General features: G+C 41.3%; 6 protein-coding genes and 3 long non-coding RNA genes across 15 annotated transcripts; 5 read left to right on the top strand and 4 right to left on the bottom strand.

Moving 5' to 3' along the window:
- Positions 1-355: 355 nt before the first annotated feature.
- Positions 356-19,622, bottom strand: rsl1d1 (ribosomal L1 domain containing 1). Of its 2 annotated transcripts, none has more exons than XM_068003251.1 (9): positions 19,556-19,622; positions 17,695-17,834; positions 15,166-15,304; positions 12,460-12,608; positions 11,136-11,237; positions 8,892-8,985; positions 6,776-6,910; positions 3,002-3,205; positions 356-1,618 (listed from the first exon to the last, which is right to left on the bottom strand). In XM_068003251.1, the coding sequence occupies exons 1-9, from the start codon at positions 19,592-19,594 to the stop codon at positions 1,274-1,276; spliced, it is 1,347 nt and encodes a 448-aa protein (XP_067859352.1). In that variant the 5' UTR covers positions 19,595-19,622; the 3' UTR covers positions 356-1,273. The 2 variants fall into 2 exon arrangements, with proteins under 2 accessions (XP_067859352.1, XP_067859351.1); XM_068003250.1 differs by having other exon boundaries at positions 3,002-3,208.
- A 6,790-nt stretch (positions 19,623-26,412) lies between these two features.
- On the top strand, positions 26,413-39,430 carry LOC137340649 (uncharacterized). The gene is made up of 3 exons (XR_010966843.1): positions 26,413-26,494; positions 26,775-26,865; positions 38,774-39,430. It is a non-coding gene; the product is annotated as an uncharacterized lncRNA (long non-coding RNA).
- Positions 29,311-79,106, bottom strand: LOC137340647 (eukaryotic peptide chain release factor GTP-binding subunit ERF3A). The gene is made up of 14 exons (XM_068003252.1): positions 78,733-79,106; positions 51,718-51,762; positions 50,162-50,392; positions 49,885-49,918; positions 48,655-48,732; positions 47,668-47,848; positions 46,984-47,138; positions 43,550-43,690; positions 41,924-42,017; positions 39,505-39,585; positions 38,539-38,712; positions 34,885-34,974; positions 32,274-32,442; positions 29,311-31,497 (listed from the first exon to the last, which is right to left on the bottom strand). The coding sequence occupies exons 1-14, from the start codon at positions 78,923-78,925 to the stop codon at positions 31,445-31,447; spliced, it is 1,719 nt and encodes a 572-aa protein (XP_067859353.1). The 5' UTR covers positions 78,926-79,106; the 3' UTR covers positions 29,311-31,444.
- Positions 79,107-79,317: 211 nt separating this feature from the next.
- On the top strand, positions 79,318-84,865 carry LOC137340922 (uncharacterized). Its single transcript, XR_010966908.1, has 3 exons — positions 79,318-79,700; positions 83,174-83,234; positions 84,714-84,865. It is a non-coding gene; the product is annotated as an uncharacterized lncRNA (long non-coding RNA).
- Positions 84,866-112,296: 27,431 nt separating this feature from the next.
- Positions 112,297-150,912, top strand: LOC137340923 (tumor necrosis factor receptor superfamily member 17). 2 transcript variants are annotated; one of them, XM_068003730.1, is made up of 3 exons: positions 112,297-112,587; positions 147,282-147,449; positions 148,890-150,912. In XM_068003730.1, exons 1-3 carry the CDS (start codon positions 112,437-112,439, stop codon positions 149,183-149,185), a joined length of 615 nt encoding a protein of 204 aa, XP_067859831.1. In that variant the 5' UTR covers positions 112,297-112,436; the 3' UTR covers positions 149,186-150,912. The 2 variants fall into 2 exon arrangements, with proteins under 2 accessions (XP_067859831.1, XP_067859832.1); XM_068003731.1 differs by having other exon boundaries at positions 147,282-147,443.
- A 9,392-nt stretch (positions 150,913-160,304) lies between these two features.
- On the top strand, positions 160,305-754,475 carry snx29 (sorting nexin 29). Of its 5 annotated transcripts, XM_068003253.1 has the most exons (22): positions 160,305-160,423; positions 178,313-178,377; positions 196,591-196,643; positions 199,433-199,557; positions 218,341-218,521; positions 221,328-221,398; positions 225,375-225,623; positions 230,119-230,539; positions 237,930-238,054; positions 239,413-239,506; positions 239,737-239,819; positions 268,269-268,332; positions 273,134-273,262; positions 300,657-300,742; positions 345,540-345,646; positions 441,584-441,700; positions 465,622-465,677; positions 472,482-472,563; positions 533,017-533,157; positions 559,321-559,460; positions 600,339-603,718; positions 754,273-754,475. In XM_068003253.1, exons 1-21 carry the CDS (start codon positions 160,417-160,419, stop codon positions 600,463-600,465), a joined length of 2,523 nt encoding a protein of 840 aa, XP_067859354.1. In that variant the 5' UTR covers positions 160,305-160,416; the 3' UTR covers positions 600,466-603,718; positions 754,273-754,475. The 5 variants fall into 5 exon arrangements, with proteins under 5 accessions (XP_067859354.1, XP_067859355.1, XP_067859356.1 ...); XM_068003254.1 differs by lacking the exons at positions 465,622-465,677; positions 472,482-472,563; XM_068003255.1 differs by lacking the exons at positions 441,584-441,700; positions 465,622-465,677; positions 472,482-472,563; ... (2 more) ...; positions 600,339-603,718; positions 754,273-754,475 and adding an exon at positions 394,124-394,308.
- On the bottom strand, positions 237,805-285,262 carry LOC137340652 (uncharacterized). Its single transcript, XR_010966844.1, has 3 exons — positions 285,154-285,262; positions 240,553-240,692; positions 237,805-238,140 (listed from the first exon to the last, which is right to left on the bottom strand). It is a non-coding gene; the product is annotated as an uncharacterized lncRNA (long non-coding RNA).
- Positions 622,240-784,552, bottom strand: cpped1 (calcineurin-like phosphoesterase domain containing 1). Its single transcript, XM_068003259.1, has 4 exons — positions 784,401-784,552; positions 756,884-757,102; positions 680,075-680,497; positions 622,240-622,861 (listed from the first exon to the last, which is right to left on the bottom strand). Exons 1-4 carry the CDS (start codon positions 784,468-784,470, stop codon positions 622,614-622,616), a joined length of 960 nt encoding a protein of 319 aa, XP_067859360.1. The 5' UTR covers positions 784,471-784,552; the 3' UTR covers positions 622,240-622,613.
- A 47,034-nt stretch (positions 784,553-831,586) lies between these two features.
- Positions 831,587-1,032,348, top strand: shisa9a (shisa family member 9a). Its single transcript, XM_068003734.1, has 4 exons — positions 831,587-832,170; positions 842,285-842,409; positions 990,644-990,799; positions 1,031,887-1,032,348. Exons 1-4 carry the CDS (start codon positions 831,647-831,649, stop codon positions 1,032,258-1,032,260), a joined length of 1,179 nt encoding a protein of 392 aa, XP_067859835.1. The 5' UTR covers positions 831,587-831,646; the 3' UTR covers positions 1,032,261-1,032,348.
- Positions 1,032,349-1,153,433: the final 121,085 nt, after the last annotated feature.

Genomic DNA, 1,153,433 nt, shown 5'->3' on the forward strand with positions numbered 1-1,153,433 from the left:
AGACAGTGATCAGAACAGGAATCCTAATCCAGAGTAGTGACACCAATATCATTCCAACTGAGATCAGTTAACCTAGGGGAGCTACTCATATTGTTTTCAAAAATTGCAACTTACTTCTCCAGCCAAAGGCACATGATTACTTTCAGATTTAAACATACATCTTTACTAATAAACTATTAATAAAGATTAAAATTAGATTAGTTGTGGGTAAAAATACAAGTTTAAGTCGTGTTATGCTGTAGCTCAATCTTACATAACTAAGCAATGTCAGGGCAATTTACTATATGTATACATCCTAGTGACTTGCAAAAATTGAAGAAGTGACACAAAACATACATCTGCAAGAACAAAGCTACAATAGGATAAAAAATGTTTTATTTGGTTTCTGGAAGCCTATTATACTCTTAATAAACAAAGGGCTGACTTGGGTTTACATTTCAATTGACAGTTCTCATGACAAATGTTCCACACAGGGTAAGCACAAATGAGGATGAGCCAAATTCAGCACATATATGGGCACACATTTAATAGTACTGGAACAAATTATTATGCATTAGAAGCTTTGTAGAAATCCTGCAATGGATTTTCTCTAACGTCATTAAAGTTTAACAGTCTGCCTTGTCTTTCCACGCAGATGTATTAACAGAAATGCTTCTGCTTAGGTGTTGCAGTACAATGGAGCACCAATGGACCACAGATTGATGTCAAAATTAAAAGGAGAGAATAGTTGGCCATTTCTGTGGTGACTTTTCAGTCAGTGTAAACATTTTTCTGCATTCATTTTGATTGATACTAAAATTCACTCCATGTAATGGACACAGGTTCACACTCAGGAATGTGTGGCTGCTTAGCTAGAGAATGGTGGATGGCCCAGGGAGACCAAAGGACAGTGAGGAAATTACCTACAATATTATGCTGGAGATAAAAATAACTGGCTACAGTTTGTAATGAAATGAAGAACCCATTAACCTCAAACTACATTTAGTTACAACAATGATTATTCTGTGTCCAATTTCATGTTAGTACAAAGTTCTGCCATTTCCACGTTTGATCCAGAGATGATATCTTTCAGCTGAAGTCAACTAGGGATATTTTCATACTGTTACAACAGTGATCAACAGAAGATATCATTTAAATTATTAAACTATGACACATGAATTTAAACAAATATAGTCAACACGTATATTCAAAAGACCACTTGGTGTGGCAAAGAATTTATTGCCAGTTTCTGAACAAAAGAGATTTACACTGTTCAAAAAGACATGGGTAAAGTTCAGGCAGACTGTGGAACCTTCTGCTTTTGTTTCTGTTTGGGAGTTTTCATTGCAGAATTGACATGTTTCTCTGTTTTTGGCATTCCTATCGACTTCCTACGAGGTTTTTTAGCAGTTTTCTTTTGTGCATTTCTCTCAGACAAGGAATCATTTTCTTTCACTTCCTGTTTTGGTGTCGGAAGGCCTTTCCCTTGTTTGCCCGGAGTCTGCAGTTCTAGACTTTCTGGATTTTGTTTAGGTGTATCCTGTATTTTTTTGTACTTTATTTGCTGCCGTTTCTTACCAACAGGAGTCTCATTTTCATCAGCTGTGTTTGGTGTGATGTGGCTTTCTCCATTTAATTTCTGCTCACCAAAAAGGTAACAAAAATAAGTAAAGACATCTAATAAATATAATGGTAAATAGAATACTAAAGTACACCATCTAACCAGTTTTGTAATGGCATCCAATTTCTATTACCATAAATGGCAAATGGTTCATTTTAAATTAATATAGCTCCGCAGTTAAGTGTCCCTGTTGCATACAAAAATCACATGCTCATATAAGGAAGAACAATTAAAATTCTTCCAATTTTCTACTCTTCATTGCTAGTAACATCTCAACTCTAAGAATTCCCTTGGCCTCTGCCAACTTTGTAACTAGTCAAGTGAGACTGAGTGTATTTTCATACAACGGCTGATTTAATAACAGCTACGAGAAAATCATCAATCTTCTGTAGCCTTTACAAAGTACAGGTCTGAGAATTACCCACTGCCAATCCTGAGATAGAAACTTGACAACACAGTGAGAAACTTTTTAATGTATATATTTTTGGAGCATCAGAGGTACTCTGAACTGAGAAAGTTGAAAAACAGTTACATTTTGCAGATGAGTCCTATATGTGAAAACACCTAGACACACACAAAATCAAATGCATTTGTAAAGCAGAGAAAAATACCGTAAAATAAAGGGTTGGTTCCTTAAAATGATTCATTTTTAAGTTGGTTGTTCAAACTAAAAGTTTTAAATGATCAAAATAGTTACTAAAATAGTTTGCTGATATTTATGCTGTGTGATATGGAAACTGATGGCCATGGAAGGAGAGAGAAGAGATTTCTGAGCAGGTAAATGCACCATCTGATGAAGGTCCCAGATTAGATCAATCTATGCTCATCTCAAAAGGGATGTAACAACAAAGTTGTGGCACTAAGTCTCTCCTGATCACGATCCAGCAATCCCTGATGTTAAGTACACACAAGGAAGTCAGGTAAGGACAAGAGCAGATCTGGCTGTGATGCTCTTGCTAACACACTCAATTCAGATCCACACGTGAATCTGGGCAAGATATGAGAGGGTTACCGGTACTCTTGCAATTATAACACTGCACAAGTCAATACTCCCCAGGAGTGAAGAAAATTTGAAAAATAAAATGATCCGATTCTGAAAATTATCCATCCTAAAATGTACCATCTGCAAAAGTAATTTCATTTAACTTGGGGAATAATGATGTGGCTCCTTGGTATATAAACCATTTGCCACTGACCATTAGAATGTGGAGTTCCATTCACAATTTTTCACACAAACAATTCCCCATCTCAGTTGAACTACAAGTGAGTCAAAAATTGACCTGATCTTGGACACTCTTAAGTTTGACAGAGACAGACATTAGCAATAGTTTTGTGATCTTTTCAACCAAAAAAAGTGAGGAAGAGAAAACCAGAAAATTGCATATCAACTACACAACTTACTTGCAATTTTGCCTTCTTTGTGGGTGTTTGTTCTTCAATGGGAACCAGTTGTGGTATTTCTTCTTCTGCACAATGTTTCTTGGCAATAGAAGACTTTGGTTTTTTTGGCTTCTCTTCTACAGCCTCAACAAGAACACTGGTAACCACAGCTGATGATAGCACCTCAGTTGGAGTTTCTAAATCCTCAACTTTTGTTGCCTTCCTCTGCTTATTCAGAGGAAAAAAAGCAATCAGTATGTTGTCTGTATTTTAAAAAAAACATGAAACCTTCCACTGTGTCAAGTGAACATTTCCATGTACAAATGCAACATGAAAGAAAAGTTACTTTACTCCCCTATTTTATTCCTCTTTCAGACAGCATGCTTCATGACTTCTTCTGGCAGCTGAAGATAGACTAGCTAAGGATATTTCTCAGAGATAACCAATAAGACAAAACTGCAGTTTCATCTCTTAGTGCTAAAGTTGAACACCTCATCATTCAATCATATGCTGATCAACCGTGCCTGATCAAAGTAGGCTGTCTCAAGCAAAAACCTTGGAGGGATCGCAATAAAGGTAGGTTATTTTTATATGTAGTATTCATCAAATTGAGATGCACATCATAAGTAAGCCCTTGCTTCCACGTGATGAAATCAATAATTGAGTTAGATTGTCTGAAATTCAGCTACATCAATAAATTGAGTACATCTTTCCTGAGTTTTAATCTCGTGTAAGGTCCCTACACCAGAAGAGGTAGACGTGCTCACAGTCCAACACATGCAATTCATTCTGCATGTTCAGACATTAAACCCCTCATTTGATTTTTCACCCCAGAAGCTTGATGTCATACAAAACTAATGTGTCACGATCACAAGCTCATAAAAGGTCAGCATCAGTTTCTACGTCAAAGTTAAAGACTTACAAGGGGGTGAGAGGAGTCAAGAAAGGGCAAAAAAAAACCATGCAATGTGCTAGCATTGTTCTGTCTGTCTGGAGAACTCAAATTTGTTGGACTATAACCTGGTGTTGTAAGATTCCTTACATTTGTCCACCCCAGTCCATCACCGGCATCTCCACATCATGGAGAACTCCAGACAGTGGATGGCACAACGGCAATAAACCTTGGAAAGGAGCCTTTGGAATGGATTATATATATTTTTTTACAATGCATGGGTTCAATTCATTTGCCTTCCAACCACAGCACCTTCAGATAATGGCTTGTACCATGTGACTCGGGCACCACTGAAAAAATGCTCTAACAATAAGCCTGATGTTTTTACGGCTGAATTAATTTTGTTTGGCATCCGTTTGTTCATTTTAAGAGAATAACTTTTAGGAAGGTGCCCTAGAACAGCATTTATGTTCAGTTTGTATTTGCCGGGTTTTCTCTTCCTTGCCCCACATAATTTGATACCATTAACAACAACATCAACAACTTGTATTTATATAGCACCTTCAACGTGGAAAAACATTCAAAAGACGCTTCACAAGGAGCGTAATTAGACAAAAATGGACAGCAAGGCAAAGGAGGAGATATCAGGAGGGGCGACTAAAATCTTGGTCAAAGAGACTTAGTCAAAGCTTGCACTAAGGATCCTAACCCAAGACCATCAGGCCTGGCATAGGAAATTTTAATTTGTACATTATTCTCTACAAGGGCAATGGCCAAGCATCAACTGCAAGATTACCCCATCTTAGTGCCCAACTAGATGCAAACCCACTTCATTGGAGGGGGACAATTAATTTCTAGCTGGAGAACAACCTGAGGTTTGGATTCTGCATAGGTTTAAACAGAAAATGCAATCAAATACCAAAGCATATTTTTACCTTATGTGGAAGCATCCATGATACTTTAGAAAAATATCAAAATCTGTAAGTTACATTACTAGGGTTTAACATGGGCACCCCATGCCCTGGCTCATATGGAGACACAGCCTTGGATGATACAGCAGCCAAAATGTGCTGAATGAGAACTGATACTTGGGAGGGATGAAATGAAGAAAATTGTGAAGAAATGCATGAATGCCTGGAAACATCAGGAAATGCACAGCTGAACGTCAGGTGCTGTTATGATTGGACTTGACTGGAATGGCCCTGCAGTCAAACAGCCACATGACATTCATTGTCTAGGCTCCAAAATAAAGTACGGCCATTTTGGCTACGTTCTGGTGGGCAACCATTACCCAAGGAAATGTACCGCAGCAAGAGCTCGATATCCCCAGGAAATGGAGAAAAACTAGAGACACGGGAGAAGACAGGGCAATCCATCTTGTGGTGCTTTTACAAAGGAAAGTTAGATTTGAAGTTTATCCCCACCCCATATCATCAACTAGGGAATCCTCCAAAGATCCAACCTTGGCCGCCTTCTCCTTCTCATCTACATAATGCCCTTTGGCAACTTCATCTGTAGACATGGAATCTGCTTCCACGCATATACTGATGGCACCCAGCTCTACACCATCACCAGACGTTTATCTGGCATTGAGTCTTGGATGAGCCACAATTTCCTCCAGCTAAACATAAGCTATTGTCTTCAACCCTGCTACAAATTCCGTACCCTTGCCACCAACTCCAACCTCTTCCTTGGCCACTGTCTCAGGCTGAACCAAACTGTTTCTAACTTGGGCATCCTATTCAACCCCATATCCACACCAACACTTGCATCTGCCCATATCTCAGTCCATCTGCCATTAAATCCCTCATCATGCTTTTGTCACCTCAACTATTCCAATACTCTCCTGGCTGGTCTCCTATCCTTCACCATCTATAAACTTCAGCTTATATAAAACTCTGCTGCTCATATCCCATCCTGCACTGAGTCCCACGCACCTATCAATTTTGTCCTTCTGGCCTATGTTGGCTCCCCGTCCCCCATTGCTCCAAATTTGAAATTCTCTTGTATTTAAATGACGCCATGGCCTCACCAATCCCAGTCTCTGTAAACATCCCTCCCACTCCCGGAAGATTCTGTTGTTCTGGCTCTGACCTGTTGTGCAATTGCACACCCCTTGCTCTGCCATTGACAGCGTGCCTTCAGCGGCCTAGGTTCCACACACTGGAATTCCCTCCCGAAACCACACTCCCCCCGCCCACCTTGTTTAAAACCCTTCTTAATACACACCTTTTTTTAGTTACCCCTCTTAATATCTCCTCCTGACAGGTGTCAGCCCTGGCTCAAAGGTAACATTCTTGCTTCTGAGTCAAAAGGTCGTGGGTTCAAGCTCCAGAGACTTGAACACATAATCTAGGCTGACACTTTAGTGCAATTAGAGTGAATGCTACACTGTTGGAGGTGCTGTCTTTAGGATGAGATGTTAAACCGAGGCCCCGTCTGCCCTCTCAAGGGGAAGTAAAAGATCTAATGGCACAATTCCATGAGGAGCTGGAGAGCCTTTCCAGTGTCTTGGCCAGCATTTATCCCTCAGCCAACATCACTAAAACAGATTAATCTGGTCATTTACCTCAAAGCTGTTTGTGGTACCTTGCTACGTGCAAATCGGCTGCCTTGTCTCCCTACATCACAACAGTGACTACATTTCAAAAGTACTTAATTGGATATAAAGTGCTTTGGGAGGTCCCCCGGTAGTGAAAGGCGCTATATAAATGCAAGTCCTTTCTTCCTTTGGCTCAGCATCCTTCCCCCCACCCTGTAAAGCACCCGGGATGCTTATCTATGTTAAAGGTGACATACAATGAAAACTGTTGTTATGGTAAATCTACATTTTCTGCATAGTAAATGAGTGTATAATGTACTCACACTATTTTTTTAATCCTATATTAAAATCTTTTACTTACTGCTTTTCGCTGTTTCTTGGGAGCCTTTGGATGTTCTTTCTGTAGCTCCTGAAGGTTGTGAATACCAGAAGTATAAATAGGAAGAGCAACAGAAGTTGGGGTTTTCAGGTGAAGAATTTTCACATTTTTCCATTGCTGTTACCAGAAAAAAGGTTGTAAGACAATTTCATGGGAAATAAACTAAATGCAAGTAATTTTACTAAAATTGCAGCAGACCCTTCAAAGAACATACTATTTGGGAGACAAATAAAATCAGAGTTGTTTTCCCCAATTAAATGTTGCATAAGAAACATTTCCCAAGATTCTTCTGTGCTCATTAGTTTTAACAAATTCATAAAAGCCTCATTTTTAAAATCACATTTACAGATTTGTTAAAATGCACAGATTAGGGTAGATAATACAATAAAACAGGAGCAGTAGAATTTATGAGTTCTTTCAAGCCAAATGTTGTGTAGTGAAAACATGCTTGAAAGGTCAAGGGTCCTGGGTTTGAAATTCAACTTCAAACCTCTGCCCCAGGATTAGAGTTTGCAGTACTCCAAAACTCTCTCTGCCACTAAAACCTAAGTCTTCCTTTCTGATAGTTTGTCCTTAATCAGCCTAAAATCCATTTAATATTGTAGTTATGTTTTTCTAAAACCGTTTGATTGGATATCAGTCAAATTTTGCTCCAATGAGACAGAGCCCCTGTTGGAATGAGTACTGTACTGTTGAAACAAAACCAGCATCTTTTGTAAATCCCTATATGTTGAATATATTTTCTCCCTCCAGAAAGCTCAGTTGCTTCTTTCTTGCCAAACAAGTATTTCTCCTTAGCCTAAGTGCATCCTAGACTTGAATACTGCTCACATACGTGGAGGTATTTCTCACCTCTCTCTCACATGCTTTAATACAAGAAACATGTTTTTTTTGTCTTAGAGGTGACCCCACTGCCATCTCTACTATCCAACCTCTCTCGTTTACACGCACACGCTATATATTTAAAACAAAACAATATAAATTATAGCCAGTACTTGCTGCCATCTAATCAATATGTTCTGATTTACCTAATCTTCTCCCACTCTTGTCAGTCTTTCTGTCCTCTTACAATCTTCACCTAATTACTGCTTCCTGATTAACCTTATCTCTTTTACTCTTTCAACCTTGGTGCAGTCCTAAACAATGGACCTTGTCCATCTCAATTTCCCAATAATAATAAAAACTCAAAGCTGAAGCTTTAAATTGAATGGCAAGTAAAAGAAATTGCTAAAAAAAGTGTTCCAATCATAAGGGACTAGATGGTGCGTGGGCTGGCATGCTTTTGTTTCACCCCCGGAATAAAACTGCAAATCCATGACACAGAGATTAGATAAACTCTCTTCTTCCTTGCAATGAATGGATATTTCTACACATTAACATTAAGCATAAATATATTTAGCAACATAAATACTAGTTTTAATGGATCAAGGTACAAATTGCCAATATGAGTTGCCAAAGGGATGAGTGGCATCGGGAAAAAGCAAAATTCATTCTGATGCAACAGAAGTTGCTCTTCTGAGACTAGGCTTAAGGCAGTTTGGAACAGTGTAGAAATAGCTTTAATGCGCATCTAGATGTGCTATATCCAATTGGACATGCCCAATATAGACACAAGATGGCCAAAATGGAAAACTTCTACTTTCTCCAGCACCAGTATCCCCCAGTGAGAAAAGTCACCAAAACTGAAGTGTAAAGTTGTAATTGTTAAGCACATTACTCACTCTTGGGATTCTCACCCATGTATCACATAGCAACTGAAAACAGAACGCTCAAATAACATTACACATTTGTAACTGAAACATTTATTTCAGCTATTATTCACGCCATCCAATTGGAAGCTTATTTTCTCTAAAATATAGTGACCAAAAAGTACATTTTTCTGTCGCTTGCAACATTCTACATACTCTACCCTGAGAGAGAAAAATCACGTTACATCAAGAGATGAGAGTTGGGGGAAGGGCAAGGAAGAACAGATGATGAGAACTGAAGAAGACAGAATCATCCAGGAAGTGAAGTTCATACAGTGGCACAGAAGAGGGAGATACATGCACATACGTGATTGGCTATATTCCCATGAGTGGTACATTTTTCTACATACCTTGGGTAACTTTTCTGCAATAGTGTGAACAGCAGCAGCAACATTTTCCACTGCTTCCTGCAACTTCATTCCCGTATGAGCTACACGGGAAGCGCTACAAGGGAAAAATGTCAGGAAATTACACCACATGCACATCTTTCAAACAAAAGACAATAAATAGTGCATTCTTCTAGAATATCCACAAGATCCACATCCCCTAGTTACCTGAAGTGACCAACATACTGGTCAGATATTTTAGATTTTTCAGTTTTGTGAATTTACAGAGAACCAATAATAAGTACTGCAATAATATCAATTGGTATTTCTGAAATTACCATCAGGTAATTCATTTAAAATCTTCATTATGCACAATCTGATTAAAATTCCAGGAAAACCAGGGTCTGTTGGTCAGCTGTGGCTCAGTTGGTAGCACTCTCGCCTCTGAGTCAGAAGGCTGTAGGTACAAGTCCCACCCCAGAGACTTGAGCACATAATCTATGCTGATACTCCAGTGCAGTACTGAGGGAGTGCTGGACTGTTGGAGGTGCCGACTTTCGGATGAGACGTTAACCCAAGGCCCTGCTGCCCTCTCAGGTGGACGTAAAAGATCCCATGGCACTATTCAAAGAAGAGCAGGGGAGTTCTCCCAGGTGTCCTGGCCAATATTTATCCCTCAACCAACATCACTAGAACAGATTATCTGGTCATTGTCACAATGCTGTTTGTGGGACCTTACCGTGCACAAATTGGCTGCCGCATTTCCTACATTACAACAGTGACTACACTTCAAAAGTACTTAATTGGTTATAAAGCGCTTTGGGACGTCCTGAGGTTGTGAAAGGCGCTATATAAATGTAAGTCTGTCTTTCTTTTGTTGGGGATCAGGAGTGAGCAACAAAGTCCAGAGTCTGTCTGAGGATAGAGTGAAGTCAAGGGCCAGCTTGTGTCAGGATGGAACAGTGAAGTGCAGGGCCAGGCTGCAGAGAGAGAGAGAGTCAGGCTGGAAGCATGGCAATAACAGTTATGTAGATAGTACTGACAAATTAAATGCAAGATACAGCATTTATGTGGCTCTACAGACCAATCAAATGTTTGGAAATGGAAAGGCAACAGCGGGCATACTTTTTAAATAAATATATAGATAATTAAGATTGTTAAATGTCTTATAGGTCCACTGTTCAGTAGTTTGATGTGCTATTGTAGACTAAAGTGGTTCAGTGAACTTAAAATTATTTCTATCAAGGAACTGTCAAGCTAGCAGTCAATCACTTCAGGTGAAAGACAAATACAATATTGACTCTGTGCACTAGTAATAGTATTATGATTTCGTGGATTAAATATCACATTATACTCATGAAAAATGAAAACATCTCATTCAGCAGGTTTTCTAAACTTCATGGGATAGAATGCATATTTAGTGGTGTCCACTAGGAACCCAATGGAATTAGACAACTGTCTTTTAGATGGCCAAAAAACTTTTGTATTACAATTTCATAGAAATGGCTCTAAAGTGCAATCCATATGAGCTCATTCAGTAAACTGAAAATTCAGTACTGCCATGTATGAAAACACTGCCCGAGACCCCACGCTTCAATGGCTTCTCCAGTCAGTTTCTCCACTCACTGGTATTTTTCACAAATGTTAAATCAGGCACGTTTGTCAAATGCCAGTGTCCTGTCTCTCTCTACCCATCTAACGGTGGAAAAGGTTACCAGCTGGTCTTTCAATTGGCAAGCATTCTGCTTTGTTCACTGTCACTTCAACTTAAGACTCTAATTTTAAAGTGATGGTGAACAGAGCAGAGCATGTGTTGAAAACAAGACCAGCTGGTTAATTCCTTCACTGTCAGGTGGAGAGAAACACAGCATTAGCATTCAAGCATGCTCCTGATTAAAAGTGCTGGTGTACAGATACTGACTGGGGAAATTTTTGGAGCAATAGCACTCATGATATAAACAGCCACCGGGAATACCCAGCACTTTCTGTACTCAGGAATTTAGAATCGGGGCGTAATGTAAAATTAATATGACAAATTAGGACCTGTTGAAAATTAGCTACATCAGATTTGCCTCTAAGTAAACTTTGAATTTTGCACACTAATTTACAAGTCCAAATAATTTGGATTTCTACAGGCACTTTCATTCTTTCACTAGTCAGAATTGTTTTGCAAATGCAAAAGAAAATAGCCTTTCAGGATGAAGTTAGTCAATTAGATCCTCCAAATTTTGAGGTACACATGATGCAGCCATAGACCTCAATACTCACTAACAGCTGCCCTTATTGCTGACAGGAAGGATTGTACCCTGGATTCTTTTGTTCAGATCTTTTGCAAGATTCTTTGAAGACAGCTTTACTGACAGGGGTGCCCTAAAATCAGAAATCAAAATGAACTGATTATACAAAAGATATTGCTTTAAAGAACTACACCATTCACAAAAATTGTACTTGTGAGCTTGTAAGAATTGCTAGACATTAAGACAGACTTATAGGTTACCAAATTGGGTCCACGAGGCCACCGGATTTATTTATTTTTGTGCATTTGCTGACTTACAAGCACAGATGACAACATATTAATTAAAAAAAAACATTTTCTGCAATAATAGCACAGATTTCCATTGCACGACTAACGTGGTCTTTGTGAATTTAGGATGGGGGATTCCCAAGAGTTTCCCACAGACAGCATTTACTTTTGTGGCTGCCCATATAACCAAGATAGCAACAACCATTATCCTGTGCCTAGAGGAGCAGACATCAAGACTCGCTCTAACTTCAATACAGAACAAGCACTTAACTCATGTCAGACTTGGCTCAGTGATAGCAATCTTACATCTGAGTCTAAAGGTCGGGAGCTCAAACCTCACTATCGGGACTTGAGCACAATCTAGGTTGACACTGCAACGTGGTTCTGAGGGATTGCTGCACTGTTTCAGATGAGACATTATTGCTCTGCCCACCCTTGATGTAAAAAAATCCCATGGTACTATTCAAAAGCTCTGCCAGTGTCTTGGCCAATATTTATCCCTCAGTCAACCTTACCTAAAAATTGTTCATTTATCTCACTGCTGTTTGAGAGACCTAGTTGTGTGCAAATTGGCTGCCTCGGTTCTCTACATTACAACAGCAAAATTCGTTGGCTGTAATGAGCTTTGAATCAGCCTAAGGTCGTGAAAGGCACTATATAAATGCAAGTTCTTCCTTTCTTTAATCGAAATACAATCTTATTGTATTGATATAACTGTACATCCAATGAACAGTACTTTTAGATTTTTAATGAGACAAAAGGTAAAAGTACTCCCTACTGGGATGACAGCTTTAGTAATTATTTGTTGTGGTTCAGAGCTAAAATTGGTGCCCAACTCACCCACTTTTTTACTCAGAAATGATCTAATGGTTGTCATCATTCGAATATGAGGGTCAGCTATTGGAAGATTGAAAATAAATGATAGTTATATTTAGTTTATTTTTATGTATTTATTTGTAAGTGGCAACTCAAGGATTAGAAGGCTCAAAAATGCAATGAGGTTTGTCCCTGGAGCATTTGTTAAAATAATAAAAAAATATTTAATGGCAATATATCTAGATTACTTACTTTTTAGAGTTATAAAAATGTTTGCCTAAGTGAGAGGACAAAAGTCGTCTGATTCGGTCATCAGCCAGGAACAGATCAAATCTGCTCAATAAGCGACGCTTTGCTTCAAATGGTTTGTATTCGGTCTTCAGTACCTTATATGGAATGATCTAACAAAATAAAATTTATATTAACACTGCAACATTTTGCCATTAAAGATGTCAATTCACATATATAGCTCAATCATATCCTAGTTAAAACACAACCTTTGTACTTTCATTGGATTCCTAACCTAGGAATGGAAGCTTTGGCCCCACTAATGTATAAACTCATCAACCCCTTAATAAGGGAAGTTCACTTGCCTAACTCCCTTTTTTCCCCTAAAGTTTCCTTTATTGTACAATATTTGCAGTTGTATTTGAACAAAAAACATCTTCAAGAACCATTACAAAAAAAGTTATGAATCTCTGCTAACAGCAGATTAAGTTACCTGAAAATTTATAATCGTAAGTGGGTTATAATAATTATACACAAGACACAAGTTTAAAAAACAAATCAAAAAAGAGAATTGAACAACCTGACACTAGACTAAATCATGCCAATCTACATACGAACATACAAATTAACAGCAGGAGGCGGCCATTCGGCCCCTCGAGCCGGCTCTGCCATTTGATAAGATCAAGGTTGATCTGATTGTGACCTCAACCCTACTTTCCAGTCTACCTACTATAACTTTTCACTCCCTTGTTAATCAGGAATCTATCTAACTCAGCCTTAAAAAATATTCAATGACCCTGCTTCCACTGCTCTCTGGGGAAGGGAGTTCCACAGACTCACGACCCTCAGAGAAAAAATTTCTCCTCATCTCTGTCTTAAATGGGAGACCCTTTATTTTAAAACTGTGGCCCCTAGGTCTAGTCTCTCCCACAAGGGGAAACATCCCATCAGCATCTACCCCTTCTAGTCCCCTCAGGATCTTATATGTTTCAATAAGATCACCTCTCATTCTTCTAAACTCTAGTGTATACAGGCCCAACTTGTCCAACCTTTCCTCATTAGATAACCCTCTCATCCCAGGAAACAGTCGAGTGAACATTCTCTGAACTGCCTCCAAAGCAATTATGTCCTTTCTTAAATAATGAGACCAAAACTGCACACGGTATTCTAGACGTGGTCTCACCAATGCCCTGTACAACTGTAGCAAAACACCTCTACTTTTATATTCCATTCCCCTTGCAATAAATGACAACATTGCATTTCCCTTCCTAATCACTTGCTGCTCCTGCATACTAACTTTTTGTGATTCATGCACTAGGACACCCAGATCCCTCTGTACCTCAGAGTTCTGCAATCTCTCTCCATTTAAATAATATATTGCTTTTCTATTCCTCCTGCCAAAGTGGACAAGTTCACATTTTCCCACATTATACTCCATCTGCCAAATTTTTGCCCACTCACTTAACCTATCTATATCCCTTTGCAGATTCTTTATGTCCTCGTCACAACTTGCTTTCCTACCTACCTTTGTGTCATCAGCAAATTTAGCAACCATACATTTGGCCCCTTCATCCAAGTCATTGATATAGATTGTAAATAGTTGAGGCACAAGCACTGATCCCTGTGGCACTCCACTCGTTACATCTTGCCAACCTGAAAATGACCCATTTATGCCTGCTATCCGTCTCCTGTTAGCTAACCAATCCTTTATCCACGCTAATATGTTACCCCCTACACCATGAGCTCTTATTTTGTGTAGTAGATTTTGATGTGGCACCTTGTCAAAAGCCTTATGGAAATCCAAGTACACCACATCCACAGGATCCCCCTTATCCAAGTTACTTGTTATTTCCTCAAAGAACTCTAATAAATTAGTCAAATACGATTTCCCTTTCACAAAGCTGTGTTGGCTCTGCCTGAGACACGAGTTTGAATTCAGACCAGATTAAACTGATAAAAGCTCTATTTTGAGTTATGAGAGTCTTAAATAAAGTGAGACTGGGCAGGTTCAACCCGATTCTTTTTGGGTTCCGGTCCACAGCATAAATTCAGAAGTCAGCATCACCGTGTAATTTCAGAGAAAGTAAAGAGGTAGCTGATGTGGAAAGCGAACCGTCACACTGGTGCAGTAATGTGTGTTCTTCAGAGGCTGAAATTAAGTTGCACTGTTGGAGCAGGAGTGGGATTTCCACAGGAAATACATAAACATATAGAAGTTACAACAGAGGAATAGGCCATTTGCCCCAACCAGTCCGTGTTGGCGTTTACCCTCCACCAGGGTGTTAAAATTGAATAGCAAAGTGGTGAAGGATAGAATACTAGAGCAAGATCTTTAGCTGCTTCCAAGCCTTCATTCACAGAGATTCCCCTTACACACACACCACAACCTAGCTAAGCTCTCCTATAAAAAGGATACAAGAGAGCCCCCAATTGATCATGACTTTTTCCAGTTGCACCTGCCTCATTTCTTTCTCTTCATGCTGTGCAATCAGGTTACTGTAGAAATCGCCACAAGGGGAAAATCACAGATGCAACCAATGCCCTAATCTATGATGCTAGTGTGCTGTGCCAACAATCCTGACCAGCCATTACTATTGCAGCTAAGCAAGAGTTACAAGATATCACAGATTACAATTTGAAAATATACGCACAGGTCCAAAAATGCACAACTGCATTTCAAGACGGCAGTATTAAATGCAATTATGTATCTCGCCTAAACTAGAAGCCTACTTGTGTTATATTCTTAATTCCATGCTTGCTGAGAAGCTTTTTATAGAATCTCTCTGTCTGATCTGCATTCATGTTTGGTTCATCTTTGGTGAAGAGACAAACTTCCTTCGTCTCTGATCGAATTCCATGCGGCAGAGTTCTGCAAAAATATAAAGATGATTTCTTCAGCATAAGAGTTCAAAATTAGCCACAAAAATACCACCACAAAGGGTGCTTTTTTCTATAATTCCAATAATTAAATTCCAAATAAAGCATTGCAGAGTTACAAGATATTAAATTAAGTAATCAAACTGAAAATTAATTCCTACAGCTCTCTACCATAGCTCCCCGACTGACTAATTTTGCATATACTGCAGAACCTATACTTCTAACCACTATTGCACATGTGCAGTCCTAAGTTCTTGTTCAATTGTTTAAATTAGAGGATTAAAGTGAAGACCCCCGAGGAACGACAGTCATGTTAGTGGCGGGGGGGGGGGGGGGGGCGGGGCGGTAGTAAAGCAATTAAATCACTGACCATTTTATGGTGCACAGTGTGCTGCAATCAGACTCCATTTTTAGTACTACCTATTAACACTGCAACTCAACATTCTTTCTTGAAAAAATTTTCTGGAAATTGTTTGCAAAAAAACTATTTGTGGCCTGTAACAAAGCACCAATTCACTTGTTTGATAATACTGCCTTAAGAGGAAGGAATAGTTTTAACATGAATTTTGGAAGAAAACACAAGATTAGGTGCACATTTCATTTAGTTGCCTTTGGGGACAAGTGCATTCCAAACATTTTCTAATATTATTGATACCCTGCGCAGACAACTTTATCAATATTTTTATGAATGCACTGCAGCATGAAGGATTGATTTTACTAACAACTTTGACGTATTTACAAGATGCCAGCTTAGCGTTCACATTGCAGTGCTTTAAGCACTATAAACTTATTTGGATGATTCTTCAATAGAAAGTGTTCCGCGTAAGAAAGGACCTCAATCCATTCGGTGGCAGAATAAAAGTCTGGCTCACAACAAATTTAATTTCTAGTTTCTTCAGGTAAGCAACTTAAAATCTAGTACAGTATTAAATGATGGACCTAAAGACAGAAAGGCTAGCTATTCATCTAGCAATCAGAATATCTCATACAGGGCTCTTTTTGGACTATGATACCTGAGAGCATTAGTATTTCAAAGTAATTATCTCATATCCCAACATCACATTCTTGCACTCATACCATAAAGGATTGGTAGAGATGGCATATTTGTATCCATTAGGCATTGAACAGCACCATGTAACCGTTTCCGTATTGAATTCCATTTGCCACATGCCTGCCCATTCTGTTAGCCTTCCTATACCCACCTGAAATCTTTTACAGTCCCCCTCGCTATTTGCCAAGCTCCCCACTTTTTAGATGTGTTCCCTATGCTCAAATTCATATCATCGGGAACAAAAGTGGACCAAGCAGTAACCGCAAGAGTATACCACTTCCACGGTTCCAACCCTTCTCCAATCCAAGCAACACCCATTAATCCAAAGCCTTTGTTCCTGCCTGTCAAACAATTTTCCATCCATGCTGCTACATTTCCTCTTCTACCATACACCTGAACGTTTGTAAAAAGTTTCCAGTGACACATTATTGAAAATTCATACACACATTTACTGCTTTCCCTTTATCTGTCCAATTGGTCACCCCTCCAAAAAGGTATTATTAAATTTGTCAAACACAACTTGCCTTTAACAAATCTGCTCTGGTTGTTCTTGATTAATCAATGCATTTCTCAATGCGCTCTAATTTTCTCTCAAATTCTGGATTCTAACTTATTTCCAACATTAGATTAACTAGTCTGCAACTGTCTTCCTTCTTGATCCCGAGGTTTTAAATTGGTTACCCTTCAGTTCCTGAGCATAGTTTGCATGTGTAGAGGATTGAAAAATTGTGGTCAGAGTCTCTATCGCCTCTCTGACTTCCTTCAACAGGGTGCATACCATCAGGTCCCAGTAACTGATCCACCTCTGCTAAACTGTGCCTTCACCTCGCCCACTTCATAGCTCAGTAAAGCTGAGGCCAATTGTACCAACCAATCCATTGTACACCAAAATATTCCTTAGTCCAGTCATACGACGTTCCCCTTATTCAACAACTGTGTTACCATTACAGAGCACAGCCAGTGGGAATACAATGATTATTTAAGATGGTGTAAAGACAAATAAAATATTTATCCCGAGGCTTTGAAAACAGCTTAAACCAAACGAATTTCTGGTTATCATATATGGCATTTTACTTTTTATACAAAAAAAAATAGGTTCCTTACTATGCTCCCTCCTCCTACGTATATCTGAAGGCTCCTCATACATAATTTTGAATTAAAGTTACAAGAGGCAAGGGGAAAAGAGTAAAGTTTCAGTATTTTGAAACAACAAAATCCGTAAGATTTTTCACAAAACCATGGAGGTGATCACGGAAACCACAAGTAATTTGACTCATCCTTTGCACCCAGAGGAACATACTGGAACTGCCGATTAATTTTGGTTCGCTTACATTTTTATTGTTTGCTCCTGTTTCGGAATCTTCCATACTGTAACATTCAGCAGTATATTCTCATCTTCATTCAGAAACAGCTTTGTGTCATTCCCGCTTTTCTTCACATATGTCTGCAAGGCCTTCACGGCCTTCGTTATCTGATGAAATGAGGAGGTGAAAGGAAAAAAAATCAACACAAATGTACATACAGACTTTGGAACAAAATACAGCAGTAAGTCTTCCAATAATAGTCGTCACGAGGAACATACGGGAACTGCCGGTTAAAGCACTGTTTGCTCCAGCTGACTCAAGACCGTAAGCATACTCCCTGGCAGTTCAATTTAGAACATACGTAAACAAAGCCTCAGAACACTTGGATGTACTGTGGATTGCATCAATGATGCACGCTACTTTATTTCCTAATAATCTACTGTGATTATCACTTCAATTTTTAATAATATCAAAATCACTTTTTTTTATTGTCCCATTCTTCCATCCGATCTTGAGGGTGTGACTGTTTCACGGGCACGGACAGACCACCAGTCCAGGCGGTCATCTTTCATGCAAGCCTGGACAGGGAGACCTTGACAGGCTGCTTGATCACAGACAGCATCACCAAAAAGTCTGATTCTGTTCTCACCCGAGATGCACCATTTATAAAAGAAGTTCAGGTTAATATTTCAGGTGTATAGCCTTCATTGAACCACTTTTGAAGGCTATACACCTGTAGCATTAACTTGTCTTCTCTTTTTGCAGATGCGGACTGGCCCGTGTATTTCCAGCATTTTCTTTTATTTCAGATTTCCACCATTTACCTCTATTTTTCTTCTTATAGAAGGAATTACACAACAGCAATCAGGAACAGGAACCTTTACTTCCCCCTCTAGCCCAGAAACCTATCACACCCCAACCAAACCAACTAAATGGCAATCAAACCTAGGCCCTTCTAATCTAATGGCTTAGTTCGACACTATGCAGTGCATTTATCCGCTATACCTTCTGGGTCATACAAGCTTTGTGGCATAAACTATTAAAATTATGAATAGGATACACAGGAACAATTCCAAAACTGCAATCTCATTTTCCACTTCAGATAATTACAAATCACAATATTTCTGTTCCACTGTTTATGACCATCTCAACTCTCTATTAGAGATCTCTACTTTGTAACCACTCCAACTATCCAAATCTCTTTTGATCTCAGTTCCACAGTAGCTACACAAGTATTCTTTCACTTGTATACTTATACAGTACTGATATTCTCCTCTGTTTTACACTAGTACAGCACAATTACAATAAAATCATGCATAAAAGTTTTATTTCTAAAAAGAGACCGTACTTTACTGAAAAAGTGATTGTACAAGAAAGTTATTTAGATATCTTCAAGGCAAAATTGACCAAGCACCTTGAACAGAAACACATGTTGGAATACAACTGCTAGGGATAGGTCATCGACCTGAAACGTTAACTCTGTCTCTCCACAGATGCTTCTTGACCTGCTGAGTGTTTTCAGCATTTTCTGTTTTTATGTTAGGGAAGTAAGACTAGAAGGTTCTTGCGCGGCCTCCAGCTTTCCACGAGACGCCCAAACAACTAAAGACGTCTCCGTCTCAAACGGCTTTACCGCGGGCACGCAATCAATCCGCGTAAACTCACGTGTCGCCCCGAACCCCCAGCACAGGCCCCCCGGTAACAGCACCAACAACACAACGTGCGCTCTTCGCTGCCGCGACTGAGTTTTCTCCGAGCAGACCGGCCGATTATTTACCGCGTTACAGGTTTTCAACCGTCGCGCCCGCGAGGAGACTTGAAAGAGCCCGAGTCCCGAGTCCCAGCCCCAGCCCCAGCCCGATCCCGGTCCCACTCCCGGCCCGAGTACCTGATCCAGATCCAGATCCAGATCCAGCGCCGCCATCATCTCCACGTGTAGGAAGCCACCCCTAACTGCGCAGCCGCACAATGACGCAACTTTCAACAACCAAACTTTATCAACACCAGTGAGTGAGCCCAGGAGCTGCTGCTCTAGTGGATAAGTTCTACTAATGGCTGAAGTAGATGCAGACCGGGGTCGGGGCAGGCTTGACGCAAACTTAAAACCTATAATGAAGTTTCTGTTTATTTAAAAATAAGCACAAACTCCATCTATTTAACTGAGTACGGAACCAGTCTCACTCTTTTTGACCATCTGTGCACAAGCAGCTGAATTAGGCAGTTCTTCCACGCAGCTCTGGCAAAGGTCAGCTATAAATAACTTCTGGATTGTCCTGTGTATGTGTGTATATAAAATATATAAAAACCTTCAAAATTTGACCAGCAGCTTCAAGAAAGATGACAACAGAAGAAGGGGGCATTGACATGTGAAAACAAGCGGTTACAGAGGCTGTGTGATGTAAGCTCATTCCCTTTTATTAAAGGAAACAGAAAATGCTGCAAATGCTCAGGATCTACGGAGTAGTTAACCGAATTAACGTTGCAGGGCGCTGACGCTTTGTCAGAACCACCAGTTCTGACGAAGGGTCATCGACCTGAAACGTTAACTCTGTTTCTTTCTCCAAAGATGCTGCCGTCTTGTTGAGTATTTCCAGCATTTTCTTTTTATTTCGGATTTCAAACAGCCGCAGTATTTTGCTTATAATCACACGAAAGCCTGAAGGAGGAAATTCAAATGTTGAAAGGTCAAAATTGGTTATGGAAAAATGCCATATCCTACTTACTTTTATACTTTACGTTGTTTGCTACTCAGATCATCATGGAGGGCAGATAAAACCCAAGACACTTCATGACAAATCACTTCCTCAAAGCCCTTCCCCTCTCGCCTCCAAGACAAAGTACAAAGAATTCATAACTTGAGTCAATCTATGTAGTTGCCAACCACTACCTCCCCCTCCCCAGTATTCTACCTCATTTACTTCCCCCATCACTCTATATTTGCTCTCCCATCTCTCTGGAAACTAACCTCTCCTCTCCACCAAACCACCGCTCCTGTCCTTCATGCTTGCCAACACCATTAATGGATGTCTTTACTCAGGCACCATCCCTCTTCCCTTTCAAACTCGTTATCACATCCCTCCTCAAAAAAGCCCATTTTTTTTTGAAGAGGTGACTAAAGTAGTGGACAGGAGAATGTCAATGGATGTTATTTATATGGACTTCCAGAAGGCATTTGATAAAGTCCCACATAAGAGACTTTAGCTAAGATAGAAGCCTATGGAATCGAGGGAAAAGTACGGACTTGGTTAGGAAGTTGGCTGAGAAAAAGGTGACAAGAGAGTAGGGATAATGGGTAGGTACTCACATTGGCAGGATGTGACTAGCGGAGTCCCGCAGGAGATCTGTCTAGGGGCCTCAATTATTCACAATATTTATTAACAACTTAAATGAAGGCATAGAAAGTCTCATATCTAAGTTTGCCGATGACACAAAGATTGGTGGCATTGTAAGCAGTGGAGATGAAAACATAAAATTACAAAGCGATATTGATAGATTAGGTGAATGGACAAAACTGTGGCAAATGGAATTCAATGTAGACAAATGGAAGGTCCTCCACTTTGGATCAAAAAAGGATAGAACAGGGTACTTTCTGAATGGTAAAAAGTTAAAAACAGTGGATGTCCAAAGGGACTTGGGGGTTCAGGTACATAGATCATTGAAGTGTCATGAACAGGTGCAGAAAATAATCAATAAGGCTAATGGAATGCTGGCCTTTATATCTCGAGGACTAGAGTACAAGGGGGCAGAAGTTATGTTGCAGCTATACAAAACCCTGGTTAGACCGCACCTGGAGTACTGTGAACAGCTCTGGGCACCGCACCTTCGGAAGGACATATTGGCCTTGGAGGGAGTGCAGCATAGGTTTACTAGAATGATACCCGGACTTCAAGGGTTAAGTTATGAGGAGAGATTACACAAATTGGGGTTGTATTCTCTAGAGATTCAAAGGTTAAAGGGTGATCTGGTCGAAGTTTATAAGATATTAAGGGGAACAGATAGGGTGGTTAGAGAGAAACTATTTCCGCTGGTTGGGGATTCTAGGAGTAGGGGACACAATCTAAAAAATTAGAGCCAGATCTTTCACGAGTGAGATTAGAAAACATTTCTACACACAAAGGGTGGTAGAAGTTTGGAACTCTCTTCCGCAAGCGGCAATCGATGCTAGCTCAATTGCTAAATTTAAATCCGAGATAGATAATACCTTTGGTTGCCAAAAGCTAAGGGATATGGGCCAAAGGCAGGTATATGGAGTTAGATCACAGATCAGCCATGATCTTATCAAATGGCAGAGCAGGCACGAGGGGCTGAATGGCCTACTCCTGTTCCTATGTTCCTAGACCAGTCTTCTCCCACTATCATCCCTTCGTAAGATCCTCCAATGGGTCTTCACTTCACACCAGTGTGCTCCTAAAATCATAGAAAGGTTACAGCGCGGAAGGAGGCCGTTCGGCCCATCGAGTCCATGCCGGCTCTATGAAAGAGCAACCCAGCTAGACCCACTCCCCTACCCTATCCCTTTAGCCCTGCAATTTTTTTCCTTTCAAGTAATTATCCAGTTCACTTTTGAAAGCCATGATTGAATCTGCCTCCATCACCTCCTCAGGCAGTGCATTCCAGATCCTAACCACTCGCTGTGTATAAAAGTTTTTCCTCACGTCACCTTTGGTTCCTCTGGTTCTTGACCCTTCCCAATGGGGACTGTTTCTCTCTATCTACTCTGTCTAGACCCTTCATGATTTCGAATACCTCTCCCAAAACTCCGAATTGCTTCAGTCTGGGTTCTGTCCTCCTCACAGTACTAAAACCACCTTGGAATGTTATCACAATCACAGAATATTAGTGATTTTGGCCAGGGTGGTTTTAATACCGTCACCCCAACTCTCTGGCATTTGCCATAGTCGACGTGGCCATCTTCCTCCATTTGTTATCCATCTGTGACTGCATTTGGACAAGTGAAATCATGCAAAGGCAAACACCTTATCTCCAGCAATGGCTTCTCTTCCTGCTCCAACAGTCGCCTCCAGAACTATCATTCGACCCCCCCTTCCTCGTCGACAAATCACTGCAGACACGGGGTCAGCTTCTGTATGTACGCAAATGACGCCAAGCTCAGTCTCTCCACACTTCCACCCAATCATCTCTGCACTTTCAGATTGCCTGTCCGACAAAGTCATGGAAGAGTAAAATCATTCTCCAACTGAACATCAGGAAGATTGAAGCCATTGTTTTATGCGCTGACTCCACTCTCCTCCTTGGCCACTCGCTCAGCCACACCTAGTTTGTAGTAAATACTGGTGTCCTGCATAACCCAAAGCTGAGCTTCAAAGCCCATATCCTATCCACCACCAAAAATCACTAACTTCCATCTCTGCAACATCACCTGTCTCAATCTCTACCCCAAAACTTTACCCACATTTTTGTCACCTCTAAACTCTACTTCTCCAATGTCTTACTTACCAGCTTCCCATCTTCCACCCACCATAAATTCCAACCTGTTCAAAACTTAGCTTTCCGTATCCTCATCCTTACTGATCTCCATTGGCTCTCCGTCTCCCACTCAATTGAATTTGAAATCCTTGTCCTGATGTCCATCCACAGCCTCATACCACCCAAACTTTGCAACCTACTGTGGTTTTATACCCCTCAGAAACTGGCCTCTTTTTTATCCCTCAAGAGTTGTACCTTACACCTCCCAGTGTACTGTGACAACTAGATTGAAAATTTACCAGTAACTTAAGTTCAAGCAGTGAAGAGTTCAAAAATGTCACTTTATCCAGCCATTTATATAGTTCACAACCGGGTGTCCAACCACTGGCCCCAAGGCCAAATCTGACTTGCACCCCATCTCATTTAGCCTATAGAGCCCTTGGGGCAGAAATTTAAGATGCAATGGGTGGTGTGTTTGCATCGTGTACCCGAAGAAGTCGGTCCAACACCCAATCGAAATTGGGCATCGTGCCTCATCTGCATGAAACCTGCGAACCTCGGCCACTAATCGGTCATCCCATGGTAACTTGCCCTTCCGGGCTGTAGAAATTTCTGGAACTATTAGGAGCACTTCTGCTCCTTCTGGCTCCACAGAAATGAAGCTATAAAAAAAGTTTTCGTACATTTCTGTGTAAGGACTTACACTCCTAATGGCACCAGAAAAAGACTGGAGCCATTAGGAGCGGAAGTCCTCCCGCCCATCACCGACCTTCCCTCCCCACCCCGCCGCCACTCCCCCGCCCATCACCGAACTTCGCTCCCCCTCCCCCCCCCCCCCCCCCCCCACCTACAAAATTACTAAGGCCCCAAACAGCAATGAAATAAATGACCAGATCATCCAGAATCAGCGAGCCAGGTTCTGATCACCAACCATTTGTTCTGGTGCTGGTCAACAGTCGGAAAAAAACCTCCCTGGACAGTGCCAAACCTATGGTAGCTTCAGCAACAACTACAAATCTAACCACCACAATGAGAGAGAAAAAACTAAAAAGGATTTGGGAAGGGAAGAGAGAAGAACACAAGTACTGACACAAATTATTACAAATCTATCATGGGCAGCAGCTTGAAAAATATTTTATAAAGTAACGGGAAATAGAAGATCACATGGAGGAAGAACAGTTACTTGCATCTTAAGCAAGTTTGTAAAATGATAAAATTATTAGATTTAATATTTTACCTCAGTGTGAGATATATTGCTTCAGTAAATTGCTGCATTAGTAATGGACATGAGACTTCACTTTTAGGCTGTAGTGGGATGATGGCAAACATCAGAAACTATGCTCCAGAATCAGACAACCCTTAAGCAACATCATAGGTCCACTAGTCTATATATTTCATGGTAGAAAGTAGAAACAGGAAAGCATTATTGGCCTAGTTTTAAATTTGAGTGACAACTTCTACCCCATGTTGTCCAGACACAAGAAACAATTTTTTAAAAAGCTGTATGATCATATGTAAAAGTAGATGGGGAAAAATACTCCATATGTTGGAAATCTGAATTTAAAAACAGGAAATGCTGGAAATGCAGAGCAAATCTGTCAGTGTCTGAAAGGAGGAAAGACAGATTCGTGTTTTAGATGAACAGTTTTAACAGAATAAATAAGGAGAAACTATTTCCACTGGCAGGAGGACACAGATTTAAGGTAATTGGCTGAAGAACCAGAGGGGAGATAAGGAGACATTTTTTTTTTAGGCAGCGAGTTAGGATCTGAAATGCATTGCCTGAAAGGGTGGTGGAAGCAGATTCAAAAAGGAATTGGAGATATAGTTGAAAAGGAAAAATTTGCAGGGCTATGGATAACTCTTTCAAAGAGTAGGCACAGGCAGGATAGGCCGAATGGCCTCCTGCGCTGTATGATTCTATGAAGACCCTTTGTCAGAACTGGAAAAAGACAAATGACTGGGTGGCTATTTTGTCAAACATCTCAGTTTTGTCTGCAACAAAATCCTGATTTTCCACTTTGATTCTCCTTCATTTTCCACACTGAACTTTATCCTCCTGCAGTGCTACAAACACAAACCAAATTTTAAGTACAGGCGGACACATAGCAGGTAATTTTCCAACTTACTGGAGCTTAAAACTGGTATTGCAAGTCAGATTCCAGTTACAAATCCACCTGATTTTCCTTTCTATTGATTGCAATGTAGTGGAAAATTGGGCGTTTCTATAGCGGGCGCCCGACCTGCATCGTCAATTTTACACTTCAGCGGTAAGTTGAAAATTACCCCTATGGGTCTTGTTTTAATCAAACAACCCAACCTCCAAACTGCAAGATTGCAAAAAGTTTATTCATTGGGTCTCATGATCCACCACCAGAACGGCAACCTCTCACTCACCTTTAGCAGCTTACGGGAATCAGTTCAGGGTGGCAAAACAGCAGCACATAACAAGCCGCTGAGGCGGAGGACTGGCTTAATAACCAAATTCCTGCGCCTGCTCAATGCGTACAGCACGGTACACTGCACATAGTCTCTCATTTCAGAGTTGGCATACATGGGTATCAGAACCACATGCCAGTATAAATACAGTGCATGTAGATTGGTTTGGTGTCTGTTTCTGGGCCCCAGATTGAAAATGAAAGCACCTGACTTAATTTTACTCCTGGGGACTTTGCAGGGCTTCAGTCTGAACCTTCATTAACAACTTGAGACCTTGTCGCTCAACCCCATTTTCCTACTTGTACTTAATTTCCTATTTCATTCGTGGAGCAGATTTACTAATTGATTGTATTTCTAACACCCTTTCACACCATGATTGAGAACTTTTGGTATATCATCCACCGCTTTTCCAAAAAGCTGGAGAAAGGTGAAAAAAGTGTTTTTGTTAGGCAGGTGTCTGACGTGTGCAGAAACCCACCACGTTTAAATGTGTTTTTATATTTACACATACCAAGTTCCCATAGCATGGGTTTCACATAGAAAACTGCTGAAACCTGCCATGAACTGCACAGAAGACCCCCTAAAATGGGTCACTGAATCAGGGCAGTTTTACTATTGACGAGCAACTGTCTCTGCAAGTCTAGTGCTCAGAAACCCATTCGCACTAGAGTGGGTCTTACAAAGTACGAAAGTGCTTTAAGAGACTCTAAACCAAGCTGCTGAGAAATCCACATCGATCCAGTTTGTTCACCTGATAAAGACTGCACACACTTTCCCTATAGGGACACGCCCTTTACATAAACAACTTGGGTATCTTTAGCCAACCAGCACGTAAGAGTACGCAGGGATACTGCTGGAGTTTCATGATTAAAAACTGCATGGCAGCCAGGGTCTCCCTACCAATCAGAGCATTGTCTCATACGGCTACTTGGAGCAGAGTGGAAAGAACCCAACCCGACAGGTAGGATTAGCGCTCCAGATTCTCATTACTGAGCAAGGCTGGCCAGTCAATCAAGTTTCCTCAAGTATTGCAAGATCTGCCGGGCTCATATAATGATTTACCAATTCAGCCACAGAGAATTCATTTGGTTGTGAATTTTTGTCACTAGGCACATTACTGTGGAGCTACCTCGACCCCATCAAGTATAATCACTTGTTGGGCACGGTGATGTTAGATGTTTTCGTGCAATGGCAATCAGCACTCTTGATCCCAACCTATTGTTCTTCCCTCCTTTCTTTAGATGCTTTTCGGTCATCAACTACACTTGTAAACAACCTGACATTCCTGTTCCAACGGCAGCAGAGACCCTCTTTCTCACGAATCTTGCAACAGTGAGTTTCTTTTTAAAAGGTAGAAGCATAGAGCTGGACTCCTTTGTTTGTAGCAACGGCTTCCAGTACGTCTTATCAGTGGCATCAGGCGAAACAGCAACATGCAAAATGGAGAGTGGCGCAGAACGATCACAGGTCTCAGAGCAGTGCTTCTGCACGATTCCTTCGCAATTACACAAGCACTTGTTTTTGCCAGTCCTATAGTGAGGGTCTGCCTTTTACCCAGGTCTAGTGCAAAGACTCTACTCAAAATAATCTTTTCAGATGCTGCTACATACCTTCAACATTTTCTGTTCTTACAAAATAAAAAGCTAGTTTGTTAGAGCCTCCACCCAACAAAAATCCACCTATAAATTGCTCCGATCTTTTCACATCTCATTCTTCAAAAAGGTATCCATTCCAAAGTAAATTCAGTGCACAAAAAACGGGAGCACGTGCCTTTTTGAAAATACTTCTGGTTGGATCACTCCATTCCCTCAATTTCTGTTTAAATGTTCCCAACCAAAATGTGGCAACCTTTTATAGTTCATTGAACCAAGGCAAAATAGCACAGGGACAATGCTGCACGTGATTAATTTTTAAAAATTCAACCGGGAACCAGTAACGATTAAAAACAGCAAAAAAAAACCCCAGGTTAAACACATCTCGTAATCTGCCAAACATGGTATGACACAATGACTGAATAAAGAAAAATTATGGACAGATCATAAGGCATAAGTTGGAAATTATTTTAAAATCAAGTTGGTTGATAAGCTATACGTAACGATGTAGTGTAGAAACAATGTTAACAGCAGCTGGACTATAACTGATATATGGATTTAATAAAAGCTGATCAGGTGTAAAACAAATGTAGGATGTGGAAAGGGGGCAAGAAGTTTTTCTTTTAAAAAAAGGGCACTCCTACGTAAATTCTTCCCACCCTCGTTCAATTTTCACCCCTCCTGAAACAGTCAACTCTTTGTAGGGCACACATGCAGAAGTGCTGGCAGCTCTCCAGTCCCTCACCCAAGTGGCCATTATTCAACCGAGCCTGGTCAATGTATTCTGCAACCAGGCGGCCTATTACAGGCATTTTCAGCAGAGGTTACTGGATAGTGACTGGGAGAGGAAACACCATCTGAGTCTCCTGTCCTTAGCCAGGAAATTGAGACCAATTGCTTTGCTTCTATCAAGGCTGAGATCAACTAGCTCAAATGTACCTGGGATTTTCCTGGTAAGGCTTAGCTATTCACTAGCTAAACCTGTTCAGCTATTTGGGAGTAGGAAGAAGGGGAAGGAGGAAACAACTATCATTTATTTTCGTTTTTTATCCCTGATCTTACCCTGTTAATAGGAATAAATGATTTCATGTAAATACCTTCAAACAAAACTTTATTGTAATTTAAACACTATCCCATGTACAGTTTCACAACACGTGACTTCATCTTGGCAACCATGGTCAGCTCAGCACATTTAGGTTGGATAAATGCGCATACATCCGTGAAGAGCCAGCACTTAAAAACATAAATGAATGACTTCTATACAGTCAATTCTGGTTAAATAACCCATTTGCCACAAGACTATTCCCTAGGAATTCACCGAGATAAAAATGTTCCATTGCACACAATTTAATTGTAATGAAATTGTTCATAATATAACTTTTATGATCACTTTTACCTTTCTGTAGTTTGGTTAATTAAATGAATCATACAACACATGGGCAAGTGCAATTTGGGCTGTAAGCACAGTACAAGTACAACGTGGACAAAAATAAATCACTTACAGCTGAAGTTTTCAGTTAAACAAGAGAAATTCAGCAAGTTGATACAACTTTCTGCTTCTAGCTTTCAACAGATATTGAATCCCATACATTTTAGTGAACATCCTGCACTTCTAAGATAATGTGTTAAATCACCTGGTTACCTGTATAGTCTACCATAAGATCGTAAGCATCTTTTAACAAAGGAGAGCCTTGTATGTACACTTATATAAAAGATATTATATACGGTAGACATGAATTTTAGACATATGCATGTGACTGTGCTAATCCTCCATATACTTACTAAAAAATTACTGCACATACCTTCAAAAATGCATTGACCAATGTAGATTTCAATACCCAAGGATAGAAAATAGTACTTTAAATCAGATTTGTTGCAAACAGACCAAGTCAGATCAAAGGGTTTTTGCCATTACTGCTCTGTATAAAATCCTGAAGTTAGCAATATATGCTATACAAACGTAGGTGTTTCCACAACCTGGGAAAGTAGTCTGTATGAAACCTTTTCAGCATACCAATGTATTTCTGGGAAAGGATAGCAATACAGCAAGCCTCTTCAATGGAAACATCACACTGTCCCTCTGCTCATCTTAGATGTTACCACAACACATTCATATGATGGAAAAAAAACAAAAACAAACATGTACTCTTTAGCTAGATCTCCAGTTAGAGACAATATGCCAATGGAAATGAAATCAAATTTTATTTTGCGAGATTAAGAATGCATACAATAATTGTATACTATACAATACTGTGGTCATATTTAACAGCTGTGCTGTCTTACACCAGGCTTGTGCAGTGCCAATGATACTTCATTATAAAACAGACAACTTCAAGTGGGATCACCAAGACAAAGCCAACATTTGTCCAATTAAAAGTAAGGGCATTTCATACAGCAGCAATTAGCATTTTCCTTACACACTTACCAACTTAAACCAATTAAAAAAAACACTGCATTAGCAGAAACCATGGGAAATATTGCCATTAATATACTGAAGCACCAACTTTTCTTCAAGAGCAGCAAATTCCCACAGAGATTTTTGTTTTGAAAACAAGTTGACAAAACAATGGGATTTTAATTTCCATGCAGTACTGGAACTAAACTTAATGTAAGCAAAATAAAATTAAGGGGAAACCTGTTGTTGCCTAAACATTTGACTCACTAAAATAGATGAGATAATCTGATTAGCCTTTGTGGGATTGTATTACTCACAATTTCACAGGCAGTACACAGCTCACACTAGCAGTGACCGAGTGCATCAGTGGAATTTGCTCTGGATTAGTGTTCAGGTATATCTTTGTCCAAAGTCAATGTAATTTGCTGCTTTACAACAAAATGACACTTAATTGTAGTTTTTCAGAATAGGCCCATTCATACCATTGTTTATTGTTCTGTATTTTAGGGCTAGTCCCATCATTCTTTCATAAATCCCTTTCATTAACTGGAATAGTAACTTTACTAGGCTAGGGAATTTAAAAAAAAAATCCTCATGACTCTTTAACGGTAACAAACTTACCATTATATTAAATAACTGCTGTGTCTCAAATACAAGGTTTTCAAATATGTACAAGAACTATATTTTCTCACATTTTGTATACCAACCACACAGGTTCTATTTCAGCTGATTTAATTTCTTTCTTCATTACTCATCTAAGAAATATCCACTCCCCTTATAAAATCAATACACTGAAAAATTAAAAGTTTGATATGAAACTTGTAGCAAGTGTTAAAATTCCCCACCCAAAGTGGCAAAGTTGTTACATGTGCACTCACATGCTAACTGGTCTATAATGTAATGTGCTTATAAGCGAGAAAAAAAAAAATCAGCTACAGATATTCCAATCTGTTATGTTAAATAGTATTTCAAGTCAAAAGAATCAAACCTAGATACCCTCGATAATATACTGCTTGATCTAAGTGGAATATTACACCATAGCTCATGCAGCAGTTATTTGTTCTTTTCTCCTGAGGTTTTTCCAAACGATTCACATCTATTTAATTGCTGTTGTGTACCTTTTCTTTTAAAAAAAAAGATTTGGTTCTTTTGGAGATGGCATAAATTGAAGGGAAGCAGTAGCTTCAAAATTAACAATTTTCCTTGCATCTTTTTCGGTGCTGGAATAATATTTTGTTTTCCAGCACATACAAGGTTTAGAATAAAATGCATCGTGCTTTTGTGAAAATTGGAAAAACCACAACGGTCATTCTGTGTGGGTGCATGGCAGAAGCTTACAGAACATATTTAGGATAGGAAGTAAAAAAAAATTAAATCAAGAAATCATTTGCTGGGAAACCAGCTGACAAGCTGATGCGAGGTTCATTTCACAAGAATCCTTCCCAAAGTAACTCAAATGCCAGAAATATTTCAAATCAATTTTATTATCTCTACAGACGCCTTTCTAACACATGAACACACACATGCTGATCTGTTGAATAACCTGATCTAGTTGGAAAAAGCAGGTGAGCAAGAATGCGCACAAAAGAGAATGATGCCAGAATAAAATAAACTTTTTTGGTTTAATTTTATTTTTGCAGGCAATTCTGTCCACATCAGTTAGGTAGCTACTGCCGCATTTCTAAGGAAGCAGATTTCAGAAGAGAAGGATTTAAAATGGTAGCTTTAACAATGGCATAGCAGAGCTCTCAATATGAGAAAGCTGACGTAAAATGTGGACATGTTTACAGCAATTTGCAGTATATGGGAAGATAAAGATATCGATGGGCAGAGGAACAATGAAAACCAGGAAAGAAAGGCGTGAAGTAGGCTGTTGCTGAGTCCTTTTTCATCACAGTATTGTGCAGCATTACATGGTGGATGTTCAGTCCTTCTCTGGGATCAGCTTCAGAACCTTTCCAATTGCAATAGTCTTACCTTTTTTTTTAAAAAAAAGAAATTTATTACTATGGTACAATCAATAACTTATACCACATGACAGCAATTTGTAATAAACTTGCCAAAGCAAGGGTTAACCCACACTGTTAACTCACTGAATTCCATTAGAGACAATGCCAAGGTCTCAAACTTCATAACCCAATTCCTCAATTCTTGACAGGAATTTTGTGAAAATGCCAACAAGGAAACTGTGTACACACAGATGCACAAATGACCATATCTAAACTACTTAATTCAAATGGCCAGATTTTGGTATTGATTCTCAATTTGTGCAGAGATGTGTATCAACTCAGTTCATAATCAAATATGCAGACATATAAAATTGAAGCTCCATTTAAGTTCCTTTAGCCAGAAATAATTTTAAAATGCAAGAGTTTGGGAAAGGAGAAAAAAGTTCATCTCAAAACAACAGACTTGAAATTTATTTGCTTCAAAACAATTGAAATTTTCTTTCCACAAAGGATACAGGTGCACAAATGATGCGAGGTTGCATAGGGCATGTTCTAAGGGTGGCTTTTGTACTGCGGTCATTCTTTTCAATTACTAAATGGCTTTGGATAAGCTCATCAACTTGTTTCTTTTCATGGTTAAATTATTGTACTACCAAATATTGACCCGATCATATGATCAAGTATTTTTAATACACAAGAAAAGCTACACAAACAGAATTAGAGAATTCAAGACTACAAGTATTCATGGAATAGATCGCATTTAGGCATTAAAGTGTACATTTCTTTCAAAAATATTTGGCTAACCTTCATCTCTCAAGGTAAAACGCCCCATCTGAGGAAAATCTTTGAAGGTCTCAAGGCAGATAGTTCCAGCTGTCCTTAAACGAGCAATGCAAACCTGATCCTGTTTAACAAAACGAGGCCGCGTCTTGCTCTTTTCTCCAGACTTCTTATCCACCAGACAGATTAAGGCCTAGGCAAAGGATTGATGCACAGGAATTATTTAAATTCATATACATTTAAACTTACATTGGTACTGCCAAAAGTCAAACTAGATTATGTTGTACTTCCACATTGGGGAAAGTTAAAATTCCTACTCACCTTTAGCTGCATTATTCCTAACATTTTGACTTAAGTTATCCTCCATGCACAATGGTTAAGTCAGAATTCAAGGGAAGTCACAAGGGATACCTGTTCCTTTTAAGACTTTAACCAGAACTTTGCGACTCCACCTTCCTGCACCCTATACAAGAAACACCTCCACAGTTCTTTTTGATCAGAAAAAGGTAAAATAGCAGAATAGCCATGATGGCAGGGTATTTATAATTTTTTTTGAGGAGCACTAATAGTCTCACTCACCCAAGCATCTGTAGTAATCTGTCAATACTGGTTTCTGATGTGCCAACATTCCCCCTATTGGACACCTCTGGTGCAACAGTGGATACCCTGCTGAGCTGACGTCCCAGGGAAGTTATAATACTGTTGACATGGAGTGGTAAGACAGGTTCACACCTGAGTTCTAACTTGAATTCTGGTTATCAACCGTGCCATTATGAGAAGTTGCTGAGTTGAAGCCAGGCACTTCCCTGACTGGCAGACACAGGAGTGGCACACGTGTAAGGGTGATATTAAAAGTACTCATGTCTTATGGGGATATTTCTTGTTAAGGTCTGATATAAACTTTATCTTTCAGTATCTATCTATAAAATAAAGCCCTCCACCCAAATAATTTTCCATAATAAAAAGTGGCCACGAGGATGCTAGACCCGTGATTTTGATTATCTTGGCATTTTTCGGGAACAGAAGACCACTTGTTACCTATCCGAAGCTCTGTTTGAGTGGGTTGGAGGGAGGCAAAAATGATGAAAGCTGGGTGCCAAGTTTTAACAACAAAGTGACAACTTGTATTTCTGTGACTCAAAACGTCAGCATTTCAAAAATTATACATGGCGATATTTTGGAAAAAACCCATACACACAAGGATAGGACCATTACTGTCCATAATCCTGGAGTATTCCTTGAAGATGTGAGCATCCACTATCCTTTTAGCCATAGCCAAAGATCAACCCTTGGTTATTGTGCATGTATCGATTACTTACTCGGCTTCCAATCACATACAAATGGTCATGATACTAAGACTCTCTGCAAGGCAGTGTTGCCCTATGAAACCAAATCTTCTAGAGTCCACTTGTAAGATGTGCTGAGTGAAAAGGCACAACTATATCTCAAAACTAAAACTGGCATTTCTTAGCCAGGTTATCTGTAGATAAAATCTGCCCAATACTTCAGCTATGGGCAGAGGGCTAGTGAATAATTCCACACTTCATGGGCATTTTATATGGAGGAAATAGTATTGCAGGGGAGCTGCTGTGAATAATGAATAATTCTCCATTTGAACTTTGACTTACAACTTAACTCTGCAGGACACATGCCTTGTCTGTCAAGAATGACAATTTTGGGTTGGGTCATTATTACCATCACTTAGGGAGTCACCCAGTTGAAGTCAAATTGGTGATGCCCCACCAAAATTTTCAGATAGGCATCAAAGATCCAAAGGACTCAATGGGTAAGGGGACAGAATTATCCCAAAGGTAAAAGAAGATATAATTAATAAACATGTATAATACATATCCCATTCTACCACCCAATTCCTAGCCTGACTTGATCATGGATTCTTCTCGGGACCTCTAGACAGAAAATGAAAAACTACGAAAAGAGGCCTTAAATGGCAGTAAGCTTACACAGTTAATATACATAGTAAAAAAAATTCTGAACCTTCCTCACCAACCCCCCCACCCCAAACAAAATAAGGACCACATACAGAACACAGGGTTAGATGGGGTGGGGGGGGGGGGGAGAAGGGTGAAAAGAAAATCAAGAGAGCTCCCACTGGGAAAAAAGTCTTAGAAGGACTTCTCTTCCCCCAGGTTTTGTCAGACTTATCCAAGGTACGTGGAGAACAAAATTAAGAAGCCAAGAGAACCGTAACTGTTTTCACATATAACCTGAAGCAATTGTCACTTTTTAAAAACACAATTAAGCAAGGCATATGTAAGTATATAGGTATGCAAATAAAGAATGTGATTACTGGAATGGTGCAGGAACCTGACTGACTAGGTTCACATATCATGCAGTATATTTCATATAATTAAATGCTGAGAATTAAAAAAACTCACTAAAGTAGCTTTCTCTCAATGTTTTTAGCTGAAGTTTAATGCAAGAATTCACTTCTGAGAAGGTACCCAGCAGTTTCATGCACTATCCTATATATTCTGAAGGGCAATATTCACTGTATTAAATCAAAGTAGCATTTTTAGTGCAAAGCTTTATAAAACTGTCTGAACTATGCAGACATTTAATGAATAAAATCTAAAACACAATATATTAAGAATTAGTTAAACTTCACCAGACTTACCGCTATCTGCACCTCTTCAATGCAAGTATGGATGTGCAGCACTGCATTGTAACCTGGGCAGATGATGGATTTATGCTCAATTATAACTATCTGTAATAAAAATTCAAAAATATTTCACTCATTTTGACAGGTCTTTCAGAAAATGTACACATGGCAAAATGTGTCAATGTTCAAACCTGGAATATGCCTGCAGCTAAAAAATGCACATCATAAATCAGTGTTTTGTAACTTATTGAATACAAAAATCAGAAGATTTCAGATGTAAAGCCCTACCCAGTTGGCTGGACAGAACATGTTGATTTTAAAAAATGCATTCTCAGGATGTGGGCATCGCTGGCAAGGCCGGCATTTTTGCCCATCCCTAGTTACCCTTGAGAAGGTGGTGGTGTGCCGCCTTCTTCACTGCGGTCCATGTGGTGAAGGTACTCCCACAATACTATTAGATAGGGAGTTACAGGATTTTGGCCCAGCGACAATGAAAGAACGGCGAAATATGTCCAAGTCAGGATGGTATGTGACTTGGAAATAATGTCGTTCCCATGCAACTACTGCCCTTGTCCTTCTAGGTTGTGGAGGTGCTGCCGAAGAAACCGTAGCGACTTGCTGCATTGCATCCTGTAGATAGTACACGCTGCAGCCACGGTGCGCTGGTGGTGGAGGGAGTGGATGTTTACGTTGGTGGATGCATTGCTGATCAAGCAGACTGCTTTGTCTTGGATGGTGTCAACCTTGAGTGTTGTTGCAGCTACACCCATCCAAGCAAGTGGAGAGTATTCTGACTTATATCTTGTGGATGGTGAAGAGACTTCGGTGAGTCACTTGCTGCAGAATACTCAGCGTCTGACCTGCTCTTGCAGCAGTGGCATTTATGTGGCGGGTCCAGTTGAGTTTTTGGTCAATGGTAACCCCCAGGATGCTGATGGTGGGGTATTTGGTGATGGGTAATTCCACTAACGTCAAGGAAAGGTGGTTAGGCACTCTCTTGTTGGAGATGGTCATTGCCTGGCACTTGTGTGGTACAAATATTACTTAGCACTTATTAGCCCAAGCCTGGATGTTGTCCAGGTCTGCCTGCATGCAGGCATGGACTGCTTCATTATCCGAGGAATTGTGAATGGATCTGAACACCATGGAATCAGCGAACAGCCCCATTTCTAACCTTATGATGGAGGGACAGACATTGATTAAGCAGGCAGCCATGTTTTAATCCCTGGCCTATAGAGTTACAGTGGTTGATCTGGGTTGCAGAGCATAGGTTTAACAGCAATTTCATTTAGTGAACTCCATCACCCAAACACAAACGAAGAGGGTTGGGGCGAAAATGGCAAGTTGCAAAATAGTGCAACACGACTGAAAATATGTTTCTGTATTTTTCACCGCCATTCTAAGCTTTTTTTTTGCTTAACTGATAAAGACGAGACTACTGGAACAATTTCAGGTTATAATTACAAAAACAAATATTCAGTTGGTACAGAAAGGAAGCCAGGGCACAAAACTAACAGCATAAATTAAAATGAAATGAATGAAAATGAAAACAAAAGCTTCGCCCTAGAGGTGGGTTTTAAGGAAGTCTCAAAGGAGAGGGAGCTGGTGCGGCAGAGGAGTTTAGGAAGGAAATTCCAGAGCATAGGGCCTAGACAGCTGAACGCATGGATGCCAATGGTGGAGTGAAGCGAGTGGGGGAATGCACAAGATGCCAGAGTCAGAGGAATGCAGAGTTCTCAGAGTGCAGTAGAAGGCTGCAGAGTTAGGGAGCGAGAGGCCACGAAGGCATTTAAACATGGATGAGAATTGTAAATTTGAGACGTTGGGGAACCGGGAGCAAACGTAGATCAGTGAGCACAAGGGTAATGAACGAGTGGACCTGATGCCGGATAGGCTATTGGTAGCCAGGTTTTGGACGAGCTGAAGTTTATGGAGGGTGGAGGATGGGAGGCTAGCCAGGAGATCATGAATTCACCACATCACTTCCACTCTGACCTGTGTCTTTAGCCTTCTACACTGTTCCAATGAAACTCAAGGAACAGCACCTCATCTTTTTACTCAGCATTTTACAACCCTCTGGCCTTAATATTGACTTTAGTAACCAGATTTTATCTATAGTTCCCATTTTCCCTCTGGCAGTAGGTGCTGCCAATGTAAGATGGACGTATTGACGTTTTAGGTCAAGGGGGTGAGCAGTTTGGTGCTGGGGTGGGAACCCACACACCCCTATCAAAACACTGGCAGGGTGGTCTGCACTCTGTCGACCTACTTCTTTCTGTCCCCTTTAGCTCTTCTCACACTCGGGGTCTTAGATATATCTTTTATATCATTTTATTTTACTGTTAACATTCCATACATTTTTTTCAATTTTTACCTCAGATTGAGTTCAGTGTTTGAAAAGTAATATGCCCAAAATAGGCCATTTGTATTCATCGTCAAATGTGACTTTCAGACAATTCTGAATTAGCAGGTTGCTTTGTTTTGAGAACTGTTCCACAATACAAAGATTGGCTTTTTTGAATTTGTCTGTCATTTTATCATTGCTCATTACAGTCAACATAGTTTCAAAGGGTTCTTTCACACTAAATATTTACTGCTTTTAATTAGTTTTGATCTGCATTGATATTTTTACACATGCTTGTAAAACTTCTACATATAATGCTGAATTTATTTTTTTTGCCATTTTTGACTATTGCTTGAAGCAGATAAATTTTGTGGTGGAGCAGGAATAAGTTTACAAAAAACATAAGAACATAAGAAATAGGAGGAGGCAGCCAATCGGCCCCTCGAGCCTGCTCCGCCATTCAATAAGATCATGGCTGATCTGATCCTAACCTCAAATCTAAATTCATGTCCAATTTCCTGCCCGCTCCCCATAACCCCTAATTCCCTTTACTTCTTGGAAACTGTCTATTTCTGTTTTAAATGTATTTAATGATGTAGCTTCCACAGCTTCCTGGGACAGCAAATTCCACAGACCTACTACCCTCAGTGAAGAAGTTTCTCCTCATCTCAGTTTTGAAAGAGCAGCCCCTTATTCTAAGATTATGCCCCCCAGTTCTAGTTTCACCCATCCTTGGGAACATCCTTACCGCATCCACCCGATCAAGCCCCTTCACAATCTTATATGTTTCAATAAGATCGCCTCTCATTCTTCTGAACTCCAATGAGTAGAGTCCCAATCTACTCAACCTCTCCTCATATGTCCGCCCCCTCATCCCCAGGATTAACCGAGTGAACCTTCTTTGCACTGCCTCGAGAGCAAGTACGTCAACTTGATTAAGTACAATAAAACATGTTTACTTGTTGCATTTAGCACAGGTTATCAATATGGATGAAATGTTAATCTGTGTTGCACAACTCCAAAACAGCCCACTGCTCCAGGATCATCCTGGAGCAAAAGTAACCCTTGGCGTCTTTGCTTCAATACCAATCGCCTCTTTATACCCCTCTCCCCTGCCCCCTCCACCCTCACTAACAACAAATGCGAGGACCTCTATCACTAAGATTAAGACCATCCATTCAGCTGCCTTGCCACAACCCTACCCTATCCCTGTACCCATGTCATTTCCTTAATGGACTTAACCTAACAAAAACATATGTACTGAAGGTGTGCAATGCTGCAAATATTTTTTTGCTGATAGCTTGTAATAAAAAGAACAATTTTACCTGAGCATCAAAAGTACGTCCTGAGTGACAAAGGTTGCCATGATCACACAGGATGAATCCTGGCAGGATCTCCTCTTCTTCGATTCCTTTCAGTCGGATCTTTAGATTTTCTCCTGGGTCTGCAGTCTCAGTCTCTACATCATCAGACAAGAGACCCAGAACTTCAACATTGTGCTGCAAAACAGAACAACATTATCTTTTCATATTTAATATTCATGTTTTTTTCTCCCAACAGCCATCTGACTTAACCCAAACCTGAAACTGAAGCCTGATCATGGAACTGGCTAGTCAACTAAAAATAGGTATATTTTCCACTGAAAGCATAAACTTTAAGTTACCAGCCAATTATAAAACAAGTAATTGATAATGCTCATAACTGAAGAAAATAAATGCAGTTTTCAACTTGATTAAGTACAATAAAAGAAACTGAACATTTAAAAAAGATCAGAGGCATTTTCCATGATATAAATATACACTGTGATGCAGCATTGAACAGACTGGCAACATTTTCTGCTTGATCCCTCGTCTTCGTTGAATTAGCTGTCTCTGGATTGCATGGAATCACATAATTAACCTCAGTACCCACCGCGAGAGTGGTAAAGAAAGAAAAAGCCAGAAGTTCTATTTTGGATTAGTAATTTGAACAGTCTTAAAATAGTCTATTATGAAGGAGCCACGTCACAAGGACGGCAGCAATTAAAGAAGGCACGGCACCATCCTCTCAGGGCAACTAGGGGTGGGCAGTAAATTCATCCACATCTTGAGAAATAAAAAGAAAACGCGATTCCCTGGCTTGAAGAATCATCTTGGTTCGCTGAAAAGAAATATCTTCCTGTAACATATGTTGCAGTTTGTGGAAGTTAGTCCAACAGACACTAGCAACTATATTAAATGTGACAAATTGAACTTTTAAATGCTTCAATGCCATATTTCAGGTATATCTGCAGTAAATAAAAGTTTACTTACTTTGTTTGGCATCATGACAAGTTGGTGTCCTTTCCCAATTGATCCAGATTCTAGTTTGCCTAGAACCACAGTACCCATATCCTACACAAAAAAATATTTCATTACACAAATGAGTTTAGTCATTCAGCCACTGTGAACCACTTGAAGCACATAAATTACCACATTCTCATTAGCCTACATTTGTCATCCCTAAGCTAACTTGGCTTTCATTCAGCAATCCACATTCAAATAGCTGTTCTACGATTCAAGTTTCTTTTGGAAAGTCCATTTTTCTCTCCACAACTGAAGCAGCTAGTCTATGTTTAGAACAGAAAACTGGGCTTTTTCAAACAAAACTCTTTTAAAGTTTGCCTTAATTTTTAACGTCTCACCCATTAAAGCTACGAATCTATGAATCAAGAAGCCCCAGTTAGCTTCAATTTCTTGTTCTAAATTAGCCTTATCATTTGCTGACCAAAGCAAAAGCTCGGATCAGACACCTTGAGTTTTCTAAGCAACAAGTGCATTGACAAGATGACCGCATGCTCCATTGCCAAAAACATTACTGCAGTGTTGCAACCCCAATTTCATATTAATTCTCAGAGACATGCCTAGGAATGGCACAACTTCCAAAATTCCTCAGTCTACTAAAGTGGAAGCACTGGGAATCCCCTAAATAGGTTCAATACTAGCTAACCTCACTCTTAATAAATCTAAATCTCACAGGCAACAGAATCCAATTTGTTCAACATGACATCTGAAGGAGCTGGTCTGGCTAAGTTTGCACAGAACAAGCTGGCCTCTGGCGTAAACCATCCAAGTCAAAGATGTGACCACCACCATGAAAAATACAACTGCTCATCTTAATGAATTAGACAAGTTGAGTGAGTGGGCAAATATATAGCAGATGCAGTATAATGTGGGTAAATGTGAAGTTATCCACTTCGGAAGGAAAAACAGAAAGGCAGAATATTATTTAAATGGTGATAGATTGGGGAATGTTGATGTACAAAGGGACCTGGGTGTCCTTGTACACCAGTAACAAAGCAAACATGCAGATGCAGCAAGCAGTTAGGAAGGCAAATGGTATGTTGGCCTTCACTGCAAGGGGATTTGAGTATAGGAGCAAGGATGTCTTATTGCAGTTATACAGGGCCTTGGTGAGACCACAGCTGGAGTATTGTGTGCAGTTTTGGTCTCCTTACCTAAGAAAGGATGTACTTGCCATAGAGGAAGTGCAGCGAAGGTTCACCAGACTGATTCCTGAGATGGCAGGACCGTCATATGAGAAAAGATTGGGTCGACTTGGCCTGTATTCACTCGAGTTTAGATGAATGAGAGGGGATCTCATTGAAACATATAAAATTCTGACAGGGCTAGAGGCAGGATGCAAGGAGCATGTTTCCCCTAGCTAGGGGGTCCAGAATGAGGGGCACAGTCTCAGGATATGGGGTAGGACATTTAAGACTGAGATGAGGAGAAATTTCTTCACTCAGGGGGTGGTGAACCTGTGGAATTCTCTACCACAGAAGACTGTGGAGGCCAAGTCACTGAATATATTTAAGATGGAGCTAGATAGATTTCTGGACACAAAAGGCATCAAGGGGTATGGGGAGAGAACAGGAATATGGTATTGAGGTAGAGGATCAGCCATGATCATATTGTATGGCGGAGCAGGCTCGAAGGGCTGAATGGCCTACTCCTGCTCCTATTTTCTACGTTTCTATGAATATGCTATAGGAAATACTGGCTTGAATTAAGACACTCTGAACTGCATCTCAGAAGACCGTGCATGCCATTGAAGTCATCCGGTGCATTACGCCACAATATTGAGGCGGTTAACCTCAGGATTCTTCCAGTACAGAGCAACTGACCATCACCATGTGGATCCTAGGGAGGGGACGAGGGAATTTGTGTAGTTTGTTGCCCATATTCTCACAGGTATATAAATCATGGAACTTGCGCAATTCCCCCCTACAAAGAATGGTCAGTTCAGCAAAGTATGAGGAGGGCTGTTACCTTCTGTGGATCTTGTTCCACCATAAGACATGTCTTCAGAAGAGAAGAGAAAATTCTAGATAGTTTGGGATTTAGGTCTTGATGAGGTTTCAATCACAAATACTGTGCCCAATCAGGATCAGTTTTTGGCCTCCTCAGAGCCAAAGACATGAATGCCTATTTACTCAGTTTCATTTTTTCCAGACAGTAAGCTTACAGTTACTACAGTTAGGTCTCTTTCTCTAGGCCAAAAAAAATACCACCAGTACTGATTTGACCATTCACAGCTTAAAATACAAACTGACATCAAAAGCCTCCTTGCTGTTGGCAAAATAATGCGCAGCAATTGCGTAAGAATTTGAACGATAAAACACACAGACTGGAAGGTGCATCAAGTATTTGGGATTTAATAAAGGAGCTTATGACAGGGCTAATAGCTTACCTTATATTTATCTACAATTGGTACTCGCACGGGTCCAGAAGATGTCCTATTGAAGTGTGGCAAATTGTCCAGATAGGGAATAAATGGTAATCCACTGAGAAAAAAAGATCAACGTGTGAACTGCAGCAGTCAAATCTTAAGCAACTTGTGTTTTAGATCTTAATTCCACTCCCAGATTTCAAATTAATTAACTAGAGATCATTTGTGAAGTGAATGTGCAACCAGAAATGGCTCTGGTGTGCATTTTGTTGGTCTTTGTAATTATACTTTTAAATTGCACTTCATGAATATCTTGAAAGCAAATTCACAAATCTTCTCTGTCTCAATCTATAAAGTCTTGAAAATAAGTTACATACCATTTTATTCACCTTGACAATTGTATATGCAATACATTCTCTTAAATGTACAATGAAAATATTGGAAATTACATTTTATGTATCCAACCTAATTTTGTACATCATAAAAACTTATAGGCAGATGAACTCAAAAGCTGCAGAGTCGTCCCTTCTCCGTACACCACGGATAATGATGTCAACGTGCATTATCCATTTTGATATCTCACACACTACCCTAATCAAACCTCTATTTTCAACAAGCCGAAAAAAAATAGAACACTTGATCTCTCTGCAGCATATACCACTCAGTCAAAAACAAACACAAGGGAACGATGGTTCTTCAACACTGAGTTGAAACTGAGCATCATAAATCACCTTTCATGCCGCTTCAGCATCACACTATTGCACATATTAGAACATAAGAAATAGGAGTAGGCCATATGACCCCTTGAGCATGCTCCGCCATTCAATAAGATGACGGTTGATCTTTTAACTCAACTCCACTCTCCCACCTTATCCCCATAATCCCTCGATTCCCTTAGTGTTCAAATATCCATCGATCTCAGCCTTGAATATACTCAATGACTGAGCATCCATAACCCTCTGGGTTTAAAACATGAGATCAAGCCAGATCTAAATTCAAAGGGGTAAGGGGTGAGGAGGGAGAGGCAGAAGAGAAGGCCTAGAAATGTTAGATAAGTAGCAGGGAAATAGGATCTTCAGAGTTATCAAAAATAGACAAGTGCAGTATCATGAAAGTGTGTCCTGAACATCTGTAAATATTTGAGACCTCTCACTGGAAGGCTCAACTCCAATAACTGAACTATCTCAATCCCCATAAAACTGCATTGGATCCTTTTGCTTATTTTTCCCCTGAATAAGATAACTGAATTCCTTCTGAAGGGATTACAAAAGTCAATTTAGCTTGCCCATCTGCTGAAAAACATTTTTCCAGCAAATCTTACCTGGAGTGTCTCTTCATAGGCAGCCCTAGAGTCAAGGACTTGGATCTTGTTACCAAGGATGTAATGTTTGTGCACTGATAGGTTCTTCCATGGAGTTAACATACAAAGATCCTTACTAGTCAAATTTTACTCCTGCCTGCCCCTATACTTGTACTTTAGCAGCACTGACAGTTATTGCTTCTCTCCATTACTGTATCAGGTTATAATAAACATCAACTTAGAGAAAAGTTTAGGAATGAAAAGTAAGCAAATACTGCGATATATAAAACAAGAGGCAGTATTGTTCCTGTTCTACCATCATTCATGAGCAAAGACTTTATACTTACGTGTACCAAGAGCAGTGCTCAGCTCGTTCTTTTAGATTCGCACCAGTCAGTCCAGAGCAAGGCATGAAGTGAATATCCTTCTTAGGATTGAAACCAACTTTCTTCAAAAATGGCACCAGTTTTTCTTTGCATTCCTCGTATCTGAGAAAAATACAACTCGTGATACAAATGGATCTACAGCAAGACAATGCCATTGTTAAAAGTGACAATCCAAGTGGTTAGGAAGGTAAATGGAATGTTGTCATTTATTGCAAGGGGAATGGAATATAAGCTACAGTTGTATAGGGCATTGGTGAGTCCACATCTAGAATACCGTGTGCAGCTTTGGTCTCCTTATTTAAGAAAGAACATAATTGCTTTGGAGGCGGTTCAGAAATCAACTGATTCCTGGGATGAGGGGGTTATCTTATAAGGAAAGATTGGACAAGTTGGGCCTGTATACACTGGAGTTTAGAAGAATGAGAGGTGATCTTATTGAAACATATAAGATCCTGAGGGGACTTGAAGAGGTAGATGCTGAGAGGATGTTTCCCCTTGTGGGAGAGACAGGGGCCACAGTTTAAAAATAAGGGATCTCCCATTTAAGATAGAGATGAGGAGAAATTTTTTCTGAGGGTCGTGAGTCTGTGGAACTCCCTTCCCCAGGGAGCGGTGGAGACAGGGTCATTGAATATTTTTAAGGCCGAGTTCGATAGATTCCTGATTAACAAGGGAGTCAAAGTTATAGTAGGTCGACAGGAAAGCAGGGTTGAGGTCACAATCAGATCAGCCCATATCTTATCAAATGGCAGAGCAGGCTCGAGGGGCCGAATGGCCTACTCCTGCTCTTAATTTTTTTGTTCGTATTTTGCTTTGCTTTCAAGTTCATCTTAGCAGCATGCCTGCTCTATGATTTCAGGCAAGTTAGTGTTAGGAGATGGAAATAGACTATCACATACTGTCTAGGCTACAGGTGGTTAGAAACACATTCAAAATGGCTGCCTTGGTAGGGTAGCAATAATTATTTTTTGCTTCTAATTAAAGCGAATTTTTACAAAACTTCACATGACAAACATTTGATCACAATACTAGCAATTCTAATTTATGCATACAGCTTATTAAAATGTAGTGATTAAATTGTAGCACTAATCATCAGCTTATGTTCTACCAGAAGGGATCATTTTAAAACCAAAGCTTCACCACCAAAAGCTTCCCCATCCCACGATTAGTCATGGACATATTGAATAAGTTAAATTCCATTTTTATTTCATGAGAATCCGGGATTTTTACTGGTATTTTAGAAATTACATTCCATTGTTCGATTCACAGTGTATGAATACTGCCAATATGAATACCCAATTGGCTGTGCCCATGTTTCTTTTCTCCAACCAACCCAGAGCACCACAACATTGGGCTGCGGAGGTTATCCATGCTGCTTTAACAAATCAGAATGAACAAATCCAAAGGACATTAATACTAAGTACAGTAAGAAGTACTAGTCGACTCTTCTGAGACAAAAATAAATGTAGTCACCTAAGCCAACAAGATTAGTCAGTCTAGCCCAAGAAAAACAATTTCTTTGCTAATTAGGGCTTCCATGGCAGTATTTAGCTTTCCAATTAAATCCCTTTAACTTTACATAGGAATGCCATGAGCACAATTAAAAGAGTTCACACACCAGTTTTGTCAGAGAAAAACTATTATATCCTACACTCTCCTTGAATGAAGATATAATATAGCATATAAAACAGTATAAAACTATACAGCAAGATGTAATTCGTTCATCAATACTTTTCGTAACCCATTGTCGTAAGCATTCATATATACTATCTAGCATACTCGTCATACGTGAAAAATATGGAAAATTCAATGTTAGAAGGGACAGTAAGATCAGATGTGAACCACCCTCACAATATCAGCAGTTCCAACTGGTTTCAAACTTCCATTGTTTAAATTAAAATAATGAAGGACACTTAACTGCAGCTAGAATTAAATTCAAAAATTTAGAGAATATAGGAACATTTGTCTTCCTTCACTTAGGTCAGTCATGCATTATTTCCCAGCCAAAAAAACTGGCTCCCAATGCTTTGCTCACTTTTCTGCTGGAAGATGCTTAAATACAACTCTGGGTGATTTGCTCTAATTTTCTTCCCCATGGCGAGTCATGGCCATTATCCAGTACAAAAATAGCAAGAAATCTGTGTGCAAGTAGTTACAGAAGAGACCACAAACTTCCACTCTGCAGCATGTCATGGTGGTATGTTAACATGGTGCCATTTCACAGCCATTTTTTCCTTCATACTTCATAAATTAATTTTCACTCAAGGTGAAGACTGTCGGGGAAAATGATGTTACTCATTTCAGGCACTCACTCCAAGGTTAGATACAGAGCAAGGCTCCCACTATGCTGGCGCAAAAATATGGCTCAGCCCCAAGCTAAAAAGAGCACTCCCTGCTGTTGCGAGAAACTTGTTCCATTTTTTGCACATGCGCCATCATGTGGTCTCTGAGTGAAATCACAAATTTAGGGTCAGTTTTTTGCTGTGGAATTAAAAGGCAGCAGAAAATGAAGAGATGGTCCAAACTCATTTCATTAAGAATCATCAGATCCAGAGAGGACTTTTATCCCATCAGCCAGGGCTGAATTTGAACCTAGTTTGCAGAGGTAAAAGGCCAGTGTCTATCCCACGACACCACCTAGTTCTTATGTATCCCTACTTTTAATAGCCTTCTGGAACTCAAAAATACACAAGAATGTTTCAACACGATGATGCTGCCACCTTAGATTTTTTTTAAAAACTGCAGACAACCCAAATTTTTAAATATTGATGCAGCCTTAAGTGTGATCACAAAATGGAATTTGATAAACTGGATTAGGAATTGGTTCCAATGCCACAGCCAAAAAATCATAGCTAACTGGCGTGGTGCAGCCTGGAGGCACGTTACTAGCGATGTCCCCCAGGGATCAGTCATAGGCCCGCTACTGTTTGCTTTCTTTATTAATGGTCTGGATAGCGGGGTTGGGAGTGTGGTCAGTAAGTTTGCAGATGACACCAAAATCTGTGCAAGGGTTAAGGCAGTAGAGAAGTGCAATCAAAAGCAAAAAGATTTAGATGTGCTAATGGAGTGGGCCACACAATGGCAAATGTCATTTAACTTGGATAAATGTAGTGTTGTGCATGTTGGTTGGGCCAACACAGAATGCACATCATTTGCTGGGAACACTACTGAAAGAGGTTGAAAGAGAAAAAAATATTTTTAAATTCAGTACTTTTTTTCCCTTGCTTGATGATTACATCAGAAATAGTTGCAAATTGCTAGAATTATTCAGCATGCAACCTTGTGATCAAAAATGGTATGCCAATATGATGTCAAAGTTTTACGTTTTTAAATATTGTATATGTTTTTTTTAAATATGCACCACTCAAAGCATGAATATAATGTAAACATCATACCTATCTTGGCTCCAGCTTACTGTTGGGTCATCCATTTTGTTAACGAGAACTATCAGATGCTTTACTCCCGCTGTTTTTGCTAACATAGCATGTTCTCGTGTTTGGCCTCCTTTCTCAAAGCCCGTTTCAAATTCACCTTTTCTGGCTGAGATAACCTAAATGAGCAATATGGGAGAAAGGGGGAGATTTTTTTTTCTGAGAGGTAAGAATGGCATTACAAAAACAAACTATTGCTTTGGATACATCATCCTTGAGAAAGGGAGAGTGAAATTACCAGACGAGCGAGATTCCAACTCAGGTCTTGCACTGAGATTCAATATCCTGAATATAACCTGCATCTACAGTTACCTTTTATTCTTTTCAAATAAATTAACTATTCCTTCTCATGAACTGTAACTTCCATTGGGCTACAAAACTGTGATTGAAAAATAGATATAATACATCATATATTTGATAACAAAAAACTAAGAATACTTGCTACCGTCGTGTGATCATTTAAATTTTTGCATTATTTCCCCAATTCCAAAAGATACATTGCAATACCACGCATAACAGAAAACATGAGTATTTGGATTTAAGTGGAAAACCACCATTCTATCTTTTCTAGTTTACTCCACTATGAAATTAGTTCTTGAATCCATCACCTTAGTCCCCAAGAAACCAGCTAAAGACTTCATTTCTTACCAAGACAGCAAGATCAGCTTGAGATGCGCCACCAATCATATTCGGTACAAAGCTTTTGTGACCTGGAGCATCTAAAATGGTGAAGTGCTTTTTCTGTGTCTCAAAATATGCACGACCCACTTCTACTGTTTTACCCTTATCTCTCTCCTCCTGATTTGTGTCCAAGGCCCAGGAAAGGTACCTAAAAATAATTAGATTTTTGTACTATATTGTGTAAATAAAAAACAACCATGCCATTTCATATTAATTTGTTGGATGAATAAAATCGTAAGCAATTTTTAAAAATTCTTTACACAACATTAAATAGGGCCACTGAAATGCAATAGGGGTCACATGAACTCTGCATATAGCAAGTTCCCAAACAGCTAATCAAAGCAGGGGGTGGGGAAATGATTCAAACCACTTATGTATCTCAGTTGTTGGCTGTACAAATTACATTTCTGAAATTCAAGCTCCCTGACCTGCTGAACGATACTCCTGCAGAGCAACAACTCTCAGCCTCATCCAAATCATCCCTTGCCAATTTTTCCCAACAGAGCATTGACTCCTTGTTGAGGTATGATCCCACAGGTGCCAGCAGGCCTCTGCCACCTCAGCCAAGTGACCATAGTCATGTGTGAGCCTCAACAAAGTGATGGCAGCCAATTTGACAGAAGGAAGGTGGACATCAGGCATGCTTGATCACATCACCTGCACACTTCCAGCAGGGATCACAGGTACAGAATCCTAACCCAATTTCGCTCTTCCCTAGGCTGGGGCGCTTAAGCCAATTGTATTGATATCTGGTAACTTAAAGACTGGTGACCATCTCATTTTTATGGTCCTCAATGGATAAATGCACCGGGTAGTCAGGGAAACCCAAGTAATTTTTCAAAAAAAGCATGAGATAATATAAAAATGGATCCTAAAATAAAGCTTTAATTTAGGAATCCTGATGCTGGTTGAAACTTCAGTACCTAACATACAAATATTACAGTTAAATCTTACCATGTTTCTCTGTTTTTTTCCTTGGCCTCTCTCTCATACTTCTCCAGTGTTCGTTTGTCAACCATGCCTGTGAGGTACCTTTAAGAAATGGCCAGTAAAAGATGAACACATTTCTACTCATGTTTTGTTTAATACTTAGTTTTATTCATGTTAAACATTCTGATTCAATTTCCTTTTTTGTGTAAATCATATTAAAGCCTGGGCTAAATAAATGACTCGAACTATTTCAGGAAATTTGACAAAACACACAATGTTATACTTTCCTAAGCTCTTTCAAAGTCCTTTGTCTAAAATTGAAGTTTTTTTCTACACAATACCATTCTTGTACAAACAGTGGAATCTTTTTTCAAGAGATGAGGATCAGTTTCATTCCATATGGCTATCACTCAAAGAAACAAGTTTTCTTTAAAACATTGAGCTGGGAAACTTTTCCCCATGCTGCTGATTTAATTGAGGCACTACTTTTTCCTCAGACAGCCAAAGACACAGATCTCATTCATTTTAAGGAGTTGAAAGAATTTTTCAAGTGTTTCTGCTGCAGGTTTGACCAAAATATTATTGCATTTCTAGTCTGAATTAAGACTATCCAGGCTCAGAACCGTAAACTTATAGTTCATGACAAAACGTACCCATTTTAGAACTTATTTCAATATGAAATTAAACCAAACATTTCAAGGTTACAAAAAAATGTTTGTGTCTCACCACATCAAAACATCTCAAAGCAAATTAACAAACTACTTCTGGAATACAGCAACCATTAGCCAGACTAAATAGACGGTCATTCTATGGGGTGTTAAACAGCAATAAAATGATGAGCAGATAAATTTTTCTTTTAAGTAGTATCAGTTGAAAGGGGAATGCTGTTCAGGACACTAGGAGAATGCTGTGCTCTTTTTTGGCTATTACGGGATCTTTAAAGTTCATCTGAATAAGTAGGCAGGATCTCGCTTCACGTCTCAAATGAATAGTTAGAGTCTTAGCCCAGATTACAAACTCAAATCCCGGTGTGGGGCTCAAACCTACATACTACTGACTCAGATGCAACAGGGTTATGACCTGAGTGAAGCGCTCTCATTTACACACAGAAATTACTACAAAGAATGGCTCAGTATTAAATTTTGTTTGGTAACAGATCAACAAATTGAGAATTTTGATTACAAAGGAGTTTTTCCTCACTCCAACTCCACATCAGTCAACAAAATACAGTTCAGTACAGAAGTATTAACTTACATTATCTGTCCACCAATAGTGGATTTTCCAGCATCTAAACAAAAAAGAAAGCAGTTATTGCACGAAAGCAATGTGAACAGGTTTTATTTTTTGTAAATTGGCAAAACTAGAGTGGAAGATTTCCGTTAACAAAATTTTATTGCTGTTCTAACAATGAATTTCTAGCGGTAGCATTTACTAGAATCAAATGTGACATTTTAAATGGGATTGGCAGTTCATAAAATCTGAGTTTTAAATAAGGCACACAACCATAATGTCATTTTATCTATTAACCTACCTACATGGCCAATGAATACAACATTTACATGTTCCTTCTTTGGAGCACCTGGTTCTACCACAGCAACTTTTGGCATAGGCACCTCCTCCTCCTCTTCCATTTCTACTGGAGCTGGCAACGGTGGCCCTCCATCGCCAGCAGGACCACCTCCTGGCTCTGCTTCACTTGGCTCTGCTTTCTGCTCCCATGATTCTTCAGGTCCTGCTTCTGTATCGCCATTTTCTACTGGGGCTGTAAAATTTATACAGTCGCTCAGTTTAGTGACATTAATTAAAATTTAGCTGATGCTCATACAATAAACAGTTATCAGCATAATACTAAGCCAAGTCAAAGAGCGTTTTACTACATAAAACCTACTTCCTAAATCTAAAATCCAGCATTCAATTACAAGGTTTTGTTTGGTAAACCCATATTGAAAATGTGTATTTAGTCAATTTTGTCCAAATCAATTACACCATACTTCAGAAACAAGATCAACCAAAGAGGATATATAATACTCAATTACTCCAAATAAACATCAGCTTAATTCTGAAACTCGAATTTATAAACTGTACTTCAACTGTATGTATGTGTACAAGATATAATACATATTATATGAAAAAAACAAGCTGCTTCATTGATTAAGTATCTTAAATCCACAATATTGGAACATGAGTGGGCCATTTAGCCCCTCGAGCCTCTTCTGCCATTCAATGAGATCATGGCTGACGTGACCTAACTCCATATACCTGCCTTAGCTCCATGTCCCTTAATACCTTTGGTTAATAATTTTAAACCTGAGATTGACAGATTTTTTAACAATTGAGCTAGCATCAACTGCTGTTTGTGGAAGAGTTCCAAACTTCTACCATCCTTTGCATGTAGAAATGTTTCCTAATTTCACTCCTGGCTCTAATTTTTAGGCCCTGCCCCCTAGTCATAGATTCCCCAACCAGCAGAAATAGTCTCTCTCTATCTACCCCATCAGTTCCCCTTAATATCTTGAAAACTTCAATCAAATCACCCAGTAATCTTCTAAATTCCAGGGAATACAACCCTAGTTTGTGTAATCTCTCCTCGTAATTTAACCCTCAAAGTCCAAATATCATTCTAGTAAATCTACGCTGCACTCCCTTCAAGCCCAATATACCCTTCCTAAGGTGCGGTGCCCAGAACTGAACACAATACTCCAGGTGTGGTCTAAACAGGGCTTTGTATAGCTGTAGCATAACTTCTACCTCCTTCTATTCTGGTCCTCTAGATAAAAAGGCCAGCATTCCATTAGCCTTTTTGATTATTTTCTGTACCTGTCCATGACATTTTAATGATCTATGTACATGGACCCCCAAGTCTCTTTCAGCCTCCACTGTCTCAAGCTTTTCACCATTTAGAAAGTAATCTGAACTATCCTTTTTAGATCCAAAGTGGATGACCTCACACTTGCCTACATTGAAATCCATGTATCTCAAGTTAAAAATATAGGCAAATTGTCACAATTAACTGACAGTATGATTTGACAACATGCACATAAACAATTAACTATGTTTAAGGCTCGAATCCTACTAAAAGTTTCTTACCAGCAGGTTCTGAGACTTCCATGCTGGGATCTGCAGCATCCGGTCCTGAAAGAGAGAAACTGAGAATTATTTGTTTGGAACAGCAACTAGAATCTTGCCAAATTCATTGAACTGTCTCGCAACTCGACGTGCCATAATACAAGAGTTCACTGCATTTCATCGGGAAAGAAAATACATCTTAAGATTTTACATGGAGAACAGGAGCAGGGTGGGACCTTGATAAGACACACCCATCATTAGAAGGAAGCAGTACAAACACCTGAAGTCATAAAAGGGTGAACAGAAACCTTGGTTTTGTATCTAGAAGCATATTAAACTAAAGCGAAGAGGTAATGATGAAATTGTGCAAAATCTTAGTTAGGCTGTAGTTGGAGAACTGTGCGCAGTTTTGGAGAACCCACTGCAGGAAGGAAGTAAAAGCAATGCAAAAAAGGTACAGGGTAGATTGACTGAATGTTACCAAAAACAAGGACTTAAGATGAGAGGCTTCAGAACTTCAGGCTTTTATTACTAGAGTGAAGGAGGTTAAGGGGTGACCAGAGAGATGTCATGAAGATTATCAAGGGTTATAATAAAGCAAATAGGGATGGAATGTTTCAGCTGGTTGGTGCGATTGTAACAAGAGGGCACAAATTTACAATGATAAAAATTACAGGGAAAATTGGAAGAAGTTGTGAAGAATGCAAAATTCTTTGCAATGTACCATTTGTTGAAGTACAGTCCATAAATTCTCTTAAAAATAGATTATTAAAAGGATGATGGGGAGTGAGCAGGAGAATGGAATTTTGAAAAATTTCTTTGCACAGATTTGTTGGAGCAATGGATTGCTTTGCCACAGAGACGAGATGAGGGTGAAACAATTACATCTTTTAAGGGAAAAGTAGATAAATATTTGAATTGTAAGATACAGGGATATGGGAAGGCCAGGATGCTGGGTTCATTTTCAGATTGCTCCAAAACACCAGCACAGACATCATGGGTGGAATAGCCTCCTTTTGTGCTGTAAAGATCATAAAACACCATTTAAATATCAAACTTTGCAGATCCAATGAGACTACTGCATAGCCCACCTCAAGTGACTTTCTGAATATTAGTGTGCGTAACAATACTTAGAATTATGCATATTATTATTACCCATCAGAGATGACCCCATTCATCATGAGTATTTTGCTGCAGTGGAGATCAACGACATCTGTTTGAGGTCTCAGAAGTTGAATTAATTAATTTGATAATTTTCACAGTAGCAAGATAAAATATAACCCCATTCTGCTTTTACAGTGCTAGAGAATTCATGTCATTAACTAATGGAAAATTCAACTACAGTAAAACACCATATACAGCTAGAGGATCCATGGGAGCATTAGCTGCTCTTAAGTTGCAGGTAGCAAGCAATTTTTTGAGCAAATCCAGGGCACAATTAAGTAACCAGTATCGAAGCTTCTAAAAATACATTAAAGCTCAGTTAGAAAGGGTATGGAGTGCTTTACAGAGAGGGTTGATGAGGGCAATGCAGTTGATGTGTATATGGACTTTCAAAAGGCATTTGATAAAGTGCTACGTAACGGGCTTGTCAGCAAAATTGAAGCCCATGGAATAAAAGGGGCAGTGGCAGCATGGATACGAAACTGGCTAAGTGACAGGAAAGAGTAGTGGTGAGCAGTTGTTTTTCGGATTGGAGGAAGGTATACAGTGGTGTTCCCCATGGGTCGTTACTGGGACCACTGCTTTTTTTGATATATATTAATGACTTGGACTTGGGTGTACAGGGCACAATTTCAAGATTTGCAGATGACACAAAACTTGGAACTGTAGTAAACAGTGAGGAAGGTAGTAACAGACTTCAAGAGGACAAAGACGGGCTGGTGGAATGGGTGGACACCTGGCAGATTAAATTTAATGCAGAGAAGTGTGAAGTGATTCATTTTGGTAGGATGAATGAGGAGAGGAAATATAAGCTAAATGGTACAATTCTAAAGGGGGTGCAGGAACATAGAGACCTGGGGGGGTATATGCGCACGAATCTTTGAAGATGGCAGGACAGGTTGAGAAAGCCGTTAAAAAAGCATACGGGATCCTGGGCTTTATAAATAGAGGCAGAAAGCTCAAGAGCAAAGAAGTTACGTTGAATCTTTATAAAACACTGGTTTGGCCACAACTGGAGTATTGTGTCCAATTCAGGGCACCGACCTTTGGGAAGGATATGAAGGCCTTAGAGAGGGTGCAGAAAAGATTTACTATAATGGTTCCAAGGATGTGGGACTTCAGTTACGTGGACAGATTGCAGAAGATGGGGTTGTTCTCCTTGGAGCAGAGAAGGTTGAGGGGAGATTTGAGAGAAGTGTTCAAAATCATGACTGGTTTAGATAAAGTAAATAAAGAGAAACTGTTCCCACTGGCAGAAGGGTCAAGAACCAGAGGACACAGATTTAAGGTGATTGGCAAAAGAACCAAAGGCTATGCGAGGAAAAACTTTTTTTTTTATATGCAGCAAGTAGTTATGATCTGGAATGTGCTTACTAAAAGGGTGGTGGATGCAGAGTGAATCGTGGCTTTCAAAAAAGAATTGGATAAATATTGAGAAAAAAATTTCCAGGGCGACAGGGAAAGAGCAGGAGAATGGGACTAACTGGATTGCTCTTACAAAGCGATGGCCAAATGGCCTCCTCCTGTGCTGTAACGATTCTATGATTCATTAAGTGAACCATATCAAACAGATTCAATTTTGGTCTCTGTCAAGTTAATTTATTTCTGCCATGGTGGCAGTAGGGGCGCTACTGCCACCATGGAACTAAGGAAGGGTAAATCAGCCATGGCTCCCACACCAGATTCCTTGCTGGAAAGTTCAGAGATAGACATCTGGATTCGGTTTGGGAGTGATGGTCCCCTACCCAGTTGAAAAGTCTACCAACACTCAGTGCCTTAGTTCCCACATGATCAATGGCAACTTGGGCAAATACATAAGGGAAACTGACATAAGTGGAATTGTACCTGAGCCTTCAGGAGAGGTGCAGTGGAAAAGCAACAAGGACTGGACACTTCACCCATTCAAACTTTTATTAAACTGGTGGTGAATGTTTTTATAAGTTGAATTCTCAAACTTTAACATTTGCATGAATATTTTGAAGCCACCATACATCTTGATCATTTCTCCCAGCATCAATCGCTGTTGCAGACAGTCTATTCCATATATCCACAACACCAAAGGGGGAGGTGGATTTGCTCCAAACTTGTCTTAGGTTTATTAATTTTACTGAGTGTAAAAATTACTAAAAGCATACAATATGTGGTGAAACAAAATTTGATGAACATAAACAAAGCAGTTTCCCTTCTTAAAAAGCTATTTCTCCAACAAAATTTGATAATCTATATCAATATTATAGTCAAAGTTTTGTGGCTGCATGCACTTCCTATCAACTTTTCCTGTTATAAATTCCTATGACCACATTATAATGCAAACTGTCTATATAAACTGGTCATACTATAACCACACTTCCTCCGGAGGCACTGCAGTGTCACCACTGGCAGGAGAGTGTAATTGCAGTGTGATAAGTTTACAACAGCAGTTTTTCCCATTATAAATGTGGACCTAGGAATTTATAGCATAAAAAAGGACAGAATGTATGACTTGAAAATAAGGACTGCATTGTGCCTGCACCCGTGTCAATTATTCCTTAGCCTCTAACCACACTTCACCTAAAGATTATACTTGGTTTTGACTCCCTGTGCACACCACAGAAAATTGACGAAATATTTTATGACTGATTATTTAGTTTCCCTGCTTGCTATTGCTGGACAGTGAGGGTGCAATTCATTGGGCATTGGTATGGTCAATGAAGTGGAGTGGAGAAAAGCAGACAGCACTTGGGGGGCGGAAGAGCGGAAGATACAAAGTCATTCTGTTGCCTTTAAGATGCTCTCATTCTCTCTTTTCCACAATGGTTTTAGAGGCTGAAAGCCCTGTTGGGTCTTCGTGCTCAAAGTTGGAATTCTCTATGTACCAAAGCAAATTATTAAATAAACACAATGACATAAGTTGTACAGTTTACCACTTCAAATTCATTAATCTTAATCCTTCATTTCTTATTTACAGCTGGTGCTTTCATAGAATCATCAAAATTTACGGCACAGGAGGCAGCCATTTGGCCCATCATGTCTGTGCCAGCTGAAAAGGAGCCATTCAACCTAATCCCACTTTCCAGCTCTTGGTCCGTAGGTTACGGCACTTCAAGTGCATATCCAAGTATTTTTTAAATGCGATGAGGGTTTCTGCCTGTACCACCCTTTCAGGATGTGAGTTCCAGACCCCGACCATTCTCTTGGTGAAAAAGTTTCTCCTCAGCTCCCCTCTACTCCTACCAATTACTTTAAATCTATACTCCCTGGTTATTGACCTCTCTGCTAAGGGAAATAGGTCCTTCCTATCCACTATCTAGGCCCCTCATAATTTTATACACCTCAATTAAATCTCCCCTCAGCCTCCTCTGTTTCAAAGAAAACAACCCCAGCCTATCCAATCTTTCCTCATAGCTAAAATTCTCCAGTCCTAGCAATGTCCTCATAAATCTCCTCTTTGAAATTAGGAAAATAATAAAACTTACTTGACTTCAGTTTTTGTTCACTACTTCCCATCCAAAAATCTCAAGTGCCAGACAAGGGATTCAAACCCTATTCCTGGGTTTTATTTTCTGATTTCTTCCCTTTAGATCTTTTCCATTTCAATTTCTCATGGTCTACTTGTATGCTTTTTCCTCATTCTTCATGATTTTGTTTTGAGAGATTAAAAAAAATCTTAGAAAATTATATCAGTTAAGTTCTAAAGTCAGCCCATAGTACATTGAAAACTATTTGCTGACAAGTACTAAAATCACCCATCACAATTTGGGGAGACAACAGCAATACAATATTTGGTTTTCCTGCTGTCCTAACACTTTCTACGAGTGAGGCAGAAATTAGTTTCTTCAGGGAAACTGCACGCATTATTTCTCTAGCAGGAAAAAAGGTAGGAACATGGCAGCAAAATCAACAGAAATATCCAAGTCTTGTGACTTTGCCATTAGTTTGACAAAACAGCCCAGGGAACACAACTTCTGAATTGCTTGGCCAACATATGCCAAGTGTTGAATATGATGTGGAGATGCCGGTGATGGACTGGGGTTGACAATTGTAAACAATTTTACAACACCAAGTTATAGTCCAACAATTTTATTTGAAAATCACAAGCTTTCGGAGGCTTCCTCCTTCCTCAGGTGAATGTCTCAGGGGAAGAAGAGAGAATCTGGTGAAAACAACAAGTCTGAAGATGAAAGAAATAGGATATGAGAATAAAGGTCAGACCAAGGTAAGGAACAAGGGTAATGTACAGTCAGGGAACAAATACAGTTACAGAACACAAGTAGAAATTAACTTAAAAATCAAGTGAGCGAAACGATTAAAAACAAATTATGTGCACAGCATCTAAACCAAAACTGGAGAACTGGAGACATTAATTCATAGCAAGGAGCCAATTTAGTAGGGATAACTGAAACATGGCTACATAAAGAACAGGACTGGCAGTTATATATTGCAGGCTGTAATGTATTTAGAAAGGATAGGGAAGGAAGGGGGGGTGGAGTAGCTGTACTAGAGAAGACATAACGGCAATAGAAAAAAGGGATAGAAGTGATATTAAGAATCCATATGGATTGAGACAAAGGATAAGAAGGGATCGATCACATTAATAGGCATATTCTACAGACCACTTAATAGTGGAAAGGAAATGGAGGAAGAAATAGGAGAGCAAATCTATGAAATAAGTAGAAAACATTGAATAATCATGGGAGATTTCAACTACCCCCAAATAAACTGGCAAGAGGTAGGGAAAGCAGAATGGAGTTTTTAAAAGAACAGTGTACACATTACTCCTTTCTTACCCAGTATGAGAGAAGCCCAACAAAAGCAGAAGCACTGCTGGATCTAGTAATGGGAAATGAACCAGAGCAGATAAGAGAAGTAAATGTAGGGGAACATCTAGGCAATAGCGATCATAACATAATAGGATTTAAAACAATGATTGGTCTTTGTCTTTCTCAAAGTAACAGATTGGAAAAAGCTAATTTTGAGGGGATGAGAATGGAACTAGGGAAGGTAAACTGGATAAAATTGCTGGGAGATAGAACAGCAGTGGGAAATATTTAAAACAGTGATCAAGAGTGTTCAGGAGAAATATATTCCTCTAAAAACAAACTAGCCAATAATGAAACATCATGGATGAATAGAGATGTGTAAAATTGAAATTAAGAAAAAGCATACTCTAAGTATGTAGACAATAAAAGGAGAGGATGACAAAAGGGAATACAAAGAGGTTAGGAAAGATGTCAAAAAAAAATTAGGAATGCAAAGAGGAACTACCAAATTAAATTATTAAGGAATATACAAAGCATAAGTAATCTACAGACACAAACAAGAAAAATTAGGATAGGGATGGGGCCACTAAGGGATGCACAAGATTAACAGGTAGTGAGAGCAAAATGGTAGAAATATTGAAGAGTTACTTTGCCTCAGTATTTACCAGGGAGACTAACAAAGTGGGTATGACATTAGAAGAAATCAAAAAAGGTATAAAGACATTTAAGATAGAAAGGGGGGAGATAACTGATAAACTAATTAAACTTAGAGAGGATAAACCCCTGGTCTGGATAGATTGCATCCTTGCATATTGAAGTTAGGGATGCGATAATAGAGGCACTGTTACCTATATATAAAAATTCATTAGAAAAGGGAATAGTACCAGAAGACTGGTGGACAGCTACTGTTATTCCTATATTTAAAAAAAAATACAGCAAGTCCAGGGGACTACAGACCAGTTAGCTTAATGTCGGAGATAGGAAAGATAATGGAATCTTTACTCAAAGATGTAATAGAGAAACATCTAGAAAACAAAAATATAATGAAGAGTAGTCAGCATGGATTTCAGAAGGGAAAGTCATATTTGACCAACCTTACTGAATTCTCTGAAGAAATAACAGGACGAGTAGACATGGGTAATGCAATAGATGTAACATTTGGATTTTCAAGACACCTTCGATAAAGGTACTGCATTGTAGACTCATGGCTAAGGTCAGAGCATGTGAAATCAGGGGACAGGTAGCTGGCAAAAGGTGGGAAGCAGTGTTCCATAGGGATCAGTGCTGGGGCCACTGTTGTTCACAATTTACATGAACGATTTGAACTTAAGTACAATTTCAAAATTTGGGAGGGACATGAAATTGTGGGGGGGGGGCGGTGGGGGGAGTGTAGTTCATACAAAGGAAGAATGCATTTAAATGCAAGACGACATTAATAAACTTGCAGAATGGGCGTGTAATTGGCAAATGAATTCCAATATTGGTAAGTGTGAGGTGGTGCACTTTGGTCGGAAGAATAAGGAGGCAGGTGATGACGGTGGTGTATACTGAGTTTAGCGGCATGGGCTATGATCAAGCAAACTGCTCTGTCCTGGATGGTGTTAAGCTTCTCGAGCGTTGTTGCGAATGCACCCACCCACGCGAGTGGTAAGTATTCAATTACATTCCTGACTCAACAGAGCGGAGAGGCTTTGAGAGGTCAGGTGGTGAGCCACTGGTCAGACACTGCCTTGCTCATGTAGCCATGGCAATCATGTGGCTGGTCCTGTTCAGCTTCTAGTCAATGGTGACCCCCAAGATGTTGATGGTGGTGGCTTTTAAGATCAAGCAGAGTTGGTTGGGCTTTCTTTTGTTGGAGATGGGTGTTACCCACCGCTTAAGTGACGCAAACATTACCTGCTGCTTAAGTGGCATGAATGATACCCGCCGCTCGTCATTGCAGGCCTGGATCTTAGCCAGGTCCTGCTCTAGGACAGCATGGAACCAAACCCCAGCATCAGCAGGGGCCTTCAGAAGACGAAGAAAAAATAAGGAAATATTATTTTGGCTGATGTCCAGCACTCATTGAAGACTAGATGTGTAGCTACCTAGAACAGGCCAAGTCTACCACAACCAGAACAGAATCAAGTCAGCACCCAGATGAAACTACAAGCTGGAAACAAAGGTTTGTTGAAAAGTTTCCACCAGACAGGGGTCAGATCATTTTACACACAGCTGTCTTTTAGTAGCACAATAGTACATTGTGTGTCACACAGTATAATGCACCTGTCTTTATACAACAGCATGTCCTTCAATTTACAGTAAGCAAAACAAAAGGAAAAATTAGGTGTTAGATCATGTGAAACGTGTTGGAACAAAATCTGAGGTATGTGTCCTTTTAAGAGGACTTGAATAATTTTTATGTGCAATTTTAATGATTTTTCTATGCAGTATAATTTTTTGGGGGTCTACTATGCAACACAACTTATTTCTCGTACTACATTCCTCATATTAGTGACCAAACTCGACTGCAACCAAATTAATTTCAAAAAATAATTTGAATGATTGATTACCTTCTTGTTACTTGTTTTATTGATGGTCACATTGTTGATTTATAGTTTTCAAACATCTTTCATAGCCTTTGACTGGTAGTTTAATTACTACTTTTCCTACTTTTGATTGCTAGGTTCCCTATCTGTTGTGATTTGTTACTGTCCTATGAAGATGAAACAAGTGCTTTGAAAGTACACAAGTATAATGTATTGTATGTTGCATGCCATTATTCTGTTGCTAAAATGCAGTTGTATATAATTTGTGTCCCTTTAGGACATAAGATGCAATTGGTGTGTCTTCTTGAAGTTTATTTGAGGCTAATTTGCTCTTAGTCAGATCCTCAGGTCAATTCAAGGTCAGAAGGAGTTTTCTTAAAAATGTATGATTCCTGAAATCAATTAGATGCTAATTTCTGTTGCTGAGGACATCTCTCCATATCTCAAATGACTTTTAAAAAAAAATGAACACTTTTTTCAAAAAGATATTTAAAACGGGCGTCTGAAGTGTGACAGATATAAGCAAATTTACAAGAAGTGCCTCGGAGTTTAAAAACATTAAATCATTTCTATAATAGTTTCTTTTGTAGCTGATGAGCCAATTTTACATCCATCAGGACATAAGCTACAGGAACAATGTTTCTGCATTAGTAAACAATGATGTGCAAATGGCAGCAACACAAAAGGCAACAACTCTCCCATCCTATTGCTGCAAAAATGAAATAACAGACGACTCAGTTACTATATATGACAGTCATGAAACCTGGCTTTTTATTAAGCCATAGTTTTAAGCAAGCACTACATAATCAATAATTTACTCAAAAACCTGTGCAAGCCACACAGTATTCTCTTTGGTTACATTTTGTTTTCTAAAACCAAGATTTTACCAAGGAGAGGCCAATAAAGCATTCATTCAGAAGGAAAGAAATTGGAGCTGAGGCAGTCAAGAAGAAACTGCGATTCAGACTCTTAAAGCTCAGAGTAGCCATCAAGCTGCAGTTATACATATAATAAAACCATTTGTACATAATATTCATTAAACAGGTTGAAGCTCTGGTCCCAGCAACAGTGATTAAAATGACTTTGTTTGATATTCTAATTCTCCAAAACGTAGCTTCCCAAACTGCTGGAACCCTTTCAAGCTGTGTTCTGAATGGTTAGGCTTTTTGGGGGGGTGGGGGGTGGCGGTGAATGTGACAGGAAAAAGATGAATGAAGAGCCAGATAGAGTCAGGAGATGGTCTCCACACATGATCGCAATGGGCAAATTGATAACAAAAGCCAGTAAGTCCACGAGCTCCAAATTTCTCAGTAGATAAAGAGGTCACAAGGACTGTTACATCCTCTCCCCAAATCTTGAGATTCATAAAAATGTAAATGTTATTGAGAACTTCCGCTGCTGGGAGAATAGCAGGCCACTGAGGACTACTGTACTGCATTCTCAAATCCAGTCAAAATTCCAGCATCCCGTTCTTCTGTAAAGTAATCATAAGGTTCATCTCCTATTAGTCCCTTTCTGAAAACTGGACTAATTGCCTTCAAGTAGAAGGTCCACATGTTTGGATTCTGCCTCCATCACATTACTCCATGAGGTACGAAGAGGACAGAGGGTAATTAATGCATGACATTTACATAATGGAAACTGCATATAAATCTGGACATAGGAATTTATAATGGAAACAGTTGATAGTAAGTGCATGAAGATGAAAAATTATGTATTTAATTTTTAATCTCTTACCAGTTTTAAAGTTGAGAACACACAGCAAGATAGGAGTTACATATCAGGGGGCAAATTTCTTAGAGGCCTTTTAGTGGTGGATTGAGGACAGGATGGAACATTAAGGATGTGCCTCTGCCCCCTTCACAAATTCTAGGGTCATGGGGCATTTGCATACTGTTAGAGTACCTGGGCCACTTACAGGCTTTTTGCCACCCCCACCCCACCACCCTTTATCCCTATTTATTTTGTTTTTCAAATTAACTGAAGAAAAGCTAGAGAGTAAATTTCAAATGTTTTACTCGGGTGAGATTTGTATCAAACATTTTACCAGAGAGCATGCATGCAAATGAAAATTACATGATACACTGCACTGATGACACATCCCATGTAACTTTTGTTGGCATCCAATGATAGCCAAACACTTTATAAATTTTAGAAAGCATGTTAATTGAAGATAGAGGGACACAGACAGGCAGTATTTCTTTGTCTTAATTTGAGAGGTTTTTTTAATATGAAGAGTTGAATTGTGAAAGGAAACAAAGCTTATTTTTTAAAATCTGGATCTTGAGTAGTTCTGAAGAGAAGCAGGAAAGCAGGCGATCCTGAGAGAACCCGCAATACAGACACTGATTGTAATTGACTTGTTTTCTGGAACCAAAGCATCAAATTTATGTTTGCTGTAATCTCAAGAAAATGACAAACCAATGCTGCAAGGCCAAGATGTCCCATCCTCAGTGCCTACAGGCATATTCTGTCTCCCTTCCCATACTGCTAACAGAAACCAGGAATTCTTCAGTGTGCCAAACACCATATTCCAACCCCCATTGTGCCAAACCTCGAGGTTCACCCTCCACAGTGATGCCAGACAGAAGGAGCCCCTCTTCTTATGTTGCCAAACCTCAGCAGCACCAGCACACTGCTGCCAATTCCAGGACCATTCAGCCCAGTCTGTCAAAGCCCATTCCCAATGCAGCCAAACCCAGGATTCTATTTAGTGTTCAATTCCAGGATCATCCTCAGTCCAGATAAGCCCTACTCCCCCGACCTAGTACAACTAAATACCAGATATCTGACTTCAATTGGTTCATCTCGCATACCATCCTATTGTGTATTCTCACCTTCAAAACTAGCAAGGGATAAAAATTAAATACATTTTTATATATCTCAGAATAATGGACAGTGTCTTGGAATTCAATCCCTAAAGCACTAGTAAAATTACCAGGAACCTATTCAATAAAAATGAAATGTGACTTACTCAATCGCTAAATTAGTGGCCTTGATGTTAACCCCTACATGGTATAAAAACTCAACTATTCTGAATCAGCGAGTCCTCTGACTCACTGTGAGCAGCACCCTCGGAGATGCGTTTTTCTTTCTCCAAAAAACACAAATGGTCACCTATATAAGTGGACACATCAGGACTAGAATATGTAGTTAATATTGTACATCTTAATGCTAAGGTGTCCACTCCCTTGGTGGTGCTTTGTATATAAAATGTTCCCTAAAACCAAACCTCCCCATATTGTAAACTGGACCCAGAGCACCCAAACTAGATTCCTCGTCACTAATCTCAGAAAGGCTGCCAGTATTGAGCAGCCACACCATTAACACCCGGGGTGCCAATGACACACACACAATTGCACCGTGTACCATCAGTACACCATACTTGACCATATCCATTATATCCTAGGACTCTAAATATAGCATTACATTTTTGGATGGACCTCAGTCACATAGCAACAGATGATCCACTTGGACGCAGAATTTGTGGAAGTCAGTCCAATCCAAGATGATTATGTATTCTTCAAGTTTGAATCTAGCGAAGTATGAACCCCCTAATTTGACTATGAACAGATATTAGTTGCATAACGACTACAACTAGTAAAGCTGTCCTAGAAGACCCTTGGGAGATATGCAATGTATAGGAGCCAGGCAACATTTTTGGAAACCTACAATTTGATTTCCTCTTCAAAGAATGGGCAACCTTCCAGCTTTCCTCTGCCAAATAAATCTGGCTTCATTGGCTGTTTATACATCGCTGTTACTTCAATTTGTGCACTCTTTCCAATTCTTCAGATCAGACCAATAGTCAGGATTGATAAGTTACAATTTAATGATTGGGAGAAAAGAGGACAAGGGGTTATCCAATTAATCTAGAGATTCTCAAAGTGATTACTATTTTGCAAATTGGTCTCCTTGTATGGACAAGATGCAAATAATATCTGTCCTGTAATCAGTTTTACTAATCTAGAAATTACATATGCTGCTAGTAGTTAGGCAAGGATAAACCAAATTTTAATACTGTACTTCAGTGTGAATTTCAGAGTTGAAAGATTAAAAATTGAAATCTTGTGACTCATACCACCAAACCATTGCACCATTTTCGTAGAGCACACAAGTTTCACAAAAGCATATGATTAAGCATGTACAAGTCCAGACTTTTGAAAACTATTCATGAATTCCAACTTCCTTCCACCTAAAAATTAAGTTCTGCAAAGAGTGGAGATTGCCAAAACTGTCAATGTGTTAACAGGAATTAAGAAGCGTGAAAGTAAACAGGCTGATCATGAAAAGGAATCGCAGCTAGGATGAATAAGTGTTATGGTTGACTAAAAAATTAGAGCATTTATTATTGCACAAGGTCCAATTTGGTTTCAAGCATATTGATTGGAGGAGTTTGTTCAATATTTTAGTAGAGGACAAGTATAACAACTTTAAAGACACAATGCTGATCATGCAGGATAAACCAAGAACTAGTGAAGTCAGATTGAACAAGCATGACCCTAAATGGATTAATAAACATATCAAAAAAATGAAGGATGAAAAAAAATGCATTCTAAAAAATTTGCAAGTAAGGGGATGGGGTCCACTGGGATGAGTATGCAGGAACATGTTAAAAGGATCAACAGGGAAGCAGAGAGAGAACCTGGAAAGAGCATAGTTGTAGGCACAAAACAGAAAGAAATTCCTTCGGTACTTCGACAGTAAGAGGACAGTTAAAGGACAATCATGAGGCACTGGCAGTCACTGGACGTTGGAGCTACCAGCAGATTGGAAACAGGTGAATGCATTATATTCAAAATGCATGACAAATCAGACATCGGCTACTAAAGACCCATGTAAAATAACAGAATTAATTAAATCAGAAGTAAACTTGGATTACCTGCACTATAATAATCTGGTAAACAGCAGTCAACATGGATTTAGAAGGGGAAGACTCTGCCTGAACAAGACCCTTGACTTATTTGAGAAAGTGACATCCCAAGCATGTTGCACCCAGACTTCCAAAAGATACAATGAAATTTCACACAAAAGGCTATACCCAAAGCTGTGGGGATTTAGAGTAAATCTTGGGTAGTGGATAAGGAGCTGAAAGGGAAAAAACAAAGTGTACTGGTAAGAGGAGTCATGCAACAGTGAAGGAAAGTACCAGCTGAAGTGCCCCAAAGATCAGTGTTAGGATCACGACCGTTTCTAATTTACATCAATGACTTGGATACAGAAACTCAATGCCAACTGGACAAGTTTACCGGCAATACCAATCTGGAGGGCAGTGGAACTGCAGATGGCAGCACAGAAATTACACAATTAGACAAAATTATGGCAGATGAAATTTACTGAAATGTGAAGTACTGCACGTAAGGAAAAACAGGTGACACACATACTCCAAATGGTATTGAAATAGCCATGGATGAAGCGGAGAGGCGCCTAGGAGTCTAAGTAGACTTAATGTTAAACATGTCCAACCAAAGTAGAGCAGCAAACAAAGCTAGCCACCCCACACCCCCAGCTTTGCCCAATTCCATAAAAGAAACCTCCTTGCCACTCCATTTATGTCAGTCCTGCTCCCGCAAACTCCCGACTCTGTCCCACTTATGTCTGCTAAATGCGCATGGACCTCCCAGCAACCTATTGCGAAAAACACCACGGGAGATGTACTAGTAACTTTTGAAAATTTACTGCATGAAAGTAATATATACCCCCCCAACCCTCAAAAATTGAGAATTTATCTATAAACATGCTGGTTTTGACCATGTACAACAAATTTACCTACCGACCATAGAGTAACATCTGAACCATCACAAAAAATTCCCTCATTACAAGCACAGTGCTACAGCAGCAGTTTTTGAAGCAGGCTGGCCTAAAGCCAAATCCATCACAAAATGATCTGAAGAGGAACACCCTTCTAAGAATTCAAGATCAAGAATACCTACCCCCCCCCCCCCCCAACCCCACTACAGGGATGGGTAAAAAGGGAAAGTAGATACACTCTGTAGTACCCTTGGAGTATGTCTGCTTAACATTGATCAAGCACAAGCAATTCTTTTTGCTCAGTCCCTAACAGTCTCCACTGAACCAGATGCACTTCACTAAAATTCAGAGGCTGACACTGGCAGAATGCTGATGCTGAACGCAGCTTATAAGCACTTCCTCAAACTGATGCCATTCTTACACATGAACAGAGGTTTGGAATGAAGTCACCTTTCTGTCCTGAGCCAAAAGCCTCTATAGAAGCCTGCATGCAAAAGGAAGCAAATTTCTGGAGCTCTCAATGAGTAGCCTTTGGTCAGGTGAAAGTTTTTTCTCCAGACATACATGCAACAATTCTGCAAAAAAAAACACACTAAAGTACTAGCTGTGAATTTGCATAACAATTCCTCATGTTTAGTTTGTTATCCCAACGAAATCATTTGGGGTGTGCTCACCAAACCACTTCCCAAAATTTACACCTTTTAGCTTTCAATTACACGGCATACTTGACATAATCCCAGGGGGTAATGGTCATTTTAGGTGAAAAGTACCACACGTTTCACTGCTGATAGCAACAGAAGACACGGGCACACCACACCATATGCAGAATATGCCAATTCGAAGTATTTACTCAGATAGAAATCAGTACTTTGCAGCAAAAAAAAACAAATGTAACCTCCAACTGTGTAGTGACAATTTCTTGCAATTCTTAATACTCAAGAGTGGGAAATAAAGCAATTGCTTCAACATCTTAGTAACATATCCTCAACCTTAAAGGTGTCAGCTTGACTTATTTAAATTGTAAACAATTTTACAACACCAAGTTATAGTCCAGCAATTTTATTTTAAATTCACAAGCTTTCGGAGGCTTCCTCCTTCGTCAGGTGAACGATGTGAAAATGAATTAGTTAAATTGAGCACCGTCTGTCATTTCAAGTGCACTTAAGAGATGCTGTGGCATTATTCAAATCAGAGCAGAGTTCTCCCAGTGCCCTGGCCAACGTTCATCTCTAAATCAACACCACTGAAATAAATTACCTGGTCATATATTCATTTAATGTTGGTTGGACCATATGCGCAGATTAAATATTATATTTGCTTACATAGCAGTGATTACATCTCAATACTTTGCTGTGCAATACTTTGAGAAGCCCCGAGGACACAAGAGGTGCTATATAAATGCACATTCTTTCCAACCAATTACTGCAATCAGACTTGCTCCCTCACCCCTTCCAAATCTTGCCATTCCTTTATTTTACTCATAACTCAACAAAACCTATACTACATAACACCTTTAGCTGGAACAGCAGTGCTAGTTGGAGATTTCCCTGGAAATTAAACCCCAGGGCAGTTTTTCATCTCGTGTTGAAACTCATCTTTATTGTAAGACACAACTGACACAGACATAACAATCACGACAGATTTCAATGGTAGGTTGTTCCAAGACCCAAGCCTGCAATCAGATGTATTCTAATCATCGACTCATATCTGATAAATTGAACTGATTCCCGAAAAATAACTTGATTGAAAGAATACAAACATTGTAGTACATAATACTGCAAAATATAGATTTTAGGCACATAGAAAAAAACATTTACAATATAAAGGGAGTAAGTGAGACAAAACAAATTCTAAGAGCTGTTTGAGAGACTAAGAGAACCTAAACACAAGACATGGTGAGTATAAAATCATCCGAGTAAGAATTTACGGCTCCAAGCACAAGACTCAACACAAGTATGAGGCAGTACAGCCTATTCAGCCCCTTTGAGCCTGTTCTCGCATGCAATTAGATCATGGCTGATCTGCACCTCAACTCCATTTACCAGACTTTGTTCTATATCCCTTGATACAATATCCCTTAGCTAACAATCTATTGATCTCTGTCTTGAAAATTTCAATTGACCCAGCATCCACAGCCTTTTGGGGCAGCGAGTTCCAAACTTCCACTATCCTTTGTGTGAAAACGTGCTTTCTGATTTCGCTCCTGAATGGCCCAGCTCTAATGTTAAGATTATGCCCTCTTGCTCTGGATTCATCCCACTAAGGGAATAGTTTCTTTGTATCTACCCGATCAAATGCCTTAATTGTTTTAAATACCTCAATTAGATCACCCCGTAACCGTTTAAACTCAAGGCAATACAAGCTAAGTTAATGCAACCTGTCTTCATAATTTAACCCGATAAGCTCTGGTATCATTCATCTAAATCTGAGCTGTACTCCTTTCAAGGCCAATATATCTTTCCTGAAGTTCAGTGCCCAAAATTGAATGCAGTATTCCAGATGGGGTCTGACCAAGGCTCGAAACAACTAAAGCATCGGTTTTGAACTCCAATCCCCTTCAGATAAAAGCCAACATTTCATCAGCCTTTTTGATAACTTTTTAATACGCCTGCACTAGCTTTTAGTGATGTGTATATGGGCACCTAAATCCCTTTGCTCCTCCACAGCTCCTAGTCTCTCACCATTAAGAAGATATCCTGATTTATCTTTCTCAGATCCAAAGAGGATGACCGCACACCATCAGGTCCTAGAGATTTGTCTATCTTATGTCCCATTATTTTCTCCATGACCATTTTTTGAACGTATATTAAATCCACCAAGCTCCTTCCCATGCCTTATTTTTAGGTTCCCTTGTATCTTGTCCTCTTTCTTCACGTGTGAACGGATATGTATTAACCATTAGTCTCGCTTGCATCATGAGCCTATATTCCTCTACCATCCTCTCAATTATTTATAAAAGTTTTTGCTTTTAGTTTTGATATCCCTTGCAAGTTTATTCTCTCCATACCCCTTTTTGCACTTCTTACTTGCTTTGTATCCCTTTGTTGCTTTTTATAGTTCTCCTAGTCCACTCATTTCTACTTTTCCTTGCATTTGTGTAAGCCTTTTCTTTTAGCTTACTGTCTCTTATCTCATTTGTTGTCAATGGTTGCTTAACTACACAAGTGGAGCCATGGCCTTCTAGGGTATGCACTGGTTTTGTATCATACCAAATACTTCTTTGAATACTTGCCCATCGAAGTTTGCCTTACTTAAATTTAAAACCTTGGTTTGTGACTCTCCCTATCCCCTCAAACCTGATATCAAATTCAATCACCAAGGTTTATGCAACAACAATGGAAGGCAAACATCATTAAAATTGATTGGCTTTTGCCATCCTTCAACAACTTGGATTTACATAATACCTTTAGAAAAAACCACAAGGCACGTCACAGGGTTTAACGGACAAAATGGACTCCAAGCCAAAGGAGGCGATATTAGGATGGGTGGTCAAAAGCTTGGACTAAGAGATGAGTTATAAAAGGAGGATCTTAAAAGGAAGGTGGAGATGCAGGAGTTTAGGGAGGGATTCCAGAGCACTGGGCCTTGGCAGCTGAAGGCATGGTTTCCAATGGTGGAGTGAAGGGAGGAGGAGTATGCGCAAAAGGCCAGTCAGAGGAGCGGAGAGGTTGGAGGGGGACGGTGTTGTCGGGCTGGAGGAAGTTACAGAGGTAGGGAGGGGTAAGAGCACGAAGGGCTTGAAACACAGACATGAGAATTTTAAATTGTAACCACGGGAGGACCAGAAACCATTGTAGGAGGACAGCGTTTATAGGAGAGGGGACTTGGTGTGGGATAGGATACATGCAGCAGAGTTTTGCATGAACATAAGTCTAGAGGGTGGAGGTTGGGAGGCCAGCCAGGAGTTTTAATTTTGGACTATTTGGATAGTCAAGTCTAAAGAGGACAAGGGCATGGATAAGAGATGATAGGAAAGGATACAGGGTCAGAAACTCAGCTCAGGGTTTAATGGGATGCCAAGGCTGCAAATAGTCTGCCGCAGTGGCTGGAAGAGGGACGGAGTTGGCAACAAGTGCACGGGGTTTGTGGGTGGGGTCGAAGATGGCAGATTCAGTCTTCTCAATGTTCAACATGAACATCCAGTTCATCCAAGACTGGATGTCGGACAAGCAGTCTGACAGAGACAGTGGAGGGGGTCTGGACAGTAGAGCTGGGTGTCGTCAGCATACATATGGAAGCTGACCCCATGTTGCCAAATGCTCACTGTTTAATTCGGGACTTGCCCATTTAAACACTGCACAATCCACCATGTAAATCACATTTGTATTTAACGGTCATCTTTTCTGTAAAATCATGCAAGTTACGCTTAAGTTGCGCCCATGAATGGAGGTGCAATGGGAATAGAACTTAGCTTATTCCGTAAGTCTCCTCAAGCTACACTAACTTGTTCCTTCAATTTGAAAAGGAAGGCATTGCAGTGAGGGGAAAAGAATGGACAAAATAAAACAGTCGCTTTAACAAGTGTTAATACATCAGGATAAGTCAGTGTATTGTGCTCTCTGTGGTTGCAAAAAAAACGTAGGTTTGTTAAAACAAATGCCTTACTATCATCCAAATATTCAGCACCAAAGGTTTGAATATCTGTAGAATCTTAAAAACAATTAGAATATTCATGTATATAGCTGATACATCTATTTACCATCTATGTTAGGACCACCGGTTGCCAGAACTGTAGTTTAAATGTTGGATTTATGCTTTGCTGGGCATTTTAAATAGGTATATTAACAGCACTAGTAATTATTTAAAACAGATTTGATGGTTTGTTACTTAGTCCATATACACTTCAGGTCTTTAAAACAAGTGCACAAGTGTTTAAATTTTAACATACCTGTATTACAGTTCTGTAGTTCAAGCTTCAATGGGGCTACCTAGTAAACCTCATCAGCTTTTGACTTTGCATTCAAAGTAAAGATTACTGCCCCTTTAAAAAACATTAGATTGCTTTAAAGGGGCAGGAGATTATAATTATAATCTATCATATTGAAATCTTGTATATAGCATACACTTCCCGTAAATGTCTCACTTTTTCGATAACTGTTGCTAAGACTCCTGTTGTCATAAAACAGGCATGATGTGGAGATGCCGGTGATGGACTGGGGTGGACAAATGTAAGGAATCTTACAACACCAGGTTATAGTCCAACAATTTTATTTTAAAATCACAAGCTTTCGGAGATTATCCCCTTCGCGAAGGGGATAATCTCCGAAAGCTTGTGGTCATAAAACAGGGTATCCTCTGAATCAAAGCAAGCAGTAACACAAAATACATCCCTATTGTTATAAAACAGTATATCCGCTGGCTTACTATGAGCAATATCACAAGATACCCGTAAGTTAAAATGTATAAAAACCTTGCACATGTGCACTTCCAATCCACAAACCTTACTTGCGGTAACATTTTGCCTTCATGGTTTCGCAATGTTTTCTGAAAAAAATTGTCCATTTTCATTAGTAACTTAGAATTTCTAGTGTCCAAAATAACATTTTAAACATGGGTTGGGGTCCGATGGTTCAAAGGGGTCAAGGACTGTTTGGGTCCGATTTTCTTGGGTCCCCTGAAAAGGCTGTTAGAACCTGCTGACCCAAATACTGACAGATCTTAGCAACCATGAATACTGCCTCCTCTACAGTCCAAAACCCATTACAAGGTCCTAATGGACTCAGAACCCCACTCCCCCCCACCAGACTTCCCTTTACCCCACCTCCAGTATTCACAAAACCCTAGCCCACATTCCCAGTGCTTCCTAATTCTAAAACTGTCCCCAAAGTTCTCAGATCCAAGACCCCTCTTGCAGTGATCCGAAATCTTGTGCTTGACCAGAAACTCCCTCTCTAGTGGTCAAAGAATCCGGAGACCCCTCCCAGTAATTCCAGACCCTGGGATCCCCTCAAAATACAGACAAGCCTCAAATCCGGAGTACCCCCAGCCCCTGGGCTGTGCCAATGTTGATTGGTCTGTGCTCCTCATGGCATTGCTCACGACAGGTCAGAAGATAAATTGCTTTATAACAGGGGTTTATCAATAGGTGACTGTAACTAAGTCTGATAATTGAAGTGCGTGACAAATCCAATAAGAGTGCTTTGAGGGAGTAACAAATATGGTGCATGCTGACAGGGCAGATGCTGAGGCGCTGGAGAGTCTAGAACCAGGGGCATTGTCTCAACGTAAGGGGTTGGCCATTTAGGACTGAGATGAGGAGGAATTTCTTCACTCAGAGGGCAGTGAATCTTTGAGCATCCACAGCCCTGTGGGATAGAGAATTCCAGTCGTTGAATATGTTCAAGGCTGAGATTGACAGATTTTTGGACGCCAAGGGAAATGGAATTGAGGTCAAAGATCAGCCATGATCTTATTGAATGGCAGAGCAGGCTCGAGGGGCCGAATGGCCTACTCCTGCTCCTACTTCTTAAGCTAGATATGCAGTGGATGTCATGTACATGGATTTTCAAAACCCTTTTGACAAGGTATCACAACGGAAGAGTATTGGAGATTGAGTATGGAATTACGCGGGAGGGTGATAAAAATTTGTTAGAACGGAGGAATTCGCAGACAATATGAAAATAGGAAGCATAGTAAATAATTTTACTTGAAAGCCTCAGTCTCTCCCAAAAGTCCGAACTTGGATTTGATATTTTTGGCCAAAGCAGCGAGTGGTATTGAAGGTAGGTTTTACAGTCTGAGCATGTGCAGTTTCCCAGGATATCAGTTTCCACCAATACATTTGGGATTTTCCAGACTGGCAGATTGGTAAAAACTGATTCTCTTCTGCAAAAGTCACAAATTCCCCAGGTCTTCATTGGCCCTGAGATGTGCACATTTCATGTGCGAGACATCACATACATAGGTTATGTGCCATTCATATCAATGCAAGTGAACCTTGGAAATCCAAACATGTGAAGTATACTCTGAAGGTGAGTGCCAACTTACAGGGAACTACCTGCTTTGTTTCTCTACGGTACGCTCCAGAACAAAATAGGACAATTAATGTTAGAAGTTTTCACCTCTATGAAACATTAATTTTCCCTATCCTTAAACGATATTGGAATTTTTTTCTCAAACATTTATCAACCTTCTTGCCGATAATGAATAATCTCAAGGAAACAATTACACAAACTGTGAATCAAACAAGTCAGATGCCGGCTGTTAGGAGCAATTGAATCGCTGCCATGTATACTGTGTGTGAAATACTGATCAACTTCAGTGGTCCTTTTAATTATTTCTTTCTATTGCTAGGTTGTGATCGGTCATTCTGGACTAGTTTTTTTTCATAAATCCATAGTAGCTCCTCAATAGCAGTTTTCCAGCTGCTTTCCTTGCTTTTGATTACTTATTTCCCTTTCTCATCAGTTCTGATTTGCTATTTTACTTTGAGCAAACTAAGTGTGATACCAGAAATTAAATATGACAATATATACATACAAATGCACCTGAGTAGAGGCAGTCTAAAGCCACTGCTCCTACTGTTTATGATGGAGCCATATGGAATGCATGGGAATACTCTTCCCATCACAGCAGCGTACGAAGGAGGGAAAAAAAACTCAGCCTATATACCAGCAGTAAAACTGAGGTTTATACAACAGGTATATTTTTTCTTCTATGCAAATTTGAAGGAAAAACTAAACAGATGAAGTCTGCAGTTTAGTTCCATTCATGCTTCACTAGAATGACTTTTATAACATAAATGTACCTTAATTTGACACATCTGATTTTTGGTTTATCAAAAATATACATCTTTGCAATTGTGTAGACTAACAATTCATTTTCTAAGTAAAATCTGACTGCTACCATATTTAAAGACCTCTGTTGCAATCTGTGCTGAGTACACAAATTTGCCCTTTTCAGTCAGCACCTACAACAAATTTCTTACTTTGCATGCAATTGTAATCATGTGAAAAAGTTTGGATGGTAAATGTATGTTTTTTGCAGATAGAAATCCACTTACTGTTCTACACAAATTACATTTTTATAACTAGTACCAACATAAAATCTTTGCCAGAGGCAAAATTTCAAGTCAGAGTTGGCCTCAAATACCAGTTGTTATGCTGCCTATGTGTCTGATATCAAGTCACAAATGAGCCAAAACTTTCTCCAGTCCAACAATGGCAAGAACCTAGTCATTCTGCTTGCTTCCTGCCAGAAACTTTGCACCTTAAGTCTCCAATTCCATCCTCCATTCCAGCTGTGTGACCCCAAGCTAAGGTGAAAAACCCCAAATCTAGTCCATCATCAAGATATTTCCTGCCTCCACCTCTACTTCCCACCTCCATTGAAAGACTCCAACATCCACCTCACTGGCATTGAGTATTCCATACTGCACAAACTAACATCTAAAATTCTGCCATTGCCCTTCTTTACCAAATTGACCTTGGCTGTGAACTCTGCCTTCAACGACCTCCAATTGTTGCCCTCCAGGAACGGCCTTCAAAAGGTATGATCAAGTTGGTGTGCAAACACAAAGCACAGATTATCTATACACAAAACACCATGGGAGGAGATGTACCTGCTGCTGGGGATGATGCATAAACAGGTTCTGGGATGGATTCCTAGTGAAGATATTTAGATACAACTGTAACAATAAATAAAGCTGTCATTACCAGGGAAAAAAAATTCTCATCCTCAATTATAAATGACTCCACACCATTACACCACCCTACATTATTTCCAGCCTAGACACCATTCTAACTATCCTCTCCCCCCAGTGCACCCCCACTGCACTGAAATCACACAGCCTTGTTGCAGCTCTCCCCACCTTCAGTGCAGAACTTACCTCGTCGAGCAGGTCTTCCAATTCCACCCCGAACTTCTTTTTGTTGTCTGACTCTGTCCGCTTATGAAGCGCTTAGTGATATCTTGTTATGTTAAAGGTGCCACAGAAATACAGGAACCCAGTGTTCAAATCTAAGTCTTAAGAACTAGCTCTTGGTAATCACACCCAAAGAATGGCAAGGGCTGGCAAAGCCTGTGCACACTGCTGAAATACTTCTGCTGCCCAGCTAAGGAACGATGGTAGCCATGATGTGGAGATGCCGGTGATGGACTGGGGTTGACAATTGTAAACAATTTTACAACACCAAGTTACAGTCCAGCAATTTTATTTTAAATTCACAAGCTTTCGGAGGCTTCCTCCTTCCTCAGGTAAACGATGTGGAAATGAAATCCTCGAAATGAAATCGCATTTATAATTCACAGAACAATGCTTGGTGATTACAGACAGTTTTTTCAACTGCCCGTTGCCAAGGCAATCAGTGTGCAGACAGACAGGTGTTACCTGCAAGGTCTCATACTGCCACGGTAACCTCTGCAAGACATGCCAGATCATCGACACAGATACCACCATCACTCGAGAGGACACCACCCACCAGGTGCATGGTTCATACTCCTGTGACTCGGCCAACGTTGTCTACCTCATACGTTGCAGGAAAGGATGCCCCAGAGCATGGTACATTGGCGAGACCATGCAGACGCTGCGACAACGGATGAACAGACACCGCGCAACAATCACCAAACAGGAGGGTTCCCTCCCAGTCGGGGAACACTTCAGCAGTCAAGGACATTCAGCCACCGACCTTCGGGTAAGCGTACTCCAAGGCGGCCTTCGAGACACACGACAACGCAAAATCGTCGAGCAGAAATTGATAGCCAAGTTCCGCACCCATGAGGACGGCCTCAACCGGGATCTTGGGTTCATGTCACGCTACACGTTACCCCACCAGCGTTGTTTTTTTTTGGTGTATATTCTGAGACCTTGCAGGTAACACCTGTCTGTCTGCACACTGATTGCCTTGGCAACAGGCAGTTGAAAAAACTGCCTGTAATCACCAAGCATTGTTCTGTGAATTATAAATGCGATTTCATTTCGAGGATTTCATTTCCACATCGTTCACTTGAGGAAGGAGGAAGCCTCCGAAAGCTTGTGAATTTAAAATAAAATTGCTGGACTATAACTTGGTGTTGTAAAATTGTTTACAGCTAAGGAACAGCATCAAATTTGTCAGTGGCGATCCATTCCACCTCCAAAATTTCACAGAAGCCATCCAATTCATTTGCAAATTTAGACAGCAATTTTGAGATCTTTTTTCTTCCAAATCCAGTTGCCAGGTGGCTGAAATTAATTAATCTGGGCTCCAGATTATTTAACATACAGAATATTCTTTCAATATTTAGCGTCCACCACCAGTTCAGTTGCAATCATTCTTCCCATATTTTAAACAGTCAAAAGTTTCAAAGTGGAAGTTTTTCGCTTACCTGAAAAGCCACTAACTGCTTTGGAGATATTGTTACCAGCCGATGTAAGGGTGCCAATTGTTTCTGCTGGCTGAAATAAACAGGAAACTAATACCACAGAGCAGGTTCTCCAAAAGCAACATTTTACTGAATTGATGTCTATGGGTAAAAATTCAACATTTTCCCATGCCTCTTTACTTGGTAAAGTCTTTGTACAAGTGTTATTTCACCTGCAAAGATCGTGGATGAGGAGATGCACAGGGAACTAGCAACTAAAGTTGAAGGGTAGAAAACAAACCATCCTACCCATTATTTTTCCTTGTAGTTAATTATGTTTCACACTTTTTCAGTTTGATTTTCTCTCTCCAAGGAGCATTCCCATACTACATGCCTTTTTTGGCCAACAGAATGGTCTGGAAAGCTGTTTCCTGGCTTCCACTGTAACTCTGTAGCTGCCTGCCAGGAGTTACGTGTGTGTGGTTCAATGCAATTAGCCGCTCTGTCCAAAAGGGTTGCATGGTCCGGCAGTTATGAATGTTTAACTGTGTGTGAAGAATCATGGGTAGCAACTTGCATCTTGCCACTCCATTTTGCCACAGCTATTAATAATTTCCTGCTTTATTTTGAAACTGGTACAAGCTTAGGACCTGTTTAGTAGGTTAGTGGGGAGGGATGGCTGAAAAAGTGGCTGGTTTAGATTAAAACCGGAATCCAAATCGCAGGATATGATGAATGGATGAGCTATCTCGATTCTAGTTACATATCACACTTGCTCGTCAAAAAAAGGAAAAGGCAGTTCTTAAAGTAGACATCTAAGCAAATGGGGTATTAACAATTGGTTGATGGAGACACTACCTTATCAGAATATACACTAAAACATAAGAAATAGGAGCACAAGTAGGCCATACAGCCCCTCGAGCCTGATCCGTCACGCAATAAGATCATGGCTGATCTTCGGCCTGAGGTCCACTTTCCCGCCCTATCCCCATATCCCCTTAATGTCCAAATATCTATCGATCTCTGTCTTGAATATACTTAACGACTGAGCATCCACAGCCCTCTGGGGTAGAGAATAACTTCTCAAAGAACAGTTATTGCAGTAATGTCAGGGAAGGAGAGTAAAATCCACTTTCAAACTGCAAGACCATGTTTTGATTATATTGGGAGCATCACATGCTAGTAGCAGTGGAAAACTGGGCTGGCTTATCTTTGGAACTTAAACTACATCTGAACCAAAATGGGTGCGATGGGATGAAAGCCCTTTAGTTCTGCCAGCGTTAATGGGTCCTACATGAAAGGAATACATTCAGCCTCAATCCAGTGCCTAATGGCTATTCACAACACACACCTGCAAACAGTCACAGGGAGTTATCACCAGGACACCACTTAGAGCCACATCAGCTAAGAGCTCGAAGTAACTTCCAACCCCACCCCTTCTGGCCAGAGGTGGGGAGAAACCCTGACTCAGGTGTTTAAAGCAAAAAGTAGTGTTTTAGGGAAAATATTCAATAAGAAACCCTAGAGAGCCTTTAGATTTAGCTCTGGCTATCGCACTGCAGTTTTAATTGCTATAATCAGACTGACCACTAGAATTGTCATAACTACAGTACAAATTAATATCTAATAAATCCATGGGCATTAAATGCGAGCTGTTCACAACATGGATATCTTCAAGAAAAGTGCTGAAAGTAGCCAACGTGACAATTACCGTACAGTACTTCCAAATGGCATACCAACATGTAATTTAGTTTGGGGATTGCATAATCAACAGTAGAGACTCAAGGCCCTAATAATCTCACCCCATGTAAATTTAAGTTAAACCATCCAAAAGGTTTCTGAAAAGTGGGTACAATTACATCTGCAAAGTTAAGCCATTATTTCACAAGTGCTGGTCACAGATTTTTCCGCTTTAAACCTACAAGGACCGTTTACTATAAATAAGTGAAGTCATAAGCGAAAAAAACTACGCGTTTCTTCAAGTTTTGTTGTAATGAAACGCTTTCGCGTGGACTAAAAAGCCAAAATTTTCGCTGCAGACGTTGATTTTCTGTTCGCATTTTTATTTCGAAGTTGAGCAGAAATTTCAAGTATGTAGTGCAAATGACCGATATATTCCGACGGAGGCCAATTTCCACGTTTGGGCCTCATGTCATCGCTGCTGTAACAGTTTTTCTCTCTACCATATGGAGCATTTAAGAAATATATGTACACACGCGTAATAAATAATAATTAAAGTTGGAGTTAAACATAATTTGCGTTTGAAGCACCAATGTTTAAAGTCGACATGGATAGCAAAACGACCCTTTTAAACCATTTTTTTTCCTCCTCCTCTTTTCGTCCAGGCACAACTGCCCGAACCTTCCGCCCATTACGGCTGTACCTTGGACGTACGATGGGAGTCATACCATCAGCCTTCTTCCTCTTCGGAGCCACTCAATCCACCAGCCCCCACCCTATGCCACAGCCCGGCCGCTACAGACAACCGAACAAAGGCCTTGAAGAGCCCTGCCGCCGCGCACACACACACTTCCCACCCAGTGCCCTGCCTCCTCTTTTTAATATTTTATTACCTTCTGGCGTCTCACCGGGCGCCTCCGGGCTCCTCAGGAACGAGGGGACGAACTCTGCTGCGTGAACATTGGGAACGAACGGCTTGGCGTTCACATTGAGCTTAGAAAAAGAGTTCATCTGGGCCTCGACATCCGTGTCGGCCGCCAGCTCCCAGGAATCAGGGGCGTAATCCGCCACGTCTTTCGAATCCATGGCCGTAGTAAGAATGTTACTGGATTTAAAAATAACGTGTCTTTTTTTCTCTTCTCCGTGGTTGTCTACGTGTGTCGGAAAGAGGCCACAGCCAGGGGCTCAGACTCCGCCGGTAACAAGCCGAGAATCGCCTCACCTCAGCTCGGTCCTCGTGTATATCCCGAAAGGACTGACGTACAGTTACGTGATAGACTGGAGATAAACGACGGCTTCTGCGCATGTGCGCTCGGCACGGGGGGGGTGGTGGTGGGGGAAAGTAGAGGGTCATTGTGGGAATTGTAGTTTCTCCGGCACCGCGCTCCGCTCCCGCCGCCAGCCCGGCGGACTACAGTGACCACAAGCGCGTGCGCGCGCGCGCGCGCGGCGGCCGATTACCCCGGATGCGTGACCTCAGGAGCTCAACTGTCGAGCGGCTTCCCGTTAGATAGCGTTCGAAGAATCAGCGCTTTTCTCGCCCCGGGGGGCTGGGGAAGAGGAGGAGGGAATAAACCAGAGATAACGCAGTATAAGGCTTTAATACCCAGATACTCGGGCGGGCCGGCAACTGACCTCGAGTGGTTACAATCGAGAAGTTCAAGCTTGCTTTACTGGGAATTCCAGGCCTCGTTTGCAGAATTGTGCGTTGCAACAAGCCTGTAACTTTCCTGGGCTGACTGCTAATTATGTCATTTTAAACACCGACTGCAGCTATTCAGATTTGAAACACTTTTATCTAAATTTGTTGGAATGTCTCAATTACCATCGAATACTATTTCTGCAACATAGTATTATGTAGGTGGGTAATTGCAATACACAATAAATTATTTAAGATGTCATTTTAAAATTTAAAAAATAGATGAATATATTTCAAAAAAGTAACCCGGAGAGTTTTAAACGTCCAGTAGAATCAGACAGGGGATACTTTATGAACGCCAATAGTTTTTTCAATATTTTAGGATTAGACTTGCATGTTAATACGACAGGGTAAGCATTCCTCTAGTTGCTATGTGTAACAACATCACAAAAGCATCTGTTAAGATTTGCCCTGTTCAATATTTCTGCTAACTATGTAATAATGAACTATCAAATGGAAGAAATCTTCAGATACTTTTAATGTGTTACTCCACAAAGTGTGCAGAGGAATCTGTATCCCATCAGCAGCAAGTGGAAACTGAGCACTATTATTGCTGTCCTACATTTACATTAATGATTTGGAGTCGAGCATCAAATTTGGGGTAATACAAAGGACTAATGCGTCATTAATAAACTTGCAGAATGGGCTTGTAATTGGCAAATATATTTCAATATGGACAAGTGTGCATTTTGGTAGGAAGAATAAGGAGGCCTCACGTTGCTTGGATAATAAGAGTCTAAATGGGATAGAGGAGCAAAGGGATCTTGGGATACAGATACACAAATCACTAAAAGTAGCGATGCAGGTTAACAAGGCCTTAAAAAAGACAGACCAAGCACTGGGGTTCATTTCTAGAGGGATTGAATTGAAAAGCAGAGACATTATGTTAAACTTGTTTGGAACCTTAGTTGGGCCACAATTGGAGAACAGTGCACAGTTCTGGCCTCCATATTATAAAAAGGATATAGAGGCACTGGAGAAGGTGCAAAAAAGATTCACAAGGATGGAGCAGACCTGAGAGGATATATTTATCAGGAAAGACTAAATAGGCGCGGGCTCTCACCACTGGAAAAGAGCAGGCTGAGGGGTGACCAGATAGAGGTCTTTAAGATAATGAAAGAGTTTGATAGGGTAGTCGTAGAGAAAATGTTTCCAATTGTGGGGGAGTCCAAAACTAGAGGTCATCAATATAAGATAGTCACTAATAAATCCAATAGGGAATTCAGAAGAAACTTCTTTACGCAAAGAGTGGTAAGAATGTAGAACGCGCTACCACAAGGAGTAGTTGAAGCAAATAACATTGATGCATTTAAGGGGAAGCTAGATAAGCACACAAGGGAGAAAGGAATAGAAGGGTATGCTGATAGGGTTAGACGACATAGGGAGGGAGGAGGCTCGTGTGCAGCATAAACGCTGGCAGAGACCAGTTGGGCCGAATGGCCTGTTTCTGTGCTGTGGACTCAATGCAACTCGAAGGGTCTTTGTGGTTGATCTTCTGTATAACCTACGTTGAAAATTTGCCATGGGCAATTTACTGAGCTTTGCAGTGCACTAGATTCTTGGGCAGATGCATTTGTATACCTGGCGACAGCATGAAAATAAGTTATTGGACAGTATGTGTACAGTTAAAGGGGAAAAAGTGTAGAAGGGGCATTTTATCGCCCAACATCTCTCTGAAAATAATAGGAGCATAGGAACAGGAGTAGGCCATTCAGCACCTCGTACCTGCTCCGCCATTTGATAAGATCATGGCTAATTTGTGATCGAATGCCATATATCTGCCTTTGGCCCATATCCCTTAATACCTTTGGTTGCCAAAAAGCTATCTATCTCAGATTTAAATTTAGCAAAGGAGCTAGTATCAATTGCCGTTTGTGGAAGAGAGTTCCAAACTTCTACCACCCTTTGTGTGTAGAAATGTTTTCCAATCTCACTCCTGAAAGGTCTGGCTCTAATTTTTAGACTGTGCCCCCTACTCCTAGGATCCCCAACCAGCGGAAATAGTTTCTCTCTATCCACCCTATCTGTTTCCCTTAATATCTTATAAACTTCAATCAGATCACCCCTTAACCTTCGAAACTCTAGAGAATACAACCCCAATTTGTGTAATCTCTCCTCGTAACTTAACCCTTGAAGTCCGGGTATTATTCTAGTAAACCTCTGCTGCACTCCCTCCAAGGCCAATATGTCCTTCCGAAGGTGTGGTGCCCAGAACTGCTCATAGTACTCCAGGTGCGGTCTAACCAGGGTTTTGTATAGCTGCAGCCTAACTTCTGCCCCCTTGTACTCTAGTCCTCGAGATATAAAGGCCAGCATTCCATTAGCCTTATTGATTATTTTCTGCACCTGTTCATGACACTTCAATGATCTATGTATCTGTATCCCTAAGTGCCTTATCTTATCTGGATTAAAATAACTTTAATTTTGCTGCCTCGTGGAGATCTACTACTTAAGTCTCCTTCCCTCCAAAGATACTCCGATGGTATTAGTTACATTAGCTGCATACATCTCAGAGTTGTTCTTTTCATTTCAGGGGGGATTGGCCCCTTGAGCTAGTGTGAAATCCAATCCAGAGCTGCCTGGAAACCTCTACCAGTGGATATGCAGCAGTACCTAGCCAGTAGTGTTTTATTATGGAGAAGGGAAATGCTCCAAATCTTTGGCATGTGTACGATTGAGCATTTCATGCATTCCTTATTGTGGGATGAATGTGCTTTTTTCAAATAAACAGTATTTGATGCCTGTTAATTTTCTTCTGATATATGTTGTAAATTGTGGCCTTCGAGACCATTTTTAAACTCACCTAAGTTAGTGATAGTGTGTATATATATATATACACACTAAGTGTGCCTATAAAGGAGGAATAAATGTGGATTTTGCTTGAAGTTACTCTGATTTATCTACTGCACAGTACCACCAAATAACATTTACTAGGATCATTGGAAAGTTGAAATTAAAACTTTTTAGTACTTTGGTACCTGTTGGATTACTTGCCTTGATTTTGTGTTCTAGATGCCTCTGATTTGCCTTTGGATTATCCAAAGTGAGAGAGTTTATAATTATTCTGAACTCAATTCCAAAATAAAAAAAACTTTATATATAAAAGAAATCAGATACCTGTACTAAGTTACTAAGTGTAGGTGTGTGAAAATGTCATTATCTCATTGGATTGTGTAAGGCGAATCAGATTCAAAAAATCATATCTGATTTTTGTCCAACAGGAAAGTTTCCACTAATAGGTGAAGCAATGTCTCCTTAATAATTCTACAGTTCTACTTAGGGTAAATACATGGCATGGCTGGCATTGACATCACAATTAAATTGTCTCATATATATATATAGTTGAGATCAATGGAGAAAGTAAAGCAGCATGATTTCAGAGGAGATATTTACACTACTCAATACATAATTAAGATGTGCGAAATTGTTGGATTGAGCAATGTAAATAAATATCCTGTCTTTCAAAACCACATTCGTAATGTTGTGGCCTTTACACAAATTATTCTAATAAACTAGCAATTTTATTCAGTATTCTGTAAACAGAGTTTTAGTTTGAATATAGTGTTGTTATTAAGACTAATGGATGCATATCTATGAGAAACTACACTTATACACCTCAACCTCATTTCATTTAGGACCATTAAAGCCAGCAGGGAGTTGAAAATTTATGGGCTGGATTAAAACCCAATCTGAGAGGTGAGCACATAGTCTATTAATCCATTGTATGACCCAGTTACCTCAAAACAGCAGCTTTGATCCACACACAGATTTTTTAAATGCAAGCTTACTCTTTTCTCTCAGGTCTAATATGCACTATGATTTAAGAGATAATTTATATGTATTACCTTGTTTTACCAAATGACCAAAAGAAACTGTTAGAATGCAATAAAAGCCCATATTTTCAAAATTGGCTTGTCAAAATGTACCATTTCACCGATTCGTGAAACGGTTAGAAGTGGGTCATATTCTTTTTATCCTGTCAGATAAATATTAAGTTAAATTTCGATGAACAGTCTTTTATTTGTATTTATACTGAATTAAGATGTCCAGCTAATTAAAGTACAGAACACATAGGAGTGCTTTATTCAACTGTCTCTTATTGCAGTAGAGTATGATGAAGTATTTTCTGCAGCACCGTCAGCAATTAAATAACCTGAAGTGTGTTAGCCACAGTATGTTATTACAAGGGGAGGCTGTTGGCAGTGCAGTCCATTTTACAGGTGTAGTATCAAAATTAGGTGGTAGTGTTAAAGCAACCTTTGTGTTAGCTGCTGAAGATAAAACTCTGATAAGGATACGTAGGATTTTCCAACAAAATATGGTGCTCAAGTTGAATTGACTGTACTTGACATTTTAAACGTGGCAGATTGTTGGCCATTTTACCTAATATACCAACCTGGCAACAAGTAAATTAAATTCTACATCTTGCTTCAGTGCACCCATATTGTGATTTCAATTTTCTGTATATTGTACATTTTCTTGTATTCCCTGTATTTTCATATTGTTAAAGCCCTATATACAGTACAGATAGAAGGTAATGTACTGATAAAATACAAGAAAAACAACTTGATCTAACACCGTAATTTAGATTTCTAAGTTAAGTTTATTCTCAAATCATGGTCGCACTCTTGCAGACTGCATTTTGTAGTGTGTTTCTTTTCTTGGTTTCCCTGCATTTTTTTCTATGGTTCTGTTAATGGCAGGATTTTTGAATTGAACATAAAACAATTTCAAAGAAAATTTAAAAGATAATGGCTTCTACAGGGGCATACATTGATATAACGAGGTCTGCTAATATAACTGTGCCTATTCGTAAAGTAGTTTTATGTACATCAAGATTGTGGTGGTCACAGGAGGGATGGGAAATCTTGTGGTGCATGGAAGAAAAGATATACTAGCTGTTAATTTGACAGTAAAAATCTAATTTTCTGTTTGGTATTTAATGCAAAAAGAAAAAAAAATGGAGTAGGACTTAAACCCACAACCTTCTGATTTAAGAGATGAGAGTGCTACCACTGAGCCACAGCTGCAGGGGTATGATTTATAACTCACTAGGGACATAATTATGAGGGAGTTATTCTTTGCGGATTAGGTTTATTGCCTGTTATATTCCAAGAGGTGTAGGATATTTCATAAATTATAACATTTTTCAGTTGTTTTAATGTTTTATTTTAGTTACTTCGCTGTGGCAAATGATTCCAATGATGGTTCATTGAGGAACAGCAGAATCCATTTTGAGCTAACAACTAGAACGGCAATTATGTGCTGATAACATTCACTGATGAGAAATGCAAAATCGCTAACAAAATCCTGCACAGATATTTCCTAATACCTACAGTTTTAAGATATTCTGCTTGTGTAAATTAAAAAATAAATATTTTTCTTGTGCTTAAAAATAACTTTTTTATTCCTCCCTATTTTTAATAGAATTGTCTGCTTCATTAAGTTTTTTCTTATGCTGACTGCTTCCTTCATGTACCTTGTCAGTTGATATTTTGTTCTTCAATTTACTTACCTTTCCTCCCTTGTTTTTCTGAAGACATTGGTCCCAAAATTCCACGTGGTGAGTTGCACCGCTTTTAGATCAACGGGAAATGAGTTGCTTTCGTCAATAGCCTGGAGTGCTCTTTGCACCAAATTTCATTGGTCAGCACATGCCAGGTCTCCGGCCTTCCTCCTCAGAGTACCACACCAGTGGAACGTAAGAGGTGACACCAGGCTGCCCAAGAACAAGCTTAAGAGAAGTAGCAAACAGCTGCTCCCTACCAGGAGCAAACTGCCATGTGAGGAGGGCCACTTAGTGCTTTTTATTCATGAAGCTTAGAGTCATATTGGAAAGGGTACACATATTGATCCAATGAAGTAATGATTATTGGCATGGTCATGTAATGGCAAAGAGGGCTGATGTATTGTCATGTTGTAGGATGGGTACTGGATTGAAGAAATGGTCCTTTATTTGAAAATGGGGGAGAAAGAGTTAAGGCACAGGTGTCAAAGGTAGACTGCTAACAGAAGAGAAGACTTCAATGATCAGTTGTGCTTTGACTCGCCTTGCAGCAGTCACTGAGGAATCCTCCGAGTGAAAGTCATTGTAGTGCTCTCCTCCGTGTACTTCTGCCTCTAATGCATCTAGGGCCACCTCCACAGCAATGTTCAGGTCCAGGCCATTTTTGTCTTATGGAGGCAGAATGGCAAAAAAAATTACTGCTACAGGAATCTCTAATGAAATTCTTCATTTCCACCTGTCTCAGTTGATCCTGGCAACAACAGTGCTTTATAATTCTCATTCTAACTTACCCTGGCTGTATTGCGAGCATAAAAGTAGGAAACTTGGAAGTGCAGCGCCACTGGCCCTGATTATATTGTATGTAAATGAGCTCGCCTAGGACTAGGCAGGCAGATTGTGGAGAGGGCCAAAATGCACAAAGGAATTCAGGGGGTGGGGGTGGAGGGGTTGGTTTGATTTTGAGGTGGAAAAATGGCATAAAAAAGCCTCTGCCCCATTTTGCTGCCCAAAAAAATGTTATTTGCCCTGATTATACTCTGAAATTATGCCAAAAATGGTGTGGAATTTCTGGGCCATTGACTCATGCTGCTGTTCAGTTCCGTGGACATAGTATCTCACCCAAGTGGCCATTCTTTATGTGTGAAGCTAGAGAGTGAGTGTGAGCAGACTCACTGCTTGGCATTACATCCAAACTCACCCTTACTGTCAGCTGACATCCAAACCTATACATTTTCCTGCCGGTGTCATTGGATAGTGATCAGAAGCAGGAGTTCTGGCTGATGTTCTTCCTTCCCAGTCCAAGGACACTGATGTAATGCCGCACTGCTGCTCCATCAGTTGATTTTTTTCAAAAAAAAGTTTGATTTAAGAATTCCCCTAATGGCAAACAAAGTTTATCCAGTGACTAACTGAATCAGTTTCATATAACAATAATGTGCATTCATATAGCACCTTTAACGTAATAGAACGTCCCAAGGCACTTCACAGGATTGTAATCAGACAAAAATTGACACTAAGCCAAAGAAGGAGATATTAGGTGACCAAAAGCTAGGTCAAAGAGGTAGGTTTTAAGGAGCGTCTATAAGGAGGAGCGAGAAGTGGAGAGGCAGATAGATTTAGGGAGGGAATTCCAGAGCATAGGGCCTGGACGACTGAAGGATCAGCAGCCAATGGTGGGGCGAAGGAAGTGGGGGATGCCTGAGGCCAGAGGAATGCAGAGTTCTCGGACGGTTGTAGGGCTCGAGGAGGTTACAGAGATAGGAAGGGGCAAGGTCATGGAGGAATTTGAATATGAGAACTTTAAAATCGAGGTGTTGGTGGACCGGGAGCCAATGTAGGTCAGTGAGCACAGGGGTGATGGGTAAATGTAACTTGGTGCAAGTTAGGATAATGAAAAGAGAGTTCATAAAAGACCATCAGGACCATCACGTCTGCCTCATCCTGTCAATAGAAAGAACTTGCATTTATATAAGCACGTTCCACGACCTCAGGATGTCCCAAAACACTTTACAGCCAATAAAGTACTTTTTTGAAGTGTAGTTATTGTTGTAATGTGGGAAACGTGGCAGCCAATTTGCGCACAGCAAACTTCTACAAACAGCAATGTGATAATGTTTTTAGTGATGTTGGTTAAGGGATAAATATTGACCAGGACACGGGAGAACTCCCTTGCTCTTCTTCAAACAGTGCCATGGGTTCTTTTACATCCACCTGAGAGGGCAGATGGAATCTCAGTTTAACACATCACATGGAAGCTGTCACCTCCAACAGTGCAGCACTCTTCTCAGTACTGCACTGGATTGTCAACCTCAATTTTATGCTCAAGTTTCTGGAGTGAGGCTGTGCACCCACAACCTTCTGACTCAGAGGCAAGAGTGCTACCCACTGAGTCATGGTTATGGTGTAATGATTATGATACTGGACTGGAAACCCAGAGGTCATGATTGCAAATCCCATTGAAGCAGTGAAATTTGTGAGCTGGCACCAGGAAAAAAAAATGACCATAAAAGCTGCCAGCTTGTTGTAAAGAAAAAAATAACTGGCTCACTAATTGCCCTTCAGCAAAGGGCCCCTGACTCTTGATGCCCTCTGCGGTAGTACAATGGTGTAACCTCCCACACCATTTGTCCATCTCCTAAGCATGCAAACTACTTATGGAAGTAAAAAATACCTGTGGCAAAGTCAGGAGAAAACCTTGGAAATAATCTCATCTGCGCTGAGTTGGTTGATCTCAGCTAGGGTGCTAAAGGAGCTCTAAAATTGGCCTCATAACCTCTGGTTAGGGAAGGGAAAAATAGTTGTAAGGGTTCCTGCTAATGCTTACCATCCATCTACCCCTGATGGAAGTGCCTGTGTGGGAACAGGATCAGGCTTGGCCGTGGTGCTTCCTCATGACTGAATAACTTTTTTACATTCACTTACAAGACTCATATGAACAATGCCCACTTAAGTGAGGTATTGAAGGGTGCCTGCAGAACTGTACTCAGCAAGGAGACAACTCCTTCACCAGAGTAACAGTAGAGGAGAGAAAACTGGCTGAGAAAAATAGAATTTAACTCAAATCTTCTAATATCAAATCAAAAAAATATTGATGTAATTTTAGGAGATTGCTGTAAGTTCGGAATGTTGTGTTTTTAATCTTTCAAAATTGCTTTTCTTCCTGCCTTTCTAGGGAGGTAAGTGCTGCCCAAAAGAACCAGGAAACAAATGGAAAGAATTTCATATCCTTGTAAAAACAAAGTTAATCCTATGGAATTACTTCTGATTATGAACATTTCACTATTTGTTTCACAGAATGAAATGCATGCAAAGTGTTGCAGTTTATCTGAAAATGAAATTAACAGTATTAACAGAAAGACAGGTTAATTGTGAACTGAAATATATTCAGATAAAGAAAGTACTTGCATTTATATCACACCTTTCACGACCTCAGGATGTCCCAAAGCGCTTTTCAGCCAATGAAGTAGTTTTGATGTGTAGTCACTCTTGAAACGCAGCAGCCAAATTGCACGCAGCCAGGTCCCACAAATAGCAAGAGATAATGACCAGACAATCAGTTTTGGTGATGTTGATCTTGATGGGTTTGTGAAAGTGAAATACTGTTTGAATTAGAGTCTCCAGCTGCTCCTGCATTTTCACTGGATCATATCAATAGTGTTCTGAATAAAATTATTTTTGGTATAAAACTTCCTTAACCCCAAAAACATTCACAGAAGCTATTTCTATTCTCATTTCTGATTATTATGCTTCTGTCTCCAATCCAGCAAACCAGTCGTCAAATGGCATATGAATCCTGAATTAGTTGCTGATGTGGACTAATTACTGACTCACATGTTATCACATTGTGAAATTAAAGCACATGTGTCATTAGTATGATGTGTGGAAAATTTTGAATAGCCAGGGCTATTTCCAATGTAGTAGTGTCTTTATGGCACCATCTTCAGGATGGCATGGGTCCATATCTATAGGAATCTTGCATTTTTCAGGAAAATGATCTGTATACAGAAGTCGGAAGAAACTTTATAAACTAAAGGGAAATGAGTGCGAGGTAATATTTCTCCTGATGTTCATTAATAGTTTACTGTAAGATTGTAATAATTTTAACAATAATTTTAACCGAGTGCAACTCAGTTAATCAGATATGTCATTCTTTACCAAGTGGAGCTATTTCTTTCCTATTTAGCAAAATATTATGCCAATGTAATTGTTTACATCTTTTCCTTGCGGTATTTTTATTCTTGTGGTCATACAAAGGTAAATGCCATGAAAATGATGAAAGATAAGAAGTGAAAGTTTGTAATCTGCAGGAAAAACATGACTTAGAAAAATTGTTATGTATAAGTGAAGAGCACAGACTAACAAACTTCAAAAATGGATTCAGATGTTCTCAGGGAAAATACAAAATCTCTCCTCTTTTCTCTGAAAAATTTGGAAAACGCCAGTGGCCATTTTGTTGCAGTGTGATAGGTTTTATACTGTGTTGGCTGATCAGCTGAGAGTTCAACAGAGGTATGCAATACAGAGTGAGAAAGGAAATGTAAGGAGAAAAAATGAAACCAAAACAGAAGAGAAACAAGAGAGAAAGCCAATGGATGTAAAGAAAAAAGGAACAAATACACAAATCAGAGTAAAACAATAACAGATTAAGAGAAATAGAAAAATGCAGAGAGAATACCAGTGGAGTGACAGCAAACCAATACACAGAAATACAAAGAAGTTACAACACAGGAACAGACCATTCAGCTCAACCAGTCCATGTTGTCATTTACCCTCCACACGAGCAAGTAGTTCTAATCACATTTACCCGCCCTGTTCCCTTCAATCCCTTTTCCTTCATCTACGTATCCAATCTAATCTTGAATGTTGACATAGTTTCTGCCTCAACCACTAACTCTGGAATGCATTCCACAGCCTCACAACTGTGTGAAGAGGTTGCTCCTGCCCTCTGTTCTCTTACATTTAATTTTGTATCTATCGCTTCTCATTCTTGACCGCTCAATTACTGGAAACAGTTTGCTTCTATCTACCTTGTCCCATCCTTTCATAATTTTAAAAACTTCTATCATACCTGCATTGTTCTAGGGAAAAAAGACCCAACTTTAAGACTTCTTCATATCTTTTTTTCCTCACACAGGCAGAATCACCTCCAACTGGGGTCTTATTAACATTTTATATAGGCTCATCATTACCGCTTAGCTTTTATATTCTGTACCTCTTGAGATCAAACCTAGAATTCTATCAGCTTTTTTTTACAGCCTGAGGTGCTCTCTTTAATGTTACGTGAACCTGAACCCTCAAGTCTCACTGCTGTTCTCCATTCAGATAAATTACAAGTGTTATAGCATAACCTTAGATCAAAATCGTTCCAGTACAACCACGTGAGAACATTTTAATGAACAGTTTCACAGCCATTGTGTTAACCCTGTTACATTTGCACTTTTCACTATTAAAGCACAACTAACTGATTTGGTTTTAGCATGAAAAATACCAAGCTGATAATCCCTTTTCGATATTGAAGTTTTCCCATTTCTATAGTACCTGAAGAGATTAAGTCACAGTAAATGACTGCTTCTTGAGATCATGAGGAAAACTTGTTAGATTAATCCCATGTTTCTCATTAAATAATTAAGTTGTTTTTAAAATAATGATTTGGAAGCATGCGCATAGTTCCACAAACAAAAATAACTGAGGGACGTCTTCATATAGCATGTAAGAATGACAATTAAAAAAGCTAAACTTTTTACCATTTAAATTACACATTTGTTACTTATGAAGCTTTATCTTAGAGTTTCCTGTTTGAAATCATCACCTTGTTTAAAAAATGGCCCCAATGTTTTAAAAATGAACAAGAAATCTGTTTTAAAGCCACGGTGTTTGAGGTTTGCCTTCTGATCTGAGCCAAGCAGTATTTTTCGTATTTCAAAGAGACTGGAGTGTAGAGCTGATGTGGAACACCAAGCCAGATACTCACAGCCTCTTCTCATGTTCGGCAGCTTTCAGCAATGAGAATCACTCTAACTAGGACAACTTTCAAAGTTTATTAAAAATGTAATGCAGAACAATTTTGGGGGAATCTTCACTGTGTTTTAAAATGCAAACTTCTCATCTAATGAATTATGACAAGGCATAAGCACATTGCAGACTTTACACTACCAGCAATGGTTTAGCAGTCAGCTACAGCTTCTGTCGAAACAATCGCTGGCATTGTGAAACCCAGGTATACACATCTTGCAGGTAATCATTCAATTAATTTAGCAGAAGAAAAAAGCAAAGCACTCTTCTTTGCTTCCCAGTAGTGTCTTACTGGGATACCATTTTAATTTAGTTTGTGGTGTAAGGGGGTATTAAATTGGATATACAGATTTTCAGCAGTGAAAAACTGCATGAGAAGATTCCTAGTGACAATGGTACAGTTGTGGTCTAATTGTTGTCTCTTTCTTGTTTGTTTGTTCAGTCGCATGGCAACAGACTGCAGCAAGAGACAATCATGAAAAGAACAGATGCCTCATGACTTTTTGGGAACACAGTAATAATCTGCAAAACTTTTACTATGGCTCTAGCAGGCAAATTGTAGATGTCTCTTAATCCAATGCAAGCTCCAACAACCCTGTTTTCACAAGAGATGATTAACTATGTAGTTAAACACCTGCATGCAAAGGGCAGAATTTCAGGTAGGAGAAACAATGTGCAAAGTTTCTTCACTAGTATTCCATGCAGGTTTCTTTAGATTGTTACAGAACATACTGCAGAGGCAACTACATCCTTTTCTAAAATGGTAGCTTCTTCAAGGTACAGGACATCATTGATTGTGCACATAGAGTAATTTGTGTGCCTATGAACAATCCTATAGCATAATTAAATAAAAAGGGATATAATTGCATAAGACTGTGAGAAAATAATGCACATCAATGCAAGTTTCCTGTAGAATACAAATAATACTTCCATTCTGAGGCAAAGATAAAATAGCTCTTTGAATAAGAAGGGTACATAGCCAGCTCCTAGGAGATATGGACTATGTATTACCCCAAAGTGCTCTCTCAACTGAGGGACTAGCACTGGTGGGTGGCTGCTCAGCTAAAGTGACAAGTTGCATGGCATATAAAAGGCTTGCTATTGTATCTATGACCAACGCTGATATATCTGCAGCAGGATTCTCCTTTGCTGGAGTCACTGTGGGCTCATTACCTCTCGAGGCAGCATTTGCAGTGACTTGTACAGGGCTACATGATAACAAGTGTCAACCAGCTGCTTTGTGTATCTCATTGCTCGAGGCTTGTACTCACAATGTCCACTGATTTGTATGGCACATAATATTGAGCACCAATGAGTTCTCTGAATCCATTCCTCATGGTTGACTGTAATTGTTCTGCAAATAAGTTGAAGCTAGCCATGACTGCTTTTGGGGTATGGACCCCAAAGCATAAAATCATATAAATTACAGCATAATTTCAGTGCTAGCTCTTCAGCTTTAGCTATCTACTCTAAATTCATTTCCCTACTCCTCCCATATATTGTCTTATGTTTTTCTTTTCAAATACTTATGCAATTCAAATGAGGCTATAGACAGCCTCAATAGCCATTGTGGTAAAGCATTCTATGTTCCAACAACTCTGTGTGTGAAAACACTTCATTGAGTTTCCCTCTTTATTTTTCTTGTGCTAACCTTGAATTTTTGTTCCTCTGTGATTGATTCCTCAGGCATAACATTACGCAAAAAAGGCGGCTTTTATTTCCTCTATTCTTCCTCTGTCACAACTTTTACCTAACAGATGTAAGAGGTATCCTTATCAGTACAAGGTACCTTTAAGGACAGAATGTCAAAGGTTAGAAGCTAACGACACCAGCCCGTTACAGGAAGAGCTAAGAGTGTCACTTAATTGCGAGTAATTTAAGATCGAGAAAGGTGAGAGGGAAGCCAGCTCAGATATAGTCACTCGTGAGTTCAATTGGAACTGATGATTCAAATAAAAAAGATAACCCCGCCATGAAGGGATTCATTGACTCAACACTCCAGAAGCTAATGCCTGCGTCCCAGGGAAGGTGATTGATCCAACTACACTGCTCGTGAGCTCTAAACGTTGTTAATCACATTCGTACACTTGCGCTATTTGATAGACCGTCTATTCAAAGCTGATAACTTGTCAGCTATATAAGGAATTGCTCTTAAAGTAATCTCACCAAATTATAACCACAGATTCTGGTAGGTGCCATATTTAATACTCAGCATCTGTTAGCACTGATTTACAGTGATACACTGAATTGCCTGTGTAATCATTGCTACTCATCTTGTTAGCTAACACAGTCCATTCATGATTTTGCTACTCAACTGCTAGGTAACTCTGATTACATTTATGCCTGTCTATTAAGTGTTCGTGTGTCTAACTTTAACTTGAAGTTGTGATTTGTAACCAATAAATATGTTTATGGCTTTTTCCTTGATGATTTGGCAACAAAAAGTTAATTCACTCACTCAGAAGCTTGAGGGTAACCTAATCGAAGGTTAGTAAATTAAATTGATTTAGATCTGAACTGGTTAGTATAAGATAGTTTGGCAAGCAGCGTCAAGCATCATTCATTCATAGACTGGCTCTGGGAGGTAAAACCCCAGACGATTCCTTAGCAAGGAGTGAATGGAGCGAATTAAGGATTTACCTGGTTCCTCAGCATATATTTATCAGAATACTGAATCTCAAGTTTCTTACAATCCAATAGTCCATCTGCGGTCTAAACAACGTCTTGTACAATTTCAACATGACTTCCTTGCTTTATGTTCAATCTCATGTATAAAACCCAGAATCCCAGTTGCCTTTTTATGGCCTTTTCTACCTGCACTTTCACATTCAGTGATCGATGCTTTTGCATCCCTAGATCTCTCTGTTCCTCCACACTATGAATCTTACCATTGGGTACATTTAATTCACAGTTCTTTTTCCCCAACACATTCCTGTGTTGAACTGTTTCTGCCACTTACCTTCCCAGTCCATTAACCTATCTATATCCTCCTGCAATCTTCCTTACAGTTTGCCATGCCCCTAATTTGATATCAACAAACTTCAATATAATTTAATTCCTCTTGTGCCTATGTCAAAGTCATTTATAAGTGGAAAATAAAAGAGGTCCCAGCATAAATCCCTGGGGCGCATCATTACTCACATTCCACTAACCCAAAAAAGCATTAGTTTACCCTTACTCTTTGTCTTCCGTCCCCAACCTATCCCAATATCCATATGGCTACTTTCCATTTAATAGTGTGTGTATTAATTTTCTTAACAAGCTTTTTTATCTGGCACCTTATAAAATACCTTCTTAAAATCCATCTATATAACTTGCACCACATTCCCTTTAACTACCCTGATTTCTTAAAAAGATTAAATTAATCAAGCATGAATTGTCTTTTACAAATCCATACTATCACTGATCAGCCGATGTCTTTCTAAGTGTTCACCAGGTTCACTTATATTATGGACTCTTGAAGTTTATCCACAACTGAGGTAAAACGAATTGATCTGTTATTTCCTGGCTTATCCCTTTCCTGAACAGAAGTGTTATGTTTACATCTCTCCAGCCCTTTGACATACTATTGTAACTATAGTAGTGGGAGCATTCATGAGACCATTACTGTTGCTATAAATTGGATAGATTACCAGAGCCTAGTCATCAGCTGCTTCCACGCCTTTATTCACAGAGCTCCACACCACACCCTAGATCAGCTCTCTTATAAATGGATACGAGAGTTCTCAATTGATACGCACCACCTGAATACAATTAACACTTATTGATATCAATACATGGATCAAATTAACAGATTCCCTTCTCTCTTTAAATAAAAAAATAAACTTTATATGTACAATACAAACAAAAATTTCAAAAATCAAAAGCTTCCATACTCTGTACAACTTACACTATTACATAGAAACATAGAAAATAGGAGCAAGAGTAGGCCATTCGGCCCTTCGGGCCTGCTCCGCCATTCAAAATGATCATGGCTGATCGTCTAACTCAGTACCCTGTTCCCGCTTTTTCCCCATATCCCTCGATCCCTTTAGCATTAAGAAATATATCTATTTCCTTCTGAGTGAAGAAATTTCTCCTCATCTTGGTTCTAAATGGCATACCCCGTATCCTAAGACGCTGACCACTGGTTCTGGACTCCCCAGCCATCGGGAACATCCTCCCTGCATCTAGTCTGTCTAGTCCTGATAGAATTTTATATGTTTCGTTGAGGTCACCTCTCATTCTTCTAAACTCTAGTGAATATAGGCCTAGTTGACCCAATCTCTCCTCATACGTCAGTCCTGCCATCCCAGGAATCAGTCTGATAAACCTTCGTTGCACTCCCTCCATGGCAAGGACATCCTTCCTCAGATAAGGAGACCAAAACTGCACACAATACTCCAGATGTGGTCTCACCAAGGCCCTGTACAACTGCAGTAAGATAACCCTGTTCCTGTACTCAAATCCTATTGCAATGAATGCCAACATACCATTCGCCTTCCTAACTGCTTGCTGCACCTGAATGCTCGCTTTCAGCGACTGGTGTACAAGGACACCTAGGTCTCGTTGCACCTCCCCTTTCCCCAATCTATCACCATTCAGATAATAATCTGTCTTTCTGTTTTTACAACCAAAGTGGATAACCTCGCATTTATCCATGTTATACTGCATCTGCCATGTTCTTGCGCACTCACCCAACTTGTCTAAATCACATTGCAGCCTCTTTGCATCCTCCTCACAGCTCACATTCCACCCCAGCTTTGTGTCGTCTGCAAACTTGGAAATGTTACATTCCATTCCCTCATCCAAATCATTGATATATATTGTGAATAGCTAGGGCCCAAGCACTGATCCCTGCGGTACCCCACTCGTCACTGCCTGCCACCCAGAAAAAGATCCGTTTATTCCTACTCTCTGTTTCCTGTCTGTCAACCAATTCTCAATCCATGCCAGTATATTCCCCCCAATCCCATGTACTTTAATTTTGCACACTAACCTCTTGTGTGGGACCTTATCAAAAGCCTCCTGAAAATCCAAGTACACCACATCCACTGGTTCTCCTCTATCTATTCTATTAGTTACCTCCTCAAAAAACTCCAGTAGATTTGTTAAGCATGATTTCCCTTTCATAAACCCATGTTGACTTTATCCAATCCCGTTAATGCCTTCCAAGTGTTCTGTTAAGTGTTACGTTGTGAGGCGATCCTTCTCCAGGACCCCATATAATTTCTTCGTACATGTATCTTTTAGTAAAACAATCTGACAGTTGATGGCTTGAATCCACCCATTTAATTTCAGAGATTTCCTTTCTCTCCAGCATTTGTTTCAAGCCAGAAGGTCAGTCTGTAATCTTTTCTCACTCATTTTTTGAAGAGTATATATTATCCCACAATGAACGATTGTCTACATAACATTTAACGGGTATACTATCTTCAGTACTCCCATTGTACAGGATGTCACTCAAAATATTTGCCAAATAGAATCCCCTATCCACTGCGTCGACAAGAGCCAATGTTTCAGCAGCCAGAGTACCTTTATCAACCCTTTTTATTTTCTTAGCTTCCTAAGCTAAAGGACAACATTTCCCATTCTCACCCATAAGAAACACTATGAAACCAGCTGCACTAGGATACCCATCAGGAAGATTAGCATGTGAAGTATCGCTAAAGATGACGAGCTTCATTTTCTTTGGGTCACCTAAGGATGGGATCTTAAGTATGCATTTATCTATATTTCATTTTTTTTAAATTTGCCCTTAAAACATTCTCTACTATGGGGTGCTTCATTAAAGTACTTAATTCCAACACAACAAAACTAGCATCTGGTCTAGTCTGAGTGCACAACCAGTTCAATTGACCAATCAACCTTCGTAATTGCTCTGTCTCTTCTTTAGATATAACATCACCTTTCTGTGATGACCTAGTACGATTCACTGAGACAGGAGTAACACTCTCATGAATATGTTGCCAAAAGAGCCAAAAAGATTTTTAAGATTACCTCTCCAGCAGAGGGAGAATCCACTCGAACATCTGTATCACCCAGTTTCTCTTCAAAACCCCTAGCTACCAATCTCACTTTAGCCTTATAAGTCCCATCTGCAAGGGCTTTTTCAGTGCGAACCCATCGATGCAACAAAGCTGGTTGAACCTTATCTGTTACCTCAGAATAAACTTCAAATTCTTTCGAACTATCTAACTCCCTTTGTTTTGCCTCTCTTACTCATTTATCCTCAAGTTTATTGGCAGCCACCGAAACTTCACGATCATGAGGGCTTCTGCTTCTAGTTCTGTTACATGACTGTTCTGTGATCTTTGTTTCATTGTCTGACTTAGTCAAGCTATGTCTTCTATTTCCACTTCTTTGTCTGTAGGGACTCCTACTGTGAGATCTCCCTCTTTCATCTCTAGTTCGTGATCGTTTCTTGAAAATTACCACTGTCATTACCATTGTCCAGCCCTTGATCGACCTCATTCTGTACCTCAGGAACCTCATCAAAAAAATCATGAACATCTGAAGCACCAGGTGCCTCATTTACTTCTGTCAACTGCTCAGAGTCTGAGATTTTATAACTAATTCCAATTAATCATGAGGAATGAACCTTAACAGTTTGAATGCCATGTTGGACACTTACTGTCTTACCAAAACGACCTATTACCTTACCATGGCCTTTTCATTCCCTATGACCCTCTCTTTTATAGTACACCAAATCTTCTGAATTGAACTCTGTCTCAGCTGGTCTAATACGATGCCTCAGTTCTCTACAAATTTTCTCCGATACCTCAACCTTGATGAGAACCTGTCTCCCTGCCTGCATTTAAATGCTCAGAAAAAATGGCACTAATTGTAGTGCCTTCTAGAGCAGGAGGATTATCACAAAGAACAGAAGGTAATTTGGGATTGCACCCATAGACTAGTTGATAAGGACTGTATTCTCCAACCATCTGAAGAGAATTCTGCCCATACTAGGGCAGTTGACAATTTACACTCTGTGCGATCAGCTAAAATTTTATGCACCGTGCTATCAATCACAGCATGATTCCTTTCACAAAGATCATTGCTGAAAGGGCTCTCAATGCTGTATTCATGACAATTATATTCATATTCTCACACATAAATCTGAACTCTGTGTTAGCGAATTCACCTCCGTTATCGGTCAAAAACTTTGTTGGTGTCCCTATCCATTTTTCCATAATTTTTATCGAGAATAACCTTCTTCTCCTTACTATATATTAGTGTAGAAATACTAAATCTCATAGCCAGATCAATAAAATGTAAGATGAAAACATTTCTGTCTTTGTCCGATACCTTTATGGCATCTACCTCATTAAAGTCACATGCTAATGGAACACTTACAATAGGACGTTGGGGCGTCCATCTATACTTCTTACAGATTTCACAGTTCTCAATAATCTCTTCTATGGGCTTCGTATATTCCTCATCAACTACACCTGCATTTTTTAGCAGGATCTTTAAACATTGATAAGTAGGGTGGGCAAATTGTAACTTTGAGTCAATTTGTTTTTTTCTCTCTTATCATCACCTGATGCCATTAATACTTGTCTAACATGCTGATGAGAAACATCAGGTTTTATTAAGGGTGTACAATAATGACCTGACTGGGTAAATTGCAAATCAACCGATTCCCAAAAATGATTGCCTCATTGTGTTCCATGTCAAGTTTCATTTTTGCCTTTTTCACGGAAGGTTTACTGAAAAGCATAGGTATCTCACTGGAGCCCACATCCGTACTTATAAAATGGCTTACTCCAGCTATCTTACATGGAACTACCGCTCTCGAGTGACCTCGAGATGTTGTCATCTCCAAACCTAAAACATGTCAAACTTTTATATTCCTTAACCTTATGTCGATCCTCACTAGTTAGTGAACCAAGATAACATTTTAACCAATCCACCTGCATACAGTTGAATACATGCACTAACACTGCACAATTAAAGGAATCCTTGATTAATACATTCATCACAGGATTAAAACTCCTTTTGACCAGTATAATCTGCTCATATGCATCATTATCACCTCTTCCTCATTGTCTTGATCCTCTTCCTCAGAACTACTTTCTTCATGCGTCATTTCAAAGACCCTGCATCTTCACTCTGGGCAATTCACCTCATAACAATACTTAGAGTCACATCAAAAGCATCTACTGATTTTTCCTTGGGCATTCCTGGGACTCATTCATCCGTTATTACTGTCCCAATTTTGTCGTCCGTTGATATAACTGGATTTGCTGTACCTGCTTTCACCACCAATCTGGCTGTCTTTAATCCTTCCGTCACATCGACGCCTTCGTCCGGTCTCTTGAAAATTTTGAAACCTGGACTGGCGCCTGCGTTTAGTGTCTGGAACATTTTGAAACCTGGTAACCATCGAATCTTTCATTCTTTGTCTCGCAGCAGAAGACCCCCTTTGTTCCATGAAGGCTGAAGGGAATGACTGTTGCCCCAGGAATCTTTTAAAGGCAGCAGACATTTGATCCAACAGAGTCTCCTTTTCCGAGAACTGGACGCCAGTTAGGACCAGATGCTTGTCCATATGAGACACCTTAGCACAATCTAGTAATTTAAATGCTAGTACCGATCCAGGGATTCCTAATTGGAACTTTGTCGACCTTTTGTACAATTTGTTAAAGTCCATGATATACCCTTCCATCGAATGACCATCCGTTTTCCGAAATCTATCAAATGTTGACCAGGCCTCATAGGCACTTAACAGGTCATCTTTCTTGTAGATTTGATCCAGAAATTCTATTAGAAAGGTAAAACCTTCATCATTATCCAAAAGATCTGCATCCATCTCAGAAAATACCTTCTGATTTTACTTCGTTCGGGAAGTGACAACACTAAGGCCAGACTTGCTTTCTCTTTAGCAGAGTAGTAACCCGTGTCCACATATCAACGTCATTCTTCCACTGGTCATACAGTTCAAACTCCGAGAACATCGGAGGGAAATCATATTTCGATGATTTAAACTTGCTTTCTGCCATTTTCCACAATGGCCGCTAGGCTTTCAAGTTTTGTTATAAGTCCATAGAAAATCGTAGTTTCCAACCTCTTCCTTTAGACAACCATCCTCTGCTACCATGTTAAAAGCTGGATAGCCTGGTGGTGAAGGATAGAACACTAGAGCCTACTCTTCAGTTGCTTCCAAGCCTTTATTCACAAAGCTCCACATTACACCCACACCACACCCTAGATCAGCTCTCTTATAAATGGATACAAGAAAGTTCCCAATTGATACGCACCACCTGAATACAATTAACACTAATTGACATAAATCATATGGATACAATTAACATCAGTGTCCATGGCCTGCACAACTGAGGTTGCCACTGGCGTTCCATGCTCAATGGGAAACATCAGCACAGATAATTGTTTATCCAGCTTCACCTTCCACTATTCTGTGTATGGAAGCAAGTGACTATTCCACAAGGATAATGTGTCTTAACATTCTAAATTGGAAAGCAGGCTCACTGAGGTGTATAACCTCAGACAACTCAAGAGGGACAGTAAGCACCTTATACCCTGTATCTGCTGACTTGTCATCAACCTCGCATCTGCTACCCCGTCCTCAACAGTATGCTGTGTTCCTCATCAACACCACTATCTATGTGTCACATAATTCTTGTGCCTGTGCTGGTGATTAATCCAAGTGCAGTGGCAATTTATGGGTGCACGCTGAAGACCACTTGATTCTCCTTGCTCTGAAAGTAGGTGGACATTGTGAATAAATAAGGAGACTTATTCATTTCTATATTGTATTGTCACTCCATGAACTATTAGTCACTTGTGTATAGCGTGCATGGGCAATAGTGCAAATCATCATGAATATTTATTCTTCAGAACATACTTCCAATCTCCTCATGCCCAAAAACTTTGATGGCCTCCTTCCCATAACTCCACAATTTGCTATTCGTTTTCAGTCAAAGGTTTCCCTTGGTACGTTCCACCATTCCATTGGCCATTCCATTGCCTTTTATGAGTTTTGGATTTAAACAGAAGGCTTGCATGGATTAGGACAGGGTGATTTGGCCTATCAAAATTATTTCCTGCAATACATTCTCTTTGTTATTGTGGTACATATAATGTAATTTATATAACTCTGCTATTTTCACTTGTACTGTCATTATTGCAATATCCTTCTTAATAGATCTCTGTGAGTATAGTGTTTTTTGCATATATAGAGCATACCTGTTCTTTAACTTTACAGTAATATTATTGTTTTACCTTGGTGCAACTTATTCCAATCATCCCTCCAGGACTTCACAGTACTGGACACCAAACTCACACATGCTGTCATGTATTGCCATACCAGTTGTCTTCTAAGCCTGCTTTTTGGCTGCCCTCCTGTATCAAAATGATTATCCTGTTTCTCCACTATGCAATGGACAAGGACCTGCAGGGCCCAAACAATGCAACAAGCTTTACAGATTTGTTACTGCCCTATTGTGTAGAACCTGGAAAATTTGTATTGCAAAATCGCATGCTCGTTGGAAAACAAAACCTATGAAAAAGGACATTTCACCCTTTATTCGGGAAAGAAACGGATATAATGGTCCCTTGTTGATCACTTAACATATGGTGTAGGGTTAGAACTACTTTGTATTATTTTCAGCAAGCCCCTAAAAGCTCCAGCACCTTTTATTACAAGCAATTTCAAGTGATACCCTTAGGGTACAACAACTAATTATCTTGAATAACCTTTTGCACTCCATTTACTCTTCATGAACAGCAGCTTGCTGGAATTCTTCTGAGTATTCATGCTGCTGAAAGAATAAATCATGAAATCTATAATGCTGAATTGGAGGTTAAGTCAACCCACAATACTTTAGAAATAGTGAGGGCAGAGGTTGCACCTGACTGGGTTATTGAACTTTATGTATTTTATTACTGTGATTACAATTCTGTACATCTCCTTATTGTGTACTTATAATCACATACCAGAGTACTGTACTTGGGAGGAGAGGGGAGGAAATCTGAAAATGCAATTATACAGATTGAAAGGTGAGGGGTTAACATCATAATGGTACTAAACACAACAATTGTAATTAGTTACTTTTGCAATACTGTACATTATATATTTGATGGATTCATTCGGGATTAGTTTTGGGCTGGGGGAAGGTGGACTGAGGTGGTACCTCATAAGCATTGATATCACTGGGTTAGATAACGGGGATGAACTTACTTACCATTGGACCTAAAAGGTTTTCATCTCATCTTGGTGCTGAGTGATCAGTAAGTGGCCCAAACTTGTACTGGTGGATGTATGCAGTATGATGGATTTTGTGGCTGTGACAAACTGATGAGGATCTCTCTCTTAGGGACTTAACACAACTGCCGGTATATTGAGATTAGTAGTTGAAGAAGGAAGAATATATTAGGACATTATCCTAGTAGGGATGATTTTTTTCAGGTGGTATTTGTTGGGAAAAATATTTCCATACTATTACAAATTTGCATGTCTATTATTAATGGACATTGTGACTGGAATTTCTAATTTACTTCCTATTTCTATTGAAGATTCCAGGACAATTTAAAGTATCTCCTGGAATTAATACATCAGCATTACATGCCTGGCAACCTATTAAACCTAAATGAAGTAGGAAAAAGACTGAAATAAATGTAATACTGATTGCTCCTTGATTTTAATGACTTGGTTACATTTCATGAATATCTGTACTTTGGACCGTTTTTGAAATAAAATTAAAAAGTAAAACTTAAAGTATATTTTAGTTACTGGTGTGCATTCTCAAATCTGAATCTGATTTATTTATATAGATTAGAAACAATAGAAACCCCAACGCAGATCCCTGAGGCATTCCAATCAGTACACCGCCCTCACACAAAAAGCACCTTTTCTGCTGCTTCTTCTCTTTCACCCAATTACCACATCCAAGTTTTACCAAGAATACCCACTACCTTAAGTTGTGTAACAGCCGTTCATGTGGGACTCAATCAAAGGCTTCGTAGAAATCTAAGTACCACCACATCTTACGACTTTTCAACATTCACTTTGGGTGTCACTTCCTTATAAAATTAAATTTGTGCAACTGATAATGAATTGGCAGTTAACAGGCAGCAGGTGATCATTAGTCACTGGCTAGGTGTTAATTAATCGACTGTGTCGTTTCTCTTGTTTCTTTTTGTTTAAGCTCCTTGAGAAAGGATGGATGGGGGGGTAGATGTGAAAGTGTCCCGTTTTTCTGATGAAACTGGGCCACTCACGTCATTGCTAATTAAAAGAATCAAATTAAATCATAATTTTATTTTCCTTGTCGACAAAGCACTCCAGTCCCTGGGTGCCCACTGGTCGCAGAAAGCCTCAAGTGTACCAGCAGACACCGCATGCTCCTTCTCCAGGCCGCGAAGAATGTCTAGCCTGGACCTGTAATCGGCTGAGTTCTAGTTGGGCTGTCTGAGCAGATGAAACTGGTTTGTGACCATATTTGGTAGGAATGGAAAAAGGGAGATGGTAGAATAGATGAGGAGTGAGCTAGCTGAGGTGATGTGGAAAGAAAAATTGGTATACTGGACTGTAGATTAACAATGGGATTTAAAAAAAAAGAGATTGCAGAGTTGCAGAATAAATATATATTTCTTTTCAAAAAAGACTACTTCAAGTTTCAGAATGCTGTGAATAAATAAAGAGGTTAGAAACACTTTAGCATTGAAGAAGAGGGCATATGGGGCTCTACAAAAGGGATGGGGTAAATCCTAAGTTGGTTACAAGCGAGATGAGAGATATAATAAAAAAAAAGGAAAGTACTAGTCGCATGCTAAAAGAGGACAAAATGCTTCTTTATCCTGGCAGAATACATCTGAGGATCCTGTGGGAAATGGGGGCAGTGATAGCAAAGGCCCTAGAAATTATACATCAGCGTTCTATTGAGAGTGGATAAGTGTTGTAGGACTGGAGAGTGGCCAATGTAATGGCCATTTTCAAAAAGGGAAACTGATAACCTAGGGAATTACAGGACAGTTAGTTTAACATCTGTGGTAGGGAAAGATGAAATTACTAAATATCGATATGAAGAGAAATTAATTAGAAGCAGCCAAAATGGATTTCATAATGTAAGATTGTGCTGATAGAGTTCTTTGAGGAGGTGACAAATATGGTGGATGGGGGAAATGCAGTGGATGTGGTATACATGGACTTTCAGAAAGCCTTTGACAAAGTACCACACATAAGAGTATTAGAGAAGATTAAGGACTATGGAATTAGGAGGAAGGGTAGCAAATTGGATTAAAAAGTGGTTAGAAGGGAAGAAACATAGAGAATGAGTTAAGGGCTGTTTCTCAGTGGTAAAAAGTGTGTTGTGGTGTACCATAGGGTTGTGGTCATGCTACAAAAGGAGGATTATTAAATAATTGAGGATCAAAAGAAGCTGTAAGTAGAATTTGATAAGATGGTGGGATTGGCAAAAAAAGTGGCCGATGGAATGCAATGTCAGTAAATGTGAGTGGTCCATCTTAGTTTAAAAATAAAGTAATAATTAGACTTTAGGGGAAAGCTGGGTGATGTGCAAGAGCAGAGGGATTTGGGGGTTCAGGTTCACAAGACATTAAAAGCAACACCATTAAAAACAAGATAATGGAACACTGGATTTTATGATAAGAGTTATAGAATATAAAAGTTGAGATGTAATGGTAAACCTTAGTAAAACCACAGCTGGAGTACTGTGTACAGTTTTGAGCTCTATACCATAGGAAGAATGTTGCGGCAATAGAGAGGATACAGCACAGACTCACTAGGAAAACAACTATGAAGAAAGACATTAAAAAAAAATTGGGTATTTTTATTAGAACAGAGGAGATTAAGGGGTAATTTGATAGCTGTGTTTAAAATTGTGTAGGGATGGGATAGAGTCGACAGAAACAGACTGTTTCCAGTGGTTGAGGGGTCTAGAACGAGGGGACATTGTTGCAAGGTGAAATATAAGAGATTTCAGACAGAGAGTAGAAGATACTTTTTACACAGAGGATTGCGAGACCATGGAACGCATTGGTGATAGAAGCAGAGACCATGCCAATATTTAAGAATGGGTTAGATGGTTAAAGGATAAGGGAATAAAGGGATAGGAGAACAGTGCAGGAGCAAGGGATTAGGGCTACTGCTCGTGTGGATGATTAACACCAACATGGACTGGTTGAGATGAATGGCCTGTTTCCATGTTGTAATTTCTATGTCAAGGAGGTTGGTCAGGCACGATCTCCCCCTTCTGAAACTGGTCTGATAGCCATTTATTAGCATGTTTTCATATTACTCTCAAATTTGTCCCTAATAATTAACAAAATAATTGAATCAGTTATTGATGTAAGTCTAATGGGCCTGTGGTTATCTGGATTTATTCTGCCAGATTTAGCTTATTTTGAATCCGGTGGAACCACCCCTGTATTCATCGACTCTTTCACGATGACCATCAGCACCTTGTAGTTTTTGTCCCTAATCTCACATAATGCCCTCAGGTATATCCTTGGGATTTATTGGTTTTGAGCCCTCTATCAGTCTGTCCATAACCTGCATGCAAATGAAGTCAAACTCATTAATTTTAGTGAAAGAACCCCCAATTATAGGAAGCATGCTACTGGTGTCTTTTCTAATGAATACTGCCAGGAAGTAATCATTAACATGTTAACTATTTTTAGTTTGTCCTCAGTTTCAATCCCATATGCAGTCTTAAGGAATCTCAATTCTTCTTGGATCACCCTCTTGCTGTTATAGTATAGGAACGATTTCTTCCCGTTGCAGTTGGTTTCTACAGCTGTGCCATTTTGTTTTGAGTTTCCTTTCCTTTACATACTGTATTTCTTTAAGTTATGTTGTCAAAGCCCTATTGCACGTATTGGTGTTTTCCTTATTTTTAAAAAAGACCCATTGCATTTAGCTTTTTCCCCTCGTTTCATTGAAGGCATGTTCTCCGTGGTATTTTATTTTTAAACTGTTTCCCATTGTCTTTTTTTCCTCCAGGCACCAACTCAAATTCTATATCCCATTCTGCACACCCAAACTGCCCATTGCTCCAATGTTCCCTAAAACTCACTACCTGATTATAACCACACCCTTTCAACTACTCATTACCCCTCCTTTCTTGTTCACTACTACACCCCAAGTATTAACTACCCTCATAAAAACCCGCAATGTATTCCGACTAGTACTCACTAGCTTAATTCACTTGGCCAATTCACTTAATTACCCCAATACCCTTACAAACCAAAATAACCTTCTCCTGAAAGCCACATTATTTCACCTATGAGTGCCACAACAGATCCACTTTCTTAAAAAAAGACTGCACCCTTTGACTCCTCATGAGCAATCCATAGGAGATTGAGTAGTACTGTATTAAAAGTTTTATGTTTAGTGTGGACTTACTGTGTTTACAGGAAAGTTGCATCTTGCTATTTCCAGCGTGCCTTGGTGTCATGCCTGGAGTGAGTTTTAAGCAGTAAGATATGTACACTTACCAATATACTTGCCTTTCAGTCCTCTTGAAGCTAGGTGGCTCGGACTCAAATTTTGTTCGATAACGTTCCTGTGAAGCGCCTTGGGACATTTTACTACATTAAAGGTGCATATAAATGCAAGTTGTTGTTGTTCTTAGTACTGCCTGTTTCACAAGCCTGGTCCAATATACTACTACTGCCTGATGCAGCCACCCCTCCATGGCAGTCCTCACCTCCCCAGGCCCATTCTCATCTCTGTGATTAAAGATGATGCAGGGAGGGAGCAATCCCTAATTTACATTTGATTTCTGGATCAATCAGTGGTCTGGGCTTTGCGCCACAGTGCCTTGTATTCATAAGCTCTCTTCTTCCTATGCCCATCCTATCAACTTTACATTAATGCCCACAAAGCTCTTTCCGAATAGAATTAAACACATTTCTATACTGTTAACTCTACTTGGTCTTGGTAATTTAGGTGTATGGTTCAGCCAGGTTCTTGCTGTTGAAGGGTACAGGAGAATATCGATTCATGGGGCACTGGCACCAGTACTGGGGAAAGAGAGAGCTGTTCCGTTGGGACGGACTACACCTGAACCATGCTGGGACTAGAGTTCTAGCAAATCGAATAACTAGGGAGGTAGATAAGGCTTTAAAGTAAATAGGGGGAGGGGGGAGGGGGGAGGGTCCCAGTGGACAGAAATCTAGAATGCTAAAGAGAAAAGACAAAGACGCAGTGCAGGAAAGTGATTGGGATAAGGATAACCAGATTGTGTCAGGAAGGGACAGAGCGTACAAACAAAAGACAACAAATAGGGTCCAGGTAAGAAAAAATGGTAATAAAATTTGAGAAAGCAGGTGTAAAAGCGGTCTTCGCTGGCCACTACCATCGGAACGCCGGTGGCATGTTTAACAGTCTGGATATGGTGGTGACTTCAGCTATAGGCTGCCAGCTGGGGGAAGGACAAACATGGTGTGCGGGTAGTGGCAGTGACAGAGAAGATCCACCACAAGTACGTCACTCTGGATGAACTAAACGATCTTACAGTTAATGAGATAATTTCAGACCTTTTTGAACTAAATGTTCCGAACGACTGCCTCTAGTGCAAAGTGGTGAAAAGAGGGTGTTTTATGAGTGCACACATGGAGCAACAAAAGATGAGTCGCATCAAATTTGCATTTCTGCTGAAGTCAACTATATAACCACACGATGAATTGGCCAGAAAGATTTATCTTGCAGTACTAAAGTGGGAGCTCCAATATGTTTACTCTACCAAATCAGCCATACACTTTTCCATATATTTAGGTAGATTGCAGTTGGACACATAATTTTGAAACTTTTTAGGGCACTATTTTTGCTACCATCTGTGCCACCGTTCTACCAGCTGTCATCACTTTAATCCATGATCTGTACTCAATCTCTACACAAGCTGTACACTTTGAAATATCTCAAATAATAAAGGAAATGCAAACAAGAACACCAAAAGTACTTTCCTTAATTAAGAAAAATGGAAATAAGGATTATGTTTTTGAAATGTTCATTACTGAGCTAATTAACAACTATAGCAACAGTTTTTCTGTGTACGGCACAGTTTGCAGGATTCCACCTATGGCGAATTTTAATTAACACTTCAAAAGCCAAACGGCCAAACCTCAGACAGACACTTTGTGGTGTGTCCGACCGGGGCATTAATTAGGTGTCACTGTTGTAGTAAGACAGCTTGGGCACATCACCAATTTAATTTCATACCTGCCATAAATGTAAGGATCTGACATTCTGGAGAACTGAGTAACCTGCAAACCATCCTATTTGTTGGAAATTAGTGGGTATCCAGGATTAAGATCAACACAATTTTCAGAATCTAAATGCCATTAATGTCATCTCTTCAATATAAACAGAATTTTTGCCTTAAGAGCACTGAATGCAAAATTCACAACATATCTAAATGCTAATTCCTCATAACCGATTCGGTCTTTAGTTCAATTAAATTATACTACCTAAGTCAACACACATTTAAATTTGATTTAATGGAGGATTATCATGTTGCAATCTTACTATTGCTTATTCATTAGTTACTTCCTATCCAATAGGGAATTCAGGAGAAACTTTACCCAGAGAGTGGTTAGAACGACTAGCATAGATGCATTTAAGGGGAAGCTAGATAAACACATGAGGGAGGAAAGGAATAGAAGGATATGCTGACAGGGTTAGATGAAGAAGGGAGGGAGGTGGCTCGTGTGGAGCATAAACACCAGCATGGACCTGTTGGGCCGAATGGCCTGTTTCTGTGCTGTACATCCTGTGTGTAATTCTAAAGACAAATAGGGCCATAGTACAAAAGAATATTAAGGTGTCTAAAAATGTTAAAAAGACAAATCTAAAGGCATTGTATCTGAATGCACGAAGCATTCGTAATAAGGTAGATGAATTAACAGTGTAAATAGATGTAAATGGATATAATATAATAGCAATTACAGAGACATGGCTGCAGGGTGACCAAGGCTGGGAGCTGAATATCTAAGGGTATTCGATATTTAGGAAGGACAGGCAAAAAGGAAAAGGAGGTGGAGTGGTGTTGTTAGTAAAGGATGAAATCAAAGCAATAGTGAGAAAGGATATTGGCTCAGAAACTCTAGATGTAGAATCAGTCTGGGTGGAGTTAAGAAGCACCAAGGGGCAGAAAACACTGGTGGGAGTTGTCTCTAGGCCTTCCATCAGTAGTGGTAATGTAGGGGATGGGATCAAACAGGAAATTAGAGATGCATGTAACAAGGGTAATACAGTAATCATGGGTGACTTTAATCTGCATTTGGACTGGCCAAACCAAATTAGCAATAATAAAGTGGAGGATGAATTCCTGGAGTGTGTACGAGATGGTTTTTTAGACCAGTAGGTTGAGGAGCCAACCAGGGAACAGGCTATCCTAGATTGGGTATTGTGCAATGAGAAGGGGTTAATTAATAATCTTGTTGTGCGGGGTCCCTTGGGGGAGAGTGACCATAACATGATAGAATTCTTCATTAAGATGGAAAGTGAAGTAGTCCAATCCGAAACTAGGGTCCTAAATCTAAACAAAGGAAACTACAAAGGTATGAGGAGTGAGTTGGCTATAATAGATTGGGAAGCTTCATTAAAAGGCATGACGGTGGTTAATGGCTAACATTTAAGGAACGAATGCATGAATTGCAACAATTATACATTCCTTTCTAGCGCAAAAACACAAAAGGAAAAGCGGCCCAACCATGGCTAACAAAAGAAATTAAGGATAGTATTAGATCCAAAGAGGAATCATATAAAGTTGCCAGAAAAAGTAGCAAGCCTGAGGATTGGGAGCAGTTTAGAATTCAGCAAAAAAGGACCAAGAGATTGATTAAGAGGGAAAAAATAGAGTATGAGAATAAACTTGCGAGGAACATAAAAGTGGACTGTAAAGGCTTCTACAAGTATGTAAAAAGAAAAAGATTAGTGAAGACAAATGTAGGTGCCTTACAGTCAGAAACGGGAGAATTTATAATGAGGAACAGGGAAATGGCAGAGCAATTAAACAAATTCTGTCTTCACGAAAGAGGACACAAATAACTTCCCAGGAATGCCAGGGAACCAAGGGATTAGTGAGAAGGAGGAATTAAAGGAATTTAGTATTAGTAGGAAATTAGTAAAACAATAGTGCTGGGGAAATTAATGGGACTGAAAGCTGATAAATCCTCAGGGCCTGATAATCTGCATCCCAGAGTACTAAAAGAGGTAGCCATGGAAATGGTGGATTCATTAGTTGTCATCTTCCAAAATTCAATAGATTATGGAACAGTTCCTGCAGATTGGAGGGTGGCAAATGTAACCCCACTATTTAAAAAAGGAGGGAGAAAACAGGGAACTACAGACCGGTTAGCCTAACATCAGTAGTAGGGAAAATGCTAGAGTCCATTATAAAGGATGTGATAACAGGGCACTTAGAAAATATCAACGGGATTAGACAAAGTCAACATGGATTTATGAAAGGGAAATCATATTTGACAAACCTACTGGAGTTTTATGAGGATGTAAATGGGAGAATAGATAAGGGAGAACTAGTGGATGTGGTTTATTTGGATTTTCAGAAGGCCTTTGATAAAGTCCCACATAAGTGGTTAGTGTGCACAATTAAATCACATGGGATTGGTGGTAATATACTGGCATGGATTGAAAATTGGTTAACAGACAGGAAACAGAGAGTAGGAATAAATGGGTCTTTTTCGGGGTGGCAGGCAGTGACTAGTGGGGTACCGCAGGGATCAGTGCTTGAGCCCCAGCTAGTCACAATATATATCAATGATTTGGATGAGGGAACCAAATGTAATATTTCCAAGTTTGCTGACGACACAAAACTAGGTGAGATCGTGAGTTGTGAAGAGGATGCAAAGAGGCTTCAAGGCGATTTAGACAAGTTGAGTGAGTGGGCAAATACATGGCAGATGCAGTATAATGTGGATAAATGTGAAGTTATCCACTTCGGAAGGAAAAACAGAAAGGCAGAGTATTATTTAAATGGTGAACACCAAGGCAGTTCTAGTATAGTCTTTTAAAATTGTACTAAAAGGATTATATCCATAAAATAAAAAAATCTAGAGTCCATCGTATGACTATCACACTTCAGCAGCTATACTTCAAATTGTCAAAAGTATAGAAAAAGGCAGACACCTCTTGTAGGTAATTTCAGTACCAGCAACTGCCAAACTGTGAAACTTCCCTCACCAACAAACCTCTAATGTGCCGATTTACAGTAATTAAACTTTGTAGCTCTAAAGATCAAGCAAGATTAAATTCAGATGCACCTTAGCATCAAAATAATGCATTGTGCGTTACATAGAATAATGCTGCAGTCATTATAAAACATCAAATCATCCAACTTACCATGAGTAAAAATAGGGGAAAATGGGGTGGGTGCAATAATTTATATTTTTTGTGCAGTATTAATTTACCAATATTTATAATTTTACATGTATATAAATTCTGCTAACAAAACTGCACAGCATTGGAGACCAGGCATCAATTTATTTTTGTACCGTGTTTATTCCAATGTAAACCAGATTGAGGACATTTGATCCAGTGGCCAATGTTCAGCTATGGCCAAAAGAAGACAATAACACACACCCTTTAATATAATTATTATTCTTAATGGACAACTGACCGTTCCACCAACCAATACTGTTAAGGGTGATTTTGCCCGAGAGCACTCAGGGTCGCCCTTTGTGCCTTACGCTCATTCGGCAGAGGGCGCTGCCTATTTGGTTGCACCATCCGAAGCCCGCATTTTGCTGCTGTCTCAGCTCCAGATGGCAATCTGTGATCGACGCTTGAACTTCGCACCTTGTTGTTCAATGTTTAAACACAGTGCAAAAACTAACTCATTTAAACTAACTCAACATTTTACTTGCAGGATCTGAGAAATATAAATAAAGAGAGCCACTTAACCACTCCCCCCCCCCCCCAAAAAAAAAGAATTGTGGCCCAAACCTCTTTGACAGCTAAAATAACAAAAGCATTTTTGGCTCAAACTTGCATCATCACTCTTAAATACCGATCAGATTTTGAGCCGTTCATTCCTGGGCGGATCGCCCCATATAGGGAGACTGTCTCCACCCTTGAACACACACTTCACCTTTCCAGCTGTCTCGACTCTAAATGCTTTTATTAATACGTGCAGACGTACCCTCAACGTGATGACGAATTTACAATTCATGATATTTATTAGAATTTTAAAACGAAAAAAATCCCCAGGGAACACTAGGGGGAAACCCCGCTGCTCTTTCGAGAGCGGAATCTTACGGCACCTCATCTGGCTGCTCTCATCGTCTGTCGAGAGTGTCGCTGGTTTTCTTTGTGTGTGTGTGTGTGTGCTCGGTATCCGATCGGCAGCATAGACAGAAGAGAATTGTGTGTTTTTTTAATATAAATATATATATATATGTCACCGACAAGTTCCTTTCACCGAATGGCTCGAGCGTGCTCCAAGTCATTTTACTTTGATGAGCTGACAATGGCTTGCGAACCCTGCGGGCTTCGGTGCAACAATCTTAAAACGCGACCCATGGTGTGCGAGGACTATATCTGCAACAGTAAGTGTGAGCGTGTGTGGAAGGGCGGGTTGGTGTGCAAATTCAGCCTGCTCACAGTCTTGCCCAAGTCTGTAGCAGCAACAGCGAGTGTGCGCAACAATGACCCAAGTGTAGCCATTATCATTGGGTCCAGGATGGAAAATGGTGCACAAATCTGTAATCTCTTGTACGATAAGAGTTTTCCAAAAAGCGTGAAGGAAACCAAAGGTGGCGAGGTACTGACGTGAACAGCTGCCTGCACCCGGCTTTCCAGTCGACACGTGCAAAGCAAAAAAAAAACATCAGTATGAATGATACATGCATGATTATATTTAGTGACAAATTATTTATGAAGTTATAATTATTATTTCGTTTAGAAAGTTATTTTATACCGTTAGATATGTTTAATATAGTTGCTGCCGATATATAGTTTATAAACAAAAGCAAAATGCTGGAAATCTGAAATAAAAGCTGAAAATGCTGGGAACACTGAGCAGGTCGGGCAGCATCTGTGGAGAGAGAAACAGTTAACGTTTCAGGTCGGTACGCTTTCATCAGAACTGGAAGAAGTTGGAGATTTAACAGTTTATAAAGAACTACGCGCGGGAGTGGGCACAGATGCTGAGTGTTTCCAGCATTTTCTGTTTTTATGTAGTTTATAAAATTCTTACCGTTGGGACACTGCGCACAATTAGACACATTCAGTAACCATCTTCTTTGGAGCTTTAAAGCATTGGTGTTTCTGAATCACCACACATCTTGATCTGCACAACTCTTTACGTTTATTGATGTTTGTTTCACTGGAGTAAGTACTATTTTTTCGGACTTTATTTTGTTAAAAAATCAAACTATTGGTAATAATGACCATCATATGCCGTGTTGTTTACCTACATGTTATCATGTAATTATTGTTTGCTTAAGAAATGTCAGATCCGAATGCATTTTTTTCGTAGTTTGCTCTCGGGTCTCATAGACGGAGTGAGTAACACGTAAGAAAATCCAAATACACAATACCAGAAACGTAATCGCTAGACCCCCACCCACGCTGGAGCAGACTGTAATATAACCCAGTGGATGGGCGCTTTAGCGGTTTGATATGGTAGCAGTCTGGGTGCTGTAATGCATTCCCACCAACATCACCACTGGTCGATACCGCTGCTAAATATGGCACGCACCTCCAGCAGACTGTTTGTAAATTGGTGTAAGTGAGAGCTAGGAATTTGTACGTGTCCAATAGTCTGCTTACTTTATGTCAATTGTAAACAATTTTACAACACCAAGTTATAGTCCAGCAATTTTATTTTAAATTCACAAGCTTTCGGAGGCTTCCTCCTTCCTCAAGTAAATGTTACTTTTATGTCAGTCTCAGCCGTTCTGACGGTTAGTTGAAATGTATGTAATGTAATAAGCATTTTATTCCCCTGTGTAAAATATCATACAAGGGACTGTCTATATGCTTACAGACAGTCAGGGGACGAGAAGCAGAATGGATAGCAAGCTGACTACAAAACCGAAAAACAGAGTAGGGGTTAAAGAACAGATTAACAAAAGGTTCCACAAGGATCGGTGCTGGGACCACTATTGTTCACTAATTACATAAATAATTTAGACTCTGGAATTGGAAGTACAATTTCAAAATTTGCTGTCGACACCAAATTGGGGGCTATAGGACTGTGATAAAATACAAGAAGACATAATTAAACTTGCAGAATGGGCATGTAATTGGCAAATGAATTTCAATATAGACAAGTGTGAGGTATTACATTTTGGTAGGAAGAATAAGGGGGTCATATACTACTTAGATAACAAGAGTCTAAATGGGGTAGAGCAGCAGAGGGATCTGGTCGTACAGATACACAAATCACGAAAAGTAGTGACGCAGGTTAATAAGGCCATAAAAAAAGCAAATCAAGCACTGGGGTTCATTTCTAGAGGAATAGAATTGAAAAGCAGAGAAGTTATGTTAAACATGTATAGAACCTTGGTTCTAGTCTCCATATCATAAAAAGGATATAATGGCACTGGAGAAGGTGTAAAAAAGATTTAGTAGGATGATACCAGAACTGAGAGGTTCTACCTATCAGGAAGGATCGAGCAGGCTGGGGTTCTTTTCGCTAGAAAAGAGAAGACTGTGGGGTGATATGATAGAGGCCTTTAAGATTATGAAAGGGTTGGATAGGGTGGACATGGAGAAGATGTTTCCGCTTGCGGGGGAGACCAGAACTAGGGGCCATAAATATAAGATGGTCACGAATAAATCCATTAGGGAATTCAGGAGAAACTTCTTTACCCAGAGAGTGGTTGGAATGTGGAACTCACTACCACACGGAGTAGCTAAGGTAACAAGTGTAGATGCATTTAAGGGGAAGCTATATATACACACAAGGGAGAAAGGAATAGAAGGATATGCTGATTGGGTTAGATGAAGTAGGGAGGGAGGAGGCTTGTGTGGAGCATAAACACCGGCATGGACCTGTTTCTGTGCTGTATATTCTGTGTAATTCTATGTAATGCATACAGTGGGTATATTTATTCATCATTTCTGTATTTGAGTAACATGCACTCACTTCATGTCTATTTTTCTTAATCACGCACACACACACGCCCTGAGAATGAACAATGTTATCATATACATAATTTTTATTAACTCCCATTTTTTTTTACATAGAATTTACAGCCCAGAAACAGGGACATCACTGCATGTCTCCATTGCATGGCACTGTAAATGCTCCTGGGTGCCAAGAGTATAACATTTTGTGACTTCTGTACATGTACAGTCTGGTATGTAACAAGCTGCTATTCTCATACACCCTGCATTACACTCATCTGTTAACATAGATAACAATTGCCATAACAAGTTGAGGAAAGTATGGAACAGGCAAGGTCGTCAGCCTATCCAGTTTGAATCCTACCAGCTGATCATCTACACTCTGCACTGTTGTGGACTTTTTCCCTAACTCATTTGACCTCCTGAAAGAGGAGCAAGTAAAATATCCAAGAAGATAAAATATCTTCCCAACTCCTTATGGTAATCAAGAAAAAACCCTTAGAATATCAATCAACATTTCACCTTTAATTATTCAGCCCTGCCCAGTTACAATCCACTGATGACGACGATTCCTTCATCCTGATTGAACTGGAGACTTGTATTTTTTGGCTTTGTTTATCTAATCATCTACATCATAGTTTCCCAAACTTTCTAACTGAGCCCCTCTTCAGAGATTCATGTCCCATGTGTTTCTAAGAAACAGTATTTTTGCATAACTAATGTTAGTGCAGAAATAGCTGGTAACCGAGAATACATCAGTAGTTTTGTCATGTTAGCTGTTTTAATTCTGCTGTCTTACACTTTGGGTTTTAATATGAAGTCCAATCATATCATTAGAACTCACTGGCTGGGAAATTCCTCTGATCTGCTTCCGCTTTACTGGCATTACTTTGCCGGAAGTACGGCGGAAACCCCTTCATGCCTATAAACAGGGTTTCCGCCGCACTTCCAGCCAAGTAACGCCGGCGGGGTGGGAGCGGCTCTGGGGAATTTCACAGCCACTATATCCGATGTCTTTCTCGTGCCCCCCCGCCCCCCGCGCCCCCCCCCCCCCCCACCCAGTTTGGGAACCTCTGATCTATATACTTTATCCTAATAAGCTTCAATCCTATTTTAACCAGAAATTCATCCAGCTCCTTTTTTAGAGCTTTTGATAAGGGCATAGTCCACATATCTAATAAAATGTGGGGAAAATATTATTAATTTTATAGCTCGGACACTTTTTGTGTACAAAACCTTACTTCCTTTTGTCACACTTTTGTGTCAGTTTTTCCATTTATAAACTCCTATGTCTATATTAATAATGGAAACTGCCGATGTAAACTTATCGCACTGTAATTACACCCTGTTACCAGCGATGATGCTGTAGTGCCTCAGTTTTGTGTCGCTCAGCTCCTCAGCCGATACTGAAAAGAAACTCCTTGCTCCAACCAGCTCAGCTTCTCGGTTTCCCAAAGTGCCCAAACTTTTGCTATTTAACTATATAAATAACAAAGCAAAGTACTATATAAAAATAGAGACAGAATGTATGACTTTAAAATGGGGACTGAATTACATCCGCACTCCCTGGATCAATTATCTTAGAATCCTACTTCACCTGAAGGCTTGGTCTTGACTCCCATGTGCAATGCTACAGGAGATCAACTAGTATAGTGCATACATATGTATTCACACACATACCACACTAGTTGATCTCCTGCACACAGTAAGTCAGGGAATATGGTCTGTCTCTTACCTGTCCCAACCCGTTCCCCTTTAAACCATCTGAGACTCACCTCACCCTTAACCTTCCATTCATTTCACCCACTCCCACGCACTCTCCCCAAGGACACGTGGCAAGAAACCAGAAGCCTTCCTCAGCCAGTTTCCCTCCTACCCCACCTTCCTATCTGTTTCCCGCAAAGAGGCTTAGTTTGCTTTCAAAATTCAGCTTTTTAAAAAAAGAATTGGAATGAAGAAAGAAACTGCCTGGCTGCCTTTCTCTCTCTCTGTCTCCCTCTCCCAGACCCATCTCTCTCTCACTTTCTTTCACTTTCTAAACTTTGTAGAACTCAAAATAAATGCTACAATAGGTATGTCATCAGAACACTGTCATTTCCCTCTCTCTTTTGGACCTGTCTCTCTCATGCTCAGACTTTTGGGAGAGTCTGAAGCCTTCTAGTATAAAATTAATGAAGGCATTAAAAGACACAAAAGACAATTCAATGGACGCCTTTGATAATATTGTGATATGTGTAAATTTTTAAATTTTTGTTATACTGTTATTTTGAACATTAGAAATTTCAGTTACTATGAAAAAATATTTTTAGAAAGCATTCTGACAGAATTGCGGGAACCCAATGGCCTGAATGCATAATCTGGTGGTCAGAAAGTATGACAAAAATGTGACAACAGGAAGTCACGTGGCGCAGATAGGAATTGAGCGTAAACATAAGATTGTTTATATAATATAGGTAGAAATAAGAAATGAGAAACACCAGCATGGACTTGATTAGCGGAATGGTCTGCTTCAGCTTCTGCTTCAGATGGTGGCAGCCTTAGCTCAGTGGTAGCACTCTCCCATTCCAGAAACTTGAGCACATAATCCAGGCGGACACTCAGTGCTGTATTGTGGGAGTGCTTCATTGTTGAAGGTGTTGCCTTTCAGATGAGATGTTAAACCAAGTCTTCCCTCTCAGAAGTGCAGGGGAGTTCTTTGAGTCCCGGCCAAAATTTATCCTTCAACTAACACCACCAAAAACAGATTATCTGGTTATTTATCTCATTGCGGTTTGTGGGACCTTGCTGTGCGCAAATTGGCTGTCATGTTTGCCCACATTACAACAGTGACCACATTTGAAATGTTCCTCATCAGCTATAAGCCACTTTGGGAGACCCTGAAGTCATGAAAGATGTTACATAAATGAAAGTTCTTTCTTTCTGTGCTTGTAACATTCTATGATGTATATATTTTGAGACATGTCTGCCATACATGAAAATTTCATTTTTTTAAAGTAATGAGAAAGAAAGAAAGACATTTCCTGTTGGTTTCATCTTGGGGAGGAGCCAGAGATTTACCAACATGTGTAAATCTACAGGGAAACGTCTGCAGTAGTAGAAAATATCCTCTAATTAATCTGAGAATTTGCCTTAGCATAATTAGACTCAAATTGATTTTAGGATGTAAGAACTTAAGAAATAGGAGCAGGAGTAGGCTATTCAATAAGATCATGGCTGATCTTCGACTTCATCTCCACTTTCCCACCCTATCCCCATATCCTTTGATTTCCTTAGAGTCCAAACATCTATCAAACTCAGACTTGAATATACTCAATGACTCAGCATCTGGGGCTGAGAATTCCAAAGATTCACAATCCTCTGAGTGAAGAAATTCCTCCTTTCCACAGTCCTAAACAGCCGACCCCTTACCCTCAGACTATGCCCCCTAGTTCTAGACTCTCCAGCCAGGAGAAACAGCCTCTCAGCATCGACCCTGTCCATCCCTCTCAGAATCTTGTGTGTTTCAATGAGATCACCCCTCACTGTTCTAAACTCCAGAGAGTATAGGCCCATTCTACTCAATCTCGCCTGATAGGACAACCCTCTCAGCCCAGGAATCAATCTAGTGAAACTTCATTGCACCACCTCTAAGGCAAGGATATCCTTCCTTAGGTAAGGAGACCAAAACCGTACACAGTACTCCAGGTGTGGTCTCACCAAAGCCTTGTACAATTGCAGCAAGGCTTCCTTACTCTTGAACTCCAACCCCCTTACAATAAAGACCAACGGACCATTTGCCTTCCTAATTGTTTGCTGTACCTGCATGTTAACTTACTGTGTTTTGTGTTCAAGGACACCCACATCTCTCTGAACACCAACATTTAATAGTTTCTCACCATTTAAAAAATATTCTGTTTTTCTATTCTTCCTACCAAAGCGAATAACTTCATATTTCCCCACATTATACTTCATCTGCCACCTTCTTGCCCACTCACTTAACCTGTGTAGAGTCTTTGTGTCCTCCTCACAGCTTACTTTCCCATCTAGCTTGATATCGTCAGCAAACCTGGATACATTACACTTGGTCCCTTCATCTAAGTCATTAATATAGATTGTAAATAGCTGCGGTCCAAGCACTGATCCTTGCAGCACCCCACTAGTTACAACCTGCCAACCTGAAAATGGCCTGTTTATTCCTACTCTCTGTTTTCTGTCTGTTAACCAATCCTGTATCCATGCTAATATATTACTCCCAACCCCATGAACCTTTATCTTGTGTGATAACCTTTTGTGTGGTACCTTATCGAATGCCTTTTGAAAATCCAAATATATTACATCCACTGGTTCCTCTTTATCTACCCTGCTAGTTACATCCTCAAAAAACTCCAGTAGATTTGTCAAACACGATTTCCCTTTCATAAAACCATGTTGACTCTGCCTAATCATATTATGATTTTCTAAGTGCTCCATTACTACCTCCTTAATAATGGATTCCAGCATTTTCCCCACTACTGATGTCAGGCTAACTGGCCTGCAGTTCCCTGTTTTCTCTCTCCTTCCTTTCTTGAAAAGCAGTGTTACATTTGCTACCTTCCAATCCACAGGGACCGTTCTAGAATCTAGGGAATTTTGGAAGATCACAACCAATGCATCCACTATCTCTGCAGCCACCTCTTTTAGAACCCTGGGATGTAGGCCATCAGGTCCAGGGGGTTTGTCGGCTTTTAGTCTCATTAATTTCTCCACTACTTTTTCTTCACCAATATTAATGACTTTAATTTCCTCACTCTTATTAGACCCTTGGTTCCCCACTATTTCTGGTATTTTTTTTGTGTCCTCTACTATGAAGACAGGTACAAAATATTTGTTTAACATCTCTGATATTTCCTTATTCCTCATTATAATTTCTCCTGACTCTGCCTCTAAGGGACCCACATTTACACTCGCTACACTCTTCCTTTTTACGTACTTGTAGAAGCTTTTACAATCTTTTTATATTTCTTCTAGTTTACTCTCATATTCTATTTTCTCCTGCTTTATCAACTTTTTGGTCATCCTTTGCAGGTTTTTCAAACTCTCTCAATCCTCAAGCTTTCTACTCTTCTTGGCAACATTATTAGTCTCTTCTTTTAATCTAACATTCTCCTTAACTTCTTTAGTTAGCCATGGATGGATCACTTTTCCCTTGGAGTTTTTATTCCTCTGTCTAGATCTGCGTTTAGACCTGTGGGCTTAACAAGACATACCAGTTACACATAGCTTCACCCAGTTGTTTTTTCAATATCAGTTTGAGATGACCTACTATACCCTTACTTTTTCCAGTCTTCTTCCTGCTTGGCACTCACTATTTTTTTTATCGTTCATGGGATGTGGGCGTCGCTGGCAAGGCCAGCATTTATTGTCCATCCCTAATTGCCCTTGAGAAGGTGGTGGTGAGCCGCCTTCTTGAACCGCTGCAGCCCATGTGGTGAAGGTTCTCCCACAGTGCTGTTAGGAAGGGAGTTCCAGGATTTTGACCCAGCGACGATGAAGGAACGGCGATATATTTCCAAGTCGGGATGGTATGTGACTTGGAGGGGAACGTGCAGGTGGTGTTGTTCCCATATGCCTGCTGCTTTTGTCCTTCTAGGTGGTAGAGGTTGCGGGTTTGGGAGGTGCTGTTGAAGAAGCCTTGGCGAGTTGCTGCAGTGCATCCTGTGGATAGTGCACACTGCAGCCACTATGGCTGGTGGTGAAGGGAGTGAATGTTTAGGATGGTGGATGGGGTGCCAATCAAGCGGACTGCTTTGTCCTGGATGGTGTCGAGCTTCTTGAGTGTTGTTGGAGCTGCACTCATCCAGGCAAGTGGAGAGTATTCCATCGCACTCCTGACTTGTGCTTTGCAGATGGTGGAAAGGCTTTGGGGAGTCAGGAGGTGAGTCACTCGCCACAGAATACCCAGCCTCTGACCTGCTCTCGTAGCCACAGTATTTATATGGCTGGTCCAGTTAAGTTTCTGGTCAGTGGTGACCCCCAGGATGTTGATGGTGGGGGATTCGGCGATGGTAATGCCATTGAATGTCAAGGGGAGGTGGTTAGACTCTCTCTTGTTGGAGATGGTCATTGCCTGGCACTTGTCTGGCGCGAATGTTACTTGCCACTTATGAGCCCAAGCCTGGATGTTGTCCAGGTCTTGCTGTATGCGGGTTCGGACTGCTCCATTATTTGAGGGGTTGCGAATGGAACTGAACACTGTGCAATCATCAGCAAACATCCCCATTTCTGACCTTATGATGGAGGGAAGGTCATTGATGAAGCAGCTGAAGATGGTTGGGCCTCGGACACTGCCCTGAGGAACTCCTGCAGCAATGTCCTGGGGCTGAGATGATTGGCCTCCAACAACCACTACCATCTTCCTTTGTGCTAGGTATGACTCCAGCCACTGGAGAGTTTTCTACCTGATTCCCATTGACTTCAATTTTACTCGGGCTCCTTGGTGCCACATTCGGTCAAATGCTGCCTTGATGTCAAGGGCAGTCACTCTCACCTCACCTCTGGAATTCAGCTCTTTTGTCCATGTTTGGACCAAGGTTGTAATGAGGTCTGGAGCCGAGTGGTCCTGGCGGAACCCAAACTGAGCAGGTTATTGGTGAGTAAGTGCCACTTGATAGCACTGTCTACGACGCCTTCCATCAGTTTGCTGATGATTGAGAGTATGCTGATGGGGTGGTATTTGGCTGGATTGGATTTGTCCTGCTTTTTGTGGACAGGACATACCTGGGCAATTTTCTACATTGTCGGGTAAATGCCACTGTTGTAGCTGTACTGGAACAGTTTGGCTGGAGGTGCAGCTAGTTCTGGAGCACAAGTCTTCAGCACTACAGCTGGGATGTTGTTGGGGCACATCGCCTTTGCTGTATCCAGTGCACTCAGCCGTTTCTTGATATCACGTGGAGTGAATCGAATTGGCTGAAGACTGGCTTCTGTGACGGTGGGGATATCGGGAGGAGGCCGCGATGGATCATCCACTCGGCACTTCTGGCTGAAGATGGTTGCAAACGCTTCAGCCTTGTCTTTAGCACTCACGTGCTGGACTCCGCCATCATTGAGGATGGGGATGTTTGCAGAGCCTCCTCCTCCCGTTAGTTGTTTAATTGTCCACCACCATTCACGACTGGATGTGGCAGGACTGCAGAGCTTTGATCTGATCTGTTGGTTGTGGAATCGCTTAGCTCTGTCTATAGCATGTTGCTTCCGCTGTTTAGCATGCATGTGGTCCTGAGATGTAGCTTCACCAGGTTGGCACCTCATTTTTAGGTACGCCTGGTGCTGCTCCTGGCATGCTCTTCTACACTCCTCATTGAACCAGGGTTGATCCCCTGGCTTGTTGGTAATGGTAGAGTGAGGAATATGCCGGGCGATGAGTTTACAGATTGTGCTGGAATACAATTCTGCTGCTGCTGATGGCCCACAGCACCTCATGGATGCCCAGTTTTGAGCTGCTAGATCTGTTCTGAATCTATCCCATTTAGCATGGTGGTAGTGCCACACAATACGTTGGATGCTATCATCAGTGCGAAGATGGGACTTCGTCTCCACGAGGACTGTGTGGTAGTCACTCCTACCACTACTGTCATGGACAGATGCATTTGCGACAGGTAGATTGGTGAGGACGAGGTCAAGTAAGTTTTTCCCTCGTGTTGGTTCGCTCACCACCTGCCGCAGGCCCAGTCTGGCAACTATGTCCTTCAGGACTCTGCCAGCTCGGTCAGTGGTGGTGCTACCGAGCCACTCTTGGTGATGGACATTGAAGTCCCCCACCCAGAGTACATTCTGTGCCCTTGCTACCCTCAGTGCTTCCTCCAACTGGTGTTCAACATGGAGGAGGACTGATTCTTCAGCTGAGGGAGGGCGGTAGGTGGTAATCAGCAGGAGGTTTCCTTGCCCATGTTTGACCTGATGCCATGAGATTTCATGGGGTCCAGAGTCAATGTTGAGGACTCCCAGGGCCACTCTCTCCTGACTGTATATCACTGTACTGCCACCTCTGGTGGGTCTGTCCTGCCGGTGGGACAGGACATACCCAGGGATGGTGATGGAAGAGTCTGGGACGTTGGCTGAAAGGTATGATTCTGTGAGTATGGCTATGTCAGGCTGTTGCTTGACTAGTCTGTGGGACAGCTCTCCCAATTTTGGCACAAGTCCCCAGATGTTAGTGAGCAGGACTTTGCAGGGTCGACTGGGCTTGGTTTGCCTTTGTCGTATCTGGTGCCTAGTGGTCCGATGCTGGGTGGTCCGTCCAGTTTTATAACTCTGCAAAGGGTTTTGATGTGTCCTTCTGTATGTTCAATTACTTTTATGCACATTTGTTAAGAACTCCCCATAATTTGCAAATAAATTCTATATCTTTGACTCCTGGTAGTCTGGTAAGCAATTTTTCACTTGTTCTAGTACAATGCCTGCTGTTTCTCCAGGCTATTAAATGTTTATGCCGATGAATTACAGCTTTCAATATTTGTGGGAGCAGGATCCTGTTTTTCTGGCTGTGTCTGTCTGTCTGTCTCGCTCTCAATCCCCCAGTAAGTGAAATTATCACTTCGCCCATATAATAAATCTAACATATCATAACAGGGATGAGGGACTTCAGTTATGTGTGGAGACGAGAGAAGCTGGGATTGTTCTCCTTCAAGCAGAGAAGGTTAAGGGGAGATTTCATAGACATGTTCAATATTATGAGGGGTTTTGATAGAGTAAATAAGGGGAAGCTGTTTTCATTGGCAGGAGGGTGGGTAACCAGAGGACACAGATGTAAGATAATTGGCAAAAGAACCAGGGGGGAAATTAGATTTTTTTTACGCGGCAAGTAGTTGTGATCAGGAAGGCACTGCATGAAAGGGAGGTGGAAGCAGATTTAATGGTAACTTTCAAAAGGGAATTCGATATATACTTGAAAATGAAAAATTTGCAGGGCTATGGGGAAAGAGCAGGGGAGTGGGACCAATTGGATAGCTCTTTCAAAGGGTCGGCATGGGCCGAATGGCCACCTTCTGAGCAGTATGATTCAATGATTCTTTGAATAGTATGTTACACAAGCAGTATATCAATAATTGGGGCAATTAGGAAATATTTCTTGTGAAAGAAATTAACTTGTTTCAATATCATGTAACTGTACTTCCCATTCTGGGGTTCATAGAGAAATAACAGGATGTTTGTGAGATGACCATTTTCAGTTTAAAAAATCTGGAAAAGTTTTTGGTCAGATTTCAGTTGACAGGAAAGGAATCATTCGTTGGAGATGATTCAGAGAAAAAGTAGAGAGCAATCAGGCAAGTCATTTTTTACTTGTCTGAGTACAGTGGAGATTGATTTGCAAGAAGGGAAAGTGTGGAAGCAGACATTTGTTCTAAAAAGGTTTTGCTGCAGAAATAACGAACAAAGATTTTTTCTTTTCCTAGATTTCCTTTTTGTCTATGTGTATTAGAGAGAGAAACATAAAAACAACAGGTCTCCTAAAGGAAAATAACTGTCACTTATAAGTCCTGTTACAGAGATGGGTTCAGACATAATGTACGAAGCAAACAGTCTGAAATCACCATCTAGAATATTTGATTCATTTTGTGGAGTAAAAAATAATTATTTGTTATGTATGACAGTAGACATTTGAGTAAAATTTAAAATCATTAATCCTTTGATAGAAAGAAAATCATCAAGTGTTGACACTTTCAATTGTTGCTTGAGTAATCTAGTTTGTTTTCGATTGCTGACGACACTCAGTTCTACCTCTCCACTAGTTCCCTCAACCCTACAACCATCTCCATACCATCAGATTGCTTGTTTGACGTTAAGTTGTGGATGAGCCAGAATTTCCCACCAAAAACTATGCACGCCTGCCATCGACTACATCTCCCTCGCTGGTTGCTCGTATAAGCTTTGCATTTTGTTCAATCTGGAGCTGATCTTCTAATGCCATATCCAATCCATTACCAAGACCGCTTACTTCCACTTCTACAACACTACCTGCCTCCGCCCTTATCTTAGCCCCACTGTCACCACTTCGATCTGATTCTTTGGAACCAAAATCCTCTACGTGCCTTCCACCTTCCAAACCTTTATAAGTCTTCTCAAAACACATTTCTACCAAGCTTTTGGTCACCTCTCCTAACATTCCCACAAAAGCTCAGCACCTGCTCCTTTTCTCCTCTGGGAAGCACCTTATGGCATTTATCTGCACTATAATCAGTATGTAATTGAGAGCTGTTGTTGATTGAGCTGTATGACTGAGTTCTCTATCCTTCATGAGAGGGCCATAATTAGTATCCTCATCCACTATAGCCATCGGTTCCAGATGAGGTCTTGGAATTAGAAATTATAATGGTAATAAATTCAGTAAAACTATTGTTAGCAGCATAAGTGTCATATCAATTGCTCGACTTCCCATAATTAGGAATTATATCTCCCCACCTTTCAAAGAAGAGCCAGCACCAAATGAAGACATTTGTGGGTTTGCAGGACACCTTTCAGACAGTAAAAGAGTGAAAGAAATAATAATTGTGATCCACCCACATTCTTTTCAATTTTAATGCTCATTTGGCATTGAATATGTTTCCTGCATGAAAACCACATTTGCTCTTTACGTTACTCAATCTTGAAAGGTCAACATTTTCTTTTCAAGGGATGATTAACGTGTTTCAAGTTATATCAGAATATCTTGATCATAGAGATTGATAAAGCAATCAGAATCTTCAGAAATAAGCTGAATTCAAAGTAAAAACAATGTCACGACATGTTAAGTAAAATCAGTTTATTTTTTTTTCCTTGGTGTCGCTCAATTTTGTTTATGGGGCGTTGACACTTTATTGATAGTCCCATCAGATAACTGAAAAATGTAAGAAATTATTTTTCACAAAATTCATGTTCTTAACCAGATTAAAGCATGATTGTGATTTTCCTCTTTTGTAGCAAGTTGCAATCAAGGTGGAAAATTTTCTCCTGTCGCTTTATGTTAGCGGCATGGTAAATGCAACAGGAAAATTTCCTCCGAGTTCTGTTTCTAGCAGAATCATAAAAGTGTTGTTTTAGAATGCTTTTACAATTTTTCCAGAAATAGTGAAGGTAGGAAATCTGCTGCTATGTATATCATATTGCCAATACACAGGACCAGAGGAAATCTGCCCTGCAGGGTCCCTGTTGGACAGGACAGGTCAATATTTGAAAAATTTGGAAATGCATTTCCAAGCAAGTTCAAAAAAAATTTGTTCCCCATCTCAACGGTTCCACTGGGGAGGTACCAAGAGAAAATGGGCAGGCAACTCACTCCTGCCTGATCTAACACACCATCTGGTGGCTGGTCATGGAGCAACACTGGCAGACCCCTGGGAGCAGGCTGTGTACTCTGTGCTCTTGGCCAGGGAGAGTTTTAAACAAGGAAGAAGAAAAGAAACTTTAAAAAAGGGAACAAAGAGTTCTTAAACATATTACTGTTACTGAAGTATCAATGTGAATGTCGTAAAAAGGAGGGTTTTCTACTCAGACGTAATTGATTTTACTCTATGTCTGGAAAAAAGTCAATCATAAAAGGCATTATCGTGGGGTTCGGGGTCGGGGAGGGGGAAGACTCAACATTCAATGCTAATCTTTCTAGATTACAGATGTGCAATCTGGGTTTGAAGATAATCAAGGTTCATTTTAATCTTCTAGTGTACAGAAACAAATCCAGTTTGTAATGAGGAAACTGGAAATGAGGACTGCTCTTTTTGTTACTGAAAGGCAGTCTCCACAGAAACTACTAACAAGAAATAGCTGACAATGCACAAGAATATAGCAGACCTGAAGAAGGCTGCCAAAGTAAGGCTACAGGAAGCTGTCGATGTTAAGTCGTTGCTCCAAATATGTATGCCATGAACAGTTTCCTTGTTTCCTGCTGCCCCGTTCACACCACTCATTCAACCTTAGAGCCCTTTGAATGTACACCATGCATGGTCATACTGCAGCATAGCACAAATATAAGCTACAACTTAGATCTGAAACTGTTGGTCACTTTGAAACCTTAAAGGGGCTTCACACAGCAAATCCTTCCAACACAACCTCGCTGCATGATGCATATTCATTTACTGGCACACAGGATGGAATGTAGGTTAGGCACATGTTTGTCACTGTATGTATTCTTTAAACTTGCAACATCTCAAAGCTGTTTGTCTGCTCGCAGGACAAGATGGCACAGAATAAAAGGAAACCAACCCAAACTGTTGCAAAGCCAGAACTTATGAGCTCTTGACTCACTTTGAGGAGGTTGTTCTGGGTATTATTGTCTACTACTACTACAACAACAAAAACAACTTGCATTCATATAGCACCTTTAACATAAAAAAAATCCCAAGGCTTCATGGAGGCGAAAGGGGAAAAATGGACTCCAAATCAAAGAAGGAGATATTAGGAGGAGTGACCAACAGCTTGGTCAAAGAGGTGAGTTTAAAGGAGGAGAACAAAGTAGAGAGGGAGAGGGAGGTGGATGGCTTTCGGAAGGGGATTTCTAGGTGGCCGAATGCACAACCACCAATGGTGGGACGAAGGGAAGTGGGATATACAAGAGGCCAGAGTCAGAGGAACAAGAAGTTTGGGAGTAATGTAGTACTGGAGGAAGTTAGAAAGATAGGGAGAAGTGAGACAATGAAGAGATTTAAACACGAGAATGAGAATTTTAAATTTGAAGTATTGCAGGGACCAGGTCAGCGAGCACAGTTGTGATGGATAAAGAGGACTTGGTGCGGAATAGGATGTGGACAGCAGAGTTTTGGATGAGCTGATAATTGAGAATGGAGGTGGGAAACTGACCAGGAGAGCATTGCAATAGTCGAGTCTGGACACGGCATGGATGAGGGTTTCAGTGGCAAATGAGCTGAGGCAGGTGGACGATATTGTGATCTTTGTTATAGCGAGGATATAGGGTTGGAAACTCAGCTCTGGCCGTACACAACGTTGAGGTTGCAACCAGTCTGGTGCAGTCTGACTCAGTGGCTGGAGAGGGAGACAGAGTTGGTGGAAAGGGTACAGAGTGTGTGGTAGGGGCTGGTGTCGGTTTTCCCAATGTTTAGCTGGAGGAAGTTGCGGCTCATGAAGTCTGGATTTCAGAGAAGCAGTCTTACAGCACAGAGGAAGTAGAGGGTGGAGAGAGTTGGCGGAGAGGTAGAATTGGTTGTCATCAGCACATATGTGGAAGCAGATCCCGTGTTTGTGGACGATGTTGCCAAGGGGTATCATATAGTTGAAGAAGAGGAAGGGCCGAGGATGGATCCTTGGAGGTCTTTGGAGGTGATGGCGCAGGAGTGCGAAGAGAAGCCACTGGTAGTGATGCTTTGACCAGAATTGGATCAGTAAGAGTGGAAAGAATGAAAGAGAAAGAAAAACTTGCATTTATATAGCATCTTTCACAACATCAGGACCGTCCCAAAGTCCTTTGCAGCCAATGAAGTACTTTTTTTGAAGTATAGTCAGTAAGGGCAATCCAACTGAGCTGGACAAAGAAAGAGAGGCATTGGAGAAAGATAGTGTGGTTGAGGAGGGGTAATGCACCATGATCAGAGTCACAGAAAATGTAATTTGTAACTTTGGTTAGACCCATTTGATGCTGTGAGAGGGGTGAAAATCTGATTGGAAGGATTCAAATAAGGAGTTGCAGGAGAGATGGGTATGAATTTGGGAGGCAATAACACCAAGGATTTCAGAGAGGAAAGGGAGGTTTACAAGTGCAGAGGGGTCGAGCATGGGCTTTTTGAGGAGGTAATGATGACGACAATTTTGAAAGGAAGGGGGACAGTATCTGAAGAGAGGGAACCAATTACAATGTCAGCTAGGGTGGGTCCAGGAAGGGAAGTTGGATGGTCAACAGTTTAGTTGGAATGAAGTTGAGAGAATAGGAGGTGTGCTTCAAGGGCATGGGGGGCAGATAAGAGAAACTGGAGAGGGATGGGGGTTCAGCCCTAAGGAGGGGTATCCTGAGGGGAGGTTTAGCTGAATCAGTTGCAGGGGCATTTCAAGAGCCAGTGAAAGGAAATACAAGGGCACCTTAATTGTAGTTGGCTTACACTGAAACCCAGAAGCCAACCAACACACTTTCAAAGGGAAAACACTTGGTAGCAGTCACAGGTTACGGGATACGGTACACCAATACTAAGGGGAAGCACCACAGGAAAAGACACCAACATCACTCACAAAGCAGGTTAATAAATTGTTTAATGAATTTGTTTGTGTCTTTGAACTTTGACCAAAGAGTTTCTTTCTGATTGTGGAGAATAAAATAGTAACACAGCAGATGATGGCCATGAATGTTAGTCAAAAAAATGCAGAGGTCAGTGTTGCAAAACGTGCTTGGGACTATTTTCTTGGTGCCATGCAGATGGGATGGCTTCTTAAAGGAACAGCTCACATACTCAACTGAATAAATCTTGGATTAGCACCAGCTTTTTTGGCTACAATGACGTTTCTACAGCTGCATCCTCTTGGGCAGTGTCTGCAGGCCCCTTTCCCCTTCACTAAAGTTAGGCACCTTTGTATTGTGAAATTGTGCAACAAGCAGAAAATGACAATGATCTTGGAGACCCTGCAGGGTGGGGGGGGGGGGGGGGGCGGGCTGCGGCTGCATTGCAAGCCCCCCCTCAATTTAATTAAGACATCGGAGACGCTACTTCAGGATACCAATGGTATGCTCTATAATAATCCTGGTAGTTGCATGGGCCTTACTGTATCTACACTCTGATTCTGTCTGTGGCTTCCACAAGGTTATCGTTAGGGCTGAAGAGAATTTTTTAGGTCTCCGGGGAGCCATTCTTCTAGTTTCCCTTCACTTTGAAATAAGCCTAACACAGGTGATTGTCTTAAAATGAAAGCATGATGACTGCTGCTGGGGAAGCGTGCTTTAACCTGCATCGTGTGGTGTTGTTGCTCACTGACTAGCTGCACATTGATGGAATAAAACCCCTTTCAGTGCATGTAGGTGATTGCATTATGCCTATGAGGCCTAGATGGCCATCAGTGATGCTCTTTATTTTGGGAAATGCTGCATTGCAGTGAAATTGGGCAGCCCTGTCATGCTGCTATTACTGTCAGTGGGAAAGGAGATGAAGATATTGGCACGGCTAAACAATGTATTATTCATCTGATGATATCTCTGTGGACAGCAAACTAGCAGATACTGATATCCCCTGTGCCCTCCTGGAGGGAGCTGATGGCTTAAAGATTGAGTGTTGTGCTCACCTTGACTACCATAGGCAGTGCTGTCCCTGTGGTGGGGGTTGGCTGCTGGTCTCTTTGAAGCAGATAGCAGGACTCAGTAACTGCTTCCTTGCTGAATCTGAGCCAATGGAGGCAATGCTTCTCCGTCACTGCCAGGTAGCTGTGCTTGGATTTGTAGATGGGATGGCATATTAGTGGCTGTACCTCTGATACCATCTGAAATCCCTGGCACTCCTTCTTTGTTCCTTTTCAAGAAATCAAGTAAGATGGGAGCACTGAAAGCAATTCCCATAGCTTACAAGTGTGTGGGGGTCAAAAAAATATTAACAGTGCAACGTTAAGGGATCAGTTTCTATCATGTGAGAACTTGGCTGGCTTTTTAACATCCATGTGAAATGACAGAAGATGAGCACACTGCACATGAGGTACATGGGAACAGGAACTTTCTGTCTATTCCTTAAGTAGTATGCATTAGCAGCGTTGCATTGGTAATGAAATCAATGCACAATCTGTGCGAGAACATGCACTGCTGGCATGGAAACAATACAGGAATTTAAAACTGTTCTCAGTGGGAGGGAAGTGAGTGAATTAAAGAACTCACAATTTTTCTGTCCTCACACGCATAATGAGAGCATTGCGAAAGGCCTCAGGAGCAGCCTCATAATGAGAGCATTGCGAGAGGCCTCAGGAGCAGCCTCATAAGAAGAGGTGAGTCTGATACAGACAGGGGGAAAAAACAGGTTAAAGAGTGACGTCACAACACAAGGAAGAGTGCCATGGGTAAGTCAGTGTAAGTATTTAGTTACCTGAAACGTTAACTCTGAAACTTTCTCCACAGATGCTGCCTGACTTAGAGTATTTCCAGCATTTTCTGTTTTTATTTTAGATTTCCAGCATCAGCAGTATTTTGTTTCTGATTAAGTATTTAATTTATTGGTTAGTGTTTTTGGTGGTTATTGTTTTTTAGTGATTAGTGTCTTTAGTGGTTGGTTAGTGTTTTTAATGTTATCTAAACAGTTAAATAGCCTTAAAGATAAACAAACTGTTTTAAATAACTTTCGGCATATATATATATATATAATATAAGTAGACTCTAAATAGAATGGAGGGACAGCTGAAACCCATTGCCTGAAATTCCTGCGCCATGTGGGAACTGCAGGACACTTCAGGTCTCCTGAATGGCCGTGTGTGCAGGAAGTGCCTCTGGTCGAGCTCAGAGTTTCTGAGCTTGAGGGGCGGCTGGATTCACTGCAGGGCATATGGGAAGCAGAGAATTTCCCAGATCGTACATTCCAGGAGGTGGTCACCCCATAGCCACAGAAAGCTCAGGACAGTAAGTGGGTGGCCATCCGGCAGGGTAGGAAGAGGCAGGCAGTGCACGAATCCTCCGAGAGTGTATCGCTCACTAACCAGTTTTCAGTATTGAGGGTGACGACACCTCGAAGGAGTGCGGTCCGGAGCATGGCACCGTGGAGCAAAGGACTGCACAGGGGGGGCGCAGCGAAGTGTAGCAATGCAGTGGATATAGGGGACTCAATAGTCAGGGGCAGACAGGCATTTCTGCAACCGCCGACCTGAGTTCCACATGGTGTGTTGCCTCCCTGGTGCCAGGGTAAAGGACATCATTTTGAATGAGGAAGGGGAATAGCCAGCAGTCGAGGTCCATGTGGCAACCAATGACATCGGAAGGAAAATGGTTGAGGTCCTGCAGTAAGAGTTTCAGGAGCTAGGGAGGAAGTTAAAAAGCATGACCACAAAGGTAGTAATCTCTGGATTACTCCCAGTGCCACGCGCTAGTGAGTATAGGAATAGTAGGATAAGGCAGGTTAATGTGTGGCTGGAGAAATGATGCAAGAGGGAGGGCTTCAGATTCTTGGGGCATTGGGACCAGTCCTGGGGCAGGAGGGATCTGTTCAAGATGGACGGGTTGCACCTCAACAGAGCTGGGCCCAGTGTTCTTGTGAGGCGATTAAATAGTGCTATGGGGGAGGGTTTAAACTAATTTGGCAGAGGTGTGGGCACCAAGATGAAACATTAGAGAGGAGAAACAAGGTGCACGGGGGACTGGGACAGACAAATAGGACTAGAGTAAAGAATAGTTCAGAAATGGGAGGGATCAAATGGGGCAAATGTGAGGCAGTCTAAGATGATTTTGGTGTGCATGTGTAAAAATGCATGTAAGCGTGGTAAATAAGGTTGGTGAACTGCAGGCACAAGTCGCCACAAGGGACAATGATATAGTGGCAATAGCAGAGACCTGGCTCAAAAGAAGGGGAGGATTGGGTACATAATATTCCTGGCTATAAGGTATTCAGGAAAGAAAGGGTGGGGTGGGGGTGGAGTGCCAGTATTGTTCAAAGAAACTATTATAGCACTGGAAAAGGATGATGTAGTTGAGGGGTCAAAAGCAGAATCTATTTGTTTAGAATTAAGGAACAATAGAGGAGCTATTATGCTACTGGGTGTATACCATAGACCACCAAATAGTGGGAGTGAGATACAGGAGCAAATTTGCAGGCAAATCACAGAAAGATGCAAGAACTATAGAGCAGTGATAATGGGGTTACTATCCCAACATAGACTGGGATAGTAACAGTGTTAAGGGCAAAGAGGGGGAGGAATTCCTGAAATGTATACAAGAGAACTTTCTTGATTAACGTGTTTCCAGCCCAACGAGGAAGGAAACAGTGCTGGATCTAGTTCTGGGGAATGAAGTGGGGAGATGGAGCATGTTTCAGTGGGGAACAGTGATCATAATGTCATTATGTTTAGAATAATTATGGGAAAGGACAAGGAAAAATCAAACATAAAATACTTAACTGGAGGAGGGCTAATTTCAGAGAGTTAATAAACGATTTTACCCTGGTCGATTGGGATCAAAAATTGGGAGGCAAAACAGTAATTGAAAAATGTGAGGCCTTCAAGGAGGAGATGGTTTGGGTACAGAGTAGACATATTCCCATGAGGGGGAAAGGAAGAGCATCCAAAGCTAGAGCTCCCTGGATGACTAAAGATGTAGAGATTAAAATGAAACAGAAAAGGAGACTTATGACAAATGTAGGGTTCATAATAGAATAGAAAACCAACCTAAATACTTAAAATACTGAGGAGATCTATAAAAGGGAATAAGAGGGGCAAAGACAGAGTATGAGAATAGATTAGCGGCTAAGCTAGGGAACCCAAAAGTCTTTTATAAGCATATAAATAGTAAAAGGGTAGTCAAAAGAAGGGAGAGGCTGATTAGGGACAAAAAAAGGAGATCTTGTGGAGGCAGAGGGTATGGCGGAGGTTCTAAATAAATACTTCACATCGGTCTTCATGAGAGAAGAGGATACTGCTAATGTAGATGTAAAGGCGGAGTTAGTAGCGATATTGTATAGGATAAAAATAGATAAAGAGGTACTTAAAAGGTTGGCAATACTCAAAGTAGAAAAGTCACCTGGTCCAGATGGGATGCAACCTAGGTTACTGAGGGAAGTAAGGGTGGAAATTGCAGAGGCTCTGGCTACAATCTTCCGATCCTCCTTAGACATGGGGACGGTGCCAGAGGACTGGAGGATTGCAAATGTTACACCCCTGTCCAAAAGAGGGGAGGGGGGTAAACCTGGCAATTACAGGCCAGTCAGCCTAATATCGGTGGTGGGGAAACTTTTAGTGACAATAATCTGGGATAAAATTAATTGGCACTTGGAAAAGTATGGTCTAATAAATGAAAGTCAGCACGGATTTGTTAAAGGAAAATAGTGTTTCACTAACTTGGTTGAGATCTTTGATGAAGTAACGGAGAGGGTTGATGAGAATAGTGCGGTTGATGTGTATACAGATTTTCAAAAGGCATTTGATAAAGTACCACATAATAGACTTGTTATCAAAATTAAAGCCCATGGGATTAAAGGAACAGCGGAAGTGTGGATACAAAATTGGCTAAGGGACAGAGAGCAGAGAGTAGTGGTGAACGGTTGTTTTTCAGACTAGAGGAAAGTATACAGTGGTGTTCCCCAAGGGTCAGTATTAGGACCACTGCTCTTTTTGATATATATTAATGACCTGGACTTGGGTATAGAGGGTATAATTTCAAAGTTTGCAGATGACCTAGTTAATAATGTCCTAGTTAAGGATCCCCTTGGAATGAGTGACCATAACATGGTTACATTCCATATCCAATTAGAGGGTGAGAAGGTTGGTTCTCAAACAAGCGTACTGAGTTTGAATAAAGGGGACTATGATGGTATGAGAGCGGAATTGATTAAAGTGGACTGGGAAAATAGATTAAAGGGTAAGATGGTACATGAGCAGTGGTGTTCATTCAAGGAGTTATTTTACAACTTTGAAAAAAATATATTCCACTGAGGAAAAAAGGGTGTAAAAGAAATGACAGCCATCCATGGCTAAATAAAGAAATCAAGGATAGTATCCGACTAAAAACAAGGACATATAAGGTAGTCAAACTTAATGGGAGGATAGAAGATTGGGAAGTCTTCAAAAGACAGCAAAAAGTAACTAAAGGATTGATTAAGAAAGGGAAGATAGATTATGAAAATAAATTAGCAAAAAATATAAAAACAGATAGCAAGAGTTTCTACAGTTATATAAAAAGAAAAATTGTGGCTAAGGCAAACGTAGGTCCCTTAGAGGATGAGACCGGGAAATTAATGGTGGGTAACATGGAGATGGCAAAAATGCTGAACAAATATTTTGTTTCAGTCTTTACAGTAGAGGACACTAAGAATATCCCAACACTGGACAAACAGGGGGCTCTAGGGGGGGAGGAGCTAAATACGATTAAAATCACTAAGGAATTGGTACTCAGTAAATTAATGGGACTCAAGGCGGATAAATCCCCTGGACCTGATGGCTTACATCCTAGGGTCTTGAGGGAAGTGGCAGTAGGGATTGTGGATGCTTTGGTAGTAATTTCCCAAAATTCTCTGGACTCGGCAAAGGTCCCGGAAGATTGGAAAACTGCTAATGTAACGCCTTTATTTTAAAAGGGTAGCAGGCAGAAGGCTGGAAATTATAGACCAGTTAGCCTAACATCTGTGGTGGGTAAAATTTTGGAGTCTATTATTAAGGAGACAGTAGCAGAACATTTGGATAAACATAATTTAATAGGACAAAGTCAGCATGGCTTTACGAAGGGGAAGTTATGTCTGACAAATTTGCTTGAGTTCTTTGAGGACATAACGTACAGGGTGGATAAAGGGGAACCAGTGGATGTAGTGTATTTAGACTTCCAGAAGGCATTCGACAAGGTGCCACATAAAAGATTATTGCTCAAGATAAAGAATCATTGGATTGGGGGTAATATTCTGGCATGGGTGGAGGATTGGTTATCTAACAGGAAGCAGAGAGTTGGGATAAATGGTTCATTCTCGGACTGGCAACCAGTAGCCAGTGGTGTTCCGCAGGGGTCGGTGCTGGGTCCCCAACTCTTTACAATCTATATTAACGATTTGGAGGAGGGGACCGAGTGTAATTTATCAAAGTTTGCAGATGATACAAAGATGGGAGGGAAAGTAGAGAGTGAGGAGGATGTAAAAAACCTACAGGGGGATATAGACAGGCTGGGTGAGTGGGCGGAGATTTGGCAGATGCAATACAATATTGGAAAATGTGAGATTATGCACTTTGGCAGAAAAAAATCAGAGAGCAAGTTATTATCTTAATGGCGAGAAACTGGAAAGTACTGCAGTACAAAGGGATCTGGGGGTCCAAGTGCAAGAGAATCAAAAAGTTAGCATGCAGGTGCAGCAGGTGATCAAGAAGGCCAACGGAATGTTGGCTTTTATTGCTGGGGGATAGAATATAAAAACAGGGAGGTATTGCTGCAGTTATATAAGGTATTGGTGAGACCGCACCTGGAATACTGCATACAGTTTTGGTCTCCATACTTAAGAAAAGACATACTTGCTCTCGAGGCAGTACAAAGAAGGTTCACTCGGTTAATCCCGGGGATGAGGGGGCGGACGTATGAGGAGAGGTTGAGTAGATTGGGACTCTACTCATTGGAGTTCAGAAGAATGAGAGGCGATCTTATTGAAACATATAAGATTGTGAAGGGGCTTGATCGGGTGGATGCGGTAAGGATGTTCCCAAGGATGGGTGAAACTAGAACGAGGGGGCATAATCTTAGAATAAGGGGCTGCTCTTTCAAAACTGAGATGAGGAGAAACTTCTTCACTCAGAGGGTAATAGGTCTGTGGAATTTGCTGCCCCAGGAAGCTGTGGAAGCTACATCATTAAAAAAATTTAAAACAGAAATAGACAGTTTCCTAGAAGTAGAGGGAATTAGGGGTTACGGGGAGCGGGCAGGAAATTGGACATGAATTTAAATTTGAGGTTAGGATCAGATCAGCCATGATCTTATTGAATGGCGGAGCAGGCTTGAGGGGCCGATTGGCCTACTCCTGCTCCTATTTCTTATGTTCTTATGACACGAAACTCGGAAATGTAGTAAACAATGTGGAGGATAGTAACAGACTTCAGGAGGACATGGATAGACTGGTGAAATTGGCAGACACATGGCAGATGAAATTTAACGTTGAGAAGTGTGAAGTGATGCTAAATGGTACAATTTTAAAGGGGGTACAGGAACAGAGAGAAGTGAGGGTGTATGTACTCAAATCTTTGAAGGTGGCAGGACATGTTGAGAAGTCTGTTAAAAAAGCATATGGGATCCTGGGCTTTATTAATAGAGGCATAGAGTACAAAAACAAGGAAGTTGTGCTAAACCTTTATTTGCAATTTGCAATTTATACTAACCAGGATTTCTAGACTATTAAACAGGATGGCTGTTGTTTCCATTGGAGTGTACAAGATGTTGGGCCTGTAACATGTCATACATCCAGAATATCTCTGAAACAGTGTACTTCAGTCAGGTTTGGCAAGCTAATCAACTCTTGCAGACATATATAAAGATCATCTGCCAAAGATGAGATGTCTCAAAGTTGAATACGATGGTTAAGAATAGCAGTTTGTTTCCTTTGTGAAACTATAAGTTACTTTCTGCTTTTATGTGTTTTCTCCACCGCATGATGTGATATCTGATAATTTTTCAACAGTTGACTTCTTAGCAATAGACCAACATTATCATTACAGCCCAATGTTAACATTAACAGCCTAACATTCTGACTGTTAAGACATCCATTCTCTTAGCTATTTTCAACAGAAAAGGTTTGTAGTTGAACACAGGTCAATTATCATTCGCATAATCACTCAAATGTATAAAATAAATTCAAGATTTTTTCATGTTTTCTTCACAAAAATCAGTACAACTATACTGTTTGTTAATGTGTGACAAAACTGTGGCTTTAGTTTCCTAGTAGCTGATTTTTTTAAAGGTATCACCATTTTGTGGGATAACAAGAAGATAAAATATTTTTACTATATCCATCATTTTCTTCATTGACTTTCCCACCTTATGTGCCACCCATAATCTGGAGGACTGGCCATTTTCCCACAGGCTATTGCCAATGCTGGAATTATGCAGTAGGAGAGATATGAGATTTGCCTGTGGTGACTGTTCTTTAACAGAGCAAAGCGTGCCAAAGCACTTCACAGTTCTGGATCGACTCAAAGAGGGAAATTAGGGGAAGTGACTGAAAACATGGGGCAGAGATAGTTTGTAAGGAGACTGCTGATGGTGGGGAAAAATGAATCAAGTCAGAGAGGTTTGGGAAGAGAGCCTCAGAATGTGGGGATAAAATGGCTGAAACCCTGATACTGATGGAGGTTGTGGGAAAACACAGTAGACTAGAATTAGAAGAGAAGCAGGTGCAAGGAGGGCTAGTGGCTGTTGGAGTTTGCAGAGGGAAGGAAGTGTGAGTGCATGGAGGGACTTGTGGACAAGAACAAGGATTTTGAAGTTGATTCGGTGAGGAATGGGTAGCCAATGAAGTTTGGCAAGGATAGTGTGATAGGTGAGCGGGACTTTATGTGGGAAAGGGTACAAACGGCAGAGTTCTGGATGAGTTGGAATTTTTGTAGGGCGGAGCTGGTGGGGGGGGGCAGTGAAGAGGACATTTGAAAAGGGGGGGGTTTCAAGTTTGTAGTTGACAAAGCAAGAATAAGGATTCCAGTGATAGTGGGGGTGAGGGAGCAGTACAGACAGAAGATATTTTGGAGGTGGAAGTAGGTGGTCTTGGTGATGGAATGCATGGACTAAGCATAGGGTCCAACAGGATAGCAAGGTGTGTACTATGGGGTTGAGCTTCAGTGGGCATCCAGGAAGAGGGATGGAATCAGTGGGTCAGGTGCAGTATTTCTGGCAGTGGCCCAATAGGATGGTTTTGACCTGGAAAAAGCTGTATTCTGTAAAAGTCAATGCAGATTTATTCTATCACATGCCAGGTGTTGGAATTCACATTCACCATCAGAAGGAAAACATATCACTTACATTTAAGTGATCATATTCTATGGCAATCAAGACTAGATTCCACAACTTAGTGTGTACTGCAAGACAAATCAATTTGAATTTTTGTTCTAAGACTGGCAAACAACATTAGGGTGAAATTAGTCGAGTCTGACATTCAAACTTATGTTTCCCAGTTAAGTTGTCAGCTAGCTTTATGTGAGTTCTTTCAATGACGGTAAGACAATATGCTCACAAACAAACTTTTGCTTGTTCAAAGTTTAATCCTCCAAATAAGGTGAAGTACTTACAAATCCAGCGAACCTGATTCGGGGAAACAAAGTCTATTGAATATGCAAACCTTAAGCTCAAACTTCCCAGGTCGAATCCAAATTCCCATTTTGCCATCTTTTTATACCTTTCTGAGCGACAAGTCCCTTATCACAATATCCATATATTTATGGACTTCTAACTGCATAATGACGAATGGGTGATCTACAGTACTTCTATTGACTGGCATGGGTGAGGATGATCTCACATTCCACCATGCTGTTTTCCTCCATTTTCTCAGCCTTCATCTTGTTCTTCCCAAGGTCGCCCGACCACTTTCAATTAAGTATCGATGGTCTAATATCTAATTGGACCGTGTGTGATTTCTCTATCAGAATCTCAAGCATGATAAGCAGAGGCCCACTCAAGTATTTCAAACTGCTGTTCTTTAAACTACATATTAACCCTTTTCTACCCATGTCTCCTAACAAGGACTGCCATAATTTTACCCAAGATTATTAATTTCAACGCAGACCCGGGAGGAAGATTTCTGCTGTTTGCTATTTAAAGCAAAATTGTAAACATGTGCATAAAGAATGTTTATGATCTTGCTAAAAAATAGTAAAAAGCAAAATCTGTTGCCATCTGCACTTAAGTAGAAACTAATAGCAGCAATATAAATCTGATCTCCACATGTAATAGTCTATATGCTACCTACACTTGGTGTGATCCCCAACAACATGGGGGAAAATTTCTTCTGATTGCTCCAATTGGTATTTCTTTTAGAACATGATTATAATTTCACTGGATATAGCAAATATAAGAAATCTTCCTACAAAGTGACCAGAAGGAACCTTCCCCTATGGTCTTTCAGTCTCCCTGGGTGCATTTTGGAAATACTTTTGGTAGTCTTATATACTGCAAAAACATTCTTGCTATGAAACCAAGTTGGCAACTGCAGTCAAATGCGCATGGGAATATGGATAATGAATAGATGCTACAAATTACAAATGATGCCACTGGATGCTGCAGTACAATAACCATGTAACATATCAATAAGTATGTGTGCCATAACGGCCCAAGCTTTTTGCTTGTGCCCTTGCCAGCCCATGATTTTTTTCCACCAGTCGTTTTGATGGTCAGGAAAATTGCAGGCTGGTGAGTGCAAAGGCAAAATACCCTAGCCAACTGTGCACAAATTCTGATCCAAAGTAATGACTCTGTAGACTGTAGCATTTCATGTAAATGTATTGTTGGATTCATAACCCACTCCCCGTTGTTGTACTATTAATTCAAGGCAATCCCACATGTATAATTCAATCATGCATGCTCCATCAAGGCACAGTCTCTTCAGCCTATGCCTTTATCTGCAGGCCTCTGCTCTCACATGGTTTATTTTTGCTTGCAACTGGAGCTGCTCTAACCGAGCCACATTAGTAAGGTTTAAGTTCAGGTGGTTTCAAATATTGTTTAACCTGGTACCACACTATTAATCCTGTTGGCAAATTAATTCAGAAGTCACTGAGATTAATTCATTTGAGGGCTGTGAGTTAGAAAACATAGTAGAAAAGAAGAGTCTACACCTGAAATGTTAACTTATCTCCACAGATGCTGCCTGACCTGCTGAGAATTTTTTATTCCTTTTTCAGATTTCCAGCATCTGCAGTTTTTTGGAAAAGATGACTCAATTATCAGAGTATACTCATTAAGAAGAAAATATCGATACAATTTAGAAATACTTTGGCAGTGAAGTGTGAGAAAATAGCTAGCATAATCAGGGAGATCCCATTAACATGCCATCATTAATGTATAAAACTTCTATGATTTCATTCAAAACTAAACCCACCAGAAAGTTACCTCAAATCATAAATTTTGTACAGAATTTCAAGCTTGCAAGCCAAAACTTCATTACAACCTTGACCGTTTTATTTATTTAGTTCGAAATTTTTTATTGTTCAATTAATGTTGGAGAACAGAACATTTTTCTATTTTAGACACCAAATGGGTAATTTTGAAGTCAATGGAAAGTAAAATAGGGAGGCACGTAAAATAGCAGCCGATCTGATCACATCAATTTCCCGCCAGGTGGGTTAGGTTAAAATTACTCCCTAATGTCAGCATAAAATGCTCCCACATCATGAACGACGTAGAAGGATGCAGAGTAAACCCTTCTGTACTCCAACTGTTTGCTTTCTCATCTACATGCTGCCCCTCGGCGACATCGTCAGTTTCCACATATACGCTGACGACACCCAGATCTATCCCAGCACCACCTCTCCCGACCTTTCTACTGCTTGTCTGACATCCAGTACTGGATAAGCAGCAATTTTCTCCAACTAAATATTGGGAAGACCGAAGCCATTGTCTTTGATCCACGCCATAAATTCCGTTCCCTAGCCACCGACTCTGTCCCTCTCCCTAGCTACTGTCTGAGGCTTAACCAGACCGTTCACAACTTTGGAGTTCTGTTTGACCCTGAGATGAGTTTCCGACCTCATATCCACTCCATCATCAAGGTCGCCTACTTCCATCTCCGTGACATCGCCCATCTCTGCCGCTGCTTCAGCTCATCTGCTGCTGAAACCCTTATCCATGACTTTGTTACCTTTAGACTTGGCTATTCCAATGCTCTCTTGGCCGGTCTCCCAACTTCCACCCTCCATAAACTTGAGCTGATCCAAAATCCTGCTGCCTGTATCCTAACTCGCACCAAGTCCCATTCACCCATCACCCCTGTGCTCGCTGACCTACATTGGCTCCGGATCCGGCAGCTCCTTGATTTTAAAATTCTCAGCCTTGTTTTCAAATTCCTCCATGGCCTTGCCCCTTCCTATCTCTGCAACGTCTTCCAGCCCTACAACCCTCTGAGATCTCTGTACTCCTCCACTTTTAATCGCTCCACCATTGGCGGCCGTGCCTTCAGCTGCCTAGCCCGTAAGCTCTGGAATTCCCTGCCTAAACCTCTCCGTCTCTCTAGCACGCTCTCCTCCTTTAAGATGTTCCTTTAAGCCTGCCTCTTTGACCAAGCTTTTGGTCACCTGCCCTAATATCTTCTCATGTGACTCGGTATCAAATTTTGTTTGATAATGCTCCTGTGAAGCACCTTGGGACCTTTTATTATGTTAAAGACGCTATATAAGTGCACGTTGTTGTTGTTGTTGTTGTTGTTGTTGTTGTTTCAGTTCAACCTTGAAGATCATCCCATACTGCCCAATGTGATTTTTGTTTCCACTTCCCACACAAACTGTTTTGTATGGGCTCTCAGTGAGCTTATCAATTTTGTGTAGAATTTGAGGGCAAACCTTTGTCCTTAAGGGGCTTTGCAAAGACTGTCTGAACTCACTTTACTTAGGACTCATGTCAGAACAAGAGAAAACTTTGATCCTATTATCTTGGGCTGAATTCAAACACAGATGTCAAAGGACAATGCTCAAATTCACTACACAACTCAATTTCTCAACACTGTCTTTTTAGCGAATAAATAGGCTTGGATCCAAGAGGTACTGTGAAAGACCACCTTGCAGAATTACAAGAAGATTTGCAAGATCCTGGAAAAAAGGGAATCCTGGAAATGGTATCATAGCATTGGTGTAATCGTCTCTGGTACTTTGATCTATTTTTATTTTACCACATTGAGCAAGATCACATTTTTAGAAGAAGAAAATGCAAAAATAAAATTGTTATCTGAAAACTGTATTATAAATATATTGAAAGCTGCCAAATATATGGTGAATCTGAGTTGCTAAATGCTTTTGTGTCTTCACAAGATCACTGGAGACTTATGGATGAGGAAGGCCATTCAGCCCATCTTAATTCATCTATGTGGAATGACCCTATACTCCCCCCATTGCTTCATCCAACTGTTTCTCAAATGATTCCAGAATCTTTACCTCCACCACTCTTCCCAAAAGTCCATTCCAAGTGTTGATCAGTCTCTGCATGAAAAGGAACATCCTGATATTAATCCTAAAATCTCCTTTTACAGGTTTGAACCTGTGTCTCTTTGTCCAACTCACACTGCTCAATTTAAAATAGTATTCTGAATTAACCTTTTTCATACTGTTTACTATCATATGCACCTCTATAAGATCACCTATTTCAAGTCTCTTCAATATTTCATTATAACTCAGATCCCTGACACTCTTGTGGTCCTTCTCTGCACTGCTTCCAGCATTTGAATGACTTCCTTGTTTCCGAGGGCTAGAAATGAACACCGTACTCAAGGTGCACTCTGACCAGAGCACTGTAGAGTTCCATCACAGCCAGGAGCAGATTCATGCATGGGGCTACAGGGTCCAGCCAAATATGGGGCCCCCACTGCATTTATATAGCATCTTCCATGTCTTCAGGATGTCCCAATGCACTTTACAGTCAAATAATTTGTTTTGAAGTGTAGTCATTGTTGTTTTGTAGGCAAATGCAGCAGTTGATTTGCATACAGCAAGGTGATCCAAACATCAATGAGTTAATGACGAGTTCATTGTATTTTTTTGATGATGTTGGAGGAGGAATAAATGTTCCCCAGGATACTGGAAGAACTCGCATGCTCTTCTTCAAACAGTGCCATGGCACTGGCACGGTTGATGGTGCAACACTCTTTCAGTCCAGATTATGTGCTTGAGTGGTGCTTGAACCCACAATTTTCTGACTCAGAGGCAAGGGTGGCACAACTAAGCCAAAGCTGACAAAGTTTTTTTCCAATCTACTGATACTTCTCCTCTGTCGATTGACTCCCTCATGATTATCAATATCTCACAAATCGTCTCGCTAGACTCTTTCAACACCTTGGGATTAATATCATCTAACCCTGGGGAATTATATGTTTTAAATCCTTTCAGGTTGTCTAGGTCTTCGATCTCCTTTATATTGAAATCCTGAATTTTGCCTTAGTTATCTTTTTGGGGAGGAGGGCATACTGTTTGTGCCTTCTCTCATGAATACTTTGAGAAAGTAACCATTCAGAATATTTATTATTTCGTGCTAACAATAACAAAAACAACTTACATTTATATAGCACCCTTAATGTAGAAAAACATTCCAAGATGTTTCACAGAGGTGTATTCATACAAAATGGATGCCAAGCCAAAGATGGAGATATGAGGAAAACGTGGTCAAAGAGATAGCTTTTAAAGAGGATCTTAAGGGAGGGGGAGGGGGTGGAGATGTGAAAGGGTTTAGTGTGGGAATTCTAGAGCAGGGACTTAAACAGCTAATGACATGACCGCCATTGGTGAGGAGTAGGTGCACAAAATATCAGAGTCATTGGAACACAGAGTTCTAGAGGATTTGTAGGACTGGAGGAGGTTATGCAGATTGGGTGGGGCAAGGCCGTGAAGACATTTAAACAAGAGGATGAGAATTTTAAATTGGGGAACCGAAAGCCAATGTAGGTCAGCAAGGACAGGATTGATGGATGAGCGAGACTTGGTGTGGGATTGATATGGGCAACAGAGTTTTGGATGGCCGAAAGTTTTTATTTCCCTTTCAGGTTGTTACATAAGGTTAAATCTCATGGGATCCAAGGTGAGGTAACCAATTGAATACAAAATTGGCTTGACGACAGAAGACAGAGGGTGGTTGTAGAGGGTTGTTTTTCAAACTGGATGCCTGTGTCCAGCGGTGTGCCTCAGGGATCGGTGCTGGGTCCGCTGTTATTTGTTATTTATATTAATGATTTGGATGAGAATTTAGGAGGCATGGTTCGTAAGTTTGCAGATGACACCAAGATTGGTGGCATTGTGGACAGTGAAGAAGGTTATCTAGGATTGCAACGGGATCTTGATAAATTGGGCCAGTGGGCCGATGAATGGCAGGTGGAGTTTAATTTAGATAAATGTGAGGTGATGCATTTTGGGAGATCGAATCGGGCCAGGACCTACTCCGTTAATGGTAGGGCGTTGGGGAGAGTTATAGAACAAAGAGATCTAGGAGTACAGGTTCATAGCTCCTTGAAAGTGGAGTCACAGGTGGATAGGGTGGTGAAGAAGGCATTCGGCATGCTTGGTTTCATTGGTCAGAACATTGAATGCAGGAGTTGGGATGTCTTGTTGAAGTTGTACAGGGCATTGGTGAGGCCACACTTGGAATACTGTGTACAGTTCTGGTCACCCTATTATAGAAAGGATATTATTAAACTAGAAAGAGTGCAGAAAAGATTTACCAGGATGCTACCAGGACTTGATGGTTTGACTTATAGGGAGAGGTTAGACAGACTGGGACTTTTTTCCCTGGAGAGTAGGAGGTTAAGGGGTGATCTTATAGAAGTCTATAAAATAATGAGGGGCATAGATAAGGTAGATAGTCAAAATCTTTTCCCAAAGGTAGGGGAGTCTATAACGAGGGGGCATAGATTTAAGGTGAGAGGGGAGAAATACAAAAGGGTCCAGAGGGGCAATTTTTTCACTCAAAGGGTGGTGAGTGTCTGGAACGAGCTGCCAGAGGCAGTAGTAGAGGCGGGTACAATTTTGTCTTTTAAAAAGCATTTGGACAGTTACATGGGTAAGATGGGTATAGAGGGATATGGGCCAAGTGCAGGAAATTGGGACTAGCTTAGTGGTATAAACTGGGCGACATGGACATGTTGGGCCGAAGGGCCTGTTTCCATGTTGTAACTTCTATGATTCTATGATTCAATTTGTTTGTTAATCCATTTAAGGTCATACTTGTTTAGTCTGAGCTTGCTGAGCTTATGTAGTATTTGTCCTGCATGTTCAGCATTGTTCTTTTAAAGGTGTTTCATTTGTCTTCTACTGAAATATTAACAAACATTCTCCTTCAGTTCATCTATTTTAATTCTTCCCTCATTTCTTTGAGCAGCATAACCTTTCCAAAGGCTATACCTTTGTAACTGAGATTTACTTTTCAGGAACCTTTAGCATAATGTATTGTTTTTGAGGGACCATTTTTAAAGTGACACTGTAATGAAAATTAATACGTCTGTAGTTATTCAAGCAGATACATTCTTAAGCAGAAACTCTCTTCACCTGGACACCTTTTAAAAACAAAACTGTTAAACAAAAAGGATGTTAAAATTGTTATTTTGATTTTTTTTGTCCATCTTTGGTGATTTTCTAATTAAATAATTTGTATGTGGTGAGTCTTGACAACGTTGGAGACATGTTTGGAAAGAATTATTTAACCCATTAGTGTGATGGTCTGAATTAGCTTCAGTGCAGATTGTTGTTACTGTAAAGCACTTCAACAATCTTGTGTGTGTTAATTTATATCCCTCAGACTGTCCAAATTAGTAATTCCTCTCAGTCAGTTCTTCTCAGATGCCGGCAGTACTGCAGTTCATATTCGAACAATTAGATCAATAAAAACTATGCAGGAAAACAAATAAATGTTAATTTAAGTGACGAACATGCTGATGGTTCAACATGGTATGTAGTGGAGTAATATCAAATTCACCATTCTCCACCATCGGTCACTGTATGTAAATGTAAGTTTGTGAAGTAAAGTCACGAGTAAATGAGATTTTTAAAGTTTTCCTCTGTTCAGTATTTCTCACAAAATTGTAAATGGATTTTCAACGTATTTACGTTTTGACTGGATACACCAGAAAAAAATCTTCTTCAACGCACTTAAAATGTCAGTGCACACAATGATCAGAACAATTCTATCCTGTACAGTCTCCACCGCATATAGCGGGCGTGTTGGTGCTGAGGCAATTTGCCTACTATAGGCAGTGGACAGTAAAACCATCATAATGAAGTTACCCGAAATTTCCACTTTCGACTGCCTTCTGTCGTTGTTAACAGCTGATCGAAGCTGCCTGAAGTCTCCATCAGCTATTCACACTGTTAACAGCTACAGGAGGCAGTTGGAAAGTGTAGACTTGGTGCTGATTGTGAAAAATGGTTAGCGCCATTTGCCTGATATAGGCAGCTGTCCATGATAAGCGTGGGCAGCATAAGTGATGGGGGGATTGTACTGAGTTCTGGATCGTGACCATGTCAACAGAACAAGGGAATTTGCAGAAGGGAGTTACTTCCCCACAGGGTAATTTGAGGACAGGTTACCCTGATCATCTTGGACACCTCCAAGCACCACCAATAAAAGCTGTTCTTGCAGAGGCCTAATAGAGAGAGAATGGCAAGGAAGAGACCTAAAATGAGGAATTCATCACAGTATTAATAACAGACATCGGTACTGTTGCAACAGAATATATTTAAAAGATTTATTGGAAATTATTCTCAGCTGGAATTTGAAATTATTTGAAATTCTTTTGCATTTGAAGAATTTGATTTAATTGTCTGCGATGTGAAATTATCATTACAGTATTCCTGGATAATAAAGGAACAATGGAGACTTACATTCCAATATAACTCCTGTCTAAATGTGTTTTTTTTTTATTCACAGATACTCCAGTATCTTCCATGTCTACTTGGAGTAATGAGACAATTAGAAACTCTTGGATTATTATTGGATTACTTCCACTTTTAACTGTAACATTGATTGTATTCACTGTTGTCATTCGAAAATTGCATCAAAGGAAAGCAAGTACACCATTTAAATCTACAGGTGATGGTAAATTGTTTGGATTTCTACTGATGAACCATGTGGTAACTCTAAGTACATTTTTAAACTAAATTAGAAATGATCAGATTGGAAAAAATAACTGAAAAGTGTTTCTGACTTCAAAATTTGAATTAAATGCTATCATTTTAGAATATTCAATTTTATAATAAAGAATTAAATAAAAGGTTAGATCAACTAAAGCCACTTATGGATTGGGCACTAAGTTTGAAGCATTATGAAACCACTTTCTGTTGGGTATATCTACAATGTTGCAACAAAAGTGAACTGTACAGTAAATGATCAGAAAGTTGAACTTGATCTTAGTTGGACCAGACTATGTCACCTTTTAACATATTAGATACTAATATTGCAATTTTAGAAATTGCTAAGTTTATGTAAGATGTCAAACATGAAAAACTTGTCATGATTTTTTTTTCTTGCCTAATTTTGTCAAATATAGAAATGTAACTTTCCTTTTCAAAAGATCTGATTCTCCCTCACTGGTGCATATATTCTGTATATATGGCACTGCATTGTGTATTTGAAGATAATACTCATCATTGAGTAACTAACAGATCTTGAATAAATTATCATCACTGTCCTGCAACAGGGATGTCATGTTTCCACATCGATGGCAGTGTGTGAATTTTTCTTACAAACACACAAAAAAGAGGGATAAAAAAGACCAGCTACAGCAATAAGCTTATCCCATACATTCATCTTGCAACTAAGCATCATGACACTCAATGCTCTGCACCCTCCAGTCACGAGTGATTATGTAATCTTCTCGGAGAGGAAAAAAATCAGGTTTAAAAAAAACCCTGGGCCAATTCAGCGAAAATAGAATTCTGGGAAATGACTCTCCAACTTCCAAATACAATCAAAAACGAGCTCCAGAAGATAACATTGATCATGAGGTACATCACCCAACATCCCACCTCCCTTTTGTACACAGTGAACTCGTCCAACTCCGTTTTGAATGTTTTCTGCGAACGCGCACTCACTGCATGAGCTGGCAGCTTATGTCAAAGGTCTATGATCCTCTGCGAAAGGAAAAACCTCCTGACATCTAACCTAGTTCTGTACTTATGTAAGTTATACACATTTCCCCTCATTCTCTCTAACCTATCTAATTCAAATAATCTATCCACATGGACATGGACCTGGCCTAGTCCCTTCATCATTTTAAATACTTCTATCTAATCACCCCGTAGTCTATGTTTTTCTAGAGTAAAAAGACCCAACTTTCTGAGCCTATCTTTATAGATAAGGGGTTTAAACTAGGTATTGATCTAATGGCCCTCTTCTTAACCGTGGTTGGCTGAATTGTTCATATAAAGATAAGATTGTAGGGATTTGCTTATTTTTTTATAACAGTTGCATATTTCCCAATTTATATTACATGGCCATTATTTTAATTTATGTATTTATTTATAATTAAAATTGCAGATGTTACATTCGATAGCAATGTCATTGTTTCAAGTTTCAAGGAAAACACTCTGGCTGAAGATATATCCCCCGATATACAGGCATTCTCTTCTGCAAGGAATCAACAATCAGCACTGTTTGTGGAGTTTGGAGTTTCCAATTGCACAGATCAAGGAAATGAAATGAAGCAATTGACAGCAGGTGCTCAGGAGAACTGTGACTGTGATGCTTCACTTCCTTTACCAGCTACTGAAGAAGGAGCGACAGTTCTTGTCACAACCAAAACTGTAGAATGGTGTGGTTATCAAAAGATGTAGTAATCTCAGCAGTAGGGACAGACTTTCAAAACTGCGGATTTTCTGACTGGTAGGTCTCTGCAGAAATGTTACTGAAAGATATCTTAGTGAATCTGAATGTACACCTGAAGAGCCAAGTGATCGGAAATTAGTGTAAATATAAGCCTGCCTTTTGATACTAATTTGTTGATAGTTATAGTTGATGCAAATTAAAGTATTACACAGTATTTTGGTGTTAGTCACGCTGTAATTCCTACATTCCTTGAGTATAAGCACCAAACAAACACAAACCACAAAGGATGGAAGAGGAATTTTTCCATAATAGCAATACTATTTTTTAAAATGAAAATATATGGAACTGCCTTATTGATGTAGTCAGCACTGTTATTTTACAGATCAGAAGGAAAGGTAGGTATGCTATATAGGAGTACACAGCTTTTTATTTGGAATTATTTTTTTTGGTGTACCAAGAGGTGAACACATTTAGTGTACTCAATAGGCCTAAATGGGACAAAAGGAGAAGTGGGAGGGGAAAGAATTGTGATAAAAACTAAGTTATAACCCCTGCAGTTACAGATATTTTGAGAACCATGGGCTTGATGTTAGCAGGGCTGCGGGTTCGCGGCGGGGGGGCTATTGGACGCGTGGGTAACGCACCCGGTGAAATTAGTCTGCCCCCCGCGCGATCGCAGCCTAATTGGATCCACTTACCTGTTGTTCCAGGTTCCCCACTGCTGATCTGCACGTCAGGCGGGCTGCGCATGTGCAGTAAGCGCTGTTAGCTGGAGGAGCTCTTTTTAAAGGGGCAGTCCTCCACTGACGGATGGTGCAACAAATAGGAAAAATTACAGCATGGAGCAGCCCAGGGGGAAGGCTGCTCCCAGTTTAATGGTGCCTCACTCCAGGTATCATTAGATGGGGTGAGGAGGAGGGGGAGGACAGAGATCTTCCCCCCAGTGGGCGGGAGGAAGCGGCCTGCCTCTGCCACCAGGAAGGCCTGGCTTAAGGTGGCAGAGGAGGTCACCTGCACCACCAACATATCGCCCACCTGCATACAGTGCAGCCAAAGTGAGTACACTTACTCATTCCCCTACACTCCATCTGCCACATTACCGCCCCACCCCACATCTCCTTCTGCACTGCCAACACTACTCTGTCACATCACCCCTCATACCCACTCAAACCTCATCCTCATCTTACCTGCACTTACTCACCGCGCCAGTACTTATCCCGCCACTACCACTCAACCCAATCCTCATACAATCTCATGGCTCTATCTCATACTCACCCTCTCGTGCATCTCTTCCACAGTCAGCCTCACTCAACCTGCCGCTACCTGTGCTGCAGCCACAGGGTCTGCATCACATATGTGCAGTAGGCAGCGTAAGGCAAATGTGTCGTGAGTATGAAGGGGATGCACAACGCTGTTTGAGGGTTTGTCATGGTTGTTACTTATATTGAATTTCTGACCAACTCACATTACATATATTGGCACCACTACTGCTACGTCTTTGCAAATCTTGTCTGGTTTGTGCAATAATGCCCTTTCCTGAGGATCACTATGAAGACCCACAACTGATGCCACCCATTGTGTCACTGCAGACTGGGTGTAGGTGTATTTGCAGGGCTCTTTTGTGCAGACGACTGAGAGACATCGGCGATATCCCCGGTGGCACCCTGGAAGGATGCGGAGGAGAAGTTGTTGAGGGCAGTGGTGACTTTGACAGCGACAGGTAAGAAGATGGTGCTCTGGACAACCGGGAGCAGCTCGGCATGAAGGAGGCTGCAGATGTCCACGACTACATGTCGAGTGACTCTGAGCCTCCGTGTGCACTGCTGCTCAGAGAGGTCCAGGAAGCTGAGCCTCGGTCTATGGACCCTGTGGCGAGGGTAGTGCCCTCTGCGACGCATCTCTCTCTGCGGTTGCCCCCCCTCCTGCTGTACAGGTGGATGTGTCACAGGACTCTGTTGTGGAGCACCACGTGTCAGAGGTGGACGGCGAGGCTGGTGAGACTGGTGATGCTGTTCGCCCTCCGAGGAGGTCATGACTGCAGCTACGGTGGCCCCCATCCAGAAGATGTACATCTGAGGGGGTCCGCAAGGTCGGTACATGTCTCTGGACCCTGGGGTAAGTGTGCAAGTTGGTGAATTTTCTTGTCAGGAGGAGGGTGGTGGAGGCCAAACTTTGTCCCAAGTGACAGAGTGGCCTCCTGCAATGAGTGAGGGTCTCCCCCGCCCCCACCTGTCAAATGGACCTTTGCAGCTGCCACAGGCTGACAGCTGCAACAGGTCCATTTGAAATGGGAGTGTTTCCCCCCAGTACGGGAAAGAGTCCCAGTTGTCAATAAAATCCCACCCCTCCTCACATATTCACTTAATCAGGTCTGTTAATGACCTGAAATACCAAGGTAAATACTGTTAAGTGGAACCCCGCTGGCTTTAACTGCCTGCGGGATTCCCACATGTAGGGGTTGCGTGCACATGCCGGCGCGTCAGTGGGGAACCCGGAAGTGGGCGGGTTGGAGCCGGGCTCCGGTCCCGCTCCGGGATTCCCCGATTTTCAGAGCCCCCCCCACCAGGAACGCACCCGATAGCGGGTGCTAAAATGATGCCCCATGTCTTTCAACTCATCAGCTTTTATAGTAGTTTAAAGTTGTGAAATTTATTTTAGTGCCTAATATGATGTATTATTTTGCTTCATGCTTACATTTGGACATTTACATGATCTAGAAATATGTTGTTTCACAAATAAAATTGTTAATTTCTATGTTTTTTTAATATATATATATAGACACGTCAGCATTGCAGACACTTCAGTATTTTAAATTACTGTAAAAGCTGGTGAGTAGCTGAAGGACACAGTTCTCATGATAACAAAATGGGATGCATTGATGTATTTGTAACTGCAAGGGTCAAAAATCATAGTTTTTGTTATACTTCTCCTGTCCCACTCTTTTCCTCAATTAGCCATTTCAAAGTTTCAAACATTCTTTAGATCCAAGATGTCTGTACCACTAAGATTCAACTACTAATAGAAATATGTATTTGTGTATAATATATTAAATCTTATTTGCATATTCTTCCTGTTTGCACCACTTCACTTCCTGTTGTCACATTTTTTTCTCAATTTTTGTGCCATTTTTTCCATTATAAATTCCTATGTTCACATTATAATGAAAAACACTTACATAGACTTGTCACACTAATTGCACAATTGCAGATGGCTCTGCAGTAGCTTTTATCTTGAATTTTCAGCTGAGGTTCCTCAAGGTAAAAATAAAATAGTCTGTTAAAGGCTTAAACAGTTTAATTTTTAATCATAATCTTCTGTCGTCTTCTGCTCACTGGTCCATTCCCTTCCAATATACTGAGAAGCAATGCTGTTGGAAAACAGGTTAATGTTAACATATTTGTTTTAATTCTCAAAGTCAACCATGTTAAGTTTCCCATTCCCAGCAAACCTTCTTGCGAAATCGGCAACCTGCCTTTGCTTGCTGAACACTAACGTTGCCTACCACCTTAAACTTGGCCTAAGAAATGGCCACTTGTTTGGATTCAAGAAATGATCAACTCCCCCTCACTGAGCATAAAGTCTACAATCAACCTCGCACCACTGAGCTTAAGTTCTGAAATCATTGCCCTCCGATCAGAAATTCTGCAACTCCCCCAATGAGCATAAATTGTACAATTGCCCTCCCTTGATCATAAATTACACAATCCTCTTCCCTAACTGAGTGTTAATTGCAGAACCAGAAACCCCCACCCCCCCAGCCCCGAGAAATTCCCCAATTCTCACTGAGCTAAAATTGCAGAATTGGACCCTACCACCCCGTACAAGCATAAATTCCAGAATTAGGAATGTGAGATGTTGGTGCGATGCTATTAGCATTTAATCAGCATCTGCAAAATAATAAACCTAGGATGTTAAAAAATCATGGGTGCAGCTAGGTGTTATTTCCAGTTATCTTATGTCTTTGTCTTGGCCCCAGTCATGCTTCTCACCCATTGATCAAACATTACTTAGAATTTATAACTGGAGATGGCTGCTGTGCAAACACGCTGCCTCAGCTCAAAGGAAACTAGCACTGGAATTATGGCATAAAATTGCTAAACGGGCTGGATTCTACCAACGATTAGACATCTTTACCCAAATGGAGCCACTGTAGAATAAAATTGTATGCCATATTTGTATGCCTGTGAGTACTCGGACTATGCCACACACCTTCACCCACTTAAGAACCAATAGGTTACATACGAACATACGAATTAAGAGCAGGAATAGGCCATTCAGCCCCTCGAGCCTGCTCTGCCATTTGATAAGATCATGGCTGATCTGATTGCGACCTCAACCCTACTATAACCTTTGACTCCCTTCTTAATCAGGAATCTATCTAACTCAGCCTTAAAAATATTCAATGATCCTGCCACCACCGCTCTCTGGGGAAGGGAGTTCCACAGACTCAGAGAGAAAAAAATTCTCCTCAGCTCCGTCTTAAATGGGAGACCCCTTATTTTTAAACTGTGGCCCCCAGTTCTCATCTCTCCCACAAGGGGAACCATCCTCCCAGGATCCACCCCTTCCAGTCCCCCCAGGATCTCATATATATATTTCAATAAGATCACCTCTCATTCTTCTAAACTCCAGTGTATACAGGCCCATCTTGTCAACCCTTCCTCACAAGATAACTCCCTCATCCCAGGAATCAGTCAAGTGAACCCTCTCCGAACCGCCTCCAAAGCAGTCATGCCCCTTCCTAAATAAGGAGACCAAAACTGCACACAGCACTCTAGATGTGGTCTCACCAGTGCCCTGTAGCAAAACATCTCTACTTTAACATTCCATTTGCCTTCCTAATCACCCGCTGCACCTGCATACCAACCCTCCGCGATTCATGCACCAGGACACCCAGATCCCTCTGCACCTCAGAGTTCTGCAATCTCTCTCCATTCAAACAATATACTGCTTCTCTACTCCTCCCGCCAAAGTGGACAAGTTCATGGGGAACTGTAAATGCTGTATTTATGAAACTTTGATATTATACTACAGGAATAACTTCATACTGCATTCTAAAAATTACACTTGATTTATACAGTAATTAAAAAATAGACTTTTTACTATAATTCAGAAATTGTAAATTTCTGTTGCACTAGCAAATCACCATGGTTTCTAATCTAGTGTTATGTTCCTTTTTTGCAAAGACATTTTTTTTATTAGTTTTATTTTTTTATTTATAAATGATTAATTAAAAATGGGAAGTTCTTATCATTTCAAAATATATTGTACAGCACCAATTACTGCACAAGAACACAATGAAGGACTTTGTACTGAGATTGAAGATTGTTAATCTCTTTTTTTAAAAGTCACATGATTTTACAATTGAACGTTTCATAGAATCATAGAATCATAGAAGTTACAACATGGAAACAGGCCCTTCGGCCCAACATGTCCATGTCGCCCAGTTTATACCACTAAGCTAGTCCCAATTGCCTGCACTTGGCCCATATCCCTCTATACCCATCTTACCCATGTAACTGTCCAAATGCTTTTTAAAAGACAAAATTGTACCTGCCTCTACTACTGCCTCTGGCAGCTCGTTCCAGACACTCACCACCCTTTGAGTGAAAAAATTGCCCCTCTGGACCCTTTTGTATCTCTCCCCTCTCACCTTAAATCTATGCCCCCTCGTTATAGACTCCCCTACCTTTGGGAAAAGATTTTGACTATCGACCTTATCTATGCCCCTCATTATTTTATAGACTTCTATAAGATCACCCCTTAACCTCCTACTCTCCAGGGAAAAAAGTCCCAGTCTGTCTAACCTCTCCCTGTAAGTCAAACCATCAAGTCCTGGTAGCATCCTGGTAAATCTTTTCTGCACTCTTTCTAGTTTAATAATATCCTTTCTATAATAGGGTGACCAGAACTGTACACAGTACTCCAAGTGTGGCCTCACCAATGCCCTGTACAACTTCAACAAGACATCCCAACTCCTGCATTCAATGTTCTGACCAATGAAACCAAGCATGCCGAATGCCTTCTTCACCACCCTATCCACCTGTGACTCCACTTTCAAGGAGCTATGAACCTGTACTCCTAGATCTCTTTGTTCTATAACTCTCCCCAACGCCCTACCATTAACGGAGTAGGTCCTGGCCCGATTCGATCTACCAAAATGCATCACCTCACATTTATCTAAATTAAACTCCATCTGCCATTCATCGGCCCACTGGCCCAATTGATCAAGATCCCGTTGCAATCCCAGATAACCTTCTTCACTGTCCACAATGCCACCAATCTTGGTGTCATCTGCAAACTTACTAACCATGCCTCCTAAATTCTCATCCAAATCATTAATATAAATAACAAATAACAGCGGACCCAGCACCGATCCCTGAGGCACACCGCTGGACACAGGCATCCAGTTTGAAAAACAACCCTCTACAACCACCCTCTGTCTTCTGTCGTCAAGCCAATTTTGTATCCAATTGGCTACCTCACCTTGGATCCCGTGAGATTTAACCTTATGTAACAACCTACCATGCGGTACCTTGTCAAATGCTTTGCTGAAGTCCATGTAGACCACGTCTACTGCACAGCCCTCATCTATCTTCTTGGTTACCCCTTCAAAAAACTCAATCAAATTCGTGAGACATGATTTTCCTCTCACAAAACCATGCTGACTGTTCCTAATTAGTCCCTGCCTCTCCAAATGCCTGTAGATCCTGTCCCTCAGAATACCCTCTAACAACTTACCCACTACAGATGTCAGGCTCACTGGTCTGTAGTTCCCATCGTTTCTATTTGAGTGTTTGTTTTACCAATAATTGAAGGCCAGAAACCAAAGTAAGATTTTTTTAATAAATACTACCCCCCCCCACCTTCCATTTCTTTTCCAGTTTTTTAATCTTATTTTAGTTGCCTCTGTGACATGCATTATTACCCAGTTAAAAGAGAGGCTGGTAATTTCCCCCTGTACATCTGCGAATGAGACTCCTGACCTGGGCACTCTTCAATGAGCACCGAGCTGATTTACCTCTTTTTTTCTCTCCATGTGAAAGTGGCTCCACTTCCAAATGGAGTCTTTCACAAGATGGCCCAGCTAATTAAGGAAACATCATTTATTTGTCAGCGTGAAACTGCATGAGGGTGGCAATAGGGAAGATAAATATTATCATGTAGTACTGGCTGCAAATAAATTCCCTAGAAACAATGATTTAGCAAGGTGGTCGGAGTGTGTTTATCAACAACAGTTTGCATTTCAATAGCACTGTTCACATTGGTAAGATCTCCCAGAGCGTTTTACAGGTTGGAGAATAAAATGGACACTGAGCGGTAGGGAACAGAATAGGCATAATGGGAATAAGGTGCATGGCTGAAAAGAAAAGTCTTAGCAGGGAGGGAGAAGGTAAAACAAGGATTTTTGGAGAGAGATCCAGAGGGCAGGACATCGTGTATGAAAAAGTGGCCACTTACGGAGAACAGGTCATCAACCAATGTCTGAGAAGAAAAGAATATGAGCATGGTCACAAAGGAAATGACTGAAGTAGAGTAGGATGAGTCTATGGAAGCATTTGAAGGTGAAGATAAAGATTTTGAAATTAATTTGTCAGCATTCAAGGAGCCATTGGAGCCTGGTGAGGACCAGGATTATGAGAATTATCAGATTTTGATCTCAGGATGTGGGTGACACTGGCAAGGTTGCATTTATTGCCCATCCTTACTTGCCCTGAGAAAGTGGTGGTGGTCCTTCTCATTGAACCTCTGTAAAGGGATTGGTCACATTATTTGGGGTATACTACAAACCACAATAAAAATAGTGGAAAAGGAAGTGGATGAAGAAAAATGTAGGCAAATATATGAGTAAAAAAGCAGAAAATATTAATCATGGGGGGTTTCTCTAAGGCCTTGACATCTTTCTTAAAGTGTGGTGCCCAAAACTGAACATAATACACTAGCTGAGGCCTAACCAGTTTTTTATAAAGGTTTAACACAACTTCCTTGCTTTTGTGCTCTATGCCTCTATTAATAAAGCTCAGGATCCCATATGCTTTTTTTAACAGACTTCTCTACTTGTCCTGCCACCTTCAAAGATTTGTGTAAGTGCACCCCCAGGTCTCCCTGTTCCTGCATCCCTTCTCCTCATTGTTCCTAACAAAATGTGTCATTTCACACTTCTCAGTATTAAATTTCATCTGTCATGTGTCTGCCCATTTCACCAGTCTGTCTATGTCCTCATGAAGTCTGTTACTATCCTCCAAATTGTTTACTACATTTCCGAGTTTTGTGTTATCTGCAAACTTTGAAATTGTACCCTCTATACCCAAGTCTAGGTCACTAATATATATAAAAAAGAGCAGTGGTCCTAATACTGACCCTTGGGCAACATCACTGTATATCTCCCTGCAGTCTGAAAAATGACCATTCACCACTACTCTCTGCTTTCTGTCCCCTAGCCAATTTTGTATCCACACTTCCACTGTCTCTTTAATCCTTGTCTCTAAAGGTTTCCTCACCACTGATGTTAGGCTGACTGGCCTATAATAGCTGGGTTTATCCCACTCCACTTTTTTGAACAGGGGTGTAACATTTGCAATCCTCCAGTCCTCTGGCACCATCCCCATATCTAAGGAGGATTGGAAGATTGTGGGCAGAGCCTCTGCAATTTCCACCCTTATCTCCCTCAATAACATAGGATGCATCCCACCTGGACCGGGTGACTTTTCTACTTTGTGTCCTGCCAATCTTTAAAGTACCTCTTTATCTATTATAATCCTATCCAATATCGCTACTACCTCCTGCTACAATGGCAGGATCCTCTTCTCTATTCAAGACCGATGTGAAGTATTCATTTCATACCTCAGCCATACCCTCTTTTTGGTCTCCAATTGGTCCCACCTTTCCTTTGACTATCCTTTTACTATTTATATGTTTCTAAAAGACTATTGGGTTCCCTTTTATATTAGCTGCAAATCTATTCTCATACTCTCTCTTTGCTCCTCTTATTTCCTTTTTTAGATCTCCTCTGTACTTTCTGTATTCAGCCTGGTTCTCTACTGTATTATGAACCTTACGTAAGCCTCCTTTTTCTGTTTCATTTTAACCTCTATATCTTTAGTCATCCAGGGAGCTCTAGCTTTGGATGCCCTTCCGTTCCCCCTGTACCCAAACCGACTCGTCCTTGATGGTCTCCCATTGTTCAATTACTGTTTTGCCTACCAATTTTTGATTCCAATCCACCTGGGCAAGGTCCCTTTTTAACTTACTGAAATTTTCCCTCCTCCAGTTAAGTATTTTCACATTTGAATGTTCCTTGTCCTTTTTCAGAACTATTCTAAACCTAATAATATTGTGATCACTGTTCCCCAAATGCACCCGCACTGAAACATGCTCCACTTGCCCCATTTCATTCCCCAGAACTAGATCCAGCACTGTTTCTTTCCTGGTTGGGCTGGAAACACACTGCTCCAGAAAGTTCTCTTGAACATATTTCAGGAATTCCTCCACCTCTTTGCCCTTTACACTGTAACTATCTCGGTCTTTATTGGGATAATTGAAGTCCCACATTATCTCTACTCTATAGTTCTCGCATCTTTCTGTAATTTGCTGGCAAATTTGCTCCTCTGTTTCCTTCCCATTATTTGGTGGCCTATAATATATACCCAATAGTGCAACAGCTCCTTTCTTGTTCCTTCATTCTAACCAAATAGATTCTGTCTTTGACCCCTCAACTACATCATCCCTTTCCAGTGCTATAATAGTTTCTTTGATCAATACTGCCACCCCTCTCCTTTCTTTCCTTTCCTATCTTTCCTGAATACCTTTTAGCCAGGAGTATTATGTACCCAATCTTCCCCTTCTTTGAGCCAGATCCCTGTTATTGCCATTATATCCTAGTCCTATGTGGCGACTTGAGCCTGCAGCTCACCAACCTTATTTACCACGTTACGTGCATTAACGCACATACACTCTAAACTCATCTTCGATTGCCTCACATTTGCCCCCCATCTGATCCCTTCTATTTCGGAACTATTCTTTACTCCAGAGCTACTTGTCCCTCCCAGTCCTCTGTGCACCTTGTTTCTCCTCTCTAATATTTCATCCTGCTGCCCACCTCCAGCCAAATTAGTTTAAACCCTCCCCCACAGCACGAGCGAACCTCCCCCCCAAGGCTATTGGTCCCAGCTCTGTTGCGGTCCGTCCATCTTGAACAGATCCCTCCTGTCCCAGAACTGGTCCCAATGCCCCAGGAATCTGAAGTCCTCTCTCCTGCACTATTGCTCCAGCCACGCATTAACCTTTCTTATCCTACTATTAATACACTCATGATCTGTCATTATTTAAACATCTCAAAGTTGTTGCTTTCTCCATACCCTCTGAAATAATCAACGTGGTCTCAATAATAATGGATTGAAAAGAGTTGTAACAACTCTTTGGACCTCTATTTTTACGGACTTACACTCATTTCATTTTCCTTTGCAACTGCTGTCACACTTTATATTTTCAGTGTTTGGTCAATGTTTCTATGATTATTAATTATATTAATAATATTCAATCTCCCACTCTTCCTTTACATCAGTCTTTTATTCTTGGCTTCCCTCTCTCCTTTTACTGTCAGGCACCACCATTCAGGCTAAAACTAATATTTGGATGTCTTTAGACAGAAGCAAAAAGACAGAGCAATTACTGATCAGATAAATGTTTAGAAAACAGTATAGAATCTATTCAGGAGGGGTTACAATAGCTTTTTTAAGACTATATTTTTTGCATAGCCCGATAATGTGCAAGGCTTTGGAGGAAATGGCCTTTAGGAAGTTGCTCATGTTCTTTTTCTCAGAAATATCAGCTAACCACACAATTTGCTATCATTTGCAAATTTGGACATTCCACTTGCAATACCTTCATCAAGGCAATCCATAAGTATTGTGAATAGATTCTCAGGCTGAACATTTATTTTGTTTTCAGTAAAGCAACTAGTCATTTAATAAGAATTACACAATTAACTCTTTCAATCTGCATTGCTTCCCCTGGGGTTTCTCGGCTGCTCTTCGAGCATGCGCAACAAACAACAAAATCCGTTCTCAGATGTGGGGAAAGTGGGGCTGAGGCGCATGCGCAGGAAGCGACAAAGTGACGCATGCGCCCCGCGAGGCCTGTGCCGGAAAATGGTGTGAGGTTGTCGTCACCGTGAGGATGTTATTTACGTGTCAGCCACTCGCCTGACGCGCGCTGTTTGGGGGTAAACGGCAGGAAAATGAGTGGTAAATATGTAGCTTGTTGGTAAAAGTGCTTTTACTTGTGTCGACTGGGCCTGGCTGTCAGGCTGAGCGCGGTAGCCAGCAGACGGGGAGATTCGGCTGGTGACAGCCGCTGTGATGGGACTCTTGCCTCTCTCGACAGGCTGCTATCCTGTCTGCTTTTTATTATTAATTTTCACAACAGGAAAGCATTACTGATTTACTTTTTAATCTGCTCCTTCCTCCGTGTCATTGCAACTGCTTTCCTCATTTTTGTTACTTTTAATAAAACACTATTTTTACCAATACTTGCACTTTTTTTTTTAGCCTTTAGTGAGCCAGTGTTTTCAGTCTACTCACTAATGCAGTGAGGTCGTTGCAGAATCAGCATATCTTGAGATTTATGGGTTCATGATGTGAAAAGCTTTGTGAGCTGGAGGGTTTGACGGTGATAAAAACCACTCACTGCAGGAAATTGAAGACCATACACTTGGCTGCTCAAATGCCAGAGTTGCCGATGCTAATTACATAACCAGGGCAAAGCACTTAAGAGCTGTTTATTGTACGACTCTGGATCAGTTCCACAGGGGCTTTTGCCAGGAAGGAAGAAGTGTTGGTTTAGTTGGTTAGAAAGTTTGAAACCCATTCTCAACTGTAATTTGTACAAAACTATATTGAATGCAGAATTACAACCAGAATATAGCTATGAAAATTTAGGGGTACAGCCTTCTGTTGCACAAACCGCTCTTTTATAATTTACAATAGTTTCATATGATTAAAGAAAACGTTTGTTACAGAAAATAAATATAACTACTTCCTACACAACTGATGTCTTTTTGACAAGTTTTAACAGGATGTTCATTTGTTTTAGCTCACAACAAAGTAAAATAAATTAAGGAAGATGTTTTTTGAAGTGCGGCTTGTGGGAAGTGCAGTTTTCTTCTATGCTTGCTTTCTCTTTGCTAAAAAAATTACCTAATTTCCTGGTTTACACAGGACGCATATGAGCTGGCTGTACCATGTTTGTTCAGTGTCACCAGTTTGTACTGTTGAGCCTGTCACAATCTATACCAGAGCATTTAGACAGTTAAAAAAAATCTAAACCTGCCTAAAATGGGGTTTGCTTATTCTGAATTTGTAATGTTTATAGTGACAAAGGGTAGTTAACATGTCTCCTGTACTGTAATTATAAAACCATCAGCTTTTGGGATCATGAGGAGTGACTCTTCACTGTAACAAACCAGGAACTTGAACAGTGTTTAAAAGATGGAAATTCCAATTGTTTACCTATTAATGAAATCTACGCTAGCCATGCACTGCTCTCAATTGTGTTAAATGCAGCAGGTAATATTTCCCTTGCGAGGAAAACAGTTGCTTTTCTTTTACATGTGATGCAGTCGGTGATCTACATTGATATTGAGTGTAGCTTTGATACATAATTTTCTGAAAAATGTTTGGCTTATAAGACTACATATATATTTAAAAAGAATAGAAATGATCATTATTTCAATGAGCAGGAATTTTGCTCACTGTTTTGTTGTGCCTGACATTACATGGAAGATGGGTTTTAATTTTTGTTTGTTTTTAGGCCAACTCTGGTGCTGAAACTTTGAACATTCCATGTACATTTAAAGTTTCAGATATTTATTGATGTGAGCTCTTCCATGACTTTGTCGAGATTACCATTTTGGAATCATTATTACAATGTGGTAGGGTATCCTATCATGAGTTTAGGTTAACATCACAGGAGCCTACATTTTTCTTTTATTTTTTTTTAAAAAGGACAAAGTACCCAGAAAATACTACAGGTGACCATTCTTGCCCTATTTCCAAGAACCTGAGTTAGTAACTAAATCCTGAGTTTGGTTTCTGTCAAAAATGCACATTAACAAATTGTTAAATTATTTAAATTTTATTAAAGGAACTAACACCTAAAGTGAGCCTATTCTGAATATAGATTGATGTTCTTTACTTGCACTATAGAATGCTAGGAAATCAGTTTGTGCCTGGGATTCCCCACATGATCATCAGGATGTTTTGGAGAGATGCTGAATGAAGGACAAGCTCTTTGAGTTGTCAACTCTGGAGAAAATGAGGACTGTAATTTATAATCAATAAAAGTCCACTTTTTCTGCTAGGAGACAGGAAGGAACAGAAGTTAAAGGAGTTGGGAAAACTGATATTAAGCATGTTTAATGAGAGTAAAACTTGGATTTCCATATAAAGTGGCTCCCTGTACAAATGATGGGTTTTCGTGATGATTGCAGTACCATTGTCACTCTTAATATTAGAAACTAGTGAACTCAATGAGGAAGTTGCTGCAGGGTCACATAACAACCAACGTTACGGGTTTTATGTGACTGAATGAATTAGTTTTGTCCTACGATTGTAATATTGGCTTCTCTTTTGTTATGGTACCTTCAGGAATAAAACCAAGTACAACTCAGGGAATGAACTCTTGCTGGTTGATATGTATTAGGACCTGGATCCACAGACAGTGGTGCTACTTGTGGTTGCTATGGAGCTAGGTGGCTTGATTATGTTACTATGTTTAAATGGCCAAGCTATTCAGTTTGAATTCACTGACCCACAAGCAGTTGAGGCCTGGTTCACAAGTATTGTCTGTGTTTGAATCCCGTGAATGGCTGAACACCTAATGTAGTTACGAGGGATACAGTTTTTTTTTAATGATCTTTGTTTCAGGGCATCTTCAAAGGATTTTGAATGATATGAGTTTGGTTGACTTTATCACAGTTAGTAGTCAGGCTGAAGCCAGCAGGGATTAATACCTCAGTCACATTTTGCCTTGTAAAAAGTGAGCAAGTGTGCTGCAAAAATCAGTTTTATTTTGAGAGCGCAGGAGAAATAACTGTTGTTTGGACATTTGGAGGAGAAGTGGTAAAGATTATAATGACTATAAATATGCTGGTTGAACTGAATATTGTTTGTTTACCAGTTTAATGTTAATTACACTTATTCTGTTGGCTTATAGCCTGAGCCACACTCTGATGGATTGTATATTTTTCCGCCCACTAAAGATCGGATTATCTGGTGACATGCGATCCATTCTAGTAAGCTGGACTTCAGTGGCAAAGCTTCTCATTTTTATTCCTGGGCCTCACTATATTTATCTAGATATTGGGCAGGTTAAGGGCATACTCTGATTTGTAGGGGATGGGAGGTCTGCTTACAGAAGTGGTGTACTCGAGAAGAAGATCTGGTGTAAAAATCAAAAAACAATACCAGTGTTACCAGTTTTTTTGGCCATGTGTTGGTACATGATGGGCCAAATCTTGATGGAGCGGGGCATCTCACAGCGTACGTTGTCAGTTAAACTTTTTCCTGCACCTTCAGCTGGAAACTTTTTTGCACCGTAACTTGCTGAGTGCGAGCTGATAACGGGGCATCTGGGACCTTAGTGAACTGTGGGACCAACAGTCCATCTCCTGAACCAAAGAGATTTAGGGATTGTGAAAGAAACAGAGGAATGATGGAGAAGGAGGGTGAAGTAGAGTCAAATCCGGGAGGGAAAGAAAGATTGGATTAAGAGAGGAGAAAAAGGAAAAGTAAGAAATTTAAAAATTGGCATTTTAAAAATCTTCAAGATGAATTTACTACATGCAGGAATGAGATTGAAGAGTTTTAATTGTTCCCTTTCTGGGCTTGAGAGGTTGATTGGCATTGCATTACAAATTGGCATTGCATTACAAATTAAAATGGTACTGAAGCTCTTAATCACCAGCCCTAACTTTTTCCGGCAAGTTTAATGGACAATTAATGTGCAAATTCAGCAATTACTTATAAATAACGGGTGGGCTAAGGGCAAGATGCCGTTTGTGCGAAACGGTGGAGCAGCATAATTCGACCAGCAAGTTCAGGAGATTCACAACTCATGGCGTATTTCTTAACCCCCTGAACTTGCTGGCCAATAATGGTGTGCATCATCAACACACTGTTATTTTTCCAGCAAGATTCAGCCCAATGACCATCAATTTCTCCCAGAACACTAACCAAAGCCTGAATCTAATTTTAACCCATTTCCTTGTACAGTAGAAACTCTTTTGAATTGTGGATAACTTTTGCCCTCTAAAATGTGAACAGTGAGCAATTGTTTTTTGAATGTTTGTCTTAAGTGCATTTGGAGAATAAATGTTGTTCAAAATGTTGTATTGATGTTCAAGTTTCTCCTTGTACATACGAAAGAGCTCCTTATGTTACGCGCCAGACTTCAAATTGTAACTTTTTTATAGCAGTATAACATCCTGATGAACTATGCAACATTAGTAACAGCATGATGTCGTTTGAAATACCTGAAGAAAATTCATTACCTTTTAAGTACTATATGGTACAAGTTTGAAGTAATTCATGTATAATTAAAAGGGAACAGGTGACATGATCACCATAATTACATGGAACATCCTAAAAATGTGTCACATTGCACAGCTGGCGAATGATGCCAAATGTCCAGTATAACGGCAGTTGATCTAATATCAGTTTGGTATTGAGAAAGATTAACATTAAATCCTGCCCAACAAAAAATAAATCTATAACATATTAAAGGTCTTGCAACTGAGTGTACTTCCAGTCCATATTGCCCTTACTTCCTGTGCCATAATTTTGAGTAATGCTGTTATGGCGACATTTATAATGGAAAAATTATGTGTCAACATCCATTATGGAAAATTCTGTGTAAACATTTGCCTGTCACAATGTGATTCCACACCTCTGCCCACTATGTGTCATTGTGGTGTACTTACAGACCTTTCACCACTAGGTGATATGCTGGTGTGAGTCGTCCAGATCCACCCGCCATTTTGTCCAGCTGATGTCTCTACCTCCAACTAAAGCTTTTTCTGCTCTCAGTGCAGCCAAATAAATTCATCAGTCTTTGATGGGAGCAGACCAGGATAGAATCATTCTTTGGGGGCAGCACGCCAGTCGGTAGCTAAAGAAACAAATAACTCAACCCTGAATACGAACTTTGGGAGTGACAAGCCAGCCAGGAATTAAATAAATAAACACGGTTTCAACAAATGCAGTCACGCTTCATGACACCAGGCCAACCATTAATTGATAAATTCAGTAAATTTAGCCTCGATTTTTTTCCAACAGGGCTGTGGCAGGACCATGTCAGTCACTAATTAATTGATCAATACATAGGCAGTGAGCATGTTAACAACTTGTATTTATGTAGCACCTTTAACATAGAAAAACATCTCAAGGCACTTCACAGAAGCTTAATTCATTACCCTTCCATTTTAAAATTCCCATCCTCATGTTCAAATCCCTCCATGGCCTCATTCATGCCAATCTCTGTAACCTCCTCCAGCCCTAAAATCCTCCAAGAACTCTGTGTTCCTCCAACTCTGGCCTCTTTTCCATCCCCCACATTAAAGATGATGATAAAAGGATTAATATGAACTATCCATCCAGAAGTACCTAAACCATCATAAGCATAACAGTAATTTAAGTGTTGCACAATATTGTAGCATTAGCTGGGTTTTCTTAATAGATTAACAGCTACTAACGCAGAAAAATGCAAAGTGATATATTTTGGTAGGAAGAATGAGGAGAGGCAATGTAAACTAGATGGCACAATTCTAAAAGGGGTGCAGGAACAGAGAGATCTGGGGGTATATGTGCACAAATTGTTGAAGATGGCAGGGCAGGTTGAGAAAGCAGTTACAGAATCCTGGGCTTTATAAATAGAGGCATAGAGTACAAAAGCAAGGACGTCATGATGAACCTTCATAAAACACTGGTTTGATCACAAGTGGAGTATTGTGTCCAGTTCTGGGCACTGCACTTTAGGAAAGATGTAAAGGCCTTAGAGAAGATGTAGAAAAGATTTACTCGAATGATTCCAGGGATGAGGGACTTTAGTTATGTGGATAGATTGGAGAAGCTGGGCTTGTTCTCCTCCTTGGAGCAGAGATGGTTGAGAGGAGAGTTGATAGAGGTAGTTAAAATTATGAAGGGTCTAGATAGAGTAGATAGAGAGAAACTGTTCCCATTGGCGGAAGGGTCAAGATCCAGAGGACATAGATTTAAGGTGATTGGCAAAAGAACCAAAAGTGACATGAGGAAAAATTTTTTTACACAGCGAGTGGTTGGGATCTGGAATGCACTGCCAGAGTGGGTGGTTGAGGCAGATTCAATTGTGGCTTTCAAAAGGGAACTGGATAAGTACTTGAAAGGAAATAAATTGCAGGGCTATGGGGATAGGGATAGGGAGGGGGAGTGGGACGAACTGGATTGCTCTTGCATGGAGCCGGCACGGAGTCGATGGGCCGAATGGCCTCCTTCCATGCTGTAACCTTTCTATGATTCTACTTTTGATCTCCAAGATTGTATAATGGCTTTAAAGTTAGTTCAAAGTCTGTATTTAACATATTACTGGTAAGTTCCAGTATTCAATCGATTCCTTTGTGCCATGAGCATATGATGTACGATTTTTTTAGTAGATTGGCTGCTGTGGCATTGGGCACTTCTGCCTTCCTCTGGGATGTTCGAGCTTTGCTTCTGGGGACACTCTGGCGAGTTGTCAGTAGTCGTTGTCCTCTTTCTTTCAGTGTTGTCATATCGTCCTATTGTGACCTTGCACATACGTTATTTCCCAGTACTGTTACACTGCTCCGTTCTCACTGGCTCAGAGACTTAACCTATTAAATCAACAGTAGTGATGCCATGTGTATTGGGACTTGAACCCACAACCTTCTGACTCAGAGGGGTGAGTGCTGCCACTGAGCCATGGCTGACAACTAAATTTGAACAAAACATTGGATAGGAAAAATGTAGTATACAGGATGCAGTTTTGGGTATGCCATTGTAAAAAGGACATTAAAGCCATTAGAACGACAGCGTAGATTCACCAGGATGATGCCGGGGATGGGAAAACGATAGTTGTGAGGAAAGACTTGAGACACTGGGACTATTTCTATTGGAGCAGCAAAGGCTCAGAGGAGATTTAATAGAGGTTTTAAAAAAATATAAAGGACTTTGATAGTGATTAGGGAAAGATTATATCCTTTGGTTGGGGGGTGAGTGATGAGGGGCCATCAATTTAAAATTGTCACTAAAACGTGACGACTGAAATTAGAAGAAATGTCTTTATGCAGCGGGTTGCTGGAGAATGGAATGCTTTGTCACAGGAAGTGGATGAGGCAGAGAACATTGCATTATTTAAAAGAAAATTGGCTAAATCTTTGAAGCAGAAGAAGATATCTAGGATTGCAACGGGATCTTGATAAATTGGGCCAGTGGGCCGATGAATGGCAGATGGAGTTTAATTTAGATAAATGTGAGGTGATGCATTTTGGTAGATCGAATCGGGCCAGGACCTACTCCGTTAATGGTAGGGCGTTGGGGAGAGTTATAGAACAAAGAGATCTGGGAGTACAGATTCATAGCTCCTTGAAAGTGGAGTCACAGGTGGATAGGGTGGTGAAGAAGGCATTCAGCATGCTTGGTTTCATTGGTCAGAACATTGAATACAGGAGTTGGGATGTCTTGTTGAAGTTGTACAAGACATTAGTAAGGCCACACTTGGAATACTGTGTACAGTTCTGGTCACCCTATTATAGAAAGGATATTATTAAACTAGAAAGAGTGCAGAAAAGATTTACTAGGATGCTACCGGGACTTGATGGTTTGACTTATAGGGAGAGGTTGGATAGACTGAGACTTTTTTCCCTGGAGAGTAGGAGGTTTAGGGGTGATCTTACAGAAGTCTATAAAATAATGAGGGGCATAGATAAGGTAGATAGTCAAAATCTTTTCCCAAAGGTAGGGGAGTCTATAACGAGGGGACATAGATTTAAGGTGAGAGGGGAGAGATACAAAAGGGTCCAGAGGGGCAATTTTTTCACTCAAAGGGTGGTGAGTGTCTGGAACGAGCTGCCAGAGGCAGTAGTAGAGGCGGGTACAATTTTGTCTTTTAAAAAGCATTTGGACAGTTACATGGGTAAGATGGGTATAGAGGGATATGGGCCAAGTGCAGGCAATTGGGACTAGCTTAGTGGTATAAACTGGGTGACATGGACATGTTGGGCCGAAGGGCCTGTTTCCATGTTGTAAACTTCTATGATTCTATATAGGACTATGGGGAGACATAGGGCAGTGGGATTAGTTTTCAATTGCTCTAGTAAAGAGCCAGCAGGATGAGCCAAATGTGCTCCTTCTATGGTCCTATAGATTGCATGTGTGTTTTTGAGAAGGCCGGTGTTCTCTCCATTGTTCACATCCCATTCTCGACCCACTAACACCCAAGAAAGACCAAATTGACGCGTGACCTCTGAATGAAGAGTAAAAATGCAGTAAGCACTTTAAAGAACTTGAAGCTCCTTTCCAAGTCAACACTGGCAATGCGGTAATATGGCCTTTCTGGGAGTGGGGGCTATAGACAGCTTTCCTGGCACTGAACTAAGAGCAATTTCTTAGGTTTTGAAAGTGCACTAATACTGTATTAGTTTCCATACAGTCGGCAAATATAGTATAAGTGAGTAAGCACTTTAAACAATTAAAATTAGCCCAGTGTAAGAAATTGGCCTATAAAATCCTTTGAAATGTCTAAAGAGGGCAGATGAAGGCATTCCTTCAAAATAGTGCCAGACCCCAGCTCCCTCAATTGGTTCCTCTCCCTTGATGCTCCTGGACTCCAAAACGCCCCTCTCCAATCTTTACAGACCATCGCCCCCCTCCTCCAAGAAGTTGCACACTGAGGATCCGCCTTCCCATTTCTGCCAGAAATTGGGTTCTCCCCCCTTTCCATTGCTCCTACACTGCAATACCATCTTCTAATTAATGACACGTCTCAGCACCACCGGCACTCCCCAAGACACTACTCCCAGTGCTCAGGCACCCCAGAACCCACCCCCCCCTCGGGATGATGCAATATTCCACCACTACCATTCTACCACTACCATATGCCAGGACCCCTTTCTATCAATTGTAGACTCTCAACAGATCATTCCCACCACTCCCAGACCTTGGGACAAGGAGAGCAATGACAGTAACAAAAACACTTCCCGTTGTGCATCACAAATAAGCATAAGGAAAATGGATACTGAGCCAGGAAGGAAGAGATTACAAGGGGTGACTGAAAGCTGTTTTGAGGAGGTTTTTTAAGGTGGAAGGAGAAGTGGAATGGTTTGGGTGGGGAGTTAGAGAGTAGGACTGAGGCATCTGAAACCTTTACCATCAGTGATAGGGAGGGAGAATGCAAGGAATGCCAAAGTTAGAGGAATGGAGCACTCGTTGGGAGGGGGGAAGTATCGGTCAGGAGGAGTTTGCAGAAATAGGGTGGGGCAAGGCCACGGAGGGTTTTATAGACAAGGATTTTGAAATTAATGCGTTGGGGCACAGGGAGTCAGTATAGGTACCAGCCCGTAGGATCCCTCCCCAATGCTGCTAGACCCCAACACCATCTGCTGTTCCCACACCCCAATTCCCTTTCCTACTGATATGGCTTCGGACTCCATGACTGGTCTCCCAACTCTACCAAATCACAGGAGCCTCTCTCACTCCCTAATAATGCTACATTCCACCAAACTACCTGTAATCTGGAACATATTCCCTACTTTCTTCCTGTGTATCCTGGGCTTTATTTAAGAAAATGATAGATAAAAATGGGTATGTAGCAAAACAACCTTACAATAATAATCAATACCAGTGATTTGCAAGAAATATGGACATAATTACATAATTCAAACCCATAAGTATCACTGACACTCCCAAAATACCATATAATAAAAATGCAATTTGACTATTCAATCAACATAAATCAGTGGCACTGATAATGTATTGTACATTACATAAAACAGTGTTAAAACAGTATTTTTGCCAATTGACTGAGCAATGGCACAGGAGATCCACTAGTACATATTAAGTTTAGAATAGTCATCACAGGACTTGTTGAAAGGGATGATTTTTGCGATATGAGTGTCCCAGCAGAATGCTCTATTTAGGTAGCAATTGCATAAGTTCATTGTTGCATACGTTTACTTAAAAAAAAAATGGCAAAGGATCTGCAGTAAAGTAGTTCTGATTGGATCATCTCATACAGAGTGGATTTGAATTTATTCCAAGAGGGAGGGAGAGGGAAAATAGGGAACTACAGGCCAGTTAGCTTGTCATCAGTCGTCGGGAAAATGCTGGAATCCATTATTAAGGAAGTGGTAACAGGGCACTTAGAAAATCATAATCGGCAGAGTCCACATTGTTTTCATGAAAGGGAAATTGTGTTTGACAAATTTATTAGAGTTTTTTGACGATGTAATTAGCAGGGTAGATAAAGGGGGAACCAGTGGATGTAGTATATTTGGATTTTCAAAAGGCATTCGATAAGGTGCCACATAAAAGGTTGTTACACAAGGTAAGGGCTCATGGGGTTGGGGGTAATATATTAGCACGGATAGCAGATTGGTTAAAGGACCGAAAACAGAGAGTCGGGATAAACGGGGCATTCTCAGGTTGGCAGGCTGTAACTGGTGTGGTGCTACAAGGATCGGTGCTTGGGCCTCAGCTGTTTACAATTTATATTAATGACTTAGATGAAGGGACTGAGTGTAATCAATCCAAGTTGGCTGATGACACAAAGCTAGGTGGGAAAGTAAGCGATGAGGATGACACGGAGTCTGCAAAGGGATATAGACAGGTTAAGTGAATGCGCAAGAAGTTGGCAGATGGAGTATAATGTGGGGAAATGTGAGGTTATTCACTTTGGTAGGAAGAATAGAAAAACTGATTTTTTTTAAATGGTGAGAAACTATTAAATGTTGGTGTTCAGAGAGAATGGATGTCCTCGCAGAAGAAACACAAAAAGTTAGTATGCAGGTACAGCAGGCAATTAGGAAAGCAAATGGCATGTTATTGCAAGGGGGTTGGAGTACAAGAGTAAGGAGGTCGTACGACAATTGTACAGGGCTTTAGTGAGACCTCACCTGGAGTACCGCTCTCCTTATCTAAGGAAGGATATACTTGCCATAGAGGCAGAGGAACAAAGGTTCACTAGATTCATTCCTGGGATGAGAGAGTTGTACTATGACAGGTTGAGTAGAATGGGCCTATACTCTCTGGAGTTTAGAAGAATGAGAGGGGATCTCATTGAAATACATAAGATTATTAGGGAGCTTGACAGGGTAGATGCTGAGAGATTGTTTTCCCTGGCTAGAGAGCCTAGTCTTAGGGGGCATAGTCGCAGGATAAAGGGGCAGCCGTTCAAGACTGAGATTAGGAGGATTTTCTTCATGCATAGGGTTGTGAATCTTTGGACTTCTCTACCCTAGAGGGCTGTGGATGCTGAGTCATTGAATATATTCAAAGCTGAGGTGGATAGATTTTTGGACTCTAGGAAATCAAGGGATATGGGGATCGGGCGGAAAAGTGGAGTTGAGGTTGAAGATCAACCATGATCTGATTGAATGGGGCAGCAAGCTCGAGGGGCAGTATGGCCTATTCCTGCTCCTATTTCTCATGTTCATATGTTCTTATATACTGAGAACATTTATGGCACCAATTTTGAGGCAGATGTGGTGGGTTGCAAATATAGTGGTGGATGCTTTTTTTTTCCCCTTCTAATTTTCACCCCTTTTCGTTTTGTGAAGATGTTTTTCATGCTGGACTCTATGGGTGCTGCCAGCTCTCTGGCACCTCACCCAAGTGGCCATTCTTGATGTGAGTGCGTAAAAATTGAGTGCTCATGCTATGTTAATACGGGGGACATTACAGCCTATATATATATATAAAACATATATATTTTGTTCCCCAGAAGTCACTAAACAGTGATAAAGAGTTGGGTGGTTCCCTCCTCAAGACTAGAAACACTGATGCAGACTGTAGTGCTCATGCTGCCATCTTGGCTGAGATCAGCTGATTCAACAAATTCAGCATAGACTGGTGATTGAACTGGAGACCTTCCTGATTTCCACAGCTGAGTACAACATTGGACAGAGCATTTAACTACTGAATCATGTTTGCTTGTTTTTCAATTCCATCTTTCTTAATTCAAAAGACCTGTCTTGATCAACAGTAGGTTCTGCTTTCCAGTTTAGAAAATTTGAACAACATACAAGCTCAAAGTCACTGCAGATGCATCACTTGCAAAATGAATCTCAATAACAGATTACTGTTTTTTTTAATAATGTTTTTTATGTTACTTAAGTACTATTTGTCATGATGAGAAAGAGGAAACTTTGCTGAACGTTTGTTGCACCATGTTTCGGTACTGTATCAATTATCAGTGAAGCCTTCAAACTTGAGTGAGTGTGCACAATATCAAATTATGTCATATTTATTGCCATTATGAAAACCTTTGATATTGTTGTCTTGAACTTAGCTGCCAATGGATTTATCTTCATGTTTGTTGCAGGCCAAGGACTTGAATAAAAATTCTTTATAGTATGTTCAAGTTCTGTAGAACAGTTCACAAAATTAGATGAAATATGCCAATTTTTGCTTCAGATTTTTTGCTTTCTGCACTCAGTATGCTGAGTTGTACAATATAGTTTCTGAATTTAAACCTCTGCATATTAAAAAAATATATATTTTTACTTAGAGATAAGATGAGTTGCTATTTTCCATCCAAATAATATCAGAATGCATACAAAATAATCCACCCTTTTTGCGTGGGGAGAAGAGATATTTTGTAATTTGTAACATGCCATTTGATCTGTTGCTACCCCCAGGTCTAACATCTCTGGGTTTTCAGTGTGGATATTCTGTACCTGCCAGTTCCTATCCTCTGAATCAGTGTAAAAGAACAAAATGATAACTAACTAGCAACACTCAAATCGCTACTCATTGTTGCTGAGAAAACGTTGACATGAATTTGCATGCAGTCATGCACATTACAGATGTTTTCCTCTGTCCATGACTTAAATACTGCTCCATGTCAACTTAACTCCTGGTGGGATTTTACTGGCCTGGCCAGAACTGAGCAAAAATGTAAACTGAGGCATGGTCCTGCAATCTGTCCTCAGGATTAGGAGGATTGTGTGAAATTTCCACTGCCTCTCAATGGGTCAGCCTATAGTTATAAATTTTTTCAAGTCTATTTTCATTTTGTATTGGGAAGCGGGGAAGGGGAGATGATTTACAAAGAACTAAATGTGATGGTCAAAATTGAATGGATGTGTCCATAAATGTAGTACCTACGTGCATTGTACTGTCCTGATATGGTCCTATTTTGAAGCTTACCCGAGAGGTAAATGTACTTAAAACTGGGACTGATTCAGAATGTTTGCATGTGATTTCCTGTGATCCTATTAGATCTGGATTTTACCCAGGCAGTTGGAGGTTCGACTTGGGTCGGTTTGGAGTTTTGAAATGCAGTCGGCAGTGTAAATGGACACTTGCCATTAAATAATAAACAGCTCTAATTCCTGAAGCTTTCTTCCTATTCGCTGGTACATTATAGATTTTTGCAATTCCAGGTTATCTGCTTATTTCCATAATTGACATTTCACTGTCTATAATTGGTAAATATTGCAAGCCTCTGAAATCTCTTGCATCTTGTTAGGATTTTCCATGTTTCAAATAGATTTCCAGTGATCCTATTAGATTCAGGAAATCGCTGCTGTTCTAAAGCCACAGTGAAGCAAAAAGCTAATGTCAGAATTGCTGCCTTCTCCTGTGCCACTTTCTTTGACTGAAGCCCAATCAAGAACAGATTAAAAGCTTGGACCAGTTGGGCATCGTATTGAGCTGCCAACCCCATTTTTTGGAAGCAGCAACAACTTGCATTTATGTAGCACCTTTAATGTAAAAAAACATCCCAAGGCACTTCATAGATGTGCAAGGACAAAAAATGGATGTTGAGCGCCAGGGGAGCGGGGGTTAGGGAAGGAATTGCACAGCATGGGGCCTTGTTGCCTGTAATGATGGGGTGATACAAACAAGGCTGAAATTAGAGGAATGGCGAGCTTGAGAGGAGTTGGGGTTGTAGAAACTAGTTTAACTGTGCTTTGCCTCCACTGTTTCAGCCCTCTTACATAAACAGTCAATCTTTGACACCTCTGTAAATCAATTTATGCATGCTAGACATTTCACGAGTTCATCTGCTGCATAAGCAGGGATTTAAAAGTCAAAATCCTTATTTTTAAAAATATTTTCACTCCATTTTTTGGGGGTCTCTGGCTAAGAGTGTGGGTGACCTGTCTTAGATTTCTGCTCAAGAATTGATTAAGAGCTGTATAAGAGCCGTTGGAGGTGATTCTTCCATTGTGGTGAAGTGCTTGGCACCTGTTTGCTTGTCCTACCCCCACCCATAGCATGTTTGGGAATTGGAATTCACTGTGTGGAGGATCGTCAACATGAACCGATTTGAAACAAGTCGATAGAATTCAGTGTCACAACTCCACCTAATAAGGCTATTCTAGTAGATCATCTTATCGTATATTCAGATCATAGTGACTCATTGAAACACCCTCACCACAGTTTTCACATCATACTTGTAAAGCCATCAGGGGAATGGTTGAGGAGAGGGAGGGAGAGTGGAATGGCTAATTAATCTAGGCTCTAGCCCCAAAACTATTGGCAGAAAGTATTCTGTCGACTCTCCCAGTCATGGAACGATGAGTGATGTTACTATAATACGATTATTTTTTGTTCTATGTTTATTAAGTTCTTGCCACTGAACTGTTGATGCTGGTTAACTGCATGTGATTTGCAATGCTTCCAAGGCATTGCTCATGGTGAGCCAAAGGATATACTTAAAATATTGCTTGAATTGCAAAAAATATGATAAATTAGAAAAGAAAGACTTGTGTTTATTTGGTACCTTATTTATCTGGTGTCTACTATAGTAAGTAGTATAGATGGGAGCATAAAATTACAAAGAGACATTGATAGATTAAGTGAGTGGGCAAAACTGTGGCAGATGGATTTCAACGCAGGTAATTGTGAGGTCATCCATTTTGGACCTAAAAAGGATGGATCAGAGTATTTTTAAAATGTGAAGAGCTAAGAACAGTGGAGGTTCAAAGAGGTTTAGGGGTCCATGTGCACAGATCATGAAAATGTAGTCAGGTACAAAAAGTAACCAAAAAGGCGAATGGAATGTTACATGAGAACATAAGAAATCTGAGCAGGAGTAGGCCACATGGCCCCTCAAGCTTGTTCTGCCATTCAGTAAGATCATGGCTGATCTTCTACCTCAGCTCCATTTTCCTGCCCTATCCCCATATCCCTTGATTCCCTTAGTGTTCAAAAATTTATTGATCTCAATCTTGAATATACTCAACGATTGAGCATGCACAGCCCTCTGGGGTAGAGAATTCCAAAGATTCACAACCCTCTGAGTGAAAGATATTTTGCCTCATCTTGGTCCTAAATGACCCACCCCTTATCTTGAGACTATAACGCCTAGTTCTGGACTCTCCAGCCAGGGGAAGCAGCCTCTCAGCATCCACCCTGTCAAGCCCTTTAAGAATTTTATACATTTCTTCTAAACTCAAGAGAATATAGGCCCATTCTACTCAATCTCTCATCCCAGGAATCATGTACTCTTGCACTCCAACCCCCTTGCAATAAAGGCTAACATACCATTTGCCTGCCTAATTGCTTGCTGCACCTGCATGTTAACTTTCTGTGATTTGTGTACAAAGACATCCAAATCCCTCTGAATACCAACATTTCTTAGTCTCTCACCTTTTAAAAAATATTCTGCTTTTCTATTCTTCCTACCAAAATGGATAATTTCACATTTCCCCCACATTATACTCCATCTGCCACCTTCTCGCCCACTCACTTCACCTGTCTATATCCCTTTGCAGCCTCTTTGCATCCTCCTCACAGCTTACTTCCCCACCCAGCTTTGTATCGTCAGTAAACTTGGATACATTACACTTGGTCCCATTATTGTAAACAGCTGAGGCCCAAGCACTGATCCTTGCGGCACCCCACTAGTTACAACCTGCCAACCCGAAAATGACCCGTTTATTCCTACTCTCTGTTTTCTGTTCGTTAACCAATCCTCAATTCATGCTAATATATTACCCCCCATCCCATGAGCCCTAATCTTGTGTATAAACCTCTTGTGTGGCACCTTATCGAATGCATTTTGAAAATCCAAATATACTACATCCACTGGTTCCCCCTTTTCTACCCTTCTAGTTACACCCTCAAAAAAAACTCTAATAGATTTGTCAAACATGATTTCCTTTTCATAAAACCGTGTTGACTCTGCCTGATCAGATTATGATTTTCTAAGCGCCCTGTTACTACGTCCTTAATAATAGACTATAGTATTTTCCATACTATTGATGTCAGGCTAACTGGCCTATAGTTCCCTGTATTCCCTCTTCCTCCTTTGTTGAATAGCAAAATTCAATTTTTTACCTTCCAATCAACGGGGACCGTTATAGAATCTAGAGAATTCTGGAGGATCAAAACCAATGCATGCACTATTTCTGTGCTCTTTTAGAACCCTAGGTTGTAGGCCATCAGGTCCAGGGGATTTGTCGGCTTTTAGTCCCATTAATTTTTCCAGTACTTTTTCTTTACCAAAATAATTACTTTAAGTTCCTCACTCTCATTAGACTTTTGGTTCCCCACTATTTCCGGTATGTTTTTTGTGTCTTCTACCATGAAGACAGATACAAAATATTTGTTTCACGTCTCTGCCATTTCCTTATTCCCCATTATAAGTTCTCCTGTCTCTGCCTTTAAGGGATCCACGTTTACTTTCACTGATCTCTTCTTTTTTGCATACTTGAAGAAGTTCTTACGATCTGTTTTTATGTTTCTTCTAGTTTGCTCTCATATTCAATTTTCTAACCAGAGGGCTAACTAGAAAGTTAAAATATAAAGGGGAGGAAGTTTTGCGACAGCTATTCAAAGCCCTGGATAGACCACATCTGGAGTACTGTGTACAGTTCTGGGCACCGCACCTTAGAATGGATATATTGGCCTTGGAAGGAGCGCAGTGCAGATTCTCCAGAATGTTACCCGGGCTCCAAGGGATAGATTATGAGGAGAGATTACATAAACTAGGCTTGTATTTGCTGGAATATAGAAGGTTAAGGGGTGATTTGATTGCGATATTTAGGATTTTGAAAGGAATTGATAAGGTAGGTAGAGAGAAACTTTTTCCGCTGGTGGGGGAGTCGAGAACAAGGGGACATAACCTTAAAATCAGAGCCAGGCCATTCAGGAGAGAAGTTAGGAAACACTTCTTCATGCAAAGTAGAAGTGCGGAACTCTCTCCACAAAAAGCAGTAAATGCTAGCTCAATTCATAATTTTAAATCTGAGATCGATAGATTTTTGCTCGCCAAGTGTATTAAGGGATATGGAACCAAGGCAGATGGTGGTAGGATACAGATCAGTCTTGATCTCATTGAACGGCAGAACAGGCTCTAGGGACTGAATGGCCCACTCATGCTCCTCTGGTGTCTCTCAAAAACATCTATCTGACAGTGCTTCGCGTGACATTAATTGTTTGAAGTGCAGTTACTGTTACGCAGGCAAACATGGCAGCCAATTTGCATGCAGTAAAATCCCATAAAGAACAATGAGATGAATGAGTAGTTAACTTGTTGTTGCTGGTGCTGGTTGAGGGAGAAATGTTGGCCTTGACGCTGGAAGAACTCCTGGCTCTTTTTTGAAAATTCCTGTGGGTTCTTTGATATCCACTTGAACCATTAGAACAGGCAGTTAGAACCTCAGTGAACATCTCATCTGAAGGATACTTCCTCAGTAGGAGACTGGAGTCTCAGCCTAGATATTGCTAAAAAATTCTGGTTTCTGGATTGGCACTTTAAAAGACAATACATAGGTTTAATGGTGCTGACTAGTTTGTTCGCTAATTGTATTTTGGGACACATTAACATTAGTTATACATGATACTTTCTATAGGTTTGCAATATTTATAATATGTATATTTACAACTAATTCTGAACATTTAATCTGATTTCAGTGTCCCAACAAAATGACAGCAGGAGGCAGTCTCTGCTCGAAAGACTTCTTGATGCTGTTAAGCAGGTAAAGAAAAGTAACTTTTCAGTAAGGTTGAATTATAAACCAGAAAGTGCTTTATAGGATTTTAAAAAAGTAGCTTTTGCATAAGAAACAAAAACAGAAAATGCTGGCAACGCTTAGCAGTCAGCCAGGATCTCTGGAGAAAACAGATAAGTTAATGTTTCATGAGAAGTGAAAAGCAGATCAAATCCTAAGGATGCAGACTGTCCCACCAGCAGGTATTCCTAACTGCCTTTTTCTTCTCCTAGGGTCCTGGGCCATTGTTTCTGGTTTTCCAGTTTCTCCTGCTTCCATTTCTACCTGCCTTATCACCATCTCATCAGCTATTAATATTTCCTCTGTGCCTCATAAATGTTCTAAATTTCTATTATGCCTCCTATTGTTTCGTGACACCCAACACAGCTTCTGTCTAACGAATGTACTAGAATTTTTCATGGAAGTTACAAGATTAGTGTATGAGGACATCCTGCTAGATGCTGTCTACTTGGACTTCCAAAAAGCCTTTGATTAGGTTACTCTGCAAGACAAAATCTTATGGTATTGGTGGGGAGCTGTTACAATGGATCAAGGATTGTCTACTTTCCCACAGGAAAATGTTGTGGTTAATGGTTATAGATCTGCTTGAAGGCCGGTTACTAGTGGCGTACTACAGGGATTGATCTTGGGGCCGTTACTTTTTACTATTTTTATAAATGACTTAGATGTAGGCGTTCGGGAATTTGGTCTACTGGTTCACAGCTGACACTAAAATTTGTGCGAGTGTCAGGACTGCGCAGGAGAAGGAACTTTTGCAAACGGATCTAAATGTGCTGGGGGAATGGGCCAAACTATGGCAGATGTCCTTTAACAGAGATAAGTGCAGTGTAATGCACTTGGGCAGGGCCAATACCACGTGTACTCGCACACTACATGTTATCAAATTAAAATCAGTTGAGAGAGAAAGGGATCTTGGCATTATTGTTCACAATTCTCTAAAGGTTCATGACCACTGCTGAGAAGGAACAGCCAAAGCAAACAGGGTATTGGGTTCCATAAACAGAACTATTCAATATAAGACAAAACACACCATTTTCACCTTGTAAAAGACCCTGGTTACACTGCATTTGGAATACTGCATCCAGTTTTGGTCCCCTCACGTGGTGGGTGATATAGAAGCTTTGAAAAATGCCCAAAGGAGGGCCACAAGGATGATCCCTAACTTAAAAACCTTAGTTATTCAGAAAGGCTTTGGGTGATTGGATAGAGGTATGCAAAATTGTTAAAGGGCTTGTTTGTGTTCCCCTTGAGAGGCTATTTTTACTAGACAAGTTGGGAAAGACCAGAGGTCAAGCGTGTAAGCTACATAAGGTAGGGTTAGATTAGATGTTAGACAGTTCTTCTTTTCCCAGAGGATAGTAGACCTATGGACCAAGTTACCGGCTCAGGTCGTGAGTGCAGACTCTTCGCCTGTCTTCAAGAGAGCGCTGGACTGGTTCCTGATTGGGAAGGCGATTACGTCTTATAAAAGGTCGGTTACGTACCATGTGCTCTATACACGGTTTATGTGGTCTCCTGGACTAGTTTTGATCGCTAAGAAGGTCAGACTTGGTGTTTTTTCTTTGTTTTTTTTCTTTCCCAGGAAATCACATGACTGATTGTGGGCAGGTGGGTATGTTTTTTTTTTATTCGTTCATGGGATATGGGCGTCGCTGGCAAGGCCAGCATTTATTGCCCATCCCTAATTGGCCTTGAGAAGGTGGTGGTGAGCCGCCTTCTTGAACCGCTGCAGTCCGTGTGGTGATGGTTCTCCCACAGTGCTGTTAGGAAGGAGTTCCAGGATTTTGACCCAGTGATGATGAAGGAACGGCGATATATTTCCAAGTCAGGATGGTGTGTGACTTGGAGGCGAACATGCAGGTGGTGTTGTTCCCATGTGCCTGCTGCCCTTGTCCTTCTAGGTGGTAGAGGTCGCGGGTTTGGGAGGTGCTGTCGAAGAAGCCTTGGCGAGTTGCTGCAGTGCATCCTGTGGATGGTACACACTGCAGCCACAGTGCGTGGGTGGGGAAGGGAGTGAATGTTTAGGGAGGTGGATGGGTTGCCAGTCAAGCAGGCTGCTATGTCCTGGATGGTGTCGAGCTTCTCGAGTGTTGTTGGAGCTGCACTCATTCAGGCAAGTGGAGAGTATTCCACCACACTCCTGATTTGTGCCTTATAGATGGTGGAAAGGCTTTGGAGAGTCAGGAGGTGAGTTACTCGCCGCAGAATACCCAGCCTCTGACCTGCTCTTGTAGCCACAGTATTTATATGGCTGGTCCAGTTAAGTTTCTGGTCAGTGGTGACCCCCAGGATGTTGATGGTGGGGGATTCGACGATGGTAATGCCGTTGAATGTCAAGGGGAGGTGGTTAGACTCTCTCTTGTTGGAGATGGTCATTGCCTGGCACTTGTCTGGCGCGAATGTTACTTGCCACTTATCAGTCCAAGCATGGATTATGTCCAGTTCTTGCTGCATGTGGGCACGGACTGCTTCATTATCTGAGGGGTTGCGAATGGAACTGAACACTGTGCAATCATCAGCAAACATCCCCATTTCTGACCTTATGATGAAGGGAAGGTCATTGATGAAGCAGCTGAAGATGGTTGGGCCTAGGACACTGCCCTGAGGAACTCCTGCAGCAATGTCCTGGGGCTGAGATAATTGGCCTCCAAAAGACACTACCATCTTTCTTTGTGCTAGGTATGACTCCAGCCACTAGAGAGTTTTCCCCCTGATTCCCATTGACTTCAATTTTACAAGGGCTCCTTGGTGCCACACTCGGTCAAATGCTGCCTTGATGTCAAGGGCAGTCACTCTCACCTCACCTCTGGAATTCAGCTCTTTTGTCCATGTTTGGACCAAGGCTGTAATGAGGTCTGGAGCCGAGTGGTCCTGGCGGACCCCAAACTGAGCATCGGTGAGTAGGTTATTGGTGAGTAAGTGCCGCTTGATAGCACTGTCGACGACACCTTCCATCACTTTACTGATGGGGCGGTAATTGGCTGGATTGGATTTGTCCTGCTTTTTGTGGACAGGACATACCTGGGCAATTTTCCACATTATCGGGTAGATGCCAATGTTGTAGCTGTACTGGAGTGGCGTGGCTAGTTCTGGAGCACAAGTCTTCAGCACTACAGCTGTGTGCTGATTGGAATGGTGCCAAATCATGATACTCCAGGCGTCGTGATTCTGTGGTGCAGGCTTGATGGACCAGCTTATCTTCTCTTGCTTGACAATTTCGTATGTTTGTAAGTGGACATAAAAGATCCCTTGGCACTATTTGAAGAAGAGCAGGCCAGTTCTCCTGATGTCCTGGCCAAAATTTATCCTTTACCATCACCACTAAAACAGATTATCTGATCATCAATCTCATTGCTCTGTGTTTTTGGGAGCTTGTACGCAAATTGGCTGCTGCATGTCCTTATGTCACAACAATAACCACACATCAAAAGTACTTCATGGGCTGTGAAGCACTTTGGGACCTCCTGAGGTTGCGAAAATAGATACAAAAATGCTTTTTTCTGTTATCTGCTTTCTCCACAGATGCTCATTGACTTACTAAGTGTTCTGAACATTTGCTGTTTTTGTTTCAGATTTCCAGCATTTTCAGTTTTTTGCTTCTTGTTTAGCTTTTATATAAATCCCCTCCCCCCACATGGTCGGAGCCCCTCCCCAGCCTAGCCGCCCCCACCCCCCCCCCCCCCACCCCCCGGGCGCGGTCGGAGCCACCCCCCCCCGGCACGGTCGGAGCCCCTCCCCAGCCCAGCCCAGCCCAGCCCCCCCCCCCACCCCGGCGCGGTCGGAGCCCCTCCCCAGCCCAGCCCCCCTCCCCCTCCCGCGGTCCGAGCCTCCCCTCCCCGATGTCCAGCCCCAAGCCCTCCCCGATATCAGACTTACCACGCATCCGCTCCACACCTGCTTTCCCGTCTGACAGGCAGCTGGCCTGTCAAATTGGCCGCCTGTTGGGCGGGAATCTTGCTAAAAAAATTTAAAAGATGTCCTCACGCCGAAATCGTCAGGACGTCTGGAAATGCTTCCCCCCCCCCCTCCCACCCCCCGCCCCGGTTTCTCCACGGCTCGGAGTAAAAATCTAGGCCCATCTTTCCTTATACCAAAAAGAATAGTAAACCTGAGGATTGGGAGGGTTTTAGAATCAGCAAAGGATGACCAAGATATTGAAGAAGAAGGAGAAAATTGAATATGAGAGTAAACTATCAAGAAATACCAAAATAAATTGCAAGAGCTTCGACAAGCATGTAAAAAGGAAGAGATTAACGAAAGTAAACATGGGTCCCTTGGAGGCAGAGACAGGAGAAATTATAATGGGGAATAAGGAAATGGCAGAGACGTTAAACAAATATTTTGTATCTGTCTTCACAGTGGAAGACACAAAAACATACCTGAAATAGTGGGAACAAAGGGTCTAATGAGAGTGAGGAACTTAAAGAATTAAGATTAGTAAAGAAAAAATAGTGGAGAAACATATGGGACCAGTGGAGGTAGTATATTTGGATTTTCAAAATGCATTTGATAAGGCGCCACACAAGATGATGTTACACAAGATTAGGGCTCATCGGGTGTTATATTAGCTTGGATAGAGGATTAGTTAACGGACAGAAAACAGAGAGTAGGAATAAATGGGTAATTTTTGGGTTGGCAGGTTGTAACTAGTGGGATGCCGCAAGGATCAGTGCTTGAGCTTCAGCTGTTTACAATATATATCAATGACTTAAGATGAGAGGACTGAGTGTAATGTATCCAAGTTTGCTGACGATACAGAGCTACGTGGGAAAATAAGCTGTGAGGAGGACACAAAGAGGCTTCAAAGGGTTATAGACAGATTAAGTGAGTGGGCGAGAAGGTGGCAGATGGAGTATAATGTGGGGAAATGTGAAATTATCCACTTTGGTAGAAAGAATAGAAAAGCAGAATATTTTTTAAAAGGTGAGAGACTAAAATGTTGTTATTCAAAGGGATTTGGATCTCCTTGTACATGAATCACAGAAAGTTAATATGCAGGTACAGCAAGCAATTAGGAAGGCAAAGAGAATGTTAGCCTTTATTGCAAGGGGGTTGGAGTATAAGAGTAAGGATGTCTTGCTGCAATTATATAGGGCTCTGATAAGACCACGCCTGGAGTTCTGTGTACAGTTTTGGTCTCCTTACCTAAGAAAGGATATACTTGTTTTAGAAGGGGTGCAACGAAGGATCACTAGATTGATTCCTGGGATGAGAGGGTTGTCCTGTGAAGAGAGATTGAGTAGAATGGGCCCATATTCTCTGGAGTTTAGAAGAATGAGAGATGATCTCGTTGAAACGAATAAAATTCTTGACAGGGTAGATGCTGAGAGGCTGTTTCCCCTGGCTGGAGAGTCTAGAACAAGGGTTTATAGTCTCAAGATAAGGGGTTGGTCATTTAGGACCAAGATGAAGAAAAATTACTTTGGAATTCTCTACCCCAGAGGGCTTGAGTATGTTCAAGACTGAGATCAACAGATTTTTGGACATTAAGGGCATCAAGGGATATGGGAATAGGGTGGGAGAATGGAGTTGAAGTAGAAGATCAGCCACGATCTTATTGAATGGCAGAGTAAGCTCGAGGGGCCGTATGGCCTACTCCTGCTCCTATTTCTTATGTTCTTACTGTCGCCTTGTGACAACCATTTGATGTTCCCTGCTGACACAGTATGTTGAGGTCTTGGTCTGCAATTCCCTTTGGTTTTCTTCCTCCTGTCATCAGAAATATTTCACTGAGCTACCATTGTTTTTTTCTCTTGAATGAACTGTCAATTCAGTTACTTAATTACAATTTGTTTTCTTAGAAAATGTTGTTTAGTAAAGTACCAGCAGGGATTTGTGTTCTATACATCCTCTTGGGTGCTTTCAGTAATAGGCAGTCACCTAAAGTGTCTCCTATTTTATTTCCTACGAACATACGAATTAAGAGCAGGAGTAGGCCATTCGGCCCCTTGAGCCTGCTCTGCCATTTGATAAGATCATGGCTGATCTGATTGCGACCTCAACCCTACTTTCCCATCTACCTACTATAACCTTTGACTCCCTTGTTAATCAGGAATCTACCTAACTCAGCCTTAAAAATATTCAATGACCCTGCCTCCACCGCTCTCTGGGGAAGGGAGTTCCACAGACTCATAACCCTCTGAGAGAAAAATTTTCTCCTCATCTCCGTCTTAAATGGGAGACCCCTTATTTTTAAACTGTAGCCCTTGTTCTAGTCTCTCCCACAAGGGGAAACATCCTCTCAGCATCTACCCCTTCTAGTCCCCTCAGGATCTTATATGTTTCAATAAGATCGCCTCTCATTCTTCTAAACTCCAGTTAATACAGGCCCAACTTGTCCAACCTTTCCTCATAAGATAACCACCTCATCCCAGGAATCAGTCGAGTGAACCTTTTCTGAACCGCCTCTAAAGCAATTATGTCCTTTCTTAAATTAGACGACTAAAACTACTCTCAGTATTCTAGATGTGGCCTCACCAATGCCCTGTACAACTGTAGCAAACAATCTCTACTTTTATATTCCATTCCCCTTGCAATAAATGACAACATTCCATTTGCCTTCCTAATCACTTGCTGTACCTGCATACTAACTTTTTGTGATTCATGTACTAGGACACCCAGCTCCCTCTTTCAACAAGGTGCAATTGAAAGTTACAAAATGTGTTTGTATTTATGAAGAAGGGGTTGTCAAATGTCTTGCATTGTGACCCTCGATTTACTTTCTTTTGCCACAAATGAAACTTCTGGAGTTGAATCTGGATTCCAGAACTAAAACAAATGCATTCCAGGTTAGAGAGGGTTTCACTGGATGGTGGACATTAAAGCCAATTGTGATATCTGATCCTTAACAAAATCAGTGATCAATTTCAATACTTTTTTCCATATATGCAGATAAAGCATCAAGCTTTTAAACTGGATGACATTGACTGGATAATTTATCAGCTTAAAGCTTCCACATTGGCAGACATACAGGCATTGCCAGAACACATACCTCTAAATCGTTTGCAATAAAGATGTAGATGTCACCGTAACTTTCTCCTCACATGGTGTTTTGACTGTCTTGGTTTAAAGAAGCTGACCCAAGAACCTCTGATGTAGAATTTTGAAATATCCTGACTAGTTGATTCTCACCATAGAGCTGTGTCAACGTCTGTTTCAACTGTGAATGAGCCTAGCACTTTTCAGAGGTTGCTTGGTTCATACTATTGTGCCAGACAATTGTTCATGACACATTCTAATTCTAGTCCTGTATGCTTTCAGCAGGAACATTTGAGAGTTTTTTGCTAGCCCATTGAAAATGTGTTTGAAGTGCTTTTGAAGTATCACTTCGTCTTTGTTTGGGCAGTGGAAATAATTTTTAAAAATCTATGATTATTTTGTCTTACAAGCGTTAAACACTAGGCTGCATCTTCCATGAAATGCCACTTTCCTGATGTCACAGTAACTAAGTGTTTCACAGTTTCCACACTGAAATATAACACGTTTATCACATTTTTGAGTCAGCACTTGCACGGGTTTCCAAAAAGTATTTTAATTTAGTGCTATTTATATTCACAGACACAAGGATAATTTTCTAATTCAATTATTGGATCACCCTCATTTGTGAGAGTATAAATAGCATTTATTGATTCTCCACAAAGTGTGCTCTTTTTATATCGAATATAGTATTGGATTGATTTATTTGTGTTCTTTCATCAATGTGAAAGATTTGTGATTTAATTGGGTTTCCATTCAAATTTGGAGTGCAGCATTGAAGGAGTACATGGGACTTGATTTACTTTATTCTGTGGATCTTAAAAAAATTTTTTTGGAATAGCCATGCAGTGTTTCAAAGCTTTACTTTGAATCACTGTCGTATTGTGACAAATTGATCCTCTTCTTCAAAGATAGGAGAGATTTCCACATCAAAGTGTGAGAGACAGCAACAATTTTGACATTTATATCATGCCATTAATGTAATAATTGTAAACAATTTTACAACACCAAGTTATAGTCCAACAATTTTTATTTGAAATCTACAAGCTTTCGGAGGCTTCCTCCTTCGTCAGGTAAATGTTCAGGAGCTCCTCGAAGCCTACGCATTTATACATATAGCACAATACATGGTGTTTACAGACTGCCCCTGCAACTGCCCGTTGCCAAGGCAATCACCGTGTTCAGACAGAGAGGTGTCACCTACAGAACCCCCGAATACACATTCAACAAAAAAACAAACAGGAAAAAAAAAGAGAGAGAGAGGCAGAAACATCCGGAAGGCAGAGAAAGCCAGCAAATGACCCATTATATTAAAAACAGATAGCTTTTGTTCGCTGGTGGGGTAACGTGTAGCGTGACATGAACCCAAGATCCCGGTTGAGGCCGTCCTCATGGGTGCGGAACTTGGCTATCAATTTCTGCTCGACGATTTTGCGTTGTCGTGTGTCGCGAAGGCCGCCTTGGAGAACGCTTACCCGAAGATCGGTGACTGAATGTCCCTGACTGCAGTCAGGGACATTCGTCGAGCAGAAATTGATAGCCAAGTTCCGCACCCATGAGGACGGCCTCAACCGGGATCTTGGGTTCATGTCACGCTACACGTTACCCCACCAGCGAACAAAAGCTATCTGTTTTTAATATAATGGGTCATTTGCTGGCTTTCTCTGCCTTCCGGATGTTTCTGCCTCTCTTTTTTTTCCTGTTTGTTTTTTTGTTGAATGTGTATTCGGGGGTTCTGTAGGTGACACCTCTCTGTCTGAACACGGTGACTGCCTTGGCAACGGGCAGTTGCAGGGGCAGTCTGTAAACACCATGTATTGTTCTATATGTATAAATGCGTAGGCTTCGAGGAGCTCCTGAACATTTACCTGAGGAAGGAGGAAGCCTCCGAAAGCTTGTAGATTTCAAATAAAAATTGTTGGACTATAACTTGGTGTTGTAAAATTGTTTACAATTGTCAACTCCAGTCCATCACCGGCATCTCCACATCATTAATGTAATAAAACAGCTCAAAGTGCTTCAGAGAGGCATTGAGCACTGATGGGAGAACGGTTAGTAATGGCGATCGAAGAGGTGCTTTTTGAGAAGTCTTTTGAATGAAGGGAGCAAGGTTGCAAGGTGTGAGTATTTAGAGAGATAGTTCCAAAGTTTGAGGCTGATAAGGAAGAGTGGAGAATGCATGCTGGTTCACAGGCATGATGGAATTTGCAGAGGTAGAGAGGGATGAGGCTATGGAGAGACTTGTAGATGAAGACAAGCATTTTCAAATCAAAGCGTTGAGGAATTGGGAAATGACGAAGGTTGCCAGGGGGTAGAAGGGGAGTGGCACATAGTCGATAGGATTTGGGTGTCAGAGTATTGGACACGTTGCAACATATGGATTTAAGAGGCCAGCAAAGATAGCATTGGAGTAATCGAGTTTGGAACTGAGGTGTGGGTAGGATTCCAGTGGTAGTCGGGGTGAGATAAGGAGGGTGAGTAAAAGACGCAGTTTTGAAGGTGGCTATGATGGACGTCAAACAAGATGTTGTGATTGTGCACCATTCGGTTTCGTCTGGGTCAGCAGTCAGGGAGAGGAGAGGAGAGGAGAGGAGAGGAGTTGAGTTGAATTGAGGTGTAGAGTTGTTGATGGTAACCATATACGATAGCTCTAACTGATGATTTTGAGTTGAAGAAAGTTCTTGCTCAGCCAGGATTTGATACTGAACAGCAAAATGGTGGTTGAGGAGTCAAGGGTGATGGTAGAGAGGTAGTGATGGATGTCATCTGCAGACATTTGAAAGTTAACTCCATGCCAATGAATGATGTTGCTGAGGGGCAGCGTGCAGACAAGAAAAAGGAGATCAATGATGGAGCATTGATGTCAGTAATAGGTAAGATGCTTGAGGGAGTCATTAGGGATGCACGATATGACTATTGAACTGAGGGCTATTAGACCATGGGATGGTTTATCACAAGTGGCTATTGAGGTAGAGACTAGAAACCATTTAAAAGGCAATGGCTTAATATTTGAAAAGGAGGAATATACAAGGATCCGAGGAGAATGGGGATACTGGAGAGAGCAGCAGCACTGGCACAGACACCTGTACTGGGGCTCAAATGACCTCCTCCTGTGCTATAATTTTTATCATTCTATGAAAACTCTCCTTTATTGAATTTGACCCAGGGAGTGGTTTAAAAATGTTGGTGCTAAACTGAATTTAGTGCCCTGTGGGAAGTGCCCCAAACACCGAGTCCACTGCCCTTTGTGCAATCTCACAGTTTGGTTCAGGTCGGTCTGTGTTGGCTGGTTTTGACGTGTGAAGTCCAAGTACAGATTGGCTCTGACTAAGGCTCCCAGTTCAGAGTTGTCACCTTCACACAGAACGGAGTCCAAACCAGAGAGAATGAAGATAGGGAGAGAAACAGGGCCTGTGGCATCGACTTGGGAGCCTGGCATCACCTTGTGCAGTGCAGGGGATTCTGGCTGTAGTTACAGGTGAATATCAGTGGGTTGTAGGATTGCTACTAGCTACAGGTAGGATATTGGGGCATTAAACCAATTACTATCAGTGAGTTATTGTATCACTGTTCCCCTCCCCAGTCCCTACCCTAGTCCTCTGCCTTCCTCCTTTCCTGTCTTTCCTGTCCATCCCAGGCTTGAATCTCCTTTGATCAAGCCTCCAGCTAACCTCTGTGTCTCTTGGCATTCTCCGAAAGACCCACTGAGGCGCCCATTGCTGCGTCTTTATGAGCTGCAACCCCAATTGCCAACCTACTCTCTCGCCAGCCTTCCCACCCAGCGCACCTGCTGGTGGCTAACCTCATTAACCTCTTCCCTCATGCTCACTCCATCCACTACTGCACCATTGGACTCTGCCAGTGGATCAACAATCATCACTGCTTTCCACATTTCACTCCAGAATGTTCATTCACTCGTGACGAAGGCCCTTGCCATCCATGACCTTATTGTGGATTAATCTCCGAACTTTGACTGAAACTTGCCTCATAGGTGACGACTCCTTGCTCCTTACTGAAGCCTTCCCGCCTGCCCCACTATACTTTCTGCCACTTTCACTGCCTAAATTGCTGCAGTGATGGTGTAGCCCTTATCAACAAGTCACACCTTGGTCTCGCATCACCCTCTTGTACCTTCTCCTCCTTCAAGCATTTCACCTTGTACTACCCTTCTCGCCTCTCCTTCAAAATCCTAGTTTTCTACCACACCCAAGCCTGGTTTAGCCATCCATCACCAGATCTGGCTGGACCACGTCAACTGCAATCAGGCCTTGCTCTCCTTTGCAAAAGCACCCTAGACTCCAGGATTATCCTGGAGAGCAGATAACCTCTGGCTTCTTTTTGCCATTACCAATCATCTCTATAAACCCCTCTCCCCTGTCCTCTACAAAGTTAGCTCCTACAACAAGTGCTAGTAGGTCACTAAGATTGAGGAAGAAAGAACTTGCATTTATACAGTGCCTTTCATGTCCTCAGGACGTCCCAAAGTGCTTTACAGCCAATGAAGCACTTTTTAAGTGTAGTCATTGTTGTGATTAGGGCACAACAAGGTCCCACAAACAGCGATGAAATAAATGATCAGATCATCTGTTTTTAGGTGTTGGTTGAGGGATGAGTATTGGTTAAAACACCAGGAGAATGCCCCGATTCTCCTTTGTATAGTGCCATTGGATCTTTTACGTCCATCTGAGAGGGCTGACAGGGTCTTGGTTTAACATCTCATTCTAAAGATAGCACCTCTGACAATGCAGCACTCCCACAATACGCACTGACTAAGAGGCGAGAGTGCTATCACTGAGCCAAGGCTGAGCATCTGTTCAGCTGTTTTTGTTGCTTCTCACCTTCTCTTTGCCCACCGAATCAAACCTTTCCTAGCTCTGAACCTGTGTCTCTCTTTTTAGTTTCTCTCCCATCTCAAGCCCTCTCTGAGCTCATCCTATCCATAAAATCTACCCCCTACTCCTTGATCCCATTCCCATTAAACTGCTAACCACCCAACTTCTCTTCTTGCTAGCTGACATTGCAAATGGTTCCCCCTCCTCAGGTACTGTCCCTTTCCCTTTCAGAACCTCCATCATCACCCCCTCAAAACAAAAAAACCCACTGCTGACTATCTCCAGCCTCTTTTTCCTCTCCAAATTCCTTGAATATGTTGCCATCTCCCAAATCCATGCCCATCTTAACCGCAACTCCGTTTGAATCTCTCTTTATCAGATTTCTGCCCCTGCCACAGCCCAAACCAAAGTTACAAATGACATTCTCTGTGACTGTGACCATGTTGCATTGTCCCTCTTCCACTTCTTTGCAGCATTTGACACAGTCGATTGCACCATCCTCCTCCGATGTCTCTTCTCCATTGTCCACCTCAGTAGGACTGCCCTCACTTGGTTTCACTCTTACCTTGTAGTCAGAGCATTTGTCATTGCCCCCCTCCTTGTCTTTATCTCCATGCTGCCCCTTGGCAACAATATCTGCAGGCTTAGGGCCAGCTTTCATGTGCATGCTCAAGGCATCCTGCTCAACCTCTCCATCACCTCCCTCAACCCCCTCCATTGCTGCTGTGTTGTCTCCAGACTTGGATAAGCTGCAATTTTCTCCAGCTTAACATTGGGAAGACCAAAGCCATTGTTTTCAGCCACTGCTACAAACTCTGTGCCCTTCCATTTCTCTTTCCGGTCACTGCCTGACCCGGACTGTTTTCAACCTCGGCGTCCGATTTGACCTTGAGCTGAGCTTCCGACCCCAAAGCCCCTCAATCACATAAACTGCCAACTGTCCCTTCGATAACATTGATCGCCTCCGCCCTGCCTCACCCAATCTGCTGCTGAATGTTACATCCATGCCTTTGTCACTACCAGACTCGACTCTTCCAGTGCTCTCCTAGTTGGTCTCCCACCCTCTATCCTCCGTAAATTTCAGCTCCAAAACTCTGCTGTCTGTATCCTATCCAGTACCAAGTCCTGCTCATCCATCACCCTGTTCTCGCTGACATACATGGGCTTCAGATTCCCCAGTGCCTTAAATTTAAAATTCTCACCCTTGTGTTTAAATTGCTTCATGGTCTTACCCCTAATATCTCCGTCACCTCTGACAACAACCACCTCCAGAACTTCACATTCCTCTGACTCTGGTCTCTTGTGCATTTCCCCCCCACCCCCTGCTTTGCCCCACTATTGGTGGCCATGTCTTCAGTCATCTAAGGCCCACACTGGAATTCTTTCCCTGAACCCTCTTTTAAGACTTTCCTTAGAACCAACCTATTTGACCAAACGTTTGGTCCTAATCGGCTTCTTTGGCTCTGTGTCCATTTTTTTTTAATGACGCCTCTGCGCAGCACTTGGGACTTTTTCTGTGTTAAAGGCACTATGTAAATGTAACTTGTTGCAAATAGCAACCTCGAGGTGGGAAAGCTTTGCAGGGTGCCAGGTTTGAGGGGGAGGCCATGCATGATGGGTGAGAGTTTGTGAAGAGTGAAGTTAAACATGGGCAGAAGTGCAAAGCTTTGGAGGATCAGGATGTTGAGTGAGGAGAGGGGTGGGGGGAATAGCTTTCAGTTTAGAAGTTGCCAGATAACTTGGGATGGCAATAGTCCAGAAGACATAACATTGTGGGGATAAGAAATTTATATTGGATGTACCCCTGTCGGTTCCACCAAATGTTACCTTCTTCGATTTTTAAAATTACTGTGAGAACTGAAACAAAAACAAAACTTTATACAAAAGCTATTCAGTAATATGAAAGTTAACCTGCTGAGTGTAATCTTTGTGGCAATCTCTGGTCTGAAACAGTGTTTGAGTAACATTTAATTTCCAGTAATTCTGAAAATCATCTTTTAGATCAGTTATCTTTGTCTTCACAAAGCCACATGAAACCCTTTTCTTAGAGATAGTGCAGGGAAATCGACTGGAGAGGAATTTTCCACATATAATACTTTTTTCTCAATATTTTCCTCATCTCCATCCTTTGTTGAAAGCACCGACTCCTTGTTGTGGTATGGTTCTATGGGTGCCGGTATCTCAGTTGGCTATTCATGTGTGAGCCTTGGTGGTGAGGGATGACAGGCCATTTAACTGGGAGAAGGGGGCACATAGAATCATAGAATGGTTACAGCATGGAAGGAAGTGATTTGGCCCATCAAGTCCGTGCCGGCTCTCTCTAAGAGCAATCCAGCTAGTCCCACTCCCCCACTCTTTCCCCGTAGCCCTGCAATTATTTTCCCTTCAAATACTTATCCAATTCCTTTTTGAAAGCCACGATTGAATCTGCCTCCACCACCCCCTCAGGCAGTGCATTCCAAATCATATAACCACTCGCTGTATAAAATCCAAGCCCAATCCTCTCCTCACCTGACATCAACTAATGTGTACTTCCAGTGAGCGGAGAGGCAACCCAGGTTTATTTTTGCCTTCCTCCCTAATTCAACGCACTGAGGCCAAGCAAGGACCTCTGCTGCCATTATGTCTGAGATCAGCTAACAAACTGCAGATCGAACTTGGGACATTCCTGGTCTGTATGGCTAAGCTATTCACTGAATATACTTTCTGAACTGTTGGGGTACTCCACATATATTTTCACAAAGATCTCCTTTTGCATTGGAACTCTATGCGAACCAGTGTATATATAACACAAATAATAATTCTGCTGACTGGTGTGACAGAATTTTATTAGAAAAAGTATGTAAAGCAGAATATGAATGGTAATAATTTATTCTAGGACCTCATTGTTTCATTTTTGGGGTTTTGCTTCAGATATTTTTCTTGGGTTCTGTATCCTGCCACTCCTGTAGGGGTGTTCTCACTCCCTGTGCACCAGAATGTGCCTTTACCTACCCACTATCTATGGAATTTGTACTGAGCCCTGGGGTTGAGCAGAAAAATGTTGTCACTGCATTTCAGCTTGCTGGTTGTATCATATGCCCTCTTGTAATCTTCCTTGACTGCGGAAGGCGGTGCACTGTTAACTTGTGCCTCAGACCCGAAGTGATCAACTTCCAACACCCGAGCCCAGACAACTCAGTCCTATTTGCACTGGTTTGCCCTTTTTGAATTTTGTGCGCCTGAAGTTTCAAAAAGGGCCGTTCTTAGCGCTGTTGTCTCATTGGTGGGTAAATCCTAATCAGAACACCAAGATTTATTAATATCAGCATTTTGAGACTATATGCTAATTAATGGGAACAAAGATTTGAACTTTGTCATCTCTGAGGCTCCATGATACACGCCTACATGGTCCACAAGCACTGAAGATCGGACACCCCTGACTTATGGTATAAAAATGTCAAGCAGATTTTTTAAACACTAAGAGGATAAGTGAACACTAGAAATTACACACTGTAGATTTAGAGTAGTTACAGGCATAACTATTTCTCTTTGGAATGATAGAAAATGATAAACATTTGTGTCTGCTACACAAAACTTCAATGTGAACTAAACATGGTGTAAGGTTCCTGAAGTGGGTGGTGACCTTTCATGGAGTCTCTTTGCCATGTCTATATTTGATGCCATTCTTCTGATGAACCAAATAACATAGGCTGAGATATACTTACAAAATCTGAACGGGACAAAGGAAATTTAAATATGTATCATTTAAACTCAAATAGAGCTGCAAATAAAACATATATTCAAACAAAACCTGCAGGATGCTTGTATTTGAATTTGTTTTGGATCTTTCCTTAGCTCGCTGTCTCAGAGGTACAGTCTGTTCTGGGGCTATTATGTATCAAAACAAGCTGGGCCAATTTCTGTGAATGAGCATGGTTTTCAGCTCCAAACATACTGCGAGAGAAAGAAAGAAGCCAATATATATTGCTTCATTTTTGTCACATTCATCACTACCTGTAGTGCTCAATTAATGAGGATTGGTAAACCCCAAAACAAAATGCAGAAAATTCAAGATCCTGATTGCCGTTGACATCCATTTTATTGTGTAGCATATAAACCAAGTGTTCTGATTCTGTTATTGGGGTTTTTTCTTCTTCACTCCTCCTGAGCAATGCTTTGCTTTTACTTAGTCATGTTGTGTTCCTTTCCATCAGGGCTTCCGTCTGTTTCTGTCCAAGCTCTGTTGCTTTGACTGCCTGTCTGTTATCCTACTGCTTAATCCTTTGCCTCCCAGTTTTATGCAGTCTCTTTCCTACCCAAACTTCCCCTTTAAGCAAAAAAAAATCTCCTGGCTAATCTGTTTTTAGCAGCAAATATCTAGTTTCTTGGGTAATGTTTGGCTAGCAATGCAACAGTAAGTTACTATTGTCTTATCACAGAACTACATTGTCACAAAAAGAAATACAACCACCAACTCCTCCTTTCCACCGAAAAAACGTTCAGCTCAAGTTTCCAAGTGAAAAAGTACCACAGTCAAACTGTAATTTCCTGTCTCATAGTACTCTTCCAGTCAAATTTTGAACTGTATAATCTAAATAAAACTTCCAGAGTAAGGGGTCTATCTAAAGGTAATTTATTCTGTAGCAAATGCAGGAGTCAAAAAGAGGGAAAGTGCATAAAATATGATAGGGAAATAAATATCATAGAATACAGAAATGTTTCTGATCACTTTTTCTAATTTTACCTTTTATTTTCTTTATTTTGTTCCATTTCTTTGCTTTATGTCACTTTTTATGTCTAGATGCATGGAATTTTCCCTCTGTTCATTAGAAATGCAGGAAACTCAATTAACTAAAGAACTGAAACAGAAAAGATTTCTAAATTCTGCACCGGTACAGCAGATCCCTGACCAGGAGTGCTATTGTTAAATAGAATGGGATACAAGCTAGATTTTTTTTTGTTTCGGTTGCTGTAATTGCAGAATGTAACAAAGGGACATCCCTGAGTAGGTGGTTGCCTTGTCTCCTCTTGTAGACTGTTTCCTTATTCCAACTCAGCTCTGGAGTAACTTTCCGGTAGTTGATTCTCAGTTTAATTGAATAAAATTAAGGTGAATTAGGCCCAACTCTAATGAAGAAAACCTGTTTTTGGAGCTCCTTCCCTCATTTCTGCTGTTTTTTCCTCCCCTTTTCAGTATTTTTAAAATAAATTTCTGTTCAAGTGCTTCGTTTCCCTAAATGTCCCTTCCCCAGTGTTTTTTCTTGCTCTTCCAGTGCTGCTGTTTTGTCTTTTTGTTTTGCTGATCTGCAGTTTCCTGGGTTGATCCCTATGATTTGTACTGTTTGGGTCAGCTCACCAGCACAGAAATGTGACCACAATGACTACTGCTTAGTCCAATATAGTACCATTCTCCATAATTGTAAACTTCATTTTTCACGTGTTTAATTTTATGGCTGCCGAAATTGTATTTTGCATTACTTTCACTGAGTAAGTCTTCCAGCCAGCTCTTCACTTAATATACAATTATTTGGAACAAGTTAAAGTGATACATAGCTTAAGTAGTGAGTCATTTGAGGGCATCCTAATGTTTCAGCTGAATTCATTTTGGAATTGTCGTTAAACAAACTGACTTTTGTCATGGTAGAAACGATTGTCATTGTTTACTGATGCGTTGCTTCACCCTCCAAACAATTTCTTCCACCACGTCACTCACTCACGATAACAAGTGACGTTTTTGATGAGTCCACAGAAAATCCAGATTTCAAACTCTACGTTGTTGCACAAGGCTGCTAGTGCTTAAAATTGTGATTGTAAACTTTTACAACAACATCGGTGCCTTTCCACTTTTGTTATTCAAAAATACCCACTTGATTGGAGAGAGTTGTTTCTTCTCTCCCCCTCTCCATTGTTTTCTTTCTTCTGCTTCCATACTTTGGTGTTGGCACTGCAAATACACAGTCTCGACCTTTTGTGGGCAACGGCTCATTTTGTGTACAGGATGTTGGATTTTGGTTGAAAGGGCACACGTTGAAATCAGTACGTGTCATGAAATGTATAATATTACACAGAATACTGCTTTTCCATTGGGGGCTTTGACTGACTGGATAATTTGTAGAGGGTTCCCTCATTCACTTAGCTGTGTGTTCATTGCTGTGATAGGACATGTTGCATAAAAGTGTCTTCAGTCACTTTGAGGACATGATTTGGCTGAATGCTACACTGCCAAAACCAATCTAAACTCTCAGGTATTGAATCAAGATGGATGACTATGAATTCGTACTATTCTATAATTATGCTCAGAGGATTATAAAGTCACCTCTTTTGATTATATGTAACATTTTCTTTTCTCTGCTTTCATCATTGCTCAACCCACTCTCTTGTTCAAATATAGTGCCAAATTCGCTTTGGAGGAAGAAAGGAAATTGCATCAGACACTGACAGTCGGTAAGCGAAACAATGTTTATATTTTTGAAGTAGGCCTTTCGTACTTGAAAAGTTTAGTTTTGCGCTTTGTTTTATAGTGATTAGTTGTTGTTGAAAACCTTGAATTGTATACTAGTCAACAAACAATTCCCAGTATAATAAATGTATAATATAACAGACCGTTGGCAAAACAAAAGTGACATGAATGCCGGAGAAAATAAACTTTTCACCAAACACAGTTGGTTTCTGACTTGGTGATTTATTTATTTATTGCTTTGCTTGTACAATGGTGCCAGCATTTTCTGTTTTTATTTCAGATTTCCAGCATTCACAGTTTTTGGTCGCCTTTGGTTCTGTTGCCAATTACCTTAAATCTGTGTCCTCTGGTTACCGACCCTTCTGCCCCTGGAAACCATTTCTCCTTATTTACTTTATTAAAAGCCTTATTGATTTTGAACACCTCTATCAAATCTCCCCTTAATCTTCTCTGCTCTAAGGAGAACAATTCCGGCTTCTCTGGTCTCTCTACATAACTGAAGTCCCTCATCCTTGGTACCGTTCCAGTAAATTTTCTCTGTACCTTTTTCAAGGTCTTGACATCTTTCCTAAAGTGTGGTGCCCAGAATTGGCCACAGTACTCCAGCTGGAACCTAACCAGTGTTTTATAAAGGTTCAGCATAACTTCCTTGCATTTGTACTCTATGCCTCTATTTATGTAGCCAAGGATCCGTATGCCTTTATAATGGCCGTCTCAATTTGTCCTGCTCCCTTCAAAGATTTGTGTATGTACATACCCAGATCTCTCTATTCCTGCACCCTCTTTAAAATTGTACCATTTAGTTCATATTACCTCTCTTCATTCTTCCGACCAAAATGAATCATATCACCCTTCTCTGCGTTAAATTTCATCTGCCATGTGTCTGCCCATTTCGCCCGTCTGCCTATGTCCCCCTGAAGTGTGTTAGTATCCTCCTCACTCTTTACTACATTTCTTAGGTTTTATGTCATCTGCAAACTTTGAGATTATGCCCTGTACACCCGAGGCAAGGTCATTAATATATATCAAAAAGAGCAGTGGTCCTAATACCGACCCCAGGGGGACAACACTCTATACTTTCCTCCAGTGTGTAAAACAACAGTTCACCATTACTCTCTGCTTTCTGTCTCTTAGCCAATTTTGTATCCACGCAGCCACTGCCCCTTTAATCCCATGGGCTTCAATTTTGCTAAAACATTCATTATGTTGTCATTTATCAGATGCCTTTTGAAAGTCATATACACATCAACCGCACTACCCTCATCAACACTCTGTTACTTCCTCAAAGAACTCAATCAAGTTAGTCAAACATGATTTGCCTTTAACATATCCATACTGGCTTTCATTTATTAGCCCATACTTTTCCACGTGCCAATTAATTTTGTCCCGGATTATTGGCTCTAAAAGTTTCCCCACCACCGACGTTAGGCTGACTGGCATGTAGTTGCTCTCTGCTTTTTTGAACAGCGGTGTAACATTTACAACAGTCCTTCATTGGTTATGAAGTAGTTTGGGGGTCCATGAAAGGTGCTATATAAATACAAGTTCTTTCTTTCCTTCTTAGTTATATTAATTTTAATTATTATCTTACTCGTAATTAATATAATGCAGCTCATTTATAGTGGACTGATTTTTGCAGGCCTGATTTGTCTCATGCACTTGATGTCCACTGTAACTGAACAATTCAGGTCAGCCTTGAACCAGAAATGAAATGAATCCTTTCCTGACTCAGGGCTGTCCAAAGGACAACCCCGAATCCTGGTGTTGTGATCTCTGCCCACTTATTTCACTGTGTTCTTGGTGCTGGTTCTTAGAATGGAACAGCTTTGTTATTGCTTTTATTTTCTCTGGAGAGACCTCGCAGTAACGTTGCACTGATTGAGATACGAGATTGAGGCAGCATGCTTGGTCTCAGATTCTATGCGTTAGTTAGGCCTGGGTCCAGGGGGATGGTGAAGCAGGCCCTGCATACAAGAAAAGAAAAAAGTTTTAAGTGCCTGTTTTCGTTGCCTCCTTGGTTCATTATCCACTTTTTTTTTATGGTGGCTTATTTTAAAACAAAATATTGACCTCTGGTTTTCTTTCTACACCAAAAGTCTGAAGTTTAACAAAGGTTGTTTTGACCACAAAGTATAATTCTTTTGTGAAGAACAAATGGAGACCTAAAAGTATTAATGGGCGCAATAATTCTTATTTGATTTAAAACTTATTTTACTGATGCAGGCGACACTATTCTCAAACTTTAGTCTATACTTCACCAGGAAAGAATTTTCTGACATGTTTATTGAAAATATTTAGTTGACTTTGAATTGATGCAGTATTTGCAATTCTTTGATTTAATGCTTAGCATTAAAATGTCTGTAGTGCTATAGCAGTGTAAGTAGTTGTAAGTCTGATTATAATTGTTGTTGAAAAGCAATTAAACATCTTGTACTAAAATTGCAAAGTATATCGGTTGTAGTTCTAGAATATAAATGAAGATTCATTAAAACCTTTTTTCTTTTTACATCCTTTTTGCATCTGAAATTTAAACCTGATTCACAATAATGTATTGGTGTGTGCTTTCTACTCAAATTTGGACTAATTGTTCAAATGCTTTCAGAACCACCAGTATTGATGTTAGAAATCCTTATCAAAGAATTACATTTCTTAGAACCTTCTTTTGCACCTCTGATTTCAGCTGGTATCAGGTTTGCAGTAATAGTGGAACTTTTTAAGGCATTGCCTCCAAACAATTTCTTTTTGTCAAGCATTTCTCTTGTTCTGTTAACAGGGTGATCTGTCTGTGTGCTCAGTTTGAGACTGTGTTACAGCACGGCTTAAGGAGAAGCAGAGGATTAGCACTTACAGCAGCTGCTATCAAACAAGCAGCAGGATTCGCCAATAAAACAGAAACAGGTAATCATTGAATAAAAAGCTATCAGCAGGTTTTTATTATGTTTTGTAAATTATTAAAGCTAAACATTTTTCAATATTGAATTGCCTCAGTCAGTGTGGACTACTGAAACTTGACAATATAACACTTTATTAGGATTTTTAAATGTACCTGTCCATGAATATTTGTGAAATCATTTATATTCAAAGCAAGAATTTGTACCACTTGGTTCGCCTGAATTAGGTTTCTTCATCACAGATGCAGGTTTGCGAGGTCCAAGTTTGTTCTATTTACAGATGCACCAGGAAGCTAATAAGTCAGTAGCCAACATATGGCTTGCGAGCCACATTTGGCTCTTTAATATCTTGATTGCGGCTCTTGAACATTTGGGTGGCATTTCATTTGGTACAGTTCTCTGGGCAGGTACAGTCATGCATGCTGTACTCAAGGAGCGCGGACTAGAATTTTCTGAAGGGGAGCAGCAGGCAGCCTGATGAGTGGACAGTAATGTTGAGATAGGAGCACCAAAGTGATGAGTTCAGGTTATGGGTGAAAGATGATTTTAATTTCATTGTCTGCATGTTGCTCATGATGAATTTTGAGGTTAAAGGCATAACAACTTCAAATATTTTTATAATGTTGGTGCAGAGCTGAAGTTGGTCCTTTATGAAGTCTGAAGCCTAGAGTGTGCCACATAATTAAAAATAAATTTTGGATTAATTTGTCTTCTTGGGTCATTAACTTATTTCATAATTTACATACCAATATGGAGGAGTGGAGGTGAGAGAAATGTTCATAACGTGCATTTTTCTTTGTGTAGTCAAGTTACTTAATAGGTTTGCAAGGCATAGCACCTCTGCTTTTTTATTCTTAATTCCTTTATTTTTCTGCATGATATCCTTATTTCCCATGTAAGCATCTATCTTACTTTTAAACACCCCAATTGACTTTTCATTATTGGGCTTCTCGGCCAGTCCTTTTTGCATTCCCTCTTTGTGTGAAGAATTTTTTCCTGGATTTGTTTTTAACTGGCATTGTTTCAATTTAATTTTATGATCCCTTGTTCTGTATTGTGTCTTTCTGTCAATTCTCTTCGTTATTTTAAATGCTTCCATCAGATCAGCCCTTAATCACCTAATCGCCAAGGAATATAACACACATTTACTCAGTTTCTCATCATAATTCAACCCCTTCCTCCCAGTGATTGTCGCAGTGAATAATTCTTAGACTTTTTCTAAGGCCAGTATATCGTTCCTAAGTTGAGGTCTGACCAGTAGTTCACAATAGTACATCCTTGCTTTTATATTCTAATTCTTGTGATAAAGCCCAACATCTCATCAGTCTTATTGATCGCTTTTTGCATTTATGAGCTAGCTTATCATGACTTGTGTTCCTGGACCTTATAATCCCTTTGTCCATCTTCACCAACCCCCACCCCTCGCACTTCACTATTTAGATTGTACTCCATTTGATATTATTATGCGCAAAGCATTCTACCTCATGCTTTATTATATTAAATTACAGCTACTATCGTTCTGTCCACTTGCTTAAGCTATCTACCTTTCTTGCAATTTTCTGCTTATTTCTTCAAAATCCATTATATCTCCTAATTAGTATTGCCTACTCTATTCCCAAATCGAAGTAAAAAGCCTAACACCAGTCTCTGGAGGACACTTCTCGTCACCTCTTACCGATCTAAAAATGTCCCTTTTATCCAGCTCTTTGCCTTCTAATTCCCAGTTAGTTTCCTATGCATGTCACAAGGCTATCTCCAATTCCAAGTGCCTCAACTTCAGCTAGCAATATCTTGTGATTAAGGATATTGCTGAAGATCAACGGAGCTACCAGCATTGCACAACCTTTCCTCAGAGTCCTCAAAATAGTTTTGTTCGATTTAAAGATTTGGGATTGAAAAGGCCTCAGGTTAGACTTCTGGTCGTCCCATTCATTGAGGCAAATTGCTTTTAAGTCCCTATTGGTTACTGATGAAGCAGTTTTTCGGTTGGAAATTATTGACCTGCGTGAAGATGACAGATTGAAGCCAATTCTAAAAGAGGGAATATTTGAATTTTGGAGGGCTGTGCCATGTGAGAAGCACCCAAATATCAGGACTGCTGCCCGGCGTCTGATTTTGGTGTCCAATTCTACCTATGTGTGCGAATGCTTTCTTATCTCACGCACCAAGTGCAGATATGTTTTGACTGACATTCACATTTAAGAGTCGTTAATGCTCAGTTGAGTACAAACCAGATTTCAAGAAAATAGTGAGAAACAGAGCATATCAAAAGTTGCATTAATTCACATGGCGAATTGTATCAGGTGCATTTTTGTTGTAGTTATAGTGAAAATGTAATTGTGCTACTGAGGTACAGTAGCCTTGTAGTTATGGTACTGGACTAACAACCCAGAGGTTAAGTTCAAATCCCATTTGTGGGCCAGCACCAGCAAATGACCATGAAAGCTGCTGGATTGTTTTAAAAACCCAACTGGTTCACTAAGGTCTTTCAGAGAAGGCAACCCGTTCTAGCCTACACTTGACTCTTGTCATACTTTACGTGTTTGACTCTTAATGCCTTCAAGGCAACTAAGCATGGGCTATAAATAGTGCCTTGCCAGCATTGCCCACATCCCATGAACAAAGAAAAAAATGCTTGTAATATCACTGGTAGTGGTTTCATTATTTAAAAAAAAAATTGGTTCTGTTTATGATTAATTGTTGGGATTATTATGAGTTTTGGAAACTAATAACCTTTGATTACAAAAATTGCTGACAGGATTTTTCTTGTCAAAACTCTATTCACAAAAGTTACACTGCCACAGGCAGCAGAAAATACTCATGGAAGTATAAACCTCATAATATTTCCATTTAAGGCACTTTTACCATAATGAGCCATAACCTCATATTCAGGAGTACCACCGTTAGTGCACTAACGGTGGTACTCCTGAATATAAATGATTTTACCTGTGTAGAGCTGATGGCAACATAGAGCCAATTTTGGCGTCACTCTTCCAGGACCCAGTAAGATAAAAGGACCTGAATACCAGGCAGCTCTTTGCTCGGTACATTTTTTTAATGTTTCTTGTGACTGTTTAGAATATTTTATTGAATGTGCAAAAAGATCTTGCATTTATGTGCAAATTTGATGAATTGAAAATCCAATTACTAAATTAAACCAGTTGGATGCTTAAAATTAGAACTTATCAGAATCCACCTGGGACAGTTTGGAGGCATGTGAAATAAGTAGGCAGTGGAAGCTCCACTGCTGAATCCCACAATCTCACAAAAACACAGCTACTACTCCTGGCATGTTCCTGGCTTGCCTACAGAATATTGAATGCACTTCAGAAAATGATTCAGTAGTTCTGACGCACTTTGGGATGTCATAAGGTGCTAAATAAATGCTTTTCTGTGCAGTAGTTTTTCACAAGTAGTCTGGCCAGCTATTTTTATACCAGCAGGAGAAATTTAAAAGAAAGGAAAAGAACAGGTGCATATGTAAGGCGAGGGTTCCAGATTTCTACTACCCTTTATGTGAAAAAAAATTCTTCCTAATTTCACTAATTTCCCAGACACATGGAAAGGTAGGAACAACTAAGACAGTTGTTTCCCATTTTTCCTTCTCTTTCCCCTTCCCATCTCCTCATTAGAAACTCCCTTGCAAATTGATGATAAGATTCAGAGAAATCTAACATCCTACTTAATAAGGTACAGTAGGCATATACTCATGGAAGTGGTGTGACATACAAAAATTGTGTGACATGATTGCATACATTAAGTAATCTGTACCATGGTCATGAGCCATTTGTGAACTCTTAGTTCTACAGGTGCTAAAAATAACAGCTAATTGATATTTCAGTGGTCAGATACTGCACCTGACTGCCTATCCATTTCCTGAATATGCCTGAATGACTGGAAGGTGTGGGAGAGGGAGTTGAGGTGAAGACATGTTAGGAGGAGTGATCTTTTTTACATTACTCGATTTTAAAGTGCTTTTCCTTTACTCCAATGACATCGACTCCTGCGCATTTGATGGTCCTGGCAAATGTAAACGGACTGCTTCCACAGGACGACCGGCAGCATAAACCCACTTTTTTTGTGCGTCTCCAGATCTGCTGTAGAAACTACAGTTTTCTGTGTTGGTCTGTTAAATACTGTGATTGCAGTCGCATGCTTGGTTATGATACAAAATATTATGCAAGACCAGCTTAGCGTCAATTTCCAGCATTTTAAAATGTAAGATTTCTGATGACCTGCTTCATTCTCTACAAGAATGGGAAAATACAAACAATTTTAAGAGGAAGTCCTTAAAAGCCAAGTAATTGAAAATATTGATTCTTTTGTGCATGTGCATGGCAATTGATCAGTGTTGCCAAATGTCTTGTGATGGGCTGCGGGAGACCAGCAGCAGCCTCAAAATATAAAAATGGGAGAGCAGTCCAGGGAGATGAAAGCATTGCTGTCCCGGTGTTAATTCTATGATTTTATATATTTTTTTATTCGTTCATGGGATGTGGGCGTCGCTGGCGAGGCCAGCATTTATTGCCCATCCCTAATTGTCCTTGAGAAGGTGGTGGTGAGCTGCCTTCTTGAACTGCTGCAGTCCGGTTGGTGAAGGTTCTCCCACAGTGCTGTTAGATAGGAAGTTCCAGGATTTTGACCCAGCGACGATGAAGGAACGGCGATATATTTCCAAATCGGGTTGGTGTGTGACTTGGAGGGGAACGTGCAGGTGGTGTTGTTCCCATGTGCCTGCTGCCCTTGTCCTTCTAGGTGGTAGAGGTCGCGGGTTTGGGAGGTGCTGTCGAAGAAGCCTTGGCGAGTTGCTGCAGTGCATCCTGTGGATGGTACACACTGCAGCCACGGTGTGCCGGTGGTGCACTCAATTAGTGTTAATTGTATTCAGGTGGTGGGTATCAATTGGGGACTCTTGCATTCTTTTTGTTGGAGAGCTTAGGTAGGGTAGGGCATGTATGTGTATATGTAAGCGGAATCTCTGTGAATAAAGGTTGGAAGCAACTAAATATTAGGCTCCTGTATTCTATCCTTCACTACATGGCTATCCAATTTTAGAACCTAGGACCTGAAATGCGCAGGTAGCAAAGGTAACTGGGCTTTCAGAAACATGATGAGGATCTTTGACACTCTCATTGACACTAGAACAGGCATTGAGATTGGAGCTTCCAGAAAGTGAAAGATCAGAAGTCTCAACACCTTGGAAAGGAACATAGAGCAGGAATAGACCATTCAGCCTCTCGGGCCGGTTCCGTCATTCAGTTGGATAATGGCTGATCTGTAACTCAACTCCATTTATCTGCCTTTGCTCCATATCCCTTGATACTCTTACCTAACAAAAATCCATTGATCTCAGTCTTGAAAATTTCAATTGATCCCACGACCACAGCCTTTTGGGGGAGAGAGTTCCAGATTTCTGCTACCCTTTGTGTGAAAAAGTGCTTCCTAATTTCACTCCTAAATGGCATAGTTCTTATTTTAAGATTATGCTGCCTTATTTTAGATTCTCTCACCAAAGGAAATAGCTTCCGTAAGCTTCCATCTCTCGAACTTCTCAAGTTTAGAAAGTTGAGAGGTGATTTAATCAAGGTATTTAAAATGATAAAGAGATTTGATAGGGTAGCTACCTAGATACTGCCTGTGGGTTTATGCTCCACCAAAAATTGATGCCTTCCAGAAATGGGCGAAATTTTGAGGAGAAACAATCACCGAAAAAGAAAATAACTGTGCACAAGATTATTTTTTGTAGTAGAAAATATTCATATTTTCCTCTAGATTTAATTATTTTAAATGAAAACTGAGATTACATTTTAAAAGAAAATAAGTAATTCTGTTGTTCCTTTCCAATTTTAAAATGTGCTTCAGAGCTGGATTGGAAGAAGTGATGGATATTTGCAGTTGGTAGTGTAATGGAATGCTCGTTGAAATACGAGTTGAAAGAAATGTTACTAACTTGTGGTTTGCAAGATACCTTTGTGGGAAAATTCGGTATAACAGAAATAAGCTGTAAGCAATGGTATTTGTGGTGAGGCATATGTATCAAGAATAAGTGGGTAGGAAATGGGGTAGAAAATGAAAATGTTTAAGAAAAACTAATGTTATTTGCAAGTTTTCCTACATTATAGTCCTGCCAGAGCTGCTGCATTGCTCTGTTGATACAACTGTTAACACAAACTTTAGTAGTTATGCTTTTCCTGTGCCTTAATGTATGCTGTGGGTAAGCAAACTACCCACATTTTTATCATCATTTGGTTTTAATCTTCCATTAGATTTTTATTTTTTAGACATTATTTATACTTTGATCATTTTAATTTTTGTCTTCCACTGCACCGGGCATCGTTCCCAGACCGAGAGTTTCTCTTTTTTTCTCTCTTTCTCTTTTTGGAATATGTTGGTTTCCAGTAATATAGTCTGCATTTTGGTATTGCAGTTCCAGCTTCAACACAAATATTTGGTCAATGTGTTTGCAGAACTTGAAGTATGAATTATTAAAAAAATATATAGTTCACTGCACAGCCGAAAGTTGTATCAAGTCAACTTAATTGTGCTTCAATATGTGGTGGCAGTACTCAAATTGAGAACTGCCTCAGCTTGTAAACAGCACCGTAGATTTCTATATTCAATATGTGTGGACTCCCTACAATTTAGCATTAATATTGAAAGAATGAAAGAAAAAAGAACTTGCATTTATATTGTGCTTTTCACAACACTGGGACATCTCAAAGTGCTGTTATAGTGTAGGGAAATGCGGCAGCCAATTTGCGCACAGCAAGGTCCCCCCAATTCAATGAGATAATGACCTGTTAATCTGTTTTAGTGATGTGGGCAAACCATTGGTTGACACTTTTATGTGGTGAAGAAAGAATATCATCATTTCTTGTTTGAGTTGAAGTTGTGGGAAGGCAGCATTACTGACAGTGCGCAGTAATTCTGAGTTGAACATTATGCCATAACCTTTCCATATGAGTGTTCAGTATGAGCCAGCATTTGCAGGAAATTAAAGGGTGGGTTAGTGTGGGTTGTGCATTCATGCGACTCTCCGATTACTCTCTGCATGGTTACACTAATGAAAAACTGACAACGTTTTATGCACAGCGTTGAGAATACACACTCATATTGCAGAACTAACAATCAGATGAGTGTAGAGTTGGCTGTACAGAAGTTCCCAGAGAAGTGAGACTTTGCGTTAGGCTCACTTCTGTACTCAATACTGGAAGCTAAAATATGAAATGAAAAGAGCATAGTCTTCTCCAACCGTTGTTTGTTTGTGATCTTGGTCTCACTGTGTGACTGCTCCCATGTTCTATTTTGCAAGGAAGAAGGTGGATTAATTTGATTTTGATCCTTATTTTAAGAGGAGGTTGTCTGCAAGACAATCTAAAATGCCTTTGTTACTCTAATGTACTTGTAACATTAAAATTGTTTAGATCTGAAATATTTTGTTTAACTTGTCTGTTATAAATTTAAAAAGTTAGTTCCTTCCCATCTGTACCACACACATTCCCTCTCCTGAGAATGTGGGCCGGCGAATTGCTCCTTAAACTCTGCTTATGGCATTTGTAACGAGTTGCTGAGACCTCACTTATCTGCATGATGTGCTATTTTTTTTCTCTGCCTAAACTCCACCTAGGTGGGTGGGTGTCGAATTGAGAAGAATTGCTGTGGTCAGTATTTTGCAGAAATTGTAAACACATTTAATTACAGTGTTGCTACACATAGTGACCAGTGGATTTCTTCTGTCCTGGTTCCTTTTCAGAAGAACTGGAAGCAAACCAATGTCTTATCACTCTGCATGTTTGTAAATCCTCTCTGTCATCAAGCTACCCATGCATGCTTCAATTTTTTTTACAGTAAATATTCTCTTCCTAGTTGTGTTATCACAGTTCAGACGGGCTTGAAGTACAGTCTGAATTGAGCTTCCAATGCAGTCATCTTATTTAGGAAACATGCATTGTTTATTTATTAAATTGGTTCTATTCAGACAGTTGTGTACTTTGAAGAATGAGGTAGTTTGTTGGCAGTGGTGCTAGAGTCCTTCTCGCATTAATTGGTGTAACTTTGGGTTGGGTCATTGATTTCCACAGGACCCTGTCATCCACTTGTCCTGACCTGCCTCTTTTGACGGGACTTGTTTTTTTGGGTGGGAAATGTGGGATGGGAAGTTGTGTAATGTACATATTTAGGAAGTATTCTGTACAGTGACTATACTTTTTGAAGTTTAGGTGGAAGCTATACCCCTCTCTCACTCCGACTGGTATGCTGCTTGTGGTACAAGTAAAACTAGCTTCTGTGTTGTGCAGGTTCTTATAGAATCATAGAAATTTACAGCACAGAAGGAGGCCATTTGGCCCATCGTGTTTGTGCTTGCTGAAAAAGAGCTATCCAGCCTAATCCCACTTTCCAGCCCTTGGTCCATAGCCTTGTAGGTTACGGCACTTCAAGTGCATATCCAAGTACTTTTTAAATGCAGTGAGGGTTTCTGCCTCTACCACCCTTCCAGGTAGAGTTCCAGACCACAACTGCCCTCTGGGTGAAAACATTTCTCCTCAGCTTCCCTCTAATCCTTCTACCAATTACTCTAAATCTATGCCCCCTGGTTATTGACCCTTCTGCTAAGGGAAATAGGTCCTTCCTATCCACTCTATCTAGGCCCCTGATAATTTTATACTCAATTAAATCTCCCCTCAGCCTCCTCTGTTCCAAAGAAAACAAACCCAGCCTATCAATCTTTCCTCATAGCTAAAATTCTCCAGTCCTGGCAACATCCTCGTAAATCTCCTCTCTACCCTCTCTAGCGCAATCTCAACTTTTCTGTAATGTGGTGACCAGAACTGTACGCGGTACTCAAGCTGTGGCATATGTTCTTATACTGTGGGATAAACCCAGGAAGCATGGGATGCTTCTATATGGTTCAGGTCAATGGTGATTGCTGTGGTATTCTGGACAATTGTGTGCGTGAAAGCATGTTCATGAAGTGCCTAATTTGTCAGTTAGACCATAGTGCTTCCAGCATTCCTTTATCCGGGAAGGGTGGAATAAATATTGAAGAGCAATGTGCGTTATAATGGATTAGTAATGTTTGGGTTAAGGAAAATCTGACTATAATTTGCTTCATGCTATTAATCAATTACTTCTGTTTTTTTTAAAAAAAACCACCAGGAAGATATTTTATACAAAGTACAAGGGAAAAACATTGACTTTAATTTGTGGTGTATTGTTGAGTAAGTACAGGATTTAAATAAGTCAGTATGTCTGAAATGTAACTGAACCAGCCACACACGAGATTTACATTGCAAAGGGACGAACAGTTAATTTCTTAGAACTGTATTTCAGGCAGGTTGCCTTTTCATTTCTTTCTTTTTCTGATTTTCAATGCTTAGAGCTCTGTACTTAATTTAGGTAATATATATCTCCAACATTAGCGTTGTCTGCATCCTGACCAGTCGTAACTATGTGATTCATTTTAACCAAGAAACAGTTTCACTTCTACCAAGGAATCAGTTTTTATGGCAATGGCCCAAGTCCAAGTACAGAATTTATTTAAGATTTATATGAAAAATAACAGCTGATAGAACAGAAAATTCTCATATGAGAAGCATTAGAATTTTATGAAAATAGTTTTTCTCCATAAAATAATTTTCTGATAGAACTAGAAAAACTTTTGAGTGCTATTTTTTGGCAGGACGCTATAACACCTGCTGGCTTTCATATCACATTTCTGAAGTGAGACTGCAAGGTCGATCTGACATATACATTGTTTATACCATAATTGGCAACCGAAAGCCCTCATTTCCTGTGCAGTCTGGTTTGCAAATGATCATATAGACCTCTTTGATAGCGTGTGTTTGTCTAGATTCTCAAAAGCTTTGTTAATCTGTTACTGATTTACGGAGAAGTGGGTTGCCGCGTCACTGCTTCCTGGTTTTTCTGCACTAGATTGTGCCTTACAAGATGGAGCATAGAAATTCTTCAGTTTTCTTCTATTTCTCCGAAAATATTTCTGGGCTACCCTGTGTTTGCACAGAAGAATGTGTCCATTTACCGCAATCTAAGAGAGGGTATATTTGGAGCAATGCAGCTCAATATAACTTTTTTGCTTTTTGGTGCTCATCAAGATGAAGGATGTTTGTGTTGGGAAATGAAACTTTTCTCATTTCAGGCACCCAGTGTCAACATCAAGCACTTGCAGGTCAGATATAAAGCCCCTCTGCTCAATGTGCCTCAGAAGACCACCCATTATTACACCATTTTAAGATTTTTTTTCCATTTCCTTTACCGGCTATCTTGTGGACTCTTCTGGGTTAGATGGCCAATTGGTATGGAATTAAGGATAGCTTGGTAAACCTATGCCCACAAGGGACTAGATTGTGATTGCCCAAACTCATTTCATAAAGCAGAGGAGGCTTTCGTCCCACTAGTCTGCACTGGATTTGAATCCAGATCACAGAGGTGAAAGGCCGATGCCTAACCCACAGTTCCACCTTCTAGTGATAGTATACAGGCTATTAGCTTCAGGATGGCTGCAATTAGTTCAAGTTTGTCATGTGTGGCTAGTGAAACTGCCTCATATTTTGCAAATTCTTTGGTGAACTGAGACTCCGATTTATCCTGCATTATCCACTCTTGCAGTTGATATAAACATTTTGCCACAAAGAGATACTGTACTTAGCTGTGGCTTTCTCTAGTCCGCTTTATTTCATAATAACATTCCCCTGGCTAGGAGAAAATGGGGAAGAAATGGTTTTGCCAGGAGTTGTGATGTCATGTCAAAACAACACATTTGTTTTTTCTCCGCTATCAGCTGTTCTCCCAGTAGGAAAATTTCTCAATTTTTAAATTGTCAATTATGAAATTCCACCTTGTGAAACTCCAACACCATTATTTTCTGCTTGTAGAAGTTTTGGCATTGAGATATATAATCTTCCGGAGGTGTTTTTTTTGGTTTTGTTCAAATTGCAAATACTGCAGTATATTCATTTTTCTCTTTGATCAATATTCCTCCGCTCACTGGAACTTTTTCTTTGGAACTGGATCTGAATTGCAAATCTAAGTTTTCTGGTAAGAATGTTATTTTGTTTTCCCTTAGTCATCTCATCAAAGTACCTCGGGGAAACAAAATTAAGTTCTTTGTTCATAAACTGCTGCTAAATCAGCAGCTGATTCTGGTTGCCATGGTATATTTTTCTTGTGTTACATTATACTACTTTTATGGACCATTTCCAAACCCATGGCACTTTATTCAGCAGAAATTGTGTTGATATTGCTCTTTGTCTAATTATGTTCGCAGTATTCTACAAATGGTGAATTTTTGAAATTGATATTCTGAGAAAGGATTTGTGGATGAGATTGTACAGCAAAGGCGATTACACTGCTTTACGTAGAAATAAAGATTGACAGATAGAGGTTGCCAACAAAAGAAGGTTGCTATTGAAAAGACAAAAAGTTAACATGGTTTCAAAAATGTTGCCTTTATAAAATTAAAATGATTATACTTGCTGATCTGTCTTTATAAGGTATTCTGGTTACCAGTCATTCTGGTTACCAGTCATTTTGTGAATTTTATTCTCCCCCCTATATTCACGTGGCTAAGTGATTGTGCAAAAATGACTGTCTCAAAACTTTTTGTCCTTATTAAAGCAGTAAATATGAATTCCCCATCTATAAACTGTGTTTAATACTAAGTGGCTCAGAATTTCCTGGAACAGCATATTTAGCCCCAAACACCATAAGTTAGACCATTGTGCGCCCCGATCCTCATGTGGCAAATTTATGCCAAAATTTGCTGCAGAACTCATCAGAATACGCTCCGAGAGGATAGTGGCGATTCGGAAGCAGCTCAGCGAATGCCCATTGACAGATGTTTGCTATTAATTCTGATTTCCATCACTTGAACAGTATCACATTATTCATCCACTTTTTATTCTGATTTATAAAAGTGCATATTTGACTTGAGTCCTGTTTTGTGAAGTTACCACAAATCTGTTAGGTTATTTATTTTGTTTTCTACAGTTGTGGAAATAATTCCTTTGAGTAATATGGGAAGCATGTGTGGCTACAGGTAATTGAAAGCTTCTAAATTGTAATTGTTTACAGGTGTTGGGCAAATTCATATCCTGTGTTTTGCAGGTTAGATATATTTAAAAACTCAATACAAAATCTGTAGGAAGTAATTATTTAATAATTGATTTCTCAGCTTTCCCTTCCTTTAAATTCAGAGCAGTTGCAGGGTCTCTAATCGTCGTCTTAACTCTTTAAATAGATCAATTTCAAATTTATTCCTGCAAAAAAAATTTACTGATGCAGTATCCCATTCATGTGGAATTGAATATGAATTCCGAAAGCAACATGTATTTGGATCAATATGCTACGTTGAAATTAGCGATTGATACTTAAGGGACCAGAGATCATTGGATCGATACAAACATGAAATGGGTTTCAAAAATTCAATTTCAGTTAACAGGAAACTTTCTGGCCAGCAAGTATGTCGAAAGCCAATTATTTTTTAATTAGCTACATAAATTGGCAAAGCTCAGTAAAAAGCCATCAATGTTTAAGGGAAAACGATCTTGGAGCAATAAATTATGCCAATGCCAGGTCACCAGCAGCATTCTGGTTCAGTTAAAGAGGCAGCGCCAATCAAAGCAGTGTTAATCTATCACATTGGATATTGACACTGATTTTATAAAGAGCTATTTCTCACTGATTTGGTGAGATTCACAGAGGAGCAGTGCAAGGGTCCCAGGAAATTTTGCCCTGGCAAAATACTATTTTAAAGATTGTGCTTACTTGACAAATTGTTAGCTTTGTTATTGTCTACTTGCACTGTGCAGATTGAGAGTAAGGAAGTTTAAACTAAAAAGGGGAACTGAAACCAGTCTGGAAACATTTTTTTGGGAGGGAGTGAGGTTGGAAATAACTGATATTCACCACCAATTTTATGCAGGGATAGTGCAGTGAAATGCAGGAAAAAAAGAGGTAGCGAGTGAATGGGTGACGATTTGATAAGGCATGAGTAGCCAGTCATTAAACAAATGAAAGGAAGTGGAGGAAAGTACTGTATGATGTGATTGGAATTAACTTTTCGAGTTTGACTCATTTATGTACATGAAGGTATTGCATCTAACATGCGTTTTGTCAGGTTGCTTCTGAAAACGTCACTCTTCAGGGCATTTCTCAACATCATAGGTCCACAGGGCAAAAATTAATCATTCTGAAATGAGAACGTATAGATTTATAGTAGTTGTTTCATAGTATGATACAGCACAGAAGGAGGCCCTTTGACCCATCGTGCCTGTGCTGGCTCTTTGAAAGAGCTATCCAGTTAGTCCCACTCCTCTGCTCTTTCTTCATAGCCCTGTAAAATTTTTCCCTTCAAGTATTTATCCAATTCCCTTTTGAAAGTTACTATTAAACCTGCTTCCAGCACCCTTTCAGGCAGTGCATTCCAGATCATAATTTGCTGCGTAAAAAAAAATTCCTCATGTTGCCTCTGGTTCTTTGCCAATCACCTTAAATCTATGTCCTCTGATTACTGACCCTTCTGCCACAGGGAACAGTTTTTCCTTATTTACTCTATTAAAAATGTTCATGATTTTGAACACCTATTAAATCTCCTCTTAACCTTCTCTGCTCTTGAAGAGAACAACCCCAGCTTCTCCAATCTCTCCTCATAACTTAAGTCCCTCATCCTTAGCACCATTCCTCTGCACCCTCTCTAAGGCTATGCCAACCTTCGTAAAGTGTGGTTCCCAGTATTGAACACACAACTCCAGTTGAGGCCTAACCAGTATTTTATACAGGTTTAGCATAACTTCCTTGCTTATGTACTCCACGCCTCTATTAATAAAGCCCAGGATCCCAAATGCTTTTTTTTTTACAGCCTTCTCAACTTGTCCTGCCACCTTCAAAGACTTGTGTACATACACCCCCAGGTCGCTCTGTTCCTGCACCCCCTTTAAAATTGTACCATTTAATTTATATTGTCTCTCCTCATTCTTCCTACCAAAATGTATCACTTCACACTTCTTGTTAAATTTCATCTGCCATGTATGTGTCTGCCCATTTCACCGGCTTGTTTATGTCCTCCTGAAGTCTGTTACTGTCCTCCACGTTGTTTACCGCATTTCTGAGTTTCGTGTCATCTGCAAACTTATCTGTTAAATTAGAAAGAAAGAAGGACTTGCATTAATATAGTGCCTTTCACAACCTGAGGATGTCCTGAAGTGCTTTACAGCCAATGCACTACTTCTTGAATTGCAGTCACTGTTTTAATGTTAAATTACTGATCAAACTGACTAAATGATAACAAATCAAAAGCAGATTAATTTAACTGTTAACTCCCCAAAAAAGGCAAACCGATTACTCAGTTTCCCCCCTCCAAAACTACCATTCACTAAGTAGCAAACACCACAAAACCCATCAATTAAATTGTTCCAACAGGTTCTTCATGCAGTTATTGTTTACCATTTTTCTTCTTCACTGAGGTGAGAGTATCCTGATAGAAATGACATAACAAATATTTTTAAAAATACACAATTTGAAAAAAAATCACCAGAAAATTGGCTAATTAATTTTAGAAATGCCTGCTTGAATTTTCCATCAAATAGGCCCTCCTTTCTTTCTGGAACCTCGGTACGAGTTGCAAATTTCACCTGGATGCTGGAATTTCCACTGGCTGTGGAAAAATTCTTTGTGTGTGTGAGAGAGAGAGAGAGAAATGGATACATATTGGCAGTTGCAATTTTCACCCTGTTTCTGTGGAATTACACAACTCAGGCAGAAAATATACAGTTTAAGCAATTAAATAAGATTCTGAGTTACCGATGTTGTTTTTGATATTGCTGAGGAGGACTGATGTTTATGTTGGGCTCAGAGAGGAGCGTGTCAGGTGCTTTGCTGATCTCAGAGGTTGTGGCTGGAAGCAGTCAGCCAGACCTGGGCTATGGCAAATGACCACTTGGTCAGGTGCTGATCATTGGAGACGTGACGGGGGGAAAAACTTCCTTTCGTAGTAAGGGGAGAAAAGATATTTTTTATTATCTTGTAAATAACTTGTGAAAGAAGGGAAGTTTCAAGGAAGAATAAACAAATTAATAAAGTACTTGCATCTTAAACAAATACTGTAAATCCACTGTAGACGTAGAGCCAAACAATATATACTTTTTGAAGGGAATGGCTGGGAATGATGTAATGGGAGGGACGAACAATGTTTCTTGCCCCTTAAGCAAGCTTTGTAAAATGTCAGGTAAATAGTCTCACAAATATATTTGTGAGCCTGTTACTTTGATTATCATCTAAGGTCTAGAATATTTTTACCTTGAATCAGCCATGTAATATATATGGCAGTAAATTTCTTGTATTGCCTTGATGGTTGAGCTATTGTCAGGTTTATGCTGCATCCAAGCCACTGCAAACATCAAAATTCATACTTTGGGTCCCAGATTACCTGTGAGCATTGCCATGGGAGATCTAATGTTTGTGTTGTGTGTGAGAGATATAAACATTTTGAGTGTAGGACACTTCAGAATGACTTTGATGCATATGCAAAATGATCTTTTAACAAAGAATTATTTCATAGAATCATAGAAATTTACAGCTTTAGCCTTGCAGTTACAGCACTTCAAGTGAATATCCAAGTACTTGTTCAATGCAATGAGCATTTCTGCCTCTGTCACCCTTTTAGGCAGTGAGTTCCAGACTCCCACTACCTTCTGGGTAAAAAAATTTCTCATCAACTCCCCTCTAATCCTTCTACCAATTACTTAAAATCTATGCCCCCTGGTTATTGACCATTCTGCCAAGGGAAACAGGTCCTTCCTATCCACCCTCTGCCCCTCATAATTTTATACACCTCACTTAAATCTCCCCTCATCCACCTGTTTCAAAGAAAAAAACCCCAGCCTATCCAATCTTTTCTCATGGCTAAAATTCTCCAGTCCTGGCAACATCCTCATAAATCTCCTCTGTACCCTCTCTAGTGCAATCATATCTTTCCTGTAATGTGACCAGAACTGTACGTAGTACTCTAGCTGTGGCCTAACTAGTGTTTTATACAGTTCTAGCATAACCTCCCTGCTGTTATGTTCTATGCCTCGGCCAATAAAGGCAAGTACCCAGTATTTGCCCACCAACCGAGGTTAGGCTGACTGGCCTGTAATTACTCGGTCTATCCCTTTCTCCCTTTTTAAACAGTGGTACAACAGTAGCCAGAGAAGATTGAAAAATAATGGTCAGAGCCTCCACTATTTCCTCCCTTGCTTCTCTTAACAACCTCAGGTACATTGATGGACACCTACAGACGCTGAAAGACGCTCTAGTAAGAACGGGATATGACGCTCGACTCATCGATCGACAGTTCCGACGGGCCACAGCAAAAAATCGCATAGACCTCCTCAGGAGACTAACACGGGACGCAACCAACAGAGTACCCTTTGTTGTCCAGTACTTCCCCGGAGCGGAGAAACTACGCCATGTTCTCCGCAGCCTTCAACATGTCATCAATGAGGACAAACACCTCGCTATGGCCATCCCCACACCTCCACTACTCGCCTTTAAACAGCCACCCAACCTCAAACAGACCATCGTTCGCAGCAAACTACCTAGCTTTCAAGAGAACAGCGTCCACGACGCCACACAACCCTGCCACGGTAACCTCTGCAAGACATGCCAGATCATCGACACAGATACCACCATCACACGAGATGACACCACCCACCAGGTGCATGGTTCATACTCCTGTGACTCGGCCAACGTTGTCTACCTCATACGTTGCAGGAAAGGATGCCCCAGAGCATGGTACATTGGCGAGACCATGCAGACGCTGCGACAACGGATGAACGGACACCGCGCAACAATCGCCAAACAGGAGGGTTCCCTCCCAGTCGGGGAACACTTCAGCAGTCATGGACATTCATCCACCGACCTTCGGGTAAGCGTACTCCAAGGCGGCCTTCGAGACACACGACAACGCAAAATCGTCGAGCAGAAATTGATAGCCAAGTTCCGCACCCATGAGGACGGCCTCAACCGGGATCTTGGGTTCATGTCACGCTACACGTTACCCCACCAGCGAACAAATGTTATCTGTTTTTAATATAATGGGTCATTTGCTGGCTCTCTCTGCCTTCCGGATGTTTCTGCCTCTCTCTGTGTTTTTTTTCTCTGTTTTTTTTCCCTGTTTGTTTTTTTGTTGAATGTGTATTCGGGGGTTCTGCAGGTGACACCTCTCTGTCTGAACACGGTGATTGCCTTGGCAACGGGCAGTTGCAGGGGCAGTCTGTAAACACCATGTATTGTTCAATATGTATAAATGCGTAGGCTTCAAGGAGCTCTTGAAACATTTGCCTGAGGAAGGAGAAAATCTCCGAAAGCTTGTGAATTTAAAATAAAATTGCTGGACTATAACTTGGTGTTGTAAAATTGTTTACATTTCATTTGGGCCTGGCGATTTATCTCCTTTCAAAGATGCTAAACATCTTAATATTTCCTCTCTCACTGTGTTTATCCCATCCAACATTTCACACTCGTCCTCCTTAACTACAATGTCTGCATCGTCCCCCTCTTTTGTGAAGACAGACGCAAAGTGTTCATTAAGAACCATGCCCACGTCTTCCGCCTCTACATACAGGTTACCTTTTTGGTCTCTAATAGGCCCTACTCTTTCCTTAGTTATCCTTTTGCTCTTAATGTATTTATAAAACATCTTTGGGTTTTCCTTGCCAGTATTTTTTCATGCCCTCTCTTTGCTTTCCTAATTTTCTTTTTAATTATACTCCTGTAGGCTTTTTGCAGAATTGAGCTCTCGGTATCTGACATAAGCTTCCCTTTTTTGCCTTATCCTACCCTGTATGTTCCTTGGGGAAAAAAAATGGTCATTTCCTGCTATCATCAGCCTATAGACAAAGCAGTCACTCTCCAATTAACCTTATACCTGCCAAAGAGGAAATAGTCTCTACTTGATCTCAGGACATGCAATTAGACCTTGTAGTCTTAAAGGAGAACGAATTACACACAGCTGCAGTGTAGCAGCAGAGTTATTGGCTGTAAAGCGCTTTCAGCTGTCCTGAGGTCATGAAAGGCGTGATATAAATGCAAGTCTTTTTTTTTCTTTTAATGCATTGTCATTAACAGCACATCTTTCCTTTTAACCACTTACGAAGCTGGAGTAATCTGTAAAAAGTTTGAAGCTTTCTTTTTATAAATTTTTAAACAGGCTTCTTTAAAATTATGAAATGGCTAATTATAGCATTAGGAAATCTTGTACCCATAATATATACGCCCTCAGAATGATAGAAAATAGTAAACATTTGTGTTTGCTGCACAAAACTTCTGTGTGAACTTGACCTGTCACAAGGTTCCTGACATGTTAATTTGCAGTTATCCTTTCATGGAGTCTGTCTGACGTACCTATGTGTCTCTGATGGCTTCAGATTGACTACTTGATTGAAGAAAGATAGGCTGAGTTATACTTTCAAAATCTGACTGGGACAAAGGAAATTTAAATATGTATCTCTTGCATTCAAATGGAGCTGCCAATCAAGCATATATTCAGACAAAATCCACAGGGTGGTTGGGTTGAACAGAATTGTTTGTTCCCCCTCACATCTGTTGCAGCCACAATGTATTGGGGCTTTTGTGTATCAACACAAGCTGCATCATGAAACTTTTTTTAATCCTGTACAATGACTGAAAGAAAAAAACCCAGTAATGATGCATCATAAAAAAATGCTTAATTTTTTCATAACCATCTTATCTGAATTTATTGTTATAAATAAAGATTTTTTTTCCTTTTCAGACCCTGTGTTCTGGTATTATGTAAAAGAACATCTGAACAAACATGAACTACAGCGGTACTACTCTTTAAAGAATATAACAACAGATATAGGACGGGGCAGAGCCTGGCTCCGATCTGCACTCAATGAGCATTCACTCGAGCGATACATGCATATGCTTCTTGATGATGGAAACCATCTAAGGTAACAAGTGATAGAAAAGTTTGATGCCTGTAAGACAAGTGTATTTTCTGAAATTTGAATATCATCTGTAATGTCAGCTGGCTATTAGGAGTGACCTTCTTTTGAAATAAGGCAGTAATTCAAGTTGTACAATACAGTGTCAGTTTGGTTCAATCTGTTGCATTCTTATCACTGAGTCAGAAGGTTGTGGGTTCATTTCCCACCATGAACTTGAACATATTATCCAGGCTAACACTTAATTGCAGCAATGAGGGAGTGCTGCATTGTTGGAGATGCCATCTTTAGCATGAAGCATCTTGGGTAGATGACACTATTTAAAGAATTGCAGGGAGTTCTCTTATTTTCCTGACATTCCTCCCTCAACCAACATCACCCGGAAACAAATTAACTAGTCATTCATTCATTTGCTGTTTATGGGACTATAACAATTCCCTTTTCTGTATTTCAACTAGACTATGCCAGTATAGGAAATTAGATAGTAATCTGAAGAAGCTGGATATATTAATTTTTGATCGACAACTTTGCCTGGTTCTCGCAGATAGTCTCTGGTCCACCATTTTGTACTTGAAGAAGCCTCCATTTAAAGCTTAGCTATTTAAACTTCATTGGACCAAAACCAGAAATTTCTGTTTTATCAGTATACTTTCCAGCAAATGTCAATGAATAGCAACCAGGAGCCGTAACCTTGGCTGATTTTTCTCCTTCCTTCTTCCCCAGGTTTAAGGCTTCCAAAGCCAATGCCGCTGCCTCATTGAGATCAGCTAACTTAGCAGAGACGAGGGAATCATACCTTGAACTTTGCTATCCATTTGTTCAGCTTTTCGTTTGGCTGTGTAGTTACCAAAAGAAAGAAAGACTTGCATTTATATAGTGCCTTTCATGACCTCAGGGCGACCCAAAGCACTTCACATCCAATTAAGTGCTTTTGAAGTGTAGCCACTGTTGTAATGTTGTAACTGTGCCTACGATGGTCACAGAATTCCATGCAATCTCCCACTGAGATGATATTCTCACCCACCAAGAGGAAATGATACCTAACCACACCTCTCCCGGCTCCCGTTTTCCCTCCTCCCCCTGCTGAGGTGGTTTCTCTACCTATGCTTTCTGTTACCCCCTCCCTCCACACCCTCTTCCTTCCTCTCTGTATTTCCTCCCTGTACTTCTCTATCTCAGTTCCCCTTTGCGCTCACTCCTGCCTTTGCCCTCCCCTGCCTGGGTCTACTTACCCCCCACTGTCTAATTCTAGTTGATTTGATTAGTGCACTTGGTCTTGAATCCCCATATGCACAATCATGCGAGATACCCGTTTCCGCCCCTGCCTCAGCTCATCTGCTGCTGAAACCCTCATTGTTACCTCTTTGTTACCTCTAGACTTGACTATTCCAATGCTCTCCTGGCTGACCTCCCACCTTGCACCCTATGTAAACTTGAGGTCATACGAAACTCTGCCCACCGCGCCCCCCCCCCCCCCCCCCCGAACCCCCGTATCCTAACTCGCACCAAGTCTCATTCATCTACCACCTCTGTGCTCACTGACCTACAGTGTCTCCCAATCCGGCAATGCCTCGATTTTAAAATTCTCATCCTTGTTTCCAAATCCCTCCATGGCCATGCCCGTCCCTATCTCTGTAACCTCCTACAACCCTTCAAGATCTCTGCGCTCCTCCAATTCTGTGCATCCCGGATTTTAATTGCTCCACCATTGGCGGCTGTGCCTTCAGCTGCCTGGGCCCTAAACTCTGGAATTCCCTCCCATAACCTCTCCACTCTCTACCCCTCGCTCCTCCTTTAAGATGCTCCTTAAAACCTACCTCTTCGACTAAGCATGTGTTCACCTGTCCTAATATCAAATTTTGTTTGATAACGCTCCTGTGAAGAGCCTTGGGATGTTTTACTACGTTAAAGGTACTGTATATATGCAAGTTTTTGATGTTGTTGATATGAACTCGTATATATAAAATTTGGAAGACAACAGCTGATGGCATGTAAATCAGTATATAGTATCTTTTATAAAATAACATCTCAAAATTATTTTTAATGCTGACCCAGTGGCTGTGTTTCCATTGGAAGTAGTGTGATGAAATATATTTTCTTCCTTTTAATTAATTTTGTATCTGTTCCCTGATATAAGGGTGTAGATGGATGGTTCCAGGCCTCTGCAAATGCTCTTCTTAAAGATGCACTGGAATGACAGGTGTTGACTTGCTGCTACTTTTCTTCTGCCATCCTCACTGTTTTTCCCTTGTTGGAAAATGTCTTATCTCCAGTTTGTGCTCCTTAGATGGACAGGCTGAGATTGAAACCTATATGTGGGCAACCATGAAAGTTGATTTATAGTGTCTTCATATACTAATGGGGAATGCTGCAGTACTGCCAGTAATATACCTTTGTTAGGGTGTTTTGAGTGCAATAAAACTCTGGAGTTGGGGTGGAGTAGAATTGAACATATATTTTTGATACTTCTTAACCATTTGTTTCCAGGACATTTATTATCTTGTATCTGTATTACACCTGTGTAAATTATTACTAATAATTAGCTATGTATAAAGCATTTTTCTGTAAAATGTTGCAAAACACAGTTGCCATTTTATTGATAATCAAATGTCTTAAGTGTCATCTCAGCTAAAGCAAGCGAGTAAGTAGTCCTGATTGGTAAGTAGTTGTGGAAGTCAGTATCCACTTCAGATTAATACTGCCAAATACTGAAAACAGACTAATTCCTTTTTAAGTTACAACTTTGTTCTGACTTAATGTGTTTTATGAACATGGAAATAACATGTCTTGTTTTCAATCATTTGATTTTTAGTGTCTTCTATGAAGATTGGTCTTTTATGAGGGAAGAAGAGCGTGCAAGCATGCTTCCTACAATGGCAGCAGGTAGGATGCAAAAATATGTTATCAATAGTAGTTTTCATTTCTAATAATCATGCCTAAAATATTTTTGTATTGATGATATTCATGCACGAATATAAAATTGTCTTGCCAGTAGTATACACTGATTTTCATGCAGGTTATCAAAAAAAAGCCTGATAATGGTTCTGTGCTTATGTGCAAATGTTAGCAAGCTGTTTCGATAGCTGCAGAATTGTTGTTTGCAATGCAATTGCTTTGAGTTTAGAAATCTCCACAAATTTCACCGTATTGGAGTAGTCACATATGCATTGTTTCATGGTGTTAGGATTTCATGCAGATCTATAACTTATTTATTTGTCTCAGCAAAATTTAGTGACATTTTACCAACTTTCCAGGTAAAACTTGTGTGTGCAGAAATGTGCACTTGGGACCTGGGTAAAGTATTTGCTGTGTGGAAAGGCCTTTTGTGACACTGAACTGAGAAATACTTAACGTATTTGTACATGGACTGTAAAATAGCATTACGTGTTAAAATGTTTGACCAGTAAAACCCTTGTTTAAAAAATTCATTCCTCCTATACGTCCTCTGCATATCATAAAAAAAAGTGCAAATCACTAATGGACAATCACTTTTAAAGATTTTACTTGGTGAATTGAAATCTGGCTGTCGCCCATGCAATCCTATCTTCCCAAACTGCATAAAAGGTATTTCTCAAGGTGCAGCCAGTTTTTTTTCCTGGTGCCAGTTCAGACACCTTTCTGGTTTGATATGGATTTATACACTTGCAAATGTCAAGGAGGAATTTCAGTATCTGATGGATACCTACAATGCCTTCCATGCTTATGATGGCATAACATTGATACTTATTCAATGTACTTTAACTTCTTCCCAAATGTCTATTAGGGTTACCCTACCATGCTAGTGCTGGAGTATTGGGTCCTGACAGAACAAGTTGCATCGCACCAACATCTCTAGATTCTGGGACACATGGTTACTTGATTCAAATTATTAGAGAAAGTTGAATTAACCTAACCTAATGGTGTAGTACTACGGTTGGCCTCGGTATCTTTGGGCTAGGGAGGGGGAATAAATCAGCTAGTGCCCCATTCCTATTTGTTTTCTAGTGACCCATGCTGGAAAGTTCATGTCTGGACATTGAGTGATGAAGGAGCTTGGTTGTGATGGCCCTTCACAGGCTGGGCTTGTACGTGTAGAACTGCCTATGCGCATGGTAGTGGTAGCTTGCTGATGCCCTTAGAGAGCAACTTCTAGAGAAAGAAGGAAAAAGGGGAGAACATTTATGAAAAATACAACTTGGGAACATCTAGAATCCACAGAGTGAAATCCATATTCTGTTTCTGTGGTGCAAGGCAGTGAGTAATAGAAATTGGGAAGTAACATAGGATGAAGTAAATCCTTAGGATGAGTAAAATTTAATTTAAAAGGGGCCTTACTGTGGGCAACAATATTAAGTAAACTGCTGGTCTTGATTTGGCATTCTGTAAATCTAAATTATTCAAAACAGAAGCCAGTTTCCCTGTAACCTAATTGATAATTCCTGATGTTAACCAGCAACATCAGCTTGTTATCTACATCCTTAATAAATGTCTCCAACAATATACAGAGTTTAAAATAGCAATCAGAAATTATCTATATTTTGCACTGATGTTACTATAGGAACAACCTAGAATCTGAGCTTGCCACTGACTTTGTTGATCTGAAAATGCTAAATACATAAAAGTATCATACCTAAAAAAAAATTAAGACAGAGAAGAACTTGCAGGGTCTGATTTGTTCTTGACTTGTGCTGTTGTTGAGAAAGCCCCAACTTTTTTTCATAACATGTACCTGTCATTTCTTGTTGGTCTATAGTCTTGGACCAACAATTCTCTTTATAGGAACCAGGAACAGCTTTAGAATTGATGGGTAGGAAGCTGCCTATGGACCTTAAGGTGTCCAATTGTTGTGTATAGTGTTTAATGTATGGCAACTTGGAAAGCTGACAACTCACACAGCTCTGAGTATAGGATTAAGATTGGGAGCACTGCCATAGGGTAACTGAACAAGTTAAATTTTGCTTCTATTATATGGAATTCCAGGGTTTTTATCAGGGTTTTGGGGATCACATTTTGCAATTTGGTCCATTTTTCATTGAAAACCAAAACCATTGCCTATGATATGTAAAAGGAAGTATTTACACTGGGAGTTCAGTGTGACATGAGCTTGTCAAACATAACTTAAGTTGCATTATACCCTTCGAGGCTGATTATGCAATTCTGCATTTGTAGGGAACATAGGTTGCTGAATCAGAGCAACAATGCATCAGCCTCAATTGTGCCCCATGCTCCCCTTGAGCGCAGCTTCCCTCCTGGAAGCCGGGAATCACGGAATTAGCCCTAATGTTCCATTGCTTGTAGTGCAGAAAAATTCATTTTTTGCCGTGCTGAAGCTAGAATTTTTTTGAAGCGAGTGTGAGCACTGAAAATGTGAAATTTATTTCCAAGGGAGTACTGGGGTCATGTCCTCCACCCCCCCCCCCCCCGCCCCACAAGGAAATTTTGATTTAAAAAAAAAACTCTTTTGATGCATTTTCCTGAAGGACTGTGTTTAGGCTGAGGTTGGCATCTACCAGGACCCCAGGCTCTGATAGTCAACAGCTGTAACAGATAGCCCTTCTATCTTCTGCTTTGAGAAACCTTCTTGAGCCATGCAAAGCCATAATATGTACTTGGGACTCATCCCCATATCCCACTGGTTAGCCCATTGCTGCTGATGTGCAGAACCCACCAGATTCCCAGATAGACTGTACCATCAACGAAGTATCGTCTGCGAAAAGAAGCACTTCAGCACTTGGAATTGCGCAGGACAGACGCTGCAACCCTGCTGCCATCCAGCACAATCACTGATTAAAACATCAAACAGCATAGCTAACTGTAGACAAACATTTCTGTAATCTTTTGAGAGAGACAGGTTCAGCAAGTGAATCATCCACTCTTACATGGATCTTGGAGCTCAGACATATCCCAAATAAAAGCCATTATTTAGTCATGCACTCTCATTGCTTCCAACTTTTTCATGAGGGTAGAATGAGGCATTAGATTTGAAAGCCTTTGAAAACTTGTGAAAGCCAAGGGGGTTCCTCATGACAGAGCAATCTAGCATGTTGCTTTCTGACACTACTAGCCTTCAAAGTATCTGACATGCATGCCATGGCAACTTGAGTACCAACTTAAGAACCACCGATATTCCTGAAGCGTGCTATGATCCTCCTTTTGTATAGAAATTGCACTGACAATCTGGATCATTGAGGGTATGCATGCCTCAAACAGAATCCTATTCAATCTCTAAAGAGGCAGGTAGTGGTTCCTGCCACTTTTCTTCAAGACTATTACCATTCCCACCATCTTGCTTAGAACAACCTTTTTTGGTTATATTGAAAGTAGAGGAAGAACCTCATTTTTCTATTTAATAATTGTTTAAAAATGTATTTCAATTCTATTTAGTCATTTTGGCACTAATTTGTTGCTGTGTGAAAGCTGACGGCATTTCCAAAATGCATTCCCATTCAGACCAGATAGTCTAAGGTATTTATTTTAGGGGAATCTAAGTCGGTATTGTCATGCGATCTTAGGTTTGCTGTTGCTGTTATTTGCATTTCCAGAAAACTTAGTTACTTGGGATGGGGGTTTCCTACATATTGACCTAGAGAACAAGCCACCTGTTCTCATAGGATTTCTCTAGGATATTTAAACAAACTACTATTTATAAAAGGGACAGGGGTTCTGGTCACTATGTGCAGTGCTTCATTAGCCCAACAGTTGACAAATATTTTATTACAAAAAAAACTGCAGCTCAGTCATTGGTATATAACACAATTATGTCTTATCCTGGAAGTTACAAAATAGATTTGAACTAAAAGTGCTATTTTTTAAAAAAAGAATTGAATAAACCCAGAAGGAAGTTATTTTTTGTAAATTAATCTATTAATTTTATTTAAAGGGTTAAACTCAATCCTCTTTGCAATCAACATTGACAATCAGGATTTGAATGGACCTAACAAGCCTGTATCTGCAGTATCAAACCTGTTGAAGGAGTCAACACAGAATGTCACATCCCTGTTAAAAGAATCCACACAGGGGGTCAGCACGCTCCTGAAAGAAATCACATCAGTTTCTGCTGTGCCAAGTTTTATGCGGCCTGAGCCTGAATCTGACCGACTTCCGGTTCTGTCTAAAACTGTAAACCAAGGTAAGTGGCTCTCTGAAACCCAAGAACACCGGAGTATTTAAATTGTAATAGTAAATTTAACAATCATTGTATTAAGGTGTCTTATGAAGATCAATTATTATTTTAAAGAGAAGAATTTCTTAGGCATCAGTTAACTGCCAAGTGTCAAATAGTTGCTGAGTTACATTTAGCATGTGTCTCCCTGGCTCGTACTCACATTTTCCTGACTCCATGCACAGAGAATTTTTCCATGTTCACTCCGATGTTTCTCTTCAAAATGTAAAAAAATTGTCTCTGCCTCTCCTCTGGTCCTCTTGGCCAGTTCAAGTAATGTGGATAACAGCAGACTTCTGATTTTGATAAAATGTTAGGTTTTCGTTGACAATGCAGCCCTGTTGTTGTGTTGGTGACAACCCAGGAATATATGGAACTGGACAGATGTGACAGCAGACATTTTGATGGATGCTTTCACTCAGTGTAACTAAGCTTGCAAAAAACTATCTGTGTAGTCATTGTTTTTGTTTTTGCAGGTACAGAATTATTTATTAGAACCTTTTCTGTTGGAAGATAAAGTTGATAAATACACCATGGGGTAGGATTTCTGCATGGGTTCACCCAGTCTCCTGCCATTTATCCAGGGCTTCTGCCTACCCTCTGATTTTGAGAACCCCCACAGAAGTCAAATGTGCATTAATGGTGCTTTTTTGCCAGCACATCAGTACTATAATGATACAGATTTTTGTGTTGTGGTTAGTTCCAGATGTCAAACAAGTTGCTGTTAGCCTCTTTTCAGGTTCAATAGACTTGCATTCGGAGAGCAGCAGTAACAAGTTTAGTTTCATTGCGTTGGTTGGATTGAATGAAGGAAGAAGACTGTTATGTTAACTACTGTAGAATGGCCTTCTTTATTCTTTGAAAGACATTTATCCTCTGCATTAAAAGCTCTATCCTGACTTAACTGTATCCCTTGTATCACTTCCTTTCTGAAGCGGCTTGGATTAGTTTACTTTCTGGGTATGTTTTCATGGCTCCTTCCATATTTTTGGTGTTACAGTACAGGCTGCTTTGGCCAAAGAACTAAGTGTGTGGCCCAGACAAGGCCTCAAATTTGGTGAAGTGGGTAGGGCCATATGATCAATATGACTGCATAATATACAAAGCTGTAAAAGTGATCCTGTGCACAGGTGATTTCCTCCTCTGACCAGATAATGGAATAAAGAACACCATTTCTATTGTAGCAGTCTAACATTGCTCACGTTTCAAGTGTTTTGAGGGAAAAATGTAGTTGTAGAATCGAATATTTACATATTTTGATATAGTATAGAATAATTACCATGAAATATTTGATAAAGTATCATTATTAATACAATTCTATTCCATTCAGGTAGTGCTGCCTGTGATCTAAACAAACAAAGAAAGCATATAGCATCTTTCACATCCTCAGGACATTTCAAAGTGTTTCATAGCCAGTTATTTATTTTCAAGAGTAGTCACTATTATGCAGGTAAATGCAGCAGCCAATTTGCTCACAAGGTCCCACAAACAGCAATCAGAAAATGACCATTAATCTGTTTTTGTGGTAAGAGAGACACTGGCAGTACTACTCTGCTCTTCGAGTAGTGCCATGGGATCTTTTCTGCCCGGCTGACAGGGCTTTGGTTTAACATGCCATGCCAAAGATAGCACCTCCAACAATGCAGTACTCTCTCAATACTGAAGTATCAGCCTAGATTGTGTCCTCAAGGTGAGATTATGTGCACAAGTCCTGGAGTGGGGCTTAAACCTATAACCTTTTGACTCAGACAAGAGTATAACCACTGACTCAAGCCTCCATGAAATCATGAACAGTCTTTAATTTTTTTTATTCGTTCATGGGATGTGGGCGTCGCTGGCAAGGCCAGCACTTATTGCCCATCCCTAATTGCCTTTGAGAAGGTGGTAGTGAGCTGCCTTCTTGAACCGCTGTAGTCCGCGTGGTGAAGGTTCTCCCACAGTGCTGTTAGGAAGGGAGTTCCAGAATTTTGACCCAGTGACGATGAAGGAACAGCGATATATTTCCAAGTCAGGATGGTGTGTGACTTGGAGGGGAACATGGGTGTTGTTCCCATGTGCCTGCTGCCCTTGTCCTTCTAGGTGGTAGAGGTCACCAGTTTGGGAGGTGCTGTTGACGAAGCCTTGGCGAGTTGCTGCAGTGTATCCTGTGGATGGTACACACTGCAGCCACGGTGTGCCTGTGGTGAAGGGAGTGAATGTTTATGGTGGTGGATAGGGTGTCAATCAAGTGGGCTGCTTTGTCCTGGATGGTTACTTGCCACTTATCAGCCCAAGCCTGGATGTTGTCCAGGTCTTGCTGCGTGTGGGCACGGATTGCATCATTATCTGAGGGGTTGCGATGATTGGCCTCCGACAACCACTACCATCTTCTTTTGTGCTAGGTATGACTCCAGCCACTGGAGAATCTTCCTCCTGATTCCCATTGACTTCAATTTTACTAGGGCTCCTTGGTGCCACACTCTTTCAAATGCTGCCTCGATGTCAAGGGCAGTCTCTCTCACCTCACCTCTGGAATTCAGCTCTTTTGTCCATGTTTGGACCAAGGCTGTAATGAGGTCTGGAGCTGAGTGGTCCTGACGGAACCCAAACTGAGCATCGGTGAGCAGGTTATTGGGGTGTAAGTGCCGCTTGATAGCACTGTCGACGACACCTTCCATCACTTTGCTGCTGATTGAGAGTAGACTGATGGGGTGGTAATTGGTCAGATTGGATTTGTCCTGCTTTTTGTGGACAGAACATACCTGGGCAATTTTCCACTTGGCGGGTAGATGCCAATTTTGTAGTTGTACTGGAACAGCTTGGCTAGAGGCGCGGCTAGTTCTGGAGCACAAGCCTTCAGCACTACAGCCGGGATGTTGTCGAGGCCCATTGCCCAAATTTGTTCTTAAAAAGTTTTACTTGCACTACAGTTTTTTTTTAATATATAGCAGCTGAACATATGTGAAATAAAATTTACCTCCTGGTGTCGTAAAACTGTGTAATATTCTGAAGTAAAATACTGTGGTTTCATAGGATTTTCATGCATTGTAGGTCTAGAGGTTACCTCAGGGTAGGAGGAGGCTCGTGTGGAGCATAAACACCGGCATGGACCTGTTCGGCTGAATGGCCTGTTTCTGTGCTTTGCATTCTATGTAATTCTTCGTAAAATGTAGTTACTCGACACAGGACATTAAGTTTCCTTTAGAAATGGCAGCCTTCCGGCAGGAAAAATATAACTGGTGAGCAGTTATATAAATTAGTGTGTGAGTGTGTGTGTGTGATGCACATTGCAGTTTTAACCGGGCTTCTGTGGACTACAGTACTCAGGCAGAACATTTTCAAATAACTGAGGTGAGACTGCTGGCTAGAAAAAAAAATCTTTTTGTTTGAACTTTTTTTTTTAACATATAAAGGCGTTGAATAAGATTTACCGATGTTTAGGATGAGGATTTTTTTGATATTGCTGAGGAGGGCTGATTATGTCGGGGCCAGAAGGGAGTGTGTCAGGTGCTTTACTGACCTTAGGTTGCAGCTGGAAGCAGTCAGTCAAACCTGGGCTATGGCAAATGACCACTTGGTCAGGTGCTGATAATTGGAGACGTGACAGGGGACAAACTTCCCACGGCAATATTGCAACAAAGACAGAATGTGCCAACCCACATGGGAAGTAAGAGGAGGAAAAAATATGTTAACTTATAAATAACTTGTGAATCAAGGAATGTTTCAAGGAAGAATAAATCAATAAAGTACTTGCATCTTAATCATAACCAGGAATGAGAGATTTTGGAGAGGGAAGTACAGAGATACTTGCATCTTAAGTAAGTTTTGTAAAGTGGTAGGTTAAAAGTATTAAAAATATTGTGTGTTTGGCAATACAAACCACAAACTGTTTACAGTTGGTCACCAGATTCTTTCAGTTTTGATTCATAGCCACCTGTTGCTAATATTATGTATACTCTTTAAAACTTGCATCTCATTTGTACAGTGCATTCTTTGATTAATGCTTTGGGTGCTGCAGTACCCCTTTCAAATAGAATTTTAAGTTTAATTTTTAATTAGCTTATGAAAAGGGATGTGTAAAACTCAGACTCAGTCATCATCCCTGGTTCTAGAACAGAAAATGCTATCACAATTTTATTTCTGCAAGTGGGTGGATTTTTACTTAAACTGATGCATGTTTTAGATAATTTTATCGGTTTAATTGAAATCATCTGAGTGTGATAAGTTTGCTTGCATGTATTTCATGTTACTGTATCTGTGTAGCATGTTTACATGTACTATTATAAAATTTTGGTCCATTTGCAGTAACATGTCATTGAGTAAAATGCCTGAGGTATTTAGTGGAGTAAAAAACTGTCAGTGATAAACTAATCAACTAAACCACAGCATGCCTTTTCGTGCTAGACTACAGCCATGACCAACATTTCTATCTTGCACTGGTAAAATGTGCCAATGAATTTTGGCTTCTGTTTTTCATTGACAGATGGAAAAAGTAAAAGAGAAAAAAAGAAAAAGAAAATGGTGCCAAATATCATCTCGTTTGATGGTGACAATGAGGAGGAGGAGCAAGGCTCCGCCGAGCCAGTGAAAAATTCAGATTTAACAAGAGAAACCTCTGAGGGAAATTCAGAAAGATCTTCTTTAGCTGTTTCTTCAGCCATCGATTATTCTTCATTTAGTCCAGATTTGAATGGAAAACCGGATTTGAATGGAAAAGAATTCAACAGCAGTATCTTGAAAACTGTGGACATGTGCCTAAATGGTGATTCTAATCACAAGAAGCTAGATATGAAAAGTATTGATGATGACGATGATGATGAAGAGGAAGATGTGGATGGAGAGCGCATGTATCAAAAGATCTCTCAAAGTAAAGAGAATGAGGAGGACAGGCTTGCTTCTGAACAGTGAGTGTTTAAAATTGGAATGCCTCTTTTGCCAATTATTTCTAAAGCTAAAAATGACACTGCTTTTCTTTTTCAAAACACAATTGATGCGAATCATCTCTGGTCAAAGCTGGTGCTTCTTCTGTGCCATTTTGAGTGGTGGTGTTGGAGGCCTGGCTCCAGGTTGCCCATCACATTTTCAACTATCACTGGTGTGTGCTTGTGACTGATGAGACGAAAAATTATTGAAGAAAAATGTTTGTACCTACCCGCAAAAACATCAACAAAAAGCAGCTTTCTTTTTAACTTGTGAATAGTTTTTGTAAACAGAATAGTAACTAAAAACACAAGACAGAAGTGCAACAAATACTGGGAAACTTTTATTCATCTCTTAAGTTCCACACAACTGACATGCTGTTTGTGAACAGAAAAATAGTTGACAGCTGTACAGAGAAGTCAGATGATGATTTATCCAAAGTTGTAGGTTAATACCACAGATATTTAATTTTCACATCTTGTTGCCTCCACAGATCTACAGAGCTAGTTTTGTAAACATTTTAGTTTTTAACAAAAAGTCGCCATATTTGACAACACTCTTGAATTTTTATCACCTTCATTCTAACGTTAAAGTATTGGATTTTTGTAAATAAGAACTCACATTTACCAAGGTGTTTATATAATTATGTAGATCACTAGCAGATCTGCTGTGCTGTTGCTTGTGGTGGACTGGCGATTTTATAAGAACAAGGTTGTTATGTCAAGTAGTATTATCAGGGACACTAATTTATCAGCATTAGAGGGAGTACTGGGAAGAGGTCCATGGTCTGGCAGTACTGTGATGGTGTGTCAGGGAATAGCATTATTTTGAAGAGGGATACCCACAGTTTGGGAGCACTGGGACAGGGAGTCCTAGGATTCTTGGAACACTGGGAAAGGAGATTCTAGGAACACTGGGGCAGGATCTAGGATCGCTGGGAGAGAGATCTGTAGGCACTGGAGAGATTAGTCTCAGGATTTGGAAGCATTGGGGTGGATCTGATATCAGAGAGCACTAGAAATGTGGTCTAGGGGTTACTGAACAATGAGAAAGGGTCCAGTCCTTTTTATGCCATTAAATGCTCCCCTCCCCCACTACTTTCCCATCATCAATCAGTGCCTGGGAATGTGTAATTTCCAGATATGCACTTCCAATATGCACCAAGAGTGTAGGATGGAAAATTTAGTGCATTATTCGTGAATTTGCTGACTTATACAGTCTTCAGTAAACATGTTTCCGCATAGAAAAATTACCTCATAAAATGCTTAAAGGTTCATTGTTTAGTAGTTTCCAAGTTTTTTATATATAAAAATATTAAGCTTCTAATATTGTTCAGAATGGAGATTTTTGACTGAAATTTCAACAGCAATAAACAACAACCCATTCTGTATAAACAAAGAAACCACAATCACAGGTGCTTCTATTCATAGGTGGTGTTTGTGAGACGATCGTTACAGAAAAACACAATTGTTCAAACGTTTATATGTACGCTGATGATACCCAGCTCTCCCTCTCCACTACCTGTCTCAACCCCTCCATTGCCTCTGTGTTGTCAGACTGCTTGTCTGACATCCAGTCTTGGATGAGCCACAATTTCCTCCAGTTAAATATTGGGAAGACCAAAGTCGTCATCTTCGGGCTCTGCCGCAAACTCTGTACCCCAGGCGCCGATTCTGTCCCCCTCCAGGCCACTGTCTAAGTTTGAACCAGATTGCTCACAACCTCAGAGTCCTATTTGACCCTGAGCTGACCTTCCTACCCCATATCTTCTCCATCACAAAGATCGCCTACTTCCACCTCCATAACATTGCTCGCCTCCACCCCTGCCTCAGCCCATCTGCTGCTGAATTTCACATCCATGCCGTTGTCACCTCCAGACTCTACTCTTCCAATGCTCTGCTGGCCCAGCATTCCGTCCTCTGCCCTTCAGCTCCATAAACTTTAGCTCATTCAAAACTCTGCTGCTTGTATCCAATTCTGCACCAAGTCCTGTTCACCCATCACCCATGTCCACTGGCTCCTGCTCACCCAAAGCCTCAAATTTATCCTCGTGTTTAAGTCCTTTCGTGGCCGGGCCAAGCCCCTCCCTTCCCTCACCCAGCCCCATAACACCCCCAGGATTCTGCATTCCTCTTGTACTTCCCCCTTCCCTTTGCCCCACCTGTGGTGGGTGTGCTTTCGGCAGTCTAAGCCCTACACTCCACAGTTCCCTCTCTAAACCTCTCCGCCCCTCTACTTCCTTCTGTTGCTCTAAGAGCCTCCTTTAAACCTACCTCTTTGACCAAGCTTTTGGTCATCCCTCCTGATATCATCTTCTTTGGCTTGGCATCCATTTTTGTCTAATTATACCTCTGTGAAGTGCCTTGGGACGCTTTTCTACATTGAGGGTGCTATATAAATGCAAGTTGTTGTTGTTGTGAAGTTGCTGAAGAAAGCTTGTGAGAAATCATGAGATTTATCATGTATTAGAGGTCAGTATTGGCATTAATAATTGCACTGTATCATTTGGCAGGGACTGTTATTTTCATGTGTATCACTTCTTATTTTCAATGATTTAGCTCAAATGACAGGGATTTAAAATATAGATGTACAATAAATAACTTACCATTCCTAGTTTAAAATGAGGCTTAAAAAAAAAATCAAAATTTAAGAAAATAGTTACAAGATTTGGTGAAAGATTGTTACTGCTTTAGAGCAGATTTTATACATAAGATTTGGAATACTTACTAAAGCCCATTGCAGAGAATAAGTCCAAGAGAGAAAAAGAGGTAAATAAAAATTGAAGCTGCAAATTACAAACAATTTAAACCCAGCGTACAGTCCAAATGACTACTTTACATTAACAATTTTATATTTCCATTTTGTTTCATTGGTGCAAACAGTAGATGAATGTGGGTATGAAACAACCAAGTTTGGAATTTGAGGCCAGAAGTATTTTCATTGAGATATTTATACTTTGTCACCACTCACCATCTCCCACTGAAAAGGCAGGCAACCTCCTGCAAGGCTATTACAGTGACTCCCCATAACTGGCTGCTCAGAGGTGCACAAGTAAGGACCAGTCTGTGTTTCTTTCTCTCCTTTCCAGCCTTATTAGAAGAAGTAGGTGAGGAAATTGAAGATGCTTTAGACATGATCTTCCAAAATGCTTTTGTTTCAGGAATTGTCCCTTCAGATTGGAAAATTGCCAATGTCACTCCATTATAGAATCATTATCTAGCACAGAAGGACGCCATTCGGCCTACAAAGCCTGTGCTGGCTCTTTATAAGAGCAATCCAGTTAGTCCCATTCCCCCTGCTCTTTCCCCATAGCCCTGCAAATTTATTCTCTTCAAATATTCATCCAATTACTTTTTGAAAGCCACGATTGAATCTGCATCCACCACCCTTACAAGCAACGCATTCTAGATCATAACTACTCGCTGCGTAAAAAAGTTTTTCCTCATGTCACCTTCGGTTCTTTAGCCAATCACCTTAAATCTCTGTCCTCTGGTTCTCAACCCTTCTGTCAATGGGAACAATTTCTCTTCATTGACTTTATCTAAAACCATCGTGATTTTGAACACTTCTATCAGATCTTCTCTCAATCTTCTCTGCTCTGAGGAGAACAACCCCAATTTCTCCAGTCTATCCACGTAACTGAAGTCCCTTCTCCCTGGAACCATTCTAGCAAATCTCTTCTGTACCCTCCCCAAGGCCTTCATATCCTTCCTAAAGTGCAGTGCCCAGAATTAGACATAATACTCCAGTTGTGGCCGAACCAGTGTTTTATAAAGATTCAATGTAACTTCCTTGCTTTTGTACTCTATGCCTCTATTTATAAAACCCAGGATCCTATATAATTTTTTTAACCACTTTCTCAACCTGTCCTGCCACCTACAGAGATTTGTGCACATATATCCCCAGGTCTCTCTGTTCCTGCATCCCCTTTAGAATTGTACCATTTAATTTATATTGCCTCTCCTCATTCTTCCTGACAAAATGTAGCACTTCACAGGTCTCTGCATTAAATTTCATCTGCCATGTGTCCGCCCATTCCACCAGTCTGTCGATGTCCTCTCAAAGTCTGTTACTATCCTCCTTACTGTTATTTGACATTATTTAACAAGGGTAGAAGAGAGAAACCAGGAAATTACGGACCTACTGGTCGAACGTCTGATGTGGGGAAGTTACCAGAATCTATTATTCGGGACAGAGTGACTGAGCACTTGGACAATTATCATAATATCATAGTCGGTACAGCACAAGAGGAGGCCATTCGGCCCATTGTGCCTGTGCTGGCTCTTTGAAAGAGTTATCCAATTAGTCCCATTCTCCTGCTCTTTCCTCATAGCCCATATGAACTGATCAGAGAGAGCCAGCATGGATTTGTAAAGGGTACGTCATGTCTAACAAACCTCGTTGAATGTTTTGATAATGTAACTAATGTGGTCGGTAAGGGAGTGACTATGGATATTGTTTATATGGACTTCCAGAACACATTCGATAAGGTTGCACACAAGGGACAGTTAGCAAAAATGAAAGTGCTTAGAATTAGAGGCAACCTATTTACATAGGTAGGGAATTGGTTAGGAGGTAGGAGACAGATAGTAGGGACAACAGGCGTGCGCTCCAATTGGCAGGATGTGACTAGTGGTGTCCCCCTGGGATCTGTACTGGGGCCTTAGCTTTTCACTATATTTATCAATGATTTAAATGGAGGAAAAGAGACCCATACATCCAAGTTTGCTGACTGCAATAAGATAGGTACCACAGTAAATAGTGTAGAGGGGAGCAGAAAGTTGCAAAGAAACATTGATAGATGATTAGGTATGTGAGCAAAACTGTGGCAGATGGAGTTCAATGTGGGAAAATGTGAGGTCATCCACTATGCACCTAAGAAGGATAGATCAGAGTATTTTCTAAATAGTAAGAAGCTGGGAATTGTGGAGGATCAGAGAGATTTAGGGGTCCAAGTACAGAAATCACTAAAAGTTGGTGGACAGGTACAAAAAATAATTTAAAAGGCTAATGGAATGTTCGCCTTTATCTCAAGGGGCTGGAATATAAAGGGGTGGAAATTATGCTACAATTGTACAGAGCTCTGGTTAGACCGCATCTGGAGTACTGCATTCAGTTCTGGGCACCGCACCTCAAGAAGGATATATTGGCCTTGGAGGGGGTATGGTGCAGATTTACCAGAATGATACCGGGGCTAAAAGGGTTAAATTATGAGGACAGGTTGCAAAGACTAGGCTTGTATTCCTTTGAGAATTGAACATTAAGGGGTGGTCTAATTGAGGTGTTTAAGATGATTAAAGCATTTGAAAGGTTAATAAAGAGAAAATATTTTCTTAGGTGGGAGAGTCCAGAAAAAGGAGGCATAATCTTAAAATTAGAGCTAAGCTGTTCAGAGGTGATGTCAGGAAGCACTTATTCACACAAAGGGTAGTGGAAATTTGGAACACTCTTCTTTAAAAGCTGTTGAGGCTAGGTCAATTGAAAAATTCAAAACTGAGAGATTTTTTTTAGGTAAAGGTATTAAGGGATATGGAGCCAAGGCGGGCAAATGGAGTTGAGATACAGTTCAGCTGTGATCTAATTGAATGGTGGAACAGGGTCGAGGTGCTTAATGGCCTACTCCTGTTCCTATGTTTCTATGTCTTTTCATCATGGGCACAAAACTGCCCTACATTGTGTGACACAGCATGCTAAAACTCAGTGTGTTGTAATGCCCTTGAATTGGAGCTCTCAATACCACAGCTTCATATTTTTGGGAATATTCAAAAGAAGCCAATATTCTAACCTTTAAGAGCACATATTAAAAAGTGACTTTTTATATCCTTAGCTGTGCTAAGTATTTACCATCACAATTTTAACCTTTGAAAGTAGTAGTCATGACATTTTGTCATGGGCCTTCCTGTTGCATAGAGCACCTGTGAAATGTCAGATTGTTTATGATAAATTGTCTGTTGAGAGAGAATTAAGGTTGTTAAATGGAAGGATTTGCTCATCCATAAATTATTTTAGATGCAGTTTTTATTGCAATATGTAAATATATCAATGTCTTTTGCTGATATTTTCCCATTCCCGGGTAAATACCGGCAAAAATAAATTTCACAATTTGTTCTATTTACTGCAATACAATCTATATTGTCCAGTTGTGCAGAATACAGACTAGATGAAATGTATTTTTTGCCCTATGTAGCAACATGCCAGCTGTTGCATTGGTTAATTGTTTTTCTGTTAATTTTTATGTTATTAGCAGAATAATTAAATGCATCTTAATTTTTATAATTGTTATTTGGATTTTTTTTATTTGAAGGAATAACAAGAGTTGCTACGTGTTGTGGTTTATCGTGAAAAGAAAACAGTGTTTCTATTTTTCTTTCTCTATGATAGAGTTGGCTTCTCTTGGAATGTAATATGTTGTGTATGTGTATAGGTTTGTGAAAGATATTCCAAAATAGATGGATGTAAACAAAGATTTAACATAAGGTTTTGGACTGATGACATAATTTGATGGTTTCACATTTTGGTACATTTCATTAAGTGTGCATATTTAATTTGTAAATTACTTGTAAGAATCAATAGAAGGGTGACTGATAACTTGTCTTATAAATAGATCCTAGAAATGATTTTCAGTTATGTTAATAGATGGATAAGATTCTTCTACCAGTTTGGTTTAATTTTTTTTTAATGAGGTTGGGTCATTGATCTTCCTAGGTTTGTCAGCATCGGATGTAGAAGCTTCAATGTTGTAGCCATCATTTTGGATCAGAATTTTAGATGGTAGGGGATCAGAATTAATGCCAGGGAAAATGAGACTGAGACTGGGGAAGTGGAGTTTCAGCATCCAACCTCAGCAGAATGAACTCATTCTCAAGGCTTCAAAATGACATTACAAATCTTAATCTGTAATTTGTTGAACACTTTCAAGTAAGACTTATAGGTCATGGAAGCTGATAACGTTTTTAATTTTCAATATAAATAGTGTGAATCTGCATTCCTTGAAAGTGCATTAAATATAAAATCATAGTTCAGTATTTAAAAAATATTGAAACCTGTTGACTTTAATATACTTCTAACCATATCAGTTATAAAGGGACTTGCACATCCACATGTCAGTGATCAGATTCAAAATAGATGCTTACTATCCAAAGTGGTTACTGTGATGGGCTGAAGAGCACACACATGAAAGAATTTGAGAATGAGAAAAGAGCAGAGACAGTTATAGGAAGAGAGATATACAGTTTTTATTTTTGTTCATTAGCAATGTCAGAGGAGATCAATTAGCAATTAAAAAAAAATGTCCTCATATTTTTGCCATGCAGAAAAGGTGTATGGCATTTCCAAGTTTGTAGTGATCACATTGCCTCTTTTAAAATCTTTTAGATCTCTTGTGGAGAACCTTTCCATCTCACAGATGTCCAGCTGGAATACCCTTCAAGTTCTGAATGACAATGACAGTTCTGACATTCTTTTTCCAGTCATTGCTGTTGGTTCCTACTCTCAATCTGGTAGGTCCATGAAAGCTTGAGTGATTAATGCTTTTATTCTTTCTTGACCTGTAGCTCCCTCTGGTGCCTCACTGAAGTATGACATCCTGTTTAGAAACAGAAACTGCATTTAATTTTTCTTTTTGTGATACTCTGTTTACTCTTTTGGCAGATCAGAATTATTGGCCTTTTCGAAATTTCTCTTAGTATTATTTTTCTTTCGTCATTACTATTTTGTCTACTTGAAGACAACTGCAGGCAAGACTCTTCATCAGTTAATCTGAAACACTGTGACACACTCAATTTACTAAAGCCATACTTGGTTAGGGTAAATTGCAGTATGCCTTTTTTTCTCCTTGCTCAGGTCTGATCCTCAGTTAATATGAAGCACCCACAAAACTAAAATGTTTTAATGTGTATGAAAAAAAGAAAAAGAATGGTTTTCTAATTGAGGGTATAACTCTTATGACAAGTTTGCAAAGTTCAGGATTTTCAGGAAAAAAATCCTTTCTGATGAAGTTTAGTCATACAACAGGCACTATAATTAAAAAGTAAAACTTTATCTTTTCTTCATTCCTTCTAATTCCTTCACATTACTTCTTTGCATCTATACTTGCTTATTGAGTTGGTAGGGTGAGAAGGAACAATCAACAAATATCTGCAAAGGTTCTGTTCTTGCTCAGTGTACTAATAAACATCTCCAGCAAAGGGAGACACATGTTTACGATGGGAGATCTGGATCATCTGCAGGGTACAGTAACTTCCCGTTCATGGGCCAAAATTGCTACTTCACCATAGAGCTGAACATAGAATTCGTTCATAGAATTGAACAAAAATGTGCTAAAGATGTTTAAAGACAATGGGTTTGAATCACTTTTCTGGAGCCCATAGCACTCACACCAGTGACACTTGCAATAACATCAGGCTGGTGAATGGATGGAAGCCTATGTATTTTTCTGACACTAGAAATTATAAGTGGTTAGTCTGGACTTCAGCTGGGAGTCAAACTTATACCCACGGAAAGTGAACTGATGAAATGCACATACCATTTTCATTTGTAACTTCATAAGATCTTTGCAGAATCTTAAGTAATTAACAGAAGAGGTCAATTTATGAAAATAAATTTGGAATATGGGACCAAACTGAGCAGTTATGCATCATCACAACCAACCAGCAAAAGGTTAAAGCTACTTTCTCTAGAAATCATCATAAAGTTTCCAGCAGGTTTGCTAAATATGAAGTGTAATTGCTTATGGTATGAAATTATTTTTTTGAAGACTATGAACCGTTAAGTCCTGTCAAATATTGAGCTATTTGTATTTTCTTTGTGCTAAATTAGCTTGTTTAGCACAAATAATGTATATTACATTGTGTTGCAGATGCCACTTCTGATAACCTGGTATACTGTGAGGAACATGAAAACGTCTCACTTGCTGTCGAACTAGCCCAGAAAGGATCCCAGCTTCAGGACAGGTGTGGATTAAATGACATTTGTCACTGATTATATTGTTGATGAGGGGATTTTTTTCCAGAAATAATCAAATTGATACAAATAATACAAAGTTATATCAAATAAAACTCAAACACTTGCAACATAGTTTTCTGAACAGTATTGGTGCTGAGGAAACAAATAACTTATTTCGCAGTCATACTTGATTAAATGTTTTGTTTTCCTGAACTATTGTTTTGTTTTCTTTGCACAGTGCTGAAGCCACTCCTGCTCTTCAGGCTGATGTCGTTAGTGATCTTTTGCCAACTGCTGCTGTCCCAGAATCAATGACTGTTGGTGAGTGTCTTTACAAAATATTTATTGGTTGCATTTAATTGGATTAATGTGCTTAATTTGTGTGTATAACCAACTATGTACAATGTATCTGGATTCTACAGCAGTGTTTTTGACGATTGAGCTCTGAACCTAAAAAATTAATTTTGGGCTTCTTAGGGTGATGGTTGTTGGTCCTACGAATGAAGTAGTTTTCTACTTCAGAGAAAGGAAGAGAGCGAGAGAGAAAATGAAAGAGAGATAGAGAAAAAGAAAGGAGGGTGGAGAAATTTGCAGGAGTGCCAGAGAGAAGCACCCAGTTGGCTGAACGATTGATAGGTTAAAGGAAGGATTGGAGAGATTGGAGTCACAGGAATGGAGTGTTAGAGATGGATGTTATGGTGATTTAAAAGGTCAGTTTATTTGGCTGCTGCAATAAGTCACAAGATTGGTAGTCCTTTCTTCACAAAAATGTCTGATTGAGAGCTGTTCGCTTTTTATGGAGCTCCTTGTGGCTGTGCCATCCAATTTTTTTCTGCGTGTGCACACTGTGCCTTGTTTGTCACTTCGTTTTTGCTGCCAGTGTTGTTTCTGCAGTAACTTGCTGTTTACAGGGTTGAATTTAAAAGTTGTTCACTTTGTGGCCCTGTATTAAATGCCATCCTGGTTGGTCTATTGCAAGCATCTGTCAATGTTACACAACATCATTAAATCTTCAAAATGCTTCCTCTGTCCACCCTGTGAATATGTGTCATACCTGAGCTTGCGATACAGAGCACACTTGAGAAGCCTGTCATCCTCCATCCTGATTGTCCATCCAGAAACATGTTCCACCCAGTGGAGTTGCATTTTTCACCTTGCAATTCATGGTCCTTCCATTTGATACGCATGATAGATCTGAGGTGGTGGAGATGAAACATGTTACACTCTTAGAAGTAACGCCAATTGTACGGCCAAAGTTAATAATTATGTGGGAGAGTCAAGATCACAACTGTGTCTTAGGCTTTCTGTTTAGTGTGTAACCTGATACTGTGGTGACCTCAGACTCGCTCTTTCAGTCTGCAAAAGGAGCAAATGGTCTTTATGAATCGAGCAAGAGCTTCTTGATCAATAAAAGCAGTGCTCAACAGGATACTTCTCAGGTAGGTGAAGTCTGTTATGGCATTTAGTTCAGCACTGTTGATAATGGATGGCTTGATGCACTGTTTACTGGATGCAGTTTGGCACCTCATCTCTGTTTTCTTTCGGTTAATGGCCAGGCTTAATTCTTAACAAAAAGTCTTAGGCTGCAGAACATAGTTTCATTTGACCACCGCACCATCCCATGCACGACAGAGTGGGGTCACCTTTCTTACGTGTAATGACTATATACCTAGCTTTACCTGTCTACCTTCATCCTCGACTGCATGGCCGTCTCTGTGTATCTGATAACAGTGATGTGGAGATGCCGGTGATGGACTGGGGTTGACAATTGTAAACAATTTTACAACACCAAGTTATAGTCCAGCAATTTTATTTTAAATTCACAAGCTTTCGGAGGCTTCCTCCTTCCTCAGGTGAACGAAATGAAATTTCATTTCGTTCACCTGAGGAAGGAGGAAGCCTCCGAAAGCTTGTGAATTTAAAATAAAATTGCTGGACTATAACTTGGTGTTGTAAAATTGTTTACAATTATCTGATAACAGGTCATTGATGAGCCAGAACTTCTTCCTTTAATCACCGATGAGACCAAAACCATCCTGTTTCAACCCCACTAGTAATTTCATTTCTTAACCCTTGATCCCATCTCCTGCTTGAATGTGTGTTTAAGCTCAACCCAATAGTGCAACACGTTGGTTAAGTTGAACTACAAACCCTGCATCCAGTCCATCACCAAGAATGTCCACTTCCGCCCCTGAAATATTGTCCAACTCCAAACCCAGCTCACCCCACTGCTTCTGAAATCCTCATTCATGCCATTGTTATAGGCAGAATTGACTTTTCTAACACCTTCCTGTCAAACGTCCAAGATCCCCCACTCATAAACTCCTATTCATTTAGAACTCCACTACCTGTGTCCTATGCTGTATCAAGATCCATTCAGCTATCATCTCTGTCCTTGCCAATCTCCATTGGATCCCTGTATCTCAGTACATCAACTTCAAGATCCTTCTCCTCATCTACGCATAGTTCCACGGCTCCACTCCTTCCTACCTTTACAATCCCCTCCAGTCCCAAGTCCCCGCTCGTACACTCCACTCTTCCAACTTTGGCCTACTATGCCTTTCCCACTGTCTCTGTTGTATCATTGGTGGCAGAACCTTCAGCCATTTTGTGCCCACAATCTGTCTAAGCTCCTATATTTGCTCAATTTCTCCCATCTTCAAAAGTTTCCTTAAAATGTAACTTTTCAACTGCCCATCAGGCACCTCCCCAGTCTGATCCTCAATTGTGAAGCTTCTTGGGATGTTTTGCCATGGTAAAAGTGCTATATATATATGTAAATTGTTGAGTGTACACTGAGTAATAGGAGTCAGGAAAGATGACCACAAAAAGGTTTGGAGAAGCTTTTAAAGCTGAGGAGAGAAGTAATAAGGTGGAGAGATTTATGGAGTGAGTTCCTGAAAGTAGAGCTGAAACATCTGAAGCTTCTGTCAAGGCAGGAGGATGAGAGGGAATGGTTGATTCACAGGAGATCAGTTACAGAACCAAAGGGCGACAGAGGGCTGGAAGAGGTTGCAAGTAGGGTGGGGAGTGGCCCATGGAGAGGTTTGTAAACAAGGATGAGGATTTTGAAATCAGTACATTGGGGCACGGGGAACAATTCGAGGTCAGCGTGGATGGGGCAATGGGCATGTGGGACAAGTTGGAGAAATTTCTGGCTGATCCATGACAATATCATGGCAACACAGAAGCAGTTAAGGAGTTGAGAGAGATGGTGGAGAGGTAGAGCTTAGTGTCATCAGTGGAAAAATGAATAACAATACATCCGGAAACACGTTTGAAGAAATCTAAAACCTGAATGATTTTGTGTTGTATGACACTCAACTTTTTCAGGCTTAAGTGCGGTTATGAAAGTCATTATTGTAGTCAGGATTCTGTATCAAGAAGCAGTATGCGGTGAGAATGGGCAATGAGTTCACCCACTGGTTCAATGTGACGACCGGTGTCAGACAAGGCTGCATCTTATCCCCTATATTTTTTGGCATTGTGATTGATTTTGTCATGAGACATTCACCTATTATCAAATCAGGCTTTGCATGACCCAGTGGAAAACTTGGGGACCTGGGCTATGCAGATGTCATCAGCCTCATTACTAAAAAAAAATAGAAGTCATGCAAAGAAAGACAAACAATCTCCCAGATACAGCCAGAAAAGTTGTGCTATACCTCAACAGTGCAAAAACACAGGTCATAAATAACAGAAAATGCTGGAAATACTCAGCAAGTCAGGCAGCATCTATGGAGAAAGAAACAGAGCTAACATTTCAGGTCGATGACCCTGCGTCAGAACTGGAAGAAGTCGAAGTTTTTAAGCAAGTACAGAGCCAAGAAAAACTGAAGAGCGAGGGGAGGAAAGAACAAAAGGGAAGGTCTCTGATAGGTTGGAGGGCAGGAGTGATTAAATGACAAAAGGGAAGATGGTGCAAGGCAAGGAGGGTGGTAATGGGACAGGTCAAGAAACAAAAGATAGGTCCAGAGGAGCTGCAAATGGCAACATCAGAATCAGAACCATTACCAGCACCTGCTGTCCAATAAATGGGAGCAGTGGTTATGATCTGAAGTTGTTGAAATCAGTGTTGAGTCCAGAAGGCTGTATAGTGCCTAATGAGAAGATGAGGTGCTGTTCCTCGAGCTTCTGTTGAGCTTCATTGGAACAGTGTAAGAGGCCGAAGACAGAGAGGACAGAGAGGTGGGAGTGGAACGGGGAATTAAAATGGCAAGCGACCGGCAGGTCAGGGTCACGCTTGTGGACTGAGCAGAGATGTTCAGCAAAGCGTTCGCCCAATCTGTGTTTGGTCTCCCCACTGTAGAGGAGACTGTATTGTGTGCAGCGAATACAGTACACTAAATTGAAAGAAGTACAAGTAAATCGCTGTTTCACCTGGAAGGAGTGTTTGGGGCCCTGGATAGTGGGAAGGGAGGTGGCAAAATGGCAGGTGTTGCATCTCCTAGGCTAGCATGGGAAGGTGCTGTGGGAAGGAGAGCGGGTGTTGGGGGTGATGGAAGAGTGGACCAGGGTATCGCGGAGGGAGCGGTCCCTTCAGAATGCTGAAAGGGGAGGGGAAGATGTGTTTGGCGGTGGCATCATGCTGGAGATGGCGGAAATGGCGGAGGATGATATGTTGAATGTGGAGGCTGGTGGGGTGGAAGGCGAGGACAAGGGGGGACCCTATCATGGTTCTGGGAGGGAGGGGAAGGGGTGAGGGCAGAATTGCGGGAAATGGGACGGACACGGTCGCGGGCCCTGTCAATTGCAGGGGAGGGGAATCCTCGGTTGATGATAAAGGAAGACATATCGGAAGCACTGGTGTGGAAGGTGGCATTGTCAGAACAGATGAGACGGAGAAACTCGGAGAAGAGAATAGAGTCCTTATCGGAAGCGGGGTGGGAGGAAGTGTAATCAAGGTAACTGTGGGAGTCGGTGGGCTTATAGCAGATATTGGTTGACAGCCTATCCCCAGAAATGGAGATGGAGAAGTTGAGGAAAGGAAGGGACGAGTCGGCGATAGACCATGCGAAGGCGAGGGAAGGGTGGAAATTGGAAGCAAAGCTGATGAAATTTTCCAATTTGGGACGAGAGCAGTAAACGGCACAGATACAGTCATTAATGTACCGGAAAAAGAGGTGAAGGAGGGGACCTGAGTAGGACTGGAACAAGGAATGTTCCACGTATCCCACAAAAAGGCAGGCATAGCTAGGACCCATACGGGTTCCTATAGCGACATCTTGTATTTGGAGGAAGTGAGTGGAGCCAAAGGAGAAGTTGTTCAATGTAAGAACAAGTACAGCCAAGCGGGAGGAGGGTGGTGGTGGTTGGGGCCTGGTTGGGCCTCTGTTCAAGGAGGAAGCAGAGGGCCTACAGGCCGTCCTGGTGGGGGATGGAGGTGCAGAGGGACTGGACGTAGATGGTGAAAAGGAGACATTTAGGGCCGGGGAACTGGAAATTGTTAAAGTGGCGGAGGGCGTCGGAAGAGATTGGACAAGGGGAGAAAAAAGAGTCGAAGTAGGAAGAAATAAGTTCCATGGGGCAAGAACAGGCTGAAACGATGGGTCTCCCGAGGCTGTCCTGTTTGTGGGGAACTTGGGAAGGAGGCAGAAGTGGGCTGTGCCGGGTTGGAGGACTATGTGTTCGGAGGCCATGGGTGGAAGATCTCCAGAGGAGATGAGGTCAGTGATGGTCTGGTCAACTATGGCTTGATGTTCGGCGGTGGGGTCATGGTCCTCGTGGGGGTAGGGTGAGGTGTTGGAGAGTTGGCATTCAGTCTCTGCAAGGTAGAGGTCTGTTCGCCACACAACAACAGCGCCGCCCTTGTCAGCAGGTTTAATGACAATGTCAGAGTTGGACTTGAGAAAAGGGAGTGCTGCAAATTCAGAGGGAGGTGGGTTAGAGTGAGTGAGGGGAACAGAGGAATTGAGATGGCCGATGTCATGCCGGCAGTTCGCAATGAAAAGATCAAGTGAGGGTAAGAGGTCAGAGGGAACGAGAATCCTGAAGACAGAGGAAAGGGTCCACTGTGCGGGGTGGGGGGAAACCTCCTGGCCAAAGAAGTGAGAGCCGAGGCAAAGGCGACAGAAGAAGAGCTCACCATTGTGTTGAGCTCAATTCATTGAGGTGGAGGCATAATGAGATGAAGCTAAGGTCTTTACTGAGGACTGATTGTTCGGGGTCAGAGAGTGGAAGATCAGAGGGGATGGTGAAAACACGACAAAGGGTGAGATTGGAGGGAGGGATGGGGTCAGAGGAAAGTCAAGGGGGGCGAAGGATCATGAGGGGCGTTGATATCTAAGACCTTGCGTCCTTGACACCTGAAAGGAAGAAAAATGTTTTTTGTTAAAGCGCCGGATGAGGCGAAAAATGAAATGGAACTGCGGAACAGGACAACTCTGAAATAGACCGAATCGGTGTTGCTGGAGAGAGAGGTCGAGAGTGTGCATGTGGCAACGCATGGCGTTGAGCGTGGATCTCAGGAAGCGGCGAGAGCAGTGGTTCGAGGAACATTGAATATCGTGGAGATATCTGTCGTCACGGAATCACAGATAGATCCGAAACATGAAGGGTGGAATCCACGTGGGATAAGTTGGCGCTGGAGACAGTTGCTGAGGAAAGAGATGTGGCTTTTAAAATGAGTTTTTAAGAAACCTGGTCAAACACGAGAAGGGAAACAAATCAACGAAGGTGAACAAGGTAAAAGAGACAAATGGAAATCCTGTCGGAGAGAAGAGCAGAACTTCTTCAAGGTGGGCATTCCTGGAAGAGAAGTGGCCGTGAATTAAAAGTTAATCTAGACTCTGACAAACAAATACACCCGGAAGTTGAATGACTACAAACTGCATTTTTTTCGCCTACTTAGGCAGTGTTGTGCAAGACGATGGGAACTGCATGTCAGATATCAAAGCTTGCATCAGAAAAGCTAGAGTCTATTGACATTAATGGGTGGAAATTGTTGGAAATGCACCTGTGATTTTCTGATACGAGTGCGTGTGAGGCCTTGACATTGGCACAGTGTCTCCAGGTTCCGGCCAGGCGGTTTCAATCTTAAATGTTGATGTATAAAGCATGACTCAGAATCGTGACACAGAAAGCAAGCTTTGTGGACAGGAAGAGCACGCCAGATGCAAGATTTTTAATAATGTATAGATAGAAGATAGACATGCAATTGTATATTAAGAAAATAACTGTTAATATCAAGTTTTTCAGCCAACTCAATTAAGTTCGTGGGCACGAGGAGATAATTTTCAGTAGTGGTGACCTGATTTTTGACAGACAAAAAATATTTAGTTTTTCATTTTTATTTATTGTTGCTTTTTTGCTTATCTACAGTCTGAGTGACTAACTACAGTTTCCCCTGTGGAAGAAACATAGTTGTAGCTATTGCCACAAGAAATAATGTAGTGATGAAAAAGACCTCTTGTGTTCAAATGCTCTGCGTACAATGCTGTACATACATTTTCTTCAGAAATGTCATATAATAGGATGTGCCTTAGTGACAATGTTAGAAGTGGGTTGCCCTTCAATAGGTACATTTGATGCTCAAAGTTTTTCTATTTTGATAACTGAACAGCGGGATGTTCTCCAACATGAACAAATAGATGAATAATTAATGATTTCCGATAAGCTTTATGACTCAGCAGACAGGTGGTGTACTTTCTCAGAGTGAATCATGCAGTTTTATTTATCAGGTAGGTTGCTGTGTATAATGACCAAGCTGGCATTCAATGGAAATTATTGTAGGTGAATTTAACTGTTGCCTGGTGACGACATCCTAAATCGCATGGTGTGAAGCAAGGTCTTAGCTTACATACAATTTTTGCAAAAGAAATTCAGTCCAGAAAATATTAACTGCCAGTGCAAAAACTACTCAAATATGAAGCAGGCTGCAGAACTGTTGTTAGAGTACTACATTTTTTGTGGACTGTATGGTGCCTTGAGCAGACTTATTTGTATTTTTGTGGAAAGAGAAATTTCTAAGAATACTATAACTCAAGTATGTTTTCAACAGTATCCACGGTGAAAATTACTTTTTGTTGGTGATGTTGATCTTATTTGTTTAATTTTATGCTGAACTGCACAAGCTAGAAACAAACAAAGAATGAAGTATAGTATTCATTTTCAACTGTCTTCTTATAGTTTCAAAAATGTGTGCATTAAATGTTATGGCAATGAATAGCAATTATCAGTGGCTGTATAGTTAATTCTGAAATCAATATTAATGCTTTGATTGGCTATCAAATCATTGAAAGTCTCCTGTGTATTCATTTAAAACCTTGATGTTTTTTTTGAAGTTGTCATTATCCAGTAAAAATGAAGTGCTTACTACTGATGCATTGACCTGCTATTCTGAACGACAGTCTGTTTGGAAACTCTTTAGCCTGAGATTTGCCATCTTATTATCTGTCTTAATGCTCAATTCATTTTGTGCCAAAGTGATTATATGTGAGCACTTTTTTCTTTATATTGCCCAGTCAACTGGCCAGAAATGCTGATCTTTGTTTTCAGTATTCTCACAGGTTAAAAACAAAAAAATTAATCAAACATTTTGTCAGGAAGTAATATAGCCAATGTACATTTTAATCAACCTCTGGTGAAAGAGGTGTCGACTGTATTGCCATCATTAGTCCTGCAATATGTGTGTCATCATGTATGAACATGGAGTGCACTGGCTTGAGTATCTGAAATGAGAGACTGCTGATTTCTTTTTTAAAAAGAACCAAAACTGGATAAAAACACCCCATGACCATAATTTCTCATATAATAACATTTCTTATGTCTGTTGAATCTGTCAGTTTTCTTCAGTAGTTAAATATATTTTCTTTTTTACTGGCTAACTTTGATTTTCTCCCTATCAATTGGTTATTTTCCATGTTAGCTATGCACCAGTCATATTAAGTAAATCTTTCTCTCCAGTTGCATCTTACTAAAGAAAAGTTCTACCCACTCGGTTCCGAAAACAAAATGTTCCAAGTTGCAGTCAGCATGACACTTCATCTTGCACCCTGCTACGTACCCTTAAAGTAACACGTCACAAAAAGCCCCACAAACTTGCCCATAAATTTAGCTGCAACAAATTTTAGCCCTCTTCCATGAACAGCATAACACGCACCAAAAGGCTTTTGAACATCGTGGAGTATGGTACACTCTCTCTCTCTTCATATACTTCATGACTCCGACCTTTTTTTTTATTTGTTCATGGGATGTGGGCGTCGCTGGCGAGGCCAGCATTTATTGCCCATCCCTAATTGCCCTTGAGAAGGTGGTGGTGAGCCGCCTTCTTGAACCGCTGCAGTCCGTGTGGTGAAGGTTCTCCCACAGTGCTGGCCAGAGGACTTTCCATACACAGACACCCAGTGTTATTGCACAAAATGCAAGTGATGGAGGCTATCTCCTATGTAAAGCACTGCAATTCCCTGCATTTGACATGTGGTCGGGGCTCCAAAGCATGTGCATACGAATATTTTTCACTGTTCATATAACCGATGGGTCCAATATATGTGCAGGAAGTAATCTTATTTCAGCAGTGCTGTGGCCCACCAATGAGGAGAATAGAGTGAGGGAGAGTTGGACAATGTGAGGTGTTGGAGGTAGGCAAGAGAGACCATCTTGATGGGACAAAGGGCAAAAGAGAACTTCTTGGGGATCCAATGGAGGGGGAGTAGAGAGAGAGAAAGATATATGCTTTATTGGACTGCAGGAAAGACGGGGGAAACAGAGAGACAGAATCACGTGTGGCTGAGCGGAGCGGGGGGGTGGGGGGGGAGGAGGGGAAAGGGAGAAAAATCCTTTTGTGTGTGTAAGGCATCTCTGACCCAGCTGGCTGGAGGATTTCAGTTGGGACATGCTGGACTTATGTTGTAAGCTTATCTAACTCATCATGAGCATAATCACAGGAGATTCACTTGGTATTAATTACTAATATAATATACAAGGAATGATTTCAATGATGTAATCTCATGTGTGGCTGTGGATGAATTATTAACCACTAAAACTTTGCTGCTATGGTTGACAAAGTTATCTGAACCCCTCGATTTAAATTTTTATGTTGTAATGCTCCCAAATATTAATTATCGTCTACATATTTCAATCCGGTAAATGCCTCACATTAAAGATAATCTTTAAGATATGTTCCTAAATGAAGGAGCAGAAAAAGATGATTAAACTGGATGTTCACTCGAATGCTATGTTAAATGCAAAAATGGTTGTAAAACTTATTCTACATGCAATTTTCAATTTCTGGGGGATGCAGGAGAAGATAGATTGGTTCAATATTCCCATACTGTTTCTGAGAAATATAACGAATGTCAGTAAAACTTTCCTCATGGTTATCAGTGGCCAATGTAAATTATGTTCTTAAAAATTGCTGCCTCCTCTGATGGGACTCTCTTGTGTCCATGGTTTCTCTCACCTAACTGCGTATGGGAAACGGGTGTGGGAAATGGCAATGTTGCACTGGTGCAGTGGGGATGTTATGAGGCACATTGTTGGGCAGTAGAGAAAGTTCAACCCTGAATTAACCTCTGCTTGAAGCTGACACTGCTGCAAAATATGGGAAAATACTTAATTCTGTAGCAGTTACATCTGTAACTTTGAAATTCACCCAAAGAGGAAAAACATGTTGAGAAGTAACAAGATTGAAGTGTGATACCTACTAAACCTACTTCTAGACTCTAAAAATATTGCATTTGAGCAATCAAAGGTTTTTAACAGTCACCACAGTCCTTGAGATTTTTAAACCAAGAATTTATTTGAAACCCAGATTAATTTAGAGTTGTAATTTAGTGCAAAATACTAAAATTAGCTTGTGGAATTTTTGTATCTGGTTAGTTTTACAAAAGCTGCTGTTAGATTATCTGGAACAGGTGGCAGTTTAAAGATGAAATTCTGGTTGCTGGCATCAAGTGCTGAAGAATGTAACAAAAAAATCCACTAGGAGGAGTAATTGTATTTTGTTTGGATTTGCAGCAGTGTCACCAAAGTCATGTTAGATTTTTGTAGTTTCAGACCTCGGTGTTCACTGAAAATGAATGCAGGGACATCGTGTCTTCATCGTGTGTTCGTTTAGAGAGGCTTTGAACAGGTTTCGTTACTTTAGGTCATTACAGCTTAATGAAATGATATTGACATCTATATGTATTGGTGTACTATGTACACGTATCAATTTAGGAATGCAGTTTACTTTCTTGGTGTCAATTCAATTCAGTTTTTATTCCTGTTTATACCTTCAAGCCATTGTTTTGTTGGGCAAGATAGTAAAGCTGTGGACTTCTCCGTGGTTGATGTCAATATTATATACCAGCTACCAGGGTGCTTGTTTTCTTTTGTTCAGCTGGGAATTGTCTCAGTGTATATATAAGACAAGGTAACAACCGAATGCTGGTTGAAGCTGGAGTTCAATCACGAGCTGTTAAAATAGGGAATCATTATTTTAGTGCTGGACCCAACGGTGCAGATACAACCATCATCTGCCAATTTGTAGAATATATAAGCTTTTACTGGTGGTTTTTTTCACTGCTTTAAGCTTTGTCTCTTTATCACACAATTTCTCTGGTGGATGCAGCAGACAGGTAAGCAGCCTCCAGGCCTTTAACGGAATGCTCTTGAACTGACTGTTAGGAGGTATACAAGAATAACCTAAAGTGGCTGAGCCATAACCAGTTCTCCATTGGAAATTTAGCCTGCATAGCCCAAGATCTGAAATTTGCCCTATTTGGGCAAATAGCAGACTAGAATCCAGGGTCCATGATATTGCTGCAGCACCATATACTGTCTTCAATATTCATGTAAATGGAAACGTCTACCCTGCAGCACATTTATTCTTTTTCTCGCCTCTCCTCTCCTCTGTTCTCCCCTGAAGGCGGGTAGCCTGGCAGATTTCCTCCTCCCTAACCCAGGGTGCAGAAGCCAATTGTGGCAGTCGTTCTACCAACCAGTTGAAATCAGTTAACTTACCAGAGACCAGTGATTGAATTTCCTGGTCTGTAAAGTTCAACTACTCACTAGATAAACTTACAGAACAATCAAGGAGCCTCTGGCACTTTTTAACTTGATCTGAAACATTGCATGACACATCACACGAGGATCAATTTAACCCTGTTTTTAGTGTTAAGTCTCCATCATGCATATGCTCAATTGCACAGATATCCATAACCATTATTAACTCTGATTTGACTGATATAAGATGTACTTAAAATGGATTGATGTAGTCATGCCGTCCCAAATTTGAAAAGTCTTGTGATGATTTGTTGGTTCATCTGGAGGCTCAGAAGATACTTCATGAACCTTATCACAAGTTTAGTTGGCTATTCAAGTGATGGGCAACCCTAATATCTTATGAATCGAAGTCTCCCATTTCTTGGGTACAAGACTGAATTTTCCTTTGTGTGTCGTCATCGTTTCTAGAAAATTAGGCAGGTTGAATGCTGTGCTTCAGGGGAAATTTTTATCTTCATATTTTTAAGATGCCTATATTTATTTTTTGCATCTCTTCTCCCATATGCTTTGATCTATATGGTCCTTGACCAAAAGGTTGTGTAGGTCACCTCCCAACAGGCATCTGCTTCTGGTGCTGTATGACTAGCCATTGGGAGATGCAGAAGAGCATCCTTGGGGCACTCTGCCTTTGATTTAATTTTTCTTTTATCTCTCTCACAGTGAAGCATTTAGTCATCATTAAACACCTCCCCATGATTGCATGCCTGAGATTGGTAGCTCACTGTCTAGGGAGTCCTGCATGCAATTGTGTTTCATCTCACTCAGTTATGCATTGTTTTGGTACCAACATTACTTGCCATTGATTAGGCTGTATTGCATGGAGTACCATTTTTTGTGGTGCTTCTTAAGTTCCGCAAAGTCAGGCAGTGTATTTCATAAAAGTGTTCTTTGGATAGAACACTTCTATGAGTCTCCTGACTCAGTGGATTAAAGATTACTTTGCAAAACATGAAGCTGTAGCCATGGAGCAGCAGGAAGCAGGTTTGTTGCCATGATTCTCTACCATTCACAACTTCAAGTTCGAAAATAGGATTTTCACACAGTAAAGTTTAACTGTGTCTAACTTATGACTCCTGTGAGTAGTGCAAACACTCTACTAAATTGTGAAAATCATCACTGATATTTTCTGAAATATTTCTTCTGATATCCTCTCTCATTTGACCATAAGAATTATGAGATGACATTATTGGAGTAGTGTGTGCAAAAAGTACCTGGCTTTATGTTGGAAAATGGCTGTATTCCAGATTAATTTTATATATAATTTTGAGAGTTTTTACAGAGGCAAGTCAACAATGGAGCAATTACATTCATCAAACATGGTCTTGTTCATTTGAGTTGACTTCAGATTGGACATGATGAAGGAAAACTGATTGAAGATGACAGTAAATTGGGTATCTTGTTGCACAGCAACACATTTCTACCTACAGTGCAGAAAAGAAATAAAATGCAAGGCTCTCATAAAAATGATGGAGAATAAATCAGACTACAGATATTTTTTAAAAAAGCAAATGATGGATGTTGAGAGATGGCTACCTGGCATCTCGTGAGCTGCATATGACTCTACTGTGGCTGGAGAAAGTGCAGAAAACATTTACAAGGATGTTACCAGAATTAAGAAGATCCAACTATTAGAAAAGATTGAGCAGGCTGGGGATCATTTCTCTGGAAAAGTTAAGACTAAGAGGAGACTTGTTGGGGTTTTAAAATTTTGAAGGGGTTCAATAGGATGGCTGTGGAGAAACCGTTCCCACTTGTGGATGAGTCCAGAACAAAGGGGCATAATATAAGATAGCCACTAACAGATCAAATTAAGAACTTGGGAAGAATTTCTCTATAGAGAGTGGTGAGAATGTGGAACTCGTTGACACGTGGAGTGGTTGAAGTAGATAGCATTGATGCATACATGAAGTAGATAGCATTGATGCATACATGAAGGAGAAGGGAATAGAGGGATATGGGGGCAGGGTGGGTGGAGGCTTGTGTGGAGTATAAATAGAGGCATGGACCAGCTGGGCTAAGTGGTTCCTTACTGTGCTGTAGATTTTATGTCAGTGCGGTTCTTTCCACCATCTACAAGGCACAAGTCAGGAGTGTGATGGAATACTCTCCACTTGCCTGGATGAGTGCAGCTCCAACAACACTCAAGAAGCTCGACACCATCCAAGATAAAGCAGCCCGCTTGATTGGCACCCCATCCACCACCCTAAACATTCACTCCCTTCACCACCGGCGCACTGTGGCTGCAGTGTGCACCATCCACAGGATGCACTGCAGCAACTCGCCAAGGCTTCTTCGACAGCACCTCCCAAACCCGCGACCTCTACCACCTAGAAGGACAAGGGCAGCAGGCGCATGGGAACAACACCACCTGCACGTTCCCCTCCAAGTCACACACCATCCCGACTTGGAAATATATCGCCGTTCCTTCATTGTCGCTGGGTCAAAATCCTGGAACTCCCTTCCTAACAGCACTGTGGGAGAACCGTCACCACACGGACTGCAGCGGTTCAAGAAGGCGGCTCACCACCACCTTCTCGAGGGCAATTAGGGATGGGCAATAAATGCCGGCCTTGCCAGCGACGCCCACATCCCGTGAACGAATAAAAAAAAAGTTGTGTGGAAATGCACTCAGTCCTAATATGAGAGGGACAGAATAACAAAGGACCCAATCAACAGCTTTCCTTCCATACAAAACAGCAAACTCCCATCCTTTTGATTAATATAAATGTGTGTGTGTGTGTGTGTGTGTGTGTGTGTGTTTGTGGTCTATATATTATAAAGAACTAGTGTCAATCTCAGCTCTGTTACAAAATGCTAATGAAGGTAAGGATCCTAAAGTTAGGTATGACCTTCTGGAAAAGTTTTTAGGAAATATACTTTATGCACTTATTCAAACCCTCTCCTCAGTCTGTACTTAATGTTAATGTTGTATTAAGTAATTTTTTTTTGAACTTGAGGTTGAATTAATCCAATATTTTTATCTTGGATATAGGTGATCATCTTTCTTATTTCCACAAGCCTGTATGAAGTGTTTATAGATTGTAAACTCTGCAAAAATTATTATTTTAAGATATTTTTCTGACAGGAGGAAGTAATAACTTTTTTGAGTAATCATTGTACAGTTATTGAACTATAATGTTTTGTAATGGGGTTGGCATTAAGTTCTGCTTTTCGGATTGTGATCCACAACATCCAAGGTACTACAGTCTACGGTCATAGGCATGTTGGTCATAGCGGTTGTGTTTTTCCTGCAAACCTTTTCTCTACATTCCCATCTGCTCTTGTGCACTCTCCCTCTTCTTCACTTATAAAGGTGTATGGAATGTAAAATTCTAATTTATGAGTTAAGATGAAGATAATTTATATTGCCTCAAAATCTTAAACTGGTAGAGAATGCCCCAGAATATGTAGACTGAAAAACTCCTGTGATAAAAATCAATGCATCCAATATTCAGATTGAGAAGCTTCATGATTTCTTCAGATGTCTGAAGAGCACCATTGATGAAACCCTCTTTTTTGGAGGAGAGGGGAAGGGAAACTAGAATGGGCTGAAGTTCTGAAATGCAGCTAAAATGGGTCTATGGCTTGAGAATTTTAGAGACATGCTTGGAAAAGTAATCTTTTTAATCCATATTCCTTATGACAAATGGCAAGATCTCTGTTCACATGTTTGAGGAATCATTTTTGATGCATCTAATTTTAGCCTGACCACATCACTATGGGGGAAGAGAGGTATCGCACACACTTGCCCTCAGTCAATCAAAATGTCTGGAGCCTGACAAAGGATTAAATGGGAAGCAAGCACATATGGCATTACCTGGAGTGGGCAGCCACTTGGGTTCATGAGACAAAGACCTGCTGCTGATAACTGCGTGAAAAAAAGAGAATGAGAGGAGGCAGTGAGACAAAAGGGAGAAAAGGGGATGAGAGAGATGGAGAGAAAGTACAAAAGAGGAGGGGTAAGAGAAAAAAGGAAAGAGGGAATAAGAAAGGGGAATTAGAGAGACAAGTACAAAGAGAGAGAGATGAAGGGATGAGTGAGAGAGAGAGACCAAGAAGGAGGAAAAGATGAAATGAGAGGGAGAGAATGAGAAACAGTGGGAATGAAAGTGGGAGAAAAAGCTAATGACAGACCAGGAGGAATCTGAGAAAGGTGGTGCAAAAAGGAGGTGGGGTAGGGTGGGGGGGGTGCTGAGGGTATAAGAGAGAAATAACAGGTAATGATAGAGGAATTGTGGGAGGGGGAAATAAGATTGAGAGAGAGGAAGGATGTGTGTGAGGGATAAGGAAATGAGTGTGCAATCCAGATAGCTGGAATCAAAGTTTGTCAATAAGAAAGAATGACTTGCATTTACATAGCTCCTTTCACGTCCTCAGGATATCCCAAAGCATTTCACAGCTAATTAATTTGTTTTTAAGGTATAATCACTATTCTGTAGATAATTGTGGCAACCAATTTGTGCAAGTCATGTTACTGAACTAGTCTTTAACATTTTTTGCATGGTATACTTGTACTGAGAATATCAGTGAGCATATGAGTTGATATATTTAATACATGTGGTTATTTGTCGGTGTACAATTTCTATTTCTGGCATTAGAGCGATGAAAGGTTGGCCACTCATATGTTTAATAACTAGGATAGGAACATCAAGCATGGATTTAGAAAAGGCTATTATAGCCTATTAAGCCCATTCCTTTAACAGACTGTTCTACCCTATCCAATACACCTCCTGAGAAAAGGTTCTGCAAAGTTTCTTCCTGCCTCCACTAAAAGTAAATTGAGCAAAACTCAAGAATATTTATCTAATCTTGCATCATATAGCATTGTTCATTGAGCCTGTAGCCTGCCTTGGCATGACATTTCCATGGTCCCAACAGCTCAGGATGTATTCTGCTCATTTAGACTATTTGTACTTATGTTTTATAACGCTCAACCTCATTCTCGAGAGATTTTTCCAGTTCTTTTTCGAAGGAGTTAATTAATTTGACATTTTCTGCTTTAGTTTGCAATCAATTCCACATATGCATTTTTTGGGAGGAGGCAGGGAATCCTTCTGATCTCAAGTCTTGCTTGAGGCTTGTTAATATAATTTTCTCCAGGTCTCAGCTCATAGTTTAATTATATATACAGTATATTATCTATTCCTCTGTGTGTTAAATAACCTGGTGCAAAGCACAAATGATATGAGACTGTTCTCAAGAAGGATCGCTTCACACCTGAGTTACGCTACATAATGCAAACCCAAAACTTTGCATTAGTGCAATAACAAACTTATACTGAAGTTTAAGGCAATTCTACCCAATTTTCAAGTTCTATGCAATGGTTTCTTCACAAACAATCCTATAAGTGTTTTGACTCAGACTTATGTTTTGAAGAGATCTTGAATTTGCACTGGATGCCTTTTAGTCTTCCTGTGTTACTGTTTGACACTGGGTGACGAAGTTATGGCTAGTTTTTGTTCTGTAGCTGTAATATTTTTGATAGCAATTTGAAATCAAGTGCATATTTTTCATTTTTCTGTTTAGTGAAATGTCTTGCATAATATAGCTACCCAGAGCACAATCATTCGACACAAAATGCTTTGCAGAATTGAATAGATGTCCAATCCTCTGGTTGTGAAAAAAAGATAATGTTACAATTCTATTTTTCTACAACACAAACACATAGTTTTGGACATTTGCCAGAAATTTTGTTTGAGTAAAATGGCAATACATTTTTATATCAGAACTGCTTAACGGGAGAATAAAGAAACATGTCTGCCAGCAGTTTGAAAGAAGAACGCTGTCCTATCCAGAAAACCACCTTCAGTCCCTCGTTAATAATTAGGAAAAGCAGCAATGAGAGTAGATCCACACAGATATAATTGTTCTCTGGTTATGATACATCGTCATATATCATATTGCTGCATTAATAGTATAAAATTTGAATGGTTTGTAACATGGCAGTGTGATAGTGCGAGAGAGTCTTGCATTATAGACCAGTTAGCCTAACATCTGTGGTGGGTAAAATTTTGGAGTCTATTATTAAGGAGACAGTAGCGGAACATTTGGATAAACATAATTTAATAGGACAAAGTCAGCATGGCTTTACGAAGGGGAAGTCATGTCTGACAAATTTGCTTGAGTTCTTTGAGGATATCACGTACAGGGTGGATAAAGGGGAACCGGTGGACGTAGTGTATTTGGACTTCCAGAAGGCATTCGACAAGGTGCCACATAAAAGATTATTGCTCAAGATAAAGAATCACTGGATTGGGGGTAATATTCTGGCATGGGTGGAGGATTGGTTATCTAACAGGAAGCGGAGAGTTGGGATAAATGGTACATTCTCGGACTGGCAACCTGTAGCCAGTGGTGTTCCGCAGGGGTCGGTGCTGGGTCCCCAACTCTTTACAATCTATATTAACGATTTGGAGGAGGGGATCGAGTGTAACATATCAAAGTTTGCAGATGATACAAAGATGGGAGGGAAAGTAGAGAGTGAGGAGGACATAAAAAACCTGCAGGGGGATATAGACAGGCTGGGTGAGTGGGCGGAGATTTGGCAGATGCAATACAATATTGGAAAATGTGAGGTTATGCACTTTGGCAGGAAAAATCGGAGAGCAAGTTATTATCTTAATGGCGAGAAACTGGAAAGTACTGCAGTACAAAGGGATCTGGGGGTCCGAGTGCCGGTGCAGCAGGTGATCAAGAAGGCCAACGGAATGTTGGCTTTTATTGCTTGGGGGATAGAATATAAAAACAGGGAGGTATTGCTGCAGTTATATCAGGTATTGGTGAGACCGCACCTGGAATACTGCATACAGTTTTGGTGTTCATACTTAAGAAAAGACATACTTGCTCTCGAGGCAGTACAAAGAAGGTTCACTCGGTTAATCCCGGGGATGAGGGGGCGGACGTATGAGGAGAGGTTGAGTAGATTGGGACTCTACTCATTGGAGTTCAGAAGAATGAGAGGCGATCTTATTGAAACATATAAGATTGTGAAGGGGCTTGATCGGGTGGATGCGGTAAGGATGTTCCCAAGGATGGGTGAAACTAGAACGAGGGGGCATAATCTTAGAATAAGGGGCTGCTCTTTCAAAACTGAGATGAGGAGAAACTTCTTCACTCAGAGGGTAGTAGGTCTGTGGAATTTGCTGCCCCAGGAAGCTGTGGAAGCTACATCATTAAATAAATTTAAAACAGAAATAGACAGTTTCCTAGAAGTAAAGGGAATTAGGGGTTACGGGGAGCGGGCAGGAAATTGGACATGAATTTAGATCTGAGGTTAGGATCAGATCAGCCATGATCTTATTGAATGGCGGAGCAGGCTCGAGGGGCCGATTGGCCTGCTCCTGCTCCTATTTCTTATGTTCTTATTGTTTCTTGGCTTGGTGTGACCAGGAGGCTGACTCAGACAGTGGCAGTGTTCGAGTAATTGCTTGATTGGCTTTAGTTGTGCTGTCACAGCTTTGTGTATTACTATATTTGGGTGGGATGAAGTGTGTATCTTTTGCATTGTGCCTAAGTTAGTAGGAGATGTTGCTAATTGCTCTCCAGTCACTGGCAGAGACCAGGAATGGGAGCTAGATTTCACAGAAATGTCTTCTAGTTCAGCCTGTTTTTAAAGTGGACTATTTTACATGCTGCTCAACCTACATGGACCAAGTGGGAGGAGCTGCCTGGTGTACTTGATTTATAACCTTTCAGTTCTGGTAATAATTCACTTGGTTGAATGATTCTTGGAAACAAGCTATGACTTTTGAGTTCAGGGGCATGATTTTAGCATGGTGGCGGGAACTCAGCGGGTGGGTAAACCGGAAATACTTTTAGCATGTCGGATTGTGCGATTGCAACTCAATTGAAGGCACTTAATTTTACTTCCGGGTTTCGCGTCTCCAAGTTGCGCAGTGGGCGTACCACGCACCCACATGATGTGATGTGAACTGGAGTATTTAAAGGGCCAATGCAAAAATGGATTTTGAAGGAGAAAGGAGGAATAAGGGAAATGGAAGGACACAGAGCAAAGGCAGCACCCAGATTCAGCGACGCTTCCCTTGAGGTGCTACTGGCTGGTGTGCGAAGCAGGAGGGATGTGCTGTACCCAGCTGAAAGGAGGAAGTGACCAGCTTCTGCCACTAAGAAGACGTGGCTGGAGGTGACCGGAGAGTTGAGCAGCAGGAGCATGATGCCCAGGTCTTGGGTTCAATGCAGGAAGCGGATTAATGACTTAACCACGTCAGGAAAAGTGAGTGCATTTGCTGATTCATCCACATCCTGTGTTGTTCAACACCAGCCCACCCCCCCACTCCACCACTCTGTGTCGGCATGCCTACTCCATCACATCACGCCTCACACACACTTAAGTTTCAGCATCAGTTAACCTTCACTTTCTATGCACTTCTTCACCTCCCCATTTGTGCACCCATCACTGCCACTCACCCTAATCCTGATGCAGTATGATGCATCTGTCTGATAGTCACCCTCTGATGCATCTGTTTCATTGTCGGCCTCACCCAAAGCTGTGCATTCATCGGGTGAAGACGTCACCTTCAATCACTCACAGATCTGTTATTTCTTCCCTTCAGGAGAAGAGAGCGCAAAATGCAAGGGAGAGGAGTAGAACTGGAGGCGGACCATCATAAGTAGTCCCGTTGCAGATGCAGAGGAGGAGGCGATGAACATCAGTCCGACTGTTGCATGCCTATCCATCGGAGATGGCGAGACTGGCAACCCGCAGATGGCTGGTGACAGAACTTTAACATCCTTCACACACACGATGAATTGATTTTATCAATGATTGACCTGTTCTACACCTCATTATGGTCAATGGAAAGATTGTCATTTTTCCGATGAATAATTAATATTAGTTTCTGTTGTCTTCCAGGGCCTTCACGGATTCAACAACATTGAGCCGCCATGGAAGAAGGTGATTTCTCAGGAGCTCAATCCTTCTGAGGGTGCACCGTCACATGACATACAGCCATCCACAAGCGCTAATACTCACACTTCGTTGGGTCCTGTTAGCCAGATAGTTGGGTTGTCACCTGGTGATTCATCACTTACAAGTGTGCACGAGCAGACACTGGTGGCAGGGGCAGTTGTGGAGAGTCTGCATCGGGGGGTGCACTCCTCTCCAAGCTCTGCTCAGTTGGACACAGATGCTGAACCCCGGGGGCCATCGTTGAGAAGGGGAATGATAGATGTACAGCTGTACCTTTGTGAAGTACTGGAAAACGTGCCACGCACACTGTCCACAATAGCAGAGAGGATGGAGGAGTCCAACTCAATCGCTGGTGGGCTGGTGGCGCAGGTAAGTGCAGGAATGTCTGCGATGGAGAGAATGCTATCCTCCATTGAGCTTCAAGTATGGCTCTCTAATGAGTCCACACAGGCCATGACCAGGGCCGTGCGGATTCTGGATGCCAACATGTCTGCCGCCTTAAACAGGTAGACAGATACTTCAGCCATGACCTTAGAATGCGGCACATCTGCTCACCAACCTGTTGGCCAGCAGAGTGGTGGGAGTGATGTTGCGCTGGCCTGGGAGAGGGATGATGGCGAAAGGGGACATGGACTTGGGTACTGCACTCAATGCGCTACCATGTCTCACATGTTGCCCCTTCTCAACCAGTACCTGCAATGCTGCCTCCTCTCCTGATGGCCAACACTGCTCCTGGACAGGTGCAGATGGAGCAGTCATTGGCGGGGCCCTCACGTGCTCCAAAACCCAGAGGTCATAGGCCGAGAGCATCTCAGTAGTCAGGGAAGGGATATGAGCAACCTGTCACTACCTCTGCTGAAGCCACAGGGGATGCACCACGTAAAAGCAGTAGGCAGAGAAAGGCTAAGCAATTGTAATTCATCAAGGGTATGCAAAAGTGTAATTGACGAAATGTTATGTTAATTTCTGTTTTTTTTTGTTTGTTGTACTAAATGCAATAATCACTGTCATGTCTTGTCCATTATTGAGTCCCTTTTATGAATTCGTGCTTTCATGTGCTTCATCATGAATACCAAGACATGATGCCACCCATTGGGCACGTGTGCAATGGGTGTATGCGTGGTTGAAGGACTGGTTTGTGGAAACGGAGGTGGGGGGGCAGAGGGGTAGGGGTGGGGATTGCTGGTGGTGGTGGTGGTGGTGGTTGTTCCAGGCAGCCTGAGTAGTTCAAAGTCATCAATTTACAGATCTCATTATGAGAACTTGTTAGAGATGAGTGAATCCCTGGCATCATGGGCAGCAATGTGTGCCGTTGCTGTGGCGACAAGTTCCCCATCTTCATTTTCCTCCTTGTCCTCGTCTTCAGTGTTTCCCGCAGATGAGGATGCTTCATGACGACATTTGACCTACTCCACCTGTAACCCCCTCTGCTGAGCGATCTCGTGCAGGATGCTGCACACAACGATTATTCTGCACACCCTCGCTGGCGAGTACTGAAAGGCTCCCCCAGATCTATCCAGGCACCTGAATCGCATCTTCAACCTTCCTATGGCTTGTTCAGTGACAGACCTGGTGGTAATGTGACTGTCGTTGTACTGCTGCTGTGCCTCATTGATGGGGTTTCTTACAGGTGTTATGAGCCACGTCTGCTGGGGGTATCCCTTGACTTAAGTCTGTCTTCTGTGTGGAAGAGGTCTGGGATGTTGGACTCAGGCAAAAGGAAGGAATCATGGCAGCTGCCAGGGAATCTGGCATATGCCTGCAGAAATCTCCACCGGTGGTCGCACACCAGCTGTGCGTTGATGGAATGATATCCCTTTTGGTTTATGAACAGTCCTGGCTCATGTGCAGGTCCTCGGATTGCTATGTGTGTGCAATCAATTACGCCCTGTACCCAGGGGAAACCAGCCAGAGAGTTGAAACCCATTGCACTCTCAGTCTGGCTGATGTTGTCATGGGGGACGTTGACGTAGTCGGATACCCTGGCAAACAAGTCATCTGTCACCTGTGCAGATGATTGAGACACCCTGGAGATGTCACTGGTGGCACCCCGGAAGGATCAGGGGGGCGAAGAAATTGAGGGCAGTGGTGACTTCAACTGCGATGGGCAATGCATGGCCACCAGTCCCAGCTGGGAACAGCTCTTCATGAAGTAGCATGCAGATGTCTGCAATCACCTGCCGACTCAATCTGAGCCTGCATAGGTGTTGCTCCTCAGAGTTCACGAAGCTCAGCCTCTGCCAGTAGACCCTCTCATGGGGGTAGTGCCTCCTGCGACCTCGGCCCCTCAGTTGGTCCCCTCTCTGCTTTTCTCCAGGTCCTTGTTGCGCATCTCTGTCTGCACCTGCAGATCCCAGAACTGCATGCCATGCCTGCCGCAGATGGCGATGTGCCTCCTCCTCAGATGTACTATAGAATAGATCCATTGCGCCCCCCCCCCGATCCTGATGATGTCAGTTTGAGGGGTCCAAAATGTAGGTAAATTTGTGTGAACACAAGAATTTTGAGTGTGAACAAAGAAATCTCAGTCTAAACACACAGAACCCCCAGCCAAAGGTTTGTCTGAGAGAACTGAGTGCCCTACTGCAATAACTCATCTTTTATTGAGATGTGCTAATCACTGGTTTAAAGGGCCAAATGAGCTTCGGCTGCTACTCCCCTCCGATTCTATGGCATGTTTCAGAAGCCACGGGAGACACGTTCAGGAGGAGTTAAATTTGATTCTGTTGCAGAGTCAACAAAAAGTTAATTAGCTAAAGTCTTTCAACTACTTGAATTGGCCCTTTAAATATCGGCCCGTCGGCTTTAAATGGTGGTGGGACTTTTGGGTGTCTGTTGCGCGCGCGCATCCTTAACGTGCCTGGGTCAAACCCGGATGCGGTCCCTCCAAAAAGCTGGTACTTTAACCTCCCACCTGTCCTCAACCCACCTGTTCTCGGGAGTTAAAATTACCCCACAGATGTCTGTTCTTGAGCATCCTCTGTATAGAATTCAAATACAAAGGATGAAAAGAAATAATAGCAAAAGGTTGCAGTGAAGCCCTCCTGAGTCTAATGAGATGCAGAGGTTTTCTGAATTTATCATTAGTGGGATAACAGCATGAGAATTACCACAAACATTTTTGACTGAATTCTCTGTTCCCTACTTTCCAACGAAAAGAGTGAGTTAGTGCTGGGTAGTCCCATTAATGGAACCGATGAGTCCGACTCACTAGTTCCAGAGGATTTCTGCAATAATGGCTTTTCCTACCAGCAGGTGTATATGGCTAGACTGTAAGTAAACTGAAGATACAGCAGGATACAAATATTTGAAACCGTTCCAATATTATTATTTAAATATGTGGTATGATCTGTGGCAGTCACAGCAATGGATTATGAATTCTGGAATGTACAAAGGGAAAATATGTAACCTGCACACTGGGGAGCTCAACAGTCTGTCCCTGTCTGGAAGACAAATCAAGTTTACAATTTAACCCTTCTCTGGAAAAAATTCTCCAAATCATGTGGGCTTGCAGTTCTCATTCTTCTCTGCAAGATTCAGTAATCCAATTAAATTTTTCTGTCTTTCTTGACTTGCAAGTTTTCTTAATCTTGGCTTCAAATCTCAGTACAATATTTACAAGTTAACTTAGCAATGCAAAACATTACAGTTGCAACCTTGCTGCGTACTTCATCCTCATTTTGATTTTGTCCTCAAAAGCCTGCTATCAAGGGTTATAACCACGGCCTTGATAATGAGCTTGGGGTATTTTGTTTATTATGGTGCAGAAATGCCCCTGTTTACTCTCCGGGTCCTCTGTTCCTCTCAATGCAGTGAACTCAGTCCATGAACTGTCAATACCAGAGTTTGTTTTAGAGAAACGTTCAAGATGAATCTTATCACAGTACAATTGTAAAATATGGCTGTCACTTTCTGGAGTGATGGCTGCTGCAATTTTGTGGAAATGTAGATTATATTGCCCATTTGGAGAGAACTGCAAGTACCTCCATCTGTCTTGTACAACAAGAACAGAGTGATGACATGTAGATGTGGATGGAAATTGCATGTAGACTGACAGTCACTTTTCGTAAATTTCAACTATCAGATATAAAATTAATGAGTATGCACTGAAAAGAATTGCTGTGGAAAAATAGTGTCAGGAAATTTGAAAACTTGCAAGTGGAATTCATTGTGTATGTTTGCTTGTAGCCATTCATTTGTCATTGTCACAAATGTGTGAATTTGCTTTTGACAGTTTAAAATATTGTTCAAATGGCCACTGATTTAAATTGCTAATGGTTGCTTCAATGGGAACAGCAGAATTTCCTGCTTAAAGCAATGAGGGATCCATTGTGTTTGTTTGGCACTATGAAAATGGATGAAGTATTGCAAATGAAATTATATTTTAGCTTGTGCCGGAAAGTTGTGTTAAGCTGTACTTTGGAACTGGAATGTGGATTAACATGGTTTTCCTGGAGATGAATCTGTAAGCATGTGAAAGCAATCTCGTATATAAAACAGTTAGCATCAGCCATTATATGTTTGTGCCAGGAAATGACACACTTGCGATTTCCTAGGACGATAGCTCCGAAGCCCCAATGAGTTAGAGACTGCAAGGTTTTTCAGGTCAGCAGTTAATTCCGTGATCAGCCAGGGGACTTGTTTTCTGATGCTTGCGTTACATGCATCGTAATTCAATTCCAGTTGATACTGTGATGGATGTAGGGTGAAAGGTCAGAGAGGGACCAAATTTGTCAGCTAGGGACCATTATAGCCTTCTCAAAAAGGGAAATTACCCATATAGACTATTTTCATTATATCTGTACTCTGAGCATATAGCACTTCAATAAACAATAATCGTTCCACTGAACTGTAAATAAATATTTTAGTTTCTTTAGCCTGTTTAATATTCCTTCACTGTCAAAGAAGATGTGCAAAAACTAAACTTAATCCAGTAAACAAATTACTGCAAGTAAAGTAATTAATCCTTAATCCGCGACTCAAGACATCCCCCAATTCAACTCTCCAAGTGTCATTACTGAAAAGGTAAAGCTTCCAGATCATGAAGGACAAAGTCACTTTCAGGAACTGATGTGACACACTTGAAAAAGATACTGGTTCCACATTATGCTTGAATTTGTGAACTTAAAATAGTTCTTTTAAACAAAATTTAAAGAAAGATTATAATCGACATAGCATAGGTCTGGATCATTAGACATGTTGATTTGGTTAGTGATCTGCTCCAAGTGCATACATAAAGTAAACTGCACATCAAACATTAATATCTGGGGATTAGGTCTGCCACAGAGCTTGGAGCCCAAGTTTCTAAACCAATACCACAGATGACTGAGCAACCAACCACAACATTGATGATGGGCTACTCAAGTAGGACATTCAGGTATCATTCAAAGAAGTAGCTCCATGGCTCAGGACATCTCCCAGTCCTATGAGGGGTGACTCCCCATTTGAATAAGATCAGAGTTTGATACCCAGTTGCTGCCATCCTTTCTGGAGAACCATCTAAGAGTTCACGCCTCCTGGGCACCTGGGTCCTAGAGTGCCTCTGAAGTTCCACAGCAGTTGTTGGCTTGATTCTCTGCACAACTTAAGTCCAGTATAACTAAGTTACAGGACACTTCCAAAAGATATCTGTTTCTGTCTACATTAACTGCAGCAAGCAAAAGCCAACATTGTATATAATATTAGATGTCAGGTTTTTTCAATATTGACATATTTGCCCCTCCTATATGGCCTTGTTAAAGTAAATTAATATGCTTACATGAGTGAGATTTTTTTCTTTTGTTGTTATTTTCTCTTGAAAGCAGTAATGCCTGCCTTCTGAGATAATTTACAATCTCTTCTAATCTTGTGACCCAATTATCATATTGCAAAACCAAAGAGGCTTTTGTTGAAAAAGCACAGTTTGAAATTGAAGTCTTGTTCAGTATTATCCAGGACTATATTTTTCATTACAGTTGTGTGTGTGTATGTACATGTTGTAATCCTTGGTATTTATTTGCATCTTCAGTGTTGCCTTTTCTCTTGTGTTAATATAATTTATTTTCAAGCTTCTTTATTGCACAGCCCTGAGAGATTGGAAATTGTTCTGAAATTATGCAGCATTCTATGAGATTAGAGAAAATACACATGAAATAGCAGTCCCTAGTGGTCCTCAATTTACAAACAGAAGTGGCAATAATTGGAGAAGTATATGTTAAGCGCACAGGCTAAGATTTTATTCCTGATGTAAGGTAAAAGATTTTTTTTAATAATAACCTTTTACATAAAATTACATAGAAATTACAACATGGAAACAAGCCTTTTGCCCCACCCATTTCATGTTGGTGTTTATCCCCCACATAAGAAGTCATCTTAATCCCATGTGCCCGCCATCTTCCTATGTCCCTTTATTCCCTTCTCCCTCAACCACTTATCTAACCTGTTCTTAAATGTTGATAGTGTGTCTGCTTCAATCACTAACTCCGCTTATCCATTCCACAGCCTCAAAATCCTCTGTGTAAAAAAAAGGTTTCTCCTGCTCTCTCTTATCTTACATTTAATCCGTGTCCCCTTATTCTAGACCTCTCTATCACTGAAACCAGTCAGTTTCTATCTACTCTGTCCTATCGCTTCATAGTTTGAAGCACCTCAATCAATTCACCCTGTGATCTCCTCTGTTCTACCAAAAACAGCCCCAATTTTTGAAATCTTTCTTTGTATTTGTATTTCCCCGTACCAGGCAGCATTTTAGTGAATCTGCGCTGTACTCTCTCTATTCCCTCAACAGGGAATAGCCCAAAACTGCGCACAATATTCCAACTGTGGTCTTACTAATATTTTATATAGAGTCACCATTACAAATCAACTTTTATATTATATATCTCTTGCCATAAAACGGAATATTCCATTACCTTTTTTATTGGCCTTATCCACTTGAGAGACTGCATTTAATGTCTTGTTAACCTGAACCCCCAAATCTCTCTGCTTTTCTACATCATTCAAGTTTCCCCCATTCAAAGTAGAATAATTTTTTTTTAAACCAAAATTTACCACCTCACATTGACTGACATTGAATTCCATCTGCCACTTTTTTTGCCAATTCCACCATCTTGTTCCTATTCCTTTGCAGCTCCTTTGGTTCTTGGGATTATTTACTCTTCCTCCCATTTTGGCATTTTCTGCAAATTTGGACACAATTCTTTCTAGCCCACATCCAAATCATTGGTGTATACAGTGAACAGTATTGGTCCCAGAACAAAACCCTGTGGGACACCGCTACCCACTTGCAACCACTCTGAGGAACTGCCCTTAACTTCTACTCTCTGTTTCCTCCCTTCTAACTAGTTTTTAATGCAATTTTCTACCCAGCCCCTAAATCCATACTCCCTAACTTTCTCCAGTAGTCTCCTGTGTGGTACCTTGTCAAAGGCTTTCTGAAAGTCCATGTACACCACATGCATTGCATTTCCCTCCATCCACCATATCTGTCACCTCCTCAAAGAACTCTATCAAGCTTGTTGAGCACAATCTTCCTTTCTGAAATCCGTGTTAACTGTTTCTAATTATTTTCTCTTAATTTAGACATTTTAGTAATTTCATCTTTCTTTGAAGATTTCAATATTTTCCCTACGAACGATGATAAACGAACTGGCTTTTATTTCCTTGGGTTAGCTTTGTTTCCCTTTTTGAAAATGGGTATTACATTAGCCTCTAATGCAGTCCTCAGGCACACATCCACTCTCACTAGAACCTTGGAATATAATTGGACAAGTGAAACACAGTATTTCTAGCTCAGGAATGTGTGGAACAAGAAAACAGTTAGTTTTGCATCAGTTATATTGTCAGTATACCTGTTAATCTAAGGTTTGTTTCCTCAGATGAACTACGACAAGCCATTGTAGCCATGATGAACAGAAAAGACGAACTGGAAGAGCAAAACAGGTATTGTTTGAAGATGACATCTCCTCCATGCAGTAAGTTAACCACACATTGAATGATATGTGGATCAAACCCTAGGTTTGCTGCATACCAGAGTCTTTGGTGAGATAATAAGGACAAAATTCATTCTTCTGTTCTATTTATGTGCTCATAAAATTATGCTTTCCCCATGAGAGAAATGACAGAATACAGCCTTTGTACTCCCTACTTAAACCATGTTAGCTAAGCACTTGTAGAATCGTGTCACAGAACCTAATTATCTTAGTTAAACTTTGTGATCCAATGGTGAAGTTATTTTGCCATTCTTCAAATATATCATGTTCATTTAGAATCATAGAATGGTTACAACACAGAAGGAGGGCATTCGGCCCATCGAGCCCATGCCGGCTCTTAGTAAGAGCAATCCAGTTAGTCCCATTCCCCCGCTCTTTCCCTGTAGCCCTGCAAATTTTTTCCCTTCAGGTATTTATCCAATTCCTTTTTGAAAGCCACGATTGAATCTGCTTCCCCTACTCTTTCAGGCAGCGCATTCTAGATCATAACTACTCGCTGCGTAAAAAAGTTTTCCCTCATGTCATCTTTGGTTCTTTTGCCAATTACCTTAAATCTGTGTCCTTTGGTTATCGACCCTTCTGCCAATGGGCGCAGTTTCTCTTTATTTATTTTATCTAAACCCTTCATGATTTTCAGCACTTGTATCAAATCTCCTCTCAACCTTCTCTGCTCTAAGGAGAACATCCCCAGCTTCTCCAGTCTATGACACGTAACTGAAGTCCCTCATCCCTGGAACCATTCTAGTAAATCTTTTCTGCACCCTTTAAGGTCTTCACGTCCTTCCTAAAATACGGTGCCCAGAATTGGACACAATACCCCAGTTGTAGTCGAACCAGTGTTTTATAAAGGTTCAACATAACTTCCTCGCTTTTGTACTCTATGCCTCTATTTATAAAGCCCAGGATCCTGTATGCTTTTTTAACCACTTTCTCAACCTGTCCTGCCACCTTCAAAGATTTGTGCACATATACCCTCAGGTCTCTCTGTTCCTGCATCCCCTTTACAATTGTACCATTTAGTTTATATTGCTTCTCCTCATTCTTCCTGTCAAAATGTATCACTGCGTTAAATTTCATCTGCCATGTGTCCGCCCGTTCCACCAGTCTGTCTATGTCCTCTTGAAGTCTATTACTATCCTCCTCACTGTTTACTACACTTCCAAGCTTTGTGTCATCTGCAAATTTTGAAACTGTGTCCTGTACACCCAAGTTCAAGTCTTCAATATATAATCAAAAGAAAAAAATCAGTGGTCCTAGTGCTGACCCCTGGGGAATACCACTGCATACATGATTTACATGATTCTGGGATCTGTTACTTCCATTGGGTGGAGTTGGGTCTTTTTTGTATAATGAATGATCTAATTTTATAGATGCTTGACTGCTGCAAAATTAGAACACAGAGGTATTTAAAGGCTATGAAAAGCTGAGTAGTTTCTTCCATTTGTGCCTGTGGGGGGGTGGGGGAGTATAATCCTATGAGTTAATGCAAGGAAAACCTCATTTGGAAAAATGAGGATTATTCCTCAGTAAATTACTTTTGAGATGCTTGTAGAGGTATAGAACTTGACATTTTTGGAGTTCGCTTCTCTTCTCCCCCCGCCCCCCCCCCATTTTCTTCTCTCCTCCAAAAGGTGGTGGTTCATCCTGGGGCCCAATTCTATGGGTGCCAGCAGCCCTTTGGTACCTTACCAAAGTAGCCATTATTCATGCCTCAGCCTGGGTATTGTTTGTCCACAAGCTGTGAGCACTGGAGCGGATGACTAACACATTCAACCCTAACTAATTGTGTCCTAAGCCAATGTGAATTTTTTGGTAGGGGTTACTGGATGGTGATTGTGAGTGAGAACACTAATTGTTTTTATTTTTGCCTTGTTAGCCAATGAGGGCAATTGTACCACCCCTGCCACCTGGGGTGAGATTATCTAATTTAGTGCAGACAAGGGTTCAAACCTGGGACTTCCCTGGTCTATGTGGGTCATAGTGATGCTTTTCCTACTGAACCACTAGGGTAGTTCCACATTTTTGTTTGTTTTTATTTAAAATGGAGATCAACTTGCAGTCAAGTGCTGAGTGTTCAGAGACTCTGCAATGTGATAAGATCATTTAATTATTTGTGTAATTTGCAAATGTCAAGAAGATGTTTTTTATCCCTATTTTGGTAGGTTGTATGCAACTTTTGTAGTGGGTTTGACATTTGCTTTCTATCATCTTGATACGCACGATGTTCCTTTTTGTAAAACCTGTGAAGTTTATTACATTTTTACTGTTCATAAAGTAAAATTGTTGAGCTAATTTCTTTTATGATGCAAGTTTCAATTATTACATATTTTGGCAAAGACTTGGAAATGGAAACTCAATTCAAGTTGATGCTTGCTTGCTCTCTGCTTTCCTAGAGTATTCACACCACTGGTTACACACGGGAGAGGGGATTGAAATTTAAAATAAGCACATCAAGCCTTGCACACCTGTGCATCAGTACATAAGATGCAAAAGACAGAAAGCACCATGGCTTGCTGAAATAGATTTTAATTTAAATTACCTATTTAAACAGGCAGAATTTTATTAAGACTGGATTGAAAATTGTGCCAGACTTGTAGATGGAAAGTAGGATTTTAGTCTAGATTAAGATACGCTGGAGAACTGCACAGTGTAATGTAATACAGATCTACAGATAATTAAGTTGAATCCAAACGAACAGTTTTTGCTTATATAGTTCATTTAACTCTTTGAGTACTGAATATCTTGCCGTTCTCCTACTCATACTTCTTTTGACTCCAGAAAAATGCTCGTTTTATTTCTTATCCTTAGTATAAGGCAAAATTAACTAATATTTGGAACTATAACAACAAAAACTTGTATTTCTCAGCACCTTTTGTTATCTCCAGACTCTACAAGTCCAGTGTTCTCCTGACCGGCCTCCTGTCCTCCACCCTCCATAAACTTGAGCTCATTCAAAACCCTGCTGCCCATATCCTAACTCACAACAAGTCCCATTCACCCATCACCCCTGTGTTCGCTGATCTACATTGGCTCTTGGTCCTACAATGCCTTGATTTTAAAATTCTTGTGTTCAAATCCCTCCCTGGCCTCACCCCTCCCATTCTCTGTAACCTCCTCCAGACTTACATACCTCCTGAGAACTCTACATTCCTCCCATTCTGGCCTCTTGTGCATCCCCTACTTCCTTCACTGCACCATTGGCCGCTGTGCCTCCAGTCGTCTAAGTCCAAAGCTCTGGAATTCCCCCCCTGAACCTCTTAGCCTTTCCACTCCTCTCTCCTCCTTTAAGACGTTGCTTAAAACCTACCTTTTTGACCAAGCATTTGGTCACCTGTCCTAACGTCTCCTCCTTTGGCTCGGTGTCAATTTTTGTCTGATTAAGCTTCTGTGAAGCGCCTTGGGATGTTTTACTGTGGTGAAGGCGCTATATAAATGCAAGTTGTTGTTCAGTGGAGCTCCTTAAATCGACTACTACGTTGCCAGGAAGGGAAATTGGGTGGTCATGAGTTCAGTGGAAATGGTTGAAGGGAGCAGAAAGTAGTTCTCATGGATGGAAGAGTTTGGACAGGACAGAGGGGAGATGGGGGACAAACGAGAGATGAGGATTTAGGGTTAGCGTGGGAGGGAGGCACAGGAAGGTTTGCTTTAGGATGGTAAGCGGATGGTGGGGAAGCAGCGGATGTAGCTGGACGAGTGGTCTTTAAGTTGGTGACAATGAAATCTGGAGTTATTCACAATTGTTAGAGGTGAGGATGGACGGGGCACTGGAGGGAGTTTTAAGGAGCCATTCTGCAGCAGAACAAAAGAGTCTGGGTTTTTCCTTGCCCCAGGATGATCCTCGAATATCGTGCAGTTTTGGCAGAGGAGAGGCTTGATCGTCAAGCCATATCTGGCAATGGATGGCTGTGCTACTTGTGTCAGGTTTGTTTAAGTTTGCACCACACAATCTTTGGAGAACATATCAGGGGAACAACAGGGATAGAAGACAGTAAACATTTTACTGCAGACAGTAAACATTTTACTGCGGACAGTGGCAGCAAAAGTAGAGGTGCGGGAGTGGTTGAGCAAACTAACAGCTTCAGAGGTATTGTGGTCAAAGCCTAGGTAGTAAGGAATTTGAAAGTGTAACTATAAGTGAATTGGGGGAGAATTCTTTCCATGGGTGGATGCAGAAAGAAGCAAGGTTGAAGGAGGGTAGGGAGATGTGAGTGGTGAGGGATACAAGGAGGTGGTTGGAGAAAACCTTATCATTGATGAAGTCCACAGGATTAGAGAACGTAGAGGAGATGGCATAGTTGAGGGGTAGGAAAATTAATATCAAGGGAAAGGTTTAGAGAAGATAGAAGGGCGGTGAATTCAGAGGAGAAAGGGCAAAATGAGCTGAGGCGGATTGAAATTGCCATAGATGAGGAGTTACTCATTGCAGAGGCTGAGGGAAGAAGGAAGGGAGGATATCTGGGGGAGGAATTTGGGTGGGGTTTGAGGGGCGCTAGATGACGGGAAGCATTTATTTTCTTCATTCTCTTGGTAGGTGATAATTTCAATAATTTTTTTCTATTTTGTGGAAGAAATGCTGCTGCAGTCCTCGAAAGAAATAATTTAAAATTTGATTTCCCCATTCCACAAGGAGGCGCGACAACAATTTTCATAAGTTATATAGTATTTGTAAATTCTTACAGCTTCACACTTGCTGCACTAGACAGCCCTCCTTTGGTGGCCTGGTGTAACAGATGGTGCTCCCTTTTTTCCAGATCACTGCGAAACTTACTTGATGGTGAGATGGAACATTCCGCAGCACTCAGGCATGAAATTGACAACCAGAAAAAGAAACTGGCAGAGCAGGAAGAACGACATGCTGCCAAGGTTCAGGCATTGGCAAGGTAGGAGAGGTGTACCAACCTAGGAGAGAACTTATGGAAAGGGAGGAGGGAAGATGTGCATCATATGTTGCATCATTCTGTGAGGGCTATCAGGGTACATGCAGGAAAGTTCACTTTGAGATTGCATTTTGCATTTCCAGTGTGTGGCATGTACATATGGAATCTTGTTAAATGAAGGTGGGAAAGAACAAAAAGTTCCCTCCATGCAAATTTGCTTCTGTTAAACTATATTAGTTGAAGGAGTTACATAAAAGCATATTTGACAGAATATGGAATGCTGCCAATGTTTGTGTTCTTTTGATCTACAAAATATCTATAAAAGTCCAGTGTGCCCTTCCTGTTTATCACACTTGTGCATCACATTTGTTGATGGACTCAAAACAGCAGCAAATTGGAACTGAAAGGGTAAGCAATGTATCAATCAAAAGCAAGATAAATGGCAAGAAAATGGCCAGTGAGAAACACAAAGGACTTTCGAAAACAATCAGTCCTGACAGTCAACTTTTTTGTGGAGAGGTGAGTGAACCAATCAAATTACTTAAAACAGCTTTTGAAGCTGCTGTTTTTTTTTCTCAGCAACTGAAATTTTTGTCAAAAATAAGCTTTAAGACAAAACAAAATCATCAGTATTTCTCAGTAGCATGATTAAATTTACCTGTTGAATTGTTTTTTCTGATTTTACGTTTATTAAAGTTTTTACTTGAAACCCTCAGCCTCCTGAAAAAGCTTTGGCTTTGATAGTTTTGGTCAGAGCTGTGATTCTGTCTATAGAAGGCAGATCCTGAAGTCTGAACATGTGCAGCAGTTTCCCACGACGCATCAGTAACAGCTAACCCAATTGATAGAATGCTTCTCTTCAGTTTTCAACAATATCTTTGGTTGTTTTTAAAATTATGTTAAGTAAAGCTAGAGGACAAATTTTCAAAAGCTCGATTCAGATAATGTTTTTATTGATTGTTTATTGAAACAGGCTGTGTGTGAGAGGGAAAACACATATCCATTTCAAACATGATAGACGACTGATTACATAGCTTTTGGAGCCCTTGTTTGTGTTTGAATTATAAACATTCTACAAAGTGCAGAAAGCAAATCAAGCAGGTGTGTGCGTGTGTGTGCGCACACAGTTTTTCGTCATCTTAAGAACATAAGAAATAGGAGCAGGAGTAGGCGATACGACCCCTCGAGCCTGCTCCGCCATTCAATAAGATCATGGCTGATGATCTACCTCAACTCCACTTTCTTGCCCTATCCCCGTATCCCTTGATTCCCTTAGTGTCCAAAAATCTATCAATGTCAATCTTGAATATACTCAATGACTGAGCAGCCACAGCCCTCGGGTAGAGAATTCCAAAGGTTCACGACCCTCTAAATGAAGAAATTCTTCCTCATCTCAGTCCTAAATGGCCGACTCTTATCTTGAGACTATGACTCCTAGTTCCAGACTCTCCAGCCAAAGGAAACAGCCTCTCAGTGTCTACCCTGTCAAGCCTTCTAAGAATTTTATACATTTCAATGATATCACCTCTCATTCTTCTAAACTCCAGAGAATATAGGCCTGTTTTATTCAATCTCTCCTCATAGGACAACCCTCTCATCCCAGGAATCAATCTAGTGAACTTTCGTTGCACCCCTCTAAGGCAAGTATATCCTTCCTTAAGTAAGGAGACCAAAACTGTACTCGGGCTCCGGTGAGACCACACTTGGAGTGCTTATATAATTGCAAATTGTAAACAATTTTACAACACCAAGTTATAGTCCAACAAATTTATTTTAAATTCCACAAGCTTTCGGAGGCTTCCTCCTTCGTCAGGTGAACGGTGTGGAAATGAAATTTTCGAATCCATCGCATTTTAAAATCACAGAACAATGCCTGGTGATTACTGCCCGTTGCCAAGGCAATCACAGTGAGCAGACAGAAAGGTGTCACCTAAAAAGGCCACCGAATATACAAACCCCCCCAAAAAAAGGAGAAAGAGAGAGAGAAGGAAGACAGTCAATGACCCGTTATATTAAAAACAGATAACATTTGTTCGCTGGTGGGGTTACATGTAGTGTGACATGAACCCAAGATTCCGGTTGAGGCCGTCCTCATGGGTGCGGAACTTGGCTGTCAATTTCTGCTCAACGATTTTGCGTTGTCGTGTGTCTCGAAGGCCGCCTTGGAGTATGCTTACCCGAAGGTCGGTGGCTGAATGTCCATGACTGCTGAAGTGTTCCCCGACAGGGAGAGAACGCTCCTGTTTGGCGATTGTTGCGCGGTGTCCGTTCATCCGTTGTCGTAGCGTCTGCATGGTCTCGCCAATGTACCATGCTCTGAGGCATCCTTTCTTGCAACGTATGAGGTAGACAACGTTGGCCGAGTCACAGGAGTATGAACCATGCACCTGGTGGGTGGTGTCCTCTCGTGTGATGGTGGTATCTGTGTCGATGATCTGGCATGTCTTGCAGAGGTTACCATGGCAGGGTTGTGTGGTGTCGTGGACGCTGTTCTCCTGAAGGCTAGGTAATTTGCTGCGAACGATGGTTTGTTTGAGGTTGGGTGGCTGTTTAAAGGCGAGTAGTGGAGGTGTGGGGATGGCCATAGCGAGGTGTTCGTCATCATTGATGACATGTTGAAGGCTGCGGAGAACATGGCGTAGTTTCTCCGCTCCGGGGAAGTACTGGACGACGAAGGGTACTCTGTTGGTTGCGTCCCATGTTAGTCTTCTGAGGAGGTCTACGTGATTTTTCGCTGTGGCCCGTCGGAACTGTCGATCGATGAGTCGAGCATCATATCCCGTTCTTACTAGGGCGTCTTTCAGCGTCTGTAGGTGTCCATCGCGTTCCTCCTCGTCTGAGCAGACCCTGTGTATTCGCAGGGCCTGTCCTGCCTTCAGGAGAACAGCGTCCAGGAGAACAGCGTCCACGACACCACACAACCCTGCCACGGTAACCTCTGCAAGACATGTCAGATCATCGACATAGATACCACCATCACACGAGAGGACACCACCCACCAGGTGCACGGTTCATACTCCTGTGACTCGACCAACGTTGTCTACCTCATACGTTGCAGGAAAGGATGCCCCAGAGCATGGTACATTGGCGAGACCATGCAGACGCTGCGACAACGGATGAACGGACACCGCGCAACAATCGCCAAACAGGAGCGTTCTCTCCCTGTCGGGGAACACTTCAGCAGTCATGGACATTCAGCCACCAACCTTCGGGTAAGCATACTCCAAGGCGGCCTTCGAGACACACGACAACGCAAAATCGTTGAGCAGAAATTGATAGCCAAGTTCCGCACCCATGAGGACGGCCTCAACCGGGATCTTGGGTTCATGTCACACTACATGTAACCCCACCAGCGAACAAATGTTATCTGTTTTTAATATAACGGGTCATTGACTGTCTTCCTTCTCTCTCTCTCTCTCTCTCTCTCTCTTTTTTTGGGGGTTTGTATATTCGGTGGCCTTTTTAGGTGACACCTTTCTGTCTGCTCACTGTGATTGCCTTGGCAACGGGCAGTAATCACCAGGCATTGTTCTGTGATTTTAAAATGCGAAGGATTTGAAAATTTCATTTCCACACCGTTCACCTGACGAAGGAGGAAGCCTCCGAAAGCTTGTGGAATTTAAAATAAATTTGTTGGACTATAACTTGGTGTTGTAAAATTGTTTACAATTGTCAACCCCAGTCCATCACCAGCATCTCCACATCATATATAATTGCAGCAAGACCTCCTTAATCTCATACTCCAACTCTCTTGCAATAAAGGCTAACATACCACTTGCCTTCCTAATTGCTTGCTGTACCTGCATATTAACTTTCTGTGATTTGTGTACAAGGGCACCCAAATCCCTTTGAATAACAACATTTCTTAGTCTCTCACCTTTTAAAAAATATTCTGCTTTTCTATTCATACCAAAGTGGATAATTTCACATTTCCCCACATTATACTCCATCTGCCACCTTCTCATCCAATCACTTAACCTGCCTTGGCAGCCTCTTTGCATCCTCCTCACAACTTATTTTCCCACTTAGCTTTGTATTGTCAGCCAACTTGGATACATTACACTTGGTTCCCTCATCTAAGTCATTGATATATATTGTAAACAGCTGAAGCCCAAGCACTGATCCTTGCGGCACTCCACTAGTTACAACCTGCCACCCGAAAATGACCCATTTATTCCTACTCCCTGTTTTCTGTCCGTTAACCAATCCTCAATTCATGCTAATATATTACCCCCAATCCCATGAGCCCTAATCCAAATACACTACATCCACTGGTTTCCCCCTTATCTACCCTGCGAGTTACACCCTAAAAAACTCTAATAGATTCGTCAAACACGATTTCCCTTTCATAAAACCGTGTTGAATCTGCCTAATCATATTATGATTTTCAAAGTGCCCTGACTACATTTTCCTGACTATTGATGTCAGGCGAACTGGCCTATAGTTTCCTGCTTTCCCTCTCCCTCCTTTCTTGAATAGCGGGGTTACAATTGCTACCTTCCAATCCATGGGGACCGTCCTGGAATCTAGGGAATTCTGGAAGATCAAAACCAGTGCATCTACTATTTCTGCAGCCACCTCTTTTAAAACTCTAGGTTGTAGGTCCAGGGGATTTGTTGGCTTTTAGTCCCATTAATTTCTCCAGTACTTTTTCCATACTAATCTTAATTACTTAAAGTTCCTCACTGTTATTAGACTTCTGGTTCCCCACTATTTCTGGTATGTTTTTTGTGTCTTCGACTGTGAAGAGAGATACAAAATCCTTGTTTAAGGTCTCTGCCATTTCCTTATTCCCCATTATAATTTCTCCTGTCTCTGCCTTTTAGGGACCCATGTTTACTTTCGCTGGTATGTTGGGAAGGTTTACTTTTACTTGCAGAATCTCTCATAATCTGTTTATATATTTCTTGCTAGTTTAGTCTCATATTCAGCTTTCTCCTTCTTTAACAATTTCTTCGCTGATTTCTAAAACCCTCCAAACCCTCAGATTTACTAATCTTTTTGGCAACATTGTAAGCATCTTCTTTTAATCTAATGCGATGCTTAACTTCTTTAGTTAGCCACGGATGGATCACTTTTCCGCGGAGTTTTTATTCCTTAAGGGAATGTATATTTGGTGAGAATTATGAATTATTTCTTTTAATATTAGCCATTGCTTATCTATCGTCATATCTTTTAATCTAATTTCCCAATCTACCTTAATCAACTCGTTCCTCATGCTATGTTATTGGCTTTGTTTAAATTTAAGACCCTAGTTTTGGATTTAACTACATCACTCTCAAACTCAATATGAAATTCTATCGTATTATGATCAATCCTCCCCAGAGGATCCTTAACTATATGATTACTAATTAACCATGACTCATTACACAATGCTAGATCTAAAGTAGTCTGTTCCCTGGTTGGTTCCTCGACATATTGTTCTTGAAAACTGTCTCGAATGCATTCCATGAATTCGTCCTCCAAACTATTTTTGCCAATTTGGTTTGCCCAGTCTATATGAAGATTAAAGTCCCCTATGATTATTGCATCACCCTTGTTACAGGCTCCTCTAATTTCCTGACTTATATTCTGTCCAACACTGTAACTACTGTTAGGGGGCCTATAAACTACTCCCACCAGTGTTTTCTGCCGCTTGTTATTTCTTAGCTCCACCCTTACTGATTCTACTTTCTAATTGTCTGAGCTAAGATCTTTCCTCACTGCTGCCTTTATCTCATCCTTTATTTATTGGGGCTACCCCCCACTCCTTTTCCATTTTGCCTATCTTTTCTAAAAGTCAAGTACCCTGGAATATTTAGTTGCCAGCCTTGGTCACACTGCAACCACATCTCAGTAATGACTACTAGATCAAACCTGTTTATCTCTATTTGTACCGTTAATTCATCTATTTTGTTGTGAATGCTTCGTGCATTCAGATATAGCGCCTTTAATTCTAACTTTTTACTTTTTTTCCCTGATGTGACCTTAGTCACTAATGCCCTGTCACCTTTGTTAATCACTCTGTCCCTTCTTGACACACACTGCTTGTTTTTACCCAAATCTCTACTCAGCCTTGACTTTTCTCTTTAGACTTATAAATTTGCTCTTACCTGAGCCCTCCCTCCTCCCCCCCCCTTATTAGTTTAAAGCCCTATCTGCCATCTTAGTTGTTTGATTTGCCAGGGCACTGGTCCCAGCCCGATTTAAGTGGAGCCAATCCCAATGGAGCAGCTCCATCTTTTCCCAGTACTGGTGCCAGTGCCCCATGAACTGAAACCCGTGCTTCCTACACCACTCTTTCAGCCACGCATTTAACCATCTAGTCTGTTTGTCCCCATGCCAATGTGCGCGTGGCTCAGGTAGTAATCCAGAGATTATTACCTTTTGAGGTTCTGCTTTTTGATTTGGACCCTAGCTCCTCAAACTCTTTCAGCACAACTTCATTCCTAGTTCAACCTACGTCGTCAGTTCCTACGTGGACCACGACAACTGGATCCTCCCCCTCCTGCTTCAAGTTCTTCTCTAGCTGTGAGGAGATGTCCTTAACCCTGGCACCAGGCAGGCAACACAGCCTTTGGGACTCCCGGTCACGGCTGCAGAGAACAGTATCTTTCCCCCTGACTATACCATCACCTAACACTACCACATGCGTTTTCGCGCCCCCCCCCCCCCACCGAATGGCTTCCTGTACCACGATGCCGTGTTCAGTTTGCCCGTCCTCCCTGCAGCCTTTGTTCTCATCCACACAGGTAGCAAGTACCTCGTACCTGTTGGACAAGGGCAAAGGCTGCGGCTCCTTCACCACTGCACCTGGGGACCCCCTTACTTCCTGACTTGCAGTCACACCCTCCTATCCCTGACCATTAACCAAATCTAAACCACTACCTAACCTAAGGGATGTGACCGCTTCCTGGGTCAAAGTCTTCCCCCTCCCTCATGCATCGCAATGTCTGCACCTCAGACTCCAGCTGAACAACTCTGAGCTGAAGTTCCTCGAGGTTGCAGACACTTACTGCAGATGTGGTTGCCTGGGATCACGCTGCTCTCAACAACTCCGACATGCTGCAGTTAGAGCACATCACCTCCGTTGCCATCCCTATCTAACCTTGTTTTATTTATTTACTTAATTAAAGGTTTTATGAAATTACTTCAGTTTATTAGTTTTTTTTTAAACTAATTTATCTAGTTTAAGTTATTAATTTGATAAGTATTAGCAAGTTATAGGTTCCTAGTTTAAATCACTCCCCTGCAGCCACTTACACTAACTACCAACAACACTTAACCAAACAACTAAATACTTACACTAACTTAACATTAACTACCAATACACTTAAACAAGATACTTATCTACAACTTACTCTCACCGCTTCGCCTTGTTTTGTGATGTTACTTTTTGATTATTTTTTTTCTGTCTGTTTCAGACTCTCCGCCATTGCTCCTTTATACGGGGAATGGGGGGAGGCGGGGTTCCTGTGCTTTCCCTGGGGGGGGGGGGGTGTGGGTGTCTCTCTCTCTCTCTCTCTCTCTCTCTCGCTCCTTCTTTCTCTCCCCTGCTCCTTTATACTGAGCGGTGGCAGGGGGCGTTCCTGTGCTTTCCCTGAGCTGCTCTCGTTCTCTTCCCTGCGGGCCAGTGGGGTGGGGAGGGGTGGGGTTTCTGAGCTGCTCTCTCTCTCTCTCCCCTGCTTCTTTATACTGGGCTGCTGGGGGGGTGGATTCCTGCTCTTTTTTAATTTGAGCTTTCTGTTCTTTCAAAATATAAACAAATTAATTGAATTTTGAAAGTTGCTCAGGCAAATAGGCTCTGTACTCACCTGTCTGAAGTTAATAATTAGAAGTTACTGATAGCTTTGAAAGAGAGAGAGACTGTCTCTCTTTTCCTTCCATTGTTACAGTTAGAAATTAGAATGTTTGTCTCCAGGTATAAGCCGTTAGCATTGACTCATTCTAACTGTCAACAACGCATAGGTGAGGTAATCAGCTGGCTTCAAAACACAATTGATATTATTTTGTAAATTGAAGTAACATTACATGAAGAAAGACACATTCTTCTCCCCCTCTCTCTTCCTCGCCCTCTCTCTTTAAAGTTTATGGAAGGCAAAACAAAGGCTACAACAGGCCTTTCTGACCCAAACACTCAACATGGTTTACTTTAGTAAAACCGTTGAAATTTGTCTTTCAAATAATTTTCGAAAACATATGAGCAGAAACTAAGGGAAATATTTTATCATTATAGCTGGCTCGTCCTGATGCATCCTGGGAAATTAGGTGCACTGCATGTGCGCAGACTGTACAATCCAAATTCAGCTCAGTGTCAAAACTCGGGGCAAGAGTAACAGCTCCAAGCCCAGGCTTTTTGGCAGAGACTGAGGTCTTCACGTAAAAACTTCAATAAAGATATTAAAAGTACAAAAGACAATTTAATTGTGAAATAGGAAATTTTCTTTTTTTTTGTTTCATTTTGTTTAAACTCTTACTTTGAACGTAGAAATTTCAGTTACTGCGGATAGAAGTAGTGGATGAAAATAAAGTTCAGGAAGTATTTTGAGAATATTTTGGAAACCCGTTGGCCAGATTGTCAACTCAGCATTCTGATTGCACATCGGCATTTTCCATAATAAATGTGGGCATAAGAATTTATAATGGTAAACGTTGACACAAAAATTAGTAGCCCAGATGTGAGATTTTTAATATACATATAAATCATTTCTTTTGTTTAACAATATTCAATTTTTTTATGATTAAAAAATAATCACTATCTGTGAATCTGTTTCAGCGACTTAACTTGTGGGGTTAGTAATTTTAATGTAGGATTTGCAAATTAGGGGAAAAAATGTTTTTTCACAGCTGCTGTTAATTTTGTCCTGATTTCTATTAACACCGAAGCAAAGTGTCCTGAAAAGACCTTGGTCAAAATAACAACTGGTAGACGTTGCAAATTCTGGGAGACTTTGATTCTCAGATTTTTGTTCCCTGCTTTAAGCAGTTATTTTTATTACTGCAAAATGCAAAATAGGAAGCGCCACTGAAGTATATGAAAACAAATGAAATACAGCTGATACGGTAGAGTATTCTTTGGTGAGCTTTTGAAATACACATAGTGTTCATAACTTGAGTGAATTTTCAGGAAAAGGTTCCTTTCACCTGCCTCTCCGCCCTCCCTGCACAGCAAAGTTCCCAGTTGTTTGCTTTATGTCCCGGCTTCTTCACATCATTTGTCATAGATTTTGTACTAAATTGTTAAATACAAATACCATTAATTGGCTCAAAAACAGAATGACTGATGAAATTGGCACGCGCAGTGTTCAAGGATGTTATTCAAGAACTGACAAGTGTGACATTGCGGTGAACTGTTGCCTTTGTTTGACATTGAACTGATGCAGAAATAAAGAATAAATTGATTTTCTACTTCAGTGTCAACTATTCCAACATGTCTCAGCTCATTGTTATACCAACTGCTCTGTGGAGCTAGCTATTTTAAAACATATTCTGAGAGGCCTGATTATAGTTGGATTTGTTTCAATATTGCAGTGTTGGAAGGGGTGGAGTGGTAGAAAAAACATTCAGAAACTATTTTGCCACAATGTAAGCTGGGTAGGTAATTAGATCACAGTGCATTGTCGTAATTGCTTCAAAGTTCTCTAAGATTTTAAGAAAGGTTATATCAGGAAAAGTAGTCTTAGCACCTGTCTTTTTATTTATACTCCTTTGGTCATGATATAATATGTGATATAATATGAAGGCCATGTGTGGGGGCTCAACTCAGCATACGAGTGAGGAAATGGAGATAGTGGTGTCATGATTTAAAACACTTTTAAAAAGATCCAATTGTTTACCTAATTGGATTGTTTATATTCCCCATGCGATGTGGAGGATAATATGCAAAGAATAAAGAATATCTTGTCTAAAGGCAAGAAGGATTTCAGTTTAATTATCAAATGGAAAATATTTGAAGGCATAAATTCAATATTTTAACAGCAAATTCCATTTTAGTTCAACAAAGTAAAACCAAGGTACTTCACAAAGACAAAAATGTAACTTTCATATCAAAATGATATTTAGATTACTGCATTTTTGTGCTTGCATTGTTTTAATTTTTTTTAATATATAGAAAGTAGTGAGCTGGACCAGAAAAAAAAATCAAACCATAGAATTGTTAATGCATTTGAAATGCTAACTGCAGCAGTATTACCATCAGCTACTGCTTGCTTTTATATAGTACCTTTAATGTAGAAATCTATTCAAAGGAATCAAAAGAATGGTCCCGAGCCAAAGAAAATGCTAGGCGGGACAACCAAAATCTTGGGCCAAGAGTTGGACTTTAAGGAAAGTCTGTGGAGGAAAGGAAGCTGGAGGGGTAGAGCAGTTTAGGATGGGAATTCCAGACCATGGGACCTAGGTGGATGAAGGCATGACTGCCCGTGGTAGGATGAAAGGAGTAGGGGATGCACAAGAGGCCAGAGTCAGAAGAATGGAGTGTTCAAGGGGTTGTAGGACCGCAGATGGTTACAGAGATGGGGAAGAGTCGAGGCAATAAGAGGCTTTAAACATGAGGATGACCATTTTAAATTGGAGGGATTGGGAGCCATTGCAAGCCAGGGGAGGGATGGGGGGCTGCGGGGATGGATGTGTGACTTGTTGCAGGACAGGATGTGGGCAGCAGAGTTTTGGATGAGTGGAAGTTTATGGAGGGTGGAGATTGGGAGGTTGGAAGTTGGCAGCTTTTTGTGATGATGAAGGAGCTCAGGGATGAATCGGACGCTGGGGTTGCAAACAGTCGGTCAGTCTGAGACAGTGGCTAGGGACGTTAATGGAATCAGCAAGGCTACGAAATTAATGGCAGGGGCCAAAGTCAATGGTTTTGGTCTTCCCAATATTTAGCTGGAGGAACGTGCGGTTCATTGAAGACTGAATGTTGGACAAGCAGTCTGACAGCACCCAGCATTGCAGGGATCAAGAAAGGTGGTGGAGAGGTAGAGTTAGATGTCATCGGTGTACATGTGGAAGCTGATCCCATATCTACAGATGACGTTACCAAAGGGCAGCTTGTAGATGAGGAAGAGGAGGGGGCCAAGAATAGATTCTTGGGGGATTCTGGAGGTAAAGGCTGCGGAAAAAACAGGTACGGATTCGGGAAGCGACAATAAGTTCGTGTACTTTGGAGAGGAAAGGAAGTTAATGGCAGGGGCCAAAGACAATGGTTCTGGTCTTCCCAATATTTAGCTGGAGGAACGTGTGTGGTTCATTGAAGACTGAATGTTGGACAAGCAGTCTGACAGCACCCAGTCGTGCAAGGATCAAGAAAGGTGGTGGAGAGTTGGATGTTGTCCAGAGATAAGGTGGCAGTTTGGAAGGTCAGAGGGGTTGAGGGTGTGTTTTTTTAGGAGCAGGGGTTTTGATAGGGAGAAGGACAGACCCGAGGAGGGAGAATCATTAGTATTGTCATTTTGCAGGAAGGAAAGTTGGGTGGTATTCAGTTTAGTGGGAGCTAGAGGTGAGTCTTATGGATAAGATGAGCTTAGAGAGGGCATGACAGGAGAGGCAAGAGAAACTAGAGAGAGATGTGGATTCAGAGCTTGAGCAGTGGGAATCTAGGTTTTGCTTGGTGGGGAAGCAGCAAAGGTAGCAGAACGAATGATTTCAATCTTAGTAACTAAGTATTAACAAATGCTGGCGATTGTATTCATTGTACTTTCCTGACTGATATTCTGTTTTCCTGCAAAACTTGAAATCTATTGTGCATGCAATTCATAGCAACCTGTGCGAGCTGACATTACTAATGATTCTCTCTTCTCAGGTACTGTCCCTCTCCTTATCAAAACCCCCGCTCCTAAAAAAAAACCCTCTGACCACCATATCCAAACTCCCTTTCCTTTTAAAGTCCATGAACTTATTGTCGCCTCCCAAATCTGTACCTGTTTTTGCTGCAACCTTTAGCTCCAGACTCCCCCAAGAATCTATTCTTGGTTTTCCAAGTTTCGAAGAAAGTTGCAGTGCCCAGGTTCAGTAGCTCACGTTGTCGAACTGTACATTTATTCAGCTTAGTTACCAGCATAAGTCTCCTGGCGTGAAGGGAGTTGAACTCCTGCCAGTAATTAGGTTGACAGGAGATCATTTGTGTTGTGTTGTTTCAGTTGGATTAATGTGTATGCATAGTTAGACTTTCATGTTTTGACGATCTGACATGCACAGATTCCACAGAAATCATTACATGATTGGTGCAGGAGATACTTTGGCTGTCTGAGAAATATGGGTCGAGCTTCAATCGTAATAGTGCAAAGGAAACTAACATCGTCATTGGTTCAGTGGAGCCTTTCATCTGTCCAATGACTACATACTGTGATAAGAGTTTGCTTTGTTGATTTGCAGCTCCAAAAATAATTATCAAATTCAGAATTTCATTATTCAATAAGCTGTGATAAAATTACTGCATTACGAATTTATTTTTGGAGAGAGCTTTACTACGAAGTGATTTATACTCTTCCCCATCGCTGATAATTCACATGTATTTCTTGCCTTGAATTCATGTTGGAGCCGTGGTTGTGAGATGGATTACAATAAGATTATTCCAATCAAAATTCATAGAAACAAGGCTGCATTTAGTTGTTTTCATGCTGATTATTATACTAATTATAACACGTGCCAGTTTGAGGTTTATTTTTATAGTAGTTGATCTATGGCATTGCACACAGCAAATTGGAGAAAATGATTGCTCCCTTACCTGTCTCTGATGTTTTCATGTTAATGTTACTTTCCATCTCTGCTCCTCTCTGCCTCTGTCTTTCTCTTTGTGTTCTCTTCTGCTTCTCTGTCTTTTGGGTAGAACCTAATGGGCGGTATGGTATGGTGTGGTGTGGTGTGGCATGGAAAGGAAGCCACACCACACCACTGGCTGCAGGAAAACTGCCCTAAGTGGCTCCTTTCAGATCCCTTCCCCCAATGCTTCTCACAACCCCTTCAAGCCCATTCCAACCCTCCTTTACTCTCCTTGCCTCCCTTCTCTCCTCTCTCCTCCCCATCTCCTCTGCCTTCCTATCTCTCTCACTAAAAAAGGACTTCAAAATTCAATTTGTTTTTTTAAAAAATCAAATTAGCATGAAGAAAAGTGCTGTTGTCTCACTTTTTCTTTCCCCAGCTTAATGCACTTTCTGAAGTTCATGAAAACCATAAGTTACAAAAAATGTGAAATCAGAAGTCATATTTTTAATTCTCTTTTTTTGGAAAAAAACTCATTGTGCATTTTACCTCAATGAAGTTTTTGAAATTCGTCGTCTTGTTTTTCGAAATTATCTGAAGAGGAGCTAGAGTAAAAAAAGTGCTCGAAGCTAAAGAAAAATATTCCATCAGTATCGTTGACTGAACACTACTGATGTATTCAGGGAAAGTAGGCGTATGCAGAGATTGCACAATTCAAATCCAGCCGACAGACTCACAGCTTTGGGCAAAAATATTAAGTTGGCGCCCAGGCTTTTGGGCGATGCTGAGGTCTTCAAGTAAAAAATGTAATCATGGTCTGAAAAGACAGATAAGATAGTCCAGTGGATAAATTACATATGGAATTACAAAAATTACAACACAGGACATTCGACTCAGCCAGTCCACATGAGCCGTAATCCCATTGCCTGCTCTGTTCCTGTGTTCCTTTGTTCCTCTTTCCTTCAACCACTATTGAACCTATTCTTAAATGTTGACATGATCTCTGCTTCAATCACTAACTCTGGTAGTGTGTTGTACAGCCTCATACTCCTCGATGTAAAAACATTTCTCCGCTCTGTGTCCTAAATCTGTTATATTTATTGTTACATCTATGTCTCCTTGTTCTCGACCACTTAATTACTGGAAACTGTCTGTTTCTAACTCTGTCCCGCCCCTTCCTAATTTTAAACATCTGTCAAATCACCCCATAATCTCCTCTGTAATAACAAAAAAGCCCCAATTTTTCAAGTCTTGCTTTGTTTTTGTATTTTCTCATACTAGGTAGTGTTCTGGTGAGTCTGTGCTGTACCCTTTCTGTTGCCTCAATATCCTTCCTATAGTGTGTAGCCCAAAATGAGACAGTACACCAACTGTAGTCTTACTGAGGTTTTACATGGATTCCCCATTACATTTGGACTTCTATATTCTATACCACTTGCCACGAAACCCAGCATTCGTGAGATTTTTCTAATGGCCTTATCCACTGCTTTTAATGCCTTGTCAACCGACTACTCTTTGCATCATCGAGCTTTCCATTCAAAATAGAATTAAGAACATAAGAAATAGGAGCAGGAGTAGGCCAATTGGCCCCTCGTGCCTGCTCCGCCATTCAATAAGATCATGGCTGATCTGATCCTAACCTCAAATCTAAATTCATGTCCAATTTCCTGCCCGCTCCCCGTAACCCCTAATTCCTTTTACTTCTAGGAAACTGTCTATTTCTGTTTTAAATTTATTTAATGATGTAGCTTCCTGGGGCAGCAAATTCCACCGACCTACTACCCTCTGAGTGAAGAAGTTTCTCCTCATCTCAGTTTTGAATTATTACTTTTATATTTTTTACCAAAATGTACCACCTCACGTTTATGGACATTGAGTTCCATCTGCCACTTTTTGCCTATTCTATCCTCTTATCAATATTCCCTTGAAGTTCCTTTGGTGCTCATAATTATTTACTCTGCTTCCTATTTCAGTATTTTCTGTGACACCGTTCCCTCTAGCCCTAAATCCAAATCATTGATGTACACGTTGAACAGGAGCAATCCCAGAATAGAACCCTGTGGGACACCGCTACTCATTTCAACCACTCTCAGAAACTACCTATGTTCCCTCTAATTTTTTTCGGCCATGCATGGAATGAATTTGGGTTTGTCCACCGATATAAAGGCTGTGTGTGCCACCGTGAAAAAAAAAATCACAACTTTGAATAGAACATCTTTTTAGAAAGCATTATTCAGGGTATATAACAAACAGAACAAATGTACAAAATAAAGGATAATTGTGATAAGGTGAGCTGTCAAAGATTTTTAATTAAACAAAACTGGTTGTAGAAATCTCAGATGCAAACACTGCTGCCAGAGGAATGGGGACATCCTGATTGGTAGGCATGCCAGGAGAGCGATGGAGTTGTTGAGCCTGGACATGACACAAGCTTTGATGTGGTTTTCAGCAGCAAATGGGTTGTGGCAGGGATGAAGGTGGGTGATGTTGTGGAGGTGGAAGTAGATGGACTTTGTGATGGAGATGATTATGGGGTCAGAAGCTCAGCTTGAGGTGAAATAGGACGCCGAGATTGCAAACAGTTTGATTTAACCTGAGGCAGTGGCGGCTCATCCAGGACTGGATGTCGGACAAGCAGACTAATGACACAGAGGCAGTGGAGAGGTCAAGAAAGGTGGCAGAGTGGTAGAGCTGGGTGTTGGTAGCATTCATGTGGAACCTGACACCATTTCTTTGCATGATGTCACCATGGGGCAGCATGTAGATAAAGAAGAGGTGGGAGCCAAGGATAGGACCTTGAGGGACTCCAGAGGTAACGGTGCTGGCATAAGAATTCCACTCATTGCCATTTATGGGATCTTGATGTGCACAAAATGGCTGCTGCATTTACCTACATCTGATGCTATAGAACAGTATGTCTTTCCTTTCACTGCCCTAAAATGGATCATGAATGCTGTAGTGTGATGGGGTTCTTCCTGGCCCCAGGATGCTGTGTTGTGCTGTGCTGCCACACAGTGGGCACATATAATATCTATGTATCCTGCATATTATGTCAAGATTACACTTATTGTAGATCCCAAGACAATGAACGCCAATTCAAAGCTAGAACAAATCATTAACAATTGAAGAAATTGGCCGAGTAATATATCAAATACTTAAAACTTTCAGAAGGAAACTACTAAAATCCAGAATGTATTTCATTCGTCTACCTTTAAAACATATCAAAATAATGCACTTTATTGATTTTAAATTTTCATAAAGGATGTAAAAGAAGTACATTGACTAGCAGATAAGGTCACAGCTTCATCATAGCTCCATCTAAACATTTCAGGTCATTTAGAAAGAAAAGTGTACCGATTACAAACCTTGCATCTGAAGAGGCTGATTCCATTGAAAATATACACACAGAACATTATTGTTTTAAACAAAAAGTCAAGCATTGGAAAATTAACTTTGTCTCAGTTATTCACAGCCAGTGATATGGCTCAAGAGTTCTATGGTTGTTCTTAGCTGCCATGCTAGTTGTGCATTCACTAACTTTTCTATACTGTATTATTAGCAGGAATATATTGTAAATGATGCAAGCAATGAGCTTACCTTTTTACAGGATAGAAAAATTGCATATCTCTCTTATCCCTTGAATGATGTATCTCGAACAGCAGCCTTAGTGTAGGTAGGAAATAGTTTTCTTGAGGCATGCAACTGTAAACAAGCTTGATTGGACACCCAATGGGCTCTTCACTCTCCACTCGTATTAGAGGTACATTGCCATAATAGATGTGCAACTTATTGGACTTATGAGGGGAGCTTATTATTATGACATTTAGTTCTGGCCTCTGTCTCACAATGTCTTTCATAAGACCCAGTAGCACATCTGTAGAAACAGTTCTTTTGTAAGTTTCATCTATGATGATAACTCCATAGTGTTCTCTGAGAGGATCTGACATCTTCTGTAGTAGCATACCATCTGTGCTGTACCTATAACATTAAGATATTGTTGTTTAGCTCTCTCAATCTGAGCTTGCTCAAAAAGGAAGAAGGGGAAGGGTTAGAAGTTACTCCGATTTTTACTTAATTTATTTTCCCCGACAACAGAGCACCTCCCCTCCTCCCACATGCATATCTTTTAAGCCTGTGAGGACTGCAGTAGAATTATTGAAAGTAAAATTATAATGAGTTTTAAATGTAAAGAAAACTGTGAATTAATTTTGTGCATGGATGGAATGGTTAAGTGCGTGGCACACAACAGACTGCTGCGCGGCAGTGCACACGCACAACTTAGAGGGAACAGTGGAAACTACCCTAAACTCATCCTCTCTCTTTCCTCCTTCTAACTAGTTTTTAATCCAATTTGCTACCCTCCTCCTAATTCCATACCTTTTTTTTTATTCATTCACGGGATGTGGGCGTCGCTGGCGAGGCCAGCATCTTTGCCCATCCCTAATTGCCCTCGAGAAGGTGGTGGTGAGCCGCCTTCTTGAACCGCTGCAGTCCGTGTGGTGACGGTTCTCCCACAGTGCTGTTAGGAAGGGAGTTCCAGGATTTTGACCCAGCGACAATGAAGGAACGGCGATATATTTCCAAGTCGGGATGGTGTGTGACTTGGAGGGGAACGTGCAGGTGGTGTTGTTCCCATGTGCCTGGTGCTCTTGTCCTTCTAGGTGATAGAGGTCACGGGTTTGGGAGGTGCTGTCGAAGAAGCCTTGGCGAGTTGCTGCAGTGCATCCTGTGGATGGTACACACTGCAGCCACAGTGCGCTGGTGGTGAAGGGAGTGAATGTTTAGTGTGGTGGATGGGGTGCCAATCAAGCGGGCTGCTTTATCTTGGATGTTGTCGAGCTTCTTGAGTGTTGTTGGAGCTGCACTCATCCAAGCAAGTGGAGAGTATTCCATCACACTCCTGACTTGTGCCTTGTAGATGGTGGAAAGGCTTTGGGGAGTCAGGAGGTGAGTCACTCGCCGCAGATTACCCAGCCTCTGACCTGCCCTCGTAGCTACAGTATTTATATGGCTGGTCCAGTTAAGTTTCTGGTCAATGGTGACCCCCAGGATGTTGATGGTGGGGGATTCGGCGATGGTAATGCCATTGAATGTCAAGGGGAAGTGGTTAGACTCTCTCTTGTTGGAGATGGTCATTGCCTGGCACTTGTCTGGCGCGAATGTTACTTGCCACTTATGAGCCCAAGCCTGGATGTTGTCCAGGTCTTGCTGCATGCGGGCTCGGACTGCTTCATTATTTGAGGGGTTGCGAATGGAAATGAACACTGTGCAGTCATCAGCGAACATCCCCATTTCTAACCTTATGATGGAGGGAAGGTCATTGATGAAGCAGCTGAAGATGGTTGGGCTTAGGACACTGCCCTGAGGAACTCCTGCAGCAATGCCCTGGGGCTGAGATGATTGGCCTCCAACAACCACTACCATCTTCCTTTGTGCTAGGTATGACACCAGCCACTGGAGAGTTTTCCCCCTGATTCCCATTGACTTCAATTTTACTAGGGCTCCTTGGTGCCACACTCGGTAAAATGCTGCCTTGATGTCAAGGGCAGTCACTCTCACCTCACCTCTGGAATTCAACTCTTTTGTCCATGTTTGGACCAAGGCTGTAATGAGGTCTGGAGCCGAGTGGTCCTGCCGGAACCCAAACTGAGCATCGGTGAGCAGGTTATTGGTGAGTAAGTGCCGCTTGATAGCACTGTCGACGACACCTTCCATCACTTTGCTGATGATTGAGAGTAGACTGATGGGGCGGTAATTGGCCGGATTGGATTTGTCCTGCTTTTTGTGGACAGGATATACCTGGGCAATTTTCCACATTGTCGGGTAGATGCCAGTGTTGTAGTTGTACTGGAACAGCTTGGCTAGAGGCACAGCTAGTTCTGGAGCACAAGTCTTCAGCACTACAGCTGGGATGTTGTCGGGGCCCATAGCCTTTGCTGTATCCAGTGCACTCAGCAGTTTCTTGATATCACGTGGAGTGAATCGAATTGGCCGAAGACTGGCTTTCGTGACGGTGGGGATATCGGGAGGAGGCCGAGATGGATCATCCACTCGGCACTTCTAGCTGAAGATGGTTGCAAACTTTTCCAATAGTCTCCTGAGTCGTACCTTGTCAAAGGCTTTCTGAAAGTCCATGTACACCACATCCACTGCATTTCCTCCATAGTAATTTCATCTTTAATTAAAGATTTCAAAATTTTTCTTGCCAAAGATGTTAAACTGACTTTCCCGTTCTGTCTCTTTTTGAAAATGGGTACATTGACTGCACTGCAATCTTGCGGCATACATCCAGTCTTGTGGAACCTTGAAAAATAATTTCTTAATAGCCCCATCATGTTATTGTGAAATATGTAATTTTTTTGAATATTTTATTTTGGACCTTAGAAATTTTACTAACAGGATAAAAAAGGGCAAATGAAAAAATATTTCAGGAAAGAGGCACTGAAAAAGTGCAACTGTTGCACACAATGTTCTGCTATGTTGTGTGCTACTAATCGATTACAGTAATTTGCAGTATCACTCAAACAGACCACAAGGATGTTTGGTGTCTAAAATTTAAAAAATTCAAACTGATGCAGTCAGGATTGAGGTTGAGGCATGTCAGGACAGAGTGGAGAGATTTACTCTGTACCTGGAGCGTGCTAAATGTGACTTAGAATTGCTTGATGGTGATACTCGGTACTGGAAATGGAAAATGTATTTCATCCTCTAGTACTGACCGCTCTCATGTTGATGAGCAGAATTTTTTTTTGAAAGATGTGTTTTGATACCTGGGTATTGAAAGGGTTTATTATAGCAGTATACAGCAGCCCGTTTGTTCTCTTTAAACTGTCAATGAAGAATAATTAAGTTATAACTACCCATTATAACAGCAGTCATTATCACCTATCTTAACTTTATTTACATATTACTAACAAATGGGCACTTTGTATGCAGTGTCTGTGTACCTGATAAATGAAGTGTTTAATAGCTAGATAAGAGGTAAAATTGAACAGCATTATATTCCACAGTAATCAATATGGTCTTACTATCCTCCAAAGGACTGTCTGGAACAAAAATGTGGTACAGCTGTGCTTATTATATATGGTTTATGAACTGCTTCAGTTGGCAGACAGAAATATGATGAAATAATGTGCTCTGAATAATTATGACTGCAATACCAGAATATTCCTTTGTGGCCTTGGAACGAATTGAATTATTTTCAAAGCCTAGGCTTCAATAGTTAATATATTTTTGACTAGTAAATGTAATGCATAATGTATTTCTGGGGAAGAAGGGATCCTGACCTTCATATCATGCATTCAACAACTCTTATCTTTCTGGGCAGAAATACACTCAGGGCTGAAGCTTTGTACAATTTGTTGCAAATGCAACTGAATTAAATTATCTTTGACCTTATTCTGTGCTGTCATCGCAATTTGTATTTGTATTTTTAACATAAAAAGCATATCTAAATCAGAATGCTAAGAGATCAACGAGATCACAGAGCTGTGGGGGAGGAGAGGGACAAGTCAGAATAAAAATCCACATAATTGTTTACCCGAAGATAAGGGAAGGTGCTGTAAAAAGCCCTTGGTCTAAGAGGAGTCCAATAAGAGTCTGACGAAGCAACTGGTTATATAATAAAAAGGATGGCAAGCTGTTGAACTACTGGGGAACCTCAAAGCAGAGGGAGATCATCACCACTAGGTGCTCACGCACATGTACTTACAGTTGGGGTAGCCTCTTAATGATTAAGAACTAGAACCACGGCTGATTATTCAGTCTCTAACCCAGCGGCATTGAGATGAGTTGTGGGGCCCCTAACGCTATCCCGGTGGAGATCACTTACTCAGCATAGATTGAACCTTGGACCTCATTGCCTTAACCATGTTAGCTATTGGAGAAGCTAGAGTGCACTTTTAATAGGGAGGGTAAAAGAAGTGGCTGAAAAACAGTGTGCCAAAATTGGTGCCACATTTGCAGGGCAACAGTGACTACATATCAAAAGTAATCCATTGTTTGCAAAGTGTTTTGAGACATTCTGAGGACAGAATAAATTGCTATATAAATGCAAGTTCATCCTTGTAAGTAGTGAATTGCTTCTTCATCACTTACTTGCATAGAGCTTCCTTATCGTCTGTGATTGCCAACATTGGTGGAATCAAAAAGGAAATTTTCTTCAAAAAAAAAGTGCAGGCACAATTGTATTGAGTTTTATTTTCCCAGTCACTAAGAAAGCTTCACATAGGTGATGAAACTACTTCAAAGTCTGAACAGGGAAAGTGGGACAACTTTAGTACCTCTTGTTGACAACAAAAGCATTTTTGGCTGATGCTACTTATGGTGGCAGTTGAAGTGAAGGCAGAATCCAGATTTGTGATTTTGGGTTCCATAAAACCACCCTAAAGGCTGATATCTGAAATGCTGAAGGCAACAAAGTCGTCACTTTTACAGTGCTATAATAAGGGGGCTGTTAAATGCTGAAAGGGCTATTCAATGCAGGAGGTTAACATGATTCCCATATTTAGGGCATTTCAAAACTAATTGGAAATTTACTTTGGCTATTGCTGTGACTTCTATAATGCCAATCAGCATCCTTGCAGGTTTAGTAAAATAATGGCACAGCAAGAAATATCATGGTTTGGGTTGGTGGGGGAGGGGGTTGGGTGTCAAGGTACATTAAAATGATGATCTTCTTTGTTGCAGTATATTTCATATTAATGACTTCGTGCATTGCAATGAAAATGTAAGTTTTTAATGGCCGGGATTTCCTGGGCCGTACAGCTATAACAATGTCAAAATTACACCTAACAGAGACTTTCCATGAAAGATCTCTGTGTATAGTCAAGGCAAATCAACTAGTCTTTGACTGGGGACCGTGAGAGGTTGGAGGCTGCATACCTGCCTTCATAAAAAGAGGAAACATGCTAAGGGGAAGTTAGGATATGGGAGAAATGATCCAAATTATTTAAACAAACATTCTTGCCCTTTGGCAGGGATGAAAGTATTCTACACAAAAATCTTAGCTGGAAACCAATTACTTGAGGAATCGCTGTCCCACATTTGTGTGTTCCATGGTAGTAGAGTTCAAAAGCTTGATGTCACCCTGTAGACTCCCCATTTAAGATTCAAATCTCAGTAAATTCTCTGAAGGCTTACCATGAAACACCAAATTACACTGGGGTCTGTATATCTGACAACCATTCACTACTTGTGAATTACAGAAGAGAATTTAATTCAAGAATAAACAGAAGCTGCACATTCAGTGATGAAATGACTTTTCTTATTCATTGTATAATTCTTGACAGATTAAGTATAAATGAATTGCGCAGGACATACAGATGACCCAGAAGATTAATTCAAAATTAAATGTTTATAATTTATTAAAGGCCAGACTACATAAAGTGATAAAGGTAATATAAACACTCCAAGTAATAATAAAATAACTGATATAATTAAAACAGGAGTGATTTAAAAAATAAGAAAAAGTGTGGTAGGTCATAAAGTGTGAAAAAAACACCATCAGGGCATAATGCTAGGGTGGGGATTGTTAGCCAAATAAGCATTCTGTACAAAATGCACGTTGCATAAGGAATAAAACAAGTGAATTGGAAGCACGTATTCCGCTGTAGCCAATACAGAGACCTGGCTACAAGCTGGGCGTTACTCGGAGCCTAATACTCGAGGCTATAAGGTCTTCAGAAAGGACAAGGTAATTGGGAAAGGAGGAGTAGCAATATTGATAAAAGACACTATTACAACAGTTGGAAGAAGGGATATCACTAAGGGTGAGCAGGCAGTGGGTAGAATTAAGGAACAGCAAAGGATACAAGACTCTGGTGGGAGTTGTTTACTGACCTCCTGATAATAGAGATGTATACTACATCTATAGAGATGTAGTACCTCTACAAATGCAGAGGTAAGAGAAGCATGTAGCAAAAAGAAAGTGGTTATAATGGAAGATTTTAATTTTCACACAGACTGGGAGAAGCAGAACAGCTCAAGTTGTAAAGGCTTCTAAAGTGTATTTGGGACAGTTTTCTGTAATAATGGCCTGGATTTTGGCTTGGAGCCGGGAAGAGGGCGGAGTGGGTGTGAAGTTTATTGGATGCGAAACCGGGAAGTGGAATTGGCGGGTCGGAATCTGCGATCGCAACTCAATTGAAGGATAAAAATGTTACTTCCAGATTTTGTGCCCGGCAGCCAGCCAGATTGACAGGCTGGCTATGTGTCAGGTGGGAAAGCAGCCGGGGAGATAGCAGAGTCCTCGGGGTTTATTTGGGGAGTTCGGGGAGAGATCGGGATCTTTGGCAGTCGGATGGTGGAAGTCGGGGAGAGATCGGGATCTTCAGGGGTTGGATGGGGGCGGTGCCAATCATGGGGGGCGGAGAAGTTGAGTAGTCGGTCTTTGGGGGAGGTGAGAAGTCGGCCATTGGGGGGTTGTTGGACATCGGGGAGGGGTCGGCCGATCGCGGGGGTCGATCACAGCAGGTAAGTTTGTTGGGCCTGGAGGAAACACTCCTGCACCTCCTGGCCCACAAGCAGTGTAATAAAGGCTCTTACCTCATGCCCCGGCCCTTCTCTCCTCCTTTTCACTGGTGAGATTCATGAGCCAAGGCAAACCCGCGCGGGAGGTGTTAAATTTAAAGTTAAGTCAAATTGGTCTTTTTAAATTGAATTCAATGTCTCACAAGGACATTAATTGATGCTATAAATACGCACCTGCCTGAACTAATTAAGGTCCCGACTGCGGCGTGTAGTTTACTCTCATGCATCCAAACGGGCCTGGGTTAAACCCGGAAGTGGACATGTTAGAGCAGGCTTGTGGTCACGCTCCAAAAATCAAATATTTTAACTACCCACCCGTCCCCAACCCACCCGTTCTTGGGGATTAAAATTCCCCTTAATATATTTTAGAACCGACAAGGGAACGTGTCATACTAGATTTAAATGAGTGTGCAAAACTGTGGCAAGTGGAGTGCAATGAGAGGAAGTGTGAGATCAAAACTTTGGATCCAAGAAAGAAAAATCTGACTGTTTTGTAAATGGATAGAAACCAGGAACTGTGGAAGAGCAGAGAGATTTAGATGTCCATGTACACAAATCACTAAAAGCTAGTGGGTAGATACAAAAAGCAATCAGAAATGCTAATGGAATAGTGACCTTCATCTCACACGGGCTGGAGGAAGTTATGCTTCAGTTGTATTGATCCTTGGTCAGTCCCCATATGGAGTACTGTGTTCAGTTCCGGGCACTGCAACGTATGAAGGACATATAGGCCCTGAAGGGGTACAGTGCAGATTCACCAGAATGATATCTGTGCTTAAAGGGTTAAATTATGAGGACAGGTTGTATAAACTTGATGTATTCCTTTGAGTATGGAAGATTGAGGAGTGATCTAATTGGGGTGTTTAAAATGTCCTCCCAGTTCAGGCATACGTTGCAGCCGCATCGCTGCCTTCGCGCCCAAAACCAAGTGCCAACTAATTTTTACCCCACTGACTCGAGTCTCTTTGAGACCAGCAGGCCTACTGTGTGTTTCCAGCATATTCTGTTTTCATTTCAGACCTTCCTTGATTCTGCAGGGTTTTTTCCCTCATATCATCTAACAGCTATGTGCTTTTCTATTAAGCAATTTGCAGATGATTCAACCAATTAATTTCTTCTCAGTGACTGGAATATCTGTTGTTTCTCCCCCCTCCTTTTTTTCCAGCCCTATTAAATACGTGCTTAATTTTCAGTTAGGCCTTAGGCCTCATTAATATTAATTGGGTGAGCTGCCGGTGCCTGTTGTGCCTCCAGTGGAAGCCCGCCCATTTGAAGAAATGAATTTTGGGTTGCTTGCCTCATCAGCAGCAGCCCGAAGCTAAGTCCCGGGAGCGGCGGTTTGGAGCGGCAACGGCGGATGGGGGGCAGTCAGTATACTAATGAGTCAGGGGGAACACTTCTACTCCTCGTGACTCCACAGCAACATTTTTTTGTATTTTTTTAAAACACTTTTGGTGGTAGCTGTCCTGCGAGCACAGCTGGCCCAGTTCCTGCTCCACTCTACAATATCAAATTTCAGCAAGGGGGCCTGAAACAGGTGTTAGGCCCCATGTTTACATATGTATGGGGCCTAACGCCTGAAAAATCCCCATACCCAATATCGGGTCGGATGTCTTCCTGGCACCCTTTGGGTACAGGACATTTGTCTCTGAAATTGGCCCTTGTTGCCGCCGTAAACATCCATAAAACGGGTGCAGTGATGTCCAATTTCTACCCAGTGTACAGTCCAGATGGGTGCAGAGTCTCCAGGAAAAAGATGAGAGACTATTCCTGAAGTTTATGTTGAGCTTGGTTGGAATAGTGTAGATAGATAAAGATGGCGCGGTGAGAGTGGGAATGGAAGGAGGAATGAGTGGTAAGAGCCACAGGTAGGTCAGTATGACACTTGAGGACAAAATGATGCTGATGAAGGTCACATTCATCTTCTGTTATAGACTGCTTGACTGATATCCTTTTGTGTAGTTTTACAGCACTGATTATCATATACGCAGAGGATAGCTAATTGGTAGCAGATGATTTACTATTGAAACAAGTGTTTCATAGACCGAGTGAGATTTGTATTAACAACTACATGGTGCATGCCAATTTTTTTGTGCCATTAGTTTTTTGTTGAATTTTGAGCTAATACTGTGGTCCACTGACCTCATTGACTCCCATTCCCCTTCTTATCCTCATGTTTAAATTCCTCTTTGGCTTGCACCTCCTACCTCAGGAACCTTCTCCAGCCGTACAACCCCCCCCTTTCCCCCAGAGCTCTCTGTTTCTCTGACTTTTGTGCATCTCTCCACCCCTTTCCCCCCACCATATCCTTTAGCTGCCTAGTTCCCATACTCTGGAATTGCCTCCTTAAACTACTCTGCCTCTCCACCTCCCTCTCCTCCTTTAAGACTTCCCTTAAAATCCACCTCTTTGACTAAGCTTTTGGTCACCCCTCCAAATATCCTGCTGCTTTGACTTGGCATCCATTTTTTAACTATGCCTTTGTGAAGCACTTTGGAATGTTTTTCTACATTAAAGATACTAGTTGTTGTTATTGTTCAGGGAAGAATTGTTCTGTACCTGCATAGGGTCGAATGAACGACGTGTGATGGAACTGTTGTTAAAAAATACTCAACGGCCCTGTAATTATTACAGAGTAAATTAGTTGAGCTTGAAAAATAACCAAATGACAATGAAAACACTCATATGTCATGGGAGGCTTTAAGATATGAAATTAATTTTTGTGAATGAGTCAGGGTTGATAATTCACTGAGGACAGTGTCTTAAGTTGGTTATGCTCTGGGGATGTATCTAAATTTCAAATCTGACTTCAGTATCATGTGTTGATAAAAGCCAATTTTGACCTTTGGTGATTTTTTTAATGATGATTTTGCATTTTAGCAGGGGTTACTTGGTGTGGAAGAGCCAGAGCAAGAAAGAAAGAACTTGCATTTATATAGCACCTTTAATGTCTTCTGGATATTCCAAAATGCTTCATAGCTAATTAAGTACTTCAGTAAAGTGTAGTCACTGTTGTAATGTAGGGATGTAATGTAGGGAAACATGGAAACTAGTTTACGCACAACAAGGTGCCCCAAGCAGCAATGAGATAAATGACCAGATAATCTGTATTAGTGGTGTTGATTGAGGAACAAATGTTGACCAGGACGCCCTGAGAACTACCCTGCTCTTCTTTGAATAATGCCATGGGATCTTTTAAGTCCACCTGAGCGAGCAGATGGGATCCCGGTATAACATCTCATCTAAAAGACGGCACCGCTAACAGTGCAGTACTCCCTCAGCACTGAGCAGTAATCCCTCAGCACTGAGCAGTAATTGTGATGAGATTGTGACAGGGCTACCGTTAGTCTTTGTGGGTGCCCTCATTGGGGTGAATGTGGCGAAAAGGGATGGAGCACAATGATGAGGACTTCAGTCATTTAGACAATATGCCTGATGTGTCCACCCTGTTTAATTTTTTAAAAAATTATTAGGGAGGAGAAGAGTTGTAGAGAGTTTGTTTCCTTATTTGGCAAGTTGTGAATTTAAGGTGGTGGACTTATTTTTGATAAGATTTCTCCATGTAGAGTGTTATACATGTTTTTCTTTCAATTGTGCAAATAGGAGACTAATATCAGTTGGATTCAGATAGCATCATGCCACTGAAATAAAATTTTTAGTTTACTTGTCCCTGTCCATATAAGCAAAGTTATTGCTTTAAATTTTGGTTAAGCGACCTTGGATTAAAATGCAGACAATCCATTGAATAAGTTATTTTACAATGAGTGGATAATTGATTGATCTTCCTGTTCATTTGCAGTACACTGGTTTTTATTTAATGCTGTAAGAACTATAGCTATTTATTTGAATACAATAATTATTAATCTTCGTGTTCTTTGACAGCCATGATGTGCCTGTATATTTCTATAACTTCAGTAATGTTAAGTATTAAATGCAGATTTATTTTCTGTTGCAGAAAAGCAAAGTATATCACTTATTCAGAAGGAGTATTTTGTTAACTCGATGATAATCAAAAATATTAAAACTATTGTAAAATTGTTGTAAAATATACTTTTAAAGTGACACTGATCATGCAGTTCATAAAAGCTGAGTATTGTTTTAGGCATTAAGTCACGTTTTGCTACTGTGTAATCTTTCTTCATTCGAATTCACATTATTTTGATAAACTAATGGACTTTTTTGGTGCCTGCAGGGAAAATGAAGTTTTGAAGGTGCAGTTGAAGAAGTATGTAGGAGCTGTCCAAATGTTAAAGCGAGAAGGAGGCCAAGTGAATGATGGTAAGGATGCAGCACCACCCTTTAGAGAGATGGTGTCTTAAATTAATTTGTTTATTGTAACAGTGATGATCTATTTGAAAGTTCAGGTTACAATATATTTTATCAAGGTATGACGTAAGGGTAAAAGTGTAATTTCTCTCAATTGAAAAACAATTCAGTCGCTTTAATTGACATAAGATGGGAAGATTGCCTCTGTCTGCATAGCAAATCATAAACACATGTGTAAAGAATGCAGAATGATTTAAGTACAAATAGTAGAGGGAAATTTTCTCCATGATGGTCTTCAGGATGGCCTTTTCTGTAGAGGTGGTGGTTAACAATGTTGTTCAATTTTTTCTTACCTCCAAAACTACTGGTGTTTTCAATGCATTTCATGCGATGGGCCAATCATGTATTTGAAATATTCAATTTCTGCTAAATATTTACAGAATTTCTTAGGTGTCAGTTAAATTTTCATTAAAATATAAGAAATTAACTGCAAAGTTACGAGGAACATAAGAATTTTTAAAAATCCATTGGAAGAATCTGTGTATTACCATGTGGTATTTGGAATATTAGTCTATTTCTATTGAACAAATTAATTCTGATTTTAAAATCTGCATGCAATAACCAGCAGTAGCTTGCATTTATATAAGATGTTATTGTAGAAAAACATCCAAAGGTGCTCAGGGAGGAATAAGGAAAAAATGAACGCTGAGCCAAAGAAGGAGATATTAAGAGTGGTGACCATACGCTTGATCAAAGGTGGGTTTTACGGAGGGCCTTAATGGAAGAGAGGGAGGTGGAGGGGCAGAGGAGTCTAAGGAGGAAATTCCAGAGCGTGCAGCTTAGATGGTTGAGAACATGTGGGGCAAAGGGAAAAACAAATGCACAAGATCAAAGTCAGAGGAACAGAGAATTTGGGGGTGGCTAGAGGGAGTTGTATCACTGGCAGAGGTTACAGAAATACAGAGCGGAAAGCCATGAGGGGATTTAAATGCAAGGATGTGAATTTTAAATTTGAGGCTTTGTGGGACTGGGAGCCGAAGTAGGTCAGTAAGGGTGGGATGATGGGAGGGTGAGTGTTGGTGGTGGATAGGATATGGGTAGCAGAGCTCTGGGTGAGCTGAAGTTTACAGAGGGTGGAGGATGGAAGGTCGACCAGGAGAGCATAGGAATAGTCAAGTCTGAAGGTGACAGAGACATGGGTGAACGTTTCAGAGGCAGATGGGCTGAGGTAGGGACAGAGGCTGGCGATGTTAGAGTTGGAAGTAGGTGGTCTTAGTGCTGGAGAGGATATGGGGTTGGAAGCTAAGTTTGGGGTCAAATAAAACGGTGAGGTTGTGAACAGCCTGGTTCAGCTTGAGACTGGCCAGCTAGGGGGATGGAGCCAATGGTGAGGGTATGGAGTTTGTGTCAGGGGCCAAAGATGATGGCTCCAGTCTTCCAATTGTTTAGCTGGAGGAAATTGTGGTTCATCCAACACTGGATGTTGAAGGCGACCACACATTCAAGGGCTTTAGAGAGGAAAAGGAGGTTGGAGATACGGTGGTAGGTTGCATGGACAGAGGAGTCAAGGATGGGCTTTTCTAAGTAAAGTTGTATTGATAATTCAACTTACTGGCTTCGGCAGTTTTTAACTACAATTTGGTCCATGCTTGAAATTCTAAGAGTGAAATAATTTAATTTTGCAGTTATTTCCATATGACTGTTTGCCACATATACTGAAAAGGAATAAGCAGAACTTTCTTAAATTTAGTAATTTCCTCAGCTTAAATAAACTGACAGTTTACTTCATATAATACTGTAATATAATTTACAATTAAATTGGTCTGGTCTATTCTATTCTACTTAAAATAGTATTTCCTCAACATACTTGAATTTAAAGTTGGGTGAGTGATGGGCTAGGAGGAGGAAATAGTAATCAGAATATATAATATTTCAGTTAACTTTCTTTCTTTCCACCTTTACAAGCAAGTGAATAGACTGGCTTTCAAATTTGGGTGGGGGTTGGGGTGTGGTGAAAGGAGGGAAAATAGAGATGCCTACATTGTTTTTAATAATTTGGCACCATACTGGAGCTGTATTGGTGAAGTATTCTCCTCCCTCCCCTCCCCATCCCTGCTGTATGTATTAAGCTCATCAGTCCTTTGTGGATAATGGGAAATTTTGTTACATCTTCTAACATAGCGAACATTGGGTTGATAGTGATGTTAAATTTAAACACTTCAGTACATTTTAGAGTTCTCTTGGAAGTCGTGATGTAATGAGGAGCAGTGTCAAGTATATATTCTTTCTCCAAAATAACTTGAATGTAAATTTCAAACAAAGTAGATGTGCATAATATGCCCTTTCTGATGAGAGTTTTATCTTCCTTGCTCTCTTTAGTTTTGCAGGAACTAATTTTAATGATATTGGTAGATGAAATGCGAAGTGCATACATTGTTTTTAATTTTCCTATCTATAATTGAGTTCTGAATCCTTTAATCCATGGGTGTTCTCACAGGGATGAAAACACTGCATATATATTGTAATGTTGACTGTTGATCACAGTGGTGTAACAATCTATTAATTTTATTTACATGCTTTGGATATTTTAGATTTTATACCTACAAAGTTGTGATGCCAAGACAAAGCGGTCATCAGGGACTTTTAAATTTTATTTGCTCTCAAGAAAAGATTGGTGCAACTATAAACTGGGAGATTGAACCAGCCTAAAAGTTAAGCGAATAGTACCAGGGAGGAATAGAAAACGAATAATGCTGAGGTAAACCAATAGGGTTGGGGAGACTGAAGAACTGAATCCTGAAAGGACAGATTCCTAGAATTTGGTAGAAATGGTGCTACCGAATGATAAATAATAAGGTTGTTAGACCACTGAAACTGTCACACCAACTTTGGTGCTTTTGGTACTTCAACTGCTTTGATTATTCATTATTATTTTCAGTGAATTTTAATTGAGTTATGTCATACTTGTGATAAATGATGCTCAACTATCCAAAATATTAATGAAGATTTTAATTTCCTGGATCCTTTTCACTTCTGAAATAAGTATTCTATGATGACGAGTATATACAGCTCCCACTAAGGAAATAGCATAAAATGCCATACTTGTAACACATCCTTTATGATGCGGCACTTCTTGTCTTATTGAGAAACTTGATACCTTTTATAATATTTTGGTGTACAAGGAAAGCATTGGCAATTTTTCTTAATTTTTTACTGAACGAGAACTCTTCAATCCCTGACTTACATGAAATTCTTTTCCATTTCTATAAGTTTTATTATGATACAATAACCTATGTGTAATTGAACTTTTTAGTTAAATTTTCCTGTTGGTGAATAAACCTCGCTGCAGCCATTATTGTGATGTTACATCTATTTTTTTTAAAAAGAGTAGTCTTCTTATAACATTATCCCTTTAAAACTGGGACTTTCAACAAAAAAATATTTTTTTGTTTGTTAATAGTTTGTAGCTGCAGAAGATGATATTATTGATGTGGGAATTAGCAATACTGTTGGTTCGCATGCATTAATAATGTGGTGTAAACTTCATTTAAGTCAGTTATGTTAGCAAGGATTTTGTCACCATTGATTTATTATTGCTTTTTGTGGCTTTAAAATGTTTGTTCCTGGTCTTTTCCTTGTATTCTATAAAACTCAGCTTGCTGTAATGGTTTGTAAAACAATTTTATTCCGGAGTGAAGTAATCCTAGTAGACTTAGGTGGTATGATGGCTCACTGAAAAAGATTTGATGCATAGTTAATGCTAAAAGGATATAAAGACAGTGGTTCATTCATCATAAAATGTCTAAATATTGATGATCAAAATCATACTGTTGGTGTAAGTGTTTATTTAGTACAGCAATTTTCTGTCGTTTATTCTGAGTAGCTGAAATATTTCAGTATCAAAAATATCTTAACAGGGTTTCTTCAAAATTTTAAACAGACAAATCTTAAACACACATTTCAAAGGCACAAATGGCAATAATAAATCAATGGTGACGAAATCCTTGCTAAGATTATGTGGTTTGAGAATGTTCGTAAATGCAGATACAATACTGTCTATTGGAGAAGTAGCATTTGTATATTATGATGGATCCTTAAGTACTAAATGGGTTTTATAGATTATTTATCAAATCTTATTTAAGATAACACTTTTGTTGCTGAGTAATTCATAGCCAGTATTATTTAATAGGGAGCAAGAATGATGGCTTTGAAGATTGGCTCTGTCAGTGTGATGACCCCCCATCAAAATATTAAATTTTAAAACTCTGTGATTAGTAATTAAACATTACTTTCTACAATATGTTGCAGCAGTAGTTTTTAATGTTGGATTATTATTCAGCAGATGTTGTTCTACTGGAGTGGAATAGTTACTCAGGAGTGTTATCACACCAATGATATAAGGTAATTTGCTCCATGCATATGATTGGTAATTTCACTGCCCCAGGATAGATTGATGCAGTGTGAAAATCAAGAATGCTATTTCAGAGGTGCAAAATAATAGTTGGTGTTTGGCACCAGTATGTGGCGCTAAAGAATTTATTTTAAGACCTGGTTGAGACATGTCCATAGAATACGTGATGAGTTCCAGTTCTGTCATTTTGTACCGAAGGCCATTTTAACTTGGCACTTATGAACTGTAAGCTTAGCAAATGCACAAAGGAACTGTCATAACTAATAATCCTCTAGAAGACCATTTCTGTGCTTTGTTTGTGGAAGTTGTTGTTTTAGTAGTCCCAAAGGATTTTAAGTCCCAACCAACAGTAAAAAAATAGATTAAAAGCTTATTGCAATGGGAAACTGGTGCGTACTGTTTGTTTCATTTCTGAGGAAGCTCTTCATTGCTCACTTGTGAAAGCATAGTAGCAGCACACACAGGCTGGTGAAACTCCTTGTATTAATACAATATTTGGGAGAGGCTAAGTGTCTGAAATAAGATGGTCCACCATTATAGTGTTAGAGCTATACACTTATATAAAAGGTATCCCATTTCATTGTAACATGCAGTGAAATGAAACCCAATATCATTTTAGTTGCAATCATGGGATACAGTAGCATTTCAGTTCATATCAAATCACATTTCTCAGTCAGGGTTGTCTGCCATCTATTACTGACAACCACCACTGGCAAAAAACTTACTTAACTGAATAAAGGCTTTCCATATGAACTCCACCTATATATGCTGCACAAGATAGTGTGTTAGACTGTGGTAAAAAACAGTAATATCTTGGGTTTCAGATAGCATGCTTCAATTTAGCAATGTCGTTTGCATCTCTTGCTAAGCTATTGTCATAACACAGCAATATATAACATATGCTTTTAATCCTGTTCTATTCTTTAACACCCTCCTTAAATCTCACCTCTGACCAAGCTTTTGGTCACCTCTCCTAATTTCTCTTTCTTTGGCCTGGGGTCCTTTATCTTTTCTGTTTACACTTCTGTGAAGCACCTTGGGATGTTTTTCTGTGTTTAAGGCACTATATACATGCAAGTTGCTGTAGTATTTAGTCCAAATAATTGCTTCCATTAAAACATGATGGGGTGGAAATTCGTCTGGGGCCAGAATCGGCGCTGTTCAGGCAGTGCCCGCCCCAACTGGAGGCCTGAGGCTGGCCCGAAATTGGACCTCAGGCCTCATTAAAATTTTACACGCGAGTTGGTGGGGCCTGTCGCGCCTTCACAGGTGCATTTACTTAGAGGAATATCGAGCCGCTAGCCTAACCAGCAGCGACCAGAAGATCAAGGCGATCGCGATGACTCTGTAGTTGGGGGAGCACTCCTGCTTCTCTTGGTTCCACAGGAAGGTTTTAAAAACAAATTCTTCTAAAGACCTTTCGCAGGCGGTCGCTGTTTAGGCAGCAGACGCCGCTGAAGAATCCTGAACGGGGCAGGCCCAACGATTGCCCCACTCATCACTGCCCAATTTCTGTGAAGGAACCTAAAACAAGTGTTAGGCCCCTCATTTACATATGTGAGGGACCTGACGCCTGTTTAAGGCAGCCGCCAGGGAAGCCTAAAAAATGGTCATCCAATTTTATGACCGTAAAGCAAGCGCAAAGAGGTCCAATTTCTACCCCGATATGTCGCTCCACCTGCATGAGCCAGTATCAATATTTTGTTTTGGAACAACCTTGCATTTGTATACTGGGAATATATCATCAACAATGCTAGAAAATGCAAAGAAGGAAAAGCATCAAATAAAGGAAATAATTTAATTGAGTAATTAAATTTAGACTGCAAGATTTTTAGTTTGATTCAGATTCTCAACAGCAATGAAAAGAAAATTAATCTGATATATGATCTTATAAAATAATCACAACTGAAGTATTTTTTCATGATGAACAAATTGTTAATATAATATAACAAGCTTCTTTTGTAGATCATTAATAATGTTGCTGTTGTAAGTGAGCTTCTATCTGAAAGCTCTCCCTGTTAAAATAGAGCTCAGCTGAAATGCTTCGTGCTTTAAACACAGTCCATTTAACTCTTAGTCAAGTGGTTCAGATAGACTTTGCTTCTGAAAAGACCAATGCTATTTGCTATATAGCTTTCTCGATCTGAGCAGGAGGTACAAGATATTCTTTGAAGTTAAGTGTTCTAAGCTTCTCATGCACAACAACCAGTAATCTATTAGGTTTTGATTTTTATGCAAGAAAAATCATCAAGCTGGCAATTGGGAGGCTTTCAGTCAGCCCAGAATGTTTTATGCCTTTGTTATGGTAATGATTGCTTATCGAAAGTATATGAGTGACAGACTGTTACTGGATTGTCAGAAACACAGACTTCAATTATTTTTTCAATCTCAGGTGTGCATCCAAAAAGGAATGAAGCTGCGGGCTGAAGCAAAATCCATTTTTAAAACCTTTAGTATTGCATACTATTGGTTTAGAAATTTACTGGTAATAGGCGGTATGTTGAAATAGCCATCTATAAATATTAAAAGCCTTGCATCTAGTGCTAGCTTCCGATTTTATATTTACTTCGTGTGTCATGGCTTGGGGTGATGCTAGGGTGTTACGTAAAACTGTATGTATTCTTAGCATTGTATTTACTCTCAGTCCTGTTGACACTAGATGATGCTACTATACCTCCGTCCGTTCCACCCAACTCTTAGACAGCATTGCTCTTAGGTCCATTTAGATAAGTTTTAATTTATATTTTTACTTTTAGTATTCATCTTTCCCCTGCTGTTCTCTCCTCAAGGTTACCACCAATGCTTCCCCTCATCACTCTGGTTGCTTTTTCTCGTCCGATGTCCTGCCTCTTTGATTGCTCCCGTCTGTTGGCTGCTCCTGTGTGTGTTTCCTTTCCTGCCCCTAGGCTTACTGCTACGGCCTGCCTCCTTGGCATCCTATCCTCCCTGGTACTGCCTGCCTCCCTCCTTGGCCACTCCTGGGCCCGCTGGTGTTGTTTCCTGGTTTACCTGCTGTTTGTTTTTTAAAACACTCGTAATGCTGCTAATGGCCTGGCCTGTCTACAGATTCTCACTTCTTTGGCAACTTCAAATATTTTCTTTAGTCGGTGCTGTTTGCCCCATCCTGGAGTTTCAGGCATTTAATTTTTTGGTTTTTCTCTCAGATTGTCCTGACCTGGGATGGTAAGAGAGAGAGATGGGGCAATGAGAGAGGACAAATGAGTACACGATGGGGCAGTGAGAGATGACAGATAGACGAAGATCAGGAAAGCTTGGGGGGAAGAGAGAGAACGAGAGATCAGAAGGGGGTATGTGAGACCACACAAGCCTGCTCCCAATGCTTTCACATCCCCAAGTGCCGAAATCTTCCCTTCCTGCACACAGATCCTATGCTCTCCCACTACCTTTTGCTACTCCCGCCCTGAACGCCCATGCCTTCCCATCTCACCTCCTGCTCGAAGCATTTGTTACACCCCCTCTTCACCTCCCTTCTATCACCTTTTGCTCCACCTGCCCTGAACATCCAGCTTCCTCACTAGAGTATTACCTGGATTCAGCACCACCCCTATGTTTTATCCAAAATCAACGACATCCATCCCCGGAATACCTAAACCAAAGACATTGCCACTACTGCCAAACCTAATGGACTCTCCCGTCTAACTTCCCCATCTAGGGTGGACATAGAGAAGATGTTTCCACTTGCGGGGGAGACCAGAACTAGAGGCCATAAATATAAGACAGTCACTAATAAATCCAGTAGGGAATTCAGGAGAAACTTCTTTACCCAGAGAGTGATTGGAATGTGGAACTCGCTACCACAAGGAGTAGTTGAGGCAACTCGCATAGATGCATTTAAAGGGAAGCTAAGTAAACACATGAGGGAGAAAGGAATAGAAGGATATGCTGATAGGGTTAGATAAAGTAGGGAGGGAAGAGGTTCGTGTGGAGCATAAACACCGGCATGGACCTGTTGGGCCAAATGGCCTGTTTCTGTGCTGTACATTCCATATAATTACTACACACCGTCTATCTACCAGGAACTGTGAACATCTTCCTACCATTTTCCTGTTTATGCTGGACTATAAAAAGGATGAGAAATAAGTGTTAATTATATAGATTAAGAGACATATGAAAATAATTAAGGTCATTCATTTATAGTTTGCACAGAAAAATCATTAGAGTTCCCGAATTTAAACCGCAAAGCATTGCTATAAGTTCCAAAATACTAAAATATAAAATCAGGGTTTCACTTATTTTGTTTGCATAAATCAGTGGTTCTGATAATACATAGTCTGTTACATGGTGTAATACCCCTATTGTTATAAAACCACATATCCTTCGACTCACTGTGAGCAACACCATGGGAAATCTTCAATTACTATATTAAGCCTTCTGTACAGTGTTCACTTATTGTAAGCATCACGTTTAGGTCATGTAACACTTCCCCATCATATCTTGTTGATAGCACTTCTATTGATATAAAACAGCATATCCCCTTGACTATGGTGTGCAAAGCTTTGGAAGACCTGCTGGTAATATATTAAAAGTTCTGCATATGTCTGCATTTTCTTTGTGTCACTCTTCCTTTATGATAGTGGATAAAGGCTACTGGAACTCTGCACCCACCAAGGACTGTGCATTGCCAGCACCTACTTCCAAGGCCCTCACTGCCAGAAGGTTTCATGGAGACACACCAGATCTGGACACTGGCACCAACTAGGTTTAATTATCATCTGCAGAAGGCATCTACAGGATGTTCTTCATACTCGCAGATTGCAACACAGACCATACACTTGTATGCTGCAAAATAAGGCTTTCACTAAGGAAATTCCTTCGGCCCAAGGCGCTTCACAGGAGCATTATCAAACAAAGTTGTTGCCCACGTGTTATCAAAAACACAAAAGACAAAGGAAGGAGTCTGAAATTTACTGTGAATCTCGAAGAAGCTATGTTATCCATTCCATCTCTCCTGAATGTTGACACAGAATGGAATACACTAAAATCTTATTTACATACAGCTGCAGTCTTAGCTTATGATAAAAAGACTGTATAAGATAGGAGATTGGTTTACAGCATACTCTGAGGAAATGGTTCCGGTTATCAAAGGAAAACGCACAGCATATCTCCACCACAGAATGAATCCCTCTCCTGAGATGTACTAATCTCAGATTGTCAAAAGAAAATTGCAACGAAGAGCAAGGAAATGTGATCAAACATAATGGCTAGATCATTGCAAGAAGATACAAACATCCTTTGAAAATGGAGACCCAAGAGGTATGTATGATGGAATAAAGAAAGCAATATGTTCCTCAGACTGATAGATTGCACCACTCAAATCCCGCAATGGAAACATGGGGCTCGAATTTACCAGGCCTGCGGGTTCCCAGCGGGTGGTCCTCCGGGAGCGTGGTCAACACGCTCGGCGAAATTAGTGGGTTGCCCGCGCGATCGTAGCAGGCAACACACTAATAGGAATCAATTACCTGCTCCTCCGGGGTCCGCGGCGCTGGCCTGCGCGTCGGGCGGGCTGCGCATGCGCAGTACGATCTGTCAGCTGGAGGCTCTCTAGTTAAAGGGGCAGTCCTCCACTGACAGATGCTGCAACCAATGGAACAAATTGCAGCATGGAGCAGCCCAGGGGGAAGGCTGCTCCCAGTTTAATGATGCCTCACCCCAGGTATCATCAGATGGGGTGAGGAGGAGGGGGAGGACACAGATCTTCCCCCCGGCGGGCGGGAGGAATCGGCCTGCCTCTGCCACCAAGACGGCCTGGCTCGAGGTGGCAGAGGGGGTCACCTGCGCCACCAACATATCGCCCACCTGCATACAGTGCAGGAGGCGCTGCAATGACCGCAGTAGGTCAGCCATAGTGAAAACACGAAGTCTTTCCCCTACACTCCGTCTGCCACAACACTGCCCCCACCCCACATCTCCTTCGGCACCGCCAACACTACTCTGTCACATCACCCTTCATACCCACTCAAACCCCATCCTCATCTTACCTCCACCTACTCACCTCGCCAGTACTCATCCTGCCACTAACACGCAACCCAATCCTCATACAATCTCATTGCTCCATCCCATACTCACCCTCTCGTGCATCTCCCTCACGGCCAGCCTCACTCAACCTGCCACCACCTGTGCTGCAGCCACAGGGCATGCATCACATATGTGCAGTAGGCAGCGTAAGGCAAACGTCTCGTCAGCATGAAGGGGGTGCACAAGGGTGTCTGAGGGTTTGTCCTGGGTGTTACCTATATTGAATTTCAGAGCAACAAACAGCACACATTATATTGACACCACCACTGCCATGTCTCCGCGAATCCTGTCCGTTGTGTCCAATAATGCCCGCTCCTGGGTATCACTATGAGGACCCACCACTGATGCCACCCATCGTGTTACTGCAGAGTAGGTGCAGGTGTATTTGCAGGGCTCTTCCGCGCAGACGACTGAGAGACATCGGCGGTGTAGCCGGCTGCACCCTGGAAGGATGCGGAGGAGAAGTTGTGGAGGGCAGTGGTGACTTTGACAGCGACAGGTAAGCAGTTGGTGCTGGGGCCAGCCAGGAGCAGCTCGGCATGAAAGAGCCTGCAGATCTCCATGACTACATGTCGAGCGAATCTGCGCCTCCCTGTGCACTGCTGCTCGGAGAGGTCCGGGGAGCTGCGCCTCGGTCTGTGGACCCTGTGGCGAGGGTAGTGCCCTCTGCGATGCGTCTCTCCCTGCGGTAGCCCTCCCTCCTGCTGTGCAGGTGGGCGTGCAACAACACCGTGTTGGGGGGCTCCACGTCTCTGCGGCGGATGGCGTGGACTGCGAGGCTGCTGGGGCTGGTCATGCTGTTCGTCCTCCGAGGGTGTCCACGCACCACCCATCTGGCAGGTGTTGGTCTGAGGGGTTGTGCAGGGTAGGTGGGTGGTTCCTCGGACTGGGGCTGCGGTTTCGTGTCGGTCTGTCCTCTGGCTTGGCGGGGGGTGGTGGAGGGCAGCGGTTGCCCTATGTGACGCGGTGGCCTCCTGCGTGGGTGAGGGCTCTCCCCCGTGGAGCGCACCTTGGCACCTGCCACAGGCTGCTGGCTGCAACACGCCTGGTTGGAGAGAGACTGTTTCCCCCAGTGTGTGAAACTCACTGCCTTGAACCTAAAATCCCACACTTCCTCTTTTGACAGCTGCTTCAGCTCATTAAATGACCTCAACAAGCAAGGTAAGTACACTCAAGTGGAACCCCGCTGGCTTTAATTGCCTGCGGGATTCCCACCAGCGGGGCTTGCGCGCGCAGCCCCGCACGTCAGCGCGGTACCCGGAAGTGGCCGGGATTTCGTCGCGATCCGGTCACGTGACTGGATATCGGGATTTTCGGGGCCCCCCCCGCTGGAAACCCGCAGGAAACCCGACGCGAAAATCGAGCCCATGATCACTGACCGAGACAACCAGATGCAACCTCTGGTAGAATACTATCATGAATTTTAGTCACATGAAACTACTGTTTCTGAAGTAGCAATAAATGGGATGCCTAAGTTTCAGACCATTCAAGAACTTGATATAGAGACATCTGCAAATGAATTTGAAAAGACAATCACCTCTCGAGCATCAGGAAAGGTTGCAGGAAAAGATGAAATTCCAGCTGAAGTACTGAAACGTGGAGAACAGGTTGTGCTTATGCATCTGCAAAATGTCTTGCTTGCTTGTTGGCAGGAAGGAGGGGTACCACAAGACATATTAAGGATGCTTGCATCATTGCATTGTACAAAAAGAAAGGAGATTGGAGCGATTGCAATGACAATAGGGGAATTCCTTTCCTAGGTGTTGCTGGCAAGGCATTGGCCAGGGAACGTTGTTTGTAGTGGGGACCGAATACAACCTTCCCAATATTTAGTTGGAGGAAATTTCTGCTCATCCAGCACTCGATGGCGGACAAGCAGTGTGACAGATCATTCCTGTCCAGAGCAGTTGAACAGAATTTTTTGTCTGAGTTTAAGACCTAATATCTCATCTTAGTGCTGTAGCGCACTCGATTTCAGTTCAAGACAGTATCTGTAGATTTAATGCTTTATCCAGTTATACTCGAGAGGGTGACTGGTAGCTCACATGATTTACTCGGGAACAGAAAATCACTCTTCGTGCTTATATAGTCCACCTTATAGGGTGTTAGATAAATTTAAATTATTGATGATAGATTATACATATGATACAAATGTGGTTCATCATTTGAGTGTTGTCATTTCTTTCTCATTCATGGAATAAATTCTGTATTTCACTATTTCCCTTGAGTTTCTTGTGTGTATGTAACAACAGAATTTTTTGAAATTGAAAACTTTTTTGTTTTTTTCTTGGTTCTAACATTTGTTTCTTCTCTATTACTGACTGTATTTGTATTACTGTGAATAGCTGGAAACTGGTAATACAAACTTTGAGCCTGTTTAATTATTTTAAAGCAGAATTTCACTTTTCTTACTCCAATATTTTATAAAATTTCTGAAAAGTCTATGAAGAGTAATCTAATTTAAAATTTTAAGGTATTTTCTTGCTGGGTTCTGGCAGTCACTGCATTGGAGTCTCAGAGATTGATGATTTTTTAAAAATTACTTTTCTGAAACTAGGTTGAACTTGTTAAGGTAATCATTGGGAAGTGACTCTAGTAATTGATGTAACAACCAATAAAACACAAAGTTACAAAACCTAAAACTAGAACTTATTCATTTGCCACTCATGATTCTTCGTAGAAAAAAAACATCAACAGACATACATGACATAAGTCATTGGATCTTTGCTTATAAGTTACAAGTACTCTGCTCTGCTATAATTGGAAAACTATTGGGACACACCTTGTCAGTTTTATTTTCAGTGGTGAAACGTTTTATATCTCCTCTACGTATCTGCTCTAGTGCACTTAAATGTACAAAAGAGAGGTCATAGTACATATTGGGATTAAGCCTCTGTTCCAGTCCAGTTTGTTTTCAGTTGGCAATCTTCTTTTGTCCCTCAGATTGGACTATGTTGACATAAAGCTTATTATCATTTTGAAGAAAATAGGCATGGCTTTGAAACTTTGGTTTAACTTATTGGAAGAGGTAAAATATATTTTAATGTTTCCTTCATTTCAGACATTGATTTGGAAGGATGTAGGAAACTGCGCCAAGGAGGCTTTTCGCACCATCAAGTCTCTAGTGTTCATTTGCTGTGGTTTGGGCAAACCTGATTGACTGTGGCTGCAGTGTTTGAGCTCAGAATCAATGCCCCTCATAAACCACTTTTTCTGGTCCTCACGCAATCATTGACAAACAAAACCCTCATTCCAAACACCTTTATCTCAGTTTTACATAATGACTTAAAGTGAATAAAACACCAAAATAAATCTTTATTTTTGATTTTTTTTTTCACCCACTATTCATGCTTTCCAGTTATTTGCAACCTTTGCGTCTTTATCAGGTTGAGCTCTTGATTATTTTGTTTCCATGAGAGGCTGTAAATTGCAATTCCCATAGAAATGTCTGTAGAAGAACTAGAAGTCTACAAAAAGCTTAAAAAAAATCTTTTTATCTTTGATTTTCCTCCCACTGCTCAAGCCTCACAGCTATTGGTAACTTTTCAGCGTGGTTGTTATGTGACATGAATTGCTGGGGTGCACTCTTAGTATTGGAGTTTCACATGTGAGGACGAGAGCTACAATTTCCATAATGCAAAGTGTATTGCTCTCACTCTTGCTCTTTCTCTCACTCACAATGATGCACACACAATTTGACAATTTGTCAACTGGAGCTTGAACTTCCTGCAATCCAAAGCCCAGTAGACAGGACTGCTCTGCCAAGCTCCACGAGAATGATGTGGGCTGCTGCCATCCTTGGCTTCCGCCTCCCTGGACCACTTTCCTGGTGTCTAGGTCGGCCTTTGGGCCACGAGATACTGCTCCGGCCTGGAGCCGGCGAAATACAATGGAACGCCCATTCAGGGCATGCAGTTCATCAGCGACTTGTTAATGAGGCCCGCTTTAAAAATGTACTGGGCTTTCCACCAGAGGGATCAGGCAGCTGGCCCAGTATCTTCACCTGCCAGCCGCCCAATTGCTAAAATCTACCCATAAATATGACCATAACTACAGCAGTATTTGCATTGGAGATCAGCTCATCTTCACATAAATTGACAGTGAGAAATGCTAAGCCTGAATAACAATGAGAGAAAATGATTTGGTCAAATAACCTCCTGCCACTTTGACTGGGTTGTTGTTAATATATCACTTAGAAAAGGTGAGACTCATTTGCACTTGTGCAGCAATTGATCTAGTTTTTGAATTAGTATTCTAATGGAATTGAAAGATTATAATCTTTTATGATGCACTGTATTAATAGAAGAGCTAAAAGGGCAGTGGTTTGTCATTGGAGAAAGTATAAAATAAAATTCAAAGCAAGTTAATGTGTCCTTTCATGCTGTGTGATGAGGCCGTTGACGTCTTTTTGCAGACCAGGGGTAAATTGTAACCTCCAAGAATGGGTGGGTTGGGCGGGGGCGGGTGGGCAGTGAAAATGCCAAATTTTCGGAGTGAGACTGCATCCCCGCTCTAACCCTTCTACTTCTGGGTTTAACCTAGGCAGATTTGTATGCCTGTGGAGAACAGACACCAGGCAGTCCCGTCCCCACTTCTAGCCGGCGGGCCGATACTTAAAAGGGCAATGTACCTCATTGAGATACTTGAGGTCCTTAATATTTTGTGTATTGGACAATTAAAACAAATTTAACCTTACCTGTCTGGTTTCCCATCACTTCCCAGTCACGTCAGGTGAAAGCAGGCGGGAAGGGCCGGATCCATGAGGTGAGTGCCTTTATTGCACTGCTTGTGGCTGAGGAGGAGCAGGAGTGCTTCATCCAGGCCCAACAAGCTCACCTGGCTGACAGGAACCTTGCGATTGCCGCCCCCCCCCCATGATCCCCGATGCTGGCTGACCCCCCACCTCCCCCCACACTCCCCGCCACGATTTCTTCCGATGATCTCTCTCTCCCTCCCGCCCCCCCCCTCTGATGTGCAGCTGCTTTCACTGCTGGCGCGAAACCTGGAAGTGCCATTGATTGGCCTCATTAATGATCGTGATCTGCCCACTGACCTTCCGGGTTTCACACCCTGATATCTCTTTTCCCCGCCCCCGCTCCCTTCCTGGCTCTCTGTTAAAATTTACCCCCCCACCAGTGTCAGAGAGGCACAAATCATATCAGCAAGCAAAAATGAAAAGAATGAGCATATCCTCAATGTGAGCTGTGTCTTTGCAAAACAATGAACACAAACAATCTTTTATTTCTTTTGTATGGCAGCTATTTCAGCATGTAACAAAGAATAAGACATTTAATTTTCCTTTTATTCAAATTAATGTCCTTTCTCCAAGTAAACTAGCATTTACAGCTATTCTTTATTAAGTTGGAGTATCTGATAGGAACTGAAAGCTATTCCCAGAGTAGAATTTGTTCATGACTCTTGAGTATTTTAGAGTTCTGGGACGGCATCACTGTACATGACCTGTGCATGTAAACATGTAGTGAAATAGTTAAAAGAGAAGCCCCTTGGGAGGGAAAAGTACTTTTATGAAAAGAATTTATTCCTTTTTGTTTGTCCTGGAGCATTAGATTTGAAACATGACCTGCAGTTTGAAGGGCTCCACAAGAGAACCCAGGAGACAGGCATTTATTGAAGTGGAAGCACTTTGTTGATGTGAGGATGGGAAATCCTGATGGAGTACATCATCATGTTTCTCTTTTTGTTTAAAAATATACTGCTGAACGCAATTTTGAGTTGCAAAATGATTGCTTATTTGAGTGCTCAGACATTTTAACATAACCATATAGATTTTGTGCTCGTTTAAACAGATCAACCATAGAGATCTGTTGGCATTTGTTTTCGGATAATAGAGAACATCACGGCTGTTAAATTTAATATAGAACATGGAATTCACATTAGTGAGATATATCCAGGACACACAGTAAAAGGTGGACAAATTCCGCCTTAAAAGCTGTTATCCCAGGGATTTTTAAAATTTGTTTGTTCTCGGGATGTTGGCGACGCTGGTGAGGCTGTATTTATCGTCCATTTCTAGTTGACTTTCACCTTCAGCAAATTTTTTGTACAACCAAGTGATTTGCTAGGCCACGCCAGAGAGTATTAAGAATTAACCACGTAGTGTCGCTGGAGTCATGTGTAGGCCAGACCAGGTGGGGGGGGGGGGGCGGGTAGTAGGATCTTCTCTTTGAAGGGCATCAGTAAACCAGTTGGGTTTTTATGACAATCAGCAGCTTTCGTGGTCACTTTTTCTGCTGCCAGCCTGAAATACTAGATTTATTGAAATAAATTTCACAACTTGTTGTGATCTCTGGGTTGCTGGTCTGATATCATAAAAGGTTCAGGTTGTCATTGACTAATTTGTCTCCAGTACCCTGGTATCAAGATTCAGCACTTTTCTCAGATGTGGAAGCTGCATGCTATACTTTTTCCAGTTAGATGACAGGTTGAAGTTTAGCATGAGTAGTTGCAGTACTATAGAGATTCCAGTCTTTCTACTTAAAATATTCAGTCTAACATATTGCCAGATTGAAGCTGATGTATTTATGGTTGACCTATTTATGCTGAACGTAAAAGCACAGATCTCTACTGATGAGCTATTAACATTTTGAAAAAGTTACGTTTTTGTTATAGGAATAGTAGATTAATTGATCAAGTTATTTGTAGAGCAAATGGTGTTCAGTAAATGTTTGAGAGATTATTTTTTTCTTGGGCAAGGGCCAGAGACCTAAAATGATGACTGTTGCTGCTTTTCCATGGATGCTGCCTGATCTAAGTATTTCCAGTCTTTTCTGTTTTTACTTTCATATTTCCAGCATCTGTAGTATTTTGTTTTTGTTATTAAAGATTGGATTTGTGATGGCTTTGACATAGGACATTGTGTTAAATGCTTTTGTAATTATATTGTTAATTGATTCTGAAGATACTGATAAAGGTAAAACACTAAATTGAGAAAATATATATTCTTTAGAAGGAAGAAGCAAGGCTTTAAGTGATAAAACTTTGAAAATGTCTCAACAAAGAGTAATAAAACAAATGGAAAAATTGGCCTGTGCCTTCTGGAGCAAGTGCTTGTTTTTAATTAGATAATCTTTTTGTATGAGGCTGCTAGGTGTGACATTATAATGCATTAATAATAGCACCATTGAAATGTGGTTAACTATTGTTAAATGATGATGAAGTTATAGTAATGAGGCAGTGCTCACATGAAAGTGAAAGGGTTGAACCCACATTGATTACCTTATTTGCATTTAAAAAAGGATGGGTGTTAAAATGAATGTATTTGCATAAATGCTGTAAGTTTTTTTAAATTATGTTCATTATGCTAGAAGTGTGTCTCAATTGATCAGAACTCCTAAAAGTAGTTCGTTGGACATGGAATCACAGATATGACCATCATTTTACTTAAAGAATTTTTGATATAGATAAATTAAACTGAACATTATTTTCCAGTAAAACTCGGGGAATTTTGACTGAATACCTGCTCACTAATTTTAGAGAAAGAAGAAATCAAGTCTTATCTGTCAAAATGGTGGTGTAGGTACAGGATAAAATAACTAACAATACCCATGTAATTCTGCTTAGGGCTTCTCTTATAGCTCAGTAGACATGCATTGTGCTGAACCACAGAGATCAGGAAGGCCCCAGTTTGACCCCTGAATTACCTAATCTTAGCTGGGGCAGCAATTGGAGTGCTGCAGTTGGCTTCATTACACCTGAGGAACGGATTTGAAATGTCAACCAGACTTCTCACTCTTGATTGTTAGAAATGATTCCTGCTGGAAAATCAGTGTGTGCGGACATTACGTGAGGATGGGGTCAAGCTTGGGATTTGCTGTGATGCACTACACAGTGGAATAGCCTGCCATACTTCACCTCCAGGCTTGTACGTAAAGAATGGCCATTTCGGAGAGGTGTGCCTATAGAATTGTAGCCCAGCATGAATTGGTAGCAGTAGGAGAGGAGAGAAGCATAGGGAGAAAAAACTGTCCACCAGTGTGATCTCCTCATGCAACTTAGTCATCATCCTACCAGTTTACAGACTACTGCATTGCTTATATACACCTTAATATCAAAGTAGGGAAGAGAAACATCAGTTTTGTGTTGAAAATATGTTAATTAACAATCCTAAATATCAAACTCTAAGATTGATACAGTATTAGAGTTATGCACATTGTTCAATTGCCAGAAATAAAAGAACCCTACACTAAAGAACAACTTGCCTCCAGTCATCATTTATACAACATGGTACTACAATATTTTGTTTTCTCAAATTTAACTGTAAAGGCTGTTACCTCAGTACCAGCAGATCTCTCAGTTAAGTATGGAATGAAGCACAAGGAAGGGAGTGAAGCAGTCCAGCAGGAAATAGAGCAGTCAGGCCAAGGAAGCTGGTGGGAGAAAGGAGCAGGACATGACGCCCTTGTTGAAGCAGGGATGAAGAGGGGCTGGTTTCCTGTGATCTGCCAACCAGGAATTGTAAAGTCTGGAGCTTGAGATGGGCAGAGGTGTTCCTGGAGCTGAAGTTAGGAGTGGAGGCTGAGGCTAGTGAGTGGTTTTCTGCCTGTATGGTAGGACGTGGTTGTATTTCTAATTTCCTATACAGTAAATTCTCAATCAGTCTTCACTTCTGAATATAAAATGGATATTTATTTGTGGAGCAATAAACATCATAATATCTGAGATGTTGAGTGAAGGTCAGCTGCATCTGTGCACCTGCAGCCTGCCACAGAGCAGCATTAACAGAGAGTTGGGGAGCAGGTCACCTTCTTGTCTTAGCTGTGGAGTGTTGTTATATGTCATGATGAAGGGTGAACAATGATTAAATGAAGATTCAGCAAAGTTGTTTGTGATTATTACAAATATTAATAGGAAAGAAAAAAGGTTTTGCAGATATTTATTCAGACATTCTTTGTTCTGAGTTATTTATATCATCGAGTAAGCACATCAGTGATGACAATCCTTCATCAATTTTTGTTTATTGTCCATTATTCTGTAGATCAGACTCATCTCTTCAGGATGTTGCCATAAGCTATTCTCTTGCACAGCACCTCTTTTTTAACTTTAATCAATTTTTAAAATTCCATGTATCATAAACAACATACAGTGGTCTTCTGGAAGGAACCTGGCCGGGGTGGGGAAGGTTAGAAAAAGACTTTGATCTTTAATGTCAAGATCATGAAACTATTTTTTTGAGGGGTTCATGATATGAATTGTCAACGCACAGATGATTGATAGTAGACGAATGCTGCAATCAGAGAATTATGACTGATTATATTTTTCTTTTTGTATTAGTTAATAATTTCTATGTCATGCAAAATGGAAACTATAACTACAAATGTCCTCACTGTACAGTTTTGGCCACTATAATCTGTAACTGGTCTCTTACGTAACACTCGGGGCAATAATTTGTTTCTGTTTCTTGGCACCTCAGCCATTAGTCATGCATCATTGGCCTTTTGTAGTCATAAGCCCCATTTACACAGCAGCTACTAATTTGATTTTATGCTGAATTTGCAGCTGTTCTGCATTTAAATGTACTTTGTAAACACTGCAGGGTTTTTTTTAAACTCCACCTCTCGTATGAAGTACAAATGCATACCTTTATGCTGCTGGTTTTAATACAGCTACAAATTGTTAATTTCAGTGAACAGCTTTATTCAGATCCCCACTGAATACCTCTCTGTTTATGTTGGGCAATAGTTTGCTCCAGTACATACTTTAGTTTTTGGCTCAGGGTGCTATGTAAATGGAGTGTAAGCTCAAACATCGTTCAGGTCAGTCCAACCTGAACCAAATCTCATAAATAGGGGTGGAGTTTATAGGCATTTCTGAAATAAATTAGACTGTGTCTTAATGATGGTAGCCGCCCATGAATTTATGTAAAAGCTCCTACTTCATCCTCACTGTGGTAAAACTATGTTTGCAATATTGCTTTATTTTCCTGTGGTAGTTGGATTGGCATGCACCTGCTCGCTTGCTCTTTCTCCCCTTATCTTTCTGCTTCTTTTCTGTCCCTTCCTTCCCTTGCTTTCTTCCCCCTCTCTCAGTTTCTCCCCTATATCTTTTTCTCTCTCTCCCCTCTTTCCACTTCCGCTTCTTTCTTCCTGTTGCACTGTCTCTTTCTCTCCCCCTGATTTTGTTATTTTGAAGTTTCCTATCTGTCGGTGACTTTGGAAGGTGAAAAATCTCTTCCTAGAATACTGAAGCTAAAGTTATTAAATATTCAGCCAGAGTTGATTACTTTTCAAAAAAAAAAAATCAAATTTTTAAATTTGCAATAGAGCATATCAATGACATCTGTACTTGAGAGAATGGACACATAGAATGCAGAGAATTGTAGTTATAAGCTGAAATAGTGATTGCACATGATTTACTCCTTGTTGCGCAGTAAAAAATGTATAATTTTGTACCATTCTAAAAAAATTTTTGCATCTGACCAGACAACAGACTTTGTCTTTCTCTTTGCCTCTCTTTCACACTCTCTCCACCTCTCTTTCCCCCTTTTTGCCCCTTCGCTCATCCCCCTCTCCTATAGATAGATTACTTCAGCTTGATAGATTGGGGAGGATCAGGGGTCTTACATATAAGTTAGGCACGGATAGGGTTAAGTTAGATGTTGGATGGTTCTTCTTTTTACAAAGGATAGTCGACCTTTGAAACAATTGCCAGCTGACCGGTGAGTGTTGACTCTCTGTAAAACTTTAGAAGAGAGTTGGACCAGTACTTTCTATGGATCCTGTCTTACAAAAGGTAGGCAAAATATCGGGTAATATAAGCACGGTCGGCGTGGTCTCCTAGACTAGTTTTCGACCACCTAAGGGGGTTGGAGAGGAATTTTTCAGATTTTTTTTCCCCCTAATTGGCCTTGGGTTTTTAATCTGGTTTGCCTCTCCAGGAGATTACCTGGCTGTTAGTGGGTAGGGGGATGTCTAATCATGATGTTTCATGCATCACGTCTGTGTGGGGAGGCTTGATGGGACCAGATTTTTTTTGCTGCCCATCATTTCCATATGTTCGTATGTTTTTTTTGAATTCCAGAGTATACAGCCATGGTAGAATGAAGGGCGACAGGGGGATACAAAAGAGGCAAGAGTTGGAAGTGCACAGATTCGCGGGGAGGGGGCAGCTGTAGGGCTGGAGGAGGTTATAGAGATAGAGGCGAGGCAATAAAGAGATGTAAATATGAAGATGAGAATTTTGAATTTGAGACATTGAAGGACCAGGTGCTAATGTAGGTCAGCTTGGACAGCAGTGATTGGTGAGTAGGCTCCATCACCAAGACCCTCTACTCCCACCTCCGAAACATCGCCTGTCTCTGCCCCTGCCTCAGCTCATCTGCAGCTGAAACCCTTATCCATGCCTTTGTTACCTCTAAGCTTGATTGTTCTAATGCTCTCCTGGCCGGCCTCCCACCCTCCATAAACTTGAGCTCATCCAAAACTCTGCTGCCCATATCCTAACTTGCACCAAGTCCCGTTCACCCATCACCCCTATGCTCACTGGCCTACATTGGCTCCGGGTCCGGGACGCTTCGATTTTAAAATTCTCATCCTTGTTTTCAAATCCTTCCATGGCCTCGCCCCTCCCTATCTCTGTAATCTCCTCCTGCCCCATAATCTTCCAAGATCTCTGCACTCCTCCAATTCTTGCCTCTTGCGCATCCCCGATTTTAATTGCTCCACCGTTGGCGGTTGTGCCTTCAGCTGCCTAGGCCCTAAGCTCCTGAATTCCCTCCCTAAACCTCTCTGCCTCTCTACTTCTCTCTCCTCCATTAAGACGCTCCTTAAAACCTACCTCTTTGACCAAGCATTTGGTCACCTGACCTAATATCTCCTTATGTGGCTCAATGTCAAATTTTGTTTGATGATCGCTCCTGTGAAGTGCTTTGGGACGTTTTACTACGTGAAAGGTGCTATATAAATGCATGTTGTTGTTAAGATATGGGCAGCAGAGTTTGGATGAAATTAAGTTTTTTGGAGTGTGGAGAATGGGAGGCCGGCCGGGGGAACATTGGAATAATTAATTCTAAAGGTGACAAAGGCATAGATTAAGGTTTCAGCAGCAGATGGGCTGAGACGGGGATGGAGGCGGAGGCGAGAAATGTTACGGAGATGGTGAGGATATGGGATTTGAAGCTCAGCTGGGGTCGAATAGAACGCCAAGGTTGCAAGCAGTCTGGTTCAGCCTGAAACAGTGGCCGGAAAGGGGGATGGAATCGGTGGTGATAGTATTCAAACTAAAATGTTAGTCTCTGATCAAAGCTGTTCCTTTTATCACTTTGTTTGTTATTTAAGAACTGAAGAACCAAAATGGTAACTTGTACACAAAATAAAACCTGGACAACATGATTTACAAAATAAATGGTCCACTTTATGTTTTGCTTTTAATAGGAAGTTTACATGCACTTCGAAAATATTGCTTAGAAGATGAACTTTTGCATTTTATCAGATGTGCTCATCTTGTTACATATATGTTATGAATTCTGAACAGGCTCTGCTGTGTGCGTGTTTGAATGTGTGTTTACCTGTTGGTTGAGAGTTTCATGGTGCATTTAGCATTATATTTGTTGAATTGGGTTTCTCCTTTACTTCTGGCTTCAGTTGTGTATGGAAGTTTCTCCGGGACATAGTGACCCGTTTCCTTAAATCTCCCTGCATTTTTGACTGGTTTTTAACACAATTGCTTCAGATCACAGTTTGAAAGCTCCTACTGTACTTTAGCACTTCTCACTGCTGACTTGTTATTTTTTGATTCATAACAGTCAATCTACCAAGAAATACTCAATGCGTGAATGTAAGCGATTAAACGGGCATTAGATTTTGGAACGCTTTAAATTATGGAATTGCTTAGTGTAGTGTAACAGCAGGTGTAAATAAAATATCTTCTATTTGGGAGGTACTGTATGGAACAAAAAATGAAAATACTAGAAACACACACATGGTCAGTCAACATCTGCAGAGAGAAAAGACAAGTTAACGTTTCAAGCAGAACTCTTCTTCAAGTTCTATTCAAAACATTAACATGCCTTTTCTTCCTACAGTTACTGACTGATTTTCTGTTATTGTTTCAAATTTTCAGCATTTGTAGTTTTTTTAATTGATGTTGTTTACAGTTTTATGCCAATGACCAACACACTCAGGCACATTATTTTTTCTGCACCCTGAATTTTTCTGCACCTACCTATTAATTGTATAACAAATGGGCATTTTTTTTAAATTAAGCACAATGTTTTGAAATAAGTCAGATTTACTCCTACTTGTTTTTATATTTTGAACGTACTGCTTATGATTCTTAACACCCATTGGTCCAATATTCTTTATGTAGTAATTATCTGCAAGATCTGTGATGTCTGCACAGAAATAATGCTGTGTCTGCTCTAAGCACAAAAGGTCCATTGTTTTATGCCTAAAAAGATTTTATTCTCATATTGAAGGCAAGTGAAAATAATAAAACTTGGCAAGAACTTGCATTTTATGGATTGGGGTGAGCATTCTATTGAGATAAATTGATCCATAAGAGATAGATATTTATAGAATTTATGATTCACATTTGAAATACAATGCTGTATATAACTTTATATGATGTGCTGCATTTTCATGAAAGGAAATCACTGAGGCATAATGACCCAGGAACTGTGTGCAGTAGTACACCCCAATGATGGCCATTGCTTTGTTGTGCAGACCTTGCTTCTGAAGCCGAGTTTGTTTCTAGGTTGTTTTGCTGTGCTCAGTGGGCGGCATGACGGAGGAGGAAGGGAGGAAAAAAAACAAGAAATGTTGAAATAAGAACAAGGGAGAACAGAGAATGAGAAAAGGCCATAAATCTTCGAATGCTGTATTGAATTTTACTCTGCTGTTATGAAGTGTTCACTTACATGCAGGTTAATAATAATTTCTCGTGGACTGCTAAATACTAAATCTAATGTAGCAGTTAAATAGTTGCCTTTTTCACAAAGTAAGGCGCAATCACTACTTATTATCTCTGTTAATCCCTTTCATTTGGTCATCTCTTGCTTGACTTGTTAACCTTTGAGATACTGAAATCGTGTACATTTACCACAATTGTGTATATAATGATCACTAAACTCCAAAGAATGTATTTAATTGTGTGAAGCACTTTGCAATGTTTCTATGATGTGATGAGGTGCATTTAAATACAAGTATCTCTTTTCAGAATTTTGATCAGATTTTTTCTTGCAGCTAATTTATGGCCCTTTCTCTGAATGGACAAATTACTTGCAAGCCAAACTTGAGTTCACAGGCAATAACTTCTTCATTGCCCAGTAGGGACTTAATATGCCATCTGTTCTACTTTGCGATATTCCATAGTGATTTCTCAACAGGACTATTTGCATGTTATATATAATACTGTATTTGTAAGTCCCAAAATTTCTTCTGCTTTGACTTTGAGCTGTCCTTTACCAAAATGATTTGCTATATTGGTGATTTTCAATGTGTGTTTTTGTTTGTAGAATGCTTTAAAATTGCAACTTTGTAAAAGCTTTTCTATTATGTGTCCAGAAAAAGAGCAAGATGAGCAAGCTTACTGTCCACAAGGTTTCTTCTTCTATATTGATTTACTCAGACATTCGGTAGCTGGGTTGTGCAAGCACATTAACTTGGGTAGCTTCCAGGCAGCTAAAATATCAGAATTACTGGCAAGACTTCGGGGAAGGCAAATGCTTTTCAGATTCCTTAAACGTTTCCTAGTCTATTTTAATGAGCAAATCCTTTCAAACAATGGTGTTGTCTGAAGTAGGCTGCCGCAAGGGTTAAGATTTTTTGCATCCAGACTAATAATGAGAATCAATGTAATGCCCAAGGTTTGGTAAACAAATTAACATTTTCCAGTGTTGCATGCTGCCTATCATAAATGGCAATCAGAATTAACAATGTTTCTCAAAATCAGTTGCCAGTTATATTTAGTATCATATAGTTAATTGAAGTAAACAAATTAAGTTTATGCTGAAGGTTAATTCTAATGTATGATTATTCACTGATTTTTGAATCTATTATAAATCTAAAGATTATTGAGTGCTGTACTTGTAGTTATGTTTTATATAATACATTTCTCCTAAAGTTTCAGAGGATAATGAAGTGCAGCTTGCTTCATTTTCTTTTCTATAATTCTTTCCTTGACCCCTCCATTACTGAAGATAATAACTGATGTTTCAATAGACAGTAGATGCTTTATCTAACCTCATCAAATGGCTGTAAACTTCTAAGTTTTAAACTTTCATTGTTGGGATGCTTTTTCTTTAACCTGAGAATACATAGAACCATGGAATCTCTTATTATATTTTCTTTCCTTCCACTCCTTTAACTGCCTGTATACCATTTTTGGCAGAGAGGGTGCTAGGTAAAACTAGCTCCCAGTTTTCTAATAATACTGTCCTGGCCAGTCGGAGGTGCGATGTATCACATCTAGATCACTCTGATTTTCCTTTCCTGCTTTTATAAAAGTGCCTGGAAAGTTGAAACCCCAAATCCCTCTGCTCTTCTACATCATCCAGCTTTCCCCCATTCAAAGTACAATTATTACTTTTTTTTAAAACCAAAATGTGGCATCTCATATTTACTGGCATTGAATTCCATCTGCTACTATTTTGCCCATTCCACTATCTTGCCAATATTCTTTTGCAGCTTCCTTTGGCGCTCAGAATTATTTACTATACCTCCTGTTTTAGCATTGTCTACAAATTTGGACACTACTCCCTCAAGTACTATATTAAGATCATTGATTTACACAGAGAACAGAAGCAGTCCCAGAACAGAATCCTTTGGGACAGCAACCACCGTGAGACACTGCCCTTAACTTCCACTCTCTCGTTCGTCCCTTCTAACTAGTTATTAATCCAATTTGCTACCTTGCCCTTAATTCCATACCCTTTAATCTTCTCTTTTAGTCTCATGTCTAATACCTTGTCAAAGGCTTTCTGAAAATCTATGTACACCACATCACTGCATTTTCCCCATCCATCGTATCTGTCAGCTCCTCGAGAACACTTTTATCAGATTTGCCAAGCACAGTCTTCCTTTCTGAAATCTGTGTTGGCTACTTCTAATTGTTTTCTCTTCATCTAGATATTTGTTCATATTTATAATTAAAGATTCCAAAATTGTCCCTCCCACAGATGTTAAACTAACTACCCTGTAATCCTATGGGTTAGCTCTGTCTTCACTTTTGAAAGTGGATATTATATTGGCCCACTCTCCAGTCCTCCAACACACATCCAGTCTCAACAGAACTCTGAAATATAATTTCTAGAGCCATTGCTATTTATCCGCTATTTCCTTGGCTATGTCCCATCAGGTTCTAGCATTTTGTCCTCCTTCAGATCAACTAAATTCTCTAATACTTTCCTTGTATTATAATACATTACACTTTTCAGAATTTACCTCCTCCCCAGTATTCTTTTTTGTAAATACTGAAGCAAAGTACTTGTTACGTATCCTACCATTTTCCACATCCTCTACTAACTCATCGACCGTCTCCTTTTAGGGGTGCCAACTTACATTTAACAATTCTCTCTTACCGATATATTTGTCGTTGTCTTCTTCTCTTCCATGCCAAGTGAGGCAACCCATCACTTCCACTGCTTAACATCCAGCAGATGCTGCTCTGGGTTGTTTCCGTAACCAAGTCCCTTTTCCTGTGGACAGGTCGTGAGCCTGACTCATAACTCCCTACCAGGAGAAGTAACTAGATACGATGGGGAGTCACCACTCCATTCCCATTGGACGTGAATACCTTGCTTGATGTCAGCCCAGTATTCAGAGACTGGAGCTTTGGTCTCCTGCTTGCCGGGGGGAGGCAGGGCACTCGGCTCCCATCAGACATGAGTACCCCACTGATTGTCAACCCGGTTTTCAGAAACTGGAGCTCTAGCCTCCTGCTCGCCGGGGATACGATTGTGGCTGGGTGGGGGGAGGGGACACTCGACTCCTATCGGACACGAGTGCCCCACTGTAACAATCCAATAATTAGAGTTCTTAATTCTCGTCTCTGCTTGCTGGGGCTGTTGAGTGGATTTTAAACCTATAACCTCCTGCCTCAGTGGCGGCAATGCTACCAATTTGCCAAGGCGCACTCCGTTCATACATTTGTTCAATACTTTTATTGATCTTAATATTTTTTGAGGTTCTCTCCTTATACTCCTTCCTTGCTTTCTTTATACTTTTCTTAATCTCTTTCCTTATTTTCTCATATTCTCTCTTATTTCTATCATTCTTTGCACACCTATAGGCCCCATGTGCCAATTTCTTCAATTTTAATTTGTTCCTATCCTCTTTATTTATTCATGGCACTCTGAAACTTGAAGTAGTCCTTTTTAATGGTATATATTTATTCTGCAACTTTGGAATCTGCCATTGTTGATCTACAGTCCTGTGTGCCAATTTTATTCCAGTCTCACCTCAGTTAGCTCACTTGTCATCTTTCCAAATCTGCCCTATTCCAATCTGGTGCACTTTTGTTCTTTTTCACCTTTCTATTTGGACCTTGAGCCATATCATATTGTGGCCACTACTTCTGAGGTACTCAAATTTAACCCATCTATCTGCTCTATTTCATAACCAGATCTAGCATTGCCTGCCCCTTTGTGGGCATATGGACATACTGCTTTAGGAAGGAGTCCTGCACACATTTTAGGAATTCTATTCCTTTTTCTCCATTTACTCCCTCCTTATGCCAATCAATGAGTGGATGATTATAATCTCCTAGGACAATAATTTTGTTATTCCTGCTTATCTCCCTGATCTGTCTAAAGATTTCCTCTTCTATTTCCCTCCCACAATTAGGGGGGCTGTGTTATAACCCCACTAATGTGACAATCCCTTTTAACCTTTGATCTCTAACCATATTGACTCTGTCTGAACTTTCTTGTGTATATCAGCCCTCTCTACAATATGCATTCCCTCCTTCACTAATATTCCCATTCCTCCTCTCTTACCCAATCTGTTCCTCCTAAAAAAACATTGTAACCTGATATGTTTATTTTCCACTCCTGCATAATTTGCAGCCAAGTTTCCGTTAGTACTATTAAATTAATATCTTCTTATGACATAATTGCTTCTCGTTTGCCCAATTTATTTCTCACACTCCGAGCATTGTATTACGTGCGTTTATCATTTCTTGTTTGCATTTAAAGCTACTCCTTTCCCTTGATTTTTTTTGTCCAAGCCAACACCACGAGCCTTTATCTCTCACTTTTCCCTGCTTATAACTTGTCAATTTGATTTTTCTTCTCTACACTCTTCATTTCTTTTCCATGTTATCTCTTTTTGTATTTGTATATTTACCTCATCTATGTATACCTTCTCTGAACTCTGGATCTTCCAGAATTTATGATCCTTTCACTTTTTTATTATTGGGTATTCTAGAATTTGTAGCAGTCAGTTTTGACCAATGTGTGGATTTCAATATCAGTCAATCTGCCCCTGCTCCATAATGCTGTCTGTGATCGAATGTTGGTCAGTTCTGTCATCTATTGCAGGTTCACAGACCAGACAGTCCAGTGTTGCACATGAACTGGGGCTGGTTTTGTCCCTCTTCCACTATCAGCAGTGACAATTATGGGTTGTTCCTTGACTAATGCAGCTACTTCCGTTGGGGTCTCAGAAGCCTTTCTACGATTGTTTGGAGTCAATAGATTACATAGAATTTATAGCACAGAAACAGGCCATTTGGCCCAACTGGTCTATGCTGATGTTAATGCTCCACATGAGCCTCCTCCCACCTTACTTCATCTAACCCTATTAGCATATCCTTCCATGCCTTTCTCCATCATGTGCTTATCTAGCTTCCCCTTAAATGCATCAATGCTATTTGCCTCAACTACTCATGTAGTAGCAAGTGCCAAATTCTAACCACTCTCTGGATAAAGAAGTTTCTCCTGAATTCCTTATTGGGTTTATTAGTAAACTATCTACTATCTATGACCCCTAGTTTTGGATTCCCCCCACAAGTGGAAACGTCTCTACATCTACCCTATCAACCCCTTCTTAATTTTAAAGATTTCTATTAGGCCGACCGCCTTCTCTTTTCTAGAGAAAAGAGCTCCAGCCTGTTCAGTCTTTCCTGATAGTTATAACCTCTCAGTTCTGGTGTCATCCTTATAAATCTTTTTTGCACCCTCTCCAGTGCCTTTAAATCCTTTTTGTAATATGGAGACCAGAACTGTGCACAGTACTCCAAGTGTGGTCTAACCAAGGTTCTATATAGGTTCAATCTAACTTCTTTACTTTTCAATTCTATTCCTCTAAAAATGAACCCCAGTGTTTGTATTTTTTATGGCCTTGTTAACATGTGTTGCTACTTTTAATGATTTGTGAATTTTTACCCTTTGATCCCTTTGCTCCTCTACCCCGTTTAGACTCTTACTTTCCAAGGAGTATGTGGCTTCCTTATTCCTCCTACCAAAATGCACCACCTCACACTTATCTGTATTGAATTTCATTTACCATTTACACGCCCATTCTGCAAATTTACTATTTTATTTTATCACAGTCTTCCTCAGCATTAAGGATACCCTCCCTCCCCAAATTTGGTGTCATCCACAAATTTTGAATTTTGACACGCAGACAGGTGGAGCAAATAAAGCCTGGCAAGCAGTACGCTGCCTTTATGTCTTGATTCTGGATTGTTTGCAGCCTCTTAATTTGTGGTGGACTTGCTGTTGTCCAGGCTGGATGGTCATAAACCAGAATTGGGCAGATGTCGGTTTTGCACAGTCTGAGCAAATGTCTGGGGCTGACTCCATGCTTCTTTCCATAGAGGACTGTCAATTGGCCCTGCCAAATTCAGATAATTTGTGACAGTCAACTGAAAGAGAGTGTACTGACAACTTTATTCCCTTTCAGTGCTGCATTATTCAAAATATAGGTATTGTGAATTCAGGTCTGCCGTAACTACCTTCTCGGGTTCATGGCCTTAGGCACTCCTTTCAGTGGTTTGAGTGTCGTACTTCTATGGGAGTTCACTCACACCGCCCTGTATCTACTTCTATAACCTGAGGATGTAACCAATAGCATTCTCGTCACCTGGGCGAGATACTCATGCCTTTCACAAGTATATTTATTCATTCTCTCTGGAAGACTTTTTTTTATTATTCGTTCATGGGATGTGGGCATCGCTGGCAAGGCCAGCATTTATTGCCCATCCCTAATTGCCCTTGAGAAGGTGGTGGTGAGCCACCTTCTTGAATCGCTGCAGTCCGTGTGGTGAAGGTTCTCCCACAGTGCTGTAAGGTAGGGAGTTCCAGGATTTTGACCCAGCAACGATGAAGGAACGGCGATATATTTCCAAATCGGGATGGTGTGTGACTTGGAGGGGAACGTGCAGGTGGTGTTGTTCCCATGTGCCTGCTGCCCTTGTCCTTCTAGATGGTAGAGGTCGCAGGTTTGGGAGGTGCTGTCGAAGAAGCCATGGCAAGTTGCTGCAGTGCATCCTGTGGATAGTACACACTGCAGCCACGGTGCGTCGGTGGTGAAGGGAGTGAATGTTTAGGGTGGTGGATGGGGTGCCAATCAAGGGGGCTACTTTGTCCTGGATGGTGTCGAGCTTCTTGAGCGTTGTTGGAGTTGCACTCATCCAGGCAAGTGGCGAGTATTCCATCACGCTCCTGACCTTGTAGATGGTGGAAAGGCTTTGGGGAGTCAGGAGGTGAGTCACTCGCTGCAGAATACCCAGCCTCTGACCTGCCCTTGTAGCCACAGTATTTATGTGGCTGATCCAGTTAAGTTTCTGGTCAATGGTGACCCCCAGGATGTCGATGGTGGGGGATTCGGCGATGTAATGCTGTTGAATGTCAAGGGGAGGTGGTTAGACCCTCTCTTGTTGGAGATGGTCTTTGCCTGGCACTTGTCTGGTGCGAATGTTACTTGCCACTTATGAGCCCAAGCCTGGATGTTGTCCAGGTCTTGCTGCATGCGGGCACGGACTGCTTCATTGTCCGAGAGGTTGCGAATGGCACTGAATACTGTGCAATCGTCAGTGAACATCCCCATTCTGACCTTATGATGGAGGGAAGGTCATTGTTGAAGCAGCTGAAGATGGTTGGGCCGAGGACACTGCCCTGAGGAACTCCTGCAGCAATGTCCTGGGGCTGAGATGATTGGCCTCCAACAACCACAACCATCTTCCTTTTTGCTCGGTATGACTCCAGCTACTGGAGAGTTTTCCCCCTGATTCCCATTGACTTCAATTTTACTAGGGCTCCTTGGTGCCACACTCTGTCAAATGCTGCCTTGATGTCAAGGGCAGTCACTGAATTTCTACTTGCTGAGTCAAGACTGGATACAAATCATTAATCATCTTTATTCCACTGTAAGAAAAACATACAGAGGAACCATTAGGATCAGATTCACTATCTTCACATGATGCTGTAATATAATGAATACGTTACACTATCCCATATCAGTGGGTCGTCTTTCTTAACTTGAATAGAATAACTCCTCTTCCTTCGGTCCTGCAGCCCAGAGCAGAAACTCCTTCTCCCTGTCTTTTCAACCTTCTCACTGCAATTTGCTGCCTGACCCATGACTCCTTTTACAGCTCTCTTTTTGAAAGCCTAACCCAAATGGTAACTTTTAGTAAAAACTGACTACACTTCCTCACCATGAGTAGGATCCACCAGCCTACCTTGGCAATGACTCCCGCTAAGTTCAAATGAAAAGGGTTTTGCCGCAGCAATGAGTGTGAACAATCACAGGAATGTCAAATTTTCATTCATTGTCTCTAGGGCGGTAATTTTAACCCCCAAGAACGGGTGGGTTGGGGGCAGGTGGGAGGTTAAAGTAGCAGCTTTTTGGAGCGGGACCACATCCTGGCTCCAGTGTGCCCACTTCCGGGTTTAACCCAGGCGCATTAGGATGCGCACGCACAACCCAGAAATCCTGTCCTCACTTAAAGCCGGCAGGCTTTATAGGGGCCAATTCAGGTAGTTGAAACACTTTAAGTACTTAACTTTTTGTGGATTTTGCAACAGAAACTGATTTAACTTCTCCTGAACGTGTCTCCCATGGCTTCTGAAACACGCCATTGAAATGGAGGTGAGTTGCAGCTGAAACTCTTTTGGCCCTTTAAATCAGTGATTGACGCATCTCAATGAAAGGTGAGGTATTGCAGCTGGGCACTCCGTTCTCACAGACAAACATTTGGCTGGGAGGTCTTTGTGTTTAGACTGAGATTTCTTTGTTGACACTGAGAATTCTTGTGTTCAGATAAATTTACCTACATTTTGGAACCCCTGAAACTTACAAGATCAGGATAGGGGGTGCAATGGATCTAATCCACAGTACATCTGAGGAGGAGGAGGAAAATGAAAATGGGGAACCCATCGCCAGAGCAGCCGCGCATATTGCTGCCCTTGTTGCCAGAGATTCACTCATCGCTAACAGGTTCTCATAATGAGATGTGCAAATTGAAGACTTTGAAATACTCAGGCCGCCTGGAACAACAACTACCACCAATCCACCTCTGCTCCCTTTGCACAAAACAGTCCTTCAACCACGCACATTGCACATGCTTCCAATGGGTGGCATCGTGTCTTGGCATTCATGATGAATTAAATGAAAGGGCGAATTCGCAAAAGGGAGCGAATAATGGCCAAGTGGTGGGGGTAATAATTAAATTTAATGTACCATAACAAAAAAAAATTAAATTAACAACCTGACAGCTAGTCAAACACCCTTGTGCATACCTTTGATAAATTACAATTGCTTATCCTTTCTCTTCCTACTGCTTCTGCGTGGTGCATCCCCTGTGGCATCAGTAGAGGTAGTGGCAGGTTCCACAGATCCCTGCCCTGACTGCTGAGATGCTCTCTGCCTATGATCTCTGAGTTTTGGAGCCCGGGAGGATCCCACCAAAGACTGCTCCTCTTGCACCTGTGCAGGGGCAGACTTGGCCATCAGGAGAGGAGGCAGCATTGCAGGTACCAGTTGAGGAGGGGGTACGGCATGAGATGTGGGAATGCTTTGAGTGGAGTCGCCACTTCCACGTTCCCTTTTGCCATCTTCCCTTTCCTGGGCCAGCGCAACATCACTCCCACCACTCTGCTGGCCAGCAGGTGGGTGAGCAGATGTGCTGCATTCTAAGGTCATGGCTGAAGTATCCGTCTGCCTGTTTAAGGCGGCAGACATGTTGGCATCCAGAATCCACACAACCCTGATCAAGGCCTGCATGGGTTCATTAGAGAGCCGTGCTTGAAGATCAATGGAGGATAGCATTCTCTCCATCGCAGACATTCTTGCACTTACCTGCGCCACCAGCCCACCTGCGATGGAGTTGGACTCCTCCATCCTCTCCGCTATTGTGGACAGTGTGCGTGGCACTTTTTCCAGTACCTCGCAAAGTTGCTGCTGCACCTCTAACATTCTCCTTCTCAATAATGGGGCCCCCCCGGATTCAGCATCTGTGTCCAGCTGAGCAGAGCTTGGAGAGGAGTGTGCCCCCGACACGGACTCTCCACAGCTTCCCCTGCCAGCAGTGTCTACTCACGCACACTTGAGTGCTGAATCACCAGGTGACAACCCAACTAACTGTCTAACAAGACCCACCAAAGTGCGAGTATCAGCGCTGGTGCATGGATGTATGTCATGTGACGGTGCACCCTCAGAAGGATTGAGCTCCTCTGAGGAATTGCTTTCTTCCATTTCTGCTGATTTCTTGTGAAGGCCCTGGAAGACAACAGAAAATGATTCATTGCAAAAGTGACAATCTTTCCAATGACTGTACTGAGGTCTGGCACAGCCACATCATTGATCAAGTCAATTCATCGTGTGTGTGAAAGATAGTAAAGTTCTGTCACCAGCCATTTGCGGGTTGCCAGTCTCTCCATCTCCGATGGATAGGCATGCGATTTTCTGACTTATTTCCATAGCCTGCTCCCCCACATCTGTCACCTCCACTATGTGGTGGGCCACCTCTAGTGCTGCTTCTCTTCCTTGCGTTTAGCGCTCTCTTCTGCAAGGGGAGAAAGAACAACCTGTGAGTGACTGAAGGTGACGTATTCACCCTGTGAATGCATTGCTTTGGGTGAGGCTGACCATGAAAGAGATGCATCAGAGGGTGATTATCAGACAGATACTTCTCATTGCATCAGGATTGGGGTGAGTGGCAGTGGTGGGTGAATAAATAGGCAGTTTAGGAAGTGCATAAAAAGTGAAGGATGGTTATTGCTGCTGCTGACACTTAAGTTGTTGTGAGGAGTGATGTGATGGGCAGGCGTGCCGACACAGAGTGACGGTGTGGGGGGTGGGGGGGGGGTCTTGAACAATACAGGATGTGGGTGAATCAGCAACTGTATTCACTTTTCCTGACCTGGTTAGGTCATTAAAATGCTACCTGCACTTGTACCCAAGACCTGGGCTCCGTACTCCCTGCAGCTCACCTCCCACCTCCAGCCAAGCATTTTTGGTTACAGAGCTAGGTTTCTTCCTGCCATCCATTGGGAACATTACCTCCCTCTTGGCTCTCACTGCAGCCAGCAATACATCCAGGGAGGTATCATTAAATCTAGGGGCAGCCTTTGCTTTCCTGGACTCCATTTCTCCTTTCTCCTACAAAATCCATTCTTGGACTGGCCCTCTAAATAGTGGGCTTTAAATCACATCATTCAGTTGTGCAGTAGACCCACTGCGCAGCTTGGAGACACGAAACTCAGATGCGAAGGTAATTGACTGCAATTGAGATACGATTGCAGATTTAAACGCGCTCACTTTGCCTCCTGGTTCCCCACACACAAATCCGCTGACTTCCCGCCGCCGCCATGTTAAAATCATGGCCTAGGTTGCAGGTTCAAACATGCCATCTGAAGTTTGAGTTGTACATGCTAGCCTTGCTGTCATATGAATGTAACTCCTTGAGTTTAGCTCAATAGTAGCATTTTTAACCTAAATTGCACCAAGACCCTCCCATGACGGTATGGTCTGAATTCCAATGTTCAAGCATTGTTTTTGTTCCATGTTGTCAACCAAATCTGTAGAGTACATTAGAAGCTGATAATGCATTCCTCGTCATCATTTATTCTCTAATGTAGAAGTTGGATTTTTTCTACAATGTAATGCAGATGAAATTGTTATAAAACTTGAAATAAATATTATCATGTAGTGATTGTTAGTGTAGAAAGCTACATCATATAAATGAGAATGAGGTGATTGTGGCATAAATCACCAATAATTCTTAATGAGGAGTAAAATTCATGCCAACCTCGGAGACCTGAGTAAATAAGCATGGAGTGCTTTGACCAGAGGAATGAGAAGCAGCTGAGAAAAGGTCACAGTAACTAAATGAATAATGCAGTAAAAGTAATCTCACTGCTGGGATTTAATTCCTCTTTAATTTATTGGCACAAACTGTGTATGTCAGACCAATTTCCAGGTAAATGTAATGCTGGATTTGAATTTCCTGTAATCTGATTTCAAATATCTCATTACGAAAGGCTCATGACTCCTCCTGTATTTAAAAACAAGTTATTTTTAAATGGATCATTTTGTAAAAATGTCAATGATGTTAGCAGAGCATTGATGGATTGTGTTTTATCATTTCAGAACCAAGTTTGTGTGAACAAATATATGAGTTGTTAAACTGAATGTGTAATTTTTAAACATAGATCTAAATAGAGTCAGCATTGTGATTTAGGAGTGAGGTAGTGCTGCTATTTGTGAGAATCTGATATTTGAATTAGGAGACCTGATTTATGAAAAAGAATCTGAGTTTCAATAGTTCAGATTTGACAATATGAACTTATAGAATCTTATAGCACAGAAGGAGGCCATTCAGCTCATCATGCCAGCACAATGAAAGAGCTATCTTATTAGTCCCACTCTTCTGCTCTTTCCCCATAGCCCTGCAATTTTCTCCTTTTCAAGTATTTATCCAATTCCCTTTTGGAAGTTATTATTGAATCTGCTTCCACCACCCTTTCAGGCAGTGCATTCCAGATCATAATGACTCGCTGCATAAAAGACTTTCTCCTCGTTTCACCTCTGGCTCTTTTGTCAATTACCTTAGATCTGTGTCCACTGGTCACTGGCCCTATTTTACTCTTTTTCTCCCTTACCAAAATGAATGGTATAATGTGGCATAATCCAAACTAAATTAGATGGTTTTCCACTTTTATATTAAGTTCAAAAATAAATGCTTTGTTAATGGACGCAGGGGGTAATTTTCAAGAAAGGAAAAGTAAGACAAAAAAATTAAAATTAAAATTTTGACATTTAAAAAAATCTCCAAGAACAAATCACCAACTGGAGGAATGAGACTCCACAGTTTAAATTATTCAATTTCTGGGCCAGAGTGATTGATTGGCACTGCATTAACAATGATCAGGTCGTTAAAAAGATACTTGCATTGTTAATTATCAGACTTAACTTTCTGTGGTGAGTTTAATGTGTAATTAATGTGCAAGTTCTTAAAAATAATGGGGAGGCTAAGGGCGAGATGCCGTTTGTGTGAAGCAACTGGCAGAGCAGTGTAAATCGACCAGCAAATTCTGGAGATTCGTAACTGATGGTGTGCCCCCTAATCCCCTGAAATTGCTGGCCGATTTGCACATTAATAATGGTGCCTGTCGTTTACACGCTGTTATTTTTCCAACAAGATCCGGCCTATTGTAATCCTAAAAACTATTGAATGAGTTGAGGGAATGCTGGTATTTTTAATCAGTTATGTAAAATAAGGGTGAGTGTATGCAACGGCACTAAACAATATATTTATACGGAGGTTATGTGTTAATACTAGTCATTATGAGTGAGACTTCATGACTCTCAATTGCTGTAGTCATGAGTGGGTTACAACCGCTTTGACACAAGTGGTTCAACTTGAAAAACCTCTGCTCCCCAGTGTGCTCGATTTATGCAATATATTTTAGTTTAAAAAATCCTCAAAGAAAGTTACATTTTTGTCAGATGTAGTGAGATGCTGTGAAGTGATGTGTACAGTATGAACACATTTTTTAATGGAATTTTTATTATCAAATGCCTGAAATGAGGAGAAAAAAGCAACAGGTAATATTCATTTTAATTCTCACTGGAAAAAGATTCCAATTCCAGTAAAATAGACAGAATGTACATTGGGAGCAGGTGGTGTATGAGATATCCGATCACTCTTGTTCTGACAGTTTGAAAAAAGCAGTGATTTAGTGGAGGTATAAACCATGTAAATATGTATTGTATAAAGTGTTTTATTCTGCATCACTGATTGTAATCTCTATCTGTGTTGTGCTTGTATAACTTCCAGAAGCCTCCGTATTTGAATATTGGCAGGCATAGTTTGTAGGATTGTGTTAGAAGGTATCACTCAGAATTTTTAAACCAGAACTAGAGTCAAGAATGTAGTGCATCTATGTGATAAAGCTGAGGTGAAAAAATTATTAATAAAGGTTATTATGTATACTAAAAATTGTACATTTCTGAATGAGACATGGTAAGAAAGATAACTTTAGCCAACATCATTTTGAAGAAGACATTTAGACCAATTTTCTTTTGCTATCTTTCATATGTACATGGGTAAATTGGACAATTCCTACAGGGAAATTCATTGTTGCATGAAATTATCCATATCAACTATCCCACCATCCTCGTTTCTAGAACTTAGACCAATGAGTTTATTGTAAGTTTTCCAGTTTTGTCCCTGACGTGGTCAACAAGTTGTTGGTAGTTAATATTTCATTTACAAAAAAAGTGCCAAACTTTGTGTATACCAAGGTGAGAGTTCTGGTGCTATGGAATTTGACCTCTTTTCACCTTTGCACCCACTGTCAGTGTTGAATACTCCCAGACAGGTTTTACATAGACTAGATGCAGAGTAAAGCTCCTCTACTGGACTTGGACAATTTACCTTAGTTGAGCGCCTACTTTAACACTGGTGTGACAATTGTACTTTGCATACTAGCCATCATTATGGGGTGAGACTCCTAAATTCCAGGCACTCTTGTGCTCTGGACCTGTAAGAACTGGACTGAGATTGCACAAATTTATTTCACATTAGACTCCTAAGCTGTGAGAGAGAGGAGATTTTCATCCTGTTAGTCTGGGCTGGATGCAAACACATTATCCTGCAGATGTGACACCTGTTAATTCATCATTTTCCACACCAGGGTCTGGAGCCCCAAACACTACTGCATGTGAAACAGTGATTTATGATTACTTCCTCCAGGATTTACTGCTCACAGTGTGGCCTCCTCTACAATAGGAAAATTGAACAAAGATTAGGTGACCGCTTTGACAGACACTTCTACTCTGTCTGCAAGTGTGACCTTCATCTACTTTTGGCTTGCTGCTTTAATTCTCCCTCCCATTGCAAATCTGATCTCTCAAACTTTTATCTTCTGCACGATTCCAACCAATGTTGGCCACTTTTTAAATCTATTTTCAGGACTGGTTTGTCTCTTGTGTGTTTTCTGATTTCATCTCAGACCTCCTGGATTTGTAATTTTTTTTTCTTTTTTTCTCCAGTTTTCTTCCTTTCTTTGTCTCTCTAGTTTTCTTAAATTTCTTGCCTTTTTTTGTTGTGTGTGGCTCGGCCATGCCTTTCCATCATTTTAGATATTTGCACTTTATTTCAATGACTTTCTATTGACTCATTGTGGTGATTTTTTGCCAGTCTTCATTAAGTAGTTTGCAGATCATCCAACCCGTTACTTTCCTCCCTGTCACTGGAGTACCTGTACCTCCCCCCCCCATACTCCATGCTCCTCCTCCCCGAACTTAAAGTACTCGTGTCACTTGTCTCAACAATGCATCCATTTCCTTTAGTCTCTAACCCTGCTCTGTAATCCACCCTGCAGACCTCTAACTCTTATCCGGCCCATCACGATACTGTACCTTTCCCTTTCCTCACTCCACCTGCCTCTCCCTCATCCCGCTGTATCTTTCCCTGCTTGCCCTATTTTAGCCCCCTATCTTCACAGTCCTTTCTCAGCTATATATATATATATATTTAATATATATATAATACATATGTATATAAGGCATGTAAGATATAAGGCAGTAATTTGTCAATTTAGATTTTCAATCATAAATGAAGACTTGAACAGTTTATTTGATATTCAGAATCCTGAGATTCAACCACAGCTGTGTATTTGCTTGTATTTATTATTCTTTGGAATATATGGTTAAATTTTTTTTAGAAAGTCAGATGTCTTTTAGATTTGAATTACTTATTGGCAGTACGTAGATCAAAGAATAAGAAAGATGGTACTGTATTCTGATGCAGTAATACAATTGTGCTCTATAGTGGAATACAGGGAAATGTACTATACAGAATATATTACTTAGGTACGTTATTTTGAAATTTAAGTGCATTTTTAAACAAAATTGGCATTATACAACACAACTTGTTATGTAAAGGAAAATATGGGAACATTGTAATTCGGGGGTAGATGGCACAGTGCTGTGTTATCTGAATTACCACCTTTGGCTCTTGGGATAGAAATTTAGAAGGTAATGACTGCCCTAACCTGAGCTGATCCAGAACTTAAATATGTGATGTGAAGCTAAAGCAGGAAGGACTATCAGGCCTCTGGCAGATGGTGCACAGTTGGCTGTGTTGAATTTTCGAATGCAGGCTAACCAAGTTGAAATCTCCAGGGACACTTTATTTTCAAGGAAAGCATGTCAAGAGGTAGCTGAACAGAATTTTCTTCTTGTACATATACAACATAACATTTGATTGTTGATTTCTTCATAAAGGTGAACTTTTCATCTTTTATGGAAATGTAAAAACTGTTATTAAAAATGTACATAAGAGAGGACATGCTTGACTAGTTATAGTTTGAGCATCACCACCCCAAGCATACTTAGGCTGTATTATTGAAGATATTTCAAGATTTGGGGTAAGAACTCTAACCTGTGAAAGTTCTCAGACATTTTGAAACACTGCAACATTTCCAGAGAGGCTTCATCGAATGTTCATTAATAATAATCACCACCATTATCTTCAACATCATCCTCATTGTGCAAAGCACCTAAGAACTAGTTGTAAATGGCTGTGAACTCAACACAGCATTATTTTCAGTTTATGGATCTTTGTCTTCAAACAGACACATCAGTCAGACATGGCAGGAGGGATGGTCAGTTTCTCTTATATTACAGCTAGTGGTCTCAGAGCAGTATCTGGTAGACCAGAGTTATATTGCTGACTGTGCATCATTGCAGGCCACATTGAGGTGAGCCACAGGTGCTGGCGTAGAGCTCTGAGTCTCAAGTGTTCAATTTTTTATTGCGAGGAGTATGTGGGTGGGATTCTTAGCTCTCTACTAACATTATAAACAGGACTTGAAGCAAAATCGAACTGGTATGACGATCTGATATACTCCTGGAGGTGAGCTCACACTAGTTGACTTTCTGTCCATTCAGAAATCAAATCGGGACCAGATCCATGAGTTATACTGCCAGTTTACATTGATGCACACCTGAACTCACATTGTATTCATGTGAAAATGGCAATCTAAATGCGCCCTTAAGGAATAAATGTAGAGTCTTTGATATTAGTAGTTGACGTCTTTGGAATTGTATTTCTTTAAAACTGTTTTACATGTTGGTACAGCAATGAATTCTTAAATTCCTTCACTCGTACGAAGGTAAATACACAAGAGGAAACTCATATGGTGAACAAAAGGCACTTGTTAAACACTTGGAACCAAAGTTATTTCTTATTTAATAGCACTGAAATTGTCTGAACGTTATGGATATCTTTTACTGTGTGTACCTTGATGTTTCGTGGGAGAGAAGACTTTATATTGTATTACTGAGTTGTGTTTTAATACAAATCTCATCGGCCTCTCTAGTTAGGACCGAATTTATGATTAATTTAGGAATGTTCTCACAGCTAAACAATTATGCTTTTAGAGGAATGTATTGATATTTTGGCATTGTCAACTCTGAGGAGGATAAATATGCTCTGACAATTTCGATTTAAATTCATTATTAGGGGTAACTATCTTGTCAATGTTGCAATGGGTGCCTAAGTATTCTGATTGTCAGTGATGATCAACTACTATTCTGGGAATATTGACAGTACTAGCGTTTTTCAGATGTGCAGAGTTAATACTCTGTGGATCTCAGAGCCTAACCTCTGTAGCTTTCATGCATAGCAGCCAGCCATTTTAAATCACTTCCCTGCCTGATAGCAAAGCATAGATGTTGTTTGGAGAACAAAATACAGCAGGTATTTTTTGACGTGTACATTAACAAATTCAACAAAAATTTCATGATTTGTGACAGCACTGTGCATACTCAGTGAAATGTTTTGATATTTTTCTGGCATTGTCAACCCTCAAGAATAAACGAGTTGTGATTTATTTAAGTTTAATATCAATTAAGGATAACTATTTTGTTAGTGGATCAATACTCTCACCTTCAGTGTTTAACTTGAGCTCATTTACTAATCTGAGTAGTAGACAGTTGCTGTTTCAGAATTCCATAGAGGAAAATGTTAAACTGCACTGTCTTGGATAAAATATATGAATATGTCAGTCAAATTATACTGTCTGAACAAGTTGGCATAGATAATCTGTGATTGCTGTAAATTCTCAAATTTTAATTCTTTCCAAAGAAAGGTAGTTAATTGTTATATTTTCTAAGTTTTGAAAAAATTGGTTTTCATTTTTGCATACAGTACTTATTACTTTCATTTAGAAATCATGTGATTGAAGATTACATATATTGACTGAGATGATCAAATACAATATGGAATATGATGTTTCCTGAGTTGAAGGCACTGTAGAAAACCACTAGTTAAGATGAGTACTGCAAGGTTAGATAGGCTTTGCACACCTTTGTAGATGGGGGGAGGGAAGCTTTTCAGGCCTTGCTTACAGTTTCTCTTGGGCATTTCAAGATGGAGAGAAATTTGACCATGTTAACTTGCTGGAATTTCCACGTGTGGTTCTTCAGCTCCCTCATAAAATGAAATAGATAGAGTTGAGTCCATGATAGCACTAATTGTACATTATCTGTAGTTTGCTGGACCCAAAGCCTGTGTCTTGTTTATGCTTTAAATTAAAACTAAAACAAGGGGATTTTTAAGTGTTTTTAACAGGGTATGTCTTAATCTTGCATACTTTATCTTTTGAAATCACTGGCTTTCTTCAATGCAATTACTTGTTAACTTACCGGTGGCCGAAGCTGGAAAACTGAAACAATGGAGCTCGTTATGGCAGTCACGGAAACTTGCCCCAAGCTTGTAGAATGCAACCACTGAAACCAAGCAATCAATTTGAACTTGACGTTACTCGGCAGGCTTGCACTGATCTCATTTCTTTTGTAGTAAATACTCAGTGTTGTACTTACTCCTTCGCTTGAGTATTTATGATCAGATCAGAGTAAACTGTTACAGAACGATCATTAGATTGTTAAGTTTGACATCACGATGCTGATTCCACATAGTGTCATAAGATTTAGAGTACCATGCATGGTAGTTGTGGTGTAAGTACTTATTAGCCCAGTGGACTGCTCGCAATTATTCTTTGCGTGAAGAGGACAAATTAGTCAGTAAAATAGGGAGTTTTGATTGATTAAATAGCTACGGTATTTTTCTTGGGTTTTTCCTCATCATTCACTATTGGGTAATTTTTACTTATTCCCTGTGGACAAGAGTGAATAATGTGTTAAGCATGGTCTGTCCTCTGGCCTTGTGATCATGTTCCACAATAGGTGAGTTTATATTGCTTGAGATCCATACTCTGCTGCCAGGTTTCTGAAGCAAAGGCTTTACACAGTCAGCTACAGGTCATGTGCAAAACTGCCAGAACGCTAAGAATGGCTGCTAGAAAGACCCATTTTTAGAGATTTGGGAACCCGGCAGTATTGGCGCAATATAAAAAGATCTCAGTAGAATCTGTGTCATACACAAGGGGGAAGGAATAGATTGATGCACACAGCCTACAATACGCTTTCTCTCCAATTTTGTTTAATTATCCCAATATAGAGTACATTTCCTAATTAACTTGTTATATTGTTAATTCTCTTATGTGAATGTCATGGGACCACAAGGAACACTCTGCTTTTTGGCACTGGGACAAAGACTGGTTGAAAAGAGAATGAATTCCTACAGAAAATTATTTATGCTGTAAATACAGATACTGATTTATACAAATGCTACTTGTGCAGTTCAGCAAAAGTGAATTTGTGAGAACAAATTAAATAAGTTATTTTAATCCTAACTTTCTCATTTGATTGCCAACTGCAGTCCTTGTTACACCTACATAATGTTGAATGATATTTTGAGAAAAAATCTGCAGATTTCCCATTAGGATACTTCAACAATGAACTTAACCTGGAGGTTGTTTTATTAATTTTGTACCCCAAACTTGAGAGTTTAAACCTTTAAGCCATATGTTATTACTTGAGTGTCATTTGTATGTGCTGGTATTGTTTTAAGTTAATTAACACAGCTCAGATAATTCAACATACCCGTCAGACACAATGAATCAGGATCTATTAGTTATTTGGTGGCACCTTGAAGTACAAAATATCTTCTTAAGATGCTCTTAGATTGGGAGGGCTCTGTGGTTTGCTGCCATGTTGGAGCACATCAAGAAATCTGGCCGCATAGTGGTGAACTTGCCTTGGCCAATCCAGCACAAGCTTGCCAGTGAACGACATTGAAGGCAATGCACTGGGTTTGGGTCAATTAGGATTTGAATTATCATTTCAAAAGGTAGCTGGTATCAAACTACAAAAAGACCAATAAGCGGGTAAGTTCAGAATACATTGAGAAGTGAGTAATACTGAATTATTCACTGGCCATATCGTAAATAGTGCAAATGAATATTTGTGTTGTTTTTGTATTGTACGTTTCCAGTTTTCCCACCGCTAATGGTCTGATATTGACAACATCAAAATTAATTCATCCCTTCTAAGCTTCTATGGCTTTTTAGTACGTGTGCCGAAGAAATGTAATTTAGCTTACTTTTCAATGTCACATCACAGGAAAGTGTTTTTAAAAAATCTGACTATGCCTAAAGGACAATAGCTGAAATGATGTGGAGATGCTGGTGATGGACTGGGGTTGACAATTGTAAACAATTTTACAACACCAAGTTATAGTCCAACAATTTTATTTTAAAATCCACAAGCTTTCGGAGGCTTCCTCCTTCCTCAGGTGAATGTCAAGAAATCCTCGAACCTCTCGCATTTATAAATCACAGAACAATACCTGGTGATTACAGATAGTCTTTTCAACTGCCCGTTGCCAAGGCAACCAAAGTGTTCAGACAGCTGAAGGTATCGTAATGTTGGTAATTGAATTATGTTTGAATGTGTAATAATGTTTAATCATTATAAACTTCTATGCAGAAAGTAACACAAATAGCTGCACAATTTCAAATTTGTCTTACTATCTGGTCTCATTTAGTTCTTCCAAATCTGCGGAGTGGTGATACAGATCTTATGATCCCAGAACCTAAACCCGTGGTCGATAACGATGAGCTGGCTAACACCTATGAACGGAAGCTAATAGAGGTAAGAAAAATTCTTAGTCTTGCGTCTCTTGCATTTATTTAGGCATTTACATTTGCGGGTAAGCTGCCATTATTTTTTTCTGCATGTCCTGTTCATCCATGCAACTTGCCAGCTGTAAACAAAATAGGTGACTAACACTTCGGACATGCGCTAATTGAGATGTGCAGTGCTGGTTGGGAGCAATTGAGAGCAACCCTGTGGTGTCCTGCCATTTTGAAGCACATCAAGAAATCTGGCCACAGAGTGGAGAACTTGCCTTGGTGAATCTGGCACAGGGTGGATAAAATGGCCAGAAATGATAAATCAAAAAATATGAGGAGCAAATAAACATATAATAAAATTAATAAGGCAGCATGAAACTTTCCAAAAGAAGATGCCAGGGAAAATAGAGCCTGATCATTCATGTGCAGACTTTGGGGTCGTAGGTTGTCCTTGTATGATGGAGCAGAATTCTAAGGCACAAAGAAGGCTGAGAAAGCTGAGCAGAAGGCAGCACAAAGCAGAAAGCAACTGAAACTCAATCCCTAGGCTCCTGAGAGAACAACAGGCATATGGAGGGAGACATTATTGTAGAGATTTCAAACACAGAAAAGGCAACTTTATGGAGATAACTTTTAAGATTTCCATCTGCATTTTGGCATTTTTTTTGCGTTTGTTAAGTTAGAAAATGTATTTTTAGTATTATATCATTGCGTAACTGAGTACCTAAGATGGTGGCTTGAAACACTTCCAAAACTTGTTTTGAGATTTTGTTGTTCCTCGTCTGCTACTCAGTAGTTGGTCACATTTTTTTTGCTGTTTGTCAAATCTTAATTGATAAGTTTCCTGTTTGCTAATTGTTTATTTGTACCTTTCCTAGTTTAGTGGTAAGTGAGGCAATTGGCTTCTTTCAGTTAATAGTGATTAGTTGCTGTTTGATGTAATTGATATTTTAGCCAACCAGCTGCAAGTGTGGGGGTAGACACTTTTGTGACATTTATATAGTGGGATAGACACTTCTTCACATGCTATAGGTGCCATTTGACACACGATGATGGAAAGAATTAAACTTTCTGATCATGTAAATAAAGCATGGCATTTTGCTTCTGTTGAACATGTTTCTAAATTTGTTGTTTTAATATGTAAAATGTGTTTCGTGGGAGATTCACTGTTGGAATTCATATATTTTATTGCCAGTTTCTTTGCTATTTCATCTTTTGGATGAGGTGTTGAACAAAAATCTTTCTGTCTTTAACAATGGTTCAGGTGAAGGTTTAAGATACCACGGCACCATTCAAAGAAGAGCAGGGAGTTCTCCCAGTGTCCTGGACAACATTGCCCCTAAATCAAGACCACCCAAAAAACAGATAAACTGATTATTCATGACTGGTCTTTATTGGGGTACAGAATGGTCCCCACATCTTCCGATATGACATCAGTCACTGGTTCAGCTGTTTGTTTGATATGGTCTAAAGGAAGTTGAATACTTTTGTCTACAAAATTGAACTTCTGAATCTGTGTAAACGTGTTTTTTGATGTGGTAAACGTGTTTTTTGATGTGGTAAGAGTTATATGTGCGTTAATCTTTTTGACTTTTGACAACTTTGTATCATCTATTTTATGATGTATCCATCAATTACGTCTTGATCAAGAATCAGTCACAGTTAAACATGAAAATAGTCTTTTCAGCTCATTTGTTAACCTACCATTTTATTTACTTTTGTGATATTGTCAATAGTTTCACAGTTGGAATTGATACATATTTAGGAGGCATTGCATTTTTTACCAGCTAAAGGACTTTCTACAAAAAAGCCCTGTTATAGCAAGGCAATAATCTCATAAAAGAGCAGGCCTGGACTTTCAGGCATTTATCTACAAAGCATTTGTATGTAGTAATTTTCTTTTGAACAATTCTTTAGTTTACCCTGACCAAATGGTTGAAGTTGAAAAGATTAGTAGAACTCCATCTATGTCCTTCACCAGACACTTGCTTTATGCATTTATAGCAAAATTGTGACCACTCAACCTTCAAAATGACATTGATGCATTGTAAGGGGTTCAGAGTAGACAGATGAAGAATTTAGTAATTTAAGTACATGAGGGAGAAAGGACTAGAAGGATATGTTGATAAGGTGAGATGAAGTAAGGTGGGAGGAGGCTCATGTGGACCATAAACCAGCATAGACCTGTTGGGATGAACGGTCTGTTTCTGTGCTGTAAAATTCTATGTAATTATAAGTTACGGACAGAGAATCTCAGAATTTAACTTATTTTAATTAGAGAGAAGATGGAAGCCAAATTGGTGAGTAAATAATAGGTTCATAGAATCATTACAGCACAGAAGGAGGCCATTCGGCCCATTGAGCCTGTGCCGGCTGTTTGTAAGAGCAATCCAGTTAGGTTGGCTGTGATTGTTGACTTGCGAGAGCTTGTCGTTTACAGTGGATTCCAGGAATAGAGCCAGGATTAGTTGTAGATATACCAGCCTATAGTTGTTGGGGTACTCCAAAACATAACTTTTCATTTAATGTACTGAACAGCTGAATTTTTACAGGTAGTTGTTTTCAGTCTTAAAACAATTAATATTCTCCCTGGAGAAGCTATCTTATCTCTGTGATTTTCCAAAAAAAAACAGTTAAATTGGACTGTGAAGCAAGGGTGTCCTGTTCTCTTGCTGCTTATAGATAATTTTTAATTAAAAAAAATGTCAAGTTGAAGAGAGAAAGTGAAGATCCACTTGAGGAATCAAGTGATTTAATTCTGTGCAGCATGGGTTGCCTAGACTACAAAAGTGAAGTTCTGTTTGTTTTTTGTGTTTGTATGATTTTAAAAAATGCTCATATGCTGGTTTGCTTTGGGGTAATTTATTTATTTTGCTTTTAACTTACATTATGTGTTAGAAGCAGGATAAACAGACTGCCTCTAATAACTGATGGTGATTATGTTCAAGCCTGATCCTCAGAAGAACGTGTACAGCAAAAAAAAGAGTTACCATTTCATCACACTAATACACACAGTTCTATCTCACTTCTAGACTCCAACAGAGATTACTCTACAATTAATCCATAGTTTAAGAATAAAACAAAAATAATTCCCATGCAGAATCCCCCTTCCTATGCTTCACATGAGAAAACTATGTACGGTTGCTCGTTACCACGTCAATAAATGTTTTGCTATTTAGAGATATAATTTGGGATTTCATGGTATTATGTCATTTATCATTGACAGCAATTTAATGTAGAGTAGCCATAGTGACATTATATTGACCCATGTCTGTTGCCATTATAAAATCAACAAAAAAATTCTATTTGACATAACATGATGGAAGACTAATTGAGATAAAGCTAGTATTAGACGACCAGTAAAGTGGCAGACTTTGCCTGTTAAATAAACCCCCACCCGTGGACTCAGAAGAAAACAAGAATTAAAAAAATCACTCAACAGCTTTGAAATGTGACCCAGTGAACCTTTATACACTTCAAATGCGATCAGAAAAATCAGTTATACTCCTATTTGTGTGGCAAAACAACAAAAAGTTGCTTTGAAATTTAACCTTAATTAAAAATGTCCAGGTCTGTTTTTTTATTTAATCTATATGTCACTCGACACTATTGCAGATAGTGATATCCAGGAGTACGGGGATGGCAGCCCAGTGAACTTTTTCAGTCCTTACTAACAAAGAAAAATCGTAATGTAATGTAAAATAACAGAAGAATCTCACCACGCAGTTTTCAAAATGAGCAGGGCAAATGGGAGAGCAATTTCTGGATTTCCGTATTTGACTGTGCAGGTGCGCTCGCTGGAACTTGCTCTTTCATTTGCCCTGAAATAACAGTGATCCCTGTTAGCCTTGGCAATTTCCGGGCCGTTAAATTTGGCAGGTGGGGCGTGCCATTCATTGAAGACTTGTTTTCTCTGAAATATTTGTTACTCCTGTAGGTGATGCTGTGATGGCTGTTTTTAATGTTAAAGCAATCACAGTTTCCTGTCACAGTCTGTGACACATATAACGCAGCTACCATATACTGAGAGTATAGGGTGTTCCTAATACTCATCACAGGTCACGTGACGCGCCATGTTTGAGTACAAGCTTGTTGGCTGAGCGACGGTACGTGTGAGTAGTTGAATTGAAACTCAAGCTGGGTGTCAGCAAACTGATAGTTGGCTAGTAAAGTGGAAACACATGCTTTATTCTATTAATTGAGAAACCCAGTGTAAAAGACCAAAGCCCACAGTGCAGAAACCATGGAAAAATAAAGGAGAACATGAGGTAAATGAGGAAGTATTAATTATTGTCATCATGCTCGTGTTTTAAAACCCTAAATATTGAAGGTGGAGTTGGTAATTGAGGGACTGAAGAGTTCCACAGGGAGATAGAACAAGTCCAAGGAACTTTAGACCAGTTAGCTTAGCTTTGGAGGTAGGAAAGATAATGGAATCTTTACTTGAAGTAATAGGAAAGACATTTAGAGAACCAAATTATAACAAAGAATAGTCAGCATGGATTTCAGAAGGGAAAGTCATGCTTGACCAACCTTATTGAATTCTTTGAAGAAGTAACAAAGAGTAGTCAAGGGTAATGCATTAGATGTAATATATTTCGATTTTCAAAAGGCCTTCGATAGGTGCCGCATTGTAGACTTGTGACTAAGGTCAAAGCATGTGGAATCAGAGGACAAGCAGCAAAATGGATAGCAAGCTGGCTACAAAACAGAGAAGAGAGTAGGGGTTAAGGAAGGTTAGCTGTTCAGACTGGCAAAAGTTGGGAAGTGGTGTTCCACAGGGATTGGTGCTGGGACCACTGTTGTTCACAATTTACATCAACGATTTGGACTCTGGACTCGGAAGTACAATTTCAAAATTTGCGGACGACACAAAATTGGGGGATGTAGTTAATACAAAGGAAGAATGCATTAAAATGCAAGTGGACATTAATAAACTTGCGAAATGGGCATGTAATTGGCAAATGAATTTCAATATAGATAAGTGTGAGGTGGTGTATTTTGGTCGGAAGAAAAAGGAGGCCACGTATGGGTTAGAGGAGCAAAGGGATCTCTGGGTACAGATACACAAATCATTAAAACTGGTGATGCAGGTTATTAAGGGCATGAAAAGGCAAACCAAGCACTGGGGTTGATTTTTAGAGGGATAGAGTTGAAAAGCAGAGAAGTTATGTTAAACTTGTACAGAGCCTTGGTTAGACTACACTTGGAGAACTGTGCAGAGTTCTGATCTCCATATTATAAAAAGGATATAGATACATTGCAGAAGGTGCAAAAAAAGATTCACAAAGATAATATCAGAACTGAGAGGATATCCTTATCAGGAAAGACTAAACAGGCTGGGGGTCTTTTCTCTAGAAAAGAGAAGGCTGAGGGGTGACTTGATAGAGGCCTTTAAGATAATGAAAGGGATTGATACAGTAGACATAGAGAAGGTGTTTCCATTTGTCGGGTAGTCCAAAACTAAAGGTCAGCAATAGAAGATAGTCACTCATAAATTCAATAGTGAATTCAGGAGAATGTGGAACTCGCTACCACAAGTAGTAGTTGAGGCAAATAGCATAGATGCACACTAAGGGGAAGCTAGATAATTACATGAAGGAGAAAGGAATAGAAGGGTATGCTGATAGGGGTAGATGAAGTACGGAAGGAGGAGGCTTGTGCGGAGCATAAATGCCGGCATAGACCAGTTGTGCCAAATGGTCTGTTTCTGTGCTGTAGACTCAATGTAACAGTTTTGAGGTCCTGGGAAAGTATGAGTTAAAGTAAGAAACCGTGTGATCTTAACACAGTGAGGGTGCTGGGAGTAGAGAAATGCTATGGTATGGCATATTATGGTATGGCATACTTACAGAAGCAATGATGAAACAGAAAGAGACGAGAAAGGCTGTGAAGGGGAGCGAGAGGTTAGAAGTGAAAGAGTGATTCCCTGTAAGAGATCAAGCTTTTTTATTGCATTCTGTGCAGGAGTGGATGGGTCCACAAGAGAGGTATTAGAGGAGCTTTGCCAGGTATGGGACCAGGATTCAAGTCTTAAATTGACTTGTGTTTTATAAGGAGTTAAGAGTTGTTGAAGGGAAAAGAAATGTTTGGCATGCAAGAGAAAACTAAGGTTCCTGGAGGCAGCATTAGTGATGGAGGAGATGTGGGAGTTCCATCTGGGATCAGATGGTGAGGCCAAGATTGTCACTGGGTGAAGGAGGACTGCAATAGACCTGTTTAAAGGTAAGAGGTGGGAGCAGTTGGTTAGACTTGCCAGGCATGAAGAAATTGTCCTTGAGTAATTGAAAGAATCAAGTGGTCTGAAGGAGTAAAAAAAAGGCCAAAAAAAAAAGAGCTTCCTCTTTAGAAGATGTAGCAATTGTAAGACGAGGATGGAAAGAAGATTCACAGAGATTATGAGAAAGCTTTGGCAGGGCACAGAAAGAGATGCTTTGGGACTGGCAGGCAGGTAGTGCAAACAGTGCCCTTGAAAATGTACCCCAACATGAGTCAAGACCTTCTAAAAAGGAGGGGAGGCCATTAGAATTTGAATCCAGGTTCTAGAGGTAAAAGGGCAGTGGTCTTTTCTTCTGGCCAGTTTTCTCCCCATCCCTCCTCTCCTGAAAGGTGTTAACTCCGTGGCAAGGTGCTGGTTGCCAAAGATACCTCACCCCCATGCAGCCATTATTAATGTGTGAGCGCTGACAGTGAGTGTGGTAGGGTATTAACAGTCATCGGTCTCACCCAGGGCCGTAATACTGGTGCTATAATTAGACTTGGTGGATTGGACTAGGGAAGGGATTATGGACCAGTGACTCTTGCTGGAAAATGGGCTCGGGGATGTGTAAGTGTTTGGCTGGAATTCCCCTGGGATGGGGTGGCGGGGGGTGGTGGGGGCTGGCGATGGGACTGTATCCCAGTGAGAAAAAGAAAAGGGGAGAAAAATGAGATCTAGCAATTTACCACAGACTGGCAATTGAAGCTGTTCACCTGTGAGGTTCAGTACTGTACCTCATGGTACACTTACTGACTGAAGACTGAGAAGCTTCAACTTAAATATCATTGAAGCTAACTGCAATGGAATGTGTTTAAGGAAACGACAAGCATTGGAAACCTTCCCCACCGAAGATTGGGGAAAAAATAGTTTGCAACCACCAAAGTTCAATTAGCATCTTGAAATTACTAGAATGAAATCAGAATTATTTCTGAGGTAAAATACAGAACTTGCATGGAATCATTTTAAATGTCGATGGTATATTCTACTTTGGGAAAATCAGTGTCAACAGTGTTAGAGGCAGGGTAAAGCTACACTGACCTGACAATTTATATTAGTCCGATGTACTAAATGTATCATATTTAGAATTATACTAGCTTCAAAGTTGATCAATGTTGTTGCTGATCTCAGCACTCACCATTTCATGCTGGTGGTGAGATTGTGTAAATCTGAAAGCAACATTCAATTGCTTGTAATCCAACATGGCTGCCGGAAATTATCGAGTGATGTCATCAGGAACACTGTATAATCACCCTTTGATTGTACAAACTGACCACTGGGTTCTCGGAAATCACCCAAAATGCTGTCTGGAAATTATAAAAAATACATATTTCACAAGAGCATGATTAAATTGACCACTGAATTGTCTTTTGTGTCTTTTAATACCTTCATTAATGTTTTTTTTATTGAATGCTTCAGTCTATCTCAAAAGCCTGGGCTTTGATTGGATATTTTTACCTCAACAATTAAGAGAGCTTTCAATCATATCTGTGCATTCCGAGTGTGTGCAGTTTGCAGAATTTCCCAACATTCAATCTGTGCATCAACAGGAGTTTGATAGGTATTAGGGTGTGCCCCCTTATCCTATGAGGATTTGAGAGTTTCTTGTTTTATCCAAAATAATTTGAAAGAAGATGGGGACCAAGTTTTTAAAACTTTTATTTCAGGGAAGTGATGAATTTCTATAAATACATTACAAATCTGCTTTTATGTTATGAATTTCTCACATGGGAATAATAACCATCACCACCTTAATGCTCATAAAACCCTATTCAGAATCCCAGTGCTCCCTGAACCCATAACTGCCCGAAAAGCTCCCAGACCTTGTGAACCCCATTCCTATTGATTCTAGGATCCCTCTCCCAGCAATCCCAAATCTCAGGACCTGCCACACTGTTTTAGAGCCTCTCCCTGTCGTCCTCCTGGAACCCTGGGAGCCCCTCCCAGTGCTTCCGACCCTTGGAGCCCACCTGAAAGTATTGCTAGATCCTGAGATCCCATCCAGGTACATCCTAAACTTATCCTCAGTGCTGTTAAGACATTGTTCCCGTTAAGTCTCTGACTCACTGTGAACAATACCATGGGAAATCTACTAGTTTTGTGTGTGTGTTACTTTATATATACACACATACACACACACAGATAGATTTAGTAATTCATAGTGGAGGTTCTTGGGTTTTCACAGGTAACGTGTTTCACCTGTTTGTAATGTAACAATTGAGTCAGATATACTAATTGTAAATATGTATGAAGAGGGTGTTGAAGTATGTGTTACCAGTTGTACTTGCTGCTATCAGTGGGATATCACATGCCACATGTTCTAAAGCAAGGGCTTTATCCCCTCTGTCCATATAGGTGTGGGGTGTGGTCCTAATGTGTTCAAAACCAAGTTCGTCACAAGCTGCTTTTGTTAACCTTCGTGTCCTGCACTCTGGCACATATTGGTAATGAAAGCAAAAAGGTTATAATGAGAACAAGGTTGAACTGTGTGATATAAACGTGTCTTTGGTTTAGACTGTAAAATAACCCTTCATTAAACTTGCCATTGATTGAAAACTGTTGAGAACAGATGGTACACCAGAGCCATGGATAAAGCAGGTGATTTAGGTCAGCAAAAAAAGTAAAGTCCATAAATGAAGATTGTATTAGATTAGTTGCCACCTGAGATTATTGCCTATTGACACCACAGTTATCTTTATCTGGTGGCCCTGTGTTTTTCTAGTACTGCATCTAATAGAAGTGCTAGGTCAACGTGAAAGTACTTAAAGATTTATTAGTTTTTTTAAAGAACATTAGGCTGTGGTGTAATCATGCAACACACCATGTGCGATGTCATGTGAGATAATGAACCTTTCATTTCTGAGCTATCCTGTGATTTTGATTTGCTGCAAGTTTTCTCTACAATTTAATTGCAGAACATTATTACCTTTCTTTTAGTATTAACGTGCATTTAGTCCCTCAATTATACTGCACCAAATGATCCAATATCTGGAGAACTTTTAAGTGCTTCAAAAAGACAGCACAGTATTTCCCACTTCCTTTGCTCTTGAATCAAGGAAAGTCATATGTTCTGAAGCACATGCTTAAAAAAAACATTGGTTAGGACCTTGGGTGTTGTGCCCCGGCCAGGTCACTAAGGCATAAGAGAGACACTCATGCTCTGCAAACATTTCAGAGAAGAGCCATGAGACCGATCTCTAGCATCAGATGACTGAGTTATGAAGAAAGACTGACAAAATTGCGATTTTCAATGTAGAAAAGAGATGACTGAGAGGTTACTGAGATAATGGATGGTACGGAAAGGTTAATGACTTGATACGCTTTTCTAGATTGAGATATTTTACTATCTTAGGTAAGACAAGAAGAACTGGTAATTGCATCACAGATCAACATTAAAATAAGAATTTCAGCAGTCATTTCGTATGACACATTTTAATTATCAAGTGGTTTTCTTTCAAACTATGAGCTTTGATAACTGAGTGAAGTACTTGAGTGCTTAAATTTGTTTTTAACAAATATAATTAGCAAGCAAACAGGTTAAGCATTACAGATTGTTTATATGGCTAGATAAAATGCCTAAAATCAGCTTTTTACAAATGTTTCAAGAAATTGCACTACAAATTAAAGATTGTAGTGACTGGTTAAGAATCATATGAATTTTATTCAGATATTACATAGAAATGCATTTAATAAAAAAAAGTTTCCAATTTTCAGTACTTTATATTTAAAAAAATGCTTTGTTCAGAAATGTCAGAATGAAGTAGGCTGAACTTTTCAGACATAATGGGTTCTGAAAATGTTAATTTCAAATATTGGCTAAAGTGCATCTCTGTAAGAATAGACATCTTGAGAATCCAATTGCTATGATTTGTCTTCCAAAGTGCATCATTGTGACCTAGGTCCATGTACAAGTGAGAGGATTTAGCCTTTATATAGGAGATAAATTAATTTCCCGTAGCTTTTTTTACAGAGCAGGAAGCAGAAAAAATGTCATACAAAGCTTTCAGGCTTAGTACCTTTTATCAGCAACTCGTGAAAATTTGTTACTTTTTCAGAATTTGTACTGATGAGACGGAGTAAAGCATGCAGCTACACTCTGGCCATTTTGATTGCATCAGTACAATTAAAGGAACAAGCACGCACCAGATTCCTGTCATTATTGACTCTTGTTTATATAAGTGTTCCTAGTCAAGTTGCAGATGGTGCTTTTTGTCATCTAAAGTCCGAGATTTGGATATGAATAAATATACATGCATAATTAAACATGAATTTAAAAAATAAGGAACTTTTTTATACATGTTACCATATTATATACATATCTTGCATAGGTTGCATATGATTTTTGGTTACACTTTTGTCACCTTTTCTCATTGAAAGTTGGGATATGTCAGCATTTCCCGTTCATTTTTTTATGTAGCTGTTACAATGTAGTTGTAGGCTCTTGCCATTATGTGACTCTGTGGAGCAAATTTCTGAAGTCTTTCGACCAACTCAGTGACTTCAATGGAGAGTAAAATTGGGCTGGGGTAAAATCAATGTTACACCCGATCCCGTTGGGTGTAACATTGTTTCCCAACAGGCGGGTTAGGTTAAAACTGCTCCCATAGTCCCGCCCATCCTCCGACCTGTTCCCTCAATTTTGTCATAACTGCCCCCCCACCTCCCCATTTCTGGGCTTCTGTGGGCTCATTGCCAGTTTGAAGTCGGTTTTCCGTACGAGACACACTTATGTTGTATTTGCTGAGAGGGGGATTCAGCACCATGGCAAAAATAGGTTATTAGGTGATACAACAGGCTGGGGGCGGTTGGGTTGGGATAGTAAATCGTGGCCCCCCTTCCCCCCATGCTGCCAGAATCTAACCCCCTTCCCGCCTGCGTGGAAAACAGAAGTTCTGAATTTGATCCACAAAGCACTAGCAAATATTCCAAAATGCTTTGTAATAAAAAATAAAATGTGACTTATTCAGTCACCATAGATCAGTGGCCATCTTGATATATTGCATGTAACCCGACATAAACATCCTAGTCTTATAAGGCAGTGTATCCTTCAACTCACCATGAGCAGTATCATGGACAATCTGTTAATATATTTTTTAAATGGGTAATGTGGAAGCTTTGCTCATGTCAGACACTGGAAAAGATTTTTAAAAAAATTAGTAAATAAAGTTTGTAAGACTTTTCATGTAAATGATCAATCAAAAAAACCCACAATATATTCACATTATTGCAATATGAGTGATTTACAGCATTGATTCTAATCAAAGAGTTCAAGTGATATAAACTGTGGTTTAGAAATGTTATCCAACTTCTTAGATTAGGTGCCAGTTTTTAACAGGCTTCTTAGTATCAGTTATTTGTGGATCACTAAAGTCATTTTATTTATTGATTTCCAGCCATAAATTCCCATTTATTCAGGTTTGGTGGATTAGTAAAAACTGAGTTTCTTCCAATTTCGGCATTAAAATCTCTGAATTCTCCTTGCCTTTTGCACTGAAAATCAGATCCCAACATTCATGTGGGTCACATTAGTGACATCACCACACACATTGTGAGATGTACATGCTCATGTAGAGTCAGGATGTTGCTCAGCTGGCATAATGGCGTCAATAATGCGACACATGCATTTTGGTATCCAATTTTCAATGCCAAACGCAACAGAGAATTGAGGTAAGTTCTGCGTTTAAGCAGTGATTGTTCTCTTTTAGTGATGAATGTATGAGATGATGGTCCTGTTCAGACAGGACATCAGTGTGCCTGAAGCATCCTTCAGCTGCAGGGAATCCATTTTTGTATAAATGCAAAGAGTTACGATTGCTGGCCGACAGTCGTGAGTTTTCTGGTAACCGACTGCATAGTAAATCTGGAGAACGAAGTGTCCAAGAATATTCTTGTAGGAAGACTACTGCATTGTTAAAACATTATACTGGGTCAAAAGCTTGTTTTAATCTGGATGAGGTACTGTGCATACACTTGCCAGAACTTTTGGAACAGCCAATGAGGGCCATAAGTGGTGTCCATGAACTGTAATTGTGAGTTATCATTCTACTAAACAGTGCCTTTTGTTTTTAGTCTGCTGCTTGGTTTCTTGACTTCTAGCAATGTTCCAAATAAAAACTGGTTTGGTTATAATTTTTTCTAAATTTTACAATTTTTTTGACCAATCTTGTCACCTGATTTTATCACAGATTTTTAACTTAAAAATGAGAAACATCCAAAAAAGTCGAGTTTTTCAATCAGCAATAAAAATTGTCTTTAATGATCCTTACAATTATGTTATGTAATTTTTTTTAAGCATGGAATGCCTGTGGTTGAAAATGTACCTATTTTTGTGAATCTTCCAGGGTACCTTGCCATTTCCTGCGTGTTCTAAGGTTAAGGAATTTCAGTGCTAGGAAATGGAGCTCTCTTGCACTTTTTGCCTGGTATCAGCAAGCACTCCCAAAAGTCAGGAGAGATTGAGTGCTGCTCCCTTTATTCTTTTGGCTACTGTGCAAATGCGATTTCCTTTGTTCTGCACAACAGCCATCTTTTGGCTGTCTGAGTGAAATTTGGTGTCATTTTGTGCCAAATCTGGTCAGTTTGTACTTGAATTTACACTTGCCAGGAACTAAGTTGAGACTGGGCATACTGCTTGCACTTCAGGCTCTTAATGCTGGCAGTGAGATAGTGCTTTATCCCATTAGGCTGAGTGGGACTGAAATGCAGACATAAAAGGACAGTGTACAAATACACTGCAGCATCCAGTCCTCAATTGTACCATTGTATAAATGGATTATCTATTATTCCCTGGTGGTAATAAAATGCTATGTGAATGTGTTGTCAGAAAATATGGCATTTAAATGGAAATCCTGAAATGTCTCCAAGCAACCTTTAGCCATATGGCTTTTTAAAAGCAGACTCCCCTTTGTGTATATTATACAATAAAAGCACTCAACTTTCTATGCACCAGTTGTGTGGAAGGCAGAATATAACATTAGCAAGTATGTGGTATTCTCTCAAATAACACTGTGCCACGATTAATCAAGAATACAGCCCCCATGTCTTTCTCTTTTTAGATTTAAAGCTTGGATTTTCACTCCTCTTCTTGATATTTTCTAATGCTGTCCAGATATTTTGAGGTAACTCACTTAATGGTATCAGTATGCCCTGTGTAAGAATAGCATAAACTGTTGGCCTCTTAAAGTTGTGACATTTCCATACATCTTGGACTTGTAAGATGTCAATCGTAGACAGGCTGAGTTAACAGATGAATTTGTTCAGTTCACCAAAACTTGTATTGCTCTTTCAAATCTTCCGAAACATCTTTTTTTAGTAATATTTGGGTTTAAAACAATGTTGCTGTATTTTACTTGTAGGATTTTTTGCATATCTTCACTAGAGTGTCCCGTACTACTACAGCAACAACAACTTGCATTTATATGGTGCCTTTAGCGTAGTAAAACACGCCAAGGTGCTTCGCAGGCGCATTATCAAACAAAATTTGACACCGAGCCACATAAGGGGATATTAGGACAGGTGACGAAAAGCTTGGTCAAAGAGATAGGTTTTAAGGAGCACCTTAAAGGAGGAGGACGTATAGGGAGATAATTCCAGAGCTGTGTGTCTAGGCTGCTGAAGGCACAGCTGCCAATGGAGGAGCGATTAAAATCAAGGATGCGCAAGAGACCAGAATTAAAGGAGCGCAGAGATGTCTGAGAGTTGTCGAGCTGGAGGAAGTTACAGAGATAGGGAGGGCAAGGCCATGGAGGGATTTGAAAACAAGGATGAAGAAAGCATCTCACATCAAAGTATAATCTATAATATATTAACAGTCTTGCGTATAGCGTACATTTCATGTAAGCATCACATTTGCTTTCTGTCGCACTTCAGTTGTCACACTGTTGATTGGCTCAAAGTGAAACAGCAGGAAATCAGATTGAGATAGGGAATGTATGAATCAAAAGTGAAGGAAGTGTCTTAATAGCTTTTCATTGGTAGCTTTCAAGAAATTTTAGGGACACCTTGTCCTGAGTGACCTGTCAGAACAACCTACCAATAAAAGAAAGCCCAAGGTGAACCAGTTGAATCATTCAAAACATGTTTCTGAAAAAGAACATTGCCATTTTTTCTTTGTAACTGACGTTAGGGTTTGTAACATAACAACAAAATTTGCACGTTACTCGTTCATATGATCAATCTGAACTATAAAGTGTCCTTGAGATACCTTTATTCATATTTTTATCGGAAGACCAATTTTATTAAAATCTTAGGCCTGGACTTCATATTTTTGTGCATATCTGTGACTGTTAGCTGAAAGCAAATTCAGCAGTTTGAGCATTTTCCAGGATGAATCCGTTTTTTTTTATCAGCCCAGTGGAAAAATGTTTTTCATTCTCCAACAACGTCTGCTTGTTTTTTTAAAAGAAAAGTTAGAGGACAAATTTCAAAAGCTTTATTCAGGTAGAGTTTATATTGATAGTTTCAAATTCAAACCATGAACAAAAACTGCCACAGGTGTGTAGTCAGTACTGTTTGTCATGTTTGAAGTGGGGCTCAGTTTCTGTTTTTCTCTCTCTCTCTCTCTCTCTCTCTCTCTTACTGCTTTCTCTCTCTCTCTCTCTCTCTCTCTCACACACACCTTCTGTTCAAAAATATTTTTCTCAGTGGAAAGATCAAATTTTGCCTGTGTATAACTGTTTCAGTTTTGCGTTTTTGAAAATGATTTGATTAATAACTGGATGATGAATTTGAGTAAGTTTTGAACTAATTTCTTAAATAAAAATTATTAACTTTATTTTTTACTTCAGAAAGTGTGTAAAGGTGAGCGGGGGACAGACAGGATTAGAGTGAAATGCTAATTATTTGCTGTTGAATGAAAAATTTCAAACTATGTGAGGTAACTTTTTCTGTATATTAACTTGAGACGGTTAACCATCTTATTGTTAAAAGTCCAAGAATGCGATATAATAAAAACTGAATTTGGTTTATTCAGTCGTCATAAATCAATAATCTTGTTAATATATTGTGCATTATATGGTATAACAAGCCCTATTATGCAACAGCATACCTTGTCACTCACCATGAACAATGTCATGGCGAACTGCTAGTGAAGATTATAAATTAAAAGCTGAAGTAACACAATTGGAGTAACTCTGACTCTGCTACTGCTAGTATTTTCATCCCTTGATGACACTAGTGCTGCGCTGGTATATTTCCAACCCCCAAAAAGATAATAGCTCCTGTTGAATTGCTGTGGTGTTACAGAAGCTCTCAAAGTATTAGGGAAAAGGAAGAATGCCTCAGAGACCATCTCTGCTTTCCTCCAATGTTTGTCATTCTCACTTTGCAGTCCAAAGTTAAATTGTTGGAGAGTAGGTTTGTGATTATTTTTTGACACCATTGCGTAACCAGCACATTTTTAACAAGTGCCAGTTGTGTCTTTACTTTGCTAATCATCAGGTAGCCATTCCATGTGAACCTTGCCAATCGACTACATACAGTTTTCACAGTTATGACCATCTCCTGTTAGTTCACCCCCTGAAGGGGAAAAATAACTACAAACCTTCAAGTAAAGGTTTGTAAGATGTCCTCTTGAGCCCTGAAGGTAATCAAGTAAAAACTGCAGGAGCTATCAGTCTAATATTGCAATCTACATTATTCAACTCTGATTTTATTTCACAGGAGACATTCCTTGGTCCCAATAGATTGAAATTATATTGTTCTATGGAATATTTGGTCATCTATATCTGAACTTAGTTGCTGCTTTTGTACTGATACTGATGCTGTTTCAGTTTGAATCCTGGTACACCAACATTCGTGAGCCATCTCCTTGTATTTGGCTCCCTCATCCCACTGATAAACTTGAAAAGAAAACAAATGGACATGCACTTACTCTCAGTCTCATTAATCACAAGTTGTAATTGTTATTGCCTAATAATTATGGGTGAGCTCTCTGTGGTGGCAGTGCCACAAACAAAGCCACCATGCTGTTACAAAATAATTTTAATTGTCTTCCGGAATGATTATCACCAACTGGTGATGTGGTGATCACCATATTGATGACTCCCACTAAGCATTTTGGAGTGCTACTTCATAACGCTTGACTTCATGCAAGAAAAAAGACCGCAATACTACACTAAACCTTTACTCCATTGTTATAATGTAAGCTTGTTTCAAATTATCAACACAAAATTGAAATGTAGTAGTCAGTACCCCTGATGTAGTAAATCAATCACTGCAAGGGATATTGTTGAACTCACTTATTTATTTCATTCATTATGAAGAAGCTCTGTGCAATGAATTCATGGCTTTGCCACTCCTGAGTTGTGTGGTGTGCATTCATGGAACAAACATTTGGCCAGATTTTGCTGTCAAAATAACGGTGAGGCTAATGGCGCTTGCCGTTATTTATGCGTAAATGGTACAGCTACTTCAGGCAAGGAGCAGATGTGTGGTTAAATGCCAATATCCAGAAGTTGCTGTTCGAGTTGTGCCGTTCCACCATTAGCTTCGTGAAAATGGCATTTTGCTGCCTGCTTCATCATTGGCATGCATTGAATGTCGTAAAGTTGCTGTATTTGCGCAGTACCGATGAACTAAACTCGCCACAGAAAGTTAAGTCTGGTCATTTCCAGCGTGAGTACCCGTTTAACAAGTGATAATTGTCAATTACTGCCAATTATCCTCTCTGGCACCAAAAATAAACCCATTACAAGTGTGGAATTTCATTCCTTCAGGTATTAATTGTTCCGAGAGATTTTAAAAATGTCAAATATAATTTTTTTTTTTAACTTTTCCTTTCGGTCTCTCTTTTCTCTCTCTCTTAATCCAATCTTTCTTTCCCTCTCTTTATTTCTCTTTCTGTACCTGATTTGGCATTGAATTCACACACTTCCAACTCAATCCTTCCGCTGTTTATTTCTCAATCCTTCAGTCTGATTGGTTAAGGACATACACAGTTGCTTGCCCTGTTTACTCAGATCCCAGGTGCCTTGTTTCCCTCGCTGCGCCGTTATCAACTTGCACTTTCAGCAACTTTGTGGACAAAAATGTTTTGAGCTTGAAGGGTGCAGGGGTAAGTCTAAATAACGGCAGATGCCGTTAGATGCCCTGCTACAGCAAACTTTAACCCATTATGTTCAAAAACTGTCTGTCCGCTGTCCTTTGTTTATTTTTTTCAAGTGAAAAATGATCTTTAGCATTAGAGGTTTAAACAAATAATTGAGATGAATTGTTAAAACTTTCCACAAAAAATGACCCATTGTCCTTGAACTAGACTTGAAAGCATATAAGCATGACAAGGGAAGATAACTTTCTGGCAATGTGAACAAAATTGCAAAGTATGTGCTGCAGTGGGAGGGTGCTGTGTTTCAGTGTTTTGAGCTGGAACATTGCTTGGGTTTGGTACTGCTGAGGCTGTACACAATGTGGATGAAATTTCACTCGTATCCTGCCAGCTGCCATTACTTGTTAGAATTGCTACAGTTTACGGGGATTGACATTAGCACTTCTAATTACGTACCAAGTGAGCGTTCTCAAAAATTGTATCTACTTCAGATGACTAAGTACTTCATTTAAAAAGTTAAATTTGGTCTTGACATTGGCATGGGATGAGAACACCAACACACAATGACATGGAGTAGGCTGATACACTTTAGAGCCGTAACTTTCCTGAAAAGCACGATTTAGGGAGGCATTTGTGTCTCCTTGCTAGGGAATTGGAAAATTAGACGAAGAGTCGTCACTGGTCAGCTGTTGCGTGTCGCATGGTGGCTGACCAGAAAGTGGTATTGTTCGTAGTCTGGGAACAATTGCTTCACTTGTCCTCTTGATGGTGAGGTGCTTGATCACAAAACAGAGGGAAAACTCTGAAAATGTGCGCCTGAAGTCGTGTATGAGGACGAATAGCCTCATTTTAAAAAAAAATGCAAAGTAAAATTCATTAGTCATAGAATTTATCGTTCAAATCAACTTTAGTTTTAAAAAAAACCAATTTATTACAATTTTGCAATTTTTTAAAGATAATTCATTTCTAAACCAAGATGGCAACATTTAATTTTAATAAATGAAAATGTTGCTCTGGCAAGCCTCACTGGTGAATTGATATTTCAAACTCCCAAATATTGTCTCCTAAATAAGTTTCCCCTTCACATAAAATAATTACTTCAGTTCCCTTGAGCCATTTTCAAATTGTTAGCTATCTAAAAGATGAAATTGATTTGGAATATTTACAAGTCTAAAAGAATTCTCATATTCCCACCTCAAATATTTTTCTTTTGTTTGTCTCACTAAATCAGATAATTAGACTAAGTGTAGCAAAACTGAATCTGGTTCCAGCGACTACATGTACAATGTTTATCATTCTCTTATCTCCATCCAAGAAATCCATAATCCTCCAACAACTTTTCCCATCTCTCCTTCCTACTCATCCTTTTGCGTCACCTAAAATTCAGTTGAGATTTTCTCTATCCCCAATCCTCAGTTACTCATCTACCAGTTCTCATTAATTCCAACAAAAAGGTCATGTAGCTTTCAGACTAGTTTAAAAATTACTTTTTTTTCACTGCAATTGTTTTCAATCGTTACTAAATTATTTTTTTCTCTAATTGTTTTCAGTCAAGTGATGCAGATTTTGTTTTGGTAAGCTGCACACTGTGACTCTTTGGGAATTATCCCAGAGCTTTTCTATCATGATTTGTTCAGCCCACGTAAAATGCAAATGGTGGCACATGCGTCATCATGTTCAACTAACGCTTTGTAAATCAAAATTGTATTTGCATGATAGTGTAACGGGTGATTTTTACATGACATTTTTCTTTTATTTACCTGAATCAGATTTAACTTTCCTGCCATAACTAACTAAGTGTTCGTCACGTCGACTTACAATATTTTTCTCTCCAATGCTGTGTATAATTTGTATAAGAATACCATATACATCACTTATTAAAAAAAAGTGATTTCACTCGCACTTGGAAATTAAAATGTTTCCTGATGATTTTAAAAATTATTTTGGAGTGGCAAGGGTGTAGTTATACTGTAGCCATCCATCTCATGTTGAGCACCACTTGGAGGAAGCACTGAGGGTAGCAAGGGCACAAAATGTACTCTGGGTGGGGGACTCCAATGTCCATCACCAAGAGTGGCATGGTAGCACCACTACTGACCGAGCTGGCCGAGTCCTGAAGGACATAGCTACTAGACTGGGCCTGCGGCAGGTGGTGAGCGAACCAACACGAGGGAAAAACTTACTTGACCTCGTCCTCACCAATCTATCTGTCGCAAATGCATCTGTCCATGACAGTATTGGTAGGAGTGACCACCGCACAGTCCTCGTGGAGATGAAGTCCCGTCTTCTCACTGAGGACACCATCCAACGTGTTGTGTGGCACTACCACCGTGCTAAATGGGATAGATTCAGAACAGATTTAGCAGCTCAAAACTGGGCATCCATGAGGCGCTGTGGGCCATCAGCAGCAGCAGAATTGTATTCCAGCACAATCTGTAACCTCATCGCCCGGCATATTCCTCACTCTACCATTACCAACAAGCTAGGGGATCAACCCTGGTTCAATGAGGAGTGTAGAAGAGCATGCCAGGAGCAGCACCAGGCGTACCTAAAAATGAGGTACCAACCTGGTGAAGCTACAACTCAGGACTACATGCATGCTAATCAGCGGAAGCAACATGCTATAGACAGAGCTAAGCGATTCCACAACCAACAGATCAGATCAAAGCTCTGCAGTCCTGCCACATCCAGTCGTGAATGGTGGTGGACAATTAAACAACTAACGGGCGGAGGAGGCTCTGCAAACATCCCCATCCTCAATGATGGCGGAGTCCAGCACGTGAGTGCAAAAGACAAGGCTGAAGCGTTTGCAACCATCTTCAGCCAGAAGTGCCGTGTGGATGATCCATCTCGGCCTCCTCCCGATTATCCCCACCATCACAGAAGCCAGTCTTCGGCCAATTCGATTCACTCCACGTGATATCAAGAAACGGCTGAGTGCACTGGATAGAGCAAAGGCTATGGGCCCCGACAACATCCCAGCTGTAGTGCTGAAGACTTGTGCTCCAGAACTAGCTGCGCCTCTAGCCAAGCTGTTCCAGTACAGCTGCAACACTGGCATCTACCCGGAAATGTGGAAAATTGCCCAGGTATGTCCTGTCCACAAAAAGCAGGACAAATCCAATCCGGCCAATTACCGCCCCATCAGTCTACTCTCAATCATCAGCAAAGTGATGGAAGGTGTCGTCGACAGTGCTATCAAGCGGCACTTACTCACCAATAACCTGCTCACCGATGCTCAGTTTGGGTTCCGGCAGAACCACTCTGCTCCAGACCTCATTACAGCCTTGGTCCAAACATGGACAGAAGAGCTGAATTCCAGAGGTGAGGTGAGAGTGACTGCCCTTGACATCAAGGCAGCATTTGACCGAGTGTGGCACCAAGGAGCCCTAGTAAAACTGAAGTCAATGGGAATCAGGGGGAAATCTCTCCAGTGGCTGGAGTCATACCTAGCACAAAGGAAGATGGTAGTGGTTGTTGGAGGCCAATCATCTCAGCCCCAGGACATTGCTGCAGGAGTTCCTCAGGGCAGTGTCCTTGGCCCAGCTGCTTCATCAATGACCTTCCCTCCATCATAAGGTCAGAAATGGGGATGTTCGCTGATGACTGCACAGTGTTCAGTTCCATTCGCAACCCCTCAAATAATGAAGCAGTCCGAGCCCGCATGCAGCAAGACCTGGACAACATCCAGGCTTGGGCTGATAAGTGGCAAGTAACATTCGCGCCAGATAAGTGCCAGGCAATGACCATCTCCAACAAGAAAGAGTCTAACCACCTCCCCTTGACATTCAATGGCATTACCATCGCCGAATCCCCCACCATCAACATCCTGGGGGTCACCATTGACCAGAAACCTAACTGGACCAGCCATATAAATACTGTGGCTACGAGAGCAGGTCAGAGGCTAGGTATTCTGTGGCGAGTGACTCACCTCCTGACTCCCCAAAGCCTTTCCACCATCTACAAGGCACAAGTCAGGAGTGTGATGGAATACTCTCCACTTGCTTGGATGAGTGCAGCTCCAACAACACTCAAGAAGCTCGACAACATCCAAGATAAAGCAGCCCGCTTGATTGGCACCCTATCCACCACCCTAAACATTCACTCCCTTCACCACCGGCGCACTGTGGCTGCAGTGAGTACCATCCACAGGATGCACTGCAGCAACTCGCCAAGGCTTCTTCGACAGCACCTCCCAAACTCGCGACCTCTACCACCTAGAAGGACAAGAGCAGCAGGCACATGGGAACAACACCACCTGCACGTTCCCCTCCAAGTCACACACCATCCCGACTTGGAAATATATCGCCGTTCCTTCATTGTCGCTGGGTCAAAATCCTGGAACTCCCTTCCTAACAGCACTGTGGGAGAACCGTCACCACACGGACTGCAGCGATTCAAGAAGGCGGCTCACCACCACCTTCGCGAGGGCAATTAGGGATGGGCAATAAATGCTGGCCTCGCCAGCGACGCCCACATCCCGTGAACGAATAAAAAAAAACTCTTTCAGTATCAATTTCCAGTTGGCAATACCTTGTGTATACTGCTTGGCTGTGATTTGGACGTCACATGTAGGAAGGAACTCGGTAGGCAAATTCTAAATGGTTTGAGAGTATGGACACGTGTCCACCATCTGAAACATATAACTAAGCTCTGGGTACAATTATCAAGTTTCCAGGAGGCCCAATGAATCCCATGAGCATTTCATAAAGCTGGTTTGACATTGCATTGTGTGGTGGTGTCACACTTTTTGTAGTGTCACACTGAAGTGTGTGGGACGGTTAGACCAAGGAATGGGAGGATCTCACTCCTTCACTGCAGCGTCAGATTGGGACCCAACGCAGGAATTGCATAGTCACATAACTGAACTTTTAATGCTCAGCTGCAATCTATGTAGTGTTGAATAGACACAATTTCTGTATAATTTGCACAGCATATGATATATCTAGCACTTGAATTAAAAAAAATATATATACCTAGGTAAATATTTGTAAGTACAAACTTTTGAAACTCTTTTGAATGAATTTATGAACTATTTTATAATGGCCTATAAATTGCTCTGAGCGACGAACCAACAGTGCTCGCTGCTCATGAGATTTAAGTTCACACACTAAATTACTGCGTTCTTTTTGGAGGCAACTTCCTTGAAACTTAAGTTCAAAAAATAGCAGTGTTCTTTCCCAGGCTATGTGAGTGGGGAAAGGATCTCTATGTCCCCTCAATCAACCAGCTTGAAGCAAGCCATGCTGTGAGAACCAGGAAGTGAAACTCATTGACAAACCGTGCAGACTAAAAACCAGGAAGTGCTCTATAAGGTCAGTAAATGTACTATAATATGAGATAGAGAAAATGAAATAAAGAGAGGGTAAGATTAAAAGACAGGGACAAAAGAGACAAAGAAAAAGTTAATATAAAAATGCTCATTTTTTAAAAGAATTTTTCTTTAAATGTCCAAAAACTATTAAAATCAGGAGTAACGAGACTCCACATTTTTAAAAGTTAATTTTCAGTGTCGGAGAGTTTGTTTGGCAATCATTAATACTTACCATACTGTTCAAATCTAATTTAGACCTAAAAAACTTGGTGTTGCTTTTTGTGGCGAGATTAATTAGTTTCCAGCTGGACAGGAGAACAAGTTTGCGCTGGTTCATTGATTGCAGCCAGCGAGGTCCCATTTAATGTGAAGCTTTCAGAGCATCGATGCATCAGGAAGACCAAGTTCCAGATTTCCACGTTTGACTATGCATGTGTGGTCGCTGGAACATGCTCTTTGATTTGCCCATTTATAACATGATTGCTGTTAGGCTCCCCGTTATTTTACGAACAATTTCCGGCCCACCTGAAAAAGAGCTACTCCAGTAAGAGGTTCCTCAGTTTTCTCCCCATCTCTCCTGAGGTACTGACATGCTGGGATAGAGTTCCACAGGTGCTGATTGCCCTCTGGTATCTTAGCCAAATGCATAGACAGTGGGTGCTATCAAGCTAATCAACCAAGGGGAGCATCACTCACATACCCTCATCCAAAGCTCTTGCATGCATTTTCCAGCACTGGAAACTGGACGGCAATCAGGAGCAGGACACCTGACTGATCTTTCCCTTTCCTAATCCAAGCACAGGGGCCAAATGCAGCACCCCTACTATTACTTTGTGAGAGATTAGTGAACTCATGATAGACCAGAGGTTGAATCTGGGACTTTCCTTGTTGTTATGACTTGGTAGTATCCTTGCTGTTAATATGTTTTAAAATGATAGATTATACTTTTAATAGATTTATGAATTATGCCATTCAGTAAGTTTGGGGGGGGAGGTTCTTTCAAAAACACTTACATGGCTTTAGAACTCAGTAGGTAGAAAAACCTATAACCTCTTAGTGCTTTTGATTTATGGCTTTTAGACTATAGCTTTCACTTTCTCCTCATATATTCTTTACAGTCAGCTGTAACTTGCTCCCCAAAATACAGCATTTAAAAAGTAATTCAGTTTTAAGTCAGATTAAATTGATTTCTTGTATCTGAGGATCTGAAATTTAAAATATAGCAATGTGCAGTTCTTTTAAAAAAAAAGTATTGAGAAGTTCCACCAGTTTGAAACCCTCAGGCTGCTGTTGTCCTCTGTTCCACAGGTGCTGATTGCCCTCTGGTATCTTAGCCAAATGCATAGACAGTGGGTGCCATCAAGCTAATCAACCAAGGGGAGCATCATCCAAAGCTCTTGCATGCATTTTCCAGCACTGGAAACTGGACGGCAATCAGGAGCAGGACACCTGACTGATCTTTCCCTTTCCTAATCCAAGCACAGGGGTCAAATGCAGCACCCCTACTATTACCTTTTTCCTGGCACAATCTAGACCCTGTGCAGTTTCAAAATCCAAAACATCACTTCTGCTTTGTCGAATGATGTTAAAAAAAATGTTTTAATGAAAGTGACATTTCTGTATCACAGCTATACTACTGTATCAATTATAATTAAATGTGGGGAAGAGCCTAAAAATAGAAATAAGTGAGTTTAAAGAAAATAGCCACTGAGTTTCATTTTTATCTTCAGAAACTTTTATCCAGCCTCAAACTTGCAGCCTCGAGATGATTGGGTTCGATTCCCCGCTGTGTCCTGTTCTAAAATGAAGTGACCTAAATTCCAACAAAATTACCTTGCATTTCCAGAAAAAAAACCTCCGAGCATTCCATCCTGTATGTGCCTGCTCTCCTTTGATCTTAAAAGATAAGCAGAGTTATCTCTCATTAGTACTTTGATTAGAGGAATATATATCCCACAGGCAATTTAAGATGAAATTGCTTCAGAATGATAACCTTCACTGGTCAAGCTGTAACAAGTGTAGAACTACTTTTTAACCCCATTAAAAAGTCATAATTTATATACAATCAATGTGTGTTTCATTGTTGCCATTTACTGACTTTGCCCGGTGCATGTTTTCTCTTTCTTTAAACTGTCCACACCAGTTGTTCCTGTTGAAGCTTAATTACAGACAGAAATTGAGACTGTATTTTCATACCATCTGTAATAGTTTGAAGTTTTCATCTATGTGGCCTGGAAAATATTTGTTTAATTTATATTATAATGTGCTATAGAGTTATATTTAGTTCACAAAGGATTAACTGCCAGATAGACACAAGCTATCGGGGATGTTGCTCGGGACAAACTAGTTGGAATACCAGATGAAGCAGCTATCAAAATTGTGAGCTCATGCCTGTCACTTCAGTTCTGAGGTAATGGGAAGCCATCGAACATACCCCAGATCTGTGTGCGCCTTTAATACTAGGATGGTCTTTATTCGGGTTTCCCCCACTGTTGAATCTCCAGTGACCTCCATCTGAATTGAAAGTCGTTTGCCATGGTTCAGGCCTGGCTGCTTGACTAACTCTGAGCCCAATGTCTGAGGCCTGCAGTATAATAATGGCCCAGAAATTACTCACCTCGGGACGCCGTTCCACAATGGTGACCTCCCTCCCCACTGGTGAATCGATAGAGTAAGTTCACGGATGTGCACTAAAACCTGGAAATCGTGAACTTGCTCCCATTGGTTCGTTGGCGGTTTGACAGGTCCGAATTAAAGGGCCACGCTACACTACCATCAATAAAATCATTAAACTTTCGTAAACTTATCCAACTGCCCAGCTGGAACGGAGATACTTTTGCCACCAAAAGTTAGTCTGAAAAATACCAGCTCTACACTACTTTTTAAAAACGTAATGACTGTGAAACAAAAAAAAATAAATTTAAAAAATATGGAATGTCATATTACTCTTATTTTAATATTTTTGGTCATTAAATAAAATTAAAATTTTAAACTTTTCTTTACTTCTGTCAGTTTCATTACATCAAATCATTTGCTTGGCTTTTTGTAATAAGGTATGTTAAATTTTCATTTAAACTAAAATACAGAAGTTTATTTTAAATGAATGATTTCTACTTGCCTGCTTGTGGGCGTGACTTCTGTTCTTGACATCCAGTGGGCGAGGCTTCCATTCCTACAGTCTCCATTGGATCCGAATGAACCTGCGCTGAATTCACAGCGCTGAGCTTAAAAAAAAATTAAAGAGGGAGCAAGTAGACGTCGGAGACCACGAGGTAAGTTTTCTCGTGGTGTTTGTCCGCAGGATGTGTGAACAGCCTTGCCACGCCGGTTGGAGCAAGTTCCGGCCCAATTAGTCCTTCTCCATGACACAAAAAATGGATCCAAAACAACACTATTAGTTCAAAAATGTTATTTAATAGCTTAAACTGTACAAAATGTTAAAACTGGTGCTTCACAGTTGTCTGGATTATAATAGTATACGATGGATATTACAGTGTCACAGAAGCGTGAAAACCATCAACTCCCATGATGCATCTCTTGCCACACACAATTTCTGTACAGGAGGCACAGCTCCTTTGTCATTTCTACTTTATTTGCATGTGACGTGGATTGTCATGGTGAACTCTGGGTATTGTAGTTCCACAGGAGCAGGGAGAAAATGACAATTTGCATGACTTACCTGCCTCTCTCTCACTCTTCCCCCATCTCCCCATCACGCACATGCTTCCACACTCACCCCGTAGGAGCGAGAAATTCAGAGATCTGTCTGGCTCCTTCTTCTTCTCCTTCTCTAAGTGGCAGCTCCAAAGTTATAGTAAGTAGAATAAAAAAAAACTATTGAGGGGAAAAAAAAGAGAAAAAGCAAAAGTGAAAAGTAAGAGAGAGAAAAAGACAAAATGTGAGGGAGGAGCGAGAGAGAAACTAAAAGGAAAGAGGAGAAAGACGAAAAGGAGGGGAGACAGATCAAAGTGGGGAAAGAAAATGGGGTATAGAGGTGAAAGGGGGAGAAATTAAGGAATAGAATTGGAAGAGAGAGTGAGAAACAAAAGAGAGCAACACAGAAGTGAAGGAGAAGAAAGAGAAATATTTTTTCTGCAGACTTACCATGACCAGCATCATCAGCGAGAGGGGCGTCAGAGGCTGAAAATCTTTTGGTGGACGCCAACCTGCAAAGTTTGAGAACCACTGAATGATAGTTCAGCTCAAATTTCTTGTCAGGAATGATAATTAGCTTTCATGTGCCTTGAGATAAGGCATTTGGGCAGAGTATTCTGCGGTGGGACATTCATATGTTACCTCTGGTGTCCTTAACATCATTTTGTCAGTGTTTGCGCCTCTGGGTTGCAGTAAAAGTTTCATTTTAAATGATTTTGCACAGTTTCTACTGAGATTGAATCCACTGCACAAAACTACCTACAATTTGTCACAAATGACAGTCTTATTCAGGCCACAAGGATGTCTAATGTTGGGAAATAGAATTGCCACGCTCGAGAAGTAAGGGGAGTTATTGTGAGGTTAGGGTTAAGTTGTGTTGTTTGGACAGAGTAAAGGTGGTTTTACTCCGCATCAGGTTAATGCCATGCTTGACCCATGGGTGCTTGATGTTGACATTGAGTATCAAAAGTAAAAAGGTGTTGCATTCCTTTTCACTGAAATTTCTTCCCTGATGAACACAATATCCACCCCAGAGTTTGTTTTAGTGGTGTGAACGGGACATTATGTGCTGCTTTTGAAAGTTTTGTTTGCTGAAGTCTGATACTGCTGATGTCCTTGTTGTTTACTTAAGAAGGTTAATAATAGATCAGCAGCTACAGTGACAGTGTGCTGTTATTGATTGAACATGTTTTACTTTTGCCAGTGACAGAATGATCCCCTTTGAATGGAGTTGACGCAGATTACTGATGACTGTTCCAGAGATGTCTAATTTGTCTCTGAGATTGTCTGAAGCACTGCAGAGCAATTAATGATGAAAAATCTCTTCAGTTGAGACAATGGAGGGCTGAAAATCAGAGCTCTGATTGCTACTGTTTTAAATTCAGAACAAAATGAATGTATAATTGAGTTTTAAATCATTAATGCTCACTCATTTAAAGAGGTTTGTGACTGAAATTGACTCCTATTTAATACATCAAAAATAAACTTTTACAGTCTTTTGCATTTTATCTTTGGTATATCAGTTTAACTTTTTTTTAAAGTAGTTGTTAATCATGTTAGTTGTTTGAGTTCACAGTAATATAATTATTTACCTTGAGGTATTCTTCATGAGTTTACAAAATGAATTGGTGGTATGCACAACTAATTTTGTTGGAACAAACTCTTAAAGCTCTGTAGCACAACAATTTTATTTTTATATTTTCTAAACCCATCCTAATGGGCAGCTTCTCATATGTGACAACTTTGTCCAGTGGCCTTAAATAACCAAACCTAATCCTTGTCCTTGAGTGTGGCCATGATTCTCTTCAATCATACCTAGAGAATGGTTAGAATGTAGAACTCACTACCACAAGGAGTAGTTGAGGTGAATAGCGTAGATGCATTTAAAAGAAGCTAGATAAGTACATGAGGGAGAAAGGAATAGAAGAATATGCTGATAGGGTTAGATGAAGTAGGATGGGAGGAGGCTCGGGTGGAGCATAAAAACTGGCACAGACCAGTTGGGCCGAATGGCCCGTTTCTGTGCTGTAAATTCTATGTAATTACATGTAATAAATCCACCAATAGCCACAGAGAATATTCCCCAAGCCTGAAGCCCCATGGAATTCAAGTGGAACATCTGGAACATGGACCCCTAAGTCTCTTTGGACCGCCACTGTTTCAAGCTTTTCACCAGTTAGAACGTACTCTGATTTATCCTTTTTAGGTCCAAAGTGGATGACCTCACATTTGCCTACATTGAAATCCATTTGCCACAGTTTTGCCCAATCACTTAATCTAATAATAGCTCTCTGTAGAGGAGAGCGCTAAGGAAAGATCCTTACGAGATTCCAGAGGTAACAGTACAAGAGTGGGAAGAGAATCTTTGCTGTGATGCTCTGGCTATGATTAGATAGGTAAGAGTGGAACCAAGTGAGGGAACTCTTACTGAGCTGGACAATGGAAGAAAGGTGTTGGAGGAGGTCAACCATGTCAGAGACTGCAAAGGGGTCAAGAAGCATGAGGAGGAATAGTGTACTATGGTCACAGTCATAGAGGATGTCATTTGTAACAGGACGTTTCAGTCCTGTGGCAGGGAGTAAACTTGATTGGAGAGATTCAAACATGGAATTGCTTAAAAGATGGGCAGAGATTTGGGAGGTGACAACACGGTCAAGGAATTTGGAGAGGAAAGGGTGGTTGGAGATAGGGCAATAGTTTGTAAAGACAGAGGCCTCGAGGGTGGGTTTATTGAGGAAGGTCTGGTGATGGCAGTTTTGAAAGGGGAAAGTACCAGAGGAAAGATTTAAATTGTAAGCTCGCATGGGGGTCAGGAAGGGAAGTTTGGTGTTCCGGTTAGTGGGAATGGTATCAAGGGAGCAGGAGATGGACAAGATGAGCTCGAAGGGGGCATGAGGAGAGAAACTAGAGGAAGACTTGGGTTCAGGACGAGAGCAGGTGGGTAGGGGAGTCTTGGGGGAAGTTCTGCTCGATGAGGAAGGAGGAATGTGGCAGAGGCAACGGAACAGATGGTCTCCGCCTTAGTGACAAAGAAGTCCATGAGTTCCTCACACTTGTTGGAGGAAAGGGTGGAGGGGGCAGGGGAGACTGTTTTAAGGAGCTAGTTGACAGTGGACCCCTTCTGACCCTTTGGTTTTTTCCTTATTCGATTATGCTCGTGGTGATGGATGTAAACATTCATTTTTCATTTTCTTTTTCACAGTAACATTTTGACTACATTACCTTGTTTTCTGTCATTTTATCCCTTGCTCTTCATCCGCCTGGCCTGATAGCTGAGAGGCTGAGTGCTTAGGCCCCTGCCAATGGAGTTGCCAAGAGGTATCAGCGATCATCTGGTGGCTGAGTTTTTCCCCTTGTTCCTGTTTGAAGACTCCTCCACTTGGTTTTTACCTGCTCAATGCAGCTCAAATAGGAATTGAGCAGGTGCAACTTGAATCTGTATCTCCCTTCATCTCGTGCGCCTAAGCATTTTGTACTTGAATATTAACTTGCTCATCTAACTGATGTCTTGGATTTTTACCAAACGTGACTATTTTTATTCATGAAATTTCTGGTTACTTTAATTATGAAGCAAGCTGGAAGTCATATCGTTGTTCATCTTTGCACCTTTAAACAACACAGGTTTGAATGAAATAAATAAAAATAAAAACTGCAAATGCTGGATATCTGAAACAGAAACAGACAACTCTGGAAACAAATACCTGTAGAGAGAAAAGGACAGTGAACCATTTTGACAGTATTCTTCAGAACTGAAGACTGAACAACGAACAAGCATATTAATAGAATCAGAAAAAAAGGGAGAGGGGAAAAAGAAAAAAAAACACACAAGCAAACAACAGATACTACAACCATAAAGGGGAAATTATTGGAGTAATGATCTAGATTGTTACTTGATACAAAAGGTCATCTCAGACAGGCAATAGGCAAATGTTTAAGAAACAACACTGTGCAAATAGCTAAGACAGTGAGAGGCCCACCCAAGAAAAGTGGAAAAAAACAATGGAAAATTGAAATCCAGTTAGTTGTAGATCATTTAACCTATCCATTGCTCTCTACAGATGCTGACTGACCTGCTATGTGTTTGCTGTATTTTTTTACTTAAATAATTTAGATTTCATTAAGATTTAACCAAACTTCTAAGTTATTTACTTGTATAAGACTCTAGACTGTTTTGTTTTTCAAAAAGGGTGAAGGGAATTGTGTGTGTTGATTGATAACTTAATCCCTTAAAATTGTGCTGATTTAGGGGTGAACATAATGTCTTTTTCATATGACTTCAGATAGTACTCTCGTTTTATTCTTTCCCCGTTCAAAAGAGTACTGTAAAAGATGATAATCAATAATGTTTTTGTACATGTTGAACATTAATCATCTTCACTGTTTTGGAGGATGAAAAATCAAAGTACGTTTTTTATTTTATGTTTAAAACATTCCCCACACCTATTGGTATCTCTTCCTGTGAAGCTGTTGAACCAGCTGTTTATATTGGCACACAATTAATGTGGGCTGGCATTTGCTTTTCCCCATCATCTTGACGAGGATGAATCTACAACATTGCAGTTACCTTATAATGCTATGTAGTGCTACTATAACGGTAGTTGACGTCTTTTTCCGCATCCTAATGCTGTAGGAGCGACAGCATAATAATGACAGATGAGAGTGCCCTTGGGCAAGGCAAGAGCCGTGAGCACTGTCTGTTTTCTTAGATTACCAGGTTCACTTAGATGGGGGAGAGAGACTGCCTCCAGAGAACTGAGCATTACGCAAGACACTACTGAATCTATGCTACAACACAGCTTGCAATCTGAACATTACAACATGTGTTGATATATATAATAGACTCCACCAAACTCTCATACCTTGTACAAAGTGAAGAAACCTCTTGATAGTGCAGTGAACTATTTTGTGCTTGTGGCTGTGTGTTAACATTTTCGCAGCCTGAAATATTCATTATATTTCGAAGATTATTAAATAGATCCTTTTTAAAAAAAAAGATTGAATGACCAAATTTTTCTTCTGATCTCCTCTCTTGAAGGTAGCAACTCTTGCTAGGGCAACTGCTGTCCTCTGGTGCCTCATCTAAGTGACTATTCTTCATTTCTGAGCTTGGACAGTAGGGGGGGAATTTTAACCCCCAAGAACGGGTGGGTTGGGGGCGGGTGGGTCGTTAAAATGTTTGAATTTTGGAATGCGGCTGCACCGTCCCCACTTCTGAGTTTAACCCAGGCGAGTTTGGATGGGTGTGAGAAACCTACTCGCCCCAGTCGGGACCTTAGTTAGTTCAGGCGGGCGGGTCTTTGTATATTAATATCCTTAAGTTGGTCTTTTTAAATTGAATTTGACTTAACTTTAAATTTAACGTCTCCAGCGCGGGTTTGCTGGGACTCGTGAATCTTGCCAGTGAAAAGGGGGCGAGACGGGCTGGATCATCAGTTAAGAGCCTTTATTGCACTGCTAGTGGGCCAGGAGGAGCAGGAGTGTTTCCTCCAGGCCCAACACACTTACCTGCCGTGATCAGCCCCCCGTGATCTGCTGACGCCCCCCCCACCCCGCAACCCCCGTCGGCCGCCTTCTCACCTTCCCAGCAATGGCCGTCTTCTTACCTCCCCAGCGATGGCCGCCTTCTCACCCCTCCCCGCCTCAATCACCTCCCCTCCCCCATCCAACTCCCAAAGATCCTGATCTCTCCCTGGATCCCCCCCCCCATACAAACCTCGAAGATTCCGATCTCTCCCTGGTCCTCCACCATGCAACCCCCAAAGATCCCAATCTCTCCCCAACACCCCCCCCCCCCCACCCCCATACAAACTCCGAAGACTCTGATCTCTCCCCGGCCAACCGGCCGCTGGCCTGTTAATCTGGCTGGCTGTTGGGCGCGAAACCCAGAAGTAAAATTTTTATCCTTCAGTTAAGTTGCGATCACAGATTCCGATGTGCTCACTTCTCTTCTGGGTTTCGCGTACAATAAACTTCACCCCCACTCTCTTCCCGGCAGGCAGTAGCCATCACACGCAAGCCTTATTCTGTCTTTACCTGATGTCCACATGCTGGCATCTTCCAATTTGCTCATTATTTTGTGCCCTTCCCCTCAAAGCACACTGAGTACTATCCCTACTGCTGTTCTAGTTGAAATCAGCTAAAGCAGCACAGACTGAGCATTGAAGCTAGGTCTTTCTTATATGGTGCAGTTCCACACTAGATAATGCATTTGCTAATCAAGCTCTAACAGTCAATCTTTTTGTAGTATTCCAGGAAAATGCTTGCATGTATTCTTTAGATCTTTGTTTCTAGAAACTTGAGACCTGCCATGTTTTAGATTCGTCATTAAAATCCAATTCTGAATTCAATTTGCCAGGTTAATTTTGGTTTTGTCAAATTCCAGTGGATGTTTCCACTGATAAAATCTTGATGTTACATTTTTATCATTGTTATTTTGCTTTCAGAAAAAAAAGTATTGTAAGGATCACAGAGCATACAGTTAACTTGGTGTGTGTTTAATGAAGCTGTCAGTCTCTTGTTTCTTTGTCAGTTTATCTTTTAACTTGATAGACTGTTTCACTTCATAAATCATTGCCCCCATTTACAAACTGTTACTTGAAAGCTGGTAACTTTTTCACATTTAAATTGAACTCTGGCTCCTTTTTAAATGGGAACACTAAGAAATATATTTTCCTTGAAACATGCAGATTTGTCACTTTTTTTATTTTGTTAGTCAAAATTTATAGGATTACCTCCTGATGACAAACTCCGGCTTCCTTTTCATTATGGAATTGTCACCATGAAGGAGTGCTGCATGACAAGGCCCTAAAATAAGCTTAGTTTGAGTGTGCCCTCTCGAAATTTGTTTTGTTACTTTCTTCCCCTGTAGTCTTCCTATACTATACACACCCCTGACAGAGAAGATGGGCCGTTAGACATCTAGGGGGGAGGTTTCCACTTGTTTTGCGCCCAGTTTCCTGCACAACATGGGCGAAATCAGCCAAACCAGCGGAAAAGATCAGGGTATTTAAAACGTAGGTGAGTTGCGGCCTAAACCACTTAAGCTTGTGTTTTCCGCGATCTTTTATGCTGGTTAAAGATTCATTTCACCCACTCAGGCTATGCCAACATAACTGGCCACGCCCCCAAGTCAAAATTGCGAGATTCTGATTCTGCCGATTCATCGAAAGGTTACAGCACGGAAGGAGGCCGTTCGGTCCATCAAGTCTATGCAAGAGCAATCCATCTAGACCTACTCTCCTGCCCTATTCCCTAGCCCTGCAATTTTTTTCCTTTCAAGTACTTACCCTGTTCCCTTTTGAAAGCCATGATTGAATCTGCCTCCACCACCCCCCCAGCAGTGCATTCCAGATCCTAACCACTCGCTGCGTAAAAAAGTTTTTCCTTATGTCACCTTTGGTTCTTTTGCCAATCACCTCAAATCTATGTCCTCTTGTTCTTGACCCTTCTGCCAGTGGGAACAGTTTCTTTCTATTCTGTCTAGACCCTTCATGATTTTAAATACCTCTGTCAGATCTCCTCTCAATCTTCTCTGTTCCAAGAAGAACAACCCCAGCTTCTCCAGTCTATCACGTAACTAAAGTCCCTCGTCCCTGGAATCATTCTACTAAATCTTTTCTGCACCCTCTCTAAGGCCTTCACATCTTTCCTAAAGTGCGGTGCCCAGAACTGGACATAATACTTCAGTTGTGGTCGAACCAGTGTTTTATAAAGGTTCATCATGACTTCCTTGCTTTTGTACTCTGTGCCTCTATTTATAAAGCCCAGGATCCTATATGCTTTTTTAACTGCTTTCTCAACCTGTCCTGCCACCTTCAACGCTTTGTGCTCATATACCCCCAGATCTCTCTGTTCCTGTACCACTCTTAGGATTGTGCCCTCTAGTTTATATTGCCTCTCCTCATTCTTCCTACCAAAATGTATCACTTCACATTTTTCTGTGTTAAATTTCATCTGCCACATGACTACCCATTCCACCAGCCTGTCTATGTCCTCTTGAAGTCTTTCACTATCCTCCTCACTGTTTACTACCCTTCCAAGTTTTGTGTCATCTGCAATTTGGAAATTGTGGCCTGTACACGTCATTAATATATATTAAGAAAAGCAGTGGTCCTAGTACCGACCCCAGGGGAACACTACTGTACACCTCCCTCCAATCCGAAAAACAACCATTCACCACTACTCTCTGCTTCCTGTTACTTAGCCAGTTTTGTATCCATGCTGCTATTGCCTGCCCCCTTTATTTCATGGGCTTCAATCTTGATGACAAGCTTATTATGCGGCACTTTATCAAACGCCTTTTGAAAGTCCATATACACCACATCAACCGTGTTACCCTCATCGACCCACTCTGTTACCTCGTCAGTAAACTCTATCAAGTTAGTTAAACACGATTTGTCTTTAACAAATCCATGCTGGTTTTCCCTAATCAATCCACACTTGTCCAAGTGACTGTTAATTCTGTTCCAGATTATTGTTTCTAAAAGTTTCCCCACCATCGAGGTTTAACTGACTGGCCTGTAGTTGCCGGGTTTATCCTTGCACCCTTTTTTGAACTCTGATGTAACATTTGCAATTCTCCAGTCCTCTGGCACCACCCTCATATCTAAGATTATGGCCAGTACCATCGCAATTTTCACCCTTACTTCTCTCAGCAACCTAGGATGCATTCCATCCAGGCCGGGTGACTTGTCTACTTTAAGTACACCTAGCTTTTCCAGTACCACCTCTTTATCAATTATTAGCCCATCTAGTATCTCAATTACATCTTCCTCTACTGAGATTCTGGCAGCATCTTCTTCCTTGGTAAAGACAGATGCAAAGTTCTCATTTAGTATCTTGGCCATGCCCTCTGCCTCCATGAGTAGATCTCCTTTTTGGTCCATGATTGGCCCCACCTCTCCTCTTACTACCCGCTTACTGTTTACATGCTTATAGAAGACTTTGGATTCCTTTTTATGTTTGTCGCCAGCCTATTCTCATACTCTTTGTCCCTCTTATTTCCTTTTACACTTCCCCTCTGAACTTTCTATATTCAGCTTGGTTCTCGCTTGTGTTATCAACCTGACATCTGTCATATACCCCTTTTTTCTGCTTCATCTTGCTCTCTATCTCTTTTGCCATCCAGGGAGCTCTGGCTTCAATTGCCCTTTTTTTCTCCCTCGTGGGAATGTACCTAGACTGTACCTGAACCATCTCCTCCTTAAAAGCCACCCATTGTTCGATTACAGTTTTGCCTGCCAATCTTTGATTCCAATTTACCCGGGCCAGATCAGTTCTCATCCCACTGAAATTGGCCCTCCTCCAATTGAGTATTTTTACTTTAGAGTGGTCCATATACTTTTCCATAGCTCGCCTCATTCCCTATAACCAAGTCCAGCAATGCCTCCTTCCTCGTTGAACCGGAATTGTACACTTCAAAAATCCCTCCCCTTCTTTGCCCCATATATTTTTACTATCCCTGTCTATATTAGGATAGTTGAAGTCCCCCGTTATCACTACGCTATGGCTTTTGCACCTCTCTGTAATTTCCCTGCAAATTTTCCCCTCTATCTCTTTCCCACTATTTGGTGGCCTATAGAATACACCCAGTAGTGTAATGGCACCGCTATTGTTTCTTAACTCTAACCAAATGGATTCTGTCCTTGACCCCTCCAGGACATCCTCTCTCTCCAGCACTGCAATATTCTCCTTAATCAATACTGCCACCCCCCCTTCCTTTCTTCCCTATCTCTCCTGAACACCTTGTATCCCGGAATATTTAGTACCCAATCCTTCCCTTTTTTGAGCCAGGTCACTGTTATCACCACAACATCATATTCCCATGTTTCTAATTGCGCCTGCAGTTCTCCAACCTTGCTTAACACGCTTTGTGTGTTTACACACATGCACTGTAAACCTACCTTAGACTTTCTTGTACTCGCTCTTAGTCTGGTCCCATCTACTACTGTACAATTTCTTGCTCTAGTGCTATTTTTCTCTCCCAATCCTTTGTGCACCTTGTTTCTCCTTTCCAATGCTACATCCTGGTGCCCACCCCCATGCCAAATTAGTTTGAACCCCCACCACCACAGCACTAGCGAGCCTCCCCGCGATGACATTGGTCCCAGCTCCGTTGAAGTGCAACCCGTCCGGCCTGTACAAGTTCCACCCTGCCCAGAACTGGTCCTATTGCCCCAGGAGTCTGAAGCCCTCCTTCCTGCACCATCTCTCCAGCCACGCATTCAGCTGCTCTATCCTCCTATTTCTATACTTGCTAGCACGTGGCACCGGGAGTAATCTGGAGATTACTACCTTTGAGGTCCTGCTTCTTAATCTCTTTCCTAACTTGTTAAAATCTGCCTGCAGGACCTCATCCCTCTTTTTCTACCTTTGTCGTTGGTACCAATATGGACCATGACCTCTGGCTGTTCACCCTCCCCCTCCAGAATGTTCTGCAGCTGCTCAGTGACATCCTTGACCCTGGCAGCAGGGAGGCAACTAACCATCCTGGAATCACATCTGCGGCCGCAGAAACGCCTGTCTTCTCCCCTAACTACAGAATCCCCTTTCGCTATCACTCTCTTGACCTTTCTCCTCCCCCCTGTACAGCTGAACCACCCATGGTGCTATGCTCTTGGCTCTGGCTGCACTCCCCAGGGGAACCCCCTCCCTCACCAGTATTCAGATTGCGCTGGTTCGGATAGACTCTGCAAATTGGGCTCATTCCTTAGGTGCGCAGGCACTAGTCGGCACGTTTTAAAAGTTTTTTTATATCAAACCATATTTAATTTATTGAGAAACTATTGAGTGTACACCAGTAAAACTATTAAATGGTTCAGTATAGTTTTCTTTAAGTCATTTTCGGTGATTTTAGATCAGGTTACTCACAGGCGGAGGACTGGATACCCTTATTAAAAATGCTTATTTTTGTTGGTAAAACTTTTTTCAGCTGCATTAATAAAATTATATTAGGTTACCACTCTTAAATACATCAAGGAATACTTTTTAATGGAAAGGAAAAAAAGAAAAGTTTACATTCTATTACACTGCCTGATTGCACTGGTTCATGGAAGATTTTACCTTTATGATTATGCAAATGAATTTTGGTGGAAACTTGAAGCATAGCCTAAGCAGCACAATTTTGGGCGCATTGTGGGTGCAATTTCCCAATTGCGCCCATAGTGGAAACTCTATCCCCTGATTCCAATACTCTGCCATTGCAGTAATTTGACCAGCTGTTGGAAAGTGCTGCAGAGTGACTTCTTCCCCTTTTATTTCTTTTCACTCCCTTAGTTTAGTGATTCCCAGTGATGGGCACTTATTGTTTAATATTATTTCTAAAAATGTACATGTTTTTTGGAATTGTCCAGTTTATTTTTAAGGCTCAAGTCCACTTGAAATTTTTATCTGATGAAAGCTGACCTCCCATTCAGAGCCCTATTTTCTTGACACCGAGAGCTGAGATGTAAGTGACAATTTTGCTGGGGGGCCTGCCCCTGAGCAGACAGCTAGTGCAGCATACTGAAAGTGCACTCTGCCAGAAGGATAATCAAAGTGCTTCTTTATCCAGATTGGGCTCATGTTCATGGTCTGGGCAGTTCTGGGCATGTGGCATCTTGCCATTAGTTGCACAACCACTCACCCGAGGAAGTTGTGATACTGCGTAGGCCTTCAAAGTCTGCATTAGCTGAAAGAAGCAGTGGTTCTGTGCCTGGCTGTCTATTTCAGGGTTGCCTTTCAGTTTCAGCTTTGTCCATTGCTTGTTCTGACTACAAGTTTGAATTGTTGCTCTTGCTGCACGTGGAGGTATTTTTTGTCAGCATTTATTACTCAACTCTTTGGAAGAAGAAGCTGGTAATGCCTGGCAGCACTTCAAAATGACGCAGGGCACCTTGCTTTGAAGAGGGCACCATAAAAATGTTGTTGCAGAATATGCAGAAGAGGAGGGATGTCTTCTTTTACCGCCATAGCTGTAGTATAAAAAACATGGCAGGAGGTGGCTGAGTCAATAAATTCCAGCAACACTGTGCAGAGGACCTGCCTGCACTGCTGCAAGAAATTCAATGATCTCACCAGGAAGGGATAAGTAGGTAGCTGCATAGGCACCTCTTCCTGATCTTCATTAATTAGCAGAAGAATAATCGAGCATCTCTAACCCATTCATTCCTTAAGAATCGATTTCCCCGTGCTTGCCCAAGACCTCTTTTGTGCCACCTTTCTTGCCCAATACCATTTCCTTCAGCAGAAGCAGGCATACGAGAAGCTACTGGCTTGTCTTCATTACAACCCTCTGCATGTTACACATGTCTGTCTTCACAATCCTGATGCGATTCACCTTCACACATAAAGATAGGAGATTTCATGCCCATATTGCACCACCTTTAAGCCTGCTTGTTTTGTAGGAGAAGGCGGTGCACAGTAGAAGGGAGTGGGCTGCAGCTGGATGGGGTCCTGTGGCAATCCACAACCTCCCAGGAACAAGAACCTCATCTGGCACCATATCACTGCATCTCATTCTCCCAAGCTCTGCACCGACCTATCAACCCTGGGGGATTTAAATAGTCTGTTCGAAGACAACACACTGGGTGATGCACAGAGCACAAGCGGATAGGAGCAGAAGGAAGTGGAAAAAGATGAACAGGGAGCACCTCCCGGAGAGGGAAGTTGCGTCAATCTACAGCTGGTGAGGCCAGGGATTCTGTGCTCCAGGGCCAAGCTATGAAAGCATTCTTCTTTTAAGATTTTGACTATTGGAGTTAATGGGAAAGTTCCTACCAATTTACAACACCTGGTGGGATGAGGTGGAGGATTCCACAGCTTTCATTGTGAGGTGCTCATGCAAGGCTTCAAAAGTATGCAGGCAGCCTTGTATGACATAAGGGTATCTGCAGTGCAGAGCCTTATGTGTCAGACTTTGTAACTCTTCTGAATGTTGAGACTGCAGCCATGCAGGCTTTGGCCTGCACTTACCTCCTACTTAGTCAGGTTATCTGATCAGCTGGATGAACGGAGGGAGCTATTGATAGGGGCTTCTGCAGTGAGGTTTGCTCACCCACATATCAGCAGGCTCAGTGAAATGAAGGTTTCCAGCAGAGGCTAGACAGAACTTCAGAGGGATGATGTTCCTTTCATAATGGGAATGTTTTTAGACAACATCTCCCCTCTGAGGACTTCATTGGAGCCAGAAAGCTGGTAGGGTGAAGCTGAACATGTAGCAGCTGCAGCTTGAAGTAGGCTGCTCAGGGGCCATGCTGACAGAGGTCGAGAGCCTCCTCAAAGCTAGCTTTCTCACTTGGAGATTTAGCTGTCACCACAAAGGCTCCTGCCATAGGGCTTCCACTAAGAAGCAGCATGAGATTAGGTTGTTGAGCACAGCATTCACCAACTGTTGGGAAGAGGAAGTACTGTCATAGCAGTCACTCGGCACAGAGACACATTGAATATCTGCATTTCAGATGTTTCCAAAGCTTTGCATGTGAAAAATAGGTGCAGAGCAGAGGAAAATCACCCCCATAAAACCTTAGTGTCTACCCTTGGCTTCTGGTGACCTCTCCGCCCCTGCCCCCACGCTGTGAAGCATTTCTCAGCTATTGAAAGGTTCAGAAAAGCGCAACTTTTATTGGACTTTAAAGAAAGCCACTTTCTGATACATTTTGCACAATGTAACTATTTGTCCATTATGGAGTCTACAGTTAAAAACAGTTTTGAGTGATGGTCAGAATCACTTTCTTGTGGATTTTGTCGAACTTCTGGAATTGGCAATTTTTCTTTGTTTTATATTTTTTACTGAAAGTTTATAGTCATTAGCATGAACTATGTCCCTGATAGGAATGAAACAATTTCCATTTTAGCATTCAGTGACAGCAGCAATTGGCCCTAGGTGAGATTTTGTGTGGCTGGATGCAGAGTTCCCTCCACTATGTCCCAGCTTAATGTGCCTTAACTCCAATCTTGAAAAGAGAATCTGCTTCTACAAAAGCATGGACTTTTCTACTTTTCACACCAGCACCTTTGAGTTTCATTCTTAGTGTTTGCCCAATAATGGGAAACTTTGTGGTATGAACTCTTGCCCACTAGCACGTGGTTGAGACTGACCAAATACATTTTGTGCAGCAGGCAGAGAGAGGAAACTTTCATCCCATCAGTCGGAATAAGACTGGAACCCAGATCCCAGTGATGAAGAGAAAGTATGCTAAGCCCCACTATGTCGCCCAATGCCAAATTCATTTTTTCAAAGTTTGTTGAATTGGCTGTTAAAACTGTACTTCTCCTAGTGTTTTTCAATATCTGAGAGATGCTTCATCTAGTACTTGGCTGATGTTAGATTACGGAATCAGTCTCCTCGCCAAGAAGAAACAGATGCCAATCTGTGATCGTTCAGACCAGCTGTTCACTGACTCAGCTTGTTGCTGACATCAGCTGAGCAGGAGTTACTGCTTCCACCTGATACAAGACATCCAGTCTCTACAGGGGCTGGGCACTGGACTAAAACCAAATCTTTCTTCGAATAGGTAGGAGATTCTATGTTTTGTTTAAATCTAGACATTTGGAAGTTAGTCGGAAGATGTAATTCTTCAATGTTTCATTGGCAGCAAAACAAAAAAAAACTCCTGCATGTCTAAATGTTTTTAATTTATCTTTTATCTAATTGTGTGCTGTCTGATGAGGATCTCCCATAGTGCATTGTAATGCTTAGGTGAGCAGGCAAAAATAGAATTTTATTTTCGTGTGGTAAAGAAATGCTGAGATAAATTTCATAATGTTAAAAGAACAAATTATATTTAAGTGTAACGATTATTCTGGATGATGCACAGTAATTAAGATAAAGCATCGTGCCAGTAGAAGTACATAATGTTCTATTCTTTCAAAGAAAATTTGGTGACTGAATATGGTTCAAAGGGAATCGTCCAGCCTGCATGATCAATGATTTTAATGTGCATCACTGACAACTGACTTAAATACTAAAAATGGCTAGTGCTAAAACTTTCATTAAAGGAGACCTCCGGGCAATGAGAACAAATGTTTAATCTAACCAGAAATACATCGGTACTTGGTCACGATTTATTTATTTTCAAATTTTATTTTATTTCATTTTAGTTTCTAGTTGCCTGAAGTATTAGTTTAATTAGATTATGAGTATGGGCCCATGCTGAATGATATAAATATTTTAATCCATATTTCCACTTACATAGTGGCATAAAACTTGCTTATTATTTACCGTAATGCTCTTTGTTCAGTGACTTCCTTGTCCCATTGTGTAAAATTGCCTTTTTTTTTGTATTCCCTTTTTTTATTTTATTAAAAATGAGCTCTGCTTCTGGTTGATTTTGTAGCTGCATGATACTGTACGTACGAGTATACCTCATTTAAATTGCAACTTTGATGCCTTCATTTTTCACACACAGGCATGGTAGATTTGTGTTTGACATGTAAATTCTAATCTATAGACTAGTCTATTAATGTAAATTCTATTAATTTATGCACATATATACATTGTACACATATTGCGTTAAACCTGAATACGAGCACTGGTTAATGCTGTTTCCAGTTTTTGATCCCTTTTGGTTCATATTTTGGTCATCATATCACAAGAGCATCTGTGTGACTGCAGAAAGCCTCCAGATTGCTTCACAACCAAGCTCTGACTCTTATTAGTCATATAGTAGCTTCTGAGTACCCCACCTGCACAATGTGCCTGGTATAAATCGTCCTAAGTGCCCTTGCTGTCACGAGAGACAGCATAAGTAGGAGGAATGTTGTTGTAAAGCGGGATTATTACAGTCTCTTGTTTGTGTCAAAGTGGTCCATTCTTTTCTGCTAATAGGCTGATCTCATAGCATTGAGGAACCTGATAGTGTTTCCACAGTGGTGGCAGGGAGAGGGAGGCGGAGGCATCAAACCAATAAGCATAAGTGCACCAGAGGCATGGATCAGAGTCAGGCAGAAACCATGGATTGGATCAGAAATTTAGGAAGAGAATTGCAGCACTCTGCACCTGCTGCACTTAGCGCCACAACTTGGACATTAACTGATTCCAAGGTGGATATAGACTTAAAATGATCACAAATACTGATCACAGAAAAAGAGACAAGATAATTCTGTTGCTTTTTTTATTCATTCACGGGATGTGGGCGTCACTGGCAAGGCCAGCATTTATTGCCCATCCTAATTCCCTTGAGAAGATGGTGGTGAGCCGCCTTCTTGAACCACTGCAGTCCGTGTGGTGAAGGTTTTCCCACAGTGCTGTTAGGTGCACTGATGTTAACGGCATTAGTTCAGATATTTGTTAAGTTTTTTCTCACTGTTAAAATCTCTAATTGCGTAACAAGTAGAAAGTCTCTCTTTTGGCCTGATGTATGTGTGAATTGTTTATTGAGTTAAATAGGTATTGTGATATTCCACATGTGAAATATGCTGTGGGATATTAAACACATTTTGAAAGAGAGATGAATCATGAGAGTCAAGACTGATTTAATATTTAGTTCTAGGGTGAAATATTCAAATAGTATCAGTTTCACTTAAAATTGTAGATTCGAAATGGGATGAGCCATGTACTTAAATATTGTACACAGCTGGAGTATTTAATTAGTATCTGCATTTGGTTTGAAGTTTGAGATGGAGTAAGAACAATTTAACATTCTGAAGCATATGACTCTGTAACATGTAATGTGCTTCCTTAAATAAACCACTTTCAGTATTCTAAAAGTAACATGCTGTACTATCGGGAAACCTCATGACAATTTGTTTAGTTTCTGAAGTCATATTTGCAGTTTAACTAAAAGAAATGCACAGAAGAGAATTCTTCAATCATGGACATTTATGTTGTGAACAGCAGCAAATTAGTGGGGGTTTCTATTGGTGATGCACAGCTATTAAACAGTGACTCTAACAAATGAAAATAATGACATAATTTTTGTAGTTGTACAAATGTTTTGCATCCATATAAATGGTGTTCTTAGCTGGGAATGTAGAATATAGAATCTGTTCCATGACAAAGAATGACTAGATAAGTCATCAATGATTTGTCACTTGTGGGCTTTTAAAAGAGCTGTATTCCTTAGCTTGCATTGTTGGTGGTCAAATCACTAATGTGTTACGCTCTGCTGAATGAAATAAGCAATTAAAAAAGTACTGCAGGAAAGGCTTACAAAATCAAATTTGTGATCCATCCCTTCTGAACGGGATGATACTAGTTGAAAAAAAAATTCAAAATTATCATTTGATTATTTATATTTTAATATTCTAGTGACTGACCTGTTTATTAGAATGCTCCCCTATTCTTTTCTTGTGCTTTCAAGCGATGTAAGATGCTGGCGTCCAGCAGTCTCTGATTTCAGCCCTGGGCCAAGCACTGACTTGCAATCACATTTTGTTGCAAGAGTATACTGCAGTCCCTGTGAGTGGTGCTTTTACACTCTTCACCTTTTGAAAAGTATCAAAGTGTCTTCTCATAATAAAATGTTATGGCAACTCTTCATCCAGCATTCCCACATCACCACATATCATTTGAAGTGTTGTAGGGTCAACTCCCTAACAGCAAATGTGAGAACTATCCTGAGGAATGATGCTTTATCAGATTTACATTTAAAATTGGAAAAAAAAATCCATACAGCCCTTTTTGAATCTGTTTCATGAATAGTTTTGTATCGTACCATACCCATTGAATCCTCTTATTTGTAATAATTTCTATATAATTATTGAAAGCCTTTTGACTAATGCACATCCATAGTGCCACATCTGAAAGTATGACCTCATAGGTGCTGCATTTCAAAGTGTCATATATCCATAGAGCAAAAATTGTGATTGGCTCAAATAGCCTGGGGCTTGGGACTTTGAGTTGGAGATTTCACATGGGCCTGTAGCATTTTGGGTTTTACAAATAGGGACATAGCGTACAAGAGCAAAGAAACAAAATTAAAGCTGTGCGCAGTTTTAAATTCCAGAGGATGATTCCAGGTGAAAAACGACAGATATGAGGAGAATCTTCAGACATTGGTACATTTCTATTGGAGCAGAGGTTTAAGTGGTGTTTTAATAGATGATTTCAAAACTATGAAAGGTTTTGATAGGGTGAGTAGGGAAAGACTATTTCCACGCATTGGAGAGTCACTGATGAGGGGTTATTAATTTTAATTTGTCACTACAAAAGTGAGAAGAGAGTTCAGGCAAAATTTATTTAGGTATGAATGTGAAATACCATAGGGAATAGTTGAAGTAGAGGCCATTGTATCTTTTAAGGGAAGAGTAGATAAACATTTAATGCAGAGAAAGATACAGGGGTATGGAGAGAGAGTAGGGAAGCGAGATTAGTTTTAGATTGCTGTAGCAAAGATTCGGTGCAGACACTGTGAGCCAAGTTGCCTCTTTCTGTTCGGTAAACTTAGAATCATAGAAAGGTTACAGCACTGAAGGAGTCCATTCGGACCATCGAGTCCGTGCCGGCTCTATGCAAGAGCAATTCAGCTAGTCCCACTTCCCCGTCCTGTCCCCTGTAGCCCTGCAAATTTTTTCCTTTCAAGTACTTATCCAATTCCCTTTTGAAAGCCACGATTGAATCTGCCTCTGCCTCCACCACCCCCACTGGCAGTGCATTCCAGATCCTAACTTATATGGCACTTCTTTCTATTCGGTAGGTAAAAACTGAAAATGTTGAAACCTCAGAAAAAATCTTAGCACCATAATCTCTTGGGAGAGATAAAACTCCACAAATTCAGGTAGAAAGAGCTGGCACAGGCATGATGGTCCAAATGGCTTCCTTCTGTGCAATAAACTTATGTGGTTTCTATGGGTGTTGGTGATTTCCATTTGTTTTCAGCAATTTCTGTATGCCTGAGATGCATCATATGAGTTGTAGTTTTCATCCTCTCCTTTGGAACTACAAAAGTAGTAGACACATTCCCATGAGGGGGAAAGGAAGGACATCCACAGCTAGAGCTCCCTGGATGACTAAAGATATAGAGATTCAAATGAAATGGAGAAAGAAGGCTTATGACAAGTGTCAAGTTCATAATACAGTCTTGAACCAAGCTAAATATAGGAAGTACAGAGGAGATCTAAAAGAAGGGAATAAGAGGGGCAAAGAGAGAGTATGAGAATAGATTAGCAGCCAACATAAAAGGGAACCGAAAAGTCTTTTCTAAACATATAAATAGTCAAAGGAAGGGTGGGGCTGATTAGGGACCAAAAGGATCATCTTGTGGAGGCAGAGGGTATGGCTGAGATACCAAATAAATACTTAGCATCGGTCTTCACTGGAGAAGAGGATGCTGCCAATGTAGCAGTAAAGGAGGAGGTAGGAACGATACTGGATAGGAGGTACTTAAAAGGTTGGCGGTACTTGAAGTAGAAAAGTCATCTGGTCCAGATGGGGTGCATCCTAGGTTATTATGGGAAATAAGGGTAGAAATTGTGGCGGTTCTGGCCACAATCTTCCAATCCTCCTTAGATATGGGGGTGGTGCCAGAGGATTGGAGGATTGCATATGTTACACCCCTGTTCAAAAAAGGGGAGAGGGGTAAACCCAGCAATTAAAGGCCAGCCAGTGGAACGTCGGTGGTGAGGAAACTTTTGGAGACAATAATCCGGAACAAAATTAATTGGCACTTGGAAAAGTATGGGCTAATAAATGAAAGTCAGCACGGATTTGTAAAAGGAAAATTGTATTTGTCTAACTTGATTGAGTTCTTGGATGAAGTAACGGAGAGGGTTGATGAGGGTAGTGCGGTTGATGTGTACAGGATTTTCAGAAGGCATTTGATAAAGTACCACATAATAGACATGTATGCAGAATTAAAGCCCATGGGATTGAAGGGACAGTGGCAGTGTGGATACAAAATTGGCTGAGGGACAGAAAGCAGAGTAGTGGTGAACGGTTGCTCTTCAGACTGGAGGGAAGTATACAGTGGTGTTCCACAGGAGTCTGTTTTAGAAACATTGCTCTTTTTGACATATATTGACGATCTCCAGGGCTTGGGTATACAGAGTATAATTTCAAAGTTTGCAGATGAGACGAAACTCGGGAATGTAGTAAACAATGTGCAGGATAGTAACAGACTTCAGGAGGACATAGACTGGTGAAATGGGCAGACACATGGCAGATGAAATTCAGCGCTGAGAAGTGTGAAGTGATACATTTTGGTAGGAAGAATGAGGAGAGGCAATATAAACTAAATGGTACAATTTTAAAGGGGGTGCAGGAACAGAGAGACATGAGGGTGTATGTACACAAATCTTTGAAGGTAGCAGGAAAAGTTGAGAAGGCTGTTAAAAAAGCATATGGGGTCCTGGGCTTTATTAATAGAGGTATAGAGTACAAAAGCAAGGAAGTTATGCTAAATCTTTATAAAACACTGGTTAGGCTTCAGCTGGAATATTGTGTTCAGTTCTGGGCACCATACTTTGGGAAGGATGTCAAGGCCTTAGAGAGGGTGCAGAAGAGATTTACTAGAATGGTACCAGGGATGAGGGACTTCAGTTATATGGAGAGACTGGAGAAGCTGGGGTTGTTCTCCTTAGAGCAGACAAGGTTAAGAGGAGATTTAATAGAGGTGTTCAAAATCATGAACGGTTTTGATAGAGTAAATAAGGAGAAACTGTTTCCAGTGGCAGAAGGGTCGGTAATAATTGAACACAGATTTAAGGTGTTTGGCAAAAGCACCAGAGATGACATAAGGGAACAGTTTTTTACGCAGAGAGTTGTTATGATCTGGAATGCACTGCCTGAAAGGGTGGTGGAAGCAGATTCAACAATAACTTTCAAAAGGGAATTAGATAAATATTTGAAGGGAAAAAAATGACAGGGCTATGGGGAAAGAGCAGGGAGGTGAGACTAATTGGATAGCTCTTTCAAAGAACCGGCGCAGGCACGATGGGCCGAATGATCACCTTCTGTGCTGTAACATGCTATGATACAATGCCCAGACAATACTGTGACAACCAGGCTGAAAATTGACAAATAACAACAGTGAGGTGTGAACAGCAGAAAAGTACAAACATTAATAATTCATTTTTTCAGTCCTTTATATGGTTTAAGCCATTAAATGAAAATTCTGAGCTATGGTGCTGTTTGAATAGGTTTTTCTGTGCCATTGAGTTTTTGTTCGAAGCGCTGTGATACTTGCCTTGGACTTTGTCGGTGGAGTTGGTCAACCAGTCAAATTTGAACTACCTGTTCAGGTGGTAGTCGTAGAGAGATGAAAGGTGGGAAAATTGAGCAGTGCTACACCAGGGACAGCTTCAACAAAAGTAAAGGGGAGGAAGAATTATTTTCTAAACATGTACATAACTGAGAAGAAGGGAGATTTTGAAGGAGAGAGGATTAAGCAAATAAAGTGCTTGCATCTTAAGGCAATCCATTGTGGAAGGCTAAGTTAAAATAAATAATGTAAATAATTGGTAGTAATAGATTTTGAGGAGAGAAGATCAAGCAAAGTTAATTGGAGTATATGCAAGTTTTGTAAAATGATGGGCATTACAAATATAATAATATCTGTGAGGCCGTGTTTCTTTCAGTATCAGTAAATTATGTAATAATATGGTTTGCCTCAGGTCAGTTGTGATCTTGTAAAATTTACGACAGAAGGAGGCCATTCGGCCCATCGTGTCCGTGCTGGCCGTAAATGAGCCACCCAGCCCAATCCCACTTTCCAGCACTTGGTCCATAACCTTATAGGTTTTGGCACTTCAGGTACACATCCAGGTACTTTTTAAATGAGTTGAGGGTTTCTGCTTCTACCACCCTTTCAGACAGTGAGTTCCAGACCCCTACCACCCTCTGGGTGAAAACATTTTTCCTCAGCTCCCCTCTAATCCTTCTACCAATCACTTTAAATCTATGCCCCCTGATTATTGACCCCTGTGTTATGGGAAATAGGTCCTTCTTATCCACTCTATCTAGGCCCCTCATAATTTTGTACACCTCCATTAAATCACCCCTCAGCCTCCTCTGTTCCAAAGCGAACAACCCAGCCTATCCAATCGTTCCTCATAGCTAAAATTCTCCAGACCTGGCAACATCCTCATAAATCTCCTCTGTACCCTCTCTAGTGCAATTACATCCTTCCTGTACTGGTAAGGTAGCAGGACAAGTCGGCAAGGTGGTTAAGAAGGCATATGGAATACTTTCCTTTATTAGCCGAGGCATAGAATATAAGAGCAGGGAGGTTATGCTGGAACTGTATTATTAACTGATAACTGTATTAACTAATATATTGCTTCAGTAAATTTGCTGTATTACTGTTGTGTTTAGGCTGCATCTTGGCCGCTGTAGAAACCACATTCCAGGTTCTGGACTACTAATGGACAACGTCACAGGAGATCAAATGGTTAGAGGCCAATTTAGAAAAAGAAATTGAAAATGTTTCCTTATAATGAAGATCATTCCAACCATGGAGCAGCAATCTTTAATAAATAACTTCATGTGATCCACCTTGTCCCTCTCTACTGAACTGATGGATCACTATCTTTACTATTACCTTACTGTGAATAAATACAGAATTAAATTCACAGGGCAATATTATTCCAAATTAGAAGCTTTTGCAACATGTTTTGAGTTCTTAGTTATGCAACTTGATATAAAGAGGAAAAAATAGTTTTTTTAAATTGGAATTTCTTTGTTGTCTTGTATGTATGAAATTACATTGTGGAGCTCCAGTTCGTGGAATGAACCACACTCTTCCTCTTTCATTCATCATCCACATACAAATAAATTGGCATCAACCAGCAGGGAACTTGTGCGACTCTATCCCTCAAGACTTTTTCTTGCAGCTGTCAAACAAACCATATGTTTTGACTCCATGCTGCGCTGAATATAAGACATTATTCCAGAGTGAAGCTTCAAATCTGTTGCTATTATCAGCAGCAGTTCTACTCTTGTTTCACATCATGAATAAGGTCTTCAATCTGCCAATATTTTTTTTTCAGTACCTAATTTTGTCTGGTGGTTAATTTCTAGTTTTGTTGGTCTTTTCCAAATAATTTGAAGCGTGTTATTTTGGTTTTCTTTTTTTCTTTGTTCTCAGTCATCCTGGATTCATGTCTTGAATCATCTGAACAAGAAATCCCAAAATAAATCCTTAGGAGTGAAACTCCAAAACATTTTATATTAACCACATCTTGAAACCTAATATCTAATTGAAGATAACCTTAGCTGCAAATGTAAAAAAGTACAAGGCTGTGCTGCTTTCAAGACTTTGGTGTTTCAGGCTTGGGTCACTTTGGTTGTGAGGTTGTTGCAGTGGTTCATAGCTGATACAGATTGTACATCTACCCATTTGTTCTGACCACTTACTGTACAACTATCCCCTTAAGGGAGAATTGGCTGGTGGTGTCAGAGCTAAAGGTAATTTTTTGAAATCTTTTCAGTGAAGTTGTGTTCTTACCAGATGGACACCTCAAAACGCAGTAAATAATGGAGCAGCATGTTGTCATTCTATGCAGCTGTTGTTCCAAGAAAAGAGGTGAGACACTCAACACTGGTCACAGATAGGATTCCTAAAGCAATATGTTCAGAGTGACCTGCCATATCTGATCACCTGTTGATCAGCTTAGAAGTTTCCTTCCTAACCAGAATACAATTTGTTGTTGTCTAGTGCTTTGCTTTGTTGATATAGTGATGAATATTTGGAGTTGTAACCAGGAAGGATGGCAATGCTATTAAGTGCAGGATTTGATGAAACAAAGGTTTCAGTACTTATTGGACATTAGTATGTTTAGGAATGGGAGTATTCTGTGTGGAAATTTAAATAAGTTTACACCTGATGCTTTACTGTAAAGTTTTGATATTTATACATATCAGCTTTATAATTCAGAACCAAAACTACTGCTGTCTGAATTCTCTCTAAAGGTGTCAGTTTGGCTCAGTTGTAGCACTTTTACCTTTGAGTCAGAAGGTTGTGAGTTCAAGTCCCCTTGCAGGGCTTGAGCACATGGCCTTGGCTTAACCCTTCAGTGTCGTATGGAGGGAGTGCTGCATTGTTGGGGTTGCTGTCTCTCGGATGAGATGTTAAGCTGAGGCCTGTTCAAGTGGATAGATCCTGTAAAAGATCCTATAGTACATTTTTTTTCTCCTGGCTAATATTCATCCCATAACTAACATCAACAAACAGATTAATTGGTCATTCATTTCACTGCTGTTTGTGGGACCTTGCTGCATTTACCTGCTAAACAACAGTGACTACATTACAACAAGTAATTCATTGGTCGCGAAATGCTTTGTCAATTGCTGACGACATTAAAGACACAATATAAATACATCTGTATTTCTTCCACCTCCTTCATTTTCTAGGTTGTTTTATCCATACCTAAATTTCCCTCACTGAGTGGATGAACAGGTTTCCTCTTCCCAGACTCTGTCAGTGTCACTCTTGAACTCGACACATTTTTGTCTCACTTCCGGAGACTGATGGAGTTTTTTTTTAAACCCCTCCATAACTCAGGAGATGGAAGGAGAAATGTACAATGCAAATCACTGCGGTACCATTACTGCAGAGCAAATTGTCTGCACGTATATGATGCAGGACAAAAAGATTAGAGCAGATGAGGCGGGACAGAAAATGTAGTACTTTTCAATTGTCAAACCAAAATAAACAGAAATATTAACATTTCAGTTCAAATGCAAAGATGAACAACATTCAGAAAAGTATGCGGAAATCATTTTGTTGCTGAATTTAAGCACATTTCCATCTGTTCACTTGAAATTTGTGATGGGAACCAATGATACCGTACTCATAACTCTGCAGACTAATATATATGCCATAACAGTCTAGTTTTTTAAATTCATTACGAGGCTACATACAGTGTATAAAATAATAAGAGATTGTATATCTGTAGAAATGTAGCCCTGGGCTGAATTGAATAAGGAGCAACAGTTTCCCAGCAGCATAACTGTTACCAGCACCATTAAGCACAGACAATTAGAGAGCATTGGAAAGTCTAATGGTATCCACCCTGATTTATACTTTGGAAAATGATTTCATGTCAGAAACTCAGGGTTCCAAAATAATAATGGGATTTTAGTCTTGGACAGGTTAACATTCAGATTTCTTCAGGTAATGTTTTCTGCAGCATTAAACAATTATGATTCGCTGTAGCACTGGTAACTCGCATATGCTAAATGTTCAAATAGAAATGCATTAACACAAAGACGCTAAGAGCTTGATAACTTCTAATTTCTTTTTAGCTCATGATTGCCACTTACTTTTGATTTGGTTAATATTGTATAACAGTTGGTAGTGACAATGAGTATAGTTTGTTTTAAAGTTCTGTTTCATCTAGGGAGAGTAGAAATCCTGTCTATTTGAATTGATTAACTTGATGCATTTATGGGAATAAAGAGTAAATGTTGCATGATGTTAATTTGGTCATTGCAACAAATCCATTATTTTCCTAAAAGCATTTTCCAGGTACTTGAAAGTAGAATTTCCTCAGATTTTACTGTGAAAACCACAGTTCAAATTTGTTCCATTTTTAAGTTTGATTTTTTTTTTTAGTAATGTTTGCAAACAAAGGCACTTTCAACTCACATTGGGGCTGTAAGGTTGGTCATCAATCATAGCTGAGGCTGAATTTTGATGGCATTATTGCCTTACCGAAGTCTTGCACGCCAGAAGAATGATGTGATCCAGCTACTCAAATAGGCCCCAATAACCTGCTGCCCTCCCCCAAATAGAGAAACATTATACCCAACAACTCTTATTCTCTTATTTATTCCCTTTCCCTTTCTGCAGGTCACTGGGAGGTGGGGGTGGAGTGACAGCATGATTAATTTATAGCATGGAATGCGTAGTTTGGCTTTATAACTCTAGACATATTTATGAGAACGTGTATGCAAACTCAGCAATGAGAAGACCATTACAGATCAGATCAGATTGTTTTATTTTTGCACTGCAAATTTCTGGAAGTGCGAATTGATAACGGCGTGGCAAAGTCAATGGGGCCTCTCGGACCTTGGTGAACGACGGGACCAACAGTCTATCTCCTTAACCAATTAAATTTAAGGATAGAGAAAGAAACAGAGTGAACGACTGAGAAGGAAATAGGGTGAACTAAAGTCAAATTAGATACAGAAAGAAAAATAGAGAGGGAAAGAAAGATTGGATTAAGAGAGAGAAAAAAGAAACAAAGGAAAAGTAAGAAAAGAAATTAAAAATTTAAAAACCCGTAGGAACAATATACTACTTGCGGGTGTAAGACTCCACAGTTTCATGTCAGGACCATAAATCACCCCATTAACGGTCTGTCCGGCGTGAAATAGCAGCCCTAACTTTCTGCGGCGAGTTTAATTCGTATTTACGGCGCAAATCCAGCAATTTCTTGACACTCATAGGAAGGTTGACAGAGAAACTGCGGTTGTTCTCCTTGGAATAGAGAAGATTGAGAGGAGATTTGATAGACATATTTAAAATTATGAAGGGTCTGGACAGAATAGATAGAGAGAAACTGTTCCCATTGGCAGAAGGGTCAAGAACTAGAGGACATGGATTTAAGGTGATTGGCAAAAGAACCAAAGGTGACATGAGGAAAAACTTTTTTACACTGCGAATGTTTAGGATCTTGAACGCACTGCCAGAGCGGGTGGTTGAGGCAGATTCAGTCGTGGCTTTCAAAGGGGAACTGGATAAGTACTTGAAAGGAAAAAAATTGCAGGGCTATGGGGATAGGGCAGGGGAGTGGGACTAGCAGGATTGCTTTTGCACAGAACCGGCACGGACTCGACAGGCCAAATGGCCGCCTCCTGTGCTGTAACCTTTCTATGATTCTATGATGTTATCTCAATCCTTCAATATGCAAGAACATTTTAAGACATCTTATTTCAGTTTTTGTTATGTGCAACAAACAGATGCTGTGTATAGGATTATTTGGTGATACTAAACACTTCCCTCAAATGATAAAAGCAGTTGCTACGAAGCATTTTGTTCTAAAAAGGAATTACGTATAATGCAGGGAAAAACGCCATTAGAACAAAAGATTTTATTTCAGAACAAAATTGAGATTTGAATGTCATAGACCTATGGAGCATCAGCTGGGAGCAGGAAGAACACTCGTACAATTGGAGATAAGTAATAACTACATTTGTTATGAGTTCTTACTTTTGCATGATGATTCATTAAAGTGAGCCCCTCGAGATAATTGTAAGTAGCATCAGAATTTACATTGGTAGTTGCCCATGTGTATCTAGTCAGTGAGAGTGTATCCGGAACAAATTAATATGAAATACGTAAGCTCATAAGAGATGTAACATTTTAAAAAAAAAGTGAAGGCATTAACAGAAGTCAGTGTATCTTATAAAAAACCAAGTGCAGGAATTGCACAGCAGGCCAGTCAACATCTGAAAGAGTAAGATTGATTAATGTCCTGGGTGCAGCCCTTCATCAGAACCTCCTATGCCTTGATGAAGGGTTCTGCCTGACACGTTAACCTATCTTTTTCTTTCAGATAATGACTCACTTTCTGTGCAATTCTAGCATTTATGTTTTTATTTCAGATTTCCAGCATTCATGGCTTTTCTTTTTAGCCCTACATTTTTTTTGATCTTATAATTAGCACGGCAAGCACATAAATTGGATTGAGTGGCTGCAGGTGATGGTATTGTTAAAAAAAAAAGTTGAGAACAAAAGACTGTGCGTTTTGTTATCATTTATATTGAATATGATATTGAACAAAAGCAAATTACTTTTGTACCATCTATTTTATTAAAACTGACTGCAATAAAAGCCTCATTAGAACTCATCCAGATCACTGTCTCCTTCCAAAACGGTGGCGAAGCACGTTGGCCAGTAAATTGGTATGGTGCCCTAGGCAGTAGATTAAACAACCTATATGGGGATAGAATTGCTAAGTAACATTCCTTTCAAACATGCAATAAGTACCACTGGATTTATTTTATAATATCAGTGCCACAGCTAATTTTGCATGACTGTACACGTCCTCCACCTGCTCATAGCTGTTTATGGTGTAAAGAAAATCGCAATCTCACATCCACTGACAAAATATTGTTTTATATTAAATAATAATACTTTAGGGCTAGCCCATTGTGCTATTTATGATAACACATTGTCATACTCAGAAGACCTGCTTATGACAAAGGATCAAAAAAATCAATGGGTAGCTCAGAAACAGGTCAGCTTAGTACAGCAACATCATTGTTTCCTCCTAGCCACCAGATTTTGATTCTCAAAATGTGATTGTTACTTGAAATGATCTCACTTTCAGCTGCAGGATCTTTGTAGTATTTGGTGTTTCAAATTTGGCTGTCAAAAATGCTTCTCTTAAGAGTCCTGCCAGTACTAATTTACCTTTTAAGATTTTTGCACTCATTCCAGTATTGGCCTAAAACCCCTTTGTCCAGTCTCTACCCAACCGCATCTGACTCTTCTGATGTTTGCCACTTCGCTGATTTCAGCTTCTTCCACCCCAATTGTCTCCTCTGCACCATAAACGCAAAGTCCCTCGACACCTCCATCACTCACCAGGATGATCTCCTATTTTTTGTCCTTGAACAGCAGCCCAACCAGTCCCCATCCACCACCATCCTCCTTTGGCTGGCTGAACTTATCCTCATTGTGAATGACTTCTGTTTTAACTCCACTCACTTCTTCTAAATAAAAGGTATTAGTATGGAGCTCTCATGGGCCCCAGTAATGCCTTAAAGGATATGTGAAACATTCTTTGTATCAGCCCCCCCCCCCCCCCCGACCTTTTCTGCCATTATATTGATGGCTATGTTGGTGCTACATTCTGCTCCTGCTTTGATGTTGAACTATACTTTCAATTCTCATCCATCTCTCACCTTTACATGGTCCATCTCTGACTTTTCCATTCCTTCCCTGGGCTTCTCTTTCTCAATCTCGTCAATGGGCTTTCCACGGACATCTATTACAAGCTCACAGACTCTCATGACTGCCTAGATTATGCTTCTATATAAGACTTTAATTTTCTCCATCTACATCTCATGTGGCCTGATGTCCACTTTCTGCACGAGAGCTTTTGAAGAGTTTTTCCTGAACTGATGTTTCATCTTGACATTAGTCGACATGGCCGTTGACTATATCTGCCACATTTCCCATGCCTCTGCCCTCATCTGTTCTCCATCCTCTCACAATCCCACATTTGTTAGATTACCATTTGACATTTCCATCACCTACACATGCTCCCACTAACAAGCACATTTACCCCTCTGCTCCTCTTTTCACCTTCCAGAGGGACCATTGCCCCTCTCATTCTGTCCTACATCACCCCAACTTCCAGCTTCCCTTGCCCTGGCACTTTCCTGTCCAATGGCAGTAAATGCAGCACCTGTTCATTCACCTTTGCCCACACCACTGTCCAGGGTCTCAAACAGTCATAGAATCATAGAAGTTTACAACATGGAAACAGGCCCTTCGGCCCAACATGTCCATGTCGCCCAGTTTATACCACTAAGCTAGTCCCAATTGCCTGCACTTTGGCCCATATCCCTCTATACCCATCGTACCCATGTAACTGTCCAAATGCTTTTTAAAAGACAAAATTGTACCCGCCTCTACTACTGCCTCTGGCAGCTCGTTCCAGACACTCACCACCCTTTGAGTGAAAAAATTGCCCCTCTGGACCCTTTTGTATCTCTCCCCTCTCACCTTAAATCTATGCCCCCTCGTTATAGACTCCCCTACCTTTGGGAAAAGATTTTGACTATCTACCTTATCTATGCCCCTCATTATTTTATAGACTTCTATAAGATCACCCCTAAACCTCCTACTCTCCCGGGAAAAAAGTCTCAGTCTATCCAACCTCTCCCTATAAGTCAAACCATCAAGTCCCGGTAGCATCCTAGTAAATCTTTTCTGCACTCTTTCTAGTTAAATAATATCCTTTCTATAATAGGGTGACCAGAACTGTACACAGTATTCCAAGTGTGGCCTTACTAATGTCTTGTACAACTTCAACAAGACATCCCAACTCCTGTATTCAATGTTCTGACCAATGAAACCAAGCATGCTGAATGCCTTCTTCACCACCCTATCCACCTGTGACTCCACTTTCAAGGAGCTATGAACCTGTACTCCTAGATCTCTTTGTTCTATAACTCTCCCCAACGCCCTACCATTAACGGAGTAGGTCCTGGCCCGATTCGATCTCCCAAAATGCATCACCTCACATTTATCTAAATTAAACTCCATCTGCCATTCATCGGCCCATGGCCCAATTTATCAAGATCCCGTTGCAATCCTAGATAACCTCCTTCACTGTCCACAATGCCACCAATCTTGGTGTCATCTGCAAACTTACTAACCATGCCTCCTAAATTCTCATCCAAATCATTAATATAAATAACAAATAACAGCGGACCCAGCACCGATCCCTGAGGCACACCACTGGTCACAGGCCTCCAGTTTGAAAAACAACCCTCTGCAACCACCCTCTGTCTTCTGTCGTCAATCCAATTTTGTATCCAATTGGCTACCTCACCTTGGATCCCGTGAGATTTAACCTTATGTAACAACCTACCATGCGGTACCTTGTCAAAGGCTTTGCTAAAATCCATGTAGACCACGTCTACTGCACAGCCTTCATCTATCTTCTTGGTTACCCCTTCAAAAAACTCAATCAAATTCGTGAGACATGATTTTCCTCTCACAAAACCATGCTGACTGTTCCTAATCAGTCCCTGCCTCTCCAAATGCCATGTGTAGCATCAATTTACGTGTACTTCTTACAATTTACTATACTATATTTGCTGCTCAGTGCGGTCTCCTCTATGCCGGGGAGACCAAATGCAGATTAAGACTTATTGAAACTTCCCTGCCTGACTATACTTTCCACCACCTGCCCTGCCCAAGCTGCTGTATTGGTGATGTGGCTATTGTCACCAAATTACAAATTGGTTTTTCTCCCTACTCCTTTGCAACCTTCCCCCCCCCTCTCCTCCTTCGCACACCTCACCTTGTTCCACCCCCTTAACCTCACCTTTAAAATTCTTATTATCTTTTTTTTATTCGTTCATGGGATGTGGGTGTTGCTGGTGAGGCCAGCATTTATTGCCCATCCCTAATTGCCCTTGAGAAGGTGGTGGTGAGCCGCCTTCTTGAACCGCTGCAGTCCGTGTGGTGAAGGTTCTCCCACAGTGCTGTTAGGAAGGGAGTTCCAGGATTTTGACCCAGCGACGATGAAGGAATGGCGATATTTCCAAGTCGGGATGATGTGTGACTTGGAGGGGAACGTGCAGGTGGTGTTGTTCCATGTACCTGCTGCCCTTGTCCTTCTAGGTGGTAGAGGTCATGGGTTTGGGAGGCGCTACCCGCCCCCTCCCACCCCCGCAAACTCTACCTCAGCTTTTCACAAAGATATCCTCTTTCCTTTGCATTGAGCAACTCCTCATCCTCGGAGATTTAAATCTGCATTTCAGCTGCCCTTGTCCCTCTCTCTGAATTCACTGCCCTTCTGCCCTCCGTAAACCTCCACCTCTATATTTTCTTTTCAGGTGGGGATGTGGACTGGGTTTGCCAGCACCTGGGAGGAGTGCGGGGAGGCAAGTTAGCGCTAAGTGTGTCGACCCTTCATCAAGACATGGCTCTGACTCCCGGGCTATTGGCATGTTTTATTCTATTTTTGACATGAGTGGACTTCACTCTTTCCAGTACTTCCTATATTCATTTCAGGCTGAATGCTTTTCCTGTGCTTTTCACCATCTTAGCTGTTTCCATGTTCCTTTATTCTTCTAATGCCTTTTCATTGCCTCAGCAACATGTTATTTTATTTAACAGGTTCCTGTTTCTCTGTAAAACAATCTGTGGGTCATTCAAACCATTAACCTCAGTGACTAGAATATTTGCTGTCTCTTTTCCTCTCTTCTGTTTCCCACCCTTTTTTTTCCCATCCTACAAAGGAACTTGCTGATCTTTCAGTTCCAAAGATTATACACCCACAATGTTAACCTGTCATTTCTCTTTATAGATGCTGACCTGTTGTGTGTTTATTTCACATTTCCAGTATTTGCAGTGTTTTTCTTTCCATCTGGTCGAAGAATAGGATAGAGTGAACACAGTTGGATATATGGAATTGTGTTTTACAATATGGAATAAGCAGTGAATTTCTGTGGGCTGAGATTAAGTCCAAGAAAGAGCCCATGGATTAAGTTAAAAAGGACCGGCCAGTTTAAAAACTAGACCATTGGACTTCTAAGTAGAGATCCCACTTTTTATTTGCGATTACCTTATGAAGAGATGAAGGGTGCACACCTGAAGCATCATAACTTGTTTTCTCCTTACTGGTGCTAACTAACCTGCTGTCTATTTCCAGCCTTTACTGGGGTTTTTTCAGATTTAAAGCATTTGCAATTTTTCCATTTTATTTTGTCCATTTTGATCAAACCTTCTTGGAGGAGAGATGGACCCGTTCCCAGATAGCACCACCTATAACTGACTGACAGAATCAAGCTAGGGATAATGGAAGCCTATCTAAATGTAAGTGCCCGCTCTCATGCAATTTAAAGGCTGCACAAAGTGACACCACAGGCTCAATTTTAAAATCAAATTTTGGGGGCAGGGGGGCTGCAGAAATGGTGAAAATCCCAAGCAGGCTTGGAAGCCGGCTTCAACCCGCTGAGTTCCAAGTTCCCCACAAACGTGTCTTTCACGAATCCAGAAGTCCCGCCGGCAATTAAAGCCTCTCCCCTCTTCCCCCCCCCCCCCCCCCGAACCTCCCCTCTCCCCCCCCCCCCCAAACTACCTCTCTTCCCCCCCCGACCTTGCCCTCTTTCCCCCCCCCCCCCCCCCCCCCGCGATGTCCCATCTTCCCTCCCCACCCTGATCGTCAACGTCTTCCACTCTGTTCCAACGCCGGATGACGTCTAGCTCACTTGCTTTCTCTCTTCCCCCCCACCCCCCCCCCCCCCCAACCCTTGGTGTTGCAGCTCCTGTCGGCAGCCAGCTTGTCAATCAGGCTCGCTGCTGGGCGTGAAACCTGGAAAGAACTTTAATCACCATCAATTACATCGCGACTGTGTTGGAAAAGGTAAGTTTTTTTTAATTTGGGTTTGCCACACGCACCTTCGCCACACGCACCTTCACCACCCCCCCCCCCCCTCAAACTGCCAACCCGCCACCATTTCGAAATTGAGCCCCACAAGCCCCAGCCAGAATGGAGATCATTGGGTAATTCCCCCGTCAATCGTGCCTGGAGACCGCACTGCTGGATGTGACTGAGATTGATTTTCCACACAGAATTTGTATTATGTAGCTATCCTTAACTCACTGCATGTTGCTGGAGAAATAATCCTGCTTTTATTGGGAGACTCTGCTGTAGTTTCGGTCATGAGTTCTGTTTGCTGTAGTTCATAGAGACTGTGTAAATAGACTCTGCTGTAGTGCTCTGTTTAAATGGACTCTGTTTAAATAGATGCTGAGTAAATAGACTCTGTTTGCCATAAGTCCTGCCCTAAGTCCCGCCTCGCCTCCAACTCATTGGCAGACACAGTGGTGTCAATATTCACTCCGCACTTTAAATTGTTTTCTTAATCACGTATTAGAACATAAGAACATAAGAAATAGGAGCAGGAGTAGGCCAATCGGCCTTTCGAGCCTGCTCCGCCATTTAATAAGATCATGGCTGATCTGATCCTAACCTCAAATCTAAATTCATGTCCAATTTCCTGCCCGCTCCCCGTAACCCCTAATTCCCTTCACTTCTAGGAAACTGTCTATTTCTGCTTTGAATTTATTCAATGATGTAGCTTCCACAGCTTCCTTGGGCAGCAAATTCCACAGACCCACCATCCTCTGAGTGAAGAAGTTTCCCCTCATCTCAGTTTTGAAAGAGCAGCCCCTTATTCTAAGATTATGCCCCCTAGTTCTAGTTTCATCCAACCTTGGGAACATCCTCACCGCATCCACCCGATCAAGCCCCTTCACAATCTTATATGTTTCAATAAGATCGCCTCTCATTCTTCTGAACTCCATGAGTAGAGTCCCAATCTACTCAACCTCTCCTCATATGTTCACCCCCTCATCCCCGGGATTAACCGAGTGAACCTTCTTTGTACTGCCTCGAGAGCAAGTATGTCTTTTCTTAAGTATGGAGACCAAAACTGTATGCAGTATTCCAGGTGCGGTCTCACCAATACCTTATATAACTGCAGCAATACCTCCCTGTTTTTATATTTTATCCCCCTAGCAATAAAAGCCAACATTCCGTTGGCCTTCTTGATCACCTGCTGCACCTGCATACTAACTTTTTGATTTTCTTGCACTAGGACCCCCCGATCCCTTTGTACTGCAGTACTTTCCAGTTTCTCGCCATCAAGAAAATAACTTGCTCTCTGGTTTTTCCTGCCAAAGTGCATAACCTCACATTTTCCAACATTGTATTGCATCTGCCAAATCTCCGCCCACTCACCCAGCCTGTCTATATCCCCTTGTCGGTTTTTTATGTCCTCCTCACTCTCTACTTTCCCTCCCATCTTTGTATCATCTGCAAACTTCGATATGTTGCACTCAGTCCCCTCCTCCAAATCGTTAATATAGATTGTAAAGAGTTGGGGACCCAGCACTGACCCTTGCGGAACACCACTGGCTACTGGTTGCCAGTCCGAGAATGAACCATTTATCCCAACTCTCTGCTTCCTGTTAGATAACCAATCCTCCACCCATGCCAGAATATTACCCCCAATCCAGTGATTCTTTATCTTGAGCAATAATCTTTTATGTGGCACCTTGTCGAATACCTTCTGCAAGTAATTCGGACAGTGATCTGTGTGCAGGTTCTTTCAGCATAATTGTGTTTACCCCAGCCTGTGCTGTACAATTTGAATGCTTTTTTAAGTTTTGATTTAAGTTGTAACCGAAATGATGATAACCAAGGTTTGGGCATCAACATTACCCAATTAACTTCTGCTTTCTTTTTCAGAGTGAACAGTCATTGATATGATATCACTTATATATGTTAGTTTGTGTGATCTTTAACATTTGTGTCTTTAGTGCATCTTATTTTATTACTTATCCAAAGTGCAACCAAAAGTCATTGTGCCGACCACCAGGTAACCTATTTCAGTGTCTCAGTGGGTGCATAATCTCCAGTTCACGTCCAGTATCATGATATAAAGCCATTTCCTGCTTCTGAAATGTACCCCTTTATTTTAGTAGAGGTTTAACATGCTTAAAATAAGTGGGTTAACACACCTATTAAAATAGCAAGGTGTTGCAGACCAGTGTATTGAGCATTCATATGTTTCAGTGCTGTTTGAAGCCCAACGTGCTTTCAAAGCTATTTTTAATTTGTAAAGTATATGCTGCTCTGATATGGCTTGGAGTACAACTGTGTCAATAACTGGACATTTGTCCTATTTGCCAAGGCAATTTACACCTCGGCTGGGACAAAATGCAATTAATTAATTCCCTGTGATGTAGAAAACTTAGGGTGAAAATTACTGTCAGCAGTAATAGCGGACAAAAGCTTCATCTGTTGATACAACGTTCCTCTGCTGTTTCAATGCATGTGTTAACCAATTTATTTTAGTTGGGTTAACACCTCCACTAAAATAACAGACACAGGAATGTCACATGAATGTATTAAATATTCATTTATGACTCTCTTCAACAGTAGTTACTAAGCTCTTTTAGTGAGTTCAGAGTGTCCATATGTCTGGAACAGCTCCCAGCATCATGTGTTTAATTTCTGTTCCTCTTTTTCTTTTTTCTTTCTCTTTCTCTTCTCCTCTGCTTCTGTTTTTGGACTCTCCTCCTCCTCCTTTGCTTTTGATTTGCTCTTGCTCTGCTCCTTTGGTTCAGTTCTGTTTTTCTCACTCTTCTCCTTCACTTCTATTTTTTGCTCTCTCCTGTACTTCCGTTTCACCCTCCCCCTCACTTTCATCTCCACCCCCCCCCCACCCTTTCACCACAGTTTATCTCTGTATCTCTATCTTTGTTCCCTCCCCCAGTCTTTCACTGCTTTCACTTTCCCTTTTTTCTTTCATACCTCTCTTTTTTTTCTTTTGTTTTCTTTTCCTTCTGTTTTCTTTCCCTTCTACTTCCTACAGCGTTTGAGCTGCTGTATGAGGAGATTACAGAGAGCAGCATGAAGATGATGAGAGAACCAGATGGAATTTGCAATCAGCTGGGGAATAGGATGCTGAAATACAAATTAATGAGCGGGCTTGTACTAAATATTGGTCGGGCCTTGCTGACAGTCCCGGATAGTGGTTGAACCTCACCTGGGTGAGTGAACCACAAGGATATGTCTGGGATGAATAACCCTCCTAGCTGAGAGGAAATCTCACAAAGGAGAATGGGAAGATTGTCAAAGTATACTTGTGTTTACCACGTCCTACTGCTCTCCATTTATTACTATATTGTTAAAAAATCTAAAAAATGCACATTTCCCCCAATTCTAAAAGGCTTTTGTGTAACATTTTCCCACTGGGGTTTAGGCACTATGCAAATCATTTTTTCCAAATAAATATGCAAGCACCCTACACACTGCACTGTTGAATGCATCACATACATGAAAAAGCAAATTCTAAAGTTTCAGCAAAATTATTCCAAAAAAATCTGGCCCCTGCCTCTAGATTTACCAGCAAAAAAATCAGAACAAGGCCTCCTCATGGTATGTTTTAATAACTTGTTTTTCGTGGTTTCTCGACCAAGGTTGCTTCAGGGTTAGAAATAACAAGTGGTCCATTTTCAATCGCCAGTTGCTGCTTTGTACCAACATTATGGAAGATATTTAGATTGCTGTCACTGGGTGTCTGAGTTGAAATGCTGAGTAGCCAAATGTATATCAATAGTTTATTCAGATTAACAGATGCAATACTTTCAAGAGCTGTGATGGAACAGTACGACATTATTGTACTAATACACCATTGTGATCCATTAGGTCTTAAATATTACTGCAGGCAACTAATCAAATTGAGTTGGAAAAACAATCATCTTAATGATTCCTGAGGAGAAAGTAAAAAGAACATTGCCGCTGTCTTTTCATTTCAGCTAATTATGTTTGAACAATGTGTCATCTTCCAAAAGTGTAATTTAATGCCACCTGCTTTACATTAACTGCCTCTGGCTTCCTGTCGCCTTTAATTCAGAGTATAACTTACAGTATTGTGATCATGTTGAACTATAGCCAACACAATTGAGAACAAGTCAGAGGAAATCTTGCTTACAGTGAGCTGGCCAGACGACACTCTGAGCATGGTGTCAGTTCTGGTCACTGGTGGAATTCAGCTCCCTGTAAGCAGTACAGAGAATAGCCACAACACTGAAAGGAAGCAATAAAGAGGGATTCTGAGTGGTATAGTAAGGTAAATCTGGCCCACTCAAGGTGGGCATCCTGTCGCAAGTTTGCAACATTGAAATGTAAATTTGTAATATGTCATGTGGCCTTTAAAAATAAGCGAATCTAATTTGAAGGATGCTGATAAAGAAGCCGAGGCTGCCTGGATTCTTTCTGATTGGCTCCAGTTCGAGCCAGTCATAGTCCCCCTCAACTATCATGCGTATTAATAATTTCTTCCCGCATCATTTCGAACTTTGCAAAGTTTAGCAGAGCCCACGTTACCACCGCTGCTCCAATGTCCCAGCCTGATCCCTTCCATTCCCACCGCTGCTCCAATGGCTCAGTCCGATCTCTTCCATTCCCATTGATGCTCCAATGACCCATTCTGATCCCTTCCATTCCTACCGCTGGTACAATGTCCTAACCTTTTTGGTCAGCGACACTGATCTGGTCCCATCCGGTCTCTTTCTGGTAAGCTTCCTTCTTCTTGTCCAGCTAGCACCACCCCACTCATTAGGGCGTTGGCTTTCAGGGTTACCTGGAGCTGAGTGGAAAGAATCCCAGCCTGCAGTGTATGGTCTATTCCTCCAGCTTCCATTAGTGAACTAGACTGGCTGGTTACTCAGCAATGGTACCTGGAGTATGAGTGCACTGCTAATCCTCCTGGTAACATAAACCTAACCTTGTCAACTATCTCCCTTCCCCAGGTTGCTGGGGTATGTTAGGAGGGGTTGCCTCTGACTACTGTACTCCCAAAATTGGGCTGATTGTTGGCGACCAGGTCATTTTACTGAGCTGAGCTTTACCTGCCTTGCTGTGACTCCAAGTTCCTCCGTAGTATAAGCATCAAGCCAACTTTAAGATATAGATAATTTAGAAAGTAACTACCATCATTGGAGTTGATCATTCAGTAACTATGTCCCTAGAATTCTCTTCCACAACCACTTCACTTTGCAATCTCCCAACTTGGCTTCAAAAGTTCCCTGAAATCCATCTCTTTCATTGTCCTTTTGACTCTTTCCACCCCCAATTTCCTCCTTTTCCTGTTTAGTAACTATGACTTCTCTGTGGTATTCGTCCCTTCACCTTGTTGAGCTCTCTGATGTTATTTTGTGAGAGTAGTGCTATATAAATGCAAGTTGTTTTACTTCTAAAGTAACTACTTCACTTTTAGCTGAGAATGCTCTCCAGCGAAAGTTCAAGTTTGAAAAGACAAAATCTACAATTGTACCCCTGGGTGCTTTTCACACATCATGCACATGCTATGAAAATGTCACACACCTGCCATTAGTCTTCACTGAAAAGCAAGTGACAGTACCAGTATTGTTTATAATTAATTCACACATGAACCTTTATAAATTCTGTAGCTTGACCTCTGTGTTTACTGTATTTAAACGTGATATAATCTGTACCTGCAGTCCCCAATTATATTCAACGTCCATTTAGCTCAATCATTAACCTGAGGTTTAGGGCTAGCTTTGCATGTTTAGTGGGCCGTATCTATTAAGGGTATTTTTTCAACAATTGGATTGATTTCATGCTGCAAAGTTATACACAGAAAAAAATTCAGATTGCAATTAAGCACATTTTCTCTCCTTAATTTTGCATGGAAATTAAACAACTCTAAAAAATTTATCTGATACAGATCCAAGCAGTATTATTTTAAATTTGCTCATCCACTGTTCCTGAATAAAATCAAATCAGTGGCTGCAAATCTCTCCACTTAGTTCCGTTCAAAAGTAATTTTCCACAGTCAGTGTAGTCAACTTTCATTCCACCCATGGAGCTCTTTCACTTTTGGCTGGTCATCCATTGCTCACTCCTGATCATCAGGGGTATTGAGTGATGAGCAGAAGCAATGATTGACCAGCTAGAAGCAAAGGAGATCCGTGAGCTGGATAAAAGTCACACTATCTTATGCCTCAAAGTCCTGTGTGGTCTGTCGAAAGTGGACCACAAGCTGTTCTTTGAGAATCTTCATTCTGTACAAAATTCTTCTGAGTAATAGAAAAATATTTATTCAAATTATGCACAGTAGCGATAATCTTTAGACTGAAGTAATAAAATTTGGAAGTAATTCTTATGGGAGTTCATGACTTTGCGCTTAAGACTTTGATAAGATGGCATGTCTGTGCAGCTATGTAGTGGTGGGATATAAGTTCAAACCCATGAATCTCAACACACATCTCAAACGAGCTGTTTAATGGAGGTCAGATCCAGCATTCAAGCCACCGCAACAAGCATTTCATTCATTTTTATTTCTGTTGATAAATAGAATCTACAGTATTTTAGCTTCAATATTTAAATTCTCCTTCAGATTCTGATTTTTTAGGCAATATGGTTAACAAAATTATTTTCCGTAATTTAAGATAGAAACTGTCAAAAGTCACCTAAGGTGATTCCAGTGAGCTCACTTCAGGCACTAGTTCAAGCTGTATAACATTTACAATACTGCACACCCCAGAGTCGTAGAACCCAAAAGTGCAGATCTGAAGGAGGGTTGCAGTGTACAAACATTAAAGGGAAGGAAAGTCTTTGGGAATTTCCTAGTACTCCCTCATTTTATAGTGAAAAAACAAACACTTTGATTGACAAACATTTTGATTGACAAAAAACATCAATTTTCTGAGATTCACACAAACCCACGAAGTGAGATCTTTTGGCCACCCATAATATTATAACTGAATGTGTCCTGGTGCCATTGATGAGGTTTTAATGATTACAATAAGGGTACAACTTCGGACCAGCAAGAGAGCCAAGCTGCAACAGCACAACTCTAGACATTTTCATTTCCCTTTAAGTTAACATACTTGGAAGTATGGATTTACAATTAAAACAAAGTTCCCATTGCAGTTTCTGAACAGCAGAATTCTACTGTTGATTACTGGCAATTCAAAAAAATGTAGCTTTGAATATTTAGATTCTTAAAAAATATATATTGAAAATATGTTCTGTGTTTTGGAGTGAATTCAGATGTTGTAAACATAAGTAAATGTGTTGTAATTTAGGATTGTAACTGCTCAACTTAAATCTAAAACTTAGGGGGACTCACATGATCTTTGAACATCTCTAACAGAAGATGAAATCCATCACATTAGATCTATGAATATTAAAACATCCTACATATTTAAAATATCCACCACAAGAATTACATTGCTTTTTTTTATTTCTTGTGCAAATAAAATGGTTTTCTGTGGATTATAATTTATTCCACTCATACATATAGAAACATATGATTGATAACTCCTGACAGCATCACTTATGAGGTTGTCTTCACATTCTTTCTAGTTACTTCCATCTTCATAACCATGGATATTTACAGTTGTAAGATGGTGTAGAATGTCCAGCTAATCTCTTTTTTTTATCCCAATCACTTGTTCATCATCTGAATAAAATTCAACCTTAACCATCAATGTAATCTTAAATTATCATTATCACAGTTTACAGTTCTGGTTTTCATATTACAAAAGGATATAGAAGCACCGGAGAAGGTGGAAATAAAATTTAAAAGGGTGATACCAGAACTGAGAGGTTATAACTATCAGGAAAGATTGAACATACTGGGGCTCTTTTCTCTAGAAAAGAGCAGGCTGAGGGGTGACCTAATAGAGGTCTCTAAAATTATGAAGGCGTTTGATAGAGTAAACATAGAGAAGATGTTTCCAGCTGTGGGGGAATCCAAAACTAGGGGTCATAAATATAAGATGGTCATTAATAAATCGAGGATTTCATTTCACATCGTTCACCTGACGAAGGGGGAAGCCTCCGAAAGCTTGTGAATTTAAAATAAAATTGCTGGACTATAACTTGGTGTTGTAAAATTGTTTACAATTGTCAACCCCAGTCCATCACCGGCATCTCCACATCATTAATAAATCCAATAGGGAATTCATGAGCAATTTCTTTATCCAGAGAGTGGTTAGAATGTGGAACTGGCTACCACATGGAGTAGTTGAGGCAAATAGGATAGATGCATTTAAGGGGAAGCTGGATAAGTACGTGAGGGAGAAAGGAATAAAAGGATATACTGATCGGGTAAGATGATGTCGGGTGAGAGGAGGCTTGTGTGGAGCATAAACACTGGCACAGACCAGTTGGGCCGAACGGCCTGTATTTGTGCTGTAAATTCTATGTAATTCTATGTACAGTATTGTGTAGCTGTATCACAGATTGCAGAAAAATATCAGAATGCTGTGACTGCAATATAGAAGTTCTTTCACGTGTGAAAGAATCATAATTCATGAAAGCAGCAGATGCTAACAAACTATCATCTTCCCATGGCTGAAAAAATTGTCTGTAACTTGCAATCATGTGCAAGGCATTGTGAATGTGGACCTCTCTGTACAATCTTACCAATCCTTTGAATAGGTTCTTGAAAACTATTCCTGATTCTGAAGGATTTTTGTTCACCGATTATTTTTTGACTTTCTCATGTGTGGAGCAGTCATGTTACAGGCAGTGAAATGGCTGAATATGCACCTGTGCATGCCCGATACCAGGGATGAGCTCCAAAGCCAACTAGACCTTAGATTTAATCTGAATTCTTCAGAACTTGGATTGTCTGGAAATAATGAATTGAGGGCCCTGAAGAAGGATTCCTATTTTTCCAGTTGGACAAAGGAGTTTAATATTGCAGAAACATCTGAAAAACAGCAACCAGAATCAATCTGGTCAGAATCTACATTCCCGCTGGACACTATATAAAACTTTATTCCTAAAACTACGCAAAATGCGCAATCTCCCATCTTTCACTTGCAGCAACTGATTACTTCATATTCCGCAGGGAGAGATGGATTCCGTGTGTATAAATCCAAAATGTCAAAGCAGAAAATGATGAATGTGCATTCAAGTAATACATTGTTAGCTATCAATGTCCCACTATTGATAGGATTTTCAAACCATCCAATGATATAATGATATACAATTGACTTTTTATAGGTATGTCAAAACTCACTGTTCCACATCATTGTTTAAAGTCATTAATCTCCGAGTGAAGTTATAACAAAAGGCCAGATTTTGCTGTGAGGGTCGAACAAATGGCGTCCGCTGTTCATTAGACTTGCACTTGCACATAGACTTTCTATGGGGTTTTGAGTGGCAAGTTGCTGGCAGTGGGCGATCCAAACAGCGCAGCGTCCTCCACAGGGCATCTGAGACCTGTGCGAACGGGGCAACCAACTGTGTGTCACCTTAACCAATCAGATTGAAGAATTGTTGATGAGCAGCGCAGAGTCTGAACCAGGAAGCGTAAGTTAGAATAATGAATTCAATGTCAAATCAGGTACAGAAAGCGAAATAAGGAGAGGGTAAGAAATACTGGATTAAGAGAGAGAGATAAAAGAGACAGAAACAAAAAAGTAAAAAAAAAAGTTTTAAATCTTCAACAACAATTAAAAGCTGAAGGAATAAGACTCCACACTTGTAAAAGTTAATTTCCATGCTACAGAGGTTGTTTGGCAGTAATTAAGACTTATCACGCCATTAAAAGGGTGCTTAGACTGGAATGGACAAGCACTATTTGTGGTGAGTTTAGTCCATATCTACGACGTCAGTGCAGGAACTTCACACCGTTCAACACAATGGGCAGCCAGAGGGCGAGCTATCATTTTCACGCAGCTTATGGAGCAGCAGCAAATCTCAGACAGCAACTTCTGGATTTTTACGTTTAACTGCACATCCCCGCTCGCCGGAAGTTGCTGTCCGATTTGCGCAAAAATAACAATGAGTGCTGTTAGCCTCACTGTTATCTTAACAGCAAAATCTGGACCAATATCATTTTATCAGGTACTCGGAAACAAAAACAAGCAGCGATGTGATTACATCAACATTCATGTCTGCATTAAAAAAAACAAGAACTGCATTACATCTGGTGCACCACAACGTTTTCCAATGGCCAACATTGCAGACTGTGAAGCTGAGTCATTAAAATGAGCTGTTCTAAGAACTGAGCCATCCTGAAATCTCCCGTGGGCAATACTGCCTTTTTGGAGATGCTCCTTTAAAATAGCCACACTATGAACTTGAACATAACAATTCAAGTTGTTCTCATTCCTTAGAATGCAGCAGCATTCAAGTTCCTCTTATTTTGTATTCAAGCGGTTTCTTTGCGACAGAACACTTCACAAATAAAATGTCAAGCATTCCATTTTTCTGTGCAGGCTGCAGTCTCACCTTTAAATCATGGAGAAGTGTGCAGACACCTGCACAAGTGCAGTTCAGCAGTTTTAAATAACTCCGACTCGCTAGGTTTCAGCCGTGGCCCAGGGGTGGCCAATATTTTTCCTTCAACCAACATCACGGAAGCCGATTATCTGGTCATTATCTCATTGCTGTTTGTGGAAGCTTGGTAAATTGGCTGCCGTGATTCCTGCATTACAACGGTGACTATGCTTCAAAAAGCACTTCATTGGCTGGAAAGCGCTTTGGGATGTCCTGAGGTCATGAAAGGCGCTATATAAATGCGAGTTCTTTCTTTCTAAACTGAACTTTGCTAGTGTTTTCTAAAAAAAAAACTGAATCTGAAGGAGAATTTAAAAATTGAAGCTATAATACTGTAGATTCTATTTATCAACAGAAATAAAAATGAATGAAATGCTTGTGTTTTGAGAAATACCTTTGTCCGTTCTGGAATTAATAATTAAGAGTAAGCTCTGTCCAAATCATTAATTATTAGCCTGTCCACAGGTACTGGCAGCTTTACTGATAGTTACTTCCGCTTTTTTGACAAATCGACCATACTTGAAAGACAATCAATACTTAGAAGTACAAACTATAATTGGACAAATCTTCTGATGTGCATTAATATGCATCCAGGTAACATCCAATACATCTTGTTAATCTCTAACAAGGAAACCTGGACAGAGGTGGTCATTTCAGAAGAAATACAGGGTCAGAGCATAAAGTTACACACACATTTTGCAAAACCTACAAACTTAAGGGCTTTTACAATTCTCCTTACTTCATATTTTCAGTAAGCTCCCTATCCTCTCTTTAGCCTTGCACCACATACCAGTGCTCAACCATGACCACAGGCAGACAAGCAGCAACAATGCTGCCTTTGAGCCAGCTGCTCAGAGGTGTTGCAGTGGCTTGAGTGCTGGATCTGACCTCCATTAAACAGCTCGTTTGAGATGTGGTGTTGAGATTCATGGGTTTGAACTTATATCCCACCACTACACAGCTGCACAGAAATGCCATCTTATCAAAGTCTTAAGCGCAAAGTCATGAACTCCCATAAGAATTACTTCCAAATTTTATTACTTCAGTTTAAAGATTATCGCTACTGTGCATAATTTGAATAAATATTTTTCTATTACTCAGAAGAATTTTGTACAGAATGAAGATTCTCAAAGAACAGCTTGTGGTCCACTTTCTGCAGACAACACAGGACTTTGAGGCATAAGACAGGGTGACTTTAATTCAGCTCACGGACCTCTTTTGCTTCTAGCTGGTCAATCATTGCTTCTGCTCATCACTCAATACCCCTGATGATCAGGAGTGAGCAATGGATAACCAGCCAAAAGTGAAAGAGCTCCATGGGTGGAATGAAAGTTGACTACACTGACTGTGGAAAATTACATTCTTTATTTTGCTATACTTGTGTCTCACTTATAGTGATGCTTTAGGTTATGGTTCAAAGTAGCCTCTGTTCTCTCTCTGGCAAATATGAAACAAGAAGTAACATTTATTGTCAGTTTAAAAAAAAGATAGCACAGTGGTGGAAACTAAGATAGGATAACACTTTATTATTTAGAATCTCTCTGTGCATAATCCTGATGTACAAAGTTTGAGGATAATTGTCAAGGAATGTTGTATTTCTCCATTAAATCTGATAAAGCTTGATGTATTATTGAGCCATACCGACCAAGAAGGACACAGCTTCGATTCCTCATCTGCGCCAAATCACCTGGGGCAGCATAGGGATACTGCCATCAGTTTAAGTTTCCCCAGACTAGGGAGAGGAAAAATCAACCCGTGTCTCCACTCCTGATTGTCATTCAATGATTTATACTGGGAAATGCATTTGTGTGGACATTGAGTCAATTCCAACATGAGTTGGTGCTTCAGAAGGGCGGGCAGGAAAATCAGAGGAAAAATGTGCCTAAGTTTAGTTTGAAAAGAAGAAAAGAGGTCTGTTTGCAGAACATAAGAAATAGGAGCAGGAGTAGGCCAATCGGCCCCTCGAGCCTGCTCCGCCATTCAATAAGATCATGGCTGATCTGATCCTAACCTCAAATTTAAATTCATGTCCAGTTTCCTGCCCGCTCCCCATAACCCCTAATTCCCTTTACTTCTTGGAAACTGTCTATTTCTGTTTTAAATTTATTTAATGATGTAGCTTCCACAGCTTCCTGGGGCAGCAAATTCCACAGACCTACTACCCTCTGAGTGAAGAAGTTTCTTCTCATCTCAGTTTTGAAAGAGCAGCCCCTTATTCTAAGATTATGCCCCCTAGTTCTAGTTTCACCCATCCTTGGGAACATCCTTACCGCATCCACCCGATCAAGCCCCTTCACAATCTTATATGTTTCAATAATATCGCCTCTCATTCTTCTGAACTCCAATGAGTAGAGTCCCAATCTACTCAACCTCTCCTCATATGTCCGCCCCCTCATCCCCGGGATTAACCGAGTGAACCTTCTTTGTACTGCCTCGAGAGCAAGTATGTCTTTTCTTAAGTATGGAGACCAAAACTGTATGCAGTATTCCAGGTGCGGTCTCACCAATACCTTATATAACTGCAGCAATACCTCCCTGTTTTTATATTCTATCCCCCAGCAATAAAAGCCAACATTCCGTTGGCCTTCTTGATCACCTGCTGCACCTGTATACTAACTTTTTGATTTTCTTGCACTAGGACCCCCAGATCCCTTTGTACTGCAGTACTTTCCAGTTTCTCGCCATTAAGATAATAACTTGCTCTCTGATTTTTCCTGCCAAAGTGCATAACCTCACATTTTCCAATATTGCATTGCATCTGCCAAATCTCCGCCCACTCACCCAGCCTGTCGATATCCCCTTGTCGGTTTTTTATGTCCTCCTCACTCTCTACTTTCCCTCCCATCTTTGTATCATCTGCAAACTTTGATATGTTACACTCGGTCCCCTCCTCCAAATCGTTAATATAGATTATAAAGAGTTGGGGACCCAGCACGGACCCCTGCGGAACACCACTGGCTACTGGTTGCCAGTCTGAGAATAAACCATTTATCCCAACTCTCTGCTTCCTGTTAGATAACCAATCCTCCACCCATTCCAGAATATTACCCCTTTATCTTGAGCAATAATCTTTTATGTGGCACCTTGTCGAATGCCTTCTGGAAGTCTAAATACACTATGTCCACTGGTTCCCCTTTATCCACCCTGTACATTATGTCCTCAAAGAACTACTCCTCAAGAAGTGGTCGAGCATTGTGCACCCATTCAGATGATTTAGCTTTGAATACCAGCCTTGACTGATATTCATGCCCAGGAGTTGGGAAGTTAAATACATCCATTCCATGTTTTGCAACGGATGTTATTTACTAGGTGTATGATGTAGGACATGTGCAGAGCAATAGATGAATCATTGAACAACAGAAACAATCTACGTGAGTTGGTTTCAACATGGGTCCTCTATCCTTTTTGCACAGTGGGAGAATTGATTTATAAAGTTAAAAATAGAGATATAGTGGTTGCAAAACTATAATTTTTTCAGCTGGATTTTGGATCATTTACGCATTGAGCATAATGCAGGTTGCAGCTAAATTTCACCTTTATTTTCCAAGACAAGGACCAGGAAAATTGGAGAAAAAATTTAATAAGTATAGTTTGACAAAAAAAAGGAGCCATTTGCAGAAGTGGGACACCCATTCGGAGAATATGACTTTCAGTACCAATTTCGACTGAGCTCTCACCCAGTTACCCAGTTGTGAGTTTTACTCGTTTTTGGCATATACTGAATAAAACGGTCACACTTGGCATAAGACAGTCTCTTACCATAATCTGTTCAACAACATAACATTTTATTGTGAACCTTTTTGTACCCCATAGAAATGAATCTGAGTTATTTTTGTTCCTAACTAGATTGAAACCTCTTATACTTAATATCCATAATAATTCTCACTGAGCTCCTTGATTCACTTTAGCAAGCAATATCGCAGAGAGCCAGTGCAGGCTCGATGGGCCGAATGGCCTCCTTCTGTGCCGTAACCATTCTACGATTCGATATACCCATTGGGTTACCTCTGTCTATTATTTCAAGCTGAAGTCATTCTGAGATTGTGCAATACACTAGTGTACAGCAGTTGATAGTTTTTTTTTACAGATTATTAGTCCATCTCCCATGACATTGGACATGATAAATTGGAGAATATAATTTTTTACTTACCTGTCTCTGTTGTCTTTGTGTTGATGTTTCTCCCTCTGTCATTTCTCTTCTGTTTCTCTCTTGTTTTCTCTCTCTTTCTGCTGCTTCTTTCTCCTAACTCTAGTTGTTTCTTTACCTATTGTCTTTTGCGTCTCTCTTTCCTTTGGGTGGAAAGTGTTGTATGGAATGGTGGGGAAAGGAGCTACCAACAGTTATAGGCTGCATTTGCAGTGGGGATTCTGGAGAAAATGTGGCTTTCAATTGTTCGCTTCCATTCCCTCCCCCCCCCACCCCCCATAACTCATGCTTCCACTCACTGCCATAGTCCTATAGCACCAAAATGTATGTACATTTAAAAAATATATATATGTAAGAAATAGCCAAGGGGCGGAGTGCTAGTTTTGGGCTGGGGTTACCTCAGTGGGAGTCGGCTGGGAGAGTGGCTGCAAGATATCAGTGGAAGTGGCTGAATTGGAAGCAGGGTCTTGGTTGTGGCAGAAGCAAAGAGCAATGTGGGCGGAAGGTGACAGGGATATTCAAAGCCAGAATCTTGGCTTTGTCTGAAGTGAGGAGTGGCGGAATTTGAATTGGGCTGCAACTGGTGGAGTGGGGGGTAGGAGTAAGCAACAGAGGTGGCTGGACTGGAACTCAGTCAAGAAGCCTGCACACGGGAGGGGGGACTGAACGTCAAGCATTGTACACTGTCAACAGGCCAGGAGGTGTGCGTGAGAGGCCCAGGCAGCTGCAGCAGCAGATTCTTTTAGAAAAAAGAGGTTATGGGGTGGGCGAGCATGATGGTAATTTGTATGTTTTACTTAATAAGAATGGGGATTCCAACATTGATCAAAATGCCACCATTTTTTTCTCTTAGTAGCTGAAATTTCTAATGTACAAATAAGGGATTAAACAAAATAGAAAATTCTAAAGAATACATATTTCACAATAACATGATTAAATTTATCCATTGCATTGTCTTCCATGTCTTTTAATACCTTTATTAAAGGTTTTACATGCAGATCGCACCATCTCCCAAAAGCTTGGGCTTGTACTTGATATTTTTGCCAAGAGCTGCAACTCTGAGCTGAATTTGTTCAGACTGAACATGTGTGGAATACCTAATTTCCCAGGAAACATCAACACCATTTAGTCAGCTGTATTTGGGATATTTTTCTTTGCGTCCTAGCACTTCATTTCAAATCATTTTGAAAAACAACAGGGTGAATTTTAAAAGCTTTACTGAAGTGAAATTTATATTTAGTGTTTTTTTTAAAAAGAGAAGCTGTGTGAGTGTGTGCCTATATATCTCTCTGTGTGAGGGAGAAATGATAATGTTCTGATTACAGACCTGTTGTAGCTTTTGTTTTTTGCCCTGTAAAATTTAAAAAGTGTGTTAAATTAAGTGAGAGAGAGAAACTGGAATCAGCTCACCTGACTCCCCAAAGTGTCTCCGCCACCTACCTACAAGGTACACACCAGGAATGTAATGGAATATTCTCTACTAGCCTGGATGGGTGCAGCTGCAACAACACTCAAGAAGCTCGACACCATTCAAGACAAAACAGCCTGCTTGATTGACACCTTATCAACCAGCTTAAACGTCCACTCCCTCCATCGCCAGCATACCGTGGCTGCAGCGTGTACCATCTTCAGGATGCACTGTCGCAACTCGCCAAGGCTTCTTTGGCAGCACCTTCCAAACTTGCGACCTCCGCCACCTAGAAAGACAAGGGCAGTAAGTGCATGGGAACACAGCATCCCGACATGGATATATATCACAGTTCTTTCATCGTCACTCGGTCAATATTCCTGGAACGGCACTGTGGGAGTACCTTTACCACATGGACTGCAGCGGTTCAAGAAGGCGGATCACCACCAACTTCTCAAAGGCATCTAGGGATGGACAATAAATACTGTCCTTGCCAGCGATGCCTATATCCCGAGAATTTTAAATAAAAGCTAGAGTATGTATTTTCTTCATTTAATGTTACTTCAATCTTCAATCTTCAAAAAGCGAAGTTGAATTCTGAAACCAGCTAATTATCTTCACCTCATAGTTCGAAAAGGTCAATGCTAATAGCTTGCACCTGTGAGACACAGATTCTGATTTTCAAAGAGATGTGCCAGCAGACAAAGACAGAGAGAGAGACAAAAGGGGAATTTCTTTCCTATTCTAATTTTATTCAAAAAAACAAATTTAAGAAAACAATCAAAGCCTCTCTGAGGTAAACAGATAGGAATGATGGTGGTGGGAGAGGGGTAATGGGTGAGGAAAGGAGGCAAACTGGTTGAACATGAGGGGTCTCTGGGATTTCACACCTGGGTGTGTGGGAGTGGAATAGATGAAAGATTAAGGGTTTGGTGAATGACAGTAAAGCAAGAGGGAGGAGAGGATACTAGGGTTGAATGGGAAGTCCCAAGGAGAAGGGGGAGGGATAATGATGGAGGAATGGGTGGTGGGCAGCTGAAGGAGTAGGGGACACAATGCGGGTGAGCAATGCACAGATGATTGGGAGAGCAGATGGGATGGAAACCACTAAGGGCCACATTTTCTCTGCAATATGCAACCCAAATGCAGGCTGCAGTCAGCTGCTATCCCTGCCACACCCTCCGACCACTTACAACCCAAAAGGAAAGAACAACAGAAAAAGACAGAGAGCAGCAGAGGACTGAGAAAGAAGCAAAAAGAGTTATGGGGAGTGAAGCAGAAGAGGATAAAGAGACAAAGACTTGGAAACAACAATAAGAAGACATCAGAGACAGATAAGAGAGCGACTGTATTCTCTGACTTCACTGTGTGGAATGCCATGGGAGATTGACTGGTAATATATTAAAAATCCTATGTCTGCAAGCACTTCCTGTCAACTTTCCTCATTATAAATTCCTACATCCACATTTAAAATGGAAACCAACTATGTAAAGTTGCCATGCTGTAATTACACTCCTCTCCCTCCATAGTGGCACTGTAGCACGAGATTGACCAGTAATGTATAATCGACGCTGATTTAAATGACAAGTCGTTCAATCTGGAAGCTCCTGTCAGTTTTTGGAAAGTGCACACTTCAACCCTTTCTTTTCTACCAACCATTTGTAATTCTGCAGAAACTTTTTAAAATAGCATTTTAAATTTGGACTGTTTGGTTGCTTTTGTCAGTTGAATACTGTGAAATATTTTAAAATCTTGTTAAAATTCCCATTGAATTGCATCTGCCGTATGTATGTCTGGTTCACTGAATGTTACTCAATTGTGAAATTTACTGGTCTGCAAAAAATCAGATCTTGTAAAAACAGAAAAAAGTTAATTGTACCCAGAATGCATGTCGTTCGAAGCTAAATATAGGTTGTGCCAAGGCAGAGGGTTAATGTTCTCATTGTGGCTTATACTACCATTTGGGAATGCAGTAGCTCAAAATCTTGACAATTGGTGTAAAATAATGAAGTAAGATTCGCTTTGTATTGGGCATGTTTTTTTTGGCTCCCCCTTCCAATTTTCTCCATTCTATATCTAAGGTTTTTGTTGGGGTATGTATGCTTGGTTATGGTTCCACTGGCACTGGGTGCTCTCCAGTACTTTGTCCATGTGAGCATTCTACATGTGCGAGTCTAGACGGTGATTGTTGGGAAGCTATTTGACCTGGAGGGGAAGTGGGGAATCAAATCTTAGCTAATACTACTGCCTTTGCCTGATCCTCCCCTCACCCAACTTGCACACGTGTCTAGCGAGGGTCACTGAATGGCAATCAGGAGTGAAAATGCTCCCTGGGTGTGAATTTATTGGATTTTAATTGAAATAGGAAAAGATACGGACTCTAGGCTAATTTTGGGGGGTAGGGGGGAAATGGAGAGACCCAACTGTTGGTCATACACTGAACATACTTTGTTGACTTTTGATTTGCCATCCCATTCCCCCACAATTTTCTTCCCACCTCTCCTAAAGTTACTGACTTATGCCGCAGTATGGTTCCACAAGCCTTCTAGTACTTTGCTTAAGTGGCCATACTTCACCTGCAAACCTGGACTCTGAACATTGACAGGCTACTAGAGAATGGAGTGTATTACAGTTGAGCCCAGTCCTGTCCTCATCTGACATTCAAACACCCTTTCAGTAAGGATTATTGGATAGTCGTCAGGAGCAGAATCCTTGGCTGATTTACCTCTTCTTAACCGTACCATCATCCTGGCTGAGATCAGTGAACTCAGCACTGAACTACCTATCTAAAAGTTTTGAATCTAGTGTATCCATCACATTTAAAAGTATCACGCTTGTAAAATCTGCATCACACTTGCATCGATTAGGTCAAGTATCATATTTACAAACAAACAAAAAATCACAACGGAGCAGATATCAAACCTGACGATAAATCAGCAGCATCTTGTTTTTTTTAAAAGAAAGACAACCAGTCACTTCCCTCTGGTTTGTCGCCCCCAAGGCGAGGAGCTGGGGATTCACAAACAACTATTAATCTACATACAAACTTCCTTCAGTAATAAACCTCTAATTGACCTCAGGATATGTCCCATTTACAGAATTTAGACTTTGTGGTCTTAAAAGAACAAGCTGTGCCTTAGATTGTCTCTTACATGGTCTAGTGTCCCTATTAGACAATACAATTATCTTGCGATTTACTGTGAGCATCACGACAGGAGATCCATTAGTCTATTTATTATTTAAGGAAAAGGTTCTTCACGTGTAGGAAAAGACATAAAAGTACAAGTTTTATATTAATTTTGATAATCTCTGTCTGGGCTTTGTCACTGCTGATTAACTTGCAAATGAAATTTAGTGACAGATTGTGGATTGGATGTGAAAGTAAATGCAAGTCTGTCTTTTAAATTGCACTTACCTCCTATCTTCAATTGCCAAATATTGGCATGTGTTTTAGGATAGGACAACAGGATGATGAATAAGAAAATTCTTAACAAGATGGTAAATAAAATGATAGGTGAGATAACTCATCTCGGTGTAAAGCAGAAGTTTTTATATGAATATTAAATTTGCCATGTTTTAAGGAAATTTATAACTGTTCCAAAACATGGGAAAATTAACGCTTTAAAATTCAGGTTTCAATGATTTTAAAGAGAACTTAAGATAGTTGCATGCCATTTAACCCTTTGCTCTTACTGGAAAAGAAAAACTCATATCGAAGTGAGCAGCATTTTTATGAAAAATCTTTCTGTGAGCAGAGGTTAAACATTTTTTCAGATTGAAAGTATCTTTTGTTTGATACGAAATGGTATTCATTATTCCGAGTTTACCTGATTATGCTGAGAAGGAAATGTTCCCTCCCTCAGCACAGGTATTTGATCGAATATTTCCTTTGGGACGTTGAGTGTGTGCATTGATTTGTACTGGTGCCTCGCAATTTTTTTAATAAAAGATCTTGCACCTTTTGTAGCATTTTTGGAAAAAAAATACTCGTAAAAGCAAGAAATACGATCTGTATTATTGAATACTTAATATTAGAAGCTAAAAGTTCAGTGGAGGTGTGTGATTAAGTAGGGGGGTGTGTTAGGCTGACATGTCAGAAGATGAGCTCTGTGACTGTCAAATTTGTTTCTGATTGTTGTGTATTCTTTAGCTTTCTGCTGCAAAGAGGCCAAGTCTAGGCGTAAAGGTTTGCAATATTCATCAATACAAGTCTACAGCTTTCTAAAGGATAGAGGGGTAAATCTTTTTTCAGACAGAAGGAGCTTGAACACCTAATTTATTGTTTGCAGCCAGGCCTGACACCCCTAACCCACCTAGTGCTATCAGGCCCCGACTCCCCTCACTGCAGACACCAGGGCCTAGAAACTCAATTGCGCTGCGCCTGTTTTACGGGCGTAAAATGGGTACCTATAGATTCAATATGGCAAGTGGTGTGCGGGTGCTCATTTTGTATTGATGGTGCGTCGCCTGCCATATAGAATTGGGCTCCTCCGTAGGTGTCCAGAGTGCGCGAAGGAATCATTTAAAAGCGTCATCATTTTAAATAAGGGTCCTAAGTTTGTAGTAGGATCCTTTTGTGAAATTGGTCTGACCTAGTGCCTGACTCTCCACGTGATAAACTCACTCAGCAACTCGTGGCGCTAACTGGCAGGAAGGACCCTTCAGTAGCGCTATTTAAAGGGCTCCTTCACTACATGCAGGTTAGTTGCTGGTTTGTTGTTTTAGGCTGTTGGCTTCTGGGTGGTTTTTTTTGCATATTTTCTGCTTTTTGATTTCTGATCTGTTAGGAAGTTTCTACTGGTGCTCAACTACTTTTGTCTGCCTTCACAACAGTTTTGTCTGGTTGGTCTCAGCCTTTGGGGCTGGAGGAGCAGCGAAGAGGACAGGAGCGAGCAGGAGCAACTGAGATAAGAGGGAGGAGGAGGGCACTGCACAGGAGGCTATACCTGCAGCGGGCCTTCAGGGCGCACTTCTCCTACCTGAACTTCTCTGAGGAGCAATGTCTGAGGTGCCTTCGCTCCACCAAGGAGGCTGTCACCAAGCTATGTCACCTGCTGCAGCCACAAGTCGAACCTCGAACCACGGCATGGACAGCACTGCCTGTGGCTGTCGAAGTCAAAGTGGCCCTTAACTTTTTTGCCACTGGATTATTCCAGGCTGCAGCAGGTGACATCAGTAACATCTCCCAGTTTGTTGAGCACCATTGTATTGGAGGTCACTGAAGCTCTCTACACCAGGAGGAACAACTACATTACTTTCCCAACGAACAGCTCTGGGCCCTGAGGACCCGGCTACAAACTGCAACATCTCGCGGGGCAGGAGCAGTCTGACCCAGCTGTGTGGCACTAGCAAGGGCACTAATGGAGTGGGTGGTGGTGGAGCAGGCATGCTGTCATCCCGAGAGAGGACAGCAGGTCCCTGTCCCTTGGAGCCAAGGCTACTCTCCTGAGTTTTCGCCTCAGCATTCCTGTGGCTCTGCGCGAGAACAGAATGCAGGAGTGATGTGACGCTCTGGAAGCCCTTGGCAACACTGGCCTCCAGAGCCAAGATGGCAGCCATCTGAGCTTCCATGGCAGCAGTGTGAGCCGCCATGTATGCTGTCAGCAGAGACTTCTTGTGTTCATGGAGCTGACCAATTGTTCCATGTTGGACAGAATAGTCTCTGTGCTCTGCACGAAGCCCTGACACAAGTTGGAGCTGGATTCCTCCGTGCTTTGTGCCATTGCACGCAAGCTGGCAGGCTGTCCAGTGCGCCTAATATTTCCTGCTGCATGCCTATCGCGAGTTGCTTCTTCGGTAGCCTGGGCTCTTGAAGTCTGCACCTGAGTCCTAGTCATCTAGGCTCCTGGCATCCACTGTATCCTCTTCCCACTGGCAACGGAGGTGTTGCCTGGAGGGCTTTCTGCCCTCCCCCAAGGGGAACAGGATCTCCCTCCTCCTACGCACCGCCAGGACCAGGACCTCCAATGCAGACTTGGAGAACCTGGGGGCCCGATCTGCAGGTCTTGCAGCCATTTCTTTCTTCAGACGCCTTCCTTCCTGTCTGTAGCCAGAGTGCACCTCCCCTTCAAGATGTGTTGGCTGCCTTCAAGAGGCATCAGTGCAGCCCGATTTCCTGCTCCCCTGAACAGGTTTGCAGCTAATGAATAGTGCGCGAAGCACTTGCTGCACGTCCGAGTCATAATGAGCTGGGACCATATGAACAGGCCTGTACAGCACGTACTTGATCAGATTTCTGGGGCCAGGAATCTAGCAGTGAAATAAAACCAATATTCCATCTCCACAGTTTGGCCAAACCCCAGGTTTCCCATCCATAGAATCATAGAATGGTTACAGCACGGAAGGAGGCCATTCGGCCCATCGAGTCCATGCCAGCACTCTGCAAGAGCAATCCAGCTAGTCCCACTCCCCTGCCCTATTCCTGTAGCCCTGCAATTTTTTTCCTTTCAAGTACTGAACCAATTCCCTTTTGAAAGCCACATTTGAATCTGCCTCCATCACCCCCTCAGGCAGTGCATTCCAGATCATAACCACTCGCTGTGTAAAAAGTTTTTCCACATGTCGCCTTTGGTTCTTTTGCCAATCACCTTAAATCTATGTCCCCTGTTTCTTGACCCTTCCGCCAATGATAACAGTTTCTCTCTATCTACTCTGTCTCGACCCTTCATGATTTTGAATTTCTCTATCAAATCTCCTCTCAACCTTCTCTGTTCTAAGGAGAACAACCCCAGCTTCTCCAGTCTATTCACATAACACAAGTCTCTCATCCCTTGAATCATTCTAGTAAATATCTTCTGCACCCTCTCTAAGGCCTTCACACCTCCTTAAAGTGCTTTGTGCAGAACCGGACACAATACTCCAGTTGTGGCTGAACCAGTATTGTATAAAGGTTCATCATTATCTCCTTGCTTTTGTACTCTATGCCTCTATTTATAAAGGCCAGGATCCCGTATTCTTTCTTAACCGCTTTCTCAACATGCCCTGCCACCACCTTCAACAATTTGTGCACGTATACCCCCAGATCTCTCTGTTCCTGCACCCCTTTTAGAATTGGACCCTTTCGTTTATATTGCCTCCTCTTGTTCTTTCTACCAAAATATATCACTTCACACTTTTCTGCGTTAAATTTCATCTGCCATGTGACCCCCCGTTCCACCAGCCTGTCTATGTCCTCTTGAAGTCTATCACTATCCTCTTCACTATTCACTACTCTTCCAAGTTTTGTGCCATCTGCAAGAAGCGTGACCGTAATTGGCATTTTTAGAACCTGCGTGGGAAAATCTCAATGGATTTCTAGTCTATCACCTTAACCACTCGGCCATGATTACACAGTGAAGCCAGACCAAAGGATCCTTCCCATGCTCTCAAACCCCACCATAATGCTGCCAAACTCCAGAGCCATTACCCCAGTGTTACCAAAGCACAGGCTATCCAACGCCTGGCGCTGCCAAGCATAGGACTGCCCTCAGTGCAGCTAAACCCCACTCCTCTGATAAATACCAACTACCAAGTTCCAACTGGTACATTTTGCATACTATCTTGCTGTGCATTCGCCACTTCAAAACTGGTAAGGGATAAAAATAAATACATAGGTAAAAGAATATATTTAAAATAAAGGGTACTCATTTGTCAGTTTTGTACAATGATGGACAGAGATATAGAATTTGATCCTGCTCTTTTACTAACCTTAGCAGACCATTTAATAAAAATAAATAAAATTTAGTCACTGTGTATTTGTGGTCCTGATATTATGCCCTTAATTGTTATAAAACAGCATGTTTTCTGACTCAAGTTGAATAATGCCATGTATACATAAAAAGTCTACTCCATAGTTTTCTGGAAGGGAATACCCCATACTTCTCTTGGAAAGTGAATCCATTAGATGTTCAGTATGCCCGCTTCTACATTTCCACAACTTCACTGGGTGAGAGAAGCAATTCTTCAAAATTCTGACAGCCAAAGAAAAGTAGGTTGGACTGAACAACTCTTTTCCCCCCCACCCCTCCCCACCACTAGCACATGTGGGCCTGGGTACCGGTGTGGAAGGCAGCAGCTGTGATATCACAAGCAGTTGGCTCTGAAAACCACCTCAAGTATGAACAAGCAGTTTTCACAGCTGGTGGACACAAGGGCGTTGGATTCTAAAGTGAATCTGATGCGCCATTTAAAACTAAATGAGGCTCGAGAGTTTTCCTTATTAGATCATTTCTCACTAACTGCTTTTATATTGTTTGTGTGCCATTGACTGCTGACATGCGTAGCTGGAGGCAACCAAGATTTTTTAAGAGTGGCCAACTGGAAGACTTTTTTTATTGGGTCTTTCTGACTGCTGGTCAACCGTCAGTAATTGTTCTATCCCAAGGACAGTAACAAGATGCAGGTCGTGATATACATAAGCAGTGATTCCATGTACTGAAGTGATGACATTATTGTTGCGATGTCGTGACACCAGTACTTCGCACATGTACATTGGCCAAACTGTTACAGCAAGACAGTGCATGTACAAAATATTGGCACATACTTTACAGCCAGTTATCTTGGAGAGCAGCTACACTATTGGGATGTAAATGCAAGAGAGCATAGCACTGGGGTTGCTCTCCCAAAACCCAGCCTGCAATATAAAAGCAGCTACTGAATGCCCATAATGCAGATTAGGTTCTTCACTCTGGTTCACTGTTTTGTCACATCACAATCAAACACATGATATAAATTTGCTTACAAAATGGTCACTGCATTTCTGAAAGACTTAATGTGCTATGGAATTACAAATTTTTTATCTGTCCTTTCATCTGTGGGACTGAATAGTAACTTTTGGAGACTGTCAATTGTGTGGGTTTTCCCTAGAGATGATGGTCTGCATATGACAGATTGTGTTGATGTCTCTGCACTGATGGCTGCTGTTTTTTTTCACATATTTTGTTTCACACATTCGAGATAAGAGTGACCTGTATTTTCTTGGCTGTGCAGTTACAGCAGACAGGGCTATTTTCTGATGCAGAAATGTGCAAAATTACATTTACTTCCAGATTATTCTTTTCATTCTCTTAGCTCCCCCCTCAGTTAGCTGATGCACTATGATGCTCTTAACTGACTTTTTGGCTGAGATCTCTGGCATAAAGCAGCTGAGGAGAAAATGTGAGCGGTAGCACTTAACGGACAAAGAAAATTAAACCAGGTCTGTGCCTTTTGTCCCATCAATTGAGAACTATTTTTTTCTCGATGCATATAAAATACAGGTGTAACAGTGACTTACTTTGAAGGGGGGGGGGATGTGTCTCTATTACTTTCATTTGAATTTACAGAAAAGGTTGCTAATGGTTGGTAGATGTGGCCACGATTATACAGTGATATTATTATTGCGATGTCATGACACCAGTACTTTGCACATGTACATTGGCCAAACTGTTACAGCTGGACTGTGCATGCTCAAAATATTGGCGCATACTTTACAGCCAGTTATCTTGGAGAGCAGCTACACTATTGGGATGTAAATGCAAGAGAGAATAGCACTGGGGTTACTCTCCCAAAACCCAGCCTGCAACAGCAGAAAAAAACTTTCAATGCTGCAAAATTAAGATCATTTGACTTTGTACCCCATTTTGGGGGAAGGTAATGGGAGAGGGATGGAGCTTTAGACTTTTGTGTGAATATTTGAAGTTTCCTAACTGAAGCATGGTTAAGGAATATGAATGAACTACCACTGTCCATGATTGTTTGTAACTACAACATCAAAATAAAAGAACAAAATGACAATACAACTTCAAAATTCTGTAATTGGCATGATGTAAATAATTCTTTGTTCTGAGCCTGTAAATTGTCAACAATGGTTTATGCTGCTGACCCCAATTTCTGAGCGCTATGAATATTGAGTAGTATTTTGTACCAGACAAATCCTGATTCTGACGAAGATTGAATAACTAAGAAACAAAACTTATGCTTCGGAAGGGCGAGCAATTTTGAACTTTGTGAAAGATATTAAAGGAATATATTTTCACTATGTTCATAGCTCATGTGAAAAATTTGTTTCTGCTTTGAGCAAGGATAAAGATCAGCTGACGGTCAAGCTGGACACTGAGCTTACTCATCACGGGATTCAGCCCAAGCGGGCACCTGAGAAATCGATGGACTCAAGGCCAAAGTGCGTAGGTGTTGACAGAAACTGAGAAGACTCTGGGGGTTAATATTAACCTAACTCCCCCAGCGGGAAACAGCGGGTTCGTGTCGGCTGCCCGCCTAACAGCTTGTCCGTTTTTATTCTCCATTGACACACCCAAACCCACCCATTTCCTGCCCAGTGGGTTAGATTAAAATTATGCTCTTTGATTTTAGTTGTGATTCAGCTGTGATTTTTACTCATACAAATCTTGCAGTCCATTAAGAAATTCACCCCATGCTCATCAATGATGCTGCTAAAAGGTAGCATGTAAATGATAAATAAGAGGGGACAAGTATGGGACCTTGGGGAACGCCAGAGAACATAAGAAATAGGAGCAGGAGTAGGCCATATGGCCACTCGAGCCTGCTCTGCCATTCTATAAGGTCGTGGCTGATCTTCTACCTCAACTCCACTTTCCCACCCTATCCCCATATCCCTTGATTCCCTTAGTGTCCAAATATCCATCAATCTCAGACTTGAATATACTCAACAACTGACCATCTACAGCCCTGTGGGGTAGAGAATTCCAAAGATTCACAACCCTCTGAGTGAAATTTTTTTTCCTTATCTCAGTCCTAAATGGTCAACCCTTTATCCTGAGACCATGAGCCCGAGTTCTAGACTCTGCAGCCAGGGGAAGCAGCCTCTCAGCATCTACCCTGTCAGGCCCTCTCAAAATTTTATATGTCTCAGCGAGATCATCTCTCATTCTTTTTCTAAAGAGGTGACAATGCAGGCTATAAAAGAGAAACTATTGGAGAAGATGTGATCATGTTGGGACAGTTTTTAGTTAAGCATTTATAAGCCTGGTAAGTTAGGAAAATACCAGACTGCACTTTATCTGCGCATAATATTAGAGAAATTTAAATCTGGAATCAATGTCATATTGTTATTGACAAAAGTATTTAAATTTGCACGTCTGAACTGAGGCATAACTGTATAGATGAGTTTACACTAAGGTATTTTCATCTTTACAAATCAATTAAAAAAAAAAATTACAATGTTGAACATGGGAACAGGGATGGGTCATTCAGCCACTCAAGCCTGGTCACCATTCGGTTAGATCATGGCTGATCTGTACCTTAACTCCATTTACCTGCCTTTGTTCCAAATCCCTTGATACCTTTACCCTGCAAACATCTTTCAATCTCAGTCTTAAAAATTTCAATTGACCCAACATCCACATCCTTTTGGGGCAGAGAATTCCATATTTCCACTACCCTTTACGTGAAAAAATGCTTCTTGATTTCACTCCTAAACGGCCTAGCTCCAATTTGAAGATGATGCCCTCTTGTTCTGGATTCCCCCACCAGAAGAAATAGTTTCTCTGTATCCATCCTATCAAATCCCTTTATCATTTTAAACACCTTGATTAGATCACCCCTCAGCCAGCTAAACTCAAGGGAATACAAACCAAGTTTGTGCAACCTGTCCTCATAATTTAACCATTTAGGTTCCTGTATCATTCTGGTGAATCTGTGCTGTACCCACTCCAAGGCCAATATATAATGAGATTTGGCGCCCAAAAGTGAACCCAGTACTCCAGATGGAGTCTGACCAAGGCTCTGTACAACAAAATAACTTTCTCACTTTTGAATTCAAACCCCCTTGGGATAAAGGCCAACATTCCATTCGCCATTTGATTGCTTTTTGTACCTGTGCACTAACTTTTAGTGACTTATGTACATAGACACCTATGAGCTCCTCCACAGCTCCTAGTTCCTCACCATTAAGAAAATATTCTGATTTGTCTTTCTCAGATTCAAATTGGATGACCTCACATATCCCCATATTGAACTCCTTCTGCCATAGATTTGCCAGCTCTCTTTATCTATACCCCTTTGTAACTTCCTGCTTCCATCCACATAACTTACTGTATCTCCTAACTTAACGTCATCTGCAAACTAAACAACTCTCTATTCCTTCATCCAAGTCACAAATATATAAGGTGAAAGCTGAGGCCCCAGTACAAATTCCTGGGGACCACCACTTGTCACATCCCTACTCTTTGCCTCCTACCTCCCAATCAATTACCAACCCACATCATGAAGTTACGTCCAATTCCGTCCACTTTTGTTTTTGTTGTTAATCTGTTGTGTGGAACTTTATTAAATGCCTTCTGGAAATCTATATAGAAAATATCCATAGACACTCCCCTATCTACTATGCTAGTGACTGCCTCAAAAATTCAATTCAATTAGTTAGACATAACTTGCCCTTCACAGTCTCTCTTTGACCAGCTGATACTTGTCTAAGTGCTCAGTCACTCTGACCCTGATGGTAGATTCCGTAACTTCCCCACAATTGATAAATTGACAGGTCTGTAGTTACCTGGTTTCTCTCTCCCTCCCATCTTAAATAATTTGCCATTTTCCATTTGAAAAGCACAATTCCTGCATCAAGAGAACTTTGGAAAATTATGACTAACGCATCTGAAATTTCCTCACCTACTTTTAATATTCTGGGGTGGAAACCCTCAGATATCTATCTTAAGTCCCATTATTTACTCCATTACCATTTTTCTACGTAAATTAAATCCACTAAGTTCCTCCCCTTGACTCATTTTTAGGTTCCCCTGTATCGCTGATATTTTGTCCTCTTCCTCCGCTGTGAAAACGGATACAAAATAATCATTTAATATGTCTGCCATTTCCTTATTATCCATCATAGTCTTGCCTGCATTTGTTTTTAATGGGCCCTCATTCCATTTACCGCTCTCTTTCTCTTAAAATATTTATAAAAACCTTTGCTGATAGCTTTGATATTCCTTGGAAGTTTTTTTTTCACATTCCCTTTTTGCACCTCTTGTTATTTTCCCTTTGTTGCTATTCATAGCTCACCCAGTCCACTGGATTTCCATTTTTCCTTGCATTTGTGTAAACCTTTTCTTTTAGCTCAATACTGTCTCTTATCTGATTTTGACTAATTTGTTGCCATTTGAGTCAATATAAGCAACTCTACAGCAAGCTTCACAGCTTGTTAAGCGCTTCCATTATATAAAAATAATAAGATATTGATAATCTTATTTTAAAACATTTTAGTGCAAACCTGAAATATGTACCCTTGGAACAGTTTGTTACTTGTAAAACATAAATGATTTATGTGGTGTATCAGCAGTGTGTAGCACAAGATGAATTCATTTGAGAGTAGCCTTGAAGTACTTTGGCTAGGGCTATATTTTCCATTGTGCTAAAAAAGCCAGCTATGTGGTTACAGACTTTTGGACCATTTGTATTGTTACTTTGAGTATTGATCCGGTTATAAATTGTGCATTGAATTCTGGATCAGACCTGGTGTTAGTCAGGTTTAAGGAAGGTCCAGATTTCTCGGTTTCACTCCAACACAGAAGTAAACGGTGCAAAGAAGTTTTCTGCCCCACAATATAAGTGCAGCGGCCATTGCCAGATGTCTTTTAGTGCAGGAGAAAGCCTGACATCAAAGCCAAAGCTGCCATACTACCGGCAATTCCAATTTGTTAATATGCCAAACCGTTTGATAATGGAGCTAAGTGCCTTCATCTTACGTGTACTCCCATAAAGACATGGTAGTCACCAAGTGGATAAAAGGTTTCAATGTAACAGTCCCCGTTAAATATCTAATGGTACAAATCACCACTATAGATTATTGCCAACCTTTACACCTGAAAGGACGATGAAAGTGTACAAGTTAATTCTGGCATGGCCAAACCTTCAATGACATCTATTACATGCTCTGTGATCAAGAAACTGATGGGGCAAAGAAAACATTCTCTGCTGGGCTGGTTATCATTTAGGCACCAGACCCAGTGCCTCCAGCAACACATTCAGTGCTAGAGCCACTGTATTAGTGAGCCATAATTTTACTTGAATATGTGTGACAAACATCAGGATCTTTACTTACACTCACAGGACTCAATGGTGGAGCCTGCCAATATTCACACTGTTTGTTTTAAACTAATGGGGGAGAAATTTATGTAGTGCTGAAAACTGGCACAAAATGGGCTTTGCACTTGGAACGGGTGCCTGTGGTCCTCGGCCTGAGGCTCGCTGGAAATTGGGCCATAGGTCTCCTCTCCATAAAACAGGCAAGTTACAGACGCTGTATCAGGCGTCCTGATACAGCTCGCTGGTTGGGGCCTTGAGAAATTCGGCCAACCCCGACGCCAAGCCGGCCCATAGATAGCTCCTGGGAGTGGGAGGGGGAGGCAATCCCCAAAGCAGGGGGAGGGGAGAGGTGAGCCTGGGCTGCCAGCGGACTGCAGTATTTTTGTGGAGCCAGGAGGGCTGGGCCTATATTCACGGACAACTCAGGAGAGATATTCAGTATGCAGGACCTCTGCCCTACACCTGTTTGCCGCTCATCAGTGTGTCAGCAGCTGGGAAACCCGGAAATACCCGGAAGGCGGAGGTTCTGCTGAATTTAAGCAGGACCTCATTAGAATTTTTTTACTCTGCTGGGGACGGTCCCCGGCAATCGAGAATAGATCCTGGGTTGGTGGGGGGGAAGCTCGCAGCGAGGAGGGTGAGAGGGAGGAAGAGATCGTGGGGGGGGGGTCATCGCTGTGTGTGGGGGGTGGGGGTCAGCCAATCGTGGTGGAAACCCGGCTGGCCAATGTTAAATTTAAATGGCTGCCAAAACCTAAGGAACACAACTTCTTTTAAATATTATAATCACTGACCCACCTCTCCAGAGCTGGTTACTCAGCTGCCCCCCCCCCCAATCTGCCGCAATTAAACCGGAAATAGGTGTGTTCGCGGGGGGTTGGGATCTGGTTTCCCATTTTTAGCAATTTAACCCCCTGCACCCCAAAACCCTATCTCGCCTGTCGTGTGGGGGTTAAAATTCCCCCCATAAGCACTTATCCATTTGGGTGCTATATTTTCATTACTTAGTGCACAAATGCTTATATCAGGTTTCTCCTAGTAGGGCTCGCCACCTGTCCTATTCTCTACTCTCTAAGTATGAGAGCAATACAGATTGTTAGGGTGATGTGACCCATGGAAATTACTTCCTTCAGTACATTCCCTTTGATAGAATGACATACATTGCGCTATATCCTTTTTAACATTTCTCTGTGTTCCAATTTTTTCTCACATATAGCTATAATAATCATACCTTTCCTTCATCTACATATCTGTGCTGCTACTTCACAGTAATATTTTTCCTTACCCTGGTGCTCTTCCAGATGTCCCTCTGGGTCCATACAGTACTAGACACTGAGCTCACATGTTCTGTGATGTATTGCCATGCTTGTTATGTCTAGAGTATTCTTGTGTTGCTTTGCTGGATCAAAAAGAGCACCCTGTTTCTTGCTTACATAATCTAGGACCTGGAAGTCCTGGTCTGTGAAGGTGGCTATGAATTTCTTCTAGAGCCATTGAGCAGAAATATTGCATGCTCTTCAGCTGGGATCTCTGCGCTCCTCCAATTCTGGCCTCTTGCGCAACCCCGATTTCCATTGCCTCACCATTGGCGGCCATGCCTTCAGGCCCTAAGTTCTGGAATTCCCTCCCTAAGCCTCTCTGGCTTTCTACCTCTCTCTCCCCCTTAAAGACGCTCCTTAAAACCTACCTCTTTGACCAAGCTTTTGGTCATCTGTCCTAATATCTTTTTATGTGGCTTGGTGTCAAATTTTGTTCCTGTGAAGTGCCTTGGGACGTTTTACTATGTTAAAGGCGCTATATATATGCAAGTAATTGTTGTTGTTGGGTTGACACACTTGTTATGCACCTTGTTTTCTGCTTGAGAAGAATTGTTGAATCATTTTTGCTGCTGTGCTAGTTTTTCATCATTCCTACCAATGAAGTCCGATTGTACAAAATTGCCAGTTACAGAATCATGCTCACGTGCAATTTTGTCAGCAGGTTGTAAAAATCTGTGGAAAAGTGTGTGTAACTTTTTCAAAAATTAAAAGAAAAAAATTTGACCCTTTGTATAGGTCAGTGTGAAGTTCCTGTGTCTCCATAATAAGATGATTAAAAGCTTCATTACAACATATCCACTTTGACTTATTACAATTTGCAAACGTAACAAAAACCACAGGCCTTTTATATGTGTCTACTCAGCAAAAGCTACAACTGTGCTGTGTTTCAGGCATATCAGTGTTGTCATTCGCATAAGGCAGTGCTCTCAAATTGTTGTTGGGATAGTTAGCTATGAAGCTCACCAAGTGCAGATATTGGGCCAGCAATCACGCAGAGCGGTGTGGCAACGCTCACCGCAGCTCTTGCGAATTAAGTTAACTAAAATACTTACTATGGGCTGTGCAGTGTCGAATTGCTTGATTTTGAACTTTAAAAAAAAAATTGTGTGCTATCAACCCAGCCTCTGAGCAGCATGAGTTGACACACATGGAACAGTCTGTGAGACTAGAAGACGTGCCCACAAAATCTGTCAGGAAGAGAAGTCACACCCACAGATTCAGTCAGACTGCATTGCTCAAGCAGGCAAGCAGACTTCATTCATTTAAAGCTAGTATTCTGGATGTCATTGTAAATTTAAAAAAAAAAACTTTTTTTAATAAAAAGCAAAAGAGATAATTAAGTTAAAGAGACAGAAGAGAATTTTTTAAAATTTAAAATGTTTTAATTTTCAATTTTTTTTTAATTGTCCAAAAACTATTAAAATAAGGAGTAATATGAGACTCCATATTTTTAGTTGCTTGGCAGTCAATATGACTTTTAAAACTTAGCTTAGACCTGGTATTTTTAAGTGTACCTGTTTGGTGGCGTAATTAGTTACTTTCCAGCTGGGCAGATAAGCAAGTTTGCAATTTTTCAATGATTTGTCTGATTGCAGCGTGCAATGGCCCTTTAATTCAAAGCTGTCATATCACCGGCGAATCAATAGGAGCAAGTTCACAATTTCCCCGTTTAGTGCGCATGTGCAAATGCGAGAACTTGCTCCTTCAATTCGCTACTGAAAACAAGAACACTTTTGAGCTCCTCCGTTATTTCAGGAGTGATTTCTGGCCCATTATTCAACTACTTTGCGTCAAACTTGTTAGCTGAGGACTGTATGTGTATCTTTTGGGAAATTGCTATTGACTACAAAATGAAGATACTTACGTCATCAAAAGGTACACTGGAAAATACCAGCCCTTCACTACTTTATAAAAGCGCAGTGATTGTTAATGACTGTGAAACAACAATAAATTTAAAAAATGTGGAATGTCAAATTACTCATTTTTTGATCACTAATTTTTTTTTAAAATTACAAATTCAATTTTTTTTACTTTTAACTTCTGTAAGTTTCATTAAATTAAATCATTTGCTTGGCCTTTTATAATAAGATACGTTAAATTTTTATTTACACTAACATAGAGAAGTTCACTTTAAATGAATGGTTTCTACTTGCCTACTTGTGGGCGAGCCTTCCATTCTCTCAGACATTTCCCATGCGCATCATGTTCAGAGGCTGGGCTGATGTCATGATTTTTTTCAAATCTTCAAATTCACACAAGTGTACGCCATGGATCCGCGGTAAGTAAATTCATACCTTTTGTTTGTTGGAGCTGCTGCGAATGTTGCCACGCCAATGTGAGCAATTTCCGGCCCTTGTATTGTATGAACTTCTCCATGGGGTGACCTGCCCATTGAAACGCTCCATGTCTCCCTTGTCCTTGTTTCAAACACTGTTCATAGCATTTACAGCACAAAAACAGGCCATTCTGCCCTATGTCTATGCATTGACCCAGTGCTTGATGTTGGTTTTTGTCTCCTGACTTGGCAGGCTACCGTTATGCTGTGTTACGGGACACTCAGTGTAACATATTTTGTTACAACATGTGAAATGATTGCTTCCTAAAGCTGCAGTTATATTGAGAATGAAGTGCAAAGGGGGTTAGAATGGATTTAATGTAGCAGTTGGATTATGATACTCTTTATTGATACATTAAAAGAAATATTGCCCTATGGTAATTAAGAGCAATGTTGCTTTGTACAATTGGAGCATTGGATGCAACTAGAGCATTTAAAACAAATTATAATTTTGTCATTAAATGTCAGTTAATGGTTCTTATTTTTTCCTATTTCACTTTTGTGAATTCAGTTTCAGAAAGTATTTGTGTTTGAGTTTTATAACTTCGCATATTGTTGCACCTGAAAATTGGGACTCAAAGAATTACCTTTATTTAGAAGATGAGTGCTTTGGTTATTGATATCATTATAGAAGTGGAGCCTCAAATATCCACCATAATGGAGGGGACCCATCCCGTGGAAGAAAATGGAGATTGGTGGATAATCAAGATTGCACTGATTGACTGTTTGGGGGTGTAGAACAGACTCTTGTGCGGGGCCTCCTTACATTCTGTTTCTATTCAAATCCTTTATTGACATATTCTTGAGCAGATGGAACATTTGAAAAGTGATATCTAAGGAAGACTGTACTTAAAATGGATTGATCACAGTTGTAGCAGTTGGGGGAAGATTGCTGGAGGAAAAGTAGCCAACAGTACCAACGTCAGTGAGAGGGGAGTGCTGATTAGCTGTTTAGAGGAGTGGATGAGCCTCTTAATTATGGTTCACTTTACCTTCTGTTGCTTTTCGAATCTTTTATTAAGTTGTCTTTGAACTGACAAAAGATGTGAAAAGAAACAGCATGTAAGGAGAGCCATATATAAGAAGTTCCTCCACTTTCCTCACCATCAGATCAGTGTGTTTCTCTCTCTTGCTGCTTGCTTCAGTGTGGCCAGCGTTGATCTCCTGCAAAATTTCTCAATTATAATGGAGCTTCCATTGTCCGTGGGTATAGTTCGCTGCAGCCCATGACTCACCGGATGAATGTGCCACATTGGGCATTACTGAGCTGTGCAGACAAGGAAAGCCTAAGACTTGATCTCTGTCTTTGCTGAATTAGCCAGTTGTAGCTTATTAAGTAATGGGCACCTACAGCTGTCATCAATATTCCCATTCTGGAGAGGAGGAAAAAATTGCTTTGTGTTCTTCTTTCACGATTACTAACCAGAAATCCCTGATGGAAGTGTGTGCAGCAGGGACAAAATCAGACTCAGCTTTGGTGGCTCTCAAGATTGAATTGGTCACTGATAATGTCCGGCGGACTCAACAAGAGTGGACATTTAGATGCGGTAGCTAAGGATTGCTGCCACCTGGAAGCTTACCCCAATGTAAATGAGAAAGAAGAAGCAAAACTGGAGAAAAAGGAAAGAAAATATTACAACGTATTACAAATTTGAGAAGTCCAACTTCATCTGGAAAACATAGAGTTTTATATTGTATGCACTAATTATACAGCATTTTGTAAAGGATGACTTCAGGAGCATTGTTGCCTCAATCAGGAGTCTTCAGGAGGAATGCTTAATTCTCATATAAAAATGGCTAATGCGGCTGCCTATGAAAATCTGTACAAAATGTTTCAAAATGTTTTTATGTTGTATTGTTCGGAGAGAGAGTTGTTGTTCTGAAGCATTTTGTTATAGAAGAATCAGAATCATACAGCACAGAAGGAGGCCATTCAACCCAGCATGCCTCTTTGAAAGAGCTATCCAATTTGGCCCACTCTCCTGCTCTTTCCCCATAACCCTGCAATTTTTTCCTTTTCATTGTTGCCTTGCCTTTGTCCACAGGAAGTTGATACATTAACATGATTGAGTCCTTTACTGAGTGGCTGCATATCAGAACTTATGTTAGTGGGGATTGCTTGGACATAGGTAAACGCAAAGAGGCAAGGTCTTTTAGGCCATTTAATGCAAATGCTCATTTGTCCAGCTGGCTAACTGGTCCAGCTTTACAAGGAGTGACCACTAGATCATGGTTTTGTCTCAAACTTTTGGTCAGTCACAGGGAAGCAAAGATGTCATCAGCTTCTTTGAGTAATTGTATGTTAATCTATTAGAGAGGAAAGATATCTTAATAATATCTGTTCTTCAAATGTTGGTCTCACTATAGAGATAATCCTTTGCCACCTTCAAGCATTTAAGGAGAAAGACTGAGCATGACATCACTCTGTTTGAAGTATAGACTGGAATAAATCCCATTATGACTGTTTTTGAATGAGTTGCAATGATCCATTGATATTGGTGAGCAGTGGGGGATTCAGTAGTGTTGCTGGGACCCAAGCTATAAAGTTTTGAAAAGTTCTTAGTGTACATTAGGATTAGGGCATTGTAGAGCCATATTGTGGAATATTTTCTTTTAATATTGCAATATTCAAGAAAACCAAGAAAATAAAATATAATGAAGGTTCCAAAAAATACCCATCTGTGAAGTGAATTCGCTATTGGAATGATTATACCTACCAAAGTTCTAACCTTTTTGTAGAATATATCTTGTATATTATGAAACACTTATCTATACAGTAAACACCATACTTTGCAACTGAAATGATCTGCCCAGATAACTCCTTATCCTGTGTTTGATAGGTATCTCGGTCATTATTTATCTCCAGAACATTAAATTAGCAATTATGAATGTTTCAGAATCCTTATTTTGTTGAATCTTTTAATGGGCCCAGCTTGGCTGAAATCTAAGCATGTGAGCATCTGATGCTTGTAGGCTTTATTTTTTAATCTCTAATTTTCTGATTCCATTGTTTCCAGGTGGCAGAGATGCATGGAGAACTCATAGAATTCAATGAGAGGCTGCACAGATCACTGATGGCCAAAGAAGCCCTTATCTCACAGATGAGGCAGGAACTCATTGATTTACGAGGACCAGTAAGTAGCTAAGTGCTGATTGCTCAGAATTAGTGGATAATTGTGGACAGCAAGCTTCAAGCAGATGATTGTCTATGTGTCCAGAAATCGAATGGACATTTAACAGAAAAATCTGTATTTTAGTAAAATATACAGTTGTGAAGCAGATAAAGGATGCCAAAATATATCAAGAGCTCCGTTTGAAAAATGTGATGGAAGAAAATCAGTGGTTTGCTGCTTACAAGAGATTTGGAAAGAAAGAGATTAGAAATCAAAATCTAGCCACCAAGAATGTTTGCAGTACTGTACTTGGATAAGGGATCTCTGAGAAGTGAGAACAAAGAGCAGTCCTACAGAGTGTTCAAGGATTTCATAATCATATGAAGGCAGTTGCTCTGTGAAGGTATTCAAAAAGAAAAGAAAAACAAAATCTACCGACAAGGAAATGCACAATGGAGCAAACAAAATAAATAGATTACAATTTAACATGAGGGACAAGTTTTATCAAATTACTGAGAAACTCGGCATTAATATGATTTGCAACCCAATAGTTTAATATAAAATTAATTCAAGAAAAGCGATGGTCGATATAACTGAAGCCATTGCTAGCCACATGAAACTAGTTTTTATTTTATTTGTTCATGAGATGTGGGCGTCGCTGGCGCTGCCAGCATTTATTGCCCATCCCTAATTGCCCTTGAGAAGGTGGTGGTGAGCCACCTTCTTGAACTGCTGCAGTCCGTATGGTGAAGGTTCTCCCACAGTGCTGTTAGGAAGGGGGTTCCAGGATTTTGACCCAGCGACGATGAAGGAACGGCGATATATTTCCAAGTCGGGATGGTGTGTGATTTGGAGGGTAACGTGCAGGTCGTGTTGTTCCCATGTACCTGCTGCTCTTGTCCTTCTAGGTGGTGGAGGTCGCGGGTTTGGGAGGTGCTGTCGAAGAAGCCTTGGTGAGTTGCTGCAGTGCATCCTGTGGATGGTACACACTGCAGCCACTGTGCGGCGGTGGTGAAGGGAGTGAATGTTTAGGGTGGTGGCTGGGGTGCCAATCAAGTGGGCTGCTTTGTTCTGGATGGTGTCGAGCTTCTTGAGTGTTGTTGGAGCTGCACTCATCCAGGCAGGTGGAGAGTATTCCATCACACTCTTGACTTATGCCTTGTAGATGGTGGAAAGGCTTTGGGGAGTCAGGAGATGAGTCACTCGCCGCAGAATACCCAGCCTCTGACCTGCTCTTGTAGCCACAGTATTTATATGGCTGGTCCAGTTAAGTTTCTGGTCAATGGTGACCCTCAGGATGCTGATGGTGGGAGATTCAGCGATGGTACTGCCGTTGAATGTCAAAAGAAGGTGGTTAGACTCTCTCTTGTTGGAGATGGTCCTTGTCTGGCACTTGTCTGGCGCGAATGTTACTTGCCACTTATGAGCCCAAGCCTGGATGTTGTCCAGGTCATGCTGCATGCGGGCTCGGATTGCTCCATTATTTGAGGGGTTGCGAATGGAGTTTGATGTACACTTACTCTTAATCCTAACAGGATTCTCAGTGCAGCATTTTGAATCTATCAATCTGCACTTATTTTACTACATTACTAATAGCATCAGCTTGATTGATTCCTTTGATTTTTCAAGAGGATTTACTACTCCATTCTGTTAATTTTATATTAAACTATTGGGTTGCAAACAGTATTAGTTGCACAACCCTCCTATCGTCAGCTGAGATCAGCTAATTCAGTTCAGACTCATGATTGAATCTGGGATTTAGTTTTTCATCGTATAAGCTTGCTGACATGTTGGGAAAGCTCATGATACTTTGACGTACAACCCTCCATATCAGTCTTGTTGTGCAAGCTGGACAGTGAGTGTTGGCAGGATATTGAACTGTAGAAAGTGTTATAATCGAACCCAATCCTGCCCTCACTAGATTTTGGTACACATGTGTTATCGAGCAGGGGTCACTGGATTTCCGCCCCCCACTCTTCCCAAGGCTGCTGAGGCTAAAAGTAACATTCCTGCTGGCACTCTGGCTGATTCAGTACAGACCATGGATTGAACCTGGCAACTGTTTGGTCTCTATGGCTCAGTTACACACTGTGTAATGCATTTGATCGGTGAGCTATCGGGAACTCTCTTCATATGTTAGCTTCTGAAAGTTTTTGGAAGGAGATGAGTTTAAATGTAATTATATTTTACAGCTCCATAATGTGTTGTGACATATATTGTCTTGAAATATTTTGTGTGGAAAAATATTATTTTTCTTATTGACACATTAGGAAATTAGAATTTTTTTTTACCTTGTATGAGAATCATCTCAGCCCTAGGACATTGCTGCAGGAGTTCCTCAGGGCAGTGTCCTCGGCCCAACCATCTTCAGCTGCTTCATCAATGACCTTCCCTCCATCATAAGGTCAGAAATGGGGATGTTTGCTGATGATTGCACAGTGTTCAGTTGCATTCGCAACCCCTCAGATAATGAAGCAATCCGTGCCCACAAGCAGCAAGACCTGGACAACATCCAGGCTTGGGCTCATGAGTGGCAAGTAACATTCGTGCCAGACAAGTGCCAGGCAATGACCATCTCCAACAAGAGAGAGTCTAACCACTTCCCCATGACATTCAATGGCATTACCATCGCCGAATTCCCCACCATCAACTTCCTGGGGGTCACCATTGACCAGAAACTTAACTGGATCAGCCATATAAATACTGTGGCTACAAGAGCAGGTCAGAGGCTGGGTTTTCTGCGGCGAGTGACTCACCTCCTGACTCCCCAAAGCCTTTCCACCATCTATAAGGCACATGTCAGGAGTGTGATGGAATACTCTCCACTTGCCTGAATGAGTGCAGCTCCAACAACACTCAAGAAGCTCGACACCATCCAGGACAAAGCAGCCCACTTGATTGGCACGCCATCCACCACCCTAAACATTCACTCCCTTCACCACCGGCGCACAGTGGCTGCAGTGAGTACCATCCACAGGATGCACTGCAGCAACTCGCCAAGGCTTCTTCGACAGCACCTCCCAAACCCGCGACCTCTACCACCTAGAAGGACAAGAGCAGCAGGCACACCACCTGCAAGTTCCCCTCCAAGTCATACACCATCCCGACTTGGAAATATATCGCCGTTCCTTCATCGTCGCTAGGTCAAAATCCTGGAACTCCCTTCCTAACAGCACTGTGGGAGAACCTTCACCACACGGACTGCAGCAGTTCAAGAAGGCGGCTCACCACCACCTTCTCAAGGGCAATTAGGGATGGGCAATAAATGCTGGCAGCGCCAGCGACGCCCACATCCCATGAACGAATTTTAAAAAAAGTTGGACCAATTGTACTTGTGAAAAAGGATTTATTATTTCCAAGCAATTACCAAGTAACTAATGCTGCAGTTATACTGAGTCTGACACCGGTAGCTGAAAGGTGCAATTTACAGCCTACAACACATATGCTATGCTGTGGGCTGCATTCTGATGCTAGGAAAGACTTGTATATCTATAGTTAGATGTATGTGCAGAGTTCTGTTTCTGGCTGGCAAATTCTGAATGTTTTAGGCATGTGGTATTTCATTCCAAAACGATCAAATCGAAATGCTTCACTTTACAAAGTTCCCAGGATGTCCCAATATCGCTCTGAGTACGTTTTAACCTGGCTTCATGTGGCACTGGAGTTATATTCGAAACACTGTCAAACTTAGAGCTGTGTGTGAAGACCTTCTATTGGGACCTCTAACCACATTGTTCCAGAGTCAGATTGGGACCTGACTCCTGAGTTATACTGTTGCTTTTACCACTTCATAATTACAGAAAAGTGGCAGTATAACTCCACCTGAAATGGAAGAATACACTAAACTATTAATTGAATGATTTAGAGGATTGGTGATGGTACTGAGGCGATGCTGCTGTTAGTTACGTTAGCTTTCAAAAGGTTGCAATAGTATCTGGTAATTTCTATAAACCTGTTTACAATATGAGGTGTCTGTCAGCTCTAAAACATTCAGAATTATGTAAATTTTCCACAGCTATTAGATGGCACTCAACTGCTTTAACTTTGTTGCTTTAATGTTCATTATGTCATTCTTTTTTCTATCGGCGAAGATTATTACTGTATCTCATCGCCTGTGACATAATTAAGTATTCATCTCACTGTTTGATTTTATTTCTATGGTCTTAATACTATGACCTCCTTTCACAACCCAGTAAAATGTTTTTGTCATTTGTCAATTTGTTCTTCTTTGGGCAGGACAGGTTACATGAATATTGGAATTCAACCAACAAAAAGATGTGCCCCTGTGCAATGGGAAGGAAATGATTAATGATGATTCAATTAGGGATTTGCTAAATGATAATTGGGAAATCTGTAGGGAGCTGTCATTTCTTTAACATTATGTTTTGAGTCTGATGAAAAAATGATGGAAGAATGGCAGCCATCCAAATTTCTGCAGGTTTATTTTAAGAAAATATGAATGTTTCTAAAAACAAATATTTTGGTTTCATCGACTTCTGCACTCCCGCAAGCAAGCCCTTGGGTTATACTGAGGTGTGATTTCCCCACCCCTGAGTATTATCACTTTGGTAGCCCCTTTTTGAACCTTGAGACACAATGCAAATTCAGTGAAATGCTAGCAGTACCAGCCTGTTTGTTGATTGTTATCTGTTGAAATTTACAGTAATCCACTATCCCCAAATACTGACAACTAAGCTACAATATTTTAAACATTGCACATAGTAAACGTGCTGCATTATGTTGCATGTGGAGCTCATTGCTAAATTTAGCAGCACATTTGAGGAAAGATGAAGGACTGAATGTACTCACTTATGATCATATACCTTTGACTTTAAAAATTTATTGGCCGCAAATAAGGCTTTGTACTGCTTTCATTTGTGGCCAAGTGTGGAACTCGCTATCACATGGAGTGGTTGAAGCAGATGTACACTTAAGGGGAGGCTTGATGCATACATGAGGGAGAAGGCAATAGAGGGATATGGGGGCCGGGTGGAAAGAGGCCATCAGAATGGGAGGAGACTCGTGTGGAGTATAAACATCGGCACGGACCAATTGGGCCAAGTGGCCTGTTTCTGTGTTATAGATTCTGTGTAATTCAAGGTCAGTATGGAAATAATAGGTAAAAGCTGGAGTTGAAGAAAACTTCAAAAATTAAGTAAAATAGAAGCTGAATTTATCTAATAGCCACAAAAGAAAGATCATAACAAAGTCAAGTAAGAATTGTCAGCAGATACCTGAGAATACAGTTTTATCCAATGAATGATAAAGAGCACATAAATTATTAGAAACAGAGTTGAGAAGATTTTCCTTGTGAGTTGGGTAGAAATGGTATTCCACAATTGCCCACCGAGTACTCAATTTCTACATGATTTTTTTGAAAAAGCTTTGTTTTGTAAATATTTTTGATTCATGCACACATTTAATTGTTAGACTGTTGTAAGAACACAGACATTTTCAATGGGCATTATCTTCATCATGATATGTTTGAGGAAGGTAAGAACCAGGTGAACTGTGTCTTATTTTCATCATTCATTTGTTTCAACATCATTTACAATATCGACTTGTGTGCTTGTAAACAAATGCAAAAAGGGTTGCCAAACACTGTTTAAAATTCAGGTTGCTCCCCTTCCATACTACCCGATCATGAGAAAGGAGTCTCACCTCTCTTCAGAAGTCTTTGGCTCCCTCTCCATTAAATAGCGGAGGTTGTGACAGTCCCAATTATGGGTCACAGTGCAGGTGAAAATTCTTTGTAGCTGAATAATGGTTCAGAAATAGATATATTTTAAAAGAAAAATATATATGACTAGAAATTCTGCTGATGATAACAGCAAATAAAGCCTTAATATGTTCACGTGACATTCTGGGAATTTGTCTGCTATTTTAATACAGGTGTTAATATGTTTATTTAAAATGGGTTAACACCAGGGTTAAAATAGCAGACAGAGGAATGTCATATGAGCACATTAAGGCTTTGTCTGCTACTATCCATTTATTTTAAATAGGTTAACACCTGAGCTAAAATAATGGACACATTACACTTTCTTCCGCTATTATTGCCAACAGTAGTTCTAGGCTTTAGGTTGCTACCTTCACTCCATAATACAAAAGTATTGCCTGCATTTTAATTAACTCTCTGATCGACTTATCTTTGAAGCTTGAAAATCATTTTATTTTCTAGCTTTGTAATGTGCAATGTTTGGTGTTTTTGAATTTTCTGCTAAGAGTGCCTAAAATAGTGGAGGTTTTGAAGAACTGGACTCTCTGACTCATGTTGTGCCTCTGCCTCTAAAGAAATTTGTAAAAAATGAAAAGCAACATTAAGAAAGAAAATAGAAATGCAGAATTGAAGTGTGACTGATATACAGATAACACAGTGTCCAGTCCCCTGACAGGAAGGGCTCCTCTGTGTGATTTTATCGTACAAATGTTTGTTTGGAGCAGAACCACTACTATGTTTGCTTTCTTATTGGATTACTGTTTGGCTTTATTTAAGAATTTATTTTTCCAACTATCTTTTGATCTGTGCTTTGGTTTTTGATCTTATTTCATTCCTCTCCTAGTCCTTGGCCATATTTCTGATGTGCCTTGGATGATCAAAAGCAAAAATAAATTAAGATTTATTATTATTTGTATATACACTGTGCACTTTGCACTTCATATATTCGTGCATTTTGTCTCTAATAGCAGAGAGTCTAAGGTTCTGTCTGTTGATTTAGGCAGATTATTACATACATTTATAATGCATTTTGATGTGCCCCATTTAATTCTTTGCTTTTCAAAAGGTGCACTCTTTGAAATATTTGAATAGTTGAAATAATTTATAAAATACAAAAGCTTGAAAGATTATTCAAATTGGCTTAAAACCTTTTGCTGTGAACTTTCAGTGAGAGATATGGATGTGAGCAGTTTCTAATATATTTTGTGAGATCTAATTGGATCTTAAATCCTTTTCAGTACCAGCTCACTAAACACTTTTGGATTGTAATCAGGGTTTGTTCTGCATTCCGTTTAGCTTGATTTATTTTGCTTTTTTTGCTCAAAGCTGTTCATTATTTTTCATATCCTATGATATGCTGTTAAAGTCACTTAATAGCTGTGACAGATTAATGTTGAGTTCTTGAGTTATGGCGCGAGAAGCGTATTGTACAATTTGGAAGAAAATTGGCTTAGAGTGCGATTTTTTTTTCTATAGTATATTAATACCAATATGCTAACTAAGCCTGATGACAACAGTACTAACTTATGAACAGTTTGTTCATTTGAAAAACAACTGTTGTTATTTCTCATTTATTCCACCTCCAGATAAAGCACTTTGTCTCCTTGTCCAAATGACCTTTTTTCCAGCTTAACTGAATATTAACGCAGATATTTGACTGTGGGGGCATTACAGCTGAGTGAATCTTGTCCTCACCAAATATTCACACACATTTTTTCTTCTCCTTTTTGTCTCCCTGGACTACACATCATCATCAGCTGTGATGGTGATGAACAGCTAACATCTCTTTAGTCTCACCCCTTGCCACTATATAACTAAGAGGTTCACAAGAGTATTCTGTGGTGACTGTTAGACTTTTCCTGTGAAAAAGCACCTGTTTTCTTAACAATTGCACTGTTGTGATTGATATGTCACACATGTTATAGGTTCATGAGCCAATGTGACAAGATATGAAAAGAAAAATGCTGTATTACATGTTTTTAGTAAACTTTGAAATAATTGCCCAGGTTGTACAGTTTGAAAGATTAGACCAAAAAGCTCCTGGAAGATGTGGTCTGGTTCTACCTTAGCACAAATTAAGGGTTTCTTTTTATTTTGATTTAGTCATGCAAATATTTGGTAGATTTTCCAACAGTTCATAAGTGCCATCTTTGTGCCAGATTGCACACAAATTAAAATTAGTGAACAGCTGCTTCTTGGGGACTGATGATTTATCAAAGAGTTAAGTAAAAGGGCAAGTAGTTCAATTATGTAATTCTGGCACAATGCGCTGGTACTGCAACAAACTACACTACTGGATGAGGTGGTTTTTTGATGAAGCCCCATCGAAAATATTTTGGGTTAGGGAATTTTCTTACGAACTATTTCAGTTACTTTACAGGGATCTGCATTTATTTGGTGGAGAATATTGCTTTGGGTTTCTTATTTTATATCTTATGTCAATAAAATATTACATAAATATTACTTAAATTGCTTAGCTGGTGCACAGGTATAAGATAGTTTCAGGTTCCATGGATTTACAATAACATATGCATAGCTTGCTTTGAAAGGCTATAGTCAGATTTAATTAACATAGTATTGTGTAAAAAAAGCCACTCTATGAGTTATAAAGTTTTAAAGTTTGAGCAAATTTAACGGTAGTACAGCCTGGTGAAAAAGTAGACTATAAAGTAATTATTGAATAGCATGCTGGAGATTTTGTAAATATTTTTAGTGATCAATTGTTGAAAGTGGAATGTTCAGAATACTATTGATTTTTAGATTGTATTTTGCCTCACACAAATGGCTTAAAATTTGCTGGCAGTATCTGGTTCACTTTTAGGCCAAATGAAAAATTAAGATGGATTTTTTTGTACAAGTTTTAGGAGACTAGAATCTTGGTTAACATTACTGGAATATACAGTATCATGAACATCCAATGTGATATGAACTGATTAATATGCTGAGTTCAACTTGTAAATACAGTTTTTCACTCTAATGCTCAAATCACATATAATTAAAAATAATTCTGTAATTCAAATTTCCACAGGGAGATCATGAATATTCCTTTTTCGTACCATGGCATCTCATTTAAATTTATAGTTCCTTTGTTCCTAACCTTACTACTAAATGAGATGGAAGAGTGTTTTCTTTGAACTCATTGAGAGTTGAAGGGGTGCTAAGAAGTAATGGTTCTTTTTTTTAAAAAGTGAAAAATGCTAATCATAGGAAATTTAATTGATCCATGCACAGAGGAAATGGCTGGTCCTCACTTCATGTGGATTCAGAATTTAGAGTACAAGTGACCAAAAATCTGGAATTAACAATATTTAGACACAACAGGTCATAATCCAGTAAACTCTCACTATATTCTGCTTTTATTTGTCAAACCCTGCACATTAACAAGAGCAGTGTTAAAATGAATGATTTACAATTGATGCTGTGCTAGCAAAGCTCATTTGTGTTGTACTGTGTGGCTCCTGAACGTTCAGTCACTATTGATCTTTAGGTTATCGCTCACGGCATTAAAGGGCAGGAGTGTACATTTTATGCTGCTTTGCTGGATCATCTAAGATTTGAATGCAAGCTAATCTGCCGCTGTCCTTCATTTAGGACAGAAAGGCTGTTGAGACCCAAGTAACAAATACTGCCAGTACAGAGCTTTAGGCTGAACAGAAAGTTTATCAGAAAACATTTTGATCGGAGAAACAAATGAAATCCACCAGCCATTAACATTACAACCACGATAACTTAATATGGAAAGTATGTTACAATTTGGGAAGGAGAGAGAGAATGTATTCTTGAATTTAAGGTAGTAATGGGGGTATGTGCTAATAATTGAATTGAGTGTCAGACTTCGGAAGAAAGTGTTAGAGAAGCAAGAAATAAAGAAAACAATTGGGAACAGTGTGACAACTGCTGAGAAATCAAAAGTGATTCAATGAATACGTGGACAGACTGGAGAAGATGGGGTTGCTCTCCTTAGAGCAGAAAAGGTTGAGAGGAGATTTAATGGAGGTGTACAAAATCATGAGGGGTCTAGGCAGAGTAGATAGGGGGAAACTCTTTCCATTGGCAGAAGGATTGAGAACCAGAGGTCATAGATTTAAAGTTATTGGCAAAAGAACCAAAGACGACATGAGGAAAAACTTTTTTGCGCAGCAAGTGGCTATGATCTGGAATGACTGCCTGAAAGAGTGGTGGAGGCAGATTCAATCGTGGCTTTCAAAAGGGAATTGTATAAGTACTTGAAGGGAAAAAATTTGCAGGGCTTTGGGGAAAGGGCGGGGGAGTAGGACTAACTGGATTGCTCTCGCAGGGAGCTGGCACGGGTTCGATGGGCCGAATGGCTGCCTCCTGTGCTGTAACCACTCTATAATTCTATTCTATGAAAATGTGCACAACTGAAAAGAGAGTAACTATACCTAGGTCACAGCTGCCAAATAGGGACAAACTAAACAAAATGTGGATTGGAAAGAAGATAAAGCTGAATATGAAATGAAGATGAAGAGTTCTAAAATTAGCCCTTGATTTTTAATTTCAGCTTTAAAAATAGTAAGTTGCCAAAAAAATCCCAGCAAAATTATCTGCTCTGAACTACTTGCACTAATTATTATAAAATGTAATTAATAAAATGTAATTAGGAGTCACAGTGCACTTGTTGAATTCATTAAATGAAGGGAGACAATTTTTTTTTTATTTTGCAGACATAGGATGAAAGTATATTTTGATCAAATGGCAATTTTTTAAATATAGCTAAAGAGTTTTAGGATTCCTCAAAAATCACCATGGATGAGATTTAAATTCTGCACAGAAATATTCAAGAGGTCAAATTTGTCTTGGGCTTAGGGTAAAACAAGCGATAGTGAATTGGTATCCCGTTTTACACTCCACCTGATTTTATTTTCCATTGAAGCCAATTTTTTTTAAAAACAGCATGGCCATTAGTCAGGGGTGCATGAAGGCAATTGTCATTTGTGTTGTCGGGGGCTGTTTATTTCTCCACATACTTGAAGCGAAGAGAATACTATTACTGTTGTACGATATTTTCAAAATTAAAGGTTTAACTTCACTTGTGTTTCAAATCTGCTAGTAATGATTACATTCATATTCATGAATTGTGATTTAGTGATGGTCGACCTGTAGTTAGTCAACAAATCTGGATTCTGTGTTGTAATTGGCTTGTGTTAAATCAGGTCTTCAAATAAATATTTTGTATCTTATTGTCACTTGAAGAATAAAGCAAAAGCATGTAATTTGGGAAGTTACATGCTCTGACAGAAGCAGAGCTCTGTCCAGCTTCATTTCATGAAATCTCTACTGTATTTTTGTCTTACAAAAATGTAGCTAGACCAAGCATTGTGTACTTAAACTGGGATCCTGTTAAAGAATCTTTTGATTTTGTGCGGGGGAGGTAAAGCAAAGTACACAAATACTGTCTGAAGTTAATTACATGTTGATTGCAGTAGAAATTTTCTCCTGTCCTTGTAACATTGAACAAGTGAGAACTGACAGATGTATTTGTCGAACACAAACCTCTAATGGCTGAGCCATCAAAGTAAGTTTTGTTCTGCAGGACACAGGCCAGTTGCTTTAAGTGTAGATGCAGAGACCTCATCCAAAGGTTAATCTGATTGTGCCGTAGCAAAACATCTCATGGGTATACGAGACCATGACCACGGTGGGGTATGAACTGTTGATCATCAAGTGGTTCAATGTTTATGCTTTGTTGTGTCTTTAATCTCACTTGACTGACAGTTGTCTGCCAGGAATGGGCAGAAGACAGCAGCCCACTTGTTATTACCCCCCTTGGGTGGTCGTGAAAGAACCTACGCCACTATTTGAAGCAGGGGGAAAAAAAATCTTTTGAATATTTTGGATGGAAACCAATTCACTTCAGCAGGAAATCTTCAGAGCCCTCAGAGAAGGCAGAGAGATCAGAAACAGAGGGTGGTGAAGTACCTGACACATCTCATTCTGGTGCCGATGACAACAAAATGGAACAAGACCAGTTTGAGTCTGAAGCTGAAGAACATGAAGAGGATGGTAATCCACCTACTACTGATGTAGGTGATGTGCAGGAGGAGGAAGAGCACAAAGAGAAAAAAGATGAACATGAACCACCTCATGTTTCTGTTGAGAAAATTCTTTCAGGTGCAGGAACTTGAAAACAGGATTGCACAGACTTGTGCTTCATAACTGGAAAAGGAAATTCTATCCAAAAATGGGTATCAAAGGAAATCTGTTTCCCTGTGTACTTCTCTCCTACTCTCTTCCTAATGGAGAGAAAATTGAATGTGACTGGACAGCAGCGACATAGCATGCCGTTTATTACATTACATGTCGAATTTTCCTGCAGGTTGCAGCAACTCAAGGTTTTCTTCCAAACTTAGCCACACCAATTGGGTGCCCTGCAGATTGCAGCTGGCACCAGCTGTTTAAGTGAATCCCTGACCACGAGAAAAGTAATGCACACAAGGAGTATGAGATGGAATGGATAGATGCGAGACGGAGATTGAAAGGTGATAAGAGCGTCCACTCATTACTTGACAAAAATCTTACAAATGAAAAAGTGGAAGGAAATTCTTAAACGTATTTTTGATTAAGAAGGCATATGGAATACTTTCCTTTATTAGCCGAGGCATAGGATATAAGAGCTGGGACGTAATGCTGCAACTGTATAAAACACTGGTTAGGCCACAGCTTGAGTACTGTGTACAGTTCTGGTCACCACATTACAGGAAGGATGTAATTGCACTAGAGAGGATACAGAGGAGATTTACAAGGATGTTGCCACGACTGGAGAATTTTAGCTATGAGGAAAGATTGGATAGGCTGGGGTTGTTCTCTTTGGAACAGAGGAGGCTGAGGCGTGATTTAATTGAGGTGTACAAAATTATGAGGGGCCTAGATAGAGTGGATAGGAAGGACCTATTTCCATTAGTAGAGAGGTCAATAACCAGGGGATATAGATTTAAAGTGATTGGTGGAAGGATTGGAAGGGAGCTGAGGAAAAACTTTTTCACCCAGAGGGTGGTAGGGGTCTGGAACTCACCGCCTGAAAGGGTGGTAGAGGCAGAAACCCTTAACTCATTTAAAAAGTACCTGGATGTGCACCTGAAGTGCCGTAACCTACAAGGCTACAGACCAAGTGCTGGAAAGTGGGATTAGGCTGGGTGGCTCATTTTCGGCTGGCGCGGACACAAAGGGCCGAATGGCCTCCTTCTGTGCCGTAAATTTTCTATGATTCTATGCCATTTTGTTTCTTGGAGAACGAAGATTAGCTTTTCGAAGCTCAAGCTCCAAGCTGGGTGATAAATCCAATAGCAATTTTTTCTTGGTTTTATTGAATTATTAGCCCAGTATAATCAGATTTTGGGTAACCATTCTGATTGTGTGAAAAAGGCATAGGTGCGAAATGAAAGACTTCAAATACATAACTTGTCACCTGAGAGCCAAAATGAATTTATTGAAGGATGCACCATGAAAACAATCCCACACAAGGTTAAAGAGGCTAAGTATTTTTCCGTAGTTTGCAATGCAACACCAGACTGCTCACACAAGGAACAGCTCGTACTCATGATCAGATACGTTCATCAAGTACCTGCAACAAACTTTGAGATTCAGGAACGTTTCTTGTGCTTCAAAGACTTTGCCAAGAAGACTGGCAAGGAAATAGCTGAGAAAACGCCATAGCTGAACATGGATTAGATTTCAAACTGTCGTGGACAAACTTATGACAATGGAGCCAACATGGAAGGAAAATATTCTGGTGCACAGGCCGTGCTTTTTTGACAGAATCCACAAGCACTTTTTTCTCTACGTGCAGTGCATACCCTGAACTTAGTTGGTGTTGATTCGGCAGAGTCATCAATTGATTGTATCACGTTCTTTGGGTGTCTTCAGTCATTGTACAACATTTTCAGCGCAGGTCCACAAATGTGGGAGATTTTGAGGAATAATATTCCCATTTCTCTCGGTTCAATGTCTGTTACAAGGTAGTCAGCTCGTTTCGATTATGTACGTCCTTTTGCCAACAATCTAAAAGGCTTAAAAGTACCATTGACTGATTTTGCTTGACTTGAACCTGACTTGCGATTCAGAAGTAATTTTGCCTGCCCACTCAAATACACGTCCCAATTTAAATGTGTTTTACTCGCGTAAATTTGGCAATTCTTCAGTGGAAGATAGGCAGAAACCCCATTTATGTGTCTATCCGGGGTTTCTGCTGATCTTCTGCCGAAGTTACGGCAGTCAGTTGGGAGAACCCTGAGGAAATTCCTGGGGAGCATCGAAGGATATTCGGACATGTCGTTTTTAACTACTGTTAAGGAAGAATTGTGCAGTGAAATTGGGCTGATAAATTAGGAATTTCATGAACAAATCTGTTGAGTGTGCTAAGATTCTTCTTTATTCATATCTCAGCTAAGTATTCTTAGTTCATCTAAAATAATGAGAAAAAGTAAAACTGCTGAAAAGCTGAATAAAAATCATATGATCCTAGAAATTACAGTACAGAAGGTGGTCATTAGGCCTATATGCCTGTGTCAGTGCTAACGTTTCAACTGGAGCTATCTAATGTAATCTCATTTTCCTGCCCTGTGCCTCTATTCTAATATATTCTTCCTTTTCAAATATTATCCAATTCCCTTTACATAATGTTATGGTCACTGTATCTCTAGCCACTTGTGGTAAAGCATTCCATTACCTTTATAACTCCAGATGTGAATATAATGTCTTTTAATTTTCCCCTGCTCTTCTAGTGAGACTGTGACTGATTCATCAACCAGTGGGAACAATCGTTCACTATTTAGCCTTTTAAAAGCTTTCATAAATCTTAAAAAAAAAATCTTTATTAGAAACCCCCCTTAAGTCCTCTGTTCTCCATTTATTCATGGATTAATAAGTCATTCATTTCTCACCTTTTTGCTCCTATTGGGGATATATTCAACCTATACCTTATTTATCTTGGGGTAGAAATTTTTAATGGGATGGCAGCGCAGAACAGGCATTATGGCACCAGCCGTCGGTTACACATCACGCCCAATATTCAATTCTATTGCAGTCAATGGAATGAAATATCAGATGGGATGTATAACTGCCCGTTTTGTGCTGCCATCCCATGACGAATTTCTTCCCCCTGGCGTTCAAACAGCTCCCACTGGTGGCCCCCTGTTATTGGGTCATTTTTTCAACTGTATAATCGGGGTGAGATCCCATCTCATCCCACTGAAATCAGTTGACTCAGGATCAAGGCACAGTCACACCAAGAAATACTGACCATCAAGTATCTTTTTGTCATCTTTCATGTTGAATTTAAAATTCACGTTTATGAAGCTGTTTTACATAATTCAAACTTTGCTTTACAAACAAATTCAAAGGCTATAGATATATCTGCATCCTTTTTAAAACTTACATATGTTTATAAGCTTATAGTTGAATCTTATTGACAACTTTATATCAGCTGTCAGTTAACAGAACTTAGCAACGTTTTGAGAAAAGCATCACAATTATTTACAAGTTCTTGCTTTGAACGCTGACTTTCTCTACATTGTTATTTCAAAATCCATTTGCAACCCGATTCATATCTCTACTTATTACTTTTACTGGAATATTTCAGTCATGTAAAGAGGAAGACATAATGTTTCCTGATATCTTTATTCTCTTTGTGCCCTAATAATCTATGTGTGTCTAAGCTCTCGCCAGTTTTGTGTATCTAATCTCCTACTGAATAGTTTTTTTAGTCTAGATAAAACTGCACTGTAAATAGTTCCTGTTCTCAGCAAAATGGGTAAGTACTTATCTAGTACTAATTCAGAAATGATATGCACTATAATTACAGATAATGCTGGAAAACACTCAGCAGGTCAGGTGCTTATTTTAGTTCTGTATTATCGTGGATATAGATAAACATTCTTCCACTATGCACCAGCATATACTAGTACAGTAGGGAGTTAGAATCTTGAATCTTTTGTATATAAATCAGAAACCATTGTCGTTCTTCAGGTTACTATTAGAGACACGATGAGCAGCTAATTACAATTTTGATTTTCTAACATTAGTGGGCAGTAACTTTCAGACTCTTACACTGATAGCTATTGAGACCTGTTTTGACGTTGTTGGGTATATGAATACTCTAACTGCCTCAAAGATAATTTTTAAATAAAAGTACTTATTTATTTCATTTCAACATAAATTCTTACATCCTTGTTGTGGTTCCACATTCAGTATTTTTACAGCAATATTTGTAATTCCATGAGGTGAAATCAAATCACTTAATGTAAGTGAAGTGAATCATTGTATGAGAGAAAGGAAAACATATCAAGACTGGCTTTAATCTCATGAATGTTGAATTGTAAAAGCCAATTGTTGAAAGTTCAGCTTTTAAAAATAAATGTAAGCTTGGCCAACTAAAAAAAATAAATGTTAGTTTGGCCAACTAAAGCATCAGTTTATTGAAACTCCATTTAACGTAAATCTGTTCTGACATCCTATTCAACTTCTCGTCTCATTCCAGTTAACTGTGTTACTTATTGGAGCACACATAAGCAATGCATATAGGTTTCATATTTAAGAAGCTTTGTTGAAATTTCATTTTGTACGGCAGTGCAGTATGTCAGAGGACACATTGTATTTTCATTTCATGAAATGTTGAAGCTTGTACAACAGGGGCATATTTAGCAAGAATTAAATACAACAGGGGCATATTTAGCTAGATTTAAATACAACAGGGGCATATTTAACTAGAATTAAATTCAACAGGGGCATATTTAGCTAGAATTAAATACAATAGGGGCATTTTAGCCAGAATTAAATACAAGAGGGGCATATTTAGCTAGAATTAAATACAATAGGGGCATTTTAGCTAGAATTAAATACAAGAGGGACATATTTAGCTAGAATTAAATACAAGAGGGGCATATTCAGCTAGATTTAAATACAACAAGGGCATATTTAGTTAGATTTAAATACAAGAGGGGCATTTTTAGCTAGAATTAAATACAACAGGGGCATATTTAGCTAGAATTAAATACAACAGGGGCATATTTAGCTAGAATTAAATACAACAGGGGCATATTTAGTTAGAATTAAATACAACAAGGGCATATTTAGCTAGAATTAAATACAACATGGGCATATTTAGCTAGAATTAAATACAAGAGGGGCATATTTAGCTAGAATTAAATACAATAGGGGCATTTTTAGCTAGAATTAAATACAACAGGGGCATATTCAGCTAGATTTAAATACAACAGGGGATTTCTAGCTAGATTTAAATAAAACGGGCATATTTAGATAGATTATATGCAACAGGGGCATATATAGATAGATTTAAATAAAACAGTGGTATATTTAGATAAGTTTTATGTACATTAGTCCATGTATTTCATTAAAGAATAGCTGATGGGTAAAGTTGTTAAACAAATCTCAGCTGTTTCTTCTCAGCCAGACCATATAATGCATAGTGCCCTAGGAAAAACCTGAACACTGCATCTCGCTGGCAGGAATCCATCATTTTTACTGCTGGAATCAGCGAGTTCTGATGTGCTCTTCTGTTTATTCATGTGCACCTGCTTGCTTTGGAAGCACTTGCTTCAAATTATATGTACAGAAGGAGCTGCAGTATAAAACATCACCATAGAGCAAAACTTGTTTTAATGAGAACTTTTTTACTCAACTATAAGGGCCTGGAAATTGATTGACCAAGCTTGTAAAAAAGCAGGGCATCAGGAGTATGACAACAACTTTGGAAGTGTGACATTTAAAATCAGGGAAATAGAATTTTTTTTATAGCATTTCCCATGTACTGGCAAAATGTTTTGTACATCACTGATCACTGATTAGCGTTGAGTGAAGGTAATTTCACTAAATTTTAGATGGATTCAAAACCAAAGAACTTTCCTTGATCTGAAATTCTTGCAGTATATTTTGAAATTGTAATCTTATAACATTTTTGATTATAGTGTCAAAATTATATTACAGTTCTCAAATGGTTAAAGAAGCAATTGATCTAGTGCAATATTATGTTGGCAAGTGGGATTTATTAATGTTTGACTGTCTTGTTTGTTTTTATATGTCCTGCCCAGTTTCTAAACTGATTACAGTTCACAGTGACTCCGAGGTTATACTGTTGTGGGGCAGGGGAGTGCAGGGCGTGGAAGTGGGGGAAAGTTTGTAAAAGATCTCCCCAGAGACATTAAAGTCATTGTTTTTTCATTATAATAAATACATTGCATTTCCTATACAAATGGAAGGTAGGTTCTAACTTACTAAGTGCGTTCTCTCACATACCACAGTCGCATAAATAAATAAATATCTTGGTGGAGCAGCTCTTTACCTTTACGGTTCCTCTGTTTAGGCTTTTTATAACTAAGGCATAAATATAGAAAATTTTAGTTCAATCTTCTCTGATTTGCATTTTTCCTTCTTTACCAAATATCCCAGCAACAGCATTTACTGTATTTATGCAGAACTTTTTGATTAAACATTTTAAATTCAGGACTTTTATTCAGAATATTTCGCTAAACGTGAATAATGTTATCATCCTGCCAGAACTTGCTATCTGTTTATATGAACCATCATTGTTTTAGAGTACTGAATATAAATATAAATAACAGAATAAATGACAAAACATGAAGACTCCACTTTGAAATTTTGTATGGTTTCGAGTTTTGTTTCCTACAAGCATAACATGCTGTGAGAAATCCCATGAATGTAGTAACATAAACTGTTTTTCCAGGAAAATGACTCCAGGACAACTTGAGTTTATGCTCTACCTTATTTTTGATGTTTTATACAAAACAACAAATTTCAATTCATTTCATTGACCTAAAAACTAATTGTCCTGAGGGTTTCATTATTAGTAATTTTCCATCACTACATCAGAGTGGAGGAATGGCTGAGACTTAAAAACCACAAGCCATGGCAGTCTCCCCATCCCCCAAACACTGTTGTGTCGTATCTCTGACAATCCTATCTTACTCTCCACATGGACACCTTTCCCCTATTCCCTTGGCCATGGCAGTCACACCTGGGTGTAACGCCTGGAATCGCTATTAAATTAAACTGTAGGGTTTGTACATGTTTCTGTAATTACTTACCTTACAGGCCTCCCAGCGTTAGTTGGCACTGCAGCTCCTTCAAACTGTAGCTCCCAGTCCATCCATAGTCTGCTGTATTGTAAGATATTTACATTTCTACTGTTTTAATTAAATTTGTTACGCCATTCTATTAAATTAATGATTTATTCAGAAACATTTTAATCCAGATATGCCTGTCAGCTGTCAAACCGCAGTCCCTCTGCACAGCTCCTCATTGACTTGGCCCCAACTCTAGCTCCCCATTCTGCTTTGTATTTCTGTCACCCACCTCTCTCCCTCTCCTGCTTTTTGCTGCCTCAGCTCACGCTTCTGTCACTCCCACCCTCTTTGCTTCTTTCACCTTCACTTCCTTGCCAACCCAGTTCCTATTGCCCTGCCCACCTAATTTCATACTCTTGTTTTGCCTCAGCCTACCAAGTCCTGGCCGCAGTCCTACTCATGGGGCTCAATTTTGAAACGGAGCCGGGAAGGGGGTGGGGGGGGTCCATTTGAGGTCGGGAAACCCATTAGTACGGGTTTCCCGGACGACCGTACAATTTTGATGTAAAGACATCTTTAATTTTTTTGTCGGTTTCCTGCCCGACTGACCGGCTGATTGCCTGGCTGGTCTCAGTCAGACAGGAGACCAGCCAGGGAGAGGACGCCTGCAGGTGAGTCTTTGTTTGCATGGTGGGGGTGGGGACTTGGGGGCACGGGTGGGCATAGGAGGGCACGGGGGTCGCGAGTCATGAGGGATGGGATCGGGTGTCAGTCACGGGGGGGGGGGGGGATTGGAGGTCATCGCGGGGGTCCGCAATCGTTGAGGGGGAGGGCTGGCAGGTCAGGGTTGGAGGATCGGGGTCGGAGGGGGAAGATGGGGATCGGGGCGGTGGTGTCGGCGCAGGTAGGTTTGTTGGGCCTGAGGGTAGCACTCCTGCTCTTGCGGGCCCACAAGCTGTGCCTTTTTAGGCACTTACCTGCAGTATTGGGCCTTCGCGCCTCCTTTCATGAGGCATAAAACAGAAGGCCTGAGAATCCCAGCTCCCCGGAGTTGAAATTGGGAGGTAGTTAAAAATGGAGGCCTGAAGCCTCCTTGAAAGGATTTAAGGCCCGACTCGCCACCTGGGAGCAGGTTGGCCACTAGCCCCTCGTCCCGTCCCCTGGGAGCAGGTTGGCCACTTGCCCCTTGTCCCGTCCCCTGGGAGCGGGTTGGCTGCTCGCGCCTCGTCCCGTCCCCGTGAAACCGGAAATGGGCGGGTTGGGGACGGGTCTGAAATGATGGCAATTTTTAATGCCCCCCCCCGCCCCTAAACCACCTGTTTTTTACTTTTAAAATCGAGCCCATGGTTGCCGTCCTCTCTCCGAAACTTTCAATTTATTTTTAAACGCCTGCAGAGCTGTATTCTATTCATTGTGCTTTAAAAACAAGTTTCTGCTGTTATAGCTTATTACTGGGTAACTGTCATTCCTCAGGCTATTATGGGGGTCACCAATGTGGCTGGGGGGAGGTTCGGGTTGAACAAGGAGGGATAGGAGGTAATTGGAGTGATAACCTTAATGGGCTGGGGGTAATAGTGGATGGGTTTGATGCGAGGGGGTACTTGGTTGGGAAGGGGGCAAGAGGATACATAAGGGTTAAATTATGAGGCGAGGTTGCATAAACTTGGCTTGTATTCCCTTGAGTTTAGAAGGTTATGAGGAGATCTAGTTATTGTCATGAAAATGATCAAGGGACGTGATCGGGTAGATACAGAAAAAACATGTCCTCTGTTGGGGGAATCCAGAACAAAGGGACATAGTCAAAATTAGAACTAGGCCATTTAGGAATGAAATTAGGAAGCACTTTTTCACACAATGCACAGGGGTAAAATGAGAGCGCACTAAATTGGAGGTAACCTTGAGACATGGTAAGTAATTGGTTGGGAGCCAGGAGACAGAGTAGGGATAAAGGGCTTGTTCTCTGATTGGTGGCATGTGACAAGTGGTGTTCCCCAGCGTTCTGTACTGGTGCCTCAGCTTTTCACCATATATATTAATGGATGAAGGAATAGAAATTTGTATATCCATGTTTGCAGATGACACTAAGTTGGAAAGCACAGTAAGTTGTGAGATGGGAGCAGGAGACTAAGTGAGTGGGCAAAACTATGGCAGATAGCGTTCAATGTGGGGAAGTGTGAGGTCATCCACTTTGGATCTGAGGAAGACAAATCGGAATATTTTCTTACTGGTGAGAGACTAATAGCTGCGAAGGAACAAAGGGATTTAGATGTCCCTGTACACAAATCATCAAAAGCTAGTGCACAGATACGAAAAATAATCAAAAAGACTAATGGAATGTTGGCTTTTATCTCGAAGGTTGAAATTCAAAAGTGAGGAAGTGCTGCTTCAATGGTACAGAGCCGCCTTCAGACCTCATCTGGAGTATTCTGTTCAGTTTTAGGTACCAAACCTCAGAAAAGATATATTGGAAGGGGTACAGTGCAGATTCACCAGAATGATACCGGCGCTTTAAGGGTTAAATTATGAGGCCAGGTTGCATAAATTTGGTTTGTATTCCCTTGAGATTAGAAGGTTGAGAGATGATCTAATTGAAGTATTTAAAATGATTAAGGGGTTTGATAGGGTAAATACAAAGAAACTATTTCCTCTGGTGAGGGAATCCAAAACATGAAGGCATAATAAAGTTAGAGCTAGGCCTTTTAGGAGTCAAATCAGGAAGCACTTTTCCACACACATGCTGGGTCAATTGAAATTTTCAAGACTGAGATCGATAGATTTTTGTTAGGTAAGGATATCAAGAGATATGGACCAAAGGCGGGTAAATGGAGTTGAGGTACAGATCAGCCATGATCTAATTCGATAGTGAACAGGCTCAAGAAACTGAATACTCCTGTTCGTACGGGCAGTAAAACGAATAGGGTGGAGGGAAATAGAAAGAGAGTCAAGTTTGAGGGTGAGGCTAATTGATCCTCTCTCTAACCCCCCTCAGGGTAAGTGAATTGGTGGTGAGCAGGCAGCGGATGGAGATTGAGTGGAAGGGAATGCAACAATGGAATGAGGGGCTAGTGCAGCAAACGTGGGTTTATTGGGTAATTCGCACGGGGTGGGGGGGGAATGGGCAGGGGAAATGATGGGAGCAAACGGGCCTTATAAAGGGGAGCCAGTAGTGGGAAGCTAAATGAGTATGGGACTCAATAGGATTGAGGGATTGGGGAACAAGAGTAATAGGGAGAAGGGATCAGAAGGAAGCCACCCAGTGCGGCGGGCTGCATTTCTCTCACACCTTTCACTGGAAAGTGCAGTTTCCAGTCCTTAGTGATCCCCTTCCCCAACACACCATGCCACATATTGCCTCCTATCCGAAACAAATGAAGAAAAAGACAGAAGCAGAATAGGACAGGGAGATGAGCAAAAAGAGTTAGGGATAGAGGGAACAGAAGAGAAAGACACAGAAATGAAAGGGGAGACAGACAGACAAATGGCAACATACAAGCCGACTGAGACAAGTAAGAGAGAAAATTATCCATTACGAATGCAAAGCACCTGCGATTTTCCAATAGGCCACCTGCTGCCATGTGAAGCCCTGCTGGTGGAACAGGGCCAAGGGCCTATCACATCCTGTGACTTATTGTATGCAATGCTTCGTTGAGTCAGAGGTTACATAGTTCTAAGGGGGTAGAGGAGCCATCTGTTCCAATTGTTGGCTCGTATCTTGTTGACCCGCAAGTCCTCCTATGTGCCAACTTCAGTCTGGATACTGTCCTTCGGATTGTGCTGAGAAGGAATGAAAGGCCCCTTTTCAGTCCCAATGCAAATTAAGTCTGTGGCTACAAAACATATGTGCCAACAGTTCTCTTGGTTGTATGGTTGTTACCATCCATCCTTTTTCAGGATATCAGTAATTTAGTCCAGACATGCTATCTCCAAACTAGGCCATAATTCTTTACACAAGTCCTTTTGTGAATCCTGCCTTTCTTCTTAAATTGTCCTAACTTTTGCATGACCGCCTGCTGCAGTGCTTGACTTGCAGAATCTTAAAAACCTGATCTAAAGCCTCTATCATGCAGATCAAATTCTCATAATACACAGATATTAGTACTCACTGCTGTATTGTTAAGCTGTTAATTTCTCAATTCGTGCCAGATGTTCTGGGCCTTCTGCCGAATCACCCCCAGTATACCCATGTCACTTCTACACCACTTCCTTTTACTGTAGCCCTCTATGCTAACTATCCAATGAGGCCCTGCACCTATGCCAAACTGTTAACCTCTTATACTATACACCATCTTATACTTGAGTCCCGATAACCCTGCCAGTCAGAGTCCAGATGGATATTATAATTCTAGCGAGACAAGCAGCAGGAAGCTGGTAAAACTTCAGCAGTAACCAGGGCATACTTGCAGGTCCCTAAGCCTTGGGCCTGCCAGCTGATGCCTAAACTCCTTGACATAGGTAAATGGGGTGTCTCTCTCTGGGGAGAGAGTGTGCACTCTGTGTGGGGTAAATAGATATTCTACATGTGTAGATTTCTCATTGTTTGGTTTAGAGACTTCTCCTGAGACGATGAGTTTCCACGCACACCAGACACTCAGCTACTGGAAAAAAAATCCTTTTAAATCTTTGTTCCATTTCCATGCTCTCTTATACTAAGTGGGTCTAGACATAGATGCCTTAATTGCTGCCATCAGTTCATTTTTGGAGGGCCTATGGCAAGTGTTTTTCCAAAATAGGTCCAATTGCTAATTTTAAATGCCCTGGCAGGGAATCAGTAGGATTCAGCTTTAAAGAGCCGCCACTTTTCATTATCGATTGAGACTATGATTAGAACCCAAGTTTTCTTGAATGGGACACCTATATTCTTTTACTAGAGTAATTGGGGCTACCATTAAACCTTGTTGCAAAAACTTCACAGTAAATCTTCGTAAATTACTTTGTGAGAGATAAAGAATTGTTCTTATAAAGTTCATACATGCTATTCTGCACTTAAGGAAATGTTAAATATATCTTGTATTTAATAATATTTTGAAGTCAGTGGTGTTCGGGACTGATTTTTTTTCTTTCTTTTCGCATTAGAGTGCAAACGCTATGAGTCCACATATCATGCCATTTTCAGTGTGTGATGTATACAATTCCCCAATTTGAAAAAGATTTTCTTCCTTTAACAGGTCCCTGGTGATTTAAGTCAAACCTCTGAGGACCAAAGTTTGTCGGATTTTGAAATGTAAGTTGACTCAAAATATAATTCTTATAACTGTTCATTTTCATGGAAATAATTGTAAAAAAAAATTCAGATAGTTTGACTAAATTTTATCTTGCCATGGAACAACCCATACCTTAGTCATCGATATAAGTTTTGTTTATAATGCTTCTATTGGTGTTTCGGTGATGAAGAATGATCAAGTACTGGAGAATGGATTGTCTTGTATTGAACAACTGGTTATCTGAAGTGTGCGACCCAAAATGGGTCCCACTGGCTTTTTGGTCCCAACTGTGTTAAGGAAGTACCACTGCCTGGAATTGGAAACTTTTTAGCTATGTAGATAAGGTTGAATACTGGGGGTTTCAACCAAGTGGTTGAGCTTCAAGGATTGCTGTTACTGGACAGCAGAATTTCAATTGTACAATGAAAGTAGTGTTTGCCTGGGGAAGATAATTAAGGCTGAACGAGATGATTGGTAGGTAGTCAAATAAGTCATGGAAACATGGGACTAGGGGCAGTAAAAGCTGTCATTGACCAGGATGGGGCATTGTAGCTGAATGTTCAGCTTTGAAGCACAAAGAATTGATCAAACCTTTGCAGCTCCAAGATTTCAATACAGTCCTAATTGCACCCTGCTGACTTGTTTGTGTTCAGTTCTGTGGACTACAGAGATCTGAAGGTCTGTGGATTTATTCAACATTCTGGTCACAGAATATCTTTCATCACCTAGCTGTTACCAAGAAATATTGTATGGAATAATGCACACGAAGGCAGCCAAAAGGATGTCCAAAAATATTCTTACCAGTAGCCCTTTTTTAAAGTTAAATTTAAAAAAAAGTCAAAATTAATTTTTCTTTTCCTTTAAGTGCTGCCAGATTTTTGTTTAATCATTTACATCCAAGCGTAATCCGGCAAATGTATGGTATAGCTGCAGTAAAGCGCTGCCCCTTTATCAGTGCCATTACACTGCTGCTTTTGCATCAGTGCAAAGTGATTTTGGATGTGCATCAATGTGAAAGTGGTAGTGTAACTTGGGAATGAAGTGGGCAGTCTGACTCCTGATCATGCTGATGCCCTCAGTTGTGACACCAAAAATAGGCATGCCTGAATTTCTACCCCATAAACCATATTTCATCAAATTCTCTACCACCTACTTTGTGTGTGATGTAGAAAATGTTATAAGGTGGGGTGGCGGGGGGGCAGACTTATTTCAGGAGCAAGTGGATTTTGTGGGAGGATGAAGAGCTTATTTCAAGCATGGCAGGGGAAGATGCTCTGCACTAGAATGCATTCTCCAGTAGATTTTTTATTGTGACATTGACAGTATAATTCAGATCTGCCAGCTGTGCATCACACTGTACAGATTGCACTCTAAGTGGCATACTGTGATCTGTATCTGTAACATGATGACACACTATAATTTCTTATTGATAGAAAAGTAACATTAAATTATACAGTAAATTTTATTGGGATTTACAAATTTGTTGATCAATTACCTAACACATGCCTTTTCTATTTTAAGAGGCGTTCTGCTTTCAGTTCAGATGCTTTTTTCAGTATTTTTCTGCTCAGCATTGTTTCCATCTCAGTATTTATTGACTGCAGTTATTTTAGGTAATTGCTGCCAATTTGCTGGCTTGTCAAGTTATATAACTCAAGTTTTCAGCTTTTAATTTCAAAATCTGCTGGAAATCTTTTTATCAGCTAGAGTATTTTTGCAACTTGTCAAGTTGCAATTGAATTCTTTGTGGTGGGAGATCAGCTTGGCCAAACCTCCCAGCTTGCTGTTCTTGCTTTTGTCTGCATTCTCTATTATTTGTTTGTTTTGGTCGCTGATCTCATTTCCTTCCCTTATCACACTTGTCTATTATCCTTTTGCAGTTTCTACTTCTCTTTTAATTGTTCTGAGTATTGTTCAACAACAGTGGTAATTTATTCCTTCCTCAGTATACTTTCTGAAGCTGTTACTGGCTTGAGCTTTACTTTTAGTAATTCTTCTGTTTATCCTGCAATGGGCTTTATTCACTTTTCATCTTTATTCTAACTACTGGGTGTTTGGATTTGGATAAGTGTCACTACTTTCAATATTTTACTGACTGCTGGTCTGGATCTTATTACCTTAATCTATTTTCAAATGTAAAGAATCTTACAACACCAGGTTACAGTCCAACAATTTTATTTGAAAATCACAAGCTTTCGGAGATTATCTCCTTTGTCAGGTGAGTGTGGTATTCCTTGAACGTTTCGCATTTATAGTCAGAGAACAATACCTGGTGATTATAGATAATCCCTCCAACTGCCCGTTGTCAAGGCAATCAAAGTCTTCAGACAGAGAGGTGTTACCTACAGGACCACCGAATATACAAACGGCCAGAACACAAGACAGAGAGAGAGAGAGGGAGAAACATCCGAAAAGAAGAGAAAGACAGAGAATGATCCGTTGTATTAAAAACAGATAACTTTTATTCGCTGGTGGGGTTACGTGTAGCGTGACATGAACCCAAGATCCCGGTTGAGGCCGTCCTCATGGGTGCGGAACTTGGCTATCAATTTCTGCTCGACGATTTTGCGTTGTCGTGTGTCTCAAAGGCCGCCTTGGAGAACGCCTACCCGAAGATCGGTGGCTGAATGCCCTTGACTGCTGAAGTGTTCCCCGACTGGGAGGGAACCCTCCTGTCTGGCGATTGTTGCACGGTGTCCGTTCATCCATTGTCGCAGTGTCTGCATGGTCTCGCCAATGTACCATGCTCCGGGGCATCCTATCCTGCAACGTATGAGGTAGACAACGTTGGCCGAGTCACAGGAGTATGAACCATGTACCTGGTGGGTGGTGTCCTCGCGTGTGATGGTGGTATCTGTGTCGATGATCTGGCATGTCCTGCAGAGGCCGCCGCGGCAGGGTTGTGTGGTGTCGTGGACGCTGTTCTCCTGAAAGCTAGGTAATTTGCTGCGAACGATGGTCTGTTTGAGGTTGGGTGGCTGTTTAAGGCGAGTAGTGGAGGTGTGGGGATGGCCTTAGCGAGGTGGCCGTAGCAATCTATTTTCATCTTTCAGATACTCGATTGTGCGAGCTATAGAATTCGTTGCTATAGACAACAACATATCTGAACATCAGTCATAACTGTTTGACCTACATTATTGTTTTTGACCTCTTGATTCGGTATCAAAAGTGATGATTGAGCTTTTACTGCCTAAGTTAACAAATATCTTAATTTTGCTAATAACCCATTTCTTAGCATAATCTAAATTCTAGTGTCAAAGAATTTGTTCTTTCTTTGAGCAGTAATTAATTAATTCATATATCCAGCATCGTCTTCCCTTTGACTGATTAAACTGTAACACATAAAATAACATGCAGAATTTTTCCCAATGTGGTTGTCCAAAAACTGGTTTGCAGCAAATGTATATTTTCCTTCTTATTAAAATGTTATATTATAGTATCATAGTAGTATCACAGTATGGTATAGCACAGAAGGAGGTCATTTGGCAAATCATGCTTGTGCCAGCTCTTTGAAAGAGCTATCCAATTAGTCCCACTCCCCTTCCCTTTCCCCATAACCCTGTAATTTTTTTCCCTTCAAGTATTTATCCAATTCCCTTTTGAAAGTTACTATTGAATCTGCTTCCACCACCCTTTCAGGCAATACATTCCAGATCATAACAACTCGCTGCGTAAAAAAAATGTTTCCTTATGTCATCTGTGGTTCTTTTGCCAATCACCTTAAGTCTGTGTCCTCTAGTTACCGACCCTTCTGCCACTGGAAACAGTTTCTCCTTATTTACTCCATCAAAACCGTTCATGATTTTGAACACCTCTATCAAATCTCTTAACCTTGTCTGCTCTAAGGAGAACAACCCCAGCTTCTCCAGTCTCTCCACATAACTGAAGTCCCTCATCCCTGGTACTATTCTAGTAAATCTCTTCTGCACCCTCTCTTAAAGCCTTGACACCCTTCCTAAAGTGTGGTGCCTGTATTTGAACACACTACTCCAGCTGCAGCCTAACCAGTGTTTTATAAAGGTTTAGCATAACTTCCTTGCTTTTGTACTCTATGCCTCTATTAATAAAGCCCAGGATCCCATTTGCTTTTTTAACAGCCTTCTCAACTTGTCCTGCCACCTTCAAAGATTTGTGTACATACACCCCCAGGTCTCTCTGTTCCTGCACTCCCTTTAAAATTGTACTATTTAGTTTATATTACCTCTCTTCGTTCTTCCTACCAAAATGTATCACTTCACATTTCTCTGCGTTAAATTTTATCTGCTATGTGCCTGCCCATGTTGCCAGGCTGTCTGTCCTCCTGAAGTCTGTTATTATCCTCCACGTTGTTTACTACATTTTCGAGTTTGGTGTCATCTGCAAACTTTGAAATTATACCATGTATACCCAAATCCAGGTCATTAATATAAATCAAAAAGAGCAGAGGTCCTAATACTGATCCCTGGGGAGCACCACTGTATACTTCCCTCCAGTCTGAAAAGCAACTGTTCACCATTAGAATCATAGAAAGTTAGGCGCAGAAGGAGGCCATTCAGCCCATCGTGTCCGTGCCACCCTGCTTTCTGTCCCTTAGTCAATTTTGTATCCATGCTGCCACAGTCCCTTTAATCCCATGGGCTTTAATTTTGCAAACAATTTTGCGTATTGTTCTCATTGATGTGAGTTCCTATTGCTGGCCTAACTCATCATTAGTGATGAGTTCGTCCGTCTGTAATTATCACATTGTGAGTCTCTATCCTATTTGCATTCCTGCTCCCTTGGCATCTCATCAGTTGCAAAGCTTTGTTATGAAACCCATTGTATTGCATCTCAGTTGCAGCTCTCTTCCTCTCTAGCTCGTCACTTCAAACCTTGTCAGAACTCCTTGTTTTGCATCTTGTTGTTCACATCTTTTCATATTTAAAATCTTTATTCATAGCACTTGTCATATATCTCTTCATTTATATTGCACTTGCTTTGGTGGCTTGTGATTCATGAAATTTTATTACATCAGCCTCATTGTGTTGTGTTGAGTTACATTAGTGTGAGCTATTTGCACCAATTCTCATTGTGTTGGGCCAGATAAGTCCAAGTACATTATTTTCCTTCTAATATAGGATTCTTGCAGTTCTAATGCATTGCATCACATCTCACTATACTAGATACATTAGTTCAAGTACAATGTAAAACTTTTCATGGCATTGAATTACATTCAATTCAACCATGTACATTGCTCTTCTCTTCATATGGAGCTTTTTTTCCCAGTCCTATTGCATTGAATCATTTCTCATAATGGATTGATCACACTGTATTGGGTTGCATTGCATCACTATTTACGGCGTTGCATTAATCCTGGTGGATTATGTCACTTCTCATGCTTTAGTTGTCGTGTGTTGCATCCACTTCTCACAGCATCTGGCTGCTTTAATCCCCATTACTTCTCATTGTGTCTGGTGTCAAACTCTGTTCCCCCACTTAAATTTGAGGGAAGATTCCCCAAATTTTCATCTTGTCCTTCCTTGATTCCTCTTTGCCCTATATCGATTGTAGTGGAGAGAACAGGCAAAGTATTCCCAGACTGTCCACGTTTGTATCTGGTACTACAGATTGCACAGTTGCAGCTCTTTTTCCAATTTTCTTTTCCCCTCATTTGCAACATCATATGAGGTTCACTCAGAATTCCCCATGGAAATACAGCTGTGTTTGGGAGCAGTGGTATGGAAGATCAAATGTATATCCCATCATTAAAGTGGCAACTGCATGTTGGTCCATCACTGCCTATTATTGAAGCCTCTTTCTGGGGAAAAAAAAGTGACATATAGTTCAAAATATCACTACAGATGTTTACTTCAGCATTGTATAGTGGTACAACAATTTTGTTTAAAAATGATACTGCAGATTCAACTGAGATAAAATTATTAACTGCAGTATTATCATAGATGGTTGTTTTACATTATTAGCAGGAAAATATCTATTATTCAGTGTGAATGTTAATATCCATACTGCAAGCTGTAACTACTTTTCAAATCCATTTCTATTCCTGCTGTGACAGAAGGACAACCCATCACATTCTGGAACTTTATTACATTGCTGACTTCATCTATCTCCAGTTTCTCCTGCAGCAGGGTTACGGTTTCTGTCAATCTCAGAAATCCTCCTTAAATAAGTACCGTGTTGAACATATTTGGAAACAATGAATGCAGTACCACTTAAGGCAGCTGAAAAATTGCAAGCTGGCACTTCAGGCAATATTTCTATTCAGAAACTATGAATATGGAATGCCTGCAAGCTGCGTTCAATGAAATTTTATGAGAAATGAACAGCAATTTCTACTACAAGCATGCTTATTTTGTTATGGATGAAGTGTGAACTATTGGAATTGGTCCACGTTTGTGAGGGTTTAAACCATAGGATCTCCTGATGTTTCCTTTTGTTCAATACTACCATTGATTCCTTCCAAATCTTTAAACTCATGTGATAGGACGATGCCTTATTCTTTTAGCAGTATTAACACTAAAAGTAGTATTTTAAGCCTCTGGTGTTTTTGCATCTCCACAGAATGTTTTAATGTCAGCTTTGTAATGTGCAACATTTTTCATTACTTGCTGAGTGTGACAAGTTAGAAATTTTGCAAGTAAATCAGTTTATGAATGAATTGGGGAAAGCGTTGATGAGGCTGTCCTATCTTGGCAGCTGTCATGCACGCAGATCCTAGTCCTATTATCTAGAGGTCCTTCTAAATTGTTCTAAATGAACTGCATCCTTTGATTATTTTGCCTGTAAATTGTTTTGTAAATTCTACGCTTTCTCATGAAATTCACTGTGGATTACTTTGTGTCTGTTAGGGCTCACTGTGCACTGATAAATGTCTGGATTCCAACGGTGTTTCTGCGTGGACGAGCTGCTAATGCTTTTCATGTCTACCAGGTATGAGTCTAAGAAAAATGAAATGCTACGTTCTCACTGTGTATGTTGTTTGCCCAGCTTATAAAATCTAAAAAATATGCTGTACCTTCCTTTCATAATCCTACCTGTTTCCACAAAGTATCCTTTTTCCATCTTCCTTCCCCCCTCAAAAACAAAATGTACTCTGAATCCAAAATGCTGCATCTTGTGAGTACAACCAACTATGTTGTATGGTAACAGTGGATGTAAGAAAGCGTGAATGAAGAAAGGCCATTTGATCCATTAAGCTTCTGCTTCCACAGACCATATACAATCTATCCAGTCATGCATTTTACCCTTCCTAATAAACCTCCGGAAGGAAAGTTATTTAAAAATACTTCCTGCAATCAGGCAGAGTCTATCGGGAGAACCAGAGTGGCAGATTTAAACAGCGCGCGAGAGCCGGCAGCAGCAGAGAGTATCGGGAGAACCAGTGCAGCAGATTTAAACAGAGCACGAGAACAGTAGCAGCAGAGCCTATCGGGAGACCCAGAGTGGCAGATTTAAACAGAGGTTGAGCCGGTGGCAGCAGAGAGTATCAGGAGAACCAGTGTGGCAGATACCAGACAAACAGAGGGGAAAACTCAAAAAGTGACTTCATAGTCAGCACAGAGTGAGGAGCAGCGGAGCCAAGGAATTAGAGCTAAGTGTTCAATTTATCATTTATCTTAAGTATTATGAGCATAATATCCTTTAGGTAAGCAAATAGGCCAAAGAGGCTAAATAGATCTAAGGGGACAAAATAAATTAAGTAGAGGAAACCAGCATTAAAGGGATCCAATTTGCTGTAAATAAGTGTCTGCTATACATAATTAAGAAATAATCAGTAATTAATTACTAATTAATTTCAAATCAAATGTCCATCAGCTAATTAATACTAAACATCAAATAAAATAAATTATTGCTAACTAATAAATGAATAAAGATTAGAGATGGCAGCACAGGCAGTGTGTCGGGACTGCAGTTTGTGGACAGCGAGTCCTTCCCGGTTTGCCACATTTGCAGGAAATGTCTCTGCCTTGACTCACTCCAACTCAGAGTCCTTGAGCTGGAGTGTGAGTTGGAGACACTCCGACACATTAGGGAGGGGGAGGAATTTCTGGATAGTTTTGTCCAGAGTACAGTCACACCTCAGAGGAAAGCACAGGTGCAGGAAGTGGAGAGCGTGACTGTTAGTCAGCGGGGTAAGGGGAACCAAGGTGAGGTAGAGAAGGAGGTACTGCAGACACTGGTCCTATCCAACAGGTGCATTGTACTTGCTAACTGTGAGGAAATGGGTGCAGGCTGTGGGGTGGACAGCCAGAATGCTAACCATGACAAGGTGGAGCAGGAGGCAGTCCAAGGTGGGGAGGAGCAGAATAGAAAAGTTATGATCATAGAGGATTCAATAATTAGGGGGATAGATAGTGTCCTCTGCAGTTGCGACCGAGCGTCCAGGATGGTGTGTTGCAAGGATAAAGGATATCGTGGGGCAACTGGAGAGGAACTTGGAAAGGGAGAGGGACCATCCAGTTTTGTGGTCCATGTCGGAACTAATGTCGTAGGGAAGAGGGAATATCAGAAGTTAGGAACTAAATTTTTAAGAAACCAGGACCTCACGAGTGATAATCTCTGGATTACTACTGGAGCCACATGCTAATTGGCACAGGGATAGACAGATCAGGAAGGTGATTGTGTGGCTGAAAGACTGGTGTGGGAAGGAGGGGTTCCATTTCATGAGCAACTGGGACAGGAAGGAGTCGTACCGCTGGGACGGGCTGCACCTGAACCGGAATGGGACCAGTGTCCTATCGGAAAGGACAAGTAGGGCTGTGGATACAACTTTAAACTCATAAGACGGGGGGAGGGACCTAGTGAAAATAGCATTAGCCTGAAGATAAAAGAAATAGGAGATGAGAGTAAAGGCAAGGAGTAGGGAAAGGAGAACAGGGAATGGAATTTTTGGTGTGTTCAGGACTCCTATCTTACCCAGTACGTAAGAAGCCCAACAAGAGAGGTATCACTACTGGATCTAGTAATGGGAAATGAACCAGAACAGATAAAGAGAAGTAAGCGTAGGGGAACATCTAGGCAATAGCGATCATAACATAATAAGGTTTAAAATAATGATTGAGAAAGACATGAGCAAGACAAAGACCAAAGTAATAGATTGGAAAAAAAAACTAATTTTGAAGGGATGGGAATGGATGGAATTAGCGAAGGTAAACTGGAAAAAATTGTTGACAGACAAAGAGTTAGAACAGCAGTAGGAAATATTTAAAATGGTGATCAATACAATTCAGGAGAAATATACTCCTCTTAAAAACAAGAACAAACTAGCCAATGAAGCAACACCATGGATGAATAAAGAGATAAGGGTAAATTTGAAACTTAAAAAATAAAAGGCATAAACTAAGTACATAGACAATAAAGGAGAGGATGACAAAAGGGAATACAAAGAGGTTAGGAAGGAAGTCAAAAAAACAATTAGGAACTACGAAATTAAATTATCATCATATATATAAATAAAAGGAATATAAAAAGAAATAGTAAATTTTTCTACAGACATATAAATAACAAAAGAAAAATCAGGATGGGGATAGGGCCACTAAGGGTTGCACAAGATAAGCCCACAGGTAATGGCAGCGAAATGGCAGAAATATTAGTTAGTTACTTTGCCTCAATATTTACCAGGGAGACTAACAAGGTGGGTGTAATATTAGAAGAAGAGATCAAAAAAGATATAAAGACATTTAAGATAGAAAGGGGGAGATAATTGATAAACTAATCAAACTTATAGAATATAAAACCCCTTGTCGCGATGGATTGCATCCGTGAATATTAAAAGAAGTTAGGGAGAAGATAGCAGCGGCACTGTTTCATATATATAAAAATTGACTCGAAAAGGGAATAGTGCCAAAGGTCTGGCAGATAGCTAATGTTATTTCTATATTTAAAAAGGAAGATAGAACAAGTCCAGGGAACTATGGATCACTTAACGTCGGTAGTAGGAAAGATAATGGAACCTTTATTCAAAGATGTAATAGAAAAACGTCTAGAAACAGAAAATATACTAGAGAGTAGTCAGCACTGATTTCAAAAGGGAAAGTCATACTTGACCAACCTTACTGAATTCTTTGAAGAAGTATCAGAAAGAGTAGACAAGGATAATGTAGATGATGTAATATATTTGGATTTCCAAAAGTCCTTCGATAAGGTATCACATAGTAGAATCATGACTAAGGTCAGAGCATTTGGAGTCGGGACAGGTAGCAGAATTTTTTGAGGGTGTAACTAGCAAGGTAGATAAGGGGGAACCAGTGGATGTAGTATATTTTGATTTTCAAAAGGCATTCGATAAGGTGCCACACAAGAGGTTGTTACATAAGATTAGGGTTCATGGGATTGGGGATAATATATTAGCATTGATTGAGGATTGGTTAACGGACAGAAAACAGAGAGTAGGAATAAACGGGTCATTTTCAGGTTGGCAGATTGTAACTAATGGGGTACCACAAGGATCAATACTTGAGCCTCAGTTTTGGTCTCCTTATCTAAGGAAGGATATACTTGCCTTAGAGGCGGTGCAACAAAGGTTCACAAGATTAATTCCTGGGATGAGAGGGTTGTCCTATGAGGAGAGGTTGAGTAGAATCGGCCTTTACTCTCTGGAGTTTAGAAGAATGAGAAGTGATCTCATTAAAACATATAAGATTATGAGGTGGATTGACAGGGCAGATGCTGAGAGATTGTTTCCCCTGGCTAAAGAGTCTAGAACTAGGGGTCATAGTCTCAGGATTGGGGGTCGGCCATTGAGGAAAACTTTCTTCACTCAGAGTGTTGTGAATCTTTGGAATTCTCTACCCCAGTGGCCTGTGAGTGCTCAGTTGTTGAGTATATTCAAGTCTGAGATCGACGGATATTTGGACACAAATGGAAACAAGCGATAGGGCGGGAAAGTGGAGTCGAGGTATAAGATCAGCCATGATCTTACTAAATGGCGGAGTAGGCTCGAGTGGCTTTACAGCCTACTCCTGCTCCTATTTCTTATGTTCTTATGTAACGGATAGCAAGCTGGCTACAAAACAGAAAACAGAGAGTAAAGGTAACTACTCAAACTGCAAAAGGTGGGAATAGGTGTTCCACAGGGATCGGTGCTGGGCCCACTGTTGTTCACAATTTACATTAACGATTTGGACTCGGGAATCGGAAGTACAATTTCAAAATTTGCAGACAATACCAAATTGGGAGGTGTAGTTAATACAATGGAAGAATGCGACAAAATACTGGAAAGCATTAATAAAATTGCAGAATGGGCGTGTAAATGGCAAATGAATTTCAAGATAGATAAGTGTGAGGTGGTGCATTTTGGTAGGAAGAATAAGGAGGCCACATACTACTTGGATAATAAGAGTCTAAATGGGGTATAAAAGCAAAGGGATCTAGGAGTACAGATACACAAATCACTTTAAGTAGCGATGCAGGTTAATAAGGCCTTAAAAAAGCAAACCAAGCACTAGGGTTCATTTCCAGAGGGATAGAATTGAAAAGCAGAGAAGTTATGTTAAACTTGTATAGAATCTTGGTTAGACCACACTTGGAGTACTGTGCACAGTTCTGCTTTCCACATTATAAGAAGGATATAGAGGCATTGGAGAAGGTGCAAAAAAAATCACAAGGATGATACCAGAACTGAAAGGATATACTTATCAGGAAAGTCTGAACAGGCTGCTGCTCTTTTCTCTAGAAAAGACAAGTTGGGTCAAATGGCCTGTTTCTGTGCTGTGGACTCTCAAGTAACTCTCCGTAAGAGTATTTATCCATATTCACATTTCCGCTATTCAACCCTGGCTTGCTGCTCTCTACTCACCACCCCAGGTTTAGAAACAAAAGAATCACTGTGTCCCATGGAGTTTATTCATCTTAGACTATAATTATCTATGGTCTCCTATTCTGTTCACAACAAGATTTTCGTCTAGCTCCTAATCAACATACTGGTTAATTTTAAACCTGTTTGCTTTAGTGCTGTGGTGATGTTCTTGCTAATGTTTATATAATTTATGCTAACAGAAATATTCAGGACTTAAATCATGTTCTCCTACCATGATCTTCTCTCCGTTGGAAGGAAGTTCAGCTCTGTGAATCTGAGCTATAAATTAGAGCTCAAGAGACCTGGAGTCATCCCAATGACTCTTTTCTGAGCTCTATCCAATACATCAATGTCCTTTTCATAGAATTATAGAAATGTTAATATAGAAGGATGCCATCCAGCCCATCTTACCAGGGCTGATGCTAGCTATTGGAGTTACCTACTTCAATTCAATTTCTCTGATCTTTCTCTTTATCATTTAATATTTTTCTTCGTGTTTATCTAATTGCTTTGCCAGATTTCAGCATTTTAGTTCACTACAAATGATTTGTGAATGAGTTGTGTTTAACTTTTTTTAAAAAGTAAGTGAGCTCACAAAGGGTTAAAAACTTCCTCTTTACAGCCGCTGAGATGAAGAGGGGATTGATATCTTAGTGAGCCAACTATCTTCACTGTTTTCCACAATGACCGCGGGCAATGTGTAATTTGTTACTTCACTTGAGACTAGCAGTGGAGTGTTCACTTGAGACAGTGTTCTTGGGTGCACAGCAGGGGAGTAGTCTGCTGAGTCTATAATTGGCCAATATTCCAAATGTGGCCTCACCAATGATCTGTAGAAAGTTGAAAAAAGTTGTATTGAGTTTAAATGAAATGCCTTTGGAAATGGATCCTAGTATTTGAGTAGTTTTGTTAATAAGAATTCACATTAACTGGAAACTTTAGTGAATGATCAGTTATTACATCCACATCCTTTGACGACTTCAACTTTGTGAATAGATATTTCTGCTGATCTTACTGTTTTGGTTTAGATGGACAACTCCCCATGACCAATTACTGGTGCCCCCTCCCCTTTAGGGGAGACACCTGTTGTATTCTGATGGGGTTGGGTTTCGCCTAATCATATAATCCCAGTGGCCTACTGTAAAATAGGACTCTTTGTTCATGTGCAAGTTTGCTGTTTTATGGAACAGAAGATTGGCTCTTTACAGTATTGTTTGCGACCCCTCATGGACAGTCGCATGTAACTTCAGATCTGACTAATATTTTAATGGTGTGACCCAATGACTACCAATGATTTCCATTCAGAGGATTGAGGTCAGGACCGAAGTCCTGACTCTCTGGGGGTATTTTAAAACCCAAGAACGTGTGGGTTGGGGGCGGGTGGGAGTTGAAAACAGTTGTTTTTTGGGTCGTGACCGCAACCTGGCTTTATTTCCGGGTTTAACGTCGGCGCGGAAGAGTACAGGCTTCCCACTGGGAATGCCAATTCGAAAGATTTTGCGGTCGCGACCCTGTTTTCAACTCCCACCCGCCCCCAAACCACCCGTTCTTGGGGTTTAAAATCACCCCCTCTAATTAACATACTCTGTTTCTCCAAATGGGAGAATGAAAAATGTATCCAGTGACACCGACCAATATCATCAGAAAATTCAATGGGCCAAAGGCTGAAGGCGGATATTGTGGTAGTGGGAAATTAGAGAAGAGAATTGATATTGGAAGAAATTACAAAGAAAAACACTGCAAGTGGAATTGTGCTAGATTTGATATAAAAAATTCCTTTAAAGCTGGGATATCTAAACTACTTTTTCTCAGTAGCTTGGGAAATCTTTAAAGCATTTCTTGGGCAGAGCATTCCGACACCTTGTGTTATCAGCTGGGCCTTGCAGGTACATTGATGAGATTTTCCGTTCGCTAATGTCAATAGACAGAAAATCATGGGCAAAGCACTTGCGATCTGCTGGTAAGCTGCACAGCTTTTATAAACATTCAATTTTCCTCAAAGGGAACCTTATGGCCATGCCCAGCTGTTGGCTAATGTGAAAAATCATTTTCCTCAAGGCACTTTTTTCGAATAAAGAGGGTGTTTCCTGGGGTGAATTCTTTAACTGGCTTTATTGAGTATTTCTGTTGCTGCACTGATGCCCTTTATTTAATTTAAATTAGAATGAGGCTTCCATATTTACGATTTACAACAGCGTACCTCAGATGTGTGGTGTGAACCATTGGCTTGTTTGCGTGTGAGTTGTAGTGCCCAGTTATGTTCTGTAACTTAGTTGTTTTCAGTCATTTTACGCACACATGGTTGAGGTCCCTTCGTTCCCATAGAGTAACAGGGGAGAGAGAGCCCATATAACCTATATTGGAGCAGTCCAACATCCATTGGAATATATGAGGATGGACATTAATGATCAGTAAGAGTATAATAGATCGCTACCTTCAAACTGAAGACACTTTGGTACACCTGAAGGCACGAGATTCAGCTCCACATGCCTGATACTGAAGACTACATTTTTGTGCACTTCACGTTTGATTGTAGTATGTAGTGATTTTTATCTCCAGTGGAAGAAAATAAACCTTATGACAGTTTCAAAAGTGCAAAATTAGGCTAGAAATCATTGTTAACAACAATACTGGAAATCCGCTTCATTTTTTTTCTGGCATTCTTCTATACATTCTATCCATTATTTTAATACAAGGGTGTTAACTCATTCAAAAATCCTGTGTTGGGAGCGCACTTCTTGTCCATAACTTTAATTCATGTTTTAATGATTTTTGTGCACTTTTTTATGTATTTAGCATTGTCAACTGTCACAATGTGGTTGCAAGCTCTAGACGTTAAGGGGTAATTTTAACCTAACCCACCGGCCGGGTTCGGGTTGGATGCCCGTTTTACACCCAGCCCAATTTTACTCTCCATTAACTAGTTTCTAAAGTCTCTCTCCCAACTTCATGGCCGTCTTATATATAAAAAAACATATATTAATCAGCCAACCATGGGCAGTGCCATGGACAATTTATTGGTTTATTTTAACAACCTGTAGTATTTTATTGAAATCCATATAACTGCTTTTATGTTCATATTTAAAATATCTCTAGCTCCTCAGAGATATTAGAGATATTGTTTAATCATAACAAAAGCTTTTAAAAAAAAACAAATTCATTAACTTAAAAGATGATATAAATCCAGTTTTTCAAATAACAAGGGGCATTAATTCTTCATCCTGTCAGTTACATGGCCTGTTTGGTGAAGCCCAAAGTCTTGCTTCACCAAAACACGCACTTCAAATTTTATTTAATCATAAGCCTTGGTGGTCCTACTTGTGTTAAGATACCAGTGTTGTCTATCCTGTTAATTAGTGTTTTTAATTTTAAAAATCTTACACAAAATTATTGCTTTTACATTTTTACCCTTCCCAATACTGATTAGTTACAATTCTTGGTGTGTTATCTAGTTTCAGAATGACATGCTATGCAGGATTCGAGAGATCCTTGGGCTTAATTCAGATACAGCTGAAGCATCAGCTATGCAATTGACCTGTGACAAATGACATTGCCCAATGATTCAACCGCTATGTCTTTCACAGGTCCTTGCAATACCTGTTTGAAAAGCCAACAATATAAAATAAACTAAAGGGTACAATTCTAAAAGGGGTCCAGGAACAGAGAGATCAGGGGGTATATGTACACAAATTATTGAAGGTGGCAGGGCAGGTTGAGAATGCAGTTCAAAGAAGCATAAGGGATCCTGGGCTTTATAAATAGAGGCAAGGAGTACAAAAGCAAGGAAATCATGATGAACCTTTATAAAACACTGGTTCAGCCACAACTGGAGTATTGTGTCCAGTTCTGGGCAGCACACTTTAGGAAAGATGTGAAGGCCTTGGAGAGGATGCAGAAGAGATTTACTAGAATGATTCCAGGGATGAGGGACTTTAGTTATGTGGACTGGAGAAGCTGGAACAGAGAAGGTTGGGAGGAGATTTGATAGAGGTATTCAAAAATCATGAAGGGTCTAGACAGAGTAGATAGAGAGAAACTGTTCCCATTGGCAGAAGGGTCAAGAATCAGAGGACATGGATTTAAGGTGATTGGCAAAAGAACCAAAGGTGACATGAGGAAAAAAATTTTTACGCAGCGAGTGGTTAGGATCTGGAATACACTGCCCGAGGGGATGGTGGAGGCAGATTCAATCATGGCCTTCAAAAAGGAACTGGATAATACTTGGATAAGAAAGGAAAAAAATTGCAGGGCTACAGGGATAGGGTGGGGGAGTGGGACTAGATGGATTGCTCTTGCACAGAACCGGCACCGACTCGATGGGCCAGATGGCCTCCTTCTGTGCTGTAACCTTTCTATAATTCTACAGCATTTATTCATGGTCTTTTCTTAGGGTTAAGAATTTCAAAGAGTACAACATAGAAACACTTTTGTTAAGATACATAGTTGGCAACAGTCGTAACATTGTATCGGGATTAATGTATCCCTTTGTCAGCAAGCAAATGTATGGAATACCCATTTTGTGATGACGGATTCTGCTGCAGGTATTAGAAGATAATTTTTGATGATTATTTTCTGATTAGCAAATAATTCAAGTTCTGCTTTCAGAACTTTTTACAATCAGCTGTTGATCAAGGAAAATCAAATGGTCATTAGTGGATTCATTGCTTTCTGACTCGAGGACTCCATGCTGCTTAGAAAATTGATGTTTTATGGGGGAAAAAAATTTAGCTGATGCCAATAGTTTCTTATATAAAGTGGGAGAGTATTTCGAATAAAAAACACTGCCCTAGACCTTCCTTCCCTTTCAAATAATATTCTGCACTAATTCTTCCAAAGTTCACCACATGACTCGTGCACTGTGCAGTTCTGTCCTTCACCCTCATCCAACTAATTTACATTCTAAATCATTATATCGCTCATAGCCACTCAGCAGTGCAACAACACATTACGAACCTTTTTGAGTGTTGACTAGAATGTACACCAGCCATATGTGAGCAGCATCTGCTGAAAGAAACCCATTTTAGAGAAGAAGGAATGGAGGAGGCAACATTTTTTTTCGGACTCTTCTGAAGAAATATGTTATACTAAGTTTGGATTAGGTGACTGGGGATTCATGTTGAAGCCTGTGGTGTTCAGTCAATGCTTCTGTTCTAGGGTTAGAATAGAAGTTTCATTTCTTTACGGTCTAGATCTGACTTTATAATGCAATGTGGTTCGATAATTCTGTGTAACACAAAAGCAAGGAAATCACGATGAACCTTTATAAAATACTGGTTCGACCACAACTGGAGTATTGTGTCCAGTTCTGGGCACCATGTTTTAGGACAGATGTGAAGGCCTTAGAGAGGGTGCAGAAAAGATTTACTAGAATGATTCCAAGGATGAGGGACTTCAGTTACGTGGATAGACTGGAGAAGCTGGGGTTGTTCTTCATGGAACAAAGAAGGTTGAGAGGAGATTTGATAGAAGTATTTAAAATCATGAAGGGTCTAGACAAAATAAATAGAGAGAAACTGTTTCCATTGGCAGAAGGGCCAAGAACCAGAGGACATAGATTTAAGGTGATTGGCAAAAGAACCAAAGGTGACATGAGGAAAAACTTTTTCACACACTGAGTGGCTAGGATCTGGAATGCACTGCCAGAGGAGGCGGCGGGGGGGGGGGGGGGCGGGGTTGGTGGCAGATTCAATTGTGGCTTTCAAAAGGGACCTGGATAAGTACTTGAAAGAAAAAAAATTGCAGGGTACGGGGATAAGGCAGGGGACTAGGACTAGCTGGATTACTCTTGCATAGAGCCGACACGGACCCAGTGGGCTGAATGGCCTCCTTCTGTGCTGTAACCTTTCTATGATTCTATATTTAATAGATTCTTGCATCACTACCTTGCCTGTTGAGAAGGCTGCTCTCAAATTAAAGTAACCTCTGTAGCCTGTAATTCTTATTATGCGCATTGCTAAGTTCAGCTTTTCTGTTATATGCTGCTTTTTGTGTTTGCAGAGAGGTTTCCATTTTTGGTGTATTTTACAATCCTAGTTTGTTGAATTTTGGGTACTACCACATGAATTGTGTGCTACATGGTATTTCACAACTTTGTGGTGTTGAAGATGTTGATTTTTCTCCCATTAGACATGTTGTTTTATCTTGAAAGTAAGATGACTTTTCTCCATTACAACCAAGCATTTTCCAAACACTTCATTCTCCTGTAAACGGTTTGACAACAGTTTCCGTATGCAGACCAAGTCTCCAACGAACTGAGTCCTGTGTCTTAATTCTCTGCTGTCTTTGGTTGTCACAGTCGAGGTTGAACAATTAATCCAGAACACTGTGATGCATACTGGAGAATGTGTAGGATACCCACTACACTACATCTCTCATTACCTCAAACTGTGGAAAATACCACATATATATATATATGTATGTATGTATGTATGTATGTATGTATGTATGTCCATAGAAGTATAAAGACATAGGCAAGATACTGTACATCAAAATATTAAAGGAGAGAACGGGGAGCAGTCCACATGAGGAAATATATCCTTCTGTTTACAGTCTCTTGGAATGGAACAGCTAATTGGGGCAAATCACCACGGCCTTCCCTTTCCTTGGTACGCAGTGGTTTAACAGCAACAATTTGAATTTGTATAACACCTTCAACATACTGAAACATACCAAGGCTCATCACAGATGGGTGCAAGGAAATGCGTTCCAAGAAAGGAAGGGAGAGCTTCGGAGGGGTGACCAAACGCTTGGTTGAAGAGATGGGTTTTGAGAAGTTGGAGAGAGGGAGCTGGAGGTTTAGGGAGGGAGTCCCAGAGGTTAGGACCTAAGTGCCCGATGGCTCTGCCACCAATAGGGCAAAGGGAGAAAGATGAACAGGAGGCTGGAGTCAGAGAATGGAGCATTTGAGAGCAGTTATAGAGCTGAAGGAGCTTGGGTAGGGCAAGGCTGTGGAGGGTCTTAGAGATGGGGATTTAAAATTTAATGAGTTGGTGGTGGGGAGCCAATGAAGGGGTGAGAATAGGGATGATGGGCAAGCAGAAAGTTGTGTTAGACAAGATACTAGGCACAGAATTTTGGACATTTGGAGTTTATGGAGGGAGGAAGATGGGATGCTAGCCAAGGGTGCTGGAATAATTGAGTCTGAAAATGACAAAGGCACTTAAAAAGATTTCAGCAGCAGAGGGAGTAAGGTAAAACCCTGCTACCTATATCCTATCCCATAGCAAGATCAAGCGTTGAGTGGAAAGGGATCAATAGAGCAAGATGTAGGTCTCATGGAAGACATCAGCTTGGAGAGAGTGGGGAAGAACTGTAAAAAGACAGAAGTGCTAAGTTAGAATGGGTAGGTGGCAGGAGAAGTTGGGGCTGAGGGCAAGGGGAGGAATGGGTGACAGAGGCATCCAAACAGATAATCTTGATCTTAGCAATAGAGAAATCCATGAGCCCTTTGTACTTGTATTTATGGGGAGGTGAGTGGCGACTGGGAGGTAAATGTTTAAGGAGATGGTTAATAGTGGGAAAAAAAGGGCCTAAGGTTGTCCTTGCCCTCCAGATGACCCCAGAATAGTAGGTGGTTTTGGCTGAGGAGATCTAAGCATGGTAAAATTTGATATGGTTGAGCCAAAACTGGCAATTGATGAATGGGCCAGTTGTGTGCTACGCATGCTTGAGCTTGAGACCCTGATTTGAGGGAGTGGAGGTGGGGTTGTATCAGGAGAAGCGACAGCGTTGGAAAGCATTGATTAATGCAGTATTGAGAGAGCAATTAAGCGAAATGATAGTAGGAGAGGTATCAAGATAAGATGTTACATGTAGAATACATTGGTTCCAGAGTCTCCTATCTTTAACAGCTTAATCCCTTTGAAGGCAGTACTGCAATCATTCATGATCAAAGGCACAATGCTGTGAACACGAGTACATGGAATGCTAATAAAAAGTTAAACACACATCATATAGGTCTCAAAAACATACTGAAGCCCTCTACAGTAGTCAATTCAGCTTACATCTAGAACAAAACACTATTATCTTAACTAGCTTTTTGATAAATATCTATGCCTGATTCACGCAGGTGAAGTGCCTCATGTCTTCCATTTTAGTTAAGAAATAGTCTCAGTCTTAAAGCCCAGCTATTTTACACTATTAAAAAAACTCAAAAGACAAAAATTCCTGTTTTGCCAGACTTCACTGGGTCACTGTTACATTTTTGGGATTTTTTTTCTGCTCACCTTACTCTAGATTATTTTGACTCTTGTACCTTATTAACACTCTCATGAGCAAGTCCCAACCCCGTACCTTCACGAGTCGGCCGTGATGGTGGGGTTGCAGATTGGTGGGGGGGTGAGGCTGTTATCACGGGGCAAGCTGCGGACTTGGCGGGGTGGTGGGGGGGGGGGGTCATCGATCGTGGCAGGGGCTAGAGAGAGGCTGTACAGGTTAAGAAATTCCTATGTTCAATTCCTGGTTTATGCCGAGTTAGCTGATCTTAGCTGAGGCAGTGATGAGGGCTACAGTTGGGCTCAGTGCCTTTGAACTAGGTAATGAAGAAAATCACCTGGAGTTCCTACTGCTGATCGCCAAAAAATGGACCCTTTCTGGAAAATGCATGTGAATGGGTGCCAGGTGGAGACAGGATTGGACTGAACTGTGATGCTCCCCATGGAAAAAAATTACCCTCCAACACACTTTCTAAGCTCGCATGTGAAAAATGGTCGCAGGGTGGAGGCCAACGCAAAAGGAGCCATGCTCCCATCAAGCGGTTAGGAGAGGAGGAGCGAAAACTGTAGGGAAAAAATTAGTCCTGCAAAACCCTGCTACTTTTAATGTGCTGCAGACCCAGTGTTAGCTATTAAATGGGCCTATTCTGTGGATAGAAAGCAACTGTAATATTAGTTGTTGCTGTTCTGAATTCTAAATGTGTAGAGATGTGATTTTTGTGCTTTTCTAGTATGTGTGGTTGTGTGAGAGCTTTATATTTGGGTTCAGACTTCTCTTGTGGAGCAAGGGATTTATAAACTGCACGTTACAGAAGTTCTATTATATTAAAATGCTCACAATTTTCATTGTAAATCATAAATATAGGCTTATTGCTGTTGCATAGTTTTCATTGATGACAGTTCAGATACATTCAGTTTGTTTTCAGCTTTACATACATGATGTGACTGGAATGTAACTCTCAATCAGCAATCTGTTTGCAGTAGTTACTGATGACCTAAAACTTAGTTTTAGTTAATAGGTATACTGAAGGCATGTGAACTTGTACATGTTACCGTCAATGTTGAATTCTTAGGTGGCACTCCAAGCCATCTGCTAGGGCATGCGGCAAGTACCCTGAAAGATGTCATTCTTGCCTCAGGGAACTGCAAGTTCAAGAAAGCCGAATAAATCTGCAGCTGACACCATGCTTCAGTCACAGTAAAGGGTGCAGAGTTACACACTTGGAATAAATTAGCTTTTACTTTTAGTTGAATTGCAGCCAATTTTCAGGCGGTAGAAAAAAAACAAGACAAGAAAACAAAAATTACAAATTTTTGTCTGTCTTCCAAGGACACATGCTTTGCCCGATCTTAGATATAACTATTACTTTAATCATACTTGTTTCTTCTACCTCCTTTAATCTAATTCATGGATACTGTTTGCAAATAATATTTGTTTAATAAACACTAAAACCTGGAAATTGCTGTTGCTTTACTATTAGGGAATCAGCTCAAGACTTTTGGGTGAAATCTCGCCTGCTCGCCTGCTCGTTAATGTCAGATATTGTTGATTTGGGCAAATTGTGTGACCTTCCTGGAACCAATTAGGCAGCTAATCAGCAATTAAATGGCTTAAGCAGCCATTAGAGCAGGCTAGGGCTACTGACACTGGTTGATATCGGCTCCCTATGCGAGAAGCACTTGCTTTGATGAGCTCCTAATTCACTAAATGCGCTGAAAGGAGGGCTGCCTTTCATGGCAGAAGACTTAGGAAAAGATTGCAGACTGAGTCAATGCTGTTTACAAGTCCTGCTATGGGTCAAGAACATGATTGACTTGAAGAAAGCTACGGTAAGGTAAAAGAATAACTTTTTATGTCAAGACCCTGCATCGACCTGTCATTCATTTTATGTTGTTCCATCTGAACATTCATACAAGCTTAAACTGTACAACCTGGCAGGAGAGAAATGCTCATTGAATGCTGACCATGCATGGCCATACTGTACCAAGTCACAAGCGCAAACCATTATCAGATAAATCTTAAAGGGGCTTGACGCTGTAAATCCTTGTAAGACAAACCTGCTGCATGATGCATGTTCATTTAGTCCAAGGTCCTGTGAGGTCACAATCACTAAGAACTGCAACTGAGGAAGGAACTGTGAGACTGTAAAAGCAAATTTCTGTCTGAGCAGTATTGTTAACAGAAAAGAAAAAGCTTGCATTTGTCTAGTACCTTCTTGTGTCCTTAGGTTATCCCAAAGCGCTTTACAACCAGTGGATTACCTTGGAAGTGCAGTCACTGCTATTACATTAACCTCACTTGAATCTATGCAAAATGCCATAGAAGGTCTGGGTTTAAGTATGGAGGAGTCCACGAGCCACATCTGTGCAGTGGTGTGTGAAGGGTTGTCTGTGCTGCGGTCTACAATAAAGCATGTGGCTACTAATTACAACATTAGTAAGAGAGGATATAGGCAGGGGAAACAATCAGCAGAGACTCTGGTTAGAATTGAGGAATAGGAGAGGACTTAAAACTGTAATGGGAGTTGTCTACAGGTCTCCTAATAGCAGCAATGAAGTGGCAGAATGTATTAATTTGGAGATTAGAGAGGCTTGTAGCAAAAGCAGAGTTGTTTTAATGGGAGACTTTAATTTTCATACAGATTGGGAAAAGCAGAGTAGCTCAAGTCAGAAAGGGAGTGAATTTCTTGAGTGCATTCAAGATAGTTTTCTGGAGCAGTATGTTCTAGAACCAGCAAGAGGGCAGGCCATAATAGATTTAGTAATGAACAATGAGCCAGACTTAGTTAATAATCTAACAGTCAGGGAACATTTATCCAACAATGATCATAACCTAACATTGAATTCAATTGTGTTTGAAAAGGAGAAACTTAACACAGTTACTAAGATTCTAGATTTTGGTACGGCTATCTTTAACGGGATGAGACAGAGACTGACGACACCAAACAGGTCAAAACTGTTATTAGGTAAAACTATAGATGAACAGTGGGAGGTTTTCAAAAAAGAATTGAGCTTAATACAGGACCATTCTATACCCCTTAGGGGGAACAGCTTTACTAACCAAATAAAATAGCCATGGTCGACAAAAGAGGTGAGAGATAACATAAAACTAAAGGAAAGAGCATACAAAAGTGTGAAGAATAATGTAGATCCAGGGGATTGGGAGAGATATAAAGAACAGCAAAGGAAGACAAAAAAGATAGTAAGAGCTGCAAAGAGGGACTACGAAAAGAAGCTTGCAAAGGATATCAAGATTAACACAAAAAGTGTTTCCAAATATATTAGAAAAGGGTAGTCAAGGGTAATATGTGCCCTTTAAAAACAGATGCGGTTAATATCGCAAATGAAAATAAGGAAATAGCAGGCTTGTTGAATAACTATTTTGTGTCAGTCTTCACAGTAGAGGAAGAGGATAATATACCCGACGAACCCAGGGAAATTAATAATGAATAAAGGACTGGAACTAGCTAAAGTTAAAATAAGCAAGAAAAACAGTATTAGAAAAAATAATGGCACTAAAGACCGACAAATCCCCAGGACCTGATGGTTTCCACCCCAGGGTTTTAAAGGAAGGAGTTGAGGAAATTGCAGATGCTTTAGCCGTAATCTTCCAAAGCACTCTTGATTCAGAAATTGTCCCTTTTAGATTGGTAAATTGCAAATGTAACTCCATTATTTAAGAAAGGTGAGAGAAACCAGGAAATTATAGACCTGTTAGTCTAACATCTGTTGAGGGGAAGTTATTGGAATCTATAATTAAGTGACTGAGCACTTAGAGAAATTTGATCTGATTAGAGAGATGGATTTGTAACAGGTAGGTTACGTCTAATGAACCTAATTGAATTTTTTTGAGGAAGCAACTGAAGTAGTAGACAGGGGAAGGTCTATGGATGTAATTTATATGGACTTCCAGAGGCCTTTCGATAAGATTTCATATAAGAGACTGTCAGCTAAAATTAAAGCTCATGTAATTGAAAACAAATTATTGACCTGGTTAGATTGGTTATGTGGTAAAAGAAAGAGAGTAGGAATAATGGGTATGTCCTCGAATTGGAAGGAAGTGACTAGTGGTGTCCCACAAGGATCTGTGCTGGGTCCTCAATCATTCACTATATTTATTAATGATGTGGAGATGCCGGTGATGGACTGGGGTTGACAATTGTAAACAATTTTACAACACCAAGTTATAGTCCAGCAATTTTAAAATTGCTGGACTATAACTTGGTGTTGTAAAATTGTTTACAATATTTATTAATGACTTAGTACAGTAGAGAGCAATATACCCAAGTTTGCTGATGACAAAGATAGATGGCATAGTAAGTAGTGTGGACCGAAGCATAAAATTACAAAGAGACATTGATAGATTAAGTGAGTGGGCAAAACTGTGGCAGATGGATTTCAATGCAGGTAAGTGTGAGGTCATCCATTTTGGACCAAAAAAGGATATTTATTAAATGGTGAAAAGCTAGGAACTGTGGAGGTCCAAAGAGATTTAGGTGTCTATGTACACAGATCACTAAAATGTAGTGGTCAGATACAGAAAATAATCAAAAAGGTTAATGGAATGTTAGCCTTTATATCTAGAGGGTTAGAATATAGAGGAAGTTTTGCTACAGCTATAGAAAGCTCTGGTTAGACCACATCTGGAATACTGTGCACAGTTATGGGCACCGCACCTTCGAAAGGATATATTGGCGTTGAAAGGAGTACAGTGCAGATTCACCAGAATGTTATCAGGGCTCCAAGAGTTAAAATATGAGGAGAGATTACATAAACTAGGCTTGTATTCCCTGGAATATAGAAGGTTAAGGGGTGATTTGATTGAGATTTTTAGGATTTTGAAAGGGATTGATAAGGTAGATAGAAAGAAACTTTTTCCGCTGGTTGGGGAGTCTAGGACAATGGGACATAACCTTAAAATCAGAGCCAGGCCATTCAGGAGACAAGTTAGGAAACACTTCTTCACACAATGGGTGGTAGAAGTGTGGAACTCCCACAAAAAGTAGTAGATGCTAGCTCAATTAATAATTTTAAATCTGAGATCGCTAGATTTTTGCTAGCTCTAGGTATTAGGGCTATGGAGCCAAGGCAAGTAAATGAAGTTAGGATACAGACCAGTCATGATCTCACTGAATGGCGGAACAGGCTTGAGGGGCTGAAAGGCCTACTCCTGTTCCTATGTTACTCCGGGTGTATCTGTAGTGGAGCTTTCAGTGGCACAGCTCCGAAGCCCAATCACGGAATCTGTTTTGAATGCTCAGAAGGCTCACCACCACCTTCTCAGGGCAACTAGGGATGGGCAATAAATGTTGGCCTTGCCAGCTTTGTCCACATCCTGAGAATGAATAAAAAGATTGCTGTGATACAAATACAAGAGGCTGTTTTGTTTGGCTTCAACATATTGGAAGATTGGATTGAGAGAAGGTTGAGGCAGGGATTCACAGATCTCATCGCACAGGTCTGCTCCCATGCAGATCAGTGAACTTGATAAGCGAGTCCCCTGTGGCTGTGGCTTGCCCTGGAGTAGGTCTGGATGAGGCTGATGTGATGATGATGAAACATCCAGCATCCCTGTTTATGGGGTAAAAGGAGGTAGAGGGCTACCTGAATGCAAACTGAAACCCTGCAACCACTCAGCATGTTTACTGCTTCCAGAGGAGAATCACAGAACAAGTTAAAGGTCAGACACGCACCAACACTAGGGAGAGCACCATGATAAAACTCACTGACTTCACTCCAAAAGACATAAAGCAAGATAAAAAATTGGTTGCACTATATTTGAACTTTAGAGAGTTTGTCTTTGATTGCGTAGAATAAGGTATCAGCACAGCGAATGATGGGCATTGCTGTTAGTTCAGAAAATTCACGAGACTAAGGGTAGTTACTCAGACTGGCAAAAGGTGAGAAATGGTGTTCCACAGGGATCGGTGCAGGGGCCACTGTTGTTCATAATTTACATCAACAATTTGGACTCGAGAATCAGAAGTACAATTTCAAAATTTGCAGACGACATGAAATTGGGGGGTGTAGTTAGTACAAAGGAAGAATGCGTTAAAATGCAAGAAGACATTAATAAACTTGCAGAATGGGTGTGTAATTGGCAAATGAATTTCAATACAGGTAAGTGTGAGGTGGTGCATTTTGGTAGGAAGAATAAGGAGGCCACGTATTGCTTGGATAATAAGAGTCTAAATGGGATAGAGGAGCAAAGGGATCTCTGGGTACAGATCCACAAACCACTAAAAGTAACGATGTAGGTTAATAAAGGCCATAAAAAAGACTAATCAAGCACTGGGGTTCATTTCCAGAGGGATAGAATTGAAAAGCAGAGAAGTTATGTTAAACTTGAATAGAACCTTGGTTAGACTACACTTGGAATACTGTACACACTTCTGCTCTCCATATTTTAAAAAGGATATAGAGTCATTGGAGAAGGTGCGAAAAAGATTATATACGAACATACGTACATACGAATTAAGAGCAGGAGTAGGCCATTCGGCCCCTCGGGCCTGGTCCGCCATTTGATAAGATCATGGCTGACCTGATTGTGACCTCAACCCTACTTTCCCGTCTACCTACTATAACCTTTGCCCCCGCCTTGTTAATCAGGAATCTATCTAACTCAACCTTAAAAATATTCAGTGACCCTGTGGAAGGGAGTTCCACAGACCCTCTGAGAGAAAAAATTTCTCCTTATCTCTGTCTTAAATGGGAGACCCCGTATTTTTAAACTGTGGCCCCTAGTTCTAGTCTCTCCCACAAGGGGAAACATCCTCTCAACATCTACCCCTTCAAGTCCACTCAGGACTATAAGATCACCTCTCATTCTTCTAAACTCCAATGTATACGGGCCCAACTTGTCCAACCTTTCCTCATAAGATAACCCCCTCATCCCAGGAAACAGTCGAGTGAACCTTCTCTGAACCACCTCTAAAGCAATTATGTCCTTTCTTAAATAAGGAGACCAAAACTGCACACAGTATTCTAGATGTGGTCTCGTCAATGCCCTGTACAACTGTAGCAAAACATCTCTACTTTTATATTCCATTCCCCTTGCAATAAATGACAACATTGCGTTTGCCTTCCTAATCACTTGCTGTACCTGCATACTAACTTTTTGTGATTCATGCACTAGGACACCCAGATCCCTCTGTACCTCAGAGTTCTGCAATCTCTCTCCATTTAAATAATATACTGCTTTTCTATTCCTCCTACCAAAGTGGACAAGTTCACATTTTCCCACATCTGCCAAATTTTTGCCCACTCATTAACCTATCTATATCCCTTTGCAGACTTCTTATGTCCTCTTCACAACTTACTTTCCTACCTACCTTTGTGTCATCAGCAAATTTAGCAACCATACATTTGGTCCCTTCATCCAAGTCATTGATTATAGATTGTAAATAATTGAGGCCCAAGCAATGATCCCTTTGGCACTCCACTCGTTACATCTTGCCAACCTGAAAATGACCCATTTATGCCTACTCTGTTTCCTGTTAGCTAACCAAACCTTTATTCATGCTAATATGTCACCCCCTACACCATGAGCTCTTATTTTGTGTAGTAGCCTTTGATGTGGCACCTTGTCAAAAGCCTTCTGGAAATCCAAGTACACCACATCCACAGGATCCCCTTTACCCAAGTTGCTTGTTACTTTCTCAAAGAACTCTAATAAATTAGTCAAACACGAATTCCCTTTCACAAAGCCATGTTGACTCAGCCTGATAGCATTGAGATTTTCTAAGTACCCTGCTATAACCTCCTTAATAATAGATTCTAGCATTTTCCCTATGACAGATGTTAAGCTAACTGGCCTGTAGTTTCCTGCTTTCTGTCTCCCTCCTTTCTTGAATAGAGGAGTTACATTTGCTATTTTCCAATCTGATGGGACCCTTCCAGAATCTAGGGAATTTTGGGGAATTACTATCAATGCATCTACTATCTCTGCAGCCACTTCTTTTAAGACTCTAGGATGAAGTCCATCAGGACCTGGGGACTTGTCAGCTTTTAGTCCTAATGATTTTTTCAGAACCCTTTCCCTGGGAATTCTCTGCTGACTTGATTTTCTTTCTTGGTGGAAATACATGTTACCGGCTGCTATGTAGACCGACATTTCTAATGCAGATAACTAATTTCCATTTAGGTTGTCTCCCTGCCCACCCAGGTGACAGAAATAATTATTATCGATCAGCAGACTGTGATCTGCCTAGATTTACAGTCTCGTTCATGTACTATGGTACTCGGCCTTCTAAGTGCCATTAACTGTGATTGTCCCAAACTGGGAGAGGAGTCCTGCTTACCAAGTGCTCTGCTCTGCCTAAAGGTGGTGAATGGCCTGGGCTGCTACCTGATCCAGTTCCTTATTACCTATGAAACATATTTTGATTAACAGGTCTGTTGCTGCAAGAAGTGTTTTAAAGTGGATTAGTGTTGATTAATTCTGAGCAATATCTGTCTGCATTCTTTTGTTACAGTTGTTGACTAATCTTTTTTTTTATTCGTTCACGGGATGTGGGCGTCGCTGGCGAGGCCAGCATTTATTGCCCATCCCTAATTGCCCTCGAGAAGGTGGTGCTGAGCCGCCTTCTTGAATCGCTGCAGTCCGTGTGGTGACGGTTCTCCCACAGTGCTGTTGGGAAGGGAGTTCCAGGATTTTGACCCAGCGACAATGAAGGAACGGCGATATATTTCCAAGTCGGGATGGTGTGTGACTTGGAGGGGAACGTGCAGGTGGTGTTGTTCCCATGTGCCTGCTGCTCTTGTCCTTCTAGATGGTAGAGGTCGCGGGTTTGGGAGGTGCTGTCGAAGAAGCCTTGGCGAGTTGCTGCAGTGCATCCTGTGGATGGTACACACTGCAGCCACAGTGCGCCGGTGGTGAAGGGAGTGAATGTTTAGTGTGGTGGATGGGGTGCCAATCAAGCGGGCTGCTTTATCTTGGATGGTGTCGAGCTTCTTGAGTGTTGTTGGAGCTGCACTCATCCAAGCAAGTGGAGAGTATTCCATCACACTCCTGACTTGTGCCTTGTAGATGGTGGAAAGGCTTTGGGGAGTCAGGAGGTGAGTCACTCGCCACAGAATACCCAGCCTCTGACCTGCTCTCGTAGCCACAGTATTTATATGGCTGGTCCAGTTAAGTTTCTGGTCAATGGTGACCCCCAGAATGTTGATGGTGGGGGATTCGGTGATGGTAATGCCGTTGAATGTCAGGGGGAGGTGGTTAGACTCTCTCTTGTTGGAGATGGTCATTGCCTGGCACTTATCTGGCGCGAATGTTACTTGCCACTTATCAGCCCAAGCCTGGATGTTGTCCAGGTCTTGCTGCATGCGGGCTCGGACTGCTTCATTATTTGAGGGGTTGCGAATGGAACTGAACACTGTGCAGTCATCAGCGAACATCCCCATTTCTGACCTTATGATGGAGGGAAGGTCATTGATGAAGCAGCAGAAGATGGTTGGGCCTAGGACACTGCCCTGAGGAATCTTGAATGATATCTATTGATATTCGTTTGCCTCAATTTGGACTTCAAAACAAAGCTTAGCTATAACAGGGAGATGGGCAACTCCTGGCAAGTTATATCCAATAATAGCTTTTAAAAATCTAGAAACTGATTGCAAGCAGGGAACTTTCTCGACTAAAAAGCCTGATAAAAATAATGTCCTCATGTTTTAATTAGTGTTATTAAATATATCTTTACAAAGTAACAATAAGGAATCCAATAGGAATTCAGGAGAAATTTCTTTGCTCAGGAGTGAGAATGTAGAACTCGCTACCACATCGGGTGGTTGAGGCGAATAACATCGATGCATTTACAGGGAAGCTGGACAAGTACAAGAGGAAGAAAGGAATAGAAGGATATGTTGATAGGGTGAAATGAAGTAAGGTGGGAGGAGGCTCGTTTGGAGCACAAACACGGCATAGACCAGCTGGGTCAAATGGTCTGTTTCTGTGCTGTAAAATTCCATGCAATTTTATGTAAAAACTGTTGCCCAATACTTAGGCAGTTAAGCAACCTGAGCTGGTGGAAACGGTGAATATTTGATTTCATACTTAAGCTTTTCCTCATCGATGTATATTCCAAGTTACAAGTGTTGACGTTTTGACATATTTAGTATTTTGCAACATTACTGGTTAAAGTACTGGTGAGAAATCAGGTATTTTTTAACTCAAAGCTGATGTTTTCTTTGATCTTTGTTCTGTTTAATTTAACTTCTTAATGAACTTGATTTTGTAGTTTGTGGCCTGAGATATACGGCCTACCAGAGTGAAATAAAAAGGAACAGCTACAAATACTGGAAATCAGCAATAAAAACAGAAAAAACTGTAAATACACAGCAGGCCAGTTAGCATCTGTAAAGAGAAAAGGCAGGTTATGACATTTTGGGCGGTGCAGCCTTCAGCAGAACTGAAGGCTGAGAGATTAACAGGCATTTTAGTAAGATTGGTAAAATAGAAGGAGGAGGGGAAAAGGGGAGAGAGCCACCAGATGCACCAACCATTGAGTAAATGTGTTAAATGATCTACAAACTGCTCAATAGAAAACAGTTTGGTGATATAAAAAGATCATCTGGTAGATCATGCAGACTTATGAAAAAAAACAAAAAAAATGCAGATAATGGAGTGGGCTAAAAAGACACGGGGATATTCATGTACAGATAAACTGCAAATACAGCAGATATGAAACTTTTTTATTCGTTCATGGGATGTGGGCGTCGCTGGCAAGGCCAGCATTTATTGCCCATCCCTAATTGCCGTTGAGAAGCTGGTGGTGAGCCGCCTTCTTGAACCGCTGCAGTCCGTGTGGTGAAGGTTCTCCCACAATGCTGTTAGGAAGGGAGTTCCAGGATTTTGACCCAGCGACGATGAAGGAACGGCGATATATTTCCAAGTCGGGATGGTCTGTGACTTGGAGGGGAACATGCAGGTGGTGTTGTTCCCGTGTGCCTGCTGCCCTTGTCCTTCTAGGTGATAGAGGTCGGGGGTTTGGGAGGGGCTGTCAAAGAAGCCTTGGCGAGTTGATGCAGTGCATCCTGTGGATGGTACACACTGCAGCCACGGTGCGGCGGTGGTGAAGGGAGTGAATGTTTTGGGTGGCGGATGGGGTGCCAATCAAGCGGGCTGCTTTGCCCTGGATGGTGTCAAGCTTCTTAAGTGTTGTTGGAGCTGCACTCATCCAGGCAAGTGGAGAGTATTCCATCACGCTCCTGACTTATGCCTTGTAGATGGTGGAAAGGCTTTGGGGAGTCAGGAGGTAAGCCACTCGCCGCAGAATACCCGCCTCTGACCTGCTCTTGTAGCCACAGTATTTATATGGCTGGTCCAGTTAAGTTTCTGGTCAATGGTGACCCCCAGGATGTTGATGGTGGAGGATTCGGCAATGGTAATGCCATTGAATATCAAGGGGAGGTGGTTAGACTCTCTCTTGTTGGAGATGGTCATTGCCTGGCACTAAAACAAAAAACACAAGTGAAACAAAGGGCAGAACTTACGCAGAGCAGCGTGGCAACGCTCGCCGCAGCTCCTGCGAATTAAATTAATGAATGTACTTCCTGCGGGCTCTGCAGCGTCGACTTGCTTGATTTTGAACTTTTGAAAAATTGTGCACTATTAACTCAGCCTCTGAGAAGCGTAAGTTGATGCACATGGAACAGTCTGTGAGAATAGAAGACACGCCCACAAAATCTGTCAGGAAGAGAAGTCACGCCCACGAGTAGACTTCATTCATTTAAAGTTACTATTCTGGAAGTCATTTTAAATAAAAATTTAACATTTTTTTAATAAAAAGCCAAAGAAATAATTGAATAATTAAAGAGACAGAAGGGAAAAGTTTAAAAAAAATATTTAATTTTTAATTTTTTTTTAATGATGAAAAACTATTAAAATAAGGAGTAATATGAGACTCCACATTTTTTAATGTAACTTATAGTTCTTTGGCAGTCATTAAGACTAACCGTGCTTTTAAAACTTAGTTTAGACCTGGCTTTTTTAAGTGTACCTTTTGCTGATGTAATTAGTTACTTTCTAGCCGGGCAGATGAGCAAGTTTACAATTTTTCAGTGATTTCAATGATTGCAGTGTGCAATGGCCCTTTAATTCGAAGCTGTCAAATCGCCGCATTTTAGTGCGCATGTGCAAACGCAGGAACTTGCTTCTTCAATTCTCCATAAAAACAGAGAGTGCTGTTGAGCTCCCCCGTTATTTCAGGAGCAATTTCTGGCTTATAGTGGATGTGCTAATCATGTTAAGTGAAAAAGAACAGACCTACACCATGAGCTTAGATTGCTGCCTACACCGTGTTCGAATGTCAACCACCTCCCCATTGCACCCTGACAGACTCGCCCCATGTCACAAATATCCACTGCTGTGAAGAAAATGGAAGGTGTAACTATGGTTTGAAGTTACTGAAATCAATGTTCATGCCAGAGGACTGCAAGCAGAGATAAGATATACTGTTCCTCAAACATGCTTTGAGCTTCATTGGAACCGCATGGGAGAGGTCTGAGAGGGAATAGTCTGTCAGAGTATTGTCTATCAATTGAAGAGTTGCTGTTTTGAGTGTGCATATTGAAGGTAACCAGGTTTATTGTTCACCTGAGGCATGCTACCTTCTAGATTATTTTACACATAAGATCACAATTTGGTTCATATGAAATGTGGGTTTTCCCGTAGAAGCATCTTTTGCTCTGGGCACAAGAAAAAGATGTCTGGAGAGCACTCAGATTGTAACATGCACTTTGACTCATTTTATTAGTGGACTGGAATGTTCTTTAAAAGGGCAGCTTGGATGACTCCCTGGAGCACCAGTCTTCCTGCCTGCTTTGGAGTTTCTGGAGCTATATCATCATGGCTGCATCCTGCTCTAGCCTTGTTTCTGAATTATATACTTCCTCCGTGCTTGGACTTTTTTGTATAGCAAAGTATGCAGCCGAAGACGACAATTTTGGAGTTTGTTGCAAGGGGTGGAGTGCAGGGTTTGCACTGTAAAGTGCTCCATCTATTCAGATATGTGAACTGCAGTGTTTAGATGTAATAATGTGCTCAGTATTGATCCTAGTGGTTGCATGGGCCTCATGGCAATTGTGTTGAGGTTCTGTCAGTGGCTGCCACAAGTCTGGCTGATAATGGTAGCCCTGGTCTCCTCAGGGACCCTCCTTACGATCTCCCAGGAGCCGTCCTTCTGGTCTCCTTTCATCTGGAACAAATGATTGACACATCGTGGCTGCTGCCTGACAAGCACACATTAACCTGCAAGATATGGTGCTGGTTATCACTGACCAGTGGCACGTCAAAGGGAGTTTCTGTTCACGTATAATGTTTGCGGCCAGATGGCCTCATGAGTACTATCAATCACCTCCTGCACTTTCGGAATTCCAATTTTGAAATTGGGCAGCCCTGTCATGCTGCTGTTGTGAGTCAGTGGGAAAGGAGGTGAAGGTGTTGGGATTACTGAATAAAGTATCAGTTACCAGTTTGATGCATTGATTCTCATCCATATTTTCAAATCTCTCCATGGCCTCACCCCTCCCTATCTCTGTAACCTCCTCCAGCCCTACAACCCTTCGAGATCTCTGCGCTCCTCCAATTCTGGCCTCTCCGATTTTCTTTGCTCTACAATTGGTGGCCCTAACCTATGGAATTCCCTCTCTAAACTTTTCCACCTCTCTGCCTCTCCATCTCTTTCTCCTCCTTTAAGATGTTCCTTAAAACCTACCTCTTTGGCCAAGCTTTTGATCACCTGTCCTAATATCTCCTTATGTGGCTCGGTGTCAAATTTTGTTTAATAATCGCTCCTGTGAAGTGCCTTGGGACTTCTTAATACATTAAAGGCGCTTTAAATGTAAGTTGTTGTTGGTCATCAAAATGGATGATACCATTGATGTCACCTGCACGAGGCTGGAAAGAACCAGAGGCATACACATTGAAGGCCGCTGGCACTGCCATCTCTACATTCAAGGTTGTCTTCAGGTTTTCCTGAAGCAGATGACAAAGCACTGTAACTGCCTCCCTGCCAAACCTCAACCTCCGGAAGCTGTGCGGCGCAATCATTACCAAGTACCTATGCCTGAGCTGATATATATGATGAATGGCATAAAGGCAGGTGTGAACAGTATGTCTCCAGTGTAATTTGACATCTCTGGCAACCTTTCTCTGCTCCTGTTCATCATCCTTCACTAAAACAAATTCCATTACTCTTAACTTTGACTGCAAAAACTAATTGACATTAGTGCAGTTGCATTCTGAATCTTTACATATGAAATCCTGCCTGAGCAGCAACACCCATTTTATGTGATTTTGTGGTATCCCTACCCTTAACAACCAATAATTCTGCTTGCACACAGAACAAGCCTAACCATGCACTCCAGCTCAAAAGCCCTGCAGCAGTTTTAAGATGGGCATTCGCAGGCGAGAATGACATGAACTTCGGAAATCCCCAAAATTGCTGGCCCGTGTTGCACAATTGTTACTGACAACTTCTACACTTAAATTTATTATTGTAGTGAACATACACGGCTACAGTACTTCAAATAATAAAATGAATTGTCTTGAGTTTTATGATGTCTATATCCTAACTTGGCAAAGTGTTGAGTTGTGATCTGGAGCACAGTTTTGCATTTGCCTTCACAGGCTGTTTTTGAAAGGGCACAATCTTCACAAAAAGTGCTTGGCAAGCTCAATTGGGAAAGGAGAAGAGTCAGAATAGAAATGTGCCATTTAATGTCATGCACTGTGATCGCACAGTCTTTCTGTGAAAACTGTGCTCCTTTAAACAGATTTTAATATACATTACACCACTATTTGTATATAATAGTGCTCATATAAACTAGTGGCTTAGAATGAAAGGTAAGTCAAGTGGTGTAAAGTACCTTCTATGTTATAATGTTGATCTACCCCCCCCCACCACACAAAAAAAATTGCAGAAATATTAAATAATTTTTATGGGATAACTTGCTGACTTGGTTCTAGATCCCCATGTGATTCTTAATAGCACAGTCAATCACACAATGCCCACATCAGCCCCTGCATGATCTCCAATAATGGCCTGAATTAGTCCAGCAATCTGTCTTGTCAAATTTATATCCAACAAGATGGATGTGGACCTGAAGCATAAAATACTGGAACAAAGGAAGACTGAGAGATGTCAGCATGTATACAGTTTGTTTTCCCTTTTATACGAATTAAGGATTATGTGGTGATTCAGATTAATATGATTTTTTTAAAAGAGAAACTTCCACTGCATAATTCTTAAATGTTGTATTAAAATATTACACAACAAAGCAGCATTGTAACAAATAGCCATTCAAAAATTACTATAGTTAGTCTAACACACTAATAGTATTAACTGTAACACTACATTATAAAATAATTCATTTAAAATAATATCAAACCAGAAGATCTTCAATTAAATAAGTACAGCAGTCCTACATTTTCTGCAGTCAATAATGTGCAAAATACTAAAGCTAACTGAGCTCACTAATACTATTACCACCCATTTTAATGGCCAATTACCAAAGTCCATACTTCATTTTGAAAAGAAAAAGATTTTCAGCAATGCAGCGCCCAGAGCTGAAATTCTAGCATCTTCAGACTTGGTTGTCTTTCAGGCAGGAAAACCACAACCCGAGTGTCAAATTCCACATTATTTCCTTGACATTGTCTGAAATGCAATTCCTCAAACACAGCTGCATGCAGATGTTGTTCAGTCTCCTGACAACCCTTCCAGCTGCACCCACCAACATTTTTCTGAGAATAGCCATAATTCCATACACCTTTCCCTAAATGACCTTCCTAGCAGCACCGACATACACGGTTCGTTCTCCATACTAAATAGTACAACTCTTCAAATCTAAATAAAAATAAAATGCATAACATTTTATAGATCAAATGTAGTTGGTATGAATAGAACCTTTAAAGGGAATGCAACTCTTGAGGATAAGGCTGATACTGAGCAGTATTCTTTTGAGTATACTCGGTATATTCTTAAAGTCAATGAGATGCTGCAATGGTTTAAACATTTTAGAAATTATAAAGTATTATTGTTCATTTTATAAATCATTGATGCAGCTGCATTTAGAATACTACTGTGTACCGTTCTTAGAATACTGTGTATAGTTCTGGTCACCGCAGTACAAAAAACATATTGCAGCTATTGAAAGAATATGGAAGAGAGCAACCAGAATGATTAAGGGAATGGAGGGATTGGATCATGAGGAGCAATTATGTAAATTGGACATGGTCTCACTGGAAAAGAGAAGGCTCAGAGATGATATGATTGTTGTTGTTAGGTTTCTACAGGGACTAGATAATGTCAATCATGGCAAGCTGTTTCATTTGGTCCAGAACAGTAGAACCAGAGGATACGACCTGCAACTTGAAAGTGGGTAAATTCAATACTAATCTGCAGGAACAATGGGAGTAATTTTAACACCTCCACAAAGGGGGAGGGGTTAAATCGGTAAATATGTGAAACCCGACCCCAACCTGACAAGAATGCGCCTACTTCTGGTTTACCGGCAGCAGGTTTGGGGGCATCTGAGTAACCCCCTCTGGCGAGGTGGGTCTGCCTTTATAGTATGTAAATGAGGCTCTGTTCCTCAGATTTTGAGAGCCATTTGACTTAAACGGTTGCGGGCTGGGTTTCCCAGGGCTCGGGAAACTTGGCAACTAAAGGAAGGTGGGAACAGTCTTCTCCAGCAGGTAAGTGCTTTTCCTGCATTATGAGCCAGGAGGAGCATGAGTGCTTCCCTCTGGCCCCCCAAGCAAATCTTCTGGCACGATCCTCCGACCCTTCCCCCCCGATCTTCTGACTCCTGCCCTCCCCCCACCGGCGTTCTGCCTACCCCGACCACCAAGCCTTGATCTTTCCTTCACTGCCGTGTTCAGAGCCCTCCCAACACGCCCTGATCTTTTTCGATTGCTGGGGACCAATCCCAAAGGTCCCCGGCTGCGGCCTTGTACCGCAGGCTTTCCCGGCTGGCATCTCAATCTGGCTGACTGCCAGGCGGGAAACGGAGTAAAAAAATTATAATGAGGTCCTGCCGTTAAATTCGGCAGGACCTCCATGTTGGCGGCATATCCGGGTTTTCCAGCTGCAGACATGTGCCCCTGCTCCCTCCCTGCCTCCCTGGAAATATTGGGGCCAATATTTCAGTGAGCAAGTGGTAAAGCTATGAAACAAGCTCCCTTAGGAAATGGTGGAAGCAAAAGGTGTTTTAAGGAAAAATAGTCCCAATCCCACCACCAATGGCATATGTTGGTATCAGTCTGAATGTTCCAGTACTGATAGACAGTATCTTCATTCTAAGTTTTATTCTGGAGTTTTTTTTACAAAGGAAAAAATAATTGGTCTCAATTATAAAATGAGAGAAAGAAAACCATGAATTCTGGAAATCTGAAACAAAAATAAAAAACTTGCTTGAAATACATAGTAGGCCATGGCAGCATCTGAAAGCAAAATACCGACAATGTAGAAAATTGCCCAGGTATGTCCTGTCCACAAAAGCAGGACAAATCGAATCCGGCCAATTACCGCCCCATCAGACTACTCTCAATCATCAGCAAAGTGATGGAAGGTGTCGTCGACAGTGCTAACAAGTGGCACTTACTCACCAATAATGTGCTCGCCGATGCTCAGTTTGGGTTCCGCCAGGACCACTTGGCTCCAGACCTCATTTACAGCCTTGGTCCAAACATGGACAAAAGAGTTGAATTCCAAAGGTGAAGTGAGAGTGACTGCCCTTGACATCAAGGCAGCATTTGACCAAGTGTAGCACCAAGAAGCCCTCGTAAAATTGAAGTCAATGGGAGTCAGGGGGAAAACTCGCCAGTGGTTGGGGTCATACCTAGCACAAAGGAAGATGGTAGTGGTTGTTGGAGGCCAATCATCTCAGCCCCAGGACATTGCTGCAGGAGTTCCTCAGGGCAGTGTCCTTGGCCCAACCATCTTCAGCTGCTTCATCAATGACCTTCCCTCCATCATAAGGTCAGAAATGGGGATGTTCGTTGATGATTGTACATTGTATAGTTCGATTCGCACCGCCTCAGATAATGAAGCACTCCGTGCCCGCATGCAGCAAGACCTGGACAACATCCAGGCTTGGGCTGATAAGTGGCAAGTAACATTCCCACCAGACAAGTGCCAGGCAATGACCATCTCCAACAAGAGAGAGTCTAACCACCTCCCCATGACATTCAACAGCATTACCATCGCTGAATCCACCACCATCAACATCCTGGGGGTCACCATTGACCAGAAACTTAACTGGACCAGCCACATAAATACTCTGGCTACAAGAGCAGGTCAGAGGCTGGGTATTCTGCGACGAGTGACTCACCTCCTGACTCCCCAAAGCCTTTCCACCATCTACAAGGCACAAGTCAGAAGTGTGATGGAATACTCTCCACTTGCCTGGATGAGTGCAGCTCCATCAACACTCAAGAAGCTCGACACCGTCCAGGACAAAGCAGCACACTTGATTGGCACCCCATCCACCAACCTAAACATTGACACCCTTCACCACTAGCACACCGTGGCTGCAGTGTGTACCATCCACAGGATGCACTGCAGCAACTCGCCAAAGCTTCTTCGACAGCACCTCCCAAACCTGCGATCTCTACCATCTAGAAGGACAAAGACAGCATGCACATGGGAACAACACCACCTGCACGTTCCCCTCCAAGTCACACACCATCCCAACTTGGAAATATATCGCTGTTCCTTCATCATTGCTGGGTCAAAATCCTGGAACTTCCTTCCTAACAGCATTGTGGGAGATCTTCACCACACGGACTGCAGTGGTTCAAGAAGGCAGCTCGCCACCACCTTCTCAAGGGTAATTAGAGATGGGGAATAAATGCCGGCCTTGCCAGCGACGCCCACATCCCATGAACGAATAAAAAAAAATATAGGTTAACAGTTCTGGTATGATTCTTCATCATAACTGAAAAACAGTCACACTTAAAATGTTAACCTATCTTCCAGGCCTAATTAGGTAGTTCATCCTGTTTTACTTGTTGCCCACACTTGCTGTAATCCATTTCAGAATGAATACCATCATAACAAACTTATCAATGTTTGTGATAATTGGCATTACAGTTTAAAATACAGCATCTATAAAATAGCCATGAAATCCACAGTTAAACTGCCAGCAGTTTTCTCTAATTACCTCAGAAGAAATTAAAACTTAACAGCCTTTTTATTTAATAAAAAACAAATCTTACCTCTGAACATACAAATTGCTAGACAAAAAAGGACCAAGGTCCATCTAGTTCATCTACCATTCTGGTAGTCACATGATACGATAATGGAGTTGTTGATTAATCATCGCAATCAATCTCTATCAATTAGCCGACAACAGACCCAGACATGAGGCGAAGAAATGCCCAGCGGTGGAAAGCTTTGGGAACCATAGGTCCAAAGTCATCTGTTCCTCCCAAGGGTGCTACACTTACCATATGTCATGTCTCAAATTACTCATATACTGTATCCCAAATTATTATTTTCTGAAAGAAATGTACCTAATTTGCATTTGAATGAATCAATCTGCTTCCACCGGCTGTCATGTGACCTTCTGTAATAGTTATGCCAGGCTTGATGTAGCACTTTGATTTTGCCTATAGCAATATGTTTTAAGGATATATGTTAAACTCTTTTGAATTGAGAATAAATAACCTAATATATGTTGATTAAAAGGGAAAGCTAAATATAAACAATATTCACAGTCAACACAATGAGTTGAAAAATGTTGCTTAGTGTTTGCTGGCTTCCTAGCCTCTTCACTTTGGAATACTGTTGGCATTCAATTCCACATCCTTCTTGTACCAGATATTAATCAACATTTGAAAGAAATTCAAAGGAGCAATACAATACAGTGCAATCATATTAACACAGTGATGGAAAACTTCACAAAACCTGTTTGAATACAGCTGGGTGGTGAAACTATTTGTCTTACCAAAATACAGTGCAGCAAAGGTGATCATATAATGTGCAACTCAAGAATTGTTTCAAAATAATGTAAAGGGAGTACAGAGGCAAAAAGATAAATATAGTACCAATACCTTTCTCTGAATGCAAATAGTTCAGTTTTTAAAATTTGCATTCTGCACTGAATAGTCAAAATATTCAAATGAAGGATACTTCAATGGACACCGCAGAATATCTGTTATGCTGTTCCTCTGGCAAGATTCCTATAACATGGAGATAGAGCTAACAGTGCTGCACAAACAGAAAAATTGATGAATCATACAATCATACAATCACACAGCACAGAAGGAGTCTATTTGGCCCATCGTGTCTGTGCCGGCTCTTTGAAAGAGCTATCCAATTAGTCCCACTCCCCTGCTTTTTCCCCATAGTATTTATCCAATTCTCTTTTGAAAGTTACTATTGAATCTGCTTCCGCCATCCTTTCAGGCAGTGCATTCCAGATCATAACAATTCGCTGCGTAAAAAAAATTCTCCTCATTTCCCCCTGGATTTTTTGCCAATTATCTTAAATCTGTGCCCTCTAGCTCCTGACTCTCCTGCCAGTGGAAGCAGTTTCTTCCTATCTACTCTATAAAAACCCCTCATAATTTTGAACACCTCTATTAAGTCTCCCTTTAACCTTCTCCGATCATATGTGTATTTAGCGCAGTAAGTGACCAAGACTGACATTTGTGCATTTTTGAATGACTAATAATTACTTTTAAGAAATGTGTTTGAACTTTTCTTCTCAATATCCTTTTGTGTGAAAAGAACAAATGTCCACTTTAAGCCACAAACATCTAATTTAATTATTTATGTAGCAATATTTAAGGGACGCCTCTTCCCCCCCACTCCCCCCGCAAAAAAAGGAACTGTTTTAAATTTCCCAGTATTTTTGAAAAGCTTTACAATGAGGTAGTGTGTGCAATTAAGAAAATGTTACTTACATTCAAGCACAAAAGACTGCTCATAGGGGTCATTGATTGTCACTTTGGCAATCAGATGTTGTGTTATAGGTTATATTGAAAATTTGGATCATGGATTGGAGACTAAAAGATTATCAAAGCCAGTTTTCTAAAATGAAAGGTATATGTGATTTTTATAGACAAATAATGACTTACCTGATTTGACGTAAACCCCTTCATGGACTTACATAAGAATAATATTAAATAAATCCCATTCCATAGAGTAATGGTCAAAAGGAAAATGTAGCCTAAGCTATTTTACTAAGAATGATATCAGTTAGAAACAGATGGGAGCTCCAGCCTGAAGGGATAATGTATTTAGAAGTTGTATCGCACTTTTTAATACGAATGGAATGCTTGCCAACACCCCTTAATAAAGTAGCTGAACTGAACTGGCTATATCGATAGAGCTGTTTTCTTTACTTACGTTTAAAAATTCAAGCCAATAACAACAAAAAAGGTCAGTAAAACAAAATGTACTGTTTTTGTTGAGGCACGTTGACATTTCTTGGTCATGTGCAACATTTTGACACTTTATCCAAAAATGGACATATTAATGGTTAATGTGATAAAACTAGATAATTAAAAAAGCTGATTAAGAGAAAATTTCAGGATTTTATTGTATGTATTCCCAGTAAATGTTTATTTACGTTTGAATATATGTTCATTTTATGTCAAGCTGTAAAAAGTCACAAATATGTGAAATCATACAAAATGGTCATTTTTCTTTGGCCTTTTAAATTCACATTGTTCTTTCATGTATATTTTATATTTGTAAAATATTTCATAGGTTTTTACTTTTTAATAGTTGCTTACAAAAATACTTCCCCACTGTAAGTATCTTGTTGTTTATGATCCTGAATCTGCAACAAAATAATTGTCTTTCTATAAGGTGCTAAACCTTAGCTTCCAAGTTGCAGAGCGCAGTGGCAAAAGTTAATGCTATCCATTTCCTGCAGATGTCTGGGTTCTTATCTGTGTCCTGCAGCTCACAGTGACCTTGTCTCAAGTGATTTAGAGTTATTGCAGCTCACTGAGGTGGCATTTTGAGGCTTGAAAATCACTTCATAGATCACACACTCAAATCTGCGCACAATCTAAATATATTTATATATATATATATATATATATCAGACAAGCTATAAAAGTTCATCTTTAGGTCATACTGAAGAATGCCAAGTAAGGGCTTTGCATTCAGTGAATCAAAGAAACCTCTGCATTAATCCAGTATCGGACTGAACAAATACTGCAACACAAATACTGAAACAAAGGATTATGTTTTCAGCATGTTGACTTCTAAAGTGGGGAAGGCCATTTGTAAATGGCATAGATGAAATCTTGATGGGTTTAGTGGACTTGATTACTATAACATTTGGTATTACTATAAAATTCAGGGATGAAGTGGAGGTGGGGAAGGCCATGGGCACCCCTTATCCATCTCCAGGTTGCTTGTTACAGAAGAGAAGATTTTTTTCTGATGCCTACCTTCTCTGACTAACTTAATTAACCTAATTTTACTCTTATTGGTATCTTCCAATCACTGCTGTAATGCACTATTCTTTATTTGTTACCGTCCTATTTTTTTTTGAAAAAGCCTTTTGTTTCTTTCTTCTTTTCTCCCCATCACCAATGGTAATTACCATCCTGACCAGGAAACCGGGCAGATTTCCTTTCAAGCCTCTTCCAAAGTTGTTCTGTATCTAGAAACCTAGAGGTGCATAAGAGTTGGCTGTGTCAATTCTTCTCTTGCCTTCCTTTTTGTATAGGAGTGCTTCCGTTTGATTCACTACTTCCTCCACGCAATCTAGTAGAGATTAGAAACTCATGGATAAGGAATCACAGTTGTCAATACACAATTTGCCACCCCATGGAGTAACCATTACTACATCAATAGACTGTACCACCAGGCCACCTCTTACAACTCCTGTAATATCAAGGCTATTTCTTCTCAGCCTTCTCGCTGCCTCTGCTACAGTTGATGGCTATTACTGGGGTGCTGTCCCATGGGTGCTGGTAACAAACCATTATCTCTCCCAAGTGGTAATTCTTCATGTGTGCGTCTAGATAGTAGTCTTGGTAGGCCACTTGTGCGGGGAGATACCCTCAGAATAATATTGATAACTAGCACTGAAAGCAATAATACAATTTTTTTTTAAATTACATTGTACGAAGCTGCTGAAGATTGAGATGGAGATGTAGCAGATTTTATTTAAGTTTCAGCCATCAGTGCAAAGCTCACTGTCTTTGGTACTACGAAATAGCTAACAAATTGGAGGAACTTTACATTGTGATTAGTGGTGAATAGAAGAGTTTTTTGGTCAACAGAGTACTTTGCTAAGAATTTGATGTTAATTTGACATGGTGCAATTAAATGTAATGCTGAACACAAATAATGCAGTTCCAAAATGCAAATAAACCACTCCCATTCCTTGACAAAAAGCAAATGGAATGAGCACAGAATAATATGAACTGATGCAACTAACCTGAAGCATGATGCTGTGAAGTGGAAAAACTATGAAATTTAAGACAATAGCAAAAAATGGCTCAAAGTACCATTGTACATTGCACATGATAGATTTTCCCTCTGCACTGCAATGACAAACTGACAATATGCAAAAGAAAATGTGTTTCCAGCTATTCAGATGTCAAGCTTTGCCAACATTAGCAGTTGAATTATGCTCTCCTAGCTTGAAAACATAGAAGTTTGTTTTATGCTAATGTACAGTAATACATCATTGATAAAAATGGATGAACAGTATTTCACATAAGATTTATAGATCAATTTTTACCGCATAGATAACTTTTTTTTATGATGTGCTCCGGACAACGCAAAAAACAAGTAACAACAAGCTTGCAGAATGTGGGCAAATGGATCAGCACTCAGTGCAACCATGGTGCTGTTATTTTCCTTCCCGTACAGCAATAAATGAACAGACTGTGTTTCAATCTTGGACAGAAACCTCAGTGCATTGTAAATTGAATATCTGTAGATTTTTTATTATGTTTTATTCATCCCGCATGCTCTTTGCAGCAGCCCACTGAATGCTGAATCTTTTTACAAGCTTTAACACAAACTACAAATATGGATTTAAAATTCTTTTTTAAAAAACCTTTACTGATGTACTGTTCTCTGAATAGAAATGTAATTCATTATTTTAACCCCACACCTTTGAAATTCCATTGTGGGATATTAGCGTAAAAATGCTCAATACATTTGCCTGGAATTTCTCCCTCGCTATTTTAGTTGTAGCCATTAGCTCATTTATTTTGAATGGGTTAACGTCTCTGCTAAAGTAATGGAGAGAAGAGTTTCCGGTAAACACATTGAGCATTTGCACACAAATATCCCATGGTGTAATTTCAAGGCCCCCACCTGCTTAAGGCAAAACATTTCGGAAACAGAGATTTTCCATTAGTTTAATAACCTCTTACTTTCAGTAGCAATGACAAATTGATTGACACTGCCCTGAGCCAAATTGCATATGCAGAGGAAAAAATAAACCTGTTCCTGGTATGCCACAAAGTGCTGCTCAGTCTCATGTTCTGCTATATTTATGACAGGATTGTTACTTGTACCTTATGTGTCAAAATACTGAATTCCATATGCCAAGTAAAATAGTTTGCATAGTAGTAAGACTTTCCTCAATCAAACTTTTTCATTTCCTCCTTTGCATTATTTTCCCAAGTTGATCCTAAGATAATTGTGACAAAAATGACACATTTTTGTCTCAGATTTAGCATGGTATTACTCTTTCTTTGTGTCATGGTTCATAATGAGTTTAAAAAACTAGTTTCACTGGTAATTAAACATACCTTAGCTTATTTTGATACAAATATTACAGATTTTAATCATTTTACCTCAGCCAGGTGTCAGAGGGAGAGACCAAGCCATTCAATACAAATAGAAACATCTTGTAGTATTTGTTCAAATATGTGTTTAATTGACAGCTTGTTAAAAATTTAAGACAATTATTTAAATTTTGTTTGCTCCTGTTCATTTTCTGGAAATTATTTCTCCCCTTGGTTTGTTCAAGGAAGAGAGTCTGTCTGAGGTCTTCAAAGAGAGATAGAACAGATAGATTCCACAGATCTTGAGTAAGAAAAAGAATGTAAGCAAACATTATAATTTAGTTTGTTAACTGTTATTTTCTAGTTATAGGAGAATGGTTAAAAATTACTCTGAAGTCTAGTGTATGCCACTGCTACTGTTCACTTATTCTTTTACTGTTTAATACATTAGTTTGGTAATTATTGCCTAAGTCATAGTCTAGTTTAGTGTTGTTCTTCTGCTTGCCACAGATAAGGAAAAACATACGCGGGCACTTGATAAAACTAATAGCTGAAAAAAGCGTAGAGGGTTCTCTGTTTAATCCCTGTGCGTGCTACAAACTTACCTAAAACTCTGGGCAAGTTAAAACACTCTCTAGGACATGGAGAGGTTTCACACTCTGACCCATCCCTTCCAAAAAAAATTCTAGAGTGAAAAAAAACAAAAATGTAATCGTCATTAACGAGCTTTAAATATAAATTAAAGCTTCCCGTTCCCCTTCATTTTATATTTTTTAATGAGCCTATTCCACTTAATTAACAAAACTCTTTTCCAATATGTTCAAAAGCCAAAAATGTATTGATCTTTTGGAGAAACAATCAATGGTTTCACTTAGGCTATTATTTGCTGTCATGTAGGTACAATAAAATAGATTCCTTCCACAGACAAAACCGGATCCTGTTGCATCTGGAAGAATTATTCTTTTCACGTCAGTGAACACAAAGTAGAAGTACAGTGTATTTCTGTTTGTTACAAAATGACTTTTATTGATCAATCTGTCGGTAAAGTGTTCTTTTATCCTTGTCAAGCATCAGCCCGCTAACATTGGGTGAGGGTGGGCATAATGATGCCTGTGCAACTTCAAAACAATGACATAGACACATTTAAGAGAGGTTCATACAATCAGAATTGAAGAGATTTAAAATGATATTTGAGGCTGGATCATGAAGTTGTCCTATTGAAGTGTCTGGTTCAGTGATATTCTCTAATATGTGAGTACGAATTTACATCTGCAAACCTTTCAGATATTACAATGTTGATTGTATGACATTGTTGTTTGATCAACGCTGCTTAAAGAGATGCCAGTTCTAACAGAGGACCTCTGAGATGTTAACATATACTATGACTTTTCCCATAATATTTGTTTCAAAATTAATTCCAGTTATTCTTTACATTGTTTAGTTATTGTGATCCATGTCTCATTTGGCAGCACTCTTACTTTTGATTCTGAAAGTTGTGGTTTCCAGCCCTTGAGCATATAATCTAGGTTGACACTTTAGTGCAGTACCGTGGGAGTGCTGCACTGTTGAAGGTGCTTTTTTTTAATGAGATGTTAAACTGAAGCTCCATCCACATCTTGCACTGCTTTAGGTGGACATTAAAGATCTCATGGCACCATTCAAAGCTCAGCAGGGAGTTCTATTATTGTGGCTAATATTATTCCCTCAACCAATAACAGCAAAAACAGACTGGTCATTCATCTCATTGCTGTTTGTGGGATCTTGCAATGCAGAAATGGTTGCTGTGTTTGCCTAAATAACAACAGTGACTGCATTTCAAAAATAATTAATTGTATATGAGGGACTTTGTGATGTTTCTCAGAGATTTGATAGTGTTATATAAATGCAAGACTTTCTTTTTATAGTTGCTTGTTCCTTTAGTCCATTGCCCAATAAAAATTGCTGACTAGTCACAGGTCTGGCTATGGTGACGCTGTTTTAGCCACATGCACTAATTTTAGTAGAAAATGCGTTACGTACACTCACAAAATACAGGTAAATGCACTTCACAAATGTATATTTACTTCAACATGTACCACCATTCAGTATCCAAAGAAGTAAAACACTCACAACGATCAAAAAACACTCGCATACTCTGCTTTTTGTACTACCATTTTACCAATAAACGCACAAAATTTAAAGTTTACATGCATTCACCGTGCGAATGTAAGTGTTGAGATCGCATGCCCAATGACGGTGCCTATTACTTACTTTTTATTTACTGATCACAAATGCAATTAGCCACATCTGGATTCCCAAATAGCCGTGTGGTCAGTGGCTGTCGTATTGGACAACGCTGCTTTAGGCAGAGTATTCTGCACTTTTTTTGTGCCTCCTATGTTTCAATTACATTTTTTCCTCCTAAGAGTAATGGCAACAATTGCAGAGAATGTTCATGCTTCATAAGTGAAGGTTGCTGACTGAAACTGTCATAAGAGATGAGTTCAACACAAAAGCAATAGCAATCCTATGTGCAGGCTGGTGGGCCAAAATAACACACTGTAAAATGAAGAAACAGTATTATCAGCCAGTGTCACGGCATGTCATTATGTATGTTGTAATAATGAACAGTGTAACAACTTTATAATTTTGCTACACATTTGCAACGATTGGGGTCAGTGGTTGCTATAAAAGTTGGTACCACCGTAGCCTTTTGTGTAACCATGTTCAGTTAATAAAGCAATCGCACACCCATAGGTGGATCACAAGCCTGACTCAGGTGATCGACAGGGTTCCTGTAAACTGCTACCATGATACTAGCATGAAATTCAAGGCCATTTTTACACCAGTAATATTTCCAGACAGTGTTTTAAACATTAATGCTCAACTTCACAAGTGAAAAATGCTTTTTAGTAAATCACTGATTTAAGAACAGCACAGAAACAGGCCATTCGGCCTCACTGGTTTATGCACGTGTTTATGCTCCACACGAGCTGTTATAAATTGGATAGCCTGGTGGTGAAGGATGGAATATTAGAGCCTGGTCTTCAGTTGCTTCCAAGCCTTTATTCACAGAGATCTACATCACAAGCTCCATACCCTAGATAAGCTCTCATATAAATGGATACAAGAGAGTCCCCAATTGATACGCACCGCCTGAATACAATTAACACTAATTGATATAAATCACATGGATACAATTAACACGAGCCTCCTCCCACACGACTTCATCTAACCCCATCAGCATAACCTTCTGTTCCTTTCTCCCTCATGTACTTAATTAGCTTCCCCTTAAATGCATCTATGCTGTTCATGTTTTGTTAATGCTTTAATAATTCTGAAGCGTACACATTTGTTTCTTTCCTGAAAGTCTAACGAAAGGTTATGATCTACAAAGGAAGATTTTTCATTCAAACAGACAATTGTGCATCTTTAATTCCAACTTCTTTTTGCATGAGTTCAATTTTGTTCAACAGATATCTGTGCAAACTGCTTTGGTTTCCTGTTCCAATAGATTCTACGTATTCATGCAGCATAACTGAAGCTATACAGGTTTCAATTAAAATGTTCCACGTGTTCATTTTTTATGCACAAACAGTTCATACAAATTAAGGAGCCCTCTATTACCAGCTGAGAACCAGCCTATCAATTTGAAATGTTATCCAAAGATTTCTCTGTATTCCAAGTTAATTTTTGTGGAATGAGGCCGCTAAGCCCTTCGAAATAAAATATTTTAGTCACTGCTGCGTGGTACAAGGCCGGCTGTCTGGTCTAATATAAAAACAGCTGGCAGTGGTTTAAATGCAACACTGAATGTAATCTAGCAGGCCAGGCAATAACAAAGATTGCAATTGTCCCCGAGTTGTGATTGATAACAATGCAGTGTATAAGTGAGAATAAAGAGCTGGTGTATTTATTGGACCCATCAAAAAGGGAACATTGATTGTAAACTGCAACAGCCTTTTATCATTAGACCGTCTGTATTGGCTGTGCTTTCATAGATTTCATTTTCTAGTCCTTTCTGAATACTGCTTTTTTTAAATGAAAATCCGAACATTGGCATGTTGCCATTGAATGTCTGTAATTATTATACTGTAGGAAAATAATCTTAAATCTTATCAGAAAATGAAAGCAGAGAAAACTGGAATTGTTCTGTGGTGAAACAAAAAAAAGACACCATTATACCTTTGTTGTAATGGGGATTAAATCTTTTTGCACTGGTGTGAAAAGCAATAGTTTTGAATGAGATTTCATGTTACTATCCATCCTTACTGCATAGTAGAGTGCAGTTAATGTTTATAGCAATATTTTCTTACAACCAATACATTTCTAAATTGTGTTTAAAAACAAGCGCATAATATTTAGAAGTAGAGCATTGAAGAAGTATTGTTCTAGAAGTTGGATAGCAAGTGATCACTTTATTTTTGAATGGAATATATACACATAGGAAGACAAAACAATTTTGGTATTGATGGAATTCTGTTTGTGCTCATTTCTGCTCGTAGTTTATACAATTTTAGAAGCCACACACTGAGCGGTAATATGATTTCGTTGACAATGATAAATAAACAGAAAATACGCTTTCCGAAGTTACCTGTGCAGTTTCTATATTTTAGCAAGAAATAAAAACTTTAAACTTTTTTCTCATGGTATAGTTTTGAATAGTTACAAAGATGGATAGGAAAATGTTAGACAACTGTTTTAGTATCTTGTGCTGTTGACACACATTTTGCCTGACATTAGGGGATAAAGATACTGTCGGGTACACTAGAGTGTCCAAACCTTTGTTACTGTAGGATTTAATTGTGACTGACGTTCTCTCTCCAGCAAATTGAAAGTGATGATGGATGGGTGGCTCAATGCAGTAATAAAATGATTCATTTGTGCATTCCACTGACACAAATGGGAAACAGTCCAGCATAAAGTGAGTTCACACAGAAGGAAAGGAAGCCAATAGATTACCGATATTAATTCACCTTCCACTATGGAATTCTAGCATTTGTTCTTCCACTTGTCTGCCATTAAATTTTCTAATCAAAGCGATTACAATTTAAGGAGAAAATCACATCCTCTTCCAAGCAAGTATTTTGATTTGTTTTCCTCTTTAAATATTTTGCATGTATCATAGTAGGTACAGCACAGAAGGAGGCCATTTGGCCCATCGTGCCTGTGCCGGCTCTTTGAAAGGCCTGTCCAGTTAGTCCCATACCCCTGCTCTTTTCCTATAGCCCTGTATTTTTTTCCCTTGAAATATTTATCTAATTCCCTTTTGAAAGTTACTATTGACTCGACGACCACCATTCTTTCAGGTGGTGCATTCCAGATCATTAAAACTCGCTGTGTAAAAAAAAATGTTTCCTCATGTCACCTCTGGTTCTTTTGCCAATCACCTTTAATCTGTGTCTTCTGGTTACCGACCCTTCTGCCACTGGAAATAGTTTCTCCTTATTTACTCTGTCAAAACCGTTCATGTTTTTGAACACCTCAATCAAATCTCCCCTTATCCTTCTCTGTACTAAGGAGAACAACCCCAGCTTCTCCAATCTCCCCACATAACTGAAGTCCCTCATCCCTGGTACCATTCTAGTAAATCTCTTATGCACCCTCTCTAAGGCCTTGACATCTTTCCTAAAGTGTGGAGCTCAGAATTAAACACGATACTCCAGATGCGGGCTAACCAGTGATTTATAAAGGTTTAGCATAACTTGCTTTTGTACTCTATGCCTCTATTATTAAAGCCCAGGATCCCATATGCTTTTTTAACAGCCTTCTCAACTTGTCCTGACACCTTCAAAGATTTGTGAAAATACACCCCCAGTTCTTTCTGTTCCTGCACTCCCTTTAAAATTGTACCATTAAGTTTATATTGCCTCTCCTCATTCTTCCTACCAAAATGTATCACTTCACACTTCTCAGCACTAAATTTCATCTGCCATGTGTCTGCCCATTTCACCAGTCTGTCTATGTCCTCCTGAAGTCTGTTACAATCATCCACATTGTTTACTAACTTTCTGAGTTTTGTGTCATCTGCAAACTTCGAAATTATACCCTGTATACCCAAGTCCAGGTCATTAATATATAGCAAAAAGAGCAGTGGTCTGAATACTGACCCCTGGGGAATACCACTGTATACTTCCCTCTAGCCTGAAAAACAACCGTTAACCACTACTCTCTGCTTTCTGACCCTTAGCCAATTTTGTATCGATGCTGCCCCATCCCTTTAATCTCATGGGCTTTAATTTTGGCAACATCTCTATTATGTGGTACTTAATGCCAATGAAAGTCTATATACACAACATCAACCGTGCTACCCTCATCAACCCTCTCCATCACTTCATCAAAGAACTCAATTAAGTTAGTCAAACACTATTTGCCTTTAACAAATCCGTGCTGACTTTCATTTATTCGTCCATACTTTTCCAAGTGCCAATTAATTTTGTCCCGGATTATTGTCTGTAAAAGTTTCCCCACCACCGACATTAGATTGACTGGCCTGTAATTGCCGGGTTTATCCCCCTCCCTTTTTTTGAACAGGGATGTAACATTTGCAATCCTCCAGTCCTCTGGCATCGTCCCCATATCTAAGGAGAATTGGAAGATTGTCGCCAGAACCTCCACAATTTCCACCCTTACTTCCCTCAGTAACCTAGGATGCATCCCATCTGGACCGGGTGACTTTTCTACTTTGAGTACTGCCAATCATTTAGGTACCTCCTCTTTATCTGTTTTTATCCTATCCAGTATCGCTACTACTTCTTCCTTTACTTCCACAATGGCAGCATCCTCTTCTCTAGTGAAGACCAATGCGAAGTATTCATTTAGTACCTCAGCCATGCCCACTGCCTCCATCAGAAGATCTCTTTTTTTTGTCTCCAATTGGTCCCACCCTTCCTTTGACTACCCTTTTACTATTTATATGTTTAGAAAAGACCTTTGGGTTCCCTTTTATGTCAGCTGCTAATCTAGTCTCATACTCTCTCTTTGCCGCTCTTATTTCCTTTTTTAGATCTCTTCTGTACTTTCTGTATTCAGCTTGGTTCTCCACTGTATTATGAACCTTACATCTATCGTGAGCTCCCTTTTTCCGTTTCGTTTTATCTCTTTATCTTTAGTCATCCAGGGAGCTCTAGCTTTGGCTGCCCTTCCTTTCTCCTGATTGGGAATGTGTCTACTCTGTACTCGAACCATTTCCTCCTTGAAGGTCTCCCATTGTTCATTTACTGTTTTGTCTACCAATTTTTGATTCCAATCCACCTAGGCAAGATCCCTTTTTAACTCACTGAAATTAGCCCACCTCCAATTAAGTATTTTCACATTTGATTGTTCCATATCCTTTCCATAATATTATGATCACTGTTCCCCAAATGTTTCTCCACTGAGACATGCTCCACTTGCCCCATTTCATTCTCCAGAGCTAGATCCAGCACTGCTTCCCTCCTCATTGGACTGGAAATACACTGTTCCAGAAAGTTCTTTTGTACACATTTCAGGAATTCCTCCCCCTCTTTGCCCTTCACACTGTTAATATCCCAATCTATATTTGGATAATTGAAGTCCCCCATTATCACTACTCTATAGTTCTTTAATTTGCCTGCAAATTTGCTCCTCTATCTCCTTCCCACTATTTGCTGGCTTATAGTATACACCCAGTAGCGTAATAGCTCCTCTATTGTTCCTTAATTCTAATCAAGTAGATTCTGTCTTTGACCCCTCAACTACATCATCCCTTTCCAGTGCTATAATAGTTTCTTTGATCAACACTGTTCCCTCCCGCCTGTCCTTTCCTTTCCTATCTTTCCTGAACACCTTATAGCCAAGAATATTGAGTACCTAATCCTCCCCTTCTTGAGCCAGGTCTCTGCTATTGCCACTATATCGATATAACTCACTGATATACCCAATCCTCCTCTTCTTTGAGCCAGCTCTCTGTTATTACCACTATATTGTAGTCCCATGTGGCGACTTGAGTCTGCAGCTCCCAACCTTATTTACCACGCTACGTGCACTCCCAACTCATCTCACACTGCCTTTTGATCCCTACTATTTCTGAGCTATTCTTTACTCTAGTTTTATATGTCTCACCCAGTCCTCTGTGCACCTTGTTTCTCATCTCTAATGTTTCATCCTGGTGCCCATCCCCCTGCCAAATTAATTTAAACCCTCCCCCACAGCAGTAGTAACCATCCCAAAGGCCACAGGGTATTCCTGGGCAATGTTGGGACCCGGAATGCACAGGTCCTGGTCTAATTTCCGACTCTTGTTCCGCACTCTGACCAAACTTGCAGTGGGAGTGTGCTGGAATTGTGGAGGATTTTTGATCAGATTGACTTGTCATCTGTTGGCTAGGGGCTGCAGAAAGTAACCTGAGATTCCCCAGCTATATTTGGCGTCCTTGGGTGGGCACGAGAATAAATCTCTCCGTACCTGGTGCAAACTGCATGTCTATATCTAACCAGACGTATAAGCTATATGTATATGATCTAACGGCGTGAATAAAGCGAATTGAGAGTTAAGAGAGAATTGACTCTTCTCCTCTTTGTACTAAGCCAGTAACCGTAACCAGTGACCTCCGGTCAACACATCCTAGCAAGTTACAACTCTATCTAGATTTTGACTTTGACATTGGATTCTTTTATTAGAAAATAAATGCCAAATACTTTTCTTTTGTCTGGTTTCCAAAAATGAGATGTAGAGTTTAGTTAATGACACCAACATGTGAGGTTTTAAAAATTAATTTGACTCACAGTCCATCACATGTTTGGTAATAGTTGCCTGCTGAAGAAGGCTTTCCTCAGTCATGAAGGCTATTTATACAACTTTCACCATATGTAGCATTGAAAGGAATACAGTAAAATGCTGTTTTTAAGTCTCTGCATTTCTTTTCTTCAGCATACAGTATTTCAGAATGGAGGGAAAAAAGCAATAAAATTAAAAGCAAATTACATTCAGTATTAGCCTTTGCCCACTGTAATAATTTCTGGAGCAGGGATATTTGTCTCTCCCGCTATTCAATGATTCGACTTGACGGCATATTGGTTATAGAGGTTGTTCAGACTTTATTGTGTACGGTAGTTCAGACTATATTATTGCAGTCCGTTAGCAGTAACTAACAATCGCTTTAACAGTGCAATAATAGATTCATATTACTCGCCTCTTGCGATTGGACAATCGGCACACCTGGCTCATTGATGGTGATCTTCCCAATAGTTACACATCGTTAGGCCAAAGGCCAGCATCGATCCGCTGGATGTGTCTGACTATCGGTTCCTCCTCCGACTGTATTTCTGCTGGCTAAAAGACAGTCTCTTATATTTTAGGACTACCTGAAAAGATGTGCCACTCTGGTACTGTTTAACAAATGTCTCACAAACGGTGAATTAATAATGTGTCAGTTCCTATATCCTGTGAATACACCCCAATGTGCACAGGAGCACGACAAAAGTCACTAAATTAAAAGATGACCCCCTTCCAAGGTTTACAGCCTTCCTGTCTATTCAGCTGCATGATTTAGTTCAAAGTGCCCTGAAGGTCAGAAGGCTTAGAAAGACTAATATCTTTCCATTTCATTAAACTTTTAACCTCTTACTACCAGAGTTCATCTCCTCCTGAATTAGCCTAGTTTAAATTTATTTTATTTAAGGAATTCTTAAACCTGAGGAATTCTTAAACCTCAAACCTCTTGCACCACATGCTGTTGAGTATTTGAGGAAAAAAGTCATTGAACTCATGCAATTTGTTTTTGCTTTTCTATGACTCACTCAGATCTTTTCTTTACACTTTCTCCAAGCTGTGTTTGATTTAATCTTCTAAAAGTAAAAGATAGCAAAAGTTTGAGTAAAAATTCCAGCAGCATATTTCATTTTTTAAAAATCACACCCAGTTGCAAATGCACATTCTGCTGCCATTGCTCCCACTACTATGTGGAAGGTAATCCCAAAGGATGCCTAACGCTTTGAGACTTTTCAGTTAGACTGCAAGCCACTTTTGTTCAATGGCTATCGTACCGTCCATTTTCCAGTGTTTCCATTGTTGGCATCATATGGCATTCTATCCAGTTACATGGTTGTATTCCAGGAGTAGAAGTCCCAGACCCTTGGTCAGTCTTTGCAAAGGTAGTTCTCAGTGCCTTCCCTCTAATCCTGATCAAGTACAAAGAATGTTGTCCAATGTGATGGCAAATGCTGTGAGTTGGTAACAAGATAGTATTTTATGTGTATTCTGCTTTAACCAGCACCAGAATTGTATGCCCAGTCTAGGGCTCAAAATATCTTTCCAGTGTAGACAGGCATTTCTTACCACTGATTGTCACAACACAACTGCCTATGATTTCTGCTTCAGATTCAAGGGGAGAGTCAAAAGGATACTGTAAGAATTGTTATTGATTACTTAATTTCTACAGCACCACCTCTGTCATTGATGGCTAAGTCTTATGAAGGAAACTCTTCAGAGATTGGCTTTCACTCTATATTTTCCAAGGACAAGAAGGAAGATTGCTGCACAGTCATTAATGTTGAGACAGATAATTACCTCTAGTACTAATCATCAACTGGTGCTTAATAGGTTGAATTTTTGAGAATAACTCTATCTAGACATGATTGTGGACAATATCTGTTGAGGTTTGGGCGTAATAGTACATTGGCTTTTTGGGCAACGGAGCTTTGACAGTAATCTCTCTCTATGAAGCTTATCATTTTTGCATTACATTTTGGCACTGTCAAACCAATGGAACTATTGGAGTAAGCAAATTTGCATTTACTTACTTATTCAGTCCAGATCTATAATCATCTGTGTTATATAGCTCGTTGATACTTCAATCAAGAATTTGGCATTCGTAGGAAAAAAATTCAGATCATGCTTTTGTACAGTTATTGCAGGTTTTGAAAGCTGGAACTATGATCATCTTTCATCTCTACAGTGGTACATTTCTCTTTTTCCACTGAGTGCAGTATCAGCATTCGGCATCTTTGCCATTGAAGTGACAGTTCAGCCCAATACCCAGATTCTAAAAAGTACATTCCCTTCCAACATTTCACATTGTTTTTCTTCTACATTTATTCAACCAGGTTATCTCCATGCTGCATGGACAGAAATAGTTATTCATCTGTCAATCTTAGTTAAACAAAAATGTGCCTGGACAAGTACAGACTTATTATTATATATCCCTGGGACAAGTATCTTAAGTTTGAGTTTCTTCAACTTCAAAACATAGAGCGCATACTGAAATCAGTCCTGTCTTACGGGAGTTAGGCAATCGAGATCACTGCTTTGATCTTCTGTAAATAATTTTCTGTCTGTGTATCTTGCATTATCTCAGCTATATCTGGGATGGGTAGAATTTAATTGGGACAACTATTTACTTTCTAGTATCTGTCACAAATAAGTGCACTTTTTCAAAATGTTTCCACTCCTTGCTGAGAAATACCAAGATGCTTTAGTGCTACTCTCATTATCCGCTGAGATTGGCAAAATTTGCTGGCAGCTCAATTTATCATGACCTTTACCAGGGACCAAGGATCATCATTGCCTAACAGGAATGGGTTTGCATGTGAACCCTTGAGGGAGAGAGGCAATAGCTTACAATTGTCTGTGTTGAAACAGCCATATTTTGGTCAGAGATAATAAGTGTCAGATTTTGAAGTACATTAATGGCAAAAAGCCCATTAAAATTTAAAATGTTGGCTTACAGTGCTGAAAACATGTTTAGTCTAAAGAAAAGCACACTGTTTTAAGTCTTCATAAAATGAAAGATCTGCGAAGAATTGGAATAACAAATCCAACCAGAGAGATTTTGATGTATTAAGAATTCAATGAAGCTTAGTGATGTAACCCTATTTATGCAACAGTGAGTTATCACAAGTTAACAGATTCGTAATTGTGTCTGACAGTTTGTTTGTAATTGTAGTTCAGATTGCAGCATTACTACTTCAACCTATTAAAACTTAGCCACTGAGATATATTCATTTGAAAGCCATTTGTGACTTTGGCAGTCTTCAAGAATTGATTTAAGATATAAGTGTTAATGAAAAATGTTACCTTTTCCTTAATTGTTGAATTGTCTGCTTGGTTAGAAAGACAACCATCTGTTTATCTACTTAAAAAAAGTTACAAGTTTTATAATATTTTGTACAGTTTACATAATATGATTTTCTCTGTTATCCTTATTTCTAGAAAATATATTAGATTTAGTGCTAACATTTATTTAAACTAGAATTCATACTGATCTTCTTCAGTTAATAATAAATGCAGTGGGTTATCAGGAGGATGCAATTCATTTGAAATTCTTAATTCTTGGCATGATGCAGTTTAGCTGTGCCATGTATTTGGAACGACACCTGATCTTAATCCTTCAGGAGGCATGTGGACATTTTTAATTTGTATTCACCTTGAGGCGCAGGGACCCTCTCCCAGCTTGGCTTTATGCAGCAGAATATCATGCTACAGTAAGGAATATAGTTTGGGCTGTTTGGGCAAAAAGAAAAATTCTGATTGACTGTAAGTTGTTCTAAACCCTATCATAGAAGTCTGGATTCACTCTTGATCTGTTGCTTTGAAGTCAGCAGAATGACATGAAAGTGTAAAACTTTTAATATGAACTGCATATATGTATGGTCACCATGTAAGAGGAATATAGTATTGCCTTTGGTTTTGAAAACTCTCCTTTACCATTAAAAAACAAGAAGAAACAAGTAATAAAGCGCACAGATTACAAAGTCCCCTCTCTCTCTTCTGCTCCCCACCAAGCAAGGAAGGGTTTTGATACAACATTTAGGATTACACAATGGTTACCATTAGTCACAAATGTACTAAACAACAGCTGTGCTTATTTAAGTGCCAAGATCACAGACTGAGGTGCTTAATAAAGGCATAGGAGCTGTTTATTACTTTCAACCTCCTGATAAACTTGTATGGATGCTTAAAAATGAAATCATAAAGGAGAATGCTTTGATATTTTTATGTTTTATCTTAGTTTTACTTGGGTTCATTAGGACTTTGTGTACACAGTTGACATTTAGGGAACACAAAAGAAAGGGAGAAAGGAGTGAAGTAAAATTCCAGCATTATCTTTTTTGGGGGTATGGTGCGATGAATGATTTGTTCGCGTTTATATATAGATATTATAGTGCAAGGCGTTTGTTATATAAATACTGTCAGTGATAGATATGATAGGAAAAAGTAGATGGTAGTAACAAAAGAGAAGATAATTTGCAAGGCTGCATCTTGTTTTTTCAATGTTACTAGCGGATTTCTTGTGGCATTGCTTACAGTGAATCCAGACATTATGCTGTTGTAGAGGGAACGGTTGCACATGTCTTTTGGAAGAACTTGGAAATATTATAAAACTTGTAACTTTTTTTAAGTAGATAAACAGATGGTAGTCTTTCTAACCAAGCAGACAATTCAACAATTAAGGAAAAGGTAACATTTTTCATTAACACGTATATCTTAAATCAATTCTTGAAGATTGCCAAAGTCACATAAGATCTTCCTAGATCCAGTGAAGTAAGCATTTTTTGATTCCTGGAAAATAAACAAAATGGGGTCGATTTTCATCTTCACTGCCTGGGTGGTGATCTGCTGGAGCAGAGTGGACTGCCCACTCATTGTAAAACCCACCTGATTCTCATCCCATTGATATTGATTTCGATTTCTTCCCTACCCTTACATTCTACTTACATAAATAGTCTCTGCCTTTTATTGTCCACCTTTTTAGGGGTGTGGCTTTTTACAGTGAAGACCAAGAAATATATAAAACTTGAGTTCAATGTTTTCATTTTTACATCTCTCCTTTACACCTTTCCTTCTTTACTAAATATCTCTACAACATTTCTTAATACATTTAATCAGAACCTTTTTGGTGAAGCATTTTAAATTCTGGACTTTTATTCAGAACCTCTCTCCAAACTTAAATAATAGCACGGTCCTCCGGAACTTGCTATCTATTTATATGAATAATCATTGCTTTTGAGTAAATAAAAGAAATGGTGTAAGCATTTAAAATAAATTACAAAATATAAAGATTCCATATTGAAATTTAGCATTGTTTAAAGTTTCATTTGTCATACATGTAACATGCTATAGAGAACCCTTGACTATAGTAGCCGATGTAGTTTCTTCAGGAAAATTGTGCCAGAAAATTTTGAAGAGTTCATGCTTTACCTTGCTTTTTATGTTTTAAAGAGAACAAAGTCCATTTTCTTTCATTATCCTGTGGTGATTTCATTCTCAATAGTTTTCCATTGATATACCAGAGGGAGGAAGGAAGGAGCAGGACCTGTTAACAGCAAGACCTGGCACACTCTTTGAATAGCCAGTCTTGTTGTCAATTATATAAAATTTTAGAAAGTGTATGCATAGGCAGATGCTGGAAGCCATACTTAGCTTGGTGTTCTCACATAGGCATAAGCCTTCAACAGAAAACATTGTTACATGCATTTCAAACACAGAAAATGGTATTGTACAGGTAAGTTTAATCATCTTCAAATTTTTGTAATTTGTTTTGTAACAAAACTGTATTTCCAGTAGTAAATGTTCATCTTATTATAAAATGCCAGATGTCAGCCAAAAAGATTAAAATATCTTTTGAACAATTTGATTGGTTTGTCTTTTTTATTGGTAACTTTGCTGACTTTCCATTTTTTATTTTCTTTTTAACTTGCTGATTGGTACGTTCCCTAATTGCTCAATTGTGATTGGCTCAATAGTAACAAATCAGTTAAAAGTGACACATAAATTTGCAAGTGTCACAAACAAAATGCACCAGACACAACTTATATATACGCATTGCTGCATGGTGAGTCATTGGTTTTATAAGGACGCTGATTTATCAGCAGTGGGACAGTCCTGGGATTTGGGAGTGCTGGCAAGGGCACCCAGGGTCTGGCATTGCTGGGATGGAGGTCTCTGGATCTAGCAGTACTTTGACAGGATTTTTGGGATCTGGAAGCTCTGAGGCATTCCTAGGATTAGGAAGCACGACGATTTGGGGGGCGGGCTGTTCCAGGGTCTAGGAGTATTGGGGATGGTCCTTACGTTTGGGAGGCCGGTCTATGGGTTTGTGAGGTGTGTTTTGGGACTATCAAGTGATATTTCATCACCTTGCACCCAGCTGTTAGCGTCCTCCCCGAACCTGTCTGTGGCCCATTTTAGGTCATCAGCACCCCTACTGCTTTCCATGCTGTCAACCATTTTCCAAAAGTTCCTACTTTAAAGTGCTTCGTGTATTATTAGTGTGTTTACCAACTTAAGCAGTCTTTAGTAAACATAAATTTCCATAAGCTAACAAAAATGACCTCATAAAATGCTTAAAATGTTCAGCGTTTACAGTTTCCACATTTTAAAATAAAAAGTAGTGTTGAGGCCTTGCATGTTGCCCATGATTTTCTGGTCATTAATGCCAATGAACAGAAAATCACAGACCTGCGATTTTGCGATGTCGCCTGCTACGTGCAAGGCCACGTTGGGGCCTGAGAAAGTTCTGCCTGTACCATTTAGTTTATATTGCCCCTCCTAGTTCTTCCTACCAAAATATATCACTTCGCACTTCTCTGCGTTAAATTTAATCTGCCATGTGTCCGCCCATTCCACCAACCTGTCTATGTCCTCTTGAAGTCTATTTCTGTCCTCCTCATTGTTTACTACACTTCCAAGTTTCGTGTCATCTGCATATTTTGAAATTGTGCCCTGTACACCCAAGTCCAAATCACTAACCTTAAGTGGGGCACCAAAATTGGACTCAGTGTCTCCAGCCAAGGGCGAAAAAAATAATCAGGCAGGTTTCCTCGTGTTCATCACTTTCCATTGAGCCCTGCTGGGAAGTTCACATATGTGGACATCAGGTGCAGGCAAGATTGGGCTTGGCTATGATGTCTCCCATTGGTGGGTTATCCTGCTGACACTCATTGCCCAGTTCACACAGGGGGAATGGCCACTTGGACAGCTGATGTCCATAGGATGGTACCCCAGCCTTCGAGAGAGGACGGGTAAATGATAGGAAATAGTGTGGCAAGGAAGTAAAAAAAAAATTAATAAGAGACAAACTTTTAAAAAAAAAAATCTGTATGTACAGAACATCTTAAAACATGGTTAATTTACTTTTTTTTTGACTTAGCTTTTCAGAGACTCATTGCAAGCACCAAGGGTGGCTAGTTCTAATTTAGTCATGTGAGGTGCCCTACAGCTCTCCTCAGAAGTGAGTGCCTGCTACATTGAATATCACCTTGAAAAGGATTAATAATTATGTTCACTATGCCACCTCAGACCAAAATAGTTACATGTTGCTGGAGTAAATCACAGGGTAGAATCAGGTTTTATTTCCTTAACTAGATATAAGAAAAATTACTGTCTTAATTAGATTTTTAAAAAGTTACACAAGTGTTCAATACAACTTGATGCTATGCATCAAACAAGTGAGCACTGACCATGAAAATAAGATCAGAGTATATTAATAAGGCAGTCATTTGCTAACAGTCTCCAACCCGTTTCCAAAACAATTAAAGAAGCACATTCAACCCTCTCAGAAGTCATCAAGTATTTAAGTGGCTGCCCCACGAAAGTTAGTGGGGTCCTCTCTTTCTCTCTTTCCTTCCCAACCTTCCCTCATAGAGGAGGAAAGCTGTAGACTGCAGGAAGATATCAATGGACTGGACAGTTGGGCAGAAAAGTGGCAAATGGAATTCAGTCCAGAGAAGTGTGAGGTAATGCATTTGGGGAGGGCAAACAAGGCAAGGGAATACACAATAAATGGGAGGATACTGAGAGGTGTAGAGGAACAAAGGGACCTTGGAGTGCATGTCCACAAATCCATGAAGGTAGCAGGACAGGTCGATTAGGTGGTTAAAAAGGCATTCAGGATACTTTCCTTTATTAGCCGAAGCATAGAATATTAGAGCAGGGAGGTTATGCTAGAACTGTATAAAACATAGGCCACAGCTTGAGTACTGCGTACAGTTCTGGTCACCACATTACAGGAAAGGTGTGATTGCACTAGAGATGGTACAGAGGAGATTTACAAGGATGTTGCCAGGGCTGGAGAATGTTAGATATGAGAAAAGATTGGATAGGCTGGGGTTGTTTTCTTTGGAACAAAGGAGGCTGAGGGGAGATTTAATTGAGGTATATAAAATTATGATGGGACTAGATAGAGTGGATAGGGAGGACCTATATCCCTTAGCAGAGGGGTACCTTGAACAGGGGGCATAGATTCTTCTAAAAGATTGGTAGAAGAATTAGAGGGGAGCTGAGGAGAAATGTTTTCACCCAGAGAGTGGTAGGGGTCTGAAACTCACTGCCTGAAAGGGTGATAGAGGCAGAAACCATCAACTAATTTAAAAAGTACTTGGATGTGCACTTGAAGTGCCATAACCTAAAGGGCTACGGACTAAGTGCTGGAAAGTGGGATTAAGCTGGATAGCTCTTCTTCGGCTGGCACGGACACGATGGGCCAAATGGCCTCTTCTGTGCCGTAACTTTCTATGATTCTTTCTAAATGCCCCTCTTCATAGCTCCAATTATATGGGTGAAAGAAAGGAGGGGTTGCAGTATTAATTACAACAGTATTATAACCACTGGAGCATAAGGAGTTAAATAGAGAAGTGGTCCAAACAGAATCTCTTTGGATTGAGCTGAGAAATAGCAAGGGATCAGTACTAGCAGTATATTATAGGCTGCCGAATGATGGAAAGGAAATTGAGGAAGAAGTTCATAGATAAATTAAAGAGGTGTATATTAACAATAGAGTTAGCATTGTGGCAATTTATTAATGGACATGGAAAATGGGAGAAAGGAGAGGATTCTGGCAGTGTATTTAAGATTATTTTCTCAGTCAATATGTTGCTACTCCAATAAGTCTGGGTAATGAACTAGTGACCTAAAAGTAGGGGAACATTTAGGAAGCAGTGAGAACAAAATATAATTGGGTTTCGTGTAAGAATTGGAAAGGGAAATCGTGAACAAGGGTGCTTGACTGGGGAAAAAAAACAAGTAATCGCAAGATAAAAAGGGTCCGTGCCAGATTAAATGAATTGTAAACAATTTTACAACACCAAGTTATAGTCCAGCAATTTTATTTTAAATTCACAAGCTTTCGGAGATTTCCTCCTTCCTCAGGCAAACATTTGCCTGAGGAAGGAGGAAATCTCCGAAAGCTTGTGAATTTAAAATAAAATTGCTGGACTATAACTTGGTGTTGTAAAATTGTTTACAATTGTCAACCCCAGTCCATCACCGGCATCTCCACATCAAGATTAAATGAAAGGGAAGAAAATGGCAAATAAGATTGTAAATCAGCAATGGAAATTATTTAAACAGGAAATGGAAAAGATACAAACCAAGTATATTCCAGTAACGAAGAGGTAGGGTATTTCCAAAACACTAGAGCTAGGGTAAGTATGAAGAATATCTAGGAAAGCTACAAAAATGATAAGAAAGACTAAGCGGGAGTATGAGAGAGAATGAGCAAAAAACATAAGGCAGTTGGTAGACACATTAATAGTAAGAGAATAGGCAAGGTGGGGTTAGGGTCTGCCAAGAGGTGAAGGCAGCAAGCTGGTAGTGGAAAGTAAGAGAATAGCAGAGATAATAAATACTTTGGCCCCGATATTTACAGGGAGGTGGAGAAGGTGCGAGGGAGGCCAAAAACACGCGAAGAACCCGGCAAGGCTGAGGATGCGAATGTCCTACCAAATTTAATTGCTGGACCTCATTATCATTTTATTCTTCAGTTTCCTGCCCAGCAGCCGGCCAAATTGGCAGCCTGGCTGGCTGCTGGGCGAGACAACCAGCGGCAGGAGGCTGCAGCCAGGGACCCTTGGGGACGGTCCCCGGCAATCAGGAGGGGGAAAGGTCGGCACTCGGGGCTTGGGGGTGGTGATAGGTCAGCCACGATTGCAGCACGTGTTAATTGTATCCGTGATTTATATCAATTAATGTTAATTGTATTCAGGTGGTACATATCAATTGGCAACTCTCGTATCCATTTATAAGAGAGCTGATTTAGGGTGTGCTGTGGGTATAATGTGGAGCTCTGTGAATAAAGGCTTGGAAGCAATTGAAGACTAGGTTCTAGTATTCTATCCTTCACCATCTAGCTATCCAGTTTATAACAGCACGGAGAGGTCAGAGATCGGGCTTGGGGGGATCAAGGGAGGGAATTCCAGAGCATAGGTCTTAGGCAGCTGAATGTACGGCCACCAATGGTGGAGTGATTAAAATCGAGGATGCGCAAGAGGCCAGAATTGGAGGAGTGCAGAGATCTCGAAGGGTTGTAGGGCTGAAGGAGGTTAAAGAGCTAGGGAGGGGCAAGGTCATGGAGGGATTTGAACACAAGGATGAGAATTTTACATTCGAGGCGTTGCTGGACTAGGTGCCAATTTAGGGGAGCATAGGGGAGATGAGTGAATGGGACTTGGTGCAAGTCAGAATACGAGTAGCAGAGTTTTGGATGAAATGAATTCAGGAAACTATTGACTCATTAGCTTTATGTTAATAACAAGTAATGTAATAGAATCAATCATTGGGAACAAACTTGTTATCTGTATGATAACTGAGTTTTAAAAAAAAATAGCTAATGTGGCTTCAGAAGGGGAGGATACTACCTGACCAACCTCGTTGACTTTTTTGAGGAGTGACAGCCAAAGTAGACTATGGGAAGCCTTTTGATGTCAAGTACCTGGATTTCTAGAAAGCCTTTGATGAAGTTCTCCAAGAAAGGCTGCTCATAAGATTAAAGCAGTGGGAATTCAAGGGAAAACCTTGATGGCATAACAAACTAACAGGCTTTGCTGAGGCTGGCGGGTGAAAAGACACATTTTTACCAGCACCTCCCACCGATCAACGTTGGCAAAGACACAAATTTATTTTGGTGTTGTCGCTAGCTGTACAAGAAACGTGTGCTCAGCCAGTGACATTAACTGTAATATAAAATCTGCTGAAACCTTGAAACAAGGCAACTGAGAGTGTACGTTTTAGAAATATATAAGATATTCAGTTGTATAGGTTCAGCTAATAAAAAGAAAATTTAGGTCCGATACCGAGAAGAATTTCTTCTGGATAGAGTAAAGAAAATAAAAACCTTACAGTCAGTTAAGAGCCAGTTATATGCTTTGATTGGAGTGTTGTAGCTTTTCCTTCCTGGAGAGATAAGCTGAGCTAAGATGGGCCGTCTGGCTGTCCTACTCTGTATTTATCCTGTGACTAAATGCTGTGGTCTGCGTTTCTGGATTGCTCAATTTCACAAGCTGATTCTGAGTTTTACACAGCTCATCAGGAGAGAGCAATCCTTCGGCTGCTCTGCTTCTAATACGTGTTCTGCTCACAACTCTGCTGCTTCTCTCATCTCTGCCCCACCCCCCCCCCCCAATCCTGGGTTAGAAAGATTCTCATTGAAACAAGGCCATAAATTGTAGGCACATCGAATGAAATCAAACTGAATACTTAAACTTTCACTGGGCTTTCTTAATTACAACTGATCCAGTAACAAAATAGCTGATATAAATTAACTTTGCTGTATGTCTACAATAATCATTCACTCTGCTGTAACATTTTGTACCAATGTTTATTGTCTTCCACATACCAGAGAATTGGTTTACTGAACAGCAGAAGTGAACATTCTGAGAATAAGTATTTCTAAAGGTGACATGACTTCCTGATCTTGACCAGGTTATTAGGAGAGGCACTCAGAGTCTGCTGGAATAGGTAGCTCACTCATGCCAGCTCTCCTTTTATTTGATAATTTAAGAACTACATTGTCAGAGGTTAGAGTGCTTAAAAAGAGATGTGAGAATAATTTGAAAATCAGTGTAAAAACTACTTGTAAAATACCTGTCAAAGAGACTCCAGGTATCATGTGATACCAGAAATTATGGCTTCAAGTTCATTCGCCTGAAGCTTCATAATAGACAGGGGTAGAAATTGGTCTCGGCCTGTCTTCACACGAAGAACAGTCGGCGCACCAGAAGCTGGAGGCCCGAGGCTTGTCCGAAATTGACCCTCGTGCCTCATTTTAATAATTGCAGTGAGCTGCCAGCGCCTGTCTCACCTCCAGAGACTGCTAGTCATTTGCCTCGGGAACAATTTGGGCCCCCCGCCTCACCGGCAGTAGCCCTCAGGTAAATCCTTGGGGCGGGGGGAGGAGAGGAATGGGAGCGGGCTAGCGTGACCGGCAGTGGCCCGCAGTATTGCTGTGGAGCTGGGAGGAGCACTTCTGCTCCTTCTGGCTCCACATGAAGGTAAGTATGAAAAATTACTTATATTTTTGTTGTGCCCTGATGCGGTCCCTTTAAGGACCGCTGGTTAGGCCGCATGTGGAACTGGTAATTCTGAGTTTAACAGGCCCGGTGCCTGCTCCACTCTGGGCAGAATAATTCCCGGCAGGGGTGCTCAAACAGGGGTGCTCAAACAGGCATTTGTAAGGGACCTAACACCTGTTTCAGGCAGGCAGCAGGGACGCCTAGAAAGCCACCTTTACCTATATGACAGTGCCCCTAATGCAGATGCAGATCGGGCATGGGACGTTGCACCTCAAAATTGATCTTTTTTGCCCCATTTTCCACCCGACAAACAGGCACAACGAGGACCACTTTCTCCCCCATTTCCTACTTGTCCTTATAAGTTGCTACATTTATCAAAGACAATTACAGAAAAAATGTCTTCACTGGGCTGAAATATTGAAGTAACCTTTAGAGGTAAAACCCCAACTACACCAGTCAGCTGTTTTTAGGCTTATTGAGGTTTACGAACACAGACCTAGTTGAGTGAACATTTTGCTGCACGTAGCTGACTAGAAACAATTTCAGAACAATGGACTCTGAAAACAGCAATTTGGTTCAGAATTGCCTTTGCAGTCAAATTAAGTCAGCAAGGAGCAGTAGCATTTTAAGATCAAAATGTGATATTATTGTAAGTGGCAGAGGTCTGAAAAGCAGTTGTTGTTTTGGCAACAGCTGTACTTTGGTAAGTTTTGGAATTGGTGAAGCCAGACGGCCTGCTGTTGCAGAATTCTTCATGTTGGAGCAGAACAAGCTACATTCAGTAACAAATTGCAATTTAAACAATTTCGCAACAGCCATCTGTCAATGCCATAAGATTCATTGTAAATAATCACAAATGGAAGAGTTGATGTTTTGCTTAGTAATGGATGCAGACCATATTTGGAGCTTTAAAATCTATTATCTTTAATTTAACACTGTTCTACTGTTACATAGAATGTTCACAAGAATGCAGCTATAACTCATTTTACTGTAAGAAGCTGAGCTGTAATGATTTTGAAATGCCGTGTCATTTGGTAATTTCATGAAATTGAAAAATACCTAGTTAAAAGTGTTAAACTTGCAACAATTCCTGTTTTTTTTAATGTATGTGTCATAATCTTTAAGTGTTGAGCGTAAGATGGTGGAAAACCTTTAAAACTTTCTTCTACACTGGGTGTCGATTTTCTTTATCTTGAATAAGATTGTAAGTCATTATAGAGAGTGTCAACTGTTGTCCTTGATAACAGCTTGGTGGTGCGTGCATAGTAAAGTGATAAATTATCTGTGATTTCCTTGTGCTTGGGTTCTTCATGATTGAAGATGAGCGCTTCATGTTTTTCCAAACCATTTGTAGTTGGGTAGCAGAAAATGGTCTTGTTACTTTCTCTGTAAACATCGACATGAGTATTAACCATTTTTTTTGTGTAATGGCAGGTTTACATCCGAATCAAAGATGACGAATGGAATGTGTACAGGAGATACACTGAGTTCAGAGCACTACACAACAGGCTACGGACCAAGTTCCCTTTAGTGAACACCTTTTATTTCCCACCTAAAAAAGCCATTGGAAACAAGGTACCTTATAGATTTTGTAGAAACACGCACATTTTACCATTTTAAAAAATGAAACATTGCTGATCTTCCATTTGAGCTATCATTAAAGTATCAGTTCACGTACTGGTGTTTTCAGTGTAATTTTCCCATTATAGATAAACTGATATATTAAACTCAAGGGTGCAGCAAACCTATGTGGAAATGAAAGTAGCTTTTTAAAAAAGAAATAGGGAGATATTTGCCTGCTATAAAACTAATTTTTGTACTGGTTTTGAATTCTGTTTTGGTAAAATGTGTTGTTTTTTTTGTACTCATTGAATATACTTCCATTATTAAACAGAATTAATAGCTGATCCAATTACAATTAAACTGATTTTCTTTCCAGAGGTTGTTCTAATGTAATATTTTACTACCAGCCACTGTTACTACAGTTCAAAGGGGATTATTGTCATTTTGAAGGGTGAAGGAAGAGAACAGAGTCTGAAAGACATTGAGGGTCATTTTCATCACAGTGATGTAATACACATGACACGCTGTGATATTTTCATGATGCTGATGGAGTGATAGTGTTGTATGTTCACCAATATAGTTGAAGGAAACATGAGCAATATTTCTATGGTGACAATGTCCTTTGCAATGACACTTTTTATAATGCCAGAATAAAATTGGTGGAAAATCATTTGTGTAGATATAAGCGTTGTATAAAGGGACAAAGTAATGACTCACTGTAGGCTGAATGGAAAAATTAAAACATAGTCTGTTGATTTGTCCCATAACACAGCTAAGATATTATTATTCCTGTGGTAAGCAATCTGGAGGTACAGATGGATAGTAAAAAATGAGATAAATCGTTATCACACTTTGATGATCAACTTGTGAAACTGCTTAAGAACGTGTAGCATTGTCTTAATTAACTCCCACAGCTCTGCTTTCTACACATTTGCTTCATTGTTACAAATTACTAAAAATTTCAGATGCTGTTGAAACAGACCCTGATAAAGCCTATGCGAGGGTAGCAGCATGTATTTGAATGCACGTTTCCATGGAGTAGGAGGATACAAAGGGTATGGGGAAAGGGAGGGCAGGGAAATGAGACCAATTGGGATAGCCCTTTTAGAGTGCCAGCATAGGCACGATAGGCCAAATGGCCCCCTCCTGTGCTGTAAAATTCCATGATCCTAGATCTGATCCCCACTTTGCTCAAAGGCACGCTGCGCAAGGAGACCCTAAGTGCCAGCTAGGAGCTTTTGGGGCAATATGGGCTCCTCAATGGGCTTCTGTCACTTATCAGCTAATAGTTGACCAACGAGTGATATTGGCAGTGGTCTGCAAAAGATGCCTGACCTACCCTCTCAGTGGCAGAGACATGTAGCCTGAATGGACCATGGAAAGGATGGAAAATGGGAGAGTGGGGGGTGGGGGTGGAGACTGAGGATTCACAGCCTTTTTGTAAGGAAAATACCTTAATTTGTAAAAAAAAAGTCTTTTCACATAACTTGAAAGCTGAATGTGTAAAGAAAAAGCTTAATAATATAGCAATGCTATTTTTAGTAGGGTGATTCCTGGCTAAACCAGGAGATTTTCTAATTATATTGTAAAAACTTCACGTACATGTGCACCTCCTGTCTGTCACACTTCTGATGTCACATACTGTCTGCAAAAAAAAATACGAAGAAATAAAGGCAGGCATTGGAATATTTGTGAAACTGTCCAGAATCAGAGCATTCTGGAAGCACAATGTGTACGGACTCGTAATTAAACTTCCCACAAATAAAGACAGCATTTTGATCTCCAGCCTGAATAGCAGTTAATCTTCACTGACTTCATCCATGTGTTCTTATCAATTAGACTTTGTGGACTTAAATAGACACTGATTCAGCTTAGCAGCAAAATAATGCATAATGCATCACATGGCATAATGCGTCTGTCCTTATAAAATGGCATATTATCTGATTTCCCATGAGCAACGCCACAGGAGATCCACTAGTATGCATGTGTACGTGTGTGTGTATATTTATTGAAGTGGAAGCCATGTCAGATCTGATAACAAAAACTTCCCTTGCAAAATTATTTATCATTGAAAGGACTCACTGTTGTTTCCAAACAAACCCTTTAAAGTGCCCACCATTATTTGTATATAGCTCAGTCAGTACTCAAAGGTAACATTATTCAACCCACTGCTACAATTTCTTGGTTAGTTCCTTCTTCCAGTAGATTAACATTCCAGCGGAGCAGTTAGTCTTCTTTCTAACCTCTAAGTAATGCTAGCAATCTCCCAATTAACGTCCACATTGTGTTTTAAATTCTGTGGTGAGGGCAGGTTGAAGGAATGTTTGCTACTGCTGGTCATCATCATCAATATGCTACGTAGATTGCTGTTAAAAAGATAAATTAGAGTACTTGCTCCAGACCTGTAGGAGCTGAATTGTTGCATTTTCAGAAAGCTGTACAAGTAAAACGTTAAAGGGAAAAGCTTTTTCAAAAATACAGAAGTAGTTTAAAATATCTTTATTGCAAGAATGCCCATTGTGTAAGAAATTAAAGCTCCTCAAATTTGTTATTTCACATGGGTGCAGTAATCTAAATGGTTACGGTACTGAATTAGAAACCCAGGTGTCATAAGTTCAACTCCCACGATGGCAAGTTGTGAAATTGAATTCAATAAATTTGCTAATTTGTGGACTGGCACCAGGAAAATGACCATGAAAGCTTCTGGATTGACGTAAAAACTTAACTAGTTCACTTATGTCCCTCATGAAAGGGAATCTGCCACCCATGCAGTCTAGCCTGAACAGGATTCTAGTTCCATACTATGTGGTAGTCACTTAATGCCCTCAGGGCAACTAGGAATGGGCAAGACATGGTGCTTTGCCAGTGTCGGCATCCCAAGAACAAATTTTTAAAAAAGCAAAGGCCGGGAAATTGGTCCTGCACCGAAAACCTTCGCAAAGTGGCCCTTGCACCTCCAACGCGCATCTGAAGTTAAGCCCCAAGGGTCGCTGGAATTTGGGCCTTGAGCCTCATCTGCATTATACCGGTAAGCTGTGGATGCACATTGGACATCCAGATGTAGCTCGTCGTTTAGGGCCCTAAAAAAAATCAGCCAGCTCCAACGCGGAGCCGACCTGCAGGTAAAGTCATGCGATGAGGGAGGTCAAGCGCGAGCCTGCAGCGGCCCGCAGTATTGATGTGGACCCAGGAGGAGAGCTTGTGACGTCTGGGTTGGTAGTTCAGTACCATAACCATTTAGACTACTGTACCGCTTGGTTGGGCCGCTGTAGACCCGGAAATACTCAGCAAAACACACACGGTGCATGCTCCGCCCGGTTTTTGCTAAACTTAGCATAAGAGTACTAAAACAGGCCTTAGGCCTCTGATTAGCATATGCAAGGGACCCGTCGCCTGTTTCCAGCAGGTGCACGGGAATGCTCGAAAATCGCCGGCTGTCAAATTGCGGGGGGGGGGGGGGGGATGGAATCGGGCACTGGAGATTGCACCCGTAAATTGGACCCCAACTACTATCTTTTGCTCTGGAATCGGGCGCGATGGGGCCTAATTTCCCCCCCAAAGCGATTGTGATCTGTTGTCATAAATTTTGTTGGTGGAAGTAATGAGCAGTTAATATGATAGAAACTGTACATTAAATCCATTTTCTTAACAGCTTTAATAATAGTAATACCGATTTACTGACAGAAGGGAAGAATGGATTAATAAGAGAGGATGGTCGAGTTACCCACCCCTCCAAGTTTTTTCTGCTTCTGCAGTGTTGGCACAAACATGACATTATCAATTTGATAAAAAATCTGACACAGCTGCAGTCCTGAGCTTGGTGTTAGAGATTCCTGAGTGAGTCCATTCGCCTTCTGAACTTTAACCTCCAAACGACTTGGCCAGAGAATGCTTGCACAGAGAGATGAAATACTCTGCTTCTCAGCATGGCCATCATTCACTTTGCCAAATGCTGAAATTTGTCGGCAAAGGAACTAAAAAGAAGGGAATTTCTAAAGAAATAAGCTGGATTTTGGTGTGTGATATTGATATTAGTCTCAATGTGTGGTTATAGTTCTATCCTGCCCTAAAGTGCTCTTGCAACACTAATACTGAATGGAGGATAATGTTAATCTTAAATCTCAATTAAAGGCTTGATAACAGTCAGGTAAAGAAAAAGCGTTTTTTGCTATTGCAAGCCACTTGGTTTATGCAGTACTTTCAAGAACATTGCAAAATTGCTGACTTCTATAGTGGATGAATGACCATGACAAAGCTCCAAGTCCCTTTCTCACTTGAAATTGTTGACTGTTGTATTCTGGGCAGAGATAAAGTAAAATTAGATTTGGTTTTGGTTTCGTTCAAATGCTACCTTTTACCCTCGAGTGAAATTACTGTTAACAAGTGTGACTTTAAAAACTGATAAAATGCCAAAGGTTTATATCAGCAACAAAATTGATGAAATAGAGTTGAGATCGGGTTTTTTTTTAAAAGCTGCCTTGGTGTGTGTGTGATTGGATAGGTTAATCTGAAAAAGCTGCACATTCAGATAGTGGGTCTCTAAGGTTTATTGAATTCCGAGAAATTGTCTTGTTAGCGGCTGCAGAGAGGAGAGAAATGCAATTCAGTCACTCGGCACACTGAATATCTGCAGTCACCAAATGGGATCATGGATAGACAAGTTTCTGTGAGCAGCATACTATCAGAAAACTTATACTAGGACTTCAAAGAGGTTAGAGCCGAAATAAAGAACTGTTTTGAATATGAGCATTTCTAAGGCTGTGATTGAATCAAAGCAGCATTGCATAAAATAATTTATACCCCAATCTGTCATTCGTGAATTTTTTTTTCAACAGACATCAGAACGCCAGAGATTGCATTCCAGCCTTCCATCCCTCTTGGGTATTTTATATAATTATATTTTACATAATATATACTGTTGGGAATATTTAGTATTCAAATTTAGTTAGACATTCTCCAGCAGTTTTTTTTGATATTAGAAATTTGCCAGAAGTGATGGGAAGCAGTCGCACTCATCGACGTATGGCGCAGGGTTTAATCAGTGTGATGACGGTCACCCTGAAGGATAATCATGGTTATTAGCCAAGTACTGCAATGTAATCCTTCCATTTTCTACAGGAGTTTATTGTTTCATATTCTCTGCAGAATATATAACATATTAATACAGATTGATCCAAAAAAAGAAACCGCTTAAAAGATTTCTTTGAGTGATCGACTTACATAGGAACATAGGAATGGGAGTAGGCCATTCAGCCCCTCGTGCCTGCTCCATCATTTGATAAGATCATGGCTGATCTGTGATCTAGCTCCATATACCTGCCTTTGGCCCATATCCCTTAATACCTTTGGTTGGCAAAAAGCTATCTATCTCAGATTTAAATTTAGCAATTGTGCCCCCTACTCCTAAAATCCTCAACCAGCGGAAATAGTTTCTCTCTGTCCACCCTATCTGTTTCCCTTAATATCTTATAAACTTCGATCAGATCACCCCTTAACCTTCGAAACTCTAGAGAATACAACCCCAATTTGTGTAATCTCTCCTCGTAACTTAACCCTTGAATCTGTATGGAAAGAAAAGTCATTCAGGTATCAAAATATAGATAGCTATAAGATACATAACCAAGCACAAGAGACATGGGAACAAAAGCAAAATACTGCAGATGCTGGAAATCTGAAATAAAAACAGAAAATGCTGCAAACACTCAGCAGGTCAGGCAGCATCTGTGGAGAAAGAAACAGAGTTAACGTTTCAGGTTGATGACCTTGTTAGAACTCTGACAAAAGGCACAAACTTGATGGGCTGAATGGCCTCCTTCTGTGCTGTAGCTATTCAATGATTCTATTCTGCCTGACCTGAGTATTTCCAGCATTTTCTGTTTTTATTACAAGAGACAAGGGGTTTGTCCTGCAAGTTACTGGGTCTCAAATTCAGTAATAGTGGAGAAAAATAATTTCTAAACACAATGGATCTTTGCCTAGTCTTCTGCTTCTTTCATTTACAGAAGATGAATGCAGTACAAAATACTTATTTTGTTTTTTCCACACATGTAAGTTAATATTCTGTTAGTACTTTAATTTTCTTACATATTTTTGCATGAGAGATGTTAGCACTGGGCAAGCAAGTATGTTTCCACTTTGGACGCTCAATATCAAGCATCAAAAGTTCCCAGATTGGACATAATTCAGCAGATGCAGAGTGAAATTCCTATTATTCTGCTTCATTAATATGTCTTAAAGGCTACCTCTGCAGCCCACACCAAACGCACCAGTATGAATTTTTCTATTTCCTGCACTAGCCATTTCTGACTGAGATTGCTAATTTAATCCCAGTTTAGTTCTGTGCCTCCCTGGCTGACAGTTGTAAGAATATTGGAAACGATACTCTATCCTTATCCCCTTCACCTTAATTCCTCATCAAGGAACTGTTTAGGGTTTACCACCCAGTCTATGCCTAGGAGTTCATGATGCCCAAATTTGGTTAGCTGAACTATCTTACATGAAGCAGTTCGAGTTATATTAGCATTTACACCACCAAACTCCCATCAGGATCCACGTAAGCTACTGAGTGAATTAATTAACCCTTTCTTGCCAATTATCAAAGAAGAATTCAGGCAACAAACCAAGAACTAACGCTTGTTTATTAACCTGACAATCATAGATAACAGCACTTAAACTTTGAGGGGTGGTATTTCCTGTGTATTTGCACCTAGAGGCACGTGTAATCAGGGAGTAAAGAAAATGCCCAGCATAAAAGATTGAGGAAGCTCAGACGCAAGTGCTTTACACATGTCCCTGTGTTTGAATGCATCTCGGGCTCATTATAATAGCTCCATCCCCAAGGCTAAAGGTTGATACATGTGAATTTTCTGCAATTGCTGTGCTTCAAAACAGGTGTAAAAATAAATGTAGAAATTTAGGAGCAGCAGGAAACAGTCATTTTTCAAGTGTTGTATTGCAAATTTTTGAGCAATGATTTTTTAATTATCTTCACTGAGACCTGCACTGTTCCTTTTGAATGCATTTTTGTGGCATCGGTATAAGTCACATTTAAAAATTGAAAAGCTTCCACAATTGCATGTTCTTAATCATGCTGTGTCATTTGTGCATGAGTAATGGTTAGTTGGCTTGAAACTTTAATTTTCATACTTAAAGAAAGAATATACGGTGTGAGTTCAGCGTTTTCCTCGGGCCCCAATTGTTTACACTGATTTCCACTTATTTGCGTCCATTTTTACGCTCCAGCATATACTAATAAGATTGGCAGGAAATTTGAGTCTAAATAGACATTGGCAAAATGGATGCACGAATGTGCATAATTTCAGGTGTAATGCCCCGATTATGTCCCCACAGGAAATTCCGCCCTTGAGTATGCAAATAAATAGTAGATGGGGTTAATTGATGAAATAAATAAGAGGTTACAAAGGCAATTCAGTTATGTCAGTAATGATTTAGCTGCAATTGCTTGCTGATTATAAATTTGCAGCTATCAGTGTCTGAGATTGATTGGTGAAATTAATTTAGGTAATTGGTGAAATTAATTTAGGATTAGACGACTTAGATAGCCGACAAGTTAACAGTATTTGTGGGCAAGTCTATATGCTTGTAGTTTGCAATGTTTCCAGAACTTATACAACCTCTTCCTTATGAGCTGGTGTGGATGAACTGGCTGCCTCGCCTTCCTCTGGACGGACGTTGTTAGCCTTCTGAGACATCAGAGTTATGAACTTCCGTCTGTAGAGGTGCTATTTGTTCCTCCTGGAACATTTGTTCCTGGGTAAATTCACCTGTGTTGGCCACTGTATCTGGACTAGCTGACTTAAATCTCACCTCCCTTGATCTCAGGAAAACTTGTACATCTAAGTGACACCCTTATATCAGCCTGTATCTGGCTGGTATAGCCATACAATCTTAACTTCTGTAACCTTCCTGTCTCTGTCAGAGATGCACTTTATGATTTTACAGAGACACTCTTCTGCGTATATTAGACAAAGAACTCCGGCACTTTCTGTTGCAAAGACTGCTACATGAAATACTAAAAGAACTCAAACTAAATTAAGGTCCGACGAGTCCCTCACACTGGCCTGTTGGTACCCCCGCTAACCTCCAAATCAATGAAGCGCTGGCATCCAGACATGCCAGGTTGCTCGTTTACTCTCTGCCTTATTAGGTTTTTACTAACAAACGGATCGGACACAGGTCCAGATAAGTGCCCCTTAACGAGCTGTCTCTGGGCTTGTGGTCTTGATGGCTTTTGTTCTATCCCTGGTAAGCAATGTTTTGTTTGTATGAGCCTCCATTGTTTAATTAGTATTAGCCTTTTCCTTTCCTAGCATTCAGTCTGACTACTGGCTTAATTTCAAGGGCATATTTGAGGCAAATCTTAGGGCATTTCTCCTACAGAATTCACCCGCTCATTTCACATAGGACTTCTATATCTGTCAGAATGAGATTTTAATCTCATTGGTTTGGGCTGTATTTAAACTCAGAGCCTAGAGGTCAAAAGGGAATGTACCACCCAGTCCACTGATACTGTAATTACACTAAATCACTTGCTTTAATGCCTGTATTCAAGATTTACTTTTGTTGGAGTACCTTTTGTAAAAATGTGAATGCTGCTTTCAGGGTTTATTCTAACCCAGATTTCTGATGGCCAAAAGTGCAAAAATATGGGTACCGTGGGTCTAGCGCAAAATCTTTGGGGAGCTGCGCAGGTAAAGCAATGCTTCCCTGCTCCAAGAGGGTTAATGGTTTTATCCCCATAAATTTGCTCCTCTTAGCATAAAAGAAACATCTTTGCTACATTGACAAAAATAATTACAAACAGGAGAGTTGGCGAGCATATCAGGTGTATAATTTTTTTGGTCTGCTTTCCAAATACAATCCAGGCTGTTCCATTCCCCTATAGAATAAATCTTGACTTTTAAATCAACAAACATTCTGGTGATGACCTGTGTCATAAAAATCATTTGAAGATCTTAATAGTGTTGTAAAATAATTTGAGTAGGCATCAGCATGCTGATTTGTTTCTTGGGATGAGGGTGACACAGGCAATGCCACGTTTATTGTTGATCCAAGGCAACCTGAGAAAGTGGTGGTGGGCCTTCTCCTTCAATCGCTGTAGTCCTTGTGCTGACCGTGCTTCCACAGTGGTGTTAGGTAGAGAATTCCAATATTTTGATTTAGCAACAATAAATATCCAAGTCAGAAGGGTGTGTGATTTGGAGGGTAACTTGGAGGTGGTGATGATCACATAATTGTGCAGCTGCTCTTCTTGGAGGTAAAGGTTGCGGGGAGGGAAGTCGAAGTAAATGCTGTAATACATTCGGTAGATAGTACATACTGCAGCCACAGTGCACCAGTAACGGAGGGAATGAATACTGACTTGCAATGGCAGAAGCTGGTGTTGAGCTTCTTGACTGTTGTTACGGCTTACACACTTGATCCTTGTAGATCGTGCAAAGGTTTTAAGAGTCAGGAGACGAACCACCTGCTGTAGACTACCCAGCTTCTGCCCTGCTCTTGTCGTGACATTGTTGATACGGCTGGGCTAGTTAAGCTTCTGGTCACAGGGGAAACCCAGGATGATGATGGGAGGGGACTCTGTGATGGTGGTTGGGCCTTTTCTTGTTAGAAATGGTCATTGCCTGACTCTTGTGGCACGAATGTTACTTGCTACATGACAGCCCCAGCCTGGATGCTGTTTAGGTCCTGCTGTAGGCTAACTTGGGCTGCTTCATTATTGCAGGAGCTGTGAATGGAGCTGAATAGTGTAGACTTATCAGTGAACAGCCCTATTTCTAACATGATGGAGAGAAAACAATTGAGGAAGCAGCTGAAGGTGGTTGGGTGAGGGACACTGCCTTCAGGAACTCCTGCAGCGATGACTTGGAACAGAAATGATTGGCCTGCAACAACCCCGACCAACTTCTTCTCTGTCAGGTCTAACTCCAGCAGCTGGACTGTTTTCACCTTGACCACGATTGACCTCAGTTTTGCTAGGGCTTCTTGGTGTCATACTTGGCTGAATGCTGCCTTGATGTCAAGCGCAGTTACTCTCACCTCTCCTTTGGCAATCAGCTCTTGTGCCTGTGCTTGGATCAAGAACATGACAAGGTCTGGAGCTAAGTGATTCTAGCAGAATCACTGAACGTTGGTGAGTAGCTTATTGATGAGTAGGTATTGACAACTCCTTCCATCACTTTGCTGCTGACTGGGAGAAATAAGACTGAGGGTGTTAATGGTCAGTTTGATTTCTCCTGATTTTTATGGCTAGCACATACCTGGGCAATTTTCTACTTTGTCGGGTAGCTGCACTGGAATAGCTTGGTTGGGAATGGGTGGATAATTCCAGTACTTAGGTCTTCAACACTACAGCCGGGATGTTGTCAGAGCCCGTGGCCTTTGCTGTGTCCAGTGCACTCAATCGATTCTGAATGTTATGTGAATTGAACTAAATTGGCAGGATACTGGCATCTGCGTTACTGGGGATCTCGGGAGGAGGTCGAATGGGATTGTCCACTTGACACTTCTGACTGAAGATGTTTGCAAACACTCCAGCATTGTCTAATATAATTGCATGCTGGCCAGTGCCATAGTTGAGGATGGAGATGTTCATGGAGTGTCTTCTTCCTGGTAGTTGCCTGATTGTCCGCCACCATTCCCGACTAGATGTGGTTGGATTACAGAGCTTTTCTCTGATCCGTTAGTTGTGGGACCCTTAGTTCTGGCTCTAGCATGCTGCTTTTGGTTCTTAGTATGCAGATAGTCTTGTGTTGTAGCATCATAAGGTTGGTGCCTCATTCTAAGATATGTCTGGTGCTGCTCCTGGCACTCCTTTTTACATTGAACCAGGGTTGATCGCCCAGCTTATTGGTGATTTGTCACCTCAAAGCTTGACTATTCCAATGCTCTTCTGGTCAGACTCTCATCCTCCACTTTCTGTATGCTTGATTTCATTCAAGAATCTGCTGTCCGTATTCTTTCCTGCACCAAGACTTGGTCAATCAACAATCATTCCTGTCCTACATTGGCTCCTGGTTCCCCAAAGCATCCATTTTAAACTCTCATCCTCATGTTGAAATTCCTTCATGGCTTTGCCCTTCCCTATCTCTGTCACCTCCTCCAACCCTACAATGTCCCCAAAATTCTCCATTCATCCATTGCTGGCCTCTTCATCTCTCATTCCCTTCACCCCAACATTGGTGGCCATGCCTTCAGTTCTCTAGGTATTGGCATTCTATGCGTAATATACTATACCATTAGATTGTTGTTTAGTATGGATAATATTTGAATTTTTGTTATTATTTAGCTTAATTCTTTTGGTAGAATATACTTCCTGTGATTTGAAGTTCAAATATTAACTGAAACAAGCTTGCGAAGTGTTGCTGTTCCATGTGTGTATCACAGCTTTTGTAAAGCAGTTGGATTTGCTTAGTCAAATGAAGCGTTTTAAAACGCAAGTTTATTTTTTACAGAAAAACCAAGACCAGGATGAGGTGACTTAATTGCAGGTTTATGAGAGCACAGAGAGACTTTGGAATCGTTAGTGGATTTAAATGTCAGACTGCAGTCATTTTTATTGAGGAACAACAGACTTGAATTGACTGGGAATGTCAGTGATGCATACCAAATAAGAAATGCTCAGCACAGCCCGCAATGCCATTAATTTATCACCACCATTCTAATCTTTGTTCACGTTCTGAATATTTGGAGACAAAACACATAAATTCTTTGTTCCTGATTCAGACATTGTGACTGATGAAACAATTGTTAAGTCAGAAAAAATAATCTTGCAGCAACTCTCTGATGTATATTCCTTCCTTCTACCCCCTTCCAATTTTCTCCCCTTACCCTTGTTGTCCTGAAGACAATCACTCATGCTCAGTTCATCATAACCTGGTATCTGATGTAACAGATCAGCCATGATCTAATTGAATGGCAGAACAGGCTGGAGGGGCTGAATGGTCTACTCCTGTTCCTATGTTCCTATCTCTCTTGTGTCTGTCCCATGTGAGTATTCTTAATATGTGAGCCTGTGTTGTACCTGACCTCGGAGTGTTTGATGCTAACACTAGGTTCAAAAGTGGAAAAGTTTCGATTGCATTGAGCAAAACATATTATTGGAAAATATATATATTAAAGGTCACTTCTTTCTTGCCTCTAACACACTACTGAAGCAGCTAAAACAATTATTTCTCAATATTTTCACTTGGGATTGTAACAATTGGTAGCATAATTAGAATAATGTTTGCATGTGTATGGTGATGCTAATCATTCTAAATTTGCTGGGACTGGAGCCAGTGCCTATCAATGTGTGTTATCAATAAAAACAATCACAGTTGCCTAATCTAGGTTGACCTGAAGTATTTGTTTTGTTCTTGATGCCTTTGTATCTTCCTAATGCCACAATTTTATTTTAAGATATCACCAAAACACTACAATACTTTATACTAGTAGACCATCTTTATTCAAAAGTGTTGCATCTTAACTGTTGAGTATTGTTTTGTAACCTGCTCCAAAAAGTCAGACTCTTGCAAAAAAAAATTGTTTTACATAGAATTGCATAGAATTTTATAGCACAGAAACAGGCCATTCGGCCAAACAGGTCTATGCTGGTGTCTATGCTCCACACGAGTCTCCTCCCACCTTATTTTATCTCACCCTATCAACATATCCTTCTATCCCTTCCTCCTTCATGTACTTATCTAGCTTCCCCTTAAATGCAAGTATGCTATTCGTCTCAACCACTCTGTGCGGTAGCGAGTTCCACATTCTCACCACTCTTGAAGTAAAGAAGTTTCTCCTGAATTCCTTATTGGATTTATTAGTGATTATCTTATATACAGGGCCTCAAGCTTTGGACTCCCCCACAAGTGCAAACATCTTCTCCACGTCTACCTTATCGAATCCCTTCATAACTTTAAAGACCTCTAACAGGTCACCTCTCAGACTTCTCTTTTACAGAGAAAAGAGCTCCAGCCTGTTCAGTCTTTCCTGATAGTTGTACCCACTCAGTTCTGGTATCATTCATGTAAATCTGTTTTGCACTTTCCCCAGTGCTTCTACATCCTTTTTGTAATAAGAACATAAGAAATAAGAGCAGGAATAGGCCAAATGGCCCCTCGAGCCTGCTCCGCCATTCAATAAGATCCTGGTTGATCTTTGATCTCAACTCCACTTTCCCGCCCGATCCCCATATCCCTTGTTTCCCCTAGAATCCAAAAATCTATTGATCTCAGTCTTGATCTCTACCCTCTGGGGTAGAGAATTCCAAAGATTCACAACCCTCTGGGTGAAGAAATTCCTCCTCATCTCATTCTTAAATGTCTGACCCCTTAACCTGAGATTATGCCCCCTTTTTCTAGACTCTCCAGCCAAGGGAAACAGCCTCTCAGCATCTACCTGTCAAGCCCTCTCAGAATCTTGTATCTTTCAATGAGATCACCTACAATTCCTCTAAACTCCAGAGAGTATAGGCCCATTCTACTCAATCTCTTCTCATAAGACAATCCTCTCATCCCAGGAATCAATCTAGTGAACCTTCGTTGCATCGCCTCTAAGGCAATATGGAGACCAGAACTATGCATAGTTCTGTATAAGTTTAACATAACTTCTCTGCTTTTGAATTTTATTCCTCTAGAATTGAACCCCAGTGCTTTGTTTTTACTTTTTTTGGCTTTGTTAACCTGTGTTGCTGCTTTTAAGAATTTGTGAATCTGTACTCCTAGATCCCTTTGTGCCTCTACCCCACTGAGACTTATTTTCCAAGGACTCGACAGCCTCCTTATTCCTCCTACCAAAATGCACCGCCTCACACTTATCGATATTGAAATTCATTTGCCATTTACACATCCATTCTGCAAGATTGTTAACATATCATAGTAGGTACAGCACAGGAGGAGGCCACTCAGCCCATCATGCCTGTGCCGGCTCTTTGAAGTCCCATTTCCCTGCCCTTTCCCCAAAGCCCTGTAAATTTTTTCCCTTCAAGTATTTATCCAATTCCCTTTTGAAAGTCACCATTGAATCTGCTTCCACCACCCTTTCAGGCAGTGCATTCCAAATCATTACAACTCGCTGTGTAAAAAAAATGTTTCCTCATGTCGCCTCTGGCTCTTTTGCCGATCACATTAAATCTGTGTCCTTTGGTTACCGACGCTACTGCCACTGGAAACAGTTTCTCCTTATTTACTCCATCATAACCGTTCATGATTTCGAACACCTCTATCAAATCTCCCCTTAACCTTCTCTGTTCCAAGGAGAACAATCCTAGCTTCTCCAGTCTCTCCACATAACTGAAGTCCCTCATTCCTGGCACCAGTCTAGTAAATCTCTTCTGTACCCTTGATATCCTTCCTAAAGTGTGGTGCCCAGAATTGCACACAATACTCCAGCTGAGGCCTAACCAGTGTTTTATAAAGGTTTAGCATAACTTGCTTGCTTTTGTACTCTATGCTTCTGTTAATAAAGCCCAGGATCCGATATGCATTTTTAACAGCCTTCTCAACTTGTACTGCCACCTTCAAAGATGTGCACCCCCAGGTGTCTCTGTTCCTGCATCCCCGTTAAAATTGTACCATTTAGTTTATATTGCCTCTCCTCATTCTTCCTATCAAAATGCATCACTTCACACTTGTCTTCTTGTATTTTGTCGCAGTCTTCCTCTGTATTAATTATATCCCCCAATTTGGTGTCATCTACAAATTTTGATATTGTACTTCCAATTCCAGAGTCCAAATCGTTGATGTAAATTATAAGGAGTAATCATAAAGTTGCCTAGCACTATAAGTTGGGCAGCTCCAATCAATCTACCTGTGTAGCCTGGAACTCAGCATAAATGAACCTCAGGTCAAGTAGACCGTGTGACTATGTGTAGATGTTTTCTTTCACAGACAGGCTTGGGGCTGCTTAAAGTGGAGCATTACTTCAAGTTTACTTTGGATGACCCATATAATTACTGTTCCCTGATTTGGCCCTGTTTAAATATTATTAAGAGTGTTTTATATTTCTATTAATATATACTTATCCAGTTTAAAACATAACTGCATATGTAGCATGCTTTCAAAATTCGCATAATGTTTTAAAATTATTAAAATATAATTGAGAACCTCTCACAGTCGAAACAGTTAGAAATTTGGGTACAAGCCCAGGAAGTAAATCATGGCAAACAGCTCTGCAAAGTATTTCATCAGATCAAACAGTTTTTATTCTACTTCTTCGCTTCAAAGATCCATCACGTATGCAGAAGATCCGTACTTTGAATTATTAGTTTCAGGAATTCTATTAAAGTTACATAATTCTACAATTATTTTGCTGACTGCCATTAAATATTGAAATAAACCTTAACAACCATAATTGGATATTATTAATTTAGAAAAAACATTTAAACAATTTAAAGGTACATTGGTTTTTTGTTATTGGCTCTTTTTTTAGTTTGGGCATGCCCAAGAGGGCAGACAATTTGCTCGCCAGCTTGAATTGAGAGGGGGCAGGGTTCCCTCCATTCATGTGATTTATGTATCATGCTTAAGATTAAAAAAAAGGATGAAACAAACTCAGGGCAACACTTAGCTGAGGAGCTAGTGTTGTAGTCACCTTCCAGTGCTACACACTCTCTATAAGGAAGCAAAAACATTATATGAAGCTTCAGAATAAGGAACTTCATTTCCAAATCCAAACCTCTTGTCACAGTACCAGTCAATACTAAGCAGGCAAAATGTCCCCTACTAAAGGGAAGAGCCTTTTTATCCCTAAATGTCGCTTTGCCTAAAGCTCATGGAAGCAAATCAATAATATATTTTTTTGAAGTTTGGCCTATTAATTGCTGACCCTGAAACATCACTTCAATTATATAACTTTCCAATATTCAGTGCAGATATTGCTGTGTTCTTAATTGTGTCTGCGAACTCCATTGCATTAAGAACATAAGAAAAAGGAGCTGGAGTGGGCCATTTGGTCCCTCAAACCTGCTCCGCCATTCAATGAGATCATAGCTTTGACCTCAACTCCAAATTCCTGCCTGATCCCCATATCCCTAGATTCCCTTAGTGTCCAAAAATCTATCGATCTCAGTCTTGAATATACTCAATGACTGAGCATCCACAGCCCTCTGGGTAGAGAATTCCAAATAATCATGACCCTCTGAGTGAAGAAATTCCTCTTCGTCTCGATCCTAAACGTCCAACCCCTTATCCTGACACTATGTCCCCTAGTTCTAGACTCTCCAGCAAGGGAAAACATCCTCTCAGCATCTACCCTGTCACGCCCTCTTAGAATCTTATATGTTTCAATGAGATCTCCTCTCATTTTTCTAAACTCCAGAGAATATAGACCCATTCTACTCAATATCTCCTCATAGGACAACCCTCTCATCCCAGGAATCAATCTAGTGAACCTTCATTGCACTGCCTCTAAGGCAAGTATATCCTTGGGTAAAGAGATCAAAACTGCTCACAGGACTCCAATTGTGGTCTCACCAAATCCCTGTACAATTGCAGCAAGACTTCCTTACTCTTGTACTCCAACCCCCTTGCGATAAAGGCCAACATACCGTTTGCCTTACTAATTGCTTGCTGTACCTGCATGTTAACTTTCTGTGATTCATGTACAAGGACACCCAAATCCCTCTGAACACCAACATTTAATAGTTTCTCACCATTCAAAAAATATTCTGTTTTTCTATTTTTCCCATCAAAATGAATAACCTCATATTTCCCCACATTGTATTCCATCTGCACCACCTTGCCCACTCACTTAACCTGTTGATATGCCTTTGCAGACTCTTTGCGTCCTCCTCACAGCTTTTCCACCTAGTTTTGTACCGTCAGCGAACTTGGATACATTACACTCGGTCCCTTTGTCTAAGTCATTAATATAGATTGTAAATAGCTGAGGCCCAAGCATCAATCCCTGTGGCATCCCACTAGTTACAACCTGCCAGCCCGAAAATTACCCGTTTATTCCTACTTTCTGTTTTCTGTCCGTTAACCATTCCTCAATCCATGCTAATATATTACCCCCAATCCCATGAGCCCTAATCTTGTGTAACAACCTCTTGTGTGGCACCTTATCGAATGCCTTTTGAAAATCCTAATATACTACATCCACTGGTTCCCCTTTATCTACCCTGTTAATTACACCCTCAAAAAACTCTAATAGATTTGTCAAACACTTTTTCCCCTTAATAAAACTGTGTCGACTCTGCCCAATTATATTATGATTTTCTAAGTGCCCTGTTACTACATTCTTAATAATAGATTCTAGCATTTTCCCTACTACTGATGTCAGGCTAACTGGCCTATAGTTCCCTGTTTTCTCTCTCCCTCCTTTCTTGAATAGCGGGGTTACATTTGCTACCTTCCAATCCACGGGGACCATTCTAGAATTTAGGGAATTCTGGAAGATCAAAACCAATGCATCCACTATCTCTGCAGCCACCTCTTTTAAAACCCTAGGATGTAGGCCATCAGGTCCAGGGGATTTGTCTGATTTTAGTCCCATTAGTTTTCCTAAAACCTTTTCTTTACTAATCTTAATTACCTTAAGGTCTGCCCTCTCGTTACACCCTTGATTCCCCACTATTTCCGATATGTTTTTTGTGTCTTCTACTGTGAAGACAGATATAAAATATTTGATTAATGTCTCTGCCATTTCCTTATTCCACATTATTATTGCTTCTGTCTCTGCCTCTAGGGGACCCACGTTTACTTTAGCTAATGTCTTCCTTTTTATATACTTGTAGAAGCTCTTACAATCTATCTTTATATTTCTTGCTAGTTTACTCTCATATTCAATTTTCTCCCTCTTTATCAATTTCTTGGTTATCCTTTGCTGATTTCTAAAACCCTCTCATTCTTTGTTGGATGGGAATAAGTAGAACATCATCATTCTTAGAACATCATCATTCTTGGAACATCATGAGCGGAAACATTTACACCTGATTACCAGTTTTTGTCATAGTAGTTGGAATAATTTGAAACATGATCAAATACATCAACCTTACTCTAAGAGCTCTTTTCATTGTGCATTGTGAAAGCCTATTCAAGGATACATTTATAAAACCAATTTGTAAATTAATCATTGAATATGGGGGTCATAGCTATCTTTGTAGTTTCTATGTATAGTGTGATAAAAGCCTATCTTACAGATGGCTGGCCAACTCTCAAATGGTCTTGTCTTCCTTGGTAATAATAAGAAATGTAACCTTCTAATTTGTTTCAGAACAGCTCATCTCAATTAGCTTAATTAACTGTCTTTTGATGGAAGCCTGCAATATTACCTTAATGATGTGCAATTTCTAGATGGATCTTGTCATTGGTGTGATAAATTAACATGTGTCACCTCTAAACCATTTCCATGTTTAAATTGTAGCTTTGTACTTATAAGGTAATGTGTTCTATGCTTTAGATGAAACATAATACCAGTAAAGCATTAATTTCTATATATATATATATATATAGCAAATTAAAATAGAATATTAGCATCTGAAATATTATAAAATGAAGTGTAGTGTATATGAATTATTTTCTGAGCTGTTAAAGATGCTAATTATGAATTTTGTGCCTTTTCAACTTTGTAGATTTACACTTCACTTAAGTTTGAAATGTGATAGAAACCTGCTGTGCATCCAAGCATTCATATTGAAATAACGTCTATATGACATTTGCAATTTATTCTAAAAACATGTGGGTTATTTCTGCTTGGTATGTTAAATTTTCATACTGAGAACAACATCAACTGGGATATTTATTGGAAAAAAAACAATTTTTAGCAATGGCTAATGTGTAAACTGTAACATATTTTGAATAACACAAATAAAAAATGGTACAATAGCTATACATCAGTCAGGGGACAATTTGACACAGTGGGTTCAAATCCAGTTCAGACTAATGAGATGGAAGTATTCTTTGTCTGTTGCCTATAAGAGCCCTGTGTGAAATGATTGTGGGCAGCCACAAGCTAGTACTTAATAGGTTTAAGTCCACAGCAAAGAATGGCTCCTAATTCAACACCTAAGTTGCATTTTGCAAATGGAATAATTCACACTGGTTCAGTTGAGAGTGTTCTTGTGAAGTTTAGTTTAAGGCGTATTGTTGAGAGAGAGCTGGGAGAGCTTTACTCTCCATTCTGTTTTTGTTATACTTGTGTTATGTTCTTGGGTTCTTGCTCGGATATTTTCCTCACGCTCAGCATCAAAGACCATTCTCATAAGCTAGGTGCTCCCTTAGAGCCGGTGTGTGACTTTAAATGCACAATATCTGCTGATACAGCATACCCAGGGTTTATTACCGTCCCTTATTACTATCTTCAGCTTGCTGGATATATCAGAAGCCCTCTTGTGATCTTCTAGACTTTGGAAAGCAGTAGAATAAACACTCTCTCAGACTATGGCTTAGGCTATAAACTAATAGATGGTAAACAACAAGGATTATACAAGACATGAGGAGGACATAGAATTAAATATATAATTCTTTCAGAGTGGGAGTGCAGGTACATCAAGCCGTAACACAGTCCAATATCATTTTGGGTTTTATAAAATAGGGGCACAGAGTACGAGTAAAGCAATAATGATGAATTTGTAGAAGGCAACGGTTAGGCCACGGTTAGAGTACTGTGTACAGTTTTGGGTGCCCCATTATAGAAAGCCATAGAGAGTGTAGAATATAGATTAACCAAGATGATACCAGAGTTGAGAAACTATAGTTATGAGAGGAGACTTGAGATACCGGAAATGCTTCTATTGGAGCAGAGAAGGCTAAGAGAGATTTACTAGAGATTATTTAAAATTATGAAAGTTTTTGATAAGGTGAATAGGAAAGACTATTTCCTCTGGTTGGAGAGTCAGTGACGATCGGTCATCAATTTAATACTGTCATTAAAAAAGTGGGGAGAAATTTATTTATGCAGAGTTGTTTAAAATGGAATTATACACAGGGAGTAATTAAGATAGAGACTATTGCACCTTTTAAGGGAAAAGTGGATAAATATTTGAAGCAGAGGTAGATACATTTGCCACGGAGAGAGCGTACAGCAGTGCGATTAGTTTTCGATTGCTGTATTAAAGATGCAGCGCAGATGTGCCGAGCGAATGCCTTCCTTCTGTGCTGTAAATCTCTATGGAACATAGGAACAGGAGTAGGCCATTCAGCCCCTCGTGCCTGCTCTGCCATTTGATAAGATCATGGCTGATCTGTGATCTAACTCCATATACCCGCCTTTGGCCCATATCCCTTAATACCTTTGGTTGCCAAAAAGCTATCTATCTCACATTTAAATTTAGCAATTGAGTTAGTATCAATTGCCATTTGCGGAAGAGAGTTCCAAACTTCTACCACCCTTTGTGTGCAGAAATGTTTTCTAATCTCACTCCTGAAAGGTCTGGCTCTAATGTTCCCCCTACTCCTAGAATCCCCAAACAGCGGAAATAGTTTCTCTCTATCCACCCTATTTGTTCCCCTTAATATCTTATAAACTTCAATCAGATCACCCCTTAACCTTCGAAACTCCAGAGAATACAACCCCAATTTGTGTAATCTCTCCTCGTAACTTAACCTTGAAGTCCGGGTATCATTCTAGTAAACCTACGCTGCACTCCCTCCAAGGCCAATATGTCCTTCCGAAGGTGTGGTGCCCAGAACTGCTCACAGTACTCCAGGTGCGGTCTAACCAGGGTTTTGTATAGCTGCAGCCTAACTTCTGCCTCCTTGTACTCTAGTCCTCTAGATATAAAGGCCAGCATTCCATTAGCCTTATTGATGATTTTCTGCACCTATTCATGACACTTCAATGATCTATGTACCTGAACCCCTAAGTCTCTTTTGAACATCCACTGTTTTTAACTTTTTACCATTTAGAAAGTACCCTGTTCTATCCTTTTTTGATCCAAAGTGGATGACCTCACATTTGTCTACATTGAATTCCATTTGCCACAGTTTTGCCCATTCACCTAATCTATCAATATCCCTTTGTAATTTTATGTTTTCATCTCCACTGCTTACAATGTCACCAATCTTTGTGTCATCGGCAAACTTCGATATGAGACTTTCTATGCCTTCATCTAAGTTGTTAATAAATATTGTGAATAATTGAGGCCCCAAGACAGATTCCTGCAGGACTCCACTAGTCACATCCTGCCAATGTGAGTATCTACCCATTATCCCTACTCTCTGTCACCTTTCGCTTAGCCAACTTCCTAACCAAATCCGTACTTTTTCCTCAATATCATGGGCTTCTATCTTAGCTAACAGTCTCTTATGTGGGACCTTATCAAATGCCTTCTGGAAGTCCATATAAATAACATCCACTGACATTCCCCTGTCCACTACTTTAGTCACCTCTTCAAAAAATTCAATCAGGTTTGTCAGGCACGACCTACCTTTCACAAATCCATGCTGGCTCTCTCTGATTAACTGAAAATTCTCAAGGTGTTCAGTCACCCTATCCTTAATTATAGACTCCAGCATTTTCCCCACAACAGATGTTAGGCTAACTGGTCTATAATTCCTCGGTTTCCCTCTCTCTCCTTTCTTAAAAAGCGGAGTGACATGTGCAATTTTCCAAACTAGAGGGACAGTTCCTGAATCTAGAGAACTTTGAAAGATTATAGTTAGAGCATCTGCAATGTGCTCACCTACTTCCTTTAAAACCCTGGGATGGAAACCATCTGGTCCTGGGGATTTGTCACTCTTTACTGCTATTATTTTCTTCATTACTGTTGCTTTACTTATGTTAATTTTATTGAGTCCCTGTCCCCGATTCAGTATTACTTTTCTTGGGATTTCTGGCATACTATCCTCTTTTTCTACTGTAAATACCGAAGCAAAGTAATTGTTCAAAATGTCTGCCATTTCCCCATTGTCAATGATAATATCCCCACTTTCAGTTTTTAAGAGGCCAACACTGTTCCTGATCACCCTCTTTTTCCTAATATAACTATAAAAGTTCTTCGTATTGGTTTTGATATCCCTTGCAAGTTTCTTTTCATACTCTCTTTTTGGTAGCTCTTACTGTTTTGTGACCCTTTGTTGATCTTTGTATCTTTCCCATTCCCCAGGATCTGTGCCATTTTTTGCCTTTTTGTATGCCCTTTCCTTATGTCTTATACTGTCCTTTACCTCTTTAGTTGTCCATGGCTGTTTTTTTTGGCAAGTAGAGTTCTTGCCCCTCAGGGGTATAAACCGATTCTGTATCACATTAAATGTTTCTTTAAACATTTCCCACTGATCATCAGTCGTTTTACCCATTAACAGATTTGCCCAGTTTACTGTGGACAGTCTCTGTCTCATCCCATTGAAGTCAGCCTTACCCAAGTCTAGAATCTTAGCAATTGATTCACTTTTTTCCCTTTCAAACACTACATTGAACTCGATCATGTTATGATCGCTATTGGATAGATGTTCACGCACAGTTAAGCTGCTAACTAAATCTGGTTCATTACTCATTACTAAATCTAGTATGGCTTGCCCCCTTTTGCCTCTAGGACATACTGCTGTAGAAAACTATCCCGGACACACTCAAGAGATTCATTACCTTTCTGACAGTTGCTTGTCTGCTTTTCCCAATCTATGTGAAAGTTAAAGTCCCCCATTAAGACCATTATGCCTTTGTTACACGCTTGTCTAATCTCTGCATTTATACAATCTAGCACTTCAGAGCTGCTGCCAGGGGTCCTATACACAACTCCCACTATAGTCTTAGATCCTTTCCTTTTTCTCAATTCAACCCATAAGGCCTCTGTTGGCTGCTTACCTCTCGTTATATCCTCCTTTATCATTGAAGTGATTTCATCTCAAATCACTAAGGCTACTCCTCCCCCTCTTCCATTTTCCCTATCTCTCCTGTAGACCTTATAACCCGGTATATCTAGTTCCCAATCCTGACCATACTGCATCCATGTCTCCGTAATAGCTATCATGTCATACCCTCCAATTTGAATTTGTACCTCTAGTCCATTTAATTTATTCCTTATGCTCCATGCATTTGTATATAGAACTCTTAGTTGGGCCAAACACCCTAGTCTGACCTTCAGCTTTAATGCTGGGTTAATCGCCTTACACCTTCTAGTTTTCACTTTATCTGTAGTGCCTAAAGTACACTTTCTTTCTGCTGCTGTACGCTTTTCCCTTTCACTTGTTCTTGAACAACTGTTGGTATTATTTGTATTGTAAATTTCCCCTGGGTCTTCCCCTCTCTTGCTGCTCTCAACTTCACTCCCTTCTGACTCCCCGTTCAGGTTCCCATCCCCCTGCCAATCAAGTTTAAACCTTCCCCAACAGCACTAGCAAACATCCCCGCAAGGACTTTGGTCCCGGTCCTACTCGGATGTAACCCATCCCGCTTGTACAGGTCCCACCTTCCCCAGTCCCAATGTCCCAGTAATCTAAATCCCTCCCTCCTACACCATCCCTGCAGCCACGCAGTCATCCAATCTATTCTCCTATTCCTTTACTCACTAGCACGTGGCACTGGTAGTAATCCTGAGATCACTACCTTTGAGGTCCTGCTTTTTAATTTATCTCCTAACTCCTTAAATTCACTTTGCAGGACCTCATGGTTATATAGTAAGTAAGCAATAGCAAAGGCAACATGTTTACAGTGACATATTGCTCCTTAAATATGGAAAATAATACATGTCCTATGTATGTCAATAATAAAAATGTCCTTGTACAAAAACTCAAAATAAATTGGACTTGAGACAGGGTCCCTTACAAGAATTTTAAGTGGCATTTTGTCAGACACATCAGCTTCCAGCTGTCGTCTTGATGCATTAAGTAGAAAACTGGTCAGCTGGGTGAATGCTTAGAGAGCTATATCCTTGTACCCTTTGAAGTTCAACCAGCAACAGAGAAAATCAAAAATCTATCTTTAACGAACAAATAAAGCTGCCAATCATTCAGACACTTAAAAACACAAAGGATTCTGCAGTTTCCATCTAAATAAGCATCAGGCCAAAATCCTTTTATCATCTAGTTACAAAACCCATTTGACTTCACTATTTACCTGAACAAAAACAAACAGGTAGACAAGTTATTATTAGCATACTAACACATTTGTATCTGATCTAACAGGCTGGACACTAAAATTATATGGAATCAATTTTCCTGACCTTAAAAGAAAGAGAGCCTGCATTTATATAGTGCTTTTCATGTTGTCAAGATATCCCAAACTACATCACTAGAATTAATTACTTTTCAAATGGAGTCACGTATTATGTAGGCAAATGTAGCATCAAGTTTGCACACAGCAAGGTTCCTCAAACAACAATGAGAAAAATTACTATTTAATCTGCTTTGGTGTTGTTAATTGAGGGATAAATGTTGGGCAGAATGCCGGGAGAATTCCATTACTTCAAAGAGTGCTTTGCTCCAAGGAGCCGAGCCAGGCCTGTGCCTGTAATAAAATTTCAAACAAACAAACAAACACACACACACACACACACACACACACACGTACACACACATGTGTGTTTTAAATCACAGAAAATACAAACAAGGCCATTTTGGTGCACAATCTACTCCTCTTAGTTCAAAGTTGTTTAATTCAAATGTTTGGATAATTCCATTTTTTTATTGCAAAAAAAGCTATGAATTATCAGGTGTAGATTGTATATCACAATGAAAACAATAAATATAAAAGTACAGTTGGATGATAATATGAGCTTTTCATAGAGTAATTTAATACAATTTTTTTTATGCCAGCAACAACTAGCTACTTTTTCAACAATAAGTGGAAACATTGTAGATCTGGACAGTCAATCTCATTTCTTAAGTGGAGTTTAGTTAATTTCAGCATGTGTTCTATTTCTAATCTTGAATCCTTCAAATTTGCTGCAATAGGAGGCAGCATCTGCTTTTTCTTTGTGAGTCTCAGTATTTCAGTCCTATATCAAATTATTTCTACAGCTATTCTGCAAACACTTAGATGTTGCTAAGAGATCTTTTTTGACGTGGAGAAATAGTGATAAACTGAGGAAAATATAAAAGAATACTTTCACATCTCAATACAGTCATTGAGGTGCTAATGCAGGTTAATAGTGAGAGGAACAAAGTACAATAATGGCTGCTAGTCTGTGCTGCTGAGATGTACTGTGCTGCAAAGAATCATTGCTGCAGGAGTTCCTCAGGGCAGTGTCCTAGGCCCAACCATTTTCATCAATGACCTTCCCTCCATCAATGACCTTCCCTCCATCATAAGATCGGAAATGGGGATGTTCGCTGATGATTGCACAGTGTTCAGTTCCATTCGCAACCCCTCAGATAATGAAGCAGTCCGAGCCCGCATGCAGCACGACCTGGACAACATCCAGGCTTGGGCTGATAAGTGGCAAGTAACATTCGCGCCAGACAAGTGCCAGGCAATGACCATCTCCAACAAGACAGAGTCTAACCACCTCCCCTTGACATTCAACGGCATTACCATCGCCGAATCCCCCACCATCAACATCCTGGGGGTCACCATTGACCAGAAACTTAACTGGACCAGCCACATAAATACTGTGGCTACAAGAGCAGGTCAGAGGTGGGTATTCTGCGGCGAGTGACTCACCTCCTGACTCCCCAAAGCCTTTCCACCATCTACAAGGCACAAGTCAGGAGTGTGTTGGAATACTCTCCACTTGCCTGGATGAGTGCAGCTCCAACAACACTCAAGAAGCTCGACACCATCCAGGACAAAGCAGCCCGCTTGGTTGGCACCCCATCCACCACCCTAAACACTCACTCCCTTCACCACAGGCGCACCGTGGCTGCAGTGTGTACCGTCCACAGGATGCACTGCAGCACCTCCCAAACCTGCGACCTCTACCACCTAGAAGGACAAGGGTAGCAGGCACATGGGAACAACACCACCTGCACGTTCCCCTCCAAGTCACACACCATCCCGACTTGGAAATATATCGCCGTTCCTTCATCGTCGCAGGGTCAAAATCCTGGAACTCCCTACCTAACAGCACTGTGGGAGAACCTTCACCACGCGGACTGCAGCGGTTCAAGAAGGCAGCTCACCACCTCCTTCTCAAGGCCAATTAGGGATGGGCAATAAATGCTGGCCTTGCCAGCGACGCCCACATCCGATGAACGAATTTTTAAAAAAAGCTTAATTCCAGCCTTGTCGAATTGCTGTGTTGAGATACAGACGACATTGTCGGGAATATTATTTTTGTTTTTATGTGTTTTTAAGGATGCAAAGTTTGTGGAGGAACGCCGCAAACAACTCCAGGAGTACCTGAGGAACATAATGAACAAAATTATACAAGCACTTCCAGAGTTTACATCCAATCCTAAAAAAGAGACCCTTATGCACCTGCTGCCATTTTGTATGTAAGTATGTAGCTTTTGTTTTAACAGAACATATGTACACATAATTTACAGTGTGGGTATTTGTTTGGAATATATAGATAATTTCAGTTGTCCTCCCCAGTGGCAGTTATATTGTATCTGTTTCTTTCATTGAAAGTGTAAGATTTTATCCCATTTGCCATTTATTCACATGACTAGAGTCATTCTGTCAGTTCAAAGGAACCAATTAAAGGAGTACAGCAGTTATGCTAATTTGGATTCATCTGCAGCAGAAAGTACTTTCCTTTCCCTGCATTTCTCATCTGCAGTGATACATTGCACATTGCATCTTCTCATTTATTATATGTTATCACCTAAAACTCATAATTGAAGTTTTTACCATTAATGCCTGTTCCTACTAATGTCCCAATTTGCTGCATGTATTGTACAATTTGTTTCTAAAGTAATAAATAAAATTGAAATAAAACTGCAGTTGACAACTGCAGTTTATACATTTTAAACTAGTGGTAATAATGAATGCTGAAGCATCTTTATTGTTGGATTCGGGGACTGAGAGCTGATTAAAGCACAAGGCAGAAATAAGTGGGCTGAAATATTCATTATCGTTGGTAAATAATGATGCTTAAGGAATATGACATTTAATGTTCAAGTAATGTCCACTGTCTCAGTCTCTCAGGTTACATGTTTTGTTTTTAACTCTACTGAGTTTTTATTTCTACCATAAAATCCAACATGTTGGTTGTCCCAGTATAATTATTTCACCCATGATTTTTACACTGACCAAGCCAATAAATGGTTACTTTACTCTGATTTTCAGCCCTCTACTTGATACCAAATACTTTGGTTGTGGAGGGATCCAGCGATACTGTAACATTACCAGTCCATTAAATTAATAGAGGCTACATATTGGAGACTGGTAGTTTTTGTAAAATAAATCATTGAATGATGCAGCCACATAACTTACTGGTGGTGAGTACTTTATTAATCAAATCATTTTTAAAAACTTTTTTTAAAACAACAAATATTTTCAATAAATAGGACACTTGTTTGGAGGGAATGGATCTAAAATTTTCCTGCCCAATGGTTTAATAAATGCATGTGTTGCTGGTTCAATGTAAACCATACATATAACTTAAATTACTTGTGTAAAGGCTCATATACAAAATAAGTCAAGTATTCATGCAGTGGAATTACATAAGCTATACTGTAGTACAAAGAGGAATCCTTAATGTAAAGTGACTTTTAAACACACACCAAAGCTTCTGAGTAGAAGGAATCATGAAGAAGTCTTGTCATTTAAACATTGTTGTAACTGCAGTTCACAAAATTGCATTTTTTTTTTGTTTGTGATTCGGAAGCATTTATTAGTAATAACAAAGCTTATGGCGTTGATATTTGTAACCAGTAAGTCTATGGGCAACTTGTTGTACCATTAAAAAGAAATGTCTGGATTGGTAAGTGTCAGATTGGCTCAGCGCTGGTAATCTGCATACCTGTGAGTCAGAAGGTCATGGGTTGAAGCCCCACTCCAGGAGTTGAGCACATCATCTAAGCTGATATTTTAGTGCAGTACCAACAGAGTGCTGCATTGTCGGAGGTACCATCTTTCAGGTGAGACGTTAAACCGAGGTCCTGCCTGCCTGTTCATGTGAACGAAATAGATTCCATGTCACTATTCGAAGAAGAGCAAGGGAGCTCACTTGCTGTGCTTCAGCCCACACCAACAAAAAGAAATTAACTGGTCATAGTGTAGTGAACAGTGAGGAGGATAGTGATAGACTTCAAGAGGATGTAGATAGTCCAGTGAAATGGGCAGACACGTGGCAGATGAAATTTAACGTAGAAAAATGCGAAGTGATACATTTCGGTAGGAAGAATGAGGAGAGGCTATATAAACTAGAGGGCACAATTCTAAAAGGGGTACAGAAACCGAGAGATCGGGGGGTATATGTGCACAAATCGTTGAAGGTGGCAGGGCAGGTTGAGAAAGCGGTTAAAAAAGCATACGGGATCCTGGGCTTAATAAATAGAGGCATAGAGTACAAAAGTAAGGAAGTCATGATGAACCTTTATAAAATACTGGTTTGACCACAACTGAAGTATTGTGTCCAGTTCTGGGCACCGCACCTTAGGAAAGATGTGAAGGCCTTAGAGAGGGTGCAGAAAGGATTTACTGGAATGATTCCAGGGATGAGGGACTTCAGTTACGTGGATAGACTGGAGAAACTGGGGTTGTTCTCCTTGGAACAGAGGAGATTTGATAGAGGTATTTAAAATCATGAAGGATCTAAACAGAGTAGAGAGAAACTGTTCCCATTGGCAGAAGGGTCAAGAACCAGAGGACATATATCTAAGGTGATTGGCAAAAGAACCAAAGGTGACATGAGGAAAAACTTTTTTACACAGCGAATGGTTAGGATCTGGAATGCATTGCAAGGGGGCGGTGGTGGTGGAGGTGGATTCAGTTGTGGCTTTCAAAATGGAACTGGGTAAGTACTTGAAAGGAAAAAATTTGCAGGGCTACAGGGAAAGGGCGGGGGAGTCGAACAAAGCTGGATTGCTCTTGCATAGAGCCGGCACAGACTCGATGGGCCGAATGGCCTCCTTCCGTGCTGTAACCTTTCTATGATTCTATGATACATCACATTGCTGTTTGTGGGACCTTGTGCACAAATTGGCTATCACATTTGCCTACATAACAACGATGACTACACTGCTAAATTAGTTAATTTGCTTTCTTTGTGAGAATTCAGTTTCTCACATGATTAGGAAGGATAAAACTACAGCGATGCTTAATTTTTTTCAGTATTGTTTCCCAATCATGCTCATTTGATTACTGCAGAAGAATGAATCCTGGTCCCTTAACAGTGCACATTACAAAGCTGATAATTACAGATTTTTATATAACGATCTTCAGTTCCTTTTGTAAAGCAGCCAATTTAGGATACATTTCAAATTCCTTATGAAGAATGGGAGCAAGTACAGAGTGAAAAAAAGCCATTCTCCTAAAGGTCTGCTCCATCTAGAGTCTATTGTGGATTCTACACCCCCCTCAATCCCTCCCCAAAACCACCACCCGTTGAAGCCCCTACTTCACGAGGCACTACATTCTTTCATCTACCTCCCCTGAAAATAAAATCGTGGAATGCTATTAATACACCCCTCAAACCCCTTCTCAACAGTATCAATCCGCAACATGTTGTGACTGTTCCAGCATTATTATAGTATTCTTCATATTTGAAAAAAAGTGAATAGCAAGAACTCAGTTTATTAGAAAGATATAAAATGTGTACTTAATTCTTATTTTATCACAATCATTATAATTTTGAGAGAACCTTTGGTGTAATATGTGGAAAGATAGCAAGTTATGTTGGTAGCAAATGAAATGTAATATAAACCACATGTAGTTAACCTTCCAAGAGAACTATGTAAACGAGATCTTACTTAGGCTGCTTAACTAATTTTGTTCTGCAATCTTTTATCTGTTTCTGATGCCCCAAAATGCCTAAGATTTTTAGCTGTTGCTTTTACAATGCAATCAGGTCAAACTTCAACAAATCCTTTTCTATTTGGCTGAGCAACTATATTTTAAACTAGTTTCCATCAGCAAGAAGCCCAATTTGATGTGAATTGCCTTTCCCCTGAGAAATATGGTGCATGGCAGAGTTGCAGCAAAGGAGCTGTTCTGATGAGCTATGAAGTCAAATCGTTATTTTTACTGATTGTGATAGTGAAGAGGTGTTCACGGTCATATAGCTGAAGAGGTGATAAGTAAAGTTGAAGTACCGGGTAGGAAAAATGTAATAAACATTAGTTGGCGAGTGAGTAACTGTATCCCTGATGGTATATGAGGCTATATGACAGGTTGTCTTTCCAAGTTTCATGCTAATTACAACTTCAGTTTATTGATTATTTTCATGATGTACAATTGATCTGTAATTTTTTGCAATTTATCCTTTTTTTCCCCCAAAAACATCTGTTTATATTTAATCTCTAGTGGAATTAGAACAAAGAATATCACATGTATCATCTCATTACAGACTTTTTAAAACCATGTACATTGTGTGGGGTCAATATTAAGCCTTACTGTAACAAACTAATGCAATTATAGTGAAAATTTTGCAAAGGACATCCATTCTCCGGAGATATGAAGTACTATGGCGATGCTGGCAGACTAAGGGCTAAAAAGATGATAAACATTATTTAGGAAAAAAAATCACTACAGTTAAAAGTAAATTCAGTAAATTAAATAATTTTGGTCAATTGTAAGGAAAGAAGGTTATTGCATAACTGACACAGCCAGTGCTCAGGTGCTGTTTACAAATCTACCTGCTTTGTCAGAACATTAGCATTTCTACGTGACGTGTTCAGGTGGATCTTCTTTTGTTTTGAGAATCACCATGTTGTAAGGTTCATTTGTAGGCCTGAGCAGTTTTGATTTACTTCATACACATGACAGGAAGGGGAAATGAATCATGCCCTTGGATTTTATCTCAACAAATTACACACCAAATTTACCTCAGGTCACATCGTTATGTAGCATTGCTGCTGTCCAATCTAATTTGCTCATCTTGGGCAGACGATTATCTCCTTTCCTGTTGGTAAATCTAAAATCTCTTTACTATAACTCGGCTGTGGCTCAGTGGGTAGCACTCTTGCCTCTGAGTCAGAAGGTTGCGGGTTCAAACCCCACTCCGGGGACATGAGCACAAAACCCAGGCTAACACTTCAGTGCAGTACTGAGGGAGTGCTACACTGTCGGAAGTGCTGTCTTTCGGATGAGATGTTAAACCGAGGCCCTGTCCACCTTCTCAGGTGGATGTAAAAGATCCAATGACACTATTTGAAGAAGAGCAGGAGATTCTCCCAGGTATCCTGGCCAATGTTTATCCCTCAACTAACGTCACTAAAACAGATTAATTGCTCATTGTTTCATGCTGTGTACAAGTTGGCTGCCATGTTTCCCTACATCACAACAGCAACTACGCTTCGAAAAATGTATATCATTGGCTGTAAAGAGCTTTGCGACATCCTGAGATCGTGAAAGGCACTTTATAAATTCAAGTTCTTTCTTAACAGCAGCTTTCGAGGCTGCTGCCTTATGGTCATGCACTCTGTTTATAACATTATAGCAACAGGGCACCAAGTAAGGCAGCATTAAGTGAGTGTTCAACAGAGTTGTGAACAGCCAGTTGCAATTACAGTCATATAGTCATTCCCCATCAACTTTTTTGTTTGCTAGAGAAAAGCAAAGCTACTTGTATACATATCAACGCATATGGACCTCACTGACTTCTAACTGCCAGTTACGTTTTGGATGATAGAACCAATCAGACAATTGGCTCTTTTCATCATCAGAAATAGAAACACAGTGCCAATCGGTATCTTGAGGTTTTCTTAAATTTGAAAACTTAAGGTTGAGAAAGCACAGCTACAACAACAACTTATATTCTGTCTGCACGAAGCCCATATAAATACGAGCATCTGAGTTTTGGATAAGTTGAAATTTGTGAAGGGACACAGATGGCGATTGAAAAGGACATTGGAGAAAACGAGTTTAAAGATGACAAAAGCATGCAAAAGGGACCAGGTGGGGGTAGAGGTGGGCAATGTTGCGTAGAAGGATATAAATGCTCTCGGTGATGGATAGGATGTGGGGTTTAAAGCTTGATTCTGGGTTGAATAGGATGCCAAGATCGTGCACAGTCTGGTTCAGCCTGAGTCATTGGCCCAGGAGAGTGATGGAGTGGGTAACAAGGGAGTGGAGCTTCTGGTGGAGGTCAAAAAGGATGGCTTTGATGTTCAGCTGGAAGAAGTTTTGACTCATCCATGACTTGATTTTGGACTAGCAGCCTGTCAGCTGGGAGGTGATTGTGGAGCCGAGGGAAATGATAAAGCAATAGAGCTGAGTGCCATCAGCATGTTTACTGTGGCTGAGTCACCAAGGAGCAATATGTAGATGAGGCTGAGGCCTAGGCTAGATCTTTCTCCACCTCCTGTTCAGTTACAGCTGCAGTTATACCTCGCCCAGTGTGCATCACTAATGTCAAGGGATGGTCTTTTGCAAGCAGGATCGGAAGTGCCACTGTGATTGTTTATCAGCAGAGTTATACTGCTGGTCTTGTGTCAGGACAGTGCGAAACACCACACTATACTAAAGCAAAACTGCCTTAACTCCCCTTAAGCTGTTTGTAGCAACTGACAATGAAATGCAATGGCCATACCAAAGAACATTCAAACATGTTAAAGAGAGGGTGCATATGAGAGAGACTATATCATATAGAATCCCATAGATGAATTGGGAATCCTTAGATAACCCATTTATATGTTTATATTTAAGAGGGATAAATATTAAAAATATTACTCTATATTCTGTTAATATCAAATATTTAAACAAAAACAGAAAATGCTGGAAATGTTCAGTTGGTCAGTCAACATCTGTGCAGAGAGCAGGCAAATTAACATATCAGGTGTAACTCTTCATTAGAACTGAGGAAGATTATAGATGAACTACATTTAAAACGGAACAGTTCAAAGGGAAGGGAGAGGGGAAAAAAGCAAGTAAAATGACCTGTGAAGTGCTTAAATGGAAAACATGAGATGGTTAATGACTGAAGTGATATTAACATGAGACAAAAGGGCAAAGCATAATGAAATAAAGACATTCAAGAGACACAGAGAATGTGTGAAAAGCTACGTTGGTGGTGGGGGGTATGGCATGTTCTGAAATGTAACCATGAAAAGTGATAAAATGGAACAGAATTCAGCAGCCTACAAGAAGAAAAAAGTAGGCTGATACCAAGAGTGCAGCCTGCCTCACTAGCCTGGTGTTCCAATGGAGGATGTTCACCCCAAGCGCCAACCCATCTCCCCCCCCCCCCCCCCCCCCGCACAAAACACAGACACATCCATCCCACGTCACCAGTAACCCATGCCATGAAGGAAATGGGAGCTAAAGTTAAGGTCTGAAGTTATTAAAGTCAATATTAAGGCCAGAGGGCTCCAAAGTGCCTAACAGAAAGTTAAGGTGCTATTCCACAAGCTTGCATTGAGGTCCACTAAAACAATATAGTAAGCCAAAAAACAGAGAAGGCAGAATGGGTGTGACATGGGAAATTAAAGTGGCAAGCAAGGGCATTCAAGGTCACACTTGCTCTGAAACAAAAACAGAAACTCTCCACAGATGCTTACTGACCTGAGTGTGTTTTTGTTTCAGATTTCAGCAGTATTTTGCTTTTTGTTTGTATCAGATATTTCATTGGTGCTTGTTGTTTCATAGTGCAGTATTGAGGGAGTGCTGCACTTTCAGACACTAAACCAAGGCTCTTTGTGACAGTTGAGGTGCACATAAAAGAATCTGTGGTGCTTTATTAAAGAAGAGCAGGAGTTCTCCTGCGGTGCTGGCCAACATTTTCCCTCATCAACAGCACTACAACAAATTAACTGTTCATTCTTTTATTGCTGTTTGTGGGACCTTGCTGCATGCAATTTGGCTGCCACATCTACCCACAAAACAACAGTGACTACACTTCGCAAGTAATTCACTGGCTGTGAAACAATTTGGGACATCCTGAGTACATGAAAGTTGCTGTTCAATTGTGAGTTCTTATTTTCATTCAATAGCAAAAGTTTCTGTCTAGTTTATGACTGGATTTGTTTTGAGAAATTCAGTAGAAATTAGATGATTGTTCAAATGTGGAGTAAGGTGACCGCTTATTTATTTATTAAAGGATATTTAGGTAAGGTAAAAATTTACCAGATTGTTTTTTTTATTCATTCATGAATGTGGGCATCGCCGACGAGGCCAGCATTTATTGCCCATCCCTAATTGCCCTTGAGAAGGTGGTGGTGAGCCGCCGCCTTGAACCGCTGCAGTCCGTGTGGTGACGGTTCTCCCACAGTGCTGTTAGGAAGGGAGTTCCAGGATTTTGACCCAGCGACAATGAAGGAACGGCGATATATTTCAAGTCGGGATGGTGTGTGACTTGGAGGGGAACGTGCAGGTGGTGTTGTTCCCATATGCCTGCCTGTTGTGATAACATTTTAAAATACAGACCTAGTTTGTCCCAAAATTGGCTAATGTGCAGCAGAGCCGTACTCTACAACATGAAGTCAATGATGCTTGGCATCAGGGATAACAAATTTGATTTTAATCAGCTTGAGCACATGACAATTTTACGTGGTTTGCCTGACACATTAAAATCAATTGCAGGCTCACCACCTGAACTTGAGTTGAAAACAAACTTGTTATTCATACACTATGATTATGGTATCATTGCTTTAGATTGAGCAGGCTGCAATTGTATTATTTACAGCTGGGACTAACAACCAATAATCGTTGGTTGTAACCAAGCATAATATTTGCTCTTCAGTAAATGTGTTCCTATTCTTTGCAGAATGCCCAGCTAAATAATGATCTGGAGTTTGCCACAAGGCTGTAAACACTCCAGGGTTCAGATATTGTTGACCATCTTACACAGTCATCTGAACACTGAGTGTGTAACAACCTTAAAATTATTTCTCAGTATTGTTTCTTTTTATAGCTTTTTACCTTTTTGGCGCATTTACTATTGCCGTTGCTATCTTATCACTACCACAATGGCTAAATGTTATGTCTTCATCATACACATGCTATTCCTAATGTAACCAGGATAGTTTTGAAAACTTCAGTCGGGCTTAAACTGGCAACGAAGTGACTATGCAGCCTGAAAACATGGAAACTCTTACAGTAACACAAATGTAATGATTTTTTTAAAAAAGTAATAAGTATTGTGTGTAATGCGTAATGGCTGCTATTCCTCTTAGAATTTAGCTGATGTTCGGAAACTCTCAGTTTGTGTGACATCAGAATCCTTCCAATGGTTTGCAGCCTTGAAATGTCATTTGTAATGAGCAGAATTCTAAGTATTTTTCCATGGCCTTCTAACCAGAAAACATCCCAAACTTGAGCATCCACATATGGTGATCTGAAGTGGAACATGTGTCTGCTCAAAATTATTTTAGAAGGGTTGTTTGCGAGATTTCATGATCACTGATATTTTCTTTTTAATGAATATGAAAGCAGTGTGACTTCTAAATGTTTACAAAGCCAGATCTATAGTCATTCTGCTTTGCACATTGAGCATCTCATCATCCATAATGGATAGACACAGACCATTGACCAAGACTGTAACATTTTGTGTTATGTCAGTAAAAGCACTGAACCTTGTAAACTCTACAACGAATACGCGTGTACTATGATGATAATTGTGCTCAATAGAATTGTGTTATTCGTGCACAATGTATCACTCAGTTGAATTTAGATGCTATTTCCTGGATTTGCTCATTCTTTGCTGAATGTCCAGTTGTTTTACACAGACACTGAGATTATTAGAATAATATTAATTAAACTGATAAAGGTAAATACATTTTCTGATATAACTAAAACAGAACACCAAATATTGGAGGTGGTTGAAGTAAAAAATTAGGTTTTTATTTTTTGTCACATTTCCCAAACTTGGCAACATTTTCAAATGATGGTGTTTGTGCAGTTGGGAGCTGAGAAGCAGAAGCACAGACCATGAATCGGGGAATGTACCAGGAATGAAAAGGAGCACAAATCCTGCAGGAACACTTCTGCATACAAATGAAAAGGATAATCATTTTACAAATATATAACACTATATATCACCCAGGTGTGAGCCCCTAGTGCCTGGCTTAAGTGCTCTCTTACCTACTCCATTGCTTTCCCAGCTGATGTAGCATGGGAGCTGGAAGGCTGCTGAGGCTTAGTCAAAGGCTTATGAAATGCTTGTGGTCGGTGACCTCTAGGAGCTCGCGCCTGACTGTAGGCTGCAGCAACTTGGCAGCTGGCTGGGGTGGTCTGGTCTAGCTGGTTTACGAGTGCGGAAGCAGGTATTTGATGAGAGGTTGGCAAGAGTGTGGTTGTGCTGTCCTCCTGAGAGATGGCAACATGTTTCCTTCCCATTACAGGACTGCCCTTGCCATCGGGTTGTGGCTCAACACTCCCACTGATCTGCGGGAGAGCAGAATGTGATCCATTTGTTCTCCTAGCCTATGCAAGATGGAGGAGATGGTTGAGCCCAGAGCCTGTATCGTTGCAGTGTGAGCATCCCTAAGAGACTACAGATTCCTGCAAGGAAGCCCCAACTGCAGCGTCCAGTGACTTAACGTCCGTGGTTGCCTGCAGAGTGTCAATGCCAGAACCCTACATAAATTGGTATTGGGCTGCTCTATATTCTCTGGCATGCTTTGAAAGCTCCCTGGCAGGCAGTCCAATACATTGAGCAATGGTGGTGCATAGCAAGCATCTTTCTTTTGAAGACCGAGCCTCTGAAGTCTGCGTCTCTCTTCAACAGAGCTAGGATGCGAATTTGCCATCTAGTGAGCTGTTTCCTGGGCTGTCATTTCCACCTGCACTTGTTTCTGCTCACTTGTGTTCAGTGAATCATCAAGTGTAGACCCCTCTAACTTACATAGGGTGCTGATTTCTATGCTGACGCTTGGAAGGGTGAGAGCGAATGATGATATATCTTCGGGAGGGTTCTCCCTCTCAGTCTGTGCTCCTGCAAGGCCTGAGACAGCTTATGGGCCTAGAAAAAGGGGAGAGGGACAAGGGTTAGCACATAGTGGCAAGGATTGGCACATAGTTGCAGTGGTAAGTAGTAGCAGATGAGTGGCAGCGCAATGCACCGCCAAGTTATCATGCTGAGTGTGTGAGTGAGAGTTAAGAAGAAAGGGAAATGGAAGGGAAGAGGCCCAAATACCCTGTTTTGCATGGACCCCTCCCTGGTCATCTCCAGTGCTGCGTGCCCTGCCTCTGCCTATGATTTTGATGGTCGCCTCCTCCATTGGATGTGTTTAGAGTCAGGACCTCCTCCTGTTCTGGTACTCCTGTTGTATGCCAGCTTCTCATGCAAGAAGAGTGGAAGTGGGTTTGTATGTACCCTTTGGAAGGACTTTGAGGATGTCTGAGGCAGCTTAGCAGAGTGTGCATGATGACAGGAAGAAGCAGCAATTGTGGTCAGAAGGAGAAGTAGTTGTGATGGGCAGTAGCAGGTCTTGAGGGTGTGAGTGCAAGCAGAAGGAGTTGTCGTGAAGTGTCCGTTCTGATTGGAGGAGAACTGTAGGAAGAGGGGGAGGGATGGATTGATAGTGCTAGGGCTAAAGAGGTGTGGTGCAAGGATGTGCAGAGAGTGAGAGGGATCTTAAGGGGAGTCTTACTTTGGCAGTCTTGGTGAGGTCATTAAATTTCTCCCTGCAATGCAGCCAGATACGGGGAACAATGGTGCTGGCGTTGACTTGCTCTGCTACCTCTCTCCATTGCTGCCTACTCATTTGTCTGGGCATCAGTCAACCATCAGAATGAAAAAGGACTTCCTTCCTACTGTTCACTTGCTCTATGAGGACCTCCATTGCTGCATCAGAGAATCTTGGGACCCTGAATGATGTCTCGTTGCCTGCTGCTTCAGGAAATTTGCTTTCCACTAACCATCATTTAAAAGTACACTTCCCCTTTAAGGCTCTGCAGGCTACCTGTAAGTGACAGGCATGCTGCCAGTAATTTAACCCTCCCAATCAGCGAGCAGCCTATTAGTGTTGGCAGCTCACCGATTATATGATGATGAGATCCGACCACAAAAATGGCATTGGCTTCCTGCCAACTGCATCGGGTGGGCGGAGGGGATGCCCCTCCCGCCGCACGCCCTATTTACCTGCCACGTGAAAATCAACCTCTGAGTTTTCCTAAGGCTCTTTTTTATAATTTTCCACTAAGTTCTGTTGTTGCAGGCAGCCCAGTTAGGAACTGTACCTAATTGATGTTATCTCCTCGGGAAAAATTCACAGAAATTTCTCTCTGTCCCAAAGCTAATTGTATGAAGCACCGGATTATCAGTCTTATCTTACAGCCTACACTGTTGAACCCTGAGCAGTCACCTTCCACAGATGATGCTTCCATGGCCCCAGCAGCACAGGAGTGAGTGTATTCCATGGAGTGTTTGATCATCTCTGTCCATATGTACCTTTATAAATTTTAATGCTTTTCAGAACTGGCTATTTATGCAGCTCTTTCTAAAGGAGTCATTAGGATGCAAGTCTCTACTTTTGTGTGTTCCGGCACTGATGAGCTTTTTGGCTAATCTGTCTTCTACATATATAAAAGTCTAGAGACATTCACCACATTTCAGATATGATATTACACAGTGTCAGAAGTATAAAAACAAAAAAGGAAAACCATTCATTTACTGTTTGGTTTTCTGGCCTTGGGGAGCTGTTAAAGATTTACAAATAGCTGCCAATCTACAGAGAAAATGATAGGCTCCAGTTGACATGTGGCTGTGCCTATTTAGAGCGGTTATACCTTGTAGCCTTAAGGGGGCAACCAGTTTACACATAGCTTCACTATAGCAGCAGAATAATACATTTTGTTTAAAATAATATAACACTCCTACCCTCATAAGACAGTTTACCTCGAGCAATGTCACCGTGCGTGGGGGGTAGTCCGCTGGTCGTCTTAACATATTTCTTACATTCACTTAATTTTTGGAAATTGTTCCCCCCATTCTTTTAGATCTTAACTTTTCCTCAAGTGAGGCAGCCTGTTACTTTTTATATTTTTGTGATCATCGGGGGAAAAATGCTAGTGCGAGGGAATGGAATTTTTTATTAGCCAATCTGTCAAGGATAGTGCACTTTGTAAGCTAAAGTTTTCTCTACTTTGCTCCAGCAATTCTTTAAACTGCAAAGAAAGAGCAGCTGAAATGGCTCTAAATAAAGTCACAAATGGCTTCCTCTGTGACTGTGACCATGGTGCACTATCCCTCCTCGTCCTGCTCAACCTATCTGCAGCCTATAACATGGCTGACCACGCCATCCTCCTCCAACGCCTCACCTCCATTGTCCAGCTGAGTGGGACTACACTCGTTTGCTTCTACTCTTACCTTTCCAATCATAGCCAGAGTAACTCCAGCATTAGCTTCTCTTCCCATCTCTGCACCATTACCTCTGAAGTCCCCCAAGGATCTATTCTTGGCCCACTCCGCTTTCTCATCTTTGTGCTGTCCCTCGCCGACATCTTCTAAAGACATAGCTTCAGGTTCCACATGTACACTGACAACACCTAGTTCTACCTCTCCATCCTCTCTCTTGACCCCTCCACTACCTCTGTGTTGTCAGCCTGCTTGTCTGACATCCAGTCCTGGATGAGCAGCGATTTCCTCCAGTTAAACATTGGGAACACCAAAGCCATCGTCTTTGGTCCCTGCCACAAACTCCATTCGATTGCCACCGATTCCAACCCCCTCCCCTCTGCCTTAAGTTGAAATCAATTGTTTGCAACTTTGGCCTCCTATTTGACCCCAAGCTGAGCTTCTGAACCTATATCCTCTCCGTCATAAAGGCCACCTACTTCAACCTCTGTAACATCACCCGTCTCCGTCCTTGCCTCAGCCCATCTGCTGCCGAAACCATCAGCCATGCCTTTGTCACCTCCAGATTTGACTATTCCAATGCTCTCCTGATCATCCTGGCATCCTCCACCCTCGATAAACTTCAACTCATCCAAAACTCTGCTACTCATATCCTAAACTGCACCCAAGTCCCACTCACCCATTACCTCTGTGCTCGCTCACCTATACTGGCTCCTGATCTCCCAACACCTCCAATTTAAAATTCTTATCCTCGTGTTGAAATCCCTTCATGGCCTCATCCCTCCCATCCCACAACCCTCAGAGAACTCTGTATTCCTCCAACTCTAGACTCTTATGCATCCCCCACTCTCTTTGCCCCACCATTAATGGTCATGCTTCAGCCACCTAGGCCCTAATCTCTGGAATTCCCTCCCTAAATCTCTCCACCTCTCACTCTCTCCTCCTTTGAGACCCTCCTTAAAACCTACCTCTTTGACCAAGCTTTTAGTCACCCCTCCTAATATCTCCTTCTTTAGTTGGGTGTCAATTTTTTGTCTGATTACACCTCTGTGAAGCACCATCTGATATTTCTCTACATTAAAGATGCTAAATAAATGCAATGTGTTGTTGCTGGCTCCATTAAACTAGTGTGCCATTTCCAGTTACAGTACTGTTAATTAGGTTGTGTCCAAAAGGAACTGGATTGAGACTACTCCAATTTATTCCACTAAACCAGCAGAGAGGAAGGCTACTTCCCATCATTCCAGAATGGATTTTAATTCCAATCCCAAAGGCAAAAGGCTTGTGCCTTGCTTCCTACAGTACCATGTCCCTGCCAAAATCACTCTTGAATCAGCCACTAGGAGGCGTATAGATGCTACATGGGTTGACTGCCTTCTGAAATTCCCTCCTCCACTTTACCGAAATATTCTCTGTTCTCCCTTAGATGTGCTAAATTCAGATAATGGTAGTTCAAATGTCACCTTACCATGACATTTAACAACCCACCATTACAATAGTGTGCTGCACCAACAAGAACTTGAATTTAATCTTTAAATGCATGTACCCATTGCATATTAATTACCTTTAACTTTTAAAATAAAGTATGTATTCTATCATATGCCAATGACATAAATGGTTGCAATTTTAATTCTGAAAGTAATAGAATGGATTGCTAAAAATGTACACAATTTTATTCTCTGCATGTTCTATATGAACCAAAAGCAAAATGTGTAATTTTACTGTGTTCTCTTTAAACATTGTTACAAAAATGCTGCTGTCCTCCATAAAGCAGATCACTAGTAATGCCATGGTCTTGATTTGAAACAACTCTGATGAAATCATTATTCTTGCTTTCCTGTTGTGTCATTTTTAAGCAACAGAAGCTGTTGCTTCCTCTTGTCTGGCTGAGCCACTGGCGCACTCAAGGACCTCACCAGTGCTGCTGTACACTTCCGGCCAGGAGATACACAAAAGTAGTCCAGGAATGATTGTTCCCCGCCACCCCCCACTCTGCAGACAGGAACGCAGCAGAGTGCATAATGAAATCTGTCCCCCAGTACTCCAATTATTGGTGCTCTTTCATGCTGCGTCACTGCTTATCACCTGGCTTATCTTTATTCTGGTAAGTGCCCTGTTGTTTGTGTTTTTATCAAGAATTCCTTTCATATCCTTTTAATAGGTGAAGCATGAATTTGTTAATTAGTGATCTGGTTGCCCAGGGAGTTTTGGCTCAAAGATTGTAGATAGGTCAGAGAGCAAGATACAGGAACAGAATGCTACAGCAAACTAATGAGATTTACTGTGCGATGTTTGATAATGCTGGTTGAAACCTATGTTTACAGCATACCTCTTGAGAAAAATATGCCCAAATTAAAAGCTAACTCGGTCCTCAAATATGCAGAGAATTCTATACACCAGAGGCAAAATATGTAGATGTCTTTTTTTTAAATATACTGAATAAGTAAAGCGGCTTAGCTGCTTAATATTTTATATTGCCATAGGTAACTAATGCAAGGAAAAGGCTCCACGAATGTTACCATCCTCAACTATGATGGAGCCCAGCACATGAATTCAAGAGACAAGGCTCAAGTTTTCACAAACATCTACAACCAAAAGTGCCAAGTGGGCGATCCAATTCAGCCCCCTTCCAAGTCCCCACCATCATGGATGCCAGTGTCCAGCCAATTTGTTTCATTCAATGTGAAATTAAGAAGTCATGATGTGGAGATGCTGGTGATGGACTGGGGTGGACAAATGTAAGGAGTCGTACAACACCAGGTTATAGTCCAACAGCTTTATTTGAAATCGCAAGCTTGCGGAGCTTTGCTCCTTCGTCAGGTGAGTCACCTGACGAAGGAGCAAAGCTCCGAAAGCTTGTGATTTCAAAGAAAGCTGTTGGACTATAACCTGGTGTTGTATGACTCCTTACATTAAGAAGTGGCTAAGGGCACTGGACACAGTGAAGCCTAATGACCCTGACAACACCCTGATAACTTATGCACCAGAACGATCTATTGCACGAACCAAGCTGTTCCAGTGTAGCTATGACACTAGCATCTACTCAGTAAAGTAGAAAATTGCCCAGGTATGTCCTATCCACTAAAAGCAGGACAAATCTAACCTGGTATTACTGCCCTATCATTCTCCTCCCAATCATCAGAAAAGTGATGGTTGAAGTCATCAACAGTACTATCAAGCAAAGCCTACTCATCAATAATCTGCTCGCTGCCGCTCAATTTTGATTTGGCCAGAATTGCTTAGCTCCAAACCTCAACACATACTTGATGCAGATAGGGACACAAAAGCTGAATGCCAGAGGAGAGATGAGAGTATCATTTGCTTAACCAGTCTAGTCATCTTAACAACATGGTTACAAGAGCAAGGCAGAAACTGGCTGTTCTGTCTCACCTTCTGACCCCTCAAAACCTCTCTACTGACTACAAAGCTCAAGTAAGGATGCTTACCTGGTTGGATAGCAACAACACTCGTGAAACTCAACACAACTCAGGAACAAAGCACTGTGCACAATCGGTGCCCCTGCCACTGAACTCAATAGCAACCCACTCCACCACCGTCATCCAGTGGCTGCAGCATGTGCTAATATAAGAAATAGGAGCAGGAGTAGGCCATACGGCCCCTCGAGCCTGTGCCGCCATTTAATAAGATCATGGTTGATCTTCGACCTCAACTCCACTTTCCCGCCTGATCCCCATATCCCTTGATTCCCCAAGAGTCCAAAAATCTATCTATCTCAGCTATGAATATATTCAATGACTCAGCATCCACAGCCCTCTGGCGTAAAGAATTCCAAAGATTCACAACCCTCTAAGTGAAGAAATTCCTCCTCATCTCAGTTCTAACTGGCTGACTCCTTATCCTGTGACTATGCCCTGTGTTCTAGACTCTCCAGTCAGGGGAAACAATCTGTCAGTAGTATCTATCAGATACACTGCTGCATCTGACCAAGCTTATTTTGCCAACACCTCACAGCCCTTTGACCTCTACCACCAAGAAGGACAAAAGGAGAAGTATCAGGGGAATGCTGTCGCCTCTAAATTCCCCTCCAAGTCACACACGATCCTGACTTGGACATATATCATGTCATATATAATGGATCCACCACTCCCCACCCCACACCCCACCTTACTCCCAGTTTTGCTTCCAAGGAAACAAATATGGGTACTTCTGGTATACACATGTCTGTCGTTTCCCGGGCCACATGTTAGCTAACATTGTAAGTGGTTCCCTCTCCTCAGGTACTGTCCTCGTCACTTTCAAAAACCACTATCATCGCCCTTCTCCACAAAAGTATGCATTCTCATCCTCTCTGTCCTTAGAAACTACCACCTCATCTCCAATCTCCCTTTCCTCTCCAATGTCCTTGAACATGTTATCACCTCTCTGTGCCTATCTTTCCCATAACTCCCTGTTTGAATCTCTCCAATTAGGATTCTGCCCCTACCACAGCACTGAAATAGCCCTAACCAAAGTCAGAAATGACATCCTCTCTGCCTGTGATTATGGTGAATTATGCCTCTTCTGCAGCCTTTGACATGGTCAATCACACCATCCTGCTCTAACACCTCTCCTCCGTTGTCTAGCTGTGCGTGACTACCCTCACTTGGTTCCATTCTAACCAATCGTAGCTAGAGCATCTCCAGCAATGGCTTCTCTTCCCGTCCCTGCAACATTACCTCTACAGTACCCTAAGAATCTATCCTTGGGCCCCTCCTCTTTCTTATCTACACGCTGCCCCTTGGAAACATCATCCTCAGACATCGGGGGTCAGCATCCACATGTAGGTTGATGACACCCAACTCTACTTCTCCACCACCTCTCTCCATCTCTCCACTGCTTCTGTGTTGTCAGTTTGCTTGTCCGACATCCAATCTAGGATGAGTTCAGTTCCCTCCACTAAACATTGGGAAGAAACAATGCCATTATCTTCGGCCCTGCCTCAAACCCTGTACCTTTGCCATTGATTCCACCTCCATATCTGGCCACTGTCTTAGACTGCACCAGACTGTTCACAGCCTCAGCATCCTGTTCAGCACCGAACAGAGCTTCCGAACCCATATCATTTCCATCACAAAGACCGCCTACTTCCATCTCTGTAATATCACCTGTCACCGTCCCTGCTTCAGCCCATTTAATGCTGAGATCCTCATCTCTACTTTTGTCACCTCCATACTCGACTATTCTAATGCTCTGCTAGCCGACCCCCCATCCTCCACCCACAGCTCATCCAAAACTCTGCAGCTGGTTTCCTATCCAGCACCAAGTCCCACTCATCCATCATCCCATCCTCGCTCACTTATATTGGCACCTTGTCCCCACTATCCCTTAAATTAAAATTTCTGATCCTCATGTTTAAATTCAATTTCAGTATTTTCAGTTCCTGTTTTATGCTTCAACTAGATAGTTTAGCAAAAATCCTCCCACTTTTAGGAAAAATCATTAACACTGATGTGTCACACCCACAAAACAGTAACATTTCAGGTTGAATGGAGCCGTAGACTCAAGTAATATTGCAAGTGGTGAGTCACTGAGCTCTTGCGTTGAAACAACAGGATAGAAATTAAGCTAATCCACAGCTTTCAGTCATTCTCTGGGTTAGAGCTGGCCAACGCTGCCTCCACTAAACCCAAATTGCTGTATTTCCACATAGTCGGGCATTAGTGACAGATCTTTCAACGTGTTTCTGTATTGATCTCATAATCCCATAATCTGACCCATTTATTTGTGTTTCCCCCCCTCGCTGTGGTTAGCTTTGTCCTTTTTGTTTGATACATCCACAATTCTATTGCCTTGAGGCTCTATTTCTCTAATGTTTTCCTTGTTAGCCACCTCGCTCAACAAGCTGCATCTCTATGGTTTGTATCCTCAGCCGCACTCCCGTTAACCCTGCCCTTGCCCAGATCCAGTCACCAAACCTCACTAAATTAATTTCAAATTGCTCCATCACCTTGCCCCACACTACCTCAGTTACAGCCTTTCCCTTTTCAAGCAATCTGAAATGTATTCTGAATGTGAGGAGCACCATAGAAATGCAAGTTGTTGTAGATTACTTCACAAATTAGATTTGTATTGTTTTTTTCTTGTTATCCACATGTTAAACTAATTATTGTCCCATCTCTTATTAATTATGTGTTTAAGAGGTGATAAACTGGTCAACTGAGGATAAGTAGGTCAGTCTGATAATATCTGCTGTCCTTAATTCCCTTAAATACATGATGTGGAGATGCCGGTGATGGACTGGGGTTGACAATTGTAAACAATTTTACAACACCAAGTTATAGTCCAGCAATTTTATTTTAAATTCACAAGCTTTCGGAGATTTTCTCCTTCCTCAGGTAAATGTTTCAAGATCTCCTTGAAGCCTACGCATTTATACATATTGAATAATACATGGTGTTTACAGACTGCCCCTGCAACTGCCCGTTGCCAAGGCAATCACCGTGTTCAGACAGAGAGGTGTCATCTGCAGAACCCCCGAATACACATTCAACAAAAAAACAAACAGGGAAAAAAAACAGAGAAAAAAAACACAGAGAGAGGCAGAAACATCCGGAAGGCAGAGAGAGCCTTAAATACAGGCAGGTATCCAGTATCACTGATCACTGTTCCAGTTGCTGTTTGAACAACTATGTTGTTTTCCTAGTCTTTGCAATTTTGAGCACAAACAGTAGTGGAGAACTTTCCATTGTTATTCAGAGTCTTACTTTCAGGTCTAATAGTACATTAGGTTTACCTGAACACTGTTTTTTGTAGCTGTGTGTGTAGAGCTTACTACCGAAAGAAAAAAGTACAATAAAATTGCTTAAAATAAAGGGACATAATAAAATACTGAAAATGGCATCATAAAAATCCATCACTAAATGTTATGACCTCGTTATATTTGCCTCGGTATCTAACTTGTTTCAAGCATTGCCTGCTTGATCCTATTTTATCTTGAATCTCCCAAAGATTTCTTAAGGTATCACTTTTGCAGACAGATAAGAGATGCTAATTGCAAGAATACCATTCCCTTTGTATGGAGGTAATTATAAAATTGAAGAGCGGTCCATTTTTTTGAAGGCCATCTACCTAAAATTTGAACTGTTCAGTGGATTAGTTGTCTGCAAAAATTGTATCTTGAAAATGAAAAGCTCTGACTACCAGAGCCTTTTTAATCCCCATTGAATCGGTAATTGATATCTAATCAATAGTCATCAAATGTGCAGTCGTACTTCCAGTATATAGTCACACAAGATCATAGTGTAAATACAGACAAGGATGGTCATTCAGTTCACCTGTCCAGAAGAAAACCTACAGTCCTTCCATCACAGCATCCAACTGACTCTTGAATGACTACGCTTTTTGTTTCTACTACTCTACGCAAAGCTCTATTCTACTTATATGAGGAAATTCTTCAATGTGTGGAATAAACTTCCAGATGAAGAAGTGGAGGCAAAAACCATGGAATCATTTAAGAAACCATTTGTGCGACATTGGGGGAATGTTAGGATCTCCCTGGATGGATGAATTAAGATGGGCTGATAGGCCTTCCTCATCTTGTGATCTTGTGGTGACATAAATCCTAAATTAGTCTTTTACCAGTTTGAGCCTATGCCTCTTATCCTGTTCTCACTGGCTTGTTGTGAAGCAGTGCTCCAGACATTATTGGTGAGACTTGCATTCTGACTTGTTTTTGATTTGACTGACTGAACTTTGTTTTTTTTTGCCTGCTGTTTGCTGCTGTTTTCCTTCAATTCAGTACTTCTTTTGGTGCACACCTCTCAAAGCAACATTCCTGCTGCCACTAGTTTGCAGCTGCAAGCAATTCCTACCATAGACTTTACATTGGGCTGCCAATGTGTAATGCACATGGTATAATGATATATAAATGCATAACATTTTTCTGCTGTTAAAATTAAGCCTTGTCCCTTTAAAGACAGTCTAAAAGCTGTTAGGTAAACACTGGATGAGATCATTCGGAGCTTAATTGTTGTTCAGGCTTCAGATCACAACCCTGGTTTTGTTAGTCTTTTTAAAGTGTGATTGGTAAGGTCACTCAGAGGTTACAGATATTCTTCCCGCTGTGTCAATTAAGGTACATTCAATTGCTGTGGAATTGTACTTTTCAAATCACTGCTTTGTTTATTCTTTCTTTCAAAGCATGGTACAGAAATTTTGACCATTGCACTTGAAGTTTGATGGGTAGAAAATGCATGCCCGATGTGCTGTTTGTATATGATAGATAGAGCTATGTAGAATATACAGTATAATGGGATGATTAGTTGAATTTAATGTTTTGTTACTCAGTTTTCATCAACCCTGTAGTCTTCCAGTCGGTGCAGTTCATGGAGAGGAAAAAAGTGATGACCATATTTAACATTCATGCTAATGTTTCAGCTGCAATTTGACAACAGTTGTATGAGTCTGATAGTGCTATATGTAATCAGCAGTGTGTGCCAACTTCAAGAAGGATTAAAAAGACTAGTTTTTAAGGCTCGTGACGTTTAAGCCCTCTTTTAACAACTTACTAAATACAGATATCCGAATGCGCCTTCTAAACTCACTGTTTCAGCCCCTATTTCTTGTAGTAAAAATAATAGTATTTTAACGTCAGAAGGTAGAAATTAGTCACAGTTCTAAATTCCACACAATGTCACAGTAAACTGCAGGCAAGAGCTCTTAGAATTATAGGTGAGGCTCCTTAAAACAGAACTGTACAGAATAGCTGCACAGCAGGTTTTGATCCTCTTTAAGCTGGTGCATATAGAAGATTTTTTTCTTATTTATTGGCTATTAACCCTACAGATCTTGAAGTACCTGTGAGTTTACAGCTTATAAGAGTGTAGACAGCCTGTGAATGCATAGAATTCTAATTCTTGTACTTTCTTGCAAGATCTCATAACTCTCAGTATCCTACTAATTCAGAATATTAATATATGGAATTTGACATGCAGTTCAGAGAAATGAGCAAATCTTGGGGACTTTAACCACAAGATGTGGGATTTGAGAGATTTTTTTTTAACTTTGATTACTGCGATCTAAGGGGTTAACTTTTTCTCTGTTTGCTGGGTTAGTGTAGCCTGTTGCTTTAAAATTGAACATTACCGTACTAATTTCTATAGCAAAATAAGTTATATTTTAGAATTTTAATTCTGAAAAGGAACCTCTTTCCCTTTGCTGAAATGTATTTCAAAGTTTTAAAATTTGCATATTTTCATTTTTCATATAACTTCTATAAACATAAATTTTCTGTACATTTATTAGTACAAGTATTATAAACTATGATTGGAAATGTATCGAACCTAAGAACCTTTATTAATTTTTGTGGTTCATAAAATCAACTTTTTTAAAAAAATGAAGATATCGTATGCTAGATTTTGCTGCTAAAATGCTGCTGGAGTCCCTAAAGGGTTAACTAAGACATTAGTTCTTATGGAGGATGCTTCTGAGTGTATACAAGTCTGACAGCTTTAAACAGATTCTATGATCCATGTTTAATTATTCATCTTGGATATATCATATAGCATAGCTCAGCATCAAAATATTTAAATTATTAATATTTATACATAAGTGCAGCTCATGTAAGGGCCAAAATTCCATTGAGCAATGTATTGGGGGGATTGGACTCCAGTAAACTTATGGCGTCAGTATCTTTCGTAGGCAACGTAGTGTTCGATTATACAAAATCCTTCTTCTGTGGCACAAAGTGCTTTTGCTTTTGATTGGGGATCTCTCCTGACAATTTATCCCAATAATGAACTGGTTGCCGACATTTGATTTTGATCCATTCGCAAAATACCCCTTGCATTTCTTGCACGTGTATTTTCATAAAGCAGCACTGCTTATATTTATAATCGTCTTGCATTGCTACTTATGAATTGAAGCCATTATCGCAATGACTGTGATTCTGCATTCACATTTGCGATGTGAAATTAACTTGTTCCCAATTTGCATACTGTTATAACATTTGAATTTATTTGTACTTATGTGTTGCATATGAAATTGAGGTTTGTATATTATTTCACAAAAATTAGTCTCCCACAGCTCCCCAATGGCTCAGCGCGTTTGTCCAGTAAGTGGCTGAACCAATAATATCAAGGAGGTCCTCGTGCAATTCCTGACTGAGTTGGTTGGTTTCAGCCAGGCTGGTGGTAGGGGACGACAGTGCCCCTCAGCACTTTTGGTTAGGAAGGGGCAAATCAGCCAAGGTTTCAACTCATAATTGCTATGCAGGGATCCTTGCTGGAAGTGAGCATGTCTGGATAATGGGGGAGGCCAAGATTGGGCCCATTTGTGATATTCCCTCTGGTTGAACAGCCTGCTGACACTGTCAGGACTTGCACACAAATAATGGTCATTCAGGTGAGGTACTAGAGGGTGCCCATCATTCGAGAGAAAAGAGGAGAAAATTGGCAAGAGAACGAAAAAAAAGAATTTGCATTTATGTAGCACCTTTCACAACCTCAGGATGTCCCAAAGCACTTCACAGCCAATGGAGTACCTTTTGAAGTGAAGTTACTGTTGTAACGTAGGAAAATGTGGCAGCCAGTTTGCCCACAGTGAAGTCCCATAAGCAACAATGAGATTATGACTAGATAATCTGGTTCACTTTTTTGGTTATGTTGATTGAGAGATAAATATTGGTCGGGACATTGTGGAGAACTCCCCTACTCTTTTTTGGAAAGTGCCATGAGATCTTTTATGTCCACCAGAGAGGGCAGATGGAGTCTCGGTTTAACGTCTCATCTGAAAGACAGCACCTCCGACAGTGCAGCAGTCTATTAGTACTGCACTGAAATGTCAGCCTCGAATATGTACTCAAGTCTCTGGGGTGGGGCTTGAACTCACAACATTCTGACTTGGAGGCAAGAGTGCTACTCACTAAGCCACGGCTGACACTTAAGAGGAGGAACGACCTCTTTAAAAAAAAATGCCTCATTTCAACTTTTCCCTCAGTCTTATGTTCTATCATTCTTATATATGTGGCTCAGTCTTAAGTCCCCTGCTAGTTTAAGCATGCAGAGGCTCAGCTGTGAGAGTCCAATTCTCTCACGACATTCTCGCACCTAAAGAATGTCTCAGCCATCTTCACTTTCACCAGGACTTAGGTGCTAAGCCCAGCAAAGCTGTAACTAGTTACCCTTCTGCAAAAGATGTCATATTTAGAACACTTGGTGCATCCAGAATGTGTCTTTAAAAAGCTAGGTCATTCTAGAAGTTACTTTTTTAGGATGTAGGGGATAATTCAAGGTAGATTTAAAAAGAATGTTGAAATGACATGTGTCTGCTCTGTTTTCACCAGCACAGGCAGGCAGACCCACATCTGCATATTTGTTCACCCGCTTCGTCCCAGGGATGAGGAACTTAAGTTATTTGGAGAGAATAAAGAAGCTGGGACTGTTCTCCTTCGAGCAGAGAAGGTTAAGGTTAATTTAATAGAGGTGTTCAAAATTATGAGGGGGTTTTGAAAGAGTAAATAACTTCAGGAAGGATGTCAAGGCCTGAGAGAGGGTGCAGAGGAGATTTACTTGAATGGTACCAGGAATGCAGGACTTCACTTACCTGCGGAGATGCGAGAAACTGAGGTTGTTCTCCTAAGAGTAGAGAAGGTTAAGGGGAGATTTAATAGAGGTGTTCAAAATCATGAAGGGTTTTGATAGTGAATAAGGAGAAACTGTTTCAACTGGCAGGAGGGTCGGTAACCAGAGGACACAGATTTAAGATAATTGGCAAAAGAACCAGAGAGGAGATGAGGAGAATTTTTTTACGCAGCGAATTGTCATGATCTGGAATGCTGTGTCTGAAAAGGTGATGGAAGCAGATTCAACAGTAACTTTCAAAAGGGAATTGGATATATACTTGAAAAGGAAAAATTTGCAGGGCTAGTGGGAAAGAGCAGGGGAGTAGGACTAAATGAATAGCTCTTTCATCAGGCTCGATGGACCGAATTGTCGTCTCCTGTACTGTGTGATTCTATTATTCTTGTTGCAGTGAAGCTACTAATCGGCCAGCCCAGGGGTACATGTGTTAAAGGACTGAATCAGCAATTAATCAACCATTCAGTACGATTGCAGACAGATGTTGCAGTGTACATACAGAGCCAGTTCTACTCAGGGTTCTGGAATAGTAACTATGCGTACTTTGAGCCTGGGCTCCACATATTCCTAGAAAAGCTTGTTCGCTCAGCTGATAATGTAAGGAGAGAACTAGAGAAGCTTGACATCTTTCAGTGATGACAATAATACCTTTGACGTAGTAAGCATTGCAAGATGCTTCACAAAGGAGAAAGGAATACTAAGCAGGTATAGAAGAATTGGGCACATGACTAAAAGTATTGAAGAAAAAGAGAGATTTTGAGGAGGCTTTTCAAGGTGGGAAAAGAGGAAGCAAGGAGGGAAGAGCCCAGAGAATAGGGCCAAGACTGGGTGGACCAGTAGGTCTTTTCCTGTTGGTCATTGTTCGTATGTAAGATGGCTGGAGGTTTTGCAGCCAGTAGTTCAGCAGAAGGTTGGGAAATGCAAAGGAGATCAGAATACAAAGACCAGAAGGCATGGGCTGGATCTTGGGCTGGAGATAATTGCAGATCTAGGCTGGAACAAGGCTGTGGAGGGATTTGTAATATTTTGAATTTAGTGTGTTGGAGGTCAGCTAGTTCTTGGCAGTGTTTTCCCCTGTGACAACTGAACATTCAACTGCAAAACATTCAACTCGGCCTCTTAAATCTGAAAATTTGATCCTAAGCGACTTCTGGCTCATGAGGAAAGACTCGTACCCCTCAGCCTTGGCCGGAGAGGGAGCAGGGGCAGGAAAACTTTGCATTTCGTGGAAGGTCTACATTGACAGCCTGCTTGTTTGCTTGCCCCGTGTGCTGTCATTTTATTTAGGTTCAGGAGAAAAGAGGGAGGAATGTTCCTATGTTGTGAGAAGCAGATGGTGGACACACCAACCTACTAGAGGGAGAAAAATGAGAGGGAGTTTGGCAGAGGGAGATAAAGAAAACAGAAAAGTGAAGGAAAGCACAGGCAGAAACCTGTTAGTCTCATTTTGAGTTTCATCTTGATCTAATATATAAGATATTTTCTTATAACACATTGGAAAATAACCATAACTCCATTGCCTGGATTTTAACATGGAGCCAGGAAGAGACCGGGCAGGGGGGTTGCGGGAGCAGGGATGTTTTTCAGACTCTAAGCCGGAAGTGAAGTGAGTGGGTCGGAATGTGTGATCGCACCTTAATTGAAGGATAAAAATTTTACTTCTGGGGTCTCGAGCCCAGCATCCAGATTGAGAGGCAGCCAGGGATCAGAAAGGAGGGAGGTAGAAATCATGGGCTGTGGGGGAGTGGGGGGGGGGGGGGAGGCGGGAGGGAGGGCTGGGCCGTGGAGGACATCAGGTAGAGGGTGAGGAGGTCCAGGTCGTGGAGGACGAGGGGGGAGGGGAGGCCGAGGAGGATATCGGGGGTGGGGGTGTGGGTGGGGGAGGTACATGCCGTGGAGGACATTGGAGATGGGGAGGTTGTAGAGGATATTGGAGATGGGGAGGTTGTAGAGGATATTGGGGGGAGGGGGGAGGCTCTGGAGACCGTCGATGGGGGAGGGGACAGGGATGGGGGGCCTTGTCCAACTTTTTCTTTACCTGTTTTCCTTCCTATTGTGGAGGTTCGATGATGCATAGAGCTGGTGCTGTGCTTGGAGCCGGTGGTATCAGCATGTCTGGGCTCTGCACCCAGGCTGTGGAAGCTGGTGACTTGTGAACAGCTCGGTGCCACTGTTGGGATAACCTGTGCAAGTTGCTCAGTCCAACAACAACAACAATTTGCATTTATATAGCGCCTTTAACGTAGTAAAATGTCCCAAGGTGCTTCACAGGAGTGTTACCAAACAAAATTTGACACAGAGCTACATAAGGAGATATTAGGACAGGTGACCAAAAGCTTGCTCAAAGAGGCAGGTTTTAAGGCGCTTTAAAGGAGGAGAGGGAAGTAGGGAGGCGGAGAGGTTTAGGGAGAGAATTCGAGAGCTTAGGGCCTGGGCAGCTCGAAGCATGGCCGCCAATGGTGAAGCGATTAAAATCAGGGATGTGCAAGAGGCAAGAATTGGAGGAGCGCAGAGATCTTGGAGGGTTGTTGGGCTGCAGGAGGTTACAGAGATACGGAGGATCTATGGAAGACTCCAGATGACCTCAAAGAGCTATTAAATATATAAGCCAGTGGGAGATTTTATTCTCTTGATTCACTAATACTGGAAATGTTTTTTCTACATTGAGGGAGGAAAGGAGCCTTGCTGCAAACACGTTTGCATGAGTTAATTTACGCATAAGATGAAATTCTGTACCATACAAGGAAGTGAAATTATTGCTGAATGTAGGTCGGAGCAAGCAATGCGTGGATTTCACATTATGGTTATGTGTGTATGAATAAGAGTCTGAAGATACCTTGCACTACCCACTTTCTTGGACCCTTCAATCTCTTCCTCTGCTAAATATCTACCCAGCTCCCTCTTCAATTTGCTGATACTATTCCCCTCTACTGTCTACCCAGGTGGTCTGTTCCATATATTCACCGCCCGCTGTGTAACATTATTAAATTTTTTGTTGTTTACTCACTTTCCCTCCTCTGAGCTTGAGTCCATGTGCCCTTGTTGTAGAGTTTGTGATTATATTAAACATATTATTAGGGTTCAATTCATCTATGCTCCTTAGAATCTTGAATATCTCAGTAAGTTTCCCCAAGCCATGTTTTCTCCAGTGTAAACATTCCCAGTAACTGTGGCATCTCCTCAATGCTCAAGTGCCCAATCCAAAGTATCAATTTAGTTAGTTTTCACAATACCCTCTCCAGTGCCAGGATGTCTCCACTGTAGCAAGATGATCAGAATTGTACACATTATTCGAGGTGGGGCTGGACCAGTGCTTTGTATAATCTCATTATCACTTCCTGGGATTTATGCTCTATCTCTCTGGCTGCACTCCCAAGATGATCTTTGCTTTCTTTATTTCTGCCAGACACATGTGCAATGGTTTCAGCAAGATATCTACAAGTTCCCCACATCTCTCTCCTCTACTATTTCTTGCAAATTAATACTATTTAGCTTATATTATCATTGCTTATTCACCTTTCCCAGTCTTTGAATTTGTCCACATTAAACAATGTCTGCTCCTTGTCATCCTAGCTTCCTAATCCACCCAAATCCCTTTGTATTTAATTAACTTGAGCCATGTTATTTGCAACTGCCCCAGTTTATCAGCAAACTTGAAGAGCCTTGTTCCTGTCCTCTCTTCCAAATTGTTCATATACATATTGCAAACAATGACCCAAACACTGATCCCTGAGGTACCCCACTAGCACCACCATCATTGCCAATTAAGCTCCATCTACAGCTTTCCTTCGTTTCCTCTGATTGAAGTTTTTTTTTCAAGCAGTCCAATAAATTCGTCAGGCGTGACCTCCCTTCCATCGGTTGATTATTTAAACTTCACAATTAAATGTCAGTCCTAATCAGATAGATGCAAATAGTTCAATACCTAAATACTGTCTGACTTTTACACATCTTCAATCTTGTGTTTAATACTCTCAATATCCAGAGGGGAACTAAGTATTCCTTTAAATTTTAAGGCATATTTTTGGAAAATTTCTATTGCTGAATATTATAAAGTAGGAATAGAGAATGACTAAAACTAGGCGATTTCTTTTTAAAATTCTTTGTAATATTAGGTTGATCTTAAAGGAATGCTTTACCATTAGGTTCTATAAAGATGTACCACATTTATAAAGCACGAGTTTAATGCCGTACAATTCCCATGGTAAGTTCTGTTGACATCTGAATATAGCAGAATAAGAATTTCCATTTTTTGAGGTTGGGAATCTAGCCTCATGATCCGTGATACTATTTGCACTTATCTCCCATGCTTCTAGAAAATGCATTGCTAGTTCTGAGTCATTGAATGTGCCATTAGAGCATCTAATCAGGGAGGACTGGAGTTATAACTTCTGTAAATGTTATTTTAAATTGGGTCTTAAAATTCATTGTCAGTACTTGAAGTACCCTCAGCCATTCTCTTTTGTAACTCATTACTATTTTTCACCATCTAAAGCTAGTATACAATTCTCCACTACATATTTATTATGCATCTTTCAAACTTAGTGTTTCTTTTTTCATTAATCTCTGCTCTTTTTAATTACTAGTCCAAAAGCTATCAGCAATTACCCCGGAGATTTCAATACACAAACACAACCCATTCTTGGGTACTTTGAGTATTCAATTTGCTTTTCTCATTAGCTACGAGAAAAATAGATTTGATAACATTGTAATACAGAAAATAAAGAGAATGAGGAAATATTTATTTATTATATTCTTTGAAATATGTTTGAAAATGACCAACTGAAATGGGACTTTCATCATACTCAGATGATAAAATAACCACTTTTCCCCTCTGAAACATATTGGCCGGATTTTGCTGTGAAAGTAATGGTGAGGCTAACAGTGATCACTGTTATTTATGCACAAATCGAACAGCAACATCCGGTGAGCGGACATGCGCAAGTTAAACGTGAAAATGTGGAAGCTGCAGTCCCAGATGCGCTGCCCCTCCGTAAGCTGCGCAAAAACGGCATCTCGCTATCTGGCTCCCTATTCAAATGTATTGAACGGTGTGAAGTTCCTGCACTGATATCGTAGATACGGACTAAACGTGCCATAAAAAGTTAGGGCTTGTCTATTCCAGTCTAAGTATCCTTTTACCAGCATGATAAGTCTTAATTACTGCCAAACAACCTCTCTGGCACTGAAAATTAACTCTTACATGTGTGGAGTCCCATTCCTTCAGCTTTTAATGTTGGAGGCTTTTTAAAAAAAAATTAATTTTTTAAAAACTTTTTTTCTTTCTGTCTCTTTTATCTCCCTCTCCTAACCCAGTCTTTCTTACCCTCTCTTTATTTCGCTTTCTGTACCTGATTTGACATTGAATTCACTATTCTAACTTACACTTCCTGGATCAGACTCTGCACTGCTCATTAACAATTCTTCAGTCTGATTGATTAAGGAGACACACAGTTGCTTGCCCTGTTCACGCAGGACTCAGATGCCCTGTTTGGACATTTGGCTGACAGCAACTTGCTGTGCAAAACCCCATAGAAAGTCTATGGGCAAATGCAAGTCTAACAAACGGCGGGCACCGTTCAAAGCAAAATCTGGCTGTACTGTTTTATTTTCAGAACTATCACTAACTCTCCTCTTTCAGAAAGAAATTTCATTGGTAGAGACACTCAGATAATTTCATCCTCGACACTCGTCTTTCTTGAGACTGAAACATCATCCCCACAAGGATTGCAGTGGTTCAAGAAGTCCCACTTTCATCTTTTCAGTGCAACCAGGGATGGGTAATAAATACAGCCTTCCTAGCATTAATACCCATCCCAAGAAAACAGAAAAAAATGATAAGAATGAGACTAACAAAAAAAAAAGCAGACCAACATGCAAAGCCTGATTTCCTTCAGTGAGTCACGCTGCTCATCACAGAACCCGTGCACACTACAACACTCATCTCACCAGCGCCATTGTTTCAGATATGGGTTTTGTATTTTTCTTCCAATCCCCTTCATTAACAAGAACTGTCAACATATATGGAAGCACTAATTAGAATTGACAGGCTGACTGTGTTACTGAATTCTGACAGAAAATCTAATTTTGAATACGCTCCACTCTCCCTGCCATTGCAAGATTTATCGCCATTCCATTCTCAAATTTTATGCATTATTATCCACCATAAAAGAGATACACAACGTACCTCAACTTCTGCTCACTAAGTCAAAACCACCAAATAGTTATGGGAACTCCTGTGACTTTTCACATTGTTATTGCCATTTCATCTGATACTCTTTTTTAAGTAAAGAAGACTCTGGGTGAACTCTCTATTGTGGGGGGTGGTCACGTGGACTCTCTTGTGCCCTTTCAATTGAAATAAGGTGACCGAAACTCCAGGAAGGATGTCACATGCTGTTTACTTTGGGTGTTATTTTAAAGTAGGGCAAGTGAAGGCAAATTCACTTTGGCGTTTAAAAGGTCAGCGTTGCATTTTTGAGGAGTTTGATAGTCTCAGTTCCTGAATTGGCCAGCTCTAAAAGCTATGCTTTGGAGGTACCATCTAGACTTCCAGAAAAGGTCTTGCTGTGGTGCAGTCGTTTGCAATCTGCTATATGCAGATTGCTTACTTTTTCCCAGCAACTCATCATTTCATCACCTGCATATGAACACCAGTGAAAAACATTGTCAGATACTCTTCAGTATTGACAGTGGCTCTTTCATAACTGTTTGGCAGTCTCCGCCTCTCTCTCCTTTAAGACGCTCCTTAAAACCTGCCTATTTGACAGCTTTTGGTCACCTATCCTAATATCTCCTTATGTGGCTCGGTGTCAAATTTTGTTTGATAATCGCGCCTGTGAAGCGCCTTGGGACGTTTTACTACATTAAAGGCACTATATAAATGCAAGTTGTTGTTGTTGTTGTTCCGCTGAAATGCGCTATAAGCTAAGCAACTTTTTGAGATTGTTGAAACAATAAAAATATTGATGCACTGTTTCCTGCCCTGTATTAGAACATAAGAACATAAAGAAATAGGAGCAGGAGTAGGCCATACGGCCCCTCGAACTTGCTCTGCCATTCAATCAGGCCATGGCTGATCTTCAACCTCAACTCCACTTTCCCGCCCGATCTCCATATCCCTTGATTCCGCTAGAATCCAAAAATCTATCTATCTCAGCCTTGAATATTCTCAACGACTGAGCATCCATAGGCTTCTGGGGTAAAAAATTCCAAAGATTCACAACCCTCTGAGTGAAGATATTCCTCCTCATCTCAGTCTTAAATGGCCGACCTCTTAACCTGTGACTATGCCCAGTTCTAGACTCTCTAGCCAGGGGAAACAACCTCTCAGCATCTACCCTGTCAAGCCCCCTCAGAATCTTATATGTTTCAATGAGATTGCCTCTCATCTAAATTTCAGAGAGTGTAGGCACATTCTACTCAACCTCTCCTCATAGGACAACCCTTTCATCCCAGGAATTAATCTAGTGAACCTTCGTTGCACCACCTCTAAGGCAAGTATATCCTTCCTTAGATAAGGAGAGAAAAACTGTACGCAGTACTCCAGGTGAGGTCTCACCAAAGCCCTGTACAGTTAATACAAGTGTAGTAAGATTTCCTTACTCTCGTAGTCCAACCCCCTTGCAATAAAGGCCAACATGCCATTTGCCTTCCTAATTGCCTGCTGTACCTGCATGCTAACTTTTTGTGTTTCTTGTACCAGGACACCCAAGTCTCTCTGGACACCAACATTTAATAGTTGCTCACCATTTAAAAAATATTATGTTTTTCTATTCTTCCTACCAAAGTGAATAACCTCACATTTCCCCACATTATACTCCATCTGCCACCTTCTTGCCCACTCACTTAACCTGTCTATACCCTTTTGCCGACTCTTTGTCTCCTCCTTACTACTTACTTTCCCACCTAGCTTTGTATCGTCAGTAATATTGATTGTAAATAGCTGAGGCCCAGGCACTGATCCTTGTGGTACCCCCTAGCTACAACCTGCCAACCTAAAAATGACCCGTTTATCCCTACTCTCTGTTTTCTGTCCATTAACCAATCCTCTATCCATGCTAATATGTTACCCCCAACCCAATGAGCCCTTACCTTGTGTAACACCCTTTTATGTGGCACCTTATCAAATGCCTTTTGAAAATCCAAATATACTACATCCATTGGTTCCCCTTTATCTACCCTGCTTGTTATATCCTCAAAAATCTCTAATAAATTTGTCAAACACGATTTCGCTTTCATAAAGCCATGTTGACTCCGCTTAATCATATTATGATGTTTTAAGTGCCCTGTTACCACTTCCTTAACAATGGATTCCAGCATTTTCCCAACAAGTGATGTCAGGCCAACTGGCCTGCAGTTCCCTGTTTTCTCTCTCCCTCCTTTCTTGAATAGTGGGATTACATTTGCTACCCTCCAATCCGCTGCGACTGTTCTAGAATCCAAGTAATTTTGGAAGATCATAACCAATGCATCCACTATCTCTGCAGCCACCTTTTTTAGAACCCTCTGATGTAGACCATCAGGTCCAGGGGATTTATCGGCTTTTGGTCCCATTAGTTTCTCAAGTACTTTTTCTCTTCTGATAATTACATTAAGTTCCTCACTCTCAATTGCCCTTTGGTTCCCCATTATTTCTGGTATGCTTTTTATGTCTTCTACTGTGAAGACAGATACAAAATATTTGTTTAATGCATCTGCTATTTCTTGATTCCCCATTATAAATTCTTCTGTCTCAGCCTCTAGGGGACTAACGTTTACTTTTGCTACTCTCTTCCTTTTTACACACTTGTAGAAGCTCTTACAATCTGTTTTTATATTTCTTGCTAGTTTACTTTCATATTCTATTTTCTCCCTTTTTATCAATTTTTTGGTCATCCTTTGCTGGTTTCTAAAACTCTCCCAGTCCTCAGGCTTACTACTCTTCCTGGCAACATTAATGGCCTCATCTTTTAATTTAATACTATCCTTAACTTCTTTAGTAAGCCATGGATGGATCACTTTTCCCATGGAGGTTTTATTTCTCAATGGAATGTATATTTGTTGAGAATATTGAAATATTTATTTAAATGTTTGCCATTGCTTCTCAACCGTCATACCCTTTAATTTAATTTCCCAATCTACCTTAGCCAACTCGCCCCTCGTACCTATGTAATTGGCTTTATTTAAGTTTAAGACTCTAGTTTCAAACTTAAGTACATCACTCTCAAACTCAATGTGACATTCTATGATATTATGATCACTCTTCCCCAGAAGATCCTTTACTGTGAGATTACTAATTAACCCTGTCTCATTACACAATACAAGATCTAAAATAGCCTTCCCTGGTCGGTTCCATGATGTTTTGCTCTAGGAAACCATCTCGAATACATTCCATGAACCCATCCTCCAACTTACCTCTGCCAATTTGCCCAGTCTATATGAAGATTAAAGTCCCCCATGATGATTGCATTACCTTTGTGACAAGCTCCTATTATTTCATGATTAATACTCTATCCTACGGTATAGCTATTATTAGATGGTCTATAAACTACTTCCACCAGTGTTTTCAGCCTCTTGTTATTTCTTATTTCCACCCATAGTGATTCTATTTCCCGATCTTCCGAGCCAGTCCTTTCTCACCACTGTCCTTGTGTCATCCTTTATTATTAGGGCTACACCCCCTCCTTTTCCATTCTGCCTGCCTTTTCTAAACGTCATGTACCCTGGAATATTTAATTCCCATTTGCGCAACTAATTCATCTATCTTGTTACGAATGCCCTGTGCGTTCAGATACAGAGCCTTTAATTTTGACTCTTTACCATTTTTTCTGCTTTGACCTTACTTGTTGATGCTCTATTATTGGTAAACTCTCTGTCCCTTCCTGCCACACTCTGCTTAGCACCCAAATCACTACACTGCTCTATTGCTTTGACTTTTCTCATTAGATTTTTAAATTTCCCCTCACCTGACCCCTCTTCCCCCCCCCCCTTTTTAGTTTAAAGCCCGATCTACAGCCCTAGTTATTTGATTCGCCAGGATGCTGGTTCCAGCCTGATTTAAGTGGCGCCCATCCCAACGGAACAGCTCCCTCTTTCCCCAGTATTGGTGCCAGTGCCCCATGAATCGAAACCCGTTCCTCCCACGCCACTCTTTGAGCCACGCATTTAACTCTCTGATCTGTTTGTTCCTCCTGCCAATTTGCACGTGGCTCAGGTGGTAATCCAGAGATTATTACCTTTGAGGTTCTGCTTATTAATTTAGACCCTAGCTCCTCAAACTGTCTCAGCAGAACCCCATTCTTAGTTCTACCTATGCCGTTGGCTCCTACATGGACCACGACAACTGGATCCTCCCCCTCATGCTCCAAGTTCTTTTTGATCTGCGAGGAGATGTCCTTAACCCTGGCATCGAGCAACCTGTTCCTCCAGGTTGACCTAAATTAGCCTGGGACTGAGCTGTAAATTTACTTTACTTGCTTTGAGTTTGAAGTGTACAAAGGTATGAATATGAAAGGTATAGAGCACCTGCAGTATGGACTCTGCTTGAAAACGAAAACCACTGCATGGTATAGCTAGTTATTGGGAAAAGTGGTACGGACAATATTACCGATAGTTAAAGAAGCTGTGATTACAATTTTTGATGTTTGCATGTCTTCAGTGGTGGTGTAACACACTAACGTCTTTCACTCCCTTCAAATTTTATTCCAATCTGCTGCTCTGAACTGTTAGAACTTTCCTCATAATCCAATTTCAATAGACAGTTGGCCATTCCATGTGTCCTGGATACATTTATAAGCAGCAACCTGATTTGAGCAACAGAGACAAACAATGAGATTGTTTATAATGAGATTGGGGAGCTGTGAATCTAGGAAATGCTGCAGTTAGAACTGCTTTTGTTTAAAATTGACAGTTACATAATTAAATCCATGTCCCATATGAGGGAAGGTAATACATCAAAGTCACTCCTTTATTTTGCATATCAAAAACACAGATGTGATTGATGTTTATGATTTCAAATTCATATTTGCCTTTGTTAAACTTACTGAACAAGTATAATGGACAGAATAGTTGCAATTTATCATTGGTAGAAATAAACTGGTTTTATAATTTACTCGTCTGGTCTTTCTGGTCCATTGTTTTTATATTGGTACAAAGTGAACTTGATCCAGACTCACTGCCAATTTATAAACATAATTAAGCCAAGAATCAGTGTTAATGCCAAGTCCTCTAGATCAAGATCACAATGCTTTCACACTGAGCATGTACTTGAGATGGATTAAAAAATGCAAAGACACACAATGATAACAGTGTAATACTTGAAGCACCCCTCAAAGCTTAATGGGTAGGTGCACCAAATGGTGTGATACTGAGCCACACAGTCCAGGAGAGCCTAAGGTTCAATCCCCATTCTGTGCTCCGTTAGTGAATCTCAGTTGAGACAGTGATTGGAGTGCTACAATTGGTCTCAATGACGGGGGGAAAATCAGATTGGATTTCTGCCTCTTAATGTCATTCAGTGACCCTTGCTGGATAGCCTGCGCGTATGTGGATGTTGGGTGCCGATAGGATTTGCTGTAATGTGTGTTATGCTCAAATAGCCTGCCAGCACTTAGTCTTGCCTCTCATAGGAAGAATGGCCAATCTGGCAAGGCTACTGGCATTTGTGGGATCATAAAAGAGCTTGGGTCATAATCTTCAGGCGAAGAAGAATAAATATAATGCCATTTTTTCTGCAGTGCAGCAATAAAGACATTATTTTATATGGGTATAGATTAGTACAGGTATAAATCAGTAGTATAAGTCCTACTAAAATACCCAGTTAACTGACATTCCTTTTAGAGTGAGCCCCTCCACAACTAAATCCAGATAAGCTCATTGCATAATCTATTTATGGTATTAATTTTACTTTATATTATTTATAATTGATGTGTCTTATAGTGTTCAATTTTAGTGGGAATTATTGTAAACTCAAATTGGAGAAATGAAGATTTGCTTTGGTATTTTACATGTGATTAGTCATTCTCTCTTAGGAGATTGAATACTTGGATGAGGCAAGTTGCGCATGATGTGTCGAATGAATGGGCTTGCTGGGCTAAATAATCTGTACTTTTTCCATATTTTATCATAATGAATGCAGAGAATGTAGCCACATATTGGAAATTGGGGTTTTAATGGAAAATAAAATTTGAGTTTTATAGTCCTAATTATATCATTGTTTTGGAATTGTTCACAGAGCACATGTCCTTGTGCTAGTTTCATTAATACATGCCTATTGCTTAGCAGCAACAAGGTAGAAAACCATTTTATTATGGAAAATTGCTGAAATCTTGGTCATAATCACATAATTTATATTCAAGATTATGGTTTGAGAGTGAAGTACCTCTTTTGTCTTCATATTTTAAATTTCAAATAGTCTGTATTTTATTATAAAATTGCAGCTGTTACATTATCATGGTTAACTGCTATTAATAAGTATAAATTTGTGGTAAAGGGAGGATTTGGCCCTACTTTCTATTCCGCATTCAGAATCTTTTCTTTCTCTAATCTCTCTAATTTTTCTTTTTCTTAAATATTCAACAAGTAGACATGGCCAAACATTTAAATAAATCAGCAAGTGGAAATGCTACGATGTAAATATAGGGTGTTCTGAAACCAAGGCAATTAATTTTCTCTAACTTCTACCCAACAATGGTTACACCTCAGTGGAAGAAGTATAGCCCCGTCTGTATGTAAGATCAAAATCAAGTGCACTTACTCCTACCTAATATTGTGACTTGATCTTTAGTGTACTACTACCATTCTCCAATATGGTCTAGTTCATGAAAAAAGTATATTTTCTTCGTGCCAGAAGTACATAGTATATCGATATAAACACTCATTGCTAAAATGCTGGATTGGTCAGTGTCATCTTAGCAACTATTAAATAATAACACTGTAGCAAGACTAGAGGCTCAATGGATACAAGGTCTAAGGATCCTGAGGGGTAGTTTCCACTTTGGGCACAATCGGGAAATTGCGCCCAAAATGCACTCGAAATTGGGCTGGTTAGGTTACAGTTCAAGTTTCCGATAAAATGCATTTACTTAATCACAAACATAAACCAGCACAATTAGGCTGTGTAACTCCCTTCCTAACTGCACTGTGGGAGAACCTTCACCACACGGACTGCAGCGGTTTAAGAAGGCGGCTCACCACCACCTTCTCGAGCAATAAATGCCGGCCTCGCCAGCAACGCCCACATCCCATGAACGAATTTAAAAAAAAGAATGTAATCATTTTTTTTCTCTTTCCATTAAAAAGTATTCCTTGATGTATTTAAGAGTGGTAACCTGGTACATTTTTATTAATACAACTGAAAATGGGTTTATCAACAAAAAAAGTATTTTTAATAAATGTCCAGTCCACCACCTGTGAGTAACCTGATTTAAAATTACTGAAAATAACTTTAATCTACATTGAATAGTTTCATTGGTGTACACTAGTCAGTTTCTTAGTAAATTAAACATTCTTTGATATGAATAAACTTTTAAAACGTGCCTGTGCACCTAAGAAAATGAGTGCAATTTGAAGAGCCTTTCCAAACCAGCGCAATCGGTGGAATCTCACAATGTTGACCTGGGGGCTTGGCCAGTTTTGTGGGCGGGGCCCGATCACCGTTCCCTCTAAGCTGCGCGCGTGCGCAAAACAATCTGTTGTGTGCCGCGCACTTAAACATTCCCTCCGCGCACCAAACCAGTGCTCTCTGGTCTGTGTTGAGTTAGCTGATATCAGCGGTGGGAGCACTGCCTGTCGCGGGGCAAGGGTTTCTCCTTGTGATCATTATCGAATGATCCCGACTGTATGCTGTGGACGGACAGCTGGCCGGCCAGACGTTGGGTGATATAAGATTGGATATGTCTGTCCTCAGTGGTCAGACGCCTTGCTGATGTTCACTGCCTGGGTGAACCTGTAGATAATGGCTGGTGGGTGAAGCACTGGAGGGTTTTCTGTGACACTATCGGCCGGTGAATGTCGATACTTTCAGAAGAGGGAGAGAGAAACTCACACGGGCAAAAGGAGAGTCGGCCCAGGCACGTTTGGAAGTCTCGCAGGCTGCTCTGTAATGAGGTTTAACAGTAAACAGCGAGAGGTCAGTCGTCCTGGGTCAGTCTGGCTGGCTGTGGGAGGAATGTAAAGGTATTTGGTTACATGTCATTGTTTGAATAGCTGAGTGTGATCCTATGTGACACAAGCCAGCTGTTTCCCAGTATCAGCACTGCTCCGTTAACCCATCACTCAGGACTTGGCAGCGCTCATATATTTGCACAGGGAATCGCAGGCTTCTTAAAGGGTCAGTGCCCTTAGTGTCCATCAGATGTTTGGTGTGAATCTTCAGTGAGTGACACAGGGGAAAATGGAATTACTCCCTTCCTGCCTGTGAGATACCTTTAATTCACAGAACTCCAAGCGGGGAGACTCTAAACTAGACATTTAAAACAATCCTGGCCATTAATAGGACATTTCCAATACATAAAGTCAAATCTGAATGTCTGACTGGTAATAAATGATGATGCTGCCTCTGGTCAGGGATTGTTACAGGCAGTGGTCATTGTTGGTCTGTACAGGCCCCACGGTTCTGTATAGCATTCATGGCAGCTGTGGCTCAGTGGGTAGCACTCTCTTGCTTTGAGTCAGAAGGTTGTGGGTTCAAGTCCCACTCCAGCAACTTGAGTATATAATCCAGGCTGACACTCCAGTGCAGTACTGAGGGAGTGCTACATTGTGGGAACTGCTCTCTTTTGGATGAGTCATTAAACTGAGGCTCCATCTGTTCTCTTGGGTGGATGTAAAAAAATCCCATGGCACTTTTTGAAGAGCAGAGGAGTTCTCCCAGGTGTCCTAGTCAATATTTATCCTTCAACCAACATCACTAAAACAGATTATCCGGTCATTATCTCATTGCTGTTTGTGGGAGCTTGCTGTGCGCAAATTGGCTGCCACCTTTCCTACATTACAACAGTGACTATACTTCAAAAGTACTTCATTGATTGTAAAGCACTTTGGGACGTCTAGAGGTCATGAAAGGCGCTATAGAAATACAAGTCCTTACCTTTTCTTAAATATATAACTTAAACCTTTGGAAACAAATGGGGAAACAGTGTGCATGACCGAACTGCACCCTGCCTTACACAGAGGCAGCCAAACTAATGAGACCTGCAAGATGTACAATTGTAATGCAATAATTTTTAAAACTCTGCTGAGGATTCAATGGAGGGCGGGGGTGGGGGAGGGGGGGAGAGAGAGCTTTAATTAAACTGTTCCCTATCCCCAAATTCACACTGACTGATTTGACAGCTGTTTTGTATTTCTGACTCAAATTAAAAATTCTGATTGCACACGATTTATTTCTGTTTGAATCAGAATCATTAAGCTGATTCAACAAAAAGCTGATTGGAATCGTTCCCATCAGATTTTTTTATAAAATATAATGAGACTGGTCTGTTCAATCCTAGTGCAACTTAAGAAACCCATTTCGTAAATTATATAAATTTATCAGCCAATATGACAATAAATTGTTAAAATTATCCATTATTTTGTACATTTGTTCTGTTTGTTATATACCCTGAATAATGTTTTCTAAAAAGATGTTCCATTCAATCTTGTGATTTTTTTTTTTATGGTGGCGCTCACAGTCTTTATATCAGTGCACAAACCCAAGTTCATGCCGCAAATGGCCAAAAAAAATTAGAGGGAACGTTGGGCCTGATCCGGACGAAATTAATCTTAAACCAGCGTAGAAGATCATGGAAAACCCGAAAGCAAGTGGTTTTGGGCGTAACTCACGTTTAAAATTCCCCAGTCTTTTGCGCTGGTTCGGCAGATTACGCCGATATTACTGGCGTAAACGAGTGGAAACTCGACCCCCCTCCATGTTCAGCTGATGTCAGGTGAAGTTTGTTAAAGTTAAAAAATTTCATTGCACATCAGTTGGAGTCATACTACATTTGATTCAAAACAATGCAAGACCAGCTACCCGAGGTAGTTTCACGCCATATCTGACAAACGGAATTGTACTGAGATGCACTGCCAAACTAGTTATATTTCAGATTCTGTGACAAAGCAACATGTAGACCATGTCAAGTGGATGCACACTTGCCATATAACTGGTCTCTTGTAGTGTGCAAACGTGGCTACAGAAAACTCTGATGAAAACATTTTTAATTAGTAATTCTCGCTGAACTATTTTGGCAGTAGTATCTTCAAAATGTCAGTGTTCTGAATTGAAAGTTGTGAACAATTCCTTAGAAAAAGAGAAATGTCTTTTTTTGTGGTTGCCACGCAGTCACTGTTAACTGTGACTTACCACGTGCTTAGATTATTAAAACTTTGGTATTTTCCAGCGAACTAGTAATTTGTTGTTTTTATCTCCGCAGTGATGTACAGCCAACTGGGGAACCTGTGAGTAAGACAAGGTCAAAGGTCGTCTCTAAATTTTCTAGATTGAGCAGGACTCACCACAGGGAGACACGGAATCCAGAGCCTCAGAGTGGTGACTTATGACCTGCGAACTGACTAAAGATTCCAGCATACTTCACAGCTGCCCTTTATTTGAAACGTCAGTTCACCTTTCAATACACAGCTGAGTTAAGCAAAGGAAGATAGAGCTGCAGTGTTACTTCATGGGAAATGATCTGGAAGACTGACACAGTCTCATGTGTCTTGCATTGTTGGTAACTTGGAATGCATTATTCGCTTTAAAGAACCATTAATATAAAATAAGATTCCCTTTCACTTGCACAGTTTGAAATGTTTACAGTCTGTATTGATTATTTATTATGGTGGCACAATTTAAAGATTTGTTTGTTTTTTTGCCATTAATTCCTAATGCCCTTTCTCAGTCATCAGAACCATGTCAGCTACTTAGTGTTCATTTGTCGAGCATTATAAAGGTCACTCCTTTATCTCTAGACAATATCTGTGGGGGAAAAAGGATTCCTGTACCAGATTACAAAGACACTGTTAGCACATTTCACACCATTAGATGCCAGAGACTCGATCGGTGAACATAAAACAGAAAGAGTTTCAAGTCAAATATAATTTCTTGACAACGAGAGGTGCTAGGTGCTGTTTCTCTCTTCCCCCACCTAAAAAAGGTTTGAAAAGAAGTTTTATTTTTGTAATGACAAAGAGATCAATAAGAATTGGAAACCCATAGACTTCAGATTCAGCTTTTTATGTATAATACGCACAATTTTCAAACTCTGAAATGCAATATAACTACCTGATCCTTGTCACACAGTTCAATTCCCAAATCAGTTCCTTAAACCAGTTTTCATTTGCTATTGCAAATTTGCATTGTCATAGGCTGTGAACCAACTGCAGTTTGAAACTTGTAGCCAAATCGTATTAGAACATCAGTAAAAGTCTTGTCAGTTGACACTGATTCTTCTGAGAGCCTGGTAGAGAGCAGAACAGTAAAAATGGTTCTACACGCAAATAATAAATAACCCAGACACGGAGATATTAACCTTGACATCTTAATTCTTTGTAAAATTTTTAGGAAGATAATATTGGCTTTACATTTTTACAATTTAGAGTAGGGAGGAAAAAGCAGAGTATAGGTGTCACATCATCAACTGTTACACTGAGCTACCACTGGCACTCAGTGCTCCAGTCACCATTGCAAGTTGTTGAAGGCGTGATTTAGGCATCACAGTTTGATACACTTTAATATCTGCCAATGTAATGTCTAGTTTTTTTGATCTAGGGCCATTAACAAACAGTAGTGTTTTTCCACAATTAAACAGAGTAGCCTTAAACTTAATATTGGGAGCAAATAAACCCATTCTTCAAGAACAGCTCAAAAATTTAAATCTGCCAATACCATTTTTTGAAAGTAATAAATTAATGCCTGTTTTCTGAAAATAATACTGTACATTAGTGGTTATTTCTGATAATGGGATATCAGATTATTAGATCCATCTTTTTCTTGATATTTTCAGGTTTACAATTTTATTCTTGAGTTTTTTAAAAATTTAAAGTATATAAAGTTCATTATAACTCTCCCACTTACAAGCAAATGCTGGAGTCTGAGGAGATTTTCCTCATCATTGTGCGTATACAAATTCTACCAAAATATACTTTGGTTGTTGTGACTGTTTCTCTGAAAGTTTACACTGTAAATGTGAATAGCATGAATTGCAATGTCAGTCACAATTTATCTTAGATAACACACTTGCCAGAATTACCAATTAAGAATTTCTGGGAATAGCATCAGACCACAATAAGCTTTTACTCTATTTCCTCTCTTCCTCCAGCTCCCAAATTCCTCGAGTTTCTAAACCAAACCATGGTTAAAAGTGTCATTATCAATACTGTTAGCAGGGCCTTTCTGTTCTACATTCAGCTCTGTGCTATCAATCTGCTTCACTCTTACTCATAGCCCACTTCAGCAATGGCACCTCACCAATCCATTTTCCTAACATTTTAACAGTCCATGCTTCTCTTATCTATTTTCACTAAAACCTGACTATCATCTTCCCTCACATTTTACATTTATCATCCAACACGTTTGTGAACTTGCTTACCCATTCAATTGAATGCAGTCTTGGTGAAAACAAGCTTAAGTCCAGTGACAGAGAAATGGAGACAGAGCAAACAATGAACAGTGCTGACATTTTCTACATACTCTTTTGGTGATTAATTGCTTAGGAAGAAGTTGAAGCCATTGGCTCCCGTGTTAGCATCTGTTCAGTTGTACATGAAGCAGATTAGACATGATATTAAACAGATTAATCTCTGTCCTGTCAGTGTGTGGAGAATGAAGCATTCAATTTGTGTTTAGCACTGCTGTTATTTTATTTATTTATTATTAGAAATGCATTGGGAGAAGTATTTTATTACAACTGCCTTCTGACTTGGTCATTTATAAGATGAAACAAATGCTACATGGACCAAAATGTGTTTTGGGGAAAAATACAATGCAATTTTCTTAACAGCAGAAGTGTATACATTCAGGACACTCAGTTCAGGGTTAAGCAATAGTTGTGTCAAAAATCTGAGATGTCCTGTTAAAAGTTTTTTTTTGCCCATGTGACCACAAAATCAAACTTAAGAATAATTAATAAATATGCATGATCATAATTAAGTGTAAGGTGCTGAACATTTTGTTATATTTTCAGTATTTCATCTTTATAAAGTGACCTTTTTGCAGTACTGAAACTGTTGGAGAATCTCTAATTGGTTGGCTTGTGAAGTTGTATGCACGGATTTGCCATGTTAAAATTTAACACTGCCTATAACATCATTAAAGAGTGAGGAAAGCCTAAGGGGTGGACTTTCTGTTTCAAGTATTCTCTCCAGCCCTGTCTTAAAAAAAATAGAGAGTAATAAATACATGTCATTTTTCATACAATCACAGAGATAGACATTTTGGGTTGCCTTCCTTACTCGGCTGCTGTGGTCAATTCAATTACAAGCAGGAACCCTGTACGTTCCAGATCTCGAACAGTCACTTCAGTGAAAGTAATGATCAACCTGGGACCTAATCCAGAGACACTCAATCACAAGAAAACATTCCATTGGCTGGGTACTGCTGCAGACTCAAAGGTTAGAAAGATTCCCAGAGCCAGGCCATTGCAAATTGGCTCTCAGGTTAGTTCAAAGTTCTGGCCCCTAATGAAGTGATTGGACCCATTCCAAGATGCATCCAGCTCTTCCCTGTAACATATGTCAATGGAGTGGCTGAGGAGGGGAGAAGATCCAGAATGGTGGATCGACATCAGACAGCAGAGTCAATGATATTTTATGAGAGGTGACCTATATATTTATTGCTATATCTTTTAAGGCCAAGTTAAAAGGAATATTTTGAGCACAAAGTACTCCCCTATTAGACTTGTAAGCTTCATCTGCATTGGAAAGTTTATTTGCTCTAAATGGCTTTATAATAAGCTGGGAAAATCAGCGTAAACTGATACAAGATCAGATCAGCAAAAGCCACGAGTCACTGACTGGAAAGGAAGTTTTCAGAGCAAAAGGATGAAAAGCTTTAGTTTGTCTCTGCAATATATAAACTAACCACTTCACTGAGTGTGACATTTTGTGACTGAAAATTCCTGAGTCACCTCATTGACATGCAGGCTAGTTTTGTCTGTGTTTAGTATCTGCTGATGATTTCACCTTCCAAAAACAAGAAGCCCCTTGGTTAATGTTGTCGAACACTATTTATACAATGAATGGAACTGACTGCATAACATACAAGGAATGATGTCATCAGTAGATTTTATCCAGTCAGGTCCATAAGTTGTATCAGTGTGGGATCATGCTGGCACCCACAGAGAATACTATTTATATAAGTCAATTTTAAGAAATGTTAAGTAACTCTTCATCATCATGTTCAGCTTAAAGTATGCATTTACTATGAATACTGTACAAAGGCAGAGTGATAACTGACAATGTCTAGTGATGTAGTCTGAGGTAGCTATTGCTATGGCACATTGATGAATTTATTGGCAATCCACAAGGGGTGGCATAAATTTGGTCATGGGCCTACTTTGAATGAAGGGTTTGTTTTAAAAAAAAATATTGTTAACATTTAATCGGATCTTTTAATCTGTGCACAGCTTTCAATTACTAATGATGATTTACAACCACTCTCACAATGGGTGTTAGGTTTAAAATAAATCAAATGTTCATGTCTAATTGCACGTTCTGATCTCTGGCAGCAATAATTTTGCATTCAGGAAACCAACTTTGATGCCACACATATTTCTTATTTGCCTCTTGGGAGTTGGAACATATTTGACTTCACATATAAAGGCCAGCTTTTAGTTTAACCTAAATTTTTATGTCATCTTTAAGTTTGGTGCCTGTAGTTTCTGAATAAAATTGAGCTATTGACTAACAAAGCTGTTGGGAAGAAATTTGAAATCAGACCCTGAATTGGGGCAGCTTGATGCTCGAAGCTGCTTTTAATCCCGTATTGTCTTATATTTGTTTATTTTTTAGAATAAATGTCAGTGGTTTTAAGACATTTAGCATAGTGGATGGCAAACGATCGCCTGATGTCTAAACAGGGAAATTAAATTAAAATAAACTGAGAACATTCTGAGAGATTTTTTCCCTAGCTAAGTGCACAAATATTCATCAGTGGATCATTTTGAAGTGTCAAAAGCTTAATAGTGAAGAAGTAGCTTGTAAAGTTAACCACAGCGGCCTTTACATTGTAAAAATCTGCCGGGCACTAAAGGGCCGATTTTAACTCCTGATGAGAGCAGGTGGCAATCCCATGCAGGAGTCTTCACCGCAGGCCCAGCAGATTTTAACTGCTGGGCCCTATTTGAATGCCGGCAGGGAAAGTGGCAGCTGGCGGGGGAGGGGAGGGGGAAGGAGGGACAACGAAGATCAGGCAGCCACCGGCACAGAGACGGTAACTCCAGGAGGTGGGGGACATTGTGAGGGTCTTGCAGATGGGGGCTGGAGGGGGGTGCAACAGAGGCCCAGACTTCCCTTATGCAGCCCAGAGGAATACTGCTCCTCCTAGCCCCAATAAGGAAAGTTTTTTAACCTACCTCTCTGGCTTCCCGACAGATTTACTTGGCGAGGGTAGGCATACTCCGGTGTGGGTTAAAATGCTACCGGGGCCATATGTATGTCCTGGGACCTGGATTTGTATTTATTAATGAGGTTCTTGCCGGAGTCCAATGGGAGCCGAATCTGCCGATTAAAAATCAACAGCGTTTAAATAGAGAATCAACAGGAAAAGAGCAGGAAATGTAGCTGTTCCATTTTAACTGCTCCTATCCCCCCTTTCTTTCCAGCCAGGTAGGGAGAGTTAACATTCCCCCTTGAGTATTTATTGCCAAAGGCCGGACCTCATCATTGAAGTTTATGTTTGGCATTTTTCTTTTTCTTCAAACTTTTTTAAGGTTAATTTGTTTGCACTGAAATATGGAGGGTTGGCTGTATGGAGGTGTGTTGGGCCATTTTCTGCCACTTTGTCAAATTGTCCTTTTTTTAAAAAAAAGTCATTCTTATCAATGTGATCCAGTCTTTTCCTGTTAAAATTTCATACCTAATTGACTACAGTATTTAACAAATAGGGAGAGTTTTTTTCCCTTTGGCCATTTGGTAGCCATCTCAGCTGCTAATTTAATTGAACACAAAATACTGCTGTGCCGCAATATTTTGCAATTGTTCCTTTTCCGAGGATATAAATGAACGAGCAGACTCCTGCTGTGTTGATACTGGTGCAGATTTATTCTGAATCTCAGGCCATGATGCTAAAATGAAAATGTTACTGTGCCATAATGTAAAAATGGAATTTAATTTCATTTATTAATTAACAAATACACATGCATTAGAAAAATCTCTTGATGAGGAAAGCAGCGTGCAGACATCTTTAATTACAGTGCATCTACTTTTATTGTGTTTTTTATTTTCCATTTTTAACCCCTTTAGTTAGTTTTATAAGCAGTCAAACAGTTTGGGGAAAAATGGAGGGTGAAATTGGTTTTAGCCAGCAGCGTGAAGCTATGAGCCAATTGGCAACCAAAGGAAAAGAAAACCGAGAGCAGTGTAAGACGGGCTGCCGATTTTGGTGTGAGCACTAGTGAACACCAGTTTCACCCCACCAAGGAGTCAAATGGTGCTAGAATTTAAAGAGGAGACAAATTTTTTTCTTTAACCTCTTTTAAATAGAAGATTATTGCTCTTATGCAAATACAGAGAAAAACACTTCTCGTCTTGTAAAGTCAATAAAAGAATGAGACTAATTAGAAATTGACAGCAGGTCAGATGGCATCTGTAATAAGAAAAGATGGGTTAACATTTCAGGTGAATATCTTTTTTTTGCAGAAGTGTTCTTGAAACTTTAACTTTCTTTTTACAGATGCTGACTGACAAGCTGTGTATTTCCGGCATTTATTTGCTTTTATTCCAGCATTTGCAGGTTTTAAGAAAAATTCTGTCTGAAAATGCCCCTAGGGAATCCCCCTATGCAGTGTTGTGTGGTTGCACTTCAGTTGGGGAGTTTTTATAGATACTTTTATACATTATTTAAACTTTTGCCTTTTTCCCCCTATTTCAAAAAGATTAAGCAACAGAATTCTGTTGAAGATTTTGGTTACTTACTTCACAAAGAAAGCTCAAGGTTGTTCCATGGAAGAGTTATTCTATCATTGCCTTATTTGATTTTTTTAAGTGTTTTCAAAGTGTGATGAAAATGCTGTACATCTGTGTTGTTTAGATGATGTGTACACTAAAACTGTTTTATTAACTGGACTTCCTCACTACTTCATTACTTTGTTTTCCTTAAAAAAAACTGAGTAAAAGGAAGCTTGATGTGACAAGTTTCCATTTTGGACCAAATTAATTTTACATTTTACTGCAACTGATTGAGGAACACAATGATGTTCTTGTTTCTCCAGATTTGAGGAGGAGCCAAATAATTGAACATGAGTGTACCGACCTTAGTGAAAATAATGTTCACCTGGGCTTGAAATACTTCACTTTTATAAATGCAATTTAAATGCCTTTCAGTACAAATATGTAATTATTTCATGCAATCATTACATGTATTTTAAGGAAACCTACATATTCAGCTTAGAACCATTGTCTTCTGTGTTTTTTTATCTTCAGTCCTGTGGGAATCTGCTTTACTTTGCCGTTCTGTGTTGTATTTGTTTGCATGATGCATACTGTGCAATAATATGATGTAACTTCTCTAATTATGTTGATTTTTACATATCATCTTTCATTCGTATGATTTAATGGAAAGTAAACTATTTTCATTTCAAATTTCAGTTTGTGTGAAGCAAACTTTTTACTTTGGTTTAAATTCTTTTGTATTTGTGCTCATAATGGAGAAAAGACAGTTCCCCATTTCACAATTAGTGATGGTACTGGGCTGCATCAGTTTGGATATATAACATTTCTAGGATGATACTGACCTATCCTACATTATCCTCGGAAGGCAGAATTACATGTGGTGCAATTTGCCATTATGCACACTTCCAGTAATGATACCAGTAACTCTTCAACACATCTAAGCATATTGGGACTGTTATTGTAAGGAGTCTATGAAATGATTGTGCATGACATGCTGTGTTCTATTTAAATATATTGGGTCACCTGATAAAGTGGTGTTTTACGACAGAAATCACTGACTAGCCATAGATATGACTACGGCAACACCATTTTAACCACATGCGCTAATTTTAGTAGAAAACACTTTACACACAATACAGGTAAATATTTACTTAACAAACATCTACCACCGTTCAGTACGAAACTTCGCAGTCTTTCTCTTTCACCAAACTTTGTAATTTTGGTATGAATTTATCAGACGCAGCACATCTTGGTGCAGCTTCTAGGTTTTTATCCAGCAGTTGCGAGCAGTTCTTTGACTTCTTCAGAGTAGTGGCTGAGAATGTTGACCCGCACAATGAGATACACCAGACCCGCCTCTGCTCTTCACCCAGTACGTGGTTGGATGCCGCTTGCCCTGTGTCATGACGTGCCCTATTGGAGTTGCTAGTCATTGGTTGGCCATGCTTGGTTCTGCTGGCCTTGAGCAGTTATTCCGATTGGTCAAGCTGAGCATGGTGACAGCTCCGCTGTCCATACAATGCTACATATGTTCAGCATTTTCACCCGTGTTACAGACCATTTAGTAGATGACCAATAAACAGTAACCAAGGAAGTAAAGTACACACAACGGTCAAAAAACACACACACACTCACTGCTTGTTGTTTTACGAACTGCACAAAAAGGTCAAAGTGCATGTGTGTACGCCATGCAAATATGAACATTGAGATCACATGCCCAACGACTGTGTCTATTGCTCGTTCTTTACTTACTAATCAAAACTGCAATTAGCCACATCTGGATTCTCAATTAGCCACATTTGGCTGGTGGCTAATGTATTGGACAACAATGTGATAAAGGCTGCTCACACTGTGCCTACATTCACCCATAAATTATTCCTGGTGTGCTGCACTGCCTTGCGATCTTAAGTCGAGTATGATCTGAGCAGCCCTTCCATAGGGATGCTATGTGAATTATCAGCGTTACAGTTCATGTAGCAGAGAACAGCTCGATATGCTAGAGTTAAATGCCAAGTTAAAGTAGATTTTTTAACTGTCAACATGTCTACTAGGTATCATTAAACCTGTCAGGAACGACTTTACTGGAGACACTTAATATCCTTGAAGGAAACCAAGGTTTTATTTTCATGTTTCTCAGTGAGTGGCACCAGATGAAATGGACCTTGTAACCAGTTTAACTTACTTTATTTAAATACAGATTCTAATAGGTAAGGTGGGTTGAGTACTATAATCAAAGTCAAAGAAATCATTTTTGTAGATTACTTTATTAGAAAACTATACTTAATGTTATTCTGGAAATGTCTAAGTGTCATAAGGCTGATATTTTATGTATTACTTTGATTTGTTAGCTATCTGTTCCATTACTAGACTTGAGATAATTCAGTAATGATAGTTAAAAGACTTAATAATTATGTAAGTCTTCCTCATTCATTCAACCTCCATGTGTAAATGAATAGACCATCATCTCAATACAAAAACAATTGAAATTCAGTCCATTTAAATTTGGCACCCTATTGGTTAGAGTGTAAAATAAAATTAGTCAAACTCTGACATTGCACACAGAAAATCAAGTCATAAAACCACATCCAAAAACCAGCAAAGTTGTATCTTGAGTTGAACTTATCTCAGAAAATGATGGTGTCAAAATGTGTCTGTCAACCAAACCTGCTCCATTCAGTCTATCAATGATTATCCTAGAATTCCCTCACACACCAACTGTTGATAAACTACTTTAGTGATCAACAGGTGCTGTGGGAGAGAATTAAATGTTCTTCAGCAACCTTTCCTGAAAAAGAAAATTGCACAGTGTTGTTAAATATCTCTCTAAACCTCAATCACACTTCTCGACAGATATTAATCCAGCTTGTTTCCAAAAGTGTCAATTTACCTCAATTCATCTACCTTCTCTGGGAGTTTCTTTCACATCTCCACTGTCCCCTGGGGGGGTGGGGGGTGGGGGTGGAGGTCTTTTTAGCTCAAGAATTGTGAATTTTGTACAACTGTCCATTAGTCCTGGTTGTTATCCAAGATAAATAGCTTGTTTACTTCCATCTCTTCTATCCCTTGGATTATTCTGAAGATCTGTATCATGTGAGGTAGTGAAAGGCGCTCTATAAATGCAAGCTCATTCATAAATTATGTTCAACAAAATAGGTATCAGAATGCATCTTATTCTTCAGCCATCTTAAATTACATAAAAATAGTTAAGGGTCATTCATGCATGACGTAGGCACATGGGCCAATAGAAAAAGGCAGCTACATACAGTGTAGAGATTTTTTTAATATTAAACATCATTGTCTTGATTGCCTATTGTAGGTATAAATGTCCTTGCACATAATTCAGTTCTACTTCTAAAGTTCCCTCCATGCCTTTGTTCTCGTTCTGACTTGCTGTTTTTGTTTTGTTGCGTGTTAACTTCCTTATAACTCAATCTCTTCTGCTGCTAAACTGAGGTGCGATTGCAGAATAAGATCTATGTGTGCCGCAAGGTGGGTGAAGGAGAAAACCACACGATTAATAAAAGAACTTGGGTCTCACTGTAGTTTGATGACTACCTCCTTGTTTGTATGTTGAGGTTGAAGTACAAAGACTTTGGCAGGCTGCAGTCTGTACAGCTGATGAGGTAGTTTGGAATATCTATGTGTATACTTTATTTGATGAAATACAAAATAAAACAAGCAGGGCAATATCCTGTGGTGAAATATCAGCAGTGATGAGTTACAACTTGGAAATGAGAGACCTCATACTGCTCAAACTGAACCATTGCAAACAATTTTATTAAGGAGCAATGTATTGGGGTCATTAGACATTTGACCATTGATGTTGAGATTATAATATAGTGCAAAGTGGTTCTGGGTAGCTGTGTTACACGTACTTCATTTGTACTCGTTCATTTTTAATAAGATTCTGACAGCAGAGTTTTAGGAATTGCTGCTTAATCATTTAAATGAAAAACATAATGAAGTGTAGAACCTGAAAAATTCACTAAACCTTAATTACATTTTAATGTGTTTTCCTATGAGCAAACAGCAGAATGTCACGTCCGTGTTCTCCATTTTGGCAGCTGTTAAGTTCTTGTTTTGACGATGTGGAGCGATGTGCATTATGAAAGCAGCTTCAATTTCTGCCAGCTGTAAAGGTCGTGTTTGAACAGTCTTGACCTGTGCAGCCAAAGCATAAAACTGCCCTTAATTTCACATTGGAGTCCAATCATGGTCAGAGAAGTCCCAAGAATGAATGGTGTGGGCGATGCAAAAATTTGCACTAGCATATTGCTGTGGCAGAGAAGGTAGAGAGATTTGTTCTGTAGTTGGCTGTACTTTATCTGACCTGGGAATGCTAGATGCTGCCTGGAATGTAAAGTGTTTGTACCCTAGCACTGACATCTTTTGCTTTGATGAGCTCAAAAATTCACCCAAAATATTTTCAGGCTTTCAGTGATGTTATAAGCTTTGCCAGCAGCCCAAACAGGAAGCTCGGGACTCCAGTGTTGAACTCTGCAAATTTATTTCCCCATAGAATTGGGGGGTGGGGGGAAGAGAGGGGGCAAAAAATCAGCCACTTCTGCATTATACAAAGTGAGGAGAGCCACAAAATGAACTTCAACATGGTATAAAAGAATCAAATTGCAACCCAGAAAGAGCCACTCCCTTTCCCTCCTGCATCGTTGACTTGTGGACCATGAGAAGGTCAGCCCTGATGTCTAGGATTCCCAGTCTTGACATTTACCTCCTAGTCATCCAGCTTAACCTGCCTCAGTGTTTATTTAGGTTTCAGTGTCACTCAGGAACAGAAGGGAGGTAGAGATTCTAGTTTCTGTTACTTCTAAGTTTATTTTTAATCATTTAATATTTCAGCATCATATAAATGACCTGTTTGCTTTTCTCTGTGAGAGTCTGGGCCATTCTTCCCGGACGATCCATCTGCCCTTCTATCCCTTGCCCAGATTAACTGGGTCTTGGCGTTCCTGGCCAGCCGCTGGCTCCTCTTGCCCAATGAGAGTAATTTTATCCCTCTTTGAACTTTTATAACCCACTTGTTTACATCTCAGGAAGGGTAGTTTTCCTGACTTAAGCAGTTCTTCATGCAGACTTTTCCTCAACTTCTGCTTATTCAGGGGGATGCTGTATGTTACTTCCCAGTTCCGAGAGTTTTTTAGATCAAGATCCAGACATTACCTCATGCACGGTCAGAACATTCTGTCTTTTTCCAACCTACACGTTATTTTCAACTGTGACACATTCTTTCACATTTTTGTTACAGCAACTTCTACACAAAATAAGCATCCAATTTCAGTAGTTTCGACAAGTAATTGTTAATACACAATTATTTTGCCCGAATATCTGCTCCAGTCTCTCCAGCTATCCGTTAATAGAAAAAGAAGAGGTGAGTGCTAAATCACTCTGTGCACATGGAAAGCAGATCCTCTGAATACAAATCCTGCTGCGGCAGAAACCCTGACGACCACCACGAGATGACACAGCCCCATCCCCCTCCCCCCCGGTGATGCCTCTCAAGATGAAGACAACGCTAACACTACCAGGCTGGCTATCGCACATAATGGACCAGGATCAGAAATCAGTAACAAAACCCAGGACTCTACCTACTCCATTGATGCTGTTGCACCCTGGAACGTAGGGACTCCATCACCACACTTTTAACCCATTTGAGGGCTTCTGTCAGCAATTCAATGTGACCCATTACCACAGTAGCACCATCATTGCTGCCCTGGTAATCTACCCTAGATGTAGAAAAGACATTTGATGGAGTGGAGTGGAATAATTTACCGATACCACTTCTACATTGGGTAAATACGAAAAAAGATAAATATCCTACTGTGCTGTTTTACCTATTCCAGCTGCTAACAGCAATGGTCCAAGCCCAACAATTCTGGACTCTCATATCTCCAAGTTCCTCTGGGCATACAATAGGCTTCATATCTGCATGAAGCATCTACAGCTACCAAAACAAGAAAGGGGACTTTACCTCTCAAACCTCAGACATTATTATGGGGTGACCCAGATCCAAGGGAATGTGGCCTGATCCCTGACCTTCCATGGCTTGAAATCCAGTAATCCAGAGGCCTGGACTAATAATCCACAGAACGTGAGTTCAAATCCCAGCAATGCCCACATCCTGAGAATGAATAAAATTTTAAAAAACAAATTGGCAGTCTAGGAAATTATTCCATTCTCATCTAATGAGAACAAGAAATCACTGAAAAATGTGAACTTTAAAATAAGCATCAAGGAATCTTTTGATATACAAATTTTGGTGTCATAGAAATTTAGATCTGTTCAATCTATTTTGATTTTTGCAATGTGTACATTTTATGAATATTTTGTCAGACCTTGGGGCTTGTTGCTCAATTTGAATGAGGTGGCCTGATTGTTGCATCTGTTCTTTGTTTTTTTTCCACACAGTGGTGTTGCAATGTTTTAATTTGGTTTGAGTTTCGCAGTATGGAGCTCTCATTGCATCTACAGAAAAACACAACCTACATAGCTACTTATTGCTAACAAGGTGAATCTTAATGAGAAAATATTGATTTAAAAGTTGTTTTGTCACTTGGGGAAACTTCCACTGAGGCTGTACTTTTGAAAATACCTGTGTCGTAAAGCTGGATTAATTTATGTTGAGGGACTGTCTGAAATCTGACTGACTGGTCTAAGAACTTTTCCCTTGTTGTTTTCATAAGAATTATTCACAATTTAATTATATTGTTCAAAATGAATACTGTGTTATGAGTGATGATGCAATTAGAGCATTGTGTGGCCAGTAATGTAGTTGCACATACAATTTTACAAACACAAATGGTGACCCTTTAAATGTACAAAGCAGTTCCCTCATGATACAATTCAGAAAACTGAACAAAGCTCCTTCTGCATTCTTCTCCAGTTCCAGTATAAATCTCTTAATAGTTGTATAAAACAATAAAGACATTATAACAGAACAACCAAAATCTAAGTATAGACTTGGCTCTGTAAAAAAGGTTGTGTGAACAATGGATCCGAAAAAATAGAATCAGTGTCAGAAATCTGAATGAGATAACTTACAATTTCCAAAAGATTTGGCAAGAACGCTTGATAACAGAAGTCCTATTTATTTTTTAGCCATCTGTGTTGATTTTATGTCAGCTTTCCAAATTATCTTTAGAAATTGTATTATTTGTGCTTTTTAAATCTCCCCCCTCCTGAACTGCCTTTTTCATGAATCTGATGAATCTTCTACTACTACCAGTAGCAGTAAACCCCTTTGCCCAACCAGCCATTTGTGATGTATGTGCCTGCTTAGTGAATTTTAATGGGCTATTGTGTCAGAGGGCCATCACAACAGAGTCCGGTCATAAGAAATAGGAGCAGGAGTAGGCCAATCGGCCCCTCGAGCCTGCTCCGCCATTCAATAAGATCATGGCTGATCTGATCCTAACCTCAAATCTAAATTCATGTCCAATTTCCTGCCCGCACCCCGTAACCCCTAATTCCCTTTACTTCTAGAAGTCCTGGTCCTTACACACCTCCAGCAAGGGTCACTAGTTAATTCATGTTTCTCCTCCCTAACCTGAGACAAGGTCAATTGTAGCACTCCACTGCCACCTGAGATCAGCTAATACACCAGAGACCACAAATCGAACTAGGGATCTTTCAGGCCAGCACGGCTCTGTATTACACAGTATAATTACCAATTGAGGCACTGGGGGTTATATTCTGTTTTTCTAATTATATTTTCACACAGGACATTTTACGATGCCAAGGCTAGGGTGACCATGTCTATACATTGACTTTAGCAGTTTTATTTCATAAATTTAAAATATAAATTGTATGCAATCAGAACATTAATGGGCTACAATCCCTGAATCATCAGAGCTTTTAACTACATTCCCTAATGCTTCATTAATTATTAGGAGTGGTTTGCTATCCTAACTGTTGGTATGAAGAACAAGCTGATAGAATTGGATCCATACAAATTCATGTCTATAATATGTAATAATAAAGGCCTCAAAACACATAATCAGTGAGAATGGTGAATAAAAACCTCTACCTACCATGGTGCAAATTAAAAAGTGCAAAACTATGTACAGCAGCTCGAATGTTGTTATTTCAGTCCAGATTCTAATCCATAAATCCACACCAATGGTTGCAAACATTTTGATTTACAACAATGACCCAGGATCCAAAATGGCAGCCCCAGACATAAAAATGTTAAAGGCCGCCAGGAACGAGTCACAGTTGTGTTTGACTAAAACTTTAACAGTTTAAAAAATCTGGTCAAAAAATGAAGCCTTAAAAAGGCAGTTGCATCTGTAAAAACTGAGCGCAAAATAAAGGGAGACAGAAAAAGTACATGCAGTCACAAATCTTCATGGTCATTCATAGTCACTTTCATTTGAATATCATATGCAATTAATAACCTAATTCATATGCTGCAAAATGCTGCATATAGTCAGAACATTTGCTTCTTACCTACATGCTTCTTACCTACATGCATAACATGGATGACACCAAAATAGGGAGGGGGAAAAGGGACATGATCTAGTTAATATTTTACAGAAGGATTTAGATCTATAATCAATTGAGCAGACAAATGAAATTTCATATCAGCATATACAAATTATTGCATATGGGAGAAAAATGTAGCTGAATAGGTATCCAATGAAGGGATAGAATTAGCACAGGAGACTTTGAAAGAGATCTGGGAGTAGGCTTGTCACTTTCAATTTTGAGAATGTGGATAAGCATTTAAAAAACAAAGAGAATGTTGATTGGGATATGTAGCCAGAACAGTGGAGAATCTACTAGTCGTGGTGACGTTTTGTAGTCGATTGGTGAGAACATACTTCATGTACGGTATACAAATTTCAAAAAGGGACATAAATGTATCGGAGATGATGCAAAGAGTAGCAACAATGATCTCATGAGTAAAGAGCTTAAGCTATAAAGAAAGATCACCTTAAGCTCTATACTCCAGAAAGAGTAAAGGAACATAAACAACGTTCCCTTACATATCTTAGCATCTGAATATATAGGAGACCAGTGTATTCTTCTAAAGAGTCCAGCAGTGATGCACTCCACTAACAATTCCATGTGAAAGCTGACACATTTGTATGCAAGTCATTTGTACCTGAGGGACATAGTATACCCATGAAACACAAGACACATTAATCCTTGTCAGCTGTGGCTCAGTGGTAGTACTCTCTCAGTCAGAAGGCTACAGGTTCAAGTCCTACTCCAGAGACTTGAGCACATAATCTATGCTGACACTCCAGTGCAGTACTGAGGAGTGGACATAAAAGATCCCATGGCACTAATCGAAGAAGAGTAGGGGAGTTCGCCCCGTGTCCTGGCCAACATTTATCCCTCAACCAACACCTAAAACCGTGATCATAGTATCATTGTAGGTCCAGCACATGGTGGGGGGGGGGGGGGCATTATTCGGCCCTTTGTGTCTGTGCCAGCTCTTTGAAAGAGCTATCCATCTAGTCCCATTCCTCTGCTCTTTCCCCAGAGCCCTGTAAATTTTTTGCCTTCAAGTATTTATCCAATTCCCTTTTGAAAGTTACTATTGAATCTGCTTCCACCACCCTTTCAGGCTCTGGTCATTTATTTTATTACTATTTGTGGGACCTTGCTGTGCACAAATTGGCTGTCGTGTTTCCTACAGTACAACAGTGACTACACTTCAAAAGTACTTCATTGGTTGTAAAGTGCTTTGGGTTGTCCTGAGGTTGTGAAAGGTGCTATATAAATGCAAGTCAGTCTTTCTTTTCTCTTTCTTAACCTGCTCTATGTGAGTACATGGTGACCATACAGTTTACCCAGTTAATACCCAGTACGTAGAGGAACTGAGCCAGAGAAGTAACATGAGCCACTGGGGCTCGAGTGTATCACAGAGTAGATGATGATTAATTTGACAACTCTGTTCAGAGAAGAGCCAGGAAGAGAGCCAACTCATTCAGAAAGTCTAGGGGAAAGAAACATTAAAAATATATGAAATATACATTTAAAATCATTGGCGTTCCTTTACTTTACTCTTCGATGCTTTATGATTTATTTTTGATAGTAAATCAAAGCATCTGGAGATGGGCCATAAATGCCGGCCTTGCCAGCGACGTGCCCACATCTTGAGAATTAATTTTTAAAAATAAGGATTAAACACAATGAAATTGAGTTTAGGAGGAAAAAAAGTTACATTTTTTTTGGCTGTTGCCTTATTTGGGTAAATTTATGCATTGCCGCTATATTCCTACATGAATATCTCAAATTCAGGTTCAAAGTTATTTTAATTTCAGTTTTAAATTAATATCACTGTTTATTGTTTTATGAGTTGATGTCACGTTTCATTGGTCCCACAGAATTTTACTCAGATCTTAAAGTAAATATAGAACAGCCTGTACGTGGGTAGGTGGGAGAGATTATACAGCTGTAATCTAATTAATCGGATCATGTCCCAGATAATAAAAGTGGAGCTGAGGCGCATTGTTTTTTTTCCCTGACGCCTCTCAAATGCCTTGGGATGTTTTTCTAGGTTAATGGCGCTACATAAATGCGTGTTTTTATTGTTGTGGCTGTCCTCTGATTGCCGGGGCTAAATGATAGTCTTAGAATCACTTTCCGACATCGGTGCTACATTCTGCAACTTTCTGATTTGTCTTTAAATTTGAGAATCTCCATTGTTGTTATGCAGTGCTGTTTTGTTTTTGCAAATCTCGGGTGGGTTTCTATGCCGAAGATGACAGTAAAAGGTAACACTGAATGACATGCACAAAGGGTATAACAAGTGTACTGGGCCTCAATGCTGCCAAGTTTGCAAAGAAATATTTTGCAGTTGATTTCAGGGAAGCTCTGTCCAGTGTACATAGAATCAAGGAATTTTTTTTAGCAGAGAAGGTGGCCATTCAGCCCATTGAGCCTGTCTCAGCTATTTGAAAGAGCTATCCATTTAGACAAATCAGAAAGTTGCAGAATATAGCACCATCCGTTCTAGGGAATGAGGCGGGCCAAGTGGAGCAAGTGTCAGTGGGGGAGCATTTAGGGAGCAGCGATCATACTATCATAAAGTTTAGAATAGCTATGGAAAAGGACACAGACCACTCTAAAGTAAAAATACTCAATTGGAGGAGGGCCAGTTTTAATGGGATGAGAACAGATCTGGCCCGGGTAAATTGGAATCAAAGATTGGCAGGCAAAACTGTAATTGAGTGGGCGGCCTATAAGGAGGAGATGGTTCGGGTACAGTCTAGGCACATTGCCACAAGGCAGAAAGGTAGGGCAACCAAAGCCAGAGCTCCCTGGATGACAAAAGAGATAGTGAGTAAGATGAAACGGAAAAAAAGGGGCATATGACGAATAACAGGTTGATAACACAAGTGAAAGCCAGGCAGAATATAGAACGTTCAGAGGGGAAGTGAAAAAGAAAGTAAGAGGGGCAAAGAGAGAATATGAGAATAGACTGGCGGCAAACATAAAAGGAAATGAAAAAGTCTTCTAAAGACATGTTATTAGTAGACGGGTAGTAAGAGGAGGGGTGGGGCCGATTGGGGACCATAAAGGAGATCTATTAATGGTGGCAGAGGGGATGACCGAGGTACTAAATGAATACTTTGCATCAGTCTTTACCAAGGAAGAAGATGCTGCCAGAGTTTCAGTAAAGGAAGATATAGTTGAGATACTGGATGGGCTAAAAATTGATAAAGAAGAGGTACTTGAAAGGCTAGTTGTAAAGTCACCCGGTCCGAATGGGATGCATCCTAGGTTGCTAAGGAAAGGTGGAAATTGTGGGTGGAGGTACAGGCCATAATCTTCCAAACATCCGTAGATATGGGGGTGGTGTCAGAGAACTGGAGAACTGCAAATGTTACACCCTTGTTCAAAAAAGGGTGTAAGGATAAACCCAGCCAGTCAGTTTTACCTTAGTGGTGGGGAAACTTTTAGAAATGATAATCCGGGACAGAATTAACAGTGACTTGGACAAGCGTGAATTGATTAGGGAAAACCAGCATGGATTTGTTAAAGGCAAATTGTGTTTAATTAATCTGATAGAGTTTTTTGATGAGGTAACAGAGAGGGTCGGTGAGGGCAATGCAGTTGATGTGTATATGGACTTTCAAAAGGCGTTGATAAAGTGCCGCACAGTAGGCTTATCATTAAGATTGTAGCTCATGGAATAAAGGGTGCAGTAGCAACATGGATACAGAATTGACTAAGGGACAGGAAACAGAGGTATTGGTGAACGGTTGTTTTTCCAACTGGAGGGAGGTATACAGTGGTATTCCCCAGGGGTCAGTGCTGGGACCACTGCTTTTCTTGATATCTATTAATGACTTGGACTTGGGTGTACAGGGCACAATTTCAAAATTTGCAGATGACACAAAACTTGGAAGGGTAGTAAACAGTGAGGGGGATAGTGATAGTCTTCAAGAGGATATAGACGGGCTGGTGGCATGGGCAGACACGTGGCAGATGAAATTTAACGCAGAAAAATGTGAAGTGTTACATTTCGATAGGAAGAACAAGGAGTGGTAATATAAACTAGCAGGCACAACTCTAAAAGGGGTACAGGAACAGGGAGATCTGGGGGTATATGTGCACAAATCGTTGAAGGTGGCAGGGCAGGTTGAGAAAGCGATTAAAAAAGCATACGGGATCCTGGGCTTTATAAATAGAGGCATAGAGTACAAAAGTATGGGCGTCATGATGAATCTTTATAAAACACTGGTTTGGCCACAACTGGGGTATTGTGTCCAGTTCTGGGTATCGCACTTTAGGAATGATGTGAAGGCCTTAGAAAGGGTGCAGAAGAGATTTACTAGAATGATTCCAGGGATGAGGGACTTAAATTACATGGATAGACAGGAGAAGCTGGGATTGTTCTCCTTGGAACAGAGTCGGTTGCGAGGAGATTTGATAGAGGTATTCAAAATCATGAAGGGTCTAGACAGGATAGATGGAGAGAAACTGTTCCCATTGGCGGAAGGGTCAAGAACCAGAGGACATAGATTTAAGGTGATTGGCAAAAGAAACAAAGGTGACATGAGGGTAAAACTTTTTTGCACAGCGAGTGGTTAGGATCTGGAATGCGCTGCCAGAGGGGGTGGTGGAGGCAGATTCAATCATGGCCTTCAAAAGGGATAAGTACTCGAAAGGAAAAAAATTGCAGGGCTACGGGGAAAGGGCAGGGGAGTGGGATTAGCTGGATTGCTCTTGCATAGAGCTGGCATGGACTCAATGGGCCGAATGGCCTCCTTCCGTGCTGTAACCTTTCTATGATTCTAGTCCCATTATCCTGCCCATTTCCCACACCCTTTTGAGTATTTCTATTTCAAATCTATTTATCGGTGTCAGCCTTGGCTCTCTTGACTATGAGTTGAAAGGTTGTCAACATTTATCCCTCGACTCTCACCAGCCAAAAAGCATATCAGCTGGCCATTTATCTCATTGCTGTTTATGGGACCTTGATATACGCAAATTGCACATTACAACAGTTGCCAGTGCCCTGGGATCTGGATGCCAGCATATATCATACTGCCTTCAGGAGAGGGAAGAGTAAGGCGAGGAAAGTAACATTTCCTGACAAAAATCATGTAACATGTTATGGCGCTGTGAATTACAATTACTAAATTAACACAAGTATAATAATGAGTGCCAAAAAGCTCTTATGACAGTACTCTCTCTCTTTGTAATAATGTTCCTGCTATGTTAGTTTTCATATAAACGTGAAAATCCTGTGACTTGATACTATTGGAATGTTGGTGACTGCTCAGTTGGAGTCTCCATCACAGCGAGCACCAAATACTCGGTGCAGATAATGAAACAAAACTGGCTGTTGGGGCTGAAATACTTGTTAGCAGAGGTGGGGATGACACTGGAGATGTGAATCCTTCTCTTGTTGGACACTGTTTTGTAACATGCGCATAAGTGAGACTCCTGTCAACTGCAAATCAAACACTGAAAAGCTCAGAGGTAAAAGCTATCTTGAGTGGATAAAGCACGAATGTCAGTTAATGTCTCCGAAAATGGGAATCCAAGTAAGATTTATATAATATTCAAGCTTAAAACCTGAATCCACTTCTACTGACAGCTAATGCTGAGCTTAAGAAAGCATGTAAAATTCAGTCTTGGGCTGTTGCACCAGGTTAGTTTCAACAAAAGTCATGTGCTCCCATTTACAATATTACTTCGCAAACTTTATTCGCCATAAATAGAATAATATGTGTTAAGCCTTCAGTTTCCATGTTAAAGCATTACAATAATCTGGTTTCTCCATTAGAGTGATTTCTGCTCCATTTATCAGAATAAATGATCGGAAACAAGGTACCTCTGTTCTCTACGTATATTGTAATGGTTGTTTAGATCAAGCAGAGGCTGGTTAGTATGTGCTGGAAGATCACGTTACATAGAATTACACAGGATGTACAGCACAGAAACAGGCCATTCGGCCCAACAGGTCCATGCTGGTGTTTATGCTCCACACGAGCCACCTCCCTCCCTTCTTCATCTAACCCTGTCAGCATATCCTTCTATTCCTTTCCTCCCTCATGTGTTTATCTAGCTTCCCCTTAAATGCATCTATGCTAGTCGTTCTAACCACTCTCTGGGTAAAGTTTCTCCTGAATTCCCTATTGGATAGGAAGTAACTAATGAATAAGCAATAGTAAGATTGCAACATGATAATCCTCCATTAAATCAAATTTAAATGTGTGTTGACTTAGGTAGTATAATTTAATTGAACTAAAGACCGAATCGGTTATGAAGAATTAGCATTTAGATATGTTGTGAATTTTGCATTCAGTGCTCTTAAGGCAAAAATTATGTTTATATTGAAGAGATGACATTAATGGCATTTAGATTCTGAAAATTGTGTTGATCTTAATCCTGGATAACCACTAATTTCCAACAAATAGGATGGTTTGCAGGTTACTCAGTTCTCCAGAATGTCAGATCCTTACATTTATGGCAGGTATGAAATTAAATTGGTGATGTGCCCAAGCTGTCTTACTACAACAGTGACACCTAATTAATGCCCCGGTCGGACACACCACAAAGTGTCTGTCTGAGGTTTGGCCGTTTGGCTTTTGAAGTGTTAATTAAAATTCGCCATAGGTGGAATCCTGCAAACTGTGCCGTACACAGAAAAACTGTTGCTATAGTTGTTAATTAGCTCAGTAATGAACATTTCAAAAACATAATCCTTATTTCCATTTTTCCTAATTAAGAAAAGTACTTTTGGTGTTCTTGTTTGCATTTCCTTTATTATTTGAGATATTTCAAAGTGTACAGCTTGTGTAGAGATTGAGTACAGATCATGGATTAAAGTGATGACAGCTGGTAGAACGGTGGCACACATGGTAGCAAAAATAGTGCCCTAAAAAGTTTCAAAATTATGTGTCCAACTGCAATCTACCTAAATATATGGAAAAGTGTATGGTTGATTTGGTAGAGTAAACATATTGGAGCTCCCACTTTAGTACTGCAAGATAAATCTTTCTGGCCAATTCATCGTGTGGTTATATAGTTGACTTCAGCAGAAATGCAAATTTGATGCGACTCATCTTTTGTTGCTCCATGTGTGCACTCATAAAACACCATCTTTTCACCACTTTGCACTAGAGGCAGTCGTTCGGAACATTTACCTCAAAAAGGTCTGAAATTATCTCATTAACTGTAAGATCGTTTAGTTCATCCAGAGTGACGTACTTGTGGTAGATCTTCTCCTCTGTCACTGCCACTACCCGCACACCATGTTTGTCCTCCCCCAGCTGGCAGCCTATAGCTGAAGTCACCACCATATCCAGACTGTTAAACATGCCACCGGCGTTCCGATGGTAGTGGCCAGCGAAGACCGCTTTTACACCTGGAACAAATCAAAATGATCAGTCAGCATAACAACATAATGATGCATTTCACTTCTCAATTCAGCTTCCTTTGCCAGTGAAACTGGTGCTAAAATTCTCTAGAATGTTCAATTTCTACATCAGCCATGCAAGGAATTTTACTTTTTGAATTCTGAGAATGACTGTAAAATGTATTAAATACATGTTTGAAATTATGATTGGTTACCACTGTGCCCCATTGGATTTCAGTGAGTGTAATCAATGTTGTGCAGTTTAGAGCACTCGGAGGAATTGCTGGAGAATTCTTTTGTATGCAGGGAGTTTAATTTGCGAGGCTTCTACTGGCACGCTGAATTGGTGCATTCATTTCCACAACCCTGTTTTCCCCTGATTTTTAAAAGGAGTGAGCCAAGTCTCGGAGCTGATAAGTCAGTGTATGCTGGGACCTTGGGGAAAGCCTCACTGTATTGATAGAAAGTCCCAAATACTGCCACAGTTGTTTCTGCCAGCTGCTACACACAGGAGCTATGTTGTGATATTACAGACCAACTGCAACAAAAAGCCCTCAGTATTTGTTTAATGTTTACCTTCTCTCTTTGACAGCGAACGTAAAAGAGAGTACAGAGATGGACTGTTCTCCAGCTTCCTCCAATGCTGCTATTTAAGTGTGAACAATTTTACAACACCAAGTTATAGTCCAACAAATTTATTTTTAATTCCACAAGCTTTCGGAGGCTTCCTCCTTCGTCAGGTGACGAAGGAGGAAGCCTCCGAAAGCTTGTGGAATTAAAAATAAATTTGTTGGACTATAACTTGGTGTTGTAAAATTGTTTACAATTGTCAACCCCAGTCCATCACCGGCATCTCCACATCATGGCTATTTAAGTGCAAAGAGGAGCAGGGCTGGTTTGGGAAAACCTTTCCTCTGGTTTTTCCCAGGGGGTAAACCAAAATTCAAGGGTCAATTTTCAACTTTGCCGCCTGGGTGGCAATGTGGCGGAACAGAGTGCCCGCTGGTTATAATGGGACACGTTCTATAACGGGCATGTGATCCGCTCCACCACATTATCGTCCAGGTGGCAAAGATTGAAATTCATCCCCATGGATTTTCCCAGAGGTAGCCGTGTTCTACACTAACAACAGTTTTATCAGTGCCCAGTGCAAGAGTGATAAGCTTACTCCAACATCACTTCAATGAGGTCACACACAAAATGTGGTATCATTCAAAAAGCCAATCCGGTATTCATCAACATCAAACCAGGAAGCAACATCTCCATGCCTTGTATGTGGAAGTATAAGCTGATAGTTACTATACCACGGGGGTAGAATTTCTCTGGTCATAATGTGCAGGCACAACGTAAATGCATTCAAAAGAACGTGTTTCCGATTTTGCCACCCACAATGGCCAAAGGAATTGTACTCCCAGCCTCCCAGTAAGTTGTTCTGTTAATTCTTCTTTGGAAACACTAATGGGAACTGGCATAGTTACTCCCCTCAGCAATTTGCTTAAGTTGCTGTGAGGAATAGAGAAGGTATGCTTTTAAAACAACTGTAAAAAGTAATGTGACAATCCATTCACCTCTAACTTCATCAGGCACCACTGTTTTAAATGCTGTTTTCTCATCAGTCATGTGGTGAGGTATTTAACTTAACCCAGTGTGGGGATGAGTGTGTTGGTTGACAGATTTCTGCAAAGCTTCTAGCCTTTCTTGAGAAATGGGGCGGTAGAGGGGGAATGGTCCACCTTTTGAGTCAAACAGCTTTATATAAAAAAAATCTTTTAAGGTTTTGTTAGTTATGAGTGGATATCATCGGAAACTCATGTAGCAGCAATGAGGAAATGATGGAAACACACAACAGGCCAATCAGTATCTGTGGAGAGGACAGACAATTGACTTTTTGGTTGTGTGCCCTTCTTCAAAATTGAAAAATAAGAGGTGAACAAGCATATAAATACAATCAGATAAAGGGCAATAAATATATTTTTAAATAAAAAAGACAACCACAGAGAGGAGAATGATGTATTAAATCATCTCAGTCAAGCAATTGAAGCATTAAGACATGAAAGGAACGGACGTGTCATTAGCTAAGGAAGTGAGAGGCATATGGTAAATGGGGGAGATACAAAACCTGGAGGTCAGTGCTGAAGTCACTGAAGCCAATGGCAGTTTGACAGTATTTTCATTCCCATATTCGGGCTATCAACAACAATCATGTTCTACACAATTCCATCTAAGAGCACTATAGATAATTTCTCTCAGATAAACAAAAGAATGAAATATATTTTCCTAACTCCAAAGTTTCTTTTCCTTCAAAAAAAAGAGTCCAGCATCGATTATTAATCTTATAATTTATTTGAATTCTCCTTCTTCTGAGGTACTGTGTAGCATAATTTTACCAAAATATTTCAAAGAGTTTATACAGTAAAACAGTTTACCTATTAAATATTCAAGATCTGTATAATAAGAATATCCAAATCTCCAGTCTGAAGGCTAGTTTATAGCGAGAGTCATTGATCAAAAAATTCTTGATCGTTTGAATTAAATAAAAGAACCAATCTAGAATGAAAATTTTAACAGAACTTCACTGAGCAATTTGGATTTTGGGTCCTTCTGCAATTCAGTGTCACTCAAGTCAGCTCTGTGGTAATGCCACTTGACATTTCAATTTATTCAGCTTGATAACATTTTATGGTGTTTAGTTGGCTTATTCAATCACTTGGCATTCCAAGTAGCCACTCTCACTATTGATCTAAATAACCTGGACACACTGGCAATGCACACGGGCACTGAGAAACCATATGCACACCAATATCATTTAGAATGGAAAGATAAAAAGGTCACTAACTGACAAAGAGCATTTCAAATAGGTGTCCAAATAAAAGACTATGATAATTTGAAAAAGAAAATGTCTTGTCAAAGACCCTCTTCCTGGCCCCCAAAGGCACAATGAGTCGCTGAACCACACAGATCAGGAAGATCCTACGAATGGTCTCTGCTCTGTGCAAAGTTAACTAATCTCAGCTGGGGTCATAGCAGGGTTACTACAATTGGCCTCAGCACCCCAGGGTTAGCGAGGGGAAAATCAGCCAGGGTTTTCACTCCTGATCACTATCCAGTGATCCCTGCTTGGAGTTCACATGTGCAGGCATCAGTTGAGGAGAGGATCTGACTCAATTAGGACCCCCACGGTTGAATAACCTGCTAACCGTCACTGTCAAGGCTCACTTAAATAATTGCAACATGGGTGAAGAGTCAGAGGATGACTAGCATCTGTGAACAAAACTCCAGCCAGGAGTCAACACCTTCAGAAGAGACTGGAGAGAAAATTGGCAAGAAGAGAGAACAAAACAATCTGTCTTCCTTAGCCTGGTGAAGCCATCTTCCTAACCTCGGCCCAGCAACTCTACAGGGTAAATTTTTGTCTTTACTGCATGGGCAGTAATCGGAAATCAATGGGATGAAAATTGGATGGGTTCTGCAACAGGTGGGCAATCTACTCTGTCATATTACTGCCCAGATGGTGAAGACAAAAATGTACCACCAAGAGTCCTCTTCCCCTGTTCCCTACCTTCCTAACATATAGTATTTTTTTTCTCATTTTTCCTTTACTAATATTTCCTGTTAAATATATTTTTATATTGTATGTCATGACATAATCAGAATAAGGATAGGGCCACATGATAAACTCACAGGTAGTGACAACAAAACGGCAAAAATATTGAATAGTTACTTTGCCTCCGTACTTACCAGGGAGACTAACAAGGTGGGCAGGACATTAGAAAAAATCAATAAAGATATTAAAACATTTAAGATAGAAAGAGGGGAGATAATTGATAAACTAATCAAACTTAGGGAGGATAAGACCCCTTGGTCCAGATGAATTGCATCCGTGAATATTAAAAGAAGTTAGGGAGGAGATAGCAGAAGCAATATTATATATGTGTATATATATATAAAAATTCATTAGAAAAGGGAATAGTGCCAAAGGTCTGGCGGACAGCTAATGTTATTCCTATATTTAAAAACGGAGATAGAACATGTCCAGGAAACTACAGACCAGTTAACCAGTTAACGTCAGTGGTAGGAAACATAATGGAACCTTTACTCAAAGATGTAATAGATGGACATCCAGAGTACAAAAATATAATAAAGAATAGTCAGCACGGATTTCAGAAGGGAAAGTCATGCTTGACTAACCTTACTGAATTCTTTTAAGAAGTAATAGAAAGAGTAGACATGGGTAATGCAGTAGATGTAATATATTTGGATATATACGTATATATATATATACACCACATTGTAGACTCATGGCTAAGATCAGAGCAGGTGGGGTCAGAGGACAGGTAGCAGAATGGATAGCAAACTGGCTACAAAACAGAAAAGAGAGTAGGGGTTAAAGGTTACTCAGACTGGTAAAAGGTGGGAAGTGGTGTTCCACAGGGATCGATGCTGGGACCAATGTTGTTCATCATTTACATTCATGATTTGGACTCGGGAATCGGAAGTACACTTTCAAAATTTGTGGACGACACCAAATTGGGAGGTGTAGTTAATACAAAGGAAGAATACATCAAAATGCAAGAGGACATTAATAAACTTGCAGAATGGGCGTGTAATTGGCAAATGAATTTCAATATAGATAAGTGTGAGGTGGTGCATTTTAGTCGGAAGAATAAGGAGGCCACCTACTGCTTGGATAATAAGGGTTTAAACGAGATAGAGGAGCAAAGGGATCTAGGAGTACAGATATCACTAAAAGCAGTGTCGCTACTTCTAGAGGGATAGAATTGAAAAGCAAAGAAGTTATTTTAAACTTGTACAGAACCTTGGTTAGACCACACTTGGAATATTATGCACAGTTCTGGTCTCCATGTTATAGAAAGGATATAGAGGTATCAGAGGGGGTGCAAGAAAAATTCACAAAGATGATACCAGAACTGAGAGGATATCCTTATCAGGAAAGGCTAAACAGGCATGGAGCTCTTTTCTCTAGAAAAGAGAAGGCTGAGGGATGACCTGACAGAGGTCTTTAAGATAATGATAGGGTAGACGTGGAGAAAATGTTTCCACTTGTGGGGAGTCCAAAACTAGGGGTCACAAATATAAAACAGTCGCCGTAGGGAATTCAGGAAAAACTTCTTTACTGAAAGAGTAGTAAGAATGTGGAGTGCGCTACCGCAAGGAGTTGTTGAGGCAATTGGCACAGATGCATTTAAGGGGACCTAGATATGCATGTGAGGGAGAAAGGAAAGAAGGGTATCCTGATAGGGTTAGATGAAGTAGGGAGGGAGGAGGTTCGTGTGGAGCATAAACGCTGGCATAGACCACTTGGGCCGAATGGCCTGTTTTTGTGCTGTAATTTCGATGTAACTCGATGAACTTCCACAAAATATTTTTCCATGTTTATGGAGGTGACTTCACATCACACTGTAATTACTGGGATTATTTTTCCTTTCAAAAGAATATTCAAAACGCATTCTAATCCCATCCTAACTAATTAGCACTTGTACCGAACCACTGAGGAATACAATCTATCGTTAAACACATCTTGTTACCTCCTTAACTAACTTTAATCCTTTACCAGATTAATTTTTAATGTATGCAATAAATAGAATACATTCTGAAGACCTAGAGGATATAATTTATATCAATTTAGTCCATTTATGAGATAATTATCCCAAAGGGCTTCATAATATATATAGGTAAGTACTTTGTGCTAATTTCTTCCACTTCGCCCACTTACAGTGAATTGTGTGGACAAACTTTCCCACAAGTTCACAATGTCCTTTGCCCCATGCGATCTTTCTATTGAAGAATTAATTCCTTAAAGTATGGTGTCCCTGGGGTCACAGGCATCAATTCACCATTAAGTAGACTTTCCTTTCTTCATTAGTGGACACCATTTCATCGCTCCTTCTTGCTCCAGCATCAAGCCTATACACTGCTTTCCTAAACAGGCACCTGTGCATTTCCTTTGGAAAATGCTCCACAAATTCTACTTCCCTGCAATTTAATTCAGAAATTCACAACTCTAAGCCAAGCTGCTGGTTTTGTAGGGCATCGACATGGATATTTCAGCTGCTCAGCTTGCTCGTGGCCAGAACAAACCACCACCTTGGATAGTAAGCCACTTTGCATTTATACTGACAGGCGTGCTAAAGCCAGCTGGTTTACTTTTATACAAACCATCCTTTTATATATCAAAAACTTGATTCACAACATAGCTGTAGTATCAATCATTGGTCAAAAACAGACCTTGCTATGATTTCAGTGCCATGGTGAGCTACTTTATACGTTATTGACTAGTTTCCCAGGTATACAGCTGTGAACTGTCAAAAGACAAACACCATCGAAAAAGTAGGGATACATTGTAACTGTTGTGTTGTTTTGCTAAATAAAACACTGTCTGTAAATGTTTCATAAGTAGTTATTTATTATTCAGTTAATTTGCATTAGATGCATAACACTTTATTAAAACATATAATCAGTCTACAACACTATACAAAAGCACCAATTTATATACATCTTCCCACTTCAGCAATGTTGTCACAACTGTAAGGAGCAGGAATCAGCAGCCATCAACTGGATTGCGAACGCTGTCCCACACTTCCAAAATTCAATTTTTGTTACGGAAAAAAGTGGGAAGTCAGGATGACATAACGACGACAGGACACTTCATCTTTCACTGGTACCTCAGGCTGCACGATCATCACAACTTATTTTTGTATAAAATTATGACAATCATTAAAAAAAAGCAGAGCCAGATAAAAAGCTAACGTTATATGACCTCATTTCTCCTGAGTTTTTAAGTGTTGCTGTCCATGACAGTCTTTTCACAGGAAATGGGAGGGTAAGACCAGCAGTTTTGTCTATACCATCCTACTAAGGTTCAACAGGAGGTAAAAGGTTTATTACGACAGGTTTATAATAATGATTTTTTTTTATAACAACTATAAAAATCCAAACACAAGACTTTACTTTTGAGATAAACTGTACAGATGTTACAAACATTCTTCTCTGTGTCTCACAGTTGGGTACAAACAAACGTGCACAGTATAAGTGTCAAATTTTGTTTGATTACACGCCTGTGAAGTGCCTTGGGACGTTGTTTTACGCACTAAAAATGATTAAGTTTCAGTTCTTAGTAATAGATTTTCTATTGTTATCGATGTTATTGCTTTTGTATAGTGTTGTAGACTGATTATATGTTTTAATAAGGTGTTATGCCCCTAATGCAAATTAACTGAATAATAAATAACTACTTATGAAACATTTACAGACAGTGTTTTATTTAGCAAAACAACACAACAATTACAATGTATCCCTACTTTTTTGATGGTGTTTTATTGTTAATCTGTTAAAGGGACACTATCTTCATGAAAAACCTTTTCTTGTTAAGGGAGGTAGAAAAGCCATGTCATTCTCATCGTCATAAGGTACGATAATAATTCTTTTTGGGCAAGATGTCTGTTATTGGATCATACATATACAAGGAAATTTTAAAAAGATCTCTCAAGCACCTTTACATAAAGACAGTGACCCTTTGAGGAAACAGCCCTTTGTAAGGCAAGATGCCGGCAACTAAACTGATTAGTTTGCAGGGGGCTGGACACCAGGATGTAGCATTAGAAAGGAGAAACAAGATGTACAAAGGATTGCGAGAGAGATAGCACTAGAGCAAGAAATAGTGCAGTATTAGGTGGGATCAGACTAAGAGAGAATACGAGAAGGTCTTAGATTGGTTTACAGTGCATGTGTGTAAACGCACAAAGCATGGTAAATAAGGTTGGTGAGCTGCAGGCGCAAATAACCACATGAGAATATGATGTTGTGGCGATAATGGAGACCTGGCTCAAAAAAGGGCAGGATTGGGTCTTAATATTCCAGGAGACAAAGTGTTCAGGAAAGATAGGGAAGGAAAAAAAGGAGGGGAGGGGGATAGCAATATTGATTAAGGGGAATATTGCAGTGGTGGAGAGAGAGGATGTTCTTGAGGGGTCAAGGACAGAATCTATTTGGTTAGAGTTAAGAAACAATAGAGGTGCCATTGCACTACTGGGTGTATTCGATAGGCCACCAACTAGTGGGAAGGATATAGAGGTGCAACTTTGCATGGAAATTACAGAGAGGTGCAAGAACTATGGAGTAGTGATAATGGGGGACTTCAACTATCCTAAAATAGACTGGAACAGTAATAGTGTAAAGAGCAAAGAGGGGGAGGAATTTCTGAAGTGTGTTCAGGAGAATTTACTTGATCAGTATGTTTTCGGCCCGAGGAAGGAGGCATTGCTGGATCTGGTTCTGGGGAATGAGGTGGGTCAAGTGGAGCAAGTGTCAGTGGGGGAACATTTAGGGAACACTGATCGTAGTATCATAAGGTTTAGATTAGTTATGGAAAAGGACAAGGAGCAATCTAGAGTAAAAATATTTAATTGGAGGAGGGCCAATTTCAGTGGGTTGAGAATGGATCTGGCCCGGGTAAATTGGAATCAAAAATTGGCAGGCAAAACTGTAATGGAACAACGGGCGGTCTTTAAAGAGAAGATGGTTCGGGTATAGTCTAGGTACATTCCCACGAGTGGGAAAGGAAGGGCAACCAAAGTCAGAGCTCCCTGGATGACGAAAGAGATAGACAGTAAGATGAAGCAGAAAAAGGAGGCGTATGACAGATGTCAGGTTGATAATACAAGTGAGAACCAGGCTGAATATAGAAAGTACAGAGGAGAAGTGAAAAAGGAAATAAGAGGGGCAAAGAAAGAGTATGAGAATAGACTGGCAGCTAACATAAAAGGGAATCCAAAAGTCTTCTATAGACACATAAATAGTAAGCAGGTAGTAAGAGAAAGGGTGGGACCAATTAGGGACCAAAAAGGAGATCTACTCATGGAGGCAGAGGGCATGACTGAGGTACTAAATGAGTACTTTGCATCTGTCTTTACTGAGGAAGAAGATGCTGCCAAAGTCACAGTAAAAGAGATAGTTGAGATACTGGATGGGCTAAAAATTGATAAAGAGGAGGAACTAGAAAGTTTGGCTGTACTTAAAGTAGATAAGTCACCCGGTCCGGATGGGATGCATCCTAGGTTGCTGAGGGAAGTAACGGTGGAAATTGCAGAGATGCTGGCCATAATCTTCCAATCCTCCTTAGATACGGGGGTGGTGCCAGAGGACTGGAGAATTGCAAATGTTGCACTGTTGTTTAAAAAGGGTGTAAGGATAAACCCGGCAACTACAGGCCAGTCAGTTTAACCTCGGTGGTGGGGAAGCTTTTAGAAATAATAATCTGGGACAAAATTAATAGTCACTTGGGCAAGTGTAGATTAATAAAGGGAAGCCAGCAGGGATTTGTTAAAGGCAAATCGTGTTTAACTGCCTTGATTAAGTTTTTTGATGAGGTAACAGAGAGGGTTGATAAGGGCAATCTGGTTGATGTTGTGTATATGGACTTTCAAAAGGCATTTGATAAAATGCCACATAATAGACTTGTCAGCAAAATTGAAGCCCATGGAATAAAAGGGGCAGTGGCAGCATGGATATGAAATTGGCTAAGTGACAGGAAACAGAGAGTAATGGTGAACGATTGTTTCTCAGACTGGAGGAAGGTATACAGTGGTGTTCCCCAGGGGTCGGTACTAGGACCGCTGCTTTTTTTGATATATATTAATGACTTGGACTTTGGTGCACAGGGCACAATTTCCAAATTTGCAGGTGACACAAAACTTGGAAGTGTATTAAACAGTGAGGTGGATAGTAACAGACTGGCTGGTGGAATGGGTGGACACATGGCAGATGAAATTTAATGCAGAGAAGTGCGAAGTGATACATTTTGGCAGGAAGAATGAGGAGAGGCAATACAAACTAAATGGTACAATTCTAAAGGGGGTACAGGAACAGAGACACCTGGGGTTATATGTGCACAAATCTTTGAAGGTGGCAGGACAGGTTGAGAAAGCAGTTAAAAAGCATATGGGATCCTGGGCTTTATAAATAGAGGCATAGAGTACAAAAGCAAGGAAGTTATGTTGAACCTTTATAAAACACTGGCTCGGCCACAACTGGAGTATTGTGTCCAATTCCGGGCACTACGCTTTAGGAAGGATGTGAAGGCCTTAGAGAGAGTGCAGAAAAGATTTACTAGAATGGTTCCAGGGATGAGGGACTTCAGTTACGTGGATAGACTGGAGAAGCTAGGGTTGTTCTCCTTTAGAGCAGAGAAGATTGAGAGGAGATTTGATAGATGTATTCAAAATCATGAAGAGTTTATATAAAGTAAATAAATAGAAACTGTTCCCATTGGCGGAAGGGTCGGGAATCAGTGGACAGATTTATGGTGATTGACAAAAGAACCAAAGGCGACATGAGGAAAAACTTTTTTTATGTAGCGAGTAGTTATGATCTGGAATGCGCTGCCTGAAAGGGTGGTGGAAGCAGATTCAATCGTGACTTTTAAAAAGGAATTGGATAAATACTCGAAAGGGAAAAATTTGCAGCGCTTCGGGGAAAGGGCCTATCTGGTTTGCTCTTACAAAGAGCCAGCATGGGCTCGATGGGCTGAATGGCCTCCTTCTGTGCTGTAACCATTCTATGATTAAGGTCTTCCTTAACCTTTCTAGCAAAGTGGTTTAAGGAGTCACTCAGTATGCACTCAGAAGCAAGCGAATTAAACTTTTACATTAAGCCTCAGTTACCCAGTTCAGTTTAGAAATGCAAAAAAAGTTTCAACAGCTCCAGCAGAAATGCAGCTAAGGTTGAGGCCTGAGGTATCTACAGACCACAAAACAATCTATATTCTAGGGATGACGATTAGTAAGTAGCCTTGTTTGCCTCTACGTGTAACATAGGAAGACAGAAACTTGAAAATTATGAGAATGTAGTCAAACCTAAAATGCAGTAAATGATTCTAAGTACTTTATTAGTTTACTTTCTTCCATTCCCAACTCTTGGTTGCTTTTCATGAATGACAGGGAGCAGGGTACTTCTAGTAGTAGGAAGTTTGCCTAAGGTGCCAAACATTACTGGTGTCAGGGAGATTAATAGCTTTAGGAAGGAGATAGACAACTTGTACAAGGGAATTGCAGATGTCTTTCATGGTAGATAATAAATATTGAAATAGAAAGCATGGGTACACAATAAATGGGTGTCCGTTTGCAAAGGATCTGTGTGTGATTATTCACTATTCATGGAAACTTTCTCAAGATTGTTTTGGGACTTTTTACCAACAGAAGTAATTTTGTTTTCAATGCAAAAAAAGATTGAAAGCAGACATAATCCAGGTCTTTAAAGTAATGCGATGCGTGGATAGTATCAATCCAAGCAGGCTATTTGACTTGTGTGCCTCCCTCATTCTGATGTTCCGTTACAGTGCTATCACTGCCATTTCAGCTTGGCTCTCAGCTAGCTTCTCATTTTGACATTTTGTGCTAGGGCACATTTGCCAAATAAACAATCATTGTAACACACAATTCTTGGCGGCCAAGGACATGTTATGAGGGCAGTTATCTTTTTAAAGTTTGTAGGCTCTAGCTGCTTAATTGTCCTGTTTTAGCCTCAGATATTGAATGCAAACAATGTTTATGCGAGCATATTTCAAACTAAAATGACTTTACCAGAAGTTATGTAACCTTACTCAGGAGGGGTGGTTTCTAGTTTCTTACATGTGGTCGCTTTTTCAAAGTAAATTCATACAAAGGAGGCTTTGTATTAATAATAATAATTACATTGCAGGAGCAAATTTGAAGTCTGTTCAGCTCTGCATTGTTTCTCTAACAAAACTACAGCTTTTTAAATCCCTGCGTGCTATGAGACTGGATTTATAGTTGCCTCAATAAATCAAAAATGTAAAATTAATAAGAAGCTGAAAGGTCATTGCTTTCAGCTCAAACTTAATTAGCTTAATTTCCCCTTAATTGTTTAATTGTCCTGTTTTAGCCTCAGATATTGAATGCAAACAATGTTTATGCGAGCATATTTCAAACTAAAATGACTTTACCAGAAGTTATGTAACCTTACTCAGGAGGGGTGGTTTCTAGTTTCTTACATGTGGTCGCTTTTTCAAAGTAAATTCATACAAAGGAGGCTTTGTATTAATAATAATAATAATTACATTGCAGGAGCAAATTTGAAGTCTGTTCAGCTCTGCATTGTTTCTCTAACAAAACTACAGCTTTTTAAATCCCTGCGTGCTATGAGACTGGATTTATAGTTGCCTCAATAAATCAAAAATGTAAAATTAATAAGAAGCTGAAAGGTCATTGCTTTCAGCTCAAACTTAATTAGCTTAATTTCCCCCATGCTTTGGGAATGAAATTTAGCTGCAATTCAATTTTGAGTGACACAGAATAATCTTGTGCCATACCTGGTTATATCAAAATCACTGAAGTTAAAAAAAATGCAGATTATACTATTATTAAACCTTTTCTACACAAATAGTTCATATGGTTCAAGTAAATGAATATTAATATTTCTTCAGGAATATATTTCTCAATCTTCCACTCTAGTGTATGTCAATTATTTTCTGTCCTTTCTTGGACTTCTCCCTACAGTATGCGTCACTCAGTTGAGAGAACAGACAGGTTACTACCTCTTTTCATTTGTCTGTCAGTGACACTTAGCCAAACCATTAGGAGATATGTGACATTTAAATGGGTTAAATTTGTTAACCCTTAGATTCCTCCTTCTGGGGAAGTATCTTTCTTTTAGTAAGTCCTGAAGACGCAGCTGAGTTACAGAAGGCATCATATGGAGAATCACAGGGGAAAACCAGCATTTTCACTCCGTGGTGAAGTGCATGCATGCATAAATGTTACGAAAGCAGGCAGCCTAGCACTTTCATCTCACAGCTTAGTTTCCTTAATGGTGCAGTACATCAGAATATGTTTTGTTTTGTCATGTGAAACAGGTTTGAATCCATTCGTGAAGAAGGTCTCTTTAAATCTCAGTCATAACATCTTCCCCTTTCAGGAATGGATGGCGCCTTCTATGAAATTGTATGCATTGTATTTGCTGTAAGTTTGGATGTTGAACTGAACTGTGCTTGTACCTTAATGAGGTCCAGTCATTTTATTGATATGAGCTCTAATTTTAAACCTGGTTCCTTCTGGCACAGCTTCCTCAGTCCAACATCCGTAGAAATCTAAGACATTGGGGTAGATTTTCAGTTGTACTGCCTGAGCATAAAGTATTACCTAAGTGGAGAGCAGAGAGGAGAAATGAGTGGGTGTGTGATCCTCCCTGCCCAATGCTTCAACCAAGCAATACTTTACACTTTACACAGATGAAAATTTACCCCAATTATGTCAGAGGAGGAACAAAGGAATTGAAAAGCAGGAAAAATAAAACAGCAACGCTTTAGACAAAAATACAGAAAGTCAAGGAAATGAGGGAGAGAGACAACAAATGGGTTGAAATAGCAGAAAATAAAATCAGAGAATGCAAATAAAAGATAAACAGATTAATAAAAAGGAAACAAAATGAGTGAAGCACAGGAGACGAAAGAAGGAAGCTAAAAGCAAATTTAGAGCAGAAAACAAAAGTTAATAAATAAACATCCTCTGCTGAAGACAAAGGGTGAACATATATTTTTAAAAAGCTTGGATTTTTATCACACTTGGATTCTTAAAAAGCTGCACTTTCTGTACACCGGTCGAGAAACACAATCATTAATCTGCCAGCTCAGCCTGCAGCTGATGCAGTTAAATCACTGCAGGTTTCCTTCACTTTCCTTTTTCTTTTAAAAGTCGTTTTTATTTTCAAAGCAGTAAAACTTATTTTCTCATATCAGCATTTAAAGTGCTGAGGCAGTAAATGTGTCTTCCACTTCTACAGATGCTCTGATTGTGTGCTTCTCTTATATTTGCATTACTTTTCGAATGACTTCTGAAACTGTACGGAGTTTTTATGAACTTTGGTCACTTTTTAAACTTGAGAGTGAATGGAATTTTTTTTCCAGATGACATCAATACATCCAGTAACAATAACATACTAAACAACCTCTTGCCGATGGCTCATCCATTCACTGTTGAATCTATATTTAATAGAATTAATTTAAGTGCTTATTGAACAATCTACAGCATGCAGAGGTGAAAGACAGTTGTATCATTTCAAACTGCATAACTGTCCCATTTCATTCTGAAGAATCAGTATCTGTAACTTTAAACTGTCCACAGGAGTTCACTCTCCAACTCATAGGAACCACAAAGTAAAGACCTTTTCAATTCTTAAATCCACTGGGCAGAACGTCACCAGCGATAGATCCTCTGCAGCGTGCAAGGTCGGCTGATGACAGGGGGCCTACTGTCTCTCTTACATGGCTAAAGTGAAGACTTTTTTTCGCTAAAGACGAGGTCCCAAAATTCCACCAGGCCCAATTACGCCGTTTTTTGCGCCCCGAGCCGGAGTTTGCACCTGCTGATGATTTGCAGGGTCAGCTCAATTAAATATCCATTGGCAGTTCTATAGTGCAGATCCCATGTAAAATGGGCATACTGTGCTGGGGGGATTTGGACACTAATGTTTAAAGAGTCAAGGCTGACTGAAACGTGCAGCATCAGACTAGGGAGCAGCAGGTAGGTAGGGAAGTCCTCGTCTCAATGAGTTGATAGTCAAGTAGTTGCCCTAGATGGTTCATGTCTGATTTTGTGCCATTTCTAAAGAATGACTTCTATTAGAGGCAATCAAAGAGGGGACAAGGGCGTTGCATGGAAGCAGAAAAGAACAGCTTACTATTGAGGAATACACTATCCTGGACAGCACTCTGGCTGTTATTGCACAGATCCCCTGTGGCTACTTGAAATGACGCGGCGGCATAAAAGTTGAGTGCAGTCATGACCTTCATGGTACATGATGTGGAGATGCCGGTGATGGACTGGGGTTGACAATTGTAAACAATTTTACAACACCAAGTTATAGTCCAGCAATTTTATTTTAAATTCACAAGCTTTCGGAGGCTTCCTCCTTCCTCAGGTGAACGTTGTTGGAAATGAAATCCTCGAAATGAAATCGCATTTATAAATCACAGAACAATGCTTGGTGATTACAGACAGTGTTTTCAACTGCCCGTTGCCAAGGCAATCAGTGTGCAGACAGACAGGTGTTACCTGCAAGTTCTCCGAATATACAAATCACCAAAAAAAAAGAGATAGAGAGGTAGAAACATAGAAAAGACAGCAACTGACCCGTTATATTAAAAACAGATAACATTTGTTCGCTGGTGGGGTAACGTGTAGCATGACATGAACCCAAGATCCCGGTTGAGGCCGTCCTCATGGGTGCGGAACTTGGCTATCAATTTCTGCTCGACGATTTTGCGTTGTCGTGTGTCTCGAAGGCCGCCTTGGAGTACGCTTACCAGAAGGTCGGTGGCTGAATGTCCTTGACTGCTGAAGTGTTCCCCGACTGGGAGGGAACCCTCCTGTTTGGTGATTGTTGCGCGGTGTCCGTTCATCCGTTGTCGCAGCGTCTGCATGGTCTCGCCAATGTACCATGCTCTGGGGCATCCTTTCCTGCAACGTATGAGGTAGACAACGTTGGCCGAGTCACAGGAGTATGAACCATGCACCTGGTGGGTGGTGTCCTCTCGTGTGATGGTGGTATCTGTGTCGATGATCTGGCATGTCTTGCAGAGGTTACCGTGGCAGGGTTGTGTGGTGTCATGGACGCTGTTCTCTTGAAAGCTAGGTAATTTGCTGCGAACGATGGTCTGTTTGAGGTTGGGTGGCTGTTTAAAGGCGAGTAGTGGAAGTGTGGGGATGGCCATAGCGAGGTGTTCGTCGTCATTGATGACAAGTTGAAGGCTGCGGAGAACATGGCGTAGTTTCTCCGCTCCGGGGAAGTACTGGACGACAAAGGGTACTCTGTTGGTTGCGTCCCGTGTTAGTCTCCTGAGGAGGTCTATGCGATTTTTCGCTGTGGCCCGTCGGAACTGTCGATCGATGAGTCGAGCGTCATATCCCGTTCTTACTAGGGCGTCTTTCAGCGTCTGTAGGCGTCCATCGCGTTCCTCCTCGTCTGAGCAGACCCTGTGTATTCGCAGGGCCTGTCCATAGGGGATGGCCTCTTTGACGTGGTTAGGGTGGAAGCTGGAAAAGTGGAGCATCGTGAGGTTGTCCGTGGGCTTGCGGTAGAGTGAGGTGCTGAGGTGCCCGTCTTTGATGGAGATTCGTGTGTCCAAGAAAGAAACTGATTCTGAGGAGTAGTCCATGGTGAGCTTGATGGTGGGATGGAACTTGTTGATGTTATCGTGTAGTCTCTTTAGTGATTCCTCGCCGTGGGTCCATAGAAAGAAAATGTTGTCGATGTATCTGGTGTATAGTGTTGGTTGGAGGTCCTGTGCAGTGAAGAAGTCCTGCTCGAACTTGTGCATGAAAATGTTGGCGTATTGGGGTGCGAATTTGGTCCCATGGCTGTTCAGTGTGTTTGGGTAAAGAACTGGTTATCAAAGGTGAAGACATTGTGATCCAGGATGAAGCGGATGAGTTGTAGGATGGCGTCTGGAGATTGGCTGTTGTTGGTGTTGAGTATTGATGCTGTCGCAGCGATGCCGTCATCGTGGGGGATACTGGTGTAGAGTGCCGAGACGTCCATCGTGGTGAGAAGTGTTCCTGGTTCAACTGGTCCGTGGGTACTGAGTTTTTGTAGGACAATGGTACAGACAATGTGGACAGAAGACCATGTCTACAGGTCACCATATTGTAAGTGGCACAACTCCCCTATTGCCTCAAGGTTCCTCACTGAGGTCTTTATAGGACATTTGTTGCCTGTATCTTCTTTGAGGAGGAGGAGGGGGTAATATCTTGACAAGAATGACCCCCTCAAATGCTGCCTCACTCTCATTTCCTCCATCCTGTCCTACTGTTTCTCCTCTTTCTCCATTAGAATGGCAAAACAAGGTATTCCCATTGGGAATGCTGCAGCTGGTCCTGAGAACTTCTCAATGTGGGTGGGGGCAAAAGTATCCCACGGGTGTGTGAGGGATTTTGTGAAGAAGAAAAGGTTGTTAGCTCTTAGAGTTCAAGCTTTTCTGAACTTAAATCCTACTGAGAAAATCTGGGTATTAGCTGATGTAAAAGCTAAGATCATTACACCTGGGGATTTGTCTTTTTACAACTGCAAACTGAACCAAATAGCAGCAAAGCTGTTAAACTGAATTTATACCAGCATTTTAAATGAGTTAATTCTGATTAACTGAAATTGATTTTTCCATGATACAAAAAGTGCGTTGATCACATTTTGGATGAAAGTGGTGCTTTGTTTTATACTTCAAAATGAACATACTTCATGGAGCTGTTGCCTAACATGGAAGGTAAATTCAGATCTTTTTCATTAATCCAGCTCATTTCTACACTAGATCGGCTCCACTCTGATTTAACTGCAATACTGGACTCCTTAGAATACGAGTTTCTATATATTTACTGTGAAAGTGGTACATTTACTGTGTCCAGTGGTGTGCCTCAGGGATCGGTGCTGGGTCCGCTGTTATTTGTTATTTATATTAATGATTTGGATGAGAATTTAGGAGGCATGGTTAGTAAGTTTGCAGATGACACCAAGATTGGTGGCATTGTGGACAGTGAAGAAGGTTATCTAGGATTGCAACGGGATCTTGATCAATTGGGCCAGTGGGCCGATGAATGGCAGATGGAGTTTAATTTAGATAAATGTGAGGTGATGCATTTTGGTAGATCGAATCGGGCCAGGACCTACTCCGTTAATGGTAGGGCGTTGGGGAGAGTTATAGAACAAAGAGATCTAGGAGTACAGATTCATAGCTCCTTGAAAGTGGAGTCACAGGTGGATAGGGTGGTGAAGAAGGCATTCAGCATGCTTGGTTTCATTGGTCAGAACATTGAATACAGGAGTTGGGATGTCTTGTTGAAGTTGTACAAGACATTAGTAAGGCCACACTTGGAATACTGTGTACAGTTCTGGTCACCCTATTATAGAAAGGATATTATTAAACTAGAAAGAGTGCAGAAAAGATTTACCAGGATGCTACCGGGACTTGATGGTTTGACTTATAGGGAGAGGTTAGATAGACTGGGACTTTTTTACCTGGAGAGTAGGAGGTTAAGGGGTGATCTTATAGAAGTCTATAAAATAATGAGGGGCATAGATAAGGTAGATAGTCAAAATCTTTTCCCAAAGGTAGGGGAGTCTATAATGAGGGGGCATAGATTTAAGGTGAGAGGGGAGAGATACAAAAGGGTCCAGAGGGGCAACTTTTTCACTCAAAGGGTGGTGAGTGTCTGGAACGAGCTGCCAGAGGCAGTAGTAGAGGCGGGTACAATTTTGTCTTTTAAAAAGCATTTGGACAGTTACATGGGTAAGATGGGTATAGAGGGATATGGGCCAAGTGCAGGCAATTGGGACTAGCTTAGTGGTATAAACTGGTCGACATGGACATGTTGGGCCGAAGGGCCTGTTTCCATGTTGTAACTTCTATGATTCTATGATTTATCTGAATATTTCATGCCTATATCAGGGAATGAATTCTATGCTAGCAATTTTACATCAATGGGACTTGGTCTTGTCACCATGTTTACTTTAAAGTGCTCTTAAGCCAACATGGAAGAAAGAACGGCTCACATTTATTTAGTGCCTAATCACACCTTTGAGGAATATCTCAAAGCACTTTGCATGATTTATTTTTTGAAATACAGTGGCTGTAGTTATGTAGGCAAACATGACAGTTAATATAAGCACAGCAAGATTCCACAAACACAATGAAATGAATGATCAGATAATCTGGGCTTTTTTTGGTATTGGTTGAGGGAAGAATGTTGGCCAAGACATCAGAAGAACTCCATGCTCTTCTTCAAGAAGTATCATGGGATCTTTAACATCCATCTGAACATTTAGATGGTCGAACATCTCTGAAAAATGGTACCTCCACCAATGCAGTGCTCTCTCAGTACTACACTAAAGTCCTGGAGTGAGGCTTGAATCCACAACATTCTGGCAAGAGGTAACAATGCCACAAACTAAGCCAAGCTGACACCCTCTTGATGTTGTGTGATACGCTTCTTGTGTGATGCTCTTAATTCTTTATCTCAAATAACTCTCAGCACAGCCACCATCAGTGGTAAATCTGTAATCACCAGTACTTCATCCAGTGTTCTACAGCTCAAAATGTTCTCTCCACACACAATCGAAGGTTGGAATAACAAAACTACAATTGTATCCTTCTGTTAGCCACAGTATGACAATGTTACACACCTATCATTTATACTTTGCTCAAATTCCAAGTGATAACACTGTAAAGCGTGCAGAAAAATCCATAGTGTGACATATACACTTGATTTTATGGTGGTCATTTTCCAAAATGAAAGTTTTCACTTGTTCAACATGTTGAGACTATAGATTGGTTTTTTAAACCCTGCAGAGTTAGACTTTGGAATTGAATTATACTTTTTTGTTGGTGGATAAGATTTCTTTCGCATTGTCAAGGGGTATCAGTTCAGGCAGTTATTCTCCCAACAGGAGAAAATTTGAATTATTACATCTCACGCATAGGAACAATCGCTTCCTGTCCTATATATCTGCCTGAGTAACAACACTGTGTGACAGATCAGAGATCTGTGTTGTTTCGCAGCATAAATACCCCTATAGAATTTTGATAACTGGCCAACTGATACCCACTTTCATTTGTTTACCTTTGCTTAAAACAGACTGTGTGTGTTTGCGTGTGTGTGTGTGTTTGCGTGTGTTTGCGTGTGTGTGTGTGCACCTGAAATACACTTTATTTGTATTCTGTGTCAATGTCACTTTGAAGGACAGGTGAGTTACCTCAGTCTAGATGGACCGCCTAATGAATGTTAGTTGCCAAGTTTACATAGGTGACAGAAACACTTAATATTAATGAAGGCACCAGGATGTAGCCTGGATGGTGGTGAGAAAGGCCCTCCCCACTGCAGTCCTCAGCGCCACCGCGAGCTGCCCTCGAGGCTGTGGTGGGGAGGAGACCGTCTTCCACCTCCTGATGGGCTGCCCCTTTGCGCAGAGGGTGTGGAGAGAGATGGCCTGTCCTGGTTCAGCCCAAACAGTTCGGTAACACAGGACGCTGTGCTCTACGGGCTATTCTCCGGGTCGCACACCAAGACAGATTATCACCTGCGGCTGGAAGACCATCAATTTGGTGAAGGAGGCCTTTTGGTCTGCCTAAAACATGCTGGTCTTCCAGCTGAAGGAGCTGTCTGCGACCGAGGGTTGCCAACTAGCACACTCCAAGCTGCTGGAGCACGTGCTGCGGGAAACGCTGAGGGGAGAAGCGACCTATGCAAAGGCTCTATGGGGAAAGGCCACCCCACCTTGTATTGTACATCATGAACTGTATGTACAACGTATGATGCGTAACTGTATTGACTGTACCGGGACCGTTGAATTGTACTATTTGTACCGTTGCAGATTGAATGACCTATATTGTATTGTTTGAAGCATGACTTGAATTGTATTGTATGTACCTTTACAAATTTTATGAATAAAGTATATTTTGAAATTTAAAAAAATTAATGATCTGGCCACAAGAAAGAGTCTGTGGTTGTAGCCCACTGGGGAGAAATCTAACCTCGCTCTGTGTGAGAGTTGGTTTGTCTTGCAGTGTGAGAAATTTTACCAGGAGAAATGGTCAGTGTTTACTATTGCCTTTGAACTCTTCTTTGATTGACAGATTTGTCTATTACAAAAGTATCCCGTTTTGTTGCTTTGAAGTCTGATTCTGACAAAAGTGGTATAACTGGGTTCCTATATTTTTAGTGAATTTCTGCTTCGCATGCAGTCGATGAGCTGGTTCGAACGGCAACACTGTCTGATTTCAGATATAAGCTTGTCCTCACAGACAGATATTCCAAGTTAAGTGAGCCACTCTGCTGTATCAATCTGTTGCTGCTTAACTTTTCCTTCTGCTAATTTTATTTCTTAAAATAAACTTGATTTGTAGTGTACAGCACGACATTAAGGGTTCATCAGTTACAGAGATGCTTCATGCTGTTTTTCCAGTGGGCTTATCAGCAACTTAAAGGGTATATCATTCACCCTGAGCATACATTACCATTGTACAAGGTCACGCCTCAGTTCACAGGAAGGGAAGGTTTGCTTATGGGAGCGTGGGAGAGGGCTTTTTGCACTTGGCATGAGAAAAAGGATCTGGAATGCACTGCCTGAAAGGGTGGTGGAAGCAGATTCAATAGTAACTTTCAAACACTAATAGGATATATACTTGCAAAGGAAAAATTTGCCAAGCTATGGGGAAAGAGTAGGGGAGTGGGACTAATTGGATAGCTTTTTCAAAGAGCCGACACAGCACGATGGGCCGAATGGCCTCCTTCTGTGCTGCATGGTGGGAAGCCGAATCGTAACATCATGTGAAAATCATAAAATTAGCCGACAAAACAAATATCTTTGCTATAATTTTTTCTACCAGACTCCACATTACAGTGCGCACTGCACTTAATGATGAAAAGAGCTGCTCAAGTACAATGCATGGACTTGGGGAGTTCTGGCCTGTTTTGTGTCACTGGAGAGTGATTTACCATCTCTGCAGACTTCAACTGTTCTACAAAAGAGTTGATGCTCTGATTCTTACAATCTGGCCACAAAAGCTAACAAGATGGATATCTTTCAGGTTTTTCAACAAATACCATTTTTTAAAAAAAAAATTGGAATTAATTTATTGACTGTTAACTCCTTAAAATGTGGAGTAGATGTGAATCTTTTTAAACTGAGCAAACGCTGATCTAATTTCTACTTTTTCGTTACAAGTTAAATCATGCGTACCACAAAATACTTCAACTTGGAATCAGTCCTGGACTATTATGAATGAATTATGAACAACTTTACAAACAAATGTAATTAAAGCAATACAGTAGCAGTCGTCTCTTAATGAGTAAACCCCCTGTAGTGAACAAAATGTTCCCTTATCTAATAATAATTCCTATTAAGCAAACACTGTTGGATCTACAGGAAATTAACTAATCCCTAACCAAACAATCCCTTCATATTGTGAGTTCCCATTAACCAGGTGCCCATTAATAAGAAAATTTAGGCTTAAGTAGCCAAGATTACAATTTATAATAATTCCTCTAAACATAAAAATTCAATCACATGTTGTGGATGCTGCCAATGTTCAAGAATTCAGGGCTGAGGGACTTAATTTCCCACTTAAAGAATAATTTGTTAACAATCTTGAAATGATCCTGTATCGTTTGACCTTCCTCAAATATTCTCCCTAAAATGTGCAATTTTTAAGAGTGTGAAAATTATTTATGAGGCCATGATACGGTAGAGTAAAATGACAATCTGAATCCTGCTGAATTGGAACTTTCCTTCACTTTCATCTTCACTGGCTTATGTGTATAAATGAAACAGAAGGCGCCAGCCTTCCAGTCTTTGAAACGAGCTAGCAGTGCAGTCACAGGAAGATTTGTGGAAATTCTGGAACTGCCTTCAAATAACTGAGCCCTTTAGTTGAAGAAAAGTACGAGATGGAAAACTACCATCTGTCAACATTCACATTTTTGCAGACTGTTAAATTCTAATTGTTTAAACACAGCAATAAAAAAAAATCCTATTTGCTGTTGCTTATTTTTTTTTAAACAGTTGCTTAAGATTCCAAATATAAATTCTATTTTACTATTCAGAATATTCCTGTAGTCTATATCTTATTTTAAGTTACAACCATTGAGATAAAAAGATGAATCCTTCAGAATCCCTATCTAAATCCATAGATTTTTTTTTTAAAGAGTCTCTTAGTGCAGCTTATCTTTTAATTATCATCGAGCTCTGAGTGCCAAACTTTGTTTCCAACATACTGATTTAAAAATCTTTATTCCATAAAACACAGTAAATTTATACTTCAACTATGATTTTAAATCAGAACATCGTGAAAATGTGTTTTTGTGGAATTGGATTAAAATTATTGAGAAAATATATTATTTTGTTAAATTGCTTCAATTGCAGTCAATGGCCGAGAAATTTGGTTATTGCTGGGAACCAGCACCAAATTGGTGACGCGTCTAGAACGCGGACCTGAAGACAGAGGCACGAGGCTCGCTCCAAATTGGGCCTTAGGCCTCCTCATCTCCATAATAATCTCCCTTATAGGTGTTACTGATGCATGGTTAGACTTAAACGATGCCATATCGCAGGGTACAAATAACTGTTTTAGGATAGATAGAATAGGTCAGAAGGGAGGTGGTATACCCTTATTTGTCAGGAACAATCTGCTTGTTGTGGCAAGAGATATTAGCACAGCAGCAGTAGCTGAAGCTGTTTGGATTCAATTAGTCTAAGCCAATGGCCCCAAGTTTATGATTGGCACCTGTTGTAGACCTCCAGGACAGGCATTCCTCGCAGATGAGGAACTTTGTTCACAAATTGCGAAAGCTTCTAGCCAGGGCCCAATTTGCTTTATGGGAGTCTTCAACTTTCCTTGTATTAAATGGTTTGATGGTGAACCATCTAGTGTAGTGGGGAGAGTAGCTGAGACTTTTGTAGACACCATCAACGATTGTTTCCTTACACAGCATATTGGTGAGGCAACCAGAGATAAATAAATTCTGGATCTGTTTTTTAGCAGTGACCCTAGTGCTATATCGCACCTCCATGTGGGGTACACCTGGCCAGTTCTGATCAAAATATAATTAGGTTTAATCTTATTGGCCAATCCAAGGCTGCAGCCAATCTAATGCTGGTCCCAGACCTTAAGAGGGCTAACTTTACAAAAATGGCTGAAGATCTGGCAAAAGTTGACTGGGCAACCCTACTAGATAGACAATTAAGTACTGAGGACAAATGGGTTCTATTTAAAACCACTCTCAAACAGAATGAAGCCATATGTCCCAATGGTTAAAAGGGCACATGGTAAAACAAAACCATTATGGTTGGCGAGGAATGTATAGAGGCAAATTCGATTGAAACAGAAAGCATTCTACACACTTAAAGCATTTAACTCGCAGGAAAACAGGAAAAAGTATCACACACAACTAAGGAAGACAAAAACAACCGTAAGATTAGCCAAGTGGTCTCTGGAAAAGAAGATGGTGCGCAATTGTGGCAGTAATAGCAAAAGCTTTTTGTCAGTAGTCAGAAGACCATAAAGGACCGTATAGGGCCACTAAAGGGTCCTGTAGGGCAGATTCAAACTGATTCTCAGATTATGGCACAGCTGCTAAATGATTATTTTGCATCAGTCTATACTCCTGTAGATGATGCTTATGTTCCACATGAGGGGTGCTTAGCATTGAATAGCATTATTAATATTAAAATAGATAGTAATGTCATCTTGGATAGATTAAGAAAGCTCAAAATTGATAGGGCTTCAGGTCCGGTTAATATCCAGCCAAAGGTGATTAAAGAGATGGGACAGGTGCAGTGTGAGCCTCTTGCCCGTACCTTTAATAATTCAATAGAATCAGGGATAGATCCCCTAGACTGGAAGTTAGCTCATGTAGTTCCGATTTTCAAAAATGGGACAAATCAGAGCTGAGGAACAACGGGCTATCAGCCTGACATCAATTATTGGGAAGATGCTAGAAGGGATCGTAAGAGATGCCCTTTATGATCACCAGGAAAGGCAAGAGGCCATTAGAAATTTACAACACAGCTTCCGAAAACGTAGGTCGTGTCCAACAAATTTGATAGAGTTTTTTGAGGAAGTCACTAGCGTAGTGGACGAGGGTAATCCGGAGACATTGTCTACCTGGACTTTCAGAAAGCCTTTGATAAGGTACCTCATACGAGGTTACTGCACAAGATAGAATCTTGTGGTTTCAGTAGAAATTTGAAAAGCTGCATTAGGAATTGGTTCCAATCCCGCAGCCAAGAAGTTGTGGTTCAGCTTGGAGACATGTTACTAGTGGTGTCCCCAGGGATCGGTCCAGGGCCCACTACTTTTCACGGTCTTTATTACTGACGTGGACAGTGGTGTTAGAATGGTAAGTAAGTTTGCAGATGACACCAAAATCCATGCAAAGGTTAAGACGGTAGAGGAGCGCAATCAAATCCAAAAAGATTTAGCTGTGCTACGGGGAGTGGGCCACACATTGGCAAATGGCGGTTAATTTAGATAAATGTGGTGTCATTCATGTTGGTAGGGCCATCACAGAATACAAGTATTATTTGCAGGGAACACTACTGAAAGAGGTTGAGAGAGATAGAGATCTCTGCACAGATCACAGAAAGTTCATAACCAATATCGAGAAACTGTAGCTAAAGCTAACAAGGTATTGGGTTGTATTACTAGAACCACAGTATAAATCAAAGGACACCATATTGACATTATACAGGTCGCTGGTCAGATCATATCTAGAGTACTGTGCCCAGTTTTGGTCTCCCGATATGGTGGGTAATTAGTGGCCTTGGAAAAAATCCAGGAGAGCTGCAAGAATGATTCCTAGTTTAAAGAACCTCAGTTACTCAGATAGGTTCAAGGACCTTAGTCTATTTACTGTAGAGCAGCGTAGACTTAGAGGTGACCTGATAGAGGACTATAAAATAATTAGAAGGGCTGGATAGCAGCCCTATTGGTAGAATATTCCAGTTTAACAGATTGGAGAGGACCAGGGGAATTGACTTTAAATTATGTAAGAGTAGGAATAGACTGGATGTTAGGCAGTTCTTCTTTTCTCAGAGAATCGTGAGCCTCTGGAATACACTGCCGGCTGGTGTGGTGAGTGCTGACTCTCTGCCTTCAAAGGGGAGCTGGACCGGTTCCTGACTGGGGCAGAGATTGCAGCATATAGAAGGTAAGTGTCTATAGATAACACTTGGTCCGTGAGCTCCTGGACTGGTTTCAATCACCTGAGGGGGGCAGAGAGGAATTTTACACAGAGTATTTTTTTCCCTTGTTGGCCCTGGGTTTTTCTGGGGTTTTTGACCTCTCCCAGGAGATTACATGATTGCGTGGGTGGGTGTGAGGGAGGAGAAATGGAGGTTGGGGGAAGGAAGAAGTGTTTAACCATGAAGGTCTGGCCATCATGGTGTGGGGCAGGCTTGATGGACCAGCTAGTCTTTTCCTGCCCATCAATTTCATATGTTCGTGTACCGGCGAGCTGTGGATTCCCAATCGGACATCCCGATGCAGCTCGGGTCCTTCCCAAAATATGCTAGCTCGGACACCTTGCCAGCCCACATGCAAGTCTGGGGTCAGGGATGGGGGAAGCGAATGGGAGGGGGCGAGAACAGACCGGCCACAGCCCACAGGATTACTATAAAGCTAGGAGGAGCACGCCTGCTCCTGCTGTCTCCATATTGAGCTAAAGGGAAAAAAGAAAAACTTACCTCTTCTTCGACAGCCTCCAGTAGTCCCTTTAAGGGCCACTTGGTTAGGTCGCTGTTGAACTGGAGAAACCTGCAACGCGTAAACCGCCCAGTTTTTGCCGAATTTGGCATTATGGTCCTGAAGCAGGCATTGGGGCCCTGATTAATATATTCCCGCTCCTTAAGGCTCCACTATAAAAAAAACGTTTTCTTACCTTTTTGTGGGCGGCCTCCAGTGGCTGCTTTTAGGGCCTCTGGTTAGGTCACTGAGAACCGGCACGACCTCCGCCCATTTGATGACCAACAACCGGCATTAAGACCCCGATTTGCATATGCAAGGCACCCAACGCCTGTTTCAGGGAGGAGCCCTGCACACCTGGAAGTCACTGGCTTCCAATTTAACAGCCAGCGCACTTCTGTTGGAGATCGGGTGCGGGAGATTGAGACCTGACATTCATCCCCACAACGTTGATTTTTTTCGCCCATAAAACAGGTGCAACAATGTTCAACATGTCTCCCACTAACTGCTCCCTAATGTGGGGAAAATTGAGTTCATTATTTATGATGTGGAATGAATTATAAAACCATCTGCCAAAGTGAATCTTCTTCTGAAGGTATAAAAACTTACGATGACCCATTAGTGTTTGATTAACATGTTATTTATGGGTTTTATACGACCTTTAAAAATGGTCCGATTCCAGGCTGGTTCTTGAGATTACAAGCAGTCCTCAATCCAGTTGGTAGCAATTCCAGTTCCATTTAAAAACTGAACTGAGTGTGGTTTATTTATGTGATAACAAAGGTCCAGTTCTCCCTATCATACTCTAGCTCCACAAGGTAAAAATCATTTTTAATGGTATGAAGAATTTTTACTATCGGAGTGTAAACTGAGATGGGAGCAACATGAGCCCCTTTCATTGGCATTCCGTGAAGCAGATATGCCACATCTCGCTGTTACCCACCAGTATCTTGAACCATTTAGAACATATATTGAACCAACCACCAGTAAATCTGCTGCTAATCTGAAGAGATCCCAATAGGCCAGTTCCTACTGCTAAACTAATAATGACTTAACAGGCTGCTCTCTAATGTCGTTAAAGCGCTCTCTTGGAACTGCTGAAGCTCTTACACCTGTGACAATTGGTCGAAAATCAACAGAAATAGTAATTTCGCAAGTTTTAATTTGATTTACAAGTACACAGTTCCTTCTCTTCCTCCCCTGTTCTTCTATTTTTTTGTACTAAACAGATTAACATCTATTTCTGAGGTTTTTGGTGTGGTGCTCTTTTTAAAAAAAAATCAAACTTTTTTTGTAGTTGTAGAAAAATGTAGCCAGCTTCTGATTGGAATGACCAAATACTTAACTTGCTTTATATATTTCTAAACAACTTTCCTATCACTGAGGGTACTTCTCAGTCTTGGCGTGAGTACAAAGGAGAGGAGGGGGAGAATTTATTTTAGAAATGGGGACTACTATGGTGAGTAACCTACATTTTGCTCTTTTAAAGTAGCACATTAAAGAGCAGGAAGGAATATGAGTTGGAGTTCAAACAACGGCCAAGCTCTGTCAAATAACATCACGTGTCTGCTGCCAAGTTCAAATAGTAATATTTGGTGAAGATGTATGGTTTCCTCCATTTGGTGGCCCTACAATATCCTGTTGGCTAGGGGCTGCAGTAACCTGAGACGTCAGCTGCTGATACACACAGGCAGGAATGACTTTTGAACAAAGGTAACCTGAGTTCAGTCCTGGCCTTGGCTGGCTGGAACCGGTTTGAATTAACCAAGTTTTGTGAAAGACAAAGGAAATGTGATAAGACACAAGTCCTTATTTAGAAAAGGAGTAATGAGGTAATGCTACCTAAGTCCTTGGGACAGAGCCAATGAGGAGAAGACCCAGGCAAAAGCCAGAAAGCCTAAACCAACAAAATAGAGAGACAGCACAGCTTGAAGAGATAAGATTTGGAATAAGAATGAAGGATCTGGGGCGTGGAGCCAGAGTGAAGACTCCGGAGACCAACCATGGCAGAAGTGGAAAACCCTACGTCAGGGATGTAGAGACGACGTCGAAAGAGAGAGAGAACGGAACGCCTGGCCAGCGTCAGCTCTCCTTTTCGGGTATTATCCTTTATGTTCTGTGACCACTCAGGGAGTGTCAGAGAAACCTAGTGGGTGTGCGTTTAGATCTTAGTTTGGGTATAATACTGTATAACCTGGTGCAAACTGCATGCCTATATCTAACCAGATGTATAAGCTATATGTATATGATCTAACGGCATGAATAAAGTGAATTGAGAGTTAAGAGAGAATTAACTCTTCTCCTCTGTGTACTAAGCCAGTAACCGTAACCGGTGACCTCCGGTCAACAATCCCATGAGAAAGGAAGTTAAAATTCTTCCATGACGGATACATATCAATTGTACTAGGAACAGCCACATAAAAGATTGTTGGCTAAAATTAAAGCTCATGGGATTGAAGGCAAATTATTGACCTGGTTAGGAGATTGGTTAGGTGGTACAGACAGAGAGTTGGGATAATGGATAGGTATTCGACTTGGAAGGAAGTGACTAGTGGTGTCCCACAAGGGTTTGTGTTGTGTCTTCAACTATTCACTATATTTATTAATGACTTAGATAACACAATAGAGAGCCATATGTCCAAGTTTGCCGATGACACAAAGATTGGTGGCATAGTAAGTAGTGTAGACGGGAGCATAAAATTACAAAGAGACATTGATAGATTAAGTGAGTGGGCAAAACTATGGCAGATGAATTTCAACGCAGCTAAGTGTGAGGTCATCCATTTTGGACCAAAAAAGGATAGATCTGATATTTTTTAAATGGTGAAAAGCTAGGAACAGTGGAGGTCCAAAGAGATTTAGGGGTCCATGGATCACTAAAATGTAGTGGTCAGGTACAAAAAATTATTAAAAAGGCTAATGGAATGTTGGCCTTTACATCTAAAGGACTATAGAATATAAAGCGGAGGAAGTTTTGCTACAGCTATAGAAAGCCCTGGTTAGACCACATCTGGAGTACGGTATATAATTGTGGGCACTGCACCTTAGAAAGGATATATTGGCGTTGGAAGGAGTTCAGCGCGGATTCACCGGAATGTTACCAGTGCTCCAAAGGTTAAGTTATGATGAGCGATTACATAAACCAGGCTTGTATTCCCTGGTATATAGATGGTTACAGGGTGACTTTGATTGAGGTTTTTAGGATTTTGAAAGGAATTCATAGGGTAGATAGAGAGAAACTTTTTCTGCTGGTGGGGGAGTCTAGGACAAGGGGACATAACCTTAAAATCAGAGTCAGGCCATTCAGGAGAAGTTAGGAAACACTTCTTCATGCAAAGGATGGTAGAAATGTGGAACTCTCTCTCACAAAAAGCAGTAGGAACATAGGAACAGGAGTAGGCCATTCAGCCCCTCATGCCTGCTCTGCCATTTGATAAGATCATGGCTGATCTGTGATCTAACTCCATATACCTGCCTTTGGCCCATATCCCTTAATACCTTTGGTTGCCAAAAAGCTATCTATCTCAGATTTAAATTTAGCAATTGAGCTAGTATCAATTGCCATAGTAGATGCTAGCTCAGTTAATAATTTTAAATCTGAGATCGATAGATTTTTGCTAGCCAAGTGTATTAAGGGATTATGGATCCAAGGTGGGCAAATGGAGTTAGGATACAGATCAGCCATGATCTCACTGAATGGTGGAACAGGCTCGACGGACTGAATGGCCTACTCCTGTTCCTATGTTCCTAAGATCCATAAGACTTTCCATCAGAATTATGTACCTTCTATTCCATCACCTCTGTTTTTCCTTACTGGCTGGCCCAATGCCTGATTCCGGTTGTGATAGTTGACTGGATTAGTTAAAAGAAAGGTATGGATTCTTTTCAATTTTCCAATTTCTTGATAGATTAGCTGAAGTACAATGCGGGGGAAAAGTCTGACTAAGATTGGAAGCACTGCATTTCACTTAAGTGCTTAAGGAGACTGGGATGCAATTAGTTCCCACCAAGACATTTCCCCTGTCTGTAATATATATTGAATTAGAAGTGGTATTTACAAAATGCAATCAGAACGATAGGTCACAACTGAATTTCCTGAAACATGATTCCATGTAATACACAAATCAATAGTAAGCGACTTTTACTTATGAAATGGAACTTTGATGTGACCCAGATGTTTCACTGAATGCTAGCTTGTTATTTCAATATTCAATGACCCAAAAGTTTGGCATTCTACATGGGATGAAATCCCCTTAATTGGAGACCAGATTACTGCCACCACCATTTGAAATTCAAATTGAGTTCCAGATGTGAAAAGGTGCTCTTTAATCCATTGTACCATTTGTTGACAAATTCTTATTAAATACATATTTCTAAATCATTACATCGATGTTAATCAATCAACACTGGTATTTATTGTAAGAGGAGATCTTACAGGAGTGAGCGGATAGGGATTTGGTGCTGTGACTATTGACCACCACTGTGTCAGCCAATGAGTTGGAGACGGAGCGGGACTAAGCTAAATACTGCTGAGGTTGCATATAGTGACAGCACTATTTCCAGCCTGAATGGAGATGATTGGGTAATACCCCCGTCAATCAAAACTATCCCCTTTGAAACAATTAACATCTCGTCCTCAGAAAAGTAGGACTATAAAAACAGCACCCAGGCTGAAGTCTACCATTGGGCTGGACATACCTTCTCCCTTTCTACCATTAGTATTCCTCAATTCAGACGTACAAAGAACTAAATGCAGCTGATTGGAATTTTTAAATACTTACAAGCACACTGGAGAGATTTAAATTCTTTCCTACCTCCTGCCTCCCCCACCCATTAGCTGTAACATTTTAGACATCTGCTATCAGCTTACACGACAGCCTCATATTTTTTGTAATCAAAATAGAGTAACGACAGAGCCCAGATAACTCTTCAAACTTAACATATGGCAAATATAGAATAAAGCAACTTAACTTCAGTCAGATTTAACCAGAATTCTCTGACTGCTGGTGAGGTGAATGTGAGAATCTTACTGCAAACTGTATGGAGATGGAGACGGCCATAGAAGTTTTTGCCCCCTCCCCGCCATACCCAGCCTGCCTCTTTCTGTTTCACTATCTGGGTTTTCTTATCCCTCCGTACTAATACATTCCACCACCAAGCAATATATATTAGCCTGGATCTTCCGCTTGACCATAACACCAGCGGTACAGCGGGACTTCTGCCTGCTACAACGCTAGGACCCCTGACCCTGGGTCAGGGTCATTTTAATAATTTTGGTAGGCACTCTGGCCTCCTCCAGGGGGAGAACATAAGAACATAAGAATCTAAATTCATGTCCAATTTCCTGCCCGCTCCCCGTAACCCCTAATTCCCTTTACTTCTAGGAAACTGTCTATTTCTGTTTTAAATTTATTTAATGATGTAGCTAATCGGGGTTTGGGGAATGGCCGTAGCAGGCCTCAGAGACCTGGCACGAGTAGTGTGGTTGGTGGCTTCAGTGCTACCTCTAAAAGTTTAAAAAAAAATCAGAAGAGGCACCATAACACATGCAGTCGATAACACCCCATTCACCCCACACAGCAATGATGGATGACAGAGACAAAACAGATGTCCTTTGCACTCAATGTCACAATTAACAGAAAATATGTTGGATGACCTATTTTGTTTATTTTACTTACCATATATGGGTGGACATATTCTATGTTCCCTGTCGCTTCCAGTGAGAAATCAAACAGCTGTAAAAATGGGCAAGGACCGACCCCTTTCCTGCCCCTATCCATTCCAGTTCTACCAACAATCAGCAAAGGTGGAGAATCTAGACCCGGCTATTTATATTCGCCAATAATTTCCATGTGGCGGTTCTCCCGAACTCCTGCCGTAACCTCACCAGAAACCCCGACAAATGGTGTAAATACACTGTTTCTCCAGGATTTCCGCTGATCTTCAAACCAAAGTTACAGTGGGAGATTGGGGACCTCCACAGAAATTCTACCCCATTACTTTGAGCTTAAGAAACAAATATTTCTTAAGATCACATTTATGTTTTTTTAATTCATGTGTTTTATCTCCATGGTTGTCTACTTTGTGGCCTCCTGGGCTGTTAACCAAATTGGGCAATTCTCATTCAGTAACAGCTGTTTAATTGTGCAAAATGGAGGAGTAAATAAAATGAAATCTGACTGTTGAAGCGCAGCATTGAATTTTCCTGGTATCCAACTCAGAGAAAGTGGCATACATGGACCTAGAAGTGATGGCGAGCTCTGGGGCAAGTGAATGGGATTCTTTCCTTTTCCTAAATCCCATTCAAGCTGGTAGGTCAGGGAGTTGAAGTTGTAGGTTTAAAGGGTGCCTAAAGAAGGCTCTGTATGAGGAAGTGTGTTTGTATACTTCTCTCTATCTCTCATTAAAAACGTTGATGAGTTTAGATCGTCTCTGACCATCTGTTCAATTCATGTTTGCTTTAGCAAGTCTTTGCGGCTATTGGAATCAAGTGATGCACACTTCCATCTAGAACTCATCCCACCTTTGCTCTCACACTCACCGCCACCTCAATCCCTTCCTCCCAGCAGCAACTCCACCTCTCTTCCCCAGACAAGTCCACCTCCAGTGCTCTGGCTCCAATCCCAGCCCAGGTGGGTTCTCCTTCCTTCCTCCCAAAAATCGTGTCAGATGAGCAGATCCTAGGCTTCATAAGCAACACCGCAGGAGTTCCACTAATTTAATTCTAATTACTCTACTGGTGACGGATTACCTTTTAACTTCTAAATACCTGTACTGGTTTTAGTGAACTTCATAAATTCCTCAACGCACCGGTAGCTAGGTAGTAGGCACATTTCATTTGTAAGATGTAGGCAGGTTGAACTTGAAAAGTATCCATTGGAATCACAAAGAAAATCAGTAACACTGGCTTCGCTTAATCATTAAATGGGGAGGATTTTGCATTTTTGTTTTCTAGTTCATTCTTCACTGTCCCCCTTCACTCTCTGCCTATAATATCACAGGTACAAGTTATTTATCTGACCTTCAAACTTGTAGATTTTTAAAGGACAGAATTTTAAAATCTGGAGGTGCAATGAAAAAAAGTAAGTCAGTTTAACATAGAAACATAGAAAATAGGAGCAGGAGTAGGCCATTCGGCCCTTCAAGCCTGCTCCGCCATTCAATATGATCATGGCTGATCCTCTATCTCAATACCATATTCCCGCTGTCTCCCCATACCCCTTGATGCCTTTTGTGTCTAGAAATCTATATAGCTCCTTCTTAAATATATTTAGTGACTTGTCATCCACAGCCTTCTGTGGTAGAGAATTCCACAGGTTCACCACCCTCTGAGTGAAGAAATTTCTCCTCATCTCAGTCCTAAATGTCCTACCCTGTATCCTGAGACTGTGATCCCTCGTTCTGGACCCCCCAGCCAGGGGAAACATCCTCCCTGTATCCACATTCTGTCTCGCCCTGTCAGAATTTTATATGTTTCAATGAGTCCGACAAAAGTTTTTAAGTCCGACAAAAGTTGTTCAAGTGCTTCGGGGAGATCCTATTGCCTTGTTTACGCAATCTCCTGGGCTGCAGTTCTGCAGTGTAGAAGAGAACCTCAAAACCACACAATAAATGGGGTTGTAACCTCCAGTAACACCTATAACCATGCAATGTTCCAAATAACCAGATACAACACATGGACATGAATTGTAGGAAATGCAGGTTTTAACATCAGTTTGCTGAATTTTAATTGGGGATTTACATGTTATTTGTCGTCACAGCGTATAATAAAAATTTCTAATGAGAATTATCGTCAACTAAATGATGCTATTCATTCCTGGTAATATAGCACAACAGGATAGCTTTGTACCACGACAATAAGCCAAAGCTTTTCAAATCCAATTTAATGAAATTGATCACCTCATTGCTTATCTCCTCATACATTTTGTGGATTATAATCATTAAAAATTCAGTCATAATCAGGTGGCAGATGAATTTGAATATTGCTCTAATTGAACTGCTTAGTCCTACATGTATTTTGGTCACAGGTCATTTTTGACATTAATCTGTGTTTTTTGGTATGACATTTTCTTCCATTAATCATGTAACAATGGTCATAAAAACTCAGGTTTAATTGGTTATTTAATGAAATCTAGATTTTCATCAAAAAATCATTATTAAAATTACATCTTTAAATGAAAGGAGGTGTCAGTTTCCTATTAAACTAATAATATTTGACTGCTGTTTGTAAATGAGTTTCTCTGTGTTCCTGTCATTACTTGACCTTACATAATCCTCTTTCCCCTCTCTCCTAAATCTGGGCTCTTTGCTGTCGTATCAATAGTCAAGATTTTGAAGTTGAATATTGGTCTGATTGAAAACGTAGGCTGCAACATTTATTACATCTTGTGTAAGACTCTGATAATGTGTCCAACCACAACTGGAGTTCAGATTGTAGAAATAGTAACATCCATATATAAGTGCATGTAGGTTAGCAGTACTTTAGTTAATGGAATATGTACTTTATTTAATGGATGGGTTTGTATAGCAGTATTTTAATGGAATATATTGAGGTACGTACATATGAAACAAGAAAAGTTTTAACAGCATTTTCAACTTTTCATGTGAAACTCAGGATGGGATCTGCAATTATGCTGGTACCAAAATACGTTTCAGTTCCTTCACTTGCGCTGCAATTTTTAATCTAAAATCACTTCCTTAATTTTTTTATTCTATACAATTTTCTCATGTTTTGGTGTTTATTATCATTGGCCAATAACATGATTGGTCAATGATTTCAAGTATTTGTAATCATTGTAAAAATTCTTCCTAAGAACATAAAATATACTTAAGTTAAAGTTGTGAGTTGTATCCTTCAACAAGCTATTCCAAGGTCTGTTTTGGGTTACCAATTTGCACTATCCACAAACAATATAGTTGAGGTATCATTTGTATCATAACATTTGCTGATGATACCAAGTTTTATGGTCAAATGACAAGTATAAGGGAGACAATATTCAAAGGAATGGCTTAAAAAAGATGGAATTTCATATGGAAAATATATGGTAATAGATATTAGAACAAAAGTTGTGAAACATGGGTATGCATGCAGGGTATCCGTTTATGTGAATGCTCATCCTTCACTAAGAATATCCTGTCAATCAGACGCTATAACTAACAAGGCTAATCAAATGCTGGAATTAATATCAATGGAATTTAATTATAATTTGTAACAAGTTTGTTTTTTGTTAGGAACATAGGAATTTTTATGCAAATATCACTTGGCCCAAGAAGCTTACTGCCCCTTTTTGGCTGATCCTTCTTCCCATCTCACCATTTCCCTCAATCCTCTTTCCTCAGAAACATATCTGGTTGCCTTTTGAATCTATTTATACTATTTGCTTCAATGACCTTCAGAAAATAATAATTTATTCCATTACCCTTAATGTGGAATTGTTCTGCCTCGGTCTCCTTTGTTGGCTTAGCTGGTTAAGGCAGTGAGTAGTTAAGGCATACACACCAGGAAGGCCCCAAGTTCAAATGCTGCTATCCATTGAGTTAGCTGATCTCAGTTAAGGTGGCTGTAATGGTGCTGCAACTGGTCTGCACACTCCTGGGCTAGGATGTGGAATTTCGACCAATGTCCTTTCTCTTGATTGCTGGCCAATGATCCCTGCTGGAAACGTGCGCTTGTGGATGTTGGGTGAGGATAAGATCGGGCTTGGCTGTGATACACACCGCCTGCACCCCCCCCCCACCCACCCCTCAACATACCCTCCATGTTTAAATCGCCTGCCAATACTTCCTGCCTAGACTCACACATGAAAAGCGGCCACTGAGCAAAGTATCAGCATTTGTGGAACTGCAAGGAGTTGACACCTTCAGGAGCGAAGGGTGAGAAACTTGAAATAAAAAGGGGAAAAAATAGGTCTGCTTTAATTAATTTTCAAATTCAATTCCAGTTCAGAATAAACAATTTATCTACATCGACTTTATGAATCCTCTTCATAATTTTGGAACCCCACTGGGTTACCTCAAAGTCCCCTCTTCCAATGAGAACAAGCCCAACTTTATTCATTTTTCTTCATAACTTAGTGTATAACACTGCAAGCTTAGAGCCGGTGCAAACAATTTCCATTTCACACCAACACTAAGCTTACATGATATGGCTGCTTTCCCCCACTCCACCGACAATGATTGCCTTCCTCTCACTCCCACCACTTACCTGACTGCTGGCGACCGTTCACGTGATTCCCCGGTAGCGGCCTCCCACCGTGCTAGCACCATTCTGTGGCTACAAGAGCAGGTCAGAGGCTGGGTATTCTGCAGCGAATGACTCACCTCCTGACTCCCCAAAGCCTTTCCACCGTCTACACGGCACAAGTCAGGAGTGTGATGGAATACTCTCCACTTGCCTGGATGAGTGCAGCTCCAACAACACTTGAGAAGTTCAACACCATCCAGGACAAAGCAGCCCGCTTGATTGGCACCCCATCCACCACCCTAAACATTCACTCCCTCCACCACTGGTGCACAGTGGCTGCAGTGTATACCATCCACAGGATGCACTGCAGCAACTCGTCAATGCTTCTTCAACAGCAACTCCCAAACCCGCGACCTCTACCACCTAGAAGGACAAGGGCAGCAGGCACATGGGAACACCATCACCTGCACGCTCCCCTCCAAGACACACGCCATCCTGATTTGGAAATATATCGCCGTTCCTTCATTCGCGCTGGGTCAAAATCCTGGAACTCCCTTCCTAACAGCACTGTGGGAGAACCTTCACCACATGGACTGCAGCGGTTCAAGAAGGCGGCTCACCACCACCTTCTCAAGGGCAATTAGGGATGGGCAATAAATGCCGGCCTCGCCAGTGATCCCATGAATGAATAAAAAAAAAATTCCCACCTGCCAGCTCCACGTCATTCTTGTCGGGTTCGGGCAGGGAGCCGGGTCTAAACTATGGTAATGAGGCCCAGGAGTTAAAATGGTCCGGGACCTACGCTCGTCAACTCTTGCTTAGCCGGCCTCATGCACGCCTCTCACCTCAAGTTAAAATCCGGGCTCTAGAGTTCCAGGCAGCAGAACCCAAGCAATGGAAACACGGTTCTGCTTTGTTCGAATACAGCAGCAGGTATTGGCCTCAGACTGGTAGCTGCAGCATAAGTGCTTCAGAGACCTTAGGACTGCTGGGTAATTTTGACTTTGGTGTAAAACCAGTGACATTGAACTGGCCGCCCGTTATACACCACTTATTTACTGCAATGGAAAGGAAAATCGGAGGTGTTGTATATCGGATGGCCAATTCAATATTGCCCTCTTTACACCAGCGCCCCAAGTAGGAATATCCTTCTATGGTATAGTGGTCAATAGAGTGCACAGTACTCCAGGTGGAGTCTAAGCAGAAGCTGGTTTGCTGCGTAACTACATTCTAAATAACATGAAAGGATAATGCAAATCCAATAGATTACTTAACCTAGATTGTAAATGGAGAAATGATGGATGTGAATATAAAATGTAACGATCTTAGCATTATAGGCCCACATTATTATAAATAGTATTAGAGGCTCACAATATTTATGATTAAAATGAAATTTACAGGGCTATGGGGAAAGAGCAGGGGAATGGGACTAATCGGACAGCTTTTTCAAAGAGCCGGCACAGGCACGATGGGCCGAGTGGCCTTCTCCTGTGCTGTACCTACTATGATATTATGATATTATCGGCACATAGTATTATAAACAGCATTATAGGCGCAGAGGAATATAAATAGTATTATAAGCCTACAGTATTATAGGCACAAAGTATTATAAATAGTATTACAGGCCCACAGTATTATAAATAGTATTACATTCGCATAGTATTATTACATTTTACAACGCGTGATCTGACTGAAATAATATACTCATGACTTAGCTGTTCATGTGCTTTATGACAGGAGGTGGTTTGTAAGGAAATCATTAGTTGTTTCACCTTTACCCGTACAGAAATGATAGCATGGTTTTCAATGCATAATTTTCTAAAGGTTTTGAGTCTGCACATTGAACGGAGCAAAACAAATTGTATTGCTGATCTAGATAATTGCCCTCCAAAGGCTGGGTTTTCCTAGTTTTCTACTTATGGAGCATTCTCTCCCATATATAAAATGTCCCCAATCATGACCATGCCAAAGTTTATTTTCCCCCAGCCACCAATACAAAAGCAAAAATAATTGGTGCCACTGTGCATCTGTATTTCAGCCCAACCATGATGATAATTCCCTATTGTGCAATTTTGACAAGTCGAGTACAGGAGAAACAAGACTATGGGGACTGCATCTGAAAATTTAAGGCTATGTTTCCATAGAAACGATCAACCCTGCTCAGCTTGTATTGAGCTATCTCACCAAAAAATGTGGTCTTGGTAAAATTGACCATTGTATTCAAAATACAGTTTCCATACTCGGCATAAAGCCCTTCAAACTTATATGGCAATACGATAACTTGAATGTCAGCACAAACCTCTGTGTTAGATAGTCTCCCTTTAATGTAGATGGATGAAGTAGACTCATCCAAACTTACTGCAATTGCTCCAACTAATGACCACTAAATCAAAGTGACATTTAATATTAATCTGAATGCTTCGATAATTTGCAAGACGAACTGGAAATTTAATGAAATTTATTTGAAGTTAAGCATGCTCTATGTGAGTACATTTTACTTCCAGCTAAAAGTAGCAATGCGCACTATTCTATGCATGAGCCAGAATCCAGCAATTATAGGAATCAATAAAACTTCTCAATTTAACTCCAGGATCTGAGAAGTGTCTGGTAGAGTTTTACACCAATATTAATTTGACGGCACTACAAGCAGGAAGCAACAGTGCTGCTTGCAAGCACTACTCTGAAATCGTAGAAAAGCAAATCTCAGCATGTGTGCACTTAAAATGCAGGATATTCCAAAAGAAGGAGCCCTCCCTAATTTGTCAGTGGCAAACAGGTGATTTGAGTTGTGAGGTTTCCCTTGTTCCTCAAGAGTGCAATGCTCCACTCTTTCTCCATTAGTCTCTATCCCATACAGCTTTCTCTTTAATTTGCATTAATGAAATCAGCCGTTGCAAAGATTGTGCATAGTGAGCAGATGGAAGACTTGACTCGAGAGGGCCTGTGAGTAATTTGGGGCCAAGGTATTTGAATGGAATTATCTAACAGCGAGCAAACCCAAAACTCTGCCTCAAGCTCAAAGTCACAGTGTCTGCCTCAGAATCAGGCCCTCACACCTTCACTGTGCCCATAAACCTAGGCATAATGGTATTTTCCTGCCTTCTCCTGCTGGGAGTAGGAAAAAGAATGGTACAGAAACATAGCAGTAGAGAAAATTATCCATTAAAATTGTGTAGTCCATATTCACACATGATCTGCAAATCCCTGGGTTTTAGTCATTCATCAGCACATTCCATTTCTCTTAGTTGATGAATCGATTCAGATAGTTTGTCAGTAGTGCGACAGAATTTAGGAAGAACTTTGAATTATTAATCCTCCAAATTTAAGTATGAGATTTCCAATATGTAATCTTGAATATTGGCCGTTGAATCTGCCATCTGAATAATTAGCAGAGAAATACAAATAAATTATACAATAATCCTTTTTTTAAAAGCTTCAAAATCGCTGCTAGGTATTGTAACCACTTTCTTTGCAACTTGGAAGATGGGCTTCATCATACTTTATAACATTTCCCAGAACTAAGGTTGCTGCAAAGTACCCCTAATCTGAACTATGGACAGAGAGAGAACTATGCTACTGCTGGTGGCAGACTTCTCTTAGGGGCTTCTGGACAACTTGTATATGCATGTGATGTACCCTTGCTTTTAGGAAAATAGACTTTGTTCTGTGGTAACAGTCTCACCTCTGAGTCAAAAGGTTCATGCCCCACACCGGAGACTCGAGCACTGAGGGAGTTGCAGGTACTGTCTTTCAGATGAGATGTTAAAGCAAGGCCCGTCTGCCCTGACAAGTGGATTCCATGGGATTAGGAAGCTTTCCCAGTGTCCTGGCCAACATTTATCCCTAATCACTACCACCAAAAAAAATTAGCTGGTCATTTATCCCATTGCCATTTGTGGGACCTTGCTGAGTACAAATTGGCTGCCGCGTTCGCCTATATTACAACGACTACATTTCAAAGGTACTTCATTGGCCATGAAGCACTTTGGGACATCCTGAGATTGTGAAAGACGCTACCTAAATGCATGAACATTTGTTATCAGGGTTATGACCTGGGAGAATGGAGTGGTTAAAGATTGAGATCTCAATCATCAGATAAAATAAAATGGAAGAAAGCAAAGACAGAAAGACAGCCTTTGTTATGTTCACTAAATTCGGGAGGACAGACTTTGTCAAAATCTTCACAAGTTTCTCACGCCTGATGCAACTGTCCTCCCACACGCTTTCTACAGCTTAACAGTTGAAATTTAATCACAGCTGGGATACATTTCATATCTACAACAGGATGAGATGATTAACTTTTACGTGAGGGCAATTTTAGCCTTTTCCAGATATAACAGCCTGTATGCCATCGTGAAGATTCTGTAACATGTCTAATCGAGCAGACAGCACATCTTTTAGCTATCTGCTAAACATCAGCAAAATGCTTGACCGTTTTTTCACCTCGGTAGGAATTGTTCCTGCTCATTTCTTTAAGCACACCATCAGTATAGCCTGCTGCAGCAAAATTCTGCATTTTACACAACCAAAGCAGGAATTAACTCTTTTGATCTGGATTTCCACTTTCCGTGCCTGGGAAATCAGTGTACCCAGACACACGGCAAAGAGGGAAAAAAAGACAGAGACCTGTTATGTCAGGTATCTATCTCCCCACTACATTGTCCTGGGATATTCTAAATTTGCAACGGTGGCAGAGAATTTGAGTAAGATAGATTGGGTAGTCCCACTATGGTGGATGTAAAAGATCCCATGGCACTATTTCGAAGAAGAGCAGCGGAGTTCTCTCTGGTGTCCTGGCCAATATTTATCCCTTAACCAACATCACAAACAGATTGGGGATTAAATTCGATAAGCCCCGAATCCGGGCTTGGAAGTCATAGTGCGTGATAACAACCGGGCGCGGGTTAGAGATGCAGGCAGCACGTAACATTTGTGCCGCTTGGTCATTTACCTGATATCTGTGAGCAGTTAGGCCTAGCTGCGCTGTTGAGTGGCTGCTCACTAGCAGGGGGGGTCCAAGCATCACACAAGTGGCTAGCATCTCTTAAAGGCAGCCTGCACGACGTAAAGGCAGCCTGGACCTCTTATTTGCAAAATATAAGATACGGGTCCGCACGGAGATCAGACATCGCACACGTAAAACACAGATGCAGATTCCATCCCTATGTTTACAAACTGTTGCCTTATGTTAAAACAGTGAATAAAGGTTGCGCACTACTAAATCCCACACCCTCCAATCTGCATGCCAGACCTCACCAATCTGCCGATCTGAGTTTGTCGGTGGCCAGCGAGACAGCGTGCACCAAGGTTCCCTGATGATGCACTAGAGGCCTTGGTGCAAGAGGTGGACAGAAGGACCTGCATCCTATATCCGCAAGGGGTGTGGGGGGGGGGGTGCAAGAGACCCTCCAGACATAGGCTCAAGAGACAGTGGGAAGCATTAGGGGGCAAAGTCAATGCCAGGAACATAGCACCACGAATATGGATGCAGTGCAGGAAGAAGTTCAATGCTTTCACACGAGTGGTCAAGGTGAGTGAGGTCAACGGTCAAGTGGCATCTCCTATCAACTTCACCACTAGGCGCATCCACTGCTCCACACTACACCCCCCATCACCCACCTACCAACAAACTCTTCCAATCAGTACGCAACTCCTCCAATCAGATGCTTCCTCTCACACATTACCACTGTTGCAAGCCGCACACCTCCAACTCACAGGTCACACAGGCTGGCAGCTATTCCACCATGACAGGCACATCATCCAAACATCCTGCAGGACACTCACCGACACACGTCCCGTTTTCTTGCAGGAGAAGGTGACAGATAACAGGAGGCAGTAAATGGCAGTGGCTCCATGGACCATGAACCTGCTGTCCTCTCTCAGGATGACAGCATTCCTGTCCCACCCCTGCCACTCTGCCAGTGCCCTTGCTGTTACCTATCAGCTAGCCAGCCCACTCCCTGTTCAGTATTGAAATTTTATTATAGGAACATAGGAAGATAGGAACAGGAGTAGGGCATTTAGCCCCACGAGCCTGTTCCGCCATTCAATGAGATCATGGTTGATCTATGACCTAACTCCTTATACTTGCCTTAACCAAAGGTATTAAGGGATATGGGCTAACAAAAACCTAGCAATCTCAGATTTAAAATTAACAATTGAGCTAGCATCAACTGCCTTATGCAGAAGAGCGTTCCAAACTTCTACCACCCTTTGTAGAAGCGTGTAGAAATGTTTCCTAACTTCACTCCTCCAAGTCCTGGCTCTAATTTTAGGCTATGTCCCCTAGACCCAGTGTTCAAGAATAGGAGACCTCCAAAAGCAGGTAGCAACGCATCAGCAACCAGAAGCAATAATCTAGCAACTAACCTGTAAATCTTGCATGATTCCTTTAAATAGCGCTGGTGGGGGCTCCTCTATGCTGTTTACGACCTGTTCAGCTGTGCGAGGTTAAGACAGTGTGTTGGTTGGTGCGTGGAGTTCCAAAATCGTACCTGTCCCTTTAAATCAGCACTGCACACTGATTTAGCGCATATTCTCCTTACTTTACATGCTGTCGGTGATCATTATCTGCGTGTGCAGAAACGCTTTTACCAAGATGTCGTCCAGCGCACGTCACCCTAGAAGTGTATGCGTGCATTCCGGACGCCACCTTGGATCCTTAGGAGGCCATATAGCGCCTATAAAACGGGTGCTACGCGGTCCAATTTATAGTCCATTATCTAGTCATTACCACATTGATGTTTGTGGGACCTTGCTGTGTACATGTTGGCTGCCGGGATTCCTACATAACAACAGTGACTACACTTTAAAAGTACTTCATTGGCTGTAAAGCGTTTTGGAACGTCATGAGGTTGTGAAAGGTACTGTATAAATGCAGGTCTTTCTTCCTGGCTGCATATTTGCTGGGGATAAACTGCTGTATGTTCAACATGGAAACTATTAATAACCTGAAGCAATGATGAAACAATACAGAAATGCTGGGATGCAAGTAAAATGTTCATGTAATTTAAAAGCAATTTAAAAAATAAGTTTTGATGCAGAAGTCCAAGTACTGGTGGAGAGCTGTGATAATGTATTATGAAAATCCTGGTAGAATTGAGGCAGTTTGCAAGTATATGCAGCAGTGCTTGCATCTGGCATGGTTAACATCTGCTGATCCAGGCAAGCTGCTGAAACAGACAGAAATCTCTGCTGATTACTTTAGTTGATTAGTTTTTGATGCAAGCCGGGCAGCATCTGTAGAGAAACAGTCAACGTTTCCGGCACAGACCTTTCATCAGAAGTGGAAGATACGTGATGAACGGCATTTAAAAAGGAAGAGAACGAGGGGAAGGGGGAGCGATAAACATACAAATACACATACAGAAAAATAAATAGAATGACCTGTAAAGTGGAGAACATGAGATGGTTAAATTTCAGAAGTGATGTAAGCATGAGACAACAGGAGGCATAATGAGAGAAATCAAAGAATTGAAAGACAAATACAAGACACAGAGTGTGTGTGAATAGGTTAAAGAGGAAGGGGATAGACAGGTAGAAGGGGAAGCATGAAAAACTGGCAAAGTGGACCAGGCCCCAGCGGCTCAGGAACCTGATAGAAGAAAATAGCAGGTCCACACCAAGGGTGCAGCCAGCACTGTGTTCCGAAGGAAGGTCCCTGCCCGAAGTACCAACCCGCTGGTTCTCCAGAAGTCAAGACACCCTGGATATGAATATATTGATGTGTGCAGTACTTTTGGAAGAAGAAGTACACATGTAATTAAACTTCATTAATTGATGCAAGAGCAGCCAGGATAGAAGGTAACCAGGCAACATACTGAAGGATCTACATATAGGATCAAAAGGCTGTTACGGCTGTTATCAAAAGGGAAAAGTGAGGAGGATAAATATGTCTGTCATCAACTATTAGAAAAATGTTGCATGTAAATAAAATGCCAGTATTGGGTATAAAAATCTGATTATCTGTAGTTACCTCCATTAAATGGCGGGACACTCACGCCATGAAACCCACTGCCGTGAAAATAGCGGCAGGCCATCGTGTTGGGGTGGGGGGGGGGGGGGGGGTTCATTTCAAGACCAATATGTTTCCTGTAATCTTGTGACGTTCAAATTTTGGACACCTTTGGTTTTTTCACAATAATGATATTCTGCTCAGCTTTGTCAGCTTTGGACCTTTGGAGTGCACAGCAGTAATTAGATCCCAAAAAAAAATCTTTATATTTCATGAAGTGTTTAGTTAAATAAGTGATTCAAACTCTCTAAAATGTGGTCATCTGTCTCCTCAGCTAAATGATGTGTCTTTACTGCCAATAGTTTATAATGTTGCATACATTTGCATATGTTGAGGCAGTAGATTTAAACAATTCTAACTGCCACATTTAGCTCCACGTAACAATCTAAATAGCCTTAATATCCACAGACTGGAATATTAACCCCCACAAATTTAAATTAAAATTGTTGGTTGCATTTATTGCAAATATTTGTCCAAATTCTAAGTGCACTTTGTAAATTTGAATAAATTCTATGTATAACCAGGAGAATGATAGAAAATAAATATTTTTCATGATCTATTAACTTGCCTAGAAATTCGCTTGCGCCCATTTATGGGCACGCAGGACACCTGAATGGTGAGGTCCACGGAGCCCCCGATATTGGGCCTTTGGCATTAACATCAAGGGGAATGGATATTTTCAGACTGATGGGATGTCCACCAGGGATCAGTGTTGGAACCATTGTTCTCTCTCTCTCTCTCTATTTATAGGGGGCACAATATCTAAATTTGCAAATGAACTGAGAAGAGGACTGTAAGTTATTTTAAGATATATAGATTTGGTGGTAGATAGACTTCAAATGATTAATGTGGAGAAACATGAGGTGTTAACATTTTGGGAGGAAGAATGAGAGGAAATATACACTAAATGGTAAAACCATAAAAGGAACTGAAGAGCAGAAAGACTTGAGGGTTCAGATACACAAATTTTTGAAAGTGGGACGATAAGTTTTAAAGCTATAAAGAAAAAAAATCATGATCCTAGGCTTTATAAACAATCGGTATTGAGTATAAAAGCCAAAAGATAATGCTAAACTTATACAAATTATTGGTTAGGCTGCAGTTAGAATATTCTGTTCAGTTTTGGACACCCTACTATGGGGAGGCTATCAAGGCCATGAAAGCATACAGAAGAGAATTAATTAGATGATATTAGGATGACAGGAGCTAGTACAGCTACAACACTGGCATCCACCCGACAATGTGGAAAATTGCCCAGGTATGTCCTGTCCACAAAAAGCAGGACAAATCCAATCCGGCCAATTACCGCCCCATCAGTCTACTCTCAATCATCAGCAAAGTGATGGAAGGTGTCGTCGACAGTGCTATCAAGCGGCACTTACTCACCAATAACCTGCTCACCGATGCTCAGTTTGGGTTCCGCCAGGACCACTCGGCTCCAGACCTCATTACAGCCTTGGTCCAAACATGGACAAAAGAGCTGAATTCCAGAGGTGAGGTGAGAGTGACTGCCCTTGACATCAAGGCAGCATTTGACCGAGTGTGGCACCAAGGAGCCCTAGTAAAATTGAAGTCAATGGGAATCAGGGGGAAAACTCTCCAGTGGCTGGTGTCATACCTAGCACAAAGGAAGATGGTAGTGGTTGTTGGAGGCCAATCATCTCAGCCCCAGGGCATTGCTGCAGGAGTTCCTCAGGGCAGTGTCCTAGGCCCAACCATCTTCAGCTGCTTCATCAATGACCTTCCCTCCATCATAAGGTCAGAAATGGGGATGTTCGCTGATGACTGCACAGTGTTCAGTTCCATTCGCAACCCCTCAGATAATGAAGCAGTCCGAGCCTGCATGCAGCAAGACCTGGACAACATCCAGGCTTGGGCTCATAAGTGGCAAGTAACATTCGCGCCAGATAAGTGCCAGGCAATGACCATCTCCAACAAGAGAGAGTCTAACCATTCAACGGCATTACCATCGCCGAATCCCCCACCATCAACATCCTGGGGGTCACCATTGACCAGAAACTTAACTGGACCAGCCATATAAATACTGTGGCTACGAGAGCAGGTCAGAGGCTGGGTATTCTGCGGCGAGTGACTCACCTCCTGACTCCCCAAAGCCTTTCCACCATCTACAAGGCACAAGTCAGGAGTGTGATGGAATACTCTCCACTTGCCTGGATGAGTGCAGCTCCAACAACACTCAAGAAGCTCGACACCATCCAAGATAAAGCAGCCCGCTTGATTGGCACCCCATCCATCACCCTAAACATTCACTCCCTTCACCACCGGCGCACTGTGGCTGCAGTGTGCACCATCCACAGGATGCACTGCAGCAACTCGCCAAGGCTTCTTCGACAGCACCTCCCAAACCCGCGACCTCTACCACCTAGAAGGACAAGGGCAGCAGGCGCATGGGAACAACACCACCTGCACGTTCCCCTCCAAGTCACACACCATCCCGACTTGGAAATATATCGCCGTTCCTTCATTGTCGCTGGGTCAAAATCCTGGAACTCCCTTCCTAACAGCACTGTAGGAGAACCTTCACCACACGGACTGCAGCGGTTCAAGAAGGCGGCTCACCACCACCTTCTCAAGGGCAATTAGGGATGGGCAATAAATGCCGGCCTTGCCAGCGACGCCCACATCCCGTGAACGAATAAAAAAAAAGTTATGCACAGACGAGAGAAATTGGGGCTTCTTTTACTAGAAGAGAGAAGGTTAAGTGGAGATCTAATAAAGGTGTTCAAGATTGTGGTTTTGACAAAATAAATAGAGGAAAAATTGTTTCCACTGTTCGGTGAGTCGGTAATTCAAGGCATAAATTTAGGATTATAACCAAAAGAATGAAGGAGATGATTAGGATTTTTTTTGTGCAGAGGATTGTTAGGGCAGTGATGGAATTAGAATCAATAAATCACTTTTAATAAGGGAGTGAATATATATTTGAAATAGAGAAATTAAAAAAAGATATGAGGAAAGAGCAGGCGAATGGGACTAAATAGAGCGCTCCATCAGAGTGCTGGTGCAGGCGCAATGGGCCGAATGGCCTCCTTCTGTGCTGTAAAATTCAATGATTCTAAGAATGGGGAGGAGAGAGTATGAAGAAATAAAATGGGCAAGCAGAAACAAACTCTTTAATTATGAGTAGTTTTAATACTGAAGCTTCAACTAGCTTCATTACCGAAGCATTGGTTTTTACTTTAGGGTCACAGCGTGAACTGAAAAATATGTTTGTACGGGGAGACTGGAATGTCCCTGGACATGCTGTCAAAGAGTTGAACCTGGGTAGGATTTCAGGGAGCATGCACACCTGAACACTATACTATCCCAAAAGCAACACTATTTTATTGAAAAATTGCTCCAAGAATATTAATTTTTGACCTTTAAGCGGAAATTGTGATTAATGCATTGTCACTGCTACACAATTCACTAACTATGTAAACAGGGACTGAGTTGGCCACTGTCCAATTTTCAATATGCTAATCTGTGATGTGCTGACATACTTTTTCAACTATTAGCAAACAAAAATATATCACCAGTCATTAGGTGAATGTTGGCATAATCTTCCAATCTAGCTAATAAGGTTTTATAATACAACTTCTAATGAAGATGAAAATTAATTTATCCCTGCAAATGTAAAACCTTTACAAAGTCACTAGCGTACACCATTTCCTGCTGCAAATGATTCAGCCCCAAACCACATAAAAATCAGTTGCCAGCACTTCTGAAGAAATATTGGTAATTTAGCACACACTAATCTCCAAATGATGTTATTAAAATCCTTATATTGCCACTTTTGCATCGATGTAAAGTGACTTCAGGTACACATCCATGTAAATGTGGCAGGACAACTAGCAAGTCAGGCTTGGCAATCTGACTCTCAAATGCACTAGAGAGGGATATAAAACCACTTGGAATAAGTAGTGTCACACTGCTTGGAGGTTGCACCAGTGGCAGTATAACTCCAGCCCAGCACAAAGCTGCATTTGTATTTTATAAGGGTAATTTTCAACTTTTACGATGTTTGGAGGAGCAGATACTCCCTCCCACAATGCTACATTGTTAAAAACAAATAGCTGTGGAGTGGAATTCTGCACATGTATCCAAGCACACATGTGCAGAGCTCTCCTCTGGCCCCGAAATTCCAATGGGGTGCCAGGCTGGAAGTCAGAAGGATTGTCGGTTGGGGGGCTGGAATTTGGGCCAAAACCCGGCTCTGTGTGCGAAATTCCAGTCAGGGGAAAAAGCGGATCTTTCACCTCCAGCCCTATGCTTAGGGGGTGAGTCTGGTGCAGTTCATGGGCTATCCTTTTAATTCCACCCATTATGCCCTCACAAGGCCCAACGAAAATCATGCCAGCTGAGAACTAGTTAGCCTCAACAGTTAACGAAACAAAGACGATCAATCCGAGAGGGAATCGATTGCCTTTAAATTCATGGCTATAAGCTCTTTTAGGAGCTGAAAAAAAAAGCAGCAATCATCTTTAGCCCTTCCTGTCAGCCCCCCCCCCCACCACCCCCCCGACTATCGGAGCAATGAAGTGCTGCTCTGAACTCCGCCAGCAGAATGGAGAAGGCAGCTCTAGAGCACCCATACAGGTGTGGATCACGCATCCCAATTATGTTAATGACCCTGTCCCTGGGATTTGATACCGCGTCTGCAGCCAGGTCCATGGACAGTCAGGAGTGCTGCTCTGCTGCATTTTCACTGCCACAGTGGAACTTCATAAATTTCAGGGGCTATGACTCTAAACTCATTGTGAGGAACAGTCAGCTTTGCACAATTGTTCTTAGACGGTTGTATAGTTGAAAATGGTGGCTACTACTTGGTGCAATTCCAAAAAGCCAAGATATAGGAATACATGCTGCCCATAAATTAATGAATACTTGCACCAAGGACAATCTTTAATCAAAGTGTTGAATGGTAATAATACAAATGAAAACAATACCTATTTAACTAGACTCTGTTAAAATGGTGCAATCTCCTTCACAACAGTCCAGTTTTTGATATGTAGCGGAGTGTACTTTTTCAAGACACCATAAACAAACTTTAGTACCTGAAGAATACTTCAATTTAATGCCAGTGTCAGAGAGCCATTTTGAGCATCATATACCAGCCAAGGTGAAACAACTAACTAACCAGGGTGGACACAAGTTGCTTGTTGGGAAGAGAGAAGGAGGGAAATTTTATTTGGTATAATTTCTATTCTCCTTATTCCTTTAAATCTCAAAGTTCAAATTAAACTGATGTGGAGATGCCGGTGATGGACTGGGGTGGACAAATGTAAGGAATCTTACAACACCAGGTTATAGTCCAACAAATTTATTTTAAAATCACAAGCTTTTGGAGATTATCCCCTTCGTCAGGTGAAGGGGATAATCTGACGAAGGGGATAATCTCCGAAAGCTTGTGATTTTAAAATAAATTTGTTGGACTATAACCTGGTGTTGTAAGATTCCTTACAAATTAAACTGATCAGGGCTGAATGAGCTTGGAAAGTTCCCCAGGCTATCCTGCAGAATTTATTTTCCTCTTAGCCGTTGTTTGCAGTTTTGGAGACTTCTTACTATCACTTTCTCTCAATGAGCCACCAGCAATTTCTGCAAGTGGAGTTTGTCTCCATGATCTGGAAACTCTACATTTTCTATGCTCAGGCCTCAGAGGTGCAAACTTGGGATAATAATAACCCCACTTGAGCAATCTGCTTACTAAATTTAACGTTGTCATGTGCTGTTATCAAATTTTCTTTGAAATGGTGGCTACTACTCTACAGTATAGAGGTTTAAAGATTAAAGCAACTAATATTTTTATTTGCAATTAAATAAATAGTAACATGAAACACAAAAAATGGCAAATACTGAATTGCAATACATATAAACATACATAGTGAGAAAATTTGTTGTGAATAGGGAGTTTCATAACAAGATTATAAGGGAGTCTCCATATTTTTATAACTATCTCTGATAGTCCATTTTTAAATTTTGCTGAATACAAATAAGCATCAGCACCAGTAAACTTTCAAGAAGAAAAACTGCAAGATAGGTCAGCTCGTCTGCTGCTGAAACCCTCATCCATGCCTTGGTTACCTCCAGACTCGATTATTCCAATGCTCTCCTGGCCAGCCTCCCACCTTGCATCCTCCGTAAACTTATGCTCATTCAAAATTCTGCTGCCCATATTCTAACTTGCACCAAGTCCCGTTCACCCATCAACCCTGTGCTCGCTTAGCTACGTTGGCTCCCGGTCCGGCAACGCCTCAGTTTCAAAATTCTCATCCTTGTTTTCAAATCCCTCCATGGCCTCGCCCCTCCCTATCTCTGTAACCTCCTCCAGCCCTACAACCCTCCAAGAACACTGCGCTCCTCCAATTCTGGCCTCTTGGACATCCCCGATTTTCATTGCTCCATCATTGGCGGCTGTGCCTTCAGCTGCCTAGGCCCTCAGCTCTAGAATTCCCTCCCTAAACCTCTCCATCTCTCTCCCTTTTAGGCCCTCCTTAAAACCTACCTCTTTGACCAAGCCCTGTCCTAATATCTCCTTAATGAAAACAATAGAAAATGCTGGAAAAACAGAGTTAACTCTGTTTCTTTCTCCACAGATGCTGCCTGACTTGCTGAGTATTTCCACAATTTTTTGTTTTTATTTCAGATTTCCAGCATCGCAACATTTTGCTTTTGATGAGCTGCTAATATCTCCTTATGTGGCTCGGTGTCAACTTTTGTTTGGTAACACTTCTGTGAAGCGCCTTGGGACATTTTACTATGTTAAAGGCATTATATAAATGCAAGTAGTTGTTGTTGTTGCAGGCATTAATATTCTAATGTTTTAATGTTAATATCTTAATTGTAGCTTTCTTTACCTGTTTGCTTTATTCATGGTTGTCTATTGAGTCAAAGGGGATTTTAAGTGACAAATGGACTTGGATCCAGCAGCCGTTAGGTGGCCTGCAGTCCATTTTGGGTTTTTGAATATTTCCTGTTAACACAATTATCAGACATTTTAATTGGGCAAGTCACTGGGTTGTCATCTTTTTCTTTTTCAATATCTCCAATTTTAATTTCAAAAAGGTACAAGAGGTACATCTCCAGCCCGGTAACATCTCTGTGTTTAAAATCCTGTAGATGTTTAACAACCTAATGCAATTGTGATATATACATATTTGATTTCCTTTGTTTCTAGTTCAATTTCAAAGAGGACAGAGAGAATAACACAGTCTTGTCCCAATTCTTCTGAAGATAGGGCTAGAGACTTTATGGACTCTGATCCATATAGTGAAGAGTTGTGTTGTTTGGTTTTTATGTATTGAGATGATGTAGGTAAAGTTATATAAAGTACTATAATATGCCACATGTTCTATTGCTACTACTTATGTTACTTTAACAAACTGTTACATAATTTGTAGCACAGTCTGATAGAATGTCTACTCTACCATTTTCCAAAATCTAGGAAGTCATGGGAGTGTTAATGCCATATCTAATAAATTAAATACACAGAGAAATATCTGAGTAAACCCAAGAACACAACTCCATAATGTGTTAATTATCTTTTTATAAGAATGACATTGAATTGACAACAGTCTCTATAGATTTGTCGAAATCTATCAGTTTTGTTTTCACGCAAACCTTCGTTTTGGCTTCTCATAAAAAGAATGAGACTACCTTTTGTTCTGATCATGCAGCTATTTCATAAGTACGTACACACAAGCTGTTTCAAACTCCTTTTCACCTCGAGTGTCAAAACCAACAATTCTGTCAGCGCTTTGAAGTAGAGGTTTCCAGATATGCTTAACATTACTACATACATGTACACAATGAATAATGAGGACAGATGTTCCAAATACAATAGCGAATATCTCGAAGGTATGAACGCTTTGCATAATCTGCGTTAAATGTGATTTGAAAGAATGAATTTGTTCCAATCAAAAAGGGACCAATGCTGCCCATTAAATCCAAGGAACAAACCATTTCAATCTTTAGAACCTACACCATCTGATTTTTTAAATACGAAAAATAAAGAATTCAAACTCTGTTTCAGCTGTTAACGTAGAGCCTTTGATGTGCACCCTGTATAAATTCATGTTGCTCGGTGGATAGTGGGTATGTTTACTCTAGGCTTCAATTCGTGAAGGATCTCACAGTGTCACATTGTTGTTTACCTGCTTTGCTTCAGAACTTGCAAAAGGCTGAGTAGTTAATAAAATCCTATCATGGTTCACAACTGAGTATGTCGATGTTGTCAGAATGGCTACTGGATGTTGTAAAAGATGAAAGTAGTCATCTTGGGAACAGTAATCAAATACTCCCTCTAATAAATCTTAAGAGCTGCAAGTAAAATGGATTCTAGCGAAGGTAGTCTGGTCTACAAAAATCAATATACTGCACAGTTGGGGGAAATCTTTATTACCAACAGTTTGCTCTGGCCCCCCACTGTTTCCTCAGCTGAAGGGGCTGATACCATCTACACAATGGCTTTTACAGCTTGTGCTGGCATCAACTTTATTAAATTGACATTGGCTTTAAAGTTACTCTAGTTCCCAATGGACCCGAGTACATTGAAGAATTTGCCCATAATTCATGAATCTTCATTCAGATTCATCTTCCTTTTCTTTAACTTTAAATTAATAAAACTGTCAAAAGCTCGCTGTTACTTTGTACAAACCTAGAAGCTTTGGCAGTGTATCTCTGTGTGCATTTTAACCACTTACTACTAATTGGTTCTTCGAGGTTTCCTTTGTTGTCTCTGGTCTGACCCAATGTGCTCTCCTCATTGATCTGTTTTTCATAAATTGCTGCCAAAAAAAATCCCCAGTTCTCAAGGATTTTTTTTTCCAATTTGAAATATCAGTACTTGGCCACATCGTTACTTTTTTTGTTCATAGTAGTTCTTTCAATTTAAATTATTTCTGTGGAAAGTACAAATCATTCTTGGATATTGAATGTGCAGGATTGTACTGAAAAGTGATTTCTTTTCACAAAGCCCCAAACATCCTCCAGAATCAACTTTCCTCCTGTTTCAGTCTATGTCCTGTGATGTCACGCATATATAACATAAGAGCATAAAAATCCAGGCCCAAAAAGAACAGTGAAGCAGATCCAATTATTGTCCTGATTCTCTCATGAGAGCATCCAACTGCATGTTGAAGAGCTGCAATGTTACTTTCACCTCTAGGTCCCACTCAGCAGAATGTTCCAAACATTTTTCACTCTTTTTCAATAAAGAAATCCTTCTTGATACTGGTTTCCATTTATGGTTGGGAATTTCCTCGGAGCTGCTCCCACTCTGCTACTGTAACTTCACCAGAAGTGCAACAGAAACCTCACTTACACATGTAAAGCAGGAGCAGCTCTGAGGAAATCCTCGGCCTATATCTTCTGGTCTCAGTTTACTGGTTAAATGTGATTTAATAATAGGGCTTTACTTTATCTACACCATTTATTATTTTATATACTTTGAGCTCTCTCTTAACCATCTTCCTTCCAGACTGTAAGGTTCAAGTATCTCTAAACATTCCTCAATGTCATCCCGTTTGCACTTGGGATTAGTCTTGCACCTCCTTTTGTCTGCCTGTTCTAATGTATGTATATTTTGTTTGTGTGGTGTGGTGAGAGTACAAGGTGCTCTCTGTATGCTGACCTGTGTGTAACTTCTGTCAACTTCTATTCTATTTTTATAGTCATATATCCCACTATTCTTTTACTTTTTTAAATTGCTTTGGCACATTGTTTGGGCACTGAAAGTAGCCACTCAGTCTATTGTTACTCTCAGACCCCTTTACAAGTCCCTGTATGAATTCAGTTCTATTCATTATATATTTATGACTCACATATTTTTAACCTGTGGCCAGTATTTTATATTTATCAGTGTTAAATTCCATGGCCAGGATTTCCCCTTTGTCCCTTTCTGCCTATTGTTCGCCAGATCTGCAGGAAGTTGCTTGAGGATGCAATCCAATGCATCACCACCTCGCTCTGTATCCCTCCCACTGCACAGGCCCGGCAGGACAGAGTATGTCTGGCCACATTTGGGCAGGCGCATGGAAACAAAATGCAAGTGAGAAAATTATAACCTCCGAAATGTGCTGCTATGATTGGGAGATCTCGGTGTACTCTCATGTAACAGTTCGTCAACCAGTCCTTGGATACCTATTGAGGCTGAAAGATTGGACAATTAGAAAACTTTTTGCCACGTTAGAAAAAAAGAGGGACAGAAGTAAACTGCAGCAGTTTTCAATATTGAAAGGAATCTGTATCTCAAGCTCAATGGACGCAAGTAAGCTTGAAGAAACTTCTGAGTGTGAACACCCTGAATTCAGCGATGGAAGGCTTGAGCCTGCTGGGGCTACAGGCAGTGCAGGGCTAACCAGAGTGTAAGAGAGATGTGAGTAGGCACCTTACCTTAGCAGTTATGGTCAGATCATTAAACTTTTTTCGGCATTGCAGCCAGATCCTGAGTGCTATCCTTCGGGCGTTCATCGATGGCCCCTTTTGCACCTCCTCCTTTTTGACATTTCCACTGTTCAACTGTAATTCAGTTCTGCTGCCTTTAAATGACATCACTTGCACCTGATTTCCTGCCCTCCATTCAGCAAGCTGCCAATAAACGGTGTGGGTAGTGCTGGTAGCTCACCAATCTTAATCAAATGAAGCGTGAACACCAATTTCGCTCATGCCTCTCCTTCATGTGATCAGGCGTGCCGCCTATTCCACGGCGTTTTCTGGCGCTACTTGAATTTCTAGAATCCACAGAGGTTTACAGTGCAAGGACAGCAATTTGGCTCATCACGTCTGTGCTAGCTCTTTGCGAGAGCAATCCAAAACTACCTACTGCCTACATTATCCCCATAGTCTGGTATCTTCCTATACTTCAAATATTTGTTCAATTTTCCCTTAAAAGATGCAATGTTCTCTGCCTCAACCACACCCTCTGGCAAAGTATTCCACGCTCCAAAAACCCTCTGCAGTAATAGATTTCCATTAGCCTCTCTCCTTACTTGCTTGATAATTTTAAATTGATGCCCTTTCGTCACTGACTCCCCGACCTGAGGAAATAGTCTTTGCCTTCACTGATCCAATGGAAATAATCTTAGTATCTCAAATCTCTCCTCATAACTATAGTTTCCCGTACCTGGCACCATCCTAATGAGTCAACGTGGTTTACTCTTAACTGCTCCCTGAAGTGGCCTAGCAAGCCACTCAGTTGTATCAAACCTGGGCAACTAGGAATGGGCAATAAATGATTTTTAAAAAAAATGTATTTAACACTGGACGCTCTCTATGGCTTTAATGTCCTTTCTATAGTGGGGTGCCCAAATCTGCACACAGTACTTTAATTGTGACTTATCCAACATTTTGTATGAATTCATCACGACTTCTTTACTCTTGTACTTAATGCCTCTATTTATAAACCCAAAATTCTATTAGCATTTTTGGCTTTATCTTCCTGCACTCGCACTTTCAGTATATATGAACCCCTAGGACTCTTCATTCATCCACAATCTTCAGTGTTTTTCCATGAAGTGCATACTCTCATTCTTTTCTCCCTAAATGTATTGCCTCACACTTATCCACATTAAATTGCATTCCCACCTGTCTGCCCATTCCACTAACCTGTCTATGTCTTCCTTAAGTTTTTTATATACATATTTAGGCAGTAAATACAATCAATCAGTTTCAAGCCAAACAGCAAAAGGAACCATTTATCAGAACCAAATACCAGAAAGCTCCTGGAGGTGATCTGTTAAAAACGGATGGAAGAAAGTATTTCCTGTGGTCTGACTATTACTTTGATTTCTTTGAAATAGATTGGCTGATTTTTTAAAAAGGAGAAAGACGTCATAGCTAAGATAAAAGCACATTTTGCATGCCATGGGATTCCAAATGAGGTCATACCAGACAATGCACCACCATTTAACTCAAGAGAATTCCAACAGATTGCACAAAATATCAGTTCAGTCTTGTCTTGTCCCAGCTCACCAAGGTACCACAGGCAAATGGCAAGGCAGCAAATGCTAATAAAATTGCAAAGGCACTCCCAGAAAAAGCACATGAATCCAGCTCATCTTGACTGGGACAATACACCAAATGAGATACTGGACAGCTCAACTGCTCAAAGACCATTTGCCTGATGAACCAGGAAACTCCTCCCTATAAGCAAGATAATTTCTGACACCAAGGCTAGCAAGTAATGTAAAAAGGAATCGATATCTTAGGAAACCTAAACAGTTCCCTTTCTATAATAAAGATTTCAAAGATCTTAGAGAAGGAGAAATTGTCAGCATTTAGCCAACATAATGCCAGCACAAGTGTTACAGCAAGTGAGTACAAGGTCCTATATGGTGAATACTGAAGATAGGAAGACTCCCTCTGACCTGGAGGTGTTTCTATGATTGGCAGCTGAATGTAGTTAGTTAAAATGGTTGAGTAACAAAGAGTGGAGAGTGAATTTTCCTCTCCCTCCCCTTTTTCCTCTTTGCTGCACCTGGCAGTAGATGCCTCTGTTTCCGCCTCCAGCGCAAGGCCCTGCCAGGGGTGGCCAGGTCCCATGTATGCACCTGGTTCAAGCAAATCGCCAGCACAGGAAATTTGAGCATTCCCCTCCTCTTAAAAGGTGCCGTGCGCTTCAGGTATGCTGCACCGGTCGTGCACCCAGCAAGCACCCAAAGAGGAAAATCTACCCTCAAATTTTTAAGCTCTGAAGTCTTTCCTAGCTTGTTACTGACTGAACTTGATAGATACTTCATATAGGAGGAAAAAAAAACACAATACCTGCTTTCTCAAATTTCTGCAGAAGATCCAGCCGCTTTGACTTTTCCAGATTAAAATAGCCATTCTCTTCTTCAGGGCTCTGGAGAAAGAGAGGGATGTGCTGGAACACAATTACATGTTTGTTTTTCTGCTTTTGGGCTGCAGCAAGTTTCGTATCCAACCAGTGGTCATGGGCCTGCTTCAGTTCAGGGCAATTGGAAGCATCATGAAAAAACTGAGAGTTCAGCACAAGGAACATCACTCCCCCAACCCAGTAACTGAAGTAGTCATCCCCCCAGCTCTTGCAATATTCCGCAATAGTGTCTGGGGTTGGGGCGTTTCCTATATCATGGTTGCCACTGACGAATACCAATGGAATGTTAGGGTCAATGCCCTTCAGGACACGCTTGAGGTCAAATGTTTGCTCCTCTTGCCAAGGGGTACCTGAAAATTAAAGAAAAACTAGGATAATGTGAGCTCACTTTTCCTCTAATTCAATTATACATTGTGAACCTATAAATGAGGGAGAGAAGTTTGAGTAATTCTGCTGCGAGATCTCCTCTCTCACAGGTCTTGACTTTGTGCGACAGTGGGAGATAGCGAGTTGACAGCCTGTTTTACATCTCTCCCAATTTTTTTTTCCCCCACTGGCTGCCAAATCGCTATCACCCGTTTTAAAACTATCGCACAAAGTCAAAATCTACCCCACTATGTGTGACATCCACTGCGTCATTTCTTCTGATGGTGTGACCAACACCCTGAACTCGTAAGTGGTAATGCAGCAGAGAACCAGTGTTGCGGCGGCACTCTAGAGCACCACCAAGCTATGCCACTGTGCTGCTTTACAGAATATTTTGTTTAATATTCTATATAATCTGCGCGATATGGAACCAGTGTAGCAGTTAGAAAATTATATGGCACACTATATATTTTTATAGCTTTAAAATGCAATATAACATACTCACTGAATAGTTTTAAAATGCACATAAACTGGAATATTGCACTCAGAAATAGTGAATATGTCTAATCATGAAGAATTACAAATAAATTTATCAAGCTGTATCATAAAATATTTGGGGCACAAGTGTATTTTATATTTCCACTACAGAACATCTAAAAATTGTAAAAGTAAAAACTAAACTCAGTACATAGATTACTGTGCCTGATAAAAGTTTAGGAATCTTACAACACCAGGTTATAGTCCAACAATTTTATTTTAAAATCACAAGCTTTCGGAGATTATCCCCTTCGAAGGGGATAATCTCCGAAAGCTTGTGATTTTAAAATAAAATTGTTGGACTATAACCTGGTGTTGTAAGATTCCTTACATTTGTCCACCCCAGTCCATCACCGGCATCTCCACATCATGATAAAAGTTTATTTATGTTTGCTGACAAAATTGATCTGTATGATCCTTAGACTCTAGGGCAGGATCTCAGCAGAAGGTCAATCAGCGGCGGAAAAAAATTTTGTGCTTGTTCCCGAGCAATCGCGACTCAATTGAAGGCACTTAATTCAACTTCCAGGTTTTGTGTCCTCAAGCTGCGCAGCGGGCGTACTGTGCACCCGCATGACGCAATTTAAAGCTCACTATTTAAAGGGCCAATGCAACAATGGATTTTGAAGGAGAAAGGAGTGAAAAGCAGAATGGAAGGACATATAGGAAAGGCAGCAACCAGATTCTTGGATGCCGCCCTGGAGATATTACTGGCTGCTGTGAGAAGCAGGAGGGAGGTGTTATACCCAGATGGCAGGGAGGAGGAAAGCTGGTTCTGCCACCAAGAAGGCATGGCTGGAGGTGTCAGAACAGGTCAGCAGCAGGAGCACGGTGCCCCGGTCTTGGGTGCAGTGCAGGCAGCGATTTAATGACCTAACCAGGTCAGGAAAAATGAGTACAGTTACTGATTCACCTGTGGTGAATATTACCCCTCTCATGCTGCCCCTCAAAGCCTACTCTGTCATATCACTCCTCACACCCACTTAAGGCTCAGTGTCAGGTTACCATCACTTTCTGTGCACTTCTTCACCCCGCATTTGCGCACCACCTCTCCCACTCACCCCAATCCTAATGCAATGTGATCAATCCGTCTGATAGGCACCCTCAGATGCATCTCATTCATTGTCAGTCTGACCCAGAGCAATGCATCCATCGGGTGACCCCGTCACCCTCACTCACTCAGATGTCTGTACTTTCTCCCCTTGCAGGAGAAGACAGCGCAAAATATAAGGGAGAGGAGTCGGACTGGAAGGGGGCCTCCACAAATCGTGGCCCTTACTGAGGCGGAGGAGGAGGCCTTGGACATTAGCTGGATGGTGGAGTGCCTGGCCGTCGGGGATGCCAAAACTGGCAACCCGCAAACATCTGGTGACAGAACTTTAACATCCCTCACACACAACATGGATTGACATTATCAATGATTGACCTGTTGCACACCTCAGTATGCTAATCGCAACATTACTTCTGCAGTGATTCTTAATATTGCTATATGTTCTCTTCCAGGGCCATCACGGACTGAAGAAGTGGACGAGGGCGATTCCTCAGAGGAGCTCCCTGCCTGTGAGGGCGCACCGTCACATCTTAGTGAGCCATGCACCAGTGCAGATACTCACACCTATCAGAGAGGTAGTTGGGTTGTCACTTGGTGATTCACCACACAGAAGTGAACATGAGCAGAACAGGTGGCAGGGGCAGCAGTGGAGAGTCTGCATCAATGGGCTCTCCAAGCTCTGCTCATCTGGACACAGATGCTGAACCCAGGGGGCCATCCTCAAAAAGGAGAATGATCGAGGTACAGACGCACTTTTGCGACGTACTGGAAGACATGCCAAGCTCAGACTCCACATTAACGCAGAGGATGGAGGAATCCACCTCCTGTATTAGTGGACCAGTGGCACAGAGAAGTGCGGGAATGTCTACGACGGAGGGAATGGCAGCCTACATTGCGTTTCATGCATGGCTCACAAATGTGTCCATTCAGGCCCTAGCAACGGCCGTGCGGACTCAGAGTGAACAACATGTCGCCGCCTTAAACAGGCAGACAGAAACATTAGCACTGGCCTTGCAAGGCATCACACATGTCCTCCAAGCTGTTGTCCAGCAGAGTGGTAGGAGTGATGTGGTCCTGGCCCAGCAGAGCGATGATGGCGAAAGGGGACATGGAAGTGGGGACTCCACTCAAAGTGCTCCCATCCCCCACCTTCGCAACCGGTACCCGCAATGCTGCCTCCTCTCCAGATGGCCGAGATTGCCCCTGCACAGGTGCAGGTGGAGCAGTCTTTGGCGGAGCCCTCACAGGCTCCAAAACCCAGAGGTTGTAGGCAGAGAGCATCTAAGCAGTCCGGGTATGAATCTGAGCAACCTGCCACTACCTCTGCTGCAGCCACAGGTGATGCACCACGTAGAAGCTGTAGGAAAAGGAAGTCGAAGATTTTGTAATCACCAAGGGTATGCACAAGGGTGTCCGGCAGAATGTCATGTTTTTCATTTATATTTGTTTTTGGTTAAATGCACATTAAATGTTACGATTCTCACCACTACTGCCACGTCTTGCCCATTTTTGAGTCCGTTTTGTGAAAGCGCCCTTTCATGTGCTTCATCATGAACGGCGAGATCTGATGCCACTCATTGGGTGCGTTTACAAAGAGTGTATATGTGGTTGTAGGCATGTTTAGTGCAACCTGGGGGGGGGGGGGGAGGGGGGGGCTGGTGTTGGGGGGGGGGGGGGGGGGGGCTGGTGTTGGTGGTCGTTCCAGGTGGCCTGAGTACTTGACTGTCGTCACTTTGCAGATCTCCTTATGAGATTCTATCAAACATGAGCGACTTCCTGGCATCACAAGCAGCCAGGTGAGCCACTGCTCTGCCAATGGTTTACCCATCATCCTCCTCCTCCTCCTCTTCAAGTCTGACAACAGGTGCGACTGCTTCATGAGCGCATGGGTCCTCATCCACCAGTAACCCTCTTTGTTGAGCGATGTTGTGCAGGACGCAACACATGACTATGGTGCGTACTGAAGGGCTCCCCCAGATCGATCCAGGTACCTGAAGCGCATCTTGAGCAGTCCTATGTCTTGTTCAATGACAGACCTGGTGGTGATGTGACTGTCATTGTACCACTGCAGTGCCTCATTGGTGGGGTTTCTCAGGTGTCATGAGCCACATCTGCAGGGGTGGGGGGGGGGTCACTTGTCTCCCAGGACCCAGCCCGTAAGTCTGTCTTGTGTGTAGAAGGGGGCTGGGGTGTTGGATTCGCGCAGAATGAAGGAATCATGGCAGCTGCCAGGAATTTGGCACGCACCTGCAAAAACCTCTTCCCATGGTCGCAAACCAGTTGCGCATTGATGGAGTGATAACCGTTTTGGTTGATGAACAGTTCTGGCTCATGTGGGGGTCCTCGGATTGCTACGTGTGTGCAATCAATTGTACCCTGTACCCGTGGAAAGTCAACCAGAGAGTGGAAACCCACTGCCCTCTCACTGTGGCTGATGTTGTCACAGTGGGAGTTGATGTAGTCGGATGCCCTGGCAAACAGGCCATTCATGACCTGTCATTTACACTTATGTGCAGTTGACGGAAAGATCCTGGTGATGTCACCGGTGGCGCCCTGGAAGGATCTGGAGGCGAAGAAATTGAGGGCAGTGGTGACTTTACAGTGGCGGGCAATGAGTGCCCACCAGGCTCAGCCGGGAGCAGCTCTGCATGAAGGTGCCTGCAGATGTCTGCGACCACCTGGCAACTCAATCTGAGCCTTCGTAGACACTGCTCCTCAGGTGTCCAGGAAGCTCACCCTCTGCCTGTCGACCCTCTCACGAGGGTAGTGCCTCATGTGATGTCAGCTCCTCCGTTGGTCCCCTCTCTGCTCTTCTGCAGGTCCTTGTGGCGCACCTGTCTTGTGGAGCTGCAACTCTCAGAATTACACGCCGTGCCTGCTGCTGATGCTGTTGTGCCTCCTCCTCAGACGTACGGCTGAATACATCCATTGCGCCCCCCCATCCTGATGGTGTCAGTTTGAGGGGGTCCAAAATGTAGGTAAATATGTATGACCACAAGAATTCTGAATGTGAACAAAGAACTCCCAGCCAAAGGTTTGTCTGAGAGAACTGATTGCCCTGCTGCAAAAACTCACCTTTTATTCACGTGTCAATCCCTCTCCACCTTTAAGAATCTTCTTAAAACCCATCTTTTCGGCCAAGCTTTCAGTCACCCCTCTAATTTCTCCATCCACAGCTTAGTGTCCGTTCTCTTATCTATTCGTATTTTTTTCTCCTCTGCCATGTCCACACACCCCCCCCGCCAAAAACACACTTCTGTGAAGGCACCATATAATTGCCAGTTGTTGCTGAAAATTAAATTAGACAAAAGCTGCAATCTGGCTCAGAAATATTGTTCTTTATTCAAAAGGATTACGTTTAATGTCCTTGAGGCCACAAAAACTCAATGGGCTATATGAAGTGGAAAGAATCTGGTTCTTAGTGAGTCTACCTTGTACTTTTGTATCAGTTGCTACTAAAGCAGTAGAAATATCACAAAGGCATAGTAAAAATGGTCTTTTGGTGAAGACATTTGCAAGTCACATTTCAAAGTGTTGCATTATCATGAGCACCTATACATATGAAAAATATACATAGGCATATCATGTGTCATATTTTAAAGAGACAATGGGAGTGAAATTCAACTTTGGAGGGGGTGCAAAATGAGTGCTTGCGGATCGGTCACATGTTATATACCCCGCCCGATTCTCGAAATCTGGTACCGCTCGTTTTGCGCCACTGCTGAAGTAAAATTTGACCCTCATTGTCTCCATGAAACAGCTGGAAAAGCAGGGTGACATTTTCATACTGGCATCATGTGCAAGGTTCTTTGATGTAACCTCTATTCCAGCATCCGGTGTTTGACAATCTTATTTTTTTGTTTACATTTTTTCATGAAGTCAAAACTCATTTAGGGTTAATAGGGCGGAGGTATTAATTCTAAATTGTAAAGATGACTTTAGCTGGAAAGGGTTAAGTAGAAAATATCAGTCCTTGTGTTGCCACCCACACTCAGCTGCATTTCAAAAATAAGCATTCTTCAACCTTTGCTCATCTGGTGGTTTTTCTGATACGCCTTCCCTAGTTCCCCAAATTACAGGAAGCTCAGTGATGTCCCTCATCACAACTAATACCGGGGGATTGGAGGACTACTAACGTAGTACCGTTGTTTAAAAAGGGAGAAAAGGATTGACCTAGTGATTACAGGTCAGTCAGTCTAACCTCGGTGGCGGGCAAATTATTGGAATCGATTCTGAGGGACAGCATAAATCGTCATTTAGAAAGGCACGGATTAATCAAGTACAGTCAACATGGATTTGTTAAGGGAAGGTCGTGTCTGACTAACTTGATTGAATTTTTGAGGAGGTAACAAGGAGGGTCGATGAGGGTAATGCATTTGATCAAGTGTACATGGATTTTAGAAAGGCTTTTGATAAGGTCCCACATGGCAGACTGGTCAATAAAGTAAAAGTCCATGGGATCCAAGGGAAAGTGGCTAGTTGGATCCAAAATTGGCTCAGTGGCGGGAAGCAAAGGGTAAAGGTCGAAGGGTGTTTTTGCAACAGGAAGGCTGTTTCCAGTGGGGTTCTGCAAGGCTCAGTCCTAGGTCCCTTGCTTTTTGTGGTACATATTAATGATTTGGACTTGAATGTGGGGGGCTTGATCAAGAAATTTGCAGATGATACAAAAATTGGCCGTGTGGTTGATAGTGAGGAAGAAAGCTGTAGACTGCACGAATCTATCAATGGACTGGTCAGGTGGGCAGAAAAGTGGCAAATGGAATTCAATCCATAGAAGTGTGAGGTAATGCATTTGGGGAGGGCGAACAGAGCAAAGGAGTACACAATAAATGGGAGGATACAGAGAGGTGTAGAGCAACAAAGGGACCTTGGACTGCATGGCCACAGATTCCTGAAGGCAGCAGGACAGGTGGATAAGGTTAAAAAGGCATATGGGATACTTTCCTTTATTTTTTTTTAATATATTCGTTCATGGGATGTGGGCGTCACTGGCAAGGCCAGCATTTATTGCCCATCCCTAATTGCCCTTGAGAAGGTGGTGGTGAGCCACCTTCTTGAACCGCTGCAGTCTGTGTGGTGAAGGTTCTCTCACAGTGCTGTTAGGAAGGGAGTTCCAGGATTTTGACCCAGCAACCTTGAAGGAACGGCGATATATTTCCTAGTCGGGATGGTGTGTGACTTGGAGGGGAACGTGCAGCTGGTGTTGTTCCCATGTGCCTGCTGCCCTTGTTTTTCTAGGTGGCAGAGGTCACGGGTTTGGGAGGTGCTGTCGAAGAAGCCTTGGCGAGTTGCTCCAGTGCATCCTGTGGACGGTACAGACTGCAGCCACAATGTGCCAGTGGTGAAGGGATTGAATGTTTAGGGTGGTGGATGGGGTGCCAATCAAGCGGGCTGCTTTGTCCTGGATGGTGTCAAGCTTCTTGCGTGTTGTTGGAGCTGCACTCATCCAGGCAAGTGGAGAGTATTCCATCACACTCCTGACTTGTGCCTTGTAGATGGTGGAAAGGCTTTGGGGAGTCAGAAGGTGAGTCACTCGCCGCAGAATACCCAGCCTCTGACCTGCTCTTGTAGCCACAGTATTTATATGGCTGGTCCAGTTAAGTTTCTGGTCAATGGTGACCCCCAGGATGTTGATGATGGGGGATTCGGCGATGGTAATGCCGTTGAATGGTTAGACTCTCTCTTGTTGGAGATGGTCATTGCCTGGCACTTGTCAGGCGTGAATGTTACTTGCCACTTATCAGCCCAAAGCCTGGATGTTGTCCAGGTCTTGCTGCATGCGGGCACGGACTGCTTCATTATCTGAGGGGTTGCGAATGGAACTGAACACTGTGCAATCATCAGCGAACATCCCCATTTCTGACCTTATGATGGCGGGAAGGTCATTGATGAAGCAGCTGAAGATGGTTGGGCCTAGGACACTGCCCTGAGGGATTTATTAACCGAGGCATAAAATATAAGAGCAGGGAGGTTATGCTAGAACTGTATAAAACATTGGTTAGGCCACAGCTTGAGTACTGCATACAGTTCTGGTCAACACATTACAGGAAAGATGTGACTGCACTAGAGAGGGTATAGAGGAGATTTACGAGGATGTTGTCAGGCTGGAGAATTTTAGTTATGAGAAAAGATTGGACAGGCTGGGGTTGTTTTCTTTGGAACAAAGGAGTTGAGGGGAGATTTAATCGAGGTGTATAAAATTATGATGGGACTAGATAGAATGGATAGGGAGGACCTATTTCCCTTAGCAGAGGTGTCAGTGACCAGGCGGCATAGATTCAAAGTATTTGGTAGAAAGATTAGAGGGGAGCTGAGGAGAAATTTTTTCAACTAGAGGGTGGTGGGGGTCTGGAACTCACTGCCTAAAAGGGTGGTAGAGGCAGAAACCATCAACTCATTTAAAAAGTATTTGGATGTGCACTTGAAGTGCCATAACTTGCACGGTTACGGACCAAGTGCTGGAAAATGAGATTAAACTGGATAGCTCTTTTTCGGCCAGCATGGACACGACGGGCCGAATGGCCTCCTTCTGTGCCGTAACTTTCTATGAATACCAAAGAACAAACACATCTGTTTTATTTTAAAAGCCATACTTCATAATGAAGAAAGTTTAAAATGATATATAATTGCTTCTGAAAATGTAGACGCAGGTGACTGCTAATAGCTGCCTCCATCTTCTTTTAGCTAGTTCAGAATTGAAGCTGGCTATATCCCTACGAACATACTCCAGCCTCTTGAAATGCTGTGTGCTGTGAGCAAAAACACAATCATCATCACAAGGGTACGGTACCCTAGTGGTTATGTTACTGGACTAGTAATCCAGAGGCCTGGCCTAATAATCCGGAGATATGAGCTGGGGAATTTAAATTTAGTTAACTAAATAAAATCTGGAATAAAAAGCCAGTATCAGTAATGGTGACCATGAAACTACTGGATTGTCGTAAAAACCCACCTGGTTCACTAATGTCCTTTGGGGAAGGAAACCTGCCGTCCTTACCCACAGCAATGTGGTTGATTCTTAGCTGCCCTTTGAAATGGTTTAGCAAGCCATTCAGTTCAAGAAGGTGGCTCACCACCACCAGCTCAAGGGCAATTAGGGATGGGCAATAAATGCTGGCCTTGCCAGCAACACCCACATCCCATGAATGAATAAAAAAAATTCTGACAGGCAGGAACATAAAATTGACAGCCTGTTTTATTTAGCTCTTTTCATCTCCATCATCGTTCCTTAATTACACTTACCAATTACCTATCATAATGATCATGTTATGTGTGTTTTATTTAAATGCATGGAGGACTAAGCCAGTATTTTTAGGCAAAGTAAATAAAAAATAGAACTGAAAGTTTGATATTTGACTTATTCTGGAAGTACTCGGCCATCAAGTCATTTTTTAGTAAGGTACTTTTCTAATTCTCCAAGTTCCTTTGAAAAACTGTAACAGGCCAGGGCTAATTCTTCTCCCTTTATTACCCTCCCTGTGGAGAGGCACTCAGCTTCCTCTCAGTGGTCTGGGGGGTCAGACCTGCACCCGCCACCCTCTGTTACCTCGAGTTGAATATATACTGGACAATCTTCTTAATTCTATTGGCCTGATTGAAATAAAAGTACTTGCTCATCCCCCCAAAAAGTGATTCTAAAGCTGATTAAAATTCTTCATTTAAGATTTTTCTTTAAAGGGGTACCGTTGAGTATTTAAAAAATGCCAATACTGTCTCCAACTAAATATAGGGAAGACTGAAGCCATTGTCTTCGGTCCCCGCCACAAACTCAGTTCCTTAGCCACCGACTCCATCCCTCTCCCTGGCCACTGAATAATGCTGAATCAGACCGTTCACAACCTTGGCATCCTATTTGACCCTGAGATGAGCTTCTGACCACACATCTGGTCCATCACCAAGACCACCTACTTCATCTCATCTGCTGCTGAAACCCTCATCAATACCTTTATTACTTCTAGACTTGACTTTTCCAATGCTTTTCTGGCCGGCTTCCCATCTTTCACTCTCCATAAAATTGAGTTCATCCAAAACTCTGCTGCCCGTATCCTAACTCGCACCAAGTCCCATTCACCCATCACCCCTGTGCTCACTGACCTACATCGGTTCCTGGTCTGGCAACGCCTCGATTTTAAAATTCTCATCCGTATTTTCAAATCGCTCCATGGCCTCGCCCCTCCAACCTTACAACCCTCCAACATCTCTGCACTCCTCCAACTCTGGCCTCTTGCGCATCCCCGATTTTAATTGCTCCACTATTGGCGGCTGTGCCTTCAGCTGCCTAGGCCCTAAGCTCTGCAATTCCCTCTCTAGACCTTTCCGCTTCTCACTCCTCCTTTAAACCGCTCCTTAAAACCTACCTCTTTGACCCTATGCTAATGTCTCCTTATGTGGTTTGGTGTCAAATTTTGTTTGATAATACTCCTGTGAAGCACCTTGGGTTGTTTTTCTACGTTAAAGGTGCTATATACATGCAAGTTGTTGTTGTTGTTGCTCTGCATGGAATAGCATAAACCACTAACTGGTTTCCAGGTGTTCCAGTATAACAACTTATTCCATCCGATGTGACACATTCAACAAAACTCAGTTATGATGGCTTCTGTACATGTGGTAATGTTCATTGTTTTTAAATGGAAACATTTCCATGGCTCTTGTGTCAGAGTGTGAAAAACGAAATAAACAATAATGCAACAACAACTTGCATTTATATAGCACCTTTAACACAGTAAAACATCCCAAGGCATGGAGCGATGAAGGTTTGGGGAGAGAATTCCAGAGTTTAGGGCCTAGACAGCTGAAGACACGGCTGCCAATGGTGGGGCGAAGGAATTGGGGGAAGCACAAGAAGCCAAAGTTGGGAGGAACACAGAGTTCCCATAGGGTTGTAGGACTGGAAGAGATAGGGAGGGGCGAGGATAAGACTTCCCATGAGAAATGTTGTTTTTAAAACATCCATCCATCTAAGTGGCAAAGTCCTACAAAAGGAAGCTGGGTACATTAAATTCCTGTATTCAATGGTTCATGGCTTTGAGATTGAGGCAGTATTGTAGGATGCCGCTCAGTAATTGGGCAAACAATATGTGGCTTCTAAGAGCAACTGCACTTCAATCTATATTATTCTCTTTTGTTCTCCTGGTTCCATTAGTACTACACAGCTTCTGCAATACCATCCATTGCTGCAGGTACAAAATGAATCATATCTCTGTCAATAACCTATTCTGCAAAGTAAACCTTCAATCAACAAAGAATCTTTCTTATGATCCTAATGTTACTGCATCTCCATTTACCCATCTTTTTGACTCCAGGAAATGTACACTAATTAGCTGATCGACAAGAGTGGATAATTTACAGCAGGGTTGTCTGATACTGGGGTTGAATGGCTGAACAACATTAGTAGCTGCATATTCTAAGACAATCACATTCAGGTCACAGATGTTTATGGCCACTTGATTCCCAGACCGCATTTAATGCTGATTTTTGTTAAGTGGATGCTGCACTTGGTCCATGAAAAGACTTGCATTAAATGGCCAGTATCTTCATGAAAAAATTGCTGGGTGAACCTTTGTGCGTTTATTTTCAAACACATCATACAAGGATTTAAATTGTTTTGGCATGATGTTGCCATAATGAAAATGACACTTCGCTCTTCCCAGATGATGAAGGGTTTACTTAATACTTTTCATGAAGATGGCACTGCAGTAATTAAAATAGGATACTTTTTCAGGTGCGTGTATTTGATTACACAATTAACCACTTTCAAAAACACAAATCAACTCATTCTCATTCAAAGGACGTTCCCGAGACAAGGACTAAGTGCACCGCAGACTACAATAAAAATGGATTTTTGAGTCCCACGTTAAAATATTTTATCATAACAGTGTGCAAATATATAACAGAAAATGAATAATTATGAAGCCATGGAGAATATTGAAAGAATGCAAGTAGAACATTTAATACATTTGGGTTGTTACCCTAGGCTAAGGAGTATAACAATCAACCACAGTTTCTTCTCCACATATAATATGCCAAAAACAATATTATATAAATATATATATATTCAGGTGAGAGCAGAATTGGGTTTGATTGTGACAACCCTCCCACCCCAGGATTGAACAGCCTGCTCACACTGAGGGCTGGGTTCTCATCTTGTTGACAGGGTGGGATTTCTGCCCATTGCTGTGACCCTGCCGTAACCCGACCCGTTTTCCTGGGCCAGGGTCATGTGTTATGCAAGGCAGGCTCTTGGCCACCAAGCGGAAGCCTGCTGCTGCAAGGCCGCACAATTTTGGCAATGCTGCAGCGGGACTGTCCCTGCAGCACCCGAAGAAGTGGCGAGAGTTTAATGGGGGCGGAGTGACGAGTCCCTAAGAGGAAAGGCAGGTTTTCTTTTAGGTCTCGGCTGAGGCCAAGGCATTAAAACGTAAATGTTTTGGGCCCGTATGGAAGAAGAGGAGGCCACTTTTAGGCCTTCTCCTTCCATCCTGCATCTTGGGTACTTGCCGCCAGTATCCAAGGGACTACCGCCATCTTTCCCCTGACGGCATCTGGGGTTGGCAGGGATGGTGGCAATAAGCAGGGAAATGGGGAGACTTGCCAAGCATTGCCTCCATGCTGTTATTTGCAGAGGGTATGCAGAGAAGAAACGGCCAGCGGTGGTCCCGCAGGAGGCGAGGAGGGGAAATTGAGATTAGGGCAGCAACGACGTGGCAGGCCTCACCGCCTGATTTTGCTTCCATTCTGTCGCTTATTGGCCCAATTTTGGGTGGAATATCAGAGGAAAGTTCTGTCCAGACTGTCTATGTTCACACATGAAAGATTTTCACTTGGGGGAGGTACTGGGGAGTGAGTATAATCCATGCAGCCAGACCCCAGCAACACCATCGGGATGGGATGGGAGGAGAGGAAATTGGAGGGCAGAAGACATGGGGATTTCCTTTTAACAACTACTCCCAAAAGTTATCCTAATTTTTAAAATCACAGAATAGATCATTTTAAGCAAGAGAAGAAGCGGAATGTTACAGATGAACTTTGAACCAAGCATGCACATCTCATTGTGACAAAAGCAGAGATTCATACTTTAAAGTCTCTATTATATCTTTTCTATGTTAAGTTTAGATGGGTTAATATATTTTGAATTTTCTGTAGAGTTCTCTATATTAAAGTTCCTTTGTCTGAGGGAGGAGGTGGGGGTGGGAAGTAAGAGAATACATAAGTCTGTCTAGAGACAGCTTTTGTTTCATGGGAGGTAGCCAGTTGGTTTCCTGGAGGAAAGTCATTGCAAGTCAATTGAATCAGAAATTCCCTCATACCTTTGAAATGCTAAATGCATGCAAAATTTGCAGTTGAACACTCTAGGGCTGTTCTTGAAATCAAGCTGCTTAAGTTAGTAAAAAGATTAAACCAGTTTACAGCCAAAGGGCTGTTATTCACTATCTACCTGGATGGGAAAGGTGATTGCATGCCTACTATCATAGTAGGTGCAGCACAGGAGGCCATTCGGCCCATTGTGCCTAAGCCGGCTCTTTGAAAGAGCTATCCAATTAGTCCCATTCCTCTGCCCTTTCCCCAAAGCCCAATAAATTTTTTCTCTTCAAGTATTTATCTAATTCCCTTTTGAAAGTTACTATTGAATCTACTTCCACCACCCTTTCAGGCAGCGAATTCCTGATCATTATAATTTGCTGCGTAAAAAAATGTTTCCTCATGTTGCCTCTGGCTCTTTTGCTGATCACCTTAAATCTGTGTCCTTCGGTTACCGACCCTTCTGCCACCAGAAACAGATCCTACTTATTTACTCTGTCAAAACTGTTCATGATTTTGAACACCTTTATTAAATCTCCTCTTAACCTTCTCTGTTCTAAGGAGAACAACTCCAACTTCGCCATTCTCTCCACATAACTGAAGTCCCTCAACCCTGGTACCATTCTAGTAAATCTCTTCTGCACCCTCCCTGGGCCTTGACATCTTTCCTAAAGTGTGGAGCTCAGAATTGAACACAATACTCCAGCTGAGGCCTAACTAGTGTTTTACAAAGGTTTAGCATAATTTCCTTGCTTTTGTACTCTATGCCTTTATTAATAAAGCCCAGGATCCCATATGCTTTTTTAAACAGCCTTCTCAACCTTTCCTGCCACCTTCAAAGATTTGTGTATGTGTACCCCCAGGCCGCTCTGTTCCTGCAACCCCTTTAAAATTGTACCATTTAGTTTATATTGCCTCTCCTCACTCTTCCTGCCAAAACGTATCACTTCACAGCGTTAAATTTCATCTGCCATGTGTCCGCCCATTTCACCAGTCTGTCTTCGTCCTCCTGAAATCTGTTATTATCCTCCATATTGTTTACTGCATTTCCGAGTTTCGTGTCATCTGCAAACTTTGAAATTATACCCTCTATACACATTAATATATATTAAAAGGAGCAGCGGTCCTAATACTGACCCCTAAGGAATTCCACTGTATACTTCCCTCCAGTCTGAAAAACAACAATTCACCACTATTCTCTGCTTTCTGTCCCTTAGCCAATTTTGCATCCACGCAGCCACTGTCCCTTTAATCCCACGGGCTTTAATTTAGTAATAAGTCTATTATGTGGTACTTTATCAAATGCCTTTTGAAAGTCCATATACGCAACATCAACCGGACTACCCTCATCAACCCTTTCTGTCACTTCATCAAAGAACTCAATCAAGTTTAGTCAAACACGATTTTCCTTTAACAAATCTCTGCTGACTTTCATTTATTCGCCCATACTTTTCCAAGTACCAATTAATTTTGTCCCGGATTACTGTCTGTAAAAGTTTCCACAACACTGACTTTAGGCTGACTGGCCTGTAATTGCTGGATTTATCCCTCTCTCATTTTTGGAACAGGGGTGTCACATTTTCAATCCTTCAGTCCTCCGGCACCATCCCCATATCTAAGGAGGACTGGAAGATTGTAGCCAGAGCCTCCCCAATCTTCACTCTTACTTTCCTCAGTAACCGAGGATGCATCCCATCCGGACCAGGTCACTTTTCTACTTTGAGTACTGCCAATCTTTTAAGTACCTCCTCTTTATTTGTTTTTATCCTATCCAATATCGCTTACTACCTCTTCCTTTACTGCTACAACAGCAGCATCCTCTTCTCTAGTGAAGACCGATGCGAAGTATTCATTTAGAACCTCAGCCATGTCCTCTGTCTCCACAAGAAGATCTCCGTTTTTCTCCCTAATTGGTCCCACCCTTTTACTATTTTTATGTTTAGAAAAGACTTTTCGGTTCCCTTTTATGTTAGCCGCTAATCTATTCTCATACTCTCTCTTTGCCCCTCTTATTCCCTTTTTTAGATCTCCTTTGTACTTTCTGTATTCAGCTTGGTTCTCTACTGTATTATGAACCGTACATTCATCATAGGCGTCCTTTATTTGTTTCATTTTAATCTCTATATCTTTAGTCATCCAGGGAGCTCTAGCTTTGGATGCCCTTCCTTTCCCCCTCGTGGGAATACGTCTTCTGAACCAAATCCTCCTTGAAGGTCTCCCATTGTTCAGTTACCGTTTTGTCTACTAATTTTTGATTCCAATCCACCTGGCCAAGATCTCTTTTTAACTCAGTGAAATTAGCCCTCCTCCAGCTAAGCATTTTCACATTTGATTGTTCCTTGTCCTTTTCCATAACTATTCTAAACCTAATGATGTTATGATCGCTGTTCCCCAAAAGCTCCCCCACTGAAACATGCTCCACCTGCCCTATTTCATTTCCCAGAACTAGATCCAGCACTGTTTCCTTCTTGCTTGTGCTGGAAACACACTGTTCCAGAAAGTTCTCGAATACATTCTAGGAATTCCTCCGTCTCTTTGTCCTTTACACTGTTCCTATCCCAGTCTATATTGGGATAATTGAAGACCCCATTATTACTACTCTATAGTTCTTGCATCTTTCTGTAATTTGCCTGCAAATTTGTGCCTCTATCTCCTTCCTACTATTTGGTGGCCTATGGTATACACCCAGTAGTATAATATCTCCTCTATTGTTTCTTAATTCTAATCAAATAGATTCTGTCTTTGACCCCTCAACTACATCATCCCCTTCCAATGCTGTAACAGTTTCTTTGAACAATACTGCCATCCACCACCACCCCCCCACTCCTTTCTTTCCTTCCCTATCTTCCCTGAATACCTTGTAGCCAGGAATATTAAGTCCCCAATCCTCCCCTTCTTTGAGCCAGGTCTCTGTTATTGCCACTATATCATAGTTCCATGTGGCAACTTTAGCCTGCAGCTCACCAACCTTATTCACTACTTTACGTGCATTTACGCACAGGCACTCGAAACCCATCTTAGACTGCCTCGTATTTGCCCCATGTCTGATCCCTCCTATTTCTGAACTATTCTTTAGTCAAGTGCTATGTCTCTCCCAGTCCTCTGTGCACCTTGTTTCTCCTCTCTAATTTGTTGTTTTCTCCCCTCGCCTCCCTCCCCCCCCCCCTTTCCCTGGCTCTGTACTTGCTCAAAAACTTTAACTCTTTTAACATCTTCCAGTTCTGACGAAAGGTCTTCGACCTGAAACGTTAACTCTGTTTCTTTCACCACAGATGCTGCCTGACTTGCTGAGCTTCTCCAGCATTTTCTATTTCTATTTCTCCTCTCTAATGTTTCATCCTGGTGCCCATCCTCCTGCCAAATTAGTTTAAACTCTCCTCCACAGCACTAGTTAACCTCCCCTCGAGGACATTAATCCCAGCTCTGTTGAGGTGCAACCCGTCCATCTTGAACAGATCCCTCCCGCCCCAGAACAGGTTCCAATGCCCCAGGAATCTGAAGCCCTCCATCCTGCACCATTGCTCCAGCCACGCATTAACCTGTCTTATCCTACTATTCCTATACTCACTAGCGCATGGCAATGTGAGTAATCCAGAGATTACTACCTTTGAGGTCCTGCTTTTTAACATCCTCCGTAGCTCCTGAAACTCTGACTGAAGGACCTCGATCCTTTTCCTTCCTATGTCATTGGTTCCCACATGGACCATGACTTCTGGCTGTTCTCCCTTCCCCCCTCAAAATGTTCTGCACCCTCTCAGTGATGTCCTTTACCCTGGCACCAGGGAGGCAACACATAATGCGGACTCAAGTCAGTGGATGCAGAAATGCCTGTCTATCCTCCTATCGAATTCTCTATAACAACTGCATTGCTTTTGTCCCCCTGTGCAGCTGAGTCTCCCATGGTGTCGTGGATTTGCTCTTGACTGCACTCTTCCTGGGTGTCAACACCCTCACTGGTATAATACTGGTTTGAGAATGCCAAACTCCCAGGGGACTCCTGCACTGCCTGCCTGCTCCTACTCGTCTGTCTGGTGGTCACCCACTCCCTTTCCACCTCTATTCTCTGTAGCTGCAGGGTGACCAACTCCTGAAACGTGCTATCCACGAAATTCTCAGCTTCCCATTTGCACTGTAGTGATGCCAGCTGCCTCTCAAGCTCAGATACTCTGAGCTTGAGCAGTTGGCGGCATTTCCTGCACGTGTGGTTTTCGGACACAAAAAGTGTTCTGGAGTTCCCACATGGCACAGGATATGCATGCGATGGGCCCCAGCTGTCCTGCCATGTTAGCTACAGTTATTTAAACTGTTTGCTTAGCTTTACGACAATTTACTGTTTATCTAACACTAAAACACTAACCAACCAGTAAAGATACTAATCACTAACAACAACAACCACTAAAAACACTAACCAATGAACTAAATACTTACCCTTGGCACTCCTCCTTGTCCTGTGATATTACTTTTTGACTTTTTCTTGATTCCTCACGAGTCTCCCTTTTTTGCTCTGCTCAGTCATTGTCTTATTTTTAAAATGTTATGTATTTTTTTTAATTTAAGCTTTAAAAGTTAATAGATTAGTTTATAGTTCCTTGGTTTAAATCACTTCCCCCCCCTGTACCTAATTCCAGACTCACCAAATTCCCAGTTGAAAGTCCACACTCTGTCAGCAATTCACTGCGTTAGAAGTTCACTTTCTGTCTTTACCAACATCTGTACTCAAGCTCAGTGGGAAAGGACTGCTTTGATCTAGACTGTTCTTCAAAGAAGCCGGCCTCCACTTCAAAGAAAACAACAGGTATATCTTGGCAGGCTTAGAATTTTTAATTTTCCTATTCGCCTGTCTGCACCCACATTGCGGCAGTGAGAAGGGTTCCACGTGCTATAACACTCATGTTACATTCAACAACAACAACCTGCATTTATATTAATATTAACTGGGACACAAACAGTGTGAAGGGTACAGAGGGTGCAAAATTCTTTTAAATTGCATTCAGGAGAACTTTTTTAGCCAGTATGTAGCAAGCCCAAGAGAAGGGGCAGTTCTGGATTTAGTTTTAGGAAATGAAGCTGGGCAGGTGGAAAGAGCATCAGTGGGAGAACATTTTGGTGGTAGTGATGATAATTCAGTTAGTTTTAGCATAGTTATGGAAAGGACAAAGATAAAATAGAAGTTAAAGTTCTCAATTGGGGAAAGGCCAATTTTACTAAGCTAAGAAGTGATTTAGCAAAAGTGGACTGGAAACAGCTACTTGAAGGTAAATCAATGTCACTGCAGTGGGAGGCATTCAAGGGGAAGATTCAAGTGGTGCAGTATAAACATGTTCCCACAAAGAAAAAGGATGGGGCTGCCAAATCTAGAGCCCCCTGGATGTCAAAGAGCATGCAGGGTAAGATAAGGCAGAAAAGGAAAGCTTATGTCAGACGCCAAGAACTAAATACTACAGAAAGCCCAGAGGAGTATAAAAAGTGCAGAGGTGAAATTAAAAAGGAAATTAGGAAAGCAAAGAGAGGGCATGAAAAAATATTGGCAAGTAAAATCAAGGAAAACCCAAAGATGTTTTATAAATACATTAAGAGCAAGAGGATAACTAAGGAAAGAGTAGGGCCTATTAGAGACCAAAAAGGTAACCTATGTGTGGAGGCGGAAGATGTCAGTATGGTTCTTAATGAATACTTTGCGTCTGTCTTCACAAAAGAGAGGGACGATGCAGACATTGTAGTTAAGGAGGAGGAGTGTGAAATATTGGATGGGATAAACATAGTGAGATAGGAAGTATTAAGGGGTTTAGCATCTTTGAAAGTAGATAAATCACCAGGGCCAGATGAAATGTATCCCAGGCTGTTAGAAGAAGTAAGGGAGGAAATAGTGGAGGCTCTGACCATCATTTTCCAATCCTCACTGGATACAGGCGTGGTGCTGGAGGACTGCTAATGTTGTACCATTGTTTAAAAAGGGAACAAGGGATAGACCGAGTAATTACAGTAATCTCTGTGGTGGGCAAATTATTGGAATCAATTCTGAGGAATAGGATAAGCCGTCAATTAGAAAAGCACGGAGTAATCAAGGACAGTCAACATGGATTTGTTAAGGGAAAGTCGTGTCTGACTAACTTGATTGATTTTTTTCAGGAGGTAACAGGGAGCGTCAGTACTAGGTCCCTTGTTTTTTGTGATGTATTAATGATTTGGACTTAAATGTAGGGGGCATGATTAAGAAGTTTGCAGATGATACAAAAATTGGCCGTGTGGTTGATAGTGAGGAGGAAAGCTGTAAACTGCAGAAAGATGTCAATGGACTGGTCAGGTGGGCTGAAAAGTGGCAAATGGAATTCAATCCGGAGAAGTGTGAGGTAATGCATTTGGGGAGGGCAAACAAGGCAAGGGAGTACACAATAAATGGGAGGATACTGAAAGGTGTAGAGGAAGTGAGGGACCTTGGAGTGCATGTCCACAGATCCCTGAAGGTAGCAGGACAGGTAGATAAAGTGGTTAAGAAGGCATATGGAATACTTTCCTTTATTATACAATTCCAGCATAAGGTTATGCTGGAACTTTATAAAACACTGGTTAGGCCACAGCTTGAGTACTGTGTACTGTTCTGGTCACATTACAGGAAGGATGTAATTGCACTAGAGAGGATACAGAGAGATTTACGAGGATGTTGCCAGGACTGGAGAATTTTAGCTATGAGGAAAGACTGGAAAGGCTGGGGTTGTTCTCTTTGGAACAGAGGAGGCTGAGGGGTGATTTAATTGAGGTGTACAAAATTATGAGGGGCTTAGATAGAGTGGATAGGAAGGACCTATTTCCCTTAGCAGAGAGGTCTAGGGGGCATAGATTTAAAGTGATTGGTAGAAGAACTGGAGGGGAGCGGAGGAAAAATTGAAAAAGTCTGGAACTCACTGCCTGAAAAGGGTGGTAGAGGCAGACACCCTCAACTCATTTAAAACGTGCACCTGAAGTACTGTGACCTACAAGGCTACGGACCAAGTGCTGGAAAATGGGTGGCTCACTTACGGCCGGCACAGGCACGATGGGCTGAATGGCCTCCTTCTGTGCCGTAAATTTTCTATGATTCTATGATATAGCACCCTAACACAGTAAAACATCCCAAGGCGATTGACAGAAGCGTAATCAGACAAATATTGACACCAAGCCAAAGAAGGAGTTATTAGGATGGATGACTAAAAACCTTGATCAAAGAGGTAGGTTTTAAGAAGCGTCTTAAAAGGAGAGAGCAGTAGAGAGGCGGAGAGGTTTAGGGTGGGAATTCCAGAGCTTAGGGCCTAGACAGCTGAAGGTACAGCCGCCAACGGTGGGTGTTAATTGTATATAAATGAATTGAATCAAGTGATGAAGGATTATATTCAAGTGCATGCACAATTAGGAACTCTGGTTCCCATATACAAGGGAGTAGGCTTGGGGAGAGAGTGTGGGCTTGTGTGAGGGATGCATTGGATGTAATGTGAATCCCAGCAAATAAAGTTTATAAGCAACTAAAAGTAGTCAGTCCTTCACTGTCTGGCTATCCAATTCTGACAGTGGAGAGAAGGAAGTCGGATATGCACATGAGGCCAGAGTTGGAGGAACGCAGAGTTCTTGGAGGGTTGTAGGGCTGGAGAAAGTTACAGAGATAGGGAGGGGCAAGGCCATGGAGGGATTTGAACATAAGGATAAGAATTTTAAAATCGAGGCATTGGTGGACTGGGAGCCAACGTGGGTCAGCGAGCACAGGGGTGATGGGTCAAAGGGACTTGGTGTGGGTGTACATATGGGCCACAGAGTTTTGGATAAACTCAAGTTTATGGAGGATGGAAGATGGGAAGCCGGCCATGACAGCATTGCAGTAGTCGATTCTGGAGATAATAAAAGAATGACGAGGGTTTCAGCAGCAGATGGGCTGAGGCAGAGGCGAAGACATCCATCAGTGATTCTGAAAAGGACACCGTGAGCTTGGACTTAAGTTTTATTATTTTCATGACAGTTTAAAGTATCGTGCAAGTCAAGCCATTATATTACTAACTATTTGCTGTATTCTTTTGCTTTTGAGTAATTTATTTACAAGAATTATAACTTGATTAATGGTTTTAGCCACAATACAATCTGGCAGTCTGGTATATTCTGCAAATCATATTGGGCAACCCACACAATCTCCAATGCAAAATACCCAAATAAAGGGTAATTGTTAGTCCTGAGGCCTCCTATTCTTTTCATGTCATGGATAATGTTGCAAGTTTTAGACTGTGAACAGGAAAAGAGAGTTGGGAACAGAGCCCCAACTGTAACACTCACATTTAACCTTGCTGAGGCATGTGATGCATCTAGAAGAATTCTCTAGCGCACTCTACAATTGAAAGTCAAAATTAAAATGCAAGATCTCAGCAGTTCAGCCTCTGGGTGCGTCATGCTGTGTACCAGATTCTTCCTTGATCACTATCTCCTTGGACTGTTTTTAAAATCTATTATTTTAAGCCAAATAAAATATTTCCAAAGAACCTATCAATTTAAAGATTGAAGAATGACCTATCTGAACACCTGTGATGAGTACAATATATTCACAGTTAAAGGAGCCTGCTTCATAATTTCGACAGTTTTGAAAGGTTTAAAGAATTATGTTGTATCCATGTAAAGTGCAATTCCCATCAATCACCGTTATCAAATATTCTGTTGATTCAGACATCTAAAGGTGAAATGTAGATCAATTTGAGATTGTATTCAATTATTATGTGCTTGCATTCTGCTGTAAATTCTGGTGGTTTGATAACTTTAGCCTGAAGAATGGAAATCTGCTGTTGGTTTATTTAAACGCAAAAGATCTATCTCTGAAAGGATGAAACCAGTCTTGGTTATCTGCACACCAGGTGTTTCTGATCACAATGCAGCTTTAACCTCAAGTAGCTGTCTTCTCCTAATTGATGTTTCTTCTGGAAAGGCTGTATCAAAGAGCATCAAAGGTTCTTAAAAAGTAGAATGATGTCTCAAGTATGCTAAAGTTATTTAAAAAATAAAACGCCCTTTTTATTCTTTTCTGCTCCTTTTTGGTCCTCATGTTTCCCACTCCAGCCACCTTTGTCCAGTTGAGAGTGTGGATATAGTACCCAATCAAAGATGAGTGGGAGCAGCCTAGGCTGCAGATTCAGCTCCTCACTTTGGGAAGCTCCATAATGCTCTGTATTTCCCTCTGACAGCAAGGTTGAAAGTGTGAAACTATCTGGGTGGGAATTTATGGGTGCAAATCTCCATCCTGTTGTGCTGAGGCTATGGTCTGAACATTATGAATGGACTAATTATGTCTAAGGAGGACTCAATTTAGAAAACTGAACTGAGGTTAGAAACCCTATCAAAACTAACTGTTGTTGCTTCAACTGAAAAACCTATCCCCATATTTTACGCCCTTTCAGAATTGTAAACAAGAATAATCCCAGCACCATGCAGAATGCAGCTCAAAGTTTCAGGCTCATTTTTTTTTTAAGAAAAAAAGCATTTGGACTCCCAAATGCACAAAGTTTTTCAGGTTCCACTTTTTGGAAGAGGACAGATCTCTTTTGAAAAAGTAAGACCGATTGACCTCTCCACTCCTTCCCCACTATGCATGCCAGCAAGTAATCTTGTCACTTGTTTAGCACTACAGGGGAATATAAAATAGCTTTCACAGCAACATTAAGCTATTCACTAGTTCCAATTACTTCAGTGCACTTGCTTGTCTGTGCGACTTTTTCCCAGTTTCTCCATGCAAACTACACAGGTGTCCATTTACCCATCCATCACAACACTTTCCTCCTCAGTCTTCAACAGTGATAATAATAATTGTGATGCATCTAAGCACTTTTCAACCCAGCATCTCCCCATCACCTCAGCAGTGTCCTACCTTAACAAACTGTGTAGGGCAGAATATTAGCTTTCGGCAAGACATCAGACATAATTATACAGCAACTGTTACTGTATGAGGTAACTTTCATTTACAGACTAATTTGTATATATGTAATAATGGGTCTATTTCTGTGCAAAAAACTAAAATTGGTAAATTAGCCCTTTATAAGCAAAACTTGTCTGAAGGGATTTGCATTACGGCAGATTTATTTGCACTAAAATAATTGTACTGATGAACTCACATTTTATTTTTGATTCTAAAGTCAGTGTATGTAGTTAAAAGTGACAAATATAAACAAATTTACATTCTGTATGAAAAGCATATTTTATAGAAAAGCATATAGATGTTGCAACAGGACCCAAGTTTAGTCTGAATCATGGGGCAAAGTACTGCCTCAGTATTGCACTGGAGTGTCAGCCTAGATCTTGTGCTCAAGTCCCTGAGGTAGGGCTTGAACCCATGACCGTGTGACTTAGAGGCAAGAGTACTACCGCTGAGCCACAGCTGACATTGTTCATGATTTTTTTTACATCCTATGTATTTTACACAATATACTTTTTAATATAAATGCTGATATTGGTTTTGCTATGAATTAGGAACAGTGCTGCAGACTCTGTAAGTACAATGGAAACATACAAGACTTTCTCTCTTTCATCCATTGGCTTGCACCATTACTGCACATTGTATTCCTACTATTTTGTTGATGGCTTTATTCACTTTTGACCCTGGTATGGTGTTCTAAGTCAAACTATGCTCATCAACAACCATCCCAAATCATTCCTGTAATGAAGTCTTCAGGAGGCACATGTGTCAGAGTGAGTTTTCCTTTCTATCCGAAGTTTTTCTGTGAAGATATTCCACAAAGGTAAACTGATTGAAAGTCATTGGGGCCGATTTTGCTAACCTCCACCCCTGCCCGAGCACGTCAGATGGCTCTGCCTTAATGGACCTGAACCCACCCATATGGCCCCAGCATCCCCTGGCACAGGAACACCCCTTAGAATGAGTGAACAACCAAAAGTGAGGGCGGGGGGGGGGGGGACGACTGCATCTAAAACCATAGGAGAAAAATGAACTGATATTGCAGACTAATGGATGCCAGCCATGGGACCTTCTGGCTGCTGTCCAAAAACATCAGAAGACCTCAAGTCCTGTTAATCCTCCTGTCTGGCCCCGAAAGAGAAGCACTTAGCCGTTTGGAGGTGTGAGAAAGTTTTCTGGTTGCCCATTTTCAGATCCACCAGAGTGGTTGGGTGTCACCATCAAGGCTAATTATCAATGGGTGCAACAATGTTTGGGCCTCCATCAGGTTAAAAAAAAAACAGAAAAATGACATTGGAGGCATTCCAACGGCACTCCCACGTCATTAACATTTTATTTAAATGCTCCAGCCTATTTCAGGTGGAAGTTCTCCCCTGTTCTGTGGGATACCCCGGAGGTGTGTGTGATGTGACAAATGGGTGAAGCCAAGGTAAAAGTAAACAGCCCTTAATATGGCATGAGTGTACTAATAGTTCACCTATATGTGTGTGTGTAATTTTTAACAGAAATGTATTGATCAACTAATTATCAATGCATTACTTCAAAAATTGGTGACAAGCCAGCATTTATGTTCTAGTGGAATTTCTGAAGCATATATTACTCATTATAGTGTATTTAGAAAGGAGGCATTCTAGGATGACAACAATGACATTTTGAAAACCCTAAATCAAATTTAGCATAAGAAAATAGGCTGTGCATAAATGGCCATTCTGAAGTTTGCTTCAGGATATTTTTTAAAGTTCTCATCTCAATTTTGAATACCAGACATTTAAAGATCACAGGCTATTACTAAACTCTCCCAGGTCGGGCTGTTTTGTTTAATATTGACAGATTTAGTAGAATTTTTTCATTTACTATCTTCTTTTCCTCAATCTGGAAATAGTTTTGATGTCAGCTAGTGTCATTTCTACTGCCTTGACTTCTCAGCATGGGAGAATTAATGGCTCGAAGGCTGGAGTCCCTGAAGGCAAATATTAAGTGGAACACAATAATGCTGAGAATTTCTCATGTCTGTAAAACACGAATGTGTAAATAATTAGCATCTTGTAATCTTCTATCATGATAGCTTTGAAGAAATACTAAGAAGTCAATGGTAATCACATTGAAACAAGACCTCCTAAAATTGACCTTGGAGTTAATGACATGGGAATTGAGCAAATGGATTAAAATTGTTGACCTGGATAGTCTGAATACATCAGATGGCTGAGGTAATAAAGAAGTTAAACAAAGAATATCAATTGCAAAAGAAATAATTAATGAAAGAATTTCTGTGCAATCGGAAAATCAAGCTGATGATAAGAAGTAGCACCATGTGTGGATGACAGCATTATAAGGATTTGAAAACAGGACCTTGATTGCTTACTTAAAACTGGAGACATTTGAGTAATGGTCCTACGGACATGCTGAAAATTTGTTGGACAAGAAGAATAATTGAGTCCTTGAACTAGCACAAGAGCAGAGATGAGGTTGATTATGATGAGAAAAATGACAAACTGTGGACCACTGCTTCGAAGGCAGTTGGTATTGTCATTGACTGGAAAAATTGATGAGGGAGACAAAGATGAATATGATTAGACGAGTGACAGAATGGATGTAACATCAGGGGCAATGGAAAGAGACAGGAGAGCATGGAGTGCACTGGTCGGCAACTGATCCACAATAGAGAAGGCACAGAGAAAGAAAGTGAGATTGTGATAGCTTATTATACCATTCAAATCACTTTTAAAAAAAACATTTGGTAAAGTGAACTGCTTTTCTTTTTGCAATAGTACACTCCTATCTTACACTTAATAATCATATTTTAGTCGGCATTAAAGGAGAAATGAAAATGAAATACTCCATCAAGGTGGTTTGATCGTGATGCCCCAGGATGGACCAATGATTGGAAGATTAGGGGGTGAAATTGGTTTTGGACAGTACGGGCTTTCGTGAATCGGCAGCCCATTTTACACCCCGCTCGATTTTCTCTTCCATTGACTTCAAACAATTTCTGCCAGGGGGCCTTAAACAGGTATTAGGCTCCTCATTTACAAATGTAAGGGCCCGTTTTAGGTGGTCACCAGGGACGCCTGAAACATAGCCCGACCTAATAGTGGGTCAAATGTCTTTCAAGCTTCCTTTGGGCACGTGACATTGGTCCTCGAAATTGGCTCTCTTTGCTCCCGTTTTACGGCGTAAAGTAATGAGAACATAACCCAGGGGATGAACAATGCGTCTCCCTTGTCATACAAACCGAATATGGTGTCTTTCACACGTGCCCTCATGTGTGCTTCTCTATGTTTCATTAGGTAGAATGTTTATACTTTAGTGAGACAAGACCAGAACGAAACATTAAGTTATTTTAGGGGCAGAAACCAGACAATATGGGAGTTAGAATCAAAGTGGTAGATGTATCGCTGGTTTTCTGTCCCGCCACCATCTTCTCGCTGCTGCTTTAATAGGCGGCTGAGGAGTCAGCCTGAGTCAGGCGGGAGTCGCATGAATACATTTAAATCGGGGTCCTATTACATAGATAAGACCCCAAAGCCATTTTTATGGACTACTGGATAGAGCAACCATCGGCCAAGAAGCGGAGGCTCTCAATGGCAGGTGAAAAAATTCTTTTTGTGGGGCCATGTGAGCAGGAATGCTCCTCCAGTCCTCGCAAAAATAATCTGGGCCGCTGCCCCCCATTCCACGATCAGGAACCACCCTCCCTTCCCTCCCCCAGGACTTACCTTGCTGCCAGAATATAAGGGGCATGGGATCTGCTTATGGAAGCGACTGATGGCACTGAGCCCAAGATGATAACTACAGCAGACCTAAATTTATAACACAGCCTGTCTTGTGGCAGTAAAGACATGTCTCCTCTGACATATCCAGGTATGTGTGGAGATGTCTTTAAGCATAGTTCTTAGGATAGTGACAGATGCAGACAAAATGCCTCAGGTGCTGATATGCCTGTGGTTGTTGACCCGTCAAGAACTCATCTTCGGTGCCAGTAAAATGGCAACAACAATGAAGAAGAATGATGGAAAAGTATGAGGGAAATAAACAAAAATTGTAAAAATGAGAGCCTACACTGCAAAACCAACTCATCCACGGAATCTGATCTAATTGCAAACATACAAACACTTTTAACAACTCAACAACAATCTCCCTTTAAGAACCTACTTGAGCAGACAGGATCCCAGGATTCCCAGTATGGCCAATTTTAGACAGGCAAAATGCTCATTGGGGACAGATCCTCTCCTGAAGACGTGAAATTGTTTCTTGGACTAAATTTTAAAATTGTACAGCGTTGGCTGGTTCTTGAAGTTTTTTTCTAAGCAGCACAGAGCCGATTTTTGAGTCCCTATCACCTCACTTGCATCTAAAAATGGGATGGTAGCAGCATCAAAGTCGTGAGTGGAACAGAAATGTCGACTTACGGTTTGTTATCTACCCATTCCGAATTTTGGGCAGAGCTTGATTTAGAGGACCAGAGCTCCCACCAGAAACAGGCAGGGGCCTGAGGGAAAATGCAAATCAAGGTCAGGCAATGTACTTGGGACCACCCCCACCCCCGACAACATTTTCGTCTCTGCTCGCGTTACTGCTGCCAGTTCCTGATCCCTCCCTCCAAATATGGGCGGTAGGAGACAGCTATTTTGAACGAATATTAAAAGGGATTCTTTGTTGCGGTCAAGGAGAACCGGAAGCAGGTTTGGCACTCATCTTACTGCACTCCCTCGTAGCTGCCATATTTAATCTCCTTGCTGCTGTAGGTGACGCAAAAGATTTTGCCTAATGCTCGGAACTGCTGCTCCATTTCACTCCCGACACTTCCACTCCTCCCCTTTAAGGTGCTGCTGCAGGACCTTCAAAATCGGCTGCTCCACCAGATTTCCTCAGATCCGGGAGCTGCCCATAAAGAGCGAGTTTTGTGCTGCTGGCTCTCCGAATTAATGTAAAATGAGGCCCAACCATGAAAACGGCTCAGGCCCATGTTGACGCCTTCGGGCGGTGGAGTGCACACCTCATATTGCAATATTACCGAAATCAACCCCAGATTTCAACAAAATCATTATTCTGGATACAATCACTAACGCTCATTTAACTCCATAACTTGACAGAGAAAGTTTGATAGTTTTGAGGGTTAAACCAGCTCAAACAACTTTGGATTCTAGAAATGCTCTTTACGCTTGAAGAAGGAGCTGGTCATAATTGCAAATCAAACTCTGCACTGTGATGTAATGAGAAGTGGCATGCAAAATTACCATTTACTACAATAAAAGCTGTTCCCGTTACCCTGTAAAACTGTACTGCAGTGCCCTTCAAAAAACCAACAATTGCCTTGCTTAATTTTTGGAATACAATTATATTTTCAAGAGAACATCTGTCTTGATGCTGGGACGATCTGTCTTACACTCACAAAATGGCTACAATAATTACGTTACCAGAGCGCTAATTTAGCACCATTGGTTTTGCACCAGCACAATTTGGCTGTAATTACAGATGTTAAAAGGGACCATGTAGGAGAAGCCATTTACCTGCTCGTTGTTTCATTATCAGACCACTAACGGATCAAGCTCAATATAAATTCCACAGATTTCCTGATTACTCAGATTATTAGACAAGAATGATCTCATTTGAGAATTGTAATGGCTACATCCTATTACACTACGGACTGACGGAAAGCTGTGGGAGGTCACAGCGGTACAGTTGCTGTCACACACTCATCCTGTCATCCGTGGCAAGAATACAATATAGAGCAAAATAATTAAATAACACCCTGCAGTGACAGCTCTTTGCTTCTGTGAAAGGATTATTAAACCTCAATATGCTTTCCCCGTTGATGTATGCTGATGTGACTACGGCTAATGCATCTACCTCAGCCATCTTCACTTATAGTGCCTGTATATACAGGTAAATTAAGTTACTACAAGATGACCCAAAAGCTACCTGCTTTCCGAAACACTTCAGATTTATTTATTTTTTTAAACTTGAAATCCGCTTTTAAAGCCGTTTACCATAATCCTGAAGACAGAATAGTCACAACTGCAGTAATATGATGCTACTTTCACCTCAGAAATTGCAGGCCTCTTCTAATCTTTTGCTATTGCCCATAATTTAGGATTAGAAAAGGCAATTATGTATTTTTGTCTATGGTTTAATTTGCTGGCTGTTTGTTTAAAACTCTGGCAGTGTGTTTAGGGAGTTTAACAGCCAATTACTGTGAGCTGTGGCTCAATGGTAGCACTCTCATCTCGTAAAAGATCCCATGGCACTATTTCACAGAAGTGCTGGGGTGTTTGCCCCGGTGTTCTGGCCAACATTTATCCCTCAACCAACGTCACTAAGAAACAGATTATCTGGTTATTATCACATTGCTGTTTGTGGGATCTTGCTGTGCACAAATTGGCTGCCACGTTTCCTATATTACAACAGTGATTACACTTCAAAAGTACTTCATTGGCTGTAAAGTGTTTTGATACGTCCTGAGATCATGAAAGGCACGATATAAATGCAACTTTTTCTCTCTTTTCAGCCAAAATCTTGTACTAAGCCTATCCTGATATAATGTTACAAATTTTATTGTTATAGTCATCTTGGTAACAGGCTTGAGATGCAGCCCTAAACACAACTTTCAACTATATACAGAGTTTGTGATTGGTTCAGTTTGTATTTGACTGATGATTTCTTTTTGAATTTGGTTGGCTAGTTATTCAAAATTCATTAAGTCCTGGTAACTCTTTTCCAGGATATACAAAACAGTGATTCTAGTCAGCAGTTGGAGAAGGCGATGAGGCGAACAGTCATTTTGAAATCTTAGAAACAAAAAGACTGTTTGAAAATCTCATAAGAGGCAGGCTGATATTTCTGAAAGATGGGAAAAATACTGCATATTTAAAAATTATTTGAAAAGGACTAGGTTATTTCATAGAATTGGAATGTTTTATTATTTTGTCCACTCGAGGGGTTAGATAAAAGGCATTCTTCTGTTAGTTTATTTGCTTGCTCATTATTTATGCAACAAATTTGCATCACAGTTTAAATTCTAATTCAATGTTGTACCATTTTCAAAGACTGGAATGAGATTTTATGAAAACATAATATAGTCCAGTACTGACAGTACTTGCCAAACATTATTTGTTGTTTGGTTATTCAGGCATTTTACCAAAACCTTATCTGTAACTCAAGGCAATGATGGACACTTCTGAATGTATGGGAAGTTGGAATTTACCCAAGAGACTAATTGATGGTATGAGCACTGAAATAATCTAAAGTAAGATTTAAAAAGACCCCAAAACATAACACTGGTGATCTAATGGACTTACACAGAATCTTATTTTCAGTTACACATTTTATGCATGTGCACTCAAGAAACTTCCGACTGTTACAAGGTATAGATTGCCACTTAACAGCACAATCTAGTCTTTCTGTTCCCACGGTGATACATTATAGAGGGTCGACTAGTTTAGATGAGTATTTTCTCAGGAAAAAAACAGAACCAAATGGAAGGTGAGTTCATCCAAAGTTCAAATTTGATCTGAACCAGGTGAAGTCAGAAATATCAGAAATTCTTACCTAAAAATTAATTCAAGTACAAACCAAGGTAACTCATGTTGCCTTTAGAACGTGATTTGATAAATGAATGGCTTGTATTAAAAAAAGGTACTGTTTCTTGAGTGGCTCAGTGTGATGGAGAACCAACATAGTGACATGCAGTGGTGGGACATGTTTGTTCCCCCCCCACCGCCTTTTGGGCAGTTGATCTCACTATGCCCCGGTGGGGGGGCAGGGGCCAGGGGCCAAGGGGTGAGCAGGTATCTCCCCACAAAGAAGGGAAATGGGGGAGGGAGAATCTTCTCCATACTTGCACATCTCCTACTGGCACAATTATGAGCTACCTTAAAAGAATACCCCGTTTTATATAAATAATGTAGGAGAATAATAGTTCGAGAATCAACTAACAAAATCAGGGTACAGATTATATATGTCAGATGTCTGATTTTACCTATTTAAAAGCTTTATTAGGCAGTGCAGGCACAAAGCCAGCAAGACAAAAAAAAAATTGGATAATCTTTTCTTTGATTAGAGAAACTGGATGAGGTGGCACAAGGATATTCTTCCTCTCCATACGTAAAATAAAATTGGCCACCAATTTTTTCCCTTTAAAATTCCAACTTTGCAGGACACATCCAAGTATTGCCCCTGGAGACCCAAGGTTCTGTTGATGTCAACTTGTGCAGATTAGTTTTGTCTGGTAGGTATTAAGGAGCAAGAAAAGACTAACTACTGCTCAGTGAACTTGCCATAATTGTGTTCGACTAATTTTTACTTGGGTGTCAGCCTTGGCTCGGTGACAGCACTCAGAGTCAGAAGGTTGTGGCTTCAAGTCCCACTCCAGAACTTAAGTACATAATCAGACACTTCAATGCAGTACTGAGGGAGTGCTGCATTGTCGGAGATTATTTCTTTTGAGACGTTAAACCGAGGCCCCGTCTCTCTGCTCAGATGGATGTAAAACATCCCATGACGCTATTTGAAGTAGTGCAGGGGACTTCTCTGGTGTCCTAGCTGACATTTATCCCCCAACCAACACCACCAGAAACAGATTAGCTGGTCATTTACCTCATTGCTATTTGTGGGACCTTGCTGTGTGCAAATTGGCTGCCACATTTGCCTACAAAACAACCGTGATTACATTTCAAAAGCAATTCACTATAAAGCACTTTGAGGCATCTTGAGAATGTGAAAAGCACCATATAAATACAAGCTCTTTCATAACATCCGATGCACTCTGAGACACTTTGCACCTCAGGGTATAGATTTCTGATCACACATCAGGTTGGGTGACAGTGTGATAAGCTTATTGAAACCAAATTCTGAGCCGATCAGGCTAGTCAAGTTAGGAATTACAATGTCTTTAAATGGCATAGATAGCTCATGGAGCTGCTCAGATATAGATGTCCATGATTGAACAAGTGAAATTCCTCCAAACCATCTCCATTTTAAGCAGCGCTTCCTGGGAGCTGCATGCAAAACTAGGTGAATGATTCATAGCTTTTAGAAGATGGAAGTCAACTTGTATCTCAGCATGACAAAGAGTTTGCATTTTGGCTAATTCTTTTTTAAATTCATTTTCCATTCCTTACATTTCATATGACTATTTACTGTCATACATTCATAATTAGGGGAATAAAACTCTCTTCCCTACCATAACATTAAATTCTCGCACCCACACCATTTTAGCTAGCCTGAAATCGGGCTTAGTAAACAGCCCCCCTCAGAGGAGTGGGGGCCTAATTTAAATGGCCCAATGACATCATCGGGACAAGCACGCCATTTTAACCATTTACCCGACTAAGGCCCGCATGTTCTCCAACCCGCCAGCAAAAGCTGATGGCAGCCAGAATCCTGGCCACAGAAAAGCCAGGTGTTATTTTTTTTATAATTTGTATAGGTTCGTTATAGGCCAGGAGGAGCGCTTTTCCCCTTCCCCAGCCTGCTCCCCCAACTCCCCATCTCCTGGTCGTGGACTTTCTGATTTTCCACCCCCCCCCCCCCGAATCAATTTCTTGCTTACCTTGGCGGGGACCATTTCCGTGGGTTTCCAGCAATGTCCTAACCACTACGCTGCCCCCCACCCCATATGAATTTTGACTCCCATCGGCCTGTGGTGACGTAATTCCCGCTAGTTTTGGACATGAGTCAGTTTCGAGGCATGCAAACGAGGCATGGGAGTTAAAGTATCTCAGGCTTCACGCTGCGTGGGGCCAGACGGTTCATCGGCCGCTTTGGTCCCCGCACTCCTGATTCCTGCCCCAAGTTAAAATCAGGACTAAAGTGTCTGATAGAATAATGTTGCTCGCATACAATATCAGTTTGAGACTGAGGTTTATTAATACATTCTGGAGACATTCACACTTTAACTTTCCAACCTCTCGTCACATGATAGCGTGATCTGAGGAATATAACAATAAAACCCCTCATTGTATGTACTGGATAATATAATCTCGCACGTGCCATCAAGTGAATTTCTCCAATCTTCTGGAAGGCAACCGATCAACACTCTGTTGGGACAAGGCCAACTGTAAACCAACAAGCTGATTTATTTTACATGTAGCATGTGAATGAACAGCATACAGTTTTCATGGGATTCACTTTCATCTTTATTAGGAAGTGCTGATTCTGATCAGAAAACAGTGACACGTGGATTGGGGAATCACTGACTGTCAGCGAGAAATGCTGACAATTAGCATATATGAGAAAAAACAGGCCAAGTTTCTCAAATGCATCTCTAATCAAGTCTGATGCATTTGTTTTCCAAAATAATTAGGTTAGTTGAAAAATCATAGTAAAAGTTGTCTTTATTTCTGGCAATTGTAGCTTGTCGTTAGTCAAGATTAAAACTACATTTCCCAACATAATTCAAGTTACCAGTTTTCACCAAGAAAAGATCATATTTTGATAAAAGAAAATGTATTCAATTCAATTTTAATTCAGCAAACTTTCCAATGACTTATTTTCTGTGCAGCCTGCAAATTACCATTACATTGGTGATTTAAAACAAAGGTAACTCTATTAAAAAAAAAGACCCTAAGCAGAACGAGCACGCATTCCTTACTATAAGTACTGATTTTCTGCTCCACTCACTTCAAAACTGCACCTCCTCCTTCCTCACAATAGCATCTCATTCTAATCACATGCTGCCCTCCTGCCGAGAACCGGCTTCATTTTCCTTCTCTAGTCTGAGAGGGCAGCACAGCTCAACATCATATTTAGATGCAAGGGAGGACCAGGTGCAGCGACTTGGTGCTTAAGCACTGATGCATCATCCCACATCCTATTTGAACGCTCTGAAAATCAGAGGAAGATGGTGGCACAGATTGGGAGGCTGGCACAGCTGTTGGAAAAATAAAAAACCGTAATTTACATGACAGGCAAACGGAAATGCACAGATTTTACAGAGTGCGTGCAGATTGTACTTAGGGTCACAATTATGTTGATAAACAACATTTCCTGGACTATTAATGGAACAAACTCTTGAGTTTCGTTCTCTATAATTGGTCCCACTTACAGCCGTATATGAAACTTTAGGAGAAAAGAAAGTTTTAATGAAAATGATCTTTGTAAATTTTTCTTGGACATTTCTCTCATGGAGACTGAAATATGGTTTCTGGTTCAAAACTTTTCAATTATTTCCAATGAATATAGCAAATAAAACCATAACTTTTTATAAAACAGGATAAATATTTGAAAAGGAAGAACATAAAAGATTATGGGGAATGGGCAGGGAAATGGGATCAGAGTAGATAGTTCCAGTTGAAGAGCCAAATGAAATCCTTCTGTGCAGTAATTTCTGTGACCCTTTGAAATATGTTATTGAGATTCCTTAATGCTGTAGAATAATTCCATTTTCCTTCCGTCAGGAAGAGCCTACAGAGTGTGCAAATTCAATGCAGACAAGTTTAAAACCAACCCCCAGCCAAACATAATGAACCCAATGTAGTTTTAGTAAAACTAGCGTCCAATTTTTAAACAAGAACTTGCATTTATATAGCTCCTTTAACATGAAGAAACATCCCAATATGCCTCACAAATAGTTGCAAGGAAAATGGATGCTGAGCCAGAAAGGAAAGCTTGGTCCTGAAGGGGTTTTTAAAAAGGTCAGTGAGGTTTAAAGAGGGAGTTCCAGAGGGGTAGGACCAAGGAAGCGTAAGGCCTGCCACCAATGATGGGGTGAAGGATGGGGCGGAGGCATAGGAGGCTAGTCAGAGAAACAGAGCATTCTGGAAGAGACATTGGGCTGGAGCAGATTGCAGAGATTGGTGGGGGGGGGGGGGGTGCAGGGATAAACCTATGGAGAGATTTATAGATGAGGACAATGATTTTGAATTTAATGCACTAGTGGGCAGAGACTCATCTAAAACCCAGTAGAGACACTTGACTCTTTAACCACTGTCAAATACACACCTGATTGTTTGGCTCAGTTGGTAGTATTGTTGCCTCTTAAACAAAAGATTGTGGGTTCAAGCCCCACTCCACGACTTGAGCACATAATCCAGGCTGATACTTGATTGCAGTTCTGAGGGAGTGCTGCGTTGCAAGAGGTTCTGTACTTCAGATGATACACCAAAGCCCCATTTAGATGGAAGTAAAAGATCCCATGGCACTATAAGAGGAGGAACGAGGAATTCTGCAGGTGTATTTTAGCCAACATTCTTCCATCAACTAACAACTCAAAACTAGACTAATTTGTCATTCATTTCATTGCTTTTTATGGGACCTTGCTGTGTGAAGAATGACTGCAGTGTTTGCCTACATAACAACAGTGGCTGCACTTCAGAGTAAGTTATTGTATGTGAAGCAATTTGGGACAATTGTGGTAAGGGACTGTATAAATGCAACTTCTTTCTCTTCTTTCGTTTTTCCCTAAGCAAGTTAATACAATGCGAACTATGGTATGGCCTGTATAGTTGGGTCAGCTGAACAAGTCATAACATTGCCTGTTAATCAGTTTTATGTCACTGGAGGCTATTTTCTCTTTGAGGTAACAATGGCTTAATGGATGAATCTTTAAATTTGCTACTGCTGTTGTCCTGCATCTGATGGTCGGTTATCACTATAAGTCTGACAAAACATCACAAAATGTAACACTTTAATGGTTCTCAAAGTCAGGATAATCTGAAACTAAAGAATGGCTCTTTTTTTTAAACTTGTATTGCTCACCAAATCCCAACCATGTTAATCAGCCCCTGCAGCTGTTGTCAGTGCTAACTATCCTGTCTCTCTCTCTCTCACATACATACTCACAGCACTGAACAAGTGCGTCCTGATAAAATTATTTATCTTTAAGAATAGGTTTCAATATTTATGTAAATGTACAAAAAAAACTTGACTTTCATTTGCATTCCAACCATGCTCGTCACATAAAATACCATCATTAACTATTGACAGTAATAACAATGTTGCACAGTACATGACAGAGGCTACTTTGAATAAGCAGTTCCAATAGTAACTGTTGTATCAGAGAGTACTTTGATACTTTATTTATATTAACCATGGTAATAATGATTTAAGGCTACATAACAAGATCAAAAGTTGCCTGCTTTTATATTGGAAATGTCCATGGTAATTAAAGTTCAATTTTGAATCTGTAGTCTGAACTACAGGAGCAGGAGTATGAATTAAAAAAGTGAGCAAAAAGCTGTTGCTTGCATAATCTTCCATTTCTTAACAACGTAAAGATGAGTTTGTATCGGGATCAACAAGAAATCAATTTGAACCACTGGAATACAGAGAGAGGATCTCTCAGCAATGTTTATTTACATAACAACAGTGACTACTCTTCAAAAGTACTTCCATTGTCTGTGAAACTCTTTGGGACACCCTGAACATGTGAAAGGAGCTATATAAATTACATCTTTCTTGCCACAAACCCTGCATTTTAAAAAAAAATCACAGAGAGCACAGCCCTTAGACACTTCTCTGCTTCAATCTTCATCTGGTTTTCACATTGACTTGCTTGGATTTTAAAAGTGGGCATAAACAGAATGTTCCACTTCTAGAAGTGAAATATGTTAAATTTGTACAACACTTGAGATTTAACTGTGAGATATGCTCAGAATTTCATGCATGTTCCATGCTTGTGTCAGCTTGGCTCAGTTAGTAGTTTGGGTCAGACAGTTGTGCCTTTGAAACCCACAAATGAATAATCCAGGCTGTCGCTGCAGCGCAACATGTATGGAATGTAGTTGTGTTGGAGGTGCATGCCTTTAGAAGACACATTAAACAGAGCTCCTATGTGCCTGATCAGGTGAGCTTTAAAGAAGAGCAGAGTTCTCCTGATGCCCTGGCCAACATTCTTCCCTCAACCAATGACACAAAAAAAACCCGATTAAATAACTGGTTATTCATCGCATTGCTGTTTGTTACTGCAGAACGTGTTGGTCTACATTCACAAAGTAATCTATTTTGTGAGCGGCTTTGAGGCATTTCAACATGATTAGCCACTATGCATGTCCTTCTTTCCTTACAAATTTTCTTTTCCAAATATATCAGATAACGACCCAACCACTTTCCCATTGGTTACTCTGACTTCAAATTAAGTAGTGGTGTGTTTGCTCTCACTGTCAGCAAAGGCCGTGTAACCGTGGCAACTTTTGCATTCGCAGCCCAAAAAACAAGACCACACTGGTGCAACAAAGCTCAGCAATGTCATACCTGATACAGTCCCCAACAAACTTTTATAGATATCACTGAAATACCACAGAACCCATCAAAAGCTGCAGCCGAACTCACATTCTAACAACTAGCACATATACCTCCTCTCTCAGAATAGAACAGGGAACAAAACTGAGACCTTCCTGGACAGAATGGCTGAGTTTCTTGTTGTATTAATCACCTGAGACATCACTATAACACACAGAATGCACATGTGTAACTTCTATCAATACCACTTATGACTTTATTGTTTTTTTTATGCCCAGAAACATGCATAACTTATGAGTGACATTGTCACTTGGGTGTTAGCCTGCTTCACTCACAGAATAAATATTACATTTCAGATACAAAGTCTTCACTGTATGCGAGACAGACCAAAACTCACTTGTGAGTTATGTAGTCAGTTTGCTTACAGAGACTTGGGCAGAACATTCTAGTTCGGTGGGAATGTAAAACAGGACTTACGGGATTGGTCACCCATTATACACCCTGCCCCGATGCATTAACCCTGTACCTGATCCGATACTGCCTGTTTTACACCCTGGCTAAGTTGAAAGTTCCGCTGATTAATCTCACTGCTGGCTATCACATATCCTCTGCATAATACAAAAATGCTTTTCCAGTATTGTGGATACTACTCATGGGTAATCAGATAAATTAAAGGATAATGGGTCCCAAGTGCTTTGGGCTGTGTCATTCACTTACCTACTGGTTTCAAACACATAGGGCAAAATTTTAACTCCAAGCCAGGAAGACGGCGGAGAATTCCTGAAAGGAAACCTGGGAGTACGGGTTTCCTGGACATCCTTACAATTTTGACGGAAGGACGACTTTCTTTTTTTGACCATTTCCCACCCAACAGGCCGGCCTGAAGAGGAGATCGGGGGGTTCAGTCACCAGGAGTCATCAGAGATCGCGGGGGGGGGGGGGGGGGGGGGGGTGTCCGGAGATCGCGGTTGGGGGGGGGGGGGGGGGGAAGTCGGAGATTGCGGCGGGGGGGGGGGGGGTCGGAGATCGCGGCGGGGGGGGGTGGTCGGAGATCGCGGCGGGGGGGGGTGGTCGGAGATCGCGGCGGGGGGGGGTGGTCGGAGATCGCGGCGGGGGGGGGGTGGTCGGAGATCGCGGCGGGGGGGGGTGGTCGGAGATCGCGGCGGGGGGGGGGTGGTCGGAGATCGCGGCGGGGGGGGGGGGGGGTGGTCGGAGATCGCGGCGGGGGGGGGGGGGGGTCGGAGATCGCGGCGGGGGGGGGGGGGGGTCGGAGATCGCGGCGGGGGGGGGGGGGGTCGGAGATCGCGGCGGGGGGGGGGGGGGTCGGAGATCGCGGCGGGGGGGTGTCGGAGATCGCGGCGGGGGGGGGGGGGGGTCGGAGATCGCGGCGGGGGGGGGGGGCGGAGATCGCGGCGGGGGGGGGGGTCGGAGATCGCGGCGGGAATCCTGGCTCCCAGGGATTAAAAACAAAAAATCTGTTAAAATGTAGGCCCACAGCCTCCTCGAAAGCTTTCAGTGGACGACCCGCCTCCTAAGAGCGAGTTGTTTGCCTGCCGCTCATCCCGCCTCCTTTAAAACCGGAAATGGGCGAGTTAGAGGCGGGTTTTAGATTTTAAAAATTACTGCCCACCGCCCGGCCCCAACCCACCCGTTTTTATGATTTAAAATCATGCCCTTCTTGGTCATCCTGACATAAATTGTACATAAATTCCCTCTCTTCCTGGCTCCCTTTGTGCAGATCAGATGCCATTGTGTTAGGATGAACGTTGAGTGTTCATAGCTGCGTTAATGGAAATGTGATGGGCCAGTTAGTGATGAATAATACTGGTCATTTTACATGATGAAATGTTACAATTGTCAGTGAATGTCGGAGGTACAAAACTACAAGAAAATGTACAGGTTCTCATATTGTGCAAATTAAAAAGCTTTTTTTCCTTTATCAATGTCAAGATAATAAAGCAACATGCCAAATTTATATTGAACATCTACATATCTATATATTAAAACTCTTACATCTGCACACACTTCCTGTCTGCACCACTTGCCACATTTTTAATGACTTTTTGTGTCAACTTTTTCCCATTATAAATTCTTATGTCCATATTTATAATGGGAATTGTCTGTGTAAACTTGGCACAATTATTGTGCAATCATATTGCTGTGGGATTACTTCAGTCTCCACCATCTTGATTTTATTTTAAACACAAGCCCCGATTTTCACTCGGGGCTGGAATCAAGCAGGTAGGAGCCTCAGAGTGCATCAAACTCCCCTGATCTCGGCAGCATGAGGCCCAGGAGATTTTAATTCCTGGGCTTCATCTGGCATGCCCCTAGTCAGTTGCCCACCCAAAACCAACCAAAGGCGGCATCGGGCTGGGGGGAAGGGAGCAGAATGTCGTGCGGCAGGACACAGTGAAGGAACGGTCCCCGGCACACTGTGAAGTCTCGGGGAGGGCGTTTTGGGAAAGCCTCCCAAATGGGAAGCAGGGGGAGCCTACGGCAGAGGACGCCTCAACTTTCCCAGGAAAGTAAAAAAAAGTTTAAAAACTTACCTCTTTGGGCCTCTTCTGGCTCCGACTCATCATCCCACTAGCTTCCCCGCTCAGGCCATTGGTTAAAATGGCAGTCAGGCCCCGATGACGTCAACTGAGCCAGAAACATATCTAAAGAAGGACCCCAGCAGTTTCCGGTGAACGTCCTTGCCGCCTGCTCAGAAAAGCAGGTTAAAATTGAAGACTGCAGTATGTTGGTGGGCGAGTCTCCCAGGTGATTTTAATTGCCGTGCAGCCAGGGTTAAAATTGGTCGTGTGGTTTCTGCTTTTAAATTCAACAATTGTTTTTGTTTACATTTCATATTATGATCAATAATCATTATATTCCTTCCATTTAGGTTTGCTCCACTAGCATTCTTTTACTTGAGTATTGGGCCTTTCCTGCTTGTGGCCCATTCTGACTTTCTCCTTCCCTGCTGTTTCACAAGCTCACGACTGCGCTGCCTCTTCTGACCCACTATTTTGCAGACAAAGAGAACAACTGCATTGTCTTCCGGATGAGATGTTAAACCAAAGTGCTGTCTACCTGTTCAGGTGGACGTAAAAGATTCCATTGCACTATGGGCCGGGTGCTGGAAGGTGGGATTAGAATGGGCAACCTGGTTGTTCTTTGAGCCGGCGCAGACACAATGGGCCAAATGGCCCCCTTCTGTGCTGTATCTTTTCTATGGTTCTACTATTAATAGAAGTTCTGGGAATTCTCCCGGTGTCCTAGCCGATCTTCAGCCCTCAATCAAAAGCTCTAAAACCAATTACCTGGCCATTTATCTTATTTGCTGCCTGTGGGACATTGATATGCCTGAATTGGCTACCGGTTTGGCTGCATCATAACAGTGGCTACACTTCAAAAGAAAAAGTAATTAGTTGGCTGTGAAGCCCTTTAGCAAATCCTGGAGACGTAAAATGTGCTACATTAATACAACTTCTGCTTATAACGTGAGAAGATTATTTTAGAATAGGCCTGGGTATTTTGAGTGAAAAACACAATTCAACACAAGGCAAAGAAAAAAATAAATTGGGGTGAGAGAAAAGGAGTTTTGTTTCCATATTTAAACAAAATCACTTATGTAATTGGGAAGCATTAATTCTTTATCTAACATGTTTTTTAAAAAGCTCGAAGTTGGTATGCGTTGCACCCATTTTTCAGTGTAAAACATGTGCAAAGCTTACCAATTTAGCAGTGAGACAGCCTGCGCCCAATCTGCATAGTCATTGGGCGCATTTTTTAGCCGTTCCAGGTGGCCGCCTAAAACAGGCGTTAGGCCCCTTGAATAAATTTGTCGGGTGCATTTTTTAGCCGTTCCAGGTGGCCGCCCACAACAGGCATAAGGACCCTTGAATATGTTAATGTGGGCCCTGTTGAAGGAACCCTCCACAAAATTTGTTGTCGATAAGCGGGGCAGGCATCGGGCTAGCCCCACTCAGGATTCTTCAGAGGCCCCAGCGGCTGCCAACTAAAAGTAAGTTATTTAAAAAAAAAACACCTTTCTTCAGAGCTAGGAGAAGCAGGAGTGCTCCCCTCATCTCCACAGTCCTCGTGATCCCCCCCCACCCCCATTGCCCCCCCTCCTGGGACTTACCTGAGGGCAGATGGCCTTAAATTGATTTGTCTTGTCGGGCAAACTGCCAGTGAAAATGCGACTGGCACTGGCAGTTCACCCTGAATATGTAGACGAGATGCGAGGAACGATTCCTGGTGATCCTTGGGCCTCCTGGTTCAGCCGCGTGCTGCCTCTGCAATCTCCCCAGTCATGTAGTGTTCAGTAGGTTGGGTGTCAGCAAGCTGTAGGCTGCTAATTATATTACTGCACTATCCTTGAATATTTCTCAACCAAAAAACTCACCATTTGGTGTAGCTGTTCTCCTGATGGTCCCAAGTCCAGTTTCTGAAACTAGGTATTAACTGCATACAGTGGGGCAGTTGGTAGTGATGGGCAGCTGAAGCAAAGTGATTAGAACCTCATGTTTCACCTCCCTGCCCCTAATGCTGCACAAATGGAAATTCTGATTAAAAAGGTCAACCACTGGAGGCCTTCATCCTGGAATAGCACTTTAATTGTTTTTTTAATAAAACATAACTGCCAACTGAAATGCAAAATTGGTGGTACAGTTATGGTAATTCAAATTTATTACAAAGTTGACCCTCAGTGATTTACATTATTCTGTGTTAAAGATCAATTGAGAAGGTTATGAGTGGAGGCTCGAGTCTTACATGCAACCGGAAAGTATCCCAGCCTATTAAACTATAATTTGAAATCATGAAACGTTTAAATCAGGTGAAAGTGCTTTCTGCAATAGTCAAGGAATGCTGCCTATTCACTTTAATACTTCTGTTTCACACAATTCTCTCGAGAGCTCATTAAAACAGAATACTACATACAGATATGAACTAAAAGTGTGCAACTACATAAGATGCTACTGTACTGTAACTGCATACAGATTTAATATTCAACTTGCAAAGCAGCAGCACAGGAACAGAGAATCATGACTACACTGCAGGACTGCAAAATAACTCCATTTATATATTTCAAAACACTAAATATGTGCTGGTTTCAATAGTTCTCCACATGAGCTTTTGTAGCTCATGAGCCACTGCTGCAGTAACTTTTATCTCCTACGATGGGCTGAGTATCTGTCTCAAACCCAGGTTTCCTGCTCTCTACACAAGTCACAAACTTAAAATGCAACAACATCAATTCCCTAAACATGACCCTCTTTCTCTTTTCAAACGAAGATGCTTAAAATGTCTGAATAAACACAAGCACGCACACACGCAGTGTTCAGCTCCATTCGTAACTCTTCAGAATAATGAAGCAGTCCGTGCCCGCACACAGTAAGACTTGGACAACATCCAGGCTTGGGCTGATAAGTGGCAAGTAACATCTGCGTCACACAAGTGCCAGTCAATGACCATCTCCAACAAGAAAGAGTCTAACCACCTCCCCTTGACATCCAATGGCATTACCATCACCCAATCCCCCACCATCAACATGTCCCATGGTGCTGCACACGGGTGAGAAGACTACGTGTAATCTTCAGGTGAAGTGGAGTTAGAGGGTGGGGCATGAATTGGACCAGGACAGGAAAATGTGATCCAGTCCCCATTTTAAAGACATACAATCTGTCCTTATTTTTACATTACCCTTTGATTTTATATTACTAGTTATAATCATATATCAAAACGTATACAATTTGGGAAACAGATAAAGTTGTGTTTCTTAAATCCTCAGTTTCTCTCAAATGCCAGCTGAGGAGTTGAAAGACTCAAAACTGAGGCACTGGGGTGCTACCAGTGGCATGAGGGTGTAATTAGAGCATACTTTACACAGACAGTTGCCATTATAAATGTAGGCCTAGGAAATTATAATGGGGAAAAAGTTCATGCAGAAAGTGTGGCAAAAACGAGACAACAGGGTGTCATGGTGTTCTGATAGGAAGTGTGTGCAAAGGCAAAGACCTAGAAATTGTATTGCACCTGTAGTGGGGAGTGATCCCAGTGCTGCATGCGTCTAATGAGGCCGGCGGCAGGACCGCGGCAAATTGGTCCACCGGCTTCATTTGCTTATTATCTGCAAGTTGCAGGAGTCGGTCGCGGCCCCAGAGACAGCTCGTCAGTCCTGAGGGGCAGAAAAGGTCGTTGGGCCGGTGGTGGGGAGCGAGCGGTGACCGGCAATGGCCCACGGGTTTAATGTGGAGTCAGGAGGAGCAGAAGTGCTCCATAATAAGGTAAGTTTAAAAAAAAGTTAAAGCTTACCGCAGTCTCCACCGCTGGTTTGGCTGCTGAGTGCCTGAAGAAACTGACCACGGCCCTCTATTTATAAACGCCAATGGCCTAACGCCTGCTTCAGGCACACACTCTGGATGCCTGCGGAGGAGCCTTTACCAATATACACCTATAAAACAGTTGAAACTCCGTCGAATCTCTAGGCCAAGATTTTTAGTAAGATATGTTCTTATTACATGGTACTTTTTAAAAAATTTCAAAATATACTTTATTTCATAAAATTTAAAGATACCACAATTGAAAGGAGATACTATTCAAAACAATACAACACGGATCGTACACAATACGATTCCAATATTACAATTGAAAACACAGTACATGTCTTGAATACATGCTCTACAATACAAGGTGGGATGGCCTTACACAGTGGCCTTTCCCCAAACAGCCTGGGGCATAGGTCGCACCTCGCTTCAGTACGTCCCGCAGCACATACTCCCGCACCTTGGAGCGTGCCAGTCAGCAACACTCAGTCGTGAACAGCTCCTTCAGCTGGAAGACCAACAGGTTTTGGGTGGACCAACGGGCCTCCTTCACCGAGGTGATTACATGTTTTGTTTTTAATTTCAAAATATACTTGATTTCACAAAATTTAAAGATACAAGTAAAAAGACACAATTTCAAGCAAGGCAGTTCAAAGCAATACAGCGCAGATCGTATACACTATGATCTCATTATTACAATTTTAAAACACAGTACATATCTTCTAATATATGGTGTACAATACAAGGTGGGGTGGCCTTACTGCATAGAGCTTTTGCGTAGGTTGCACCTCGCTTCAGTGCGTCCCATAACACGTACTCCTGGACCTTGGAGTGTGCCAGTCGGCAACACTCTGTTGTGGACAGCTCCTTCGGCTGGAAGACCAGCAGGTTTCAGGCGGACCAAAGGATCTCCTTCACCGATTTGATGGTCTTCCAGCCGCAGTTGATATCTGTCTCAGTGTGCGTCCCGGGGAACAGCCTGTAGAGCACAGCGTCCTGTGTTACCGAACTGTTTGGGATGAACCAGGACAGATACCAACGCATATCTCTCCACATCTTCTGCGTAAAAAGGCAGTCCATCAGGAGGTGGATGACAGTCTCCTCCTGGCCGCAGCCTGGAGGGCAGCTCGCAGTGGCACTGAGATTCCGTGTGTGTTGGAAGGACCGCACTGGGAGGGCCCATCTCACCACCATCCAGGCTGCTTCCTGATGCTTGTTGGTCAGTTCTGGCGATGAGACCTTCTGCCAAATGGCATCGACCATCTGGTTGGAGAACTGCCTGATCCACCCTCTCCTTTCCTTGCAGGACTCCCAGAACATTCAGTGTCAACCACTATCTGACGGCCTTGTGCTCGAAGGGGTTCCTCTTCAGGAACTTCTCCACCTGGGACAGGTCCGGGGGTATGGTCCAGCTCTGTCTGCTCAGCCAGCGTAGCCAGACCCAGCCTTCTTGGTGTTGGACAGGTAGAAAGTCAGCACAGTGACACTTGGTGTTTGCGTACTGCGGCTCCACACACATCCTGAGGCAGCCACACACAAAGGTGGCCATCAGGATCAGAGCGGCACTGGGGACGTTCTTCCCCAACTTCGTCTGTGGACTTGTACATGGTGACCCAGTGGATGTGTTCTACCGTGGACCTCCAGGCAACAGTATAAAGTTTGACATAAAGAGGTCCTGTTAGTTGCTGCCCTAATCTTTACATGGTTTGGTTACTGTTGGTGGCATATGTCCCCTTCTGTGCTAATCTGCTTTTATATCTTGAAGTGGCTTGGGCGCTGGGGAGGTTGTGTCAAGTAGGCCTCTATGAACAGGTTCCAGACAGTGTGATATTTCCCAAGTACCAGGCAGAGGCTGAACACAACTAATTTGCATTGGGATACATCCAGAGATGCTTCAGCCACAATTTTTTCCGCGGGGGTGGGGTTTCTCGCATCTAGCAGTGAGAGCTGTGCTAGCCTGTGTGCTGTAAAGGACAGCACTTTCAAAGCAAGCTGACTATAAAACTAACTCCTTTCATGTGCCAGTCTCTCTCATTCCTTTTGGGAGAAGGAAGGGTAGAAATAATATTTTTCTTTGCTGTCAATATTAATTAGATTTTGCAACCTTTATTTTATTCTTTATTTCTTACAGGTCAGTAGTCTCAGGTCCTGTCATCCTGTTTCTCTGTACTCGCGTGAGCATTCACTTGCTCTCTATCCTCCTGCCCTTCCTCTCTTCTTTCCCTTCCTTTTTATTATCTCTGTCCCCTCACTCTTAAACATGACTACATATAACGGAGACCCGATTTTAAGCAAAATGCACTTCAGGACTGCTTACTGAACATCAGCCTGTATTATTTTCCATCTCGTGTTGCTTCACAGTACTGGCTTTAGTGTGAAATATTTAAAGAGTTGCTTTCAAAATCAGGATACCTTTCAAAAATCAAACTGTCATACAAAAAATTATGAATGACGTTAACATTTTTTGCGCCATCCGCATGTCAATTTTATATATTTTAGGTACGATTTTAACCCAGCCCGCCCAGGGGAGCTGAAAATTCCAAATAACGATGTGTGCCTCCAAACAGGCCATTCCAGCAAATTCAGGCCCGTAGATGTTTATATTATACTAGTGGATCTCCCATGGCATTGCTCTGATGATTATGTGTCTTTCATAAGCAAATGGATCTGTTGTGGCACTGGTTATAGTAGGTGAGACAATGTTGCGTGTGGGAACAACTCATTAATTTTGTTTGAGATGGGTTTGAGAGCAATTAAGTGGGTTGGGCAAGTGAGCTACTGGATTATTGAGTATTGGTAAGAAAAGTATTGAGTATCATTGGAGATGTGGTTGGCACTTGAGTTATAATAGTGAAGGAGAAGACTTCATTGGAAAGGAAAATCAGGCCACGGTGTATATGGGCGGTCGATCTACTACCACCAGTTTTCCCATCCGGCGGTGAAAGTTAAAAACTACTTTCTCGTGTCTTTTGGTCCTATGCAGTTGACTTGATTGCTGTTAATTAGAAGTTTAGTCAGTTAATCCCTTTGCATCTTTTGTACTAGTCTGCGATGTATTCTGCCTGATGTGAAGTCTTACATATGGTGATGCCCCAGGAGCGCAATTCCATCCATGTCTGTGCTCCATGGGGATGAAGAGTTTAATTCCCAGTCTGATTCCCTGAAACAGTGCAACATTGATACACTGCAATACTACTACACACAAAATCAAAACTGAGGTGGTTGTTATTGATTTTTAATAAAGCAGGTGACAAGGAGAAGTCTATGGCCATGTTTGGGGAAGAAAGGAGAAGCAGAAACATATGGTTGCACTGTTAAAAGTAAAATTTATCTTCGGTTTGTCATTAGAGCATCCCTTGAGCAAGTTATTGCTTGGAATTATGGTCCTTGGCTAAAGGGAAACCTTGACCAGATTTACACTGCAACGTCTTGGCAATTAAACTGCTTTGCACCACCATAGTCCTATAAATCATATAGTTTTACAGCATAAAGTAACACTGAATGATGTGCAAAAAGGACATAAAAAGTGTTTGTGGCCTCATTGCTACAAAAGTTTATGAAGTATTCAGCAGTTGACTACAGGGTAGCTCTGTTTAATGTATATAGAATTTTACATCACGAAATGAGGCCATTCAGCCCATCGCATCTGTGCCAGCTTCATTCCCTCCCTTTCAAATTTTTCTCTCAAATATTTATCCATTTACCTTTTAAAAGCCATTATGGATTCCGCTTCCACCAAAGTTTCTCATAAAAAAATTCTCCTAACCCCCCCTTTGTTGTTTTGGTGTCAATCTTAAATTTAAGCTCTTTAGTTACCGAATCACTAACCAGTGCAAATAGTTTTTCCCAATTTATGTTATCAAAGTCCCTCATACATTTGAACCCCTCTATCAGACCTCCTCGTAACAATTCTCTGCTCTAGTGAAAAGAACCCCAATTTCTCTAGTGTTTCCTCATAACTAAAGATTCTCATCCAAGGTGACATCCTACTGAATCTTTTCTGTGCCCAGCTATGGTTTTGCATCCTTCTTAAAGTGGGATGCCCAAAATTGGACATAAAATCTAACTGCAGCCTAATTAATGATTTATACAGCTTTAGCATTACCTCTTTGCTTTTGTACTTGGTGCCCCTATTTATAAATCTGATATCCTGTTTCCATTCTTAAGCATAGTCAACTTATCCTCTCACTTTTAAAATTTTCACTATCTTCTTAAAGTTTTGCCACTTAGTATACGTCAACTTTTCTGAAGAAAAATAAGAAATTATTTTGCATTAAGTTTCACCTGATATCTATCTGCCCAATTTACTAATTTGTCTATGTCCTCCTGAAGTTGTATGCAGTCCTCTTCAGTTAACCACGCTCCTTATTTTTGTGTTGTCTGCAAATTCTGACATTGTGCCCCCTGTACTCCAGTCCAGATCATTTGTTAAATGAGAAGAGCAATGGTTTTAATACTGACTTCTTGGGATACCACTGTTTACACTCCTCATCCAAAAAAATCCATTAACAATTATTCCCTGTTTCCTGTTCTTTAACTACACTGTCACATTCTCTATAATATCACGGGGATGAATTTCCCTGGACCTTAACTTTGGCATAAGAGCCACGAAAACCCCGGAAAAGTGGCATAAACACCACTTATGCCATATTTCTAGGGTTTCCATGGTTCTTTCCCCGAAGATATGACAACTGAGCAGAAGAACCCTAGCAGAAATTCACCCCCTAATGTCTTCATTTTTAAACATGCTGCCTATGCGACACCTTAGAAATGCCTTTTGAAAATTCATATGCCGAACATCCACTGCTTTTCCTTCATCAGTAAACTCCCTTGTTTCCTTAAAGAACTTTATTAAATTTGTCATATATGACTCGCCTTTTTAAAATCTGAACAGAGGTATCACATTCGAAACCTGGTAACCCTCTAGTGCAACAGCAACTCCATATCCAAGGACGTTTTAGAGATTGTGGTCAAAGCCCTCTGCTATTTCCTCTCTAACTTCCCTCAGCATTATAGGATGCCTGCTATCAAGGTCCAGTGCCTTTTCCACTTGGAGTTCCACCAATTTTTTCAGTACTATTTCAGTACTGCTCCATTGCTCTAGTTGCTCCATTTCCTCCTCTTCCATTCCCATTATCACACCCTTCTGTGAAAACCGAGGCAAACTACTCATTTAATATCTCAGCTGTCCCTTTACCATCCATAAGATTTCCCTTTCAATCTTTAATTGGCTGTGCTCATTCCTTAACTATTCTTTTACTTTTCATGCGTTTATAAAATCCTTTACTATTTCCCTCTTGTTACCTGCCGATCTATCTTTACACCTCCTTCTTAGCTGTTCTAATCTTTTTTGCTTCTCCTCTATGTTTTCTATATCCCACTTGATTTTCTTTTGTGTCATTAGCCTTAAATTTTTCTTATGTCTCATTTTCAGTTTAAATTTTTCTGCTCAGCCAAAGAACTCCAGCCCCAAGTTCTGGAATTCCCTCCCTAAACATCTCCGTCTCTCTTTCCTCCTTCAAGTCACTCCGTAAAACCTACCTCTTTGACCAAGCTTTTGGTCACTATCCTAATAGCTCATGTGTCTCGGTGTCAAATTTTGTTTGATAATCGCTCCAGTGAAGCACCTTGTGATGTTTCACTATGTTAAAGGCGCTATATAAATGAAAGTTATTGTTATGCTGGACCTCCTTTACTTCTTGTGGGAATACATCTAGTTTGTACCCTAAACATCTCTTGTTTGAACACTTTTCTGTTCAGTGTCTCATCTGCCAATTTTTCTCTCCCAATTTATTTTGGTTAGTTCTCTTTTTATCTTGGTGAAATTAGCTTTATCCTTGACTTTTCCCTCTCGTTTTCAGTTTTCTTATTGAACCTAATTATTTTATGATCACTCTTTCCTAGATGTTCCTCGACCCTTACCCCACTTCATTTTCTACAACTAAATCCAGAACTGCCTCCTTCCTTTCTGGACTGAAAAAAATGGATGTAGAAAGCAATCCTGGACACTCTGCAGAAAGCAATCCTGGACACTCTGCAGAAACACCTCCCCTTTTTTGCCACTTACATTACTTTTACCCCAGTTTATCTTTGAATAACTAAAGTCACTCACTATTAATGCCCTAAGCAGTGACTACACTTCAAAAGTACTTCATTGGCTGTAACGCGCTTTGGGACATCCTGGGGTCGTGAAAGATGCTACACAAATGTAAGTTCTTTCTTCTTCTTTAAGCCTAAAACAGCCTCTCAATGTAATGCATTTTCTCCCCCTGTTCCGAGCCGCAGCTCCTTATAATTGAAATCTTGATACAAAGAACTTGCTGGAAACCAGAACTATTTTACTGGTCCTCATAAATTTTACAGTAACTAAATTAAATGTTCACTGCTACAAAACAGAACTCTCTAATTAAAATAAAGATGATACAAATGTAACAAGACACCAATTACCTCTAAACGGAAATTTCAAACAATGTGCTCCTTTGGTTTGGACTGTGACCTTCAGAATTGTAGAAATTAAAAGCTGGTATTTAATTACTGCAAATGACGAGTATACAAGTAGCTTTCTTTCAGCCGTGATAAATAGGAAAATTAAGTGCTAATAGGAGGAGTTTCTGTACTAAACTGTCAGCCGGGTGGTATCATTTCTGCAAAGGCAACGTTATTAAAAAAATAGACAAATGCTGTGAATTAAGAAATGCTTAGTGGGTCTCAGTTTTATAATGCTGTTTCCATAACATGAAGCAAATTTACACAATTGTTTTGCAGATATTTGTTGATGAAAAATATATTATTTAACACTGAAAAGGTTCAACAAAAGAATTTGGTTCACAAAAATTGAGTGGGCGACTGCTATCTGAGCCAGACTCGGAGCAAACCGAGTGCAGTTTACGCTATATTTCAGATATCATCGATGCAACGTGTCCTGTCGATACCACAAACACCATGGTCCAGCACTGATTTCCAGACAGATGCCAGAAGGGTGACAGCTGAGCAACACTGTCTTGCTACATCTATGTTGCTAGGCAATAGCAAGCCCGACCAGGATAGAGATTTCAAATTGACACCATGAGACACTTTACACTGCAGTTTTTCTACAGTCTCACTAATGTGAAATGCAACTCGTTCTGTAGAAGTACATCTTGCACAATCGAACATTTACAGCATCAGTTCCATTGGAAGTTGAATCTATGCCGGGTTCCCAGTTGGATAAGCTACCAGTGTAAACTATGGTTCAGCAGTAACACTGGTTCACAATCCAGATGTTCCTGAGCCTGAGTCATAAGGATGCTGGTCACTGGTCTGGCTGGGAATATTGAGCAGACTGTCTCTCAAGCTTTTTCAATCTCTGAAGCGAGGAAAAGAAATACTGGTACTGGTCATAGAAAAGCCTGTAGCCCACCTAATGAAGACGACACTGTGGAGACCAATAACCTACGTGTGATAAACTAGGGGAAGGGTGCGGGGTGTCTAGTCCCCAGGACACACTTCATACTGCAGTGTTTACATTCAAGGAAAAGGCAAACCATTTCTACCACCGGAGCGCATACATGTATCATTGGGTAACAAAGTACATAGTTGTTGAAAGTGCTACCCTTAACCCCCATCCCCATCCCCATCCCCATTCCCTCCCCCTCCCTCCCCCTCCTCCACAATAAATTATTTTGCTCAGTAAACATCCAGGTCAGAATTACCAACAAAGCACAAGCAAAATAATAAAAAATTAAAGCTGCATTTCCCAACAATTTTTAGTGTTAAAGTTTAGTGCAGGAATTACAATCTAAATGTAAACACATGTTTGAGAGTTAGAATTAGTTTCAACATTTTTCGAGTATAAAAATACAGCATTTGTTTACATTGGGGCCATAGAGCCAGCTGTTCATCCTGGATAGCAACATCATCAATCCATTATGTGTGTAATGGCAAGAGCAATGACAACTCCACAATGTGTCTGACTGACAGCCAAGCTTAGATGTAACATATGGCTGAGCATCTTCACTGGAAACACTGAATTTCACCATCATTCGTCAAGGGTAACTTACTGCTTGGTGAGTGTTGTGTGTGGCGTTTCTGCTCTGCACTACTTTGAAGCCTTTTCTTTTTTTTTTGATATCACATAATATACTCTGGCCAAGAGAATATCCAGGTAATGTGTACCCTCAGATTTCCCGGGAAGTGGCTGTCCTCTGTTCAGTGCTTCCTTCCCAGTGACAGGAATACCCTTTGTAGAGCAGAATATTAGACACAATGCACAAACATGCATCATCTGAGTGGAGAGCTTTTAAATACAAGGAGTGCAGTTTTAAACCTTGAATATTCATGTGTCTGCTCTATTTTAACTATAACAGGATTTAGATTTTTGCAATTTATTACTGATCACGGAAAAATGCCCTTTGTGTTGGGTTTTTCACCATTATATCTCATCGTGATTTTATTTGCTCTCATCACAATCGGTTTTGTTTCTTTAATCATTTACATACATATAGAGTGCCAGAGCAATGGATCACAATCCATTGCAATCATAGTAAATAAACAAAGGGCAATGACAGTCTTTCTACAAGTAGTAAGAGGATATTCAAGTTAGGGGCAGCACTTGAAAGAGCTAAAGAAGTTATACATGTAGTGGACAGCAAGAGACTAAGAGAGATAATAAATAAGTACTTTGCCTCCGTATTCACAGGGAAGGGAGATATTATAGACCTATCAGATGTGGATATAGAACAGGTAGTGAAAGTTATTATTCAATGGCATTAAGAAGTTACTCAAACTTAAGGTGGAGAAATCACAGGAAACTGATGGTTTATATCTGAGGATCTGGAATGGAGCTAGGAAACATATAGCACAGTGTCAGACTATAATTTTTAAAAATTCTGTGAAAAGAAAGGTTGCACCAGAAAACTGGAGCATGGCAAATGTGACAAACTTCTTCAAAAAAGGATAAGCCAGGAAATCACAGCACAATCAGTCTTGCTCCAGCTGTTGCAGAATTTCTGCAGAGTTCTCTCAATCTCCTGCCGTAACTTTGGGGGAAGGTCAGCAGAAACCCCGGAAAAATAACATAAATGGCCCTTTCCACTGTTTCTTCAGAGTTTCCACCCACATCCCACCATAGTTACAGCGGGAGATAAGGAGAACCACTGCGGAAATTCCATGCGCTAAAGTCTATAACATGGGATGAAATTACTGAGCACTTGGAGAAACGTGAATTAATCAGAGTCAGGCAACATGGATTTTCAAAGGGCAGGTCATGCTTGACTAATCTTTCTTTGAAGAAATAACAGAGAAGAGAAGAGAGATAAAGGAAACGGGAGTCAATGTGTTTTTGATAAAATACTGTGACAAAAATGAAATATTTCTGTCTAGTTTTGGTTTGCTGATTTCCCTTAAATCCTGTCATTGAACATAAGCAGTTTAAAAAAACAATTCAAATTTAGATTCCTGTACCAAACTTTGTGGTTTGGATTGTATATGACTGAGGGTTCCTTTTTAAATCTGAGTAGTTAATTATTCAAAATTCAGGAAGTCCCAGTAATTCTTCCAGGATATAAAGAAAGACCTGTTCTGTTTGAATCGGAGAATCTGAGAGAAGAAACCAGTCATTTTGCAACCCCAGAGGCAGCTAGTTTAGATTAATACAGGTTCCTACAGTGATAAGAAATTTAAGAAAACAAACATTGTGTAATATTAGTTATGTACAAAAAGTTAGCTTGGTTCTTAGAATTGCTATAATTACAGTTACGAACAGAAATGAGAAGTTAGGACTTTCTTCACTAGCACTGAGAAGATTGAAGGGTGATAAAGGCCATCAAAATTATGAAAGATTATGATATGGTAAATAGTGATAGATTATTTCCATTGGTCGGCAATGCTGATGAGAGGGAGGTTCTTTACAGCAAAGGGTGGTTAAAAAGTGCGATTCTCTGCCACAAACTGTTGCTGAAGCAGAGTCCATAAGTCCTTTTCAAAGGGAATTAAGATAGTTGCTTGAAAAAGGGTATGAGGAGTGAACAGAGGAGTTGGACTAGGCCAAGTGGCTCATCTGGAGAAAAACACTAGTGCAGAATTGACTGGCCAAATGGCCTAATTCTGTGCTGTAGCATTCTGTGATTCTATTCTATCAATGTCTTGGAGATACATTCTGGAATACTTGCCCTGGAACAGGAGAATATTTTCTGTAGTTACTTTGTGATCATTTTCCAAGACTTAAGCTATCCATCCCTGGAACATTTTTATGATAGTGCTAATTGGTATTTTTGAGAACCTTGTTGCTATTACAAATAAGTTACTTCCCGTTACAAGAAAGAAGCTTGAAACAAAAAAAAAGTTCAAGAACAGTCTTCATAATAAGACTACTGCAAAAGTGAATCTGGTTAATAATAGGACTCCTCAATGGTCAAGCAAGGATTTCATTCTCTCCCTTCCAAAGTCCTCAACAAGCAGGTCTGATGAGGCCCAATTGTTAGTGTCAAGCTGCACTCATACTATAATAATTCTGATGATGACTACCTCTCAAAATCGAGTGTCAGCTGGGTTCAGTGGTAACACTCTTGCCTTAGAGTCAGAAGGTTGTGGGTTCAAGCCTCACTCTAGGTCCACACTTCAGTGCAGTAGTGAGGGAGTGCTGCATTGTCAGAGGTGCCGTCTTTCAGATGAGATGTTAAACCGAGGCCCTGTCTGTGCAGGTGACCGTAAAAGATCCCAAGGCACTGTTTGAACAAGAGCAAGGGATTCTCTGGTGTGCTAACCAACACTTATCCTTCAACCAACACCACCCAAAAAAAAAATTAACTGATCATTTATCTCATTGCTGTTTGTGGGACCTTGATATCTCAAATTGGCTGCCACATTTGCCTACATAACAACAAAAGTAATTCATTGGCTATAAAGCGCTTTGGGATGTCCTGAAGATGTACAAGGTACTACATAATTGCAAATTCTTTCTTTTAAAACGACGGCTGATTTTATGGTGTAGATTACTTTTGTACCAATGTACACCGCCAGGGATCAATGGCAAAACGTGTTCAGCCCATGATTTTCTACAGTGAGTTCAGTTTTGGACAGGGCGAGGTGCAAGTGGAAACAAGACACTCTCCCACTGAGAAGAAGCAGAAAATCCAAAATAAAACAAAAAAAACCTAAAGATTAGTCAGTGGTAGATTTAAAGTGGCATGGACAGTATGTCATGGTGAGGAAGAGAATAACATGTCAGGCTACAAAGCAAAAGCGGAAAGGGATCACTTAAATTTAAAAATTTCAACCTGAAAAGTAGTACAACTGCAGCTCCTACAGGCTCGTCATCTGGAGCCACAGCAGCTTGGGAAATCTCTAAACTAAAGAGGTTTTAGCCTCATAACGGTTCAAAACAGAAAAAAAAATTAAAACTGCATTTGCCTGTTGTGAGGAATCAAAGGCAGAACGGAAAGTTTAATGGTACCTGAACTCTTTTTAAAAATATAGTTCTATATTTGCTTGATATTAAGTCACAGAGTTAACTAAAACTCTCTCTCAGCCCCATTCTGCCACAAGTTAGACCAAACTCTTCCCACTAAGAGAATTTGGCACATCTAAAATGAATTAAATAGATTTGTTAAACGATTCAAGTGGCACCCATTATTTTCACCAGAGGGTTATTCAAGGAACAGAGAAAGACACCCGCTGCTCATTTAATATTTCTCGGTGGAGATAAATTGGAAAGGACTGTCTGTTCTTTTCCTTTCTTCTTTTTATCATAGACAGAGTTACTTAAGGCAAAATTTATTCAATGAAAGAAGGCGGCTTTAAAAACTTTGCAAATAGCTTTGGAAGTTCAAGTCTTCCTTACCTTTGGAATAAATGTTGTTTCTCACAAATGTCACAAGTTGATCATTACTGTTAGGTAACTGAGTTACAAGAAAAACAAAAATGGAGAAACTTGGACTGTTCAGCCTTGAAAGGGGGTGACTGAGAGGTGGCACAAGGGACACAGGTTCAAACGGATAAAAATCAAATTTAGGATTGATGCTGTGACAGGAGAACCATGGGATATTTCTGAATGAATGAACTATGCTGAGCAGAATGGTCACCCTAATTAGTATCTGTTATATATTTTCACCACCTGTTATTGTCATTTCTACTGGGTAAAATCCTGTTAAATCAAATTTCTATGTCTACCCTATCAAAGTTTACAAAAACACATATTAATACCCATCACCACCGGCTTAATGAAGCACAATATTGAATTGTAGATGGAAAAAAACATCTGTTACAATTCAGGCGTTCTCATAATACTCTGTGCTCACAGCAACAAAGCACTTTCCAGAAGCAGGAACACTGCAATTTATAAACCTTGTGCATTAAATGAATGGGTTAGCATGCCACAAGATTAACCATCACCCTTTTACTGAATTATCTTGCACTGGAAGACACACAGGATGCCCAACATACCCTTCTAATCGTTTTGAGTGGTAAAGAAATACCCTGTTGACAAACCGTGTGGTTCAGGCTAAAGCGACAAATCAAATTTATTACAAGAGAAATTTAAATAGAAGCAAGATAAATAAGCTGATCAACAGTAACACAGTAGTTAACTTAAAATTATACTTTACAACAACTTGCATTCATGCATCATCGTTAATGTTGTAAATATTCCAGAGGGTTTTACAGAGAGGGGAGAAAAAAGAAATAGATAAAGGAATGAATGCCACATCATGGTGGGAGAGTTAGGGTGTGTGACTGAAAGCCTGGTCATAAAGATGGGATTTCAGAAGTGGAGCAGTAGAAAGGTAGGGTTCAAAAGTCGGGTGGAGGCAGAAACATTCTGGTGCAAATGGTTGGACAAAGAGGGGAGGGGGGGTGCACAAAAGGCCAGAGTTGAAGAATAGAAGGATGAGGGAGGGGATATTAGGCTGCAGTGATGGGCTGGGGTGAGGCCATGGAGGGATATGACAACGACAACAGCAATTTTAAATTCAATTTGTTGGGGACAGGGACCAAATGTAAGTAAGAGAGCACGGGGCTGATGGCTGAGTACAACTTAGAGCAGGCAGGAATATGGAGAATACACTATTGGAGAAACTGGGTTTAGGAGGTGACAAAAGCATGGATAAGAAACTCAGTGGTGGTGTAGCTGAGGTAGGGGCAAGCAATACTGTGGAGATGGAAGAAAGCAGTCTTTGGTGATGGATCCGACATGGGGGTTGAAGCTCAATCTGGATTGAATAGGACTTGAACATTTCACGGGATATGGTTCTTCTACCTCAACTCCACTTTCCCGCCCTATCCCTGGCTCAAAAAAGGGCAGGATAGGGTACTAAATATTCCTGGATACAAGGTGTTCAGGAAAGATAGGGAAGGGAAGAAAGGAGGGGGTGGCAGTATTGATTAAGGGGAATTTTGCAGTGCTGGAGAGAGAGGGTGTCCTGGAGGGGTCAAGAATAGAATCTATTTGGTTAGAGTTAAGAAACAATAGAGGTACCATTACACTACTGGGTGTATTCTATAGGCCACCAAGTAGTGGGAAGGATATAAAGGAGCAAATTTGCAAGGAAATTACAGAGAGGTGCAAGAGCCATAGAGCAGTGATAATGGGAGACTTCAATTATCCTAATATAGACTGGGATAGTAACAGTGTAAAAGGCAGAGAGGGGAAGAATTTCTGAAATGTGTTCAGGAGAACTTTCTTGATCAGTACATTTCCAGCCCAACGAGAAATGAGGCATTGCTGGATCTGGTTCTGGGGAATGAGGTGGGTCAAGTGTTGGTAGGGGATCATATAGGGAACAGTGATCATAGTATCATGAGGTTTAGATTAGCTATGGAAAAGGACAAGCAGCAATCTAGAGTAAAAATACTTAACTGGAGGAGGGCCAATTTCAGAGGTTGAGAACGGATCTGGCCTGGGTAAATTGGAATCAAAGATTGGCGGGCATAACTGTAATTGAACAGCGGGCAGCCTTTAAGGAGGAGATGATTCGGGTACAGTCTAGGTACATTCCCACAAGGGGGAAAGGTAGGGCAACCAAAGCTAGAGCTCTGTAGATAACGAAAGAGATAGAGAGTAAAATGAAACAGGAAAAGGGAGCAAATGACAGATGTCAGGTTGATAAAAAAAGTGAGAACCAGGCTGAACATAGAAAGTTCAGAGGGGAAGTGAAAAAGGAAATAAGAGGGGCAAAGAGAGAATATGAGAATAGACTGGCAACTAACATAAAAGGGAATCCAAAAGCCTTCTATAGGCATATAAATAGTAAACGGGTAGTAAGAGGAGGGGTGGGGCTGATTAGGGAACAGGTCTAATCAGCCCCACCCCTCAAAAAAGAGACCTGCGCATGGAGGCAGAGGGCACGGCTGAGGTACTAAATGAATATTTTGCATCTGTCTTTACCAAGGAAGAAGATGCTGCCAATGTCACAGTAAAAGAGGAGGTAGTTGAGATACTGGATGGGCTAAAAATTGATAAAGAGGAGGTACTAGAAAGGCTGGCTGTACTTAAAGTAGATAAATCACCATCATGCATCCTAGGTTGTTGAGGGAAGGGTGGAAATTGCGGACATAATCTTCCAATCATCCTTAGATATGGGGGTGATGCCAGAGGACTGGAGAATTGCAAATGTTATACCCTTGTTGAAAAAAGGCTGTAAGAATAAATCCTGCATCTACAGGCCAGTCAGTTTAACTTCGGTGCTGGGGAAACTTATAGAAATGATCATCTGGGACAAAATTAACAGTCACTTGGATAATTAATTAAGAAAAGCCAGCATGGATTTGTTAAAGGCAAATCATGTTTAACTAACTTGATAGAATTTTTTGATGAGGTAACAGAGAGGGCTGAAGGGCAATGCGGTTGATGTGGTGTATATGGACTTTCAAAAGCCATTTGATAAAGTGCCACATAATACGCTTGTCAGCAAAGTTGAAGCCCATGGAATAAAAGGGGCAGTGGCAGCATGGATACGAAATTGGCTAAATGACAGGAAAGAGAGAGTAGTGGTGAACGGTTGTTTTTCGGACTGGAGGAAGGTATACAGTGGTGTTCCCCAGGGGTCGGTACTAGGACCACTGCTTTTCTTGATATATATTAATGACTTGGATTTGGGTGTACAGGGAACAATTTCAAAATCTGCAGATGACACAAAACTCGGAAGTGTAGTGAACAGTAAGAGTGATAGTGATAGACTTCAAGAGGACACAGAATGGATGGACATGTGGCAGAGGAAATTTAATGCAGGGAAGTGCGAAGTGATACATTTTGGTAGGAAGAACAAGGAGAGGCAATATAAACAAAAAGGTACAATTCTATGGCGGTGCAGGAACAGAGAGACCTGGGGGTATATGTGCACAAATCGTTGAAGGTGGCAGGGCAGGTTGAGAAAGCAGTTAAAAAAGTATACGTGATCCTGGGCTTTATAAATAGAGGCATAGAGTACAAAAGCAAGGAAGTTATGATGAACCTTTATAAAACACTGGTTCGTCCACAACAGTAGTATTGTGTTCAATTCTGGGCACCGCACTTTAGGAAAGACGTGAAGGCCTTATAGAGGGTGCAGAAAAGATTTACTAGATTGGTTCCAGGGATGAGGGACTTCAGTTACGTGGATAGACTAGAGAAGCTGGGGTTATTCTCCTTAGAGCAGAGAAGGTTGAGAGGAGATTTGGTAGAGGTGTTCAAAATCATGAGAGGTCTAGACAGAGTAGATAGGGAGAAGCTGTTCCTATTGGCAGAAGGGTGAAGAACCATAGAACACAGATTTAAGGTAATTGGCAAAAGAACCATTGGCGACAGGAGGAAAAACTTTTTACGCAGCAAATGGTTATGATCTGGAATGCACTGCCTGAAAGTATGGTGGAGGTGGATTCAATCGTGGCTTTCAAAAGGGAATTGGATAAGTACTTGAAGGAAAAAAAACTGCAGGGCTACAGGGAAAGGGCGGGGGAGTGGGACTAGCTGGATTGCTCTTGCAGAAAGCCAGGAAAGGCTCGACGGGCTGAATTGCCTCCTTCTGTGCTGTAACCACTCTATGATTGTCTTCAGCTCTGGCCACCAACTTCGTTCCCTAGCCACCAATTCCATCCCCCTCCCTGGTCACTGTCTCAAGTTGACCAGACTATTCGCAACCTCAGCATCCTATTTGACCCGGAGGTGAGCTTCCGACCACATATCCCCTTCCATCACAAAGACCGCCTACATCCACCTCCGTAATATCACCCGTCTATGCCCCTGCCTCAGCCCATCTGCTGCTGAAACCCTCATCCATGCTTTTGTTACCTACAGACTCGACTATTCCAATGTTCTCCTGGCCAACCTTCCCTTTCACCCTCCATAAACTCGAGTTCATCCAAAACTCTGCTGCCCATATCCTAACTCACATCAAGTCGCGTTCAACCATCACCCCTGTCCTTGTTGACCTACATTGGATCCAGGTCCGTCAAAGCCTCGATTTTGAAATTCTTATCCGTGTTTTCAAATCCCACCATGGCTTCGCCCCATCGTTTCTCTGTAACCTCCTCCAGCCCTAGAACCTTCCGAGACCTCCACACCCCTCCAATTCTGACCTCTTGTGCATCCCCTCTTCCTTTGCTTCACAACTGGCGGCAGTGCCTTCAGCTGCCTAGGCCCTAAGCTCTGGAATTCCCTCCCTAAAACATCTCCGCCTCTAAGATGCTCCTTAAAATCTACCTCTTTCACCAAGCTTTTAGTCATCTAATATCTCCTTCCTTGGCTCAGTGTCAATTTTTGTCTGATTATGCTCCTGTGAAGCACCTCGAGGTGTTTTACTACATTAAAAGGTGCCATATAAATGCAAGTTGTTGTTGTTGCCATAAACCAAAACCAATCCCCAAAGCTACCTTAGCTTTCTCACTCCAAAGTTGCTACTAAACTTCACATTGCACTGGCCAGTATTACCAAACCACCTGCACGTTCCCCTCCAAGTCAAACACCATCCCGACTTGGAAATATATCGCCGTTCCTTCATCGTCGCTGGGGCAAAATCCTGGAACTCCCTTCCTAACAGCACTGTGGGAGAACCTTCACCACACGGACTGCAGCGGTTCAAGAAGGTGGCTCACCACCACCTTCTCAAGGGCAATTAGGGATGGGCAATAAATGCTGGCCTCGCCAGCGACGCCCACATCCCATGAACGAATAAAAAAAAATACCTCCCTCCAATCTATGTGTTGTCTGCTTTATTGTGTATCCTGAGCTTTAAAAAGGTAAAACAAAAACTAAATACAGGGGCAAAGGAACATATAATAATAAAGGCCACTCATTTATGATTTCCATGGAAAAAGGGACATACTTGCAGAATTTGTTGCCAAAATTCCGGTAATAATCCCAGAATCCCATGCAATAAAATGTGACTGATTCAGTTACCGTAAAAAAGTTTCCCTAATAATTCATTGCTAGTTTCTTATGTAACATTCGTATATTAATAAAACAGGGCACAAAATGTACTCTGGGTGGGGGACTTCAATGTCCATCACCAAGAGTGGCTCGGTAGCACCACTACTGACCGAGCTGGCTGAGTCCTGAAGGACATAGCTACTAGACTGGGCCTGCGGCAGGTGGTGAGCGAACCAACACAAGGGAAAAACTTACTTGACCTCGTCCTCACCAATCTACCTGTCGCAAATGCATCTGTCCATGACAGTATTGGTAGGAGTGACCACCGCACAGTCCTTGTGGAGACGAAGTCCAGTCTGCGCACTGAGGACACCATCCAACGTGTTGTGTGGCACTACCACCGTGCTAAATGGGATAGATTCAGAACAGATCTAGCAGCTCAAAACTGGGCATCCATGAGGCGCTGTGGGCCATCAGCAGCAGCAGAATTGTATTCCAGCACAATCTGTAACCTCATGGCCCGGCATATTCCTCACTCTACCATTACCAAGAAGCCAGGGGATCAACCCTGGTTCAATGAGGAGTGTAGAAGAGCATGCCAGGAGCAGCACCAGGCGTACCTAAAAATGAGGTGCCAACCTGGTGAAGCTACAACTCAGGACTACATGCATGCTAAACAGCGGAAGCAACATGCTATGGACAAAGCTAAGCGATTCCACAACCAACGGATCAGATCAAAGCTCTGCAGTCCTGCCACATCCAGTCGTGAATGGTGATGGACAATTAAACAACTAACGGGAGGAGGAGGCTCTGCAAATATCCCCATCCTCAATGACGGCGGAGTCCAGCACGTGAGTGCAAAAGACAAGGCTGAAGCGTTTGCAACCATCTTCAGCCAGAAGTGCCGAGTGGATGATCCATCTCGGCCTCCTCCCGATATCCCCACCATCACGGAAGCCAGTCTTCGGCCAATTCGATTCACTCCACGTGATATCAAGAAACTGCTGAGTGCACTGGATACAGCAAAGGCTATGGGCCCCGACAACATCCCAGCTGTAGTGCTGAAGACTTGTGCTCCAGAACTAGCTGCGCCTCTAGCCAAGCTGTTCCAGTACAGCTACAACACTAGCATCTACCAGACAATGTGGAAAATTGCCCAGGTATGTCCTGTCCACAAAAAGCAGGACAAATCCAATCCGGCCAATTACCGCCCCATCAGTCTACTCTCAATCATCAGCAAAGTGATGGAAGGTGTCGTCGACAGTGCTATCAAGCGGCACTTACTCACCAACAACCTGCTCACCGATGCTCAGTTTGGGTTCCGCCAGGACCACTCGGCTCCAGACCTCATTACAGCCTTGGTCCAAATATGGACAAAAGAGCTGAATTCCAGAGGTGAGGTGAGAGTGACTGCCCTTGACATCAAGGCAGCATTTGACCGAGTGTGGCACCAAGGAGCTCTAGTAAAATTGAAGTCAATGGGAATCAGGGGGAAAACTCTCCAGTGGCTGGAGTCATACCTAGCACAAAGGAAGATGGTAGTGGTTGTTGGAGGCCAATCATCTCAGCCCCAGGACATTGCTGCAGGAGTTCCTCAGGGCAGTGTCCTAGGCCCAACCATCTTCAGCTGCTTCATCAATGACCTTCCCTCCATCATAAGGTCAGAAATGGGGATGTTCGCTGATGACTGCACAGTGTTCAGTTCCATTTGCAACCCCTCAAATAATGAAGCAGTCCGAGCCCGCATGCAGCAAGACCTGGACAACATCCAGGCTTGGGCTCATAAGTGGCAAGTAACATTCGCACCAGATAAGTGCCAGGCAATGACCATCCCCAACAAGAGAGAGTCAAACCACCTCCCCTTGACATTCAACGGCAATACCATCACCGAATCCCCCACCATCAACATCCTGGGGGTCACCATTGACCAGAAACTTAACTGGACCAGCCATATAAATACTGTGGCTACGAGAGCAGGTCAGAGGCTGGGTATTCTGCGGTGAGTGACTCACCTCCTGACTCCCTAAAGCCTTTCCACCATCTACAAGGCACAAGTCAGGAGTGTGATGGAATACTCTCCACTTGCTTGGATGAGTGCAGCTCCAACAACACTCAAGAAGCTCGACACCATCCAAGATAAAGCAGCCCGCTTGATTGGCATCCCATCCACCACCCTAAACATTCACTCCCTTCACCACCGGCGCACTGTGGCTGCAGTGTGTACCATCCACAGGATGCACTGCAGCAACTCGCCATGGCTTCTTCGACAGCACCTCCCAAACCCGCAACCTCTACCACCTAGAAGGACAAGAGCAGCAGGCGCATGGGAACAACACCACCTGCACGTTCCCCTCCAAGTCACACACCATCCCGACTTGGAAATATATCGCCGTTCCTTCATTGTCGCTGGGTCAAAATCCTGGAACTCCCTTCCTAACAGCACTGTGGGAGAACCGTCACCACACGGACTGCAGAGGTTCAAGAAGGCGGCTCACCACCACCTTCTCGAGGGCAATTAGGGATGGGCAATAAATGCTGGCCTTGCCAGCGACGCCCACATCCTGTGAACGAATAAAAAAAAAATTCCATTGATTTGCCACGAGCAATACCACAGAAGATCGGCTCATTATTAGAGAATGGCTTTTACATTGCCAAAAATATCTGTTCTCCTTTAGTGCTGTAAGATATTTCCTTAAAAAAGTATTTTCTTGCAATGAATGTCTGATGTTTGACTTGGTCTAAAGTAATGCCTAGTATTTATTGTAATTTATTAGCTAGGCAATGATTTAAATTCCTTCAATCAGTATTTATCCCTTTGAGCCAAGGGCTGGTTTTCTAATCAATTAAGGATACTTCTGAAATCAGTAACCAAAAGCAGAGTATGATCACTGATTACTTGTCTTCTTTACAGGCACAGTTAATAGTTGTGAAGTGGTGCTAATTCTGCTCACAATGTTTGATTACTTCCTGAATTAGCTAATCAGGATTCAATTCATCACCCCTCTTGGCTGGTTTCCAGTTACTCTGGACAATCTCTATAAATAACACCACCTGGTATACTTGCTAACTTTCATTTACCGGTCAAAGATCTGGCTTGCTTAAATCATAATCCCAGACTTCACTGGTTTGCATGTATTCTATTACTGTACAGATGTAGGCTTTCTGGAATATTATAAGTGCCAACAGCACCAGGTAGCATTTTGGAGAATTGCCATTCTTCTACTAACTTTGCCAGCCATCTTACTACTTGTTTGGCTAATCACAGAGTGGATATGATTATCAATCCAAAGGGCTAATTGTTTGTTGCTGAAGAAAGTTTGCAACTCTCGAGCAGAATTGGGTGGGGGCATCAAAATCAATCCTTCTCAAAAGAATTATTGGCCAGGTCTGGCAGCAATGAGGAGGAGGTGGGCCACAGCTACCCGGCCTGACAACACTTACTCATCCAATGTCAGTTTTATCTAGATTTGTCTGCACCAATATTCTGATGTACATCAGCAAAGAAAATGTCAATTTTAATTAATGATGTTCACCAGGTCACAGATGAATGTGACAAAGTGATGCCAAATGTACTACACTGAATGAGCCACTATGGATGCTAAAATAAGTTTTAAAAAATAAGCATTTATCTTAAAGCAGAATTTCCACCCAGTCAGAAAGTTGCATATTAACTTCAGCAGCTCTTCATGCATGCAACCAGAGTCCAGGATGACCTTCTCTATTTAGGTTTCAAAATATCAGAGGTTAAAGAAAGAACTTGCAGTTATATAGCACCTTTTATGTCCTTAGGATATCCCAAAATGTTTTAAAGCCAATGAATTACTTCTGTAGTGCAGTCACTGTTGTTTTGTAGGCATGTTACTGCTCCCAACTTTTGATGGGCATCAAGAGAATTTCTCCATTTCTTAAGCTCAGTTTGAAAGCTTTAGTTACGTGGATAGACTGGAGAAGCTGGGGTTGTTGTCCTTGGAACAGAGACTGTTGCAAGGAGATTTGATAGAGGTGTTCAAAATCATGAAGGGTCTAGACAGAGTAGATAGAGAGAAACTGTTCTCATTGGCGGAAGGGTCAAGGACCAGAGGACAGAGATTTAAGGTGATTGGCAAAAGAAACTAGGGTGACACGAGGAAAAACTTTTTACACAGCAGGTGGTTAGGATCTGGAATGCGCTGCCCGAGGGAGTGGTGGAGGCAGATTCAATCATAGCCTTCAAAAGGGAACCGGATAAGTACTTGAAAGGAAAAAATTTGCAGGGCTATGGGGAAAGGACGGGGGAGTGGGACTAGCTGGATTGCTCTTGCATAGAGCCAACACAGGCTCGATGGGCCGAAAGGCCTCCTTCCACGCTGTACCCCATGATTCACAAGTTCATCAATTTCTCTGAAGCCAAATTAATGACCAGCTTTTTGTTCATTATGGTTTCCGTGAGATTTGATACAATTGGCAGTGGAGAAATCTTTTTGCAGTTATGGTCTGACTTTGATCTGTCCTTTTGGATAAGCACGATGGTTACTGCTTTCTACACTGACAGTCAGTTAGCAGGAACACTGGAAACAGATGAGCTAGTTCCTCATTAAGCTGTCAAATCCCAAACAATTATGCTATTTGGGTCAGTAGCTTTTCTGGAACAAGTTTTTTTGAAGGAAATGCTAAACCATCTTGTGCTTTATTTTGATTTGGCTGATTGGGTTGCTATACTTTGCTGGAATCTTTGGTACCTGATCTTGGATTTTGCTAATAAGACAGAGTTGCTGAAATGTTCAGAGCTGTGACATTGGACTCAGATCTTCAGAAAGGTTTGGACTCAAGTAACAAAACTAATTTGACTGTCTTCCACACATCCTTGGAGCCGGTCTGTCAACTGTGTGGTCTGGAGATGATCTTGAATTTGTACCTATGGTCAGCAGATGATAATTTTGTTTTAAACTTCCTCCTTGTTCGACCAAATGTCTCCCCTCCCCACAAAGACACTAACTCCTAGGTTATGGTTACATTGGCACTGGACGGGCCTCCATTACCTTGTCATTCTTCACATGCAAGTATAGACAGCGAATATGAGCAGGTTATTTGAGGATGGGGGAAATCACGGCTGAGCCTAAACCTGTCTTCTCCCAGTGTTGACACACTTCCATCTAGTCAGCTGGATAGCAAGCAGGAGCAGAAGTCCTGGTTCACTTTCCTGAGGCCAATTTTATCACCCTTGCTGCTGCTGTGACTGAGATCAATTAACCTAGCACAAATATGGGATCATCCTGGTCTGAGTGGCTCACTTACTTACTAATTTAACTACTGAGCCAAAGGAGAGGCCTGAAATGTATTTTAGTTTTAGATATTGCTTCCTTGTCCCTTGGTTACTTGAACTTGCCCATCTAAAAAAATATTTGTGCACATCTTTCGCTAAACCTGTGAGTAATGTTTAGTTGCTTAAATATGATGTTCTTGATCTGGACCCAGATGCAGTCTAGGGACTGGATTTTCTGACTGGGGGCATCTTTGGCAAGTGGGATTTCCCCCTCCATTGAGATTCCCCTTGACTCCAGCCGCATTTCTGCCTCTGAGGTAATTAGCATGCAGCAGGCAGACGTCCCCCAGGACGTCGTACCAGACAGGGTACGAAGACTTGCTGCAGCAGTTCTCGAGGGCCTCCCCCTGTGGGAGGAGAAGGCAGCCACCAAATTGCCTGCAGGAAATTTTCTTTTTGTGGAAAGTTTTTACTTGCACTTATGAAGCCTGTGCATGGGCATGCTCTGACAGCACTTGCACAGACCCCTCTTTCAACAAGTCCGGTCCCCTACCCATGCATCCAGCGTTCAAAGTGGATAAATGGCAGAGGCTGTAATTCCCTCAGTTAAATTTCATTTGCATTCACCTGCCCATAGCTAAAGCCCTGGATCTTTTGAATCGTATATAGGATAACAACTTCTTGCTTAAAACCATTCCAATTGATGCAGTCATACGACCAAACTTTGTGTTTCATATTCTTTCTAAGACCAAGAAAATGTCATTGAAAAGAAAAGACTTGCATTTATTCAGACCAAGTGATATAAATCATGTTAACTGGTGCTGTGCAGTCAAAGTGTTCATGGGAGTCATTCTGAGTAGATCTAAATAGACATTCTCTCAAGTTGGAGAAGGAACCTGCTGGGTAAGGTCATTAGCAACTGCAAAGCATATAATAGCCATGTTTCATGACTTTTTCATTTTGATGCTTGCTAACTAATCTTAATGATGACAGTTGACGTTTTGGATAAATAAACAGGAGTAGATAATTGATCTCTAGTTATTGGTACTTGAGAAGTGGAAATGGAATTCACAGCAGATGGTGGATTGCAAACTGCAGCCAAAAGGGTATTTCCTAACTTTAAGATTACTTCTGTGCAAATGTCTTTGAAGGTATTCTACTCCCAATCTGGTGTACAGTGCAACTAGACACCCATCGGTGCCATGTCCTTGACCAACACCGCCACCAGCTTTTGACATGTTCTAAATATAGTGATGGTTGAATATTATGCTGTAGAGCAGAATCCTTTTTTGAGGGGGGGGTGGGGGGAGGATGACTATTATGCAATGTTGGTGAAGTTTCACTTGAATGACTCAATAGGCGAGTCAAAATACTGAAAGCCACGAATACAAATTATTTATCCAAGATTTAATTTCATCTGTCTACCAAGATGGTCAAATTTTGTTTGATAACACTCCTGTGAAAGAAATTATATAAATGCAAGGTTATTGTTGTAAGAGAAATGCTAAACATCATCTCAATTGAAAGATGCTCAAATTGTAAGCAAAACACACTTTGGTTATCATACTGCACTGCACAGTGAACCTGGCCTGATATTAGTACTTTGTTTTCTCATAGTTGCTAAGTGTCTCATCAGACCTAGTACAGAGGTAAGATAGCTGGGAAAAGAAAAATTAGCATGAGTTTAAATCTTTTAACTTACGGTCGACTGATCATGGAGTGGTGTTAGTGTAAGCTGTGGAGATGTTTATCATCGCAAAGGCTGTGAATGCAGAGAAAGTGGGGATAAAATATATAGCAATATTGCTGGAGTAAAATTTATATTCAGCTGGTGTACGGTCTGTTGGCAAATTTTAGCTAGCACTGTTTCTTTTATCTATGTACATTTTGTAGCATTATTATGAAATCTACTTTGTATTTGTTGAAGATCCTATTAAAATTTTTAACAATAATGGCAGATTTATTATACTAGGTATTTATAGATGTTGTACCTACTAATTTGGTGCAGCTCAACACAGTAGTCCCATTTAAATTTACACAAAGCCACCAAGTGCTACAATTGGGAGAGGAAAATAAAGTAACTACATCGTACAAATCAGTGTTTTAAGAGGCACAGACACAGCTCAATATAAGTATGAAAAGATATCAACAGGTATAATTAATTTGTCATCTTCTGAATTTTTATTAAGTGAATCTTTGCCTCTCCCACATTGATGCATTCTGCTTGGGGGCCATAATACAGTGCTCATTCTTCAACCGCCTTAAAGGAACACCACCTTTGTGAAAAAGTATTTGGCTTTTTTATTCATTTGACTTAAAATGCATCATCCCATCACTTTATCCATGACATCATGACAAAAATTACATAGGGCTCTTCTCCCTCCCCAAACAAAATGGAGGCTGCTAAACAATTTCTAAGATTACTGTGACCCTTTAAAAATGAGAACCTCGGAGGACTGGAAACACAATGGCCTCGTTGACTGATATTTAGAATATTGAAAATTTAATAAGGGATCATGCTATCTGCCCGAAAATAGTTAAAGACAGAACTTTATTGGGATCCTCCAAAGCAATCTATCAAGCCCTCAATTTCAAAACTGCTGTAATCATCCGCCTCCTTAAAAAAAAATCCTTGACCGGCAGCTTGCAAACCAACGCACCATTTCCAACCTCCCTTTCCTCTCCAAAGTTCTTGAATTGCACCGAAACAGCCCTACCCAAAGTCACACGGTGATGTGATGCGATGTTACCCCTCCTCATCCTTCTCGACCTCTCTACAGCCTTTGACGGTCAACCAGTTTCAGCCTACATGATGTGCTCATAACTCTGGAGTGGGGCTTTAACTCATGACCTTCTGACTCAGAGGCAAGAGTGCTACCAATTATCCAAGACTGACTGCCTATCATCTTACTGTAAAGGAAATTCCCGTCACTATTGTTACTGCAGTTGTTGATTAAAACGAAACACCATAAGGACCTCAGAAATGTGATTTTTAGCAAATACAACTGAACCTCACCACGCGATTTAAAGAAACAATACTTACTGCAACACATACCAATGACTGCACTAATAATATCAGGTTCACTCAAAAATGAAGGCAAAATTATGATTTTTTTAATTATTACTAAAAGGGTATGTAACACACCCAGCTTACACAAATGTGGAATAGGAACCCACTTGACTGGCATTCATTCTTGGAACAAACTTGCAGCCATCTATTATTCTGTAATCTGGGTGTTGTATCAGGGCATTCATATTTTCCAAAATTATATTCACCTCTAGCATCACATGATCATTGTCTTCACATTACAAACAGCCTCCTCACACATACCCTCAACATGAAGCAGGTGAATGGAGATGAAGAAAAACAATAGGTCAGGGAATGAATGTCAGATCTGTAAGCGATCATGAATGCGCAAACCTAACAATGTAGATCAGGACTAAATGTAAATCAGCTTTTTGGTTTGCAGTATTACTGTGTTATCTTTGTGGCTCCATCATACTTTTGAATCTTGAAACATTTTTTTTAAAATGAGTTCTTATTTTGCAGTGTTTTCCTTTCTTATCCCCAAAAAGTAGGAGCTGCTTTCCACTACAACCCGTCCTGCTTTCTGAACCTCGGGCTTCTTCACAAATGATACCCTGAATATCACTGGTTGACCACGGGAGGCATAATCCAGAAAGAACACCTGCTGCTACACAGTGCTCTGTCCACCACACCTAGTTAACAATAGACAAAAATCACCCAACTGAGGCAAGTGGATTTGAAGGGCAGACAGGCTCATGATCTCCTAACTGAAGGTACTCAACCAATGGAGTTACCTATTAATAGGCTTCCCTCTGCGTCTCTTCTTCAGTGAATATGAAACAGATGCTCTTCAATAAAAATATTTAAATGTGTTCAGTTTTATCAAGCAAATAAACATAAGCAAATCTAACAGCAGAACAACATATCCTTAATGTGATGAACATTTTTCATAAAGCACAATAGTTTGATGATGGAGTTCAACAGTCTGCTTCGCAACTAATTCATCAGCAGCAGACCCGATATGCATACTGATTTGCTCGCTTTCTAAGTAGTCAGTTATAAAGCTTCTCATTGATTATATAATTTTTCAGAAAAGAAAAACACTCAGTTTATGCTTTAAGGCTGATCCAGTAGTGTTATAATGCTCCCTGTCCCCAGATTTATTGTGCCAAAAAATTTTCTTCCTTCTATATTATTTACCCGTCTGTCAACTCCCAACCCTTGGCTATTCCAATACATTTTTCCAGTTATTACAATACCCACAACATTTGATGCAGTTTGCAGTCTGATCAGGTATACTAACTTATTAAGGACTGTCTGTAAAGCATTATGGTGCACCAAAAATCCCCCATTGCCAATTATTTGTTTTTAAACAGACCATTCCAAAGTGTGGACACTTTGGCACCCCCTAGAAGAAACTAAAATGGTGGCAATCACATCCACAAATATTATCTTGCCCGAGTCCTTCAGCTCCACCATAACAACACCATTTCCTTCTTCAGGAGAACGACTTGAATAAATACACATCTTAGTAATAAAATGAAGTCACTCAAATCAGCAGCAAGAGGTTATTCACCAATTATCGACTTCAATTATTATCATTTCAATAATGGCTCAAAAGGAAGGAACGTGAGATTCTTTATTACAGCAGAAAACATGGTCTAAGCTGAATTCACTATAATACTTCAAGCTCAAGCACAATACTATGTACGTTATTTGCTTCTTAATGGTGAATCAATGCTGTTCAAGCTTCTGTCGCAATAACAATCAAGATGGTTTCTAGATCAACAGGTGTTCTTCGGTTCCTTTCTGTTATTTAATCTAAGCTTTTGCAATATACTGGAAATTATTTTTCCCACAGATAATATACTTATATTTGGTGAGAAGCTCTATATCTATAATACATACCACTAACTGCATTATGACAATGTATTTTGTCCAGTAAATGCATCCTAATGACCTTAATTGCTGGGCAGATCATTTCTATTTAAGTTTTGTCTTTCCGTTTGTAATGTTATGAAGCTAATGTATGCACCAGCTGGTGCATCAGTTCATAGCTCAGTACTCTTCGATTTATTCTGCTCTGCTGCACTTGAATAGTCCAAATTTAACCTCTGCTGAGCAAGATTGTCATCATCTGTGTACAGCAGTATAATGAAATAATTAGCTACCTACAACATCAATCTTCATGCAATAAGCAAATGAAATGGAGATAAGTGGGCTGGTCAAGCAAGTATGAAAAAATTGGTCAATCCTGGTTATAACACAGAACCTCATCATTCATTAAAACTCCACCCAAACCTAAAAGCCCCAAAGGGCATTTGAGAAAAACCTTCAAAAAGCACCCAAAATGACATGACGAGATTGCACACCCTAGAGCTATGCATAGGTTAGCTATGAGTTGCTCTGAGCTGTGAAACTGCATATGATCTACCCAGGCCAATCTCAATATTACCAGTTATGTAATTAATTTAATACTGGGCTCTGCCCTCTCTCCCACTCTGTTCCTTCTTTATATCAGTCATCTCCTCCATTCATCATTCAAGTTTATCCATTCTTTTACAGATGATTTCATTCTACATTCAACTTATTTTTGATTGCACATCATTAGTGCTAACAGCTTTTAGTTCATGCAATGACTAAAACACTACATCTTGATCTCCTCCATGAACTTCAATGGGCAATGAAGATCTTGTTTCAATTCCTTAGAATGCAGTTAGTTTCTTTATGTATTTTGCAAGTATAACCAACAACGACCATTCTTACATTTCACGGCATCATTCTTAGTCCATCTACCATCATTCTTGGCCTTGCTATTTCATCTGACCTCAAGTGGAACTCCTGCATCTCCTCTACTGCTAATGCTGTATACTGGAAGCTCAGTTTCCCTTTTTTGCTTCACACTTCTTTTATAGAATCATAGATCCCCATAAAAATTCTTAACTCTATAAAGCCAAGTGCATCCAAGAATTGAGTACTGCTCCCATATCTGGGGGTAACGCCTCTACTACCTCTCTTGCACCGAGACAGGATACAGGACAGGCTTATTGTCTCTGGGGTAACCTCTGCCTTACCTCCAGCCTCAAACCTCTCTCCCTCCCTCTCTGTCCCCATCACAACCTTTCTTGTCTTTTTATCGACATCACTATGGTTAGTTCTCCTTTGAATTTTTTTCCTTTGTCCTTTCTCAGCTTCAAATACACCGTCCTTTAATTTCTTCCTCATCGCTCCATCTCCAATGTATTGAAATCAAGACTCACTGCAGTGTCCTATCCTAACTCATTCTTTCTCAACCTTATAGCTGTGGAGCTATTTACCTCCTTCACTCTTTCTTTCCTCTACAATCTTCAGGCTTTTAAAACCCTGGCATCTCTAATCATTACTTCCTGATTTACCTTTTTTTTTACTCTTTTCATTGTTGGTGGTGTCCTGCACTATGGGTCTTAGCCCTTCAACTTGATTTCTCAATAATAATAAAAATTGAGATTGACTTCTCCTATATTAAGGAATATGGTGGGTAAATTCAAATGGTAGAAGTTCCTCCCATGTTCTAAAGTGTACATTAAGGAGCATGGTTCAGAGCACCTACCACTTCTAAATATGTATTTTTCACTCAGCACTGTTGGCTCTTTGGACATGTAAATGTGCACACAATTTGTGGAATTAATTTTTTTGGTGCAGATAACCTTTTTCCAGATATTTCTCCATTTTTCCCCAACATAGTCTTCCCTAGTCACTTACCATCCTTAGCCTAGCAGCCAGATGACCACTCCCAGGCCTCTGTCAATGCCACTCTGAAACCGATTAAGAAGTAGCTTTCCTTCCTTGCTTTTGAAGAAATGTCTGGTCTCCACCCATCACATGCCCAGTGACATAACTGAGATAAAGGGGATTGTGGATGCAAAATCCATGCGGCACCACAAAGTGCTCCTTCAATATGCTGGCCCCATTTATATATTAAAAAAACCAGGGAGACTGGGTGGTACAATGTTACAACACCGTTGTTTTACCTCGAGACCTGGTTTCACCATCCGCTCAGACTGATGGGATTATATCTCCTCTCTCGGCTAACTGTAAAGTTCCTACATGGCCAATCTCAACCAAAGTTCGAGTGGGTGTTTATACCCACAGTTTGGCACTAATTGCAAATCACATTTGGAGAAACCTAATGTTGGCTTTATGTTGAAAAGTACAATTTCACAAAATGCACCAAGAGGTTTTCTTCTGAGATTGAACTTAAGACACATTTTAGGAAGGTTTACTTTGTATTTAGCATGATATACCTGACCTCTGAATGTTTTGATGCAGTGAGTGCCCCAAGTAGAAAAGTGCTCCATTCCCCATCACTATCATGAACAAAATGATATATATTTTAAGTATCAGATTTTATTTTCAAGGTTGCTAGATGGGGAGGGAACCATCTTTGATTGTATGTCAGCTACAATGTGAAATTCATCTCAGAATATGAGAGAGCAGTAATGTGGTGTAAGTGACAGGTTTAAAAAATAAGCATGAAATCCATCAGAACTTAGCTGCAATGCAAAGCCATGCTGTGTAAGTGAATTATACACTCCCTTCAGCTGTCTATTGTGTACTAGGGTAGCAGTTATTTAGATAGTTAAATGCTTATAAATACACAAGTCAAGGTTAAATAAATATTCAAGTTCATTCCAGCAATGATCTGTACACTGATGAAATACAGTTGCTGCAGTAAGGACTGCTTATGTTTATTGAATGGGGTTGAGTGTGATTGATTTGACGAACAGGACTTTTTAAGTTGAACAATTGATCACGCGTCCCAGTCTCACTCGAGTCTAAACAACCCATCGTTATTACTGTTCAATGCTGCAATGTTCTCTCTCTCTCTCTCTCATACAGTGTTTCACGGTCGACTGCGTCACCGGTTGAGACCCATGAAGAACAGCATAGCAACAGGACTAGTCGCTGGTGGCGAGAATGCTGTTCCACACAGCTGTTCCTTTTACAATTCCAGTACGAGTGGACTTAAGTGAAAATGATCAAATGCTCCGTTTACGGTATATTGTGATTAAAAAGATATGATAAAGGCTCTGACAAAAACAGAGGAAGATTTTAAGTTATATTATTTATATACGAGTAAAATGCACAGTGGATGTTGCTCCCTCCATTTTGGAGAAAAATTAGTTCAATACACATGGATGTGCCTCACCCTAGGTATTCAGAAGATTAACATCTCCTGTCATTTGCACCACAGTACCTCACTCACATCTTCTGAGATGGATTTATCAGTACAGCTAATGTATAACTGCAGACAGCTCCCTCCCCATCTAACAGCTGTGAAAATATTTTTATAGGCCATCTAAGTGCAGCAGTAACACAAATTAACAACAGATGAAAAATAACAATGGCTCGAGCGCAGGTAATAATAACCACCGGCACCATCTTTTACATGCCATGTAGAACCTGACAGGATAGGTTGGGAGATAATGGGCCAGCTCTCTAAAGCACCAAGAGACTGGTAATTTAGTTTCTCTTCTGACATTTATGACTGCAGTGCAGCTGCAGCAAAATCAACTCAGATGGTGTAACCCTTTCCCAGTGAATCATGCTGAAAGGCAGCAGTCAGTTCGCACTGCTTATAAAGTGGAGGTTTGCTAGAAGTCAAAATATGTCCTTCCAAACAAATAATTACTTAACCAGTCAACAAGTGGTTTAAAAGAACCGTGACAGGAATTACATGGATAGATTAGTTGGAGTGGAGACTTTAAAGTTGCATTGATTTTACAAACACAGAATATATGAGGATAGTATGGTAATGATTTCCTGCAAATTCAAGTCATCAGGTGACATGGCCCATGGACTCAACTGAGGGAGAAGTGGGTATTATTCTTGCAAACCCCTTCCCTCAAAGTTTAAACTTTGCAGACATGACCTAAGATTTTCTAACGTTATCGCAGAGTTAGTTTTTGCTCCTTTGTGGTCAGCTCCATGTTGTTCATTCAAACAGCTGAATGTCACTGGTTGATCCCTCTCCATCATAAATATGGCCTACTTCCACCTTCATATCACCGCCCATCTCTGCCCCTGCCTCAACCCATCAGCTGCCAAAACCCTCATCCATGCACACTATCACCTCCAGGCTCAACTATGCCAATGCTTTCTTAGCCGGCCTCCCATCCTCCATAATCTTCAGCTCATCCAAAAGTCTGCTGCCCATATCCTATGTCGCACCAAGTCCCGTTCACCCATCACCCTGTGCTCGCTGACCTACGTTGGCTCCCAATCCCCCAATACCTCAAATTTGAAATTCTCATCTTCACGATCGAATCCCTTCTTGGGCCTCAACCATTCCTATCTCCGTAACCTTCTCCAGCCTTACAACCCTCCGAGAAATCTGCTTTCCTCCAATTCTGGCTTCTTGTATATCCCGAGCTCATTCCGTCCCACCATTGGCGGTCGTGTCTTCAGCCATCTAGGCTCCAAGATCTGGAATTCCCTCCTTAAATTTCTCTGTCTCCTTTAACACCCTCCTTAAAATCCAACTCCTTGACTAAGTAACCCCTCCTAATAGTTCTTTCTTTGGCTCGGCATCAATTTTTGTCTGATTATGCATCTATTCAATCTAAGTTAAAGGCGCTATATAAATGCAATTTGGTGTTAACACGTTTTTTTTGATGAGCGTTCTTCATAAGATCAAGTCGCCATTATACATCTCCAATTAAATCTTAAAGTAGAACCCAACCTATCAGATGCCAACCAATCTGTCACATGTACCTGGGGTGAAGGTGTATGCACACACGGTTTTGGTGGAAAAAGCAGAAAAGAAAACTTTTTTTAGTCCAATTTCAATCTAGCAAGTACAGTATTTCCTTTACTCAGGAATTTGTATTGTTAGGCTTGATTTTGGTCTTATTCAGAGCAATGATATGTGAGTAGCTTCAGCTGACTAACCCTCTACCTTTCCACTGAAGGGGAAAACGCCTGGAAAATATTTGGCATTTCCCGCGGTGGGAAGGGAAGGTTCAAAATCTCAGCAGGGGAGGGGGTAGGGGGTGAGCCACATTCTGTCATTCTGGTGAATTGGAGCACAAATACCCAGCATTGCAGCACTTGGGGATGAATTTCGGATGGCAGGGGGTGGGAGAGGGTTCGTCTGCTTGTCCACCGTAACTTCGGTGGAAGAGCCGCAGAAACCCCAGAAAAATGATGCGAACGGTTTTTACACCGTTTTTCTGGGGTTTCCATAGCTCTTCCGCTGAAGTTACGGCAGGCGAGCGAGAGAACTCCTGCGGAAATTCACCCCCTTATCTTTGAGAAGTTTTTTAGCATTGTATTCTGCAAACATAATAATATTAATGAGTACGGGAAGAATCAATAGGGAAGATGTCCATCTCTGTAGAGTGTATTTTGAAGAAAAGTAGAAAATGTTAATGCATTTCTCAAAGCGGTGTAAATATACTGCTCGTCAGGCACTATGGCATTTGCTGTAGGTTTTGTTGACATTGATTACCTGGCATTGCATGAGTAAGATCTCCACACAGTACAAAGAACTTGGGTTTCAATGTCAGCTTGTTGATAGCCTGCACTGCTTGCTCCATGAGCTGGATCTCTTCCTGCCATTCATCACCTCCATTATCGTTATCTCCTACCTTCCATGCTTTCATAAGACCGAATTGTGGATCGGCTCCTTGAATGAAGTAGAACGGTCCTTTCCAATCGCGTTCTTCCTCTAGGGAAGAGATAAAAACAGGTTTGCGTTCAGACTCGTGACATCAGCGTACAGACATAACGGCCCAGAATTTGCTGTAGCCGTTAGTTAGACTTGCCCTTGCTCGTTTAATCTCCACGGTATTTTGCACCGCAGGTTGCCGGAAGTGGAAGATGGAAAAGTCTCCAAAAATAATTAAAACCTGAAAGAACGAGGCTGCGCACTTGTAACAGTTAATTTTCAGTGCCAGAGAGATTGACTGGCAGTAATTAACACTTATTACATCGTTAAGAGTACTTAGATGTGAAATGACGACTTAAATTTCTATGGCGAGTTTAGTTCGTATCTACCATGCAAGTACAGGAACTTCACGCCATTGAATGCATTTCGATGGTGAGTCAGACAGCGAGATGCCCTTTTCGCGAAGCTAGCGGCGGAGCAGCACATCTCCGACAGCAACTTTTGAATTTCCCCATTTAACCGCGCATCTGCCCCTCGTCTGAAGTTGCTGTGCAATTTGCACTGTTAGCCTCACGTTATTTTGACAGCAAATTCTGGGCCAACATATATATAGATAATGAGAAGTTGTTTCCCTGCTTATGGTTGCACCAGCTGCTATATTTCAACTGAGACGGAAGCAAGTGGGAAAGGTGTAGAGGTGAGCATAGACCTGGGAGGGAGATGGATAGAGCAGGTGGGAGAGGAAAATCGAGACCACTGCCTATTATTTTTCCCAATGAATGAAATGCTACAGTTTAAATGCAGCTTCCCGGTACCAACAGCTTCTCTTAAAGGAGCCAAGTTTGAACTTGAAAACATAAAAATAAACAATGACAGTCATCACTGAATTTATTTTTATGCTTATCAAGGAGAGGGATATCAGTGCAGGGAAATGGAACACTATACTACTTTTATCAACTGTCAGAAGCAAGCACTCCAAAATCAGATGTTGTAACATTAAGTGTGAAGAGCTCATTGATTTGTTTTTCGCCACAGTTGAAACTATCTGCTCCGCCACCTCAGCCCCCTTATCACAGTTTGGGATTCTTTGGCCTTTTTTCCCCACTGAAAGAACTTGGACATGAGCTAAAGAGGCGTGCTTCAGGACCGCCCCATGTCGTGTAACAGTAGGTGGACAAATGGTAATTACAATGCAAGATAGGAAGGCATTCCTCTTAGAGGCCCAAACATTGGACAATTTGTTAGCAAAATCTGGTTATTCAGAGGCTCTTCATGCCTTGGTGTTGGAAACCGTTTTTCATGTCTGCGGGGGCTGTGAGGGAGTCTTTTAAAAATCCGAACACAGACCCCAAAAGGTTCAGTCAGGTAGAAGCAGGCGGCTAAAGGGAAATAGCCTCTGCTCTGGTCATCAGAACAGGGGGGTGGGTAAGAGAGAGAGTGGGGGGGGGGGGGGGGGTGGGTAAGAGAGAGTGGGGAGGGGTAAGAGAGAGGGAGACAATATTTTTTTACGTTAAATAAAGAGCAACTGGAGTGGTCTAGCGCTCACACGGTCTTTATTTTCTTAACGGTACACAAACACAAATTGTACCAATTGCACCAAATGTCTCTCATCATTCTCAGTGTTCTGTACATTTTGCCTACTGTGCCCTAAAGTAGCTTACAAATCAAATCAAATGACGCCTTGCATAGTGTTAGCAGCATAATCCACAGAAATCTAGCTGACATCGCAAGGAAGTTTCATTGTTACACCCCTAGGTACCAATACTGTGCTAGTAAATATAGGGCAATGGGAGTCAACTTCCATAAAAATAAGCAGCAGACCGTTTAAGGACACCAGACACACAAAGATATCTGCGGTACTTCTGAATTTGTAATCCCCCTCCTCCCAGTTACCCATGTGCCTCTCCCACCCCTCCCTTTAATCTGGTTTCTGCCCTGTGCAAAGCACCAAGATCACTCCGGTCAAAGTCACCAATGATATCCTTTCTGACCGTGAGCATGGTGCATTATGCTCCTTGCACTCCTCGATCACTTGTTGCTGTTCAACACATCTTTGCCTCTCTTCTATGACCCATCTATCTATCTTGATTTAGCCAGTACATCTCCTGAAATGGGTTATCCCCCTGAGCCTGCAAAATCAACACAGGAGTTCCTTAAGTTTTCATCCTTGCCCCCTCTCCAATGCTACTTCTTGGTGGTACTACACATTAAGCATAGGGTCAGCTTCCATACCTTTGCTCCACCTCTTCACCACTATGTTCTACTGTATGAGTAACAGTGCTGTCTGACTGTTCGCCCAACATGAAGCATGAATGAGTCAACACGTTCTCCAAATTTACACGGGCAACACCAAAGTAATCCTGTTCAACTCTAGCAAAAAGCTCTGCACCCTAGCCCATGAATCCATCCACTTTCCTGGATGCTAGCTCATGTTGCGTCGAGTCCACAGCTTGTGTGATCCTAACGATATATCCTGTCCATCCCAATATGGCTATTTACACCTCACTATTGCCTACCTCAACCTTACCTTGCCCCTCGTCCAAGTCTTTGTTATCTTAAGGCCGGACTTCTACAACACTCTCCTCACCACCCTCCCGAGTGCCACCCTACATAAATTCCAAAGTTCAATCTCTGTTGCCTGCAGCATATCCCATACTATGGTGCTGCTCACTTATCATTCCTTTCTGACCTCCATTGGCTTCCAGTCCGACAGCACATTGAACACAAAATCCTTGCCCTCGTTTACAAATCCCTCCACAATCTCAACTCAACCCACCTCTCCAGGCCTATGTCCCAGTTTGCTTCCTAGCTCTTCTGACTCTGGTCTACTATTCATCCCTTCTCAGTGGCAAAGCCTTTAGCCAAGTCACCCCCACATTCTGGAACACCCATTCTCCTTGATACTTCTCTTCCTGCCCTCAAAAGCCTCCTCAAAATCCATTTCTTCCAGCATGCCTACAATCACTTCCCCAATTCTTTCTACCACTGCTCAGTGTCCATTCAAAAAGCACCCCCCCCCCCTCCACCCAAAGCCTTTCCTCCCTCCTCTGAAGTGTCTTGAGATGTTAACTGTGTTTAAAAGTGCTGTGTTGTTGTGGTAGCGGGTGCAAAACATAAATCCTTGTACTCTGCACCAACAATATGCCTTAGATCAAACTTCAGAAGAGCACCCTCTGCTGCACCAATGCAGTATTTATATTCCCTTAATTGTCCTTGCAGCCTCTCTGGGCTATATTTGTGGGCAGTTTGTGTTGAGGACCTGCATCCATTAATTGCTGGATTTGGACCTTTCAAGCTCATTTGACATAGGACCTATACAGCTGGAAGACAGGAGACTTTTGTTCCATCAGTTTGGACTGCATTCAAATCCACTGAGCCTTCCAGCGAAATTAAACTAATCTTTCTCCCCACCAGTCTCTGTGGTTCTACGAAGAAATGGAGGATCAACGAGATTGACACAATGCTCTATTTCTGTCAGTTCAATGTCTCACGATGCTGTGACGATGCAAGTTAGAAGATTAATATCCAAGTATGAACTAATGTTTAAAAAAAAAGAGACTCTCATGGAGTTTAGTGAAATTAAATGGTCTGATCTAAAGTGGCAGTTCATACCATTTAAGCTTCAAGTGAAAAAAATTGCATTTTAAAAAAATTCATTCATGGGATGTGGGCGTTGCTGGCAACGCCAGCATTTATTACCCATCCCTAATTGCCCTGGAGAAGGTGGTGGTGAGCCGCCTTCTTGAACTGCTGCAGTCCGTGTGGTGAAGGTTCTCCCACAGTGCTGTTAGGTAGGGAGTTCCAGGATTTTGACCCAGCGACGATTAAGGAATGGCGATATATTTCCAAGTCAGGGTGGTGTGTGACTTGGAGGGGAACGCGCAGGTAGTGGTTTTCCCATGCACCTGCTGCCCTGGTCCTTCTAGGTGGTTGAGGTCATGGGTTTGGGAGGTGCAGTCATAGAAGCCTTGGCAAGTTGCTGCAGTGCACAGCCACAGTGCACCGGTGGTGGAGGGAGTGAATGTTTAAGGTGGTGGATGGGGTGCCAATCAAGCAGGCTGCTTTGTCTTGGATGGTGTCGAGCTTCTAGAGTGTTGTTGAAGCTGCACTTATCCAGGCCAGTGGAGAGTATTCTATCACACTCCTGACTCCTGATGATGGAAAGGCTTTGGAGAGTCAGGAGGTGAGTCACTCACTGCAGAATACCCAGCCTCTTACCTGCTCTTGTAGCCACAGTATTTATGTGGCTGGTCCAGTTAGGTTTCTGGTCAATGGTGACCCCCAGGATGTTGATAGTGGGGGATTCAGCGATGGTAATGCCGTTGAATGTCAAGGGGAGGTGGTTAGACTCTCTCTTGTTGGAGATGGTCATTGCCTGGCACGAATGTTACTTGCCACTTATCAGCCCAGGCCTGGATATTGTCCAGGCCATGTAGCATGTGGGCATGGACTGTTTCATTATCTGAGGGGTTGCGAATGGAACCGAACACGGTGCAATCATCAGCGAACATCCTCACTTCTGACCTTATGATGGAGGGAAGGTCATTGATGAAGCAGCTGAAGATGGTCGGGCTTAGGACACTACCCTGAGGAACTCCTGCAGCGATATCCAGGGGGTGAGATAATTGGCCTCCAACAACCACTACCATCTTCCTTTGTGCTAGGTATGACTCCAGCCACTGGAGTGCTTGCCCCCTGATTCCCATTGACTTCAATTTTAGTAGGACTCCTTGATGCCACACTCGGTCAAATGCTGCCTTGATGTCAAGGGCAGTCACTCTCCTCACATCTGGAATTCAGCTCTTTTGTCCAAGGCTGTAATGAGGTCTGGAGCCGAGTGGTCCTGGCAGAACCCAAACTGAGCATCGGTGAGCAGATTATTGGTGAGTAAGTGCCGCTATCAATATGCTAATGATTGAGAGTAGACTGATGGGGCCGGACTGGATTTGTCCTGCGTTTTGTGGACAGGACATACTTGGGCAATTTTCCACGTTAATCGGGTAGATGCCAGTGATGTAGCTGAACGGGAACAGCTTGGCTAGAGGCGCAGCTAGTTCTGGAGCACAAGTCTTCAGCACTACAGCCGGGATGTTGTCGGAGCCCATAGCCTTTGCTGTATCCAGTACACTCAGCCATTTCTTGATATCACGTGGTGTGAATCGAATTGGCTGAAGACTGGCTTTTGTGATGGTAGGGATCTCAGGAGGATCATCCACTCGGCACTTCTAGCTGAAGATGGTTGCAAATGCTTCAGCCTTAACTTTTGCACTCATGGGCTGAGCTCTGCCATCTTTGAGGACGGGGATGTTCTCAGAGCCTCCTCCTCCCGTTAGTTGTTTAATTGTCCATCACTGATCACGATGTGGCAGGACTGCAGAGCTTTGATCTGATCTGTTGGTTGCGGGATCGCTTAGCTCTGTCTATAGCATGCTGCTTCCGCTGTTTAGCATGCGTGTAAAAAATCCAAACCTCAAATAATAAGACACTTCTGTTTACACTCCTCAGTACCCTACAACAGAAATGCACAGTATTGCCCTTTTAAGGAACCTATTGTCTTCCATAATCTACCTAAGTCTAGAATGTCTATTTCAGATTTGTTTCACTTGATTTGATTTACAAAATTCAAGCTGGCTAAATGGACCGAATACTTTTACTGTGCAGGTGTGAATCACAACTACTTCATAGTGCAACTATGTATTTGTGGTGGCACGCAATGTATTCTGCGGCACACAATTTACAACTGACATTGACTCACAGGTGCACTGGAACCGGATACTGAGAAAACTGGACAGAAAACAACAGCTTGCACTGGTTTCCTTTGTTCTGGTTTGTTGCAAGTTGTTAAGAGTTCGTGGGGGCAAACAACACTTATGTATTTCAGCCAAATACAGGGTCACTATCACCCTCACAGTCTAACTGGGGACTCAGTCCACCGCAGTAGGTGGCAGTTTATTTAAGGGAAAGGCACGCATCAGACTTGTTCTAAATTCATAATCAGCCAAGAAATTCTGTTGTCCTCATTTCTGATGTCAAACAATTTACAACAATTCTCCCTTTTGTCTACTCTGCATGTTAATAAAAAGATAAATTTCTCATCTCGCTTCATTTTGCCAATGCCTGTTTACCAGATTTATGCTGAGAGCCAAAGCTGAAATCTGGGCTCAGTATTCAAATGTACCACCTGATAGATCATCTGAAAACTAATGTGCACCTGTTTCATAAATTACAAATTACAAAACAACAAGGCTCTCCAGACCTTCACAGGTACTGTTTTTCCCAAGCTCACCCGCTCTGATGATTCTATTTTGGTTTGTTAAACTTGAATTAAAATAAAATTAAGACAATTTTAATTTTAAAAAAATTATTTTAACAAATCTTTAAAAGTGGGAGGGCAAGTTTACAAAGCTGTTTAAAAGAACACACGCATAAGGTTTAATAAATAGGGGCATAGAGTACATAGAATTTACAGCACAGAAACAGGCCATTCGGTCCAACAAGTCTATCCATTTGTTTATGCTCCACACAAGCCTTTTCCCACCTTAATTCATCTCACCCTGTGGTTGAGCCACAGTTTGAGAACTGTATCCAGTTTTGGGTGCCCTACTTTAGGAAGAATGTGAAAGCTGTGGATGATACGAGGGATGAAAGGCTTTGTTTATGAGGAGACACTAAAGAAACTGGGGCTTTTTTCACTATTACAGAGAAAGCCAAGAGGAGATCTGATCGAGATGTTCAAAAGTATGAGAGGATTTGAAAAGATAAAATCGAGAAAAGAACCTTTTCCACTGGTCGGTAACTAGTGGTCATCATCTTAAAAATACAAATAGAAAGGTTAGGGGAAATTTTTTTTATGCTAAGACTTGTTAAGATATGGAAAGCCCTACCAGAAACAGTGGTAGAAGAAGAATTCGTAATAGCTTTTAAAAAGGATTTGCCAATCAATATTTGAAAAAAATAAACATTTAAAGGCTATGGCAAAAGGCAGAGCAATGAGACTAAGTGGATAACTCAGTCAGAGAGCCAATGGATCTGCAATAGACCAAATGGCTTTCTTTGCTGTAAAACTTTATGATTCTAAAGAGCAGGACCATTGTGGGGGGGAGGGAGGGGGACCCCTGTGGCAGCGGGGGGGGGAGAATGCTACACAAGATGGAGGACAGATGTAGCCATGTTGTAATGCAACAGTGGACTCTGCCCTCCATCATACTTCAAATTGTGCCAGGTCTGAAGCCACCTCACATAATGGATTTCATTAATCTACAGCCAATGTGACAATACTTGATTTGGGCTGTTTCTAAATTCATCTCTCATTTCCCGTTATAAATGGAGTATGTTGTTTTGGAGATCCAGTGATCAAAAGTGAATATAAAATTCAAAATGTGAAAATGTATCATTCATCATTAATATCACATCTTTGCATTTGTTTTCAATGCTCCTGACAATGGCCCGGAATTCACTGCAATGGCGATATTAGGGACAAAGGCCATAAGTTAGACCATTGTGCTCCCCGATCCTCCAGTGGTGAATTCACGCCACAATTTGCTGGAGAAATAATTAGAATACTCCGCACCGAGCATAGCGGCAGATCGAGAGCGGCATGGCCAATGCCTGATACACATCCACGGTACTGGGACACGGAACAGAACAGAAGAACAGGACATTTAACAGGGACGCAATGAGAAGCAACGGTTCCGAACTGATAATGTGGGGATTGAATCAAATTTTGTTTGATAACCCTCTTGTAAAGCACCTTGGGACGTTTTACTACATTAAAGACGCTATATAAATGAATGCAAAGATCGGGTTTAATTTGATGAGTTCATACTGAGACAGTATAAATATATAAACTATTATAAAGTTAAATCATCTATACTTACCATTATTCTTACCTTTGAGTTCTCGTGCCACAGGTGGTGCTGTTACTCTGAGAAGTTCCAACTCCCAGCTCTATTCAGTTCAAGTCCCCAGCATGGTTAGTCACCACCAAAGATTTTTACACATTTTTACAATGTTAATAATCTAAATGTAGTCTTTTTCATTATCTAATTCTTTCATTTATGTAGTCAAACAGAAACAGAAAAGCTGTAAAATTATAGATAAGAAAATAATTTTACACCCAGTGGCCATTTTCTACTCTGGAACTGGATGCAGTTCTTTTTAACTACAGCTCATGTGGTTGAAAAAAATAATTTTAAAAATGTTATCAGCCTTTATGTGGAATTTTTGTTTAGTTCTTTACTTTTTTCTCATTGTTTTTGTATTGAAAATAAATAAATAATGTATGATGGCTAGCCCACAAAAAGAAATAATTTGTTTTAGCTCTGTTTTCATCCATTAGCAGCAACTCAAAATAACATGTTTTATGTTTTTCATGCCAACTATAAAGTTTATTCTTTTGTGATTTATGCTTATTATTTAGTTTTGCAGGAGTTGGGTTTTGAGCACATGTGCCGGTTCAAATTATTTCCTCTTGTCGCACGTGTGCAGGAGATACGCTTTTGCATATGTACACATTTTGCTAACAACATTATTCTATGCGTGTGCGCAGCTGCCATCTACAGACGATTATTAAAAATATTTTTCTGTGCCTATTCAAATCAGCAATGGGAATGTTAAACTCAAAACCAATTTTTTTTCCTCCCTTTGCCAATCTGCCCATACAAAACAATTTCTAGGCATCCATACTATCAGTTCACTTATTTGAGGGACACCTTCAAATATATTAAAGAAAAGCAGAAATAGCATTTATCTTCCGTATTTCACGATCGCAGGCCTTCTCAAAGTGCTTCACACCAATACTAATTATTTTTGCAGTTTAGTCACTGTTATCACGTATGCAAATGTGGCAGCCAATTTGCACACAGCAAGCTCCCACAAACAGCAAATGAGAGAAACGACGAGTTAATGGGGTAGAATTTCCGCCAGGGTTCGCCAATCTCTCCCCATAACTTCAGTAGAAACGCTGGAGAAATGGCTGTTTACACTGTTTACTGAGGTTTATGCCAATCTTCCATTAAAATGACAGATAAGGAAAACCCCAGGGAGATTACTGGTAAATTTGTTTTGGTGGTGATGGTTGAAGTTGGCCAGCTAAGGAAGAATGCCACACTCCTCCTCTTCATGGGATGTTTAACATCTATCTGAAAAGGCAGATGTCTCAGTTTAACGTGTGATCCGAAAAACGCCACATCTGATAATGCAGTGATCGCTCAGTACTGCAGTGGTGTGTCAGCCGATATTATGTGCTGGAGTGCAGCTTGAATGCACAACTTTATGACTCAGGCAAGAGTGCTGCCAGTGAGCCAAAGCGATACATTTTGTGCATTAGTGTGTGCATCCTGCTGACGTATAGCGTCCAATAAAAAAAAACAGAAAACACAATTAAAGTACTGCTGGTTATTCACTTTCCTTTTGGTGTTCATGTCATATTGCATCTGCTTTACAGAGTAGCACCTTCACATTCTTTACAACCATTGAGATAAGGCAGTTCAACATTGTCCCTCCTCTCGCAGGAGATTGACTGGTATATTATGAAAAGTCTTGCCTCTATGTGAGCTAATGTGTAGAATTCCTGTAACTAATCAGATCACAGTAAAAGAGACACTGTCCCTTCAACCAATCGCCTAATCACGATACAAGTCAGCGGTCTGTGCCAGTGAGTTTTCCCGAAGTAAGCAGTGAATGGCACATGGACTTACTGTTCTTAATTCACACACTACCATTTCAAGGCTGCACATCCCCCAACGCATTGCAAGCAATCTCATGGGAAGTTTGCTGTTAATAAATATTTTAACAATCAAAAGACTTCAAAATTTCTCTGACATCTACTGCAATGTAACATTATTTTTGATGTTACAATCAGGATCAACAGCATTCTTTAGACAACTTTAATAGATTTAGTAGAATAAGGGGTTGGCCATTAAGGACTGAGATGAGGAGGAATTTCTTCAATCAGAGGGTTGTGAATCTTTGGAATTCTCTACCCCAGAGGGCTGTGGATGCTCAGTCGTTGAGTATATTCGAGACTGAGTGATAGATTTTTGGACTCTGGGGGAATCAAGGGATATGGGGATTGGGTGGGAAAGTGGAGTTGAGGTCAAAGATCAGCCATGATGTTACTGAACGGTGGAGCAGGCTCGAGGGGCCGTAGGGCCTACTCTTGCTCCTATTTCTTATGTTCTTATGTTTGGCACACCTTGACTGAAATCTGCTGGAATATATTTCTGTACCAATTCTTTTATTTTCATCAGTAAAACCAACGAGGCAGAACTTACCCAACTCGGGCGCCGTTCCTCAGTGGCGTCCTGTCCAACCGCCATCAAATCCATTGGAGCAAGTTCGCAAATCCGCACATGCGCATTAAAAGCCCGAAATCGCAAATTTGCTCCAATTGGTTCACCGGCATTTTGACAGTTACAAATTAAAGGGCCACCTATGCTACAATCAATACAATCAGCAAACGTCTGTGAACTTACTCATCTGCCCAGCTGGAACAAAGATACTTTTTCTTATTCGTTCATGGGATGTGGGCGTCGCTGGTGAGGCTGGCATTTATTGCCCATCCCTAATTGCCCTTGAGAAGGTGGTGATGAGCCGCCTTCTTGAACCGCTGCAATCCGGTGGTGAAGGTTCTCCCACAGTGCTGTTAGGAAGTGAGTTCCAGGATTTTGACCCAGCGACGATGAAGGAACGGCGATATATTTCCAAGTCGGGATGGTGTGTGACTTGGAGGGGAACGTGCGCCCCGAGAAGGTACGCTTGAAAATACCAGCCCTACACTACTTTTTAAAAGCATGGAGATTTATACTGACTGCGAAACAACAAAAAATTAAATTTTAAAAATGTGGAATGTCTAATTATTCTTGTTTTAATATTTTTTGATCATTAAAAAAATTAATTTTTATTTTTAATTTCTGTATGTTTCATTACATTATAAATCATTTCCTTGCCTTTTTATAAAGGTATGTTATGATGTTAAATTTTTATTTAGACTAATATTGGGAATGTCTTTTAAATGAATGGAGTTTTTTTTGCCTGCTTGTGGGCGGGCTTCCATTCTCACAGTCTTTGCATGGCCTGCGCTGATCTCGGAGCGCACCACTAGAGAAGATTTCAAAATTCAGCAAATGGACGTTGTGGCTCACAGTGAGTACATTCGTACTTTTTATCCACGGGATGTGCGGAGAGCCTTGCCACGCCAGTCAGAGCAAGTTCTGACCCAATACCTTAATAACGCAAACCACATGGAAACTTGAAGAGAAACACTATACTAAACAACATCTACATGAACCATCTCCTTTGAACATCCATTTAATATAATTAGCTTGAAATATGATCCTTTATTTGTGCTGCACTTTGTAAATCAACATTTGAAGCAAACTAGTGGGTGTTAGATTTAATGTTTAGTACAAGAAGCAAATAGTAAAGTGGAAATGGATGAACATGTGGATTCTGGTGGGCGCTGGGTTATTAGATTATATATTCTAATAAAGAGTAACATTAAAAAACAACGCAGCTGCTCAAGACTTTCGAAGAGTAAACTTTGGGACTATGAGAAGAGTTCTAGGCATAATTAAATGGGAAACAAAATCAGAACATTAAACAGAAGAATTTTTTAAACTATTTTAAGGGATACGCAAATGAAGTATATTCCTAAGAGAAAAATAGCTTTTGAATAAGGAGGTTTAAAGTAACCTGGATAGGAATTAAATTGTTATTAAAAAGTACAAGGAACCAAAATGTAGTGAGTCAGATCTGGCTGGACCACATCTAGCATTATCTGGCCCTGCTCTCCTGTGTCAAAACTGCTCACTGCTCCAGGATCATCCTGGAATGGAACGATAACCCCCAGCTTCTTGTCTCCACTACCAACCATCTCCTTAAAACCCTCACCTCTAATAACAAGTGTGAGGAGCTCATGGACTTCTTTGTCACTAAGATTGAGACCATCCGTTCAACTGCCTCTGCCGCATCCCTCCCTTCCCCTTGCCTACCAAGCCAAGCTTCCCCTAAGGTTCCCTGCTGCTCTAACCCTGAACTTGCATCTTTCTCTAGTTTCTCTCCTATTTCCCCTCATGCCATCTCTGAGCTCATCGTGTCCATGAGATCCAGCTCCTGCTCTCTTGACCCTATTCGCACTAAACTGTTGACCATCCAACTTACTTTCCTGGCTGCCGTGCTAGCTGATATTGTAAGCGGTTCCCTCTCTTCAGGTACTGTCCCCTTCGCTTTCAAATCTGCCGTAATCACTCCCCTCCTCAAAAAACTCACCCTTGACCCCTCTGACCTTGGAAATTACCACCCCACCTCCAACCTCCCTTTCCTCTCCAAAGTCCTTGAACATGCCCATCTTTCCCATAACTCCCATGTTTGAACCTCTCCGATCAGGTTTCTGCCCTGCCACAGCATTGATACGGCTCTAATCAGTCACAAACTACATCCTCCATGACTGTGACCGTGGTGCACTATCCCTCCTCACCCTTTTCGACCTGTCTGCAGCCTTAGTCATGGTTGACCGCACCATCCTCCTCCAACACTTCTCAGTTTTCCAGATGAATGCGTCTACCCTTCCACTCCTACCTATCCAGTCGTAGCTACAGAATTTCCTGTAATGGCTTCTCTTTCCACCCCTGCACCATTACCTCTGGAGTCCCCCAAGGATCGATCCTTGGCCCCTCCTATTTCTCATCTACATTCTGCCTCTTGGTGACATCATCCAAAGACATGTCAGATTCCACATGTATACTGACGACACCCAGCTCTACCTCACCACCACCCCTCGATACCCATCCACTGCCTCTGTGTTGTCAGATTGCTTGTCTGACATCCAGTCCTGGATGATCCGAAATTTCTGTCAATTAAACAATCGGGAAGACTGAAGCCCCTGGTACAAACTCCCTTCCCTAGCCACTGATTCCATTCCTCCCCACCCATGGCCATTGTCCCAGGCTGAACCACACTGCTCGCAGCCTCAGCATCCTATTTGAATTGAGCTTCCAACCCCATAATCCTCTCCATAACAAAGACCACCTACTTTCACCTCCACAATATCGCCCATCTCCGTCCCTACCTCACCCCATCTGCTGCTGAAACCCTCAACTATGCTTTTGTTACTTCCAGATTCGACTATTCCAATGCTCTCCTGACCGGCCTCCCATCTTCCACCCTCCATAAACTTGAGCTCATTCAAAACAACGCTACCAAAATCCTAACTCACACCAAGTCCCGTTCACCCATCATCCCTGTGCTCACTGACTTTCATTGGCTCCCAGTCCACTAACATCTTGATTTTAAAATTCCCAAGAAAATTAGTGCAATTTGAAGAGCCTTCTCTAACCAGCACAAATCGGCAGAGACTCGTAGTGTCAACCTGGGGGAGTGGCCAGTTTTGTGGGGTGGGGGGGGCCTAATCTGGCGAATTTAATCTTAAACCAGCATAGAAGATCACGGAAAACATGACGTAAGTGGTTTTGGGTGTAACTCACTTACGTTTAAAATTCCCCGATCTTTTGAGCTGGTTCGGCCGATTCCGCCGGGATTGCACGGATATTACTGGCATAAAGGAGCAGAAACTCGACCCCAGCATGTTGGAAAAAGCACAGTGGAAATGTTCATGACAGGAAAGTATAGCAGTAAGTGTAACACTTGCAGAAAGTGCACACAATCACAAGCTTCTAATATAGATACAAAAATTAAACTTTTTTTTGTCTAGCATTCATTTTTGTCTATCATATTTGTTACATGCAAATTTGAGTCACACTTATATCTGATTGAAATTTGAACCATTCATAAAAACACAACTGAAAAAGGTAGGCAATGTACCAATCAAAAGCTGGAATGAAAATTAATAATCAAGAACCAATAGGGACATATGACAATATCAATCAGTGGTCAAAAAACAGGAACCAGTAAAACAACTAGCAAGAAAAGAAAGAAAAAATTACATAATTCACAACAAAATTAAGTCTTAGAAAATGTTTGGTAGGTTTTGTATCCCAAGATCCACGTTCTCTCAGGAGCATGCAGCTGGAGTTTGTTTCTTTCCTGGAGTTTGCTTTGTCCGGCTTGCATTCACTCCCAATATTTTTTGGGCCATCACATATATGCGAGTCATAAAATTTTGTCATTTCATGATTCGATATTTTGTCATGTATTTTATTATATATGTGTACCCGAAACAGAACCCAAAAACACCCAGCAGACAAAACTGGGGTATTCTGGAAGGGCTGAAACCATTACTCAAGTTTAGAGGAAGGTTCTCAACAAAATTCCAGAATCTAAACAGATTTGTTCGGGCAGAACTTGTGTTATTTTAAAAATCTTTTAGTTACATTAAGCACTATTGTAGATGTATTTGGAAAAGGAAGAATGGTGCTAAAATCAGGTCTCTCTCCCAAAATTTTTGAAAGGAAATATAATTTTTATTATTTTGTTTAAAACATTGTAACCATGCAACAACAGCTGACAGAACAAAGTGTATTAGCATCAAAAGTTCATCATCTTCTCCCTTGTGACAAATATGAGATATTTCAGGCCTCTGCACCCAGTGAAGTGCTGCCCCTGCAGCTGGCCATTCTAGCCCACTGTTAATAAAAATGTTCAGTATTTTTTAAACTGGAGCCCCACCTAGTTGTTGTAGTTTTTGTATCCTCGCGCTCTTTCCTTAAAGAACAGTGAAGTCGCAGAATGATTCGCAGGCTGATTAACAGTCTGACAGGCCGCAACAGGAACACTCCTTCCTTGGCCATAACCATCTTTATACCAGCTGATAGGGTGGTTAGCCCTAAACAGTGAGAGGGCTCTATGGGCTCCCACAACTCATACAATCGGGGGAGGGGGTGGCAGCCACACCCATCGGATGCAAGTATCCTACTGAATGTCAACCCAGAGCTCAGAGCTAGAGCTCTGGGCTCCACTCACTGGGGCTGTCTAGAGCAGGATTCGATCCCTTCACCTCCTGACTCAGAAGCGGGGATACTACCACTAAACCAAAGGCTTAGTCCAGATCAGGGAAATACATGAAGCTATGATGACAATCTTTAGGCGTTCGAAAAATATAGATGCCACATCCGAGGACAGCAGGATAGTGAATGTTACTCCCAGTAGTCAAAGAAAAATTAGACTTGAATCAGTAAATTAATGTTACACTAGTTGTGGAGAAAATGGTGGAAAAACCGTTTATGGAATGCTATTAATGTTCATCTAAAAGACACAGAAGCCATAGAGAGTAGTTAGCACAATTTTATATGCAATAGAATCATGCCTCATGAAAGCAGTGGAATTCTTTTGAGTTTGTAACTAAATTAATGGGTGATGGTTCACCAGTGGATATAATTTATTTGATTTTTCAGAACACATATTAAAGTTTAGTATCTTAAACTTTTACAGAAGATATAGGTGTATGTGTTGACTAATTCCGTTTTAAAAATGATGTGATGAACACATTAAGAAATGGTTTGAAGGTTAAAAGTATAAATAAAGATGATCAAATACTCTATGGAATAACGGGGAAATATTTCTGCTCTTTGTTATTGACAGCAACATCTTAAATGTATTCTTTATTCATGCATTTTATGATCTTGCTACAAAAAGCGAATAGCGGAAATCTTTCCCAGTTATGGTTACTGCACTGCTGGGACCATGGAAATGTCATTCTTGAAATGATCACAATTTTCTAATATAGATTATAATGTTAGATTCACATCCTGGTACTTTTTCTTGATTAAGGTGATGAATCACAGAGAAATTTCACAGTTTTATCCATGCTTTACACCTCCCTTAGGAGTTTAGATTGGTAGATCCATGATCAGACAAATTGTACCTAGTTTGTTGGAAGGACTCACCTTTAATGGTCCAAATGCCTAGATTTGAATTCTGTACTTATGTTCTTAATCGAGTATGGCCTCTTCCTTGATACCCTTTAAACATGTTACATCCAGATGTAATCCGGAATCCTAGTTCCCCATTTTGAAAGGCTAACACCGTTCTACTTCATTTCAGAGAAATTAGAATAAACTGTAAGTACTAAATCCATCAATGTCCTGCCTCCTAGTTGTAAATACAAAATCTAATATAATCCCTTTCCTAAAGCAGTGATCCACATAATGAATTAAAAAGTAATTGTTAACAAACTGAGAAAACACTTCATCATCAACAACTCGCATTTATGGAGTGCCTTTAGCATAGAAAAACATCCCAAGCTACTTCACGGAGACATAAGGAAAGAAACTTACAAAATATTTTTCCATTGTACTGATTTCAAACATTAAGGGGCCGATTTTAGTGTCTAGTATGCTTTATTAAGTGTGCAGATAAGGTATACAGGTTTGTGGAATGAGGCAGCCAGGGGTTTCATGTGATTACTGTCGATTTTATGTCCCAATTATTTTTTCAGTAGGACCTGGAGTGGTTGCTGGATGCTCCCATCCTGAAGTAGGTAGGAGCTTCGTCAGTAGATGAAAAACGGAACGAGGGAGACATTTCATTTTGCAGGCGGCAGGCTTGCAAGTCTCTGGCACACCCAGGGAATCTGGTGAGAAGGGGACCTCGGGATGGACCTTCAGATAGAAAAGCCTTTAAAAGGCATGCCAGTGTTAAAAGTAACTGTTTCAAGGCCTTTCTGGGCACTTCATGGGAATTTTTTTCTTTTTTTTCTGCTCGCACTTAGATTTCCATGACCTTTGCGTCATGACAGGTGTCAGCCATGGCTCAATGGGTAGCACGCTTGCCTTTGAGTCAGACGGTTGTGGGTTCAAGTCCCATTCCAGGGACTTGAGCACAAAATCCAGGCTGAGGGAGTGCTACATTGTCAGAGGTGCCATCGTTTGGATGAGACTTTAAAACTGAGGCCCCGTCTGCCCTCTCAGGTGGACATAAAAGATCCCATGGCACTATTTCGAAGAAGAGCAGGGGAATTCTTCCCGATGTCCTGGCCAACATTTATCTCTCAACCAACACCACTAAAATAGATTATCTGGTCATTATCACATTGCTGTTTGTGGGAGCGTGCTGTGAGCAAATTGGCTGCTTCGTTTCCTACATTAAAACAACGACTACACTGCAAAAAAGTACTTCATTGGCTGTAAAGCGCTTTGGGATGTCCTGAAAGGCGCTGTATTAATGTAAGTCTTTCTTTCTTTGTGCTAGTTGAAGTTAATTATTTATTTTTTGCCTCCATCTCCCTCTCCCACTGTTAATATCTCTGTAACCCTCAATTTCCCTTCATAGCAGGTCCTCTTTGAAGATATAAATTGACCCCGATTCAACTACCTTCTCTGGGAGTCTGTTCAACATCTCCAATACATTGTGGGTGAAAAAGATAAAGAAAGAAACACCTAGCAGCTGACTTTCGTCTTTGGGTCTAAGTCAGTTTTCAAATGGTTTAGTAATGATACAATCCAAAAATTTATGTGCAAATAGCACTAAATTCCGTGGTCTGAACTAATGTGCACAATATTCACAGCAACAAGTGCAGACTTGACTGGTCTAAGGAGGTCATGAGCAGTGGGGGAAACACTGCATTTAACTTAAATGAATAGGGATGGGGTAATTAAAGAGGAGTGTCACAACAGGGGACAAAAATTCTGAAAGTCTTTTAAAAGCTTCAAAAAGGAAGCTCAACCCATTAGCAGCCCACAATTAAGAAGTGGCAGTCCAAAACGAAGGGTCTGCAGAAAGGCGACGGAACAGCTCAGCGCCTGATCCTGTTTAATAGCTGCTGAAGTTGTGTTTGAGGTAATTGCAAAACGGGTTTCCTTCTGTGACACTCCATTGTGATCAGCATTTCAGCCGGCCTACAAGGACGTACAGCCAAGTTTCAGGTGACGGCTGTCATTGTCACTGCATGTACCAACCTTCTGCTGCAAGGTCACTGCAGATGTGCATGCACATGGCATGACTTGGCATCTACCTGTCTGTGAACCCTGACTGTGAGAAAATAGATCCCCTTGTCATTCCCCGCAGGTGTGCCAAAAACTGCAGGAATGGTTGTTGGCGTGTTAGTGGATGAGGTCAATCAAATAAACGCTGGCTGTTGATCACCTTGGCATGGTTACCTGTTCACTAGTCATCCCACTGGCCTTGTCCTTGCAAATTGTCTACACAAACTGAATGAAAACAGGTTGTCCATTGGAACCTCAGGAAAGCCTTCCCTGCAGTATTCCAGCTTCAATAGGATTCATAAATAATAATTCTTTATATAGGCAGATACATAAAATTTTAAAATCAATGACTGTTAATAAAATATTTTTTAGCACTGACTTTCCTCATGCTGTAAAATAATGTGAGCTTTCCTTCAAACAAGAAGCAAACTGAAATTGAATTGTGAAAACTTTTCATGTGCTTACTTTATACTTTCAGATCAAAAATATTCTAATTTCATGAAAAGCTGTGGGTGAGGGAAAACAAGCAAAGGGAATTTTGGAATCTCTTTTGAGCAATAATGTTTCAGATAGAAACTATTATTGATTCCCAACACAGTGATGACAAAACTCACAGCCAGATCCCCCAAAGCCTTCGAGTTCTCCTCCCCCCGTAGTGCTAAACCCCACAAGCTCCCTCCTCTCCAGTGCAGCTACAAGCCAGATAACAAACTCCATCCTGAGTACAGCTTACCAACCATCATGCTGTGTATCCTGGGCTTAGATAAGAAGTATAAATGGAGTATGTAGTTAAAAGGAACATATATTAAATCAAGGCCACTGATTTACAATTTTCACAGAAAAATACAGAGAATTTGATCCTGGAAAATACTGGTAAAAATCTCAGAATGCCGTATAATAAAAATGAAATTTGACTTTGAGTCACTGTAAATCAGTACCCTTGATAAGATGTGTGTTACATAGCATAACACCCCTACTGTTATAAAACAGCATATCCCCTGACTGACTGTAAACAATGCTGCAGGAGATCTACTATCATATCTAAAAAATGCCTGGTACCGAGCAGGCGTTCATGACACACTAGATATCCCATTTGGGTTTAGATGCAAAATAATCTTAATAAGAGAGGAAGAAAGCTAAGCATTTCATCCTGAGTTCTGACCTGGAGCCTGAACGTTACAGGCAATGTACTGACTCTAAAGCATCCTAGGGATTTACAATCTGCTGTAACTGCCTAGATTCCCACAGGGAGTATCTGACCAGTTGCACTAAAGGGATGGGCCAGCAGCTAAACATCACAACCCTGCTCCAGACCCCAGACTACCTGTGAGCAATGCCATGGAAGATCAGGTAGTGGAATATTTTACTGTCCAAAGTAATTGGTAGCACTGCAATATTCTTAATGCTCAGTGCTAGCACCCTACAACTAATTTGTTAAAATTGGACACCTAGTTAATTCTTGATTATACTGTAGCATCTCTTTCCTGAGCCTTTTAAAATCATCACAATCAAACATGAGGTCCACTTATTTTTGTTCAATGATTTTTATTTCATCACATAGAAGCAGACCTGACAACTCTGAAGCCCGTTAACTGGGACACTTAAGTGCAAATGAACTTGTCCCATTTATCAAATTATCCCCATTGAAAAGAAAGCTGCCAAGTCAGATTTGCATTTCTACTGAATTTTTGCCACTTAAGAAGTTTTATAAAAGCCACCAAATTCCTTCAGTTATATACTGAAAAATCAATCGACGATTACTGTGGAATGAGATGAAAGCCATAAAGCTGAAATGTCATCAAATCACTTTTTGTGCAACAAGATTGCTGACAAAACAAATTGATTAGAAACAGAATTGTATATGACAGTACCAATACTAAGGAACAATCCCCCTCACAACAGCTGCAGTGGAATTTTGTTTTTGTAAACTGTTTCAATATGAAAAGGAGAGTGGCAAAGCAATTTGGTGCTCCAATATACTGAGCCCCAGAGAGGTGTAACTTAAAATCTGCAATTCTTCACAAGCCAAGTTCCAGATAAAATCTACACACCAAGCTGAGATGAGGAAGGTCATCCTGGACCTCTTTAACATACCTCCATCTGGCGGATTACAAAACGGCACTATCTAGGAGCTGGGTCACTGTCTGGGCAAAGGGTGTACTGCAAGGAACCAAAAGCGAGGAGAGAAAAAAATTAAGTAAAAATGGGAAAGGGCCAAGAGATCTATTAGTTACAGCATAGCATTGTGTATTGAGAATCTGCAAATGGCCATTGCCTGAAACTTGCTTTGAGATAGTTTGTTGTTTCTCAGCCAAATGGAGGGGGAATAGTTGACTGGGGAGCACTGAAAGGAGACAGTGGTGGGGACGGTAAGGGAATAGTGTTCCATGACTGTTCACATCAAAAGTATGCTGCTTGTTGACTGATCACAGAGTGCCATTAAAGATTGTCTCATACTTCAAAAATATTGGTGGTGATTTTAACTTTAGGCAGTTGTGCAAATGGGTGATGTCAGATCAGCCGCCCGTTATACACCCCACCCGATTAAAGTCAATGGAAAGGAAAATCGTGCGGGATGTATAATGGGTGGCCAATCTGATATCACCTGTTTTACGCCCATCGTTGAAAGTTAAAATTGCCCCCCAATATATCTAATGTTATGAGGAATGGAGACGCATTGCGATGTATCACACATTGGTCACTATAATTCCAACATTCACCTGAGGGACACCACTGTTTATATCCTTCCAGTCCAAAAAAAATCCATTAATTTCTCTGTCCTTTAACCAACTTCCTATCCATGATGCCCCATTCCCTTTCATTCTTGTGCCTTAATTTTATCAACAAGCCCCCAATATGGAATCTTCTCAAGCGCTTTTGAAAATGCATATACACAACAACCAAGGATTTTCCTTTATCAATACGCTCAGTTATTTCTTCAAAGAACTTTCTCAGACATGACTTGCCTTTTACAAACCCATGTTGGTTGCCCTTAATTAACTCATGTCTTTCTATTCTCTTTCCATTCGCAACACCTCAGATAATGAAGCAGTCCATGGCCGCATGCAGCAAGACCTGGACAACATCCAGGCTTGGGCTCATAAGTGGCAAGTAACATTCGCGCCAGATAAGTGCCAGGCAATGACCATCTCCAACAAGAGAGAGTCTAACCACCACCCTTTGACATTCAACGGCATTACCATCACCAAATCCCCCACCATCAACATCCTGGTGGGTCAGCATTGACCAGAAACTTAACTGGACCAGCCACATAAATACAGTGGCTACAAGAGCAGGTCAGAGGCTGGGTGTTCTGCGGCGATTGACTCACCTCCTGACTCCCTAAAGCCTTTCCACCATTTACAAGGCACAAGTTAGGAGTGTGATGGAATACTCTCCACTTGCCTGGATGAGTGCAGCTCCAACAACACTCAAGAAGCTCGACACCATCCAGGACAAAGCAACCTGCACCATCCACCACCCTAAACATTCACTCCCTTCACCACCGGCACACCGTGGTGCAGTGTGTACCATCCACAGGATGCACTGCAGCAACTCGCCAAGGCTTCTTCGACAGCACCTCCCAAACCCGCGACCTCTACCATGTAGAAGGACAAGGGCAGCAGGCACATGGGAATACCACCACCTGCATGTTCCCCAAGTCACACTCTATCCCGACTTGGAAATATATCGCCGTTCCTTCATCGTCGCTGGGTCAAAATCCTGGAACTCCCTATCTAACAGCACTGTGGGAGAACCTTCACCACACGGACTACAGCGGTTCAAGAAGGCGGCTCACCACCACCTTCTCGAAGGCAATTAGGGATGGGCAATAAATGTTGGCCTTGCCTACGACGCCTACATCCCATGAACGAATAAAAAAAAGTGAGTATTAATTTTATCTCACATTATTATGGCTTCTAGAAGCTGGCCCACTACTTATGTTAGGCTGATTGGTTTAAAGCTACCTTGTTTATCTTTCTCCCCTTTTGAGCAGAGGTTTTACATTGGCAACTCTCCAGTCCTCCACAACAAATTTCATATCCAAGGATGTTTGAAAGATTGTGATCAGAACTTTGCTATTTCCTCTCTAGAAGGCAAATACATCAGGCCCAAGTGCCTTTTCTACTTCAGATTCCACCAATTTTTTCACCACTACTTCCTTATCTATTAGTTATACTATCTAACTGCTGCACCTCTTCCTCTTGTACCATTTCATTCCCCTTACCACACTCCTCTGTGATAAACCATGACAAGGTACTCATTTAGTATTTCCACCTTTGCTTCATCCTCCATTTATAACAGAAAGTGCACTTAATCCTGCAGGATTATAATCAAATATAAATATGCATTCTTTATGCAATCCACATAGATTTGCTGAGATTAAGTACAATAGATGAAATGAATTATGTACAAGGAGTAGTTAAGATTGGCAGACAGTAAATATTTTAAATGTTGTTAGAAAGATTACTTAAGTGCCTGCATAGCTGTAGTTCTTGTCTAGTGAAACACCGAGAGGATTTATTCCTAATCAAATAATTTCTCATTATTACATTTTGTTAGATTACTTCTTATAAAAAAATTTATGTTGTTACCGACACTAATCCAGAACCTCAGTTAAAATCAGTGTTTTTTACACTTATACAGAAAATTTCCAACAGGAACAAACTTAAGAAAGCACAGGAAGAAAAATAACATGTGTGTGTGTGTGTGTGTGTGTGTTTATTCCAAATAGGTGATGTTCTGACCACGTGATATCTGCAAATGTTATTGCATTTACCTTTATAAAAGTTGGGTCCCTGTAGTTGAGTATCTTTGGCTGTGGTTTCGCACAGCAGCTGTTGTGCGAGAAGTTCTGAGAACCAGGAGGCCACCCGGAAGCAGGGGAAGAGGGGAAAACAGAGGTGGGAGAAACTTCGATTCCAACAGTAGCTAATAGTAACTCACTGAAATTGCATTAATAACTAATAGTAATACTGGTAACACAGAGATTGACCTCGTAACCAACAGTAATATAACAGCTCGGATTCAATAAAGGAGAGTTTTCATAGAATGATAGAAATTACAGCACAGGAGGAGGCCATTCTGCCCCTGATGTCTGTGCCAGTGCAACTCTCCTGTAACTTCATTCCCCCCCTTTTACATTCCTTTTCAAATATTTATCCCATTACCTTTCAAATTATGTTCTAATCGCTACCTCAATAGCCACTTGTGGTGAAGCATCCCATTGTCGAACAGCCCTCAGTTCAAGAACTTTCCTTCTCCCTTCCCCCTTGGTCCTTCCAGTGAGAATGCTTAGTTTCCTAATTCCCCATTCGTCCACCAGTGGAAACAATTTTTCCACTGTTCCCAGATTTCACTCACCCCTTTACTGGCTGCTCCTCTCTCAGCGCCATTCACGTTACTGCTGTTGCTGCTCCCGGCACTGCAGGAAATGCTGGTCTCCACGACCACCCAAGCCCCATTCCTCAATCTCCCTCTCTCCCCCATCTGAGCCCCATCCCCGACCCCCATTTCCCAGTCTCCCTTTCTCCCCTCAAGCCTCAATCCCCCGGCCCCATTCCTCAGCTTCCTCTCTCTTCAGCCCAAACCCCACTCTCCCCCCGAGCCCCATTCCCAACCTCAATTCCTCAGTCTTCCTTTCTCCTCCTGCCTGAACCCTAATCTTCTGACCCCCATTACCCAGTCTTCTTCTTTCTCCCCCAGAGCCCCCATTCCCTGACCCCCATTACCCAGTCTTCCTCTCTCTCCCCCAGAGCCCCCATTCCCATCTTCCTCGCTACCAAACACCCTTACCCCATTCCCTGACCCCATTCCCCTGTCTCCTTCACTCCCCCCGTCCCAGCTGTAATCTCCCTACCCCCATTCTCCAGGAGGATTGGCAACCCTAGTTCCAAAGCATTTTATAGCCAAGGATTACTTTGAGTGTAGTCACTGTTGTTACCTAGGCAAACAAAACATCCAATTTGCAACAGTGAAATCCCACAAACAACAAATGAATGAATGCCCACATCTTCTGCTTTTGGAGGTGTTTGTTGAAGGAGGAATGTTGGCCACGATGTCAGGGGAATTCCCTGTTATTCTATTATCACCAATGGACTTGTTAAACTCACCTGAAAAGGCAAATTAGTCCTTAGTTTAATGCCTTATTCAAAGAACGGCACCAATGCAGCACTCTCAGTACTGCTTAAATGACGTGCTATAATCCATTGTACGGCTGGAAACCATAATCGTCTGACTCAGAGGCGAGAGTGCTAGCAACTGAGCCAAGCTGACAACACAGTAAGAACAAATAACAAGTTTGTGAAAATATTCCCTTATTAAGGAATAAGTACTTAGGACAAAATATCAGCTAAATCTTTTCAGCTTAACCAACTCCATAAAACAAGAACACAGATCCTCATTTAAGTTATAGTAAATGAGAATGATACACCACAATTCTATGCATGATTCAACTGAATTCTCACAGCAAGGCACAACCCTTATTTGAGCAATGAATATTTTTTTTTGTTGTCACACTTAAAAAGTGTTTCAAAATCTGTGGTATGATTAATGGAGTTTTTTTATTTCCACTGATACAACAATGTGATATCAGCATGGAGTTTACTGGTACGAAAAAGACTAACCAAAAACATACAATTGTTATACAAAAAAACAGATCACGATCCTCCAGGAAAATAACAAATATATCATCCTGAGGCTGACCATAATTCACTCATAACTTCAGTGCTTAGCCTCACTTGTGGAGTCACTTAAACCTCAGCTCTGACATATCCATTTCCATATATCACTTTTGTAGATGTGCAAGCAACCATAACTATTGCTTGTGAATTAAAGGAATAGAATCATAAAATTGATACAAGCACAGGAGGAGACCGGCATACCTGTGCTAGTACCCACTATTTAATAGTTGTCCACTCTACTCCCATTTCCCTGGCCTTTCCCCATTTCCTTTTATTCTATTTATGTAATAAGCAATGGTGTTATGTTAGTGAAATATCAAATGGTATACTCCCTGGCACGGCATTGCTGCAACTACAAATGGAATTATTTTCACATCCTAAGATTACAATAGCTTAGTACTCATGAGATTCACACTACTGTAAACTATTTAAATTGTACAATACAGGGGTAGTTCTACAAATATCTACTGCAGACATTTTGTGCACAAAATTGTTGTTTTTTAATCAAAGCGTGCCAAAAGCCCACATATAAATTGGTTAAATGTAAACATATTTAACATTAATTATAAAAAATAAATTCTAACATTCCATTTAGAGACAACTGCTTGTACAGCATAAACATAGAGTGGATGAAATGTTGAGAAACACGTTCCAACAACCTTGGCAAATAACTGACCAGTGGGGCAATCAAATTGAAGAAAATATTGCACTTCTGGCGAGAAAGTGTACAAATCTTTAAAAATACCAAACACAACTCACAGAGATCACTGTTGAGGATGCCTCCTTAGCTGAATAATTTATATTAAAAAAGTGATGTCCCTTCTTCCTCCCCTTTTTGTCCAAATCAGCTAATTGAAAGGAATAACATGGATTTATAAAACCTTTTTCAGTTTGCAGCCAACAGATTTATAATGTAAAACTGTATAAAATACATTTTAAAGAACACATTAAACATTCTATGTAAAGAATTTTATTCTAGTCTCCCCTTTATTTCTTTTTATACCTTATATATTAAATTTGTGCCCTCTCATTACTGTCTTACTGAGCAGTGGAAACAATCTATCACTATTTATCGTATCATAACCTTCATTAATCTTGAAGACCTCTATTAGGTCACCCATTAATCTTCTCAGCTCTGGTTTAAAAAGCTCTAACTTCTAAAGTCTTTCTTCATACATACAACCCTCATCCCTACCTCTTTCGGATGGGGCATTAAACCGAGGCCCCATCCCTCCTCTCAGGAGTGGGTAAAAGATCCCATGGAACTATTTCGAAGAACAGCAGCGAAGTTACTCCCTGGTTCCTGGCCAATATTTATTCCTCAACCAAAATCACTAAAAACTGATTATCTAGTCATTATCTCATTGCTATTCGTAGGATCTTGCTGTGCGCAAATTGGCTGCTGCCTTTCCTACATTACCACAGTGCCTACACTGTGTACTTCAACAAAGTACTTCACTGGCTGAAAAGTGCTTTGGGACATCCTGAGGTCATGAAAGGCAAGTTCTTTCTTTCTCTCTACATGTATTACTACCAGTTACATATAGACTATTAGTGAGTGGTTATCTTATTGTTGGTTACGAGGGGAATCTGTATGTTACCAGTATTACTATTAGTTATCGGTGCAATTTCAATTATAAGGAGTCTTACAACACCAGGTTATAGTCCAACAGATTTATTTAAATAAATATTAAATAAATCTGTTGGACTATAACCTGGTGTTGTAAGACTCCTTACATTTGCCCACCCCGGTCCATCAACGGCATCTCCACATCAATTTCAATTAGTTACTGGTGAAATCGAAGTTCCTCTCACCTCTCCTTTCTGCCCTGCGAATTCTCCCCCGACTTCAATTTCCCCTCTTCCCTGCCCGCAAGTGATTTCCTAGTTCTCAGAACTTCTCGCAAAACAGCTACTGGTATAAAACCATGAGCAAAGATACTCAACTACAGGGGACCCAACCTTTGTAAGAATATGCTGATAGGGTTAGATGAAGTAGGGAGGAGGCTCTTGTTGAGCCTGAACAGAGGCATTGACCTGTTCAGCCGAATGGACTGTTTCCCTGCAGTCTATGTAATTCTAGAAGATAAATGCAATAACATTTGCAGGTGTCACGTGATCACCCCTCCAGGACTGCCTCCAACCAGAGTTGGCTACTCCATACCCATATGTCAGAAGTTGTATTAAACAAAACTCACGTTTCCTACTATTCATTCTAATGCGCTAACATTTGTCTTGCCAAGACATATTTCAAACTCAACGGCTGCATTCCGCGCGCTGACTGTTTGGAATAAATAGGAGTCTACCTCAGAGACTGCGCAGTGGGGTTTCATAGGAATCTTCTATTCAGTGAAAGGACGCTGAGACACGGAGAAGGGCAACAACTTTTTGGTCGTGCACAACTTGCAGGCTGATATTTTACAATCCAATATGGGAACAACCGAATAAAACACACAAAATGGAGTCGTCCTCCCCTTCTCCGCATATTATATATTTTTTTTAAAAAGGGTTTATGCGAAGTCCCTGCTCGAGTTAGACTAACTCGCAACATTTGAACCTCAAGCCCCCCGGAGTACAAGCTTCGCACCTGCGAGGGTCCCTCTCTTTCCACCACCATCACCCCCCACCCCGCCCCGGGTGCAGCACTGGGGCTCTGAGGTACCTGTCCCTCAGGCGGATGGCGCCAAGCTGTGAGGCCGCCTCCGCGCGCCAGCCCAGCCTGAAAGCCTCGCGCGGTGGAGCGAGCCCCCGAGACACGTAACCGTGTCCCGGAACGCGACGCCGCGCGCGCGGTACCTTTGGTGAATCCCTGGAAGCGCCGGCAGTGGGCTTTGCTGAAAATGGAGGTCTCGGTCCCTGTGGCCATGTCGCGTGTTCTCCGCTGATCCTGAGTAAAACCGATTCGATGAATTGTGTTCTCAATTGCTCCTAATGGGGGCGGGCCAGGAGATGTTTGCAGGCGGTGGCCTAGTCTCGCTCATCATCTTAATATGTTACACTGACAACGGCCCATCCATGCTCTCCCTTTAATGGGTACGAATGGCCTTTTTTAAACGTTTATTCTTAATGGTGTTCAAATACATTTGTACTTGCTTTCACTGTTTCAGGTTCTAAAGCTCACGTCCTTGATTTTTTACAGCTCTAATATTGCACGTGTTCTCTTGTAGGTCTTGTACTTTTGTGTAATAGAGGAAAAGTATCTTCATATGAGCGATATGAAGTAGATTGTAAGTCCCATCTCTCTGCATTTTCTATTAACGAGTTGCTTCGATATACTGAACTAAGCTGGAGCCAGAACAGTTTGTGGGTTTGTAAAGAACTGGAGGTGAAGGATTGGAAACGATCAATTCTTGTTAGCTTTATGTCAGAGAAAGTAGGGTGGGGTACCTCGGGGCTCAGAGCTGGGACCGCTATATATAAATGACCTAGATTCAGAAACTCAATGCAACGATGTTACATTTAAGAGGCAGCTAGATAAGTACAGGAGGGAAAAAGGAATATGTTGATAGGGTTAGATGAAGTAGGGTGGGAGGAGGCTCATGTGGAGCATAGAACAGGTGCATAGACCAATTGGGCTGAGTGGCCTGTTTCTGTGCTGCAAATTCTAAGTGCATTTGCAGATGATACCAAACTATAGATTTTTGTTGAATAAGGGTATCAAGAGATGGAGCAAAGGCAGTAAATGGGGTTAAGGTACAGATCAACCATGATCTAATTGAATGGTGGAACAGGCTTGAGGATTTGAATGGCCTACTCCTGTTTCTGTGTTCCTATAACTAGGAGAGGCAATATAATTGGAGGAGGCAGCTGAGAAATTACAGAATGAGTTGGACAAAATGTGTATGTGGGCAGAACAATGGCAAATGAAATTTAATGGAAAAAAGTGTAAAGTGCTACACATAGGAAGGAAAGATAGATGGCACTCGTACTTCATGAATGGTGTTGAAATAGCTAAGGAAGAAGCTGAAGGGGCTAAGGAGTCTTAGCATATTTGACACTAAATATATCCAACCAATGTACAGCAATCAACAAAGACAATAGGACATTGAACTACGTAACCAAAACAGTAGAATATGTCAGTGCAGGTAATGATCAAACTTTATAGATCTCTGGTCATACCACAGCTTGAATAATGCATCCAATTCTGGTCACTAAGAAATGAGAGAAAATCAAGAACTGGAGGCATAAAAACAAAATAAGAACATAAGAAATAGGAGCAGGAGTAGGCCATGCGGCCTCTCAAGCCTGCTGTGCCATTCAGTCAGATCATGGCTGATCTTCAACCTCAACTCCACTTTCCCGCCCGATCCCCATATCCCTTGATTCCCCTAGAGTCCAAAAATCTATCCATCTCATCCTTAAATACACTCAACGATTCAGCATCCACAGCCCTCTGGGTAGAGAATTCCAAAGATTCACAACCCTCCGAGTGAAGAAATTCCTCCTCATCTCAGTCTTAAATGGCCGACCGGTTATCCTGCGACTATGGCTTCTTGTTCTAGACTCTCCAGCCAGGGGAAACAACCTCTCAGCGTCTACCCTGTCAAGCCCCCTGAGAACCTTATATGTTTCAATGAGATCACCTCTCATTTTTCTAAGAGTACAGGCCCATTCTACTCAACCTCTCCTCATGGGATAAGAGGGTTGTCCTAGGAATTAATCTAGTAAACCTTCGCTGCACCGCCTCTAAGCCAAGTATATCCTTCCTTAGATAAGGAGACCAAAACTGTACTCAGTACTCCAGGTAAGGTCTCACCAAAGCCCCATATAATCGTAGTAAGACTTCCTTATTCTTGTACTCCAACCCCCTTGCAAAAAAGGCCAACATGCCAATTGCTTTCCTAATTGCCTGCTGTACCTGCATGCTAACTTTTTTGTTTCTTGTACCAGGACACCCAAGTCTCTCTGGACACCAACATTTAAAAAATATTCTGTTTTTCTATTCTTCCTACCAAAGTGAATAACCTTTCATTTCCCCACATTATACTCCATCTGCCACCTTCTTGCCCACTCACTTAACCTGTCTATATCCCTTTGCCGACTCTTTGTGTCCTCCTCACTGCTTACTTTCCCACCTAATTTTATATCGTCAGCAAACTTGGATACATTACACTCGGTCTCTTCGTCCAAGTCATTAATACAGATTGTAAATAGCTGAAGCCCAAGCATCGATCCTTGCGGCACCCCACTAGTTACAGCCTGCCAACCTGAAAATGACCCGTTTATGCCTACTCTGTTTTCTGTCCTTTAACCAATCCTCTATCCATGCTAATATGTCACCCCCAACCCCATGAGCCCTTACCTTGTGTAACAACCTTTTATATGTGGCAACTTATCGAATGCCTTTTGAAAATCCAAATATACTACATCCACTGGTTCCCCTTTATCCACCCTGCTAGTTACATCCTCAAAGAACACTAATAAATTAGTCAAACACTATTTCCCTTTCATAAAACCATGTTGTCTCTGCCTAATCATATTATGATGTCTAAAGTGCCCTGTTACCACTTCCTTAATAATGAATTCCAGCATTGCAGGGAAGAACTACTAGGCTGATCCCCGGTATTGCGGTTTGCGTTATGAGGATAGGCTGGAAAACTTGGGCTTTTGAGATGATCCATCTCTGTCTCCTCCAGACTCAACCACTCCAATGCTCTCCTGGCCAGCCTCCCATCCTTCACTCTTGCAAACTTCAGCTCCTCCAAAACTCTGATGCCCGCACCCTATTAAGTACCAAGCCCCACTCATACATCACCCCGTCCTTGCTGACCTACATTGACTCCCGCTACCACCACCAACACCCCCCCCCCCCCCCCCCCAATTTAAAATTCTTATCATGTTTAAATCCCTTCGTGGCCTTGCCCCTCCCTATCTCTGTAACCTCCTCCAGACCTTCAACTCCCCCACCCCGCACCACCGAGCTCTCCATTCCTCTGACTCTGGCTCTCCATTCCTTTGACTGGCATCTTCCCCTCCCATCACCCACCATTGGCATCGGTGTCTGCAGCCATCTATGTCCCATGATCCGAAACTCCCTAAATCCCTCCATATCTCCACCATCTGGTCCTTTAAGACACTCCTTAAAACCCATCTCTTTGACCAAGGTTTTGGTCACCCCCACCTAATATCTCAATCTTTGGCTCAGTGTCCATTTTTCTCTGATTATACCTTTGTGATGCACCTTTCGATGTTTTTTCCATGTTAAAAGGCACTATATAAATGCAAGTTGTTGTTTTTCATCTTATAGAGATATGTAAGATTGTTAAGGGTATGGAAAAACTTAACCTGGAATATTACTTGAAAATAAACTACGGAGATGGAACTAGGGGACACATGTTCAAATTAGTAAAGTGTAACTTTAGGTTTAATATCAGGAAATTCTAATTTACAAAAAAAGTAATCAATGTGTGGAACAAACCTCCAGATAGAGTAGTAGAGGCAAAACCCAGGAATCATATAAGAAACAATTAGAAGCCCTAAGAGAGGCTTGGGGAGCGGGGGGGGGCAGGGTGGTGTAAGGATCTCTCTCGAAGGAAAGACTAAAGGGCTGGATGGCCTTCCTCATCTGTGATTATCTTGTAAACAATTTTACAACACCAAGTTATAGTCCAACAATTTTATTTGAAATTCACAAGCTTTCGGAGGCTTCCTCCTTCCTCAGGTGAATGTGGAGTCCACATTCAGGTGAACTCCACATTCTTCAGGTGAACTCCACATTCACCTGAGGAAGGAGGAAGCCTCCGAAAGCTTGTGAATTTCAAATAAAATTGTTGGACTATAACTTGGTGTTGTAAAATTGTTTACAATTGTCAACCCCAGTCCATCACCGGCATCTCCACATCATTGTGATTATCTTGTGTTCAGGCATGATATGCATTTATGAGGGTCTAGCATTGTAAATATATGTGGGTGCATAAAGAGTCCTTCAGCCAACATTACACACATTTGGCTGAATGGAGATCCACTGGTGCCCATAGGGTCTTCTGTATTCCCAAGGAGAGTCAGCTCCTTTGCGTGAGGAAAGGAAATAAGAGGGCGAGCATGGGGGAGAGTGGGAAATAAAAACAGAAAATGCTGGAAATACTTATCAGTTCAATCAGTACCTGTAAAGAGAAAAATCAGGTTATGAGCTTTTGGGTATGTGTACTCTTCATCAGACTAAAGGTTAAAATAAATTGGGTCTTGACAAGGTAGCAGAAATGCTAGCTGCTTGAAAATTTTAAAATTTAATTCACAGAACAGTGTCAATTATTCCACTGCCACCTATAGCAAGTGAGTAAAATTGCTTCTTTTTTTCAAAAAAAAACTTCAAATTATATAGTATCTTTTACATCAAAACCTCAACATACTTAATGAAATATTTTTGAAGCGCAATAACTGTTGTGAGCTAAAGTGAAAAGGAAGGTCCTGGAAGAAAAAAAAGAGTTTCTGGGAACTTCGTTTTGAAATGGGGGTGCACAGGAAATGGTCTGTGACAAAAATATTTATAGGTCTTTTCTGTGCAGCGTGTTATGTAATTTGGAAAACAGTTTGTTTTGAGAAGATGCCATCCTCAAAATGGTTTCCAGAACTGCATTTTGGAAAATTAGCTATGTTTCTTTGGCCACACTCAAAGCATTCCAGAAAGAAGCCAAGTCAAACTGTTGATTACTAACAGACATAGCGCTGAGGAGAAACACTTCTCTTTTAAAAATAATTATGGATTTTGCTTTCACCTTTTCTGGTAGGGCGTTCCATAACCTAACAACCCTTTGCTAAAAAAAATTCTAACCTCTCCCTTTAAAAAGCTTTGATAGAGTAAATAAGGAGAAACTGTTTCCACAGGCAGGAGGGTAGATAACCAGAGGACACAGATTTAAGATACTTGGCAAAAGAACCAGAGGGGAGATATGGAGGGTATTTTTTACGCAGCAAGTTGTTATGATCTGGAATACACTGTTGGAAAAGGGTGGTGGAAGCAGATTCAACAGTAAATTTCAAAAGGAATTGGATATATACTTGAAAAGGTAAAGTTTGCACGGTTGTGGGGAAAGAGTGCATCTAATTGGATAGCTCTTTCAAAGAGTCAGCACAGGCACGATGGGTCAAATGTCTCCTTCAGTGCTGTACGCGTCTATGATTTGTTCTTTTGGTGATGATCTTAAATTTATGCCCTCTAGTTACCAACTCACTGACAACAGAAATAGGTTTTCCCAATTTACATTATCGAAACCTCTCATAACTTTTAACACCACCATCGGAACTCCTCTTAATATTCTTCATTCAAATGAAAAGAGATCCAGTTTCTCTAGTCTCTCCACATAACTAACGCCTCTCATCTCTGGTATCAAAGTGAATCTCTTCTGCAGCCTCTCCATTGCCTTGATTCGACAGTAGCACTCACGTCTGAGTCAGAAGGTTCAAGGCGCACTCCAGAGACATGAGCATACAATCTAGGCTGACACCTCAGTGCAGTGCTGAGGGAGTGCTGCATTGTGGAATACGCTGTCAAAAGAACAAACTATTTGCTCATTTATCTCATTGGTATTTGTGGGCCCTTGCTGTGTGCAAATTTGCTGCAGTATTTTCCTACATTACAATAGCTCCTGTGGAGCATAAACACCACCACCTGTTGGGCTGAATAGTCCATTTCTGTGCTGTAAATTCTATGTAAAAACAGTGACTGTTATTCACAAAGTACTGCATTGGCTATGAATTGCTTTAAGATGTCCCAAGGTCATGAAAGGTGCTGTATAAATGCAAGTTCTTTCTTTATCTTATAAAATGCTTTTTGAAAATTCATATTAACCACATTCACTGCATTTTCTTTATCTGTCCTCTCTGTTTCTTCACTACATTACATCAGTGACAACATTTCAAAAGTACTTCATTGGCTGCGAAGAGCTTTGGAATGTGCAAGTTGCTATATAAATGCAAGTTCTGTGCTGCAAGATGCCCCAAACTGGACATAATATCTAACTGTGGCCTAACCAATGATAGGTTTTGCATTATCTTTTTGTTTTTGTAATCTATAATGCTATTTATAAAACCTAGGATCATATGCTTTTTTTTAACAGTTTTATCAACTTGTCCTCCCATTTATATAGTGTACCTGAACCCTTAAGTTTCTCTGCCCCTCCAGAAATACATGAGTTAATTAAGGACAACCAACATTGATTTGTTGACAAATTAAATTGGCATATGATAAGATGCCACCTAGGCTGCTTGCTGATAATATTAAAGTACACTCTATTAAAAGGCGTTTGACAGCATGGATAGGAAGTTGGTTAAACGCCAGAAAACAGAGAGTAGCATCTTATGAAATCCCTTTTGAAAATCTATATATATGACATGCACTGCATGTCCCTTATCAATACATTTTGTTATTTCCTCAAAGAACTGACAATTAAATTTGTCAGACATAACTTGTCTTTTACAAATCCATGTTTGTTGTCCTTAGTTTACGCATGTATTTCTAGTTCGGTATTCATTTTATCTTGTATTATGGCCTCTAGAAGCATATGCAGTATCAATGTTAGATTGATTGGTCTATTGTTGCCTGGTTTATCCCTTTCTGCTTTTTTGAACAGAGGTATCTCAGTAGCAACCCACCAGTCCTCTGGCAAGAGACTTGTTTAGAAATTGTTCAAAAAACATTTATGACAGTTATACATGGATGTTATATGCAATTGTAAACTAAAAGGGTGCACTGTTCTAAACTATAGAACTGCCCTTCACATCATTAAAACTGTTCTATAGTATTTGTGCACTATTTTTAGATATATTTTATGTTATTGGTGTTTCAATTTTGTTATTTTTTTGCAAATAAAACCGTATGGGAAATGACTGTCCTAATTTTCTTACCATTCCTCTTCTGAAGACAATGCCTCGTGTTCAGTTATGGTTGCAAAGGTGCCATCATTCCTCTGGCACCTCACTCAGGTGATTGTTTGTTCATGTACAAGCCTGGACAATGCCAGGTTAGTCAGCTGTGGTGATCACGGCTGTGAGCGTTATCCTGTCCTGGTCTAACATCCACACACCTCCAACAGGGTTCACTGTATAGTGATCAGGCAGTAGGAACCCTGACTGTTCTTTCCTTCTCTCTCCATAATGGCTAATTGTAGCACTGCCAGGTATCAAACCTTCGGCTCTCCTGGTGAATAAAGAAGGGTAGTCGAAATCTGGAATTCTCTTCCCCCAAAAGGCTGTGCATGCTGGGACAATTGGACCTTTCAAGACTTGAGATCAATAGATTTTTTAGGTAAGGGTATTAAGGCATATGGAGCTAAGATGGGTAAATGGAGTTGAGGTGCAGATCAGCCATGATCTAATTGAATGGCAGAGCAGGCTCGAAGGCCTGAATGGCCTACTCTTATTCATATGTTCCTAACTTCCGAATACCACACCAAACAGTGAAACTTACCCATAGAGTGATTTGGCAACTAGAAAATTTGCTTTAATGAAAATATATAATGAAAGAAAGAAAAGAATGAACTTACATTAATATAGCGCCTGTCATGACCTCAGGTCACCCCAAAGTGCTTTATAGCCAAGATAATAGCATTCACAGCTGTAACAAGTCAACGAGAGAGCAATAAAATTGATCCTTTCAATTAGATTATAGAAAAAAGCTGACAAGGAGGGCATTTAGGATAAAGACTAGAGAGGAGGAAAAGATTAAATGCTCTCATTCTAAAAAAGACATGTTCTATTTTGATCTTGTGCACAATTATTATTTCACCATAGCACGTTAATCAGTCTATTGTGCTGCGACTTTAACGAGCCCAGCTAATTAGGGATACCTGGCTATATTAGATAGTGTGAATTCTTTGTCTGTATTACAAGGATCTCCCAGAAGAACCAATTCAACCAAATGGATCCATTCAAAGATGTCATTCAACTAAATAGAACTGTGACAGAGATTATGATTGCCAGATTTTAGTTACATCGAAACTACAGCACAGAAACAGGCCATTTGGCCCAACTGGACTATGCCAGCGTTTATGCTCCACACGAGCCTCCTCCCTCCTTTCTTCCTCTAAGCCTATCAGGATACCCTTCTATTCCTTTCTCCCTCGTGCTTATCTAGCTCCCCCTTAAATACATCTGTGTTATTTGCCTCAACTACTCTTTGTGGTAGCGCGTTCCACATTCTTACCACTCTTTTGGTAAAGAAGTTTCTTCTGAATTCCCTATTGGATTTATTAGTGACTATTTTATATTTATGACCTCTAGTTTTGGACTCCCCCACAAGTGGAAACATTTTCTCTACATCTACCCTATCAAACCCTATCATTATCTTAAAAACCTCTCTCAGGACACCCCTCAGCCTTCTCTTTTCTAGAAAAAAGAGCCCCAGCCTGTTCAACCTTTCCTGATAAGGATATCCTCACGATTCTGGTATCATCTTTGTGAATCTTTTTTGCACCCTCTCCAATGGCTCTATATCCTTTCTATAATATGGAGACCATAACTGTGCACAGTACTCCAAGTGTGGTCTAACCAAGGTGCAATACAAATTTAACATAACTTCTCTGCTTTTCAATTCTATCCCTCTAGAAATCAACCCTAGTGCTTGATTTGCCCTTTTTATGGCCTTATTAACCCACATCGCTACTTTTAGTGATTTGTGTATCTGCACCCCTAGATCCCTTTGCTCCTATATCCCATTTAGACTTATTATCCAAGCAGTATGTGGCCTCCTTATTCTTCCTAAAAAAAAATGCACCACCTCACAATTATCTATATCGAAATTCATTTGCCGATTACACACCCATTCTGCAAGTTTATTAATGCCTTCTTGCATTTTGATGCATTCTTCCTTTATATTAACTATACCTCCCAATTTGGTGTCACCCCTAAATTTTGAAATTGTACTTCCGATTCCCGAATCCAAATCATTAATGTAAATTGTGAACAACAGTGGGCCCAGCATCGATCCCTGTAGAACACCACTACCCACTTTTTGCCAGTCTGAGTAGCTACCCTGAACCCCTACTCTCTGTTTTCTGTTTTGTAGCCAGCTTGCTATCCATTCTGCTACCTGATGCCTGACTCCACGTGCTCTGACCTTAGCCATGAGTCTACAATGCGGTACCTTATCGAAGGTCTTTTGAAAATCCAAATATATTACATCTACTACATTACCCTGGTCTCCTCTTTCTGTTACTTCTTCAAAGAATTCAGTAAGGTTGGTCAAGCATGACTTTCCCTTCTGAAATCCGTGCTGACTATTCTTTGTTATATTTTTGTTCTTTAGATGTCTTTCTATTACATCTTTGAGTAAAGATTCCATTATCTTTCCTACCACTGATGTTAAGCTAACTCATCTATAGTTCCCTAGACTTGTTCTAGCTCCTTTTTTAAATATAGGAGTAATACTAGCTGTCCCCTAGTCCTCTAGCAGTATTCCCTTTTCTAGTGAATTTTTATATAAAAAATAGTGCCTCTGCTATCTCCTCCCTAATTTCTTTTAATATTCGTGGATGCAATCCATCCGGACCAGGGGTCTTATCGTCCCTAAGTTTGATTAGTTTATCAATTATCTCCACTTTTCTAAAATATTTTACTATCTTTATCAATCTTTTCTTCCAATTTCCTGCCCACCTTGTTAGTCTCCCTGGTTTAGTTTAGCAAAAAATCAGAATCCCTATTATGTGTTTCATACCTTTCTCTTTCCTAATTATTAAATCATGATAAAGGGACATTCTGCCTGTTATTACTGTGTTACCAAGGCACCCTAGCACATTGATTAGTATGTTGTGCTTAAACTTTGGCAGGCCTAGCTTAAACTGGCACTAGTGCTCGAATTAAAGATGCCTGGCTATACTAGAAGGTACGAATGTTTTGTTTGTGTTACAAGCATCTCACAGAATGCAAGAATTGACCATTTTTAATTGACAGCCTTCCAAAATAGATCTAGTATTTCTATATGTCCAATGGACTTGATGGAGAGCTAAACACCTGTTTCCAAAGGTGAAATTTGAAAAAAAAAGAAAAAAAAACTGCAATTGGTAGAAATCTGAAATAACAACAGAAAATACTGGAAATTAGTTCAGAGGCCTGGACTAATAATCCGGAGTCATGAGTTGAAATCCCGCCACGACAGCTGGGGAATTTAAATTCAATTAATTAAATAAATAAATAATTTGGAATTAAAATACTAGTATCAGTAATGGTGGCCATGAAACTACCGGATTGTCGTAAAAACCCATCTGGTTCACTAATCTTCTTTAGGGAAGGAAACCTGCCGGCCTAACCCGGTCTGGCCTATATGTGACTCCAGACCCACAGCAATGTGGTTGATTCTTAATTGCCCTCTGAAATGGCCCAGCAAGCCAATCAGTTGTAAAATCTCGCTAAAAAAAGTCATAATAAGAATAAAACTGGACGGATTACCTGGCATTGGACCACTAGGCACCGGACACGACAAAGGCAAACCAAGCCCAGTCAACCCTGCAAAGTCCTCCTCACTAACATCTGGGGACTTGTGCCAAAATTGGGAGAGCTGTCCCACAGACTAGTCAAGCAACAGCCTGACATAGCCATACTCACAGAATCATATCTCTCAGCCAACGTCCCAGACTCTTCCATCACCATCCCTGGGTATGTCCTGTCCTACCGGCAGGACAGACCAACCAGAGGTGGCGGTACAGTGATATACAGTCAGGAGGGAGTGGCCCTGGGAGTCCTCAACATTGACTCTGAACCCCATGAAATCTCATGGCATCAGGTCAAACATAGGCAAGGAAACCTCCTGCTGATTACCACCTACCGTCTTCCCTCAGCTGATGAATCAGTCCTCCTCCATGTTGAACATCACTTGGAGGAAGCATTGAGGGTAGCAAGGGCACAGAATGTACTCTGGGTGGGGGACTTCAATGTCCATCACCAAGAGTGGCTCAGTAGCACCACTACTGACCGAGCTGGCCGAGTTCTGAAGGACGTAGCTGCCAGACTGGGCCTGCGGCAGGTGGTGAGCGAACCAACACGAGGGAAAAACCTACTTGGCCTCGTCGTCACCAATCTACCTGTCGCAAATGCATCTGTCCATGACAGTATTGGTAGGAGTGACCACCGCACAGTCCTCATGGAGACGAAGTCCTGTCTTCGCGCTGAGGATACCATCCAACATGTTGTGTGGCACTACCACCGTGCTAAATGGGATAGCTTCAGAACAGATCTAGCAGCTCAAAACTGGGCATCCATGAGGTGCTGTGGGCCATCAGCAGCAGCAGAATTGTATTCCAGCACAATCTGTAACCTCATGGCCCGGCATATTCCTCACTCTACCATTACCAACAAGCCAGGAGATCCACCCCGGTTCAATGAGGAGTGTAGAACAGCATGGCAGGAGCAGCACCAGGCGTACCTAAAAATGAGGTGCCAACCTGGTGAAGCTACATCTCAGGACTACATGCATGCTAAACAGTGGAAGCAACATGCTATAGACAGAGCTAAGCGATTCCACAACCAACAGATCAGATCAAAGCTCTGCAGTCCTGCCACATCCAGTCGTGAATGGTGGTGGACAATTAAACAACTAACGGGAGGAGAAGGCTCTGCAAACATCCCCATCCTCAATGATGGCAGAGTCCAGCACATGAGTGCAAAAGACAAGACTGAAGCCTTTGCAACCATCTTCAGCCAGAAGTGCCGAGTGGATGATCCATCTCAGCCTCCTCCCGATATCCCCACCATCACAGAAGCCAGTCTTCAGCCGATTCGATTCACTCCACGTGATATCAAGAAACAGCTGAGTGCACTGGATACAGCAAAGGCTATGGGTCCCGACAACATCCCGGCTGTAGTGCTGAAGATGTGCTTCAGAACTAGCTGCGCCCCTAGCCAAGCTGTTCCAGTACAGCTACAACACTGGCATCTACCCGAAAATGTGGAAAATTACCCAGGTATATCCTGTCCACAAAAAGCAGGACAAATCCAATCCGGCCAATTACCGCCCCATCAGTCTACTCTCATTCATCAGCAAAGTGATGGAAGGTGTCGTCTACAGTGCTATCAAGCGGCACTTACTCACCAATAACCTGCTCACCGATGCTCAGTTTGGGTTCCACCAGGACCACTCGGCTCCAGACCTCATTACAGCCTTGGTTCAAACATGGACAAAAGAGCTGAATTCCAGAGGTGAGGTGAGAGTGACTGCCCTTGACATCAAGGCAGCATTTGACCGAGTGTGGCACCAAGGAGCCCTAGTAAAATTGAAGTCAATGGGAATCAGGGGGAAAGCTCTCCAGTGGCTGGAGTCATACCTAGCACAGAGGAAGATGGTAGTTGTTGTTGGAGGCCAATCATCTCAGCCCCAGGACATTGCTGCAGGAGTTCCTCAGGGCAGTGTCCTAGGCCCAACCATCTTCAGCTGCTTCATCAATGACCTTCCCTCCATCATAAGGCCAGAAATGGGGATGTTCACTGATGATTGCACAGTGTTCAGTTCCATTCGCAACCCCTCAGATAATGAAGCAGTCCGAGCCCTATGCAGCAAGACCTGGACTACATCCAGGCTTGGGCTGATAAGTGGCAAGTAACATTCGTGCCAGACAAGTGCCAGGCAACGACCATCTCCAACAAGAGGGAGTCTAACCACCTTCCCTTGACATTCAACAGCATTATCATCGCCGAATCCCCCTCCATCAACATGCTGGTGGGTCACCATTGACCAGAAACCTAACTGGACCAGCCACACAAAAACTGTGGCTACAAGAGCAGGTTAGAGGCTGGGTATTCTGCGGCAAGTGACTCACCTTTTGACTCCCCAAAGCCTTTCCACCATCTACAAGGTACGTCAGGAGTGTGATGGAATACTCTCCACTTGCCTGGATGAGTGCAGCTCCAACAACACTCAAAAGCTCGACACCATCCAGGACAAAGCAGCTCACTTGATTGGCACCCCATTCACCACCCTAAACATTCACTCCCTTCACCACTGGCGCACCGTGGCTGCAGTGTGTACCATCCACAGGATGCACCGCAGCAACTCGCCAAGGTTTCTTCGACAGCACCTCCCAAACCGCAACCTCTACCACCTAGAAGGACAAGAGCAGCAGGCACATGGGAACAACACCACCTACCGTTCCCCTCCAAGTCACGCACCATCCCGACTTGGAAACATATCGCCGTTCCTTCATCCTCGCTGGGTCAAAATCCTGGAACTCCCTTCCTCACAGCACTGTGGGAGAATCTTCACCACACGGACTGCAGCGGTTCAAGAAGGCAGCTCACCACCACCTTCTCAAGGGCAATTAGGGATGGGCAATAAATGCTGGCCTCGCCAGGGACGCCCACATCCCATGAACAAATAAAAAAAAATACACCAGAGATTGTTCAACATCTGTGAAGAGGAAAGTTATTGTTTCCAATGTAATGTTTTCTGAAATGTTAACTTGTCTTTTCTCTTTACAGATGCTGATTGAACTGATGTATATTTCTAGCATTTTCTTTTTGTAAATTTTGAAATACCAGTAAGATAACTGAAAGTCGGTTTTCTTTTTACAAACAGAAGTTACTTCACATAGCATTCTGTAAGGTCACTTTTCTTATACTGTTAATTTTTCTGAACTGTTATACTTGTCTCAGGACTTTTACACTCCAGGGGGGTGATTTTAAACCCCAAGAACAGGTGGGTTGGGGGCGGACGGGAGTTGAAAATAGTTGTTTTTTGGGTCACGACCGCAACCCGGCTTTATTTCCGGGTTTAATGTCGGCGTGTAAAAGTATAGGCTTCCCACTGGGAATGCAAAGTCTGAACATTTTGCATTGCGACCCAAAAAACAACTATTTTCGACTCCCACCTGCCCATTCTTGGGGTTTAAAATCACCCCCCTAGAGGTCTGCAAAATGGTAGTGATGGAATTACAAGTAACCACACTGAAACCCATAAAGTCCCATGAATAGCTGATTGTCCATCCCACGTCTGTCTTTTCTATCAACACAATGGTAGTATTTTCAGAGGAAAACTTGTGAGGGAACTGAAAATTAGGTAAGTGGTGTTTTTGTAAGCCAGTCACATAATAGGGAAATGCTTCCCTATCTAAAACCTCTTGAATGCACTACTATAGGACAGCCCTTGATTATTTTGTGACTGTCAATTCAAAGTCATCTCCCGTTCAAAACCTATTAGCAGATGGATGCTAAAAGCATCTTAACATTGCTTTCATCTCCAGACTCTGGAATGCTTTTCTACATTGGTAACAAATCCAGGTCTGCAATTTTTTGGCCTCCATAACTATTTTTAAACATTAGAATTTTAATGATCTTCCTCTTTATGAAAATGGGGTGGAGGGGGCAAGAACTCATTTTCATAAAATGAATATACTGGATGATGTCTTCCTTGTCATGCTTTTGTGGACAATTTTCTTAGATAAACATTGGGTTCTCAGTAAGTGAATACATTAATATACAAACATCAAAGTAACCATCAATTCAGATGCCAGGCCCTCATTTTAACAGTCACCACCCACTCCTGTTTGTGCCTTGGCGTGGTACACTATCATGGCCTGCAACAAGCAGAATGACAGCAAGATCACTACATATTACCGAGGTGGAAGATGCCATCAACCACAAGCAGGTATTCTTTTATCTTGCTGTAGTGCCTGAAATGATGATGGGAAGTGTATACAGCTTTCAAATGCATGCAGGTTCTCTTCAATATCTAAATTCACAGATTATATTTTGCATATATTTAGTTACATGTCTACTACTCAGACAAGCTATCCTGCAACTTCTCAAACAGTTCAACTTTAGCAGTTAGAATTTTCTATCAGTCATGCAGGAATGAAAAGGATAACTGCCCTTCCCCAATTTTCTAATTACATTATACTCCCAAATATCCACGAAATCCTCAGATCGTTTGTGCAGAAGGTTTTCATAGTCTATGTGCTCATTCATTCATAATTGCAAACCCTTCTCAATATATGGTAACAAGGGGGCTTGACTCCCATGTTTTTTCCCTTAAGATACATCATATTTGCCAGCTGTGGCTATAGCAACAGGATCGTCCTAACTCTATTGACTGAACACAAGGCAGATATCTCCCTCTATTATGTAATACTGTGCCGAGTGCTTTTTGCATTCGAATCGCTGACCTTAATCTTACCAGGCCCTCTAGCATCAGCCTGGTTGGGGACATTGCATTGATTCTCTGGATGACCTCCACCGAGGAATAAAGTAGGTGAGCCTCTGTGGTCATATTACCTGTTGCCCCAAAGATGGCTTGCTGCCAATCTAGCACTGCATCCACCCGTACTGAAACAACATGGTCTCTAAATGATGCTTTCCTCACCAGTCTTCATTGCTGCTTTTATGTCAGTTATTAGGGTTAGTAAGAGGTGCTAAACAACCCACTTACTCATTGGCTAATTTTTTACCTTAGCAGGAGTTGCAAGGGGAATAATTTTTGCAGCAATTTTGATTGCGGTCACACTAACAGCCACTAATTTCTTCCAGTATTACCAGAGTGTCACACCACCAAAAGTAGGGAACTTGGTCCCTGGCCTGGTCCAGATGGCAATCTTCAGGATTTCCAAAGTATGCATACGAGCTTTGTTGTTGATATTTCCTAGCAGAGAGAGGAGATTGAAAGTAGCATGTTTCCATAAGGAGGGAAAACTGAACGTAAAAGTAGTAACCTTAGTTCCCCTTGCCTAAGGAGTGGCAGAAAAAAGATCAGCCAATGTTGTTGATTGTTACCCAGTGATTCCCCCTGAAAAGTGTGCATAAGGTTCCTTTAAGGGACCGCTGGAGGTCACTCACAAAACTGCTTGGGATATTTCACATTTTTTTGGTGGGCCCACAAACTCCAGCCCTCTGCCAGCCTGTTCAAGGCACCCCCGGATCACTCCTCCCTCAAACCCAACCTGCTGGCTTCATGGAATCACAGAATCTTACAGCACAGAAGGAGGCCATTCGGCCCATCCTGCCTGTGCCGGCTCTTTGAAAGAGCTATCCAATTAGTCCCACTCCCCTGCTCTTTCCCCAAAGCCCTGCAATTTTCTTCCCTTTAAGTATTTATCCAATTCCCTTTTGAAAGTTATTATTGAATCAACTTCCACCACCGTTTCAGGCAGTGCATTCCAGATCATAATAACTCGCTGCATAAAAAAATTTCCCTATATCTCACCTCTGGCTCTTTTGCCAATTACCTTAAATCTGTGTTCTTTGTTTACCGACCCTTCTGCTACTGGAATCAGCTTCTCCTTATTTACTCTATCAAAACCCTTCATGATTTTGAACGCTTCTAGTAAATCTCCCCTTAACCTTCTCTGCTCTAAGGAGAACAACCTCAGCTTCTCTAGTCTCTCCACATTACTGAAGTCCCTCATCCCTGGTACCAGTCTAGTAAATCTCCTCTGCACCCTCTCCAAATCGTGGGAGCTGGCCAATTTCCCACAACCGGCGAGCTGCAGTGGGGCATCCCCTTGGTGCTCGCAGCTCATCGGCAGCATGTTATTGAGGCTCAGGTCTCAAAATAGCTCGGGCCTCATGCCAAAACCAATGAACAGCTGCTCTGCCGACTTCAAGCCCATTTCGGGTGGAAGTCAAAATTCGCTCCCAAATTCTATCTGTGATCTGAGCCCAGTGTTTCTTACTTAAATTATTTTCTCAAGGGGATGGCAACAACAACTTGTATTTCTATAGGTGAGAACAGGTAGGCTGTAAACCTTGCATGGTCAAAAAGTACCTGGTGCTCGCCATCTAGGCTCACACATGAAGGATGGTTACTTTGGTGAGGTGGCGAAGGAGTGCTGGTGAATATGGAAGCGTATCCCTTCAGGAGATGAGGGAAGAAAATAAGAGGCAAAAAAAAAATCTGAATACATCGTACCAGGCAGGAGCTTTTTTTTAAAAAAAAATTCTCTCCTTACTGTTTGATCATTATTTCTTTCCTGGAAAAAAATCTGAAGGAGAATGTTTTTCCTGAAACACTGCCCATTTAGAAAAAAGGATGCAAATAAGAAAAACAAAGAACCAGAGAAAAAATGAAATAGAATCATAGAATCTTACAGCAGAGAAGGAGACCATTCGGCCCATCATGCCTGTGCTGGCTCTTTGAAAGAGCTGTCCAATTTAGTCCCACTCCCTATCTTTTTCCCCATAACCCTGCAAATTAGTCTTCTTCAAGTACATGTCCAATTGCCTTTTGAAAGTTCCTATGGAATCTGCTTCCATTACCCTTTAAGGTAGTGCATTCCAGATCTTAACAACCCTCTGTGTAAAAAAAATTCTCCTTATTTCCCCTCTAGTTCTTTTGCCAATTATTTTAAATCTATGACCTCTGGTTACCGACCCATTTGCCAGTGAAAACAGTTTATCCCTATTTGTTATATCAAAACCCCTTATTATTTTGAATATCTCTATTAGGTTGCCCCTTAACCTTCTCTGCTCTAAAGGAGAACTATCCCAACTTCTCCACTTAACTGAAGTCCCTCATCCCTGGTATCATCCTGGTAAACCTCCTCTGTACCCTCTCCATGGCCTTGACATCCTTCCTAAAGCGTGGTGCCCAGAACTGTACACAATACTCCAGCTGAAGCCTAACCAGTGATTTGTAAATATGCCCTATTTACAAATATCCCATGCACTTTCTTAACCACCTTATCAACTTGCCCTGCCACCTTCAAAGATTTGTGAATATGTACCCCCAGGTTCCTCTGCTCTAGCACCCCCTCAAAATAGTATCATTTAGATTACACTGCTTCTCCATGTTGTTCCTCCCCAAGTGCATCACTCCACACTTATCTGCATTAAATTGCATCTGAAATGTGTATGCTCATTTCACCAATCTGTCCATGTCCTCCTGAAGTCTGCTACTATTCTCTTCACTGTTTACTACGTTGCCAAGTTTTGTATCATCCACAAACTTTGAAATTGTACTCCCTATACCCAAGTCCAGGTCATTTATATATAACAAGAAAAGCAATGGTCCTAATACCGGTCCCTGGGGGACCCCACTGCATACTTCTCTCTAGTCAGGAAAACATCCATTCACCACTACTCTCTGCCTGCTGTCCCTTAGCCAATTACGTACCCAAGTTACCACCGTCCCTTTAATACCATGTGTTTCTATTGTCCAAATAAGTCTGTTATGTGGTACTTTGTCAAATGCCTTTATCAAATTGAGCAAAATAATTGTTCCATCTCTTCTTCACATCTATGCCGTCAGTAAGTGCCGAAAAAGAGATGTAAAATCTGGGCTAATCATCTGGGAGCAAATTGATCAATTGGAGTTCTGATTGAGTTATGAACATCAGCAGAACCCAATGAGCGGACCATGGCAACGAATAAGAATATACTATCCTATTCTTTAAAGTTCACCACAGAAATCATTTTTCAAAGAATTACGAGTAATGTTAACATCCTTTTAAAAAATATTCTCCTTTTTACAACTGATTACTAAAATTTTAAAATCATTGGTAATCAAATTGGCTTGACACAGGTGACTGAGCCTGATAACACAAGGGAGTACAATTAACATACACTCATTAACCCAGAGTGCCACAGCAATTATTACAAGTGTGTACTGTACATTAATTCAGCGTGGTCAATTGTTAATTATGTTTTTATATTAATAATTGCATGTCTCCTGCCAATTCAATGTGATCAACATTGTGAGTGACATTTTGGTGTTGAATCATACAGAAGACATTTTGAAAATGTCCTGCTGGAGTGAAGAAAACCTGTAACTACTCCACAGTGGTATCAGATTACTTTTATTTTGGATTATAAAACACAGCTATTTTATGGTCTGTGAAATAAGTACTGTACCTTTATTTATAAGCTTTACCAACACAACTGGCATCATATGATTACCTCTGTGTTTTACGGGCTACAACTGGGGGTGTATTGCGGAAGCCAGCGGGATGATAGTTAAAGAACCAAATGTACCTCATTGAGGTACTTAAGGTACTTTATTTCTGACGAAGTAGATAGGTATAACGATTTTAAATTTACCTGGGCAGCTTTCCCACAGCTTCTGATTCACACCTGGTGGACCTTCTCCGATGTCCTTCCCCCCGTCAATCTCCCACTGTTCCCGACCCCACCCCTACCTCCGATCTCCCACTGTCCCCCCTCCCACCTCCGATCTCCCACTGTCCCCCCACCACCTCTGATCTCCCACTGTCTCCCCCCCACCTCCGATCTCCCACTGTCTCTCCCCCCCACCTCCGATCTCCCACTGTTCCCCCCCCCACCTCCGATCTCCCACTGTCCCCCCACACCTCCGATCTCCCACTGTTCCCCCCCCCACCTCCGATCTCCCACTGTCCCCCCACACCTCCGATCTCCCACTGTCCCCCCCCCCACCTCCGATCTCCCACTGTCTCCCCCCCACCTCCGATCTCCCACTGTTCCCCCACACCTCCGATCTCCCACTGTCCCCCCACACCTCCGATCTCCCATTGTTCCCCCCTCACCTCCGATCTCCCACTGTCCCCCCCCCCACCTCCGATCTCCCACTGTCCCCTCCCCCACCTCCGATCTCCCACTGTCCACCCCCCCCACCTCCGATCTCCCACTGTCCCCCCCCACCTCCGATCTCCCACTGTCCCCCTCCCACCTCCGATCTCCCACTGTTCCCCCCCCCACCTCCGATCTCCCACTGTCCCCTCCCCCACCTCCGATCTCCCACTGTCCACCCCCCCACCTCCGATCTCCCACTGTCCCCCCCCACCTCCGATCTCCCACTGTCCCCCCCCCACCTCCGATCTCCCACTGTTCCCCCCCCCCCACCTCCGATCTCCCACTGTCCCCCCCCCCATCTCCGATCTCCCACTGTCCCCAACCCCCCCACCTCCGATCTTCAGCACCCTCCACTCTCTGTTCCAGCGCCAGATGACGTCTCGCTCTTTATCTCCTCCCCCTCCACCAGCATTGCAGCTCCTGTCGGCAGCCAGCCTGTCAATCAGGCTGGCTGCCGACCGCAAAACCCGGAAACAACTTTAATCACCATTGCGATCGCGTGGAAAAGTTACGTTTTTTTTTTAATTTGGGTTTGCCAAGTGCACCTTCACCCACCGGCTGCCAACCTGCCACCATTTCAAAATTGATCCCAGAGTCTTTCGCTTACAAATTTATTGGGAGCAAATGATACTCACAGCCATGATGCAAAGGCTGTGGGAAACCTCACATTACAGTTGCTAAACTCAATAGCAGGGTGATCGGCCCTGGTCTTGCTAACTTTGCGCTACAGAGTTTCACTTTTATTCCTTAGCTGCACCATTACATCATGTCTTTCATTCTGTGAACTTTGTCCCAAGTTTACATCAACTTACCTCAGCTCAGTATTCCAGAGACATGGACATGATTTTAACATGGACGCGGGAAGGGGTTGGGGGGTGGGGGGAGATAATTGGCCATGAAACCCTGAAGGTACGTTGACCCATCACCATTGTGATCATGGCCTCAATAAATGTTACTTCTGGGCCGCGCCTGGCAGCTGGCCTGATTGATAGGCTGGCTGACTATCAGGCGGGAAAATGGGATCAGAGATTTGGGAGGATGGGATCATGGACTGTGGAGGACATGGGGGTGGGGGTGGGGGATGATGCTGGGAGGAGATCGGAGGGGGAGAGGGCTGATGCCGGGAGGAGATCGGAGGGGGAGAGGGCTGATGCCGGGAGGAGATCGGAGGGGAAGAGGGATGATGCCGGGAGGAGATCGGAGGGGGAGAGGGATGATGCCGGGAGGAGATCGGAGGGGGAGAGGGATGATGCCGAGAGGAGATCGGAGGGGGAGAGGGCTGATGCCTGGAGGAGATCGGAGGGGGAGAGGGCTGATGCCTGGAGGAGATCGGAGGGGGAGAGGGATGATGCCGGGAGGAGATCGGAGGGGGAGAGGGCTGATGCCGGGGGGAAATCGGAGGGGGAGAGGGATGATGCCGGGAGGAGATCGGAGGGGGAGAGGGATGATGCCGGGAGGAGATCGGAGGGGGAGAGGGCTGATGCCGGGAGGAGATCGGAGGGGGAGAGGGCTGATGCCGGGGGGAAATCGGAGGGGGAGAGGGATGATGCCGGGAGGAGATCGGAGGGGGAGAGGGATGATGCCGGGAGGAGATTGGAGGGGGAGAGGGATGATGCCGGGAGGAGATCGGAGGGGGAGAGGGCTGATGCCGGGAGGAGATCGGAGGGGGAGAGGGCTGATGCCAGGGGGAAATCGGAGGGGGAGAGGGATGATGCAGGGAGGAGATCGGAGGGGGAGAGGGCTGATGCCGGGAGGAGATCGGAGGGGGAGAGGGCTGATGCCGGGAGGAGATCGGAGGGGGAGAGGGATGATGCCGGGAGGAGATCGGAGGGGGAGAGGGATGATGCCGGGAGGAGATCGGAGGGGGAGAGGGATGATGCCGGGAGGAGATTGGAGGGGGAGAGGGATGATGCCGGGAGGAGATCGGAGGGGGAGAGGGATGATGCCGGGATGAGATCAGAGGGGAAGAAGGCTGATGCCGGGAGGAGATCAGAGGTCACTTCAAGTGGTTCCAGAAATCGGATGTCGGTCGCAGATCGGGAGAAGTGAGGTCGAGTGAAGAGTTGGAGGTGGGGGGAGGTTCCACCATGGGGGAGGGCCACCATGGGGAGGGGTCCAGCATCAGAAGGGGGTTCCAGCTTCGGAGTGGGTGGGGGGGAGGTCCAGCATTGATGGTCTTCCGGATTTCTGTTGTGCGTGCATCCAAACTCGCTTGGGTCAAGCCTGGATGTGGGAGCGTTGGAGCTGGGATGCAGTCCAGCTCCAAAACTCCACTACTTTTACTGCCTATCCACCCCCAACCCATCCGTTCTTGGGGATTAAAATTACCCCCATGCTGTCTCTAAGCTAACAGTGGGTTAAAACTCCATGGACGTCACTTCTCTACATCAATGATGAGCTTAAGACATAACATAAGCTGTCTGTCCATCTACATGTACAGAAAAGGATAAATGTATAGTTGTAAGTCAGATAGATTTGACTACCAGAAGGTCAGAATACACTAAGAACAGAAAACGATCTTCTATGATGCTAGCCTGTACCAACCTCGCAAGGGGACTTGAAGATCTGAGCTGCTTATTGATTTTTTCCAGATAATGTACCGCTTGTTTCAGCAGTTTCTGCAGTAACTATCTTAACCACAAAATGGAGTCCTTAATAAAAGATGGAATCCGAACACAATCTCACATAGCATAGCTTCTCTAACACCAACGGCTTCGGAACATCCATTTCATGCCAGTTTCTAACACTACTCCAAATGTCTTGTGGATCTAGAAAATGGCCCAGATGCACACGGGGACAATAAAAAGCAGAGAGAGGTGTTTGGTGGCCAATGTTATGTGCTTGAACGCTGCTCTAACAGAGCCCCAACATGGCTGATCTTATACTTCAACTTCACTTTCCCACCCTATCTCCCTATCCCTTGATTCCCCAAGTGTCCAAAAATCTATTGATCTCAGTCTTGACTCGACTTAACGATTGAGCATCCACAGCCTCTGGGGTAGAGAATTCCAAAGATTCACAATCCTCTGAGTGAAGAAATTTTTCCTCATCTCGGTCCTAAATGGCCAACCCCTTATCTTGAGACTATGACCCCTAGTTCTAGACCCTCCAGCCAGGGGAAACAGCCTCTCAGCATCTACCCTCTAAGAATTTTATACGTTTCAATGAGATCACCTCTCATTCTTCTAAACTCCAGGGAATATAGGCCCATTCTACTCAATCTCTCCTCTCATCCCAGGAATCAATCTAGTGAACCTTCGTTGCACCCCCTCTAAAGGCAAATAAATCCTTCCATAGATAAAAAGACCAAAACTGTACTCCAGGTGTGGCCTCACCAGAGCCCTATGTAATTGCAGTAAGACCTCTGAAAGGTTATACTCCAACCCCCTTACAATAAAGACTAACATACCATTTGCCTTCCTAATTGCTTGCTGTACCTGCATGTTAACTTTCTGTGATTCATATACAAGGATACCCAAATCTCTCTGACTACCAACATTTCTTAGTCTCTCACCTTTTAAAAAATATTCTGCTTTTCTATTCTTCCTACCAAAGTGGATAATTTCACGTTTCCCCACATTATACTTCATCTGCCACCTTCTCGCCCACTCACTTAACCTGTCTATATCCCTTTGCAGCCTCTTTGCATCCTCCTCACAGCTTACTTTTCCACCTAACTTTGTATTGTCAGCAAACTTGGATACATTACACTTGGTCCCCTCCTCTGAGTCATTGATATATATTGTAAACAGCTGAGGCCCAAGCACTGATCCTTGCGGCACCCCACTAGTTACAACCTGAAAATGAGCCGTTTATTCCTACTCTCTGTTTTTTGTCCATTAACCAATCCTCAATCCATGCTAATATATTACCCCCAATCCCACTTTTCCTTTCCCTTTTTCCCTCCTGCTTAGCATACAGTGTTTTTCGTCTTGCTCTCGATGCTTGCAAAGTGCTTTAGAACATCTTTCTGTACAAGAGTAGCACTATGGAAATGTAAGTTGTTGCCACCCTTGAGAAAAAACTTAGTGAATAACAGTGGCCATAGACTACATGTAAATGATCAAAAGGAGCTCCTATATTACCGATGGGAGGCTTATGACAGCATGCTGTGTTGGGTCTCTTTAAAATTGTTATGTCTTTGGCATTTGCATTACTTAGAATTACAATTCTATTGTTTCATGCACACTGCACAGTGAATCTGGGTCAGTGTCCTGTAATCAGTGTGCTATTAGAATTAATATAGCATTGAATTATGCTAATTTTATCTAATTTACATTATCAGATTATATTAATTAGAAAATAGACTTTAATGCAGACAGTGCAAACCATATCCTAATGAAACTCAAAGGATATTAAGGATAATAGTATATGAATAAAACATGCTAATTAGATTCCTTTGATGTCCCTGAATCTGGGTTTACTTTAACTCAACTTTTGCTAGCTGTGCTGAGTTTTACTGCAGAATGAATCTGGAGTTAAGACTTTGTTTAAGGTTACTTAGGGTTCTTTATTACCAACTTGATTAAAATATTCCACTTACGCTTAAGTCTTATGATCAAATTTTCTGCACGTAATTAAAGTAAATGCTTCTCTTGAACAATTAAACAGTCCTGAATATTTTTAATGCCTCCAAAATTAATGTAACTTTTATGCACCTGGGTCATGATAGCATGATGTTATTATGCAAACTTTATGATGTCACCACATAAATGAGTCCCAATGAACTCAGATCAGATTTTGAGGTACCATTATGAGTGAACTTGGGATTGATTCACTGACTTCAATTGCTACTGTGTGAATGCCCCTTTGGACAGCTCACACCCAAATGTTGCCTTCATTTCCACATTTAGCCCTAATTGTGTGACCTTTAACAGTTTTGGGAAGTTCATAAAGCAGTCTTTTGTACAACACAAATATAATGAAGACATTGGTTTAGACTACCTTCAGAAATCTTTATATTTGTATTTTAATGGATGAGTATGCTTTTTGTGAAGCGCAAGCACTATTTTCTGCTATGGAAGCATTAATGATCTTTTAGACTATAATACCCCTATGGCTAATGTTTCTGTATTGATCAGGCGGCTGTGCTCTTTGTCTTTTGGTAGCTGCAGAAACTTTTCCAGCCCAGTATCTTCGCACATTTCTAAGATTTTGTTTTCCTGGCAGCAACCTTCAGCAGGCTCCGGAATCTGCGGACTCACATCTCTAGGGTCCTGCTCTAAAAAGAAAGATGCTGGATCACATTCACCTGGAGGTACTGAGGACCATCTTGCAGAACGCGAGATACGTGTCTGTCAGGGGTCACAGCAGAATCCAATGTCATGCTCAGTGCCAATATACGAAAAGGATTTGACATAATGCAGTGTTACCAGGATTGGATGGTGACACCATAAGCATCTACCAACCCACACACCCCCCACTCCCACTCCTGCCCCCCAACCTGACAGAGAAACCTCCAGACCTGTCAGTGCATCCAAAATGGACACCACGACCATTTGTCTTCAGGTCTTGGGGATTATTTGGAGTGAACAACTTAAAGCAGCTTCCAAGACCTTCAGGGCAACATCTCTCAGGGTCTACAGGATCTAACTGATACCATCAGGTCTGTCCTTCTGCTGATTAGCGACCAGAATCCACCTTCATGATGCTGTCCTCTCTCCTGACGACAGCTCATGTTACGTTTCCAGCCAGCTTGCTCAGATGACTGCTCGTATCGGAGTCGGGATACAGGACCAAGCTGCCCATGAATCTGTAGTGGCAACACAGAAGCCAATGGAAAAGAAAATCGAGCAGGATTTAAAACGGGCTACCGATTTCTTATCACCCATTTTGCATAATCACCAAAGACCAATTTCACCCCTCGTGTAACAACCTCATATCAATAATCAGCTGCATTCCATGAACTGAAAAACCCCTGAAAAGTCTATGGAATAAATTAGTAATTTAATGAGCAGCAATAATCTTTCTGTTGCTCAACTGAGGAGTAATATCTTGTGACATTTATTGAACAACTTGAAAATATTCAATTATTAATAACTTTGAATTACATGCATATCAGATCCATAAAGAAAAGTAATTAATATCAATAATACACACAATAAGCATACACGGCTTATCCCAATAATTTTCATTATTATAACACAAGGGAGGAAATAGATGAGAATTTCCAAATGTAAAGTATGAGATGACTAATATACCTGAAGCAATTGTTAAAGGATTGGCACCTTGCCATCAATATAACCGTTACAAAATAATTATGATTAACATTATCCCTGTTCATTTTTGTTTTGGATTACACATTAAGTGCTGACAACCTCGTTGACTTAGCTCCGTTACTGAGTCCAACAGAGCAAAAGCTGAATTAGTGTTGTCTGAGATGCAGTTGCTAAGAGCGATGAGAATGTGGAACTCACTACCACATGGAGTGCTTGAGGCAAATAGTATAAATGAATTTAAGGCAAAGCTAGATCGGTACTTGAGGGAAAAAGGAATGGAAGGATATGTTAATAGGGTGAGATATAGTAAGGTGGGAGGATGCTCATGTGGAGCATAAACACCAGCATAGACCTGTTGGGCCGAATGGCTGTTTCTGTGCTGTCAAATTCTATGTAATTCTATATATCATAAGTTAGTTCAGTGCTGACAAGAGGGTAAATTCACTGATCACGTGTCTCAATGGGGATCTACACCCAAAAGGAGTGCAGATTGGACATACATACGAACATATGAAATTGATAGGCACTGGTGAAGCTACAATTCAGGACTACATGCATGCTAAACAACTGAAGCAACATGCTATAGACAGAGCTAAGCGATTCCACAACCAACGGATCAGATCAAAGCTCTGCAGTCCTGCCACATCCAGTCGTGAATGGTGGTGGACAATTAAACAACTAACGGGAGGAGGAGGCTCTGTAAACATCCCCATCCTCAATGATGGCGGAGTCCAGCACGTGAGTGCAAAAGACAAGGCTGAAGCATTTGCAACCATCTTCAGCCAGAAGTGCCAAGTGGATGATCCATCTCGGCCTCCTCCCGATATCCCCACCATCACAGAAACCAGTCTTCAGCCAATTTGATTCACTCCACATGATATCAACAAAGGGCTGAGTGCACTGGACACAGCAAAGGCTACGGGTCCCGACAACATCCCGGCTGTAGTGCTGAAGACTTGTGCTCCAGAACAAGCCACGCCTCTAGCCAAACTGTTCCAGTACAGCTACAACACTGTGGAAAATTGCCCAGGTATATCCTGTCCACAAAAAGCAGGACAAATCCAATCCGGCCAATTACCGCCCCATCAGTCTACTCTCAATCATCAGCAAAGTGATGGAAGGTGTTGTCTACAGTGCTATCAAGCGGCACTTACTCACCAATAACCTGCTCACCGATGCTCAGTTTGGGTTCCAGAGCTGCATTCCAGAGGTGAGGTGAGAGTGACTGCCCTTGACATCAAGGCAGCATTTGACCGAGTGTGGCACCAAAGGGTCCTAGTAAAATTGAAGTCAATAGGAATCAGGGGGAAAGCTCTCCAGTGGCTGGAGTCATACCTAGCACAAAGGAAGATGGTAGTTGTTGTTGGAGGCAAATCATCTCAGCCCCAGGACACTGCTGCAGGAGTTCCTCAGGGCAGTGTCCTAGGCCCAACCATCTTCAGCTGCTTCATCAATGACCTTCCCTCCATCATAAGGCCAGAAATTGGGATGTTCGCTGATGATTGCACAGTGTTCAGTTCCATTCGCAACCCCTCAGATAATGAAGCAGTCCAAGCCCTATGCAGCAAGACCTGGACAACATCCAGGCTTGGGCTGATAAGTGACAAGTAACATTCGTGCCAGACAAGTGCCAGGCAATGACCATCTCCAACAAGAGAGAGTCTAACCACCTCCCCATGACATTCAATAGCATTACCATCGCCGAATCCCCCACCATCAAAATCCTGGGGGTCACCATTGACCAGAAACTTAACTGGACCAGCCATATAAATACTGTGGCTACAAAAGCAGGTCAGAGGCTGGGTATTCTGCGGCAAGTGACTCACCTTTTGACTCCCCAAAGCCTTTCCACCATCTACAAGGTACAAGTCAGGAGTGTGATGGAATACTTTCCACTTGCCTGGATGAGTGCAGCTCCAACAACACTCAAGAAGCTCGACACCATCCAGGACAAAGCATCCCGCTTGATTGGCACACCATCCACCACCCTAAACATTCACTCACTTCACCACCGGCGCACAGTGGCTGCAGTGTGTACCATCCACAGGATGCACTGGAGCAACTCGCCATGGCTTGTTCGACAGCACCTCCCAAACCCACGACCTCTACCACCTAGAAGGACAAAGGCAGCAGGAACATGGGAACAATACCACCTGCACGTTCCCCTCCAAGTCACACACCATCCCGACTTGGAAATATATCGCCGTTCCTTCATCCTCGCTGGGACAAAATCCTGGAACTCCCTACCTAACAGCACTGTGGGAGAACCTTCACCACACGGACTGCAGCGGTTCAAGAAGGCGGCTCACCACCACCTTCTTAAGGGGCAATTCAGGATGGACAATAAATGCTGGCCTTGCCAGCGACGCCCACCTCTCATGAACGAATAAGAAAAAAGACCAGTCTGCCCCACACCATGATGGTTGGACCATCATGGCTAAACACTTCTTCTCTCCCTCCACTTCCTACCCACACCCTCAGCCATGTAATCTCTTCGGAGAGGCAAAAAAAGAGAAAAGCCCAGGGCCAATAAGTGAAAAAAATACCCTGGAAAATTTCTCTCCAACTCCCCTCCCCACCCCCTGCACCCTCAGGCAATTGAAACCAGTCCAGGAGATCAGATGACCAAGTGTTATCCATAAAGACACTTATCTTCTATATGATGTGATCTCTGCTGGCAACGTATTCCAGAGGCTCACAATTCTCTGAGAAAAGAAGAATCGCCTAACGTCCAGACTATCGCTACTCTTACATAATTTAAACTCATGTTCCCTGGTCCTCCCCAAGCTGTTAAACTGGAATAATCTATCAATAAGGATGTTATCCAGCCCTTTAATTATTTTATAGACCTCTATCAGGTCACCTCTAAGTCTACGCTGCTCTAACGTAAGTAGACCAAAATCCTTGAGCCTATCTGATTAGCCGAGGTTTTTTAAGCTAGGAATCATTCTTGTAGCTCTCCTTTGGAGTTTTCCAAGGCCAATATATCACCCACCATATGGGGGGCCAAAACTGGGCACAGTACTCTAGATGCGGTCTGACCAATGACCTGTAAAGTATCAAAATGGTGTCCTTTGATTTACACTCAATGGTTCTATCAATACAACCCAATATCTTGTTATCTTTAGCTACAGTTTCTTCATTTGTCATGAACCTTTAGTGATCTGTGCACAAGAACACAAAGATCTTTTTCTCTCTCAACCTCTTCCATTATTGATACCTGCAAATGATTCAGTGATGGCTCCACCGACATGAATGACACTACATTTATCTAAACTAAATTCCACTTGTCAATGTGTGGCCCACTCCCCTGGCACATCTAAATCCTTTTGGATTTGATTGCACTCCTCTACCATCTTAACCCTTGCACAGATTTTGGTGTCATCTGCAAACTTACTTACCATATTCCCAACACTGCTGTCCAGGTCATTAATAAAGACTGTGATGAGTAGTGGGCCCAGGACCGATCCCTGGGGGACATCACTAGTAACATGTCTCTAACATGAACCACATCCGTTAACTACAACTTTTTGGTTGCGGGATTGGAACCAATTCCTAATCCAGTGTTTCAAATTTCTACTAATACCACAAGACTCTATCTTGTGAAGTAACCTAGTATGGGGGACCTTATCAAAGGCTTTTTGAAAGTCCAGGTAGATAATTTCTACTGGATTTCCCTCATGTATTACCCTAATGATTTCCTCAAAAAACTATCAAATTTGTTAGGCACAACCTATTTTTTCGGAAGCTGTGTTGTGAATTTCTAATTGTCCCTTCCCTTTCCCAGTGATCATAAAGGGCATCTCTTATGATCCCTTCTAGTATCTTCCCAATGATGGATGTCAGGCTGATAGGCCTGTAGTTCCCTGGCTCTTTTTTGAAAATAGGAACTACACAGCACTATAACATGGTAACCCCCATTCTCCAACCCACACTCCCTTTAATCTTGGCTTTCTGCTGGGAGCGTGGGATCAGTGAATTTACCCTATAATTCCAACTTGGTTACTTCAGGTCCCCATGCTGTCCGGCTCAATAACACCTCCAAGACATTTCTCCTCAAGTCATCAGTAATTGCTGTTAAACAAAGAATATCAAAGCTAATCCTAATTTTATGTTTTAATGTTTTTCATTTTTTACTGCAATACTGATAGTGAAATTCCCTATATGATGTGTAGGTTCAAAATAGCCCTCTTTATTCTTCAAATAAACCTTTTTAATTTTATATTTTTAGTTTCATGACATTTCTGTGCCAAATAGTTACATAGGCCATGAGCTGAACACCCAAGGAACTGCACAGGTTTGTACTTGAGTCATATAGAGATACTTATAATACAGATGCAAAAGAGAAGCTAATAAACTATAATTAAATACAAAACCAGTCAACATAGCAGTCAAATGGCACAAACGTTCACAGTTATTGTTCTTATATTTGCACTTACCACTACTCCAAATAGGTTACTGGTGTGACTAATCTATATTATTCTTTAACGGGATAATGTTTCTGACAGAATTTTGCACCCAATATAAACCTTCACTCATCATCAAGCATAGAAATGCAACCTGTTAAATAATATTAAATTTAGTAGGAAGAATTAAGAGTAAAACCCATAAGATGATGTTAAAACTCCATTTTTAAAATTTGTTTATAAACACAATAATTTCTGCGTATTGATGCTGAAATCCAGTACAGATTAGATTCAATAAATAAACTGTAGGAAAGGAAGCAAAGTTTTTAAAAAAAGCTTCTATGAACACTTAGCATTTCCTAATTGACAAGTACCTAAATTGGTAGTTTCTGAGAAAGCCATTTGGTAATAGGTCAAAGCAAAACACACACAGAATTTCTGAACAGCAGCTGGAAATTTCATGACATGTGCATAGATGCAATTTCTAATTAAATCCCCAGGCTTCAGACACAAGGGTAGCCTATCTAAGGCAAACGTCTTTCGGGCATTAATTAATCGATTTTATGAATTAGTTTAGTGATTTTTCTTTTCCGAATTGTCTAATTTTTAATGCAGTTGTCAGGTTACAAATGGTATTTCTAGCTTTATACTCATCTGATTAAGAAAAACGGTAGACAAAAACTATATTAAGAAATTATTTGAAGATTTTTATCATTTTGAGGTATTACTTCTGCTTAGTGAATGGCAACTTTTGGAAAACAATAACCAATTTGATAGCTCAGTTTTGTCCTACTTACTCATTCCTCATTGATAGTTATCAACTGCATTGAATGCTTTTGATTCGTTCATGTTTAGTTAATCAAATATTTGACTGATGATTTAATAGCGAAGTCCTCATTTCAGCCTGTCGCTAATCTTTGCTCCATGGATATGTGACATCCTCAAATGTGACACTTTAAAATATGATGCCATATAAATGTAATTTGGCAGACATATGCTGGATGAAAAGCTTTCAATTATACCAGTAAGCCTCCTATGGCATTGCTCATGGAGAGTCCGTGATTGCACTGTTGAAAGAGGGTGATACTGGGTTGTGGAAGTGAGGGAGAGTTGCACATCTCCAGTGAAAGAATTGCCGAAGACTTCAGTTCAAAGACAGTGAAGCAAAGGGCGATAATGAAGTGCTGGCGTGGTGATGCTGAGACCACTGGGGCTATGTGCTTCTGCACTCCACTTAGGTAGCTTTGCACAAGATTTTTGGCAATCCTGGCACATAAAGCGCTGGGAATGTGCAGAGGTCAGGGGGTGGATTATCTGTCACCAGCGATCCTTAAAAGATTACCAGTCATCGTTAAAGGGAACTGCCTGCAAATTTGAAAAATGGCAGAAGCTAAGCACAGTGGCAGAACAGCACCATTCCTAGATGCTGCTTTGGAGGGGTTTCTACAGGAGATGCTACAGAGAACAATGGGTATTTTTTAAGTGGAGGGGAACTTGATGAAGCTTCCTTTCCATCCTTTTCACTTTTTCTCACTTTTAATCTCAATCTCTCTCTCTCTCTCACTCTCTCAATCTTAGTTAAACAAGGAAGTCAGATGAATAAGGTTAAAAACAGCAACTTTTATTTGCCACAGAAGTGGCTTCATCCAAGTCAGGCTGCACTACAACTATCAAATAAATAGACCATTAAAAATAGGCATTCTCCCAGCAAAGCAAAAGTCACAGATATTAGAAAAAATTGTAAAGCAGTTTAATTATGATTCTGATAAGTACCAGCTCAGATATATACTCTGTGGGAGAGTAATTTAGTGAGTTGCTGGAGAAACTAGTGGGTGAAGCACAGAGCATGACAGAGGAGGAGCAAGTCCAGGTGGAATTTCAGGAGATGCAACCTGCAGGCTGGAGGATCAGCTCAAAGGCTCCAGTACCTGCTCAGCCCAGGAATTCAGAGCTCACAAGGATAAACACGTTTCAAAGCTCAGTGCCAGCAGTTTGTGCAGTCATTTGACAGTGTGCCCTGCAGCCTTACAGTTTGGCAGCATCAGCAGAGGAGTCCACAACCCATTTCTGGGCAGTACTGCGTGACTACCTGAGTGAACTGCAGACCACATGGAAACTGTGGCTACTCCAAGGTCCTCTGCAGTGGAGCTCCCCCATAGCCAAAGCACTAAGCTCAGGACATAGCTCTGAGAATGAATGTTTGACAGGAGTTCTTAGAACCGTAGTCTCCAATCTACTGTCTGGATTCACCATGTAGGGTAATCAGATTGAGACAGCCCTAATGCATAACTTCAACAACCTCATTGCTACCTATCTGCATGGGAGCAGGCTGCCCTCTGTATATCCAGAGGGAGTGACCAGCATAAAGAGAATGGTCAGAGCTTGCACAGATAATGGAGCTGTCTCTCAGGGCAACACCCCATAGCCCTGCTCAAATAAGCATAGATGTGTCATGTGGCAAACATGCCCAGGCAGCCACTGCATCAATACCTGTGGTGCTTCTAAGGGCCAACTATAGGCCCAGTACAAGGTGCTACTGAATCACCTTTATCCCTAGAGACAGTCAAATAATAACCCAGAGAATGTGAGTTCAAATCCCACCATGGCAGTTTGAGAATTTGACTGAATGTTTTAAAAACTTGAAAATAAAAAACTGGTAACAGTAAAAGTGACCTTGAAGCTTTCGTATTGTCATAAAAACCCAACTGGTTCATTAGTGTCCTAATAGGGAAGGAAACCTGCTGTCCTTACCAAGTCTGGCCTATATGCAACTCCAGTCAGACACCAATGTGGTTGACTCTTAACTGTCCTTTGAAGTGGCCTAGCAAGCCACTCAGTTATGTCAAAGCACTGCTCACGACAACCAGGGATGGGCAATAATGCCAGCCTTGCCAACGATGTCCACATCCTGAGAATGAATGAAAAACAAGATCACCTAAGATGTTGCAGCCTAGGAACAGGATGAAAGTGAGAATAACAAGTTCTGCCTGATAAAGGAAATGATGCTGGAAGTTTGCCTACAGACTATCTGTATTACATACAGCAGGTTAAAGTAGACGAGGAGACAGGAGTTACAAGTACTGTTTGCATAAAGCTATGGCTTAAAGAAGTTGGTATATCCCAATAGGTAAGGTAAATGTATTTTGTTTTTAAAAAGATCAGTCCAGCAGTAGAGTCATCACTATTAATTTTTATAGGAACAGGAATAGGCCATTCAGCCCCTCGAGCCTGTTCCGCCATTCAATTAGATCATGGCTGATCTGTATCTAAACTCCATTTACCCGCCTTGGTTCAGTAAACATTATACCCTTGCCTAACAAAAATTTATCAATCTCAGTTTTGAAATTTGCAGTTGTCCTAGCCTCAACAGCTTTTTGGGGGAGAGAGTTCTAGATTTCCACTACCCTTTGTGTGAAGAAGTGATTCCTGACACAACCCCTGAAAAGCCTAGCTCCAATTTTAAGGTTATGCCCCCTTACTCTACATTAAATAGTTTCTCTCTATCTATCCTATCAACTCCTTTAATCATCTTAAACACTTCAGTTAGATCATCCCTTAATCTTCTATACTCAAGGGACTACAAGCCTAGTCTGCGCAACCTGTCCTCAGAATTTAATCCATTAAAACTTTTATTTAGTTTGTTCCTTTAAACTTTGTATAAACAAGAATCCAAAATCATTTTGTGATTCAGACTCAAATATATTTTGAAAAATGCATGAGCAGTCAATTGTGACTAGCAGGATGATGGAAGCAATAAAAGGCAATCACTCCAACTGAGCTTACGATTCAATTTGTTTGCAACCCTTTTTCACAGAACAGACCAGAAAATCCATACAGTACATTTAAGTGTATAATTGACCTCCCTCAATTTATATTTCCTTATTAGAAGCAAGCAGTTGAGAGAACTTTATTAAAAAAATAAAAACCATCGCACAAATACAAAATGAACTACTTTATCCTAGAACTGCATGAAGAGCTTTGAGTAGTGTGGCAAATTAAATGAGACAGTGCTGATACCTCTGGAGGGTCGGCAGGCAACCAAAAAGGTGCTTTTCATCAATGCTTCTCGAGGCTGTACTGTTCCTAACAGCAGGATAAATAAAAAGGATCTTGCCACTGAAAGCAGAAGTTTTCTGGTACATCTGCAGTTGATTTCCCTGTTTGGCTGCTGTAGAAATCGCCTACAGATAAACCGGGTGCCTTCCACAGCATCAGGAACCCTGAGACCTTACTGCAGAAATGCTAAAAGAACTGGTGGCATCCAGAGAATGGTTTGTTCATCGCATCTGTGGAATGCGACTCTAAAAAGGTGATGGACGTTTGGTTTGAATTAGGCTTGGTGAAGCTCTGAATTTTAGATCTTCCAAAGTGAACTTTGGAAATATTCTGAAAATGAATAATCAGCCTTAAAATTTAAGGGGCGGATGTTTTTTTTTAAGGCTAGGGGGCTTGTCTGTTTTGTTTTTGTTCATTTCGTCTCTTTCTCTGCGGGGTTCCCACACATTTTCGTAGCTCAGAGAAAGGCAGCCAACCTGTTCAACGGCCTCAGTCAATATTGCCCTTGAGCCTCCCTACCTGTGGCAAAGTGCCTAGCCTCTGTTTGTTGCATTCCCCTGCTGACATGGACAAAATCAAAAAGCTCACTGCAGGAGAATCACAGATGTGAATCGGTGTCCTACCATTTTATCGCACAGCACATTATACTGCTAACACACAGCACTACCCTACTGATCGGAGGATTTATTGTACTTAAACAAGTCGTCTCAACATTGCTATTTTTAAACATTGAAATGAATTATTGTTAATTTACCTACGCTGTTAGATTTTTGAAGGGATTAAATATTTTTATTTAAGATGAGTCGGGGAATTGACTAGGAGTAGTTTGAATGGATATAACTGGATAAAACAGTAATAGCTGGAGTAAAGAACAATAGCTGTAAATATGGTGTATTTTACTTCAAAAGAGACGAGGGTAAAATTATATAATCACTATTAGCATTAACACTTGTGCACTGCAAATGGCAATGTCATTTACTGCTGCATCTGCAGCACTATTGTTTATAATTGCAAATATGAGAATACACAGACATTCCATGCACTTACAAACCTTCACAACTATGCTTCTATCTGAGCACCAAGAAAAATCAGAAGCCATTTGCCTAGAGTACTATGTTGTTACAAATTATTGAAACAAACAAAAGGCACAAAGCTTTTCATGACTTAATTTTCTATAAAAACATAAATATTAGTGCAGCTGAGCCAAAGCCTGCCTGAAGATTTTAAAAAATGAGTCAGCAATGCTTTACTCACTGCAAGTTATTTTTATTTTACTCCTTCCTCCCCAGGTATAGAACCATATTAGTTTACAGCCATTCAGTCCACCGTGTTGGTGCTGGCTCTTTGCTAGAACAATTCAAAATTAAAAGAAAAAAAGAACCTGCATTTATATAGCACCTTTCATGACCTCAGGGCATTTCAAAGCACTTTACAGCCAATTAAATACTGTACTTTTGAAGTGGAGTCAATAATCCCACTGTTCTGCTCTTTCCCATAGCCCTGTATCTTCCTCTGCTTCAAATATTTATTCACTTTTCTCTTAAAAGATACAATGGTGTCTGCTTCAACCATTGCCTATGGAAAAGCTTTTCATGCTCTAAAAAATTCTCCTAACCTTGCTCCTCACTCTCAGTGACAATTTTTAAATTGATGACCTCTTGTCACAGACTCCCCAACCAGAGCAAATAGTCTCTACCTATTCACATTATCAAAACCCTTCATAATTCTAAAATCTTCAATTAAACTTCCTTTTAGCCTCCTCTTCTCCAGTGGAAATAGTCCCAGTAGCTGAAGCATGACAGAGTGCTAAAACAGTGCAATAAAATCGATCATATTTGTCAATGATATAAAACTGCATCGAGAAAACAATTGCTATAATTCAAACACTAAGTGAATATATAGTTCAGATGCTGACACCTTTTATTATATAATTTATCAAATAATTATGAGCTATCGCTGGAAAATACAGCTTGGATAAAGAAACAAACCCCCAGCATGAATAAAAGGAAAGAAAAAGAGGGAAAGTCACATTGCTGAACAGGCTTAGAGATATATTATGGGTGACTTTTAAGAAATTGAGCAACCATTGGCCAGCGGCAGCTGTGAGGCATAGGTGGAGATTAGAGTATGCATAATAATAATGGCAGGTAGTCCAACAGCAACATGTGACATCTATAAATGACCAAGCTCAGAGACACTATAAACACAGTAAGAATTACTTACTGTCATAAACGCATAATGCGAATCTAGGTGCTTCTGTCCACATTTTATTAGTTGTCAAGTTAATATATTCAGGCAAACCCAGAGTGGCAAACATATGTTCAGTTGAAAGTCTCAGATACTAAATTGCTTTGGACTGTACTCTCCTTGGAAAGTGGTAATCACCACCATTTGATAAAAATCTGAATCTGCAGACTCTGGTCGATTTCTGTTGCTGGGGAGGCTGATAACAATTGGGTCTAAATATATTAAACGGTCCTTCAGCCCCAGCACAATTTTATTTAATGTTATTGTTTCAGTTTTAACAAAAAAAATCAAAGATGGATGAGCAATATCACTGTAACTTTGTTATATTTAATCCTTTTTTCGCAGTGTCTGATCCATTTTTCTTGATGTACGTGTTGTAATAAAAGATGAAAGTTTATTTTAAAATTTTCTTCAATAACGTTTTGGAATACATAGGAATGGGAGTAGAATAGTGAGAGAAGTCCGTAGTTAGGATAAATCCTGGTGGAGATTTTGTCCAGTTGGCAGTACAGTTACTATCAGTTTTGTATTAAGTTCATCAAGTAAAATCATTTTTAACTCAATACCCATACTAATGGTCATGGCTTGCAGACTGTATGGGTTTAAATTGGAATTACCATCTATTTATGATGTTGAATTTTTGATAAACAGCAATAATGAGGACAAAAATAACCCAACCTTATCACTACAATACTTTGTTTATATTTAATTGAAATGACCTCTGAAACGTTCGGAGAAAGGTCCTCATTAGTCCAGCACTTCCACTATGTTTGTATGGCTGTGGGGGAGCAGATCTTTAAAAACTTCCACCCAGTCTGCAGTTTGCTGCTGGGCCAGATATCTCTTGATGAAAAATTAAAACATTAAATATTGGCCTTTCTCTCAGCAGTGGAAAATAGCTGCAGTAAGAGTATACCTTACTTTGCAGCAGGAGTAAGTCAATACATCATCAGTGGTTGATTTTTTTTCCTTCGCTTTTTACTGAAGGCAGAGCAGGTGTTCACTTTCTGAACTTTCTTGTGGCTGGATATTTGCGTGATTTACTTGAGTGGCTAGTTAATTGCTTCCTTACACTGTGGTTTCTCAGATGTGTCCCTTCTAATACGATGCTCAGTTTTAATACCTTACCCAGCTTATCGTTCCCAATCACCATACATTTGAAGCAGGGCTTTTGTGGAAACAGATTCTGTAAGCTTGATCCCTGATAATAGGAAGAATCTGGGGTCCCTAAAAGACCTTTGTGTTATATAGGGTATTGGACTTTATCTGGAGAGTTGTTGAGCTTGACTGTCTCAAGCCATGGCTCCCTCCTTAAGACTGCTAGTATTTTGTTGAATACTCCACCCTGGAAATAAAGTACAGAATATTTCATTACAATAACTTGCATTTAAAAAGCACCTTTAACATAGTAGAACATCCCAAGGTGCTTCACAGGAGCGTAATCAGACAAAAATTGACACTGAGACGAAGAATGAGACATTCGGAAAGATTGGTCAAAGAGGTAGGTTTTAAGGAGTTTAAAGGAAGAGAGAGAGGTGAAGAGGGAATTCTAGAGCTTAGGACTTAGATGGCAGAAGGCATGGCCACCAATGGTGGGGGGAAGGAAGTGGGGGATGCACAAGAGGCCAGGGTTAGAGGAATATAGCGTTCTCAGAGGTTTGTAGGGCTGGAGAAGGTTACAGAGATAGGGCAGGGTGAGGTCATGGAGGTATTTGAACACGAGGAAGAAAATGTTAAAATTGAGGCGTTGGTGGAGTGGGAGCCATTGTAGGTCAGCGAGCACTGGGGTGATGGGTGAACGGAACTTGGTGCGAGCTAGGATATGGATAGCAGAGTTTTGGATGAGCTCAAGTTTATGGAGGGTGGAAGATGGGAGGCCGGCCAGGAGAGTATTGGAACAGTTGAATCTGCAGGTAACAAAAGCATGGTTTATATTGTCTTTGATGTGGTCTGCCATTATTTCTTTTGGGAAGGGGATATTCATATTGGTTTTGGACTTTGTGGGAATTTTTAACCTCTTGTTTGCAGTAAAATTCTTCTATTTGTTCTGACTACAAGGTGTCTGATCTTTATTGTTTAACAGGCATCTAACACTTTTTGAATGAGTCTGCCTCGGTGTGTATTTCTGTTTTTGTTGTTCCTATTAATTCTGGTATTACTTTCCCAAATGATTCCATAAGCAAATTAATTTTTAGATCAATTTACATTCCATGATACTCTGTTCTATGTTTCCTGTATCTTTTATTGGCAGAACAATTAACGTTGAGGTGTTGGATGCATCTATTTATAGCACACTGCCATGGAGGCTTGATATAATGTTGAAGCCTATTAGTACAACTGACATGCTGGAGGCAACCTTGTGCTAACGTGCCCATCATAGTCACATCTTGCGGAAGAATGACATTCAAAAATGTGAGTGGAAATAGTGTCTTTCTATAAATGCAGCTTACTTCACTTACTGGTTCAAATAACGTGCATAATTCACACTAGCTGATGTGAACATGCAGTTTAAGGAATATTGGCTTGAGCACAGATTAATTGTATAATGTAAAAAGCTGCCTTATAGCAACAGTTCATTTACATAATCCTTCAATAGCACTGGAACTGAACGGTTACTGGATTACCAGATATACACACTTTCAACAAAAGCAATAGTTAGAGTTTAGTTTTCCATGTTCAGTAATCTAGCATAAGGAGGTTTGTCATCAACAGATATTTATATTCTGAATTTGCTCGGTTTGTTTCTTAAGAGCTTTGCCTTTATCAGTAAAGTGTTGAGCCTGGTTTGGTTCATGCAATAGTTTGCAATGAAAAGTTCTACTGCCCTTTTGTGTTGGTCACTGTAGCTAGTGCATGTCACAATGTAAACTTTTTCAGTTTCCTTTTTTAATCGTACTTGTTTTTGGGGTTAACATCTCTTTATTAAAAAAATAGTAGCAGATACAGTCAGTGGTGTGACGTTATAACCTTGTCATAGGGTCCTGACACCTTTATTTATAAACAATGTAACATGATTAGCAGCTTTATCTTCATGACTGGGCTCTTTTAATGTCAGTCCATGCCTTCAATATTAAATCAAGAGACCCCCTATTTAACTTCTAATGTTACACATTTACACTAACCATTAAGCAGTTTAGATTGTGTACATTATAGACTTTTTTTGATCATCAACTTACCCAAGTCTTACCGTGCAGCTTGTCTTAGAGATCTCCCAGGTGTGTATAGTCCCCACCGCTTACACCGTCCAAGTTTATCACGGGCAGCTGCCTATATGGGACAAATAATACTAACAATTTGCCAGTACCATAGGAATCTATGACAAAGGCCTGATATTTCAGGCGGTTCAATAGGTTCTTCGCATCTCGTTAATCCTCTGTATTTACCGACGTATTAACAAACTTCCTATTTTTCTTTATATCACAGTAAAAGCTTCCTACATCGGTGATATTCAAACGTAAGTGGTGCGTTCTGCCACTGACCTCGGCTTCATGAGCGGTGGGCACTGTATAAACTTTAAGCTGCCCAGCTTTCGCTGATGGATTCCTACTAATGGCTCATTTGGGATAAAAGAGATGGCATTCGAGCATCAGCAGAAGCACCGTGATCACCTATGTAGGCAATGTTTGAGTTATTTCTGCTCATTTTGGACAGCAATAGCAATGAATGTTCCGGGTCAAAATGGACAGTTTAGTTCACGTTTCACACAGAGTGCACCACATAAACCGCAAATCAGAAGCGACAATTGCACTATTAGCTTTCAAAGAAGCCCAGAATCAAAATTACAAGCTAAGCTCGTCAAAGGTGTGGATGTGTTTCATTGCAACAACCTATTATGGTTTTACCGTCCACCGCTTATCGCGGCCAATTCGCGATGATACCAACGCGGCCACTATAAGCGGTGGGGACTGTTTAACTATTTAAAACCATGCAGGGTGCCAGGACTGGTAAGCTTCCTGCTGTTTGTCTAACTAGAGTCACTCTACTTGTATGGTTATCTGGAAGTAGGCAGAATCCTATTCCCAGTGACAGATCTACCCCTTCAGGTTCCAATAGTGAGTTGGGCCAACTGGTCAATTATCCACAGTTTCCTAGAGTGCTACATTCCCACTTGGTTCAGTTTTGAATTACTGAGCCTGTCACACAGGGTTGACATAGGCCTAAACTTTCATCATCTTGGAGCCACTCACCTACCCCCCTCGAAAGGAGAATACTCACTAATGGGTCATTATACAAATGACAATTGTGGATTTCACGAGGTGGACAGCAGGTATCAAAGCTCCTCGTGAGCAGCACAATTCGCCTGGCGGCACCAAGCCCTGTGGAGGGTGCACCTCTTTGCCAAAGCCCCTCACATCAGGCCCTGGATTACACTGTTGGCGATGAGTAAGCCTGGTATGCAGTGCTGGACTTGGATGTTTAGAACATCAAGGTGGCTGGCATAATGCAAGCTGTCCTGTACAGATCCTTCCATCAAGATGTAGGCAGATAGCCATCATATAGCTGATGCCAAAACTACTGAAACTTGGGACAACTGCTTGTAGAAGGCATCTCCTAGAGCCCGGGTATGAGAAATACACTCATATATGCATAGCCTAGAACCTACCATGATTAGGTTGCAGAGAACAAGCAGATGCTGCTGAAGCTTTGCACCACTAACTGGTGGAACCAGTGTTTTATAGCATACCATGTGGCCATACTGGGTCAGAAGGGTGGCGGCTGTTGCAGGGTAAATATTGTATTTATTTGTAAAATTGTGCTATAATATATATCACATGCTTTTCCCTTTGTCCATCCGCAGATTATTTCAGTGCAGACCTGCTGTAAATAAATATGTTGCCCATTTTAATACGACTCTAAAGACCCAGTAAAACACTTTTAAAAAGTGGCTTATCAAAGACTGTTTAACTAAAATCATACACAAAAACCTATTGGCTTTTGCCTGTTCTTGGTGTCGCACGGGAAAATGAATACAGTATTTTTATCCACCAGCAGAAGAACTGCGACATGGTTTTCCTTAATCCTTTGCCAACATAAACTTGTCTGCAACTTCCTTACCTCAGGCAATGGTATCATTTGCTTACTCATTTCCTTGGTGATTTGGGAGTGATCACTGATTATATTCTGAAAGCACCTGGTTAGTGCGAGAGTGCTTTTAAAGGTAAATCAGGTACTGAGGTGCATCTGGAGGGCATCGGACTACAAGTCAAAGCCAATTATATTGACGCTGCACAGATCTATATGAGGCTGATTCTGGAGTATAATGTGCAGTGGTGGTCACCATACCTCCAAAAAGACATAGATGCATTAAAAAAAATTCAGAGAAGAGGCCAGGATGATTCCAGGCCTTTTGGGAGTACATATGAAGGAAGGCTCAAGTGACAAAACGTATTTTTGCTGGAGTAAAGATTGAGGAGAGACATAAAACAGATCTTCAAAATAATAATAGGTTGCAGTAAACAAACTATTTATCTCGGACAATGAACATAGGACAAGAGGACACAAGTACAAAATTCACAAACCGCGAACATGATGAGAAAACTTTTATTTCCACAGGACAGTGGCTATGTAAACAAACACCCAGAGCAGGTAATTGAATCAGGGTCATTTGATACTTTTGAAAAGGTAATGGATAAATGTCTGATGAGAATTAGGGTTGAGAGTTGTTGAGATATTTAACAATACTGTTTGGGAGGACCAGGGGTCATGCATTTAAACTATGCAAGAGTAAGAATAGGCTAGATGTTAGGTGGTTCTTCTTTTCCCAAAGAGTAGCGGACTTTGGAATAAGTTGCCAGCTCATGCGATGTGTGCTGATTCTGCACACCTTCAAAAGAGAGCTGGACCAGTTCTTGGCTGGAGTAGAGATCACATCTTATAAAAGGTAAATGATTTACCAGTTAACATAAGCAGCGTCGATTTAATCTCCTGAACTGGCTTTGATTGCCTGAGGGGATCGGAGAGGAATTTTCCAGATTTCTTTTCCTGTTTTTTTTTGCTTTTACATTCATATAAAGTGATTTCAGATGCGCATTGACTCAATACATACAATTTAGGATTCAGGTTGGTAATCTGACTCTCCAGTTCACTGAACCCCAGGAGATGTCAGATCACCAGTAGTGGGTACTCTCACACTACTTAGACTTTGCATTGGGTGTAGTTCATCTTCAGCTCTGTTCAAAACCATGTTTTATAAATGTCCAGGTAGGTCAAAGGGCTTCTTCTGATTTTTAAAACATATTCAATGTTATGCGAGAAGTAATACTGCCACCCAGACACTCCTGACATTGTAAATTAGCCACACATGAATCACATTCCATTGTGAGGCATAGTCACCATTGTCACTCAGCTATCGTGAATCTTACATTCTCAGGCTAATATGTGTTCAGTGCTAGCTGAAAATATCAGTTTCAGTGGTATAATGCCACTTTTAATGACACGAAAATGCCCCACAGTCTATTACAAATAATAAATAGGAGAGGCAGCCCAGTAGCTTCATGGGTTGGTGCATGAATGTGCTGTTCCACAGATTGGTGGGATTTAATACTCTCGCCTGTGTGTCAGAAGGTTGTGGGTTGAAGCCCCACTCCAGAGACCTGAGCTGACACATCAGTGCAGCACTGAGGGATTGTCTCTTAGATGAGACATTAAACCAAGGCCCCATCTGGTCTCTCAGGTGGATGTGAAAGATTTCATGATGTTATTTGAAGAAAAACAGGAGAGCAGAGGAGTTCTCCTGGTGTCCAGGCCAACATTTATCCCTCAGCCAACATAATTCAAACAGATCATAGGGTCATTTATCTCGTTGATGTTTGTTGGACCTTGTACACAAATTAACTGCTGCATTCCCTACATTACAACAGTGACTGCACTTTAAAAGTATATTCTTGACTATATCTGCTGCTGAAACCCTCATCCATTCCTTTGTTACCTCTAGACTTGACTATTCCAATACTCTCCTGGCTGGCCTCCCAACTTCTACCCTCCATAAAATTGAGCTCATCCAAAACTCTGCAAACCATATCTTAACTCACACCAAGTCCTGTTCACCCATCTTCCCTGTGCTCGCTGACCTACAACGGCTTCCGGCCTGGGCATGCCTCAAAAATTCTCATTCTTGTTTTCAAATCCATCCATGACCTCACCCCTCCTTATCTTTGAAACCTTCTCCAGCCCTATAACCCTCTGAGATCTCTGCGCTCCTCCAATTCTTGCCTCTTTTGCATCCCCAATTTTAATCGCTCCACTATTGGCGACCGTGCCTTCAGCTGCCTAGGCCCTAAGCTCTCCCTAAACCTCTCCGCCTCTCTACCTGTCTCCTCATATAAGATGCTCCTTAAAACCTACCTGTTTGACCAAGCTTTTGGTCACTTGTCCTAATATCTCCTTATGTGGCTTGGTGTCAAATTCTGTTTGAAAATCGCTCCTGTGAAGTGCCTTGGGACATTTTTCTACGTTAAAGGTGCTATATAAATGCAAGTTGCTGTAAAACACTTTGGGATGTCCTGAGGTCATGAAAGGTGCTATATCAATGCAAGTTCTTTCTTTCTTATATCACTGATTCCCCTGTGAGCTCTCAGTCTCTTATGTCATCAAACAAAGTCACTGAACTGATACAAGGTGCTGCCCCATGGAACAAAGGAATATCAGTTGCCAGCTGACTCAGGATACTGGCAGATAATTATAGGGTGGCACTAGCAGTAGCAGTAGCAGAAGCCAGGAAGCTGATTCCCTGCCTTGTTGAAGAAACAGTGCTTGATGGTGGAAGATAAACTGTTAAGATTTGTGATATTTGAACTAGTCCACTGGATTACTGTTTATAATCAGCACTTGCTCGAATGCCATAGTTATACAACAGGTACAGAAGTTATTTTGGAAAATATAGGGGAGCGTTAGGAAATTCATTCAAAGAGAATTGTAAAGATTTCACCGTCTAAGGGTGTAATTAGGCAAACCCCTGAAAATAGGGAGAATAAGAACTTCTGTTAACAACGCACTGATTTTCAAAGTAAGACTCGATGTTTGATCAGCTAAGGTTATATTGTGCCACCAGTCTAAGGCTGGTCACTGCAAAATCAGTTCACAGCTGGCAACATCTGATTTATACTGTAAGGCTGAATCACACCCCTCAGTCAGGAGACAGCTCTGTGCATAGGTGCTTAGACGACTCTTCAGAGCTCTGCATCTCAGCCAGTAAATTTTAAATGTTTCTAAACCACGGGTGAGAACTTTCAAAACATTAATTTAAATGAACTAAAGCAAAATAATTGCAGCTATCAGCCATGAGAACCATTGGCTTCAATCCTCTTGTAATTCCATTTTCATCCAGATTCACCAACAGTTACTACTAGACAAAGAATACTTATCTGCTGCAGTTTGATATTAGAGAGAAGCTTCATTTCAGGGCTGATCTTTGGTTCAATCCTCTGAGTAATGAACTTTTATATCTTAACATGAACCCGATAGAGCTACAGTAGTCCCACAATCTTTATTTTAAAATGCTACAATATGTATATTTTGTGCAAGTTCCTCCTGCCTAATATAGAACAAAGTGAGGTGGAATGATTGGTGCAATCTTAACGGATCAAGTGGAATTTTCTTTTGAAAAATTGTCCATCTTTGTTTTGTTACTTCAGAGTGTGGTTTCTGAAACATACCCCGGTAGCAGAGTCCCCTTTGCACCTGTGTGTGCTGTAAATAAGGCATTGACCACGTATCTAACCACCAGTGTCATTACATCTTTCAGCAGTGCTCAATTTAGAGTAATTTCTGGGAAACTTAAAACCTCGGTATTCAGGATAAAATTTATATATGAGTTTTGGTTGAAAAACATTAAGGCTCCAGTATCTCTTTAGTTGCCTGAGCAACTAACAAAGTGAAGCTAAATTGCCCCGATGTCTTCATTCTAATCCTTTAGTTTAAATAATAATTTCAATACTTGACAGGCCGGGATCATCCTAACTGACCTATCGGAGGTTATATTGCGAGGTCTCCGTTGTACGATAAATAGCTTATGAAACCGCCTACCCTCTGACCGGAGGAATCCAAGAGCCACTTTCTTTGGGATTTTCATTTGCGATTTAACAATCTCAAAATACTGTTAGTTGTTCCACATTCATATTTTATTTGTTCACGCACTTTAAAATGTTTCTTTTATTCAATATAATTCTGATTAATATTTGAGATCTAGGGTGCAGTCAGGGATGCCTGTAGTCTCACTTTGCAGGTACTCAGCTTCTGATCACCAGTGTGAAGCAGAAATTCAGGCATGGTTTGATGCAGAATCTTTGCTGATCGTTCGAATGGGGGCAATAAATCTGTAAGCCACCTCGGTGACTCTTTTCTTAAATTCGGAAATGTCCCCAATGATGAATCCCACCGCCCCCCCCCCCCCATATCCCCTCTCCCTTTCTAGCAGCAGGTACTGCGAGTTTTGCGGGGAGCTGCTTTATTGGCAGTGTGTGAATCAAGGTCAGGGCTGTGACTGGCGTCCCTAAGACCGTGAACCCATCCATCGGCGCACAGGAAACTTTGAGGTCAGTAGTGCGATCCAAACATGTTAATAGTGAGATAGGAACCGCGGCTTTTCGGAATCATTTCAACAGGCGTATACTCCACGTGTAGAATTTATTAACCTTCAAATTAAAGCTAAGTGTGATCCAATATCTTTTTGTAGTTTAAATCCCGTTCGCGTTAGGACGCTTGTTTACCCTCTTCTCTAAAAGTGGCGGCTGATAGGTGGTCCCACCGCCTGAGGCAACTGGAGTATTTTTTCCTAAAAATCAGGAGCAATATTTCAAAGTTTCAAAAAAAGACTAAACCCCCTTCGCCGTGTAAACATATTGGTTTATTACTGACTGCTAAATATAAATAAAAAATATACCCCCCCCCCACTCCATACAGACATTGCCCCTTTAATTCTCAGTCCCGAGAGCTCCATTAGCTCGTATGTAGCTGTGAGGATCACAGTTAGTACTCAGTGCTGTTTCCAACACGGCGTTAAAGCTGCAGGGTCCTATTTCAGTTACTTGTATTCAGTTAATTGTACAAATTCAGACTCAACCAAATGAGCAATAGATGCTTAACGTGAATGATATTAAAACGCAGAAGAGCGTATTTCTATTACGATAAAGGGCTCTAATCCATGTCTGTAAAAAAAAAGGCGAAGGGGCAGGGAGAGTGTTGTAACTTTAAGACGATAAGGTCCATTGAATCGTACTGATCTGCTGTACTTCGACGTACGCGCTTTGGGATGTGTTGCAGGCACCAGCCCTCACAGCGCACTTGGAGCCTGGATTGTTTGGGTAGGTTCAGCCTGAGTCTGACATTTGTCAGCAGCGGATGGCATCTGAATTCCACCCCATCGTTATTGGGCTGCTACATCGTTTCACCGTAAGCAAAGTGAGGAGAAGTAGAAAAGCGACGAGGTACTGACCAGACTTCCCGAGCCTCCCAGCTCCGATCTCAGTGTCTTCGCACGTGTAAGTTGGAACACAGACGTCCAAGGCGAGCCGCAACTTGAGAAGCCTCCCTCCCCTCTGCCTCCCTCCCATCTGCCTTGCGCATCAGACTAGGATGCGCCGTTTACTTTTACCAGGAGATACGCCTGAACCCTGAGAGCGCAGATCCGCTTTGCTTAAGAGAGATCGTAAGGAAGACGATGAGCCTCCGTCTAATGTGCTACTTGTTGCTGGACCTGTTGGGCTTGTGGTGCCCTATACTGGACTGCATGGCCCAGGGCAAAACTGGGCAGCAGCTGGGGGGCATCCTGGTGGTCTCCGGCCAGAACACTTCTAAAGAACCAGGAGCACCCGATCTACCAGTAACCCCAGACCGGTGCCGGGGCTACTTCGACGTGATGGGCCAATTCGACGCAGCTTTCAATTGCAACACGAGTATCTACCAGTACTGTTGTGGGACATGTGGCTACAGGTACTGTTGCCAGTTCAAAGAGTCCCAGTTGGACCAAAGCATTTGCTCCAACTATGGCACCCCGAACTGGGCGAACGTGGGCAAACCACCCCAGAGACCTGACGATACTACGTTTGATCACACCAGGGATAAAACAAACTTAATCGTTTATTTCATTTGTGGCGTGGTGGCTATCATGGTCCTGGTAGGTATTTTCACCAAACTTGGACTGGAGAAATCGCAGAGACCTCAGCGAGAACTGAACGTTTCCAGGTAAGGCGCCTTCCGGATACTGCCCCCTTATTATTTGTACAAAGCAGAAACAGTGGACATGGATTCGACATCGTCCCATTTGTCAGTGATCTATTTAGCTAGTTACAAATGTGAAGGATCCAGAATGAAGAACTAACAATTTTTCCCGCGTCCCCGTTATGAAGAGGAATCTGATTAAATATATGCCTATTATAACGCCATAATAATAAAAGAACGGCATTAATAATCGCAGGGATTGGGGATATACCTAGACTGGTTTCAATAACAAAGGCCCAAGAACACACAATAGTGGGAACATCTGTTCACAGTTATCTCCTGCGTCTGTTACCGACTGTTTAAAAAAAGGGAATGCTTTATTAGCGTTTTATTTGTATCCAAGTAACGACATTTTAAAACATCCGCGTACATCGGGCACATTCTCTCCTTTTGAATGGAATCAATCGGTGCATAGTATTTTCAACCACGCTTTTGTATTTAAACTTATCACTTTGGGAAAAATAACGGGATGACAAACTTGCGTTTTCCGAAATTAGCCTGAGGTCTCTGAACTAAATTAACGTTTTTGTTTCTAAATCTTATCACCGTTTTAGAAATTCTGTAACGATAGATGTTTTGCCACCATCGCCACACTAAAGGGACAGCGCGCTCCACAGGGACAGACCTGTTGCTCTGGGTACGAACAGCGTCTCTACCTTTGCTTCGATACATTAACACAGCCCCTTCTCTCCAGTAGCCACGGGCACGGTCTTATGTCGAGAATGTGCCCCATATAAAACGGTAAAAGTGAGAGCCGGCGAGCATTTTGCTGCATTTCCCACATTTCGAATATTTATGCATTCCGCAGTACTGTGGTCTTCTAAATGATCACAATCACGTCTAACATTAAATGTGCGCACCAAAGAGTTTATGAAAATCCATCCAATTCTATGGCAGCTGTTCAAAATGAGCAACAAGCGACTAATATATGTAATCACCACCCCCCCCCTCTCCCAAACACTACCACCGTAGAGAACATTCACTCTCGATTCCCATGGATTTGTGTTCGCCGAGTCCCCGCACACATCTCCCTAAGATCATTGATGCCTCATTTATCTCTAAGCTGGCGTGTCATCGCTTGTCATCGAAAAAAAACCACCCTGTTACTAAAAGAAAACGTTATCTCTGACCAAAGCAATCTTCCCACAGCACCGTCTTGAGGGCAAAAACCTGTTAAATTTCCTTTTTAGTCAGTAATACACGAATAAAATAGAGGGATCTGATGAAGTGGAAAAGCCATTTGATTCTCTTGTGAAATGTACTGGACACCAAGCTGAGTGCATGATGTTCATCGGCCGCCACATAGCAGATGGGCACAGATAGTTTACAGTTTCTACTTTGTTTTAACGCGGGTGTCTCGAATATTGAGCTTGGTTTACGAAGCATGAGGCCAGTTGCTTTGTGTGTTCATTTATTCAATGCAGTTCTGATACTTCTAATGTTGTGTTCCAACAACGCTGTTACATACATGCAGAAAAAAATAGAATGCCAGTGGCCATGATTGTATGGACAGGATGTGTTTCTGTCCTTGGAAACCCTCTCTCTATGCTGCTGTGTACGTTTGCTGCAACCAACACGGAGGAACTAACGAGTTACACGCGTAAAACAAACAACTTTGTATTTCGGAAGATATGCAATTGTTTGCCACCTGTCACATGTACAACTAGCTGAACTTTTCTAAGATCAAGACCCGAATGTTGCTTGCTCCAGTGAGCTGCCGCTTAAAATCCTGGTTAACTGTTGCTCGTACCTCCCAGGGATGTAATGGGTTAATCCAAGTGGAGGTCGCTAGAAGGCGCTGCATTTCTCAAGAGCTTTTTAATCTCTTCATGAGGATGCCGCTCATCCGAGAAATAGTAAACGGACATTTTCAGAACTGTAGAGCTGCGCTAGAAATATTTTACCTCTAACTCTGTCCAAAGCTTTTCTTAACTTGCTGACTTGGCCACGCGAGGCAATTACAGACGAGGAAGGCTATTCGACCCATTTTACTTCATCCATCCAGAAATACCCTACATTTCCCCCCATTGCAGCATCTAATTGTTTCTTAAATGATTTGGGGGGGGGGGGGGTTCACTCCACTACTCTTATCTGGAAATTCGTTCCAGATGAAGAAGAACTTCATAGCAGTATTACATTTATTATTTACTAGTTTGTACCAGTGTCCCTTTGTCCTACACATTAGAAGGTCCTCCAACACAGCAGCACATGCAGACAAGTCAGGTTTCCAAGTTAGTTTGATCATTACACAAGTTCTGCACATGCTGCTGGTTCTGCCCCTCCAAAGAAAACCAAATACTGCAACATCCAGCAAATAGTGGCACTTCCAGGTGTCTGCTTATGATGTCGTCTATCATCGCATCAATAAACAGGAAAATGAAATCACTCCGCACACATCAGCCACTAGATGGAGTCTATGTGCTAATCTGCAAAAATATAAATGTTACAATAATAATAAACATCATCTCCACATGACTTAACTGAGTATGGTCCAGGAAGCTCCAAGGTCCAATATCTGTTGAGGGCCGATCTCAGCCTGCACGGAAGTTGGCATACTGCAATTGGCCTCAGTGTGCTCGGGCCAAGGAGGGGAAAAATAAAAGGCTCCTGATCATTACAATGCACTCAGCCGTTGGATACGACCTTTATTCCAAGGGGTTTCTCTTACAGTTTTTAACATCTTTCGAACATGGTGTATTCCCTCAATAACCAGTCTGCACTGTCTCCCACTCTTATTTACACTCACTCAACACTTTTTAAAAATTAAATTACACATAACTGACACAATAATCATAACTAAATAACCCCCTACATTTTCCATTCTAAGAGATATTCCAGTAAATGATAATTTGTGGCCATTGAGTGGAGTTTGCTGGCAAAATTGTTACAGTTGTTTTCAGCTACCTCCCCATTAGCAGTTCAACAGGGTTATATCCTTTGCCAATCACATGGCATGATAATTTAGCAGAACTAAATATGTATTTTTTAATATTCTTAGCAGATCCTTTATAGTTTTCACCCCATTTCTGTTGCCCCATTACCTTGTGGATACTTAGGGTTACTTTTAAGCTGAGTAAAACCATAATCCTTCTGGAAATTAAGAAATTCTTGCATGAGAATTGTCCATTTTCCAACATTACTTGTTCAGATATCCCATTGCAAGCAAATACAGATTTCAGCCCTGTCACCACTGCCTGAGCTGTGGTTTTGGTTATTACAGTGATTCCGATACACTGTGTGAGGTAGTCTGGAGATATGTACCACTTTGTAATTTGAACTAATCACTTTTGACCTTTTTGCCAAGGGCAATCTGGTAGAACAGAATGAATCATGGGTAGAATTAAGTTTTTTGTTGCTTCTTTGTGAACTTGGGGAAGCTCCTGATTATTTGTTCAAGTTCTTTGCTTAAACCTGGCCACTTTCTGCATTTTTGGATCCCTTGGAGTCCTATACATAACCGATCAAATGTTTCAGAGTTCATTAATGTAGGAATCACCAAAAAAGTGCCTTTTAATAGTAATCCACCTTGAACTATCAGATCCCCTGCCACAGTATCCGTCTGTTGCCTAGCTCTGATTTTTCCACCCAATGCTGTTTACTTGATTCCCTGATCAGCTTACAGATTTCATCACCATGAAGCTCGTTCCTTGATGCCTGTAACCAATTTGCTGTCACTGCAATGCTTTGTAAAATAACATATGAATTTGTCTCTGGAAGTTTCAATCTGTTCCAACTCCTCCTAATAAAGTCTGGGACTTTTATAGTAGGATGCTCCCTAGTCCATATGAAAACGCATCCACAGAGATAGGCTTCTCTCTCAAGATCATATGATATAAGTGTGCGTGAAGCACTTAGTTCTTTTTTTATCTCTTCAAACTTTCTCAATCAATCACTACTTCATATTTCCATTTTGGTTTTGCTCAGGAGGCCCCTTCAAGGTTGGGAGAAAGCATACTTGACTTATTTACTATTCTCAGTAAGGACAAACCTCAGTCATGTTCATGGGTGAAGACATCTTGAGGATAGTTGAAGGCCACTTTAGCATCTACAGAATCAGTTACGAGTCTCAGAAATTTGATTCTGTTCTTTGAAAATTTATACTGATCATTCAAAGTAGTTATTCCTGCTTGCATTTTCTTCAAGACATTATGCTCTGATTGGATCTTTCCCTTTACTAGAATATTATCTGTCTGCCATGCAATCCCTGGACAGCCTTCCAGGAGCATTGACGTATGCCTCCTAGAAATGTTCTGGATTTGGTGTGATAAAGGTTGTCACCAGAGCAGATTCTTTCAAAAGATGGATTTGAGGAATCTGGAATTGTTATTTAATTTTGGGGGGGAAAAAATGTTTTTGCTTCTCCAAATAGGCTGGAGTCCGGACCCACACCTGCACACGCACCCGCACACACACCCGCTTGGGGATTACAACTATTACTACACAACAGTCTGTAGGTTCCTCCACTCTTGATATATCCACTTTCTCCAGCCTGATCAATTCCTGTTTCAATTTTCTTCACGGTGGAATAGAAAGTTGCCTAGGAACTGATACAGAAAAGGTCTTTCCTCAAGCTTAAGCTTGTTCACCTGTGAGTTTACCAAGGCCTTCAAAAAGCTTAGGAAACTCCACTTTAAAGTCCTATTTTTACTGTATCTACTTGAGATGTAAGTTCAAGGGTTTGTATAGCAGGACAATTTAGCAGAGCATCTCTCAGCTCTTGAATGGCGTATGCTTCTTGCTGTACTTTTTATCTTGAAGATAGGAAGCCACAAACCACCTTTGCACACAAAGACATCGTGCCCTGGTTTATGTAGAATTTTATTCTGCGCTTTGAGGTGTCCCATTTTCTTTTCATCATATTGTAAATTGGCTACTACAGAAACAGCTGTCCTTGTGTCAATTTGAAAGTCAATGCGGACCTTTCCAACAACCAGATTTACTGTCTGTGGGTATTCACTTCTTTTAACGTGGCCAGAAAAGCATGTTTGTTTTCTTGGCCACCTTTTCTTTCTGACATATAGCTTTGAAGTGTCTCTTTTCCTGGCAATATGGCACTTTGCATCTCTACCAGGCATAAATGTCTGGCATGTATTAAGACTCCACTTATATCATAGATGTGTTTCTCGGGATCTCTCTCTTTTTCTTTTTTTTCTCTTTTTTTTCTCTCTCTTTTTCTCTCTCTTCTCTCTCTTTTCTCTCTCTCTGTTCCTGTAGCTCTGTTTAGGAGTATTCTTTGGTTTGGGATTCTTTTCCTGTCTGTTGTGATCTCCCCCACATTTTCAATTGACTAATATTGCTCCCCGTCCTTCATTAATCCTTAACTTCACTCTGTCTCTGCTGAGTTATTGTTTTAACCAGGGTTAATTTGAGATCTAATTGCAACCATTGACAGCCTCTCATCTCATAGTTCTACTATAATCTGATGATGATTTATCCCATCATGCAAAGAACTGCATCATTGTGTTGAGGCCGACGGTTTAGAGCTGTAACAAAACTATGTGCCAATTCCTTGTCTTCCTGCTTTCTTTGGTTGGAATTAGATTTTTCAAAATCAAATTTCTGTGCACCGCATGTTTTCCAATCTGTCCAGTACTGTTTTATAATTCCCATGTGTCTACTATGTGGCACCTTATCGAAGGCCTTTTCAAAATCCAAATATATTACATCTACTACATTATGCTTGTCTATCTTTTCTGTTACTTTTTCAAAGAATTCAATAAGATTGGTCAAGCATGACTTTCCCTTTTGGAATCCGTGCTGACTATTCTTTATTATCTTTTTGGTTTCTAGATGTTTTTCTATTACATCTTTGTAATTCTAAATCTTTCAAATTGCTTTGACTATTTTGACCATTTTTGTGGCATACTGTAATTAAATTTATCTAGTGCATTAACTGGATAAAAGCTATTTTTCTGTACTTTCAAACTCTGATTCCACTCTTACTAATACTTATGCCTTTTATTTCCTGTGGCTTTAGCTCATCTGGTCTGTCTTTTAGTTTTTCACCACCTCTGGATGGTTCTTTCAACAAACTTCTCTCACCTTGTTGTATTAAGATCCTATTATAATAGATTCCAACACAAGATAGAACAATTGAATATGCTTCTTTTACAGGGCCACCTTTCTCCCATGTCTTGTGTTTTCCCTGTAACCAATCCCGATCAGTTTGCATAGGATCCCTTTTATTTATACTCGGTCATCTCTTCCTTTCCTGGTCATTTTTTACACTAGACATGTTAACTTTGTCATAACTCGATAACCCTACAACTCCAGCAGGTACTGTACAAATGCAATTCCTGGATGAGGTCAGGCTTGAATGTGACAGCTCTCACTTTCAATTAGTGCTTGTCACTCCTGTAAGCATTCTGAGCAACTTATGTTTCAGTGTGTGCCCGTAATGCCCAATATCTAACTATATGATAGTATGACTCAGGGTGTAACAGTTGCACTCCCTTGTGATCTGTCTTTTGCATATGCTCCCAAATGCCTCTCCAATCTTTTAAAAGGTGGATTGAGAAAACGCTTTGTAAGATGAGGCCAGATATGAATCTTTAAGCTACTTTGTTTCACAGCAATTGAACTTATAGAGCAACAGTTCTGAGTGGAGTCACTTTATTCTGTCAGTACAACTTGCCTTTGCATAATAATACAAAATAATGAACAGGCTATGCTTCCTCATATCGGTGGGTCATCTTGCTTGACTTATACAAAATAATTCCTATCTGCCCTCCTGAGTTCTCCTTCTGAGTTTGGTGAAAGCTTGCCTTTCTATTTAAAATCCCGACTCACTGTCTATGCCTCTGTCTCTCTTTTTTTATCTTTCTGTGTTCACAGCCAGAGAGAAGGGCCTATGCCAGGCAATCCCTGCTGTGTGCCCAGGATGAGGGACTTTCCAACACAATGGGTGTGAGATATTTGCGATTGCCGAGACAAACTAACAAATTGCTTGTTGTTTACAATCTTCGGGGAAACAACTTCAAAGCCTAGTACATTAACATTTTAACCATTTTTTTTACTTGTATGAATACATTTTGCTTTAAGATGCAACCCTGAAATGTAACTCTTTTTCTAAATCCTTTCTGTGAGAAGTTAGTCAAAGAATCCTGAAACATGACACTGCACCACATGAAAGGAAACTGTCTCTACATTTTGTGCACGAGATCAGTATTCCCTGATCATTTGTCTCTTGAAAACCATGCCCCTGCACAAGGTTACCAACCTGCTTCTGGCAGCTCAAATCCAACTTACCAATCTCCCATTGCCTCTCCAGTGTGTCTACCAAATAATTGAAGAGCTTCCTCCTCGTGGGTACTTAAGGGGCAACCCTGTGAGGCCATTAAACCATTTCTAGCATTTTATTGCCATTCGTGGGGTGGTCAAGCTGGCATTGACTGCCTATGCCATCTCCCTCCATATTGCCAGCACCAATCTTTCATGAGCTTCCAATCAGGGGTGCCAAATAGCTGATCCTTCTTTGCTATTATCTTTGCCAATGATGTGTCTACAGAATTTGTCACAAAATCTTGGGCTATTGCCACTGTAAGATACCCCTGGTCCTCTCCTTGTTCTGATTTCTGCTCTCTGAATTGCTCCAGTTCATATGCTTCTTACCCTTTAATCAGCTGCAGCCTTCTAAATGCTCTAGTCAAATCGCATTGGTTTACTTCTACTTGGAGTGAAGGAAATCGTAGCAGGTGTACTGCTGTAAACCTGCCTTGAATATCCAATGAAATCCCATCCAAGAACATGCTGTGGGTTATTGGCAGTATCATGTTGATGGGCGGAAGTCCCACCCTGCTGCTAAACAGCCAGTTAGAGGGAGGTCCAGTCCCACTGTAGTTGAGGGTATATGGCAGAGGAAATGGTAAGATGCAGATAGAACTGTTATGCATTAAGCACATTTCACAGTTAAGAGATGTCCTTGTGTATGAGAGCTTGCTGAATAGATCTCCCAGCCACCATCGAATTCTGTTCCACAGCCTCCTCTGGCAACTCCTTGCATCTGGGCCTTTCCACTTCTGAGGCCACCATGATCATGCCTATTTGCAGGGCAAAGTTGTATGTCATGTAACACACTACCACAATCCTTGAAATCCTGGTTGGGCTGTATTCCAAATCTATTGATGCATTTGAAGCACTGCTTCTACATGTCAGTGGTGCCCTTTGGTGGATGTATGCACCTCATTATAATGGTGTTCGGCCAGTCTCCTGGGATACTTGAGCCTTGGTTCAAGAGAATAATCTTGATCATGCAGGAGTCACCCTGAGACTTGCCTTCATGGATCAAGTATTGGTGGAACCATGGACTGCCTTAAAATGAAGGCATCGTGACGAGGTGTCTGCGAAGCTCACATTGATTTGTGAAATCCAGCGTTGATAATTGCAAGTGAATTGAACATTCAGAGATTGGAATCCTTTCTGATTCATGTAGCTTGTGGCTGTGCAACGGAGCAACAGGCCACATGGGTGCAACCTACAAGTCCCTGTACCTTTGGGAATCTTGCCATTCAGTAAGATTGCATAGCCTTCTCATGTTGCTGCCAGACGTCCATGGGGAACAAGATGAAATTGCTTGCTTGACCAAACAAAGCTTTGGTAACTTGATTTATTCATCGATGCACTGCAGACTGACTGAGTGATGTCACCAGTGGCACCTTGGAATGATCTGGTGATGCAGTTAAGGGTTGTTGTGACCTTCAAAGCCATTGGCATAGCCCAGCCTGTGGATGAGTTTTGCTGCAGGTCACTGTGCAACATCTGGCACAACTTGCAGCCTCCTTTCTGAATCATTCTGCTTTTCTGATTGTTTTAGGTACTGTCCCCACCACTTAAACGACCCGCATTTAAATTGGGCACTCATTTAAATCGGAAAAAATGCACTAAACGTATTCCATTTCCATCATAGTAGATTAAAAGTTGCTGCTTACAGTGTGCTAAGCTGGGTATTTTGGGCAGAAACAGGTGTTCACTCAGTAATACACGCCTCATTAAGGTACAATTACTCAGCACTGACTGCAATAACAAAGTAAATAGCACCTCGCTAAGCTCAAAAGTACAAAATAGCCGGCAGATATCTTTCATCTCCATTGTAGTACGACCACCACTGCCTATCCTTATAACTGTACTTCACTTATCATTTATTTTTTAGCTTTCTGACTACACCTGCCTACATTAAATCTACTGCATTCATATTTCAGTTCTTTCTTCGAAACATCATGAGTGCTGCAGATGGACAAGATAAACTGTCCAACGCGTGTATCGGGCAAATTGTGTTAGCACTATTGTGCCTGCTATAAGCAGCCTTGAATTTCTGCAGGTTTTCCAGCACATTTCCACTGTAAATGTGGCGGAAGGCCCAGCAGTTAGGCCAGGACTTGGATGCACATTGGGGCACACCTAGGGCTCAGGTTCTAGGTTGTGGGTTGAACACATAAAGAACTGCAAGTATATGTTTCACTTCATGGCCCCCTTTTTAAAGGTGGGGAATCAGTATGGTCATTTTTGGGGCAGGGGGAAGGACTTGGCACCAACCCCCTTCCTCCCCCCCCCCTCCCTCCCCAGAGCAGCAGCAACCTCAATCACAATTACTGGTTTCCTTGGTCAGGGGGGCACACAAGATGTGCCCCTAATGGCATGGGCACCTGCAGCAATCTCTACATAGGCTGACCTCCCTTGATCCCCACTGGCAGGTTAGGAGCAGAGGCCCCAGCAGATCCATCCTACCATTTATGTCAGGATGTCAGCCCCACAGCTTTTCGGCTCATTTATCTTTCTGTTAATAAATCTATTTTTTAAAGAAAATGGAAAGATTTGTGAAGAGATACAGTACACTCATAGACACAATGACTAATGAAATATCTTTTGTCATAGTTCAGATATTGTATACACCTGGATAATATTTTTCAATGTAGCTCAGCTAGACAGTTGTCTGAGACTTCATTTTAATTACCCCAATGTGTTTTGCACTGCAATTTTAATGTTACAGGCTAATAATGTGCATTGGAGAATGCATTTTTCACAGCGCTGCATGGGAAATGAAGGACTTCTTTAATTTCTTAGAAACTTTCTCTTTTTCTAGGGCTCTGACTGATGTTATGAAACAACAGGGTCAGTGTACCACCAATCAAGTGGAAAGAGATGGGAAGGTTGCAATTCACGTGCAACATGAAAACATGCAGGCCACGAGCTCAAGGAACAATTTTGGTAAGTTCTACTGTTTGACAGACTTGTGTGGAGCAATGGAACTCAGTGAATTATGGCATGATTCTTTCGTCTTTTTGCTGATGGCTTTCCTGAGATATACTTCAAAAATGTCACCTTAATACTTGAACTATTCTCATGTTTATGGAGATTACTCTTGGTTGGAAATGCAGTTCTTTTAGCCCCTACAGAAAAGCAAATGGCAAACTCTACTATTTTACTGGGTTTTGCTCTAATGTTTTCCAATTCTGATTTCTAAAATAGCTGCCTTCAAAACCTGAGAATCAGCCAGGTCATAAGCACATCAAATGGCCACTGAGGTTCTCCAGTCTCAGAGAATCTTGGTAGTCTCACTATTAGTTCCCAGTCTGAATGACTTATGATTCTCTTCCGAGTCAGACTCGGGTCTCACGTTCCAGTTTTGGTTGGGAGGAGGGGGAGGGGGAGGGGGGAGAGGCAGGTGATGAAGAAGGAAAAAAGAGGCATCGAACTAGGAAAGAGCAACCAGATGGATGACGGTGCAAATTTGGTAAGCTTTGATAAATAGTTTCTAAAATAATAATTTTGTTTTTGTTAAATTTATATGGCTAACTTTTCTTGCAGGGTACACACGTTTCCCTGATAATTCCTTGGTGGCTTTCCTGTATGAAACTATTGTGGATCAAAATGTCTGGATAGTTCAATTGGTTCCCTACATTTGCTCAGTGTGTTCTCTTGCCTATCCTTGTGTGAATAATATATGTGTACATGTAACACATAAAGGGAAATTACAAGAAAATGCAGGATAAGTATGATTTATAGGAAACTCTGATCTAATGTCTTGTAAATGCTGAACCTGCAGTGCTTTCTTATCAATACAGATACAAAGCATTTAATTTGTTGAGTCATTAGAATACACCTATTATCTCTAAGAGTTTGCATACGTGGATTTTAATAGAGCCTGTTCCCCATAAGAGCAATCTAGAATTACCATTAAAATGTTCTCTTAACGTAAATTGCTGTTGTGAGTTTTTCGCCTTCCCATTTGTGTTATTTGAAGGAAATACTGCATTGCTCTTTGGGGAGGCGGAAAATAAACTGCTCTTGAGGGAAAGCTATTCGAGCTACTGCTGATTGGCAATAAACCCAAAGGCCTGAATCTACTTGTTTTTGGTATTTCTGTGGCACTGAATGAGTTCAGGCCTGTAAATTGGGGCAATATCCACTTCCACCAGTTTTCCATCCCAAAACTGACGCACCTGATGCTTGCTTTGGCCTTACTCCGATCCGAGTCTCCATAGAGCTTACCAACATCATTGGCAGGCCGAAATCCTGGAAGCTATGCTCACAATGTACCAGGGTAACTTAGAATGAGATAAATAAGGACTACCCATTCCTAGCAACAGCTGAGACAGGTGTAAGTGAGGAACTATTGAGCCTGAAGAGTGCAGAAACTTTGCCTATGGATTGCTGGACCTGGGAAAGAGGTTTTGGAGCATTTTGTTTTGGCTTTTCACCTAGACAGTACAGGAGTTGGCTCTGACTGCCTGAGGGACTGAGACTGTCAGGATAATTTTTGTCCCCATCCATTGTGAAAGGTTCTGAGGACAAGGTATAGGATTCCCAATGGGCGTTCCTTTGTTTGCCGTTATAATGGAGGAGGAAGAGGAGCAGCAGGAGAGGATGGAAGAAAGGCGAATCAGGCGGCTTATGATGGGGATGTGTCCTTCAAGATAGCCCCCCGCAAAGTAATTACAGGCCACACAGATCCTATGAAGATCTTAGTGAGGAGCTCTGTGTTAGACGAGTGCACTTTACCAAAGAGGCAACAGGGGAGCTGTGCCAGCTGTTGCATGACGACCTGCAGCCATGGCCATTTGCCCAGACAGATCTCCCTGTGGCTGTGGTGGTCAACTTTACTCTTTACTACACGTTTGGCTAGTTTATCTTTTAGCTGATTTCTACTTTCTTGTTAGCTTATTATGTGAAGTCTTAATGTTCTTTATTGTTGCCTTTTTGTGATTCATCACATTTTATTTTAAGTGTAGATTTCTATATAGGGACTACAGGGAGACAAGCTTATATTTTAATGTTTTCCCTTTATGTTTGTGCTGCAATAATTACACTGCACGCTCATTTTAACATCATTGCCTTTTTTTCAACATAATAGAATCATAAAATGAAACAGCACAGAAGGAGGACATTCGGCCCATCGTGCTTGTGCCAGCTCTTTGAAAGAGCTATCCAGTTAGTCCCACTCCCCTGCTCTTTTCCCATATCCCTGCAAATTTTTCTACTTCAAGTATATATCCAATTCCTTTTTGAAAGTTATTATTGAATCTGCTTCCACCACCCTTTCAGGTAGTGCATTCCAGAATGTAACAAGTCACTGCGTACATTTTTTTTCCTCATGTCGCCTCTGGTTCTTTTGCCAATTACCTTAAATCTGTGTCCGCTGGTTGCCGACCCATCTGCCACTGGAAACAGTTTCTCTTTATTTAATCTATCCAAACCCTTCATGATTTTGAACACCTCTATCAAATCTCCCCTTAACCTTCTCTACTCTAAGGAAATTACTTTTTGTTGTTAGGATAATCGTGCATTGTGGATTTATCTGGTTCAAATCAAGGGATCATAGAAAGGTTACAGCACGGAAGGAGGCCATTTATCCCATTGAGTCTGTGCCGGCTCTATGCAAGGGCAGTCCAGCTATTCCCACTCCCCTGCCCTATCCCCATAGCCCTGGAAATGTTTTCCTTTCAAGTACTTATCCAGTTTCCTTTTGAAAGCCATGATTGAATCTGCCTCCACCACCCACTCTGGCAGCGCATTCCAGATCCTAACCACTTGCTGTGTGAAAAAGTTTTTCTCCATGTCACCTTTGTTTCTTTTGCCAATCACCTTAAATCTATGTCCTCTGGTTCTTGACCCTTCCACCAACGGGAACAGTTTCTCTCTATCAACTCTGACTAGACCCTTCATGATTTTGAATACCTCTATCAAATCTCCTCTCAACCTTCTCTGTTCCAAGGAGAACAACCCCAGCTTCTCCAGTCTATCCACGTAACTGAAGTCCCTCAAGCTGGAATCATTCTAGTAAATCTCTTCTGCACCCTCTCTAAGGCCTTCACATCTTTACTAAAGTGTGGTGCCCAGAATTGGACACAATACTCCAGTTGTGGCCGAACCAGTGTTTTATAAAGGCTCATCATGACTTCCTTGCTTTTGTACTCTATTTCTCTATTTATAAAGCCCAGGATCCTGTATGCTTTTTTAACCGCTTTCTCAACCTGCCCTACCACCTTCAGCGATTTGTGTACATATGCTCCCAGATCTCTCTGTTCCTGTACCCCTTTTAGAATTGTGCCCTTTGGCTTATATTGCCTCTCCTCATTCTTCCGACCAAAATGTATCACTTCACATTTTTCTGCATTAAATTTCATTTGCCACATGTCAGCCCATGCCACCAGCCTGTCTATAATCCTCTTGAAGTCCGTCACTATCCTCCTCATTATTCACTACACCCAAGTTTTGTGTCATCTGCAAATTTGGAAATTGTGCCCTGTACACCCAAGTCCAAGTCATTAATAGATATCAAGAAAAGCAGTGGTCCCGGCACTGGCCCTTGGGGAACAGCACTATACACCTCCCTCCAGTCTGAAAAACACCTGTTCACCACTACTCTCTTTCCTGTTACTTAGCCAATTCTGTATCTATGCTGCTACTGCCCTTTATATTCCATGGGCTTCAATCTTGATGACAAGCCTATTATGCGACACTTCGTCAAACGCCTTTTGAAAGTCCATATACACCACATCAACTGCATTGCCCTTATCGACCCTCTCTGTTACCTCATCAAAAAAACTCTTATCGGGTTAGTTAAACACGATTTGCCTTTAACAAATCCCTGCTGACTTTCCCTAATCAATCCACACTTGTCCAAGTGACTGTTAATTCTGTCCCGGATTATCGTTTCTAAAAGTTTCCTCACCACCGACGTTAAACTGACTGGTCTGTAGTTGCTGAGTTTATCCTTACACCCTTTTTTGAACAAGGGTGTAACATTTACAATTCTCCAGTCCTCTGGCACCACCCCTGTATCCGGTTCCGCAGTGAATTGTCTAAGGAAAATTAGACTACAACCATAGAGGCAGTGGGGTAATTTTCACCTTGCCCGTTTGGGTGGTAACCTGGCGGAGGGGATCAGCCACCCATTATAGAACCCATCTGACTTCACCTTAAGACATCTCAATAAATGATAAAACCCCAAACACCCATAAAAGCAGCACATAGACACATATGAATAATACTAGTAAAAAAAATTGTGAAGTATGAATGTTTCATCAGTAAACTGGGAGCCCACCTGAGGCTGGTTAATGTTTGTTGGCTGCATCAAGTTACAGGTGGAAAATGGTAAGGAAGTAATTATAGTGTGATGCTAGTATCACTATCAGTGACCCTAACTGACTCTGGAGAGAAGCAATATGAGCCCCTCACCCAGAGGAGGTAGCCTTATACTGCTTTGATTGACAATGCATGGAGTAAAACTCCAGTTTAATGTCAAACCTGGTTTCAAAGTGCTCAGAGTTCCTTGACCCTCTCAAATACCTTTTTATGTATGCCCATTGCTGATTTAAATGTTTAGAGAGTGCAAACACTCCCGCATGTTGCTGTCAAAACATTTAAATGTTAACCACTGGGAGGGGAGTTCTATACATATGTATAAGTAAGCACGTATGTACAGAGCTGTTTTCTGGGCAGGAGAATTGCAGTTTGATCCAGGCAGTAGAAGCAGTATTGTCTGGCTGGAATCCACTGAGGGGTCCAGCCAGGTAGTGACTGTATCAGTAATTTCCTTTTAACATCAGGAGCAATGATCATTAACATCTGAACCAGGTTTGTAACATTTGCTAGAAGGTTCAGAAACTAGTGATTTACATGTCATGATAAAACTAGAGATGCAATACTCCACAGTACCAGTTCCACATCATTGATTTGAGGTGTGTGTATTGGATTAGAAAGAACCCTTATGTATATTTTGGACTTTTATGTTCATCACAGTAAATTGCAATAGAGACAGTGTTTCAAACATGCACCTCGCAGCTCATTTATTAACGGATGTACCTCACAGTCTAGAAATGTCTGACAACTTGTCTCTTATTTAGGATAATTACATGTACTTCGTCTGAACGAAAATTACAACAGTTGCATCACTGTGTGCAAACTGAAAGGCGTCTGTACTTACCATTTGAAACAATTCTGTAACTAATTGACTTCTGAAATAGGGTGTACTTAAAAGCTTGCTATAAATAGGGAAGAACACATTTGAAAGTCCTTAGTTGTGTCGCTCAGCCTTTTAGCTGTTTTGCAAAATAATGTTTAGCCAGCCTGGTGCTTAAAATAATGGCAGGTAAAAGCATCTATTGCCGCCATCAATTAGGGAGTCTGCATAATTGCAGTGGCAATTATACTTTTTTATTGCATACAGTTGGATGGGTAATTTTCTACTTTTAATTGGAAGTAGCTTCGCATTTCAACATATTGGTAAAGAGATTTGATTCTCTAAAAAAAATTGATTATGAGCATTAGTACCTTGAACAATTCTGTGCCTTTATTTCATTCTCCATTGAACAATGTCACTGATGAAATACACTGAGATCTCAAGCTGGTTTTATGTTAAAAAGCACACATGTTTTAAGCTGGGTACTATTAGGCCAGTATTGTTTGATTAATAACGAATAATACACGCTGGTTATTTCTTTTAAAAGATTGTTAATTCATCTGTTTACGTTTGAAAACATTTTGGTATCTGATTTTAGGAACACCAGTAACTCCAACATCTTGCCTTTTCCCTCTCTACAGATTAAACAGGAGTATACCATTATCAAATCTGAAATATTTACTACACTGCAAGTGTTGGTGATTATTCTCTACATGTTGGTTGATGGTAGTTAAATGCAGAGGATGATATACTCAGAACATGTGTTCTGTCAACTCTGGTAATTTTAGTGGCACTGTCCTTGGTCCTGCAGCCTAACAGATCAATCAGGACCTCTCATCTTCAAAGACCAAAATATAATGTCAAACAGATTGTAAGCATGCCTGGAGCTTTTGTCATTCTTCAGATCATTGGCAGAGTTGTTATCGGGGGCTTCTGATCCAGACGGTCAGCATTTGTACAACATTTAGCAAGCTCATGAGAGATAAAGAGAGGGTTGGTTATAGGCAAATCTTGTGACAGAACTATTTTGATGCTTTCCTCATTTTTTCACCATGGTTTCAGAAATTATCTGTGGAAATAGACTATGATTCAAAAGGAAGTAATGTAATATATAGTTAAACAATGAATGTGTGTTTCCCTGATGGATGGCTCAGTGAATTTATTCCATTACGTAAATGAGCCATGGAGATTATCAAGTTCTCAGGTACAATCCTATCTCTGTGCTGAGTTACCTGATCTCAGCCCAGGGTTATACAGGTGTCAGTAAGGGTAGCCACAAGTTATGTCAGCACCCTTGGTTATAGAAGGGAAAATTGGCCAGAGTTCCCACTCCTGAACACTGTCCAGTGAGCTCCACTGGAAGTATGCATGTGTGGACATTGAGTGACAACAGAATGGGACTCAGAAATGGATGGCAAATCAAATCATTATCACACAATGGTCAGAAATGACCCCCACATTCAAATAACCTGCTGACACTTACCATCGAGGCTTATTCATGAATAATGACCACTTGGGTGAGGAACCAGAAAGCGCCTGTCAATCATGGAGCTCTTCTACAACAAGGAAGGGAAGGGAGGGGAGAAAATTGGTGAGAAAAAGAAAAAAAAACAGTAAATATGTCTTCTTACTTTAGTGCTCTAGCATTTTGTACATTATTGGGGTGATCAAGAGTTCCCAGTGAGAAGTGGAACTCGCAGAAAGTGCAGGTCAGGAGATCCTGGATCCTTTGTGAATAGAAAATTACGGGCTGCGGGCCCATAATCACCTGACCTGTGCTTTTTACATGTGTTGCTCCTCACTGGGCGTGCCTGATCAAGGATCATCCCATTTATGAAAACGTAGTGAGTGAGTCACACACATTTATATACCACCTTTATCATGTAGAAACAAATCAAAGTGTTTCACACAATGAAATACAGTGACCGTTGCTACGTCGACAAACATGAAAAAATGGTCACTTGATCAAGGTATCAGAATAAGAGTCAGTGGGGTAATTTTCACCTGCCTGAGCAGTAACCTGGTACATTGGATGTCCACCCATTTTAGAACCTGTCCGATTTCATCTGTTTGAAATCAATGGGATGAAAATCAAGCTCATTCTATAACGGCGGATGATTCACTCTGCTGGATAACTGCTCAGGCGGTGAAGGTGAAAATTACTCTCAGTGTCTTCAGAAGAGAAGGCAAGTAAATTGGGGGGGGGGGGAAGTGGGGAAGTAAACAGAATTGAATGCATATTTGTGGATTAAGAGGATATTCACTTGTGGGGTTGTTTTTCCATGTATCACATCAAAGCATGCGGTGCCTACTGTTTGATTAATTTCTCTTTGATGATTGTGTGTTCATGATTTGACTTACCAACTCCATTTTCCTCGCAGAAGAAAAATATTAAAATAGTTAAAATATTCATACATATTCTAATGCATTAAAATTCCATAAGTAAACAAGTAATTTCGAAATGGTTCTATAAAAGATATAATCCTATTACTCAGACTAGTGAAAGTATTTGAAATGTAAAAGGGGATACTGGCATTTGAATGTCAGAAAAAGGAAGAGCTTCAGTTATTTTTCAAGTTGTTAAGTGTTTTAAAAATTGGGTAGGGAGAATAATAGTTGAATCTTCCATAAATTCAAACATTTCTTCCTCCGTTTCCTGTTAATTTGCCTTTTCCCTTCCCCTCCCCTTCCTCTCCTGAAGGCTTTGACTCCTTGCAGAGATGTGTGGTTAAATTCACTGATATCAAGTTCCCAGCTGACCTGTAGGGACGGTGTGTTGGAGAAAGGACTGTGACACTAACACCAATTCTCTGACCCATGCTTCCTTTGAGCTTGGCTCTCCACTAAGAAAGCAGGATCAATAAATTTACACTGTGATCCCAGGTTCCTTGGGCACCTCACCCAAGTGCATGTTCTTCATGTACGAGCCTAGATAGTAAGTGTTAGTAGAGTATTTGACTGCAGGAAGCATCTCAATCAAGCCTCATTGCACATGGCATCCATACACACGTACTTTTAGATGGGTTGCTGGAGTTACTAATGAACTTCCATTGTACTTTGTAGTGCTCAGTTATGGTTATGTCAGTTTGTTAAGGTACAGATAACAGAAAATAATAATCAATGTAACAAGATGAAGAGAATTTAAGTAGAAATATTGTGCTAGAATACCTGATGAGAAGGAGCTTAGTTTTTGTAACTTAAAATTTGATTTGGTATGTGTGGTTTTTCCGATACACAATTCACTGGGAAAATATTAAGACAGGGCAACCATAATGCAACAATGTAATTTGCTGCTTGTATACCACCTTACAAGAAAGAGATAATTAAAATTTGCATTTCATTTAGATTTTTTGAAGGCTTTATATAACTCGTGGCAACTGAACACTATGGTGTGACCTGGAGTCTCCTTTTGGGTAAAAAAGTAATGAGTTGCAATCAGTGGTAGATCTACTACATTTTGTGCACATTATGTTCTGTTATTGGTTGTAACTGCCACATTCAAACATTGAAATGACCAGCCCTTGGTGTTTAGCCCAGGAATGGAGCAATGCTGGTGGTGAAGGGTGATATGTATGGTACTTGCACATTATTAATGGAACACTAGATGGCCCTCTGATGGGAGTAAGCACATTGTAGCAATTACACTTCTCCTGTATTTCTTTGTTATTTTTGATAGAATATTCTAGAGGGTCTGGAAATAAAGGCAGTTAGTTATTACCCCGCCAATTTGAGTGCTTATTTGGACATAACAGTGGTGACGAGGATAAAGAACAATGCTTTGTTAAAAAGATTTAATATTGGACATCTTTGTTACTTAGCTAGTGGTCCACATTGTCACTGGATTTTTTAAAATCATGTTAGCATGAGTTGGAAAAATCAGAGAATATTGAATTTGGTTGAACTGGAGTGAATATGTAGACAGACTTAATTTTTATTTAAAAGCAAATTAAATTGCAATAGGTGTCAAAAAGAAAGCAGTTTTGCTTACTATCTGAAATATACACATTGATTAAGATTCTGATTGCTTGTGCCCAGCTTAACGACAAAACATATGAAGAGCTTTTCCAAGTGGTCAAAGAACATCTGAGCCCGAAGCCATTCCTTAATGCGGAATGGTTTATGTTTGACCAGAGGGGGCGAAGGGATGATGAAAATGTTTCTCTGTTTATGTCAGAACTGAGGAAACTGTCTGAAATATGTGACTGTGGCAAGTTTCTCGAAGGAAACATAGATAGAGAGGAAACTCTTGGTTGAAGACAGATTCACGTCTGCTACAGCTCTCGAAATAGCACTTGGGATGGAGACTGCAGTACACTTTGGAAGCGACTTTGGGAAAATAAATGTCCAAGTAAAATACTAGAATCAGACAAAACAATTGTCCATAATTGTAGTTAAGGGCAAAGGCCCCTCATTGATGGGTCGAGATTGGGTTTGTAGCCTGAAGTTAGACTGGGCCAGTATTAAGAAGATCACCACTCAAGACCTGTGCATGTACTCATGGAAGAGTACAAGTTCGTATTCAGTCTGAAACTTGTTACAGCAAAGAGTATCCAAATACACCTTGTGTGGAGGAGGGGGCGAAGCCAACATTTTTAAAGCCCAGAGCATTGCCCTAATCGTTTCTGAAAGTTAAAACACTGAGACCAGCTATGGAGAGTGCTATGGTTATTTTTTTCTATTACATTATTGTAAGATGCAGTTGCTAAATTTCTTTACTTAATGTTTCTTTTAGCTTTTACCAAGGCTCGTTCTTGGAGAAATTATTTTCACCTTGTAACTCTGAGGTCGGTGGGGGGGTGCACAATTGATATGTATGGTACTTGAACATTGTTAACTGAACACTAGATGGCCCCCTGATGGGAGTAAGCACATTGTAGCAGTTATACTGCTGTTGTGTACCTTTGTTGTTCCTTGAAGGAATATTCTGGAGGTTCCAGAAATAAAAGCAGTTAGTTATTACCCCACCAATTCAAGTGTTTGTTCGGACACAACAAGTACAAGAAATCTGATTTTTGGCTGAGCATCTTAAAGCGGTGTATCTTTGAACCTTTCAAATAACATTTGAGCACATCCAAATTTGGACTGTTTTAAAATTAGTGATGAAGACTTTAGGTTAATCTGTGCTAACATGTTAGGTGTGCTATGGGGAATGTTTATTGAATGGTTAATAATTCTACTCTGTCCTGACCTTTCAGCTGTAACTGATTGCCATCAGTTATGGTAACTGATACTATCAGTTAAAAGTGGATAGTAACCTTTATGTCAAGAGGAAAATGCAGATCTATTTATGAAAATAAACGTATTCAGAAAATCATATTGACCTATGTCCAGCTGTTATATATAATTTACATTTTATGTCAAGCAGAAGTCCATTGTTTTGCATATTCTTGTTCTGGTGGATCTGAGAAATAGTTAACATTTCTAGATCAGGATTGCTGGTTCTTAGAGACTTTATAGCTGTGCTATTTACTTACTGATGGAAACAAAATACAGTCTACTACTTACAATTCATAGTTGTTTAATTCAAATAATCCGATAATTTAAAGTTTTAGCACTAAATGCCCACTTTTCTGTGTTGTTCATGTTGTTTAATTCAAATTATTGTCAATTTTTTTTAGGACATAAAACACATTTGAATGATCAAGAATAGACAGTAATGGATAATTCAGGATAAATGATGAGACTATCCATGAACTGGCAGCTATATTGATGAACTGAAGTTTGCAAGCCAAAAGCCAACAATAGACTTTTTCCTTCCATTATTTTCTATAATATATTGCAGGCTAGATTTGTTTTCCTTATCTCATTTTATAATGAAAGTAGCCACCATCATTATTAAATTCCTTTGCTGATGAGTAAAAGATTGACATTGAAGAACAATTGTCAAAAATGCCAGGGAATGTAGCCCCCTCTGTTGTTCGAATAGGCATGTTCTGTTAGAATTTAAAACCACGTAGTCTCTTGTATTGTCTTTTAAATTTAGTGACAAAAGTGTTAATAATATGGCTAGTTACTTTCAGTGAGACTAGTTTCAAGATTGTAAACGAAGGCAGCATGAAAACACTTGACGAAATCCTTCTTAGCAGAAATAACATGAAACACAATTTGAACATTATTATACAACAATCTTATTCCATCTTAAATACCATCATGTCATAAAGAATTGCAGAGGATCAACCTTCCTGTTGAATGATGTCTAGACTTGTTGAAGTGGCTATGATGCCTGTCCTTTATTTAGTGAAACAAAATCTTTTGCGGGTGGAATACTTTGATAAAAAAAGTCATGAAATTGTACTTTTAACACAGTACAAATATGTTCAATAAGTCCTTCAGCAGCTTATAACTAGTTGTTTCAGTATTTAGCATATTACATGAGTTTCTGTTGATCTGGTTTTTAAAAATAATTTGTAATTTGCTAAGTCTCAAGAGTTGCCTGTTTGGAGGCATTTGTCAATGCTAGATTTTCTGTAAATTCAGATTTTAAAAAAACTTTATAAATATGTATTTTCATGCCACAGGATATGCTTGTTTGGGAAAAAAAAGACACACTTTACCTTATTTGTACAGTTCTCTGTTCCATTTTTCTTGCATTGGTTGTTTAATGTTGAATCACTGCTGGCTTTTGTGTTCAAAAAAAAAGTGATAATACTCTTGGCTTTTCCTGTTCATTTGGCTCATTTTAAGGACTCATCTTTTCCTAGTTCTGCATTGCTCAGCAATAAGGCTGAGATAAGGTGATGCTAGTGGTGAAGCTTGAGATTGTATTGTAATGATCTCCATATGTAGCAAACCCTAAAACTAGAAGAAGTTCAGATACCAGAAATGATACGTCACCTTCATTTTATGACCTATTTAACTATTTCATGTCAAAGCTGGCTAGCACATTAGTGACCGTATTCTGCTTAATACAAATTAAATAGATTTGCTTACGCTATCAAAAGCAAACAGGTAACCATAAAGAGAAAGATGTACAGTGATGAAGGGTTCGACGACATATTCATATTGTCTTCTACTTAGATAATTATAGCAGGCCATCTTATGGACTTGTTTCTCATCTTAGGTGACCTCAAAACAGGTTTCAGAACATTAAGATTAGCTGATAGACATTCCAGGCTTTCCTTGGAATTGACATCAAGAATAAGGAACAGCTAAAAGTTTTCCCTTTAGAAATGTTGATAATTTCTTCCAATGTCTCCGGAATCATCTTTCAATCTGTATACAAAGAGGAAACCTGCTTAAGAGTGCATTGAGTTATTTCGGAACTCCGCTCTTTTGTTAAAGAAAGCCATTGCATGACTTGAGCTTGTTTGAATTGTAAACATACTTTTGTTCACTGTATTGAAGTGGAAGAAAGTCTTTCATACAGTTCAAAACTGGTACACTATTGACTTTGCCATAAAAGATAGTTGGATAACAGAATTACTGCTTTCAAAATTTATGTCCTACAGTTCCATCTTGTTGTAAAATCTTTGTTATTTATTCTACTTTAATGTTCTAATTTACATTACATGGAATGTACAGCCCAGAAACAAGCCATTTGACCCAACAGGTCCATGCCGGCGTTTATGCTCCACACAAGCCTCTTCCCATCCTCCTTCATCTAACCCCATCAACATACCCTTCTATTCCTTTCTTCCTCATATGTTTATCTAGCTTCCTCTTAAATGCTAGTCTCCTCAAATACTCCATGTGGTAGCGAGTTCCACATTCTAACCACTCTCTGGGAAAAGAAGTTTCTCCTGAATTTCCTATTGGATTTATAAGTTTATAAATTTATATTAAATCTTGTATTTATGGCCCCTAGTTCTGGTCTCCCTTACAAGTGGAAACATCTTCTCTACGTCTACCCTATCAAACCCTTTGATAATCTTGAAGACCTCTATCAGGTCGCCCCTCAGTCTTCTTTTCCTCAAGCCTGTTTAATCTTTCCTGATAGGTATAACCTCTCAGTTCTGGTGTCATCTTAGCAAATCTTTTTTGCACCTTCTCCATTGCCTGTATATCCTTTTTATAATATCGAGACCAGAACTGGGCATAGACTTAAGTCAGCTTCCATAGAATCATTCAGCATAGAAGGAGGCCATTCAGCCAGTTGTGCCTGTGCCGGCTCTTTGAAAGAGCTATCCAATTAGGCTTACTCTCCTGCTCTTTCCCGATAGCCCTGTATTTTTTTTCCCTTCAAGTATTTATCCAATTACCTTTTGAAAGTTACTATTGAATCTGCTTTCACCACCGTTTCAGGCAGTGCATTCCTGATCATCATAACTTGCTGAGTAAAAAAATGTTGCCTCTGGTTCTTTTGCCAGTCACCTTGTAGCTTGATATTGTATCACTAATTGTGAAATGTAGTGTGGATGCTGGGACTTGAGGATTTTGTCTTGAATTTCATCTCATGCTTAGTCCGTGTTTGATTTCTTTTTAAAGTTGAATTGCTTCAAACATTCGCTTAAATGGGATATGAAAAATTAATGTAAGGAATAAAAATTCTTCTTTATTCAGGTACTTCTAAATTATATGTCACTAAAATTATATATGTGCCCAGCCAGTCACCTTTGTGTCTAAACATGGAGGGCGCTAAATTGGGCTGTGTAGCGCCTGTTGTTTTGGCGCCACACGGCCTCCCGAAGAGCCAAGATGGCGTCTTGGCTGCGCATGCACGTTTCCAGCGTAATGTGCACTGTACGCCATCTTGGTATAGGAGTTAGCGCAGGCGCAGACAATGAATGCCGGAAGCATGTAAAGGAAAGAGAAAATGGATACAATCAATGTGCAACGCTGATTTAAAGTGATAGACACCATTTTGGGACTTAACGCTCAACTCATGCACATTCTTAACCCCAACCATCTGAACGTGCCTGGAGGACCCCCATCAGCGCTATTTAAAGGGACCATGCAGGATTTACAGGTTAGTGGCTGGATTATTGCTTCTGGCTGCCGAGACATTTGTAACTGTTTTTGGAGGTCTCCTATACTTGAATACTAAGACGTGGGGACATTTCGAGCCAGGACGTGCAGGAGTGAAGTCAGGAAATGCTTCTACACGCAAAGGGTGGGAGAAGTTTAGAATGCTCTTCTGCAAACGGCAGTTGATGCTAGCTCAATTGTGAATTTTAAATCTGAGATTGATAGATTTCTGTAAACCAAGTGTATTAAGGGATATGGGGCTACGGCGGGTATATGGAGTTAGGTCACAGATACACCATGATCTCATTGAATGGTGGAACAGGCTTGAGGGGCTAAATGCCACTGCCATTTGCTGCCTCCTGATAAGTGCCACCTTCTCCTGCAAGAAAGCGGGACGTGTGCTTTGGTGATGTGCTTATCATGGTTGAATAGCTGCCAGTGTGTGTGGCCTGTGCGTTGTGGGTGTGCGGTTTGCAACAGTGGTAATGTGTGAGAATGAGATGAAGCATCTGATTGGAAGAGTTGAGTACTGATTGAAAGAGTTTGTTGGTATGTGGGTGATGGGGAGTGTAGTGTGTGGAGCAGTGGATGCGGCTAGTGGTGCAGTTGGTACGAGACACCACTTGACGGTTGACCTCACTCACCTTGACCACTCGTGTCAAAGCGTTGAACTTCTTCCTGCACTGCATCCATGTTCATGATGCTGTGCACCTGGCATTGACTTCATCCCCCGCTGCCTCCCACTGCCTTTTGGGTATCCGTCTGGAGGGCCTCTTGCCCCCCCCCCCCCCGCCCCCCCCCCCCCCCCCGCCCCCCCCACCGCGGATATAGGATGTCCCTCCTTCTGTCCACCTCTTGCACCAAGGCCTCTAGTGCATCAGCAGAGAACCTTGGTGCATGCTCTCTCGCAGATCTGATACAAACCCAGATCGGCAGATTGGTGAGGTCTGGCATGCGGATTGGAGAATGTGGGATTTAGTGGTGTGCAACCTTTATTCAATGTTTTAACATAACTGACCAGCGTGTAAACATAGGGACGGGACCTGCATCTGTGTTTTATGTGTGCGATGTTTGTTCTCCGTTCAGACTCTGTGCAGACAGCAGACTGTTGTTTTCAGCAAGTAACAGGTACCAGCTACCTTTAAGAGATTTCGAACAGACAGCCTGCCTTTAAGAGATTGGTGCTCCCCCTGCTGGTGGAAAGTGTGAATTGCATGGAATCCTCATTCAACATTGATTTCTAACACAGGTTGCAGGTAAGTCCTCAGGCCTGAGGAAAGTCTCGTCCTGCCTGTGTAAGGGCCACTGGGTGCGGGGTAATAGTGGATTGCACTACCCCCGCCCAAAAACAGGCCCTATCCAATTTTTTCCCCTGTTGTGTTATTTATTTAGGAGAGATATGAATTTGTAATGTGGACATACCATTGTCAACCACAAAAAAAAACGATCATGTTAGTAGCGGTTAAAATTACTGGATGGATATGAAATCTAATTTGACCTTCCTTTTATCCCCCATTGATTACCCAGAATGGAATCACAACTCTTCTGCTGATGACTTATTCAATTATTCACGATTCATATCTCAGCTGAGGACATTCTATCACACACTCTTGAGCCTGATTTCAATAGATAATTAAACTGATCAGAAGCGTGCAGTTAGAGTCCATTTTAATGTTCACATCAAATAAAAATATCATCCAATAAACAAAATAAAAGGGAAAGGAGCATAACATTTGTCTCTGTGGTCACGTCCACTTATGCACACTTCTGAAAAAAACAATCTTCGGTGAGTCCGGATTTCTTCCTAATTTAGTCCAGGATGACTTACCCATAGTATGTGCACGTTTAGTTCTAAGAGAGGTTTCTGACTGTCTTGACTTCTCAGGGTGATTTTGTGAATGTGTTCTCCCAGTGGGGAACTTTGCCATCAGGACAGCTTATTGAGAAATCAGAGGCATGCACCTCATAATTTTCCATCTACTATTCATTCATGAAATTGGCCTCTATGTGTAAAATTAATGATGCAAAATTATGGGGACTCCGCACCTGCGATTTTGCAATATATGCTTCCGGCAGTGCACACTCATAAAATTTCCCTTTATGTGCATACTGAACGTATACACTGGTGAACAGGGAATAATCAGTTCATTCCATAAGGGAGTGCAACCCAAAGGACAAAAACACAAAGGAGTTACAAGTCTTCCTTTATGATTAGTATAAACAGAGTACTTCAGAGCTCCTCGTTGGTTTTTTTTTTGTAAAGTGTAGAGATAATTTTGTTGAAAAATAATATATTAATTCTCAGAATTAGTTTATTGGGAGTTTTTATTATGGTGACAGGCAGTCGAATATTCCCATTATGTTGTAAGTTGGTTATTACTGCACTGAGGGTTCACCTAGCTACCAACTTAAAAATATTATTGAAGGCAATATATGTTAATTTTAATCAAATTTCAATTGCTTTACATTCCAGTTAAATGTTAGAGAATGGTTCCAAGCTATCCATAAGTTAAGAATAAATGCAAATACAATGTGATGATCTGGTTCTTGATGCTGCTAACAAATGTAATAAATCTTTACATTAATGTTTATAAGCATGCTGAAGACATCAATGGCAAATTGTTATTACTCCAACTTTTTCTCAGTTTTGTCTCTTGGAATTCAACTGACATGAGAGACTGGGTGGAGTCCTATTTAAAGAGTTGCAACAGCTGCAAGGTGAATTGATGAAATGATTCAGTTGTTTTGGATCCAGATAATACTTCTGGGGTGATTTATTCATGATACTTGTATGAATACTTAATTCATTGACTTCCATTTCACAGCTTGATGCTCTCTATGTATGTAAGTTAGGGGCCAACTTTGTATTCATCTGTGCAGGTACAGTACGGCAAAAAGAGATCAGAAAATTGGGCAAGTAGGCATGTTTTGGGCCCAATTCTTTTATTTCATAGTCTCATTAGAACCACAGATTACATGTAAAAATATTTATATGAAAACCTGGCACATTTTCCTGACTTTTGTGCCAGGATTGTGCTTTTTGCCTTCAAAGCCCATTTTATTGGGCATAATGGAGACTCCATGTGTGATGGAGCTGACATAGGGGATTAGACTTTGGGTGTTTTTTATTTTTATATAATTTTTGCAGTACTATTTTGTACTGTGTATTTAATACAAATGTTTCCAATATTTATGACCTATTAATATATTTTGGGAATAATTTTAGTCACTCATAATAGTAAGTTTGTTTTCTATTGTCCCAAAAATAATTGTTCATTATTGCCTGCTAAGTCCCCATAAATCCAGACTGTAAGTGAAGCATTTATAAGGGATCAGCAAATTAGAAACAGATGAAAAAAGAGGGCATATGAAAAGAAATCCTTCCAATACCAACTGTTACAGGAGCTCAGGAAGCGAGAAGGCAATGAGGTACAAGATGTAGACTCCTGTGATGGGCATGAAGTGAAGATAAAGCTTACGATGGGGATCGGACTGGATGTGCCCCAAATGCAGTATTTCATGGTTGAAGTGGAACAAGATAAAAGAAGAGATACCTGGGAGATCAGCAGGCACCTGAGCCACTCCGACTGCATTTGCCATTCCGCTGCCAAGCAGATCTGTGGTCCCTGGTACACATACTTGCCAATCACTGAGGACAACCACATCCAGAAGCCCCAAGTCCATTTGGTGGCATTTGCAGAGCTTTACCAACTGCTGCATGAACACCTGTTGACAACCTGTAACGTAGGCAAGGCTGCCAAAGTTACCATTGCCCTCAATTTTCCTGGCTGCCCTTTATTTCAGGCTAGTCGTGCTATATCAGCTAATGTGCTGGGCATGCATATCAAACAAATGACTGATGTATCAGTCAGCATGGCAGCACTTTCATCTGCTTTGTCACTGGGGAGCAACAGGAGCATGGCAAGATGCCCAGTTTCATTGCACATCAGCAGTTGAGAAAGTATTGAGAATTATTGATGGCAGCTCTGTGGCGATCCAGCCAGAAGATTTCTGCTCCTCTCTGGAACCACCACTTGTTCCTCACCTGTGTACTGTGAATCAGCTGAAATTCACTGAGCTGGTGCTTACAAATGTTGAGAGAGAAAGAAAGAGGAAAGAGAGAAAGACTTGCATTTATATAACACCTTGCATAACCTCAGGACTTCTCAAAGCACGTTACAGCCAATGAAGTACTTTGAACTGTGGTCACTGTTGTAATGTAAGAACCGCAGCAGCCAATTTGCTCACAGCAAGGTCCCACAAACAGCAATGAGATAATGACCAGATAATTTTTTTTGTGATGTTGGTTGAGGGATAAATATTGGCCAGGACACTGGAGAGAAACACCCCTGCTCTTCTTCGAAACTGTGCCATGGGATCTTTTATATCCACCCGAGAGGCGAGGCGGGGCCTCAGTTTAACGTCTCATCGGAAAGACAGCACCTTTGACTGTGCAGTACTGAACTGTCAGCCTGGATTATGCAATCAAGCTTCTGGAGTGGGACTTGAACCCACAACCTTCTGTCTCAGAGGTGAGACTGCTACCACTGAGCTACGGCTGACATCGTATGTGCCAGAGATGCAGGGTGGTTTATGGCGCTGTATTCGGGGCAGTTGGCACTGCTGGCAAGCTACCCTTCCAGGCCTGCCTACAACGAAAGAAAAAGAACAGTCTTAGAATGTTGGGTGCAAAAGATGCCTTCAAACAGCTTGCAAGATGCTATGTGTGATGTTTGTGTGTAGCAGTGGATGTGAAATGGGACAAGACATGAAAGCAGAATGGTATTAGCTCTGAGCTTAGGGTAGGACTGTTGCTTCAATTTCCCTTGCTGCTTCTTACTCTGAAAGGCAAGGATGTCTAAAGTGTTCCCTGCAAGGGCTTCTCGGCCTTGTGATCCCTGAGACCTACTCCAGTTTTTATCTGTTTTTTGAATTATGTGCCATCCTGTTGTGCAAGCAGAGAAGTAATGTTGAGATGTAAGTTGACAGATGCCAAAGCTGCTGTCCGTCCCTGATGTCAATTAGTGATCAAGCACCTAGGTTGTGTTACAATGATCTAACATGTGAAGCCCTTGGAAAATGTCAATATGTAAAGGATTTCAGTTGTAAATTACAATTTTAATGCGAGCCGCATTGAAGAAAGAGTGGGCATTAGATGCTACAAAAGAACTGACAGCTTGGCATAGGTGAGTGAATGTGGAACAAGTTGCCAGGCAACACTTTATGGCATGCACTTTGGTACTTAGTAATGTTGGATAGTCTCACCATGACAGATTCTTTAAAATATGCTGTCTGCTCCTGCATCTGTTCCCAAGTCCTGAAGGTATGTACACTTTGTTGAGTCTGGCTAAAGCATGCTGTGCCAGGCATGGTACACTGTATTCTTGTAACGAGGGTGGCCTGAAGTGCCAAACAGAGCAACTTTCCTTGTGCCCACTTCAAGCTTTGGCACACACACCATGCCATCTACCCAAGACAAAATTGGGTGCTGCGTTGCCCTATTCCTTGCTCACACTCTCCATATCGCGCCTCTATTGGGTTTGTCATCCTTTGCTTTTTGTTTGCTACTTCTGCCCCTCATGTAGCCTTTGGAAAAATGGACAAACATTTATAAACTATTTTTAGTGTTTTTTAAAGGCTGAAAGAATTTTTGTCCCTGTATTTAGTCACTTAGCTTTAGAATTTTTAGTTTAAGGCCTGCTGGATGTCCTGACCATCCACCAGTCGTTTCCCTGTGTCCAGGCCAAGGTGCACAGGGATTAGATTCAATTTATTTACATGAGATGATCTCACATGTTGAATACAAAGTGATCCCATTGTGCATCCTGTCGCAATGACAATCAGCCCCCTGGAGTGGTGACACCACCATAAAAGACCAGAACAATGCAGAATTCCATCCACACTCGTCTAGAGGAAAGTATCATCAGTCACAATGCTATCACAACATGTGTCAATTTCTACATGTTGTTGGAGTGAGGTAAAAGTTGGCTGCATATAGTGACACCACTATTCCCGGCCAGAATGGAAATGATTGGTTAATTCCCCTTTCAACCACGCCTGGAGTCCACACTGCTGTAAGTGACTGAGATTGATCTTATGCACATGGTGTATGTAACTATCCTCCACTCACAAATCACCCTGCTTTTATCGGGACACATTGCTGCAGTTTCGGTCATGTTGTAGTTCATAGAGACTCTTTTTACAGAGACTCTGTAGACTGTTTGCTGTGCACTGTTTAAACAGACTCTGTTTGCTGAGTAAATAGACTTCACTGTAAAATACATTGTTTACTGTAAGTCCCGCCCCACCTCCAACTCACTGGCTGACACAGTGGTGTCAATAGTCACCCTAATAAAAGTTTTATTTAATGAGTCATCAATATAAGTTTAGAACTGGATTCCACTGTTAAGGCTTGGCAGGTTGATCCTGAATTCAGTTCAAACTGTGCTAAATGTTTCCATCGACATTAGTGTAGAAGGACGCCATCCCAGAAAGCAATTGTATGCATTTTAAAGATTTTAGAAGAGGTATATCCTGTCACACGCAGAAGGACTTGCAATTCAAAACCATTAACTACTTAGAAACTATTTTTCATTGGGAGCGTGGTGATGTACCAATGTGCTAGATTGATTCCATCACTTTACTGAGGTCCTGATCATACACAAGTAGGGATTTTGGGAGTGAAAATTTGAAAAAGATTTATCACTGGGTAGCAGTGGGCGTGAAGGGGGACCAAGACGTAAGAATGGAATTTCATACCAGTTTTCTCAAGAGAGGCAGCTGATAGGAGTTGTAGGGAGCACCTCAGACTGATTACAAGAGATGTGTAGCCCAGGGAGACCAGGAGCTGAGACCACAAAGAGAGTAAATGGGGTCAAAGTTTAAGCTCCAAGAATTGTTCTGTGTTAATCTTACAGCCACCTGTACAAAGTGCAAAGCTAAAAATGCAAAATCCACTTTGGTAGGAAGAATAGAAAAGCAGATTATTTTTTTAAAAGGTGAGAGACTAAGAAATGTTGGTGTTCAGAGGGATTTGGGTGTCCTTGTAAATGAATTACAGAAAATTAACATGCAGGTACAGCAGACAATTAGAAAGGCAAATGGTATGTTAGCCTTTATTGCAAGGGGGTTAGAGTTTAAGATTAAGGAGGTCTTGCTGCAATTATGTAGGGCTCTGGTGAGACCACACCTGGAGTACTGTGTACAGTTACGGTCTCCTTATCTAAGGAAGGATATACTTGCCTTAGAGGGGGTGCAACGAAGGTTCACCAAACTGATTCCTGGGATGAGAGGGTTGTCCTATGAGGAGAGATTGAGTAGAATGGGCCTATATTCTCTGGAGCTTAGAAGAATGAGAGATGATCTCATTGAAACGTATAAAATTCTTAGAGGGCTTGACAGGGTAGATGCTGAGAGGCTGTTTCCCCTGGCTGGAGAGTCTAGAACGAGGGGTCATAGTCTCAAGATAAGGAGTTGGCCATTTAGGACTGAGATGAGGAAAAATTTCTTCACTCAGAGGGTTGTGAATCTTTGGAATTCTTTACTCCCGAGGGCTGTGGATGCTCAGTCATTGAGTATATTTAAGACTGAGATCGATGGATATTTGGACACTAAGGGAATCTGGGGATAGGGCAGGAAAGTGGAGTTGAGGTAGAAGATCAGCCGTGATCTAATTGAATGGTGGAGCAGGCTCGAGGGGCCGTATGGCCTACTCCTGCTCCTATTTCTTATGTTTTTAAACCTTTTTCCAAAGCTGTGTCAAGAGCAATCATCGGTACTCAGAAGTGGCTTTTTGAAGGAGTGGGGTCCGTTGGCATCAATTGCTTTTTCAGACAGTGTACTTCATCCTATGTCTCCTTATCAGCTCTCTGCTTTTTATTTGGTCTTTTGTTCTCCCTGTGCTTTTAATCTCTGTCTTCCTAATCTGTTTGTCTGATCCTCGTTTCGTTCCTTTCTTTGTTTTATTCTGTTTCAGTGTAACTAGGCCATGTCAGAGGAAACGATCTACTAAAGAATGAAGATGCTTAGATATGTTGGGGTGTATTTGTATCGCTCTGTAGAATATCTCACCTAAGACTTCAGGCTATTTTCAAAGGTAATCAGACAGTTCTAAAGTCCTGGCTTTTTGAATGTAAAATTGGACACTATGCCTGCCAATCTTGATAGTGTTAGTGCTGAGGAGCTATTAAAATAGAGAAAGTGTAATCCTTTTCAGGAAGCCAGCGACACTGTAAACATCTAATTAAACTGAAGGGCAATCGACCAAGAGAACGAATTGCATGATTACATTTATTCATTTGGAGAGCTGTACAATGTTACCCTGCTTTTGCTTAGGTTCCAAAACTGGGTTCACTAAGTAGACCTCAACAGACATTAAAGCAAATTGGCAAACAAAACTTTGATTGTAATGCACACTCCCATTTAAATCCTAACTCATTTTTTATCTATCATCAAATGCAGGGTATAGAATGTAATTTTAAATGTTTCATTACATCTTATATACTCCATGCTTTCAGCGTTAACCATCTTAAGACTTGTTGCATAATCATTTGAGTAGCATGAAAATATTTGAATCTGTTCCCACAGTCTTTATAGGTCCAGGTATATTCTGTACTCCTTAGCATCAGTTTACAGATGACCATAAACAACAACCATTTTTATTGCCAATGTGAGTAATAACTGCAGCGGTAATCTCTGTTGCATAAATTCATCATTGGAATCTCCTGTTTTGTTATAATTCATTAAGGTGTGGGGTGCTTATATTAAAGCCGTGACATATTTTTGCCTATTTTGCATCATTAGGATGGATCAGTAGCAGTTCTTATATGTTGATATCATCTAAAGACCAAACTAAGCTTAGTAAATTGTAAAAATTACTAGTGGGTGGACCTTCTGGTTAAAATGGGCTGAAATACTCTGGTCGATAAAAGCTGTAAAGCCACCAAGCATTGCTCTGGATCATTTCAGCTTACTTTAACCACTGGCTTTTTGTGTTTTTCCCAGTTATGCTTTGAACGGAGTCTATAGTGGCGAAGCTTAGTGTCTACTATTTACATCATTTAAATTTGGAACTGTAATACAATTCCTTGATTATTTTAAAGAATTCACTTGATTGAGTTGCCTCTTGCCCTCCACAACTTTCTGGTGAAGAGGGTTGTGTTCTCCTAGGACCTTGCCAATGTGTAACTATTTCCACATGCCTGGGTTCACTTGTTTTCAAGTTTTTAATGCCTTTCTAAAGGGAAATATCAATTTCCAATTCGTGCTTTCAACCCGGTGGCTAAGATCACAAACTTAATGCACAAGAAAGTCTGGAATAAACCTCCCTCCAAGCACTCTGTGGAGAATGATCGTTGGTTATTTTATCAATTTCCCACATTGAATTTTATTCATAGGCACACAACTTTAGTATTATAACCCAAAACTGTACTAAAATGATTCTGCACTTGTTAACATTGTTGTGCTGTATAGATGAATTTATTCTGTAACTACATTAATTATGAATGACATATACAATTTCCTTTCCTTTGCAGCTGAAGTTATATATAAAAAAAGCTGAAGCTAGAGTCTGCCAACCATGCGTTCACTAAAAAGAATGCTGTTAAGGTCACTGCAAAGGGTAGGAGAGCTTCTAGGCATAAGGAGATATCCTTGAACGTGATATTTGAAGCCTCTTTTGAGCAATCAAGAGCTGCTACAAAGTTAGACTATAATCAATGTATTGTGAGGCCAGAAGGGTCATTAGGGAGATGAAGTTGGATCAGTGGGTTGCATTCATCTGCAAGGTGTGCAATTACACAAAAATAATCCTAAATCGTTTTTCTGTTAGCTAAAGTCTGTCATCAATCATGGTCATAAGAGGGTTCCTCTAGATTAGTGCCAATGCCTGACAACTCCGATGCTCTCCAACTCATGCTACCCACGAGGGCATCCTTAGTTTGGATAGAGCATTATACTGAGTTGGTGACTGACCCAACAAACTATAGTAAAGACCCATCTACGAGGAGGTTGGAAAAGCCGTTATAACGCAATACTTCTTGGAATGCCTCAATGAACCAGTTCGATTAGAAGATGTTGACTCTATACTAAATTGCCTCGCTCGTGGTGGGACAGCAGGTGTCGACATTATTCATGCCAAATTCATAAATGCTGCTTTAGGCAACAGGACCAGGAGCCATTGACTTGCCCTTGAGTTAGCCATTTAAAACTGCTAAATAAAATTCTGTATACCCTTGATGTTCCAGAGCACAGTTGTGGTTTCTATCCATGAGAAGGGGGATTCTAATGAGCTTGGAAACTACAGAAGAATTTTGATGATATCAGTGGCAGTTAAGGTGGTGCATCAGGTTGTCACAGCCCATATGTCAGGTGGCTTTAGAGACCTATGGAGTAATCAGAAAGAAACAGTCTGGATTTTGCTCTCATGAGGAATGTGTAAGGCAGGCTTCATATGAGGTTATGGAGTATTGTAAGGTTCAGGGAAAACCTACTGGTTAACAACATTGCTTTCATTGATTTTCATAAGACTTTTGACCCAGTGGCTCGTGACCCTCATGGAGCAGTTGAAAACTATGGAAAGACATGGTCAGATCTTGGATTTTATCCATCTCCGGGTCCCATGTGATAGTAAATGAGAGAAATGCTGATCCTATCTCTCCTGAGAGGAGTGAAGCATTACCCATCTTTCTTATTGCCTTTATCGATAATGTGTTGGATGGTATTTTAAGGGACAGCCTGAGAATGTATGGGTATTTCTGAAAGCACCGCATTGCTCCTTTTCACAGATGATATTGTGTCGGAGAAATCATTTTGGAATCTATTGCACTCTATCCATGATCTCTAACAATGGACTAACCAGTGTGATATGGTAATGGATGCTCCCATGCACTTTTCATAGCTCAAGAGGATATTGATTGGAAGTTACATCTGTCCCAACTTTTGGTTTATTTCACTGCCTGTGGGTTCTGGTGGATGCCAACCTAAGCCTGGGCACAGAAGAGGCAAAGACCTCTTTGGTTGTTTTCACCTTTCTCAATGCCATCAAGCTCTCAATACAGGTTCAACTTTGTGGCAAATGACATGTGTTTCCAAATAGCTCTCCTTCATAGTTCAAAACTCTTAAGCATGTATGAAAGGGCTTCCTTTGGCCAATGTGTGAGCTGGATTTATGACAAAGTGGAAAGGGAGGTTCAGCCTACACTAACCTGTCACTGAGTATTCTGGAGGGAAAGTTGGCCTCATGACAGACGGGTGTCTTTGCAAAGCCTGAAGATGTGAGATAACCAGTTAGCGATAAGTAAGCCTTGTCCATGGTATCAGATCTGAATGTCTGAAACATCAGGTGGCTGGCATGTCATATTGTGGCCCCATAAGACCATAAAGACCATAAGAGATAGAAGCAGGAGTAGGCCATTCGGCCCCTCGAGCCTGCTCCGCCATTTAATGAGATCATGGCTGATCTGATTTTTACCTCAGCTCCACTTTCTCGCCCTTTCCCCAATAAGATCCTTTCTCGATGCTAGGTAGTTGATGGGGAAGCTCTCAACAGCTGCTGGGATGTTACCTGGAGGCCAGTAATGAGAACATATAATCATATATCTAGGTTCCAGGGTCTATCATGATTGAATTGCAAAGAGACAAGCACTTGCTTCTAAAGGTCTGCACCTTCAACTGCTGGAACCACTATTTGATGGGGTGTGGTTGAGTTTAGAAGGTTGAAAGGTGATCTAATCAAGGTCTTTCAAATGATAAAGGGATTCGATAGGATAGTAACAAAGAAACTATTTCCGTTGGCGGTGGAAGCCAGAACAAAGAGACATAAACTTAAAATTAGAGCTAGGCCATTTAGAAATGAATCAGGAAGCACTTTTTCCACACAAAGGGTAGTGGAAATCTGGAACGCTCTCCCCCAAAAGGCTGGGCATGCTGGGACAGTTGATATTTTGAAGGTTGAGAGCGATAGATTTTTGTTAGGTAAGGATATCAAGTGATATGGAGCAAAGGCTGGTATATGGAGTTGAGGTACAGATCAGTTATGATCTAGTTGATTGGTTGAACAGGCTCGAGGGGCTGAATGGCCTACTCCTGTTCCTGTGTATCTGTCGTGTGGTCAGGAGGATGATGGTAGTGCACTCACATAGTCTATGGTGAGTTGTGCTGTAGTGAAGAGCTCCTGGTAGCTGCTACAAGCCAAGTGAAGGCTCAACGTTGCTCATGTCAGTTGTCTAATGACCAACTAGCAAATATCCTTCTTGGGGTGGGGAGGAGATGCACGAGACCTCTTTGAGCTCAAAAGTGACTCCAAGATGATATCCTGGTAGTGGAGGTTCGGAAGCAAGTCAATCCCCTTGGGTGTCAGTCTTGGCTCAGTGGTAGCGTTCTCGCCTCTGAATCAGATGGTCATGTGTTCAAGTCCTATCCAGAGACTTGAGCACTTGACACTTCAGTGCTGTACTGAGGGATTGCTGCACTGTCTGAGGTGCCATCCTTTGGATGAAACATTAAACTGAGGACCATCTGCTCTTTCAGGTGGACATAAAAGAAACCTGGAAGGGTAGATCTGTCCTGTGGGGGTGAGATTTTTCCCATTAGGCTTCAGATAACCCTGAAGGCCAATGCCCTAATCGTTATGATTGGACAAGCAGCAGGCGTCTTACCAGTGCTCTGTGCTAGTAAGTTATGCAGTTTTAGTTGGTTAAACTCCAGAAGCCTGGGTCCTTAAATTTTGATTGTGCCAACCTGTGCCTAAGTTCTCTGGACCTAGCAAGTAGGTTATGTCCCCGTGAACAAATAGAAACTCTACCTTTTGAATTGCTTGACTGCAGATTCTTAAACAGTGATGGGTTTCTGCACATGTCAGATACCCAGTTAACCAAAAGAAAAATGAATAGAATATTGATCTTTACATGATCATACAAGGGAATACACCCAACTGCACCATTCAGTGACTTCAGATACTCTTCCTAATTCAGGAATAAAGACATATACATTGTAGTAGCATTCTGTCTTTATTATAGTGGCATGCAACACTAAGTATTCTTTCAAACTAAACTGACTTGAATAAAGCATCACGTAACTCATCCATAACCAGCTGAAGTGATGTTTTTTACATATGCTCCAAGGCACAGAGCTGCATAACCAATCATTTTTGCAGTTTCTGCTCCACACAATGCAACTGTATCAGTGATCTATATGCAGTCTCTGATGGTTAGTGATCTTTGCAGATATAGAAAGTACCTCTGTCTTCGGATGATTAAATTGCATTTCTGTATTGAATGGTTTATTTATCTGGTTCTTGCATTTTGTAGACTTGTGCCATACACAAAAAACTGTAGAACCCACACGCTTGTGTTCTAATCAGGGCTTGTTATAGAAATAATGTGGTCTCTTAATAACTGACTCAAAGGAATGTATGTTATTGTGGTATTTAGAATATGTCTTAAATAGAAGCTACTTTTTGCGAAATCATTAAATTCAGAATTTATCCTATGGATGAGACACCAAATAAACAGGAGCAGCATTAGGTTTCATAGGTCCTGTTTATGAGTAGAATACGTTCTGTATTCCAAACCTATTTCTATCCGTGTTCGGTTAGATAAGAGCCAAATGAGGTAATCCCACTAAGCTGGACAACAGTAGAAAGGTTTTTGCAGGAGGACGATGTGGTTAACGTGTTAAAGGCTGCAAAGAGAACGAGGCGTGTGAATGCACCATGGTCAACATCCTGACTATGGGGCATTTTCCCTCCTCATCCTTTCTGCAGCCTTTGACATGTAAATCACACCATCTTCCTGCAAAACTTTTCTTCTTATCCAGTTCAGTCACAGAGATGTCATTTGTGACTTTGGTTAGGGCCGTTTCAGTTTTGTGGCAGGGGAAACCTGATTGGAGAGATTCAAACATGGAGGTGCAGGAAAGATGGGTACAGATTTGAGAGGTGACGATACATTCAAGGACTTTGGAGAGAAAACAGAGGTTGAAGATGGGGCAGTAGTTTGCAAGGACAGAGGGGTGGAGGCGGGTGATGACAGCGGTTTTAAAAATGAGGGGGACGACTACAGGGCGCCTTAGCAAATATGGCGTGCAACACACCTCCGCCGCTGATTGAGCGTGCGCATGCCGCACGCCATATTGGACCCGTCAGCGCCCGTTTCTTGCTCAAGAAATGGGCGCTATGCAATCGAATTTCTAGGCCTAACTTATATTCTTCCTATGTTCTTTATGCAAAAGTCAACTGTTTGATCCAGTTTAGTCCATTGTAGACGTCATCTTGTGTTCAATTCAGAGCTTGAGCAATATTCTGTTATTGGGTGGAATTTGCTGCAACAGCGATATTGGCGTCGGATGCCATAAGTTAGACCACTGTGTTCCCCGATTCTTAAGTGGTGAATTTACGCCATAATTTGCTGGAGAGCTGATTAGACTATGCCACAGCGAGCATAGCAGCAAATCAGATTCAGCACAGCCAATGTCCGATACAGATCCAAGGTGCCGAGGCCGGACACCGACAGAAACAAGAGGTAAATTAACGGGCCAGAACTTGCCCCGACCAGCATGGCAAGGCCGTCCGCACATCCTGCGGACAAACACTACGAGAAAACTTACCTCATGGTCTCCGACGTCCACTTGCTCCCACTTCAATTTTTTTTTAAGTTCAGCGCTGTGAATTCAGTGCAGGTTCATTCGGATCCAGTAGAGACTGTGGGAATGGAAGCCTCGCCCACAGAATCTGTCAAGAAGAGAAGTCACACCCACAAGCAGGCAAGTAGAAATCATTCATTTAAAGTAAACTTCTATATGTTAATTTAAATTAAAAAAATTAACATATTATAAAAAGCCAAGCAAATGATTTAATTTAATGAATCTTACAAAAAAAATTAAAATAAGAGTAATATGACATTCCACAGTTTTAAAATTTAATTCTTTGTTGTTTCAAAGTCATTAACGGTCATTGTGCTTTTATAAAGTAGTGTAGAGCTGGTATTTTCCGGCGTACCTTTTGGTGGCGTAAGTATCTTCGTTCCAGGTGGGCAGTTGGGAAAGTTTACGAAAGTTTAATGATTTTATTGATGGTAGTGTAGCGTGGCCCTTTAATTCGGACCTGTCAAACCGCCAACGAACTAATGGATGCACGTTCACGATTTCCGGGTTTTAGTGCACATTCGTGAACTTACTCTATCGATTCGCCAGTGGGGAGGGAGGACGCCATTAAGGAGCGGCGTCCCGAGGTGAGTAATTTCTCAACCAACGTTTACAGAAAAGTCGCGGCCCGATATCTTTAACTGTTTTTAACTCCGAATATTTATTTAGGATTATTGCCTTTTCAGTTAGGTATTCAGTAATTGTGCCCCGAACTGTGTGCAATCCCCAGCCATGTTTTATTGCTGATTGCAATTCATACGAGCTCAACAAATATTAATGTAAAGATAACATCGGTCGGGGAGATTGCCTGGCTGTCAGAGCGCTCATTCATTAATTGCGGTTTCGGATTAAAATGAAGTTCCGAGAATAAGTCAGTAAAAATGTTACCCTCGAGGATTCCTTTAAGGTTGGGACAACATTAAACTTTAAGTTTATTATAACAGGAAGTCCTTCCTCAGTGTGTAATGCTAGAGCTGGTGTGTTTCTATGACTGGTTAAGATTAAGATCAAGATATGTGAAATAGTTATTTTTGATATGGGCAACCTGCTGAGTGGTTGAATACTTTACTGATTCGAAGCCCTCCAGCACCACCCTATAATGGTCTAAGTGGCTGTGGTGAGCACAGTGTGGTTAATTCAGCAAACGCGATCTCACCATTGATTTTAATGGAGGGTGGAGCTATGATAATTACTTTTTCGGTGAGGGTCCCTGTGGAACAGCACATAATTCCTGGCAAGTAATGGCATGGTGTACGTAATGGCATAAGTCACTTGCACCATAATAATGGTATATGCCGAGTTTTCAGCAAATTCTGGCCCTAGTTTTCAACCTGTTTATCAGACTTGCACTTCTGAAAAAAAAAGTCTTATATCCAATGCCGGGCTGATTTTGTGCTTCTGAACCTTGTACTATGAGGGGAAACTATGCTATACTATCTAAGTATGATGATTGCAAATGCTTTGATGTACTAACATAAATGTATAAGTTTGTTTTGAAATAGATATTTAATGATCAGTCAGGATTTTGTCTCTTCGTAAGCAGCACCACTGAGGTTTTAACAGCTAAAGTCAATCTTAAAAAAAAAATACAATTGCTATTGAGTAGGACCTGGATGAAATACTTTTTTGGAATGCAGAAATTTAGATTTTAAAAAAACCAAGGTATGCTACATTTACCATATGTCATATCTCACATTGCTCATATACTGTATCCCAAAATATTAATTTCTGAAAGAAATCTATTTATATGCATTTGAATGAATCAACACGATCTGTTTCCACCGCCTCCCTAGCGAGCCTGTTCCATAGATTTACCACTTGCTAGCTAAGATGATGTTTCTGCAGATTAGTTTTACCTCTTCAAGTGCAGGCCGTGTCGTTTGGCTCTACTGTTCTGGACAAGGTGAAACAGCTTGTCATGGTCTACATTATCTAGTCCCTTTTTAGAATCCTAAAAAAAGCAGCAATCATACCACCTCTCAACTTTCTCTTTTTCCATTGAGAACATGCCCAATTTACATATTTGCTTGTTATAATCCAATCCCTCCATCCCCTCAATCATTTTGGTTGCTCTCTTCTGTATCTTCTCAACAGATGAAATATCCTTTCTGTACTGTGACAAATAGAACTGTACACTGTATTCTAAGTGCGGGCGCATCAATGATTAATAAAGTTGGTGGCAGGATTACCTCACTATTTTGGCTCAATATTGACCTTTTAATATTTCCCAATGTCTGATTTGCTTTACTCACTGCCACCAAGCATTATTACGATAGCTTCAGCTTATTCTCAATCAGGAGCCCACGATCTCTTTCTATACGCATTATTTTGTTTTCATTTAAGTAATAGTCCCTTCCTGGATTTTTTTGTCCTCATGTGAAACATTTTACATTTCTTTACCTTGAATTTCATCTGCCACCTGTCTGCTCAATTCTCAAGTATATTGAAATGCTCCTGTAGCCTATCCTGTTTAGCTTTGCAGTCTATTACCTCCATTAGCTTTGTATAATCTGCAAATGTAGTCACGGTGTTTGTGACTCCTAGCTCCAGATCATTTCTGAAGATATTAAACAAAACAGGTCCCAGAACAGACCCTTGTGGAACCCCACTGGTAACTTTCTCCCAGGCTGATGACAACCCATGTACCACTACCTTCTGGGTTCTATCGGCCAACCAATTACTTATCCATTGTAAAATATTTCCACTGATTCCACTTTCTTTATTTTCAGTACCAGCCTTTCCAGAGGAAATGTATCAAAGGCCTTTACTGAGATCCAAGTACACCACATCCACTGCCTTACCCATATCAAGCTCCATTGTCACACCCTCAAAGAAAACCGGTAAATTCGATTGACAAGACCTCGCCTTCATGAACCCATATTGGCTATATTTTATTATTTCATTTCTATTCGGAAGCTCCATGCTCTCACCTTTAATAAGGGTTTCCATAACTTTGCCCACAATGGACGTTAAATTCACTGGATGTAGTTTCCTGGACCACATCTGCGTTCTCCAATTCCCAGACACATAAGAACATAAGAAATAGGAGCAGAAGTAGACCATGTGACCCCTCGAGCCTGCTCCGCCATTCAATAAGATCATGGCTTATCTTCAACCTCAATTTCACTTTCCCCCCTGATCCCAATATCCTTTGATTCTCTTAGAGTCCAAAAATCTATCGATCTCAGCCTTGAATATACTTAACGACTGAGCATCCACAGCCCTCGGGGGTAGAGAATTCCAAAGATTCACAACCCTCTGAGTGAAGAAATTCCTCCTCATCTCAGTCCTAAATGGCTGACCCCTTATCCTGTGACTATGCCCCCTAGTTCTAGTCTCTCCAGCCAGGGGAAACAGCCTCTCAGCATCTACCCTGTCAAGCCCACTCAGAACCTTATATGTTTCAATGAGATCTCCTCTCATTCTTCTAAACTCCAGAGCATATAGACCCATTCTACTCAACCTCTCCTCATAGGCCAACCCTCTCATCCCAGGAATCAATCTAGTGAACCTTCATTGCACTGTCTCTAAGGCAAGTATAGGTAAGGCAAATTAGGCGAGTTAGATATAGGTAAGTTAGGTAAGGAGACCAAAACTGTACACAGTACTCCAGGTGAGGTCTCACCAAAGCCCTGTATAATTGCAGCAAGACTTCCTTACTCTTGTACTCCAACCCCCTTGCAATAGAGGCCAACATATCATTTGCCTTCCTAATTGTTTGCTGAATCTGCATGCTAACTTTCTGTGTTTCGTGTACAAGGACACCCAAGTCTTTCTGAACACCAGCATTTAATAGTTTCTCACCATTTAAAAAATATTCTGTTTTTCTATTCTTCCTACCAAAGTGAATAACCTCACATTTCCCCACATTGTACTCCATCTGCCACCTTCTTGCCCACTCACTTTAACCTGTCTATATCCCTTTGCAGACTCTTTGTGTCCTTCTCACAGCTTACTTTCCCACCTAGCTTTGTATCGTCAGCAAACTTGGATATGTTACACTCTGTCCCTTCATCTAAGTCATTAATATAGATTGTAAATAGCTGAGTCCCAGGCACTGATCCTTGCGGCAACCCACTGGTTACAGCTGCCAACCTGAAAATGACCCGTTTATCCCTACTCTCTGTTTTCTGTACGATAACCAATCCTCTATCCATGCTAATATATCACCCCCAATCCCATGAGCCCTTATCTTGTGTAACAACCTTTTGTGTAGCACCTTTTCGAATGCCTTTTGAAAATCCAAATATACTACAGCCGCTGGTTCCCCTTTATCTACCATTTCATAAAACCATGTTGACTCTGCCTAATCATATTTTGATTTTCTAAGAGTCCCATTACTACGTCCTTAATAATGGATTCCAGCATTTTCCCGACGAGTGATGTCAGGCTAACTGATCTGTAGTTCCCTGTTTTCTCTGTCCCTCCTTTCTTGAATAGCGGTGTTACATTTGTTACCCTCCAATCCACTGGGACAGCTATAGAATCTAGGGAATTTTGGAAGATCACAACCAATGCATCCACTATCTCTGCAGCCACTTCTTTTAGAACCCTAGGATGTAGGCTATCAGGTCCAGGGGATTTGTTGGCTTTTAGCCCCATTAATTTCTCCAGTACTTTTTCTTTACTAATATTAATTACTTTAAGTTCCTCACTCTCATTAGACCCTTGGTTCCCCACTATTAACGGTATGTTTTTTGAGTCTTTTACTGTGAAGACAGATACAAGTATATTAAAATATTTGTTTAACGTCTTTGCCAGGTCCTTATTGTCCATTATAATTTCTCCTGTCTCAGCCTCAGCCACATTTATTTTCGCTACTCTCTTCCTTTTTACACACTTGTAGAAGCTCTTACAATCTTCTTTTATATTTCTTGCTAGTTTACTCTCATTCCATTTTCTCCCCCTTTATCAATTTTGTGGTCATCCTTTGCAGGTTTCTAAAACTCTCCCAATCCTCAGGCTTACTACTGTTCTCGGCAACATTATAAGCCTCTTTTAATCTAATACTATCCTTAACTTCTTTAGTTAGCCATGGATGGATCACTTTTCCCATTGAGTTTTTATTCCTCAATGGAACTCTCCAATATTCAATGATTTCTGAAAGATTTGTGACAGAGTTCTTGCAATTTCTTCCCTTAGTTCCTTAAGGATCCTTGGATGCATCTTCTCTGGCCTATAAGATTTATTTACCTTATGTTTGCACATATTCAAACCTGCCAGGCCCACTCTGACAAGACTGCTCAAGAGCACAAAGTTGGTCCTCTTAAAATTTGGCAATTTTGTTTGGATTTTTATAACCTCTCCAATCCTTGTAATGTCGAATGCAATCGCATTACGATCACTAGTGTTACAGCCTCACCAGCTTTGTGTCATAATCAAATACAAGATGTTTTCTCCCCGTGTTGGCTCTTTTACAAACTGAGTCATAAAACAGTCTTCCATTAATTCTAGAAATTCTTTCCGTCTTAATTGGGACATTATTGTCCCAGTTAAATTCTGGTAAGTTAAAATCTCCAACTACTATAGCTGGTCACTGACTAGCCGCCTTCCTTATCTCACCCCACAGTTCCAGATTAAGGCTGTCACCCTGGTCTGGGGGTTCTATAGAATGCCCCCAATAATAGTTTTGCACACCAAAAGACAGAGATTGCCAGAGGAAGAGCTGTAAAGCTCTTGAAGTTTAATACAATGCAAGTATTGAACTGGCAACCTGCATTATAATAACATGAGGAGGTGTGATGGAGTGGATGAATTAATGTGTTCGGGCACCATAGTAACCAGTAAACCTTATACATCTGTCTAATGTCTATGGTCAAATGAACTGATAAAAACAACCTCACTCTTTAAATTCAGAGGTAATAACTGGGACGTCAACCTTCAGAATAGCAATAATAGACCAGAAAGGATTCCGTTGAAATATGATCATGTATCATAGTGAGCTGAACTAATCCTCTTGGGTTTACTTTTTAAATAATGTCTGTAAACAAGATTGATTTGTTCATTTTACCTGACAAGGGCAGTGAGTGGGTTTTTGTGGCAATCCAGGTGCATCACAGTCGAGTGAATGCATAGGTAAAGCACTTACTAGTGAGCTGTGAGTGTTAGTATCTAAATGAGGGGATGGATGTATCTCATGGATACACACGAGGATTGATAATGTGGCCTTGGTGCAATGCAACCAGGACTGCTGCACCTAAGGCATTGACCTGAAGACTTGTGCTCCAGAACTAGCCGCGCCTCTAGCCTAACTGTTCCAGTACAGCTACAACACTGGCATCTGCCTGACAATGTGGAAAATTGCCCAGGTATGTCCTGTCCACAAAAAGCAGGACAAATCCAATCCGGCCAATTACTGCCCCATCAGTCTACTCTCAATCATCAGCAAAGTGATGGAAGGTGTCGTCGACAGTGCTATCAAGAGGCACTTACTCACCAATAACCTGCTCACCGATGCTCAGTTTGGGTTCCGCCAGGACTACTCGGCTCCAGACCTCATTACAGCCTTGGTCCAAACATGGACAGAGGAGCTGAATTCCAGAGGTGAGGAGAGAGTGACTGCCCTTGACATCAAGGCAGCATTTGACCGAGTGTGGCACCAAGGAGCCCTAGTAAAATTGAAGTCAATGGGAATCAGGGGGAAAACTCTCCAGTGGCTGGAGTCATACCGAGCACAAAGGAAGATGGTAGTGGTTGTTGGAGGCCAATCATCTCAGCCCCAGGACATTGCTGCAGGAGTTCCTCAGGGCAGTGTCCTCGGCCCAACCATCTTCAGCTGCTTCATCAATGACCTTCCCTCCATCATAAGGTCAGAAATGGGGATGTTCGTTGATGATTGCAGTGTTCAGTTCCATTCGCAACCCCTCAGATAATGAAGCAATCGGTGCCCGCATGCTGCAAGACCTGGACAACATCCAGGCTTGGGCTGATAGGTGGGAAGTAACATTCGTGCCAGACAAGTGCCAGGCAATGACCATCTCCAACAAGAGAGAGTCAAACCACCTCCCCTTGACATTCAATGGCATTACTATCGCCAAATCCCCCACAATCAACATCCTGGGGGTCACTATTGACCAGAAACATAACTGGACCGGCCACATAAATACTGTGGCTACAAGAGCAGGTCGGAGGCTGGGTATTCTGCGGCGAGTGACTCATCTCCTAACCCCCCAAAGCCTTTCCACCGACTACAAGGCACAAGTCAGGAGTGTGATGGAATACTCTCCATTTGCTTGGATGAGTGCAGCTCCAACAACACTCAAGAAGCTCGACACCATCCAGGACAAAGCAGCCCGCTTGATTGGCACCCCATCCACCACCCTAAGCATTCACTCCATTCACCACCGGCGCACAGTGGCTGCAGTGTGTACCATCCACAGGATGCATTGCAGCAACTCGCCAAGGCTTTTTTGACAGCACCTCCAAAATCCGCGACCTCAACACCAAGAAGGACAAGAGCAGCAGGTACATGGGAACAACACCACCTGCACGTTCCCCTCCAAGTCACACACCATCCCGACTTGGAGCTATATTGCCATTCCCTCATCGTCGCTGGGTCAAAATCTTGGAACTCCCTTCCTAACAGCACAGTGGGAGAACCTTCACCACACGGACTGCAGCGGTTCAAGAAGGCGGCTCACCACCACCTTCTCAAGGGCAATTAGGGATGGGCAATAAATGCTGGCCTCGCCAGCGATGCCCACATCCCATGAACAAAAAAAACCCACACCTGAGCCCATGCCTGAATGATGCAATGAATGACAAGTGAGTTGTGGCACAGAATAAATGTAGCATAAGTCTTCCTGCAAATTACATCGAGTTACATCAAAACCACAGCACAGGAACAGACCATTCGGCCCAACTGATCTATGTCGGCATTTATGCTCCACATGAGCCTCCTCCCTCCCAACTTTATCTAACCCTATCAACATACCCTTCTATTCCTCTCTCCCTCGTGTGCTTATCTAGCTTCCCCTTAAATGCACCTATGTTACTTGCCTCACCTAATCCTTGTCTTAGCACATTCCACATTCTTACCACTCTTTTGGGTAAAGACATTTCTCCTGAATTCTCTATTGGATTTATTAGCGACTATTTTATATTTATGACCTCTTGTTTTGGACTCCCCCACAAGTGGAAATCTTTTCTCCGTGTCTACCCTATCATTATCTTAAAGATGTCTATCAGGTCACCCCTCAGCCTTCTCTTTTCTAGAGAAAAGGGCCCCAGCCTGTTCAGCCTTTCCTGATAAGTATATCCTCTCAATTCTGGTATCTTCCTTGTGAATCTTTTTTACATTTTCTCCAATGCCTCTGTTTTATATAATATGGTGACCAGAACTCTGCTCAATTCTCCAAGTGTGGTCTAACCAAGGTTCTATGCAAATTTACATAACTTCTTTGCTTTTCAATTCTATCCCTCTAGAAATGAACCCTAGTGCCTGATTTGCCTTTTTTATGGCCTTATTAACCTGCATTGCTACTTTTAGAGATTTGTGTATCTTTTGGAGGAAATGGAGAGAAGTTGAGAACAAAAGGTGATGAAATGATTGACAGAAAATAAGAAGCAATTCAGGAAGTTGACCAGCAAGAAATACAGAGAAAATGTTAGACTGGCATAAACGGTTTTATATTCTTGTGGAAGCAATGAAAAAAAAATGATAGACTGGCATAATGGATTTAACACTCCTCTGTAAATAACAGCATTCTGAGTTATGAAGTGTGTATGCAGAGTGTGAATAAATTAAAAGATTCTCAGTGTAATGCAAATCATTTAGAAAGTAGTATAAGTTTTTTTTAAAAAAGGATGTTTTATTCTGAATGTTGTATTCATTGAAACTGACTGGAAAAAATAAACAAATGGGGGGATGTAATGATTGTTGAAATGTGTAATGATGTCATTAACTACATCTGTTGATGAGTCACACTAATGTTCCTTTATATGGAAGCGCATAGAATGAACGAGTTAGAATGAACTAGACAAGCAAAGAGAAGGAGGCCAGCCTGCTTAAGTGGTGCTAATTTGTAAACCCTTCTCTGCTCATTTCCACAATAATGAGCAAAATTGGACATTTTGCTCTCAGTTGCCATATCAAGGTGATTTAATAAATGTGGCCCGCTGATGTCCTAGCTTCCCATTTGAAATTATTGCTCTTAATAACTACCCTCCCATTTTCTATAATTTAACCAGCTTTTTACCCAAATTTTCAACTTGCTTATTGATCCTTTGAACTTTGACTTTTAGCTATAGGTCTCTTGTGTGGCACCCTAGTAAATGTGTTCTTATAGTCACAATATACACTATTCACTGTCTCAGTGGTACCCTCAAATAATTTCAGTAGGTAAGTTTGTCATGACTTGCATTTCGCAAACTGATGTTAGCTGTTATTTATTTCTATACAGCTGAGTTTGTGGCCTACATTACTGCGGTCATCACTGCAGTGCTCCCAATTAATGGCAGAGTACAGTGCAGATAACCAATCCAAATGGTCTGTTGGAAAGCAGGACCACTGTATTCCAAGGCAGCTTAGTAGGTGAGACAACATGCTGGAACTCAACCCTTCTTATGTTTGCCCCTTGCCAACAGGCAACCTCTTCTGCCTCTTAGTGACCAATGCCATGCACCCACCATTGTTTCCTCATTTACATCACTATCGAAATGGCACAAGGTGTCTGTATCTAAGTGAGGTTTTCCAACCCACCCCATGACTACATAAGCACATTTATCCGTTTGCATATTGTATTTTAATTTCATGAGCTAATAAACATGAGAACAATCGGTTTAAATTGGCACACTTGTATTACCTATTTTGCACACCATATAATAAATTATTAATATGGTAGATACGGTAGATACTAAGGGGTCTGCACATCAGTCCAGTGTCTATACACCCAGTGGTTTCCAAATCTTCCTTCCCTCCTAAGGTCAGTAAAGACTTTTTGAAAGTAATTCCAAAGCTTTTTTGTATCATCTCTACCACTCCTTGCCTCCCTGTTGTAAGCCAAATTAGCCTATGAACATTACAACAGTGTATCTTAACACAGGGTGATTTCAGCCATGGAAATTCTTTCCTGCAGCACTTAGTCTTTGTCACCATAAGATGTGTAATCTCATTTGCATTAGCCTACTATTTTTCCTAGTTCCATCTTCTTTTCTACCTCTTCTGTAGCTGTCAGCTTTTTGGGTCTTCTCAAACCTTTTTATCCTAGATTATTTCGGCTCTCATGTTTCAGACCACTCTCATGGGTGAGTCTCAACTCTTCAAAACTTTGAGTGTGTCTGTCTTTGCCTGGTACTGCAGGAAAGGGTTTCGTAATGTACCTGGGTTAGTCAATAGCAAATCCTGTTTGGTAATTGCTATTAGTTACTGGACTATCTTCTGCTGTGACAATATTTCCATTCAGTCTTCAAAGGGAATAATAACTCACAATTAACTTTCCTTAACGTATAAAACATAAAGTGAATTTATTGAATGATGAACAGGTAAATAATCTTAAATGATATAATACAGTAATAAGCTTATTGTAGGACTATCTAAACTCTTCAGAATAGTAAAGTAACAAATAGATAGCAACTTGAAGATCTAATCTCTTGTACTTGACGAGATCTATTACAGAATTCCTGTAGTTTACTTGAAGTTCAAAATGATCATGAATTCCTTTTTTAAAGGACTTTCTGAGTCATAGTACTTCTTGCATACCTTGTTCCAGGTCCTGAGTACTTGACTGGGCCTCTTATGTATTGCCATACAGCATGCTTCCTCAAAATGTTCATAGACTACTCCTCCAGGTCAAAAGGGCCAACCCATTTTTCAAATGGACAGTCTCGCAAGATCTCCAAGTCCTGCACTTTCTGAACATTTCATGCAGCCATTTAACACTTCTGGTTTGCTCATTACCCACCAGGATTAATTAAATTGTTGAATTTATTCTAATTAAGCAGCTTGTTAGCTGCTTGGAATGAGCGTTATTATGGGTGACTTGTGATTGGCCATTCTTCTGTCATTCCCGTTAGTGAATTTGTGTTGCATGAAATTGGCTTTGGTAATGTTGGGAGCACCCATCATTTGGATTATTAGCTATTAATGAGAATAAGAGGAAAACATTCCCCAAACTCTGATAAACACTTGGAATAATATGCCAGACAGGATAGAAGAATGAGAACATTTAAAGGTTTGTTCAAAATAGAGTTGATGCTATGTTGGGTAAATTAGGGTATTAGAGGGATGAACTTTAATGGGCTGAATTGCTTTTTCGTCTCCCTGATTTTTCTCATATTATCTTTGATTGCTTTTCTATAATTCCTAATCTTTTTTAATCATTTAAAACTTTGTTTTTCTTTATGGTTCCTATAATCTCTCCATTTAACCACATAGGTCTTGCTTGGCATTAGCCATACACTTCTTCATGATGTATATATTTAATTTGGACTCTCTCATTTCTTTAAAAACATTCCATTTTTGCTTTGCATTTCTCCCCTTTGATTGTGCGTCCAAATTTAAGTCCTGAGCATTAACATCAGCTCTTCAGAAACCAATACACTTATTTTAATCATCCTTTGCTCCAGTGCATGATACAATTTTTTTATGACCTAAATAGAAAATGTTTCTGTAATTGTATTCACGACATAGATAAAAAGTATTGTGGATTGAAATGATTGTAGGTGTATGATTGACTAGTTGGTGCTGGCGTAGGCAGCCGCTGGTACATGTTATGTGGAGCTCTGGCCTGGTTTGTTCCAGCAGTGGCATAACCTACTCAAGTTTCCAAAACTTCAACAATGCATTTTATTACCTTTTACCAATTTGATATGAAAGATGCCCAGTCTAACTCTGGTACAGAATTGACATTGTGTAATAAATATTTGTTTTACAACGTTTTCCATGCCACACTTCCTCTCTCCCCCCATTCTGATATTAAGCAGTCCCAACTGATGAATGTTTTGCTAGATTTCAGTGATAGCAAATTAACAACAACCTCTGTACTGAGGCACTGGAGGCATAATTCTACTGTGTGGAACAATGAGTAATGTAGCTAGAGTAGTGGATCCAGATAAATGAGTTAGGATGTATGTTGTAGGTGTTTGGTACTAGTTAATTTCCCACTTATTGTCGTTGGTCATATTTGTTATGTTGTACCCTCTGAATTTCCTTCCCTAAATCCTTCTGCTTTGCTACCCTCTCTTTGCTTTTGAAAAAGGTTTCTCAAAATCCTTCTCCATCATGCCTTCATCTTCCCCTCCCCCTCCCAATGTTTCTGTTTTCCCTTCCTGCTTGGCTTCTGGAGTTTTTCATCCATCTTGTAAAGTGCTTTAGCAACAACAGCAACTTGGATTTATATAACACCTCTCACATTGAAAAATATCCCAAAGCTCTTCACAGAGGCATAATCAAAAAAGACAATGGATGCCAAGTCATAAAAAGAGATACAATACTCTTTCTCACTTTATCTGTGGAAATTTAAAATTTTAATTATAATGACCTCCAACGTGAAGGCAGCAAGAAGGACAATGTCCTTACACTGGCGTCAACCCCTAGTGAAAGATGTTTTGTAAATGGTAGTGCTGGGTTAATATTTCTTTACAGTAGACACTTAAATTAACTCAACTTTTAATCTTAAAAGATGATATTCAGTTGGATTGCTGAATATGCTTTATATGTGGTGCCATGATTATGATAATGTTGGTGTCTAATTGTACTAATCCACAATTGTAATAATTCAACACTTCCTGACAATGCAAAGGCAACAGTTGAATAGGAATACATGTTCTGAGCAATTGGTGATTCAGATACAAGTACAGTCACTTTGTTATAGTACGCTAGGGAAATATACTTTGTGTGTGAGATGGAAATATGGGGCAGATTTTTTTTTAACAACAAGACAATTCTTGGTCCTTGTACAGGTAACGAGAAGTATGACATCCCCTTTTAGGTAGAGTGTGTGTTATGGTAATTATAATAGCAGCGAGGGGAACTTTACGCCGATATAAGGCGAGCCTTACATAAGAAAATATCGAAAGACTCCGGTGATTGCTCAGTGAGTTTACTCAGTGGTCGGCTGAACCATTCCGGTCAGGAGCATCTCTTGTTCAATTCCTGGTCTTTGCTGAGTTACCTGATCTCAGCTGGGATACAGGTAGGAATATTGCATTCCTTCAGCACCCCTGGGTTAGGGAGGGGAATGATGTCCAGGGTTTCAACCTCTGATTGCTGTCCAGCAGACCCTGTCACATCTGTGGGCACCGGGCGCAACGATGACATTTAATAGTGGAAAGGCCTGATTTGTGTGTGCGCCCAGACCATTGCTTAATTCGGCAGTGTATCTTTTTAGGCAGCAATGGCAGCTACTTGAAATGAACGTAGTTCTCATTGAAATGAGGCTCCTGCACCTATTTCCAGTTCCGTTTGCAAAATTGGACTTTTTCAGAATTTACAGAGGCCGAACCAGTGAACCTGTAAGCCATGGAAGAAGCCTGCAGGTAAGTTTATTTTAACTTAATGTGGAGCCAGGGGGAGCAGGAGTGCCTCCTCAGGAGGGTTGTCCTCTTGCAAGGTGTCTTCTTCATAAATTTCTTGCTTCTGAGAAGGACAAAGAGGAAAGGGATAAGAATTAGGATGACAATGAGAGGCTGGACAGTCGCACATGAAAGGCTTGACCATACTGGTTGAGCTTTTGAAGTTTGCTGAAGGTGAGATTGCTTGTGGTACATGAAGGGGTACAAGTTATCATCAGTTACCCTGCTCAGAGATGCTGCCAGGCGTGCAATCTTCAACGCTGTTTCCTTTTGCTGACCCACTGATCTCCAGTGCCTCCTGCGGCACCTGGGTGAGGGCCATGATGTTCGGTGCTCCTCATCCTGTCTTATCTTTTCCCTTGATGTGTGCGCTGTCTTCTCATGGAGAAGGAGAGAGCTATTAGTGACTTTTGCTTGTAGTGGATAATCTGAGAGGGAGAGGAAGCAAGATGTTAGAAGAATGGGGAGATATTGAGTGTGAATTGAGGAAGGAGTCACGAGAGGAGATGCAGATTCTGCAGTTGGCACCAGTTGAGAAGGGCATGCTGTTCGAGGAAGCAGTGAAGGCAACAAGCAGCAGGTGAGTGTGTGTTAGGGGTGAGAATGAGAGGTGATATAATATGCTCTTGTGATTGGTGTTGAGGGATATGATGCAGGGGTGGTAAGCACTCCGAATGTTGAAGGAGAGGGATTATGACCAGATGAAATGCACGAGATGCAGAAAGGCGTGGCTATACTCACCTTTGCTGTACTTGTGAGGTCATTAATTCTGCCTATGGATAGCCACCCCAGCACGGTGGGGGGAAATTACTCCCTTCCAGGTAAGCTCATGCCCAAAACATATTAAGACACCTTGTCTTTGTCCTATTTGTGAAAAAATGACCACAGAGTCCCGAACCACGACACATTGAATTATTACCTGCACTTGTACGTATACAGAAAAAAACACAAGTGTGCAAGAGAAGTCAAACTATAACGAGAGCAAGGAGATAATAGAGAGAAAAAATACAGGAAAGAAAAACTGATAGCAACTAATAAATAACAGAGAATTGGAGATAAACAGCAAAAATATACAGGGGAAAATGGAGATGGAACAGTAAAAATGTGCAGGGGAAAATATCTACGGTATTTTAAAATAGTGTGTGAAAGGGAAAGAAAATGTACTTTTTTTATACACTTATGATAGTGTTTGGGATTATGGATGACTCCCAACCAAATTCTGACAGTAATTTGGCAAGCTAGATCCTACTGAGTCTACCTAAGTTGATTTTCATTGGCATTATTTGAAAAAGTCCCTTCTGAGCACTTAATCGCTGAAAGAACAGACACTTGTTCTGTGGCTTTAAAAGCAACTGCACTTTATTGTATATCAATCTTAACCTAATAGATCCCACGGTCCAACTCTTTTTTTCGCTGCTAATAGAAGTGAGATATTATTGAACAAGTACAATATTAACAAAAGGTTGACAAATTTTAAATTTGATTTATTCTGTTTGAAGTCTGGTAAAAGAAATTATTTCAATAAAGTCAGTGTTCCCACACAGATTGAATGGTGCAGTAAATTGGACACTGGCCTTTTCACCTATGTGTCCTGAGTTCAGATCTAGCTTAGAATAATGGGATAAAAGTTTCATGTCTGCTGTCAGGAAGAGACCTATATGAAATTAGTTTGGGCGGCCTTAATGCAGTTACCTAATAAACACAAAAGTACCTCTAGTTCATCACTGATTGGCACTAAATTCCCAATCTCAGTCAGAAAGGATATATGATGGCGGGTGTGGGAAACGGAAAATTGTCACACTGATGCAATGTGGAAATGCTCCACTGAAGCTAGGCTGAGGCTCCTTGTTGGGACAGGACAGAGGGAGCTTTACTCTGCATCTAACAGTGCAACACCTGACCGTGAAGTGCCTAATGCATTAGTGCATCAGTGTGACAATTTACCGTTTCCCACATCCGCCATCATATATCCTTTCTGACTGAGATTGGGAATTTAGTGCCAATCAGTGCCCAAAATATGAAAGTGTTCCATTCCCTCAGGACAAAGACCTCTCAGCTTGAGCACAAATTGACAAAAAATGTTTTCCTGCCCATGAGGAATTTTACTACATTCTTAGTGGGAATACAAATATGAACAATTAATTCTAAAAATTGCCCAATATATGAGATCTACAATGATAAACATAATTTAATAGGACAAAGTCAGCATGGCTTTACGAAGGGGAAGTCATGTCTGACAAATTTGCTTGAGTTCTTTGAGGACATAACGTACAGGGTTGATAAAGGGGAACCAGTGGACGTAGTGTATTTAGACTTCCAGAAGGCATTCGACAAGGTGCCACATAAAAGATTATTGCTCAAGATAAAGAATCATTGGATTGGGGGTAATATTCTGGCATGGGTGGAGGATTGGTTATCTCCAGAAGCAGAGAGTTGGGATAAATGGTTCATTCTCGGACTGGCAACCAGTAGCCAGTGGTGTTCCGCAGGGGTCGGTGCTGGGTCCCCAACTCTTTACAATCTATATTAACGATTTGGAGGAGGGGACCGAGTGTAACATATCAAAGTTTGCAGATGATACAAAGATGGGAGGGAAAGTAGAGAGTGAGGAGGACATAAAAAACCTACAAGGGGATATAGACAGGCTGGGTGAGTGGGCGGAGATTTGGCAGATGCAATACAATATTGGAAAATGTGAGATTATGCACTTTGGCAGGAAAAATCAGAGAGCAAGTTATTATCTTAATGGCAAGAAACTGGAAAGTACTGCAGTACAAAGGGATCTGGGGGTCCTAGTGCAAGAAAATCAAAAAGTTAGTGTGCAGGTGCAGCAGGTGATCAAGAAGGCCAATGGAATGTTGGCCTTTATTGCTGGGGGATGGAATATAAAAACAGGGAGGTATTGCTGCAGTTATATAAGGTATTGGTGAGACCGCACCTGGAATACTGCATACAGTTTTGGTCTCCATACTTAAGAAAAGACATACTTGCTCTCGAGGCAGTACAAAGAAGGTTCACTCGGTTAATCCCGGGGATGAGGGGGTGGACATATGAGGAGAGGTTGAGTAGATTGGGACTCTACTCATTGGAGTTCAGAAGAATGAGAGGCGATCTTATTGAAACATATAAGATTATGAAGGGGCTTGATCGGGTGGATGCGGTAAGGATGTTCCCAAGGATGGGTGAAACTAGAACTAGGGGGCATAATCTTAGAATAAGGGGCTGTTCTTTCAAAACTGAGATGAGGAGAAACTTCTTCACTCAGAGGGTAGTAGGTCTGTGGAATTTGCTGCCCCAGGAAGCTGTGGAAGCTACATCATTAAATAAATTTAAAACAGAAATAGACAGTTTCCAAGAAGTAAAGGGAATTAGGGGTTACGGGGAGCGAGCAGGAAATTGGACATGAATTTAGATTTGAGGTTAGGATCGGATCAGCCATGTCTTATTGAATGGCGGAGCAGGCTCGAGGGGCCGATTGGCCTGCTCCTGCTCCTATTTTCTTAAGTTCTTATGTTCTTATCATGAAGACTAAAAAAAATGACAGTCAAGATTTTTGGAGAGTCTGTGAATTAGGATAGCCATTTTGTTGTGGGACACAAACTCTATCTAAGGACCAGAGGTCCTGGAAATTGGATAGAGAAAATGAAGAGATTAGGAAGGAGGTAATGAGAGAAACAAAAAATGCAGAAGGAAAAGCACAAAAATAGAGGCAGAGTGGGAAATAAAACCATAAACCCCAAAATTAAACAATAACAACCACTTGCATTTATATAGTGACTTTTAAAGTAGAAAAACATCCTAAGGCACTTCACAGAGGCGAAAGCAAAAAATAGACACCAAGCCAAAGAGGGAGATATTAGGAAGGTTGGCCAAATCTTTGGTCAAAGAGGTAGCTTTTAAGGAAGATCTTAAAGGAGGAAGAGAGGAGGAGAGGCAGAGGGTTTAGGGAGGGAATTCCGGAGCGTGGAGCTTAGGTGGCTGAAGATATCGCCACCAATGGTGGGGTGAAGGGAATGGGGATCAGAGGAATGGATAATTAAAGGGGGGTAGGCTATAGAAAAGATAAGCAGAAAAATAAACACAAATTGCAAGAGACAGGTGAAAAGAAAAACAAGCAGAAACTAAAAAGCAACAAAGCATAATATTTAATTTTTTTGTGATAAATTGCAGACTCTCCCCCTCTTTTCCCCACAACTCCTAACCATTGTCCAGTCTATTGAGAGATTAAGTTGGTCCAGCATGATTACCATCAAGGCTGCTTCATGACTGGTCAGCAGTAGGTATGCTTTGTTGGTGGTTTTCTTTACAGGGACATTAAACTACCCCATTTGGCAATCTACCCCATTTGGCAATCTAACCAAGTACTCTTGGAACATAATCTAGTCATAATAATGGCAGGTAGGCTGGAGTGGTAGATAACCCTGACTGTTGACCCTGTAATTGACCCTCCCTATCCATGTAACCTTCTCCAGCCCTACAACCCTCCCAAAATCTTGGCGCTCCTCCAATTCTGGCCTCTTGCACATCCCCAATTTTCATCGCTCCACCATTGGTGGCCTTGCCTTCAACAGCCTAGGCCCTAAGCTCTGGAATTCCCTCCATAAACCTTTCCACCACTCTACCTCTCTCTCTCTCTGCTCCTTAAAATCTACCTCTTTGATCAAGCTTTTGGTCTCCTGTCCTAATATCTCTTTATGTGGCTCAAATTTGTTCTGATAACACTCATGCGTAGATTGGAGCTTAGAGCTGATGTTTAATGTGGCCTCGTGGAACTGCTGTTCCCACCATGAAGTAGGAACCCCACTGTGGCCCTGACTCACTTGTCAGCAATGCTCTGCTAAGTGGTTCTTCGAGTTTCAATCAATGAGGAAGAAGAAACAAAACTTAACTAATGGGGAAGATGATTTCTAGATGTATAATTAAATATCTATTGAATAATAATTCTTTCAAAATGATTGCAAAGCTTATGGACAAAATTGTTTTTGATTATTTTCTATCCAGATAATTCTAATTTTGAGTGGGCTAACAGTTAGAATGGCTTTAATTTTATTTTAAGTCACCACTATTTCAAAACAAAAAAAGCCACCAGTTTCTTAGAAATCATTGGGACTATGTGTGTGTTTTATGGTGGTTGCCTTATATTTCTGTTTATAATCAGGCAAGGCTGTGTCATTGGCAAATGGAAATCAAAGAATATGGCACATAATGTTTTTTTGGATCAAGAGTGGGGAGTGATTATATTATGGAACTTGTATTAATGTATGTAATATTTTGTGATTCATACTTCTTGTTGCAAGTGGTACGATTAGTCATATTAAAAATAAATTTATTTATATCTGATTGCAAACAAACCGTTGACTCATCGGCCTTATCTGCAAGACAATTAAAGTAACTTCAAAATATTTATTTTTAAAATTCAACACGTGAAGCAGATGTAGCACAAATTTACAAAAATATCAGCGTATTAAGCAGTGATATCTGCTTCCAACAGAACACTAACTGAAAAATTTAGAGATTACGCAATTTAATGTTAGGTGGCTTTTACAATTCTTACAAGTGGATATCTTGTGCTGTTGCTCAGTTAGTTGGAGGGTACACTGCTTTATAAGGTCAGATACATTAAATCGTGTCTAGCACAGTTCATTATTATGCTGCTAAAATGCATATCTGTTTAACCTGGCCTGTCCATTTTAGGCCAAGTCTAATTGCTGTGATTAGTTAATCCTCATGTTAATTAGGGGCATGTTGCTTTCTCTTTTTCTACTTTTTTAAAAAAAAGATTCTACTTATCCATTGGAAAGTCCCTAGCTCACAACATAGATGAGCAAGACTATTTGACCAATCTTAGCTCATTCATCGAGGAAGACCCTACTGTTCTCCCATCACTGCAGCTAACGGTTTCTTAAATCACTCCAGGTTTTCTCTATCTCATGCGTTGATCACTCGTTGTATGAGGCAGAGCTTCCTGACAGCAGTCCTAAATTTGACTGAAATGAGATTGAACCTGTGTCCCTTTGTTCTACTGTCATAACTTAGTTTGAAGTAATATTCTGCATCCAGCCTTTTTTTAAATCCAGTTTGCTTTCTTATACACCTTAATAAGGTCACTTCTCAGTCACCTCTTTCCAAGGTTGAAAAGCTAAAGTATGTCCTCGTAACTCAATCAGTTTTCTGCCTCTTCACTGAACCCCTTCAGGGCTTGGAAATCTCCCTTATGTTTCAGTGACCAGAATAGGACACAGTACTTAAGGTGATCTAAGCGGAGCATTATACGGTTTCAATGTGGCTTCTTCTGATTTCTACTCTTTTGGCTATATACTTCAGCAATCTATTTGCTTTGTTGATTGCTGCTTCATTGAGATTATTAGAAACTCCCAGCTCTTTTCCAACTTCGTCCCTTATCGATATTAGTATATATGTTGCCTATATTTTTCTTCCTACGTTTGTTCTTTACATTTGTCCAGATTAAATTTGATCTGCCATTGTTCAGCCCACTTACATGTTTTGAAAGCTCCTGAGCTGTTTCCTCAGATTTAACTGCTCCTCCTAGGTTCATACTGTTTGGGAATTGGACCAGTTTGCATTGAGCTTTGGAATCCAAATCATTAATGAAAATTGGAAACAATAGGGGTTCCAGCACCAATCCCTGGGGCATTCCACTCAGCACTTCCCGTTCCCCCGGCATAACTTGTCAAACTAATACTTGCTGCTTCCTACCCTTCAGCCAATTTCTTATCCTCTCACAGATTTTATCCTGAACCCCCTTATTTTAATCTTAAATAATAACCTTCTACATGTAAATTTGTCAAATGCCTTTCGGAAGTCTTGGTATGCTGTGTTATAGAGCTACCCACAGTCCATTTGAATATTACTGCCTCAAAAATAAAGGCAAGGATGTTGGTCAGGCAAGATCATGTCCTTCTGAATTTATGTTGGCTGCTATTTACTAGGTTGGTATAATACAAGTATTCCAATATTTTACACTGTACTGATGTAATGGGTTTGTGATCCTGGGTCTTATTTGTAACTGTTTTTGTAAATGGTCATCATGTCCAGTCTATAAACTATTGGCACCTCCCTAATGTTCACTGACAGGCAGTGCCTCACAAAGCTCATCTCTGGTTTCATTAGAGCTGGCAGATAAATATCATGCATCCCCAGGGATTTATTTATTTTGAACCAGTTTAGCTTATCTAAGACTTTTATTTTATTAAGTTGAAGCTGTTAATTCTATTTGGATTATTGCTGTTTAGGGAGTGCATGTTGCTCATATCCTCCCCAGTGAATATTTGGAGGCAGCAATCATTAAGTATATTAACTAACTTATGCTCATCCTCCATTTCAGCCCTGTTTGTATCTTTTATATTTCTCACTTTTTTTAATTGCTCTCTGACTGGTATACAATTTTTATTTTTAATTTTCTGACTTTTGTAATTTGTGCCTATAGGTATGTTTATTCCCAGGAACCTCCTTGCCTCTCTGATTACCCTTTTAACATATTGCTGCTTTTCCCTAGATTCACTTCAGTGGCCCTCCACTACTTTCCCTTCAAGATGCTTAGAGAGCATTTTTCTTTTGCTTTTGATAAATTTTTATTTCCATTGGTGTTCTGCTTGTTTAGTCAATGCTTACTGATTCTGGGTGTGCATCATTCAGTTGAGATTTGTTACTGTTTTATGAATATGCTATTTCAGCTAATCAGGTGTAAGTGTAACACCGATTTTTGCATGCGTGACACTTGGAAGTGTGACGGATATGCTAGATGGAAAACTACTTGTATAAACTAGTGGATTTCCAATGGGGGTTTTCATGGGTACTTGGATGATGTGCTGTTTTATAAGAATGGGGTTTTGTGCCATGTAATATAGAATGTATTATTAGGGGCACTGATTTGAGGTGACTGAGTAAGTGATATTGGGCTCAATATTAGGAGGGAGGCGGGTTGGCAGCGGGGGGGGGGGGGGTCGACTGGGTGCGTGGGTAACACGCCCAGTGAATTCGGGGTGCTCCGCACGCGATCGCAGCCTAATTGAAGGCACTTACCTTGGCTTCCGGGTTTCGCGCTGGAAAACTGCGCAGCTGCATCATAGGCTGTCAGCTGGAGGAGCCCTATTTAAAGGGGCAGTCCTCCACTGACTGATGCTGCAGAAAGGAGTCAAAATTACAGCATGGAGCAGCCCAGGGGGAAGGCTGCTCCCCGGTTTAATGATGCCTCACTCCAGGTCCTACTGGATGGGGTGAGGAGGAGGAGGAGGACAGAGATCTTCTCCTCGGTGGATGGGAGGAAGTGGCCTGATTCTGCCACCATGAAGGCCTGGCTTGAGGTGGCAGAGGAGGTCACCAACACCACCAACATACCACACATCTGCATACAGTGCAGGAGGCGCTTCAATGACCTCAGTAGGTCAGCCGAAGTGAGTACACTTACTCATTCCCCGACACTCCGTCTGCCACATCACCGCCCCCACCCCACATCTCCTTCTGCACTGCCAACACTACTCTGTCACATCACCCCTCACACCCACTCAAAGCTCATCCTCATCTTACCTGCACTTACTCACCTCGCCAGTACTCATCCCACCACTACCACTCAACCCAATCCTCATACAATCTCATGGCTCTATCTCATGCTCACCCTTTGATGCATCTCTTTCACGGTCAGCCTCACTCAACCTGCCACTACCTGTGCTGCAGCCACAGGGCATGCATCACATGTGCAGTAGGCAGCGTAAGGCAAACGTGTTGTGAGCATGAAGGGGATGCACAAGGGTGTTTGCGGGTTTGTCATGGTTTTTACTTATATTTGATTTCTGATCAACTCACATTACATATTATATTGTCACCACTACTGCCACGTCTTTGCAAATCTTGTCTGGTTTGTGCAATAATGCCCTTTCCTGGGGATCACCATGAAGACCCACATCTGATGCCACCCATTGTATCACTGCAGAGTGGGTGTAGGTGTATTTGCAGGGCTTTTTTGTGCAGACGACTGAGAGACATCGGCGATGTCCCCGGTGGCACCCTGGAAGGATGTGGAGGAGAAGTTGTTGAGGGCAGTGGTGACTTTGACAGCGACAGGTAAGAAGATGGTGCTCGGGCCAGCTGGAAGCAGCTCGGCATGAAGGAGGCTGCAGATGTCCACAACTACATGTCGAGTGACTCTGAGCCTCCGTGTGCACTGCTGCTCAGAGAGGTCCAGGAAGCTGAGCATTGGTCTGTAGACCCTGTGGCGAGGGTAGTGCCCCCTGCGACACATCTCTCTCTGCGGTTGCCCTCCCTCCTACTGTACAGGTGGATGTGTCACAGCACTGTGTTGTGGATCTCCACGTGTCAGAGGTGGACGGCGTAGCCGGCAAGGCTGGTGATGCTGTTCGCCCTCCGAGGAGGTCATGACTGCAGCTACGGCGGCCCCCATCCGGAAGATGTACATTTCAGGGGGTCCGCAAGGTAGGTAAATGTGTCTGCAAACCGGGGTTGAGGTTCCAAACTGGTGAATTTTATTGTTAGGAGGAGGGTGGTGGAGGCCAAACTTTGTCCAAAGTGACAGAGTGGCCTCCTGCAATGAGTGAGGGTCCACCCCCCCCACCCCCACCCGTCAAATGGACCTTTGCAGCTGCTACAGGCTGGTGGCTGCAACATGCCCATTTCAACTGGAAGTGTTTCCCCCAGTACGGGAAACATGCTCAGTTGAGATGAAAATCCCACCCCTCCTAAATTATCCTACAAATCAGGTCTGCTAACGACCTGAGCTATGTAATTAATTGCCTTAAGTGGGATCCCACCGGCTTTAATTGCTGGTGGGAGTCCCGCATGCGGGGGCTGCGTGTGCATCTAAGCGCGTCACTGGGGAACCCAGGAGGTGGGCGAGTTGGAGCCGGGCTCCGGACACGTCCCGGGAATCCCCGATTTTCGGAGCGCCCCCCCCCCCCCGCCACGAACTTGTCGGTTCGGACGTCCAAAAATTGAGCCCATTGTGTCTTATTGATGGTATTGTTGGATTTCGACTGTGTTTGGGGATTGAATTCTATGACTGTGTTCATTTTTCTGTGAAAAGAGTAAATTATCGGGTTTGGTAATTGTTAAATGTTGCTTGAGGTATGGATTTAATTTGAATCTGTAATATGTTCTAAATACAAGGTAGACTAGGCGATATCCCGTGGAATTACACATGGGGAGTCAAGTACAAGTGCAGTATTCAGGTCAAGCACGATTAAAGAGTTGGATGATAATTGAATTGGACAGAGGAGTAGGACTGGGAAGGAGGCAGATGGGAGGGGGAAGGGGAGAGTTGGGGAGGCAGAGGAAGGAGGTGGGGAAGAGATGGAAAAAGAAGAAGGGAAAAGGGGTAGGAGAGAGTGGAGGGAAGAGGGAGGGGAAAAAATGGAGGGGAAAGGATAAGGGAGTGGAGGCAGATGAAGGCGCGCAACTGTTCTTTTCCAGAAAATGGACACACAGCATGTCGCCGGATCAGACTCAGCAGATACTCTTTTTGTTGGCCCATTGATCACTCCAGAAGACTTATTTCAATTCAGTAGAGTTAAACTATGTGCTGTTCACCCCCTTGAATTGTCCAATAAAGCTCGCTGAGAAACGTGTAAATGCTTTTGAGTCTTTTCATTTCTTTTCACGTGGATCCCATGATTCAGAGTTTCAATATCCTTGAATGGGGAAACTTTGTTATCTTGGCCGGTCGTACATTTTGGTACCTTGTTTTTTCCCTTTGGAATTTTTAGTTTTGCTTCATGATATCAAGTGAACTTACCTTTGCTCAACATGTCTGCCATTTGCAAGAAAAGGTTTGCAGTGCCACCCAGTGGTCATAGTTAGTAATCACAGCAAAATGTCACAGAAAATACTTAAAAACGGTTAATTAACAGTAACGTGTCAGGTGGGGTGTCACCTAACTCAATGAGTCACATAATGTTACTCTGACAGCATTACCTATGGGCACAATACCATTAGAACGTTGGGACCACACATTTTTTAATATATAATAGATAGGAAATGGTGGTACCATGTCGCAGATTAGAAGCAGGTGTGTGTGGTTTAATAGTGATGATAGTAGGGTATTGTGGGGATTTGGAGCAGTGGGAAGTGCAGGGGTTTTGTTAGGATGGGAGAGACTGTAGGACATGGGAAAAGTATAGATCGGAGATGTGGGCTTTGGTTGGTCTGTGGTAGATTGTGGGGTTTATTGGGAAATTGTTGGGCTGTAGTAGTTGGGGGGGGGCTGTGTTAGCTTTGAGGTTGTTGGGAGGGAGATAGTGTTTGGAATTATTGGGGAGGGGATACAGAATTTATAGTAGTGGAAGTGGACTTAAGGTCTAGTAATAGTGTGGAGGTGCGTATAAGACAAGAGAGGCGGCTCACAGAGTTTGGTACCAGTATCTGGGGTGACGTATTTAGGAATATTGCAGAGGAGATAGAGGATATGATATTAGTGAGGAGATTGTAAGGTTTGCTGAAACGGAGATAGGAGGAATGGAGAGGAAGGGGTTATGTTAAACCTTTATAAAACACAAGTTAGGCCTTAGCTGGAGTATTGTGTTCAATGATGAGCAACACACTTTAGGAAGGATGTCAAGGCCTTAGGGAGGGTGCAGAAGAGATTTACTAGAATGGTACCAGGGATGAAGGACTTCAGTTATGTGGAGAGACTGGAGTAGTTGGGGTTGCTCTCCTCGGAACAGAGAAGGTTAAGGGGAGATTTGATAGAGGTGTTCAAAATCATGAATGGTTTTGACAGATTAAATAAGGAGAAACTGTTTCCAGTGGCAGAAGGATCAGCAACCAGAGGACACAGATTTAATGTGATCGGGAACATAGCCGGAGGCGATATGAGGAAACATTTTTTTATGCAGTGAGTTGTAATGATCTGGAATGCACTGCCTGAAAGGGTGGTGGAAGCAGATTCAATAGTAACTTTTAAAAGAGAATTGGGTAAATACTTGAAGGGAAAAAATTATAGGGCTTTGGGGAAAGAGCAGGGGAATGGGATTAATTGGATAGCTCTTTCAAAGAGTTGGCACAGGCACGATGGGCCGAATGGCTGCGCTGTATTTACTATAATGAAAAAAAAGTGATATAGCAAATTAAAATCGGCTGAATCCATTTTATCAATCCCATTCATGTTATTGATCAAATCACTGCAGAGTCTTCTCCTTCCCAATGAAAACAACCCCAACTTCCTTAACCTTGTATCATTATGGCTGCTCTAAGGTATGCTCGTCAAGGACATTAATATGCCGCCTTTGGCATGGAAACCTTATGCAGCAACGTTCCTTCTTTTCATGCGAATTCCATGTCATTTAATGCAACCCAGTGCTTTTATTTCACTGCAACCATTCGACGGACTGATGGTTCAGTGACTTTTTATAACATTTGATCTGTGGAATTTGTTGCATTACAGTGCTGCCTGATCTCTTTGGTCAACCACAGTTATGAAGATTTCAGTCAATTCATGTTTGGATTGTCAGGAGACACACTTTGAGGAAGCATATTATCTTGCCTTGAGAGAGTGGTGAAGGTTGTAGCAAATTTATCACTATATAGGGTTAACGTCGCTACAAATATTTTGAGACATCCTTAGACCTCCCCAGGTCTAAGCAGCTTGAAAGGGAGGGGGGAGCCTCACAAGTTGGCAGGCACCAGATTTTCTGGCTGCATGGGGCAGGTGGTTGTTGGAGATGAGCTTGCAGTGGTGCTTGCATCCGCTTGCCCCATGCAAATTAGGTGCGCTTTCTGACCCCATAAACTCCAGCAGTGTCACTGGAGGAGAGCAGCATGGTGTGGATGCGATCCAGGAGTACCTGCTGGGCTCATGTCCCAATGATTTTCAGGGCTGGATTATTTAGGAAGTGTGTTTGTATAGATTTAGTAGAACTGTAATGATGAAGAGTGATTGAATTTCAGTTTAGCAGAATTCACAAGGGGAAAGTGATGATTCACATAAACACGTCAGAACCCTGTGCATCACTACTTATTTACAGGATATGAGTAATCTAATACTCGAAAAAGTGGTCTATCTTAAGTCACTACACTTCAAAATTGAAGCCATACAATTGGAACAAGTAGCATTTAACTACAATCTTGCGTTGTCTGAAAGTGTTGGTTCTGAATGGCCCTTGGTGGCATATTCTGGATTTCCTAGAGTGGTAAATCAGTGTCCGACACACCGTGGAGTAACCGGCTGGAGGATCTGAAACATGTGGTATGTACATAATGGGGTAAAGATAAAATTTTCCAGTTCAAATCTGCCATCCTCACATGGAGAGTGTAGAAGGCGGTGTGCAGAGACTTAGATCAAATAATTACAGGTATCCAATCAAAGATGGCTGAAAAATTAGGACGAATAATGAATGAAAGATAAGATTGTTGGACTGCAAAATTCAGCAAGATAAGGGATCTAGTCTAAAAAGTTAGCAAACAGCTCGACAGATCAGCAGTGAGAAAATATGAAATGTATAGCGTGCAAAATAAAGATATTCCTGTAAGACAGAGTGGAGTTGCAAGTATAAATAGTAAGATTAAAACTAAACTGAAACTTGAGAGGCAGATAGCAAAATTAGGGTTAACAATGCTAAAGATTCCCTGAAGTGCAAGTGCAGTAGATAAAATCATAAAGGCCACAGCAATTTGGGTTTTATAAATGGCAAGAGTAAAGAAGTAATAATAAATTGGTTGGATCACAGTTTTTTTAAATTCATTCATGGGATGAGTGTTGCTGGCAAGGCCAACATTTATTGCCCATCCCTAGTTGCCCTTGAGAAGGTGGTGGTGAGCCGCCTTCTTGAACCGCTGCAGTCCGCGTGGTGAAGGTTCTCCCATAGTGCTGTTAGGTAGGGAGTTCCAGGATTTTGACCCAGTGACGATGAAGGAACGGCGATATATTTCCAAGTCGGGATGGTGTGTGACTTGGAGGGGAACGTGCAGGTGGTGTTGTTCCTATGTGCCTGCTGCCCTTGTCCTTCTAGATGGTAGAGGTCGCGGGTTTGGGAGGTGCTGTCGAAGAAGCCTTGGCGAGTTGCTGCAGTGCATCCTGTGGATGGTACACACTGCAGCCACAGTGCGCCGGTGGTGAAGGGAGTGAATGTTTATCTTGGTGGATGGGGTGCCAATCAAGTGGGCTGCTTTGTCCTGGATGGTGTCGAGCTTCTTGAGTGTTGTTGGAGCTGCACTCATCCAGGCAAGTGGCAAGTATTTCATCACACTCCTGACTTGTTCCTTGTAGATGGGGAGTCAGGAGGTGAGTCACTCGCCACAGAATACCCAGCCTCTGACCTACTCTTGTAGCCACAGTAATTACATGGCTGGTCCAGTTAAGTTTCTGGTCAATGGTGACCCCCAGGATGTTGATGGTGGGGGATTCGGCGATGGTATTGCTGTTGAATGTCAAGGAGAGGTGGTTAGACTCTCTCTTGTTGGAGATGGTCATTGCCTGGCACTTATCTGGCGTGAATGTTACTTGCCACTTATGAGCCCAAGCCTGGATGTTGTCCAGGTCTTGCTGCATGCAGGCTCGGACTGCTTCATTATTTGAGGGGTTGCGAATGGAACTGAACACTGCAATCATCAGCGAACATCCCCATTTCTGACCTTATGATGGAGGGAAGGTCATTGATGAAGCAGCTAAAGATGGTTGGGCCTAGGATACTGCCCTGAGGAACTCCTGCAGCAATGTCCTGGGGCTGAGATGATTGGCCTCCAACAACCACTACCATCTTCCTTTGTGCTAGGTATGACTCCAGCCACTGGAGAGTTTTCCCCCGATTCCCATTGACTTCAATTTTACTGGGGCTCCTTGGTGCCACACTCGGTCAAATGCTGCCTTGATGTCAAGGGCAGTCACTCTCACCTCACCTCTGGAATTCAGCACTTTTGTCCATGTTTGGACCAAGGCTGTAATGAGGTCTGGAGCCGAGTGGTCCTGGCGGAACCCAAACCGAGCATCAGTGAGCAGGTTATTGGTGAGTAAGTGCCGCTTGATAGCACTGTCGACGACACCTTCCATCACTTTGCTGATGAATGAGAGTAGACTGATGGGGCGGTAATTGGCCGGATTGGATTTGTCCTGCTTTTTGTGGACAGGACATACCTGGGCAATTTTCCACATTGTCGGGTAGATGCCAGTTATAGCACTGTGTGCAGTGTTGGGTGCCCCATTATAGAAAGGACAATAAAGCCGTAGAGTGCTACAATGTAGATTCACCAGGATGATGCCAGGGATGAGAAACTATAGTAATGATGGAAGACTTGAGATACTGGGACTATTTCCACTGGAGCAGTTTATAGACTTTTTTAAAATTACAAAGGGATTTGGTGGAATGAATTGGGAAAGACAATTTCCTCTGGTTGGGGAGTCCATGATGAGGGTTATCAATTTAAAAATGTCACTAAGAAAATAAAGAGAAATGTTAGAAGAAATTTATTTTTGCAGTGGATTGTTGAGTTGGAATGCTTTACCACAGGGAGTGGTTGAGGCACAGACCATTCTATCTTTTAAGGTAAAACTGGATTTGAATCAGAAGGGAGATACAAGGCAATAGGGAGAGGAGGGAACACTAGTTTAGTTTTAGATTGCTCTGGTATAAATCGGGCACACGTATAATGGGCCAAACGGCCACTTTCTGTGTTGTAAACGTCTATAGTCCTAGGTTCTTCTAAAGGCTTGCAATGTTATATTTATATTGTCCAATTATGGCAGGGAAGCATGATACTGGATATGATTTCTTCTGGTGGGCTTTTGTTTTTTTTTCTGTCTTATTTTAAAAAAAATTTCTGTTTCTACCACACTCCATCCATCACCGGGAGGGCAGGGGCAGGGGCAGGGGTATCCTGTTTCATGGACTCTGCCATTGACTTTTGAAATCAATTTCTAGAAAGTGCATGAATTCATTTAATCTCTCTTGTATTCAGAAGACTCATAACTACACAGAATTGTGAGACCTTTGCAATAATCCTTATGCTGGGCCCTTGCCCAACTTAGAGCAGATGCTGACGACTGAGTTAGTTCCTATTAAGTGGACCATTCACTGTTGGTGCACAGAGCTTATGTTGCAGTACGACCATACACGTATCCCTCATGTTCACTAACTGGTAAGTTGCACCTCTATTAAAGGTTTCTATTGCTGGCTCAGACTACAATAGTGTAATTCAGTTTGATGTGCTATAATGTGTTTCTCTACAATTGCTATTAAAAAAAAACATTCTCTCACCTTGGACAGCTGGACCAGTTTGACTTTGTAATGATTTTAACAAGTTATTGATGCAGGAGTCAAATAAGTTGCTTTAGTTGTAATCCCAAGGTCTCTGGCCTAGAATGCAAAGTACAGGTAGTTTCCTATGAAACAGATGGTTGCTTGTGGTGTCTGGAAGCTGAACGTTCAATGTGACTTTTCTTGAAGTTCTGGTAATTTGTCATTATCTGCTTGTTTATCTACAACAACAACTTGCATTTATATATCACCTTTAATGCAGCCAAACATCCCAAGACGCTTCACAGGAGCGTTTTCAAACAAAATTTGACTGCGTCACATAAGGGGATATTAGGACAGGTGGTCAAAGAGGTAGGTTTTAAGGAGCATTTTAAAGGAGGAGAGAGAGTTAGAGAGGCAGAGAGGTTTAGGGAGGGAATTCCAGAACTTCCTGATGGAATTTTCTTGACTTATTCCTTTACTTATGGAGTTTTTACCTCTCAAACACATTGAGTAGTTAAGATTCTGCGGTTGGCATTAGTTCTCTTTGAGTCACCTCACCTTGTCTAATTTTCACTGGCAACTTTTTTCCCAATACTTGTGGAAATGTGTGTTGTGGTTGTGTTGGGTTGTGCATTTCCCTGTTTTTCTGAGGTGGGGGGGGTGGGTGCAATGCTGGTTTGGGATGCTCTTGTCATCACTTTCTAGGCTCTTGTGGCTTTAATTCATTCCCAACAATTTTCTGGCAGTATTTGTGATTTTGGGCTTCACTGCTATTTCTGCAAGTTGTGTGTGGCTTTTCCATATTTCTGTGGTAGTCAGTCAGTAAGAGTCTTTAGTGTTGATTTCCATTTTAATACTCAGATCAGCATCAATTAAATGTAACTACACAAAGTATTTTCTTATTCAAGCTGTATCCCACAGAGATGCTTCTTAATATTAAAAAAAAACTCTCCAAAATAATTTTAGCCTGAAAAACTTGGATCGAACTTCTTTTAAAAGTAAACTTTTCTGTAAGAAAGTACTCACTGTTGTTATCAAGGTCTGTCAGTCAATGGTGGAGTATGATTTGGATGGCAGCTGCAGTGATGTTGTCAAATTCTCTCATTTCAGGGATGAGTTCAAAGCTGTTGTTATGATCTGGAATGCACTGCTTGAAAGGGCGGTGGAAGCAGATTCAATAGTAACTTTCAAAAGGGAATTGGATAAATATTTGAAGGGGAAAAATTTGCAGGGCTATGGGGAAAGAGCAGGGGAGTGGGACTAATTGGGTAGCTCTTTCAAAGAGCAGGTACGATGGGCCGAATGGCCTCCTTCTCATAGAATCTTAGAAATTTATGGCACTGAAGGAGGCCATTTGGCCCATCGTGTCTGTGCTGGCTGAAAAAAAGCTATCCAGCCTAATCCCACTTTTCAGCTCTTGGCCCGTAGCCTTGTAGATTACGGTACTTCAAGTGCATATCCAAGTACTTTTTAAATGTGATGAGGGTTTCTGCCTCTACCATCCTTTTAGGCAGTGAATTCCAAACCCCCACCACCCTCTGGGTGAAAAAGATTCTCCTCAACACCCCTCTAATCCTTCTACCAATCACTTTGGGCTCGATTTTGGCGTCGGGTTTCCGGCGGGTTTCCAGCGGGGGGGCCCCGAAAATCCCGATATCCGGTCACATGACCGGATCGCGACGAAATCCCGGCCATTTCCGGGTACCGCGCTGACGTGCGGGGCTGCGCGCGCAAGCCCCGCTGGTGGGAATCCCGCAGGCAATTAAAGCCAGCGGGGTTCCACTTGAGAGTACTTACCTTGCTTGTTGAGGTCAGTTAATGAGCTGAATCAGCTGTCAAAAGAGGAAGTGTGGGATTTTAGGTTCAAGGCAGTGAGTTTCACACACTGGGGGAAACAGTCTCTCTCCAACCAGGCGTGTTGCAGCCAGCAGCCTGTGGCAGGTGCCAAGGTGCACTCCACGGGGGAGAGCCCTCACCCACGCAGGAGGCCACCGCGTCACATAGGGCAACCCCTGCCCTCCACCACCCCCCGCCAAGCCAGAGGACAGACCGACACGAAACCGCAGCCCCAGTCCGAGGAACCACCCACCTACCCTGCACAACCCCTCAGACCAACACCTGCCAGATGGGTGGTGTGTGGACACCCTCGGAGGACGAACAGCATGACCAGCCCCAGCAGCCTCGCAGTCCACGCCGTCCGCCGCAGAGACGTGGAGTCCCCCAACACGGTGTTGTTGCACGCCCACCTGCACAGCAGGAGGGAGGGCTACCGCAGAGAGAGACGCATCGCAGAGGGCACTACCCTCGCCACAGGGTCCACAGACCGAGGCGCAGCTCGCCGGACCTCTCCGAGCAGCAGTGCACAGGGAGGCGCAGATTCGGTCGACATGTAGTCGTGGAGAACTGCAGCCTCTTTCATGCCGAGCTGCTCCTGGCTGGCCCCAGCACCAACTGCTTACCTGTCGCTGTCAAAGTCACCACTGCCCTCCACACCTTCTCCTCCGCATCCTTCCAGGGTGCAGCCGGCTACACCACCGATGTCTCTCAGTCGTCTGCGCGGACGAGCCCTGCAAATACACCTGCACCTACTCTGCAGTAACACGATGGGTGGCATCAGTGGTGGGTCCTCATAGTGATACCCAGGAGCGGGCATTATTGGACACAGCGGACAGGATTCGCGGAGACATGGCAGTGGTGGTGTCAATATAATGTGTGCTGTTTGTTGCTCTGAAATTCAATATAGGTAACACCCATGACAAACCCTTAGACACCCTTGTGCACCCCCTTCATGCTCACGACACGTTTGCCTTACGCTGCCTACTGCACATATGTGATGCATGCCCTGTGGCTGCAGCACAGGTGGTGGCAGGTTGAGTGAGGCTGGCCGTGAGGGAGATGCACGAGAGGGTGAGTATGGGATGGAGCAATGAGATTGTATGAGGATTGGGTTGCGTGTTAGTGGCAGGATGAGTACTGGCGAGGTGAGTAGGTGGAGGTAAGATGAGGATGGGGTTTGAGTGGGTATGAAGGGTGATGTGACAGAGTAGTGTTGGCGGTGCCGAAGGAGATGTGGGGTGGGGGCAGTGTTGTGGCAGACGGAGTGTAGGGGAAAGACTTCGTGTTCTCACTGTGGCTGACCTACTGCGGTCATTGCAGCGCCTCCTGCACTGTATGCAGGTGGGCCATATGTTGGTGGCGCAGGTGACCCCCTCTGCCACCTCGAGCCAGGCCTTCTTGGTGGCAGAGGCAGGCCGCTTCCTCCCGCCCGCCGGGTGGAAGATCTGTGTCCTCCCCCTCCTCCTCACCCCATCTGATGATACCTGGGGTGAGGCATCATTAAACTGGGAGCAGCCTTCCCCCTGGGCTGCTCCATGCTGCAATTTGTTCCATTGGTTGCAGCATCTGTCAGTGGAGGACTGCCCCTTTAACTAGAGAGCCTCCAGCTGACAGATCGTACTGCGCATGCGCAGCCCGCCCGATGCGCAGGCCAGCGGTGCGGACCCCGGAGGAGCAGGTAATTGATTCCTATTAGTGTGTTGCCTGCTACGATCGCGCGGGCAACCCACTAATTTCTCCGAGCGTGTTGACCACGCTCCCGAAACCCAACCCGCCGGAAACCCGCAGGCCTGCTAAAATCAGGCCCTTTAAATCTGTGCCCCCTGGTTATTGACCTCTCTGCTAAGGGAACTAGGTCCTTCCTATCCACTCTATCTAGGCCCCTCATAATTTTATATACCTCAATTAAATCTCCCTATAGCCTCCTCTTTTCCAAAGAAAACAACCCCAGTCTATCCAATCTTTCGTCATAGCTAAAATTCTTCGGCCCTGTCAACATCCTCGTAAATCTCCTCTGTACCCTTTCTAGTGCAACCACATCTTTCCTGTAATGTGGTGACCTGAACTGTACACAGTACTCTATCTGTGGCCTAACTAGTATTTTATACAGTCCGAGCATAACCTCCCTACTCTATTGGCCTGTGCCTCGACTAATAACGGGAAGTATCCCGTATAACTTCTTAACCACATTATCTACCTGTCCTGCTACCTTCAGGGATCTGTGGACATGCTCTCCAAGGTCCCTCTGTTCATCTACACTTCTCAGTATTCTCCCATTTATTGTGCATTCCCTTGCCTTGTTTGCCCTCTGTGCTGTATGATTCTATGGAAGCTGAGTTAAGTCTATGCCCAAGTAACAGTGCCACATGCCCGGTTGCAAATGTATCTTAATCATTGCAGTAAACTTTACATCACAATATCTCAACTATTAAATGGAATTTGATGGTTTATTTTCAGTTTAAGTTTACTTAAGTATTTTAAATGTGTGGGAGAATGTGACTCCGAATATTACAAATTTAACATGATGTCAGCCGTGGCTCAGTGGGTAGCACCCTTGCCTCTGAATAAGAAAGTCGTGGGTTCAGGTCCCACTCCAGAGACTTGAGCACAAAATCTCGGCTGACACTTCAATGCAGTACTGAAGGAGCGCTGTGCTGTTGGAGGTGCTGTCTTTCGGATGAGACATTAAAACCGTCTCAGGTGGACGTAAAAGATCCCATGCCGAAGAAGAGCAGAAGAGCTCTCCCCCGTGACCTGGCTAATATTTATCTCTCAATCAACACCACTAAAACAGATTATCTAGTCATTATCACAGTGCTGTTTGTGGGACCTTGCTGTGCGCAAATTGGCTGCTGCGTTTCCGACATTACGATAGCGACTACACTTCAGAAGTACTCCATTGGCTGTAAAGCGCTTTGGGATGTTTTGAGGTTGTGAAAGGCAATCAATAAATGCATAAGGAAGTCATTAAGGCAATGTTAAAAATAACATTGATGAGGAAAAGTCATTTACGGCTTTTAACTCCTGCAAGAGATCAGTGATGCTTGGTAAATCCAGATGAATCCATTGTAATTATTCTTTGTTGATTCGTGCTGGGATGTAAAACTGACATGTATCTTATGCAATTAATCTTGATTTTGACTAGCTTTGCAAATCAACTTTAATAGTTTAAATGTGCTTAATTATAATACATACAGCTCATAAATTCAACTTGGTGTTGGTTGCCTGCAGCATATAAAATATACTTCCTGAATTTATTGCTCTTAAATCACAAAAGTAAAAAAAATGATTGAAATTAACTTCAATCCCGCATACACTAATGCAAATTATATTACTGTTGTAAAACTCATCAGGCTAGTTGGATTTTAATTGCCAAGAAAAATTGGAACATTTAATAATTAAAGTGAGTGATTAATGGCTATAAATTCAGTTTTAATGATTACATACTGTTTTCTATGATAAATTGTTCTAGTGGCCTCAGCTTCACTTAAATTTTGGTGTGCATTATGTTTTATAAATGTTATTAGCTCGGAAATTGCTCAAGAAATAACGGCGAGGCTAATAGCGCTCACTGTTATTTCAGGGCAAACGGAAGAGCAAGTTCTGTCGACTTGCTCTTCCTGATTTCCTGCCGATCTGACAGCTTTGTGTTAGAGATATCATAGGCTAGAGTCAATGGACCAACGCGAACTTGCTCTCCTGTCCACCTGGAATCTAACTAGTCTCTCCAGAAAATAGGTACACTGAGTTATATCAGGCCAAAACTAACTTTTAATGGTGTCGTAAGTATTAATGAATGCCAAACAACCCCTCTGGCGCTGAAAATTAACTTTTAAAAATGTGGAGTCTCATTACTCCTGATTTTAATAGTCTTTGGATATTTAAAAAAATGTTTAAAAAAATGTTTTTTAAATGTCCAATTTTAATTTTTTTTACTTCTTTCTGACTCCTTTTTTTAATCTCAGTCTTTTAATCTTGCTCTCTTTTTTTTTGCTTTCTCTATCTGGTTTTAGAGTACATTTACTAGTCTTATCTGACACTTCCTGGTTCTTACTCTGCGCGGTTTGTGAATGAGCTTCACTTCCTGGTTCTCACAGCATGGCTTGCTTCAAGCTGATTGGTGGAGGGGACACAGCGATTCTTTCCTCCTCTCACAGCTCAGAGAAGCCCGGGAACAACCACTGCCCTTACAGCTCTCAATTAAAGCAAGTTGGCGCCCAGAAGCTTGCGAAAAGTTTCTGGGTGAATTAGTTACTTGCAGGCGACATCCGTTCACCGCTCAGCGCAATTTTCTGCTCAATATTTCTAGCCGTGTTCAACTTTAAAACTGTGGACAATGTAGGGATATTTTCTCTATATAACAAAGGAAAGAAGTTTTCAAATGATTTATATTTACGCCCTATCCAATACTAATTCACTAATAAGGAACTAAATTGCTTTCTTTGAAGCTGCTTGAGAAGTTAATCTCCATGTTTTAGAAATTCTTCCGTCCTGTGCAGACAGTAGTGATGTATTTCAGCAGTGTCTAATCACATGGGGATGAATAATGCAAAGCGTAGTTAAACATATCACTAATTCTGGAATGATTGAATTCGATTGAACTTTGCAGGAAATTCTTGAAATGTAATAAAAGCGTGTTGGTAGAGGAACAGACGATTGATTGAACAAATTTTACCATTTCATTATCTGCGAAATGTCCTTTGTTTTAAGGTTATTTATTGCCTTCCCTGCCCCTTGAATTTGCATATGAAATAGAAATAGGAAGTCAGTGCTGAACGTGAATGGAAAAACTATTTTCGTTCTGTCATGAGAAGATAAATATTTGCATCATCTCAATTCTTGTTTGAGAAGTTACCTATTGAAATGCCTAATTGCTTGGACATGTTACGGTGTTTAATGTGGTGTGAGCAACCATAGATATCATTGGAAACTACTGTGACAAAAATGAAGCACTTTTGCCATTGCCGCATTGTATTATTTGCTTCCTTCTTTCTTGTCATGGTACAATCAAGTTCATTTAAAATAAATAGCCCAGTGTGTTTGCACAACAGCACATGAAATGGGTATTATGGGCAGAACTTTCCCAGGCACCTCGCCAGTGGCAGGCAGGCATGCAGCAGTGGGCAGCTCAGTGCAAAATCACAGGCGCTTTTCCCTGCAATTTTGTATTTTTTGCCCATTGATAATGAATGGAAAATCATGGACATCGCACCCATCATGTTTTGGTAAACTGCCCATTGTGTGAGAGTCTGTCGGTGGTGCGGGAGTCAGACGGTTCCACCCGGGTACTGGGGAGACATTAGTATGTAAATACTTTAAATTGAAACCCTTTTATGTGCTTGTTCTCGTTCTGTGAACGATGTGACAGTTGTACTGTTCGACTGGCTGGTCACCAGTGTTTGCTTTTTGATGAAGTGTATTTGCATATAAAATATATCTGGTTGGCTGTTCTCATGCAAATGATTAAATTTGGGCAGTTTCCTGAGTTTTCTCCTTGGGGGCAGTTTCTGGGCAGCTGAGCCGTTATTTATCACATCCTGTATATGTTTGGCAGCCTGATGCAATCAAGAAATATACATATTTGATTTCCGTTGTTCCTCATAGAGTTTCAGAACAGGTAGGAAAGTATATCTTGAGTACACCTGCCCTAATTCAGCAGTACTTCTGAAGTCATAAGAGAGGGAGAGGCCAGAGATTCCATGAAAGGTTGGCAGTGAATCCCCATGTTAAGTTATGTTTTATGTCCAGTTTGTTGTGACCGCTAGTGTAGTGGACACAACTGTTAGCTATTTCACCTCAGAATATAGAAAATAACAAAGTTCTGTATAATAGAGTAAATGTGGTGTTGGCGGTGGCTCAGTGATACGCTCTCGCCTCTGAGTCAGAAGGTTGTGGGTTCAAGTCCCAGTCCAGAGACTTGAGCACAAAATCTAAGCTGACATTCCAGTGTAGTACTGAGGGAGTGCTGCACTGTCGGAGCTGTCGTCTTCTGGATGACAAGATAAACCGAGGCCCCCTCTGCCCTCCTAGGTGGATGTAAAAGATCCCATTGCACTATTTTGAAGAAGAGCAGCGGAGTTCTCTCCGTTGTCCTGGCCAATATTTCGCCCTCAACATTACTTAAAAAAAACTGTTTCTCCCTATCTACTCTATAAAAATCTTTCATAATTTTGAACACCTCTATGAAATCTCCCCTTGACCTTCTCTGCTCTAAACAGAACAATCTCAACTTCTCTAGTCTCTCTAGTCTCTCCAGTGTGACCAGTGCTGTAATCAATAAAAGTGATAATATTCCAGTTAGTAGTTGTTGTTCCATTTTTGGACATTTACCTCAGATACCTTGAGTGAGCCTTCACTCACTCTCTAAAAAACGAGTGTGCCTTTGGTTTTATTTGGTCATTATCACACTGCTGATTCTGGGACCTTGCTGTGTGGAAATTGGCAGCTACGATTCCTACATTACAACAGTGACTACGCTTCAAAAGTACTTCATTAGTTTTAAAGTGCTTTGGGACATCCTGAGGTCATGAAAGGCACTATATAAATGTAAGGCTTTCTCTTTTTCTTTTTAAATCTACTAATAAATCTATTTATTACATAGTTTATAGCTTCAGCCACACTCTGATAGAATGGTTATTTTACCCTCTTCAGAAGTCAGAGATCCCAGGATAGATTTTTGTCTGCACTGCCTGGATGTAATACATCACCTGAGTGGAAAGGAAAATTGAGTGAATAAGAATTGCATGCCCGTAATGGAGCCGCTCGATTTTCCTTCCATTTAAATTAATAGAAGGAAAATTGATCAGGGTGTGGTAAAGGATGTATGATCATCCTTGCCCTGTTTTCCTCTCTGAGCTCCATGCAGACGATACTTACATTGAGACGGTACAGACAAAATCGACCCCTCACGCGGGTATGTGATATATGCAGCAAGCCAAGTACAGTAATAAGTGTTTTGTTCAACTCCTGAGCATACTATAATTACCCAGATATTGGGCTTGTAAAGGCACACTCGTTTTTTAGAGAGTGAGTGAAGGCTCACTCAAGGTATCTGAGGTAAATGTCCAAAAATGGAACAACAACTACTAACTGGAATATTATTACTTTTATTGATTACAGCACTGGTCACACTGGAGAGACTAGAGAAGTTGAGATTGTTCTTTTTAGAGCAGAGAAGGTCAAGGGGAGATTTCATAGAGGTGTTCAAAATCATGAAAGATTTTTATAGAGTAGATAGGGAGAAACTGTTTTCACCAGCAGGAGGGTTGGTAACCAGAGGACACCGATTTAAGGTAATTGCTAAAAGAACCAGGGGGAGATGTGATTTTTTACTCAGTGAGTTGTTATGATCTGGAATGCACTGCCTGAAAGGGTGGTGGACGCAGATTTAATAGTAACTTTCTAAAGAATTGACTATATACTTGAAAAGGAAAAACTTGCAGGGCTATGGGGAAAAAGCAGGGGAGTGGGACTAATTGGATAGTTCTTTCAAAGAGCCGGCAAAGGCACAATGGGCCGAATGGCCTTCTTCTGTGCTGTATGATTCTATGAATTGCCTGATGGTGCAAAATGCCCCTCTAACAACAGTAAACTCGACACACCAGTTTATAAAAGACCATAAATGGAATGACTGAAGGGATAGAATAGCATCAAAGCAAATAATGTTGAGCAGGTTAATATTTAATAATGCAAACAGGTAAATCATTCCATTTTGTTAGCATTATCTCTGTATTGCTAACGCCTGCTAAATTCCTACTTTGGAAATATGTAGCACTAGGAGCTGATTCAATTCATGGTGAAACTGGCAATGAATTCAAAGTTTTGTACATCTCATTAATTTTGTTGTTTAAATTTGATGCATCAAGAAGTGTAATTCAATGGAGACCTTGTGCAGCTAAGTCTGTTAGTATTACAGATAGCAGTGTTGACACTGCTGCAAAAGGATTTAAATTGGTCCTGTGTGTTTTCTTTTAAAAATGATGGCCCACTCACATGCATTAATGACGTATTAGGTAGTAGTTTGCTTCTGTTAGAATATAATCAGCATTACAATCTGAATCAAATTTGGTTTGTTTTATATTTTCATGAAGTGGAATCAATTACATAAAAGATAGAAACAAATAGTGTGCTTTTGTAGCTCACCTGAGTCAGAAGGCCGTGGGCTCAGGTCCCACTCCAGGGACTTGTGCACATAATCTAGGCTGATACTCCAGTGCAGTACTGAGGGAGTGCTGCAAAGTCTGAGTTGCTGTCTATCGGATGAGACGTTAAACCGAGGCCCCGTCTGCCCTCTCAGGTAGACGTAAAAAAAGAGCAGGGGAATTCTCCCCGATGTCATGGCCAATATTTATCTCTCAACCAATACCTAAATACAGATTATCTGGTCATTATCACACTGCTGTTTGTGGGAGCTTCCTGTGTGCAAATTGGCTGCCGCGTTTCCTACACTACAACAGTGACTACATTTCAAAACTACTTGATTGGCTAGAAAGCACTTTGGGGTGTCCTGGGGTTGTGAAAGGCCCAATATAAATGCAAGTCTTTCTTTCTTGTACAAGTAGGATTACAGCATTTCACATGAACAGCATACAAATAGCATGGTGAACTGACGTCGCCTGTATTTGTGAGGCGAGGTCATTTAAATCATTTGAATATGGCCCTTGCGCACATTGGCTCAAATGCAGGGACAGCAGTTGGAACATAGGCAAGATATCAGCTGCAACCTAGCAATCACACAAAGGTGAGTAAAATGGGTCAAAACATCTATTCAGTATTTAAAAAGGCTGAAAGTGTTTTTTAAATATTTGGCAGCTTTTCCACAAGGCAGTATTCGGGGGAGGGGGGAGAGGAATCCAAAAGCAAGAGATTGCCAACCCAATGTAGAGACACGAAATGGAGTCCGTGGGCAAGTTGCAGATTGCAGCAACAACGCAGCACCCAATACCCTGTCTGTTGGCCGGCACAGTGGCTGTGTGTGAGAAAGGGTTGTCCTGATTGGCAATTCTGAGTACTGTTCCGACTGTGTCAGCTTTTACACAACCTTACAGCTTCCATCTTCCTGCTGACCTGGAACAGGCTGAGGTCATTGACCTTGGTTATTGGCAGGTAGATGTACCAAGGTCTGCAAATATGGCAGTAGAAATTCACCTGAGCCCATTTTCTGGCCCAGAATCGGTGCTGCACATGCAATCTTACAATGTTTTAAAAGATTGGACTTGGTGTCCAAGGCTTCTGCGGAGAAAAATTCAATTTTTTCAGGTTTTTCCCCTGTGTTTAAAGTTTTTGTATTGTGAAATGGCTGCTGGGCAGATTTTGTTGTGTTTGCAGTTGCTGGGCAGATTCTTTCATCTTTGGTCTTTCTGGGCAGATTCCATTGTGCCTTTTTGGTGTCAGTTTCTATGCCTTGTGATCTGTCGTGCTGGATAAGGAACAAATGAGTCCTCTCAGTTTGTGCAGTTTCAATAAGCTTTGGCATGTCCTCATTCCTGTATATATTCATAGACATTTAATGTGCTTTTTAAATAGTTCTTTCCAGATAAAAATTTATGACAAAGAAACTTTAATTTTTCTCCTTTTTTTCGATCTGTCTTTTTATCACCTGAGTTGTATTTATCGTGATTATAGAGTCGTGCTAGGCGGGCTGGATAAATGAAAAGTTAATTTTAGTCCTGAATTATGTTTTCATGCTGTGGTGCAGTTATGCCCCACTATCTAACCCTACTTTGCCTGAAGACTATATTTGATCTCTGTGTGCAGTGCACCAGGAAATCGACCAGTTAAAATAAAAAATTCAGAAATATGGAAAAAACATCTGCTATAAACACCACTGCAAAGGCAATGTAAATGTTGCAAGAAAAACCCTATACAAAAGCCAATAGAAATTTAAGATCTCCTTTGCTCATGGATCTTTCCTTACTCTTATACCAAACAGGCACTGGAGAAATAAAGAACAACCTGACAAATCTCTCAGACTTGTTCATTAGCATCAAATCTTGGGGACTTCGGGCTCGATTTTCGGGTGAAGGAGCAAGTGCGTTGGGGGTGGAGGGGCTCCGAAAATCGCTGTAAACCCTGAGCGGGTTTGGAAACCGGCTCCAACCCGCCAACTTCCGAGTTTCCCAGGGACCCACCTGTGTGCGCACGGGCAACCCCGAAACCGGAAATCGAACAGTTAAAGAGCCAAATGTACCTCATTGAGGTATTTAAGGCACTTTACCTGTGACAGATGAAGTAATTGTAACGATTTTTAACTTACCTGGGCAGCTTGCCCACTGCTTCTGATTCACGCCTGGTGAAACCAGATGTTATGGGCTGGATCAGGGAAAAAGAAACAAAATAAATTACATAAAACACCATAGATGGAAGTTAAAACGCAAAATTAACCTGCCTTTGCACCCTGCTCCGATGTCCGATGTCTCCCTCTCCAATCTCCATCTCTTCACCACCTCCCCCCCCTCGATCTTCCACTCTCCCCCCGATCTTCCACCCTCTCCCCCCACCCCCCCACCCTCGGTCTTCCATTCCAGCGCCGGATGACGTCTTTCTCTCTCCCGTTCTCTCTCCACCCCTGCCCCCCTCGTGTTGCAGCTCCTGACGGCAGCCTGCCTGTCAATCAGGCTGGCTGCCGGGCGCGAAACCCGGAGAGGACGTTAATCATCATCAATCACCACGCGATCGCGTCGGAAACGCTAAGTTTTGTTCATGTGGTTTTGCCACGCACACCTTCACCCCCTCCCCCCCCCCCCCCCGCCCGCCCCCCCCCACACTGCCAACCCGCCACCATTGCAAAATCAAACCCTTCATCTTGAGTGTTAATGAGGCTAAGTTGTGAAATGGGTGTGAGCAATCAGTAGGATATGGATGCAGGGCCAATTCTGCCACCCCCTGCACCTGACCCACTGCACCACCTGATTTACTCCAGTGTTTGCAACTTGTGCCGATCTCTAGTAAATGTTCTCAACAGCTCCATGATCGTGGATCTATTTTTTGGAGTTGATTTAAGTTCCAGTAATGCCGCTGATATTTTAGCTGTTTTATTCATCGAGAACATCACAATTAAATGTGTGTTCTCCGTAGAGACTCTGAAACAGGTTTCCGTCCGTATTCATTATCTGCCAGTCTTTTTTTAAAAAAAAAACTGATGTCAATTTGGCTATTTTACAAAATCACTAAAACCTGCACCATTTTTCTTAAACTGCATAACCTTCTGCTCCATGTTTGAAAAGCGTGCGTTGTGGCTCTAGGACATCTGTTTGGGCTTTACACTCAAATCTCACAAGGCTTCCAATGGCTTTGGCGCCATGAAATCTAACTGACTGCTACTTCATTGTTATACATAATGGAGAGCAGCCTCCTATTGATTCACCTGAGCAAACAAGGAACCAGCAATAATAAAAATGTGACTTCATAATAAAAGCACAAAATCTAGGCTGACACTTAAGTGCAGTACGGAGGTAGAATAGAATCATAGAATCATAGAAGTTTACAACATGGAAACAGGCCCTTTGGCCCAACATGTCCATGTCGCCCAGTTTATACCACTAAGCTAGTCCCAATTGCCTGCACTTGGCCCATATCCCTCTATACCCATTTTACCCATGTCATTTGGGTGAGAAATTAAACTGAGGCCCTGTCTGCCCTAATATCGCTATTTGAAGAAGAGCATGGGAGTTCTCCTGGTGTCCTGGCCAACATTTATCCCTCAACCAACATCATTAAAAAACAGATTATCTGGCCATTATCTCAATGCTGTTTGTAGGATCTTACTCTGCATAAATAGGCTGCCGCATTTCCTATATTACAATAGTGGCTACGCTTCAAAACTACTTAATTGGCTGTAAAGCGCTTTGGGGTGTCCTTAGATCATGAAAGACGCTATATAAATGCAAGTCTTCCTTTTATTTTATGCCTGTAACCAGTGTGTAATATCTGTTTAATATTTTTCCTGTCAACTTTTTCTATTATAAATTCCTATGTCCACATTTATAATGCAAACTGCCTATGCAAGCATATAATTCTGCAATTACATGCTCCCTACAGTGAAGGAGCTGCAGCACCACTACTGGCAGGAGGGTGTAATTACATTGTGACCAATTTACATAGGGAGCTTCCAATATAAATGTGGACATAGGAATTTATAAGGCAATTTTGGGTGTGCAGTTGGCAAATTAATTTCAAAATAGATAAGTGTGAGGTGATGCATTTTGGTAGGAAGAATAAGGACATATTGCTTAAATAGAATTGATGATTGCACAGTGTTCAGTTCCATTCGTAACCCCTCAAATAATGAAGCAGTCCGAGCCCGCATGCAGCAAGACCTGGACAACATCCAGGCTTGGGCTCATAAGTAGCAAGTAACATTCACGCCAGATAACTGCCAGGCAATGACTATCTCCAACAAGAAAGAGTCTAACCACCTCCCCTTGACATTCAACGGCATTTCCATCGCCGAATCCCCCACCATCAACATCCTGGGGGTCACCATTGACCAGATACTTAACTGGACCAGCCATATAATCACTGTGGCTACGAGAGCAGGTCAGAGGCTGGGTATTCTGTGGCGAGTTACTCACCTCCTGACTCCCCAAAGCCTTTCCACCATCTACAAGGCACAAGTCAGGAGTGTGGTGGAATACTCTCCACTTGTTTGGATGAGTGCAGCTCCAACAACACTCAAGAAGCTCGACACCATCCAAGATAAAGCAGCCCGCTTGATTGGCACCCCATCCACCACTCTAAACATTCACTCCCTTCACCACCGGCGCACAGTGGCTGCAGTGTGTACCATCCACAGGATGCACTGCAGCAACTCGCCAAGGCTTCTTCGACAACACCTCCCAAACCTGCGACCTCTACCACCGAGAAGGACAAGAGCAGCAGGCACATGGGAACAACACCACCTGCACGTTCCCCTCCAAGTCACACACCATCCCGACTTGGAAATATGTCGCCGTTCCTTCATCGTCGCTGGGTCAAAATCCTGGAACTCTCTTCCTAACAGCACTGTGGGAGAACCATCACCACACGGACTGCAGCGGTTCAAGAAGGCGGCTCACCACCACCTTCTCACGGGCAATTAGGGATGGGCAATAAATGCCGGCCTCACCAGCGACGCCCACATCCCATGAACGAATAAATTTAATAAAATAGAATTGAAAAGCAGAGAAAGTTATGTTAAACTTGTATAGAACCTTGGTTAGACCACACTTGGAGTACTGTGAACAGTTCTAGAATCCATATTACAAAAAGGATATTGCAGTATTGGAGAAGGTGCAAGAAAGATTCACCAAGGATGATGCCAGAACTGAGAGGATATACTTATCAGGAAAGATTGAACAGGCTGGGGCTCTGAAAAGAGAAGGCTGAGGAGTGACCTGTTCGAGGTCTTTAAGATAATGAAAGGGTTTGATAGGATAGAAAGAATGTTTCCACTTGTGGAGAGTCCAAAACTGGAGGTCATAAATATAAGATAGTCACTAATAAATCCAAAAGGGAATTCAGGAGAAACTTCTTTACCCAAAGAATGGTAAGAATGTGGAATGTGCTACCACAAGGAGTAATTGAGGCAACTAGCATAGATGCATTTAAAGCTAGATAAGCACATGAGGGAGAAAGGAATAGAAGGGTATGCTGATGGGGTTAGATGAAGTAGGGAGGAAGGAGGCTCATGTGGAGCATAAACGTCTGCACAGACTAGTTGGGCTGAATGGCCTATTTCTCTGCTGTAGACTCCATGTAAATGTAAAAATAAGGATAGAATCTTTATGTCTTTAAAATGGGGATGGAATTATGTAATTCTCCTCCACCCTTTAACCCCACTTCTATGCTTGGTCTTGACTCTCCATGTGTAGCACCAGAGGAAATTGATCTGCGTATATATATATATTTGTTCTTTAGAGAGCGTCCCTACCTGCGCCCATTAATATATTTGCAATTGTATTTAAGAATTACCAAACCAGGACTGTCAACATTAGACAAATTCCAGGGGTGGGATTTTCAATCTTGAGCCGAAAACCTGAGCCATTCGGTTGTGCCAAAAACATAAACATGGCAAAATGCACCTATCATGTGGGCTGCAGGAATGACCAAGAGACATCGCTGTAATCTTTCCCCACTCTTTTCCTCTTTATCATGTCTTTCTCTGCCCCTTTCCTGTATTTCTCTTCACCGCCAACCTGGCTGGGATTTGTCAGTCTCTTATCTTGCTTCTTCTCACAATGGGATAACTATGGAGTCAGTGATACTCGTCACTCACCGATCGATGTGACAACTATCGATCTGTAAATTTTATCCTTAACATTATATAAAATCAGTAATTCCTTCTTTGTACCTTAACCATAAGTGAACACAAGCACTCTCAGTGATGTGCATGTATGTGTATTGTTAGAAGCCACTTTCAGTATCTGTGTACACAGAAATCCAGTTAATACTATGTAACTATTTGCCATATATTCTGCTCAATGAAACTTCAAATGTCATTTTTACTGAGGGAGAATTCTGCTGATCTCATCACTTTTCTATGCAACATTATGTTAATAATTGTGAATAACTGGGTATTGCTGCCCCTGAAATATTGGCAAGCATTTTGCCACTGTATAAATCTACAGTACAATGACTTTATTGGTGCTGGAAAATATTGTGTTGTGAATACAGAATCAGACAGCTAGCATGTGAATCATAGCTCTTCTAGGATTTTTCCCTCCAAAAATTAGCAACAATTTTTAAATAAAGAAGCCAACTTAAAATGTACTTCAATGTGCACAATGCAATGCAAAATGAAAATGTGGTATTTACATATTTTTAGGTAGGGCACACTTCTCAGTCACGCTGTAACACAGAAGTGAGGCCATTTTCTGCCTATGAAATTGGCTCCCAGAATATCACCTATACACAAGATTCTGGCCAGGTCTATGCAGCCATCATTTGGCAACACCAGGAGAGGTTCACAGAGTTTATAACATTTTTTCCCTTTTTTTAATATATGGGCACACGTGCTCTTCCATTCTTGATGGGGGAAAAAAAGTGACTCATGAAGCTTTTAAGTACTGGTAGATCTCCTGTGACATTGCTTACAATGAATCATAAGTCAGCTGTTGTAAAGGAAAGGCATTGTGATTGCCACGTTGGGGAACAGTGTTAATTGTAGCCATGTGATTTATATCAATTAGTGTTAATTGTATTCAGGTAGTGCATATCAATTGGGAACTCTCGTATCCATTTATAAGAGAGCAGATCTAGGGTATGGTGCGGGTAATGTGGAATCTCTGTGAACAAAGGCTTGGAAGCAACTGAAGACCAAGCTCTGGTATTTTATCCTTCACCACCAGGCTATCCAGCTTGTAACCATCTCCAGTGAAAGCGGTGAGAAATTTCTAAGAGATCTTGTTGGAACATGGGAGTGGACCATTCCAGCATCTCGAGCCTGTTCTGCCATTCAATTGCTACCCATTCATTTCAATGGACTGTGGGCTGTGGAGCACAGAATCAGAAAATCTTTTTTTTAAAAAAAATTGGTGTTTTGGGGGTCGAATTCTGCTTTTACATGGAAATGATAAATCAGTTACCTTACTCATAAGTAAAGAGATGGGGAACGGATTGATTGCTGCTTTAGTGTGGAAGAAGCTGATAGATGCTTGTGATTTTGGTGAACTGAAGTAGTCACTGATTTGGAATAGGATTATTTTTGGAGTCAAAGACTCGTGTGTGAGAGAGACGGCCAGATCCCAACCTTAAGAAAGCTGCAGACATGGTAAGAGCTGAACGTAAGTGGTCTTGGATGAAGCAGCTCAGTAATGATGCAATTATATACAGTTAGGCGAAAAGGGAGTGCCAAGAATAAATTACTTGGTAGGAAAGCCAGTGAGTAGAAGCCTGAGGTGATCAGAGATGAATTGACTGCCAGTTTTTTGGAAAGAAATGTCTGAAGGACAAGAATCAGTCTCCAGCATTCAGACAGGCATGGAACAAAAGTGTGTCAAAAGTAATTTTGCTGCCAAGTGTAAGACAGAGACTGAAAAAGAAATAATGTGATTTCATAGTGGCGGACGAAGAAATTATGAATTCACATGCACAACTGGAGCCAAAGCAGATATGGAAAAAACTATTCCAAAAAAGTCCTAATTGACAATTAGAGTCAGTGACAATTTAGATCTTAAGTTTCAGCTCAGCCTGCAATCTCTTCTCAAAGTGTATGGAGCCCAGGTTTTCTGATAAGGGTGCAGTTTGCATAATAGGGTGACAAAAATTCTGAAAACCTTTTGGAAAGACTGAGAAGGCACCTTAACCCATTGGCTGCCTTTGCCAAGGTTGAAGGGGGACGAAACTAGGAAGTCACCGCTAAAAATAAAGGGAAAGGAAGTCCAAGGTGCAGGCACGTGACTGGGTAGCCTAGCCTGTTTGTGGTGCTGCACGAGGCAGAAGGTGACCCTCCATGCCACTCCACAATGCCAGTGCCAATAGGGCAGCATTGCAGCATGCTTATAAGGAGGTGGAGCCAGGTTTCAGACTTAAGCTGACCGTTGATGATATCTGGATGTACCAGCCCTATGCTGCATGGTAGCTTCAAGTACCCTTGCAGCACATAGCATAGCTCTGCATCTGGCTTGCCAATGGACCCAACTCTTTGAGGACAGTTCCCCGTGATTGTGCCAGGTAGGTTTGCTAGGGCCTGCAAATATGATTGGTGGTATCTTGGTATGTGTGGCACATTGGAGTACATTGGCTGTTCATTGCCCTTCCATGCCTCCTTTTATTTAGTGTCATTGCAAACATGACATGATTGGGATGCTTCCGAGGAATTATCTAAAATTAGTTAGTTAGGCATTCACATATCTTGGTGGTGCTCTTGTGTCTGCTGTCCCAGCTCCCGCTCTGTCCCAGCTCCCTATGTCAAAGCATCGTATGCTCACTCTGTGTGCAAATGTCGGTAGGTGGGCACAGAGCACAGAGCCCCTCTCATACAGCCTGTTCTGCCTAGAATTCCTCTATTGTCCCTCCTTTGCTTCTTCCAAACACCATAGAAGGGAGAACTCACATTAGGAAATCCAAACAAAAGGAAAACATGGTCTTAAAACTCCAGAATCACTGTACTTACTATGCCCTTTAAATGAACTAACATTCATTGCTGATTCCCTAGCCCCTGGACTCTCATTATTCATGAGCATAAACATCACTGAGCATCCTATATGCAAGAATATTAGGAAATAGGATACAAGACGCTCAGTGTACATGTGAAACTCCCACCTTAAATATCTGAGGTCCAGGCAGGTTTAATGAATAGTAGAATCCAACGAGCAGTTCTGAGCTCTGTCTCTTGGTAGTATTTAAAACAGAGAGTCAGAATCAAGCAGGAGGGGAGGCTCACTTAAGCCCACTATTCTGCGCCACAGATTGATGGGATGCACGTCTTTTCCTCACAGCACCTGTACTCTCTTGAGCCAGGGGCAAGCTTTTTCCCAAAGGATAGGAAGGAGATTCATCTTGGGTAGGAATGGTACAGAGACCCAGAACAAGGGAAATAGAGAAAATATAAATACCTCATTTAAAAAAAAAATGGCAGGATAGTTAGTAAAGGCAGTTGACTTGTTGCATATTAAAGAATGCTTTAAGATCAAACAATCTGATGACTCCATTCATATTGTATAAAGTGATGAACAAATGGAATGCTCCTTATCGGGGGATATTTGTATAACTTAAAAAAAGCACAAGGGAGAATGTCGAGCGTCCTTCCATTGTATAACTTTTTTTATTAACATTTTATATAAGAATTTTCCATGCACTCACATATGGTTCCACACAGAGTACATGCTACAGTGTATATTTCACAATACTTACAGGTAAATTTAGTGAGGGTTCTGCATATAGATTATACATATTTATACAATGCCAGGGCTGAGGATATCCCTGGTCAGGGGCTGCTGGGGCTTGTAGGAAGAGGAGTGAGATGCTGCAGCAACAGGCCTCTGTTGGCATTGTGCAGTGTAGGCTTGTTTCCTCAGCGGGTAGCCCTAGTTGGAGTGGGTGGGTGGAGGGTTGGCCTGCGGGAAGTGGGTTCCACATCTCCTACTGCTACTCCAACTCCACCTGCAGCCCGTACATCACTTGCTCTGACTGGCAGATGCTCCAAGGGTACTTAGACCATGGGGTGATTTTAAACCCTAAGAACGGGTGGGTTGGAGGCGGGTGGGAGTTGAAAATAGTTATTTTTTGGGTCGCGACCGCAACCCGGCTTTCCAATGGGAATGCCAAGTCCAAAAATTTTGCGGCCACGACCCAAAAAAGCAACTATTTTCAACTCTCACCCGCCCCCAACCCACCCGTTCTCGGGGTTTAAAATCACCCCCCATATGTTTGTTGTGGGGGATTGCTCTACAATAGAGGATTGCATCTTCATGCTGCCAGGACTAAGACCTTTGGGAGCTCGTGATTGGGGGGTGTTCCTTGACTCGAGTGTGCGTGGGCTTGGGTCCAGGGGGATGCTCATTGCTTCAGTGGCCTCCAGCACATCTGTGTATAACTGTTGTAAATGTGTTTACAATTTACTATTGGCTTCTTGTAACCATGGTAGCACATTAATTACCTTTGCTAGTAAACAGGCTGTAAGAGTCAGGAGAGAAGATGTGGCAGGGATCTTGCAGTCAGTGAAAGTAACAGAAAAGCCAAGCTTAATTCATCACTTTCTGATTGAATGGGAATATAACTGAAGGGATGGATGTGCTGCTTCCCTCTATTTTTTGTGGATTGTTACTTTACTTATAGAATAAAATCAAAATAATAAATTGCTGTAAAGTTGAAGTCTTTTGATTTACTGTGCTGACTGAGCAATCACTGAGGCAGCTAACCGTTTATTTAAAAGAAGCTTTTTTCAGGAGTCACATGGACAGGTAACCTGATTCTTTTCATGTTTGCTTCTAAGGAGATAATGTACGAACAGCACTGCTGTCGGGAGCTGCAAAGCAGTTGCCTGTTCATTTACCGACTGTTCTATCTGTGAGGAGGCTGTTTGGGTGACAGCTGCAAAGTACAAGGATAAAGGACAATGAACCAGAGGCAGCCATTTTGCTGTTTTGACTTTGCAGCTTATGAATAGTCTGAGACTTGGCTTCATGTCAGTTCAGATCTGCGTTGGTAACACTGCACTGTGTCCCCACCACCTGCATGCTCATGTGCCAGAATGAATCTACACAACTTTCAAAGTGAATTAAAACATCAGCATTCTTTTCCAATTTCAATGCCGTTGAGACAAGCGAGAAATTCTGATATCCAGTGACATGCTTCTTTAGGTGTTTGTCTGATCAATGCAACGGTCTCTTCCAGCTGCTCCCACTCTCACCATTTCACTTGGGAAGGTGGTGTTTATTCTTCACTGCTAACTATTAATAGCCTAAGCTTACAGTTTGGAGGTAATCGCAGTTGCAAATAGTAAGGACATCATCAAATATTAAAAAAAGAACGCTCATGTTACTGCTTTACAGAAAGAAAATATAGACTTGATTCTTTCCATTTGAGGTCGTAAATAACTATGAAGAGTAAGGCCATACTTTGCAGCATCGCTTTGGTCTGGCTGAATATTGGCAGTTTCAACTTGGAGGTCAGATGCATTCTGATGGATGAAACTGTTTAGGCCATTGTTTCATAATAAAACGTATCTTTAACTGATGTGAGGTGTTCACAAGCAGTTGTGCAAGATGTGGATCACATTGACAAAGCAGGACTGACGATGTGTCGAAGAACTGTTGGGTGAATAGTTTTCTCTTAAATGCAATGGCGGAGTACTATGTTAAATGGTTGGTGTAGCAGGTGCACAACATGGGAAGCAATGCATTAGATTTGGCAGCACAGAGGTGACGCCTTAAAAGTTTCCACGCCCTGCTTTGCAGGGCGCAACTGGAGGTGACACAGTAAATGAGTCAGCAATTTGCAGCGCAAAAATAATACAAACTGAAGGGTGAGGAAAAAAATCCAATTCACGCCGCTCGCCACGAGACGCCCCACTCCAGCAAATTCTGAGCCAATATTCCAACAAGCATCATAAGAACGTAAGAAATAGGAGCAGGATTGGCCATATGGCCCCTCGAGCCTGCCCCGCCATTCAGTAAGATCATGGCTGATCTTCGATCTCAACTTCACTTTCCTGCCCGACCCCAATGTCCCTTAGAGTCCAAAAAGCTATCGATTTTAGCCTTGAATATACTCAATGACTGAGCATCCACAGCCCTCTGGGGTAGAGAATTCCAAAGTTTCACCACCGTGTGAGTGAAGAAATACCTCCTCATCTCAGTCCTAAATGGCCGACCCCTTATCTTGAGACTGTGTCCCCTAGTCCTAGACTCTCCAGCTAGGGGAAACAGCCTCTCAGCATCTACCCTGTCAAGCCCTCTAAGAATTTTATACGTTTCAATGAAATCACCTCTCATTCTTCAAAACTCCAGAGCGCATTGCCTATTTTACTTAAAATCTCTCCTCATAGGACAACCCTCTCATCCCAGGAATCAATCTAGTGAACCTTTGATGTACCGCCTCTAAGACAAGTATATCCTTCCTTGGGTAAGGAATAGCCTTCCTTAGGTAAGGAATGTCACAATTGCTGCTGTTTTTTTTTATTCCTGTTAACAAATTGATATGCATATTTCAAAGCTTCCCACAATTTAGATACCAGTTTGCTGAGTTCAGAGGAAAATGAAGCATTTCCTTGATTTTTCATGATGTGAAATTTCAGGTCTCTTTTTTAATGGCACTTACAGGTACATTGTCAAACACACTTGGATTTGAACATCAGGATGTTAAATTATACATTTCCATAATGCGCAATTGAGTTGTCTCATGTCTCAGATTTATGATTTAATGGAGGATATCAAAATTCTAGTGAACTGAAAATTCAATGAGAGCAGACCTTGGATTATGTTGTTAATGTCTGCCAAGTCTGTCAGCCTTTCTTGTTTTGGTTTAAAATGTGCAACTCAATGTTCAGGTTACAATGCAAGGAGCTTTCTTGGTATTAACAGTCAACACTGATGTATTTTTGAAGTCACAGAACATAAGGACATGTGAAGTACATGACTGGAATGATAAGATGCAATTGACTAGAGATTCTGTAGCAGATGGACTAGCACCATAAGTTTCTTGTGACTGAAGATTCTCCAACAAACGTACAGAGAAATACACTATCTTGGCACAAAATACTCTTGTAAAGAGTTGACCTTTCAATTTTCTGTGGCTATCTCCAAGTTGACTTGCTCGGAAAAAAATGCCAAACTGTTCAGACTCTCTCCATGTGGGACAGAGTTTCTTTTTTAAAGAAAAGAAAATGGGGATTGTTCAATACAGAAATCCAAATCTATCTCAATTCATATAAATCCAGATTTCTCCAATTTAGATTCGGAATTCCTAAGTTTCTCAAATTGGTGGTTTTCCCAGCTTCTGGCTGAAACCTATTTTTCCTTTAAGCAGTGGGAAAGCTTAGAATCAATTACAAAGGGTCATTTGGCTTACACAACCATGTGAATCCTCCCAGAAATCAAAAAGCTGAAGTCAGGGCTGAGGCAAGCCAGCTGAATTTTTTTTTTACGCTGCCAAAGTCCACTAGAAATGGGGGTGCTTCTTTCGTCCTCCTTGCAGATGCCACCAGGAGAGGCAAGACTGCTGGAATGATGCCATTTGTCATGATGCAGGCATACTAACGTGCCAGAGACCAGATCCTAGTAGAAGTAGGGCCCAGAACTGTCTCAAGTGCCAGTTTCCCAACAGAGTGACTGATCGCCATTGGGGAAAGTAGTAATTTTTGATTTTTTTTTTAAGAAGTGAGCAGTTGGCACCCTCACACTGCAGCAAGGTGTCACTCCCCCTTGGCTGCGGTGAGTGCCGCAGTAATGCTGAAAATGGCTCGGGATCCTATTCTGCTTATATAAATGACCCTTCCCCTACCCCTTTGGATTTGGGACAGGGCCAGGGTACAGCAGACTGGTGGCCAGACATCCTGACCCACCTCACTTTTGGTTGCATGTTTTTAATGAAAACAACATTTTTGAAGCCCTGAATCTTGAAGGAAAATCTTTATTAAAAACAACAAAAAAAAGTATACTCTCTGTTTCATTTATTGGATGAAAATGGCAGATATGCTTACAAGATGATTTGAAACCAAATATGGGAATTTCTTAACTTCCATGTGCCTCGGAATGTGAATTCCTGTGAATGTTGTTTATTTACTATTTCTCTTTCTGTAGGAGTTTCCACAGCAACAATAAAAGGCTAGAACTAAGATTTGTGTTTAAAAAAAATAAGTAATTTGAAGCCTGGCACTGAATAGTGAAAAGTGCTATTGTTGGTTAACACTTGGTTGCTTGAACTATTTTGATTTTTAAAAACGGTTCTGAAATTTGTAATTTGACAGAAGAAATATTCACATTAATTTAATCCTGGGTTTACAGCATTAAACTTGGACATTGGTCCAAAACTAATTTTCTGATTTTCCTTATTTTTTTTATCTCCCACCCCACTCCTCCCCAGAAAGAAATTTAAATGTAATAGATGGGAAGAAGAGAAGAACTGTGGGTGGGAAGAGTAGAGAAGAGAGATTGAATCCTGGTTCTACTGGTACTGTTCGTGGGGAAAGAAGAAAAGAGAATGACCTCTGGCCCTAGTACTGTGGGTGGTCACTCTTCTGTTGCTCTCATGCTATGGTCACCAGAAGATGTACAATTCGTTCATTAGATTAGGCTCAAGAGTGTAGCACTACTGTTTATTTAAGGGCTGACACCCAATATGCTGAAATGCATCGGACAACTGTTCCTCATATCATCAGGTGTGGAGGCACAAGGCCTCCAACATGGGCAGTGCGCTCTGCGCTGCCCAATGCAGCTGGCCGGCACAAAGCCTGCACACAAACTGCACACAAGGCTCATTAGGAATGTGGAAAATATGCAAATTATGGGGCTACCCATAAAACAACTGGAAAGCCTGAGCTGTGCTGAAGTTGTACAGCACCTGTTTGGAACAGACTCTGAAGGGGAGCCCTGTTTTTTTTTAAAAAATGTAAACTTCTCTCTGGTCCTTTTCCCTGCTACCCCTCTTCCTTCCTGCCACCAACACCGCCACCCCCCCACCCCCCCCCCCCCGCCCCAGAACAAGCTACAGTGCTCTCAGTTGGCTATCTGAATTGAGATTGAGCAGTGTGACCCATTGCATGCTCCTGTTTCATAAAACTGACGAGCATTTGCCACAAATTGCCACAATAACTCAGAAAGCCCATAAGCCACAGGAAATGGAAAACATTGCATTGATGCATAGTGACTGCTTTCTTGAAAATGGGGTTATGTTACATTGTTGGGGCAATACAGCGAGAGCAATACTCTGCATCCACCTGCGCTGTACCTAAACTAGAAGTGCTCGAATGCTAACTCTGTGCTCAAACTTGGAAAATGTTCCACTTTCCATCACTGACACCTTGATTAGCATCAAAATCCACTAAAAAGCTGAATAAATAAAAGGGAGATTTATTTTAGCAATCAATTATAATAGAGTTTCATTCTAAAAGGTTAGACATGTTTAAGCTCATACATTAGGGCTTTGATACTGCAGCTCACAAACAAGTCTGATTTAGGTTGTAGAAATGCAAAATTAATTACTAGGATTAACCAGTAACTCAAATATAGAAGCCTAGATTTCCCAATAAAAGAGCTCAATCCAGCCTTGTCTGAAACCTGAATTCACCTCATTGAATTTTAACAAATTAAGCCTTACGGTGAATTAGAACGACTTCAACTGTAGCGATTTTGCCTCGGAGTCAGAAGGTTGCTGCCTACTGTTGACTTCCTATCTGAAATATGTCACCGAGGTTACTTGCAGGATAGGTGGCCACTTTAAGGGCTTCCTAAGCCATTGCAACGTCTATTGATAAAAGTAGGCTCTGATGGTGGCAAAAGTACAACTGCACCCTCTGAAGATAATGCAACAGTAGTGCAGTGTTTGCAGATGTCATTTTAAAGTGTTTACAGCTCGTGGAGCAGGTGCAGTGAATCTCACCAGAAAACAGTCATCTGATTTTTTTTTAATGCAATGTTGATCTATCAATCAGTGCAAGAAACCTGTCCATGGATCTACTGCATATAACACCATGCCTTGTCATGCATAGTGAAAATAAAATTTAGATATCACTGATGGTGCACAAATCATCCTCTGAGATAATGGTATTGTACAGATACAGACTGTGTGACAAGGGTACAACAACATTTATAATTACTAACATGGACCCACAACCTTATGCTGGAGCTGGTTTGATGCCAATTTAAATAAGGCTCTATAGCTGACAGCTGTGAATTTGCTTCATAAATATGCATACCTTTCAACAGCAGTGATTTTACCCTTGCTGTTGCCTGTACATTGCACTTGCCTGTATTCTCAGCATGCTTTATTTATAAGGACAATAGCACTGAAAGTGAAACTGAGCTGAAATAACCGCCAATTGAAGACTCATTAGCAGCTGTGCCTTCAAGAATAATCTGTTATCCAACAAATGATGACATTTGAGGAGATCTCCTGTAAAACACTATTTACCACGCAACATGGTTGCACAAAACTGTGCCTTGCATCCTTGAATAAAATAAGCAAAACAGTGCATCGAAGATTAAAGTTCAGCCTTCCAATTGGAGATAAGGGAGTGAATCGGTTTTAGGCGCTAGCGCAAAACAGGTGCAAGCAAGTCGGAAGCCACTTTTACAGCTTGCCTAATTTTCTATTCCATTGACTTCAAAGTTATGAAGGGCTGCTGATTTGCTGTTGCCTGTTTTGTGCTCCCGCGCAAGACTGATTTCACCCCAACTTCTGTCTTAAAAAGTCACCAGTGATTTTTGTATTTGAGAATTACAACCTCATTGTCCATATATTACATGAAGTAACTTTCACTTGTCACTTCGTGGAATCATGTATTTAGGCAATCCTGAATATTTAATTAAGCTACAAGCCACCACCTCCTTTTGCTAACTTGATAGAATTTTTTGATGAGGTAACAGAGAGGGTCAATGAGGGCAATGCAGTTGATGTGGTGTACATGGATTTTCAAAAGGCATTTGATAAAGTGCCGCGTGGTAGGCTTGTCATCAAGACTGCAGCCCATGGAATAAAGGGGGCAGTAGCAACATCGATATAGAATTTACTAAGTGACAGGACACTGAGAGTAGTGGTGAACGGTTGTTTTTTGGACTGGAGGGAGGTGTACAGTGGTGTCCCCCTGGGGTCGGTGCTGGGACCACTGCTTTTCTTGGACTTTGGTGTAAAGGGCACAATTTCCAAATTTGCAGATGACACAAAACTTGGAAGGGTAGTGAAGAGTGAGGAGGATGGTGATAGACTTCGAGGATATAGACAGGCTGGTGGCATAAGCAGACATGTGGCAGATGAAATTTAACGCAGAAAAATGCGAAGTGATACATTTCGGTAAGAAGGATGAAGAGAGGCAATATAAACTAGAGGGCACAATTCTAAAAGGGGTACAGGAACAGAGAGATCGGTGGGGTGGTATATGTGCACAAATCGTTGAAGGAGGCAGGGCAGGTTGAGAAAGCGATTAAAGAAGCATATGGGATCCTGGGCTTTATAAATAGAGGCATAGAGTACAAAAGTAAGGAAGTCATGATGAACCTTTATAAAACACTGGTAGTGGTGAGGTAGAGCTAGGTGTCATCAGCGTACATGTGGAATCTGATGCTTTGCTTTTGGATGATGTAACCGAGGGGCAGTATGTAGATGGGAAATACTTGTAAATTTTAAAAAAAGGTACCAATTAATTCAATAGACAACATGGGTTATGTTATGAGTGCACCTTCAATGCTATGAAATAAAATTAAAATGTGGTTTCAAAAGTTTTGTCAAACAGCTGAAAGCCTTTTGTTCCATTTTAATTCAAATCATCTCTAAGTACACAAAGCATGGAAACCTCAAAGTGATCTGAGGAAAATGAGCACTCTTTTTGAATATCTGTAATAATGGAGTTTTTCATTGCCAACAGAATGTGTAGTGTAACCTGAATGAATGTACCTGTGTTGATTTATTGAACTACTGTTGAGTGAAATATCTAGAGTTTGGGTACAGAATGTTGCTTTTGACATTAAAAATCCTGCAATATTAATTAGGTCGAGCTGAGGAAAGGCTTGAAATCCACTTTGTTCAATGCAAAATAGTGATTGTAACTGTCTGCAGTTTCTATTAACTGCCCATGACACTCAGAAATGCATTTGTTTAATTGGATCGGCTGTGATTGACTTTGATCTATTACACTTGTATTTATGGAAATTCTGTTATTGCCAGCATTTTCCACAAGCCTTTTGTTATCATTGAAAAATGTGCATTTCGAATGTGCGCTGTCAGAATAGTTATTTGAAATTTTACAAAATTTGGGAAAACTGAGTGAAACAATAATTCTTGGCCCATAGAAAGAAAACAAAATAGTTTGATTCAAATGTGTCTTAACAGATGATATAAAGGGGCTTATCTTCTTAGCATTGGCATTGTGGTTAAGATACCGACTTGAAAACTGAATTGAAGGCCTGGAATTTCCTTGTAATTTGCGGCGCAATCAGGGTAAGCACCGGGCGCTTCCGAGGAAAGTCGCGTGTGAGTGACTTACGCTGGTTTAATGCGAATTTCCTTGATTACTTGCGCCACTCTCAAGTTACGTTCGGCGAAACCCCACTTAGCTGATCAATAGAGCTCCGCCCACATGCAAAAGAACAAGAGTTTCCTGCATTTACATCAGTTCTGGACAAGCGTAAATTTGCACCCCAAATTTTTGGTGCGGCAGGATGCGAGGTCACTATATTTCTGTTGTTTTATAGCCACTTTTTTTAGCGTTTTTGGTATTTCTCCTTACTGATACCTGCACTGTCTTTTCTATATCTTTGAATGCTTTTTATGGCATTAGAATCTGTTACATTAAAAAGAGAAACGCTTTTTCAATTGCATTTTCTTAAACACTGTGCTTAATGTGCATAAATGATGGTTTGATGGCTTCATAACATGAATACGATAAAGATGGGGAGCAGGTGTATGAGCTGCGCTTTCCTCGGGCCCTGATTGTTTACGCTGATTTTTGCTTGGTTTATGCCGTTTTTTTACGTTATAGCGCACGCTAATGAGATTCTATGGAAATTGCAGCGTAAGTTGCCATTGGCAAGATCGGCATAGAAACCGACGTAAATTTCAGTGTAATTTTGGTGTATGTTGGATCGAGGATTGAAGGCAAGCACAATTTAAAATCAAATTACACTTGAGTAACAAACTCAACATTTTCTATTTTAATTGAAGAGCCTTTTTATGGACTGGATTTAATAATCACCAACATAATGGATCAAAAATATTTTGTTCAAGTCATTGGAAAATAATATGAGAACAAAGTATCTTGGATATAACACCCCTTAATTATGATGTTCCCTGTACTGTTGGACTGTAGTACCTACTTGAGGGTTTGTAACAGAAAAGTTGACTTTCTCCTTGTGCCTCTGATGTATTTTAGTCTTTAGAACCCACCAGAACATTCAGACAAATATATAATCCCACCTGCCCACTTTCCTGTTTTCAGCTGAAGTGTTTGGATTCTTTGCATCATAATCCACTCATCTACACATCAGTAAACCAAAAAAATTCTCTTGTGATCTCCCCAGTCATGTTCCCCCTCCCTAGCAATAAATCGTACCTGTTAGCAATTTAACAGTTTCTTCACTGGATAGGCATATTCATGTTGAATGTCAAGAATAATGAAGTAAAACTGATCAATTTAAGACTATAATCAATATGAGTATTAGCAGAAGACTTAAGTGGTGCTAGCAGCAAAATGAAACTGATCCAGTACTGATCCATCTTTCATTTTAATTTATATCAATATTCACTTCAGGCTACACAAATGAAGATTGTAGATTAATCCCAGTTCCAGTCCAACTGGTTCAGGAATCCATAACCTTTGTAAAAGTCAATAAAATATTTGTGTGGAAGAAAGTTAAAGTATTAAATGGTATAAAGGCATCTGACCTGGATGGAGTACGCCCTAGAATCTTCAATAACATAAGTGAAGAAATATGCATAGCTTTTGAGGAGCTCAGTAGGTAACGGGGCTGTATCTGAGGATTATTTTTATATTCATTCTCAGGATGTGGTCGTCGCTGGCAAAGCCAACATTTACTGTCCTTCCCTAGTTGCCCTTCAGAATGTGGTGGCGAGCCACCTTCTTGAACCGCTGCAGTCCATATGATGAAGGTTCTCCCACATTGCTGTTAGGTAGGGAGCTCCAGGATTTTGACCCATCGACGATGAGGGAACTGTGATATATCTACAAGTCGGGATGGTACGTGACTATATAGGATAGCCAATGTAATCACAATATTCAAAAAAGGACTGAGTCATCAATCCGGGCTTAAATGAATTGCTCTGAGTCAGTAGTATGAAAAATACTCAAGAATTTTAAAGGCTATTATCTGTATCCATGTAAAGAGCACAGAACCAATTGCAGATAGTTAGTACAGTTTTAGACACTAGTGAAATGGTTTGAGTGGTTAACTAATTCAGATTGAGGGCTGCTGAATTGGATTCCAGAAGGTATTTGTTGAAGTTCCACATCTGAGGCTCTTGAAGCAAACTCAAAAGTTCATAGCATTAACAGCCATTGTTGATACCTCCTGTAGAAAGGATGCATCAAATACATGGTTAAGAACAGGGTTTGATGCAGATGAGTATTAGTATAAGCCTAGGTAATCTAATACTGTATGGAACACAAAGCTTCTATTTAGGTTATGTGAGTAGTATTTGTGGAATACAACTAGTCAAGATTTAATAAAGTAGGTGTAATGTTAAAATGATATCTTAACATTTTCTGTTGAATTAGCCTCAAAGGCCAGGAAGAAATTCGCAGAATTTTTTCTTCTTGGAAATTGTGGCCTAGATTTTCAGATCGTAACACTGATGGTAACCCATTTAAATTGAATGGGTTCTGGTCGGTGTTATAATGGGAAAGCCTAGACCAGAGACTATAATTATTCAGCTCTCTTGGGAGATCAGATATTTCAGGGAGAACCTATGGCAATGCTGATAATACCTGATGTGTTACAAAAACAGAAAATGCTGGAAATATACAATGGGCCATTTGACGTCCGAAAAAGCAACAGACAGTTCTTTTCTCAGACCCTTCATCAAACTGAGGTCGGAGCCCCCCTGCCATTGGACAAACTAAAGCAAGGAGGGGAGAGAGTAACAGCATGTAAAGGTTAAGAGCACGAAAATAGTAACCCTATTACAATGGAGCAGTTAATAACTATTAGAGGCAGGTTAATTATTTTTAAAGCTGGAAGTTGAAAGTACTGAACAATTTATAATGGTCCTCTTGATCAGGCTTTGGAAAGGCATCGGGAAGATAAAAGGTGAGTAAAACAACTCCTGAATTGAAGGGAATGTGGTTGATTGTGAATGGGAGAATCTGCAAGGAAAAATAGGGGAGCTAGGAAGGGGATGGCTTGATGGGCTGAATGTTTTTTTAATTCATTTTCTACATTATCAGGAACGCCTGATGGCGTAAATCTTTCAGCCGGCAGGAAATATATGATACCGACTAGCAGTATAGGAAGTGTGGTATCGTGCTTGTTTATTTCTGTAGGTGGAGATATTTGGGTGTCATGCGCTACTGCACTTTAAGATGTCTCTTAGCCATTTTGTGGTAGTTCTTGCTGGTATAATTGCTCATTAAGAGCCTAGTGCTCCAAATTGAACCTTTCATGCATCACACATGCAATGCCTTCCTACCGCCCATATGAATCAGGTTCTCACAACAACAACTTGCATTTATATATAGCGTTTAACATAGTAAAACATTCCAAGGTGCTTCACAGGAGTGTAATCATTAATACTCTCATGGTGCTTAGGACCAGCACCATGAGGACTTCACTTTAATTGCCACAGGAGTTACTATGTGCTGCATAGCAGACTACAGTGCATACAGCCATATATCCATACTGTGCAAGTGTGGACTTCCCCATACGCCCTTCAAGACCTTGCAGGTTATTTTGCACAGATGCAAGTCATTCACATAGATGATGCTGCTCAAACAGCTGTATCCATTTTAAAGGCAGGCGCTGTCAGATCAGAGACTCTAGACGCTGGAACAGAGGCAGAAACCATGCTGGTCCTCTGGGCAGCAGATGCCTCTCTTCAGTTGCCGCTACCACTTGCTTCTCATCACCAGCATACTGAGTCACCCAGTGCTACCTACCTCCTGAAGTTCACTATCTCAATCCTCTGGGGCGTGTGTAGCTGCATTTATGCTTTGTAATGGTGGGGAGAGTGACGGAGCATTTTGTGAAATGCTGGTGTATTCAGGTGTCACTCTACTCTTCTGAAAACAGGAGAGGAATATCTGTCGAAATGCTGCCTCGAAGAAGCACCTTCAAGCACTGCTTGTATTGCAATATAGCGTGTGGTGTTTTTGGAGTTAATTAAATGCCTGTGTGCCAGCGACTTAGTACAGGGACGTAACAAGTACAGCATGGTACTAGTCCTGAGCTCAGGAGAAGCCTCTGGCTTCATCCTCCCCAACTCTCTCTAATACTCAATGATGTCCAGGGTGGCCTCATGAAATGGAGAGCTTGGGACCTCCTCAGGTTCTGATTTGCTCCTTTCTATTATGTGTTGTCTTGTGCAGCAAGCAGATGAGTAGTCTTGAGATTTTGAAAATTTAGGCAACATAGACAGTGCCATACAGCTGCCCGTCCTCCAACCCATGCTGTCTGGCACTAAATGAACATGCTTCATGCAGTTAGGTGGACTGATCAGGATCTCTTGTGTCAGGCCCTAAAGATGTTTGAGTGCCCACAGTTTGAGTTATAGAGTTGCTGTTTGTATTTTTCCTATGCTATCGTATGGCCATACAAGGCATTCATGACAAGGCTTTACAGGGTAAGCTTCCTGGTTACGATGGTTCAGATCAAACTAATTTACTATGAGGCTACATTTTGTGCTGTGCCATCTTGAGGCATGTACTTGGCATATCAAATTTCAGCTGTTTTCTTGAGATCAGCAATTTTCACATCCATCCAGATCTACTGGGTTCTGGAGACTACATTTACGATCTGCTATTTGTTCTGAAACTTGCTGGGCCACCTGCTTCTCAGGGGAGTGCACTTCAATTCCGTATAGTACTGTCTCTTACTTCTTGTATCAGCGCCTGGTTGTTGAAATAATTCTTGTGAACCCTGACTGTCTGCATTGTAAAATGATATTGTTGAGTGCACTCCTGGCTTGCTCTTCCTTGCAAGGAGTGCTCTTCCTTGCACAGTTTAAATGCCTCCTTAACGCAGTTAACAGCTGCTCAACCTTTATCACTTTTGCTGCTCCACTGGTCAGGCTGCAGTGTAGGCATTGCAGCACGATTTACTCCCACTAATGAAACCAGCAATATCGGAGGTTAACGAGCTGCCATTAATTCTCCAAGAAACTTTTAGTAACTCCCAGTTAACCCCTGAATAACAAGAACAGCAATTTCTAGGCCTGTGTTCTTACGTTTGTCAGCTTGATTCACTTTGGTAGCACGTATTCCTCTGAGTCATAAGGTTCAAGTCGCACTCCTGGATTTCAGCACATAAACTCGACTGATAATGGAGTGCAGTGCTGAGGGAATGTGCATTGTCTGAGGTACCATACTTTAGATGAAACATCATACCAAAACTCCGTCTGCTGAATATCAAAGATCCCATAGCACTATTCAGAGAAAAACAGCAAGTATCGCAGTGTCTTAGCCAATCATTTCTTTGTCAAACAACATCACCAAAATCAGATTAATAAGCCTTTCATCTTATTCCTGTTTGTGGAATCTTGTGGTGTACAAACTGGTTACTAAAAAGAAAGACTTTTTTTATTCATTCATAGAATGTGGGCATCGCTGGCGAGGCCAGTATTTATTGCCCATCCCTAATTGCCCTTGAGAAGGTGGTGGTGAGCCGCCTTCTTGAACCGCTGCAGTCCGTGTGGTGAAGGTTCTCCCACAGTGCTGTTAGGAAGGGAGTTGCAGGATTTTGACCCAGCAACGATGAAGAAACGACGATATATTTCCAAGTCAGGTTGGTGTGTGACTTGGAGGGGAACGTGCAGGTGCTGTTGTTCCCATGTTCCTGCTGCCCTTGTCCTTCTAGGTGGTAGAGGTCGCGGGTTTGGGAGGTGCTGTTGAAGAAGCCTTGGCGAGTTGCTGCAGTGCATCCTGTGGATGGTACACACTGCAGTCACAGTGCACCGGTGGTGAAGGGAGTGGATGTTTAGGGTGGTGGATGGGGTGCCAATGAAGCGGGCTGCTTTGTCCTGGATGGTGTTGAGCTTCTTGAGTGTTGTTGGAGCTGCACTCATCCAGGCAAGTGGAGAGTATTCCATCACACTCTGACTTGTGCCTTGTAGATGGTGGAAAGGCTCTGGGGTGTCAGGAGGTGAGTCACTTGCCGCACAATACCCAGCCTCTGACCTGCTCTTGTAGCCACAGTATTTATATGGCTGGTCCAGTTAAGTTTCTGACCCCCAGGATGTTAATGGTGGGGGATTCTGCGATGGTAATGCCATTGAATGTCAAGGGGAGGTGGTTAGACTCTCTCTTGTTGGAGATGGTCATTGCCTGGCACTTATCTGGCGCGAATGTTACTTGCCACTTATCAGCCCAAACCTGGATGTTGTCCAGGTCTTGCTGCATGCAGGCTCGGACTGCTTCATTATCTGAGGGGTTGCAAATGGAACTGAACACTGTGCAATCATCAGCGAACATCCCCATTTCTGACCTTATGCTGGAGGGAAGGTCATTGATGAAGCAGCTGAAGATGGTTGGGCCAAGGACACTGCCCTGAGGAACTCCTGCAGCAGTTTTATGGATTTGCATTTTTATGGCACCTTTCACAACCTCAGGACATCCCAAAGCACTTTACAACCAATGAAGTAGTTTTGAAATGTAGTGACTGTTGTAATGTAGGAAATGTGGCAGCAAGCTCTCACATACAGCAATGAAATAAATTACCAGGTCATCTGTTTTAGGTGTTGGTTGAGGGATAAATGTTGGCCAGAACACTGGGAGAAACTCCCCTGCTCTTCTTCGAATGGCATCGTTGGATCTTTTACGTCTACCTGAGAGGGCAGATGGGGCCTCGGTTTAACATCTCATCCAAAAGATGCTACCTCCGACGGTGCAGCATTCAGTACTGCACTGGAGTGTCAGCCTGGATTATGTGCTCCAGTCTCTGGAGTGGGTCTTGAACCCACAACCTTCTGACTCAGAGGCACAGTTGACACTGTACAATTGTCTATGTAACAGTTGCTAGTAATTTATTTTATGTGAAGTGCTTTTTGATTTTGTGACAAATGTGATGAGCCTCTATTATATATCCAAGCGTTTAACACCGGTAATTTCCTCATGACTTCTCCTTTTCTGCTGTCGTAACTTTGGCGGAGGTTCAGCGGAAACAAGTTTACCCACGTAAATGGGGTTTCCGCTGAAGTTATGGCACCAGAGAAGTCCCGAAGAAATTCCCAGTGAATGGATCAAATTCCACGGTGGAATAATAACAATCAGCAATGATTATACATGCAGAGACTTTACTGGAGATAGGTTTTGAAGTTGAAAAAGTCGACACAGTTTTGTGAATAAACAGATAAATTTCACTCACCCTGTGCGTCCAAGGCTTATTAATTTAAAAATGTTGTTTTTGTTCAATTTTAAAATAATTTTGGAGTAGTTCCACTCTATGGTCAGAAAAATCATATCGAGGGCAATAACTCTCAACATGGCTTCTGACATGTATTCTCTTAACATGACAGTACATATGGAATTCCAAATATGCTTTATGAATGGATACTGGCCAGTTGATATCTGATCCAATAGCCAAATCCTTGGATGTGTCAGTTTATGGAAACCTGCTGCAAAGCGTAGGCTCATCAAAACTGTTTGCTCAGCTGGACAATTCAAAGAGGAGGTTTAGTTGCCTGAATTCTGCTTTACTCGCTACAGGCAAGACATTAACCATCTTTAACCAAACAGTTTATTTAATCTGAAATGACTAAAAACTGACATGATCTTATTTCTGCTGGAAGGAACTTCATAGAAACAAATATTACAGCTTAAGGAGTATTCTCAGACTACAGAATCTGATGTACCATTTCCGCAATGAATTCCCTTCAAGTCCATTCAATCCTTATCAGTTTTGATGTAACTGTCCTGAAAATAAGTAGCTCAGCTTAGCAGAAAACTTTGAACAGTTTTGATAATGAACTCTTCAGCTTGATTTGAAAGTAGATAGTTTAAACTGCTTGATGATTAAAAAAATAAATCCCAATATCAGCTTTATAAGGGCTGCTTCTTTGAGGAAAGGTACTTGGTCTGATTTTCACATCGTTCACCTGACGAAGGGGGAAGCCTCCGAAAGCTTGTGAATTTAAAATAAAATTGCTGGACTATAACTTGGTGTTGTAAAATTGTTTACAATTGATTTTTGGGAAGAGAGAAGAGCCATGACATTTTTTGTCTCATGACATCATGAACAGATGATGTAAATTAGATTAAAACACATTACCACATCATTGCAATTTATGTTTGGCCAATCTCTGTTTATAGACATTTCATGCAGAGGGTGCCCTTCAACAAAATATTTTTCTGGAACAGACTATATAAGTGCCAACCTAGAAAACTAGCAAAAGATGACCAGCAGCTTCAAAACAGCTGAAATAGCCTCAAAAACATTGATAGCTCAAAGACAGGCCTGAATATAGGCCTTATGACACCTGAAGACAAGCGCGTGGGTTTTCTGATCAGGCTTAAGCCTGATTGCAAGAGAATCGCACCCACCTGACACTATAGGCACTATTTTAACATTGAAAAACGGGTGGGTTGCGGGCGGGAGGCATTCAAAATTGTAACCATTTCAGACCCGCCTCCAACCCGCCCATTTCCAGTTTACACGCAGGCGGGACGAGGGGCAGGCGACCATCCCGCTCCCAGGAGACAGGTTGGTGATTAAAAACCTTTCAAGGAGGCTGCGGGCCTCCATTTTTGCAGAGTTTCTGATTTAAACCCATGGGGGCCGGGACTCCCGGGCCTTCTCGCCTTCTTTCACGTGGCGTAAAAGAGAAGGCCTGAAACTAAAAGGTAATTGCCTTTCTGGCACAGCTTGTGGGCCTGTAGGAGCAGGCGTGCTTCCCCCAGGCTCAACAAGCTTACCTGCAGCGACCCCCACCCCCTCCCCACCAACGATCGCGGACACCCCCCCGAACTCCGACCCTCCCCAACGATCGCAAACCCCTGCGATGACCCTCGATCCCTTCCACATGACTGACTCCCCCCCCCCCCCGTGACAGCTATGCCTACCCGTGCCCCTGAGCCCGCCCATGCCCCCGTGCGCACCCATACCCCAACCCCCCCCCATCCATATAATCAAAGACTTACCTGAACACATCCTCTCCCTGGCTGCTCTCCTGTCCGACTGAGACCAGCCTGTCAATCAGACCGGTCAGTCGGACGGCAAACTGACAAAAAAATAAAAGACGCCTTTACGTCAAAATCATAAACCCGTACTTCCGGGTTTTCCTCCGCAATTTTACCCCCCACCTTCCCGGCTCGGGGTCAAAATCAGCCCATAGTATGTGTATTTCTTGGGTCAGTCTAACTTTAATACTGTGGGTGAGCTCCAGGTGTGGAAGGCACCTGTGGTTGGGAGCTTATTCATCGGTGGGGCTGGCCTATTGGTTTCTCAGGTTTGAAATTCTAGAAGCTTGTGGCAGGAAACGATGTCTGGAAGGAATGCAGGAGGCCAGGGAGATGTCAGTTTCTCACATAGAGATTCTTCTAGAGGAAGTGGGGCAGAGGTTGTGGGTCCATCTTTAGATGCAAGTGCTGTGGGCCCCCAAGGCGAACAGTTCAGGTGGAGCAGGAGGAGGTGGCCACCAGTGTGAATGCAATTTCCACCACATCCCGCACCTGGAGGCAGTGCTGAAAAAAATATAATGACCGTATCAGATCAGCCAAGATAAAAGAGCCCACTACGATCTTCTATTAATTCAGTCCAATAAGCAAATATACACTTAAAATTAACTTCTCTCACACTGTCTTGCAGTGCTTTTAAATCTTATGAATTCTCATTATTCAATTCAGCATTTAGCTGGAAGTGTTCTTCAGTTCAAAAGAGTCCTCTTATCTAACGTAGCTGAATATTACATGCACACATTATCACACCCACTGTGGGCTGCACGCTGATACTTGGGCAGTACTGCATGTCATCTTGTAACTTCTTACTTTTATTTTGCTTTCAGAATTTAGACAACTCATAACAGCAAGAGAGCAGTTACAGTAGGAGAGGCCCCTAACTTCTGATTTCTGAACCTATAAGAGGAAGGGAGGCAATATGGGGTACAGGACCATGGGGAAGTAGGCTTGCTGTCAGCTCAGGGTTCATCATGAGCTTCTGCTGTCCTGCTTCCTCATCCTACTCTTTAATTCACTCACTGCCAGTAAAGTGTATACTTGAACCTTTTGCCTTGCCAATCCTTCTACTGAAAGCTACAAGTGAAGGTTGCTGATGAAGTCTGCACTCTAACCCGTCTTCCTCTCTTTCTCTAGTACAGCACAAGAAAGAGAGCCAGGCCCGAGTACGTTGGGCTCTATACGGCACACACCATCACTCAGTCGTTCCCTCCCAAGCACTAATGCAGATACATCCATCCTGGGGAGGCGGGGGGGTTAGGTTTTGAGCTAGAGGCGTGAGCCACACAACATGGGTGAGCTAGAGCAGGTGGTGATGGCAGAAGAGGAGATGGAGGAGCCCACTGTCTGGAGCTTGGGATCTGGACCTCACGGGACCAGTTTTTAAAAGAAGGAGGCTTCCTGAGCATTAAGTGTTGGAGCAAGCTCTGGAAACTATTGCAAGCAGTGTGCTGCAGATGGTGAAGCACCATAGAAGCAAATATTAGGCACTCACACATGACATGTTTAATTATTAAAAATCTGGTTGCACTGAAGTTAATATGTGTGCAGTGTTCTTGCAAAGATATGTGAGCATTGTCCATCAGGTACTATGAATGGGAAAGTTGTGATTTGCATGGAATATGCAAGGCATTGTATCTGAAGGTGTATTTGGGGACAGGCGGTTAACATTGTGGTCAACTTTCCAAGTTAAGAGATGTCCTGAACAAGAGCTTGCTAAATGGCTCTTGCTGCTGGCATCTGGTCCTACTCTGCAGCCTCTTCAGGCTCCTCCTGTCCTTCTGCTTTATCTGTGTAATGTTACAAGACAAAAAAAACCTACAGCCTAAAGTTCCAAGCGCTAGGGAGGATGGAAATGCAGCACGATTCTGTGGGGGTTTAAAGGGGCAGGGGGAGCAATTTACTGCAGAACCCGAATGTACTGGGTTTTTGCCCCATTTTCCCTGCATCAAAAATCCTGATTCGGGGATGCGGTTGACTTTTCCGCCCAACCCCCTGATGTGTCCGTCAGCGGTTTGGGAGGTGGATGTTCCTGGGTCATTCCACTCAGCTCTCCATCTGATAGGCCCAATGGTGCCTAAAGCTGATGGATTTTCAAGGTGCCCCTTTGCCACCTGACTGGGAGCTTTGTTTCTGGCACAATAAGCTATTCCCCCTTCAGGGTGGCACGGCCCTGTTCTGGGTTTCTGCCAGCACTCCGTGTGCCGCCTCTGTTGCGCCTCTATAGGCGCGAGCGCCCACCGTGAATATTAAAATGCCCTCAAACCTGGAATTTTGGATGGAGTCATTAACCCGACACAGCATGTGGGTCGACACAGCATAGAATTTTGATCCCTTGGAAAGGATCTGCTACATTTCAGGCCTCAAAAAAACCCCACAAAAGCACCGTATTTCAGGAGTCGTGGAATTTGAAATTACTGAAAGGGTACGTGAGATATAAAGGCATTACGTTTATTTTTTAATGGGGGTCTGGGGACATGTAGATTTTTGACAATTTAGTACTTGGGCATTCAGGAACCTACTGTAATTATACAAAAATAATTAATCCTGAAAAGTGTTATAAGTTTTTTAAAATATGAAAATAACGTAGTTGTTCAGACTTTACAACTTGAAAATAAACAGGTTAATGCCTCGGTGAAGATTGTGTTGAGTTCATTGGTTATTATCTCCAACAATAATTTGTAGCTTATATTGCTCTTTTAAGCTTGTAAGAACAGATTTATTTTCTTGTGCTGGAAATAAAAATCAATACTGCGTCATCTGAAAAGACTATAATGTATAATACACAGGAACAAGCACTGGGCACTGAATTATCTGCTCTCAGGTGCCTCCAATCTGCAGTTTGCAATCTATTATGCTCTTATTGATTATTAATATCATTCCTCATATTTCCATGTGGATGTTGATCACTCTAATACAGATGGTGTGAGCTTTCTCCCCCGTTACTGCATGGTGACAAAGCAATCTCCACCTCAAGCATCCAAACAACTTTAAAAGATAGCGAGTATAAGCAGGCACTACAGCTCACCCACACACGGGCCAATGGCCTGCATCACACGTCATAATAGTACACTGTAGTATAATCCTAAATATGGGAATCTCGGTGTAATTTTTTTAATTAAGTAAAATTAAACACCAGTTCCAACACCACACCTTATTTTATTTCCGAGCCCTGGAAATTCTGCAAGTGCTGCGACAGGAATTCTAAAGTAAACTCAGTGAATGTATTCACGCCTGGAACATCCTATTTATCTCAAAAGAGTAGCTGAAACTAATCTTGAAGACGATAAACCATCACCTATAGCAACAGAACAAAAGCAATACACTGCGGATGCTGGAAATCTGAAATAAAAACAGAAAATGCTGGAAACACTCAGCAGGTCAGGCAGCATCTGTGCAGAGACAAACCGAGTTACTGTTTCAAGTCGATGAACTATCATCGGAACGCATTAAAAGCAACAGCCTGGCTGATCCCAGAAAGTTCTTCTGATGAGGATGAAAAGGTTTTAAAGTTGAATTTTAGCAGCTTATTTGTTGCATATAAGTTCTTTGGGAGGGGAGGGGAGGGGGGATCATTAAATAAACACACCTGTAACTGCGACTCAAAATCCAGCAACTAACCTTCACACTTTCTGCCTGATGTTTGTGCACAGCTAACTGTTCACATCGTTCACCTGAGGAAGGAGGTAGCCTCCGAAAGCTTGTGAATTTAAAATAAAATTGCTGGACTATAACTTGGTGTTGTAAAATTGTTTACAATTGTCAACCCCAGTCCATCACCGGCATCTCCACATCATAACTGTGGGAGAAACCCATGTCCGATTGATTGGTTCTAACAGCCTTCAGTCCCGCTCTCTAACTGATGTGATTGGTTCTGACGGGCTGCGGGCCTGCTCTCTAACTGATCTACTTGTTTGAAACTGACAACCTCCAGTCCCACTGGAAAAGCTTATTTCTCCTCTGAAACACTAACACACTGACACATGGGCTGAGACGCTGACAGCCAGCTTAAGAAGCTGGGAGTTGGCGTATGCGGGACCATGATACCCGGCGTAAATAACTGAACTGCATAGCCAGTGTAACTAAACCATCCACCCCACCTGTGCCTGTCAACGCTGCTGTTTTAATACTATTCTCCTTGGTCTCTTTACTTTCTACAAGTTGAATTCGGGGATTGCTGCTGCCATCATGATTTCATTCCCATGGCAACTGGGAACCAAAGTGCCATCACTAATGTAGGGAATCAAAAAAGATGGTTTTGGTTTTGGTTTTGTTCCCTTTCAGCTTTTTTGTTTGCGTGACATTCTAAAAGCACCTATTGATTTTGAAGTGTTTAAGTGGAGGTCTGCCTTCAGTCAGGGTACGAGGTGGAACCATTGACTACTATAGGTTTTTTTCTGCTTCTTATAGTCTATGTAATATGCTGGCCTGTGGAAATGTTTTGCATGCTGCTGGGATGATTTGATCCTTTTTAGATTAATTCTTGTGTTCTGTTTAGATGGCTTGTCGTTGTAATGCTAAGGGTGTGATAAGCCCTTTTTGTGTTGAGGAACATACCAGGCATATTTCCCAGTGTAATTTTGGTCATTAAAAGAGACAGACTATGCTGCAGTAAAGGGTTACTGCAAGCTATAATCCCCTTTCTCTGTTCTGATAACGGGTCATCGACCTGAAACAGTAACTCTGTTTCTCCACAGATGGTGCCTGACCTGCATTTTCTGTTTTTATTTCCCCTTTCTCTTTATCGTATTTCTAGCACAACCCGAAAGATCACCAAAAAGAACTATGAACAGTAATTGGGCTTATTTTGAACTCCTTATGTAATCCTTTAACTTTAGTATGTGTGTCTGGGAAGCTGATATCCAGGCCTGAGCTATGAAGGAAATAAAGGAGTGAGAACAAGGTCTTGAGGAGAAAAAGAAATAACTTGCATTTAAATAGCACCTAATCATGTCATAAGGACAACTGAAAGCACTTCATAGCTAACATATTGCTTTTTGAAGTGTGGCCCAGTTGTTATGTAGACAAGATTTTGTCCAAGGTGAAGAGAAAATATAATTATATTTGTGGTCATAATTTTACTGAAGAGGTGTAGCAAACACCAAATTCAGTACAATTACAAGAAATTGTACAACTTTGTCATTGAGGTTGATAGATTTTTGTTAAGCAAGGGTATTAAAGGTTACAGAACCAAGGCTGGTAAATGGAGTTAAGATACAGATCAGCCATGATCTAATTGAATGGTGGAACGGGCTTGAGGGGCTGAATGGCCTACTCCTGTTCCTATGTTCCTAGTCCCTAGTCCCAAATACAAGTGGGACAGAATATCACATAGTTCATGCTCTGTTCTCAATGCTAGTATTTAACATCAGCAAAGGCCTTTCTTCATTGCAGCATTTTGACAGACAGTTCGGGATAAAGTGGATTCCAGGTGACCTCCAAATCAAAGCAGGGCCTTTTCTTTCACTGTTGTTAACATTTTTGATGTAAGAGAAGGTACAGCATCTCGATGAGAGGTGCCTGTGGGCAGTTCATGTGATTTGATTTGTACTCGAAGGAATGTTGGGTGCACTTGATCTGCAGCACTTGATCTGCAAGAGGTTTCGCTGAGGCCAAATTTAATAAATGTTTTGGGATGCTTCCTTAGGCCTGGTTCTGGAATGCCAACAATTCAGAGTTTATTCCCCAGCCTGCTCACTAACAGTCATTGCACAGCAGGTAGATTAGTGATGTCCAACCTTTTAGGAGTTGGGGATCAGATCAACATATCAAACCCAGTGAATGGACTGCATGATTATACAGAAATGCAAGCTCCCATTCACAGACAATCCAAACACCCCCAAAATTCAACCCTTCATATGCGAATTGTGAAACCTCCATACTAAAAAAACGCAAGACCACCCATACACAAATGAGGCAGACCTCCTACACAAGGAGTATAACCTCCATTCATAAAAATGTGAGACTCTCTCCACACAAAAATGTGAGACAGCCACACATAAAATATGTGAGATCCCATCCAAATCATAAAGCAAGAACTCCATAAACATAAAATGCAAGAGTCCTCCGGGCACAGGAAGTCTAAAGGTTGAGCTTGTGCTTGCCGAAACGAGCAAAGACAAAAAGAACCAGCAGGAGCTTCTCAAGCCAGATAAAAGGCACTCGTGGGCCAGAATTAGCCTGCGGGCCATGTATTGGACACCTGTGAGGCAGACCAATGAGGGTTCCAACTTCATATCGTGCTTAGCCTCATTCACCACTGCACTCTCACACATCACTCAATTTGGGCTTTGTTTTCATAGCTGGCCTTTCCACACAACTTTTAGGTGTGACTTTTAAATGACGACGACGCATTAGGAATTTGTGAGAAGTTTCAGTTGCTGTTGTGGAGAAGCTAATAGGGCTGGTATTGTGGCACAATGCATTTCCTTAGTAAGTCATTTAATCTGGATTCCAGAATTTGAATCCTTTGGGAAGGGCCAGCTAAAATTTAACGGGAAAGTTGAGTCAGGTGAAATGCCATTATCAAAACAAATTTATGTGATCTGATGGAGCAGGCTTGGAAACACAGCCTCCATCTTGGTATCAATGTCATTACTTTTCTTCACTTTCTTCCCACTTTTTCTCTGAAATGTTCATTTGAAGATGACCTTTAACCTTCCCGTGCTTTGTAAGCTAACTTCCTCCCTGCTGCAGATGCTGTACCGGTAATAGATTTCAGTGAACGATTAATGAAACTTCAGTAGTGCTAACAGGGGAGATTTTCCTGGGTCTGTGCCCAGGTGCATTGGATTGCTTGGGCGCTGTGAACATTTGGAGATTGGGCAGGTGTGAGCACACACCTATAAATGAATGGGCCCGATTATCCTTTCCTTCATTTAACTAGAAGAACAATTGAGCAGGTTCCTTTACAGGAGTATGCTCCAACCCTCCTGATTTACCGATAGTCGCTGTGCTTAAGGGATCCAGCGCCCATGGCCACAGACTCAGGGAAATCTCCCCTAAAATCCCCAGCCCATTACCAAACAAAGCTTTTGTGTTACAATGGATAGGATTTTGCTTTACACCAGCAAAAGTAGAAACACTTGAAGTGTAAACAACATTTAGCCAATAGTTTTGACTGTTGCTAAGCAGAGAATTTGGATCCTCAATTTGCATAGAATGAAAATTCTAGGCAGTAGCACAACTGAATGTACTTTGATGTGCAATCACTATGGTGATTGCAAGATAAAAATTCTTTTCAGCATTCAGCTGAACTCCAACCTAAGCATTTTTAGCCCGTTGAGGCCACAACTTTATATGATCTGTTTTGCTGCAGTATTTCTTCCCTAATGAATGATTAACTGTGAATTCAGCAATGCAAAAATAAGCATCACGCTTGCGAATAAATCTTTTGTGCCACAATGGACAGGGTGTTTTGCACATTGATTCACTAATGTTTCACATTTGGAAAAATCAAATAGCTGTTTAGAAGACACCAAAATATTCTGTTGCATCTTAATAGGCAATATTGCTACCACAGCTTCTATAAAATGAGACATTTGTTCTTTGTTTTTTCCCAGTTCATTTTTTAAAAGTTTTTTTCTTTTGCAAACTGTAATTTATTTCTTCTTATTTAAAGCGTGCAGCCAAAAGTTGAATGGCATAAACAGTGTTGACGGACTATGTTTTTAACAAATTAGTTATGGTACTGAATCGTCAAGCCTAATATTCTTTGTCATTTTAATCGAATTAGAATGACAAATCTAATTCTAGATGAGCTGTCACCATGGGACTCGTAGCTTAGCATCTCAGTTGCTGCTGCTTTATGTCATTTCGAACATTGCTCTTACAGAGTGTGGAGCCCCAGCTGCTCCTTTGGGTTTCATTAAAGAGAGATTGTCTGGAAAATATTTGTTCTGCTCTGCCACTATTGTAATGTTAACATCTTTTTGTTTCCATTTCACATTACCTGTGAGATTTTCAGTGCAAAAAAACCCCACATTCAACTCCTTTTACTGCACAATAATCAAATTTTACACTCCCTTCGCTTCCCTTTCTCAAAAGAATAGCAGAACTCTGACAGGCCTGGGTGACGAGGAGCATTGCAAAATACACTGGGCCAGAATTTACTGTCGAAATAACGGTAAGGTTAACGGCGCTCACCATTATTCATGGGCAAATCGCACAGCAACTTCAGGTCGAGGGCAGATGCGAGGTTAAACATGAAAATCCAGAAGTTGCTGTCCGAGATGTGCCGCTCCGCCGTTAAGCTTCCGGAAAACGGCATCTCGCTGTCTGACTCACCATTCAATGCATTGAACGGCGTGAAGTTGCCGTGCTTAAAACTAAAATCGCCACAGAAAGTTAGGGCTTGTCCATTTCAGACTAAAGTACTCATTTTAATGGTGAGACAAGTCTTAATAACTGCCAAACAACCTCTCTGGCACTGAAAATTAATTATTACTAGCGTGGAGTCTCATTCCAATTGTTGGAGATTTAAAAAAAATTATATTTCTTAACTTTTTCTATCTGCCTCTTTTTTTCCCTCTCTCCTAATCCAATCTTCCCCTCTCTTTATTTCTCTTTCTGGACCTGATTTGACATTGAATTCACTATTTTAAATTACACTTCCTGCGCTGTTTATTAACAAATCTTCAATCTGGTTGGTTAAGGAGATACACACTTGCTTGCCCTGTTCACACAGGTCTCAGATGCCCTGTAGAGGGCGCTGCGCCGTTTCCGTCTCACATTTACAGAAACTTGCTGTGCACAAGCTCATGGAAATTAAATGGGCAAGGGCAAGTCTAACGAATGGCGGGTGCCATTTGTTCATCAGTGACAGTAAATTCTGGCCCCATTTCTTTTTCATGGATGCTGTTGGCATAGAAACCGTGCTAATACATTTTAAAGTTTAACAGTCTATGCATATGTAATATAGAGAGTTTAGTACAGATCTTATTTCATTATATTGTGTAAGGTGACAACACTGTAATTTCAAAGAATTGGAGAAATATTTTTTAGTTAATTGTTATAGATGATACGCCTGATCCAATGGCATTCTCTATCAAGTGTAATATTAATGAAAATTGGTATTTTGATTTGGTAAAATCATCTTCATGCTGTAAACTCATGTAGTACAAAAAATATATATCCCACTACACTGAAACTCAGGTTTATTCCCAGTGAGCAATTATAACACAAAGACAAGTTCAAGGTGACTGAGGGAGTTTAGCCAGTTTGTATTTTGCCTGTTTTATTGTTGGCTCAAAAACAGACATATTCCATGATTTTAGGATCAGTTTTGCAAAAGCATTTTACCCAATGTATAAAATCCAACCTAACCCCATGTCAAATGTACAAACAATGAATCTACCAACGTTAACAGAGATTTTCATAAGCTCTACAAACTCTCATTGAATGGAATGGTATTAAACTGTCCTTTCCCTTGGTGTTGTATTTCTAGGTCACCTGCATTTGAATAAGTTATTTTTGCTATCCCACATAACAAGGGAGACCTACAAACCTGGATCCAGTTGATCAAATCATGGTCTATGTCATTCCTACAGAGAAACTGGGATGTTGGCAACAGTATTTTGGGATGTTCTTAATCAGTACAATCAAAGATGGCAGAAGAAATGGAGGTGCACTATGATTTTTGCAATAAATGTCTTGGGAGATTCTTTTAAAGGGCGTTCTTTGCAATGAAGCTACTTAAAAGTTGTTTCTCTGTTATCTTTGGTGATCTGAAATGGCACTTTGTTTTGAAATCAGATGACATAGAAACTTTAAAGCCAGAGTCTCTGTAATGCTAATTAAGAATTCATACACTCATTGCATGTGTGCAAATCAGCCTTCAAAGTACCATCTTGTTTTTTAAGTTTAACATTTATCCCATAGTTAGAAAGAACTGGCATTTTTATAGCACCTTTCATGACCTCACAATGTCCTAAAGCACTTCACAGCCAATGAAGTACTGGTTGAGTCGCTATTGGTGCCCTACAGACTTAGGTATTGGACTGACAAGTGGAAAAAAGTGTCTTCAGAAATATTTGGTTTGTTTGCAATGGATCTTGTCTACTTTCCTTGTAAAGTAATATAGCAAAAATGTTTTGCTGCAGTGGTCTCCCTTGCTGTGTGCGGTAGTTCAAATGAAGTGTTCAAGTGACTTTAGAAGTATAATATAGAGGGGAATGATGTTGGTTTCTGTTGCGTATTATTGCTGTGTGTGGGTGGCTGAGTAGGCTGCTGGGAAGGGGAAAAAATACAATTTGACATTTTTTGATTCGATAAGACTGGCCGTACACAACACAACAGAAATAAGGACAAAATATTAAGCATTTTCAAAACACACTTTGGCAAATTCTTGGCTAATCTAAGAGTCATCTTAAATTTAGCAGATTTGTTTTCATTCAATTTATTAGGTTGTAAAATAATGCAAGTTGAAATTTTTGAAGAGGGAGGTGCATCTGATAGGCTAGGTGTAATTTTTTTTTGGGATGAATACTTAATCTCTACTTGGTTTCTGAACTCTGACTTTGGCCCTGTTAGGTTAATTTGGATGCATCCAAGTTCAACCTTTGTATGATCTTTTTATTTGTAATTACTAACCCATTTTCTGCATTTCTGAAACCTTGTGCTGTCTGGGCATGTGCAGAAGCATCACATGGCTTCCTCTACCTAACTAATTGTTGCCTCCCAGCTCCCCCGCCCAAAGTTCTTTTTCTGCATGGTTGGCAACTGGTATCTATAGCTACAGCCACAGAAATAAAGGTAAGCATTCTCTGTTTCTCCATTTTTTTTTACTTAACCTGTGGTCTGATTATTGATGGTAGCCTGGAATATGTGTGGGTGGGGAGGTAATATTTGATATCCTCCATCCAGTGTTGACTGTCATTCTTTGCCAAAGTCTCAGAAGTAAGGTTGGCACTGCATATGTAAGGAACCAGACAGCTTAGCAGAAGCTCTGTTCTCTTGTTTGTGGTACTATTTGTTGATGTTGCTTTGGAGGAATTTGTGTTTTGGACCCTCTCAATTGAATGTTGAATATTTAATGAAAGCTCACTCCCACTAATCAGCATGCAGAGCAAACAGATACGTCATGTAATAAGGAAACTTTAATAGCTAGAGGACAGAAGTTTGGGAGTTGGCCTGGGTAACAACTCATCAATTTAACTCTTCTAATAGTAGATCCAAGCCTGCTCCAAGTTAAACTATTTAAACAAATAAATCCTTTTTCTAACAAGACTGTTTGTTAAACAAATATTTATCTTCTAAAGTAATTGCAGGTAGAAGTGGAATAATGAATAATTGGCAATGATGATGTTTCCTTTCATTTGGTTGACTATTAATCCCATAGGTCGGCATGAGCCTATAGCAATAAATGATGTGTAATTGTTTAATCAATACACTTTTAAATAGCAGTACATTTTAAGTGAGGCATTAATTTATCAGTGTACTAATTAAAGTTTAATGATACTATTCATTAATGCATAAATTGATTATATTTCTGATCCAAATGATCCTAATTTTTTCAGTGTCTGAGGGATGGTAGTGCTATTGAAGGAATTGTGCTGGACTTGCATCCATTGAAATATGGGATTCCTGTTGCATTTAATGTTCTATTTTGCACCAAAGCTAAGAAGTTGTCAAGCAAATTTGGAGTCAGGGTCTGAAAAACTGTGGAGTTTCACACTGATCCTACAGCTATAGTTTAAATGTAGCCTAAGTCCCCCTCTGTGAGGTTACAGCGCAATCCAGTGTCAATCTTGGAGCTGACTGTAATGTTTGAACAGTGCAAGTTCTAATCCACAATCCAGCTGCAATGGGTGTTCTCAGCTCTAATAACTAGGCCATGAAATAGTGGCATTGCTGAATTAGGAATGCAATTTGGAAGGAGAAGCTGTCCCAATCTTGTGGTAGTTGAATTGAAAAGGCTGCCATTCACCTGAGTTCAAAACCATTAGATTGTCAAACAAACATAACAAAAAGGACAGGTGAAGACCCACTGATTCATTGAACCTGTCCTATAGTGTCATGGTGTAACTTCTGGACACCATCACCCTCATCCACCTCCCCCCACCCTACCATCCATGCAATCTTTTTGGAGAGGTAAAGCACAGGAAAAACAACCGGAGGCCAATTTAGGAAAAAAAACTCTGGGAAATTCCTCTCTGACCCGTGAAGGTGATCAAACAAGTTTTGGGAGACCAGAGGGACTGGGAGACATTTCCCAATACATATACCCTTCTGTATGTAATTTTGCTGGCCACCCTAAGAACATAAGAAATAGGCCACATGGCCCCTTGAGCCTGCTAGAGCCACTTGCTTAAAATTAGAGCTAGGGCATTTAGGAACGAAATCAGGAAGCACTTTTTCACTCAAAGGGTAGTGGAAATCTAGAACTCGCTCTCCCAAAAGTCTGTGGATGCTGGGTCAATTGAAATTTGAGACCGATAGATATTTGCTGAGTAAGGTTATCAAAGGGATATGGAACAAAGGCAGGTAAATGGAGTTGATGTACAGATCATGGATGAACAGTCACTGAACCAAAATGGGAAGCAAACATCACCTTACAGAATGGGTGCTGTAAACGGAGAGAAATGAATTAAAATGAAAAATATAATCTTTAGAATCATTCTGTTTCAAACACTGATTCTTACACATTTGATGCAATTTCTGAAATAGCACACCAGTGTAATCCCGTTCATCGGACTATCCCACATTGTGATTTCATAAAATAATCCACTCATCTCTACAGTAAGGTATCTAAGGCTCTCAATAACTCTCATTTTCTTAAGTGAAAAATTTTATTGCATTAAAAGAGTACTCACTCTATTATAATAAGGATGATTTCTGATAGCCTCACTAACTTACAGTGTAATTACACAAAATGTAAAGCAGAAAATTGAATCGATGAATTTCTGTTCTAAACACATAATTCTACATGCTAGGAATTTATATCATAGAGCAAAAGGATAAATTCATTAAGGTTACACAAAGCAAAAAAAAAAGCCTTGTTCGTTTTATAGGGTTAACATTAACACAAGTTGGAACTGTGAGGATAATCCAAAGCCTGTAAATCTCAGATAGACCAGTCAAGCTCCAATGTCACACAACTAGCTGCTCCATGAGCAAGCAAAGCATTACAACATTTGAATTGTCCAGGAACTCCTAACGGAGCAGCTTTGAGATGACTCTCTTCAGTTTGATGATTAATATATTATATAAACTGGAACAAGTCTCATTTGCTGTCACCAAAATCTGTTTCTTCTATAAGTACCTCTCTGATTTGTATGACTCATAAATAATAGGCTTGTATTCATCTATTAGCCGCACTATATGTTGCTGACACTAAAGTTTTACCCTGTGCAAGACTAATAGTGAGGTTCAGTATATTCTGTGTTGTGTTTCTCTCCAAAAATTCTACAGTAGAAAAAATGCTGGTTAAAATTTATATTCACCTCTCATAGACCCAAACGTGAGATAAATGGGCAGCTTTCCTAGTTAACAGAAAGTGATCATTCTGAATCATCACATCACTACAGGTCCACTGAGTGCATGAAAAAGTGAGCCAATACATCATCATCGCTATCCTACAGCCACTGTACTGTAAGCATTAATCACTTCTTGACACACCATGGCATAAATTTATAAACACTAATTCAATATGCAATGACGACCCCCTTCTTTGTAAATGAACACGATGGAATAATTCATTCTTGTCAGTGGTGAGCGCAGGGGTAAAAGCAATAAATCAAACTGCATTCTGCCTCCAGAAAAAACGATGTTCTCATTTAATATTTAGTAAACACAATTTAATTTCTAAATTATCTTAACAGCTCACTAACTACCACTGGCAGAGTTGTATCCAATTACTGCTCAGTCATTTGGCTCTTTATTCAATGCTAAGCCGCCACCATATTGAGATGAGGTTACAGTGTGGGATAAATACTGCAAACATATGTACTCCCAGTTTGATAAATGTTTGTTATCCAATGAATTGTGGTTAAAAATATTAAGTTTTATTTTCAGTTTAGAATGTAGTCATTCCTGCTTCCTTTCACTTCCTCATCAGTTCTACAGTCATTATCCCCATGAAAGAATGATCCCAAAATAACTGAGGAGCTACAAGGGACATTTAGCTCCATAAACGTGTTTACGGAGAATTTCAAAAGTGGAATTTGAACACTGCATATGATTTTCTCCTTTGCACCCCGAGTCCAGGAAACCCATTACCAATTCCCTGAAATGCAGCAGCTAAAGAAGTGACTCCACGGCTTAGCTGCTGAAATCAGATCCACAATATGAGTTGCTGTCCAGATCGTACAATGAGTGACAATTGCCTTATAAACAATGTAATAATACAAATTTCAATAAGATATGCTTTCAAGTGGGATGACTGATAAGTTCTGCTAAAATTATTTTGAATAAAGAAATCTTTTAATTGATTAGCTATAAAAGACATTATCCATATCATAGCTATAAAAGAAAATTATCCGTACGATTTTACTGGGGGTTTCTAGTCCATACAGTATTTACTTCAGTTTGGGAGACATACCCAATGCATGCATTTAAAGACCATGGGAAGGATAAAAGACAAACTTCAGATATGGAAATGAGTAAATCAGATAATTAGAATCCTCCTATTCTGCTAATATAAATTTTTCTGTACACTCCAGAATGTGATTTGCACTCAAATGCTGCTATACACAATAGTTTGCAATAGATAAGTCATCTGTAATTAGATCTATCTATAGGACTGGCCGTACTAGTATTCAGCATATTGGGAGGAGGCAATTGGGGCTTGGTGGCAACTCTTATATCAGGATTTTCCTCACATCAGATCTGTACAGAGGAATTACACAAAAAATCTACATTGGAAATAATTTTATCTTGAAAGCATGAAAATAGTACAGTATGAGATTAGCAGTCACTAATTTAATGAATTCTCCCATGACATCAAATACTATATCAAAAATGTGAAAAATTCATTATCCACAAGTCTAAAGATTATAGTTGACATTGATGGCTGTCGGTGAATTATAGACAGTTACGTAACTGAACGGTTCAGCTAAAGAACATAAACATTTTGAACTTCTTGGTGACTGGTTGTGATGTTTTCTGACCCAGGGGTGGATTGCTGTGTTGTGATTCTTTGACAGCCGTCCAGGACCCTCTCTTCACTGCAGTTTATGGGGGATCCATTGTGCTTTGTTCACTAATAGGGATACATTTGATTGGGCTTGGATCATGTGACAAAGTCAAATATCTATACTTTGATCAATATTTTATTTATAACACTTCCTATCGTTTTTAAAAAAAATTCCAGACATTTAAAGATCATGCTAAATAACATTTAAACGGCTTTCGGGTTGTCAAGAAAATATGAGAAAGAGAATACTATAACAAACTGAGGATCAAAAAATAATAAATATTCTGAATAAATACTTCTTCCAAGTATTCACAAGGGAAGACATGAGCATTGCACCCTCTCCAAACAAAGATATCACACATAAAATCAACAACTTTGTTATAAATGAGATGGAAATCCCAGACTGCCTAAATGGGCTCAAAACAAATAAATTGCCAGGGATAGATGGTATTTATCCCAGAGTTCTGAAAGAGAGTAGGGAAGAGATTTGTGAAGCACCGACAATCATTATGAAGGAGGCATTGGACACTGGAGGAGGTAGCAGAAAATTGGAAACAGGCTAATGTGGTGCCCATGTTTTAAAAGGGTGACAAAACAGACCCAGGCAACTAAAGACACAATAGTCTTTCTTCCATTCCATGTAAAATAATGGAATCAATTATCAGGAATAAATTTGAGGGCCATCTGTTCAATAACAATCTAGTAAACAGCAGTCAACATTGATTGGTTTAGATGGGGAAGATCCTGCCTCACCAACCTCCTCGATGACTTTGAGGAAGTGCACACTCACGTGGACTGTGGTAAACCTATGGCAAACCTATGGCAATGGTGTACCTCAACTTCCAAAAGACATATGACAAATTTCCACACAAAAGGCTATTCATTAAACTCAAAGCTGTGGCGATTCAGGGTAGACCCTGGGAATGGATAGGAAACAATGAGTACTCATTAGAGGAGTTATGCCAGATTGGGGGGACATACTGAATGGGATATCGCTACAAAAAAAGTACTTAATTGGCTATAAAGCGCTTTGGGACGTCCTGCGTTCATGAAAGGTGCTATATAAATGCAAGTCTTTCTTTCTAGGGCTTGGTGCTGGGACCACCACTGTTTTTAATTTACATAAATGACTTGGATTCAGAAACTTTGTACAAGGTGGTCAAATTTGCAGATGATACCAAACTAGGAGGGGCAGTGGAATCGGAAGAGGCAGCTCAGAAATTACAAAATGAGATGGGCAAGGTATGCAAGTGGGCAGAACAATGGGAGATGAAATTTAAGGCCGACAAATGTAAAGTGTGGCACGTAGGAAGATAAACATAGATGACACATGTACTCCATGAATGGTGTTGAAATAGCTACGGGTGAGGATGAAAGAGTCTTGGGTATCTTAGTAGACGGCACAAAAAATGTCCAACTAATGCAGAGCAGTAATCAACAAATCCAATATGATGTTGAACTACATAGACTTATATAGTGGAAGATAAATCAGAGGAGATTATGATCAAACTTTATAGTGCTTTAGTCAGACTTCTTCTTGAATATGGTTCAACATTCAGAACATTCAGTTCTGGTCACCAAGAAACAAAAGAGACATTCAAGCGCTGGAGGCAGTGCAGAGAAGAGTCACACAGCTGATCCCCAGTGTCTGGGGTATGAGTTATAAGAAAGGACTGGAGAAACTTTGGCTTTTCAACTGGAAAGGAAGAGCTGAATTTTCAAGCCTCCCACCTGGCGGAAACTGGACAGTTGCAACCTGAAATTGGAGTGTAAGAACTTACCACCCCATTGCCATCATCACCATTTTGCTGGGGTCCCCTGAATAGGCGGCCTGAAGGAGCCCAGCTGATTGTCATAGGACCCCGCCTTGAATATTTCAATCAAGGGTCCAATGTCAATAGGAGCCCAATGCTGTTTCTGGGCTGAACTGGGCAGAGTGTGTCCTGTGCAAAGACTGGTCCGGGCCGCCTGATATTGCGACTGCCCAAAACCTGCTCTGGGGCACTCGGGTTTCTGGCCACAGCCCAATGGCCTGATGCAAATGAGGCCTGGTCCTCAATGCGGACCTGGTCTCCCAGTGCGATTACCGGCCGGCCAGCCGCTTAGATTCTGCTCTGGGGAATATCCACCTGAAGTGTCTGACAGGTGATCTTATAGAGATATATAAGATTGTTGAGGCTGTAGGAAAAGTTAAGCTGGAATATTACTCTACATTAACTGTGGGAGTAGAACTAGGATACACAGGTTCATGCTAGAAAAGGGTAACTTTAGGGCTGATATCAGGAGATTCTTCACGTAAAGAGTGATGAACATCTGGAATAAACTTCCAGATAAAGTAGTGGAGGCAAAAACCTGGAATCAGGTTTGGGTGTTACTGTGGAGGGGTGGAGGGTTAGGATCTCTCTGGATGATGAATTCAGATGGGCCAAATGATCTTCCACATTCGTAATTATCTTGTGAAAAAGAATACTTGTAGGATCCAATTAGATACATGAAAATCCTACAGAATCATAAAGGATTTTTCCCAGTGACCTATAAGAATTTTGCATGATTCCTGTAGGATTTATATTTGACAATTTTGGACAAAAGCTTATTTTCTTCAGACTTTGAAGCTAGGGAATACTTCTGAGTTAAGGGACCACCAGAGAATTTTGATAGAAGTGTTCTGTTAAAACTAGCTGGCTGCTAGCAACTAGCTGCTATCAAAGTTTTAATGCTGCCTCCCTCGATTCCACTCATCCATATCATAAGACCTAATTACTTTTTACCAGTGGGAGATAGACTAACACAAAGATATTTATTATGTATGTGTGACAGTCTTGCTGGTGAAACCTGGCATTGGTATTCAGTGCTGTATGTAGGTTTTAGTCTTTCCTGAAATCTCTTGTGAAATCTGTTTTGTCACAAAAATGGGACCACAAACACAAAGATAGTTAAGGTACTGAACAATGGCAACATTGGTGGACTGCACCTGTCTCAAAGTCTCCAAGTTAGTTATAGCAAGCTTCAATTTTCCTAACAGTTTTATGTGACAGAATGTGAAAGGTAGATTTATAATTAATGGTGTGAATTGTTTAAAATATTTTACAATCTGTTTGTAAATGTTCAGCCAGTGAGCTGTGTTAACAATTCTTTTGCTACATCACTAACTGCAGCATATTGATGCATCTGCGGTATATTGCACTTTGATGAATTCAGACTGATCCGAGCTCAAATCTGGTACCTCAAAATTGGCTGTGTGCTTACTTTGTAAGGTATCACAAACATAAATGGAATGATTTGTAGGATGATATTTTTTATTGTAGTTGTAATTTGCTCATTGCTGTTAAGTATTCTAAATAGTCCCCATTCTATGAGGAGAGATTGGGTAATATGGGCCTATACTCTTGAGAACAGAGGAATGAGAGGTGATCTCATTGAAACATATAAGATTCTGAAGGGGTTTGACAGGGTAAATGCTGAGAGGTTGTTTTTCCTGGCTGGAGAGTCTAGAACTAGGGAGCATCAGGATAATGGGTTGGCCATTTAAGACTGAGATGAGGAGGGATTTCTTCACTCAGAGGGTTGTGAATCTTTGGAATTCTCTACCGCAGAGGGCTGTGGATGTTGAGTTGTTAAGTATATTCAAGGCTGAGTTAGATCGGGCAGGAAAGTGGAGTTGAGGTCGAAGATCAGCCATGATCTTATTGAATGGCGGAATATGCTCGAGGGGCCGTATGGCCTATACCTGCTCCTATTTTTTATGTTCTTAAGTGTTTTTTTTATCACGAAGTAAAAAAAAATCATACATCTAAAATGACCCAGGTGAAATACTTACATGGAGGAAGTCCATAGTTAATTAATTCATGATCAAAACCAGTTTGCTAATGGAGCTGCATGCCACTTTTATACTGGCACTTATTTTGCTTGGATTTCGGGAGGTGGGCATTCAGGAGCCAACTTCCCGAATTTACACTAAATCTGTTCCTTTATCCCAATAGTGGAATCATAGACCTAGTTTTTGATGGGTCTGTAATTCTTCCTTTGGGATAACAGGGCTGAATTTAGTACTGTAAACCCCAGGTAACTATCCCACAGGCGTTCTAATAGCCTCATTTATCATTTTCTGTGCCATTGTGTAACCTTTTGGAGGCTGTATTATTCTAAGGAGAGTGAGTTAGAGCAGCAGAGGGAGTTGGAACATTGTCTCTTCACCTCTGGAATTTGGGTTTGAATCCATCCCATACTAATGGGATGAAGTCTAGTATAGTAGGGTGGACCAAATGCTTCACAATAAAGATGTATGTTAGTAGGTGGTTAGATCTGGTCAACAAATACCTAACCCATTTCTTTCCATACAAAATCAGTATTGCATTATGAATGAGACTGTCTGAGCATTGGCACATTAAAAGTCCCCATTGTTATTTGGCTTAGAATAATGCAGCCTCCAGGGGTACATAATAGCACAGAAAATAATAATAAAGGCTGTTAAAGCACTGGCCACAATTTTATTTAACTCCACAGATCTGGAAAAGGGGACAATGTACTTTAAATGTTCATTCCGTTAAGTCACTTTTATATTGCTGCTTGTTCAAGTCAGATTCTTCGAGACTGGCCCTTTTTCTTGTCCGTTCAAGGCCACCATGGACCACTGTGGGTAATACGTGTCCTGGTATGTTAAAACCTAGATAAATGCATATGCAATATAGGAATGAGAAAAGGCCATCATCCAAGTCCTCTTTGAGGATCCAATCAAACAGTTTGTCATTTTGTTCTCACCTCAGACTCCTTTCTCCACCAGATGTATGGTTCATGTGTAAAACGTGTTTGAGTTGAGGCTGCACAGTTTCTGACTGACGTGAGCCTACAGCAAAAAAAAAGGCTTATAAATCAACACATTGACGACAGTCAATGAATATTTCCTCAGCTATTCATTGCAGAAGACTATAGTAATATGCTTCCATTAGTGAAGATAATCCAAGCAGATTTATGGACTTTAGCTTGAATTAAATGAAGTTTCTAAGCAGGCTTAAAGAAAAGTAAGAGTCAAAATAAATAAATTCCTGGGACAGATAGCATTTGTGTCTGGGTACTAAGAGAGATTAGAGATAATATTTGTAAGTGTTGATAGGGAGTCATTGAATGCAGGCTAGGTCTACTGGATTGGAAACAAATTAACATAGTGCCATTACTGAAAACTACAGATCTGCTGGTCCTGCATCAATAAATGGTAAAATGATAATCAATTATCAGATGGAAACTTGAAGATTACCTGTAGGATTTCAATCTATTAAATAACAACCAACAAGGCTTCTAGCCTGACCAATTTCCTTGACATTTTTGTGGAAATGATATCCCAAGTGGACTGTGAAAAATCCTATGATATGGGATACCCGGAATTCCAGGTATGGAATGAAAGCTGCTTTAAAAGCTAAAAATAGTGGGAGTTAATGGCAACATTGGAAATTGATAAGAAATTAGCTGATGGAAAGGAAGCAGGCTGTACTTGTTAGTGAATAATGTCAGGGTGGGAGATTGGGGGGGGGGCACGGGAGTAAAAGGAGGGCCCAAGGGATATGTGGCTGAGCCTCTACTGTCTCTAATCTACATCAATGATTTGGATGCAAAGTCTTAATGCAAACTGGTTACATTTTTTGGTAAGTCTTGACAAAGAACGAGGCGGCAAGGGCTAAAACTGGTGCATGGTTACATTTAGGTCTTATGTCAAGAAGAACTTCTTCAGACAAAGAGTAATCACCATTTGGAATTCTGCAGGGGCGTAATGGAGGTGAAAACCTTAGATGCATTGAAGAGACCATCAGGTGATGTGATGAGGGAGACAGTCAGTACTTTTTTCTTGGCTAGATAAGCCAATATGGGCCAAATGTTCTCCCTTACCTGTATTTGTCTTGCAATATCACCTTGTATTTTCAAGAGATATTGTTCGGACATTGTAGAAAGTGTAATCTACATCTGGCTAGAGTACTCGATGCTGACACTGAGGGGCCAAGTGTCCTATTTCCCCAGCACAATTATCTTTCACCTTTATAAGCATAAAAAGCCCACCACAATATAAATAGCAACAAAATAAATATACACCTTCCAGTTTGACCGTGATGCCCGATATCACCCAGAACAGAACAGTTTTGCTTGATAGGCACCCTTGCCGCTGGACTCAATATCCACTCCATCCATCACCAGCATGCTATGGATTCAATATGTACTTTCAACATGATGCACTGTAGGAACTCACCAAGTACTTTGATTGCACCTTCCTCCCCTGCAACCTCTACCACCAAGAAGGATAAGAACAGCAATGTCGTGGCAACGCCATCACTTCCAAGGTCCCCCTCCCGTTACACACTGTCGTGACTTGGACATATACCACCTCTCCTTTATCGTTGCTGGGTCAAAATCCTGGAAATTCCTAACTAACGCCATTGTGGGAGCACTGTCCCCACACGTACTGCAAAAAGGCCAGCGATCACCTTCTCAGGGCAATTGGGGATGAGTAATAAATATGGCCTTGACAGCATCATCCAAGTCCCAACAACAAATATAAAAAATGCACAACTGAACATTTTATTTATCTGTGTTCATTATTTCTGTGAATCATTTTGTAAGATGTCTTCCTTTATTAAGAGGTCTTCATCGACTTTCATTTGGTGCCTGTGATTCTCTTGACTGCACAGCAGCTGTGATGTCAAACAATGAAAGTTCTGAGGCTGACTTAAATTGTGCCTTTATCTTGGCAATAAATCCCAATCAAAACCAATTGTTATCCCTAATCTTAATGTAATAATTGTGACTGTGTGATATTTGTATTGTGTAACGGGCAACTTAAAAAAAAGTGGAGTCTAGATAAATGGAAACTCAATTTATATTTGTTGGCAAATTATCTATTCTTTTGTCAAAGTTCAATACTAATTATATTTTTTATCAAGATTTGTGTCCAATAAATATATTGCATTTAAATGAATAATTAGGGTTTATTGGAGCTTTAAGTAAACACATAGGGCTCAATTTTCCCGGGAAATTGCGGATGCGTTGGGGGCGGGGGAGCTCCGAAAATCGGGGCAATCCCGTTTGGGTTTGGAATCCGGCTCCAACCCGCAGACTTCCGGGTTCCCCGCTGACGCGCCTGGGTGCATGCGAGCTTCCCGAATGCGGAAGTCCCACCGCCAATTAAAGCTGGCGGGATGATACTTGACACAGTTGTTTAGATAGTTTAAATAGTTGAACTACTTAATTTTCTCCACATTGAGGCAGGGGTGCGATTTTGAAGCATCCTCAGCGTGTTTCCTGTGCTGTGGGAAACACTGCAACAGACGTGTTTCAGCCAGCAGCCAGTTACACATTCAAATGCTTGTTTGACAGATGGGGAGAAAAGGTCACTTATTGCAGCAGGGCACTCAGTTCTTTCAGACAAAGTTATGGATGAGAGATCTTTGTGTTTTCACTGAAAATTCTTAATTTCCACTCAAAATTCTTCTGTTCACACACATTTAACTACTTAGTGGACCCCCTCAAGCTCTTACCGTCAGGATGGGGGGGGTGCCATGGCTGCATTCACCACTACATCTGAGGACGAGCAACATCACCAGCCTCGGCGTCCACCTCCGCCACTTGGAACTCCACAACACAGTGCTGCGCCATGGGCAGCTGCACAAGAGCAAAGAAGGCAACATCAGAGAGGGGTGCCGCTTGAGGAGGCCCCATCCACATCTGCCACCCACATGGAGGAGGAGGAACCCATGGGCAGAGCAGCGGCTCACCTGGCTGCTTGTGAGGCTAGGGCGTCACTGATATGTGAACCGTTCACATAACATCAGAAAGTGTGAACAGTCCAGTCCTCACACCCCCTGCAAAGAGCAGTGCCCACACCAGGCTGCCCACCCCTCCCTGCACAAAACAGTCCTGCAACCACACATCCACCCACTGTAAAGTGACCTAATGAGTGGCATCAAGTGTTGCCGTTCATGGTGAGCCTCATGAAAAGGCCCTATCACAAAAGCCAGTCAAGAATGGGCAAGACGTGACAGTAGTGGTGACAATCACAAAATTTAATGTCACTTTAACAAAAACTAAATATAAATGAAAAACATGACAGTCTGTCAAACACTCTTGTGCACACCCTTCACGCTCACAAAACCTTTGCCTTTCTCTTACGACTACTTCTACGTGGTGCATCCCCTGTGGCTGCAGCAGATGTAGTGGCAGGTTGCTCATGCTCATGCCCTGACTGCTTAGATGCTTTCGGCCTATGCCCTCTGGGTTTTGGATCCAGTGACAGCCCCTCCAAAGACTGCACCACCTGCACCTGTGCAGGGGCAGACTCGGCCACCTGGAGAGGAGGCAGCATTGCGGGTACTGGTTGAGAGGGAGGCAACGGGTGAGACGTGGGAGCGCTTTGAGTGGCGTCCCCACTTCCATGTCTCCTTTCGCCATCATCCCTCCCCTGGGCCAGGCCCACATTACTCCTACCACTCAGCTGGATGACAGTTTGGTGTGTGATGCCTTGTAAGGCCAGTGCTGCCTGTCTGCCTGTTTAAGGCGGCAGAATGTTGTTCAGCCTGAGTCTGAACGGCTGTTGTCAGGGCCTGAATGGACTCATTCGTGAGCCGTGCTTGAAGCTAAATGGAGGCTAGCTTTCTCTCCATCACAGACATTCCCGCACTTACCTGTGACACTATCTCAGAGAGTTGCTCACGTCCCTGTGACAGTATCTCAGAGATTCCCTCCCGTACCTGTTGTGGAGAGTGCACGTGGCACTTGTTCCAGTACCTTGCTAATATGCTGCTGTCCCTCAATCAGTCTCCTTTTAAAGGATGGCCCCAGGGTTCAGCATCTGCGTCCAGCTGAGCAGAGCTTGGAGAGGAGTGCTCCACCGACGTGGACTCTCCGCAGTTGCCCCTGCCACCAGTGTCTGCTCATGCTCACGTGTGTGGTAACTCACCAGGTGCCAACCCAACTAACTGAGGACTAGGACCCACCAGGGTGTGAGTATCTGTGCTGGTGGATGACTCGCTAAGATGTGATAGTACACCCTCCGAGGCCGACGGGTCCTCTGAGGAATTGCCCTGTGCCGTCACTGAAGGCCCTGTAAGAGAACAGAAGGCAATATTAAGCATCATCACAGATGTGTCATGTTGTGATGAGCATACTGAGGTGCTGAAGATGGTGGGGCATATTGTGTGTGCTGAATGTTAAAGTTCTGTCACCAGCCGTTTGTCGGGTGCCAGTCTCGGCGTCCCCGACGGACAGGCACTCGAAGGTTCGGCTGAGCTCCAGCGCCTCCTGCTCCACGTCTGTAAGGACGACACTTTGTTGTGGTCCTCGTTCTCTCCCGTGCATTCCAAGCTCTCTTCTCCTAGAAGGGGAGAAAGAACAGACGTGAGCAAGTGATGGTGAAGTGGCCAACCGATGAATGCATTGCTTTGGGTGCGGCTGACCATGAAAGAGATGCATCAGAGGGTGAGTATGAGACAGAGCCATGACATTGGATGAGGATTGGATTGAGTGGTAGTGGTGGGGTGACTAATGGGGAGATGAGGAAGTGCAGGTAAGTTGAGGATGAGCCTTAAGTGGGTGTGAGGAGTGATGTGATTTAGAGTAGTGTTGGCCGTGCAGAATAAGTTGGGGATGGGGCAGTGATGTGGAAGACAGAATGTAGGAGAATCAATATGTGTACTCACTTTGGCTGACCTAGTTAGGTCATTGAAGCGCTTCCTGCATTGGATCCAGGTGCGGGAGATGTTGCTGCTGCTGGTGACCTCCTCTGCCACCTTGAGCCAGGCCTTTTTGGTGGCAGAGGCAGGCCACTTCCATCCACCGGGTAAAATAGATCCCTCCTCCTCCTTCTCACCCCACCCAGTAGCACCTGGAGTGAGGTATCGTTGAATCTTGGAGCAGCCTTGCCCCTGTGCTACTCCACTGTGAGGTGTGGGTGTTTGTTCCAGGAAAAGCCATTGGAGGAAAGCCCCTTTAGATGGAGCTCCTCCAGCTGACAATCTGTGATGCGGGTGTGCAGTCCGCCCGCTGCGCAGCTTTCGGACAGCAAACCCAGAAGCCACATTAAGTGGTTCCAATTGAGTGGCGATCGCATGGGGAATGGATATTTTTATTGGGCGGGTTACCCGTGTGCTCATTCACCCCCCCCCCCCCCCCACCGGCTGCCATCCTCCCTCCACTCTAATGTCGGGGCCAAAGAAATAGAATAGGAAAAAGTTGGTGAATCAAAGTTGTATCAGATGTATCTATTACTATGTGTGAATAACTGAAAAATTAAGAAGTCTTAGTCCTGTCAGAGTAAAGCTCTTCCCCCTCACATTTTGCTTTCCACACTATAATCGTGCATTTGTCATTCCTTCTGTTTCCCCCCCCCCCCCCCCCCCCACAACCTTCTTCCTGTATTGCACACTGGGACAGTAGGTCTGGCTTGACTCTCCAGTTTCCCCCTCTCTGCCTAACCCTTATGACGTTCTTGGGCTTGGAAACTCAGTGTTGGGAATCACGAGTGTGAACCTGTGTCTTATTATTGTACACTACAGCACATTATCCCCCAACAAGCCACGTTACTGTGCCATTCTGTTACAAATGGGTGGAACTTTCAACTTTGTGCTGGCGTAAAACGGGCGATTTCGGCTGCCCGTTTTTCCTTTCCATCGTCAAAAGTTAAAATGACCCCCAATGTTTCTTTCTGAAACCCTATTAACAATGATGAGTTGTAAGAACATAAGAAATAGGAGCAGGAGTAGGCCAATCGGCCCTTCGAGCCTGCTCCGCTATTTAATAAGATCATGGCTGATCTGATCCTAACCTGAAATCTAAATTCATGTCCAATTTCCTGCTCGCTCCCCGTAACCCCTAATTCCCTTCACTTTCAGGAAACTGTCTATTTCTGCTTTGAATTTATTCAATGATGTAGCTTCCACAGCTTCCTGGGGCAGCAAATTCCACAGACCTACCACCCTCTGAGTGAAGAAGTTTCCCCTCATCTCAGTTTTGAAGGAGCAGCCCCTTATTCTAAGATTATGCCCCCTAGTTCTAGTTTCACCCATCCTTGGAAACATCCTCACCGCATCCACCCGATCAAGCCCCTTCACAATCTTATATGTTTCAATAAGATCGCCTCTCATTCTTCTGAACTCCAATGAGTAGAGTCCCAATCTACTCAACCTCTCCTCATATGTCCGCCCCCTCATCCCCGGGATTAGCCGAGTGAACCTTCTTTGTACTGCCTCGAGAGCAAGTATGTCTTTTCTTAAGTATGGACACCAAAACTGTATGCAGTATTCTTAGGACACTAAGAATATCCCAACACTGGACAAACAGGGGGCTCTGGGGGGGGGAGGAGCTAAATATGATTAAAATCACTAAGGAATTGGTACTTAGTAAATTAATGGGACTCAAGGCGGATAAATCCCCTGGACCTGATGGTCTCACCAATACCTTATATAACTGCAGCAATACCTCCTTGTTTTTATATTCTATCCCCCAGCAATAAAAGCCAACATTCCATTGGCCTTCTTGATCACCTGCTGCACCTGCATACTAACTTTTTGATTTTCTTGCACGATGACCCCCCAGATCCCTTTGTACTGCAGTACTTTCCAGTCTCTTGCCATCAAGATAATAACTTGCTCTCTGGTTTTTCCTGCCAAAGTGCATCACCTCACATTTTCCAATATTGTATTTCATCTGCCAAATCTCCGCCCACTCACCCAGCCTGTCAATATCCCCCTGCAGGTTTTTTATGTCCTCCTCACTCTCTACTTTCCCTCCCATCTTTGTATCATCTGCAAACTTCGATATGTTACACTCGGTCCCCTCCTCCAAATCGTTAATATAGATTGTAAAGAGTTGGGGACCCAGCACCGACCCCTGCGGAACACCACTGGCTACTGGTTGCCAGTCCGAGAATGAACCATTTATCCCAACTCTCTGCTTCCTGTTAGATAACCAATCCTCCACCCATGCCAGAATATTACCCCCAATCCAGTGATTCTTTATCTTGAGCAATAATCTTTTATGTGCCACCTTGTCGAATGCCTTCTGGAAGTCCAAATACACTACGTCCACTGGTTCCCCTTTATCCACCCTGTACATTATGTCCTCAAAGAACTCAAGCAAATTTGTCAGACATGACTTCCCCTTCGTAAAGCCATGCTGACTTTGTCCTATTAAATTATGTTTGTCCAAATGTTCTGCTACTGTCTCCTTAATAATAGGCTCCAAAATTTTACCCACCACAGATGTTAGGCTAACTGGTCTATAATTTCCAGCCTTCTGTCTACTACTCTTTTTAAATAAGGGTGTTACATTAGCAGTTTTCCAATCTGCCGGGACCTTTGCCGAGTCCAGAGAATTTTGGAAAATTATTACCAAAGCATCCACAATCCCCACTGCCACTTCCCTCAAGACCCTAGGATGTAAGCCATCAGGTCCAGGGGATTTATCCGCCTTGAGTCCCATTAATTTACTAAGTACCAATTCCTTAGTGATTTTAATCGTATTTAGTTCCTCCCCCCCCCTCCAAAGCCCCCTGTTTGTCCAGTGTTGGGATATTCTTAGTGTCCTCTACCGTAAAGACTGAAACAAAATATTTGTTCAGCATTTTTCCCGGTCTCATCCTCTAAGGGACCTACGTTTGCCTTAGCCACCCTTTTTCTTTTTATATAACAATAGAAACTCTTGCTATCTGTTTTTATATTTTTTGCTAATTTATTTTCATAATCTATCTTCCCTTTCTTAATCAATCCTTTAGTTACTTTTTGCTGTCTTTTGAAGACTTCCCAATCTTCTATCCTCCCATTAAGTTTGGCTACCATATATGTCCTTGTTTTTAGTCGGATACTATCCTTAATTTCTTTACTTAGCCACGGATGGCTGTCATTTCTTTTACACCCTTTTTTCCTCAGTGGAATATATATTTTTTGAAAGTTGTAAAATAACTCCTTAAATGAACACCACTGCTCATGTACCGTCTTACCCTTTAATCTATTTTCCCAGTCCACTTTAATCAATTCCGCTCTCATACCATCATAGTCTCCTTTATCCAAGCTCAGTACGCTTGTTTGAGAACCAACCTTCTCACCCTCTAATTGGATATGGAATGTAACCATGTTATGGTCACTCATTCCAAGGGGATCCTTAACTAGGACATTATTAATTAATCCTGGCTCATTACACAGGACCAGGTCCAAGGTTGCTTGCCTCCTTGTAAAGGCTAGACTGTAACATAATGGCTCATCAAACCCATTGATTCTACAGACCATGTACAATTTAACCTGTCAAAGACTTTACTACCTAACCTCTTCAAAGAAGTACCGACTACCATGCAGGTTTCTAAGAATATAAACCTGCTCTTTGATCCTCAATATCATTTAGCAAAACTCATTGTATCATTCTAACATTGAAACTTATATTATTTAATCCTAACTCGTTGCATTCCATGATGATCCCCCCAGTACAGGAACTATCGTGTTCCATAAACTATTTAACCATCTATGGTCATACTCATCCTTATAATTGCTACATTTTGCAGAAAATGTCATGCTGAAATCACCATGCTCTGTTGATATTCGGCAGAGAGATCCTCACAGTGCACATAATGCAGCCATCTACCAGCACTGTTGCTATTTCCCGAACAGTATTGTTAACCTTTAAAGCTGAATCATTAATAACAAAGGACATTAGAAAAGGGTGATGAGCAAACCGGGTACGGTAGCATAGTGGTTATGTTACTGGACTAGTAATCCAGAGGCCTGGACTAAAAATCCCGAGTTATGAGTTCAAATCCCGCCATAGCAGCTGGTGAATTTAAATTCAATTAATTAAATAAAAATCTGGAATTAAAATACTAGTATCAGTAATGGTAGCCTTGAAACTACTGGATTGTCGTAAAAACCCATCTGGTTCACTAATGTCCTTTAGGGAAGGAAGCCTGCCGCCCTTACCCGGTCTGGCCTATATGTGACTCCAGACCCACAGCAATGTGGTTGATTCTTAATTGCCCTCTGAAATGGCCCAGCAAGCCAATCAGTTGTAAAATCTCGCTACGAAAAGTCATAATAAGAATAAAACCGGACGGACCACTAGGCACCGGACACGACGACGGCAAACCAAGCTCAGTCGACCCTGCAAAGTCCTCCTCACGAACATCTGGGGACCTGTGCCAAAATTGGGAGAGCTGTCCCACAGACCAGTCAAGCAACAGCCTGACATAGCCATACTCACAGAATCATACCTTTCAGCCAACGCCCCAGACTCTTCCATCACCATCCCTGGGTATGTCCTGTCCCACTGGCAGGACAGACCCACCAGAGGTGGCAGTACAGTGATACAGTCAGGAGGGAGTGGCCCTGGGAGTCCTCAACATTGACTCTGGACCCCATGAAATCTCATGGCATCAGGTCAAACATGGGCAAGGAAACCTCCTGCTGATTACCACCTACCGCCCTCCCTCAGCTGATGAATCAGTCCTCCTCCATGTTGGGAAGCACTGAGGGTAGCATGGGCACAAAATGTACTCTGGGTGGGGGACTTCAATGTCCATCACCAAGCGTGGCTCGGTAGCACCGCTACTAACCAAGCCGGCTGAGTCCTGAAGGACATAGCTGCCAGACTGGGCCTGCGGCAGGTGGTGAGCGAACCAACACGAGGGAAAAACCTACTTGGCCTCGTCGTCACCAATCTACCTGTCGCAAATGCATCTGTCCATGACAGTATTGGTAGGAGTGACCACCGCACAGTCCCGTCTTCGCACTGAGGACACCATCTAACGTGTTGTGTGGCACTACCACCGTGCTAAATGGGATAGATTCAGAACAGATCTAGCAGCTCAAAACTGGGCATCCATGAGGCGCTGTGGGCCAGCAGCAGAATTGCATTCCAGTACAATCTGTAACCTCATGGCCCGGCATATTCCTCACTCTACCATTACCAACAAGCCAGGGGATCAACCCTGGTTCAATGAGGAGTGTAGAAGAGCATGCCAGGAGCAGCATCAGGCGTACCTAAAAATGAGGTGCCAACCTGGTGAAGCTACAACTCAGGACTACATGCATGCTAAACAGCGGAAGCAACATGCTATAGACAGAGCTAAGCGCTTCCACAACCAACGGATCAGATCAAAGCTCTGCAGTCCTGCCACATCCAGTCGTGAATGGTGGTGGACAATTAAACAACTAACGGGAGGAGGAGGATCTGCAAACATCCCCATCCTCAATGATGGCGGAGTCCAGCACGTGAGTGCAAAAGACAAGGCTGAAGCGTTTGCAACCATCTTCAGCCAGAAGTGCCGAGTGGATGATCCATCTCTGCCTCCTCCCGAAATCCCCACCTTCACAGAAGCCAGTCTTCAGCCAATTCGATTCACTCCACGTGATATCAAGAAATGGCTGAGTGCACTGGATACAGAAAAGGCTATGGGCCCCGACAACATCCCAGCTGTGGTGCTGAAGTCTTGTGCTCCAGAACTAGCTGCCCCTCTAGCCAAGCTGTTCCAGTACAGCTACAACACTGGCATCTACCCGACAATGTGGAAAATTGCCCAGGTATGTCCTGTCCACAAAAAGTAGGACAAATCCAATCCGGCCAATTACCACCCCATCAGTCTACTCTCAATCATCAGCAAAGTGATGGAAGGTGTCGTCGACAGTGCTATCAAGCGGCACTTACTCACCAATAACCTGCTCACCGATGCTCAGTTTGTGTTCCGCCAGGACCACTCGGCTCCAGACCTCATTACAGCCTTGGTCCAAACGTGGATAAAAGAGCTGAATTCCAGAGGTGAGGTGAGAGTGACTGCCCTTGACATCAAGGCAGCATTTGACCGAGTGTGGCACCAAGGAGCTCTAGTAAAATTGAAGTCAATGGGAATCAGGGGGAAAACTCTCCAGTGGCTGGAGTCATACCTAGCATAAAGGAAGATGTAAAGAATCTTACAACACCAGGTTATAGTCCAACAATTTTATTTGAAAATCACGAAAGCTTGTGATTTTCAAATAAAATTGTTGGACTATAACCTGGTGTTGTAAGATTCTTTACATTTGTCAACCCCAGTCCATCACCGGCATCTCCACATCACAAAGGAAGATGGTAGTGATTGTTGGAGGCCAATCATCTCAGCCCCAGGGCATTGCTGCAGGAGTTCCTCAGGGCAGTGTCCTAGGCCCAACCATCTTCAGCTGCTTCATCAATGACCTTCCCTCCATCATAAGGTCAGAAATGGGGATGTTCGCTGATGATTGCACAGTGTTCAGTTCCATTTGCAACCCCTCAAATAATGAAGCAGTCCGAGCCCGCATGCAGCAAGACCTGGACAACATCCACGTTTGGGCTGATAAGTGGCAAGTAACATTTGTGCCAGATAAGTGCCAGGCAATGACCATCTCCAACAAGAGAGAGTCTAACCACCTCCCCTTGACATTCAACGGCATTACCATCGCCGAATCCCCCACCATCAACATCCTGGGTGTCACCATTGACCAGAAACTTAACTGGACCAGCCATATAAATACTGTGGCTACGAGAGCAGGTCAGAGGCTGGGTATTCTGTGGCGAGTGACTCACCTCCTGACTCCCCAAAGCCTTTCCACCATCTACAAGGCACAAGTCAGGAGTGTGATGGAATACTCTTCACTTGCTTGGTTGAGTGCAGCTCCAACAACACTCAAGAAGCTCGACACCATCCAAGATAAAGCAGCCCGCTTGATTGGCACCCCATCCACCACCCTAAACATTCACTCCCTTCACCTCCGGCGCACAGTGGCTGCAGTGTGTACCATCCACAGGATGCACTGCAGCAACTCGCCAAGGCTTCTTCGACAGCACCTCCCAAACCCACGACCTCTACCACCTAGAAGGACAAGAGCAGCAGGCACATGGGAACAACACCACCTGCACGTTCCCCTCCAAGTCACACGCCATCCTGACTTGGAAATATATCGCCGTTCCTTCATCGTCGCTGGGTCAAAATCCTGGAACTCCCTTCCTAACAGCACAGTGGGAGAACCATCACCACATGGACTGCAGCAGTTCAAGAAGGCGGCTCACCACCACCTTCTCAAGGGCAATTAGGGATGGGCAATAAATGCCGGCCTCGCCAGCGACGCCCACATCCCATGAACGAATATATAAAAAAAACTAAAGAATATAACAAATGTGCTGCACGATTCTCCAAAGCCTAGTTAACTTATATGTAGCATACAATACAAGTCAGTAGGCTGATTAGGAGGATAATTGAAACAAGAGCTGCACTGCTGCTTTACTACTTGTGCAATTGATTTTGGAGGTTATTTTTCACTTTTTTTTATTAATCCTAATGAAGCTGCTATGCTAGTCCATTAATACTGAGCAGTCTGCATGATGGGGCCAACGAGCAGTGCAGCCAAAAGCAATTGGCAGGCAACTGTCATTCTATCAAGGAGCACAGGGGGTGGTAGGTCGCATTTTAATATCCTCAATTATTATTCACATTGCTTTATTTTTATTTTTTTTTACGCTGCGAGTTGTTGTGATCTGGAATGCACTGCCTGAAAAGTTAGCGGAGCAGATTCAATAGTAACTTTCAAAAAGGAATTAGATAAGTATTTGCAGGGCTATGGGGAAAGAGCAGGCGAGTAGGACTGATTGGACAGCTCTTTCAATGAGCCGGCACAGGCACAATGGGCCAAATGGCCTCCTTCTGTGCTCTATGATTCTAACAACAAAACAAACTTTTGTTCTGGCAAATGTACATTTTAGGAGTATCAACATAAACGTCTTTTGTTGCTCCAACCAAACATTATCTGGTAATACCTGTGAGGCTTAAATTGAGGATATAGCTATCACAGGTTTGTTTGCAGATTATACATTTCAGGTTTGTAATAATTTTACTATTATTTGACCGAACAAATATGTAATTGGGAGTTATTTAAAATGTTGCATCTTAACAGTTTTATTTAATGCTCCCACAAACCAAATGTTACAAGTGTACGTTGAATGAATAGCATGAAAGATTTGTAGGATTCGCAGGCTCCTGTAATGGCACCTATTTAATCACCCATCTCTTCCAAGTCGCAGCAGCAGTGACCCTTGGACAACCTGATCCCAACAGAGCAATTAAAGAACGTCATTCATGCATTCTAAAATGAAGACCAGGACAAAGTTCAAGAACATAGGAACAGGAGTAGGCCATTCAATTAGATCATGGCTGATCTGTATCTTAACTCCATTCACCCTCCTTGGTTCCTTATCCAAGAAATAGCACTGGCTGAAATTTGCCCACAGAAGTATAAACCTAGTAAAAGTGTGCAGCTGAGCAGAAAAGGCCGGTATTTTTTAAGAACAATAAGTAAATGTGGGGGGTAAATATAACATTTGTGTCCAACTGCGATTGGTTACAGGTGTTCTTTCTATGCTTTTGAATAAGATCATTATTTTTGATTCAGTAACAACTTGTATTTATATAGCACCTTTAACATAGAAAAATATCCCAAGGTGCTTCACAGAGGTGTAAAGAAAAAAATGGATGCTGAGCCAAAGAAGGGGATATTTGGAGGGATGACCAAAAGCTTAGTCACAGAGGTGGGTTTTTAGGAGGGTCTTCAAGGAGGAGAGAGAGAGAGGGTTTGAGAGGCAGCAAAGCTTTAGGGAGCGAATTCCAGAGCATGGGGTCTAGCCAGCTGAAGGTGCAGTCACCAATGTGGTGGGATTCAGGGAGTGGGGGGTGCCCAAGAGGCTGAAGTAATTGGAACCAAGAGTTCAGGAGGGTTGCAGGGCTGGAGGAGGCTACAGAGATAAGAAGGGGTGAGACCATGGAAGGATTTAAATACAAGAATGAGAATTTAAATTTTGAGGTATTGGGGGATTGGGGGATTGGGCACCAATGCAGGTCAACGAGATCAGGGATTATGGGTGAGGGGGACTTGGTGTGGGATAGGATATTGGCAGCAGAGTTTTGGATGAGTTAAAGTTTATGGATGGTGGAGGTTGGGAGACCAGCCAGGAGAGCATTGGAATAGTCTAGTTTGATAAGGTGATAAAACCATGGATGTGGGTTTCAGCGGCAGATGGTAAAGGCTGAGGCAGGTGATGTTATTCTGGTGGGAGTAAGCAGCCTTTGGGATGGAGAAGATATGAGATTGGAAACTCAGCTTGGGGGTCGAATAGAAAGTTGAGTTTATCACCTCATTCTCAACTGTGTTTTGTTGATAGTTAATAAATGTAAACATTCTAATTAATAACAGCCATCAAGCGTGTGCGCGCACACACATACACCCCCTGGATTTGCTCTACCACCTGAAATTGTCAGTATAGCAGTGGTGAAGCAGGAAAAGTGGGCCCAGGAGGCCTATCACTGCATGTCCATTCCTTAAAATGATGTTAGCAAGTTTCCTCCTCCCACCCCCTCAGCAGGGATCTTGACCACCCTGGTATGGTTAGGGAAACCAGCTGATTTACCTGCCTTCCTACCTGTTTCACACTGATGCCAAGTAAGACCAGAAGAGGAATGGCAGTACTTGCTGGTGCACTACTGGGAAGATTGATGAAGGAACAGAATGAGGGAGAAGACCTGCTCCTGGCCACTTCTCCTTTTCCTAAGCGATCTTCAAGCCATTAGCCTCTGGTTGAGCTCTTCCCAAACCATTTCAGGCAAAGACGTTTGTCTTCTTCATAGGGCTTGAGTCCTCTTTAAGTTCAGCTTGTCCTCTTTTTGGTGTTGTCGCGAATGTCCCAATGCAGCACTTCTGTGTTTTTCCCATTGGCCTGCATTGTATCTTTAATGAGGCCCAACCTAGGAAAATACATTTGGGATCTGAGCGGGATAGGGATGGCGGACAGAAGTCCCACTCAAACCTACCTCCAGTGGAGAAACTGCCCTGGAGGAATTTTTAGCCCAGAGAGTCTTTCATCACCTTGATTTGAATTATTTTATTCCAATAAAATATATATGTAGAATTTTGAAAGCTCTAATTAATATCCTGTTTTGTAGCTAGTTATTAATTAGATTGTTTACATTTTCTTACAAGTGTGAGACAGACAGATAAAGAGATATATCTCCAACAACCAGTCACAACTTCAGTATTTACAAAAATCCTTAGAAAGTCACAAACCAGTGCTGCCAGTAACGTGAGCCCCCCGCACCCCTCCCCCACCTCATGCTGTCAGGCCCATGTCCTCACAGGCCTCAAGGCCCTCCCTCACTGCTTACAGACACCAAGAATCCAAGACTGAGCTAAACTTCACATTTCACCCCCAGTTGTGACCAATCTCAGGTTCACCTTGCACAGTTCTACCAAACTGGATCTCCCTCAACACAGAGGGCAAGGCTTCAGCTGCAGGTGCAACATGCAAGCCAAGAGATCGCAATGAAAAAAGCAGTACAAAGGGATTATCAATTATGTTGTAACATATCCTCAAAGAGCAAGGTTTCTTGTCCTTCTGGTGTGGTAATTTGGCCAGTGGTTAGATAGTTCCTCTCCTGCCAGCTTAGAGATAGAGAAAGACAGACCTTTGTTTCGACATCTGGGGTTGGATTTTCCTCAATTATCCTGCCCCAAAATAGGGTGGGATTTCGGCAGAAATGGCAGGAAAATGGAGTGTTGAGGCCTTCTGCTGCCTCCCCGCTCCAATCTGGATTTTTCTTTCCCCGCCTTCACCTGCTGGCTGCCCCTTCCCTGCCCACCATTTACAAATGCCAGCAGGGAGGTGTGGCCCAGGTTTGCAGTGAAGTTTCCTCCCATCTGACCTCTTACCATTGCCCCTCAGGATGACCAAAAGAAATTTGTGGCAGTAAGGGCCCAAAATTCCTTTAATAGTGTGAAAAGATCTAGTTGAGACTTCCTCTTTTTCCATTTCAACACAAATTTCTTAACTTACTAACCTTCGGGACTCTTCTGCACCTTTAAGGTCCCGAGTCACTTCTTCAGGTAGTGCAGCAGTGGTCCCATTGCAGCACCACCCAGTGCTCGTCATTGGCAGTGCTGGGCTCCCTCTTAATGTTGGGAATCTTCCTGGGAGCCCACCCTGTATTGGAAAATGGGCCAAGAACTAACTAAGTTGAGTTGCATCATCCAAGTGAGTAAGCAAGAACACCAGAACCAGCAATAAGATTAGTCCTGAGCAGAAATGTTCAGTGAAATTACAAATTACCTAAAGGTTTGAAAATTAAAATCCGATAATGCCAACCTTTGGTTTTGTGAACAAAAAGGGAACTTCCCAACTTAAAATACACAGTTTATATTTCAGACGATACAATTATCTGTCATTAATCTATAGTTTTTCAAACTAGGCTCCATAGGTTCTGCAAGGTTATCAGATTTCAGAAGCTGGGAAAAGTCGTCCCTGAGCAGTCGCCAATATTTTCAAAATCATTGCGATAATGGCAGCCCCCGCCTTTGGGTAATAGAAATTTTGGATGATTAAGGCTCCACTCTTCAGTATTTATATTACCTATACCATTTTGCTCGCACCATATGCTGTTGTCAGTCCAGGCATTTTTATTACATAACCTTTCTCACATTCAGATCTGATGAAATAAAAGCCCTGAATTTCTGCGAGGGTCGTCCTGATCTCCTGCTAAAGTTACGGTGGGAGATCAGGACAATCCCATGGAAATTCAAGGCCAGAATTTTTACTAAATGTTTTGTTTCTCACTAATCTTTTTATCACCAACCCTGACTCCCACTGGACTCCTGGCCTGTACGCAAGTCACGTAAATCTCTCAAGCCAGTCTTGAAGTCTGTGAAAATGTTTGTGGATAATCAAAAATGCAGATAAGGGGAATGATGATAATGGGAGTGCAACTAATTGAGGTTCCACTGTATAAATGAAAGTGTTTATTACATTTTTCGCAATATATGCCACAAAGGAAATGTCAAATCCTGAGAATTTTCAGACTGCTTTTGAGAACTAATAACATACTGATTGAATTGATTGCTATACATAATTCAGATTAAAACATACACTTACTGCAGCTATAGGTTTCCTTCAAATAAAAGTTACATTCTCATCCTGTAATTTTTCAATTGACAAAAAAGCATTGCCAAACACCAGTGCCTTAATGGCAGCATGAATAAAATCTCTTAGAAGTTTGTCAGTATGCACATCCAAATTTGTCATTCATGGAAGAATTATCAGGGATAAAAGCAGAAAATGGCTTTAGACACACCACTGACTTTAGTGATGATATTTACGTGAGCGGCAATGAGTCGACAGTGAGTCAGATACTCAGAATATGGTGATTAGCTGGTGTAGGTAACAGCAATTGCTTGCTTAGGAAACACATTTCAAGAAAATTTATAAATACATTAACTTAAAAAATAGTCTCTTATAGTGAAGCTCCTAAGTGCAAAAAAAAAGTCTTAAATTGCAGCATTCCTATTCCAACTGGTGGGCTTTTGTCAGTTGTCCAAGTTAAACCCCCTCCCACCTCCTCCCCCCGAACAAGTGACTTCTGTATGTGGTCTGATTTATTTTCTGCTGGCTCCATCAATAAGTAACAGAATCAAATAACACCTGGATGAAAAATAGTATGACAAAAAAATGATGGAAATTTAGGCAGCTATTGGATTTGTTTTTTCCCCCTGTGCTATTAGTGACCCATTAAATAGGTTACAACAGGTTTAAAGCGATGGTCTGGAGACTATTTCTTATGGACTAATTTTTAATGTTGTACTGGATTGCAGCCATGGAGCTTGTATTTGATTGCCCAATGCTTCGGGCACCTTCATTTAAACATTTAAATGAATGTTTTATGCAGATTCTGGCTAACAAATGCACAGAAACCATAAATCCCCGCTGATATCATGAGGACAGATTACTACTTTTGTGCAGCTATTAGGGCTACAAAACCACATTTGATATTTGAGCGAAGATTGTAAACAAAAATGTAAACTGAAGTCATTTTGAAGCATTTGCCAATTTTACAAATTCCGACAACCAGCTCTCCTCCTCTGTTTCCCTGTTCCCCTCTCGCTTGCTGTAGTGTTCTGTTATTCTGTGTCGAGATCGACTTGTAAATCAATTACTAAAACAGAACATATAAACTAACCATTGATGCAACCCTGTCCACACTGAATACGATTCAAACTGTGGCCAAACCCTACTGTGCACCATACTTCCAGTAGATGCAGATTGAATTTCTGCAGCTGCATTCAACTTGAGGAAAGAAAATTCAGCACCTTGGAACAAATGATGTTAACAACTTCTTCATTTAAAAAAAACTAGTATCAGTAATGGAGGCCATGAAACTTCCGAATTGTCGTAAAAACTCATCTGGTTCACTAATGTCCTTTAGGGAAGGAAACCTGCCATCCTTACCCGGTCTGGCCTAGATGTGACTCCAAACCCACAGCAATGTGGTTGATTCTTAATCGCCCTCTGAAATGGCCTAGCAAGCAACTCAGTTGTACAATCTCGCGACAGAAAGTCACGATAAGAATAAAACCGGACAGACCACCCGGCATCGGACCACTAGGCACCGGACATGACAAAGACAAACCAAGCCCAGGTGACCCTGCAAAGTCCTCCTCTCTAACTTCTGGGGACTTGTGCCAAAATTGGGAGAGCTGTCCCACAGACTGGTCAAGCAACAGCCTGACATAGTTATACCACAGAATCATACCTTTCAGCCAATGTCCCAGACTCTTCCATCACCATTCCTGCGTATGTCCTGTCCCACTGGCAGGATGGACCCACCAGAGGTGGCAGCACAGTAGAATACAGTCAGGAGGGTGTGGCCTTGGGAGTCCTCAACATTGACTCCATACCCCATGAAATCTCATGGCATCAGGTCATACATGGGCAAGGAAACCTCCTGTTGATTACCACCTACTGCCCTCCCTCAGCTGATGAACCAGTCCTCCTCCATGTTGAGCACCACTTGGAGGAAGCACTGAGGGTAGCAAGGGCATAGAATATACCCTAGGTGGGGGACTTCATTGTCCATCACTAAGAGTGGCTCGGTAGCACCACAACTGATAAAGCTGGCTGAGTCCTGAAGGACATAGCTGCCAGACTGGGCCTGCAGCAGGTGGTGAGCGAACCAACACGAGGGAAAAACCTACTTGACCTCGTCGTCACCAATCTACCTGTCGCAGATATATCTGTCCATGACAGTATTGGTAGGAGTAACCACTGCACAGTCCTTGTGGAGACGAAGTCCCGTCTTCACACTGAGGACATCATCCAACGTGTGTGGCACTACCACCGTGCTAAATGGGATAGACTCAGAATAGATCTAGCAGCTCAGAACTGGGCATCCATGAGGCGCTGTGGGCCGTCAGCAGCAGCAGAATTGTATTCCAGCACAATCAGTAAACTCATAGCCTGGCAAATTCCCCACTCTACCATTACCAACAAGCCAGGGGATCAACCTGGTTCAACGAGGAGTGTAGAAGAGCATGCCAGAAGCAGCACCAGGCGTACCTAAAAATGAGGTGCCAACCTGGTGAAGCTACAACACATGACTACATGCATGCTAAACAGCTATATTCAGAGCTAAGCGATTCCACAACCAATGGATCTGATCAAAGCTCTGCAGTCTTGCCACATCCAGTCATGAATGGTGGTGGACAATTAAACAACTAACAGGAGGAGGAGGAGGCTCTGTAAACATCCCCATCCTCAATGATGGCAGAGTCCAGCACGTGAGTGCAAAAGACAAGGATGAAGCATTTGCAACCATCTTCAGCCAGAAGTGCCGAGTGGATGATCCATCTTGGCCTCCTCCCGATGTCCCCACCATCACAGAAGCCAGTCTTCAACCAATTCAATTCACTCCACATGATATCAAGAAACGGCTGAGTGCACTGGATACAGCAAAGGCTATGGGCCCCGACAACATCCCGACTGTAGTGCTGAGAACTTGTGCTCCAGAACTAGCCGTGCCACCAGCCAAACTATTCCAGTACAGCTACAACACTGGCATCTACCCAACAATGTGGAAAATTGCTCAGGTATGTCCTGTCCACAAAAAGCAGGATAAATCCAATCTGGCCAATTACCGCCCCATCAGTCTACCCTCAATCATCAGCAAAGTGATGGAATGTGTCATCGACAGTGCTATCAAGCGGCACTTACTCACCAATAACCTGCTCACCGATGCTCAGTTTGTGTTCCGCCAGGACCACTCGGCTCCAGACCTCATTACAGCCTTGGTCCAAACATGGACAAAGGAGCTGAATTCCAGAGGTGAGGTGAGAGTGACTGCCCTTGACATCAAGGCAGCATTTGACCAAGTGTGGCACCAAGGAGCCCTAGTAAAATTGAAGTCATTGGGAATTGGGGAAAACTCTCCAGTGGCTGGAGTCATACCTCGCACAAAGGAAGATGGTAGTGGTTGTTGGAGGCCAATCATCTCAGCCCCAGGACATTGCTGCAGGAGTTCCTCAGGGCAGAGTCCTAGGCCAAACCATTTTCAGCTGCTTCATCAATGACCTTCCCTCCATCATAAGGTCAGAAATGAGGATGTTCGCTGATGATTGCACAGTGTTCAGTTCCATTCGCAACCCCTCAGATAATGAAGCACTGCGTGCCGGCATGCAGCAAGACCTGGACAACATCCAGGCTTGGGCTGATAAGTGGCAAGTAATATTCGTGCCAGGCAATGACAACAAGAGAGAGTCTAACCACCTCCCCTTGACATTCAACGGCATTACCATCGCCGAAACCCCTGCCCTCAACATCCTGGGGGTCACCATTGACCAGAAACTTAACTGGACCGGCCACATAAATACTGTGGCTACAAGAGCAGGTCAGAGGCTGGGTTTTCTGCAGCAAGTGACTCACCTCCTGACACCCAAAGCCTTTCCACCATCCACAAGGCACAAGTCAGGACTGTGATGGAATACTCTCCACTTGCCTGGATAAGTGCAGCTCCAACAACGCTGGGTCAAAATCCTGGAACTCCCTACCTAACAGCACTGTGGGAGAACCTTCACCACATGGACTGCAGCGGTTCAAGAAGACGATTCACCACACCTTCTCAAGGGCAATTAGGGATGGGCAATAAATGCTGGCCTTGCCAGGGACGCCCACATCCCATGAACGAATTTTTAAAAAATAGTGGAGCAGAAACATGAGACCATCGACTGACATTTCTCAAATATTCATTGTTTACAAATTAAATTGGCCCATGTAAAACTGAACTGGTGATATTCTAAAGGAAATATTAAAAATTGTTATTTAAATATGCATACTGTGAGGTGGTGTAGTGGAGCAGTATGTTGGTGCTGTGCAGTGCAGTGCAGTGCACTGACATTCCTGCTATAACATACTCAGTACATTCCTGATCTCAATGAAACCACTGAGGGAAAAGTCAGCGGGAGAAGAGAGAAACTCCTGAGATATTTTCTTGCAGCCCGTCACAGAGTAGGATTGAAAGAGGTTGGCATTTAGGTGCCTCAGTTGGGGGACAGCGTGCAGGCGGAGTGGCTGAAGAAAGAGTAAAGAAATAAAATTGAAAAGAATGGCAGCAATGTATAAATTGTGAAAATCTAATCTGTTTGTTGGATTTAGGAGCCACTAACTTTGTCAATCTTTATTTTCATATACCAATAGCTGTCCTATGGTATTGTGCAAGGGTGGTCCCAGGTCTGATGTAAAAAAATGAAGAGTTTTTATTCAAACGTTCGGTCGAAAGCCGAGTGCAATTCATAGTTCAGTTTATTCAAATCATTTCCAAAAATGCACAACCTGAAATGTTGTTTTACAGAGAGACACAATTTGACTTTTCCACTGAAGGAAAAATAAATGCAACGTGGCCAAAATTCTCAGGGTCGGAGAGGGTGCAATTCGGTGGATCACCCACAGTGAGGCAGGAATTTTGGGCCGATCCCAGATCCGCTGGGTTTCTGCCCCATTGAAGGCCCCACGGTAAATCCTGATTGGTGGTAGGTGGGCAAGTCTTCCACCCACTCCTGTTACATCCAGCAGAAACTTTCAGGACATATCTAGAATTCCATGCATTATGCCTTCCTTAGGCCCAGAGGAGGCCTGCTGAGAAAATTAAATCCCCAAAGCACCAGTAAAAATCCAAGAATGCCATTTAGTAAAAATCAAATTCAATTTATTTAGTCATTTATGCTTGATGTCATCCCCTAAAAGATATTGTTATAGAATAGAGAATTCTCTCACACACTGCGTGCAAGGCCATGGGAAATCTACTAGTAATATTCTAAAAGTCTTGCTTCTGAACGCATTTCCTATTTATAAAATCTTACTTCCTTTTGTTACATTTTTGTCATACTTTTGTGTCAACTTTTTCCATTATAAATTATAAAGCCTTATGTCCACACCTATAATGGAAACTGCCTATGTAAACTTATCACACTGTAATTACACCCTCCCACCAGTAGTGGCACTATAGCACTTCAGTTTTGTATCTCCCAGGTCTTATGCGGAGAAATTCCTATGCTCCAACCAACTCTTCTCTACTTCCCATACTGCCATAAGTTTTGCTATTTAATTATGAATAATATAAAATCAAATTTATATTAGAAATTACGACCAAATGCACTTCCAGTCAACTTTTTCTGTAATAAATTCCTATGTCAAACTTTATAATGGAAATTGGCTATGTAAACTTATCACGTGGTAATTACACCCTCCCCAGTGGAGACACTGAAGCTCCACCATTGGTGGGAGGGTATCATTACAGCACAAGAGTCTTATGTAGGCAGTTTCCATTCTAATTGTGGACATAGGAATTTATAGTGAAAATATAGAAGTAAATACAGAATGTATGACTTTAAACTGGAGACTGAACTATGTCTGTGGCATCCTAGTTCGATTATGCCCCGGCCTCAAACCCTGCCTCAGCTGAAGACTGCATTTGGTCCTCGACTCTCCATGTGATATGCCATAGGAGAGCGACTAATATATAAAAATAAGGCAGAATGTTTGACTTTAAAATGGGGACTGAATTATGTCTGTACGACCTGGGCCAATTATCTCCCACATTCTAACATGTTTCACCTGCAGACTACACTTGGTCTTGACTTACTATGTGCAGTGTCATGGGAGATCAACTGAGTGTTGTAAAACAGTTTACTCTCTGACTCACCATGAGCAACATCACAGGAGATCTGTTAACTTATTTATGGGGCAGATTTCCCTTTCATGCTTGGACAATATGCATGACCAGGACCAATTGAAAGAGGAAAATAGAGGTCAGGGAGGATTGCTGCCTGTAATGGAGTCCACACAATTTTCTCTCCATTAATTTAAATAATGGAAGATCAGACTCCATTACGTTCAAGTTTCCTCCCCGGCCAGATTTTCCTCTGTGCATTGCACCCGGGCGATGCTTTACACCCAAGTGCTAAAGAGGAAAATCTGCCCCTATATCTGGTCATGAAGGTGTGATCTGGGGAACCAGTGGTGACTCCTGGTAGATTTACATGTGAGACTGGACCCAGTAATATTTAAAACGTCAAATTTAGGCAAGAGCCATCGATAATGTCATCTTTCCATACAGGATTACAAAGGGTATTGATTTGCTTTATCTTCCTAACAAAAAAAAAGTTTTGTTGAAGTGATTCAATTTTTTAATATATTCAGCATTTAAGATGAAATGCTACCTCTTCCCTCCTCCTCTACCACTGAGTAATCTTTCCATTCTTGTGAAAATAATGACTATTGAGATGATCTCTTAGAAATGGAGATTCGGTCACCGCCCTTAATACTTATCTCTGGGTATAAAGAGGCTGAGATTCCCTTTTTCACACAAAAAACAGAAAAATGCTTGTCTTTCACCATGATTAACACAAGGCTCTGAAATAAAATGAGTTCACGATTTTACTAGCAGACTGTCAATTATACGTAAAAAAAGGTGCATGAAATATCACTGGTGTTCTCTGAAAGCTTGGAATCAGTACACAGTATCACAAATGCATTGTGCTGATCAAATATTAATAGGAATATAAATCCTTGCTGCACCTGGTTGTTTCCATGACACCAGCAAACTGCATGATTCTGTGTTGATGTGAGGTTTTAAGGAATGGAATAGTACAGAGGTTCAGAAAACCTGTAAATTGTGATGATTCTGGTGAAAGATTAATTAGAAGGATATAAACAGCTCTATTTAAAGGGGCATTGCCTGTGCGGAAGCAATGGGAAGCATTCCTAATGTATCTCTGTGGAGCACTGCCCATGGGGATACATCAGGAATGCTTGGAGTGAGAAGGTTTCAATCAGGGTATCTGTTACTGCAGTCAAGCATGAAACCCTAATCTCTTCAGCCAAGGTTTTAAACAAAGTGCCAACATTTTCTTTTGAATTGTAAGCTAAAAAATAATCTGCTTTTAAAAGGGCCAATTTTGGGGCATATAAAATGCTGCAAAGGGCAAGTCTATCGCTGTCTTTGTAATAATTATATTTATAAAGTTTCATCCCCCCCCCCCACCACCACACCTTTTTTGTGTCGATTTTCTTTCCTATGCTCCTCGCATGAAGGCTCTGACACATTGCCAGAGTCGGTTTCACAGGCGTCGGGCACCTCTCTGTCTCTCATCCAAGTACCTATTGTTCCCATGAGTCTAGTCAGTGAGTGTTGGCAGGCTATTTAACTGTGGGAGGCAATGCAGCCAGCCTGTTCCTGTCCTCACCTGATACCCACACATAATGCACATCTCGCAGAAGTTGCTGGATACAGATCAGGATTGGGAATCCTGGCAGATATTTTTCTCCTCTCTAAGCCTGGGATATTGAAGCCAATTCTAGTTCTCCTTTCACCACAACAAGTTACGTTGAGTTTACAGCACAGAAACAGGCCATTCGGCCCAACTGCTCCACTCCGACATTTATGCTCCAAACGAGCCTCCTCCCTCCCAACTTCATCTAACCCTATCAGATACTCTTCTATTCCTTTCTCCCTCGTGTGCTTACCTAGCTTCTCTTTAAATGCAGCTATGCTATTTGCCTCAATTACCCCTTGTGGTCATGCGTTCCACATTCTTACCACTCTGGGTAAAGAAATTTCTCCTGAATTCCCTATTGGATTTATTAGTGACCATCTTATATTGATGACTTCTAGTTTTGGACTGCCCCACAAGTGGGAACATTTTCTCTGTGTCCACCCTATTAAACCCTTTCATTATCTTAAAGATCTCTATCATGTCACTCTTCATCCTTCTCTTTTCTAGAGAAAAGAGCCCCAGCCTGTTCAGCCTTTCCTGATAAGTACATCCTCTCAGTTCTGGTGGTATTCTTGTGAATCATTTTTGCACCTTCTCCAATGCCTCTATATCCCTTTTACAATATGGAGACCAGAACTGTTCACAATACTCCAAGTGTGGCCCAACCAAGGTTTTATACAAGTTTAACATCACATCTCTGCTTTTCAATTCTATCCCTCTAGAAATGAATCCCAGTGCTTGATTTGCCTTTTTAATAGCCTTATTAACCTGCGTCGCTACTTTTAGTGATTTGTGTATCTGTACCCAGAGATCTCTTTGCTCCTTTAACCCATTTCGACTCTTATTATCCAAACAATATGTGGCCTCCTTATTCTTCCTACCAAAATCCACCACCTCGCACTTATCTATATTGAAATTCATTTGCCAATTACACTGCAAATTTAATAATGTCTTCTTGCCTTTTGACGCATTTTCCCTATGTATCAATTTGGTGTCGTCCACAAATTTTTAAATTGTATTTCCGATTCCCGAGTCCAAATTGTTAATGTAAATTGTGGACAACAGTGGTCCCAGCACTGATTCCCATGGAACACCTTTTGCCAGTCTGAGTAGCTACCCTTAACCCTACTCTCTTTTCTGTTTTGTAGCCAGCTTGCTATCCATTCTGCTTCCTGTCCCCTGACTCCACATGCTCTGACCTTAGTCATGAGTCGACAATGCATTACCTTATCGAAGGCCTTTTGAAAATCCAAATACATTACATCTACTACATTACTCTTGTCTACTCTTTCTGTTACTTCTTCAAAGAATTCAATAAGGCTGGTCAAGCATGACTTTCCCCTCTGAAATCCGTGCTGACTACTCTTTTTTATTATATTTTAGTTTTCTCGTTTCTTTTATTGCATCTTCGAGGAAAGTTTTCATTATCTTTCCTACGACCGACGCTAAGCTAACTGGTCCCTGGACTTGTTCCATCTCCCTTTTTAAATATAGGAATAACATTAGCTGTCCGCCTGTCTTCCAACACTATTCCCTTTTCTAGTGAATTTTTATATACATGTAATAGTGCCTCTGCTATCTCTTCCCTAACTTATTTTAATATGCCTGGATGCAATCCATCCGGACTAGGTGTTTTACCCTCCCTAAGTTTGATTAGTTTATTAATTATCTCCCCTTTTTCTATCTTAAATGCTTTTATATCTTTTTTGATCTCTTCTTCTAATGTTATGCCTGCCTTGTTAGTCTCCCTGATAAATAATGAGCCAAAGTAACCATTCAATATTTCTGCCATTTCACTGTCATTACCTGCGAGTTTATTGTGTGCATCCCTGAGTGGCCCTATTCCTATCCTGATTTTTCTTTTGTTATTTATATTTCTGTAGAATAGTTCCTTTTTGCTTTCCTAATTGTTTTTTTGACATAGCTACTGGCACAGACTGGAGATTGAAGTTAGGACCTTCCTGTTCTGTATGGCTTAGCTGCGCAGACCCAAAAATTCCTGGGGCTGCAGAGGCCATTGCGCTCAGAGATGGCCTTCAAAATGGACTGGACTCTGCCAGGCTTGGCCTCATTTTGACTGTACCTTGAAATTTCGTCCAGGGGATCCATGGGCGGATCTTTTTTGCGTCTCTCATCCCCCACGTCAAGGGGGTGTGTTGCCAGGCGATGAGGGGTGGGACGAGGGATAATTTTAGGATTCTCCAGGAAATTCCTCTCTTTATGCCCTTGAAAGGCCTCAGCAGAATACACGCTGGTGGAGTGGTGGAGATCAGGCATGATTTCCTTTCGAGGCCTTTTAAAAGCCTTCAGTAGACTGAGGTCATTGATCCCAGAGAGGTCAGTGGCTCCAGTGGGAGCCTCAGAATTTTTTAAAAACTGTTTCTTCTGCCCATTTTGTCTCCGGATGACACTGCTCCACCTTTGGAGGACAGATCAGCTCGGTTCAGGGCTGCCGTCACTGTTGCGCCACTGACCCACGCCGGCCCTGCAAATGACCCTGTTCATTGATGTTGGGACAGGGTCTCTCACCTTGAGTGAGGTGGGTGGGATTTCTGCTCCATCACACTTACACAGGCAGATCAGGGACACAAGAATCTCCAGGCTTCAGGGTGGGCGTTTTTTTTTGAAGTTTTAACAGACATGGGGCAGAATTTTCACTTCCAGCTGGGAAGGGAGCGGGAGGGGAAGATTTTCAGGTGCGAAACCCGGAAGGTAAGTGGGTGGGTCGCGATCTGTGATCGAGACCTTAATGAGGCCAATAAATTTTACCTCCAGGTTTCATGCCCGACATGACATCTGGGGAAGAGATCTGAGAGGGTGCCGGGGAGGAATTTGGGGTGGGGGTGCCGGGGAGGAGTTGCGGGGGCCGGGAAGAAGATTGGAGGTTGCTGAAGGTCAGGTGAGGAGTCAGAGGTAGGTGGGGGCCCACCATTGGGTCCTGTCAGCCAGGTGAGCTTGTTGGGCCAGGATAAAGTACTCCTCCTCCTATGGGTCAACGGGCAGTGCAATAAAGGCCCTCACCTCATGGATCCGGCCCTTCCCACCTGCTTTCACCTGACATGATTCGGAAGCGATGGGAAACCCGAACAGGTAAGGTTAAAGTCATTTAAGTTTTCCAATACACAAACTATTAAGTACTTCAAGTGTTTCAATCTGGGTTAAACCCAGAAGTGGGCAAGTTGGAGCCGGGATGCAGTCCTGCTCCAAAAACCTGTTATTTTAACCTCCCAAAGATTCACAACCCTCTGAATGAAGACATTTTTCCTCATCTCGGTCCTAAATGGCCGACCCCTTATCTTGAGACTATGACCCCTAGTTCTAGTCTCTCAGCATTTACCCTGTCAAGCTGTCTAAGAATTTCATACGTTTCTATAGCAAATATTGGAGTGGAATTCCTCATGCAGGCACTCTGGTGGTATCATTGATACCAGCAGGCTATATGCCCGCCCATGCTTGGCACAGCCATTCCCACCACAACGTCTGGATCGCTAACATATTCCATACAAGCTCCCGGTGTTCAATCTGCCCACTGCTGGGAGCTTACTCAGTGGGTGGCAGTGAGAGGAAAGCATTGATCACTGTTGATTTCACAGTCTTCAGCTCCACTCACAACCTCTCCGATAATGAAACAGCCCAGGCCTCCCTACAGCTTTCGTGCATTTTGTGTCAAAAGCAATCTACACCAAACTGAATATTGCATGGGGAGGGGGTGGGAGACTGAATACTTCCAGTGGTTGGATCAGTTTTTCTGGTACCCTCCAATCAGGATTTTTAACCCCTTATTGCATCGCTGAAATCCTTATTGCTGGAACCTTAATATTCACTCCACCTACATTATGTGCGGTAGGCAGTGTGTATTTGTATAATCAACTGCCTGACTGTCGTCCCTCCCCCACAGCCTTTTATGAAGCACTGGTCAGACAACATAAATTTGCAGCACTGTGGTAGGGGTTTAAAAAAAAGGACAATAAATCGCACTTAATAAATTAATGATACGGTAATAGTTGCTGCTGCGCGGATTTCCCAGGGGTCGGGAAACTCGGCAGTGAAGGGGAAGCAGGAGCTGCCGGCTCTACAAGGTAAGTGCCTGTTTCAGCACTCTATTCGGCCGGCTGCCGGGCGGAAGGTGCTAACAATCGGCAGAACCTCTGCGTCCCCGGCCTTGCCGGGTTCTTTGGCCATTTTCGGTCTTCCCCGCACCCTCCCCGCCTCCCTGTAAATATTGGGGCCAAGCAGTGTAACATTCATTCTCTGCGCGTGCGCGGTGTTTCAGCACGTGCGCAGAAGAGATGACTTGCAGAACGTTGTGGGGCAATGTTTAAAGACCGGAAGTGTGTGAACATTTGGAGCACTGCACGAGTTGTGCAAACTCTGGCTGCTGCCTCGAATAGCAAGTGGCTGGCAACTATTCCGACTGTGTCTGTACTGCTGTTAATCCAGTTCCCTGACGTTGGGCTCAGTAGTTCTTCCCTGGTTCAATGTTTTCTCTATTTAGCCCTGGGACACTAAGGTCAATTGTAATGCTGCCCTAGCTGAGATCAGCCAACCCCAGATAAACTTAGAATGGACCCTGGGCTCCAACTAAGCCACTGGACAGATCACCTTCCAATTTTTTTTTAAAAAGACAGTGTAAGAGATTTAAAGCCCTGGTTCCATGATTTTCTGTTTGGTACTTGGCCCCGTTTTCTATTGTCTCACTCACCCACAGTAAACAGAGCTTTATACAATTGTAAATCTAAAAAAACAATTAAAAAACCTCTCCAAAAATACTTGTTCTCAAAGCTGCCCCTTTTATATTGACCAGCCAGTGTTTTTATATAACCCCACTCCAGGATCAGATTAACACAAGGGGCTACCAGGGCCCATGCCCAGAGGCCTGCAATTACAGGAAAGATGTGATTGCACTAGAGAGAGTACAGAGGAGATTTACGAGGATGTTGCCAGGGCTGGAGAATGTTAGCTATGAGAAAAGATTGGATAGGCTGGGGTTGTTTTCTTTGGAACAAAGGAGGCTGAGGGCAGATTTAATTGAGGTATATAAAATTATGACAGGACTAGAGAGAGTGGATAGGGAGGACCTATTTCCCTTAGCAGCGGCGTCAGTGACCGGGGGCATAGATTTAAAATAATTGGTAGAAGGATTAGACGGGAGCTGAGGAGAAATTTTTTCACCCAAAGGATGGTGGGGGTCTGGAACTCACTGCCTGAAAGGGTGGTAGAGGCAGAAACCGTCAACTCATTTAAAAAGTACTTGGATGTGCAACTGAAGTGCTGTAACCTACAGGGCTATGGACTAAGTGCTGGAAAGTGGGATTAAGCTGGATTGCTCTTTTTCGGCCGGCACGGACATAATGGGCCGAATGGCCTCCTTCTGTGCCATAACTTTCCATGATTCTAGGCCCCAGCCAAATGTGGGGCTCCATGATCTCCCGAGCTGTGCTCCGAGCAACCCAGGAGTTGTTTGAGATCCGGGCGCAAACCGAGGGGGTTTTTGGTTGCTGATTCTTTGCCGCTGAGGGAGTACAGCGCTGAAACCAGTCTGAGGTTTATCTTGGAGGTTTACCTGGTTCTATAAACTCTGCAACCAGGCAAACTGTGTGTAATGTTTTGGAGGGAATGAATTTGATGACCTTTTATGATCCCCTACTTTCTAAGGGCTCAAAAATGTGTCCCGAAAGTAGTTTGAAGGTTTCATTTTTTTCATCTTACTTGTACTTTGATGCTGAGTTGCACATCCCACTCTTTTTTTGCGACTATAATCTCCAATTTTTCCCCTTACTAAATGACTGAATACCTCCAGCAGAATATTAAATGTACAAACACAGAGCTTCCTGTTGCCAATGGAAAATAACTGCAGCAGCACAATTAACTTCTTTTTGGCCTTTATCACCTGCCCAAAACAAAGTCTGACCTATTGCCTTTCTCCTTTGGTAAATTTTATTTTAATCACTTAAAAAGGTTTGTATGTCAACACACAGGAGCTCTAGTTCACCTTGCGGCCTGGCTGTTGCGTAGAAAGACTGAAAAGAAGATGTTTAAATCAACCATTTTTCAGCAGTGATACTCAACGGATGTAAACTGGAGACGTCAACAAGCTCTTGACATCTCATTTCTCAAAATGTCTCAAGATGTGCTGGAGAGGTTGATGGCTCAGAAAACCTCGTGGTTCCTTGTGGTAGAAAGATTGGCAGGGCACACTGTGTCCAGGAAAATCTCTTCACAGCTGCTTGTCCAAAGCTGGAAAGCAAAACTCAACTTCACAAAAGCTTTTGTAAAAAGTAGTCTTTTTTACAGCTGTGTGGAAAGACAGTAGCTGGCCTACAGTACTCCACCGCCAGCCTTTGTTGGACAAATTCTACCAGTCGGACCGGGCAGACAGACGCATTGAAGTCAATGGAAACGAAAGTCATGCAGTGCGTGAAACAAGTGGACAATCTGCTACAGCCTATATTCCGCTCGGTGGTTAAAGTGAAAACTCTCCCTGTAGTGCTTTCTAGTAACTAACCTCTTTAGTGACAATTGCCTTCTGAAGTTTTCAAAATGCACACACCAAATGTGTTTCTGTTTATAATGTTATAAGGTCAAATTAGACCAGGGTTTAAAATGTTAAATATCAATTCTTAGTATTCTTTGAAATGAAAAAAGAAAATACTCAGCAGGTCAGGCAGCATCTGTGGAGCGAGAGACAGAGTTAATGTTTCAGTTCGATGACCTTTAATATTCTTTGAATAGACATAGCGATTGCAGTCTGGTTAGTATTTATTTGGGAGTGGGAATGCTACTGTGGAATTTTCAGTGGTTTCTATAACCTAAGTTTCACCATAAAAGCATTCATCTAGGACCTCTACCATCCAATAGAATCTTCTTGAATAGATGCTTGTGGATATTTGAATTGTCAGTTGATTTATTCTGTACTGAGGTTGGTCTAAACTTCAACCAGGGCACTGAGACTGTCCGAGATCAGAATGAATTCTTTGAAGTTGCTGTAATTCCACACTGAATTTCAGAGCACAAGACGGAGTGTCAGATAGATGAATCATTTTAATTTGCGGATCACCACAAATTAGTGAAAAGCCCCAAAACTTTAATAAAATGCATACAATGCCATGCAGATAAGCCTGGTGGAACATCCGCTGTTGGTCTTATGATCGGGCTTGTGTATTATCCTGTTGGAACACATTTAGTATTGCTAGGTTTTTGCTGCTCATTTTTTTATCTTGATACCACGAGATTGCCCCTCCCCCTTGCCATCCAAAGTAGCTCCTCTGCCAACAAGCAAAATTGGAGCAGCATCTCTAATTTATCTGTTGGTTTTATTATCCATTGAAAATGGGCAACCCCCACAGGCACATAGTGTACTGAAAATAATTTTTCATTGTATTTTGTTCATGTTGTTGCTGTGTTACATCATGTATGATATTAGCAAACCATATAAATGTTTTAGCAACTGGATTGAAATCACAATGGAAATATCACTGGGAACCAAAAATAAGGTTCTCACGAAACAATTTCATATTATCATGGCTCACATTAGCAGGGTTTATCTCCATTGGCTCTGTCAGCAGTATTAATAGTCCTAGGTCATCCTATCATGTGGTTTTCATGTACAGACATACTAATGAGCTTTATCTGTAAAATGTAAAGGCAATCTCTCTTTTATGTCTGTGGGTGGAGATTGTGATTAATGCTTTTCAGGCATTTGTATTCACTAATGAATATTGTGTTCTTTTAAACATTTTGCAGACCAGACACAGATGAATAACGTGGGCCCAACCTATCCTCTGATTCCACAGATGGCCCAAACACATTCCTATCCCACCTTGGCGCAAGGTTCACTTTCGTTTGATCAGCAGGTCCCAGGCAAGGAGTTGAATAAGTATGCCTCGCTAAAAGCAGTGGGTAAGTAAATGAGAGCAGTGTGAAATACCTTATGAAATGCACCTTTCGTTCAACCTTCTATTTTCACGTGTCAGGTCACAGCATGTCTGGATGAATGACCTTCCGAATGGATTTGCTAACAGCTCTGTCAAAATCTGCTCCACAATCCTCCTCTTCACGATCTCCCCAAAACGCCTTCTTCCCAAATTGTCTTCAATGCCCCTCTGAGTGTTTGTGATAAGCCCACTGCGTGTTATCTCTAATAACATGACACGGTTGGCTGGAGTAAACTCACTGCTTCCTGCGGGCAGGTCAGAGTTCACTGGGACAAGCTGAAGCCTCTGCAACCAAAATGGTCGTCCTTGAACTCCCATCTACCTCGCAGCCTAAAAATTATTCCAAATAAAATAATGAAACTAGCGGGCAGCATCAACAAAAAAATCACATTTGTAAATGATCTTGGTGCTTCAATGTTTTCATGAGCTGTTGTAACAACTGGAAAACGTTGATACTATTGCCAAGTTCTTTGCTACATTGTACCTTTTGTACAAAAAGGATTTTTTTTTCGGTAACGTTCAAGAATTGTCTGTCAGATAACCCTTCAAATGTGCTAATAAAGTGTTTGTTAGTTTGTTGCAGGTCAGGTCCACCACTCCCCCTTTCTGGGCATGGTGACATTACAGCGGATGGATTATACGAAGAAAAGGTGTCAGCCTTTGCTCAGTGGGAGCACTCTTGCCTCTGAGTCAGAAGGTCGTGGTTTCAAGCCCCACTCCAGAGACTTGAGCACATAATCTAGGCTGACACTCCAGTGCAATACTGAGGGAGTGCTGCACTGTCTGAGGTGTTGTCTTTCAGTTGAGACGTTAAACCGAGGCCCCGCCTGTGTCTCGGGTGGAGGTAAAGGATCTCACGGCACTATTTTGAAGAAGAACAGAGAGTTCTCCTGGTGTACTGGCCAACATCACTAAACAGATTATCTGGTCATTATCGCATTGCTGTTTGTGGGATCTTGCTGTGCGCAAATTGGCTGCTGCGTTTCCCTACACTACAACAGTGACTACACTTCAAAAGTACTTAATTGGCTGTAATTGTGGACAGCCTGAGGTCGTGGAAGGTGCTATATAACTGGAAGCCTTTCCTTTATATGTTTGCTTTTAGGTTTACTCAATACACCAGCTTTCCACAGAATTTTGGTTCATAAAGAACATGTGCAGCTGTTCTAGCAGACTTCTGCTATAACTTTGGCAGGGGTTTGTTGCTATGGCTGTGAGCTTGGCTGAGATCCAGTTATACCAGGTGCTGGAATGGGGCAAACAAAAGGATGCCTTTACAAGGGGGCAGGACTGGGCCCGGCACTCCTTAAATCGGGAGTCCCCACGCTTCCTGGCCCTCAGTCGGACCTAGCACAGCATCAGTGCAGGTACTGCTGGTTCCTTCCTGACACGAGGCTGCTGGGGACAGCCTCTTCCCCCTTACTGGCAGGAGGTATAGTCCTGCATCTCCCCGCAGCTCAGAAAGTAGATGCCACCAAAGTCCTGCTACTCACAGTCCCTTCCCCTCCTCCGTGCATTTCAGGGTGGGGGGAATGCTCTTCCCACTTCCACAGACCTACTGCGGACTGCTGCGCTACAATGTTCCTTTCCTGCTTTGATCACAAGAAACACCATCCCTTTAAGCTGCTGCGAGCCATAAGAAACTGTAGCAAAGCCCGATTTTCTGCCCCATAATCAGTGAGCTGTTCCTTCCTCAGGACCTACCTGTCGGTGTCTCAGCCGGCCCAAATTGGTCCTCTCTGAACTGGCCGGCTACCTTTGGATGTCCAATTGTCATCTGCAGCTCCTCAGGAAAATATGATTAAGCCCGAGGCCCAATTTTGGAAGCGCCTCGGTCTTCTGGCTGCAGGTATGTGCTCCAAGTGCATCACCTATTTCAGGCCCGAAAATGGGTTTAAACCAATTTCCCAGCCGGATATTCTTCCAGAATCTTGTATTTCGTGGAATCATACAGCACAGAAGGAGGCTATTCGGCCCATCATGCCTGTGCCGGCTCTTTAAAAGAGCTATCCAATTAGTCCCACTCCCCGGCTCTTTCCTCATAGCCCTGCAAATTTTTTCCCAGTAATGCCTCCTCTTTAAGATGCTGCGAGCCCTTATCTCATCATGTACCAGTCATGATAATCTCTGCTGCACGTAGAAGTCAAATATTCATCCTTTCCTCGGATAATGGAATTATAATTTTCTCCCAGTTGGATAATTTAGTTCATACTTCCTTTTTATAGGGATAACTGTAAAATGTTTCTTTTTGGGGGTACCCTAACATTTTTGATGACTTTTGTGCCTATGGACATTAAAGTCCCAGAGAAGTCAACACTTCACCACTTTGGATGCTTAGGGGTAGATTTTCATCAACGCCTTGGAATCAAATTGCCCACCCGTTATAAAATGTCGATTAATTTCAATGGCATGAAAATCGAGTGGGTTCTAAGATGGGCAAATGATGCACTCTACCAGATTACCACCAGGTGGTGGAGATGAAAATCTAACCTTAAGCGTTAGCATCAAGTATCAGGTATTGCACAGTTAAAAGCTCGGCAAACATTTTTACCACTTTGGATACCGCGGAGCTGATTTTGGCTGAGGTGGGGGGGGCAGCATGAATGAAAGAAGTGAGTACCCGGTGGAGTCGGTGGGGGACCTGTCCCAATTTCCCGGTCACCTCTCATTCGCATGAGTTGGGCAAGCTTCCAGCGCAAGATGCACTTACCATTAACAGCTCACTGATTAAGGGGCAGGAAATCAGCCGCTGCTACAAATTCTTAAGGGCTTGCAGCAGCTGAAAGGGAAGATGTAGACAAATTTACAGGAGTGGGGGGGGGGGTCATTAAACAGGCATTGGCCCCTTTATCAGTATATGCCTATTTAAGACAACTGCCAGGGACGCCTGTATATCAACCTTGGTGTGCGGGACAAAGCCCCACAAAATTGGACCTATTTGCCCCATTTCATGCCTGAAAAACAGGCACAAAGAGGTCCAATTACCCCCACCCTCTGTCTCTAATGAGCCAGTTTATTAGAGAAAGGAAAAGCAAATCAGAAAAGTATGAAGAAATTTCCAAAAATCAGGAGCTAGATATGAGAAAACAAAAGGAGAGGACTCGAGCATAAAAGTGGGTATTTGCAACGTCTGATGAACATTTGTTCACTTCTAAAAGTATTTACATATTGAGTAAATTTTTGGAATAATTAAGATGATGGATATCATCAACATTGAATACTTTCATGTCAGATATTGAAAGAGGCAGATGCAGAGTAAAGCTCCTCCGCTCTGCCCCAACATTGGATTTTAGCCCCACCCTCAAGTGCTTGCCCATCTAGCAAACTAATGGACTATTGCATTCTGCACACCAGCCATTTTTTGGCCTCACTGAATGCGATTGTCAGTTTAGTGCCAATACGGCTGATTTCTGGAATGTTCTATGTTGTGAATCACCATCCATTACGAGCTGGGTTGAGATTGTCATAGAATCAGAGAATCATAGAAAATTTATGGCACAGAAGGAGGCCATTCGGCCCATCGGGTCCGCGCCGGCTGAAAATGAGCCGCCCAGCCTAATCCCACTTTCCAGCACTTGGTCCGTAGCCTTGTAGGTGCACAGCCAGGTACTTTTTAAATGAGTTGAGGGTTTCTGCCTCTACCACTCTTTCAGGCAGTGAGTTCCAAACCCCTACCACCCTCTGGGTGAAAAAAAATTTCCTCAGCTCCCCTCTACTCCTTCTACCAATTATTTTAAATCTATGCCCCCTGGTTATTGACCTCTCTACTAAGCGCAATAGGTCCTTCCTATCCACTCTATCTAGGCCCCTCATTATTTTGTACACCTCAATTAAATCACCCCTCAGCCTCCTCTGTTCCAAAGAGAACAACCCCAGCCTATCCAATCTTTCCTCATAGCTAAAATTCTCCAGACCTGGCAACATCCTCGTAAATCTCCTCTGTATCCTCTCTAGTGCAATTACATCCTTCCTGTAATGTGGTGACCAGAACTATACACAGTACTCAAGCTGTGGCCTAACCAGTGTTTTATACAGTTGCAGCATTACATAGGAACAGGAGTAGGCCATTCAGCCCCTCGTGCCTGTTCCGCCATTTGATAAGATCATGGCTGATCTGTGATATAACTCCATATACCCGCCTTTGGCCCATATCCCTTAATACCTTTGATTGCCAAAAAGCTATCTATCTCAGATTTAAATTTAGCAATTGAGCAAGTATCAATTGCCGTTTGCGGAAGAGAGTTCCAAACTTCTACCACCCTTTGTGTCCCAGCTCTTATATTCTATGCCTCAGCTAATAAAGGAAAGTATCCCATATGCCTTCTTAACCACTTTATCTACCTGTCCTGCTACCTTCAGGAATCTGTGGACATGCATTCCAAGGTCCCTCACTTCCTCTACACCTTTCAGTATCCTCACATTTAATGTGTACTCCCTTGTTTTGTTTGCCCTCCCCAAATGCATTACCTCACACTTCTCCGGATTGAATTCCATTTGCCACTTTTCTGTCCACCTGACCAGTCCATTGATATATTCTTGCAGTCTACAGCTTTCCTCCTCACTATCAACCACACGGCCATTTTTTGTATCATCTGCAAACTTCTTAATCATGCCCCTTACATTTAAGTCCCAATCATTAATATATATCACAAAAAGCAAGGGGCCTAATACTGAACCCTGCGGGACCCCACTGGAAATAGCCAGTCCAGTCACAAAAACACCCGTCGACCATTACCCTTTGCTTCCTGCTACTGAGCCAATTTTGGATCCAACTTGCCACTCTCCCTTGGATCCCATGGGCTTGTATTTTTTTGACCAGTCTGCCATGTGGGACATTGTCAAAAACCTTGCTAAAATCCATGTAGACTACATCAAACGTACTACCCTCATCGACCCTCCTTGTTGCCTCCTGAAAAAATTCAATCAAGTTAGTCAGACACGACTTTCCCTTAACAAATCCATGTTGACTGTCCTTGATTACTCCGTGCCTTTCTAAGTGATGGTTTATCCTGTCCCTCAGAATTGATTCCAATAATTTGCCCACCACCGAGATTACTGTAATAACTCAGCCTATCCCTCGCTCCCTTTTTAAACAATGGTACAACATTAGCAGTCCTCCAATCCTCCGGCACCACACCAGTATCCAGTGTGGATTGGAAAATGATGGTCAGAGCCTACGCTATTTTCTCCCTTGCTTCTAACAGCCTGGGATAAATTTCATTCGGCCCTGGTGATTTATCTACTTTCAAAGATGCTAATCCCCTTAATATTTCCTCTCTCACTAAGTTTATCCCATCCAATATTTCACACTCCTCCTACTTAACTACAATATCTGCATCATCCCTCTTGTTTTTGAAGACAGATGCAAAGTATTCATTAAGAACCATACTGACATCTTCTGCCTCTACACATAGTTACCTTTTTGGTCTCCAATTAGCCCTACTCTTTCCTTAGTTATCCTCTCTTGCTCTTTATGTATTTATAAAACATCTTTGGGTTTTCCTTGATTTTACTTGCCAATATTTTTTCATGCCCTCTCTTTGCTTTTCTAATTTCCTTTTTAATTTCACCTCTGTACTTTTTATACTCCTCTGGGCTTTCTGTAGTATTTAGTTCTCTGTGTCTGACATAAGTTTTCCTTTTTTGCCTTATCTTACCCTGTATGCTCCTTGACATCCAGGGGGCTCTAGATTTGGCAGCCCCATCCTTTTCCTTTGTGGGAACATGTTTACTCTGCACAACTTGAATCTTCCCCTTGAATGCCTCCCACTGAAGTGACATTGATTTACCTTCAAGTAGCTGTTTCCAGTCCACTTTTGCAAAATCACTTCTTAGCTTAGCCTTTCCCTAATTGAGAACTTTAACTCCTGTTCTATCTTTGTCCTTTTCCATAACTATGCTAAAACTAACTGAATTATGATCACTATCACCAAAATGTTCTCCCAGCCTCATTTCCTAAAACTAAATCCAGAACTGCCCCCTCTCTTGGGCTTGCTAAGTACTGGCTAAAAAAAGTACTCCTCAATGCAATTTAAGAATTTTGCACCCCCTATACCCTTCACACTGTTTGTGTCCCAATTAATATTAGGGTAGTTGTCCCAAACTCCTCTTGTGTAGGATCCTTACAATTGCAGAGAAGACTTCCATCCAATTAACCTGAGCTAGACTCAGACTCAAGTTAACCCACTGCATCACCCTGTCCCTTTTAATATTATTTATAGCATGCTTTAAGCAGAAATAGTATATATTTCCTTTACAAATCAGGGTTTTCTGGAACTTTTTACGAGTAAAACAACATTAATTTAGTCCACTCTGTTGTCCCCAGAACGTGCTGTCCTTTCCTCCCGTTCCCACCCAAATCTGAATGACTTTGTAATACTAGGATCTTTGCATCCCAAAGTTACCCTTAAACCGCCAAAAATTCAGTGCAAAAACTTTACATAGAGCAACTGAATTGCATTTTAACTGAGTTGCTATGCCTCCAGGAAGATGGTCTCAAACATAAAGTTGCAGCCCCAGAAAGCAACGTGCACCAAGACATCACATGATGCAAATTGTGAAACCAGTCTTATCTACTTTGTGATGAAATTCTGACTCCCTTCCGCTCACCCCTGTAGACTGGAGCCTCTCGGTAGATTTAAGTGTATCCCGCTGGGAAAAACTGGGCGTGGCATTAGCACACATGGGCACGAATGTGCAATATATCACATATTAGGCGCCTTGGGAAGTCCTGAGGTCATGAAAGACACTATATAAATACAAGTTCTTTGTGTGGCGCGCACAGACATAGTGGTCTTTTGAGGTTTAGGGAAACCAGAGCACTAGTGACCGACAGCCAGTGTAACCTGGCCAATGTGAATGAGGCAGAATTGCTTCATCTCGCCCCATTTGTGACAACACTGTTATTGTAGCAAGAGTATAAATAAAACCATCGGGTTGTTTCACTCGGATTCTCCTCCTGCAACTTCAGCTTCAACTGTAGAGATCCCTGTGATTGGTAAACCAGGAGACATTTCGGCTTTAACAAGCTGTAACTCCTGCATTTAGCAGCCAAGTGCACGGCGTTCTTGACTCACGAGGATAAGTCGCTCCAGGCAGAGCGTTAGATGTGCAACATAGCTCATTAAGGACCGTCCATGGCCAATCCCTGGAGGAATTCTCCCACTGACTCCTCTGCAGCAAACACTCGTTATCTTGTGAAACAAATGTAAGACTTAGAAGAGTGGAAATCAATATCTTTAAAAAAAGAGAGAAGGTGAATGTGCAAAGAAAAAATATCAGTGAAAGGACTAATGGACAAATTAGAATGGGCAAATTAAAAAGGAAATCAGATTAGAGCATCATGGTTGAGATGCTTGATCTCCATAATGGGTTGGAGAAGCTACATTTGCTGATGAAACAAGAAGCCGCTGTATATCTTAGAATTCAGATTTTTGATTTTTTTTTTTGCTGAGTGTTTTCCAATTGTTTTTTCTTTCTGTGGGTGCAAAGTATATCTAGTTGCTGCAACTGTAACCTATAAAAAATATTGGATCTACTGATAGTTTGAGAGCTGAGTTTTTGGAGAGAAACATATTTAGAAATGCTCCAAGGTTATTTCATATTGAGGAAAGATTGTACAGAGCTAGTTTCATGGCATTATCATCCCACAAGAGACTGAATAATTGACCTGCATTTTGAAACTTTACCTAAACTTTCCAAACCCAGCTAGCATCAAAAACATCCAAGTTCTATAATGCTCTACTCAGCAAAGTCTCCTCTGGAATCATTTTTAATCCAATAAGAACAGCAGCCTACTCTTTATTTTGTTTAGGTTTACATCAAGCAATGAGTCATTCTTATCTTTTATTTTATTTTTTTCAACCTTGCTAGTGTTGATGCACTATGGGCAAAGTGTAGAACTGTGAAGAAGATTGAATACTTTGTGATATTTGCCAAAAAAAAAATTTCCATTATTTTATATCAGAAGTTTAAATGTAGCACAATCATTTTCTAGCCAATAATCATAAAAATAGAAAGCATAGTTACCTGCTAGTGGCCAGTTTCTTTTTCTTTTATTCATTCTCGAGATATGGGCATCGCTGGTAAGGCCAGAATTTATTGCCGATCCCTAATTGCCCTTGAGAAGGTGGTGGTGAGCCGCCTTCTTGAACAGCTGCAGTCTCTGTGGTGAAGCTACTCTCACAATGCTGTTAGGTAGGGAGTTCCAAGATTTTGACCCAGCGACGATGATAGAATGGCGATATATGTCCAATTCAGGAGGGTGTGTGATTTGGAGGGGAACCTGGAGGTAATGGTGTTCCCATGCACCTGCTGCCCTTGTCCTTATGGTTGTTGGAGGTTGTGGGTTTGGGAGGTGCTGTCGAAGAAGCCTTGGCGAGTTACTGCATTGCATCCTATAGGTAGTACACACTGCAGCCACAGTATGCCAGTCCTGGAGGGGGTGGATATTCGCAGTGATGGCTGGGCTGCTGATCAAGTGGACTATTTTGTCCTGGATGGTGTTGAGCTTCTTGAGTGTTGTTGCAACTGCATCATCCAGGCAAGTGGAGAGTATTCCATCACACTCCTGCCTTGTGCCTTGTAGGTGGTGGAGATGCTATGGGGAATCAGGAGCTGAGTCAATTGCCGCAGAATACCCAGCCTCTGATCTCCTCCTAGTAGCCACGGCGTTTATGTGGCTGGTCCAGTTGAGTTTCTGAGTAGCATTGCCTGACGTCTGAAGGCAAGTTGTCAGCTTGCTGTTTGGGCTGCACTTGGTGCTTGATGCTGGGAGATCTGGGAAAAGAAGGAGGAGATTAATATCTTTAAAAAGGAGAGTTTCAAATATTTGCACCATTTAAGAAGGTATGTTTCTGCCCCTGATTCATCAACTGCCCATTTCCTGACTGGGCTATAGGGAGGAGACATGGAGCTGCTTTCACCAAAATGCTTCCCACCTCAGTGGAAAGAGGGGAACTGGAGGACAAGTCAGTCATATGACTCCTACCATCCTTCTCACAGCCATTTGTACATTATACTGGTGGATACTCGGGCAAAAGTCATCTTTCATTCAGGGCATAGTGTGGCACGAGGAGTCCTGAATGAGGACAGGGTCAACAATTCAATTAATTGGGAAGAATAAAAAATAGAAGCAGTAACAATGGAGGAGAGGTGAGGCACCTATGCCCAGTGGGACTAGTCTCTCCTGAAGGATTGCGCAGCATCCGACGGGCTCCAACTAAATGAAACCCTGGAATTTCCTGGGAGCTGCTTGTTCCTGTTCTGCTGCCATATCTTCACTGCGAGTGAAGCGGGGACCCCAGTTTATGTGGGTTTTCACTGCACCTTCGGCGAAGCGACGGCAGAGGAGGGGGAGCAGAAGTGGGAGCAGCTCTGAGGCAATTCCAGAAGCCGGTGGCAAGTTCAGAACCCTTCTGCTTTCCCTTTCAGCAGAAAGTGGGCAATCACTAAGTAGCTTTAAGGAGTGAGGGGGGGGAGAAAATTGGGGGGGGGGGGGGGGGGAAATGCAGGCAAAACTAGGCCGAGGTTCTGAAACTAATGGGACAGCATTATCTAAATGAGATGCTATTAAATTACTTTACAGAATGGAATATTTGTGGGTGGAAGCTTCTTTTCAAGAGGTAGGATTGTACTAATTTACACAATGCTTCTCCAAACTAATTCATTTAGAGAAGAAACAGCTAAACAGTAATTTGGTGAGTTGGAAAGGAACGGCACTGCTGAGAGTGGTTGAACAACCTCTGCTGCTCCTTGGGAGTTCAAAGAGGTTACAAGCAACAAAGGAGATGAAATGGAACAGACCCATATTACAAGTGAACGTTGGAGTGCTCGATTAAAGACTAATTAACTGATGGAGAGAGAAACACATGTAGCCAAATGATTCACGTGTACTCCCCCACATGCTGTTAATCCATTCACTGAAATAGAGCAAGTTTGACCTATGGAAAAAGTACACTTAAAGAAAAATAGGTTAACAAGTTAGTTCTGGAAAAGCTTATCCAGAGGGGCCTGTTCATTATGCATGAATAAATTAAAGCAGTGCAAATCTCTGACAGACCTAAAAGACTCTGTTATGCAGCACAGTGCTTCACCTTTACTGTTATTGGTACATCTAAATTCAGATAAGTGGGATAGAGTTTAATTTGGAGATGGAGAAAGCACAAGACAAGCTGCAAAATATTATTGAAATGCAGCAGCAATAGTTACTTATTTTTATTGTTTTTAACAACCAATGAATGTGCCCAGTTACTGTCCAACCTATTAAAGTAAAGGAAAAGTAAGGACTTGCATTTATATAGCACCTTTCACGACCTCAGGACGTCCCAAAGCGCATTACAGCCAATGAATTACTTTTTCAAGTGCAGTCACTATTCTAATGTAGGGAAATACGGCAGCCAAATTGGGCACAGCAAGATCCCATAAACAGCAATGAGATACATGACCAGATCTGTTTTACTGATGATGGTTGAGGGATAAATATTGGCCAGGACCCTGCACTTCCTCGTGTAGTGCCATGGGATCTTTTACGTGAGAGGGCAGATGGGGCCTCGGTTTAACGTCTCGTCCAAAAGACGGCACCTTCTGCACTGAGTGGAGTGGGACATGAACCCACAATCTTCTGACCCTGGATGCTGCAACTGAGCTAAGGTTGACCTATTTTTTTTTATTCGTTCATGGGATGTGGGCGTCGCTGGCGAGGCCGGCATTTATTGCCCATCCCTAATTGCCCTTGAGAAGGTGGTGGTGAGCCGCCTTCTTGAACCGCTGCAGTCTGTCTGGTGAAGGTTCTCCCACAGTGCTGTTAAGAAGGGAGTTCCAGGATTTTGACCCAGCGAGGATGAAGGAACGGCGATAGATTTCCAAGTCGGGATGGTGTGTGACTTGGAGGGGAACGTGCAGGTGGTGTTGTTCCCATGCGCCTGCTGCCCTTGTCCTTCTAGGTGGTAGAGGTTGCGGGTTTGGGAGGTGCTGTCGAAGAAGCCTTGGCGAGTTGCTGCAGTGCATCTGGTGGATGGTACACACTGCAGCCACAGTGCGCCGGTGATGAATGGAGTGAATGTTTAGGATGGTGGATGGTGTGCCAATCAAGCAGGCTGCTTTCTCCTGGATAGTGTTGAGCTTCTTGAGTGTTGTTGGAGCTGCACTCATCCAGGCAAGTGGAGAGTATTCCATCACGCTCCTGACTTGTGCCTTGTAGATGGTGGAAAGGCTTTGGGGATTCAGGAGGTGAGTCACTTGCCGCAGAATACCCAGCCTCTGACCTGCTCTTGTAGCCACAGTATTTATATGGCTGGTCCAGTTAAGTTTCTGGTCAATGGTGACCCCCAGGATGTTCATGGTGGGGGATTCGGTGATGGTAATGCCGTTGAATGTCAGGGGGAGGTGGTTAGACTCTCTCTTATTGGAGATGGTCATTGCCTGGCACTTATCTGGCGCGAATGTTACTTGCCACTTATGAGCCCAAGCCCGGATGTTGTCCAGGTCTTGCTGCATGCGGGCTCGGACTGCTTCATTATTTGAGGGGTTGCGAATGGAACTGAACACTGTGCAGTCATCAGCGAACATCCCCATTTCTGACCTTATGATGGAGGGAAGGTCATTGATGAAGCAGCTGAAGATGGTTGGGCCTAGGACACTGCCCTGAGGAACTCCTGCAGCAATGTCCTGGGGCTGAGATGATTGGCCTCCAACAACCACTACCATCTTCCTTTGTGCTAGGTATGACTCCAGCCACTGGAGAGTTTTCCCCCTGATTCCCATTGACTTCAATTTTACTAGGGCTCCTTGGTGCCACACTCGGTCAAATGCTGCCTTGATGTCAAGGGCAGTCACTCTCACCTCACCTCTGGAATTCAGCTCTTTTGTCCATGTTTGGACCAAGGCTGTAATGAGGTCTGGAGCCGAGTGGTCCTGGCGGAACCCAAACTGAGCATCGGTGAGCAGGTTATTGGTGAGTAAGTGCCGCTTGATAGCATTGTCGATGACACCTTCCATCACTTTGCTGATGATTGAGAGTAGACTGATGGGGCAGTAATTGGCCGGATTGGATTTGTCCTGCTTTTTGTGGACAAGACATACCTGGGCTATTTTCCACATTGTCAGGTAGATGCCAGTGTTGTATCTGTATTGGAACAGCTTGGCTAGAGGCGCAGCTAGTTCTGGAGCACAAGTCTTCAGCACGACAGCCGGGATGTTGTCGGGGCCCATAAGCCTTTGCCATTTCTTGCTATCACGTGGAGTGAATCGAATTGGCTGAAGACTGGCTTCTGTGATGGTGGGGATATCGGGAGGAGGCCAAGATGGATCATCCACTCGGCACTTCTGGCTGAAGATGGTTGCAAACACTTCAGCCTTGTCTTTTGCACTCACGTGCTGGACTCCGCCATCATTGAACTAAAGGGTACTTGCTGTACCCATCAATTCACTTTAATGATGATTGAACCAGTATAAAGTTAATGCAAGAATGACAGGCATTATATTTTGGTTTCGCTTGTGAGTCCATAATTCTGACTGACTTTCAGTAGCAATTTATAAATGCTGTATCAGAAAAGTCACCTGAAAACAAATAATATTGTTAGTGGTGAAAGAATGGAAGATGTTTGTAGGCTAAGGACATATTTGTGTTGACATAGTTGTTAGGGACTAGTAGCAGCCCTGCATTTGATCTGGTGCAGACCTGCTCATGGTGCAGTTTCACTTTAACCTTTGACTGACACAATCTTAGATTTACAAAAGAACAAAATACCCTTGAGTGCCTTTGACTTACATTTCTGTTTCCATTATTCGCTTCAATTTCTTAGCAATGACCTTTCACACCTGTGTAGAATATTGTGAATGAAATGGATGCTGCTCAGTAACGATTTTAACGGAAGTTAAAGAATATCTTTATTGTCGGTAATTAATTAAGGCTCCAATTCCAATTCTATGTAAGGACGCCCAAAATGAGATGCCCAAAACCCCACACACCGTCTAACCCAGTATTTCCCAAACTATTTTGGTTCCTGCCCCACAGTAGTGAAGGTGAGCACTCTCGCGCCCCTCTATAAATGTAAACATTAGATTTTTGTTGATAACTTACAAAACATAAAACAAAGTTCAATAAATCACAAGGATAAAAATAAAACGTGCTGGGCACTAAATTGGGCCATGTGATGCCCTTTTGTTTTGGCACTACGTGGCCTCTCCAACATCCAAGACGGTATCTTGGCTGCGCATGCACATTTCCAGTGTGACATGCGCCGCACGCCATCTTGGTATAGGAGTTAGCGCATGCGTAAATACCGAATGCTGGAAGCTTGTGAAGTAGGGAGAAAATGGATGCAATCAGTGTGCAATGCTGATTTAAAGTGATAGACACCATTTTGGGACTTAACTCACAGTCTTAACCCCGACCATCTGAACGTCAGTTGGAGTGCCTGGAGGACCCCCCCCCCCCCCCGCCATCAGCGCTGTTTAAAGGGACCATGCAGGATTTACAGGTTAGTGTCTGGATTATTGCTTCTGGCTGCTGAGACACTTGTAACTGTTTTTGGAGGTCTCCTATACTTGAATACTAAGATGCGGGGACATAGCCTAACATTTAGAGCTAGGACATTCAGGAGCGAAGTTCGGAAATGCTTCTACATGGGAGAAGTTTGGAACGCTCTTCTGCAAACGGCAGTTGATGCTAGCTCAATTGTGAATTCTAAATCTGAGATTGATAGATTTCTGTGAACCAAGGGTATTAAGGGATATGAGGCTAAGGTGGATATATGGAGTTAGGTCACAGGTCCACCATGACCTCGTTGAATGGCAGAACAGGCTCACGGGGCTAAATGCCACTGCCATTTGCTGCCTCCTGATATGTGCCACCTTCTCCTACAAGAAAGCAGGACGTGTGTCTGGGTGATGTGCCTGTCATGGTTGAATAGCTGCCAGTGTGTGTGGTCTGTGCGTTGTGGGTGTGCGGTTTGCAACAGTGGTAATGAGTAAGGGTGAGAAGAAGCATCTGATTGAAAGAGTTGAGTACTGATGGAAAGAGTTGGTATGTGGGTGATGGAGGGTGTGGTTCATGGAGCAGTGGATGCGGCTAGTGGTGCAGTTGGTAGGAGACGCCACTTGACAGTTGACTTCACTCACCTTGACCATTCATGTCAAAGCATTGAACTTCTTCCTGCACTGCAACCATGTTCATGATACTGTGTGCCTGGCATTGACTTTGTCCCCTGCTGCCTCCCACTGCCTTCTGGGTATATGACTGGAGGGCCTCTTGCTCCCCTGCCCCCTGCGGATATAGGATGTCCCGTCTACTGTCCATCTCTTGCACCAAGGCCTCTAGTGCATCAGCAGAGAACCTTGGTGCACGTTCTCTCGCAGGCCTGGTACAAACTCAGATCGGCAGATTGGTGATGTCTGGCAATGCAGATTGGAGGATTTGAGATTTAGTAGTGCGCAACCTTTATTCAATGTTTTAACATAACTCATCAGCTTGTAAACATAGGGATGGGAGCTGCATCTGTGTTTTGCATCTGCGATATCTGATCTCCATTCAGACTCCGTGCAGACAGCAGACTGTTATTTTCAGCAAATAACAGATACCAGCTACCTTTAAGAGACAGCCTGCCTTTAAGAGATTTGGGCTCCACCTGCTGGTGGAAAGTACAAATTGCATTGAATCCTTGTGTCAACGCTGATTCGGAACACTGCTTGAAGGTAAATCCTCAGGCCTCACGAAAGTCTCGTCCTGCCTGCGCAGGGGCCATTGGGCTTGGGGTAATAGCAGATCGCGCTACCCCTGCCCAATAATAGGCCCTATCCAATTATTTTCCCCCACAGTTTTCCTAATGGTACTTGCTACCACCCTACAGGTCTTTACTCTGAAGCAGCATTTCTCGGACTGTGGGCCGTGCCCCCCTATGCAAGGAGGTCAGAAGAATGGAGTATTTTCAGGGGAACAATGTTGGGTTGTGTCCAGGGGCGGGTGCTTTTTATGTGCTCCCTGCGCCCTGCAGTTTGGGATGCTGCCTTGGATTGCAGTGGTCCGCTGGCGTGGCCGGCAGTGGGTGGGGGGGGGGGGGTCCTACAGGATGGTAGTGACCTTGCTCCGGCAAGTGGGCTGTGTGTGTTGGAGGCATTCTGCCGTTCTGGTCGCCGCCGTTCCGTGGGGCTTCCCGGCTTCGCACCCACCCCCCCCTTTGGAACGGCCGCGCCCCACAGTTTGGAAAATACCCAATATTTTGCTAACCAATGTAAGCGCTGGAATTCGCTCCCTAAATCTCTCCACTCTCTACCTCTCTCTCCTTTTAAGGTGCTCCTTAAAATCTACCTCTTTGCCCAAGCGTTTGGTCACCTGTCCGAATATCTTCTTTTGTGGCTTGGTGTCAAATTTTGTTGTTAACACTCCTGTGAAGCGCCGTGGGAAGTTTTACTACGTTAAAGGCGCTATAGAAATGAAAGTTCTTGTTGTAATCCAAGATGGTAACAATTAGGAACTGGAACCATTCTGTAACGTGTGTGATTGATAGACAGTGTAAAGGTTAAGGAGCATGAAAAAGCATTTTGTCACGGGTTATTTACAAATACACAACATAATATCCCAAATTGAGCTGAATCACATAATTGCGTTCCTGTGCTTAATGTCACAGTGAAAAAGTAATAACACAAATCCCTTTTTTTCCCTAAACAAATTGCAGGATTGCACGAAAAAGTGCTCCTTTAAGACCATTGCAGCACATAACTGGGGGAAACCTGTCTCCCATTTGAAATGAAGTCTGCAGAGACTTGCTAGTAACATGCCCTTGGCTATGTGTGCAATTGAGACTGATGACAGCCTCAATATATCTTCGCTACACGAACAAAATTTGGTAGAGCAGTAGATCAAATTAAATGGGATGGGATTCTGTGCAAAGCAATACGCTGACTATGATGGCTTGCAGCAAGTCCTTAACAGGGTTTTCTCCTGCATGCGGCAGCTAGCGGCTATCCCTCACTTGAAGGACCAAACGTGAAATATAATAGACATATTGATGACATTTGTTACGTCAGAAATGATTGGTTTGTGTTTCAAAATGCCCACACAGTTGGAGTTTCAGCTGATGTGCTTCCCCCATTTGCTAACATATTTGCGGTGTGCTTTCAAGGAAGGCATGGAGGCTGTATTCATGTGGTACCTAAAGTGCTGGCAGTGGTATTTTATTGTTTTTAGGTAATCCATGAACACGGCCATTCACATAGGAGTGACATAAAATCCCTCGCTTCTAACTCCCATGAGTCAGGGGTCCAAAAAGGCCTTAGTAACGTGACATTTAAAAAAACAATTAGAAATGGGTGGCAAGAGTGCTACTAAATTACAGCAATTAGCGTGGATGTTAAATATTTATTACACTAAATATTTGGCAACACAAAAGAGCACTCTGTGCAGCCGTAGAAAAAAGAAAAGGCAACATGTCAAATTGACATCAGAGTGCTTTTTTTTAAAAAAAAAAGCAGCTCACTGGATAAATGCACCAGCTTGTATTGTACTGGACCATAGAGACCAGGAAAGTTGCATGATGAATCCCTGGTCTGTACTGAGTTAGCTGATTCCGGTTGCTGTGGAAATTTGGGGTGTTACAATCAGCCTCAGCATCCCTGGGCTAGGAAGGAGAAAATTTAGCAGGATTACTAGTGTTGATTGTGGTTCAGCGACCTTCTGCTGGATAGCGGATAAGTCACTGGTAAAAAGTTTAAAAACAGTGGATGTCCAAAGGGACTTAGGGGTTCAGGTACATAGATCATTGAAGTGTCATGAACAGGTGCAGAAAATCATCAATACGGCTAATGGAATGCTGGCTTTTATATCTCGAGGACTAGAATACAAGGAGGCAGAAGTTATGCTGCAGCTATACAAAACCCTGGTTAGACCGCACCTGGAGTACTGTGAGCAGTTCTGGGCACCGCACCTTCGGAAGGACTTATTGGCCTTGGAGGGAGTGCAACGTAGGTTTACTAGAATGATACCCGGACTTCAAGGGTTAAGTTACGAGGAGAGATTACGCAAATTGGGGTTGTATTCTCCAGAGTTTAGAAAGTTAAGGGGTGATCTGATCGAAGTTTATAAGATATTAAGGGGAACAGATAGGGTGGATAGAGAGAAACTATTTCCGCTGGTTGGGGATTTTAGGAGTAGGGGGCACAGTCTTAAAAATTAGAGCCAGACCTTTCAGGAGTGAGATTGGAAAACATTTCTACACACAAATGATGGTAGAAGTTTGGAACTCTCTTCCACAAACGGCAATTGATGCTAGCTCAATTGTTAAATTTAAATCTGAGATAGATAGCTTTTTGGCAACCAAAGGTATTAAGGGATATGGGCCAAAGGCAGGTATATGGAGTTAGATCACAGATCAGCCATGATCTTATCAAATGGCGGAGCAGGCTCGAGGGGCTGAATGGTCTACTCCTGTTCCTATATTCCTATGTTCCTAAGCTACCGAGGCTTTACTTGATTACCTATAGAGATCAAGGAGGTTAAATAGGTGAGATGGACTCCAAAATAAGATAGATTGCTCACAGTCTATGAAAGTCTTGATGGTCCAAACATTTTTTTCTTATTCCTTTTTGATATTCTCGTGTTCTTAGTGCAACTTAAATTAAGAGTAACTTATACAACATAAACACAGCAGAAACAATTTTCCTTTCTGCTGACTGTTTATTAAAAAGAAGTTAACATGCTCCCCCAGCAATTCAATCATTGTAATACAGATCAGGAACATCTCAGAGCCAATCCTTGGCCTCTGCTGAGTTGGCTGATTTCACCTGGAGAGGCAGTAGAAACTCTACGATTGGCTTCAGAGCAAGGAAAGGGAGAAACCAATGAGGGATCCTGCTTTTAATCTCTACCCAGTGATCTTAGTTGGAAAATATTGTGTGACTGCTGGGTGAGGGAAGGACCAGATTCAGCTGTGATGCCTCCCCCTCGAAGTATAGTCTGCTGACAGTCACTGTCTTGGCTCACACATTGAGAATAGTCAGTTGAGTGAGGGATGCCATCATCCACCAAAAGAGCATGGCAGTGAATTTATTTGTTTTAAATGAAATTAAATACATTTTTTTCCCTATTGTGTGGGTTCCTCTTTGAATATTCCTTAGAGACTGAGATTCTGATATTTTAAAGTATGAAGACTTCATTTCCCTATCCCATAGTCACATGCACAAAATAAGCTGAAGCCGACCTTCGGTAATGGTCTTGAGTTGTGTCTATATGCAGTGATATAGTCTATCGCCATGCACTGGGGAAGATGAAATGGAAATGTTGCTTACATGTTCATGGTTGGAGTGTGCACTTAAGCATCCCTGGCAGCCATTTCGCATGTTGTCGGTCGGAGCTTTAGGTGCATAATGTTAATTCTTTCTGTTTCAAACATCGTGAAAATTAATTCCAGCTCACTTGTTGGTCTCCTAACCGAAATGGGAGACAAAGGTCACATTTTTTTGCTGCAAATGTTTTTTTTTTCCCCCAATAACACAAACACAAACGAGGCCCACTTCAGATATCTATGAGTCTGTTGGCTGATGATGATTAGTGAAAATAACTCTTTCGGGAGCTTGCAGCATCTCCACACTCCATTTTGTTTTCGCAGCAAACCTTCCGTGTCCTCTGATGAAAGATTCTTAAAGTCTTGGTTAATGGAGGGGCAAATGCATTAATTAGTGACACAGTAGTATTTTCCCTCAATTCAATGGGAGAATTCATTTGTCACTCATGATATTTTGGTTAAACTTCTTAGGAATTTAAAAAACACTTTACAGAACCTCTCAGATATTTGAAACACTGAGTATTTCACCTAAGAGGAAGTCTGCCACAGATTCAACCTAAAATTACTCAACCCAAAATTTGATTGGTGAAAAAGCTGATTTTATTTTAATAATTCATTGCAGTCTCATTTGTTGCATTTTAACTGTCACATTTATGAAGGAATCGTTTTAAAATAACATTGAATGCATCTTATATGTATGCAATCTTCTGAAAGTTTCATTTACATCACAAATAGCTCACAAACTGCCATGATTTCAAAGTATTTTTTTGGCAGGCTTACAGAGCTGATTATATTCAATAAGGGTGCTTCCACATGGGTCTCCATAAAGGTACTGTTTTTAAAATTAAAGCATTACTCCAGGATAAAGTCCCTACAGTGGTCTTATCAAGCACTTGTTCATAAAATACATTCTTTTTTTCTAATTTCTAAAAGAGATGAATAGAAGTGAAGTTCTTTTAGAAACACACTTCTCACGGGCAGATCTCTTCATCATCTTAGCTATGTTCCCAAGGCAAAGTCCTGAAACATGACATTCCTTTGCTTAGCCGCAGGTTACACCCCAAACTGATCCACAGAAAGCAGGGACCTGTTCTCTCCTGGTAACCCCCCCAGTGTGACAGAAGTATACGTTACTGGTGTATCTGTTACAGCTTCACTTCCTGTTAGATAAATGGAGAGGGGAATGTGTCACTGATGTATGTGTTACTGTCCTTGCTGAACAAATGGAGAGGAAGGATGTGTTTGCAGTACATCCATGTAACCCCTGGTAGGTGAGTTGTGAGAGGCAAACATGTTAAGTCTAAATGTATCATTTCCAAGTTTGCAGATGACACAAAGCTGGGGTGGAATGTGAGCTGTGAGGAGGATGCAAAGAGGCTCCAATGTGATTTAGACAAGTTGGGTGAGTAGGCAAGAACATGGCAGATGCAGTATAACGTGGATAAATGTGAGGTTATCCACTTTGGTTGTAAAAACAGAAAGACAGATTATTATCTGAATGGTGATAGATTGGGGAAAGGGGAGGTGCAACGAGACCTGGGTGTCCTTGTACACCAGTCGCTGAAAGCGAGCATTCAGGTGCAGCAAGCAGTTAGGAAGGCGAATGGTATGTTAGCCTTCATTGCAAGAGGATTTGAGTACAGGAGTAGGGATGTCTTACTGCAGTTATACAGGGCCTTGGTGAGACCACATCTGGAGTATCGTGTGCCGTTTTGGTCTCCTTATCTGAGGAAGGATGTCCTTGTCATGGAGGGAGTGCAACGAAGGTTTACCAGACTGATTCCTGGGATGGCAGGACTGACGTATGAGGAGAGATTGGGTCAACTAGGCCTATATTCACTAGAGTTTAGAAGAATGAGAGGTGATCTCATCAAAACATATAAAATTCTAACAGGACTAGACAGACTAGATGCAGGGAGGATATTCCCGATGGCTGTGGAGTCCAGAACTAGGGATCACAGTCTCAGGATACGGGGTATGCCATTTAGAACCGAGATGAGGAGAAATTTCTTCACTGAGGGTGGTGAACCTGTGGAATTCTCTACCACAGAAGGCAGTGGAGGCCAAGTCATTAGATGTATTCAAGAAGCAGATAGATATATTTCTTAATGCTAAAGGGATCAAGGGATATGGGGAAAAAGCGGGAACAGGGTACTGAGTTAGACGATCAGCCATGATCATTTTGAATGGCAGAGCAGGTCCGAAGGGTCGAATGGCCTACTCTTGCTCCTATTTTCTATGTTTCTATGCTTCTGTGTTGTCTTGCATCTGTAATGGGCCCTGATCAATCAATCATGAGGGAGGAATGTGCTACTGGTGAATCGTTATAGTTCCTAGTAGACTGTTGTAAGGGGGAATACTTGAGCACAAGATCTAGGCTGATATTCCAGTGCAGTACTGAGGAGCTGCTGCACTGCCACAGGTGCCATCTTTCAGATGAGATGTTAAACCATATGTCTGCCCTCTCGTGGATGTAGAAGATCCCATGGCACTATTTCGAAGAAGAGCAGGGGAGTTTTCCCCGGTGTCCTGGCCAATATTTATCCCATAACCAATATCACTAAAGCAGATTATCTGGTCATTATCACATTTCTGTTTGTGGGATCTTGCTGTGTAAAAATTGGCTGCTACGTTTCCTACGTTACAGCAGTGACTACGCTTCAAAACTACTTAATTGGCTGTAAGCGCCAAGCTATCAGAGATAGGCAATGTGTGGTGACTAGCCGCTAATCAATGAAGAAAGCAATTTTGGCTGCTTTCTGCCCCTATAGCCAGATCAACAGTAGTATTGGCAGAGGCCTTATCACCCTTTTGACTTGGTAATGATGTGGATGTCAGGAAATCTTAAAAAAAAGGGAAATAATAAAATATCTTAATAGGAAAAAATTGTGATTTAGAATACCATTTTTACTTTAAGTATTTTTGTTTTAGTTTTGACCAATAAAAGCAACAACTATCCAGGCAGATTATTTCTAAGTTCCCCTCCTCCCCCACTTCTGAACTTTGTAAATTAAGTGTTTCACTTTACAGTGAAACTTGTCAATAACAACCGCACTGGGACTGACTTCAGGTTGTCTTTTTCAACCAGTAGTCTCAGTGCTAATTCAAGTCTGCATCGTCAATATGCAATTATGATTGTTGTTGGATGCTCATTACAGACAAACTATCTGTAAGAGAGGTTTCACTGTGCAAAGATCTATAAGACTCCAAGGTACCCCTTCTCAGTATTAATCCATATGAGAAAGAGATGTAGGTCAGTGTTCATCAAGCAAAACTTGGAAGCAAATATGGTAAATGTTAATCAGTGATCCCTTGATAGAAGATTGAAGCTAAATCCTCACATCTTTTGTGCATTACCAATTATAGACTATCTGAACAGGCCCTTGTGCAAAATGTGGCTTGCCTAATGACCACTTCTTTCATTTTTTTTTTTAAGAATGTCCACCCTTTCACCAGCTGCGGAAACAGGTTTCAGGCTGTAGAAATGCAGTCTACAAAATTCATGTACCATGAAATATTGTAACATGCCTTCTGGGCAAGTTTTCTCCCAGACATCAAAATCAACAAAAAAAAATCACATAATTGGATTTTACTCAGTTTTACTGTCGGTGAGGAAATTGGACTTTGCTGTTGGAGAAGTATACAAAACAAGCTCATGGGTTTTCTTTGTTGGCTGTTTGTTTCTTCAGAAAGCTGATGCCCTGCAAGTGGAATAAGCTAAAGGTTATATAGTGCCTTGTTGCATTCGGAGGAGTTCTTAAAGTGCTTCAAAACCAATTAAAAACTGTCAAAACCAAAATACTGCGGATGCTGGAAATCTGAAATAAAAACATAAAATACTGGAAACACTCAGCAGGTCAAGCAGCATCTTTGGAGAAAGAAATGTGGTTGATTCTTAATTGCCCTCAGAAATGGCCTAGCAAGCCACTCTGTTGTACAATCTCGCTTAAAAAAAAAGTCACAATAAGAATAAAACCGGATGGACCACCCGGCATCGGACCACTAGGCAACGGACACGACAAAGGCAAACCAAGCCCAGTCGACCCTGCAAAGTCCTCCTCACTAACATCTGGGGACTTGTGCCAAAATTGGGAGAGCTGTCCCACAGACTAGTCAAGCAACAGCCTGACATAGCCATACTCACAGAATCATAGCTTTCAGCCAACGTCCCAGACTCTTCCATCACCATCCCTGGGTATGTCCTGTCCCACCGGCAGGACAGACCGACCAGAGGTGGCGGTACAGTGATATACAGTCAGGAGGGAGTGGCCCTGGGAGTCCTCACATTGACTCTCATGGCATCAGGTCAAACATGGGCAAGGAAACCTCCTGCTGATTACCACCTACCATCCTCCCTCAGCTGATGAATCAGTCCTCCTCCATGTTGAGCACCTCTTGGAGGAAGCATTGAGGGTAGTAAGGGCACAAAATGTACTCTGGGTGGGGGACTTCAATGTCCATCACCAAGAGTGGCTTGGTAGCACCGCTACTAACCAAGCTGGCCGAGTCCTGAAGGACATAGCTGCCAGACTGGGCTCCTTTAGATCCATCTTTTGTTTCTTGACCTGTTACCAGCCTCCTTGCCTTGCACCATCATCCTTTTTATTATTTAATCACTCCTACCCTCCACCCTATCACCAATCTTCCCTTTTCTTCTTTCCTCCCCTCCCCTTCCTTACCCCTTTCCCTGGCTCTGTACTTGCTTAAAAACTGTTTAATCTTCAACTTTTTCCAGTTCTGACGAAGGGTCACTGACCTGAAATGTTAACTCTTTTTTTTTATTCGTTCATGGGCCAGGCCAGCATTTATTGCCCATCCCTAATTACCTTTGAGAAGGTGGTGGTGAGCCGCCTTCTTGAACCGCTGCAGTCCGTGTGGTGAAGGTTCTCCCATAGTGCTGTTAGGAAGGGAGTTCCAGGATTTTGGCCCAGCGATGATGAAGGAACGGCGATATATTTCCAAGTCGGGATGGTGTGTGACTTGGAGGGGAACGTGCAGGTGGTGTTGTTCCCATGTGCCTGCTGCCCTTGTCCTTCTAGGTGGTAGAGGTTGCGGGTTTGGGAGGTGCTGTCGAAGAAGCCATGGCAAGTTGCTGCAGTGCATCCTGTGGATGGTACACACTGCAGCCACAATGCGCCAGTGGTGAAGGGAGTGAATGTTTAGGGTGGTGGATGGGGTGCCAATCAAGCGTGCTGCTTTGTCCTGGATGGTGTCGAGCATCTTGAGTGTTGTTGGAGCTGCACTCATCCAGGCAAGTGGAGAGTATTCCATCACACTTCTGACTTGTGCCTTGTAGATGGTGGAAAGGCTCTGGGGTATCAGGAGGTGAGTCACTCTCCGCAGAATACCCAGCCTCTGACCTGCTCTTGTAGCCACAGTATTAATGTGGCTGTTCCAGTTAAGTTTCTGGTCAATGGTGACCCCCAGGATGTTGATGGTGGGGGATTCAGCGATAGTAATGCCGTTGAATGCCAAGGGGAGGTGGTTAGACTCTCTCTTGTTGGAGATGGTCATTGTCTGGCACTTAACTGGCAAGTAACATTCGCGCCAGATATCAGCCCAAGCCTGGATGTTGACCGGGTCTTGCTGCATGCGGGCACGGACTGCTTCCTTATCTGAGGGGTTGCGAATGGAACTGAACACTGTAATCATCAGCGAACATCCCCATTTCTGACCTTATGATGGAGGGAAGGTTATTGATGAAGCAACTGAAGATGGTTGTGCCTAGGACACTGCCCTGAGGAACTCCTGCAGCAATGTCCTGGGGCTGAGATGATTGGCCTCCAACAACCACTACCATCTTCCTTTGTGCTAGGCATGACTCCAGCCACTGGACAGTTTTCCCCCTGATTCCCATTGACTTCAATTTTACTAGGGCTCCTTGGTGCCACACTCAGTGAAATGCTGCCTTGCTGTCAAGGGCAGTCACTTGCACCTCACCTCTGTCCATGTTTGGACCCAGGCTGTAATGAGGTCTGGAGCCGAGTGGTCCTGGCAGAACCCAAACTGAGCATCGGTGAGCAGGTTATTGGTGAGTAAGTGCAGCTTGATAGCACTGTCAACGACACCTTCCATCACTTTGCTGATGATTGAGAGTAGACTGATGGGGCGGTAATTGGCCGGATTGGATTTGTCCTGCATTTTGTGGACAGGACATACCTGGGCAATTTTCCACATTGTCGGGTAGATGCCAGTGTTGTAATTGTACTGGAACAGTTTGGCTAGTGGTGCGGCTAGTTCTGGAGTACAAGTCTTCAGCACCACAGCTGGGATGTTGTCGGGGCCCATAGCCTTTGCTGTTTCCAGTGCACTCAGCTGTTTCTTGATATCACGTGGAGTGAATCGAATTGGCTGAAGACTGGCTTCTGTGATGGTGGGGATATCGGGAGGAGGCCAAGATGGATCATCCACTTGGCACTTCTGGCTGAAGATGGTTGCAAATGCTTCAGCCTTGTCTTTTGCACTCATGTGCTGGACTCCACCATCATTGAGGATGGGGATGTTTACTGAGCCTCCTCCTTACAATACAGTGCTCCCTCAGCACTACAGTGAACTGTCGGGCTCGATTAAGAGCCCAAGTCCTGACATGGGGCTTCAACCCATGACTTTTTGACTCTGAGGTGAAACTGCTACGAAGTGTTACCAACTGAATCAGGTTGACAATTGTAAATAAAACAGAAAATGCTGGAAATACTCAGCAGGTCAGGCAGCGTCTGTGGAGAGAGAAACAGAGTTAACGTTTCAGGTCGATGACCTTTCGTCAGAACTGGAAGAAGTAAAGATTTAACAGTTTTTGAGCAAGGGAAAGTGGGGGGGGTGGTAGGGGAGGGGAGGATAAAACAAAAGGGCAGTAGTGATTAAATGACAGAAGGGATGATGGTGCAAGGCAAAGGGAGTGGTAATGGGACAAGTAAAGAAACAAAAGATGGGTATAGTGGAGCTGTAAGTGGCAACCGTTTTAATTCTCCCTTCCACTCCCACTTTGACCTCTCTATTCTCGGCCTCCGACACTGTTCCAATGAAGCTCAACGGAAGCACAACGAACAGCACCTTATCTTTCAGTTAGGCTCTTTACAACCCACAAGATTGATTTCAGTAATTTCAGATGTAGGGCATTCCTTATTTTGTGTGATTCTTAGACACTGGACAAATAGTCAAGCAAAGAAAGTTACCCTCACTCGCGATAGTTTTGTTGATCAAAAGTAATTATTTAATGATATCTTTCATTTGAGCATTCATGAAGCAAAATCAAACCATACATATGACTTTCCTCTATAAAATCCCGTTATATACTCAATAATTCGCAACGTTATCATGTAATGACTTAACAATTCATACACACCAGGCAAATCATTAATACATATACAACCTTTAAACCAAGGATTTTACTCATCGGGCCTGAAGGTTGATCAGCTCTTCAGTACTCGAGGTCCTCTTCTTGCATGATGTTCAATTACAGTGTGCGTTCCTTGTGACTGCCAGGTGGTGAAGAGAAGAGCCTGTTCTTCTCTCAAAGTCTGTTCATATTGTTTTTTTTACCACTAGGACATAGGATTGGGGAGGGTCATTCTTTTTGTCCAATCGCTCCCTGTCGCTATGCCTCAATCATTGATTGACAGTTTAGGCTTTGATCATGTGACTGGAGACCCTTTGATGGAGAAAACACCATGTGCTCGAACGATGGGTTGTAAAAGGCCCCTTTATTGTCTGTTTATGGCCTTTCATGTAGAGATAGCCCCTTACATTTCTACACCCAGACATTCTTCATGGTCCTTACATCTCCAATTTTGATTGTTTCATTGGCTTCAAATCCATTCCTTATACCATTTGACCATATGCTGGGTGCAATACTATTTGATGTTTTATAAATCCCAGTTCTTTTGAACAGATTACCCGATCGGAATGAGAGGCCCATGTTTTTTCACACCTATCATTGCTTTCCTGATCCGATGCCTTTGATGTATGTCTTTGTTGCCTTTTCTTACATTACCCCCTGCTGTGTTGAAAAGCTTGTGTTTCCAAAAGCCTATGTGTTTTGAAAGCCTGACAACACTTTAAACTCAATATTATCTATCTAGCTTATTTATTTAATAATCTAGATACCTATCCGCAGTACAAGGTCTTTGATCCTTCTCCAATGCCATCAGCGTCAGTGAGGGAAAAACAGGATTTGCGAGAACACAGTTTACCACATTACTGTGTTTGCATGTTTTCAAATGTCTTTGTTTAAAAGGGGTAAAGTTAACCCTTTCCTTCAAATATCTTTTGTTAAAGTGTTTTGAACCCCATATTCCCTCCTCAAGTGGGCCTGTTGAATCTATTGACTGATCCACTTCATACGCTGAGCATTTTCCTTGGTTATTAGGTTTTTATCATTGATTCCTGTTTGGGATGGTTTGCCGTGACATATGCAAAAAGAATATTTCTTTTCCATGTTTTCTGATTAAATGTCGCATTACACGTAAGTAAATCACAATAAACACTAGTATACATTGCGTACATATCAAAACCATACTAATCATTCTAACCTTTGGGTATTGTCCAACATTATATACTGTCTCCCACCATTCATGAGCACCTAGCACATTTAGCACTTTTTCTACATTCTCATTGTCTTGCTGCATTTTTACAAGGTGCTTCTGTAAAGTTTTAGTATGTTCTAGGATGGATTTAAGACTCGAGGATAATAGGGGTATTGGATGTCCAAACTGGACCACAGCCTCATGCTGCATTGGTATATTAACTTGAATCGTGGAGATAGCGTGGCTCACCACGGGTATCCGCACGATAGGACCTATCTTGGTCAATTCTGTCAGTACAAAACAAAAGATTGGGGATTCTATCTGGCACATATGATTGCCATGCTCATATGTAAATTTTATGGTAGTCACACAATATTCCCCTTGTCCTAGATAGACACTTTTCACCTAGTGGGCATCCCATGTCTGCAGTTGCACTGTACACATAGGACACTGGCCATCCAGGGCAAACCCATAGGCAGGTATGCCTGGGGTTGTGCTATCACACCTACATATCCAGGATCCTCTTGACCTGGGACAACAGTCCAGGCTAGGGGCCTTCCGTGTGTCTCCATTTTTCATAATCCGTTTGGGGAATATTATAAATTCCTTATGCACATCCCCATCAATAGTTCCGATGGATTCTACCTTAAAGACTTCCCATTGATCCTTTTCTATTAACCGTGGTAACCACATAACCACCAGTACGAACCTACACTCTGTTTTATTGTCTGCATCCATTTTACATGGTCACTGGACATAATATGTGACCAATTGCAACAGACAATGGTCTGTGCAGCCGTTAATATTGGACAATCTAATAAGGCCAACAAAATGTATTTTGCAGGTTTTCAAATGTCTTTGTTTAAAAGGGGTAAAGTTAACCCTTTCCTTCAAATATCTTTCGTTAAAGTGTTTTGAACCCCACGTTCCCTCCTCAAGTGGGTGTAATGTCATGTCGTCCTTTTCGTCCCACATCATGGATGAAACTTGAGGAATTGTTTCCTCCAGCTGATCCTCCGTCCTATATCTCCTGATTTTGTACCAGTCAGTACTATTCAAATTTTATGGTGTTTGAACCAATTCTTAAGGGTTTTATCACTTACTAAGTTGGGTACTCTGTTATTTTCAATATCCACCAAGCCCTGTTGTACCTGATTCAATAAAAACCCTCCATACATGGCACAGATAATATGGCCTTTGACACGTTCTGATCTTGTACTTCGTTATTATGTTGCTATTCCGTGGTATCACTCACGTCGGCCCTTTATCCTCACTATCTTGGTGTGCTGTTATGCTACATTTCTTCACTTTTTACTTGATATCCATTTGCACACAATATTAACATACATATTATCATTACAAACTGTAATTTCATCCTTGATGATGTTACGTTTGCCTTTCCCGATATTGGTCTCAAGTCAGGACCTAGGTCAAAACAAAACATTTGGGTAATGTCTGCTCTTTGTTAATATCTTATTACTTTTCGTGACCATCTTTTGTTTGGTCTCATTTGATTCGGACTCCACACAATGGAGGGATCTCCCATCCACAGTGGGCGAGGCCTCAGCCTCGGCCTTAATTACCATGGGCCAATATTTCTCCGCCCTGCCACAGGTGGGTGTAATGTCATGTCGTCCTTTTCATCCCACATCATGGATGAAACTTGAGGAATTGTTTCCTCCAGCTGATCGATCACACCAAGTATATCTCCCTTCTACTCTTAACTGATTGACATGGAACCATTTTTCTTTTCCCTTTCCCAGAACTACTTTGTACATTGATGGACTGGCTTTATCCATAATGGGGTATGGTCCAGAAAAATGAGCCGCAGATGGCCCTTTCAGTTGGTATATTTTTACCATCACTTTCTGTCCCACATCCCATTCTACTGCTTTGACTTTGGTGTCAAAATACATTTTGTTGGCCTTTTTAGATTGTCCAATATTAACGGCTGCACAGACCATTGTCTGTTGCAATTGGTCACATAATTGATTAACATACTGTTCCTGGGTCAAGGCTTGATACTGAGGCTCAGACATATCCTGATACATCAAATGTTCAGGAGTTCTCATCACCCTCCCTGTCATTAACTCATGGGGTGAAACCTTTGTGGTACGTGACTCAGTAGATTTCATAGCCATTAATGCAAAGGGCAACAACTGGTCCCATGTTCACTCAACCTCCTTAGCATTGTTTTTAATTTTCAGTTCATTCTTTCCACTATGCCTGATGAGGTAGGATTATGGAAGATATGGAATCTTGTTTTGATTCCTAACAGCTGCATAACCGCTTGCATTACCCCCAGTGAAATGACGTCCCCGGTCTGAGTTAATGGACTCCGGGAGTCCCCATCTGGTGAATATGTGATTCACCAGTGTCTTAGCAGTGGCCTGTGCCGTCGCATTGGGAGTCGGAAATGCTTCTGCCCACTTTGAGAATGTGTCGACTACCACCAATATGCACTGATTTCCACGAGAGGACTGGAGAAAGGGCCCAATATAATCAATCCGTAGATCTGTCCAAGGGCCAGTTGTTGGCCAAGTGTGGCGCAACAGTTCCTTCTTGGTATTCGCATCTGGGTTGTGTCGTACACAAATTAAACAGTAATGCTTCACCTGGTCTTTCTTTCTTGGCCACCATGCTACTTGCTGGAGCCTTTCTATTGTTCCCTGTGGGCCGGGGTGTCCTGAGGTGTGTGCATCATGCATCATCAAAGCATTTCTCTCATTCTGTGGCACCACCCACTTTTGATCGTACAGCAGGATCCCATCTTTCATCTTTAACTTGGGCTTATTAGCATAAGCTCCCCTTGGGCTTTCTTTCTTTTCTAACATTACCAAGACTGCCTTTATTTCAGGATCCCTGTCTTGTAGTTGTTTTAAATCAATTAGGTCAGGTTTTTTTTTGGGTTGATTGGCTTCCATTGGAGGAAACAGATCCCAATCTGTTCCCTCCTCACCTTCTTTAGCCAATTCATCTGCTTTCTGATTTCCCTCCCATAGAGGCTCATTTTCAGTAAATGCCTGGACTTAATGAATTGCTATTTCTCCGGGTACTTCCTGTGCTCTGTTAAAAATTACCTTCAGTGGAGTGGAGGGTAATGCCTTTCCATCGGCTGATATAAAGCATCTCTTTTCCCAGATCGGAAGGTACTCCATCAGAGAGTTACATACATACATGGAGCCTGAGTGTATGGTAAAGGGAGTTGGGAACTCAACTGGATGTGTGACCACATACGCTACAGCTGCCAATTCGACTGCCTATGCAGACATTTGTGCAGGCAGTTTAATAAATACTTCTATTTGTTTGTCCGGGTCATATATTCCACATCCTGTCTTCCTTTCTCCCTTCACTACTCTACTGGATCCATCCACATATATATCTCTCGAGTGTTTGGTAACACTGCGGACTTTATTGGACCACCTTGGTGGTTTTGGTTGGCCACCTTACACTGATGCTTCTCTCCCTGATACATCAGGTTTCCTGCCAAGCTGGGCTGGTTTGGGTTGTGATGGACTTTAATATCTCTGCCCTGCAATAATAGGGTCCACCGAGCCAAACGGACTTTAGGTACTGAACCGTCCTTTAATTGCCCATCTAACAACAATTCCGTTGGGGTGTGATTAGTTAATAGGTGTATCGGTGCTAATCCCACATTGTAAGTAAAATGCTTAATCGCCCAAAAGGTCACAAGCAAATGTTTCTCACATGCGGAGTAATTTACTACTTCTGGGCTAAGGACTCGGGACACATAAGTGACCGGTCTCTGTTTCTCATGGATCTCTTGAGATAGGACCGCTGATACAGAATATTCAGTGGCTGCTGCTTCTAAGTAGAAGGGCCTTTCTGGTTCAGCTGGGGCTAGGACAGGGGCTTTCGGCAACGCCTCCTTTAGCTTTGTAACTGCCTCTGTGTAGGCAGGGGTCCATTCCCAACTAGTATTCTTCTTTACTAGAGCATAGGGGGATGTACTCAATGCGGCAAAATCTTCTGTAAAATCCCGACAGTACCCCACCAATCCTAAGAATGACCGTACCACCTTAACCGATGTTGGGAAGGATAGTTCTTGCATGGATTTTATTTTTACTTCATCGATACCCCTCCCATCTTTGCTAATGTTTACTCCCAGAAAAGTTACTTTATCCTGTGTTATCTCTGCCTTCTTTGGATTAACCTTTAACCCTTCTCTCGTTAACAATTGCAATTGTTCTTTTAGCAATATTGCATGACTTTCCATATCCGGGGTATGCAACAATAAATCATCCACATACTGTATTAAGCATTCAGGCTGGCTAAACTGACTTATGCCTTTAGCTATTTGTTGGTGGAAAATAGAAGGGGAATTGTGAAACTCCTATGGTAAACATGTCCAGGTATACCGGTGGTCCTGGAATGTAAACTTGTACTGGTGTTCCGGATTAAGGGGAACTGACCAAAAGCCATTCGATACGTCCAATACTGTGAACATAGCGGATTTTGGTGTGGGTCTTATTAATACCTCGGGTGCCACCGTAGGGACGAATGAGGGTGTTGCTTTATTTAACTGTCGATAATTGATAATCAATCGCCAGGAGTCATCTGGTTTCTTAACAGGCCAAATAGGCACTTTTGTTCCAGTCGCTATTGGGCGTATCTTGCTGGAGGAGCGAGTCTATTGCTTTTCTGATGTGCTCCTTTGCTTCTCAAGGGCAACAATATTGCTTTGGTGGATGTGGCAGGTCTGGCCCCTGCATATCTACCACTCCTTTCATTCTATCACAATCATGTTTATGTTTGGCAAATGCTGCCTCATTCCCTTTTACTACCTGTTATATCTCGGCATAAATTACGGAATATTTCATCCAAGTCATAGCCTTTTATCTTGGTGATCACACAGATCTCCCCGTATCCTGGGATCACTACCGGTCCCTCTATCTCTGTCTCCTCAGCCTGCCAAAGAATGCTATTTCCCCACTAGTATATCCACTCCTTGTACTCCCTGCGTCATCTGCGTTAGGTTCATTAGTGTGCATACCCACGTTCCCTCACTAGATTCTATTTTTATTGGGATTGGCTGGGATTCAACACCTGTGTGGGAGTTTCCCGTGAATCCACTTAATCTCGAAGGTTCTCCAGTAGAAAAAGGAGATTCCCTCGGTTCTCGCACAGATGTGACAGTTTTGGACGCTCCCGTGTCAACCAAACATATGCTGTGTTGGCCCTCAACCTCAGCAGTTACACACGGTCGTCCATGTAAGTCATACTGTAACGAGCACAAATACTAAGTTGGGGCCTGTCCCTGTCATTGGGGACCGGGGGACAAACTGACCTCCGAACCTCCCAGTTGTTCAATCGAACACATAGGAGGGGCAGTGGCTCCTATCATTCCTCTTATTGCATCCTTAAACACTTTTCCATGTCTGTCAAACTGGGATAGAGCTTGGCTGGTTCTCTTCCCCTGGGTCTGGCTTCCCACACGGTGCCGTGGATTTCCTGCATGGGGGAGGGGGGTTTTACACATTCTGGCAAAATGTCCCATTTCACCACAATTGTGGCATTTCTTATCAGCATAGGTGTTCATTCTGGGTCCCTCTGCTTTAGGGCCCTCATTTTTCCATGCTGGAGCTTATATGGTGTACACTGGTTGTTTTATTTAACCCAATTTTCTATTGGGTTAAATAAAACAACCATTTAAGTACCATCCTTCTCATGACTACAGTGTCCATCTGAGCTGCATTGCCTGGGTCAAAGTCACCCCATGCTGATTGTATGTACGGCTGTGCATGACTAAGCAAAGTCCTCAACCACCTGGTAACATTATGACGAGACCCCAGGTTATCTCCGTCTAATCCTGGCCCATAGACACTCTCATAGTATTGCCATAAGTGCTGGGCATATACAAGTTCCTTGTCCAAATTTCCTCTCCTGTGTGAGTCCACCTCTGGACCTCACATCCATAGTAATAATTTTATTTTTTCAGCCGTGTCCATTCCGCCTTACTGTCGCGGTTTGGTCAACTTGGGCAAATTGTTTAAACACATTGCCTTTACCGTCAAATTTTGGAATGGCTTTAGCCATATCTTGTATTTGTTGGGGGGTATATGCAATAATAAATCTTTTTGATATGCTTGTTCTTTCATGTGTGGCGGGATCCACATTATATTTAATCTGTTCCATTCCTGCCATAGGGGGACCTATATCACATGAGGGTTGGTCATCATGGTGTCCATATTCAGTAGCCTCCCTGTTTAAATTATCCCACTCTTGTTCATCTAACTCACTATCACTATCGTCTCCCTTCATGGAGTAGATAATTCCTTGTTTTACTTGCAATGCTCTTTCCAATTCAGCTATCTTGTGTTTACAATGGGAATGGGATAATTCTGGTCCTCTACAGCTTTCTTTGTCGGCGTTCATCTGTACTCATGTGGCTGCTTTTAGGTCATCCCGCTGCAGCTCTGCTTTCCTTAAATCACTCTAAAAACTCATTTTGAGTTGCCTGACTTCAGATCAAATCATTTTCTTTAACTACCGCCTGAGTTTGAAAGTACTCGCCATGGCCCTCTAAGGTATGGATATGTTTTTCACTATTCTGTCCCACCTGTTTCCAATTATCAAGTGTCTTTCCCAACTGTTCCTTTACCTCTTCCAATTTCCTCTTTAGATCTGATACTTCTATTTCTAACCCTTGCTTTGCCTTCTCATCACTTTCTTTTTGTTTACTGAAGGCAAGTAGCCATACGGCTTTAGCCCGTTTTTTAAATGTCAGCCGCTCTTTTATCATATATGCCCACCTATCGTCGTATACTTCAAAGGGGTCTGACTGATGGTCCTCCACTTGGAACCAATCCTTATTCCTTGGTAACTCCATTGCTATGTATTTTTGAATTGCCGCTTCCATTACTATATTTCACCCGTCTCTACCTGTTTCTGATTCTCAAATGTTGTCCTTTAACCTTCCTATTATACCTTCCACCCGTCCCTGCCCAGAAAACTATGTTTCCGTTTAAACGTTAGCCCCAGTATTGTTTTAACTCGTTCTGTTATACCTTCCACCCTTAGCTCCAGTATAACCCTTTCTGCTAGGACACAAAATTTTCACTTTCTTTGTCTGACTATGTCAGTGTCCCATCTGGGGTGCCGTTAATGTAGGGAATTCCTTATTTTGTGTGATTCTTGGACACTGGACGAATAGTCAAGCAAAGAAAGTCACCCTCACTCACGATAGTTTCATTGATCAAAAATAATTATTTAATGATGTTATCATTCATACCAGCATTCATGAAGCAAAATCAAACCATACATATGACTTTCCTCTATAAAATCCCATTATACACTTAATAATTCACGATGTTATTATGTAATGACTTAAGAATTCATACACACATCAGGCAAATCATTAATACATATACAACCTTTAAGCCAAGGCTTTTGCTCATTGGGCCTGAAGGTTGATCAGCTCCTCAGTACTCGAGGCCTTCTTCCCCTTGTGTGATGTTCAACTACAGTCTGCGTTCCTTGTGACTGTCGGGTGCTGAAGAGGAGAAGAGCCTGTTCTTCTCTCAAAGTCTGTTCATATTGTTTTTTTTACCACTAGGACATAGGATTGGGGAGGGTCATTCTTTTTGTCCAATCACTCCCTGTCGCTATGCCTCAATCATTGATTGACAGTTTAGGCTTTGATCATGTGACTGGAGACCCTTTGATGGAGAAAAGACCATGTGCTCGAACGATGGGTTGTAAAAGGCCCCTTTACTGTATGTTTATGGCCTTTCATGTAGAGATAGCCCCTTACATTTCTACACCCAGACATTCTTCATGGTCCTTATATCTCCAATTTTGATTGTTTCATTGGCTTCAAATCCATTCCTTATACCATTTGACCATATGCTGGGTGCAATACTATTTGATGTTTTATAAATCCCAGTTCTTTTGAACAGATTACCCGATCGGAATGAGAGGCCCATGTTTTTTCACACCTATCATTGCTTTCCTGATCCGATGCCTTTGATGTATGTCTTTGTTGCCTTTTCTTACATTACCCCCTGCTGTGTTGAAAAGCTTGTGCTTCCAAAAGCCTATGTGTTTTGAAAGCCTGACAACACTTTAAGCTCAATATTATCCATCGAGTTTATTTATTTAATAATCTAGATACCTATCCGCAGTACAAGGTCTTTGATCCTGAAACTCAGACTTCTCCAATGCCATCAGTGTCAGTGAGGGAAAAGCAGGATTTGCGAGAACACAGTTTACCACATTACAGGTTTTCAAATGTCTTTGTTTAAAAGGAGTAAAGTTAACCCTTTCCTTCAAATATCTTTTGTTAAAGAGGTTTGAACCCCACACAGATCATAACCACTGCTCCCATTTTTTCGGACAGCTGGTGCTGGTAATGGTTCTGCTGTTGCCATTTACAGCTTCTCTAGACCCCTCTTTTGTTTCTTAACTTGTCCCATTACCACCCTCCTTGCCTTGCACCATCATCCCTTTTGTCATTTAATCACTCCTGCCCTCCACCCTATCACGGACCTACCCTTTTGTTCTTTCCTCCCCCAACTCCCCTTTCCCTGGCTCTGTACTTGCTTAAAAACTGTTAAATCTTTACTTCTTCCAGTTCTGACGAAAGGTCATCGACCTGAAACGTTAACTCTGTTTCTTTCTCCACAGATGCTGCCTGACTTGCTGAGTATTTCCAGCATTTTCTGTTTTTATTTCAGATTTCCAGCATCCGCAGTATTTTGCTATAAATATTGAAGTAGATTATGGGCTATGGTAATTGTGGAAAATTGCAGCTGATTTGATGAGAGATACCACAGTTTTATAATGCCATAGAATATTCTGGCAGGAATTAAAACATTTTATGGAAGTTTCTGGGAACAGTCGAAAATTTCTAGTCCCGATTTTTATAACTACAAGTGTACGTTTATAATGAAGGATGCTCTGCTAAGTGACTCATGTAGGATGCATGTGATCTAGGACAGAAGCCAAGTAATGCAGGAGCACCTGTTATCTGTTATAATGACAGAGTAATTGAGCATTTTGGGGTTACAAAGTTCAGCAAAATGGTGACTTGTTGCCCTGATTTTTGAACATGAGCAGTTTTAATAAAAACAGTAACACAAATACACTGTGTTGGTTCTAACATTTTCCCATGATCTCACTGTGCTGAAATGGGCAAAGCTTATTAAGGAAATTAATTACTCAGCAGTCAGTGGGCAACTGGATAATTGAAATAAACATTAAATTTAAAATTCTGTTCACTGCATTTTCAATCGTTATTTTTTGCTTGGTTTTACACGGATTTATTGCTTACGTAAACCAATATCTAGCCAACGATTGAGGCTCAATGTATTTGATTTGTCTTAGAATTAGTGGGACGTAATATCAGTCCTGGATATGTATGTCATTAGAATGTAAATTGTGCTTTGCAACAAACCTTCTTGCATCAAATGTAATGTCATGAATGTAATTTAATCTGAAAGAGTTTTGTCCTTTGCATTCCAAAGCAGTGGCAACACGCTTAAGTGAACAGAATTTCAGAGAAAAAGCATAAGGCTGTCTCCGTCAGCAATACAAAATCTGTGTACAAAGAAGATGTTTGGCAGTGGCTCTCTCTCCCGACTCCCTCATATCCAGGACTACTCAACAGTGCAGAAAGAAGTGAAAATACTTCACGAGGGTAGGCGAGGGTAGCCTGTCACCGCACTCTGCCTTTCCTCCCTCCCCACCCCGGGGCACTACCTTCAACCTCTTAAAGCAATACTTGCATTACAAGTCCTTCACACTACTCCCTGAGTAAAGGTTCCTACAACTCCCTTAACACACATTAACAACAACAACTTGCATTTATATAGCGCCTTTGACGTAGTAAAATGTCCCATGGTGCTTCACAGGAGCATTATCAAACAAAATTTCACACTGAGCCACATAAGGGGGTATTAGGACAGATGACCAAAAGCTTGGTCAAAGAGGTAGGTTTTAAGGAACATCTTAAAGGAGGAGAGAGAGGCGGAGAGGTTTAGGGAGGGAATTCCAGAGCTTAGGGCCTAGGCAGCTGAAGGCATGGCCACCAATGGTGGAGCGATGAAAATCGGGGATGCGCAAGAGGCAAGAATTGGAGGAGTGCAGAGATCTTGGAGATTGTAGGGCTGGAGGAGATTACATAGATAGGGAGGTATGAGGCCGTGGAGGGATTTGAAAACAAGGATGAGAATTTTAAAATCGAGGTGTTGCTGGACCGGGAGCCAATATAGGTCAGCGAGCACAGGGCTGATGGGAGAACGGGACTTGGTGCGAGTTAGGGTACGGGCAGCAGAATTTTGGATGAGCTCAAGTTTATGGAGGGTAGAAGATGGGAGGCCGGCCAGGGGAGCACTGGAACAGTCCAGTCTGGAGGTAACAAAGGCATGGATGAGGGTTTCAGCAGCAGATGAGCTGAGGCGGGGCGGAGACTGGCGATGTTACGGAGGTGGAAGTAGATGGTCTTGGTGATGGAGCAGATATGTCGTCGGAAGCTCATCTCAGGATCAAATAGGACAGCAAGGTTACAAACGGTTTGGTTCACCCTCAGACAGTGGCCAGGGAGAGGGATGGAGTCGGTGGCTAGGGAACGGAGTTTGCAGCGGGGACCAAAGACAATGGCTTCGGTCTTCCCAATATTTAGTTGGAGGAAATTTTTGCTCATCCAGTACTGGATATCGGACGAGCAGTGTGACAAATGAGAGACAGTGGAGGGGTCGAGGGAGGTGGTTGGGAGGTAGAGCTGGGTGTCGTCAACATATATGTGGAATGTGACGTCGTGTTTTTGGATGATGTCGCCGAGGGGCAGCATGTAGATGAGAAAGAGGGGGAGGGGCAACGATAGATCCTTGGGGGACTCCAGAGGTAACGGTACAACCCCATAACCTCTTCCTCCACTCCTAACATCCTCATCTCTCCCATCATCTCTCCCATCACCATTATCACACTCCTTAACTGGACAACCTTATCTTCACACACAAAACCTTCCACCTCCTTAGCTTGCAATAAAGGAAATCTTTGCTTTGAAATAGACTGAGCACTTGTGTTGTGATTTGTTATTTATGAACATTATAGTAAGCCAAGGAATTCAGTAAGTTTGGACTACTTCAGATGATGATTCTTGGCAAGGTCCTGCTGGGCCAAAGAAATCTGCTTTGGTGTCATCTGGTAGGGCACGTAGAAGAAGCTAAGGCTGAGGTACTGCCACTGCAGCCAATCAGTCGTTGAAGATGTCCTGCAGAATCTGCCCTCTGATGCCCCTTGCAGGGGTGAGTGAGGACACAGCCTGGTTTGCATCACAAACGAGCTGGATATCCTGGGAATGGGACCCCTTCCTATTCACGTACACCAGTGGCTGCTGGATCGGTGCCTTCAGTGCCATACGCGTGCCATCATGGAACCCTGCACCCTGGGGAATCCAGCAGAAATCCCTGGCTCTATCCCTCTGCTGGCTGGTGATGCCTGAGTGGAAGTAATTGGCTGGCGTATGAAAGAGGGTGTCCATCACCCGCACGATAAAAACGCTGACAGCTCGCTGGCTAATGTTGCACAGATGCCCTGTGGCAGCCCGGGATAATTCAGAGCCACAAAAGTTGTTGGCTGCTGTCACTTTAATTGCCACTGATAGACTAGTTGTGGCAGTGGAGCAAGTTAACAAATCTTCATCATGAAGTTGGCAGAGGTGCCCAATGGCATCCTTGGAAAGGCCCTCGTAGGACTGGTGTGGCCTGTACACGTGTTGGGGAAGGTAGTGCCTGTGGGCTGCTGTCCTCAGCCATGCTGCCTGATTCTTGTGGTCTGGACATACTCATGCTGCAACCCCTCCTCCAGTACGATGGCATAGAGCGGTTTGCCCATGGGGAAAGCCATCCTTAGTCCAAAGTTGATCTGAGTGTGGGTTTGAAGGGGGTGGGGTTGGTGGGTAAGTCAGGGGTCCCAAAGTGATTTTCTGGAATGAGAGGAAAATGAAGTGCAGGTGTTAATGATTAAAAGCTGTGACGGAACAGGTTAAAGAAAGGTCCTCGGAAGCCTGTAATCAGTCAGTGAATTTGGTGCCCACTTCAGAGCACCAACTCCTCACTACACTTGTCTGAGGAGCAAGGGTGAGCTGATAGACATTTTTTGGGGAGTGTAAAGTTACACCAATTGCAGGTGCAGCATAAACTTCTGCATACTTGAATTACAGAGCTTTGACGGACGTAAGATTTGCATTGTTTAAAAGATCGAGGAAGTTTGCATTTAGTGAAATAACAGTACTTAAGCAGCATAATACAATAAAGCGCAAATTTCTTCTATCGCATCGGCGCAGTAAGGGCATAACAACAGTGTAAGTGCTGAAGACAATGAGGAAAGTCAGGGCCAGTGTTTCCCTAAACAGGAGAGTGAGTGGTGCAGAGTATTGGAAGAACATTTGTTCTGTAGTCTTTGTGACTTTTGTTTTGGAATTGGTGGAGGGTTTTACAGGTCTATTGTCTCACTGATGATAAGGTCCTATGTAAGGTGAATATGAGCAGTCTTTTAGTCCACTTCCCAGTCAACTAGCGTCACAGTGCGAATCTACCCACAAATCCAGAGATATTGAGGACTAATTCAGTTTCTCTGAGTAAATTTGCCAAATAGCCAGAAATCACACAAAATTTGACATAAGTGTAATGGGACGGGGAGAAAGCAAGCTCTTCTGAAAGTGAGGTTGAGAAATATTACCATGGTAATGTCGGTGAGCTCTGTTTTGCCTCCGGCCCATGTTTAACCTAGGAGTGCGTGATGCTGTCACTAGGTATAAAAGGTGGAAAATTGTTTCATTCCTGAGCACGATCATCCATCACCTAGATGAACACAACGTCAATAAATAAATAAAATGTCCCCAAGCTTAAAATTGGTTTAACAGTGCAATGCTTTAGACTCTTATGGCAGCAATTCTCTAATGATGCTCACAATGGATATATTTTACAGTGAAACAACACAGCTGAAGAAATCGCAAACACCAAGAGGAATACTTAAACAAACTTTCAATCCTCTTGGTAGAACAAACTCCTTTGAGAAGGAGAAACATTAACAAGTGAAGCTTGCTCCCTGCAGCAGTGCTAACTGCCTTATACTTGTGTGGAGTGTATGAGGGAATATGTAAAGTAGCTGCCTAGCAACATTTCTGCCAAGATGTGCTTTTGAAGCATCAACACATTTAAGTTCAAAAATTCCTTTACCAACAATGGACTGTCAGCACCATTATTTAGCTCTATAAGTTTTGAATAGTCTGTTCCAAATGTTACTTAGCTTCTTACCATCTGCCACATTTAAAATGTTCTCCTCTCAGGTTTAGTTCATTGGATTCCCTGGCTATTCTTTCCTGCATTTGGTAGTATACTGATGAATTTGAGTACAGATCCAGTATGGTTAGTTTCTACAGTACGAACAGGTTGGTAATTTTCTCTTTCTTTGCGTCTGCCGCCTTTAGCAATTGTTTAATGATTGTTACGTTTCCCTCCATATAAGTTAGGCTCTCAACCATCCCCATAAACTCTGGATGTTTTGTCGCGAGGAGCTTTGCTGTGGCAGAGAAAAGGAGGAACTTTATTTTAGAAATTAAGCAACTTGAAATGAGAAACGTCACAAGTATGGAAGTAATGCGTGTGGGCAAGTTTCTCATTGGAAATTGGGACAGTATCTTTTATTATCGCAACGATGTATAATTCTATTAACTGGTTCATGTAGGTACAAAATACAACCAAGTTAAATAAAAAATGCTATTCTTTGGGCCTCGATGATATGTTGGAGCTGATTGCCAATGTTGATTGTCAGACTTGACTATTCCAATGCTCTCCTGGCCGGTCTCCCACCTACCACCCTCCGTAAACTTGAGCCCATCCAAAACTCTGTGGTCCGTATCCTAACTCACACCATGTCTCGTTCACCCATCACCTGTACTCACATACCTATATTGGTTCCCGGTCCAGCACCGCCTCAATTTTAAAATTTTCATCCTTCTGTTCAAATCCCTTCATGGTCTCGCCCCTCCCTATCTGCCACCTCCTTCAGACCTACAACCCTCTGAGATCTCTGCGCCCCTCCAATTCTGGTTTCGTGCGCATCCCCAATTTCCTTCGCTCCACAATGTTGTCTCTAACTTTGATTGAAATTACTTCCTGTTTCAGAGCCGTAACGATGAGCCAACTTGAATGAACGAGGAGCAGTATTAGTCGGTTAGAACACATGACCAATGTTTATTTCTGCTTTTTTATTTAATGTTTTCTTAGCTGAAAAGGCGAACGACGACTTCTTTGCCAAACGTCAACACTTTGCAGAACTAGCAGCGAAAGGGACCCTGCCCCTGCATCCGGTGCAGATACCGATAGACCACGAGGACCCAATCCACAGCACGGACACCTACAAGCCCAAGCTACCTGGGCAGAAGAACAAAATCACCAAGATGCACACGCACCCACTGGTCTTCGATTCAGACTACAAAACCTGGGACACAAACGACACAACCATCCGACGGCAGGCCTACGCCAACAAGAGGCCCTGCACGGTGGGTCCACTGGCTGAGAAACACAGTCCTCAGCCGCAGCATTACCTGTCGCAGCAGCCGTACTTTGTAACCAACAGCAAAACAGAAGTGACAGTGTGATTATCATCATCATTTTTTTTTAAAAAAGCAAGCTGATGTTCCAAGAATTACCTGACCGAGAATTGAACAATTTTGAAATGGACTCACGTTGTCGGCTAATGCTGTTGGGGCTGTGGAACTAAAATCTGAATAATGAGCAATACACACTGGAGGTTTAATAATGATGGACTTTGTGTTCATGTTTAAAAAAAAAAGAAAAAAAAAGTGATTTTCTTTATTAAAAAAACAGATGACCAGTATTTCACTTTGCAGTAGCACAATTCAGTTTTCAGTAGTTGAAGGCTATTGAGATAAGGAATTACTTGTGTAAATGTTTAAGACTTGTGTAATGTTTAAGGGAGCACGTTTTCCGTAGTTTTATAAGTTCCTCTAGACATTTGGAAAAGGAAGGCTGGATAAAGCAGACCCTGTCTTACCGGTCGCCATTTGATCAGCTTGGTAACTCTCAGCTGCCTTTAGTGTCACTGGGAAGACTGGAGAATGTAGGTTGTGCCTTTACTATGGATAACGATGCTGTTCACTTAGGAAATGGTTGGTAGTCCCACTTTTTCTCCATCTCTCTTTTAATCTCTGTCGATGTTGTAGTTGCATTCTGCATTCTGCAACAAGAAAGTGGTCAAATTAGGCCAATAAGATCAGACACTAGAGTTGGGCACCACCCCCACATCTGTGAAGTAGATCTCTGTGGACTTTTCCTCTCAATTAATTGTCGTGATGGGCTGACTCAGGAGGCCCTGAGGGTAAACAGTTGAAAAAAAAACGAGGAAAGGAAAATACATTTTCACCACATTTTATCCTAGTTCAGAAAGAAATCATAAAACTTGTTTGACTCCCACCATCGGTTTTTATATTGTGTACGGAGGAAGCAAATGTATTTTTTTATTAGTGATTGCACATTTGGTTTCTGCTAACAACTAATGATTGTCTTCAGTTTTGGGAACAACTTGTTTTAGCTTTGTGTCTCGTGTATTATAGGTTGGTTCACCAGGATTTCCTGCATCTGTCCGCTTACCAGATGCTATGGTTTCCTTCTATTTGAAACAGAAACTGGGGCTACGACAGCATTTTGCACAGCTCTGAAATCTGTGCACTAATTGATTAAGGTTATTTATCATCGTACATAGCATACCTGAGCATGAAATTTAAAATCCCATTCTGTATGAAGTATATGCTTTTGTCTTTCCCATTTTATGATGCACATAACCAGTTATATTCGTAGGCCCTATAGAATGATTTTTAGGCCAAAGGCTTTTAATAGCAAGAAAAATCATTTTAATTCATTTTTTCATATTCTACTGTATATATGTAATACATTTTCTATGCTTAAGCAACTCAGTGAGCCATGACTGAGCATAATTCCCCTTTTAATCCAGTCTCTGTATTCTGCTGCCTCATGAATCTGCCTCAGATGATATGTTAGTCCACTGTGGGGTGGGGGGAGGGGGGAGGGGGGCGGGGGGAGGGGTAGAGCTTTACACGTGCTTCCTACACTGACATGGCAAATATGGGTACAGTGTTCCATTCCCCCGATTCGATGGCCATCACTGTGATGTGTGCAAAGCTTCACCAAAAAAATAAATAAAGCAGAAGCAAGCAAAAAGCAACAGAAACTGTTTTTATACAGGGGCCGGTTTCATGAACCAACAGGGTTGGGGAGGAACTGTTAGTGCTGACACTCTCTTGTAAACACTTCTCCCTCACACTCAATTGGCAGAAAATTTCGACATGGGTGCCAAACGGGTGGGACATCGGCGGTGTGCCCGCAGTGCCCGTCCACACTCGGCGGTTAGCAGGCCCGAACCACTTTCAGATTGGTGCTTCATTTAACATTTTGCCGACGAGCTGCTCGACGGCTTCCTGCAGGGGAAAATTGGCAGACCGCAGCATGTAGGCTGTTGGCAGGCAAGGCCTGGCAGGGCGGGGTGGGGTGGGGGGGGCGGTGGTGGTGGTGGAGGTGCGGATACCGGAGGGCACCTTTAAAGGCCACCAATTAGTCCTTGCCTGGAGAAATGGGGCTGGCAGGCGCGTGCATGCTCTGCCCATTTATCTTTGAAAGTTACGATTGGGGTCCTCTAACAAGTGTAAAACTCCAATTTGTATATCTGAACAGCCTCTCACCGGGTTTGGGCAGGAGTGCTGAGCACCCATTTAAAGACCTGCCTGAAACTTGATACATGAGGTCCCCACCACCCTTTCAGCTGCCGCCCACCCATTTTTCAGGCGAGAAATGGACGGCCACCAGTTGAAAGTCTCTCCCGATGATTTCTCTCTCCTTACCTTTGCTTTTAATAGAGGACCACCTGAAGAAATCTCAGTTAAAACTGTAAAGGAAAATTGTATAGGCAGCATTGAAGGTTAGACCAGCCAACATGGTTAACACTAAACTGCCCTCTGAAGTGGCCTAGCAAACTGCTCAAATATATCAAAACAGGAAGGTGACCGTATTAGGGCAACTGGGGATGGGCAATGAATGCCGGCCTTGCCAGTGACACCCACACCCCAAGATAATTTTTTAAAAAGGGGAATGGGGGAGAGCAAGGAAACAGGAGGCAATTTGTTCCTTACCTGCCAGCTCATAAGACTGTTCTTACTATAAACAGGGAGGTTTCAAGCACGAGCAAGAATTTGGAGATCAGAAATAAAAACAGAAAATGCTGAAAACGCTCAGCAAGTGAGGCAGCATCTGCGGAGAAAGAAACAGAGTTAACGTTTCAGGTCGAAGTCCTGTCGTCAGAACCTTTCGTCTTCGACCTGAAACATTAACTCTGTTTCTTTCTCCGCAGATGCTGCCTCACTTGCTGAGCTTTTCCAGCATTTTCTGTTTATATTTTAGATTTCCAGTATCCGCAGTATTTGCTTTTGAATGTGGAGATCAGAGTTACCTGAAGAATGCAGCATCTATTGGACAGTAAACCAAGCTGAGTTACATTCCGCATGGCAGCAATATTTCTCTTTGCACTACAGTCTTTACTGTCCAAACAACTCCCCCGCTACTGCAGCATTCTATTAGTGAAATGCACATTATCACAAATTGTAATAAAATAATTCTCAGCAAACAAGCAGTATTCAAACCTAAGATCGCACTAAGCAGGGTTTTACCATTCTCTTAGAGCTTTCACGTTAGCACAATTGACTGATTGATCCAATGCTCTTTCTCTTCTTTCTTTACGGCACACCTGTTCAACCTATTTTCTTTGACTGCCTTTTGCTTTTCCTCCTTGCTTGTTCTGCCTTTATTCAAACCTTCATTTGTTTCAGGATCCATTTTAATGTCACAACCCACTTAACTGTCGACTTTGCTTGTGGGTTGATGATAATAAGGGGGTTGTGATTTCACAGCTGTAGGGACTCATGAGCACTTAAACATCACTTACTCCATTTAATACATCTCTTAAGCGTATATTTTACTTAATGGCCGCATTTTCAGCTTGGCTGGATAGTATTAACTGTGGGCATGCAATGGCTGACATATCTTTGGACCCAATATTGGAGCATGTGGAGATTTGATGCAGCACAGTCGAGATGGTGTATGTACCTTGCTGGTAGTAGAAGCACTCGGAGCTGGTATTTGTACTGTACAAGTTGAGGTGGGCTGGTGGGAGGAGGGGTCCTCAATGGTTCTCCTCTGAAGCTGTTGCAAAGAGCTTGTTATAAATAATATCAGGGGAGGCATACTGTTGACACAAAGTCCGGATTTAGTAAGTAACGATGGAAAAGAGTAGACACCAGTTCTAGTAGAAATCATTTTTATTTGTCCGTAAGCAAGTTGCTCAGCTGTTACAGGTGTTTGGGCGCTTGCCCTTTATCTTTGCACTCAGTTTTCCTGCACCACTGACTCGAACACGGTGTCAAAGCAGCTCCACTTCCATGCGTTCACGTATAGTAGTTTGAATCAACACCGAGCAATAGCAAGCACTGGCTGGGGAGAATACTGTTTGTTTGCTGTCCTCAATATAAATGCAAAACATGTGCAGGGGGCACTGCATTCACCCCACAGAAGTGGCAGGCTCAGACTGAAAGACACAAAAAAGTAAATGTTAAAATTCCTCCTGTTTAATTCTGTAAAAGATCAATTTGGTTTAGTGTATAAGAATTTAATTTGAGTACTGTACATAGAATCTGAGGACATTAAATACTTAAGCAGCAGAATACAGCCATCTGTTGTCACAGTACACTTTAGTACCTCGTTGCCCAGTAATTAGTGTTATTCAAGTGTCATTGACAACTCCATGCACCTGCTTTATGCTGAGTATAAGTCTAATGTGGATATTAACTTTGTGGTAGTGCTACATACTTTATACAATACAGTCGATGTAACGGAGTTTCGCTGAGTGCTTTCTCCTGCTATGTGCGTAAAATATTACGGAAAATTTGCTGTGCATTTGTGCAAATCTTTTTTTTTTCTGTAAGGTCCCTGATACTGTACCTCCATCTCTCACTGAAGCAGTTCTATGACCCACTAATTCAAGGTGTATTTAGCCCTCCCTGGGTGTTTCCTGTCCCTATACAATGCTCTGAGCGAGAGCAGGAACTGAACATATGGGGAATCTTAATTGCAGACCACTCCACAATACTAATTGGCATACTAATCTGCCTGTTGGGTGTGCTAACATATTTGAACCACTGTCTTGTGTTCAATTATAGTTAGCGCTTGATTGCCTTAAATAAACCTTCTGGCCTATTAAGAGTTAATGAATCTGTAATTTTGTTTTATACCAGCATAAAATGTATCTTCCATATGGTGGGGTTACCTTTTGAAAAGGTGGTCCTGGCTTCAGCAAAACAGGGTGAGAAAGGGCAAATGGGACATTACCTATCAAGGCTTCCACGAGCAATTGACCTGGGTGTTCAATTCAATTCAAGAGCTGAGCCATCCAAAAATGGGTAAAGGCCCTGCTTGTGGTGATACTGAGCCACATGAACCAGGCAGGCCCTAGGTTTGATCCCCAGATTTATTGAATTAGTTGATCTCAGTCAGAACAGCGGTGAAGAAACGGCAATTTCTCATTTTGTCCATGCTAGGCAGGTGATTGATTCAGTCAGGGCCACTGTTGCAAATTGTGCATATGGGAGTCAGGTAAGGACGAAATCAGGCTCGGTGGTGACACTTTCTACAGTTAAAATATTCTGCTGGCCATCGTTCATACGTGAAGAATGGAGATTTGAGTTAAGATTGAGGCTGAAGATATCTCTAGAACCATTCCACAGCATCTCACCATGAATCACCACCTTCAGGAGAGGAAGGGGGAAGGGGAGTGGGGGAAGCTTATCCTTTTGGGACCTCCACAATAACCTCATTTAGAGCCATTTTTACTCCCTTTAACTTGGAGTAAAATATGGAGCACAATATGAAAGCTCTATACTATGTCCTGTGGGTCAAAGTCACTCCCTTTCTGTCTGCTGAAGATATAGCCCTGCAGCTTGATTCTAAGGTAAAATCACTGTTGTCACAAAGGAGAAAAGAAGCAGTTGGTTCTCAATAAGAAGATACGTCAATTAGAATTTGATTATTTTAGCAAAGGATTCTTATAACCAGGCCCCAGAATAACTTTTATTATAATTAAAATACAACGATTGCCTTTCCATTTAAGAAAACCCAGAAGGATATTTGTAGATATATAATTTAAGAAATCTTAAATTAACTTTTGTAAATGAATGGGGGGAGGGGAGTAGCCCTCGGATTACCAGTACTGTGAGTGACCACTGCTCCAGTATTCATGAATTAACATATCAGCCATGTACTCTAGCTTTACACAGAGTGCCCAGTGGAATGTGGAAACGTGGCAGCCAATTTGCGCACAGCAAGCTCCCACAAACAGCAATTTCATAATGACCAGATAGTCTGTTTTAGTTGGTTGAGGGATAAATATTGGCCAGGACACTGCTCTTCTTCAGAATCCTGATTCAAGATGACATTTTCTCTTGTTAAGAGAGAGGAAGATAATAAGAAGCTTTTATTAATTACTGAGTGTTTTAATCAATTTTACAAAAATAAATTCACAATGAGAATAATGTGTAGAAATCAGAAAAAAACAGACTAAGGGGGAGCAAATGGGAGGATTAGCCAACAATTGGCCTCAATGTTCACTTTGGGATCAATACATCAAACGTTGAACTGTGCAAAAAAAAAAGCAAAAAAAATTATTTCAAAGGTAGACAGACTATTGTTTTTAAGAACTTGAGGTAAAGTTCTGCAATCTGTTCATCCAGCTAAGCCTGGGGTAGGCCTCAGTTAGAAAGACTAACTTTCTGATTGGCTGAATGAAATCCGACAAATTAAGGGAGCTGAGCGCTGATTTGAGTCAAATCCTTGGCAGTCGGCTCTTTGGAATTCTCTGTTTCCTTTGATGCTAAGTCTGCACGGTTGCTGTTGCCAGATCGCTGAAGGAAAAAGTGAATGTCTTGAAAAATGTCATTCTGAACGCAACAATGAAAAATATGAAAAATTAGGCAGGTGTATGGGACCACAGACCAGTTCGTAATCGTAAAGATCTTTATATACACTGAATCTTTGTAGCTTTTTCTTTTATTTTGGTGCTAAAATGTTACCACTATCTTCCAAGAATATCAAGCTGATCTTCAATCCTGGACCACTGTGAGTGGGTGAGTGTTCCCATTCCAAGGTTTCCAATTCCCTTTATAACATTGTTGACCTACATTTTTGACCTGTGTCATCCTTTGTCAAGTGAAAGAGTCTGAAGGATTTATTTACAACAGTAACAAATAACATATGACATACACAGTTTTGGAATAATTTAAGTGTATATGCATAATTATTTTTGGTATGTGTATTGTCTTGCTGTGAACTGCTGTTAATGAGCTTGTAAAAAAATACATAATTTATGATGTCATCTATAGTCTTGGTTCAAATATTTCTGGTTATGTTTCTATTAAATGTTAAAATAATGTTTGTAAAGAAATCTTGCAATGTACTTATTGAATTAAAATTAAAAATTTCTTACTTGGCAATAAAACTTATACAACTATTTAAAGTCTTTATTAGGATTTATTTGCTCATTTTTTGCTGGTGAACAAAGTGTTTTTATACTGTCTTTCAAGTGGGACTAATCAATACTCTATTACCTTCACAAAGGCACGTGAATCCATAAGCATGTTTTGTACAGGATAGAGTGGGGAAAATATTATCTTACTTATAAAGTTGATCCAATTCAGTTTTTCAAGCCAACATCTGCACCTGAGGATTAGATTACTCCCTTGTAATAATCTGAGGACTAGCGGTGATTCCATGATCCGGCATTCCCGGGGGAAAGTGGTGTTCACAGCAGTGTGTCTCGGAATTGCAGACGTGGAACCTGTGATTTTCCACTTTCCGATACCACGCTTCACTGGGAGCTTTGGATCGTGGGATCATGCATCACTGCACGCCCAAAATGGCTCTGCATGGGTCTGAGGCATGAATTTGATTTTAACTCAACAATAGTGAGCATTTGTACCGATAATCAGCATGCACTGGTGTTCCAATTGCTAAAGTTACAGTGTTATTGGTCCAATGAAAAACGTGTAGTGTTGTTAAAAGCCACATTCTCTAATTACTGTACATTACAAACTCTCGAATCTGAGCTCATTTGGGTTCAAGCTTAGGACAGGGAAGGTGAACAGTTTATCTTACGCAGAGCCTGGTGAATGTGTGGGGCAGACTGCTCAGGAAGGCAGCGGAGGCAGATAGTCTGCAAACATTTAAGGGACATTTGGATAGCTTGTGAGGCAGTGGGTGATTGAAAGGAACTAGTTTTTAGGACAAGCCATTCTAGTCCTGTACTTTCCTATGCTCCTTTGTACACTGGTCTGTGCTGTGTTCCTTGCTCATTTACAATGCAATTTAAAGAAGACCATTTTCTCATGCACAGACTAACACTATAAATGTATATGGTTCAATTAACTGTAAATTCTCTCTTGATAAACATATGGTGCTGCCATTGGAATTGTAAAGTGAATGTCAATGACGCACAATGTGCTAGCCATTGACAATGGCACTAATAACTAGAGAACAACAACAGGCCTAAAGACCTCCTCACAATCAAAGGCATGCAAAATAGGGAAATCCTGAGAGGCTCCAAACCCAATCGCTTGTGGCAAGCATTGGCAGAAAATCAGGGCTACAGTGTTATATCTCCATCTCCACTTCTGCACTCATCACTAGTGAGGCTCTGCACTGTGAGAGGGGCCTCTCAAAATTACCCCCAATATATACAAAATAAATAAGGACCAATAAAGAATTCAGAAGAAACATCTTTACCCAGAGAATGCAGTTAGGATGTGGAGCTTGCTGTCACATGGAGTAATTGAGGTGAATTGAAAAAATGCATTGAAGGGGAAGCTAGATAAGTACATGAGGGAGAAAGGAATAGAAGGATATGCTGAAAGGGTTAGATGAAGTAGAGTGGGAGGAGGGTCATGTGAAGCATAAACACTGGCACAGACCAGTTGGGCCGAATGGCCTGTTTCTGTGCTGTAATTTCTATGTAATTCTATGTAGATCTAAGGTCGGAATAGAGGGGGTGGGGCGGAGACATAATTGTTTACAGGAACAGATGCAACAAGAAATGGATACTTGGGAGTTATTACACAGCAGTATTTATTCTCTGGGCTCCAGTAATAGGTATAAGGGGCTCGAGTTTTTATCTGACCTGATTACGTGAGGAACTGTAGGCACGGACACCGCAGAGCTACTGGGCTTTATTTGTGTTTGGGAAGGGATCGGTTTACAAGACTGTGCCGCTGACCCGTATGGGTGCATATTATAAAAATTATTTGAAGCCCTTGATTGCATTACTGCCTTTTAATAACTCCCAAGTATCCATTATTCTTTACACCATTTGTCCCCATTTACACAAATAATGTTTCTATTCCTTCTGCTCCCAAAGGGAAATCTGAAGGAAATTTAGCTTCTTAGAAAAAAGCTGAAAATACGGCATGCAAACAAATAGAACGTACACTGAATTCGAACTTTATTCTTTAGCTACATCTATGCTGTTTTTAAAAAAAAATGGAATGATATTTTCAGCACCTGCAGTCAAGCAGAGGACCGTTTGATAATGAGATTTTTGTATTACAATTTTCCCAAAGGAGAGACTGTGACCTCACATACTAGCGCCACTTGCTTTTTAAAATTGTTTTATTCTTATTCCACCCAATATTATTAGTTACATCCCCTGCTTGAGGTCCCTTCCCTGTGTCCTACATAAAGTCTTGACTGAAAATGGACCGGCAGCTTGCTCAAGGCCTCTGCTTCTGCAGCTCTATAAGTGGGAGATGAGCAAGGCCATCAGAGGTTGATTCATTCTCTCATTTTGCCTTGCTCCATGGAAGTGCCGACTCCCTGTTGTGTTGGCTGAGACGAGGACCTGATTATGTGGGGAACTGTAAGCACGGACACCACAGAGCTGCTGGGCTTTATTTGTGTGTAGACGGGGAATCGGTTTACAAGTCGGTGCCGCTGGCCTGTGTGGGTGCATATCATAAATTCGGGTGGGCACAGCTCATGATTAGCCACGTGCAGTGTGCCCGCTGAATTTCCGATACGTGCCCCTGGAGGGTGTGGCTCCCCGCCATCAGCACAACTTCATAAAATTACCCCTCAGAGTCATTACCCAATTCGGCAATTTCAGAAAATGGAAATTGTAGTTGAGCTCATGCAATATTCAGTAACTTTTTTCTCCATGTTCCTGCAGGATAACGATGAAGCAGAATAAAAGTTCACGTTTTTATCCATTAAATAGCAGTCTCTGGGACTCTGGGACGCTTAACCCTTTCACTGAAAGAATCTTTTGTTTAAACACTGCATCCTAATTGTTTTTCTTCCTCTTCATGTTCCCAGGTCCTAATAAAAAATGGTGTCCACTTTGTGAGATCTTATCAGCTTAAAAAAATAATAAAATTATACTAATGATAATTGTTATGGTGATGTAATGTCCATTAAATGTTTTGCATGTGTCATAGGCATGATGTCACAGTTGAGAATAGGCAGCACTGTGACATTTCACTATGACATCTGCAATCCACATAGAGACAACAACAACAATTTGCATTTATGTAGCGTCTTTAACATTGTAAAATGTCCAGAGGTGCTTCATAAGAGCGTTATAAAATAAAATTTGACACTGAGCCACATAAGGAGATATTAGGACAGGTTTGGTTGAAGAGGTAGGGTTTAAGGTGCGTCTTAAAGGAGGAGAGAGAGGTGGAGAGGCGGAGAGGTTTAGGGAGGAATTCCAGAGCTTACGGCCTAGGCAGCTGAAGGCATGGCTGCCAATGGTGGAACAATTAAAATCGGGGATGAGCAAGAGGCCAAAATTGGAGGAGTGCAGAGATCTCAGTGGGTTGTAGAGCTGGAGGAAGTTAGAGAGATAAGGAGGGGCAAGGCCATGGAGGGATTTGAAAACAAGGATGAGAATTTTAAAATCGATGCGTTGCCAGACCAGGTGCCAATGTAGGTCAGCAAGCACTGGGGAAATGGGTGAAGGGGGCTTGCTGCGATTTAGGATATGGGAAGCACAGTTTTGGATGAGTTCAAGTTTATGGAGGGTGGAAGATGGGAGGCTGGCCAGGAGAGCATTGGAATAGTCAAGTCTAGAGGTAACAAAGTCACTGATGAAGGTTTCAGCAGCAGATGAGCTGAGGCAGGACAGAGTTGACATTCTCATCATTTGAATTACAAACGTATGGTATAAGCAGTATCAATTGTCAAACATGGCTTCTTTCTCACTCATAGCACAGACCCCAAGCACTGGTTTATGATTCATGGGTTATGAGATAGTTATATCATATAGATCATATCCCATGGGTTTTGATTGTGTATCCTGCATGTCTTTGGCACCAATTTCAATTTTGCCAATTTTACCAATTCTGCTATTTGCATATTGTTAATTATGTCAGTTAAGAAACTGATATTTTGAAAGGGTCTACCTTTATGAAACTTGGTACGTTTAGTTGTTTTGCAATTAGAAAAAAAGGCATGTATACATTATGACAGTTAAATGTAATTTACATGTGCAGGTTGATTGGAAATAAGTAAAATAGAAAACTGCCACCCACATTAAGTGCTGTGGTACTGAAAGGTTCATTTTAGTGCGTCACATTTATACCATTTCAATAATGCCATTGAAAAAGATACACACCAAATCTCTCTCACACCAGCAGCAACATTTAAATTACATGAATGATGCACTAATTTGGCAGATCTCCACACACATTATTTTTACATTTATTTTTCAGGTGCACGATGTGGGCAGAAGTCATTTGCGCGAGTGGGAATTGATATTTTGAAAATAGTCTATTTGCATAAAACAAGGGTAAAAATTGATACTGACGGTGGGAGCAATGTTTGGGAAATCGAACAATTCCTCACCATGATTTTTCTCAACAAATATCTCTCTGCAGACAGCAGTTTGTTTATGGCTTTTTTTGATGTTCCATATTTCATTCAAAATAAATGGGGCGAATGTTTCATACAGATGGATATTGGGTCTTTAATGAATCCATTTCTTATTTAAACTAGGGTTAAAAAAAATAGCAGCTAGTCCAATTGTTTTTACCTCCTACTGGCATGTTTTGCTCATTCGAACCCTACATAAATCTATTTATTCAATGTCACAGAGTCTATTGCTGATATGTGTTTAAGTTGTTGCCTTCCCAGCTAACACTGCTTTGGTTAATTGGTATTTATATGGTATCTCACACTTATTATTCTAAGGTCATTCTATTTGTTGACATTTGGATTTGTATGTCCAGAAAACCTGTCTCATTTTCTTTACATTGAGTGTGAGGTGTACTGTGGTGCAAGGCTAGTTACTGCAGTAATGGTATTGCTGCATCATTGTCATTATCATAGTATGATACAGCACAGAAGGAGGCCATTCAGCCCATTGTGTCTGTGCCATCTCTTTGGTGGAGCTATCCAATTAGTCCCACTCCCCTGCTCTTTCCCCATAGACCTGTAATTTTTTTCCCTTCACGTGTTTATCCAATTCCCTTTTGAAAGATACTATTGAATCTGCTTCCACCACCATTTCAGGCAGTGCATTCCAGATCATAACAACTTGCTGCGTAAAAAAATGTTTCCTCATGTCACCTCTGGTTCTTTTGCCAATCACCTTAAAACTGTGTCCTCTGGTTACCGACCCTTCTGCCACTGGAAACAGTTTCTCCTTATTTACTCCATCAAAACAGTTCAGGATTTTGAACAGCTCTATCAAATCTCCTCTTAACCTGCTCTGCACTAAGGAGAACAATGCCTGTTCCTCCAGTCTCCCCACATAACTGAAGTCCCACATCCCTGGTAATATTTTAGTAAATCTCTTCTGCACTCTATCCAAGGCCTTCATATCCTTCCTAAAGTGTGGTGCCCAGAATTGAACACAATACTTCAGCTGAGGTCTAACCAGTGTTTTATAAAGGTTTAGCATAACTTCCTTGCTTTTGTACTCTATGCCTCCATTAATAAAGCCAAGGATCCCATATGCTTTTTTAACAGCCTTATCAACTTGTCCTGCCACCTTCAAGATTTGTGCACATACACCCTCATGTCTCTCTGTTCCTGCACCCCCTTTAAAATTGTACCATTAAGTTTATATTGCCTCTCCTCATTCTTCCTACCAAAATGTATCACTTCAAACTTCTCTGCATTAAATTTCATCTGCCATGTGTCTGCCCATTGTACCAGTTTGTCCATGTCCTCCTGAAGTCTGTTACTATTCTCCACATTGTTTACTACATTTCTGAGTTTTGGGCCATCTGCAAACTTCGAAATTATACCCTGTATACCCAAGTCCAGGTCATTAATATATATCAAAAAGAGCAGTGGTCCTAATACTGACCGCTGGGGAATACCACTGTATACTTCCCTTTAGTCTGAAAAGCAACCGTTCACCACTACTCTCTGCTTTCTGTCCCTTAGCTGATTTTGTTTTTAGGCTGCCATTGTCCCTTTAATCCCATGGGCTTTAATTTTGCGAACAACTCTATTATGTGGTACTATATCAAATGCCTTTTGAAAGTCCATACACACAACATCAACTGCACTACCCTTATAGAAACTTAGAAACATAGAAACATAGAAAATAGGAGCAAGAGTAGGCCATTTGGCCCTTCGGGCCTGCTCCGCCATTCAAAATGATCATGGCTGATCGTCTAACTCAGTACCCTGTTCCCGCTTTTTCCCCATATTCCTTGATCCCTTTAGCATTAAGAAATATATCTATCTCCATCTAATGACTTGGCCTCCATTGCCTTCTATGGTAGAGAATTCCACAGGTTCACCACCCTCTGAGTGAAGAAATTTCTCCTCATCTCAGTTCTAAATGGCATACCCCGTATCCTGAGACTATGACCCGTGGTTCTGGACTCCCCAGCCATCGGGAACATCCTCCCTGCATCTAGTCTGTCTAGTCCTGTTAGAATTTTATATGTTTCGATGAGATCACCTCTCATTCTTCTAAACTCTAGTGAATATAGGCCTAGTTGACCCAATCTTTCCTCATACGTCAGTCCTGCCATCCCAGGAATCAGTCTGGTAAACCTTTGTTGCACTCCCTCCATGACAAGGACATCCTTCCTCAGATAAGGAGACCAAAACTGCACACGATACTCCAGATGTGGTCTCACCAAGGCCCTGTATAACTGCAGTAAGACATCCCTACTCCTGTACTCAAATCCTCTTGCAATGAAGGCCAACTTATCATATACCATTCGCCTTCCTAACTGCTTGCTGCACCTGAATGCTCGCTTTCAGCGACTGGTGTACAAGGACACCCAGGTCTCATTGCACCTCCTCTTTTCCCAATCTATCACCATTCAGATAATAATCTGTCTTTTTATTTTTACAACCAAAGTGGATAACCTCACATTTATCCACGTTATACTGCATCTGCCATGTTCTTGCCCACTCACCCAACTTGTCTAAATCACATTGGAGCCTCTTTGCATCCTCCTCACAGCTCACATTCCACCCTAGCTTTGTGTCGTCTGCAAACTTGGAAATGTTACATTTAGTTTCCTCATCCAAATAATTGATATATATTGTGAATAGCTGGGGCCCAAGCACTGATCCCTGTGGTAGCCCACTAGTCACTGCCTGCCAACCGGAAAAAGACCCGTTTATTCCTACTCTCTGTTTCCTCTCTGTCAACCAATTCTCAATCCATGCCAGTATATTCCCTCCCAATTCCATGTGCTTTAATTTTGCACACTAACCTCTTGTGTGGGACCTTATCAAAAGCCTTCTGATAATCCAAATACACCACATCCACTGGTTCTCCCCTATCTATTCTACTAGTTACATCCTCAAAAAACTCCAGTAGATTTGTTAAGCATGACTTCCCTTTCATAAACCCATGCTGACTTTGTCCAATCCCGTTAATGCCCAAGTGTTCTGTTATCACATCCTTTATAATAGACTCTAGCATTTTCTCCACTACTGATTTTAGGCTAACTGGTCTGTAATTCCCTGTTTTTTCTCTCCCTCCTTTTTTAAATAGTGGGGTTACATTTGCCACCCTTCAATCTGTAGGAACTTTTCCAACCCTCTCCGCTACTTCATCAAAGAACTCAATTAATTTAGTCAAACACAATTTTCCTTTACCAAATCCGTGCTGACTTTCATTTATTGGCCTATACTTTTCCAAGCGTCAGTTAATTTTGTCCCGGATTATTGTCTTTAAAAGTTTCTCCACCACCCAAGTTAGGCTGACTGGCCTGTAATTGTTGGATTTATCCCTTTTTTGAATAGGAATGTAACATTTGCAATCCTCCAGTCCTCTGGCACTGCTTCCATATCTAAGAGGATTGGAACATTGTGGCCAGAGCCTCTGTAATTTCCATCCTTCCCTCAGAACCTAGGATGCATCCCATCCAGACCAGGTGACTTTTCTATTTTGAGCACTGCCAACCTTTAAAGTGCCTCCTCTTCATCTGTTTTCATCCTTTCCAATATCGCTACTACCTCCTCCTTTACTGCTATCTTAGTAGCATCCTCTTCTCTAGTGAAGACCGATGCCAAGTATTCATTTAGTACCTCAGCCATACCCTCTGCCTCCACAAGAAGATCTCCCTTTTTGTCCCTAATTGGCCCCACGCTTCCTTTGACTATTCTTTTACTATTTATATGTTTATGAAAGACTATTGGGTTCCCTTTTATATTAGCCGCTAATCTATTCTCATACTCTTTCTTTGCCCCCCCTTATTCCCTTTTTTAGATCTCCTCTGTACTTTTTCTGTTCAGCTTGGTTCTCTACTGTATTATGAACCTTACATTTGTCATAAGCCTCCTTTTTCTATTTCATTTTAATCTCTGTATCTTTAGACATCCGGGGATCTTTAGATTTGGATGCCCTTCCTTTCCCCCTATTGGGAATGTGTTACTCTGTACCCAAACCATCTCCTCCTTGAAGGCCTCCCATTGTTCAATTACTGTTTTGCCCACCAATTTTTGATTCCAATCCACCTGAGCAAGATTCCTTTTTAACTCAATGAAATTAGCCCTCCTCCAGTTAAGTATTTTTAAACGTGATTGTTCCTTGAACTTTTCTATGACTGTTCTAAACCTAATGATATTATGATCACTGTTCCCCAAATGCTCCCCCACTGAAACATGCTCCACTTGCCCCACTTCATTCCACAAAACTAGATCCAGCACTGCTTCCTTCCTCATTGGGCTGGAAACACACTGATCAAGAAAGTTCTCTTGTACACATTTCAGGAATTTCTCCCCCTCCTTGCCCTTTAAACTGTTACTATCCCAGTCTATATTAGGATAATTGAAGTCCCCCATTACACTACTCTATATATCCTGCATCTTTCTGTAATTTGCCTGTAAATTTGCTCCTCTATCTCCTTCCCACTATTTGGTGGCCTATAGAATACACCCAGTAGCCTAATAGCGCCTCTATTATTCCTTAATTCTAGCCAAATAGATTCTGTCTTTGACCCCTCAACTACATCATCCCTTTCCAGTGCTATAATAGTTTCTCTGATCAATTCTGCCACCCCCTCCCCAACTTTCTTTCCTTCCCTATCTTTCCTGAATACCTTGTAGCCAGGAATATCAAGTTCCCAATCCTCCCCTTCTTTGAGCCAGGTCTCTGTTATTTTCACTATATCATAGTCCCATGTGGCGACTTGAGCCTGCAGCTCACCAACCTTATTTGCCACGCTACGTGCATTTATGCACGTGCACTCCAAACTCATCTTACACTGCCTCGTATTTGCTCCCTATCTGATCCCTCCTATTTCTGACCTATTCTTTAGTGCTATTTGTTTCTCCCAGTCCTCTGTGCACCTTGTTTCTCCTCTCTAATGTTTCATCCTGGTGCCCGTCCCCCTGCCAAATTAGTTTAAACCCTCCTCCACAGCATTGTGTACCTCCCCGCGAGGACATTAATCCCAGCTCTGTTGAGGTGCAACCCGTCCATCTTGAACAGATCCCTCCTGCCTCAGAACAGGTTCCAATGCCCCAAGAATCTGAAGCCCTCCCTCCTGCACCATTGCTTCAGCCATGCATTAACCTGCCTTATCCTACTGTTCCTATACTCACTAGTAAACAATTTTACAACACCAAGTTATAGTCCAACGATTTTATTTGAAATTTACAAGCTTTCGGAGGCTTCCTCCTTCCTCAGGTAAATGTCAGGAACGCCTCGAAGCCTACGTATTTATAAATCACAGAACAATACATGGTGATTACAGATAGTCTTTGCAACTGCCCGTTGCCAAGGCAATCACAGTGTTCAGACAGAGAGGTGTTACCTACAGAGCCCCCGAATATACAGTCAACAAAAAAAACCAGAAAAAAAAAACAGAGAGAGAGGCAGAAACATCCGGAAGGCAGAGAAAGCCAGCATATGACCCGTTATATTAAAAACAGATAGCTTTTGTTCGCTGGTGGGGTTACGTGTAGCGTGACATGAACCCAAGATCCCGGTTGAGGCCGTCCTCATGGGTGCGGAACTTGGCTATCAATTTCTGCTCGACGATTTTGCGTTGTCGTGTGTCTCGAAGGCCGCCTTGGAGTATGCTTACCCGAAGGTCGGTGGCTGAAGTGTTCCCCGACTGGGAGGGAACCCTCCTGTCTGGCGATTGTTGCGCGGTGTCCGTTCATCCGTTGTCGCAGCATCTGCATGGTCTCACCAATGTACCATGCTCTGGGGCATCCCTTCACTAGCTTTCATCCTTACTCACTAGCGTATGGCAATGGGAGTAATCCAGAGATTGCTACCTTTGAGGTCCTGCTTTTTAACTTCCTACCTAGCTCCTGAAACTCTGACTGCAGGACCTCAATCCTTTTCCTTCCTATGTCATCAGTTCCCACATGGATCACGACTTCTGGCTGTTCGCCTTCCCACCTTAAAATGTTTTGCACCCTCTCAGTGATGTCCTTTATGTCCTCCTGTCATGGAGTGCCCAGATTGCATGCAGAACTATTGATAAAACTAATGCATGATACAGCATAGGTAATATGAGTTGGCGGTAATGCAGTAATTCACAGAGCTCTAGCTGGCAATTTGGCATTAAAAACACCTATAGTATTTAAATGCTTCAGCTACATTTCATGGCAAAATGTTATATGCTTAGCATACTGGGTTGTTATCATTTGTGTTAATACAGGCTGTGTCCTACAGATTATTTTGTGCCTCCTGACAACAAGCACATACGTCATTTACAGATCAAAATCAAAATACTGCGGATGCTGGAAATCTGAAACAAAAACAGAAAATGCTGGAAATGCTCAGCAAGTCAGGCAGCATCTGTGGAGAAAGAAATCGAGTTAACATTTCAGGTCGATGACCTATCATCAGAACTGGAAGAAGTTGAAGATTGAACAGTTTTTAAGCAAGTACAGAGCCAGGGAAAGGGGGGAGGGGGAAAGAACAAAAGGGAAGGTCTCTGATAGGGTGGAGGGCAGGAGTGATTAAATGACAAAAGGGTGCAAGGCAAGGAGGGTGGTAATGGGACAAGTTAAGAAACAAAAGATGGGTCTAGAGGAACTGTAAATGGCAACATCAGAACCATTACCATAACCGGCTGAGCGATAAAATGGAAGCAGTGGTTATGATCTGAAGTTATTGAAATCAACGTTGAGTCCAGAAGGTTGTAAAGTGCCTAATCGAAAGATGAGGTACTGTTTCTTGAGCTTCCGTTGAGCTTCATTGGAACAGTGTGAGAGAGCGAGGACAGAGAGGTCAGAGTGGGAGTGGAACGGGGAATTAAAATGGCAAGCGACCGGCAGGTCAGGGTCACACTTGTGGACTGAGGGGAGATGTTCATCAAAGCATTTGCCCAATCTGCGTTTGGTCTCCCCACTGTAGAGGAGACTGCATTGTGAGCAGCGGATACAGTATACTAAATTGAAAGAAGTACAAGTAAATCGCTGTTTCACCTGGAAGGAGTGTTTGGGGCACTTTCAGGACGGTGGGAAGAGAGGAGGTGAAAGGGCAGATGCTGCATGTCCTGCACTCGCACGGGGAGGTGCTGTGGAAAGGAGAGCGGTTGTTGTGGGTGATGGAAGAGTGGACCAAGGTGTCGCTGAGGGAGCCGTCCCATCGGAATGCTGAAAGGGGAGGGGAGGAGAAGGTGTGAGGGGGTGCAGAACATTCAGCAGGGGGAAGGGGAACAGCCAGAATCTTGGTCCATTTGGTTCCAATGACATTGGAAAGAAAAGGGATGAGGTCCTGCGGTCAGCGTTTCAGGAGCTAGGGAGGAAGTTAAAAAGCGGGACCTCAAAGGTGGCAATCTCTGAATTATTCCCAGTGCCACGTGCGAGTGAGTACAGAAATAGGAAGATAAGCCAGGTTAATGTATGGCTAGAGACATGGTGCATGAGGGAGGACTTCAGATTCTTGGGGCATTGGGACCAGTTCTGGGGCAGGAGGGACCTGTTCAAGACGGACGGCGTGCACTTCAACAGAGCTGGGACCAATGTCTTCACGGGAAGGTTCACTGGTGCTGTGGGGGAGGGTATAAAGTAAGTTGGTAGGAGGATGGGCACCAGGATAAGAACATAAGAACATAAGAAATAGGAGCAGGAGTAAGCTGTATGGCCCCTCGAGCCTGCTCCGCCATTCAATAAGATCATGACTGATCTTTGACCTCAAATCCACTTTCCCGCCCGATCCCAATATCCCTTGATTCCCTGAGATTCCAAAAATCTATCAATCTCAGCCTTGAATCTACTCAACGACTGAGCATCCACAGCCCTCTGGGGTAGAGAATTTCAAAGATTCACAACCCTCTGAGTGAAGAAATTTCTCCTCATCTCAGTCTTAAAGGCCGACCCCTTATCCTGAGACTATGCCCACCGTAGCATTAGAAAGGAGAAACAAGGTACACAAAGGATTGGGAGAGTCAGATAGTACTAGAGTAAGAAATAGTACAATATTAGGTGGGATCAGACTAAGAGAGAACACGAGAAGGTCTAAGATAGGTTTACAGTGCATGTGTGTAAACGCGTGAAGCATGGTAAATAAGGTTGGTGAGCTGCAGGCGCAAATAACCGCATGAGAATGATATTGTGGTGATAACAGAGACCTGGTTCAAACAAGGGCAGGATTGAGTACTAAATATTCCTGGATACAAGGTGTTCAGTATTGATTAAGGAGAATATTGCAGTGCTAGAGAGAGAGGAGTCAAGGACAGAATCTATTTGGTTAGAGTTAAGAAACAATCGAGGTGCCATTACACTACTGGGTGTTTTCTATAGGCCACCAACTAGTGGGAAGGATATAGAGGAGCAAATTTGCAGGGAAATTGCAGAGAAGTGCAAGAATTATAGAGTAGTGATAATGGGGGACTTCAACTATCCTAATATAAACTGGGATAGTAACATTATAAAGAGCAAAGTGAGGAGGAATTTCTGAAGTGTGTTCAGAAGAATTTACTTGATCAGTATGTTTCCAGCCCAATGAGGAAGGAGGCATTGCTGGATCTGGTTTTGAGGAATGAGGTGGAGCAAGTGTCAGTGGGGGAACATTTAGGGCACAGTGATTGTAGTATCATAAGGTTTAGATTAGTTATGGAAAAGGACAAGGAGCAATCTAGAATAAAAATAATTAATTGGAGGAGGGCCAATTTCAGTGGGTTGAGAACGGATCTGGCCCGGGTAAATTGGAATCAAAAATTGGCAGGCAAAACTGTAATCGAACAACAGGCGGCCTTTAAAGAGAAGATGGTTCGGGTACAGTCTAGGTACAATCCCACGAGTGGGAAAGGAAGGGCAACCAAAGCCAGAGCTCCCTAGATGATGAAAGAGACAGAGAGTAAGATGAAGCAGAAAAAGGGGGCATATGACAGATGTCAGGTTGATAACACAAGTGAGAACCAAGATGAATATAGAAAGTACAGAGGAGAAGTAAAAAAGGAAATAAAAGGGGCAAAGAGAGAGTATGAGAATAGAATGGCGACTAACATAAAAGGGAATCCAAAAGTGTTCTATAGGCATGTAAATAGTAAACGGGTAGTAAGAGGACGGATGGAGATCTAAGCATGGAGGCAGAGGGCATGCCTGAGGTTCTAAATGAGTACTTTGCACCTGTCTTTGCCAAGGAAGAAGATGCTGCCAAGGTCACAGTAAAAGAGGAGGTGGTTGAGATAGTGATGGGCTAAAAATTGATAAAGTGGAGGTACTAGAAAGGCTGGCTGTACTTAAAGTAGATAAGTCACCCGGTCAGGATAGAATGCATCCTAGGTTGCTGAGGGAAGTAAGGGTGGAAATTGCAGATGTACTGGCCATAATCTTCCAATCCTCCTTAGATAGGGGGGTGGTACTGGAGAATTGCAAATGTTACACCGTTGTTCAAAAAAGGGTGTAAGGATAAACCCGGCAACTACAGGCCAGTCAGTTTAACCTCGGTGGTGGGGAAGCTTTTAGAAACGATAATCCAGGACAAAATTAATAGTCACTTGGACAAGTGTGGATTAATAAAGGAAAGCAGCACGGATTTGCTAAAGGCAAATCATGTTTAACTAACTTGATTGAGTTTCTTGATAGGTAACAGAGAGGGTTGATGAGGGCAATGCAGTTGATGTTGTGTATATGAACTTTCAAAAGGTGTTTGATAAAGTGTCACATAATAGGCTTGTCAGCAAAATTGAAGCCCATGGAATAAAAGGGGCAGTGGCAGCATGGATATGAAATTGGCTAAGTGACAGGAAACAGAGAGTAGTGGTGAACGATTGTTTCTCAGACTGGAGGAAGGTATGCAGTGGTGCTCCCCAGGGGTCGGTACTAGGACCGCTGCTTTTTTTGATGTATATTAATGACTTGGACTTGGGTGTACAGGGCACAATTTCCAAATTTGCAGATGACACAAAACTTGGAAGTGTAGTAAACAGTGAGGAGGATAGTAACAGACTTTAAAAGTAATAGACAGGCTGGTGGAATGGGCGGAGACATGGCAGATGAAATTTAACGCAGAGAAGTGCAAAGTGATACATTTTGGTAGGAAGAACGAGGTGAGACAATATAAACTAAATGGTACAATTTTAAAGGGGTTGCAGGACAGAGAGTCCTGAGGGTATATGTCCACAAATCTTTGAAGATGGCAGGACAGGTTGAGAAAGCAGTTAAAAAAGCATACGGGATCCTGAGGCATAGAGCACAAAAGCATGGAAGTTATGTTGAACCTTTATAAAACACTGGTTCGGCCACAACTGGAGTATTGTGTCCAATTCTGGGCACCACACTTTAGGAAGGATGTGAAGGCCTTAGAGAGGGTGCAGAAAAGATTTACTAAAATGTTTCCAGGGATGAGGAGCTTCAGTTACGTGGATAGACTGGAGAAGCTGGGGTTGCTCTCCTTAGAGCAGAGACGGTTGAGAGGAGATTTGATAGAAGTGTTCAAAATCATGAAGCGTTTAGATAAAGTCAATAAAGCAAAACTGTTCCCATTGGCAGAAGGGTCGAGAACCAGAGGACTCAGATTTAAGGTGATTGGCAAAAAATCCAAAGGCGAAATAAGGAAAAACTTTTTCACGCAGTGAGTAGTTATGATCTGGAATGCGCTGCCTGAAAGGATGGTGGAAGCAAATTTAATCATGGCTTTCAAAAAGGAATTGGATAAATACTTGAAGGGAAAAAATTTGCATGGCTATGGGGCAAGTGGAGGTGAATGGGACTAACTGGATTGCTCTTAAAACGGGCCAGCACGGGCCAAATGGGCCAAATGCCCTCCTTCTGTGCTGTAATCATTCTATGATTCTATGATTCTACGTGTTTGGTGGTGGCACCGCACTAGAGTCTAGAGGAGCTGTAAATGGCAACATCAGAGCCATTAACAGAACCTGCTGTCTGAAAAAAATGGGAGCAGTGGTTATGATCTGAAGTTATTGAAATCAATGTTGAGGCCAGAAGGTTGTAATCGCATTTGCAGATGTTATATTTAATTGCAGCGTTAAAGGGAATTTTACAATTCAATGCTATTTTGCCTTCATGTGCTGCCCCTGTTTGTATTTTCAACGCTGTAGTGATGGAGGTAGCTTGACTCTAGGTTCAGCGAAGCTCGAGGTGATAATCTAATTTCTATCCTGCAACTTGAAACACTTGGAGTTGAAATTGATGAACTGAGGGGAGTTCTGATTTAACATTAACTTAACAGATGTGTGACTAAACCTAGAAAATATAATAACATAACCAGCGTAACCGACCCTAGCAATGTGGAGGTGTGCAGAGGTGTGCTGATTATCTATCCTGAATATTGATGTAGGAATCCATCATACCACATTTCACACAATTTTGCTACTACTGACATGAAATGCTTGAAAATAACCACTTGACTCGGGTACTTCAGTTTCATGTATATTTAATATATATTTAAATAATGTAAGAAAGGAAAAATAAGGTTTGGCCCTTTGCAGTTATCCTTTGACCCTTGTGCATGAGTTTAAAGCTGTGTTTACATTACAACTGTAACATCGGTTCAAAGTGGTTTTCACAAAGACACTAAAAGGTTGTAAGCCCCAATTTAGCAGCATGCTGCACAGCTTGTCTTATGATCTTACTGCTCTTTGAAAGCATTGTCTTGGTGAATCATTGGGAATCTTCTTCCTTTTCTCTTCCTACAAGTTCTATCCAAGACGCGGTGAGAGGAAATGGCATCACAGACCCTGGTACTACTGGGCCTGGCTTCAGCTGGGAGCTAATGCAGGAGCAGAAGGCATGTACCGTACCCTCGGAGTCAGCCACGAGCAGCGTGTCGCAACTCTTCGAGAATCTGCAGCGGTCGCCATGAGGATATCACAGCAATCATATGTGAGGGATTTATGGAAAGGGGGAGGATAGCAAAATGGATTAAAAATTGGTTAGAAGGGAGAAAACAGAGAATAGGAGTTAAGGGCAGTTTTTCAGAGTAGTTGGGAGTGGGTTGTCATGTTCCACAGGATTCAGTTCTGGGCCACATCTGTTCACTGTCAATATCATTGATTTGGATATAGGCCTAGAGGGAGTGATGTCAAAATTTGGAGTTAATAGCAAAATAAGTGGTACAGTTAATTCTTAAGAAAACCAAAGAAAGCTGCAAAGGATTAGATGGGGTGGCAGGCGGGAAGGGGGGGGGGGCGGGCTAAAAAGTGGCAGATGGAATTCAATGTCAGTAAGTGTGAGGTGGCACATTTTGGTAAAAAAAACATAACAGCAGTAATTATACTCGGAATGGAAGTAGGCTCTGTGCTGTGGAAGAGCAGAGAGATTTGGGGCTATAGGTTCATAGGGTATTAAAGGCAGCACCTCAGGTGGAAAAAGAGAGCTAATGGAATTCTATGTTTTATCATAAGAGGTATAGAATACAAAAGCCAAGTGGTAATGATGAGCCTATATAAAACTTTAATAAGGCCTCAGTTAGAGTACTAAGTGCAGTATTGGGCTCCACACTATAGGAAGGATTTTGAGGGTACATCGTGGATTGACTTGAATGCTGCCTGGTATGAGGAAATACAAACACGAAGAAAGAATTGAAAAATTAAGGCTTTTTCTGTTAGAACATTGCAGATTATGAGGTGATAGGATAAAAACGTTTACAATTACTAAAGCATGCGACAGGGTCAATAGAAGCAGATTGTGTCTAGTAATTGAAGGGTCTAGAACGCGAGGGGGCATAGATACAAGATTAAATGCAAGAGAGTTAGAAAAGAGAGCAAGAGAAACCTCTTTCCACAGAGAATTGTGAGACTGTAGAATTTGCTGCCAGGTTCAGTGGTTGAGGCAGAAATGGTGTCAACATTTAAGATTAGATTGGATAAATAAATGAAGGAAAAGATGAAAGGATATTGGAACAGCTTAGGCAAATGTAATTAGGACTATTTGCTTGTGTGGAGGGTAAACATGGACACGGACTGGTTGGGCTGAATGGCCTGTTTTACATATTGTAACTTCTGTGTATAATGCAGGCTCCATGGACTGCTACATAATAAAAGCATCAGGGATACTCCCTGAAGAACAGGCATTAACATACAAAATTGCACTCCTGTGGACAGCAACCACCTGTACATTGATGCAATGGCATCCCTCCTTATTCATGTATGCATTTAGGGCTGATGTGTGGAGTCCTGATGGCCAAATGGATTCCATCTATAATGCCTCTTGGTAATCCTGCCATGCAATAGAAATGCGGTGCCTTTTCCAGTTGATGTCTCGTCTCCTCCGGGAAAATGAAAAAGGTGTTTCCACCTACCCCTCCCCCCCAACCCAGCAAAGAATGGCATCAGTTATTTACCTTATACAGGTATGAACAGCACACTGGCTTATCTGGCAGATGTCCTCTGCGGTGGTCTGGGGAGGATCCTGTTGCATAGAAGCTTAATGCTGATATGAACTACAGATTTACAAGAAAAGTAATCCTAGTCCCTAAAGTTGTCTGTAAGCCAGCCCACAAGAGATGCCATAGTTTAGTCACTGCCTCTGCAATGAAGTCTTCTCTGACATACCCAGGTATGATGGCATGGTCTGTAAAGATGGATCTTACATCGAGTTACATCGCATCTACAGCATAGAAACAGGCCATTTGGCCCAACTGGTCTATGCTGGTGTTTATGCTGCACATGAGCCTCCTCCCTCCCTACTTCATCTAACCCTATCAGCATATCCTTCTATTCCTTTCTTCCTCATGCGCTTATCTAGCTTCCCCTTAAATGCATCAATGTTATTTGCCTCAACTACTCCTTGTGGTAGTGTGTTTCACATTCTTATCACTCTTTAGGTAAAGAAGTTTCTCCTCAATTCCCTATTGGATATATTAGTGACTATCTTATATTGATGACCTCTAGTTTTGGACTCTCCCACAAGTGGATACAATTTCTCTACGTCTACCCTATCAAACCCTATCATTACCTTAAAGACCTCTATCAGATCACCCCTCAGCCTGCTCTTTTCTAGAGAAAAGAGCCCAGCCTGTTCAGCCTCTCCTGATAAGGATCTTTGGGTACTGATAAGAGTGAACGTACTGCCATGAGATTTCACTGAACCTGAAGAGGTTGTCCCTTCATCCAATTCATACACCACAATCGGACCACCTAAAGGGATTCCCATTCTCCCAACCTTGTTAGCTGCAAAAATGGCCCAGACCTCAGGAAAGTGTTACCTAGCAACATGAAACTCTTAGCAAAAAGGGAAGGAAAAACATGAAACTTTGTCTTTAAAAAAGACATGTCTTTAAAAAAGATGACGGTGAGTGTTACTATTACAGAGGAAATAGGAATATATGCACCTATCAACTCATCAACTATTAAACAACCAACAACATTTTTATTTTTTAGAATAGGTCTTCAGAGCCTTAATCCAGATGGCTGGCCTGTGGAGAGCTGATCTTGGTGAGTGCTTTTTAATTTATTCTTAAATTGAATGATATAGTGGATTTGATCTTCACTTGAATGAATATCAATTAGAAATACATGAATTTAAACAAAAACTAAAAATTTTCAGCACTGATATGCCTCACATTAATGAACAACAACAAAAGAACGTAGGTAGCTCCCTTAGTGACTCAGTGATTTTATCCAGTGAGCAGCCGAGTCACACAGGCCAGGAAAGTCCCAGGTGTGTTGTCCAATCTATGCTGAATTAGCTGATCAGAGCTGGGGTGGCATTACAATGGACCTTCACATTCCTGTCTATGATCCTTGCAGGAAGATACAAGTTGAGGACAGGATTAGGCTTGGCTGCATGTTTTTTTGTAGTCAAATAGCTGGCTGGCACTCACTATCAAAGCTCAGACATGAATAATAGACACCTGGGTGAAAATATCTGGCACCTGTGGAGCCATGCCCAAGGAAGAAACCAACACCTCCAGGATGGGAGGAAAGGGGAAAGGGACAAAAATTGGTGAGGAAAATACTTCTGGGGGGGAGGGGAAATCTTTCTTACTTTGAAAATGGTGCAGGAAGAATGGCTACGAGGTAGGCAGGTCTGCTGCTTTTACACTAATTCATGCCTTTGGCTTGAAACCTGTGCAAAACTGGTCTATAAATACAGCCCTGGCGCACGTATGTTTTGTACAGAAAGGAAACAAAAATAGACCAAACCAGGTCAAAATAAGTCTCTTCACAGTTAATGCCACTGCTTTCAAGTGCAGTCGAATGTTAAGGAACAGTTTTTTCAAACAGCAATAAAAGCAATGGTTATGAAATAAAAACATTTGCTGGTTTTAATGGGTGCATGATATTATCAGTTTTTCTGAGTTAACCAGTCCACATCATTATCAGCTTAATTGCATTCCAAAGTCAATAGACGTTACAGTGTCTGTTGGAATGAATAAAGCCATATGCAGGATAGCCATTCCACTGTGGATCTGGCTATGAAAGCACATATTCCAAACTGTAATCATCAGAACCTCTCAGAAAATATATAAAAATATTACAGAAAAATTCCTGACAGCTGATGGGACTCTAACAGTAGAATGCTTTAGACATCTGTTGGGTACATACAAGAACAGATAATTATTTGGCTGTATGCACATGGGCAACCTGCCTTGTGGTAAAACTACATAAACATCCCAGTCAATATATAAAAGTGGAGACATTCATATCAAAGCTACTGACCAGACCCGAATCTTGTATGCTCAAAATATGGTTATCTTAAACTTTCTGGTGATAGAGGAATTCAGGCATGATCATTCCTATCCTCCACCCTATCAGAGACCTTCCCTTTTGTTCTTTCCTCTCCCCCTCCCTCCCCCCCTTTCCCTGCCTCTGTACTTGCTTAAAAACTGTTTAATCTTTAACTTCTTCCAGTTCTGAAGAAAGGTCTTTGACCTGAAACGTTAACTCTGTTTCTTTCTCCACAGATGCTGACCGACTTGCTGAGTATTTCCAGCACTTTATGTTTTTATTTCAGATTTCCAGCATCCGCAGTATTTTGCTTTTGAAAAGAAAAGATTGGTAATTTCCTTGTAATATCATCGTTTACCACCCTTGGATGATGTGCCTGTTCAGATAGTTGAGGGGCCATATTGGCATTCTTTCAAAGGTTAATCTTTAACAATGCAAGACAAACGTGATTGATACGACTTTTCATTCTAGAGTTAAAAGCTCAGGTTTGTGTTGACTGGTTAAAATGTGCACATTACCCACCCTAACTGACTATCTCATTAAAAGGTATGACTGCAGGTTAAAGCTGGTGAGAATCTAATCTAAAAAAGATAAGGTGAGAATTTTTCCCACTGAGTCTCTAGAACATGATTCATTGTGCAGATGGTCCTGCACCTGCTTTTGACTGTCCATATTCTGTTGACTAGTTGATTCAGAGGCATATTTATATATTACATAATTCTCTGCCGGGTTAAAGTGTAAACTCTCTTGGGTCTGAGGCTGCGGTTAGACTGTTACTTTCAAATCGGTGCAAAGTGGTTGCAGGTGCACCTAAACATGAAAGTGTCAGAATAACTTGGTGTTGGATACAGATCTGACACTAAAGCCACCCCCACACCATGAGGCCATCTCACACTGCTTGGGCTTAGCACCAGGTGTATAACTCCACCTGAGGTGTGAAGTTGGGTTTACAAAGTATTCAGGCAGTAATTTGGATCTTCTCAACACTTTGTAAACTTTTTGTAGAGTCTGTCTAATGTTATGAGAAAACAAACATTGCTGCCTGTGCTCGACCACTAATAAAAAATAGCTGTTCGGTGAGTGGAGCTTTTTACATGTGTGCGAGCAAGCATACAAAAAGATATTTTCTGGCAGGTAGCGTGTGAGTCGCAGCAAACCCCAACCCACAATATAACACAGATCTTGCTGGCTGCACTTTGTGCTCTACAAGTACCAGTCTCAGACCAGAAGTGCAAAGTAACTGCAACTTTATCTATAAGAGTAATTTCAGCGCTACTCCCAGTGAAGGGAGTATGGGTCGGAGATAGAGCTACAACACTGTAGCTCTGATTCTCCAGGCAATGCTTTCTTCAAGTGTGACTCCCTGCTGGTGCGCAGGTGCTATGAGCTCACCCTATAGCACAGAAAATAGGTTTGCTCTAACACCATAGATTGTCTGGTTACGTGTGAAGTCCTACCTACTTATCTCAAACCCATTTATATCAACATCCTGCTTATCTCTTCAAAGAAGTGAAGCCCCAGTTCCTTCTCCATACGTTTCAACAAAAAAATAGTGTTTCTTTTGACGTCGACATAAACTCGGGCCTGTTTAAGTCAACAGATTTTTTTTTCAGCCCCTAATAGCATTAGAGTCTTGTCTCTCTTTCCGCTTATGGTCGACACTCGACCTGGACAGTCTTGATTGACTCCTGCCATCCTAGCACATGCAGCGTTCAACATTCAATCTGAGGAAAACATCAAGAGAGATGATGACTATGGTTAGAGGGGGTACGGGGCCAGCTCCATTGGGTTGAGCTTTCTCTGCAGGTCTCAGCTGGTGGTGGCTGCTGATGGAAACTTGTTCTCCTGACACTTGGGATCCGGGCTCCTGTGTCATCTCCCAAGGCTTGACACTTTGCAGGCTCCTGCTTGCTCGGGGCTTTCTCTTCCATGTATGGTTCTTTTTATTGCATCCTTCCCACCACAGGCAAATCGGTGTCTAATAGGAAGCTCTCTGGTCAGTTTCACGTCAATTCAAGAGGTGCCGCTTATGTTGAACAAATTGGAACGGTCCCTGAAATGTCAGCCTAAGCGGGTAGGACTGTAGTATAGTTATTCAAAAGAAAGAACTTGTAGTTACTTCATGGCCAATTAATTGCCTTTGAAATGTAGACACTGTTGTTGTGTTAGCCAATGTGGCAATCAATTTACACACAGCAAGGCCCCAAGAATCGAAAATGAGACAAATGACCAATTAATCTGTTTTGGTGGTCGGATATTCAAAATCTGTTTTGAATACTACCACAGGATCTTTTACATCCACCTGAATAGGCAGGTGCGAACTTGGTTTAACATTTCATCAAAAGATAGCAACTCCAACAATGCCGCACTCTCTCTGAGCTGTATACGAGCCAGCCTATGTTATGTGCTCAAGTCCAGAACAGGTGCTTGACCCCTTGACCATCTGACTCAGAGGCATGAGCACTACTAGTGAGCCAAATATATACACAGTGACCAAATAGTGTTTTGTGAGACATGCTTGAGGTCAGGCTGAATAGTTGCATGTTGTGATTTTGCTCCACACATGCATTTAATTTGTAGAAAGGTCCCCAAGATCTAGATTTTTAGGTAATAGTCCCTTAAAGAAAGTAAAATTATATCTAATCTGTACTTCAAGGCAAGGTCTATAGTCATTGTGTCACAAGAATTGAAGGCTAGTGACAGAAAACACAATAATAACATTATTTTCTTACTTTTTTCTTTTTTGATGTAGCAACCACTCCTGCATTGAACTGCATATCAATTCTGAGTTTAAATGGCATTGTCATCTGGTAAACTGTCTTGAAAGAATGGTGTGGAGATGCCGGTGATGGACTGGGGTTGACAATTGTAAACAATTTTACAACACCAAGTTATAGTCCAACAATTTTTATTTGAAATCTACAAGCTTTCGGAGGCTTCCTCCTTCCTCAGGTAAATGTTCAGGAGCTCCTCGAAGCCTACGCTTCGAGGAGCTCCTGAACATTTACCTGAGGAAGGAGGAAGCCTCCGAAAGCTTGTAGATTTCAAATAAAAATTGTTGGACTATAACTTGGTGTTGTAAAATTGTTTACAATTGAAAGAATGGGTTAGTAAAATAGTGAGAGGCACAATGACCTAGTTAGTAATATCTTCATGGTACATTGCACTGTCAATTCTGTCTGCTGCTCCAATTTTTAAATTTCAAACTAACACTAAAGAAACACATAGAAAGTTTGCACTGCAGCTAATTCAACATCTGCTGCAGTGTGAATATAACCTGGTTGCCAACATAGCAGGTTGTGAGAAGAGATTCTGAGCAGTTCTAATTGCTTAACTGGCACGAAAACCTCCCAGTGTGTTTGCAATGCTCTGTTAATTAAAATTACCACAGATTTTACATAAATGTAAACTCAGTGAAAATCTTCACCACTGGAGGACACTAGAAACCTTAGTCACTGACAGATACAGAAAATACATTCTTAATTGAACTATGTGCGGGCAAATGTAATCTCTAAGCTAATTTAAAGATTCTTGCCAAAACCCTGGTGATTCAACTGAATTACATTCAGCCAAAGTGATGCACATCGATCAGATAAGCTTTATTAAAGTCAGTAGAAAATGTGTGAGAATTGCTAAATGAGATGCACCATCTAATTTGCCTCGGGCAGCTTCCTTGGTGATCTTCTTGGATGAAGAAATAAAATTTGACCAAGTGAGAAGATTTGAGATAGATGTCTCAGCAGGGCTGCATCCTGTCCCCGCTCTGTTTTAATGTTATATGAAATCAGGCACTACCTTCTAACATTTAACAAAATGTTATTATGATGGATTCATTGATCATGGTCATTGGAAGTAGCCAAGGCCAAAAAAGTGCATAATATTTGGTTATGGATGGATCCTTCTTTACATAAAAATTGAATATTACAAAAATTGATCTAATTTCTTATTCCCAGCTTTATAGTTTCTTTCTTAATTGGACAATCAAGAGATTAAAATATCAAAAATTAACCTTAAATATGTTCTCTTTAATTTCTACTAGGCTAACCAGCTCACATTACTTAGTCAATTAAATGTGAAGGTGCAGTGGATTATCAACTCCACTATTGCTTAAAGAGAAAGTAAGTATATCAGAGCCGCCTTGCTGCTGGTGTCCTGAACAACAGTTAACCCTCAGTCAATACCACCAAAACAGATTATCTGGTCATTAATCTCATTGCTGTTTGTGGGGACCTTGCTGTGCACAAATTGGCTGCTCTGCTTCCCTACATTATAACAGTAACTACACTTCAGAAGTACTTCATTGGCTGCAAAATGCTTTGGAACATCCTGAGAATGTGAAAGGCTTTATATAAATGCAAGTTCTTAAGGAGAATCAAAAAAGACTGCAAACTTCTCCGGAATGGAAAACTCTACAGAATCCAACTTAAATATCTGTAATTTCTAAACAGAGCACCGAAGACATTCTGCTCTGTTAGTATGACTGATGGGCAGCACAGCTTTGAGCATTAATAAGATGGAACAAGGCCAACCCAACCCAAACTGCTCTTGGCTATCAATGGAAAAATGCTGTTGCTCCCACCATCTGCTCCTATTCTGGTCAGTCTCACAAAAACATAATACTCTAACCAACAAAGATCATTAACCCCATTGTAAAGCATATCTCAAGAGTTTGAGGAGATATCAGATGGCAGGTCCAAATACTGTCAGACATCTCAGCCGCATTTCCCCTCTGGAGAAATGTGATTCTTCCCCTAGAATTTTTTATTTTTTATATTCGTTCATGGGATGTGGGCATCGCTGGCAAGGCCAGCATTTATTGCCCATCCCTAATTGCCCTTGAGAAGGTGGTGGCGAGCCGCCTTCTTGAACCATTTCAGTCCATGTGGTGAAGGCTCTCCCACAGTGCTGTTGGATTTTGACCCAGCGACGATGAAGGAACGGCGATATATTTCTAAGTCGGGATGGTGTGTGACTTGGAGGGGAACGCGCAGGTGGTGTTGTTCCCACATGCCCGCTGCCCTTGTCCTTCTAGGTGGTAGAGGTCGCGGGTTTGGGAGGTGCTGTCGAAGAAGCCTTGGCGAAGAATTGTGGTTTTCTGCAGCATTTCAGGGTTTTCAATTACTTTTTCCAAGATGACACCTTGCACTTTTGATCATCTGAAAGGGGAATCTAACTTACCAATAATGGTATTTAGATATGTGTAAAGTTGGTATAATATGAAGCTATTCCCTATCAAAAAAACAGTAAGACAAAGATTCACTTCAAATAAAACAATTATTTGTTTTGAATGGATAAATTATAACTGCCAGCTGCAGCTTCCCGGGGGGGCAAAGAAGTTCCTGCTGGCAATAATGTGAGTGATATTGATTTGTCACTGAAAGGCCAGTCAGAGATAGATTGCTGGAATCACCTACATACTCACAATTTTCTACTTTTCATGTCAGTAGCAATAGAGTTTGATTTCAACATTTTGTCAGTGACTCTAGTTGCGTGTTCAAATGGCGTTCGGCGGGGATGCTTTTGACAAAGATTAGCAGTAGATGGAGACGTCTGTCCACTTTGTCTCCATTTGTGATACGGTGAGTGCATCTGTACAGATCATTTTCCACTTTTGTTGAAAGCTAATGATTCTGTGCTTTGAAAACCAAGGATGGAAAATGGCAATGGAAAAGAAAATTGGGAGTGGTGTAAAACAGGCTGCTGATTCGCAATCGCCCGTTTTGGGTTTTCGGCGAAGACCAATTTGACCCCCTTAGACCTTGTTGTGGAGAAGTTGGTTCCTAAGTACCCTATTGTGGACCATCGTACTAACATTTTTTTTCATTCTTGGGATATGGGCATCACTGGCAAGGCCAGCATTTATTGCCCATCCCTAATTGCCCTTGAGAAGGTGATGGTGATCCTCCTTCTTGAACCGCTGCAGTCCGTGTGGTGAAGGGGCTCCCACAATGCTGTCAGATAGGGAGTTCCAGGATTTTTTTCCCAGCAGCAATGAAGAAATGGCAATGTATGTCCAAATCAGGATGCTGTGTGACTTGGAGAGGAAATTGGAGGTAATGATGTAATTCAGTGGAAGACAGCTTTTTGTGCCCTGGAATGATGTTCAGAAAACTGTGTAGACAAGCCAAACTCTTTAACGTGCTAGTAATTGAATTACAGGTGCATTAGGATCTATTTATATTGTAGCTTCCAGCCAGGCAGTATCTTGTTTATATGCCTGACTCTTGGCTACCTCCAATTTGAATTCTCCCAGTCAGGAGAGAGTTATGTGTACACATGCACAGAGTTCTGTTTCTGACCATTAAATAAAAATGAGAATGTATGAAGTCCACACTCTCAATTCATTTAAATAAGATCTGGACACGTTTAAGAAGTGCCAAGGAGGTCCATAAGATTCAAACAAGCACTTTTGAAACTATTGCATTGGAGTTATACTGCATGTGGTGTAAAACAGTAAGCAATGAGCGACTACCTCCTCCAGCTAATATCACATCAATCCCCTCCAAAGTCAGGTTGCTGTGAAGTGAAGACTGCTTTCTATCCTTCTCTCTTTCCAAATTGCCACTTTACCTTTAATAGTATGGGCTTTAATCTTTGCAACAAGTCTCTTAGTCTCTCAGTTTGCCAAAAGATTTTTGAAGTCCAAATATATCACAACCGCTATATTCCCTTTCGGTATACTTGATAATTTCCTTTAAGGGTTTGATTTAATTAATTAAGCATGTCATGCCCTTTACAAATCTATTATCCTGTCCCTGATTAGCCTTTGAGGGTGAGATTGGTCTTTGGCAGTAGTGCAAAGCAGGCAATAGCGAATTGGCAGCCAGTTTTACACATCATTTTTACACGGCTCTATTACAATGAGGTCCAAGACTCGATATCTAGGGAGCCTCGGACCTTACCATTCTGGCGCAGGGTACTTACGCCTTTCCTGCCATGTGCCCAAAAATGGGCTCTCCTGAATTTCTGGGCCAATAGGTCTGAGGGGGACAATCAATTGCTAATAGTCCTTTGGGGGTGGAAATCTGCAATCACGTGCACTTACCCTGGAGAGTTACTGTGTGTACGTGGGGAAACTTGACTGTAAAGTGGCAGATCATGTGTTTATTATTCTTTGTGGCACTGCAGAGCAGTACTTGATTGATTGAGAGTTGTGACTCTAACTGATTCCTGGAGGTGAGTTCAGTTGCTTTCCTCATCAGCATTTTCCTGAGGGAATGGGCAGCTATGACAAAGAATTCCTAACAGTTTGGAACATTCGCATATTAACTATTGGGATTGGAACTGACTTGAGTTTTCAGATTTAGCTTTGTGAAGATCCTGATATTAAGGGGGTTGAATCATAGAATCATAGAAAGGTTACAGCATGGAAGGAGGCCATTCGGCCCATCGAGTCCGCACCGGCTCTATGCAAGAGCAATCCAGCTAGTCCCGCTCCCCCGCCCTATCCCCGTCGCCCTGCAAATTTTTTCCTTTCAACTTATTCCCTTTTGAAGGCCATGATTGAATCTGCCTCCACGACCCCCTCTGGCAGTGCGTTCCAGATCCTAACCACTCGCTGTGTAAAAAAGTTATACCTCATGTCACCTTTGGTTCTTTTGCCAATCACCTTAAATTATTTTACAGTTTGCATGTTCAGCACGAGTTTTGCTCACAGGAAATGCAAGTGCACACTGTGCATGATTTTATGATCATTAATGGTTGCATGTGCATGCCTACATTTGTGGTATGTGTTCCTGGTAGGCGAGTCATAAAATTAGCACTTATATCTCCGCAAACAAATTTCAAAGTAAACTTTAATTCCCACACTCACTTCAGACCATAACTCCAATTCATAAATCTACCAGCTATAGCTGGCATCAGTGTAAATGCTAGTAGACATGAAGTAAAATGGGTTCTTAAAGGCCATTACCTGAAATTCACCGCTAACAAACATTACCAGAATACTCCTCCCAAAGGATTGCCAGTCCTCCTGGGAGCCCTGCCCACTGCATGTAAATATGGACAAGGAGGTATGGCTAACTTCCCCCAATTTATGCCCCAAATCATTACCACCATGATATGAGCTGCAGGAAGGCAGACATCACACTGAGGAGGCCATTTTGTGTACTGTTACGAAGATTGGTTCTATGTTGCCTGCATGGCAATGTGTTCAATACTTTGGGTGTTTATTCAGGACTTTTACTGAAAGTTTTAGTCAGGTCTGCTCAAAGTACTGCTTTTAAAAAAAAAAATTGTTCTTGGGATGTGCATGACACTGGCAAAGCATTGTTTATTGCTTATCCCTAGTTGCTCTGAGGGCATTAGGGCTCAACCACATAGTCAAGGACTGGAGTCCCACATAGAGCAGATAGGATAGGGTCAGTCAGTTCCTGAAGAACATTAGTGAACCTGTTGGGTTTTTTAAGGTCATTTTTCTGGTGCCAGCTCAAAAATCACCAGATTTATTGAACTCAGTTTCACAACTTATGGGAGGGATTTGAACTCAAATCCTCTGGGTTACTAGTCCAGTACTATAACCTCTAGACTTCTGTGCCCTCTGCTACACTGCTTTGCACTGGGAACATGGATTTCCCAAAGGGAATGCCTCAATTCCTATGTTATGAAGAGGAGGAGGTTAGATAGGAGGCTCTTAGACTATGGCATTAGAGAAGACATCTCTTCTCTGCTCACACATACTCACCAAAGTGCACAGATCAAGAAGGTCTTATTTTACTGAACATCAGTGTCTCAGCAAGCTGTGTTTCCCCTGGAGGCTATTGGAGACATATGTCAATTGCTGGCTGAAGACAGGCAGCTCGCTTTTGCCAAATGAACAACATTGTCTGTATCAGTCAAGGTCACCACTGCCTTGAATTTCTTTGCTTCTGGATCCATCCAGACAGCAGCAGGTGACCTTTGCCATACTAGTCGCTCATACTCATCACTGATGTTCTATTCTGCAGGGTTAGTCACATCCTTCCCAATGAAACCATGGAAACAAATAGAAAGAGCTATCTAGATTGGCAGAGTCCCCACAGGTGCAAGGGGTAATTGATGGAATGCATGCGGCATTCAAAACCCTATATGACAACTCCCTCAATTTTATGAACATAAAAGGCTTTCATTCTATTAATGTGCAGTTACTTTGCGATGTCAATCGCCTTATCCTTCAGGTCAATGCCAGATACCCAGGAAGCTGCTATAACACTTTGATCATGCAACAATCCACTGTAACACCAGCTCAAAGCCATGTAACAGGATGGTTGATTGATGATCAGGGTTAATGCCGCTAGTAAAGTTTCCACAGACAGAAAGAGACGACAGATATAATGAGGTGCTTGCTACTACAAGAAGTGTGATAAAGCAGACTATTAGCATTCTGAAGTCTTGTCTTGGGTGCCTGGATAGATTTGTTTGGAGCATCACAATAGAGCCCAGTAAGAGTCTCCAGAATCATTGCAGGATCCTATTACATAGAATTACATAGAGTTTACAGCACAGAAACAGGCTGTACTACATAATATTGCAGCGAAGAAGGGCTGGCTGCTTCTGGAAGCTGAAGGCGATGGTGATGAGGAGGGGATGAAAGAACTTGCCTCTCTGCAGCATGGGGAGCATGTATAGGAAGGAAAGGATGTGGAACAGGACATCCAACAGCCAGAGAAAGAAGGACACAACCGATAGCCCAGTGTTTTCAATAAATAAAGGTTGATTCGCCAAATAAAGTCATTTCATACTTGCCTGCCCTCTCCCCAAACCCTCACAAAGTCTCTCACTGTCAAAGACTTTGGCCAAGTTTTTTAATAAAACAGAAGCCCACATTTCCCCTGCCACCATTCAAACCCCCAAAAGTTGAAAGCATGCACAGAAATGGACTCAGAGCTCTTACGTGCATAAGCCGTGTTTACCTTACAGAATAACATTCCCCAAAAAGTACCATCTACTTCTTAACATTGCATCCACTCTAATTTCCCAACTAAATTATTTGCTCGAGCTCCTAATCTACCACTCCTACAAGGTGCTCCGAGTGAGATGAGATTGAGCGGTGGGTGGGTGGGATGGTTCCCCTCGGGCCTTAGAGGCCTGAGGTGATTCTCATCTCAGGGAAGTGGCTGTCACAGAGAAACCAGCTCCTGGCAGTCTTTCTGTTGCAATGGCAAGCGGATCAGGCCCAAGTCCAAAGCTCCCTCATATGTAGGGGAGATTGAAGGGGACCTAATGAAAGCAGGCTCATTGTCGCTCTTCAGAGAAACAGTGACATCCATGGCCATTTATTGCGGCCCACTGGTGCAAGGCACAGGCTCTGAGGGGCTACTGGTCCATGTTATTACAGATCAAATTTTGGAAGCCTCGTGAAAGTGTCATGTTCTAAGCATCTATGACAGCACTTTTAGCTGCTCCTAGGGAAGCCAACAGCGGCCTTAGAAGCTGTTTCTCGTGTCTTGATGCTGCGGAGATCTCCTGTCGCAGTTCCAGGTCATGAGAAACTTCCTGCAATGAGTTGTAGATGCAGTAATAGACTTTTCTCACTTGCTGAACATCCCAACCAGATGCATGGAAACCATCTCCACATAAGATTGATGCTTCATAATCACAGCTCTTTTGAAAACTGTGCCCCTGAGATCTGAATCCCTAAGCTCCTCAGCTGAGGGTGGTCGTGTCTACACCCTCCATGGAGGAATGGCACTTTCCTTCTCTTCCACTCCCAGGTTCTCATTGTCACTAGTGCTCAGAGCTTCACCCAGTGAAAACCCTTCTGACTCAGCAATTACTTTCTCCCAAGTGGGTGTCCCTGTGCCACTGCTCGCCCAGGTAAGATGCCATGACACAGTTGGTGATGAAGTGGCAGAAGTTGTAAATCTGGACATGGCAGGAGTTGCATCTCTGGAAGTGTCCGGGAGGTCATCTGAGTGGCTGACCTCTTCCTCCAGGGCACAGCCTATAATGTGAAATACAGAAGAGCTTGTTCACTGTGTACACTGTGACGTCCCTCTTGAGAAAGCACATGAAAGTGAGATTATGTATAATGCGCCTTGCCCATCCTTTACCAATATCTGTTGCCACTTCGCCTCCAACATCTCTGTCTCCCATAGCCTCTCCTGTCAGTCTGCCCATTATGTCTAAAACTCAGAGTTTTCAATGAGGATGTTCCTCTCCACATTACATTTCTTTTTTTTTTATTCGTTCACGGGATGTGGGCATCGCTGGCGAGGCCAGCATTTATTGCCCATCCCTAATTGCCCTCGAGAAGGTGGTGGTGAGCCGCCTTCTTGAACCGCTGCAGTCTGTGTGGTGAAGGTTCTCCCACAGTGCTGTTAGGAAGGGAGTTCCAGGATTTTGACCCAGCGACAATGAAGGAACGGCGATATATTTCCAAGTCGGGATGGTGTGTGACTTGGAGGGGAACGTGCAGGTGGTGTTGTTCCCATGTGCCTGCTGCTCTTGTCCTTCTAGGTGGTAGAGGTCGCGGGTTTGGGAGGTGCTGTCGAAGAAGCCTTGGTGAGTTGCTGCAGTGCATCCTGTGGATGGTACACACTGCAGCCACAGTGCGCCGGTGGTGAAGGGAGTGAATGTTTAGTGTGGTGGATGGGGTGCCAATCAAGCGGGCTGCTTTATCTTGGATGGTGTCGAGCTTCTTGAGTGTTGTTGGAGCTGCACTCATCCAAGCAAGTGGAGAGTATTCCATCACACTCCTGACTTGTGTCTTGTAGATGGTGGAAAGGCTTTGGGGAGTCAGGAGTTGAGTCACTTGCCACAGAATACCCAGCCTCTGACCTGCTCTCGTAGCCACAGTATTTATATGGCTGGTCCAGTTAAGTTTCTGGTCAATGGTGACCCCCAGGATGTTCATGGTGGGGGATTCGGTGATGGTAATGCCGTTGAATGTCAGGGGGAGGTGGTTAGACTCTCTCTTATTGGAGATGGTCATTGCCTGGCACTTATCTGGCGCGAATATTACTTGCCACTTATGAGCCCAAGCCTGGATGTTGTCCAGGTCTTGCTGCATGCGGGCTCGGACTGCTTCATTATTTGAGGGGTTGCGAATGGAACTGAACACTGTGCAGTCATCAGCGAACATCCCCATTTCTGACCTTATGATGGAGGGAAGGTCATTGATGAAGCAGCTGAAGATGGTTGGGCCTAGGACACTGCCCTGAGGAACTCCTGCAGCAATGTCCTGGGGCTGAGATGATTGGCCTCCAACAACCACTACCATCTTCCTTTGTGCTAGGTATGACTCCAGCCACTGGAGAGTTTTCCCCCTGATTCCCATTGACTTCAATTTTACTAGGGCTCCTTGGTGCCACACTCGGTCAAATGCTGCCTTGATGTCAAGGGCAGTCACTCTCACCTCACCTCTGGAATTCAGCTCTTTTGTCCATGTTTGGACCAAGGCTGTAATGAGGTCTGGAGCCGAGTGGTCCTGGCGGAACCCAAACTGAGCATCGGTGAGCAGGTTATTGGTGAGTAAGTGCCGCTTGATAGCATTGTCGATGACACCTTCCATCACTTTGCTGATGATTGAGAGTAGACTGATGGGGCGGTAATTGGCCGGATTGGATTTGTCCTGCTTTTTGTGGACAGGACATACCTGGGCAATTTTCCACATTGTCGGGTAGATGCTAGTGTTGTAGCTGTACTGGAACAGCTTGGCTAGAGGCGCAGCTAGTTCTGGAGCACAAGTCTTCAGCACTACAGCTGGGATGTTGTCGGGGCCCATAGCCTTTGCTGTATCCAGTGCACTCAGCCGTTTCTTGATATCACGTGGAGTGAATCGAATTGGCCGAAGACTGGCTTCTGTGATGGTGGGGATATCGGGAGGAGGCCGAGATGGATCATCCACTCGGCACTTCTGGCTGAAGATGGTTGCAAACGCTTCAGCCTTGTCTTTTGCACTCACGTGCTGGACTCCGCCATCATTGAGGATGGGGATGTTTATAGAGCCTCCTCCTCCCGTTAGTTGTTTAATTGTCCACCACCATTCACGACTGGATGTGGCAGGACTGCAGAGCTTTAATCTGATCCGTTGGTTGTGGAATCGCTTAGCTCTGTCTATAGCATGTTGCTTCCGCTGTTTAGCATGCATGTAGTCCTGAGTTGTAGCTTCACCAGGTTGGCACCTCATTTTTAGGTACGCCCGGTGCTGCTCCTGGCATGCTCTTCTACACTCCTCATTGAACCAGGGTTGATCCCCTGGCTTGTTGGTAATGGTAGAGTGAGGAATATGCCGGGCCATGAGGTTACAGATTGTGGTGGAATACAATTCTGCTGCTGCTGATGGCCCACAGCGCCTCATGGATGCCCAGTTTTGAGCTGCTAGATCCGTTCATGCAATGGTTAAGGGCAAGACTTTCCTTTGGAGGGATGGAAGACAATGTTAAAAGCATGCGCGTTGAATAGACACGCTCCATATGAATACATGCATTCCATGATGGTGAGAGAAGCAGGCACATTGTCCCTTTAAAGCAAATGTCCTTGAAGACTAGCAGGAAGCCTTTGCAGCAGGCTATGTGAGTTGGCAGAGTAGTTGTTATTTAAGATAGTACTTGAGTGTTTTCAGAGGTTGCCCTTTGCAATAATGAGTTTCCCTGACACTCAGGTTCTGAGAGAAAATGAGTATGAGAGGTAAGCAGATGAGTGAAGGCTGTATGACTGGTAGAAGATAGACGATGTGTATTAGCACCAGTGCCTTTACTTACACTGGTTGTCCTTGTGAGGTCATTGAACCTCTTATGACACTGTGTGGCGATTCTTGGAGAGTGGAGATAGGCCTGATTACCTCTGCCAGCTTCTCCCGTACAACCAGACCCATCCTGTTATTGGGCTTTCTGCCTTCAGTACCCAATCGTCTTTATCTTCTTGCCCTCACTTCCGTCAAGAGGGCCTGTCAACAGACGCATCTAAGAATCTGGGGGCACTTCCATCTGCTGACACCCCCGTTCCACTGTCAGACATTTTGGCCACTGTTGTCTGCAACATTTGTGTCCCTATAAATTGGTAGAGCATTTTAAATGGTGCATTTTCCCTCGCTCCATGTGGTGATCAACCTATGAAGAGCAGCATTACTGCTCCAAAGGACCCCTGGATTAAAATGCAACGGGTTAGTGGACAGTGTAATGTAGGCAGGCATTAGTCCTGCCCCATGAGTGTTGCCAACACTATGTACATAATAATTGATAATTGATAATTTGATAGTTGATATTTTAGGATTTTTCACCATTTATCTTCTCACATAAAACTGAGCTTAAGGGGCAGCTGACATCACTACAGTGCATACGGGAAGCTGAGAGTTTCATGGATAGCACGTTTCAGGAGGTGGTCACCCCACAGCTACAGAGAGTTCAGGCGGAGAGGGAGTGGCTGACCACCAGATGACTAGGATGAACAGGCAGGCAGTGCAGGAGTCCCCTGGGAGTGTGGCACTCTCAAATCGGTATTCAGTGTTGAATACCAGTGAGGGTGTTGACACCTTGGTGGGGTGCAGTCAGAAGCAAATCCATGGCACCGTGCACAGGGGGCAAGAGAAATGCAGTTGTTATAGGGGTTTTGATAGTCGGGGGATAGACAAGCGTTTCTGCAACCTCCGTGTAAGTCCCACATTGTGTGTTGCCTCCCTGGTGCCAGGGTAAGGGACATCACTGAGAGGATGCAGAACATTTTGAGAGGGGAAGGGGAACAGCCAAAAGTCGTGGTCCTTGTGGGAACCAATGACATAGGAAGGTAAAGGGTTGAGGTTCTGCAATCAACGTTTTAGGAGCGAGGGAGGAAGTTAAAAAGCAGAACCTCAAAGGTAGTAATCTCTGGATTACTCCCAGTGCCAAGCGTTAGTGAATATAGGAATAATAGACTAAGACAGGCTAATGCGTGGCTGGAGCAATGATGCAGGAGGGAGGGCTTCAGATTCCTGAGGGATTGGGACCAGTTCTGGGGCAGGAAGGATCTGTTCAAGATGGATGGGTTGCACCTCAACAGAGGCTGAGGTACTAACTGAATACTTCGCATCTGTCTTCACTAGAGAAGAGGATGCTGCCATTATAGCAGTAAAGGAAGAGGTAGTAGCGTTATTGGATAGGATAAAAATAGATTAAGAGGAGGTACTTAAAAGATTAGCAGAACTCAAAGTAGAAAAGTCACTCGGTCCAGTTGGGATGCATCCAAGGTTTCTGAGGGAAGTAAGGGTGGAAATTGTGGATGCTCTGGCCACAATCTTCCAAACCTCCTTAGATATGGGTTTGTGCCGGAGGTCTGGAGGATTGCAAATGTTACATCCCGTTCAAAAAAGAGGAGAGGGATAAACCTGGCAATTATAGGCCAGTCAGTCTAATGTCGGTGGTGGGGAAAGATTTAGAGGCAATAATCCTGGACAAAATTAATTGGCACTTGGAAAAGTATGGGCTAATAAATGAAAGTCAACATGGATTTGTAAAAGGAACATCATGTTTGACTAACATGATTGAATTCTTTGATGAAGTAACGGAGGAGGTTGATAAAGCACCACATAATTGAGTTAAAGCCAATGGGGTTAAAGGGACAGTTCCAGCATGGATACAAAATTGGCTGCGGGACAGAAATCAGAGAGTAGTGGTGAACGGTTGCTCTTCAGACTGGAGGGAAGTATAGAGTGGTGCTCCCCAGGGATCAATATTAGAACCACTGCTGTTTTTGATATATATTAATGACCTAGACTTGGGCATAGAGGATATAATTTCAAAGTTTGCAGATGACATGAAATTCAGAAATGTAGTAAACAATGTGGAGGATAGTAATAGACTTCAGGAGGACATAGACAGACTGGTGAAATGGGCAGACACATGGCAGATGAAATTTAATGCAGAGAAGTGTGAAGTGATACATTTTGGCAGGAAGAAAGGTGAGGCAATATAAACTAAATGGTACAATTCCAAAGGGGGTGCAGGAACAAAGAGACCTGGGGGTGCACGTACACAAATCTTTGACGGTGGCAGGACAAATTGAGAAGGCTGTTAAAAAAGCATATGGGATTTTGGGCTTCATTAACAGAGACATAGAGTACAAACGCAAGGAAGTTATGCTAAACCTTTATAAAACACTGGTTAGGCCTCAGCTGGAGTACTAGGTTCAGTTCTAGGCACCATGCCTTAGGAAGGATGTCAAGGTCTTAGAGAGGGTGCAGAAGAGATTTACTAGAATGGTACCAGGGATGAGGGACTTCAGTTATGTGGAGAGACTGGAGAAGTTGGGGTTATTCTCCTTAGAACAGAGAAGGTTAAGGAGAGATTTGATAGAGGTGTTCAAAATCATGAACGGTTTTGACAGAGTAAATAATGAGAAACTGTTTCCAGTGGCAGACGGATCAGTAACCAAAGGACACAGATTTAAGGTGATCGGCAAAAGAGCCAGAGGCGACATGAGGAAACATTTTTTTTTTACGCAGCAAGTTGTAATGATTTGGAATACACTGCCTGAAAGGGCGGTGGAAGCAGATTCAATAATAACTTTCAAAAGAGAATTGGATAAATACTTGAAGGGAAAAAAATTACAGGGCTATGGGGAAAGAGCAGGAAAATGGGACTAATTGGATAGCTCTTTCAAAGAGCCAGCACAGGCACAATGAGCTGAATGGCCTCCTCCTTTGCTGCACCTACTATGATACTATGATACTATTGCGCCTTTAAGGTATTAAAACATCCCAAGATGTACAGGAGCATAGTCAAACTAAAATTGACCCAGTCAAATGACCCACAGTGTCTCATGGATTAATTAAGGTATCAATTTAACATTAAATTTCAAATGCTTACTATTATTGAATTATTATTCCATTTTTATTGCAATTGAAGCAAATTGTGCTGGAACTTCCATTACAGTGTTCAGCTGAAATGTATCTTTACTGTGTGGGTTGGGTGACATCGGCTTTCATCATTACAGCTAATGACATTATTATAACATTTGAGAATAAAAATAATATTTTACCCAGAAAATTCATGAATCGGTAAATTTCAGTAATTGGGCAATTTTTTAACTGGAAATCTTGCATTGGTAAAAAGACATGGATAAAATAACATTACACTGTAATGAATAAATGCGCCTTTGGTTTAATAATACCCTACTGAGACTACATGGAAATGTTTAAGCAGACACTTTTATTACTGCTTCTTCAATCCATAAAAGGATTTTTACATTGGAACATTTGAAACATAAAATTAGACTGAAGTTGAATAATTGCATTTTTTTAGAAGATCTAAATTACCCTTGATTACACCAATGAATATGTGAAATAGTTTTAAGAATTAACATTAAATCATTTCTAATTAAAAGCAAATGTATACATCAATTCCTGCTAAACACCTTCATTCTAAACTCATTCAAAGTGTAAATAAGAACATAAGCAAGAATGGATCAAGAGCCATTCAGGCCATCAAAGCTGCTCCTTGCACAGACTATGTGCAGCCTTCCAACTGGGAATTCTACTTAGGTCATAGGAGAGTTCTGCAAAATTTACTCCCGACCCACAAAGTTAATTACATGAAACCTTAGAATATCTATATAACTTTACAACCTCCATTACGTATAACCTTACAACCTTCAATATTCAGCCCTGCCCACAGTTACTTTCCAAAATGATATTTCCATTGTTCCAACAGCACAGAATCTGTTGTGTTCCAGTTCCAACATGTGTCGGAGCATCAAGCAGAGCATGGGAGCCATGCAGTTGGTCAGCTCCATGAGCACGACAGTGGGGCCCACCATGACGGAGCCTGTGGTGACAGCTCTGACAGGTTCCATGGCAGCTCCCACTGACTGCTGCCGTCTTGGATCTGGGGTCCGCTGTTGACTGGGGCTTCCAGTGCATCACATCACTCCTGGACTCTGTTCTCACGCAGAGCTGTAGGAATGCTGTGGCACAGGTGCAAGTACAAGAAAAACTGCCCCAATTAGGTGATAATCCCACTGGTTGATTGAGCAGAATGAAATACAAACAAATTAAGCACATACCAGACTAATACTCCTTTTACTTGTATTGCAAATTGATGAAACTGTAAACTGTGATAAACTAATAGAAGCACAAAAAATGAAACTATTATTTTGTATGAATATTCGTAGCACCACGCATAGTAAAAGAAAAAAGATTTTGGCAATTAGGCCCTGATTTTTGGGGCTTTTGTTCAAGTATGCAGATTCAAAATGATATACCAGTCAGGATTTTCTCAGTCTTTAAAAATTGATTGCAGGCAGGGCTCATTAAGCAACGCTGCATGCTGGTGTTTTGGTGCAAGTAAGCAGAACTCTGCCTTCCTTCACTTCATAGTAATGTAAACAGGGCTCTTTGCCCTCACTTCTGTTGAAATGTGGTAAGTATTGTACCTTAGGTGAAATGCAAGTGCATTCTCATTATCCACATGTCTAAGTGTTACATAGTTTCATTAACCATGAATGTAAATGCCATTGATTCTCATTAATCGTGACCATTGCTGCCATTGATTCTCATTATCCATGTGTTTAAGTGTTACATGGTTTCATTAACCAAGAGTGTATGCGCTATTGATTCTCATTAATCAAGAGTGCGGCTGCCACTGATTCTTTTTAACCAAGGAACCGATTTTAACATTGGGTGGACATTGAACAGGTGGCAGGAGGTGTGATCATACCACCCGCTCGATGTCCTCACCAAGAGGCCCAGGCCATTTTAATAGCCAGGTCTCATCTCAATATGCATGGCGAGCTGTGACCACTCTGAACTAGCACTCACAGGCAGCTCCTTTTCCAGGGGGCCGTGGGGAAAACTTGATTTTCCAGTTATTCTTGAACCTGGACAATAATCAGTCAAGGAATGTCACACTCACGGTAGTTTCGTCAATCAAAAAGTAATTATTTAATGATTTTATAACTCATATGAGCATGCATGAAGAAAAATCAAAGATGCATATTACTCTACCCATGAATTACTCTACCTATTATACACTTAGTAGTTCACAACGTGATTATTTAATCATTCAACAATTCATATGAACATCAGGCAAATCATGTATCTTAGAAACTAAGGGTATTTTCATCAAGGCCTGAAGTGATCAGCTTTTCAGCATTTGACATTCTTCTCTTCTTCCTATTGTGGGACCTTCCTGTAAGCTCTTCGACTGCACAGAGAGAATGTTTTCATTGCAAATTCTTCTTTTTATATTGTTTAGGACCAATGGGGTGTAGGATTGGGAAGAAATGTCATTCTTTTGGTCCAATTACTCCCTTTGTTACTAGGCTTCATCCATTACTAGGTCTCTTTGATGTAGTTAAGACCATGAGCAGTGATCTCCAACCATCGGAATGAGGGAGTCCTCCCCCCACCCAACCCATCTTTGTTTAGACTCTTTCATGCAGAGATCAGAATGTGTGGCCCCTTTTTCTCTGTACAAAGACCAGGTTTATAGTCATGTTGTCTCTGATTTTAATGCTTCAAAGATTTTTTTTCCTATTCTTATCAATCATTTTCACAAGCTAAAGGCCTGTTACAATCTTCTGACAGCTTTTTCAATGTTTGCAGTTGCTGTTGGTTGCAAGCCTGTTTTAAACTTTTGAAAGATTTTCCAACGTAATGTTTAAAAGGGACACAGTTAACTCTTTCCTTCAATTGTAACATTGTTCAATTAAAATGGGTTTTTAACCCCACTGTCCCTCCTCAAGTGGGTCTCTCTGATCTTCTGACTGATCCACTTCTTACATCTTGAGCATTGTCTTTGGTTGTTAGGTTTTTATCATTGGCTCCAGACTGGATGAGTTTGCTGTGACATATGCAAAAAGAATATTTCCTTTTCATGTTTTCTAATTAAATGCTGCATTACACATAAGCAAATTATCATAATAAACACTAGTATACATTGCGTACATATTAAAGCCATACTAATTAATCTGATCCAAGGGTGTTGTCCTACATTATACACTGTTTCCCACTATCCGTGGTCTCCTAGGTTTTGTATGTTTTGTTCTATAAGAGCATTGGCTTGTTTCACTTTAACCAGGTGATGAATTGAGGCATGTGACCATTCCAGTATGGACTGAAGACTTAATGAGAATGGAGAAAGAGGGTGATTAAAGGGTGTTACGGCTTGTAATGCCTCCTCCTGTAGGGTGAGATTAACATGAATCTCCGTTACACTGGCATGAGTGTATGTTCCCCAACCTGAGTAATTTCTGCGGGGGTGAGAAAGAAAGGAGAATAAGTGATAGGACAGATACCAGTACCATGCTTGAACGTAATGTCACTGATAGGCCACGCGGGTACCTACCTACCTATTGATATCTTTCACCAGGCATTCAGGGTCCTCACCCCCAAAGGTGAACCCACAAGAAGACATATTCCGCTGGAGTATGTCACATCGACAAATCCAGGTTCCTGACACCAGTCTACAACAAGCCACGTCCACCCTGTTGCATTCTCCTTCATGTCCCCTTACCAGATGTTGGGGAAGGTGGTGAGTTCTTTAAAGGTACCTCCTTCAAGCGTACCCACTGACTGTGTGTTAAATATTCCCCTAGATTTGTCCCTTATTTGAGGCAATGCTATCAACAGTGGAAGAACCATTTTTCCCATTGTGGTATTACATGGTTTTTGGACCAGACATACTGTTCCATATCTTCTAGCATTACATAGTTCATAGTCTGCCTTATACCACTCCTGTTTATCAGTATGTGTTTAACAGTAACCCATTCTGGGATCTTGTTATTCTCTATGTTGTTCAATCCTTGTTGTATCTGATTTAATACAAAACCCCCATACATATTTCATGTAATGCCTTTGGATACATTCTGGTCCTTATACTCCTGATTACTTCCATTGATTATGTTATTTACTCCGCCATTATTTGCTCCATGCCTTTTGTTATTTTGACTATCGATACTGTACCCTGTTGAGTTTCATATATCAGATCTCTATCCCGCTTATTCATGCCTTGTAAAATACCCTTCAGTTGTTTCCGCATTGATTCATCATGTTTCTACATTGATTCAATCTCTAATCTATTCCATGCTGGAGTGCCTGCAATAGCCCCAATATCTTTCCAATCGGCTTCACCCCTTTTATGTATTTTATGGCGTGGGGTTTGTGAAGTTGTGGGGCCTTGCTTGGTCTAAATCCCAACCTGCATTTCATTGGTGGAAGTCATGTACTATCTCCCGCAGCATTACACTATATAATTTACTGTGGGCCTGATGACATAGCCCGTGTGGATAGGTTACCTCCGATAGGGATATCAACACCGGTACCAACTCATAATGGACATCATTACGAATTCCTGGCCGAGTCTGGATAATGACTATCTTACATTATTATAGAACCATTCACGAATTTAAGAAGTCACCAGACCGTTTCCGAGTCCTGGATTTAGGGTTGGGCAGGGTGGCTCCCCAGCCTCAGTCCCAATTTAATTCTTAACGCAAAGGAACCTAACCCTGAATTTGGAAATCCAAATTTCTATGTCTCTTTAATTTCAATCCTTCTGATAAGTACCAGTGCGTTTAACTCGGTCCTGATAATTTCATTAATTAGTCAGTTTCTCTATGCAGCAAGTGTCTGTGCCCTGGTTAAAGGGTTTTCACACTTTCCTGAGCTACATTAATCACTTCATCTCCCCCTACATGGTCCTGATGTCTCGGGTAGTGGCCAGGCTATCAAATGCAGTTTTCTCATTGTTCAGTATTGGCAAGGACACAAACATCTCCAAGAGAAAGCTATCAACTAACTATTTCATCTCATTCATCAGATCTCTAGAGGAACTTTGCTGTCTAATATAATATTGACATTAACCCTTAAAAAAATAGACTAAACGTTCCCAACTTGTTCCAAGTTATACTTAACACATTTTTGTTTAATTTTACTAAACCCTTCTTTGAACACTTTTAATTTCCCAAAATATCCCGCTATATTGTGCTCGAGTCCATTTTATCATTTCAAAACTATCCCAATTCTAGAAAGCAGTATTGTTGAACTGATGGGGCTTGTCAATGTACAATTTTATTTCCCCAAAATACTCCCTCTGATACATAGCACTGGACAGGAACCGCTTAGACTGGACTCTTTGTTCCAAGTAAATTTGATCATCCCCTTAAATTTCAAATAAATTTTCCCTTCTCAAGTGCTTGAATAGCATTTCATATCAATTATCTTATCAATTTCAATTTCATAAACAAATGATGCCCAGGCTTGCTGGTTTTGCAGTAGAGGCAGAAGTGCTTGTAATTACTTTTGAAGGTAAATCCCATATTTCCCTCCCCACCGAGCACTTTGTCTTGAAAAATAACAAACAACCCTGAATTAGTTAAAACTGAGCCTTTGAGAGGCAAAGTCCTAGTCCAAATGTAACCATGCTGCAACATTTGATATCTGGCGATGACTGCAGATAAGGTCTTAAATTCCTAACACCACTGGATTGCTTCCTGCACCAACACCTTTGTGGTCCTGAAAACCATGGTCCCCATTTGTAAAAAAAACCCAGAAAATCCAATGTGGCTCTTTTTGAGAGCCCAAGGGGTTAAAATAACAAACAATTCATTAATTTCCTTCTGTCACCCTTTATCCCGGGTCCAGGGAGGGCTACAAGCATGTTTCTGTGGATGGATCCAATCACCTCACTGCAGGAGGAAACATCAGCAAAGGGAGCATAAAAATAATGTCCAATATTTCCTTCTATCACCGTGGGGAAATATCCACTTAAATTAAGAAACTTAAAAAATGTTATGTGCTTGATTAAAGCACTGCGTCAATAGCACTAAATGATCTATTTTAAAGAATAATCCCTTTAAACTGAAACAATCCCAGAAAGAAGTGTGAAAGACTGCCTAGCGTCACTGTCCAACTCCCAACGTCCTCTCTCTCTCTCGGAACTCATTAAAGGACAATGAAACTGTTTGTGACTCAGCAGATTAAAATGCTGGAAGCTCAGAGGGTGAGGGAGGAGTCCGTCACAATAGCAGTTTTTTTTCGCCGTGATCCAATTAAAACAAAGTGCTTTGAAGAAGTTCAAATTGATCTTTTTTTCCAAAAAGTCTTTGCACTGTTAAAACAATGATAACTTACACAAAGATCCTAATACAATTAAATTATGGATAAGAAACTTCAGCTTCTCTCTGACGTCCAATTTTGAAAACATGAGCCGTGTCGGCAGAAAAAATGTACCAATTTTTATCCATCCTTAGGAATTGAAAATCTGTTAAATCAGCAGAAATCAATAGTAACATCACTATTAACTCTAAATATTCTGTGAAACAATTCTGGAATATAATCCAACTACAAGATGTCTCTGGACCATTATCATAAAGATAGCCGAGATCATTAAATCATTCCTTTTTTTTCACTTGTAAACAATTTTACAGCACCAAGTTATAGTCCAGCAATTTTATTTTAAATTCACAAGCTTTCGGAGGCTTCCTCCTTCCTCAGGTGAACGTTGTTGGAAGTGAAGTCCTCTTTTTTTTCACCATCACTTTGTTTTGACCAGTCAATCACCAGATCAAAGGGTGCCAGTTTCCTAACAGCTATCACATACCACAACCAAGATGATTATCTCAGCATTTTCAAAATTGATGCCCTGTACTGAATTAGCCTTCTTAGATAACAAGATATCATGCTTCAGTTACAGTTTCACACTTCATTAACTTCTTACACATCAACCATTAAGCATTTAAGAAATTCAAAATGCCAATTTTTATATGTGATCGCCTCTAATTCTGGACATGAGACATGAGACTATCACATAAATTACCATAACCAGAATTTCACCATGGCCACAATAAAAGCCTGGTTTTCACAATTTAGTAGGTTAGTTAACCTCAATAACTCCAATTTCATTCAGCAATATCTTAAACTTATCATAATACAGAACAGGTAAAATTATCAAAATAACACGTGTTTACTAAAACCCAGTAAATGACATCATCTTTTGCTTCATTCTTTCTTCAGGGGCCTTTCCCAAAGACTGTAAAAATACTGAATATAACTGAAAGAAAAGTTAGCTTTCACAGTTAAACAAAATCTTCGTAACATTCTTAGTCTTGAAAGAGAAGGTCAGAGCCACAGCACTGAAACGGTCACACAGGCTTTTGAAAGAGACAGTAACATCCACATAGGCTTTTAAAGAGACAGTGCACTGAAAATAAAAGAACACATTCTGTAGCTTGTAATCGTCTCCCTTTCTCCTATATTCTAGCACAGCCTAATTCGTCCTTGATACAATTTTCCACGTCTGCCAAACTGTGATAGAGCTTGGCTAGTTCTTCCCCTCCCCCTGGGTCCTGCCCCCACCCCCACCCCCCCCCCCCCCCTTGCAGGGCTGTGAGGTTCCAGTGAAGGGAGTTTTTACAATTTCTGGCAATATGTCCTGGCGCAGGGATTTATTTTGGGTCCCTCACCTTTAAGGGCTTCTTTTTTCCATGCTGGAGCTTGCATTGTGTAGATCATTCCTTGTTTTACTTGCAAGGCTTTTTCTAATTCAGCTATCTTACATTTACAATGGGAATGGGATATTTCTAGATGGCTACAGCTTTCTTTGTTGGCACTCATCTGTACTCGAATAGTTGCCATTAGGTTGTCCTGCTGCATACTTTTCTTAATTGTTCTAATAACTCATTTTGAATCGCCTGATTCAGGGTCAAATTATTTTCTTTACACTATTCTGTTGCTCCTGTTTCCAATCAAGCGTCTTTCCCAATTGTTCCTTTACCTCTTCCAATTCCCTCTTTAGATTAGATACCTCTGTTTCTAACTTCTCATTACTTTCTTTTTGTTTACTGTAGGCTTTTTGGCTTCAGCTTGTTTCTTTAGTTTCGGCCACCCTTCAAACATACGTTTCTATCCATCATCATAGGCTTTGAAAGGTAGCCATTACTTTCTCCTTGGTAACTCCGTTGCAATGGATTCCTGAACTACTGCTTCCATTTTATACCCTTCTTCTTACTATGTATGTTTCAGTTATACCCTCTTCTCGCACAGTCCTTTCAATTATACCCTCTTCTCACACAGTCCTTTCAGTTATACCCTCTTCTCACACAGTCCTTTCAGTTATACCCTCTTCTCACACAGTCCTTTCAATTATACCCTCTTCTCACACAGTCCTTTCAGTTATATCTTCTTCTCACACAGTCCTTTCACTTATACCCTCTTCTCACACAGTCCTTTCAGTTATACCCTCTTCTCACACAGTCCTTTCAGTTATACCCTCTTCTCACAGTCCTTTCTATTTCTGCTCGAACGTTGCTCTTTAACCTTCCAATTATACCTTCCACCCGCCTCAGCCCAGAAAACTATGTTTCTGCGAGGACGTTGGACACAGTATTTCTAACCCTTTCTCTTATACCTTCCACCTACCTCTGCCAGAAAACTAAGTTCCTGCAAGGACGTTGGACATCGCATTTTTACCCTTTCTGCTAGGACACAATATTTCACTTCCTTTGACTGACTATGCCAGGTCCCATCTTGGGTGCCATTTATGTCGGAAAATCTAATTTTCCATTGATTCTTGAATCTGGTCAATAGTCCGTCAAAGAAAGTCACACTCACGGAAGTCTTGTTAATCAAAAATAATTATTTAATGATGTTATAATTCATACGAGCATGCATGAAGCAAGATCAAACACTACATAAAACCTTACTCTACCTGTTATACACTTAGTAGTTCACAGTGTGATTATTGAATGATTCAACAATTCATACGAACATCAGGCAAGTCACATAATACATACAACCTTAGAAACCAAGGGTTTTCTCATCAAGGCCTGAAGTGATCAGCTTTTCAGCATTTGAGATTCTTTTCTTCTTCCTGTTGTTGGACCTTCCTGTAAGCTCTTCGACTGCACAGAGAGACTGTTTTTGTCGCAAAGTCTTCTTTTTATATTGTTTGGGACCAATGGGATGTAGAATTGGGAAGAAATGTCATTCTTTTTGTCCAATCACTACTTTATTACTAGGCTTCATCCATTACTAGGTCTCTTTGATGTTGTTAAGACCATGAGCAGTGATCTCAAACGATCGGAATGTGGGAGGACGCCCCCTCCCCCTTATCTTTGCTTAGACTCTTTCATGCAGAGATCAGAATGTGTGGCCTCTTCTTCTCTATACAAAGACTAGGTTTATAGTCATGTTGTCTCCGATTTTAAGGCTTCAAAAATTTCTTCCCTTTTCTTATTAGTTATTTTCACACGCTAAAGGCCTGTTGGAATCTGCTGATGTTTACAGTTGCTGTTGTTTGCAAGCCTGTTTTAAACTTCTGAAAGCTTTTCCAATGTAATGTTTAAAAGGGACAAAGTTAACCCATTCCTTCAAATGTAACAATGTTCAATTAAAAGGGTTTTTTCCATGGCTGTTACTTGGATCTGAGCTGGAAGTAATAACTTAAGGTGAAGGGGGGGTAATCACAAGAGGAGTGCGCGAAGGGGCTGGCAGTGGGTGAGAAGATTTTTGTGGGGTCAAGAGAACATTCGTGCTCCTCCTGGTCCAACAAATGACTTAAAAAACAATTCACCTTTGTCGGTTCTGTGAGAGGCCTGCCGTAGAACTTTAAGGACCACTGGTTAAGTCATTCCATGCCTAGTACTATTGTGGTGTGTGTGTGGGGCATATGCTCCACCCATTGGTACCTCAAAAGTATGTCATCAGACCCCAGTTTATGTATTACAAATAAGGTCCCACCTGAAACATGGGGGCACCTGGGCCGCCCATATGACAGCCCCAAACAAAATAGTGGCCTGCAGATCGGGAGTAAGTTTAGGCCCATGATTTTCGGAGTGCTACCGCCCAGTGGAGGCTGTGAAAATCGGCCCCCGAATCTCTAGCATAAATTTGCCAATCATTGTAATTTTAATGTTAGCAGTATGCCATCCACAGATGTAAAAATAATGTCAATTGAAAAATATGGACTATTGAGTCATATTAATCAGGAGCAGCTCTGATGAGAGGGGGAGCAAAGTGGGTACAACTGTACAGGGCCCCAAGTTTAGGGGACCCCAAATTTATGAATGAAACTGATCAGTGATAATAAAAGACGCAACAAAGAAAACAGAATGAAAAGAAGTTTCCAAATTCCTGGATAATTTTAGACTTTGAATTTAAAATGATGCTTTTCTTGCCGTTTGCTCAGCAAAATACATGGAATTTCAGGGCCCCAGTGTCTACTGTCACCAATAGGAAGCAACAGGGAAAGGAAAAATAGATCTCAGCACACAAGAGATGTAATAAAGCAAACATTATTGCAAGAGATATTGGGGAATGTGCTTGTTTAGAACTGCACTGCCCTTTATGCTGCTTTGGCTTTTTTTGTTGCACCAGAATTATATTAGGGGTGAACTTCCATGTAACTTTAGTGGAAGAGTCATGGAAACCCTAGAGAAGCGGCACAATTGGTGTTTATGCCATTTCTTCGGGTTTTCCGCGGATCTTCTACCGAAATGATGGTGGGAGATCAGGAGAACAACCATGGCAGTTCAACCCCATAGTGTCAATGACACAAAGTAGTGCAATTTCCAGCACATGCCCTTGGAATGCCCCCAGTGTAAATAAATTTGACGCCTGCACCATGGAGCAGTGCAACCCTCTTTTCCCCCCAGTGCAGGCTCAGTACAAAACCCGGTGCTGATGTCCAACTGGCAAGGGGATCAAAATCTAGATTTTCTGCTCGCTCTGCAATACCTTTAGTTCTAAGGTACAGAAAGCAAGTGTAATATTGTGGTTTCTCTGTTGTGAAGTTTGTTACAGTGGTTTGGAATTGGTGAGCAGAGTTGCTCTACTTAAGATCTTAAGCAATAGTGATTGGCTGACATTTCATTGCCGATTAGTGCATCATTTGACAACAATCTACTCAGATAAGTGAGCTGATATGTAGTTCACTATTACCAATGGCGATGGTTGGGTGGGTGTAGCAGTTTCCTGGGGATGAATGACACATAACATCTGTTTGCTTCAGGCTTGTGATAAGGCTGTAACTGCTGTAGTAAACCAGCCCTTCAAAAGTACAGTCATCTGCAGACAAGGCCTTACAAACGATCACCTCTGCAATAAAGCTCATAATGAACTCAGGCTGACGAGCTTCCCAGATATGCAACAGCATATGTGAACATCCACATTTGGGATTTGTGTTGTATTATCAAGCAAAGCCATGAAGAAGATCTCAAAGAGGCTAGTTACAAGCACCACTCTTGTTTGACTGTATTGTTGATGGCAAAAGATTTGGACGAAACTTCATCAACACCCACTCTACCAAGCATTCCATGATTTTGTTGACAATCTGGATAAATCTCTCTGGGCATTCAAATTTGGACAGCAGTTTTCACAGACCAAGTCAGCTGACCAAATCAAAAGCTTTGGTCCATAAAAACTGTGTAAAAGTCCTTATGTTGCTCCACACATTCCTGACAAGTGATGAAAACCATGTCAGTGAAATTGTGATTTGTTCTAAAGTCACTTTATGTCTCTGGGAGGACTGAGTGATGACAATTTGAAGCAGGCAAAGAAGAACTTTCCCAGCTTTCAAAAGGAGAAAAAAAACACAAATTCACTGCAGTCATTCTCCCTCTGCTTGTAGATGATAGTGACTATACAATACTTCATGTCTCTTCAGATAGTCTGTGTAATCGGGCAGTGAGAGCCCCACAGCCGCACTTGTAAATCTCTGGAGGAATCCCAATTGATTTTGGAGCTTTACTAATCTTCATTGCCTTGATGGGTTTACCAGATACAACAATTGTGAAGCTCTCATCATTTTTATTATGTTGTGGCCATTGTGTGACTCTATCGCGGGTTTCATCCATACTGATGGCTGATCTATTAAATATTTCCAAAATGGGGGGCCATAAATATAAGATAGTCACCAATAAATCCAATAGGGAATTCAGGGGAAACTTCTTTACCCAGAGAGTAGTTAGAATGTGGAACTCGTTACCACAAGGAGTAGTTGAGGCGACTATCATAGATGCATTTAAGGGGAAGCTAGATAAACACATGAGGGAGAAAGGAATAAAATGTTGATGGGATTAGATGAAGAAGGGTGGGAGCATAAACACCGGCATGGACCTGTTGGGCCGAATGGCCTGTTTCAGTGCTGTACATTCTATATAATTCTATGTAATTCTATGTGTTGAGTCAGGGTGGCACGTCGTGAGGGAAGGTGCATATGTAGGAAGAAGGTGACACAGGCTGGGATTATTATTTCATTATTTCAAATTATTTGAAAGGGAAAAAAGATCTGTACATTCCCGTGTGAGATATCTTAAAGTAGAAATTATTAACTGTAGTAAGTCGAAGAGCATGTCTTAAATTGTAGTCTTTCTGGAAGAAACAAAGAAACAACAAATCTTCATTTTGTTGTAAAAATGGTAGTGTAGTTCTCAAAAAGTTAAAAATTGAATGTTACATTGTGACAGGCCCAGGAATTGCAACATGACATCTGGATAATTACAATTTCTTCAATATAGAAAAGAGAAGACTGACGGGTGACCTGATAGAGGTCTTGAAGATTATGAAAGAGTTTGATGGGGTGGAAGTAGAGAAGATGTTTCCACTTGCGGAGGCAGACCAGGACTAGGAGCCATAAATATAAGATAGTCACTAATAAATCCAATAGGGTATTCAGGAGAAACTTCTTTACCCAGAAGGTGGTAAGAATGTGCATCTCGCTACCACAAGGAGCAGTTGAAATGAATAGCATAGATGCATTTAAGGGAAAGCTAGATAAGCACATGAGGTAGAAAGTAATAGAAAGATATGCTGATAGGGTTAGATGAAGAGGGGTGGGAGGGCACTCATGCGGAACATAAACACCGGCATAGACCAGTTGGGCTGAATGGCCTGCTTCTGTGCTGTAGACTTTATGTAATATGTAATTATGTAAAAAGTGCATCTTTGCATGAATTTAGCCTTGCCATTGGTAAAGGTGGCACCATCCATACTCTTCAAAGGTGCAGCATTGGTATACTTGGGGTCGTATACCCCAATTATTGTATCATAGAATGTTTTGAGTCCTTCTAGCTTGCATAGGATTGGAGTTGATCAGCTTTTCTGTCCCATAAATGATTTTTCATGTATTGCAACTTAGCTTGGACCAGAGCACTGTTGTTTTTTGTGCTTTCTTTGCAGCTAAGTTGCGATCAAAGAGCAGGCTGTTGTGTGTCCTCTGTTTGTCTTCAAGCAACGTTCTGTTTGAGTGGTCATTCTCATCAAACTGGCACTTGGCAAAGCTGATTGCATTGGAAGCTGCTTTGTACTCTGTATCATGTAGTGTCTTCCATTCGATCTTGACATTATCTTGACACTAGAGACAAACTCTGCACTGAAGGCACTGCACAGCTCTTGTTTATTGTTTGAGTGCTTCAGCCACTTCACATTTAAGCACCTAAAAGGCTTCAAGACAGTTGTGCGATGATGCGGTTGGATTGCCAGTAATAGCTTGTAACATATCACGCAGCGGTCAATTCAGCATTCAATTCCATGCATGCCTTTGGTGATTCTCTCATCCTACAAGTCACACAGCCAAGCAATGATGTTATTGATTTGATGACAGTCTTTGGATGTATTCAGGCCTACCCTATACATGAACTTATCGTGGAGGAACAAATTGACAACTTGGGCTTGACAGAAACGTGGCTTATTACTGGTGACTCCTTCCCTTCACTGAGGCCAGCCCTCTTGGCTTCATGTTCCATCATGTCCCCTGTCAAAATCATTATGGTGGTGATACGACACTAATCTTTGATCCTTCCTGAGGTAAAACAGCTCACATTCTACCACCCCTCCCATCTGTCCTTTGAGATCCTTGTCTAATGTCCCAGCTCCTAAGTTACTGCCTCAATGGAATCTCCTGCCTCCTGTCTCAATCTCTGCATTGAGCTACTCCTCATCCTCGATGATGTTAATCTACAGGTGAACTACCCCACTACTATATCAACTTCCTTAGCCTACTCACCTCCCTCAACCTTACCCTTCATGCGCACTCCCTCATCCACACACATGGCCATCTCATTATTGCATGTGGCATTAAGACCTCTGAGGCCTCTATCATTGACAGGACTCTCCCCATTCATTTGCTTATATCCATTCTGCTGCACATCACCTTGCCTGCCCCAACCCTTCCACCTTCACCTTCTGCCCTTGGAAGAAATAATCCTCACCTCACTCAAAAGCACCATCTCAAATTCTTCCCCTCTTCTGGCCTCCCAACCACAATGACACCAATGCTTCTGTCAATCATTTCCTCAACCATTTCACCTCTACCTTTGATGCACTCATTCCCCTCAGATCCTGGCCAATCCCTCACTGGGTATATTGAAATATATTGAATTCTTGTACAAATGGTTACACTTATTTTTGATGTGGCCCTAAGATGAATGTTTGGAGTTAGAATAGATGGAGGTATTTAAGAAAATGTATCCTTGTTCATGATGTGTTAAATGGTAACAAGACAACAATTCTTCAGTTTGCCACCAAACAAGACAACATTCTTTTTTACACCATTTGTGATACTGTAGAATCTGGATCGATGTAAACCACATCAAAAATTGAGATTCTTGACAAATTAACATTGATCAGAATTCAGCTGTAATTGGTTTCTGCACATCCCAGGACTCTTATCAGTGCAAAGATATTAAGCAGAGCAGTTAAATCATGAAAGGTACAAAATCTGCACAAAGAACATTTATAAATACATAAAATAGACAAAAGTTGAAAATGGATAACCCAATTGCAATGTCTTGAATGTAATAATGTGAGACTGAGAAGAAGTGGACATTGCTGAGAATGTTGGCTCTTGAGACCTCTTCTGGTCTCTGTACTGTGATCTGGGTCTGCTCCCTCCGTAGGACAAGTACCAGATGCTGCAATTTTGAAGAATATGTTGAGAGAGAGTATAGGAAAAGCAGCACGGCAGCATATCCACACTATTAGAATATGCTTCTCACAATATTGTTCAATACTGTAAAAGAGTCAGCTATTGATAAAAAAAAGTAATAAGATACACATTAGCCAACCATGGTTGACTATATTAACTATATATTGACAATTAAGCCATTTTAATCAGTCAACTATAATTGGTCATGTCATTCTTTCACCATCATAAACCTATTTAGATTATGCTATCAATTTTTCAATTTTTTTTTGCATCAGACTAATGATTAGAACCAGTCCATTAAGCTTTCAATTATGACTTTTTTTAAGATTATGAAAGAAGTGGGGCAGGTGTAGCATGTTTCAGTGGGGGAGCATTTGGGGAACATTTGGGGAACAGTGATCATAATATCATTAGGTATAGAATAGTTATGGAAAACAAGGAATAATCAAATGTGAAAATCCTTAACTGGAGGAGGGCTAATTTTAGTGAGTTAAAAAGGGATCTTGCCCAGGTGGATTGGAATCAAAAATTGGTAGGCAAAACAATAATTGAACAATGGGAGGCCTTCAAGGAGGAGTTAGTTTGGTACAGAGTAGTCATATCCCTAAGAGGGGGAAAGGAAACGCATGCAAAGCTAGAGCTTCATGGATGACTAAAGATATTGAGATTAAAATGAAACAGAAGAAGGAGGCTTATGATGAATGTAAGGTTCATAATACAGTAGAGAACCAAGCTGAATACAGAAAGTACAAAGGATATCTAAAAAAGGGGGGTAAAAGGGAATAAGAGGGGCAAAGAGAGAGAATGAGTAGATTAGCGGCTAACATAAAAGGGAACCCAAAAGTCTTTTATACACATATAAATAGTAAAAGGGCAGTCAAAAGAAGCATGGGACCGATTAGGGACAAAAAAGGAGATCTTCTTGTGGAGGCAGAGGGCATGGCTGAGGCACAAAATGAATACTTTGCATCCGTCTTCACTAGAGAAGAGGATGCTGCCGTTGTAGCAGTAAAGGAGGAGGTAGTAATGATACTGGATAGGATAAAAATAGATAAAGAGGAGGTACTTAAAATATTGGCAGTACTCAAAGTAGAAAATTCACCCAGTCCAAATGGGATGCATCCTAGGTTACTGAGGGAAGTAAGGGTGGAAATTGCGGAAGCTCTGGCCATAATCTTCTAATCCTCCTTAGATATGGGGATGGCACCAGAGGACTGGAGGATTGCAAATGTTACACCCCATTCAAAAGAGGGGATAGGGATAATCCTGACAATTACAAGCCAGTCTGCCTAACATCAATGGTGAGGAAACTGTTAGCGACAATAATCCAGGACAAAATTGATTGGCACTTGGAAAAGTATGGGCGAATATATGAAAGTCAAGACAAATTTGTTAAAGGAAAATCGTGTTTGACTAACTTGATTGAGTTCTATGATGAAGTAACGGAGAGGGTTGATGAGGGTAGTATAGTTGATGTTGTGTATATGGACTTTCAAAAGGCATTTGATAAAGTACCACATAATAGACTTGTTAGCAAAATTAAAGCCCATGGGATTAAAGGGACAATGGCAGCATAAAAACAAAATTGGCTAAGGGACAGAGAGCAGAGAGTAGTGGTGAATGGTTGTTTTTCAGACTGGAGGAAAGTATACAGTGGTGTTCCCCAAGGGTCAGTATTGGGACCACTGCTCTTTTTGATATATATTAATGATCTGGACTTGGATATAGAGGGTATAAGTTTGCAGGTGATACAAATCTCAGAAATGTAGAAAACAATGTGGAGGATAGTAACAGACTTCAGGAGGACATAGACAGACTGGTGAAATGGGCAGACACATGGCAGATGAAATTTAATGCAGAGAAGTGTGAAGTGATGCATTTTGGTAGGAAGAATGAGGAGAAGCAATATAAACTAGATGGTCCAATTTTAAAGTGGGTGCAGGAACAGAAAAACCTGGGGGTGCACATACACAAATCTTTGAAGGTGGCAGGACAAGTTGATAAGGCTGTTAAAAAAGCATATGGAATCCTGGGCTTTATTAATAGAGGCATAGAGTACAAAAACAAGGAAGTTATGCTAAACCTTCATAAAACACTAGTTAGGCCTCAACTGGAGCGTTGTGTTCAATTCTGGGCACCACACTTTAGGAAGGAAGTCAAAGCCTTAGAGAGGGTGCAGAAGAGATTTACTAGAATGGTGCCAGGGATGAGGGACTTCAGTTATGTGGCGAGACTGGAGAAGTTGGGGTTGTTCTCCTTAGAACAGAGAAGGTTAAGGGGAGATAAAATCATGAATGGTGTTGACAGAGTAAACAAGGAGAAACTGTTTCCAGTGGTTAACAGGTCACTAACCAGAGGACACAGGTTTAAGGTGATCGGTAAAAGAGCCAGAGGCGACGTGAGGAAACATTTTTTTACGCAGCAAGTTGTAATGGTCTGGAATACACTGCCTGAAAGGGTGGTGGAAGCAGATTCAATAATAACTTTCAAAAGGGAATTGGATAAATACTTGAAGGGAAAAAATTACAGGGCTATGGGGAAAGAGCAGCGGAATGGGGCTAATTAGATAGCTCTTTCAAAGAGCACGATGGGCCGAATGGCCTCCTGCTGTGCTGTACCTACTATGATAAGTTGCAGGCAAAATTACAGAAAATAGAACATTTTAAATAAAATCTTTATCAATTATTTTTCTCAGATGTTCTATCAGTTCATTGTTGTAAAAAGCCTGTAACATTTTCTCTATTATATTCCCTAAAACTAATAGTTTTTCCATTTAGTTTAGTCCTCAAAACTTTAAATAAAACATTAGATTATTCAACACCAACCATTCTGTTTAACTCAACAAGCATGCAGGCAGAACAGTGGAGTTTATAAAATCATGAATTAGAATGCCCTTCATTTAAAGTCCAGCAAATGTCTTCCTTTGTTAATGACAATCTGTGGTCGGAGTGACTGTGTTAATGGAAATGTAATGTTCAACTGAATGAGTTTTAGATTAATGCAGTGCATGGGTTGATGTCTGTGCTAAGGGCAGTGCATGCAATTGTAAGGAGAAAAATTGTTCTTTCAAGCTGAGAGGTAAAAAGGCTAATAGAGCCTGCATGCGAAGAGGCACAAAATGTCCCTCTACACATATATGCTGCTTTTTCATACATCCATCAAAGATTTCACACCTTTTGCTAGAAAATGATTTTCTAACAAGCCATTTTGACCTAAAATGAAAAGTGCATTCAGGTCAAAAGCAGTCAGATTGTAATTTCAGTGTTATATAGACAGGCAACAGATTAAATCGCAAGATATGCAGTCTCCTCCAAACAGTAGGATTCTGTTCTGAAAGACTGAATAGAAAGGTCCCATTAATTTATTATATCTCCCATACTTATTTATCTAATGCAGCCTTTGAGCATTAAAAACATCAAACTTATGTGTCCTCCTGCAAAAGTCAGTCTAGTTGTTGTACTGTGGCTAAGAGGCTTTCACTCTCCTTGTGCAACTCACTTAGAAAGAAAAGAGCAGTGGCCTTCAATTTATTTACAGTAGAAATCCTTCATTTCCCACTCGGGAGGTAAAATCATGTACTAACAACCAGCATTTATCTGGAGCCATGAAAATAACTGATTTTTAAAGGTGGGAAAAAACAGCTCTTGGAGCAAATTTAGTGAGTAGTGTGGGATTTTGAGTTGCATTGTATGGTTTGATATTTGGATATCACTCACACGTACCTGAAATTTGGATCCTTCCTCCCAAACAGATTTTGCATCGGAATGCCAAAAAATGAATTTCAAGATTCTTTCCATACAATAGAACTAACAGTAACTACTGGGCTAGTGAAAGAGTTAAAGCTTGAAAATGGGACAGTCTCTATATCAGACTATTATTGTGGCAGTCTATTATATTAAAGGTTATAAAGGGAAGTGCATAGAATAATATTTTTATAGATAATGCACACTATGAATAAACTAGCAATTTTGACAGTGCCATAAATTCTGCACAGCAGAATAATGATACCATAATCCTCAAATTGAATGAATATTTTATGTATCTTCTGTCACAGGGTTTTTTATAATTAGTTGGTGAAAATAAATGCTTCCCAGTCTACTGCATTGCCATGTAAGATTAATAGGATCCACTTTTTCAGTCAAATTTTTGTTAGTCAAAAATAGAAAATATTGTAGCTTCCAGCAGACATATGTAAGATAAAGTATGCACTTTTGGTACAACCCCTGAGCCTTTGTAAAGTCCTAACTGGTTTGAATTAAATACCCTGTCCTTCGAAAAGTATTCTTCTTAAATAGGAATGTAGCTTCCTGGTGGTTCTTCTGTTTTAAGGACAAGTGAAGGGTTAATGCAGCAAACGATATAGTTTTACAGTGAGGAATATTCAGAAGTAAAATACAAAAGGGGAAAACTGAGGAGAAAAAAGGCACAAAACACAAAGCTGCAGAAACAGTGAATATATACAGTATGAAAGCAAATGTACCAGTGGGTTTCCTGTTTCTCCCTCAATCTCTCACTTTCCCAAAGGCAGCAGCAGTTTGGCTGCCATAGCAACACATATTAGATCAACCACCACTTCCATGACCCCAGGTAAGATTGAATTTGTAGGCTGCTTACCTTTTTTATCAACCACCTTCGTGAACAACATGAATTGTGTTTAACCCTCTAATGAATATGATTGAAAAGGTTCAAAATTAAAAGCATAACAATGTTATCTATTCCAGTTTATCAGAGTATGGGAAAGGTTTCATGTTCTGCTCATTATTTGGACATAATAAAGACTGGAACTTTAAAAAAAATTAGGAGTTCTGATTACACCTTGCTGCCTTTTTAAATTTCTAGTTATACTATTATGTCTCTTTTTAAAACAATCCATTATAAATTAAGTTTTTTTTGAAAGGAATCAGAGAGTGCCAATCCAGAAATATTGACAAAAATACATTTGTTCAGTGTAGTTTATAATAAAAAATGTAATTATAAAACTGGGATAGATTTAAATCTGGCAGTGCAGTGGTGTAAGCTGTTAATCTAACACGCTGTGAGAAGGGATGATAAATGCAGACTCACGCTTCAAGTTCCCCATATGCTAAGTTCTAGAGCTTTGATATATGGAGCTGGTCAGAGGCAAAGAACTTTGCCAGGTGGAGGGAAAGGAAATTGGAGAACGAGTCAATCCAGGTCTCACCACCCACAGCGAACTATTCAAGGACATTAAAAGAGGCATGGAGACAGATCGCTTGCCTGATCTAACAACTAGGAAATGGTACATGACCAAACTAGGGAGAGATGGGCCTCACATTTAAAATAGACAAGGGCCTTTAGGTTTTTTTGTCACAAGATTTTCAAGAGTTGCCAATGACTTTGTGGTGGCAATCCCAATATTTTATGTCATGTAAACAGTCAATTGAAATCACTTGCATCTTTTATTTGCTGGAAATATGGGACACATTTTTTAAAAAACAGGAAAATATATTAGGTTAGAAGGTATGGGATAATACCTTCTACGTATGTTTTTAATGGCAGCAACAACGACCAATTTGTCTGTGTTACCGGTGAACAGGGCACACCAGGATTAATTTGGACATGTTGAACCATGGAGAAGATAATAAGACTGTGATTGACAGTGTTACCCTTTAAAAGTGACTATTTTCTCCAGTGAAGGGTGAAGAATTGTATTACAGAATGAATCAAAACTACAAGATATATGTGAAGCAATTTTTGGCCTCTGTCAGTGTACCATGATCAAAGAATAACTATTTGTCATGCTCTAATAGCTTGTTGCAGACATGAACCAAATCAGACACTCTTGTCTAAACTCATTTCTCATTCTTATTTAAACCTGAAGGAGTATGTTGTCTCTGTTGATTAACAGGTGAATGCAGTTAAATCTTCAATATCATTTAGCATTATTGTTATCTGCAAAGCTAGGAAATTGATGTTCCTACACAATATTAAGTCTCATCCAACACTGTTTAGGAACTAATCTAGATGTAGATTTTGTTTTCTTCAGTACCTTTAACTGACTTTAAAATGTAGTGGAATAGTTTGGTACTAATATCCACAGCTTTATTATCTGCTATCATTACAACTACTGAGGCATTTCAGTATTGAGACATTTCCACATGGCGCAGTAAGGATGTCTGTGTGCCAATTTCTAACCCAATATTGACATCACCCAGCTCTCATATAACAAAAACAAAGTCATTCCCAACTTCTTTGGAAGGCCTTCTACCATTCTAACTGCTGAAAATAGTTCATCAAGGTGCTTCTGCTTTAATTTATTTATTATCTGTTTTAATCTCGGGTGTTAGAATTCAAGGTCATGGCATTTCATTTAAACCTTAGATCGAGTGAGAAAGAAAGTCAACCCTATGTTTGGAAAAAGCAACGGAAAGCTCCTCTTAGGATTTGTTGGCAGTGTCAATATAGTGGGCTCCATTCCAACTGGATGCTGCTTGTGCCCATCAGCCTGCCAAGAACTACAAATGCAAAAACTTCTGTCTAATAAAAGACCATTGCAACCTGAGGATGGTGCCACCTTGTCTGTGTCTTGGAATCAATAGGCAACAACAGGAAAAAAGGTACAATGTCTAGATTTAATGGCTGACATTTCTGAAGGAACACAATAAAAAATTACTACTTTAAGCTAAAAAAGCATGATTCATGAATTATAAAAGACTAAGATTGCTATGTACTAGAACCTGGCATCAACTTTAAAATGAAGTATAGGTATGAAAAGAAATACTATCAATTGCAAAATATTATTTCAACACATTTTTCCATGTTTATGTTTTTGCATTTTGCTCATATTTGGTGAGTATTGTCTCACCATCCTCAGCATCTCTACATACCTAAGTCTTCTGGATGAATGAGCAGACATACTGTACCGAGCCATTTGTGTGTAAATAAAGTGAACTGTATTGCTCGGTGTATAACATGCTCTATTATTTCATGTGCAGATGCCACATTTTTAATCATTGCGTTTTATAAAGCCAGTTTAAAGCGGTGGTGTCCCATACTTGGTGTAAATGAGCAGACTTGTTTTACCAACTTTTTTCATTGTGAAAATGTTTAGGTTTTTGCAACAGAGATAAACTTCAGAAACACACATTCTCCTCTGTTCTTCACCCCTGGGTTCTAGGTCTGTGATTGACAGGAACCCAGGGTGAAGAGAAGGGGGGGAGTTTCAACTCCCAAGAACGGGTGGGTTGGGGGTGGGTGTGAAGCCAAAATGACAGAAGTTGGAAGCGGGACCGCATCCCGGCTTCAACGCCCCGACTCCGGGTTTAACCCAGGCGAAACCTGGAAGTCTTGTCCCCACTTAAAGCAGGCAGGCCAATTGTTAAAGGGATAATGTAGGTAATTGAAAAACTTGAGGTGCTTAATTTTTTGTGGATTCTGCAACAGATTTAACTTCTCCTGCACGTGTTTCCCGTGTTTTTTGAAAGAAGCCATTGAAATGGAGGCGAGATGCACCAGAAGCTCATTAGGACCTTTAAACCTGTGTTTGAGGCATCTCAATAAAAGGTCAGGTATTGCAGCTGGTCACTCAGTTCTCTCAGGCAATTGTTTGGCTGTAAATTCTTTGTGTTTAGACTGATATTTCTTTGCTGAGACTGAGAATTATTTACCAACATTTTGAAGCCTCTCAAACTGACAAGATCAGGATGGGGGCGCAATGGATCTATTCCGCAGTACATCTGAGGAAGAGGACAATCACCATCCAGGGAATGCATGTCATACAGTTCTGGGATCTGCAGATGCGCAACAAGGACCTGGAGAACAGCAAAGAGGGGACCAACAGAGGGGCCGAGGTCGCAGGAGGCACTACCCACGTGAGAGGCTCTACAGGTAGAGGCTGAGCTTCCTGGACCTCTCTGAAGAACAGTGCCTACGCAGGCTCAGATTGAGTTGGCAGGTGGCCGCAGACATCTGCAGCCTCTTTCAGGAAGAGCTGCATCCTGCTGAACCTGGTGGCCACGCATTGCCAATCACAGTAAAAGTAACCACAGTCCTCAATTTCTTTGCCTTTGGTTCCTTCCAGGGCTCCATCAGTGACATCTCCAAGATGTGTCAATCGTCTGCACACAAGTATAAGGCAGGTGATGGATGGGTTGTTTGCCAGGGCGTCCGATTACGTGAACTTCCCCCGCGAGGACAATAGCCAGAATGAGCGGACACTGGGTTTTTCCTCTCTGGCTGGCTTCGTAGGGTGCAGGGCACAGTCGATAGCACACACGTAGCAATCCGAGGACCACCACATGAACCAAGAGTATTCATTAACCGAAAGGGCTATCATCCCATCAATGCTCAGCTGGTGTGCAACCACAATAACAGATTTTTGCAGGTGTGCATCAGATTCACTGGCAGATGTCATGATGCCTTCATTTTGCGCCAGTCAAACATTCCAGACCTCTTCCTGACAGGAGACAGACTTAAGGGCTGGCTCATCAGAGACAAGGATACCCCCTGCAAACGTGGACCATGACACCTGTGAGGAACCCCACCAACGAGGCACAACAACGACACAACCAGAGCCATATGACCACCAAGTGTGTCATTGAGCAGCCATAGGCATGTTAAAGATGCGCTTCAGATGCCTCGACAGGTCTGGGGGAGCCCTTCAGTATTCGCCAGAGAGGGTCTCCAGGCTGCGTCCGGCACAACATTTCGCTGCAGAGAGGTTACAGATGGTTGAGGACGAAAGCGCTCCTCAATCATCCTCTGTCAGCGGCAACATTGAGGAAGACGAAGAGGATGAGGAGGACAACGAGGAACACGAGGAGGAGGAATATGGCAATGGTGCACACATTGCGAGACCAGCTGTGCACATTGCTGCCTGGGACACCAGGGATGCCCTCATTTCTCAAAGGTTCTCATTATGACATTCCAAAAATATAGATCTTTGACATACTCATGCCACCTGATAAAATCATCATCATGACCACCAAAACCCTCTCCCTTCCTTAGCACAAAACAGTCCTTCAGCCACCGAATGGGTGTCGCCATGTATTGGCATTGATCATGAAGCAAATGAAAGGTCCACTTGAAAATCTAGAAGCAATAACGTAGAAGACTTGGAAGTGGTGATAATGAATACATTTTACGTGCCAACATAAAAAGAAATATAAATTAAACCATAACATTTCTTCAAACACCCTTGTGCATACCCTTGGTGAACTACAATTGCCTAAACATATGCTTTCTACCGCTTCTACGTGGTGTATCACCTGTGGCTTCAGCAGTGGTAGAGGCAGGTTCCTCAGATCCCTGCCCTGACTGCTGAGATACTTTCGGCCTATGACCTCTGGGTTTTGGAGCCTGTGAGGGCCCCGCTAATGACTGCTCCGCCTGTGCAGCAGCAGATTCAACCATCAGGAGAGGAGGCAGCCTGGCGGGTACTGGTCGAGGGGAGGGCAATGGATGAGACGTGGGAGCGCTTTGAGTGGAGTTCCTATTTCCATGTCCCCTTTCGCCATCATCCTGCTCCTGGGTCAGCGCCACATCACTCCCACCACTCTGTTGGACGGCGGCTTGGTGAGGATCAGTGACACTTTGTAAGGCCACTGATAAAGGTATCTAACATCCTGTTGAAGAAGGCAGACTTCTCCTGCAAGGCCGTGGTCATGGCCTGCATAGACTTATTTGTAAGCCATGCTTGAAGCTCAATGGAGGTGGCCACTCTCGCCAGTGCAGATATTGTAGCACTTACTTGCGATATCACTCCACCAATACTGGAGTTGGACTCCTCCATTCTCTCAGCTATTATGGAGAGTGTGCGTGGCACATTTTCCAGTACCTTGCAAAGGTGCAACTGTGTGCCTCAATTATTCTCCTTCTCAACGAGTGCCCCCGGGGTTCAGCATTCATGCCCAGCTAAGCAGAGCTTGGAGAGGAGTGCGCTCCCCGACACAGACTCTCCACAGCTGCCCCTGCCACCAGTGTCTGCTCGTGCTTACTTGTGACTCGTGAGTCACCAGGTGACAACCCAACTATCTGTCTAACAGGAGCCATCAAAGTGCGAGTATCTGCACTGGTGCATGGCTGTATGTCCTGTGATGGTGCACCCTCAGAAGAAATGATATCCTCTGAGGAATTAACATCATCCATATCCGCAGACTGTTCCTGTAGCCGTGAAGGTCCTGGAAGACAAAAGAAAGCGAAATGGCTTAGTCTTGGCTTAAACGCAATCTTGCCACTCTCCATACTCAGGCTTCTCATGCTTCAGGCATCAATTAAATAAAGTCAGCATCTTTATTAAATATGTGTTATATTCTGGCACCAGCCATATGTGAGCTTCCAGCCTCTCCATCTCCAATTGAGAGGACTGCAGATGTCTCCGCTTCAGTTAATTCCACAATCTGTGGAGGTCCGCCTCCAGTCCTCTCCCTCGCTCTTGCGTTTGTTCTCTCTTCTCCTACAAGGGGCACCAGATCAGACCTGTGAGTGACTGAAGATGCTGTATTCATCTGATGGATGCAGTGCATTGGATGAGGATGACTATCATACAGATACATCAGAGGTTAACTGTCACACAGATGCACCACATTGCTTAAGGATTGGGATGAGTAACAGTGTTGGGATCATAAATAAGGAGGTGACCAAGTGCATAGAAAGTGAAGGATGGTTGCTGGTGACACTTAAGTGGGTGTGAGGAGTATTGTGATGGAGTAGGCTTGCCAAGGCTTGAGTGATGAAGGGGGAGGGGAGTTGTTGTACACAACAGTATGTGGGTAAATATGCAAATGTACTCACTTTTCCAGACCTTCTCAGGTCATTGAATCTCCACCTGCACTGCAACCAAGACCTAGGCACCGTGCTCCTGCTTGTTACCTCTTGTGCTACCTCCAGCCAAGCCTTTTTGGAGGCAGAGCCAGGTTTCTTCCTGCCATCCCTTGGATAAAGAACCTCCCTCCTAGATCTCACTGCGGCCAGTGGTACATCTAGGGAGGCATCAGTAAATCTAGGCACTGCCTTTGCTTTCCTGGACTCCATTTCTCCTTTCTCCCTCAAAACCCATTGTTGAACTGGCCCTTTAAATAATGCCGTTCCCATCGCATCATCTGGGTGTGCAGTGGGCCCGCTGCGCAGCTTGGAGACGCGAAACCCAGAAGCAAAGATAATTGACTGCAATCGAGATGCGATCGCAGATTTAAACATGCTCACTTTACTTCTGAGTTTCCCACGCGTAAATCCACCCACACGCTGAGTTCCCGTCTTGATGTTAAAATCCAGGCCCAGATGTCTGTAACATAAATACACAAACCTCAATTTCTCACAAGTTGACTTCCACCATGAAACTCTGGTATGTTCATGCACAGGTGGTGCTGTGAAGAACATTATTTTTGAAATGGGTAGGCTTCCTTAACCCCCATGTTTCAATGTTGTTTATGTAACATACACAGTACTTTATTTTTTACTGTGTAATGGGGAAGGAGGCCCCATTGCTCTAGACCAGTTTCCATGATAATATTTGCCATTGGAAGTAGTGAGTTGTATGCTCAACAGCTATAAAATTAATTATATACACAGGGATTGAGGGACTTACAATTAAAGCAATATCAAACTACTATACTGTATATATATAAACAGGGGATGAAAACTAAAACACCTTACTGTATTTTACATTTTGGAGAGTAGTACTCCGTTTGATTTTTGCCTCACATTTTTGTGGACATGACTTAAAAAATCAAGGCTATCGGCTGTAAAATCACCAGAGAGCACATGTACTGAATAACTTGCTAGACTGCCAACAATTGATTTTGTGCTCACCAGGCATATCACCACTATCCAGAAGTGAGACCTAATCGCTCGGCTGAAAGGAAAGGATTTGCTTATTTAAAAATGTTAGACATCTGGTGTGGTGTTTACAGCCTCAAATGATTGCCATTGATCGCACAAAACTAATGGCAAGATAATGAAAATAGAATTGCACATGTAAAGGACATTTCTTCCTTTTGGCAGTGCCATGGCAACAAACAATTGGTCCTCTGCACGTGTGCTTTTTTAATCAGACAAATCCAACAAGAGTTTGGCTATATTAGAGCATTTGCAAATGAGATTAAAGTGATAGACTTTTGGTTCGGAGTTTGGTTTGCTGCCCATCTCTACTATGTGTGAACTATTTCTCAGCAAGTATCTGGCTAACCAGCTTGTTGATTCCTCTTGACCTCATAATTTATCAACTGAACTGGTACTTTTGCAAACACTTTGGAACAGTATCAATGAATATTAGTCTAAAATCTAACCTATAAACTGATGGGAAATTGAATCTAGACTGAAAGCTATCAGATGCCAACAGACCCTGAAAGTGCATCAGGACAAAAATATTTAAGTTAAAACTAAATGCATGTATCAATTAACTGCTACCAGTCAAAGGGTTTTGTTCAATTATGGTGTAATAGGGAGACAATCTCCTATCTATCTTACAGGAGAATAACCAGCATGGGTTACATGTTTATTAATAAATAGTTTAATTGAATGTTGTCTCATGGGTCACTTTCTTAGTGCTTGTAATCAATAAGGGTGACAGGGCAATAAATCTTTGACAGTGGAGAATAATAAACACATATCACCCATGATCAATATTTATTATAATGATTTTAAACCCTTATATTTTCTGTCCTGAAGAATTTACAGCACACATTCTGGTTTAAGGGGGTCTCTTTATTTAAATAGGAACGGCAGACATCTGTGCCACTAATGTGCTTCTGGGACATCCGCTCGCAAATTGCAGAGGAAGTGTGGCTGACCAGGGCCAGGGGCTAGGGGGTTGCGGAATCGTTCCACCCCCCCGCCCCCCTGAAAAACCATTGACCTACCGTATTTAAACAAAATTTCTTTCATTTTTCTTCAGGGGTCTAGACAAAAGTCCTGGCCTGGACCTCTAGGTAGGGCCTACCTCAATAATATGCCAGATCCGGCCGAGAGCTGGAAATGTTGAAACTCTCGGTGTTGGGAGTCCCTGCCCTGCAATCCCAACCCCTCTAACGCTGCTGGCCTTGTAAAAGATGGGAGGTGGCTCTGCCACTTACAAGGCCAGCAGAATTCCCAATTTAATGGTGGGATCCAGCATATCCAGATCCCACACTAATTTATGGTCCTGCCGACACACTCTGTCAGAGTGCCCTGGAAGCTCTGTGGATTGTTGACTCATCTTTCTTGACGTTTTTGCTTTTCTGCATTCATTTAAGCAGTAGGAAAATGGACGTCTGGATATTTGATAAAAGAAGGATACACTTGTTAATCAGAGCTCACATCTTTTATCTTTAGAAAGAATTAATGATATTCTGGTGAGCAATTAACCTTCAAACTATTTGCTAGATAGTGGCAAATATCAATGGGAAGAATTCAGTGACAAAAATATACTGACTGCCTTCAAAGAGCTTTTGGATAATTTATTGACTGTGATATAATTGATTTGAATTTAACTTGCTCCTTTTAGTGAAAGTATCAAGTTTAATTTCCTATCATAGACTGTAATGAACCTATAACATGGCAGAAATCCTTTAGTAGCTCAACCAAACTTATGTCATAGCTGCCAAGATAGCGCAGGAGGTAGGAATATAGGATCAGGAGTGGGTCATTCAGCCCCTCGAGCCTGTTCTGCCATTCAATTAGATGATGGCTGATCTGTACCTCAACTCCACATACCCGCCTTTGCTCCATATCCCTTGATACCCTTGCCTATCAAAAATCTATCCTTTTATCATTTTAAAAGCTTTGATTAGATTAACCCTCAACCTTCTAAACTCAGGGGAATACAAACCAAGTTTCTGCAACCGGTCCTCATAATTTAACCCTTTATGCGCTGGTATCATTTTGGTGAATCTGCGATGTACCTCCTCCAAGTCCAATATATCCATCCTGAGATGAGGGGCCTAAAACTGAATGCAGTACTCCAGATGTGGTCTGACCAAGGCTCTGTACGACTGAAGCATCACTTCTTCACTTTTGTATTCCAACCCCCTTGTGATAAAAGACAACAATCCCATTAGCCTTTTTGATAACTTTTTGTACCTGTGCACTAGCTTCTAGTGATTTGTGTACACTAAGTCACTTTGCTCCCCCGCAGCTCCTAGTCTCTCACCATTAAGAAATTCAACTAGATTAGTCAGACATCACCTACCCATCACAAATCCTTGCTGACTCTTTGATCAGCTCATACTTGTCCAAGTGTTCAATCACTCTATCCCTGATGATAGATTTCAGTAATTTCCCCTCAATCGTTGTTAAACTGACAGGTCTGTAGTTAACTGTTTTCTCTCACCCTCTCTTCTTAAATAATGGAATGACATTTGTAATTTTACAATCCAAAGGCACAATTCCTGAATTTAGAGCGCTTTGAAAAATTATGACTAATCCACCTGTAATTTAGTCACCTATTTTTTCTAATACTTTGGGGTGGAAACCATCAGGTCCTGGAGATTTGTCAATCTTAAGTCCCATATTTTCTCCAATACCATTTTTCTAACTTATATTAAATTCCTAGGTTCCTCCCCTTGACTTATTTTTAGGTTCCCTTGTACCACTGGTATTTTGTCCTCTTCCTCTGTATTTGCTGCACTTGTTTCAGAACCCTATTGCCATCTTCAACATCCTCAGCACTGGATTTGCCCATTCTAAAACACACCCTCAAATCTTGGGTGAGAATGGTAGGGAGGGACGTTGCACCAGCATTATTCAAAGGGATCCTCAGCTGCAGTTAGTTAAAAATCTGGTGCGTTGTTTAAAACTGTAGGCTTTTCTGCCTATTTCTGGCTGTTTTGACGTCTATAGCAGACTGCAAAAATTGTGGCAAGTTAATTTTTGGAGCTGGGGGATAATCTCAGCCCATGGGCTTCTGCAGAAACCCTTTCTTGCGACCTGGGTGTTGTCCTTGGTCTGTCTTTGTGGCTAGAGAACCAGGAGGAGCAAGAACAGCAAACAAGATCTGCAGCTGCAGGGAAAAGAAGGCAAAGGAGGGGAGATTGCAGGATCTCTGCACTTCTCCAATTCTGGCCTCTTGCACATTCTCCAATTTTAATCGCTCCACCATTGGCAGCCGTGCCTTCAGCTGTCTAGGCTCTAAGGTCTGGAATTCCCTCTCTAAACCTCTCCACCTCTCTACCTCCCTCTTCTCCTTTAAGACACTCCTTAAAACCTACCTCTTTGACCAAGCTTTTGGTCACCTTGACTAATATCTCCTTATGTGGCTCGGTGTCAAATTTTGTTTGATAATCGCTCCTGTGAAATGCCTTGGGACGTTTTACTACGTTAAAGGCGCTATATAAATGCAAGTTGCTGTTGTTGTTGTTGAGGACTTACCTGATACGAGCTTACAGGACAAGAACATCATGGGCTCGATATTACCAGGGCGGCGGGTTCTCGGCAGGGGGGCTATTGGGCGCGTGGGTAACGCGCCCGGTGAAATCAGTCTGCCCCGCGCGTAATCGAAGGCTAATTGGAGCCACTTACCTGGTCTTCCGGGTTCCCCGCTGCTGAGCTGCGCATCGGGCGGAGTAAGGTCTGTCAGCTGGAGGAGCTCTACTTAAAGGAGCAGTCCTCCACTGACTGATGCTGCAAGAAATAGGAAAAATTACAGCATGGAGCAGCCCTGGGGGAAGGCTGGTCCCAGGTTAATGATGCCTCACTCCAGGCATCATTGGATGGGGTGAGAAGAGATCTTCCCCCCGGCGGGCGGGAGGAAGCGGCCTGCCTCTGCCACCAAGAAGGCCTGGCTCAAGGTGGCAGAGGAGGTCACCTGCACCACCAACATATCGCGCACCTGCATACAGTGCAGGAGGCGCTGCAATGACCTAAGTAGGTCAGCCAAAGTGAGTACACTTACTCATTCCCCTACACTCCGTCTTCCACATCACCGCCCCCACCCCACACCTCCTTCTGCATTGCCAACACTACTCTGTCACATCACCCCTAACACCCACTCAAAGCTCATCCTCATCTTACCTGCACTTACTCACCTCGCCAGTACTCATCCTGCCACTACCACTCAACCCAATCCTCATACAATCTCATGGCTCTATCTCATACTCACCCTCTCATGTATCTCTTTCACGGTCAGCCTCACTCAACCTGCCACTACCTGTGCTGCAGCCACAGGGCATGCATCACATATGTGCAGTAGGAAGCGTAAGGCAAATGTGTCGTGAGCATGAAGGGGATGCACAAGGGTGTTTGAGGGTTTGTCATGGTTTTTACTTATATTGAATTTCTGAGCAACTCACATTACATATTATATTGGCACCACTACTGCCACGTCTTTGCGAATCTTGTCTGATTTATGCAATAATGCCCTTTCCTGAGGATCACAATGAAGACCCACACCTGATGCCACCCATTGTGTCACTGCAGAGTGGGTGTAGGTGTATTTGCAGGGCTCTTTTGTGCAGACGACTGAGAGACGTTGGCGATGTCCCCGGTGGCACCCTGGAAGGATGCGGAGGAGAAGTTGTTGAGGGCAGTGGTGACTTTGACAGCGACAGGTAAGAAGATGGTGCTCGGGCCAGCCGGGAGCAGTTCTGCATGAAGGAGGCTGCAGATGTCCACGACTACATGTTGAGTGACTCTGAGCCTCCGTGTGCACTGCTGCTCAGAGAGGTCCAGGAAGCTGAGCCTCAGTCTGTGGACGCTGTGGCGAGGGTAGTGCCCTCTGTGACGCATCTCTCTCTGCGGTTGCCCTCCCTCCTGCTGTGCAGGTGGATGTGTCACAGCACTGTGTTGTGGATCTCCACGTGTCAGAGGTGGACTGCGTGGCCGGCGAGGCTGGTGATGCTGTTCGCCCTCCGAGGAGGTCATGACTGCAGCTACAGCGGCCCCCATCCGGAAGATGTACATCTGAGGGGGTCCGCAAGGTAGGTACATGTGTCTGGACTCCGAGGTAAGTGTGCAAGTTGGTGAATTTTGTTGTTAGGAGGAGGGTGGTGGAGGCCAAACTTTGTCCAAAGTGACAGAGTGGCCTCCTGCAATGAGTGAGGGTCTCCCCCCACCACCTGTCAAATGGACCTTTGCAGCTGCCACAGGCTGATGGCTGCAACACGTCCATTTGAACTGGGAGTGTTTCCCCCAGTACGGGAAACAGTCCCAGTTGTTTGCAAAATCCCACCCCATGTAAAATATCTCCTTAATCAGGTCTCTAAACGACCTGAAATACCTAAATAAATACTTTAAGTGGCACCCCGCCGGCTTTAATTGCCTGCGGGAGTCCCACATGCGGGGGCTGCGCGCGCACATCAGCGCGTCTGTGGGAAACCCGGAAGTGGGCGGGTTGGAGCCGGGCTCCCGACCCACTCTGGGATTCCCCGATTTTCGGAGCCTCCCCCGCCAGGAACGCACCCGATAGCGGGTGCTAATATCGAGCCCCATGCATCCAATTCAGTGAGGTGCAGTGTGTCCGGTGGCTCTGCTTCAAGAGGGAGGCAGTGACAGAGCTATGTGACCTTTTGCAGCACCAACTGGAGCCCAGCACCAGGTCACACACATCATTGCCTGTGGCTCTGCAGGTGACTCTGAAACCAAATTTCTACACCTCAGCAGGTGACACAAGCAACCTTAGTCAATTTGTACTGCATGTCTGTGTAAAGAAAGAGTTAATCAGACTATCCTGAAGTCTGCTCATGTTATACTGCTATCGATTTCTCTTTATATTGTAGTAATAGTAACATTTCGCTTTTGCCTGTTGGGCAGGGAAGTATAAGTCAATTTAGGTGCAGTGAACACTGAACTATTGAACTAAGAATGATCTTAAAGCAAGGGTCAGTTTAGTCACTTCAGTAAACCTAATTAAAAGACATACCAACATATACTGACATTTAATTAGTTGATAACAAGTGCAGGAAAAAGTTAGTTCAGCAAAAGAAAAACATCTGAGTAGACATCATCCTTTTTAGAAGCAGGAGGTTAGTACAAAATGGTACTGAATCAAAGACAGACATTGGTAGGGAATTCCTTATTTTGTGTGATTCTTGGACAATGGACAAATAGTCAAGCAAAGAAAGTCACCCTCACTCGCGGTAGTTTCGTTAATCAAAAGTAATTATTTAATGATGTTATCATTCATACGAGCGTTCATGAAGCAAAATCAAACCATACATATGACTTTCCTCTATAAAATCCCCTTATACACTTAATAATTTGCAACGTTATCATGTAATGACTTAACAATTCATACACACATCAGGCAAATCATTAATACATATACAACCTTTAAACCAAGGATTTTACTCATCGGATCTGAAGGTTGATCAGCTCTTCAATTCTCGAGGTCCTCTTCTTCTTGCATGATGTTCAATTACAGTGTGCGTTCCTTGTGACTGCCAGGTGGTGAAGAGAAGAGCCTGTTCTTCACTCAAAGTCTGTTCATATTGTTTTTTTACCACTAGGACATAGGATTGGGGAGGGTCATTCTTTTTGTCCAATCGCTCCCTGTCGCTATGCCTCAATCATTGATTGACAGTTTAGGCTTTGATCATGTGACTGGAGACCCTTTGATGGAGAAAACACCATGTGCTCGAACGATGGGTTGTAAAAGGCCCCTTTATTGTCTGTTTATGGCCTTTCATGTAGAGATAGCCCCTTACATTTCTACACCCAGACATTCTTAATGGTCCTTATATCTCCAATTTTGATTGTTTCATTGGCTTCAAATCCATTCCTTATACCATTTGACCATATGCTGGGTGCAATACTATTTGATGTTTTATAAATCCCAGTTCTTTTGAACAGATTACCCGATCGGAATGAGAGGCCCATGTTTTTTCACACCTATCATTGCTTTCCTGATCCGATGCCTTTGATGTATGTCTTTGTTGCCTTTTCTTACATTACCCCCTGCTGTGTTGAAAAGCTTGTGTTTCCAAAAGCCTATGTGTTTTGAAAGTTGACAACACTTTAAACTCAATATTATCCATCGAGTTTATTTATTTAATAATCTAGATACCTATCCGCAGTACAAGGTCTTCGATCCTGAAACTCAGACTTCTCCAATGCCATCAGTGTCAGTGAGGGAAAAACAGGATTTGCGAGAACACAGTTTACCACATTACTGTGTTTGCAGGTTTTCAAATGTCTTTGTTTAAAAGGGGTACAGTTAACCCTTTCCTTCAAATATCTTTTGTTAAAGTGTTTTGAACCCCATATTCCCTCCTCAAGTGGGTGTGTTGAATCTTTTGACTGATCCACTTCATACGCTGAGCATTTTCCTTGGTTATTAGGTTTTTATCATTGATTCCTGTTTAGGATGGTTTGCTGTGACATATGCAAAAAGAATATTTCTTTTCCATGTTTTCTGATTAAATGTCGCATTGCACATAAGTAAATCACAATAAACACTAGTATACATTGCGTACATATCAAAACCATACTAATCATTCTAACCCATGGGTTCTATACCACATTATACACTGTTTCCCATCACTCATGGTCTCTGAGCATTTGTACTGTTCGTTCTATAAACGCATCAACTTGTTTCATTTCAACCAGGTGGTGAAGTGAGATTAACATGAATTCTCTGTTACATTGTGTGGTCACATTGGCATCAGAGCGTTCCTCAACTTGAGTAATTTCTATGGGGGTGAGAAAAAAAGGAGGATAAGTGATAGGATAGATACTAGTACCATGCCTGAATGTAACGTCACAGGTGGTTATACAATACTGACCTCGGGTTTGATAGGCCACATGGGTACCACCCACCTATTGATAACTTTTACCAGGCGTTCAGGGTCCTCATTCCCCCTTATTCATGCCTTGTAAAATACCCTTCGGTTGTTTCCGCATTGATCTGTCATTTTCCCACGTTGATTCAATATCTAATCTATTCCATGCTGAAGTGCCTGCAATAACCCCAATAACTATCTACTCAGCTACACCCCTTTTATATATTTTATGGCCTGGTTTATGAGGTTGTGGTCTAAATCCCGACCTGCATTTCGTTGGTGAAAGTCATGTATTATCTCTTGCAGCATTGCACTATATAATTTACTGTGGGCCTGATGTCATAGTCCTGATAGAGATATCAACACCGGTACCAACTCATAACAGACATCATTTCAAACTCTTTGCCAAGTCTGGATAATGACTATCTTACATTATATAACCATTCATGAATTTAAAAAGTCACCAGACCATTTCCGGGTCCTGGATTTCGGATTGGGCAGGGTGGCTCACTACCCTTGGTCCCAATTTCATTGCTAACTCAGAGGAACCCAACCCTGAACTTGGAATTCCAAATTTCTACGCCCCTCTTTATTTTAATTCCAATCCCTCTGTTAGGAACCAGTGTGTTTAACTCCATCCTGATTATTTCATGAATCAGTCGGTTTCTCTATGGAGTACGTGTCAGTGCCCTTGTTAAAAGTTCTCACTCTCCTGGGCCACATTAACCATTTCATCTCCCCCTGCATGATCCCTAGGGGAATTTTACTTTCCAATACAATATTTTCATTAACCCTTAAAACATGGATTAAACATTCGCAATCTGGTCCAAGTTATACTTAACACATTTTTGTTTATTTTTTCTAAACTCTTATTGGACTATGTTTATTCCCAAAATATTTTAATCCGTTTTATCATTTCAAAATTATCCCATTTCCAGAGACAGTATTATTGGACTGACAGATCTTGTCAATGCACAATTTTATTTCCCCAAAATACTCCCTCTGATACATAAAACTGGACAGGAACCATTTAGGCTAAATTCCTTTAATTTTAAATGAATTTGATCATCCCCTTAAATCTTAAGTAAATTTCCCCTTCGAGTGCTTGAGCAGCAACTCATGTCAATTATAATTGTCTTACTAATTTCAATTTCATAAACAAATTATAACCAGGCTTAGTGGTTTTACAGAAAAGACAGAAGTGCTTGAAATAACTTTTAATTATTCCTATATCTCCTCCTCCTCAAGCACTCTGTCTTGGAAAATAACAAATAACCCTGAATTGGTTAAAACTGAGCCTTTGAGAGACAAAGTTTTGATCGAAATGTCACCATGTTGTGTCATTTGATATCTGTAGATAAGGTCTTAAATTCCTAACGCCACTGGATCACTTCCGCACCAACATTTTTGCGGTCCCGAAAACCCTACATAAAAGAAAAATAGGCAATCCGTTGTGGCTCTTCTTGAGAGCCCAAGGGGTTAAAAATAACAAATGACTGATTAAATTTCTTCTGTCACTCTTTATCCCGGGACGAGAGAGGACTCCACGCACATTTCTGCAAATGAATCTAATTATCTCACTCCAGGAGGAATAGTCAGCAAAGGGAGCACAAAAATAATGCTCAATATTTCCTTCTATCATTTGGGGAAATATCCACTTAAATTAAGAAACTTAAAAATCTTACACACTTATCTAAAGCACTACGACAATAGCACTAAATGTTCTATTTTAAAGAATGATCCCTTTAAACTGAAACATGTGTCCAGAGGAACATGGGAGAGACCAGCTAGCTTTTCTGTCATTCCCAAAGTTTCTCTCTCTTGGAACTCACTAAGGGACAATAAAACTACTCATGAGCCAACAGATGGACATGCTGGAAGCTCGTGGGGTGGGGGAAGTCAATCACAATCGCAGTTTTTTTTAGCTGTAATCCCTTTAAAACACAAGTGCTTTAAAGAAGTTCAAATTGATCTTTTCCCAAAAAGTTTTTGTGCTTTTATAACAGTGAAAACTTGCACAAAGATCCTAATGCAATTAAACTTTGGATAAAACATTTCAGCGTCTCTGACTTCCAATTTTCAAAACATGAGCCATGAAGGCACAAAAGATTGACCAAGTTTATCCATCTGAAGTAATAGAAAATCTGATAAAAACAGCAGAAATCAATAGCTTTCCCTGCTATTAACTTTAAACATTCTATGAAACAATTCTGTAGTGCAATCTAACCACTCCTCCAGATCTTTTAACCATTTAGTTTTTCCTTTCATGGTCACCTTGTTATGACCACCATCAATCACAAGATCAAAGGGTCAGTTTGCTAACAGCTATTATATTCCACAACCAAGATGATTAAACATATAGGGGGTGATTTTAGGAGGCAAATGCGGGTGCGTTGGTGGGGGGGCTCTGAAAATCGCCCAAATCCCATTCGGGTTCGGAAGCCGGCTCCAACCCGCCGATCCAAGTTCCCAAGGGACCCACCTGTGTGTGTGCGGGCGACCTGAAAACGGAAGTCCGGCCGGCAATTAAAGAGCCAAATGTACCTCATTGGGGTACTTAAGGCACTTTACCTGTGACAGATGAAGGGATTCGAAAGATTTTTAGCTTACCTGGGTGGCTTGCCCATTGCTTCTGATTCATGCATGATCAGGGAAAAAGAAACTAAATAAATTAAATAAAAAACCATGCAAGGAAGTGAAAACACTAAATGAACCTACCTTTGAAACCTGCTCCGATGTCCGATGTCTCCCGTTCCAATGTCCCCTTCTTCACCCTCCCGATGTCCCCCCAATGTCCCCCACTTCACCCTCCCGATGTCCCCCCGGTGTCCCCCTCCAGATCTTCCCCCGATGTCCCCCCTGATCTTCTCCTCTCCCCCCTGATCTTCCCCTCTCCCCCCACCCCACCCCGGTCTTCCCCTCTCCCCCCCCCCACCCTGGTCTTCCCCTCTCCCCCCACCCCGGTTCTTCCAGTCCAGCGCCGGATGACATCTGGCTCTCTCTCTTTCCAGCCCCCACCCCTCGCGTTGCAGCTCCTGATGGCAGCCTGCCTGTCAATCAGACTAGCTGCCGGGCGTGAAACCCGGAGAGGATGTTAACCACTTTCAATCAATGTATGATCGTGTCGGAAACGGTAAGTTTGGTTCACGCGGGTTTGCCACGCACCCAATCGCCCCCCCCCCCCGCTGCCAATCCGCCTCCCCGCTAATATTGGGGCGATAAAGTCACTTCAAATGTCTCAATATTTTAACACATCAATTTACGCTCACCAATACTCAACACAACTTAAACTTCAAATCATTAAAGCATTTAAGAAATTCAAAATGCCAACTTTTCATATGATAATCTCATGTCTGGAATTTGAGATACTCACATTGTTTTATAAGATCCAGAATTTTAAGTGGCCACAATAAAAGTCTGGTTTTCACAATTTAATAGGTTAGTTAACCTCAATAACTCCAATTTTAATTCAGCAATATCAGAATTAAACACAAGACAGAACAGATAAAATTATCAATATAGCATGTGCTTAAATTACATCGTCTTTCATTTCGTTCTTCTTCGGGCGTGCCTTTCCAAAGAACTGAAAAATACTGGAAATTACTGCTTTCACAGCTAAACAAAATCTTTGTTACATTACACAAAAGTGGAAAGCAGACAACAAGCATTAAAAGAGGCCAAAGCCCACAATAGTGAAAAGAAAGTACTTACAATCAGGACAGGCTTTTTAAAGAGGCACTACAGCCACACAGGCTTTTAAAGAGAAACACTAAGCAGTACACCAAAAACAAAAGAACACATTCTGTAGCTTGTAAAATGGTTGAAAAGGGACAGGATGTTCCCCTTTCTCCTTCTCTATTCCATCAGACTAATTTATCCTTGATACAGTTTTTCATGTCTGCCAAACTGGGATAGAGCCTGGCTAGTTCTTCCCCTCCCCCAGGTCCTGCCTCCCTGTGGGGCTGCTCCACAGTCTCTGGCAAAATGTCCCTTTTTACCACAGTTGTAACATTTCTTATCAGCATAGATGTTTATTCAGGGTCCCTCTTTTATAGGACCCTCCTTTTCCCATGCGGGAGCTTACATGGTGCATACCTGCAGAGCTTTTCCTGATTCAGCTATCCTACGTTTACAATGGGAATGAGAGATTTCTGGCCCTCTACAGCTTTTTTTGTTGGCGCTCATCTGTAATTGCATGGCGTACTCTCTAACACTTCCAGTACACTTTTGTTCCAATACCTCACAGCTTTGACTTCTTTCTTCCAATGCCTCCGCACAGATCACATTATTTGCCCCAGCCAATGTAAGATGCTCTAACAACTGTCCCTTCTCCTCCTGTTCCTTCTTGGAGACATCTTTTAACCTCTTACAATCTTTCTTTATGTGGAGATGCCGGTGATGGACTGGGGTTGACAATTGTAAACAATTTTACAACACCAAGTTATAGTCCAGCAATTTTATTTTAAATTCACAAGCTTTCGGAGGCTACCTCCTTCCTCAGGTGAACGATGTGGACCTGAGGAAGGAGGTAGCCTCCGAAAGCTTGTGAATTTAAAATAAAATTGCTGGACTATAACTTGGTGTTGTAAAATTGTTTACAATCTTTCTTTAGGTTAGCTACTTCTGTTTCTAACCCTTGCTTTTCCTTCTCATCAATTTTGTTTGCTGATGATATGTAGTCATATTTCAGACTGTTTTGTTAGTTTCCTTGGTAACTCCATTGCTATGTATTTTTGAATTGCCATTTCCATTATTATATTTCACCCGTCTCTACCTGTTTCTGATTCTCAAACGATGTCCTTTAACCTTCCTATTATACCTTCCACCCATCCTTGCCCAGAAAACCATGTTTCTGTCTAAACATTAGTTCCAGTATCGTTCTGTAATAACTGCCACCTGTCCCTGTCCAGAAAACTATGTTTCTGTCTAAACATCAACTCCAGTATTGTTTTAACTCGTTCTGTTATACCTTCCACCCATACGTTAGCTCCACTATCACCCTTCTTGCTAGGACACAATGGGCTCAATTTTAACTGTGAAAAACGGGTGGGTTGGGTGTGGGGGGGCCATTGAAAATTGCCACCATTTCAGACCTGCCCCCAACCCGCCCATTTCCGGTTTTCACCGGGGCGGGAAGAGGGGCGGGCGACCAAACCGCTCCCAGGAGGCGGGTCGGGCCTTAGAAACTTTCAAGGACGCTTTGGATCTCCATTTTTCTGGACTTCCCGATTTCAAACCCGGGGGCCCGGGATTCCCGGGCCTTCTGTTTTACGCCTCATGAAAGGAAGCAAGAAGACCCGAGACTAACAGGTAGGTGCCTAGAAACGCACAGCTTGTGGGCCCGTAGGAGCAGGAGTGCTTCCCCCAGGCCCAACAAGCCTACCTGCACCGAACCCCCAACGATCACAGACACCCAACCCCTGATCGCGGACCCCTGATCCCTGACCCCGATCCTCCCCCCCCGACCCCGATCCTCCCCATCACTCCGATCCTCTGACCCCCAACCCCGATCTTCCTACCCCCAGACCTCCGATCCTCCTCCTCAACAGACCCCCGCGATGAACCCCGATCCTGACAACCCCTGTGATTGACCCTCGATCCCTTCCCCCCATGACTCACGACCCCTGTGCCAGCCTATGCACTGCCATGCCCACATGCTCTGCCCGCCCATGTCCCCTTGCCCCCCATGCCCCTTGTGCCCACCCATGCCCCCCCCCATCCATACAATCAAAGACTTACCTGCAGACGTACCTGAACACGTCCTCTCCCTGGCTGGTCTCCCATCCGACTGAGACCAGCCTGTCACTCAGGCCGCTCAGTCGGACGGGAAACTGACAAAAAAAATAAAAGACATCCTTACGTCAAAATCATAAAGACGCCCAGGAAACCCGAACTAACGGGTTTCCTGTCCTCAATGTGACCCCCCCGCCCCTTTCCCGGCTCGGTTTTAAAATCAAGCCCAATATTTTCACTTTCTTTGTCTGACTATGTCAGTGTCCCATCTGCGGTGCCATTAATGTAGAGAATTCCTTATTTTGTGTGATTCTTGGACAATGGATGAATAGTCAAGCAAAGAAAGTCACCCTCACTCATGGTAGTTTCGTTAATCAAAAATAATTATTTAATGATGTTATCATTCATACCAGCATTCATGAAGCAAAAGCAAACCATACATATGACTTTCCTCTATAAAATCCCGTTATACACTTAATAATCCGCAACGTTAATATGTAATGACTTAACAATTCATACTCACATCAGGCAAATCATTAATACATATACAACCTTTAAACCAAGGATTTTGCTCATCAGGCCTGAAGGTTGATCAGCTCTTCAGTACTCGAGGTCCTCTTCTTCTTGCATGATGTTCAACTGCAGTGTGAGTTCCTTCTGAATCATTAACATACTTCATTGATTGACAGTATAGGCTTTGATCATGTGACTGGGGACCCTTTGATGTAGAAAAGACCATGTGCTCAAACAATGGGTTGTAAAGGGCCCCTTTACTGTCTCTGTTTATGGCCTTCCATGTAGAGATAGCCCCCTTACATTTCTACGCACAGACATTCTTCATGGTCCTTATGTCTCCAGTTTTGATTACTTCAATGGCTTCAAATCCATTCTTTATACCATATGCTGGGTGCAATACTATTTGATGTTTTACGCCTTTGATGTATGTCTTTGTTGCCTTTTCTTACATTACCCCCTGCTGTGTTGAAAAGCTTGTGCTTCCAAAAGCATATGTGTTTTGAAAGCCTGACAACACTTTAAACTCAATATTATCCATCGAGTTTATTTATTTAATAATCTAGATACCTATCCGCAGTACAAGGTCTTTGATCCTGAAACTCAGACTTCTCCAATGCTATCAGTGTCAGTGAGGGAAAAACAGGATTTGCGAGAACACGGTTTACCACATTACTGTGTTTGCAGGTTTTCAAAAGTCTTTGTTTAAAAGGAGTACAGTTAACCTTTTCCTTCAAATATCTTTTGTTAAAGTGTTTTTTTTAACCATAATTTTATAATTAAAAGTTTCACTTGGTGGAATAGCAATTATATGTAGCAAGAGGGAAACTATTGATAAGATAACGAAGTAGGGGAGTTGTACCAGTCTACGAAAAAATAACTCGTTAAAACTAAAATTATTGATAAGGGACAAGCTAATTAAATTTCTCCACATGTGGAGTTATATTATGTAATGCAGAATTGTGTGGATTCTCATGCATAGGGTGTAAATGTATAAAAATTGGCTGTTTGTAATGGGTATTTGGATTCATAAATGCCTAAGATACTGAGCTCAGAACTGTAATACGTTTGAATCCTCAACCAACCATCATTAGGTCTGGTTGTAAATATGACCTTTTAAATGCATGTTTACGTACTATTACATGTGCTGTATTCTTAATAAATCTGTGTCATCTGATATTCAATGTTTCGAACCTTATTGATTTGAGGTGTAAATTATAAATAAGAACACCTATCCTCCAGTACTTGCATCAAACAGGTCACGGATGTGCTCTTCGCCAAAGCAAATTAGTTCATATTTTTCCCTTTGGAGGCAGCAAAGCAGCAAGACAGGACTGTGGGCTTTGCCAGGATCACAGGTTTCCACCAGGTGCAGGGCATCATTGACTGAACCCACTTAGATAGGGAAATGTGATTTTAAAGTTGATTTCAGTGAGCTACATCTTTAAAGGAATCCTCTTGTCTCTGTGACGAGGAGCTAGCCAACATACACAACTGACCAGATCCATTCATAGATTCGGTGAGAATTGGCTGGCCTTCTTTGTTGGTGCTGCTGCTTACATTCAGAAATTAATTGGGCTAACGATTGCTTGGTAGTGATTGCGTACTTTCTTTGAAATGTGATTGTGTGCAACTCTGCAGGCTGGAGGAATAGACAAGGGGGATCTTTGAGAGGACGACAGTTGATGTCTCAAACATTAATACCTGCGATAGAGAAGACTTCTTTGTGATATAAATGGCAGCCCTAACTGCTTGGTTTAGTTCTGAACTGGTGAGGGGGGGCGGTGAGTGGGAGTTTTAGCCCCCCTCCTGCAGGGCGGGAACTGAGCAGGTGGAGCAGTTAAAATGGAGCAGCTCCATTTCCTGCACCGTTCCCGCCAATTTCCAATTTTAACATCAGTGCTTTTGATGGCAGATGAGGCCAGCGAGCCTTCCCTGCCCCCCCTTCCCTCCCGTGAGACCCTCTCAAACCTCCCTCTGTACCACTTACCTGCAAGCTATCGGGCTGCTTGATCATCTGCCATCAACTGTTCCAGGCAAGAAGAGGACAGACGACATTTCAAAGAGACCCAGGAAGCTCGATACCATCCAGGACAAAGCAGCCCACTTGATTGGCACCCCATTCACCACCCTAAACATTCACTCCCTCCACCACCGGCGCACAGTGGCTGCAGTGTGTACCATCCACAAGATGCACTGCAGCAACTTGTCAAGGCTTCTTCGGCAGCACCTCCCAAACCCGCGACCTCCACCACTTAGAAGGACAAGGGCAGCAGGCACATGGGAACAACACCTCCCATGTTGTTCCCCTCCAAGTCACACACCATCCCGACTTGGAAATATATCGCCGTTCCTTCATTGTCGCTGGGTCAAAATCCTGGAACTCCCTACCTAACAGCACTGTAGGAGAACCTTCACCACACGGACTGCAGCAGTTCAAGAAGGCGGCTCACCACCACCTCCTCAAGGGCAATTAGGGATGGGCAATAAATGCTGGCCTTGCCAGCAACGCCCACATCCCATGAACGAATAAAAAATGAGTTAAAATACATTACAACTAAAATTTAGGCTAGCAAGTGCTCCACCCACCCGAAACCCACCCTGGGTTAAAATTGACCCCCTGGTCTGTGAGGTGGACAGGAATTCTGTGTCATCATGTGCATCATTGCACAATGAGGGTTTACAAAGTCTGTTTCATCCAAAAGCTTTGGCGTCTAAAAAACTGTTTAAGAAAGATATTCCACAAATGGGTATTTTAACCCCTTGTTGATTGATTCAATCCTTGTTTTAAGTCTTCCTGTGTCTTATTGCATGTGAGTATTATCTGATTTCTAAATAAATCTATTAATTTTCTCTCATGTATTAGTCTCCCTTTTGGAGAAGGCAAGAGAATGTGATGGATAATTCCCATGATCTCTGATGACCGATAATCTTGGGCATACTTTGCCAGACACACCAGCCACAAGATTACAGTTTTCAGTTTAGTGGAGATCCGAGCCTGGGCTTTCCTTTCCGGCAGTGATGCCGCAGGTAGATGGGTGGGCTTTGCACCTGTCTGTCGCTCCTGATGCTGGCCCAGGCAGATTTACCTGGGTCAGCTAACTTAAATATTGTCGCGCTTGCTTCCGGCAGGATTACCTGCAGAGCCCAGGAGCCTGCCTCCGGGAGGGGGAGGAAAGTCTTTGCTGCAGGCCTCAAGCCCTGCGATCGATTGCACTTGGTTTGCGGGGCACTGAACTTGAAAACCTTGGTCTTCTAAGCAATGCTGGAAGCCAGAATGCGTGGCATTTCTACCCCCTGGCATTGCTATGGCATAATGGTGGGTTTATTCACTGCCCTCCGCCTCTATTATTTCCTCCGGGAAAACTCAGACGTGGTGGAAGATGACGGGGAGCCGATTCCCCTCCACAGTCCACTTCGATACTTCCTGAAAGTGGGCAGTGAATGGGATAGAAATTCAGCCCCTGGTCAACTTACAGAAACCATCATTATGTCAACACAGGATAAAAATGCTGGGAGAAAGCCTGAACTGTAACACTTCTTTAACAAAACAGGTTGCCAGGGTGATTCTAGATCCCACAATATTTCCTATAGCCATATTTGAACTGCTTAGCTTGGTGTCACTTTTTTTTATCAACTCTAAGAATCCTGCTGATTGATTTGATGCTCCCCATTTACATTACATTCACAGCAGGCTCACTGTCCAGACTCAGAAATGATATTTCAACATTGGAAGATTTATGCTGTGATATGACTATAAACAGTAGATCAGCCCAGGCACAGACAGCATTCCATTAATCATTTTACAAAGGCTGGTGGCGTGTCAATACAAGTTTCATGTTACTGATCATTCACACTTTTGTGACTATGTAATATTGCAGAATACGTCAAATTAAAAGTCAACATATTTCTATATAAATGATATATAAAGGCCTGCTTTAAGTCACAGTGAAGTTAATTGACAGGAACAGTCTGCCTAAGGAGGTCAATAAAGCTATTGCAACTGAGAGGTGTTTATACATACTGCAGATGCCGCTGAATTTCAGCTAGACAAATATTGCTGACAGGTATTATTTACATCTGTCTTCCATTTAATAACAATACTTCGTGAGAAATATAAACCTCAAGTCATTATTACATCCTTTGCTGAGAAGAATATTGCTGGTGAAAAAAGAGTGAAAATTGAAAAACTTACACTTTGTCCATGATATGGACATTTTTTTAAAAATGGAATAGACGTGAGTGATCTTTGGGTATAAGTGACAGTTATGAGTGTCTCACTGAAGTTGGATGTCGGCTAAGCCTCTCAATGAGATTAGTGTCTTGTAATTGTGCCTGAGTATCCATTATTCTCCATGTAACTGTGTTTGGTCCAATTGTAATTCGATGTCCCAGGCCTGACGTGAGCCAGTGTGAAGAAAACGTAATTACCCAGATGTCATGTTGCAATTCCTGGGCCTGTCACAATGTAACATTCAATTTTTAACTTTTTGAGAACTACACTACCATTTTTACAACAAAATGAAGATTAGTTGTTTCTTTGTTTGTTCCAGAAAGACTACATTTTAAGACATGCTCTTTGATTTACTATTGTTCTTAATTTCTACTTTAAGATATCTCGCACGGGAATGCACAGATTTTTTTTCCCTTTCACATAATTTGAAACAATCAAATAATAATCCCAACCTGTGTCACCTTCTACCTACATATGCACCTCATGCACCTTCCCTCACAACCTGCCACCCTAACTCAACACATAGAATTATATAGAATGTACAGCATTGAAACAGGCCATTCTGCCCAACAGGTCCATGCCATTGTTTATGCTCCCACCCTTCTTCATCTAACCCCATCAACATATCCTTTTATTCCTTTCTCCCTCATGTGTTTATCTAGCTTCCCCTTAAATGCATCTATGCTAGTCGCCTCAACTACTCCTTGTGGTAACGAGTTCCACATTCTAACCACTCTCTGGGTAAAGAAGTTTCCCCTGAATTCCCTATTGGATTTATTAGTGACTATCTTATATTTATGGTCCCTAGTCCTGATCTGCCCCCTCAAACAGAAACATCTTCTCTACGTCTACCGTATCAAATCCTTTCATAATCTTAAAGACTTCTATCAGGTCATCCAACAGTCTTCTCTTTTCTACATCTTTCCTTTCTTGCTTTCCGCTCGGATATATCAAACAGTTATGCCGCTTTACATTTGGATAATATGATAGTCACTCACAAAGCTCCGGTCACCAGCTTAGGTGGTGGGCTCATTGCTCCAGGCTTTAGTCAGAATGAAGCCTCACCGCCTCGCTCGGTGCCTCTGACTGCCAGCCAGATGAGACTGTTCCATGGACCGGATGCAATTCACTTAACACCCCTGATTTATGGTATACTTCCTTTCATTGTTCTTTTCCACAAAATGCAATACTTCACATTTCCCAGCATTGAACTGCATCTGCCACTTATCTGCCCACTCTGCAAATCTATCCATCTCTCCTGCAATCTCCTGCATTCTTCATCACAATTTGCCCTGCCCCTAATATGGTATTATCAGCAAAGTTTGATATCATTCCTCTAGTACCAATGTCCAAATCATTTATATAAATGAAAAGAGTTTCTAGCACAGATCCTTGGGACAACAATACTTTACATGCTGATAAATATCTCTGTTGTCCTCTCTGCTTTATGTCTCCCAGCCATACCTTTATCCATGTGGTTACATCCCTATGATATCACAGAATTGAGCTAGTGTGACTAGCTATATATTCACTAGGCCATTGGATAGAACACTTCATGACCTCCCCCATCCCTGCCACCGCATCTTAAGGAGGAATAGGTCACAGAACCAGCTTAGTGAGAACCTCTTATCGAACTGTTGTGTAGCTTCATCAATGTCAGCGTGGAGGTGGTGCAGTCCTAAGCAACCATGACAGTGCCAAGCAAGAGTGAAGTAATAGAAAACAGCCATTGTAGTTGGACGTTATATTGTAAGTGGTTAGAATGTGGAACTTGGAGTAGTTGAGGCGAATAACATAGATGCATTTAAGGAGAAGCTGGATAAGTACATGAGGGAGAAAGGAATAGAAGGTTACGCAGATAGGGTGAGATGAAGTAGGGTGGGAGGAGGCTCATGTGGAGCATAAACACCGGCATTGACTTGTTGGGACAAATGGCCTGTTTCTGTGCTGTAAATACTATGTAATTCTATGTATGTAAATTAATAAATTCTTTACAGGACGGGTTGAAAATAGCAGCAGCTGGAGCACCAGCGGGAATGGGGCAGGAACTGCTACACCGTGGGGTTAACTTTCAACTTCGGCGGGATTATAAAAATGGTGGCATCATATCAGTTGCCCATTATACACCCCGCCCGATTGTCCTTTCATGTTCTTGCCTGGCAGAGGACATGAAAATCGCCCTGATATTTCATATACCTAGGAACCACAATTCTCCTTGTCCCAATGTCAAAATCAAGCAAATTGACTCAATATTTGAAAACAGCAGATGTGATGGATTGCCTGATAATATTATCATCTTGCTGTTCATAAGACATGGACATCAATTCAGTGGACATCAATTCAATTACTTGTGGTGGTTGCTGTTTTTATGGAGAGAGAAAGCATGAAGCCTACCTAATTCATGGTTAGACTACTGCAGAACTAATCTCTTAGTAGCCAGGAGATGTATTATTTTGGTCGGTAAATAATGATTGGATATTTTTTTCTCTTCTGAAAGCTGTACCAAAGTTTACACGAATCATTACTTCAAGAAGCAAAGGCAGGATTTAAACCCATCTGTCAGGACATGTAGCCTGTTATATTCTTGTGAAATATTTCTGACCTTTTTTATAAGTGCACAATTCTCCTAAGGTGGCTGCCTTAGGAGAAAATGAAGCACTTGAATATGGTAAACAATGCTTTTATCAAAAAAAATGTTTATGTGGGGGCGTTACCTTTATAAATAAAAGATGGAACCTTCATTGCCTAGATGCTTCCAGCACAGCTTTGGTGATCAATAGAACCTTGTCAACAGAAGAAGAAGTTAATGTTGCTCAAAAGTTACAGTGAAGTTATTGCTGAGCATAGGGGATAGATAGCTCAGGGTATACAAGCCCAAACTGTTCCTCAGGACTAGAGGAACAATTTACATTTTGCTTCCAGGGAGATACAATCCAGTAAGGGGTGAGGAGAAGGGCTTATACTGAAAGCAAAACCTGAATATTTCGATGAATTATCCACAGCGTTCCTCAAATGAACTGAACTGAAATTATTTTGAGCTTGTCCCAATTGTACTATTTTTCCGACAAATATTTTTCAATTGTTTTCTGTCTTTGGCACAGATTGTCACTCTTGCCCATTTTACTCTCATAATGAGGGATGGTGTCAGATGGGTGAGAGTGTGAAGATTTTCTAATCTTGCTGCATTCCTATCAGCTGGCTAGCTTTGCTAGTTTTTGCATCAATTCCATTACCTGAATTATATTCGTCAATGCTGGCTCAGGAACAGAAATTGCTGGTCTGCACGAGGTTTTATTACTTTTTTAAACTCCAGAATGTCCCCAATGTTACCGGCCAATTTCGTGATGCACATTCTCACTCCCTTTATTGTCATATCCAGTTTTGAACATAGTGATCAAATTTTCAAAAGATTGTCCGTAATCCTTCTACTGGTCTACAATGAATCCAGTATAATATGTATGTTCTGGAATGTAGCATCTCCCATTTCCAGTTTTCCACATGATTCCCGAGATCACAGTACCCAGTTATTTATGAAAAGAAATGATAACATCACACATCCATGTCTAGCTTCAGATTTTACTCAAATCTGAAGCTCGTAGTGAAAAAGCAGACCATTAGAACTGTACATATTGACACTTTCCTTTAGTTAAAGAGACGCTTTTTTCCAGTTAATTAACCTTTGATTCCACATATGATCAAATGGAAACTCTGTGAAAATCTTTATCTCAGTCAAGGAACACAAAGTACACCAATTTCCTCCTACCATATATATTTTTTCTGTTATCTACCTTAAGATCAACATCTGATCCAATCAAGAATCAAAACTGACACTTAAGGCTGGGACTTGACATTTTACACTGACATCAGTTTTTTTTTGTCAGTGGCCAGGACTGACATTGGCAAATAATTCCTCACTACCAACAAAACAGATTCAAAGCAAGTTGATTGTGATGCTTAAGGTTAATGGAATAAAAATTGAATACACATTGGAGTAGTTTTTATCTGAGTTGCACTAGCACAAGCAGACTTTAGTCTCCTTTAAGTGCTGTAAATCTATCAATCTGCTTCACTTGATTAATGATAGTATTGAAATCCAAGCCAGCACATAATGGGAATTAACATGGTGTTTACAGAATACTAACTTTCATCCCTCACAGGTGATATATTCCTGTACATTTCTGGACAATCAGCCATAGGTGCTGATGGAATGCGGGAGGGCTGCCAACTTCTCCCTAATGCACACCAACCTTATGTCTTTTCCCACAATCAGTGACAAATGTTGATATCCCACCAAAGCGCATTACCAGCAATGGATTACTTTTGAAGAGCAGTCACTGTTGCTCTGTAGACAAACCCAGCAGCCAATTTGTGCACAACAAGATCCCACAAACAGCAAATGAATGAATGATCAGCAATTCTGATATTAGTTGAAGGAAGAATGTTGGACAGGACATAGGGCGAGCCCATACCTTTTCTTCGAATAATGCCATGGAAGCTTTTATGTCCATCTGAGCAGACAGGACCTTGGTTTAACCTCTCATTCAAAAGACTCCACCTCTGACAGTGCAGCACTCCCTTCAGTAGTACACTGAAGTGTCTGCCTAACTTATGTGCTTGAGTCTACAGTGGGGTTTGAATCCAGTACCTCCTGACTCAAAGGCAAGAGTGCCATCATTAAGCCAAGGTGTCATGTAACACAATGAATGAGAATCTATCTGTGAAACATCAACCATAAAAAACTTACAAAAACAATTGGAGAATGGATAATTTAAGAGAAAAGACTGAACATAGCAGACCCATTTCCAAATACAACTTTGGAGTCTCAGAGGAATGCTGGAGAGACTGTAGTGAGGATAACACAATCGTGCACATCTTCTCGATAAACCCAGATATCCAACAGTGCAGGATTTAAATGAAATGCCCAACTCCCCATCGAGCCAGACCCAGAGCATTGTCTTCTGGGACTCCCCATTATTATCCTGATACAGCCAATACTTTCTCTTTGTATAATGTACCAATAAACCTGACTGAATTAGTTAGGAGCAAAATTGTTCATTCCAAGAGAGTAATGCGAATTGAGAAACTGTGGAAGATGTCCCAGTCCAAAAAATAACCGGCACTCATTGAGGCTCAACCAGGAGAAATTGCGGGAGAGCTCATCTTCATTCCTGGCATTGAACAGCACCGACACTTCTCTCTTTCTTTCCTCTTTCCCCCACCACCCACATAAGTGCTGAGCTGAAATGGTAAGCAGTAACCCCTGCCCAGCACGGTACAGCAAGAGCTCAGTGGTGATTCACTCTTCATTTTAAAGACATCGTCCCAGCTATCTCCATCCTCAGGTCCCAGGCAACCAGAATAAAAACTAACCCAAGCTGCCCAGGTTGTCCTGGTACTACTCTTTGAACTGCATGCCAAAATGTATATTTTATGATGTTATGTAGCCTACATCGCTACAAAGGCTGCTATATATTGGCAGAATAATGTGAAAATATTCTAATATATTCAGAAAAGAATATCAGGGACACAGAAATATGTTAGTTGCCATACATTTATTTAAAAACATGTGCTTTTGGGATAGGTAAAGATGTTAACAGTATGTTAGAACACACTGTCCTTTCACCCCTGAGGCCTGAGTTTCAATCCAGCCCAAACAGAAGGGACAAAAGTCTTCCCTCTTTGCCAGGTGAAAAACTCAAGTCTAATGAATTTCGGCAGTCACAACTAACCCTGTTCTCAGTGTGCACACAGTCCACAGTACAACGCTGCCTCTGGTTCTTTACTGATTGGCACTAATGCAGTAATCTCTCTCTAGAGAATGAGAACTGGAGACTGGTGCTAAAAAGACAGACCTTTGAAACTGTTCTTTAGATGCAATAACCAGATCATACAGGTAATCTCTGAATTGCATTTAACACATAAGAGTTCTTGCCACTTGTTGCAGAATAGAGAAAATAATTTGTCAGCGCTATCATCCTTCACCTACTGTACCAAGGTGATTGCGGGCTGCTATTCCAGCCGCAGGCTGTTGAGGGCCCTGATACCAGAGCAAGGGTATTGTCCCTTTAAGAACCTTGTCTTTAAGAGGGTGGAGACTGTCCCAGCCAGGTGAGCATAAAAGGGTTAACTTCAACAGAAGTAGAACTGGAAGAGGTTGGGAGTTGTTTCAGTTCTGCTGAATTGAATAGACTATGTAGTTTTGTTGTGTGTTCTATAAACTATAAAAAGTGCTTTAAGTATGGATTGTTCTAGGACTACTGTTTGTAGGACAAAGGAGGCTCTGAGACAGTAGTGCTGTGTAATGCAACATATCTGTAAATTGCAGCAATCCAGTCAAAACTTGTTATGATAAATTAACAGTGACTGACTAAGAAGCTGTCTTATCAGGTGTTGTAGCTGAGGCTGGAGCACATCTCTCACCCCAGGATACTGCAAATTTCCACTGTTTCCACCTTTGTTTCTTTACGTGGCAACAGCTAAGAATCAGTTTTAAGTGTTTTTTTTTGATAATAGTTCATATTTCTATATGACTTGCAAATTCTTTAATAATCCCTAGTCCAGGTTTAGCATCAAAACATACATGAGCTGAATTTAGTAGAACACCTTAGCTGTAGCTCATTTTTTAAAAGTTATTTCAATATGGAAATTGCTCTGTTTAATCAATGTGGATTTGAGTCAAGGGAAGGGGGTTCCAATTGGTTGGACAAAAATTAATTGCACAGTATCAAATCCAAATGCAATGCTTTGCCACCAGTTTTAGGAGGCAGCCTTGACACCAACAACAGTAGAGATAAAAATGAATCTAACAAGCCGTGTAAGGGGAGTCACCAGCTGTGACAAGCCATACTTTTGACTAGAGCCCATGTTTCCTTCTTCCTATGTATTTTGTATCATTAATAATTTACTACTCTTTTAAAGGTCACTTAACTCATTGTATTTTTACTTTATACTACTTCCTCTGCCAACCCTGTTAAGTAACCTAAATGTCATCTGATCTTTTACACCTGTCCTGGATAGGTCTTGCATTCATTGGAGATTGTTTACTGATCAATGATGCATTATTCTCTTCTGTATTATTCTATTAACTCTCCTCCAGTTTCATTTACATTTGAACCAATTACAGTTCGAGTTCCTAAACATTTTTCATGACAACTAGCCTTGGCTTTCATTAGTTTCTGCCAGAGTTCTTTTTTTTCCCTGTCACAAATTTCCATAAATGGTTCCAAATTATGAAATGGAAACTGAACAATGAATTTCTCTAATACAACTCTTCAAAATGTTTTCATATAAAATGTCTTGGTGTGAGATTTCTTTTTCACCAGCCCTTTCATGATTTGAAGGCTGCTTGTCCTTTACTCCCATTAACCGATCAATCCCTCCATAGAAGCTGTGGTGGTAAACACCTGATGCAGGAAGAGAACATTCTGGAGCTTTGTGCCTCAGATCAGCTGAACAGTGAAAGGTGCACTCCTTGACAGTTCATTATAGCTTTACAGTAACATGATATGATTGGCAAGGAAGCCCAAGTAAGACAGTACTGAACTGCAGGTTACAAGAGATGATGATGTTAAAAATAAGATGGCATGTTTAAAGGGCACATCTCACTTAGTTTGAAGGCAATGCTGAAGATTTGTGACAATGTGGTGATAGCCATCTCTGTGTAGCAACACACTTTCTCTATTACACGATGTCACAGCTTGACAAAATCCTTGTGTCATTTCCTGTCACCAAAAGGTGACACATGCATTAGTTTCCTCCTCTTCTATCAATACAACACAAATGCCTAAATGTCTGTGCCTATATATAGTATCCTATTTAGGGAGAATGATTTTGCTGGAGAATCTCAGTCTACACTGTAAATACTACATGCAAAGTCAAGTATTTGACACAATTGAAACCCTGTGGCCTACATAAACACAATCTTTCGGATTATTGATCGCAAAGAACAAGCAAAATTATGTTGGCGAAAGAGCCTCCAAACTGAAAATCGCAATTGATCGCCAAAGGGTGATTTATATCTATTCCGTTTTCCCAAATTAGAGTTTAAAAGAAACTTGTTATTCACATCAGCGGGGGGAAATCGCCAATAGGATAGCGTAGTGATCACAGGAGGATGAGCATGTATGTTTCGGTGGGATTCCACATCAGAAGATGGAGAATGTGAATATTTCTGAAATCCTACGTTGATGGCCACAGGCAAGGCATAGACACCTCTCAGTGTGGGCTCCACGTCTGGCTGCAGCAGATGACACAGGCCAGTGACAGTCTCGCAGCTGAACCGGAGCCTCCTTAACACTTTGTGAGTTCAGTGAGTGCCCCTTTAAATATCCCCGGTTTACTTCCTCGACCACCCACTTTCCTGAGCAGGTCCTTCACTGAGCGGCTGCCTCGATTTATCCTGTAGACACCGCAGCGAATTTCCTGTAAATATTTAAGTACTGTTGCCGCCTGACACTGGTGGATGCCTGGACCGCTCGGATCCTTCCAGAAATCAAAATGGCAGCGGAACCAACGGAGGCGCAATCAGGGCAGTCAGTACTGCATCGCCATTTTCAGCTCTAAGTGTGCTGTTAGCGTCAAGCGAAGCAGGTGCAAATCGAGTGCACTCACTTCTAAACTGCTGGTGAATGGGTGCTGTTTCCTCTGGCCTGATAATTCTGTCAGACCCATGGATGCTTTGTGTGTCACATACCACCCAGGAGAAATTACACACCAGAACATCAGGAATTGAATGCTTCCACTGAATCAGCAGCCTGTTGATACAAGAATCAAATTTAATTTATTTCAATTTGGGAAAGATAGAGCAAGTTTTAAAGGAAGAAAAGTCATAGGTTGGGGCGGGGGGAGAGGGGTGTAATGTCCTGATAAAGTGCGCTATTAGCAGCTTCCTTACAAACTGAGGTCAGTGTGTATTGAGGATAAGGCCTGGATGTGGAATAATAATTGGCCAAAGAGGTGAAAATAGAAGGCAGTTGTAAGGGGGGCAAGAACAAAATTAGGCTGCCCCAAAGTAGTTCATTAAGAACTTCTTTTCAAACGAAAGTCTCTACATATAAAGGGGAAATGTGAATAAATAACTGGCTAAAGGGAAGAAACCAGAAGATAGTCATAAGTGGAGTAAGGTTAAAATTGGGGGAAGCATTAAGTGGGCTGCCTCAGAGATCAATGTTTATTTAATTCATAATAAACATATTATTATATGTTGCTGATCTCATGCTAAATATTTGTATCTTTTTTCAGTACTTGGGTCACATGTTTTCAACCCTTCCATTCCTGAGGTACATAAATGACCAGGAGAGAAACAAGGCTGATCTGTCGTGCTGGTGGTATGACCGTTAAAGAATGACAAGCTAAGCTAGAGCTCTTCTGCTTCAAAGAAACTGCACCTTTATATAGTTTAGGTTTTTTTACTCCTGCAGTGAAAGTGCAGGAATGTTGGGCACATTTGTAGTTTATGTCATGACAAGCCAGTGGTCCACTGCACTTTCAGTCTAACTCCTTGTTTTCGTCACACTTTCAGTTTAAGTCCTCATCTTCATGTGTTATAAGAAACTGTAAAATTCCATAATGGGAAGATGGTAAGGCTGAGACCAAATGGGTAAAAAAAGCCTTCTTCATCCAAACCTATCTTGTGACATCGTTCAAAGGAGAGCATTGCACTTTGACCGTAGAAATAATATCTGCTGGGTGAGTGGGTCTATTCAACAAGCCTTTCACCAGGAAAGATAATCAGAACTGGTCTAATATCAGGGTCATGAAGGAATGGACTTGTTGTGGGAGTGGATTTGCCATCACCTGCCTAACTCCTTTAGATTGTTACCTGATAACTTAGGTTGCTTTAAAGGTGTGTGGTTGCATTACAAATTCCATCTGATTTGAACAATATCACATTTTTCCAAACAGAAAAATCTAAATTTGTTACCCCCTGCATCTTAAGGCTTCCACATCAGTTAATTTGCAAAGAATCTCAAGATATCAAAAATGCCAATGTCTTCCTAAAGCATTTTTTTCTTGGCCAACATTTGTATCAAATTTTAGCAACATTGTGTAAATTGTTTGCAGGACTAAAGTCTTTTACCTGTTTGAATTCTGCCTCTTTTCTTCAAAAAGTACTTCCTGAAGTATTGTTCCATAAGATTTACTTCAAGCAGGTCAGTCATTCTGGTGGAAATCCCTATTTATTGATACCGATGTTCTGAAGTAAAAATTAGAGGAAAGGGAATTCTGGTATTTAGTGCTATAATTATTTTGATACTAGAATTTAGAGAAAAATGAAACTGGGATCAATTAATATTCTTAGAAAAAAATCCCATTTCCCTTTTTTCAGAATGTTCCAATGGATTGTTTTTATTCTGTTATCGACAAACCCACTAGCACAGTCCTAGAGGAAAGACAGACTGCATCATGAATTAAGACCATCTTTATTTACCATCCACATTTTAGCAGGCTAAAGGCATGTCACTATGCTTTCCTATAACCCTGGGAGGCCTGCAGTATTATTTCTGTACCAAATTAATAAATGCCATCACATTTAATTTTTTAAAGATTACATTACAAGAATACCATGAAATAGTAAATGATTAGAATTATATTTTGTTTATTTAATTCATAATAAACATATTATTATATGTTGCTGATCCCATGCTAAATATTTGTATCTTTGGGTCGCATGTTTTCAAAAATTGAGTTCTTGCTTGTATTTCTTGGATGATTTTTGCATTGCTGAATTTTTCAAGCAAGCTGCAATAGATTTACAGAATTTGGATTGATGCATCCTGATGTTAACTATGCCTGTATTAAGCCCACAGAGATGGTGGAAAATTCAGAGGTGGAGAACTCTTGCATTCTCCAGGTCATTAAATCATAAAGTGAATGTACCACTTTTTAGGAAAGCTAGTGTTAAATCTATAAGGGCAAAAATCAGGAGGATTAATTGGGATAAAAATACCAGAGGAGAACAAAAATCAAAAGGGACTAATAGATGTTGTAGAGGGAGGTATGTGATTGTAATTCAATTGGACAGTTTTGATGAGGCTATATACAGGGTGCAGATCAAGTAGTTTATAAACATCAGCAGATTCCCAAGATTGCAACCTTTAACTCATCTGTAGCATCTGTTTCATTATATGTTTGAACCATAGTGATATGAGCTACAGGGATAACTAGTTATTGCACAATATAATTGTATATCTGCTAGATCAGAAATGCAATGTAAATTAAAAGACTTATAGCGCCTTTCACTACCTCAGGACATCCCCAAAGCGCTTCACAGCCAATTAAGTACTTCTGAAGTGTAGTCACTGTTCTTATGTAGGAAACATGGCAGCCAATTTGTGCATAGCAAGGTCCCACAAACAGCAATGAGATAATGACCGGATAATCTGTTTTAGTGATGTTGGTTGAGGGATAAATATTGGCTAGGACACCAGGGAGAACTCCCCTGCTCTTCTTCAAATAGTGTCATTGGATCTTTTACATCCACCTAAGAGAATGGATGGGGCCTCAGTTTAGCATCTCACCGAGAAGACGGCACTTCCGACAGTGCAGCACTACCTCAATATTACACTGAAATGTCAGCCTAGATTATGTGCTTAAGTTTCTAGAGTGGGACTTGAACCCACAACCTTCTAACTCAGAGGTGAGAGTGCTTCCCACTGAGCCAGTTGCTCAATTGCCTGCTGCAGATTTTAAACAGTCCCCATTTTTAAAAAATAATGGGTGGGATAATATCAAAGCAAGTGAATTTAGTTAGTTAATGTAGCAGCTGATATGATAAAGTATTGTGATTTGTTTTAATATGTATGCATAACAATCTAGGCACTCCTCTTTTGGCCAAGCACAGAAGGTCTGGAAAGATACTGTGAAATGAACATAGTTTATACAAACTTAAATGTTTGGAATGAGGTTGCCAACCCTCCAGGATTGTCCTGGACTCTCCAAGAAGTAAAGATTAATCTCCAGGATACTGCTACGAACAACCCAGGAGAAATATCATAAGGACATTAAAAATATTGTGTGATTTATTTCATTTCTTTTGAATATTTATTAGTTTTAAAAATGTTTCAGACGGCATAAAAAGGCTGATAGTCCAGCAACATCCAATCAGGCAATCAAGAGCCTGTTGGTGTGGGAAAGTGGTGCTGGACGCGTCAGGCGACCAATGGTGGGAGCATAGGGGTGGGGCGGTTGGAGATAGGAGGTCGTGTGATGAAACCTCCAGGAGTACCTCCAACCACACTTGGCAACCCTAGTTTGGAAGCAGCTTTACTTTTGAAGTCGCATTGTTCAACCCAACCTCCATCTTATTGAGGCCAGTCTGGTGGAAACAACTTGGCAAAGATTTCCTTCATTTACATCAGACATTCCTGGATGCTTGGGCACCTATGGTGGTCCTGAGTGATCACTTCATAGTTACCAGTTTATCTGTGGCTTGGGGGTGTTTAACGTCCATATATCTGCATCTACAGTGCCTGCAGGTCTGCTTCGCTTCAGTGGTTGCATTCCAAACTGCTGTGATCTCTTTCCACGCAGCAGTTGCCTTCACAGCCGGTAGAGTTTTGGTTTTGAAAGCGAACATTTGTCAACAGCAGTTTGCAGCCTCTGCCTTTTTCAATTGCACCTCTTTATCGGAGATGCTCTCTGCTCTGAACCTCTCATTTGATACCTTTGTTCTCAGTCTTTCACACGCGTGTACAGACCGTGCTGCTTATTTATATCGTTGTTTGAAGGGATTTGCAACTTGATTCTAGCTTATGCGCGCAAAATTGTACGTGTGCAACTTTCACACATTGACAAGGGAAAGCAGCAAGTGTGCATTTGCTCACAGTTCGGCATTTGGACATGAGAAGAGGAAAATGAGTACTGTAATCTGCACTCACTGTGTCAGTCAGTCTTATTTCATTAAAATGCAGTGTGGTGCAGTATACAGGTCCACTGACAGGATGCTTCACAGGAGTAAGGATAGTGGGTATCTCCTGCGATTCCCCACACAGTGAATTCCTGATCGTTCTTCGGGAGATTCTCCATCGAAAGCAGAGGGGAAAAAAAAAATCGAAGGTTGCTCTTTTGCATCTCCCAGTGGCCAATTCAAAAACAACGTGATGTTTGGGTGGGGGGACCTAAATGCGGGAAAATATCCTGCTAAATGAGTACAGAAATTACGTGTATATTTTGTCTTTAATAAACAAACTAGGGAAAGTTAATGTCAGGAACAAAGCTTTGAAGTTCAGATGATTTGTATAAACTGCCTGAGCTATTTCACAGTTTATGGTGCTAAGTGAACACCTAAATTGTGTTACTACCTTCTAACTACCTCTTGTGTCCTGTTTATGTACTACATGTAAATAGAATAGCACTCTCATTTGTCTCTGAATAAACCCAAAATTAACATAATTTGTTACAGTAAAACTTTTCAGAATATTACAGCAGGACTTCTAAAGGTCACTTTCTTTTAAAGGAAAAAAGACAGATTTCATTAAGGCTGTGATCATAAGGTCAATGTCATTCTCTGGCATTTGAGTTTTCGTTCTCGTGCTCTGTGTTTGTGTCTGTCTCTCAGGCCTTGTGTGTATGTGGCTGTATCTCTCGCATGTGCTTTGTGTTGCTCTCTTGCTCTGCGTATGATTCTCATGCTCTGTGTGTTTGTCTCTCTCTTGAACGCTCCATGTGGGCTCTTGTGCTTGTGCTCTGTGTGTGTGTGCTCTGTGTCTTTTGCACATATGTGTGCTTTGTGTATGTCTCTAGTGCTTGTGTGCTTTTTCTCTAAAGTTCCATGTCTGTGTGACTCTGGAGTAGAAATTGGACCTTATTGTGCTCATTTTACGGGTGTAATACAGGCATAACGAGGCCCAATTTCAGAGACCAGCGCTCTGTGCCTAGAAAACATCCATCCCAAAACATGACTCATGCTTTTGTGCTCCACTTCAGTCTCTTTCTCATGCTTTGTGTGGGTATTTCTCTCATTTGCACATTTTGTGTAGCTCTTACATTCAGTCTCTCTCATGTGCTCTGTGTGTGCGTGTGTCTCACCAATGCTCTGTGTGTGTTCCCATGCTCTGTCTTTGTGGCTGCGTCTCTCACTTTCTGCGCATTTGTCTGTGTGCCTTCTCTCATTTTCTGTTTGAGAGACCACACACAACACTCTCATTTGTGCATACTCTCTCCCTCTGCCTTTGACGCTTTCCAGCTTGCTTTCTTGTTCTGTGCGTGGGTCCTGCTCTCACTCTCTTATTCTACGTCTGGGTGCCATCTATCACGCACTTCATCTCTATGAGAGACTGCATGCAACTCCCTCTCTGTCTAGTATATGCTCATACATTCTCTTCCTCAGCTTTTACAATATAATATTGAAAAGGTTGAGGCAGAACCTCTCTGTCATAAGAGAAAAACACCTCCTTAAGCCTACATATATTTATTGCTAAAATAGGAAACAGAGAAAATAATATTCTTAGATGTTACTACAGTAAATATTGTAATGAATTATGGAAAATGGGTATTAAGTTTTCTAACTGCAGTAAATAGCTGTGTCTGTAAATATGGTTAACTATAGCCCTGAGTTGTGCTACCACACAGAAACACATACCCTTCATATTGAGAGCTCCTTGTCAAGACTCCCTCCTGTGTTGTAAGCAGAAGTGCAAAGCACCTGCCTCTCCATGTGCTGTTTATAAATATTTCATAATTTTACATTCAGCACTGGATATAGCAACCACAAATGGGGATACTTTAACGTATGGTTATCACAGGTCATAAATGGGCAAACAATTTTGGTTGCTATAAAATATCGTCATAGTTAAAATAAAGATCCATTGCTGAATACTTACTAGGTAGTAATAGTTGCCATAGAAACACAATACTCTCTGAGAGTCCACATTCCAGGCACTTCTCTATGGGTTAAAATGTCTTCTGACTTTGGAAAATGGTTCTCCAGACTGATACCATGCCAGTACAATTTATAATAGCCCACATCAACGTACAAAAGATAACATCGGTGTTGAGGTAAATGCCTAACTTTATCTATAAAGTACTTACCATGTAAGTGTCTCACAATAAGTTGAAACCTACCCTGCTGCCATTTAAAAATTATTCCCAGTTCATTGGCTTTTCTCCAGAGTACAAGTCACTGTTTTTCTGCCCATTAATTGGCATTGAGTTGTGTAGCCTTCTCATCCTCTACACAATTGGGAGCAATAATTTGATTTTAAACCTGTCCTGTTGAGTTTTACTGTTGGTTGAAAGAACTCGAGAGACAGAGGTTTAAAAATAAAACGGCTATTCCCAACCCCGTGAAGATCCTTTTCGCTTATTGATTTGATTAAAAGATGATTGAAGGATGGGAGACTAACAAGGACTATAATACTGAGGATTGATCTTGACAATGATATTTTGCATTGCACTAAATTGAAGTGTTTTTTTTAAATCATACTAAATGTCAGTAATGTTGACTGACAGAGATGAACACAATCGCAGTCCAACTCCAAGGTCAAAACACCGTTCAGACTACATTTTTCTGGAACCAGTATTTTATTTGGGACAAATTGGAGTTTGGTGAGAAAGGTGCAGGATGAGAGGGTGAGAGCAAGACCCACACACAGAACAAGGTCCATTGGGAATGGCTTCTGTATCCCCTGTAGCTGTGCAATAGATGAAATAGGAGCTGAATGAATGAGGTGATGGTCTCTGCTACAGAGTCTACGCAAATTGCCCACAATGCTCTCCCATTCGAACTAGCTTCTCTCGTACCTTGACAAAGAAAGGCTTCTTTTGCAAATCCAAAAGCTCCTATTCAATGAGCCTGCTCTCTGATTGTGCTGTATTGGTATCTCATGAGGCGAACAGATGTGGCTTGTCCCTCAACTCTTAAAGCTTTCTACATTAAGAACGTAAGAACAAGTGGAGCAAGGAAAGATCATTGGGCCCCTCCGTCCACAGACCATGTGCAATCAACTCTATTGTTACTGAGACTTCCACTTCATCTGATTGTCGGGTGGTCTGATGCAGCATCCCAAATTTCAGTCTCTCTTTATGTTGTTGTGGCCCACCAGAAAGTAATTTGCAATGCTGATGCCACTATCACAATAGGATTGTGTCCTGCGCTAAGAAAAAATACATTTTACTTCTGAAGTAGAAAACTTCATTACTCTGCCTTTAATTATGAGCACACTGAGAGATTACACCAGATTGTTACAGAGTTTGCAGTTTTTGTATCCTCCTGAAGCTGAATTATATTGGAAATGCGATTTAATAATTCTTTACTGTGTCAAAGCAAACCTGTTAGTTTTGTGATAAGTATATTATGTATAAATTAATCATCGCTAAGCTAACTTCAAATTGCTAGGAATAGAGAATGCATAAATATTTAAGCTGCCAATTATACAGTAAGTTATGAAACGCTGTTATTTTTTAGCTAATCACTAGTTAGCTGATATGCTATCCTTTTTTACCACGTTGGAAATTCTAGGTCATCCATCCACAGGCTATGTGGAGATTGTGAGCCCAGAGACAAAAGGTGATAAGAAAATAAATAGAACGCTAACAATATTGACACTGGCAGTAGCTCTGGGGTTCGCATCAGTGTGCACTAGATCAGAAATATATAGCCAGATAAATATCCCTAAGATGCCGACACTTGTTCCAGTTCCATTAGATGCCTTTGAGAGGTTTTCTTGGACATCCATCAAAAGCTGCTGAAGATGTAATGGTAATTCATATGTATCACTCTGACAGTCTACTTCAGATCTCAAGTGCTTGGCTCTTTCATCATAATCAAATGTCAGTTCTTAAACAAACACAGCTGATGGATCAAGGTTTAAGATAAAATTGCAAAGTTCTTCATCTAAAGCTATTTTCTTTTTGTGGCTTGTAATATGGCATTGACTTTATATTAATACCTGGATACTGCACAATTCTGGAATCTTGTTTCAGATATGGCCTTCTCTGTCTTGGAGAAACCTGAAGTCTGTAATTGAGGTGTTTAAAAAGTCCTGTAAGTACAATTTATGGGGAAAGTGTTGTGGAATGAGTGTACCTACAGTGATTTTTAATAAACAATACCATGGGAACTGAAGAGCTTTCGTATCTAGAGAAAATGTCTTAAGGACATAAGAAATAGGAACAGGAGTAGGCCATACGGCTCCTCGAACCTGCTCCGCCATGCAAAATGATCATGGCTGATCTTCTACCTCAACTCCACTTTCTCGACCTATCTCCATATCCCTTGAATCCCTTAGTGTCCAAAAATCTATCGATCTCAGTCTTGAATATAAGAACATAAGAAATAGGAGCAGGAGTAGGCCATATGGCCCCTCGAGCCTGCTCCGCCATTCAATAAGATCATAGCTGATCTTCCACCTCAACTCCACTTTCCTGCCCGATCACCATATCCTTTGAGTCCCTTAGTGTCCAAAAATCTATCGATCTCAGTCTTGAATATACTCAACAACTGAGCATCCACAGCCTTCTGGGGTAGAGAATTCCAAAGATTCACAACCCTTTGAGTGAAGAAATGTTTCCTCATCTCAGTCCTAAATGGCCAACCCCTTATCTTGAGACTAGGACCCCTAGTTGTAGACTCTACAGCCTGGGGAAACAGCCTCTCAGCATCTACCCTGTCAAGCTCTCTAAGAATTTTCAATGAGATCACCTCCCGTTCTTCTAAACTCCACAGAATATAAGCCTACTCTGCTCAATCTCTCCTCCATAGGACAACCCTCTCATCCCAGGAATCAATGTAGTGAACCTTCGTTGCATCCCCTCTAAAGCAAGTATATCCTTCCTTAGGTAAGGAGAAGAAACTGTACACAGTACTCCAGGTGTGGTGTCACCAGAGCCCTATATAATTGCAGCAAGACCGCCTTACTCTTATACTAACGTAAAAGGGAATCCAAAAGTCTTCTATAGGCAGATAAACAGTAAGTGGGTAGTAAGAGGAGGGGTGGGCCGATTAGGGACCAAAAAGGAGATCTAAGCATAGAGGCAGAAGGCATGGCTGAGGTACTAAATGAATACTTTGCATCCGTCTTCACCAAGAAAGAAGATGCTGCCAAAGTCACAGTAAGTGAAGAAGTAGTTGAGATGTTGGATGGACTAAAAATTGAAAAAGAGGAGGTAGTAGAAAGGCTATCTGTATTTAAAGTAGATAAATCACCCAGTCCAGATGGGATGCACCCTAGGTTGTGAGGGAAGTAAGGATGGAAATTGCAGAGGTACTGGCCATAATCTTCCAAACATCCTTGGATATGGGGGTGGTGCCAGAGGACCGGAGAATTGCAAATGTTACACTGTTGTTCAAAAAAGGGTGTAAGGATAAACCCGGCAACTACAGGCCAGACAGTTTAACCTCAGTGGTGAGGAATCTTTTAGAAACGATAATCCGGGACAAAATTAACAGTCACTTGGACAAGTGGGGATTAATTAAAGAAAGCCAGCTTGGATTTGTTAAAGGCAAATCGTGTTTAACTAACTTCATTGAGTTTTTTGATGAGGTAATAGAGAGGGTCGATAAAGGCAATGCGGTTGATGTTGTGTATATGGACTTCCAAAAGGCGTTTGATAAAGTGCCACATAATAGGCTTGTCATTAAAGTTGAAGCCCATGGAATAAAAGGGGCAGTGGCAGCATGGATACAAAACTGGCTAAGTGACAGGAAACAGAGAGTAGTGGTGAACGATTGTTTTTCAGGCTAGAGGGAAGTATACAGTGGTGTTTCTCAGGGGTCAGTATTAGGACCACTGCTTTTTATAATATATATTAATGACTTGGTCGTGGGTATACAGGGCACAATTTCAAAATTTGCAGATGACACAAAACGTGGAAGTGTAGTGAACAGTGAGGAGGATAGTGATAGACTTCAAGAGGATATAGACAGGCTGGTGGAATGGGTGGACACGTGGCAGATGAAATTTAATGCAGAAAAGTGAGAAGTGATACATTTTGGTGGAAAGAACGAGGAGAAGCAATATAAACTAAAGGGTACAATTCTAAAAGGGGTGCAGGAACAGAGAGATCTGGGGTATATGTGCACAAATCGTTGAAGGTGTCAGGGCAGGTTGAGAAAGCGGTTAAAAAAGCAAATGGGATCCTGGGCTTTATAAATAGAGGCATAGAGTACAAAAGCAAGGAAGTCATGATGAACCTTTATAAAGCACTGGTTCGACCACAACTGGAGTATTGTGTCCAGTTCTGGGCACCGCACTTTAGGAAGGATGTGAAGGCCTTGGAGAGGGTGCAGAAGAGATTTACTAGAATGATTCCAGGGATGAGAGACTTCAGTTACGTGCATAGAGTGGAGAAACTGGGGTTGTTCACCTTAGAGCAGAGAAGGTTGAGAGGAGATTTGATAGAGGTATTCAAAATCACGAAGGGTCTAGACAGAGTAGATAGGGGGAAACTGTTCCCATTGACAGCAGGGTCAAGAACCAGAGGCCATTGATTTAAGGTGATTGGTAAAAGAACCAAAGGCGACATGAGGAAAAACATTTTTACACAGCGAGTGGTTATGATCTGGAATGCACTGCCGGAGGGGGTGGTGGAGGCAGATTCAGTCGTAGCTTTCAAAAGGGAATTGGATAGGTACTTGAAGGGAAAAAATTTACAGGGCTACAGGGAAAGGACAGGGGAGTGGGACTAGCTGGATTGCTCTTGCAGAGAACCGGCACAGACTCGACGGGCCGAATGGCCTCCTTCTGTGCTGTAACCATTCTATGATTCTATGATATGATTCTACTCCAACCCCCTTGCAATAAAGGCTAACATACAATTTGCCTTCCTAATTGCTTACTGTACCTGCATGCTAACTTTTTGTGATTCGTGTACAAGGACACTCAAATCCCTTTGACTACCAACATTTTTTAGTCTCTCACCTTTTAAAAAATATTCTGCTTTTCTATTCCTGTCAAAGTGGATAATTTCACATTTCCCCACATTATACTCCATTTGCCACCTTCACGCCCACTCACTTAACCTGTCTGTATCCCTTTGCAGCCTCTTTGCGTCCTCCTCACAGCTTACTTTTCCACCTTGCTTTGTATCATCAGCAAACTTAGATACATTACACTCAGTCCCCTCATCTAAGTTATTGATATATATTGTAAACAGCTGAGGTCCAGGCACTGATCCTTGCGGCACCCCACTAGTTACAACCTGCCAACCTGAAAATGACCCGCTTAATCCTACTCTCTGTTTTCTGTCCATTATCCAATCCTCAATTCATGCTAATATAACACCCTAAATCCCATGAGCCCTAATCTTGTGTAACATCCTGTTGTTTGGCACCTTATTGAATGCCTTTTGAAAATTCAAATATACTACATCAACTGGTTCCCCCTTATCTACCCTGCTAGTTACACCTTCAAAAAACTCTAACAGGTTTGTCAAACATGATTTTCCTTTCACAAAACCGTGTTGACTCTGCCTAATCATATTATGATTTTCTAAGTGCCCTGTTACTATGTCCTTAATAATAGATTCTAGCATTTTCCCTGTTACTGATGTCAGGCTAACTGGCCTATAGTTCCGTTTTCTCTCTCCCTCCATTCTTGAGTGTCATTGGGACACATCACAATATTACCACAAATTTGTATTTTTTCCTCAAATGTTCATCAAAATCAATTTTTTAAAATGGCATTGCAGATGCGGCATCTGTCGTAGTTCTCCATAGTTAGGCATTACCAACATTTGACTATTTTACCATGCTGCTGACTGGGTGTGCCCAAAAACATTCCCAGAAGGACAGTGCCTCTTTCAAGGAACTCTGCTTAGACTCCTTTCTCAAACTGTATGATGTATCCCCTAAAATACAGTTCATGGATTACAAATAATCTATTGTAAAATGAGCTCAAATGTAACAGTTTGCTTCTGTTACCTTCTCCACCATTTACACCCATAAAATATGAGTCATTCCTTCAAATAATATGGATAGGTCAGCTAAATTTTAAATAAAATCTAACCAGAATAATGCGAATAATATGGTTCGATTATTTTGTTACACTTTTGCTCAATTTCAAAGCTTTTCTTTTGTACTTTTGGGTTATTCTATTATTCATGTTGAATTTATGTTCAGGTTTAAAAATAAAAATTCCCCAGGAACTTTAAATGAAATTTGCATTCCTTAATTAGGATATTTCCGCTGATGTACACAATTAAAATCTGGTGTCCCATTCCTTTTCAAATTGCAGCAATCTACCTCCTCCACTTCCACTGCGTATAGCTCTCGGGATCTTGCAAGAATACTAACACCACCCCATTACAAGTGGGATTTGTTCGTTCCTGCAAAATCCTGCTTCACTTGATCTAGTTATAACAGCACTTCAATAACTTTACTTGTAAATATTTTTGTGATCTAGGAGACTTTGGTATTCGGGTTAGCATCCCTTTTTCATCACTCTGGTTAGTTTAGATAATGAAGACTTATATTCACAGGCCTTTGCTAGTCTGGGTGGATTAGCCTTGGTCCTCGGTTAGTTTGTTTAGTTTAGTATTCTTAGTTTATCAATGCTGAGTCAGCTCACACTATGGCATTATGTGCTCATCTCTAAAGGTTTGATTATGGTTTATATGAAAGTTCTAGCATGTTTTATATCACAGTAAGGGACGTTAGAACTGATTTAAGCAAAAGGCACATCCATGTGCTCGAATCAGCTTCAGCTTCTACTTCAGTGCAATATGGTTATTACCTCACGAGTTAGTACATAGCTCAAAAGCAAATGTGTGCTTTTGTTTTGTACAAACACTTGTACCATTGTGCATGTTTTTCCCGCTGATGTCGTAAAAGTAGAAAGGTTATCCTCTAGCATTAAACAAGCCGTGGACCTAGCTGTCCACCGAGGTTTCGGGAGAGATGGCCTTGTCTTTTGATGGACTCCCCTTTTAGTGCACTGGTTTTTGCCTCTTCATCTTGGGAGCAAATGAACTTTCATTTTAACTGCAGCTTATGGAAATCATCCAGTCAGTATTTAAAAATAAATCCACTAAATTCATGGTTCTGTAGTTGGTCAGTCTGAAGCCATTAATACATTTGTCTATGATATGACAAATGAACTACAATGACAGTTGGATAAACGAGCAGTAGAATGCAGTGATGTGACATTATCATCCATTGAGTATATTTTTGGCCAATTCCATATTTGTCCAGCATATAACAAAGACATTGTCTTGAAATGAGTGGTATAGTGGATTAGCATAGGCTATTTTCACCTCTGGGACCTGGGTTTCAGCTTCTGTTTGGGTTGCAGGGGGTGTGGGAGGGGAACAGTTTGAAGGTCTATCTTGTTTCAAATCATTAAAGATTGTGGGGCAGATTACCCTCTCCTGTGCACCCAGGGAATGTTCAGTTTCCAACTACAAAGGAGAGGGAAAAGGGGCAGAGGCCCATGACACTTTGTCCCTGCCCCTATACATTGCCCAAGAATTTCCTGGGGATTCTTGAGGTGGATGGTAGAGCTCTTGATAGGAGGAGCAGCCTGGCAAACGAATGGGATCTTCAGACACGCTGGACAGGAGCCCATTAGAAGAGCACTGAGAAGGGGTAGGTAATAGACCTCACGTCCAACCCTGCTCAGATTGAGGGATCTGAGCCAGGCCAGGTGCCAGCGGAAGGCCAACCAGAAGATATGTGGGTTCCTCCTACAGGGCCAGCAGGATGCGGATTGGGGCTGGAAGACTTATGGTTGCTGTCTTTGGGCAGCAGACAGAAGATTTCTGCAGTTGGAACGCCACCCTGATTCCGGTGCAGGGCCCTACCAAGGGACACGATTGTACCTGGGGAGGATTGGGCTGATGTCAATGAGGTCAACCCGGAAATCTAGGCAGGTTCAGTTCATGTCAGGTAGAGCATACTCCAGGTGCTCTCTGCTTGACCTGCACCCAGGCTTAGGGTAAATTAGGGCCATATATGTTAATATTTCTCTATGGAAATTCATAGTTTGGCAGTATTGTGAAAAATTAAAAATGTCTCCTTTACTTTCTGTTCTCTGCATTGGCAGACTAATATATGTCTTGAATAATCTGTTATAATATTTCAGTTGTCTGGCACTAATGAGGTAGATTTCTTAACAATTATGGCAGATAACCACCATTATCAGTGCTGGCCAGCCCACTAGTTCAGGTTTGCTTTATTTCGCAGGTGTAATCATTATATCAGGATACCTTGTCAAGCGGCGTCTGAGCTTAACTGACCGGGTTGTCTAATTGGGAAGGATATGATTTTTGTCATCTTCCTTTGTCCCAGTTCAGACTCCCAAGTAAAGGAAGGTATAATTAGGGCCTCATATCAAGGTTACTCAAGTAAATCTCTGCTCCACCAGAAAGCTAAAGAGCTAATGGACCGTTCTATGAATATCTGATTTTATTTTATGTATAAACTTCACATCACAGATGTTGATTCAAGCTAATAATGTTACTTGCGAGATCTATCATAGTGTTTGAGATATTCATTGTTTTAGAACAGATTCTATTGAGGGGAATTTAACTCTCTCCACCTGGCAGAAACCAGGCGAACCGGGAGTTAAAATCAGAGTGGCCCACTTACTGCTCTTTCTCTGCCCTGCAACAATCTTAAAGCCGGGTATCTGAGGTGCTCCCCTGACTCAAGAGAGCACCTCATGAATTTACGCCAAGCCGGGGCCCTTTACCTAGCTAGAACCCTGAAGGTCATTTCTTTGGCCTACCGCACAGAACGCTGGTCCAAATCCAGCAAGCTGCCTCCAGACGGGCGTGAGCTCGCTGGCTCCATCTGAATGAGGCCTGGGCGTTAAAATGGACTGGGCCTCCCGCTGCACCTCCCAGACGGTCTGCCCACATGTTCTGCTGGCTGACCATCCGGGAGTTAAAATCGGATCGACTTTAATGGAAATTAAATTAGGCAGAGGCATAAAATGAGCAGCCAATCCAATCCCATCAGTTTACTACAGGGCAGGCTAGGTTAAAATGACCCCCAGTGTGATTTACCTACCTGCTGTTGTTTATCATTTTAAAAACCTGGAGCATCATGACTAGACACTTTCTACCATCACCCCCCTCCCCCCCCCTGTAGCCATGCAATCTCCTGGGAGAGGAAAAGAAGCAGAAAAAGATATTAAAATGAAATATTAAGGCATCCCACAGACTGGTTCTGCTGACCCATCGGTGTCTAGTACCAGAAATTTATCAGCTGCCATCACAGACATTAACCTGCAGCAGTAGATTAAACCCCCGCCTGAGCCCACTTTAAATTTCCACAACTGGAGTGAAAGGACCACTGAAACGTGGAAATAGATTATTCGAATTAACAGAGGAACAAACTACTGTGTTGAAAGTTTCTTTTGATCCCATCCCCTCTTCATAGCAGGGAAACTGTAAGAGTATTTTCTCACTAGAGGCTGTTAGAACAGGCAAGTATCACAGTTACCCCTGAAAACACTGAGCAATATGCTCTATACATTTGTGCCCAGGCCTGTTTGTGATATATGCGTGTTACCTAATGTGCACGCAGTTTGAAATTTATTCCATATAATAATATTTCTGCAAGCTGCTGGCAGTTTAAAAAGAATCCACAGGAACTATTTGCTCAATCTCAACATGAATCAGAGAAGGCTAGTGGTAACCATGGCAACCCACTTGCCGTGACTGCCCTTCAGCTGCACAAAAAAAAATTCCGACACTGCTGACCCACCGAAAAATTTTAGAAACAGCACCTGAAGGAAATGGAATCAAACAAACTTCCCCAACCAAGGCACTGTGTTGATGACCAGTACATGCATGGACTCCATTACTGCACTCTCATAAACAACCACATGGCAACTGTGAGGAGGACTGCACCAAAATATAATGGGATCATACTACACAAAACTAAGGTTGCCAATTCTGGTTGGACGTATACTTGGAGGTTTCACCTCATGACTTCCTTGCTCCAGTTGTCCTGCCCAGTCAAACAGCCTTTCTTTCCCATCTCCAATATTTTCTAAAACTAATAAACGGAAATGTGGAAATTTTTTTTTAAAAATACAATTTTTTTAACGGCCCTATGATTTTTCTCCTGAGTTGCTCGCAGCAGTGCCTGGCAGATTAATCTTTAATTCCTGGAGAATCCAGGACAATCCTAGAGGGCTGGAAACCCTACACACAACTGCACTGAGCAGTAAAAGCAACAAAAAAATCATCGCACAAGATAAGCGCTTAATTTGTAACATGTAAATCTTTGACACTATGAAACGTGTGCACACGTTGTATAAATAGGTACAGTGTGTGAAATTGTTGAATACTTGATTCATTTTGCCTGTAAAAGAGACCTGTATACGACATTTGTACCTTGGAATAAACATAGTATCCGACCATTTTGTGTGCAGCAACCCCTAGAATTGCATCAATATGTGATTTAGGAGCAATTCTCCAGGCCACTGGTCATTCACTAAGTTGATTCTTTCTTTCTGACCTCCCCTTTTTTAATTAATTAAGTAAAGTGTTTCCAGAATGTTTCTTAATTTTGACTGAGGACATGTATCTTTCCAAGTATTATCTTACCTAGTCCAAATGATGCTGATACAATTATACAATGACCTTCAGAATTAACAGTGGTCTTCTCCACAATGATAAATTCCCTTTATAATGACTCATAACTACACCAGTCTATGAGGGCTGAAGGAGGAACAAAATTATCAGCTTACTTAAATTGTATGTAATTGTGTAGCATCCACTCATCCAAATATGTTTACTGAATGATAAAACCAGTCCCCCATGCATTAACTGTCAAGATTTTATGACAATTAATTGAATTGTTGACCCCTCTGATAGGAAACTTTTTTGCGCTAACTTTTACGTTATTAACCATCATAACTGCTTTTAAATAGATTCATTGATCATACGAATTTGGGAGAATCAGTCCGTGCCCCATTGAATCTCATATCTTAGACCAGACCAAAGCCTTTAGTTCGTAAAACAGAGCAAACTTGCTGGTTTCCCAATGAATCATTGGGCTAAAACACCCATCTTCAGTTAAGTAACAGGGTTATTACCCTGGTGTGGATAACTCCCTGTATTGACTGTCACATAGTTTTTTTATCTTTTCAGTGTGATCAGTCAACCACATGAGTCTGATTTGAAAGTTGAAATCTAAGTTGACATCAGATTGTGGTCTTTATCATGTCTCCATGGTCAACAGGAAGTTCAGAATTTTTCATAGGATTCTTCTCTAGTCAAGTAGAAGTGAAGGGAGATTCTTTAGTTATTTTTATGCTAAAATATTTAAATTAAAACAAACCGTGGGATCTTACTGCTTTGATGTGAGCACTGGGTTGAAAGTGCATTGCAAAGAATAGATTTGAGAATTTAGAAAAAAATGACTTTTGTCAAGATCTGTACTGGATTGTGAGGATTAAATCTATTTCCAGGCTAGAATTCTTATATGCTAAAAATAGTCATTTTATATCAGATTGGAGGTAATGAAGAGACCTCCTACTGTGTCATAGTTAACTCCTATCCTTATCTTTTTTGCCTTGGCACTTGCTGTAGAGAAACAGCACAGAAACAAATGTCAACGGGGAAAGTAAAAAGCTTATTTTACAAATATTCCTCAACCCTGTCCAATGATTCCGCCATAGTCAACAGGAAGAGTTATCTGTCAGTGGAAAAAGGGAATGATTGATGACTTTCAAGAAGTCAAATTACAGAAAGATATATACTGAGCAGATGTAATAAATGGAGCAGAACATTTTGCCTGATACAGACTGACCCTTCCCATTGTGCACTACAGGAGTAAATCACCAACAATCTTTTTTTCATGGCAGCATGAAGTAGATAAGCAAGTTACATAAAATTCTACTAATAAATGATCATCAATGGAAAAATATTGTTTGCATGATTGGATACATGATGGACCACTGTGCTTTTTCTCAGTGTGGACATCTCACAGCTATACCTGTCTAATGTGCTATTCCAAGCATTACCTTGGTGTGTGACCTCCCCTGTAACATAGTGCTCTGACAGCTGTCATGTACAAATATGTTTCCACAAAGAGCATTTCTTCCAGATGCAAGGGTTTCTTTTCATATGTTTGTTTGGTTTTTCTCTATACAAGACCATTGCCAAGAAACTTCTTGTCCACAGTCTCCATGAGCACCTCTGGACAATTACAAAAAGTCTAAACGGAGTGCGTATTGACACCACTGTGTCAACCAATGAATTGGAGGTGGGGCAGGACTTACAGCAAACAGTCCATTTTACAGCAAACAAAGTCTAGTTACTCAGCAAACAGAGTCTATTTAAACAGAGTCTCTATGAATTACAGTAAACAGAGTCTATTTAAACAGAGTCTCTATGAATTACAGTAAACAGAGTCTATTTAAACAGAGTCTCTATGAATTACAGTAAACAGAGTCTATTTAAACAGAGTCTCTATGAATTACAGTAAACAGAGTCTATTTAAACAGAGTCTCTATGAATTACAGTAAACAGAGTCTATTTACTCAGCAAAGTCTAACTAAACATGATTTTATCGAGGGGGCGGGTGGAATTCCTGATGGGAAACCTGGAAGCACAGGTAAGGATGTCTTTTATTGTTTTTTTGACAATTGCCCGCCTGACAGGTTGGCCTGATTGACAGGCTGGTCTCAGTCGGACAGGAGAAGAGGAAGGAAGAGGATGTGAACGGGTAAGTGTTAGATGGTGAGGGTCGGGAGTCATCGGAGGGGAGTGGGGATGCTCAGTCATTGGGGGCTCAGTCATCGGGGGGTTTGATCATCGAGGGGTCAGAGATCGTGGGGGGAGGTTTAGTCACCCGGGGGGAGGGGCTCAGTCATCTGGGGGGTCGGGGGTCATCATGGGGGTCAGAGATCCTGGGGGGATCGGAGATAGTGGGTGGGGGGGGGCTGTCGGAGATAGTGGGTGGGGGGTTGGTAGATCGTGGGTGTGGGGGGTCAGAGATTGTAGGGTGCGAGGTTGGAAATCGTTGGAGTGGTCGCTGCAGGTAGGCTTGTTGGGCCTGGGGGAAGCACTCCTGCTCCTCCGGGCCCACGAGCAGTGCTCTAAAGGCACTTGCCTGCAGTTTCGGGCCTTCTCGCCTCCTCTCACATGGCATGAAGTAGAAGGCCTGGGCATCTCGGCCTCCATGAGTTAAAAACAAAAAAACCCGTCAAAATGGAGGCCCGCAACCTCCTTGAAAGCTTTTACTGACCGACCCACCTCCTAAGAGCGGGTTGGCCGCCCACCCCTCATCTGTGAAAACCGGAAGTGGGCGGGTTTGGAGGCGGGTTGAGGGCGGGTTTTAGATTTTTAAAATGTTTACCCCCCCAGCCCTCAACCCACCTCGTTTTTCTCATTAAAAATCATGCCCATGGTCTCTACGAACTACAGCAAGAAGAACTCATGACCGAAACTACAGCAGTCTCCTGATAAAAGCAGGATTATTTCTCCAGCAAAATGCAGTGAGTGGAGGATAGTTACATAATTATGTGCATAAAATCAATCCCAGTCACTTATAGCAGTGCAGCGTCTAGGCATGATTGACGGGGGAATTACCCCATCATTTCAATTCTGGCCGGGACTTGTGGTGTCACTATATGCAGCCAAAACTAAATAGTGTAATTTATGTTCTCCATGGCATTGGAAACCTAGAAAGAATCGCCTTTAGTCATTTTTGGCCTTTGAGCTGGTCAATCACTATATTAATTAGCTTTTATTTAAGCTAGTTCCTGACTGTAGCATTCTGTAGCATTCTCCCGTACTGTTGTTAAGCTGGACTGAGCCCTGATATTGAGTACAATATTACACAAGTCCTATACCCAACATTAGGTCTCCTCTGTGCAATCCTTTTGTTTTCAAATGAGGAAGACGAATTTAAGAAAAATAGAGATTTTAGGGGTACACATAAAATAAATTGTTTCTGTGATTGACAGAAAAATAGACCAATGAGTGATTTTGGTTCTTGTAACCCATGAGAATAACCACTGCTCCAAATCATTTATGCGTAAGAGTTGAGTGACCCCTTGCATATTTCAAAACTAGCTTACCTCTGTTCATTTTTAAATAATTCAATTGAGAATCATTTATTAACACCAAAGGCATTTTCCCATTTCTGCAAAATGGAGATAAAAATTAAATTCACTGAGTTTTATGATCCTGTGTTGTAGGTGGTCCCGTTATAGAAATTAGGAAACTGAAATTGAACCTTCTCCCTCCCCAATCCGCAATTCTCAAAGCATCCTATATTCGAAAATAGCTCCATTTTGTGAAAATTCACCTTTGAGGCAGATATGGAACCATATGGGACATTAAACCACTGATAGGAAACTAAGCGGACTAGTGTGGGAAGTGATTTAGGAAGGTCTCACAGCCTCTTGGATATCCAGTAACTAGTAGACAGAGCCACGGAGCACGGAAAGCGGGAGTTCAGGAGAGAGGTGCCAGGGTTTTACATTTGGTGAATTGTTCAGGGGGAAAAATAATTAATAAAACAACAACTTGAGATTTTACCCAAATAACAAGAGGTGTGGTACAGGGATATGGATAAAATTTAGGAAAATGTAGATATAAACAAGATATGAATACCGTCATGGAAAATAAACAAAATAATTAATTTCCCTGTCTCGGTTACAAAAAAATGTACAATTCGATTCTGCAAGGAGTCACAGAGCTGGGATGGATACAAAAAATACTAAGAGGAAGAGGGGGCGATTTTCAAGTAGCGCCCAAAAGAGATGCAAAGTCAGTAGAGCAGCCACTCTGCCTGCTCATTGGTGCCGGCCTGAGGCCCGAGCCATTATGAGGCCCAAGGCCACATTACCATGCCATCAGCACCAAGCGAGCACCCCACTGCAGCTCATCTTTTCCTGGAGGGCGGGCAATCAGTCAGCTCCCACGCTGAGGAGTGGGGATGGGAAGGCGGTACCAAGAAGGTGTTGTGGGGGGTCCTTGAATGGACCGGCTGCGGATTCAGAGTTTTTGGGGGAGGGGGCCAGGACGAGCAGCAATGCTTCTCCTGAGCTCATGGGAAGAAAAAATTAAAAGCCTCCTGGACCGTTTTCTCAGTGGGCCCTTTAGGAACCTCTGGTTAGGCCACTCAATGCCTGGTACAAATGATTGGAGCGTGCACAGTGCACACTTCACCCATTGGTACATGAAAATTGCGATCGGAGTCCTACAGCCCAGCCTAAGACCCCGATTCACATATTTATGCAGTCTCCCACCTGTTTCAGGGCTGCTCTTCCATTTACAAACTCACCTGAAAATTGCATCAGGCTGGCCTTGAGCATTATCGGGGTGCCCCCCCACCCCAGAATTTCAATTGCTGACCGCCCGTTTTCAGGCAAGAAATAGGTATCTGGTCCTTTAAAATCACCCTCTGAATGTTTGTTCCCTTTTATAGTTGGCAGCGAGATAAATTTTAAATCTGCTCTTCAGTTCCAGATGTTGGACTTTCTGAAAAATAATTCCACACGTGTTATGAACAGAAATGTTCCTTTTTCTTTATGTCGAATTGTTTCTGATTTTCAGTGCAATACATTCCTATTAAGCTTTATTCACAGAATTGACCAGGAAATTCTAGGCTAATTAGTCTAACTAATATTCTAGGCTAATAGTCTAAAATACGGAATGAAATTAGTGAAAATTTAGAAAGGCATACAATCTTAAATTTACGACCCCTAGTTTTGGACTCTCCTGCAAGTGGAAACATCTTCTCTACATCTACTCTATCAAACCCCTTCATAATTTTAAAGACCTCAATTCGATCGTCCTTCAGCCTTCTCTTTTCTAGAGAAAAGAGTCTCAGCCTGTTCAGTCTTTCAAAATAATATCAACGTTTTCTGATACCAAATTAGGGGGGCATGGATAACTGTGAGGAAGAATGCAAGACATTGTAGGAGAGCACAGACAGGTCAGTGGTGTGGGCAGATATATGGCAGTATAATGCAGTAAAATGAGAAGTAGTATATTTTGGGAAAAAGAATGGTGAAAGGAAGTATACTCTAAATGATAAGACTTTTAAGAGAGTGGATGACCATACATATATAAGGATGCAGATATATGGATCTTTAAAGATAAGAATGCAATTAGAAAAGATTTGACAGCCAACGAAGTACTTTTTTATGTGTAGTCACTGTGCTAATGTAGGAAACAGCCAATTTGCACACAGCAAGGCCGCACAAAGAGCAATGTGATAATGACCAGATAACCTGTTTCAGTGATGCTGGTTGAGGGATAAATATAGGCAAGGATACAGAGGAGAACTCCCCTGCTCTTCTTCGAATAGTGTCATTGGATCTTTTAGATCAATGTCAAATCATCCAGTAACACCTGCTCACCAACACTCAATTCAGCATTTACTACAACCAGGCAGTTCCAGACCTCATCCAGACATGGATGTAAGACCTGAATACCAGAGGAGAGGGAGTATAACTGCCCTCAACATCAAGGCAGCATTTGACCAACTATGGCACCAAGAAGCCCTGGCAAAATTGAATTCAATGGTTGGAGTCATATCTGACTCAAAAGGAAGATGTTTGTGGTTGTGGGAGACCAGCCATCACAGCCCCAAAACTGTCCTTTCTTCACCTTCAATGGTACCACCATCATTGCATTCCCCATCATCGCTGCATTCCCCACCATCAACATCCTGGGAGTCATCATTGACCAGAAGTTGAACTGGACCAGCCATATTAACACCATGGCTAGAAGAGACTGGCATAAACTAGGTGTAGAATGGCTCACCTTCTGACCCCTCAAAACTTCTACACCTTCTACAAAGCTTGAGTCAGGGGTGTGATGAAATACTGACCACTCACCTGGATGGGTACAGCCACAAGAAGCTCAACACCATCCAGGACAGAGCAGTTCACTTGAATGGTGCCCCCCGGCACTGGACTCAGTATTCACTCCCCCCACCATTGTCACACTGTGGCTGCCGCATATACAATCTGCAGGATACACTGCAGCAACTCACCAAAGTAACTTCGGCAGCAGCTCCCTCCCCTGCAACCTCTACCACCAAGAAGAACAGCAGCAGCGGCAATGGGAACGCCATCACCTCCAAATTTCCCTCCAAGTCACACATCGTCCTGCTCCTTCATCATCACCAGGTCAGAATCCTGGAATTCCTTACCTAACATCATTGTGGGAGCACCATCGCCAAGGGCTGTAGCTCTTCAAGGAGAAATCCCACCACCACCTCAGGGCGAGTAGAAATGGTCAATGAATGCAGTCTTACCAGCATCGCCCACAT

The sequence above is a fragment of the Heptranchias perlo genome, chromosome 22 (assembly GCF_035084215.1).
Source record: "Heptranchias perlo isolate sHepPer1 chromosome 22, sHepPer1.hap1, whole genome shotgun sequence".
NCBI classification, from domain to species: domain Eukaryota; kingdom Metazoa; phylum Chordata; class Chondrichthyes; order Hexanchiformes; family Hexanchidae; genus Heptranchias; species Heptranchias perlo.

What these genes read in the sequence shown, in the direction of transcription:
- rsl1d1 (XM_068003250.1), bottom strand. Translation starts at nt 19,594, where the DNA reads ATGATGGCGGCGCTGGATCTGGATCTGGATCTGGATCAG. An exon ending in GAATTAAGAATATAACACAA is followed by an intron (nt 12,609 to 15,165) that starts GTAGGCTTCTAG and finishes TTATTTTGTTAG; the next exon opens with ATCATTCCATATAAGGTACT. An exon ending in CATTTTTATAACTCTAAAAA is followed by an intron (nt 11,238 to 12,459) that starts GTAAGTAATCTA and finishes TTCTGATTTTAG; the next exon opens with GGCACCCCTGTCAGTAAAGC.
- LOC137340647 (XM_068003252.1), bottom strand. Translation starts at nt 78,925, where the DNA reads ATGGATTCGAAAGACGTGGCGGATTACGCCCCTGATTCCTGGGAGCTG. An exon ending in ACTATTGGTGGACAGATAAT is followed by an intron (nt 48,733 to 49,884) that starts GTAAGTTAATAC and finishes CATTTCTTAAAG; the next exon opens with GTACCTCACAGGCATGGTTG. An exon ending in GTAAGCTGGAGCCAAGATAG is followed by an intron (nt 43,691 to 46,983) that starts GTATGATGTTTA and finishes TATTTTTCTCAG; the next exon opens with ATACGAGGAATGCAAAGAAA.
- LOC137340923 (XM_068003730.1), top strand. Translation starts at nt 112,437, where the DNA reads ATGTCACCGACAAGTTCCTTTCACCGAATGGCTCGAGCGTGCTCCAAG. An exon ending in CGAGGACTATATCTGCAACA is followed by an intron (nt 112,588 to 147,281) that starts GTAAGTGTGAGC and finishes TTTTATTCACAG; the next exon opens with ATACTCCAGTATCTTCCATG. An exon ending in ATTTAAATCTACAGGTGATG is followed by an intron (nt 147,450 to 148,889) that starts GTAAATTGTTTG and finishes TTAAAATTGCAG; the next exon opens with ATGTTACATTCGATAGCAAT.
- snx29 (XM_068003253.1), top strand. An exon ending in GCTTCCTACAATGGCAGCAG is followed by an intron (nt 221,399 to 225,374) that starts GTAGGATGCAAA and finishes TTTTATTTAAAG; the next exon opens with GGTTAAACTCAATCCTCTTT. An exon ending in TGGTTCCTACTCTCAATCTG is followed by an intron (nt 238,055 to 239,412) that starts GTAGGTCCATGA and finishes ATTGTGTTGCAG; the next exon opens with ATGCCACTTCTGATAACCTG.
- cpped1 (XM_068003259.1), bottom strand. Translation starts at nt 784,470, where the DNA reads ATGGCCACAGGGACCGAGACCTCCATTTTCAGCAAAGCCCACTGCCGG. An exon ending in CTTCCAGGGATTCACCAAAG is followed by an intron (nt 757,103 to 784,400) that starts GTACCGCGCGCG and finishes TCTCTTCCCTAG; the next exon opens with AGGAAGAACGCGATTGGAAA. An exon ending in TCTTACTCATGCAATGCCAG is followed by an intron (nt 680,498 to 756,883) that starts GTAATCAATGTC and finishes TTTAATTTTCAG; the next exon opens with GTACCCCTTGGCAAGAGGAG.
- shisa9a (XM_068003734.1), top strand. Translation starts at nt 831,647, where the DNA reads ATGAGCCTCCGTCTAATGTGCTACTTGTTGCTGGACCTGTTGGGCTTG. An exon ending in CGAGAACTGAACGTTTCCAG is followed by an intron (nt 832,171 to 842,284) that starts GTAAGGCGCCTT and finishes CTCTTTTTCTAG; the next exon opens with GGCTCTGACTGATGTTATGA. An exon ending in TGCCTCGCTAAAAGCAGTGG is followed by an intron (nt 990,800 to 1,031,886) that starts GTAAGTAAATGA and finishes ATGTTTTCTTAG; the next exon opens with CTGAAAAGGCGAACGACGAC.